A 980,000-nucleotide genomic window follows, 5' to 3' on the forward strand; every position below is an offset into this window, starting at 1 on the left:
TTGATTATTCATGTACATGCGATCTACATTTGCTATTTGAGACGAAGGTATTTATGCGCAAAATTATCTGTATTTGGTTGTTTTCTATGTGCACCGGATGCCGCGGACACCGTCAAATGTCATAGTCCTTGCCCTTTTTTGCCCAGGCAGTAAATGCAAGCCAGCTGAGTGTATTCCAACGGCTACAAGTCTACCATTGTATACACATATAGCTGGTATCATGAGTTAAATAAACATTTAGTGGCCAGCGCTTCTTAGAACTGTATCTGTCGTCATTCTTTCTTGTTTTGCACGCTGATACGTGTGTTTGTACCCGATTTGCGATTAAAATTGAAAAATAATGCACTAAAATGTCAACCAAAATGCAAAAAAATATTCTCAAAATCACACAAAATAAAATGATTCAAGATAGCCGCCACATTTACTCAATGCATGATGAAACTCTTCTATAACCGGCAGCAACCAACGCATTTTCATGCATCCACCGGCGCTCAGCTAGGGTAACTCGAGCGTCCCTAGGCGGCGAAGTTTGGAATCCTAGCCGGCGCAGGCAGCTCCGTAGACCGCCGCCAGCTGGGCAGGTCAGGAGTACAGTAGGTCATGCTCAATATGATGTAGCCTGAAAAGCCATGTGCGTATCACGCCAATTTCAAAAATGTTGAAATCCCTGTCTATGCACAATTCCATGACAATATTAGTTACTTATGCTCAATTGATCATGCAGAATTCAAATAAATCAAAGTTGTGACAGTCATGCGAACTAAGTGTAATTCATGGCAGTTCGCATTGTCACTGGTGGAACTATCTGGATGAAGACGTGAGCACAGAAACGGCTCTGCTTGTGATCTACTGACTTCATTTGATTGATTGATATGTGGGGTTCAACGTCCCAAAACCACCACATGACACTGACCTCATTTGTCGATGCGTCCACGTCAGCTATTCTGAAGTTTAAGCTTACATTATTTTAACAATATGTTGAGTGAAATTTTCCATTAATTCAAGAATGAAAGGCATTTCTGGCTTCGTGACTGGGTTTACTCTGTTTTGAAGTGGCGTCCAATTTTCAGTCTGCCGTAAAAGTACTGCGAGCACCAGCTACTACTTATTAGTAAGCTTCTAACTAATAATCCATACGCATACAAGAAAAGGGTGCCCGTATATCCTACCTCCCACCTTGAAGTTGGCGCTCACAGCGCGTGTGCGAGAAACATGACTAACTCGTGATGTTCTTTTTCCCAGCTGCTACGCTATTTTGGCCTGGAGAGACTAGAAAGGTGCAATACTTATTGAATGGGATCACATTTAGTGCTGCACCTGCTCTGTTGAAGTGATCAAAACCTATATTTATTTTTTCAGCCAAAGCACTCTGCTTTACCAAAGATTATGGACAGCACCGTCGTCTCATTGCGTTTTGGGCAATCGGTTGCATCGGGGACAACACTGACGCGATGCGTCATGATTAAATGTACGTATGCTTGGGTATGTTGGCGAATCATAGCAGCATTTTTAGTTACCTAGAAGCACACTGCGCCAAAGGCGGACTTATTTAGTAGCGATATGTCTGCCAGAGTTTACAGCTACCAGGGGCTGTTTTCAAGACGAAGTTTTCATCTGGGACTATACAATCTGAGTCTGTGGGAATGCGGAAACACTTTCTTCCGCCATCCAGTGCATCTAACTAGGTATAGTTGCATTTCATAAATGAAGGACCTATGTTTTCACTATATAGGATTTCTCATTTAGGCTGTCAGCTTTCTAAACATAAAATTGTTGTAAACTGTAGAATTTCAGAAATATGAAGCGTTGCCTTCAATCGGCAATACAAAAATAATCGTGATTTTGCATAATGCACCTAATATCACATGAAAATCAAACAATACTTTTATTTTCCGTGTTTTTCCGTGTTTGGCTCGTTTTCCCGTGTTTATCTCATTATTATTGTGTCAAAAACACGGAAAAACGAGCCCTTAGGTTTACACTTCTTTCCCTTATTCATTAACGAGGGTCTCGTACTGGCAGACTTGGTGTCATTAGGTTGTATACGAGGGACTATTGGTCAGCTGCCCGCTTGTGTTAGGTTCACGTGCTACGTGACGCCACACGTGCGCATAAAAGGGTGGTTCAGACTCGCCGCTTGGCTTACAGATGGCGCTGATTGACACTCCCACTTCTAAATTCATATATAAACCCAAAAAAGTGGATGGAGGGAAGGCCGCTGTGATAGCTCAGTGGTAAGAGCATCAAACACGTTATTCAAAAGTCGTCGCTTCGATTCCCGCTCAAGCTGGTTATTTTTTCACCCACCTTTCTTTCTTCTTATTTACATTCCATTTGTTCCAATAACTTCCCCTATACATTTCTTGGCATTATATATATATATATATATATATATATATATATATATATATATATATTTATATACGTGGACAAACTAATAAGCTAATAAGCTACATTCCATGCACCCTCGCGTCGTACATAAAAGACACCACACACTTTCTTCGAGACATTGCAGGTCTGTGTGTGCCGAAAAACTCGTACTTGGTTACTCTTGATGTCTCTTCATTGTATACAAATATTCCTCCCGATGACGGCATAGCTGCATTACAAAACATGTACACAAACTATAGACAATCTAACACCCCAGATTTCTCTGCCATCGCAACTCTGACGAGGATGGTCCTCGAATTCGAGTTTAACCAAGAGTATTTTCGACAAATCAGCGGGACCGCTATGGGCACCAAAATGGCACCTAATTATGCCAACATATTTATGGGAAAGCTAGAATCGGAATTTCTTGCACAAAGTTTCTTGGAACCAATGTTATACAGAAGATACATAGACGACATCTTTTTTTATTTGGACCCACAGCGAGGACGAACTTCTCAGCTTTATCGACACTTACAATGCTGTACATCCGAACATACGTACACTTCACACACACATACTCGCAAGTAACCGTAAATTTTCTTGATGTTACCATAACGATAGAAGAAGAGAAGCTCTCTACAACCCTATATCGCAAACCAACGGATCGACAACAATACCTCCATTACCAAAGTGATCACCCACGCCACTGTAAAAACAGTATTCCATACAGCCAGGCTAACTGGTTTAAGCGAATCTGCTCTAGAGACGCTGACTTTGACACGAGCTCACAGAGGCTAAAACTTATGCTCGAGAAACAAAAATACCCCCCACATGTAATTATTGACGCTGTTCAAAAATCGAGAAAACTAAAGCGTGAAGACTTACTTATGAAGCGACCACCGCAAGAAGACCCACAACGAACAAACCTCTGCTTGACTTACAGCACAAACTTCCCCAATGTAAACAAAATCCTTAAACGACATTAAAACATTATGGAACAAAGTGAACGTCTGAAACGCGCATTCCCATCCACTCCAGGCGTCGTTTACCGACGACCACGTAACCTCAAAGACACACTTGTCCACTCTCAAATTAACACATCACCCCCCAATAATTCATGCCGACCTTGTTTAAAGCCACGATGTCTTGTATGTAAGGCGATGCGGGAAACCCACAAAGCAACCAGCACACAATCCAATTTTTCGATTAACATACGAGGAAACCTAACATGCGATTCCACTAATGTGGTATACCTACTCGAATGCAACGTGTGTGGTATGCAGTACATCGGACAAACAGAAACACCATTTAGGATTCGTTTCAATAATCACATAGCCCATGCGAAATCAGCCCCAAGTCTACCTCTATCAAAACACCTCAATCTTCCCGACCATGCATTCGACAAACTATCAGTAACGCTCTTAGAGACGGGATTTAAATTAAATCTAGAACGTGAACAACGAGAGTCATACCTTATCCACCGATTTAACACTCTCGATAGAGAAATAAATGAGAATCCAGGTACACTTGCAGCAATAAAGCATTAGAAAACAATAAAGCAATAATGAATATAGTAACTGAGTTCACGGCACTGCAGCTGTGAAGGGCACTGGACAACTCAAAACAATTCCAATTGTAATTATACTCTTCCTAAGTACAGCTGTCGTCTGCTTTCTGTTTTATTTTACTACCCAATCAATTGTGCCATGCATGACATGCCCAACAGCAACCCTGTGCTCAGCCGGGAGGCCCCTACGGCAAGGAATTCGCATTGCGCCCGCTTACCAGCCTCTGCCGCAATACGCGGCACCCCTCTTTCTACGACGAAATGTTGACGGGGCTCCGAGTAGTTAAAGGCTTACAACTTCCTAAAAAAGCTCTTTTTTGCCCCACACCGAACCGCCAGAGCCAGGAGGCGCCGTCTGGTCGGGAAGAATGCGTTAGTGAAAGGAAGCATACACAGACCGCTGACATCAGAAAGGTGAAGGGGAGAAAGGGGAGAGAGATGAGGGGGGATGTGGAAGGAAGAGTGGAAGGGGGGCGCCCGAGGGGAGTCCACCGTATATTCTTTTTTTCCTTTTTCTTCTTTTTTCCATTTTTTTTCTCTTCTTTTTCTTTTCTTCTTCTTTTCTTTTTTTTCTGTCTTTTTCCTCTTTCCTTTCCCTCTGATTTGATATTGGATAAAGCTGAGCAAACTGTACCTTTAATCCTGATGAAGGCCAGACTCTAGGACGAAACGTCGAAATAAACCACGTTGTGACCGCTCACGGAGGATATACTGGACTATATATATATATATATATATATATATATATATATATATATATATATATATATATATATATATATATATATATATATATATATATATATATATATATATATATATATATATATATATATATATATATCGCTATGGTGCGGGAGATGTGGCCTGGCTCATACGCCATGTTTATTCCATTCGCACTTCTTCGTTTTCGGCACGGAGGAAGGAAAGGTAAGGAGAGGGCATGCCCAGCCGGCGCAGGGCGTGAAAAATGTGGCGGAAATTACGTCATGCGCGACCATATTCACTAGGCACAATGGCGGCGTTTTGTTGTTATTGATGTAGTGCGGTGCGGCACCGTTCAGGCGGTCTAGCGGCGGTGTGCGCGTTTTCATGGGCCTCGCACCTAACCGTGGCGTACTGCAGGTGTTCGACAGCATCCATTCTTTGTGCCGCATTGTTAGCTACGCGATTTTCCTCTGGTGGTGGTTGTAACCAGGTGTCTGAACTAGAAACCATGGAACGAGCGCGCATATACGTACTCTGAATTTGCAGCGTCCATCAAAATTATGCTGAAAAGCCATCATAGAAGATAACGACTGTGCTCGGGAATTCGTTCAATGAATGCCTTGCAGGTTAGTGACGGTTATGCGGTGTTGCTTCTTATGACAACGGACGATTTAATTGCAGTCCACAGGCCCTTCAAGACTGTACTCAAATCTTGCTTTTCATGTTCCTGTACAGTTACCACATGCTTCTGCGCATTAAAGTTGCGGTTATGCTTCGCTTAAGATGCTCCTTCTTCGCAATATTGTCTCGCTCTCCGCAATATTGTCTGTATTGTAGCAAAACTCGTCAAAATGTGTACACTCACCTACACAAGGTAACTAGGTGCACCTCAGTAGTTGCACGTGCTTGTGCATTCAGAAGCTGACAAAGCCGTTCAAACAATGTTGACCAAGTGATGTTGACCTTTTCTCACGCATTCCTTCGGCTAACTTTCCCGCCTTTCGACCTAACGCGATCCTGGTGTCCGTTTTCCGTAGCTACTAGTGCGCGTGAATCATGCTGGAGACGTGTTCCCGCGCACTTTCGGGTGGTCTTCGGTGCTTTCGTCCTAATGAAATCATGGCCTTTGGGATATCCGTAGGAACCAGTGCGCGTCGGACAAAATAGGGGCGAAAACATAGAGGCCGGCGCAAACTCAACGGGCTGCCACGCACAAAAGCTCCACCGTGACGTCGACTTTACTGGCATAATTACGGACCTCCGGGTTTATTGCAGGGAAGACATTTTTTTCTTTTTTTTATTGGTTGTGTCTGTCTGACCGAAACTTTTGTAAAGGCTAAAGAGAAGCGCAAAAGGGGGGAAAGTGATCTGAAAGATGCTGTACAAATTTCGGTGCCTGGTTCGTCGCTCGACAATGTCCGAAATATCATCTTTATTTTCACAAAGAACACATGAAATAAAAAAAGCTTAACGTGCAACTTGCCATGCTTATCGTAAACGCCGACAGTGCAAGAGTACAAAAGCCATACGCAGAGATTTCGTCAACCGTATCGCGGCAAGACAGCGCGTTGAAATCCGTTACATTGGTTTCGGATAGCAGCAGTGCACGCGGCGCGCAGGCCACGTGCTTTTTGAGACAAAGAGGGAGTCGCGACTTCTGCTTCGCAATTATATGTAAACAAGAGAGGAGAATTTGCCCAAGAGAGGAGAATTGGAGAATATGGCTGACTTCCGGTTTCATGGCGGCTTCACAACGAGTGACGTCAGGGCCTCTCCTTACCTTTCCTTCCTCCGTGCTTTTCGGCCTCTACCAACCATCGCTTCATATGTCACACGATTCCCCCTCCCCCCGAAGGAATGCATGAATTACGAACAAGAAAAAGTCAACAAGGAGAGGTTGAAAAGTCACAAATGGCAAAATTCACAATTGGTTCTATGCTCCAGAGGAGTTCTGTACACTTTCAAAGACTTCAGGAGACAGTGCAGCAGTCCGGTTAACACAGGAGTTCGGGTGGGCGAGGCTGACTGTGGCGTTCTGGAAAAGATAACCACGTCTTGCACAACTGCACTGACCATGACACGGCTTCAGCAGCTGCGAAGAACGAACGAGGTTGGACGTCCTTGTAGCCTTTGAAGGTCAGACGTCGTATGCGCCGAATTTTCTGTCGTGGGTGCTGTATTTTGTGTCGTGGCTGAGATAGGAGCATTTTTTCCAGCTGGCGTTTGCCATAACCGAAGTTGATGATACGATGTCTGTGTTCCTGCATTTCGCAAATGGTAGCGTTCAGTTTGTTTCGTGATTTTCTGTGGTGGTATCTCCGTCGGTAGGATTGTACATGATGCCTTGATAGCTGGTACAGAAGACTTCCTTGGCGTTTTATTCTATGGATATGGCTCAGATGTTGACTTCGTCTTTCCTTTAGTTGGTGTCGTTCCTGACGACCATCCTTAAGCCGCAAATCTGCTTGTGGTTTCCTTTTAGTTCGTCGTAGTGCTTGATGTAACTGTTGTAGTTTCCGGAGTTCTTTGAGCTCTTGATGGCACTGCTGATGTTGCGGAATCTGATGAAGTGGTACTCCTTTAGTAACACGAGCCTGTTTTTCTTTGATAGTTGGTGTGACCAATAAATAGTTGGTAGTCGTTAGGTTGTCGTGATTCTCAAAAGAAAATGAAGGTGGTGCACTAGAATCGACAGGGCGGTCTTTGGAGGCTCTTGCAACGCCGTTCTTAATAGACGCTTCTGGTACAGGGCAGTGCTTGAGAGCCCACTGTGTTCGTCGGACTCTTAGTTGGCTGGGAACTCGACGGCGACCCTGACAAACGCTTGATTTGGTCGGATTTTACTTGGGATTGTTTCTCTGTCTGCGCAACTTTGGAGGTTGACTGTTCTGATATATGATTATGGACGGTAGACCCTGGGCTTGGCTGAGTATATTCGAAGTTCCTCAGCTATATAGCAACCGTAGAAAGCGTGTGAGGCGTGAGGTGGGCGTTGTGAGTAACTGAAAAGCTGAGTGACGGAAATCCAGGTGGTGGGCCAAGTGTACGATGCGGGGAGTGCAGTGCACTGAATGGTTCGGTAGCACGGGTTCTATGGTGCAGCAATGATGTAGAGGTCAATTGTCGTGCCGTAGCAAAACAAGGTGGAAGATTAACTCTTCGTGGAAATAGATCTTGATGTCTTTCAGTCAGCGGATGTTTGAATCGGTCTTGTCGAAATGGGAATGGCCGACTCAATTTGGCTGTTTTAGAGCTTGAAGACTCCTGGTGGTTGTGACAACTGAGATCGATTGCCTTCAGATCACGGGTCGTAAGGGAATCTTCATCGTAATCATTAAATCGAATGATCATTTCTTCTTTCATTTTTTGCCATGAATAGTCGTTTTCAAACATGTGGGTGAGGTAAAATGTGAAAGCCTCACCGGAGATGTAGTCACGGTAAAGTTGATGACCATCACCTGTTCCGACCATGATGCAGCGGTGGCGTGGAGCTCGAGCAAGTTTAACCAGTCCGGTAGGGGTCCGTCGTCCGCTGATCCTGTGTACTTTGGGATGTCGAGGTCTGTCATTGATGATGCCTAGGTGCTAGCCACGACATACAGCGATGATCCGCTTCTGCAGTCCACATGCGGTCAAGGCGTCATGTTTACGGCTTCGTTGATGATGCGTGGCTGGTGAAGTGGCTTCCAGGTCTTCATCCTGTCGACTTGTGTGACGCTATGAAGAATGATGGGCTGGCTCATACGCCATGTTTATTCCATTCGCACTTTTTCCTTTCGGCCTCTACCAACCATTGCTTCATACGTCACACACACACATACACACCCATATATATATATATATATATATATATATATATATATATATATATATATATATATATAAATATATATATATATATATATATATATATATATATATATATATAAACTTCGAGAATAGTGCAGTATAGGAAACAAAACAATAAAATATTTATTTAATCCTAACAGTTTCGGCTGGTGGACCAGCCTTCTTCGGAGGATGTAAGTGAAATGATACAAGTTGTATCATTTCACTTACATCCTCCGAAGAAGGCTGGTCCACCAGCCGAAACTGTTAGGATTAAATAAATATTTTATTGTTTTGTTTCCTATACTGCACTATTCTCGAAGTTTATATCTTTTATTACGGTAGCCGGAAGAAACTCTGATCATCTATTTCATCTATATATATATATATATATATATATATATATATATATATATATATATATATATATCGGCTAAGCGTAGGTCAGCTGATTACGTTCGCGTACCCTCTCTACCCGTTTTGTCAATCACCCGTGGCAGAGAGTTTTATTTATACCAATACAACGTTCTATACTATTACAACATGCATCCTGACGGTCCTGATCTGCTGCTGGTCATACCTACACACCTGCATCAGACCAGGGTTGTAGGCAGAATTTTTTTATTTTCGGGGGATGGGGGGCGACACCATTTGATCAAAGTGGGGGCCGGGCAGCCAAATGGTCCTTTTGCGCTACGTATGCATGTTGAAACAAATATTTCGATGAAAGGGGGTTGCACGGGCCCTGAGTGTTACCTCCTGGTGCTAGACACCTGCCTCAGATTGTTATCGCGCATTTGCAAGACATTCCTACCGCTGGTCATCTGGGCATCTCAAGGACTTAAGACCGTGTTTGACGTCGCTTCGTTTGACTGCTCCGTTTGTCGTTACGAGGCTTCGTGCAAATCATGGTAACGCAGATCACCGGCAAACCTTCTATCAGGGCTCCTTCAGCCCGTAGAGACATCATCTGAGCCATTGTACATGGTTACTCTCGACTTACTCGGTTTTTTCCCTGTGTTTATCAATGTAAATGAGTGGTGTTGCCACCGACTACATGACTTGGTCATCGGCGAAGCACGGTTACTAAGGTACTCTCCATTAACTCTTATCCCTAACTGTTCCCATTCTAGGCTTCTGAAAACCTCCTGTAAGCACGCGGTAAATAGCATTGGGTAAATTGTGTCCCCCTGCCTTACACCCTTCTTGATTGGTATTCTGTTGCTTTCTTTATGAAGCACTATGATAGCAGTTTATCCCCTGCAGATTTCTTCCAGGATGTTTATATATACTTCATCGACGCCCTGATTCCGCCCTGATTGCATTGCTGGGTAACTCAGGGGACGAATTGAAACTCATGATTACGGAGTTAGACAAGGAGAACAGAAAGGTGGGTCTTAAAATGAATCTGCAGAAAACGAAAGTAATGTACAACAACCTCGGGAAAGAGCAGCGCTTCGAGATAGGTAATAGTGCACTTCAAGTTGTAAAAGACTATGTCTATTCAGGGCAGGTAATAACCGCGGAGCCGAACCACGAGATTGAAGTAACTAGAAGAATAAGAATAGGGTGGAGCACATTTGGCAAGCACTCTCAAATTATGACAGGTAGATTGCCACTATCCCTCAAGAGGAAGGTATATAACAGCTGTATCTTGCCGGTACTTAGCTACGGAGCAGAAACCTGGAGACTTACAAAGAGGGTTCAGCTTAAATTGAGGACGACGCAGCGAGCTATGGAAAAAAAATGGTAGGTGTAACCTTAAGAGACAAGAAGAGAGCAGAGTGGATTAGGGAACAAACGGGGGTTAAGGATATCATAGCTGAAATCAAGAAGAAGAAATGGACATGGTTCGGGCATGTAGCACGTAGACAAGATAACCGTTGGTCGTTAAGGGTAACTAACTGGATTCCAAGAGAAGGCAAGCGGGTTGGCGGGAGACAGAAGGTTAGGTGGGCAGATGAGATTAATACCCGTGCCACACGGGCAGAGAAAATGGCATTTACTCCCGAATGCCTTCAGATTTATTGCCATTCGCGCGGTGCCACACGGGCGAACGAAATGGCATTCGTCCGAATGCCATTCGTCACCAAATGCCTTCGCCACAACTCAGTTGACTGAGAAATGCCTACTCTCGACGACACAGCTCGCGAAGTGCGATTTACTTTAAAGTAAATAAAACAAATCATATTCCGCTAAAATTAAAATTTCCTGTCTCTTATTTGCACTAAACTCCTAAAAAGTGCTTTGAACGTTATACGAAGATCAGGTTGAAATGGTTTAAATATAATTGAAGTTCAATTTCCTGAAACTGGCGCATAATAACTTGTCTCTGCTCCAGAATTATTCGCTCTTGAGCACGATGCTTTGCACGGAAACACACAAATGCTGCCGTGAAAAAATGAACTCTGCGAACATCTTCTGAGAGATGCAACTGGTGCGATGCGACAGGCGCCATTTCTATTTTTTTATCGCTCTTCGCCGAATGCTCACTTGGAAGGTGCTGCGATCGAGATCATGAAGTCAAATGTCATTCACTTTGGACGTGTAGCAGCGCCGCCAAAAAAATGTCATTCGGGAACTGAAGGCCTTCGCCACCGATTGTCATTTTCTATGCCCATGTGGCACGGGTATAAGAAATTTGCGGGTATAAATTTGCAGCAGCAAGCACAGGACCGGGTTAACTGGCGGAACATCCGAGAGGCCTTTGTCCTGCAGTGAACGTAGTCAGGCTGATGATGATGATAATGATGATGATGATGAAGACTCATATGCGATCACACGGGCTATCCTTGCCAGTTGTGTAACCGACGTCGCTGACTTTCTCCTCGAAGAAGTCATACTTCACCAAGGCGCTCCTTGACATCTCAAAATGGGGTCGATACTTTCTATCAAAGCCTTCCAGGACATTTTGCACTCTTGTGCAACAAAACACAAGCGTATCACCCGCAGATCAACAGCCTAACAGAGCGGCTCAACCGAACGCTTACAGGCATGCTCGCCATGTTTCACCAGATAATCGTCACTGGGACGAAGCTTTGGCATTTTCAACATTTGCCTACAACACGTCTCGACATGATTCTACAGGCTTCTCTCTATTTTTGCTCTCGTACAGACGAAAAACCACGCTGCCTTTCGACACGTTCAATCCTCCCTTTCTTAATGCGACATCAGAATACGCTTGTGACACCATCGATAGAGGTGCAGAGGCACGCAAAGCTACCTGCCTTCGTCTTAACACTTCGCAATAAAAGCAACGACGCGTCTACGATGCTCGCCACCACAAATCCTGGTGACGCGGTCCTTTGTTGGACACCGTCATGGCCTTTGCGAGAAGCTTACTTCTCCGTACTCTGGTTCATACCGAGTCTTGCGCCATGTCACAGACGTCACGGTTCCAAGTCGAGCCTCTGGAGACCACCACAGCACCATCATCTGATATCGTTTGCGTCATGCGACTAAAGCGGTACCACTCGGACCACTCGAGCACCGGGCCGTTGACTCAGTCGCCAAGGGTGATGCCACGAAGCGCTGTTGGAGATAGAGAGGAAGACAGCATACTGAGAGAAAACGACGTTCCCCGCCATTTGCGTGGACTTCGCTCTGTATGCCTGGCTCCAAATGTCTGTATATACCTTGCAAATATTGTGCAATGCCTTATCTCCCCGTAATAATATATACGCGGACAACATGTATGAATACAGCTTTCTGTAGTCTAACAAGATTTTAGGTTTGAAAGCTGACAGCCTAAATGAAAACTCCTATACAGATACAACATTTCACCTTTATTCACCTTATGTGTGAAATGCAACAAACGTATGCCTGCTTAGGTACAGTGGGTGGCGAAAGTATTCCCGCATTTCCACGAATTCAGATTGGAATCCCAGAGCTAAACTAAGCTTAATTCTACTTGAAACCTGCCCCTAAGGTAAACAGAAGCACTGAGATGAAATTTCGAAGGCGATGTAATGAGTCAGATGGATTTATATGGGGACGTACACAACGTCTAGCTACTAATAATCAAGGAAAAATATAGCCTAGAACATATATAAAATCGATTTCAATGTGCATGCCACGTAATTGAGCGAGATGCGGAGAACCTCACGGCGCCCATATCAACGCAGTGTCAGCGTAAACCACTCTATGCCACGATACAGTGCTTACAAGTCTATTCTATGTGTATTGCAGTCACGAGTTCGTATGCCTGGTCAGAATGGTGGCCGCTCGCACGCAGGGTGCCAAGCATAGGTCGGCAAACTCACTCATATGAGTCGACTCACTCGGACTCACTCAGATGACCCAGATCGAGCTGTGAGTCTAGTAAGTCCGGGTGAGCAATATTTTTGGTGAGTTTCAGTCCGGCTGAAGAAAATTTCCGTGAGTGTGAGTACGAGTGAGTCCGGCTCAGTAAAATGTTGGGGAGTCTGGGAGCGAGTGAGCCATATATATTATTCATGTGTGAGCTCCACAATAGTTGCCGACCTCAATGGTGCCAAGTCACAGTTTTGTATGATCACGTGGCCAGCTGGGTTTGTTGAGCCACCGAAACTGCTCCTGCCTAGGTCGACGTTTCTTGAAACCGAAGCTGCGCCTGTGCGGTCTAAAAACGTCTCTAACTAAATAACAGTCGCGCACTCGCGCAAACGAAGTTTCCATGATAAATGAGTCATATAAGCTTCTTAATTGCGACAACAAAAAAAGCAACGTTGAAAACTTTTGTGTCAGTGCTCCTTTAACATACATAAAAATGAACCCCCTCACCTCAGCCCAACCCCCGAAAAAAAATCTGGCTACGCTTCAAGCGTCACTCATTCTCCCTTTTTAGAAAAATATTGTGTTATTTAAGCAAAGGAAGGGGGGAGGCATGTGCTCGTGCATTAGCTCTTATAATTAAATACGACTCCAGATTGCCTGACATGCGAGGACACAGATCCTTGGTTTACGTTCTTGCTGGGATGTGAAGGTAAACCCGCCATGATGGTCTAAGACATTCGGCTGCTGCATGACCCGCAGGTCACAGGATCGAGTCCTGGCCATGGCGGCCTCATTTTTGATGGAGGCGAATATGCTTGAGGCCCATGCATGTGCTGAGATTTAGATGCACGAGAAGAACCCGAGGCGGTCAAAATTTCCGACTTCTATTAGACCATTGGCAAATGTGGGTCAATGTCATAAAGATGAAGCAATGATTTTATTGTACATGCATAGAGTGAGAAATGACAGCTGACAGACTGAAATAAATCACGCATACTATAAAGACGTCATAGGGCGCGATGTCATGGCATTGCAACTATAGTTTTGTTGCCTAGTGAATTTCTGTACATTCTTCAAACACTATCTTTATTTTACATAGTATAAATGGAATTGGCCATCCCACGGTGTCCTCAACCATGTCCTTCGATCTGACCACTTTAAAAATTAAAAGACTTCAGCGGCACGAGCGCGCTTCTATATGTACACACTACTTGATGACTGGCCTTGAACCTAATTTTTGTCACGAGGGTGACAGTCCAGTTGTCTGCATCTGCAAATAAAAAAATGAAAACGTATCTCCTCACGTCTATGCATGTTGCAACAAAATTATAGCCATACCAGTTCATCTCTTCGCTTCACGAAGTCTCTTAGAGGAGAAGAGCTTAAGTTCTGAGCCCTCGGTGCGTCCTACAAAAAGGAACGATAAAATAAGACAGATGTCCATGAAGACGCGCGACAACAAAGCGCTATCCAAATCACTTGCCTTTATCCAGCAATGTGCGAGGGCCTTACTGGCGGAGAGACGTTTCTGAGGGTCCACGGCCAATAGTTTCGATATAAGATCCTGCGAGTGTTCTGAGATGGATGCTGTGGTAGGTATGGTATACGCTGCAGCTACGATGTTCGCGCAGGTTTCATTTTCAGTGGCCCCCAGGAACGGCGAGAGGCCAACCAAGAACACGTGCAGCAGAACGCCTGTGCCCCTATACAGAGGAATCAATGTTTAATGGTCACCAGAGCATTGTTTTGTCAATGTCCAGCAGAAAAAGAAAAATGTATACCCTACCTAATGGACTATATCAAATTTTCTTTGGAATTTAAGCCACATGTTTATTGGAGAGCTTTGACGTCCCCCTAAAGCGGAATGACAGGTCAGTTTTTTGCCTCCTTTTGGCGATGACGAAGCATTCGCTTTCGTTAAGCCAGGAAGTCACGCTACACACTGCAGCACTGCTTCGCGTAGAGCGCGAAAGTAAAGCAAGCCAGTAAAAATAAATAATAAACCAAGAAAGAAAGTACTCAAGAAAAGAAGTAAACGCATTGGTGATCGAAAGCACGTATAAAAAGGGAAGTGAAAAATGGGAAGTGAGTGCGACAGCTGCTCGGCGCGACTGAACAACACTTGGGAGTAGCTTCGCTTTCATGAGGCGTAACCAGGCCCCGTGCACATCGCCTTCAACCGTGGAAGGAACATTTGTGCCATTGACGGCCTACATGTGCACTTGCTCAGCGCCCACAACGTTACTATTCTACCTTTTGCAAACTGGCGAAGTACTACGCATGTACGCATTACAATGGGTGGGCAGCCTTAAACCCCTCACTCGTTGCGTAATCCACTTGCTTCGATGCCTGGAACGATTCTGGCGCGCAAAATTACATGCGTTAAGGAGTCTCCGCCCACTACACGACATCCTTAGAGCGTGCTTTACGACTCACTTTCAGGAACCGGCGTGGCTCCGTAACAGGACACCTGTTTGCAACGTTGAACGTCCGGGTTTGATTCTGACCCGTACTAAACATCCTTTCTATTTATTATAGCGATAGCAATTTTATGGACGCTCTAGGCTGAATTTTGCCGCCGGCGTCAGCAAGCGCGTCATTCACCATGTATTCATACGTATCTACATAAATGTAAACGAAAGAAAAATAATCTAGAAAAAGACTCCGGCACGGAATGGAACGTCCAACCTCTTGCTTGCGAGGGCGGGGCGTTAGTGAGCCCCAAAGGAGGACTTCCTTTAACGTTGAAACGGCAAGCTACTTATATCCACCAATTACCGCTGGGGATGACAATCTCGGGGGAACTATCGTGTTTTCAGCATTACCAGCGAAATGGCGCAATGAGCGCGGGTCTCCTGGAGTAACTGTATGAACGTCGGTACTTTGCCCCGCGGGTGGGGAGAGGGGGCGTCGTGTGCGTGGTTATGTCGCCGTATGGAGAATCGTATGCCTTGGACTTTCACCGGAACGATTCTGTTGTGCGCACAAAGGTCACTGCACTCACTGCACTGTTTCCGTTTGCGAAAAGGGCACGCTTTTCAGACACCGCGAATGAACAACTGAGGCACTTATTGACGATCATCTGTACTTGTGATTACGTTTCGTGCGTAATTTGTGCGTGAGCAACACGAGGCACGTTTCGAACTGCTTGTCATTGTTCGCAGGGCATTCCAATTTGTTGCTATCACATTCATTGGTTCACCTTTATGGCAAAGCTGTGACTATTTATTTATTTATTCATTTATTTAATTAATTTATTTATTTGCATCTACCTCGAACTTGCGCTCATAATCAACGCCAATTTTTCGCTCGCTATATCGACGACGCTGGCGAACGAGCTCTTTAACGCGCTACATCGTTTATAATTTGAGTAACTTTTTAGAACAATCATTTGCGGTCACCGTTCATGATAAAAGCTACCCAGTAATTTATCTTGAGGTAATATTAGTGGCGTAACCAAAATATGTGGGGGTGGGGGGTAAGCCTTCCGTTTCTCCAAAATTCAAAACATCATGAACCCAAAATCTTTCTAGATTTTTTTAGAAATCTTTTTCTTTGTTTCGATTTTAGAAGACACTTCGGCGCGAGCATTGTCAACTCTGGCCGCATATGGCCCCACCACACATGCAGAGCACTGAGGCTTTTTAACTTAAATGCGGCAGTTTCAACGAGCAGGAGAAAATGCGTTGAGGAGGATGAGATAAATTGACGACACTTGCACTAAGTCATGCAACGCTTGAAAGAGCGAAACCGGATGATTCCGAAAACTAATATGATCGATTCCGGGTCGTTTCTCGGCCTCATATAGGTAGGCGATGCAGGTTGCTTCGATGTTGTTGCTAGGCTATAGTTAGGCGATGCCGTTTTTACGTTGATATAGAATATAGTGAGGTTCGAGTTAAGCCGCAGACAATAACAGACGAGACACGGCTGCACGAACTCCAGAGACAGACAATCGCGCTTAGACCAAGCGTTCGCATCTCTCATAGATCTGCTGGCACGACGTCGTTTGTTAACGTAGGCCTTCCATCACTTCGGCATCTTCTGGCAACCGCCGTTGCCTCTACCCTTCTCTAGCATTATCTAGTTGCACGTACATTCGGGGTCCTCGGTTCGCCGCCGTCGCCTCACAGCGATTTTTTGGACTAAATGTTGCCTCCTCCTTTTAGAGTGCACCAGTAGTAGTGTTTACCCGATTTCTGTCTGTCGGACATACCCTTTTATGATTGCAATAGTTTCTGGATCGACTCACAAGGGACAATTTGCTCAACGGCTCCGCTGTTAAAAAAACAGCTCTTCACTGCAAGCGACCAAACCCACAGCCTTCGCATTGTGCGTGCGGTATACAACTGCACCGTATGGCGGCATCCAGCTGTTCTCCCGAAGGAACGGCCACATATATTCGCTCCCCGTTGTTGCGCATCGCTGGCGGACTTTCAGCTCGCTGTCATGTCCAATAATTTCTTCATGGTCTCAAAGCTAACCATGCTAGACACTGCACAATCAAGCACCTTAATAGATGTTACATTTTGATGGCGTAATCAGCATTAAAAAATAAAAAAAACTACAGAACACTCTAAAACTGTGGTCTATTTAAGCTAACTTTCTTCATCCAAGTGTACGCTATGCAGGCACAGTTTTCAAAGAACACGATCTGAAAGGCAAAAGAAGCCAAGAACGCTTTTCACAATTCTAACGAGAATCTCACCAGAGGTCGGCGCGGGTGCTGAGAGGATAGTTTTTGAGCACCTCGGGCGCAACGAACTCGGCCGTTCCAATTACGGACATTTTGCACTCGGTTCCGAGCACTCTGCGGGCGTTACCGAAGTCAATCAGCTTCAGCCTGTCGCTGCATTCTTCCACAAGAAGATTTTCTGGCTGTAAAACAAAAATACGAGAAAACGAAACAGTAGGCGGCACTCGCGTCAACATTCTTCCCTATATCAAGACTCAAGCTTTTCAACGAACTTGTTCCATATATATCCTGACACCCCCTCCCACAACCCTCTTAATTAAAAAACTAAAAGAAGTTCACATGTGTGTTACATGCGCACATACAAAGACATGCACGCACACAGTACGTAAAGTTTAGTACAAGCCCCCCCCCCCCCCCTGAAAGAACGAAACCTTTTCAGGATACGCCCCTGTTGGCATCAATCAAGTTAAACGAAACTTGAGCGTAGATATACAGTGTTCACTAACCTTTACATCAAGGTGCGCAATACCACAGAGGTGAATGTAGTCAAGAGCGCTGAGCAGCTGAGCCAAGTAATGCGACGCTGTGTGCTCACTGTAGAAGTTCCATTGCATGCAAACGTGATCGAAGAGCCGGAGTCCTTCAATGCTGTAGGATACAAAGCACAACGATTGTAATCCACCTTCTTCGTGTGCAGTCAGTGAAAGTACTTCTCCCTAGAACATCTTTCTGCACGTCAGAAGATTCAAAGGGCAAAGTAAACTGGCGCATGCATATACTGATGCTTAAACTCTGTAGACGCCAAGCTTGCTGGCAGGCATTTTCTGCAAGTATAGACAGTTTTCCGCAGCGGTGAACGGGCGCTGCCACGTTTGAACACGTGATCTAATAGCCTTCTCCTTTCCGTTTCTTCACCATCGCCAATGGCCGACCAATTCGCCGCCGCCTCTCCCAAGGCACTTCGCCGTGCTCCCGACCGGGCTGCAGAAATCAGGTGCCTTTCTTCTCTTCTAACCACTACCCCCCCCCCCTCTCCCGGGTCGAAGGCCAGCAAAGCGGGCGCAGCGTATAGTCCGCACCGCCCGTTTCTCTCTCTCTCTCTTTGTTTTATTTTTCTTATGACTGCGCCATGTCGCCTTATGGCCGACAGAAGTTAGGTGCCTTTCTCCTTCTTCAAGGATCACTACTACCACCGTTTCTCGCCGTAGGCTGCAGGGCAACGTCCGCCACATGCCACATCGTGGCCGCGCCACCGGGGAGAAGGCCATGGCGCTTCGGTGAGGTAGCGCCATCTAGCTTTGCATAAAGAAACTAGCTGCGGAAAACTGTCTATAACCAATAGCCTTGATAGACAAAAAAATGATTATTCCTGCAGGTTCGTGAAGCTCATGTTTATAAAGAACGATTGAATGCATTAGCTATCAGACACACGGCTTCAACGTGAAGTACTGCGCCAACAAAAGAGCACTAAGCCGCAGCTGCACACCTTAAAGGACCCCCCCCCCCAACCTCTTCCAGCGGATCTATATACTGCTCCTTAATTAGTCGTTTTCAACGTAATGTACCGATGAATACGAACAATGCTCTATTGCCTGTAAACGGTCATTACCGATAAAGTGCACAACTAACCTGCGTTCACACATCGTGATAATTTGGGCGCAAGATTACGTCAGAGATCATTTGCACGTGGGTCAACCAAATAAGAGGTCACTTTTAACAATGTGCAAGAACAAGTCATGCGATATGAAAGATTTGTAAACTTTATCCACAGTATTGACACTGTGAATAGCCTCAACTAAGTTACGTCATGGTATACCATGCCAGACAAAACTTCCGACCAAAAATAAGTCATGGCGCAAAACTTTGCGCCTGTAACGTACGTGCAATGCTGTCCTAAACTTTTTTAGTGCTGAAGTTCCAAAGATATTTTGACTAGGGTTGTGCGAGCAGTAAATTTTAGGCTCAAAGCCAGTTCGAATTCAATAGCGCTTTCTTCGAATAATTTCGAATGGAATAGTTCGAATAATGTATATCACATAACTTACACACACACTAACACACACACACACACACACTCACTCACTCACACACACACACACACACACACACACACACACATATATATATATATATATATATATATATATATATATATATATATATATATATATATATATATATATATAATGTAATCTTATTGGTCACGACCCAACTAACCTGCGCAGCTTTTTAATTGAAATAAGGCACGTGTGAATGTAATTATTTCTGGTTCAAAATGAAGTGGAAGCAGCTTTGAATAGCAGAAGATTTTGAATTCCAGTAGGAAGCAAGTCGCAAGTCACAACCGGCAAAATACGCTACGCTTCAAAATTTACTATACTTACACCTGATAATGAAATGGAACCAACTTTATTTAAAACCTTCCGATTAGTGGCCGGGCCTAAACCACCCCGGTGGTCGCTATATGGTTTAGCCTTTCCCCCGCTCATCGGGCCCGCCGGATGGCCCAAACTTCGTCTTCAAGTTCTGAGCTAGCCAGAGCGTCGAGTCAACACGTCTCAAGGAGCTCCGGGTTTTGGCGATTGAAAAGATGGTAGTGTGCGGGCATTTCCAAAGAATGTGTTCTATGTCTGCGTACTCGTGTTTACACAGAATTAAACAGTGCGGATATTCTTTGATGAGGCGTTTTCACGGCATATCATTTCTATGGTGCAGAAAAACCAGCTTTACAAGAAGGTTAATATGCGATCATATATTTCCGCTCGTTCATTTCGAATACTTCGAAATTTCTAATTTAATTTCGCGTCGAAGCGAATGCGATTGTTGTGATATTGGTTCGAATACTTAATACCAGAATATTCACACTTGCCTAATTTCTTTTTGTAAAATATAAGAATGCCGTTAGGCTCACGACGTAAATCCCACGACGCACTGACGTCATTGTACGTATCAACATCACAGCAGTCGTCAGCGATGGCTGCAAAACTGTAGTATCCCGTGAAATGTTTGAATGTTTGCGTACCAGGCTGTTGTATCCATAGCTGATGAAAACGATGCACGAGGCACTTGCACGGTTGCCTTAGTTCTTAAATTTATTTATTGGACGTAATCAAGTGTGTCAGCTTGTCCGATTCGCGATAAACTTAGCAGAGAAATAATTAACTACAAGAAATAACTCATGCCTGAAATTGAACAGTCCGGAGGTTAAAAAATTGTCTTTTATTTCGCAATTGCAGATTGAAGTGTACAATACGTTGTGAAAACGTTATCAACATTCCGTGCGCCTCCCCACGTGACTAACCGCTATAGCGACAACGCCAACCTTGCACCCTATTACACGGAAGCCAAGCGCCTTTATTAGCTATAAAGTACTCGTGCAAGAGTTCTATCTCTCTTTTGTTCTATGCACAGGCACACTTACGAATGACTGGTAATGCACGATCAAGCAGCTTCAAAGTAACTGTCTGAATTTTCATGCGCAACGTGAATATCATCAAAGCAGACAGGCCTTTGTGTTACTTGCGAGCGAAACTTGTCATGCAGTGCCAAAACATAAAACCTCACGCACAATGGAAACACTAGGATGTGGCTGCTCGGCGTGCGGTAGCATTCGAGCAGCTCAACAATGCCTTCGTGATGAAGGCTAGTCAACAGCTGCCACTCGTGCTCCACAGTGGCGCGCGACTGCTGCTGGAAGCCGATAACCTTGGCTGCTGCCTGTGGACAGAGGAAGGCAAGCCCCGTGAACAAGGCGAGGAATTAGCGCTCTTCCAGTATTTTGTGCGATGTTTTCCCTGATTGGGCGTACACAGCATACTGATAAGATTTACAGCGATGGCGCATGTCTGAAGATACGCGGGACTGGAAACTAAACATCACCCCGTGTGCCGCGCAGTGACGCAATGTTCAAGAACTTAGGCAGCGCCTAAGAGCTCCCTGACTATTCACTTCGAGAAAGCTCAATGCTGTTATTGAGAACGTGCTTGGCTAATGACTATCCAAAATCGCAGCACGAGACTAATTAACGAGACGATAGAAAAGGAAGAGTTTTGACAATGGGCGAGTTGTCAGGGGCACCGCCAGGACTCATACCGGAGGGGGGGGGGGGGGTGTACCCACGATAAGTGAGTTTCTTTAGGGAGTGGGGGCAGCAGGGAGGCGGGAAACTTGGCCATCGTGTTATGACTATGTTCCCTCTTGGGGGGCGACGGGAGAGGGAGGGCAGGTGAAGATATTGAGGGGCACCACACCACCCCTGCGAGCTTCAACTCACCCATTGTCACTTTACACACTATATGAGTAGCTTCTCTTGCTCACGAAAAAATAGAATGACGCTTAATTCTATAGCATTTGAGCCTTCTAATCAGCTTGCGATTCTCGGTGGACACCTGGACCGTGCAACGAGCAAGGGTCTGTGCGTTAGGATTTTTCTATTATTAATTCCCCGAAGGCACCAACTGAAATTATGGTTGAGAAATGCCCACTACGCCCGCCATGATTAATAATTTTTCACAAGTAGCCCTCCATATATGCTAAGGCATGCAGCACGCGCACACTCATAGTTGCACACTTTGTTGATGTTGTGGCTCATAATGATTATTACTAATTATCGCTGCGCCGTTTGTAATGACTGGCCAGCTTCAAACCACTCACTCGTTACGCAATTCGCACGTAGTGACGCCCGGTACAATTCTACTTTTCTAGCACGCAATATTAAATTTGTTAACAGGAGCCCGACACGACGACTGTGTACGTTTTTGTTTTTCGGAAGTAGTTAAAAACATTCGCGTGGCTCTGTGGGAGAACACGTGAATGAGAGCGTAAGTGCCCCGGTTGAATTTTGATTCCCATTCTTCGCATTCACCGTGATTTTTCGCTCACAAACAACGCCAGCGACACCGCACTTTCTGAGTAAAGGAATCTGCAGAATACTCTCAGGTTACTAGTATGCTAAGAGATACTTTTAGATACTTTTGAGGAGTTCAAAATAGAGGAAAGGAGCTTACCCTTTCGCCCGTTGCGTTGTGGATGCATTTTTTCACGACAGAAAACCGTCCCCTGAAACAGCAAGTATAACAAAAAAAACTTCGACCGGATCATCGAACGAACACGTTGCGTTAGCTCAAATATAAAACCATCGAATTCGCAACCAACATCGCTTGTTACATAAAAAGAAATGTTACCGGTGCTGAATAAACAACGTGTACGCACAGTGCGGCGGAATAATATAAAAGCTTGCCTTCCACACTCTCCCACTTCGACGTACTCGGAAAAGTTCTTCTTCCATTCGACCACACCAGAGTGGGATTTTGCTGTGTCCCCTGCGCCAGAAAACGAGCGCGAAGCTTTATTTGACAAGTCGTAAATGGGAAGCCCGCCGAGTGTACCATAATAGAAGCAGCTTGAATTCCACGAACAACGTTGCTTCTCATGCGTATACTTTGGTGCGAACCAGATATTTTATCATTCAACACCGCAATGACGCTTTTTCGTTAGCCCAGATTATGCATGCAAACATAGCAAAATTGGTGGCAGGAAGGTGCATAAGAATTAATTGGAAAGCGATCAAACCTGAGCCGCCTCAGCTTGGAGCAACCACGTATTCGCTCTAAACAGAAGAGCGTTTCCGTTATATATCTTCAGAGGTGCATGCCATGACGACAATGCATGGTGCATCCGTGGGTAGATACTTTAATCCGGAATCACCCAAGCACGTTTTATGCAATAGGACTGATTTGACGACTGTTTCTTCTCTATAGCTTTTTGATTTTTCTCTCGCTATCACACAGCAGGTTGTGACGTCCTCTGCCCAGACGGGCAGCTTCAATACGATGTTCTTCACACCCACCATGAATCACTTTACCTCTTCAAATAGCTTGCTATCTTTTTTTTTAATGCACTCACTGGCCGATGAAGGCAAGCCCACGCACCTGTAACCGTAATTGGGTCAGAAGATGGACCCGGATTGCTCGTTCCCAATTCCGAATAGCTGACGACGCGGAACATGTAACAGCCTGGTTCGCAGTGGATCACCTGCGTGCACAATGTCGTCGCCGGCCCGGCCGGTTCCCAAGAATGCAAACCTGGGTGAATATAAGGAGCGGCTAAAATAATTTCACAACGAGCGACGCTAAACAGAGAGTGGCCGCCGTCCTGGACACTGATAGACGTTATTTACCTTTGACACTTTTTTCGACCATATATCCAGTCATTGGACAATCGTCCATTCCTTGTGCTGGTTGCCATTTTAATTGCAACGTGGTTCCCTGGGCGTTTACCAGCTCCGGTCGCCCTGGCTCGTCCGGCTTACCTAAAAGGAGAGGTACGAATCCACTCACGAGCTCGTGAAGCCAAGACGCTTTGCCACGAAATGAAATCGGGTATATAGAAACTACTTCACAATAGATAGTAGCGTCAGTTTATTAGGAACAACATGATTCATGGTTGACGTAAATTATGGGGGAGGGGGGTACGGGGGATTTACTCAAGCTCGGACCTCATGCTCATTTTCAAAGCTTTATTTCAAAGCGTGATTAACTTCTAAAGAAAATGAAAATACGACCCAAATTAAAAAAAAGTGGTCGCCATGGTCTGATTTGTGTCCACCTTGTGATTTTTCTGGATTTACGTTCACCTAACTTGATTGCGAATTTTAACCCAGAACTCGCAGTTAGGATTTTTATACTCTACTAGTGGTATACTCCGGTGCCGTCTGGGGAGCGTTTTACGGAAAGAATTTTTAAACTCGATTGTTACACATAGTCATTGTTACGCGATTCATTGTTAACGACAAACCAACCTGTCCGTTACCACGAAAAAGGCGATATTCACTGCCACCGCCGTCACTTTGGCCCTTTGCTTCGACTACACTCAGTTAAAAATGTCCGCTAAGGCACACAAAACCGCGGCGCGCCTGCAGATGTGAATGACAGGCGTACGTGCTATCTGCTCACCACTCGAACCACAACTACTTTTTCTACCCATATTTAAAGTAAAAGGTGCGTCACTACCTGAAACATTACGGTGTTTTTAAACCCGCACTGACATCGCACACTACACGGGTCTCTACCATTTGGCATCCATCAAAATGCGACCACCGTGGCCGGACCACCATCGCGGCGGACTCTCCGAAAAGAAGGGAGTGTGACCTTTTGCTTTTAAATTTCAAACATTTTGACAACGGCGCTTCGAGACTTGGAGACACGGTTGCTACCAAGTAATCTAAGATAGCTTGTTTGTCTACAATGCACAGAATTGATGCAGGGCTCTTTAGATGAAAGGAGTCGCTATTATGCATGCTAAATCCAAGCACGCCATTAATTGCGGAGGCTCTTTTTATTATTTTTGTTTTACTATCCACGCGCCTGAATTCGTTTCGTGGCACACTCCGTCGCAAAGCTGTGAGCAGCCCAGAGATTATTATGGCCACACATGTGAAACATAACAAATTAAATCTTAAAAAAAAAAACCTCTACTGAGGCTTTATGTTAGGACGTGGCATTATCCTTTCAAGAAAAGTCTTCAAGTTGATTAGAACAATTCATACATTAATCCGCAATACCATGAGTCTGAATCGAACCCTTCCTGCCCCATTTCTTTTGTTCCTCATGTTGAACACAAAGATTAACACGACGATTACGTCAAACGAAAACACAATGTAGGTTTCACTTGTGTCCTAATCAAGTTCATTTTTCCAAGCGAGGCCAATATATTGCAAAGGTAAGTTGAATTTCACCTCAAACACTTGTATCAAACCTTGAGGCACACAAGGCATGCTTTTCATACGTCTGTAGTCATAGGCATGCGGCGGGTTCTCAATGGGGGACCGAAGTCTCATCGAAGCGTCCTCCCCACGGAGGAAGGAAAGGTAAGGAGAGGCCCTGACGTCACTCGTTGTGAAGCCGCGATGAAGCCGGAAGTCGGCTATATTGACTAGGCAAATTCTCCTCTGTTGTTTACATGTGAATGCGAAACAGAAGGCGCGACTCCCTCGCTGTCTCAAAAAGCACGTGGAGACCCGCCGCGGTGGTCTAGTGGCTAAGGTACTCGGCTGCTGACCCGCTGGGCGCGGGTTCGAATCCCGGCTGCGGCGGCTGCATTTCTGATGGAGGCGGAAATGTTGTAGGCCCGTGTGCTCAGATTTGGGTGCACGTTAAAGAACCCCAGAAGGTCTAAATTTCCGGAGCCCTCCACTACGGCGTCTCTCATAATCATATATTGGTTTTGGGACGTTAAACCCCACATATCAATCAAAAAGCACGTGGCCTGCGCGCCGCGTGCGTCGGTGCTATGCGAAACCAACGGAACGGATTTCAACACGCTGTCTTGCCGCGATACGGTTGACGAAATCTCTGCGTATAGCTGTTGTATCTCTTGCACTGCCGGCGTTAACGATAAACACGGCAAGTTGCACGTTAAGCTTTTTTTTTTATTTGATGTGTCTTTTGTGAAAATAAAGATTATATTTCGGACATTGCTGCGCGACGAACCAGGCACTGAAATTTGTACAGCTTCTTTCAGATCACTTTTTTCCCCTTTTGCGCTTCTCTTTAGGTTTTTGTGAAATTTTCGATCTCTTCCCTGCAACAAACCCGGAGGTGCGTAATTATGCCAGTAAAGTCAGCGTTGGTGGATCGTGGCAGCCCGTTGAGTTTGCGCCGGCCTCTTTGTTTTCGCCCCTATTTTGTCCGACGCACACTGGTTCCTACGGATATTCCAAAGGCCATGATTTCATTAGGACGAAAGCAGCGATGACCACCCGAAAGTGCGTGGGAACACGTCTCCAGTGTGATTCACGTGCACTAGTAGCTACGCAGAACGGAGACCAGGATCGCGTTAGGTCGAAAGGTGGGAAAGTTAGCCGAAGGAATGCGTGAGAAAAGGTCTGCGGGAAGCTTCGCGCGTCGACACAGCCGCCAAGGACGGCAGGGAAAGCCAGCCAAATGCGAGGGAAGATGTCTCCGGGATAAGTGGCTAGTCATTAAAGGAAAATAAAGAGAAGGCGCTTTTTTCTGTCTTCCTTATCTAAAAAAGAGCTCAGCGCCAACCGCCAACCGGTAACTGTACAGGAACATGAAAAGCAAGATAAGATTACAGTCCTAATAAGGACCTGTGGACCGCAAATTCATCGTCCGTTGTCGTAAGAAGCAACACCGCATAACTGTTACTAACCTGCAAGGCATTCATTGAACAAATTCTTGAGCACAGTCGTTATTTTCTATGATGGCTTTTCAGCATAAATTTGACGGACGCTGCAAATTCAGAGTACGTATACGCGCGTTCGTTCCGTGGTTTCTTGTTCAAACACCTGGTTACAACCACCACCAGAGGAAAATCGCGTAGCTAACAATGCGGCACAAAGAATGGATTTGGTCGAACAGCTGCAGTACGCCACGGTTAGGTGCGAGGCCCATGAAAACGCGCACACCGCCGCTGGACCACCTGAACGCTGCCGCACCGCACTACATCAACAATAACAAAACGCCGCCATTGTGCCAAGTGAATATGACCGCGCGTGACGTAATTTCCGCCACATTTTTTACGCCCTGCGCCGGCTGGGCATGCCCTCTCCTTACCTTTCCTTCCTCCGTGGTCCTCCCCTACCTTCTACCCATTCCCACTGAAAAGTCTCCTCCTCCCAAATTCAACCACTTGTTCGCATGCCTATGTCTGTTATTATAGGAATTTTCCAGCTCTATTTTAGTTGCGGACTGCATTATAACAACTAAAAGCTACATGAGCTATTTTGTGCGGTGCACACGCAGCAACGCACCGGTGACGAGCAGCCGTGTGGAGGCAGTCTCTCGCGTGGCGCCATCCACGAAACGATTGCAGACGTAGAGGCCGGCGTCCAGGGGTCCGCACTCAGCGACCTCTAGGCTGCTCGAGCCGTCGCTGTGCAGCCGCGCTACGCAGCGGTCCGCCAGCGACTGTTCGCGTTCCGAGGCCTCATCTATGGAAGCTCCCATGCGAAAGAGTACAGGTGCCGCGACTCCTGGGGCGCAGGACTTGATGCAGCTGCCGTCGGGCATTCGCCACGAGACAACACCAACCTCCGACGGGAGGGAGGGAAGGTCGAGTTGGCAGCGCAGAACGGCGCGGCTTCCCGGCGCCGCCGCTACCACGTTCGTCGGCTTCATCTGCAGCAAAACACAAGCAATGATTGAAAGCAGCAGCTTGCTTTGAAGCCTGCCTAGTTCGAGTCTTTGAGACTTCAAATCCTGGTTGACTGTCCGTAATCATACCCCTGCAGTACCGTACAGTGACTGTTAACTGTTCTTCCAGTTCTCCACATATTTATTATTTTCACCTTTTTTGCTGTTCACAAATTTTTGGTCGTTAACTGTCTTTAAAAGTTTATGACACTGCTGGCTTATATTTATTCAACTGGAATGAAAGAGCTGCGCCCAGTAAAGGTGCAGCTGGATGCGGAGATGTAGTATGCACACGCGAAATGCACAAAATGGAATACTCGCCTCAGTCAGACTATTTCCTTCAGTCGAGAGAGAATTATCGTCCTGCGACTTTCGTTGTTTCTTGTCAGTCTTGCTAGTCTTCCTCAGCCGCAAGGACCACGGCCTCCTGCACGAGGTACCTCATAACGATTAGAATCATGATTAGCACTCAGTGGCGTACCAACTCTTTCGTGAGTGGGTTTATTTGGACGTTTCGGCCTAGAGTCTGGCCTTCATCAGGATCCTGATGAAGGCCAGATTCTAGGCCGAAACGTCGAAATAAACCACGTTGTGACCGCTCGCGGAGGATCTACTTGACTATATGCAACGCTACGGCCACTCAACCACTATGCCTGCAATAATATATATATATATATATATATATATATATATATATATATATATATATACATATATATATATATATATATATATATATATATATATATATATATATATATATATATATATATATATATATATATATATTTATTTATATACCGCTCGCACTTAGATATGAGTTTGCCTATACAGAGGTGACACGACTCGCTATCTTAGATACCACGAAGTTCAATCAATCTTTAACAGGCTGAAGAATGGCGCCCTTAGCCATATTTCCGCGTCCAAAACGATTCGTCACACTCATCGGCTCGCAACAGTTTCGACAGAGCAGTGGTGACAATATTTCCTTTATGAAGAAAATTATTTTCAGGAAGCGGCAAATGCTTTGACCGGTCTTTAAAAAGTTTGCTCGTTCCCATCCATAACTTCATCAACAAGTCACAACAGAATAAAAGCATCAACAAGTGATGTGATATTATAGGGCCTCTGTTCAGCGGTTGCCTGCTCTGCAATACTACAGCACAAGGCGTGAAGTCGTCGCATAGGTGACCCTTACCGCAAATTTTAAGAGCCCACAAGGAAAATTATCACAGAGAAAACGTTGGAAAAATTTCACTACGTTGTTCAATGCCTCGTAACATTTTCATTCACCCATAAGAACATATTTGAATGAGTACTCTTGTTATGGGAAACTTCACCTTACTTGTTGGTTTCCCCAGCGTGCACCAAGAGTGACCCCTATAAACAGTGGAAAGGCTCAGCCCCCCCCTCCCATCTTTTCTCAGTGGGAGGGCTCGCGCCCCCCTTGCCCCACCCCTGGGCTGATACGCCTATGTTAGCACTCCACATCTGCGTATCCTTTGAGCCACACCAAAATCCCAGTAGAGACTCATTCATTAGCTAAACTGCCAACCATTATTAATAGTACGATTCATCGGGAAAGTTGGTGTCACGTAAATTTCAGAGAAAGTAAGTCAAGCTAGTCTAACGGACAGAGATCCACGATGAAGTACACACGCAAACTAGTGTCACGTCGCATATATGGCTTTTTCGCCACTGCCAGGAATACCACTTCCACGCATCCAAATGTAAGGTCATGCGGCAAAGTTATTGGCCACGCAAAAAGGTTATGAGTATAGTGTCTAACCGTTATATCTGAGGAAAAAAAGACTGATTTTGTGGGTTTTTAGAGGACTCCAAACGACCCAGAAGTATAGATTTATTTGTGTTGCTGTTTGGCATGAATATGCCACAAGAACTTTTCGAAATAGTGTCGTAACAGTGGACATGACATAACAAACAACCTTACTGTGGTCCTCAGAGGCGAGGTAGCGAGCCAATAAGGCAGGTCCCCACCCAGCCGTTGGCTATAGTCCCATGTCGGATCAGAGAGGCCATGCCTCTCCCGCACATTTACGGGCCCTCTGGACAGCCTAAAGCTGGACGTCTTGTCTGGGGTCTGCGATTGCCTTCATCTAGTCTTCTTCTCTTTTAAAGCCCTGCAATACAGTGTGCACTGACAGAGAATGTCACTCAACAATATTGACCACATTCTAGGCAAAGTGACTCAATTTTTAGATGAAGCATGCTCAGAAAGCCTCTAGAGGAGTAAGACCCAGTCTGGAGCATGCGGAGCGTGATTGTTTGTGATCTGTGGAGCGAAATTGCGAAACGCGGCCTTCGCTCGTTTCGCTCCGATCAACACCCCGAAGACCACGGCTGGCCTCTCCTGGTCGTGTGCCGAGCTACACGACGAGGAAGAGCAGTGAGTGTGCGAGCCTGCTGTCAAGCAAACAGGTCCCTGTTTTGAACTAGAGAACCAAGACGGGCTATTTAATGGTTGACATTTATCGCAGACTTTTTAACTGCGTGAACAAACACGGTTCGCTCGCTGGTTGTTAGTGCAGTTAAAAGCTTCAAAGGGATGATGTTTTAGGGGCGAAGACCCTTAAGGCGTGGGTCTGTCCACCCTCCGTCGTTTCGTACGTAGCCACCAGGATGCGAGATGGCGGTACTTGGAGTGTTCACTAGATGGATGCACGGACGGACGCACGGACGGACGAACAGACAGACTAGCAGACGGACGGATGGATGGACGGACGCGCGGAGCGGGTATGTGTCACAGGGGGTGCGTGATGCGAGATGGCGGTACTTGAGCGCTTACTAGATGGACGCATGGACGGGCGGATAGACAGGCTGGAAAACAGACGGACAAATGGACGGACGCGCAGACTTACGTACGGATAGACGCATGGACAGACGGACGGACGCATGAATGGACACACGGATGGTCACGTGGACGGACGGAAGCAAGAACGAACGGATGGACGGAAGCATGGACAAGCTGACGGATGCTTCGCCCCACTCATCATCATTCTCTCCGTGGATATGCTGTGATTTTTTTTACAACAATCAACGTTTCCGAGAAGCATTAACCAATGCCGTTTAAATGAAAGCCTGTTTTGCTTTACTGTCATTATTACCTATCATATTTATTTCGCTTTGTGTATGTATATACCCCCCTCTTTAATGTATTTGTTCGCGAGGGGTAAAATAGATTAAACAAATAAATAAATAAATAAATAAATAGCAGCTGTTTTGTCCACGGGTACAAGCGATGAGGGAAGCTCCTACCCTGTAATGCCCAGACGCCGTCTTTGGCAATTTGTGGCTGTGCTTGTTTCACCAACACCTCAGCCGAAGCAGTGCAGACCGGTAGCCATAAACATCATAGACATTTTCGCTTTTGGCTAGTACTGAAATACACCGTGAGGGGCCACACGTCCACAACAAATATGGCAGCATTCAGCTGGAGCAAACCATAAAGTTTCTCACAATACTTACTAGAGAAAACTCTGGCGCTAGTGTCTACGGGAGCTGCAACGCATGGCGCTTCAGCGAGCATGGAAATGATGGGTAGTACACACATTTGTCTAATATTAGTGCATCTGGCCTGCTTTTGGCTCCGTGTGTGTTCGTGTGGCTGGAGCTGTTTTTTACGAAACAAGTATTGGCAAATGTTCAGCGGTTGCGCTTCACCATTTCATTTTTTTAAACTTACTTTTCAGATTGGCTCACGAAGTTAAAAGGGTTCAATCTTTCTTTCAAAACAAAACCGAAACACAGCAATAAACGGAGCCGCAAGTACGATTCACCGCCCGCAAGTACGAAGACTAGGCAAATGTGTGTACTACCCATCATTCCCATGGTCGCTGAACGATCGCAGCGCCAGAGTGCCCTCTAGTTAATCTTGAGAAACTCTATGGAGCCAACGTTTCTAGAACTAGGTCTAGAAACGTTGGCTAGAGTGGCATGGCGATTTCACCAAGGACATTTTATCCCCGTTCTGCAAAAAGAAGGTAATTATTTCGATCTTTTACCTGATTTGTGTTCTAGAATTTTTGCTGGTGCGGTTAAGTTAGTTTTATTTGGTGTAGTCATGCTTAAAAGTGTTCTGACGGGAACATGTTTTCAGCGTATCATATATGACACAGTGGGCATTCATTGTAAACTTCACCGTCCATATCATATATGATACGAGTTACGATTAACTACAAATATATCTAATATAACTTCTTTTTCTTCTTCCAGGCTCGAGGATATCATAGCCTGCATCCCTTCGGGTGACGACAGCGACTGACTGACGACGATGAATACATTCCAAACAATGCACCCACGCTTGCTACAGATGATCCTTCTGACATCTCTGATCAGTCCTCAAAAGAGGATGAAGACGATGTGAGCAGCTCGCAGTGCGGCACTGGATCCGTGGACAGGGGTCACTGGAGGAAGCGCTTGATGGATTGTTACCTCCCTACTTTTACATGCACATCCACGCCGCATCCGAAGTACGTTCTCTATTGTCTTACTTCAGACAGTTTGTAACCCCATGAATGATGAGCGAAGTAGTTCTCGAGACCAACCTGTACAGTACTCCGACGACTGGAAAATCCCTGAATATCACGGAGAGCGAGCTTGACCAATTCGTAGGTCTCCAAATCCAAGGGACTCGTGCAGATGCCCAGCGTTCACAGCTATTGGGAACATGGGACGCCGTTTCCTCCCATTGTGTACATAACGCCACGAAACCGATTTGCGAAAATTATGCACCTTTTGCACTTCACAGACAACAACAAAGCCAACGACAAAGCAAAAAAGGCAGTGATGCTACTTAGGAACCATAATTTGGAGCAATTTTCGGAGCACAAAAACTTAGAATTTGGAGCATTTTGGAGCACCGAAAAGTCAATTTCGGAGCAGTTTGGAGCAACCGGTATCAGTTTTCAAGGTTGTCCAATACGGCGAGAAATGCATAGCTGCAGCAAAACAATTTTTTACAATATTCTGAGAAACCTTGTTTGGAACTCATTTTGGAATTTTCATCATGGCTTTGAAGTAAGCACGCGAGAAATTTGAGGGGTGCTTGCCTAAGGCACCCCTCAAATTTCCGTGCACCGTGCTGGCACCGTGCTGTCAACTCGTTTATTTGAACGAAGAACATACATGTACTCATGACGTCAGACATTTGTTTCACATTTTTTGAAGCTTTTCATTTATGCTTGCCAGCATTTGCATATTTTGGGTGAGGCTCGTATTTGCCTCAGCCAGGAGTACCTGGCCACTTTCAATTTCTTCCATATCATTGCCAGCGAGGCCTTTCTTGATCAGTCCTTGTGCACGCTGGAGCATTGCTTTTGACGACTCTAGACGCTTTTCTACACACTGTTTTTCTTCATCCAGCTTGGCCCTTTTCTCCTGAAGTGAACTTCTGGCCACAGGTGCCTTTCCATGTCATTGGCCTCCCGTTGAAGACGTTCTGTGTACTTCCTGTGCGAATGCTTCACAGCGTTAATGAGGTCCCTCGTAACTGGTACTTTTGAAGGGTCACTGGCAAAGCGCTTCACATAGCTCTTGACATGCCGAATGCCGTTCAGAGACACAATGCCTAAATTCCACGATGCACTGTCCACGATGCGCTTATTCTCGCTAAACCCACGTTCGCAGTCGGCGTTTCTATGTGGAAGGGAAAACATGGCTTGTACAAACACTGACACGAGAGGGTACTTTCCTGAAGCTAACACTGAAGCCCAATAGCCATCGATGCCGGGGGCGGAGAGATGAGCACCTGCACTTATAGGCTGCCTGTGAAGGCAATGCCACTGGTCAACAAGTGATGCCACATGCTCACCCTTTATCATGTGGGGCACGCTTGCAGCCACGTACTAGATAGACTGAACAGTCTCTTCTACAGGTAAATAACATCTAGGATCTAAAAAGCGCCAGTGGTAGAGCAGTTTGTTATCTAGAGGAAGCCGCTTGATTAGATGTCTCACAGTAGAAATGTAAAATGCCTGTGCACTAGTACTGAAGCTCTTATTCTCTTGGGGATCCCAATTACGCATTTCTTTTTCAGTGTCGGATCTGATTTTCAAAACTTGCTTCAGCCCTTCTGGTGACGCGACATCAAGTTGTTTCAACTCACTGCCAGACAAGTTGCAATAGGCCTCATGCCTCATAAAGCGGCTCAGCAGCTTTTTTTACTAGCCCAATGCACCCCGAGTGTACAATGTAAACAAGGGGCTCTTCTTTTTGGAAAACGGTTTGAAATTCAGAGAAGAGCTCTGCAGAGTTGCGTAAGAACAGCATCTTGGCGAGAATCGTCTTATCTGAAAGTGCAGATGCTAGTCGTTTCTGCAGTACAGCGCTTGTTGGCCTGGCGTCGGCTTGAGTTTGAAAGAACGCTTTCAACACTTCAAACTGCTGCAACACTCTTTCAAGGCTAGACTGAAATGTAAGCCACCTGTTACTGACATGCCGAAGAAAGACGTGCTCGGGGATCCCAAGGTCTTTCTGTTTCTCTGAAAGCTGTGATGAGTGAACGGCATGCTTAAAAAAGTAATAAATGTCCATCACTAGCAGCTCCGCATCATATCCAAATGAATTCAGTCCAGTGCCGAATGCATTATGTACTTTGTGAAGACTACACTCTCCGATGTCTAGAAGGTTGGGGTTGAGCATCTCCTTCAGTTTCTTCTTCACGCTTTTCATGGTGTTAGGGCCATCACTGAAGAAGCATAGCAGCTTCTCCTTTGGTAGCTCTGTCAGGCCTTTTTCAATGCAGTCCACCAAGATACTTGCTGTCGCACGACCAAGGTTAAATGACTCTAGGTGTTGAACAACAACTTTTTGTTGTGTTTTAGAGAAATATCGCACAAGGATGTCCAGTTGTTTAACATGTTGGCTTGCTTTGGGCGTTTCATCAACTTCAATCGAGCAGTACACATCTGGCCCCTATCTCTTTTTTTCTGAACAGCGGACCCAGTCCATCAGAGATGATGTAGGACGCTTTAGTCCTGCCGCAAGAGAACTTTTCAGCAAATTTGGAATCTGAAAACATCACAGGGAACATCCTAGGTGCAGTACCTGCAAATGAAAATGGCACTCCTTTCACAGTTAAGGACATAGCGAACAAAGCCTCCACCTGGGTCACACTGTCGCTTATGGTAGTGGTCGCTGCTCCTCCAGAGAAAGAAGTTGGTTTGGCCAATTTTGGCTTCACAAACTTTCCTTCTGCATCACAGAACTTCATCCTTGACTTCAGGTGCATTTTCGAAAAAGCATGTCTCCTGGCAGCTGATGTGCCAAGCTGTGCGCACGAAATTACTACGTCGCAAATGACACAGTTTGCTTCCCAACTTTGTTGACCACCTCGGCACCATGTCTTTATGCTGTCCCCATTGCTGTCAACATCTTCCAGCACCGATGCATTAAAGCTGGTAGTCCGAGCTGTGGAAAAGAGAGAACATATGGAAGATTAAAACACAAATCCGACGCCGAAACAAGAAATGCTCACTTAAAAAATTAAGGCCCTGTCATTCGCACCATGCACAAATCTAGGTCCGGCATGAGCCGATCATGTAACAACAGTACAGGCGCCCTACGTGTCAGCCAGCCAACATCTAACAGCATTTATCAAGCACAGACGGCCTGCTTGTCGGCGCATTATCACGGCGCGGAGAAGGCGAAACTATAGCGACAAATGCCACATGCGGGCGAAGTTGCCGTCACCACGAGCACAACGTCAGCGCGCGCAATCTCTGCTCTGCGCAACAATGACGCGCAACTCCATAGATAGACTTGCTACAAAATGTTTATCTTTACGCGAAGCTGCCTGCTCAAGGTCAGTCGTGCAAGCACAGAATGCAACTACGCGTGTCATCGGGCATATCGCATTGCCGCTCAGTGCTCCTGAATACAATTGGAACATAAATGCGTCATTCCCACGAAAGCAGCCTTTTCCCACGAAACCGGCCTTTTAGGGTTAACGATGGCCACAAAAATATTAGCGGCAGTCGCTAGAGCATTTATTTAGGAATATCTGCACCATACAATTGCATATTTTTCACATATAAGATCCGGATCAAGATCTGAAAGCGAAAAAAGGCTTTACCGTGTTTAGCGCGCAAATAGACGGTGCTTTTTTGCGCGCTGCGGTCCAAGCAGTACCAACTTCGCCACGCTCACACGCCACACTTGAGAGAAAATGTCAATAACAGGAACTTACTTTTCTTCATCGCATCATATCCCACCGCTGACGGCACGCGCGCGTAGTAGTAATGAAGAGTCATCCAACAGTCGTTGGTGCTGGCGAGCCGAGGCAGCAGCAATCGATTCACCAGCGCACTGCCCGCTTCACTTCAGGAGTTGCAGCAGCACTATCTCCGCTATCACTCAATCCGTACTGCGCATGTTGCCGCTAGATGTCCTCCACTGCACTTCTCATAGTTTTATCGTTGCCATGAAGGAATGGGTGCCCTCAGACCCCGTTGTAGGCTGTGCTGGCGGCGCTGGCTGACACCACCAAGGCCCGCGAGAGCCATTCAGCGCATTTTGGCGCAATTTTCGAGATATTTATCAGAATTGCGCAGGCATTGTCGTTTGGATCAGTTTGGCGCATTTGGCGCGGGAATGCAATCACCAAAAAAGAAAAAGTATGGAAAATTCGTCCGTGCTTAGATGAGCTTCAACGCAAATTTCTGACTGTAGAACCCGAACATTTAAACAGCGTTGACGAAGTGATGATCTCCTTTACGGGAAGATGCCCAATGAAGCAGTACATGGCCCCAAAACCACACCCTTGGGACATAAAACTGTGGGTGCGGGCTGGTTCATTTGGCTTCCTTTATCAGTTTGATGTCTACCAAGGACAAGCAAAGAAAAATTACGAGTGTGGTTTAGGCGGCGACGTTACGCTAAAGTGTGCCAGGTGTTGCCGGAGAAAGGGGATACAAAGTAGCAGCAGATAACTACTTCTCCTCTCTTGACCTGGCTGCTGAGCTGTCAAAGAGAAGCTTGGGATTTGTTGGGACGCTAAGAAGCAACGGACTGAAGGACTGCAAACTGAAATCGGAAAGTGACCTAAAAAAAGAAGGCCGTGGTGCCTTCGACTACGCTGTTGACTCTACGCGGAATATATCAGTAGTGAGGTGGCACAACAGAGCTGTCACCATTGTCTCAAACTACGTATCCACTGAGCCAATTGGCTCTGTAAGAAGATGGGATAGGAAGGAGGAAAAGTATATTCATGTTCCGCAGCCAGCTGCAGTAAAGATCTGCAACTCCTTCATGGGAAGTGCTGATCTATTGAATTACTTGGAGCTGTACAAGTTTAGATTGAAATCTAGAAGATGGTACATGTACATTTTTAATCATACTCTCATGATGAGTACAGTGGACGCCTGGCTTCTCTACAGGCGCCACTGCAACAGCCTCAATGAAAAGTGTGAACCTCCGACAATTCCAGGCCAGTATAGCCTGATGCCTAATTTCAGTGGGCAAAAAACCAGTTTATAAAAAATATAAAAAGTTTCATAGCGTATCACTTGACGGCACGTATGCTGAGCAGATATGCGAACTCCTTTTTTGTGAGATATCTCGATGCCTCACGGACGCATGCGTCATACATTCATTTAGCATGGAAGGCCTCTATCGCTTCCCTGGTTATCTAGGATGTATGCTTCGACAAAAATTCTGTGTCGGCAAAGATAGGTGAACAGCTACACGTGTTGCAGTGCGCTTCCAGGTGCGAAGCGTTCGGATTCTTGAGGATATTCCTGTGCTCCCTTAAACGCACAATAATGCATCGGCCATTCCGCTTAACCTATGACGTACTGCCAACATGTAAGAGCAAAGCCACAAACAAAAAAGTGACTGGAAATTAATCGAATTAATCATATTGATATTGCAAATCTTGGCAGACGTGATCGTGAGCGCCAAGTGCATGCCTTGCACTTGTCAGCTCGCAATGGTCAAACCTGGTGAGGGGCCATTTAGGGCGTTCACATACAGAGGAGAAATTGACCCTGCGTCATTAGAGACCCGGCCAATACGAGACTAAAAGACCCTCTTGGCTTTGTAGCGCTCTAGATGTTTGTTTCTATGCTGCTCCTCTGAGCCACGATTAAAAGAAAGAATCAAAGAGCGTGTTTATTCGATGGTGGATTCTTATGGTGAACTCCATTGGGAGAGCAGGAGCACTCAAGAGCACGCTTAAAGGGCTCTCTTCAGAGCCGACATGTTTCAGTGGTCAAACAGGTGCAGGAGAACTGTCATCCATTGGTAGAGCGAGAGGAGCAGTTTGCAGTGCTCGCGCCTGAAAAGCGGAGTAGGTGCAGTACGATGAGTCACGTGGTTCTTGAACGTCACAGCCTCCAAATTTTTCTTCAGCCGACGAGTGCAGTGGCAATGGTAGCAACCATGTGTAGTTTGACACCGCTGTTTTGTACGCGTGGCCACGATGAGAGCTCGACGTTTGCCGCATGAGTCATTGCTCAAGCATACTAGGTATTAGCATAATGAAGAATATGTGGCTGACCGATTTCTCGCATATTTTGCTGCTGCCCCACAAAGAATATGCTGGGCTTGGGCTGTTTCAGTCACATGGTCTCATTACTCACCTGCCCTCCGGGAGCGCGACGCATTCCAGTGGCCCTGCTCTCAGAGCTCTGCCCCCCACTCCTCAGCGCCCTGCCCCTCTACTCATGCTCTCTCAATGAAATTCGCCATTAGCTCACCATGCTGGGTAAAAAAAGGGTAGACTGTGTACCCCATTAAGGTGAAGCAAAAAAGGGCAACTTCGCATGGCTATGTTAAACCATTGGTGCCTTTGTGGCATCATAAGCTAGATCTTTTTTGAACACGACAGTCTTTCTTGGGGACTTTCGACACAAAAATTTTGGTCTGTCTGTCTGTACATTTGTCTGTTTGTGCACTCTTAACAGCATCGGGTACTTGAAATGGCCCACTCCATCCACAGCGCCCACCAATGTTGCTTAAGGTTACGCGTTCATATTTGTGCAATTTTCCATTAAACAGCGATTATTGCACATGTCTGGGGCACCACAACAACACGTATATATTCTGCATGTGCACCTTTTACTAGAAAAGGCATACATAGGTAACTACTTCATAGGAATAATGCTTCATTCCTTCCCATATTGCCTATGCTACAGACCACAAACAAGCTAAAGAGTATGTTTGAAACACCTAAAAATGATTCAGTTTGAATGTGTGAGATCAAGTACACTCACATTTTTATATACATAGTGATTATCCTGCCCCCCTCTCTCCTGATTTCCTCAAAATAAAATCTCAGCTATGTCAAAACATGAGCTTTTAAGTACTAAGCCTGACAAATCATGGGAATGGTAACTTATTGCACTGAAAGCAACCTCAAGTGGGTCATTGAGGATGGCACTGTGCACGTCATGCTGATGCTAGTCAGCATGCACGTTGTGAGATGCCTTCTTCACAACTTATTTGCCCATTCATTATTTGTAGTAATACCATATGTATACATAAATAATTCTAAGGACCATAGTGTTTATCATGTTGCACTGACCATGCAACGCTTGCACGAACACGCGAGTGTTTTCAACGCTTTGCTAAAACGAGACGGTGGTGGCACCTACCTGTCACCTTGCGTTCTACACTTTATCACCTCTGAGATGGGCACGCACACCTGTCTCAGAGCCCCGCGCTCTGTTTTCCAAGAAAACTGCCAGATGGCGCTAATGTCTCATGCGTCACGTGACTTGATGCGCACGTTCGCCTCCGCTGCACGCTTGAGCCACTCTAACGCAGCGCCTCCAGAATGCCATTCACCGATTATTTTGCCCAGAACATCAAATAAATGTTTTGTTCACTCTCTCCACACACAAGGCTATCATCTTTTGACGACATTTGCAGATTACATGCAGATACGGGGCCATTTTCTTCTGTTTTCTTTCATTGACACAGGTTGCGCAAATCAATCTTCGAACATGTTAATATTTTTGAAAATTTTTTGTGCCTATATTTATGATAAAGGGGGCCTAAAAATGTGTTTTGCTGCCTATTTTCAGCACCTAAGATGCAATTATTAGTGCCTGAAATACCGCGTCTAGTAATGACATTGGCCTTGATAATACATAAATGATCATCCCCGACATATAGAAAAGCATTTCAGTATCTGTATTGCTGTATCTGTATTTCGGAATACTTTTCTCGTTTTTTTTTTTGCAAAAGTATCTCTGAGATATTGCGTTACGTGAATTACAAATATATATCAGTATCTGTACTTTAGGCTTCCAAAACGTGTATTTCGATATCTGTATTCCCGAATACTTTTTCGGGTATCTCTGCCCAGCCCAGGCTCCAGGATTTCGCCGGCCGCTCGGGATCTACCAGTGGAATGCGCCATAAATACATTGGTCTAAACTCTCCCTACAAATTTTAACTGGTACAGTATTTCGGAACAGTACAATATCTTCGAAAGCATTGGTATCTCCGACAGACGTTAAGCAAGTAGACAGAAGGATGCAGACTGGCGGCGCATAACATTTAGACCAAACTCGAATAAGGCTTGGTTTTTTGGTGACCTGACCACAGACGTGACATAGCTATGCGAGAATCTGTTCAATAAAAGCAATAAGGTTTATATTTTATCACCATCATCAGCATTTTTGTGAACACTTCGAATGCGCATGTTTTATCGCTGCAACCTGGGACTGATTATACGGACGTTTGGAAGATTTCGAATGTGTTAGCCTGTTACACCGGAACATTTTTATCATTGCGCTGTACCGCCCACCTCAAGGTAACACAGAAGCCTTTCTTCAGTTTATTGAGACATGTTTAGAAAATGCTAATTAAAATAAATGGCGTGTTATTGCGCTTGGTGATTTCAATATTGGTGTTATGGGTAGCTCTCTGATTCAAGCGGCCTTAACTGAAATAATGCTACTGTACGGCTGTACAAATACGATTGAGTCCCCAACACGAGTAAACAAATCGACAGCAACAATAATAGATCTCTGCTACACGAACTTTTCTCGGGACGCGGTTTTTTCCGGAGTGTTTTCGTCTTGTGTGAGTGACCACTTGCCGTTCTTTGTATTTGTCCCTTTAAGTAAAAAAAAACTACCCCTATCCATTCACGTAGAACGAATGATTCCAATAATATCGCTGTTTTCTGTGAGTTACTGAAAAGAACCGATTGGACAGACGTCTACAATGCAACCGATCAAAATGAAGCGTACGAAAATTTCATTATAAAGGTTATTAACCATTACAATTTTGCTTTTCCTGTTATGGCTATTAGAAAACACAGAAAGGCCCGTAAAGATTGGAAAAACAAGGCTCTCTTTATGAGAATAGAAGAAGAAAACTTGATGTTCGCTAAATTTCTTAAAACGAGGAGTTCTGAGATATTAGCTGAATACAAAAAGTTTCGTAATGTGCTAAATGCTGATCTAAAATAAGCAAATTCGTCATTTTACAGAAAAAAAGTTTTAAAACATAGGTAACAATCCTAAGCAGATCTGGGAAGAAATTAAAACTCTCATCGGCAGCAAAGCTATCACAACACCCTTCAAAATGCTGGTTAAGGGTATTATCTATGACGGTGTTGCATTAGCCGACAAATTCAATGAACACTTCCTGGAAGCTGGTAAATATGCCGGCTCAATTCCCTTGCCTAATAATACCTCTCTTACGTCATGCATTCAGATTTCCAACTATGACTCGATATTTCTGACGCCAACAACACAAGCAGAAATCACAACCATTATTAATTCTCTAAAAAATACTTGGCTCCTGATGATGATGACATCTCACCATTGCCAATCGAGAATTCCATTAGTTGCCTTATAGAACCACTGACCTATATATTCAATCATATGTTGGCTACTGGCGTGTTCCCAGATAGATTAAAGATAGCACGTGTTACTGTTGTCTTTAAAGGTGGAAATAAAACAGAATTCGGTAATTACCGGCCAATTTCAGTACTGCCAATTTTTTCCAAGGTTGCTGAAAAAATAATTATACACGTTTCTCTGGCTTCTTTTCCGCAAATAATGTGATAAGTGATCATCAATACGTTTTTCAACCTGGGAAATCGACTGAAACCGCATTGCATTATATAAAAAATGTCTTAATTCGAAACATTGAAATGAAACACTTTACTATCGGACAATTTCTCGGCTTCAGTAAAGCGTTTGATTCGGTTCAACACTACATTTTCTTAGCAAAATTAGAAATTTATGGAATTCGTGGCATTGCAAAAAGCCTTATGAAAAGTTACCTGACTGCACGTCAACAATACACAAAGCTACATAACGCCACTCGCTCTAACTACGGAACAATAAAATATGGAGTACCTGAGGGATTAATATTAGGACCCCTTCTATTCACTGTGTACATAAATGATATTGTAAACATTCCTTCATCTTCGAACATTATCCTATATGCCGACGACACTAACATCTTCTTTTCTGGTCCCAACCTAAAAGAACTTGAGCAGAGAGCGAATAGTTGGCTTGAAGAATTAGAGGGATGGTTGAGGGTAAATCAGCTGAGATTAAACGTGAAAAAACTGATTTATTTTATTCCGTGCTAAAAATAAAGCAATACACCACAACCCAAAACTCTATTTTGGTAATTCAGAACTAACATGTAACAGTAGCTGCAAGTTTCTGGGCGTACACTTCCGCAATGACTTGAGCTGGTCTGATCCCATGAGTCATGTAAAACTGAAAATGGCTCGATTCATTGGTGTTATAAGCCGTATTAACCATCTTCCACATTCGGCGGCAAAGCAGCTATACTTTTCTCTCGTTCATTCGCACCTCACATACTGCAACATAGTTCGGGGCACATGTAATAGGACCAATGCACAAAAATTAATTACCATGCAACAAAAAGCATTGCAGCTAATAACTAAAAGGCCAGATAGACACAGACATAGCATTTCTTTTCTATTTTTCGTGTATTGTGTTTCACTGAGTGCTACAAACTCAAACTGGTGGTTCTTATTTATAATCGTATAAAACAAGATTTTGCTTCGTTCAGCAATATGTACCCCACTCGTCACATTGAATATAACTTACGAAGGACGTCACTTGTTTCAGCACGATCTAGAACAAATTATGGTAACCAATCACTTGACCATCAAATAGTAGATATAAGTAACAGTTTTCCTTCTGTAGTAGAATTATCACAGATAAGCAGATCTGTACATTATTTTAAAAAGAAAGTAAGATTACTCTTCGATCCAGGATGAAGTGCTCTTTTTTTTTTTACATGCAATGCATTTTGTCACTTGCAATGTATACTTTTGTTCACCAGGTTGTACTTCACTGCGTTTAAATTGTTAAGCTACGCACATTGTTAGCTCTACTTGAATTCTGAATTATGATAGATACTATTGCACCTCTTCATTCACTAAATCTATTCACAACTTTACTCTGATGGACATATCAACATGAACTGGTTTTTATAGGTTTCGTACTTGTATAGCGACATTGCTTGAAATTCCATGACTTCTCTACAGTGATGCTGATGAATTGTGCTGTACTGGATGTTTTTCGCTTTCCTCACCGCTGTCCTTGTTTTTGTTTTTTGTTTTGTTTTTGTTCACGAAACTGTTTACACGAGTATATGTTTCACTCCTTGTTTTTGTTTTTTTTTTGTTTTTGTTCACGTGCCGGAATGTAGGCCTAGTCAGGAAACAGTTTTGTCTGTTTCCTTTTGCCTCATCTTGGTGGCATGTAACTGTTGTGTACACATGTCAGAATAAAGTATTATTACTACTAACCCCTCCCTAACACCGGAGAACTTGCAGTCGTATAATTCTCCTGCACAAATAAGATGCTTCACACTGGTTCCAGTGGTATAGAACCCATATACTTTGTTGCATCCTCTGCACACCGTACGCAGTGATTTGATTGTCTAAATATTGTGCTTGTTAGATCAAGTAGGAATCATTCTAGTTTTCTTTTGTTTGTTGCTTGGCTTTCTACGAAACATGCATTTTCGGAATAAGCTTGACGGGTACCTGTGCAGATTTGGTTCTGAACGATTGCAAAAGAGAATTGCGTGAACATGTATTTTGTTAAACTGTATTTTTGAATGTGCTGAACATTTGTACTTACACCTTCTATATGTACTAAAACTGAAAGAGCAGTATTTATATATAAATAACATTAAGAAAGCTGCGAGCACTTCAACTGCTTCGCCCTTTTGGGGAAGAGGTGGAATAAACGTTTATTTTTCGAACCGGTGTAGTGGTGTAGGTTCCGCGTCCACATTAGGTGGGAGGTCTCCTCATTCCAGGAACCTTATTTATTTATTTATTGAAATACCTTAAGAGCCCAGAGGGCATTACATAAGGGGGGATACATACAAGAGGTTACTATAGCATCAGTAAAACAACATGTCAGGGAGTAATACTAGTAATCAAACTGACCGAGAGCCCAAGCAACATTACTAATAACACAATAAGCAAAAAACGCAGTAAGCAGCTCACCATAACAGGAAACATATTTCAAGAAATAGCAACATTCTCTAAGCATGCGTTACACATTAAATGTCAATGGTGGTTACAAATTATTGTCAACTTCTAAGTAAGTTAGTGCTGCAGACTGGAAAAGGGAGGGTTCTGTAATAGCGACGATGTTTGAGGGCAGCGCGTTCCACTCGTTAATGGATAACAGCAGAGGTGAAAATTGGTATTTCTTAGTGCGTGAATATATTGGATTGACCTTATGTGCATGACCAACGCGATCAGAAACGTAGGGAGCCGGGTGAATGAATGATCGGGAAAATGACGAGTCACTATGATATAAGCTATGGAAAAAACATAGGCGGGACAACTTTCTGCGCGTGGCAAGCAATGGAAGGTTCAGAGAACGCTTAAGACATGTTACGCTTTGGTGGCGAGAATGACAGGAGGTGATAAACCGAGCTGCTTTATTCTGTACCGATTCTAGCAGATCAGATAACATTGCCGTGTGTGGATGCCAGATGGTTAACGCATACTCTAGTGAAGGCCTGATCAGAGCTTGATATGCGTGAAGTTTAGTTTTCAAGTTTGCGCATCTGAGGCGGCGTTTCAAAAGACCGAGTTTTTTTTTATGATTTGCTGGTGATGTATTCAATGTGACTGTTCCAGGTTAGGTCGGAACTAAAGAAAATGCCGAGGTATTTTGTGGATGAAACGGTCTCAATTACGGTGCTATTGACTATGTATCTGACGGATGATGAGGGGTTGGCTACGGAAGTAAATCTAATATGTTTGGTTTTTTCCGCGTTGATGTGCATCTGCCACAAGTTGCACCACTCTGTGAGTTTTAACAAATCTGACTGTAGGATGCTACTGTCATTCGGTTCGGTAATCTCCTTATATATAACGCAATCATCTGCGAATAGGCGTAGAGAAGAAACAATATTAGATCCAATGTCATTGATGTAGACCAAAAATAATAATGGTCCGAGCAGCACAGAGCCCTGGGGGACACCGGATTTTACCATGCACTTTCTGGAAATTATGTGGTTAAGTTTGACGGATTGCGACCGGTTACAGAGGAACTCTTGAATCCATTGGATTGTTTTCTGATCAAGCTGGAGGTTACGGACTTTAGTTATTAATCGGTTATGTTGGACGCGATCAAAAGCCTTTGAAAGGTCTATAAAAATAGCATCTGTAGGAGCAGAGCTATGCACGGATTTGTGCAAGTCTGTCAACAATTCGAATAGTTGGGTGTTGCAAGAGCGTTTTTCCCGAAAGCCGTGTTGGTTTGGGATGAGGATGTTGTTTCTGTTCAAGTGAGATATAATTTTCGAGTAAATGATATGTTCTAATAGCTTGCAAGATATACAGGTTAGAGAGATTGGACGATAGTTGTTCGGACTTGACTTTTGGCCGGATTTGTATATGGGTTTAACAAAGGCATATTTCCAGTCTTCCGGTACACAGCCCGTGTCAATCGACTGCTGAAAGATCAGCGACAATAAATACGCTGATCTGTGGCAGGTTAATTTTAGAAGTTTGCCACTAATTCCGTCGGGCCCCGGGCTAGTCTTGCGAGGAAGGCGTTGTACAGCTTGTGCGACACCATTTTCAGTTATTGTAATTGAAGAAAAAGGGTCGTGAATGGTAGGTTTTAACAGTGCCAGTGAGTCTAGTGGAAGTTCTTCCGTGAACACAGGTGCAAAAAATTCGTTGAAGCATTCAGCACTTTCCTCTGGCGACAACGCTTTGCCTTGATCACTCAGTAGAGTTGGCTCAGAAGGGTAGGCTGTAGGGTTCACCACGCGCCAGAATTTCTGGGGGTCTGTTTTCAAAAGGTTAGCTAAGGTGCAGTTAAAATATTTTTCCTTGGCCTCTTTTATTGAGGCCTCAGCTTGTTTTGAAAGATTTTTATAATTAAGCCAATCTTCCGGAGTATTAGTTCGTGTAGCCCTTTTAAAAGCTCGTTTCTTCCTATTTAGGCATCTTTTTACATCACGTGTGAACCACGGGTCATTTGTTTTGGTGCTGATTGTTAGTTTCGGGACGCAGCATTCTTCTATTTTTTTTAGTGTGTCACGGAATTGAAGCCAATTTTCGTTTGCTGCGCGATGTTCAAAACTTGACTCAAATATTGGTATAAAATCATCTAACATACGGTTCATCTTATCGATGTCAGCACATGCGTAATTCAATAACTGCTTAGTTACCTTTGATTTGTCGGCGCGTGGTAGATATAATGAACAATGGACAACTCTGTGGTCGCTAATTTCTTCAAGCACGTGGGTAAGAGCTTCCTGGGAATTATTAGTAAAAAGTAAATCTAAAATGTTATCGCCACGTGTAGGTTCTGTTACTAACTGGGTCATGAGGTGGACATGTGTCAAATGTAGAAAACGCAAGCATTCGTGACGGTGGGAGCTGCTACTGCTGACAGAAGAAGATGCCCAATCTATGCCTGGGTAGTTAAAGTCGCCGCCGAGAATAAGAACAGAATTTGGATAATGGGCATGCACATACTCGAGTGAATCATTCAGCAAGTCGACGAACTCTGGACCGCTATCGGGAGGTCGGTAGCAGGCACCGATAATTACGGTGGTGTGAGCTGACTGCGCAGTAACCCAAATTGCTTCGATGGACGAGTCGTAAGCGATATCTGACGGTTGGAATTCTTGTTTAACAGCTATAATTACTCCTCCTCCTTTAGATACCGATCTGTTTTTGCGGAAAACTGTAAACTGTGCAGGAAAGTCAAGTTCAGAGTTCGAAATGTCGGCCGACAGCCACGTTTCCGTACCGATCAAAATGTCGGCGGAACATGTATACAAGAAGAAATTTAGGGTGTCTAGCTTATTTAAAATGCTCCTAAAATTTATTAGGAGCAACGTTACTTCAGATTTGTAGGTGGAGTTTCGATTAGAAGAGGTAGTTTGTCAATCAGCGAGAGGTTGGTGCGGAGAGACTTCATTAAGAGAACTGCCTTGGGGTTTCATTGCATGGGGCGTGAATTCCTGTCTGGGAGTTACTTCGACAATGCTATCAGTGACAAAGTTGTATCGAAAAACGCGGTCCCAAATGTACAAACAGTTAAAGCGAACCGAATAACGCTCGCTTCATTTGCGCTTAAGCTTTGCAAAATCCCTCAACCGTTTACGGGCCATCTGCACCTTCGGCAAGAAATCTTCGTCAATCCAAACCTTGGGAAAATCTAAGTTTTTCAGTTTCGGGGCGTTGCGCAAGACCTCGGTTTTGGACTTAAAGTTTAGAAATTTGATTATAATGGGTCGATCAAAATGCGGGCGTCGCTTACCGACGCGATGGGCGCGTTCAATGTCACCAACTTGTAACTCAAGGTGCGCGGAAAAAAATTCTTTAACCTTCTGGCCTTCGCTGCCTCCTTGGCCCTGGCGACGAGACGCCATTGTTGATGCAGGTCCTCCAAGGCGAGCTTAGCCTTCCACGTTTCGTGAAGGTGTTCGTTTTCTTGAATAGCGTCGCAGGTATTCGGCGGAGGTGATAGGTCTGTATGTGTATTGCATGGACACTCGAGGATCAGGTGGGCCAAAGTGCTTCGGCGCTTCAATATCTGGATTTTTTGGTAGACACACGAACTTTGCTGTAGTTTCTCATGGCTGCTTGAGAAACTGTAAGTACCACAGTTGCATCCAAGCACGTTGTGGTAGCTAGGGTAACTGCCGCCTCCTCTGCAGTTTCTGGGCTTCGGGTGCGTACTGTAGCAGATGCGAGCTCTACGCCCCGAGAATAAACGACGCTCAAAGCGTATAGGCGTCTCTACCAGGGAACTTGGCTGCGTCTGTATATCTGGCGTCCGGATATTGGCTGTGATTTCGTCGTAGAGCATTCACTCGTGCCTGCCTTCTTTACTTGTGATGTGTGGGGTGCATATTGCGCTGGATTCGTGCAATACAGAAAGATTCGCGGATGTTTGGCGGAATCCGTTCTTTTCGGTCCGCACCTGTGTCACCTATAAAGGTTTCGCTATAATTCAGTCATAGTAGCACGGATCTTCCAGTGGGCGAGAGCTTTAGCCGTTCTAGCTGGCTAGTCCTGTGTGGTTTGGCTAGTTCCTGTCAGCTATTGTGCACACCCATATTCAGTAGTTTTGCAGTGGAAGCCATGAATGGTAGCCCTACAGTGATTTTGGTGGCCTTACAAATTATGATGTTCAGCTTCTCCACCTCTGCGTTCTTAGGGACGAGGTAGGGAGTGCCATAGGTTATTCGACTGCTGAGGAGAGCTTGCATCACGCGAAGTGTGTCTTGCTCTTTAAGGCCGCTTCTATGGTTCGTGATTCGCCTGACAAGATGCGTGAGTTAAAATAGCGTGCACTGTAGTCGAGGGAGTGCCGCCGCACCTGACCCATGTTTTTGGATCTTGAGCACCAGTACTCGTAATGTTTCCGCTTTTTTGATGGGCTTTCCATTGAGGGTGATGCTGGGATCAGGTTTAATGTATGCGGCTGGCCGCCCTCTCGTTTTACACCTCAGGATTAGGTGTTCCGACTTTTCAGGAGCACATTCGAGACCACATTTTTTCAAGTACCCGGAGCCTCGATGATATCTTCTGCTTCTTGTAGGCGCATTTCTTGCATTCCGGTATTTGAGGCCCTTGTCCGTAACCTAATGTCGTCCACATAAAAGGCATGTCGCAGGTCTTGTATAGTGTCAAGGAGGCTGGGTAACTTGATCAATGCAACGTTGAAAAGCAACGGCGAAATGACCGAACCCTGCGGGAGTACCTCTGCTCGGTTGTCGGAGAGTGTCACTGCGAAGGTTGTAAATTCCCACTGTGGTCGTGCGGTGCATGAATAAATGAATGAATGAATAAACTTTATTTAAAGTCCGGAACTTTTCACCGGGCGAGGTGAGGGAAGAGGGGATTAGCCCCTGTCCCTTTCTACTCTCCGTCAATGATGATGGCAGTGCCTCAGGTGACCGCTCGAAGTCCTTGGACCCGGGCGGCAAATTCAGCTTGCCGGACGGCCCAAAGGAAATTTCTCACGTGGTTGTAGAACCGAGGTCCGCAGTCCAGATGTTGGAGGTTGCATAGGATAGCGTCGTGGCTGACCTGGTCGAAAGCTCTCTTTATATTGTTACAGAAAATAAGAGACGCCGTAACGACGAGGCTGGGGATTAGATGTATTCCAAACGAGCGGTAATGGCGTGCTCGGTTCACCAGCGATCGAGCGGAGACAACTCTTTGTCTTCCTCGTCCGGCACACACGCGCGTCGCCCCCTAGAATATCAATATACATACATGTAGCAATATCAATGGCTACGATTGAAGATTTCTTTTGGTGCTCTTGTAGTCGATGAGGTCTTTCTTGAGCAAAAGGAAGATGTCTTGCGTTGATAGGTGTTGCCTGAATCCAAACATTGTGTTCGGAAAATATCCCTTGTCTTTGAGGTACGAGGTTAGCCGGTTGTGTACTATGTGCTCGAATAGTTTCTCTACACACGAGGTAAGGAAAATGGGGCGGAGGTTCTCGATGCTGAAGGGCTTGTTGGGTTTCCGGATCATAGTAATCTGAATGTTTTCAGGTAGCCAGTGTTTCTCTACTCTCTCAGCAAGCATTGAGATACTGAAGTAGGGCGGCTTCGGTGGCCTGCTGCGGAAGGTTGTGGAGATGCTTGTTCATAATGTGATCATTCCCTGGGTTGGTGTTTTTAGTGAGTGTAGCTAGTGCTGCACCTAGTTCAGCCAGCATAAAGGGCTCATCAAGTTCGGGGTTTGGTTTTCCGTCGTAGGCATTGTCATGTGCCATCGTGGTTATTGGTGCGTCCGTCTCCACACAGCTTCTTCTGGAGCTCTTGAAAAAGGTCTTCCTCTGATCCAGCGTAGTTGTGTATCAGCCTGCAAAGGCTTTGTCGCTGCTCCGTCCTTGTAGGGCCGTTGTCAAGAAGAGCGTGAAGAATGTGCCACGTTTTCTTAGTGCCTAAAGTTTCCTGTAGACGTGACATAGCTATGTGAGAATCTGCTTTAAAAAAATAAGGTTTATATTTTGTCACCATCACCAGCATTTCTTGTGTACACTTCGAATGCGCAAGTTTCATCGCTGCAGCCACTTTCGAATATCGGAGCACTTGCAATCGTGTATTTCTCATGCGCAAATAAGATGGTTCACACTGGTTCCAGTACTTTAGCACCCATATACTTAGTTGCATCTTCTGCACACCGTATACGCGGTGATTTGAATATCTAAATATTGTGGCCGGTAGATAAATTGGGAATTATTCTCGTTTTCTTTTGTTTGTTGTTTGGTTTTCTGCAAAACGTTCATTTTCGAAATGAGCTTGATGAGTACCTGCGCAGACTCGGCTCTGAACAATTGCAAAAGAGAATTGCGTGAACATGTATTTGTTAAACTGTATTTTTGAATGCGCTGAACATTTGTACTTACACCTTCTATATGTCCCGAAAACTGAAAAAGCAGTATTTGTAAATAAATAACGTTAAGAAAGCTGCTATAGCACTTCAACTGTTCCGCCATTTTGGGAAACAGATTTATTTTTATTCAAAGAATAATTGATTGATATGTGGGGTTTATTGTCCCAAAACCACCATGTGATTATGAGAAATGCCATAATATAGGGCTCCGGAAATTGGGACCGCCTGGTGCTCTTTAACGCTTTTTTATTCAAAGAACAAGTTGCAATACCCACCAACAGTTAAATTGTGATCCCTGTTAAATCGGACCCATGCCGCTTGCATGTGGCAGGGGTCCTGGCAAGTGCATGCGGGTTGCTGCCTCTAAGATTACAGCAATATCTACTGCCATCTCGGAGGCAGTGTTGCCAGGTCGGAAGAGGCGGTGTAGCTAAAAGCTATAACAAATGTAGCCAAGGACAAAAAATTTGCAAAAATATTTGGAGCCAAATATAGCCATTCGCGTTTGCCGTTTCGTTTAGTAACAGTTTCACTTTTGACAATATATATTTTTACAATCCTTTGTTAGTGTATTTTCTAAAGCTACTAGAAACCACGATGTGATTATGAGAGACGCCTTAGAAGAATACTCCGATAATATTGGCCACCTGCGGTTTTGCACCTATATCTGAGTAGATGGGCCTCATCGTTAGCGTTTGAGAATGCGAAAGTATCAATATTCAGGCACTTCTTAAACAAATAAATTGACTTTGTATACCGTTGGGAAAACTTTGGACCATAAAAAGAATAATGAATAAAATTAACAGACCGCAAAATTGTTCAAGTCGCGTCGCACCAGTCAGTCACATTTGAAAAGTTACCTTCCGAGGCAAGCTATCACCAACTAAGCGCTATTTGACACGTGCAAAAGATGACCAAGAATTACTTTTCACAAATTTTATGATCATAGACGCTAGCTTTTGCCGCCGTCCTTACGAATGTTAAGTTGGTGCGTAGAATTCAGCTTAGCACCACTAAATAACAAAAGTGGTTGCTTATCAACAGAAGCGTAGGTAGAAATGTTTTTTATGGGTGGGGGGAGGAAAGGGCAGCTGTTTGGAATGGCTATTTTTTTGCTCTGCATGTGATCGTACAAAACACGGAGGAAGGAAAGATAGGAAAGGGCATGCCCAGCCGGTGTGCTACGTGAAAAGTGTGGAACAAAAGACATCATGGCGGCCATATTCACTGTGCACAATGGCGATATTGCTATGGTTTCGTGTAGCGCAGCGCAGGTGACCAGTAGTGAGCGGCCGTGGCTGGCGGCGGCATGTGTGCCTCCGCAAGTCTTCTGCTGAGCCGTGGCGGACAATATCCGTGCTCTGCACCGCGTTATTGGTTACGCAGTGTTCTCCTGGCAGTTACTGTACTCTTAGCAAGGTTTACAAAACCTTTCGGCCACCACGGGGCCCTGAACAGTGCGTAGAACGAGCGCATATCCATGTGTCGTGCGGTGGATGACGCAGATGAAGCATTTGAAGTGTTGAGCGAAATGGGGTTGGGCACCATGACGAAGCGGAACGACGGCGAACGCCTTGCAGGTCAGTGACGGTTGAGCAGTGCTCCTGCTTGTGGAAATGGACGAAACTGCTGTGCCCAGCAAGACGCCATGAGGAGAATGTCCACATATGTAGTTTCGTGTTCGGTATGTGTACAGTAACAACTTGCATGTGCGTAATCATCATCAGCATGACTACGTTTACTGCAGGACAAAGGCCTCCCCAGTTGTTCCGCCAGAGAACTCGGTCCTGTGCTTGCTGCTGCAAATTTATACCCGCAAACTTCTTAATCTCATCTGCCCACAAAGCCTTCTGTCTCCCCCTAACCCACTTGCCTTCTCTGGGAATCTAGTTAGTTACCCTTAATGACCAGCGGTTATCCTGTCTACGCGCTACATGCCCGGCCCATATCCATTTCCTCTTCTTGATTTCAACTATGATATCCTTAATCCCCGTTCGTTAACTAATCCACTCTGCTCTTTTCTTGTCTCTTAAGGTTCCACCTACCATTCTTATTTCCATCGCTTGCTGTGTCTACCTCAATTTAAGCTGAACCCTCTTTGTAAGTGTCCAGGTTTCTGCTCCTTAGCTAAGTACCCGCAAGATACAACTGTTATATACCTTCCTCTTGAGGGATAATTTGAGAGTGCTTACCAAATGTGCTCCACCCCATTCTTATTCTTCTAGTTACTTCAATCTCATGATTCGGCTCCACGGTTATTACCTGCTCTAAGTAGACATAGTCTTTTACAACTTGAAGTGAACTATTACCTATCTCGAAGCACTGCTCTCTTCTCAGGTGGTTGTACATTACTTTCGTTTTCTGCAGAATAATTTTAAGACCCACCTTTCTGCTCTTCTTGTCTTACTCTGTAACCATGAGTTGCAATTTGTCCCCTGAGTTACTCAGCAATGCAATGTCATCAGCGAAGCACAGGTTACTAAGGTACTCTCTATTAACTCTATGCCTAAATGTTCCCATTCTAGGCCTCTGAAAACCTCCTGTAAGCATGCGGTAAATGGGATTGGGGAGGTTGTGTACTCCTGCCTTACACCTTTCTTGATTGATATTCTGTTGCTTTCTTTATGAAGCACTATGATAGCAGTTGACCCCTGTAGATTTCTTCGAGGATGTTTATGTACACCATCTTCAATGGGCACGGAAACAACATGTGCTTAACCGACTCGTTTTCGCAATGCAGGTGCGTACACAATTCTTGCCATATTCTAAGAAATCTGACGAACTTTTTTTGATTATTTTCCCGTGCCCACGGGTGCTGTGTAAATCTCTATGCTAGTGCTACTCGATGGCTATGTGACTGCTTTGTGCCGGTGACGCTGAACCCAACCCTGGGCCTAACACTCGTGCTCTTGGTCTGCAAGGGCTCGAATACTTACCCAATAATCCTGCAGACAAAATGAAGGCGAATTTTACGCTTCTTAAAGATATTCAAGCCCGTTCTCTTCAATCCTCGAAATGCCAAAATGAACTTGCAACCGATGTGAAGGCCATCAAATCGGGACAAAAGAATATACAAACAGAGCTTACAAATATCCGAATGAGGCTAGATGACCTTGAGGAAGAAAACCAAAACCCTGGAGCGTTGTAAGACCAACTTGTCACGTGTACAGGACACTGTAGTCGAACTTACTGCTCACAATAACTCATTATTACCATGTCTCGATGATTTAGAAGACAGGTTCTGTCATGATAACTTGATATTTTTTTGGGTTGCCCGACTCCAAAGAAACATGGCAGCAGACCGAAACAAAGCTAATCACTGTTCTAAGCGCCGCACTTGGCTTGACTAGTATTGATGGCATTCAGCGAGCCCACCGGCTTGGCACTTACACAGCTGACAAACAATGTCCTGTAATTACCTGGTTTGCTAATTACAAAATTAAAGAAAAAATACTTGCAGCTAAAGCCCAGCAAAATCAGTGTTAGTGAGGACTTTTCTCCCGCAACCCGCTTGGCTCGTAAACAACCAACCAACGTAACAAACAACCTACGTAAAAACATTCTGGCGTACCATTATTCTTCTACCCGATAGTTCCATCAACCTTAACGATTCTTCCGGCAACCCTGTTTCAGTAAACCATTGCGAGCTCTGTTGAACGATGTTTTCGTGAAGAACTTCTCGCGAACTACCGATATTACTCTGCCGACGCGGAAAAGTTATAACTACTTACCGATGTCTCCGATAATTGTTGAGGTTGCTGGTGTACTTCTGCTAATAGATTCATTGAAAATGCACTATTCTCCTGGATGTGATAATATCTGTGCCAAATTCCTTAAAAACACCTCCTTGTATAGCTCTATCATACTGACTAAAATTTTCCAGCAATCACTCGACACATCCACTCTTCCACTTGTGTGGAAAATGGGAAAAGTTATTCTTTTACATAAATCTGAAAGCAAAACCTCACCTGCAAAATATCGTCCCATATTATTAACTAGCACCTGCTGTAAATATCCTGAACATGTTATTTTTACTTGTCTGATGCATTTTCTTGAATCTGATTGATTTATATGTGGGGTTTAACGTCCTAAAACCACCATATGATTATGAGAGACGCCGTAGCGGAGGGCTCCGGAAATTTCGACCACCTGGGGTTCTTTAACGTGCACGAAAATCTGAGCACACGGGCCTACAACATTTCCACCTCCATCGGAAATGCAGCCGCCGAAGCCGGGATTCGAACCCGCGACCTGCGGATTTTCTTGAATCTAACTCACTTCTTATGCATTCACAACACGGCTTTAAGAAAACCTGTTCATGTGAGTTTCACTTATTGTCTTTCACTCACAAATGACACCAGATACTTGACCACTCATCCCTTGCTGATTACATTTTTTAGACTTTTAAAAAGCATTTGATAAGGTAAGCCATAAACTTTTACTTCATAAACTAAGCATACTAAACCTTGATCGTAACCTTGTAAAATGGATTGAGTCGTTTCTTGTTAATCATTTCCAATTCGTAACAGCTAATGATCATGACTTGCCACGCAACATCATTCAGTCCGGAGTGCCCCAAGGTTCCGTCCTGGGGCCTCTTTTATTCCTTATCTACATTAATGACCTTACTTCAGTGGTTACCTATGTATAGACTTGTTTGCCGATGATTGCGTAATTTTTAGAGAAATAACTTCACCGCATGATATATCTACACTTCAATCAAATCTAAATAACGTTTGAAATTGGTGTCATCTGTGGCGAATGGAGTTTAACATTAACAAGAGTAAATTTATGAAAATATCTAGGTCGAACAGAAACCTGCCTGTATACTATCTGAACAACATTTCATTAGAAACTACGAGTGGATATAGATACTTGGGTGTGCATATAACATCTAACTTAACATGGGATACACATATTGAGTACTTAACTAATCAAGCCAATCGTTTGTTGGGTTATTTGCGCTGTAACTTTTCTTGCACTCCATCATCATTAAAATTACTACTTCATAAAACATTGATAAGACCAAAACTAGAGTACGCTTCATCTATATAGGACTCTTATTAACACAACCTTATTTAATTCTTTGAACTAATCCAAAATAACTCTTGTCGATTTATTCTATGCGACTACAACTGAACATTCAGCGCATCTTCAATGAAATCACATCTGCATCTCGAATCACTAGCTTCACGACGTAAGGTCTCTCACATATCATTGTTTCATAAGTTGTATCACCATCCCACATTACATTCGGAATTCATGTCACGACCATATTTCTTATCTCACCGCATTGATCATCTACACTAAGTTAGAATTTCTGCGTGTAACACCACGTGTTTTTCAAAATCATTTATACCTCGTACATCACATGACTGGAATGACTTCCCGGCTGATATTGTCAATATTATTAACAATGAGAACTTTCGGAAAGCATTACATAACATTGTACAGTAATAAGCGTTTGCGTGAACTAATGTCACCTCAACAATTTTTTATGGCATACTATTAATACTGCACTTGTCAATCTCATTATCCCTTTTCAAATAAACCTGGAGTTTTTCTTACAACACTGTATTTCACCTACCCAACTTATACTGTATAATCAACGAAATTCACGCATTTGTTAATTATGTTCTCCTTGAGTGCGATATTTGTCTTAGTCAGTTAGCAATGTACCATTAGCGAACATTGTACTAATTATTAATTGTGTTCTTTAGTTAGTACTGCTGTCTCTTTTTTCTTCCTGTAACCCACTCCCCTCTATAACTCCCCTCTGTAATGCCGAAAGGCCTTGAGGGTACAATAAATATGCTTCATCGACCCCCTGATTCCGCAGTGTCCGCATGACTGCTGATATTTCTACTGAATCAAACGCCTTCTCATAATCTATGAAGGCTATGTATAGTGGTTGACTGTATTCTCAGCATTTTTCTCTTACCTGATTGATAGTATGAATGCGGTCGATTATTGAGTAGCCTGTTTGAAATCCTGCTTGTTCCTTCAGTTAATTGAATTCTGATGTTTTCTTAACCCTGTTAGCAAATACCTTTGTAAATAGCTCGTATACTACGGAGAGCAAGCTGATCAGCCTGTAAATCTTCAAGTGCTTGTCATCTCCTTTCTTATGTATTGCGCGCGGCTCACACCTTTTCTGTTCCGCTTGTTATACTCGCCCCCAGCATTGTAATCTCAACGTTAGAATAGCCGCGTTCAAGTGTCACTTGAACCATGCTTGCTTGCACCATGCTCAAAGTCATTGTGGTCACAGAATACTGACGCCGGTGAGTTTCTCGCGGAACACGGGCACTGTGGCTGGGCAGCGTGTTTCCGTGTCGTATCCCAGGAGATGTTTAGAGGAGACCCACGCCGAGGGAGGCGCTGCGGAGCGTGGCGCTGTCAGTCAATGTGGTGAGAAAACTGGTTACTCGAGTGTTAGCCTCTCCGCTGTCCCATAGGGGAGACCCGCTCAAGTTTGCCCGGCGACTTAGAAGCTCCTTAGAAACTCGCGGCTCGCTTTGGAGTTTGCCCGGCGACGCCAGCGCTTGCCTTTCCCCTGCCAGAAAAAGCGCACAATAGAAGAGTCTTCCGACCCTTCCGCTCCCCTTGGCTTCCACGCATTTGCGAAGCGCGCGCTGCACGTGAAACGTCCCTCGTTCCGCGATGTCACCCCAACAGCGCATTTATTAGGTTGCCGCAATTGAGGATTTTTTTTTTTTCGTGGCAGCAATGTAGTAAAAGGGCAGCGAAGCAAGTTGTAGCAGACGACGCCGTCCTCGTCAGAGCGAAGTGCGTTTCGCAAGTGAAAGACGACGCTGTTTACGACGTTAGAGGTGAATAAAACTTTCTGTACGTTCATAATTATATACCTGTTTTATTTGGTTTACTCTGTGTACTATGCACAATGTTTGTTCCTGGATGCATGGGTAAGGCCGCTTCTCGTGCTTTAGGCTAAGCGGTTCTTGCGCTGTGACTGCTATTAGTTGGGATAGCTTAATTTACTAGCACCCACCCAAGTTATCGTGCGGTGTATACACAACACTTCAAAAATAAATGGTCTATTTGGGGCTTCTTTCTGACCCACGGCAATAATTGACATCTATCTCGCGTGTCTTTCCTTGCGTTATCACCATTCTCATCGCGGGTACCTTGAGTTCACGAACAGCGTGCGTACCATCATGATGAGCGCCCAGCTTTCAGAGAAACTTTTTTGTGTGTGTCTAATCTGCAGGGGAAGAGCGCATTGCTATAAAGGCATTTTATCTTGGTCACGCATCAAAAATGCACCGTGTTGTTCGGGCTACCCCTGCACACTAAGTAACAACTAGTTCACTGTATCTGCCAACGGACGTGCAACAACGGCTAATCCATTTTTTATATTTTTTTCATAGTTGTCCAAGCTTTTGGCAACCACACACTTCCGTCGGCGCTGCGTAGATTTAAAAATATATAACAACACATTACCAATACCACATGTGCACACAGCTTCAACTACTACGTCCCCAACAATATCGAATATTAGTAGCAGCATAAATTATTTCTTCGCTATTTTTTAACAGTGCTCTAAAAACGGGCGTTGAAAATTTATACTTTTAAGTTGGGGACATGCATCTCCCAGTAACTCGATAGATTAGAGGAACGGTGACGTAGGAATTAACACCCGTAATTTTGAATGCATTGTGCGCGTGCTAATTTTTATGGAAAAAAAATTGTTTACATACTATTTTCGGCGCACTGCTTAAATCCATTACTGTCGTCTGCTTGTTTCGTACCATCGGTTTGGGAATCGGTAGAATTTCACAGGTGGAGTCGACGTCTTCGTGTTTGCACGGTTATTGTGACAGTTGACGACGCAGCGATGTCACCCCCTTTTCTGTTGGGGTGACATCGCGGAACGAGGGACGTTTCACGTGCAGCGCGTGCTTCGCAAATGCGTGGAAGCCAAAGGGAGCGGAAGGGTCGGAAGACTCTACTGTTGTGCGCTTTTTCTGGCAGGGGAAAGGCAAGCGCTGGCGTCGCCGGGCAAACTTGAGCGGGTCTCCCCTATGGGGAAAATTCGGCGCCGCAATTGGCTGAAATCCGTCGGCTCGCTTGGCAAACATGGCGCTTGCTGAAGCGGGCGCAGCAGCGACATGGAAAAGACAAAGAACAGCTGACTTTATCGTTGTGACCACCGTAAGCACTGTGAGACTCCCGGGGAGATATCGGTAGTCAGCCAGTGTTCACTGCCCCGTCAGCGCGTGCGATCGACAGCGGAAACGAAGAAATGAGCGCAGTGTAGAAAGTGTGTTTGCAGATGGGAGTGTCGTCGTTTCGTGTGTTTCCTGGGTTGTACCATTTATCTTTCAAGTGCAATCGCAAGGAACTTCAAAGATTTCCATGGTGTAATCATCCACCTTTCTAAAGCAGGATGTGCGTTCTGTCCGTGCCGAAGTGAAAAATTACTAATCACCGCCACAAGTGTCCACGTCGGGTGTGTTCTGTCTGTGTGCCGTTCGTCGCAGCAAATAGTATGCATAAATTTTGAACGCTTGCAAGCGTTAACTTCTGCTACGATAAGGATGGGCAAGTTTTGTTGCCTGTCATTGTTGTCATTCGTAATGTGCAACACCGTATGAGTGCTGTTGTGTGTAGCGCTGTAATGAAGTTCTGTGGACCACGTCACATTTGAGCGCTTCTGTCCAGTGTTGTGAAGTGTGTTCGTGAAATGGAAACCGCGAAATATTTAGGAGTACACAATACAGCTCAGTTTCCGGTTAATCTAGTTGTGTGCATGTGCCCTGAAGAGGAGCTAGCATAGTACGACATTTTTGTGCATGTAGCCCCACCCCCACCCCCGGTTATTTAAGGTACGCATTATAAGATTTGAGCGCACGTTAAAGAACCCCAGGTGGTCGAAATTTCCGGAGCCCTCCACTACGGCGTCTCTCATAATCAAATAGTGGTTTTGGGACGTTAAACCCCACATATCAATCAATCAAGGTACGCATTATGATCGATTGTCTATGAATGCATGAGATAAGTTATTGTAGACCAAGTTTAAAGAGTGTGTAAGTGTTGCAATAAATTGTCAGTCGTTCAACAGTAGCTGCTAATCCAGTATCAATAATATTGTCAAGACTGCAGGCAGTCATGCTACATTACTTGCACACCATGACAACTGATGTAACATGCCATGGTTATCTGCTTTTATCAAGCATTTGAAGAATAGTTAAACAATCTTTCTTATATCCTGCCAAAATGCCCACATCTGACTTGTTGAACATGCCTCTGCCATCATCAAAAGTATTGTGTGTAACAAAATATTTTAGGCACATGTCAGATCAAGAAAACATTGGAGAACAGAAATGCCTATTATTGTTAGCTCAGTTTTTGTAGTCTGTTTATTCCCAATAGTGCACAGAAATTGAAAAAGGTACACTTTGTCTCCAAAGAAGGACGCTGTGTCTCAATCAGCTAAAATATTTTATCAAATAATTACTTGAATATGATGATAATTCATCATTCTGGTCAGCGGTAGATATTTCGCAATTGGTACAAAGTAGCCGAAGGAACTTGTGGGCAATCCTGTAGACTAATCACCTGTGGTCAGTTGTTCAGGCTTTTTGGGTAAATGAAATCAGCATAATCTTCCAAGTGGGGTATAATGATTAAATCTAGCTATATGTGCATGTTGTTGCGTGGGAGGTGTTGGAAAGAGTTCTGGAAAAAGCTGGAGCTATTCCACTCTGTGGAGGTGGGTGACCAGCCAAGCTGTGTCACACAAGGATTTTGTTTGCTTACTTTTTACATTGATATATTTATTAAGATTTTTAAAATTTTAGCATATGCTTTTTTAGAGGAGTTCCACCTCAGTTTATGTGGCCTAGAAGTGCAACATGCAAGTCATGTATTTATGTATGTATTTCTTTCTTTGCAAATTAATTTTTTAATTCACCTTTTTTCTGTCTAATTTTTTCTGTCTAATGACTTGGCTGTAACGAAATGAGCTCACACTAGGTCGACACCTGACCCAGATATAAGCCAGACCAACTGCAAGAATCCATCTTTTTTTCATTAAACATGATCTTCTGTATTCTTCACGTGTGCCTATGAACATACTTGTACAGTTGGACGAGATATGAAGGTTGTCGTGCGACCGTTGACTTGCCTAATGTACCAGGGGCCTAGTGGCATGAACTGTGCGAAGCAAGGTTGTGCATTCTTCTCTCCCTCATTGCCTGTTGGATGCTACAGCAATCACCCCTAAGGCAAAATGTACACCTTTAATTTCTCTCAGTTTCCAGTCCCTCCTTCGTCGCAATCTAAGTGTATTCTTTGTGGGCTTTTATCTGTGCAGTCGATTACAGAATTACTTGGAAAAATATGTTATAGCTGGTGCTAGGCACTGCTTTATTTAAACAGCTTCTCCAGGCGGGAGTGATCGCTGCTTAAAACAAGAAAAAAGAGTGTGTGAAGCTTGCATGATACCACCTTCTTCTCAAAAGTGTATCCTGGGACATGGTACTGTTGAAGTTCTTGGTTGTGGCTCCTGTGATAACCTTCAGATAGAAATTGACTGTACACTTTAAACATTCCTGGCTAACAGCCTTGACCGATCTGACTGCACAGCACTGTCTGTAGCTTCTTATTACACTAAGGAAGTCTGTCAGCTGGCCTGCTCATTCACGGCTACAAACGATCCTTCGTGGTGACAGCAAAGTTTCCTACACACACAGGGCAGACTTTTAGTGTGGCTGATGCATCACTGGCCTGCTTTTTAAACTCCTCACCAGATACTGCATTCCCTACCACATCAAACAAGACACGTTTCCAGTCAACTGGATATTGGAAACTGTCAGTTGACTGAAGACGTCATAAATGTGACACTGCATGCCCAAAGCCTCTAACTTCATGACAATCTAACTGTTCTCTTGTCCCCTTGCATTGTCAAAATGCATCCTCCTTCTCCAAAGGCATTTGAATTTCCATACAATTGCCTCGGCAGGGATACCCTATGGGCACATACCATCATCATTGTCTCACTGATGAAGACATGCTCACGTCAGTAAATTATGCGTCTAAACAGATGCTCACCTTTGACAGGCACATTCTAGAAATGAAAGTCAACTGAATTTCATTACAATCGTTTAAGGGATTCCCTGAGTGAAATTCTTTGGAGCGATGATTAGGAGTGTTAAAAATATTGATCACAGAATTTGATTGGAAAGCAATACAACAAAAAAGTCTATTTTATGCTGGCAACAGCAGCCTAGAAAATTTGGTTCGTGTACACCACATGTGACAAGACAACAGCATTACGTCAGTCACACTGAAATTAATAAAAAAAAAGTACAGTGCATCATCAATGCATATGCCTGTACACAACAAAATGCACACTCAGTTTGTTTCAAACAAGCAGACACTACACATCCATGATTTACTGTTCCTTGAGGGCACACCGAGTTGAAGAAGTCCTGTAAGAATATTTTACTAGCTGAGTTTCACGTTACAACATCTTTCTTGCATAAACCTGAGGTATATGCAAAATGAAGCAGCAAGGCTGGCACTAGCAAACAAGTGCTGAAAAACATGCAAATTGAAAATGAAAGTAGAATACAATTACTGGCATACCTTGAAATATTTCATTCGCATAGCATGGGGGTTTTCTCCTTCCAGTGAAAATGCAGCTGACATAATGTGGTACCAAAGCATACGTAGCCACCACAACAGTTTTTTAAAGGAATCATTATGAGTTATAGTAGCCACATTGGCCGTAACACTAGAATCTGAGCACTATAGTGACTTCAGCAGATATTATGACTAGCATGAGAGTATCTATAAGACAGTAAATAGTTTTGTCCTAATGTAAAAATGCAATGTAAGATTTCAGTTTGCATAGGATGTTGCTCAGCGCTGCTTGTATTGGTCGCACACAAAAGCAACCCGTTTCACATGAATGTGCATCTTTTTTTTTTTTTTGCTCCTCAGGAAGCATGAAACACGCTTATATTTTTATCATCATAATAATATCCACACCGCAAGCATGTACAATATATTCTTTATTGTGGGCCAATGAATACTCACAGTTGAATATGTCACATGTGTCGCCAGAAATTATTTAGGTCGAAATGCTTTGATTTTGTCACTTTTACTGAAAAACATGAAAGAAAAGCAGCATGCATCATTTAAACACATGATTGATTGATATGTGGAGTTTAACGTCCCAAAACCACCATATGATTATGAGAGATGCCGTAGTGGAGGGCTCCGGAAATTTCGACCACCTGGGGTTTTTTAGCAAGCACCCAAATCTGAGCACACGGGCCTACAACTTTCTGCCTCCAGCGGAAATGCAGCTGCCGCTCATTTGAAACACAGGCTTGCTTTAGAGGATACGGCATAATGCATAATTCAGAAAAAACACAAGCTTGTTAATGTTTGTGAAATAATAAATTGCTTTGTGCAACATGAAACAACAAACAATGCAAATAAGTTCTGTGGAAACCTGCAAGAGGGCAGAATGAGAATGGTTCAGAAAGGGAAACTAGACAACCACCCATTTATGACATTAGGCCACAAGGAAGTCTGTAGGGTTTTCTCACAAAGAAAAGCTTCTTGATTTGTTCTGGTCTGGGAATCGAACCGGAGACCAATGCCTTTCCGCCTTTACGGGGCGGTCACTCTACTAATGCGACAGCAAAGTGAGAGGTAGCAGAAAACAAAGGCATACAGGGGTGGCGCAAGGATTTCTTTACTATGGGTTTCGCCCATGACTCGCGAGTTCCTTCAGGAGGCAGCGAGGCTGAGAACTTCTGTGCTGCATTTGAATGTTTCCTTTTGTAGTGGCAAGGAAGAGGGGGCAGGTGAAAATTTTAAGGGGGCTCCAGCCCCTCACAACCTATCCCTCCCCCCCCCCCCCAATACTGGCACGGCCCCCTAGAGGTGTAGTTACTGAACAGCAGGCAACTGTTTGCAATCAGTGATACCCTCTGGAATTTTCGGAAAGCCAGTTTTCCATGCAAAATCCTCACAGCAGCAGATTTCTTAAAGTTAAACTCACCATGTAAGCGGAAACAGATGCCGTATACACTTGTATTGAACCACTTTGTTTCAAACCAATAACTGGTGTAGTGATTCACAATGTGGTTGCAGACGCACTTCCAAAAACATAATTTCGGTTATGTGTTCAGTTGTGGTACTGTTGATTCGGTATGATGTCCTACATTTGAACTTTTTGCTCTAAATAGGCAATATATATTTTTTGGCTTTGGTTCAGGTGAGTTTTGAGAAAAGTGATTTAAATTGACTCTTAATAAAAATTACTCTTTGGGTATAGTATTTTTATTTGAGTTTGATGTGACACCATGGTGCTACTACAAATAATGAATGGGCAAATAAGTTGTTATGAAGGCATCTCACAACATGCATGCTGACTAGTATCAGCATGACGTGCACAGTGCCATCCGCAATGACCCACTTAAGGTTGCTTTCAGTGCAATAAGTTACCATTCCCATGATTTGTCAAGCTTAGTACTTCAAAGCTCGTGTTTTGACATAGCTGAGATTTTATTTTGAGGAAATCAGGAGGGATGGGGGCACTATAATCACTATGTACATAAAAATGTGAGTGTACATGACCTCACACATTCAAACTGAATCATTTTTAGGTGTTTCAAACATACTCTTAAGCTTGTTTGTGGTCTGTAGCATAGGCAATATGGGAAGGAATGAAGCATTACTTGTGATGTGTGGATTTGCATTGGGTATGCAAATGCACGTTCAATTGACTTTCAGCACAATGGCTTTGCTGCTGTGGCTTTATAGCAACAGAGATTCTTAAATTGTTTTTATAGTGCTGATGGGGCTATTTCTACTATACTTGTTTATATGAATATCTTACTGTAAACCATGCTCACAGTATCCCGTTTGCATGCAACATATTCTGCACTGTTTTAAAGGGACCCCCAAGAACTGCGAGTCTCTGCTACAACCCAAGAACAACGTGACATGTTTTCCTGCATACCATATGCTATATCCTGTGCAAGCTGCTAATAATCTATTTTGTGTAATGCAACCGTTATTGTCTATCATTAGAGGATGCAAAAGTTATTCAGACAAAATAATGAATTGATTGCCCATAAGTTGCAGCAGTTTACAATTAGTACGATAGCACATGTGGCTCAACGTTCTATCCTACGTCATCTGTCGCAAGCTTTCATTTTATTGTCCATTTAAGCAGCTAGCTAGAAAGAATGCAGGTGTGGTAGAAGGTAAGCCTTTTTTTCTATGACATCCCTGAACCAATTTTGAAGTTTAATCAGTGTATTATCTTGTTTAGTTTGAAATAAAATACGGATACTGGGCAGCTTTGCATGTCACTTCATTTTATATCTTTTTTTTAGCAAGCGCTGACGTTTTTACACTTGAACACTGTGGTATGCATTTCTTAAATAAAAAGTAGTGGCAGATGGTCGGCAACCAGGACCTTGTTTTGTAGGTTTTGGTGCACCTTCTCTACTTGTAAAGCTCTATACTCAATGAATGCTATAATGAAATTTTGCATTATGCATCACCACTGTGAGAAGAAGAAATATCACAGGTGCATTTTCATCTACTGTTATTTTTCTCTCAGTGGTGACATTTAAAAGCAATACTTAAATACAATACTTAATTTGTGTGAGGATGCTGTGAAAGTCTGGTTCAAGACAAGGGAAGACCAACAGCAAGATATAAATTTACTGCAAACTAAAACAGACTTTTTTTTTCAATAATGCAGTTTTTCTGAAGCAAAACTTTATAGTGAAACAACACCTACAGATAGAGTATTTCACATATTACAAAAGTAATACCACTGCAAATATTCATCTTCTTGGGGTGTTCATGAGTATGTTGAGTCATTGCTGTTCTGCTCTATGGTAAGAGACTGTCAAAGACAGACAAAATGCCTCATCATGCCCACTCAAGAAGGGCTTGCAATTTGCTGATGATGCTTCAGTATTACAGGAGCAATATGAAAGACACTCACTTCATATTATCAGCAGAAAACAATTAGTGATCTACCAGCTACATTTACATTACTCTTAAAGGTGACGGAAAGAAATGGCTGAATGAGCTAGTATAGCATGACTTATATTTGATTTTGGGATGATACGACGAAAATATTAGCATGCCAATGCCCCATTTCAACTCCACCTGTCACATCATGTTCACTCCGTAGTCAGTGCAAAAAGGCTATGCGTACACATCTTATGCTTAGTAGGGCAAGGCTTACAACGTTCATGCAGCCCAGTGGCAAAACCAAGGGTTGGCACAAGGGGATCACCCCCCCCCCCCCCTCCTTTTTCGAATAATTTTCCACGTAGTATACAGAGTGCAAAATGACGCTCGATCCCATCCAAGCACCGGGCCCGCTCAAAATAATAGTCGTGCCCATCCACCAATTTCCTGCTCACCAAAAAAAAAAAAAAAAAACGATCTGCCTACGCCCTTGTGGCGGCAGCCCACTCCCAATCTGTAGCTCACTTCAGTGTTTTTAATCGGTGCAATCACCATGTGTATGAAGAATGTGAAGGCACACCTTGCATGCACATTAAAAATACCAGGACATGCATACATAAAAATAATATGCTCAAGTTCAAGCATTTTTACACAAGTCCGAATTCAGGATAATATGGCAGATTTTGCAAAATATTTTGTACTGGTTAACCTGGCAGCCAAAAAAAGACATCACAAATTGCGTCAGATGTTGTCCAGAAGACAGCTAGTTAAAGCCAAGGCCATCCCTTGTGCCAATAGAATGATCTTGCACAGTGTATTACGCTACAATGTGGCTATTATTGTTTATGTGGCCAGAGTTAAAGCGAACAGAAGTGTTCTCTCTGCCCACCGGGGAATGAACACATTTTGTCTCTTCTGAAGCCTTACACATTTCAGCATATTTACATTTGCAGCATGGTTTCTTTGCGAGAACTTTAGAATTCATGAATTTAGGAAGTGACAAATGATATAAATTTACTGATACAATTATCCCCCATAAAGATTGCTATCTGCAAAAATTTCTTGGAAGGAGACATTGTGCACACCTGAACTGATCACAGAGGGAAGGCCTTAAATGCAGCCCATGTTTTACTGCATTTGGCACTCCGTGCCAGCTAGCAGAATATGAAATGGTCAGAAGAATTCAGACTCCCTGAAAGAGACTTATATGTTGAGTGATGAGAAAGAAGATTTACCTTAGTGTAAGCATAAATATGTGTCAGTGAATGAGATTCATGGTTTCAATGGCGTCCAAAAAAATGCAGTTCATTCAAACATGCCTCTCACTGGACTGTTGTGATCATAGCCAAACAGAAGATTTTCTGCTAACAAAAACTCAAGCGGGGGGAAAGGGAGCTGAAGCACCAAATATTCGTCACACATCATCCATAGAACATGCAAGTGGGTGGAGGAACCTAATATGCTGACACTACCCTTCTAAATAAAACCCTGGTTTAGACATCATTGTTAGTCCATGTAGCATTGAGGCCGTGTCGGGGTATGTAATGAACCATATCGCCAACGGGAAAAGATGATGCGGTGAGCAACTGGAATGTAGAAGTGAATGGGTTGTAGCAAATAAATTGTGAAGCCTTCAGGTGAGTTAATACAACAGCGCTGTTTCTGGTGCCATTTTTTATGTACGCCAACAAAAAATATAGATGTGTTTTTGACAGCAACAAGGTGTCTTGCATGCAATGAATACAAACTTTAGGCTTCATATTTGCCACTTTTAAAAACAAACTGTAGCGTCTCTCATATAATACACGACTACTTGATATGCACATACATTTAATGCTAGCTTGAAGAATATATCACACATGCTAAACATTTTCTTCTAGGCTGAACTCCAAGTATTTCAATACTTGTGGAGCTTCTTATGACATGTTTTAGAGAAAACTCGAACTTGTTAAGAGCAAGGTAAAAAATGCGTCAGCAAGCCGCGCACAATGATATACACCAGCGGCCAAACATAAGCATTACTGACCAGTCAATTCCTTCAGGTATTTGTAGATAGCATCGCGGTATCGCAGTGTGCTGTGCCACAGCCACGTTAGGTCTTTTCTTCATTGTAATGTAAAGCGTTTGTCCGTGTTGGCGCCCGCATTTGTGCTCGCTGTAAAAGATCGCCGTCGCGCCAAATGCAACTCGAGCGATACGACTTGTGTGCGGTAACGACGACGACAACAACAACAAAAAGGGGAGCGCGTAATTATCCTCGAACACAGATGACTACGGCGACGCAACACTTGCTGCCGAAGAACGCGTTGTGAAAATGCAACAGCCTCGATTTAATGATAAACGCGGCAGCTTGAACCAACGCATTCAAAAAAAAATTGCCCGCAGCTTCCCTCAGGGGAACACTGAGGAGGATGCGGAGAATATAATTGGTTAACGGGGTGTTAAAGTGCAACTTACTTGGGTCGATGGCTAAATTGGTTAACGTGGTTGTGAAATGGGGTGTTAAATTGCGACTTACTTGGGTCGATGGCTAAATTGGTTAACGTGGTTGTAGGAGGGGGTGTTAAATGAGTGAACACGTACACACGTATGCGAAAGGGCGGCGCTGGTCGAAGGGACGTCGATCATTGTGTTTGTGGATTCGTTGGCATTCATTTCACCGCGACCTTGGGCGTCGACGCGCCGTACAAACCAACCGACGAGCGGCAACTGAGCGAGCGAGCGCCGACCTTGAGTATATATACAGCGCGACGGCGCATGCACTGTCAGCTGTTGAATGTTCTCGAAGCGCGACGGCGCATGCGCGTCCACTGGAGAATCAGGAGAATTGTAGAATGTTCTCGAAGGGGAGAAGCGCGCGCGGCACAGATGGTGGGTGACGGTGCATGCGCGCGTCAGCTGTCGAATGTTCGAGAAGGGGGAGAAGCGCAACGGCGCATGCTCGCGCGTCAGCTGCCGAAGTTCTCGAAGCGCGACGGCGCATGCGCGCGCGTCAGCTGCCGATGTTCTCGAAGCGTGACGGCGCATGCGCGCTACATTATACACCTAGCGAATGTTCGTGAAGAGGAGAAGCGCACGCGGTGTGTAGAGGAGGAAGGGTGCACAGATGGTGGAGTAGTGAAGCGCGCGCGGTGTGTAGAGGAGGAAGGGATGCACAGATGGTGGAAGGAGGAGGAGGAAGCTTGCGGACGGCGCCGCACTACAAGCCTCGAGTATTAGATGCTCCGCATCTAAAACTTGTCAGCGTCGTCTGCTGTTGGTGACGGTTGCCGACCTCGCAAACTGAAGCTCCGCCGATTGTTTGCCATCCTCAATTGTCGTCACGTCGTCCAACCAGAGTGCACATCAGAGCCGTTCATGCTGAGCTCATGCGGCTGGCGCTTCTGTTGCATTTTCGCGCCGGGCCGCCATTGTGCTCTCCGCTTGTGGGCGGCAAGGGTCCCGCTATGTGCGGATCGGGTGTGCGGAAAGCACGTGGAATGGCCCGAAGTCGTTCTGTGCTTGCGCAGCTCGAGCTATGCACGAGCGGCGTGAGAGGCGCGGCGCGGTAGGTAAGAAATTTTGATGATGAATGACGACGATGATGATGACTCTACACCGCCGACCCACTGCCACAATTTTGTTAAGAAACGCTTCTGAAAAAAAAGCGCGGTTATAAAATGCCAAGCGAACTCGTCCACATTACTTTTCTGGATTGATCGTGTCGGTTTCCAAGTTTATTTTCTCCCTAAACGACGACGAAGTTAGCACGCGCTAGCAAACATCCGCGCGCGACGTACTCGGTTTCGCTCGTTCGAAGCAAAGGCATTGTTCGAAGCAACGTCCTCCAACATCCGCTCACAGCTTCACCTGCTGAAACGCGACCGGCGTGGACGGCAAAGTTTTAAGACGACAACGCCGACTGTACATAAACAGACGACGGAATACCCTGTAAGTGACCGACTTCGAAATAGCTTAAAGCCACGTCTGTACCAAAATGTCGGCGATGAGAGGCCAGAATACGCGTGGCCGAGCCATTCCCACGGGTTTCTGCAACACTCCTAGCGTCGTGGGGCCGCAGTATTGCTATCGCGCCAGCATCACGGACGCACCACCGTTGACGATTCCGGGCCCAGGTACGTCTGGAGCAGTCACGCAGGTAGTGACCGCTGAGCGCGACCCTCCGCAGTTTCTGGATTCATCCTTCGTGAAGACGCCTGCCATGACCGAGTCATTTCCGGGCGCTGCGACGTCGCACATGAAATTGGGGCCCAAACATATGTCTCCGCCGCTGGCCTGCGTGAAGACTGAAGAAAGACTCCAGACGACCCCGAGCAAGACCACCTCTGTCCCAGGCGCCGCTGCCACCATGACCAAGTCTAAGCTCGTCAACGGCAAGCCACTACGAATCCCACCGACGTTTCCCCTGGACTCGGCGGCTTCGCAGGTTGTTGCGCAAGACGGGGACGCCAACACGGCCCCGAAGGCGCCACTGCTTTCAACTCCGCCGGGAAGGTAACCAGCCGTTTGGTAGCGTATGTTTCTCAGCTCGCGACTGCTTCTGCGCCGAGCTGATAAGACGAGCGGACGAGACGACGGTGAGTTAAACAAGGTTTATGTACAGCATATATACAGAGGCGTTACAATTTCGGCACTGGGGCCGACAGAGACTCGAAGAGCCGAGCTCTCCTCTCTAATACATAGGTCAACTTTTCGCCTAAGACCGCCGACTCACACACATGTCGGCTCTCCGACATGGGGACTCCTCTCTCCTAGGACCCCGATCGCGACGCACCGCAGGGCTTCTTTTATAGGCACCGGGTCCAACCAAAAATGTCCAATTAGAAGCGCCGCTGGTCGTCAGGGCAGATTCCTCCAATGGGGTCGCCGCGCAATGCGTCAGACCACCAGACACGAGGACGCCGGCTCGCTGTCACGTGCGCCGCTGACTCAATGCACGTGGGCCAGAGAGGCGCCGCGCGTGTTCACGCCGTCGAGTTGATCGCGCCAGGCGGACTGCGGGCTGGCCTTGACCCAGATTGCCTTTTTCAGAGGCACGGACGTTTGACGAGGACTCGCTGGCATAACAGCACCCCCGCCGCCAGACAATGCACCGGAAAGACGAGCTGCTTCCACGGGGCTCGGATGTCAGGTGCGCTCGTTCGCCAGGTCCCTCCAGGTTCGCCTCCAGGGCCATGGGGAGACTACAGCTCCAGACTGTTCCGGGAACACATCCCATTTTTGACGACGGATCCCAGCTCCACTGGCTTGTCGCCACAACTTGCTGGCCAACTTCGCTCGTCTCTTCTGACCATCTTCGGTTCCAGCACTTGTCGATGGTTCTGCAACTTGCTAAGAACGGTTCGACAACAGACAACACACGACACAAGCAAGTGCCCTCGGTCACCCGACAGAACACCAGACAAAGTATAGTACAACATATACCTATCTACGTGTTTATCGGAATTTTGTTCCCTCTACATCAAGAGGCACATGTGGGACAAAAGACCCTTAAAATGACAACTCAATTTTTTTCCCACGTACAACAACGTAACGAATTAGAATACCACAAAGTTGGCCCCTTGAGATCACTCTAAACGAGAGCGCTCAGCTAAGGTCGTGATGAGGTCAAAATTTTGCCCCGAATCGCCAGCGAGAAACCGAAAGGTCGAGAAGGTACTAGCTAGAACGCACTGCTCAATGCACCTGCATTAGCGTTTAGCTTTCCCTTTTTTTTTTTTGATAGCGAACGTCAAAGTTGCGCTGTGGAGCAACATGCTCCACCTCAGTAACCGGCCACTTTTAGGCGACGATACCTATGCGGCACCAAGAGCGGCTCACACTTGCGACGTTGCACAGGGGAACAACGATACGGCTTGCTACTGATTGACTCCTCACCGCTTAGCTCGATATCGTGTTCGATCACCGTCGTGTCTCCGGGACGGTCCGACAACACATACCCAAACTCGGAAACAATCTTTCTCAGGTCCTCTTTCTCAGGTCCTCCTTCACTTAAGCTAGGCTCTAGGTTTATCTGCTCCCGGATTACTTTCGATCCCCCTTCAATTACCTCACTAGAACTCAAAATTTCTGCTTCCTCTTCCTTTGAAGCATTCAACAACAGATTTACGACCGCTTGACGTTGAACGTATGGTTTCATCAAGTTGTAAATTTTGTCCGGCCGCCTTCCTAATTTCACTTCATAATTTGTATCGCAAGGCTTCGATAATACTTTGGCGGGCCCTTCCCAATCAACCTCAAGCTTGTTCTTTTTGAACGGCTGCAGCAGCATTACCTGACTCCCCACTTCAAAAGCACGCTTCTTCACCGATTCCTCATAGTGCTCCTTCGACAGCACTTTTGCCGCGTTTTTCTGGCTTTCCACTAGCGCTTCAATTTGGCTTTCCACTAGCGCTTCAATCGAGAGATCCTCACGCTGCTCTCGAATGAGCGTCTCTCGATCAACTCTCGGCAGCTCGCTCCAACTTTCCGCTACAGGCGAGAGCGTTGCAACCCTCTCGCTCTGACTCAATGGCGCCATGTCGTCTCCCCTTTCTACGGAAACCGCGCCGGTCGGTTCGGCGACGGGCCGCTCGCGTGACTGCTCACATGACTCATGCGGAAACTTTCCTTTCTGGGGTTCCGTCGACCCGCCGACAAGGTCACTTGAGAGTTCACCGCATTGAACCAGATCAAGCTGCCGCGATAGCTTCCGCGCTTGCGATCGCGTGAGAGCCATGCACGTTAAGTTGGGGAAGAACGATTTGCCCTGCTCTTTGAGAAGCTGCTCTGAGTTGTTGGAGAAAAGATAAGGAAAACGATCATTTAGCGCGGCAGACACAGCCGCTTCGGTGCGAAGGTCACCGAACGGGCCTTTAATGACAACCGTGGCGAATTGGTAAGCGAACACTCTGCTCCTCGGCGACCTGCCTGATCCACGCGCATTCTCCTGTGAAGTCATCCGGAGACACCAATGAAGGATGGACAACGTCCATGGTTGCCGCTGAGTCTCTAAGTGCTCGGCACGTTTTCTCATTCACCCTAATTTCTTGGAGATACGGCTCCAACAACCGAATGTTTTTTTCTGATTCTCGGATCGTTGCGAAAGCAAACTTTTCCTGACAGTTTCTCGCGATGTGCCCTTCCTTTTTGCAGTTGTAGCAGATTAGCGGCTTCCGTTTGTTTTCCGATTCAAATGCCTGTGTGGTAGAAACCTCACTCGATTTCTCCGCTTCTGTTTGCCCTTCCCCTACACTGTCCTTCGTAAGAGACGGGTCCTTTTTGAAATTACGGTGCGGAACGGGTTTCCATTGATCAGGTTTCCTTGAAAAGCCCTCTTTCCTTTCATCCTTTTCAACGCGCGCTGCCCTGCTATGCAACTTTCGGCGAGTATAATACTCCTCAGCTAACTCAGCTGCCTTGTTTAACTGTACGTCCCCAAGTCTGTCCTGCAGCCAAAGTTTGACATCCTCCTCGATGCAGCGGTAGAATTGCTCCAATGCAACGCATTCCACCACTTTATCGCGGTCGTCATAAACACCTTCGCCCTTGAGCCATTCAATCAAATCGGCTTTAAGACGAAACGCGAAGTCAACGTGTGACTCATTCCCCTTTTCAGCATACCGGAACCTTTGCCTGAAAGCCTCGGGTGACAACTTATAACGTCTCAAGAGCACTTCCTTAACCTCGTCATAGCTCTCAAACGCTTCCCTCGACAAGCAAGTTATCGCGTCGGACACTTCGCCGGGAAGAAGAGCTAGCAGGTTCCGCGCCCAAAGAGACTGCTCCAAAGCATTTCGCTCACAGACGTGTTCAAACTTGACGAGATACTTCGCCATGTCCTCGCCTACTACGAACGGTGGCAGTTGATCCCGAATTCTAATACCGCTGACCTGAATCGTCGGAGAAGCTGCGCTAGGCGCTTGCGAACACTGTAGGATTGCCAATTCTATTCGTTTCATCTCGAGGCGCTCCTGTCTCTCGGCCTCCTCGCGCTCGCGACGTTCTCGCCTTTCAGCTTCTTCACGTTCGCGAGCTTCTCGCCTTTCAGCCTCTTCACGTTCGCGAGCTTCTCGCCTTTCTTCACGTTCGCGAGCTTCTCGCCTTTCAGCTTCTTCACGTTCGCGAGCTTCTCGCTTTTCAGCCTCCTCGCGGCGTGCTTTGATATCCACCCAGGCCTCATCGACTTCCTCAGCCGACACTCCCTCATCCTTCATGATCTCAAGGATCGCTTGCTTTCGTTTCGCACGGCCCAAAGTAATGCCGAGTTCCTCACAAATTTCGATGAGTTCCTTCACTTTAAGGTTCTCCATCGTTCACACTAGCCTCTTGCTGTTTGCCCCTGTTAAGAATCTACTTGCCGTACCCACTATAAGCCTACTAGCAAGACGCGCAAGCAATTTTTCACACTCCCGTGTTTACCCCCTCCGCATTAACTTTGGTTTCAAAGCGCTTCGACTTGGCTTGAAACGATCAAAGCTCCCTTCAATGCTTCACACAGCCCTTCTCTAAACTACTACAACCTGAGCTAGAGTAGTCTGGTGAACTGAGGGGAAAACATCAGGCACTCACCGCATCGATGTCGCTGACGCCGGTCGATCCCGCAGCTGCCAACCACTGTTGCGAACAACGGACCGATCCCGCCGAAGCCACCACTGTTTCGAAAGACGGGGACGCCAACACGGCCCCGAAGGCGCCACTGCTTTCAACTCCGCCGGGAAGGTAACCAGCCGTTTGGTAGCGTATGTTTCTCAGCTCGCGACTGCTTCTGCGCCGAGCTGATAAGACGAGCGGACGAGACGACGGTGAGTTAAACAAGGTTTATGTACAGCATATATACAGAGGCGTTACAATTTCGGCACTGGGGCCGACAGAGACTCGAAGAGCCGAGCTCTCCTCTCTAATACATAGGTCAACTTTTCGCCTAAGACCGCCGACTCACACACATGTCGGCTCTCCGACATGGGGACTCCTCTCTCCTAGGACCCCGATCGCGACGCACCGCAGGGCTTCTTTTATAGGCACCGGGTCCAACCAAAAATGTCCAATTAGAAGCGCCGCTGGTCGTCAGGGCAGATTCCTCCAATGGGGTCGCCGCGCAATGCGTCAGACCACCAGACACGAGGACGCCGGCTCGCTGTCACGTGCGCCGCTGACTCAATGCACGTGGGCCAGAGAGGCGCCGCGCGTGTTCACGCCGTCGAGTTGATCGCGCCAGGCGGACTGCGGGCTGGCCTTGACCCAGATTGCCTTTTTCAGAGGCACGGACGTTTGACGAGGACTCGCTGGCATAACAAGGTGTCGCGTGCTGTGCTAACCATACCCCAGCGGCGTCAGCTGGAGCCCACGTATCCACTGCAGAATTGGGACAACTCGCCAGAAAAGTGGACGGTGGATGAGGTGGCACAGTACATTTCTGGGATCCCAGGCTGTGAGAACATGGCTGAGAAGTTCCGACACTACGAGATTGACGGCGGCGCCTTGTTTCTCATCAAGGAACACCACCTCATGAAGGCAATGGATGTCAGACTGGCACCGGCGCTGAAGGTGTGTGCAGCCATAGGTGCCCTTCACAGGGTGTGCCAAGACAATCAAACTTTCGGGGCTCGCCGGAACATAGCTGAAAATAGGTGCTCTACCTGTTTCATCTAATGTTCGATGTGACGTACATGATGGAAAGTAGCTCAAACAAAACAGGAACACGAAGTAATATAGAAGTAGTATATTTCCTTCCGCTGCTTTCCATCATGTCAACACCCAGAATTGATTTAATATCTTAACAATCTCAGCTGTTGCATCTAAAAATAAAAAATGGCCTCATATCTGCATGTTCATCTGCAAATGTCGTCGATAGACGATAGTCTTGCGTGTGGAGAGAGTGAACAAAACATTTATTTTATGTTCTGCGCACGAAAATCGGTGAATGGTATTCTGGAGGCGCTGCGTTAGAGTGCCTCGAGCGAGCAGCGGAGGTAAACGAGGGCATCAAGTCACGTCACACGTGAGACATGAGCGCTATCTAGCAGTTTTTTTTTTTTTTTTTGAAAAGGAAGCGCGTGACTCTGAGACGGGCCTGCGCGCCCGTCTCCGAGGTGATAAAGTGTAGAACGCAAGGCGATGGGTAGGTGCCACCACGGTGTCGTCTTAGCAAAGCGTTGGATTGATTGATTGATATGTGGGGTTTAACGTCCCAAAACCACTGTATGATTATGAGAGACGTCGTAGTGGAGGGCTCCGGAAATTTAGACCACCTGGGGTTCTTTAACGTGCACCCAAATCTGAGCACACGGGCCTACAACATATCCGCCTCCATCGGGAATGCAGCCACCGCAGCCGGGATTCGAACCCGCGCCCTGCGGGTCAGAAGCCGAGTACCTTAGCCACTAGACCACCGCGGCAGGGCTAGCAAACCGTTGGAAATGCTCGCCTTTTCGTGCAAGCGTTGCATGGTCAGGGCAGCGTGATAAACACTACGGTCCTCAGAATTACTTATGTATACATTTGGTGTTACTACAAATTATGAATATGCAAATAAGTTGTGAAGAAGGCATCTCACAACATGCATGCTGACTAATATCAGCATGACGTGCACAGTGCCATCCTCAATGACCCACTTAAGGTTGCTTTCAGTGCAATAAGTTACCATTCCCATGATTTGTCAGGCTTAACACTTAAAGGCTCATGTTTTGACATAGCTGAGATTTTATTTTGAAAAAATCAGGAAGGAGGGGGGCACTATAATCACTATGTACATAAAAATGTAAATGTACATGACCTCACACATTAAACTGAATCATTTTTAGGTGTTTCAAACATACTCTTTAGCTTGTTTGTGGTCTGTAGCATAGGCAATATGGGAAGGAATAACGCATTACTTGTGACGTGTGGATTTGCATTGGGTATGCAAATGCACGTTCAATTGACTTTCAGCACAATGGCTTTGCTGCAGTGGCTTTATAACAACAGAGAGACTTAAATATTTTTAATAGTGCTGATGGGGCTGTTTCCTTTATACTTGTTTATATGAATAGCTAACTGTAAACCATGGTCACAGTATCACAATTGCATACAACATATTCTGCACTGTTTTAAAGGGACCCCCAAGAACTGCGAGTCTCTACTACAACCCAAGAACAACGTGACATGTTTTCTTGCATACCATATGCTATATCCTGTGCAAGCTGCTAATAATCTATTTTGTGTAATGCAACCGTTATTGTCTATCATTAGAGGATGCAAAAGTTATTCAGACAAAATAATGAATTGATTGCCCATAAGTTGCAGCAGTTTACAATTAGTACGATAGCACATGTGGCTCAACGTTCTATCCTACGTCATCTGTCTCAAGCTTTCATTTTATTGTCCATTTAAGCAGCTAGCTAGAAAGAATGCAGGTGTGGTAGAAGGTAAGCCTTTTTTTCTATGACATCCCTGAACAAATTTTGAAGTTTTCTCAGTGTATTATCTTGTTTAGTTTGAAATAAAATACGGATACTGGGCAGCTTTGCATGTCACTTCATTTTATATCTTTTTTTTAGCAAGCGCTGACGTTTTTACACTTGAACACTGTGGTATGCATTTCTTAGATAAAAAGTAGTGGCAGATGGTCGGCAACCAGGACCTTGTTTTGTAGGTTTTGGTGCACCTTCTCTACTTGTAAAGCTCTACACTCAATGAATGCATGAATGAAATTTTGCACTATGCATCACCACTGTGAGAAGAAGAAATATCACAGGTGCATTCTCATCTACTGTTATTTTTCTCTCAGTGTTGACATTTAAAAGCAATACTTAAATACAATACTTAATTTGTGTGAGGATGCTGTGAAAGTCTGGTTCAAGACAAGGGAAGACCAACAGCAAGATATAAATTTACTGCAAACTAAAACAGACTTTTTTTTTCAATAATGCAGTTTTTCTGAAGCAAAATTTTATAGTGAAACAATACCAACCGATAGAGTATTTCACATATTACAAAAGTAATAACACTGCAAGTAATCATCTTCCTTGGGTGTGGATGAGTATGTTTTTTCTGAAGCAAAAGTTTAGAATGAAACAACACCTACATATAGAGTATTTCACATATTACAAAAGTAATAACACTGCAAATATTCATCTTCTTGGGGTGTTCATGAGTATGTTGAGCCATTGCTGTTCTGCTCTATGGTAAGAGACTGTCAAAGACAGACAAAATGCCTCATCATGCCCACTCAAGAAGGGCTTGCAATTTGCTGATGATGCTTCAGTATTACAGGAGCAATATGAAAGACACTCACTTCATATTACCAGCAGAAAACAATTAGTGATCTACCAGCTACATTTACATTACTCTTAAAGGTGACAGAAAGAAATGGCTCAATGAGCTAGTATAGCATGACTTATATTTGATTTTGGGATGATACGACGAAAATATTAGCATGCCAATGCCCCATTTCAACTCCACCTGTCACATCATGTTCACTCCGTAGTCAGTGCAAAAAGGCTATGCACACACATCTTTTGCTTAGTAGGGCAAGGCTTACAACGTTCATGCAGCCCAGTGGCAAAACCAAGGGTTGGCACAAGGAGATCACCCCCCCTCCTCCTTTTTCGAATAATTTTCCACGCAGTATACAGAGTGCAAAATGACGCTCGATCTTATCCAAGCACCGGGCCCGCTTCAAATAATAGTCGTGCCCATCCACCAATTTCCTGCTCACCAAAAAAAAAAAAAAAAAATCTGCCTACGCCCTTGTGGCGGCAGCCCACTCCCAATCTGTTGCTCACTTGAGTGTTTTTAATCGGTGCAATCACCATGTGTATGAAGAATGTGAAGGCACACGTTGCATGCACATTAAATATAGCAGAACATGCATACATAAAAATAATATGCTCAAGTTCAAGAATTTTTACACAAGTCCGAATTCAGGATAATATGGCAGATTTTGCAAAATATTTTATACTGGTTAACCTGGCAGCCAAAAAAAGACATCACAAATTGTGTCAGAAGTTGTCCAGAGGACCGCTAGTTAAAGCCAAGGCCATCCCTTGTGCCAATAGAATGGTCTTGCACAGTGTATTACGCTACAATGTGGCTATTATTGTTTATGTAGCCAGAGTTAAAGCGAACAGAAGTGTTCTCTCTGCCCACCGGGGAATGAACACATTTTGTCTCTTCTGAAGCCTTACACATTTCAGCATATTTACATTTGCAGCATGGTTTCTTTGCGAGAACTTTAGAATTCATGAATGTAGGAAGTGACAAATGATATAAATTTACTGATACAATTATCCCCCATAAAGATTGCTATCTGCAAAAATTTCTTGGAAGGAGACGTTGTGCACACCTGAACTGATCATAGAGGGAAGGCCTTAAATGCAGCTCATGTTTTACTGCATTTGGCACTCCGTGCCAGCTAGCAGAATATGAAATGGTCAGAAGAATTAAGACTCCCCAGAAGAGACATATATTGAGGGATGAGAAAGAAGATTTACCTTAGTGTAAGCATAAATATGCGTCAGTGAATGAGATTCATGGTTTCAATGGCGTCCAAAAAAATGCAGTTCATTCAAACATGCCTCTCACTGGACTGTTGTGATCATAGCCAAACAGAAGATTTCCTGCTAACAAATACTCACGCGGGGGGAAAAGGAGCTGAAGCACCAAATATTCGTCATACATCATCCATAGAGCATGCAAGTGGGTGGAGGAACCTAATATGCTGACACTACCCTTCTAAATAAATTCCTGGTTAAGACATCATTGTTAGTCCATGTAGCATTGAGGCCGTGTCGGTGTATGTAATGAACCATATCGCCAATGGGAAAAGATGATGCGGTGAGCAACTGGAATGTAGAAGTGAATGAGTTGTAGCAAATAAATTGTGAAGCCTTCAGGTGAGTTAATACAACAGCGCTGTTTCTGGTGCCATTTTTTATGTACGCCAACAAAAAATATAGACGTGTTTTTGACAGCAACAAGGTGTCTTGCATGCAATGAATACAAACTTTAGGCTTCATATTTGCCGCTTTTCAAAACAAACTGTAGCGTCTCTCATATAATACATGACTACTTGATATGCACATACATTTAATGCTAGCTTGAACAATATATCACACATGCTAAACATTTCCGTCTAGGCTGAAACTCCAAGTATTTCAATACTTGTGGAGCTTCTTATGACATGTTTTAGAGAAAACTCGAACTTGTTAAGAGCAAGGTAAAAAATGCGTCAGCAAGCCGCGCACAATGATATACACCAGCGCCCAATCATAAACATTACTGACCAGTCAATTCCTTCGGGTATTTGTAGATAGCATCGCGGTATCGCAGCGTGCAATGCCACTGCCACTTTAGGTCTTTTCTTCATTGTAATGCAAAGCATTTGTGCTCGCTGTAAAAGATCGCCGTCGCGCCAAATGCAACTCGAGCGATACGACTTGTGTGCGGTAACGACGACGACAACAACAACAAAAAGGGGAGCGCGTAATTATCCTCGAACACAGATGACTACGGCGACGCAACACTTGCTGCCGAAGAACGCGTTGTGAAAATGCAACAGCCTCGATTTAATGATAAACGCGGCAGCTTGAACCAACGCATTCAAGAACTTGTCAGCGTCGTCTGCTGTTGGTGACGGTTGCCGACTTCGAAAACTGAAGCTCCGCCGAATGTTTGCCAGCCTCAATTGTCGTCACGTCGTCCAACCAGAGTGCACATCAGAGCCGTTCATGCTGAGCTCATGCGGCTGGCGCTTCTGTTGCATTTTGGCACCGGGCCGCCATTGTGCTCTCCGCTTGTGGGCGGCAAGGGTCCCGCTATGTGCGGATCGGGTGTGCGGAAAGCACGTAGAATGGCCCGAAGTCGTTCTGTGCTCGCGCAGCTCGAGCTATGCACGAGCGGCGTGAGAGGCGCGGCGCGGTAGGTAAGAAATTTGATGATGAATGACGACGATGATGATGACGCTACACCGCCGAACCACTGCCACAATTTTGTTAAGAAACGCTTGTGAAGCGTCTCATGAAAAAAAAGTGCGGTTACAAAAAGCCAAACGAACTCGTCCACATTACTTTTCGAGATTGACCGTGTCAGTTTCGAAGTTTATCTTCTCCCTAAACGACGACGAAGTTAGCACGCGCTAGCAAACATCCGCGCGCGACGTACTCGGTTTCGCTCGTTCGAAGCAAAGGCATTGTTCGAAGCAACGTCCTCCAACACCCGCTCTCAGCATCACCTGCTGAAACGCGACCGGCGTGGACGGCAAAGTTTTAAGACGCCAAGAGCACCGACTGTACATAAACCGACGACGGAATAACCTGTAAGTCACCGACTTCGAAATAGCTTAAAGCCAGTCTGTACCAAAATGTCGGCGATGAGAGGCCAGAATACGCGTGGCCGAGCCACTCCCGCGGGTTTCTGCAACACTCCTAGAGGACCTATGCCGTACTCAAGGCGACGTGAACAGCGACCCGAGACACGACCGGAAGGTCCGTTAACCGAAGACGGCAGAACTTTAGGCATATCGGAACACTTTCGCCGCTTGCCCGCCACGATAGTGTCGAAGTCCGGCGTGACGACAAGCTTGATCAATGGTTGCGTCACCCAGGAGTCTCTGCAACCTTGCCCAAGTCCGACCGCGGCAACGATGACCAGCGTCGTGGGGCCGCAGTATTGCTATCGCGCCAGCATCACGGACGCACCACCGTTGACGATTCCGGGCCCAGGTACGTCTGGAGCAGTCACGCAGGTAGTGACCGCTGAGCGCGACCCTCCGCAGTTTCTGGATTCATCCTTCGTGAAGACGCCTGCCATGACCGAGTCATTTCCGGGCGCTGCGACGTCGCACATGAAATTGGGGCCCAAACATATGCCTCCGCCGCTGGCCTGCATGAAGACCGAAAAAAGACTCCAGACGACTCCGAGCGAGACCACCTCCTCTGTCCCAGGCGCCGCTGCCACCATGACCAAGTCTAAGCTCGTCAACGGCAAGCCACTACGAATCCCACCGACGTTTCCCCTGGACTCGGCGGCTTCGCAGGTGTCGCGTGCTGTGCTAACCATACCCCGGCGGCGTCAGCTGGAGCCCACGTATCCACTGCAGAATTGGGACAACTCGCCAGAAAAGTGGACGGTGGAAGATGTGGCACGGTACATTTCTGGGATCCGAGGCTGTGAGAACATGGCTGAGAAGTTCCGACACCACGAGATTGACGGCGACGCCTTGTTTCTCATCAAGGAACACCACCTCATGATGGCAATGGATGTCAGGCTGGGACCGGCGCTGAAGGTGTGTGCAGCCATAGGTGCCCTTCACAGGGTGTGCCAAGACAATCAAACTTTCGGGGCTCGGCGGAACATAGCTGAAAATAGGTGCTCTAGCTGTTTCATCTAATGTTCGATGTGACGTACATAATGGAAAGTAGCTCAAACAAAAAAGAAACACGAAGTAATATAGAAGTAGTATATTTCCTTCCGCTGCTTTCCATCATGTCAACACCCAGAATTGATTTAATATCTTAACAATCTCAGCTGTTGCATCTAAAAATAAAAAATGGCCTCATATCTGCATGTTAATCTGCAAATGTCGTCGATAGACGATAGTCTTGCGTGTGGAGAGAGTGAACAAAACATTTATTTTATGTTCTGCGCACGAAAATCGGTGAATGGTATTCTGGAGGCGCTGCGTTAGAGTGCCTCGAGCGAGCAGCGGAGGTAAACGAGGGCATCAAGTCACGTCACACGTTAGACATGAGCGTTATCTGGCAGTTTTTTTTTTTTTTTTGGAAAAGGAAGCGCGTGACTCTGAGACGGGCCTGCGCGCCCGTCTCCGAGGTGATAAAGTGTAGAACGCAAGGCGATGGGTAGGTGCCACCACCGTGTCGTCTTAGCAAAGCGTTGGAAACACTCGCCTTTTCGTGCAAGCGTTGCATGGTCAGGGCAGCGTGATAAACACTACGGTCCTTAGAATTACTTATGTATACATATGGTGTTACTACAAATAATGAATATGCAAATAGGTTGTGAAGAAGCCATCTCACAACATGCATGCTGACTAGTATCAGCATGACGTGCACAGTGCCATCCTCAATGACCCACTTAAGGTTGGTTTCAGTGCAATAAGTTACCATTCCCATGATTTGTCAGGCTTAGTACTTAAAAGCTCGTTTTGACATAGCTGAGATTTTATTTTGAGGAAATCAGGAGGGATGGGGGCACTATAATCACTATGTGCATATAAATGTGAGTGTACATGACCTCACACATTCAAACTGAATCATATTTAGGTGTTTCATACATACTCTTTAGCTTGTTTGTGGTCTGTAGCATAGGCAATATGGGAAGGAATAAAGCATTGCTTGTGACGTGTGCATTTGCATTGGGTATGCCAATGCACGTTCAATTGACTTTCAGCACAATGGCTTTGCTGCAGTGGCTTTATAACAACAGAGAGTCTTAAATATTTTTAATAGTGCTGATTGGGCTGTTTTCTTTATACTTGTTTATATGAATAGCTTACTGTAAACCATTCTCACAGTATCACAATTGCATGCAACATATTCTGCACTGTTTTAGAGGGACCCCCAAGAACTGCGAGTCTCTACTACAACCCAAGAACTACGTGACATGTTTTCCTGCATACCATATGCTATATCCTGTGCAAGCTGCTAATCATCTATTTTGTGTAATGCAACCGTTATTGTCTATCATTAGAGGATGCAAAAGTTATTCAGACAAAATAATGAATTGATTGCCCATAAATTGCAGCAGTTTACAATTGGTACGATAGCACATGTGGCTCAACGTTCTATCCTACGCCATCTGTTGCAAGCTTTCATTTTATTGTCCATTTAAGCAGCTAGCTAAAAAGAATGCAGGTGTGGTAGAAGGTAAGCCTTTTTTTTCTATGACTTCCCTGAACCAATTTTGAAGTTTAATCAGTGTATTATCTTGTTTAGTTTGGAATAAAATACGGATACTGGGCAGCTTTGCATGTCACTTCATTTTATATCTTTTTTTAGCAAGCGCTGACGTTTTTACATTGAACACTGTGGTATGCATTTCTTAAATAAAAAGTAGTGGCAGATGGTCGGCAACCAGGACCTTGTTTTGTAGGTTTTGGTGCACCTTCTCTACTTGTAAAGCTCTATACTCAATGAATGCTATAATGAAATTTTGCATTATGCATCACCACTGTGAGAAGAAGAAATATCACAGGTGCATTTTCATCTACTGTTATTTTTCTCTCAGTGGTGACATTTAAAAGCAATACTTAAATACAATACTTAATTTGTGTGAGGATGCTGTGAAAGTCTGGTTCAAGACAAGGGAAGCCCAAGAGCAAGATATAAATTTACTGCAAACTAAAACAGACTTTTTTTTTTCAATAATGCAGTTTTTCTGAAGCAAAATTTTATAGTGAAACAATACCAACAGATAGAGTATTTCGCATATTACAAAAGTAATAACACTGCAAATAATCATCTTCCTTGGGTGTGGATGAGTATGTTTTTTCTGAAGCAAAAGTTTAGAATGAAACAACACCTACAGATAGAATATTTCACATATTACAAAAGTTATAACACTGCAAATATTCATCTTCTTGGGGTGCTCATGAGTATGTTGAGCCATTGCTGTTCTGCTCTATGGTAAGAGACTGTCAAAGACAGACAAAATGCCTAATCATGCCCACTCAAGAAGGGCTTGCAATTTGCTGATGATGCTTCAGTATTACAGGAGCAATATGAAAGACACTCACTTCATATTATCAGCAAAAAACAATTAGTGATCAACCAGCTACATTTACATTACTCTTAAAGGTGACGGAAAGAAAAGGCTCAATGAGCTAGTATAGCATGACTTATATTTGATTTTGGGATGATACGACGAAAACATTAGCATGCCAATGCCCCAATTCAACTCCACCTGTCACATCATGTTCACTCCGTAGTCAGTGCAAAAAGGCTATACACACACATATTTTGCTTAGTAGGGCAAGGCTTCCAAGGGTTGGCACAAGGGGATCACCTCCCCCCCCCCTCCTTTTTCGAATAATTTTCCACGTAGTATACACACTGCAAAATGACGCTCGATCACATCCAAGCACCAGGCCCACTTAAAATAATAGTCGTGCCCATCCACCAATTTCCTGCTCACCAAAAAAAAAAAAATCTGCCTACGCCCTTGTGGCAGCAGCCCACTCCCAATCTGTAGCTCACTTCAGTGTTTTTAATCGGTGCAATCACCATGTGTATGAAGAATGTGAAGGCACACCTTGCATGCACATTAAAAATACCAGGACATGCATACATAAAAATAATATGCTCAAGTTCAAGCATTTTTACACAAGTCCGAATTCAGGATAATATGGCAGACTTTGCAAAATATTTTGTACTGGTTAACCTGGCAGCCAAAAAAAGACATCACAAATTGTGTCAGAAGTTGTCCAGAGGACAGTTAGTTAAAGCCAAGGCCATCCCTTGTGCCAATAGAATGGTCTTGCACAGTGTATTACGCTACATTGTGGCTATTATTGTTTATGTAGCCAGAATTAAAGCGAACAGAAGTGTTCTCTATGCCCACCGGGAAATGAACACATTTTGTCTCTTCTGAAGCCTTACACATTTCAGCACATTTACATTTTCAGCATGGTTTCTTTGCGAGAACCTTAGAATTCTTGAATTTAAGAAATTACAAATGACATAAATTTACTGATACAATTATCCCCAAAAAAATATTGCTATGTGCAAAAATTGCTTGAAAGGAGACGTTGTGCACACCTCAACTGATCATAGAGGAAAAGCCTTAAATGTAGCCCAAGTTTTACTGCATTTGGCACTCTGTGCCAGCTAGCAGAATATGAAACAGTCAGAGGAATTCAGCCTCCCCAGAAGAGACTGATATATTGAGTGATGAGAAAGAAGGTTTACCTTAGTGTAAGCACAACTATGCGTCAGTGAATGAGATTGATGGTTTCACTGGCGTCCAAAAAAAACGCATTTCATTCAAACATGCCTCTCACTGGACTGTTGTGATCATAGCCAAACAGAAGATTTCCTGCTAACAAATACTCACGCAGGGGGAAAGGGAGCTGAAGCACCGAATATTTGTCACACATCATCCATAGAACATCCAAGTGGGTGGAGAAACCTAATATGCTGACACTACCCTTCTAAATAAAACCCTGGTTAAGACATCATTGTTAGTCCATGTAGCATTGAGGCCGTGTCGGGGTATGTAATGAACCATATCGCCAACGGGAAAAGATGATGCGGTGAGCAACTGGAATGTAGAAGTGAATGGGTTGTAGCAAATAAATTGTGAAGCCTCCAGGTGAGTTAATACAACAGCGCTGTTTCTGGTGCCATTTTTTATGTACGCCAACAAAAAATGTAGACTTGTTTCTGACAGCAACAAGGTGTCTTGCATGCAATGAATACAAACTTTAGGCTTCATATTTGCAGCTTTTAAAAACAAGCTATAGTGTCTCTCATATAATACATGACTACATGATATGCACATAGATTTAATGCTAGCTGTAATTAATATATCACACATTGATTGAATGATTTGTGGGGTTTAACGTCCCAAAACCACCATTTGATTATGAGAGACGCCGTAGTGGAGGGCTCCAGAAATTTTGACCACCTGGGGTTCTTTAACGTGCACGCAAATCTGAGTACACGGGCCTACAACATTTCCGCCTCCATCGGAAATGCAGCCGCCGCCGCCGCCGGGAGTCGAACCCGCGACCTGCGGGTCAGCAGGCGAGCACCTTAGCAACTAGACCAACGCGGTGGGGGAAATATATCACACATGCTAAACATTTTCTTCAAGGCTGAAACTCCAATTATTTCAATACTTGTCGAGCTCCTTGTGACATGTTTTAGAGCAAACTCGAACTTGTTAAGAGAAAGGTGAAAAGTGCGTCAGCAAGCCGCGCACAATGATATACACCAGCGCCCAATCATAAACATTACTGACCAGTCAATTCCTTCGGGTATTTGTAGATAGCATCGCGGTATCGCAGCGTGCAATGCCACTGCCACTTTAGGTCTTTTCTTCATTGTAATGCAAAGCATTTGTGCTCGCTGTAAAAGATCGCCGTCGCGCCAAATGCAACTCGAGCGATACGACTTGTGTGTGGTAACGACGACGACAACTACAACAAAAAGGGGAGCGCGTAATTATCCTCGAACACATATGACTACGGCGACGCAACACTTGCGGCCGAAGAACGCGTTGTGAAAATGCAACAGCCTCGATTTAATGACAAACGCGGCAGCTTGAACCAACGCATTCAAGAACTTGTCAGCGTCATCTGCTGTTGGTGACGGTTGCCGACCTCGAAAACTGAAGCTCCGCCGAATGTTTGCCAGCCTCAATTGTCGTCACGTCGTCCAACCAGAGTGCACGTCAGAGCCGTTCATGCTGAGCTCATGCGGCTGGCGCTTCTGTTGCATTTTCGCGCCGGGCCGCCATTGTGCTCTCCGCTAGTGGGCGGCAAGGGTCCCGCTATGTGCGGATCGGGTGTGCGGAAAGCACGTGGAATGGCCCGAAGTCGTTCTGTGCTCGCGCAGCTCGAGCTATGCACGAGCGGCGTGAGAGGCGCGGCGCGGTAGGTAAGAAATTTTGATGATGAATGACGACGATGATGATGACTCTACACCGCCGACCCACTGCCACAATTTTGTTAAGAAACGCTTGTGAAGCGTCTCATGAAAAAAAAGTGCGGTTACAAAAAGCCAAACGAACTCGTCCACATTACTTTTCTAGATTGACCGTGTCGGTTTCGAAGTTTATCTTCTCCCTAAACGACGACGAAGTTAGCACGCGCTAGCAAACATCCGCGCGCGACGTACTCGGTTTCGCTCGTTCGAAGCAAAGGCATTGTTCGAAGCAACGTCCTCCAACATCCGCTCACAGCTTCACCTGCTGAAACGCGACCGGCGTGGACGGCAAAGTTTTAAGACGCCAAGAGCGCCGACTGTACATAAACCGACGACGGAATACCCTGTAAGTGACTGACTTCGATATCGCTTAAAGCCACGTCTGTACCAAAATGTCGGCGATGAGAGGCCAGAATACGCGTGGCCGAGCCCCTCCCATGGGCTCCTGGGACACTCCAAGAGGCACACCGCCGTACTTCGGGCAAAGTCAACAGGGACCCGAGACCCGACCGGAAGGTCCGTTAACCGAAGACGGCAGGACCTTAGGCATATCGGAACACTTTCGCCGCTTGCCCGCCACGATAGTGTCGAAGCCCGGCGTGACGACAAGCTTGATCGACGGATGCGTCACCCAAGAGTCTCTGCAACCTTGCCCAAGTACGACCGCGGCAACGACGACCAGCGTCGTGGGGCCGCAGTATTGCTATCGCGTCAGCATCACGGACGCACCACCGTTGACGATTCCGGGCCCAGGTACGTCTGGAGCAGTCACGCAGGTAGTGACCGCTGAGCGCGACCCTCCGCAGTTTCTGGATTCATCCTTCGTGAAGACGCCTGCCATGACCGAGTCATTTCCGGGCGCTGCGACGTCGCACACGAAATTGAGGCCCAAACATAAGCCTCCGCCGCTGGCCTGCATGAAGACCGAAAAAAGACTCCAGACGACTCCGAGCGAGACCACCTCCTCTGTTCCAGGAGCCGCTGCCACCATGACCAAGTCTATGCTCGTCAACGGCAAGCCACTACGAATTCCACCGACGTTTCCCCTGGACTCGGCGGCTTCGCAGGTGTCGCGTGCTGTGCTAACCATACCCCGGAGGCGTCAGCTGGAGCCCACGTATCCACTGCAGAATTGGGACAACTCGCCAGAAAAGTGGACGGTGGAAGATGTGGCACGGTACATTTCTGGGATCCGAGGCTGTGAGAACATGGCTGAGAAGTTCCGACACCACGAGATTGACGGCGGTGCCTTGTTTCTCATCAAGGAACACCACCTCATGATGGCAATGAATGTCAGACTGGGACCGGCGCTGAAGGTGTGTGCAGCCATAGGTGCCCTTCACAGGGTGTGCCAAGACAATCAAACTTTCCGGGCTCGGCGGAACATAGCTAAAAATAGGTGCTCTACCTGTTTCATCTAATGTTCGATGAGACGTACTTGATGGAAAGTAGCTTAAACAAAAAAGGAACACGAAGTGATATTGAAGTAGTATATTTCTTTCCGCTGCTTTCCATCATGTCAACACCGAGAATTGATTTAATATCTTAACAATATCAGCTGTTGTATCTAAAAATAAAAAATTGCCTCATATCTGCATGTTATTCTGCAAATGTCGTCGATAGACGATAGTCTTGCGTGTGGAGAGAGTGAACAAAACATTTATTTTATGTTCTGCGCAAGAAAATCGGTGAATGGTATTCTGGAGGCGCTGCATTAGAGTGCCTCGAGCGGGCAGCGGAGGTCCACGAGGACATCAAGTCACGTCACATGTGAGACATGAGCGTTATCTGGCCGTTTTCTTTGGAAAAGGAAGCGCGTGACTCTGAGGCGTGCGCGTCCGTCTCCTAGGTGATAAAGTGAAGAACGCAAGGCGATGGGTAGGTGCCAACACCGTGTCGTCTTAGCAAAGCGTTGGAAACACTCGCCTTTTCGTGCAAGCGTTGCATGGTCAGGGCAGCGTGATAAACACTACGGTCCTTAGAATTACTTATGTATACATATGGTGTTACTACAAATAATGAATATGCAAATAAGTTGTGAAGAAGGCATCTCACAACATGCATGCTGACTAGTATCAGCATGAAGTGCACAGTGCCATCCTCAATGACCCACTTAAGGTTGGTTTCAGTGCAATAAGTTACCATTCCCATGATTTGTCAGGCTTAGTACTTAAAAGGTCATGTTTTGACATAGCTGAGATTTTATTTTGAGGAAATCAGGAGGGACGGGGGCACTATAATCACTATGTACATATAAATGTGAGTGTACATGACCTCACACATTCAAACTGAATCATATTTAGGTGTTTCATACATACTCTTTAGCTTGTTTGTGGTCTGTAGCATAGGCAATATGAAAAGGAATAAAGCATTACTTGTGACGTGTGGATTTGCATTGGGTATGCAAATGCACGTTCAATTGATTTTCAGCACAATGGCTTTGCTGCTGTGGCTTTATAACAACAGAGAGTCTTAAATATTTTTTATAGTGCTGATGGGGCTGTTTCCTTTATACTTGTTTATATGAATAGCTTACTGTAAACCATGCTCACAGTATCACAATTGCATGCAACATATTCTGCACTGTTTTAAAGGGACCCCCAAGAACTGCGAGTCTCTACTACAACCCTAGAACAACGTGACATGTTTTCTTGCATACCGTATGCTATATCCTGTGCAAGCTGCTAATAATCTATTTTGTATAATGCAACCGTTATTGTCTTTCATTAGAGGATGCAAAAGTTATTCAGACAAAATAATGAATTGATTGCCCATAAGTAGCAGCAGTTTACAATTAGTACGATAGCACATGTGGCTACACGTTCTATCCTACGTCACCTGTTGCGAGCTTTCATTTTATTGTCCATTTAAGCAGCTTGCTAGAAAGAATGCAGGAGTGGTAGAAGGTAAGCCTTTTTTTCTATGACATCCCTGAACCAATTTTGAAGTTCAATCAGTGTATTATCTTGTTTAGTTTGGAATAAAATACGGATACTGGGCCACTTTGCATGTCACTTCATTTTATATCGTTTTTTAGCAAGCGCTGACGTTTTTACACTTGAACACTGTGCTATGGATTTCTTAAATAAAACGTAGTGGCAGATGGTCGGCAACCAGGGCCTTGGTTTGTAGGTTTTGGTGCACCTTCTCTACTTGTAAAGCTCTATACTCAATGAATGCATGAATGAAATTTTGCATTATGCATCACCACTGTGAGAAGAAGAAATATCACAGGTGGATTTTCATCTACTGTTATTTTTCTCACAGTGGTGACATTAAAAAGCAATACTTAAAAGCAATCTTGAATTTGTATAAGGATGCTGTGAAAGTCTGGTTCAAGACAAGGGAAGACCAAGAGCAAGATATAAATTTACTGCAAATTAAAATATACTTTTTTTTAATAATGCAGTTTTTCTGAAGCAAAATTTTATAGTGAAACAACACCTACAGATAGAGTATTTCGCATATTACAAAAGTAATAACACTGGAAGTAATCATCTTCCTTGGGTGTGCATGAGTGTGTTTTTTCTGAAGCAAAGCTTTAGATTGAAACAACACCTACAGATAGAGTATTTCATATATTACAAAAGTAATAACACTGCAAGTATTCATCTTCTTGGGGTGTTCATGAGTATGTTGAGCCATTGCTGTTCTGCTCTATGGTAAGAGACTGTCAAAGACAGACAAAATGCCTCATCATGCCCACTCAAGAAGGGCTTGCAATTTGCTGATGATGCTTCAGTAATACAGGAGCAATATGAAAGACACTCACTTCATATTATCAGCAGAAAACAATTAGTGATCTACCAGCTACATTTACATTACTCTTAAAGGTGACGGAAAGAAATGGCTCATTGGGCTAGTATAGCATGACTGATATTCGATTTTGGGATGATGCGACGAAAATAGTAGCATGCCAATGCCCCATTTCAACTCCACCTGTCATATCAAACTCACTCTGTAGACAGTGCAAAAAGGCTATGCACACACATCTTTTGCTTAGTAGGGCAAGGCTTACAACGTTGATGCAGCCCAGTTGCAAAACCAAGGGTTGGCACAAGGGGTTCACCCCCCCCCTCCTTTTAAGAATATTTTCCCACGTAGTATACAGAGTGCAAAATGACGCTCGATCACATCCAAGCACCGGGCCCCACTTAAAGTAATGATCGTGCCCATCCACCAATTTCCTGCTCACCAAAAAAAAAAAAATCTGCCTACGCCCTTGTGGTGGCAGCCCACTCACAATCTGTTGCTCATTTCAGTGTTTTTAATTGGTGCAATCACCATGTGTATGAAGAATGTGAAGGCACACATTGCATGCACATTAAAAATAGCAGGACATGCGTACACAAAAATAATATGCTGAAGGTCAAGCATTTTTACATCAGTTAAGATAATATGGCAGATTTTGCAAAATACTTTGTACTGGTTAACCTGGCAGCCAAAAAAGAAGACATCCCAAATTGTGTCAGAAGTTGTCCAGAAGACAGCTAGTTAAAGCCAAGGCCATCCCTTGTGCCAATAGAATGGTCTTGCACAGCGTATTACGCTACGTTGTGGCTGTTATTGTTTATGTAGCCAGAGTTAAAGCGAACAGAAGTGTTCTCTCTGCCCACCGGGGAATGAACACATTTTGTCTCTTCTGAAGCCTTACACATTTCAGCACATTTACATTTTCAGCATGGTTTCTTTGCGAGAACCTTAGAATTCATGAATTTAAGAAATGACAAATGTTATAAATTTACTGATACAATTATCCCCCAAAAAAGATTGCTATCTGCAAAAGTTCTTGGAAAAAGACGTTGTGCACACTTCAACTGATCATAGAGGGAAGGCCTTAAATGCAGCCCATGTTTTACTGCATTTGGCACTCTGTGCCAGCTAGCAGAATATGAAATGGTCAGAGGAATTCAGGCTCCCCAGAAGAGACTGATATATTGAGTGAGGAGAAGAAGGTTTACCTTAGTGTAAGCACAACTATGCGTCAGTGGATGAGATTCATGGTTTCATTGGCGTCCAAAAAAAAACGCATTTCATTCAAACATGCCTCTCACTGGACTGTTGTGATCATAGCCAAACAGAAGATTTCCTGCTAACAAATACTCACGCAGGGGGAAAGGGAGCTGAAGCACCAAAAATTTATCACACATCATCCATAGAATATCCAAGTGGTTGGAGAAACCTAATATGCTGACACTACCCTTCTAAATAAAACCCTGGTTAAGACATCATTGTTAGTCCATGTAGCATTGAGGCCGTGTCGGGGTATGTAATGAACCATTACGCCAAAGGGAAAAGATGATGCGGTGAGCAACAGGAATGTAGAAGTGAATGGGTTGTAGCAAAGAAGTTGTGAAGCCTTCAGCTAGGTGAGTTAATACAACAGCGCTGTTTCTGGTGCCATTTTTTACGTAAGCCAACAAAAATTGTAGACATGTTTTTGACAGCAACAAGGTGTCTTGCATGCAATGAATACAAACATTAGGCTTCATATTTGCAGCTTTTAAAAACAAGCTATAGTGTCTCTCATATAATACATGACTACTTGATATGCACATACATTTAATGCTAGCTGTAATGAATATATCACGCATGCTAAACATTTTCTTCTAGGCTGAAACTTCCATTATTTCAATACGTGTCGAGCTCATTGTGACATGTTAAAGAGCAAACTCGAACTTGTTAAGAGCAAGGTAAAGAGTGCGTCAGCCAGCCGCGCACAACGATATACACCAGTGCCCAATCATAAACATTACTGACCAGTGAATTCCTTCGGGTATTTGTAGATAGCATCGCGGTATCGCAGCGTGAAATGCCGCTGCCACTTTAGGCTTTTTCTTGTTTGCACCCCTAAGCGACGTCAATAACGCTAGCTGAGTTACGTCACGGAAGCGATATAAAAATCACTGGTGACTTTTTTTTTTTATGGGTGTGGTACCGAGAAGTGAAACTTTTGAATTCTGGTCAATCAAAGTGTTCATACATCTGTTGATCTGTAAATGTTTGACACTTGCTGTTTTACTAACTTACTGCAGGCGAGTTTCTTAGGCGGCGCTCAGTTTTCTGTGGATTGTCATGCACTTTCGTGGTTAACTTCGTAGCGCTTATGTATACTGACGTCAGCCACGGTATATCAGTAGTTACGGTGCTCAATTGCAGAACCAGAGGTCAAGGGTTCGATTCCTGGCAGTGGTGGTCAAATTTTGATGAAGGCGAAATGGTTGAGGCCTGTGTACTGTACAAAGTCAGTGCATGTCGAAGAACACCAGTCCTCCATTGCAACTTCTCTCGTAATCGTATAGTGGCTTTGAAACATAAAACTCTGGATGATATTGTTAACGCAGTAAGGACCACATGCCTGTAGCCAGCAATATTTGCAAGAGGAGGGATGGGGAGAGGGCACCTGTTGAAGGCCTAAAAGACCTATCTTCATCAATTATTTTCAGAAAAACATACTCGATGTGTGTGTGTGGGGGGGGGGGGGGGGTTCTTGGGCACTTTCTCAGCTCCCTGGCTACGGGACTGATCAGCCAGAATTGGTACACAATTAATGCGTGAGTTCAGTGTGCGGACGAGGACTACGAAGGTCAGAAGTTTAGCTATGAGAGCTGATAATAATATATGTGGTTACACATGCCAACACCTCAATATGATTAGGAAGCACGCTAGAGGGTTCCGAAAATTTGTGCTATCTGGTGTTCGTGCAGTACGCTGACCCCTAGCACTTTGCCTCCATTAAAAGGCAATCGCCGTGACCTTTGGGTCAGCAGCCGAGCACCGCAGCCACTGTCAGTATGCTGATGCAGGGCACTAAGTACAGTCCGGTTCGCGTGTTTGACAACCGTATGCTGGAGAACGCGCGAAAGAGAAAGGAGACGCCCAAGTCGTCTGCTATGGCGCTCATTGGCTACCACCACTGCAAACGTCATTACCACACAATGCCTGATGCCCTCCTCTGTCCTCGCTGCCGCGGCCGCGCTCGCGTGGTGAGGAGCGGGTGATCGCGTTTTTGCGGTGTGTCAATGTGCCAGTAATCCGACAGCTTTGGGGTTGTTTCCGAACTACTGATGCCGTAAGTAAACAGTGTCGAGACTGACTGCGTAGATAGGTGGCATCTGCACACTCGTGGCATAACGACGAGTAGTAGACGATCAAGATTTACGCGTTGGAGTGAGACGTACGGCTGTGGCTGCGGGGTTACATAGTGTAGGGAGAGCTCATTTTTCGCCACGCGTGTTTAGCTCACGCCTAAGTCTTAATCCCCTATATTCGTAGTTTCAATCCCAATTCTAACGGCTGCATCTAATGGCCGAACGCTGCCATTCATGTTTTGAGCAGTTTCCAGTGCTTGCTTGTACTTAATTGCGAGTGTTAAACAGATTGATACCGACTTGTCTAAATCCAACATTTTGTAATGTACATACCAACCAGCTGAGTTCAGTTTGCTAATGCAGGTGAACTTTCTTCATTCTGTTTCTGAAAACACTGTTTACACGTATGCGCAGCTTATGTGTTCAAGTCAAGTTTATTTTTGTCGAGTTTATTAAGCAGTTATGGAAGATTTATATTGCAAAAATATTGAATTAGCAGGTCCCGGAGTTCAGAAAAACAGCTGGGAGCCTGTTATGAATATGCATGTTGCTTGCCTGAAGCCTTCCAGTGAAGGAAGCAAGAGTGACTCACGGCGTAGGCTTAATGTGGAAGCTTAAAGATAATAAAGTGAGTTGGTTGCAATGAATCATTTAAAAAAAATGTGCCGAGACAGGAGGAAGCCGGACATTATTCACAGGATTTTTACTTTCTCTGTCCATCAGTACTTGCATACTTATAATAAAACACCTGATCCTCTCTGAAGCACACAATCATATATAGATAACATGTAAAATTAGAAATTACTGATGCTTATTTTATTTGTGTGCATTGAATTTTCTACTCCCTCCTGCGATGCCCTCAGGCCTTGGAAGTAATACAAATGAATCATCTGGTATAAAACATGTACTCTTGCAGAAATTTATTGAAAACTAAAGTCACCCTTCACCGTCATTCAGTTTTCTTTTGCACCATCTGCCTGTGATGTCTTTTTTTTTTCTCGTCATCATTGTAGTAAGCTGCTCAGTACCATCACAGAGATACAGTTGGGAGCCACGCACATGTTGTCAAATGTCAATGTTGTCGTTTTTGTTTTGCACTGCAATTACTTCATATCTATCTTATTTTGCTTTAAATATTACCTATGCATGGTCACCTGCAAGTTAAACATTTGGAGTATTTTGGAGAATGACTGCTGCACAAAGTCCCCAAAACGAACTGACACTGCAAGGTCAAGTAACTAGGCAGTTTATTTTATTAATGAGATCTAACAGACAATAACGCCAAGGAATGTATAGGGGAAGTTATTAAAATCAATGTAATGTAAATAAGAGAATGAAAATTGGGTGAAAAAATAACTTGGCGTGAGCAGGAAGATTCCCATGCTCAGTGATTGAACAACTGTTTCGCGTTTTTGAGCTGCTCTCGCTACAGGTAAAAAAAAATAAAACCGACCAGGGCGTAGTATGAGTACTTGATAGTTTGAACTCGCAATTACTTACGATATGCATCGATCGTGTAGGCAAGACTGTCGGTAGCCTCGAAATTGCTCAATGAACAGTGACGTATGGCCGTACCTGCAATAGCGTAATAAGCTGATCGGATTAAAACTTGACATGCATTTAACAGCCATCACGAACATGCTGAGGGATCTATACGGGAAAAGCGAGCCCTGATGCTAGCGACGCTGCTGCAAAGAAATACGTCTTGTGTGCAGGCTGTCTGCGCAATTTGCCCCAGACTGTTTACTTATAGTTTCAGTAGTTAGGAAACAACCCAAAAACATTCCGAATCACAATTAAAACACACCACACCACACATCTGCTATCAGTACACCCCCGATGCAGTTTGTTCGAAACTTTTTACTTATAGTTTCAGTAGTTTGGAAACAACCCAAAAGCAATTTGATTCACAAAACACACCGCACACACAGCCGCTCTCAGTACCGGCGTTACCGGCAAGACCGCGGCGGCCTTGGAGGCTGGCGCGGCAACTGCAAAAAAGACAGCAAAAATGTTTACTGAACGCGGAAATGACGTTCGTGGTAGCCACTGCCAATGAGCACCGTAGACGACAAGGGTGTCTCCCCTCTCTCACGCGCGTTCTCCAGCATACGGTTGTCAAACACGCGTCCGGGACAAACGTTCCCAGCCAACGCTTTCGTAGAAATACATGGGACAGTGGCCTGGGAACTTTTGACAACCCCTGTACACGAGGGTTAGGAGCGCAATCAAAACTTCATTTCTCACATTTGGGTTGGTGTAGCGTGAATTTTCATAAGGTTAGTTTACTTTGATTAGGGTCTATAACCACTTGAATATTTTCTCCTTCTAGGCGTTGCTGATAAAATCAATCAATCAATCAACGATAGCAGTGATGCAGCAAAAAAAACTGCATTATGAAAGATACATGAACACCATCGATGCTTTGTTTTTCTTATGGAGCAAAACATTATTCTGGTATAATAATTGATTGATTCGAAGGAGATTTGTTGAAGCAATACTTCTATGCAGACGAGTCGGTTCATACTTGAAAACTCGACTTGCTGCGCAAGCTGTAGAAAAAAAAACCTGTCTCCCTTCTCATTTTTCCTTCAGGTTGAGCAGTAAGGTCAGTTTTCAACGTAGGTGATCATATTCTTGAGGACTTCAGCATAAAGTCCTTGTCAGTGCCGCAAAAAAAAATGTGGCCGCGCACACTGACATTTATTTGGCGACGGAGCAATAGACGTTCCATAACATTGATGCAAGGTTCGGAACCACCTCGCTCGCGCCTTCCCATAAAAACCAACGAGAACGATTAAAGCGATCCTATGGCCGAACACATCTTCAGCGCCGGTCCCAGTTTGATGTTCAATGCCATCATAAGGTGGTGTTCTTTGATGAGGAACAACGCGCCGCTATCAATCTCGTGGTGTCGGAACTTCTCAGCCATGTTCTCACAGCCTCGGATCCCAGAAACGTATTGTACTACATCATCCACCGTCCACTTTTCGGGCGAGTTATCCCAATTCTGCAGTGAATACGTGGACTCCTGCTGATGCTGCCGGGTTGTGGTTAAAAGCGCAGGCGACGCCTGCGAAGCCACCGAGTCTAGTGAAGACGTCGGCGGGACTTGTAGTGGCTTGCCGTTGACGAGCTTAGACTTGGTGATGGTGACAGTGGCGCCTGGAACAGAGGAGGTGGTCTTGCTCGGTGTCGTCTGGAGTCTCCTCGTTCTTCATGCAGGCCAGCGACGGAGTCTTACGTTTGGGCCTCAATTTCATGGTGGACGTCGCAGCACCCGGAAATGACTCGGTCATGGCAGGCGTCTTCACGAAGGATGAATCCAGAAACTGCGGAGGGTTGCGCTTAGCGGTCACTGCCTGCGTGACTGCTCCAGACGTACTCGGGCCCGGAACCATTGGTGGTGGTGCGTCCATGATGCTGACGCGCTAGCAATACTGCGGCCCCACAACGCTGGTCGGCGTTGCCGCGGTCGTACTTGGGCAAGGTTGCAGAGACTCCTGGATGATGCATCCGTCGATCAAGCTTGTCAACACACCGGACTTGTAAGGCTTCTCTCTTGATTCTCGAACCAGGTCCGAGCAGCATCTTCTAAGGCAAAATACGCATGCCGGAGCTTGTCATCGTCTGCCAGTCATTGAAGGCGGCGACGCGGTCGAACCTTTCGATCCAGCTTTCCGGGTCTTCCAGTGGCAAACCGCGGAAAGTTGGCGGCTCTTAGGGTTGTCGGAGCCGGAGTGGTGCAGGCTGCACGGAGGCGGTCATGGTTGCAGTAAATGTTGTCGGGATCCGGGTCTGCCTGGCTGCTTCAGGAAGGGGCCCGTACTTAGGTTGTAGTCCCCTCTGCCGGCGGCTTGTTCACTGTTCAGGGTTAGCATCTGTGTCTTCTTTGCCGCTTAGGCTGGGATCGCGGCCTGAAGGGGCCGTCGGGAACATCAAAGAAGCAGCACCTCCACCAGATGTCACGGGGTCGTGACGTGGCCGAAGACAGGAGAATTCGTGTTGGAATTTAACTGTTTATTTGGGCGAACCTGTGCCCGGTAAACGGAAAGTCCGATTACAGTAGCGGTCTTGGACTGATAGCGGCGAACGGAGCGTCGGCCTTCGATCAACTACTGACAAGCGGCGAAGCGCGTCGGCATTTACACTCTTGCCGTCGAATGTTCTAGCGTTATCGCTGGCGGTGGCGTAGGTTCCAGAATAATCTGTACCGTTTGCAGAGTGGGCGTGATCTTATCGAAATGATCTACTACAGTCCGGAAGCTTCTCGAAAACTGCAGGCGCGATTTGCGCTCAGAGTTGTGTAGTGTTTTGGGACAATAACAAAAGTTGGGAAATGGAACGCGTGGCATTATCGTGGCGTGCAAGCGGCGAAAAGAGTTCCGATATGCATAACGTCCTGCCGTCTTCGGTTAACGGACCTTCCGGTTGGGTCTCGGGTCGCTGTTGACGTTGCCCAAAGTACGGCAGTGAGCCACTAGGAGCGTTGCAGGAGCCCGTGGGAGTGGCTCGGCCATGCGTTTTCTGGACTCTCATCACCGACATTTTGGTACAGACGTGGCGTTAAGCTATTTCGAAGTCGGTCACTTACAGGGATTTGCGTCGTCGGTTTATGTACAGTCGGCGCTCTTGGCGTCTTAAAACTTTCCCGTCCACGCCGGTCGCGTTTCAGCAGGTGATGCTGAGAGCGGGTGTTGGAGGACGTTTCTTCGAACAATGCCTTTGCTTCGAACGAACGAAACCGAGTGCGTCGCGCGTGGATGTTTGCTAGCACGTGCTAACTTTGTCGTCGTTTAGGGTGAAGATAAACTTCGAAACCGACACGCTCAATCTAAAAGAAAGCAATGTGGACGAGTTCGTTTGGCTTTTTGTAACCACACCTTTTAGGGGCGAAGCTCCTTATAGCGGCACCCGTTCGTCCCCCGTAGTATGTAACAAGTATAACATTTTGACCTCCAAGGTGGTGCCAGTGAGAGACTTCTTCTGTGCGTTGTTGAACAATAAAAAAATTGTGCTCAATGTACATGTCAATGGCTGCTAATGGGGAATGAGAGACAGGAGCATTCGGCTTTCAGTTAACGCGCAGGCTTCGATCACCATTAGCAGCCATTGGCATGTACATTGAGCACTATCTGACAAGAAAGGGTTGCTACGTTATACTCGCTGGGTGTAACCTCCTTAGCTTTAGAAAGGTTTAGCGAGCGTTGAGCCGCAGTGCCATGAATACAATGAACTTGTATAATACCTTGAATGAACTCGAGGTGGTTAAAAATGGGAAGTACATACGAAGCGAAAGCCGTAAGAACGTAAAAGCCGAATTCTCCGCCTCTCATTTCCCATTAGCAGCCATTGGCATGTACATTGAGCACTATCTGACTGAAAAAGTTTGCTACGTCATACTCGCTGGGCGTAACCTCCTTGGTTTTCGAAAGGTTTAGCGAGCGTTCGGCCGCAGTGCCATGAATACAGTGAACTAGTATATACCATGAACTCGAGGTGGTTAAAGGTGGGAAGTGGACCCGAAGCGCAAGCCGTAAGTGTGCGTGTGCCACCTCTCGTTTAGTCCTTGGAATGTTCGCTGGATGGCGGTGCTTCTATATGGGGAATATATGATGAAAAGATGCGAGATGGTTGTACTTGGAGTGTTGAATAGATGGACGAACGGACACATAGACAGATGCATGGATGGACGCATGAATGGACGCAGGGGCGGCTGCATGGATGAACGCAGGGACGGACGCACGAACAGACGCACGCACGGACGGGCTGATGGACGCATGGACGGTCACACTGACGGACGCATGGACGGACGGAAGCAAGAACGAATGGACGGACGAATTCTTCGCCCCACTCTCCATCATTCACTCCGTGGATATGATTGCTGCATTTTTTTTATGAGACGCTTCGCAAAGGTTTGTTAACAAAATTGTGGCAGTGGTGTCGGTGGTGTAGCGTCATGATCATTGTTGTCATTCATCATCATAATTTCTTGCCTACCACGCCGCGCCTCTCACGCCGCGAGCTGCGCCAGCACAGAACGACTTCACGCGCCTGGCGTGTCGGCCAGCGGACGCCGGCAGCTGCCGCCGCTCCGCTTCAGTACTCCGAATGAAACGGCCCCGTCAGCCACCTTCACAACGTCGTCTGGCGATTCTAGTCAACTCAACGCCCCCTCTAGAAAGATGCGTGCGACGTCGCACACTTTCCCATGGGGACGTGAGGTTCCTCGTAGTTAAGTGCTTTTTCTGCAAAGAGCGCTCACAGCCGACACTATACTTCTTCCGCTGAATTCGGAAGTGATGCCATCTCAGAGACACGACCGTATTGCCTCCGCAGTGTTGCCAAGTTTGGCTATATATAGTCAAATTGGGCTACAAAAATTTTTTTGGCGTCTTCTTGGACGAGTTGGCTATGTGGCTATATTTTGGCTAATAAAAATCGGAGACTCGTCTTTTTTTTAGCTGTATGTCACGCAGCCGTGATGAACGCTCCAGAGGTGACTTATCGAGCGGACACAAATCTTTAAAGATTTATTCACATTTGGCCTTGACGAGGCTGAAAAGGTCCAAATTCACCAAAGGTCCGCACGCTTCGCCGCCCAAGACAGCAGAAAACCGTGTGACGAGCACCGGCAGTCTATGTCGATCTTCGTCCGAGCGGGTGCGGAGCGCCTCTCCGGGAGCCGTTCTTTCGCTGTACTGGCACGTGAACCACATAAATTTAGGCCGCAGTTCTATGCTGGAAGCCAATGAGTGTGATGTGTATTTGTATATACGTACAAGTTGGCTTTTGTTTATTGGAATCTTCTACAATTTCAGTGATTGCGTAGCGGCTAAGCTGCGTTTTATTCAGATTGCAGGCGCAACACTCGTCTATTATGTTGCGTATGTATGCTGTGGAACTTGCACACAAGTTCGAGCGTATAACCTGCAAAGAATGACGAGTCGCGCACCTGGCCACGGTCACGAACAATGAGCGCACGCGTTTCGCCCAATATCAGATTTCGGTGCCTGTGTCATCGCTCGCGCTTTTTGACATCTGCGTTACTCGCAGCAACGTTAGCCAAAAGTTTTAAAACTCCAGTTTTGCCCACCGTGATGGGCTTTTTGTTACAGGGCTCGACTGCTGACTGAAGGTCGCGGGACGGAATTCCGGCCACAGCGGCCGCATTTCCGTCGAGGCGAAATGCTACAGGGCTCTGTGAAGAACCTGCAGGCGATCGTGCATCTCCGGATCCTTCCATCACGGCGTCTCTCGTAATCATGTCCTCGCACTTTGGGACGTGAAACCTCGGCTATTATGTGCGGTATCCGCTATTCCTTCAATGCCACAAGAATATTAACCCAGTCATTGAACGGAAAACTTTTTTTTTACTTTTGCTGTATAGACCACCACGGGGGGGGGGGGGGGCGTCATGGTGGTTTTAGGACGTTAAACTGCACACATCAATCAATTGAATGACGATGCACAAACTTAAGGTGACCAATGGATTTTATATTTCTTGATAAAATGAACAATACTGAGAAAATATTCAGGCTGCTTAGGCATCTTATACTGGTTTTGGGCAAAAATAAGAAATTGTATTCAATTACCACAGTTGGCGCTGCTGTTGTACTCTTGAACACGCAAATGTGAATACCAAAACAGCATGTAATATTGTCCTACATACATTAAACATGTGCTGTAAATAGATATGAATGCCTGAATTGAATAGTCAATTTCGCGCCAAAACCATGACCACACAAAGAAAACACATAAGACAGGACGGGTGTTCACTTGCAGCTGCTTGTACCATATATATATATGCAGCTGCTTGTACCATATATTCATAAGGTTGCACACAACCTTAAAAAGGTGGCGAGTCGGCATGACGTACTGCTGGATTTCACCGCCCCTAACAAACTAGCAAAGTTGTGCCGTTGCACAACTGGAAATCATGCTCAACAGCTGAAAGGCTGTAAAAAGAAGCATGCGCGGCCGTTTACGAAGTGTGCCACCGAAGCGGCTTACAAAATAACCCTGCGGAGAGAGACGCCAGATGGGGCACTGCGTCACTGATCGAGCGAGGGAACACCCCTTCACGGTGAAGAATAAGGACGGTGTCCATTCAAGCGCGCATGTCACTTCATGTGGATTCACACCACGAGAAATTTTGGAGGCCTTTCACAAAATAAACGGGGTGTCAAGTGCGTTAGCGAAACTTCACTAATCTTGTATGAGTCTGAAGCACGATATCTAGCGATCGTAAGTCCTATAGCGTGATTAGGTAAGCGACGGCCCGAGTACGTTGCACATGCGTCGACGAGAAGTGGGTTTATATCAGCCTGTTTCCTCAAGGATTAAACAGTTGCAAATGAGCGCCTGTCCCGTTTGTGTGTTTTATTCGTTTGTGTGGCCGCCATTTTGGCGCAATATTGACTAATATTTAACTCAGACATGCACCAACTATCCCAACGGCGAGTTCCACTAGATGTGAATGCCGCTGCTGCACATGTAAACAACTATAGCACGTGCAGCCGGCTTATGAACTGAACAAAAAGCAGGGTTATACAGCGCCTGAGAGGAGGCACTTTCAGTATATGTCTTGGTGATTAATAAACAGGCGACCTTCTGCTGTGTTCATGACACAAGATTAGGATCATTCAACGCCAAACGTCCCAGCCATTTTGGCGACCATCTCGAATGTATTTGAAAAAATATGCTGCTGATTAGCTGCATTGAAAACGGTGAAACGATAGAATATTTCCGAGAGAAAGTAAAATTTGGTCACGTGGTTGCCTTCGGAACTTCCCGGAATGTCATTTGGGTGATTTTTGTGGAAAAATTTATTTTAAAAGTACATTCTACACCAAACTTGGTCTATATGTTGAGTAAAGGTTCATGTGTAAAGTGTTTGAAGCTCAGTAATATTTGTGCAATTTTACTGGCACGTACACCTCTAAGAATTTAGCCAAAGTGTGTTATGTTTGCATTTTTACTATTGCAATACTGCACTTTGTATGAATATCCGAGTAGTGAATACTTACTCCACAGAAGGTATTTTTTGAGGAAAAAATTATTTTGAGACCTCTAAAGCTGTTTAATTTTACAAGAAAAAAAATCATAAATCTCGCAAAATTGTCATTTTTGTCCATAATGAGACGCGATTTGCACCATGTGGTGGTGCAATTATAAATTACTTTTATACATAAATCAGAAGCAAATAAACAGTTCTTTTCATGTGGCAAATTTTAGCATTACATTTGTTTGTTTAAAGAAAGAAAATAAAGTTTGCACTTTCCCACTGGCGCCTTTCTTCCCATTTGGTAATACGACAGTTGTCGCTTTGAAATTCTTCATTGCCATCAAAAGAAAAATTCAAAAACTATTTTCTTCCTTAAAACAAAAAAGTGTAATGATAAGATTTGGCATATGAAAATACCTGTTTATTTCTCTTCCTATTCAAGTTTGAAGGTGATTTTTAATTGGACCACTCGACAATGCAAATCGCCTCTCAATATGGGCAAAAAAGACAATTTTGCGAAACTTATTATTTTTTCTCGTGAAGTATAGTAGCTTGAGAGGTCTCAAAATATTTTTTTTCAAAAGATACCTTTTGTGGAGTAAATATTCACTACTCAGATATTCATACAAAGTGCAGTATTGCAATAGAAAAAATGCAAATATAACACGTCTTAGATTAATTCTCGAGGCATATGTGCCAGTAAAATTGCACTAATATTACTGAGCTTCAAGCACCTTACACAATAACTTTTACTTAACACGCAGAGAAAGTTTGGTATAACAACAAGTAGCAGTACTTTCAAAGTAAAATCTTCCAGAAACAAGAACGAAACGTCATTCTGGTAAGTTCGAAAGGCAACTAAGTGACCCAAAATTTTTTTCTCCCGGAAATATTCTACCATTTCACTGTTTTCAATGCGGTAAATCAGCACAATTTTTTGCAAATACATTTGAGATGATTGTTGAAAGAGCTGGCATGTTTGGCGTGGAATGACCCATTAGTGAGTCATCCTTTTAAGTTGGAGAAATCTAGGCCGTCTCCACTTTATTATACATTATGTTAACATTATGCATCTGTACACAGTTTTCATGCACTGCTGTTAATCTTATGGCAAACTGATAATGATATTGGAAAAATAAATAGGTATATAGGTCACATAGCTTGAGATGAAACATTTCACATCAGAGGAATGTTCCTAAAATGTACGAGATATTTGGTGCACCCTAGTAGCGTTCACCACTGCTGCAACACTTTGGGTGTGGTTGTGAGTCCGAAACAGCTGCTGTCAGGCAAGCTCAAACTGGCGATCATTCAAACAAATTCCTGTTATGCCTCAAGGTGCACAATGGGAAGCGAGTAGCAAAGCGACTTGCTCGGTTTCAATAAGGTAAGAGTCAGCTTCGCCCTGAATAGTAATGTGGAAATGGTTTATGCATATCTCGCCGCGAACTGTCGAGGTCACAGCAGAATGTTTTTTTTTTCATTGTAAACACGTCTTAGCTCAATTCCGAAAAAAAGAAGTAACGAGATACCGACGTGTCTTGGATAGTATCGCGATACGGGCGATACATCGTAAAAGTATTTCACTACTGAGATATAAATACATTTTTCAAAAGCATCTCGATACAGCAATAGAAATAATCAATAGTATCTCTGAAATACTATCGCGAAACGCGATACTGCCCAGTTCTGCCTGGAGCGAGCACGCAGATTGCACCAAGCCAGATGTGTGAGTGGAACACGTGAATGGCCCGGATGCTTTCTGGCGATCAGGGTCACCGTCGGGTAGACTTGAAAAGAAGCCAGAATTCAGGCTAAAAGTAGTGACGTAATTTAAGTTGGCCACATTTGTATCCAAGTAGAACAAAAGTGGTATTATGACAGGAGTTTGTTTTTTTATTGTAGAATGAATATGATTTCAAATATGCGAAAGCCTAGAATTAGTTACCCAATTTTTCGGCCTTGCTTGGTCTTCGAGCAACATGTGAGTTGCAAAAAGTAATTTATTCATTTATTTGTTTACTTATTGTCAAGGCCAATGTCATTACTAGACGACGAATTTTCAGGCACTAAAAATCGCGTCTTAGGCGCCAAAAATAGGCAGCAAAACACAGTTTTAGGCCCCCAAAATTGTAAATATACGCACAATAAACTTTCAAAAAAATTAACATTTTCGAATATTGACGTGCGCAACCTGTGTCAACGAAAGGAAAGAAAAAAAAGATCTAGTTGCCACAAAGGCGCCAATGGTTTAACATAGCCATGTGAAGTAGCCCTTTTTTGCCGCACTTTTTGGGGTACACAGTCTACCCTTTCTTTACCCAGCATGGTGATCTAATGGCGAATTCCGTTGAGAGAGCAGGAGTAGAGGGGCAGGGCGCTGAGGAGTGGGGGGCAGAGCTCTGAGAGCATGGTCACTGGAATGCGTCGCGCTCCCGGAGGGCAGGTGAGAATGTGACGAGTAAGGGAGACCATGTGACTGAAACAGCCCCGGCATATTCTTTGTGGCGCAGCAGCAAAACACGCGTGAAATTGGTCAGCCACATATTCTTCATTATCCCAATACCTAGTTTGCTTGTGCAATGACTCATTCGGCAAACGTCCAGCTCTCATCGTGGCCACGCGTACAAAACAGCGGTGTCAAACTACACATGGTTGCTACCGTTGCAGCCGCGCTCACCAGCTGAAGAAAAATTTGGAGGCTGTGACGTTCAAGAACCACGTGACTCGTCGTACTGCACCTACTCCGCTTTTCAGGCGAGAGCACTGCAAACTGCTCCTCTCGCTCTACCAATGGATGACAGTTCTCCTGCACCTGTTTGACCACTGAAACATGTCGGCTCTGAAGAGAGCCCTTTAAGCGTGCTCTTGAGTGCTCCTGCTCTCCCAATGGAGTTCGCCATAAGAGTCCACCATCGAATAAACACGCTCCTGGATCTCTTTCTTTTCGTCATGGCTCAGAGGGGCAGCACAGAAGCAAACAGCTAGAGCGCTACAAAGCCAGTAGGGTCTTTTGGCCTCGTATTGGCCGAGTCTCTAATGGCGCAGGGTCAATTTCTCCTCTGTATGTGAACGCCTTAAATGGCCCCTCACCAGGTTTGAGCATTGCGAGCTGACAAGTGTAAGGCATGCAATGGGTGCTCACGATCACGTCTGCCAGGATTTGCAATATCACCCACCCCGGAAAGAGGTGAAAATTGAGAGTGAACGCCGCTTGTCTTTCATCTCACGGGCACGAGCCCTAACAAGGAGAAGGTAACACATGCCCGTATCAAAGAAGGTGGGGTAGTGGCTTAGGCTCTTCCTGAAATTTGAATGGAGGCGTGTGTTCTACCGAGGACATTAATAAACTGGTGTGTTTCGAGGCCTTCAGCAGGTGCCCTGCCTCCCCCCCCCCCCAACATAAAGAATTCCTGGCTGCGGGCGTGAGGTATACAGCGGTGAGCACAGTTAGGTTGAGCACGCGAGCGCGTGACCAACAGCACTATCAGCGCCGCTTAACAACCATCGTTCGAAACATTGTACATGCGCAGCATGTGCTCTGCGATACAGTCTTTCCACCGTGTGCGCCACATGATGGATACGCTTGTTCGTCGTCTGCTAGCCGCATTTTTGTTGGCTAACTAGGCGCGTCCTGCATTTCAAGGTCCATCTAGATTGAAAATAGGCGCGTGGATACAAAAACTAGTATCAAATAGTTTACATTCGAAGTATATAATGAAGACAACAGCAAAGAAGAAAACAACCCAAAATGCAGCTTAGCAAACAAAAATGCAGACGACCGCGGTGGAGAGTGTCGCAATGTTTCCGACAATGGGTGTTACGCGGCGCTGCCATCGGCCTACATAAACCACGCACTCGCGGGTTGCTCACCGCTGTACAACAAAGAATGGTCCTGCGTACGTTCATGCCCTGCCGCGTCTGCTGACCCGCACGTCGCGGAATCAAATCCCGGCTGAATTTTCTATGGATGCGAAAATGCCCCGCGTGCCCAGCTTTGGTTGCACGTTGAAGAACCCCAAGTGGTCGAAGTTTCCGGAGCCCTCCACTACGGCGTCTCTCATAATCATATGTTGGTTTTGGGCAAGTTAAACCACACATATTATTATTCTATTATGCTGCATACGTCCTAGTGGTATTTGTCACCGCGAGAATTATTTGAAACGACATGTGTAATTTGTGCAATCTGTTGATTTGTTGTTTCAATAGATGAATGAAAGTTTGATTGATATGATTGATTGATATGTGGGGTTTAACGTCCCAAAACCACCATATGATTATGACAGACGCCGTAGTGGAGGGCTCCGGAAATTTCGACCACCTGGGGTTCTTTAACGTGCACTCAAATCTGAGCACACGGGCCTACAACATTTCCGCCTCCATCGGAAATGCAGCCGCCGCAGCCGGGATTCGAACCCGCGACCTTCGGGTCAGCAGTCGAGTACCTTAGCCACTAGACCACCACGGCGGGGCAAGTTTGATTGATATGTAGGGTTTAACGTCCCAAAACCACCATATGATTATGAGAGACGCCGTAGTGGAGGGCTTCGGAAATTTCGACCACCGGGGGTTCTTTAACGTACACCCAAATCTGAGCACACGCGCTGACAACATTTCCGCCTCCAACGAAAATGCAGCTGCCGCAGCTGGGATTCGGACCCGCGACCTGCGGGTCAGCAGCCGAGTACCTTAGCCACTAGAACACCGCGGCAGGGCTAGATGAAGGAAAGTTGATAGAAATATTCAAACATCCACACGGAATCTGCGCGCGTCGTCGTCGTCGTCGTCATCATCATCATCATTATTATTATTATTATTATTATTATTATTATTATTATTATTATTATTATTATTATTATTATTATTATTATTATTATTATTATTATTATTATTATTTACTTCAAATCGAGCGAGACTAGGCGGCCTTCATTTCGTATGCGTTCGTGTTCTCGCCATTCTCGCGTCGTGTCGGCGTCAGCCCTTACAACCGTTTCAGAGATGCAACGCTAGATATCGTGGTAAGGATAGGTGATTCATGCCAGCTTATCCAAACATGCGGATTCATCCCGCAGAAACAGGCAGTACACTATACAAACAACGCTGAAACAGCACAACACCGCTTGCGTGAACGACCTGGCTTGGGCATGTCATGCGCATGTACCCTTGCGTGTGCATGACGTGTTGATGCGTCGTGTGATCTTCCGGCTCCTAATCACCTGAAGAGGGCAGGGAAGAAATGTGGCTTTCGACGAAGTCTACGCAAGACGAGTGGCAAATGTTTCAAGCTCACCTTTTCGCATCATGCTTCGCAATGCTTCGCAGATCGTAATGAATTAAAGAATGATTGCGGTATACAAATCTATTCATTGGGAGAACAACAACTTGCAATGTCTAACTAAAATATCTCATGTGACCAGGTGAAGCGCCCTTGAAGAAGTAAATTACCAACAAAACAAAAGCCACGTGCACCCATAATTGAATTAATTATTTATTTTGTTCACCTACGCTCTGCTTTTCTACCTTTTTTCTGACGGCACTCGACGGTTTTGCATTTGTTCTTCATCTTACTGCGGCTGCGCGGAAACACCTTCTGTTCTCTGCCATCCACTGCAGACATATCTTCAATCAGGTTTTTGAATTCCTTGGGAACACTGGCCTGGAAATTACTTTTAAAAGCCCCCCCCCCCCCCCGCAACGTCCTCGGCAATGGACACCACTCACCTGCTCTTCCCCTCTTCGCATCTTTATTTTCCTCTCCACATTCCAGCGCGTATATATGCTGGGACGTGCTCCCATTCAGGGGAGCAGAAATGTAGCGCCTTTTCCTCTCGCTCGATCATGGATTAAAATTTAACACGGTGGCGTAAGAACCGCTAAAAAACAAAGAATGCACACCCACGCTTGTAACGCAACGCTTTATTAAACAGACATGTCATTCACTGTTTTCGTTCAACCTCGTCAGGCGAATACAAACAGTGAACGAAACAGTGAGAAATGGCGGGAGGAGAGGAAAGGGCGCATATTTGAAATCTACCGAAGAACGGAGGGACCGCTCAGTGCTCGGGATTTTACGGTATGTACGCGGGCGTTATTGCATTTCGCCCTTATCTAAATGCGGGCGGGTAGCATTTAGATGGGGGTGTCACCGACATTAGCAGCGCTACACCTCAGTCATTCGTATAGGCTGTAGCCGGCGGCGTCCGGAAGGCTTCATTTAAACCTCTCGCATATATAATTGGTGTCATTATAGCTTTTTCCCCTTTCGAAAGGTGCAAAGATGCTTCAGCGAAAACGTCTTACACGGGTAAAATTAATTTCACGCTGAGAGAAACACTCATTATTGAGCACCATGAAATTAAAACAAGATATTTACAGAGCCATAAATAGGCGAAGGACGAAGCGAGGGGACACAAACAGAAGAGCATACAACGCAATGCCAACTGCCTGTAATCAGTACTGCGTCGTATGCATAAGCGTGCGCAGGGGTGGGGGAGGGCTCAGGTTCGTCACAGCATCCCCCCCCCATATTGTACTTTGCGCCCCCCCCCCTTCATGCGCCCGCCTGTGGTCGCATGTCAATGCGCCAGCGAACAGGTAGCTACTGCTGCCTGAGCCGAACGAGCAAGTTCTGCGCAAGTTATGCAATCGGCGTTGGTCCACTCACCCGTTACGAAGACTTGTTCCGTCCTCATGTCCCGCCCTGTGACCGACTGCAGAGAAGCTGGCTACCCGCCGCCACGGGGAGGGCCGCTCTTCGCCGGGGCTGCAGCGTGGTGTGAGCTGCTGGCTGGGAGACGGTGGCGGCGACTCTTCGGCCGGCGCAGAACCGCCGGCTGAAGTCTTCTGTTTGTAACACAATGAAACGCAAGATAAGCCACAATAAACGCACGGTAGCTGACTGCTATTGCGCCCAATATAGGGGAATAGCATGCGAATGCCCAGTCCACATGCAAAAGAGGGCAGGATGCAGCACTTCTCGAATGGCATGATTACGAATCGGCGTTTGAAGTTAACGTAAGCGAATCGGTTTAACCCGCACTGCAGTGAAATGAAGCAGCTGGAAAGTTTGGTTTGCTTGTGCGCTGGATAAGTGCCTTCCGCTGGAACAATAAAATTATTCTATTCCAGTGGATCACCAGTCCAACGGGCTCGCGAACCGGCTGAAAGGCTGCCTTTCAGTCCCAACGTAGGGGCGGCCCACTTCGGGATTAAAGGGCTAGCCAACAGGCTCCGACTCCCCCCCCCCCTCTTCCACCCCCACCCCCCCAAATGAAGCTCGGAAATTTGTAGAATAAACCCCGCGGTCATTACGTTTTCTGAATATTACAGCGCTGCGTGCCACGCAGAGCCTCCATTTCAAAAAAAAACAATTGCCGCGCTCTTTTCCTACGCCTGACCAATCCTCCTTTGCCCCGCCGCGGTGGTCTAGTGGCTAAGGTACTCGGCTGCTGACCCGCAGGTCGCGGGTTCAAATCCCGGCTGCGGCGGCTGCATTTCCGATGGAGGCGGAAATGTCGAGGCCCGTGTGCTCAGATTCGGGTGCACGTTAAAGAACCCCAGGTGGTCGAAATTTCCGGAGCCCTCCACTACGGCGTCTCTCATAATCATATGGTGGTTTTGGGACGTTAAACCCCACAAATCAATCAATCAATCAATCAATCCTCCTTTCTCGCACCATGACGCTAAGTCGCTGATCGGTGATCTGACGTAGCACGCTGCTGATCGATTGACCTAAACCAGTCCGCGGCCAGTCTGGAGGCGCAGGCTCCCTTTCCTTACGGCCTGAGCAGCCACGGGGAGTACAATGGAACTTTTTCTATACAGTCACGACAACGGGCTACGCCTTACCCTCCCCGTGAAGAAGAAGGGTGGTGAGACCACGCAGAATTTCGAAACCATCTGAAAGCTATGTTCTAACCGCTGTAACTTCCTTAATATAACACGTATTTACAAAATTCTTGCGGCTGCATGTTTACAAAGCATGCAAAGCAAAAGTGGACATATTTCTCTTTGTAACAATGTTTGGACCTTGGGGTTGTTTACTGGCCCTTTAAAAGCTTTATTCGGGCTTGGACACTAGCGCGACTTCTTGGACATTAATAAAGTTCTTTCATACATCCACTAGATGAAGAAGGAATTGGAGAAAAAAATTGCAACAAAGAACACGGAAAGATATACGAGTACGTGGCACGTCGAGACAACCACGCGTTGACCCTTCAGTTGATCGGGATGTGTTCGGGAGCCTGCCCTGAGAACTGGAGCCAGCCAGAGTACCGGGGATATGTCGAGCTGAGGAGCTGCTAACAGTAACTTTCATTTACATTATTTACAGGTAGCGTGTTTCTACATTATGGGCTTAGCATCATGGAAGCTCTCGACGGAAGCATGATGGGAGCTTCTGGGAGCTTGTGAGAGCTTGTCAGGAGCGCCTCGGCGCTCTCATTTTATGTCCTGTCCTTCCCGGGATTCCCTGCAGGAAAGCAATGGAGGCCAGAACAGTCCAATTAAAATTGCCATATTCACCTTCGCCCCCGAAAGGGGAAGGTGAAACGCCGCCTCCTTCCTAACCTCCTAACCCACGAAAGGGAGAAGAGGCACGCCCAGTTCAGCCCATGGCGAGGGAGAAAACACTGCATACCACGCACGACACAACACAGCACGAAGACGTTGAGTCTTACGTGAAAGTCGATTTCGCAGTCTGTTGCAGTGATGGCTATGCGGCGCCAGACAGACCACAAATTGTGGAAAGAGCGGCATCAAGGCGCCACGGAGAACGTGGGAAATGCATCCGCAGACGGTTGTCAGATGCTGGGTCCTTTGCCCGGGGCACCTTGACGATAAAGCAAGCCGCCTCGACGGCCAACAACTCTTCCTAATCCGTCAGTCAGTCAGGCATGTCCAAAGGGTTTTACGAGGGGTGCCGACGACCAGGGATAACTAGAAAAACGATTTCTCTGTTTTCGCCACTCTTGGTGCATCTCTGGGAGCGCCGACTCAGAAGAAATCAGGGTAGGCTTAGCCACAATGTCTCATGCAACAAAGCGGCGTCAAGACCGGCAGGCCGATAATAACAATTGTCTACGCGTATATGCAATGAACCCCGCGGTGGATAGGAATTATACACGCATATTATGCTTATAGGGTAATACGAGAACTTTGCTTACCTAAAACCGCTCACTCAACATGGTCGTTTAGTGGTTATGGCGTTCTACTGCTGACCCGCAGGTTGCTGGATCAAATGCCAGCCGCGCGGCCACTCTTTCGATGGAGGTGAAAATGCTTGAGGCCCATGTACCTATAGATTTAGGTGCACGTTAAAGAGGCCCAGGAGGACGAAATTTTTCGGAGCCCTCCACCATGGCATCTTTCATATTCATATGGTGGTTTTGGGACTTCAAACGCCAGCATTTATTAATTACCTAAAACCACTCCACTTCATCTCTAAAGCAGTAAAACTTCTGAGGAGATCTTCAAGGTGTCTCTCTCCATGAACAATGACGAAGCAGCAATAATATATTTCCCATCTCCCATGCTTGCAGCCATTATACAGGGTGCCCCAGCTATCTTTAGCCAGGGCTGGAAAAATATGCCGAAGCACTCTGTAACGGCGAAACGAAATGCATGGTGCTTACTATCATCTAAAGTAAGTCCCCCCATTAGCAATTTTTCGCTAGAGCGTTATTCTGCATGATTAATTAACTAAATCCTGAAGCAACGAAGCTATAGCCAAAATTCCACGGAGAAAAAATGCGGATCACTTTGCAAAACGTTCGATTAGATATGCAGTTACTAACTTTATCGAAATAAAAAAAATACCACATGACATGATCGTTTACGCGCCTAAGCGCGCCATGATTGCAGTGCTCCCTAACGTTCCCCCACAAACGATATGCTGCACCGATGCCACTTTCGTCGATGCAGCGGAATGCATAGAACAAGACGCCTACTCGGTTGTAGTATTCAATGCGCAGTGCCACGTGGCCAACAGCGCAGCAGTGCGGATATCCAATCCCGTATAGGCTGAGCATGTCGTTATCGCGCTCGCCATGCTCAATGACCGCAGAGAGGCTGTGTATAGCGACTCAAAAGCAGCCATTAGGGACTTCCACAGGGGAGGCATCTGCCGTTTAGCCCTCCGTATACTACAAACCACCGAGCACGCTTCCTCGCACTATTTACCCTGGTTAAGTCGCAAACGAAGTCGCGCGAAGATTGACAGACTGCACCGCTTTGGATACCCTCCATTACCCCGGCCACAGGGACGCACCGCACTCGTATAACGAAGTGACTAAATTATTTTACCTTGAGGCTGCGATTTTCCAGCCGGACCTGGTCGACCAGCTCCAACTCGTCGCTCGAGCCCAGCGGGTGGTCCAGGCCAGAGGGTTCCTGTAATAAGGGACCCTCCCACCTCCACTCAGAAGCTTTACTAAATAAATGTTTCCTCTATCTCTCTTTCTTTCCGCGAAAGGTTTACCCTCCTCCGTCCGCTAAACTACACAGACCCCAAGCAGTTTTCCTTCGGGTACTCCAGACCAGATCGTACCGACGTTTCTCCGCGAGATCTACCCTGACATCTTCCCGAACGACCTGTGCTTGACATGTGGCGAGAGGGTCACATTAGACCATATTCTCAGCACGTGCCAAGTGATGAACTCAAGAGGGAGATGCTTTTACGTAGCCCCGCCCCCAGTGATCAGCTCACGGCTGTCCAGCGGGCTCGCGAGGTGGCCGGCAGGCTCGGCTTGCCGGTCCCTACCTGATATTGAGCCGGTTGCGCGACCCAGTCGCGGTCGGTCGGATAAAATAAAAGTTATTTTCCATTCTTCCTCGCTTCCCTCACGACAGTTCATGACAGCGACAATAACACGCAGCATTATCGCCAGTGTTGCCGCTAACAAAACGTGCGTCACCGCATAGCCACCACCCATGCCACCACCATCGTCACTGCCCTGCAGAGGCAGCAAAAACAGCCTGATACTGTGATCTTTTTCGCGCGGGACGTTTGAGAGCGCTGCAAATGCGGCGCGGCAGCGGACATGTCACGTGATTATCTACATTTCTTTATATATATAAAGTTAGTAACTGTGGAATCAAACTTCTTGCTAAGTGCTGTACAATTTTCTCACAGTAATTTCAGTTTTATGCGAAGCAGGGAGTCAGCAGCTGTCTATGCAGCATTTTTTTCACTTTGAAGGAAGCGCTTTCTACGAGGAGGACCGACGTGTTTTTGTAAGCGAGCACTTGTGTGCCCATCGAGGGCACCAAGCACGCCGATTACGCAGACGTTTAAAGTACAACTTGTGGCCTGGTGCAATGCGAGCATGCAAGTTAGAACGCAGGCGTCCGTTTTATTGCAACAAGAGCATGCTACGGCGCTGGTGTGAATATCATAGGTAACATTCACTCGCGTATTCTTCTAGGGTCGATCCATTTAATATAGCTTGCTTAGTCAACACAGTACACATGTATATTTAGGATACTGTTACAAAATCAAAGAGACCACACTGGAGCCACAACTGACGTTATGCCGCCGTGACGCTTGTATCACAGGAATACACACTTGGTGTTTATTACCCTGTTATAAACTTAGGTAGCCGGCACTGCAACCACAATTATCGTACCACCGGCAGTTCTCGACCTGGCGTTGCTCTGATTTGATTTATATGTAGGGTTTAACGTCCCAAAACCACCATATGATTATGAGAGACGCCGTAGTGGAGGGCTCCGGAAATTTCGACCACCTGGGGTTCTTTAACGTGCACTCAAATCTGAGCACACGGGCCTACAACATTTCCGCCTCCATCGGAAATGCAGCCGCCGCAGCCGGGATTCGAACCCGCGACCTTCGGGTCAGCAGTCGAGTACCTTAGCCACTAGAACACTGCGGCGGGGCTGGCGTTGCTCTGTGACAGAATGATTGAGCGACACGCTGAATGCGTGGGTTCGATTCCTGCTGGAATCCTGATTTTAATTATTGATGATTGACAAGTGGGGTTTAACGTGCCAAAACCACCATGTGATTATGAGAGACGCCGTAGTGGAGAACTCCGGAAATTTAGACCACCTGGTATTCTTTAACGTGCACCCAAATCTGAGCGCACGGGCCTGCAGCATTTTCGCCTCCGTCGGAAATGTAGCCGCCACAGCCGGGATTCGATCTCGCAACCTGCGATTTTAATTCTTCGAATTCATCAACTCCGACGCGGCCCATGATATACGGGTATGTGCCACCCGTGACTAGATAAAAGAGTACCATAGCGTACGCCACCCGATTTTCACGTTATGGCCAGACAAGCATGTTCGTCATATACCTTATTATGCCCTCCTATGCAAACTTTGGTCTATACAACTGAGGCGACCAAGAGAGCACCGAGACGTAGGCGGCTAGATAGATAGATAGATAGATAGATAGATAGATAGATAGATAGATAGATAGATAGATAGATAGATAGATAGACAGACAGACAGATAGATAGATAGATAGATAGATAGATAGATAGATAGATAGATAAATCGGTAGATAGATGCAGCTTGCACTAGTGTCGCAAGGTTATAACGGAGCTGATCGGCATCCAGCATGAGTTTGATGTTTTGAGGTTATGCCAAAGTTTTTAATCGTCGATCTGCATGCGACTGTTTCACGTCTCTGTAAAGCATTTAAACCTGGCCTTCCACAGCTGTTCGTCGTGGCTAACGTCCACGGCATGGCACCACACGTTGAGCCGGGTCACCTTAAACTAGTCTTGCCCGAAACGTAAGCTCGGCTAATCGTCTCGCCTAAAGTGCACTCAACGGAGTGGAGGCGAACGAGTGCATCCAGGATTCGAGGCACGCTAGTCGCGCCACGTCAGGCGGAGCTTCAGCGGTTGCGCGACAGTAGAGAGGCCAACAGTGTCGAGGAGGGACATCAGCTATGCTTTAGTGGGTGGATGCTATGAGCGTCCCCCTCATAACAGGGCGGTGCCATGTGTGCCACCAGGCTCGAAAAAAAAAAAAAGAAAGAAAACGTTCTCTTTATGTTGGCCTACTGTTTTACCGACTTCGAATAAATCGATCATATAACAAAGAAAAATATAAATTCGCGGTATATCTCTCGGCCTCTTTATGCAGAATGACCTCATTTCTCCCCATATTTCCGTCCTTTATCTCTGCTTTTCTGCCACCAATACCTTAACCGTCTCTCACTTGTTTCTATCGCCGATGTGTTAAGCTTTCCATGGTTGTCCCTGAAGGAGCCCCGAAACACTTTTTCAAGTAACCACGAAAAGAATTCACTGGAAGAGCTCATTGCCTCACGAATTCAACGCTGCCAAATTTTTAAGAATCCGCCCAGAGCGAGTGGAGTTACAAAGGTTTGTCGCATGCTGCAATTACTTCTCCCTGCTGTCGTACCGACAAAAGCGCTGGAAGCTAAACAGGGAGGCATTGCAGGAGCAAAGAAAAACGTCACGCGCGGACAAGTCGCAGCCATCTCTGTAACGACCGAGCATGCCATGTTCAAATCAGCCCATGGCTGATACAGGGGCTTTTACGAGTGGTTTTTGAGCGTCTTCCGGGATTTGTCGAGAGAAATCAATTTTTAGCTGACTTCGATAATTTATTGCGAACTTCAGGCAGCGTGCTGTGCTATATTTGGCTCGCGTGTTGTCTGGAGCCTCTACTACCTATCAGTAGCGTCTTCTGACCATGGTCAAAAAGTGTAGCAGGACCCCTTTGTCTCTAAAACCCAAGGCCTCACGTAGGCTCGTAACCACACGTATATCTGGGTGGATATTGCCATATTCAATCAGAATATACTCCATCGTTCCCTTCGCTCCCCCACAGCATGTAAACACTGTTCTTTTTAACTGAATCTCGCTTTACAACTACGCGTTCTCGGACATCCCGGCCTCACTTCGAACAGTAAAGCGCTTTCTTTTGAATGATCACAAAACCTCTCCCTCCTTATTTTGTTTTTCCCCTTTCGCTGGGTGGGCTGTTCAGACTATCCGTCTTACACTGAACCCCCTTGCACTGAGCTCGGAGAGCCCCTTACCACCAGCCACATTTGGGAAGTTCTTCAAAACCTTAATGGACGATCGGCTCCGGGACCGGATGGCATCTCGAACAAGGCCCTAAGGAACCTAGAAGGCGAATACATCAATTTCCTTACCGATGAGATCAATCGCACATGGAGAGAAGGGTCTGTCTCAGACTCTTGGAAAATGGCATCGGTTGTCTTCATTCCCAAGCAGGGGCTCTAGGTGGTGTTGGCGAAGCGCGAATGCACCACGGTGACGTCACGGCGCAGGTGACAGGAACTCGGCGGAGCCGTCAATGTCATGCTCACGAAGCAGGTGCGAAGTTATGCCACCGGTTGCTAGGCAACTCGCGGAGGCATTATCGCTGCGCAGAAGTTTTTGTTCGCGACGGACGGACCGACGATCGGCATAAACATCTTCCCTGATGAAAGTATCACGTACCAAGCGATATTTGGACCCATCACACATGCTCTCAACAAGTGATCACTGCTGCAAGTTGCCAGGTTATGAAGGTGTCGTCATTAAACAACGCAATTAAAATACAGCGGTACTGGTTTTCGCTTGACTTAACCCAAATAATTCCGATGCTGAAGCGATAGAGAAAATGGAGCTATGTGGTATAGCGATAAATGGCGTATATGGATTCCTAAAACGAGTGTATATACGAGTTCCGTGTTAGCGCGTCAACCTGATCGAGGCATTTGTACACAACTTGTGTACAAATGCCTCGAGCAGGTTGGCGCGCTAACGCGGAACTCTACTGCTTTTATACTTCTGACAGATAAAAAAAAAAAAAAAACGAAGGCTATAGGCGCGAAGGAGCCGCGAAGTTTCAGATGCGGACGTGATCAGCGCCGAGTGCGGCAGAATGTTAGCTTCCAAAAAAAAAAAAAAAAATATGTTGCAGTCAGTGGCACCTAGTTTTCAAGGGGCTCTCCCGTGTGAAAACGATTCACATCGTAAATTGAATAAAGGACCAAAGGTTATTGTAAAGGCACCAATCATTTTCCTCCATTAGCAAGTTCGTCGTCATCAATAGTCTAAGAATCTTTCCACAGAAGGTCAGCTATTTTCATGGCAATGTTGAATTTCCTTTCAAAGCTAGAAGCACAATAAGGATCCTCGGCAGTCAAGAGCTCTACAGAGCCTAATGAGGCGTAGTGGCAAAAGTCGGCGTTCGTGTCACATGCAATTTTCTAGTTTTCCATTCGGGAGCAGGGGCTAGTGGGAATGGCTACGTGGATAATATACGGTGCACTTCATTTTGCAAAGCTCTGAACGTTCCGTTTAGATGACGAAAAATGTTGGTAATTTTGAGTTCCCCTTTACAACGTCCTGCGTCGCACAAATCACGGTATTTAGTCACTTCAACCGTCCGCCTTGATCACCAGTGCCTGAAGCGAAGCGCTTAGCGCGCGTCCAAGCTATCTTCTCCGCAACGTTAGGCCCCGTGAGGAGAAGCATACCTCTGCGCATTCGTTCACTTTACGCATATGGGGGAGCATGCATCTAACGAGCTCAGATAACTTTTCCGAGAACGGCAGTCAAGAAATAGCGTATCCATATTATCGGATAGATTCACGCTGGAAAATTATCTATTGAGACCTCCCGTGAGTGCGAGTACCGCATGCTGATCGCAAAGTGCGCCCAGCACACGATACAACTCTGCCGAAGTAGCGGTATTTGAAGGGGGGGTACAAATGCAGCGAGAATAGCTATATCGGCACCGCTCAGATGCTTTTTCCCTACCCACCCGCTAATCCTGGGGCCCACGTGCACCTTGAAAGGCTAGCCGGTCTCGACGTAAAAGATTAAAATGTGGTTCACCCCCCCCCCCCCCCCTTCATAGGAATCACCATAACGCGAAGCTAAAAGGTGTTCACACAAAAGTAGTTGATTGTTTACATTGATATAAGAGAACTTGCACACTGTTTGGCAGCTACAACACTATTTAACGTGGATGTACTCACGCCGACGTTTGGTGGCCCATCTCCATACCGATGACTAACGTTGATGATCCATGATAAAACAAACCTTTGTGGTAGCGGTAGTGTTTAACGGTGGGAGCGCAATAAAAAAAAAAAAAAGAAAAGCGGAGTGACAGCCGGAAGGGCGTCGCCGATTCGACGCAGAACTTAGGCTAGGGCCGTCATCCTGCTGGTACTGATTCCCACGGCCAGTTGAGAGAGGCTCAACGGACGTGCTATCTTCCTTCTAGTCCGGCCACGATTATTTTCGGGGCGATCATAAGCGGTTACCCGCTTATTATCGCCCCGATCCCGCTTACGCGACGCTACTGCCAGACGAAGGATCCCGCTTACGGCGATGCTACTGCCAGACGAAGGAGGCGCACGTCGCAAGCATTTTTTTTATATGAATGAAAGCCACAAAGCCACCTAGCGGTGTCTTAGGCGTTGACTTGACAAATTGCACTTCTCGTATTAGAAACGAGACGAACGCATAGCAAAGACGAATTGTAGGAGTCAATCACGGAAGCCACGGTCATGATGCAGTGCTTCACCTCACCGCTCCGAGATGCAGACACCACCCCGCCGACCTAGAGTACCGAGATGAAAGTGCGAGATATAAAAGCCTTCAGAGTCTGAGACTGGCTCAATGGATAGCGTGGCTGTAATCTGTTTTCGCGGACCGAGAGGTCGCGAGTTCGACTCCCGTTGATGAAACTTTTGCCATCTGATCATTGCATTGAAGTTATCTCAGTGATGGCCTAGAACAGGGGTCTGCAACCTGCGGATCAGCATTATGCTGCTCTTGGCACGACGCCCAACCTTTGCCACTGTTGTCAAAACTAACATGGCAGTTCTGCCCTAAAATGGCATTTTCTCTTTGCAGCTACGTTTGACTGTGACATGTGCGCTAAAATAAACAGAATTTATAATCCAGTTTTAAAGTTATTGCTAATTTAATTTTTTCTCTTTCCCTGCAAGACCTTGACACGAAGCCATGGGAACTAATCCCTACTGCAAAGGTTGCATCCCAGACCTATTGTTTCCAGCCCATTGAAGTACAACAGGCCAGTGTGGCTTCAAACATGAGTCAGGCACAGACTGTCCCGTGAACGCATAAATGCACAAAGTAGGTCGGCGGTATTTCACTTGGATAATGTAGTCTTGCTACACAGGTTCCCAAGGCTGTAGTCTGGAGCGCTGACCACAACAGTGTCCCTCACAGTCGAGTGCTACAGTTATGTGCTCAGAGATAAAAAAAAATTCCTGAACACATAGTGTTGCTGCCGATGTTTCAGCACGCAGACTAGTTTCAGCACGCAGACTAATTTGCTTCAAAGCTGCAGCCATGTCTACAACTTGGAACTAGTACCTATGAGCTCAATAATTGAACCGCTGTGCAGTCTCCATACTTACACATCTAATATCAATTAGAGACGTCCACTAGCCTCTCAAAGCCAAACACATGCGAGGAGTTTCTCCCTTCACAATGCAGCTTTTAAAGCATACAACAGAAACATTGCTTATTTGGTGGATGACTCTTATTGTATCAAACCGGGTGGAGCACAAATACAGCGAGGATGTGAAAAATGTGTTCAAGCTTGGAATGCAGCTGGAGAGAGAAACGAAATGCTTGGAAATTACTCTGGAGCAAATTACAGTCACCTACACAAACACTTCTTATTCTCACCCTTAGGCAAAACTAAATATGTAACGCTGATGTTGCAACGTGTCAAAACCCTTTCACTATGCTTGAACTTGGAAGCGACAGACAATTCATTTATATGCAAATGAGCTCTATTAAAATCTACAACACAAAAAATTTCATGGAAGGGAAACTTGAACCTAAAAGTAATACGATGTCAAAATAGTGAGCTATTCCACTCTGTGAAGCTAGAAACCCCACAAAGGTGACACAGTGGAGGCGAATTTCGTATCAAAGACCAGACTGTGAATGTGTCCATTGATGTTCAAACTGCCATGCAGAGTGTACCCTGACACATCCATAATGACATGACCGAAGAGGTGCCCATTAAATGATGTTTGATTGCCACGGCCATTCACAAGACCAAATTCTTCACCTAGCGACGTGCATCGTCTTGTCTAGCTTAGAGTATGCATGTGGCACTTCGTGCATGATCTCCCATGTAGAGTGTACCCCAACAAATCCATAATGACATGACTGAAGAGGTGCCCATTAAATGACATTTGATTGCCACGGCCATCCACAAGACCGAATTCTCTAGCTAGCGATGTGCATCGTCTTGTCTAGCTTAGAGCATGCGTGTGGCGCTTTGTGCATGATCTTAATTGGTGTTTACCGCCAGCTCGCATAAACATTTTTCTGCTTTACATGTAGGCTTCGCTGCAACAGAAAATGTGGGCGAGCCAGCTTCCAAAGGCCAAGCTTACATGTATCCTTCTTAAAGTTGGCTTACTTCAAAACAAACATATACCCCTGTCACACGGCCACCACCAAACTCCGTTGAACAGAGTCAACGTAAATCTCCCCTAGGGGGTTCAACGGAGAAGGAGTTGTGGCAGTGTCACACGGCCATGACGAGGTTGTAACAGTTGCCGCGAGGGGGCTCAGCTAGCGCTGTTTCATTTTAGGAAATGTATTCCAATTTCATTATTCTAAACAAACACCCGTTGTGAATGAGTACTAAAACGAAAGAATGTTTAATATTGCCAAAATGTATTATTCTTTCACTGCGGCCACTTCGTGCTCGAAATTTTTTTCTGATCTCTAGACTGCTGGGGACGAGAGTACCTCGTTTCGCTGCGAAGGGAGATCGTTGAATATCATTTGCGAAATGCTCCATTTATCTTCGCTTGCATAAGGGTGGCTGTGTGACACGGACCGTATCTTCGTTGTCGTAAGGACGAGGGAGTTAAACGGTCTTCGCGAGTGCCCGTGTGACAGGGGTAATACACTGCTAGGAAGACATTTTCCTAAATGTAATATAAGCAGTCTAAAATATTGCAATGCAAAAGCCCTATGACCTAACTTTATTGTTTAATTGTTTGCCATTGCCCCAAAGTGCACGCATGTCCTGGCAGTGTGCGTCCAGCGTGGATAGCTACAGTCACCCTGGAGAACCAGTATCAAGAAATTTGATCAAGTTAATTTTTTCAAAAACAAAGCTTTCCATCTAAGAAATTAATCCTGCTAAAGAGCTTCCTATGAACTTGTAAGCTAGCCAATGATCTACCATGGCGGACAACCTTTTGTGCTCGAAATAAGCATGAACCATAGATATTTAAACAAAAAAGGTACAGGAATGAGCTCATCGCTATATCATTTACCACCCAATTTAAAAGAGGGTGCTCTCAATGTCTTAATGAAAAGCTAGAGGCATAGCAGCAGTAGCAGCAATGCAAACGCTGTGGCTTTACAGGAACGTATTCCACAGAGAATCATTCTCTCAAAACTTTGTGACAACAAAAGCTATTTACCAAACAATACTTAGAATAACAAATGTAACAGGCATCTTTGATGTCCTTATAGGACAGACACCTTCCTAAGTATACATGTCTACATACAAGGTCAAAAAGCCTGTCTGTTAAAATCAGCATTTGAGCTTTTACTATTTCATTGAACAACAGGAGAAGGGTGTACGTTTCGTGATTGGTTATGACAAGATAAAAGCTGCATAAAGGTAGCATGATGAGCCCCACCATACCTTCATTTGAATAAACTGCACTGAGTAAATGAGTTCAAAACACTGCAAATGATGTTTACATCAACAGTAACTTAGCCTAGCATTAAAAGCCATCCTGCAATAAGCACAATAAACCACATGAAGTATGGCTACAAAAGTAATGGAAAATGAATCTTCCATGTGCAGATGTGAAGTTTTTTGATCAAGAGCCTTTGAGAAAGTAAATTTTAGTGCTTGAAGTGTAAGTGGTTATAAGCATCAGGAAAAACCCACATACTTGCTTCGAGCTGTTGTCATTACTGGTTTCCAGCTAGACTGTAGCTGCATGCAAGGTTGACTTACCTGCTTCTGGCACATCTTACAGGAAATGATGCAGCTGCATAGTTAGTACAGGAAGGTCATGTGGTATGACACAAACGACATGCAAGTGAACAAGTTTATTATAAAATCATTTAGCCATAAATACTGACTAGTACTTTATACATCCCTTGCTTCTTCCATTCTGCACGGGTCTTTGAAGTAGACTCACATAATGTACAGCTCATATTTCACACTATACAAACAAGCCATTCTCCTGCTGGTGCAAAATATTATGCATCTCCCCCGCCCAGTCGCAGAAGTACTGCAGCCAAGCCACCTGCTCAAAACCAACTTCGAAAGACTGGAGAGGAAAGGATCACGGCTGGCCGGGAAACACTGCCCGCAGCCCTGCTTGTCAAGGTACTGTGTTTTCATGTAGTCTCATCTTCCACCATATCAATTTGGCTGAATTGCTAGTTTACAACTCATCGTTCAAGCACAGGTCCTGGAGACTTGATCAGGAGAGTGAGAGAGGAAACAACTGGTGCGACAATGCAGAGCACAACAGCCAGAACAAACAAACTCCCAACTAGCATGGAGCAGTTCAGGGAAGCTGAGCATTTTTCCTTGTTCTTGGAGGGACCTGCAGTCAGCCAACCCAGGTGAGCACACCCCGTCACAGGGCAGCACTTGTGTTGGACAATACCGATGCGAGTCAAACAACAGCTAGGCCTAGCTACAGCCTGCCGGACGTCTCGTGCCAATGATATACATTGACTGTCATTTACACCTATGTACAACATTCAGACTTGGGTTAGCAACGCTGTGAGTAGCTGCACACATGCAGAATCCTGCATGGGTGCTCCTGCACAGAGCATTTGCGGCACAAACAACCATGCATGGTAAGTTGGGCACACTTTTCACAGTTATCACCTTGCAGCTCTCTGTACATATCTACAGGCGTGGCACATCAGTCCTGAGCAGCACTAGTGGCCAATGGCGCCTCGAGGGGAGCCCTTACCGTCTCGGACCAGCGACGGCCATCGGCCGTGGGCTCGAGTGTTGCTGCTGCCCGACTGGCCGAGTCTAAGCTGTGGCTGAAGCAGAGGGCGGCCTCGGGCTTCGCAGCTGCCTTGGGCCGCAGTGTGTTGCGGAAGCCCTCGAGAAAGGTGCGTTTGCCTTTGCCGGGGCTGTGTTGCGGTGCTTTACGATCTTCTGCCTCGGCAGGCCGCACCAGCTTCTTATCACGCTGCCGCATGGACTTTGAGGTGCCACTGTCCACCACTGACACACTGCCCCGTGTACACTTGTGCGCTGCAGCTGGGTGTGACAATGTCTTGCGCAGTGATGGGTTCCACAGTGAGCTCAGTTCAGGTGCCGAGCTGCAAGAGTCGCACAAACTGTACTTCCAGTCATCTTTTAGCCAACCAATGCAATTTCTCCCACTGCTTGAATTAAAATAGAGTAGTTTCTAAGCCAAGAGCATAACTGTCAGAATAATTCAGTTCACAGACCTTGCATACACAAGTAACATTATTCAATTTGGCTTTTCACACAGCCCAGAGACTATACAGTAGACCATTGAGAGACGCAAGTCCAGTCCACCATGGAATTGATACTGACAAACAATAAATTTAAATACTACATGCATTATCTGTGATTTTCAATATGAATAGAAATTTTTATTCTACAAACTTGCCAAGTAGTGAAATGACATGCTGCAGTTGTAGTACTACTACTACCACTACTACCACTACCACTACTAATAACAATAATACTTTTTTATATTATTACAAATTGCACCCTTCAGTTGAAGCATGCATTGATTCAAAGGTGCATTGCAGAAATGCATGGCACTTATGAATAAGCAGAAAGACTATGTGGTTCAATGAGAAAAATAATAAGGCAAACAAGAAAATAAAGCTATGAAGGTAAGCTGGGCATGATTTGTAGCATCAATGAATGCAAAGAAAAAAAAACTGTTATGCGCCTCACAAGTTGGATACAAAGCATTGTGCAAGCAAAGAAAGAGCCAAGTCAAGCCTTGTTTATCAGACATACAACTACTATCCATCCATGCAGTTTTAATGGCATGCACACTGGGAATAAGCAGGAATATATGATTTTGTTTTGGTTAACTACACATGTTTTATTGAATGGTGACCTTTCACTTTCTCCCTGAAGACAATTGCTACGCACTAACACAACTATGAATAAAAATATGCCTTCTTTTCTAACAAACATCTACAAAAAACACCTGTCTGCATACGCTGAAAAAGGCAAGGTTAAAAAAAACATAAAAAACATAATACCTATTGTGTATATTAGCATGAAACTAATCTGCCTTCATTAATGCTTTGGTTTATATATGTAAAGGGAAGAATGCAAAATATAGTTACTGAGGTAAACCCTAAGGGAACGCTTCTAGTGTTTGGGTACTGAGTATTTTATAGGTAAGTGTTTGGGTACTGAGTATTTTATAGGTAAGTGTGAAGAAGATTTACTTATTTTCATCTGTTATATACAGGGAAACATACAATATTTGGAATTCAAGCTGTTTATAAAAGAACCACACCAATGTTCTGCACCTTCCCTTCCTACCGTACCAAGAGAAAAAATGTCCCAGTTGACTGACATAACATTCTTTCATAGCTTCTAAAAAAATTGATGTATAACATCATTTTCTTGGGACAGCACACAAGCATTCCTATCGGCTAATTAAACAAAGAAATTTCAATACCCAAGAGAGAACGCGAACTCTTTTCCCCCATTTTTCTCAGTGCTGTCCATATTGAGTAGATGGTGAAGGTGCCAGATGAACAAGGCTTTACTATGAAGCTCAGAGAAAGAATGTAGGGCAGAGACAACAACCTTACTTACAAAATAGAACCATGGGGTTGGCTATACAGGATTTTTGGAAGGAGATCAAGTTTTGAATGTTTTGCTTGGGGAAGGTAGCCTGGGGGAGGGGGCAAACAAAGCCAGGGTTACACATTTCCATGAGGAATGCCAGGGAAGCAAAGGAACCTTCAACAATACATATGGCATGCAAGCTCCTTATAATCTCACACAAGGCATCCTCATTTAGGATGAAAGCCAGGCATTGTGGGGGAAGCATTGCAGTGGGCCTTTGCTCTCCATGACCAAATGCCAAACAAAATGCTTACAACAGCAAAACTTAAAACCAGTTCATAGTTCAATAAAAACTATAGGTTAGCCAGCCAGTATATCTTGCTTAGGGTACGCAGCACAATGCCATTTCAATGGTACAAAAAAATTAAGTTCAGCAAATTGATGCATAAAAAATGAACACTAACTCAAGCTTGCACAGGCAATGCAATAGCACAGCACGAACCTTCAAGGATGAGTGCACAGTACATCACATATTTCTTTTTATTGACAATGACCAAACAAGTCTACAGATACAAAAGATTTACATTTAATATAAAAGTGAAGTTAATAAATATGGAGCTTGACTGGCAAAAAAAAATTAAAGTGATAAGTTACAACCCAAAAATATTTGATTTGAAACAAAGTAACTACCATAAACTTCTGTAAGCTATAGTGAAACCAATGAAATAAATGTAATAGTGATCAGTTTTTTTATTTAATAATAATAATAGTAATAATAATAATAATAATAATAATAATAATAATAATAATAATAATAATAATAATAATAATAATAATAATGCTCTGCAATATCTTGTCAAGATGCAAGCAGGTCATTGAGCTTTGATGCTGTCTCTCACCATAAAAACCCCTATCTGGCTGCTTTATAGAAATGAGCATTTATAATAATGAAGCTGATGACCTGCTTGACTTCACAAGAAAAACAGGCTAGTGTGTCCTATATACAAGGTGTGTTAAAAAAGAAACCCAACTTTTCAAGTAGCGCGCCAACTGCAGAGGGAGCGCTGGGGCTACTAAGCGCGTCTAGCAGCATGTTTACGCAAGAAAACTGTGATTTGCCACTTTTCGCTCTGTTAGTTCGAAAGCTACAGCTGCTAAAGTGAGCACATGAACAAGCCGTTTTTCAGATTCGTGCAAAGGACAATGAAGAAATAGGAAGAATAATGTGTGTGTGTGTGTATGTGTGTGTGAAGTTCTGCCACAAACTTAGGAAAACTTTCACAGAGACATTTCAGTTCACGGGGAGGACTGTGTAAGTCGAGAGATGACAACCATGTTGAGACAGTGCGAACTGCGATTCCTGGAAATTGTCGTCCGATAATTAAAGCAGTTGCTCATGAAGTGGGTATCAGCACAGAATCTTGTCATGCAATTTCGGTCGTGCAATTTCGAGTGACAAGCTCTGGATGCCTTGTGTCAGTGCGAAATTCGTGCTACATTTCTTGACTGATGAACAGAGGCTGACGCATGTTGATATCAGCCAAGAACTACTCGCCACAGTCAATGACAATGAAAACTATCTTAACATCATCACAGGCAATGAGACATGGGTTTATGGCTATGATGTTGAAACGTCCGAAAAACGCCCGCATGAGTTGGTCAAAAATGAAAGTGGTGTTTATTGCATTTTTTAACTGCTAAGGCAATGTTCATCAGGAATTCGAACCACATGGCCAGATGGTAAACAAAAAAGCTTACCAGGGAATCCTAGTTGTTTCGAGAAATTCTGTGTGCAGCAAGAAGCCTGAATGTTGGGGAAATCAGTCTTGGATGTTATGCCATAACAATGTCCGCTCATGCGTTACTCCTAGTCAGCAACTACTTTGCAGAACACAGCACTTCTGTTGTGCCCCACCCACAATATTCTGCAGACTTAGCCCCAGCTGACTTTTCTGTATTTCCCAAGCTGAAAAGCCCTCTGCCAAGGACGTTGTTTCCAAACCAAAGAGGAAATAGAGGACAGCGCAAGAAGAGAACCAGGTGTCATTCCAGAGAGAGCAGTCTAGGAGGCTTTCCAAAGATGAAAGAAACAATGGGAACAGTGCATTGCCAGTAGAGGGGACTATGAGGGAGACAGCACTTAAAATGACGTGCAATAAGTAGTGAAGGTGTTACAGCAAAGGTTTGGTTTCTTTTTGAACACACTTCATATCTCCATAGAAGACAAGCATACACGCCTATATTTCTTGAAAAAATCTTAGGCACAAAAGTACAAAGCAAAATGTTCTAAAATAAGCTCCTTAAAACTTTAAAGGGGCCATGCAGCACTGCAGCTGAAATTTGTTATATTGAATTCGTCTTGATGCGAGTCTTGATACCTCTAAAAACTTGCTGGCATAAAAATGATAAACCATGCTGCACTTTTAGTTATGTCTAAAACACTTAAATGAGATATGATAAGACACAATAACGATCTAGGTAAACACATTGAACACTATAATTACTACATAAATGTTCCCCACATTTACAACAACATTATATATAAAGTTCTGAACTACATAACAGAATATACAGGAGGAGGTCCCAGAGCTAGACATTGAATTTGGATCTATTTATTTATTACTATTTTATGAGCCACTCTGCTTGCTCTTTAATTGTTACCAATCAGTCGTGACTACTAAAAAATCTAGCATAATCAATGATGGCTTATTGTTTTGGGAAAAGCTATGCAAGAAGACCTTTAACTACAATTAGTATTATACATAAACTAGGTGGGTGGGATCAATTAACCCCTTCCAAAAGACTTGCATGGCTCCATTAAAAACTATTTAGGACAGTGTTAGTACAGACCCTAAAAAAAAGCTCCCAATAGGGCCCATGCACTCAAATCTCCGACCACAAGGGAATTGCCATCTCTGTCACTACACTGCAGTGCGAGCGTTGCCAGCCTATTATGGGCAAACTAGGCTTGTTGGTGGTATTCAGTTTTCGTCGTAATTAATGAAAGTGAGCTTATACAACGTAGAGAAAAAGGTATGTGTAAGCAAAAAGTGCAGCAACTCCTAATTCTGTCAGAAGATGTGCAATCAGCCACTATCTTGAACCCAAGTGGGTATGGTGACGCCATCTAACATTAGTGCCTGCCAATAAATCTTCCTGCGCCGCGAGTCCGGTGCACAGTAGATTGCCTAAATAGCCTTGAATCTTTCCTAAAAATTTTTTTAATGAACACTGAACACTGCCAGCACGTTTCTTATCCCTCAAAATGCTCACGCTTGATTCATATTGCCAGAAATACAAACAATAAACAGGGTTAATTTTAGCCGACCTGTAAATCATTGCAAAGGCAACAATGACAATTACAGGGTAATGGGGGTGTTTTCGTGGTAGGGGTGCTTTCAGCCCAGCTTTTCTTCTAGAGTCTGTACTAACTATATACTACTTACTACCAGTAGTGCTATCCCTACTTCTACTATAATCACATGATTAAGCAAAATTCTAATGGAAAACACGTTTCAGTTACCACCGCTTTCGATGCTAAAGCAGACCGTGTCTGCAATGTTCTAATGGCACTTGTGCTGTTGGCACGCTAACTTGCTTAGGTGCGTGCACATTTTTTTACAAAAGATGAATTGAAGACTAGTTATCCAAGAGTTCTTATAGCTATAAAACAACATTTTGTGTTTAAATGTTAACACATCCCGTCAATTCACTTTAAGGGAAATATTTGAGAGATAAGTATCAATATAAAAACACAACACAGTATTTGTCTTCCCTTGCCAAGCACACAAAGTGTCAGTCACACTGTGCACTGTTGTCACATTGTGAAATGCGTGCTCATCAAAGAGGTGGCTAACCAGACAGATGCTAATATTTAGAACACAAGCAATGCAATGCACTCTTTCATTAGAGATAATAAAACATCCCAATACTTACATATCCTTTGTAAGCTCTTTCTGATAAGCTATAGGAGACTGTATGGCTAAAGGAGAACAAAAGAAATGAAATCGAGTTAATAAATGACCACTGAGATGAGAATACTCGCTGAACAAAGTACTATCCAATTTAATTAGTTTAATATAAAGCCTACTGTACAGGTCGGTACACTGTTAGAGGGAACACTTGCACGTGCATGGCTTATGTTCTGAGCTTTGCCTTTCACAGGAAATGAGAAAATGTGAAAAAATTGGAGGACACTTGAGCTTCGCTTTCAAGGGCAGATGGCAAGAGCATAATCGAGGCTCGTGTGTATCACCTGCTGAACAGCTAGCCTGCTTTGATTTTCGATGCATGCCTCAACCATGACGTAAGAAAACAAATGGCTGTGCACGTAACATTGGCCATTTAAAAGTTTCACTGAATGCATACTGGTTGTCAAGTGCCCATAGCGCCGTAATAATTGCTTTTTTGAATCAGCAAAGGGTCTACTACGCGTCTGTAGGGCAACACGCAAACCTACATAGCTGTTCACTTAGCTGCAGGTAATGATTAAAGGAAACCTGAAAAGGTTTTTCGAAGTTTTGTCAGCATTTAGGCTAGAGCATCATCAAATCATTTGCACCACAAATTTAGTGGCACGCTGTGTATGAAGGCCACTACGAACAATTATATCTATACCCTCCTTTTCATCCCTGCCTTGTCTCCTCAACTCATGAGACACACTGGCATTACTGGAAATCGCAGCACCCTCATGAGCATGCTCGGCGGTTTGAGCATGCTCACCCCATCACAGCCTCTAAGCTGACAGGTTGCACCCTATCTCGGACACCACAGCCCAATGCGGACGGCAGCGCACATGCCATCTGGAAAAGGCACACGCATGGCCAGCGCGTACCTATAGTCCAAGCTAATGTTCCACCACAACCACTGTGAATAAAAATGAGGTCATATCGACGTGATCACGTGCAACCACTACAGTACGTGCGCATCCAACGTGCACTGATTCCAACCATTGCATCATGGTGTCAGTATCATCATCAGCTTGACTACGTCCACTGCAGGACAAAGGCCTCTCCCATGTTCCGCCAGTCAACTCAGTTCTGTGCTTGCTGCTGCCAATTTATACCCACAAACTTCTTAATCTCATCTGCCCACCTAACCTTCTGTCTCCCCCTAACCCACTTGTCTTCTCTAGAAATCCAGTTAATTACCCTTAATGACCAGTGGTTATCCCGTCTACGTGCTACATGCCCGACCCATGTCCATTTCCCACATGCATACGTCATGCCGTAATGCTGCGGACTAAAGCACATCAATGCAATCACAAATAGTAGCGATACAGTTCTGAAGGAATGCGTACGGCAAACGCGCACAGGTTGAAAACAGAACTACTGTTGGCTGCTAACACTACGCAACCGCAGTCGCTATCTGTGCGTTCATCAACAGCGAATACGCTCCGAATGTGCATTAGCAACGATATAGTTCTGAAGGAACGCGTACGGCAAATGTGCACAGATTGAAAACAGAACTACTGTTGGCTGCTAACACTACGCAACCGCAGTCGCTATCTGTGCGTTAATCAACAGCGAATACGCTCCGAATGTGCATAGCTAACATAGCCGCATGTTAGAGGCAAAGCCGTAAAACGACACGAAGCGTTAAGACTCTTTCGACGTTCGCTGATGGCTATGGTAGTGAAAAGCTTTAGCACTTAGAACTTGAACTGGTACAGCGCATTATGGTAAAGAAGGAATGACCGAGCAGATCGTCACAAAAGGGCAGATTTGCGTGGTCATTTTTTCTTTATCGTAATGCTCTATACCACTTCAAGTAGGACAAACCAACCTGCCCAAGATCGCGGAGTGGTTGATATCTGCTCCGACAGATGCCGCCACCCTACCAGCCGATCTTACTTCTATGCATTCCACAGGCAATCAGATTAGAAAGCTGGGTGACATCGTACTACTAGAGGATGTTGTACTGTGAATGGGTGGTTGAAAACGTGTTTGGCTGAGATGCAGTGATCTGCAGAAATTCGCAGCTTTAAAGTGTAATAAATTACACAGTTTAGGCACAGAACTTAAATCTTTCTGTAAATGACCCCTAGGACTTGCTCTACCAGCCCAATCTGTTTATACACAATCATTAAAACTATTTCAGTGTCCCTTTAAGTATGCCCAAGCGCTTTTGTAATGGGTGGGCCTTTAAAATACCGTGTTGCTCAATTCACATGTTTTGATGCCTGGCGTGATGATACGCTTCTGTCGTAAAATACACGATACGTTAAGGAGACTCCTTTAGCTACATGACATTCATATATCGAGCTTTCTTTCCAAATCGGTTTTAACAAGTATCGTGGCTGCGTGGTAGAACAGCTGCTTGCCACACAGACAGCCAGGGTTTACGCGTAGTGGTACCCGAAAATTTTTGTACTTATTTTATCTGCATCTTTCTCAATTTTTCGGTTTCGGATAAGATCATTTTTCACTCACAACTAATGACGCCGATACCAGAATTTCTGCGAAATGAACTCACTAATGCTATTGCGCTAAAAACAAGTGCTTGCATGAAATGACGCAGGGATGGCGCATGCAGCAAATCATCTGTCATTAAACCATCTTTCGATCAAGTTCCACGCGCCTATGCTGCTATGGCCCTTCTGTGTAAACTACAAGTTTCACAATGCAGCCCCTCACATTACAAGCAAAAAAAGACAGAATATTTCAGCTTTTCATGAGAAAAATATACAAAAACAAAAAACAAAAGACAATTGTGTCGACAGCCTGGGGTGCAAGAATTAGTGACCAGGTAGGAATGCATCCAAAATATTCGCATGGTTCTAAGCGCAGCCAAGCGCGAGAAAAGCGAACGGGTGGTTAAGAAGCAGATGACATCTGCATGTGCTGCACTGCGCTGCGTCGTTCTCGCAAATGAGCTTGGTTTTTTTTTTTTCCACTGCATGTGCGTGGCGCTGTGAGTAGCCTCTGCGCTATGCCTTTGAGCGCTCCCTATAACAGACAGAATCACACTTGTCTAGAGTGGCTGAGCAGTCTGCTGAAGGCAGCGCCTTCAAGAAGTAGACACTGGATTTGAGATAAGCTGTTGCGTTAAAAACAAGTGCCCTCACGAAATGACATAGGGATGCCATATGCTGCAAATCATCTGTCATTAAACCATCTTTCGATGCGTGAAGGAAGTGTAGCAGTGGTGCAATATGTATGTAGCTTACACATTTAGCTAATTTACACTGCTAACGGCAAGGAAAGCAGTTTTCTTTATATGCATCTCTCCTTAGGTGCAATATACATTAGTAAAACATTATCTTCCTAATTCCAAATGAGGTCTTCAAATTCACAATTTTTGTCTTGTTAATTTACCATTAATAAACATAATCAATTATATCATAGGAAAGCAAAGAACGATTTTGTTTTTATGTCTTCATAAGCGAAATCACCTGTAATAATGTCTCTTTTATTTTATACATCAGCAGTCATGTACCCAAACAATAAATAGACTTATGCTTTTGTAAACAAGCTGTTTAGCACAATAATTTATCCAAATACTACCATGCACTGCATTGAATTTAACCAAATACAGTGGCCACCTGCCAAGCTGATTTAAAACTTTCCACCCTCGTCAACTGAAAAACTGCATGCGGACTTCTGAGCAAAGGTGTTTGCTGCAAGCAGCCTTACATGCTTTTCGCAAACCGCTACAAATGAACAATTGACATGCACAGAAACTAAAACTGAAAGCACTATATACAGTCACCACTGTCTGTGATGAAAACATGGCTACAGAGCAACAATATATCGAGTGGCCATGTTGCATACGAGCTCAAGGAATCGCTGGCGTGGTCCGCGGCCAACTGTTCGACCACTCTATTGCCAGTCCTTCTGTACATCTAAAAGTGGCTCCATTAGTGCAGTAAGCAGGGCTAGGGTAGAGAAGTTCTGATCGCCTCCCCCCTCATTTACATATGCACGCACGTACGCACACAAACCCACACGCATGCACAAAAGTTGTAGAAGCTCCTGGCCGCATGCACAGCCACACTCAAGGCTAGAGTAGGAGAAATTATGCTTATTAGCTATGCATGTGTTAAAACTTGAAAGATGAAGTATATAACCAATATATAGAAATTTTATCTGGACAGCTTGAACCAATTATTTATACAGTTTCACATAACAATGGCATAATATAATTATGAGGCATGCCACAGTGGAAAACTGTGTATTTTAACACCAGTGTCTCTTAATGTGCATCCAAATCAATCTGAATACACAGTGTTTTTACAGTTGTCATAAAAAATGGTTCAAGTACAGAACAGGGAAAAATGATAAAGCCATACCTCTAAGGAAGTCTAGTTGGGTTTCCAGTATGGCCCGAATATTTGAGACCCATTTGTTACGAGCTTCCATAGAAGGTGTCTGAATAATAAAGGAAACACCTTCCTGATGTGGGTCTTTGGAACACAGCGTAAACTTGAGTGGGTCACCATCTTCCGTATGTTCAATGAGTGACATCTTGTTCACCTGATGGCCAATAAAAAGACTATGTGTTAATTTTCAGTGGAAACTACAAAAGCAGTCAACATGTTAAAGCTTAAAACAAGCAAAACAACGTCATACGAAGCAGTTTAAACTTTTTCAGTCCATTTTATGTGAGTAAGGCTTCAACTGGATCTAATATGCATGAAACCATTCCATTTTCAGCCTCATCATCAGCCTGACTACGGCCACTGCAGGGCAAAGGCCTCTCCCATGATTCGCCAATCAACCAGGTCTTGTGCTTCTTGCTGCCATGTTATACCTACGAACTTTTTAATCTCAATGGCCCACCTAACTTACTGTCTCCCCTTCATGCATTTGCCTTCTCTGAGAATCCAGTCAGTTACCCTTGATGACCAGCGATTATCCTGCCTACGTGCCATGTGCCTGGCCCATGTCGATTGATTGATTGATATTGCCGTGACATCTTGCCTGCATTCAAACCACGTGCACAGGGACACACATGCGCGCCATCTTGTGTTGCGCAGAGACGATAATAGCACGAGCACCCAGCTAGACCCGGCTGATGTGCGCCAAGTGCTTGGGACTTCTCTTGGGAAAGGAAGAAGAAGGCAGCGGAAGGACATCTTTGGTATTTGACGAACATGTTCTATGACCATAGTAACTTTCAATCAGCCTCACCAGCCACCAGTATTTCATGGCGACTTGTATGAAGATGTAGAAGATTGGCTGAACCTTTTTGAGAGAGTGGCAAGTTAGAACGGTTAGGACGAGAGAGAGAAGCTCCGCCGCGTATACTTCGCTTTGGAGGACTTTGCAAAGACATGGTATGAGAACCATGAAACCTCCTTTACTACCTGGGATGAATTTCGGCGACAAGCTCTGGCAACTTATGCCAGCACGGATCACAAAGAAAAGGCACAGGCTGTGTTTGAAACCAGAAACCAACTCACGAACGAATGTATCGCAATGTAAATCGAGGACATGATCCGCCTGTTCAAGCGCGCAGATTCTCATATGACTGAAGATAAGAAGCTGCGCCACCTCATGCCTGGGGTGAAGCAAGAGCTATTCGCTGTTCTCGTCCGCAACCAACCATGAACAGTTGTGGAGTTTCATACGTAAGCGACAGCCATCGACAAAACGCTAGAACAGCGGGCTTGACAGTACAATCAGGACATAAACTACGCACCTGCCAATGTCTTCTCTGGAGGCCAGTGAAGTGACATGGACGCCCTGCGAGAACTCATCAGGTCGATGATCAGGGAAGAGCTGAGCAAGTTGCAAGCACCTCACACTACAGCAACACTGTCTGTCATCGACGTAGTACGAGGTGAACTGAGGCAGATAATAAGCAAGCCGGAGCATAAGCCACAGCCGATCCAACACATCCCAATGTACTCTGAAATACTCAGACAACCCGTGGCGCACAGCAATGCAGCAGTTGCGATGGCCGCTCCTTACCCACAGACGGTACACAGCGCACCTCGTCCACTGGAACCGACGGCTACCTACTTGCCACGAGCCCGTAGTGTAGCTTGCTACGTGGATCAAAGGCCCCAGAAAAGTGGCAGTGGGGAAGCATGTCACCTGTATAGGTTCTTCCCATACCGACAGGCAGGATTAAGGGGCTTTCCGTTGTATGCATCATGCCCTCGAAACGGTGAACGGCCAGCGGAGATCGAAGAGTACCTGTCCACGCGCCAGAGCCCACTCACTCCCCGCCAACATCAGCCAAGATCATCGTCGTCCAGGCGTTACCGATCACCCAGCCCACGTGCTTCTTCCGCACGGCCTGGGCACTGTTCTACAAGCCCACACCCGCAAAACTGAAGCAAGCGACGACCTGTGAAGGTGAGGCCTCTGATAACTACAGTTGCGAAGATCCTCCATCATGGTTTCAAGGTGACGATGCTATGTTTACAGGGGACAAGCGCAGCAGTGTGAAGATAACTTCAGATTTGCGGTTATAAATAGACAGATACGAGCTGAATGCTTTAGTTGATGCCGGCGCTGATTATTCGGTAATGAGTCACAAATTGGCAAAGAAACCGAAAAAGGTTGCGACGAAATGGAGTGGGGCACAGATACGCACGGCAGGTGGCCACACTATAACGCCGCTTCGCAGATGCACCTCAAGGCTCGAAATATGAGGCTTCACTTACGTTGCTGACTTCATCATATTGCCGGAATGTTCAAGGGAGCTTATATTAGGAATGGATTTTCTGCAAGCCAATGGAGCCATGATTAATCTGCGCAGATCCAGTGTAACGTTTTCGACCGAACAAGCTATGTCGGTGGAGGACTCGGAAAGGCGACGTCTTACTGCTCTGCACGTTGTTGATGATGACGTCACATGTCACCACGCTGTAGTGTAATGGTGCTTGTTGAAAATAAGGCATTTTGCAAACATGAAGGAATAGCGGATGAAAATGTAGGGCTCTTTTTAAACAAAGGAATTTGCGTGGCAAATGGTCTTGTTCACTTAACAAATGGCTGCTCAGTTGTCCTTACGAATTTTGGAAATGAATGTCAGCACATCGCGCAAGATATGGCTATCGCCTATTTCTACGATTTCAGCATGGCAACCGAACTATGCAGCTTAGCGACAACACCAACCACTCCACAAGAGACCTGCAACGTCGACGCATCAGTTAACATGAACCATAGGCTCCCAGAATGTCAAAAGAAACGATTGTTTGCCCTTATAAAAGAATTTTCGGACTGCTTTTCAACATCCTCTAAGGTGCGATGCACGGCTATTGCAAAACACAGGATTATAATAGAAGAAGCCGTGAGACCGATTTGCCAGCACCCATATCGAGTATCACAAAAGGAAAGAGACATCATCAAGAAACAAGTGGAGGAGATGCTTTCAGATGACGCGATCCAGCCTTCCAGCAGTCCATGGGCATCTCCTATAGTGCTTATTAAAAAGAAAGATAACACCCTTCGATTCTGCGTAGACTATCCGAAACTGAACAGCGTAACCAAACGGGATGTATACCCTCTGCTGCGTATCGATGATACACTCGATCAACTACGGAGTGCATAATACTTCTCCTCCCTTGATCTCAGGAGCCGATATTGGAAAATCGAGGTGAATGAGCGCGACCGTGAAAAGACTGCATTCATAACCCCAGACAACCTCTGTGAATTTAAAGCGCTTCCATTCAGCCTGTGCACAGCGCCAGCGACGTTTCAGAGAACGATGGTTGCTGTCCTCGCGGGACTGAAATGGCCTTGGTGTACTTGGATGACATTGTCGTATTTCCCGCTACACTTGACCAACATCTAGAGCGACTACGCACAGTATTAGAAGCCATTCGTTCAGCAGACTTGACCATCAAGCCAGAAAAATGCCACTTCGGTTTTGAAAAGCTGCGATTCCTCAAACACGTCGTCAGCTCTGAAGGCGTTCGTCCAGATCCCGAAAAGACAGCTGCTATCACGAAGTTCTCGAGCTGCTATCGCGAAGTTCCCGACACCCAGAGAGAAGAAGTAAGTACCTCGCTTCGTGGGTTTATGCGTGTACTATCAGTGATTTGTGGAAAATTTTTGGAATATTGCTGAACTACTTACTAATCTAACAAAAGACGACGTGCCCTTTATGTGGGAAAGTGAACAACAGGAAGCATTTAATGAGTTAAGAACACGCCTGCAAGCCTCTCCAATCCTCGCCCACTTCGATGAGACTGCCAAAACTGAAGTTCACACTGATGCGAGTAACGTCGGCCTCGGAGCCATTTTAGTCCAGCGGCAAAATGGCCAAGAAAAAGTGCTAGCGTATGCCAGCCGCAAGTTTTCGAAAGCTGAGACAAACTACTTTGCAACCTAAAAAGAGTGCCTCGCGGTCATCTGGGCCATAAGTAAATTTCGACAGTACCTCTACGGTAGACCATTCCGAGCAGTCAGCGACCACCATTGCCTGTGTTGGCTGGCGAATCTCAAGGATCCCTCTGGCTGACAAGCAAGATGGAGCCTTAGGCTACAAGAGTACAATATTACTGTGGTATACGAATCTGGGAAAAACCACAGCGATGCTGACTGCCTGTCACGCGCACCAGTGGAGACAAGTGAGCCGGAGAAAGAAGACTTCCCATTTCTAGGTGTCGTCCAGGCATCAGAGATCACTCAACCACAACAAAATGACCCCGATTTACAACCGCTTATACAGCATCTCCAAGGACTCAACTTTAAAGTCTTGTGCACTTTATCCAGAGGGCCCCCTTCGTTCTGTCTTCGAGAAGGGGTCCTTTACAAGAGGAACTTCGAGCCCGATGGTGACAAGTTTTTACTCGTACCTGCACCTTTACGAAACGAGATTCTGCACGCATGTCATGATGAGTCAACATCTCGACATATGGGTGTCAGCCGTACATTTGCCAGAATTCATCTAAAATATTACTAGCCAAAGCTGTTAGCATCAGTTCAGCACTAGGTGAAAACTTGCCGTGAGTGTCAAAGACGCAAAACTCCATCCGTGAAACCAGCAGGCCTCCTCCAGCCAATAGAACTGCTCGATGCCCTATTCCAACAAGTCGGTATGGATCTCCTAGGCCCGTTTCTGACATCGACTGCACGCAAGAAGTGGATAGTCATAGCCACGGACTATCTCACTCGTTACGCTGAGACTGACTCGCTATACAGTGCAACAGCTCTTGAGGTTGCCAAGTTCTTCATCAACAACATAGTCCTCAGGCATGGTGCACCCAGCGTTGTAATTACAGATCGTGGCACAGCTTTTACTGCAGACCTATTGAAATGTCTAATGCGAATGACCCATACAGACCAGAGAAGAACTACGGCATACCATGCTCAAACAAATGGCCTAACGAAGCGCCTGAACAGAACTCTGACTGATATGCCTTCAATGTATGTCGACGTTGAATATAAACTGTGGGATGAAATATTGCCCAACATCACGTTCGCATATAATACAGCCGTTCAAGAAACAACGCGATTGACACCATTCGAACTTGTATTCGGCCAAGCAGTCGCCACTCCACTGGATGCCATGTTGCCACTGAATTATGAAAGCAGCAATCCACCTGACCTAGACAACTTCTTGCAAAGAGCCGAGGAAGCACAGCAGATGGCGAGATACAGAATACGCCACCAACAGTGTATAGACTCCTACCGGTACAATCAGCGTCGTACTGAAGCGCATTATCAGTACCGTGACAAAGTATGGATATGGACCGCAGTGCGTCGCAGTGGACTTTCTGAAAAACTTCTTAGCTGATAATTTGGGCGTTACGAAGTACTCAATTGTGTAAGCGATGTAAAGTACCAAGTCAGATTCGCTATACATGGAAGCTCAAAACGCCGCAACCCTACAGAGATTGTACATGTAGTCCGAATGAAGCCTTACAATGAAAGATCATCAGAAAACCAGTGACGCCTACCAGGAATCTATTCGCTGCCTGACGCATCGGGACGATGCGTATGAGGAGGGGGATTATGCCGGCGACATCTTGACTGCATTCAAACAACGCGCCTATCACCGCATGCCGTCTTGTGTTGCGCAGAGACGATGATGGCACGAGCACCCAGCTGGACCCGGCTGATGAGCGTCACGCGCTTGGGACTTCTCTTGGGAAAGGAAGAAGAAGGCAGTAGAAGGGCATCTTTGGTGTTCGACGGACACATTCTATGACCATAGTCACATTGAGTTGTGGGCACAGGTTCGCCCTTTTATTAATTACGTTTTATTATACCCCCCGAGTCCTTCAACATCGCTACAATATGTAGGGTTTAACGTCCAAAAACCACCATACGATTATGAGAGACACCGTAGTCGAGGGCTCCGAAAATTTCTACCACTTGGGGTTCTTTAATGTGCACCCAAATCTGAGAACACGGACCTACAGCATTTTCGCCGCCATCGAAAATGCAGCCACCACAGCCGAGATTCGATCTCGCGACCTGCTGGTCAGCAGCCGAGTACCTTAGCCACTAGACCACCGCGGCGGGGTGCCCGGCCAATGTCAATTTCTTCTTGATTTCAACTGTGATATCCTTGGCCCGGTTTGTTCCCTGACCCACTCTGCTCTGTAGTGCACAGCGTATCCCGAAGGAGTGCGGCCAATAGCGTGGGTTCAGTCTTAACGAGCCGCAGGGCCCCGATCACTGTCGCCTCGTGTGACTAACCCTGCTGCACATGCGCGTTCAGAGAGCCAAGGCGCCGAGCGCAGCGGGGAAAGTACACAGTACTGCTCTCAAAGAAGTCGCAACACTTTATTGCCTGCGGCAACACCAAACAACGCCATACAGCGCCCACTACAAAAGGCGGCGGGAAAGCAAACGAGGGTTATCCATGCCACGGGCAAAAATTACAGCACCAAGGGTGCCATGAGCACGTCTCCGTGGGCAAAAGGGATTCACAGTGACACGCCCCTGAGAGAAAATGAGCCCTCATGACTATGCTGCGTGCTCTCACGATCAGTGACCTCAGAGCTGAGCGCTCCAGCGAGGGCAAACTCCACTCCCATTGACTTCCAGGGGTACGGGTCGGCGTAGTACGATCACACGCGAGGACACCGCACCGCTCTTCGGCCTAGCGTTCGGAAGGGGCAATGAAAGGTAAGTGCTTACTGCGGGCGCAAGGCACCGTTGACGAGTCCGAGCTAGCTCAAAACAAAAGAAGCCAACGAACGAAAAAAAAAGTATGTTCACCCTTCGATGTCCAGAGAGGTCTTTCTCTGACTCCCGAAGCGCACGCTCGAAACGCCCCGAGAGACTCAAGCGCAACGCCACGGTTGACATCTGGGTGAGAGGGGTCAACGACATTCTCACTCCTCCAGTGCCGACAGACCACGAAGGAAGGGGGTGTGATGTTTGGATATGAGAAAGGCAACAAAACCCGCGCAATGACAGTGGGCTAGCCTCAACTCCCACAGCTCTCTTCTTGTCTCTTAAGGTTACATCTATCATTTGCCTTTCCATCGGTCGCTGCGTTGTCCTCAATTTAAGCTGAACCCTCTTTGTAAGCCTCCAGGTTTCTGCTCCGCAGATAAATACTTGCTGTTATATACCTTTCTCTGGAGGGTTAGTAGCAGATTGCCATTCTGATTCATAATTCAGGAATACTTGCCAAATGTGATCCACCCCACCCTTATTCTTCAAGTTACCTAACTCTCACGGTTCGGCTCCGCAGTTACTACCTGTCCTAAGTAGACAAATTCTTTTACAACTTCCAGCACTCCTTTACAACTTCCAGCATCTCTCCACCAATTGCAAAGTGCTGTTTTCTGCCAAAACTGTAGTACATTACTTTAGTTTTGTGGATATTAATTTTCAGACCTACTTTTCTGCTTTCCGTGTCCAGTTCAGTAATCATAAGCTGTAATTCGTCCCTTAAGTTACTCATCAAGGCAATGTCATCAGCGAATCACAGGTTACTAAGATACTCTCCATTAACTCTTATTCCCAACTCTTCCCAATATAGGGTCCTGAAAACCTCCTGTAAACACGCGGTGAATAGCATTAGAGAGATCTTGTCTCTCTGCCTTACACCCTTCCTTATTGAACTTCTGTCGCTTTTTATATGGAGAACTATTCTGGCTGTAGATCCACTGTAGATTGTAGATTTCTTCCAGTATGTTTATGTAGGCTTCTTCGATACCCTGATTTCCCAGTGCCTGCATTACTGCTGATGCCTTGACAGAATGCCTTCTCGTATCTATAAAGCTATGTATAGGGGTTGGTTGTATTCCATGCATTTCTGTATTACCTGATTGATAGTATGAATATGGTCTACTGTGGAGTAGCCTATACGAAATCCTGCTTAGTCCTTTGGTTGACTGAACTCTTATGTCACACTAATTCTATTAGCTATTATTTTTGTACATAGTTTGTAGAAAACGGACAGCAAGCTGATGGGCCTGTAAATTTTCAAGTACTTGACGTCTCTTTCTTATGAATTAAAATGATGTTGGCATTCTTCCAAGAATCTGGTACCCTTCCCGTCAAGAGACACTTCGTATATAAAGTGGCTAGCTCTTTTGCTAAGATACAATGACAATATTTTTACAGAGTGGAGTGTTGTAGAGTATTGCAAATCAGTGCTGTGAAATCCGACGAGGTGGTGGAAGGGTTAAAAAAGGAAAACTGACAACCACCCATTTAAAGCAGTAAGTCACAAGGAAATCCAAACAGGTTTCTCAAAAAGATAGCTTCTTAGTTGCCAAATGATTAGTCTTGTTCTGGGGTTCAAACCTAGGATACTTCTGGGGCAGTCGCTTTACCAATTGAGTTAACCAGGGCATGTTCATCACAATATTTAGAGCCCTTAGAAATATCATCTTGTTTTCACTGCCTCTTGGAATCCCCAATTCTTTCCAATATACAAGAGACAGATCACGCCTAAAAATCCATAAATAGCGGAAACAGTATGAGTTCTGCATACCTAAAGGAGCCCCGACATAAAGTTTTGCATCTAGTTTTTCTCTTGCAATAAGTAGCCAACGACGCATATATCACAGTTGAAAAGCTCATTTTCTCAGGCATGCAACAGCAAATTATTTGGAGATGATTTTATGACGACCAGGCACAGTTTTGGTTTCTAAGAATGCTAAGCGAGGCAGAACCCAGAGTGGTTTTCATGGAAACATAGCTGGCTACCTGAGCACACAAAACCTTGAGCACATAACAACCACCTTGGCAACTGTTTTCGCACAGAGGCTTCCTGGTGCTGCTATAATTCCTTCTGAGATGTTGCGAACATGAGTGAACCCCCAAACATGCACTGCCTAGGTAAGGATGTCAGCCTTTGCACTACCGTGTAGGTCTGCCCCTCATTCTGTTGAAAAGGTCTGCTAAGAGAGAGTGCTCACAAGGATTGTAGCACTCGATTGCAAGGATGATGATGATGATGATGGTAGATTTTAGAGGCGCATGGGCAACTCAGGCCAAAGAGCGCCAAACACAGGGTTTTTCGTTGGTTCAATTATAGAAAAAAGCTCAAGGTGGCAAGAATAAAAGAGTGGGGCATAGGGATTAAACATAAGTGTAATGACTATGTGTGATGAGTTTAAAACGGTCTAAACCTATGGGTTTTAAAAAGTCACGCAGTGGCGGCAGTGGTCCTTGTCAGGACAAGGAGTGCGTGCTGCATGACATTTGGTAAAGAAGTCTCAGCGGTTCTCTCAGGATAGAGAGAGGGCTGAGATTAGTGAGAATACGTAATTAAGTGCAGGAATCCAACATCAGCTAAGAACATTAAAACTACTTTTATGGGAAAGGTGGGATCGTTCCCAAGAAAAAATAAAGGGTGAGGCGGTATGTGGCATTTGTATAGCTTTGGGAAGTGATGCAGTCTTTGTGGTTCAAGGTACGGGCACATAATTAAAACGTGAACTACAGATAGCACATCACCACATTTTTCACAACACGGTGCAGGAGAGTTGCTTAAAAGATGCATGTGTATGACCGATCCCGAGTCTGCTCAGTGCAACCTCTTGATGCCTGTTACGTTTTTCAGGAGAGTATCTACCTATTCTTGGCTTTACTGTAAGCAATTTGTTTTCAATTGCTGCGTTCCATTCCTCTTGCCATTGCTTTCGCATTCGGTTTCTGGTTAGCGGCCTCAAGTCCTCATATGGGATGACGACTACGTCTACTGTTGGGCGGAGTTCAGCGGACTTCGCAAGTCGGTCCGCTGCCTCATTGCCAGCTATGTTGCAGTGTTCCGGAACCCAGCATAGCGTGATTTTAAGCTTGGATCTGTAGGCTGACATGAGGCAGTTTAGAAGGGTATTAGTCACTGGATTTTTATGTGTCTTTGCGGAAGACAACGCAGTCACTGCACTGAGGGAATCTGTGTATATAATGGAGGCTGGTTCTTTCTTCTTTAAGATGTGCCTTGTAGCTAGCAGTATGCCATAGCACTCGGCAGTAAATATGCTGGTATGTTCATTCATTGTTGCAGATTCAGAGTGCGCTGAGCCGTATGCAGCACATGCGACGGCCGAGGACTTGGAAGCATCAGTGTAGTACTCAGCACACCTGTATTTTGCCTGCAAGTACATAAAATGCTGATCGATTGCGACTGGGAGGCCATGCTTTCCTACCTCTAGGAATGACAAGTCGCAATTGATAGCTGGCATTTCCCATGGTGCCACAGTGTCCTTGTGAGAACTTAGTTGAAGATTGGAGACTGGTATATTAAGACTTTCAAAGTGTGAGGCAACTCTGATGGGATACGTTGGCGTAGCGGATGGTCGCCTCAAGAACAAGTGGGCATTTGATGTATGCTGCAATAGCTCGCGAGATGGGTGGTCGACATGAAAGAGCACCTTGGTTGCATACTTGATGCTTGTGAACTGCCGTCGTCGTTCTAATGACCACCGATCTGTCTCAACGCACAGGCTGGCTATTGGGCTGGTTCGGAAAGCGCGACTAGCCAGACGAAGCCCATGGTGATGCACTGGGTCGAGCATCTTAAGTGTGGATCTCGATGCTTTCGTACACAACCGAGCCATAATCAATCAATAATGAGAGCACTACAGTACTGAGAAGGTATAATAGACAGTCACGATCTGCACCCCATGACTGATGCGAGAGAATCTTGAGCAAGTTCAAGGCTTTCAAGCATTTCAGTCGCAGCTGCTTGATGTGTGGGACAAAGCTGAGCTTTTCATCTATCACAACACCTAGAAATTTATGATCCTTCTTAGTAGCAATGGTGTGTCCATTCATTGAAATGTTGGGGGACGGCCTTATGCCACGTAGTTTTGAAAAGAGTAGGCAGACAGCCTTGTCACAGTTAAACTTAAAACCTATTTTGTCTGCCCAGCTTGAGAGCTTATTTACTGCCAACTGAATCTGACGTTCGCAGATGGCTAGGTTGCACGATTTGAAGCCGATCTGAATGTCATCCACATGTACAGAGTAGGAAATTGTTTTAGGCAGTATAGTGTTTATGAAGTTCATTTTTACGATGAACAGTGTGCAGCTAAGTACGCCACCTTGGGGGACACCATTTTCCTGTGTAAACCGCCTTGAAAGGACATTTCCAACACGAACCACGAACGTACGTTCAGAGAGGTAGCTTTGAATTGTATTCAGCATGTTCCCTGACACTCCAAGAGATTGCAAGTCATGGAGAATGCCATAACGCCATGTCGTGTCATAAGCCTTCTCCAAGTCAAAAAATACAGAAAGGCAGTGTTGTTTGTGAATGAAGGCATCCCTGACGTAGGATTCGAATGCTACGAGTTGGTCAGCTGTCGACCGGCCTGATCTGAATCCAGCTTGACGACGGTCAAGGAGGCCATTATATTCAAGGTAATACATGAGGCGACGGTTTACCATTTTTTCAAATACCTTGCACAAGCAGCTAGTCAGGGCGATAGGCCTATAACTAGCGACAAGTGCGGCTTCTTTTCCTTGTTTGAGGATGGGTATTATAACTGCCTCTTTCCAGGCCTTGGGTAGACGCCAGGAGGACCATACGCTGTTGAACAGTAAGAGAATGACATCAAGCGTGTGTTTGTGTAAGTGTTTCAGCATGCCATATGTAATCTTGTCTTGGCCTGCAGCTGAGTTGCCACATGTTGCCAGCACTGCCTTCAATTCGTCGATGGTAAACAGAGTATTGCAGCCTCCAGCAGATGGCCTTCTATCGCGGATAGGCTTACGTTTCTCAGCAAGCTTGCGTCGTTTAAAGAAGCCTGTATAATGTGCTGAGCTGAAGACATACTCAAAGTGTTGGCCTATGGCATCTGCCTGGTGTTCCAGCGTATCACCAGCAGTACTGACGAGAGGGACCGGATGAGTGTTGTGCCCTTGAAGTGCTCTTACTCTGTTGTACACCCTATGCGTATCAGCGTAGGAGTTAACTGACGAGAGAAAGGACTGCCAGCTCTGCCACTTTGATTCTCGTCGGATACACCTGCCATTTGCTTTTGCACGCTTGAAATTCATCAGGTTGTCAGCTGTCGGGTACCTGCGAAATTTCGACCAAGCTTTGTTTTGGTTCTCGCGAGCGTTTTTTGCACTCCGCATTCCACCAGGGCCGTCGTTTGTTTCGCGTCTTGTCAGATGTCTGTGGGATCGATCGCTCTGCGGCCTGTATGATATGAAGTACGACCAATGCTTCACAGTCATCAATGCCTAGGTTTTCAATAGAAGAACGCGACAGTTCTGTAAGTTCTCGGAATTTTGTCCAGTCAGCATCCTGTTCTCTAAACCTGGATACATTTGTAGTCGTCTTACTTGTACTTCCTGTGTGTTTTAGGCATACAGGAAAATGATCACTTCCATAGAGGTTATGAATAACAGACCAGTCTGTGGTTGCCATGAGTGAAGGGGAGCCGATAGCAAGATCTATGGCTGCGTATGAGTTGCACACTGCGTTAAAGTACGTTGGTTCTTTTTTGTTAAATATACAGGAGCCGGAGTACAAGAGGAAGCTTTCGATAAGGAGCCTCGAGAATCTGTCCTTCTGCATCCCCATAGAGGGTTGTGCGCATTAAAATCTCCAACCAAGAGGAATAGATGCGGGAGCTGGTCGACTATAGTTTCAGACTCTTTAGTAGACAGGTGGTAGTCTGGAGGGATATATAATGAGCACACAGTTGTCATTTATCCAAAGATAAGGGTTCGTATTGCCACTGCCTCTAAGTCGGTAACCTGAGTGAGGTTTTGAGACGGGAGTGCTTTCTGCACCACGATAGCGACACCGCCGGATGAATGGGAAGTGCCATGCCTGTCCTTTCGGTATACCACATATCTTCTTAGAAAGTTAGTGTGTGTTGAGTTTAAGCGTGTCTCCTGCAGGCAAAGTATGTTAGGTTGGTGTTGAACAAGTATTTCATAAATGTCATCCAGGTTCTTCAGTAGACCTCGGCAGTTCCAGTAGATGATACTCTCGGCAGCCAATTTTAAGAAGGAAGAAAGTTAGGAGGGTTATTCAGACTTCGCCGCGTTTGTCAGGCGCCTGGACTGGAGGGTGTTTCTTCCCTCTGAGGCGTTCTGTTGGGCTCCGCTTCACTAGGATGGATTCCGTGAGCATCAGAGAAGCTGAGGACGCCGGTGTCACATCCATTGCCCCCTGTGAACACTCGGAGGCTGACGGAGGTTTCTTAAGAGGGACAGGTGCCCTCTCAGTTGTCTGCGTCGTCCCCGAGGTCTCACGGAGGTCGACCTGCGGGGTTTGGATTGTCTGTTTTGTCTCTGAGGTCCAATGGAGGTGGACCTGCGAGACTTCGAACGTTGGTGCAGCCTGCGGCTGCTTGGTGCGGGGCCGAGTTGTGCACGCATCAGCAAAGCTGTACTGCGTGCCCACCGTTGCTAGACGCCGCCCGGCCCCCCGCCGCGCTGTGTCAGCGTACGTTCTTCCGTAGAAAAGCGACACCTTCTTGCGGGCTTCAGAGAATGTGATGTTTTCCATTACTTTTATCTGGATGATTTCCTTTTCCTTTTTGAAAATTTCACATGTCCGCGAGTACGCTGCGTGCGGCTCGTGACAGTTAGGGCACTCTGTTTGCGTGGAAGTACAGCTCTCCGTTGGGTGCTCATGATCACCACACTTTGCACATGTTTGTTTTCCGCGACAGGTGTTCGACCCATGTCCGTATTTCTGGCATTTATAGCACCTTCTAAGGTTGGGTATGCAGGGGCGAATTTCACAGTGAAGGAACACAGCTTTCACGGATTTTGGCAGGATGGAGCGGTTAAATGTTAGTACTATATGAGGCGTCACCACTTCTTCATTGTTTCGTCTGATGGTTATCCGACGGATCGCGACTACGCCTTGCTCTCGAAAGCCTTCAAGGAGGTCAGCTTCAGTTTCTCGCATCAGATCACGTTGTAAAATGACGCCTTGAACACTGTTAAGACTGCGATGGGGGGTGATAGACACGTCCAGGTGGGCGAACTGCTTCTGTTTAAGGAGAGTGTTTGCATGCTGTTTCTGGCTTACTTCAACAAGAAGATCACCGGATGACAGTTTCTTTGCGTCGTACTTTTTGCCTATTAGGTTATCAAGGGTTTTAGCTATCAGGAAAACCGACAGTCCTGCAACAGAGACGTTATCTGCCATAGAGTCTATGACTAGAAAGTGTGGGAAGTGGTCACAATCGCTTTTGGTTCGTTTGGAGCTTTCATCGGTGCGGTTCCTTTTCAGGGACCGATCATTGAGAAGGGGGAAAGATTTTGCCATGTGGTGTATTTCATGTTCGGCGGCGATGGTGACCACCCACCACCGAGCCCAACAGGGGGACGCTACAAGGTAGAACACTTGAAGGCGCCAGTCATACATCGCCGCTATAACCAGATATAGGGTAACTACCCAAGGTTGGGTAACTACACAAGGTTAACCCTTGCCGCCAGGAAATTTGGAAGTAAACGGAAGATAGGAGATGACAGGGTAGATAAAAAACAAGAGATAAAGACGAAGATGAGAGAGGAGAGAGATAAGAAAAGGCGACTGCCGATTTCCCCTGGGTGGGTCAGCCCAGGGGAAATCTACGTGAAGCCGGGGCCAAAGGGGTGTGTTGCCTCTGCCGGGGGCCTTAAAGGTCCAATCACCCAGCATCAGCTCAACCCCCAGGATCCCCTTTTATCCGGACACAACAAAGCCACGCACGGCTAGGCGTGGGAGGGAGTCAAAACTCCCCCTCCGATCCGTCGTGTCGCTACACACCAAACGCCTACTTGCGCAGGCGCCCCTGCGGGGACGATCGCAAGGACGTAGGGGCAGTTGGCTGTTTCAATATAATAATACTTGATGAGGTTTAACGCCCCAAAACCATATGATCATGAACGTTGTAGAGGAGGGCTCCGGAAATTTCAACCACCTGGTGTTGTTTAAAGTGCACCCAAATCTAAGTACACAGGTCTCGAGCATTTCCACCTCCATCAAAAATGCGGTCGCCGTGGTCAGGATTCGATCCCGTGATATGCAGCACCATAATTATTAAACCACTGCGGCGGGTGGCTGTTTCAAACCAAAAGCACGTTTTGCGTACAGTAACGTAACATGCTCTTTAAAATTCATTTTAAAAATGGTCCAGGCTACATTACCACTGATATTTCATAGATGATGCATGTGTGCCTACACAAATGTATCCTACAAGTTATTTTACCTTCAAAATTTTGTGTTAGTACTTCTTTATTGTCCTGCACACTGGGCTATGCTATTTTTAAATAGCTCTTCGGCCCCAGAATTGGTCAACAGGATAAAAAAGAAAAATGATGGCAATAAAACTCAATACCAAAAGTGCCTTGAAATTTTATGCTTGAATGAAACTGCAATAAATTGAGCACATTTCGTTATACTTTATGTATACTGAACAAAATCTGCTATGAAACACCTGCCCTTGCCCCAATATAGAAGAATGTTTGCACGGAAGATGTTCTCCATTTATTATCATGACTGCATGCACTGCAACGTATATGCAGCAGAGCTGTCTAGTTGTCTCCTCATGTTATATCCCTGTCACACTGAACATTTAATGTCATTAGAATGGAATGACATTTGCATATAATGACATGCAACTGCTACACAGTGAAATATAATGTCATTAGAATCAAATGACTGAAGCAATCAAATGAGTTCTAGAAACACTATTGCCGTTATAGTCAAATCGAATGTATACTGTCGACCCAAGAGACTATTTAAAAGGTGGAATTTGGCATATTTAGTTTGACCTGCATTCATGTAAACATGCTTCTAACGTTACTTTTTTAAGCCGTCTCACATTTCAACAAGGACAGGTATAAAGAAGGCTCTCACAAAATGCTTTTACTTTCAACCTCAGTGGTGACAGGCTGCCGGCGCTGTCAGCCATAATGTGTGAACAAGCAGACGCTTTTGTGCATGTGTATGCAAGTGTACGCAGCGATGGCATAAGCTTCACGAGTGCAATAAACCCAGGCAGAGATGTCTGCTCTCATTAGGCTATGGCAGTTTCATTACGAGCTGTTTTCCTGCATGAACGCATGTGAAACTGTGTTTTAAAGCAAACAAACGCTGAATGCTTTGGGTTTCTGTGAGTGTGCGTTTGAACGGCAAACTATACCACGTGTGCATCTATTACTTTGCGTTCTATAAAACCTCAATAGACACGGTATGTTTCTTTTCCATTTTTTTTTTTTATTTACCTGTCACGCTGTGCATGCCTTAGAGAACGCATTTTGCCTTGTTTTACATGCACAGACTAAACAAGTTGCGTCTCGATTCTTCTTTTATCTCGTGATCAGATATCTTAGTCTGGCTTATGCACATTTTTCGGAACGCCAAGAACTAAGCTACTAAATGCATTACTTGCCGCAGCTTAGCCTTGTTGTTCAGCAGCTCTGCATGTCAGCCACGTTGCTTGTGTTCATTTCATCAATAATTCTATCGGCTGTGACTACTCTTTAACTGCGTCTTCTTTGCTTACGATGGCAATATAAAGTTTGTATGTGTGTTTGTTTAGCAAAGCAACTTCTCAGATGTCTCTTGAAATAAATATCTTCTTTTTTCTACCAATGTACCGTTACCTACCTCAACTTTTGCAGCCATTTTTTTTTTTCAATTATCGACATCAATACCATGAACGAATGACATTACTTTTTCCTGTCTAGCACCACCACGCATTGAATGGCATTCATTGCACCGATAACATTTAAATCCAGTGGCATTAACACCTCCAGCATGACAGGGGTATTAAACAGTCAGTAGAAGCCCCAGACCTTTTCTTTAGACTTGCCAAACAAGCTTGCAAAATGTGATCACCACTGCTTTTCTTACATTTGTAAAGAAGGCAGTGGTGATCATGTTTTGCAAATATCCCAGGGCTGTGTGCCACAAGGATGCTCTATTTAAAAAAAAAAAAACTATTTCTGCACCTTGGCCAGTTCCTCTGCTCTTCCTTTTCAAAGAATATAAACTAGCCATTTTAGCATCTCTTCCCTCGTGTCCTACAGAGTGCCCCATAAATATTTCAGTGACAAGGGTGCTGAGCTGATGAAGTTAACTCTGCTCTTAGAATATTAAAATGCAACAAAATTACTTATTTGTAGCGCACCTGATAAGCTGGTGCACTGTACCTTGACTTATCATGTCAGTCGCTAGCCGATACGCTAAGCAAGACAAAAATTTTTTGTCAGCGATCTTTTAATTGCAGTGTGCATTGCACCACGAATGGCACCTTTAAAGAATAACAGCAATAGCATATGACAGCACATTTGCAAAAGTACATCACTCCACTCATTCTGTTGCGAGATGACTCGATTACTTAAGAAAAACTAAACAAAGTGTGCTCAATCCTAGAAACTTCAAGCCCAGGCTTACTGAATGAGTTAAAAAAAATTGCACATGCTTTATCCTACACCTCTTGATCTCTCACAGTGTTTTTTTTAGCTGCTTTATTACTACTATTCAAATATGCATAAAGAACTACAAGGCCATAGCAGTGAATGACCAAAAGAAAGTGTCCCTTAACCTCAGATATAAAGGTAAGACCTTTTTCAACAGCTTAAAAAAAAAATCAACCACATTCTAGCTACTTGAGGCATTTAACTGCCCTACAAAATTTGTATGTCCTCAGTATGCAAAGCATGTAAAATCATATCATATCATATTTTCTTTTTAGCCCGTGTATCAGCAGATTCTGTATGCCAAATAGCAATAACCATGCATGATTTCTTTGAAAAGAGAAGTGAGTCCGATTTTTTTAAATACCCACCTGCAAATGATTTTTGTAGATGTATGCTTGATTTGAAAAGGGTGTCTTTGCACCAACTGCTTCACTTAAAATGATGATTTGCTCGAAGAGGAACACCTGACGTTCCCGAAACTTGGCACCCGTTGACGGCTCGCTCACTAAAAGAAGCCCCTGAAGGAGCAGCTTACCCTGGGCAGTAATCTTGCCCTGGAAGAAGAAGAAAAAAAAACATTGAGTTATAAGGCAGTACTAGCAAGCTTGGATAGCAAAATACAGAATGGTCATTGATAAAGGGCACCTACGTCAAAGCCTTGCAGCCTCCCCACATTCATCATGTCATTGGCTGCCTTTGGAACGACATGCATGATGTGCACGGCTTTTCGGAGATCCTCAGCCTCCTTATGTAACTGTGCCCGTTCAGTGTACTTCAGTATGTCCTGCCGAAAGAAAAACAAGACAAGTGTGTCCCACAGTGGCAACTGAGACAGATTCTGCCACAAAGTACTCAGATTTGTTTGAGCCTGTATACCTTCAAAAGGAGTTGATATTTCATGATGCGCTGAACTGGCTTAATGAGCAAATCAGGCAGTTGCAACTTGTGCCCTAACTTCTGACGGATTTCCTGAAATCAAAGCATTCATTGCAGCAATGTAAGAAAAAAGGTGATGCAGTAAAATATGACATGCATACTAGGACAACACGATGTGAACCCTCTAATATATGTCACTTGCATCACAGGCGCTCGTCGAATACCGTATAACAGACTTAAGGCAATTATTAAAAAAACAAACACTTGAAAAAACAGCAATGAGTAATTAATAAAACATTGAGCACTTGTTAACTGAAATATTTCTTTTTAATAAAAGTAACAAAAAAGTAATAAAGAGAGTATTAAATGAAATATTTTAAGCCACCTATGCCATTCATTACCACATATTACTGCACTGAACATGCGTACACCTAGGCATTTGTTTTCATTTAAATTATTATTTCAGCGATGCTTTATCACCTGCTAGTGCCTGCCTATCTTATAAAGTTGTTTTCACAGTTACTTCACCAATAAAATTTGTATGTATATATATATATATATATATATATACATATATATATATATATATATATATATATATTTTTTAAATAGTTAAAAATTAATGCTTTGTGAACATTTCTCACTTACAGCTCAGTCTTAATACAATAAAGATAAATGTACTGATTCAGAAGATATATCATGAAGCAAAGCTAGAATGTTACTTGCCAATATCAGTATGTAGTACAAAAGAATATCTGACAAAAGGTATTTTAAGCATTGGATTTCAATTAACATATATTTTTTAAGCACTGAATTTTAATGTATCAGTACTCTTCATGTCATATGCAATATACAGTAAAACCTCGGTGATACGAGGAAGGACTGAATGAAATAACAGACGTTCTTGGTGAAGCAGCTAGTTCTCACAACGGCAACATGCATGGGTGTTAGAGATGCACACATCTGCCCACCCTACGATTTGCACAGGAGAGTTACACATTTTCAGCAAGTGTCTTGATTATGCAGGCACAGCTTTATCTCCCAAAAAACAGCCCCCAACACCACCCCGGTAAGAACAGAGGAACAAAGAACAGCAGTTCTAAAATTTTCTGGCCTTGATCTATTGCACACACAGCACTTCAGTTAATTTCTTTGCAGTACTCTGTTGTCATGGGGAAAAATGTGCAAAGATTAGGAAGCAGCTACAGTTAAACCTGCTTATAACAAACCTTGATGTAATGAAGTTTCTTCTATTCCCCCCCCCCCCCGTTGCTCCATAGAAGAGCATGTATTTGCGACCGCTATGCAACAAAGTAATAGCAAGACACAACCTTGATACAATGAATTTTCCCCACAGACAGTCTAGAAATTTGGCCCCAGATTTCGGCATTTTAGTACAAACATGCATCTTCAGCAAGTGCCCCGCCCCCGATAAAGTGGGAAGCGGCAGCGGCGTGCACGGTGCACTAGGCGAGAGTAACCGCTCGTCTTTGCGTGCAGGTGACCGTGAGGCAGGCCGGCGTTGCCATTGTTCTTGGCGCTGCGGGAGCATGCGTGCATGTGCCCCCCTCAAACAACAACAACAAAAAAATACTTTTGCGTTGGCAGTGCTACGTCAAAGAATAGTTTTCCTTGGTATCCGTGTGCGTGTCCATGTCGTTTGCTGTTCGTTTTCGACGCCGTGTGGAGTGCATGGTTTCACTGCGTGCACATGATATGGCTGCGGACAACGTTGAGCATTGATCATTTTCTTGCTTTTTTTTAAATGCAGACAGCCGTGTCGTCACTACCAAGAAGATATCGGATTAGGCATTCCGAGACCACAGGGACAACGGATCTTCGAGGGTCGACTGCTCACGTGCTTCATTCTTGCGCCACGCCGCGAGTTCACAGGCTCGTAGCCTTTGCGATTAGCCAATTAGTTCTGGGAACAACACGACGGCGCGTTGAGTGCAATGCAATAAATGCAAGAGCAATAAATTGTAATGTTATATCAAGTAAGACTTGCAGCCAGCTCTTTTGAATCATATAGTGTCAAACTTCTACAAAATGGTAATGTAAGAAAATACAGCCGCTTCAGGGAAAAGTGCTCTTTTCACACAGTTACTTCGCCTTGAAAGCGCAGCTGATGCTTGCACAAATAGCATGAGCGCCAGCGATCGCGACGCAACCTTAAAATCAAAGTTCATTGTTGCTAGTCAAGCAACTTCCCCTCATTTGTAAATGTTACGATGCGCGGGGGCATATTATGAATTTAGACTTACTACGAAACATAACGGCAATGGCAAAAACCCACCTAGAGTGTCCATACAATTGCTATAGCAATAATAACACAGTTTGTTACCGCTAGATAAGTGTTTTGGGTTAAATCTGCCTTCAGTCCCTCCTTTTGTTTGATTTGTGCATTTATTTTCCGAATTTTTATACCAAACCTGCATATAAAGAAATCCCCTTTATAACAAATTTTTTCAGGAATTTATCAGTTTCGTTATATCAAGGTTTAACTGTACTGGCTGTTGCAGGTCATAACGCATCTCAGTTTATTATTTCCACACGTGCACATGCACCGCGTACTTAGAAGTATGAACACTGACGACTAAAAACTTTACTGGCCATCAATCGGAGCTGTTCATGACATCACTGCGACACTGAGCAAATATCAATGAGGACATGTGCCAGCTTTCTTTTGTTGCATACAAATTTTCCATGCTTTCTGGTAATACAAATTACAGATTATAGACATTATTTCGACGACCCCTCGACATTCGTATCACCGAGGTTTTGGTGTAACACCTTTATGCAATCTCCACTTTAAAAAGCATGACAGCAGTGGCTTAAAAAAAAAAAAACACGACACAAAAGCAAGGACAATGGCATGCAAGTGAGATGCCATGGGTCCACTTGTCCTTGCTCCGCATCATTCAGCTTTTGTTCCACAATATATCCGTGTTCGGCATGCAATATTGTACTGGACTGACACCAGAAATTTTTAAAATAAAAGGACAAAAAATGATATCACAAGAAAATAAGTTAGAAACACTTACTTCAAAATAGGTATCGATGTATTCAGAAACTATATATTCAGACTTGGGTTTGTTCTGACAGTAGACAACGTACATGTTGAGCCTCCTTTCATAGCGCCTAAACAGTAAACCCAGACGTTCTGGCTCTTCTAGGCATTTTTCTAACTCAGCTAAAAACAGGCTGAAAAGAAACAAAATGCAACAACAATGATTATTTAAATGTTACACAATGCATGACTGTTAGATGCAGCTGAACAAATACTTACTCCCTGTGCCATTCATAGATAGCTTCTATGTTTCCGAATATGATTTTGTCCTTGCCATTTTTCAAGTCCTCTGGCATGGGCACTTCCGCCGACTGCATCACAGCTATGTATCCCTGTAAGGCAAGTGAAATAATTAGTTCATTCTGGCACAACTTATACAATAGCAGCATAAAAAAGAAAGATGTCATACCTCCACAACGTAGCCAAGGTCTGTCACATACTGCTTCTCTGTGTCGACAAGCTCCTTCAACACAAAGCTGGAGATTAAGCATTAAAGCAATATTTCAGGGTCCTTCAAACAAAAATTGAACACTAATGGCACACAAGCCCAGTACACTGGTTTTGTAGCAGTTCTTAAAATAGCTAAAGCCTACAAAGCAAAATAACAATAATAATAACCATCATCATCAACCTGACTCTGCCCACCGCAGGGCAAAGGCCTCTCCCATGCTCAGCCAATCAACCTTGACTTGTCCAGCGCTTGCTGCTGCCATGCTATACCAGGGACCAAGAACTGAATTTTCTTAACCCAGTTTTTAAGCAAAATAGTATGCTTACCCTTCTTATTGGTTGTAGCTGCATCAGTTAACACAAAAGTGTGTGGCTATTTTATTATTAGTATTTTTTGACCAGAAAAAGCACCTGAGCTTTGCTTAAATGTCCTCCAACAATGCTGTAAAGTGATAGAAATGCCAATAGCCCTCCTCGCATTGTGCTCAAAGTCTTGCTTTCACAGCAATGGGTGAAACTGTGGTTAACCCCCTTGCTATTGAGATTTTCAACCGTTCTAGAATACAATAAGCAGGTAGAATAAGTTCTGAATGCTCGCTGTCACATGACATCTCTTTACCTCCTCATGAGCTAGGCACTCCTGACCCCCACGATTAGTTCTGGCAATGCGTCGCATTGATAGTTTCAGCATGGCATACGTGAGCGTGCTTTACACGCTTACAAAAGTTGCTGTGACGGTATTTTCGACGAAATGCCGCACGCATGTGACATTGCCAAATGCGCACATGGTTGTTGCAACTTGAGCTGTAGCAAAGAAACAGACGCGACTTTTCCCTGGGTGCCGCAAAACAAACCCCTACGCACAAAGTGCCTGAGTGCCGTGCCTCTGCACCATCGTTGTGAGCCAATGCCTTGCCAGGTTCGCTGAAAACATTCATTGTGGGAAGCTTCGATGGCTTTTTTTTGCTGCTATGGCTTCTGCTACTAGGTCTCTGCTGCTACTAGTGTCAGTGGCCAAGCAGTAAAGGTGGGCAACATTGGGCAAGGCAAATGCTACCTCAGACGGTGCTTTGAAAGGGTGATTCATGTTGCAGGCCAGCATAAACCTGGAAGCACAGGCAGTACCCTCGATTTTTATATACATTCTTTTTTATACACAACTAATGAAACCGACATACAATTAAGCCAAGAAAAGCACAGGGGACATTTGTGGTTTCTTAACTACTGTATTTACTTACATAATTTGCACTGTTATATAATTTGCGCACCCCTAATACTTAGGCAACTGTACTAAAAAAATATTACTTGCATATTTTGCATTCCCCGACCCAACTGAGCCAGATTGCTAGTGCACCCCTTGGCGAGCCGGCGTGTGAAGAAATACATAAAATCGGCTGCGAGTTCAAAGTCTCTTCTTCCGAGGACTTCCCCCCAACTATTGGTGCCGAGAACACTGTACCCAAAAGCCCCAACCTAAACCCCCCTCGCTCTGTGCATCCACCCGGCAACGCGTGCTTGTTTGATTTCACAAGTTCAGAAGATTAGGTTTTGCCATCCCTCCGTCGCATTTTTCCTGTTCCCTTGCAATCAGCTACAATGATTACATACACAGCGAAATTTAAGCTCACTGTTATAAAGTTTGCCAAAGAAAACAGGAACTGTGCTGCTGCCAAGCACTTCGGTGTGTTCTTCAACGTGTGACGTTACATACGAGAGAAAGCAGAAGAGTGCACACTTGATAACAAAAGTTTTCTGCCAATGAAGATAACCTTCTCAACAGACCTTTTTTAAGCACACTAGCACCGCTAATGGGCGCACAAGTGCTTATGGGAAAAGTTGGTACGCTGCAGCAGCCGCGGCGACAAGCGCGAACTTCACCCTTTGGCTTTTCGTCTGCACTGTGCCAGCGCTTGTCAGATTAAGTGAACTCAGCAAGGTGTGATGTATTACTGAGCGATTCACAAACAAACTTCAGTGTTTGGGTGCGATGGCCTGTCTACGATTTGCACTTGTCCCCCTGTTCAACCAGCTGAGCCGCTAAGAAGCGTTAGTTAATTATTACTATCTTTTAGTGTCAGTTCACCTTCGGCATAAATAAAAACAGTACAACTTGGTTGCCTAAAAGGTGCAAGCACTGTCCATAAATTCACAAATGCATTAGGAATCAATGTCCTTTGATGCTGTTTACGAGTAAATATTACGGTTCTGGTATATTTAAAGAGTGCTATGAAAATAAGCGCAATTTCGTAAAACAAGATACATTGACTGTGCGGCACTCGCAGCATATGCATCTACCAACTTCCCTTGGCAGGGGAATAAAGCCTACAGGGCAAAAAGAAAGAAGTAGGACCAGGAAAGAAATATGCACTCCGGAAATGCTCACTCACGACCGAAAGTTATCGCACATGTGAACAAACATATATAATAAAATGGGTGTGCATTGCACATGTCACAAAAGGTACAAAAAGACTAACAACCGAGGTGCATGTTTATAGCTAATTAATAGAGTTAAGTATCTTCTATTTTAACGATAGCAAAAGTTAATTCACTTAAACAAGGTGCGGTATTTTTATGATATGTCTCCGAGATTTCTCGTGTGGTCTGGCTAAGGTGACTGTGCAAAATGACTAGACCTTCAAAGATGAAATTGCATTTGCATGACTGAAAATGCAAGGTGCGATGACATGGCTTCATTCAATGAATTTTGATGCTCTCCAATGCGTGTGTTGATCCATCAACCAACTTTACCGATGTATATATGGGAACACAAAAGGAATTCGGTTAGAAATTCTTGCACAACAATTGAAAGGACAATGGCAAGCCTCTCATAGTACTTTTCTCTGCCCACTGCAGACTCCTGCGACCTTTTGCGCTCTACGGAAAAAATGTTACTATAAGCTTATGGTGTAGAAAATGCAACCCTCATCTCTTATCGCTAACGAACTTCCTTTCAGACTGTGCAGAACGGATGCATGAAGTAACTCCAATATTCCTAGTTTCTTTGGGGGGTGAAGGTCGTCCGAATTAATCGTTGTTTGCAGTGCGAATGAGCTGTTCATAAACCGATGCAATAAGATGTAGGCAGGACACCGCACCAACTTGCAGCTGTAAAATATTGCTCATGTAAAGTGCCCAAGTTTTCTTTGCTTTTTTTTTTTTCTTCACCGAGTGTAAGTACATCAATATTCCTCAAAAAATATTTGAATGCGCCGACGCAAAATTCAATAGTGGTTTCACTTAATGCGGAATATAGTGCCAGCAAACATGCCCCGAAGAGACACTTATGCATCTGATAAGAAACCACAAATTATCAGAGCAAGGTATCTCGCACATGATTCTAGTTCCATTTCTTCGTCTTCAAACATGTTTAAAATGTGTTTACTTTTCTTTTTTTCAGTGCATGACACGTCTATAAAAATTTTAATAAAAAAAAATCTACAGCGGTAACACTTCTCTGCAGTCTTTTGTTGACGGCCCAATCAAAACGCGATGGCATTAAAAACCATAGCGCTTTATGAGCAGGTCATCATTGAATCACTATGCGTATAGTGTTCCAGCTCACATTCTCACAATAGCATTTTTGACCACATGTATTGGTATGCAACAACTCACCGGCCGCTCATCTTCTACGTTTGATGTCCAGTGATAGCTAGACTGACTGCATATTCCTTTCACATTTCATGCGTACATATCACAGGTGCGAACGCAGGTGCGTTAGGACCCTATTCAACAAGCGGCGGCATGTTCTTTTCGTTTTGTGCTCTCATGGCGCCAAAGAGCAGAGGGCGGAGGAAGAGCCGGTTCTCTCGGCGTACCAACTTTTCCCATAGGGCTCCGTGTGCATGCGGGGCATTGTGGGATTGCTTGAGGAAGTCTATTGTGTGCAAAAGCTTAGAGCCTCCATATCACTGTGCTGTGGGACCTGGTTTCTCCTGGCATATCGCGAGGAGCTTCCAAGAAAATGGGGCATTCAAACACTCTCAACAGAACCAAGGATGATGCATTTTGGGAAGGCAGTGACAGCAGCTGCGACGATGATTCCCTATCGGACTCCTTGGCCAGAGATTTCAACTAGACAGGATCCGGCTGGTTAAAATATGTGCTAATTCTGTTAAATTAACCACAATTTGTTTGTGCTCACACTTATTATTATGCTCTTTATGTACATACTATGTACATTGGGACAACAGTACCCTCTCAGTAAACAGAAATCTGTTAAACAAAAAGGTGGAAGTGGACTTAAGTATTTTGGAGCAGCATTGGCACAGTAAAAGGGGAGCTTTGGAGCATGTTCGGAGGACCAAAAGGTCTGTTTTAGAGCAAAGTGAGTTAGTTTTGGAGCAACCTTCTAAAGCCAAACATCATCGTCAATCGAAATTAGTTGTGGTAAAAAATGTTTAGTAGTTTTCACTAAGCATTACCATACCCACAAATGTGTGCGGGTGTGTTAGTTTCCATCATAAAACATCACAGCTGACAGAGAAATAACACGGAGAGAACAAGGGATAACATGTGCTTATCTCTTGTTTTCATAATCACTAGATAATCACGGCGCACTTGTCTTGGTGGAAGTCTGTTATCCTCACGCTAATTAAACACACTACTCTCCTCATTTGCGTTTGGTCTAGAGAAGATTGATATGTTATCCTCATATGTGTTCGGTCTAGAGAAGATTGAGGAAGAGCAATTCATACGGCGAATCCACGCGCATGTTACAACGAGCTGCCAGGCAGCGGTTGCGCAACGGCCATTGGCGCCGCGCTGTATGCAACTAACCACAAGATGATCAAGTCCGCGCGACCGCTCCATATTTCTATCAAATGGTCAGTTGTCGCTTAGTATCAGATCGCGGTAGAGAAGCGCACACGTGTCCGTGCTGTCACTATCACAGTCGCTGCGTATCCCGGACCCTGTAATAGTTTCGAAATGCAATGCCACTGCGCGCTATGAAATGATCATTCAAGAGTGCCAGCCGAGCATATTTTTTACCCTTCGCCAAAATGGAACAATTAACTTTCTGGTGGGCACTTCGGGCAACATCTGCTGTGGTACTGTATTTGTTTATTGGTGGCGATGGTGCATGCCAAGAAAATCTAATTTGTACTTGTAAAAGCGCACTGCCCTTTTGTGCATGATCATGCCGCATTCCCAGCTGGTACAAATTATCGAGGTTCCACCGCATTATTAGACAACTGACCGCTACTCGTGTTGGTGCCAACACTTTTGCGAGGAAACCACGGTGATAACAGTGACGATACAAGCACAAGCAAGCCCCTTGAATAAACCGAAATACAACATGATGGAACCATCGAACTACACTGGATATGGATGTGGCCGAGTCCTTCGTGTAGCCAACGCTCAGTGTTGCTCGGCCGACGATAATCAGCTAGATTTGGCAATTCACACTTCCAATCGATAAGTATGGTGGAAATTGCTGTTTATGCGCAGTCTGACGCAGCGGGTCAGATTGTCTCAGAATGGTGCAATTTACGCCGCACTTCCACCCCTGTAAACGAAACTGCTGCTTTAACAAAACAAGTGCTTCTGGCAAAACTGGTTTCGTTTTTGTATTTTCCAACTCTACATCACTCAGTAAATGAAACTCCTCTTAAACAGAGCATACTTTCCTGGTCTCTTCAGGTTCTGTTTATTGAGAGTGTACTGTATATACTATTACACAATGTTCTGAATGCGTTTGCAAAATCTCCATGTAATTTGTGCACTTGTTTGTTGGAGCTCCAAAACTGCAAGAAAAAGTGTGCAAATTATGCGAATAATTACGGTTCATTGTAATGATTCTCGCTCAAATTTAAAAAAATTAAAAGTGGACAAAAATCTCCCTTTTCGACGGTGGGATCCAAACCCACAAGTTTTGTATTAAGTGTACACCATTTCATCTACAACGAAAGGCACTTTCCTTGTCCCTTTTTTTTGTATGTAAATGGTTTTCAACATAACTGAATGAAGTCTATGATGTTGCCCTGCCTGTAATGACTACACAGAATACTTCACATTCGTAAGCTGTACTTGCCTGCGCTTTTGCAAGGATTTCTCCCTTTCTCTGCCATCAGGTACTGTTGTTTCAAGGCTTCCTTCGTGTGGATCTTCTTGAGAAGTTGTGGTCTCAGAGTCATCATCCTGAGTGATCAGTGCCTGCACCAAAAGTGCACTCAAAATTCAGTGTGGCAGAAAAAAGTGATGAAACTGCGGCATGAACTTCTATGTCTGACAGGCAGTATTGGAAGGCTCCTGCTTTCACACAGCCGATGTTTCAAGCTATTTTTTCATGTTGACGGTTTCTGCGCAAGACATGTGCAATTAACAAAAAGGATCTACAGACTTTTTTTGGAACGTACATGAATCCTTCGCAATTTATTTACTCAAGTTCTATATTTACGAAACTATGTAAGCAATGCGAGCCTGACTGCGCTGGTACAAAAAATAAAGAAAGAGAGAGAGAGACAGAGAGAAAACAGCCTCTTAACAATCTTTTCAAAACTGTGCCAAATTTTGTCACATTACAGTGGATAGAGGGGGAGAGGAGAGAGAAACTCTTTTCATAACCAATTGTTTAACAGTACAGCTATCACGCACATAGGTGCAACACTTTTCATGAGGCAGTATTTACTGAACATAACACGACCCTAAGCAGTGCCTCACGATGCTTTTTCAGTTTGGTTCGGTGCAACCAACCCTCGGCCATCTGAAGTGCATCTGAAAAATTATAGCCTCATCTTCTAGGAAATTTTGCACTACATAGCATAGCAAACAGTTTGGCATCCATTTTGTGTCAAATGTGCAACAAGCTCTTGTTGCACACTTGACACCCCCTAGCCTTATTCCCCCACATTACTCCCTATGCAAATGTGACTATTTCAGTTATCCAGCTTCTAATTATCACATTGAATTTGGTGGCTGCTGCTTTCCTTGTTCTGTAACGTATATTTACACAAAAGCATCAAGTTTCAATGCCATGTAAAAACCTGACAAGTCAAAAGTTTTAACGAGTGCACCTAGATTCATCATCATCATCATCAGCCTGACTACGTCCACTGCAGGACAAAGGACTCTCCCATGTTCCGCCAGCTAACTCAGTCCTGTGCTTGCTGCCAATTTAAACCCGCAAACTTCTTAATCTCATCTGCCCACCTAACCTTCTGTCTCCCCCTAACCCGCTTGCCTTCTCTGGGAATCTAGTTAGTTACCCTTAATGACCAGCGGTTATCCTGTCTACGCGCTACATGTCCGGCCCATGTCCACTTCCTCTTCTTGATTTCAACTATGACACCCTTAACTCCGTCTGTTCCCTAATCCACTCTGCTCTCTTCTTGTCTCTTAAGGTTACACCTACATTTTTTTCCCATTGCTCGCTGCGTCGTCCTCAATTTAAGCTGAACCATCTTTGTAAGTCTCCAGGTTTCTGTTCTGTAGCTAAGTATCGGCAAGATGCAGCTGTTATATATCTTCCTCTAGAGGGATAGTGGCAATATACCTGTCATAATTTGAGAGTGCTTGCCAAATGTGCTCCACCCCATTCTTATTCTTCTAGTTACTTCAATCTCATGGTTCGGCTCTGCGGTTATTACCTACCCTAAGTAAACATGTTCTTTTACCACTTGAGCTGCACTATTACCTATCTCGAAGCACTGCTCTTTTCCGAGGTTGTTGTACATTACTTTCGTTTTCTGCAGATTAATTTTAAGACCCACCGTTCTGCTCTCCTTGTCTAACTCCATAATCATGAGTTGCAATTTGTCCCCTGAGTTACTCAGCAATGCAATCTCATCGGCGAAGCACAGGTTACTAAGGTACTCTCCATTAACTCTTATCCCTAACTGTTCCCATTCTAGGCTTCTGAAAACCTCCTGTAAGCACACGGTAAATAGCATTGGGAAGATTGTGTCCCCCTGCCTTACACCTTTCTTGATTGGTATTCTGTTGCTTTCTTTATGAAGCACTATGGTAGCAGTTGATCCCCTGTAGATTTCTTCCAGAATGTTTATATACACTTCATCGGCGCCCTCATTCCGCAGTGTCTGCATGACGGCTGATATTTCTACTGAATCAAACGCCTTCTCGTAATCTATGAAGGCTATGTATAGTGGTTGGTTATATTCTGAGCATTTCTCTATTACCTGATTGATAGTATAAATGTGGTCAATTTTTGAGTAGCCTGTTCGAAATCCTGATTGTTCATTTGGTTGATTGAATTCTAATATTTTCTTTACTCTGTTAGCAATTGCCTTTGTAAATAGCTTGTATACTACAGAGACCAAGCTGATCGGCCTGTAATTCTTCACGCCCTTGTCATTCCCTTTCTTATGTATTAAGATGATGTTAGCGTTCTTCCAAGACTCTAATACTCTTCCCGTCAGGAGACACTTCGTAAACAGGGTGGCTAGTTTTTCTAACACAATCTGTCCCCATCTTTCAGCAGATCTGATGTTACCTGATCCTCACCAGCAGCTTTGCCTCTTTGCATGCTCTCCAAAGCTTTTCTGACTTCTTCTATCATTAAAGGTGGGGTGTCATCTGGGTTACTGCTAGTTCTTATAGTATTAAGGTCGTGGTTGTCCCGGCTATTGTACAGATCTCTGTAAAACTCCTCCGCTATTTTAACTACCTTATCCATATTGGTAGTTATTTTGCCTTCTTTGTCCCTTAGTGCATACACCCGATATTTGCCTATCCCAAGTTTCCTCTTTACTGCTTTGACGCTTCCTCCGTTTTTCAGAGCGTGTTCAATTCTCTCCATGTTATACCTTCTTACATCGCATACCTTACGCCTATTAATCAACTTCGAAAGCTCTGCCAGTTCTATTTTGTCTGTTGTACTTGAGACTTTCATGATTTGGCACTTCTTAATGAGATTCTTTGTTTTCTGGGAAAGCTTGCCAGTGTCCAGTCTAACTACCCTGCCTTCAACTTCCACTGCACACTCTGTAATGATACTCGTCAGATTATCATTCATTGTATCTACGCTAAGGTTGGTTTCCTCACTAAGAGCCTAGTACCTGTTTTGAAGCGACACTCTCAATTCCTGTACTTTCCCTCTCAGTGCTAGCTCATTGTGGCTTCTTGCGTATCAGTTTCTGTCATTCCTTCTTCAAGTCTAGGCGAATTCGAGACTGTACCATTCTATGGTCACTGCATCGTACCTTGCCAACCACTTCCACATCCTGCACGATGCCTGGGTGTGCACTCATTATAAAGTCTATTTCGTTCTTATTTTCTCCATTAGGGCTCCTCCATGTCCACTTGTGGTTTCCTCGTTTTTGGTAGAAAGTATTCGAAATCCGTAAATTATTGCGTTCTGCGAATTCTACTAGTAGCTCTCCTCTGGCGTTTCTAGTACCGATGCCATAATCTCCTACTGCCTTGTCTCCAGCCTGCTTCTTCCCTACTTTTGCATTAAAGTCTCCCATCACTATAGTATACTGTGTTTTTACCTTACTCATTGCCGATTTCACGTCTTCACAGAAGCTTTCAACTGAAGCGTCATCATGGCTGGATGTAGGTGCTAGGATGTAGGATGTAGCTAGATTAAAATAGGTTAAATGAGCTTGAGGAAAAAATTGCTTCAATGCGATTTCAGCCCCCTATTAGGCTGCAGAGAAGCAACATTTTTTTTAAACATTTTGCTAGGCAACAGCAAGGAGGCAAGCAAATAACAAAGTATGAGAGATATGAGTTAACAAGCTTTCTAGTGAAGAAGTTTTACTGCACATGTGTATATGAAAAAGCAAGGCATGCAAGCTTCAAAAACTGCCATACCTGCTTCTCCTTTGATGCATCCTCAGCTTCTTCAGCTAATGCCTTTTCATCAGGTTCCTGAAAACATATACGGTTGATGTATACACATACACCAATCTATAGGATAATACTAATACTAATATAATAATAATAGTTTACAGAGCAGAAACTCCTGTATGAAGCTTGGCAGGACCCTCGCAAAAATACGCAACTATATGGTATGCGTGCACTGAAAAACACCAAGTGATACAATGGCGGCCGTGAGACCCCGAATCAAAGGAAAGAAAATAAAATGAAGCAAGGTGGTCGGATCATCAAATCTACAAGCACATAAATGATCCAGCTTATGCAGAAAAAGTGTTATATAAAATGACTGGAAGAAACCTCATCCTGTAGTGAATTAATTATGGTCACAATACCACAATATGTCTTAAAGAACACTCACTGCAGGATCAATAGTGAAGTCTGGAGTTTGCTGAGGCTTAAAAAGATGATCCTGAATTTCCATAGGAGGCGGAAGCTCGCAAACTTCTTCCTCCTCAGTTCCACCAGGGTCAGCATCCAGAGATGATGATTTCGTGTTAACAGAAACTTTTTGATGTGTTGGCTGCTGTAAAACAACATATTCGAACTAAATTACACTGGCTCTTCACTTGACCACCAAAACTACTACCGTTGTCACACAGTGTTCTGCTGATCGCGATTAAACCATAACGGGGTCAAATTTGTCAGCTGTGCCTGGCTCCTTTTGGCAGCTTGACTAAAGAAGCCAATCATGATCAAGAAACATGATCCAGATCAGGCTTGACTGCCATCAAAAGTAACTGTGTCACACAGTCATAAATCGGAAATTAAATTTTTGCTATGTCAGGTTATGCCAACATCAAGCTAAAAAAACATTTCTTAAAACTTTTAAAAAGTGGTGGTGAACATGTTAGCATAAAATGTAGTCCAAGTTGGTGGTCTCTAAATTTTTTACAGTACAGGTGTTTGTACACAAACCGGCAAGTTGTCGCAATACGGGAATGCACCAGAGGGTATTTCCCACTAACCTGTGCTTGGAGCAAGGGATTCACAATGGTTGATATCTGAGAAATTAATCGGTGGCAGTGAAGCATACTAAAGCTTCTAGTTTCATTCTTCCATTACACAATCAGCTAATGTAATAACATTTATAAACATGGTGTCTCTTGTATGCTAAAAATATAGCAAAAAACTTACTTTCATAACAGACAGCCATAGAGGGGCTCTTCACACATGCTATGCATGTCATTCTTATTCTACTTTTGCTAACTGTAAGTCTGGTAATGCCATAAGAGTGTCAACTGATAGTCTTACACAAACACTTTTCAACAGCAGGTGCAAGGCAGAAGGTAACTGACACACACGTTTACACTGTTCATTTTGATTTGTTGGGAGCTATCATCATACTGCACATATATAGCCACCACTTTGAATATTATCATTAGGTTTTGAATGCTTTAAAAAACTACTGTATACACTCAACTAAGGGCTGCTGCCCCCAAACTTTTTCTGGGAAGGATAATATATATATATATATATATATATATATATATATATATATATATATATCTTGCCGCACTTGAAATAGACAGAGAACGAAGACTATGTGCGCGCCAACAGTTTCATGAAAAGGGACAGTGAAAAAGACAATGTGCTTTTGTTTATGTCTCTTGCTCTTGGCTCCTGCATAACAACACACACGCCGTCGGTACTCGAATTCAATGTCTCGGTGATCTGCTTACGTTGAACCGCGACACTGGTGGAGGTGCTGGATTGCAAGCCTGCCCATGCTTTACACCCCATCTGGGAGCCGTTCATCAAAGTCCGACACGCAGCCACCTGTTACATCAGTGCACCGCTTCAGTCGACGCTTGCTAGGCCTCTCTCCTGAGATAACCTCTTTAGACGAACATTCTACCAGCCATTTCGTACCTCTGCCAATGGAGGCCCGCCAGCCAGCCACAGGTGGTCCAAGGCATACAAGGCAGCCCCATTTCCAATCCAGCCCAGGCAACACTTCTTCAGCCACTTGTACCTGATCGCTTCAGTGGTGCCCCACATGAAGATGTTCCAGATTGGCTTGAGCATTACGAACGCATCGCCGACATCAAACAGTGAAATGCTCAACAGAAGCTCACCCGCACGCACTTGGCTCTTGATGACAGCGGTCACACGTGGCTTGAGAATCGAGAAGGCCATGTATCGACATGGGATGAGTTTCGTCAGCAGCTGATTGACACCTTTGCTAGCGTCGACTGTCGAGAGCGGGCTCAGCAGTTGCTCGAGTTAAGACTTCAAAAACCTAACGAAACTGTGGCAATGTTTGCTGAAGACATGACGCGCCTATGTCGTCGGGCTGATCCAAATATGTCTGAGGAAAAGAAGTTGCATTACCTTATGCGCGACGTGAAGGAACAAATCTTACGCCGGACTTGTGCGCAATGCCCCAACTACCGTGGCCGATTTTATAAGAGAAGCCACTGCCATTGCGTGTGCTCTGCACCAAAGATCGAGGCAGTATGATCGCTCGTCTACTACCACCTCAATCAACGCCGCTTCAGAGACTCTGGACAATCAAAGCTCTCTACGTGACCTGATTAGAGATATTGTCCGAGAAAAAATTCAGAAGCTTTGGACTCCGCCAGTGGATACACCAGTGACCCCAGTTGCTGCAGTCGTTCGTGACGAACTTAGGCACGCTTTCTCAGCAGTTGATCTCGGTCGCGAGCAGCGCCAAATGAGTTACGCCGACACTGTCCGCCGTCCACCACCCGTCCCGCCTATCACGTCATACCACCAGCCACCTACAGCTGCATCTTCGTCGCAACCTTTGCAGGAGGCTTGCAGACGTGGGCCCATGTCTCCAATGTCTTCATGCCACCAGCCATCACTTGCCGTACCTTACCACCACAAGACGACATGGGACGTCTACAATTTCGCAGAACAGACGCTTGGCGCACTGTCGATCAGCACCCCTTCTGCTTCAACTGTGCTTGTGCCGGCCATATAGCTCGCTATTTTTGGTAACGCGACATCGCTTTGTCCATCTCGGCCAGGGTATGACGGTCGCCGTGCCAATGCTGACTACATTGTTGGCCATGACGTCTTCGTTTTCGAGGACCTCCAACGATGTGGTCTCCCTATCACGAGTCCCTTCCCAATCGCCAGCCCAACTCCGGCCGCCGGTCACGCTCTTCATCCCCTGCACAGACATCATCACCGAATCGACGTACTTTTGCTGACCTTCGGAGAACAAGTCACCCAGCCCTTACCGGGGATACTAAAGGCAGCAACTTCTCGGGGTAAGGTCGCAGCCCGACCAAAAGACGATAAAAAGTCTCCAGTACCGCCGCTACAAAATGACGCGACACCGACGAATATTAATCGCAACGAAACGATGAGCGCCGATCTCAATGTACTTATCGATAGAGAACAAGTGACAGCCTTAGACGATACAGGTGCTGATTTTTCCCTAAGTCACAAGCTGGTCGATCGTCTTAGAAAAGTAAAAACGCCGTGAACAGGACCACATATAAGAACAGCGGGTGGTCAATTGCTCCTCCCTACTGTAAGATGCACAGAAAGATTCAGCATAAGAGATTCCTCTTTCGTCGCGACTTTCATCGTTCTCCCAGAGTGATGCAAAAATTTATTTGTAGAAATGGACTTTCTCAGAGAACATGGCGCAATAATCAACATTCCAGACCGCGTGGTTTCGTTTTAGGAGAGTGCTCGTCAGACTGATTCTTCATCACCAGAGCACAAATCCTTTAGTCTCAAAGACCACAATATAGTCGTGCCGCCTCGATCATGTATCCTTGTTTCAGTAGCATGCGACGTACTGTTCGACAGTGAAGGAGTCGCCAACCAACTAACCTCGCTGCTTTTCACTCACGTGTTTTCAGTAGCACGAGGAATAGTCAATGTCACCGACGGCCGAGCGAACTTGCTTGTTGACCAATTTCACCTCCGAGCGACGGCAACTTCCAAAAGGCACAACTTTGGCATATTTTGACGAGATAGCAGATGTTTGCGACTGCTTTTCAGCACTCGAAGCAACGCCTACACAAGACCCACATGACCTAGCACCTAACCTTGACGACAGCCCTACTTCAACTCAGCAACAGCAAGAATGCCTACTTCGGCTGCTAGCCGAGTTCCACGACTGTTTTGCGTCGACCACCAATGTTGTCCGGACGTCTTTGACCAATCATCACAGAGGACACGACTAGACCAATCCATCAAAATCCGTACTGTGTGGCTTCAAAAGAACGAGAAGCGATAGAACAGCAGGTAACGAAAATACTTGAAGACGACGTGTTTCAACAGTCTAAAAGCCCTTGGGCGTCACCTGTTGTTCTAGACTAGGACGGCAGCCTGCGTTTCTGTGTGGACCATCGAAAGCTAAATCAGGTTACAAAAGAAAAAGTGTACCCGCTTCCCCACATAGAGGGTTCGATCGACAGGCTTCGAAACGCACGTTACTTCTCTTCTATGGACTTAAAGAGTGGATATTGGCAAATTGAAGTCGACCCCAGAGATCGTGAAAAAAACCGCTTTCGTGACGCCGGACGGACTGTACGAATTTAAGGTCTTACCATTTGGCTTGTGCTCCGCTCCTGCTACTTTCTAGTGTCTCATGGATACCATGCTCTCTGGGCTTAAATGGAGAACCTGCCTAGTATACCTTGACGACGTCATTGTGTTTTCTACGTTTGAGGAATGCCTTGAACTAGAAGAATTTGAATGGGGTGGAGCACATTTGGCAAGCACTCTCAAATCATGACAGGTAGATTGACGCTATACTTCAAGAGGAAGGTATATAACACCTGCAGTGTGCTGGTACTTAGCTACGGAGCAGAAACCTGGAGACTTACAAAGAGGGTTCAGCTTAAATTGAGGACGACGCAGTGAGCAATGGAAAAGAAAATGGTAGGTGTAACCTTAAGGTACAACAAGAGAGCAGAGTGAATTAGGGAACAAACCAAGGTTAAGAATATCATAGTCGAAATCAAGAAGAAGAAATGGACCTGGGCCGGGCATGTAGCACGTAGACAGGTCAACGGCTGGTCATTAAGAGTAGCTAACTAGATTCCCAGAGAAGGCAAGCGGGTTAGGGAAGACAGAAGGTTAGGTGGGCAGATGAGATTAAGAAGTTTGCGGGTAATAATTGGCAACAGCAAGCACAGGATCGAGTTGACTGGCAGAACAAGGACCGAGTTGACTGGCGGAACATGGGAGAGGCCTTTGTCCTGCAGTGGACGTAGTCAGGTTGATGATGATGCCGATTGTAAAATTAGAATATAGTGAAAATATAAATAGATCTGCGGAATCCTGGGTGACAATCTTGTAAAGTTTCATTAAAAATTGTACTGTAAAATTCATTCAAACTTCGGCACATGCATTTGATCCCAGGATGCCCAATAATTTTGCTTCATGAGGCAAAACAATCTGGTTGATTCAGTATGTGTATCGTATGTCATAAGAAACGATTTATTTGGTGTTATGATTATCGCAAGTGAACTGACAAAAATGCGGATCGAGAGCGTTATAGCCATCATCATGTAGGCAAACTTTCATGCGCCAGCCTCGACACCTCTCAACTAGCGGTGCACCGCAGTTGCTCACATTCCTTGAACGTACACGTCATGCTAGCCTTGCCTCTCTGGATGGGTTGGAACAAAACGCATGCCATTGTGCCTATTGTCCCGAAACCTGCTTGACCAGCGGCGCGCAGTAGGAAGGAGCGCGGGAAAGGAGAGTATTCGTGTCGTGTCGCACGTGTGTATGCTGAGCTGGTCTCCGAGGCTCCTTGCGGCAGAAGGCAGATTTTATTTTTTTTTTTTTTAAGTGCGCCCGTGTGGACATTAACAGCAACATGTGAAGTTACGAAGGATGACTCTTCGACAAGAAACACCGAAACGCGACACGAGGCCACCACTGTTCTCGGCTGAGATTACTACGGCAAGCAGCAGCCACCCCGCTTACTCACACGGCACAGATAAGGCCATGTGTTACATATCTGTTCTTTACATTTCATATCGGACATTTATCTGTTCTTATCATGCGTTAACTATTGCCTATCATTTGTATGTCCTGCTAATACGTAGCATGTTTTCAGTTCTTCATTTGCTCGCATATTCCTTGCTATTAGCCGACTTAGGACGAGCACATGGCCAGTGCTTCTGCACCTCTTTTAGAGGCGTGTACTACACCCATTAGTTTTTCTCCTGTGCTTGTCTGTATGTACGTATTGCAGTTACTAAAATAACATTGCCATAAACCTGCACGAGCTGGGGTTGTTGCTAATAATTTAGTAAACCTGCAAGAAGCAATTGCTGCCGCCTAAGAAGTCATCGGACTTGAAGGCAGAAGGGCAGTGAACAGTGAAATTTTGTAAGACTACGTACACACTTTCACAATCGTGGCTGCGGACTGTAATTTATGTGCTTCTTAACCTTGATATAAGTTGAAATAAAGGTTTGATTGTTCTAGAAAGCCCGCTTGGACTGCACTTTTTTTGAGAATTCATGTGCAGAAGAAAAGCTCCCGTCGGAAAAAGAAGGGCCTCCGAGGCTGCGTGGGTACGTTGTTCACATGAAAGGTTTTTATTGAATATACACTACCTATATACACATAAACATTTTATATATATATATATATATTCTAAAGGGCCTGTCAATGTCTATGTTGGCTGTCCTAGAGGGATGTTGAGTGAGCGTACGAATTTGTTACCTTTGTACATTCGATTTACGCCCATCGTACGTACAGTGTACATCTGTGGACGTCTGATGGATGTCCGGAATATCCTAACTGTACGTTCTGTCATATGCCTACCATATATCTGTGGTTACTTGGAGATGAACGAAAGGAAGCCACTATCAAAGTTCAATTGCCAGAGTGTCAAGCGCACAAGTTAAGAGGTTGTGGGTTTGGGCCCCACTGAGGGCAAAGATGTTTGTTCGTCCACTTTAATCCACTTCCATTTACGTCACAATTACTATGCTACACTTAAAAACTACAAATGATGTCCTCTATACGTTCCTTGGCTTCAGTAGGTTGTGTGAAGCAAAATATTAAGCCCCTCAAAGCATTCCCTTTCTTCTGTTCTGAATCAGTTCGGGCATCTGCTAAGTAAATGCTAAACACCTTTACGTATTGCTTTGTTGTTACAGAATAAATACCACTCCCAACACAGAGTAGGTAAGAAGACGGAACACATGGTGTAGAATGCGCCTTAGTCTTTCATCCTATCTTTATAGTCCATAGCTATCTGGATGCAACAGCATTTGTACAGGATTCTGCTGATTTTTTTTTAGAGGCAGGAGGGGGGCACATGAGCAAATTGTGGCGATTTGAATATGAAAACTTTCTAAACACTTTCATTTCTTTTTTTTTTTCAGGAAGGAATCCATGAATTATATTACAAAAAGAAACTACAAAAATTTGGATTTGCAAATTTTTAACAAATTAAGAACTATGTATTCGAGAAACTGAATTAACATTTCTTTCCATTAGCCAACACTAAGCAACAGCAAGAATATAAAAATAAAGCCTGCACAGAAAGTACACTATTCTACAAGCATAAACATTTCCACTGTATTGCTCATACTGTTTTGTCAAAGACATTAAAAAGTGGCAAAGGCTCACATCATTCAACTAATATTCTATGTCAACTCAAAAATAAAAGTAATCGATGCAGGTCATCATTTCTCTCACTGTGAATAAAATATTCATGCATTTGCTTTTATCAACATCAGGGTTGTTAACTTTATAAAGAACAACAACTTTTCACTCAGACCTTAAACTTCCCTGTGAACAGCTACACTCTCTCTAAATAAATGTGCACAGAAGTTCAGGATTTTGGGACGTTAAACCCCACATATCAATCAACAGAAGTTCAGGAAATAAAAAAAAAATGTTCATAACTACCATGATGAAGTGCCTGCTGCACTTGAGAAGCTATTTAGAGGTTGAATAATAGTCTGAAAGTTATTACAGAAATATGAAATTAGCACTAGTCATTTAAAGGAAGGAAAGATTATTTTTATAAAAATGAATGAACTAGAACTTACCCGAGATGTCAGGGCATTGAAACAATGACCAATGCAAAAAACATGTCTTTAACACAGCAAGCTTGGCACCTCAATCAGGAAGCATACTTAGATTATATAATACTTATGGTCAGACAAATTTTTTCCTATTGAAGTACCAAACATGCAACTTAAGATTGGAAACCCTTCAGAAGAATGAAGCAACTGAGAAAGAGACAACTTATGCAAATTTTATTGCCTGCAAACGACAATTTTGTTAATGCCTACTTTCAGCTGCTGATAGGATAATTGGGTAGGTATATAGCATTTCACTTCAGACTGCAACAATACAAAAGTAATCATTCGATTTTTAGTTCTTACCACAAATTGCAAAAAGATCCATCATGACAAAAGCTACATACATTGCTTAACAAAATGCATTCATAGTTTTACAACAAAAATAGGAAACTTTATTGTACATAGCAATATATGAATTGCAGTTATGGAAAAGCATTCTGAGCATTTGTCCACTCAAAAGTATGTATCCTGTATGTCCTCCTACCACTCATTTGTGGCTCTCGAGCCCTTTTGATAGACGCATAGCATGAAAAGTTGCCATAAGTGCATAGAGCAAAGACGTGGTAGCCAGGACACTAAGATCTGAGACACCCATGCAGAGAACTTACGAGATGAAGGTGAATGGAAAAAATAAACATTAAGCCCCAATGCATCCCCATTTCATTCACTTTCTTGACACCTTGATTCTCCAGTTTCAAGAAGTGTCATTCAAAGGGGTTCAGAACCACACCTCATGTTTGGTAAAAAAGCACATACAGTGGAAAACCGATACTGCTGTTAACAGCTGAGCGAAACCTTGCAGTCATGCATGGCAAAGACAGTTCCCTAGCGGAGCATGATGCGGCCATTTTCTCTTGTTGGGACAGGAGAACATGCCTAAAACATGCGATGAATCCCCATAACTTCACTTGTCTGCGTGAATCAATCATTACTTTGAAGATGATTCAGTGCCCCTTTAACAGGGACCTTGTTGAGTAACAATATTTTCTTTGATATTATTTATATTGTACTAAAGTATCACACCAGTATCATGAAGTATTACAGTATCATCTATCATGTCAATTTATGCTGGTTCAAAAGCATGTTAGAGACAATGACAGAGGATGAAAAGAACAAAGGAAATAATTATCAGAAAACATAGCCAACAGAGTTTTTAACAGCAACTATGTGGAAATATAGAGTGGAAAAACTGCTTGACTAATTTGCAGAAGCAAGGTTTTGGTAAAACACCAAATGTGCCTCATTTATTGAGAGATGCATGAGAAAGGGCAGAAAAAGCCTTCTCAGAAATGACTCGGCACAATACTATGGAATGATATGCTAATTACACAGCAAGGCTCACAGGGAACATCTGTCATCTTGAAGAGATGAGATGCAAAGCAGATAAAAACTTGACTAGTCAGCAATCAAGATGAGCAAGAACACTTGGAGTATCCGGTAAAAAATGAAAATTGATAGAACCAGTTCTTGTGTGCATAAGTAGCAGCACAATACAAAGATTAATATTTTACTGAAAAGAGAAAAAAAGGTGAGGGAGGCGTACCCACAAATAATCAGTACAGGTGCCCCAGAAGTAAAATGCAGCATGCGAGCTCTAGCCTAACTATGCGAAACTGCATGCCAGCGAGCTATATTTGAGAAGACGCTATTTATCTATAAATGGAAAAAATGGCACTATCATTTGGAAATTTTCTATTTATAAATAAAGGACCACTTCTCTGACAAAACGTGCTGGCATGCAGTTTTATGTAGTATGGCCACAGCTCGCACGCTCCATTTTACTTTTGGGGCACCTGTACATGATGCCTAATTAACGCAGCTAGGTTAGCCAATTATAAGTGATGCCACCCCATTTTAGAGGCAATGCCAAAATAAATCATCACTGCTATTGTACATATGTGCCTTTGAAATAGTTTCAGAGTTTCAGATATTGTGCGTCACGCAGTGTCAACAAAGGGTCTTTTCTTTGGGGGGGGGGGGGGGGGGGGGTCAAGCAGTTGCCTTTAGTGTGGAACAGTTTTGCTAAACAGTGCCAATTCAAGCACAACTCAATGACACACCTACCTCAGCTTTGTTAACCTCAGAACTGTCACTTGGCTTTGATGGTGGTGGTCCTGGAGAAGATGACTTGTTGCCCATCTCTTCCTTGTAACTTAGCAACTGGAATTTGATTAATGCCAAACAAAGAAATCTAAAACATTACAATCACCAAGCCAAAAAAAAAAAGAAGGAATTATGAAAAGTTCAATTTGTTGCTTCAGAGTTCTAAGAAAATACCATAAAGGTGTTTTTCAAGAACTATAAAAAAACTAGTTTTGCTGTCTTCCATTTTCATCTTGTTAACGATAGTGTGTTGTACCTACCACAAAAAAGTGGACCAGTAGGGAGCTAGCACGAATGGCGATGACGCCATGCACTAGGAAGCCATTTTTTTTGTCAGAGGCGGCCGGGCAGTGCCGCGGCGCAGTCGTGTTTGCGAGCGCGATGCAAATTTAACTCCAAGGAGTGTCGTGCAAGATGTCAACCTCACTGGAAGACTGCACCCCAATGCTGTGCCAAAAAGACCTCGAGTGGTATGAAGAAGAGATGAGATTTTGCTGACTAAACGCATTGATGCTTCGCACGGGCGACTGTGTAAGCGACGTGGACTTGTGACTGCATGTCGACAGCTCCAATATTCCCGAATGTTTCATTCCGAGGACGAGTTTGATTACCCAGGAGCAGTTGAAGTCGAGAAAGGCCCTCTAGGGCCACAACTCTTGATGAGTGGCTGGGTGGTGGAGCCGTGGGTCGCCACCGATACCGTGATCGTCGTCACTCAAACAACACGTGTTAAATTATTTGATTTTGCCGTGGATGGTAACGCTTGTTCTTGCCAAGATTAACCACTCTCAGTGAACCCCCTGCCAAAGTCTTGTTCATGGGCAAAAATAATGGCGAAGTACTTGCCCCGCACTGCACATGCATAGTCGGGAATGGCGAAGCCTGCTCGCATCTCACTGCACAGTTATTCTATGAGGAGTATGGCATACATGCACGAGAAGAGTGCTCCTTAATATAACACGTTTACTTGAGTGACAACGATCACGATGTGGGTGGCGACTTTCTTCCCCCATGGCTCTACCATCCAGCCACTTGTCCGAAAGTTGCGGCCCTCGAGGCCCTTTCTCGACTTCAACTACTCCCGGTTAATCAAACTCGCCCACAGAATGAGAATTCGGGAATATTGGAGCTGTCGACACGTGACCACAAGACCACCTCGCTTACACAGTCGCCCACACGAAGCATAAACGGCTCCAGTCAGCAAATTCTAGTCTTTTCTTCGTACCACTTGAGGACTTTCTGACACAGTCTTGCGGTGTAGTCTTCAAGTGAAGCTCACATCTTGCATGACACTCCTTGGAGTTAAACTTGCGTCGCGCTTGCACTCGATCACGCCTGCCTGAAAGCTACGCCAACGCTCCCAAATACGACTGTGATGCTGCCCTTCCCAGCCGCCTCTGAAAAAAAAAAAAAGGTTGCCTACCTAGAGTGCATAACATGCCTGCCATTTGTGAAAGCTCCCTATACCAAGCCAAGCTCTTAAATGCAAAAATAAACCACATCAAACAGAGATAATAAGGCACTATTATTAATATTTGAGACCATTTATGCCCGAGTCTTAAATTGAAGTACTTGTATAGTGCTGCCAAAGCCCTGAAAAACAACCTGTCAATGGGGCTCTTATTCGTGCGCTACTGCACTGTGCTGTAAAGAAAATGCTGCAACTTATTTTCTCTTACTATGCTGCTTCAGCCTGAACTGATTACCCTAACTATGACCTGTGCAGTGATCTACCAAAATGGAAAAAAAAAAAAAAAGGAGGAGCTTCACAAATGTTGAAATGGCAAAATTATTATATGGCAAATATAGCAAAATGATTATAACACCAGTTTAAGACATCTGCAAATCATGCCATATTTCTTTAGAGAGGGATGTACCCAGAATTTTGTTTTGCCTTTACTTTTTCATATTTAGGACATGGGAGCCCCCATATCATTTCGTGTAAGTTCACATGTATGTTTGTATGTATGCACTAATATACATACATGAAATGAAAAAATTTCAAGGAAGAGGAGGGGGTTGGACCCACCAATCCTTTTCCCTGTCTAAGCTGCTGTGAGTGTTTCATGTATGCACAGAGAGAGCCCTACTTACTCAGTGACCAATTATACTTGATTGTTTCTGAAGAAAACAAACTTTCTAGTTACTGAAAAATAAAATACATATCAAGCGACCTTTGTACAGGCTATTTGATCACAGCAAAAGAAGGTAAGGTGTGCAAACCTGGGCACAATAGAAGAAAAAAAGACAACACAGACGCTGTTCACTTCCCTTGCGCCTGCGTTTGCACACCTTACCTTTTTTTATGACAAATCCTTGCCAAACAACTCGGCTTTTCGTCATTTTGAACACAGTGTTAATATAAATAAAGATAACACTTTTTTCTGTATAATATTCCCAGATGGCAAAAAACAGAAGGTTTGAGATAAATTAACATTTGCTGATGAAGCTTTAGTTTCAGTGGCAGGGCAGGTGGCAGACTTTGCACGAGTTAATAGATTTGTATTTAAACAACTATTGTCATAAATATTGACTTAGGTGATATTTATTTGTAAAGTTAAAGCTTGCCAGTATTCCAATGACAACAGTTTACTGGAAGCATGCTTAGTGCCATATTTATGAAATCAAGATTAGGAGAATGTGCTCTAAAATAAATTACATTTTCCTATATTGTAAAAGCATACTAGCTGGTACTGGAATGCTTTTCACTACAAACTTCAAGCTTTTCCTTTCAGAAGTGGTGCTAGGACAGCCTTACCCTTCATGTACCAACTGACATCAATTCTGTCATTACATTTTCCCAACACTCTTTCACAGATAATTAGTAAAACTTTATGAACAGCCCTTTCACTACTGCCACACACATTCCAATCTCAATTACTATGCAACCTGCTCCAGTGCTGCATATAATAGTAAATGTAATTTATTTATATCTATCATTTTTAATAATCATCTAAACTCCTGCTAAACAATTCCAGCCAGACCTTTAAGCTTTGCATATCAGACTATTCATTCATTTCTCCCCTTGCACTTTTTACCTGATATGCACTGAACTTCGAAAGTGTTCATCTGTATTTTATAAGCTTCCTTAATAATTTTCCCAGACTATATTAGCTTGCTTAGTAGGTCATTTATATGGCCATTCAAAAAAATGCTTCCGATAAGCTAGTCCTGAGCCTTTTGAACAACTTAAATTTGTAACTCGTCGATTTAACAGCAGTGTCCCAGTGCTACTAGCAACCACTACACTTGAATAAACTTTTTGGCACTGCCACTGTCAAACAATTCCTCTACAAGTGCTCCTTTATTCTTGCAACCAACATATAGAGTGTTGTATTACAAAATTCTAGCCTAGAACTACTAAAGGAATTACTGAAAAAAGCAGCAGCTGCCCCTTCATTCAGCACCGTTGCTCTGCCTTTCCTGTCTAAAGCCGAATGAGGAACCTTCCAGAATATGTGGGGGATTATGAAGAGACCTTTTCTCATTATTACTGATCAGCAAAAAGAAAGTCATTCCTCAGTAACGAGATAAATGTATACTGTGTGTACGTGAGAGCAGAATAAGCTGGTAGCTAAATACTTGCCTTTGAAGACTGTACCACAGAAGCAGGAGGTGCCAGCTTTTTGGAAGGTGGTGTGGGATTGCCTTTTGCAGAAGCAGGATCTCCCTTATCCAGGCGCCCATGGCTCAGCTTCCGCACTGGATTGGTCAGCCACTTTCTGATGAGAGAAAGAAAAGAAGCACAACACTAAATGATGTGCCCAATAGCCCTGTCACACGGCAAATCTAACATCATTTACAACGAATGGCATTGCATGAACTAAATGCTATTTTACCTTCCTGCTGTCACATGACACAAATATAATTTTAAAATGATGGCCATGACCTAAAACCCTCCTTAGCCATAACTTTGCGGGAAATAAAATTTATCTAAACTAGCATTTAACATGCCTGTACCCTCAAAAAGAATTTGTTAAAAAACTGCTGCAAGAATATAAGTGTAGCCGTTTTACTTGAATTTCCACAGCTGCACTGCACAAACGAAGTCAAGCCAGACCTAATCAAACCAACATGACCAACGATATGACTAGGCAGGAGTATGATCGAGTATCCGGCAGCAGAAACAGCGTGTTGGCACCTAATTCATGAAGTCACCACTTTGATCACCAAGAAATGAGCTATCGGATTATCAAAACCCGCGATCCAGGAAAACGACAACAAAGCACAAATGAAACATGGTTGTCGTCTAGCCTGTACCACTGCTGTAGTTGAGAATAGCTTTCTATTAAAAACTTTCCTGCTTACAATAATGTCACCAAAGCAGTAATTAGTTAAACTAAAATAAAACTAAAATATTTCTAAAATTAATGTTACATATAAAAAAAGTCAATTGATATTTCCTTCGAACAAACGTCTAAAAGATAAAACCCGCAGACCTTTCTCTAGCGGCTCGTAGCCCGCATGTCACTGTCCTTGTTCCACATTTTTAAAAATCTTTTTATTAAGTTTGTAGATGAGCTACAAAGATAATTTTGGTCTCAAACTTTTTGTTTCTTTCTTTTTTCGATTTTTGGAGGATCTCCATGCAGTCCCTAGGTATTGAACCATAACCATGAAACAGAAGGTCTATATTACAGAATAGGTGTCTAGATCTGAGCCATTCTAGAGATATTGGTATGAATATGTTGTTGGAACCCTGATGTGCATTCCTTTTCCGAAATCTTCGTTATATCAAATATGGGGAATGTTGCCATTTTCAAAGGGCAATATTAGCTGACATCTTGTGCAAACTACGCCCCCCCCCCCCTACTCACACCTTTTTTACCGGCACCAGTGGGACTAAATTTCATGACTGCAGCCCGCTAGCAGATGCGAGTTTGAAATGTCTGCCTTACAAAGTCTTTGGTGTGGAGACTACACACTCGCTTCGAAATAAAATGTGAATGTGTGTAACCGAAAATGTCGCTTTTATCGACTAGGAATAGCGTTCCCATGTGACAGCAAATGAAATTACAAACAACATTTGCTGTACATGACATCAGATTTGACATGTGACAGGGGTATAGGAAGAGAATCGAAGCCATTAAATGTCACCTTTGCAGCAGCAGAAAGATTTTATGCACTGTTGAGTAAGTCAAATAGTGTTACTGGCTGGATGATCGTGCATTCGGTTGACCGTTCCGGTCCTCTGGCTGGGAGTTACCACATGCTAAGGCAGCTTGCAATCATAGCGTGAGAGACAGCATACCAACCGAATGAAGCAGCAATTTTGAACCAGCCGGAGCAGTGCGCCTGTAGCGCCAACATGCAGCCAGCAAGGGAAGCCGCCGGGTAAACACTTCTGCACTGCTCCAATTTCTAATACTAGTCATCATCATCAGCCTGGCTACGGTCACTGCAGGATAAAGGCCTCTCCCATGTTCCGCCAGTCAGCTCAGTCCTGTGCTCGCTGCTGCCAATTTATACCAGCAAACTTCTTAATCTCATCTGCCCTCCTATCCTTCTGTCTTCCCCTAACCCACTTGCCTTATCCGAGATATTAGTGGCCATCTCTAATATTGGTGGCCGTCTCCGACATGTCTGGATGCAAAGAAAGCTTTCCGAGCTCAGCACCTAAATCTGGCATCGTCGACGTTCGAGCTGCTAGCTGTAAGGCACTCGTCTGCAAGCTGCTGTAATAACAGCATCAGCGTTTCCTCCGCTTTCACTAGCTGCCTCTTTTCTGATCTCATTAATTAATAAATTCATAGATGTGAACTTGCCACACATACGCTCAAAAGTGCCACAAACAATACATGTGCACGAAGTAATACGCATCCTGCAACATCCTTTTTCGAAATGCGCGCTCATACGCTGTCACCTGCCAACAACCACATGATGCGTGATCACTTGGTTGCCGGCTTGTGTCATGAAATCCGTTGTCCCCACCAGGTCGCGCCAAGCTCTCACTACAAAGTCAGAGAGGTTGGGAGCGCTCCAAGTCTGAGCTTGACACTCTGAAAGGACCAACTGAAGGTAGTTCAACCGCTTAAATTCCATCAACCGAATAGTCCAACGGAATGTCCAATGGAATATGCCATTGGAGAATGTAAAGCACACATTCGATGAAGTTCGCTAAGTACGACGTACATGTGTTGTATTTCTCACGTATAGCCTGTAACAAAAACGCCAATATGTGCATAAAAACGGGGGTGCAGGCTACAAGCAGGGGCAGGCTATACGCAAGAAAATACGGTATGTATTTGAATGAAGCTGCTTCCTGGTTTGAGGAGCAACTGCTAAGACCATTTTGATTGATAATGAGAAGAATAAAAAAAATGTATCATTCATAATAATGACGTTCTGCTAACTCAGATTTACTTCAACCACTCTGTTAGGTTATCTTTGTCCTTGTTTTGAAATCAATGTTTTGTCAATCAATGTTTTGAAATCAATCAATGTTTTGAAATCACAGAATTAAGCCCAGTAAGCCCATCTATCAGCCAATGGCTGATTTGAACATGGCACTCTCACTTGTTACAGAGGTCACCGCGAGAGGCCGTCACTTGTTCATGCATGCGTGTGCGATCGCACTGAAAAAGCCGCGTATTCGAAGAAAAAAAATCCTCAAGGTCACAAGGCGCGAGTGGCATTTTTTGTTTGCCCCTACCGTTCCTCCCTGCTCAGCTTCCAGCACTTTCATCGGGACGAGAGAAGAGAGAATGTGATTGCAGCGTGTGACAAATCTTTGCAACTCCGCTCGTACTGGACGGATTATTAAACTTTTTCCGGCATTCAATTTGTGAGGTGATACGCTTTTCCAGTGAATTAATCCCATGGTTACTCAAAGAAGTGTTTCAGAGCCCTTTTAAAGAGTAATGAAGAGCAACGATACAACATATTAAAGCATTTCAAGTGACCGCTTCTTTGTAAACCTGCATATAAGAATGATCAAGAAGATATGAAACTATACTACAATGTTTAATAAAGAGCAGAGATACAACATATCTCAAATACTTGCAAAATATAGGAACGTGCTAGCCTCACAGAGAAAACTACTATAGCTATGCTGCTTCATCGGTGTTCGCAAAGCAGAGCTGGATGAATTTTTTTTATGAAAGGCCAACTTAAAGGACCCCCGACAGCGAAAGTTTTGTTTGCGACTTTTTTACAGTGATTTGTAGCTTTGCGTATGGCAATGCCAAAATTGAATCGATGCTCAAACGCATCGTATAAATTATGCTAGCATCATTGATTCCAAACGATCTTGCATCAGTTCGTAGCGCACGCCTAAATACCATAAGAAACTAGCGCCCCACAGCGGGGCAATGCCTGAGACTCTGTGCGCTCAAGCTTCGGTGACGCTGAACACAACGTTTTCAAATAGGGAGACCCGCAGGTGGTGGAAAATGAAATGATGTGGATGCTTTGAGCGTTTCCCCCTCAGAAAAAGAAAAGCATTCCTGGCTCAGGCAGCCAAAACCACCTTGAGACCAGCCCTAGCGAGAAGGGTAAAGAACAATAGTCCTCGTGCACCCCGCAAGTGTTCTCAGACGTTGGCAATACTTGCATGACCTTTGCAACGTCCCGAGGGGACCCCCTGTTTGCATCAGACCACAGAAAATGTCGAATGCACCTGAATAGACTAACAAGCACACGCCCTTACTTTAAAACTAAATTGAGATATCTTATAGGCAATGGTCGTCCCAAATAACCGGTCAGAAAGTGGAAATCGATCAAGGAGGAGTCTCAAGCAATGCAAGCATCTCGAGGTTCTAAATTTAGTGTTAGGAGTCCTTTAAAGAAACTAAAGGGAGAAGTTTACACTAGCCGTGCAAAGTTGGTTCACCTTAAAGACTTAACGTGGCCTTCTTGGCTAGTGCTAGGTGTTTTCTTGGTATAGACAAGGTAGAGTTGAACCACAGCCAGCCACAGATCATCATGCAAGAATCCAGTGTCAGAACTAACATGCAAAGCTGGCTGTGGCTGCTCCAGTAGAAGTGTTAGCCTTTAGTCCCTTATACTCGCTTGCGCAGTAGGCAAACTCGGCACGGTGGCTGCCTGTACTGTCTCCGTCGGTGTGCGTGACTGATAAGCAATGGCGTGGAGAATTTTCGCAGTCACCCTATGTTTTACCTCACACTTTAAGAACTTTTCTCTGAAAATATGACAACATAATAGCACTTGTAGTTTTTTCATGTATACGTTCTTTGTTCATAAATATTGTTCTGGTCTGTTCAGCCCTATAAACTTAAACTGCTGAAGGCTACGGTCATACATTAAAAATCACTGCACTCATTTGTGAGCGTTCCAACTAAGGAATAGTTGAGAAATGCTATAAGAACACATTTTTTCCTTTGCAATCTTCTACGACAAAAAAACAAACGTACCGCAAATGGCACATTCTTGAGTAAGGATTTTAAAAAATGAGAAATGTAATAATATCAAACAAAAAATAAGTTGTGTAAAAAAATTTCAGAATTTTTGAAAAGTCAATAAACTGTACGAGGTCTCAACAGAGAGTTTATGAATTTATCCTGTAGTGACATACCTCCACTTAAAGGTGTACTGACATAATCTTGAGATATCACAAAAGGAACATTTTTCGTTTCCTTGGTGTGCAGTGTTAACGCCCTCCACATACCGCCGGAGTCGGCCAACTTGTATGAAATTTTTTCTTTCATTTTAAGGTTTTCGTCCCACAGCATCAGCGCCCCCCCCCCCCCCTCCCCTAGCTCCACCACAACAGATATTATCTCGGGGAGACGACACTGTCACTGTAATACTGAGTTTGTGAACTCTGCGTCCTGCATGCCACCTACCATATTTACTCACGTAATCCTCGCACTCACATAATTCTTGCACCCCCTGCATCGGCAAAAAAAAATAATAAGATTTTTTTTCTTCCGGGAGTAATGATTCCACCCTGGAGAATTACAGCAGTATTGTCGTCTGCCCTTTCACTGACCGATTATAAATGCGCACGGCAGCCTAGTGCCATCTCCTAAATGTTATGCGTAATATCAATGCATGAAGCTTCAATCCTATCCAAGCCAAAGTGCAAGCGTGCGTTGCGACGTGTTTTGTGCGTTGTGTTTGTACTACACGGCTGCTTTCAAGTGGAAAATGATTAATCATGCACTAAACAATCGCAACAGAGCCACGAGTAGACACTTCTGAGTTGATGAGTTTTGTGTTCGCTACTGGCGACAGTAGCACGAGCAGCTTAAAGCCACCAAGACACGTTGGGCCTCCTATGTGTATAAGACAAGGATGGATGATGAACTTTATTTCATCAGACGGCAACTGTGGATGATTCCCTGCTAGATGGCCCTCAGCTCAAGGTAGACATCGTATGCTACGCCTGCGACATCCACAAGCTGTGCGTACGGTATTCTGATTCTCTACCATATCCGTGCAGGTTTTCTGTTTGAAGTAAATCTTGCCTTGTGTTGAACCTGTGGTTTTATTGCTAGGGTAAGTTTTTGTTAGTACTTCTCAAAGCTTTCAGTTAGTTGATGGCGTGAGAATCATGATTTGTGGCCACTTCATTTTCTTTTTACTCAGTGCATTATCGCAAAAAACTTTCCCCATGTAATTCTTGCACCCCACAACTTTTCATCGGTTTTCCGCGAAAACAAGTGCGAGAATCATGCGAGTAAATACGGTACAACACAGAAATCACTGTCAAGGTCACTGAAGGTATTGCATGCATTGTTGGTTACATGCACCACAAGCAGATGGTAGATATGCCGCTAGTACGTTGTGAATTACCGTCTCCCTATGACATCACACCACCATGACAAGTCACGGTGCTGGCACCACTTGATATCAAAAACGAAAGTGTCTTGATGAAGTAGCAGTATTAAAAATATATGTGATGCATTCCCAGGAACCACAATACTCACTTTAGTGTTCTCAAAACCTGTGTTTTGATTGAAAACTATCACAAAATCTTTCAAATTCGTGTCAGTACTCCTTCAAAACAACGAAATTTAATTTTTCACAGGGCTCTCTCTAGCATGTATGCACTGAAACCAGAGGTTGTATGTAATACGAAATGAACAGTTCCTAAATGTCTTCAATCTAACGGATGATTGATATGTAGGGTTTAACGTCCCAAAACCACCATATGATTATGAGAGACACCCGTGGTGGCGTACTCCGAAAATTTTGACCACCTGGGGTTCTTTAACGTGCGCCTAAATCTTAGCAAACAGCCTACAGCATTTTTGCCTTCATCGAAAATGCAGCCGCCGCAGCCGGGATTCGATCCCGCGACCTGCGGGTCAGCAGCCGAGCACCTTAGCCACTAGACCACTGCGGCAGGGTTTCAATATCACAGGCAGCCATTCACAGTTTTACGAGGAATCAATAGCTTGAAGCTAATTTATGTATTAAACCTGAATACTATATAATTTGGGCATAATAATATAGTAGTTTACATCATTGACAATGTACGTGTGAGGAGGAGGAGAAATGAATTTTAATAATAAAAACCAGCAAGTTTAGGCGGCTGGGCCTAGGCCTCCCATGAGGGGACGTCAAGGGCTGGCCTAGACGCCGTCTCACGGGCGGGACGGGTCCCCCATGTTCGTTCGTCGAGGGCGGAGCTCCGCAGAGCTCCACGCAACTTCGGAAAACTGAAACATTCATGCTTCATTCCTTTCAGAAATTCAAACTCTTGCAAATTTTTGCACAAGAATTTAAGTCTCAAGTCAAATATCTATACTTCAAATCACCAGTTTGTTCAATCTTTAAAAAGAAACTTAGACAAAATGACTTCACTATTGGCCACGGTCAAAGTAAATCAGTAGAAACTGAATTTTAGGCAAATGCTTATTTTGTTCATTGTGCTCCTATCTCCAAACTTTGATATATGAGCATGAATGAGTGGTTAAGGACTTTAATAGTGTTTTATAGTGTCTATCAATGACTAATTTTTGGTGTTTGTGCCATGATACTTAAAGTTAATGCCTATTTTCAAAGTTGGCATCTAAATTTAGCCTCGTTTCGCTTTCAGGTGCAGTTTAAGACTACTATGCATGTTACCAGGCAATATTGACTGTTCAGAGCTATACAGGGTTGAAATGAGTCGCCTAGTACAAGGAACTCCCGCAAAACAACCGCTAGCAGCAGGGAAGCAGGACAAGCCGCCCAGTATGAGCTGCCACGCTGACATTGTGCCAGTGGTTGGCAAATGCGAAACCACGGAGGGCCACCAGAGAAGAGTGACAAGTAAAAGAAGAAAAATGTGATCTGCAAGTGGCCTTTGTTTTGTTTGTAGTTTACTCGTTAAGGTGTTCAAATCCAGAGAACAAATCGGCTCTCTGCCATTCGACGTGGCCAATAGGATGAATCCCTCCTCTCTGGTCTATTGGCCATTTAGGCTATCTGCTCCAGCACACCCAGACAGTGGAAACTTTAGACACCATGCTTTAAAATAAAAAGGGAGACTGCTGCGCAAACCTTGAAGGGAAAAGGACAATTGCATATCTATGTTTAACTCTGGTGCCTTTGTGCCATCATACACAATTTTTTTCCCTGCCATTGACACAGGTTGAACAAGTCTTCTGTTCCAGCTATTTGAGATTATGTGAAAATATACTGTGCCTACATTTACAATATTGAAGGCCTAATACATTGTTTTGCCCACTTATTCCTGGTGCCTAAGGTGTGCTTTTTTTAATACTGATAACCCCAGCGTCTATAAATATGTGCATTGAAAGAGTGACAAGAGAAAAATTGCTGGGCAATGGTATTTTGAAAAAGACGAGTTCTACCTTCACTAGTCCCAAATAAATAACAGCATGAAGCTACTGGTGTCACTGCAACTATAACAATAATGCTTAAAAAAAAACAAGGCATTTTATAATTTTTAAAATTTAGCATGTATAAGACATGAGTCTTGCAGAACTTATTCCAGTTTGTGTGGAGGTAATAAGAAGCTTGTTACATGAATTTCCTGACCGAATTCCCATAGCATGAAGCTACTGGTGTCACTGCAACTATAACAATAATGCTTAAAAAAAAAAACAAGGCATTTTATAATTTTTAAAATTTAGCATGTATAAGACATGAGTCTTGCAGAACTTATTCCAGTTTGTGTGGAGGTAATAAGAAGCTTGTTACATGAATTTCCTGACCGAATTCCCATAAGTAAAGAGTGACATGAAAGTCGTTATATTGTCAAGACAGCAATAAGGGAACAAGGGACAAAGTTACCAAAGCCTAGCCTATGTAGCAGAAATCTGAAGATTAGTTCAGCTTTATTTAGAGTACAGAAAAATCTCAAAACAACGGAAAAAATGATATATATATATATATATATATATATATATATATATATATATATATATATATATATATATATATATATATATATATTCCTAGCGCACCCTAGTAATTTAATAAAAGACTTTTTCTACAACTTTAGATTTTATTTCTGAATTGAATATTGCATCAGAATGTCACGACCGAGAAGGTAGTCTTGTGGCCGCAGTATAAGGCAACACCTTGATGCTCGGCTACATCTCACTCAGCCGCGGTCATATGCAACACTGCTGTGCTTATTCTCACAGTAACAGCATACAAGGTATTTGAGCGAGGTTGTGAGCGTGCAAGAAGCCTGTAACATCCTGTTACCATATGACCATTTTCATGGTCATGACACTTTCATGAAGTTTAACCTCCAGAACAAAAGACAATGCACTCAGATACTACGAGTTTCAGATTATTAAATGATTTATTACACTGACAAAATATATATATTATCATGTTGCACAATAAAAAGCACTATTTGTGAGTGCATAATTTGCTGCTGTGCTTAGCATATCTTACATGTGCTGAGTGCCTTTGCATGTGTTTCATAATGAGACAATCCAGTAGCGAGTCAGCAACAATGTTGACCCAGCCTACTGGCTTTTTTTTAATAATTTCATGCCACTTCCCTTTCATTATGTTAACCTACCAGCTCACGCTCCCCAAACACACATACACATAACATGAAAAAAAAAATGTATTTGTGAATAACACAATAGCCTATGACAACTAATGAGACACAAGTTCAGCCCAGCTACAATCAAATTTGAATGATATATCTCATTAGAAATACATTGAATAATAACTCTTACATATCTGATGCACTGGCTTGTCCTGCACTTTGGCATTTTTCTTTAATTTCAGACCAATAATGATGTATTCAGATGCATTTGCAAGTGCGCCACTACGTACTATATTTATAGTGCTCGACACTGTGGCCATTTAATAAATGAATTCAATATATAATGGCAAAAAAAGGAAGGTAAAATGCATTCAAGTTTACCATGTGATTCGACATTTACTGATAGCACACTTGCATGTAAAATTGTGGAGAACGAAAATAGACCATTTTCAAGCACACCAGCGCCACCAACGGGCACGCAACTGCTCGCGGGAAAAGTTTGTACGCCAGAGCAGCCGCGGTGACGAGTGCGTGGACCTCACGCTTCACCTTTGCACTTGTGCTGTTCCAGGACTTCTTAGACACCGTGAATTTGGCAAAGTGCAAAATATTGTTCCGCAATTCAATCACGAACTTCAGTGTTTAGCTGTGAGGGCCTCTCGACTAGTTCTGTTGGCTGTTCCACTGTAGGATCTGTTGAGCAGCTCAGAAACGTCACCCTCTTGTTTTCATCTACACCAGTGCTCTACGGCAAAAAATGAAACAAAAATAAAAGACAAGTCGGTTGCCAATGAAGCACACCAGTGGTTTTAGATTTGCAGATGCATTCTTAACCAATGTCCATTGACATTGTTGACGAGTAGAATTTGAGGTTCCAATTTTTGAAGAGTACTGTAGAAAGTATAGTCAGCATTTAATAAAATAAGACCCATTCAAACAACAGCGTGCGCATTGCTCACACCATATATGTAATGACGATAAGTGTCTACTAACCTGTATTGGCACTAGTTTGAATAGTACTTAGGGTGAAAAAAAAAAGGAAAGCAGGACATGAAAGCTCGGGAATACACCCACCATCTAGTGCTCCCTTACAACTGAAAATTACATGCATGAAAAAAAAAAATCTACAAAACTGGGGGTGCAGCGTGCGTGTAATAAAAAGAAACAAAAAGTCAAACAACGGCCTGTTTAGAGTCGATTAATATTACAGTCGAATTACTTGTCTTGTAACAACTGCGAAGGTCAACTTTCACAAAGTGTGGCGTTATTTGCGACATGATATGCTTCCGCAATTTTTTCAATTTGACTGATTAGGTTGATGGCACAAAACTGCTGTGGTTTCGAAGACTGAATCACATTTGCATGACTGACATAGCGGGGTGAGATAAGATGACTCCATTAAATGAATCCCGATGCTCGCTGGTGTGCGTGTTAACAGATCGACCAGCGTAGCCGATGTGGACGAAAAAAAAGAGAGAGAGAAATTTGTGTTTACCTGCTACACAACAACTGACAAAACAACTAACATGACTCTGATTGAATTTTTGTTGGGTTACAGCAGAGTAGTAATACTAATCATACCTGGCATTCCAATGTCTCAAATTATAGTTCAGGGCTCCGCACCATCTGGTGTTCTTTGACGTGCACTGACATTGCACAGTACTCGAGCTTCTACCATATCGCCTCCACCGAAATGCGACTGCCATGGCAGGGATCGAACCCGCGACCTTCGGATCAGAAGCTGAGCCCCGTTGCTACTGTTGCACCGCAGTAGACCTCACTGCCGACCCTTGTGCACAAGGGAACAAATGCAACTAATCTCATTCGTGGTGGCAAACGCACCCCCCCCTCCCCCCCACTTCATTATTCACAAGTGAAGTACGTCTTTCTTTGCCATGTGAACCAATTTTCACAAACCGATGCAACAATATGCAGGATCTCGGCATCTTTGAGGCAATCGATTTGCAGTTGAAAACTACTACTCATCTCATGTGAGCAAGTTTTTTTTTTCCCTGATGCCATGTGTAGCATGACATAACAATTCCTCATTTAACAACATTTTAATAATGCACCGACGCAAGATTAAAACACCGCTTTCGGTGAACCCACAGTGAAACTTAAAAGCATGTACCAAGAAACTGCAAATTATCAGAGCAAAGAACCTCACAAATGAATTATATATAGTCCCATTCCTTTTTGTTTAAACATGTCTAGAATGTGCTCATTTCTTTGTAAAGCACGTGACTTGTGAAATAAAATAATAATCTCTGTACTTGAACACTGCAAAACCCCTCTGCAGTTTGGCTACACCCCATCACAGACAATTAATTAATTCTTCAACTTAGTAACAAGTAATGATTGAATAATTATGAATTCAATGTTCCAGCTTCCATTGCTCACGATGCCACGTTTTGACTGCATGTATCGGCACGCCATCATTTATTCGCATGCCGCTAACTGCTACATCCTGCATACGTCCGCTTGGTTATAGCGACACTGACTGCATCATTCCTTTCGTATTTCATGCGTAGATATACATGCAGGTGTGTTCAGACATGTATAGTATTTTGTTTCGAATAATAGTCAACATTTGGGGATGCCTTTTTTTTTTCCCCGTTTGGTGCTTCCACGGCGCCAACCAGCAGCGGGCGACGAAAAACAGCCAGCGCGCTTGACCGGTTTCGACGTACATAGTGCTTCGCGCGGCCGCGGAGGGCTCTGGAATTGTTAGAAAATGGTCTATTCCCAATGCTACAGGAGCCAAACAATGTGAGAAAGTACAATGGCTATATAATGAAGTTTGAAAAGTGAGGTCAAAAATAACTGCAGCAACATTCAAATAAATGAATAATGTAACTACAGTGAACCGGGCACTTACATAAATAAGTGAAACCATGTCAAAACAGTCCCTTCCTTTGCTACAAAACCTTAAAAATGCAAAAATAGCCTCAGGAGGAAGGCTAAGCAAGGTTAAACCCCTGCACCTTTCAGAAAATTATGGAAGGGTTCCACATTCTGCCTGAATAAATAACCAATCGCAAGAATACACCACAAGGACATTCCTGAGCTCTCTATCGCGCCCTTTCAAGAATATAACTGAGCGAACTGGACTGATAAACAGAAGCCTCGTGCGTACAAAAACGCCAGTCAGACAAGGGCGTCGGCAGGGGGGGGGGGGTGCAAAAGGGGCAATTCCCCCCTCAAGCCACGCCAGCACTTGTCCCATACCCAAGCTACATCAGCTCCCCTAGTCGAGATGCAAAATGGGTTTGCACCACCCAAGGAAGGACCCTGCTGACACCTATGCAGTGAGACACTTCTCCACCTAACACGCATGCACACACTTACGCACTTTGCGCAGCGCGTTTCCACCTGCTATTTCACGTCAGCGCAATAAGTTGGCAGGTGCGAGGCTGTGTGCGGCAGTTATTCCTTGGTGCGCGCGTAGCGTAGAGACGGGAAAGTCGGAATGAGAAACGCTCGCGAGAAACGTACGAATTTCAACATTTTAAAGAGCACATGAATATGAATGAGATCAATACTCGTATGAAATAGCCGTGTTTTCATCGGGAGCAACAGCCGCGCGCAGCACCGGCCACGGTGTTCAGCGGACTTGGAGCAGCATGTGGGGAGCGCAGCGAGAAGGATCGACCGAGAAGTGCCGAGCAGGCTCATCGAACGAACACGATTGTACCAAAAAAAAAAAAAAAAAGCAGCAGCGCAAGCATAAAAGCTCAGTATTAAAACTAATAAAAAAGGCGCCGGGCAATGCTCTTCGGACGCACCAGACGCCTACTAACAACGGGAAACAAGCAGTGTGGGAGCCGATCATTGTGAGGCCACTCAAACAAGCACGTGGTAGGTCGGGTGCGGAAGAAATAAACCAGTAGTACGCGCTTAGCGTGATAGGGCGGGAAACAGACGCTACATACCCACTTAGGCGCACTTAAGGGCTAAAAATAGCGACCACTCTAAAATAACCTTCCGCCCCCTCTCTACGGTGCTTCCCAAGGGGGAGGGAAAGAGGGGTGGCAACGCAACAGGGGCCGTCGGACAAAATCGGTCTTCACGGAGATGGGACCACAGACAAATTTAAGAAGCGGAGGCGGGGGAGGGCCGATCGAGCGCCAACGCCCAGCGCAGGCAGCCCCCGGCATCTCGAGGCGCACGCCGCCGGGACTTGTGCGGCCTCTCGGCGGCGGCCCCGAGAAGTGGGCTCCCCTTGCGAGCGCGGATGCAGGGCCGAAAAGCCGCCGACCCGTGCACGTGCGGCGACCAAATCGGGGCACACACACTCACCGGCGGGGCGGCGGCGGCGGCAGCGTCGCCGGCGAGCTTCGCTCAGCGCGAGCGTCGGCGGGCGTCTCCTGGCCGCTCGACCGCCATGACGCACCACGGGCGGCCGCGGGGCCGCACGAGGGCTCTGGCGGCCGCGCATGCTCCGCGCGCCGCGCCGCAGTACTCCTACGCGCGCGCGCTCAATTATTTACAGCCGGCGCGAGGGCCTGCGCGGAACGCCAGTAGCACCGTCCCCGCTGCCATGGCCGGCTCGGCCAATCAATGCCGCTGCAAACACCGGCCGCCGCGCCGCTTGAAAGCAGCGGCACACTGACTGTCCGAAAAGACCGAAGACTGTCAGATCGCACGCAGATGCATGATTACCTCATTGAGCACCAATAGGCGGCTCTCAGCGGCCCACCACCGTTCACACAAAAGGAGCCATATAAATATATATTACATGTCAGCAATCGTTGACAGCCAGTCGCCAGTTCAATGAATGTTCGTTCCATGGATGATTGATACAAGGCCGCTGTTATCTGAACTACGATTTCGAGATCAGAGTAGGTCGGCCCCAAAGTTCCGCATATCTCCGCTCACAACATTTTAGCCGAAGCTAGGAGCACTCTCCAACACGTATAGCTAAAGACAACGCACCGTGACAACGAGTACACGCATACCCTCACAAGAAGGATGACTGAGCTCTTCTGACGGAGCGCCGCGCAGATCTACGGCGATCGGTTACCTCGGAGCACACACGCATCCTACGGTCACTCGTGACAAGCGATCCGACGAGTAACACAGGGCTTCGCCAAGCACCGCTTCGTTTCCGATTAAAGCTCGTACCGTCACCAGCGTTGACCGGACGCGTTCCATTCCCGGAAGTGCTCCCGCAAAAATGCCCGGACGCCACGTTTTTTTCCGCGGAAGAACTTCGCAATAAACGGGACAGTAAGCACACAGGCCACAGCGCTGTGTCCGCTGTATTCACCACCCCTTTTCTTTGTTATTTTTATTAGTATTATTTTTTTGCGCTGTTCTGCCCCAATTTTCGTGAACCAACAAGCCCGCCGGAGAAACCACGTTTTTTTTTTTACCCGAGACTCGGACGCTAGACGACCACCAGGCGCCATAATTCGGCTAGGAACCTTTACAGCAGTAGGCCGGGTTAGCTAGGATCCATGCCGAATTTCGCCCAATGAAAATTATGTACCAGCAGGCGAAGGATGCCAGTGAGCTATCGCTTTTTGACATCGCGCGTTACTAGAAACGGCACTAAGGCCGGCCGGGCTTACGGTTACGACGGTAACACTCACACCGATTACAGTGCGTTGCACTAACATGGACCTTTATCTACGGCGGCCGCTGTTCACACCGGCAAGTGCGACGTTCCCATCGCCGAAATATCGCGCAATTGACGCCGCACACATTTCACAGCGCCATACGCGTCACGCCTCGCACTTAACGAAAATTTGATAGCCGTGACCATTCGACGAGAACATTTGAAAAGTAAAACAACCATGCCTGTGAACTGCAGTGCGAAGTGCTAAAAAACTGGGCGCACAGGTCTAAGGTGATTTTGAAAGTATTCACGCGAAAAAAGAAAAGACAAAAACGGACATTTCACATGCTCATTCGTATTCCACTTCCCCAAAGTTACGCTTTATCAATGCATGTCGTGCTCACTGCATGAAGCACAATGCAGCACTTTCTGTTGGTAGTTGAGGACTGCTAATTCCGAACACGATTCGGCGCCAACTTGAACCACCATAAAAAAAAAAAAAAATTATCAGTGCCACAACACTCGACGAATCTGTCAGCATTGTGGCGTGACGTTGTACATGCGCCATAAAAAGCAATCATTTACCTGTATCATAGGTCGGCGAACTCACTCATGATTCGACTCACTCAATCACTCGGATCGAGTCTGAGTCTGAATGAGTGTGGGTGAGTAATATTTTGGTGCGTTTGAATTCGAGTGAGTCCGGTTGAACAAATTTTGAGCGAGTGAGTCCAAGTGGGTCCGACTCAGGAGAGTTATGGTGAGTCTGAGTGAGTTTCACTATAGTAGTGTGCCGGCTTACGGTCCTATCTACTCATCTTCAGAATTACAACGAGCCTTACTTTGATTGATGTTTATACTCACATCTATTCAAAAGTATTCCAAATCAATATACTCCATACACCATTTCAATATTTCTTAATTAGAGGGTGAATTACGTAGGGCGGGTGCCTTGCATTCCCCCCCCCCATTCTTCCACGTACTTTTTGATAAATATATCTTATGTACTCATGCGATTAAATAAAAATGCCCTTGCTGGTTTGCAATCACTCATAACTCGTATTCGAGGGTACTAAATCAAAAGGCGCCAAGAAAAGCACCAATAACGTGAGGTATTGGCGTTAAAGAGCATTGACGCCATGATCTAAAAAGAAAAAGCTAATGCTAGACTTACGAACTCATGAGTCAAATCGCTCAGACTCACTTAACTCCGATCAAGCCGGAAGTCTGAGTTAACAATTTTTGGGTGAGTTTGAGTCCGAGTGAGTCCCGTAAAAGAAAAATTTTGCGAGTTCGGCACAGGAAAATTTCGGTGAGTAAAGTCAGAGTGAGTCCCAAGCGCAAAATATATTTCATGAGTGAGCTCCACAATTTTCGCCGACCTGTGGCCTGTATAGATGACCCACTCTACATGAAAGACAAATAAATCCTAATCTCGGGGAAGACTTTGGAGTTCTTGCTATGAAAGGCCAATTTTCTCGTGCGACCAAGAAACTTGATGCATATCATTACTTTTTCAAAGGTGAACAATCTTCCCCCGAAGTGACGTGAAGAAAAAAAAAAAAAGGTTCAGCATGCAAGCATGTCCCGAAATTAATTTTCTTCGACTGAGAACGTCAAAATTTAAAGATTCCAATTGAAAATTCTATTCCTAACCACGCTTGCTTTCTTAGACCTATAGTGACCTGCCTACGCAATCCCCAAAATAGGTCGGTCCAAGACGGCGGATCAAAAGAATGGGGTAGAGTCAGAGAAAAAAGAGCCGTTACATTATACTGGCCCCGACTGTTGATAGATTTCTGGGCATATGAGCTTCTTCGCGAAAGGTGGTCCCACCACCAACAGAAGGCCGGCGGGCCAACATCTTGAGCACAATTAAATTAAACGCCCAAGAAGTTCGACATCACGCACATGAATTAAGATACGCAAGATCGGCTCTACCTCTCTTTCTGGCAAACATTGCTGGAGCGACTTCATCGCAATTTTAGCTGCTTTAATCTTTTGTACACTCCCGAGAACTCAGGAGCGGAACAATTGAACAAATCCTCGCTTCACAAAGAACTAATACGCACAGCAAAAGAAGAGTACCGAGCCAATGTGTTCATCGTGCCGCGGGTCCGACCCTCCATTAAAGAGGCTGAACGACGCATCCCCGCTTTCCCGTGCGGGCGCTATTGAAGCCGCCCGAAGGTCCGTTCGCGATGTCCCGGAAGCTGGGCTCTTCAGGTAGTTTTAGACGCGTAATTCAAATATCATCTGGTGGCAGTCGTTGTGATCGTAATGTTTGCGTTTTCTCTTTATAATATAACATTCTCGCAGTCATCCAGCGCTACACAAAAAGTGACAGACGCCCTAGCGACGCCGTCCGAATACGGCGCAGTGTTGTTACGTACAACGTTTCAATTACTTATTGGTCAGGCGACAGAAAAAAAAAAAATGTCGTGGTATGTTTTTACAAAAAAAAAAAAAAGGACTGAGCGCAATGGTAGACAGGAGCGCTAAGCTTTGTATTTTGTCAGTGATGCGGAAAATAAAACAACGTTAGGGTGGCATCGTTTCGAAGATGACCTTTGGAACCGAGTGGTCAGAACATGACCCTGCCAAACGGTCACTGCAATGTCTGCCTTCTTGAGACGGCGTTCAGTTGTACCTCTTCAAGTTACTGACCCACTTCTCGTATATTTGAGCGCACGAGCGTGGGAAACTGGATATCAAAAAAACCGAACACGTTCAACACACCTTGGTAAAAAAAAAGGCGGTCAACTACCACAATTTCCTCGCAGAATGCTCAAAAGGAATATAAGTTTGAGGTAGTTATGCGTAAAATGTCTTCACGATAACCTTTATGGTCGATTCGTAAAGTTCACTGCTCTATGCAGGCCAGCATTTCCTTAAAAAGATCAGAGAAGCCCCCGCGCACGCAGCAGACGGCGGTTCATGGCGGTGGCTTCCGGTTGCTTCAACCGTACGCGCTGGATGGATGGATGGATGGATGGATGGATGGACATGGCTGTACCCTTTAGATCGGGCTGTGGCTAGCGTCACCAAGCCGTAATACTTAATGAACCCAAAACTATATTTTTTTCCTTAAAAAGTGAGTTTGAGGATTCGTACTTTGCAGTGAAGAGTTTAATTTTCACTCGTGCCTTGACTTTAGCCACCATTCAGATAACCTCCTAGTTATTAGCTGGATGGCGCTCGATGCGCCATCCAGCTCCCTCTAGCGGGCGCACGCACCGCGTAGGCACAAATGTCTCGCGTCCGACTGAAGCACACAAAGAATCACAGGCCACTTGGACTTTTTTTCCAACAATGAAGCAACGAAAAGCACCGAAATTTCAGCGGCAACCGACCCCAAACCACGCACAACGTCCAAGCCATATGCGGAAAACACACAACTCAAGGATTTGGCGTTTACGTTGTGCGCTCTAGACTGAGAATGTGCATAACGTTAACGCCTAGCACGAGCTCTTACGCACGTACGCTGTTTCTGGAATATAGCGGTCAACGCTAACGCATGCAAGAGACTCCGTACGAATACACTCTTTAAAAAAACGCAAGTAAAAAGGTAGCAACTGCAAGCAAATGGGTAGTAAATGCAGCACTCACTACCTTTCTTGAACCATTACTAACCTTTTGCTACCTGCTTACTACCTACTTACGGAGTCAGTACTGGAATGAAATAGTAACTGCAGCCTTTACTAACTTTCTTGCCCCGTCACTACGTTTTTGCTACCCGACCATCGACTATCTAATCTAAAATGGTAGATAATACCTCTTGTAATAACCTTTAAGATGGATCGCCTCGGCGTATCATCTTTAAACAGAAAATAACGCAGACGATATCCACGAATCGAGATAAAAAAAACGGTTGTTTAAATTACTCAATCGAGATACGTAGGCGTCATTATGCTATTGTCAAAACGAAGAAGCACGATTCAACAAACAATAAGCAAGTGCTACATGTGCTGAAGTAGACAACAGCAACAAACTTCGTAAATTACAACGAACCAATAAGACAGGCGGATCAACATCAACCAAATGGTGAAATTATAATCTCACTACGGCGTGTCTCCCAATAATATCGCGGCTTTGGCAAGTGAAACCCCTGAAACGGTTATTACGTACCTTTTGACCACCGATATATTAGCACTGTGAAACATTCAAATGCACTGAACTATGTTAATGAGTTTGTTTTTTTATAAATATGGCTGATTAAAATTCTTCTGCTACGTCCCCAAACAAACGTAACCAGGTAGTAAAATATAGTGTTCATGGGCTCACAGTTCTCATAATTCATCCTGAAACACAAGTTCTCACTTGTGACAGACAAGCATCTTCAAAGTAGGGACTATATATATACTCCAATAGTCTCTTACATAGTAATGTAGTGTAGTAAATTTGACAGGTATATATAATCTTCGAATTCATGACACACCACGCAAGATTACACAATGTTAATTAGTAATGAGTGATTAATTGACCAATAACAATGGAAAAATATTATGGCAAAATGAACACGGTAATATCGTTTACTACTTTTTTTAAAGCCTTTAAAGGTTACCACCTATGGCTGGTAACGACTAGGATAGTTACCGTAGCTAAATGCTGGCAGTAACGGCCGAGGTAGCAACTGTTACCGCCGTCTCCGTTACTACATGCACTTACTAGCACAGTTATAGCATATGTGACAAATAATTACTAGCTTAAAGTTAGCAAGCCCAACTACCTTTTTTTTAAGAGTGTATAGACAAAATGGCGGTGCCTGTTGAAGTGAGAGCCGTTCACTTCGAATATTCCTATAGTCGTCAGCCTGCGCTATTAAACTCATTAATTTTCAAATAATGCTTGTTCTTGTTTTAGACTTGAGTAATGATAATGGGCCTGACGTATACTGCCGATAAAATGACTCCGTATTTCGAGATACACAGCCAGTTTTCGGTGCAAGGTTCGCTATGTTTTTTGCAGTCGAGCAAAGATGACGACGCTGTATTCATTCGGCTGTTTCCAAGATCAGCCAAACACGGCCACAAGTCACGCTGAGACAGGTAAATTGCGGTCTTGAAGAATACGCGATTGCGGGAAAGAAATAGATGTATTTCGGGCCGTCATACGCAACACAGAACCGAACGCAGCACGAAAACGCAGCTGTGACTTAGGAACAGCTCAATTTAGTGGCGCACTTGTGGATGCTGCAGTGGTGTTTTTATGTCAAGATGGCGCCGTATCTGCTTGCGTTAGAATTAGCGAAAATGCTTTCCGCTGTACTAAAAGAACAGCTGTGCGCACGTTGCGCGTTCATCAACGCTGAGACGCACACTAACGTTTACCGTAAAGGTCCAACCCCACGTAGCCGTTCCAACGCGTCAGCGCGTGCCTTTTTGACACGGCACCGTGCCTTCTCCCTATGAAGATAGAGGGCGCGTGGCTACGCGAAGCTGCGTGCTCTCTCTCTCTTTCTCTCTCTCAATATGAGCGAGGGCTTGACGCCGCGTCAAAAGGACACGCGCGGACGCGCTGCAACGGCTGCATGGGGTCAGACCTGAAAGGCAAATTTCAGCGATTCTTTTTTTACTATGTCAACGTAATGTTGCTTTTATGTTCCGTAGACGCTCCTGTCATGGCCTGATAGCAAAAAAATACTCGGCAAAGTTTAGAATAATTCTATATAATCAAACCGCAGTACTATCTTCGTGTGAAGTAAGCGATGGTAAAAACTATGAAAACCGGAAACCGTGCAGGGTATGCCGGTCTCGCCAGCGCGGAGTATGAAAGCCGCCGGCGAAAGCGGAGAAAAACAGGCGCTCAGTGGAAAGGTGACTCCATCGCACAGCCGCACATGTCTGTTACTGACTGCTATGCGCACAAGCTCCTCGAAGCTGTCGAAAAATCACAGCTGAGATTCAGACCCAAATAAAATCGTCGAAAAGGAATGGCAATAACTGGTTGTGCATTCCACTGTCAGATGGCGCCACCTGTCTAGGCGTCTCAAGTTTATGGGGCTGTGACCAGTAAAATGCTGTCGCTGAAAAAAAAAAAACATTGCGGACAAATGAAGCTAATATTGCTATGGGATGAGTGCATATGTCTGGCAATAGCGGAGCTTAAAATTGCGCTAGCTGGGCCGAAGGAAATCAAGTTAGGCCAAGTAAACGCCCCCTTTTGCACGACGCGCTAGGGTTGGTCACGGTGCACTCTGTATATGTTATAAAAAGTGTTTCCATGCAGTATTGTGCTCTCTTAGTACACTACCGTAATTTTCACGCATGGACCCTCTTCTGCCGGTACGGTATTAATACAGTTTTCGGAAGTGAGCCGGCACTGCTAGCTAAAACAGTATATAATACCGAGACGAATGTTAACCGTCACCTCCGAGTGTTTCCTCAATGTTCAAGTAAATTACGCGCAGAATCGTGTGCAACCACAACGCAACACCACTTGTCATGCATCGTTAGAAAGTCAACAACGAAATGAAATCCGCGCGCCGAAGCAACAAAACGTTGGCTAAGCAACACACGCGACCATTGTTTTGTGAACAGCAGGCGATGTAGTGGCACAGTCACTTTGAAGTATGGCAAGAACCATACTTTGAAGTAAGCATTGGCAAACACACGCAATGTAGCCAATAATTGTTCGAAGCCAGTTGGGAGAGTCGGGGCAATCAAAGAAATTTTTTTGTTAAAAATCTGCGTATCTCTCCAGCCTGTAATTGGGGACGAATGATAGAAACGTGCAAATGAACACACACAGTGAAATTCATTGAAATCTAATAACCCCGAAAAATTGCCGGAGTTGGCCTTTGCAGGCCAAACGGCGATACTGAAATCCGTACCCGCAAAAATACTAGCCTATGTACATATATGACACAAGTAATCACTCAAGTCAATTATATATGTAAGCGCCATCTTGCAAGAAAGGGCATACGAACTGGTGATAACTACAAAAAAGTTGCATAATGTGCTGACTATATATAAGACATTAGCCAGAAAGACGGCAAGCAAAGGAGGAAATCAAGAAATTACGACCAAACAGATACAATAACCCTCTCTGATTTTCTATAGGAGTTTCTAGCAAGTGAAAGAGGCCACTAAATGACAAATATAAACGAACAAGCAGGTTCATTTGTGCGATAACTTGCGCCGCAGTGACGCCACGAGCGAGGTAGGCAGTATAATTTAATCTAGCAGATAACACCACGGAGTGTGGTTCGACACACCTACGAGTGAGGTCGCACACAGGGTTGCTAAGAAATAAAAGAGAGGAGGCGTTGAGGGCATGCGTCACGACTAACAGCAGCTTAGTGGAAGGCTTGAAGGGGGACTCGTTAAAATATAGCGCTGTTCTCCCACACATCTCGCGTAAGAGCGCACTAGTTACACCGATATCACAACCAACGGAGGCCGATTCTCACGCTGCGCGCTCTTTCATCTGGCAGCGAATACATTCGAGCAGCAACTTTTTATGAACGCGGCCGCATCAATCGACCGGCGCAAGCAAATCCGAATAGACATGAAATTTTAAAACGGCGCGAAGCACACGAGACGTTCGAACACATTTTCACAACACTCACGGCACCTTTCCCACATCCGATGAGAACAGCGTGCTTGGCAACCTTGAACAAGGAGATCACAATGCCGAGTCTAAGAGAATTAGAACGCGCTCAATACGAATAACACGATTGCTGCTATACATTCATTGTAAATTGCGGTTACTATCCCTTTCTCACCAGGTGCATGGACTTGCCGATTCGGAATGTTATCAGTTTTCATGTATGCGAGAGTGTGCATGAGATGAAGCCTACAGTGAACGTAGGTGAAGGAACCAGTTATGGAAACGACCATACAGAAACCTGAACTGCTCGGCAACAACGAAACTGCAGCAGCTGCAAGGGGGCATGCACTGAGGTCATCGAGCCTCGAGATTACCACACCAGCCAAGCGAGGTGAGAGGCTGCACCTTATCTCAAAGCCACTATCTCTTCAGCAGCACAGTGAAAGCCGTAAACACTGCGAGCATTGACGTCTTTGAATACATACTGTAACTGTAGGCATACAAATCTTTACACCTATTCATTTCACGTTCACACAAAATAGAGCTCCTCCTCCAAACATAAGCGAACATGTGTCTGTACTCAGCCAAATATGTGTGTGCACACATAAAGAATATTAAGCGATTGTTGTATGTGCATACCTTAGACAGGGGCGTGTCGGCGCGTTCACGTCAAATCGATCATCGATTCAGTGCTCGACGTTTTCGAGTGCATGTCAAGCCACTCACGAGCAATCAATGGGCTGCACAAACAATAAGGTCCAACCATGCATAGAAGATCCAAATCAACCAGCTAGACGGATATTCTCAGTGGGCAGCAAGTCAGGGCCTAGAAGCACCAAACATTTCGGGTACCACGTTGCCACGCGCTAATAAACTTCCATGCCTTCCGCGATAGGAATAAACAGCCAGACACACAAACACGCCTCAACGCGCAGTTTAACACACGGAACAAACACCGTACAAGGGCGCAGCGATTATGCACACCTTAGAAACACGATCACACGATTAACGCCCTTCCCTCCACATACCAGCGTGGGGAATGCCGCCGAAGGCACAAAGCTTCTCTTGCCTAAGGGAGATTTATAATGGATTACAATGAGTTAAAGCGCCCACACGCACCGAACTATAAATAGATGAGGGTGAAAAACAAAGCCGTTTGCTTAGACTACGGCCAATCATACAAGGCGCCTTCGTAGAAGTAGTCCAGTGAATATGGGTGATGAATTCATTTTCACAAAAAGCTCCCGTTGAGTAGAAAGAGCCCAGCTACGCGACTGGCCAGCATACGGTATAGTTACGTATACCAAGAAGACTTGTGAACATCAAAGCACAACACAGTAACTGTCATTAGAGTTCTATCACTGCGGCGCTATTTACTCACCACATACAGTATTGTGTCCGTCATCACGATTCATCAGCGCCTTCCATTCATTGCACACAACTTAACGTAGGAACTGAGTTACATGCCAGACACTACAATGCTGACACTGAAAAAGCCCGTAGTAAAATGCCTTGCCCATGAGCCTTATCGTCCATGGCCTTCTGGCAGCATTAACTAACTGTGCTCGTGCAAAAAGAAAAAAAAAATAATAAAACGCGGTCGTGCTATTGCGGGTAAGTTGTGTTATGACCAGCCCTAAAATGCATCATGGCAGACGCACCTAAGGGCGTTCCGGTCAGTCAAAAGCTCTTCCAGGGATCGCTACTGTTCGGGGCCGCAAACCTCCCCATTTTCCTGGTAGGTCCGCGAGCGTGCGCCGTAGTCGGTTCTCAAATAATACAGCGGGCGTGCTGCGAACAGCCCTTTCATGAGCTGCAGTGCCGCGCTGTGGGCAGTGCTTTGTGGCGGCTAGACACCGTACCGGCTGGAGTCGCTGACACCGGTTTGAGTGTCTCAGTGTTAGCCGACTCGGGGCGATAAAGACCGAAGACTTGAACAAATCGCTCTCCATTATCTCTCGAATGTAAATAAACCCCTATACTCTCTTGTACGACGCGCCTTATTGCGATTCAGCGAAAGATGGGTACCGGCCGCGGGGACCGCCGGACCCGAGTCGCAACTGTTGTCACCAACTTGCGGCGATGACAGCGAAGGAACAACGTGCAGCAGCGCACGTGTTCAGCATATGCGAAAAACATGCGGTGGCACACAGCAGAAAATTGACGTGGCGATTATCGCCACTCATGCATGTAGGTCGGCCATCTCACTCATGCATAAATCAGACTCAGAGCGAGCCGTGAGTCTGAGTGAGTCCGGGTGAGTGACATATTTTTTTTAGTCTGGTTGGAGAGACTTTCGTGAGTGAGTCCGAGTGAGTAGTCCATCCAAGGTGCAAAATATATTTATTGAGTGAGTTCCACTTTCTTTTGCCGGCTTAAGGTTCTTTCTATATAATCATCTTCAGCATTACTACCAGCCTTACCTGAATTCACGTTTATACTGACGTCAACTCACAGGCATTCCAGAGCAGTTATACAACGTTCCTATATTTATTAATTGGAGACGTGACTTACGTATAGAGGGGTGTCTTGACCTCACCGCACCAACTCTTCTAGGAAAGTTCTTGATTATTATGCTCTCATCTCTTGCAAGCAAAATGACGTTACTAGTTTGGACGCACTCGGAACTCGTTTTCCAAGATACTATGTCAAACGGCACCAAGAAGAGCACCGAGTACAAGATATATTGGTGTTCAAGAGCAATTTACACCATGGTTGAAGAAGCTAATTTTAGGTTGACAGATTCATGAGTCGACTCACTCAGATCGAGCCGCGAGTCTGCGTGAATCCGGGTGAGCAATGTTTTGGAGTGAGTTTGAGTCCGAGAGAGTCCGGTTGAAGGAAATTTTCGTGAGTCCGGCTCAGGACAATTTTCGTGAGCCTAAGTTCGAGTGAGTCCAAAGCTGAAAATACGTTTCACGAGTGAGTCTGAGTGAGCTCCACAAGTTTTGCCGACCGATGCACTCATGTACTTGTTGCGAAACGCAACTTCCTCTGCGACATAATGGTATCACAAGCTAGTTTTTCGTCACGTGCCGTGCCTGCAATGTCATTTAGGGGCCATACTGTCTACTCCATTCTTTTATTAGATCTTCTTCAGTGGCTGACACGAAGCCGTACGTAGTACCCCTTCTATCGCAGGAACCGACCATTCGGCGTGACAGATGGAATAGAACCGGAGAGCAATGTTTGAAGTAAGGGCAAGGGCCCGTAAATGATGTACTCATTAATCTGCCCAAGATTATAGTTCAGGGACTCCGAAAGAATATGTAAAAAAAACGGCGCCACACGAGCACAGAAAATGGCATCAACTTCCTAATGCTATAAAGCAGGGCCTATAACATGCGGCCAGCACATGACTCTTCACTCTAAATTCAAGTTTTTTAATTTTCTAATATTATGTTCATAAATTCATGAAACATGAAAAAAATATATATATACATATTTCAGAATTGGCGTCCGGATTTCAGTCATTATTGCAGACGGGTATCGACATTTTTTTTTAAATCTGGCACCAAAAGTCTTTCAGAAATAAACTGTATATGGGGTACGGGAAAGGTGTTCTTTCAAATAGCGAAGTTTACTACCCCCCCCCCCCCTTTTTTTACCGTCTTGATTGCCACGGCCCTTGCGGGATTAAATTGCTTGACTGGGGCCCGCTGGCTGAGGCAACGTCGGGCTCAGGTCAGTAGTAATAATATCTGGGGTTTTACGTCACATATAACCACAATATGATTATGAAAGGCGCATAGTGAAGGGCTCCGGAAACTTTGTGGTGGAAACGATTTCACCTCCACCAAAATGCGACCGGCATCGAACCCACGACCTTCGGGTCACCAGTGGAGCACCTTTACCACTGCACCACTGCGGCGGACGTCCCTTACTTCAACAGCCTCCGAAAACTATACAAGAAAGAAACCGAAGTGTTTTATTATCTCCCGCCGCATTCGCGGCACCATTCGTGACGCCAGCAGTCTGTTCACCTGACGTCAGGATCAAATCAACTCTCGATTGGTCGATACACGGGGCGTATCTGTAGTGAATCATCGCTGCACCCTGCTTCGTCATGCAGTCCGTTCTACATTTTTCTCGCATGACTACTGTATTTGCGACTGCGCAAGCGGGCATAACAGCGCAGACTCCACCGATGACGATCGAGAAGCAGAAGGGCAAGCCAACCTACATGCGATCTGGTTAGTCAAGGAGGAGGACCCGAGCAGGGCTCAAAAGAAGTGCTCGCCAGGAAAGCGGCGCACGCGAATATGTTACTCTGCGGCCTCACTTGATCTGAAAAGTTTTTTTTTTTTCATTGTTCCTCAAACGGCGCAAATGTAAGCCGCCCCGATCCTCAAATGGCGTCAGCAAATTTTGCCAGGTTGTTCTCGTCTCATGGCGTAACTGACCCCGCACGCTTGATGAAAGTGCGCGAAGAACAGCCTAGAAGCGCTGATGACCAGCAAAGGTCAGCATGACGTCAGGGCGGACGAAAATCGATTTAAGCCCCAGATGATCGAGGGAGCAGACACGCCAGTCTGCGGGTAAGCAGATTAAATAATTTTCCTCTCGTTCTTTGTTTTCTTTTTTTCCAAGCAAGAAACCAAGGATCAAGATTAGGAAAACGAAGCTGAAATGAAGAAGGAGTGCTGCAACTTTTCACAGCTTAGCGGCTTTTTTTTTTCCTTACTCCCTTTAGCTGAAGAGCTCGCGAACAAATGTCCGCGTACTGCAATGCTTTCACTTAAAGCAGACGGATAAATTGATACGTACAAACGGAAACATCCGACAGTACGTATAAAAGCTACGACATTGGAGGGCATTAAAAAACGCTCTTTTAAACGTAGCGATTAACACCTAAGCAGAGTTTGGGTCTTGCGAGTGCGAAATATCCCTCATGCTGCCCAGTATCTATACCACGGATCTCACAATCACCTCAATCACACAATTTGGTCCCGCAATGGCAGTGAAGAAAGTAATATAGGAAGGAAAGGGGGGGGGGGGGTAGTACAAATTTGGGGAAACGTTGAATTTTGAAAAACAAATCTGCCCCATGTTACATATACGGGTCATTCCTGAAGGAGATTCATAGAGCTACGATTTCTACAACATATCTCTACAATGATTAAAATATAGACGCCAATTCTAGAATATAGTTTTTATTCCACGGTTATGCTTGAAGACAAAAGTGACCCCACGGAGTGCTTCACGAAAACAATGCTTTAGACCTGTGTAGGTAAAGAGAATATCTATATTAAGAATAAAAAATTGATTGTGGGATGAAGACAGTTATGTGCAGGCCACAAGACACAGGCTCGCAGGCTGCATGTTCGAGACCCTTGGCATGTAAGCTGGGGTAATTGGTTGCACTATCCGTAAAGCTCTCCATCCAATTGCGAGTACAGCGTGCCGCAAGAAAGGTACAGGGCAGCAGTAATAATAACACTAAGTTACACATGCACGAGCGGAGGAGCGCGGTCTCAGTGATGCCACCGAAATCTTGCACAAAATTCTTCTCCACTGTTTTTCATGGAAGGGCTAAATACAAAGTCGAATCACAGGCCCCGAACGAGGCAATATCACTTCGGCCACGAAATCCTAAAACGGTATACACATGAATTTACTACAAAAGCTCTACCGTGGGAAAAAAAAAAAAACATTTTGGTGGGCAATGATCGTCTATGCAAATGGACGGTATCGCGCTGACAAAATGTACAAAAGAAGCAGAAATAAACCTATAGAACGCGAATAGATGTACGCAGTCATCACGAGTCGCTGTCAAACTTACACCGGTCGCACACTGCGTGGAAAAGGTCGGAGGTTACGCGGTTCGCTGGAAATTAAAAACAACAATAAATTAATAATCGGCTCGTCTTTGACTCGCTAAAGCACTACCGTGTTATGAGTGATGCTGTAATGTCGAGCAGCGAATTAATTATGATCGCTCACGGGTAGTTTCTTCGACGTGCGCCAAAATCCAATGCATGGGCGTTTTTCCACTATATGCCTCCATTGGCACGCGGTCGAAAATTGCTCGCCGCTCATGCGTAGGTGTACGAGTGTCCGGCTTCTGCTAACAAACGAAATCGAGCATTAGCCTTTTGTTTTTTTCTTAGCGCGCGAATATCGCACCGAGGTGCAACGAGAACAAAAGACCAGGACACCTTGAGGCAGAGGAACAACCGGCTTCCTCGTCTACAAATACATAGTTCAGCAATCGCACGCAACAGGCCGAATAAGACCGAGCATACACGAGGGAAATATAATGACACCGGTTCCAATGGATTCGAGAAACAGTTGGTAAGGTCCCATTCATCAAGAAACTCACATTATACGATGCACAACGCAGTGTTGGAGATGTTTAGCCGCAACACAAAATCCACTAACCTCAATTTTTGTCCGGCACTGTGCAGTACCATCTATTGTCCCCGCGAAGCACGCAAAAGCAAGGAAATCGGGACTTCCAAGCTCGGGTGTTTCACACAGAAGGAGAAAGGGGCAAACAGACGCAAGCGTTCTCGATAACCAGAAGGGAGACTCACCAGATAAAGTACTTCGGGTCTTGGGGCATCAACGTTCCAGTGACAAAGCTCGCACGCATCAAAGTTGTGGGTGCAAATCATTTGCCCACGCCGGTCTAGAAGGACTTTCGAGTTACCAAGTCTCCGACACAATTGCCGACCGCTGCACTCTGTCCGAATGCGCGCGGTGACCCAGTTTCTGCTCCACCCGTGCCGAGCTTCAATCTTGGCCGCACCGCCGGCGAAAACAGGGCCTCACAAGCGGACAACAAACCGGATAATCTGGCCCCAAATAACGCCGCGCTTAATCGAGTCCGGCCGCGTTAAGCCGGGCCGTATAGGGAGAAGCATAGGGAGAAGCATAGGGAGAAGCATGTCCAAGTTCAAGCACGCGGCGTGCGCACCGATTGCCCGCGGCCCCTGAGCCCTCACTGGCAGCAGGTGCTCCGCCACCAATCACGGTTCCTCGCCCCGAGGGAAATCGCGCGGCCGACGCACTTGACCCTCGCTGACAAACAAGGGGCTTTGCGAGGTCTGTTCAGCGGACGGCCCCGCGGATCTCAGGTGCAAGCATCCCCGCCGAGCACTGCCCGTTGCCATGGTCACACAGGACGCGCAAATCACTGCGAAGGGTCAGTGCCAAGGTCACACACACCTTCCAGACAGCAGGCGACAAGCAAATTACGCCCTACAGTTAACATGTCCTTCTCAAGATTGAAGGGTCACTTTTTGGACATTGCGAGGAAACGCTGCCGATTGGTAGTCGCGAGGCTCCTGTGAACATGCGAGCCGAATATTACAGCCCAACACACAGCAAGGAATTTAGCGTTTCAAACGCAGCTCCAGATCTCTCTTTTCTCTCGATCGGTGAATTCTGCGGGAAGCTGGCATGAGTACGTCATAGACGGTCAGACTCTGCCACATGCTCGGTCATTCGAGCATTCGTTTGCTGCACATAGTTACCGCGGCCGCCACGTAGCCTCTTGCCCCTTTGCCATTCCCTCAAGTGCAGCTTTCAACGCACTCGTCGGGGCGAGAGAAAGTTGCAGGGATTTGTGACAAATTCCCGCGACTGCATTCGCACTTTACAGATTCGAAACATTTTTGCGGCAATTGATTCGTGAGGCAGTGAAATCAGATGGTGGGGCCTAATGATGAAAAATGTTGCATGGCCCTTTTCATTCCCAGAGAGCAAAATTTCACATGAGAGACTGACTCTGCAAGAACTAAACCCTACCCGACATCCCACTGCAAAAAAAAAAAAGACAATGAAAGTCTATCAAGTGTTCCGACACTTCACGGATTTTCATTGTCATCCTAATGTTTTGAGTTACAACACCCTAATGTAGTTTTGAGTTACAACACTGTGTTGTAACTAAGAAACTACTATAGATAGCTCAAAACCAATTTCAGTTATGAAGTCAGCACAATGAATGACATCTTCGTGCGAAATTTTATCGCTTTGTCTCCATAAACAGCACAAGAAGTTTTTATTGCGACATCCCCCCTTTACACCAGGGCAGTATATTTTCAACTCTTAATTACATGGTGGCACATCCTATTTGCTGCAAGGGTACCCTACTACTTGAGTGTTATTCGTTCGCAACGAACAGTTACATCACTTTGCATAATCTACAGCGTGTCCAATATACTTCATCATTCAAGAATAATGATCCCAAAAAATGACTTAAAAGTTATAAGCATCACACGATAAATGTACGCCTTTCCAATACACATGTACGTATTTAAGCGAAAAAAACAAATTAGTGTCCCCAAGGTAGTTGGCTAAACATTTCATTATTCCTTCTTATCACCTCACCGGTCGGCAATTATGTTTCTCGCGGCGGTATGACTTGGGTGCATTGTTGTCCTCAGCGTTGCAGTATCATGCACCAGTAGTGTGAACTGTCCCGTAAGAAAATAAACCTCTAACCACATCGCTGCGCGCCGAATAACTAACTGCACACTCGTGATACAACGCTTTCAACACTCCACGCAAGTTAGCGTCAGTTGGTTACACAGGTACGATAAACGGCGGCAGTGTATACTGTTTATTCGGCTTTTCTCAGAGACGCAGTGGTTCGAAAACGATGCTAATTGGACAAATTAAAGAAATAAAAAGCAAATAAAAGCTTCAATCACGAATTACTTAGTTTCGTCCTGGAACAGTCATGCAACAGACGGAGGCGATGTAATATCCAAGTGAGGGCCACTTCACGAATCACCAGGCAGTGTTACGATGTATGCAAGCGTGAGACATACCACAACATCGCGTCAGTAGTCCAAACTCTGCCCCACTAAACGACACCGAGAAACTGGCCGCCTGCATATACAGCCAGAAAAGTGCGATAAGGTAACATGCCGGACATATTACAAAATGTCACGTCTTCCGTCACGTAGAACCCTTTTTTTTTTGTTAACTACCAGCTCGTTTAACCTGGTGCTGCACATATATGGAGTAACTAAGCGACATAAAAAGACATGTTAACGTTGCAACAGTGCAAAACCAGAGCTAAATTTAAACAGCGAGAACGTGTAGAGCGACGGAGCTTACCGTGCAAAGGAAGCGCAACGAATCTGCAAACGGCCCTTCCAGAAACCAACGTGTGACCAGTTTCGTCCACGGCCCTACTGACCATCGAAGGGGACGCATTAATGTAAACGCGACACATTCACTCCTCGGGACAGCACGAGACGCTCTCCCCGCCACCAGCAGAGCTCGAAAGCCGCGAGCACAAAACACTCGATACGCGCACCATTGCACGCGTGCTGCAAAGGCGCTTGGCGACACGCAAGATCGCCCCCAAACAACCTCAGACGCCCTCCATAAAGAGAGAACGCGGCCGAACGACGCGGCTATCAGCGAGCGCGTCAAAACTACACGAGCGAAAGCAACGACGAGATCGCGGCCGTCCCTCGGCGACGTCTTATCGATGCTCAATTACTTTACGAACCCGGGCTGCGCCGTTCACGACGTTGATAGGCGATTAGCGCCCGTGCGCCGAGGCGAGACAGGCCAACGGTGCGCGACGACACACTTCACCGCAAAACCCTTGGCGCGCAGCGGCGGGAGCTGCAGCATGCAAAGCGACCGTGCTTGGCAGAGATGCGCGTAACACCAACGCAAAGGCAGGCGCGCACAGTACAGACACGCAAGAACGAGAAGGATGGCACCGAGGGTCGCACGCTCAATTTGCTCAGATTTGAGATGAGCCGAAAACAATCGCTTGCTGCAAAGCACCTGACATTAGGGTTTGGCGTTGTTACGCCTGTGTGGCTCCACTACTTTTAAAGGTGTTGCGACAGTATACAAATAGTTGCGCCCAAAGCGGAACGGCACGCAGAGGTAATGGAAGCCGAAGTACTTCCTCGTCGATGAACCGCGCGCCGTTACACCGGGTAATATGTCAAGCTACATAAGTATAGTCTTGCCGCCAGAGCGAACAATTCTGCTTCCAATAGTGACAAGCTGATTGGTGTCGTGAAACGTTTCTAATTTAAAACAAACTATATAACAGACTATATATTTTCTTGTGCCAATGCATCACGATACTAGATAACATTTTCATTTTATTATTATTACTCATTACGATGATTCTATTTTTTTGATGATTCTATACTTCGGCAGGACAGAAAGAATTCCCACGATCATTTTACCAGGAGGAGAATTAGAGTGTCCCGTGTATTTCGAGCTGGCGGATGCAGATGCTACGATAAGTCGGTTCGAATGGACCCACCCTGCAGAGAGCCGGCGGCGGCATTCCCGACGGGCGCTGGCCAACCTGTGCGAGTCGAACGCTATTTGGGACAGTTCGCGCACGCTGCATGCAGACACTGACAAAGAAAGAAAAACGAACGAACAAGCCAGCAGTCAGAGCCACATGCGGCGGGGAACGGATAATCGGGATGAAGGAAGCTCGCTTTCTTCATCACCGGACAGCTATATGAGAGCTCTGTCGTGCTGTTTAGAAAATGGCATTCCGAACAGTGCAGCGACCCTCCGGAGGCTTTGATCACTCACACTCCAATAACGCGTAAACAACTTCAGTCGCATAGTCAGCACGCTCGAAACTACAGCAGAGGCCGGTGCGGTCACTTGACCGCATACTGCGGCCGTAGCAACACAGCACGCTCAGTGTCGCTTATAAACACCGAACCTCGATCACTAGCCGCCACGCGTTTTGCGTCTGCCCTCAGGCAGTGATGTTTCGTGCAGAGAATTTCCCCTTTTTCGGGGAATTTTCGTCTGTCATTTTGAATTAAAGGGAAAAGGTAATATTCGTGATATTGCAGACAATTTCAGAAATGGTTAAATTCCCCTATAACGACCTATAATTAGCGGTCACTTCATCTGAATCGGTTCTGACACATGCACCGCGCAAGCATGGCCTTTGAGATTCATTTCTGATATTTACGCTGGGCGATTTCTAGTTCACTATTGGTGTTAGACTTGAAGCCCACAATGTGCAGCGTACTAACAGTATAGAAATTAACAGTCATGCTTTTGCTATGCGGCACTGGAGGAGCTAGCCATAATTTCAAAAGTCACCAGTACACGAGACACGTGTAGTTATAGTACGCGTGTGCGTGGACGGGGGCGGAAATTAGTACTGTTGTGCAGGGAGTTTTGCAGGGAATTCCGTCAACGTTTGCAGGGGAACAAAATCCCCGAAATCAAGGAATTTTCATGTCTCTGCATGCGAATTCCTCGGCGTAGTACGGAACATCACTGCCCTCGGGGCGACGCCGTTGCTCTTTCTATGCCCAGTGCAAAAGCAATGTTGCAACGCCCCCCCCCCCCCCCACCCCACCTTTTTTTTTTCTTTTCTCTCATGGCGCTGTATAGAAGCCAGCAACGAAGAGAAGACAAACAGGACAGGGGCACGACAAACAGCCGTCTGTTCTGTAGTCTCGTTTATAATAATAATAATAATAATAATAATAGAGAGAGAGAGAGAGAGAGAGAGTTTCTAACTGGACTGATCTCGCACAGACGGTTCTCGGGCGAGATCGGGCGGATCCCATTACGTCTAAGCAAACGACCGGCGCCTTACGTAAGCTGCAGCCTCGGGAGGCAGATCGAAAGCAGGAAGGCTTGCTGCCGTCCACCACGAGCAGCCGCGGTGGCGTGCTTCTCAGGGCCACGCTTGCGCGAGAAAACAAACGCGGCGAAGAAGCAAAAATAAGGGGGGGGTGATAATCAAGCTCGAGGCTGAGCTCGTTTAAGAACCCCGCTGTCGCTTGCTCCCGCTGTTATACGCCCAGAGAAGCGCCCTGTTGGCACGATTGCTTGTTCAGAGAGGACGTCTCTCGTGCGTGGCAAAGAGTGGAACTTCCTTTCAGAAACAGAATAAAACGCCAGCACACGCATGCGTTCCAGCTTTTACACTATTTCAAGAGAACAATGTTATTTTTGCCTTACAATAAAAGCTCTGGCGGTGCGAAAATGTCATTTAATTCTTGGGAAGGACGTACCTTTAGCATCTTATTCATCGAACCAATCAGTCTGCAAGTCCTAACTGGGGCGGTCTGTATATAGTCGCTGGACCGGAAAACAATCTTCTTCACCCACTCCCTGTCAGTTTAATTGATGAATTGATCTCTACATGAACATCGTCGACAAATTAGTAACACACCAGCCAAGCTTATCTTAGCTTATGCCATTCGATCGATCCAACTTCAGAAATACTTGACCCTAATGTGACAGCATAAATCACAACAGCCATCATTATATATATATATATATATATATATATATATATATATATATATATATATATATATATATATATATATATATATATATATATATATATATATATATATGTGTGTGTGTGTGTGTGTGTGTGTGTGTGTGTGTGTGTGTGTGTGTGTGTGTGTGTGTGTGTGTGTGTGTGTGTGTGTGTGCGCGCGCATTAATTGACGAAACCGTACGGGCTACAGGTGAAAGCCAACGAACGACACCTTTTATACTAACGAACGTACTCTGGGTAGACACGACCCGCAAGGTAAGGATTCCCATCACCGACGTACAGCGACAAAGTAAACAACGTATTTAATGACACCCAAGGATGCAACCTAAACGCTGATGAGACACAGTTTCACGCACAATGCCATCGACATGTACACCACAATCACTGTTGTCATGCGGTACTCCGGTGTTCCGCTAACGGGAATGCTTTGAACTGAGAACGCATCCCCAAAACGCTCGTAACAGCATCTTTCGACAGCAAGCAAACTTTTCGCGCTCGGCCCTTGACGGCTGATAGCAAGCTCGCTAATTCTATACAGGTGTGACGTCGTTCTTATACTGCAAACAGGAAAAATTGCAGCCGTGGGAAGGTGCGTACCCACGATCAATAATTTTAGCAGCGCAACAAAATATGTCAATCGTCGCCTAAACTCGTCGCGGGTTTATTTTGAGAATGCTATGGAAACGGAGCTCGACGTACAGCAGAGAGCCAAAACAGAAGAGCTGACATTCGTCCGCGCAGCGCAGGTATAACACACAGGCTTGGACTGCTCAGAGTCAACACCAACGGATCAATACAGCGCACCCGATCTCCATGTGACGGCACACGTGCTCGATAATCTCGGCCAAATGAAAACCCAGGTACGTCGAATGTTGCGCGAGTGGCCCTTGATTGTGTTTCACCGAAGCATACTCACTGGCAGATTGTGCCAGCGGGTCAACCTTACTAACCTAATCTAGTACAACGTTGTCAGCGGCCCGATTCGCTCGCAGTTACCAGGTGCAGCGTTGCGGGGATTGACGCCTTAAATTAAAAGGGCGATGAGCATGCATTAGCTAATTGCGCTCTTGTGATAACAAATCACTCAGTCTCACAGCGAGAGACTACTTCACATTAAGAAAAATGGTGCACGCTTAAGCTTCGCATTTAAGAGTTGAACGCGATAGCGAAATCCGGCCCTATAGTGCACCCTTCAACCGCTAAGTACATACTTATTTATATGTTTTGACACACACACACACACACACACACACACACACACACACACACACACACACACACACACACACACACACACACACACACACACACACACACACACACACACACACACACACACACACACACACACACACACACACACACACACACACACACACACACACACACACACACACACACACACACACACACAGTAGATTGTACCAGCGCGCGCGCGAATGGTACATACAGATTTTTTGATCTAAAGCAAGAGTCGCCCGCCCTCCAAGATACATGCCGCGCACTTGCCATCTCGGAGGCTATAAAAAGTCTCAAATTGTCTCACAGATGGCAGCGCATTATCTAGCATTTGCTCGTTTGCTTGATCAACACCTCTGGAAAGGCACGATATGTTTTCCGCTAGATGGACGTCGTTGTCCATTTTTGGAGCTGTTTGAAAGTTCCTGTGTGTTTTTAGCGGCGAACACTGCACTATCCCGGCCTTTTTCGACGTAGTTTGATGGCTTCCCGAATGCGCCTACAAATAGCCGAATGGGCTCGTTTTCGTCATGACACCGGTCGAACAAGATGCGTTAAGGCGACTCCTTCCACTACATGGCATTTATGTAGTGGCAGCTGCAAGTAGTATTGTGGCTTTGTGGTAGAACACCTGCTTGTCACGCGAACGACCCGGGTTAGAACCTCAATTGGACCAAAATTTTTATTTATTTCATTTGCTTCTTTCTCAATTTTTCGCTCACGGGCGATTTTTCGCTCACAGCCAACGATGCCGACGGCGGAATTTCTGCGACACGGGCTCTCTAACGCTATTGCGTTAAAAAGACACACAGAGGCGACGCCGCCTGGAACTATTCGCGACGTGTGGTCCCGCGACGTCACCGATTCGAGTTGTTGTTCTGGCCTATAGTTAAAATACTCGTAACAACAATAATTGCTGCGGTACCAAAACCCCGATATGGTTATGAGGCACACCATATGAGACACTTGGGATCGATTTCGTCTACCTAGGGCTCTTTAACGTGCGAATATACGCGCACAGATGTTCCTTTTATTTCGCCCCCATCGAAACGCGGCTGGTCAGTAAACTAACCCACGCCTGCCACCAGCATAGCAGCGCGACACATTACGTGCTATGCCGGCGGGTAGCCAGTTACTCGTTAGTATATAAACACACAGCGCTGCATTGTCAACGAGGCACAATGAAGAACGTCTAAATTAAAAAAAAGCGCTTTCTAATTAGCGAAGTCCCAGAGACGCAACTGCACCCAAAACTAGAAGAAAAAAAAAAGAATCACGAGTGATTATAACTTCATTATACTTAATCACACGATCGAGGTGCGGCTAACGTTTTCATTTCACGCTCTAGTTAACCACTTCAACGCAGAAATGAATACAGCCGAGCTTAGGAAAGTATATTTCAACAGTTTAAACTGGTTTAATCGTGTTTCACCCTGGTCTCGGTTTATACCCGCATTATACGTCCGGGATGAAAAACAGTTCGCGGAAGCGGCTCCCGTTGGTGGTCAGCAAACAGCTTGACCACCGCCGCTATGTACTTTCACCACTGACGAGCCGACCCGAATGAGGGCACGCAGGGCTGAGGGGGGCCGGCAAATATAGAATGACCTGCGCTCGTTCGCAAGTCATCCGCAAAGCGCCAAACGCATACTTATAAAGAGGGACGTCATTTTTCGTTATAGCAGTTTACAACAATCGCGACTGCTACGCAAAAACTCTCTGCGTGTTTACTTATTGTACACGCTTCATAACACAAATAAATGGGAACTCTCGCAACCTTCCCCGGCTCCCTCCAGTGAAATTCAACAGGAAGCATTTAACAAAATTCCAGTCTCCCGAGAAGAACAAAATATGCGATCCTAGGAAACCTGTTCCACTTATTGTATATACGGCTGCAATAAAAAAAAATCATGGAAGCTTTGTTTTCTAGTGTTTGCTGACTTTGCCAGCTTAGCACTCTGCGCATGCTCTCTCGCGCGTGCGCAGACAGCCGCAAAAACGTAATCAACGGGGCACGCAACTCGCGCGTCCTGTAAAGATATAATAGGAGAGCGACCTCCCTCTAGTGTCTTTCCCGGCGCGCCATTCTACACCTCAAACGCGCTTCTGAGGAGAGAAAATCGTGCTTTTCAACAAACCCTCATGCACTGCTTTTTCAGCGATTCCCGGCAAACGTCCCGCCGAACGCTCTGAAGTCGGTGCATCGCGAATGCTCGCTGAACGAAAACCATGCGATGCCCACAAAAGCAGCGACAGCTACGAGCACGCACAGACAGTTGACAAACGATCTTGTACGCACTGAGTAGCTGCTGCATGAGGCTTTCGCTCGACGTACGCCACGAACGGGCGACAAGAGAAACACGAAGGTACAATATTCACAAAACGCATGCGGTTACAGTATTCATATTTATCGAGATCTACAAAGGAAACCCCATGTAACCGCTTATATACTCGACCAGGAACGCAACTATACGTGAAGCTGAGCGCTGCGAAGCTCAGTTCCTGCGCCGATACAACTGAGCCGGCGAATTAAGCCGAGAACTAACGATGCAACAGCACAGCCTCGGTTTGCCACGCTCTCGGGCGATATTGATCTGCAGTCAAAAACTGGACGTATACCAACCAAGTTGAAGACCGGAATAATGCTTAGGCCAAATAATCGTTTGCTCTAAACAGGTAAACAATAAAGCAAGCACCCAAATACACGCACGCAAGAAGGTAAAAAGCAGGTGACATAGCACTGGAGAATTTTTTTTTACCTGTACATAGCCGACTCAGTCAGCGCCAAGCTATACACGCTTTGTCTTTTTTTTTTTTACTTCTACGAGGGAAAAAAAACGCTTTATGCGAGGCGCCAGCCCGAGCTATCATGAACTTCGAACTGATACCGAGAAATGGCCGGGTAAACATTGGGAGTCTATATACGGAAAGAATGAAAAGAAATAGAAAGAAACGAGGTTCATAGAAGGTCCGCCGTCGCCAACAGAAATGTTACATTACACTCACGACAGGAAGTAGAGGCACTTAGCTCCCGCGAAGGCTTTCTTGAAAAAGCGTAGTGCTTCTTATTCCGACCGTAATGCACGCTAAAGTCACTAAGGGAACCGCTTGTAGCCATGACTCCGCTGCTCACGTGGAACGAGTCTTCTTCAAACATCGTGAACTGAGGGGACGAACAGAACCGAGCGAAACTTTCGAGTAGCATTCTAGCAAAGTGCCGGCCAAACTAAAATTGCGAGCACCATGTCGGGAGCTGCAGGTGCGAGTGCATGTCCTTCCTCTTTGTTTACTACAGAACGACGGACGCTTATAACCGCGCTGTTCAAGAATCCGTGTACACACACAGTACCACTGCCGCGATTCAATCATGGCGCCGATGAGCAGAAACATAGCGCAGTACGACCCGTTAGACGTTTGAAAACGTAGAGGCGTTCATATGACGGACTTGCCTTAGTCGGGAGCCGGCCTGCCATCTCCATTCACGGGCCGGGCGCCCAAAAGGGCCGCTTAACGACGGTAGAAACACTACGAGGCCGCCTCGGTGGCTTCCGCACGGCACTCAAGAAAAGAGGAGTCTTACGTGATTCTTAAAAGAGGGAAACGAAGATAAATGTGAGCCCCGTAACTGTCTGCATCACAGTGCGACACCTCAACAGTAGCTCACGAGGGCTGGGGGTAAGGAGGGATTAAAAGGATAGGGAGGATTAAAGGTATAGAGGCACAGGGACGGAGAGACCACATACGGAAGTAAGGAGAAGACAGAAAAGATAGACACGGTCGCAGGAGTCCGAGGACGGGGCACCACTCAGCGAGGGCTCTCGTCGGCGTCAGGAGACGGCGTATAGGGCGAGCCAGTCGGCCAGAGCCGCGCTGTCGGTGGAGATCGCGGGGGCACGACCCGTCGGCGCGAAATCCAGAGAGCGAAAAGAGAAGGAGTCGTAGCGCGACCTGTGCAGCACAGCGGGTGTTCTGCGAGGCCCGGGAAAAAAGGCGGCCCAGCAAGACTTCAGCGACCCAACCGCGCAGTTGCACGTCACGTACGACAGCAGCAGCAGCAGAGAAGCGCCGCCCAACGCACTCACAGCACCGTTCCGCTGAGCGACGACAGCTGTGCTCGGCCGATCGGCGACGCGCGAGTAACGACGTTCACCAGCGCTTGCGCGCATGACAGCAGCGAAAGCCTCAGGCGGGAGCAACAACCACGTCATCCATCAAAGAAGTCACAGTTTCGCCAAAAGGGCGAGGCAATGAATGCTATACACAACATATTCGAATGTTTTACGAAGCAAGGCTATCATTTTTAGGAGCCATATTAATTGTAGTAAACATGCGCTAGCGAAATTATATATATATATATATATATATATATATATATATATATATATATATATATATATATATATATATATATATATATATATATATATATATATATAGAAAAGTGGGTGAAAAGATAACTTGCCGTGGGCAGGATCCTGCCCACGGCAAGTTATCTTTTCACCCACTTTTCTTTCTTGACATTTACATTACGATTGGCCTACTAACTTCCCCTATACTTTCCTTGGCATTATTGTCTGTTATATCTCCTTATATTGTGTCTAAACACGAAAAAACGAGCCCTTAAGTATACACTTCTTTCCCTTATTCATTAACGAGGGTCTCGTACTGGCAGACTTGGTGTCTTTAGGTTGTATACGAGGGAATATTGGTCAGTTGCCAGTTAGTAACAAGTTCACGTGCTACGTGACGCCAAACAGGCTCATTAAGAGTGTGCCACACTCGCCGCTATGGCTACTAGTGGCGCTGACTGACACTCCCACGTTTAAATTCAAATAGATACCCAATAAAGTTGCTGGGGGGATAGCTGTCGTGGTAGAGCATCGAACGCGCGTATATATATATATATATATATATATATATATATATATATATATATATATATATATATATATATATATATATATATATATATATATATAAAAGGAAAGAAGTGTATACTTAAGGGCTCGTTTTTCCGTGCTTTGACACAATATTCCTGCACACGGCAACTGATCTTTTCACTTACTTTTCTTTCTTCAAATTTACATTACAATTCGATCTAATAACTTCCCATACACACACACACACACACACACACACACACATATATATATATATATATATATATATATATATATATTGTGGGCATTTGTCATGCGCTTCTTTTCATATATACATTACCATAATCATCATCATCCGCCTGGGTCTCTGTCCTCATCTTCACTGGGTGTCACCACAATCATCATCGTGTGTGTGCACGCTCGGTCTGATACTGCACGTTCGTTGCTGAGCCCTTGGGCTGAATAAACGCTGCCTCAACCCTGACGTCATATCATATCATATATATATATATATATATATATATATATATATATATATATATATATATATATATATATATATATATATATATATATATATATATATATACTCAGAAAACAAAAGGAGGTTGGCGGTCCTGATACGGTGTCACGCTGACGTACGTGGGTGAACGTTTTCACCAAATGTACAAAACAGACAGCATTCCGAATCTTCAAAGCAGCTCGCTAGTCAACTAATCTTCAAACTTAATACTCCTCTCAAAGAACATCGATGTGAGCACACACGTAGGCAACAGAGGAGCATCGGCGATCGCTCCACTACCACTCGCACAGCTGGCCACGTCAACTACACACGGGCCGCACTGCACAGGGACTGCGCGGGAGACGAGTGTCTGTCGCAGTGGCCGAGACGGCTTCACGGCAAGTCAAAGATGACACCGGGACCCCTTGTCCATTTAGATTGCGCAGCGCAGTTATCCCGAGCGTGGCGAGCCTGTCTCTGAGCGAGTCTCGTCGCACGTGCATCACGCAAGATGCCAGTCACCGGCGACGAGCCCAGCTGCGCGAGGCTCCTGTCAACGGGCAAGCGAAAGCGTAGTGAATGTGCCGTTGCCGCTTGACGGACAAATAAGGCGTGGATCGTGCGAGAAGCAAGACTCGGCGGGACGATGACGAGACAAGTGAAAGCCAGGCGCTTATTAGAGCCTCCCTTCTTGCGTCGTGCAGTTGCTATTTTTCGAACTAAGGCTGGCTACGTAAAGAACAAAACATATCGTTGAAATTTCTGCGTCAGCGTGAGGCCTGCTGCAACAAAACTCTTTGGACGGTCTAACACACTGTATGTACATGAGAATGCCAAGACATAGACCAAGTAATGACCGTAGGGAAGCCAACCTTCTAAAAGCGCTGAAATTCGAAGCTGATGCGAGAGTGGACAGAGCAAAACTTGCTCGATACGAATCTCGCGGGGTAACAAAAATAATTCGCATCATCGGAAATTCTTATCACCAGCAAGCACGGGAAATCAACTAGTATGAAATAAATTAAAGATGGCGTACACGTTTTCATTTACCGTTTCTCAGTTCCGTAGCAACATCATTAAGAGCTCTAAATGATGGCCAGAAAAACTTCTAGACGTCAACGATCATACCTGTAGTCGGATAGGATGTGTACCAATTTAATTTTTCCAAATTTCCCGACTATGCCGGGTCCTCTATGATGATTCTAAGCCAATTCAATGACCAGCAAGTCTGCTTGAAAAACTCTGCGCAATAGAAACAAGTGGTATAAATAACGTGAACAAGCTGGAGCCCTTGCGTGGACTGCAGACCATTACATTCCTTTGGTTGAAAGCTTCCATTACAATAAATAAAGCATTTAAGGACAATAAATGTGCATCCACAAACAGCTAGTTCATTGGCATCGGCAATGGCTTTACTGTTACGAATTATTTAATCTCTTGCCACAGCAAAAGGACATGACGCTGTCTTCCATCACTTCTTATGATTCAAGCAAACTTTATCACAAAAGCCACAGTTCTCGTTTTTTTTTTCATTATCCGATAAGTTTATCCATTCCTTCTTTTTCTTCTCTATGCCTTATTTCTATCTGATGTTGGCACTCCAAGCCATGTCTACCATTTTGCCGGTTAATTACGTGAACAAGCAACACATCGTTCATACTTTCTGCAAGACATTCCTTGCTTACTGAAAATCACCCATACAGGTACAATTCCGATGTGAAAGGCAAAGTGCCACCTTACAAACAGCATTACCTCTTTATTAGAATTTTAACCCACAGGGTCTCTAAACGCTCTCTTGTGCGATCAAACTTCCACAAAAGCGCCTGTGCATGTGCTTGTCAAGCCCACTTGCGTATATATGATCAACAGTGCTTCAGGTTAGACAACTATTTTTCGTCGACCCCTTTCAAGGCTGATATCAACAGAAATGATTACAGGATACGATAAAGACACAAGAAATGCAGTAATGATGTGGTCCGACTTTTAAGGGCTATAAAAAAATCTCCGAAGCCGTTCAGCACAAATATTCACAGCAGCGATGCACTCCAGGGCCACAAAACTTCGAACATCGTTGACAATAGCTAAAGCATTATTGTGGTATTAGCTAAAGCAGCACTAGCATGTGGAAAGTTGGCGGCTAGATCTCGAACTAAGTGCGCATGTACCTGCGGCACTGTGAACCGTACACAAGCTCATGAGTAGAAAGTACTCACGGTCTCTCATTGAATCGAAAACACAGAAGGCAGGCATGAGGGAAACATCTTTAATGAAATCCCGAATTGGACCGACTAGCACGAACCCCCTGTACTCTCCCATTAGAATTGTAAATGTATTCGCGCATCGAAACTTCGGAAAACACACACACACACACGCACGCACACACACGCACAAAGAAAAAAAAAACTAAAATACTGGTTTTGTCGGCATGAAAAATGGCATTGCGGGTTAATTCACAGGTTCACTTACCCGAACGCAACAGACAATGCACGCTATTTGAGACGGTTTTCGCATTGAATAGCCCTAATTATCGCCCTCGGTAACGCGGAGCCTGCTAAGCCCCCTCCAACACCACGCCACTGAAACGGCAGCCCCAGGGCACGTCGGCTCACTTCGATTCTGCACGGTCTACCTCAACGCCTTAGCTTCAGACATTAGGGCGAGATTGAAACGGGGCCATCAGTTGTCGCAGACTGCGTATGCATGCGTGAAGCTGAACGCGGTCATTTATTGAGCGCTAAACGCTCAACTATAGCGCGAACAGCAGGCGCCGAATGCCGGACGTTGTATATTCTACCACATGGTGAGAGTGACGCGTATCAAAAACCATGCACCCGAACGCGTACGACTATCAGCAGAGCAAGCTCCATGTGCAGAAACCGTGCCGACTGCAGCAAATGAATGCCTCCGATGCCGGCAAACACGTGTTTTCGGTTGTGTGATATAACCTGTAATGGGCCAGTGGGTTCACCAATTCGAGCGTAACGCTATCGCGGGTAAGGCGAACGGTCTCACGTGGGCCATCTCGAACACGATAGTCGGGGCGGAGGCTGAAAAAAAAAAAATCATTTTTCAACGAAACCCACCGACTAAATTCATCAATGCGTTCCCCGAGGAAGACAAACACAGAGGCTTTCCGACAGTCACTTGATACTTTTCATGTGGTCGTAGTTGATATCGCGTACCGGTTGCAGCGTAGAGGGGTTTCGCAAGTGGTAAACGCGAAGCTGCTCAATGGCAACAATACTCCAAGCATACTAATCTGCGACCGAAAAAAAAAAAAACGATATTGGTTGGGAAAAAAAAATATTCCATACGCGCAGTGATGAAAGATTTAGCAAAACGTTCTTAGCATCATTAACTTGGCACTCGACTCTTACGGAAGACATCAAGTGTGAAACCGTACGCCAGCCCCGAAGCTGACAAGCACTGAAAGCATAGCAAATAATGTGCCAGCTCTAATAATAATAATAATAATAATAATAATAATAATAATAATAATAATAATAATAATAATAATAATAATGTTATTATTATTATTATTATTATTATTATTATTATTATTATTATTATTATTATTATTATTATTATTATTATTATTATTATTATTACTTGAGAATTCGCGTGACAAAACCGTGATATTATAAAACACGCCGTAGTGGGCGACACACCCATATGTTATAAATCTAAGCATACTGGTCCCATAAGTTTCAATCATTGGTTATTAGCCAGAGCCATTCACGACCATGGAACAGATACGGAACTTCTTTTTGTCCAATGACATCACGCGGCACGTGAACTGAAGAACGGGCAGCAGTCTAAACAGCCACACAACTGTTTCTAAAAGACGGAGAGAGCAAACACGGACAAAATCAAGCCGCCACAGATGCGAACAACTGCACAACGCCGGAAATGAAAGAAGGCACGAATCTGCACACGAAATGTAATAGGCGAACCTATAGCAATCCGGCACGCATGGGGGGGGGGGGGGGGGGTCTACGTGAAAGATAACTGTTAAGGCTATTGGTATCATATTTATGCGAATTCACCGACAGCTGGCTCACGCATGCATCTATGTTGGTAGAAGATTGCACATTCATCAAATTTTGGCGTGAATTGATAAGTTCGCTAGGTAAGTTTTCGTGCCCTCTTTTCTTTCCACCCACACTTTTGAGTTGTTAGCCGGCGTCTGTGGTATCTCAACTCCTTCATTGTGTCCAGGTCTGCCTTTTTCAGAATTAATACTTATCAAGTAGCTATCTGTAATTCCAACTCTACGCTCACAGAGCTAGAAGGAGTACTTCAAGAGCAGATAGATTGATTGATATGCGAGGTTTAACGTCTCCAAACCACGATATGATAATGAGAGACGCCGTAGTGGAGGGCTCCGGATATTTAGACTTCAAGAGCAGAGGAACGGTATCACTCTGCCAAGAGTTCTCCATGATGGAGCGTATAGGGCAGAGTTTCACTTAAGGCAGAGTAAGATAGACCCCGAACGCTCTGCTACTCAGGTGGAGTTCCCAATCTATGCAACTCTCGTGCCGATGAGGCGTGAATGGGGTCTGACACTCCGTCCTTGCTGACAGAGTATACAATCTAACGCCTGCATATCACCACCGACGCCGCAAAGCGATATAACTGTCTCGTTACCATACGCATCTGGGCGTAGACGCCCCAGATGTAAGTTTGAAATGAAAGCATGTCGCATCGATGGTGATCGCTCTGGACACCGTACGCAAGAAGCGATTCACGTTAACCGATGGCAAAGCTCTACTGCACAGTCATTCTCACCCCTCGGAATCGCGTATCATTAAATCGCCGATCAGGGGCGTAGCCATGAGGGGTGGCACACCAGGATTTTTTGCGCCATTGCATAGATAGAGGAAAATGACCATTTCGAGGCGATGCTCTCCCCGAAAAAAAAAAAAAATGTCTGGCTACGCTCCTGGCGCCGATGACATACATGTACAGCAGCGGCCACGTCTGTGTAGAGCGCGCGAGGAGCCGGTTTTGGCTCCGCGGGGCGAAACCTCGAGGCAGTTTCGGGTTCTGAAGTGCCGTATCAGAAGCATGTGCGGCCTAGCTGTCAGGCTGACCACACCAGAGCCCGAAACTGCCTCGAGATTTCGCCCCGCAGAGCCAAAACCTCAAGTGCTCTACACAGACGTGGCCGCGGCTGTACTCCGCCGGTCGTGCTCTACGAATTGCGTTTTGTTGGACTGATCTCGCTGCAAGTGGCTCGCGAAGGTTAAAGTTAGAGCAATACGCAAGCCTCTCACTGATACATTAAAGTGTAGCCGAGGTAAGCAAAAGTGTAAAGACTGCGAGAGATGCGTTTGAGTTGTGGTTTTGTCAACCGGCATCGCTTTGCTGGCGTAGACGCTGCCTGATAAATGTTTTCTCGCTCATTTTCATTTTGCTCAAGCTTGTAATTCCTAAATCCAATAAGGGAAACTACGTGTAACGACCCCTGTGATAGGCTTTCCTTGTCTCTGTTTGGTTTTCTCTCTTTTTTCTCTCTCTATTTTGATGGTTGCACGGAGCTGTGACAAACAAAAATCGAGCCCGAAATCGAGTATCTGTCCCGTCCAACACGTCGCAAGGGTCTCGACTCGGGGAGCTCAATGCCTAACGAGTCTATAATTTTTAAACTTCCGTTATGCACTATGCGAATAGAATCCCCTACGCTTTGGCTTGATTTCATGTGTTCGTGGCTAGAAAAATCGAACTTTTGGATTAGAAGTGACGATTACTCGACAGGGTATACATATGACCAGTCTCATGGCATTTCTTTTTAAAAGCACGATTATGCGGACGGCTAAAAACTGAATGTTACGAAACGAACGTGTTCCTCAGCACCGAAAGCACGTAAAAAGAGGACCCAACATTCCTCTTTTTTTTATTTTTAGGACAACGTCGGTATTTACCAAGGCTCAGAAGTGCGCCAAGCTTAGCGATCGAAGTGCATGGCAATGAAAGTGTCGAAACTGCGTGTCAATACTCGTGGCCCCTCTTCATTTGCGCGGGGTGGACGAGAAATACTAAAAATGCGTAGCACGCAGTTGGGCAAGGGGACCGCATTCATACAATTACCATCAGCGGTCAACGAGAACGTTCCTAAAATGACTGATGTACCGGGAAGCTCATTGCGCGCGCTGCACGGTGGCAGCGAAACCATGCGAAGGGCCGTGCACTCTTCATCCATCATTCGCACATAAGCAAAGCTCGCGATCCCGCGATCCCTAACTAGGGAGATCTCCTCCTGTGCCATTCCATTTTACAGACTCGGTCACCGGCTTGTCTGACTGACGGCACGCACGTGGACCGAGTCGAAGGCGCATGGCGAGGAGTTCAAAAACAGCGCAGCATCCCTTCCTACCACGCGCTTTGGAGTAGAGGGCTGCCGATGATTAACGAGCGGTCGCAGTCAGCTCTCTGAAGAGCGGCACCCTCATGAATTCAGTCACTTCCAAACCGCGCCCGAGCCGCACGAATGGCAGAAGCTGGCGCACCCGCTCTGCTAACGCAGGCGTCGAAGCTTCAACAACGCTGAACGTTAAAAGCTGCTTCCGCGAACTAGCAGTTCCACGAAGCTCACTATCGGCCACCCAGAAAACGCCACCCGTAAACTATCGTGTAACAAGACGCCGCAGGGAAGGAGCCGCGCTCAAAACCAACGCACGCTGTCACGGCCAATCGCGAAAATGCGGAGCGGAACCAGTGTCGCCACCCCGTAGGCGTACGCGCGCATAGTGACGCATTTCGCTCGCAGGATTTCAAGCTGGACGGTTGTGCCCTCGCGATCTCCGACTTCAGCGTAGCTCCCGCCGACTGGTTCGCCCTCCGCGGTCTCCTGAAGCCGTGCAGCTCTCGCATTGTGGCACCCCGCCCTTGGACTGCTCTGACCAGATCCCCACTTTCTTATCTCCTTCTTTTTCCTCTGGTTGGCTGTCTTCTTCTCCTTCTATTTTCCTTCTATTCTTTTTATCCCTCCTTCCCCCCACCCCTATAAGGCACTGCGCCGTGTCGCCTGAAGGCAGAGAGAAATTAGGTGCCTTTTTCCTCTTCATTGTAACCACTACCCCATAGTGACGCGAAACGGACGCCAGGTTCGTGACAAATGCGCAATCATTCGCGTAGTGTCATCTCAACACTTCCAGTGGGGTGCAGAAAAACGTCCGTTTGGGTGCAGGTTCGGAACATGAGGAACCGTGTTTTGGAGCAGATAAAACGTAATTTACGATCACCTGGGGCCAAACATGTTTGAATTTTCGGTGAATATTCTTAGTCAGCGTATTGGACATGCTACTGCAGTGTTAACAAGGAGACAAGGTCAACATCCAGAGAGGTCTTAGCACGACAGAGTGTCACACTCTGGCTACTCTGCATTGCACATAATGTTTGTCGAACTGAAGAATTAGTGACAAGCCAAACAGGCACATACGATTTCTGCGAATAACAGGTGTCACAAGTTCATTAAAAAAGTGGTAAACTGAAAACGACCAGTCTAACAATTAAAGAAAGATAACGAAGCAGCTTCGTTGCAACTGAGAACACATTTTTTTTTTAATTGTCTGCGTACACAGCGCATTTATTAATCACCAGTAGTCACTAAGGATAACGTTTCTATCATCGTATTCAACAACTTTTAAAGGCTTGAGCCCCAAATAGAATTCTTTTTTTTTCTTTTTTTAAAGATGCAAGTTTAAGCACTTACCACCGGTCTTCCACACATTTAGAAAAATACTTGAAACAGAAATGCTACAAGCTAAACTGGTAAGAAGGGGACGAGGTCGGAGAACAAACGAAGGATGAAGGGGGCGGGGGGAAGACAAATCCTTTTTTTTTCAAACGTTGGCTTCTGCAGTGACAAGCCGGTTTCACGAACTTTTTTTTCCTTAAAGGGGCCCAAAACTGCCCAGAACATGAAATGAGATGACTGCACGGATGGAAAGACCGTCCCTCACAGTGGCTCAAACGAACCCCACTTTTCTCGAGAGAAGTGGAGTTATGTTTTTATTTCTTCATTGAAAATCACGAAAATAGCATGTGGCGCCACCTGATTACAGAAATTTATCAGAAAACTTTACCCACATGTCTATATAATTAAAAAACTTTTCACAGGAAATCACAAAGAAAGAGACAATACTTAGGAATTTAATGAGCGCTGATTCAACACATGACCATACGCGGTCAGCACTTTTCCTGTAAGTACAGAAAAATTGCTTGCTTCTTTATACTTGAAGATATCACTCCATGAAAATGTACATATAGGCCTGCGTTAGTAGTGCGCATTTAAGTGGCACTACCTCCGCATGACGTAGTGATCACGTGCTCGTCAGCGCGTCTTGAGCGACTTTTTCTACGTGCTCCTGAAACCGTGCCCGCTGTTTCCAGGTCAATATAAGGTGTTGAAGTGACGCGTTTTTTTTTTTGTTTTTTTACCTACACTTCGTCTCAGAAATGACGCCCAGTGACTGCGATTGTGTACATCTCAGCGTGTGCGCGGCGTGCAGAAAAATAAAAGTTCATGATCTCCGGGTGATATATACGACTACGCATGAGCTATATATAAGCATGTTGTAGCGTTGCCGAATCCGCATATACGCTTCATCACGGCTACAACTCGTGTTATTGAATACCTGATACGTGTTAATAGAAACAGCGGAGATTTTCGTTTCTTATCTACTTTGTACTTTTACGGCCCGATCCTTTATGAAGTGACAATGCGCATTAGAAGTGTGTATCAGGCTTCAAGGAGCAATATGTATCTACGAAAGCACGTTATAGGTGTTAAATGTAGCAAGGTAAGTGTTCCAGATGATATTATATATTATTAAGATGTCGGGCTTTACATCACATGAATTTTCACTGGGTTATTGAAAAACGGAGCGGCAGAATGTCACTTTGATTTTCACGAGGATATGTTAACCTCGGCCTAACCCAGGGCAAGAAGTGTTTTTTTTTTCTTTATTCCTCTCCAATCAGACTTGTGGGCAATGAGTGAGAATCTCATCCGTGACGTCGCGCACAGCAGCTCACAACCTTGCTGCTGCCAATGTCGTATCTCGTTTAAAACTTCATTGCACACGTCACGATGGAAATTGAATAAGTTTACATCCACGCCATGCAAATGTTTCTCAAAGTGCCAGTAACCGTGTACATTCAAAACGTTCACGTTCGAAAAATATCAGATTTTTTTTTTTTTATGGCTGCCATCTACGCGGGTGAAGCCCACTGCGTGCTAGTCGCGTCTCTCAGTACTCGAAACAAAGTTTGTCCTTCCATCCAACTACGACGAGCAAACTTTCACACTATGAGTAGTGACCGTTCGGCGGCCCCATTCTTTCAGAAGCTGTTAGAACATAGCAATGCAGAAATTTCTGTCGAAGGAATGCAGACACGCAGCTCTGCTATGCAGAAAGATGCCGCCGGAGGAACTTTCTTGCCAACCAGCAGCTGCTCCGAGAGAGGGTATGGGGGGCGGGGTGCCCGCAGTGACGTCACACTGTTTACAAACAGGGAGAGGTCTATTGAGCATGCGTATTCCTGATCGACAGCAAAAGCACACAAGTAGCTTGGCTTGCCCCTGCTGCTGAAGCCGCCGCCGTAACTCGTGCCGACAGAGTGAACTCCTGCGGACACTGAATAGAACGATTAGCCACGGACCTGGAATAATCTGAACTCCGACGACCTTTAGACACCCTGCTTAGAAAAAGGACGCTCCCTGGATTTCGTGCCGACCGGTTGTGCGCCCGCGCGCTCCGCGCGCTCGCGACCTTCGGCGTCATCGTAGCTCTGGCCGACTGGGCTGGCCCTACGTCACCTCCTGTCGCCGGCTGTCTTCGACGACAGTGTAGCTCTGACCTACTGGACCTGCTCTACGCCATCTACAGACGCCGTCAACATCTCTCGCAAGTGTACCCCGTCCTCGGACTCCAGTGACCGTTCTTCCATCTTTCCTGTCTCTCCTATCCCCTCAGTTTGTTGTTGCTTCTTCTTCCTCTTTTCTATACCTTTACCTCTACCCTTTTATCCCTCCTTACCCCCATCCCTTTGTGAGCTCTGTGGCGGTGTCGCTCACTGAAGCAGACAATAACGGGGCTCACTTTTCTCTTCCTTTCTCTTAAGAACCACTCCACTGCTTAGAAAAAGTGCTGGTAGCCTAAAAGCCGGCGCGGTGCAAAGCTGAGGTTTTGCTTCGTGTTTGGACCAGACACCTGCATTAGCCTTGAATTTCAGTCCATTGTCGCGAGAAGCGCGCTTGAGAGATGGGACGAAAAAAAGCATAAAGAAGAACAAACGAAGCAGTACAGCACCCCTCCCCCAACAAGAAACGAAATAAAAAAAGTACCCAAGCTTGTTGAAGCTCACTCAGCAAGGCGCTCACTTTGCTCAACACCCTCGAGACTAGCCTCGCTCTGCTGCGCACGAATACGGCCTTACAGCTACGAGAAGTTCATAGTAGAGGCCCCAGGTGCATCCACATCACGGCTCCTAAATTTGGCGCGAATTTTAAATCTACACTGAAAGTACACACAGCACTCTCAGAGACAGTAAAATGCAAACCAGAAGCCTGATATGCGTAACAATTACAACACAAATATACTAAAAAGGAAAGAAATGTTCCCTACGAAATTTAGACAACTACGTTCATTAGGATACAAAGAGCGACACTTTTAAAAGTACATTTTTTAGATATCTGATATCTGCCGCTAGCTTGTAAAAAAAAAAGGACTTCCCGAGTAAGGTATCTGTCCGCAATATTTCCTCCATACACTAAAGAAAAACTTTGCAGTGCTGAAAACCCCAAGTAAATCAGATCGATTTTATACACAATAGGGCTTCTCAAAGTGCGCATGTATTCTCTATTGAACCTGGAGCGCGAGTTTGTATGCTTTCAAAATAGGATGCTCATCCGGGCGTCCCCCCCCCCCCCCCCCCCGTTCAAAACGCTTGCGCAACGCAATCGCGAGCTACAAGTACAAACTTTCTATTATAAAACTAGCAGTGTTCGCGCTGGTTCTGAGAGCGCTGAGGACAAAGTCAACTACACACAACTAAATCTCTTAGTGATCTAGAAAAAAAATATTTTGCGCAACACTTCAGATTTGACGAAGTAACCGAAAGCCGCATCCACACTTCTGTAGCCTGCGCAACGAGAAGCAATTTGCGGATTCACCATGGCTGCCATGGCAACGCTTGTGGCATTCTGCAAAGCACTTGTGTCGCCGCAATAAGCCCGTATTCCATTAGCTACCAGGTTAATTAACAAAAAAAAAAGCGAAGTGTAAAACTCAGTATACGGCATGGTGTTGTACTGTACGTCGTGTCACAACTCCGCATCTTCCGCATCGCGCACACACATTTACGCACAACTTTAAGTGCGTCGGCAGACGTTCGCACGACTCTTTGAACTTTCTGCCAACCTTAAAATGATCTTATTGAACGAGCAATGTAATAACGTAACGTAACCATCACCATGTTTTAAATACACAGAGCCGCCGAAGGAGCTCAATCTACAACAACGATGGAAGCCCTCTTCCACTGAAGATTGAGCCGCGAGGGAGGCTATCTTCCCGGGATAGCCTGTCCCACGGGATACAAGGCCTGAGGACTCTGCGCGCAGCGTAAAGACATCTCATAAAGGATAAAATGTCAAGGCTACATCGTAAAACACAGCGCGGTTATACGAGGGAAGAACGACAAGAGGACAGAGCGGTTCTTCTCTCGTATAACCGCGGCGTTTTTTTTGTTTTTTTTTTCTCCCGATGAATCCATGGAAACAAGCTCGCGTTTTTACCCTTTTAACAAGGCTAATAGGTCCTGAACTATAAATAAGTAGGGCAAAGAGAAACACAGAAAGACGAATGCGAAATGAAAGATAATTGTCGGGGTTTAACGTCCCAACACCACCATACGAGGATGAGAGACGCCGTAGTGGACGACTCCAGAAATTTCGATCACCCGGGGTTCTTTAAAGGCGAAATGAAAGATAAATAAGAAATGATGGAAAAACACACTCAAGCGTTAACGTTAACGCCCGCGTATCGGGGGGCAGTTCAAAATAAGTAGTTAAAATGAAGTAGAAAAAAAAAAACTTACGGAAAGTTCATGTCCCTGGCTCCACACGGCAGTGGCACGTGCGTCGCAGCGCCGAAAAACAACGGCAATACTGCTACGAAGAGTGGATGGCGACAGGGAACGTCTTGCTACCGAGCACGCGGCGGTCGAAATGCAGGCATTGCAGAAAGAAAAACGCCTCACTACCCGTGCCCGTTCTTGGAATGCTTCGCCCAACGAAGCCAGGGACTTCCACAGCGAGGTGGAAGGAAACAAGGGAGAAAACTAGAAAATGACACATACTCGTCAGTTTGTATCTCAACAGCCGCAGACAATATCACAACAGCCGTAGCTACGCGGAAGGTGGAAGAAGCTCCATGTGAGGGTGAGCTGATCCTTCCCCGTCTTTTCTTTTCGCTCCCTCCCTACAGACGCTGGGCGCGACAAGGGCTCAAGGAATAGCGTCTCTTCCTTACTTCCTCTCTGCCCGCAACACAAACAATTCGTAGTTCCGAAGCCGCCACGCTAAATCCCTCTGAGGAGCCGCTCAACGAACGCTTCTCGCTTTGACCATCGAATGCGGTGGCAGCACGTGAAAAAGGGGGAACGCTATCTGCATATCTTTCCACAGAAACCGGTATCGCCACGTGGCTACTGCCAAGCCGCGACAGGGGCATGCTTTCGGTGACTGAGAACATACAAAATAATAATAATAATAATAATAATAATAATAATAATATTAATAATAATAATAATAATAATAATATTAATAAACGCCACAGCCGCCGACATTCCGAACTTGAGACAACAAAGCATTCTCTGAGCGACAGTAGAGGTATATATATACAGACTAAAAGAGACGTGAAAAGGTCCCCGCAGAACAAATGTAAGACCAAAGATACCGCGGGTCTCATGAGTTGTCAAAAGTTGGTACAATGCTTGCCTTCCCTTCACTAGCCCTCTCGAATTTCACCAGTCTTTGCCCAGTCACTTCGATGGCATCGCTTGGAGCGGGAAGTGTGCACTGAGAGAGTGGAAAGGGGATAAAATATATTTCTTCGGGTTTAACGGCCCAAAAGTACCATATCATTATGAGAGACGCCGTAGTAGAGGGCTCCGGAAATTTCGACCAGCTGGGGTTCTTTAAAGTGTACCTAAATTTAAGTACACGGGTCTCAAGCATTTTCGACTCCACCGAAAATGCGGCCGCCGCGGCCGGGAATCGATACCGCGAACTGCGGGTCAACACCGAAATTTCACATTGGAAATGTAGCCCGTTTGTCATATCAGGGTCTTTTAGCAAGTTATGGAAATACGGTCCACAAATACGGCACGGTATTACCATACCGCTCCTTGCTTTCCCGGTCAGTGACCTTTTACCGATGAAGGAGAGACAGTTATCGTGCACTCCACACCACAGTACCCCGCACCATCCGTTTTTTTTTAAAGAGAATTCCCCCCCCCCCCAACCGCCCTCCCAACAACACAAGTGCTTTTTAAAAAAAAGTTACTGCGGGGTTGTCAGACCTCGTTTTGCCTGTCTGCCTACACAATGTTAACGAGGAACCTGTCGTCCGGAAACGCACTGTCATTAGAAACGAGAAGGGCTACCGTACTGCTATACCGTATTTATTCCCCCCACGCCTCTCCACCTCCCCCCCCCCCCAAATTAAATAAGCAAGCAAATGTTCCAAAAGTACGCAGTAAAATCAACTCTCGGACAGTTGTAATAGGGCTAAATGTGATTGTTCTATCGGTTTATCTTTTATTGGTACTTTTATTCAACTGTATTTTGTTCTCTCAGTTCCTTACTTTACAAGTTGCAACTGCTCCGACAAGTTCACAAATAGGCCGTTTGTTTTTTATTGACATTATCAGTTCAAATTTGTTCAATGCGCTGTTGTAAGATGACTCTTTAGGATAACTTGCGCTAGCTTTTTGGCCAAAAGCTTTGTCAGTGCATGCCACCAGGGGAAAAATAAATGAAGACTGAAGCGCATGTAATGGCAGGTTATTTTATGTCGACGAAGCATCAATGCCCAGTCCTTCAACATGTCCGAAGGTAGCGTACATTAGAATCGCACGCTGGTTGCTACATCCACATAGTGGTACCTGTTGAAGAAACAAAAATTTTGAAATTTATACGACTACATTGAATTCAGGCTTGACGATCACGTGCGAAGAAAGCGTACAACGCGTCTACAAGGTAAACAGAGGCGTTTGTCAGCAGCTCCTTCCATCCAGTCACGAAAAAATAACGTATCCGTAACACTATTTTAAGGAAAACGTTGCGAAGCAATAATGCGAGTGCGTACTTCTCTGCCGAAGCAATGCCACTTGGATAATTTTAGGCCTGCTCAGTGTTTCTGCCACGGACTCAGACGTCCCTCCGTTTAGACCACCGAGTTTCGCTGCACACACGTGCCTATACGCTCTCTCTCTCTCTCTCTCTCTCTCTCTCTCTCTCTCTCTCTCTCTCTCTCTCTCTCTCTCTCTCTCTCTCTCTCTCGTGTGTGTGTGTGTGTGTGTGTGTGTGTGTGTGTGTGTGTGTGTGTGTGTGTGTGTGTGTGTGTGTGTGTGCGTGTGCGTGCGCGCGTGTGTGTGTGTGTGTGTGTGTAAATGAAGGAAAGCATGAATAAAATTTACCTTATTTATTTCGTCACTTCCTTGGGTCATCAAATTTTGCTCTTATATATCGACCACACGTTCGATAGCACACAAACTTTATAACTTTTTCATGGAATAAACGGCTCACAGACAAATCTTCAAAAGCTTTCGAACGTAATACCAGTGTCACACGGGTACATTCAATCGCGATCAGTGTCAATCCGGATTAACCACGATTCAAATTAGGTGCTGCTACACGGTCACTCTTAATCACGATCAGGCGTGATCGGGATCAAGACAATCGCGATCTGCCTGAAAGATCGCGATTTTGCTGCCGTCTGCACCCCCCCCCCCACCCCTAGCTGAGCTTGTTGAAAGCACAATAAACAAGAAAATCGAGCATAGTTCGATAAAAAACGCTTTAAAACAGCTAGATGTTTATAAAAAGCTAATTCTAAACTGTTTAAAATGAAAGAATACCTAAAGTACTGCATAATTTAGGATTCGCATCCACCGCATGTAGTTACGGGAGAAGCAGACGACAAGCAGTCGACCGTTGCCTTCAGCGCTTAGTTCAACTCTCGCTCCGTCGGAGCTGCTGGAGCCCCTATAGAAGCAAACTTATTATGAGTGTCGCAAGCCTTTCGACTTCGTCGCAACGTATGCGCACTGTGTGGTCGAATGAATACATCTTTACAGTAACTGACCGCTAGCAGGAGTGACTTGAACAGACTTGCACCAGGAGTGAAGCACTGGCGCGTACAACGAGATTGGCGCTTCACTCACGGCTACGACCGGGGGCCATCAGAAAAAAAAAAGCGAAGGTTAAGGATCTCACATAGCAATACAGGTAAGTGCTAGGAAAATATTATCGAGTGATGGATTTATGAAATTACTTTCGCAGTAGCTTGCAAAGTTTTTGACGTTCAAGCGGTTTTTGCACGAATAGCATTGCTGATAAAAAGCTCTATAGATATACCCGTACACAGCGGTGTATTATTCTGCATTTGTTGTGTGTGCGTGTTTGTATGTGAATACATGTGTCACCAATTCTGTCGTTTAATAAATTCAATCAATTCTGCTATTTAATAAATTTGTCGACTCTGGGCGAATGCACCCGTCAATTTTTATTTTCTTTTACCACCGGAAATAACTCCCAGAAATCACCTCAAAAACCTTGTGACGGCCGTAAAAATTTACTCACTCTATACTCGCTCAAAACCTCACTGGGGTAAATAATTACTACTTTCGCTACGTTCAAAAACTCAGTTAGCACGAGAGTAAATTTTTACCTCGATAGTAGGTGGTAAAAAAAAAGCCCAGGAAAGGTAGTGCGCTAGAGGACAAATGGTTTACCCAGTTTTTGAGGTTATTTCAGGTCATTTTCGTTTAGTGTGTATAAGGCACTGCGCCATGTCGCCGCTCCGGCAGACAGAAATCAGGTGCCGTTTTCCTCTTCCTTGCAACCACAACCCACCACCTTTCGGCTGCCGCGACTCCGTCAACTGCGTGCTTCTTGGAGAACCGCGGCTACCGCGCCGGCCCGTGCTCATACGAATCGCTTTCAAAGGGTTGCGAACACCATGGCCTCGTACGCAGGCGCGCGGGCAACGCGACGAACAACAAGCAGCGCGGACTTGCCGAGTTGTAGGCTCTTGCTCAACCAATCACAGCACACTTGTGACTAGCGTGGAGCCGGCGCGTCACGCAGAGACGCCCGAAAGGCCCGGAAAGGAGGAGGGACAGTTTCTTGAAATTCGTGGCGCGCCGGCGCTGCCACGTGTAGAAAATCGTTTATCGCGACGGCATTCTGTAAACGATGCGCATGTTTACTTGAATATGTGAAAAAAATGTCGGACGTGATTCACGGGCAGAGCATGCATTGTTTGCAAAGTTCCCTTTGATTTAGCTAATCTTTACAGAATTTTTCTGGCTTTTCCAAATTATGACTTCCGTTTATGTTAATCGCACGAGGCGCTCTCTATTTTTTACTCTACCTTATAGGTAATACACATTATTTTGCCCTTTCCCCAACGCAGAAAAGTGCGACCAAAATGACACAATGACAAGTAAAGTAATACACACTTGGTGTGTCAGTCACCGATCTTCTTATTAATCATGAAAGTGAATGGAACACGCAGATCGGGCAGCAGGGAGGCGAAGTGCATCTTGGTACATATACAGGCGGGTGCGAACTGCAACAGATGCCGCGCGGCACCTTTTTTTTCCACTTTTTTATATCACCAAAGAACTCATATTCACCACTCCAAGCACGAAGTTATCGAAAGGTGTTTGACACGAGACGCAAAAAGTAAAACCGAGACGTACAAAAAAAAGAAGAATGGAGCACTGCTTCCCAGCCAGGGCCGAACAACTCTTTCCCTTGGCCACAAAACTCGCTGCACTGGCCGATTAGAACGGCAGGTATATAAGAAGCGCAAAAATAAGAAACAGCCAAACTTAAATCGAATTTCCGCACGCGTCCCAATATCAAAAGAGCACCGGGATTCTAAATTGTGAAATTCGAGAGGCGCGATACCTACGCGCTCTCAAATAAGGCGCGCGCGCAAAGTCAATTCGTCGGTCGCCGTGTGCCGACGAGAAAACTGGGGAGGGAGACCGAAAATTGGGCGTCAATTGTTACTTCGCAATACCCACTGTCGAGATCCCCGGACACTAAACCGAGGCAGGACCGTACAAACAACGTTGTGCAGCAGCAAAGAGCAGAACGCCGGCGCTATAGTCCCGAGGCGCACCACACGTGCTGCCGCACTGGATTATACCGCAGCACACCTGGCGACGAAAGCCTCCGAAGTGCACAATCCGAGAGAAAGGGCAAGAAAAAGGTCAAGTTCAACACGGCCAGAGCTCAGGTTTTACGACTGAGATGCGCAACCAGAACATGTATCCGCGGGCGTTTTACGCCAAGAGCTATACGAACTCGCACGGGGAATTTCGCGTCTTTGCGAAATTCGCACCGTGCACCCAAATATTCGAGTGCACAAGCGATGCTCTTCGATACAACTTGATGTACGCTATACGACCGCCACACGGCAAGAGAACGAACTTGTGCGACCTTCTAATAAACTGCGGATGCAACGTATGCTGCAAGAGCATAGTGCTGGCCGCATAACTTTTTATCTACAAATAAGGCTGAACGTGCCAGCCAGTCCGTGCATAATTCAACTGCACAGCCCCAACCAGCCGCAGCAGCCAAACGTAAAGCAACGATTTCCACGGAGACGCTACAATCCGAAGAGGACACGACCGCGAGAGTCATTCAAACGGTCAACGCATCCGTTGCCGGAACTCTCCGCACGACAGTCCATGCCACGGTCGCCGTAACAAAAGCCTTCGCAACCGTAGACTCACGCCTAACGAACATATAGACACGATTCTCGAACATGGAAGCCACGGTAAACAACACCGCAGCCGGATTAGAAGCACTCTAAACTGCCACAGACACCAGTTTTGCAGTAATTCAACAAAGCATGGCCAGAGCACCGTCTATCATACGCGACAGAGTGTCATCTCACTCTTCCACCCAGCCCAGCGAAACCACGACGACCTCAAGTAATGCTCCAGCTGATGCATCATGGCCAGCACCCACTCGACTATATAGCAGTGGAACTGCAAGGGTTTTCGTAAAAAGAAAGCCTACCTGCAGCTATACTCGTACAAGAAACACAACTGCCGAATTGCCAAACGCCTCCATCAGACGTCATCGAACGACAAGAAACAACAGCTGCTATCTCACTCCCGGGTTACATCGCTTTCAAACGATTCACCGACCTGCACAACCAAGAAGCCCCAAGTACAGGTACGCTCGTCCACAAGAGCCTCACGGCAAAACAACACGACTTAGAATTCCCGGATATTCCACACAGTTGTGGAAATTCTTCCACGAAAACGCTCGCATCGGTCAGTCTTTATACTCAACGTGCGTATATATATATATATATATATATATATATATATATATATATATATATATATATATATATATATATATATATAGAGAGAGAGAGAGAGAGAGAGAGAGAGAGAGAGAGAAAATAGAAATTTAACGTATATGTTGAATTTCACATAAATAAGCAACGCTTCTGCAACAGCCGTATTCTTCCACTGAAGTTTGATTAGTAAAAAATAATAAAAAATAGAGAACGCAAGAATAAAGCACGCAAGGATGGCGTGACGCCGTCCTAAATTTACGCTGAACACCACAAGCAACTCGCAGATGTCTGCTTCGGCGTCGTTGATTCGCCTGCCGACCAAGGAGATACACACTCCACAGGAACCGAATACTAAACCTATAGGGCAAGTTTTGCGAACACCGCATCAAGCGCACCAGCAGAAGAAAGGCGAGAGGATTCTTTGTAAAACTCCGCGGCGTACGAGTTTTTGAGCGCGAACAGGAAACCGTGGCGTCCGTTTTCTCCACTATAGAGAACCTTTTTTATCGGGAAAATTAACAAAAGTGGGCCAGTGAAAATAATACTTTCCTAGCCCAAAATTAATTAGGCGTTCTCCTCTCTACAGTGTCCCTTTAACTTTCCTTGCGCAAGCAACAACAGGCAGAGGCGCGAAGGTCCGTAAACAGGGCGCCCTTCGTTTCATGCTGATTGCAAACAGTTGCCCCAGTGACGCCACCGCCCATCAAGAAGGGCCAAAATTAAACGGGGCTCTCATCCGAGCGAAGTGTTCTCCCATTGGCCCATGCACGCACGGCTCAAATGACACAGCGTCCGGCTTCGCGATGATACTATCGCGCTCGGCCACGACCCACAAGGGAGAGAGAGAGCAAGGTTAAAGCGCTATTAAGCACGCGCATGGAGAACGTGCAGGAGGGGCTTCGATTTCCTATTACACGGAACGGGAAAGAACAGAAAGAGGAATGCCGCTCCCAAAGTCGCGTCGACAAAATGAAGGCGCCCGGCAAACGCAAATGACGCATCCACTTGTCGGCTCCCCGTATACGGTGCCAATAAAGCACGGCGAAAGAGGGACCGGTTCGGGACACACGATTTCGCACCGCTTAGCACATAGTAGTGCGCGCGCGAGGCACAGAAAAAAAGAAGCGCGATCGCGGAAGCAAACGACGGCAGAAAGGGAGGAAGCAGTCCAAGGACGGGCGCGAGGAAGAATGTGCGACACTACAAAATTAAAGGCCGCGCCCACAGCGCAAACTAATTACGCGCCAAAATTGGCGCGGCCCGCATTCGTCGCGTTTTCACTTCCACCATTTATGTTTTCCGTAGACGTACGTTTTTTTTTTATTTTTTTTAAAGCACCGACATCGCGGCCTCTCATTATAGTTCGCATGCTTCGCGGCGACATCATTCGCTTTTCTCGTTTTTAAAAATTCGTCCCTTTCTCCTCTTCCTTCTCTGCGCTGTCGAAATCAATTCCTTCACCGAAGGCCCACCGGAGAGGACAACGACGATGCGGCACTGCCGCTTCGCGGTTCTCGGCTAAAACGTGATACAAAATCACCTCCCTCGTTGCTAATGGCAACTTGAGCCCCAAAACGTGTCCAATGCACGCGCTCTCAGTGGCAAAACTGCCGCGAAATCCGCGGAGAGACCTCCCGATGGGTAGCGAGCGATCGAATAGAAAATCCGAAGCGGAAACTCGCCGCGGTTAAAATTGAAGGAAGCTCAAAACTTCGCACTTTGCCGGCCCCTCAACGTAGAAGCATAAATTTAACGCTCAAACAAGCTGACAAGGTTGTAAAATCGATTCCTATCGCTCTTTAGCAGAACACGGAGCGGTCCTTCAACTGCATTTACGGAGGCCATACGTAACCGCAGCTAAACTAGCGCTCCGTGTTCACTATAAGAGGTGATTGCTTATGACGCGCTCAAATGCACCAAGACATGGAAGCTGGAGTAATCAATTAGCGCGGCTGGTCCAAGAGTTCTCGCGCGGTAAAAGGGAAAATAAAGTAATTATTACGCATGTATTGAGAAAAAAAACAAGCGTGCAATACTGGTCCCATAGGCGGAGAGTACATACGGCGGAGAGTACATACGGCGGTGAATTGAGGAGCGGGGGGGGGGGGGGGCTCTTTTCAAGCCGCTTCATGAGATGCAGAGCCCCCCCCCCCCCCTAATATTTAACCCGGCCAGGTATATTTTTAAGAGCTTCGTTTAGGCTCTCATACAAAGCCAACAGACAGTTGGCCATCCTATAATGCAGCTATATCACAGAAAACTGTTTACGCTCGCTCTTTTTTTCTTTCAGGCTTCTGAAATTCGGATCATGGCCCAGTGACAAGTAGGGAGCTCGGCGCCGTGGTCGCATTGAGAACGAAGTCGCGGAATGACGAACACTGCGGCGTTCGCACGCCTCTTGTGCAAAATAACAATATACACATCAAGGAAATTAAAAGTTCGTGTTTCGAGTGTAGAAGACACACACACACACACACACACACACACACACACACACACACACACACACACACACACACACACACACACACACACACACACACATATATATATATATATATATATATATATATATATATATATATATATATATATATATATATATATATTGTAGAAGCATAATTCGGTAATTCGGCCGCCTCCGCCACCTCCTGGAATATAGAAAAACTTTCCGTCTATGACTGGCCCATTATTTGCAACAAGAGAAAGGACCATTCAACATATCTTAAAACGTTCCACGAAACGTACACATATAGCAATTCTGTTCTTCCCGAGAAACCCTTCTTTGTGCATCCTAAACGCCGGAGAGCGAAAGCGCCCGCAGAAGCTCGCTCCAACCAGTTATGAAAAGGCAAAGAGATAAAGTAGCAGCTTTGCCGCAAAGGCGAAGCAATTAACGCGATAGCAACAAATTGGAAGGTCACGCACAGAATGGGAAGCAATTCGAAACACGCCCCGCGTTTCTCATGCACAAATGACGCACAAAACGTACTCACAGGTACAGATGTGCGCGAATAAGTGTCTCAGTTGTTGCTTCGCTGTATATGAAAAGCGCGCCCTTTTCGCAAACGAAGACTGCAACGATTGCAGTGACCTTTGTGCGCCCGGTAACTACAACAGAATCGTTCCAGTGAAAGCCCAACTCCAGCCAAGACGTACGATCATCCCCACTGCGAGGTAAGGGGGCGGAAGTGAGCATCCACCCACCTTTTCTCCGCGGGGTAAGGTACGCGTGGGAGATGAGAACGTGCGCAGCCGTGTCGTGACGATGTGGCGACGCGTTCATTGAGTCATCTTGCTGGTAATGCTGAAAACACGATAGTTCCCCCCGGGATGCCCGTCAACAGCGGTAAGTGGTAGATATAAATAGCTTTCCGTTTGAACGTTGAAAGAGGTGCTCCTTCACGGCTCAGTGGCTAACGTCTCGTATTCACGATTCAGAGGTACGAAGTTCGATTCCGCGCACCGGAGTCATTTCCTGGATTACTTTTCTTGCTTTTACAAACATATAGATACGTATAGATTTACGGTAAGTGACGCTGACGACAAGATCTAGACGAGAGTGTCCATATAATTGCAATAAAAGTGCCGCCCGTATCTCTCTATCCTTAAGGTGGCACGTCAACAGTTCGGCACAGGGATGGTGTAATGGGAATAAAAGGGATAGGGCGGAAAAGGTGCGTCAAAGACCTATCAGCATAAACGCACCAGCAATGAACAAAAAAAAAGTGCGACGGCAACGTCTGCAAACTACCACATTAACCGTCACAGAAGCTCAACAGCAGCCGACCACAGAAAGACTCCGTCACATAAACAACGACTCGCGATTTATTCACGGACAAAAGCAGTGTACGTCGCATCAGACAAATGGGAAAGATGAGGAAGAAGGGACTAAACGATCGTGCAGCTGTGATATCAGTTCACGTAAAACCAACTTAATCGGAGCGCTTCGCCAAGTAATTAGCAGCGTACAAAAGCGGTGAGCCTTCCTCGCTTGGGCGATTCTCGTTGCTGATCATCAGATCACGGCGAGCGCGGCTCAAAAAGAAATACGCGCGCAAACGAACCACACCGTTTCACATGGTCTCCCTGTTCTTCCGCACTTTTTGTATTGTAAACACGTTTTCTTTTTTTTTTTTTCTCGGGTGGCCGGACCAGGCACGAGCTGCGCGTATTCTTGTCAAACCACGGCCATGTTTTATTATTATCTTTTTCTTCACGTGTGAAAGATCATAGGACGGCACATACACTCGAAATTGGAGGGTGAATGAAGTGGTTCGAAGTACGAGAGATCAATGAGACCCTTTACCTAACCCCTGCTCCAGACGACGTGCTTTTGCCGTCGTGAGCTGTATTTTCTCCCTTCTTTTTATGAATTTTTATTTTCTTTTTATTGGCGCCAATAAGTTCTCGTACCCACAATTTGCACTCTCGGCTACTAGTCAAAGTCGAGAATCTCCGCAGCGCACATATTTCCCAGACCGCATTCTACTCGCGTCGTCGACCACGAGAGTTGGCGGACCACGCGAGCACGTGCCAAACTAAAGCCCCGAAGCTCAAGTTTGCGGAGCGATGACAACGCCGCGCCTGGCCCTGGCGGCGAGCTCCGGAACACTTTTGGAGAGACGCGGGAGAGCTCGCAGGCGAGGCGGTGTGCTTCGCGGAAACGGGAGCGCGTGCGACAGGCGCGCAACGCGTTCAGCTTGGCGCGCTAAAACGAGACGCTCGCTGTGCGAAGTTGCCTTTCCGCGATGGAAGAAGCGGCCCCACAGAAGCGTCGGCGAGGTCCGAAGTATTGTGTTATGGGCTGCCACAGCAATGCAGGCAACACAAACGGATGCTCTCAACGTGTAAAGCTGTATCAGTTCCCCAGCAAGTCACAGCCAGCGAACACAGCCGCGTTCGCGAAAGATAGAGCAAGCATGACACCAGAGCCAAAAAAAAACAAAAAAAAAGCGAGGCAAGTACTTCAACTTTATTTGCTGTGGTTCAAGCTCAGCTTGCTACTTCGTGGCGAAGTAAGCGGGTCATGCTCCCGCGGCACGGAGGACATTACTCGTAAAACTTCTCGGATATTTTAATGCCGTTACCATATAACTTTTAGTTTTTATTTATTTTTAGTACGCCGCAAATGTTTGCACATGACAGTACACGGCTGCTACTGCTAGATATCACAATTATACGGTTTTAGTAAAAGTCAACGGAGTACACCGACAAAGTACGCGGCTTCATGTCAGCAGAAAGAGACTCATCTCGAGACATGGTATTGTCACGGACCCGAGAAATACATTTCGCAGTGACTCGGGCGTCCTCGTATTCCATCGTGTGCTCCACATTATAACCTTGACTAACGAGATTTGGCTTCCTGTAGAGAGAGAGAGAGGGCGCGTGACTACGCGAAGCCACACGCTCTCTCTCCATATGGGAGAGGGCTTGACGCAACTTGACGCCGCGTGAAAAAGAGACGCGCCGGCGCGCTGCGACGGAAACATGTAGGGACAGGCCGTTGCGAAGCGCACGAAATAATAAAGGCCAGGTGAATCAAGTTTTTTTCCGAGAGGAGTCCCTTCTACGTCCCTCTGTTATTTTTTGTCACTGACTGGGGTAATGCTGCGATACGCAGAGCGCCTCAAAAACCACTCGAGTCACCACCACCGAAATGCACCGCCCATCTAAGCCGGAGGAAAGAACGGAGGCGGGGCTCTCGATTCGAACGACACGTGGTGCCTCGATTTCGATACAGAAAGCAGGGCGCTGGCCGAGTGAGGTCGCTCTTACACGGATGCGACCATACCACGTCGCATTCCTTAGAGCGTAACGACAACACTACGCGACACAGTTCAGACGCGGCGCGTTCCCATTCATCTGAAACAAGGTCAAACTCTTTTCTGGCGATTTCCAAGCCGCCGTTCAGTGCAGCCCACGGTAGAGGATGCGTCTCTTTCTTAATGCGATTGACCTGTCTAGCCTATTAGCACTATTTACGTTAATGCGATGCAGTAGTTAATTTTTTGTCACATTCATGTAATACATATTGTAGTGTAATCTGTATAATGGACGGTATAACGGTAAGTAGTGCCTGTTTACCATATACGTTACACAGGGCTGCGACAGCCAAAATAGAATTTGGAGCAATTTATGGAGCAGCAAAATGTTACTTTTACAGCACGATAATTCAAATCTAGAGCAGGTTACGGGGAACAAAACATTTATTTTTTTATCACGAAAGACCAAATTTGGAGCAGTATGAGAAAGGAGTCTTACGTTTAGAAAAAAAAATATGCACAAATCATGCAACATGCGCTAAACCGGGAGGTTTGAGTAAGAACACTGTTATTTCAATAAAACTAGTATTATGAACCACCTCACTGAGAAAATGATGATAACGTCCACATTAGCATTTGCTGCGTCTGACTCCGCGAATTCAAATGAGGATCTGCCAAGCTGGCGACCATGAAATTCAGGGATTCGCAGGGGTGCCGAAAAAATAAAAAACTGTCATACACTGCTCCAAATTGTTGCCAGTAACTTTTTCAGACGTAATCCATACTACTAGTACTCACAATTATGCGCCGTATAAATATGCGCCGAGACATGAGTAGTTGAACAAAAGGCCCCGTGTTTCGTAATTAATGCTAACAGCCTCTTCAAAAAATCAAAACGCGCTTTTCCGCAGGGCACCGGTGCACTGCGGCGGAAGTGGATTAAGCAGCGTTCTGCACGAGTTAGAACAAGTCATGAAACATCGCTACGCCCCCCACTCCCCTATCTTTTTTTTTCTTTCTTTCGCGATGGGATCAGGTTTATTTAGGGCACAACTTCTTGTCTCGCTTGCAGGGCGCGTTCGACCAAATAAAGCAACAACGGCACGCACTTGTTGGTCCGGCGACGGCACCGCGGATCGCCGGGACGACGCGATTTCAAGACAGAAAAAAAATGTTTAATGTATCGTTGCTACGACAACCAACGTGGTCGCCAGCAACACCAATTTTCGTAGCACGTCGAGTCAGTTCGCGCGCGGGAAACGCGGCATACACTTTAAGCTTTAGTTGCTACCATAGTCATGTTTTCTCATAGGAAGTTCATATTTCCCGCGAAGCGTTGGTGGCTACAGCAACGCTTTTTCTTTGTTTTAAGTAGCCTCGTCCCACCGATAGGTATTCGCAGCGGACCGATGGCGCACGGTTTTGTCACTTTATCTGGTCGATCGCGTGTTGCGAGTGCCCTGACCTAATTGCGTGATATATCTTACACTGTGGTTTAGGGTTAGAGTCTGCGCGCTTGGATTGATTGGTGACGTAAACTACAAGCAGATAGACAACATGGCTGTCATTTCTCACTGAAATTATTGATCGAAACGTGGGTTTTAACATCCCAAAACCACCATATGATTATGAGAGACGCTGTAGTGGAGTGCTCCGGAAATTTTGACCACCTGGGGTAACGTGCACCCAAATCTGAGCACACGGGCCTACAACATTTCCGCCTCCATCGGAAATGCAGCCGCCGCAGCCGGGATTCGATCGCGCGACCTGCGGGTCAGCAGCCGAGTACCTTAGCTACTAGACCACCGCGGCGGGGCTTCTCGCCGAAATTAAAGCAACTGTGAAAACTTCGAGGCTGGTCGGGCATTCTGGCGCAATATTTAAGCGAATGTCATGGTTTTGGCACAGCTAGGCGCGAAAATGGGGATTGTATCAAATTGGCGCAATTGACGCAGCTGTTGCACCCATGGTTAAAGGTTGCATATCTTAATTTCACAGGAATCTTTAGGCGTCCCAAAATAACGATTCAAATGCGAGACGGCGGTGAGGCAAGTGCAGTTTACGGACATGTTGACGGCGTCGACTCAGCCACGCAAATTACGCGTTACAAAAAAAAAAAAAAAAACTAGACATTAAGCAACAACGGAGGCAAAGAAGTACAAGGCGAGAAAAGAAACAAGGTCTGCACAGCCGGCAAACATCTCCATAGCTACATAAATTACTTCACTAAAAGGAGGTCAACGAAAGGAGACATCACGCGCACTAAAACGTTCTTTACATCGTGCACGCAATGAGGCACTCCCATGAATAAATTACGCGATTTGCAGAAGAAACTGCGAAACACTCGGTGCCTGTAACGACGCGACCTCTCTTGTACGTCCCTCACTGACTTTACCCGTGACACGAATTCTGTCAAGAGCTCTAGACAGGAAATCGGTGGAAGGTCTACGGTCGTAAAGAGCTTTTTGTGGAAAAGGCAAAACCAGAGAGCATCCAAGCACTGACGGAAATGAGCCGCAGCTCCCTCAAGCCCATAGCGACGGCGATAGCGATCGCAGTCAGCCGCGTTCTCGCAAGCGCCATTCGGAGAAATGAAAGACAAGGCGCACTACACTCTCAACGCCGGAATCTGGGCTGACAACGCAGGTTCGGGTGTATATTGCGGTGGAAAAAAAAAGTACGAGGGGAAGTAAAACAGCACCAAACAGACGAGTGCGGATCGGTGCGAGCCGGAAGTCTTACGCAGTTCCCATTTTCTTTTTCTGTCACAGGCAGGCAATTCTGCTCCTTTAGACAGCTTTTCCGGTCGGGATTTGGGGCGGTCATAGAGGATAAGGTATCGTGATAAGACTATACGGCCGAAAAAGAACGTATAAGGGCTCCCGCAGATGCAAAAGACGGAAGAACTTCCGCATCTGTAGAAAAGGCATCTTGAAATCAGCACAAAACGAAACTTGAAAAAAAAAAAAATGCACGCAAATATCGTGTATACACAATACTTTTTCAGTACACGTACGTGAATATCGTCACAATACTTTTCCGCACAGATGAGCCGAGTCTAAAAACGCGGTGCATGGTCTCGCCAACTCACTTGATTCTCGATGTCAACTAAATGTCAACCTGCGTGTGGTCGACGCGCTTCCAGCGACCGCCATCGACGACCTCCTGCATCATTCGTTCGCGCACGGCCTATACTACGCAGAATCGGCTTATGGCGTCGTAAGGGACGCGGTTTCAGCAGCTACTCTCAATCGAACAACTCGACAAAAAAATGAACAGGCCTGCTATCGCGTCGATTCCTTAACCTTCTCGGTCCACGCGTTTCCCCCCTTCGTCCACGATCCCTTCAGCGCTTGCCCACCCAAGTCCAGATGGTGCTGGCAACTGCTTCAACCCAGAATTTGTCAGAGCTTGCTATATTCGCCGAAAAGGTTATGCAAGTTACCAATCCACTTATAGCTGCGACTTCGGCTTCAGCACCACAGGCCGTCAGCCATTCACTGACAAAGCGGTCGCTCACGCTTGGCCTGCATACTATGTATATACACGAAAACCATTTGTTTGACTGTTAATGGTCGCCGACGTTCCTTCTGCCATTACCGGTACTGCTTTCCTCGTCGACCATAGCCTCAATGGCGACGTCAAGTGACAACGTCTCCTTAACGCGACAACTTGCTTCGCCGTGGAAGGCAGCCTCGCCGGGAATTGCAGATTTAGCTGTTTCGTGCTACGGTTTCGAATGAACACTTCGCAACTTTTCTACGAGAATTCCCTGATATAACCACACCACCTGATTAAAAAAAAGAAAACAAAAACAATAACAACAACAACAACAACAAAGTGCTACGACGTACGTCATCCCATCATTACTTCAGGGCCTCCCGCTTTCTTGCGGCCGCGTCGACTTGCTCCGGACAAGCTCGATTACACATGCAGAATTCGAACACATGCCGGAAGTGGAAATTATTCGCCCATCCGCCAATAACTGGGCAGTTGCACTCCACAATGTGACGAAGAAATCGGCTGACTGGAGGCCATGCGGTACCTCTTGCCCAACATTTAAGCCGTGAGAATTTTTCGAAACAATGCCGTAAAAGTGGGGGTATAGGCGTTTGATGATCCAAAAGAGGAAATTGCTAGCTTCGCCCTTCCATTCATAATGCTCCAGTCCGTTGGATCATCTCTCCTTTTAGCCGAGTGCTTCTCCTCACCGTGCGCAACAGATTCTCTTTGTGGATCACATGACCCGATGCGAATGTTGACGACTTTCTCTATGCGCGCGTTCACTTAGAATGGTAAAAAATACAGAAGGTGCTTCAGGGGCCCTTTCATATATCACAAAAGCTGCCGACTACCGGATACCCGGCTTACCCCAGAGTGCGGACTCCTTTTTCTCCGAGTAGCTTCTTTCCCTCCGATTTCACGCCGTTCCCTTTTTCCAGAATTGAAGCGAAGTTTCCTCGATCTCTCCCGACGCTACCAATTCGAATATCGCTGACTGTCATTATCGGTTACGAGCTACAAAAGTTCAGGGAATCGCAGGTGAATTGAGTTAGACACTGCCAAGCTTTATTGTTTCTTTATTTGAGCCTATTATTTGCGTTAGCCAACTTGTAGGCTTGGAGAGCTTTTAGCCCATACATCAATTCATTACGCCTGGTTTCCTTTTAAATGCGGAGCATTTCTTAGTCACACGATGTTGCGCTTCGGCGTCACTCCCCTACCCCCCTCTCGCCTAGAAAGGCCGACGCAAGCAACTACTATATATATATATATGTAGCGAGAGAGGAAGACGGGACGGCGGACAACGTAGCAGTGTCGTTCTCTCGCCACTTTATTCCACGCCTGAAGCGGAGCCGCGTGGCTTTCCACGTCCGACACACCAAGTCCGCTAGCTTGTTCTAATCCTCGCGCAGCTCGAGCTAACATCAGCTGCGCGAGAGGCGCGGCACGGATATTGAGAAATGATGATGGTGATGATGGCACTATATATATATATATATATATATATATATATATATATATATATATATATATATATATATATATATATATATATATATATATATATATAACACGACTGCCCGCCCTGCACAACCGTTCAGAATGGCATCTTTGCTTTTGCTTGACGTTGAAGGCAACGCTTCTCCTTCATTCAATAAATAGGAATATTAAGACCAAAGAACAATTAGCCATTCCCAAACCATACCCAATTACACAACATTCACGCAATACCACCTCCCCTTTACGACGCACTTACTCGAGTTCCCCCCGCGGGAAGATGCGTGCGGCAGTTTTTTTTTCCCTCTACACCGTAGGTCCTTTCCATTGCCACACAAAAAGTTGTCTAGGCCACAGGCAATCTCTCTTCGCATGCTTCAGACGGGAACATACCCTAGCCTCGTAACCTATATTTACTCCGATATTTCAGAACTTTGTCCGGACTGCCACAATCACAGTGATTTTAACCCCATGCTTCAGAGGTGCCCCTCTTTACAAAGAAAAAATGAAGAATCTCCCAAAAACTCCTTTCATTTAATGCTCACGAGTCCGGTTCTCATACAACAACTCAAGGCTGTCCAGAAGGCCCACGATGCGGCGGTGAGGCTGGGCCTCCCCGTCCCAACGTGGGAGCGGCCCGCGATCCTACCCCTATAAAACGGGGGTGGAATCCTTCAGGACCCCAAAAAACTCCCAAGCATTTCCCCGAGGGTGAACATGATTAAGTGCGAATACACGGGGTGATGCTATGAGGGGTATTTATTAATTCGCACTATTATATTTATTAATCACACTATGGTGCCTTTGTGGTGTAATGGTTCCTGGGAATCGCAATTTGATCACACGGGGGAGTGTTTACGTTAACTCACTGGCGAATGCCAACGGATTTAAACTTTACTCCCCCTCACGACCCGCTCTCGACGGGAGACTGAGAGAGAAGGCGGGCGCGCGAGAGAGAGGGGTGCGCGCGCAGCTGCAGCGAGCGAGGAGAGCGGAGGAGCGAGCGAAGGGGGAGGGGGTAAAGGCGCGTTACTGACACCGATATCAGCGTCGCGTCCGTGGCTTATTCGGTAGAGCGTCGCGCTGCGGCCCGCCAAGTCCTCTTTCTTTTAAAGATAGAGAGAAGACTGCGGACGCCGCCGACGGCCGTGGATGGTTTGGGGTCGCTTATAAAGTGTATTCACACTTAATAAAAGTTTTTCATCCATCCATCCATGCTCTACACCTCCTCATTCTGAGGTATAGCATATTAGCCCCGCCGCGGTGGTCTAGTGGCTAAGGTACTCGGCTGCTGACCCGCAGGTCGCGGGTTCAAATCCCGGCTGCGGCGGCTGCATTTCCGATGGAGGCGGAAATGTCGTAGGCCCGTGTGCTCATATTTGGGTGCACGTTAAAGAACCCCAGGTGGTCGAAATTTCCGGAGCCCTCCACTACGGCGTCTCTCATAATCATATGGTGGTTTTGGGACGTTAAACCCCACAAATCAATCATCAATCAGGTATAGCACATTAGTTCGCGAGTACCCTGCAGCTACGAATATAAATGTCTTAAGCAAAAGGCTGGGTATATGCAAATCTCGGACTAAACAACGTTGACGGCTCAGTTTATCTACAAACACGAAATGTCATTTGCCGTTAACGCCATTCATATAGGGTTCTAACAAAGACATAACATGACACACCAATCGACGTGTATACGGCACTAAACATGAGAGCGCACAAAAAAAACGTTAGCATGTTAAACAAAAGATGATATGAAGACCACGATGAACTTTCATGGCGAGCGGGAAATGGGCCTCAAATATACCACCAAAGCTCCTAAACGTTCCCCGGCATTATGGACAAACAAAACACTTCCTACGACACAAGAAAACAAAGAAAATAACGTAAATAATACAGGTTTTCGGTCACCGTATAGGTGCTACGGATTACAGGAAGCAAGCCAAGCTCCGTGAGAGCAGAAGCATGCTATTTTCGCATGCGCACTGCATCCCGTCACCGACAACGATCTGATATATAGCCCTATAACTCTATCGTATTCACAAGCGAACGCTGTTACGGGACAATCGATGAAGCACCGAAGAAAAAAAGTACACGAAAAACAGAGCCGCCACTTGAAGAACGTTCGGGTGCGTTGTATGCGCCGTCCACGTATCCCGCACACACCCCAAGGGACGCACGCCGCCCACGCGCACGAAAATGAGCCCAGGCCCTCGGACATCCGCGCGCCAACAAACAATACCACAAGGTAGCGAGCATCCTCCCCTCACAAGGACACCACGCTCCAGACGAGCGCCGTTTGCCAGCGAACCCAGCGGGGTATAAACGGATTATCAGCGCGATGTGCTCCCCGCCGCCGCGCATTAGGGACCGCTCAAAAATCCCGCCACCCCGCTGGAAACAGCGGTGCCCGGCGGGAGGGCTTACAGAAGCGTGGAGCACAGTCTCGCGATTTCCCACGCTCATCTCGAACGTGCACCCGGCACACAGTTGGCGCTCACCGCGAGTAGATCTATATTTAGTCACTCGACGCATAACAAATTCCATACACACTCGGCAAGAAGTAATCGATGGCGACTGCCTTGTGGTTTCTGCTTGCGCGACAACTTTTGAAGGAGCACACGAAGCGGAAACAGAATTAGTGAACTGACGGACATATTTGCGGGCAATTTTCGAAAAACCTGCTCCGATGACATTATGCGGATTAAAACTTCAGATATGGTCTCCATCTTGCTTCGCGGCACAATTTATCTTTTCCGTGCGCACTGCTCCAGGGAACTCCGCGGCGTATTCGACGCTGCTGATTGGCGTACAGGCTCTAAGCACGCGACTGGAAGCGTCATTTGTGTGGCATCATTTTCCGCGGGGCCTTCCGAGATGGGCGCGCGCACGTTATTCTTCGAATATGCGTAGCAGTTCTTCGCGGCACTCAACGGCGCCTCACCAAAACTGGCTATAGGTGCTTGCCACACTAACGTTGCAGCCAAAACGGTAGAATTCAATACATGCCCAACTACGCGCACCAAGAAGTTGCACACTCGCTACTCTTGCGAGCACGCCACGACGCCTGCTTGTCCACTGAAAATACGCAAGGGTGTAACCCCCTTGCCTTAATCGACGTTTTACGGCGTCCCTTAGCATCCGCACTAAAGTATGTCCACTTCAAAAAAAAAAAAAAAGCACGTGTGGCATATAACCCACGCACCCTATTCAAACTGCCCTGCGTGCTGATGCATAAACGCACACAGACATAAAAACAGCAGTAATTGTGTCGCTCGGCCCTACAGGTATACAGGAATGAAGATGGACTTAAGTGAGCAGTATAGTTTTATATTTAGCGTGCCATTGTAACGAACCACGCAGCGTGCACGCCCGTCTCGGAGGTGATAAGGTGTAGAACGCAAGGCGACGGGTAGGTGCCACCACCGTGTCGTCTTAGCAAAGCGTTGGAAACACTTGCCTTTTCGTGCAAACGTTGCATGGTCAGGGCAAAGTGATAAACGCTATACGGTCCTTAAATTTACTTATGTATGCCTTTTCTAGTAAAAAGACACACATACAGATTATTAGCGTGTTGTTATGGTGCCTCAGATATGCGCAATAATTGATTTTCGATTGACAATCGCACAAGTATGAACGCTGAATCTTGAGCAATATTGGTGGGCGCTGCGGATGGGGTCGGCCGTTCGGGGTATCGTTTGGTGCCGTTAAGAGCGGAGAAACAGACAAATGTGCAGACAGACAGACAAAAATTCTTACGTCGAAGGTCCCCAAGAAAGACTATCGTCTTTAATAATCGTGAAAAAGACTGCGGCGCATGGAATCGAACGTGGCACCTCTGAATCGTGAATGCGAGGCGCTAAACACTGAGCCACGGAGGAGCACCTCTTTCAGCGTTCAAACGGCAAGCTATTTATATCTACCACTTACCGCTGTTGACGGGCATCCCGGGGGGTACTAGCGTGTTTTCAGCATTACCAGCAAGATGACTCAATGAGCGCGTCGCCACATGGTCACGACACGGCTGCGCACGTTCTCATCTCCCACGCGTACCTTACCCCGCGGAGAAAAGGTGGGTGGACGCTCACTTGCGCCCCCTTACCTCGCAGTGGGGAGGATCGTACGTCTTGGCTGGCGTTGGGCTTTCACTGAAACGATTCTGTTGTAGTTACCGGGCGCACAAAGGTCACTGCGATCGTTGGATTCTTCGTTTGCGAAAAGGGCGCGCTTTTCAGACACAGCGAAGCAACAACTGAGACACTTATTCGCGTACATCTGTACCTGTGAGTACGTTTCGTGCGTCATTTGCGCGTGATAAACGCGGAAAAAATTTTCGATCTGGCTGCCATTCGGCGCGTGACCTTCTAAGTTGTTGCTATTGGATTAATTGCTTCGCCTTTGCAGCAAACCTGTGACTTTTCTTGTAAAAGTCAACCGACGTCAAGTGCACGCTGGTAACCACATTGTTATTGTGACAAGTTTCACGATGTGCATTACGATAGCACATGTCTTTTGTTCCCCTTCGCCAGCCGAAAAGGAAACCGACCACCCTTATGGCGCCTTTCACGGTGCGGTTTGAGTATGACAGCCCGCCGCACACGCGATTGCTCCTGTATTATTTACCCATTATTGAAGCTTGCTACGCTGTTGCTTTGTTTCCGGCACGCGTTTTCTGTACGTGCGCTGACTGTCAAACTAACTGGAAGTTGCCGTCGAGATCTCTGAAGCTGCGCCTATAGATCACGTTGCCCTTTCCAACAGTCTCACATGCAGTTACATTGTACTTCTAGTACACTGCAGTTCAGTCCACGAAGCCGCTGCTGTGAATGGGTATGTATGTATGTATGTATGTATGTATTAATGTATGTATGTACGTACGTACGTATGTATGCACGTATGTATGTATGTATGTATGTACGTACGTATGTATGCACGTACGTACGTACGTATGTATGCACGTACGTACGTATGTATGCACGTACGTACGTATGTATGCACGTATGTATGTATGTATGTATGTATGTATGTATGTATGTATGTATGTATGCATGTATGTATGTATGTATGTATGTATGTAGGTACAGTCAACCACAAGAGTTTGTGGACTACGCGAGCGCGTGCCAAAACTAAAGCCCCTATATAGGAAACCGAAGCTCAAGTTTGCGGAGCGATGACAACGCCGCGCCAGGCCCTGGCGGCGAGCTCCGGAACACTTGTGGAGAGACGCGGGAGGGGTCGCAGGCGAGTGGGTGTGTTTCGCCGAAACGTGAGCGCGTGCGACACGCGCGCAACGCGTTCTGCATTCGCTGCGGTTAGGCGCCGTGTGCCGCCAGCTTGGCGCGCTAAAACGGGACGCTCGCTGTGCGAAGTTGCCTATCCGCGATGGAAGAAGCGGCCCCAACATTTTTGGCGACGTTCAACTCCACATATCAACATTTTCGGAGCGGGACTATTTTTTTAGCCGCGGAGCCAATAAGCTGCCGCGCCTTGATCATCCGGGCGCGCACGAAACACACACACACACACGTACACACACACACCTCAACACAGTTGCCAGCGTTGTCGGAGTCCGCGCATAGTGAATTATATATTTCGGACCACACGCGACGGGCACCTAATGCTGCCGACTATCCACCGCCCACGCACGTTCAGGCGCCCTCGTCGAGTTTTCACTTCCACCACTAATTGACGTTGTATTGACGTTCTCTCCCTTTCTGTCAAGCAAGTTACAGAGAGCCAACGTGCTTCTTTGGGATAGTTTGCGCGACGACATGTGCACAACTCGCTGCACCCACAATAAGGCACACGATATGAGGAGTCTTTCGGCGCATTCGAGGTTGAAGCGAAACTAGATAGCCAATGACATGAACAAGAAATGTACGCGCGTCACTAATGAGCCGATGTATGCGAAAAAGAGCCGGCCCAGCACTGACTACCGTGTTTTTTTTTTTTTTCGTCAAGTGCACACAAAAGCGTAGTTTGTAGAAACCCCGCCGTGGCCCTCTCCAATAACGAAGTGCATGCGTTTTCTTCGACAAGCAGTGTACATACAATCTCCCAAATCATTAACTAGCCTGCGCAGTGGCAACTTTTCGGTGCATTAGCGGAGAAAAGTTGCAAAAATGGTTTCTGTGGGCATGCTCTTTTTGTAACATGGCTCCGCTGTATGCGATGACTCACAGGAAAAAAAAAAGCCGCTGGAGCACGCCTCACTTGACGAGACGCAAAAAGAACAAGGGGGTGTGTGTGTTTGGGGGTAGGGGGAACAGTAAGTGCTTCCACGCTCCACTTCGCTTTTATGTCTACACATTTTCCAGACGTGTCCGATCCCTTCGTTGGTTCTTAGCTCTGCCTATTTCATTTCACGTTCTCTATAACTTAGCCAGAGGAGCAGAACACACATTTTTGAGACCTGTTTAGTTCCTCACTCTTTTGATTCGCTTTGTTGAGAAGCAAAGTAGAAAGCGAAGGATAAAATTACACGTGTAAGTCCCGCGCACCGAAGGAAAAAAAAAAGTTGGCAAACACAGCGGAGCTGCGTTTCTCTCATGATGTTATGCGATTTTGTGCAGATGTCTTTGAGGTGCACAGGAAAGGACGAGTGCCCGTCCACACCCGCTTCTGCCACAGTGACCGCCACTCGAGCTGCGCTTCCCCGTTTCACTGTGCGGCTAGCACTTCGTCCAATGGCTGCCTGTGTCACCGCGTGAAGCATTGTTACAGGTTTATTTTAGTAATAACGAAAGTAAATAAATATTAAGCACGCACCAAACGCGAAAAAAATTCGTTGCCAATTTCTTTACATCGATCTTGTAGTTAGGCCTAGACACGTTCAAAATGGGAAGCTATATCAAAAACTACGCCAACTTGTCCATAATACTCGGTCGTCGAGGCTAACTTAAGGCAAGCGAAGCCACTTTCAACAGTCGTTCACTGTGAACAAAGTGAAGCTCTCAACAACTACGCCAAAATCAGTCCGAAGCTGGCGCCCGAGAACACCGCCATGTTTTACGTGCACTACGTGCACCTACGCTAACACGGTGACGGTAAATCGGCACAATAGTGCGCATACGGTAAGCGGTACGAGTAACGTACGTGTCTGCGCATGCGCCCTTCGACCCCGCCATCACGGTACTCCCGGTATGCCGGTATACTATAACTGTCCAGTTACACCATCTACGACCGTATTTGCGAACCGGAGCGTGCCATGCGACGCAGACACGCCCATCTGTCGTCAGGCGCCAAAGCCACAACAGCCTGTTGAACCCACGGAGGTCAAGGCCTTTCCGAGAGCGGGTCAGAGCTCACCGAAAGGTGCCCCGGCGCTTGTTGCTCGGCGATGGGAGCGGCGGCACGGACGATGCCCCGCCGCCGGGACTCAGGTCGGCCGGTGGCAGCAGCTCTTGGCGACGGCCGCCGCCGGGCCCGTCTCGAGACGCCAGCGGGACGTGCCACTCCGTGAAGACCGACGGCTCGCCCTGGCTGCCGCTCGGCGTCTGGTCGTCCGGGTCCGTGCCACCCTGCGCAGACAAAGGACACCACCGTTGCTGCCCAACAAGTATACCGGATGCATCCACTCGCCCACTTCTAGCACGGCACGTTTCACGGCGTAGGCAAAGGAAGCGGGCTGTTTGTGGTGGCAGAATAAATACAAGTATGGCGAGTTTCAATCGACACGTGTAACCAGCACGGCCTCTCTCCCAAGTAAAAACAAATGAATAAATAAACAAAATCAGCCGCAAGCGTGTTCAAGTGTCTCACCAAATCGCTTCGTCCGACGGCTGCTTTTTTTTGCTTGGCTTCCACGTGTAAAAACCTTTCATGCCCCAATAACTGCATTCTGACCAGCCGTGAAAACGTCTCCATTGAAGTTACGCGAAAAAGTGTACCAAATTGTGTGAAGTTAAGTGCGAAAAGGTCACCATGTAATATTTTTTTGCTATCTATTTTACCTGAATTTTCCGATCGACGGAATGCTAGCCAATGTTATATAGGGGAAAGAGCCATCAGGGTGAATTTAAAAAAAAATCCTTACGAGAAATCTTACTTCAGACGCTAAATCCCACAATAGTATTGCATTTTTACACCTCAAAATCACGATATGCGGCAAGCCGTACTGGGTGACTGTGAATCACTTTCCCAATATTGAAAGGCTACAGCGGCTGCAGGGGCCGAGTGTGTGTGTGGCGTCGCCTTCAGATGGAGGTGATGTTGTACACACGACGACAGATAAGCCCATTCAACGTAAGAGGGGGGGGGGAACTAGGGGGCTGTCACAATAAATGCTACACCAATGCAGTAATAAAATTTGTCTTCTATACGAGTAAGTTACAAATACCGTATCATGTAACAATTAATTTCGCTTTCTATCGTTACATCGTACCTGGCTTTCGACATGCTACTCGTACTATAAGAGAGCGATTGATTGATTGATATGTGGAGTTTAACGTCCCGAAACCACCATATGATTACGAGAGCCGCCGTAGTGAAGGGCTCCGGCAATTTTAACCGTGCACCCAAATCTGAGCACACGGGCCTACAGCAATTCCGCCTCCATTGGAAACGCAGCCGGGATTCGATCACGCGACCTGCGGGTCAGCAGCCGAGTACCTTAGAGTTACTGTATACGCTACCTTTAAATAGCTACCTAAAGGTAGCATATACAGTAACTCTAGTATGCCTTAGCCACTAGACCGCCGCGGCGGGGCGAGAAGAGAGCGCAAGTAATCACCGCAACAGGCCACTCAGCGAAACGGGCAATGAAGAACCAACCCCTGAGGTTTGTCGCCGATGCACGTGGCGTTATAGGGACGCCACCAGATAAATCTAGCAACCATTTTCCACGCAGCGGTCCAGACAAACACGACGGCATTTGCGCCTGTTCTTTGTCCTACATAATCAAGCACAACCAACATGACATGTTGGCGCGCTCGGATAGAACCGATTTGTCACAGTTCGGGCCCGCTCTGATGCACCACGCTGCTGCGATGCAATGTCACGGTGACGACGACGAGGTTTGACGAAGTCACGGATGTCGCTCATGACGTCAGAAATTTCATCGCACGCCGATAGCCCTCCCACGATAAATAACAAATAATAATATCTGGGGTTTTACGTCCCGAAATCACGATATGATCATCAGAGACGCCGTAGTGTAGGGCTTCGGAAATTTCGACGATCTGACATTCTTTAACGTGCCCTGACATCGAATAGTACACCGGCCATTTCGCTTCCAACGAAATGCGACCGCCGGAATCGAACCAGCGACCTTCGCATGAGCTGCCGAGCATCGTATAGCCACCGTTCCACCTAGGCGGACCACTCCTACGATAGATTTGAAGGCGTGATTTATACCACTCGTAAGCTGGGAAGGCCCTGCTCTCGTCTGAGGACACGGCAACGCAGCTTGCTGCGACGATTCGGGATGATTAACTGAAAGGAACGCGATGGCCGGACTCATATAAAAAAAAATCGTGTTTGTAAACTGAAACTACAGCAAATAGACAACCGCTGTACATTGCGCGATTGGGCTCTGGCTTTCCGAGACAACCACTGGTAGTGCGAAAGTGGTGGAGCTTGCTAGCCTAGTACACTTAAAATACCGTGAGCCGTGCAAAGTTTCTTATTCAGCTGATGGCTATAGGCTTCTCGTCGCCACTCAGTGTAAACAGATTTGTGTTGCGGGTTCGCGCTGAGCGTTTATACGTACAAATCTTGAGAGCAAAAACACCCACCGATAAGTTAGTATGATGAGGTGTTGTGGTGCTAGGATCGAAGTCATGAGGTCGATTCCCGCATACGCCAGTTGCAATTCTACGGGAGCGAAACGCAGTAACATTGCGCTCAGATTTTGGTACAAATGGGCGTGTTGGTGTTGCATATTTGAAGCGTACGGTGGCATGACGCTCAATTCAGTAGATAACGTTTCATACAGAGCAATATCAATAGATACGTATACATATACGGTGATTGACGGCGACGCCGGCGGCAAAATCCGGCCTAGAGTGTCCACATAATTGCTATCGCAAACTAAACCTGATCGGCTTCACTTCCAAAGCAGCGTATACGCTCTCGCTAACACACTTGGCGAGACGTTCGCGCTTTCACTTAAAGGAGCACTGACATCAAATTTCAAGATTGAGATGTGCCCACCATTCGATCGCTTGGTATGCACAGGGCTTCTTGGCCAAATTTGAACGGCATCCGTCGCGTGGAAGTTATTTCAATTCGATGTCTAATAGCGTAGAAAAGCTAAGAAAAAACGAAAAATATGTGTGTTATGTGCCCTGCAACATCGACACTAGTGCTACGTGTTCTGTGTGATACATTCCACAAATACCACCCTGAGTGACGATAGCGATGACGTGTACGATCAGAGTGTTCTTAACGTGGCGCCGAAGTGCAGAAACGCACTCGCTCGTCCACGGCCGGGTTAGGGCCGGGCTAGCGTGCGCAGGTGCAGTCTAGCCCGGCCGTGGCTCGTCGCGTCTGATTTTCATTGCACCGGTTCGAATGATTTCGTGAAATTATCAAAATAAAAACCACCTTTAAAAGAATGGTGAAAGAAAAGAACATGATTAAACGTGTGCTTGTCGGTCAGCGTGTCGGGGAATCGTTGTGGGTTGCAGGTGAGTCGCAGTCGTCTAGATCGAAGCACGGAAAAAAAAAACGCAATGTGGGTGTCTTTTCATATCACGTATGTGTTACACATCAACACGACCACAAGCTATCAAAAGTGGAAGAGCCGATATCGTCGCTAACAAGTAACATGCAGGTATCGTTGAATTTTAGTTCATCTGTAGATTTCGCGTCCACGTAAAAGTGGTAATACCGTGTTAACCGCGAGAGGCTGGATAGGTAGGGCCATCTGGAGGCGCCAAAAAGAACCTGACAAGCAGGAAACGTATTCTATTTCTCGGCTGATGCTCATTCGCGATAGCTATATTGCATTGACCCCTCTGCGTATAACTGAATGCTTTGCACGCCAAAACACACCAATATAGCTAACTGACACACACGAGCGAAGATGGCTGAAGCGTGCATCCTCGGGCACCTCTGCAGTGCTGCTTGGAACGGCGTCCATGTCGGAATCACTGTTCTGAAAAAGGTCGATCGAAGCAAAAATAATTCGCGACGTCGCGAATCGCGGGGATTCAAAGCTCCAGACTATCGTATTGAACCCGAGTCGACACTTTGTACGGCGACGACAGCAACGCAGGTGACAAGGCATGACTGAATGTGTCCGCCTAGCAGGCGAAATTTTTGCGGAGCAGCTGCGCATGACGTCACTCTTTTCTGTGGAGAAGTGGTCAGCTGTGGCGTGATCTGGAGGTGACCGCGAGGTAGCGCTACTGCTGGCGCTCGCAGCGCTATAATTGGCAGGATTGCCGGCCGTTTTTGAATAGTGCTAGATCACAGTAATATAAATCAATAAAAGTGATAGTTATTCATCCCTCAGTTGCGTTTTAGGTCGCGAATCGCTGCTACGGGGTCTATAGCTACTCGCTGACGCAAAAATCTTGGCATGAGTAAATTTGATGTCAGTGCTCCTTTAAGATATTTCAACGCCATTGACCAAAAATAGTGAATTACGCCACTAACTCGTGGGCATGTTCCCGACCGCGATGGATGTGGGTGTGTAAAATAGACGTTAAAAGTAAACGTGCTGTCCTAGCCAGAGCCTAGCAGACGACACAAGACGAATCCTCTATTTGTGTCACCGGAGCGCCGTTCACAGAGACGCCACCGGTGATCCACGAGGCGAATAGCTCCATTTTGGTAGCCTGGGTTGACCACACAGTGTTGCACTGAACGCCCGAGTATGATCAACTTATTTTACAGAGTATTCGTGCTTATCAGCGAAATCGTAACAGTAAGAGAGATCTGCATAAAATCTATCGCGTTTAGTAACGAATATGTGTTAGAGGGGAGAATTTCAGATGGCGTATACTATGTATGTTAGCCCACATACGCAATGATGATGATATATGGTGTTTTTGGCGCAAGGGCCATTTGATGGCCAAAGAGCGCCAGTTCATGCGACAAGGAATGTGGACAATGATTGTGATTAGCGGCTGTATAAGGGCCATAAAATTCCTCGCGGTAAGGCGGGTAAAAACATACAAGTAATAAAATCATGACCATGCCGTGAAAGGTGTGTGTGGTGTGAATAGATAACAAAAGATGGTGATAATAAAAAACGATGGTGTATATGTATGGCATTAGCACCAGTGCCTCACTGGTTGATACCCTTGCGTGCAAGGGCCGTGAGGCACCCACATACGCAAGGCACCTATGTTCGCAAGCGGTAACGTTGTCACCCGAGTAACATTTTAAGTCCGTGCATAAAGGGCAGGGAGCGTCGTCATCTTGCAGGCGCCTTCGAAATGACAAATGTCGTTCAGAAAATGACGGCCACACTCCAAAGATTCCAAACAGAAACGCGCCTGCCTCGGCCGCCAAACGCCTATCTCAATTTCGAACTTCTCGGGCGACAAGTAAACAACGCTGCAGCCGAACGCCGGACAAAAGCTCGCTTCCCCGCAGAGCAAACAGTTCCAGGGAGCATTCAAATGTTAGCTGAGAGAACAAAGACAGCCTTCGCTCGTTCTCCTAAATTCTGTGGCTTACTTCAGAACCGGTTCGCACTATTTCACACGTTGTGAACTGAAGGCGCGAAAACAAACTCCCAGTTAGAACTTCACAGAAACGAAGTGAAGTCGAGCTATGCGTAAATTAGGATGCGGAAATTACGTGTTCAATCAACACAAACAAACAAAACGAAACGGCACGTTGAGAGGAGGATGTATATGGTTGCTGCTTATGTCACACACACACACACACACACACACACACACACACACACACACACACACACACACACACACACACACACACACACACACACACATGCGCGCGCTATATCTATAGTCTACCTGTTGCAAGGCTTATGTCGCCCAGCTATAGCTCACAAAGTGATCCTTTCTATCACAAAACAAACAAACAACTTAGAATAACAACTACGAAAAGAAACCCCGGCCCAGGTGATTTTTTTTTTCGTGAGTACACAAGAGTCATCACAGAAGCGAAGAAGCGTTCCTTGTCACGCGATTATCCACTGAAAGTGGGCCGGGCAATAGAATGAGCAGAAAAAAAAAAAAACACGAACGATAGGTAAGCGCACCTAATGACTAACGCTTCGAAAATGGTTCTCTGAGTTTCAAAGAGCTCCACAAAACGCACTGCTGCTACAACAGTGTCTCGCCCGACGCTTTGGCCTCAGCCACACTTTTTTTTTAACATTTTTTTGCGCATCGCGCTATTCACCAATGCCCGCGGAGAGCACGCCGTTCATGGCGCGTCCACAAAACCGGACTGCACTTAACAAGGCCCCGTCATAAGACCGGCTCTTTAACGGTGCTCAAGAAGCCTTAAAGAATCGAACTGCGCACCATTTCTCTTCAAACACATCTATGTAAAGTGAACTCTGAAACACTGGTGCAGCAGTGAACAGCCTCACGCGTGCACAACACGTGCTGACTGCGTGGGCTCGTTTTCCCACCGTACACGTACAATCATCAATTTCAAAGCTGTGCATTGTGCCGGCGCATGTTTTTCAGCTACGAGGTACAGAAAATCATCAAGAATTCGCCAAACACGCCAGGTATAGAATGCCAGGAAAAAGAAAATAAATAAATAAAAAAGCCACCAGCAACCATGCCAAGAAAAGCTATTTGGCATGTCTGAATTCTTGAAGACTCACGACAAGGAAATGAGAGTGACATTAACGTGGTACAAGTCAGTCGAAAATGGTAGCTGTTTGGGCTGGTTGGTACTGCATCAGAAAAGAAAGCCCCCCCCCCCCTTTTTTTTTTTTTTTTGCGCGCGCAAAACATATCAGGAACGAAACTAACATAGCAGTGCGCTGTGTCCTATCTCATTTTTTTTTTTTTGCTGAAATGTTTTGCGCACACAAAGGGTTTAACTTTAAGGATACAAGACGAAGAAGGCCACGAGACAAGCCATGAATTGCCATCTTGCCGAGCATCCCATTTCTCGTCACAATACAGCAGACTCCGTAATACGCGTAATACGCAACGTAATCAGAAGACAAGACACACTGTTTCAATTGCGGTCTGACATCCAGTTAAAGCGACCGATAATTTCCTGCATTGCATCCATTTCCTTGACTCGACTGAAAACGCTACCGTGACTAACTTCCCCGGCACAGGGTTCCGCGTTTCTCGTACACGTTATGCGGTAACATCGCACATGATACTTGACACGTTAGCCCCGTGCATCGTAATTGCGTAACTACACAGCAGCGGCCGTCATAGCCCACGTTTCCATTTTGACTCGTCCTTGCTCTTTGGGGACAGCAAGAAATTATAGAAGCAGCCATCACTCAGCTCCATATCACGTTCGGGACAAATTATTTGGAATGTTTCGTTGCTATTACAGACAGCAAATGATATTGCTAAGCCTGAGGAGACGACGCCTAGGCGAACAAAAGTTGATTTTCGTCTATGTCCAAATGTGCGAGCAAACACGGCTAGAGATGATGCCCTTTCAAAGCATGTGGACAGCACTAAAAGCTTGTTCTCCACCGATCAACGATGAGCTAAAGCAGCTGAAGAAGAGATACCAAGGGCCCCGCCACGATGGTGTAGTGGCTAAGGTACTCGTCTGCTGACCCACAGGTCGCGGGATCGAATCCCGGCTGCGGGGGCTGCATTTTCGATGGAAGCAGAAATGCTGTAGGCCCATGTGCTCACACTTGGGTGCACGTTAAAGAACCCCAGGTGGTCGAAATTTCCGGAGCCCTCCACTATACAGCGTCTGTCATAATTATATGGTGGTTTTTGGGACGTTAAACCCCACATATCGATCAATCAAGAGATACTAATGCAAGCATGTTCTCCGCGGCCAGACACTATAAGGTGCACGCAAGTGGACACGGCAACACCATCATGAATATGTCACACACTGTTCCTTTGTTCTTACATGTGTTTTCCGAATCGCTCTTCTTGGGCGCTGTGAGCTATATACTGTGCGGGAAATGACGATCACTGGGACACTGAACACTTGACTGCGCAGCCTTGTGTTCGAGTGGAAGAACTTTTTGCATCATTCGACGATCCTTTAATACCACAACTTGGACACGTGAATCTCTATACACTTCAATGCATATTCACTGAGCACCTCAACGTCGGCGCCTCGCAGCGACAACGCCTGTCCTCCGGCTATAAAAAACCGAGCATCTTCTGCCGGCGACGGCAACACCGTCCCGACTATTTGTCACCACTGTTTTTTTTTTTTTCATGCAGGTTAGTGGTAAGATATGTTTTCGTAGTGATAATCGATATATTACTGTGTTGCCGTGTCCACAAGTAGTATTAGGTTTGGTTGATTGTTTCGTCGTGGCTGGCTTGTTAATGTATTTCTCGGGTTCACTGAACAGGACCAAGTACTGAACAATTGACCATTTGCGAAAATCTGCACATAGGCTTTCCTGCGAGGTTGTTTTCAAAGGAAAAACTTTCATTGTGTTTAGAAAACTAAATCAAACTGTGTTTAATAAGATTTTAAATGATAATATAACGTCTATTGAAAGAATACACAGGCTCGGTGAAAAAACACCCAGTTGAGAGCCGCTTGAGACCACCCCAGCTGTCATCCTTTAGGTAATCGATTAAATTGATAAAACTAGGCTCTATAAATGTTTCTAAATTAAATATCAGTTAAGACTTCTCAAAAGCAGTTGAAGAGACCCAGAGACATCTTTTGAACTTTTGTGCTAATGAAAGACAAAAAAAAAAGCGCGAAAGTCAAGCTACTAGTTGCTCGATAAAATAAGAGTTGACAATGAAAAAGATTGCGAGAAACGAAGTCCCAAATGAAAAATATCCCTGTTACCCCCGCACCCCCTCGGTAAATCAGAATTGTTCCGACTACTCCGTCACTCACCCTTTAAAAATCAGTAATATAAATGCTAGAAGCTAATAAAATGCTTCTACAATTAATGCGATAAAATTGAAAGCGTGATCCTTGAACATGAACCTGACATCATAGCTCAAACTTGTCTTCATGTTGACATTACGACCTACACTGACTGCATGATAGTATTTCAATGTACCTTGTACTTCTGCAATAGCCCTACAACAGGGCTGAGTTAATTAATTAATTAATGAAAAAACTGAAGTGTTGTACAGATACCCGGACCTCAGCGAAACTAATAACCGCGCGCGACCATTAAACAAGGCGTAAGACTTTTTTCTTTAAAAATATAAACGATAGCACACGGTTGATAATGGCTGGTGATTTTAACTTTTCTCATATTAACTGGGAAACCTTGACGCCTGGTATCGAAACAGCAAGCAGAGATAAGTTCTTAAAGATATTGTTTTCGCACAACCTTACGCAAATCGTGAAGGAAGCCACTAGAATAACTACTGAAACCAAGTCAATGCCCGACCTTGTGTTCTTATCAAGCCAGTTGGAAGACTACGTGGTGTCTGTGGAAGAGGGCATATCTGACCACCGGCTAGTTGTTACCAATATTACCACAGAGAAAAGTGCTCGCTAAAAGTCTGTATCCCGTGTAAAAATTGAAAATTTTGCGGAAGCGGATGACACTTCTACTTTAGATTTCTTAGAAGTTGCCTTCGACGAATTTCAGTCCACCTCAAAATATCAATCCGTTGAGACATTGTGGAATCGTTTTAAGACAATCATGGACACCTGTGTACATAGATTCATCCCGTCTCGTCTTAAAAAGGTAAAAACAACGCAGCCCATGGATAACCAGGAATATAATTCACATGAAAAGGAAAATTAAAAGACTACGGAAAAAAGGCAGGAACACTACCGAACTATCTCAAGCTCGTAAAACCCTAAAAGAAGCCTTGTCGGAATAAAAGAGTAAGCTTTTCCAACATACCCTCGCTGAATTCCTCAAGAGTGCGCCTCAAAAGTTCTGAATTTATATGAGCGGCAGAAAAAAAAAAAACTGAACAGATCACTGCCGCATCGAGAACAGTGACGCGAAAGATTGAGATACCAGACGAGTTCAACAGGTTTTTCCAGTCGGTGTTCACGATGCCGTCAGGTGTGCGCGGTGATAGCAACGTGCATTCTCATGCGCATGCCCCATGGAACCCTTGTTATTTGATCAAAAAGGTGTGCTTTCTCGGTTACTAAATCTGGACGCGAAAAAGGCTAGCGGCCCGTACAAAATACCAACTGCCTTTCCGAAAAGATACGTAGAATGGGTATCGTTCTTTCTTGTTATTACCTTCAAAAAAACTTTAGAAACTCACTCTCTTTCACAGGATTGGCTTTGCACAATTATCATACCTTTGTTTAAAGCCGGCAACCGAATGGTTATTAGCAACTATCATCCTGTGTCACTCCCGTCGGTTTGCTGCAAAGGTATAGAGCATATTACAGCAAAGCATATCATGGTTCACTTGGCGGTCAAACAATTACTTCATGACTGTCAGCATAGATTTAGAAGCGGCAAGTCCACAGTGACACAGTTGATTCAAACGATTCATGATTTCAGTTAGGCTATAGACGAACGCAAACAAATTGATGTAATTTGCATTGATTTTGCTAAAGCTTTTGATGTTGTCAACCACACTAAACTGCTTTTTAAACTGAGAAAAATGGGATTCAGTGATGAAATTATAAATTGGATTGGTGCATACTTGAGTAACCGCAAGCAAGCGGTGAGGATTGATGGTTGTCTTTCAGCTACGCTAGATGTGTTTTCAGGTGTGCCTCAAGGGTCCGTTCTTGGCCCGCTGTTGTTTTTATTGTACATCAAAGTACTATTGCAAAGCCACCTGTTAAGATGAAACTTTATGCTGATGATTGTTTGATTTACATGCCTATAAGCTGTACCGATAATCAGCTTGAGTTGAACGAGTGCCTTGAAGATTTGGAATTGTGGTGTCGCGAATGGGATATGCAAATTAACCTAGAAAAACAAAACAAATTATGGTGCACATTAGCAATAAGAAAAATGTTCTGAAATTTCAGTACATCACCAGGAGCAACACCCTCTGTGAAACAACATATTTTAAATATTTAGGGGTGACAAAAGCAACTTATCTTGGCACCGTCATACTGAATTAGTTCGTTCTGAGTCATTTAAAAAAACTTTGTTATCGTCGAGCGAAGTTGCATAAAACAGCGAAACACGTTAAGCTGCTCGCATACCAAACATATATTAGACCTAGACAGGAGTGCGCCTCCATAGTTTGGAGCCCTAACCAAAAACACTTAGTTACCAAGTTAGAACGTATTCAGAGGCGTGCAGTACGGTTTGTGTGCTCTAGATATAGAAGGCGGGATTCAGTAACTGACATGCTAAATTCATGTAATTTAGAACCACTGGAAATTCGAAGAAAAAAACAAAAACTTAATACGTTATATCGTATAATGCAAGGGACATTAAAAATACCTAAAGACGAGTACATACGCCTTCCCGGAAAAAGTGGCACCAGATTGAATCATGATGCCCCCATTAAACCTTTCAACGCTCGCACTGACCTCTTTCGGTGGTCATTTTTTTTTCCGGATGCTACAGAACAATGGAATCGTTTACCCCATCAAGTTGTTAATAGTACCGATGAGCAATCTTTTGACAGAGAAAGTGATGCTTATTTTGGTTATGGTTGAATTGAGCTAATGCCAATTTTGATTTCTTGTGTGCATTGCTATTTGAGTGCCAGTTGTTTTGGTTTTCTGTTTGTACTTACTATTGTACTTCCTCTCTGTTATGACCCTCAAGAGAGGGTTGACAGTACTAATAAATAAATAAATAAATAAATAAATAAATAAATAAATAAATAGACTGCCTAAATGTAGCGATGCCCCGCCAAGCTTATATGCATAGATGAGCAATGATATAAGTACGGAAACAAGTCTCTCCTCATCATCACAAAGACTTCCCAACTCACAACACGAAATTCCCGCGAGCAGTAAGTCACATAACAATAACAAAATATAATAATAATAATAATAATAATAATAATAATAATAATAATAATAATAATAATAATAATAATAATAATAATAATAATAATTAGAAGAAAAAGACAAAGAAAGAAAGAGACGACTTGGTAAAAAGCAGTTTACCTGTTGGTAATACTATTAGGCACTGCGCCGTGTCACCTTATGGGAGACAGAAATTAGGTGCCTTCTTCCAACTAATACTACCCGCGCGGAAAGCTTCGCGTACGTGACACTACGTCGTCGATCACACAATGAGCTGCAAAGTGGCATTTGTCAATGGGCACTGTTGCGGGAGTAAGCTGAACCGCGGGTAAGTGCTAGCGCAAGCGACCCTGCGAGAGCTTGCTTACACAACATGCCAGTGGCAAAAGATACGAGCCGTAATCGCTCGCCAAGAGAGGACGGGGAAGAGACAGGACGCGCGAGCCGCTGTCAAAATTAGACTCCCCAAAATGCTGGCAGCGCTCTTTCCGCGCAAGGGCGAACCATCGAAGTACGTCCCCGGACGATGAAGCAGCCCGTTAAAAACACGCGATTCGGACTTCTATGGCGCGTACCCATAAACGAGAGGCAGGGCAATCGACGTTGCCGCACCGGTCACAACAGCGCGGCGGGTCACGCACGTGCTTCAACAGCAAGGCCACGGCTCGACTGCGGGTCAATGAGCAAACCACACAAGGGCTGCCGGAAAGCGACGGCCACACGTGGCACGCATCGTGCAGCGATGTCGTGACTCGGTGAGACCCGTGCTCGCCGGCCGGAAGCCCAAAGCGCGCGCAAAAATAGCCGCGGCCAGGCGCCGTGTACCTTGCAGGAGGGCGCTGCAGGGGCCGGCGCGACGCCGGGGCTGTACGAGAAGCTTCGGAACCAGCCGACCCTCTTCATGGCCCGCGCCCGACGGGAGGCGGCGCGACACTAGCGACATGCCAGTCCGAGCGTGGGACGGGGCACAGAACGGGCGCTTCACCACCGCTACCTAGTGGGTACCCCGCAGCAAGAGCGGCCGCCCAGGTGTGTTGTGCGGGCAAAGCGATTGCGCAACCACCGCAGCGAAGGCGCCCCGCTGGCCCCAAAGCGCGCGACAGCTGCGGAGCTCAGACGGGAGCGCACCGCAAGGGTTCTCGCTCTGAAAAGACGGCGCCTTCATATCCACAACACGGAACCGAAAGCATAGCGAAAAGATCGGTCAGGAGGCACGACAATGATCACACATGCGCATAGTGATTCAACAACAAGCAGACCGCGCACAACGCCCCGTTTGAGAGTAGAAATTCGTGTCGGCACTGGCAGAAGCGCTGACCTAAAGACGCGCCGGGTTTGCAGAAGAGACGGCAAAATGAAAAAAAAAGGCGCGCCCACGTATGGGAGAAGTAGGAGCCACGTTACCCGTTCGGTAGCCAGCTCGGGGCGTGCAGTAAGTACCTGCCGGCGCAGTCTAGGAGGCGACGTGGTGTGCGCGCCCCGTTCGGACGGCGTTCCGGATGAACGATCGCTTCCAGCAAGGAAACGGCGAGCGGATATAAAAAGGCAGCACGAAAAAGCGCCGCACGACCTTCACGGACGCCGCCGAAACAAAAACAAGCAGCTCGGGTCCGGAAATTTGATACCATCTATAAAATGGGCCACACTAAAACAGAGACAAAAAAACGCACCAGAAAGGCGCGCGTTGATGCGGCCACGACGATATTCGATCGCGCGCGGGGTCGGCGGCAATATGAGCTCCTCGCAGGACGGAGGCCGTCATCTTCGCCAACAAGAGCGCGCGCTCGCCACCGAAAGAACGCAATAACCCTTTGCTGCCGGTACACAGTACCGGCGCGTCCAGCGGGCCCGTTTACTTCAGTGCTCGAGCTCAACTGCGGATTAATGAGCCAGGGAACGCGGCCGCCAGCCTGGCGTCAAATTGCCTCTTCCGGGCTGTCCGGTCGAGCCGGACCGGTACCTAGAAGATGAGCGATAAATCAACCCATTCGGCAGACCGGACGAACAGTGGCACAAACCTAAGTGGGCGATACATGCGCAGAGATCGTCCCACGCTTCGCTGAAGAGTCAAGGTTAACCCAAGAAGTAGGGGAAAATCATTATTGTGTACGGTTGCCGCTATAACCTATAATTAGAAGGAAAGCCACCTTACAATGCCCGTATCAGCAACTCTGCGCAGTGCGAGAAATGCTACGGGCCGCATCAGCCAACCATGTCACGTGAACCATGTCACCAAGAACCAACCATGTCAGTCAACCATCAGCCAACCATGTCACCGAGAACCTTGCTTGAACGCGGCGCAAGTTAAAGGTGGTTAGTGAAAAAAAATTAACTAGCATACACCACTATTCCCAATAGCCTATATGACCAGCATAGTGGCGCCATCTTGTGACGCGGAGACTACATACAGCGCATGCACCGCAGCTAACGCAGCTCGAGTAGTGTTGTGAAGTCGTCGGCAGAAACACACACGATTCATAGCGGCCCCTTTATTCAACGAGAATAGCGTACAAAACGAAACGTCTCTAACACTACTTGTATACGCCGTTTCAATCAGCACAACATGTAAATGTCACTGCTGCCTTCCCCTGCGTACGTTCGAAAACGTTCCCGAAAGTCTCTGGTGTTATGGCATGTTCGTAAGCTGTCAACAGAAAACGTAAGCAAAAGCTTCTCAACGGCACAAATGAGCATAGAACTTAGTACTCTTCAAGCACTGATTACGACTCGCATGGTATTTGACGGGGCTACATATGGCACTCCTCCTATAGCGTGTCACATCTGACACACCAGATACTAATGCTATACTACTAATTATACCAGCAGCATATTGAACTGCGCAAACACAAGTGCTGTCCCATCACAATTCTGCGGCCTGAATTTGCGCTGTTCAATGTTCTGTTTGACGAGATGTACAAACCAGAGCAATTAAGCATGCTACTATTTATTTATTTATTTATTTATTTATTTATTTATTTATTAATACATTGATCTGTTACCAGATATTAGCAGGGTGGTTATACACCAAAAACAACAAATAATTTAGCATATAAAATAGTAGGATTTCTTCGAACATCTGTAAGAAAGCACTGAAAGGAACAAAGAAAATAACAACAAATCCATACGTATTCAGATGTTTTTCAAACATTGCTAAAGATTTGTGAGAAACCATTTCGGCATTAAGATTGTTGCAGCGTGTTATAGTCCTGGGTGAAAATTAATATTTAAAACAGTTATTCGTAGTGGTAAAGGGAACTATAAGGGTGATTCCACGTAAGATCGAGCAAAGCATGGTTGTTCGACCTCTTAAATGTCTTTCAAAATTTTATATATTGTTTCCCGATGAGTGCAAAGAAGAGGTCCGCTATTGGTTTTGCCGGAAAAAAATTTCAGATCACAGTAAATCAATAATGACGAAGAGGTGGAGTGTCACGCTTAACTGGACTGCTGTTTTTTTTTTTCGAATTTGGCGACGAACTACACAAAATATATTAGAGCTACCTACTTCTAAATTTTCTTAACTAAATATATGCGTATTTGTGCTTAAGTGTAGCTCTCTTTCGCTTCTCTGGTTGGTACAGGTATTTTTATATAAAAACCTCAAAATTGACAAAAAAGCTTTTTTTTTTTCCTACATCGGTGATCTTTATTTCAAAAAGGGCTAACAACAGATCGGTGAAAATTCCACATTACTTCCTCAGCATGCTTACTTATAAAACTGCCAAAGACTATATTAACTTTTGAATAAAAATATACAATCGCACAAACTTCAAGCAAACAGCATGCAAGGAAAACTTCTGACGACGATTAAAAAAAAAACATGTTGCAGAATATGGTTTTACTTGCAGTCATGGCCCTTCGAATAATGCCCTTGCGCAAGGATAAGCAATTGTGGATCCGACTTCCTGCTCTCTAAGATGCAGGCTTCAGTTTTCTAAAAGGCACTGAAATAGCTGTCGGCTGCGCCGGGGACGCCAATTTCGAAATGATTCGGTCGCGGGAGCGGCCATGAGTGCAGGATTACCGAGCAAGCAAGCGCGCACCGTCCGGCGTGTTCCGGGGCAAAGAGCGCTCGTTTTCGTATCCTAAGACGGCTAGAATACATCCGGGGGGTAACTTGCACGCGTGCGTCACTATTTTATCCGCCCTTTGCTCGTATCGCTGATTGATATGCGGGGTTTAACGTCAGCAAAACCACCATATAATTATGAGAGACGACGTAGTGAAGGGCTCCGGAAATTTCGACCACCTGGGGTTCTTTAACGTGTACCCAAATCTGAGCACACAGCCCTACAACATTTCCGCCTCCATTGAAGATGCAGCCGCCGCAGCCGGAATTCGATCCTGCGACCTGCGGGTCAGCAGCCATGTACCTTAGCCACTAGACCACCGCGGCGTGGTGCATAATATGGTTTTACTTGCAGTTATGGCCCGCCCCACCGCGGTGGTCTCGTCTGCAGCGGCTGCATTTTCGATGGAGGCGGAAATGTAGGACCGTGTGTTCAGATTTGGGTGCACGTTAAAGAACCCCAGGTGGTCGAAATTTCCGGAGCCCTCCACTACGGCGTCTCTCATCATATAGTGGTTTTGGGACGTTAAACCCCGCATATCAATCAATCAGCCATATTATGCAGCATGTTTTATTGATTTTCAAAGGTGATCTGCAAGAGAAAAAGTGGAGAAAGTAAGAAATATTATAAATGTTTTTTTTAATAATCGTCAGAAATTTTTCTTGCATGCTGTTTTCTTGAAGTTAGTGCGATTGTATATCTTTATTCGAAAGTGTTATAACATAAGCTATCGCAGTTTTATAAATAAGCATGCTGAGAAAGTAATGCGGAATTTTCGTCACTCTGTCGTCAGCCCTTTCTGAAATAAACGCCGGCAAAGTAGGCAAAAAAAAAAACGTTTTCTGGGGCGATTTCGAGACTTAAAAAAAATAAAGATATCTGCACTACTCAGAGAAGTAAAAAATACTTGAACGTAAGCACGAATACGCATATATTTAGCTAAGCAAGTATGTTGTTTTAATTTATGTTGCGTAATTCATCGCCAAATTTGGAAGAGAAAAAACCCCAGAACAGCTAAGCGTGGTACTCCACCTCTTCGCCATTATTTATTTATTTATTGTGCTTCGAAAAACAATTTTTTTCCGGCAAAACCAATAGCGGATCTCGCCTTTCCACTCATCGGGAAACAATATATAAAATTTTGGAACAAATTTAACAGGTCGACCAGCCATGCTTTTTTCGATCTTACGTGGAATCACCCTATAGTTAGAGCGTGTCTTTACCTTGTTTGATTACCTGTTGACTAAGAAAAATAATTTGAAAAGTTGACGTTGTAATGACCATTTACAAGTCGAAATAAAATTTTCATTCGGCAGACACGGTTGCGCTCCGTCACCGGCGGTAGTCCACTGCACTTAATTAGCTCACTCACAGTTGTGCGGCCGTAGTAATTTAAAATAAACCGAACTATAACCATATGCTATACGCGTACGGTTTTTTTTTTACGTTCTTTAAAGTGAATGGGTCCCACATAATCACTGCGTATTCGAACAACGGTTGAATGTACGAATTGTATGTTAAGAAACGAACAGTACATGTAGATGACTTCAATGTGCGTCCCAAGAAAAACCGTTTTCGCAAAGAGCTTGAAACAACCATATATATGTGCTTATTCGAAGAAATATTATTAGTGATCCACAGGCCCAGATATTTGTACTCTGTTACTTCTATTAGCAATACACCATTCACACGATATGCGTAATTAGGAGGTCTTTTTTCGTTGGTAATTCGCATATAAACAGTTTTATCAAAATTAGTTACCATTTGCATCTTTCGCACCATGCAGTGACCTATGTCAGATAATGGTTAAGACGCACCAAATCATCATCTGAAAATAATTTAATATATGAAATATTGTCATCTGCATAAAATTTCTCATGAAAAGAACGTTCCGCCAAAATGTTAATATAAATACGAAAAATAAAAGTGGTCCTAAAACTGACCACTGGGGGACACCCGAAACAACCTCGGAATATTTAGAAGAAGCGTTGTTTAAGGTCACGAGTTGGCGTCTGTCAGACAGGTAGGCCGTAATCCAAGCAAGTATCTGGTCGTTTTCTGTGTCATAACTTAATTTATGAATTGATTTATAGTGCGACATCTTCTCAAATGTCTTGCGAAAATCAATGAATATAGCGCCTGTTTTTTTTTTTCCTTCATTACTCGACTGTGCGAAGTCGTGCACTGTTTCAACTGAGTACACGTAGAAAATCTACGCCTAAAACATTGTTGCACATCCCATCCACGAGCACCTTGTGCTCTTTTAAGAAACGTACAACATGCTTATGAATTTGGTGTTCTAAAACTTTACACGAAGTAGAAGTTAGTGATACGGGTCGGTAGTTCTCGATGTACAATTTTTAGCCTGATTTGTGAGAGGTTTGATTTCGGCTGTCCTCCAGTCATCCGGTAAGAAACCATCGCCTAATGATCTGTTGAACACAGCATACAACTATTTAGCAGGCCATTCGGCATATCGCTTCAGAAACGCGTTTGGAATGCATCGGGCCCGGTAACTTTTTCAAATCAAGGTTTCACACGTACCACTCTCGGACATAATATCACATATACAAGGAAGCAATACAGAAAAATTGGGAATGTAACCACTGTCCTTTGTGAATAACCACTGAAAAAATTGTTAAAAACAGAACAGATGACGGTCTCATTTTTTACCCACTCGCCATCTATCATGAACGCACTAGTGGCAGAAGATTTAAGCGTTATTTGGCGCCAGAATGTCTCAGGAAATGTTTGAACAAACGAAGGCAATACCGAAATATTTTTCCACGCCAAAAATTATTTCCCTCTTTAGTTGCTCGGAACTTTCTTCGACAATAAATTTTAACGGTATATTTGTCCTTGATTTTTTTAAAACCTTTTGAGCCTTCACTGGGATTGCAACGCCTCCATGGGAGTTAACGGGTTACGATGTACTGATTTTTTTCACAATATTGGGCACAAAGCTCTGTGTACACTCAGATACAATATTTGCAAAGAAAAGCCATAAGTCGATCGCAGAAAGAGTACTGTTTTTGAAATCACCGAAGTAGAAATCGAGCGTATCTATAATAGATTCATCATTAGCACGGTAAAAATTCGGAAATAAATGTATGGTGTTCTGGCGGTAAAAGCAAACATTCGACAAACACAACAGGACATTTTTATGATCAGAAAGGTTGTTAGTCACTTCACAGGTTATGCAATTTTGATTGGCACCACTTACAAAAAATAAGTCTAAAATTGACCCGGCGCTTCACTATACTCTCGTTGGTTTATCTACCATCTGCAGTAAGTCAAATGCTAACGCGACGTCCAACATTGTGGTGCCACCAGCATTCGACGAATGCGATGAGTTCTGCCAATCGACGTTAGGTAAATTGAAGTCTCCTGCCAATATTAAGAGATAGTCTGTTCTTGCATGACACTGTAAGTATTCCCTTAAAATTTCACAGACCGCTACAGAAGCGCTAGGAGGCGTATAAAAAACGCCAAGGACAAAGCTGACTTTGTTTATGTTTGCCTTATAGAAGACAGCTTCAATGCATAGTGCAACGGACATTCTAAAAGGTTATATTGACGATTTAAACGAAGTGGCCACACCTCGCACCTCTTCTGTCGCGGTCGCCACGAAAGACCTCATAGTCCTGAGGAACAAATTCGCTATCAAATACTTCGCTGCTCAGCCCGGGCTCTGTGAGCATGGACACGTCCGCGCCATGCGAAAACAGCATGTCTTCAATTTCTACAGCCTTATTAACAACGCTGCGGTTATATATGTTCAGAATCTTTAATACGTGACTGCTGTTATTCCTTTTTGGTTCTTCGTAAACTTACATCGCTGTTTTTTTTTTTTTTGCAGTATCCCACCAAAACGTATCGCCGTTAATGCTTTCTTTTACTTATCAAAAAACAGCTTAACTTCAGCACTTTTAGTCTTTTCCGGCGACGCGCTTGCCCATAATTTCTTTTTGATGTCACGCATTATTTTTGAGTAGTCCTCGCGGATTGAGAATTCAGAACTTTTATATTTCAGGCATGCTTTCGATATCACGGTCTGCTCTCGATAGTCCTGTAATTTTATAATGGCAGGACGATCCCTGTCTGACTTCCTACCTATTCGGTGGCATCTTTGAATGCCGCTTATCATAATCCCCAGCTTTTTGCTAAAAATATCCTTTTTTATTTTGTTTGTAAGCTCGGCTTCTGTTCCCTTTCCGTACACCTTTATACCGCCCATAACGAAGTTGTAAGGAGTCCTCGATAAAGGCGATGAGCACACCACAGTGGCGCTTTGAACTCATCGGCGGGCACAAAGAAATTAGAGAGGAACCGATCTTGACGATCTGTTCTTGCCTAAAGGGAGTTTCCCCACACCCCTCCTTACCCTTTTCCACTCTCTCTCTCTCTCTTTCTCGGCGACCAATTTCGACAATGATTGAGTAACGTGGTTGTAGCGGTCTCTCAAGTAACCTGACCTGCATACAGGATCAACCAGTCTATTCTCAAGCGTACTTCCTACGACCGAGAGCTATCCTTGGACAAAACCAAGACGCAACCGGAATTTCGCTAGCGCAAACATTCTTTGTTTGGTAACACAAAGAGTAACTCGACCAATGGTGAAAGTGAACGACTGGCATGAAACATACAACAGTGCTGGCCAGAAACCTGGCCATGTGGTCGCATTCATTCGCACTCGTTCGCGGGAGGCAGGGCTTTTCCTGGGCGGCTACTGCGGGTGGCTTTTATCGATTAACGACTCGCTTTGCGAACCCTCGTTTCACGTGCTGCCGCACAGAACTCACGCGTGTTTAACAATCCAGAGCAACAAATTGGGCGGCGAGCGAGGGGCTGTCTCGAATATGCACACCTAGAATTTTATTTTCCCTTTCATCCCATCCCAATCAGTCACTGCCATTTGCAGTCTTCTGAGCACTTCCAACAAGATAGGGAGCTCTCTAAGTAGTTTTGAAAGCTACTGAAAAAGAATACAGTGAAATGGGCTACTGTTCATTCTCTACCCTTCAGCAGCAGCAGAGCGAAGAAAGCGCTTTCCGGTAGCTCTCCATGGCTATGAAATTGCCCTTCTTTGTAAGCATACATATTGCTCGAATTGCGTCCGTTTGTATCATGCGTTTTCGGGTGAAATTAGGGAGTTCGTCAGTGTTTCGTAAGATGCTCACCAAAAGAAAACTATGGGTGAGTATTTCCCACGCCCGTCAAATCCTTTGACTGACCCTGAGAATTAAAGTGTGGATCTGCCAAGCTAGCAACCTTGAGATTCAGTAGATCAGTGTAACTGAGAAGTACGGCCTAAATTTTCGGTGAACATTCATATCAGTGTTCGTACAGGAAACTCTGCTGCAATAGAAACAAGCATGCAATGCCAACACGCAAAGCGCAACCAATGATCAAGTTTTGAGCGCGAAAGAGTGTCAGATTATGGCTTCACTGTAAAGCCCATGATGTGCGTTGAACTGAAACAGTTTGTGACAAAGCAAGTAGGCACATACGGTTTCTGCGAATGACAGGTGTCATAAGGTCAAAAAGAAAAAAAAATATCTAAACAGGAAACCATCAGTACGATGAAAACTCGCTGCAAATGAGAACATACTTTTCGAATTGCCTGCATCTATAGATAGTGTCTTCAATAACCGCCCCAACTCAAGGTAGCCTTGAGGAAGACAGCTCCACTTGCCGGAACATTGGCTTTAGCGACACCACGATACCTGCAAATGTGCGACTGGTGAATGCGAGTTCCCGTGCTACCTACAAGGTTACGGAATAAATATGGCGTCCCCCGAACAGCCCAGATGACAGAGGGCAGCCGACTGGTCAGGTGGAAGGAGTGCCACCATTTTTTGTAACCCCCCTCTCTTCCCACAGTTACCTCCTCTTGGATCGGAAATTGACTAATGCGACTACATCCGGTTGCTCTGTCATTAATCTAAAGCTTTGCATTGCACTTTGCACGTAAGCCACCACACGGCGCAGTTACGTAATCCGTGAACAACGCGAAATGCCCGCGGCAGCGTCGCCCAATGGTCGTCAATGTGGAATTTGCGAACAAAGGTGGTCGCATTGAGCCCAGTAGTCTAGTTGATGTTGACTGAGCACGCTCGCAGGCGTAGTTTTCAACCAGTAGGAGGAAATCAGTTGAGCATATTTGCAAGTCGGGGCGACCTCATTGACGTTCATTGTCTATTCACGGCAACACTCATTATACCAACGGCGTTTAGAACAATTGACAATGTTTTTTTTTATTATGATTTTCGGCTGACTGCGCGGCTCAGTTTCTGCGTGGGCTGGGTTTACATAGCGTTACGTCAGTTTCGCAATCAACACGCGCCACGAACGCATATATATGGTGACTATTCACAACGTTCATAGAGTGTCGCGCCACCTAGCGACATTCAGGAGCGTCCTCTCGAGGATGATCAGTAGGCAGACGCTCCCTTGATCGGCTGTGTTAGCGTCAGTGTTAACGCGTTAGCGAGAAACGAACACAAACCACTTTGTATGTTTCGTGCATCGCTGAATATACTGGACCATCCGTAACGCAATAAATGTGATTCGTTCTTGCGAGACGCAAAGTTTTCGTGTAAATACGCGGCAACTCGCGCGTTCAATTGTAGCCCGCCAAGTACTCATATCCGCTTCGCCAGATTTTCCGCAGCCACGTTGAATAGTCAAAAGTTATCGTGTGACCTTTGCAGTTGAAACTCACCTTGTTTTACGATTCGTCAGTGCCTTTGTAGTGCATGAATCTCATAACATTCATTGTACGCGGAAAGTAGTGCAAGCTCGCGATTTGCTCTTACAAACCTTGGCCAACGCTGCGCCGCTTGATTTTTACGTACGTTGATAAATGGCAGCACACTGCAAGCGATTAGCTACTTGCCGGGTGTCAGAGCGAATTGTTCTCCGCGCCCAGATAATCAAGGTGAGTGACGCCGTGTTGGTGTTGTGCGTGACGCGTTGTTCGTGTTATCGAAGTTGTTGGGCGGAGAGAATTCCTCAGATTACTTTCAGCAGTGGTGCTCGAAGAAACCGTCTTGACGTCGAGGATTTTTTCAATGGACGTACAACACACCGAGAGTGACAGCGATGATGAACGATTTGCTGCTAGCTCACGAGCAGCGAGTTGCACTTCGCGTCCCCTCGTGTGTCAATGTTTTTTTTTTTTTTTTTCACGCCCTTAAGTTACTTTGATTGATATGTCGATTGATATGTGGGGTTTAAGGTCCCAAAACCACCATATGATTACGAGAGACGCCTAAGTGGAGGGCTCCGGAAATTTCGACCACCCGGGGTTCTTTAACGTGCACCCTAATCTGAGCACACAGGCCTACAGCACTCTCGCCCCCATCAAAAATGCAGCCGCCGGAGCCGGGATTCGATCCCGGGACCTGCGGGTCAGCAGCCGAGTACCTTAGCCACCACCGCGGGGCGATATACGTTCATTCGACGATCAAGAATTCAACCAGTGAAAGCGGCACGGGGCGTACGTCCGCACATCCTATCTTTTTCTATGCGAGTTCACGGGTTGATCATCCTCCCGCAGCCATCTTGAATTGCACGGCACGCCACACTGCGAATAGCATGGACACGCGTGAGCTGCAGTGCTAAACACGTTCTACATAAAAAACTTCGGCTTAGGTTTGCGATAACCGTGCCCAAGAACGTTGCGCAGCTCGATTGAAAAGTATTTACTTATTTTGCAAAATATTAAGCAAACTTTGTCACGGCCAAATTTTTATTTGCGTGAAGACGCCATTTACCGCATACAGAGACGATAGATATTGCCGCTTCATCGCGGTAGATACGGTACGCGGAGTGACCAACGAAAAAAACAAAAACAAATATAACTTTTATACGTGTTGTCGCCACTTTAAAAATTAAGAGACTATTGACAGCACGCTAAACTTTGAACAACGAATCCACACACGGCAAAGCACAGATTTTACTTAATAATGAGAAAAAGCGAATCACTGGGATGGAGCAAGAAGAGGGCATCAGCGGCATTATGGAAAATCTCTAGCTGTGTTTGTTGCCAGACAGAGAATATTTGTGGGCCATAAATGGTCCAATGGCGTGCAACCAACAGGTGGACTAGTATACTTTGCCGCAGTTGGCGCAAGCTGTACCCAAATGTGCGCAGCAAGGCGAAAGGGCGCGACTGCACTTGGTTGAGTCGGCTTACACGAGATATCAGAATACCGAATATATCGACGGCGGCAGCAGCAGCAGCGCTGGAAGGGACGTCCCGTTGCGCTTTGCCCACCCAAATCATTACAGAAGCAGTCCCCCCCCCCCTTTTTTTTTTTCTTGCATGACTGCCCTCGTCAAAAGGAAGAACTACAAAAACTGTTTTGTACTGCTGTGGACGTCATTACTTGAAAAGGCGGAGACACCAACACCACTAGTTGCGTCTTTTGTACCATAGTATGGAGGAACCACAACCACACATCGCAAGTATAGCGTCGGAACGCGTGACGGCCGGCGTTAGCGCCCGGTGATCGCTGCAGGGGTAGAGTTACCGCGTATGCATATACAGTAACTCTAGCTCGGGACCAAGTGTAGGCGCAAACGATTTCACCGCATACCGCAATGCAATGTTCGGTTTTCCTTGTGGCACCATTTCAAGCAACAACGCGTTAGAAGAGACTTCGTTGCACGAAGGGGCGGCGCCAGAACCTTTTTTTGCAGCGGACAAGGAAGCACCCACGACACGTGAGTTGCTTCAGGGGGAGTAGGGGCGAGACTTCTGCTTACATTGCAATTCTGGCATAAAACACAAATAACGTGTCTAAGATTATATAACTGCCAACGCTTTACAACAGCAATTAAGTATTACTGGGCACCGCACGAGGGGCTCCGACTTCTGTCTGTACAAAGCTTTCACCCTGAAAAAAAAAAAAAAAACTTTCCAGCGCTATCGGCGCAATCCTAATCCTAAGTGCTCCCCGAAAGTCGCCCGATCCGAAGGCCGCAACTTGGCACGCGCGTTTACTCCAGAAGTATCGTGCACGCGCGCCCACCCGACCTCCTTTCACTTTCGCAGCGCCGAGGACTCGTTCAAAAAGCCAGGGCGCGGCCTCGGGAATGCCCCGAAACGGGCTCCCGGATTAAACCGCGGCTCCTCTGCCAACGCGCCTGTCAACGCGTCAGCCCTGTCACGCCTCTCGCAACGGAAGCCGCCCACACCAAGTGGCGTCGTGTGCGGGCGCACAGACAGACAGCGCCCGTCCCCTTTCATCCCCGCTCGTAGCGACCGCGGTGTATTTGCAACATCGATCCGTGCATTCTCACTCTATACTGGCACTCTGCTTCGTTTCTGAGCGCGCGGTACGCGCAGATAAGTACTTCGCGACAGCTTGCACCGAGTGGCAGCTGAAAACCCGGTCGCCAATAGCAAATTTGGACCGCTGGCGATCGTCCAACAACGTCACTATTGAAAATGGGTGCTTCTTCCGCATAAAAGCACGCAATTTACGAGATTCAGATAATTATCCAGGTTGATCATCAACTCAAACATGCGAAACAAAGAAAATAGATGCAGGGAAGATGCATACGTGGTTGTACGTGCAATTGTTTGCAAGACGTTTCTGAGAATGCGCAAATTCTGAATACGCCTGTTCACGTTAATGTTGGTATATGGGCCCCTCCTGTTTTGGGCCCGCAACTTCGGCCCACCGTTTGATGAAACAAATAAATAAATAAACGAATGAATTTCGCCTAAAGGTTTAGAACGGTGATTTTCTGCTCACCACAGCACACAGCTCTCGCTTTGATTACAAATAGAGGTCGCATTTTATTTACTGATTATTATTTTTTATTTTTCGTTGCCTTGAAAGCGATGGATGTAAATGTGCCACGACATATGACTTGCCTAGCTTTTAAGGCAACAAAAAATGAAAGATTGTTTTATGCATGGGCTGACGTTGATACCTAATATGGGAAACGCTGCCGAAGACGGCTGATAGTTGGCAGGGGTGAAAAGTTAAATTTTCAGGCAATGGAACCCACTCGCGCAGGAGCGAACACTCGTCCCGCAATGGGCATTAAGTAGCCTCACTGTTCGGGAAGAAGGGTCGCAGCCCGCTCGACAGGAACAACCGAACATTTCTAGGTGTGGGACTGTTCCCGAAAATATTTCCGCATTATTACGGAGAACTCACGAAGCTTCACTTATCGGGAAACACTAAGGCCTACATGCGCACAGGATCTTATCCACTAATCGGGATCAAGGCGCGGAAGTGGAGGGCATAGCAATTGATTGATATGTGGGGTTTCACGTCCCAAAACCACCATATGATTATGAGAGACGCCGTAGTGGAGGGCTCCGGAAATTTCGGCCACCTGGGGTTCTTAGATAACGTGCACCCAAATCTGAGCACACGGGCCTACAACATTTCCGCCTCCACCATCAGAGGGGGCATAGCAAGGCGGACGTATAACGTCGCTGTTGCGACAGGTCAGACGCATCGCAAAGCCACGTTTACGTCAACCACAATGCTCAGCAAGTTTTACACAGAACGACATATTCTCATCCTGACCCCGGTAACGCGAACACTAATTTGACCATCCAGTGTGGAAGAGAGTACAATTTCGAGGTATCGCAGAAGAGACATGCATTTTTTCGCCCCTTGACATGCAGTGTTAACGCTCTCCACACACGGGAGCCAGAAACACGCATAACGCATTTTAGTTCGGTTTTACAGTAGTCGTCGCCAATCATCTGCAAGACAACCTTAACCCAACAGACATCATCATGACAACTCCACACAGTTCGCTGCATCTGCCAACTCTACATACGTCCATGATGCGGTCGAAAGTGCCGTCGAAGCAACTGCATGTTAGTTCACCTTTCTTTGTTTACGTGCAACACGTACATTAAACAGCAAACTACAGTGCGGCAAGAACGCCAGGAATTGCTGTCCCCACGTGACTTAGACCTACGTCATAATGTGTTTACACGCCACTGTGATACCACCCTCTCGATATCGGAACCGAAAGCGGTCGTTTGACGAATCGGTATTGGAAACCCCGATCAAATGAGCTCCGAGCAGCTACAATAAACGTTTTTAGTGTTCTCGACACCAGTAAGTTTATTGAGAGCAACAATACGACAATTTCTAAAGTTCATGTCGGTAGTCCTTGAAAGGGGACGAAAATAATCACACAGCGCTTTACAGACGATGATTTCGCAAGACACGTGGGACCGCATATCGACGGGAAAAGGATGAAACTGAATAATGGAAAGTCTTCGCTCAGTTGGTTGGTGGTAATCGGGCATGGAGCAGTGAATTGACTCAGTTATGCCACGTGTGTCCGAATGGCTTCACGCATACAACCCTCAGAACAACAGCTGCGAACCACTATTTTAGATTTCGACACCAGTAAGTTTACTGAGAGCACCAATACGACAATTTCTAAAATTCGTGTCAGTAGTCTTTTGAAGGCGACAAAGATAAATCACACGGCGCCCTACAAAAGTTGATTTCCCAAGACACGTGGTACCACCTATCGACGCGAAAAGGATGAAACTGAATAATACGAAGTCTTTGCTCAGTTAGTTGGTGGGTATTGAGCAGTGAATTAACTCAATTATGCCACGTGTTCCGATAGTTTCACGCATACAACCCTCAGAAGAACAGCTGCGAACCACTGATCGGCTCATTCACTTGAAGCGCGGTATGATCAAAGGCGCGCGCTGCCACCAAAGCACGTTATCGACTCTGCTGTTGCGTCGTAAATGGCCGCAACCAAGAAATGTTTTGATGCTACCGCTTTCCACGAAACGAAACGCACGCTGTTGCGATGAGCTTAACTAATCGACCAAACACTCTTCGTTTCGGGCTGGCGACGAAAGCGGACCAAACTCGTACTTTCTCTCGAATAACACGTACGCCGTGCTCAGCGAGAGGCAGACTGAGTACAGCGGACTGGCCCATGGGCGTCGGCAAAGGGGGGGGGGGGGGGGGGGGGAAGGGAGGATTCACCCTGAAGCACGGTGCAAGAATACTTTAGGTGAGCGAACGCCGCGAAGGGAGCGCTTGGCGGGGAGATTGATTGATTGATTGAAAACTTTATTGGACTATTTACAATGTGCTCTAACTTGTTAGCTTCAGCACCATGAAAAAAAAATTAAAAAAACACTCGGGTGACCGCAAACTGGTCAGTCAGCTTGTTACTGCTTGGCAGGGAATCGTGATCGTGCGCAAGGCAGCACACCACAGGTTCAGCCTGGCTCTGATGAGTGGGTCTTCAGGTATCCAGTTGGCAGTCCCTTCCATGTCTTGCTGTAGCTCAGGCAGGGAACGTTGGGCTTTTTTCATAAAAGCAGCTCAGCTTGACTCGTGAACGGGGCATTCCCAGAGGATATGCTCCGTCGTTGCTGGCTCGTGGCAGTAGTCACAGTTGGGGTCGGAGTACTTTGGCGGGTGTATCTTGTGAAGGACCGAGATTGTCGTGAAACTTCGTGTTTGCAATCTTCTGAGTGTGACCTCGTAGAGGCGGGTGAATCTTGGGGGCGGGGCATCGTGTTTTGTGGCTTCTTCTAATTTGGCCCTTAATTGCTGCCGGCGTTGAACTTTCGCTCGCTCGGTAGTTGCCTTCATGGGTCTCATCTTGGGTCATCATTGCGGCCTGCTGCGAGCTCGCATCCCCGAGTCGTTTCTTGCTATGATGCTGCAAGGCTCGTTCATGAACTAGCTCGTGTCCCGGTATATTTGTGTGTCCAGGAATCCAATGAACTCGTACCCGGACTGATCGTTCTTGAAGCTGGGCGGCATAGTGCAGGATGTGCCTGGCGTACGCTGGTAACTTTCTTCTAGTTTGGAGTGTTTGAAGCACTTGCTGCGAATCCGTGAAGATGTGAATAGCTTTTGGCGATGATCCTGTTTGAATGTAATGGGCTAGAGCTTCCGAAATAGCATACCCTTCAGCTGCTTCGGGCAGTAAGCAGGATTGGGCAGTAAGCAGGATTGAGTAATAAAGAATGAGGATGCTTCCCCTGTTCTCAGGTTGAAGAATGCCCCGGTTTTGGAGCCTTCTAGAGTGCATGAGGCATCCGTGTAGATTATATCTTCTTCGTTAGATATACTTTTAAGGTGTTCACTATGGCGCAGAGCATAGTATGCCCTTCGCTGATTGTCCGAGGCTTGGCTCATATGTTTTGGAAGCGGCCGATTGTCTGGCACGGTAATATCTTCCCATGGCGTAATGGTGAATAGAATTTGAGGCAGGTCTTGGTTGCTCAGACCTAGCTCATTTGTGATGGCTCTTCTAGGGCAGGTTAGCTTGAGGCGCTCATTTTGAGCTTGTAGTGCAGGCTCTACATAGTCACGTAATGGAAGAAGACCTGTTCCATACAGGTCTTCTTCCATTCCATTTGCCTTTGGTGTATTTCGGTAGCCCTGTGGCGATGCGAATGCATGTTTTGTTGATGCATTCAAGTTTTTCAAGCTGGGTCACCGTCACTGGCAGGAAAGGTAGTCCATATAGGAGCTGTTATGACCGTCGTCAGTATAGGCGCCATGCTGTCGCTGAGAAGCGTAGCCGGGCAGCGTTCCCACGCCTGGAACCCCAGTTCTCTCGGAACTAGCGTCCGGAGCTGATGGGGGAGCGGCGCTCTTTTAATCCTCAAACAAGTAGCCGACTGGCCGGCTGCCTATGCCCGCCAGGCATTGTCCCTGCTAGCCGGAGGATGAGACATCGTGTCGCCACGACGCCGTAAGCCGTTCCAGAGAGGACAACAAAGACAGCATCTTCCTTGGAATAAACCGCGGCCGCCGCCACAAATTGCCCTGCTAATTGAGCGGACAGATCGGCGGACCGTTTGATGTATGTTGTCAGGAGCTTGGGACCCCTCGACCAGCGGCACACACACGACGAGGAAGAGCCCCTCTGGCGCCACCTTGCAGTGCAGTGATCACGACTCAATATTGGATGTTCACGTGGGCCATGCATGCTCGTACCCCTCGCCTGTTGAGTGTGTGTGATTGGTGTTCCACTCAAGAAGGAGGAGCCCGACAGGGCTTAAACGACGCCGCAGAGTGCGGGACGTCGCTCTGAACCATGTAACGGTTCAACCACCACGCTCGTGGTTTGTGAAACTCTCAACCTCTCTATGCTGTAAATAAGTGTAAATAGTGCCATAAACCTGTTTGTTTTTCGTATCCCCATTTTGTCAGCGTTCGTTTCCTCAACCCGAAGCTACACCACGCTACCACAAAAGACCGGGTAGACCCCGGTCGGCAACAACAGGTGAACAGCGCCGAGATCCGCAACAACTGGTGATCAGCGCTGGGATTCGGAGCGACTACTGGTGAACAGCGCCGAGAGCCACAACCACTGGCCCCAGCGGTGGGATCCACAACAACAGGTGGCAGCGGTGGGATACGACTCAGCACCGGGATCCACAACAGAGCCTTGAGTGGACGAGCGTTTGTGCGAGCCTTTTAATTTGACCTTCAGATAGGCCCCAGGCGCAATTTGTCAACTTTCGCAGCACTCTTGTTGTCTGTTTCGTAGTGCACAGCGCTTTTTCTACCCATTGAGCGGACTTGGCGTTTTGTTGATATATTATGCCTAGTACCTTAATGTGCTCTTTGCGCTGTATGCTTGTGTTGCGTACAGTAAGTTCGATTTTATCTCGAATAAATTCCTGCTTGCTGTGGTTTGTAGGTTTCAGAACAACTATAAATTCTGTGTTTTTCGGCGAAATCTGGAGACCTTGCCTGTCAAGGAAAGTGGTGACAACATCAATTGCCTTCTAGAGCTGCTGCTGTTGCGTAGAAATGTCTCGCGCGTTACACCAAATTGTAACGTTGTCGGCATAGATTCCAGCCGAGTTGGACTGGACTTCACTTAGAAGAAAGGCAAGTGGGCGCATTGTTATGTTAAACAGTGCTGGAGAGATAATGGCTCCCTGCGGAACTCCGATTCTGTTGGAGTATGATTGACTGGTGAAAGAGCCTGTATTCATAGAAAAGGTACTGTCCTGTAAAAAACTCCGGACATAATTATACAGCCTTCTACCAACAGGCACTTTGACCGATTATGTTCTCGTTTGCGGCATGCCTATAGATGGCTCGCCGGACTGAGGACCGTGGCGGGCTGCTGGCGAATTCCGCAAAGCATATCCGACACGTGGGCGACGGCTTCCAAACCTGAATAAACCGGGTTATCGCGCGATCTATCAACCACACGACACGCAAAGAGCGGCGGCGCGAAATAGAGGGTGATAATGGAGGAGGCTGACGGTGCGGCTAAAGGCCCTTGATCTGGCTTTACGTGCGGCGAGGGTGTTGTGGCGGCTAAAGCACCTTGATGGCGATGATAAATGAGCGCCGCTATTTTCCTGCGTCACGGGGCTTTCCTACACAGAGAGGAAGGGGGGAGGCAAAGTTTGTAGCGCCATCTCTCGGGCTCCTTGCGAAGCACAACATTATCGGGCAGGTGATAGTCCCGGAGTTCGCTCACCTAAAATATTATTGCACCATGCCCTGAATGAAGCACGGTGCCCTGAAAGCCACACCAGGTCTCCCCTCCCACGCCGCGATGTAACACGGATGTGCCCCCCTCAAGGCCAAATGCTGACACCTATGGACTGACCTGCTGCAATTTACTTTCGACATCGAGCGGTACTTCAGCGAGATGTACAGCCGCGGCCACGTTTGTGTAGAGCAGGTGAGCAGCCGGTTTTCGCCCGGCGGCGCAAAAGCTTGAGGTACTTTCGGGCTCTGAAGTGGTGTATCAGGAGCATGTGTGGTATAGTTGTCAGGCCGACAGCGTCAGAGCCCGATACTCTCTCAAGGCTTAGTGCCGCAGAGCAAAAACACGACGGTTCACGTGCTCTACACAGACGTCGCCGCGGCTGTACAGGCGTGAGCATAAGTGTGCAGACCACGGGATCCCGTGACCGAAGACATCGACGCGCTATCTAGCATGCGCGTCCTGTCGTATTAGTTAGCCTGTCGTGTCGCTCTCTCCGACGCCCTCGCTGCCAAAACGAAATCTGGGTGTCACTGTCCTTGCCCCATCTAATTTGTGCCACTTTTTTATTTATTTACATAGCAGCTGCGACGGCACCGGTTCCAGCGGCGGGCTCGCGTCGATATTTATACCACTTGATTAGCATAACTAAGCGTAGCCAGCCTCGGATGAAGCCAAGCACACAAAATTAAGTTTTTCTCAGCTCCACTTGCCTTTGTCGCGTTAGGCCAAGCTGAACTTAAACGAGCCTAGTTAAGTGAATGTAAGTGTAGCCGAATCAAATCTAGCCTAGTTGAGCGTGGTATCACGTAATAAATTCGGGTGTAAGTTTATTTAAGCCCTGTCCCCTGAGTCCTACTTGCTGTTTTTATGCTAAGCGTAGAAAAGCTTCGATGCACCCAGATGGGCCGAGAAAAGTACACGTACAGCCAAATCCAATTAAACATAGTTGATCACGCTATCATTAAATTTAGTCGAGAAAGAATTGCCCAATTGAGGCAAACCTTATCGCAGCCAATTATTCCCAGGCGCCTTCCCCATGACCCTAGAGGCGTCAAACCCTAGCACATACTAATTAACATCTGTGACTATACTAATTAAACGCATTTATATATAATTAGTGCTACCTAAGACGTGTACCAGTTATAGCGGATTAATTAAATTATCCTATCAAACACAAAATATACTGGGAGTTTAGGTGACATTAATAGGCTAACTATGCATAACTGGGCTAATGAGGCAGTGCAAAAGTGAGCATAGAAAAGTCTGACTGACCATGGTTGATCATGGCATTATAAATGTTGTCTGATTATAATTAGGTGTAATTGAGCAAGTTTTCATTAAACAAAATTAACGTAATTGAAGTTAATTTGCATGAGCTCAGAAAATCCAAGCCAAGGAATATACTAATAACTAAGCAGCGAGTCTAGTGTCATTAGGCTAAATTAAATCTAATTACCTTTAAAACTCCTACTTATTGGTGCTTGTTTCATCATAACGAGGCTCATTTAAGTTCAAGTTGGCCTAACGCGACAAAGGCAAGTTGACAAAACTTGAAGGGGCCCTGCAACACGTTTTGAGCATGGTCAGGAAACGCTGCCAATCGCTAGTAGAAGCTCCCGAGATTGATTGATTTGTGGGGTTTAACGTCCCAATACCACCATAAGATTATCAGAGACGCCGTAGCGAAGGGCTCCAGAAATTTCGACCACCTGGGGTTTTTTAACGTGCACCCAAATCTGAGCAAACGGGCCTACAACATTTCCGCCTCCATCGGAAATGCAGCCGCCCCAGCCGGGATTCGATCCCGCGACCTGCGGGTCAGCAGCCGAGTACCTTAGGCACTAGACCACCGCGGCGGAGCGGAGGCTCCCGAGAGCACGCGAGCCAAATGTTATAGCGCAGCACGCAGCCTGGAATTCACAATTAATGATCAAAGTTAACTAAAAATTGCTGTCTCTTCTTTCGACAAATCACGGACTAAGCCCAAAAACCACTCGTAGGAAGCCCATCTATCAGCCATTGGCTGACTTGAACATGGCGCGCTCGGTTGTAACAGAGATCGCCGCGAGAGGCACTTGTCCACGCGTGCGCGCGCGATCGCACTGATAACGCCACGCATTCTAAGAAAAAAAAGAAAAAAAGTGCTGAAGGTCACGAGGCGCACGTGACGTATTTTGTTTGCCCCCTCCCATCCCTGCCTGCTTAGCTTCCAGCGCTTTCGTCGGGACGAGAGAAGAGAGAATGCGATTGCAGCGTGTGACAAATCCTTGTAGCTCCGCTCGTACTGGACGGCAAGAGCACTCTGTCCTCTCAGTCTATTCCTTCCTGTGTCCGTTTTTCGCCTCGCGCTACATAAATTTCTTTCACGTACTGGACGGATTCTTACAATTTTTTCGGCGCTGAATTCATGAGGCAATAAGGTCTTTTAGTGAATCTGTTCCATGGTCACTTGAACAAAAAAAGTGTTTCAGGGTCCCTTTAATTTTTTGTGCCTGTCTTCATCAGGTTTTGCGAGGCTGGCCACACTTAGCTAAAACACGCGAGCCCGGCTCTGGAACCAGCGCCGTCGCCACCGCTACGTAAATAAAAAAAAAACGGCACAAATTTGATGGAGCAGAGAGCGACACCCAATTGTCGTTTTGGCTAGAGCGCGTCGAGAGAGCGACATGAGAGGCCAACTGATGATAAGGAACAAGCATGCACAAGTCGATGCAGGCGTCTCATCGCTTGATAGCGCGTCGATGCCTTTGGCCATGCGATCCCGTGGTCTGCACACTTACGCTCAACGCCTGCCCGTACCACGAATAATAGGCAGCAGGATTCATATAGAAATGACGAATACAGCCCGACTGAGCGCTAAATGCTCACGAAAGATGACACTGAAACCCCAATTATTCATTTTCTGCAGGCTACCGAAGTGTCTCTCACAAATGTTCCACCTATTTATACAAATAAAGATTATTATACGACACCTACCCCCCCCACCCCACACACAGCCGTGCAACAGGCCGCTCCGCGTCCTGTAACAACCGAATTCGACTATTAGCAACCAACGATGTTTATAGAGCTACCATGCACTGTGCATGCCACGTCATTCAAATTTCAACATTCCAATTTCACTGAGTGTCCTTTACATGCGAACATGTGCGTCACACAAATAATAACAAAATATTGTTCTTGCCCATCTTCGATCATGTTTTTTGCCAGAAGTTACAGAGCAGGTAGTAAACAAAACGACTTAAGGTAAAACGATAAGTGGACCGTATGAAGAGGCGTAGCCAGAATTTTTTTTTTTTTCGGGGCGGGGTGGGTGGGTGTTGAACATATTTTACGTATCCTTGTGCGCGCGCTTGTAAGTGAAAAAAAATGGGAAGGGCACGCACAATAAGCAAGAGCGGAAGCGAGAATGTAAATTATTATGTGACGAAGAAAGAGAAGCAAACTTTAAGGGAAGGGGTATAGAAGTTAAATTCAGGACTATGTTGGATGGTGCCCGAAGTCCAGGACCCCCCTGGCTTCCGCCACTCGGCTTAATTATGCGGCGGTTTGCCAACTTCATTTTAAAGGCATTTTTAGCCGAAAACTTTGTAACCAGTTTTGAGCAGTGGGAGACACAACTCGACAACTTGGAAACACAAGTGTAATTAGTGTTTCTGAAAACATGAGGGTTTCTCAATCAGGTAAGCTAGCCTTGTTACACCTCAATCGTCAGCTTTGCTGCTAGCTGAATTTCATCACACCCTTCATGGTCGCATGTTCGTTGTTGCAGTTTAGAGTATCACACCTAGGCAAGTAAGGCCCGAAACTCTTTCGAGCGCGGACATAGTAGTGGTTTGAGGATGAGAAAGACGGTATTTCTACAACCCATTAGGAAACACTGCTCAGAGCCTGTGGGGGGAGGCCAGTGAATTGAGAGAGCGGAAAGAGAGGCCGCCTTCCTAGACGCTGACAGCCCCCCTTCACTCCGCCGCAACTAGTATGTCAAGTAGGCTCTTTCCTGGCGCCCACGACATAGCGGAAATCACTTCGCCATTCGAGAGCAAGATACAGCTAGTCCAGCCCGGAACTCCACCGAGGCGATACGTGAATATCAGCATTCCGAATACACGGAAGCTCTGAACCCGTAAGTTGCATGTGCAACGCTGGCGACTGAGCGCTCACATCGAGAAGATCCCGTCTGCGGAGAGGCAGCCAACCATGCACATCAGCAAAGGCAGAAACGGACGTGCTTCCGCGTGACGCCGTCTTCTGACGCGGCCACAAGTAGTGTGAGCGCGGCGACAAAACTGCGCAACCGCTTCTTGCACCGGGATGCGCGTGCTTCCTTTCAGCCGCTCAACGGCCATGCTTGTGGAGCTCCCGTTGCAATAGAGAGCACTCAAACCTCGACAAGGGACTGCGTCTGGGGGGGGGGGGGGGGGAGTGATTTTTAAATGAGAGAAAAGAAGAGAAAAGTGAGCCCCACAACTGTGCGACAACTCAGCAGTAGCGCGCGAGGGAAGGGCATAAGGAGGGATTCAAAGAATTGATTGAGACGTAAAGATTGAGAAAGGGAAGGATTGGGACACGATAGAAGGAGTCCGAGGACAAGAGACCACTCAGCGAGAGCTTCACGGCGTCAGCAGATGGCGGAGCGCGAACCGGTAGGCCAGAACTGCGCTGGCGTCGGAGATCGCCGGGGCACAACCGTTCGACACGGAATCCAGCAAGCGAGTCCGGACTGCACCTTGCCGCGAGGAGTCCGATACCCTTCTGGTATCGCCTACCCAAGTCCGACGCCGCCCCCTTCCGCGGCGCTAAAATGTATCTCTCGTGGTGTGACTGTGACTCAAAAGAGCTTCCGGTTTCGCCCGCAGTGATCAAGCGGCAAGAGCACGCACATGCATGCATCTTTTCGCCCACTTTTCTTTCTTCACACTTACATTACAATTGGCCTAACAACTTGCCTTATACTTTCCTTGGCTTTATTGTCTGTTTGATCTCATTAATACTGTGTCTAAAGACGAAAACACGAAGAACCCTTAAGTATACACTTGTTTCTTCCCCCCCCCCCATATATATATATATATATATATATATATATATATATATATATATATATATATATATATATATATATATATATATATATATATATATATATAGGCAGGCATGGTGGTTGAGTGGCCGTAGCGTTGCATATAGTCCAGTAGATCCTCCGTGAGCAGTCACAACGTGGTTTATTTCGACGTTGCGGCCTAGAGCCTGGCCTTCATCAGACTCTAGGCCGAAACGTCGAAATAAACCACGTTGTGAACGCTCACGGAGGATCTACTGGACTATATATATATATATATATATATATATATATATATATATATATATATATATATATATATATATATATATTCCCTTAAGGGTTCCCTTCGGTGAGATGGTTTATTAGTTTTTTTTTCTTTTGTGTAAGTATTTTCTGTCTTCAACTCCTCCTCATCACTGTTCCGAGCTCAACACACACCCCAACGCGTTCGCACCGGCCACGCAACCCCAGTCCCAACAGTGGTACCAGCGGTAAAATACTGCGTCACTCGTTTCCTAACCATAATAAATATACAAGGTTCTTGTCGAGAACGCTGGTCGAAATTCATTCAGAGTCCAGGCGTGCCTAAATTATATTGTGGTTTCCGCAAGAAAGGCCCCAGCAAACACTACGAGTATAGTCTTGTTTCGCCGAAACAAACTGTCGTGCGCCATGGCATGCATGTTTCAAGAAATGGTTTCCGCATGTGTTATGAGCGGAAGAATATTATAGGCTGAAAGGTATTGAAACCAACATGCATAGTGTAAAAGCAATGGAATGTGGGAGAAAAAAAAGAACATGCAAGCTGTGTTCGTTTCCGTTCGCGCCAAGGCAGTCATGCTCTCGCCGAACGTATAACATGCGTAGCGACGTGACGGCGTCCGACGTAGACGTGCCGTTGTCGCAGGTTAAATGAAAGGACGAGACGTACAGGTGGAAGCGAGCTGCCGAAGTAGAGCAGCGACCATGACGTCCAGCCAGCTAGAAGCACACGAATATTCTAGGTGCCTCGCGCCACGAGCTACCAGCGCTCGTCATCTTTTTCTCTAGCCGGCTGGCCGCCGCTAACACTACGCTACACATGCAGGTTGGAGCGCGTTCCCCTTCCCCGCACAAACAGAAACATTGCCACTATAGCAACTGGTCTTTTATTTTTTTTTATTCGCTATTCTTTTGTGCAATTTCAGTCTACCAACAACCCGGGGAGAAATAGACGCTTGCACTGCAACATTTCAAGTCACTTTACATAAATGAGATTTTCAAGTGCCGCTTACATATTTAAGGCACTAGGCATACTCGTTTCCTAATTTTTGAGACAAATTAAGACTGACAGGAGAATGACATTTGACCCCTTACATTTCACGTACACGTGCACTCTTGCAAATTCGCTACAGGGGGTCGCTGATACGCATTTTGACATTTAGAATTCAGGGGAGATGCGAGTCGAAAAACAATTTTTTTTCTTCTAAAATTATAATTTTTTTGTTTTATTCGCTTTCACAGGTTTAGTTTCTCTACTTAAATGACAGAAAAATTGAAGATTGTACTTAACTGTAATTCGCACAAGCAGTTATGCCTTGAGAAAACTTCAGAGAAAAACGTAACCATCTTTACTCTTTTGTAGAGATCATTTTAAGAAAAAAAATGCACGAAATCTTACTTGAGGCATAGCTTGATATATTTCAATTAGAAAAAAAAAATGACCCCGTATCTGCATGTTTCACTGCAAATGTGGTCGAAAGACGATAGTCTGGCGTGTGAAGAGAGTGAACAAAACGTTTATTTGATGTTCTGCGCGATAAAATCGGTGAATTGTATTCTAGAAGCGCTGCGTTAGAGAGTCTCGATCCGTGCAACGAAGGCGAACGAGCGCATCGAGGCACGTTAGACGCGAGTGCTATCTGGCAGTTATCTTCGAAAGCGAAGGAAGGCCTGCGCGACCACGGAGAAATATGCGCGCCTGTCTCGGAGGTGATAAGGGATAGAACGCAAAGCGACGGGCAGGTGCCGCCACCGTGCCGTCTTAGCAAAGCATTGGAAACACTTGCCTTTTTGAGCATCGCATTGCACGGTCAGCGCAGCGTGATAAACGCTACGGTCCTTAGAATTACTAATATGCGCCTGCTATAGTATAAAGACACATGCAAAATATCGACGTGTTGTTACGGTGCCTCAGATATGCACAATAATTGCTTTTTAATTGACAGTCGCACAAGTATGAACGTTGAAACTTGAGCAATATTGGTGGGCGCTGCGGATGGGGTTGCCCATTTGGAATATCTTTTGGTGTCGTTGGAGGTATCGTTACCGTGGACAAACAGACAAACATACAGACCAGAACTATGGCATCGAATGTCACAAAGAAAGACTATTATCATTAATAATTATTTACATTGATTAAATGTGTAAACTAAGTAATACCCCTGTCACACGGCAAATGCAATGTCATTTATAATAAACATTAGGTAAACTTAATGTTATTTTACCTGCCTGCTGTTACACGATAAAAACAACTATCATTTTAAAATGATGACCATGACCTTAGCACTCGCAAGGCATGACCTCAGGAGAAATAGAAGTCTACTATCACTTGCATGTATGATGATGATTAGTGGAATTCTGTGGCGCAAGGGCCATGGGTGGCCAAAGAGTGCCATGTCTTTGATGCGACGTAACCAATGACCCATGATTGTGATGGCAGGGTGTAATACGGCTGTATAAAGGCCTAAAATTTCATCCTGTATAAAAGCGTAAAATATGTGTATAAAGTATGATACGTGATTTGATGCATGGGTGTGGAAATAATTGCAAGTGACCATAGTATCTACAAGTGAGCGATTGTAAGATAGCATGAATGCCTCCTCAACCCCTTTGAAACCAAGGATGAGAGGCAGGTGCTTCTAAGAGTAGCTACCGCAGCAACACACTCTGCGGAGAGGTTATGCTACGGATTTCCATTGTATATGATGCTGAAACTGTGAATTTCATCTAAAAATGCAAATAATGACTGATATTTAAAAAGTGGTTTTTTGCCAATGAACATCCCAGGATGAAGTGGAATGTGTTCATGGTAAACTAACGGAAAATGCTGTTTTCTAATAGAGTCTAATTCACTGCATTGGATGAGGATGTGGTTGACGGTGAGTGATTCACCAAATGTATCACACAAAGGTGGATCGCCACCGCACAGAAGGTATGAATGTGTGGTGTGTATATGTCCTGTGCGTAGCCTTGTAAGTGTAACTTCTGTGTGGCGTAATTTTGATACCGGCGGCCAATGACCAAGAAGTGGCTTGATGACGTGTAATTTATTTTCTGTGTGGCTATCCCATGTGCTTTGCTAATAAGCTCCGAGCTTTCGTTTAATATATGATTGTATGTCAGGGGCAGGGATAGCTACGGATGTATTAACAGCACTGTCGTGGACAGATGGAGCTAGCTGGTCTGCCGTCACGTTACCTTAGATTTCGCGGTGTCCTGGTACCCAGTACACTACAACATGATGTTTAAACTTGTAAACTGCATAGTAGTGAATAAAGCGAGACAAAGACAGTGTTTTTGTGTTTTTGAAGAGTTTTCAAAGCCTTTACGATGCTTAGGGAATCTGTGTAAATTACTTCTTATTGTAGTTTTGATTGTTTGATGTGTTTGATCGCCGCAAGTATCGCGTAGGCTTCTGCAGTGGAGATGGTCGTATTAGGATGCAGTCTGACTGCTGCGTGTGACACAGAAGTGTGAGACTTGGAGGCACCAGTGAAGAAGTCAGGACAATTGTATTTGTGTGGAAGCTCTAGGAAATAAGTACAAATATGTGCCACGGGAGCGTGTTTCCTAACTTCCTCGAAGGATGTATCACTTTCTATGAGCTGCCATTGCCCCGGTGGTAAATGAGCAGATGGAGCCACCAGACACTGATCAAGCAGTGGCACTCCCGTTTCCTCAGCGAAGCCTCTCACTCGAAGCGAGTAGGGCTGTCGAAGCGAAGGACGGATATCATACAGTGTGAAACTGGACAAGTCATTGATTATACAATGTGAGGGGTGCTTATTGTCTGCGTTTGCTTTGAGGTAATACACAAAAGACATGCAAGTCCTCTGCAGCTGCAACGACTACTCGTTCGACTCGACGTACAAGCTTTCTACGGCACTAGTGTGAAAAGCACCCGTAGATAGTCGAATGCCCAAATGATGGATAGGATCAATCATTTGCAAAGTTCATCATGTTGTAGACTGATAGATGATATAGCACCATAATCTAGATGTGTTCGTATGAGGCTTTTGTAAAGATTCATCAGACATTTTCTGTCACTTCCCCACGTTGTGCGTGATGACACTTTCAGGATGTTCATGGTTTATAACAGTTGTTTTTGAGATATTTGATGTGGGTTGTAAATATAAATTTCATATCTAAAATTATGCCTAAAAATTTTTCTTTGGATTTCACTGGTAGTCGCTGACCGTGCAAGTCAATGACCGGATCTGGATGGAGACCTCTCTTTCTTGAGAATAGAACGCATGTGCTCTTTTGTGGGTTAAGGGCGAACTCGTTCCCATCAGCCCACTTTTTTACCTTATTCAAGCCAAGTTGGACTTGCCGCTCGCATATTGCAAGGTTGCATGATTTAAAACCAATCTGCACGTCGTCGACATACGTGCAATAAAGCATATTGCGTGAAATGTAGGAATGTAGGCTATTCATTTTTATAATAAAAAGTGTGCAACTCGGTACCCCATTTTGCGGCACTCCAGTCTCTTGGACAAATGTTTTAGACCAGACATCCCCCACTCGGACACGAAAAGTGGGGTTCGACAAATACCTTTTGATTATGGTCAACATATTACCTCACGCACCTAGGTGTGAGAGGTCTCACAGTATGCCAAAACGCCATGTGGTGTCATATGCCTTTTGTATATCAAGGAATACTGAAAGGAAGAATTCTTTATGGACGAAGGCATCGCAAATTCGCGCCTCAATGCGTAATAGGTGGTAAGTGATCGATCTACCTTCACGAAATCCACACTGGTATGGGTCCAGTAGGTTGTTTCCAGAAAATATATTAGTCTATGATTAATCATCTTTTCGAAAAGCTTACAGAAACAACTTGTCAATGCGATCAACCTGTAACTCCCTACAGAGGACGGATCCTTACCATGTTTCAATATTGGAACGACAATAGCCTCTTTCCATGAAGTAGGGAACTCACCGGAGAACCAAATGGTATAGAACAGAGAAAGTAAGATTTTTAGTGTTTCGAGAGGTACGTTTTTCAATATTTCATAGACAACACGATCTAAGCATGGGGCGGAGTTACTATAGCTATTTAGCGATGTCTGTAACACAGCCAAGCTAGAAGATTAGTTGTGTGGATCATTCTTTGTACATTTGCTTTCTAGTTCCTGCTTTTCTATTATTGTTTTGTAGTGCTGGAAAGCTTGGGAGTAGTGCGATGAGCTGGAGATGTGCTCGAAGTAAGTGCCTAGAGAGTTCGCCTGGTCTTCCAAGCTGTTTCCTTGAGTGTTTACAAGAGGGAGCGAATGCACTTGTCTTCCAATCACCTTACTCACCCTGTTCCAGACTTTATCCTATTGTGTATATGAGATAATGCCTGATTGAAATTAGTGCTAGCATTCCCTTCTTGCCTGTCGGCCTGTCCTCCTCCCTTGGGACTTTATGTTTTTAAGATTTGTAAGATTCTCCGCTGTTGGGGAGTCACAGAGTAACTCCCATGCTTTATTTTGCTTCTTTCAAGCATTTCTGTACTCGTTGTTCCACCATGGGACACGTTGTTTGCTGGGCAGTCCAGATATTTGAGGGATGCATTGAATTGCAGCATCAGTCAAAAGGCTGTAAAGTACTCTACAGCTTCATTTACACTTAAACATGATAGGTCAGCCCTGCATGAACTAGTAATCTTATAAAACTGGTCCCAATCAGCTTTTTCTATGAGCCATTTGGAAACCTGTGGAGGACATTTGTTTAATACTGGTGTGCTCAATACAACAGGAAAGTGGTCACTTCCAAATAGATTTTTTGTGGTTTTCCATTGGAGTAAGGATAAAAATGACGGAGATGCAATGCTAAGGTCTATCGATGAGTAAGTATTGTTAGTGAGGTTGTAATATGTTGGTTCTTTGCTATTCAACAGACAGGCACCTGATGAAAAGAGAAACTGTTCGATGAGACGACCTCGTGCATCACAGCGATAGTCCCCCTATAAACTGCTGTGCGCATTCAGGTCTCCAAGGACAAGATAAGGTTCTGATAGCTCATCTATTAAAAACTGGAATTCATGTTTTTCAAGGCGGTGTTGTGGGGATATGTATAGAGAGCAGATGGTGACTAGTTTATTCAATAGAACTGCTCGAACAGCCACTGCCTCTATGGATGTTAGTAGCGGTACATGAGTACATGCTACTCCTCGACTAACAATTATGACTACACCACCAGATGATGCTACAGGATCATCTCTGACATTTTGGAAGATGGCATATTGACGCAAAAAATTTGTATTCTTGGATTTTAGGTGCGTTTCTTGTACACACAGTACTTTTGGAGACTGTTTGTGTAGGAGTTCTTGGACATCGTCGAGGTTTCAAAGCAGTCTTCTGACGTTCGATTGTATAATTTGTGTCTCCATATTAGAATTAAAGAAGTGCTGCGTGTACAAAATGAGTGTGGCTGCTGTCTCAAAGAGAAAAGTGACTTATTTTACAGAGCCTTTAGGAGGCCCTGTAATTACTGTTTTGTCTTTTTTAGAGCGGTCGAAGGGACCTCGCCGCTCCTTTGGCGCAGTCTGCGCCGGTGCACTAAATGTGTACATCGCCTCAGGAGTGGCGCCAGACAGTGCTGTTTTTGTTGTAGGCTTTGCCTTCGGTGGGGCAGTATTCAGGGAGGGCGGGCAGTCGAGGCTGCTCTCCCCGTGGGGGCTTGTGGCGTTTGCCTCGGCACGCTAGGCGTGGTCCAAGGCATTGCCGAAAACCGAAGTGGTGCTGACCCCCCTCGCACCACTTCGGCATACGATGTGTTCCTTGCTAAATGCGGGGAAATGCGCTGCAGCGCTTCACGGAAGCTCATGTTCAAAGTAAACTTTGTGATTATTACTTCTCTCCCTTTTTCAGGCCACACATGACCTGGAATATGAGAGATGATCAACCTCACAGTTTGCGCAGTGGACTTGGTAACTTAAAGTCATCGTCAGCGGTATGTCCTTTGGTGCCGCATTTCGCGCAGGTAAGCTGTCCTCGGCAGCTCTGGGAGCCATGCCCATACCTCTGACAGTTAAGGGGGGACGTGGCAAGTAAAACTAATTTTTTTATTAATGTACTGTTTGTGATGAAATTTGGTGTGTGTATGTGGATGATTGTGAGGATTCCAAATATGAAAACCGTTTTCAAATACCTCTTGTACTTTTTGAGTTACAAGCATAATTATACTAATTAATGCTCTTCACACTTAAAGAGATAATTATTGCTAAATGAAATTATTTTTTCATATTATTATGTTCCCAAAGCATCAACTTGTGCAAAGAAGCTATTAGTTGATTTTTCTAGTTCTTGTAACCATAAATAAAATTTCCAAAACATGGATGTTGTTTTGCGCACACATCGCAGTAATTATAAAATGTGTTCTAAAAATTTTAAATGATGAGTAAGAAGAGAGATAAAGCTTTATTGCACTGCTAAAGGCCTCCTGAGCCTAGTGCAAAAAACGGAACGACTCTATCAGTCTTTGTTAAAAAATGACAGATGTTCTAGCGAAGGCACATAGGCGAAAATCAAGAGTTGAGAAAACTGACTTTGAAAGTTCACTCTTGTTTGGAAGTTCACAACATGCCTAAAACACTCAGAATCCTCCTGGGCAGTAATCCTGAGATGCTGTGGCCTTGGCCTCTGTAGAGCGCAACCCAGTTTTGCGCTTCTTTGTCGTGGAACAATGCGCCTTTTGAGCCCTCTTCACCCTTTTGGCATCCTTTTCGGCTGCTCGCCGCAAAGAGCAGTCTCCTGGATTGAAGCCCAGTTGAGCAGTGATCTCTTGCAGCGCACTCTTGCAGCCACCATTGAAACGGCAGACTGCATCTGCAACTGCACTTTCCACACTTCGAAGGGAGGCGAACTGGCTCTTGGACTGGAGTGACCAAATGAGGCTGTTCATACTCTCCACAGCGTTCTGGGTTTTTCCCTGCGCACACCTTTCAAGGAGCTCTTTGTTCGAGAGGCGCTTGTAGATTGGCAGCAGTGCCACTCGCACGTGAGGGGGCAGTTTATGTTTGTGAGGCGGCAGCGGCTCTCCCTTGGCCAATGCCTGATTGTGCGGGCACCAGGAGTCAGTCCCACTTGGGCACAGGTCGTGGTGTGGATCCTGGTCTGTGGATGTTACATGGTAATAAGTGGCCATGATGGCCCTCTCCATGCCAGGAACATCGTTGGGGTGGCTCTTAATGGCCCAGCCATAATAATTCATCAACTTCTTTATAAGGCCCTGCGTCAGCCGGCCTTTGCCACCCATGCTCAGTCCTCGGCCTTTGGATTTGTGCTCATCAAGAAGGTTGCGCAAGGAAGTGCCCATTCTTTTTTTCACATGGTTCACACACTCCTGTTTCTTAATCAACATGTAGCCATACACCTTGTCTTGCGTGAGGGCAAGGTACGTACGGCTGTCACCGTCGCAGAGCACATTGATGTATCGAAGCTTGTACTTGGTAAACGATCTTTCAAACATGATCCTCGCTGCTTCTACTTCCATTTGGCCTGCATTAGCATAGGTGTTCTTTTGGCACTGTGGCTTGTGTTTCTCAAGCCACTCCTCATAGTTGTCGTCACCAGGCTTGGGGCCAACAGCACAGCCTTGGCAGTAGTTGGACAGGACACAGTGGTCCAAGACCAAGCCTGTGTACAGCTCGATTACACAGCCCACGCCAATATGACTTCTGTGCCCCCTCGTCATCCACGTGCCGTCGTAAATGACGTCAATGTTGCCTGGCACTCCTCCTAGGTCCTTGTAAATGTCATGCACCTTCTGTGCACTTTCTGCTTCAATGCGGGTGGCAGCTGATGTGGTGGCAGGGTGGCTGTACTTCCTTTGCAGTCTCTGGTAGGACTTGTGGTGCAGTGCTCGATGCGAAATGTCCATCGCAGAAAAAATGTCATTTATGGCAGATTGTTTTCTGCCAACTGACTGCACAGCCCTCAAAGCACGCACGTTTACCTCAAAGGGGTTCGTTTTTTGTTGCCCGGAGCACCTCGGGGACGACCACGCACTGTTCACTATGCCACAATTGTCACAAAAAAGTTCCATCCTCGCCGCGAGTCCAAGGCAGTGCGTAGTCTCGAGGCGTATCGACCCTTCGTCGCACTTGTTGCACTTTACTGACGAAAGCAGACCATTCAGCATCTTCTTATTTACAATGAAGAATGTGGAGTCCTTACCGCCGTCATTTTCGTCGCAGCCTTCGTTCAGAAGCTCGAGCTTCCGCTTTGAAGCGGACTTCGATGCTACGGCATCCAAAACATCCCGCCTTGTCTGCGCCCGCTGCGCGATTTCTTCACTGCTCGGAATCTGGGCCGAAACTCGCGATAGAATGTTCGACGCGCGCACGCCCGGAGTTGCAACGGCTGCCGACGCGGTGCCACCGCAATCGGGTTCGCGAGAGCGTCCATCACGGTCGACGGCATCCGGCGGTCTGACATACGACGATGTGGCACATTCCACACTCTCGGCCTCACAACAATCAGCGAAGGGTCTGAGTAGAGGCTCCGTGACGCTTGAATAGCATGCTCCGTTCGGAACTGCGACTGGGACGGCAGCCGCAGTCGTCTGCCCTTTGTTCCAAGCTTTCCGACGCTTGCCGTACTTGTGGACGCTCCGGAACTTTTTTTGCGACAACATAGCACCGCAGTATGAGCAAGCACTCAGAAGAGACCACTGATGTAAACAAAGCTTGGTAAAAAAAGCACGCGAACTATCACAAAAACAGCCAACTGGCAAAAAACGAAGCGCACGCCGGATGATTCTCGACTCGGCGGCCGCAGATGCGCTCGCGCTTCCAAGGTTGCCAAGGTGCGCGGCGCAGCTTTGACCAGTAAGAGGTCGCGCCTGCTACCACGTGACCCGCGCAGCCAATTGCCGTTCTTCGTTTTCGTTTTTTTTACTTGCTCCTCGCGCTTTTATTTTCACTCGGCGAAATACGAGACCGCGACCATCGGGAAGCCGGCTTTCTCCTCTTTCCAAAGCTACCAAAATGGCGGCCCACGGTCAACAACTTGGCGCGTTTGTGCGGCGTGAACAACACCGTTTCAGGGGCTTTTTTTTCGCACTTTTCGGCGACTAGCCTCGGCAAAAACACTATTTGCGGGATTTGTAGCGCACGTTTCGCTGTAATATTTTAGAACAAGGAAGTTGAAGGTCTGAAGATTACGAAAAAAAATAAATCAGAAAATCGCATATTTTGACCAAAATCGGCACTTTACTTGCCGCGCTCCCCCTTAAAGCAGCGCCGCGGGTTGGGTATGTATGGTCCGACTCGCAGCTTAAGATATCCTGTTGCTATTTCAGTGGGGAGAGTGCTAGATGCGAAAGTGAGTATCATGTGTTTCGTTGGGGGTTTCTTTCTTTTCTCTTCTTACTTTGATACGCTGCACCTGGATGACATTTTCGCCTTTCCAGCCTGTTAGAAGTTCCTCATCAGAGAGTCCCATCAGGTCTCCATCTGATACAACACCCTTCACGGTGTTCATGGTTCCATGTGGTGTGATGGTGATAGGCTGATCACCAAATGATGGAAGGTTGTGCAGTCTCTGGTACTGTGTGTGGTCTCTCAATTCTAGTAGCAGGTCACCACTAGAGGTCTTTGTGGCTTTGTAGCCCGCGCCTAACGTTTATATAAGGCATTTGGGCACAAGGAAAGATGAAATGCTTCTAGCTTTCTTTTCTGCACTTTCACAGTGAATGATGTGGTATTTCAGGAAGTTATCTTTCTTGTTTGGGAAAAATTCAAAAATCGGATCGGTGCACTACTTCTTGGAAGGGCGATCGGTTGTGAGGGGGCTAGGAGTTCCCATAAATTAGGTAGCTTATTCAACGGCCATGCCAGCCACCCACCTCCGAGCCCAACAAGGGGACGCTGCGAGACGCGAAGGAGACGCAAGCGCCAGCCGTACATGGCCGCTATAACCTAATATATCTACCCAAGGTTGGATATCTACACCAGATTAACCCTCGCCCCCAAGAATTGTGGAAGTAAAAAGAAGTGAGGAGAGTACAGGAAAGAGCAAAAGTAGTAGAAAAGATGAAGATGGAGAGAGAGAGAAGGAGACAGAAAGAGGCGACTGCCGATTTCCCCTGGGTGGGTCAGCCCAGGGGTGCCGTCTACGTGAAGCCGGGGCCAAAGGGGTGTGTTGCCTCTGCAAGTGGTCTTAAAGGTCCAATCACCCAGCGTCGCCTCAACCCCCAGGATCCCCTTTTCCCCGAACACGGCTCAGCTACGCACGACTAGGCGTGGGATGGGTCGAAACCCCCCGTTACCTCGGGTCCGTGGTGTCACTACACACCAAATGCCTGCTTGCACAGATGCCCCTGCGGGGTAAAACTTGCATGTAACGAGTTTATCCTCGAAAATAAATTTGTATCACTAAAATGGTGTTCCTACAACGCAGCCATTTTACAAAACTTGCCACAGCTGCACAACACAAACGATTTCAAGCCAAGAGCAATTGAAAGCCAACATGGCTAATGATTTGACCGATCGCGAGTACAGTAAACCGAAGCATGTAGTATTAACTGACCCCCCTGCTGCACAAATGAGACGGGGGCAGATCATTCGTGCAGTCACCAAACACATGCACCAATCTTGGTCATGAAAATACGTGCCATCACACGAACAGCCGCGATACAGGCAACAACAACAAAGCACAAATAAAAAATTGCTGGCATTCAGCCTTTGCAGTTGAGAGTATCTTTTTTTTTTTTTTAAACTTCCATAGATGCTATTATATAGTTGAACTAGTTATAGTTTCATCTAGTAGAGAATGAGACATCTAAGAATGACAAAAATTACCTATACATAAATTAACAGCCCTTTCCCTAAAAGATCCCTGGCACTGAGACTATACTTTGGTCTGAATTCTAATGCAAATGTGTTTTGAGAAGTCATTCAATGAGAAATGTTTTTATCAAATGGCACTAGTTCCTCCATGTGATAGCAAATAAATGACATTACTAACAAATTACATTCGCTGCATATTACATTAAATTTACCATGTGACAGGGGTATAACTTCACTATCACATGTTAAATATGCAGTGACTGCCATTCGATGAAGTTCTGAGAAGTTTATTACCTTTATTTGAGACATTAAATTCAATGTATCAAATATGAACAGAGGATACTACACGGTAAAACTATAAGTATGTTACAATGCTTTTAAAGAGAACAAGATGGCTATTAAAAACTATAAAGAGCTCACAGTCTAGAGTCCACTGGAAATTGTCACCTGGCTGCTTGCCACTGCATTTTGCATGAGGAGTTCACCATAGCCACATGCTCAAAATAACCATGATTCCCAAGCTCTCATGATAGAAGAAATCATTACAAAATGCATATTTCCCGCATAGGTGAGCTTTCCACTTAAACCTTTAAAATGCGTTTTTTTTTTTTTTTTCAAGATACAATTTTGGGCAACTTCTTGAGCTTCGACATCATGTTTTTGGTACTTCTGATCGCCCAATCAGGTTAAAATTTTGCTCACATATTCCTCAAACATGTGGAAAGTTCAAATATCTCCTTCAAAACTTGACACCACCTATATAATTATTACGAACCTAAAGTGAGCAATTAGATTGGTCTGAACATTATACACCTTTTCACAGGAAGGAAAAAAACACCGCCATGATAGACTGTGCGCAGGAGTACAAAGGCTAAGGGCGCAGCGTTGTCAGTGCATTTTCGAGGGGACGCGCCAATTTGCACAGCCCAAGCCCAGGGAGGTGTTTATGAAAAGGTGTCTAAGATTTCTCACATCAAAATTTTTTTTGTCCATTACGATGTATTATACGCACTTTCTTGTTGGTTATTTGCATTCTACAGTTAATGTGGAGCAATAAGAGCCATTAATGGCTCCAAACCATAAAAACTTAGTGGCAAAAAAATGTTTCCAAAAAGAACTACGTACTTTATCTTACACAATGTCATTGTACAAAATGAAAACTGTGCAACTTACTATAAAACTGATTAGATATTTGAACTGAGCATAAATGCCTATGTATACAGCAAAAATTTCATTTACCTCGATTAAAAATTGATGAAACTTTTTTTTTTGTTTTTGAGTAGCATTTTCCTTTAAAGGCTTTTCAAACACTGTCTGTTTCAATAGAACTCAGAGACATGCCGTTATTCACATTTTGTAAAAAGCAAAATGCCAACTTTAAAACACAAGTGAAATCAAATGGTTTGCACATTTTAGCATTATACAACTTGTGAATGCGCAGTTACATCGAGCACAAATGAAATGAACTATCGTACATGCAGCTGCAAGCTTCTTCAGCAACGGTTGCTATGCTGGCAAGTCCCCTCGTGGCTTCCAGCGTCAGTATTTATTTGTTAAGCCATTGTTAAATGCTTTAAAATTCCCATGAACTTTTCGTTTTGTTAGATACTGTTCCATATTCAGTTGTGCTACAAACTGTAATTGTATCCCCAAAAATTACTACCCAGCTGATACTACAAACACCCTTACATCTATTAAAGCTAGTAAATTATTCCCATTATGCGGCAGCGAGTTAGTTATGAGCAATGCTGGCAGCAAATATTGAATTTACGGTCGCAAAATGCTACATTCATGGCTACTTGACTACAAGTTCACTATGCACATGTTCACCATCCAACATAACGGGAGTCAGAATGCCGTTCCAGTAGTCCGTGAAAACATCAGAAAATAAAAGTTATTGAAGCTATGTATCCAACATCATTTATGACTCCACTATTTTTTTATCCATAACAAATACTACCACACTTGATTTCTTATAATTCTGAAACTGAAAGTTTTACAGCACAAGAACATTAAAATTGAATAAAGAGAAGCATAGAATCATCCAGGATGATTCTATGCTTCTCTTTATTCAGGACAGAAGGATGATCCTTCTGTCCTGTTTATATACCACCATTATCTTAGATCTTCATATTATACACATTATTTATCAGAATTGTTTCAGATGTAAAGAGGCATCATAGAAGAGCACTTAGCCTTCAATCAGCTATATTTTTATTCTTCCAAGAGAGTCAGAACCCACTTAATTGGTAAAAAAGGATGACTACTATAGCCAAAAATTAAATACCGAAAACACAAAACTGGTACATCAGTTCCAGACCACTGTCTTGAGATTTGTTGCTGAGAACTGTTTCAAAAAGAATCTATATTTATCTACCATCTGCTGAATAACTCGACTCGGTTGGTCCTGGTTGCCTTAGAAAATAAATGCCTCCTCAGTGAGATAAAAAAAAAACAAGAAAAAAAATATTCCTGTTTAAGTAAAAACCCTGCACCTCAGGAAGAGAAGCCACCACCTGGTGGTGTAGTTCAGAGCATTCATAAAGTGATGAAGCACAGTTTTCCTACTACGCCTACATTATGGCAAAAAATAGCACACAAACGAACGGGATGAAGGTAGGTATAAGACAACACAAGCTCTGACTTTCAACCAGTGATTTACAGACAAAAACACACATATTCTAATAAATCACCAGTTGCGAGTCAGCACTTGTGTTGTCTTGTACCTACCTTTGTTCCATCTGTTGGGGCACTTTTTTTCGTCGTAATGTATCACCAAATGGCCCAACTTTAAGTCTCATACCTACAGATGATGTTTCTCTCTCTGCATAACTAATCACCAGATAAAGAAGTCTCCTGATTTCCTGATAACTCTTATACATCATGGTCAGCAGCACAAATGGTTCTAAAGAAATGTTGGCAAAATTCACCCTGCACTGATATTTCACATTCCCGTCCGCACTCCCTATGCGCATTGCCTGAGGACTACGATGACCAAAGCAAACCTTGTGTGCGAGGGGCTCAATAACCAGCAATGAATCCTCACCGCCACAGAAAAACTATGGGCACAAGAGCTTCCCACGTTTTCTTCGACGGTGACTACCATGCTGCATCCTCTGTGTTATTGTTTACCCTAAAAACTAGGCTTGTGCGAATATTCAAATTCTTTGAATATTCGAACAAATAGTTGAGTTTTCGCATTCACTTTGATTTGAATTTAAATTATAGAATATTTTCGAAGTATTCACAATGAACGAATGGATGTATAATAGTCTGCACGTTACCACCTGTAAAGGGGGTTTCACTGCAATGTAGTGGTGCTAAGCTGTAAAAGCATTTAAGAAACATTCGCTTTGCCACGAAGCCCTCCTTCAATTTTAAAGGGGCCTTGCAACACTTACTGAACATGGTCAAAAAACACTGTCGATCGGTAGTCAAGGCTACTGAGAACACGCGAGGCAAATATTGTAGCGCAGCATGCAGCCTGTAATTCACAATAAATTTTCAAAGCTAAACAATGCTTTCTTCCGTCGGCAAATGACACTACAAGCTCAAAAATCACTTGCCACAGCCAAGAAAGAATATACGGCTCTGGTCAGAACCATTGGCTGATTTGAGCATGGTGCACTCGTTACTGGGACCGCCACTTGTCCACAAGTATGTGCACAACCACACTGAAAAGCCGCGTATTCGAAGAAAAAAAAAAGAAGAGGTGCTCAAGGTAACGAGGTGTGTGTGACGTATTTTCTTTCGACATGCCATTCCTCCCTGCTTAACTTACAGCTATTTCGTCGAGACGAGAAGAGAGAATGCAAGCGTGCAACAAATATTTGGAACTCCGCTCGTACTGAACTGATTCTAGAAACTTTGCGGCGGTAAATTTGCGAGGCAACAAGCATGTTTACTGACTCCACGGCTACTTAAAAAAGTGTTGCAGGGCCCTTTCAAAGGAACATGTTATCCACAAATCAATTTTTGATTTTATTAAGCTTGTTATGACAGCTTATATGATCCAAGTATAATAAATTTTCAAATGTTAAGTATCCTACAGGTTATCACTCGCACCCCACTGAAACTACTACTCAAGGTTGTTTCAACTTCCTTTAAACGAAAAAAAAGAAGCATTTGCATAGAGCCCCTATTTAAATTCAAAAGAAGTATTGTGCAGGTTAGTTAAGTCATGATATATATTACCTTTATTTTTTATATGTCATACATACCATTCGAATTAGATTCGAAATTATTTAATCAAAATTAGTATTCGCTTCAAATTTGCTTCGAACTTAAAATTCACCATTCGCACAAGCCTACTAAATACAGCATTTTTGGGGCTGTTCCAAAATGCTTTCATCCACCAACTCTAATGCGTTTCTCGTAAAGGCATGTAAATTGTCTTGAAGATCACCCCTATGTATAACTTACCTTTCGTCTTCGTATAGTGCCATATCTCTGCCAACCAAGGATGGATTAAGGGACACATTCATCACTGCAACGTACAGCCATGGCCACGTGGGTAGAGCACGCGAACAGCCGGTTTTTGCTCTGTTGGGTAAAACCTTGGGGCAGTATCAGGCTCTGACATGGTCAGCCTGACAACTAGGCCGTGCATGCTCCTGATACACCACTTCAGAGCCCGAAACTGCCTCAAAGTTTCGGCTCGCAGAGCAAAAACTGGCTGATCGAGGGCTCTACACAGACGTGGCCTCGGCTGTACTACATCCTTCTTACAATTTGTCATTTTGCTTTGTAGTACATCAAATGTTTACATAGAGTTATGTAAACTCTATGTAACAGAGGGTTAGATTTGCCACAGAGGGTTAGATTTGCCACTCATTTTTATGCAATTGAGCGTCCTCAAAGCTCCCTATGATAAGTCTCCGTTTTCTCTAGAACACAGGTTGGCAACCTATCTAGGTGGAGGGCCAAGTTTCGTGAAGCTCACACAGCGGGGGGAGAGCACAGCAAATAATGACAACGGGGGGGCTTGCAGACAAAGAAAAAGATTCGACGAATTGAAAATACTGCCCAAACCTGATTGGAATTGATCTTTAGTTTCAGTGCACATGTCACAAAGTTCTAATTAAACATTAGTTACAAGCGAAAATCCTGTTTAAAGTATATACTGGCCTTTAGCTATTAAGTGATTCAAGTAGGAGAAGGGGCTTTGATGTTATGTCAGGAACCGCAGAATACTGCTCGGCAGGCTGCATGCAGCCAGCAAGTTGCCAACGCATGCTCTAAAATACAATATACAGGGGTGGAAGCGGGCCTCAGTCTTTTGAAGCAGCTTTGGGAGCAAGAATAATGCAGTTTTGGAGCATCAAAATTTAGTCTTGGAGCAGATGTCTCGAGTCACACATCACTGTTAATTAGAATTTTTTATTTATGATAAGCACAAAAAATTTCAGTGGTTTTTACTAAGCATGCAATGCTGATCAAGCGAACAGACTTACCCGTACGTTCTAACCGCACGTAAAATTTCGCAAGCTGGGGGGACGAGCGCTGCTCAAGCAGAGATTAAACGAGGCGGCCGATGTCTATCGCTCAGAGGGTGCACGCGATAGCATCCCACCACGTGTTATACCTGCCGTCAGATGCTCAAGCAGAGAGGAAACACACTGCCCATCTATAACAAGCATGAAAATACACGGGAGGGGTCACTCGAGCAGCAGTGGCGAACTTTGATTCTAAGGATGTGGTTGGGATAGATGGCGCGCGCGCTATCAGCAAGCATCAGCGCACGGCTCGTAAACCGTTTTACGTAGTGCGCTCTCAAAGGGAAGAGATTGTGCAATAAGGGCATTTCTCCCTGGAGCAGCTGTGCTTATTCTCTTACACCTGCGTTTTGTAGAGTGTTGGGATGTCGAATCCAAAAGAGTTAGCTGTCAGTCTTTGTATTGTCATGGGGACGTGATGTTGACGAAGGCAGCAGACAATGTTTTCATGAGCTGGGCGGACCTGTGCCCAGAAAACAAAACGTCAGTCTACAAGCAATACACGCTGTAGACATGTAGCAGGGAACATGAAGCGTCGACCCTCGATGATCTGCCAAGCAGCGAAGTGCGTCGGAATTTATACGTGTACCATCGAAGATTCCAGCGTTATCGCTATAGTGACCACGTAAGTTCCAGAACAAACTCTAATGTATGCGTTGTGCACGTAATCTCATCAGAGGGTTCCGAGATTATCTAAATGGTTCTTAATTTCATTCGGGCGTGGTTTACGCAAGACAGCTTTACGCATATAATGGGGCGGTAACAAAAGGTAACGCCACCTTGACAAGATTCATGCATTCTGTTCACGTGGTGCAAGATTCTTGCATGAACCAAACTACGACGTGACCAAACTAATTTGATATGGACGTGGTTGTGTCCTTTGTGTGGCACACGCGTGTTACTCGGTTGATGATAAAATTCGACGAAATTTGGCATTGCACACGCAAATTGCCGTTTAGGCACAGCTTGGCGCAGCAGGTCAGATTGGCACAGAATGGCGCAATCGGCAGAGCACTTCCACCCCTTGCTTGTCAATAAATTGCTATATAGTGCTGTGCTAACATGGCAAACATCCACGATGTCCTGGAATACTAGTGCAAGAGCTTCAAGATGGTATAACCTCTGAACTTTCATCCTTTTTCACTGTTTGCTTACACATAATATGTTGACAGTTTCATTTTCCTGGACAAAGACTTTACTAGTCTAACTTAAAATTTTCTTTATATGGATGCACTTCTCTCTTCTCATCTGTGCTCACGCAGGAAAGAATGAGCAATAGCATGCCACCATAAGCCAGATACGACAGGTTAATTAACTGATTTAAATGCACTGAAAATCGAGGATCATGCATCACTAACCTTTTCACTGTCAGTAGTGTTACTGGACCCAAAAGAAGCTACTGACACACGCTCCTGCATGTCAGTGAGGCCTTCATCCTGGGAGGAGTCCTCAAAGTCTCTAAAAAGGCAAAACATAACACTGCAAGTTAACGGGAAGATCATATCGTTTCAGTATAAAAAAAAAGTTTACTGGTTTCTGCACACACTTTATTCCAGAGAACCTTTTCTACGTGAGCACCAAAATCTAGTTTTTGTCCACAGCTCTGTTTCAGGTATACAGCTGTTTCAATACAGTGGAAGTCTTTAAAGAGTTACTGACATTTATTTTTGAAACCAGGAATACTATGCCATAAAAATCTGTATAAAAAAAAACTCTGATGAGGTCTAAAGCTAAGAAAATGCTGATGTTTTATTTTAACATTGAAGTCAAATTTCACATGGCCCAACTATCGAAAAATACGCTACTGTGACATTAAGATACAGTACAATTGTGGTGACTTCACACAGCCCTATGGGTAGTTGTGTTGCAGGAATGCACACATACTGTGGGTGTACGCCATTTGGTGATTCATGACTAGCAAAGGTAACCGCAACACAACACAGGACACATTAAAATAAAACACAAAGAGAATGAAGAGGCACGCCGTAGCGAGGAACTCTGGGTTTATTTTGACCACCTGGGATTCCTTATCATGCACCTCTATCTAAGCAGACAGGCGTTCTCCCATTTCTTTCACAGTGACCAGGAATTGAATCCACACCCTCAAGCTCAGCAACGGGGCATGTCACATGCTGAGCTATGACAGCAGGTGAAGAATAAATCCAAGTGATCATGGGAAATAAAGTCCCAATTCTAGAAGCAAACTAAACATAATTTCTTTCTGTTACTCTATAATATCATGAGCTTACTACACCTGCAATTTCATGTCTACCCCTCAAGGGTCCTGGTAAGTTGAAGAGCTGCAAAACATTTAAAAATATATTTTTTATTTATCAATACAAAGCTTGAGAACCTGCAGGAACATGATATATTTGGCATGTGTGAAGGGCACCTCTAATGTTCTGTAAAGAATTAAATCTCAATAAATCGAAATCTTTCAAAGGAAACTGCTTAATAAATGCCAACCTCATGTTTGGTTGGTCTTGCATTCATGTAGTTTTAAAAACAAACTTTGAACAGAACCATCTATTTTTGTTACTCCAGACAAAAATACTTGTAAGCAACACCATAAGGAAATATAAATGGGCTCTTTCAGCTACATCGCTAAATGCATCAGTGACAATGTTGTATGCAGTATTCCTCTGTTTTTTTTTTTCTTTTTCCAGTCTCTTCTTTGTGCTGAGTCATGCTCATTCATGGTTGGTGAACTAACCAAGTGTTTCCAATGGCAAGACCAAAATGCCAGTGCAACTTACTCATGGTAGAAATAAAGCTGAAAGTCATAAATAATTTGAGAATGACAGCTAACGACAAAACCTCAAACAGGGTTTGGTGATGTGGCTCAAGAAGGCAGATACATAAGTCAATAGCTAATGGACCTCCAATTTCTTTTTTTGTAAATTGTTGTTCTATGAAATGTCTTCATGGTGTCCAATTTATTCCTCCTATGCCAGGTGTCCACAACCTGTGGTCTGCAGAAACATTTACAGAACTTGCTCAGTTTGAAAACTCTGTGGTGTTGTGTGGCGCCATCACAAGCTGTAGCTGGAAGTGGCACTGTTGTCACAACAGGCAGTCCAGCAACGTGTGCCGGATCGAGTGTGAGTTGAGAACTGCTCCACTGCTTGACTGAAAATGATGCTGCGGTTCTCAAAAATCGCGGCAGGTTGCGGCTGATATGCAGCAACTTGCTCTGCCTAGAGACAGCGCTCCCATTCCCTTCTCAAGCCAAGGTAAAGTGAAGAGTGATTGAGACGTTCTAGAATGCTGGGGTATGTCCTGTGACAGCGACCTTGTCAGAATTTTGATATACCTCACCACTTATCACCACTGCATTATGATAGAGCTGACTTATGCTTCCCCTTAACCATATGTTTCCCCTTCCTACCCCATGAGAGTACAAGCATGCTTTTTCCAGGCTTGTATATTTGAACAGCGAGCATAACTAGGAAGATATTCTATGTGGCTGCAGATTGCACGACATGTTGACAAGCTGCTGAGATCGAATTAGTGTGGCCCTCAGCAACACAATACTTTGTCAGGAAGAAACAAAAGGCCCCTATTTCATGCTGCATGTTGCATTATTTACGATCACCCCTCCTTCTCTATCACTGCAAGAGGTTCCTGCTTATTTCCAGCAGTCCACAAGGGATCCCACTGTTCTACAGCTTCTCTCAGCAAGTGGATCTCCTGATAAATGTAAACCATTTCACACCTCACTTCAGGTTTTGCAAAGGTCCATTGTAAATATCAATAGACCCTTTTCATAATTGTAAAGCTAGCTTTTTGGCTATGCAGTGTGCCCAACTAATGTCAGCTATTCACTTACTGCAAGTGTTCAAATGCAGTTTGCTTGTGCTATGACGTAGAAAATGTAGACTCTGCCCTCTTGACATAAACAAACATAATAGACAAGCCCCTGCAAGCGCCACTAGTGCCTCGTCTCCACTTGAAACAGGCCACGTGCCACCATTAGCTAGGAGAATACGCAGTGCTGGGAAGTGCACTTGTAAATTATGATTAAGGGCCCCGCTGCGATGGCATAGTGGTTAAGGCACTGGGCTGCTGACCCGCAGGTCGCGGGATCGAATCCCGTCTGCGGCGGATGCATTCTCGATGGAAGTTAAAATGCTGAAGGCCCGTATGCTCAGATTTGGGTGCATGTTAAAGAACCACAGGTGGTCGAAATTTCTGGAGCTCTCCACTACGGCGTCTTTAATAATCATATGATGATTTTGGGGCGCTAAACACCGGAAATTATTATTATTAAATTTTAATAAGGAGCTAAGCACAAGATAAATAAAGCCGTCTTTCTGAGTACCATTATTTATATGTATTCCCTCTATAGAGCACTGCACAAGCCTGGCTTGCATGCTGGATTAATTTTCATAAGCGAAGCTTGTTATGACTCACAGATTTTGGTGGAAACATACACGAAAAACTCGGTACCAGCGAACATACAAAAATACGTATTTGTATGTGCCTTCTTCCAATTAGTTGTGTGTGCCTAACGCAAATCTATTAAACAAGTTGTCTCTCCATCAAAGTTTTGTGTCAGTACTCCTTTGAGAATATCAAGAACATTTTAAATTAAATCAAAATCGGCAAGCACATCATTAGTATGAAGCTTTCACACAAACACTGAAACAAAGGTATGTTACCTGCTCGATCGGTTGCTGAAAAGCTTGGAAGTAAGCTTGGTGCTCTTGTTCAGGTTCAGTGTTGATAGGGTAGAATTAAAGCAGGTTTCCTGAATCACCTGTCGCAGTTTTTTCACCCATGTCTGCTTTACTTCAAGTGAGGAAGCCTGTGTCGACAAAAAATAAAATGCATAAATAGATAAATAAATAAATACACTGTGCTAAAATATGTTTAAAACACACATTTATAGGTAATGGCAAAAAAAATACTGAAGTAAGTATGTGGAATGAAAGTTCATTATGCATAGTATCACTAGTATCACAAAAGTACGTCCAAGTTTAACAACATCCACTAGTAATGAATTGATACTTTTAAGCTTTTAAAAAGTGCCAACCAGAACAAGCCACGCTTATCCAATAGTTTCTTGGCCGGGTAGTTATCTAGTTAGTATGATATGATGAAACTGTGCGGTGTAAGACTTCCGACATGCATGCACAGAACTTATGTTAAACAGACACCAAGCTTCATGTATGTCCAATGTATTAATCCTTCATGCTCGTGTGAACATTATTGTTTCTGGCACACTGACTCATCCTGTCACAGAACTGAGTAGCCCACTAGAACACATTATCACAGACTGCATTTCAGTCACAAGGCATCACAGTCTGAACAGAATGCTATAGATGCCACAATGTTTACAGAATGCATTGAATTAACACACTCTAAGGTCAACAAATTCTTGTTTTCTTTTTTTTTCCCCTTTCTGTAACTGTGGCCCTGCCACAATTAAGAAGCACCAAAATAAGATGTTACAAGAAAAAAAAAGTTTCTAAACATTTTAGTTTACAGTATCACAGAAATGTCCCCAAATTTACAGTTCTGCTATTCGCCCAATCCCAAGCAACTTTCTCTACCTTCAGTATTATCTTGTTCTCGGATGTGGGCCCATGCTCAGTCCACACTGCTGTCCAAACAGCAAATTTGCACTCATCTCCTTCTACGTGCTCTGTTATGCCGACTTCAGATGTCTGTAAATAAACATGCAGGCCAGAGTTTAAGCTCTTCAATAACGCATTTTGGGCACAAGCACAAAGTCAAAAGATAGCAAGAATTAGGAGAATACACTCACCATAAGTTTTTGCTTGTAGACGTATTTTACTTTGCCATTGGAATCTTTCATCTCTTTGCTGAAGAGCAAATATAATTCGAAAAGGAAGATGTGCCGCTCCCGGCCCTTGCGGATAATTGCTCTGGAGTCAAAAACTTGGAAGGAATCTTGCAACACAACTTCACCTAACTGGTCAAGAGAAACCTATAAAAAAGAAACAAAGAAAACAACGCCATACAATGATAACCTAAATGCTACAGACGTTTGGTGGAACTTAGAAGTGTACTGCACAGCATTTGGTTTTGTGCACTATTTGAACACACAAGCTTCTTTGAAAGGCTGATAAATATTTTTATAGAGGTTTCAATTGCATGGCCTGCCTAGCTATCGCTTGCAGCAAATCTGCAGCTGAGCTAACCAACCTCACTAGTTAGCCTACACTTTCGCTACTACCAATACCTACTGCCCACTGAAGACACCACAATATGGTACACGTGGAAGTACACACCATGTATCCCACATAACGCATTGCCTCGTTTGATTAAGACTGCGAGTAATAGTTGCTTGTCCTTGCCAATAAAAGGGATGCAAATAGATGGATGATAAAGATTCCAAGCAGGCGCTGCTATTCACTCAAGGCTGGCTAATATTGCTTCCTCTTGTTTCAACTGTTTGCTACAAGCCTATCAAACAGTCGTTCAAAAGTCAGATATGCAGAACAATTTTTCCTTTCTTCTTTTCACGTGCAGGATCTTGTTTTTTGTTTTTTTTTATACAGGGCTAACTTGAGCCTCAACAACTAACCTTTCAACTGTTGTTTAGCTTGCATACATATTTTGCTGGCTTTCAGACATTTTGCATAGCAAAGAACTAATTTACAAGTGCACAAGACCACTCTGTCTCGCTTGAAAGATGGTCCTTACATGTAAGAACGTGACCTTTTGTACCTTCACAATTTCAGTGCAAGAGTAATGACACATCACATGGCTATCTTGACGCAAGTGCATGCACACACACATGCATGCATGTGCACGCACACACATAAACAAAATGTTCAGCTTGGTAGTTTTAGATACAGTGAATCATTTTTTTTAAAAGCTGGACCATAAGCACACTCATTTACTTGAAGGGACACTTAAGTCAAGTAACAATTTACGTCAGAGTGAAACCGCAATGTATGACAACTTCTAAAACGACAATATTATCAACAGCAGTGTCCTACTTACGGAGAAATTAAGGCAAATGCACGAGAAGAAATGCGCCACACTAGGACGTTCGCAAAATGATCCCGATGACGTCACACTTACCGCCTACAATTAATCACTAGTATTCGATCTAGCTGACCTAAATAAAAAACCTTCTGTGCATCAAGAGGCGCATAAAGTGCTGCTTGTTCGTTTCTGTTTGATTCATGAAAAAAAGAACTGCCGGACGTTACAACAGAGAATGGTGCGAGTGGTTCAAAAATTCAATTTTTGGCTGGTTAAACTGAACAGGGCGTGCCATCTAGTGAGGCCCAGTTGAACCAAGCACGCCTGCCATCTCGGAGGACATAGCAAGAAATCGTCCCATGGCCGTTGTTGCTGCTGTAGGGCTCCCACTACTTTCCCTCTGCTGCTACTAGTGTCAGCGGCCACGCAATAAATCCAGGCAACATTGTGCACGGCAACAATGACGTCAGACGTTTCGTTCAGGCGGGTAATTTGAAGTGCACTAACCCAATGCGGGCCACTAAAATGTGAATTCATTTCAAAATAAGCACTTCCTTAGCACAAAAGTAACACTACGAGGTTTCTGGACCACTATTTCAACAATCGATGTCGACTTAATAGTTGCCTTTAGTGTCCCTTTAGCAACTTCTCTAGTGGCCCATTATTCTCGTACTGTGTGTCACTAAAACTAAATCATGCATCACCTTGCAGAGTGAATAAATATTCCCGTGTAGTAGATTTATGACAACTTCATGTATACATGAAGCTAATTAATACTGCAGTCAACGTAAAAGTTAAAACTGAGTTCTCAAGCTTCATGATAATAATTTTAAATAAAGTTTCACTGAAATACAAGTGAGAAGTAGAAGCTTACATCACAGCCATCCAAAAGGCTCAAATGCATAGCATCATTTGCCTTTTTCGGTACATTCAACATCACTTCCAGGCCATCCTGAAAAAAAGAGAGAGGGGGCAGTTGAAGAAAACAAAAGCTACATATAGTACATGAACATTCAGGTATCACATGTATATTAAAGGAGGGCTGACAGATGCACACTAACCCGTATTTCACCCTGTACACCATCTTCACAGCATGCTAACAGATCCTTTAATAACAGCTGGTACTTTGTTATCCGCTGAACTGGTTTAATCAGATATGCCGGGATGGGATGAGGAACACCATGCCTGTGTTGCACTTCCTGAAATTGTTTAAAAAAGATTTGATTGAAAAATACAAACTGAAACTAAGAACCAAAACAGATAAGGAAAGTCTACATAAACAACTCTGCATCATCACTATGTAACATTAACTATAAAAATTAATAAAAATAAAATAAAAAAGACAAATCTCATACAATAAATAATTCATATAGCACTATCAGTCAGTTTTCAAATGAGGTAATAAAAAAATTCCATTTCAACAACAGAGAACAAGGCCACTGTTTAACCAAAAAAATAACATGTGCTTAACCAAAAAAATATTTTTTTAGCAAAACAATGAAATTTTATTTTCTTCAAGGATTCAATGGTGGGTGAGATCTTTGTTAAAAAAAACCCAAATATATACAGTTAAACCTGCTTATAACAAACCTCCACTTAACAAATTCCTTGATCTAACGAAGTTTTTCTATTCCCCCCATTACCGCAGATAACCACATGTATTTGCGACCTCTTTGCAACAAATTAACAGCAGGAGACAACCTTGATATAACGAATTTTCACCACAGACAATGAGAAATTTTGCCCCGATTTTGTCATTTTGGCACGAGCATGCATCTTTCGCGGTTTCCCCACCGCCGGCAAAGCGGGACGCATCGGCAGCAACTTCCATGCAAAAGTGAGTGCTCATTATTGCATGGCGGTGTGTGCGAGGCAGGTCTGTGCCCCATGAGCCAGCGTTGCCACCACTCTTGCTGCCGCAGACACATGTGTGGATGTGCCCTCCCTCCCCCTGCCTCCAAATCAAAAACAAGAAAGAAAACTACCTTCGCATTGGTAATGCCACTCTTCTGGTTAGCATCACATGTGGGGCCACGCTGCATAAAAAGGGTGCTTTACCGAATAGTTTTCCACGGCATCCGTATCGTTCGCTCTTCATTTTCACGCCATGCGCGCGTGCATGGTTTCATCACAAGCGCACGGTGTGGCCCCCGACAATGATCAGCTTTGCTTTTTTGCTTTTTTATGTGGAGAACCGGGTCGTCACTACCGACAAAATGTCTGATTAGGTGCTAATGGAGACTCTCAGAGACCGTAGTGACAACAGATCTTTGGAGGTTGACTCTTTATGCGCTTCCGTCTTGCGCTGCGCCGCAAGTTCATGTGTCCGTAGCCTTCGCGATTAGCGATTAACTCGGGCAACAACATGAGGGCGAGTTGAATGCTATGCATGGCGATAGTAACAAATTGTAATGTTATATAAAGTAAGGCAGGCAGCCAACTTTTGGATTTGATATTGCGACCCTCTTGCAAAACGCCACAGTCGCTCCAGAGAGAGGCGCTCTTTTCAGAGTCACTGCGCATTGAAAGCACACCGATGCTTGCCGAGATAGTGCGCGCGCCAGCAATCGCAACCACGCCCTTGAAATCAAAGTTCACTGTTGCTAATCGAGCGACACCTCCCTCCCCCCCTCCAGACCAAGTTTTTTCATGCTCGTTGAAGATGGGTTGTTTCCTTTGTTTGAGCATTTGACGGCACTTCTAACACGCAGGGGGATGTTATTGTATAAGCCCTCCAGGCGATAGAGATGGGCCGGCTCATTTGGTCTCTGCTTCAGCAGCGCTGCTCACGTGCTTTTACCCCTTCAAGAAGTTACGGTGCACGGGGGCATGTTATCTATTTGGACTGGTTACGAAACAAGGTGCCGACAACAAAACCCGCCAAGTGTCCATATAATTGCTATCGTAATAATAACAGAGTTTTTTAGCGCTAAATAAGTATTTGGGGTTAGCTCTTTCTTCAGTACCCATTTTGTTTAATTTGTGCACTTGTTTTTCAAATTTTTGTACTGAACCTGAACATAACGAAATCCTCTTTATAACGAATTTTCCTGAGAATTTCTTGATTTCATTATATCCAGGTTTAACTTAGTAAGTTGAGAGTGAATATATAACATATGAGCAGCTTATTCTTCATGCATATGATATTATTATTATAGCTTGACTAAAACTGAAAATATTGCTACGTAGCTGACATATCAGGGGTCAGAAGACGACGAGGAAGTGGTCTGTTGGTTGTGCGTGCTGTCTTCCATCTTAGTCGATGCTATACGCATCAGTTTCAATATAGATTCTAAATAGACAGGCCTCATGCCATTTTTATGTAACATCTTTGTGGTGGACAAGCTGGGTACTTCCCTGTCTTCATCACAAAGCTCCGCAACGGCCGCATCATCACAGGTCCAACCATGTCACAGGTTGAACAACCATCGTCTTCACCACCTGCCCCTTCCGTGACTTATACGTACGTCGTTCTACCTCCTGCTCGTGATACCGGTGTATTTTCCGGTCAGGATGGCATTGACGTCGACAAATGGATCAACCGGTACGAACGGGTCAGCGCAAGCTATAGGTGGGACCCGACTCTTATGCTTGCCAATGTGCTTTTTTACCTCGATGGCCCACCGCGGGTGTGGTTCGAGACGCACGAAGTGGAGATTACAAGATGGGACTCCTTTAAAGAGAAGATTTGTGACCTTTTTGGCGACACCGTTGGGCGGCGGATAGCAGTGCGGAATCAACTGGTGGCTCGTGCACAGACGTCGACGGAGTCGTACGTCGCATACATTCACGACGTCATCGCCCTATGCCGCCAGATTGACGAGCACATGAGTGAGTCTGAGAAAGTGGCCCATGTGCTGAAAGGCATAGCAGACGACGCCTTTAATCTTCTAGTATACAACATTGCCACCGTCAACGCCATCATTAAAGAGTGCCGGCAGTTCGAAGAAGCCAAGAGCCGCCGTATTACTCAGCGATTCACCCGGCTGCCCAACACGGCCGCAACCACATCGTCACGCGCATTGTTCGTCAGGAAATCGAAGCCGCCTGTCCGGCTCCTCTTTAGCAACCGTTTTTGCAACGCTCGCTTTTGACCAACAACAGCCGTCAGTGGCATTAATACAAGCTGTGATAAGGCAGAAGTTTGCGAACCTCGGCCTTCCATCAGCATGTCCCTTGACTCGCCCTGAAGTCCCATCTTACTCCTCAGGACATGCTTGCCATTCACCTCCAACAATGCCCTTCCCTAACCCTTCAGAATGGTGAGCACCCGACGACCGGCCTGTTTGTTTTTTCTGCCACCAGCCTGGGCACGTTTCTCGCTATTGCCGCCGTGGTTGGTCAAACCAACCATGTTAGACCTTCTCTACCTCGGCGCACATGCACCCGACGACCCCTCGACGTTCAGTCGCCGCACCCTTCAATTTCTATTCGTCGTCATCTTACGAGCCCGCTCCCCGTCGCTGCTACGTCGCCAATCCCACTCTCCGCCACCTCGGCGCTTTTCCTCACCGAGCTTCTTTGGACGACCACAGCAGGAAAACTAGATATTGCGGCTTATAGAGGTGAAGCTGCAATACCAATGACGGCCGAAAATCCTCTACCGACACTTCCCACGCACAACCGACAGACCACTTCCTCGTTGTCATCTTCTGACCCCTGATATGTCAGCTACGTAGCAATATAGTGTGCAGAACAAGGTTTTGTGACAGCTGAAGCTGAACAGACGATGACTGACACTGTGTCAACAGTAAGCAGCGATAAGGCTAATGATTAATGTATAATAAAGCAAAATGAGAGCACGAGTGGATAGCTAACCTTTAAGCTTTCTTGAGTGTTCTAATAATAAGAAGGAAGCTTTTTTCTTAGTATGTGAATTGGGTTTAGCAATGAGGTGAAGCTCTGGAATAACTTCAAAGTTTTTCATGTGCATACAATGCTTTACACACAATAAACTCTCGTTAACTGGAACCGGAAGAGACCAGGAAAATGTGTTCCATTCCACTGAAGTTCTGTTTATTGAGAGATGAATGAAAGTGGAAAATCCAAGTATGAAACCAATCCTGCCGGAGGTAGTTGTTCCACTTAGGCAGCAGTTCAGTTTAACAGATTTTCGTTTACTGAGAGTCTACTATATACATCTTTTACACATTCCACCTCGACCCCAAGGTCCCTTCAGCCATCAAAAATAAAGTTAACGACCTGATGCTTGACAGGTGAGAGCACGAGTGGATAGCCCAGTGAGCCAAATCTACAATAGCTTTCTTGGCATCCAGAGAGATAGGTACGAATGTTAAGAAGCAGTAAACATGTGAAAAAAAAAAAAAAAAGTAGTACTCACCTCAAAAAATGTGCCAGCATGTTGAATAAGCAAAGCATTTGACTCTGGTTTGTTTTTACAATATTTCACATAAATTTCGAACTTTTGTGCCTGTAAAAGGAGAAACATGAAATTTTAAAGTCAAAGCATAAGAAATAAGCATTAAACATGCAGTGATAAAACTTACCCATGTCACAAAGCAGTGACCAACATCTTCCGGCATTGTTTCATACTTTTCAAGCTCCTTCAAGAATATACTGAAAATGTGCAAATAATGTCTGTGAGAAAAAGCATTATGACTACAATGCAGCTGCCAAGTCCAAAAAGTACAACATAATATTAATCAGCATTGAAAAAGGTATCGATAAAAAAAAAATCTGGTTCCTAATGGTAAATATACACCACAAAAGGAGTTCAGGGTCTAAATTCGATCCCGACTCTTTCTTCCTAAATTTTCTACTTTTTTATAGTGCCTGGCAAGCTAGAGGGATCGATGCCTTCACATAATTGATGATAACAGAGTCCAATAAAATAGAAAAAGAAGGATCCTAACAAAATATGTCTTTGAACACACACAAAGAAATGGGCTGAGCAAAGTAATGTCGGAAATACACCACTCACCTATTGTGAAACTCAAATATCTCCTCCATGTTGCCAAATAATACATGCTCTTTGCCTATAATGCCCAAAGGTCTGTTCACCTCTGGGTTCCTCAATTCTGCCATGTAGGTATGAATGCATGTCTCTAGGTCCTTCACATAGGTCCTTTCTGTTTGCAACAGCTCGGCCATTATAAACCTTTGAAAAAAATAAGCAAACACAAGGCCAGAAGAAAAGCTTGAATTAATGCAATGTATACTACATTATTTCACTGATGTTACTTGAAAAATGACAGGGGTCAAATCTTAAGTTAATTTGCAAGTATCATAACACTTCACATGCTAATTCAAAAATATGAATATTTGAATGTAAACTCAAATCACTTGCTCTCCAGCAAATCCAATGAATGCGCTACATCAAGAACCGTCGCACACTACAAAAACAAAATAGTTGTGGTGTAAAATTCTATTAAAACAAGGCAATAACCTGAATTATGACTGTACCATTTATGGCAGCCACATTTTGTTTTGTGTCACTATGCACCAGATTAAATATTGAGGAAGACTTGTGACAGGTGCCACCATTATCATAGCATATCCAGATAATTTTACAGAACTAATAGCAATGCAGCTGATAACTGCCAGCAGCTTACAACTTGGTGCAGATATGCCCTTACCAAAATGTACTTTCATCTATTTGAAATGCACCATTTATTTCCAACAAATTTTGTTGAATTTGCTCTATCCTTCACAAAATCGAGAGTAACTTCTTTCCAGCTCAGTGTCATTGAGGGTGGACTTAGCAAACGCATGGGTTCGAGCTTGTTGGTAAGGCTTCATCGATGCGAAACAGCGCAAAAAACAAGGAGACATCATCTTAGTAGTTCAGCACTATTTCCTGCAGGTTTCTTGGTCTTCTTGTTTTTCACGCTGTTTTGCATCGATTGAGAGAGGGCTCTGCACCATCCCCAAAGCAGCAGTGACAAACTTTTTTTCATTTTTTTTCCTTTCTTCCCCGATCAATATTGCTTGCAAAATACCAGCCATATAGGCAACATCTGTTTCCTGAACGTTCGCAACTGCTAGCATGATAACTGTGCGCTCATTGTGTTTATTACTACGGCATCTATGCCCATTTATCCTTGCTACTTAACAGAGAGCAATAGCAAAAACAGATGCTATGACACAGCATATGTGGCACAAAATGCAGGATTACGTTGGACTGTACAACAGAGAGCTAGTAGAGCACTGGGCGATACGATACACAAGGGTTATTGAATGTTGCACCACTCCGAAAGCAATGAGAGCAAGGAGGTGCGCACTTTCTTTGCAGCCACTTCCAGATTCCTAATCATATTCTTATGAAATAGAAACATCAAAATGTTTATTTTAGCTAGGTTGGCAAGGTGGTGTTTTATAACTGTCTTACAAAAAATGAGGCAGTGCAGAGGCCGAATTGCATTCATGTATGTGATTCGGCTCAGCCGAAGTGTTGTCGACAACACTTTACAAGTGAAAGGCAAATATGCTATTTTCTCAGCCTCTCCTCCTTTTTCAACTCCTGTGGAAGCACAAGTGATGTGGCGAACAAAGGCATGCTCGTTTAGAGTCCAAAGTTCCAAATCTGCCTTGTAACGTTAACATACGAGAACATTTAAATTTTGATGCTAAAAATCTTCAACGTACAATTTTTTAGACTTCTTGCCCAAATTTCAGGTCCAAAACATTATTAAGTGAGCCCCTACATCTGCCACATCTATCCACTCCATGTTAAAACCCGTGTTTTCTTGAGCCAATACAATCGTGGAAATAGCAGAGCCTGAGATGTGATGGAGTGAAGCATACCAAAAATCTGAAGGGGCCACTGCTAATCAGACGTTGAATGTATTTGTCTTCAGAAAGTTTTAATAGTTTCAGTAGTGAAGTTCAAAGAAAATTGAATCAAACAACAAACACCATTCGAAAAATATTTATTCGCACACTCCTATTAAATATCAAAATTTGAAAATATTTGAATGATTTGATAATTAGCAGCACTGGTGGCAAATACACAATAGCTTCCCTGCAGTGTTATTTTTCTGTACAGTTTACCTAAAAAAAGGTGAGCACAGGAACATATGAGGCGTGTAGCCAGACTTTTATACTGCCTGTCTCTGGTTATGCATATGCATGCGTGAGTGGTTGATTGATACGAGGGGTCCAACATTCCAAAACCACCATTGGAGTATGAGAGACGCCGTAGTGATGGGTTCCGGAAATTTTGACCACCTGTGGTTCTTTAACATCACCCAAATCTGAAGACGCAAGCCAACCGCATTTTCACTTCCATTAAAATGCACCCACCGCAGCCGGGATTCCATCCCGCGACTTGCGGGTCAGCAGCCGAGTACCTTAGCCACTAAACCATTGCGGCGGGGCTATACGCATGCAAGCGGATATATGTAATATACATTGTGTTTCAAGAAATAAGCAAAAATTCTTAAAAACTCAGTAAAGCACGATATTTACCCACAGTATTCCTAATTAAGTTTTACGTGGTGGCCGACATCTTAACATGAGTAACTACATCAATTACTATGTTAAATGACTGAATTAACTTTTTTAATTAGTAGAAACAGGAAGTCAGGTCCAATTAGAGGATCAGAACACTTTTGTGAAGAGCCCATTGCCACTAAAAAGATTTCTAAAAAGCAGCCGCTGATAATTTTACCCGAGTGATTAAATCTAATCAATTTTGCCAGCAAAACTGGAACGCAGAGGGGCACCCCTGCCATACTCTTCAGCCACATCCTTAATGAGTGTACATTGTTATATCAATCTACTTCGCTTCACTAGTGCGAGTGCTGTGTATTGCAATCATAGTACCCATGGCGATGTAAGTTAGCAAATGTAGAACAACTAGCACCACTGCAATAATTGTAGTGAACAGTGAAATCATTCTGGTCATCCGCTAGTTACACTCATCTGCACTTCAGTTATAGTTTTGCCAGTCAACTAAAGTTGACTTCCATAACTCCACAAAAAATGACATGAGGCGCCTTCTAGAAATCTCAAACTGGCAATGGGCTCTTTTCTTTGCTGGACGGCCCTCAATTTTCCACTCTCCCCAGACTGCCTGTCTTTATTAATTCAAAAGATAATTAATTTGATTTCTCAAATGACATTTGCATTAATTCCTTAGTCATTTTGAGATGCCAGTGCTACAGCAAAATTGATTTTGAAAGCAGAGAGCAAATATGCCATTCCTCTCATTCTAAGAACTTCTGATCACATTGTTTTTTTTTTCTTTTTACACCCTGTATAGTACTGTTTGTGATAAAATGGATGTAAAATGTTTACTGTGACGTAATGTCCTTTAACTTACTTTTCGAAAAGTAATGAGTATGGATACTTTCACAGGTTACTGCTATGAAAACAATTCTATTAAGTAAGCATGAGCAAATTAAATCACTTGAAACTGTAGAGTTTTCAAAATTAACATATATGCATATACTAATTGACTGCATGTAACCTCCCCCAAACGATGGTTTCACTCCAGCAAGGGCTGCTATGCCATGAAACCACCTAGAAACCACCTACCCAGGAGAAATCCACACTACTGCGAAGCCACACTTGAAATAAAATGTTCGTAGTATTACTTGCCCTTCAATGAAGTAGTTTTTAAGATTAAAAGCATGTTATATGGGATTACATGTGCAAAGGATAGTGAATTTTAAAACTTGGCATATTTTACCACTTACAACTCGCACCCTAATCCTATTCAAATTTTTTCACTATTCAAGCTTCTACTACTTCACTTAAATCCACAAAAATGACAATCTCAAATACGTAGTTCCAATTCTTAGAAATATTGTGCAAGTTAGCTCAGTAACGACCAAAATGCTCGTTTTTCTTTATAATATGTGATACATCATATTTAAACTATTCAATTCAAAATTATTCGACCAAGTTACCATTTACCCCAGACACCAAACTCACTATTCCGCCATCCGTACTATAATAAAGCAAAAACATGCAGGGCCAAAATATGAGGCAATATAACCATGCAATCACTTACTCTTTTCTTCGTGCACTCTTGCGTTTTTCTTCATTGAGTTCCTTCACTGCTGACTCTTTCACTTTGCTTTCTAAATTCGGATCACTGTTGCGGTCTAGAGAAAGCTCTTTGGTTTCCTGAAAAAAAAATAATAAGCAGAAGAATACTTGTTAGCTTTTATAAGGCCCTTAATTCGACTTTTTTTTTATATAGCAAAAGGCTGACATCCTTTTGCTACAATAGCATAAACAAAAAGCTTAATGTTCCTCGGAATAGACAGCTGCTTTCAGCTCTTATGATAAAGCCAATTATACTGGAAAGAATGCCTTCTGCTCGATACTTCGGAGGTCTTGCTGCCGACTGCTCATGGCAAACTCATCCCGTTGACTTTGGCAGACCATCGCACTGGGCATTGATGAAGTGTGAGAAAAGCATGACAGGAAATAGGCAATGGAAGAAGCGCTGGAGCGAGATAACAGCCAAGGCATACATTTTTAGCTCTCTCCATTTGCACACAAATGCCAGAATTCCTTCAATTTGTCATTAAATTCCATTTTTATGCCAGAAGGCATTGAATTGATACTATTTAGTTTCTTCCTTAAAGAAAATTGCCTATGTCTCGCTGGTGGGATTTCTTTGAGTCTAGAGGCAAAAAATCTCTAAAATAAATGAATAAAACAAAGATTGTTCTGGCATGGCTGTATTTGATCCCTTGCTTCCACGCTCCAAAAGAGTATCTTGACCAATGGGCTACCGAGTACTTTTTTGCTTGCAGAAAGTGAATGTATATGAGCCACATGAACAAAAACTCCCAGGAGTAAATTAATAAACCAAAATAAATTTTTTAGCACCACTGGATTTCAACCGGGCCTCCAAGCTCAAGACGAAAAGACATGGGCTACGCAACCAAGTCTGCCAAAAGTAAACACAGTCGAACCCACTTATAATGATCCCAGATATAGGTAACAATTTATCAGCTAAAATGAGCATAATTCAGTGCATTTACGATTTTCCTATGCAGCCCATTGAAACTGTGTCCAAATATCATGAGCATTATTCAAAGCCTCTTACATTTATAAGGGACACTTCCAACGTGGTCGCAGTAAAAACACGGCACATATGATGCAAAAAAAAAGATAAAACAGGTATTCTAAAGCATGTGAGAGGCGTGCACTCACACTTGCCCCAGTGTAGCTTATTCGCGAAGAAAATATTGTAAAACGCGGTGAGCGCTGCACGCAGGTTTCAGATGCTGTGAGCGAGGTCGCTCACCTTCTGAGTGTTTCTTCACTGATAGAACAGCAGTGAGGAAAGAAACAAAAATAAATAGAAGGCAGCATGAAGACTTGCGGTCAGTTTTTGCTTTGGCAAGCGTTTATGACACCATTCTCTGCATCTACCACCACTAACGATCAACCAAACAATGCCTTCGAAGGTAAGAAGACATAAATGCTAGTAGCAAAAACTTCTTGTCGCATAACAGTTCACCGCCACGTTCAACTTACCAACCCCACAGTGTGCCGCAAAAAATTTTCTGCCTTATAATAATGTTAAATACTGGTCGAGGATCAATGATAACGACTTTCACACGGTTGCGGTGGTGCCTTTAATGAATAAGCATCATAAAAAAGTGGAGGAAAGGTGGCCAGTGGCAATGAACGTGCCATTTTGACTCATTGCCGACAACCTTATCATAGTCATCTGTAGATATCAGCCTGGGTGCGCATTTAGACTGTGCAGAAGTACAAGCACGTTGCTTGTAAAATGCGCGTCTTCATCATGTTGAACAAAAAGCTACTCGCCACACACTAACATGATCCAGAGTGAAGCATGCACGAAGACCGTACAAATACACCCATACATTAGACTGCAAAGTGACCCGGCATATGACAGCAAGATCCGAGTAAGCGGCACCCTGTAAGCGATGAGCCAGCGATGTTTGGTTCCACATGCCCTTGTCACAAGAGCGGTTAGCACTTTTTGATAAAAATACACAGAAAGAAACTCCGATTATTACAAACACGAAGGAACCTCTGAATTTCGTTTGAATTATCAAGAAGTTTGAATTATCAGAAGTTCTCAGACAGATGACTCTGGGTGAGGTGACAACACACATTATGACTACACTCGGCGACAACTTTCTGTATCAGCACAGCCAAGGCTATAGAGCCCAAGCACGCCCTTTTTTGCTACGCTTCTGCATGTAGTCCACGAAGACTAACTTTTGTACACTGCGTAGCTTAAGAGAAAATATAAAAATAAAATATGTATATAATACGGCCAAAATTCTTCGCATAATTATAAAAAACCTTGGCCCATGCAGGTTTTTCGTTCTTTGCTGTTTCTAGTTTTCTGGTTTTCTGATGTCATTTCACCTTTTTCCTGCCCCGGTAAACAACAATAGCATCGCTCATTTGCAGCAAGTTCACATCGAAGCTTGTGAGCGAGCATGAGTGTGTATTCATTAGGTGATCTGCATTCATCGGAGGAAGAAACGAAGACAGTGCTGCGTCGCGAAATGTTTTGTTTTCCTGCATGTGCAATCACCGAGAAAGAAGACATGTAGGAGTAGTATCATAAGCTATAGTGGGACTTTAATCTATGTAACCACCTTGAAAGTCGCACCGGCGACCTCCCAGTCTTCAGCAACACCAGCTGCTTGGAAGGAAAAATGCAATTGGAAACTGTACCTAAAAGCAATGACCATTTTCCTAAACTGCGTTGCATACCTGGTCGGTATTTTGGCTACCTACTATTGTTGATACGATAATGCTGAAGATTGAAAACTGTAACACCGTTTCCGCCAGAGTCTACAAAGGGAGTGTTTTTTGCACTTTGCAAAGACAACGATTTACGAGGACAAAATTACCAGCGCAAAGCTTCGCTGGGGAAACATGCGCGTTCATGTATATTACCCTCTTGACTGCAAAAACAGCGTTCTTGGCCGATTAGAGATTGAATTTCGCCCACTTAAATTTACGAGCGTCAGACGCCCACCCATGACCGAGCGGTACCAAGATTTCTGCTTCCCGTCGTCGCCTTTGCGTCCACTAAAAATAACGGGAGCGTCTCCAAGAAGTCCTGGCGTCTCTTAAAAAAGGAAAACAGTGATGCCGCCCAAGTGTGCACTGAAATTTAGGATATGATTTTTGGCCTTTGCTTCGTTTTTTTGTTTTTTCAATCGTCCAGTTTTTGATTGGCCATGCCTTTTTTTTTTCTGAAAAAAAAATCTGAACGTTTCAATAGAGCGCCGGTGTTTTTTTCCTTAAATATGATCATTTTATGATTTCATCCCAAATAGATGTAACATTTATTGTATGGTCTAGTGCGCAATCGCACATGTTGAATGCGTTTCCGAAACCGAAATTGCACGAGAACAGACTACTTGGTGTAGTAACACATGTGCAGAAGCTCCGCCCATGTAGTTTCGGCTGTGCTGCCACAGGAAAGTTGTCACCAAGTATAGGCATTGATTTTATCACATTTAAAATTTTTAAGAGTGTTTTAAGCCCTAACTGCACACAGTGAACCAAAAGCAAAGGTGTAAAGCCCACACGTGAATTGGCCATTTACTGCTGATCAGACCTTTTAAAGAAATCGTGAATTGCAAACTGCTTCATTGCTACAGGTACGTGCCTTCAGCACAAAGCTCTCTATACCAGTTTAGAAACATTTGTTTACTTGCAAAGCATTTTTCCTTGAAGGCCTCAAGTGCTTATTTTTATTTTTATGCTGTTAGAATTATATAAGCACACAATTTCTTTTATAGTAATGGAAAATCAGCTGATATTTTCTGGTATGTACCTGAAAAAAGTATGAATTAAGCAAATGATGGAGTTTGAATTAGGAGGCTTTTAAATACATTGAAACAATAGATCACCAACCAAACAATTGAATTTTGTTTGAATTAATCGAAAGTATGAATTATTAGAGTTTGAATTATCATGAGTTTACTGTACTGATATATCCACCTATCGCAGCACTTTCAAGTTTGTTATGAACAAGTTGGATTGTATATCTGAATCGTATAAATGCTTTGTCTAGACAGTGCAAAGCAAATGCAGCAAGAACACTTTCTATGAAAGCTTTGCCGACGTTCGTGGTAATGGTCTAAAGGTTCTTTGCAGGGCAAGATACAAGGCCAACAAGGAGATTCATATAGGTCAGGAAAATTTCAGCTTTGCGAAAATTTGGTGTTAAACGTATTTTTTGATTCTCACACAGTGTAATTAACTTCAATTGTGGCATTAACGCGAAAGCATAGAGCCTTCTGGTGAATCAAAGTGCTACAAGGATCACAGTGTGTGGCCGTAAAACAAGTAGAGTCATGTAACCAGCGTTTTGTAACTTTTGACGAAGGCTATCTGCATGTACGCATCAACTACCACTCACTTCTTCGGACGCAGGCAGTGCCACAAAACTCTAAAAGGCATCAGATTTAATGGAGTACTAAATGCCAATGATTTTGACAGGAATGTACGAGTAATGCACAAGCGAGATATTCACATTACAGCAAATATGTTCATAAAATTAGCTACACAAACGAAGCAGGGACATACCTCCACTTGAATGCCCAGCTTCTGTTCTAGCTGACTACGATACTGGTCCATGCGAAGGCTAAAGTCTTTGTAGCCCTTGTCCACAGCAGCCACCCAGCACTTGATGGCACTGGCATGAGCATGGCCTCGCTCAACAAGACTGTCAGCCAGCTGAAGCAGCAATCGCACCTTCTCTCTTGTTTCCTGCATGGTAGCAAACTAACTTATTTTGCATAAGAGCAGCATAAAAGCAGCAATTTTTGTTATTCTGAGACATCTTCTACAATGTGATAGGGGCACAGTATCCCCATGTATTAATCCGCCTGAAACATGCTTTGTACCCCTGTCTTATCACTATCACCCCCACATGCACAACTCGCATCAGATTACACTTTTTTTTTTTTTTCATTGGTCCATGAAAGGAATTTGCAGCAGCCACTAAAGCCTAAGTTGACAGCAACATGACTGTGGATGGCGACCACAGCTTTTCAAACATCCAACACCTTTTCGCCCAACCAAGTGTCACACGCAATGACAAATGCAAATAGGCATGAAGCATTCTGGCTTTCTAGGAGTTACCATGCAGTTCGAAATGATGTTCATGGCGGTACAGACTGCACTGCATCATTTCAGTTGTCTACAAACATTGTTATTACTCTTTTGCACCCACATTTGCGGCACTTTGCACTTGGTGTGCCCCTAGAATCATCCTAATTAAACGGATTACTGTCAACTATGAATAAATTCACAAGTTTCATTCCATTGAAAAATGTGAATGCTGGCTGGGACCAGAGAACACATCTCAGTTATACTGTTTTCTAAATTACATAGGGTTGAACTAATGAGCTTTTGCTACATTTGCACACCCTTATAAAATTTTACCACGAAAACCTCAAACTTTAACACAAAAAGAAGGAACATGCACAACATTAATTTGAGTGTACTGGATAGTAAGAGCACTTGCCTTTGCATTTCCCTTGAATTCGTTGTGTTCCTTGAGTAACCTCTCCGTTTCTTCCCGACTTTCACCTACACTGCTGTGACTGGTTAGGTAATGTTCTCCTGTTTCTTTTATCCACCCTAGAGCCTGCAAGACATTTATGTTACATTTGACAAGTTTATGCATGAGCTTAAAAAGGTGAATCGAACTTCAAGCTCACAGAAGTACACCATGACCTTAATTTCGTATACCCATCTGCCACAAAAATAACTTCGTTATATATGAAAATTCATTATAAACATTTATTTGTAGCATTGTATGATGACAAAGATATTGTTAATTTGCTTTATATAACCGATAATGAGTTATATCCAAGTTTGTTATATTGAGGTTTCAATATATACCCGAAAAAACTTAACACTTTTGTTTTCTCCCTTTCAGTTTGTATGCATTCATAGAAATCAGAGCATTATTTTTCCTGATAAGGTGAAGCAGTGTATTAATGCTGAAAGGGACCCTGAAACAGTTCTGCGGATTTTGTAGAAACACATTGGGCAAACTAGGTCCTAAGAGACATTTACAGACTGATTTCAGCTCTCTGCATAATTTATTACGTTTGAAAACTGCAAATCGCTGCAGATAGCTGCGACTCGGCCAAATGCGTTTTTAACCGCCCATTCACAAAACAAAACGCTTTGGTAAAACAATGTCACCCCAGCTGCTGATCTCATTGGCTGTGGAATGCGTGGAAGTAAGGTGGTCTGGTAGGATGGCGGCACCTGTCGGAGCAGGTATCAACCACTTGCCAGACGGTGTGTGAGCTGCCGGGCGCACTGTGTGCTGACCTCCGAGATTGCACGCAATCTGTCGGCGTACATCCTCTGAGGTCTAGACTGGACGAAGCTGAAATCGTCGAGTGCGCTCATACATACAGTTTCATACAATAATTCCTAGAGGGGAATGTGGCGCTAGTGTCTATGCGGGCTCCTTCAGCGGCGCTTGTACCCCCATCGGAATTATGGGAAGCACAGGCTTCAGAACTGCTTCGAATAGATTACGTTCTGAGATTTGCTACGCTTGTTCGCCGAATGTAAAACAAACTGATGTGAAGTTATATTTAATTGAAAATTGCTTTATTCTTTTGTACATAAATCTTATTGCAAAAAGCTTTCATGACCGTGAGGCAGAAGTGAAACCTGGACAAATTTAACCACCAAGGTATGCATTGCTCTGCCATTGTATTCCAGATTTAGCCTCAAGATATCATGAATTATTTTTTACAACACTTGCTTGTTTTGCTCTCGTAAGTATGCATTATCTATTTATGCAAATAACAGTACAGTATTAAGGGGGCAGACTGGTTTTAGACATTTTTTGTTTATTTCTTCAGTGATCTTGATAAAACTGCACATGGTTATGCAGTTTTTCCTGCTGATTTCAAATATTTAATTAGTTTTCCTGTAATTCACTTTGTTCCTGAGATAACTTAAGTTCGCCCCCTATTGTTTAAGGCCACCATAGAAGAAAAAGTGCCTAATTAAAAGTGATATTTAGGATATGCCAACATAGACTAATGACTATAGAGTGAAAGTATGGAAGAGGTTTTTGTTTTTAGGCCTTTATTGGTTATTTTGCAACAAAATGAAATATACATTTTCAAAAGCAGTTGGAATTGTGTTACAATACTGATTAGTAGTTAATTAAAAAGGCATGTGCTCTAAATTCTGCTCCCATACTTGCATTCTACACACATACAGCTTTCCACTGCAAAGAGAATTATTGTTATACCTGCCCAAGCTGCAGAGATATTGAGGCCTCAAAATTGAATAGTCACAAATTTACTTTTTTGAGAAAAATGGAAAAAACTGAAAACACACAGTTTCTTTAAAAAGCAACAATCATGGTGTGCATGTTTTGCAATCCTCATGAAGGCGCTCATAAATTAGTAGGAGAGCTCTAGACAAAGGTGCTGGCAAATTATAAAGAAGCCTCAAAGTCGGTTCCCTATTTTTTTTGCAGGTTCTGCATGTTAACAGCACCAAGAATCTGGACAGTTAAAATCACATTACAAAAAAATTACTACTTCCTGGTGCGTGAAAATTTGCAGAGAGATAGAAAAATACTTGCAGAAACCAAATATTTCAATTTTTAAAAATGAATTTTTTTGTCACTTTTTGGTCCCAAAGAGCAGTCTGCCCCCTTAAGTGAGAAACACAATGTTTCATCAGCTGTGATGCCAGGTGCGTCTTCCAAGTGGTCTGCCTCTAACGCACCTCTCGTTTTGTTGTGAAGTTGAGTCAGAAGAGCGTGACGGTGCACCTCATTTGTTTCACCATTGTTTTTCAGTCAATTTGAACGACTTTTGGCAAAGTGCGCTTATGAAAAAACGTGAACTCGATGTAATATTCTGCACTGGCATGAGATGCTACATCTACGCACAGTGGTGAGTAGACGACGCTTCGCTTAATCGGTCAAATACGACTTGCAAAGCTCCAAAGATGCAGCAAATTTTAGACCTAGTGGTCTTCAGCCTCTTTGAACAACAAAGAAGCTGCTTCAGTGCTTTTCACCGCACCCCACTAACCGTGCTGCACGAAGAACGAAACTGAAACTGTAGAAAAAGATTCGCAGACAGTTCACTAGTTAATGCGATCCAATCCTAAGCCTGTACTTTCCATAATTTCCATGGGGGTACATGATCGCAGCGCCAGATTCCTCTCTAGGTATTATCGTATGAAACTCTATGGTGCTCATAAGAACTCTGCCATCGCCAGCAATGCCAGTGTGTCTCAGGAGGTGAGAAGGCAAAGCAGAGATGAGGAGGAAGGTGTGATATAATTGTCTGTAGTGGCCTTATTATACGGTATTTCACTAAACTTGTGATGCAAATTGTTTAATGATGCTCTAGCCTAAATGCTAAAAAAACTTTGAAAAACCAAACGTTTTTCTTTAAATCTTAAACGGTCTCTTTAAATCTGTATTTGCAGCCTCTGGAAAAATCCTTGTAGTAATGGGCTAAGTGCCATGATGTGACATTTGCAAAAATGAGAGATTTTGTCACCACAGCATCTTTTCAATGTTTAAATTAAAAAATCATCTACTCCAATAAATATTATTATACTAAACCTCAGACAGGTTTAGTTCAGATGAACTAAACATACAATGTCAACGGGCCATCTTGGCAGTTCAATGGTTATGGTGCTCAGCTGCTGGTACAAAGACACGGGTTTGACCCCAGCCATGGCTTCACCGGAGGCAAAATGCTGAAAACCAGTGTAATGTGCTATTCCAGTGCACGTTTAAGAATGCCGTTTGGTTGATATTATTTGAAGCCTCCACTACGGCATGTTTCAAGCTGTTTAGTAAGCTCTTCCAACAAAAAAGAAAGAAACTTCTTTGAATGACCGAAAAGAATCATTGGCCTCTAAAGCAGGAAATCAAACCAGTTCACCAAACACTGATCAAACAACAAATCTTGGGCTGGAGAAGCATGTTTTTCTCACAGTTGATTGATTGATATGTGGGGTTTTAAGTCCCAAAACCAACATATGATTATGAGAGACGCCATAGTGGAGGGATCCGAAAATTTCGACCACCTGGGGTTCTTTAACGTGCACCCAAATCTGAGCACACGGGCCTCAGCATTTTCGCCTCCATCGAAAACGCAGCCGCCGCAGCCGGGGTTCGATCCCACAACCTGTGGGTGAGCAGCCGAGTACCTTAGTCACTAGACCACTGCGGCGAGGCTTCCCACAGTTAATTAGTTACCTAAAAGCAGAAGACGAGCTCTTTAATGAAATATAAAATGTTACCACCCCAATTGTCAAATGACAAATTTGTTCTTAGTAATTATATTGGAAAACTAAGTATCACAGACAGTAGATATAAATTATTGCCACTGATTGTTTTCTCATGTTGTCAAATGTTTTAAGCTCACATGCATTTTAAAACTGGAATCACAAAGAAAAAACGCAAAAAAACATGAGCATTTATTAGGCAGTTTTACCTTGTACGTATACTTCTTTACAGTAATGTGTTACCGGATACCAATTTGCGTTTACGGTCTTACCAGAATGCATATTTTTCAACGTTTCAGCTCCTCATATGTAAATGTTTATGTATGTACTTAAACGCATATACCTTTACGTTCTTGCAAACCATAAATTGTGATGCTAAATGCATATAAACTGCATTTAACTTGCATAAGATTAAATCATCGCTGTGGCAAAATCACGAGACGTTTTCTTATCGTGTACAGTATCCTCGTATGCGCAAGAAAGTGAAATATACAAGGTTATTGCAACGATTGTGTCGACATCTTGTGACACTCCGTGCAACCACAGTCATGAATACGTTGGCTTACGCGTAATGTTTATGAAGTGAAAATGATTAAAAAGGTAACTGCGCAGATTCGCAGATTCTATCTGGTATCCAGTAACAGGGTAGCGTAAAGAAGTATACGTAAAAGCTAAAAGCCCCTATTTAGGAGCAATGCATTGCAGTATTATTTTTTTTTGCAGCCAATAAAAAAGAGTAATGTTCTTTTTGCCTGATGTTTGCACATTTTAAATAATGGGACACAGGTTTGTTGGCAATAAAACGACATAGATGTGCATATCATATGAGAGCGTTCCCAATTTGGTCCACAGTTTAGTTACAGTAGTTTTGTCCAAACAACTTACCTGCCTTGCACTTCTTTCAAAGAGCACATACTGCTGGCACTGATCCAGCCTTTTTTTACGTACAGTCCAATACTCTAGGACTTTGTTCTCTTGCTTCAGCAGCTGCTCCATGAGAGCTGTGGAGGAGGCAAAGATAATAGGTGCTTGTAAGCTCACAAATCCAAACAATATAAAAGTTGAAATTAAAGAAGAAAAAAATAAACAACCCAAAAATATGTCACACAACTTCTTCAAAGCTGCATGTGCTCTCCCACTCATCCAGACATTGAGCCCCTGCAATAATACCATAGAGTACTGTACTGGTCAGCCCCAGGGCAACCCATCCTGTTAGGTGCATGGGGGGGATCGCTTTTCCCACATACTTGTGTGTGAGTGTGGTCGTTATTATTGTACACCTCCTATGCTCCAAAGAAAGTTGGTCCAAGGCCATAGAGGAAACTCAACCAACATTCTGTCATCACCTATTCTCTCCCATCCTCTACATCTACGAGACTACGCCACACTTCATATCCCCCTCAGCATACTAAGCATAGAGACAAAAAAATGTTTTCTCATTTATCAGTATGCTGTCTAATTGCAAATAATCACTGTATCTCTGAACATCTCCATGCCAACATGCTCTGCTCAATAAAACTGCCTTTGAAGGCAGAGACACAGTGTGACGTAACAAAATAAGTGATCTGGCATTTTCAATCTATGATTCAATGGTTACAAGTAGTACAAAACTAACAAACAACAAACTCAAAGAGACAGCAACATGAGTGATTAAATACGATATTGAAGCAACAACTGCTTGTGTGTCTGTGTGTGTATATATATATATATATATATATATATATATAGAGAGAGAGAGAGAGAGAGAGAGAGGGGGGGAGAGGGAGAGAGAGAGGCACCATGAAAAGCAGTTAAAAAAAAATAACACAAATTGAGGAAGCTTAAAGCCACCTGTTAATCCTTTGAGTGTCAAATATTTGTGAGAAAATTTATCAGAGACGGTCAAATTACTTTATTTGGGTTTTTGAATGTAAGAAATATGTAAAGCTAGGAAAATATTGTGAAAAAAAATAAGGACCAGTTTTAAGTTTTATTATGTCAGCGCTGAACTGCCAAATATTAAATACAGTCGAACACGATTATAATGAACCAACTTATACAGAATTTTCAGGTATATCGAACTTGCAAGTTATCCCCTTGAAATTCCTTTTAAAAGTATAGAAATTTGCACGTTTATATGAAACGGTATTTTTACCCGCCTTCGGATATATCGAACGCCGCGCGAGCTTGAAAGTGCGCTTCGACACTTCTCCCCCTTCCCCGCAATCCCTGCGGCGGCACGGCTCCATGCGCGAGTTGGAAGGCGCGCTTTGGCACTCGCAGCGCCCTGCAACCTCCGCGCGGCACCACGCCTCCGCCAAAACCCGAAACGCTTGAAAAAGGTAAGGGCAAGAGGGCTCGGTCTGCACAATTCACGACACAATCTCTAATTTGTGGAACGGCTTTTTCTTTTTTGTTTCTATTTCTCTCCTCATGCTTTCTGCGCGTACCCGTTAGCTCGGAGAGCAGGAACGAAGAAGCCGACGTCCTCCTCCTTTCACCGTTTCTTTTATTTTTTGTTGCTGTTTTGCGAGTTTTGATCAGCCAACCACAGCTCACGCCTTTTGCTATTGCCCTGGCAAGTGGCTATCGCCTCGCAAACGCTTTTTTGCTTCCACCATCGCGTCGCCTACCTACCATCGCATGTGCAGCATTTTTCTTTTGCGTGCGTGGTGTGCAAAGCTGCTGCGAACTCCTTGACTTCTTGTGTATCTATGGTCAGCACCAACAAGCACAAGACCCTTGACTTTGCGACGAAGTTGAAGGCTATTCAGCGTGTTGAGGCGGGTGAGAAATGCTGGACCGTCGTGGACGACTTCAGGATACCACGGAGCACTCCGAGTACCTTGTTGAATAACAAGGCAGATATCAAGGCAAATGCGGTGGAGCAGCGAACGTCGGAGGCTTGGCAAGTGCACGCTTTTGCCCACAGGAATGTAGAAAAGAGACTCTATGCCTAGTTTTTAGAAGTGCGCACGAAGAACATTCCGGTGGATGGCCTGATGCTGATCGCGAAGGCCAAATGGTTTGCCACTGCACTCGATGAAACAGCTTTGCTGAAAACAGCGGGTGGCTTCACCTATCTAAGCAGTGCTACAACATCATTGGCAAAACCAATTCTGGTGAAAGCAAAGCTGTCAGCAGCCAGGACATCCAGCAGTGAATGGCGAAGGAGTGGCCGGAAATCTCCGCGAAGTTTTCTCCCGTGGAGATCTTCAATGCCTGGCGAGACGTGAAGAAGGGCACAGTGGTCAACTGATTCTGCAAGGCAGGCTTCGAGACGGCGGAACTTGCAGAAATCGGTGAAGACGACGACGAGCGCATAGACGACGCGTTTCGCGAGTTTTCGTCCCACTTCCCGGCAGCAGTTCCACACAAAGTGTCTGCAGACAACGTCGTTGAAGTGGACTACAATGTCCAGGCCAACAGCTCATATGATGAGGAGAATCGTCCGGACGAGGCGCTGGCTACACGCATGTACTCCGCCGCTGAAAGTGGCAGCATCGTTCGGCATCGTTTGCCGTTGTATCGGCCACATGGAGGGAACCAGGCTGTCACCCCTAGACAGCCTTGATAAGATCAAGGCTAGCGTCTTCAACATTTCAAAAAACGAAGAAGCAGGCTGAGATTAGCGATTTTTTTTTTTCATGCAAATAAATCATTCTGTTGCGGCGTGTGTGCAAAATTATTTGTCATTCTTGAATGCGCCTATTATAGATGACGATCCGCTACAGGTAAGCTCTCGGGGCCTCCATTTTTTTATATCGAATTTTCCATATATCAAACTAATTCGCGATCCCCTTCGAGTTCGATATATATCCTTGTTCGACTGTAGTGGAATAAGCAGAATGAACAAAGGAAGTGGCTCGCAGCTAGTCTGCGGCACTTCCTTTGTTCATTCTGCTTACCCCATTACGTGTTTCATCAGTCGGCTCTCATCTTGATTTTAAATGTTCAATTGTATTTCAGCACTTGGTATTCCTTGAAACACAGACTACACGCAGTGCCTTATCACCGTATGCACACATACACGCATAGTATCTCCATGCTCTAGCAGACAAGAGTTTTACTGGTAAACCAGCATCTTCTCTGAGTGTGGATGCCATGGGCAGAGTAAACTTGGTACTATTGTAGTGGAGCATACGCACAAACGCGTATGCGCCTTCGGAAGATAACGAAAAGCCCCGTGCTCTGCTTGCGCGAGAGTTTGTGCCGCCTTTGCCAGACTTGCCGTACGCCCATTTTCCGTCGCTTCGTGCGCAACTTCGCGTCTATCATCGCACCTCTGACTAGTCTGCTTTCCAACAGCAAAGGTATATCTGCATGGTCACCTACAAGTGACGACGCATTTCGCCAACTGCGCCGCCTGCTGACCTCACCACCTATTCTTCGCCACTACGACCCCACTGCTGCCACAGAAATTCACACTGATGCAAGTGGCGTTGGTCTGGGCGCAGTTTTGGCACAACGGAAAGGCACCCAAACCGAATACGTAGTCGCTTATGCAAGTCGCGCTCTCAAGAAGGCTGAATTGAATTACTCCGTGACAGAGTGTTTGGCCATAATCTGGGCACTTACGAAGTTTCGGCCGTACCTTTACGGCCGTCCTTTCGACGTGGTCACAGACCACCACGCTCTATGTTGGCTGTCCACCTTGAAAGACCCGTCCGGACGTCTGGGGCGTTGGGCACTTCGATTGCAAGAATACGACATCCCTGTTGTATATCGTTCCGGTCGCAAGCATGCGGACGCCGATGCACTTTCCCGATCGCCATTAACACCAGATGTGGCTTCTCTGTCACCCCCTTTTACCACCTTGTCACCACTCGACACCAATGACATGCTTTCGGAGCAGCATAAAGACCCATACCTTGCCTTGTTAGTCGACTACCTTACCGATCCGTCTGCTGTCCCTTCCACGAGAGCGCTACGCCGGCAAGCAGCCCACTTTTCCTTACGAGACAACATTCTGTACTGCCGCAACTACATGCCTGGTGGTCGGAAGTGGCTCCTTGCTGTCCCAACTCATATGCGCTCTGACATCTGCATGAATTTCCATGCAGATCCCCAAAGTGCTCACGCAGGTGTCCTGAAAACCTACGAAAGGCTGCGCCAACGATATTACTGGCGAGGAATGTATCGCTTTGTGCAGAAATACGTTCAGTCTTGCACCACTTGCCAACAGAACAAGACACCTCCGCGGCACCTTACTGGCATGTTACAGCCGCTCCCGTGTCCGGCTCGCCCATTCGACCGCGTGGGTATTGACCTCTATGGCCCCCTCCCATATAGTAGCTCTGGAAACCGGTGGATTATTGTCGGAGTCGATCATCTGACACGCTACGTTGAGACTGCAGCTCTACCGGTAGCGACCGCCCACGAAGTTGCACTCTTCATTTTCCGCAGCTTCACTCTACGCCATGGTGCTCCGCGGGAATTACCTAGTGATACCGGGTCGAGTGTTCCTGTCGGAGGTCATCCAAGCTATCCTCGCTGAATGCAACATCATCCACCGGAAATCTACCGCATACCATCCACAGACAAATGGTCTCACTGAGCGGTTCAACCACACACTTGGCGACATGCTGAGAATGTACACCTCCTCCGACCACACTAACTGGGACGCTGTATTGCCTTTTGTTACCTTCGCTTATAACACCGCGACGCAAGCGACACCGGTTTTTCCCCGTTCTTTCTATTGTACGGCCGCGAACCTTCCCACCCACTCGACACTATACTCCCGTACCGCCCTGATGGATCTGAGTGCTCCCCGCTTTCGGAAGTTGCCAGATACGCTGAAGACTGCCGTCAGTTGGCTCGGTCTCTGACAACTGAGGCTCAAGGTCTACAAAAGGCTCGACACGACGACGCTCACCACATAGCTCCTACGTTTCGTGCTGGCTCCCTTGTGTGGCTTTGGGTGCCCCCGCACGTTCCTGGCCTGTCTTCTAAACTTCTGGCCCGGTACCATGGTCCGTACCGTGTTATTGACGCGACCTCCCCGGTGAATTACATCATCGAGCCATTAACACAATCACCAGATTTGCGCCGTCGAGGATGCGAGACCGTACACGTCGACCGTCTCAAGCCCTACTACGACCCCCTCATTGTGCTTACTCCCTGAAGCGCCAGGATGGCTACCCTTCACCCCGGGGGTATTGTAGTGGAGCATACGCACCATCGCGTATGTGCCTTCGGAAGACAACAAAAAGCCCGGTGCTCTGCTTGCGCGAGAGTTTGTGCTGCCTTTGCCAGACTTGCCGTACGCCCATTTTCCGTCACGACCTCGTTGCGACTTCTCTGCTCGAATAAATGTCATCACACTATCAAGAACAAGAGTACCTTGCAAGTGTCAATGATAAACAAGCTAAAAGCAGCGCTAGTACAGATGAAAATCAGCTTCCAGTGCCTTTCCAAGGAAGTGCCGATAAAGATAAAAATAACGTTTCACAATCCTCTGTTACAATCACGCGGCAAAACTGAAACCACGCAAACATGTTGCTCATTGGCATTGCAGCAGAATGCTCAATGCACTGACACTAGAAATGAGTTCTCTTTATTACCATAAGATGGTAGCACCATCATCTACGACACTTATTTAACTCCTAAAAGGTGGCAGCAACTCCCAGTAAGCATGCGTTGCCATTATAGCAGTGGGTCAAATACATACCCATACGACAAAGATACTGTGGGACAGCAAACTACTGCCGTACATGTATGACAAAAACACTCAAAGGGTTAAAGGGACACTAAATGCAACTGTAAAGTCGATGCTGATTGTTATATATGCGGTCCAGAAACCTTGTAGTCCTACTTTCGTGCCAAGGAAATGCTTATTTTGAAAATAAATCACGTTTTAGAGGTGCACACGGCATCATATCACCTGCCTGAATGTAGCAGTTCTGATGTAGCAATTGCCTTGCCCAACACAGCTCGCCTTTACTCCACAGCCAGCGACACTAGTAACAGCAGAGGAAAAGTAGCGGAAGCCATAGCAGCAACAAAAGCCGCCAAAGCTTGCTACGATAAATGTAATCAGCGAACCTGAAAACGAGACACTGGCCCGCGATGCCGGCGCAGGGGCATAGAGCTGAGCCACCTTGAGCATAAAGGTTTTTTTTGTGGCACCCAGTGAAAGGTCCCATCGGTTTATTCGCCACAGCTCAAGTGGCATACACCATTCGGGCATACAGTAACATCCCATGCATAAAGAATTTTGTCGAACTTTCCGTCACAGCGACTTTCATGAGTGTGCACACATAGCAGTACACGATACCATTACCACTGAGATACGACCGCTTGAGCGAAGCGCAGTTTCAAGTAGATGGAACTTTTCAACCACTTGCTGCCTTCCTCATAATGACACTAAGCACTTTTCTTTTTCATAAATCAAGCAGAAACAGACAAGCATTTTATAACTTCTTGTAATGCATAGAAGGTTCTTTTTTTACTACAACTGGTTTGATTACTAATGGTTAATCGTACTCAGAACTTTATGTCATCGGGATCATTCCAAAATATCTCACTCATAGCCTTTGGTGTTATACATTTACCTTAATTTTTCCTCTAGTAGAGCACTACTGTCAATAATATTCAAGTTTCAGACATTCTCAAACATTGATCTTCAACTGAGATGCAAATTGCTGTCTGCCTTTAGTGTCCCTTTGAACCTTAAGAATGCACAACGTCACACATTATAAACACTACGATAATAGTTGTGCATGCCAGTTACATGCTAAAGGTGATGTGCATTCTCTGGGTCTATGGGCTTTAATATTTCTTTAATGGAGTGCTTTTAGGGTTATTACATGCATTTTAAAACGATTTGTTTACACAATTTTAATGCTTTTTAACGATTTGTTTAAAAAATGCTACCAATTTTAAAAACTGTCCAATAGGTCTACTTATGAAATAAAATTAAACATCAATTAAAAATTACATTCAGCAAAATATTTAACACAACATTTGTGAACACAGAATGCCTATTTCCCACGCATGTTCAATTTGCTTTGTCCATAACCTAGGCAGGTCTACAACCAGGCAGAAGGAAGGAGCCACCCACCTTTCACCTTGGCCTCAGGACCTCTGCAGCTTGCATCGCCATGCCCTGCACAGTGCTGGCCGCACCGGGCAGTGTACTTGAGGAAGGTCTCGGCATTGCGACGAGCCATGGTACACGCTTTGAGAAAGGCCTCCTTTTTCTCTTGATGCTTGGTGAGAAGCTGGGCCAGCTGAGCACCTCTATCCGTGCCTTCCATCTCATCCCCAGCAGCACACCAATCTTCATCACGTCGGTACTCCCGCTCAAGGCTATCCAAGACAGAGTAGACCTGACAGCAGAAAAACACACCAGCCTTGGAAGTGCTGCCACTGCTTAGCAAAAAGCATTGCATCAAAGAAAAGTGAAATAAAGTTAAAAAAAAAGCTGAATTTGTTTCAATTGCCCACACCATCAAAAAGTCAACATTACAGCTTTTCGAATTGAGGCACTAATTAATAACATCACAGCAAAGAGCCCCAAAGCGGAATATGAATGCCAAGAAAACTAAGCAGCATACAGAGTTTGTAACACCAGCAAAAAACACCCGAAAAAGGTTCCACCGTAGTAGATGGCACTGCTGGCCTAAAGCTGTAGTCGCGTAATGTGTGATCACCTGCTCCGCTGTCTTGTAGAAGCGCAAAGCAGCCGTGACCATGCGATGTCGATCCTCAGCATGCGTCATCATACGATGCCACCATGTGTCAACAGCCTCCGCGACAGCCCGCACAGCTGCTGGATCATAATGGTTTGCTTGTACAAGAGACTCTGCCCTCTGTTGAATCTGAATGGCACTCGCATGCGTTTTCTGAAAAAGACAGAAAAAGAGATAAGATTTATATTTTCACATTCCATACACACTGTACACATGTAACAGTGCTCTCGATTCTAAAGGCTGTGTCTAGAATTACATCCAGACATATTGGTAAACAGCTGTTACATCCAATGTGCTGTTCGTGGTTCACGTTTCAGTCTCACTACTTTTCCAGTGCCAGTGGTTGGGTGTCACTGAAGGGGCAGCAACGTGCATTACCACTTTGCTGTCTCACTATATTGCATATTTAATTGCTGCCATAGCTTGCAGCATCAGCGATGTAGTGCGACAACCGCTCACACCATTGAAATTCACTTTTAAGAGAAGATTACTGCTCTTAATATCAACATTAAAACAATACTTCAAAACAAATTTTAAATATTGGGGGACCCTTAAGCTTCATCTCTAAGAGTTGCATGCAATAGCGAAATCTGGCGCACCCTTCAAACACTAAGTGCATACTTATTAATATGTTTTTTTACACACACATACACACACACACAAGCACACACACAGTAGATTGTACCAGTGCGCGCACGTGCGAATGGTACATACAGGTTTTCGATCTAAAGTAAGAGTTGCATGGCCTCCAAGACACCCACCGTGCGCTCGCCATTTCGGAGGCCATAAAGAGTCTCACAATGCCTCACAGATGGAAGCACATTATCTAGCGTTTGCTGTTTGCTTTGGAAAGACATGATATGTTTTCCGCTACATGTACATAGTTGTGCATTTTTGCAGATGTTTGAAAGTTCCTGTGTGTTTTTAGTGGCGATGGCTACAGTACCCTGGCCTTTTTCGACATAGTTTGATGGCCTCCCAAATGTGCCTAAAAATCACCGAATGGGCTCGTTTTCGTCATGACACCTGTCGAACAAAATGCATTAAGGAGACTCCTTCCACTACATGGCAGTGTTTTTTCCCGAAGCAGCTGCAAGTAACATCGCGGCTTTGTGGCAGGTCACCTGGTCGCCACGTGAACGGCCCGGGTTCGATTCTCAATGGGACCGGAATTTTATTGTGCTTTTTTCTCAATTTTTCGCTCACAGCCAACGATGCTGACACCAATGGCGGAATTTCAGCGACACGAGCTCTCTAATGCTATCGCGTTAATACACAATTGTGGCATTCAAACTAATGCTATTGCAGCCCCATGCAGTTCACTGTGCATTAGCCCACTGTTTCGCCAAACCTGAATGGTAGGAGACAGGATGCACTCATTTTTCGACGCACCGGACGTGACTTCAATGGTTGTATGCCTTTCTTTGATAAGGTGACAATTTTAGCTAAAATTGTCACCTTATCAAAGAAGGGCATACAACCACACAACTTGCAGTGCAACGGCAAGTTACCACCAGTGCCCGAGCGTAGATTTTCATGTTCCCTGAGCAACCACTACAAATCGCATGCGTTGTACGGACTGGGAGAAAAGTTTTTTCTGAAATAAATGTCAGTTGTTAGTGCCACGTCTCTACTCACCGTCAATGTTTCTACTGTTTCTGCTTCTCTACTTTTTCCGATTTTGACGTTTTGTGGCTTTGTAGTTTACTTCTACATACGTTGTGCTTGGAAAACTAGCTAGCAGCAGCCGGACTTTGCAACAGTAGTTGACAGACTATTTTCTTAGAAAATTGTCACGTTGGAAGCAATAAATGTGCAAGTTTTGAGCGTTTTGCTTATTCAGAAGTGTGTTTAATTCAAAGCTTTTTGTAGTTCTCGTGAACTTCGTATTAATGGGAGTCGACTGTGTAATATCTATCCAAGACATTGGTCTTTCCAAGTCTCTTAAAGAGACACAAAAAAGAGACAATGAATCGGTTTAGATTGATAAATCGTACTCTGACAACTCTAATGCCCTTATAACAAAGGAGAAAACCAAGTTCCAAGTTTTATTTTTAAATTTCATGCTGAAATATCCATTTGCGACTTCATGGATTACAAAGTGTATAGTATATCGTAATTTGGCCTCTTCTGCTCCGCAGAATTCAACCTTTATATGTAAAGCCTTTAGCGCTTTCATCATTATCATTATCATCATTTTCTTAGCCTTTCGTGCAGCGCATGCCTAGCTGGAGCTGCGCTAGGACAGAATGGGTTCACGCACCAGGCTTGTCGGATGCAGGCAGCTGCCGCTGCTGAGCTTTGACTTGAGGGGAATAAAGTGGTGAGACTGGCATGGCCCCGCCGACCGCCTTCGACATCGTCTCACGTCTCCCTCTCTCGCTACACTGGTGACCCGGACGCGACTGAAGCTCATGGCTGCGTAGCCACCCTGCTACGCAGCCACAAGTTGCAGTCAAGCGCATTAACTTCGTCGACGCAGTGTCACAGGTGGTAGACATAGAGGAGGAATGGGCTTCGTCGCTGTTGTGACCAACAAGCTTGCATTGTGCACACACATCTGGCGGTTGCTGGCCGGCGTAAAAGGCTCCGGGGAATGGTGGTTGTGGAACCCAGTCAGCGTGGAACGACTTTCCGTTGTCCGTGCACAAGGGTTGGCGGGCAGGTTTGCATAATCGCTGGCCGCATTCATGGCAGGCATGGCATGTGTGGTGTGCCCTGTCGTAAGCGGACCATGCATGTCGTTTTCAAGCCAGTCATAGTCGCCGCATAGCTGAGTTCGGTTATAGTTCAATGGGAACTTGAACTTCCTCTGCAGAAGACAGAGAGGGTGAGGCTGGTCAGTGCTTACAAATCGCATTGAGGGTCGAGTTTGATAAAAGGTCAGAACGGTCCAAGGCAAGTCAGGTGATGACCGTGTCTTAGGCAGACTCTCGGGCATGCGATAAGGTTGACGTCATGGAGCCTGACGTGTGAGAGGTGTCGTGAGCCGTAGAGGTCAGACAGGACGTGCCTGTGACGAGCATGCCTAAAGTATCATCGGCAGAGGATGTCGTAGAAACGCACCTCATGGCTGACTGGTCGCATTCAACACGAATTGCCTGAACCTCATCAGATCGGCAGAACGGGTTTGGGAGGCACTTCTCAAGTGGCAAGACGAGAAGTGGAAAGAGACGTAGCCTTTGGAGAACGAAGTCTTCGTCAAGGCAGAGATGAAGGCCAGTTGGTACCGCTCGCTGTGACTAAGGGGAAACCTGGAAGTTGCGGGTCCCCGGAAGCGGGCAGTAGGTGAGGCCATAGCAGGCCAGCACCGTAGAGCAGAGGTCATCATAGGGCTGCGGGCTGGAGCTTGATGTGGCAGTGAGATGACGCAGCTCTACCAGAAGGGCGTCGAAAAAAATGGTGTATATTGTCGGCTGTGCCCTGACGCCATTCAGACAAGAGTTGCATCGAGCTGCAGAAACCATCCGCAGGTAGGCCAGGTGTAAGGGCTTCATTTGAAGGCACAACCGTGTAAGCATGGCGGCGGCCGCTTGTCGAAGGGCGCGTTCTCCAGGTCACCAGTGTAGTGCCCGACGCGCCAGGTGCATGAACCCATTCTGTCCTCACGCAGCTCCGGCTAGGCATGCGCTGTGCGAGAGGTGCAGTGCGGTGGCTAAGAAAATGATTATGATGATGAAGGGGCTACAACGCTATGGCCCCTTCAGAAGACACTTCACTTTGTTTTTACCGATTAGGAACTATGTAGACCTTAGTAGGCGTCATCATCAAAATATGCAACATCATGGCGAATGGTGCGGAAACTTCAAGCTGGTGTCGCCACCTGCATTTTCCTTTTGCACATTTCCTCACTTACCAAGCGTTTTCTTGCCACAAGCGTGGTGTTTTTGATACTGTGAAAGAGCAATTTACTAATACGAGAAAAATCGTTTTACTCTTCAGTGTCCTTTAAAGGAGCTAAGATCAGTGAATTAAGATCAGTGTTCAGCGTCTTCCACAGCAACACGCTGCTACCAATGTAGTACTGGCAAATATAAAAATAAGTCAGCAATAGCACATTAGTGCACCCAAAACTTACAAATAGTTTTCACATGATCTTTTTTTCTTACTCACAAAATAACAATATTTGGTCAATATGAACACAGTAAATATGAGTGGTGGCTTACCCACCAGATGGTTCTAGACTGAAGATGCTTAAAAGGGGCACACTAATTAAATAATTAGTTTAAATGACTAATTTATTCCTTGAAAACACTACAGTAGTTAATTTCACCATCATAGGTTTATTGAAAGAAGAGAAAATGAAGGACAAAGTTTCATTTTTAGGTCTCATGTCAAGATCTCCACACATCAATGCTAACATGTCAGAGATTTGAAACTGTTGGCCACATTGCCTTAATGAATTTCCTACCACTTGATACATCAATCCATTAATGCCCATGCAAGAAGAACTATTGTTTGAATTTCATTGAAAGTTTGCATATTTATCAAACTACGCAGACAACAACAGCTGCATATTTTCATAGAATAAATTTATTTCTTCAGAAGTTATGATAGTGTACTTTAGAAAGTACACTGGGCTCTTGCCAAGGCAATTGGCAAGCTGGCTCGGGACAGAAATAGCAAGCATGCTAGGTCCTTACCAAACAAATTCAAAAGTTATTTTGGCATATAAGGCTTGTCAAAACACCGATGGTTCATGTTTGTATTGCTGACATTGCGACACGGACATCAATGCACAATGTTGAGCAGGAAAAAGATGTGTTCTACCAAGCATACAGCCGTTTTTACTGAGTATGCATCAAGAGTTGTTTACCTCATTTCTTTGAGTTGCATGAATGAATATATAGGCCAAACAGGGCAGTGTTTCAACAACAGGGTCAGGCAACACCATCTCAATGTAAAATGGCTTTAATGGTTTCAGCAGCTTGATGGTAACACATTGTAAGGAGTGTGGATGCTACTGAAAGTTCACTGAAGCAATGTTTTACAGCCAGGGCAAAAGAAAAGACAGAGAGAGACGTAATAGAAGTGTATTACATAAGGAAAATGGGCTACGCCTGCATTAGAACGACTTCACTATCTCTTAAATATAAAGAAATTTGTTTTCTTGGCAGCAAATTGCGGTTCTTTAGTTGCTAAAAAAAGTGTGATGTGTGCACACATCGTCATATGGTTTGCACGAGTTCTAAAATTTTCTTTCTACTATGGAATAAAATTTGTTGGAAGCTCGGCGCCCGTCCTGTTTCTTGTGTTGTGTCCTCGTTCAATTTCAGCCAAAGTATAATTCGTATTTAAGTTCCGCAAGTTTTCAAATACAAACTGTCCCTGCAGTCGAGAAACTTGAATGCTGGCAGCCCATGCTTTGCTGAAAGATTCCACAGGCCGCTGCAGCTGGTGGTATTGTTGAGAAAGTTCGGTGATTGTGAGGTTAGATCATAGAGTTTCATACAATAATACCTAGAGAGGAATTTGGTACAGCGATTGTGTACCTCCATGAGAATTATGGGAAGTACAGGCTTCGAATTGGATAGGGTTAACTAGCCAACCCTCTACAGAATTTTTTCTAGAGTTCCAGTTTCGTTCTTCACTCAGTGCGGGTAGTGGGGTGGGGTAAAAAGCACTGAAGCAGCCCCTTTGTTGTTCAATGAGGCTGAAGACCACTAGGTCTGAAGTTTGCTACGACGTTGAAGCTTTACGAGTCGTATTTGACAGTTTAAATGAAGCATCATTCACTCACCGCTGCGCATAGATGTAGCGCCCCATGCCAGTGCAGGATATTGCATCGAGTTAATGTTTTTTCAAAAGCCCGCTTTGCTTAAACTCGTTTTAAATACACTTCAAAACGATGACGAAGCTAAGTGACGCACCGTCACATTCCGCTGACTCGACTTCACAACAGAATCAGAGGAGCATTGGGGTAGACCACTTGGGCAAACGCACCTAGCATTGCACAAGACGATATGTTAAGTGTTTCTTATTTAATACTGTACTGTTATTTCCATAAAAAGATCATTCGTACTTTAGAGGAAAAAACAAGCGTGTTTATTTTTAAGCGTTGTAAAAAATACTAATTCAGTAAATTTTGATGCCAAATCTGGAACGCAATGGCAGAGCAATGCATACCCTGATGGTTACCATATTTACTCGTGTAAAACGCACTTTTTTTTCTCGAAAAATTGGAGCAAAGTAGGGAGGTGCGTTTATTATGCGGGGTATATTTTATGAAAACTTTTTAGGGAGAAGAAAGAAATGCAGTAGTGCAAGAAAAAGTTAGGTCGCTTAACCTTTCGCGATTTACATACTCTTACACTGTTTGCAAACAGCTTCTTTGTTGCACTTTACTCATCTTCGGTGGTTGATGGCGCTATCTTCTGCAAGATGTCCCTGGGGCCCCACATGCACACCATAAAAACTATCTTTTCTCCCAATCCTTTGACTGCAACAGTGATATATGCTTGTGATATGGAGGGGCGCCGAAAATCGAGCACTCAGGGGGGGGGGGGGGGAACTCCGGGAATGAAGGGACAGTTAGAGTGAAGAAAAAAGAAAGTAGGCTAAAAACGAAGTGGGGGGGGGGGGGGGGGGTCCCAGGAAGCGACCATGGTGGGGCAGTTTGGTGACTTTCGCTCTGACTTCCTCGCTGGCTGTGTGCTATCAGCTGCGATGTCTCTACACTCACACCGCTTGCTCTAAATCCCGCTGTGGCACACATAGAAAGAAAAGCAATAGGCACGTGGCAACGGGCGAAGGCTGGGGGGGGGAGGGGGGGAGCGAGCCGAGGTGGTTGAGGGGGGTCAGCAAAGTAACAAAAAAACGGGAGAGAGCCAACCGGTGAGGAGGCGCCCGGTGTCGGTTAGCGGGACTGCAGCGAATGAATGTAGAGGATGCGTTTAATACAGTTAGAAAGAAAAGAAATACAGCGCACGCAGCAACCCGCAAAGGGGGGGGGGGGGGGGGGAACGAGCCGATGTGGTTGAGGGGGGCCGGCATAATAATAAACAACGAAAGAGATCCAATGAGTGAAGAGGCGCCAGGTGTTGGTTAGCTTGGCTGCAGTGGATGAATGTAGGGGGTGCGTTTATTATGCAGGGGGGAAAAAATCCAAATTTAGATGACTGAAGTTGGGGGTGCGTTTATTATGCGAGTGCGTTCATTACGTGAGGAAATACGGTAATTGCCCAGGTTTCACTTTTGCCCCCTCGCCACAAAAACATTTTCCAATAAAGTTTGCATACAAACCAATAAAGCAAATTTCAATTATATACAAGTTCATATCACTTTGTTTTATACTCAGAAAAGAAGTGTCGCGAATCTCAAGAACGTAATCCATCCGAAGCGGATTCGAAGCCTGTACTTCCCATAATTCCCATGGAGGTACAAGCGCCGCTGAAGGAGCCTGTGTAGACACTAGCGCCAGAATGGCCTCTAGGTATAATTGTATGTAACTGTATGGGACAGATATAACTTATGAATTAGCACCCTGTACAAACTTTTATGGAAGTACATCACAATAATTAGTATAATTTTTTCTTAAACAACTCAACAAATAAATATATGGTCTACTCAAGCACATAAACATACTTACTCACTGTAGTTTAGTTCATCACAGTTGGGAGTTAGAACTATTTTACTGAGCTTAGTAATGTAATCCAGTATGGTCTAGTACTAGTAGTAGAAAATTTTATGCACGCTGCATGGATCAGTATGAATTGTTTGACCTCGTGGCACTTAGCGACTTCAACCACATAGATCCCATCAGTATGCTCCAATGGCCAATCAAAATTACAGAGGTTGCTTAAATATGGTTTGCAGGCACATTCAGTTCTCTCTCTGAAAGACTGATCAATGACATTTTAATGCATGATCAGCGCAAATTAAAGAGATTTTTGTGAAAATGTAGCAGGCTGTAGAAGGTTTCACCTCCTGGAATAGTTTTGTACAATTGGTGCAGCTATCACATCACTGCAAGCATCCTCTTATGGCACGAGCGGTGCTTCTGGTTTAGTGAAAAGATAATTTTGTATATGTAAAAAAAAAAGCTTTCTTTACCGCCATTTTAAGCTTACTTGGGGGCTTTTCAAAAGGTTCTGGCCATCGAGCAGGCACTAATTCACTCACCTCTATTGCCAGCTGAAACTGTTCATGTTGGGAGCGTGACTGCTCAGCTTCAGTGAGGCAAGTTGGAATCGCAAACGTGGCAGAGAGCATTGCCTCTCCATTTCTGATCCATGTGTTCACCTAAAAATTGGAATGCACACAGTGCCATATGATGTCACAGTACTTGACAACAGCATCAGCAACAAAGCATATTTTTACAAAAAAAAAGGGGGGGGGGGGCTTAATAGCTTTACACAATTCCTTTAAGTACAAACAGTATGTAACATGCACAGTTAGTGCACTGACACAAACCCAACATGGGAGAAAATTATGACATACATTTTTTTTTAACTAAGAACATCATGAAAACTGATGTGTCTAATGCCCCCATAGCTACAGAGATAAAATAGAATGTTTTAGCATAAAATTATAAGCAATAGACTAGTATTACATTGTATGCATGCATAAAAATGGAGATCCATGTAAGACACATTGTAATGAATCACATTGTCACAATAAAATTTTATGAAAGAAAACCAACACATCCAATTATGGGCCACATGCAGCCATGTATAAGTATGTTCAAGCAGATGCTGAGGATTTCGCAGACATCCACAATGGTAGCTTTTTCAATGATGTCACTCCTTTGCAGTCTCATAGCTTTTGATATTTATGTGCATTAGTTTACCACAAAACTTCACACCCCCACCAGTATAAGCACCTGTTTTTCCTTAGTGAAGCATGAAGTTGCAAAGAGCTATATGTTCTATTTGAACGAGTCAATCCAGCTGCTGCCGTAGAAGATTCTAAAAGCTGACTTGAGGAATCTGCTACAGCCACAAACAGACATATGAAAGCGATGGTTCAAGCATGCGAGATATTAATGGCAGCAGCAATGGTGTCTTCAATTAACGGCATTTTTTAACAGCAATTTGAGCACAAAGTTAGAAAAATTCAACATTCGAAATTTCAAACATTATTTTCCGCCGAATTTAAGGTGCTTGTGGCATGTCCCAAAAATCGGCAGTTGCTTGTAAATAAAGTCAAACTTAATTATATAACACAGTTCCATCTTACACGAAAATAAGTTTGTTATAACCAAAAATTTGTTTTAAAGGTACATTTCAAACACTGTATCGGTTGCAAGACTATTCTTCATTTCCTTCGTTATAACCGGCCTTTCGTTATATCCCAGTTCATTATATCGAGGTTTGAATGTAGTGACAAAGACTTATCCTGCTTAAATATGTGTTATTGAACTCCTGATTGATGCAATTAGACTTTTTTTTTTACGTGTGAGTGGTACTTCCTTGAAGCTCGCAAGACTTGGTTCATCCAATTGCTGCCAAATGGGTCTCATACCACAGGGTAAACTAACCAACAGATTCACTCTTTTATGATAAAAAAAAGGTCGGAGGAAAAAAAATTTTTCTGACTAGAGTTCTTTCCTGACATAGTTAACAGGAGTGCAAAAGCCGAAATAGAATGTGGAGAAATTTTTTGAGCAGCCAAACGTTACTTTTGGAGCACTAAAATTAATCCAAAAATTAATTTTTTTTATCACGACAGACCAAATTTGGAGCAATGAAAAAAAAGAAGGCTTGCATTTTGAAAAAATAATATGTACAAACCATTCCGTGTCTCCTAAATCGAGTAAATATGAGTACTGCCATTTTAATAAAAAGTAGTATTTTGAACCACCCCACTCAGAAAATAGTGATAAAGTCTACATTAGCATTTGCCATGTCACTCAAATCCTTTGACAGACTCTGAGGATTCAAATTTGGATGAGCCAAGCTGGTGACGTTAGGGGTGGCGAAAATAAAAACAAAAAAACCTGGCAAACAGTTTTAATTTTTTTAGGGCTGCACAAATGTTATGATATGCTCCAAATGATTGCCAGTAACTTTTTTAGACATCAGCAATCATACTCGTACAATTATGCAGCGTATACGCGCAGAGTAACTGAACAAACTGTGCTGTGTCCCGGGACAAATCCACGAATGCAGAGATGTTCCCTGACTCGTACTTGACTCGTTCTTGATTCAAAACAGTCTTGCCGCTCGCCATAAATCGTTCTTGAACTTGTGGACGACTTGAAGAGAACTTGGCTCGGTCGAAGTCAGGACATGTTTCAAGTCAGATGCGTGTCTAGCTTGAAAGCGACTTGATGTGTTATTCCAACATGGCCACCTCTCGAATGGACGTCGCACAGAGGTTGGCCGCTTTTGAGTTTGCTTGCCTCGCCATGACTGAGCGATTTCTGAGATGCACTGCCTGCGATTACTCACTTTATGTAATCGAGGAAATCCGATGGAGTTGTACGATGAGCAACAATTCCACCCTCGACACAGATATACGAGAACGCTGTGCGACAGCTGCTGGCTATGTTGCCGCTCTGTGCAAGTGGGGACAACCGAAGACAGCCTGTGCCTCCAGTGTTACAGCTACTGGTGGCACTCAGGTTTTACGGCGCTGGCACATTCCAAGCAGTCACCAAGAATCTCATCTGCATTTTGTAGTTGACAGTGTTCCGTGCAGTCGGAAAAGTTACGCTACTCATCGCAAAGCATCTGTACGCGATGCTGGTGCGCTTTCTGCAGTCACCGACACTTTCGATAGTTATGCGGGGCTTTTATGAAGTGGCTGAGTTCCTTGGTGTCACAGAATGGGTCGACTACACACGTGCATATTATTAGCCCCGGTAGTGACGACGCCGAAGTATTTCATAACCGCAAAGGCTATTTCTGTTTTTCTAAAACACAACGACATTTTTCATCGTTTCTGTCTCTTTCGGTACAAAATTAACTCAGCACTGAGTCTGTGTGCCTCGTCTATCTTTTCGTCTCGTCTAGGACGCTGTTTCTCGCTCAGACAGGCATCGTTTGCTGCACAATGCTACGAAAAATTCCACAAAAATGAAAAGCGATACCCCTATCACGGATTTCTTGACCATGTGCCTCCGCCTTCACCATCAAGCAGCGAGACATTGCTGCACCCCGTGAGACGAAATTCCACTGAGGGCAATGCCCTGACCCCCGTCTTTTCTTATTGTTTACCAAGCTCAACAGAAGGATACAAATCACTTTTGTTTCCAGAACTTGTTTCTTTAATTATTTTTTTTTCATATGTAACTGCGATCTAGCCAGCTACAAGCATGTCCACAGGCGAATAAAAAGGCAAATACCTTGAAAATTGCATTACCTCGCGAGCCAGGTCAGCACAAATACTTCCTGCGAAGTTCGATTGGAAAAAAAAAAAGATGAAAGAACATGCCATAACAGCGTTTGCTGACTAGGATATTTATATTTGCTACGAAGCGTTGCTGGCTACAGCAATGTCTTTGTCCTGAAGTTGTGTCACGTATCGCTGCGATCAGCGGACCGATGGAGCGCGGCATTCTTACTTTAACTGGCGCATTGCGTTTCCCGAGTGTCCTGCCGTGGTTTAAGATAAGGGTCGGCGCGCGTAGATCCCTGGACTGATTGAGGACGCAAACTACAGGTGCCCAACATGGCCTTCATTGTTCAATGAAATTGGTGCAACTAAGAAAATTTTGGGGCTGGTCGGGCATCTTGGTGCAATTTCGGCCAATTTCGTGATCTGGGCACAGCTCGGCGCAAAAATGGGGAATAGTATCAAATTGGCACAATTGGCGCAGCTGTTGCACCCTTGTAGACACCACAGCTTACATTTTCCCCTTGTTAAGCAGATCCACTCGGCAACACTATCCTCATTCATGCCAATCATCCCAAGATTGACACTTTTCGCTACTCCTTTGGATTAAACATAAATTAAACTTAAGCTGATTAAATTAAACTTCAGAAGCATTCCCCCAATACGCATGGCCATTTTTGCAAATACTGTTGTTCTTTTATGAATTCCTTAAAATTTTATTATGGCCAAGTTGTTCTATCGCATATTTTTTAACCCTATATCTTACAACCAAAAACATACAGCATGCGCGCCAGCGATCACGACCACGCCCTTAAAAACCAAAGTCCACAGTTGCTAGTCAAGCGACTCTTTCCCCTCCTCATCCCATGTTTTTTTCATGCTTATTCAAGACGGGTGGTTTCCTTTCTATTCGAGCATTCAACAGCAGTTCTAAAACATGGGGGATGTATCGTATGCGCCTTTCAGATGACAGAGATGGGCCGGCTCATGTGATCTCTGCTTCAGCAGCACTCACACGCTTTTACCCGCTCGTAAAAGTTAAGATGCGCGGGGCATGCTCTCAAGTTGTACTTGTTACGGAATATGGCGGCGACGAGCAAAACCCGCTGAGAGTGTCCACGCATTTGCTATCGCAATCATAAGCAGTTTTTACCACTAAAGAAGTGTTTTGGGTTAGCTATGCCTTTAGTTCCTCTTTTGTTTAATTTGTGTGCTAATTTTTTTCGAATTTCCGTATCGAAGCTTCATATAAGAAAATCCTCTTTATAACGAACTTTTCTGGGAATTTCTCCATTTCGTTATATCCAGGGTTAACTGTATCACATTTAGAAGCATGCAATGACCAGGAAATAAAGATTTTCCTACCTTTGAAATACAATTGAATTAATAGAAGGAAGCAATGTTGACTCAAGTTGACTGCTAAGCTAAATAATTTCTGCATGCCGCCTTTTTACAGACCCCGAATAGCTTCCCAGAAAATTTTATGCTCATACATACTCAGACGCCTTAGCAACTCGTGGTACTGCACCATAAAGAGCATTTTCAGGCAGAACAGACAGAAAATGAAGCCAAACCACAGTAAACAGTTTCATCTTAAAAACCATCAGAATCATAACAACGGAAATGGCTTTTAAGGTAGGTCACAATAAGTGGGCATTGAAAATGTGAACTGAAACACAAGCGATTATGGAGTGTTGCAAAGTTGTCAAAGGTGTTATCCGAGAACTGTCAGTTCAAACACGTGTGACAACCATAGCTGGGCAAGGGAGCAACTTACCCACATGCTACATTTTTGCTTTGGGATCATTAAGACTCACACTCATCAAAAAGCTCATCCACTAGACTCATTTGAACTTAGACACACCACGGTTTTATTCCGCTGATCTCACTTGAACTTGAACTAAAAAATCAGGAGACATCTGAGCAAACAAGTAGACTTCTGAATTTGCTGACCTATACTGACAACGTAAAATGAGAGGCTTTTACCTGATTGGCATCTTTCTCCAACTGACACAGCTGAATGCACTGCTCCAATCGAACTCGTTTCACCTCCGCCAAGTCTTCTATATCCATTTCACGCTCATGCAGGAATTCAAGCAAGGTCTGGATCCTGTTCTGGGCGTCATACTGGCTGTCTGCCATGAGCTGAACGCCTGAAGACTCAAAAACCTGTAGTACAAAAGGGGCCGCCAAGTTTAATTAGTCAACAAGAATCAACATGACAATACTTGACCATTCCACACAACATTCTCCAAATATAAAATTTTTCAGTGTACCTCGTAGGAAAATAAAACTTTAATTCAGTGGGGAAGCTGTAATACTCGTTACATTGAGACTTCTACATGCAGCCGAAAGGCAGCACCCTAATTTCTCTTAATCCAAGAAGTGCCTTTCACTACCATGTGCCCATCATAATAACTTCCTCACGATCAAGCTGGCTGGCAACAGAGACTGTCCATCATAATGTAGGTGGCAAGTTTGATGCCAGCATGCATGTGGCCTGCAGAGAAATAATTCTTCAAACTTAGCAGCTTCTGCCAAGTTTGTGACTCTGCGTGCGCGTTTCACTGGGTCAAAACAAAACTACAGTACGCCACAACCACTGCAGACAAAACCATGACCACAATTAATATTGTCATAGATGGTGTCACCACCGTTACAAAAGCATGCACACAGCAGACGTGTACCAGGTTAAAGTAAAAACACTGTTAGCCACAACTACTGTAACCAACACCTTAGTTGCGAATAACATGATCATGGATCGCAGCCATGTACAGAGTGAAAACCAAACTACTGCGTGTTGCAGCTGCTGTGGATGAAATAATGATCCTTGTCCGTGCAATCACGCTGTGCTTGCATACAGCCAACATATACGGCCAGTTAAAACAAAACTACTGTTTACCAGAGTGCCGCCAACAAAATCAAGGTCGTTAAAATCATGGATGACTGCCACTCTGTTCTGAAGGCATGAAAGCAAAGTAGTGTCATCCGTGGCAGTAAACACAAAAAACCCTAAACCTGCACGGAACATGCAGTACAGTCAAAGCAAAAGCTAGACAGCAGCCTTTCTAAAGCCTTTTATAAACTCTCCTGGGGTAACTACAACAAGTACAGTTGCAAAGTACCCACTACCCAATAAATCAGCATAATATTTTTAAAAGGGTCCAGCAACACTTTTTGGGCATGGTCATAAAACGCTGCCGATCGGTAGTAGAGACTCCCAACAACACGCGAGCCAAATATTATAGCACAGCTCGCGGCCTGGACTTCACAATAAATTATCAAAGTCAGCTGAAAATTGCTTTCTCTTCTCTCGACAAATGGCAGAATATGCCCAAAAATCACATGTGAATTACCCATCTATCAGCCATTGGCTGATTTGAACAGGGCGCGCTCGCTCGTTACAGAGATCACCGCGGGAGGGCGCGACTTGTCTACGCGTGTGTGCACGATCACACCGAAAAAGCGGCGCATTCAAAGAAAAAAAAGAGAGAAAAAAGTGCTCAAGGCCACGAGGCACGTGTGACGTTCTTCTGTGGCCCTGCCATCCCTCCCTGCTTATCTTGCAGCGCTTTCGTCGGGATGTGAGAAGAGAGAATGCAATTGCAGCATGCGACAAACTTTTGTAGCTCCACTCGCACTGGACGGATTCTTGAATATTTCGCGGCATTGAATTCGTGAGGCAATAAGCTCTTCCAGTGAATTCATTCTGTGGTTACTTGAAAAAGCGTTTCAGGACCCTTTTAATTAGGCAAGCACCCACTATGTCATTCTTCATCATTCTGCAGAGAAGCAAGGTATTCACATCTATAAGGCATTATGTGCCTTTTATTGTTGCTGTGGCTAAAGATGATGAAGAATTATGGCTATGTCCTCTGTAACTCTGTAATGCCATTCTCGTTGTGTGATGCACAGCTGTTCTTTTACTATTCTACTATGCTATATTACATGTGTTAACGTTATTCCTTGCCTAAATGAAACATGAATGAGGCCTTCTTGCAAGAAATTTTGAAGCGCTAGCGTGACACTGCAATAGAAAGATCATTTGCCAAGCAGAAGGCCTGGGCCAAGGAGGTCCAGGGCCAAGGAGGCAGCGAAGGCCAGAAGGTTCCTGGAATGAGGAGACCTCCCACCTAAGGTGGACGCGGAACCTACACCGCTACACCGTTTAGAAAAAAAAAAAACATTTATTCCTCCTCCTCCTTACTGTGCGTGATAGCCCTTATGGACACCAGCCGAAGAGGCAGCAGACAACGACACCACCAAAATTTGTTGCTGTTGTGATCTCGTAACAGCTTTCGCTGTAAAAGGCACGAAGCCTCCTGATATACCCATCATTCCCGTACAGTTCGCACTGACGACTATGGAAATGTAAACTGCACTGCTTCGTTTTGGTCAGATCCTAGTGAAGTTCTTGCTTTTTTTTTTTCCACATGTTTGCAGTGCCTCACATTTTTCAAAGATCGTTCAAATAAGCTGTAGTGCAAAGATATTAAAGTTAGCGAGTTCAGTGCCATTAAATATAATGCATACACTTGCTGGGACCGCAGGATGAGTTTAAGGCATCAGACTTTTTAAATTATCACGAATTCAATTCAAAAGATTAAACTGTGCCTTAGTTGGCAAAGTAGTACTTCAATGCTTTTCAGGTCACGAAACTCCAGCCTCAATTTTGTATGGAGCCTACGCCTGCCACTCGAGGCACAACCGTGCATAAGAGGGAAACCAAGTGCTGCTGCCTCTGCAGTTCTGCGAGGGGCAGCCTCAACAGTCTAGCTTTCTAAAGTCCGAGAGAGCCACTTCACTTGCACATGAAGACTTTTAACACTCAACATACTAAATGAGTGCCAGAGTGTGCCACAAGTCTTGAAATGAGCCCCGGAGCAAAGAGAATGGCCACTCGAAACATGCGGCTCTTGGCAATTTCACAGAAAGAAAAGTGCAGGGTTTGACACCCCATAACTATCAAGACTAGGGAGGACAGCGAAAAAGAAGACTTTGGATTCATCTTTGATAACCTAAGGCGTTTGAACCAAAAGAAAGTGCACTTTTTTTTTGTTTCCCCCCCCCCCCCCCCCCTTCTTTTTCCAACCAGAGCAAAATGCGACCGCCATGGCCTGGCTAGCGTCATTCGCCTCAACGTTTTAACAAGTTTATCTATTTAACAATTGCCTGAAATCAAACGATGCGCACTTACAACAATGCCCTAGTGGTGCCACTAGTAAGAAGAGAGAAACATCGCGGCTGTTGCAAAGACATTCATGCGTAAGAAAGTGCCAATTTTAGGATGCGCAAAGCGCCAGATTGTTCTTGCCAAGCATTGCTGTTCAATGTTCTGCTAAACTATGAGAAGTTTTTCAACAGAAGGCCAAAAAAATTTAGTCAATACTGCAATGACTGCTTCCATAGAATGACTTCATCTAATGACCAAGAAAATAAAACTGGGGTGCTGTGCGAGCTATAAATTTTCAGTACAGCGATGACACTTCTGCACAAGATTTAGGTGAAGTAAATGTGAGACAAAACTCATAATAAAATGTCTTCATTGTGGTCATTATCGTAGAATTAGGGTGACTGAAGGTAACTGAAAATATATTGAGAATAAGCAACTACCTGAGCAAGCGGTTTTGTTGCCGTGCGGCGCCTACACTGCTTGGCTGCGGACCCGTAAAATGAAGAGCCAGCAATCGCATTTTGACGAAGATGAAATGCTAGAGGCCCATGTACTACACATATCTATGCACACTACAGAACTCCAGGTGTCCAAACGATCTCCAATGCCTGTACTATGGCATGCATCTTGATCCTTTCATAGTTGTGGCCGTAAAACCCTAGACATACAGCAAGCGGCATTTTCTACAAGTGTCAATAATCCCAGCACCTGATCACGCACCTCGTGGTTTTGCATAGAAAAGACGAATCGGATATTTTAGTTTTTATTGCCCATTGGCTACATTTTTAATCTGTTAGAAGGGGTTCAAATGTTACATTCTTATATTATCATTTGTAAAATAAAAATAAAAACACAATAAAAGTTTAATTTTATCAAAAAAAAAAGCGTAACGTGATGGAGCAACAGCAACCAGCAACCTGCAATTAGCGCATTTTGTTTATGCTGTAAAACATGTGGCAGAAAGACCACAGAAGGTCTCAGGTAATGATGCTGTTGAAATTGCCATAGCAGGCAGTGGCAATGACTGATTCATTAGTTTTGTGCACGGATGCATGCACTTCCACTTCAAGTTAAAATCATTAGCAGTGGTAGGGCCCACTTCCATTTCTCAAGCTGCTCCTTGTATCTCAGTGAGCAAAACAGCCCCTTTTGGCTGTTCTCTCGTGAACAGAACCGCCTACCAGCATGATTGACACGTTCAGCATTGTCATCCCACACCAACATTTCAGCTCAGCTGTCTCAAAAAATAGTGCAACAAATGCACAAAAACCAACACAACTATCAGCTTATGTCGCACTGCACAAGTGAGTTGTGGCAGCTTTCAGCTGTGTATGAAGCTACCCATAGCATGATGACAGAGTTTTGTCACAAGAAAAGTAAATATTAAAGAACCCCTGACACCAAATTTTGAAACTTGAGGTGCTTGTGTTGTTTGATAGTCTTGCACGTGGGGACACTTCACTGATTATTAGAGACAAGCGTTGCCTATAGGACTATTTATTTTGGTTTTAAGGTATAGGTGTGACCTCATCAGAGTAGTCAGATCCAATGAACAATGCCTGTTGTTTGACATAGCAGGGCCCCCTTGTGACATTGCAGAGGTCAAGCAAGTACGCTCCAACTTCTATATAACGAACCTAGATGTAACAAAATATTGGTTATAATGACGTAAATGTAAAATAGTCTTGCAATAAACATAGTGACAGGACTAAATATTTATAACAAAATTCCAGATATAACAAACTTAATTTCGTTAAGATGCAACTTTGTTACAATGAGGCTTGAGTGTATTGTCTGCGTCAGAGACACGCACAATAGCCAAACTGGTACTCCGCGAGGACCACTGTTCGCCACCCCTCTTGCTCTGTTGTTAGCTGCTTTGAAAGTGGTTTTGGCTGCTCACGCCGGGAATGCTTTTCTTTTTTCTGACGAGGTCACGCTCAAAGCACCCATATCGTTTTGTTCTTATACGCCCACAAGTCCTCTTATTTTAAAATGGCACGTTCAGCATCACTGAAGCTCGAGTGCACGTAGTCTCAAGCGCTGCCCAGCTGTGGGAACCTAGTTTTTCATGTTATTTAGGCAGGTGTTTCATACTGATGCAAAATCATTCAGAATTAGCGATGCTAGCATTAATCATACGATGTGTTAAAGCATTTAGGATTCAGTTTCAGGACTACCAGATGCAAAGCTACAAGCTACTGTAAAAAAATCGCAAACAAAACTTTCAATATCAGGGGTCCTTTAAAGGACTCTGGTTGGGCCCAGCAAGCTAGCATCTCATCACAATGAAGCAAACTTTGCATTCAGGAGCATATATCACCGTAGCAGCAAGACAGCCTTGCGAGCTACATTCAACAAACGCTGCAGTTTCACCACTTCAAGCCTAGTAAACTGTGCCACTGACTAGAGCTGACATCTCCATTGGCATTCCCACATAATGCAATAAACAACGCGCTGAGCACACGTTTTCGGGCTCCGCAATGTCTTTGGACACATTTACAGAACCATGGGTTCATCAACATGGCCTTGTAAGTCACACAGAGTAAATTTTGATATTCTGTTGCCTAGTGCTGTTAAACAGCTGCTTTTATTTCTGTTATCATAGCTGTACAACTTTCTTTAATTTTTGTAGCATCAAATTTTCTGCAGTTCTGCCCAACTGGTGTGAAATCGCTGGCTACAACATATGGGTAGATTTCACCCTGAAAACAAGCTGCCCCTATGTCGCTGCGAATTCTTGTTATATAAAGCTTGTATCCTGACATCCAAGAAGCCACTTTGGAAGCTGACTGCACAAGCAAATGGCAAATAGGAGTGTCATTCTGTTGATGTTTTCAGGAGTCAGCAGCTTATATTGCTTTCAGAGCACATCTTTGAGCAGAAAAACTGTTTTGGAGCAGCTACTACAAAAAAGCACAGGAACTGTCTTGTGGTAGTTATGGAACAGTACATGAACAAAGTGCTGTTACTTGTTTTAAGACAGCTATGACAAATAATGTTCTTTGCCAGAGTCATTCAGATGATAAAGGTGCAAGCTGAAAAAATTGAATGTCGAGAGAAATCGAGAGGTTAAAAATTTTAGTATAGATTTTGATGTCACAAAGAACACAAACACTGTACGAACATTATATTTTGACAAACACTTTTGCTTTATTTGCGCACTATCAAACTGTGGACACAAAAAAAATAAGGGGGGGGGGGGGGGGCGGACAGGAAGGAATATCCCCAGATTAACAGCACCTTTTAATGTTCTAAATATGTGACTAGGAAAGAAAGACAGGAGCGAGTATTCTACGTAGCCTGCAAACATTTTACCTGCCTTCCACGAACTAATGGGTATGATTCCTTCAAGACAATGAATTATCAACACGTGCTCCTTCGGGAGCTTTTCCATGCATTCAGGGGACTTATTTTTTTTTTGCATATGAATCAGCACCTAGGGTTCTTTTTGCGACTATCACCCCCATAACACGGCAAATCTTATGTCATTGACAGCGAATGTCATTCGTTTCTAATGTCACTTGTTTGCTGTCACACTGGGAAAGAATGCCCCCCCCCCTCCCCCATTAGATGAAAATCACATTTTCGGTCAAATGATTTCCCGAAACACATTCGCATTCGATCTCAGACAGAATCTGTAGTCTCGATGCCAGGGTCTTATAGGGAGATGGCTGTTAACTTACGTAGTGTAACTTTTGTAATTTGTAAATACCTTATTCTTTACTAGATTACCTTATTACTGGTTTGATTATTTATTTATTTTATTTGACAATACTGCTAACTCCTGGTGGAGTCGCCGCAGAGTGGGGTTACAATAAAAAATGAAGACAATACAAAGCAAAGAACCAACACAATTAGTTAAACAAAACAGGCGCACAATGTGTAATGTACAGGCGCACAATGTAAACAGGCGCACAATGTATAAAGAGAAAACCAGAAACAAAAACGGACACCCATTCAGGCCGAAATATAAGGCGAAAGGCAAGCAATGCATAAGAAAGGAACTCCACACAATCAACCGGCAAGCAATGAATCGAACAATTCCACACTGTTGGCCTCAACGGTGGGTGCATCCAGGGCGTTCCACTCATCGATCGTTCGCGGAAAAAAAGAATACTTAAAAACATTATTAGCCGATTGATATGGAGTGATTGAAAAACAATGTCGCATTCTGGTATCATAACCTGTTGAAAAATGCACATAATTGGATATACTGCCGTTGAGATGACCTTTAACTATTTTAAACATAAAACGTAATCGTGCGATTTTATTCCTCGCCGAAGTGTGCTTCAGATTAGCCTTAGCCACTAAGCCTGAGACCGAGACCCTATCGTAGCGATTGAAAATAAATCTTACGGCTTTGTTTTGGACTCTTTCTAGCTTATTAATATTAGATTGTGTAAAGGGGTCCCAAACAATATTAGCGTATTCTAGAATAGGTAAGACAAGTGTTTTAAATGCTATAAGCTTAGTATCACAAGAAGAATGACGAAGGGAGCGTTTTAAGTAATGCAGTTTCGACATTCCTTTGTTAGTGATCTCTGTTATATGATCATTCCAGCGCAGGTCGCTACGAATGTGAAGACCAAGGTACTTGTAGTGCTCGACGCGAGATAGGATGGTACCGTCAATTGTGTAGTCAAATGAGTGTATATGTGTTTTATTTGCGATAGACATGACAACACTTTTCTTAAGATTTACTGACATTTGCCATGTATTGCACCATTGAAAAAGCTGATGAAGTTCCCTGTTCAGTTGCAGTTGATCATTAATAGAGTTAATAACGGAGTAAATTACACAGTCGTCCGCGTACAACCTAATTTTTACATTACAATTGTCAGCAATATCATTGATGTAGAGTAAGAATAATAATGGTCCTAACACCGATCCTTGGGGTACTCCCGAAGAAACCGGAAGCATGGTTGAAGTAGCTTGATTAAACGAGACACACTGTTTTCTAGAAGTTAAGTAAGACTCTATCCAGTTACAAATTGTACTATTCTTTAAGATGTGCGAAACTTTAAGTAGTAGTTTTGGGTGCGACAGTTTATCGAACGCCTTGGTGAAATCCAGAAAAATAGCGTCAATTTGAGTATGATTGTTGATCGCCGAAGCAAAGTCATGAATTACCTCAACTAGTTGCGTGACGGTGGAGAACCCATGCCTGAAACCATGCTGTGCAGGTGATAAAACTGAGTTGGCTTCCAAGAATTTCATAACATGCTTGTAAATTACGTGCTCCAATAGTTTACAGCATGTACAGGTGAGGGCTATTGGTCTGTAATTGGCTATCAGGTGTTTATCGCCTTGCTTATGTAGGGGTTTAACTATCGACGTCTTCCAGTCATCAGGTAAAAGACCAGTGGACAGAGATAAGTTATAAATTAATGTAAGATACTTGGCGCACCATAACGCGTACCGCTTTAAAAACGCATTGGGTATTTCATCTGGACCCGGACTTTTTTTTATATTCAGGTCTAACAATAAATTAAGTACCCCAGATTCTGATACATCTAAATTTTCTATAGGGGGCAGATCACTAAATTTTTTATAAAAAGGGGAGCTTCCATCATCTGTGACAAATACAGATTTGAAGTAATCATTAAATTCACTGGCAATTACAGTAGCATCAGAGGTAGAAGCATTATTTACAATGAAGGTATCACAGTTTGAGATCACCGGTTTTATGAACCTCCAAAAAGAGGCAGGGGACTCTTTTATCATTTTACTCAGCCTAACATTGTAAAAATTATGTTTCTCTTCTCGCATCTTAATTTTAAGTTCTTTAGATACACTTAAGATTTGATTATGAATATTTGTGTTATGGTGGAGCTTTTTTTTAGCTTTCTTCAAACGCTTAACCTTCCTTTTTAAATGAATAATGTCCCGTGTAATCCAAGGATTGGATACGTTAGTTTTTTTAGTTCTAAGGGGTACAAAAAGTTGTATGCAAGCATGGACCATGTTTCTGAATTTTACCCATAAAGCGTTAACATCACATGTGTGAACACTGCGAAAGAAATCGTCGTAAGATGATTCCAACATTTCCAAAATAGATACATCATCAGCTCTTGCAAAGTCATGAAAACTTATAACCTTAACATGTTTCGTCGCCTTTAAAGAAGGAAACTGTACAAGCACCGCATGATGGTCGGAGATGCCATCAACTATATCACACTCAATAGTTCCCGGAATGTTGCTTCGAACAAAAACGAGATCCAGAATGGATTTAGACTCACCGTGAACACGTGTACAATCCTTAACTATTTGTCTTAGATCAAAGCGAAACGCAATGTCGATAAGTTCTTCACCACACACTATATCATTATTAGTAGCTGAAAATGTATTCCAGTCGATTCCCGGCAAATTAAAATCACCGCAAAGAATAAGCTTTGTGTTTTGCGATATAAGGGAAGCTATAAATGCTTTCAGCTCTTCCAGGACTTTTACATCTTCGCCGGGTGGTCTGTAAACTACTCCAATTACTAGGCATTCGTTTTCAAAAAACAATTTGCAGAACATAGCTTCAGCTCCAGGTGGCTCGGACAAGCGTACTACTTTTAAGCCTTTTCGAAACAGAAGTGCCACTCCCCCACCCCTGAAATTCCTATCTCTCCTATGAGCGCAAAACTGAGGGGGCGTGAATTCGCTATCGAAGACACCGTTGTGAAGCCATGTTTCGGTTAAGGCGATTACGTCAGGATCGTGAATTGAAGTTAAGTGCTCTAAATCGAGGCCCTTGCGCACAATACTTCGACAGTTTGCGTTGAGCAGTTTCAACGAAAAGGGAAGGTGCTGGGGTCATTGTTTTGCGTTTCTAGAAACTGCAACCTTATCGTTAGATGCTTCATCCCAGGTATACAGAGTTCCATTGACAGACACCTTGTCGTAGGAAAGTTTAACCCGATCCCCGCGTTCTCTGTGTACACTGGTACAATCCCACAACCTTTTTCTTATGTTCCGTACTTTTTCTGAGTAATCTTCGGTCACATACATACCAGAATTTTTTAGTTTGCCACAGTTCTTTAGAATTGATTGTTTTTCTCTATAATCAAGTAATTTAATAACGATTGGTCTCGTTTTGTTTGGACGTTTTGATCCAATCCGGTGACATCTTTCCATACCATTTATAGAAAGCTGAAGCTTTTCTTGAAAAAAATCCCTAGAAACACATTCACACAGAGATGACAATGTTTCATCTGCGGGTTCACGAAAACCGTGAATAATAATGTTATTGCGCCTGCTGCGATTTTCGAGATCGTCAACTTTATCAGCAATAGAGGCAATGCTTTTATCTATGCTCTGCATGTGGGATTTCATAGAAGCAAATTGCTCCTGAGCATTGGCAATCGGTATGACCGATGCCTCCAAGGAATCTAGCCTGTCTTTGAGCTGAACTAAGGTGTCCTGTAAAGAAGTCTGCGCCGTGCTATAATCGTTCATACGGCGAATTATTTCCTTTTGGCCTTCAAGAACGTGAAGTAGTAATTCATGATCACTTTCAGAGTCTACTTTTGAGCTGCGCAGTTGGCGTGATACCTTATCATCATTAGGCCCTGGGTTTTGCTCAACGTCACCGCACAGTAATAGCACATCAAAAAAGAAAGAACTTAACGAACATAGTAGACTACAAAATGCACATTTTCGCTTCTGTGGGCAAGGCAGCAGGACAAGAAAAGGGTCATTGCTTCGAAAACATTTAGCACCGCTAAGGTAACTGACCTGCACAAGGAAAAAGACGTGCTTGTTCAGCATAGTTGCAGGCACGCTGCCGCCTCGCCCACTGAAGATGCGCAGGGGTGGCGGCGAGTATATAAGTCCTGGGCCGGATGACGTCACGTGAAAGGAGGTGAAGGCATGGCTCGCAAGTGCACACGAGGCGCCTGGTTGTTCGATGAAACTGCAGTAGTTCATGAATGTTGAATTTCCGTGTACTTCGCCAGATAGGGCACGAGAAACGTCGGCTGGGCAGAAATCCTGATCGGATGCCGGCATAGGGCTGGACGAAATGGCGACCAGCATCTGCACAAGGAAAAAGACGTGCTTGTTCAGCATAGTTGCAGGCACGCTGCCGCCTCGCCCACTGAAGATGCGCAGGGGTGGCGGCGAGTATATAAGTCCTGGGCCGGATGACGTCACGTGAAAGGAGGTGAAGGCATGGCTCGCAAGTGCACACGAGGCGCCTGGTTGTTCGATGAAACTGCAGTAGTTCATGAATGTTGAATTTCCGTGTACTTCGCCAGATAGGGCACGAGAAACGTCGGCTGGGCAGAAATCCTGATCGGATGCCGGCATAGGGCTGGACGAAATGGCGACCAGCATCTGCACAAGGAAAAAGACGTGCTTGTTCAGCATAGTTGCAGGCACGCTGCCGCCTCGCCCACTGAAGATGCGCAGGGGTGGCGGCGAGTATATAAGTCCTGGGCCGGATGACGTCACGTGAAAGGAGGTGAAGGCATGGCTCGCAAGTGCACACGAGGCGCCTGGTTGTTCGATGAAACTGCAGTAGTTCATGAATGTTGAATTTCCGTGTACTTCGCCAGATAGGGCACGAGAAACGTCGGCTGGGCAGAAATCCTGATCGGATGCCGGCATAGGGCTGGACGAAATGGCGACCAGCATCTGCACAAGGAAAAAGACGTGCTTGTTCAGCATAGTTGCAGGCACGCTGCCGCCTCGCCCACTGACCAACAACGCACGCGATGTAACAACGCACGCGATAAGGCGAAAATTTCTAAAAGAAAGCCGCCCTCAACTACAGCGTCTGGATGCTGGCCACGTTTCATTCGTGCTCTGTTGTCATTGTTGCCTGTATCGCGGGTTTTGATCGTCCGATTGCACGTATTGTGATCAAGGTGGTGAATACATGAAATTGTTGCCACCATCTCATTTCTGTGGCTGGGGAGTCAGTTGTGCGCCCATGCTTTAGTTCACTATATACTCACGCTTCCCCGTCATATCGTCCGCCATGCTTATTCTCGTATGGGTCTTGGCTTGACTTCATTTGTGACAAGTTGCGCAGAACAACCACACTTACACTAGGAGCGCGCCTTCTTAGTGATAAAAATTTATTTTCAAGGATACGTACAGGTTACATGGAAGTTTTAATACATTGTTACTTCTCCCAAGGCCACGCTCAGGAGGGCTAAGGTGATGGTCATCATTTTAAAATGACATTGGCTTTCTTCGTGTAACAGCACGCAGGTACATTGACATTTGCTTCACTTGATGTCATTCGTTGCAAATTACATTAAATTTACCCTGTGACAGGAATATATGTTCAGTATCTTCAGTGCAATGTATATTTGAGACAGTTGCATGTTGTTGCTGCACACGTTCTTTCAGAAGACAGTACACTGAGCATGGCTCATGAATAAAGTCTAGAAGTTGTCCACGCAAAGTACATTATGAGATTTCAGGTTTGATATGCTGTATGACTACAACCGTATTTACATACTCGCGTAATGAACGCACTTTTTTTTTAAACAGATTGGGGCAAAATTGGAGGCACATTTATTATGTGGGGGAAATTTTATGAAAACTTTTCGGTATGAGCGAAAAAATGCAGCAATGCAAAAAAAAGTTAGGTCACTCAGTTTTTTTGTTGCACTTCACTCATCTTCAAGTGTTTAAGGCACTATTTTCTGCAAGCTGTTCCCGCGCCACCCATGCACACCATAAAAGCGTTTCGCGACCATTTTTTCTCGCAACCGTTTAACCCCAACAGTGGTATCTGCTATGAACTCGTGGGGCACCCAGAAGCGTGCGCTATGACCCCACTACGCACTTTGCCAACTTCATGGCAATCTCGCACGACGACCGCGCCACCGCCGTTGACATTGTAGCAAGTAACCAACATTGCAGCAAGCTAGCACTGAAGCATCAAAACAAACCGTTGGTAACAAGATTAACGATAAAACACAATGGCCGCCTCAATTTTAACCAAAGTGAGAATTGGGGACGATGTTGCAGAAATAGCCACGGTCTTTTCTGGGCGACTATCGATTTCTTTCTGGTTTTCCAGAAACCTGTGACGCGATGGCGACGAATAATCCTTTGTGACAGCCATAGCGACAGCAAATCCTGTCGTTATCACTCGAAAATTGCGTGCATGTAGTTGGGCCTTAAAGTTTTGTATTTGCAGGAAGCTACCGTCGATTAGCGCGGGAAGTTTCGTGTCCTTCACTCACTGTGTACTTGTCCGCTGCAATGTCTCCACCCTCGCACTGTTCGTGAACCCTGCTGTGGCGCTTAGATATTTAAATAAACAATGGGTACGTGCCGCACACAAAAAGAAAAAAAAAAACCTATACGGCGCACAGCAGCGGGCAAAGGGGGGGGGGGGGAAGAAGCGAGACGAGGTGTCCGAGGGGGGTCAGCATAATCATAAAAAAAAGAAGAGATCCAATGGGCAAGGAAGCGCCAGGTGTTGGTTAGCGGGACTGCAGCGGACGAATGTAGGGGGTGCATTTATACGTGGGGAAAAGAAATATTAAAATTTTGACAACTGAAGTTGGGGGTGTGCTTATTACGCGAGTGCGTCCATTACACAAGTAAATACAGTATACGAACCAATAGCCCCACCCCACATACCTAATCTGATACCCGTACGGCCGAGTTGCTGGACGTTGCCGCATAACTGCCATGTCGGCATTAAGGCCGCAGCAATTGGCAGAGCCCAAAGCCCCCACCCCAGAAGGCTAATTCATTTCTTCCTCTCTTGACAGCAGCACGAAAATCGCCTATGATTTGTTCCAGGCATAGAATAGCTAGTAAACAATGGAATGAAGTAAAATTGAAAATAGGCCTGCTTTGAAACATATCGAACACTGGCTTTTTTTTTTTTCTCCTCTTTCATTTTAACTGCAGCACTGTCACAACAAAAAATGTTTACTGAACTGCTGACCAAATTAGAAGACGTCAAGCAAAGAAAGGCAGCTTCACTACACTGCACTTTGTGTTCTGCTCAATTGACAAAAAAAAAAAAAGAATGAATGCAGAAAGAAGAGTCGAGTCGTCAGAATTCAAACTGAGAGAAAGAGAATACAGGACAGAGTGACAGGGATAGAAGTGAAATAAACAACAGGATGAGGCATAAAAAAGGTGACATAAACTTGGTGGGAGAGACAGTAGCAAAAGCCAGTTAAATTGTTTCTAACGTAGCAGTTTCCAGTTCTGCAAAAGCTCTATCAAGCAGAACGTATATATTCTTGCGTCAGCATATTGTTTCTAAAACATTGTTGATACTGCTGGATTAATGTTTATGAACAACAAAAAGCGGGCTACATAGTCACACAGTCCGGTTTAGACAGCATTGCTTCAGAAAGTAAAGGGTTTCCAAGGAAAGATGACTATCCCAACTTCCAAGGATTTTGAAAACATACTTTTCTACTTACAAGGGTTTTTAACGGTTTAAAGAACCTGTTTGTGCCTTGCAAAACTGTTGCTAGCCTTGCAAAACTGTTGCTAGCCAGCTCACAGGTGAAAATAAAAGTTATTGCAATGAGTTCATGGTAGAGGCAACACTAGTAGTACTAGTAATAGGGATAGAAAGAGAAAGCTGAAAAGCATGTTTCAGATGAAGACATGGGTCTTGTGTCATGGCCAGATTGTGCAGAATGATTGTGCACACTGCTTCAATATAAGTACTAGATTCGCATACAAAAGTGTTCATAGGGACCTGTTTCCCTTTTAATATTACATCACCGGTCAATTAGGTCATTTTTCTTTTCATAGCGTGAAATCTAAATTAGCTGCATTTTACTGTACCAAACAGTACTTACCATACTTACTAGCGTAATTCTTGCACTCGCATAATGCTCACACCTCCCACATTGCCCAATAAAAATATTGTAGTGGGGAATTCCCAAGGCACTGCCTAATGGGACCATCTCTCTCTGAGTGCTAAGTGCGAGTGGGTGCACGAGCTGTAGACGCTGAACTGCTTGAGCATTTCTGTCCGTACCGGCTGCCTGCCTACTACCTGGCGTCGCTATTAAACTCCCTTGCAAAGTGGTGGAAGTGTGCTGGGCACGCAAACCTGGAACTTCGAAGCCGGAAGCTGCCCACTGCATCAGCAATGCCTGATCAGACGACCGAGCAAGGTACCACCCTGCAAAGCACGGCCCAATCTCAACTGGTCATCGTACCTACCACCCTGCGCCAACAGGATCCCCCCTTCTTCAGCGGCACTGAGGACCAAGATGTGGAAGAGTGGTTGCAGCTGTTTGAAAAGGTGAGCGGTGCCAACAAGTGGCACGACCCCTCAAAATTGGAGTGCGTCCCATTTTATCTCAAAGACGTCGCCAGCCTGTGGTTCACAAACCACCGTACTGAATTTGCCACTTGGGCCGCTTTCAAGACCATCCTTGCAGCTGTGTTTGATCGCACCGCAGTGCTTAAGCTGCGTGCTGAACAGCGCCTATGCGAACGAGCACAAAGGCAGGGCGGAAACTTCACTAGCTACATTGAAGATGTCATCGATTTATGCCGGCGCTTTAACCCTGAGATGACTGAACAAGACAAGATCCGGCATATCTTGAAAGGAATAGACGATGATGCCTTTCAAATGTTGCTGGCAAAGGGCCCAAGTACCGTATCTGAACTTGTTATCTTGTGCCAGAGCTTGGAAGAGATTCGCAAGCAACGTGCATCAGTTCGGAGGTCGACGACAGCAGACGACTCTCTCGCTGCCCTGGCCGTCGGTGGTGACAGCACCCTGCTAGAGCAGATAAAAGAATATGTACGCGAAGAGGTTGCACGACAGCTTTCGTGTCTCTCGTATCTGCCGACTAACGAACCGCCTAACGCCGACAATCAGACAGGCTATTCAGGAGCAGGTCTCCGAGGCGTTGCCATTATCTACGCCTGCCTCTCCGCCAACACCTGTTGCCGCGCCACTGACTTATGCGGCCGTCGCTGCAATGCCTCCGCCTCGTCTGCCATTGTATACGCCACAACCTGTGCGACCTTCTACCGCGCCGTTTCCAGCTACACAGCAGCACACCGGAAATCCTTGGCGCACTGCTGACAACCGGCCGATATGTTACTTTTGTGGGGTTCCAGGTCACGTTGCACGTCTATGTCGTCGGCGATTCGCAGTTAATGCACCAAGATACTCTGACTACTCGTTTCGGCCTCCATACCACGCACCTCACGTGCCACCTGAAGTTCACGAACGCGATGCGCAAGCTGCTTCCGGTACCCGAACCTACGCTTCTTGATGTTCTACTCCCCGCTCGCCTTCCCCTTCAACAAGTCGTCGTTCTGTGTCGCCTATGCGTCGACGACCCACTTCCATTGAGACGGAAAACTAACTGCCGCAGCTCCGTCATCGCCTAATCGTTTAAGTCCTCGCTTGTCTCCTGCCAATCTTATCGATGTAATCGTCGAAGGTGTACGAACACTTGCACTCATCGATACCGGTGCCGCGATACCCGTGACTGGTCAGAGACTCTGCTGCTCTCTTCGTAAAGTGACGATGCTTTCTCCCGTAGTTTCTCTTAGCACTGCGAGCGCCCAACAAATTGAGCCCATAGCGGCATGTACGGCAAAAGTGGTTATTCGAGACGTGTTGTACATCATTGAATTTCACGTGTTGGCTTCATGTTTCCACGATGTCATCCTAGGATGGGATTTCTTATCACGTCATCACGCCGTCGTGAACTGCGCTCGGGCCGAAGTGGAGCTGTTACCGTTTCGTGACGCGCCTTCTGTTGATGCGGCCGTATCTAGTGTGGCTAACCTTGTCGTCGCGACGGACATAGACATTCCTCCTTTCAGCGCCCCGTTTGTCCCTGCCTGCTGCACTTCACTTTCTGACGCTACCGTCCTATTCGCGCCATCTGACATCTTCGGTAGCCGCCACCACACATCGCTGCCATTCGCCGTTCTTGCGCTTTGTCAAGACACTACCGGAATATTTATTTCCAATCCGAACTCGTGCCCCCTCAGTTTGCGCCGCAACGAGACGCTCGGCCACATTCAGCTTATCGATGAAGGTACTATCGTGTCTGCCGATTTCTTCGGCACCAAGCCGAATATGGAGCTGAAAGCGTTGGTTCCTCACTTTGCCTCTAACAGCGTGTCGTCCGATGCATTTCACAGTTCTATTGACAGCCATCTCGCCCCGGCTCAACGAGAGCAGCTTGTCACCCTGTTGCACGAATTCAGGCGTTTGTTTGACTTTCCCCAAGCGGTGCTAGGAAGAACGAACACCGTTGTGCACACGATTGACACAGGGAAGAGTACTCCTTTGCGCCAGCGCTCCTATTGTGTGTCCCCGGCGGAGTGTCGCGTTATCGCAGAACAAGTAGACGACATGCTACAGCGTGGAGTCATCAAGCCTTGTTGTAGTCCTTGGTCTTCACCAGTTGTACTCGTCAAAAAAAAAAAAAGGATGGTTCGATCCGGTTCTGCGTAGACTACAGGCACCTAAACAACATTACGAGGAAAGATGTTTACCCTCTTCCCCGCATAGACGACGCTCTCGATTGTCTCCAAGGTGCAGCATTCTGTTCCTCGCTTGACCTTCGCTCAGGTTATTGGCAAGTCCCAATTGCTGAGTCTGATCGTCTGAAAACGGCGTTCGTCACACCGGATGGTCTCTATGAATTTACCGTGATGCCATTCGGACTCTGCAATGTGCCTGCCACATTCGAGCGAATGATGGACAGCATTTTACGTGGCCTCAAATGGAACATTTGCTTGTGCTATCTTGATGACATTGTGGTCTTTTCACCCGATTTCACTTCGCATCTCACTCGTCTGCGTAAAATTCTACAGTGCCTTACAAACGCCAGGCTTCAGCTTAACCTGAAGAAATGTCACTTCGGAGCTAAACAACTCACCATACTTGGTCATGTCGTCTCAAAGCCGGCATCCTTCCCGACCCTGACAAGCTTCGTGCTGTTGCCGAATTTCCTAAGCCGACTACAGTTAAAGAATTACCGAGCTTTGTGGGCCTGTGCTCCTATTTTCGTCGGTTTGTCCGGAACTTTGCTTCCACCATCGCTCCGCTCACCAAACTCCTTCCTGGCCCTGCAGATCTTTCGAATTGGACTGCAGCCTGTGACGAATCCTTCGCAACACTGCGCCAACTCCTTACCTCACCACCCGTACTGCGTCATTACGACCCTACTGCGCCGACCGAAGTACACACGGATGCAAGTGGCGTCGGCCTTGGTGCAGTGCTCGCGCAACGCAAACCAGGTTTTACGAAGTATGTGGTCGCCTGTGCCAGCCACGCCCTCACTAAGGCAGAAGCCAACTATTCTGTTACAGAAAGAGTGCCTCGCGATTGTGTGGGCGTTAAACAAGTTTCGCCCCTATTTGTACGGCCAAACGTTTGATGTGGTAACTGACCATCACGCACTCTGTTGGTTGGCTTCACTGAAAGATCCTTCTGGTCGCCTCGGACGTTGGGCACTATGCCTCCAGGAATTCGACATACGCGTCGTCTACCGATCGGGGCGAAAGCACTCTGACACAGATGCGCTTTCACGATTACCCGTGAAATCTGATAATACGGAAATATCAGCCCTTGACCTTCTCCTCTCTGGCATCAGCGTCACAGACATGTCATCCGAACAGCGGAAAGACCCTTGGATTGTCTCGCTCTTGAATATGCTTTCTGACACATTAACTTCCGGTTACCCGCGTGCTCTTCGCCGCCAAGCAACGCATTTCACCATACGGGATGGCCTGTTATACCGTCGCAACTACCATGTGGTGGGTCGTAAATAGCTGCTAGTCATACCCAGCCATATGCGGTCTGATATCTGCGAATATTTTCATGCTGAGCCGCAACACGCACACGCCGGTGCGCTAAAGACGTATGAGCGGATCCGCCAACATTACTACTGGCGGGGTATGTACACGTTTGTACGCAAACACATGCGCTCATGTCCCCTGTGTCAGCAGCGCAAGACATTTCCTCATTCACCCGGTCAACTGCAGCCTTTACCATGTCCTGCACGCCCATTTGACCGTGTTGGGATTGACCTATACGGCCCGCTACCATGCTCTGTTGGTGGTAATCGATGGGTGATTGTGGCTGTCGACCATCTGACAAGGTACGCCGAAACGGCAGCACTACCTTCGGCTGGTGCTCGTGACGTTCCAACCTTCATCTTGCATCGGTTTGTTCTTCGTCATGGTGTACCACGGGAGCTCCTGAGTGACAGGGGCCGCGTATTTTTGTCCGAAGTTCTGCAGCAGCTCTTACATTCATGCCGTACGGTACACTGCACATCAACAGCCTACCACCCTCAGACGAACGGCCTAACGGAACGTTTCAATAGAACCCTCGGAGACATGCTCGCTATGTATATTGATTCCGACCACTTCAATTGGGACGTCGTCCTTCCTTTCGTGACGTATGCCTACAATACGGCGATTCAATCAACAACAGGCTTTTCTCCATTTTTTTTCTTTTATATGGTCGTGACCCATGCAGCACACTCGACACAATTCTGTCATACAATTCTGATGCCTCCGAGTTCAGCCCAGTTTCTGAAATGGCCGAACATGCCGAAGAGTTTTTTCAGCTTGCACGGTCATTCACAGCCGATAATGAAACCCTCCAAAAAGATCACCACGACCGTGATCTTGTTCAGGACACTTTCCCCCATTGGTTCTCTCATGCGGCTCCGACTGCCTTTCCACTCTCCTGAACTGACTCCCAGGTTTGCACTGAAGTATACTGGCCCTTACCGCGTCATACAGCACCCTTCTTCTGACACCTATGTGATTGAACCGCTCAAGCCGTCCACGGACAAGCACCGCCTTGGTCTTGAGACGGTTCACGTCAGTCGCCTCAAGCCCTGCTACGACTCTCCTGTTCTCTCGTCACCTTGAGTCGCCAGGATGGCTCGTCTTCGTCGCCGGGCTATTGTAGTGGGGAATTCACAAGGCACTGCCTAGTGGGACCATCTCTCTCTGAGTGCGAAGCGCGAATGGGTGCACGAGCTGTAGACGCTGAACTGCTCGAGCATTTCTGTCCGTACCGGCTGCCTGCCTACTACCTGGCGTCACTATTAAACTCCCTTGCAATATGTTTTTTTTCTTCCCACGGGTAATTATCACACCCCCAAAAATTGTTGCAGTAATGCCGTCTGATCGTTCCAGGCACTGATGATAATAGAGCACGCCATCTGTTAAGCATCAAGTGTACTATCATTGCATGGAGCCTCAATCCAATCCAAGCCAAGCAAAAGTGGCAAGTGTGCGTTGCGGCATGTTTTGTAGATTGTGTCCAATGTGTTCTTATGCTATGGGGTAATACAGAAGCTACACAGCTGCTTTCAAGTTGAAAGTGATTGACGATGGCATCAGTACACCTGGTCAGCCCTTTGGAGCAGACGAGTTTTGTGTTTGCCACTGGTCTACTGGCGACGGCCGCTGAAAGCCACCAAGACGCGGTGGGCCTTCCATATGCTTAAGACTGGGATGGATGGTAATCAAAAGGCAACAGCGGACAATTTCATATCAAATGGCGATTAGCGCAAGGTTGACATTGTACGCTAACCTTCTGCGGGCTCCTGTTAAGTGACAAACACTAACACTACGCCCACAATGCCCACAAGCTTTGCGTATGGTATTCCCATTCTCCAGTATTTGCCTCCGGCTTTGTGTCTCAAATAAATCTTGCCTTGTGTTGAACCTGTGGTTTTATTGTTGAGGCAAGTCTCAGTTAGTACTTCTCAAAGCTTGCAGTTAGTTGCTAACGTGAGAATCCCAATTTGCGGCGACTTCGTTTTCTTTTTCCCTCTGTACATTCTCGCAAAACATTTTCCCTGCGTAATACTCACACCCTTGAACTTTTCATCAGTTTTCAAAGTGCGAGGATTATGCGAGTAAATATGATATTGTGAATCTTTTCGAGTTCTATACACTACCATAGCTTGACTTCCCCAATAGAAGGTTTTTGCTTGGGCCCCGCCACGGTGGTCTAGTGGCTAAGGTACTCGGCTGCTGACCCGCAGGTCGTGGGATCAAACCCCGGCTGTGGCGGCTGCATTTCCGATGGAGGCGGAAATGTTGTAGGCCCGTGTACTCAGATTTGGGTGCACGTTAAAGAACCCCAGGTGGTCAAAATTTCCGGAGCCCTCCACTACGGCGTCTCTCATAATCATATGGTGGTTTTGGGACGTTAAACCCCACAAATCAAAGGTTTTTGCTTGAACTGTACATCGTGATTTAAGCTCCTACTAAATGGTGTGAACTCTGTGCAGCTACTTGAAAGAGAACTCACAGATCTGTGCTCATGCATGCACAAGAGGCATCTGTGCTTATACATGCATTCATGCACTGCTGTTCGTGCATTGTTGTATAAGCTCTCAATACAAGGCATGTGCGAATAGTGAATTTTAGATTCGAAGCAAATTCGAAGCGAATAGTGATTTTGTCCGAATAATTTCGAATCGAATTCGAATAAAAATGGGCACATTTATTATGACTTAACTACCCTGTGCAATATTTTTTTTTAATTGAAATAGGACCTTTATGCAAATGTCATTTTTTTTGTCCAAAATAAGTTGAAAGAACTTTGAGTAGTAGCAGGATTTGACTTTCAGCGGGATGGGAGTCATAACCCTTAAAATACATAAGATTTTAAAATTTATTATACTCTGAGCATATAAGCCCTCATAACTAGCTCTTATGCTTGTAAAAATGAATTGATTTGAGAATAATGTTTCATTTAAAGGCACCGTGTGACACTCTTTCAAGTAGCCATGGAATGGATTCACTGAAGAAGCTTATATATTGCCTCATGAATTCACCGTCACACATAATTTTAGAATCCGTCCAGTACGCGCGGAGTTGCAAATATGTCTCACATGCTGCTAGTGCAGTCTCTCTTCTCATCCTGACGAAGACACTGGAAGCTAAGCAGGGAGGGATGGCCCGGGGAAATAAAATATGTTACTTGTGCTTGGAGTCATTTGCCGAGACAGAAGAGAGCAATTTTTAGTTGACTTTGAGAATTTATTGTTAATCGCACGCAGCGTGCTGCGCTATAATATTTGGTTTGCGTGTCCTCGATACCCTAGACTACCCATCGGCAGCGTTTTCTGACAATTCTCAAAAAGTGTGGCAAGGCCCACCCTTTTTGTTTTGAAGGGGGCGAGCTTCGCGGCAGAGCAGATTTTTTTTGGATGAGTGCTTTCACGGTTCAGCCCCCCTACACTGCAGTGAAGCAACCACCTTTACAGGCAGAACATTCGTATTAATATGCGTTTATTCGTTTTTTGCGAATACTTCAAAATTTTCAATAATTTAAATTCAAATCAAAGTGAATGCGAATACCCTACTATTCGTTCGAATATTTGAATCATTCGAATATACGCACAAGCCTACCAATACCCTTTCCTAACACTCGGCCAAAGACCGTGCACTCTTCCCACAGAATTAAAGCAAGATCTCAATAGCAGAACTCCATGCAAGACAAACAAGCAATCACAGTGCACAAAGATAGAATAACTCATGCGACATAAGAGATGAGAGAGAAGAAAGGAGGTTACCAAAATAAGCAAGGGTGGTCGCAGTCAGCCACAGGCATGCAGAAGGATTTTGATGAAAGCATTGGTAGTTGCCTAAACTATAAAAAAATTGTAAGAATGTCACAAAATGTGCAATGCATGTCAGAAAATGTCAAAAGTGGACAAAAACATAAAAGCCACATAGAATAACATCAAAAGCAGCACAGCGCTAAAAGACTACAAGGTAAGCAAGAGGCACGAAACAAGAAAGAAAACATTTTTCAAGTCGGGGGCACACACTAGGGCCGTCCAAAATTTACAATGTTTATCTTCCATTGAGTCATAGAAAATCACTTGACACCAACTGCCTTGCACGTATTGGAAAGTCTATTTTAACCCGAATGCACATTGTGCCTCTTTGTACTTCTGCTGCAACAAAGCAAAAGAAAGGGTGCACACATTGGCCTGCATGCAACAAAGTCAGCGTGTTGTCATGCCAATGTAGTAGGTTCGAGCAACAAATAAAGGAGCCTTGCCTGTGACAGCTCCTGGCCGCGCTGCAACAGCTGGAAAACCGCCTGCTGCATGTGGGCCACACTGTCTACATGTAACTGCAGATGCCGTTCTGCTTGGCTCAGCTCCCGGCTAAGCTCCATTTGGTTCAGCTCCTTCATCCACAGCTCAAACTGAGAGCTCAGCTGCACTCAATATAAATGAAAAAAGACTTGTGGGATAGACACTATGCAAGCATGCCAGAAAACCAATAGCACCTGGTGGGGGTACACGGTGCACAAGACACTCGCTTCTTAATGTATCCCACATAGGAAGCCTACGTGAAGTTTTCAGACTTTACGGGATTTTAAAGAAGGGCCTGATAACATGTTGCTAAGCTAGTTCATTCATAATTGCACAGCTAAGATGTGCACAACTTGGGACAGGACAGTGCAGACAATGACACACAAAAGCTTGTCTTGTGTCTTCACAGTCCTGTCGTAAGCGACGTACATTTTCACTCTGCAAGTCTGTTTGTCACCCGGGTACAGAGTAACATGATAATAAACACTGTAGGTATGGCATGCAGTGAATAAAAATCACTGGATCCATAATATGTGACTTATTGAACACACTAACATTTCCATAAAGAAATGCACAAGTGTCAGGCCCCAGTGCAGATCCATAGATTTCAAACTGTACATATGCATCATGCACACTAAGCTCACTCATGTGAAGTCCAGACATATTTGGCTTTCCCTTGATCAGTGCCCAAATTTTCTTGAATGACCGCCATCTAAGATACTACTAGAATCTCACAACAAAATACTAACAATACAGTCTATCTCGGATATATCAAACTCTGATATATTGAATTATTGGTTATATCGAACAGTTGAGAAATCCCCTTAAATTTCCCATGCAAAAGTATGGGACATGTGCATGCATATATCGGACTTCCGCACAGTGGGACATCCTCTATATTGAACACTGTGCCGCACCGAAGCTCAGCAAAAGCATATTCCTAGCAAATATTAATCAATTTTTGGCTGTGTTCCAACAAGTTCCAATCCCTTTTTGCACGCAGGTGACAAAAAGGGGGTGTTATTCCATCATACTGATCTGGCTTGTTGTGCGGCGCTTGCGAGTGCACCGGTATGTTCGATGTGCGATCTGCAGGTTTTAATGCGCGGGCGTAGTGTTTTTCAAAAAGACCGATTGCCGAGGACACCAAAGTGAGAATTCTAAGTGACTCAGCAATGTCGTTGCAATGTCCGCATTCCTTTCTTTGTTTGCTAGCACACACTGGCATGAGAGCCTGAAAAGCATGGCCTTCTGCAACCTCGTGACATGGTGTTTTCGGCTTTAAAACGCATGCCTCAGAGGCTACGCTTTTTGTAGATTTTCGCATCAAAGCAGCTGGAAGCAGCGGCTGCCAGCTAGAAAGCCACAAGTGACATCAATATCGCCAACATGTCGACGGTAGAAACTCGGTGTTGTCTTTTGCACCTCGTGCCTGAGAAATAAATTCTCATTTGGGAGTTGAACAGAACGTTGACCTGCACGTAGCAATAAAAATCATGACTCGTGCTTGGAGCGACCTCAAGCAAAGCACTGCCGTAAACTTTCCTTGTGGGCCAAGTGACGATTTCGGGGGCGTCACGACGGCTGACAACCACATGCGGTGCCTCAGCCTCAGTAAATTCTGCGATGTCGGGCACCATCTTGGACAGTGAGCGACATTATCGGTGCAGATGACGACAAAGGTGTTTGCGGCTGCATCGATGATGCCGTTGCCACGGAAGTGTATCTGTATGGTTATGAACGTGCCACCGCCTTCGCTGCTGCCATTAACCAACTTTTTGTCGAGCTAAAAAGCTTGCATTAGTGTTCTGCATCAATTAACGCTGTTGTATTGAGGATGACTGGAACTTGACGGTGCACATGAAGCAAGACAAGTTGGGGACTATTTTCATGTGAAATAAAGTGCCGTAACTTGCAGTTCACAACTTGTTCTTTATTATACTGTGAGCTAATCGTTATGTTCATGCTTGTAGCAATTCCCAAGCCTGAAATGCTTTATTTAAGCCTTAAATGCGCATATTCTGTGTTTTGCATTATTGATATATCGACTTATTTCACTATCCCCTTCAAGTTCGATATATCCAAGATCGGCTGTAATGAACCTGATCAATAACGACACTTGTTCAGAGAGAGAGAGAAACAACAAACCTTGCAATAAATGCTCTGCTATTTATATAATATAGCACTGATTTTGAAAACTCTAATATGGCTGCACTGCGTAGGAGCCACAGAAATTCAATTTCATGAGAAATATTTCCGACCCATTCGATGTTTGCTACACACACACAGTAGAATCTCATTTATATGTTTTTTCACAGGAACAGGAAAGTAAAATGTATTATGCAAAAACCATATTAACCAAAGAGGTAGGCCAGAAGTAAGGCTGGCCAAATGCAAAAAAAAATACAAACGATGTTACAGAATGTATTACGCAGAATCAAATGAACAAGATTCCACTATAGTTAATTTTAAGTGTAGTGAAAGCTGTACCTCAATTGAATCTCGTTCAAAAAGGCGCAGTTGAAGGCACAGGTCTAACTGAAGTTTTCGGTTGCTCCATAGTGCCTCCAACTCATGCCGAGTTCGTGTGAGCGCTTCCAGGGTTCCTTCAACTGCCACATATGACCCAGTGGAGTCAGTTTCAGCATTCATACCAAGGCTCCTGCAGAGATATTCAAGAGACACAACTCAATCTGATGTAGCTAGCCATAGGCTACTACAATAAAAGAAGTGTTTACATTTGATGACTAGCTGAGTAAATTTTGATGACAAGGGGAGAGAAGTGCACATTCTCCAGTTTGTTCTTTATGCCAATGGTCTAATGCACAGTGTTTGGCAACAAAAACAACTGCTTTTCTAATCATATCCCCTAGCATCTATTGCAGCAATATTATGCCATCTGCGTGCCTGTAAAAATGTGCCAATGGGCCATACATGTGGCCAGCAGGCCATATTTTGCACAGTGCTTAACTACAAGATAGTCATGTTTCACATGAAATAAAAAGGCTGCCCCCAATTCGGCAAGGCAATTAATTGAACTGAATTGAGTTTCTTTCGCAATAAGGTTGCAAGGATGACCAGACAAAAAAGCTGTATTGAGCAACTTGAGGGAAACCTGGCTACCTCATACAATGAGCAGCTTAACAGCATTCAAACAAAAGCACGCGGTACACATAATTATGGCTCAGTGTTTTCGGAGCTTACCTTTTTTTTTAATTCGGAGGGTGTTTTTTGAAGTTTTTTCTTTTTTTTTTTTGCTGAAATCCAGCACTTATCAAAGTTTATTTGTTGTATATCTCCAATTCTCCAAAACTCGGTGTTTAATCTTGCATTATAAGTTGTTGCAATGGGTTCGATACCTTTTATTTCCAATGAATATGCTTGGCGTAATTGCTGGTAATCTTATTCTTATTCTTATCAGTTCCCGTTCATTTTTCGGTTAATAAAGCCAGAGTCCTTCAATGCTTTCCTGGTCACGACACACCACCGTAAACGGTATGGGGAGAGCTTTCTATATCGCCACAGCTGCCGCATGGCAGCACTAGGGGCGCAATGGAGTCACTGAAGACAGCTTTACTGCGTAAGAAAAGCTGGGAGCCCGAGAAATCCAGTGGATTCAGTTTTCTTCATTTTTCTGAATTTATGTGACTGCCAGTTATGAGAATTGTATGCAAGGCCATGGTTTCAACGTGTACGTGAAGTACAATGCCCAAGACATGCTGTGTACCGGGTAGTCGGTCTGACTGCACATGTTCAACCACAGGTGTCGTTTAATTTGCCTAGGGACGGCGATGAGATGGATGAATGAGAACATGCAATACCACAACAGAAAGCTGTTGGGTTAATCTTTAATTTTATAATTATGTTGGTTTTCATGGCACAAGGGCCATGCTTGCACACTCTAAAGTGTTTAAAATCATCAATTTTGAACACCTTAGAGTTTGCAAGAAAGATTTTAACACCACCAATGTCATTCGCACTGACGACTTGATAGTGAATAGAGGAACATGTGTCTGCTGTTTCTTTCGCAGCTTGCTAGTTTTTTCAAGTCTTTGCCAGTTTATTAGGTGTATTGAATTCTCTTTTTGTTTTATTATTCACAATACCCTACAGGCTCCATATCGGAGCATTGTGTAAGGGGGGCGATACATGGTGAAACATGGATTGTGATACATATAGAAAAAGATGAAATCAAATTGGTACAATCTGGAAAGTGCACTGTGATATAAACGACTGCCAGAAATCCAAGAGTAACACCCCAGTAGAAAAACTAAACAAAGGAATAGCGTGCACGAAACACGAACTTAATTAACATGAATAGTCAGTTATTGTAAAATAAAGAAAATTTTAGCAGCGTTTACAATACTACAATGCGACATAATACAACATTAAACAATTCGAAACATAAGATAACACATCTTGAGAGAATGAACGAGAAATAACTACGTAAGCATGAAATGTTCGAGTAGGTGGTGCTGAAAGGCTTTGCGATTTGTGATCGAAGTGATATCACCAGGGAGATCATTTCAAAGCTGGATGGCGTGTGGCAGCGCAGAACAATTAAACGCCTTTGTGTTGCCAAAGATGCGCTCGAAACTGCCACGATTATGGAGCCACCTAGACATGCGCAGTGGGGCTGATTGATTTGATTTTATTTGTGGGGTTTAACATGCCAAAACCACCATATGATTATGAGAGACGCCGCAGTGGAGGGCTCCGGAAATTCAGACCACCTGGGATTCTTAACGTGCACCAAAGTCTGAGCACACGGGCCTACAACATTTCTGCCTCCATCGGAAATGCAGCCCCTGCAGCCAGGATTCGAACCCGCGACCTGCGGGGCAGCAGCCGAGTACCTTAGCCACTAGACCACCGTGGCGGGGCTTCTCTTCTTGTTTGTAGTACATAGTAAAAAAAAAAAAACTACTTTTTTTCTATCTGCATCGACTATATATATATATATATATATATATATATATATATATATATATATATATATATATATATTTTTTTTTTTTTTCAAAGCTATATGCCTTCATTTACTGGTCTTGCACAGAGTTTTTCTACACTATATAAGCATTTGCTGTCGCCATGGCTGTCGCAAAGGGCCATTCGTCACCATCGCGTCACAGGTTTCTGGAAAACCAGATGACTATTTTTGCAAAATGGTAGCACCCCGAATTCGCGCTTCGGTCGCAATATGCTGTTTGTGCTTGTTATTCATGCGTACTTCCAAGAAACGCAAGATATAGGCTACCTTTTCTGCAGTAACTTCTTATGTGGACAGCGAGGCGGCAGCCGTATTTTGTCATTAATCTTGTTATCAACGGTTTGTTTTGGAGGTTCGGTGGTAGCTTGCTGCAATGTTAGTTACTTGCTACAATGTAAACGGGTCATCGTGGTCGTGATGCGAGCTTGCCGCGAAGTTGGCACAGTGCGTCGTAGCGCACGCTTCTGGGCACCTCTTGAGATCACAGCGGATACCACTGTTGCGGTTTAAACAATTGCAAGAAAAGATAGCCATGAAGCACTTTGATGGCATGTGCGGGCAGTGCGGGGTCAGCTTCCAGAAGATAGTGCCGTCAGCCACTGAAGATGAGTGAAGTGCAACAAATAGGCTGTGTCCAAACAGTGTACGCATAAGTGACCTAACTTTTTAACATGAAAGTGTTTTATGCCGGGGTGCACCACGGCTCCGCTGACGTATTTCCGTCACGAATATGACGTAAAGTATAGACTAACAAATTGCTAAGAAAAAAAAAAACGAGAAGTTCTTATGTGGGGCATCGAACCAGCGACCTCACGCACCACGGTGCAAGGCACTAACCACTAGACCACAGAGCGTACGTTGTCAAACTCGCTGACGGCACGCCATTTATATACACCATGAAGCATTTGACAGTTTTCAGAGCTCTATAACTTTAGCATGTTTTCGTCGTCAGTAGCAAGACGGCGCGGCATGTTCGCGTCGGCATGCTGTCAAGGCTTTCGCCTCTCGTGTTTAGTTGAGAAGCTGCTTCAATGGAGTGTGGTCTCTCCTGCGCGTGTGCTTATCCGACTCGTGATTCAAGAGAGAGAGCACAAAAGTCACTTCTGCTTGCTGCTGCGACTGCGTTTACGAGAGGAGCAGCTGCTCACACACGAAGAAGTAAGAATTGTGGCAGTTGTTCGCGCTTGTCCTGTGTATACTTGTGCGGTCGTTTCCTGTGTCTTCCATGCTGTTTGAACAGAGCGCTCCAAGTGTCAAGCTGCTACAGTTGTTAGTCTACACTCGTCCTGTGTATGCTCCTTTCATACGTGCTTTTTGCTTGAGGAACGTGCTGCAAGTTTCAAGCTGCTTGCCGTTCTTCGCATGACTTCACAATCCTTTGCTGTAGCATTCATACCTGAGGTGAGACATTGCACAATAAATGCTCAACTACGTCCGTGAGGACAGTTTTCCCTATCGTGGCATACCCATTCCTAAAAGGAGAAATCAGCCACACTTCTTTCTTTTTTTTTTTGCATCACTGCATTTTTCGTTTATCCTGAAAAAAATTCTCATAAACTTTGCCCCGCATAATAAACGCACCTCCAACTTTGTTCCAATTTTTCGAGACAAAAAGTATTTTCATTACACGAGTAAATACGGTATGGTCCATGAAACATGCAGTTGTCAAAGTTACACAACAGAAGTGAATAGAACGTTGTTGCAGGTGCACACTTAAGACTAGTCTATAAACTTGTATATATGCATGTATTGGTGCTACACATGAACGTTACCTCGCGAAAGCTTTGTCATCATATTTTAAAGTGTTGCCAAATCTATGTACGTTAGGCGGCAGCGGAGTGAATTTAGCTTTTATGATCCGTAAGCACATGAATGTGAGGCTTTTCTTTTTTGTAATGCAGCCATGTACAGCGGTGTAGGTGGTCTGATTGTAAACAGCACAATCAGCACTGGCTCAGCTCTTGCTGTGACACTTCATTTTGAGGGCTGATTGATTGATTTGTGGGGTTTAACGTCCCAAAACCACCATATGATTATGAGAGACGCCGTAGTGGAGGGCTCCGGAAATTTTGACCACCTCATTTTGAGGGTTGGTAGATTTATAAGGCTTGAGCAGTCTCAGAAGTTTGAGTAAATATCAGGTGCCTGAATAAATACTCTCATGCTCCACTGCCTGAGGTAAGGAACCGCACTGGTACAACATATGCAGCAAATATTGCTGCACCCAACACAAGTTGATTCATCGCAGCCTCGATATCTTTCAAAGAAAATACGCGAAAGTAAGTTTTTCACACACGTATGGGACAGCCCCATGTATGCCAGGTGAAGTATGAGTGATAGTTGAATTATTGCGGTTTTGTGCTAGACACACCACTGCCTCGAACCAGCACAGCAGTCAGCTGTATGAAGCACGCGCGACGGATGCCTCCTCGTTGACCCCGGCTACCGTAGCGGCAGCTTTTGTCTCTGTATTAAACTACGGGCAGAGTTTCGTGACCAGAAAAGCATTGAAGGACTGAGATAAAGCTACTAATTTGCACTGCTGTAAACTCTCCCGAGTTGTACGTTCCAAGGGGAAGACAAGATGTGGGGAGGGGGGGGGGGGGCTAGTCAAGCTGTGCAATTATGATGATGATGTTTGAAGTTTTGTGGCGCAAGGGCCGTTTCACGGCCAAAGAGCGCCAGTTCATGTTACTAAGAATATGGACAATGATTGTGATAAGCGGCTGTATAAAGGCCATAAAATTCCTCGCGGTAAGGCGGGTAAAAACATACAAGTAATAAAATCATGACCATGCCGTGAAAGGTGTGTGTGGTGAGGATAGATGACAAGAGTTGGTGATTATAAAAAACGATGGTGGATATGAATGGCATTAGCACAAGTGCCTCACTCGTTCATACCCTTGCATCCAAGGGTCGTGAGGCAAGTGCTTTCTTGTGTAACCGCCACAGCAAAAACCTCTCTAGAGAGGTCGTGCTACGGAATGCCCGGGTGTATGATATGAAAATTATTAATTTCTTTTAAAAACGCTAACAATGATTTATGACTAAAAAGCGGTTCCCTACCGACGAACATTGCAGGGTGTAAAGGTATATGCTGTCGGTAGGGTAATGGAAAATGTCGTTTTCTTAGAGTTTCTAAGTGTTTGCACTGGATTAATATGTGAAGGACTGTCAATGCCTCTCCACATCTGTCACACAATGGTGGATCACCACCGGACAAAAGATGCGTGTGTGTCGTGTATATGTGTCCTATCCTGAGTCTTGTTAGTGTTACCTCTGTTAGACGTGATTTTGATACTGGTGGCCAATGGCCAAGGTGTGGCTTGATAACGTGTAGTTTGTTTTGTGTGTGTGTATCCCACTTGCTCTGCCAGTAGTCCCTGAGTTTTCGTTTGAGAGACGGCTTAAGATCAAGGGCCGGGATTGATGTCGGTGTAATGGCGGTGCTTTCGTGGGCGGATGCAGCAAGCTGATCCGCCATCACGTTGCCTTGAATCTCACGGTGCCCTGGCACCCAGCACACAACAACATGTCTGTTGAGTGTGTGGAGGGTGCATAAAATGGAGTAAAGTGAAACTAGGACAGGGTTTTTTTGTTTTTTAAGACTGTGCAGAGCCGTTACCACACTGAGGGAGTCTGTATAAATTACTGCTTTTTGTATTTGTGATTGTTTGATGTGTTTAGCTGCCACAAGTATCGCGTAAGCTTCCGCTGTGAAGATACTTGTGCCTGGATGTAGAGGGCCAGCATCCGAAAAGGAAGGGCCAACAGCAGCGTACGACACAGAGGAGTTAGACTTAGAGGCATCTGTAAAAAACTCAGGACGTGTGTATTTGTGTTGAAGTTCCAAGAAGTATGTTCGAATATGGGCAATAGGCGCATGTTTAGTAACTTCTAAAAAAGACACATCGCAATCTATAGTCTGCCACTGCCACGGTGGCGGGTATGCTACAGGAGCCATTAAACTGTGTTCGAGTGACACTCCAGTGTCCTCAGCTAGACCCTTCAGGCAAACTGAGAAGGGCTGCCTCATTGAAGGCCTGTTTTGAAAAAGAATGGAGCTCGACAAGTCATTAATAGTAGAGTATGAGGGGTGCCTCTTGTCTGCTTTCACCTTAAGGAAATATACAAAGGACATGTAGGTTCTTTGCAGATGAAGCGACCACTCATTTGACTCAACGTAAAGGCTTTCTACGGGGCTGGTGCGAAAAGCACCGGTAGAAAGGCGGATGCCCGAATGGTGCACGGGATCCAGCATCTTCAAAGCACTTTGAGTCGCTGACTGATAAATAATGGCCCCATAATCTAAGCGGGTGCGAATAAGGCTTCTATACAGGTTCATGAGGCATTTCCTGTCACTACCCCACGTAGTACGTGACAACACTTTTATAACATTCATGGCTTTTAAACATTTTGTTTTTAAATACTTTATGTGGGGTACGAAAGTCAACTTGTTGTCCAAGATTAAGCCTAAGAATTTATGCTCAGCTTTGACGGACAGTTGTTGCCCGTTCAGTTGAATGTCGGGCTCCGAGTGCATGCCTCTCTTTCGAGAGAACAAGACACACGTGCTTTTTTGTGGGTTAAGTCGAAATCCGTTTTCATCTGCCCATTTGGAGACCTTATTTAAACCCAGCTGCACCTGCCGCTCACACATGGCCAAGTTGCATGACTTGAAGCCAAGCTGGACGTCGTCGACATATATACAATAGAACATATTGCAGGGAATGGACAAGTGCAAAGAATTCATTTTAATAATAAAAAGTGTGCAACTAAGCACACCACCTTGTGGCACGCCTGTTTCCTGGACAAATGTTTGGGAGAGCACACTGCCCAGACGGACACGGAATGTCCGGTTTGACAGGTAACTTTCGATTATATGAAACATTCTTCCGCGCACACCAAGGTGGGACAGGTCTCTTAGAATTCCGAAACGCCATGTTGTATCATAAGCCTTTTCGATATCGAGGAACACAGAGAGAAAATATTGTTTATGAACGAAGGCGTCTCTGATCTGTGCCTCGATACGAACAAGGTGGTCTGTGGTGGATCTACTTTCTCGAAAGCCGCACTGAAATGGGTCGAGCAAATTATTTGTTTCAAGAAAATGTACAAGTCGGCAGTTTATCATTTTTTCGAAGACTTTGCACAAGCAGCTTGTAAGTGCAATAGGTCTAAAGCTTGAAGCTAAAGAAGGGTCCTTGCCCTCTTTCAAAATGGGAATAATAATAGCCTCTTTCCAGGAGGTAGGGATAGTGCCAGAAGACCAAATAGCATTGTACAAACAAAGTAAGGTTTTTCGGGTTACGTTTGGTAGGTTTTTTAACATTTCATACATCACACGGTCAGAACCTGGGGCAGAAGTACTGCAGGAGTTTAGAGATGTTCGGAGCTCAGCTAGACTGAAAGCTTGGTTATATGCCTCGTATCTGGTGGATTTGTGTTCGAGTTTCTGCTTTTCAATTCTTGTTCTGTATTTTTGGAAGGTGTCAGTATAGTGGGATGAGCTGGATACCTGTTCGAAGTGTGCACCTAGGAAGTTTGCCTGATCTTCCAAGGTATCACCCTGAGTGTTTACGAGTGGAAGTGTGTGTACTTGTTTCCCTGCTATTCTACCGACCATGCTCCAGACTTTAGCCTCCTGTGTGTATGAATTAACCCCTGATAAAAACTTCTGCCAGCTTTCTCTTCTGGCTTGCCGACGCGTTCTCCTGCCTTGAGACTTTATTTTCTTGAAGGTTTCAAGATTTTCGGCTGTCGGTGAGTTCCGAAGCAGCCTCCAAGCTCTGTTTTGCTGTTTGCGCGCGTTTCGGCATTCAGAGTTCCACCATGGCACACTTCGTTTTCCAGGGTGTCCATTTGTTTGTGGGATGCATTTTGTTGCAGCATCAATCAAAAACGCTGTGAAGTAGTTCACAGCGCCATCAATGTTCAGAGTACAGATGTCATTCCAACCTAGACAAGCGATAGTATGAAACTGTTCCCAGTCGGCTCTGTTTATGAGCCACTTGGGAACACGTGGTGGACACTCAGTTACTGTCGTTGTGCTCAAAACTACGGGGAAGTGGTCACTTCCGTACAGATTACTGACGACTTTCCACTGGAGTAGAGGCACAAGAGATGGAGATACTATGCTCAGGTCTATGGAGGAGTAGGTGTTATTAGCGAGGTTATAATAGGTTGGTTCTTTTCGATTTAGGAGACACGCGCTCGACGAGATAAGGAACTGTTCGATCAGTCGACCTCGCGCGTCATACCGAGAGTCACCCCATAGCCTGCTATGCGCATTAAAGTCTCCAAGGAGAACATAAGGCTCCGGAAGTTCATCAATTAGAGAGTGTAAATCGCGTTTTTGCAGCTGATAGCTAGGAGGAATGTAAATAGTGCAGATTGTGATTAGTTTATCAAAAAGAACCGCTCGAACAGCCACTGCCTCAAGGGATGTTTGGAGTTGTAAGTGTGTGCATGCAATTCCTTGATTCACTATGATGGCAACACCTCCGGATGATGTCATGGCATCATCACGGTCCTTTCGAAAAATAACGTATTTGCGAAGAAAATTTGTGTGTTTTGAATTAAGGTGTGTTTCTTGTACACACAGCACTTTTGGTGAGTGTTCGTGTAGGAGTTCTTGGATGTCGTCAAGGTTTCTGAGAAGGCCCCTGACGTTCCATTGTATAATTTGAGTGTTCATGGTGAATGTAAAATAATGCTGTGTGTACGAAAAGCGAGTGGCTGTTTAGACGGGGAGTTTGAGTTCACTTAACAGGGCCGTCACCAGGCCCTGTTATTTGCTTTTTTGTTTTCTTGGCGCGCTCCAAGGAGCCACGCCGCTCTTTCGGCACCACGGGTGCCGACGTATCCATTGCCTCCTCGGAGGCACTGGATGCCCGCACGTGCGGGCTGTTAGTTTGGATTTTGGGCCTCGCCTGGTGAGGGGAGGCCTTGAGACCCGAAGACTCTGGAGTCTCCGGTCTCTGTTTGGGAGTAGGCGGTGTAGCCTGGGCTACAGCCGCCTTGGGGGCAGGTGCCACAGCCGACGGCTCGCTCTGCGCAGGCCGAAGGGGTGGCGAGGGCTGGTGCGGCGTTGCCCCCTGACGCGCCGCATCAGCATATGTTGCGCCGTAAAATGGCGACACTCTTCGTCTTGCTTCTTTGAATGTGATGTTTTCTTTGACTTTAAGAGTGATGATTTCTTTTTCTTTCTTCCAGTTAGGACACGCACGCGAATACGCGGCGTGTTCCCCGTCACAATTCACGCAGTGAGGCGTGGTAACACAGTTATCAGATGGGTGGCCGCGGCCACCACATCTTGCACAAGTTTCCTGACCCCGGCAGTTCTGCGAACCATGACCAAATCGTTGACATTTGAAACACCGTCTTGGATTGGGAATGTAGGGACGGACAGATAGTTTGATGTAGCCTGTATCTGCAGATGAAGGCAGTGTGCTAGATGCGAAGGTGAGTATTAAATGTTTGGTAGGTATTTCTTTGTTTTCTCGTCTGATGACGATTCGTTTCACATCTGTGACATTTTGCTCTTTCCACCCTTCAAGCAGTTCCTGTTCAGACATTTCAAGAAGGTCTGCTTCTGAAACAACTCCGCGTGAGGTGTTCATTGATCTATGAGGTGAAACAGATACTGGGATGTTACCAAATGCTACGAGACTGCCAATTTTTTCATAGTGGTGTTTTTCCGGCAGCTCAAGGAGAAGGTCTCCGCTAGCCATTTTTGTAACCTTGTATCCTGGGCCAAAGACCTCAGTGAGAGATTTAGCAACAAGAAATGGAGATATGACTCTGGCTTGTTTTGTTGGGTTTTCGCTGTGCACAACATGGAATTTGGGGAAACATTGTCTGGGTTGGCTGAAAATTGAGATGTCATCGGTGCGTCCCCTCTTAGGTGGAGGACGATCTAGTAGATGGGGAAATGCAGGTGTTCCCATAGTAATGTAGTTTTTTTTCGGCAGCAATGGCGACCACCCACCATGGAGTCCAACCAGGGGACGCTGAAGCACTTAATAGCATAAGGCTGCAGACGCCAGCCGTACATTGCCACTATAACCAAATATAACTACTCAAGGTTGAGTAATTACACAAGGTTAACCCTTGCCGCCAGGAAAAATCGGAAGTAAATGGAAGAGAGAAGAAGACAGGATAGATAGCTGTGCAATTATGCTTTTCTGCCAGCTTCCCTTATTTCCTTGTTTTGTTGACAAAAACATAAAGGATTTATTATTATTATTAATATTTCCAATATACCAAAATCTTAGAGAGAATCATAGTTGAACATGCAGATATATAAACACAAATACTTGAATACAAAAGACACCTACCTTTGTTCATATTACGTTAAAGCTTGTTGCAATAGACGTAAGCATACATTACGAGACTGCTGCCACTGATGGAGGTGCGCTAGTTTCAATTGATTCTTGAAAATGACCTTTCAAGGTTAAAATGCCCTTTTAACATGGGAGTCTATCGGATAAATCCAAATGGTCAAAAATTTCACTGACGAGTGTATAGGGATTTTTTTTATTTAACAAAAAACACGAAGCCACATACGTACATAATGTATAAACTAACTAAACCAGTGAACAACCATGGTTAGAATTAATAAACAAAGTTATCCTGGAAACATTTCACATAGTTGAAGTATAAAAAAAAGAAAAACGGGCAGAGTGGTGAAGACGGAGGAAAAGAAAAACCGATAAACGACAGATGAACAACTGATGCGCAAGCAATCACATAAATATGTTGCATAGCCTTTTAACAAAAAAACAAAGTAAGACCAGTTTCTTTGTGTCATTATTTCAGAATATTCGACAAACCAAACTGTAGAATTTGGCTACCGTATTGGGCTTTGTTCTTGCTTATAATCCAAGGTTCTAATAGTAAAATTTATAAAAGGAATTAAGTTTCTGTAAGGGTGCCAGTTTTGTTAAAGCGTCATCATTCTTATTTTTTTTTTTAATATCTATACATCAAGTTTAGAGTTTGACGGAAGCCCGTCCGGTCGAGATAATACATGGTTGAAGGTAAAAAACCTGGAGGCACTGCACTGACCTAAGTAAAAGTTCAAAAAGAAAAACACAGAAAAAAGACATTTCGGCTCCCACACGGAAGCCTTGTTCACAGTGAAATGAAAACATGTGTAAAGCAGTTCGCCTTATGTATGCTTAATATATCACGCAGGCGACGCGCATATACCGACGGCAGATTACCATCGCTCCTGTTTAAAGTGCGCAGAGTGGTTTGTATCACGAGTGACTCAAGATAAAGACACCGTGACAGTCCTTTTTCTCTAGCGAGAACACGTGCCTTCCCCCAATCGATTGTGTGACCACCTGACGCATGCTCAGCCAAGGCACTGAAGTTAACATTTCCTTTCTAAACGTCGCAAGTGTGCTGTTTGAGGCGCCGTTCAAAGTCACCATTTTCAAGGATATACACATCGTCACAATTCGCGCACAGGACAGCGTACACCCCACCAAGGAACTTCACTTTGGCTAACCTGTCTTTCACATTCACAAGCGATTGTCGTAGCTTTTGGTCCGAGACATGTGCCACATGGACGTTGTAGGAACGCAGAATACGGCCAAGGGCTTCGCTTATGGATGCTTCACTTATACATGCAACACAGCCTATATATGTACAAAGATTCAGTTCTTATACATAGTTCTAAGCTTTGTAAGAAGGAGCAGTATGGCAAAGGTATGACACCCAGAGACAAGGCATATCGTTCTTTTTGCAATCGTGCAAGTTTGTGAATGTTTTTACCTGAAGTCATCCCCCAGACTAGAATTACGAACTGAACAAGAGAAAGAAACATTGAATTATATAAAACCACATTAATGGATGTAATAAGATATTTACAATGGCGATGCACATACCTATCACTCTAGATAATTTACTTACTGATTTACTTGGCAATCCTATGACATAGTTTTAGAGAAATACTGTATTTACTCGCATAATGAACGCATTCGCACAATAAACGCACCTCTAACTTCAGTCATCAAAGTTTGGATTTTTCTTTTCCCCGCGTAATAAATGTACCCCCTACATGCGTCTGCTGCAGTCCCGCTAACCGACACCTGGCGCCTCCTTGCCCGTTGGATCTCTTCCGTTTTTTGTTATTATGCCGACCCCCTTTGGCCACCTCGGCTCACTCCCTCCCCTCTTTGCCGGCTGCCGCGCGCCGTATAGTTTTTATATCTGTGCACGGCACGTACACAGTATTTTTAAATATCTATGTGCCACAGCGGGGTTCACGAATGATGCGAGTGTAGAGACCTCACAGTCGACAAGCACACAGCGAGCGAAGGTCACGAAACTTCCTGCGCCAACCGACGGTCGCTTCCTACAAATACGAAACTTTAGGCCCAACCACATGAACGCAATTTTCAAGCGATAACAAGAGAATTTGCTGTCGCTATGGCTGTCACGAAGGGTCATTCGTCACCATTGCGTCGCAGGTTTCTGGAAAACCAGAAGGAAACTGCTTGTCACTCAGAAAAAATCGTCAATATTTGCGCAACATGGTCCCCGATTCTCGCTTCGGTTGCAAGCTAGGTGGCCACTGTATTTTGTCATTAATCTTGTTATCGGCGGTTTGTTTTGATGCTTCGGTGGTAACTTGCTGCAATGTTGGTTGCTTGCTACAATGTCAACAGCGGCGGCGCTGTCATCGTGTGAGGCTGGCACGAAGTTGGCAAAGTGTGTCGTGGGGTCGTAGTGCACGCTTCTGGGCGCCCCTTGAGATCACAGCAGATACCACAGTTGCGGTTAAATGATTGTGAGAATAAATAGCCGCGAAACGCTTTTATGACATGCACGAGCGGCGCGGGAACAGCCTGCAGAAGATAGCATCTTCAGCAACCGAATATGAGTGAAGTGCAAAGAAGCTGAGCAACCAAACTTTTTCTTTGCATTACTGCATTTTTCTGCTCACACCGAAAAAATTTTCATAAAATTTGCCCCCCATATTAAACGCACAGCCAACTTTGCTCTGATTTTTCAAGAAAAAAAGTATGTTCGTTACGCTAGTAAATACGGTATATGCCAAGCGATTTGAATAATGATATTATTTCTATTCCAGTATTTTTTAATTTATTGGGGGGTAGTTGAAATCGTTTCTTACATGGATGAATTACTTGTTGCCAACTTGTGTAAACAGTAGAATTTCGATGATACGATTACGGTTGATGCGAATTTCGCAACGATACAAATTTGAAAGTTGTTTTGGATGGACTACATTATTAAAATACGCTGCGATTCTGTGTTATACGAACGGCTTCCCGAGCCCATGAAATCTGCGGATGATACGAATGTGCGGTCGACCGCTGCACGCCAGTGGCGCAACGCGGCTTTGTCTGTGGGAGGAAGGCTCGTTCACTCTTGGTCTCGAAGGGAGTGAACGCGGCAAAACTCACCGGAATTTCTTTCGCTTTGGTGGCCGGGAAAACACGCCACGAGGCTGACGAGAAAAAAAAATGGTCAGAGACCAATTTTCTCATCACGTGATAGCAGATCGCCGTTTTGCTTCACGGCTTTGGCTACATTGGCTGCTCTAGCTCTCGAACCACGTGATGTAAACTACCAGCTGCTAATTCAACATGACAGCAAAGGCGTCGGCAGTATTGCGAACTACCCATGCAGCACGTCAAAACTCTCGTTTCATTGAGAGCCTGGTTTGGATTACAATCACTGAGAACCCTGGAAGCAGAAGAAAGTGCAGCAGCAGCGTGACGGCATGCCCTAACATGTCTTGCTTTTGCACTGCCGGCTGAATCCGTCACCACCGCTGCATCCTCTCATGTCGTCTCTGCTAGCATATCTTCCGAAACAATATTTCTAAAGATGTAAACTGTCTTTTCAGTGCTTTGCATGTATAACTAGAACTCGGCATGAACTTAAAAGCTAAGAAAACAAGCAAAATGAAATGAATGCTCAAACGGCGATGGCGGCGGTGGCGTATATGAGGGGCAGAACGAATTGACCATTTTCGATGGGCACAGACGTGCACATAGTTTTCCTTCCCCTTTGGCCTTTTCCCTTTAATTCTCCAGTGTGAATTATTCAGGACAGCCTTTTTTCATATAGACTTCGTGGCACAATTTGCCGACCGCTTAAGCGGCGAAGCGAGTGAATTTCCAATGAGTTTGGCCGCTTTCGGCCCCTTTGATGTCAAGTGTGAACCGGCCATGCCAGCAGCATGAGTATGGAAACCGCGGCACTTTATTGAGACGGTGAAGGCAGGAAAGCTCAAAACATCATGGACTTTTTTCAGCAAGAAGTAGTCGCAAATAAAGTTCTTGTAATATCAGCTTTAAATTGTTTTTATTACGATAGCAATTATATGGACACTCTCGGCTGGATTTTGCCACCGGCGTCGATGTCATGCACCATATATCTATACGTATCTATATACTATATAAAAATGCAAGAAAGAAAATAAAATCTAGAAAAAAGACCTCGGCGCGCTGAATCGAACGTGGGACCTCCGCTTCATGAATGCGAGGCGTTAACCACTAAGCCACCGAGAGGTACGTCTTCAACGTTCAAGCAGGAAGCTACGTATTTATATCTTCCATTTACCACTATTGGCCGGCATCTCGGGGGGGGGGGGGGGGGGGGACTATTGTGTTTTCAGCATTATCAGCAAGATGACGCAGTGAGCGCACGGTGGCTCTCATCTCTCGAACGTACTTTAGCTTGCGGAGAGAAGTGGACAATCTCTCGAGCGCTCTTATCTCCCAGCGGAGAACATCATAGGTCTCGGCTGGCATTGGGCTTGACTGGAACGATTCTGTTGTAGTTACGGGGTGCACAAAGGTCACTGCAATCGTTGCACAGCCTCCGTTTGCGAAACGGGCGCGCTTTTCAGACACAGCTATGTAACAACTGAGACGCTTATTTGCGTTCACCTGTGTACCTAGAGTACGTTTTGTGCGTCATTTGTGCGTGAAAAATGCGGGGCAGGTTTCGATCTTCTCGCCATTCTGCACATGCATGATCTTCCAATTTGTGGCTATCGCGTTCATTGTTCCGCCTTTGCGGCAAAACTGTGACTTTTTAGTTCATACGAATTTGGGATGATACGAACATTTTGCATGCTCCCTTTGAATTCATATCATTGAGATTCTACTGTACTTGCAAGCATCTGATTGGCTTGATTTGACATTTCGAAGCCCGAGTCACCATTAAAAAAAAATGACTGACCTTAACTCTTCAAGCAGTGTCTCTCCTTCACTGATGGTACTGACAGCAGCATCAATGGTGGAATCACGTTGCTGAGTAAACTGTTCCAGCAGCTGCTCTGCAGCTTCCACAGAGTCAGCCACCTTGTTGCTATGAAGTTCCGCCCTCAGCTCTTCAAACCAACTGCTGAGCTGCATTTGAGACAAAATAACACAGTTAGTCAACAGTATGTCTTCAGGTGTTAACAAGTATATAATCTCCCTTAGAACAATGACATGAATATGTGCGTGCTCACACAGAGGATCACAGTGATGTACACGTACAGGCACGAGCAAAAGTGTGCTGACCACGGGAACTTGTGGAAGAAGGCATCGATGTGCCATCGAGCGACGACACGCCTGCTGCGGTGAGCATGCGCGTCCTGTTATATCAGCTGACTTATCATATCACTCTGTCCGACGTGGTTATAGAACTTGTAGTGAAAATAACTACTGGACGACGCTTTCTTCGCTCCATCGAATTTGTACTGTTTTTTTACATAGTGGCTGCGACGAGACGGGTTCAAGCGTTGGACTCACTTCGTTATTTACACCGGCTGATTAGCATAACTAAGCATAGCTAGAGCATTGCACAACCTGATGAAGCCAAGACAATGAAATTAAGTTTTCTCAGCCGAGCTTGCCTTGTTGGGTTAAGCCAAGGTAAACTTTAACGAGCCTAGTTCAATCAGTATAAGTGTAGCCGAAACTAATCAAACCTAGTTGAACACAATATCACCTAATAAAATCAGGTGTAAGTAGGTTTAATTAAGCCCAGTCTAGCTTCTCCATGTTATACTTCGTTATGCCCATATGGCTCGAGATAAGTACAGCCAAATCTAGTTAAGCATAGTTGATTATGTTATCCCTCAATTTAGCCGAGCAAAATTAGCCTAAAAAGGCAAACCTTAGCCCAGCACTTGAACCGGCCCTGTCACAGCTGCCACGTAAAATAACGGCACAAATCTGATGGAGCGAAGAAAGGGGCAACCAGTTGTCATTTCGGCTCTGAGCGGTATGACAGGCCAACTGATAAGAGTGGACGCGCTTGTGCGCTGCAGCAGGTGTCCCGTCACTATATAGCACGTCGATGCCTTCTGCCACGCGATCCTGTGATCTGCACACTTTTGCTCACGCCTGTACTTCATGGAAATAACACTGAGCAGGGACTTCCTAGAAATCTGAAAACTCAAAACTCTGCCAATTCGGGTAAAGAATGATATTCTTCAGTAATTAATAGTAACAGTTAAGAATTTACCATTCACTGAAAGATGCATTATGTACCACCATAAGCAATTATGAGTTGACATCCATGAATGCAACTTTCAGCTTACATTCACATCTACCTTTATGGCTTGTATGTAAGGTAAGCTCTTTGCACTATTACAACAACCTATAATTGTTTTCAAGGATTCATGAGACAGCTTACCTCTTTGTCGTGAGTAAAAAATATAACAGCCAGCTGCAGAAGCTGCCGCCGCTGCTCAACACGGGTTGCAAAGCTGGTGATTTGGTCTTCCAAATCTTGGGCCACACCGCATATTTCATCTGCATTGCATTCTCCTGTCTGTGCCAACTCCTCCGCAGCTGCCAGCAGCTTCTCCGCATTTGTGTATGTATTCTGGGTAAATGTGTATCCATCAGCACAGCTATCATTTCATTCAATCCCTAGCTTCCCCATAAAAAGGGCCCTGAAGGCCCTTCCTCAAATCCCAAGACCTACTTCTGAGGCTTTCACACTACTCTTATTCAACTGCACCAAGCTATAGAGGGGAGGGGCAGGCCAATTTGGGTCAAGAGTGGAATGAGAACTAATACCACTAATGCTCAACCCATAATATACAACAACCTCATGCCTTTTTAGTTGCCGTCAATGTAAGTGCATAGAATAAATCTTGCTATAACTACAAAGAATTTTGGTGCAGTGACTGTTCAGTTGGCATGAATATGACGGTTAGTAGTTGATGAAATTGTCTTATGTTTGTGTTTGTGAATTCATTCACTGCACTTCATCAACATTTATGGGCCTAAATTTGGAGAAGTCCTGTATTTATGAACTCAAGGCAATATGAATATGCACAACATACTGGATTTCTGTGAAATGTCACTTATCAAACAATATTTAGTCGGAGGTGAACAATTTACAAAGTCACAAAAAGCTTGAAGCTGGAAGGACAAAGATTATGCAGATCTATGCCCTAGCCAACATTCCCCCACTAGCTCATCCTTGCAGCTTCCGTTGACCACAAAGCTGTCAACTTCCCCAGCAAGAGTCGTAGCTTCTTGTTCCCTTTAGAGAGAACAAAGTTTGTTCAGAATAAATATTTTGCTCCATATTCAAGGCAACATTGACATCACAAGACATGCAGGACACAGGCCCTCTGCAAGTAATGCACAGATATATATCTCCCTGCACTTGCACAAAAATCACAATACCACAAAAATCACCTGCAATAAAACACTGCTGCACAGGTGTAGAGTGCACATTTTACAGGCGAAAACTGACTATTCATGAACTCTCTCAATGCCTGCATTGCGGGTAAGAATGGTGTCAAACTTTGACCACCCCAAGTTATTGACAAAAAAAAATCAAAATAAAGATTCAAATGGACATTTCTGCACCCATATGAAAACCTTTTTCACGAAAAACTTAGGGAACAAGGCCATTGCTGAAACAATTTATGTACTATCGAATACGTGACAAGACGATTGCATAGATGAGAAGAAGGTTGCCACCTATTCCATCAGGTGTGTTGTCACTACTGACATGAGTTAAAAAAAGTACATAAAAAAACAGCCAGGCCTGCACGGAACGCACAGCACAGTCACAGAAAAGCTAGAAGAGCGGCGTTTCTATAGCCTTTTTTTTTTAAACATTCTTAGGGCAACTACCACAAGAACATTTGCACAGTACCGACTACGCTATAAATCATCATATGATATGGGGAAACATCTACTATGCCATTATTCATCATTCTTCCGAAAAGTGTGGTACCCACTACACACTTGTAGGACGTTATGTACACTTAGTTGATGCTGTGGATGATGACAATGAAGAATTATGCCTGAGGCTTTAATAATGACTTGGAGATTCAACGACCCACTCCTTACACAATTCGCATTGTGTGACGCCTGATTGTTACTTTAGTCTTCTAACCCTCTTTATTACACATGTTAGTGCAATTTCTTGCCACATAAGAAGCATGCATAGGCTCAGTTTTGCAATACAGTTTCAAGCACCGGTGTAACTCAGACAGCTCGACCAAGTCCCACTCTATGAAGAAAAAAAAAGAAGCGTAGCTCAGTGGTAGAGTACTGGGCTGTCAAGCAGAGGGCCCAGTTTTGATTACCATTTTGTTCTAGGTATTTTTTATTTATTTAGTATTTACTCATTTCGTGCAATACCGAGTTACAGACACCAGTGGCAGCAGCGAACAACTATAGCGCTAGGGTCGCCCCTTGTTGTAATCTCATAACAGCTTTTGCTGTAAAAGATAAAGTTTCAATGATGGCCTATTACTTTCACCATTTGTCAATGTGGTTTTCGTATCGGCTCCAAAATATCAATTTTGCCGTTTCTCAGTCAAAGACAGCATTCGTGATTGCTATGAAATAAATCACATAAAAAAAGAGTGCTATGACAATGTCAAAAGTAACTATGAATTAACTAAGCACAAAGGGCGATCATGCCAGCACTTTCAAAATTAAGTTATGAAAGTACTGTGGCATAGCCTATTTCAGACAAATGCAGGCATCAAAGATTTTTTCTTTCATTACAGTGTATGCACTCACAAAAACAGTGGTCTAGGCTTACCAGTAAAGCAAAAAACTGACTCAGCCTTCACATAAACAGTGATGTGAATGACCAAATTTATTTTAGCGCAGCTTCTGGAGCAACTAAAATCTCACTTTAGAGCAGCATAACAACTTGTTTCGAGCAGTTACTTTCCACACATTTTCGGACGTAAATATCTGTGTCTAAACCGGAGCTGTTGCACCACATTTCAAACGAAGCCCATTTATACACACATCCATGTACTGTTTATTTGGAGTACTCCTAGACATGAAATTGAGTAACCGCTCGGCACTTTTCTGTAGACCCCCCCCCATCATCAAGTTTATCAAGTCCAATCAGCTAAAGGCACCTCATGTTTCCCAGGAATTAACTTGGTATTTGTAAATGACTAGCTTTCTCTGGTGCTTTATAGTAACAATACTGGAAGCACACACCCTCTAAACTTTCCATACATCCCTTTTACTTTCCATAAGAAAAATCTGATGATGTTTGTACTTTCGGTACATCTTAGGCCTTCACTTTATGGAGAAATGTTTGCTGTGGTGCTTTATGAGCAGAATTGTTAGGGTCCTGATTCACGGGCATTTAATAATGAACAGTGTTTAGTAACTGGTCCCTTATTCCCGTTATTTATTGTGCACTCAAAAAGCTTACGGTGATGGGGAGGGAGAGTACGTATTTACGTATGACAAGCTGTTTGACAAGTCGAGAAGCCCAGCCGAGGTATACTGAAATACTGGAACACCATGTTCTCGCAGCAAGGTAACAGTATAGCACGTGGCATTGTAGATAAGATCTGTCTACTGTACAGCGGTGAAATATAGGCACCCTGCATGAAATACTTTAGAAGTAAGCTATTACAAATACCACTCAAATTTTTTTTTAAATTAGAGGCAGTTCTACATAGCGGTTCTGAATTAGTAATTAATAGTCAGTAAGGCTGTCCTACTAAAACAACTAAGTCATTATTACTTTTCTCTAACTGTATCGGCAATAGCTATAAACTATTTTATTGAGCTCAATGCAATCTCACATTATCATCTAGTGATGGGAACAGACAGTTCTCATGAATATTGTGTCTAACAATGATAAATCAGCCCATAAATTTGCCCTTCTTTGCATCAATACGGTCTAGTAGTAATAGAAAACTAACACAGTAAGTTTTGCAGTATGTGTGAGTTGAAGTTGTTTGGAAGGCTTTCACCTAGCAACTACTAGAACTCTAAAAGGCACTTTCCAGTCTATCGCAATGACCACTTGAAATTACAGTGGCGACCTATGAATTTTGAGCGCCTGCTGTCTTGTTTCTCAATGAGACTGCAAAAATGTCGCCTAGGCACACACTTGGCACAAGTAATAAAATTTTTGCCAAGCTATAGCAGGTTGTAGCAAGTTTCACCTCTCGGCACAGTTTGATGCAGCTATCACTTCACTGCATACAGTAAACTCCTTCTAAACAGAACTTGAAGGGAACAAGAAAATATGTTCCGTTTAACAGGAGTTTCTCTACTTAGAGACAAACAGGGTTGCATTATTAAGGTATGAAACCAATCACAGTAGGAGCAGCTGTTCCATTTAAGAGGGCTCACCAGAGCCAGCATCCATAGAGAATTACATGTGTACTTTTTGAAGTTCTAGCTCGTCAAAATTTGGTCAGATTTACACGGGGTTTTCGGCACTGTATTTCTTTTTAGTGCATGGAGGAAATGTTGCAGACAGATTTCCTCCACAGGCTTTAATTTTATTCTAAACCAGAGGCAAATATCCAGAAAAATTGTACTTATGTAGTCTTGCTCTTTTTTGTTGTCTTCTAAAGACGATAACTCAATTATTGAAATTACTTCTGCAACATTTCTTTCCTTTTTCTTTCCTAATTGCTATGGTATATTTTTATGCAGATCAGTCAAGTGTTTTGCATTCTACAGGCTCAAAAAGTGCTGTGTGCGCTTTTTGTGTGTATTTGAAAATCGCACTAAATTCAACACGCACGACGTAGCTCCACCTGGTGCCACCTATGCTCAGCAATACTATACACTCTACCGCCAACCACTCATGCGGATGTATTCATGCGCCGCAGAGAAAAGAAATGGACGCGCTGACTGCGCCTGAAAGAGCTTTTTTTTGTGTGTGTGTGTGGGACGGGAGAGGTGGGGGAGGGTTGTAATGGTTTATTTCTTCTCGTTTTCGTACTTTCATGCCATCTGTCAAGCGTGCACCACGCGACAATGAAGGGGAATGCTGTGTGTGCACCCCAAACACAAAAAAACGGTGTTTGAATGAACACTTTCTCAAAGCAGGGTCACCCTAGCTAGTTGTCCAGAGATGCTTGGTGTTCAGAGATGATTGTTATAGAAGTAGTTATTCCCCGACTTTGCCTAATCATTGTCTTCAGCGGTGCAGAGGGTTGCTGTTGTGGCAAAAATAACAGCCATGGCTTCTGCAGCAGAGAGACTTGTCTGCGTTTGATCCCTTCGGACGATCGGGACGACGCAGATTCAATGACAAGCGCAACATCATGACTGTTTAGAAACTTCATAAGGAAAGACAAATTAGATTTCCAGATGTAATAGCACAATATATATATATATATATATATATATATATATATATATATATATATATATGGGATATGGCACAACGGGAGCGTTGTCAACAAGGATAAATATATTTATTTCCCAACAGTTTCGGGAGGGGACCTCCCTTCATCAGGGGATGAGTTATACTGACATGAACTTCCTTGCTGCCGCGTCCCTCTCGCCTTGAAAGACGTTTGCGAGAGTGAGAGGGAACTGGAAGAAGGAAAAAAAAGAAAAAAGAAAAAAAAAGAGAGAAAAAAGACGAAAAAAGAAAGAAAAGAAAGAAAGTAAAAAACAGGAAGAACCACTGTCAACGCTGAGAGAAGCCAACTGTCCGTCTACATCCACCTACGGTTCATATCACGTGCTGTTCAGTTCTTGGCGTGTGTCGGGCCACCCAAGATTGTCGCCGCGGTGCCGGGAGGGTCCGGGACGGCGTGCCTAAAGAAAGGGGTTTCCCCGTAATTGGTCGTTTGGTCGTTCGGCGGGCGGTGTGTGTAAAGGAAAGGTTTCTCGTTAATGGGTCGGTCGGCTATTTACCTTTAATCTTCGTCCGTTTCCCTTCAACGGTCATGAAGTGGTAGGCGAACGTAAACACTTTGTATGTGCATGTGAAAAAAAAAAAAAAAAAAAAAAAGAGGACAGTGTACACGTACGAGTCAGTCAGAAAAAAGCATGGTCTCCAGCTATCAATCTTTGTCACCAATTTTCTCCTGGCTTACTTCTCGGAGGCAGTTGAGTTTTCGGGGTCCTCATTGATACCGGCTACTAATGTACGAAATTTGAAAATAAAATATGCCTCACGCTGTTCGCGCTCGCGTCTGTTTGAAAAACCGGACTGCAAAAGAGTTACGCTAATATTTTTAAAACTGTGGTTTGGCAGGCGCAGATGTCTAGATAAAGGTAGCTTCGGCAGTGAAGTGGCGTGGTACCGGTGATTATTGAACCGCAGCCGAAATGGCGTGTCTGTTTGGCCGATATATTCTTGTCCGCAGATGTTGCAATGTAGCATGTATATTACGTTACTGGAGTCACAATTAAGGCTTTCAGTTATGCAGAATTTGAAATCCGAGAAGTTCGCTTTGGATTCACGTGTTGTGAGCATCTGTGGGCATACCTTGCATCGAGATTTTCCGCAGGGATGGCACCCTGATTGAATTTTGGGGGTGTTTGTTTTTGCCCTGACAAGAATGTCCTTCAGATTTTTATCCCCGCGGTACACCACGTGAGGTGGCTTCGCGAAAATAGAAGTTAGTCGTTCGCTTTGCCTGATTATGTTGAAATGGCGGGAAAGTATGTTGTTGATTCGTGGCGCTGATGAGGAGTAAGTTAGTACAAGGTTCGTTTGGGAAGTCGTTTTAGGTACTTTGTTTGGTCCCTTAATTATATCATTCCTGTTCACGTTGCGAGCACGTAGTATGGCATCGTCAATAATGTCTTCCGGATAATTTTGTTTCAATAAGGAATGCTTTAGGTGTTCCGCGTGTCTGTCAAATTCCCGCATATCGGTGCATATTCTTCGGTACCGGTAGGCCTGAGAATATGGAATACCCGTTTTGCAATGCTTTGGGTGGCTGCGGTTGAAATGTAGGTACATTTGACGGTCTGTAGGCTTTTTGTAAAGGTTTGTTGACAAGCGGTCATTTTCGACCGTGACAGTAACGTCCAAAAAGTTAATGCTAGTTTTGGAAATTTTGTGCGTGAATTTTATTGACGGGTGGCATTTGTTAAAATCCTCTATGAAGCGGAAAAGACTTCCCTCATCATGGTTCCATATCATAAAAATATCGTCTAAGTATCTTCTGTAGTAGAAAGGTTTCAAGGTGCGTCCCTCAATGAATGGGATTTCAAGTGAAGCCATAAAGGTGCTCGCGAAGTTTGGGGCCATTTTCGTGCCCATTGCAGTGCCACTGACCTGAAGGAAATGCTTGCCGTTGAACTCAAAATGGTTATAATTTAGTACAAGTTCAAGAAGTGTAAACAGTACCTCGCCACTTACACTAGTTGATGAGTCAGATTTTACATATTCAGAAACCATAGCCGCTATTCCGTCATGGTGGGGTATGTTGGTGTACAGTGAGCAGACGTCCATGGTCACCAGAAAACTGCCGCCTGGGATGTCGAGACTTGAAGTTTCGCAGATGAAGTGGTTTGTGTCCTTTAGGTAATAGGGAAAATTTGGGGGGATGTTTTTTATTAAGGAATTGATGAATTCTGATATATTTTCTGTTGATGTGCTGTTACTGGATACTATCGGACGTCCCGGATTACCTGCCTTGTGTATTTTGGGGAGTAAATAGAATCGACCGGGAACAGAGTGGGCCGGTAACATTGCTTTTAACATTTTGCCGGTAATTTTCTCGTCCCGGCGGAGATTGTTTAGGGTTACTTTTATCTCCCTTTCAAATTCGGGAGTCGGGTCCGTTGGAAGTTCTTTGTAGAATTTTGTGTCTGATAGCTGTCGTTCCCCTTCCTTTAAGTAGTCCGACGTATTTAGAATTACTATGCAGCCTCCTTTATCAGCCGGTTTGATAGTAATTCCAGTGTTTTTTCGTAGTTCATCGAGTGCCCTTCGTTCTGACTTTGATATGTTGTTTCGAAATGGCCGATTTTTTTCCATACGCATGAAGATATTGAAAATTGGCTTGAACATTACGAACACGTTGCCGACATCGACCAGTAGAATGCTCAACAGTAGCTTGCCCGCATGTACTTCACCCTGGATGACAGTTGTGCCATATCCCATACCTTCACGAAGACTAACTGGCCCATTGAATTATTACTCCCACTATATATATATATATATATATATATATATATATATATATATATATATATATATATATATATATATATATATATTAGCATTATTTATGCACCTCATCTTTTCATCTGTACATACTCATCATCACCACTCAAGTTTAGGTTGTGGGGCACACACTCGAGAGAATAAAAAAAAAGTCTTGAGGGTACTGGAAGCCATCTTACAATATCTATATATATATATATATATACACAGTCTCGTGAAAAGGGACACTGACCAAAGAAAACGTGTTTTTATTTATGTCTTTGCTCTTGGCTGCTGCATAAAAACACGCCGGTTCTCGAACTCAACGTCTCGTGGTCTGCTTACGTTGAACCGCGACACTGGTGGAGGTGCTGGACTGTAAGCCTGCCGATGCTCTACACTCCTTCTGGGAGCCATTCATCAAGTCCCGACATGCAATAACCAGTTACGACACCAGTGCACTGCTTCAGTCGGCAGTTGCTAGGCCTCTCTCCTAAGCTGACCTCCTTGAACGAACATTCTACCAGGCATTTTGTACCTCTGCCAATGGCCTCCGCCAGCCAGCCACAGGTGGTCCAAGGGATACAAGGCAGCCCCGTTTCCAATCCACCCCAGGTAACGCTTCTTCAGCCACTGGTACCTGATCGCTTCAGTTGTGCCCCACATGAAGATATTGAAAATTGGCTTGAACATTACGAACACGTTGCCGACATCGACCAGTAGAATGCTCAACAGAAGCTTGCCCGCATGTACTTCACCCTGGATGACAGCGCTCACACGTGGCTTGAGAATCAAGAAGGCCGTATATCGACATGGGATAAGTTTCGTCAACAGATGATTGACCCCTTGGCTAGCGTCGACCATCTAAGCGGGCTCAGCAGTTGCTCGAGTTAAGACTTCAGAAACCTAACGAAACTGTGCCAATGTTTGCTGAAGACGTGACGCACCTGTGTCATCTGGCTGATCCCAATATGTCCGAGGAAAAGAAGTTGCGCTACCTTATGCGCGGCGTGAAGGAACAACTTGCGTGCAATGCCCCAACTACCGTAGCCGATTTTATAAGAGAAGCTACTGCCATTGAGCGTGCTCTACACCAAACATCGAGGCAGTATGATCGCTTGTCCACTACCACCCCAATCAACGCTGCTTCAGTGACTCTGGACAATCAGGGCTCCCTACGTGACCTGATCAGAGATATTGTTTGAGAAGAACTTCAGAAGCTTTGGACTCCGCCAGTGGATACACCAGTGACCGCAGATACACCAGTCGTTCGTGACGAACTTAGGCACGCTTTTTCAGCAGCTGATCTCGGTCGAGAGCAGCGTCAAATGAGTTACGCCGACGCTGTCCGCCGTCCACTACCCGTCCCGCCTATCACGTCATACCACCAGCCACCTACAGCCGCATCTTCGTCGCAACCTTTGCAGGACGCTTTCAGACGTCGGCCCATGTCTCCAATGTTTTCATGCCACCAGCCATCACTTGCCGTGCCTTACTCACCACCACAAGAGGACATAAAACGCCCATAATTTTGCAGAATGGACGCTTGGTGCACTGTGGATCAGCGCCCCCTCAGCTTCAACTGTGCTTGTGCCGGCCATTTAGCTCGCTATTGTTGGTAACGCGACACATCGCTTTGCCCATCTCGGCCAGGGTATGACGGTCGCCGTGCCAATGCCGACTACATTGTTGGCCAAGGCGTCTTCGTTTTCGAGGACCTCCAACGATGTGGTCTCCCTATCACGAGTCCCTTCCCAATCGCCAGCCCAACTCCGGCCGCCGGTCACGCTCTCCATTTCCTGTACAGACATCACCACCGAATCGACGTACTTTTGCTGACCTTCGGGGAACAAGGTCGCCCAGCCCTTACCGGGGATACTAAAGGCGGCAACTTTTCAAGGTAAGGTCGCAGCCCGACCACAAGACGATAAGAAGTCCCCACTACCGCCGCTACAGAACGACGCGACACCGACAAATATTAACATTAACGAAACGATGAGCGCCGACCTCAATGTACTTATCGATGGAGAGAAAGTGACGGCCTTAGGCGATACAGGTGCTGATTTTTCCCTAAGTCACAAGCTGGTCGATCGTCTTAGAAAAGTAAAAACGCCGTGGACAGGACAACATATAAGAACAGCGGGTGGTCAATTGCTGCTGCCTACTGAAAGATGCACAGAAAGAATCAGCATAGGAGATTCCTCTTTCGTCGCGACTATCATCGTTCTCTCAGAGTGCTGCAAAGATTTAATTATAAGAGTGGACTTTTGTAGGGAGCATGGTGCAGTAATCAACATCCCGGACCGCGTGGTTTCGTTTTACGACAGTGCTCGTCTGACTGGTTCTTCATCACCAGAGCACAAATCCTTTTGTCTCAAAGACCACGATATAGTTGAGCCGCCTCGATCATGTAGCCTCGTTTCAGTAGCATGCGGCGTACCATTCGACTGTGAAGGAGTCGCCGACCAACTAACTTCACTGCTTTTCACTCACAGGATTTCAGTAGCACAAGGAATAGTCAATGTCACCGACGACCAAACGAACTTGATGTTGATCAATTTTACCTCCAAGCGACAGCACCTTCCAAAAAGCACAACTTTGGCATATTTTGACGAGACAGCAGGTGTTTGTGACTGCTTTTCAGCACACGAGTCAACGGCTACACAAGACCCACATGACCTAGCACTCAACCTTGACGTCAACGCTAATTTAACTAAGCAACAGCGGGAACGCCTCCTTGAACTGCTAGCCGAGTTCCACGACTGTTTTGCGTCGACCACGAAAGTTGTCCGGACGTCTTTGACCAATCATCACAGAGGACACGGCTAGACCAATCCATCAAAATCCATACTGTGTGGCTTCAAAAGAATGAGAAGCGATAGAAATGCAGGTAACGAAAATGCTTGAAGAAGACGTGTTTCAACCGTCTAAAAGCCATTGGGCGTCACCTGTTGTTCTAGTCAAGAAGGACGGCAGCCTGCGTTTCTGTGTGGACTATCAAAAGCTAAATTGGGTGACAAAAAAAGACATGTACCCACTTCCTCGCATAGATGATTCCATCGACAGGCTTCGAAACGCACGTTACTTCTCTTCCATGGACTTAAAAAGTGGATATTGGCAAATTTAAGTTGACCCCAAGGGTTGTGAAAAAACCGCTTTCGTGACGCCAGACGGACTGTACGAATGTAAGGTCTTACCATTTGGCTTGTGCTCCGCGCCTGCTACTTTCCAGCGTCTCATGAATACCGTGCTCTCTGGGCTTAAATAAAGAACTTGCCTAGTATACCTTGACGACGTCATTGTGTTTTCTGCAACGTTTGACAAACACCTTGAACGATTGCAGGTAATCTTACAGGCCATACGGGCCGCAGGCCTGATGCTCAAGCTGGAAAAATGTCACTTCTGCTTTAAGGAACTACAGTTTTTTGGCGATGTCGTCATATACGCAGGAGTTCATCAAGATCCCGAGAAAGTTGCCGCCGCCGCACAGTTTCCAACACCATCACATAAAAAGGCAGTCGGGTGTTTTCTGTGTCTCTGCGCATATTATCGGCGGTTTATTCCAGATTTTGCGCACATTGCATCACCTTTAACTCGTTTCACGAGGGATGACGTTGCCTTTGTTTGGGGCGAGACCCCTGTGCTTGCCCATTTTGATGAGACAGCCCCTACAGTGCTCCATACTGACGCCAGCAATGTTGGCCTCAGAGCTATGCTTGCGCAGCGCCAGGACGTGGAGGAAAAAGTGATCGCTTACGCAAGTAGAACTTTGTCACGCACAGAAGCAAATTACTCGACAACTGAAAAAGAATGCCTCGCCGTGGTGTGGGCTGTTATGAAATTTCGCCCATACTTGTACGGCCGCCCATTCAAGGTTATCAGTGACCACCATTCGCTGTGTTGGTTAACAAGTCTGAAAGATCCTTCCGGGCAATCGGCACGCTGGAGCCTTAGACTACAGAAATTTTATATAACGATGGTGCACAAGCCGGGAAAACGACACACGGACGCAGACTGCCTGTCTCGATCACCGATAGAGTCAGCTGCTTCCCTTGATGAAGAGATAGAATTCCTCCGAATCCTCGACACATCAACCATCGCAGATCACCAGCATGATGATCCTGAGCTACTTGGCTAAATCAATTATTTAGAAAGACGAAGCCAAAATGCGCCCAAAGCCTTTGCAAGAGGACTATCACCGTTCTGTCTACGAAACGATGTCCTTTACAAAATGAACTTCTCCTCAGACGGGTCCACCTACCTGCTTGTCGTCCATACGGCTCTTCGTTCTGAGGTATTGCAAGCGTGCCACAACAAGGTCACATCTGGACATTTAGGCTAAATGCCCACACTAGGCAGAGTTCGAGAGAGGCATTACTGGCCTAGACTCATCGTTGCCGTGAAGCATCATGTTCGAACCTGCCTCGATTGCCAGCGGCGCAAGTCACCTCCGACGAAACCAGCTGGTTTGTTACACCCCGTCCAGATCCCGCCAACGCCATTTGACCAGATCGGAATGGTCCTTTTAGGCCCACTTCCCACCTTTAGTGCTGGTAACCGCTAGGTTATAGTGGCGATCAACTACCTCACTCGCTACGCCGAGACAAAAGCCATCCAGAGAGGCAAAGCAGAGGAGGTGGCCCGATTCTTCATAGAGAGCATTGTCCAGAGACACGGCGCGCCGTCGATAGTTATAACAGATCGTGGCACCGCATTCACGGCCGCGCTTTTAGATCACGTGTTGTTGCTTAGCGGTACTATTCATCGTAAGTCGACAACCTACCATCCACAAACCAGCGGGTTGACCGAGCGGCTCAACAAAACTCTGGAATACATGGTGTCAATGTATGTGGACATCGAACACAAAAATTGAGACGAGACTCTCCCTTACATAACATTTGCATACAATACTGCTAAACAAGGAACCCCACGGATGACCCCATTCAGCCTTGTTCACGGACGAGAAGCAAGGACGACGTTGAATGTGATGCTGCCACACGAATACGATGACAACGAAACGAGTGCCGACGCATTCACTCAACGCGCAGAGAAAGCCAGGCAGCTCGCACGTCTGCGAATACACCAACAGCAACAGTACGACGCAGGTCGCTATAGCCTACGTCATACATCTGCAACATACGAAGCCAGGGACAGGGCATGGGTGTGGATGCCTGTACGAAGACGGGGACAATCCAAAAAGTTGCTCAGAAGATACTTCAGACCTTATCGAGTGCTGCGACGACTAAGTGACGTTGCCTACGAGGTCGTCCCGGATAGCCCAAATTGTACAAGGTGTCGCCAGCACTAACCTGAACTTCTGCACGTAGTGCACATCAAACCATACGTCAGCGAGTGACTAAGCGAAGCACCGTGCTTGTACAAAGTGACTTTATATGCGAATGACTGGCTGAGCTACAGCATCGAGCAATGCTCTTTTAAGGGGAGGCAAATGCCGCGCTCGAAATAGACAGAGATCGAAGACGATGTGCGCGCCAACAGTCTCGTGAAAAGGAACACTGACCAAAGAAGACGACGTGCTTTTATTTATGTCATTGCTCTTGGCTGCTGCATAAAAACACGCCGTCGGTTCTCAGACTGAACGTCTCGGTGGTCTGCTTACACTGAACTGCGACAATATATAGAACCACCTGCACTTGGCTCAACTAGATTGGCGCCAAAGAGGAAGAGCAGCGTCGAGGTCGGTCGAAATGCTCGGCCTATTAATTGTGGCTGAATAAAACTCCATGACTACAATATGTGTGTGTATATATATATATATATATATATACCTAATTGCACTATTGCATCTGAAAATCTAATTTACCTGCTTCCTTATGAAGTTTGTGAACAGTTACGCTTGTCATTGAATCTTCGTCTTCCCGACCACCCGATATATATATATGTATATATTGTGGGCATTTAAAGCACGCTTCTTCATCCCCCATACAAAACCATCATCACCTAGTGTTCTTCATCTTCATCGTTAGCGGATAAGGCTCTTCAGTCAGTTCTGTGCCTCGGAGGTCTGTTTTTGGCCACGCTTTCCAGGCATAATAAAGGTATGTAAAGGACTTCGTCGCAAGTGGTGGAGGTGCGGCGTAGCACCGGAGTAGCACCTCGTCACCGGGGTGAAAGGTCACAGTGGTGTGGGATGCGTCATGCAGATTTTTACGGGCTTGTTGTCTCTCCTCAGTGTTGAGTCTGGCGAGCTGGCGAGAGTGATGGAGGCGGGACACATATTGTTCACAGGATGATGCAGATGGTGTAACCGGGGCTGTCAAGAACGAGACGTCCAGCAAGGAAGATGGCGATCGGCCGTAGACAAGGTAGAATGGCAAGTAGCCAGTTGTGCGTTGTACAGCGGTATTATAAGCGAACGTTGCGAATGGCAAAATCGCATCTCGGTTGGTATGGTATGGCTCAATGTACATGGCTATCATGTCGGACAAAGTGCGATAAAAGTGCACAGTGAGCACGTTGGCTTGGGGGTGATAGCTGGAGGTTGTCTTGTGGCTGGTGCTGGAGGCTTCTAGCAATGCTTCCACAATTTGCGAAAGGAAAGCTTTTCCACGGTCACTCAGGATGACACGAGGAGCACCGTGACGCAAGATCAAGGCTTCAAGCATAAATGTAGCCACGTCAGAAGCGGAGGCCGAATTCACGAAGGAGATTTCAGTTTAACGTGTCAAGTGGTCGACAGCTGTCACTATCCGTTGATGGCCGCTCGGAGTCGTGGGAAGGGGACCATATAGATCGATGCCAACGACTTCTATATATATATATATATATATATATATATATATATATATATATATATATATATATATATATATATATATATATATATATATATATATATACACACACATACAGGGAGTCGCAGATAACCTGAGCCAGGATTTTGATATTGAAAGGCACTTCAGAGGCGAATAGAACTAAATGTATACTATTCTCGTGAGCCTGTAGATATTCAGATAATTTTTGTTTCCCCCCTAAGCTAATTACTTAATTACACTTAATTACCCATTCTTTAAATTATTGACTGAAAACCCAAAATATGCCCACAATATACGTGTCACGCTGTTATTATTTTTCTTTTTCGCATTGTAAAGAAGGCTTGAGAACGCTGAAAAGCCACGCGACAGACCACGAGCGTGCTTTTGTCGGCTTTTTCACAACACGGAAAAAATAACAGCGTAACACGTGTCGTGCAAGAAACAATTGAGTCGGTAATTTTTTGAAAGGGCTCTACAGCTCAGAGATGATGTTTTGGAGTTTCAGCAAATAATTAAACTTTTTGGTAATCAATTATTCAGCTTAGGGGGAAATAAAAAATAGTCCAAGTATCTACAGGCTAGTGCGAATAGTATACGATTGGTTCAATTCGCCTCTGAAGGGCCTTTCATTCTCAAAATCTTGGCTCAAGTTGCAGGACAGCCTAATTATATGAAGTGTTAATATGAATTCGTTTTTGGTGCCATCGAATAACATTAGGTTTTTCTTGCACAAAGAGCAACGCACGTATGCTGGGTATTTCCTTTGATGGGTATTTTCCCAAAGTAGCCATTCCATCTATGCGACTAATTTGTCTATATGGCGACGAAGCAGATCAGAGGGTTTCAGAGATAAAACAATGGAAGCCGTGCCCAAAATGCACATTATCTTTTTTGGAAAAGCTGCTTTTTACGGCATATTCATTTGTTAATCATTTGGGTCATCGTGGTGAGATGACTCCGTCAACAAATAATAAATCTAGCAAGTTGTAAATACGATTGTGGAATGCCGTGTCCGTGGAAGGACACACTCCAACATAAAACATAACTGTTTATTATCGTAGTAGCAGTGGTGTGGCTAGCATGCCGACGCTGTGCTCGAACGGTTAGAGTAACAATGACAACTTCCGAGCTTAGCAGCTTGGGTTTATAGCCACCAGTGGTGACGTAAGCCTCCGGTGTCAAATATATTCTCTTGTTCATTCAATTTCATACAGATAAATGGAGTGCAATGCCTTGAAGGAAACTTAGAACGTCCACAATGTCACGATTGGGCAGCGCAGCTGCCAAACAATCTTGGACAATTGATGTTTCGTCACTTCTGCGAAAATTAATTTCCAAGAAAATATGGTTATTGGAAAAGAGGGTGACGGAACCTTTATGTTGCCACTATACTTTATCTTCCACCACAGCTAGGTGTTGGAGTCTTCATTTTTCGGCATTTTAATGTTTCGGTGTTTTTATTTTTCAATATTTTAAATTTTCGGCATCTTGAGTTCTCGGCCTTTCAATTTTTCGTCGTTCTGAAGTTCAGCCTTCTAATAATTCAGTGTGTTAATTTTCGGCGTTTTGATAGGGACGCTAGCAGATGATATCCTCCTGTTCTTAGCAAAGTACTTTTGCATAACGAAATTTTTGTAGTGGAACTGAGAACGAGGAATAAAAACGAAAAAAAAAAACAGGACAGGGAATTAGACTGGCTGCGTTTATCCTAATAGCCAGGATTGAGCTGTCTCCCATAAAATATATTTGCTATAAATCCTTGTCGCCTCTGCCGTGAATTTCCATTTTGCCACTGCCCAAATAGACAAAATATATCACCGTACAACACAAACTCGACATCTGTGTACACGCCTTTCTATAGTGCATCCTCTATGATACAGAATAACGGCAGCAGCCTAAATACGGGATGGTACGTACATAGTCAACTAACACATATTAGATTTCTTTCGTTTGTACAACATTAATGAAAACCAACGAATAATAAGCTACTGAAGATATAGAGGACGTCAATCGTACTGTTTTGACTACATTGTAGTAATTGTGATATATACGTGAAAAAAGTATAATGTACGAAAACATCATTAAAAAGTTTTCCTTTCCTATAAAAGAGCCAGACGTGTTTTAAAATAAGTTTATTCATTTATTCTATCATTCAGTTTACTGTTTTCACATTTGGATCGCGATGACTACAATACAAGGAAAGCTGCAAAATTCAAGCCCATTCTACATTCCTCGGCTTCACCTGTTCGTTTTGATTGAAGTAACATTTTAAGTAGGCATATATTATATATGGAAGCAGGGAAAACTTTGGTGTCTATTAATATGACCAATTGTGTCATTTACCATCGCCATTAGTGATTCTATCGATAATTTGAAATGTTTAAGTTGGCTCTGTGCCACACTGTATATAGCTTACTTTTAGTGAAAAAAAAAAAAAAAAAACTGAAATCGAATACACTGCAGTAGTTTCTCGGACACGCACTACCCAGTAACTCGATTGATCAGCACAGTTGTAAACAAGAATGAACTCTGCTTATGTTCAGTGCCTTGTACAGAACAGATACTCATTTTCGCTGCACAGTGAACTCTGACCACGCACTGCTAGCTCAACGTACTTCAGAAAGCCGCGCCAGTCATCTGCCATCTATTCGAGTGTAAACAAAATTTTACTGGTGGAATCAATCACTTCGTGTTTGCAATACTGCTCTGGCAGTTGAACAACAAGTACGAGTACCCCATTGGGGTGAATTCGCAGAATGAAGGGTGTTCCGAGCAGTGACCTCGTCCACCATGCGTTCTGCATACCACAATTGAAGGCGCTGATCCTTCCTTGTCCCCATAGCCCGAGAAAGCAAATAGCACCTTCTTGCATCTTGTTTAAAGGGCTGCTGAAAATGTGCGACAGCCTCTCACAATAAGCAGAAGACAGCTGTCAAGGCACATAATTAGCATTGTTGAAGCTACAGGTGTGGCGTGACAAAAGCGAGAAGTTGGAGGATCATCATCATCATCATCATCATCATCAGCCTGTCTACGTCCACTGCAGGACAAAGGCCTCTCCCATGTTCCGCCAGTTAACCCGGTCCTGTGCTTGCTGCTGCCAATTTATACCCGCAAACTTCTTAATCTCATCTGCCCACCTAACCTTCTGTCTCCCCCTAACCCGCTTTCCTTCTCTGGGAATCCAGTTAGTTACCCTAAACGACCAGCGGTTATCCTGTCTACGCGCTACATGCCCGGCCCATGTCCATTTCTTCTTGATTTCAGCTATGGTATCCTTAACCCCCGTTTGTTCCCTAATCCACTCTGCTCTCTTCATGTCTCTTAAGGTTACACCTACCATTTTTCTTTCCATTGCTCGCTGCGTCGTCCTCGATTTAAGCTGAACCCTCGTTGCAAGTCTCCAGGTTTCTGCTCCGTAGCTAAGTACCGGCAAGATACAGCTGTTATATACCTTTCTCTTGAGGGATAGTGGCAATCTACCTGTCATAATTTGAGAGTGCTTGCCAAATGTGCTCCACCCCATGCTTATTCTTCTAGTTACTTCAATCTCGTGGTTCGGCTCCGGGGTTATTACCTGCCGTAAGTAGACATAGTCTTTTACAACTTGAAGTGCACTATTACCTATCTCAAAGCGCTGCTCTTTTCCTAGGTTGTTGTACATTACTTTCGTTTTCTGCAGATTCATTTTAAGACCTACGTTTCTGCTCTCCTTGTCTAACTCCGTAATCATGAGTTGCAATTAGTCCCCTGAGTTACTCAGCAATGCAATGTCATCGGCGAAGCGCAGAATACTAAGGTACTCTCCATTAACTCTTATCCCTAACTGTTCCCATTCTAGGCTTCTGAAAACCTCCTGTAAGCACGCGGTAAATAGCATTGGGGAGATTGTGTCCCCCTGCCTTACACCCTTCATGATTGGTATTCTGTTGCTTTCTTTATGAAGCACTATAGTAGCAGTTGATCCCCTGTAGATTTCTTCCAGAATGTTTATATATACTTCATCTATGCCCTGATTCCGCAGGGTCCGCACGGTGGCTGATATTTCTACTGAATCAAACCCCTTCTCGTAATCTATGAAGGCTATGTATAGTGGTTGGTTATATTCTGAGCATTTCTCTATTACCTGATTGATAGTATGAATGTGGTCGATTGTTGAGTAGCCTGTTCGAAATCCTGCTTGTTCCTTTGGTTGATTGAATTCTAATGTTTTCTTTACTCTGTTAGCAATTACTTTTGTAAATAGCCTGCATACTACAGAGAGCAAGCTAATAGGCCTGTAATTCTTCAAGTCCTTGTCATCTCCTTTCTTATGTATTAAGATGATGTTAGCGTTCTTCCAAGACTCTGGTACTCTTCCCGTCAGGAGACACCTCGTAAACAGGGTGGCTAGTTTTTCAAACACAATCTGTCCTCCATCTTTCAGCAGATCTGATGTTACCATCTTTCAGCAGATCTGATGTTACCTGATCCTCACCAGCAGCTTTGCCTCTTTGCATGCTCTCCAAAGCTTTTCCGACTTCTTCTATCATTACTGGTGGGGTGTCATCTGGGTTACTGCTAGTTCTTATAGTATTAAAGTCGTGGTTGTCCCGGCTACTGTACAGATCTCTGTAAAACTCCTCCGCTATTTTAACTATCCTATCCATATTGGTAGCTATTTTGCCTTCTTTGTCCCTTAGTGCATACATCCGATTTTTGCCTATCCCAAGTTTCCTCTTCACTGCTTTGACGCTTCCTCCGTTTTTCAGAGCATGTTCAATTCTCTCCATGTTATACCTTCTTACGTCGGATACCTTACGCCTATTAATCAACTTTGAAAGCTCTGCCAGTTATATTTTGTCTGTTGTTGGAGGAACACGAGGCCATAAATAGTTTTGACCCCGCAGTATCATTCGCTATGGTTCAGGCAGAAAAACTTGGAATGTTTTCAGACAAAGTGGTCACTGCTTTATCAAGTAGTCCCGAGCAAATCTTCAACAGCGCTACTTTCACACACGGAGTGAAATTTCAGTGTCCTGGTGAGATTTAGACACCTAGAGCGTCCTCGAACTTCCCACCTTTTTATGGTGTGTAAGTGCTGCCATCTATGACCACAAAAAGTTCAATTCTGAGTTGCTTTGAAGCTGGTGAGCCCTTTTAAGCAGCAATTCCATTTAGATTTCCGTTTTATGAGAGTCTATTGTACATAGCCAGTGAACAGCTGCATATCAGTTCAGGCAATATTGGTTAAAAGTATTGTTATGAGCGTGCTAGCGCTCCTCGTACAGACATCGAGTGCGTTCGTCGCGGACACTGGGTGTGTCCTTCACAGACTCCGGAGGCGTCCGTTAGAGACGCTGCACGCGTCCAACGGCAGGGCTGCCTCTTCCTTCATCAGCGTCTCGGCGCCTATAAAAGGCCGGCACACCTAGCGTCGGCGGCTTCCTCGTCCACGTTCTGTACATACCTTGTAAATATAAACAATCTGCTTCCTTCTGGCTGCCTGTTGCCTTGCCACTGCCTGGATGCTCCCTGCCCAGCGTTGGCCCTCGCAACACACTACCCGAGAGACCATTAGGGTCTCTTCGTAACAGTAAGTAATAATCACACCAAACTTTTATTAGTTAACTTGAGCACATAGTTTCTATTTTTATTAAGAACTAAAACTGCAGTTGCATTCTTAAGTGAAGACAGAAGTGAAGATACAAAGCAAGACCATTAAGAAATAAAAATAACAGATTACTATATATTCGTAAGAGGTCGTGAGAAAACCATCAAACAAGTTAAATATTTTCTTTCTCACCTCCTTCATCATGCTTTATCTGGTGAAAAATAAATTTACCTTTAATTGATTATTACAAGAATCCCTGCTCTTATTAAGTTCAAACGACTACAAATTTTATACATTCAGGCTGCAGTGATAGTAAAGTAGCCATCGTGATGTATATCTGAATTTAAACCAAGAATTTGCAACATACACCAGAACTTTATGAAATAAGCACAATTCCCCCCCTCCTCCACCAATGGAAACAAAGCAGCCAAAGATGCTGAAAAGTAAATCCATGACCACAGGCTCAGCACTGCCGCACTGACAGTGGTGATTTCATAAAATAAATGTAAAAACCTCTGCAAGAAACTATGAGCACTAAAACAACGGCAACAATACTTTCATTCATAATTGAGTTCCAACTTAGAGATTGCAATGTACCGGCATTAAGAGCAGTACCATTTGCATCCAAGCAGCACTCACAATGTCATCCCCTTAGACAAACCTGACAAAGTAGTTTATAACAAACAATGAACACACCATGCAATGCATTACCACGTAACAACTTGAAAAAATGGGCTCCCACACATGAAAACTAAATGGATCTTTTTCCATACCACCACCAGAACCACCACCATCACACTGCGGACACCATATCCATTTCCACACATTAAGCAGTAAGAGTTAACATATACATACATTATCCTGTTAACGAAAAAAAAGGACAGTAAATGTAGTACCTCATCAAATTTCAATGTACCAAATTGCCATGGCAGCAGAAGTTACAAACTATCCTACCTGAGCAACATTCTCGAAGTGTTCATGACTCTTCTGCAGAACTCTGGCACGAGCCAAATTCCGCCCTATTCCTGGATTTTTCCGCAGAAAGACCTCTCCGTGCTTTTCCAACCAATCCAAAACCTAAGACCAAACAGCATTTGTTATTGGCATGCACACTTACAGAGTACCTCTTACATGCTGTCCCCTACACACTTATAGGCACAGTAAGGATGTGCACATTTTATTGAGCCACTGCTGGGTAAGTTGCCTGGCTTCCTATATGCACCAAAAGAGAACAGCCAACACCATGTAAATAACACTGCCACCACCATTTTAACTCCCAGAATTCAATCCTTCACAGAATTGCTAAATTAGAATCCAATTAAAGCAAAGAATCTAAGCAACAGTTTGCGCTCAGCAAAAAATGCTATAGCTACTGAACCGCTGCAGCAGGCAAAAAAATACTGTTATATGTGCTCCTATACATGCATGTGCAATACCGTCCGCTGTTAAAGGGAACATTCGAATGCATTACATCATTATTGCTGGCCCTCAAACAGCAAGTGGTTATGAAAACACTCCACATACACATTACTGGTTTATCAGGAGGAGTCCGAACTTTCAACCACCAGTAGTCTTATGCAAGTCTAAGCTATTATGCTTCCGTAAGATAGAGAAACCTGAGCATACTGTGTGCTCGGGTGTTTCCTTTAACAGTGGACACATCTGTACGTTTGCACTCCTCTGCACTATCAAACAGAACAAGCTTGCACAAGATTTTGACCTCTGGTGCTCTTCATAATAAGCTTCTATGAACTACCATATGGCAAACTGTGAGTCGCCAAATATGTGTCATATAAATGCAATGAGTAAACACAGCATCATATCGACAACAAGGTTATCAGGTGGCTAACACATTATTTAGAATTTCCTTTGGCTCGTGAATAGCCTCTTACAATTCCAGACACACATAAAATGGTCTCATTAAGTAAATATGGTACTAATTTAAAATATTTTATTCCAAAAGAAAAATGTGCATGTTCAGGGCACATTATCATTTTTTATTAGGTTTTTTTGTGTACACTGAGAAATATTGTGAAAGTTAGAAAAAAAAAACCTAAACATTTATGTGTGGGAGGTGGGTGGGGGGGAGGTGTGACATAAGAAGGTAGCGATGGTTGGTAGAAGTCGAGAAAAAAGAAGTCAGATTGGAATGAACTGGGCTTTGGCGAAATACTGAACTTTAGGTTCCAAGCAAATTCCAAGTGAATAGTGATTTTGGCCGAATAATTTTGAATCGTATTCGAATGGTATCACTTAAAAAACAAAGGAATACTTATCATGATCTAGCTAACCTGCACATTATATTGTTCAATTGAAATAGGAGCTCTATGCAATTTTTTTTCTTCGTTCAAAAGGAAGTCGGGACAACCTTGAGTAGTAGCGGGATTTGAGTTTCGGTAGGACTTTGGTGGTAACCAGTAAAATATGTAACATATTAAAATTTATTATACTTACAGCATGTCATAACAAGCTTTCATAACAAGCTTTAAAGCATAATAAAATCATGAATTGATTTGAGGGTAACATGTTCGTTTAAAGGGGCCCTGCAACACTTTTTTCAAGTAACCATGGAGCCACTAAACAAGCTTATTGCCTCACGAATGAACCGCCGCAAAATTTTTCGAATCAGTGCAGTATAAGTGGAGTTCCAAATATTTGATGCACACTGCAGCTGCATTCTCTTTTATCGTCCCAACGAAAGTGCTGGAAGCTAAGCAGGAAGGGGTGGCACAGGGAAAAAAAATATGTCATGCGTTCCTCGTGACATTGAGCACTTTTTTTCTCTCTTATTTTTTTCGTCGAATACGCGGCCTTTCAGTGCGATCGCGCACGTATGCATGGACAAGCCGTAGCCCCAGTAACGATCGAGCACGCCATGCTCAAGTCAGCCAATGGCTTTGACCAGTGATTTTTGAAATTGTAGTGTTATTTGCCGAGGGAAGAGAACAATATTTAGCTGACTTTGAGAATATATTGTGAATTGCAGGCTGCGTGCTGCGCTATATTATTTGCCTCGCGTGTTCTCGGTAGCCTCTACTACCGATCGGCAGCGTTTTATAACCATGCTCAATAAGTGTTGCAGAACCCCCTTTAAATTTAAAAGGGGGCTTCGCAGCAAAATGAATTTCCCCTGGATAACTGCTTTCACGGCTTATCACTACAAAACTGCGCGAAAAATCGACAAGAAACAGAGAAGGCACACACACTGCGCTTGTGTGTGTGCCTTCTCTGTTTCTTGTCGATTTTTCGCGCAGTTTTGTAGTGATGATTTACCAACTCGCCCAGCGTTCAGTACTTTCACGGCTTAGCACCCCTAAACTGCTGTGAAACCACCTTTACAGGCAATTACATAAGGATTAATATACATTTATTCGTTCACTACGAATAACACTTCAAAATTTTCAATAATTTAAATTCAAATTGAAGTGAATTTGAATACTTTGCTATTCGTTCAAATATTCGAAGCCTTTGAATATTCGCACAAGCCTAGAATAAACTCATGGTGTATGAGCCAGGCCCCGCCTCCCACATCTAAAGCCACACACACATAATATATCATGAAATGCATTAAACCAGCCTGCTTCATCTGAATGCAGTATTCCATCAAAAAAAATATCCGAGGACATGCCAAAGATCTGTCAAGAATTCGTAAAAGGTAATCGGAAAGCACTAGGAGTAACACTGTGGTAGCCAGGTACGAAAGTGTTCACGGCCCATAATCCACTATAAACAGTTCAGTAGAAACTTTGTGAGGGTCAGGATTATTGAAATGAAGTTATCTTTATTTACTGCAGCAGTTGAAGCATTTTCATTTCTACTCCAGCACATGAGAAAGTTATGTGTCAACTGTGCAAATAAAGTGCAGAATGGACACCACCATTTACAGTATCTGTGTCTACTCTCAATGTGCCCATCAACTTTGTGTGCATGATATATTTTACAATACAATTACAGAGTTTAAGAGCATTACATTTACAAATATAATCCAAAGAGAAACAGTACTATACACAACATTCATCATAAGCAATCTCATTCGGCTGCAAAGTACATAATACAGCAAAACTTTTTTGAGAGACATGAATCTAGGAGCCATTCTTGTTTCTTATATCAGATGCCCCTCATAAGCAGGGTACTGCATTTTAATTTCTCATGGACCTCTATTTAGATGTAGGCACACTAGGGTCTTTTATTGGCGTTGAGCAAATAGCATGGTGCCCACAAGCCTGCATAGGGTTTCCCCATGTGGAAGGGGGGGGGGGCAAAGGTTCCTTATAGCAACCTTCCCCCCTCCATATTATGTCAATGCATGGGCAGACTACGCCCCCCCCCCCCGATTTACACCCCCCTTTTTATTATGTCCATGTATGGGGCTGACTTTTCATCAGCCAAGTGTTGCACATTTCTTTACATTTTAGATAATGGTGAAAACTTACAGACGGATCTGTTGGCATTTGTGTGGTACTGGGGCATCAAATAGTGCACCCACAAGCTAAAGCTGCTTGCATGCAGCCTAGGACTGCTTATATGGTGATAACATCTCCAGCTGGCTAAATTAAGCTTCACACATTGAGAATTGAACATCCCGCACCGCTATTCCACCTGGACGTCACGATCCACAACTACGCAGGAAGGCAAGCAAGGGTATCCTATCTGTGACGTAAAAACAATCACAGCGTTGGTCTCTCTAGTGAAGGCCCTCACGGACAAAGCCCAACTGTTTATTAAATCAATGACCCTACCAAAGTGTTCTGCTACAAGGCCAACGTAACAGAATTTGACTGCGCCAATTTCTAAAAGTATGTACACTGGCAGAAAAAAAAAAAAAACACCTAGTAAGAGGAACTTGAAATGGCCTATTGTCAAGGATGTGTACACACCTTTTGGCTAAGCAGCCAAGCCAAGTGAGAGCAAGTATGCTTTAGCATCCGTAACTTAATATTCACATGTCGTATGCAAGCACAGCAATTTGCTGAGAGAAGATACAAATTAACAAAAGGTGTTTACTGACACAGTAGAATCACGATGATACGATTACAATTGATGTGAATTTCACGATGATACGAATTTTACACTGGCAGAAAAAAAAAAAGAACACCTAGTAAGAGGAACTTGAAATGGCCTATTGTCAAGGATGTGTACACACCTTTTGGCTAAGCAGCCAAGCCAAGTGAGAGCAAGTATGCTTTAGCATCCGTAACTTAATATTCACATGTCGTATGCAAGCACAGCAATTTGCTGATAGAAGATACAAATTAACAAAAGGTGTTTACTGACACAGTAGAATCACGATGATACGATTACAATTGATGTGAATTTCACGATGATACGAATTTTAAGGTTGTTTTAGATGGACTACATTATATAAAATACACCGTGATTCAGTGTTATACAAACGGTTTCCTTAGCCACTGCAGGTGATACGAATGTACGATCGACAGCTGTACGCCAGCGGCATAATGCGGTTTGTGTGCGAAAGGAAGGCGCGATCACTCTTGGCCTCAAAGGGAGCGAATGCAGCAAAACTCGCCGAAATTTCCCTCGCTTCAGTGGCCAAAAGAACACACCGCAAAGCTGACACGAAAAAATCCATCCAACCATTTTCCCGCCACGCAATAGCATATCGGCTTTTTACTTCATGACTTTGGTTACACCAGCTGCTCTAGCTCTGAAACCACGTGATGTAAACAACCAGCTGCTAAACATGGCGTCAAAGGCATCAGCGGTGAATTGCATGGGCGCTATCGCGAACTGCCCATGCAGCTCGTCAAAGCTCACGGCCTTGACAAGGACATGTTCTTCAAGAGCTTGGTTTGGATTACAATCGCTAAGAACACCGGAAGTAGAAGAAGGCGCAGCAGCAGCAAGTCGGCATGCCATATCGTGTATCACTTTTGCACTGCTGGCTTAATCCGTCGCCGTCGCTGTGTCCGCTGGTGTCAATACTGCTGGCGTATCTTTCGAAACAACATTTGTAAAGTGCAAACTGTTTTTTTTCCAGTGCTTTGCATGCATAATCAGAACTCAGTACGAACTTCAATGCTCAGGAAATGGGAAAAACGGAATGAATTCTCAAATGGTGATGGCAGTGGTGGCATGTACGAAGGGCAGAACGAGCGTGAATGTTTTCGACGGGCATGGGCATGGTTTTGCGGTCGTTCTGGCGTTTTCGCTTGAATTCTCCAGGACTGATTGTTTTTATGTCAACTTTGTGACGCGGTTTTTCGGCCGCTTATGCGGCAAAGCAAGTGGATTTCCAATGAGTTTGGCCGCTTTCGCTCCCTTTGATGTCAAGTGGCAATGTGCCGTGCCAGCAGTATGACTGAGAAAACCGCGGCACGTTATTGAGAGACGGGGAAGGCAGGAAAGTTCAACATCATGAACTTTTTTCAGCAAGAAGTAGTTGTCAATAAACTTCTTGTTCATCTTTAATACGAGCATGTACTTGCTTTTGGTTCATACGAATTCGGGATGATACAAAGATTTTGTGTGCTCCCTTCAAATTCGTATCATCAAGATTCTACTGTATTTTGAAGGAATCAAGTTTATGTTTAATTTCAACTCAGTTGTGATTACTTTCTTTCTCGCTGAGCCGAATGTGTGTTCTTGTAACTAGTAGTAACAGATCAAATGAAGATACACAGTATATATGTTCTGGATAAACCTTCATTTGACCATACTAAATTGCAAGTTCTGCTCATGGAGCAACTCACCTGACGAACATCCTCTTGGAAAAGGCGCAGTGCAAGCCTTTGGTGCAACTTGAGTTTCTTGGTGTGCCACTTGGACTCAAGCGCCCGGTGCTGGCCCAGAATTTCGTGAATCACTGACAAGACATGCTTGGCCCCTTCCGAGTAGTCGCCAGCCTGGCAGCCCAATAGTAGTCCTTTGCCTTCTGCTGCTCCCTGGAGGAAAGTTCAATATGAAGCATGTGTCCTACACTCACATCTAACAGCTAAGAGCATTATTATGAGCATATGCCTCTGCCACCAGTACACACCCTCCAAGGCTACAACACCAATGCCAGAAAGAAAAAGACATCTTTAATCACACTGATGTGTAGGCGAAAATCGCAATACAATCTACAAAACAGTACACAATATATTAAGGCCATTCAAAACAGTGCAGCCTTATTCATCAATCCCTCATTAATACGGTAATCGGTACGAGCACCGTATCATCCCTTGCTTCCCCCACAATGTCATTCTCGCATGAGAATACTAGGCAATGTTAGTGTCACATGCAGTGTCTTAACATCTTCAAATATTGCAACACATTGATGCTTCCTCCTAGGCTTGTGCGAATAGTGAATTTTAGACTTAAAGTGAATAGTAATTTGATTTGAATACCGTAATTACTCAAATCTAACGCACGCCTTTTTTCCGGTTAAGCGAGTTCATAAATCGCATGCGCGTTAAAATCGAGTACGAAAAAAAAATGAATACGGTCATTCTATTGCCATCGGCATTTCCAAAATGGCCGCCCCCTACGTGCGTCGGCATGGCGCGTCGGCCATTTCTGCCTATGTGTTTCCCATGTGCGGAATTTCGTACATGTGCTGAAGAGTTCGTCATCTTGTAGTGCATTAGCATCGACGGCATGGAAGGGCCGACTCCAAAAACACGAGTGCACCACAATGCCGCTTTTAAAAGAAAAGTCATCGCGTGTGCAGAAACGGACAGAAATCGGGCCGCATCGCGGTCGTTCTGAGTTCCCAAAACATGCCTGCGGGACTGGCAGACAAAAATAGAAGATTGTCGACAGCAAAGCTTCACGCAAAGGCTTCAGTGGACCACAGCAGGGTCGGTTTCCGCAAATTGAAGAGCTGCTCGGCGAGTATGTCCTTGAGCAGCAGGCGGCACAGTGGCCCCTGACGACAGAACTTCTCCAAGTGCAGGCTATGCAGTTAGCCTCAGAAAAAGGGCTAATGCGGAGCTAGTTTAAATCGAGCAGGTGCTGGCTAACTAACTTTATGAAGAGGAAAGGCTTTTTTCTCCAAAGGCGAACAGGCATATGCGAAAAGTTTCCGGAGGAGTACGATGAAAAGCTTCACAGTTTTCAGAAGTTTGTTCTAAAGTTGCGGCACAACAACGGCTACCTGCTTGGGCAAATCGGGAATGCCAATCAGACGCCTCTTTACTTCGACATGCCTGGCACCACAACCGTCGGAAAGAAGAGGGCGAAGCAAGTTCGCGTGCTGACATTGGTCCACGGTAAAACTACAGTGACGGCACTGTTACTTGTCAGATGCTCTGACGTGTAACAATGTAATGCTCTGTTACACGTCAGATGGGCACAAGCTTCCCCCTACCTCATATTTAAATGGAAGACGCTCCCGAAAGGAGTCGTTTTTTCGAGCGATGTGATCGTGTGGGCCAACGAGAAAAACGGGTGCGCGTTGCTATCGATGTGTTACTTTTTTTTTTTTCGTCGTGGAAACTGGGTGCGCGTTACAATCGAGGGCGCGGTAGAATCGAGTAAATACGGTAGTTTTAAAATAGAATTCAAATGCTATGTATCACATATTGTAAAAAAAAAGTGATTATATTAGTCATAACTCAACTAACCTACACAATATCTTTTTTATTGAAATAAGGTGTATCCAAATGTCTTTTTTTTTGGTTCAAAGGAAGTGGAAGCAACTTTGAATAGCAGCAGGATTTGACTTTCAGAAGAATGCAAGTGATAACCTGTAAAATATGTTAAATTTCAAAATTTACACTACTTTGAGCATATAGGCCAGTACAGCAAAAATATAAGCTAAACTTAAAAAATTATGAATCGATATAAGGGTAATATGTTTGTATAACCTTGAATTAAAACTTCACAGTGGTACAAATTTCTCCTGAAAATACGTTTTGACGGTACAGCACTCCTCCACTGCAATGAAATCACCTTACAAGTAGATCACATGCAGATTAATATACAAGTATTCGTTCATTTTGAATACTTCAGAATTTCCAATTATCTAAATTCAAATTGATGCTAATTTGAATGAATTATTATTCATACAAATATTCATAGGTCTGGAATATTTGCACGAGCCTTTTTTCCACTATATCACACTTCAACTAGTAGACAAATATTATAGGGATCCTACAGCACTTTTTGAACATGGTAAGAAAATACTGCCCGATGGTAGTCCAGGCTCCTGCAAGCGTGTGAGCCGAACATTATAATAACACAGCATGCAGCATGGAATGTACAAATAAGTTTCAAAGTGAGCTTGAAATCCCTAGTTCTTCTGTTGACAATTGATACCATAAACTCAATTTGGCTTATAGCCATTGGCTGATTTGAGCATCGCGAGTTGTGTAGTCCCCACGGCCAGCACAACGTGGCATGCTGCACCCACACTGTGCCCACACATGGCATGGCACAGCATGGCATGGCACCGCGTCATGTGCCATTTGGTAGAATTATGCACAATATAGAGTCACACCTGTGTACTCACAATTAAAGTGAATGGGAGCCACACGTTCAAAGAAAAAAAAAGTGCTCAAAGTTATGACACACACAAACATAAAGACACCAACATAAAGACCCAGCTTCTTTCTCCCTTATGATCCCTCAACTAGCTTCCAGCAAACTCACTGGGACAAAGGAGGAGAGAAAGTACTTAAAGCATGCGACTAACTGCTGTAACTTCACGCATACCTGATGAATTCTAAAAATTTTTGTGGCAGTCAATTCATTAGGGAATAAACTTGGATAGTGAGGTCATTTTAAGTAGGTGACCATTATGGCAAGGTATAAAAACATGGCGACCATTGTAGCATTTCACATTTCCCTCATGTAGTACTAAGAAAAAATAAATGATGACGAATTGTCAGGCAGCTTACATGCTTGTGTGCCTCTGTCTTGGATGGATGACAGACTTGAACAAGATGGTCAAGCTGATAGAGCAACTTTTTGCTGGCGCTGTGAACCTGCAAGGAATGGTCCAACACATTTCATGCAGTTGTTCAGTTCAAGCAGTAGCAGTAAAAGATACTTGTAGAAAGCCCCTGCAGAAAAACTCATGGTGTTAACCAAAATGTAAGCTCTTCACTCAAATTGTACCCATGCAGTTACCAATTATATGCAGGACCAGAAAAAAATCTTGCCAAAACCAGAAAATATCTTTGAATCCTTTTGGTGATGAGTTTTTGAATGGACCAATAAAATTTCCATATTTGTCTTTACATTTTTGCCAAAATAAGCACAGAAACTGTGGTTGGCACTATTTAACACGATTCATGAGCATTTACAGCTGTAAGAGCCTCATGATTCCTTTCACAGAGCAGCAGTGGCAGCAAACTGGACACACGCATCTTCATTATAGATGCTCTGCTTCACGACCACAGCAGAATATATAACCACAGCAACAGGCTCCATGGTGCTCCATAGGCACATCGCAAACATGAAATCATTCCCAGCACAAAATTAGAAGAGTAGAAACATGCAAACTAGTTTGCCCTAGCTCTTTCCTATGGTTCCTAAGGTTCCTATCGTAAATTTCTACTTTTACGAGGAATGGTAGTGTAAATGCACACTCTGTCACCTAATTTTTATAAAATTTTCAGCTCATGATGATCTGTGCTCATGCAAAACAAATGTTCCACATCACTCAGTCACCCCCCTTTTCCGTAGCTAGAGGGGAAGTCTCAATTACGTTATTTTGTACCTTAATAAGGGTCAAATCAACAGCATTTTACTGTATTTAAATGGCAGGCCAACTAACTCCCACACAACTAAAGGTTGCAGGCATGATAGTTAAAACAAACGTGCTTTCTTTATTGCATATGACCTTCTAGAGCCTACAAACAGGAATAAGGAAGGGACAACACAATGAATACAAATGACTCGCACAGCCCTCACCTTCAGTACATAATACATGCTATACAACAAAAAAATCTGATTCTAATACCCAATGTTAATTTTGAAACAAAACTTTCTTTTACATGCTTGTACATAAACCTGCAGACCGACCAAAAGTAAGGCATACACAGTAATGAAAGTTGCCGTGGAAATTGCTCAGCATTTTCATGGCAAGACCTATCTTTTTGAGCAGCAAAAAGGCCTTCTGCAGCACAAAGTTATCATTAGTTGCAAGAATATCCAGGCATTTCTGGCTGAATCCACTTAAATTGATGAACAACGTTCACTGAAGGACAAAGGAGGTGGCAATCTTTAGCACGCATGAGTCCAGCCTAATGGTGTATTCGATTGGCCACCCCGGTCCCTTGGCTCGGAGTTACCAGATGCCAAGGCAGCTTCCAAATAAAGCACGGAAGGCAGCATACCAACCGAATACATCAGCAATCTCGGCGTAGCCCACCTGAAGAGTCCCAGTGCACCCAGTGTGAGAAGCAATCAGGTAAATATCACTGCACTGCATCGACAAATGGTGACTTTTTCCACCTTTACTAGCTGCCTCCTTTTTGACACGGTGCATTTATGGCTTCATAGATGTGAACTTGCCATACAAATGCTCAAACATGCCATGAACAACACATGTGCATAAAATATTACACGTCCGACAATGTCCCCATCCGGAACTCACACTCACGCTGTCAGCTGTCAGCAACATGATCCGTGATCATGTGGTTGCTGGCTTGTGTCACGCAATCCACCCTTCCAGACAGATCGCGCCACCCTCTCACTTTTCAGTCAGAGCAGTTGGGAGTGCTCCAAGTTGGAGTTTGACACTCCAAAAGAACCAACTGAAGGCAGTTCGAGCATTCGAACTGTAGCAAACGAACGCGTCACTGCTTTTCAGTGCGCACCATAGCATTCGTAAAGACCTGCTGAATATGCCATAAGGGTGTTTGAACTATGACATTATTTAATCAAATAGGACTGAATTGTTCAAAACAAAGAAAATCCAAGCTTTTCATTTCAAATAAGATATTGAATATTGTCACATTCCTAAAGAAAAGAACACCGCACTTTGGCGATGTCAACATATAATATGGCCTCCTACGAAAATGAGGCAATGAAATAATGAACCAGTAGGTAGCTTATAGAAATAAAAAATTTCAGTAGGTAGCTTATAGAAATAAAAAATTTAAGAAATAAGAAAAGAAGGCCTGCTTTATCCATTTCCTCCGAAACCAGCACAACCTCTTACAGCAATAGTGCCCGTGTAAAGAGAAGTAAATTATACCATAAATTATGGTTTTCAATCACATTATGCATTTTCTTAAACTACAGTATTCAAACTACAGTGACCATCACATTTGATGAAGGACAAATTCAAATATTTTTTTAAAGGGTAGGTTTCTAAGGTTATGCCCTAATGCTGCATCTTGCACTTTCAAGTACCCTATGAAAAGCAATGGCAGTGCAGTTGCTGTGACAATAAGATATTGCTAAGCTAAGGAACAGGCATCTAGCATCCTAGTAGGCCAAAGTAGTTCTGTCAACTGTGTTGTGCTTCTGCACAATTGCCGTATTTACTCGCGTAATAAACCCACTTTTTTTCTCCAAAAATCGCAGCTAAGTTGGGGGTGCGTTTATTATGCGGGTTAAATTTCAAGAAAACTTTTTCGGGATAAGCGAAAAATGTGGTACTAATGCAAAAAAAAAGTTAGGGCACTTAGCCTTTCGCAATCGACATACACCTATACTATTTGAAAACAACTTCTTTGTTGCACTTTACTAAACTTCGGTGGTTAACGGCGCTATCGTCTGCAAGCTGTCCCCGCGTCGCCCGCGCACGCCATAAGAGCGTTTTGCGACTATCTTTTCTCGCAATCGTTTGAGTGCAACAGTGGTATCTCCTGTGATCTCGAGGAGCGCTCAGAAGCATGCGCTACGACGCACTTTGCCAACTTAGCGGCAACCTCGCACGACCACCGTGACGACGCCGTTGACATTGTAGAAGGTAATCAACATTGCAGCAAGCTACCCCGAAGCATAAAAACAAATTGTCGATAATTAAGATCAACAATAAATACGGCCGACACCTCGCTTTCACATGAGAAGCTTCTGTACGCGTAGAGAACAAGCGAAGCGAGAATTGGTGATGTTACCATGTTGTGGAAATTATCTCAATCTTTTCTGGTTTTCCAGAAGCCTGCGACGCGATAGAGACAAATGACTCTTCGCGACAGCAAATGCTGCCGTCGCTCGAAAATCGCGTGCACGTCATTAGGCATTTAAAGTTTCGTATTTGCAGGAAGCGACTCAGTTGGCGCAGGCAGTTTCGTGACCTTCGCTTGCTGTGTGCTTATCAGCTACACGTCTCTGCACTCGCACCGTTCATGAAGCTTGCTGTGGCGCACAGATAAAAAAGACGGGGGATGTGCCACACACAAACAGAAAGAAAAACAACACGGCACGCGGCAATGGGCAAAGGGGGGAGAGAGGAACATGCCGAGGTGGACGATGGGGGTTGGAATAATAATAAACAACGAAACAGGTCCAACAGGTAAGGATGCGCCAGGTGTCGGTTAGCGGGACTGCAGCAGATGAATGTAGGGGGTGCGTTTATTATGCAGGGGAAAAAAAATCCAAATTTTGGCAACTGAAGTTGGGGGTGCATTTATTATGTGAGTGCATTCATTATGCAAGTAAATACGGTAATACAGTTAAACCTGGATATAACAAAATTAATAAATTTACAGAAAAATTTGTTATAAAGGGGTTTTTATTATATGCAGGTTCGGTACGAAAATTCAGAAAATAAACGTGCAAATTAAACAAAAGGGGGACTGAATGCAGAGCTAACCCCACTCATTTTACAGTAAAAAAAAAAAACTGCGTTATTATATCGATAGCGAATATATGGACATTCTCGGCGGGTTTTTGCCATTGCTGCCATGTTCCGCAACAAGTCTAAATTGACAACATACCCCAGCGCATTGTAACTTTCACAAGCGGGTAAAAGCGTGCAAGCGCTGCTGAAGCAGAAATCAAATGAGTCGATTCATCCCTATCGCCTGGAAAGTGTATAACATCTCCCGCATGTTAGAACTGCCATCGAATGCTCAAACAGAAAGTAAAGCACCTGTCTTAAATGAGCATGAAACAACGCGGAGAAGGGGGAGGGGGGATCGCTCAAGTAGCAATAATGAACTTGGATTTTAAGGCTGGTCACGATCGCTGGCGCACTTGCTATCTCGGCGAGTATCAGTGCGGTTTCAACGTGAAGGGACTGTGAAAAATGAGCATGTCCCCCTGGAGCGACCGGTATCTGGAGCGACGCAAAGGGACTGTGTGGAAAGAGCAAACGCAATCGTTCCGGCTAAAGTCGAAGGTGCGATTCTTCCCACCGAAGGATAAGCGCACGTGCACAAGCATCTAACCCCCTCTCACCCCTCTGCATTCACGGGGCAAAGTACGCGTGGGAAATAAGTGCCCCTCGGCACATCGTGACGAGCTGAGCGCCGAGCACGGGCGGCTTCTTTTTTTTTTTTTTTTTTCTTCTTGAGTTTCCATATATATAGGTACGTATACATATACTATACATATACGGTGAATGTAGGCGGCGGCAAAAACCCAGCCGAAACTGCCCATATACATATTCGCAATAAAAAAAAGCAAAGCTGAACGTCGTCAAGGAGCACACCATGCGGGCGCAGAGAAACTATGCACACGCGCACGGTGTCGAAAATGAAAAGTGAACGGCATGGACACAGACACGGTTACCGCGCAAACTATTCGGTAAAGCCCCCTCCATATGCAGAGCGGCCCCATATATGTGATGCTAACTAAAAGCATGGCACTGCCAACGCGCAAAAGTAGTTTTTTTGTTGTTTGTTTGTTTGGAGGCGGGGGCAGACCCACGCATGTGACCGCGGCGGCGAGAAAGGGGGCACCACCGGCTCGTAAGGTGCAGGCCTGCCTGCCCGCCTTACACAAACACGGCCACTGCTTCGCGCTTCGGCGGTGGTGGCGGAAGATGGATGCTCGTACCAAAATGCCGAAATGCGGAGCAAAATTCCAAGATGGTCCGTGGGAAAAATTCATTATATTGAAAAAGGGTTTATTGGCGACTGTTGCGACGGTGGTCCTACGAAGAAACACGATCGTGCAAGAGCAACGGTCAAGCAGATGCCGGCGATGATCAGCACGAGCCGAGCGAGCGAAGCCCCGCACCCAGTACCCAGGCGGTGGCGATGTTACTTGCCAACGATGCTCTTTTTTCTTCACAATTTGCCCCCGCCGAAAAAGAGCCATCCTGGTGACCTAAGAGTCTGGAGGTAGAGGGCTATGATATGGCTTAAGGCGGGCGACGTGGACGATGTCACGTCCACGCCGGCGCATGTCGTCAGATGGGGAAAGTGGCTCGATGAGAAAATTCACTGGCGAGGTTTGCTCCAAAACGCGGTATGGGCCCTCGTACTTTGGAACGAGTTTTGAGGAAATGCCGGGGGTTTGGTAAGGAACAGCCAGCCATACAAGTGATCCCGGGGAATAGCTGGGGCTTTGTGAAGAGTCGGCGTTGTTTTCTTTCTGGCGCTGTTGTTCTTGTGACGTAAAGGTGCGTGCGAGTTCACGGCACTCTTCCGCATTTCGGGCAGCTTCGGACACAGATGGGCATTCGGATGCGTCAGGACGGTATGGAAGGAGAGTATCGATGGTGTGGGATGGTTCGCGTCCATAAAGAAGAAAGAAAGGTGAAATTCCAGTGGTAGACTGTGCCACGACATTGTATGCGAACGTGATGAATGGAAGAATGCGATCATAGTTAGTATGATCAGATGTCACATACATCGCGAGCATATCGCCGAGGGTGCGGTTAAATCTCTCCGTGAGCCCGTTAGTCTGCAGGTGGTATGCTGTGGTCTTGCGATAAACAACATGGCATTCAGAAAACAGAGCCGTGACGACTTCTGATAGGAAGGCTCGACCTCGGTCACTTAGTAGTTCTTGAGGTGCACCATGTCGTACTATGAAGCGATGGAGGACGAAGGACGCTATGTCCTGCGCAGTGGCACTTGGAAGGGCGGCGGTCTCAGCGTAGCATGTTAAATGGTCCACAGCGACTATGATCCACCGATTTTCATCTGATGTTGTCGGTAGAGGGCCATAGAGATCAATTCCGATCCGATCGAAAGGTTTGGCAGGGCACGGAAGCGGTTGAAGCGCACCGGACGAGTGGAAAGGCGGTGATTTGCGGCGTTGACAGTCAGGACAGCCCATAACGAATTTTCGAACGAAATTATACATTCCGTGCCAGTAGAAGCGATGGCGAATGCGTTCGTAAGTTTTGAAAACTCCAGCATGATCACATTGGGGATCGTCGTGAAAGGAGGCGCAGATTTGTGATCGCAAGCTGCACGGGACAACCAAGAGCCACTTACGACCTTCGGGGGCGTAGTTGCGTCGGTGTAGCAGCCGATCACGAATGGCGAAATGAGCAGCTTGACGTCGGAGAGATCGTGGTACCGCAGTGGTTGACGATCCAGAAAGACAGTTAAAAAGGAAAGCGATCCACGGGTCCTTGTGTTGTTCACTGGTAAAGGAGTCGAGGTCGAGAGATGCGATGGAGTTGGTACCAGTGGTTCCGCAGGCCGAGTCGGGAGGTAAAGGCGAACGCGACAGGGCGTCAGCGTCAGAATGCTTGCGTCCGCTGCGATAGATGACACGAATGTCGTACTCCTGGATTTGCAGTGCCCACCGAGCTAGGCGGCCAGAAGGGTCTTTCAATGTGGCGAGCCAACAAAGTGCATGGTGGTCCGTTACCAGGTCGAATGGGCGACCGTACAAATAAGGGCGGAACTTGCGAAGCGCCCACACTAGCGCCAAGCACTCTTTTTCAGTGACGCTGTAATTGGCCTCAGCTTTAGTAAGTGTGCGACTCGCATAAGCGACGACGTATTCGGAGTAGCCCGGCTTGCGTTGGGCGAGGACGGCGCCTAGACCAACACCACTAGCGTCTGTGTGAACTTCCGTTGCAGCTGTTGGGTCGAAATGCCGAAGAATTGGAGGAGATGTTAGCAGACTACGGAGCGTGGCAAACGCGACGTCGCAGTCAGAAGACCAGGATGAAAGGTCTGCATCACCGCATAGGAGGTTGGTCAGTGGTGACATGATCGATGCAAAATTTCGCACGAAGCGCCGGAAGTACGAGCATAGTCCGACAAAACTGCGTAATTTTTTCAGTGTAGTAGGTTTCGGGAACTCAGCGACTGCTCGCAGTTTTGCAGGGTCGGGTCGAACACCATGCTTGGAGACGATGTGCCCTAAGATGGACAGCTCTCGCGCGGCGAAGCGGCACTTTTTAAGGTTCAGTTGGAGCCCAGCGTTGGTTAAACACGTCAAAACCAGTTGGAGCCAAAGCAGATGCGTAGAAAAATCGAGAGAGAAAACGACAATGTCGTCGAGGTAGCATAGACACACAGACCACTTCAGTCCACGCAGTGTGTTGATATGTGGGGTTTAACGTCCCATCCACGCAGTGTGTTGTCCATGAGTCGTTCAAACGTGGCAGGAGCATTACAAAGACCAAATGGCATTACATTAAATTCGTACAGGCCATCTGGTGTAATGAACGCAGTTTTCTGGCGATCAGCTTCTGCCATAAGAACCTGCCAGTATCCAGATCGTAAGTCTAAGGAGGAGAAGAATTCGGCTCCTTGGAGGCTGTCAAGGGCGTCGTCTATGCGCGGTAATGGATAGACGTCTTTCCGCGTCACCTTGTTTAATCGCCGGTAGTCGACGCAAAATCGAATCGATCCATCTTTCTTTCGAACTAGAACGACAGGAGATGCCCAAGGACTGTGCGATGGTTGAATAACCCGACGGCGTAGCATCTCTTCGACCTGGTCGTTGATGACGTTGATGTTCTGCAGCAGAGACACAGTACGGTCTTTGACGCAATGGCTGGTGCGAACCGGTGTCAATGTAGTGGTGCACTGCGGAAGTCCGACCCAATTGCGGCTGAGAAACGTCGAATGAATTCGCGAAGTGCTGGAGGAGATTAAGAAGCTCGGAGCGTTCATGGGCACTTAAGGTGTCGGCGATGGAACTCGAGAAGGTGTCACTTGATGAGCATTCCAGTGGGGAAAGGGCATGAAGTTCGGTCGAGGCGCTACTGCACGATTCGTCTGGCATGTTAAGGAATAAAGAGGAATCGAGGTACTCCACTCGACCGAGACATTCGCCGGCAAGTAGCGTAAGCGGTGCAGAAACGGGGTTGTGGACGAAAATATTGCTTCGGCCCGCAGTGACGTCGAGTGTAGCGAAAGGCAAGGAAACGGCTCTGCGGCTCATGAAAATGTCGGAAGGTGTAAATATTACTGTAGCATCATTATAGTCATCGCAGCAAACCGGGACAACGGCAAGAGAGGCTGGCGGAATTTCAGTGTCCTCACGCACGACAAGTTTTGGCGACCGCTCAAGGGTTTCGTGCAAAGATTCGTCACACAGGTGCGAAAATTGAACTTCAGCGCGTGCGCAGTCGATGATGGCATGATGATTTGACAGAAAGTCCCACCCGAGGATAACGTCATGCGAGCACACCGAAAGGACGATGAACTCGACAACGTACATAGAGCCTTGGATGAATATGCGGGCCGTACAGGTGCCGAGAGGTCGTACTTGTTGTGCGCTAGCTGTACGAAGCGATAGTCCAGAGAGCAGCGTGGTCACTTTGCATAGGGAGCGGCAGAGCTGGGCGGCTATAACAGAAACGGCAGCACCTGTGTCGACAAGGGCAAAGGTAGAAACACCATCGACAGATATAGCGATGACGTTAGCTGGTGAAGTACGAGGACTTGAGCATTTCGACGACGGCGCAGTTCTTGCCTCTGGAACTGCGGCGTTCAGTTTTCCCGGTTGGAGGAAGCGGGTCTAGGACGCATTGGGGACAGTGATCGCCTGCGAGGAGATGGAGAGAGGGGAGAGTGAGTTTGAGGCTGGGGTGACCGAGACTCAGGAAGGTTAGTGTATCCATACTGCGGTGAGGGATAGGGAGCAGGTATGTGTATGGGCTGTGGGTCATACGGTAACGGCCGAGTAGCGTCGTGGAGTGGTTGGAAGCGACGGCGCCAATATCGTGCCACGTGTCCTGGAGTACCGCAGGCGTAGCAGATCGGTCGATTGTCAGGAGTGCGCCACAAATTGCTGACTCGTGGTGCGGCCCAAGGTGTCGAAAAAGGGGCGGAGTGGGGAGCGACTGAAGACATGGGTGGCAAATGCTGCTGGCGGGGTCTGCTACGTACCACCTGGGCATACGTAAGAGGCGCAACCACGGGCTGCATAGCCGACGCATGGGCAACAGGCATGGCCACAGGCTGCTGGTGGGCAGCGACGGGAACAGCCTGAGCTACCTCTTCGGCAATAACGTCGCGGAGTGGTGAGGGCAGACGGGAGGACGGCGGCTGCTGCGTGAAGGGAATCAACGACAGTTGCCGAGCTACTTCTTCACGCACGAAGTCTTTAATCTCTTGCAGGGTTGGTGAGTGGTCGGGAACAGAAGTGAGACTGGAGAGCGAGTCGGCGTGTGAGGAAAATGGCCAAGTCAGGGCGCGCTGCTTGCTCAACTCGTCGAAACTTTGACACAAAGTGACAAGTTCCGCAACGGTGGCAGGATTACGGGCCAGGAGCAGCTGATATGCACCGTCATTTATCCCTTTGAGGATGTGTTGAATCTTCTCCGACTCGGGCATGGTGGTGTTCACACGGTTGCAAAGACCAATAATGTCTTCGATGTAGCTGGTGAAAGATTCCGTTGGCTTTTGTGCGCGAGTCCGCAAGCGTTGTTCGGCTCTGGACTTGCGGACTGCGGGTCGGCCAAAAACGTCAGCAAACAAGGTTTTAAAGATGGACCACGTCGTAATGTCGTTTTTGTGGTTGTTATACCACATTTCGGCCACGTCAGTGAGATAAAAGATGACGTTAGTCAATTTGTCCGCGTCATCCCACTTGTTGTTTGCGCTCACCAGTTCGTAGTTAGCGAACCAGTCTTCCACGTCGGTCTCATCAGCTCCGCTAAAGACCTTGGGCTCTCGCAAACGAAGAACGCCGGGGTTGCTGGGGGATGGAGTGGAAGAGCCAGGTTGCGCGTTGTTGGTAGCCATGATGGGAGGTAGCGTTCGGTTGCACAGCTTTAGGTTCAGGCGACGGCGAATGGCAGCACCCAGGTTCAGGCGACGGGGAATGTCAGCACCCTCCACCAATTGAAAAAGGCTTTATTGGCGACTGTTGCGACGGTGGTCCTACGAAGAAACACGATCGTGCAAGAGCAACGGTCAAGCAGATGCCGGCGATGATCAGCACGAGCCGAGCGAGCGAAGCCCCGCACCCAGTACCCAAGCGGTGGCGATGTTGCTTGCCAACGATGCTCTTTCTTCTTCACAATATCAAGGATTTCTATCGCAGTTACTTTGTTACATAGAGGTCACAAATACATGTGTTTCTATAGAGCGATGGTGGAGAATACAAAAACTTTGCTATATCCAGGAATTCGTTATATGGAGGTTCGTTATAAGCAGGTTTATGTAGACTACCATTTTTATTTTCACAACCTTTTAACATGACAAAATTATGAGGCTCTTCAGCTTTCCTGAAAAAGCGGGCTATATTAATATCACCACTGCATGTAAACATGCAGTTGACTGCAGTGCAACAAACAATGGTAACAAAGAAAATAACAAATGGATACACTAGATAACTTACCTCGGTATACGCTTGGCACATGGCTTCATAGAGGGACTGGTGTTTATGAATAAGCTCCTCCAAGTCGGCGACTTCACGTGGAATACTGGATATTTCACTAGACTTGCTCCAAGATGGCACATTTGCCAAATACTAGAAGAAACAACAAGAAGCACAACAGAAGTTACAACTGCCTTAGATGGCATTCAATACATACGAAGTTCTTAAATATGAGAATAATAGATATTCTTTTAAGAAAAATAAAAAATTGTGCACTATTTTACAATGTACCTACATTGATATTCAAAAATAAAAGACATTAATAGAAAACTGGGGTTTAACCATTGTGGCACATAAGTATGAATTAGACATTCCTAATTTATTCCTGTAGCACATCAAGCAAATTTATGTCTGTGCAAAAGTTTTCTGTAGAGGCTTACACACAACAATTAGCCGTGCTTTTGAATGAATGGATGGATGGATGAATGAATGTATCCGGCTTTTCCCTTTAGATAGGGCGGTATCTCACGCCACTTAGCCATAAAGTTAAGTAATATCACTATGTGTTTAAGGATTGAATTTCACTTGCGCCTTGATTGTAGCCACCAATCAGCTAGCTTCCTCCTGGTTATTTCTACCCGTATAAAGTCTATTTTGCCTTCACTGTTTCTAAACCCCAATGCTTTGAAAAATTCAGTGCCATTATCTTCGACTATAGGGTGGAGCCCTTTACAGAAAATTATCAAATGTTCAGCCGTTTCCTCCTCCTCTCCATACGCACTAACTATCGTGTCTGTGCCTTCGTATTTGGCTTGGTATGTCTAGGTCTGCAATACTCCCGTTCTGGCCTCGAACAGCAGAGAACTACCCCGATAATTATTGTAGATATTTTTTTTCAATTTTCTGCTAGAAAGCTCGGTAGGTCTCCAGTTATGATTTCGTAAGCATTCTAATCATACTCCCTCTCTGTTTACTTCGCCTCCTTCTTAACCAATGTTTCCTTTGGCTTGGTATTCTGCTGTTGTCTAAATACTTGCTTGACAATTTTCGAGTTCGCTTCCTCGATTTAGTATCAACATTTTTCATGTACAAGTAGCTGAAAACTTTCTTAGCCCAATGCTCCTCTTCCATTTTTCTCAATCGCTTCTCAAATTCTATCTTGCTGCTAGCTTCCCTGTACTCAAACGATGCCCATCTTATGTCACATTGTACCCCCTGATTTGGGGTATTCCCATGTGATCTCAAAGCAAATGTACCTATGCCACGTTACTTAATTTCCAATCTTGCTTGAACCTTTGATTTCATGCACAAGTGCATGTGCAGTGCCACCTGAAGGTAGCCACCAACATCCAAGCAGCAAGAAAGCATTCCACAGTTTCTTGATACTTTCTACATTCCCATTCATAAGTATAAATAAGAATGACATAACACAGATTCAGCTCACAAAGGCACCATCTCAATAAAAGAACATCTGCACCGACTCTATGAATAGCCGCAAAAATAAAACAGAAGAGAAAAGGGGAATAAGGAACTTGTTCACACGTTTCAAAGCAAAGGGAGTCCCAATGAAAGGCAAATTTGCCTCACCATAGTGTTTATTACACTCACACCTCAATATAACAAACATGAATATAACGAAATATCAGTTATAATGAAGTAAATAATAGTCTTGCAACAGATACAATGTTAATATTAACTTTTAAAGAAATTTTCGGATACATATAACAAACTTATTTTCTTGTAAGATGCAACTTTGTTATAATGAGGTTTCAGTGTATCATCATCATTCTGGTGTCAAATGAAAGGTATTAGCAACTTCTGCACACAATGGTTGACAGCCAATATTAATCAACTTGACAAATTATTGATTTATTCTAATAAAGGCAGGTGAAGGCAGAGTTTTCCAATCTCTTACTAACCTGTTGTGCTTTTTGGTGGAAAAGTACAGAGAGGGACAATACTGTGGTTCTTTCATCAAGGCCTGCTGCAAATTCTTTCCAAGCATGGTCGAGCGCAGCCACAATCTGCTGTACAGATCCAGCAGCATAGTGGCCACCATCAATAAGCCTTGATCCTGTTACCAAGATCCTGTTAATGTTCACATAGACATTCTGCAAATAACAAATACAAATCAGTATTCAACAAAGAATGGAAACAAAAGCATGTATTAGACTGTCTGTAATGTGCTCACCATTGAAGCCATTGTGAAATGATCATGTTCTTCTTGCAGAACTTTTGCATCTTGAATGGAATGTCCAATTTCCACATAATTCATTAAAAAACGCTCCTTATTATGATAAATCCATTCTAGCATCTGTAAAGAGTCCACAATTAATGATAGCACTTTGGCAACTTTTTTCACAAAGTTGTTGCACGAAGGCACTACTAAAGACACAAATGAACCAATAAAACATATCCGCCTCAACATAGCCCAAACGTACTAGAAAGTTAAAAAAAAAATAATGCTGGCTGATTCAACAGAATAATGTTTACAAGCCGATACTTTACTGTATCTGTTCAGCCCTAAGGTTGTGCGGCCCAAACAAATGCTACATGACATTTTAACATTGCCAATCAAGAGCGCCTGGAGTGAACATTCAATAAAGCCAGAAAGCTGCTGAACGCATTGTGCATATTCCTGCCTGTTTTCATGCACACTATTACTTAGAAATGCCATTTCCTTTCTTTAGGTATGGATGACTAAATAGCAGAAACATAGTTAGAATTTGCAGAACTTTCTACTGTCAACAGGATGACTACCAATGCTTGAAATCAGCTAACCAAAGATGACTCGCATTTAAGCAGTGGGGAAAAAAAAGCCAGAACTAACGCTTATAGAGTAAAATTCTGTTCTTACAATAACCCTAGGTTAAAACAACAGCAAAACTGCATCACTTCAAGTAATGAAGTTGCCTTATGTTGATGAAAAATAAACATTATTATTATTATTATTATTATTATTATTATTATTATTATTATTCGAATTATCATTATGCTCAAAGTTTCTTACAGTATGTGTGATCCTTTTCCTTTTTTTAAAGGAGAAGCACTGTCACAAAATTTCTAAGGCGAGATAATGAGCTAGATAGATTTATGTAGAGACATATGACATCTACAAGATATTAAAAGCAAATATGGCCTAGAACATATTTAAAGGGAAACTGAACAAAAATGAGAGGTACTGACGAGACTTCAAAATTCTACTCGGGAGATGCTACTGTTTCTATAAAGAGAGTCAATCTCCCATATTTTTGAAAAGTTGGCTGTATTTTGGATGGATTGTCAGCACCCAGCGGCATGTGAGCGCAGACCGAGACGTCACAATCTCCGAGAAAAATCATGTCCCCATCCCCCCTCCCTTTCTTCAACTCCCCTTTCATCCCATTCTCCCCCTTCCACAAAAGCACTGATGCATTACCCCCAGCCGAGAGTATTGTTTGCTACCAGAACTGATGGGGGAGCTGAGCGGGTCGAGAGACGCGGGCGATGGCTACTTTTGTAGGCTTGCCAGGTTTTGGGCGCTCGTGACGTTGCCCCCTCTGGTTCAAGGAGCGGCCGCTAGACGCGGCAGTTTATGAAAAACCCATTAAATTCATTATTTCTTTTGTAGTTTCTGCCTGGTATGATGGTTGTCTCTAATGATTTCATGGCCCAATTTTTCAAATTGGATGAAAACCTTGGCGGCAAAACTTTTTTCAGTATCCCTTTAAACTCAAATTTGAAGTGCACGCCGCACGACTGAACGACATACGGAGCCCCTCGGGACGCTGACATCAACGCAGAGGCAATGTAAAGAAACCTATGTCACGAGTTTTGCGTTGGCTGGTTGCTGGCACACGCCTTGCAGTTGCACCACCTGTGATTTCCGCCTCCATGCCAACAGATTCGAGTGTGGTGTCACTGCAGCAACCTCATGCGCGCGGCGCCCACGTCACAGTTTTGCATGGTGACGTGGCCAGTTGCGCCCTCGGAACTGCTCCTGCCTAACTCGGTGCTCTTTGAAATGGAAACTGAGACTGGGCACTCTGAAAACATCTCTAAATAAATAACCATTGCACACTCGTGCAAACGAGGTTTCCAGCTATGTTAAGTGGGTCATAAGCTATTTATTGCAATAACAACAACAAAACAAGCTGCATATTTTTTGTGCGGTAGCACAAGATAAGGCAAAATTTGGAAATTAAAAAATAATAATTTTTTTCTTTGTAGTTCAGGACCGGTGGCTCTTTGTGCATATTTTTCACATTCGTGCTTTTCTTAAAAAGTATTTTTGTGGCTCCAAACCAGTTTTTCCCAAAGCAAGTAACGAGTGAACACACACCCTAGGACAAGCCCTTCATATGCACTGAGTGCTTATGATTCATTTTTCATTTTTCATTTAAAAAAAGAAACGTGCACAAAAGCCAAAATGGTTGTTCAGAGTCGGCTGTGTATAGGAAATGCTCGGGTAACCTTAAAGTAGCTCGAAGATGCTGTGCACCTTTTTATTCACACTTGTTCTTCAAAACGCGTCTGTTCGAACACTTTCAGCTCCTAGATTTATTACACCTTGTGTCTGTCATGCCTGTTGATAAGTTGAGACACTGAGGGTAAAGGTCTTCAGCAAGTGTAAAAAGCAAATACAGTTTTCTTGTAAATGAGAAAAAATATGACGGAAACCTACTGACACGCTGAATGCTTAACCAGCAAGCTCTTCATCATTGAACCTCCCAGCCTTTCTGGCATCCATCGAGGTGAATCCCGTGTAGGGTGAAAACGGGTATGCTCTAATAAACATGACTAATATGAGCGATGCAATTAGACCAAATTGTACATGCAAACTTTACAGTGCAAGTGTTGAACTAATTGGAATCATGTCACAGAATCTTTGCTGTCCTTGTTTAGGCTTCAGTCTCAATAATCGTGGCATTGGACGCAGTTCTGTCATTTAGTGATAGCAGCATCATACGAGCCGAAATTCTGAAAAAATTAGGATTGAAACCTGGCCAAAATTCAGACAATTTGCTAGAAAATTTATATCACAATTAAAATTGCCAATAGGGGTGCACGACAGCTCACAAAAGAAGCAAGGCAAGCAGGACAAGGGGCTCCAAGGTGAAAAATTGACCTTGACACTGATTACCAAGCTTGTAGCTACTAAATAAAATAGTTGAACAGTGTTTACGGCAAAGTACATTTGCTTTTCAACTGTTTTCCATTTTTAAGCTGGATTATTTCAAAACCATGTCTTTTATTATCTAAGTACTACTAATTCCTATGTATTCCAAGATAACCAGCTGATTCTTTTTTTTTTTGTATTCTGCATAAATGCACATAACTACTGCCCCCTCATTGAAACAACCCACTTTACAGTTTTTGTGTCACTAATTTTCAAAGATGCAAAGTAACTCATAATTTAGGTACTAGTGATAAAAAAATTACCAAGATTCTAATATTTATCAGATTTAGATAAATCTGTTTCAGCTATAGGAGCACAAAATTTGAAAGAAAATAAAATATGCATCATGTGGATATTCCTTTTAGTCGCTTAGAAAACGGTACCTCAAAATGGTCAAAATTGAAATGAACTTATAGGACTTACCCTGTGCCCATTAGTCACAAAAGCGAAAAAATTCGCATTTTTATTAAAAGGGCACCACTGACCAACCTAAGATCATCAAACTTTCCTTTTTTTGCAATAAGGAACAGCAGCAGTTCCTCCTGCTATCATGTTATATCACAGTGCAATTCAGTCATGAATGTCTTCACAATGTAGATTAGGAAAGACAAGCATAAAAAATAAGAGTTAACAGAATGAGAAGTTTGAGATGAATAGAGATAGATATACCACAAGAACATACGGAACAGAAGAACAAAGGCAGGAACAAGGTGGCTGTGCTACTTGAGGGAGGCAACACAGTAATCGCCTGTATGTATATACACAAGAAAAAACCTGTGCCTGTGTTATCTATGCAACAAAATGGCAAAAAAACAAAGAATTATGCAGTGCATCGGAACACCTAGCAGAAACAGCACAGGTGCCAGGCTGTCACACTTATCTTCTTGTTGTTACTAAAGTCTTTTGACATGTCACCCAAAAAACAATACTCAGAACACCTTCATTATTTATCAACAACAATCACAACATAAAGGCAGTGCAATGTTAATTTTGTATGAGCTATTGCTTGGTGTTTCATACTTGGCTACAAACGAGATCTCTACGAAGTTTCTGAATTTCACTATGTAATGTTACATACTTCATTATGTACACTTTTTGGCTCAAAATTTCTGCTTATTTGCAACATACAGGTGCAACAGCACATAACAAGCACACAGGCTTAGTTCAAACTACTGTCTCAACAAGACTTGCAAGGGTCATGTCCTTCCAATTAGAAATCATCATATTCATTTACTCAAGCTTTGACTTAGTGGAGGTCAGCTCACCAAAGTCAAAGCATGAGTTAAGCAAGAATGCAACAGACATGTAACTAATGAAGTGATACCGAAACAAAGCGCTCTGGGCGTACAGGAAATGTGCCATCTGAGTTACGTCAGAACGGAAAGCTCAGGTGACAAACTTTCAAAAAAAGGTGCATCGCAGGAGAATCTGGTCAGAAAAAACACAAGTTGTCCTAATACCCCACTAGACAGCTTTTGCATTTAGTGTGCAACACTTATACATTTTTTGTTTTTATTATTATTAAACTGTAATGAAATGAAAAAAACTCTTTTGCTTATCTGCGAGTAGCAGTGGCTGCTGCATAGTTTTATGCTGTAAGTGAAATAAAATATGAGAATCGCCTGGAAATTTGCTTGGGTGCAGTGAAAAAAAAACACAAAAAAGAACAGACATGCATTAGACATTAAAAGAAGAGAATGAGAAACACCTGTAGGGTATTTGAAATGACTTGCAGCTTTTCCTGAGCAAATTCTGCTGTGACGAGCCTTTTTTTCGAAGGTTGTCATGTGAGCTTTTCGGTCTGACATAACCCGTGTAAAGCATTTTGCTGTGCACTCGGAGCACTCAGTTTCCATATCAAATACACTGGGGTCCTCAGTTTCGTTTATTGATATCTCAAAACTGCATGTGTTTTTTTAGTTTTTTTTTAATGAGTATTAAAAATGCATATGCCATAATTTGTCCCGTCCTAACACTTTTCTATATATACAACAACCCTCAAGTTAATGATTAAGAAGTTAATGAACTTTTGTTACATGTTCCTTTCAGAGAAACTTAACGTGTGCCAAACTTTTTACATTTTGGCACAGTGTTTATTTGCATACACAACAGAGGTGTGACAGTCATGGCATTTTTATAAAAAATTTGTATGGTCTACAAAAGCAGCCCATACAGGCATTTCTTCACAATATGCAAGCTCATGTACTGAGTTTGTACCACACTATATAGCAGAAGCAGTCATCATAATGCACGAAGCTTTGCGTAACGTACTAACACATAATCGGAAAGTTGTGGATTAGAATCCCAACAATGCAAAGGTGATTTTCCTTCCACTTCAATTTTTTTCAATTTAGGTCAAAACCATTATATTAGAGTTGGAATAAATAAAAAACAAATAATGTCCCTGATGATTTCCTTAGCTAATTAAATCAGCAAACAATCTGTTGATCTCATTAGTTGTGCCTAACAAAGAAACAAGCCCTTAAAACAATTCCCTTCTTTCAAGGCACAGAGATATGCACATACAAATCAAGTAGCACTGTCAATCACAGTCACATGCAGAGCCTAAGTGCTAATGTCCCTCTAGAACGCCAGCAGTGGCACTTGCCTTGTGGGCATCTTGCTGGTATAAGCTCAGCTGCAGGGCTTGGTCTAGTTGTACCTTACGCACATGCCAAAGCTGGAGAACATGCTGCCGCGCTAGCCGCAGGCTCTCCAGAAGCCGGCCAACTTGAGGTCCAGCTGGGTCACCTCCACTTGAGTAGCCAGAATCACTGCTCCCACTGCCCCCACTGCTTACACCCAACCTGTCGACCACAAATCACACGCCTGTTTTAAAGCAGCCCCAAGTTTTTATGGACAGCACAACCAAAGCAAAATGCGCATAGAAGAGGACAGATAATTGAACTCCCAACAACTTCTTTTCCTGTTAGCAAATACATGCCACACAGAAGCACAAAACAGATGAGTGGCAAACAATTGAATAAAATCATAACACTTCAATTATTCAATGTGAGCTGCTTTGATGGTGTAACGAGTTAATGACAAAGTTGAAGGTATAATGAGTTACTGACGGAGTTCAAGGTATACACTCCGTGCACAGCAACTGGTGTGCCATGCCTGTCAGAGCAGACAGCCACTGAGAGCCCGAGCAGAACCAAATGCTTTCCCAGTGCTCGCTAGCATGTAGTTTATCGGAATCATGAACTGTTGCGTAGTCGATTGCACCAAAAGGTACACGTTGTGTCCTGCAGGAACTACATTTTACAGTTTTTCGACTCGTCCCTGCTTTATTGGGCAGCAAAATTAGTTAAAAACAGTTGTGAGACATAAAAAGTGTTTGGTTCCCGCACCCTCTGTCGTCTCTCGTTCTGCTGCTGCATGCTTGAATTGGTCTCAGACACCACCTCTGCAGGTGCAATACCTCTGTCGTCTCTCGTTCTGCTGCTGCATGCTTGAATTGGTCTCAGACCCCACCTCTGCAGGTGCAATAATATTTCGTGACGTTCCTGCTGCCATAATGCTAGTGAGAAAAGAAAGTTATGCAAGATATTTTAATTCAGCTTATGGCTGGTGGAATGCTTCAAAGAACCTTGATAATTATTAACTCGCCGTCAACCCTTACAGCTTTGGGGATTGCAATGAGAGGTCAATTAGTGCTTTGCTGGGTTGATAGAACCATCAGTTAAGGGGCGAACTGAGTTACGTAGCATATTACCGTAAACACAACTAGCTTCCCCGAAGTACTATGTGAATGCGGAAGCATCAGGCTAGGCCTTTGACGGGTTGGTTGACCTTTATTAAACTGGTGCAACCCACCACGGGGATTCGTCATGAAATTAGCGGTGCCTTGTTATATAAAAAAATTTTTTTGATAATATAGAAATGCTTAACAGTAGGTTGCTTTCAAAACAAGCAATTAGTTTAATGAATAAAAAAGATAGTATTGAAGAATAAGCCTGATTAGATAACCTTAGCATTCATTCCATTTCGTCTTGCGTAGTAAATAGCATTCGTCATCGCAAACGCTCCATTGGCTAAAACATTGCGCTATAGCCTCAAAAGAACAAAAACCCGAAGTCTTTTTCTTTGATTGATAAACAATCTGCATGTTAGGAAGAAATGATGCAGGGCACAGAGCAGCAGAACTACAGAGTCAAAAACGAAGCTTCACCAGTTCTGCAGTGACAGATGCATGTTTTGGAAACTAACATAAACAATGCAAGATCTTGTAGTGTATGAGAGAGACATCACCGTGGCCGAAGTGATCGCCATTTTACAAGATGAAGTGAAAGACAAAACAGGGCTACGGCGACCTCTCTGGCTGAAATCGTAGCGTCTTCTCTTTCTCGCCCACACCTCAAGCTCTTAGCATAGCTGCACGAGCAGTGAGGTACAACCACGATCATGATGAGCGAGGATGATGCCGCGACAATTTCAAGCAAAACAATTGGTGAGACTTAGTGGTTGAAAATCACCATGGTACGAAGCCACAACAAATGAGCACACCACTGGCCACTCACCTTGATTCATTCCACGGGGAATGGCCGTGGAGCCATCAGTATTTCTAAATTCTCCGAGTATTCTGCAAGAGCGCTAGTAGTGCGCACACACTAGTAATATTGCCCCGGTGCGGTAGTCTTGTGGCAAAGGTACTACTAAGCTGCTGACCCACAGGTCGTCGAATCGAATTTGGGTTGCGCTGGCTGCATTTTCAATGGAAGCGAAAATGCTGTAGGTTCGTGTGCTTAGATTTGGGTGCACGCTAAAGAACCCCAGGAGGTCGAAATTTCCAGAGCCCTCCCCTACGGCGTCTCATAATCATATGGTGGTTTGGGGACGTTAAACCCCACATGTCAATCAATCAATCACGAATATTATTGTAAGTGTGAAAAAATGACAGCTTACAGCAACAGTTACGAAGCAAGCCTCTTGCATTGCACACACCTGACGCACGCATTTGCCATCAGTACTGATGACGGGCAGCAAGGCGCTCACTAACGTTGAAAACGTTGCCACTTTCGTGCAGGCTTTCTTATTCACAGTGATATTGCAGAAGAATGTCTCCCTACAATATCTTAAAATCCTGCTCAAAGAACCAACGCACCGGCCACGGGCACTTTTGCCACCATAGATGTCAAAGCAATGAGGAGCTGCTGTCGGCTATACGATTCTCAACGTTGCACACCCGTCCCACCACAAGTGGTCCGCGCTGCGCCCGGCTTTCTATGTGCCCCCTATAGTTCCCAATAGGAGTGGATAAGCTCCTTCCCTCTGAGAGCAATAGATGGTGTACTAATGCGAGTCTCGTTTAAGGGGAGATGCAGGTCGAAGAAAAGTTTTTCCCTAAATTACAAGTTTTTCATTTTAATTTGCATGTTTGGTTTCTATAATTTCACAACAAAAAAAACTGAAGATTTTAATTAAGCTCGAAGTAGGTCAAAATTGCTTTTAAAGAGTACAAGTTGGCTACCAAAAAAAATTGAAAAGAGCTCATTGTCTAAAGTATCCTGGAAATTGTCACCAGGCTGCTTGCTATTGCATTTCGCATGAAAAGTTCACTAAAGCAACATGCTCAAGATTGCAATAATTACCAAGCTCTCATAATAAAAAAAAATCATTTAAAAACATATTTGTGCTGTATAGATAAGCCTTGACTTATACCTTTGAAATGTGTTTTTCTCGAGATCCATTTTTGGGCATTTTTGGGCAACTTCTTGATATTATAAATCTTGTTTTTGTTGCTTCTGATAGCCAAATCAGGATAAAATTTTGCCCAGATATTCCTTAATATGTGAAGGGTGGAAGTACTTTTTTTAAAATTTGATATTGTCTGTATAATTATTGCGAAGCTAAAGCAAGCAATTAGTATGAACTGAGACTTCCAAGACTTTCTCACATTACAATCTTTCGTGTCCACTAAAATGTCTTATATGCGCTTTTTTGATAGTTATTTGCATTCTACAGTTAATGAGAAGCAACACGAGTCATTGATGAATCGGAAACATAAAAGTTCAAAGACATAAAAAGTTTATCCAAAACAAACTATATATTATACATCGTCATGGCACAAAACTAACACTGTGCAACTTACTACAAAACTAATTACATATCTTAAATCAGCATAAAAGCCTATCTATACAGTAAAAAAATTTCATTGTCCTAACAATTGACGAAACTTCTTTTTCGAATTGCATCTCCTCTTAAAGGGGCCCTGAAACACTTTTTCAAGCAACCATGGAATGAATTCAATGGAAAAGCTTATTGCCTCAGGAATTCAACGCCGCAAAAAAGCTTAAGAAATTCGTCCAGTGCGAGTGAAGTTACAAAGGTTTGTCGCATGCTACCATTGCATTCTCTGTTCTCTCGTCCTGATGGAAGCACTGGAAGCTAAGCAGGGAGGAATGGGAGGGGCAAACGAAAAACATCCCGCGCGTCTCGTGACCTTGAGCACTTTTCTTTCTTTCAAAGACGGTAGTCTTTCTTGGGGACCTTCGACGCAATAACTTTGATCTGTCTGTCTGTCTGTCTATCTGTCTGTATATTTGTCTGTTTGTCCACTGTTACCGCGAACCGGGTATTTTAAACAGCACCAGCCGATACCCCGAACGGCCTACCCCATCCGCAGCGCCCCCCAATGTTGCTCAAGGATCAGCGTTCATATGTGTGCGATTGTCTATTAAAAAAGCAATTATTGCACATATCTGAGGCACCATAACAACACTTATATATTCTGCATGTTCGTCTTTTACTAGAAAAGGCATACATAAGTAATTCTAAGGACCTTAGCGCTTATCACCCTGCCCTGACCATGCAACGCTTGCACGGAAAGGCGTGTGTTTCCAACGCTTTGCTAAGAAGACACGGTGGTGGCCCCTACCCGTCACCTTGCGTTCTACACCTTATCACCTCTGAGACGGGCGCGCACGCCCGTCTCAGGGCCAACGCTTTGTTTTCCAAAAAAAACTGCCAGATGGCGCTCATGTCTCACGTGTGACGTGACTTGATGCACTCGTTTGCCTCCGCTGCATGCTCGAGGCACGCTAACGCAGCTCCTCCGGAATACCATTCGCCGATTTTTTTTGCGCAGAACATCAAATAAATGTTTTATTCACTATCTCCACATGCAAGACTATCGTCTCTCGACGACATTTGCAGATTACATGCAGATACGAGGCCAATTTTTTTTTATTATTTCTTCGAATGCGTGGCTTTTTCAGTGTGATCGCGCGCGCACGCGTGGACAAGTAGCGACCTCTCACGGAGATCTCTGTAACGAGCGAGCGCGCCATGTTAAAATCAGTCAATGGCTGATAGATGGGCTTGCTACGTGTGATTTTTGGGCATATTCCGTGATTTGTCGTGAGAAGAGAAAGCAATTTTCAGCTGACTTCGATAATTTATTTTAAATTGCAGGCCGTGGGCTGCGCTATAATATTTGGCTTGCATGTTGTCGGGAGCCTCTACTACCGATCGGCAGCGTTTTTTGACCACACTCAAGAAGTGTTGCAGGGCCCTTCTAAAGAAAAAATCTTTTCCACTCTAATTACCTCACATGTGATGTAATCTGTATACTATGAGCTTCAGAGTACAACCACATGAGCTACACTTAGCAGAAAGCCCCAATCATTTCAAGTAAATCCCATTTTACTTAGGTATTTTTCATCCTTTCACTTTCCACCAGTCCTATGTAGCGTTCTTTACAGGAAAAGAACATTTTATAGATTATATTATTTGCATACACTTTAAAATTATTCTGGTATTTGATATAACTATTGCTGAGGATAAATCATTGGCAAAGTCACTCATACAAACTGCCATGTTTACATGGGGCTTAAAACAACCTTGATGTTGACAAAGCATCAAATAACTGTACAGGAATGATATGGCTATAGTTCTTGTGGTTCATTCAAACTTACATTCATAACAGGCAAAAAAATTTGCAGTAGATCTGAGTGAGAGAAACCACTACAAGTACTGGGTAGCCTGCAGTAGTAAACACTGCTTTTGTAAGTAGAGTAATGTTGCGCTTGGACAATTCACTCAGGCCATGAGCAAAAAAAAAGTGATGTTTTAAGAATTTAGGGTGCACAGAGTTAAATGTAAGAAGCGTCTTCTTGCCACATAAGCGACACAACAGTCTACACATCTTCGCATTTGACATGCCTTCAGGCTCCGACTCTAACACAGTGCACAGTGTCTCAGCCTTGTTTTAAATACATAATACAATACACATACCATACCCATTCCTACTAAACTTGTTGGAGAGAATCTATTGATTGATTGATATGTGGGATTTAATGTCCCGAAACCACCATATGATTATGAGAGACGCCGTAGTGGAGGGCTCCGGAAATTTCAACCACCTAGGGTTCTTTAACGTGCACCCAAATCTGAGCACACGGGCCTACAGCATTTTTGAGAGAACCTAGGTGCTGCAATCGTGTAGCTACTACGGGAATTAAATTAGTATTACATACATATATTAAATTCACACATTCTTGTGGTTTTATTGACAACACATCACCTGCCTTCTTTGGCCTAAACATTGAACTAATCTTTCATTCTAAGTGAAAAAGACAGTAAGACTTAGCGCACATGCCCAATTATTGTGAACTGTTGAATTTGAACAGCACCTTGCATTTAAAATGATCAATTCTCCCAGTCACAAAGCCATCTGAAACTATAAGTACAAAATTTTGGCAAGTCCACGTGCTAGCCATTGTTCCAGTGCATATTGAACCACCATGCTTGCAGCTCTCTGAACATTAACAACACAAGTTCACTCAGTAGTATTCTTTGCATGAAACTATAGTGGTATCACAAGATACAATCATTACTGCACAAATGACTGCACCTTCACAAATATCGACAAGTACCATAGATACATGTGCAACCAACGAAGCCACTGCAACACCAACTGGAACTAGAACCCACCTGTGCAGCACCTGCTGGCCTTCCAGGTCCACCTCATCCACAGGAATCTGTAGCACGCGCTTCTTGGCATTAAGGTGATCTTCAATCATGCGTTTAGCTCCTGCCACATCTTCAGCAAACTTTGTGCTCACCAGGTCTTCTTTCATCATCTCTAGTCGCTCCAGCAGCTCACTAGTTTTCCAAAGAAATTTCTCCAAGGCCTATCGTTAAAGCATAGTTCAGTTTGAGTGTTAGGGTTAATCTTAGAACATGAAATATTACATACATAGAACCTTCTTACAACTAGCGTCCTCTATAACTTGTGAAAATGAGTTTCCTCAAGCAACATATTCAATTTTTTCACCAACAAAATAATGAATTACAATTATGGTTAAATGAAAGCACACAAAGTGTTTCAGATAACTAGTAACAAATATTAAAATGACAAACATGGGCCCTATGTGTCTACAGCAGCAGACTCCTTTTGTAATTGTAAGACTGGCTTTACCGCTATGCTGCTTGCCTAGCTAAAGGCGGCCAGCCACTTACTGAAAACAGCGTGTTTAACCACAGTTTGTTTGCGCTATCATGCGAAAAATGTAGACTCAGCTCTGTTGATACAAATGTGCATAATAGACAACCTCTACCATTTGTAACTAGGACCTGGTCTCAACTAGAAGCACGATAGATGCTGTCAATAGTTAAACGAATATGCAGTGCAAGAAAGCACTTGCAGATTATGAAAAAGGTTTGTCAAAGCAGCATGCTAGGATATTTTTTACAGTCCAACAAGCTCGATGATTAACATAGATTGCTTAATCAACATTAAAAATAGTCATTCTAGCAAAAAAAAATTTCGTTACAAAGGTTGCAATGCTTGCTCAGAAACGTTAGTTTTTAAATTTATGCTAAGTCTCCTAATTTCTTGTTCTGCCTTTCTTTAAAGCAAGTGAATTCCAAAAAATAGATGTGACTGCCACGTAAGACGTAATACTTTTAGCATAGAATTTCCTAAAATTAACTAGAGGAGACTCTGGCGCTGCGATTGTTCAGCGACCATGGGAATGATGTGTAGTATATGGGTTTGTATAGTCTTCGTACTTACAGGCGGCGAATCGCACTTGTGGCTTCGTTTATTGCTGGTTTCGGTTTTCTTTTGAAGAAAAGAACAAATCATTTTGAACTTCGTGACCCGATTTGAAATGGCAAGCCTATGAAGTTAAGCTGGTGAAGCATAACTGCCGAACATTTGCAGATTGTTGTTTTGTGAGAAAACAGATTCAGGCCACACGAACACACATGGAGCCATAAGTACGAAGATAAGACAAATTCGTGTACTACGCATCATTCTCATGGTCGATGAAGTGCCATGCATTGCAGCTCCCATAGACACTAGTGCCAGAGTTCCCTCTAGTGTATTTTAAGGAAACTATGGCTTTTAGTGCTTTCTGATTAGGGTTGTATGCGGAAATGTTTACTGGGGGGGGGGGGGGGGCACCTTGTTAATTTAAAGTGGGGGCCGGACAGGCGAATGTTCACTTTACACACACACATGCATACACACTTTACAATGTGTATGCATGGCAAAAAAAAATCTGAATGAGGGGGGGGGGGGGGGGGTTGAGTGCCACTCTGGCTACGGCTCTGCTTCAAATGTAAGTTGGATGAATTATCAAAGGCTGCACTGCACACAGAAGTCGACTAAACAGGCTATCGATGACTGCGACGAATGTTCAGAAATGGTAGGGACGAAACGTCTAAAAATAAAACAACGAAAAAGTGGCCACAACGTTCGAGTGAACCTTTTTGTTTCCGTACTTCATCACACTGTCAACCTCGCCCCCTCCATCGTGCTTATTCACTGGTGAGAAAAGAAAAATAAATTGCTTACGTGCATCAAATCCTGCTAGGAGTTTCGTACAATAGTATGCCCCTTTTATCACCTACTATTCATGCAACAGTCATCCATAGCCTGTTCAATCGACCTCTCTCTGTGAAGCAGCCTTTCACAATTTTTTCAACTTACATTTGAAGACACTAAAATCGCTGTGTGCTAAACAGCTCATATGATATATTTAAACTCCATGTGCTTCAAAGAAAGGCTGACAAAAAAACTTATGGAAACTATCTTTGCAAGCATAGATTGAATATTCACATGTTTCTGAATGAGCACTACAATTCTGTATTGAAGACTTTTCTCTTCAGTTACAATGCCAAAAATTCATTAACCGATCTTTGTCAAGTGCCGCGCTTGGCAGATAGAAAAAAAATATCCTGACGAGCTCTGTATGCCCCAGAATAATACTATGCCAGTTCGAAACATTTAGCGGGATTTTAATTTCTTTAAATTTTAATACTTGGTCCTAGTTCACTGTGTCATGACGAGGACGAAAAGAGCAGACCGCAGGTCGAATAATAAACTGTTTACTTGAGCCGAACTTGTGGCCACGTAAAAGGAAGATCAGATTATAGCAAGACACTGGCACTAATAGCGGCGAGCAGAGCTTCGGCCGTCATTCAACTGAGAAGTGGCGAAGAGTGTTGGCATTTATACCCTTGCGATCGAATATTCTAGCGTTATCGCTAGCGGCGACGTAGGTTCTCGAATAATCTGCGACGTTCTTGAAGTGGGCGTAATCGTAATGAAACGATCTACTAAAGCCTCGCAGCTTATCGAACATCGTAGGTGCGGTTCGCGCTGAACGTAGTGTAACAGGGTGATAACAATACTTGAGCAAAGGAACGTGGCAACTGAAACACCCTCTATACGTAGCAAGTCAGATCAAAGAAATGACTTATGCATGGTAGGTACTATCGGTGTCAAATGAAATGCAAACAGTGGAGTGCCTGGATTAAGCATTAGCAGAGGTACATTGAGTGCAGTCCAGTCATCACCAGTGATAGGCATGCGCATCCAGTTTGGCACCACAGCCCGATCCCTCCTACAGGCCGATATTGCCCCCTCTGTTTTTGTTATGATATTCGAAACGAAGTAAAAGAGAATTGAACTAAACAAAAATAATAAAATTGAATTGACCAAATGGGCTCGGCATGCCCATGGTAGCAACCATTATCACCATATCAGGATATCAGAACAAGAATACAATAAAACAAATTGCACTGCAATGGTATCACGGAGTGCTGCCAAATCGTATAATGTGCCCATCAGTGGTGATGACTGCACATACAAGACCACTGCAATTGTTTCGTCCACACGCTCCAGTGTTCGTGTTTCATTTGACGCCGATAGTACAAATACTGCAGCGAAAAAACTGCTTGATGGATATACCATACCCATGTTATACACGAGGTTGGAAAGACTACATATTTACATAGATATAATTGACTCTATCCAAGTACATTAGCATAAGCTCAACTAATCATCAAAGTGACTAAAAAAGGGCCACTTTCTTATACTGTATTTTATTGATGCTTCACACTTTAAAAATTAAGCATGCTGGGTTTGAGGCAGGAAAATTTTTTATCTTTAACTGTCAATCACTTGTATCTCTTTTGTTTAGTGTTTGTAATATGTACTAATGAATCATTAAAAAGCAAACCAATATCACAAGACAACATACAATCGACTCTCATTAATTCAAACTTGAAGGGGCCTTTGAATTTTGTTTGAATTATGAGAAGCTTTCAGGTAGATGACACTGGGTGAGGAGATACTATACATTATGATTAAGCACTGATTTTATCACATTTAAAAATAACAAACTTTCAAGTGCTTTTAAACCCTTACTGCATGCAATAAAAGGAAAGCAGAGGTGTAAGGTGCACAAGTTTATAGGCCATTTACTACTGATTAGACCTTCTAAAGAAATCGTGAATTGCCAAATGCATCTTTCCTATAGGTATGTGCCTTCAGCACAAAGCTCTCTATACCAGTTGAGAAGCATCATGGTTTACCATGTGTGTGCTTTGTTTCAAACATTTGTTCACTAGCAAAGCCTTTTTCTTTGAAGGCCTGAGGTGCTTAATTTTCATTTTTTTTTTACTGTTAGAATTATATAAGTCACAAATTTTTAAACAGTAGTGAGAAAGCAGGAACTGCAAAAAGTATGAATTAACCGAATGATGCAGTTTGAATTAGGAGGCTTTTAAATACATTGAAAGAAAGGAGGGCCAACCGAAAAATTAAATTTTGTTTGAATTAACCAAGAGTATGAATTATAAGAGCTTGAATTATCGCAAGTCTACTGTAATTAAGGACAGGAAGACTTCAAAAGGCAAAAAAAAAAAAAAAAAACTCCTGCCATTGCCAATCTTTCTCTATTCAATGTGAACACTCGTACTATCAACGTAAAATGAAACCCAAAAAGCAGGAAGCACTTGCACTTGTGTAGTGTGCACTTTCCAGTTGTCACCATGGAAAGATGTACATATTCACAGTGTTGCCGAACCGGACATTCACCTGTCAATGGTGATGACTGAAGAGCGCACACCAAACCAATGCGAATGCTTGCCACTGTTCGGGTTTCATTTGGTGCTGGTAGTACTTCACAGGCAATACAGTGACTGCCACGCTCAACAGGGAGTGCAGCAAAACAATGTTGTTTATCTACAAGTGTAAAAAAGTATTATGGTACTGCTGTTTGTAAAACAACTGATTTTACTAATTCTACATTTGGGGCAAGGTGTAAGGCAAACTGATTCACAGTGTAGACAGCACATAAACACTAATATGTATATTTTCCTCTATGGTGCACCCCGTCTTACTGGTATCACCGAGCAAGATTTCACTTATAGGTCAATGAATAGTTGATGCATATCGTCAAATAACAGCTGAATCAGAACTCTCTTCTCACATTACACAAGGATAGAACATGCTGGATTGATAAATTGATGTCACGTAACAATGCACACCAACAGACGTGCCTGAAGAGACAAAGGGTAAATAAAGCACCAGAGTGATTTCAATCACTTGAGGTTCTCAAACGCGCATCGCGAGTTTGGCATAACAGGTTTCTTAGAAGTTATTCTTGTGCCCGTGGCATAAGAACAACAGCTAAGAAATTTCTTATGAGGTTGACTACTGATGTGTTCCCACAGAATGAATGTGACCACAATTGCTCAAGCACATAATTTACAATGGTCACATCGCCTAATTAAATAAATATGCTTTTAATATGCAATGTACTAATGCAGTAAAATCTATTAAGTTCCCAAAAACTCAAAAACATTCCAAAAGACTAGAGTGACCATTAACAGACCGAGAAGACAACATAGAACTTAGATTGCACTTCTCACCATTCGCAGTTCAAGCCACTGGCCATGGTCGTAAGGTAATGTCCCATCCAAGTCGGTTGTCAACTGTGATGGATCTATAGATTTTGAGAGTGCTTCTAAAGATATCATATTAGTCTGTAAATAAAAGATATAGTAGAAAGTTAAAAGTTAGCCCATTTCCACTAATAGAGGTTAAATTCCAGATAATACAGCAAATGAAAGCAACACCTGAAATTTGTACTAAAAGAAGCACTGATCAAAACAAGATCCCATGAGTTCCTCCGGATTGGAAGATAAATATTAAACACACACAGACCACAGACAAATTTTCTACCACCAACAAAGACGCAATACATACCTCAAATTTATATTTTGAACTACCCATACTTGTCCTCTGCTTTTGCCAGAAGTTTTCAGGTTTGACTATATACACAGCATGAATCTTTGCAGGAAAGTATTCCTGAAATACAAGAGAACAAGGAAATGTATTACACCTCAGCTATCTATGTGCAGAAAAAAAAAACAAGCAACAGAACTTCGAAATCTGATCCACAAGCATGCAGCTGAAACATGTTTACATACAGAGCAGTCACAATCAATCATACCACACAAGCAAGAAAATCTACCGCTCATGTTCCTAGTTAATAGGCACGAAGTCCTAAAGAGAAGATTTTCTCTGCAGGTCAATGCAGCTTCATAATTTAAGCAACCACCTGAAGCTCCCAGTAATTTCTATGTTGTAATGAATTGACTAGTTGGTGTAATCATTTACTAAAATAACAACTATAAAATTTATGGATATGTCAATAGAGGTGGATTTTAGAGATCACTCAAAAACATGATTTAGTTTGTGGTGCACCATCTATAGCATAGCTCTTTAGCCTGGTTTCGAAATACTGCCTGCAAAACTTGAAAAAAATTTACACTGCGGCCCACTTGCACATTGCTGCAGTGCCACGTCAAAACAGTAAACACAAAAAGGACTAAGTGTGTTTAATAACAAAATAAATGCTAAATCGATTTGACATGACATTAGTATAAACATAACCAATATATTCCTCTTGCCTGAAAGCTTTGCATTTATCCTGAAAGCCCAGTTTGTGAGAGCAATAAACTATTCATTAAAACCAAGTCTAAAGAAGTACGTAGCAGAGGCCATTATCTTAAGTTAAACTAATCCTGACAGTGACATGAATGCAGAGGCCACCTCAAAAAGAGGAGATGTTTCATATTCATAAACAGTCAATGGTGACAAGCTAAATTCATTCTCAGTGCATCTGAGAAAATCCCTGCTGTGACATGTATCCGAGTATTAGGCTACATCAGCTCTCCTTGTAATTGACAACTTAAATAGAATTTTTTTTTTCTTTTTTGCCAAGCTTAAAGGAACGGCTATGGTAAAGACAGGGTACTACAACAAGCCAAGAGGAAAGTTACAATTGTTCTAAACACCATGTATTGTCATACTGACTGTAAATTTCTCTCTTAATCATTATTGGTGCTAAACGTCTTAAACGTACATTTTTTATTGAAGAATCAATTAATCATCATCCTACCACGAGTGTTAGGGAGAACGCAAAATAATATAGGTTTGGTGGCTGCTAATAACATGAAAGGTGTTTTGTTTTTGCAACTACATAGAAATTAGGTAAAACAGTGCACATGTAATGCTGCTACATGCCTGGAGAACTTTAAGGATTGGTTTCACCGTAGCCCAGGTGGCTCCTCGCATGTCAATCACTACAGAGAAGCCAAGTTCTCTAGCTTCCTCACTGAAAAAGCATAGATGTGATGTTAGAAAGAAGCAATCCCTTTACAAGTAGATATTTATGGTAAGCAATTCATCATCTCAGCCTTACCAAGGAATGCTAGACAGGTAGGTTAAAACCTTGCGCATTTCTTCCGGTTTTAGCCGATCCGGTCTAGACCTAGCTGGGAAGGTGAGGACTGGGCCACCTCGAAGGTCACGGCCACCTAAGAAACGCGAAGGCAAAAAAAAGAGCAATTCAACATGGCACTTATTGGTCTTATGTTATTCACCCCACACACAGCACAAGTTCATCAGTGAGTGTCACAAACGACTGTAATTTTCGATCGCCCGTGCACCCCATTGTTCAAAGAAGGGCGCTTTTGTGTTGGGAAGACGACACCCGGCGACTAACGACGCAGCAGCGGTGCCGCCGCGCCTTTCCTACACCTGTACCGAAAGGACGGACATGTGTTCGAGCAAAAATAAACAACTTCGAGAGGGGACGTCTCGAAAGAGTTCTGACTGCTTTGAAATAGGATTCGGCAGTTGACGCGCAGCCAGCAAGAAGTGAGGTCGTCGGTGTCGCGAGTCACGCGTAGGCGGCGAGCATGGAGTGATCCGCGCAACGTATTGAGACGGCTGCAATACCGGGCACCCTCGTCATTTACTAAGTGGCAAGATCTTCAGCGACACCCCGTCAACTCCCCTACGTGTACCAAGAGCTGCCCTGGTCTGTACGGAACTTTTTATTGTGACTTTTTTAAACTGTTATTTTATTATAACCAGCTTTTAATTAATTGTAGTTGTGTGCACTGTCTCGCACGTGGAAGCTCAGAAGCACGAGCCAGAGCTTTTTCTCGTAAATTTTTTTTGTCTCTCCTGTAGTTTCAGCATGTTGTTATTTTATTAACATTCGGCATATTTGTCTTTTGTCTGTACCTGTTGTAGTGTTCTTTCAGAACATAGTATGTTATATAGCTGTTCTTTTCATCGTGTGTTAGTGTTTTTCCTGTGTTATTTTTGTAATCTCCTGCCTATTGCCCTTGTTTTAATTAAATGCTTGTTCATTTTGTATGAAATCTCTGTGTCTGGTCTACGAGTGCATCGGTCAGGCTCATACATCATCACACGTGCCACCCTGCACGGGTCGACCGACCTGCTAATTAATAAATTCGAGATGTGCCACTTCGAGGCCTTTCAGGCGCCGCAGGCCGGAGCGTAAAGTGGAAGCCTGCGAGTCTGCCGCACGACGATGTTAGATCAGCGGGGCCTCACCCGAAGTGTGTGACAGTGAGATACAACTTCTTAACAAGAAAATATAACAAACAAGAAAAAAAAACAAGAAGTAGCAGAAACAATACGCAAGCGAAATCACAAGTTCATAATTTTATGAGCTGGACACACAAAATGAGCACAGGATGTAAACCAACCTGCCACCATATGGCAAATATAATGCATGCAACATACGTTGTGTTCTTTTGTAGGCATGAACACAAAGGCATAAGGAAAAAAACAGCACTGTGTACTCGTCAGTGATAGAGCAAATATTTAAATGTTATTATAATATGTTCCTACCAGTCACAATGGGAGTATTTAGAGAAGTGCTATTTCATAAAGATACTCAAAATAGGACTCTAACCTTTACTCTTTCAGATGACACATAAGGATACTGAAAATAGGATTCGCACCTTTACTCTTTCAGGACTCTAACCATTACTATTTCAGTCTGATATACAAGTCATGGCTAAATTTACTGGATCACAATGGTTTTTGTTTTAAAAGGGCCCTGCAACACTTTCGGAGTATGGTCAAAAAACGCTGCTGATCGGCAGTCGAGGCTCCCGAAAACACACGAGCCAAATATTATAGCGCAGCGCATGGCCTAGGATTCACAATAGATTTTAAAAGCTAGCTGAAAATTGCTTTTGCTTTTCTTGGCAAATGACAGAACAAGCTCCAAAATCACCAGTCACAGCCATTGTATCAGTCACTGGCTGATTTGAGCATGGCACACTCGGCCGTTACTCAGGCCACACCAGAAGGACGGGAATTGTCTACACGAATGCATGCAATCACACTGAAAAGCCACGTACTTAAAGAAAAAAAAAAGAGAAAAAGTGTTCAAGGTCACGAGGCGCACGTGACACATTTTTTTCCCCTATGCCATCTCTTCCTAGTTAGCTTCCAGTGCTTTCGTCGCGACGAGAGAAGAGAGTGCAATCGCAGCGTGTGACATATCTTTTGGCGACATTGACGTTACGTGTTGCACCCGCAGAGGACAATGAACTTCATTTTTATAGATTAAAAACTAGGAAGGACCTAACAATGTTTGGTGCGGAAATTCCAAGGTGCTGTGGCCATCTGCATTTCTTTTTTGCATATTTTCTTGCTTTTCAAGAGTTTTGTTATGGCAAACACAGTGAGTTTCAAATTGTGAAAGAGTAACTTACTCATAGAAGAAAAACTGTTTTGCTCTTCAGCATCCCTTTAAAATATGCACTACAACTCTCCTGCAATAGCATCCTTTATAACAGTACTCATTTGCACCAATCTTGGCTCCTTAAGGGAAAGACACATGTGGAGTTGAGGGTCTGGAGGTATAGTGGACACTAAGAAATACAGAGGACCAGGCAGAAAGTGAAAACAAGACTCTGGACGAAGACACGCAGGATTGAAAAAAAAATCCGTTTTTTTTTTTCTTTTTGCACAATTTGAAATCTGCAGCTTTTTTTGAACCAGAATCAGTCATTTGTTTGTTCTAGCGTGACATACATCTCACATAATTTGTGACCCATGAGGTGGCCTGCTTTATCCCCTTCACCTGAGTGCACACCTGGGCAGCTAAAAATGCACCAAAATGAAGAGCACTAATTTTTTGACATGTTTAGTGGGAATGACATTTGGTCTGGCAACAAGTGCTTCATCTGCCGAGTCAATGTGCCAATGTTTAGCCGCAGGTAGAAGTACTTTGCAGGTTTTTTTTTTTTTTTTGCACGTGTTGTTTGCATGCGTTGTTTGCAGAGTTCCAAAAGTATTATGGTTTCACCATTAGAAGAAATATAGGCTGCTCAGAGGACATGCTAAAGGGTGTCTGGGCCACATATTTCCACATGGGATCAACAGATACCAATCCATCCTACAGCCTTTGCCTAAAGGACGGTGATACCTGGTGCAAATTCAACAAAGCCCAGTTGAGTGGTGAACCATTCGTTCACAAAGAACACTTTCCGACATCTGTTCTTGAGGCTGTTAAGTCATTTTATGAGCAACTTGCTAATTCTGAATGACTACAGAAATGCCTCCATGGGAAAACTCAAAACCCCAACGAGTCGTTCAACAATATCGTGTGGGAGCGCACTCTAAAAAACGTGTTTTTCGGACACCTAACGCTAAACATATGCAGTCTTGACGCTGTAATCACCTTTAATAATGGCAATAAAGCTTGTATGAATGTGCTGAACTCGTTTTGAATTTGCACTTGCACTTGACCTGCGTCAACAGTACTTCTATGACAGGGCTGCGAAGCAGGCGACAAAGGAGGCCCGCCAGGCCAGATGCCTCAACTCAAAAAGAAAAAGTTACATTCGTGAAAAGTATATGGCTGATGCTTATTAAAAAGGTCTTTCAGTTGGCACTTATTTAGTGTTATTTTTGAAATAAAGCATATTTTCCATGCGATTATCTCATAACATGCTTTTTTTATACTTTTGTACCTTTTTTTTCAGCAGCCACTGTATCTAGAAACATAGATTTTAGGCAGTATTTAGAAAACGTGCTATAGAATATACTGAAGCAGAATTATTCCTGTGTGAGAAAGTAATTTTTTTTCAGCACGACATCTAATACCAATGAACGGGTGATAATTAAGTATCTCAAGTAAAACAATTACAAAAAGATTAGCATCACAAGTTTCAGGAATAATTCTGCTTCAGTATGAAGAGGAATGGCTTATGATCACAATGATAGTAAAATAATTACTTTAACTTTTATGGTTATGGAGAAAAGGTACATAAAGTTGGCCTAAAATACATGGCCGATATAGGGCTTACCCTGTTCTCTTAAAGGTAACCTAATTTCCTCCAAGTTAAAAAAAAATGAGAAAGAAGTTTCTCATTTTCACAGCCCTTCCTACAGGCTTTATCTCTTCTTGCCGCTCATTTTTTTCAAGAGATGTGGGCAATGTAAGTACCAAGTATTCAGTCCATCAGTATTTCCCACTTTTTGATTATGCCCTGTTCTCTATTTTTGTGCAGTGTAAAGCACACTGAACAAAGTGAAATCACTTTATTGCCCAAAATAGTCAAGTGCAAGTAAGGCAAAATGGGCATGTGACTGCATGGCAAAGCATGGCAAAATACAATTCCCAATTGATATCCCTCATGTACGAGTCAATCAAGAGCTTGTACCCTAATGACGTCCAGTGAGTCAACCTGCTGGCATCACAAAGCGTGCAAAAAAAAGGGGGAAATGCCAGGAGATAACAATGTGCTCATTATTTGTATTTTTAGAGGTTGTTTATGGGCAATTTAGGACTTGTAGAAGTGTTAACCTTTTCTATAAGTCTAAGAAAAATGTCGATGTACAGTGATGAATAATTTACGTAACAAACTCTCAAACTAAATATGATAGGAACAGTGGAGATTATCTGATGAGTATTTGAAATTCCCAACACTTGTAGATGTAGCATTCTCTAGGAATGCTACATGTAGATGTAGCATTCCTAGAGAGTATTTTATCCGTTGCCACTTCTCCATGTGTTGCATAGATCTTCAGAAAATGAGGTTTCTCAAAGCAAATTTTAGTTTTCCATGTTATGCTGTATGCAAGTTAGTGAACAACCATGTTTTTCATCAGAAATGCCTCCAATAATACATGAAACACACTATATTCAAAGCAACTTATTCCACAGGAATCAGTGCAGAAAACTTCAAGCCAATAGATTTAATACAACTGTATAAAAACCAAGTATGTAAAAACACAGTATGAAGGGTAGAAGTGCAAAAAACTAATTACATCGAAGAGAAAAATACAAATATAATATCATATATGTATTGCAAGGCTTGAAAGTCAAATATTTAAAATTTTCTTACCATGCTCAAGCTTATGATATGCTAGGCACTAGCAATGGTGCTTGAGCACAATACAATAGCAGCATATAAATTATTCAGTGCCAAACATTTAGTATGCTGAGCCTGCCATCCTTCTGCTATCAATCTGGAGACAAATATATGTCAGGAAATTAAGATTCGTTCAATGTGCTCCTGAAGAGTACACTGAAGTCACCTTAATTTTCAAAACGATAAATATTTGTCGTGAATTGAGGTAGACTTTGAATGCACATTACGAAAAATGCCTTCTTGAATAATAAAAAACTGATCAACTTCCCTCATACTCAATGACTTTTTCATAAAATAGACATCCACTACTTAATATTTTCCCAGCTTCATACTAGCTTTTCAATCAGCCATTTTATACAACAGTACTAAGCATCAAAATGCAAATTCTGTCTGTAAGTTTTGATCAAGCCATCCTTCAAGAGCTTGTTGCCAACACAAGCAATTGCAAAGCATGCACAGCTGCATACAGGAGTTAAGTACAAGTCAAAGCCATATCACACAAGCCATATAAATGACAGTGGCAAGAAATTCTTGATGACACATCATTACACATGCACATCTTTCAATGATGCTACAAGTGCAAGATTGATGTTTCACTCCTCTGCTTCATTATCGAAGCATAGCATATTCAGCATGCGATCTGTGCAGTGTCCAATGAAAACACAAAATGACCAAAAATAAAGTGCCCCAAGTGTGCACTTCCCTGTGCATGTCCTGTGTACTTATTTTGCCCTTTTCATGTTTTCTGAGCTCTGCACAAATCCCAAGATAAAGCAATCATGATATTACTATGCACAGCTGACAAAGGCTGTTACGTGACATTGGGAATACAACCGCCATCCTTGCAAAGGTAATTTTTTATGACTACAAACCCAACCTGTAAAGATCAAATGACTTCACAGGGGCAATTGCCATCTGCCCATAACAAAAGAAGTCAGATTCAAGCATAGCACCATATCATATACAACACATTAAGCAATGTAAACTGGCATCAGAGTTTGTGTTTTTTTCTTTAGTCAGGAAACAGACAATAAAAACCAACCAGATAATATGATGTGCCGCTCCTGCAAGAGGGGTAGTAGTTCATGTGCTCCCTCCATCATCCTTGAGGGTCCTGAGAAAAGCACAAACCAGTATGTCTTCTCTTCAGCATTATCACCTACAGGTTTTAAGCTTTTACAATAATATCGGCTTGTGAGTCAGTAGGTATTGTTCAGTCAGTTATCAAGAAAGGGAAGGAAGTTTCACGAAATGCCCATAATTCCTATGACACTGCCATTCCCAGTTGATGCCAAACGTCTGACAGACAACACTGCATCTCAATTTGATATTATCGAAACCGTTAACTGCAGACTGTCATGCAATTAATGTCCGAGACCTAGTCGCTTCGCGAACAGAAAAACACCGAGGTTGTTGGCTTTATTACAGTTAATCGAGCTGCGCGTTCCGATCTTCAATGGCGCGCAACAACTAATTGATAGCTAGTAAAGTCGAATACGGCACAAAGTTGCATGCACAGTTTGAGAGACACGGTGAATTACAGAGCGACAATATAATACAAGTTGTGCGTCCAGAGCAGGCGCAACACATCAGAGCGATGTATGGGCTAGCACAAGCCACAGAACAGCTGAACTAAATTAGATACAGCAGCAGCAGCGAACGCGCATAACGGTGCTCTAACGCACAAAAAAAAAACCACTTAACTACAGCACGTCCATAATTAATTACTTGGTCTTAATAATACCGCAGTTTACGCGTCAGTCTTTACGCCAAACACCAAACCGTGTAAAACTGACAGGTTCATCCCCCCCCCCCCCCCCCCCCCTTTTTTTTCTTCTCTCTAGCTCACTCTAGTCCTGTGCAACTTCACCAAGTATTTACTGCTGTCAGCACCGATAATTCGTGATGCGATTATAATAATGGCAACAAATGCACGAATAAAAAGAACGCCCAAAACTGATCGCACAATCCCTTCCTACAAGCCTGTTAAGAAGGCAGGCCACCTCTCTGCATTCGAAGGCAAATCAGACTAGGAAGGATCGATCTGACATGTAGTACCGTTAGGCTAGAGCAGAACTCTGCGCTTACTCTTCGCTGTGAAAAAGATCCTTACCAGGGTTGTAGCGAAAAGCTCCGTCGCTGTCGACTGGACCATCAGTAGATGACTTGGTCGCACACATCACCTGTCTATGTTAACCAAAACATCATGATGACGCGTGAAAATAGGGAGAGCTCCAATATTGCACTTCAAAATACAGCATCACTAATCGGCCATGTTTACATCCATCGCCGCTCCTGTCACCATTGGTCGATAAATCAAAGGCTCATTTTATATATCAAAAATATTTAAAAAAATAAACGTTGGTAAATGCAACTGTTAAATAATTGAACACTAAAAACACTTTGTTATGTCCCTAAGCTTTGCATTCTAGAAAACGCTGTTAATATTAGGTGCGGGACTGCTCGCAGCAAGCACATAGAGACATTTTATATTACTCTATGGCAAGCATCAGAAACCGAAAAGATTGCGGAGAAACATTCGTCGCTTTCGTTATGATGGGTGTGACTGTCGTTGATTGTGCTTTGTCGGCATACCACCCTTTCTAGCCGTTTCATAGTTGCCTCTATTTTGCAATTAGAGGGTTTCGTATGATCGCTATTAATACTCAGAGTGTCAGCTAAGTGCTTTGAATGAGAAGCGTTATGAACTGGCGCCTGTGTGAATTAGGTGCGTTTCCACTGACTTTTTGTCGTTATTAATATCGCTAGGAATGTCTGTTCGATGAAGCCTGCTTGAAAATTTCAACGGCCTGGGCAGCGCAAAATGTATGCTCTCTGACTGCGTTCGTGCACGTTGCGGGTTATCTGTAATTAACTGCTAATTTTTATGGAAATGGAAGTTCAGTGTGCAAGCCCGGAAGATGTTTCTATTCTATTCAAAAACAGACATGGCTGCTCATTTTCCCCGCTGCAACATTTAAATCGCTTCTTATGCATGCAGACAGAACGAAAGCAATCGAATTTATAAAAAAAAAAATTGAAGTACGTCACCCGAGCTTTTTGGGATGAGTGCGTACGTTTCATGCCGCAAAAACAAAACACCTGCTTGAAATTTTAATACGAGTACTGTGCGAATAAATGGCAGTTCGTTGTGTTTAAAACACGCGTCATGATCGCAATATTTTAATGTCCGACTTACACTTTCGTCGGGCTGCCGGCGCGCAAATACTGATTAAACGCAGTGTACATACGCTAGCACATACGAAAAAAATATCAGAAACACTATTTCCCCAGCTTTCCGTTTGCTTACAACACATTTCGGCATGGTGATTTGCTGCTGATTTGCTCGAAAATTGTGGACGTGTAGACGAACTCTTGGCCAGAGCATAGTTAAGCTTCTCTGCACAGCTAATGTGCACGTGCGTCGCACTTCTTCAGTTCATGAAAAGTACGTGCTTATTAAAGCTAATGTTTATGCTGTTAGAGTGGTTCTAACGACATATCTGTTATTTAAACACTCTACGACGATTTAACGTTACAAGAATGAAGCTACATGCAGAAAAACTAAGATTCGTATTTATGCATTGCGGAGAAGCTAGCCTGCGGAAGTGCAATGATTTTTGTTGTTGTTATTGTTGAGTTGTTTGTGTCTCTGCTCTTTGTTTTGTTTTAGTTTGTTACACCGTGAAAAGTTCCCTGCACGTTGTGTGCAAGCGTGCTTCATTCTAACCTAAAAAAAGTCGGTGTTTCATCGCACCTATTGCTTGAACCCGAGTTGAAATATTCTAGAACGCGTAGCGCGTCTTTTCAAGGTTGCCTAACAGTGCGAGGCAGAATCCTGTCTTCTTGCAACCTTAAATTGCACTCGTGGGTTAGAAATGAAATTATCTCTTTTTTTATAAATACAAGCTCACAGTTCTTGGTGTGCCCCGTTAATTAACTGAAATAATTCAGTATTCTCATTGAGCACTGAACAACTATTTTAGAATTATTTATTTGCGCACCTCAAAATTGTGTTGCTCTTCCCGTTTAAAAATTGTCTTTTCTTGACCTTCGTAATTGCAATGTTTTAACATTTCTCTGTTCTATGTTATAGCTGTCTTCATGTGGAGAGGTTGAGGTTATAAAACCTCGCCTACTCCGTTTCTGTAAGTTCTGCAGCCAAAAAAGAAAAAAAAAGGTTACTTAAGATGAACAATTGGCAGCTGAAAACACATATAGCACAGAACTATGATAATGTCTGTTACAATTTGCTCGCAGAATTAGTCCACGCTGCAATAAAGCATCCACATGCACAAATTTATATTTCTGCCCACAATGTATGAAGATTTGTCTTACCATCATTTACAGCATTCACTGCATGCAGGTGTACTGCAGGACAAGCCTCTTCCATTTGTTTTAAGTTTAACTTATCTTGTATTGCTTCCATTTTACTCGTACTGTGTACTTTAATAATAAAGACAATAATATCTGTGGTTTTAGGTGGTAATACTACTAGTTCAATCAATGTAATGAGGTGGTATACAGTGTAGACCACTTATAACGTAACCGCTTATTGTGCAGAAGCGCTTACAATGCGGTCTTTTTCTACTCCCGTTTACTCTCCCATAGAACCCCAAGTATACGCATACCGCTTATTATGCAGTCCCCCAAGATGGAAGACTGGTTATAACGGTTATAATGCGGTTGCCGGAAATTGTAACAAACGCGGTAGCGAGTGCGCTTCCATAAGGAGGCGCGCTGAATGCGCCGCTGGGGAGCGAACGAGGATGTTATGGAGGAGGAGAGGACACGGAGTGAACGAACAAAGGGCGGAGGGAAGAAATAGAAAATTAAAAAATTGCCCCCGTATCTGCATGTAATCTGCAAATGTCGTCGAAAGACGATAGTCTTGCGGGCGGAGAGAGTGAACAATAGATTTATTTGATGTTCTGCGCAAGAAAATCGGTGAATGTTATTCTGGAGGGGCTGTGGAGTGCCTCGAGCGTGCAGCGGAGGCGAACGAGCGCATAAAGTCACGTCACACGTGAGACATAAGCGCCATCTGGCAGTGTTTTTAGAAAACAAAGCACGTGGCTCTGACACGGGTGTGCGCGCCCATCTCAGAGGTGATAAGGTGTAGAACGCAAGGCGACGGGTAGGTGCCACCACCGTCTCGTTTTAGTAAAGCGTCGGAAACGCTAGTCTTTCCGTGCAAGCGTTGCATGGTCAGCACACCGTAATAATCGCTATGGTCCTTAAAGTTACTTATGTATGCCTTTTCTAGTAAACGGCTCACATACTAGAATATATACGTGTTGCTATGGTGCCCCAGCCATGCGCAATAATTGCTTTTTAATTGACAATCTCACAAGCATGAACGCTCAACCTTGAGCAACATATAGGTGGGCGCTGCGGATGGGGTCGGCCGTTTCAAGTACCCGATGCCGTTAAGAGTGGACAGACAGACAGATCAAAATTTCTGCGTCGAAGGTCCTCAAGAAAGACTATCGTCTTTCAAAAAGACAGGGTGACATTGCGCGGGCTCGCCGAGTAAGAGAGGAGGACGGTTTCCTCGGTGACCGATAAGCCTTTGCCCCATTGCCGACGCGGCTACAGTGTTAGTTATAGCGCCAGAACAGAACGACGACCAAGAGACAAGAAGGACACGAGCGCTACTCTATTTGTCGCCGTTCTGTTTCTCGCGCTATAACTATTGTCATGTTATACCAACTAGCCCAAACTTCCACACTTCTAGGCTAGAGCGTATACTACGTCGCTATAGCGTGGCTTCGGCCGCCGCCGCTCAACGTGGCACGTGTGATCCCGTCCTTATCAACTGCATGCGCTTAACAGTTTCCTGTCGGGAAAGACGTCGTCGTTATCGAGCTTGCAACAAATATCGTGTTTGCTTCCTCGTCCGTAAATTGAAAACATTTTACGGTTTTATGACGCGAGCTTTCACTTTTGCTACCAGGGCGCTGTCGTACGTAAGCTAGCTTGGCGACTTGTCGTCGTTGCCGATCTCCCGGCCGTGAACGCGAACTTCGTATCACGCACGCTGTTCTTCGTTCAGTGCTAGCGCGATCTTTTTAATGCCGAATATTCCTGTTTTGGACAAACTTTCCGCGACAACATAACAAACGGCAAGCTAGGCCTAATCGGCATTGGTTACGCTTCGATCGGTAGCGGATGCGTAAATCTATGTTGCGCTTTGGTACCGAATCAACGAAACTTTTTACGGTGGCCGCACTTGACGGCAAGGGACACATATCGTTAATGAAAAAGAGGGTGGCACGTGTATAGTGCTCAAACAGTGGTTCTTGATTCGATTGCAATGTTTTAAATCGGGTGCACGTTTCAACGCGTCAAATTTGGGACGGGATTCGACATAGTTTCTGTGTAATGCGCATAATCGAGGCTGTCTGGTAGTCGGCGAATTTCCGCGATGGCACTTTCATTTGTTAGACGCCCCCCCCCCCTCTCCCTCTCCCCATTCGCGTTAATTTCATTGGCAACGCGTGTATTTGGACGTTGCATTATTTTAACATTCAGAAATTTAAATGTTAGCAAGCACGCATCGCATGTTCCGATTCTCGGAAACGCGAAGCTGCATGCTCAACACGTTTTGCGCAAGTGCGGCCCTTGAAAAAGGTTGGTTTGGTTATAACGCGGTACCGCTTATAGTGCGCATATTTGCGACTCCCGCGACTTAATTATAAGCGGTCTCTACTGTAATTGGTTCAACGATAGTGCACGATCGAGTGGGCAGGCACAATTCCCTCTGTCTATTTCTGTATCTCCAGTTTATAAGGATATAATGAGCCGGGCTCAGTGCTCTATAGTTCGGACTCCTCTTTCATATATCCAGCAGGTGGCTTGGTTCGCTGGCGTTGTGCGCTCACTTCCTAATCGTCAGGGGCGCATTTTAATGGGGAAACTGGAACAGTGGCCGGCATTTACACGACCGTCCACCGTGGGGAGTCTCGACACGCACGTATGCATGTGTGTAAAACTTTTGAAGGAACCTTTGAGTTCACACACTCGCCACCGCCAACTTATCGGCCCATCGCTGCAATAGAGCCAGTGAGTCGTGGCTGCAGCCGATACGTTCTCTCGAGCCATGGTTGAGAGCAGCAAGTTTTTTGTTTTTAATTTTGCAGGTTTTCTTTGAAGCTTGGGAAAAAAATGGTACACATGACTTTCTTCATCCCAAAATATGTAACAAGAGTTTCCGAAGACGCTCTCGAACTTTGCAAATCCCATATTTCTTTGCCAAAGTCGATATTTAGAAATTTAGCTAAATAATACTAATTAAAAATAAACAAAAAATGTCTATAACGCACACTTTTTTCATAATAATAATAATAGTAATTGGCAATTTTCAGATAGATGACTTCAGATATACAGCATATATGGCTGAATTATTTTTCTTGGTATCTTTACAAATATATATTTATGTAAAATGCCACACTGAAAAAAAAAATGGAAGAGAAATAACAGCTAGGGTGACATTGAAGACGATGCAAAACTTTTGCATGTGTGTAAAGATGTTATGACATCATAGGCACCTGTCGTCATCGTAACTCTACGTCAACGAGAAAATACTTTGCCGCTGTGCTGTTAAAGTAATATTTAAAAGGAAAATGAACGAAAACTAGTAATTACCTTTTATTGTTAGCACGAGTGCAGTTGTTTATGTCAAAAAGGTTTTGGACGTCACATTATATATGAAATACGCAGATTTTTAATCGGAAGATATCACTCTTAATTTGAGATAATAATCGACTCAAGGGCAGGTGGTTGTACTCAAGAACCAATATCGAAACTGGGCGCGCCAGGTGCGCAGGAGAGGTTGCCGCAGTGTTGCACCAGACCGAAAAGTTCCCGTGATAAAGAAATGACGAACTTTAAGGTGCATCGTGACAAGTCATCGTCCTTGCACCAATGAATATCGCCTTGCCTTTGAGCACAATACGTTCGGTGTTCATTGCATGGTTGCTTTCACACTGTCCGCAAGAAAACCTAAATTACCGCATTTTCTACGAGAGTAGCCACTGCAGCGCTGCTTCTTGTAGGAGCAGAGTATGTCCTTGCACCTACTTTATATAATTTGAGAAAGGACCAGATAACCATCATACAAAACGAATAAGTGGTCCCCGTGTGTGTTTCAGACCTGTTTTTCCCCCTACTATAATTTGCTGCGACATGCTTGTATTCAGATTTCGTCACAGGCAGTTCTGGTCCAACGTAACAAGTATATCGGCTGCATATCCCGTGCGCCTGCAGGGGCTTACATCTGGGCCTTAAATCGACAATTTCAATACACAATAAACTTGGCTTTGCCAGGGTTTCTAAAAAGTGGGTATGCCACTAATTTTGACACCCTTCAATTTTTCTGCATAAACAACTGCAAGTTGGCAATTAAAAGTTGAGCTTTTGGCGACTTGAAGATTTAAGCGTTACCTCTGCTGCAGCAGGTATCTCCGCATCTACGGAGAAAACGTGCACGAATATAGCTTCCTCCCTGTCAAAGCATCTTTACGGAAAAAAAAAAATTTGCATTATGTAAATGAATGAATAAAAATAAAAACCTGTACATAATAATACAGGACTTTCTTTGAAGTGGGATAGTGGAAAAAGAAGTGAATGTGTTCTGTGCCAGGCCTGACTTATGCAACCATCCATCATTCCGCCTGTACAATAAACATCTCTCACCCGTAAGGATATGTTGTGTCTTGGGAAACTTTAGAAAAGCTAGTTCAAAAATAAGAGCGACGCGGTGCGTAGGCAAGACCAACGGCCATAGGCGACTCACGAGTCGACTCACTCAGACTTAGATCGAGCCGCGAGTTTGAGTCTGAGTGAGTAATATTTTTTAAAGCCCGAGTACGAGTGAGTCCGGTTTAAGAAAATTTTCGTGAGAGTGAGTCCAAGTTAGTTCGGCTCAGGAAAACTTTGGCGAGTCTGAGTCAGAGGGAGTCCAAAATGCTAAATTTTTTGAGTGAGTCTGACGAGTTTCAGTTTTTTGTTGCTGACCTAAGGCCCAATCATCTTCAGCATTACTATCAGCCTTACCTGGATTCTCGTTTATACTCACTCCTGCTCACGGGTATTCCAAACAGTATCGTTTATACACCGTTTAAATATTATTGATTGATTGATACGAGGGGTTTAACATCCCAAAAACACCATATGATTATGACAGATGCCGTAGTGGAGGGCTCTGGAAATTTCAACCAGCTGCGGTTTTTTAACGTGCACCTAAATCCAAGCACACGGGCCTCAAGCATTTTTGCCTTCATTGAAAATGCAGCCGCCACAGCCGGGATTCGGCAGGGCCAATATTTATTATTTGAGGGGTTAATAATGTAGAGGGGGCAGGGTGGCCTACCCCCACCAACTCTTCCAATGCATCTCTTTATTATTATATCTTATGCTGTCATCTCTTTTAAAAAAAATTGCCTTACCAGTTTGAAAGCACTCAGAACTCGTTTTCGAAAATACTATGTCAAGCGGCACCAAGAAAAGCACCGTTTACATGAGATATAGGTGTTAAACAGTATTGACACCAAGGTCGAAGAAGCTAATTCTAGGTTGACAGACTCATGAGTCAACTCACACGGACCCATTTAGACTTGGAACAAGCCGAGAGTCTGAGTGAGTTCGTATGAGTTATGTTTTGGCGAGTTTGAGTCCGGCTGAAGAAAACTTTCGTGAGTGTGAGTCCGAGTGAGGCCAGCTCAAAAAAAATTTTGTGAGCCAGAGTCTAAGTTAGCTCCACAAGTTTTGCCGACCTATGCCAATGGCACATGTAAGTGGTTGCTATGTGCAACTTTTTGGCTGTGAGCCCTTAGCTTATTAGTGAAAACTGCTTACATAATTACTTGCCATATTGTACAAATTTTAGTGTAAGTTTCTGCATTGTATTAAAAAACATCAGACTAAAATGTTTCAGGCTGAATACACCATTCCCAATTAATTTTCCATTGCTTCAAACTTATGACACAAAAAAAAGGGCAGTGAGCATGACAGCAGCACTCTAGGAAAGGTCTTCAAAGTAGTGAGCACATTAAACGTGGGTGAAAACTGGTACTTTTGAGCATGCGTGTACCTACGTACTGAAGTGCCCCTATGTTCACACACATTTAATGCGCTTATAAATCATCAATTGTACTAAATCAATGCTAGTTTTTAAACCATCAATTGTACTAAATAAATGCTAGTATCTCCCAACCTGATTTTCAATTAATTGATTGATATGTGGGGTTTAACGTCCCAAAACCACCATATGATTATGAGAGACGTCGTAGTGGAGGGCTCCGGAAATTTCGACCACCTGGGGTTCTTTAACGTGCACCACAAATATTAGCACACGGGTCTACAACATTTCTGCCTTCATCGGAAATGCAGCCGCCGCAGCCGGGATTCGATCCCGCGACCTGCGGGTCAGCAGCCATCGGAAATGCAGCTGCCGCACCGGAAATGCACCCTAGCCACTAGACCACCACGGCAGGGCTGATTTTGCATTAGTGGTTTATCAAATACTAATGCTACATCTCATAGGAACTAAAATTTAAAAATGTTTATTGGGCGAGCTCCTTAGTCCAGGGCTGCACTGGCCTTGGCAGGCTAAGTTCTCTTCAATACAAAACATCATTGCAGCTGCATTTCACTGTCTCCTCTCACTTGGGCACATCTTTTAGATTTCTGGCAGCTTGTTGAGGCTGCTACAATACATAAAACTGATGAAAGAAAATGTTGTATCTCCTTGCATACATGTTGCCTAACTTGTTAAAACGAGCAGTAAAGGAAAGTTGTCCCCATCAACAACTCCCCTTACTGTAGTGGAAAAAGACTGCCAATTCACACTTGGTGAACCCAGCTTTTGAAAATGGCTGTTTGTTCTTTATATTTCTGTCTCGTATACATTCTCCACACTAATCTTCTCACACCTTTTAGGACCTGTCGATACCATACACTATCGAGAAATAAAATGGGCCGATCAACTCATGAACTGTGCCAGCTTTCCTGGGACAAGCTCACACGATCTCAACAGCTTCCCTTCAGCCTTGTCAGCTGGTCCACAACGAAAGTAGTTACCAGTCAAATCATCAGTGATTATTTTTCAATCATGCAGGTGTTCTCAAAAGTAGAACACTGCTGTTGAACAATGGCATGCATACAAATGTGCTGAAGCAATGATGCCTTTACCAAACAGGTCCTCTGTATAACAAGCATAATTTATTTCACATGACTTGGAAATCCTAGGCACACTACATACTCTTCACTCTTTTCCAACACACACTGCAGTTGTGATGAAACACTCATGTGAAACAATACAAAACAATGGTCTCAAAAATGTGATGAACACGAGTTGTGCGACTTAGCGAAAATTCATTGTACAACAAGAGCACAACGCCCTTTCTGCACAGAGCTGTCACAGGAACTCTTCACCTGGCATCACAAGGAGTTCCAGCTGCTGTATTTCTGTTGCAAATGGCACAAAAACATGCCATGAATGACGCGATAAATACCCTAAATTGCATAAAACTTTGCCAGAAAAAAAGTAAAAAATATGGAAGAGGGGCAATAAATCTTCCTATTCAACATATCTCTCGTATAAATACAACCAGTTGACACTGAGAGATTAAATCATGCATGGGCCTGACAAAGGAAAATCCAAGCAAATAACTTAAAATGACTGACTCAGCTTACACAATTCTAATGACACTACCTCGTATCAGAATGCCAAAAGTACTGTTCACCCGTGTATTTTTTTTTTGTAATGTTCAGGGTTAGAAACTTACATCAGCTTGAGTATGCAAAAGAGAACAGCACTGACTTGGCAGGAATTTTAACTGGCAGGTCAAAGGTTTGCTTTTATTTATTTTAACTCTCCCCTCTAGATGCAAACACTCAAACCATAAAAAAGAAAAATGCTCACATACAAATAATGTGGCCAAAGTTTCAAACAGTCTATACACTTGCACACTGCATGTTAAAACCATGCTTGGCTTGCCACCACTTAGTTCCCTCCACAGAAGGGATAAAAATGGGTGTGAAAAAAAAAAAAAGTCTGTACAACTATAGCAGTCTGCTGGCACACACTAGTATCCCCGCAGTCCATTATAAATTTTTGTCTTGCTTTCCTCTTTAAGTATTTTCCTGATGGCTGAAAAGAAAGCAAAAGAAAAAAATATTAGGACAGACAATGTAATCATGTAAAATATGAGACAGCACCAGTCGCATGTTCAGAGGCTATACAAAATTTACACTGATGAAAATGAGTGGACAGTATCTGCAGTTTATATTGATTTATATGATTGATTAATATGAGGGGTTTAACGTCCCAAAACCACCATATAATTATGAGAGACGCCGTAGTGGAGGGCTCCGGAAATTTCGACCACCTGAGGTTTTTCAACGTGCACCCAAATCTGACTACATGGGCCTACAGCATTTGTCTCCATCAAAAATGCAGCCACCACAGCCGGGATTCTATCCCGCGAACTACGGGTCAGCAGCTGAGTACCTTAGCGAAGTAGACCTTATGACTGCTTATAAAATTAGGATTTAAGACGTTAGAATGCAACTACAAAATGTAGTTAATAAATAATAGAGCATTATAACGAAAATCTCAAATTACATCTAGTTATATCATCTAGCATGAACCGGTGTTTCTTCAGACCCAATGCCCAATTAGGCTTGAACACATGAAAATTCGCAGTAATGTTTTGTGTGCTTGCTTCCAAAGGCACTATTTTCACTTGCTCTGCTATAAACAATAAAAAATCAATCTAACAAACCAGCTTATTATAAGTAACAACTACTGTGTCTTGGCTTCTTTAACCCTTTCCCTATCGTGACAAAAAATATTGTTCTAAATTTGCCAGAAATTTCTTGAGCTTTATTTGTTTCTGAAAAAAATGGCACCATTATTTCAAATCCATTGAGTTCGTTTATATTTATTTAATTACACAAAACAGATAGCTTGAACATTGCTTCACCACATAGCAATAAAAAAAAAAAGATGACAGTACAATGAAAGCTGAGACACACATGGCACAACACAAACAAGTCTGGACATCTAGCACCAAGAAACACAACTATGATAAGTATAGTCGTCATTGGTTCCACGTAGGACCAGTTTTATTGATGAATAGTTGGCATCAATCATTTTGTTATAAAATCTCATGACTATACGCATCTACAGGAGGGAAAAGGTTAAGTGCACTGATGTCACATATCATCTGTAGTCACATGGGCTATCTCATATATTTAGATCAAGGCTGAATTGGGCGAACACACAATTTGAAATTAGTACAGGATACCCACGAACCAGTCTACATTCAAGTTCAGTTTCTCTTTTGAAATAAAGATTGTATTTGCAAATTTCAACAATGTTCATGCAACAACATGTTCTCAAGTTCATGAGACGGACTCGATCGCCAATGTGAGTTCCTTCTCTGGTAATGTATCACACTTTTCAAAAAATGGATGCATGTATAAGTTCACAAAAGATATTACGGGCTGAAAATGTTTTCAAACTAAGCATGAATTCAGCTAAAGAATTTGCTAAAAAGCAAGTCCTGTGTCCCGCACACTTTTATTGCAAGATGAACAAGATGCCATGTGTACAGGCCCGTTTGTGAAACAACGATATTTCAACCATGCCTGAACAAGTCCTCTTCTCCATGCTTTGCATCATGGCATGGAGTACACCATTAAACAAGCCCATTTTAGAATAAAAAGGTAACAACTGGAAAACATACCTTCCTTGTCTTCCGTGCTAAGATCACCCTTAGGGAAATCCACATCAAAAGTCACATACAATGTTCCTTTCTGGTTGTTGTTTTCATAATTCGGCATGCCTTCATTTTTCTTGCGTAGCCTTGCACCAGGCCAAGTAATTTTCTCACGTGTAATGGGTACCTGTGAAGAAAAAATACTCATTATAGACAGCAATAAATATCCCAAGAGAACGGCTTCAAAAAAATATAAATCAGACTTTTGGCACAATCTTATACCTATGCAGAAAAAATGTATATAGTCAAGTTTATCTATAACCATAAGCTAGCCAAGTTGAAACCAATTACAGCCTACTTCTCCGACCTTACAGTAACACTGTTGTTCTTTATGAAAAGGAACCCGCGACTGTGTGACCTGCTCTCTACAACGGCTGCCTACAGTATCTTGCAGCGCTTTTCCAGTGGCCATAACTCATTGTTTTGTTTGCCAATAGATACCAAAAGCCGAGGTCTTTTCTATTGCTGTCAGTTGATGCAGTCCTGCAGGCAGCCGCCAAAAAAGCACAGGCCATGCACTCACGTGTTCGCTTTCATAAAGGACAACAGTGTACATGCGCATGTGGAAACCTGAGCAACATGGTTTATGTAGTCAAACTACATGCTCAGACTGAGCTGTTGGTTCAGATGCCTCAAACTGGAGCCACAAAGACAGGTACACATTTTATTAGAATAAGATACTACAACATGCAACAAGTGAGTTCCAAGAATGGCTGTAGTGTCACTCTAATATAGCGATACGTACTATGATACTACACCTGCCCATAATGGTGTCTAGGTATGCATGAATATACGTGCAGATGAAATGCAGACTTATTGTGCCATATGTGACAAAGCAGAAAAAAGCAAATGTGCCCATTCATACTTTAGCATTAGCAGAATCTTGAGATAGTGACAAATTATTTACAGAGACGGGTAAGAGCCTTACTGATGCTTTAGAGAATAACAATAGCTTAAAGGGCCCTATCAACCACCTCCAATAATTTTTCATCATTCCAAGTAATTGTGTGCATCCTGTTGAGAATGCCATCACGATCATTGATTCCGAACAAGGCAGCGCTACAAGCTGTTGATGCCCCACAAATTCGAAAGAACAATACCTTCTCCCTTCCGGTCTTTTCAGCAGTGTTCATCCCTACACGTGTTGGCCGTGATGTTAACACATCATCGACTGGTCCTCTACAAACCTGTTTGCCCATTCACAGTTACGTGCGCTTACCACCCTTGAGTGAGGGCCGTTTTTGAATCACCAAAGGCATGTAACTCCACTATTATGGCACTGTTTCAAAAAATTCTCATGGCTGCATGTTTGTTGTAGACTCACGCAAAACTGCAACACCCCTACTAGATTTCGACCTTTGGGTGGTTTAGGGGCCCTTTAAGTGGACAGGGTAAATAAAAATATTGAAAAAAAAAACTTTTTTCTTTTTGCATTATTTGAAATCTGCAGACTTTTCTGCACCAGAATCAGACGTTTGTTTGTCTTCGTACGTTCTTTTTTTTTTCTCTAAAAAAAGACATTTTAAAACTTGTAGGGCGGCCTGCCATGCCCCCATTCTTACGTAGCACGAAATTCCTTGCAGCTCAAGCATCATAGCCATATGAAAAAGTTACAGTTTGCAAGCTGGAGTGTACCGTATTTACTAGCGCAATGAATGCACCCCCAACTTCAGTCATGAAAATTAGAATTTTTGTTTTCCCCCCGCGTAATAAACGCATTCCCTACATTCATCCACTGCAGTCCCGCAAACCAACACCTGGCGCTTTCACACCTGTTGGATCTCTTCCGTTTTTGATTACTTTTCCAACCCCCCTAAACCCGAAGGACACGAGCGCTAAGAGAAACACGAAATAGAGCCTGAATAACTAGAAATGTAACTTAGAAGTGTGGCAGCTTGGGCTAGTTGTCTCTGTGTCGTTCTGTTCTCGCGCTATAACTATCGTCATGTCATACCAACTAGCCCAAGCTGCCACAGCCCCCTCAACCACCTCGGCTCGCTCGCCCCCCCCCCCCCCCTTTCACCCGTTGCCGCGTACCCTATTGCTTTTCTTTCTATCTGTGCGCGACACGTCCCCCCGTCTTGTGCACCACAGCACCACAGTGGGGTTCACGAGCAGTGCGAGTGGAGTGTAGAGACATCGCAGCTGATAAGCACACAGCGAGCGAAGGTCGCACCAATCAACGTTGGTCGCCTCCTGCGAACCCCCCTCCCGCATTCTTTTAAAGACGATAGTCTTTCTTGGTCTGTCTGTACATTTGTCTGTTTGTCCACTCTTAACAGCATCGGGTACAACGGCCGACCCCATCCGCAGCGCCCATCAATGTTGCTCAAGATTCAGCGTTCATATTTGTGCATTCGTCGATTAAAAGCAATTATTGCGCATGTCTGGGGCATCATGACAACACGTATATATTCTGCATGTGCATCTTTTACTAGAAAAGGCATACATAAGTAATTTTAAGGATCATAGCGCTTATCACGCTGTGCTGACCATGCAACGCTTGCACGAACAGGAGAGTGTTTCCAACGCTTTGCTAAAACTAGACGGTGGTGGCACCTACCCGTCGCCTTGCGTTCTACACCTCTGAGACGGGCAGGCACACTCGTCTCAGAGCCACGCACTTTGTTTTTGAAGAAAACTGCCAGATGGCACTCACGTCTCACGTGTAATGTGATTTGGTGCGCTCATTCGCCTCCGCTGCATGCTTGAGGCACTCAAGTGCAGCGTCTCCAGAGTACTATTCACTGATTTTTTTTGCGCAGAACATCAAATAAATGTTTTGTTCCCTCTCTCCACACGCAAGACGACATTTACAGATTACCGCGCAGATACGGGGCCAATTTTTTTAGCCTAGTTTCTTTCTTTTTTTTCACTCTAACTGTCCTTTCATTCCTGTGAGTGCACACTTTTGGGCGCCCCTCGAGATCACAAGAAGATACCACTGTTGTGGTTAAACAATGGCGAGAAAAGGTAGTGGCAAAACGTTTTTATGGCGTGCGCGGGCGGCCCAGAAACAGCTTGCAGAAGATAGCCCCATCGACCACTGAAGATGGGTAAAGTGTAACAAAGAAGCTGTTTCCAAACTCTACGCGTATGTAAATTGCAAAAGGCTAAGCGACCTAACTTTTTTTTTTGCATTACCACGTTTTTCCTTCTCTTAAGAATTTTCATGTAATTTACCCCGTGTAATAAATGTACCCCCCCCCCCCCCCACTTTGCTGAGACTTTTCGAGAAAAAAAGTGCGCTCATTACGTGAGTAAATACGGTATTTGGTGCATTCAGGGAAGAATGGGCTCAGAACTGTGAAAACTAAAGAAAGCAGAGGCATCAAGCTTTCTGGCTTGTAATCTATATCTGGTCGGAGACGTCTTAGTGTTGTCATCATTGGCAAGCACCAAAGCTATTAGCGTTGGGTCATTAAAAGAAGTAGAGCCAGCTTAGAGGACATGCAAAAAGCTGTCTGATTCCATGTGAAAATATGTGGACCAAAGGACACCAATCAATCCCACGGGCGCCTAAGAAGGACGCCGAAACTTGGTGTAAATTCAACAAAACCTATTTTAATGGTGAACCACTCATTCATAAAGCCTACATTCTAGCATCTGTTATTGAGGCTGTTGGCCAAAATATCTCGACCTAGCTCATCCAGAATTATATGCTAAATGCCTTCATGGGAAAACTCTAAACCATAACGAGTTGTTGGATTGTCGTGTGGGAGCACGCTCCAAAAAAACGTTTTCTTTGGGCACCAAACAGTGTGAACATGCACTCTTGATGCTCTTTTCACTTTTCATGATAGCCTGTGTGAATATGCTGAGCTATTTTTGAATTTTGCCAGGGCACTGCACAATGCAGGACCTACGCACACTTACTGGGTCAACAGTACTGTGCTAACACGGCTGCATAGCAGGCGACAAATGAGGCTCGCCAGGCAATGCGTTTAAACACAAAAAGAAAAAAAAATTATATTGGTGATAAGCAAATGGTTGGTGCCTATTGAACGAGCCCGTCAATTTGCTGTTATCTTGTTGTACTTCTGAAATAATGCAGATTTCAACTCTAAATGCGATTATCTCACAACATGATTTTTTTATCCTTATGTTCCTTTTTCTCAGCAACCACAGTATCTAGAATCATAGACTTTACCCAATATTTAGATAACGTATTAGGGAATATGCTGAAGCAGAATCATTGTGTGAGAAAAAGCTATTCTGCAATACGACATCTAATAGCTATTATTGAGTGGTAATTAGGTACCTGAAGTAAAACATTTACGTAAAATGAGCATCAAAATTTTCAACGTTAAGTTTGCTTCAATAAAAAGAGGAAAAGCTCACGATCACAATGATAGTAAAATATTTACGGTAGCTCTTATGGTTATAGAGAAAAAGATACATGGACTTCGCCTAAAATACATGACTATAGGAGCTTACCCTGTTCCCTTAAAGTTGACTGAGACTTTCTTTGACCAAAGAATTCAATTTCGGGATTTTACAATCACCAGATAGGGAATTTCTTTATTTTTCAGAACATATATCAAACTTGGGCCCTCATGGTTTCAAAAATACCTTTTGGTCCTTTTTTTTTTTTTTTAACACATTAACATGAAACGCACATGTAACCTACGTAGTTTCTGCATTTCTCTAAAGAAAAAAAAAAACTATCGACATTTTTGGAGTTGGTGTACCTTTGATTCGGAAGCTATTGGGCATAAACAAAGAATTCTAGGGTGTGTTAATTAGTGGCATCTACACCACTGGCACTAGAATCAAGAAAAGATGTGCAAATTTGTGAGCTCGTTTTTCCTTTGACACGAAAGTGTTTTATGCCGGAGTTCACCACAGCTCCGCTGACGTACTTCCGTCATGGATGTGACGTAAAATATATACCGTAATTACTCGAATCTAACGCGCACCTTTTTTCCGGTTAAGCGAGTTCATAAATCGCATGCGCGTTAAATTTGAGTGCGAAAAAAAAAAAGAATACAATCATTCTATTGCCATCGGCATTTCCAAAATGGCCGCCCCCTATGTGCTTCGGCATGGCGCGTCGGCCATTTCTGCCTATGTGTTTCCCATGTGCGGCACTTCGTACGTGTGCTGAGGAGTTCGTCATCTTGTTGTTCATTAGCATCGACGGCATGGAAGGGCCGACTCCAGAAACTGTTGGTATTGGAGTGGACAATGCAAACGTCATGACGGGTGTAAACAGTGGCGTCTACACTCGACTAAGGAAAGAAATTCCTCATCTTGTTATGGTGCGATGCGTCTGCCATTCTCTTCAGCTTGCAGTTTCGCATGCGTCGGTTACCTTGCCGCGAAACATAGAATTTCTAGTGCGAGAGACATATCGATGGTTTGCTCACTTCTCGACAAGGAAACTGGAATACCAAAGCTTATACCGCGAAATGAACGACGGAGAGACACCACTTACTATACCACAAGCCTGTGACACAAGCTGATTGTCAATACACACGGCAGTAAATAGGATACTTGCCCAATGGGCTGAACTGAAGGAAGTTTTTGAGAAAGCACAGAGGGAAAAAAATTGCTACACGGCAATGATGCTGTTTGAAATGTACAGTGACCCCAAAAACAAATGCTACCTACTGTTGCTGGACTGGGTTTTAGCAGAAGTTCAGCGTGTGAACAAGTGCTATAAAGCGGAAAAACAAGATCCGATGAAATTGTTTGAGGATCTCATGCTCCTTGTCAAATCTAGCGCCGCGAAAGTATCTCTGCCAACTTCCCGATACGACGTGTTAACTGTCAATATCAACGAGTATCTCGACCCGAATCCGTACTTCGGTCACCGGTTCGAAACAGCACTCCGAGACGCATGCTTGCCACGTGATGATGAAAATGAGCTGCGTCTTTGCGCCCGACGTTTCATTGTGGAACTTTTCAACCAGCTGCGTCAGCGGCTTTCAAAGAACATTCAGTGCTTGCAAAAAGCTTCTCTGCTCTCTGCAGAGCACGCACTGAAAGCAACACAGGAGCCAATTATGGAATTGGCGGCACAGTTTCTCTCCGTGGAAGCCGTGTCCGCTTGCGAAACGCAGTGGAGGAATTTGCGGCACGTGAAATGGTGCTGTACGGATACAACCGATGGTTTCTGGGCCGAAGTTGGTTCCTACAGGGACGCGCATGGTGACAACCCCTTTGCCGAGCTGGATACACTCGCCATGACAGTGCTTTCGTTGCCTTTCTCAAACGCTGGAGTAGAAAGATGCTTCAGCGATATGAGCATCGTGAAGAGCAAGCGTCGTAATAGGTTGGACATTTACACACTGAATGCGCTGCTAACTGTAAGGAACGGGCTTCGGAGGCATAAAAATATGCCATGAATATAGCTTGCCAAGTGATGCGGTGGCCAAAATCGGTACGATGGCATCGTACTCAACGGCAGAGGACGATACTCTGCAAGCTGCAGACATTATCGAAGAACTGTGTGTACAGCAGGACTGATTGTTTGTGTGCACTATCATTGATTATAATTGTTTTGCCCTACGCCTTCTGCTGGAATTGCTAAAAGATGGTTCTGTTTTCATTCGCCAATGTGGATTGTTCTTTTAGAAGTGCGCTGAAATCTCTTTTGTACATTATGTGCATAAAATGCTATTTTGGATTGTTTCGTTCGTTTTGTGCTCATTTGCGTTCATAATTTTGTGTTCATCTGTCTGTCCGTGCACGTGCTACTACATATGGCAACAACAACAAAAAAAAAACAATATAGAAATGCTTCGTGTAAGGCTATAACACAGGCACTGAAAATTCTATACTTGATTAAAGAAGTTCTTTGTAACGAAGCAATTTTTGTTTCTTTTATTTTTTACAGTTGTATATCGAACAGAATTTCAGTTTCGATTAGGCCTTTGGTTACGCCCATTAATTTCATTTTTAACAGGTTTACAGAGCATTGATGCATTCGGAGCTCGTCGTTTCTGAGCAGGCAAGCCTTTACGCATTGCGAAAACTACGCCAGCCATAAATTATTGCAGTTTAACTATAGGAGCACATTTATTATTCGTACATACATGTTCTGCGTAGTTGCCTCCAAGACAACATAACTTTAGAGCTGCGTTTCATCTTTTCAGATAAAACAGCTGTCAATGAATGCTTTGTACACTCAGAATGTGTTAAAGAAGCGCTTTAAAAAATATTTAGCTACTTTAAGCTCCTTATTGGATTTTTTGGCTACTTCTAGCTACTTTCACGTTGCCATCTAGCTATTTTTGCTGGCCGACATTCGGCAACACTGATTGCCATCGGCAAATCCAAAATGGCCGCCCCCTACGTGCGTCGGCATGGCGCACGGAGGAAGGAAAAAGGAAATCCTTCCTCCGTGGCATGGCGCGTCGGTCATTACTGCCTATGTGTTTCCCATGTGCGGTACTTCGTACGTGTGCTGAGGAGTTCGTCATCTAGTAGTGCATTAGCATCGACAGCGTGGAAGGGCCGACTCCAAAAACTTGAGTGCACCACGATGCCGCTTTTAAAAGAAAAGTCATCGCGTGTGCAGAAACGGACGGAAATCGGGCCGCATCGCGGTCGTTTGGAGTTCCCGAAACGTGCGTGCGGGACCAGCGGAAACAAAAGCAGAAGATTGTCGACAGCAAAGCTTCACGCAAAGGCTTCAGTGGACCACAGCAGGGTCGGTTTCCGCAAATTAAAGAGCTGCTCGGCGAGTATGTGCTTGAGCAGCGAGCGGCACAGCGGCCCTTGACGACAGAACTGCTCGAAGTGCGGGCTATGCAATTAGTCTTAGAAAAAGGTCTAATGCGGAGCCAGTTTAAAGCGAGCAGGTGCTGGCTAACTAACTTTATGAAGAGGAAAGGCTTTTCCCCCCGAAGGGGAACATGCATATGCGAAAAGTTTTGCGGAGGAGTACGATGAAAAGCTTCACAGCTTTCAGAGGTTCGTCCTAAACTTGCGGCGCAACAACGGCTACCTGCTTGGGCAAATCGGGAATGCCGATCAGACGCCTCTTTACTTCGACATGCCTGGCACCACAACCGTCGAGAAGGGGGCGAAGCAAGTTCGCGTGCTGACATCGGTCCACGGTAAAACTACAGTGACGGCAATGCTCTGTTACACGTCAGATGGGCAGAAGCTTCGCCCGTACCTCATATTTAAATGGAAGACGCTCCTGAAAGGAGTCGTTTTTTCGAGTGGTGTGATCGTGCGGGCGAGCGAGAAAAATGGGTGCGCGTTGCAATCGAAGTCTTACACGTTTTTTTTTCGCGGTGGAAATTGGGTGCGCGTTACAATCGAGGGCGCGATAGAATCGAGTAAATACGGTATTCAATTTTGCGGACTTCTTTTCGGTCCCCGCCAGGTCCGAAAAATTAGTCTGCGACTGTATATATTATATGCATTTTTGAATGCGGCGAAGAACGTGAACACCGCAAAGAAACATACACTGACACGTAACGCTATGTGTCGCTGTATGTCGTCGTACGTTTTTTCCCGATGTCCATGCCCTTTGCTATGCTACAACGAAGCTTAAGAAATGGTCCTCTTAACATCGCACGACTGCTATTTCTGCTATAGCAATAAAGAAAACCAGGCAAGGCTCACATGTGAATCAAGGAAAATAAAAGAATGAAAAAAAAAAATGTATTCAGTTCAATTTGTACAAGAGACTTGGCATTACAAAAAAAATTACACTATCTCCCGCTAAAGAAAACCCTATGTAAACGCGAAGCAGCGGGCGCTAACGCTTACACTGGCAGCGGAGTTGCACACGAGAGATACGTGGGGGAACATGCAGCACGCAGTGATGGACCCGTGTTTCCTACTGGAACATGCCAATCGCTGCTGTGGCGATGAGAGAGCAAATACTCCAATTGTACACAGAGATCTGCAGTCCCCTTTTAGTTAAGCGCATGCTGCGAATTTCAATTGCTCAACAACGCATGAAAGAAACCTCCCACTGGTACTACCTGTCAAGATCCAGTGCCTCCTAATACTATGCGGGGTGGACAGTGAACACTTGTGCAGCAAGAGCAGTCGGCTTTTTCAATCAAGAAACTCAGTAGCAGAAGCTGGTGGGTCAGCGTTGCAAGGCAAGAGAGGGGAGGAGAGAGGAAGGGGAAGTGCATGTTTAATGGGGGTGTAAACACCACAGGAAGGGGCGCCTAGAGGAAAGAGAGGGGCAGCGAGAGTAGGCTAGCAGGTGCTTCTTCCATCGACGTTGCGAGGCGACAGAGGAGGGAGCGTAGGAGAGGAGAGCCGGAGAAGTGGTAGGCGTATGTGCAGGCACCACCGGCAAGCTCGCTCATAAGATGATTCGCATCTAACACTTTTCTTTACCTTGTGACCATCCAGGTGGGTTATTTCAGTTTCAAATCCCACAAGAGCATCTGTCAGTGAAATAGTTATGTTTGTGTACAGGTCATCACCTCTCCTCTCAAAAACATGGTGCCTGAAACAGAGCAATGAAAGAAATATAAAAGCAGGAACTTCAAGCTGCTAGCTAATATCAAAATGTATAGCAGTATGCAGAGCAGTCAGCGGTGCTTTATGCCTCCATTGTTCTGAGAAAAGTTGCCCACAATCATACAGACAAACTAACATAAGTGAGGCAGACAGATCTTCAAATTTGAAGCAAAAATGTATAAACTTTACAACTTTATGACCACCGCAAACTGCCTCCCCACCAACCAACATATATTTTTCTCATTATTATGCATACATTACAAAGTAATCCTCATATGTTTATTGTTATGTATTCAGATGCTACGAAAAAGCCACGAACATAGCAGTACGAATACACTACGACCAATTAATAATAAGTGTGAGAAATAACGCTTTCTCAAGAGTCATTTCTCAATATTAATTCTTTTTCTTTTTTTAAACCTTTAAACTTCATTTGCATCAATTCTTGAATTAGAACCATACAGATTTTAACAATGAAAAAGTTAAGCATTTGAATTTCTAAATGTTATCTACAACAACAAAAACTTTTGAATTAGGAAAGAAACAAATTGGTGCCTAAAAGAAAAGAAACTGATGCCGCTGTGCATTTGTGAGAAATAGATAACATTTTTCGGACATTGGATAAACCGTACGTGAACTGAAGAAGGGTTTAGCTTGGGAATGTGGCAATATCTTTTAATATTATGACTCATGTTAAATGAAATTCGATCTGGTTTTGTGCCAACTATATACACTCAAACCTCAATATAACGAAATACCGGTTAATAACCAAACAAATGAAAAATAGTCTTGCAATAGTTATAGTGTTAGTAATAATCCTTTATAACAAATTTTTGGACATAATCAACTTATTTTTTAACTATGATTCAACTTTGTTATAATGAGGTTTTAGTGTATGTGGCATTTTTTTTAGGAGCCGATTTTAGAAACTGATACTAGGCTCAATTTCATGGGAGCATAAAGTGCACCTAAGTACCTTTCACTTTTAATACACTTGCAATTCAAACGGGAGAATTTCTGTTCGCAACATGAACTCAAAAAGACATTTTTGAATAAAAAATTTCCCAAATCCAGCACCGGTTTGAATCAAACTGAACTAGATCTATTAAACCAATGCCATGTCAACAATAATGACCAAAACAACCAGCATGGCCATGCCTAATGTTTCATTTGTGTCCTAGTTGCTTTCCTATCATGCTTCATTCGACGTTTAGTTTTTTAGGTGATTAAATACCTACTGAAAGGCATGATGCTGTTTGTAGGGCAGAAGTCAAATATAAAGAGCAAGAGACAAACTTTCCTACTTCTTCCTGGCTCTTATATTATAAAGCCAGGAAGCATTTTATAAAGACCTTTACACAAGAAAATGCTGCTGACAGTCCAAAATGGTGCGTTTTTAGATGCGGAAGCATCTTATACTCGCGCCTTGTAGTGCGCCGTCCGCACCGCTTCTCAAACATTCGACAGCTGACGCGCGCGCATGCGCCGTCGCGCCGTCGCCCACTCTTCCACCATCTGTGCATCCCTTCCTCCTCTACACACCGCGCGCGCTTCACTCCTCCACAATCTGTGCACCCTTCCTCCTCTACACACCGCGTTCGACATCTACAATTCTCCTGATTCTCCAGTGGACGCGCATGTGGCGTCGCGCTTCGAGAACATTCAACAGCTGACAGTGCATGCGCCGTCGCGCTGTATATATACTCAAGGTCGGCGCTCGCTCGCTCAGTTGCCGCTCGTCGGTTGGTTTGTACGGCGCGTCGACGTCCAAGGTCGCGGTGAAATGAATTCCAACGAATCCACAAACACAATGATCGACGTCCCTTCGACCAGCGCCGCCCTTTCGCATACGTGTGTACGTGTTCACTCATTTAACACCCCCTCCTACAACCACGTTAACCAATTTAGCCATCGACCCAAGTAAGTAGCAATTTAACACCCCATTTCACAACCACGTTAACCAATTTAGCCATCGACCCAAGTAAGTCGCACTTTAACACCCCGTTAACCAATTATATGGTCCGCATCCTCCTCAGTGTTCCCCCGAGGGAAGCTGCGGGCAATTTTTTTTTTTTTTTGCTGGCAGGGCCAATTGTTTTACAACACTAGTCACTGCCACTAGGCCCACGCAAAGAAGGACGGCATTGACAGGAGCAGAAGCATGGTGTTACTTTTATCGCAAAATGTAGCTACATAAATAATTTGCTGCAATTCAGACTTCTTTTATGACTTCAGTCAAGCGCATATGAAAGGAGCCGAATTTGAGCTTTTGAGCACATACACTCGTGTAAGGACTTCGCTTCTTTCCGTGATTTCGATGGGGTGCAGCCCTTCTATGGAGCTTTGAAATTTTTGTTCAATTTTCTATCCACATATAGAAAAACCTATTTAATTATGCCATGTATATACCCAACAATGGGATATCTGGTGTCTAGTTGCAGGCATTCTTGCTAGATGTCTTCATTGGTATCACTGTTTCAGCATGGTTCATCACCGCTGCTCGGTTAAGCTATCCAATTGTCCTTTGTGCCATCCATGGCACCGGAAATCCAAGTGACCTTTAAATTCTCTGAAATAATGTTTGTGGACACTGCATGCCATGCCTTTTTCGCCATATGCAAAATGCAATGACGCTCCCGTTTGCTGAAGAGATATTTTTCTCTCAAAATTTTGGACTGCCAAGTTGGAGAGGAGCGGCCCTTACACGTGCACGGCCCTTAGTCGAGTGTATATAGTATTTCTAAAGACAAACGGCAGTGGGCTATATAAATTTTAGCTGCAATGCAGACTTAAGCTATTTCGGTGACATTAGCACGCTAATAAAGAATTGTTGGAGCAGGCCAGACCATATTGTCAGAGGCAAAAAAACTGTGCTTTCGTTAGTTTCAGTTCAAATGAACTTCTCTCTCTTAGACTCCCCCCCACACACACATTTTCTGTCTCAAGAGAAAAATTATAAACAATATATAAGCCAAAAGGTCAGACGTCTTACGGCATAGTTCGAATCTTCAACTTAAGGTCCCCAGGCTCGCCATCTATATGAGGTTCACCTGCATATAAACAAAGGGAAAGATACGTTAGGATACAACTACTGACCTCAATGACACTGTTGTTCTCAAAGAGCACAATATGAGCCAGCAAGTGGAAATCTAAACACACTGTAGCGACACTTGAATAAAACAGCAAATCGGTTACAGATGGATAAATTATTCTATGAGAGCTCTATTATTATTAACATTGCCATCATAGATTCAATAGTAAAAGAGGAGAAAGAAGGCAAAAACCTCATTCCATTTCACAACCAACTATCAGAGTACCCTCTCTCTTCTCCCTTAAAATTTGGGTGGAGGGGGGGGAGTGTTTTATCGAAAATTACTAATGAAAATACAGGTTCCTGGCTTCGGGCATCGCCTACAGGCTAATGAATTGTGGCGGCACATGCTAAATAAATAATGGAAAATAAGTCCCTCGTCCTCACACACCCTCTCCTTTTATTCTCACACACATCCTCGCTTGAAGTGAAACACACTCGATTTATATTGGACCCACTGGAATGTGGTAGGTATGTGCAAATAGTAAATTGACATTCATAGTGAATAGTGATTTGGTCAAATAATTTGAAAGTGAATAGTTCGAATATGATATATATCGCATATTAGTATTAAGCAAAATTTACATTTTTCCCATGACCCAATTAACTTGCACAATATTTTTTTTAGAATTGAAGCTAGGCAGTTGTGAATGTTATGTTTTTTGGTTTGAAGTAAAGTGAAAGAAACCCATACGCTACTATAAAATCACCTTTACATGAAGTTATGAGGTCAAATACATATATTTTTTCATTTCAAATTATTCTAAACTTCGGATAAATCATGTCTAAGCGAATTTGAATACTGTAATAGTATTCGTTCAAATATTTGAAGCGCCTGAATAATCGCTCATTCCTAGAATGTGGCCACTGTGACTGGGAACTGAATCAGCGATACTGTGCATAAGGTGCAACATCACAGCTATTAAGCTAACACAGCAGGTACACATACAGACATTGAAACAGTTTTATAAAAAACAATAAGTCACTTACCCTGATGAGAGGCTTATTTCTTGTTTTTATACGAAAGGCATACTTCGAATAGCAAATCAATCTGTTGAAATTCACGCTGATACTGGCATAGAAATGGTGGGAAACGTTTTCCCTAGTTTGAGCATAGTAAAAGTAAGACACAGACTATTTTTAGCTATGGCAGTAGCTGTACATCTTTAAATGGCTTCTCATTTGTCGAATGAGCACTCTCGTGTCTGAGACTCACTAGCCATGATCATCTACATTCACATCAGCCTGTCACTTTCTTTCTTTCACCATGTGCTGTGTTCAATTATATTACTTCTGAAATGCGCCAGTTTTTATGAGACACAAGCTGTGTTGAAAACTTCCAAGTTTCATCGCATTCATGCGGTGAGACTCAACATGGACAATGACGATTGCAGTCGCCTTGATTTCATATCACATATTATGATCGCCTATAAACGCAGGCTAACCTTCAGGTGACACTACCAGAAATTGTGCTGAGGGACACCAAAGAGACTAGTAACCATTCCGCTTCTGACGTCTTGACTATGTCATTACATCTATCCTCACTACATCAAGGTTCTGTATAACTACAGTACTACAAGTATGAACTGCGTAAGTAAATGGTGTCATTCACCTACAATGCCCATTCCGATCACGTATGTCAAAATTACAGCGTTGGAAAGTGAGGAAGACAAAGACGCTTACAGCAGGAGATAATTTCACCTATGCCTTGCTTAAGCATTTTCATTCCTTACTGACCTTCTGCCACAAAGACTTGTTCTTGGCCATCCTTCATGCCAGCCTCAATTTCCACCTCCAAAAGTTTCTCTTCATTCACCAACCTAAAAGGAATGGCAAACATCACAGCATATAGAGACATAGTGACCTCTACTTCTGGTGCTTCATAGACCACCATATCATTGACCATAAGCACCTATTATGGCAGCAAGAGAGAAGCTTTTTATACACAGAGTAGCACGCGAACGACATACTTAAACTATAACAGCTAGAGCAAATAATGTTCCACATCCAAGTTATTGACATGGCAAAGTTGCAAGTTGAAAGAAGTATAGCACTTTCGTCACGCAACATTAAAATTTGATATCGTACAGAAGAGAACAAATATAGCATGAATATTTAACTTTGAGATGCTTTCACTTATTTTGCACTTTCACAAACTGTGGGTGCAGAAAGATAAGGGTGGAACTGTTGCCCAAGAAATGACACTTTGTATAGTCTAAACATGAGACTTCTGTCTTCAGCACAATCATAGTGCGCCACATGGAAAATGAAAATCAACATGAAAAAGAGTTGTTGCATAATTGTGACATAAAAACTACACCCTTTAAACTATCACTATTCAATTGATGGGCAAGTTTGAGACTTACAAATAGTAAGAAGCCACAAGTACTTGAAAAGTACTATCACTTTGGACTTAATGTGGGAAGAGCATGTGTCATATATAGCTTGGTCCTTTTAAGCATTGTCTAAAATATTAGATCCATGAGATAAAGCTGCAAGCTTTCGACTGCCCAATTCTTGAGTATGTGTTCGTTGTATGAGATCCACATACTGATGTTACCATAAAGACAGATATAAAAAAAGAATTCAGCGTAAGGCCATAACATTTGTATTCAATTCATTTAGCTGGCACACATCACTAAGTGTGATGCTCAAAAAAGGCTGAAATACTGTAAACACCCGTGCATAGCTCGGACCCGCAGATAGCTCAAGGTCTATTTTGGGAATAGCAAATGCGGGAAAAGGTTTCTGCTCGATTATAGCGCAATGCTAAAACCAAAACTGAATTCGGGCTGACAATCCTTGGGATCCACATAAAGTACGGGGCAGAAATTTAACATAAAATTAAAAAAAAACTCAACGTGGGTTTTACAGTAATTATCCTTCAACAATCGTGATATATACAATAATAATACTTCATACAGGTCCTTTTAGAAAACTAGGCATGGACAAGAAGATGCACACTGAACCTCTTTTTCATTAGTCAACTCAGTCAAGCTATACAAAGTAGCTTAAACATGACCATTGTTTTACAATGGAAACTAAAATTTTAGCTTCCCCAATTTATCTTGGAATTGAACGTGCTTCCAGCCAAAGCGCTTGCCTGCAACACTATAGCATCATTTATCAATGTGATAAGTGACACTGTGTTAATGCAAGATGGGGGTGAGAGGGAGGGGGGTACACTGACTGCCTTTATATTATTATAGCCTACCTTCTTATGCGAATACATGCATGTCTTTTTTGAGTCACTAAGTGTTGATTGATTGATATGAGAGGTTTAACGTCCCAAAACCACCATATGATTATAAGAGACGCCGTAGTGGAGGGCTCCAGAAATTTTGACCACTTGGAGTTCTTTAACATAAGCCCAAATCTGAGCACATGGGCCTACAGCATTTTCACCTCTATCAAAAAGACAGCCACCGCAGCCAGAATTCAATCCCGCGACCGTCGAGTCAGGAGCCGAGTACCTTAGCCATTAGACCACCGCAGGCTATCACTAAGTGTTTTCTCTAGGCTTGAGCGAATAGCGATTTTGGTTGAATAATTTTGAATCGAATTCATATAGTATATATCACATGTTATAAAAAAAAATGGGCATATTTTTAATGACCTATTGAACCTGCACAACCTATATATATTTTTTAAATTGAGAAAGCCAGTGCAAATGCCATTTTTTTTTGTTCAAAAGAAGTGAAAACAATTCTTTGCAAGATTTGACATTTGGTAGAATGCAAATGACAACCTGTAAAATACGTTATGTTTAAGTATTTCCTATATTTGGAGCATATAAGCTGCTACAACAAGCTTTTAGGCGTCAAAAATGACGAATTCATGTGGGGGTGATATGTTCACTTAACCTTGAAGTGGGGCTTTGCACCAGTGCAAATTTGCAATAAAGAAATGTTTTCCAGGCCTAGCACCATTTCAATGCAGTAAAACCACCTTTACAGGAAGTTACATGCAAACTAATAAACACTTGAGAAAGCGCTTTCACGGCTTAGCACTTCTCCACAGCAGTGAAACCACCTTTACAGATATTACATGCTGACTAATATACATTTAGTCGTTCATTTCGAATACTCCAAAAGTTTCAATAATTCAAATTTGGACCGAAGCAAGTTCGAATATTCGCACAAGCCTAGTTTTCTTACAACTAATAAAACCTCATTATGTATGTGTTATAGAATGTATGCCTCGAAACAGTTTGTAATGAGACATTTACTATGGAATGATTTCGCATTGATAGTGCTACATGCTATGTTTCTTTTTTAATGAACAGCTGTTTATATTTTCTTCAATTATGAGCTTTTTTCATTTTACTTATACTTCCATTTTGTACTAGAGGTACCGTTCCCCTTGTTTGTAACCATTTTTGCAAAGTGACACGCTATGCTATTTTTTTTTTCATTGTATGTGCTTTCATTTTGTTAACGTTCAACATTCTACAGTGACCACTCTTCTAAAGGTCTCTTACCGACAATGAAGGAAACTGTGATCATGTCACACAGCTGGCAACACATGACCCGCACTTGGCACATTGACACGCATGGTTCCCTCAGAACACTGAATCGCCTACATACACTTGCTTGGAGGCATTTTGGACTTTTAAATGGACCTTTTTTTTGTACGTGATTCCACAAATGTTACAATGTATGTCAGAGGTGGAGTGAGATGTTTTCACAAGGGATCCGACCATCATTTAGTATGTATGTTCATGTATGTGTTTGCACAAGTAGGCACATACGAAATGTAAAAATCACAGTGAAGAAATTAAACTACATGAACCAGCCATCTAACTGTGTAACTGCTTATTGTCTCCAGCATAACATGCAAGTGTGGCAGACTCATGTTCCTGTCCCCCGTTGTGGTAGTCTAGTGGCTAAGGTACTCTGCTGCTGAGCCCCGCAGCAGTAGTCTAGTGGCTAAGGTACTCGGCTGCTAACCCGCAGGTCGCGGGATCGAATCCCGGCTGCGGTGGCTGCATTTCCTATAAAGGCGAAAATGCTGTGGGCCCCTGTGCTCAGATTTGGGCGCACAATAAAGAGCCCCAGGTGGTTAAAATTTCCAGACTTCTCCTCTACGGTGTCTCCTATAATCATATGGTGGTTTTGGGACGTTAAACCCCACATATCAATATCAATCATGTTCCTGCTACATATGTTCTTCCGTTCAGAATAGTGTGCACTGGGCATGGCTAGTGACCTTGGCCTGGGAGTAGTCCACCAAAAGAGGGTGCAAATTCAATCTACACAGCCAGTTTTGCTGGTGTGACAATCATGTTACACGATCTGGCCTTGCACACTTGCTGGTGCATGAGTGTGAAAGAGCAAGATAAAGAAGCAGACAATGTCATCTTGTAGAGGCAGCGTGCCATGTACAGCCATGAAAATGCAATCCTAGCAAATATTCAATGCTCCTGGCTTCGCTGATGCATGGAATCTGCAGCTGCCTGGCAAAGCGGGAACACGAGACTATTTATGATCGTAACTGAGCATTTATCACCTAGCAGGTATGCCTGGAAGCAGCAAATTCAGAGCCAACCTCGAAAAAAACAAAAACTGTATTAGTTAAATAGTCGGCATGCCATGCCATACGAACACGAAAAAGAAAAAAAAAAAAAAAACATGTCCAAGGACTTTTCTTGAGTGCAAAACATGTGTCATCGCAGTGGAAAGGCACCAACTCAACATCCATTGCCTTTCTTCTCGTTCAAAGTATAACATAAACATAGAAACTCACTTGACATTGGGGCACTCATCGCAGACCGTCTGTTGCATCATTTGGAAGCGCCCGGGGCCCAGCTGTCGGGTAACCATCTCCTGGCGACAGTTGCAACGACGGGTGCCTTTGGCTGGTTTCGCTACTGGCTTGTTGCGAACAACTTCCACAAAGTTGCCCTGATACAGCTCTTCCAAAGTGACCCAAAGGTCCATGACCACATCAGCACCACGTGGGATCTCGCGCTGCTCATTCCTATGTCCATCACCAAAGAAGCCAAAATCTCCAAAGAAACTGCCAAATGAGAAAGAGACCATGATAAAGCAGAGAGCAAAGCCCAAAAATTGGCAGCCGAAACTACAGTTTCGAAAAAGCCACAATGGTGCACTCGGACAAATTATACACCGCCAAAACACTTGTGTACAGTCTGTTTATCGCATCTGATGAAAGCACAAGTATTATATTTAGAACCAATATTGGGTGCATTAATGGTCAGGAAGACTGCAATATCGAAATGAAATAAAATTACAAATACAAAATACACCATAGCTGCATATACTATTGGCAACACACACTAATAGCATAATAGTAACAGGCAAGGTCAAGCATACAAGCCAAATTTTTACTTCTTCAGAAGGCTTGTTATGATCACACTACTAAAACACAGAAAGTAAATAGGGATTCAAAGTTATGCTTGCACACTACTACTCAAAATTTGAAGTATAGGAAATAATTTCAACTATTGAAGAGATGTAGAGTGCAAAGAAATTACAGTTGCAAGTAAACCAATTACTTTGGAGTTGGGAGAAACAAGATGCATGGATGCCAAGGAACTCAACGGAATTTCTCATCTTATTACGTTCACTAAAAAGTGTGTGCAGTACCACTCCTAACATAACATTGAAGAAATTTACACCCACAGCACTTTCCAAAGGCCAATTTATTTCTGTATTAAAGCAAATTAAACTATATTGAGCAATGAAATCCCGTTGGCTAATATTTTTATTGCCTATATATCTTCTACATTCGTATGGCGTCAAAATTGTGCATGTGCCAACAAGTGAACAATGAAATGTAGCCAATGTAAAACATGAGCTACCACGTGAAAATTCCACTGGTATAATCTACCTCATAACTAGTAACGAGTGTGATTACAAGTATATTGGTATAACATGTGAAGCAGCATGAGCGTGACAAGTAGAAATGGCACGTCACCTTGAGTGCCCTTGCTGGACATGCAGAATCTACAAGCCAAAACCTTGATGTGTAAAGTGCACAATAAAAAAAAAAAAAAGCTAACATCACACATTTATCTGGGGACACTTCTGACAGTGTACACGTGCTGCTTAATCCACGTAATGAAATATAATTTTATATGCTACGCCACTTTTATGGGTTTTTAGTGTAAGCAAGACTCCTGTATGGGGAGTCGAAAGATCATGACATTTTCAGTTATTTTTTGATCAGTGAACCTCCTCGCGATTGTAAAATACTGTGATGTGTAATTTGTGTGCGTAACCATAGGAAGCCCTAATCAAACACCCTAAGCCTGTTTTGTAACCAGCAGAAAATTACATATATATTTTTTGCTGGCACAATCTTAAAAGTGCATTTACAAAAAGATAAAGAAAATGACTGAGAGCTGTCACCTTGCAAATGGGTCACTTCCACCAAATGCATCGTGCTTCAATCCTTCTTCGCCATGCCGGTCGTACGTTTTCCGCTTTTCTTCGTCTGAGAGAACTTCGTACGCTGCTCCTAGGTCTTGGAACTTCTCTTGTGCATGGGGATCTTCCTTGTTCTTGTCAGGGTGCAACTCTTTGGCAAGCTTTCTGTAGGCTTTTTTAATCTGGTTTAAATTAGCGCTACGTGGCACACCCAAAATACTGTAAAAGTCCCTCCTGAAAGGCAAGATAGATGTGTTTACGTCTATCTGAGCTCTCCAAATCAAGATACAAAAGTTCATAGAACGGCGCATATGTGTGTCGCTTTGTTTTGCACGTGTTTTCTTGGCAAACCTACAACTGGACTAATATACGCAGACTGTGCCAACACAAGTTTCCAAGCAAACAACACCAGCCTTTGCGCATAACTAACTGCCGTATAAGTCACGCGAAACGAGGCTGCTGCGATGAATTCCACACTAACCAGAGCACGACTTATGAGAAAAATACAGCCTTATCGTCTACGCTAACCAAATAACCAAAAACAACAACATCAGAGCCGGGAACTGATAAAAGCCGTCGAGTTGGCTGCAATAACGTTGACGTGGTGCAAGGCAAGCAGCGAACTGTACTGTGAAATTTGCGAGATCGCAATGCAACGCGTCGTCGCAAAGAAATTATTACGTAACCAAAAGGCACACAAGTATTACTAGAGTAGACGCAGTTGTTTTAGTGCACGCACTAATTGTTCAGAGCAAGGTATCATCTGACAGCGAATGGTCGCTGGGGGCGAGAACAAGCCGACGGTCTCATTCATTCCAAGAAATCACTGTACGAACTCACAGAGCCCAAGTCGCACACATAGTGAGTGCACTATCATATATTACGCTAAATACACGTTGAAAACTTGGTATAGAACGCTTACCCTGCTAAACCTTGAGCAATCAGAAGCAAGAGAACACAAGAACATAGCAGCCACAGCACCGGTGACGCCATTGTTGTGATATACACGTGTATCAAAGTGAATGCTGGGTAAGGAATAAATGTGACGTCACTTGGAAAAACGTTCTGCTGGTAGCATCTGATTGGCTGCGGCAAAAACGAAACCGAAAATCAAAAGACGGCGCTTTCGCTTTGGAATTTTGTGGTGAAAGGTGGTGAGGATGCAGTGACGACGACGAAAATTGATTGTATCTATAGTGTCCTAGAACGCAATTTAGTAAAGTCAGTCGGCTTTCTTGATGTAGATCACTTATTTGCAAAATGCAACAAAGAACTGATTAAATACATTGGCGGAAAGACGGCGGGGAGTTCTCGCTCTCTCTGGGTTGCTTCATGGGGGCAGTGCCTCTGCTGGTCTCAGCCCGGAATATTCTTTCTTGGCTTGGCTCCGCGTCGATTGACAATGGACTGTAGGTTGTACGTCCTGTCTGGCAGCTATTTCACACAGATTTGTTTGTTGGTAGCTTAGAATCCATGGCTCATACCCACTCTGGGTGATTGGGCAAGAGAACATATATCTACTTAAACCTGCTTCTTCTTACGTTTCAGTCTTTTAGTAAACTGCGGACCTTGGGCTAACAACAAATAAAAGTGTTAGTGGAAAATTCTCCTCATATGGACTTGTATGTGGAGAACATATGTCGATGAAAAAGTGAAGTGGCCACTTGAAGCTGTGACAAGTCTTCAACCACGCATATCGACTGGTTTTCAGAACACAAAAATGCTGCTGAGAACACATAGCAGTCCAGGCCCGTGTGCTCAGATTTGGGTGCACGTTAAAGAACCCCAGGTGGTCAAAATTTCCGGAGCCCTCCACTACGGCGTCTCCCATAATCATATCGTGGTTTTGGGACGTTAAACCCCACAAATCAACACATAGCAGTCCCGGCGCAGTCATGATCAGTCAGTGATTGCTTTCGCACAGACTTTCTCCCCTTAAAAAAGGGGGGAGGGGATTTCTTGGTTGTCTACAGATGGGTACCGTTTGAGATGAATTCTCCAAAAGTGCCGAGAAAAGACGGCATGAATTTTTTATATATCAGCAAACGCTTTTACTACTAGTTCAGTTATTGGAAAGTATCTAAAACGCGTCCAAAAAACACGCACCTTAATTTGGGGGGAAAATTTGTAACCATAGCTTCTCGCAAGGTGCAGTGCTAGCAAATGGTATTTGTTACTGTATGTCATTTATTTTGGCCCATAATAAATAAAATTCACTGGCATAAATAAAGCTTCTAGTGCCAGCATTAGCCTACGCATTCCTGTCTGGTGCGTATTTAAACAAGGTATAAACATGTCAAGAATTTGGCAGATCCCACGCATGGTGAGAATCGATTTTATATGCTATGCAGCCAGCCAGTAGCTGCCTGCGCGGCCTTTGCCGCATTGAACCAAGCGCGTTACGAGGCGGATCAATGTTTTTGTGTAAATTGAGAAATACCACTCCATAATAATATTGCTTTGTCGGCGCCTAAGATACTTGAGTTATATGATAGAGCTTAATTTGGAAGTCAGACTCTCCCTCTCTCTCAATGTATGGTCGTACACACACACATATAGTAATGAGATCTAACAGACAGTAATGCCAAGGAATGTACTGTCTGTTAGATCATTACTGTCTGTTACATCTCATTAATATTGTGTTAAAACACGGAAAAACGAGCCCTTAGGTATACACTTCTTTCCCTTATTTCATTAAACGAGGGTCTCGTACTGGCAGACTTGGTGTCATTAGGTTGTATACGAGGGACTATTAATCAGCTGCCCGCTCATAATAAGTTCACGTGCTACGTGACGCCAAACATGCGCATAAAAGAGTGTTTCCACACTCGTCGCTTGGCTTATAGATGGCGCTGACTGTCACTCCTACTTCTAAATTCAACTATAAACCCAAAAAAGTGGGTGAAGGGAAGGCCGTTGTGGTAGCTCAGTGGTTAGAGCATCGAACGCGTTATTCGAAGGTCGTAGGTTCGATTCCTGCTCACGGTTGGTTATTTTTTCATCCACTTTTCTTATTTACGTTCCATTGGTTCTAATAACTTCCCCTGTACATTCCTTGGCATTACTGTCTGTTAGATCTCATTATTATTGTGTTAAAACAGGAAAAAACAAGCCCTTAGGTATACACTTCTTTCCCTTAATTTATATATATATATATATATATATATATATATATATATATATATATATATGTATATAAATTATATATATATATATATATATATATATATTATATTATATATATTATATATTATATATATATATATATAATATTTTATATTCTATTATTTTATATTTATATAAAAGAACTTTCCGTGGACAGGAATTGAACCTGCGACGTTCGAATTATGTGCTCGATGGCTCTACCAACTGAAGCTACCACGGTGGATGAGGAGATAGCAACCGTTGTTGTGACTCATATAGCGGCTTAATTTTCGCAATGTAGTGGTCTAAGTAAAAATTGTTGCATAGTATATGTTGTTGCATAGTATGGTTTGTGAGTAAAACATGCGGAAATTTTCAGAAGAGCAAGTTTTGTTTTAAGGGATAAAAACATTTTCCACCTGAACAACCAGAAGGCAGTATGAAGCTTGCCATTGCCTCACCTTCAATGTAGAAACAGTCAGCGCCAGGTTCCAGCAAAGGCTTTTTGGGAGTGAGTAATTTATGTCATACGACTAATTGTCACTTGTTTGAGTAATACTGCTACATGGAGCGTCAAAAAATGGCAGTAGTGCTAGTTTTATCGAACGGCATCTTCCTTCTCATGCAGTATTTAAGGGCAGAATTATGTCGACAGACTGCAGGACGGTATTGGGGTGGTGTCTTTGGCTTCTGACAATTATTTCACATCGTCATAACAATAATTAGCAACATAAATAAAGTATAGTTTACATAAGCTGCTTTTATGGTGTTTCAGATATGTGCGTGACCACTCACTACTGCTGTACACGACACAAATATTATGCCATGTAATATTTTTAAAGTTAAAATAACTTAATTGATATGCACACTGATACACTGATAATTTACCTGAACACCGAGATTCTCGAGCCGCCTTGAAGCTCCTGATTGGGTGTCGCGGTTAGTGTAAAGTTGCTGCGCAGCTGCACGAATATAGCGATTCAAACATCTCACAAGGCAAAAAGAGGAGTATGGCAATTCAGGGCAGCGTGTTAACGGCGTCGGGACCGATTCCGGGCCGTGGCGCCGCTTTTTGCTACGAAGGCGAATGCTAGAGGCTCCTGTACTTAACATTGAGGTGCACATGTAAGAACCACAGGTGGTCAAAAATTTCGGAGCCCTCTGCTACGGCGTCAATCATATCACGAGTTTCGGAAGTTAAACCCCAGCAATGATTAGTGGAGTGGCGTTTCCGTGCCACGCACAGTATAGTTTCGTTAGCCCGGCTACGCGACTGAGCTGATCGACTCGGTTTCTATGACTATCATGACTTCTTTCGGCTATACCTCGCGCACATCGCACTTAGAAGGTTCATTGAAAGAAAAACGAAAAAAAAAATCTAAGTGTTTCCTTAACATACTATGTTAATATGGCGCTTACAAAGCTCTTTATTAAGAACAACGAAAAATATTTATGCATTAAGATCATTAAACATAATAAATTAATAACAAGGTAGCGTCCCCGGTTAACGGAACACCAGCGAGTGGACTTGCGAGGCCCCTCGGTGGAATGCTGGGTGCCCTGCCTGAAACTCGAATCCAACTTTGAGACCCTGTCGGCGAAGGAGGTGAATCGAGAGTTCTTCCGTCGGTCTTCTTCCTCCGAATCTTCATCTTCTGCCTCACGGCTACTGTGGATGCCGTACGCTCATTCCGAATGCAACATTATGTTCGGCAAGGGACAGCCACAAGGACGTCGAACTTCCACGAGTTCCTGCATATGAAGGGTCGCGATCTATATTTAATAATCACTAATCATACGATTACAAGTAAATCGATGAAAATGAACACTTCATGAGCAAAAGAAAACGCGCGTAAAAGTGCTGCGGCCTGTGGGACAAGGCAGAAGTGTGAAGAAAACTTGAATATTATCTGCTCCTCAAACATTGCAGCGGACGAATGCATCCTCCAGACTCAGTGCTTTGATGAATTGACAGTCTTGTGTCATTTGTGAGTGACTAAAGTTAATGTAAATAATAATGTGCGCTGTTTATCTGCAAAAACTACGATATGGTTATGAAGAAGGCCATTCTCAAAAGCTCTCGAAATACACCATCTGCCGCTCTGACATCTCAGAGTACTTACTTTTCTATTATTCCGCCATAATCGAAATGAGACCACCAGTGCCGAAACCGTGACCTTCGAGTCGGAAATCGAGCGCTGTCAACACTGCACCACCACGGCGGGCGTAACTCACGTTAATTAAAAGGGACAACGAGGCTCACCTGCCGCGCAAGGGCTTCTTGCGTCTCCCACGTTGCCCTGGATGCTGTTCGCAGTGTGGAGAACTCCACGCAGCAAATCGCGTTGCGTCGTTTGCCCACGCCTTTCTCGGCCAGTGGACGTCTCGCTGAGCCATCGGTCGGATGCGCCTTCCTGTTTCCCATGCTGCACGCCACCTTGTCTGGATGCGTTCCCGTTACGAAAAAACGAGAGGCTTCAGTTGCAGTCTCCTGTTGCAGGCTGGCTTCGTCATGGCAGGCTGCGCTGATGACGCGCTTCCTGATTGGCTGTGCAGACGTTTGTTTTGTTTTGTTTCCCTGGGAGGTTGGCTCATACCCACTCAGGGGGATTGGCCAAGAAAGTGTAGTGCAGTTTTTCTGTGATCATTTTAACTATGTGCAATGAATTGGTATTATAATAAGACTAATGTAAAAATAAAAACAACATAAAAAGAGCAAACGAAAAAAAAAATCAAGTTGAGCAATTTTGAGATTTGAGGTGTTATGTTTACCACTCAGCTGCGTTTACTTCACTCTGCCCTTGAGAGTAATAAATATTTTTTTTTGATTGAAGATCACAAAGGTATACGCTTGGTTGCCTGAATATAATCGCAAACGGCATTGAAAGCATCCCTGTGGCAATGTCCCAAAGCTGAGGCGCCAAAGCTTAGCGCCGTTTCCGCCGTCAATCTAAGGCCTATTTTCCGAAATGGCATAACTAGTAACCTTTTTCTAAGTATCTCGTAGCGGCGACAATACAAAAAATAATGATCTAGTGATTCCATTTCTCCGCAGAATGCGCAGAGAGGTGATGTTGTCTGACCAGCTCTGTGTAGATACAGGTTTAGGGGGGGGGGACACGACATCGAAATTTAGTAATTAAGACTTCGAGCTTTCTGGACTGACTCCAGTGGGGTTGCCATGGAAACATGAGGTGGGTATAGTCTGTCCATGTAATTACTTTTTCTATCGTATCAGTGGAGATTGCTGATTTTCGATATCTTATAGCCGTGATATATTCTACATCTGGCAGTATGGACAAAACTGGCCCATAAAGTGCGGCTCGTGCTAAGGAATCGGCCAATTCATTTAATCTTAATCCACAGTGACCCGGAACCCATAGTAATCTCAGGAGTCTCAACTGCGGCGGTACTAATGTTTTGAATGTGCTTAGAATTCGAGAGTTCTCTGAAGCTGTCAGAGCTTCACAAACTGAAAGAGAATCCGTCATTATTATTGCATTGTTTTGATTTGATGGAAGTTTTCGAAGAGCTAAAATAATCGCCAAGAGCTCCGCTTCAAAAACTGGAGTAAAATCAGGCAGTCTCACTGAAAAGAACCAGTCAAGCAAATCAGAGGCAATGCCTACACCTACCTTTTGATTATTTACGGAAGCATCTGTGGCTATTATATTTTTAGTTTTTGCATGCTCCAAGTAATCTAATAATATGTTATTTAAAAATTTGAGGGATTGTGATTTGGCGTTTTGGGGGAATATATCGTCATACTCAATAAGAACATGACAATGCGAGTCATTAGTCTCAATTACAATTCTAATGTTCACATTTATACTTTGTAGATTTTTTTGTACAAACATTATCTGAGGTGTGTGAAACCGTGGCCAATGAGCAAGAAAGAAGGCGTCTGGGTTTGCGATAAAAGCATATTGAGATCTTCTTGCCGGTAAGCCATAAAATTTTAAAAATGCTTGTACGGTCAAAATTCGAAATCGACAAAGTAGTGTAGGCAGGCGCGCTTCCTGGTACAGTACGTTGATAGCCACAAATCTAGGGAGTCCCAGACACATTCGAAGTGCTTCTCGCTCCAAGAGAACTAGAGGTTTCGTTTTATAAGCAGGGCCACCCGAGAATAATATGCAGCCGAATTCCATGATGGGGCGCATGTACATCTTGTACAACGTTATCAAGGTGTGCCTCCGTAACCCATATTTCCGGTTACTTAGCTTGTGTAGTAAGCCTGAAGCCCGCTGTGCTTTGGTAGTTATATACTCTATGTGTGGACTCCAGTTAAGTTTGTCATTATAAATGATTCCCAAATATTTTATAGAGTCTACTTGCTGGATGGGTTCCTGTTTATATAGAATTGAAATTGAAATTGGTTCTGCAAGTGGAAACGCCATGAGCGCGCTTTTGTTGACATTTAACGATAACGAAATCGACTGCAACCAAATTTCTAACATGTTAATATATCTTTGTAATTTAAGTTGTAATGAGTAAATACCACAGTCAGCAGCAAAGAGTGCGATGTCATCAGCATAAATGTAGACAGTAACTTCTTGATCTGTTGGAATTGTGCTCATTAAAGCATTAAATAATATTGGAGATAAGACTGCTCCTTGGGGAACTCCGCGCGTTTGTTTAAATCTAGATGAGGAACATCCATCCTTGACGCATTAGAATTCTCTTGATTTTAAGAATTCTGCCACCCACTCAATAAAATATTGTGGGAAGTTCAATCTCTCTAGCGTATTTAACAATATGAAGTGCTCCAAACTGTCATACGCCTTGGCTATGTCAAGCGTTACTAAAGCAGCGTATTGCCTTCTTTTACGCGCGAGCTGTATTCGGCTCTCTAAATCAGCATGGGCACACCAAATTGAGAAATCACTACGAAAGCCGATTTGGTTCGGTTTTATTACTAAATTGTTTGCCATCCAGATACTTACTCGGCTATGTAGGACCCTCTCTACTAGTTTGACCATGTTAGATGTTAAAGAGATTGGTCTGATATTATCGACTGTTAATCCTCCACCCGGATTTTTTAGTATAGGAATCACCTTTGCTATCCTCCAATCCTGCGGCACCCATGAGTTTTTTAAGGAGTAGTTAATAACATTGGCGACGTCTCGAGGCGATAAATTGAACAGAATTTTAATCATGGGTACTGTGATTCCATCTGGGCCAGGAGATGCACAGGGTAAATGTTTAATCACGTTGGATACTTCAGTCTGTGTCACTTCTTCAAAGTCAGACTTTGTCGTAGACTTGTGCCAGTTGTTTGGCACTACTGAAGTGAATCTGCTTTCCAGACCTTTACCGATTGCTTCTAAGGTAGTGGTCATTTCTTGTGCCGACAGATTATCACAAGCTACATTAACTGGTGATGGCAAGATTTTCCGAGCTCTCATATATCGGAACAGTGCTTTCATATGTTTAGGCTTCGACAGGTATTCATAATGTCTTCTGTCATAATCTTGTTTAGCCTGAGTTACCGTTCTTTTAAAGCCCGCAGCAATGAATTTATAATCGGCCCAGTTTTGTGGGGATTGATTATGTAAGAGCTGTTCGGATGCACGCAGAGCGGTCTCGCGCTTCAGATGAGCCGTCGTTTTCGTCGTCTTCGCCTCTCGCAGACCTGATCGTCACCGAGACAAATTCATTATGCTTGTTCTAACTTTATAAATCTTTATTATACTCTGTTTCAAAAGTTCTCTTCAGCACTGCGTAGGCTACAGGCCCCTCAGCCGACAGGAAGGGTCCTTAGCCCCTCCACATGTATTCATACTTCTCTACCTGCTGTCAGTTATTCTTTCGCCAGATGACTCGTTGTATCCGCTTCCTCTGGCACAGTTGTTTCCATTAGCTACCTAGATTTTTAGAGAAATTTTGGAATGAGTGTGTGTATCGTGAACTTGGCACTCAATTAGTTTGTTTCTCATACAGCTGGGTGCGCGCAGTGACAATATATTTATTGAAGTTATATTAGTCAAAGGTAAACATGCCCGCAGTACTAGGTCATCAGGTGAAGTGTTATGCTTCTGAGCTCGAAGACACGGCTTCGATTCTCGACCATGAACGCCGCGATTCGGCAGGCGCAAAATGCGACTAATTACACACGTCATGTCATCGCAATTAAAATCGAGTTTCCCCCTAAACTCCGAATACGAATCAGATAACAAATAATCTCCAAATGTGTGCCCCTAGAATACATCATTTCATCATGCACACCAGTCGAAAGCGATCACGCATCGGACTATACCTGAAACATCATAAAAACAGCTAACGTAAGGTATACTAAGCTTATGTCATATATTATTAAGAGCATGTGTATTAATTATCAGAAGCGAAACACAACGCCCCAATACTGTCTTGAAGTCCGTCGGCTGCATTATAATTCTGCTTTTAGAGACTGAAAAGAGGTTAAATAACCTGCCTTTTAATGGTCCATGGAGGAAGATACCATTCCAAAAAACTAGCACTATAGCCCCATTTTGACGTTCTATACAGTAGTATTACTACATCGAGCCACAAGGAGCTGCGTGACATCGAAAAGTTCCCCGCTGCAACCCCCCGCTGACGTGCTGTGCAGTGAAAATGAGGCAATGGCAAGCTTCGTACTACCTTGTGGTTGTTCAAATGGAAAACTTTTTTCTCCCGTAAAACAAAATCTGCTCTCTTGAAACTTTCTGTATGTTTTACTCACAAACTATACTGTGCAACAATATATGTATGAGCCGCATTTTTCACTTAAAACGCTACATCGCGAAAATTAAGCCACTATATGAGTCAAAATGCTATTTCTCCCAACTTTGTCCCAATGTTCTGGCAATGCTACTGCTTCATTCCCTCCCGAAGTAGTTTAATCATTTAATATAGGAACATATACAATAGACATGTAAGTACATTACTCACAAAAATTTGTGCTTTTTATAAAAAAAGCGATAAACATGCGGCATTTTTCAAATTTTCGCCAAGGTGAAAATAAAGTTAAAAGAAGAATGAACGAAATATTATAGTCTTAAAAGTGAGAAAAACTCACTCTTTCCATTGAAAACGCGCTAGCTTTGACACGGACCACTAGGTGCGCTGGCTGTTATGTGTCCAGAAAAGCTGGATATGATGCTGAATACCTTTGTTAGGAACAAGAAGAAAGTTTGTTCGTTTAACATTTTTATACAAAATTACTACAGGAAAGTTGCCTTAAATGTACCTTGTTGGGTTCAGCCAGCCACTACTAGGAATACCCGCCGAAAACATGATCGATCCTCTGCACCCATATTTGCACGAAATAATGCTTACAAATACGGTTATTTTCCCAGAACAGTTGATGACTGGAATTCAATGCCTCATGAGATTCTTTCGGCTGACCATTTTGCTATATCGCTGGAAAGTTATTTACTTGGCGATTAGAGCGTTCAAATGTGTTGTAAATTCTGTTGCTGTTTCACAGACATGTGACCTCTGTTAGCGTAGAGATATATGTTTATTTTTTTTTGCTGGTACGAGTCACTTGATGTTTCTTATGCCCCTCCTGCCAGGCCCAAAATGCTGGTCTGCGGTATGTTTAAATAAATATTTGAAAGATATGTGGGGTTGACTAAATAAATAAATAAGTAAATATATATATATATATATATATATATATATATATATATATATATATATATATATATATATATATATATATATATATATATATATATATATATATATATATATATATATATATATATATATATATATATATATATATATATATAATTATTCAGCTCATCCTTCACCTCGCTCGCACCTCGGCAATCGTCAAAAATGCACAACTGTAGTCTGCTTTCGCTGCAAACAATCACGCGGAATGACACAGCTTCTCTATCACGCTTTGTGTGACTGTTAGGATTTGTTTACGAGAACCTTTGTTGAAGAGAACAAATGAATGGATGAATATAGATGACCCTAATTAGCGCTCCTTTTCATAAAAGCATTTTTTTGGGGGGAGGGGGAATTAACAAACAAAATCACGAAACAGATGCGGTCCACAAAAAAAAAAGCAGTAGCACAGTGATATCGAAAGTGAGCCATTTTCTAGGAGACCGTGGCCGCAATCGCTTTGGTCACACCTGCATTAGCATGTCTTTCATTTGCCAAAAAGAAACTATACTATCTTTTATACCAGTGTCGCATGGGTACTTCTGACCGGGATAAGTTAGTCCGGATAGGATTGTTTGGTCGCTATCGACGCGCAGATTATGATGAACTTTATCACAATCTGGTGTGAGCGCGATTATAAGCGACCGCGTAGCAGCACCTCATCCGAATCGAGCCTGATCCTAAACGGGTTTTATCGCGATGAAAATGTGATGCCGATATTATTTACAGCCTTGTCTGCTACATGACGACTTACCTTAGTGATTACTTTTTTCCGCGCCAGTGCTTTGTTTGTGTTTTCCTATTTGGCTTGCATAGATGCACGTTTGTGACACTACATACAGGCGTAGTTATGCAAATAAACCTAATGAGAAATTCAGTGCTTAAATGGCGTGTCGTACACGCCACAAGCGGACATGCCACAAGCGGAACTACATCAGATGCAAACGTACAGCATGTTATCATGTGGCAGAAAAACATCCGCATCGTAGAACTCCCCATAAAAGCTTCTATTTAATTAGCATGCCCCACTTATACGACCTTTGGAAGAAGCTAATCCTTCAATAAACGGTTGATTCAGTGTTCTGAATCTTATTTTCACCATTAAAAAAAAATTCAGCACTACTGTGGCGCGGAAGCTGCCGGAAATAACCTGATTCCATTGCATTCTTCAGCGCGCTCACGGGAGCATCGGCGAAAAATGACGCCGCGTGCCGCGCCTACGGCAAGCGGGCGAGGAGAATCGAAGAGGAAATGCTCGCGCGGAGGAGAGTGCTGTTACTTTCCTAGGATCAAGGGGTTTTAGGTGGGTGTAGGGTTCCTCGATGAGTGCATCCCCATCCGCCACTTACAGAGTTTGTAGCGTCAAATTGTGTGGATACTTAAACAACATGAGAGAAATACAGTTTTTTTTTTTTCATCGGGAGTGTGAAGGTCTTACGTTTTAGTATCTATAGCCTTCAGTTTTAAAGTGACATTAGCAGCTGGAGTTGTCCCCAGCAGAAAAATACCGTCGACGCAAGCCGCGTTAACACCTTCAATTAGCGCCTTTTTGGACTAGTCGCTAACTATTTATATAGGGTAAAGATGTGAAACACCCGCACCTAAGTCACATGATCTTACAATGTGTCTGTGTGATCTGTGCATTCCACAAAAGTGTAAAAACAACTTGCCGTTTGCCAGCTGGCTCCGTGCGTCCGTACGTCCATTCATACGTCCGTCCGTCCAGCATATCCACGGAGCACAGCATAGCACGGACGGAAGAACGCTTCGTTCCACTCGTAATCATTCATGATGAAGGGGGCAAAGCGTACATCCATCCATCCCTTCTTGCTTACGTCCGTCCGTGCATCTGTCTGCCTGTCCGTCCGTCCGTCTGTCACTCACACTAGCGCCACATGCTGAGTGAGTCATACAACTAGGTGGTTACAAACCGGTCACAGACATGCTACACGAATCCACGGCTTTAGAAGCTTCGCATCTAAAAATGTGATTGCTACCATACTTCAATATATTGTTTTTGAATTATTCAGTGGCTAATTTGGGTGCACGTTAAAGAACCCCAGGTGGCCGAAATTTCCGGAGCCCTCCACTACAGCGTCTCTCATAATCATATGGTGGTTTTAATTGGGACGTTAAACACCACATATCAGATATCATATAATTATTCAGTGGCTACTTCATTTACAGACCACGCCCTGCAACACACAGAGTATTGTACATTGTTTTCATCTGTTATACCTTACTGCAAATAGCAGATTGGCAAAAATTTGTTGAAAGCATATCATGCTATTCGGTAATCTACATGTGGCTATGACATTAAATCATAACTCGCACGCAGATACTGACTGTCAAATCAAGTTTAGCGTGTTTTCTATAGGAATATATTGTAAATAAGAAATTTTAGAGCGTTCATTGATTTCAATAAAATCAAGCAATCACATGGTTTTACAACAATGAGCAAGCAAATTGCATTTATTATACAGCAATTTCGGATGCTACAGCTTTATTTTGGCGATAACTTTATTATACTTCATAAACAAGCGTTATAACTCACTGCAAGTTAACCGCAGCGCATGTCTTGCTTCCACTTCCACTGGTTCTCGTTATTCCGAGCTGGAGCAGGTGAATGTGCAGCTTTACTCGCGCATAACTTGATATCAACATTTTTTCCAGAGAACCCTTCTATTGCTGGCATGCCTGGACGCTGCACTTCACCCTTTTGATTGAATATTCAGTTACAGCTTTGAGAGGGGGCATCAGGGTGAACAGGTTGTCTGCTCAGGATGTGATTCTTTTCAAGTCCTCTTCACAAGATATGAGAGAGCTCATAACCTCACTGCTGGGATAACACAAGTTCACTGCTGGGATAACACACTGAACACACTTGTTCAGTGCAGTTAAATATGCGTGTTCACGACTCGCCGAGCCCTTCACTGTAGTCATGCACTGCCCACAATCCGTTTTCTTCAACATTCCTTACACAAGAAATCTACCTATATGGTGCGAAATGCGGCATTCTATTGAAGTCAACGCTTCAATGAAAAGATTTTCCCCATTATCAATTTCCTCTTCAGCATCTCTACGACACTTTATTTTCCCTTGGGAAATCATGTCAACCAGGTACTGTGAGTCATCATTTTAATAACTAAAGTTCACAGGCATGTGCAAAAACTGGCTGACGCATACAAGCTTGAGAGCGCAAGTCATGTCGTACTCGTTAGGAACGGGTGCACGGACGGACGCACAGACGGACCGACGCGCGGACGAACGCAGGGACGGACGGAAGGACGGACGCACGTTAGCACGGACGGACTGATGGACACTTCGCCCCACTCACAATGATTTACTCCGTGGATATGCTGTAACACCGTTTTAAGTGACATACAATGCAATACAGCTCGCTATTACGACTCCGACGACTAGGACGACACGCGACATACGACCCACGGCCTGAAGTGCTTTGCCCCTAAAAGAAATAGTTGAAAGCGCCGGCAGCAACAAGCGCACAACGTAGGCGCACATCTTCGCGCAATTGCAGCTTGTGTACAAGAAGCGATTGAGAACAACACATTTTGTGCGATCCAAAATGAACGTATTGAATACGCATGTACCCAGCATGCAAATGAACGTGTATTGCACCCGGTGCACCGGTGATCGCAATCAAGCCCGATCGAAATCAAATTTCTCAACAGTGATTGACGCCGTTCTGCAGCTGGCGTAAGAGAGTCAATCACATCAAGCAATCCCGGCTGCGGCGGCTGCATTTCCGATGGAGGCGGAAATGTCGTAGGCCCGTGTGCTCAGATTTGGGTACACGTTAAAGAACCCCAGGTGGTCGAAATTTCCGGAGCCCTCCACTACGGCGTCTCTCATAATCGTATGGTGGTTTTGGGACGTTAAACCCTACAAATCAATCAATCACATCAAGCTTTATCGTGATTGAAAGTGCCCGTGTGATAGCGCTTTAAGTTACAAGTATAACTCTCGATATGCTGAAATGACATTAATTACGCAGCACAAACACGAACGGTACGCGGGTTGCCACTTCTCACGCTTGATCTTTACAAGCCACAAGAGTCGCCTTTTAGGATCTTTCGGGAATCTGAACATTCTGTAGCAATTTTGTTAGTGGTTTGTGCACTGTGGCACGCAACACCCAGGCATTTTGCCCGAGCAAACGCCGCGCACGTGTCTCACTCAACCAGCCGTGATGACACGGGGGGAGCCGAATGGCGGCCGCCGATCGGAAGGCGGCACTCGCCCCTTCAAAGAGTGTCTCCACCCTCCAAGTGGGCGCGCGCATCGAGGAACCCTAGGTGGGTGTAGAGCGCGCATTGAGGCACCCTAGGTGGGTGGCAGAAACATGCAGAGGGGCAGAAAAAAAGGCAAAATGGTTAAAGATTGAGGAGCAGTTAAACAATGAACAGATATGTGTTTGTGTTTACAGAAACACACCTTAGAGACTTGGAAGAGCCACCACAGATTCTGAATTATATTTAGGAAGACTGCAACAGGAAAGGAAAGATGGGAATGTTGGAATGATATTTCGTAGCAAAGCCAAATGGAACAGAGTGAAGCAAACGTTTTCAGAGCACCTGTGGGTTTCGGACACAGTAGGGGGAAAGAAAACATGGCTGTTTGTAGCTCAGTTGTGGATGGAGAATAACTGCAAGGAAAAGAATTTGAAGATAGTGAATTGCAGACGCACCGATATCAGAGAATTTTGGCAGGGAGCCGAATTAATCCTTCTAGGGGACATGAATGCTCACATAGAGGACCTTGACAGACATTCAGACATCAATGACAGGTTATTGCTAGAACTCTGCGAGCAACATAATCTTGGATAGTCAACGCGGGGTCCAAGTGTGAAAATCAGATTACGTGGGAAGTCGGGCACAGGTAATCGAACATTGATTATTGTCTTAAGACAGAGAGAATCTATAAACTTAGAGAAATGAGAATAGACGAGGGAGGTAATAACAGCTTGGGTAGTCAGCATACACGCATAACACTAGAAATATAGAGTATAAAATGAAAATAAGAACATAGAGTCAAAGTTTGGAAGCTCGTATTTAAATGACACACAAATAACAAATATAGCTGCAAGAGTGTGGGACGAAGTAGACAAACTACCAGGCAAACACTGCGAGTGTAGTGAGCTGTTGAATGTAGTAACAAGGAAGATGGAAAGACAGAAGAAAACGATTTGCTGGAAAGGAAAGAGAAAGCCTAAAAGTTGGTGGAACAGAGATATCCGGGAAGCGATCGAGAAGAGATGTGAGGCATCACGGGAGCACAGACAGGCAAAAGGGAGAAGCGGCCACAGGATGAAGTCAACCAAACATTGAATATATATATATATATATATATATATATATATATATATATATATATATATATATATATATATATATATATATATATATATATATATATTATGAGACGACGTCCGGTACGGCAGTAAACAGGTTATATTTTCAATCCAGACTCACGAACCAAAAGCGGCCCAGCCCGCGTGACAGACGATGATGATCACCACCATGGTTTTGTCATACAGATGAAAATGAAGTATTTAGTCAGCACTCACACTATTCCCCCCCTCTTCGCGAAAGAGGGCAGCAAGTTAGAAAGGGTTGGAATGCCGAATATAATATGGTTTTAGTCGAGAGACGTGGGCGGTCTCAGTGTTGCGGTGACGACGATCAGGAGCCGTGTTGACAGGAGTGACGCGATAGTCGACGTCGGATGTTCGTTTCAAGATAGTGTATGAACCGATATGAGTGAAGGAATTTTGAGCAGAGCCCAGGTGCACGAACAGGTGTCCATAGAAGGACTTCGTCGCCTGGGCGGAACAGAACAACTCGACGCTTTACACAAATGACGATTTTTCTCTTGTTCTGAATGGTAGCAGTGTTGGCGCGGGCAAGTTAACGGCAGCGGGCGATGCGAGCGGTGAACTTTTCCGGGAGAGATGAAGATGCAACAGAAGGTGTGGACAAAAAGGTGGTGTCCAGAACAGAAGTCGGTGCACGGCCATACACGAGGCAAAATGAGCTGTAATTTGTCGTTCGTTGTATGGTGGTATTTTATGCGAACGTGACGAAAGGTATTATAGTGTCCCAGTTTTTGTGATCTGGTTGAACGTACATGGAGATCATGTCGGACAAAGTTCTGTGAAAACGCTCGCTCAGACCATTGGTTTCTGGATGATACGCTGACGTGGTCTTGTGGATGGTGTTAAAGGCTTGGAGGACTTCAGCAAGGACATGCGAAAGAAATGTCTTGCCACGGTCACTAAGAAACATACGCGGGGCGCAATGTTGTAAAATAATGGTGCGAAGGACAAAATCGGCGACTTCCGAAGTAGCATCAGACGGAACAGCTGCCGTCTCCGCGTAGCGAGTAAGGTGGTCCACGGCAGTAACAATCCAACGGTGACCAGTGGGCGTGAGTGAAAGAGGTCCGTATAAGTCTATGCCCATGAATTCAAAGAGAGTGGACAGGCATGATAGTGGCTGCAATGGCTCCGCGGGAAGAGACGTGGTAAGTTTTTGGTGCTGGCATGTCGCGCAGGCAGCGACGTACTTAGCTACAGAAGTGGAGAGGCCAGGCTAAAAGCAGCGAGTCTTGAGGTGGTCGCAAGTCTTGTGGAACCTTAAGTGGCCAACTTCCAGACGAAGTTAGCGAGGAATGACGGGAACCCATTGCTTACAGAGAGGATGGTAAATTTGCCGACATAATGTTCCATCTTGAAGCTTGAGACAGGCAAGTTGTCGTCTTAGGCGGCTGTTTCGAAAGGGTGGTGTCACTAAAGAAGGAAAGCACCGATGCCAAGTCCACTTGCGTCAGTGTGTAGCACAGTAGGTGCTGCAGGCTCGAAATGGCGAAGCCCTGGCCATGATGTGAGGCATCGCTTGAGACTGTGAAAAGCGGCTTCGCAGTCATCCGACCAGACAAAGGGTGCACTCGTCGTCAGTAGTTTGTGCAGAGGAGCCACAATAGTAGCGAAATTACGTACAAAGCGGCGGAAGTACGACGCCAAGCCAAGGAAGCTGTGGAGGTCTTTTGGGTGTGGTTGGTGTAGGAAAGTTCAGTACCACGGAAACCTTGTCGGGATCGGGCTCAACACCATGTTTACTGACGACGTGACCTAATACCTTGATGCTATGACTGGCAAACCAACACTTCTTAGCGTTGAGCTGGAGACCAGCTTTAGCTAAACGCGTGATGACTTCGTCTAGCCGTTCCAAGTGCTGTGAGAAGCTGGACGAAAAGATGACAATGTCGTCCAGGTAGCAAAGGCAGGTCTTTCATTTTAATAAACGCAGTATCGTGTTTGTCATTCATTTCAATGTGGCTGGGGTGTTGCATAGGCCAAAAGGCATCACATTAAATTCAAAGAGCTCATCTGGCGTAGCAAACGCAGTCGTCTCTTTATCGGACTTGTGCATCGAAATCTGCCTATAACCAGAACGCAAGAAGAGACTTGAAAAGTACTTGGCACTTTGTAAAGTATCAAGAGCGTCGTCAATGGGAGGCATTGGGTAGACGTCCTTACGAGTAATTTTGTTGAGTGTTCTGTAATCAATGCAAAACCATAACGAGCCATCCTTTTTTTTACAAACAGAACAGGAGAAGACCATGGGCTGGTCAAAGGCCTGATGACGTTGCGCGCGAGCATGTCGTTGACTTGTTCTTCTATGAGCTTGCGTTCAGAAGCTGACACACGGTACGGGCGGCGCCGAATGACACAAAATACGAGAATGTCGATACGATGAGCAGCCACTGTTGTTTGACCCAGACCTTCGAAAAAAAAACGTCAAATCAAGTTTTGTACTTCATTAATAAAGCTAGCAAGGCATCAGTTTGTGTTAGGTTGAGAAGTTTACACCAAGTGGCGTTGAGAGCAGAAGATGAATCTTCCGCTGGCATACATTTTGAGAATGACCAAACAGATGAACCAGTGACGACACAAACAGGTGTTTCGATAATGTTGGCAACAGTGGTCCTCTCTGGCAGCAGTAGTGGTTTTGGCGTCGTGTTACAGGCGGTGATACCTGCATAACCACGTGAGAACCGCAGTAAACAAGATGCGATAGCGATCCCCCGAAAAATGCAGTGCTGGCAATGAACAACCCCTGCGTCATCATCTAGAATGTCTCGTGACTTGATCATAAGAACACGTTCTTGTCCGGGGGACAGGAGAAAATCCGCAGCTGTGACAAGGTTGGGCGACGAAATGCCGGCAGTAGAAGAAAGCTCAGTGTCTGTAATACGAATGAGGGGCTGACCACACGAAATTACAGCAAACGCAGCTGACAAGAAGTCCCAGCCGGAGATTGTCTGATGAACGCACGAAGGCAGCACAGCCAACTGTATGTGATAGCGGATTCCATCGATGAGAACGCGAGCAGTACACTGTACGGTCGGGCAAATCAGACTGCCATGAGCGCCGCATAACATGGGACCAACATAAGGAGTTTGCACTTTACGCAGGCGAAAAAAACAAAAACAATTCACGATCGATAACCGAAATAGTGGCTCTAGTGTCTCAAAAATGCCTTCCTCACAAACAGGCACTAAATTAGTTGGACGAGATGGAGGAGTTGTAATGTTTCGACAATAAGCAGTTTACACTCCAAAAACTGCACGCTCTAGTTTTGAGAGTGGCTGTCCAAAGAGATCGGCGTGAGACACAGGGTTGATGACGTATGCCAAAACACTGACGGGGAACGGCGGCGAGATGAACGAGAAGGACGAGGCCCGGCTTGAGACCGTGGAGGGGAGGGCGACTGACGGGAGGTGGACGGATACGGTGTGGGATCGTACGCATTAGGTCTCGGGGCAAAGTCTCTTTTGTAAGCTGAATAACCCCGTCATTCATCCTGCTGGCGGTGGAGGCAAAAACGGGATAAAGTGTCCTCGTTTTTTAATGGCTGGGGATTTCAACTTGCCCTCCATTAAGTGGTCGAAAAAGCTGACTGCCAATGTAATTGATAGCCCTCTGTATGACATTATGCTTTCTTGCGACTTGCAACAAGTGGTACTTGAAAACACGCGCGTAATTGGTAATCATGGTTCGATATTAGATCTTGTATTTCTTAACAGAGATATTCCGTCGTACGACGTAGCCATTGAAGAGGGTATATCAGACCACAAGCTAGTACTGGTGACTTGTAAACTTGCTGATAGTGCGCAACACCCCAAAACAGTTACAAAAACCGTAAAAGATACGGCGAAGGCTGATGATCAGTCTATTCTTGATGTATTATGGCAGCTTGTAGACCAGGAACCCCGCAGTGATGTCATTTCTTTGTGGCTATCCTTTAAGCATGCTGTACTGCACTGTTTAGAATCTTTTGTTCCTGACCGCCACGTTAAAACAAGGAGGGCTAATCCCTGGGTAACCCACGACATTGTACACATTAAGCGAAAACTAAAGCGCGCCAAAAAGAAATCAAACAGAAATCCCGATGGTACTCAACAAATTCAAGCTGAACTTTCTTGCGCACTAACAGCATCCCGAGATAAATATTTTTCATCGACCTTACCGAGTTTCTTAAAGAATAATCCGGAAAAATTTTGGCAATACTTGGGAAATAAGGCTCCAACTTTAGAAAAATTAAGGGAGAATGACTTAGTAGTTACTGACTTAACAGAAATTTCCAACATTATGAATGATTATCTTCATTCCGTGTTTTCTTCAAAAGATACTACAACTCTCGAACTTGTTCCATCCTTGCCTGATTCGGATTTTATCAGCTTTGAGGGTGTGTTGTCACTGTTACTTGGCGTAAAAGAAAAATCCTCTGGTGGCCCTGACGGCATACCGAATTCTTTCTTGCGTCGATACGCTGAACCAATATCGCATATTTTAACCACTGTTTTCTCTGAATCACTCAAAACGGCAACGTTACCAGATGACTGGCGTCTCGCCAGGGTTGTAGCTGTGCATAAGAAAGGTGATCGCCTGCTGAAGGAAAACTACCGCCCAATTTCCCTAACGTCTACATGCTGCAAGGTACTTGAACACATTATTGCTCACTTTATTACCGATTTTCTTGAAAATAATAACCTGTTGTCTCCAGCCCAGCATGGCTTTCGGAAAAAAATTATCAACGTGCACGCAGCTAGTTGCAACAGTTCATGATATCGCACAAATACTTGATTTTTCAGGCCAGGTTGATTTAATTTTTTTAGACTTTAGCAAGGCATTTGACCGCGTTCCCCATGGCAAACTTCTCATAAAGCTCCGGAACCTGAATGTTCCATCTTTCATCATAAGTTGGATAGAGGCTTATCTTTCAAACCGCGCTCAGTACGTTGACGTGGGGGGACATATTTCTAACACGTTACCGGTATTATCAGGTGTCCCACAGGGAAGTGTTTTAGGGCCGATTCTTTTTCTTATATACATAAATGATATAGCTGACATGGTTGAGTCTAACATTAGTATCCGATTGTTCGCTGACGACTGCGTAGTATATAAAAAAGTGACATGCCAACAAGATCAGGTTGATCTAAGTCTTGCATTAACACAAGTTAGTGAGTGGTGTACTCGGTCGTCAATGACATTATACTCTGACAAAACGGTACTCCTACGTGTGACAAGAAAAAAACAGCCATTCACGTTTACCTACAACGTCCAAGGAACACCAGTACGTGAAGTAAATGAATATAAATACCTAGGAGTAACCATTACAAACACACTTTCTTGGTCCGCACATATAACAAATGTCTCCGCATCAGCTTCTCGTAAGCTTGGTTTTCTGAGGCACAAACTGAAAAAAGCCCCTCTGAAATTAAAAATGCTCGCGTACAAAGCGTATATTTTGCCTAAACTTGAATATGCATCAGTGGTTTGGGACCCTTTCTACAAAAAAGACATTCAAAAACTTGAAATGGTTCAAAGACGCGCTGTACGTTTTATTTTTTCTAAGTTTAAATCATCTGATTCTCCGACAAAACTAATGAAAGACAACGATATTCCTGTGCTTGAAGATCGCCGCAGAATCGCACGCCTGAAATTCTTGCATTCCATTTATAATGGTAAGCTGAATATTCCTGCCCATAAATACATACAACCATTCTCTCCTCGCGCATCTAGGCATCGTCATATGCATAACCTGCTCCCATACACCACGCGGACTAACACCTTTAAAAATTCTTTCTTTCCCCGAACAATTATTCAGTGGAATAGCCTACCACCTGATGTCATTTCATCTGATGACTTCGAGAAAGCGTTGCTCGGAGCATCTCAACCGTGACATAAGCACACCTTCTCTGTACTGCTAGTGCTTAATATAATGTTTATACTTGTATTCATGCAATATCACTTTTTCGGATTGTTGGCGCTCAGTACTTGTAATAGTTGACACGTTTCCATGTGTATAAATTTGTCTGTACGTATGTGTATATTCTTTTTTTGTGTGCTTTAAGACATCACTCTATTTTCGCCATTTTTATTATTTATTTTTATATGGTCTGTTATATTTTTTCTTAAATTCATTGTATCATCCATTTTGTATTCTTGCAAATTTGATTATTCCTTTAATTTTTTTTCTCGATGTTTGCATATTTGTTTATTGTAATGTTCCCCACCTGCTTGGTCTTCAGTGACCGCAGTATTTTCTAAATAAATAAATAAAATAAATAAATAAAAATATATGAACCCTAATGCCACAGTAGAAGCAGACGGGGCGCGGAGGACGCCATGTACAATAGTGGGGTGGCCTTGGCGCCTGCGTTGCCATCGCAGCCGAATGGTCGCATCCAACGTCCACAGGTATGATTAGAACTGGTGCAGGGGCCTGTGATGCAACTTCTGCGTACGAAGGCGCACAAAAGGGCACAGCAGACGGGGCATGTGCAGTGCTTGTCATCGATGCCAGCTCGTCCTTAATTATCTCACGCAGGTTGGCAGGAGGAGTGCGGACAGACGCAATGGTTGGGTTGCCCGGAACAATGCTATGGAGTTTCTCTCTCACAATTTTGCGAATAAGGGCTCGCAATTCAAGCTCTCCAGTAAAGTAAGCATCGCAGGAGGCGTGTGGAAGGTGCATAGAATGAAGCGTGCCCAGGCGTTGGCATGAGGTGACGACATCCGGGACTGTAGTTGAATTTTGGATAACGAGCGCATTAGAGGCCACAGAGTTGATGCCTTTCAGTAGGTGTCGGATGCGATCGGCCTCCGTCATGTCATTTTGGGCTCGGCGACAGAGAGCCAGAACATCTGCAATGTAGGACGTATATGATTCGTCGTCCCCCTGGATGCGGGGGGCGAGCTTCTGTTTCGCTACCGCACAGCAGCCTGCAGACGTGCCAAATATCTGACGGAGATGTCCCGTGAAGGCCGGCCAATTGGAGAAGTCGCTTTTGTGGTAGTAGTACAAGGTTTCAGCTACCTAATTGAGGCAAAAAGGGACGTAGTGTAGTTTGTGCGTCTCGTGCCAATAATTACAAACGCTGGTTCGGTCATAACTGTCCAGCCATTCTCCGAAGTCTTCGCCACGAAGGCCGGAAAATACCGGAGGGTCTCGGTGAGAGGTACTCGTGGTGTAGTGAAGCCTAAGTGGCTGAGAAAAAGTGGTTGCAGCAGCCGACGTGTTGGGTTCTGCCATCGCTGTTTTTTTGAGGGCGCAGGCGTCGACGAGACCGGAGCTTCAGGGGTGACCGGCAGAGCAGAAGGACATGGGAACGAAAGCACGCTTCACCACTTATGAGACAACGTCCGGTACGGTAGTAAAACTTCATAGTTTACAGGAGATGATTGTCGCACCACACGGTAGGAGCTCTGGTATTTCGACTAAAGCTTTGGGGAAAGACTGGTAGGGGTAGACGGCAGCCAGAGCCAAACCAACATTCCTGGGTTATAGTGGACACTAGACGCACAGGCATCATGGTCAGTTTTCCGGCGCCATTGGTCTCACGCAGTAAACGAGCGAGCGAGTTGACGACACTCTTCGGCATAAGCAGCTGCTTCGGAAACAGGCGTCGCTTCGGAAACATTAGGTATGTAAGGAAGAATGGTGTCCATGGAGCATGATGGTTTGCGTCCGTACAAGAGGGAGAAAGGAGAGAAGCCGTTGGTTGTTTGTGGCGCAGAGTTGTACGCGTACGTGACAAAAGGGAGCACTTGGTCCCAATTAGTGTGGTCGTCAGACGCGTACATGGCAAGCATATCTCCAAGTGTACGATTAAAATGTTTTGTCATGCCATTGGTTTGAGGAGGGTATGCCGAGGTTTTCCGATGAACAATGTGACATTCCTTGAGCAGCTCGTCAACGGCGTTCGAGAGAAACACGCATCCATGGTCACTCAGTAATTCACGAGGTGTACCATATGTCGCAATATGAGATGGTGAAGAAGAAAGGAAGCAACGTCTTTTGCAGTGGTAGCAGGAAGCGCAGATATTTCAGCGTAGCGTGTCAAATGTTCGACAGCGACAATAATCCACCGGTTGCCTCGAAAAGTGTTTGGTAGAGGACCATAAATATCAATTCCGACGCGGTCGAATGGTCTCGCTGGGCAGGTTAAGAGTTGCAAAGGGCCAGCAGTGTTGTGAAAAGGCGTCTTGCGGCGTTGACACATGGTGCATCACCGAACGTACTGGCGAACGTGCCGATACATGCCGCGCCATTAGTATCTTAGACGAAAGCGAGAGTCACCCCCATATTCACAAACGCTCCTCGACTCGACTTTCACCCTTCACTTGACAGAGTTGAGCACTGCACTGCCGCTCGGCTGAAAATGGCCCTGCACTACTCAAGAATCGCAGCATATTATCGCTGATGAGCAGTGACTTGTCGTGACTAGAGACGGCGCTCCCATCGGCTTTCTCAAGTGAAGGTGGAGCGTTGAGCGAAGGGACGTTATAGAATACGGGGGTAAGTCTTGAATACTCCAGCGTGGCCACACTGGGGGTCATCGTGAAAGGCAACGCAGATGTCCGAGCGCAAATGACGAGGGATGACAAGAAGCCACCTACGGCTATCCGTCACGTAATTGCGGCGATACAACAAGCCTTCACGGACTGCAAAGTGCCTTTGCTTGACGAGAGAGGGAGCGTGAAGCCGATTCTGACGAACTGTTAGAGAGGACGTCGAGCAGAGAATTGATCCAGGGATCCTTGCGCTGCTCGGATGGCATGTCGGTGATGCTCAACGATGACGAATCGCAGATGGAAGTTGGTAAGCAGGCAAGGTCATGAGGCAGCGGAGAACGAGATAGGGCATCGGCGTCTGAATGTCTGCGTCATGAGCGAGAAATAACACGGATGTCGTATTCCTGAAGGCGTAAAGCCCGACGAGCGAGGCGGCTCGTAGGGTATTTCATGCACGCTAGCCAGCATAAGGCATAGTGATCTGTGACAACATCAAACTGGCGTCCGTAAAGGTAAGTGCAAAGTTTTCTTATAGCCCAAATGATAGCCAAGCGCTCCTTTTCAATGACGGAATAGTTGGACTCTGCCTTCGTTAGGGTACGGCTGGCATAGGCGACAATGTACTTGTCGCAGACATCCTTGCGTTGAGCGAGAATGGCACCGACGCCGACACCCCTAGCATCCGTGTGAATTTCAGTAGGTGCATTGGGATGGAAGTGGCGGAGAACTGGCGGAGACGTGAGTAGCCGGCGCAGCACCGTGAATGCGTCATCGCAGTGGGAATTCCAGCCGGAGAGGTCCGCGCTTCCGGAAAGAAGCTGAGTCAGGGGGCAATTATAGAGGCGAAATTGCGAATGAAACGCCGAAAATACGAGCACAAGCCTATGAAACTACGGAGCTCCTTTAGGGTAGTAGGCTTGGGGTACTCGGCAACGGCACGCAGTTTGGCAGGTTCTGGCGATATTCCTTCTTTCGAGATGACGTGGCCAAGAATTTCGTGTTTGTGGGCGCCAAAATCACATTTCCTGAAGTTCAGTTGCAGCCCGGCTGCCGTAAGGCACTGGAGAACTTGTTCCAGACGAGAAAGATGAGTTTCGAAATTTGCAGAGAATACAACTACCGTATGTCGTCTAAATAGCAAAGACAGCTGTGCCATTTAAGTCCCCTGAGGACACTGTCCATCATTCTTTCAAAAGTCGCAGGCGCACTGCAACGACCGAAGGGCATTACATTAAATTAATATAAGCCATCAGGGGTCACAAACGCCGTTTTTGGACGGTCTGGTTCGGCCCTTGGCACTTGCCCATATCCAGAGCACAGATCCAGTGAAGAGAAAAACTCCGCACCTTGAAGCCAATACAAGGCGTCATCAATGCGTGGCAGGGGGTAAACATCCTTGCGTGTGATCTTGTTTAGTCGACGATAATCCACGCAAAACCTAATGGAGCCATCTTTTTTTCGCACTAGGACCACTTGCGAAGCCCAAGGACTCTGTGAGTGTTGAATAACACCACGTTGCAGCATCTAGTCGATGTGTTGAGTGATGACGTCTGCAAGTCGCGGTAGGGGTGCTGACGAAGCGGAATATGATGACCAGTGTCGATATGGTGAGCGACAACTGACGTGCGTCCCAAGGGAGGTTGTCCGTGGTGTAAGCAGGCGCGGAAACGGTCATGTAGTTGAACGAGCTGATTGCGCTGGTCTTGCGTAAGCCCGGTGTCCACGCTGCGCCACAGAACGTCTTCGTCAGGTAGCGAGGGCGCGGTGGCAGCTGTGACAGCATCCACGGACATCGGCGTCGTATCAAAAGGGGCATCAAAAGGAAAGATGTCATCATAATTGTCAAGACTCCCAATACATTCACGGTGCAATAAGGTAGCGGGACAAGCAAATGGATTGCACACGTACATGGCACTGGAACCATCGGCAAGCGTTATGACGGCAAATGGGAAGACAGGGTTCCGGCGACGAGTGCATTCTTGCAACGGCATAAAGAGGGCAATTGAATCAGGGACGGAGTAGCACAAAATAGACCACGGCGACCGAAAAAGCAGAAATGACGACGTCAGTAGCGACGATCACCTTTTTGGGTGAACAAGGGCGATCTATGAATGTCATTCTGAATGGAAACAAAATGAGTTGAGCATGAGCGCCGCCGACAACCGCATAATTAGCGGAAAGAAACTTCCATCCCAGGATGATTTCATGAGACGTATGCGGAAGGACGACAAATTCAACGATGTAAAGCACTCTTTGAATCACAACACGAGCAGTGCATGTGGCAGAAGGGTGGACGTGCTGCGAACTCGCTGTGCGTAAACAAATGCCAACCAGTGGAGTCGTCACTTTGTTCAGTTGGCGGCATAGCACGTCACTGATTACACAAATATATGGGCACCTGTGTCAACAAGAGCCGTTGTGGCGAAACCGTCCACAAACACAGCAATATCGTTCGGGGGCGGAAGATGAGGCCCTAGAAATTTCGTCAGTGGCGCAGCTCTTGCCTCAGGAACTGCAACTGTGCGTGGTTGGAACGGCAAAGCATGGAGGAAGGAGACCGAAGACGGGATGAAGGAGATCGACGTGGGCTGAAGTCTGGTCGGTGTGAGTGGGGGTCAGGTGCATCAGGTGTCACATGCGATTCTTATTGCTGAAGGATGTTGCCGGAATGCTGAGCATCATTAAAATAGAATACACGGCGACGACAGTAGCGCACGACATGTCCTACAATACCGCAGTTCTATAGCAGACGGGCCGGTTATCCGGAGTACGCCAAGAGTTTACAGGTGCTCGAGGTGGTGGGAAGGGCCGATTTACTGGATAAACCGAAACTGGTGACCTGTAGTAGTTGGTGGCTAGACTGTATGAATGGAGTAACGGTTTGGCAGAGGTCGGCGGACGGCTTCTGCCTAGTTCAGCGGTGCAGTAACTGATATTGGGGACGCGGTTGAAAGGAGAGCCTCGGCAACTTGCGTCTGAATAGCACGGCGAAGTGAGTGGTCCAGTGTTGTGAGGGTCTCGTTGATGGTGGCCACAAGAGAGAGCTGTCGAGCAACTTCCTCCCGGATGTAATGTTGAATTTGAGTTATCAGCACGCTGTAGTCGAAGCCACTGCTTTTGCACTCCAAAGCCGAAATATCCGCTGTTTGCGTACTAGCGTGACGTGTAGAAATTCGCTACTTGCGCAGCTCATCAAAACTTTGACCTAGCTGAATCACGGCCGTGATGGTCTGTGGGTATTTGGCCACAAGCATATGAAAAGCGTCGTCATCAATGCATTTCAATATATGCTTTATTCTGTCAGCCTCCGTCATCTTCGCATCAACTCACCTACAGAGGCTGATCACATCCTCAATGTAGCTCGTGAAGCTCTTACCATTTCGCTCAAATCGTCCCCGCAGGCCAAGTTCAGCGCGAAGCTTGCGCATGGCTGGACGACCGAAAAACGAGGTCACGGTCTCTTTGAAAACCGACCAGGTGGGGTGTCGGCTTGGTGGTTGGTGAACCATAAGTTGGCCAAATATGTCTGGTGGAAGATGACGTGAGTACAGCTTCGCAGGGTGATGCCACTTCTTAATTGTGCTGGCACGCTCGTACTCTGCCAGCCAGTCCTCGCTTCATGATCTTCAGTGCCGTTGTAGACTGGTGGGTCACGTAGATGAAGTACACCAGGGCACATGACTGGCGGCGGCATGGAAGAGGCTTGTAGGGGATCGGCGTGCTCGGTCATCGCGGAATCAGATGATGGCTTAGGGCTGCGGAGCTCCAGGACGTTACCCAGCACGTTTCCACCAAATTCAACGAGCGAGTTCACATAAAAACACTTGGTATTATTCAAGAAGCGTTAGCCACAACAAGCTGGTATATAGGCAGGAACAAGCACGGCCCTCAAAGTCTTCTTTCACGCTGGCACAAAGCTGGCGCCACTATGCTCCGGTACAGTATATATATATATATATATATATATATATATATATATATATATATATATATATATATATAAATATAAAGAGAGAGAGAAAGAGAGAGGAGAGAGTATTATGTCATCATTATATATATATATATATATATATATATATATATATATAGAGAGAGAGAGAGAGAGAGAGAAAATACACTGTGCCGAAATTGGTCGAGACAAAAATTAAAGGCGAAAGTGAATGCTGGATGACAGAGATTCGCGAAAAGAAGAGGGTCACGCCTAGGATATTTTGGAGCCATTTAAAAGCACTTGGTAGGAAGTCTGTCAAAATGCGACAACATATGGTAGATAAAAGAGAAAATAAATTGGAAGCCTATGATGCGCTAGGTTCTATCCGAAAGATAATAGCACATTCGTTTAAAAAGGTCACTCAGGGGACTTACTTGGTGAGTAAAAGTATGAAAAAGAGTGCAATCGAGGAAGAGGTAGTACTTGATAATTTCAATTTGAAGAAGGCCGAGGGAACAATTCTTAAGCGCACTACTCCGGGGATAGATAGGGTTCCCATCCGCCTTATTAACAAACTAGGAAACAGCCCCAAAGAAGGACTGCTGAAATCCGTAGAAAAGTGCTTACAGGAGAAGTAAATACCACAGACTTGGCGGAAAAGTAGAATCAACCTAATGTATAAAGGCAAGAGAGAAAATGATAACAATCGCTCGTATAGACAACTATTACATCTCTGCTATACAGGTTGGCGATGCAGGCAGTAAAATTAGAAATAGAAACGTGGGTAGGGCAAAATGATATTTTGGGAGAACTTCAGAATGAATTCCGAATCGACAGGCGGTTAGACGATAAGCTATTTGTTCTTACTCGGTGCATCTAAATATCTAATATAGAAAACAGGCCTATAGCTTACATCACTTGGGCGTATCACAACGTTAATCAGAAACTTTTGTGGGACATATTGAAAAAAGTGGGCATAGGTGACGACTGCATACGGCTTTTGAGAGAAATATATCGAGAAAACACAATTTTTATGGCATGGGAAGGAATAAGTAGTAATGACAGCATTAAAACTAACCAGGGATTGAAACAGGGATGTCCTTTTCCCCCACTGTCCTAGATGCTGTACATCGTGAGGATGGGAAAAGTGCTAGAAGGTAGCAACATTAAATTTAATCTGTCACGCAAACAGGCTGGCGTGATGGTTGAGCAGAAGCATCCAGGTCTATTTTATGCAAACGATATTGTCTTATTTGCGGACAGTCAAGACGATATACAGCGGCTGGCCTGGCAGATATATGCGGAAGGGAAGGCGGGCCTCTAGGATTAGAATTTAGTGCAACGAAATGTGTATTGATGGTATTCAATGACTACGAAGATCAGGTGGCCTCAATACAGGGCCAAAAATTACCGAGGGTAAGCGAATACAAGTACCACGCGGTATGGATAAATGAGGGAGGAAAAAAAACATCGGCAGCAAAGGGAAAAAAACGAATGCTGTAATAATGCAGCACAGAACGTTATGGGGATACAATTGGTACGAAGTTCTTCGAGGTCTGAGGAAGGGTGTAATGGTTCCAGGGTTTACATTTGAGAACTCAGTGGTGTCAGAGTTGCAATCAGGAATAGGTGTAAATCAAAGGACTGTGGGATGCCTCGCGTTGGGTGCTCACGGGAAGACGACGAATGAGGCTGTAAAGGGGGATATTGGATGGACAGGATTTGAAGTAAGGGAAGCTCGGAGTAAAATTATATTTGAAAAGAGGCTTAGGAAAATGAAGGAGAGTAGATGGACTGAGAAAGAGTTCAGGTATTTGTGTAGAAAAAGCGTGGACACAAAGTGTAGGAAAAATATATGGCTGGCAGTGTGGAAAATATGGTAACAAAGAGCATTAAGCGAATAGTCACAGATGCGCAGAAGATGCTTGAAATGAAAAGACTAGTGTCATCCGCATACATGAATATGTTTTCTGTAGGTAAAATGCTTTGGAGGTCATTGATCTATATGTTAAATAATACCGGGCCAACTACAGACAACTGCAGTACACCAGCTTGTATTATAAGATGTAAAGAGGTCACCTGATTGAAAGAAACATACTGAAAACTACCCGTTAACATACTGAAACTATGCTCTTTGGACATTCCGTTGCGATGGATTTCCGCCTCGGTTTGACACTCAGGCTTGTTGGACATTCAGTCTAGTTCGACATTAAGTCTCGCCCGTCAAGTGACCCATTCGACATTCCGTCTCATTGGTGCGTCATGGTTGGACATTCAGGCTCTATGGAAATTCCTTATTGATTTGACATTCAGGCTCGTTGGTAATTCACTCTCGGTTGGATATTCAGATTCCTGGGACATTCCGTCTCGATGGACATTCCATCTCGATTGGACATTCAGTCTCGGTTCGACATTCAGTCTCGCCCATCATGTGACCCATTGGACATTCCGTCTCATTAGTCCGTCACGGTTGGATAATCAGGCTCCTTGGAAACTCCGTCTCAGTTGGATATTCAGTCTCGATGGACGCTCCGTCTTGGTTTGACACTTAGGCTCGTTAAACATTCAGTCTCGCCCGTCAAGTGGCTCATTGGACATTCCATCTTGTTGGTCCGTCTCGGTTGAACATTCAGGCTCGTTGGACATTCCGTCTCGGTTGGATGTACAGGCTTGTTGGACATTTCGTCACGGTAGACATTCCATCTTGGTCGGGCCCACATGGTCGTTGCACATTCAGTCTCGGTCCGATATTCCCTCTCACCCATCAAGCGACCCATTGGACATTCAGTCTCATTGGTCCATCTCGGTTAGACATTCAGGCTGGTTGGACATCTCGTATCTGTTGGAGCTTCAGGCTCGTTGGACACTCCATCTCGGTTGGGCATTCAGGCTCGTTGGACATTCCACTCGATGGACATTCCGCCTCGGTTGGACATTCAGCCTCGTTGGACAATCCGTATCAGTTGGAGATTCAGGCTCATTGGACATTTCATCTCAGTTGGGCTTTCAGGCTCATTGGGCATTCCGTCTTGATAGAGATTCCATCTAGGTCGGAAATTCAGGCTTGGACATTCAGTCTCGCCCGTCAAGCGATTCATTAGACCATCTGTCTCATTGGTCCATCTCGGTTAGGCATTCAGGCTCGTTGGGCATTCCGTCTCTGTTCTACATTCAGGCTCGTTGGACAATCAGTCTCAGTTTGATGTTCAGTCCCGCCCATCAAGTCACCCTTTGGACATTCCGTCTCGTTAAAGTGTCTCAGTTGGACATTCAGGCTCGTTGGACGTTGCTTCTTCATTGAATATTCAGGCTCGTTGTATATTTCGCCTCGACGGACATTCCGGATTGGTTGGACGTTCCGTCTTGATGAACATTCTGTGCCGGTTGGTTATTAAGGCTCGTTGGACATTCAGCCTCAGTTTGACATTAAGTCTCACCCATCAAGTTACCCAAAAGACATTTTGTCTCATTAGACCGTCTGGGTTAGACATTTAGGCTCGTAGAACGTTCCGTATTACTTGGACATTGTGGTTCGTTGGACATTCAGTCTTGGTTAGATACTCAGGCTTGTTGGGCATTCCGTCTTGATTGACATTCAGCTTCTGTTTGATATTCAGGCTCGTTAGGCATTCAGTTTCGGTTAGATATTCTGCCTTGTTGGACTTTCTGGCTTGGTTGGATATTCTGGTTTGTTGGAAATTCTGTCGCGGTTGGACATTCAGGCTCGTTGAACATTCAGTCTTGGTTCGACATTCAGTCTCGCCTGTCAAGGAACCCGTTGGACATTCCGTCTCGGTCCATCTCGGTTGGACATTCAGGCTTCATTCCGTCTCGCCCATCAAGTGACCCATTGTCATTCCTTCTCGTCGGACTGTCTCCCTTAGACATTCAGGCTCACTTGGACACTTAGGCTCGTTGGACATTTCTTCTCTATGGACATTACGCCCTGGTTTGACATTCAGGATCGTTGGACATTCAGCCTCGGTTGGATATTCAGGCTCGATGGGCATTCCGTCTTGATGGACATTCCGCCTTGGTTGGACTTTCAGGCTCGAGGGACATTCAGTCCCGCCCATCAGGTGACCCATTGGACATTCCGCCTCGCTGGTCCATCTCGGTTACACATTCAGGCTGGTTGGACACTCCGTCTAGGTTGGGCATTCAGGTTCGTTAGACATTCTGTCTGGATAGATATTCCACCTCGGTTGGACATGCAGCCTCGTTGGACAATCCATCTCGGTTGGACATTCAGCATCGTTGGACATTTCGTCTCGGTTGGGCATTCAGGCTAGTTGGGCATTCCGTCTAGAAAGACATTTCTTTGGGTTGGAAATTCAGACTCGTTCGACATTCAGTCTCGGCCTTCATGTGACCCATTGGACAATCTGTCTCGTTTCTCTATCTCTGTTAGACATTCAGGCTTGTTGGACATTCAGTTCCGCCCGTCAAGTGACCGTTCGGGCATTCCGTATCGTTGGTCCGTCTCGGTTGGACATTAAGGCTGGTTGGACATTCCGTATTGAGTGGGAATTCAGGCTCGTTGGGAATTTAGTCTCGGTCAGATTTTCAGCCTCGTGGGTAATTCCGTCTCAATTAGACTTTCAGTCTCGGTTTGACATTCAGTCTCGCCCATCAAGTGGCTCATTAGACATTCCGTCACATCGATCCGTCAAGGTTGGACATCCAGGCTACTTAGAAATTCCGCCTCGGTTGGACATTCAGCCTCGTTGGACAATCAGTCGTGGTTGGAAATTTAGGCTCGTTGGACGTTTCGTCTCGGTTGGGCACTCAAGCTCGTTGGGTATTCCGCCTTGATAGACATTCCGTCTAGGTTGTAAATTCAGGATGGTTGGACATTCAGTCTCACCCGTCAAGTGGCCTGTTGGAAAATCTGTGTCGTTGGTCCGTCTCGGCTGGGAATTCCGGCTCGTTGGACATTGCGTCTTGGTTGGACATTCAGGCTCGTTGGACATTCAGCCTCGGTTGGATAATCAGGCTCGTTGGACAAGCAGCCTCAGTCGGATATTCAAGCCCGTTAGACAATCCATCTCGGTTGGACGTTCATGCTGGTTAGACATTCAGTCTCAGTTCAACATTCAGAATCACCCGTCAAGTGAACTTTTAGACACTCCGTCTCGTTCGCCCGTCTCGGTTGGACATTGAGGCTCCTTAGACATTCCTTATTGATTGGACATGTAGGCCTGTTTGAAAATCAGTCTCCGTTGGATAGTCAGGCTCAAAGGACATTCCATCTCGATGGACAATCCGTCTCGATCGAACATTCAGTCTTATTTATTTATTTATTTTATACTGTTAGCATATATGCCAAAACAGGAGTTGCTCATCTGGGCACACAAATTTCAAAAGTCAATGCAAAAGTGGAACATCTCACAATTTGACACAAAGAAAGCAAAATCAATGCAAAAATACAAATAAAAAATCCAACATTCAATGCGCACCCTGCAGCATAACACAGCAGAACACAGGTGAGCAAGTGAGCGCCTTATCACAGCTCAGTTCAACATTTGAAACGCACATTCGAAATCTTTAACATTGTTACACAGTACAACGCCATTCCGTAACTTATTCCATGTGTCAATAGCGGATACAATAAAATAATTCTTGAACGATTTTGTGTTATGCTTCAGAGGTTTAATGTGTTTGGTGTGCTTTGTCCGCGAATGCGACGTGTCTAGAGTGAAAATTTTTGTTATCTCTATTTTGTAGATACCGTGAAATATCTGAAAAAAGAACTTCATGCTGTTGATATTCATTCTTTCGTGCAATGTAAGAATATGAGCCCTAGTTCTTAAACTTGTTACGGACTGCGTCCTACGGTAGGAATTAAAAATACATCTCAAGGCTCTATTTTGAACCTGTTCACATTTAGCGATATTATTTTGCGTATATGGCTTCCATATCGGGCATGCATATTCCAGCAACGGAAGTACTGTGGTTTTATATGCTATAAGTTTTACTTCAGGTGTCGCGTCACCAAGCCTCCGACGAAGCATCCAAAGCTTTTTTTGCGATTTATCACAGATATAATCTATATGGCGGTTCCAGTTGAAGCTATCTGTGACGTAAACACCCAGGTATTTATATTCTGACACACGGCAGAGTGGTTCGTCATTTATGACGTAACGAAATAAGAGAGGCTTGGTTGTTCTTGTTATCGGCAGAAAAACTGTTTTGCTTGGGTTCAACACCATTTGCCATTTTTTGCACCAAGAGCCTATCATGCCCAGATGTTCATTAAGCTTTTCCTGGTCGTAGTTCGATTCTGCCTTTGAATAGATGACTGTGTCATCAGCATAGTGCTTAATAAAAACATCGGGCGAGAAGCCGCTGTGCATATCATTATTATATGGTAAGAACAGCAGTGGCCCTATGACAGAGCCCTGCGGAACTCCTGAACCTACCGACTGGCTCGTGCTGTTTGTGCCCCTAATGCAAACCACTTGCTCTCTGTTTATCAAATAAGTCGCTATCCAATTTATGAGCTCATCATTCTGCAGGATCGTGCTAAGTTTATGCAGCAATTTTGGATGTGGTATTTTGTCAAATGCTTTTCTGAAATCAAGAAAAATAATGTCAACTTGCCCCCTGTCATCTAAGATTTGACTAATGAAATGTGAAACCTCGGTGGGAATTGTCACTGTCGAGAAACCTCGCCTGAAACCATGTTGTTGTTCTGCCATTAGTTTGTGCTCTTCGAGAAATTCTGTTAAGTGCTTAGTAAGTACATGCTTCAGTGTTTTACAGCACGTGCTTGTCAAAAACACAGGCCTGTAGTTGTTTACACAGTCTTTAGCACCTCCTTTATGAATCGGTATGACCTTAGCACATTTCCAGTCATTAGGAACCTGTCCGTCTCGCAAAGATTTATTAAATATATCAGTGAGATAATAAGAGCACCCTTCAGCATACCTTTTCAAAAAGACATTCAGGATGCCATCTAAGCCAGTTGATTTCTTTTCATCAAGGTTCAGAAGAAGGTTACAAATGCCCTCCTGTGTAACGACAATATCAGGGATTGGCGAGGCAGGGCAACCTAGGCTGAATTCCGGCAGTATACCGTCATCGTCCGTGAAAACCAATTTGAAATAATCACTAAAAGTACAGGCTAACTGAAAACTATCAGTAACAGTGCCGGTTTTTTTATTTAAATACACAGTATTCGATTTTTCTTTCGATAAATATCGCCAAAATTTCTGCGGTGCTGTTTTAATAAACTGCGTTAAAGATTTATTCATGTATCGCTTCTTTGCGTCAGCCAGCTCAGCTCTGAACGACAAAGAGAGCGTCGTTACGTCAGCCGATCTGAGACTTTGTTTACTACTTTTTCGTTTTGCCCGCATGCGCCTTAGTTGTCGTTTCATGTGAATAATTTTTCGCGAAACCCATGGATTCATTCTTTGAACCTTTTTTTCGGTCAGGTATGTAACGTTTTATTGGTGTGTGTACAGTTTCTTTAAACCTTTTCCACGTATCATCAACCGTTGAACTATCACATACAGCAATGCGCCTAAAATCTTCATAATCAATGTAAAAAAAGTCTAAAATTGAAACATCATCAGCTCTAGAGTAATTGGGCACCAGTACAGACTTTGTGGCTTGCGCTTCATGACGCATGCCCAATAGCTGAAGAATCACCATAATGTGATCTGAAATACCGTCCATCACTTCACAAGTGTACTTTTGTTCAGCCAGTGATGGACTCAAAAATACAAGATCAAGTAAAGAGGCACCCTTTTCGTGTACTCGTGTGCACTCCTGTGCAACTTGAACCATATTGAGCGAGAACACCCCATCCAGGAGAGCTCAGGATGGTAATACATCAACATGACCCGCTTTATACTCCACCCAGTTAATATGCGGAAGAATAAAATCACCGGCCATTACAATTTTTCTTTTTAAATTCTGAAATTCGCTATGTAAGAAGTCATTGAAAGCTAACATGTAGTCTTCCAAAGAATCGGGAGGACGATACACTGCAATGAATGTGAACGATCTGCCGTATAAAGTCATGTCACATGCAATACATTCAATTTCAGGTGGCGAAGAACGTTCTGTGCACTCAGTTGATCTTTTATAGATAATCGCAACACCACCACCCCTAGATCCGCAATCTCTACGATAAGCTATATAGTTTGGAGGAAGAAACTCGCAGTTTTCAATGCATTCATTGAACCAAGTCTCAGTAACAATGAGTACATCTGGTTCATACTCGAGCAAAACACTTTCAATGGCTGAAATTTTATTCAAGACGCTGCGCGCGTTCAGATTAATGACCGTCACTGCATCAGGAGTATTGCCATTGTTTCTTGATTTTCATGTGGTTTGAAGATTATTAGCAACTAAGCATGGCTTCTGTGAAACGGTGTTTTCGTCCCAGAAATATGCATCCCTGTTCACGTAAAGTTTGTCATGAACAAGGCGCACGCGCGCACCGCTTCGTTTTTCTTCTTTTGCACTCTCCCAAAGGCGCTTGCGTCAATAAAGTACGCGCTTTGAAAAGTCTTCACGCACCGAAACACCTGTTCCTTTCAATTTTGAACACTTCATCAAGATATCGCTCTTTTCTTTGGAGTTGTATAAGCGAAATATTACAGGCCTGGAATGGTCTCGCCTTTTTTCAAGTCGATGTATGCGTTCTACACTACACGGACTTACACCTATTACAGAAAAAAGCTTTTGGTTTACAGTTTCAAACAGTTCATCGGCTGATTCATTTGGTCTCTCAGGAAGACCATAGACGATCAAATTATTTCTTGGTTGCCGATTTTCCAGATCGTCGACCCTCCGGGAAAGCACAGCCACTTGCTCAGTTAAAGCAGAAACCGATTCTTTAGTTTCGGTTAATTTTGGAAGGGATGACTCAATCATAGACAGTCGTTATTCAATGTTTTTTATGACGCTGCCATTATCTTTTACTTCCTTCTGAAGCGCACGTTGATCAGGTTTTATATCAGCAAGTGTCATTGTCTGTTCTTTCAATGTTTGCAAAATTTGTTAAATTTTTTCTTCAAGTACAGCGGGACCGGAGTTTATCTCAATATCACCGCTCCTAGCCAACTTCAGCAACACAGACCAGCAATCACAAGATAGAGACAACAGTGTGTTGAGGCACGCCACGACTATAAGAAATAGTTCATCGCTTCGAAAACATGAAAAGCACCGCCTAACCTGTAAACAAGCAAAGACGAGCATATTTGAGGTCATGCTTTGGTGAGCGCCGTGCCCGCAACTGAGTCCGTGTGGATCCGAGGTGTTCCTTATGTAGGGTTGAGGGGCGTGCACACCCATCTTTGATTGGGCCACGTAGTCACAGCATGGCTCGTCGATGACGTAGGCTGCTGGCTCCAGGGTAACCGCATGAATGCGTCCGCTTGTTTAAAGATGTTCGACGGATTAAAACACACTTGGCAAAGTCGTGCTGCTTGCAGAAGTGATAATCAGAATCTGTAAACAAGCAAAGACGAGCATATTTGAGGTCATGCTTTGGTGAGTGCCGTGCCCGCAACTTTTACATTCAGGCTCGCCCGTCAGGCGACCCATTGGACATTCCGTCTCGTTGGTCCTTCTCGGTTCGACATTAGGCTCATTGGACATTCAGCCTCAGTTAGATGTACAGGCTCGTGGGACATATCGTCGTGGTTGGACATTCAGGCTTGTTGAACATTCAGTCTCGGTTGGATATTCAGGCTCGTTGCTCATTCCGTCTCGATGGACATTCAGTCTCGGCTGAACATGTAGGCCCGTAGAAAATTCAGTCTCGATTGGATATTCAGGCTCGTTGGACAAGCAGCCTCGGTCGGATATTCAAGCCAGTTGGACAATCCGTCTCGGTTGGACGTTCATGCTGGTTAGACATTCAGTCTCAGTTCAACAGTCAGAATCACCCGTCAAGTGAACTTTTAGACATTCCGTCTCATTCGTCCGTCTCGGTTGGACATTAAGGCTCCTTGGACATTCCTTATTGATTGGACATGTAGGCCTGTTTGAAATTCAGTCTACCTTGGATATTCAGGCTCAAAGGACATTCCATCTCTATGGACAATCCGTCTCGATTGGACATTCAGTTTCATTTCAACATGCAGGCTCGCCAGTCAGGTAACCCATTGGACATTCTGTCTCGTTGGTCCTTCTCGGTTCGACATTCAGGCTCATTGGACATTCAGTCTCGGTTAGATGTACAGGCTCGTGGGACATATCGTCTCGATAGACATTCCGTCTCAGTGGGACATACAAGGTCAGTAGACATTCCATCTTAGCTAGACATGCAGGTCCGTTAGACATTCAGTTTCGGTTGGATATTTAGGCTCATTGGACAATCAGGCTTGGTTGGATATTCAAGCTCGTTGGACATTCCGTCTCAGTTGGAAATTCAGGCTCGTTGGACATTCATTCTCGGATGGACGTTCAGTCCCGCCCGTCAAGTGACCCTTTGGACATACCGTCTCGTTGGTCTGTCTTGGTTGGACATTCAGGCTCGTTGGGCATTGCTTCTCTGTTGGATATCCAGGCTCGTTGTATATTTCACCACGATGGACATTCCGGATTGGTTGGACATTCTGTCTCATTGGACCATCTAGGTTGGATTCTGCCTTGTTGGACATTCTGGCTCACTTGAATATTCAGGTTCGTTGGAAATTCTTTTGTGGTTGTACATTCAGGCTCGTTGAACATTCAGTCTTGGTTTGACATTCAGTCTCGCCTGTCAAGTGACTCATTTTACATTGAGTCTTGGTCCATCTCGGTTGGACATTGAGGCTTGTTCGACACTCTGTCTCAGGTAGACATTCAAGGCGTTGGATTGTAAATCTCGGTCTCGATATTCAGCCTCGTTGGAGATGCCATCTCTGTTGGACATTCAGGCTTGTTGGATATTCAGTCTAGGTTCGTCCTTCTGTCTCGCCCGTCAAGTGACCCGTTCTCATTCCTTGTCGTTGGTACGTTTCCGTTAGACATTCAGGCTCGCTTGGATATTTAGGCTCATTGGATATTCTGTCGATAGACATTCCATCTAGGTTGGACATTCAGGTTCGCTTGACATTCAGTCTCGGTTCGACATTCAGTCTCGCCCTTCAAATGACCCATTCGACATTCCGTCTCATTGGTCCGTCACTATTGGACATTCAGGCTCCTTGGACATTCCTTATTGATTGATTATGTAGGCTCGTTGGTAATTCAGTCTCGGTTGAATACTGAGGCTCCTGAGACATTACCATTCCATATCGATTGGACATTCAGTCTCGGTTCGACATTCAGTCTCGCCCATCAGGTGACCCATTGAACATTCTGCCTCACTGGTCTGCCACGGTTGGGTATTTAGGCTCCTTGGATATTCCGTCTCCGTTGGACGATCCGTCTTGGTTTGACACTTATGCTCGTTGGACTTTCAGTCTCGCCTGTCAAGTGGCCCATTGGACATTCCGTCTTATTGGTCCGTCTCGGTTCAACATTCAGGCACGTTGAACGTTCCGTCTTGGTTGGATGTAAAGGCTCGTTGGACATTTCGTCTCGATAGATATTCTGTCTCGGTTGGACATACAATCTCGTTGGACATTCAGCCTCGGTTCGGTATTCCTTCTCACCCGTCAAGCCACCCACTGGACATTCCGTCTCGTTGGACCATCTCCGTTGACTTTCAGGCTGGTTTGACATCTCGCGTCAGCTGGACATTCAGGCTCGTGGAACATTCAGTCTTAGGTATTCAGGCTCGTTGGACAGTCTGTCTTGATGGACATTTCATCTCGGCTGGACATGCAGGCCCGTTGGACATTCCGTCTCGGTTCGACATTCAGGCTCGTTGGACATTCAGTCTCGGTTCGACATTCAGTCCCGCCCGCAAAGGAACCCTTCGGACATTACGTCTCGTTGGTCCGTCTCGGTCGGACATTCAGGCTTGTTAGACATTCCATCCATGTTGGATATTCCGCCTCAATGGACATTCCGCATCGGTTGGACATTCCGTCTCGATGGGCATTTCGTGTCTGTTGGACGTTGAGGCTAGTTGGACATTCCGCCTCGATTAACATTCCGTCCCGGTTGGGAATTGAGGCTCGTTAGACAATCAGCCTCAGTTCGACATTCAGTCTTGCCCATAAAATTACCCAAAAGACATTTTGTCTCATTGGGCCATCTGGGTTAGACATTCAGGCTTGTCGAACGTTCCGTATTACTTGGACATTCTGGTTCGTTGGACATTCAGTCTTGGTTAGATACTCAGGCTTTTTGGGCATTCCGTTTCTGCTGGATATTCAGGCTCGTTAGGCATTCAGTTTTGGTTAGATATTCTGCCTTGTTGGACATTCTTGCTTGGTTGGATATTCAGGTTCGTTGGAAATTCTGTCGGTTTGACATTCCATATTGATGGACATTCTGTCCTGATTGGACATTCAGTCTCGGTTCGATATTCAGTCCCGCCCGTCAGGTGACCCGTTGTACATTCCGCCTCGTTGGTCCATCTCGGTTCGACATTCAGGCTCGTTGGACATTTCATCTCGGCTGAATGTACAGGCTCATCGGACATTTCGTCTCGAGCAGACATTCCATCTTATTCGGACATACAAGCTCGTTAGACGTTCCATCTTGGCTGGACATGTAGGCCCGGTTGACATTCAAGTTCGGATGGATATTTAGGCTTGTTAGAATATCAGGCTCGGTTGGATATTCAAGCTCGTTGGACATCATGTCTCGGTTCGACATTCAGGCTCGTTGGATACTCAGTCTTGGTTCGACATTCAGTCCCGCCCGTCCAGTGACCCTTAGGACATTCCACTTCATTGGTCCGTCTCGGTTGGACATTCAGGCTCGTTAGACACTGCATATCTGTTGGATATTCAGGCTAGTTGGACATTCTGCCTCGATAGACATTCTGCATTGGTTGGACATTCCGTCGCTATGGTCGACGTGGTCGCAGACTCCAATGCGGCATTGACGGGAAAAAAGCACCGGACCACTCAGGATAAGAAACTCTCCTACCTGTTGGACCGGAGTTTCACCCAAAGCATCCAAAGTTCCAGGTTTGTCACCAATCTTTCATATTGTCCCTCACTGATCAGGAAACTGCTGTCCTGGCACAGGGACATGGCTATAGTATGTCAACGACGCCCTGTCTAGCGAAACTTGTCGCGGCTGTCGACGTAGCCGTCTAAAGCGTGAGGCCGGACACCAGAGAAAAAATTACGCTGAAATCAATTGAGATCCTTTCGAAATTACCGTTACAAAGAAAAAAGAACTTGACCACGGAGGAGAACCAGGCACTTCGGGAACTCCGACGGGATCGAAGCATTGTCATCTTTCACGCCGACAAGTGCAATTCAACGGTAGTGTTAGACAGCGGGGACTACGATCGGAAGGTTTGGCTCTTTTAGAAGGTGACGCATTCACGCAGCAAGTAAAGAACCCAACGAAGCAAACACAGGCACAGCTATACAAACTACTCGCGGAAATTTTCAAGCATTACCCGGATCTCAGAACCCTTTACCTGCGACTAATCTGCCATAACGGATCCGCACCGAGTTTCTATGGACTGCCGAAAATTCACAAGCCTGACGTCCCCCTCCGACCGATTGTACATTTCACTTCCTACCCACGCCGAGCCCTTTCAAATTTTCTACACCAAATCTTTGCCCCAGCAACCCGGAAGACACCGACTCATGTCCATGACTCCAGCCACTTCGTACAGCTAGCGTCATATGTGAGCATCGGTGATGACGAGAGCATGGTCTCATTTGACGTCGTTTCATTGTTCATTAGCGTACCAGTTCACTTAGCTGTCTCCGCTGCCCGTTCTGCGCTCGAGGAGGACGCAAGCCTGAGTGAAAGGACTCCTCTGCTGAAAGCTCTGCCGTCTGCTGGAGTTCTGCCAAGCTCTGCCGCCTGTCAAAAACTTACTTCTCCTACAAAGGAACTATTTTCAGGCAGAAAAGTCGAACCGCGATGGGAGCTTCCCTCTCCGTCACGATGGCAAAGCTGATGATGGAGTACATTGAAGAGAAAGCACTGAGCTCCTTCTCGCCCCGACCTAAGCTTTTTCTTCGTTATATGAACGATTTATTTTGCATAATTAAGACGCCTGAAGTTGAAAACCTCATAAAACACCTAAATTTCGTGCACGCAGCCATACAATTGACGACCGAGTGTGAAATCGACCACTGCCTGCCCTTTCGCGACGTCCAGGTGGCAAGAAAGCGCAACGGCTTGCAGTTCTCGGTTCATGGGAAGCCAACGCACACTGGATGCTACCTTCGATACGATTCTTCCCACACCGCCTGCCACAAGACCTCAGTTCTGACCATGCTACTCGAGAGTGCTAGAAACTTATGGTCTAATGACAAAGAGCGAAAGAAAGAAGAGGCTCGCGCAATTGCGAACCTAAAAAAATGGATACCCAAAAGACTTCATTCGAGCCGCCACCCGCCGCGCAGGGCAACAGAGGATACGAAAACCCCAATCAACTTTAATTGGCTGCCCCCAGAAAAGCCTACCGGTTTCTTACGTTCAGGAAACCAGCAAGATGTTGGCGCGGATCTTCAAGAAGGGGTTCGCATCGCGCACGTGCCTTCGTGTACGCTGGGCCGCCTCCTCCCCCGCCCGAAAGACCGGCCGGCAATGGACAGGGCTTCCGGTGTAGTTTACGAAATTCCTTGCGCCGAGTGCCCCTTGTCGTATATTGGCGAGACGAAAAACCTACAGGAACGACTGAAGCAACACACCAACGATGTGCGGAAGTTCTACAAAGAGTGCAGCGCAGTCGCTGTACATGCTGAGACGTTAGATCACCAGATAAATTTCGAAGCGAGGGCCATCATTGAAAGCAAGCCGAACTGGAGTAAAAGGCTGTCACTCGAGTCGTGGCACATAGAGAGGATAGCCCATAACATCAACCGCTCCCTCGGAACCCTTCCCCCAGTGTATACAGACGTACTGCGCTTCATGGCAAAATGAGAGAGAGAGAGAAAGAGGTCATTATCCACCCCGCGAGTGCTTTGAAGGCGCCGCTGCTACGTAGCCTCCGCAGTCACCCCTGAGGAAGGAACCAAGTCGGTTTCGAAATGTCGGGTTTCTTCAAAAGTGTCGTTTAGGGTCTAAGTCATCTCCCAGTTTAATGCCCTAACCAGACAGACTTCTGTCGAATGTTTACATTCACCTTCCATGTCGGTTCGACATTGTGGCTCGTTGGACATTCAGCCTCGGTTCAACATTCAGTCTCGCCCAACAAGTGACCCATTAGACATTTCGTCTCATCGCACCGTCTGGACTGGACATTCAGGCTCATCGAACATTCCGTACCGACTGAACATTCTGGCTCTGACGTTCAGTCTTGGTTAGAGACTAAGACTTCTTGGGCATTCCGTCTTGGTTTACATCCTGTTTCTGTTGGACATCCAGGCTCGTTAGACATTCAGCTTCGATAAGATATTCAGCCTTGTTGGACATTTTGGCTCAGTTGGATATTCAAGTTCGTTGGCCATTTTGTCGTGGTTGTACATTCAGGCTCATTGAACATTTAGTCTTGGTTCGACATTCAGTCCAGCTTGTCAAGTGACCCATTTTACATTTCATCTCGGTCCATCTCGTTTGGACATTAAGGCTTGTTCGACATTCTGTCTCATTCGAATATTCAGGCTCATTGGACTGTCAGTCTTGGTCAGGATATTACACCTCGTTGGACATGCAGTCTCTGTTGGACATTCAGGCTCGTGGGACATTCAGTCTAGGTTCGTCATTCTGTCTCGCCCGCCAAGTGGCCCATTGCCATTCTTTCTCGTTGATCCGTCTCCGTTAGACATTCAGGCTCTCTTGGATATTTAGGCTCCTTGGACATTTTGTCTCAATGGACGTTCCGTCTCGGTTGGATATTCAGTCTTCATTCGGCACTCAGTCTCACCCGTCAAGTGACCCATTGGACATATCATCTCGTTGGTCCGTCACGATTGAAAAGTGATGCACCTTAGGCATTCCTGATGAATTTTACATTCAGGCTTGTTGGTAATTCAGTCTCGGTTGGATATTCAGGCTCGTGGGACATTCCGTCTCGATGGACATTCCGTCTCAATTGAACATTCAGTCTCGGTTCGACATTCAGTCTCGCCAATCATGTGACCCATTGGATATTCCGCCTCATCGGTCCGTAGCGTTGGACATTGAGACTTCTTGGAAATTCCGTCTCGGTTGGACATTTAATCTCGACAGACATTCCGTGTCGGTTTGAGACTTAGCCTCGTTGGACATTCAGTCTCGCCGGTCAAGTGGCCCATTGGACATTCCATGTCGTTGGTCCGTCACGGTTGAACATTCAGGTTCGTTGGACATTCCGCCTCGGTTGGATGTACAGGCTCTTTGGACACTTCGTCTCGATAGACATTCTGTCTTGGTCGGACATACAAGCTCGTTGGACATTCAACCTCGGTTCGATATTCCGTCTCGCCCGTCAAACAACCCATTAGACATTCCGTCTCGTCGGTCCAACTCCGTTGTACCTTCCGGCTGGTTGGACATTCCATACCAGTTAAACATTTAGGCTCGTTGGAGATCCTGTCTCGATGGGCATTTATATTTAGTTGGATATTCAGGCTCTTCGGACATTCAAGCTGGATAGACATTCAGGCTCGGTGGACATTCAGTCTCGGTTCTAAATTCAAAATCCCCCGTCAAGTTACCCATTGGACATTCCGTCTGTTTGGCCTGTGAAGGTTGGACATTCAGGCTACTTGGGAAGTCCGTTTGGCTGGACATTCAGCCTCGTTTGATAACCTGTCTCGTTTGGACATTCATGCTTGTTGGACATTTCGTCGCGGTTGGGCATTCAGGCTCGTTGGGTGTTCCGTCTCGATAGACATTCCGTCTAGGTTGTAATTGAGGCTCGTCGAACATCCTGTCTCGATGGACATTTATTTTGGTTGTATATTCAGGCTGATTGTACATTCAGTCTGGATGGACATTCCGTCTCGGTTGCACATTCAGGCTCGTTGGACATTCAGTCTTAGTTCTAAATTCAGTCTCGCCCGTCAAGTGACCAGTTGGGTATTCTGTCTCATTGGTCCATCAAGAATGGACATTTAGGCAAGTTGGAAATATGCTCGGTTGGACATTCAGCCTCATTGGACAATCTGTTGTGGTTGTACATTCAGGCTCGTTATACATTTCGTCTCGGTTGGGCATTCAGGCTCGTTGGGCATCGCGTGTCGATAAATATTCCGTCTAGCTGGGACATTCAGGCTCATTGGACATTCCTTATTGGTTGGAAATTCAGGCCCATGTGACATTCAGTCTCGCCATCAAGTGACCCTATGGTAAATCTGTCTTGTTGGTCTGTCTCAGTTAGGCACTCTGGCTCCTTGGACGTTCTGCCTTTGTCGGACATTAAGGTGCACTGGACAGTTCATTTTGGTTGGACATTCTGCCTCAATGGACATTCTGTCTTTGTTGGACATTCAGGACGTTGGTCATTCAGTCTCCGTTTGATATTTAGTCTCGCCCGTCAAGTGACCCATTGGACATTCCGTCTCATGTGTCCGTCTGAGTTAGACATTCAGGCTGGTTGGACATTCAGTCTGCATTGGATATTCAGGCTCGTTGGACATTCCGTTTCAGTGGACATTCCGTATCGATGACCATTCCATCTCGATTGGACATTGAATCTCGGTTGAACATTTAAACTCTCCCGTCAAATGACCCACTGGACATTCCGCTCGTTGGTCCGTCTCAGTTGTACATTCAGGCTTGTCGGACATTCTGTTTCTGTTGGATATTGAGGCTAGTAGGATGTACGGTATCGATGGACATTCCGTCTGGGTTGGACATTCAGGCTCGTTGGGCATTCAGTCTTGATGGACATTACGCCTCGGTTGGACATTTAGACTCGTTGAACATTCCGTCTCGCTTCGACCTTGAGTCTCGCCCGTCAAGTGGCCCATTAAACATTCTGTCTCATTGGCTCGTCTTCGTTGGACATTCAGGCTCGTTGGACCTTCCGTCTCGATTGGATGTACAGGCTCGTTGGCCAATTCGCCTCGATACACATTCCGTCTCTGTTGGACATTCAGTCTTGTTGGGCATTCAGTCTCGATGAATATTCTCTCTCCATTGGACATTTGCGCTCGTTGGACATTCAGTATTTGTTCAAAATTCAGTCTCGCCCATCAAGTGACCAATTAGGCATTCCGTCTCGTTGTTCCGTCTCGGTTGAACCTTCAGGCTCGTTGAACAGTCTTGGTTGAATATTTAAGCTCATTAGACATTCCGTCTCGTAAAATTTTCATCTTGTTGGACATTCAGTCTCGGTTGGACTTTCACACTCGTTCGACATTCAGTCTCAGTTCAACCTTCAGAATCACCCAACAAATGACCCATTGAACATCCCGTCTCGTTGGTCCGTCTCGGTTGGACATAAAGGCTCATTGGACATTCCGTATTGAATTGACATTCAGGCTCGTTAAAAATTCAGTTTCGGTCGGATATTGAGGGTCGTGGGAACGTTCCGTCTCGATTGGACGTTCAGTTTCGGCACGACAATCTGTCTCGCCCGTCAAGTGACCCATTGGACATTCCATCTCTTTGGTCCGCCCCGCTTGGACATTCAGGTTTGTTGGACATTTCGTCTCGGTTTGATATTGAAGCTCGTTGGATATTCCGTTTCGTAGACATTCTGTGTTGGTTTAACATTCACGCTCATTTGAAATTTATCTCGATTGGATATTTAGGCTCGTTGGAAATTGCGTCAAGGTTGGACATTCAGGCTTGTTGGGTATTCTGTCTCAACGAATATTTAGTCTTCGTTGGACATTCAGGCTTGTTGGACATTCAGGCTCGTTGGACATTCAGTCTCGGTTCGAAATTTGGTCTCGCCTGTCAAGTGACCCATTGGACATTACGTCTTGTTGGGACATCTTGGTTGGACATGTACGCTCGTTGGAAATAAGTATCGGTTGGATATTCAGGCTCGTCGGACATTCCGTCTCGATGGACATTCCAACTCGGTTGACATTCAGGCTCGTTAGAATATCCCCCTCTGTTGGACACTCAGGCTAGTTGGATATTTTGTCTCGGTTGGGAATTCAGGCTCGTTGGGCATTTTGTCTCGATAGACATTCTGTCTATGTTGGAAATTAAGGCTCTTTGGTCATTGAGTCTCGCCATGATGTGAACCATTGGACACTATGTCTCGGTGGTGCGTCTCGGTTGGAAACTCAGGCTCGTTGGACAGTCCGTCTCGGTCGGACATTCAGACTCCAGGGCCATTCAGTCTTGCTTGGATATATTTAGCCTCATTGGATATTCTGTTTCGGTTAGATATTCAAGCTTGTTGAACGTTCAGTCTCGGTTAGACATTCAGTGTCGCCCGCCAAGTGACCCTTTCGAAAAGCCCTCTTGTGTGTTCATCTCATTTGGGCCCTGAGGCTCGTTGGACACTTCGTCTCGGTTGGGAATTCAGGCTTGTTGGGCATTCTGTATCGATAGACATTCCGTCTAGGTTGGAGATTCAGGCTCGTTGGACATTTAGTCTCGCCATCAAATGACCCATTGGACAGTCTGTCTACTTGTTCCGTCTCGGTTGGGCACTCAGGCTCATTGGGCATTTAGTATCGGTCGGACATTTTGGCTCATAGCAAATTCAGTCTTGGTTGGATATTTAGCCTCGTTGGACATTCAGTCTCGAATGGACATTCAGGCTGCCTGGCCATTCTTAACAATTGGACATTCAAGCTCGTGGAGCATTCAGTCTCGGTCGATATTCAGGCTCGTTGGACATTTCGTGTCAATGGACAATTCGTCTCGGTTGGACATTCAGGTTCATTGGACATTCAGTCTCAGTTGGATATTTACGATCGTTAGACAATGGGGCTTGGTTGGATAAGCATTGATTGATTGATTGATATGTGGGGTTTAACGTCCCAAAACCACTATATGATTATGAGAGACGCCGTAGTGGAGGGCTCCGGAAATTTAGACCACCTGGGGTTCTTTAACGTGCACCCAAATGTGAGCACACGGGCCTACAACATTTCCGCCTCCATCGGAAATGCAGCCGCCGCAGCCGGGATTCGAACCCGCGCCCTGCGGGTCAGCAGCCGAGTGCCTTAGCCACTAGACCACGGTTGGATAAGCATGCTATACATTCCGCCTTGGTTGGATATTCAGGCTCATTGAACATCCAGTCTCACTTGGATATTTATCCTTGTCGGACATTCTGTTTCGGTTGGACATTCCATCTTGTTGGTCTATCTCGCTTGGACATTCAGGCTCATTTGACATTCCGCCTCGAAGCACATTTAGTTTTGGTTGTACATTCAGTCTGGATTGACATTCTGTCTTGGTTGGATATTCAGGCTCGTTGGACATTCAGTCTCGGTTCGACATTCAGACTCGCCCGTCAAGTGACCCTTTTGGACATTCTGTCTCGTTCCCATCTCGGCTAGACATTCAGGCTTGGTGGACATTCCATCTCTGTTGGACGTTCAGCCTGGGTGTGACATTCAGACTCGCCCGACAAGGGACCCATTGGACATTCTGTCTCGTTGGCCCATCTCAGTTAGTCATTCAGGCTCGTTGGATATTCAGTCACGGTTGGATATTCAGTATCAATAGACATTCAGGCTCGGGTGTTTATTAAGGCTCGTTGGACATTGCGTATCGGCTGACCATTCAGCCCCGTTGAACATTCCAGTCCGGTTGGGCAGTTAGGCTGTTTGGACACTCCGTCTGGGTTGGGCATTCAGGCTTGTTTGACATTCTGTCTCGATGAAGATTCCGTGTCGGTTGGACATTCAGCCTTTTTGATAACCTGCCTCAGTTGGACACTCAGGATCGTTGGATATTTCGTCTCGGTTGGGCATTCAGGCTCGTTGGGCATTTTGTCTCGATAGACATTCCGTCTAGGTTGGAAATTCAGGCTCTTTGGACATTCAGTCTCGCCATGATGTGACCCATTAGACAATCTGTCTCGTTAGTCCGTCTCGGTTGGGAACTCAGGCTCGTTGGACATTTGTGACGCAGGTTAATGTTGCTGATTTGTTTCTCCTGTGCTTAGCCTTGGAGATTTCTACTAATAAGGACAAAGCCGTTCGTTCCACAAACAACAGCTAAACATTTACTGCAGAACTAAAGCAAAAACTCAATACAAACTACAAGAATGAGTATCTGGCTAAAAGCTGGCTTTAGACGAAAAAGAAACGTCTAAAGTCCCGAAAATGTCGGCTGAAAGTCACAGCTACATGATACAGTTATGACGCGGTGATTTGGCGGAGCAGGGAAGACAGCAAGTTTGATCTCACCAAAACGTTGCTGCTGGAATGGCGGCGACGGCGTGTACCGATGCTCGCTGGCGGCGACGATGGAACGGGGCTCGCTCGGTGATGCCTATGGTGGCCCAGATTCGTCCGATGAGGCGGCTGGTTGCAAGGCTCAGGCCCGTGACCCAACTGCCGTTGCTGCACCCGCACCGGAATCTGCGGGCCTTGGTCTCGAACGTTGTGGCAGCTCGCAATCCCTGGAAGGCGCTGTCCGGAGGCCCAGACCGGGTGAAGTCCAGAAGGCTCAGGTCCACCGCCCGACTGCTTGTCTTCAGCTCCCAGCTGCGGCCTTCCTCTTGCCTCGTTTGCCTCGAACTGCTAGCTTTCTTGCCCTTAGAGATTGGCTTGCTCTGGGGCACAATTGTCTCGTCCCGATTGGCCGTTTAAAACTTCATGGTGACCAGCCATTGGCCCTTGTTTGTTTTATGACTTATATTCTTGCGCTCCACGCTCTCACGCGGACCGGTTCTCGACGTCGTCGTTGTTGTTCAGGTGACCCGGCAGGGGCACTTGGTCATCTTTTGATTGCGCGCACTCTTCAAGCATTCACAATAATGCCCACCAGTCGCATCACCATCGCATCACAACATTCCGTCTCGGTTAGACATTCAGGCTCGTGTAAGATTCAGTCTTGCTTGGATATTTAGCCTCGTTGGACATTCCGTCTTGGTTGGACATTCAGGCCGTCTGGCCATTCTTATCGGTTGAACATTCAGGCTCGTGGAACATTTAGTCTCGGTTGGATATTCAGGCTCATTGGTCATTTCGTATCAATGGACAATCTGTCTCGGTTGAAGATTGAGGTTCGTTGGGCATTCAGTCTCGGTTGGATATTCAGGCTCGTTAGACAATGAGGCTCGGTTGGATATTGAAGATCATTAGACATTCCGTCTTGGTTGGACATTCAGGCTCATTGGACCTTCAGTCTCGGTTGGACATTTAGCCTTGTTGGACATTCTGTTTCGGTTGGTCCGTCGCGCTTGGACATTCAGGCTCATTTGACATTCCGTCACGATGCACATTTAGTTTTGGGTGGACATTCAGTCTGGATGGACATTCCGTTTTAGTTGGATAATCAGGTTCGTTGGACATTCAGTCTCGGTTCGAAATTTAGTCTCGCCCTTCAAGTGACCCATTGCAGATTCCGTCTTGTTACGTTCCAGTCGGGCTTTTACGCTCGTTGGACATTACGTCTCGGTTGGATATTCAATCTCGTTGGACATTCCGTCTCGATGAACATTCCATCTCTGTTCGACGTTCAGTCTCGGTTCGACATTCAGACTCGCGCATCAAGTGACCCATTGGACGTTCGGTCTGGTCGGCCTATCTCGGTTGGACATCCAGGCTCGTTGGACATTCCATATCTGTTGGAGATTTAGTCTCGGTCTGACATTCAGACTCGCTCGACAAGGGATCCATTGCACATTATGTCTCGTTAGCCCGTCTCGGTTTGACATTCAGGCTCGTTGGATATTCAGTCGCGGTTGGATATTCACGCTCATTAGACATTCAGGCTCGGTGGTTATTAAGGCTCGTTGGACTCTCCGTATTGGTTGAATATGCAGTCCCATTGGACATTCCAGCTCGGTCGCGCATTCAGTCTGGTTGGACACTCCGTCTCGGTTGCGCATTCAGGCTCGTTAGAAATTCGATCTCGATGAACATTCTGTGTCGGCCGGACATTCAGCCTCGTTGGACGATCCGTCTTGCTTTGACATTCAGGCTCGTTGACATTCCGTCTCGGTTGGTTATTCAGGCTCGTCGGGCATTTAGTTTCGATGGACATTCCGTCTAGGTTGGAAACTCAGGCTCGTCGGACATTGAGTATCACCCTGAATGGCCCATTGGAGAATCTGTCTCGTGGGTTCTTCTCAGTTGGACATTCAAGCTCGCTGGACATTCCATTTTGGTTGGACAGTCAGGCTCGTTGGACATTCAGTGTCGGTTGGACATCGAGTCTCGCCCACCGAGTGACCCATTGAACATACTGTCTCGTTGTCTATGTGGGTTGGACATTCAGGCTCATTGGACATTCTGCCTTTGTTGGACATTCAGGCGCGTTGGAGGTCAAGTCTCGGTTCGACATTTACTCTCGCCCGTCAAGTAACCCACTGGACATTCCGCCTCGTGTGTCCGTCTGGGTTTGACATACAGACTGGTTAGACATTCCGTATCGGTTGGACATTCAAGCTCGTGGAACATTCATTCTCGGTTGGATATTCAGGCTCGTTGGACATTTAGTCTCGGTTGGACATACAGGCTCGTTGGATATTCAGTCTGTTTGATAGTTAGGCTCGTTGGACAATCAGGCTCGATCGGAAATTCAAGCTCGTTGGGTCTTCCGTCTTGGTTAGACATTGAGACTTGTTGAACACTCACTCTTGGTTTGACATTGTCTTGCCCGTCAAGTGACTTTTCGGAGATTCCGTCTCGTTGGTCCGTCTCGGTTGGACATTAAGGCTCGTTGGACATTCAGTCTCGGTTGGACATTCAGGCTCATTGGAGATTCAGTCTAGGTTCAACATTCAGGCTCGCCCGTCAAGTGACCCATTGGCCGATCCGTTTATATGTCCATCTCTGTTTGACATTCAGGCTGGTTGGACATTCCGGCTCGTTGAACATTCCATCAGAATAGACATTCCGTCTTGGGTGGACATTCATTCTCGGTTCGACAGTCAGTGTCGCCCGTCAAGTGACCCATTGGACAGTCTGTCTTATTGGCCCGTTTCGGTTGGACTTTCAGGCTCGTTGGATATTCAGTCTCAGTTTGATCTTCCCGCTCATTGGGCACTCTGTTTCGATGGACTTTTGCGATGTTGATCATTCAGGCTCATTGAAATTTCAATCTTGGTTGGATATTCAGGCTCGTTAAGCATTCAGGCTTGATTGGATATTCATACTCGTGACATTCCGTCTCTGTTGACTATTCGGCCTCGTCAGACATTCCAGCTCATGAACATTCAGGCTCGTTGAACAGTCCATCTCAGTTGGACACTCAGGCTCGTTGGACATTCCGTCTTGATGGACATTCCACCTCGGTTGGACATTCAGCCTCATTGACCAATTCGTCTCGGTTGGACATTAAAGCTTGTTGGACATATTTTCTCGATGAACATTCCGTGTCGGTTGGACATTCATCGTCGTTGGACAATCCGTCTTGGTTGGACATTCAGTCTTGTTGAACATTCCATCTTGGTTGGTCGTTCAGGCTATTCGGGCATTCAGTCTCGATGGACATTCCTTCTGGGTTTGAAATTCATTGAGTGTTACCCTCGAATGATCCATTGGAGAATCTGTCTCGTGGGGCTTTCTCGCTTGGATATTCAGGCTCGTTGGACATCCTGTCTTGGTTGGACATTCAGGATAGTTGGATATTCAGCCTTGTTGGACATCCCCTTCCGGTTGGACATTTAGTCTCATTGGACATTCAGTCTCGTTGGACATTCAGTCTCCCCCGCCTAGTTACGCATTGGACATTTCATAAGGCAGGGGGACACAATCTCCCCAACGCTATTTATCGCGTGCTTACAGGAGGTTTTCAGAAGCCTAGAATGGGAACAGTTAGGAATAAGAGTTAATGGAGAGTGCCTTAGTAACCTGCACTTCGCCAATGACGTTGCATTGCTGAGTAACTCAGGGGACGAATTCCAACTCATGATTACGGAGTTGGACAAAAAAGCAGAAAGGTGGGTCTCAAAATTAATCTGCAGAAAACGAAAGTAATGTACAACAACCTCGGAAAAGAGCAGCGCTTCGATAGGTAATATTTCGCTTCAAGTTGTAAAAGACTATATCTACTTAGGGCAGGTAATAACCGCGGAGCCGAACCACGAGATTGAAGTAACCAGAAGAATAAGAATGGGGTGGAGCACATTTGGCAAGCACTCTCAAATTATGACAGGTCGATTGCCCCTATCCCTCAAGAGGAAGGTATATAACAGCTGTATGTTGCCGGTACTTAGTTACGAAGCAGAAGCCTTGAGACTTACAAAGAGAATTCAGCTTAAATTGAGGACGACGCAGCGAGCAGTGGAAAGAAAAATGGTAGGTGTAACCTTAAGAGACAAGAAGAGAGCAGAGTGAATTAAGGAACAAACGGGGGTTAAGGATATGATAGTTGAAATCAAGAAGAGAAAATGGACATGGGCCGGGGATGTAGCGCGTAGACAGAATAACCGCTGGTCATTAAGGGTAACTAATTGGATTCCAAGAGAAGGCAAACGAGTTAGGGGGTGATAGAAGGTTAGGTGGGCCAATGAGATTAAGAAGTTTGCAAGTATAAATTGGCAGCAGCAAGCACAGGACCGGGTTAACTGGCGGAACATGGGAGAGACCTTTGTCCTGCAGTGGACGTAGTAAGGTATGATGATGATACCGTTTAGTTGGTCCATCTGGGTTGAACTTTCAGGCTCATTGGACATTCTACCTCTGTTGGACATTCAGGTGCGTTGGGGATTCTATCTCTGCTGGACATTCAGCCTCGTTCGATATTCAGTCCAGGTTCATCATTCTGTCTTTCCCGTCGAGTGACCCATTGTCATTTCTTGTCATTGGTCCGTCTCCGTTAGACATTCAGGCTCGCTTGGATAATTAAGCACGTTGGATATTCTGTCGATGAACATTCCGTCTCGGTGGGACATTGAGGCTCACTGGACATTCAGTCTCGGTTCGACATTCGGTCTCACCCACCAAGTGACCCACTCGACATTCCGTCTCATTGGTCTGTCACGGTTGGACTTTCAGGCTCCTTGAACATTCCTTTTTGATTTGACATTCAGGTTCGTTAGTAATTCAGTCTAGGTCGGATATTCAGGCTCCTTGGACATTCCGTCTCGATGAACATTTCATCTCCATTAGACATTCATTGGCGTTTCATTACGCATTGAACATTGCGTTTCAATAGTCCGCCATTGTTCGATATTCAGGCTCCTTGGAAATTCCGTCTCAGTTGGACATTCCATCGTTGTTTCACACTTAGGCTCGTTGGACTTTCAGTCTCGTCCGTCAAGGGTCCCATTGGACATTCCGTCTCATTGGTCTGTCTTGGTTGAACATCCAGGCTCATTGGACATTCCGTCTCGGTTGGATGTACAGGCTCGTTGGACATTTCGTCTCAATAGACACTCTGTCTCGGTCGAATATACAAGCTCGTTGGACATTCAGCTTCAGTTCGATATTCCGGCTCGCCCGTAAAGCGACCAATTGGACATTCCGTCTCGTTGGTTTATCTCCATTCGAACTCAGGCTGGTTGGAAATTCCGTATCAGTTGTACATTCTGGCTCGTGGGACATTCAGTCTCAGTTAGATATTCAGGCCCATTGGTCATTCCATCTCGATAGACATTACATCTCAGCTGGACATGCAGGCTCGTTGGACATTTAGTCTCACTTAGATATTTAGGCTCGTTGAACAATCAGGCTTGGTTGGATATTTAAGTTCGTTAGACATTCTGTCTCGGTTGGACATTTAGGCTCGTTGGGCATTCAGCCTCGGTTCGACATTCAGTCCCGCCCGTCAAGTGACCCATCGGACATTCCATCTCGTTGGTCCGTCTCGGTTGGACATTAAGGCTCGTTGGACATTGCATCTGTGTTGGATATTAAGGCTCGTTGGATATTCCGCCTCGATAGACATTCCTCATCGGTTGGACATTCCGTCTCGATGGACATTTCGTGTTGGTTAGACATTGAGGCTAGTTGGACAATCCGTCTCGATGAACATTTTGTCCCGCTTCGAAATGGAGGCTCATTGAACAATCAGCCTCTGTTGACATTCAGACTCGCCCATCAAGTGACGCATTAGAGATTTCGTCTCGTTGGACCGTCTGGGTTAGATATTCGGGCTCGTCGAACATTCCGTATCGATTGGACATTCTGCCTCGTTGGACATTCAGTTTTCGTTGGATATTCAGGCTTGTTGGGCATTCCGTCTTGATTGACAATCCGTTTTTTTGGACATTCAGGCTCTTTAGACACTACGTTTTGGTTATATATTCTGCTTTGATGGACATTCTTGTTTGGTTGGTTATTCAGGTTTGTTTTACTCTGTCACGGTTTGACAGTCAGGCTTGACAGGCATTCCGTCTCAGCTGAACCTTCAGCCTTGATTCGACATTCAGTTTCACCCGTGAAGTGACCCTTTGGACATTCCGTCTCGTTGCTCCATTTCGGTTGGACATTCAGGCTCGTTGGACATTAAGTTTCACTTAGATATTCTGCCTTGTTGGACATTCTTGCTCGGTTGGATTTTGAGGTTTGTTGGAAGTTCTGTCGTGGTCTGACATTCCATTTTGATGGACATTCAGTCTCGACCATTAGGTGACCCATTGGACATTCCGTCTTGTTGGTCCATCTCGCTTCGACATTCAGGCTCGTTGGGCATTCCGTCTCGATTGGATGTACAAGCTCATTGGACATTTTGTCTCGATAGACATTCCGTCTCATTCGGACCTACAAGCTCGTTAGATTTTTCATCTCGGCTGGACATGCAGGCCCGTTAGACATTCAGTCTCCGTTGGATATTTACACTCATTGCATAATCAGGCTCGGTTGGATATTCAAGCTCGTTGGACATTACGTCTCGGTTGGACATTCAAGCTCGTTGGACATTCAGTTTTGTTTCGACATTCAGGGCCACCCGTCAAGTGACCCTTCGGAAATTCCGCCTCGTTGGTCCGTCTCAGTTGGACATTCAGGCTCGTTGGACATTGCATCTCCGTTGGATATTCAAGCTCATTGGAAATTCCGCATCGGTTGGATATTTCGTATCGATGGTCGACGTGGTTGCGCACTTCGTTGCAGCATCGACAGCAAAAAAGCAATGGACCAGTCAGGATAAAAAACTCTCCTACCTGTTTGGCCGGAGTTTCACCCAAAGCCACCAAAGTTCCTGGTTTGTCACGAATCTTTTCTCTCGTCCACTTACTGATCGGGAAACTTCTGTTCTGGCAAAAGGACATGTCTATAAAATGTCAATGACGCTCCGTCTAGCGAACCTTGTCGCGGCTGTAGAGGAAGCCGTCCAAAGCGCGATGCTGGACGCCAGAGAAGGAATTAGGCTGAATTCAATTAGGATCCTTTCAAAATTACCATTACAAAGAAACAACAACTTGACCACGAAAGAGAACCAGGCACTTCAGAAACTCTGACTGGATAGAAGAATTGTCCTCTTGCCCGCTGACAAGGCCAATTCGCCGGAAGTGTTGGAGAGCGGCAACTATAATCAGGTTTCAGCTCTTTTAGAAGGGGACGCATACACGCAGCTAGTAAATGACCCAACGAAGCAAACACAGACACAGCTAAACAAGCTACTCGCGGAAATTTTCAAGCATTACCCGGATCTCGAAACGTTTTACCTGCGACTAACTTACCGTAACGGATCAGCACCGAGATTTTCTGAACTACCAAAAATGCAGAAGCTTGACGTCTCCTCTGACTTATTGTAGACTTCACTTCCTCCCCATGCCGAGCCCTTTGAATTTTTCTTCACCGAATTTCCGCTTCACTAACCCGAAAGACACCAACTCACTGTGACTCCATCGGTGATGACGATGGAGTCATCAATGGCGATAAGCATCTGTGCTGACGAGAGCAAGGTCTCATTTGACGGCGTTTCATTGTTCACCAACGTCCCAGTTACCTTAGCTGTCTCTGCTGCCCGTTCTGCGCTTGAGGAGGAGGCAACCTTGAGTGAAAGGACTCCTTTGGCGGTTGACGAGCTCTGCCGTCTACTGGAGTTCTGCGTGTACAGTACGTACTTCTCCTACAAAGGAACTATTTGCAAGCAGAACAGTCGAACTGCAATGGAAGCTTCTATCTTCGTCACCAGGGCAAACCTGACCACTGAGTTCATAGAAGAGAAAGAACTCAGGTCCTTCTCGCCAAGACCCCAGCTTTTTGTGCGTTGTATGGACAATTTCTTTTGCGTCATAAAGATGTCTGAAGTTGAAAACTTCCTACAACACCTAAATTCCGTGCACCCAGCCACACAATTCAAGACCGAGTGTGAAAGCGACCGCGGCCTGCCTTTTCCCGACGTCCAGGAAGCAAGAAAGCGCAACGGCTTGCAGTTCTCCGTTCATTGGAAGCCAACGCACACTGGACGCTATCTTCAATTCGATGCTTCCAACATTCCAACACCACCTGCCACAAGGCCTTGGTTGTGACCACGCTACTCGAGAGCGCTAGAAACCTATGGTCTAATGACACAGAGAGAAAGAAAGAAGCCCGCGTAATATGCGGACTTCAAAAAAGAACGGATATCCAAAAAACTTCATTCGAGCCACCACCCGCCACGCAGAGAAACAGAAGATACGAAAACTCCAATCAACCTTAATTGGCAGCCCCCCCCCCCCCCGAAAGGCATACCGGTTCTATACGTTCAGGAAACCAGCGAAATGTTGGCGCGGATCTTCAAGAAGAAAGGGTTCGCATCGCGCACATGCCTTCGTGTACGCGGGGCCACCTCCTCCCCCGCCCGAAAGACCGGTCGGCAATGGACAGCGCCTCCAGTGTCGTTTACAAAAATCCTTCCGCCGAGTGCGTCTTGTCGTATATCGGCGAGACGAAAAACCGGCCGGAACGAATGAAGAAACACACCAACGATGTGCGGAAGTTCTACAAAGAGCGCAGCACAGTCGCCGAACATGCTGAGACGTTGGATCACCAAATAAATTTCAAAGCGAGGGCAATCCCTGAAAGAAAGCCGAACTGGAGGAAAATGTTGTTACTCGATTCTCGGCACATAGAAAGGACAGCCCATAACATCAACCACTTTCCCGGAACTCTTCCCCCAGTGTATACATACGTACTGCGCTTCACGGCAAAACGAGAGAGAGAGAGAAAGAGGGGTCATTATCCACCCCACGAGTGCTTTTAAGACGCCGCTGCTACATAGCCTCTGCCATCACCTCTGACGAAGGAATTAAGTCGGTTTCGGAACTTCGGGTTTCTTCAAAACTTTGTTGGAGTCTAAATCATCTCCCAGTTTTATACCCAACTGGACAGACTTCTGTCGAATGTTTACATTCACATTTCATGTCGGTTCGACATTGAGGCTCGTTGGACATTCAGCCTCGGTTTGACCAGATCATCAGGCTGGTAGGACATTGCTTATCACTGGGATATTCAGGCTCGTGAGACACGCACTCTAAGTTAGGTATTGAGGCTCGCTGGGCATTCCGTCTCAATGGACATTCCATCTCGGCTGGACATGCATGCCCGTTGGACATTCAGTCTCGGTTGGACATTCATGCTCGTTAGACAACCAGTTTCCATTCGACATTCAGTCGCGCCCGTTAAGTGACCCTTCGAACATTCCGTCTCGTTGGTCCGTCTCAGTTGAACATACAGGCTCGTTGGACATTGCATCTGTGTGGGATATTCAGGCTAGTGGACATTCCTTCTCGATGATCATTCCGTAACAGTTGAAAATTGAGGCTCGTTGGACAATCAGCCTCGGTTTGAGATTTACGGCCGTATTCACAAACGCTCCTCGACTCGACTTTCACCCTTCACTTGACAGAGTTGAGCACTGCGCCACAGCTCGGCTCAAAACGACGCTGCGCTACTCGAGAATCGCAGCACATTATCGCTGATTGCAGTGTCTTGCTGTGCCTAGAGACGGCGCTCCGATCGGCTTTCTCAAGTGAAGGTGAAGTGTTGAGTGAAGGGACATTCTAGAATACGATTGTCAGTCTCGCCCATCAAGTGACGCATTAAACACTTCATCTCCTTGGACCAGCTGGGTTGGACATTCAGGCTCATTGAACATTGTGTAGCGATTGGACATTCTGGCTTGTTGGACATTCAGTCTGTGTTGGATATTCAGGCTTGTTGGGCATTCCGTATTGATTGACATTCCGTTTTATTTGGACATTCAAGATCGTTAGACATTCAGTTTCGGTTATGAATTCTGCCTTGTTTATATTCTTGCTCGGTTGGACATTCAGGTTCGTTAAAAACTCTTTCACGGTTTGACAGTCTTGCTCGACGGGCATTACGTCTCGGCTGATTCTCCAGCCTTGGTTCGACATTCAGTTTCGACCGTGAAGTGACCCACTGAACGTTCCGTCTCAATACTCTATCTCGGTTGGACATTCAGGCTCTTTGCACATATAGGCTCGTTGGATATTTAGGCTCGTTGGATATTTAGGCTCGTTGGATATTTCGTCTCGATGAACTTCCGCCTCGGTTTGACATTCAAGCTCGTTGGACGTTCAGTCTCGGTTCGATATTCAGAATCACCCGTCAAGTGACCTATTAGACATTCTGTTTCGTTCGTCCGTCTCGGTTGGACATTAAGGCTTCTTGGACATTTCTTATGGATTGGATATTGAGGCTCGTTGGAAATTCAGTCCCGGTTGAACATTCAGGCTTGTGAGACATTCCATCTCGATGGAGATTTCGTCTCGATTGGACATTCAGTCTCGGTTAAACATTCAGTCTCGCCTGTCAAGTGACCTATTGGATAATCCGTCTGATACATCCGTCTCACTTGGACTTCCCGGCTCGTCGGAAATTCCGTCTGAGTTGGGCATTCAGGCTTGTTGGGCATTCAGCCTTGGTTGGATATTCAGGCTCGACAGATATTACGTCTCAGCTGGACATTCAGTCTTGCTTTGACATTCAGTTTCGCCCGTCAAGTGACTCACTCGACATTCTGTCTCGTTACTCTATCTCGGCTGGACATTCAGGCTCGTTGGACATTCAGTCTCGTTGGATATTTAGGCTCTTTGGATATTCCATCTGGATGGACTTCCACCTCGGTTTGACATTCTGGCTTGTTGAACGTTCAGTCTCAGTTCGATATTCAGAATGACCCGTCAAGTGACCTATTAGACATTCCGTTTCATTCGTCGTCTCGGTTGGACATTAAGGCTTCTTGGATATTCCTTATTGATTAGATATTGAGGTTCGTTGGAAATTCCGTCTCGATTGGACGTTGAGTCTCGATTCAACATTCAGTCTCGCCCGCCTGGTGACCCATTGGACATTCCATGTTGTTGGTCTGTCTCGCTGCGACATTCAGCCTCATTGGACATTCCGTGTCGGTTCGATGTAGAGGCTCGTTGGACATTTCGTCTCCATAGACACTCCGTATTGTACGGACCTACAAGCTCGTTAGATTTTCCCTCTCGGCTGGACATGCAGGCCCGTTGGACATTGAGTCTTTGTTGGTTATTTAGGTTCATTGGACAATCAGGCTCGGTTGAATATTCAAGCTCGTTGGACATTACGTCGCACTTGGACATTCAGGATCGTTGGGCATTCAGTCTTGTTTCGAAATTCAGTCCCACCTGTCCAGTGACCCTTCAGGCATTTAGGCACGTTGGTCCATCTCGGTTGGACATTCAAGCTCGCTGGACATTGCATCTCCGTTGGATATTCAGGCTCGTTGGACATTCCTCCTCGATAGACATTCCGCATCGGGTGGGCATTATGTCTCGATGGTCGACGCAGTCATGGACTCTGTTGCGGCATCGACGGCAAAAAAGCACCGGAAAAGTCTGGATAAGAAACTCCCCTACCTGTTGGACCGGAGTTCCACCCAAAGCCACCAAAGATCCAGGTTTGTCACGAATCTTCTATCTCGTCCGCTCACTGATCGGAATTTTCTGTCCTGACAAAGGTACATGGCTATAACATGTCAATGACGCCCCGCCTAGCGAAACTTGTCGCAGTTTTAGAGGAAGCAGTTCAAAGCGGGAGGCCGAACGCCAGAGAAGAAATTAGGCTGAATTCAATTGGGATCCTTACGAAGTTACCGTTACAAAGAAAAGAAAACATGACTACGGAGGAGAACCAGGCACTTCGGAAACTGCGACGGGATCAAAGCATTGTCATCTTGCCCACCGACAAGGGCAATTCGACGGTGGCGTTGGACAGCGGGGACTACGACCGGAAGTTTTCAGCTCTTTTAGAAGGAGACGCATACACGCAGCTATTAAACGACCCAACGAAGCAAACACAGGCACAGCTAAACAAGCTATTCGCGGAAATTTTCAATCATTATCCGGTTCTCAGGACACTTTACCTGCGACTAATCTGCCTTGACGGATCCGTACCGAGATACTATGGACTACCGGAAATTCACAAGCCTGACGTCCCTCTCCGACCAACTGTAGACTTCACTTCCTCCCCATGGCGATCCATTTCAAATTTTCTACACGAAATCTTCGCCCCACGAACCCGAAAGACACCAACTCATCTGTGACTCCAACCACTTCGTGCATCTAGCGTCAGATGTGAGCATAGGTGATAACGAGAGCATGGTCTCGTTTGACGACGTTTAACTGTTTCACCAACCTGCCAGTTCCCTCAGCTGTCTCTGCTGCCCGTTCTGCACTTGAGGAGGACGCAAGCTTGAGTGAAAGGACTCCTTTACTGGTTGACAAGCTCTGCCGTCTACTGGAGTTTTGCCTGTACAGTACGTACTTCTTCTACAAAGGAACTATTTGCAGGCAGAACAGTCGAACCGCGATGGGAGCTTCTATCTCCGTCACGATGGCAAACCTGACCACTGAGTTCATTGAAGAGAAAGCATTCAGCTCCTTCTCACCGAGACCCCAGCTTTTTCTGCGTTATATGGACAATTTCTTTTGCTTCATTAAGATGTCTGAAGTTGACAACTTCCGACAACACCTAAATTCCGTGCACCTAGCCACACAATTCACGACCGAGTGTGAAAGCGATCACTGCCTGCCCTTTCCCGACGTCCAGGTGGCAAGAAAGCGCAACGGCCTGGAGGTCTCCGTTCATAGGAAGCCAACGCACACTGTCTGCTACCTTCAATTCGATTCCCCCCCCCCCCGCCTGCCACAAGAACTCCGTGTTGACGACGCTACACAAAAGCGCTGGGAACTTATGCTCCAATGACACAGAGCGAAAGAAAGAAGAAGCCCGCGTAATATGCAGACCTCACAAAAACGGATGTCCAAAAAACTTTATTCAAGCCGCCACCCGCCACGCAGAGCAACAGAGGATACTAAAACCCCAATCAACCTTAACTGGCAGCCCCCCGAAAGGCGTACTGGTTCCATACGTTCAGGAAACCAGCGAGATGTTGGCGCGGATCTTCAAGAAGAAGGGGTTCGCATCGCGCACATGCCTTGGTGTACGCTAGGCCGCCTCCTCTCCTGCCCGAAAGAGCGGCCGGCAATGAACAGGGCCTCCGGTGTCTTTTAGAAAATTCCTTTCGCCGAGTGCCCCTTGTCGTATATCGGCGAGACGAAAAACCAACAGGAACGACTGAAGCAACACACAAACGATGTGCGGAAGTTCTACAAAGAGCGCAGCACAGTCGCCGAACATGCTGAGACGTTGGATCACCAAATAAATTTCAAAGCGAGGGCAATCCCTGAAAGCAAGCCGAACTGGAGGAAAATGTTGTTACTCGAGTTTTGGCACATAGAAAGGACAGCCCATAACATAAACCGCTCTCTCGGAACTCTTCCCCCAGTGTATACACACGTACTGCGCTTCATGGCGAAACGAGAGAGAGAGAGAGGGTCATTATCCACCCGACGAGTGCTTTGAAGGCGCCGCTCCTACGTAGGCTCCACAGTCATCCCTGAGGAAGGAACCCAGTTGGTTTCAAAACGTCGGGTTTCTTCAATACTATTAGTTGGAGTCTAAATTATCTCCCAGTTTTATATCCAACCAGACAGACTTCTGTCGAATGTACACATTCACAGTACGTGTCGGTTCGACATTGAGGCTCGTTGGACATTCAGCCTCGGTTCGACATTCAGTCTCACCCAACAAATGACCCATTAGACATTTCGTCTCGTTGCATCGTCTGGGTTGGACATTCAGGCTCATTGAACATTTGTATCGATTGGACGTTTTGACTCTTTGGACATTTAGTCTTGGTTGGAGACTCAGGCTTGTTAGGCATTTTAGCTTGATTGACATTCTGTTTCTCTTAGACATTCAGGCTCGTTAGACATTCAGATTCGGTAAGATATTCTGCCTTGTTTAACATTCCGGCTTGGTTGGATATTCAAGTTCGTTGGCCATTCTGTCGTGGTTGTACATTCAGGCTCGTTGAACATGTAGTCTTGGTTCGACATTTAGTCCCGCCTGTCAGCGACCCATTTTACATTCCGTCTCGGTCCATTTCGGTCAGACATTCGGGCTTGTTCGACACTCTGTCACATTTGTATATTCAGGCTTTTGGACTGTCAGTCTCGGTCTGGGTATTCAACCTCGTTGGACATGTAGTCTCTGTTGGACATTCAGGCCCATTGGACATTCAGTCTAGGTTCGTCATTCTGTGTCGCCCGCCAAGTGACCCTATGGTAAATCTGTCTCGTTGGTCTGTCTCGGTTGGGCCCTCCGGCTCGTTAGACATTCCGCCTCTGTCGGACATTCAGGCGCACTGGACAGTCCAACTCGGTTGGACATTCAGGCTTGTTGGACATTTTCCTTCAATGAACGTTGCGTCTTTGTTGGACATTCAGGCCATTGGACATTCAGTCTCGGTTTGATATTTGGTCTCGCCAGTCAAGTGACCCATTGGACATTCCGTCTCGTGTGTCCGTCTGAGTTGGACATTCAGGCTGGGTGGACATTAAGTCTTTGTTGAATATTTCGGCTCGTTAGACAATCAGGCTTGGTTTATATTGAAGCTCGTGAGAGATTCCATCTCTGTTGAACATTAGGCTCGTTGGACTTTCCATCTCCGTTGGATATTCAGGCTCGTTGCACATTCCGTCTCGGTGGACATTTCACCTGGGTGCGACATTTCGTCTTGGTTGGACATTCAGGCTCGTTGGACATTCCTTCTCGATGGCCATTCCATCTTGATTGGACATTCAGTCTCGTTTCAACATTTAGTCTCGCCCGTCAAATGACCCAATGGGCATTTTGCTCGTTGGTCCGTCCCAGTTGTACATTCGGGCTTGTCGGACATTCAGTCTTCGTTTCGATATTGAGGCTCGTTAGATTTTTCATATCGGTAGACATTCCGCCTCGGTTAGACATTCAGGCTCGTTGGGCATTCCGTCTCCGTTGGACGTACAGGATCGTTGGACAATTCGCCTCGATGGACATTCTGTCTCGGTTGGGCATTCAGTCTTGTTGAAAATTCAGTCTCGATGGATATTCCCCCTCTGTTGGACATTTGGGCTCGTTGGACATTCAGTATGTGTTCAACATTCAGTATCACCCGTCAAGTGACCCATGGGGCATTCTGTCTCGTTGGTCCAACTCGGTTGAACCTTCAGGCTCGTTGAACATTGAGTCTCGGTTGACCATTTAGGCTCATTAGACATTCCGTCTCGTAGACATTTCATCTTGTTGGACATTCAGTGTCTGTTGGACGTTCACGCTCGTTGGACATTCACTCTCAGTTCGACCTTCAGAATCGCCTGTAAAATGACCCATTGGACATCCCGTTTTGTGGGTCCATTTGGGTTGGACATTAAGGCTCATTAGACATTCTGTATTGAATTAACATTCAGGCTCGTTAAAAATTGAGTCTCTGTTGGATATTCAGGCTCGTGAGACATTCCGTCTCGATGAACATTCCGTCTCGATTTGACGTTCAGTTTCGGCTCGACAATAAGTCTTGCCCTTCAAGTGACCTATTGGAAATTTCGTCTTGTTGGTCTGCCTCGCTTGGACATTCAGGTTTGTTGGACATTCCGTCTCGAATGGATATTCAAGCTTGTTGGATATTCCGTATTGTAGACATTCTGTATCGGTAGAATATTCATGCAAGTTGGACATTAAATCTCGGTTGGATATTCAGGCTCGTTGGACCATCAGTTTCGGTTGGATATTCAGGCTCGTTGGAAATCGCGTCTGGGTTCGACTTTCAGGCTCGTTGGACATTCATTCTCGGTTTGATGTTCAGTCTCACCCATTAAGGGACCCATTAGAGATTTCGTCTCGTTGGCCTATGTCAGTTGGGCATTCAGGCTTGTTGGACATTCTGTCTCAATGGACATTTAGGCTTCGTTGGACATTCAGGATTGTTGGACATTCAGTCTCGCCTTTCAAGTGACCCATTGGACATTACGTCTTGTTGGGACACTTCGGTTTGACATGTACGCTCGTTGCAAATAAGTGTAGGTGTGATATTCAGGCATGTTGGGGATTCCGTCTCGATGGACATTCCATTTCGGTTGGACACTCAGGCTCATTAGATATTTTGTCTCGAATGGGCATTCAGGTTTGTTGGGCATTTCGCCTCGATAGACATTCCGTCTAGGTTTGAAATTCAGGCTTTTTGAACAATCAATGTCGCCATGATGTGACCCATTGGACAATATGTCTCGTTGGTCCATCTCGGTTGGGACCTCATGCTTGTTGGACATTTCATCTCTGTCTGACATTCAGACTCGTTGAACATTCAGTATTGGTTGGATATTTAGCCTCGTTGGACATTATGTTTCAGTTAGACATTCAGGCTTGTTGAACATTCAGTCTCATTTAGACATTCAGTGTCGCCCGTCAAGTGACCCATTGGACATTCCCTCTTGTGAGTCCATCATGGTTGGGCATTCAGGCTCGTTAGACATTCCGTCTCGGTTGGGCATTCAGGCGCGTTGGACACTTCGTCTCGATGGACATTGTGTTTCGGTTGGACATTCGGGGTCGTTGGACATTTAGTCTCGCCATCAAGTGACCTTTTGGACAATCTGCCTCGTTGGTCCGTCTCGGTTGGGCACTCAGGCTCATTGGACATTTTGTCTCAGTCGGACATTAGGGCTCGCTGCACATTCAGTATTGGTTGGATATTTAGCCTCCTTGGCCATTCCGTCTCGGTTGGACATTCAGGCTGCCTGACCATTCTTATCGGTTGGACATACAGGCTCGCGGAACATTCAGTTTCGGTTGGATATACAGGCTCGTTGGACATTTCGTCTCTATGGACTATTCGTCTCGGTTGAACATTGAGGTTGGTTGGATATTCAGTCTCGATTGGATATTTAGGCTCGTTAGACATATTGGCTGGGTTGGATATTGAAGCTCGCTAGACATTCCGTCTTGGTTGGGCATTCAGTCTCAGCGGACATTCAATCTCGGTTGGATATTTAGCCTTGTTGGACATTCCGTATCGGTTAGACATTCCATCTTGTTGATCCGTCTTGCTTGGACATTCAGGCTCATTTGACATTCCGTCTCGATGAACATTTAGTTTTCGTTGGACTTTCAGTTTGGATGGACATTACGTTTTAATTTGATAGTGAGGCTCGTTGGACATTCAGTCTCGGTTCAAAATTGAGTCTCGCCTTTCAAGTGGCCCATTGCACATTCCGTCTCGTTGGTTCATCTCTGTCGGACTTTTACTCTCGTGGGACATTGCGTCCCGGTTGGATATTCAATCTCATTGGACGTTCCGTCTCGATGAACATTCCATCTCTGTTGGACATTGAGTCTCGGTTCGACATTGAGACTCGCCCGTCAAGAGACCCATTGGACATTCTGTCTCGTTGGTCCGTCTCTTTTGTCTATTCAGGCTCGTTGGACATTCCATCTCTGTTGGGAATGCAGTCTCAGTTTGACATTCAGACTTGCCCGACAAGGGACCCATTGGAGTTTCTGTTTTGTTGGCCCGTCTCGGTTAGACATTCAGGCTCGTTGGATATTCAGTCGCGGTTGGATATTCAGGCTCATTAGACATTCAGACTCAGTGCTTATTAGCACTCGCTGGACATTGCGTATCGGTTGAATATTCAGCCCCGTTGGACATTCCAGCTTGGTTGGGCTTTCAGGCTGGTTGGACACTTCGTCTCGGTTGGGGATTTAGGCTCGTTAGAAATTCCGTCTCGATGAACATTCCGTGTCAGTTGCACATTCAGCCTTGTTGGACAATCCATCTTAGTTGGACATTCCGTCTCGGTTGGTCATTCAGGCTCGTCGGGCATTTCTTCTCAATGAAAATTCCGTCTAGGTTGGAAATTCAGGCTCGTGGGACATTGAGTCTTGCCCTCAAGTCACCCATTGGGGGATATGTCTCCTGGGTCCATCTTGGTTGGACATTGAAGCTTGCTGGACATTCCGTCTGTGTTAGACATTCAGGCTCGTTGGACATTAGGTGTCGGTTGGACATTGAGTCTCGCCCACCGAGTTACCCATTGGATATACTGTCTCGTTGTCTATCTGGGTTGGACATTCAGGCTCATTGGAAATTCCGCCTCAATGAACATTCCGTCTTGGTTGGACATTTAGTCTGGCCTGTAAAGTGACTGATTGGACATTCCGCTTCGTGTGTCCGTCTGGCCTGGACATTCAGTCTGGTTAGACATTCCGTATTGGTTAGACATTCAGGCTCGTGTACATTCAGTCTCGGTTGGATATTCACCCCGTTGGACATTTCATCTCGATGAACATTTCGTCTTGGTTGGACATACAGGCTCGTTGGACATTCCGTCTGTTGGATATTGAGGCTCGTTGGACAATTAGGCTTGGTCAGATATCCAAGCTCGTTGGATCTTCCGTCTCGATTACACATTCAGACTCGTTGTACATTCAGTCTTGCTTTGACATTCAGTTTTGCCCGTCAAGTGACTCTTCGGACATTCCGTCTCGTTGGTCCGTCTCGGTCGGACATTAAGGCTCGTTGGACATTCAGTCTTGTTTGGATATTCAGACACGTTCGACATTCTGTCTCGATGAACATTCTATCTCGATTGGACATTCAGACTTGTTGGACATTCAGTCTCGGTTCAACATGCAGTCTCGCCCGTCTAGTGACCCATTGGACGATCCGTCTCATCTGTCCGTCTCGGTTGGACATTAAGGCTGATTGGACATTCCGTCTTGGTGGGACATTCCGGCTCGTTTGACATTCCATCTCCATGGACATTCCGTCTTGGTTGGACAGTCAATCTCGGTTCGACAGTCAGTGTCGCCGATCAAGTGACCCATTGGACAGTATGTCTCATTGGCCCGTCTAGTAGGACTTTCAGGCTCGTTGGATATTCAGTCTCAGTTCATATCCACGCTCATTGGGGATTTTTCCGCCACGTTCCATTTAGGTTGGACATTCAACCTGGGATTGACATTCAGTCCCACCCGTCAAGTGACCTTTCGGGCATACCGTCTCGTTGGTCCATCTCGGTTGGACATATAGGCTTGTTAGACATTGCATCTCCGTTGAATATTCAGGCTTCTTGGATATTTCGCCTTGATAGACATTCCACATTGGTTGGACATTCCTTCTCGATGGACATTCCGTGCCAGTCGGACATTGAGGCTCGTTGGACATTCAGCCTCGCTTCGACATTCAATCTCGCCCATCAAGTGACCCATTGACAATTTGTCTCGTTCGACCGTCTGGGTTTGGCGTTCCGGCTCGTTGAACATTCCGTATTGATTGGACATTCTGGCTTGTTAGGCATTCAGTCTTGGTCAGATACTCAGGCTTGTTGGGCGTTTCATCTTGATTGACATTCCGTTTCTGTGGGACATTCAGGCTCATTAGACTTTCAGTTTAGGTTAGATATTTTGCCTTTTTGGACATTCTGACTTGGTTGAATATTCAGGTTGGTTGGAAATTCTGTCGTGGTTGTACATTCATGCCTATAGAACATTCAGTCTTGATTTGACATTAAGTCTCACCTGTCAAGTGACACATTTTACATTCCGTCTCGGTCCCTCTCGTTTGGACATTCAGGCATGTACAACACTCCGTCGATGTTGGACATTCAGGCTTGTTGGACTGTCAGTCTCGGTCTGGATATTCAGCTTCGTTGGGTATGCAGTCTCTCTTGGACATTTGGGCTCGTTGAACATTCTCTCTTAGTTCATCATTCTGTCTCACCCTTATTTTAACACATTCGACAGTCCGTTTCCTTGGTACGTCACGCTTGGACATTCAAGCTTCGAGGACATTCCTTATTTATTAGACATTCGGGCTCGTTGGTAATTCAGTCTCGGTTGGATATTCCCGCTCTTGGAACATTCCTACTCGATGAACATTCAATCTCGATTGGACATTCAGTCTCAGTTCGACACTCGGTCTCTCCCATCAGGTGACCCATTGGATATTGCGCCTCATATGTCCGTCACAGTTAGTTATTCAGGCTCCTTGGAAAATCCGTCTTGGTTGGACATTCCATCTTGGTTTGACATTGAGGCTCATTAGACATTCAGTCTCGCCATCAAGTGGCCCATTGGAAATTCCGCCTGTTGGTCCGTCTCGGTCGAACATTCAGGCTCGTTTGACATTCCGTCTGTATTGAATGTAAAGGCTCATTGAACATTTCGTCTCGATAGACATTCTGTCTTGGTCGGACATACAAGTTCGTTGGACATTCAACCTCGGTTCAACATTCTGTCTCGCCCGTCAAGCGACCCATTGGGCATTCCGTCTTGTTGGTGTATCTCCGTTAGATCTTCAGGCTGGTAGGACATCGCATATCACTTGGACATTCAGGCTCGTGAGACATTCACTCTAAGTTAGGTATTGAGGCTCGCTAGACATTCCGTCTCAATGGACATTCCATCTCGGCTGGAATAGCAGGCCCGTTGGACATTCAGTCTCGGTTGGATATTTAGGCTCGGTGGACCGTCAGGCTCAGTTGGATATTCAAGCTCGTTGGACATTCCATCTCGGTTGGACATTCATGCTCGTTGGACATTCAGTCTTGTTAGATTTTTAGGCTCGTTGGAAATTTCGTCTCGATGAACTTCCACCTCGGTTTTACAATCAGGCTCGTTGGACCTTCAGTCTCAGTTCGATATTCAGAATCACCCGTCAAGTGACCTATTAGACATTCCGTTTCGTTCGTCCATCTGGGTTGGACATTAAGGCTTCTTGGACATTCCTTATTGATTGGATATTGAGGCTCGTCGGAAATTCAGTCTCGGTTGGATATTCAGGCTTGTGCGACATTCCATCTCGATGGAGATTCCGTCTCGATTGAACATTCAGTCTCGGTTCAACATTCAGTCTCGCCTGTCAAGTGACCCATTGGACGATCCGTCTCATATGCCTGTCTCGGTTGGACTTCCAGGCTCGTCAGACATTCCGTCGCAGTTGGCATTCAGGCTTGTTGGGCATTCAGCCTCGGTGGGATATTCAGGCTCGACGGATATTACGCCTCAGCTGGACACTCAGTCTTGGTTCGACATTCAGTTTCACCCGTTAAGTGACCCACCGGACATTCTCTCTCGTTACTTCTTCTCGGTTGGACATTCAGGCTCGTTGGACATTCAGTCTCGTTGGATATTTAGGCTCTTTCGATATTCTGTCTGGATGGACTTCCGCCTTCGGTTTGATATTCAGGCTCGTTGGACGTTCAGTCTGAGTTCGATATTCAGAATCACCCGTCAAGTGATCTATTAGACATTCCGTTTCGTTCGTGCGTCTCGGCTGGACATTAAGGCTTCTTGGACATTCCTCATTGATTGGATATTCAGGCTCGTTGGAAATTCAGTCTCGGTTGGATATTCAGGCTTGTGGGACATTCCACCTCGATGGAGATTCCGTCTAGATCGGACATTCAGTCTCGGTTCAACATTCAGTCTCGCCCGTCAGGTGACCCATGGGACATTCAGTCTTGTTGGTCCGTCTCGCTTCGACATTCAGGCTTGTTGGACATTCCGTCTCGATTGGATGTACAGGCTCATTGGACATTTTGTGTCGATAGATCTTCCTTCTCGTTCGGACATACAAGCTCGTTATATTTTCCATCTCGGCTGGACATGCAGGCCCGTTGGACATTCAGGTTTATTTGGGTATTTAGGCTCATTTGACAATCAGGCTCGGATTGATATTCAAGCTCGTTGGACATTACGTCTCTGTTTGACATTCAGGCTCGTTGGGCATTCAGTCTTGTTTCTACATTCAACTCCCACCTGTCCAGTGACACTTCAGGCATTCCGGCATGTTGGTCCATCTCAGTTGGACATTCAGGCTCGCTGGACATTGCATCTCCGTTGGATATTCAGGCTCGTTGGACATTCCGCCTCGATATACATTCCGCATCGGGTGGGCATTGTGTCTCGATGGTCGACGCGGTTGTGGACTCTGTTGCGGCATCGACGGCAAAAAAGCACCGGACAGCTCAGGATAAGAAACTCCCTTACCTGTTAGACCGGAGTTCCACCCAAAGCTACCAAAGATCCAGGTTTGCCACGAATCTTTTATCTCGTCTACTCACTGATCGGAATTTTCTGTCCTGACATAGGGACATGGCTATAACATGTCAATGACGCCCCGTCTAGCGAAACTTGTGCGGCTGTAGAGGAAGCCGTCATAGCGTGAGGCTGGACGCCAGAGAAGAAACTAGGCGGAATTCAATTGTGATTCTTTCAAAATTACCGTTGCAAACGAAAGAGAACGTGACTACGGAGGAGAACCAGGATCTACAGGAACTCCGACGGAATCGAAGCATTGTCATCTTGCCCGCCAACAAGGGCAATTCGACGGTACGGTGGTATTGGACAGTGGTGACTACAATCAGAAGGTTTCAGCTCTTTTAGAAGGGGGCGCATACACGCAGCTACTAAAGGACCCAACATAGCAAAGTCAGACACAGCTAAAAAAGCTACTGGCGGAAATTGTTGGGTGTCCGAGTGTTTAGCGGAGCGGAACTGATGCTTCCTTTTGTTTTTAAGACGTTTTAGTGAGGCGTTGAACCGTGGGAATGTTGACCTTATAGTTAAGGTGCAAGTGGGAACGTAAACTTTTATAAAGTGCTGTAGTTTGGTTTTAAATAGGTGCCAGTTTCTAGTGACAGTGCGCATAAAAATCTGATAGAAAGGATTCAGAGAAAGCTTCTAGTTCATCATTTATAGCTGCGTAGTTGCCTTTATTGTTCTCTTAATAATAAAGTTATTGTTCTCTTCAGTTTCTTGGGATTCGGTAAGTAGCACTGAAAGGTTGTGTGAAGAACAGAGTTATCGCTAATGGCAGATAAATGTGACACGGTACTAAAATTATGAAGATGAGACGTAAGCAATGGGTCTAGAATGGTGATTGAGTGTTCTGTTTGACGAGTACTTTTAGAGATAAGTTGCGATGGGCCGAATAATAAACAAGCGATTGGAAATTCACTTTCAGCGTTGTGCTTTGATGCAGTTAGTGCTACATTTGACCATGTTATTCGGAAGAAATTGAAATCACTAAATAAAATAAGTGGGGTGTTTAGAAAAGCAGTTGTTGACAGAATAGAAGGCATCATGGAAATGATTTGTGAAAGATGCATCTGCGTCAGGTGGGCGGTAACACACTCAGATTACAACAAGTGGATTAGATGCTTGACAATGCACAAAAAGATTTCTAATGAACAGGGTACATCAACTATGGTGCACTGCACGCTGTTATGGGCAGCTATCATGACACCACCACCACGTTTGTTTTCTCGGTCGCGCCGAAAAATGACAAAATCAGGGAAAGAGCGCTGTAGTTCGATGTTTGAAACGAATGAATTTAGCCAAGTTTCAGTTAGAACTATGAAACTGCAGTCAGTGGTATCTGCTATGTGTGAAAGTAATTCGCGTTTGGGCATGACACTTATGTTCGTGCATACGAAAGACAGAGCTGTTCGTGAAGATTATCGCTGAGAAAAGTCATGTGATTTCTACCGTGGCTGTCAAATGACCTTCTGATCAGTAGAATTATAAAGGTAAGTAGTGTTAATAAGTTTATCATAGCGGAGCTTGAAAGGTTTTCGTTGATTTCTACCGAATTCCGCCAGCGTTTTACGAGCAAGGCGAGTAGCTGGCAAGAAGTCAGCTGTAATCCTGAATTTGGTGCCCTTGAGTCGCGCGCTCCTTGATAATACACCCTCCTTTAACTTTGAAATGGGAAAACCGGACTATAATGGGTCGATTGTTATTTGGTCGAAAGCGGCCCAACCTGTGAGCGCGCTCTATGTCTCTTGGTTGCAGAGATGTTTCAAGGCTCGTGCTGCAGAAATCGATGATTAACTTAAGTGATTGCTCCCACGTTTCATTTTTATTGTCTTTCAGTTCAAAAAGCACTATATTTGAGCATCTAGCTCGATCTTCGGAGTCGTCCAGTCTGGTAGCCATGTTTGTAAACAACTTGGTGCTATGCTCTGTCATGCCTCGAACTTCAATAATTTGTTCTTTGAATAAGGCGACTGAAGAACAAACGCCCTCTATTTCCCCTAGTCTTTTTTAAGTCATCAAGAGCTTTGTCATTTTCTGATAATTTTAAGTGGATTGATTTCATTTCATAAGAGTGTTGCTTGTCCGGCCTGAATTTCACTCAGCACTGACATTATGTCATCAGATGGGTGTGATGAAGTGGATGGAGTGTTAGGACTGGGGTTTTCCTTAATGTCGCCTGCTAGAAGCAAGAGGTTAAGAATAACAAGAGTTCACTCACAAATCATGGCAATGCAACACAGGAGGTTTGGCAGCACGACTAATGCCATCTTCACCCGCCGTATCGGATACGGCGGGTGAAGAGAGAATATAAAACATTACCTGCACGAAAGGCAAGCAGATCGCGTGAGCGTGAGGCGTTGCTGACATGCTGCCAAGCCCACTGGAAGCAGGTGACGTTTTTTCAGGCCTTATATAGTGCTGCTGTGATGTCAGAGTGGTCGACGTAGCGGCGAAGCATCCACAGAAAGAAAGCGAACAAGGCAGCTGAGCGACGATGTAGGCAGAGGCGTGTCTGCGAAGATATTCATGTGCACGCCACTCACTTTCAGAGCCAGGATCAGGTTGAATGAAGACTGCTGTAGTCGAACGATGCAGCGGCTGGTGGCCCGCGAACATCGGGTCTCCATCAGCTACGCAAGGTGGCCCATTGAAGAATGTCAGCAGGCACGTCAGGGTGAGTGATGGCACAAAAGGCAAGCGGATCGTGTGAGCGTGAGGCGTTGCTGACATGCTGCCAAGCCCACTGCCCATATTGTGGTGTGTCCTGGCACGATAGTGATTTGTCTCTCTTCACCACGCAGGATATGTTGAAGAGCTGTGGAACATGTTATGGACCTTCGCGAACTCTCATCATATAAGGAAAGCTTTACAAGCAACGAGGCAGCAAAGCTGTGACATATGTCCCTCACCTATGAGCGGCCATCTAAGGAGGAGCTCATTGCTCAGAGAAGCGCACAGTTTCCAACACCATCGACCTCGAATCAGGAACTTCCATTTGTTCTGATGATGTTGGTTTGGGTTCAATGTCCCAAAACCGTGATGCAATAGTGAGGTAAGCTAAAGTGTGGGGTGCGAAGAATTTTGGTCACAAGGTGTTCTTCAACATGCACCTAAATCGAAGTACAGGGCCTCAACCATTTTTGCCTCCACTGAAAATGCAGCCGCCATGGCCGGGATTTCACCATGAACGGTAACCCCCGTGGCGGGTAGTCACTACTACTTAGCACAGCATCAAAAGCTTACCGTCAAACTGGCATCAAATCTCTTCACGTGTGTGTGTGCTCTGGCTGGAAGCGCACAGACTGCCACTGTGTGAATCGAGCAAGAGCTACACTGGATTGAAGGAACGTCGAAAGCTCAGTGAAAAAGACAGAATGCAACCATAGAGACGACGCAGCTGAAGTCCTGTGACACTTGTGAATGGGGTAACGTCAAAATCTCAGTGAAGCAGAGAAAATGCAACCATAGCGACGACGCAGCTGAAGTTTCTGACACAAGTGCAATGCAACGAACCTTCTTGGCAGTCAGGCAACCATGCAACCATGACTGATTTGTGGAAAGTACCATCAAATGTCATTTTCACGTGTGTGCTATACAGCTGGCAGCACACAGAGAGCCACTGGGTGAATCGAGCGAGAGAGCCACATTTGACTGAAGATAATGCCTTCCTGGCAGTCGGGCAACGATGCAGCCATGATTGCTTTTTGTGAAGTGCCGTGAAATGTTATTTTTCATGTATGCTACGGCTAGCACACAAAGAGCCACTGTTGAATCGAGCGAGAGAGCTACATCTTATTTTCGCGTCTGTGTGCTACGGGAGGCAGCCCAAACAGAGCTAAATCTACTTGAGATAGCATCACAAGTTTGTCAGAATGACTAAATGGGAGTATTTGTGAAATGCCCCTCATTTCTTGTTTGGGTGAGTCTTGCGTTTGGCAGTTGCCTCTGTTTGGGAATTGTGCACCTACTTTTTAACTGTTGACTAATGAAAGTGTCTGCAATTATCATCATAAGTAATGCGATAAGCCCTACATATTATTCTCTTCAAAAATTATGCACGAAGCACAACTATTTTGGAGCGAAAGATTGCATAACAAGTCCATTAGGAAAAACAAACCTGTGCAAAATAGGTCAACCTAAAAGGACATGAATGTGGAAATCATTTATGCGCGGATATCATTGATAATATCCTTGAAAGCACGGGAAGCTTGCAGATTAGATTTAAGCTAAGATAAAAAAGCTTTCACGTGCCCACAGTAGTATACCAGAAGCCCACGTAGTCGGCTGACGGGAACTGCTTACGCATGGCGGTGACTACGCAAGCAGGTAATACAACTGTGTTGCGTCGCCTAAGCCTCTGCCAAATACATCGCGTGAAGAAGCGGTTCGCGAGAAAGCGATATTTCCTGGAAGAAGGCATAAGATGACGTTGCTTGAACTGCAACTTCAAAATGTTTTTTTCTTTTATACACTATTACCTGTGCACTTCTCCTTCAACCGCGACGCCGCACGCAGCACCACGGAGTTCAGCACGCAGCACCACGGAGTTCAGGCACACGCTTCGGAACTCTTCGTGCCGAGTTATGTAGCAGTCCGGACTTTCCAGAAAAAACTTGCGGTATGTCGCGACAGCAGACTTGTTCAAGGTCCGTTGGCATTGCTCCACAAATCCCGCAGTCGCACCTGCATTCGCGAAAATCAGCCGAAGTTATCGTTATCGTGGGACACCACACAAACACCGTGAAATGAAAGACAATGACGAAATTGTTTCTACGCTTGTAATTATGCAGCACAACGTACAAGTGACACGTGTGACACAGCAAATGCGGACGCGAGCACGAACATGTATCGAACAAAAAGGACTACCTAAATCATTTACACTTACCCATGATCGTGGATATCGTCATGGAAGTCCAGTGAGTCAGGTGGCGGCGGATCACTACTGTCATCCTCCGCACGAAGCGCAGAATCGCGAAACGGTGTGTCCCTGTATGGTTCGAAAGCCATTTCATCGCTCATTCGGCGCGAACGCTCTGCAAGTCCGGGGTCCACGGTGAGCAATGGTCCAAAGCGCCGTGAAACAAAACACAGGCTGCTGGTGTTGAGCACACAAACCACGGAGGAAGGAAAGGTAAGAGAGGGCGTTCCCAGCCGGCACAATACGTGAAAAGTGTGGAGGAAATGACATCATAGCGACCATATTCACTGGGCACAATGGCGGCGTTCCTATGGTTACGTTTTGCTCAGTGGAGCTGGTTTAGCAGTGAGTAGTCGTGGCTGGCGGCGGCATGTGTGCCTCTGCAGGTCTCGTTCTGAACCGTGGCGGACAATATCCGTGCTCTGCGCCACGTTATTGGTTACGCAATGTTCTCCTGGCAGTTACTGTACTTTTAGCAAGGTTTACAAATCCTTTTGTCCATCATGGGGTTTCAAGAGTGCGTGGAACGAGTGCCTATCCATGTGTCGTGCGGCGGATTACGTGGATGAAGCAATTAGTCTTCAGCGAAATTGCGTTGGGCCACATGACGAAGCAGAACGACGACGAACGCCTTGCTGGCAAGTGGTGGTTGGGCAGTGCTCCTGCTTGTGACAACGGACGACACTGTTGAGCCCAGCAAGACGCAATGAGGACCATGTACACATACGTAGTTTCGTGTTGTGTGCGTGTGTACAGTAAGAACTTGCATGTGCGTGTTAAAACACCTTTGCTGTTCCACTTCGTATACTCTCCCCCAGTATTGCATGTAATCTCAACGTAACAGCAACCGCGTTTAAGTGTCCCTTGCACCGTGCTCGAAGTCACCACGGTCACAGAATGCTGACGCCGGTGAGTTTCACGCGGAACATGGACACAGTGGCCGGACGCGGCGTCGGCCGCGTTGCGGAATGCAACCATAGAAGGCACACAGCCGATCGTGTTGTCTGTACAGTTGCTGAATTAATGACGTGAAAACACTCGCTGTTGTCAGTGAGCTGTTACTCGCTGTTAATACTCGGACGAAATGATTTCGCCGATGGTGTCGCGCTGGCCCCGAGTGTTAACCCCCGTTTCATTAGTTTCGAATCGTCACGACACGCGCGCTGCAGCGCACGTGCTTTCTGAGCCGGAGAGAGAATAGTGCCTTCTGCTTTACATTAGGATGTAAACAAGAAAGGAGAAATTACCCAGTCAATATGGCCGACTTCCGGCTTCATCGTGGCTTCACAACGAGTGACGTCAGGGCCTCTCCTACCTTTCCTTCCTCCGTGGCACAAACAGACTATCACCTCAGCTGGCCCCGCCGCGGTCAAGCGCCTGACTGCCGGTGGCTCTGCTCTGGCTTTGACTTACCGGAAGTAGACGACACAACGCCACGCATGCGTTCTCTCACGTGACGTCATGACGCAGCCCCGTGAAGGCAGAGCTTAGCCCCGAGCACTCGAAGGAAAAGTTGAGGGTGAAAGGCAGAGCAGAGGAGGAGAGTACCTTTTCAGCACTCGTAGCTACGTTAATAATGGGTGTTTCGATTGAATTATGGTGGCAATGATTTGCTCCAGTAGTGGTCTAATAAAAAACGCAATGTGAAAAAACCGTTTCAGGGACCCTTTAATAAAATGCTGTGGACATGATCATTCCATTGCAAATGCTGTGTGAAATAAACTTCTAGTGATATTATTGACCTGACAATTTCAACTGGCTGGGATTTATACCACAAATACACTAAAGTATCAGACTTTTCCTTAAGGAAAAAAATTACAGATTTAGTTTTATTTACAATAATTGACAGTGCATTTTCCCTTGTTCAAAGTTCTAGCTTACCTAAGACATTAATACCACGGGAAGATAGCTCAGTGTGTGTATCACCTGACAGAATTATTGTAGTGTCATACACATGAATAATAAATCGGGATTGATCATCAATATTCACATTATCAATAATATAAATGTTAAAGAGAACAGCCCCAAGTATACTGCCCTGTGGCACACCGGCTGTATTATCTTGCATTTTGCAATGAAAATTGCTGATTTGAACGTACTTCTTCCGATGAGATAAACAGAATTTAAATCTAAAGGATGCCCTCTAATACCACATAAATCCAATTTTCTAAATAGTATACTCTGTACTATGCAATCAAATGGTTTGGTAAAATCTACAAAAAGCCCAACACAAACTCATATTTTACCAATTTATCGCGAATATATTCTTTTTGATGAATGAAAGAAATTTCTCTAGAATGGTTTTTCTAAATGCACACTGAGAATCAGTGATGAGATTGTTAGATTGCAAAAAACTTGTCCATGTGTTTCAGTATAATGTTTTCTAAAAATAAAACACGTTCACATATGTTGCACTGTGAACCTGGTTTAACAGCACGAGACGTGGCTATTCAAGTGGAAAGTTCAGCTGTACATCGTTGTGAATCTAAGTGGCATTCCGTAGAAAGCGACGCGATCACGTAAGTAAACGCGTCAAACTTGGACATAACTAGAAATTACCCCTACCTGCAATAAAGTGATAACAGCAGTCACGGATTGTGGTTTAACGTCCCAAAACCACTATATGATTATGATGACGCCGTATGGGAGGGCTCCGGAAATTTCGACAATCTGGGCTCCTTTAACGTGAACCTAAACCTAAGCACAAGGGCCTCAAGCAGTTTTGCCTCCACCAAAAATGCGGTATTTGATTCTGCGGGTCAGCAGTTGCGAGTGCCTTAGCCACTAGATAACCGTGGCGAGTATTATTCTGCATCCAAACATGGCACAATTAGTCATGGTGTAGCCGGTAGCGTGACGGAAGACAAGATTTCGCCGCTGCAAAGCTCCCGACTATGCTTCCAGGCGACTGCTGCTTATGTTGAGAAACATGGCGGTTGTCGGTCTTCTCGTTCACGGATGAAATGTTTACGTGTGACATTCTGGAATGACCTCTTTATTTCATAACTAGAAAAATCCCCTATCATTTTGTTGACTTTATAATATAATCCTTCTCTCTCTCTCTCCCCCCCTCTCTCTCTCTCTCTCTCTCTCTCTCTCTCTCTCTATATATATATATATATATATATATATATATATATATATATATATATATATATATATATATATATATATATATATATATATATATATATATATATACGCCAAGTAGTAGGCAGAAAGCCGGTATGGACACAGTTACTCGAGCAGTCCAGCGTCTACAGCTCGTGCACACGCTCGTGCTTCCCACTCAGAGATAGTCCCACTGGTCATTGCCTTTTGCCTTGCGAATTCCCCCCTACAATACCCCGGCGATGAAGACGAGTTATCCTGGCGACTCAAGGTGACAAAAAAACAGGAGTGTCGTAGCAGGGCTTGAGGCAACTGACATGGACCGTCTCAGGACCAAGGCGGCGCTTGTACGTGGACGGCTTGAGCGGTTCGATCACATAGGTGACAGAATAAGGGCGCTGTATGACGCTGTAAGGGCCAGTATACTTCGGTGCAATCTTGGGAGTCAGTTCAGGCGAGTGGAAAGGCAGTCGGAGCCACATGAGAGAACCAATGGGGAAAGTGTCCTGAACAAGATCACGGTCGTGGTGATCTTTTTGGAGGGTTTCATTATCGGCTGTGAAGGACCGTGCAAGCTGAAAACACTCTTCAGCATGTTCGGCCATTTCAGAAATTGGGCTGAACTTTGAGGCATCAGAATTGTATGGCAGAATTGTGTCGAGTATGCTGCATGGGTCACGACCATATAGAAGAAAAAAAATGAAGAAAAGCCTGTTGTTGATTGAATCGCCGTATTGTAAGCGTACGTCAAGAAAGGAAGATTGACATCCCAATTGGAGTGGTCGGAATCAATATACATAGCGAGTATGTCTCCCAGGATTCAATTGAAACATTCTGTTAGGCCGTTCGTCTGAGGGTGGTAGGCTGTTGATGTGCGGTGTACTGTACTACATGAATGTAGGAGCTGCTGCAGAACTTCGGACAAAAATACGCGACCTCTGTCTTTCAGGAGCTCTCGTGGTGCTCCATGACGAAGAACAAACCGATGCAAGATGAAGGTTGCAACGTCATGAGTACAAGCCGAAGGTAGCGCTGCCGTTTCGGCGTACCTTGTCAGATGGTCGGCAGCCACAATCATCGATTACCACCAACAGAGCACGGTAGCGGGCCGTATAGGTAAATACCAACACAGTCAAATAGGCGTGCAGGACCTGGTAGTTGCTGCAGTTGACCGAGTGAATGAGGAAATGTCTTGCGCTGCTGACACAAGGAACATGAGCGAATGTGTTTGCGTACAAACCTGTACATACCCCGCCAGTAGTAACATTGGCGGATCCGCTCATACGTCTTTAGCGCACCGGCGTGTGCGTGTTGCGGTTCAGCATGAAAATATTCGCAGATATCAGACCGCATATGGCTGGGTATGACTAGCAGTCATTTACGACCCGCCACTTGATAGTTGCGACGGTATAGCATGCCATCCCGTATAGCGAAATGCGTTGCTTGGCGGCGAAGAGCACGCGGGTAACCAGAAGTTGATGTATTAGAGAGCATATTCAAGAGCGAGACAATCCAAGGGTCCTTTCGCTGTTCAGATGGCATGTCTGTGACGCTGACGGCAGAGAGGGGAACGTCAAGGGCTGATATTTCTGTATCATCAGATTTCACGGGTGATCGTGCAAGCGCATCTGCGTCAGAATGTTTTCGCCCCGATCGGTAGACGACGCGTATGTCGAATTCCTGGTGGCGTAGTGCCTAACGTCCGAGGCGACCAGAAAGATCTTTCACTGAAGCCAACCAACAGAGTGCGTAATGGTCAGTTACCACATCAAAAGTCTGGCCGTACAAATAGGGGCGAAACTTGTTTAACGCCCACACAATCGCGAGGCACTCTTTCCGATGCTCTAACCACTGAGCTACCACAGCGGCGGCACTCTTTCCGTAACAGAATAGTTGGCTTCTGCCTTAGTGAGGGCGCGGCTGGCACAGGCGACCACATACTTCGTAAAACCTGGTTTGCGTTGCGCGAGTACTGCACCAAGGCCAATGCCGCTTGCATCCGTGTGTACCACGGTCGGCGCTGTAGGGTCGTAATGGCGCAGCACGGGTGGTGAGGTAAGGAGTTGGCACAGTGTTGCGAAATATTCGTCACAGGCTGCTGTCCAATTGGAAAGATCTCCAGGGCCAGCAAGGAGTTTGGTGAGCGGAGCGATGATGGAAGCAAAGTTCCGGACAAACAAACGAAAGTAGGAGCACAGGCCCACAAAGCTCCGTAGTTCCTTAACTGTAGTCGGCTTAGGAAATTTGGCAACAGCACGAAGCTTGTCAGGGTCGGGAAGGATGCCGGCTTGTGAGACGACATGACGAAGTACGGTGAGTTGTTTAGCCCCGAAGTGACATTTCTTCAGGTTAAGCTGAAGCCTGGCGTTTTTAAGGCCTTGTAGAATCTTACGCAGACGAGTGAGATGCGAAGTGAAATCGGGTGAAAAGACCACAACGTTGTCAAGATAGCACAAGCCTATGTTCCATTTGAGACCGCGTAAAATGCCGTTCATCATTCGCTCGAATGTGGCAGGCGCATTGCACAGTCCGAATGGCATTGCGGTAAATTCATAGAGACCATCCGGTGTGACGAACGCCGTTTTTGGACCATCAGACTCAGCCATTGGGACCTGCCAATAACCTGAGCGAAGGTCAAGCGAGGAAAAGAATTCTGCACCTTGGAGACAATCGAGAGCGTCGTTTATGCGGGGAAGAGGGTAAACATATTTCCTCGTAATGTTGTTTAGGCGCCTGGAGTCTACGCAGAACCGGATCGAACCATCCTTTTTTTGACGAGTACAACTGGTAAAGACCAAGGGCTACCAGAAGACTTGATGACTCCACGCTGTAGCATGTCGTCTACTTGTTCTGCGATTACGCGACGCTCCGCCGGGGACACACAATAGGAGCGCTGGCGCAAAGGAGTACTCTTCCCTGTGTCAATCGTGTGCACAACGGTGTTCGTTCTTCCTAGCACCGCTTGGGGAAAGTCAAACGAACGCCTGAATTCGTGCAACAGGGTAACAAGCTGCTCTCGTTGAGCTGGGGCGAGATGGCTGTCAATAGAACTGTGAAATGCATCGGACGACACGCTGTTCGAGGCAAGGTGAGGAACCAACGCGTTCAGCTTCATATTCGCCTTGGTGTCGAATAAATTGGCAGGCACGATAGTACCTTCATCGATAGGCTGAATGTGGCCGAGCGTCTCGTTGCGGCGCAAACTGAGGGGGCACGAGTGGGGATTGGAAATAAATATTCCGGTCGTGCTTTGACAAAGCGCAAGAACGGCGAATGGCAGCGATGTGTGGTGGCGGCTACCGAAGATGTCAGATGGCGTAAATAGAACGGTAGCGTCAGAAAGCGAAGAACAGTAGGCAGGTACAAACTGAGTGCTAAAAGGAGGAAGGCCAATGTCCGTCGCGACGACAATGTTAGCCACACTACATACGGCCGCATCAACAGAAGGCGTATCACGAAACGGTAGCAGCTCCACTTCGGCCCGTGCGCAGTCCACGATGGCGTGATGACGTGATAAGAAACCCCATCCTATAGGATGACATCGTGGGAACATAAAGCTAACACGTGAAATTCAAGGGTGTACAACACGTCTCGAATTACCACTTTTGCTGTACATGCCGCGACGAGCTCAATTTGTTGGGTGCTCGCAGTGCTACGAGAAACCACGGGAGAAAGCATCGTCACTTTACGAAGAGAGCAGCAGAGTCTTTGACTTATCACAAATATTGCGTCACTGGTATCGATGAGTGCAAGTGTTCGTGCACCTTCGACAATTATATCGATAAGATTGGCGGGAGACCGGCGAGTACTTAAATGAATAGACGATGACGCAGCTCGTGCCTCCGGAGCTGCGGCAGTTAGTTTTCCGTCTCAATTGAGGTAGGTCGTCGACACATAGGCGATACAGAACCACGACTTGTTGAAGGGGAAGGCGAGCGGGAAGTAGGACGTCGAGAAGTGGAGGTTCGGGTGCCGGAAGCAGCTTGCACGTGATGTTCGTGAACTTCAGGTGGCATGTGAGGTACGTGGTATGGAGGCCGAAACGAGTAGTCAGGGTATCTTGGTGCGTTAACTGCGAAACGCCGACGACATAGACGTGCAACGTGGACTGTAATTCCGCAAAAGTAACATATGGGCCGGTTGTCAGCAGTGCGCCAAGGATTTCCAGCGTGCTGCTGTGTAGCTGGAAACGGCGCGGTGGATGGTCGAACAGGTCATGGCGTATACAATGACAGACGAGGCGGAGGCATTGCCGCGACGGCCACATAAGCCAGTGGCGTGTCAACAGGTGTTGGTGGAGAGGCAGACGTAGGTATTGGCAACGCCTCGGAGACCTGCTCCTGAATAGCCTGTCTAATGGTCGGCGTTAGGCGGTTCGTTGGTGCTTCGGTGATCGGCAGATACGAGAGACACGAAGGCTGTCGTGCGACCTCTTTGCGTACATATTCTTTTAAAGACGATAGTCTTTCTTGGAGACCTTCGACGCAAAAACTTTGGTCTGTCTGTCTGTCTGTCTGTCTGTACATTTGTCTGTTTGTCCACCGTTACCGCGAACCGGGTACTCTAAACAGCACCAGCCGATACCCTGAACGGCCGACCCCATGCGCCGCGCCCACCAATGTTGCTCAAGAATCAGCGTTCATACGTGTGCGATTATCAATTAAAAAGCAATAATTGCGCATATCTGAGGCACCATAACAATATCTGCTCCAGCAGGGTGCTGTCACCACCGACGGCCAGGGCAGTGAGAGAGTCGTCTGCTGTCGTCGACCTCCGAACTGAGGTACGTTGTTTTCGAATCTCTTGCAAGCTCTGGCACAAGGTCACAAGTTCGGATACGGTACTTGGGCCCTTCGCCAGCAACATTTGAAAGGCATCATCGTCTATGCCTTTTAAGATATGCCGGATCTTGTCTTGTTCGGTCATCTCAGGGATAAAGCGCCGGCATAAATCGATAACATCTTCAATATAGCTTGTGAAGCTTTCGCCCTACCTTTGTGCACGTCCGCGTAGGCGCTGTTAAGCACGCAGCTTGCGCACTGCGGGGAGATCAAACACAGCTGCAAGGATGTTCTTGAAAGCGGCCCAAGTGGTAAATTCAGCACGGTGGTTTGTGAACCGCAGGCTGGCGACGAGATAAAATGGGACATACTCAAATTTCAAGGGGTCGTCCCACTTGTTGGCAGTGCTCACCTTTTCAGACAGATGCAACCAGTCTTCCACATCTTGGTCCTCGGTGTCGCTGAAGAAGGGGGGATCCCGTTGGCGCAGAGTGGTAGGCCCGATGACCAATTGAGATTGAGCCGTGCTTTGCTGGGTGGCACCTTGCTAGATCGTCTGATCACGCATTGCTGATGCAGTGGGCAGCTTCCGGCTTCGAATTTCCAGATTTGCGTACCCAGCAAACTTCCACCACTTTGGAAGAGAGTTTAATAGCGACGCCAAGTAGTAGGGGCAGACAGCCGGTACGGACAAAAATACTAAAAATACTAGAGTAGTCCAGGGCCTACAGCTCGTGCACACGCTCGCGCTTTGCACTCAGAGATGGTCCCATATATATGTGTGTATATATATATATATATATATATATATATATATATATATATATATATATATATATATATATATATATATATATATATATATATATATATATATATATATATATCTATATATATATATATATATATATATATTACATCGAAGCAAAATTTTCTTAGAAACGACAATCTTTTCGACATTTCATTAATTCAGTCATAGGGCGAGGTTAATAGGTTACGAGTGGCAAACTCCACACTTCGAACGTCTCTACTTTCGTAGGTTACAAGGAAGAGAGTAGGAAAGGTTAGAGTGGCCAATCGTATGCCCAATCAAAAGGTAGCTAATTAAAGAATATATAATTCACGGAGAAAAAAATCTAAATATGCATTAGAAACCACTCGGCACCAAAAAAAGGAAAAAAACAACAAAACTAAACAAACGAAGACACTATCGGAGCAATTAATCAGCAATATACACAGGTTTCTCAAATAATAACCAATTTTATTAATAAAAATGGCAAAACTGGTCACGAAAATGCAACGTTCACATAGAAATCGTGTTGAATATTCCAAAGTTGCCTATGACGAACAATTCGAGCCTGCCCGCAATTCCTAAATCTAAAAGTGTCTTTGGAGCGAACAAAATAATGTACACGATTGGCCGAGGCGCAACAGAGGCAATAAATATAACTAACCTCGAATATTGCTCAAATTAACGACTTCCATCTCTCAACTACAACCCAATAAAGCTTCACATTGCCGGCACTATATTGTGTGTCACTTGCGAAGGCGAGCAACGGCTGCACGTACAAACACATATCAATCGCGAAACACATGAAACGGAAGACACATTACTAATATACGTTCTAGGCGCAGAATTGATAGGACGGGGACAGACTATGAAGAAACCACATACGACGTTTATGGGGCTCAGAAACACCTTGTGCTGTCGTATATACCAAATATTCATTTTAAATTGTGTAGTATACTGCTATATATTGAATTTTCCGTAAATAAAATGCGGATCTCGATTACGATAGTTATTTATCTTGATTGCCTCCTTCAGCACACAGCTACTTCGGCCTATACACCAACGCCCCCTCACCTGACGTCTAATCGGAGGAATGGATCCAGATGGCGAAAAGAGATATGCCGAAAACATGACGTGTTCCAGAAGGGTAATGTATTGCTACGCGCGAGCGTGCGTATTTTTGTCGGTGAATCTCGTCTTGACAGTGGTATGGGCTGCTGAACGCCATCGTCAGGAACACTTTCAGCTGAATTATCGGCATGTTCGGTGCTCAGGACTCTTCTGTTTGCTGAAAGCCACTAAAATGCAATGCCGTGTTCGTTTCAGGTCCTTTGAGTGTATGATTGTTTTATTTTCAGCACAAGGGCTGATCTTTCGGCCCTCGAATCACAGCAAATTGACAACAGATGTTTCAGGGGCAGGTCGGCAGGTATTTGTTGAATTTTACTTAATGCTCTCGAGGAGTCATCCCAAGTTCACTGCAAAATCTAGCATGCTTCGCGGCTATGTATACGTTTTCTGGCGAGAAGCTTTAAACTGAACAGTAACGGATTTCGAGAGGAAGCTCATCGCTCCCCCAGAGGTGCCAAAAGCTGTTGATCGTTCAGCGTAAACCTAAAAAGTTGGTCCTTGTTTCTTTTTGTAAAGCATGACTAGGAATACCTACTTTATTGCTGTATGCAAGCATCCCGCTTTCATCCCCTGTATTTTCGGCCGATGTTGGCTGGGCCAAACAGCAAAGAGGCATCAGGAGGCTCTTAGAAGGCTGTGGATTCAGTTGCGATCATATTGCATGGACAGGGTTGCAACAGCTGTGCCGATTGCACCAATTTCATACAATTCCTCTGTGTTGCATCGAGCTGCGTCAAAAGCATGAAAATTGCTGAAATCGCGCCACGTTGCACAAAAAAGCCCGACCAGCCTCGAAATTTTCTCAGTTGCGCTAATTTGAGCGAGAAATAGAGGCCACGTTGGCCACTTGCAGTTTACGCCATTAATTAATACAAGCGCACAGACCCTAGCCCGAAATCAATGTGATAAGATATATTCTAATTAGGTCAGGACACTCGCGAGATGCAATCAACCAGATAAAGTCACAACGCCGCGCGCCCATCGCTCCGCTGACCACAGCGGATATCTATCAGCGGGAGGACGCAACAAATATGCGTTGCCGTAGCCGCCAACGCTTCGCGGAAACTATAAGCTTCCTAGTCAGCAAACACAGCTATGGCATGTTAGCGACCAAAGCTGGAAGCGAATGCCACGTTTTTTGCATGCTGACAAAGTCTACGTACTGCAAACACCAGCGTTGTCGGCGCCCACATTGGTCGCCATAGCAACGGCACGTAAAACAGTTTTCTGCCGAAGTTGTGTTAGCTGCGTCGCCCTGGTGATAGATATCCGACTATAAAACGCGCCTTGCAAGCGAGCTGAGAAGTTGTGCCCTGAGCATAACCCTATCGCTAAAAAAAAGAGGAGTGGAGTGGTGGGGTGCATAGCGGTGTTCAAAACTTTCTTGTCCTTGGTTCTTACCCGTGCAGAACGCTCCATAGCCACTTTCGCCCCAGTGCACTATTCCTTTGCGGAAAAGTGTAGCATGATTTGAAAGGGGCTGTTAGCATGACAATAGTTATAGCGCGAGAACAAAACGACGACACAGACAAGAAGGACCCGAAGGACACGAGCGCTAACTTCCAACTTGTGTCCTTCGTGTCCTTCTTGTCTCTTTGTCGTTGTTTTGTTCTCGAGCTATAACTATCGCCATGCCCTACCAACTAGGCCAGACTGCCACACTTCTAACGCTGTTAGCACGAGTCACGGGACACTGCATGTATTCAAGTAGGCATGCGTACATACACCGCATAATTATTTGTGAGTACTGGTATGATTGCTGACCACCCAAAAGTATTGATAACTATATGGAGCAATTTAGGACATTTCTGTTGCCCTTTTGCGCTAGTTCTTTTTTCGCTACTCCTACCCCTCAGTTTCATGAATCCCCGGAATCGCAACGTCGCCAGTTTGGCAGATACACAATAGAATTTGCAGAGTCTGTCAAAGGATTTGACAGATGCGGCAAATTGTATTGTTGACTCTGTCATTGTTTGGTCAGTGGGGTGACTCATAATACTAGTTTTGTTTAAATAACAGTGTCCATGTTTATTCTGCAGGATTTAGGTGATGTTGAATGGTTTCTACACATTTTTTCTAAATGTAAGCCTTCATATACTTCTCCGAATTTGGTCTTTTGTGATAAAAAACTGATACTCTTATTAAAACTCGCCGAAGACAAAGGGAAAAAGAAGAAAAAGAGCTCGAGCGCATGCATAAAAAAAGCTAAATAAAAAAGGAGATTCTTATTGTTCGTTCTCATCAAACGCAGTTCACGCTTGTCTCGTCTAGTTTCTGAGACATGGTGCCGTGACCAGGATAGTGGCTTCTCCTCTTCCCACTGGCCACGGAATACCAGGACGAAGGACAGGCCACAGAAGATGGACGAAGAGAAGGCCTAGTGCGAACCAACGGCAGCGAGACGGGACATCGCCATCTGAGAGAGCGGCACAGACACGGAGGACAACACAGCCACAGATGAAGATTCATCGCTGAAATCTGTAAGCGACCAGCCATTTCCTCAATTATTCAAAATGAGCAGGGAAATAATTTCGAAGAAAAGAAAAACGCTGAGGACGCAAATAACCAACCTAGTGAGCGGAGCAGGAAATAAGCTTCATGAGAATGAAGACCCTACGGCAATATCGCTGATAGACAGTCAGACTAGGGGCATCGTCGACATGTCAAAGAAAGTTGAACAGATGGAACAGTTCATAACGCCGGAAACAGCCAAAGCCGAGTTTCCAAGGACCAGTGAGTACGAGCTAAAGAGGATTAGCATTCTGCATAAAATCAATGCCTACCTTTGCCGACAAGAACGGCGTGAGTCAGTAAGGGAACAGGTCACTTCAAATGACAATGCCAGGCAAGTGCCGCAAGCAAATGCAGTAAAGCTGACAAAGGTAGAATTATTGAAGTTTGATGGTGACAGGAGAAAGTGCCAGAGATTCTGGCATGTTTGAATCGGCTGTTCACGTGAGAACAGAATTAAACGAGAATCAAAAGTTCACGTACCTTCTGTCCTCACTAACTAGAAGAGCGGCAGCCGCCGTGGAGGGACTTTAATATACCGACAGCAAATATGTGAAAGTGTTCGACATGCTCAAGCAGCGATACGGGAAAGACGAAGCGCTTATAGAAATGCAGATGAAAAAGCTAACTAACTTGAGTACAGTAGCAAGATGCAGTGACTATGAAGGATTGAGAAGACTGTCAGACAAGGTACAAGTGCATACACGTGGGCTGAAATTTTTAGTCGTGAAAATTGGGTCCCATGCATCGACGCTACTACCAGTATTGAAAAGATCTTTACCTGCAGAGATGCACTTGCGGTTCCAACTGAAACAAAGAGAATCGGCCGGTAGGTCTTCAGATCAAGATGAGAATTCAACTAAACATCATGAAGAAACTCTGAAGCGCTTGATGAGGTATATAGAAGACCAAGTTGAGTGCAGAGAAGAATTGGTATAGCGCAAGGAAAGCCACGGCAACAAACCTGACAGTAGGCAACAGAAAAGAACGGTTAATTTTCAAACCACCGCGGCAAAGTTTTGCATATTCTGTGAGACCAATACCCACTATTATGATGACGGCAGAAAGAATATGCCATATGAAGAGAAGAAAATGAAGCTAGAAGCGTCTCATAGATGCTTCCTTTGCATGAGGCCTTGACATACCGCCGAAATATGCAAGGTAAGCATAAGATGCAAGATATGCGGGAAAAGGCACGCAACGTCTATGTGCCGGAGAAAAGAACTCACAGCGCAGGGTACAGCAGCCATTCAAGGTAAAAATGGCCCCGCCGCGGTGGTCTAGTGGCTAAGGTACTACTCGGCTACTGACCCGCAGGTCGCGGGATCGAATCCCGGCTGCGGCGGCTGGATTTCCGATGGAGGCAGAAATGTTGTAGGCCCGTATGCTCAGATTGGGTGCACGTTAAAGAACCCCAGGTGGTCAAAATTTCTGGAGCCCTCCACTATGGTGTCTCTCATAATCATATGGTGGTTTTGAGACGTTAAACCTCACATATCAATCAATCAATCAAGGTAAAAATGAAAATCAGGAAGAGCAAGGATCAACCTGCCAATATACGAATATATCGTCAAGCATTTTTCTTCAGACTGCAATGGCAATAGCAGACGGTAGAAACAATTCGTGCTATTGTCGGGTTCTGTTGAACACTGGAAGCCAAAGAACATTCATCCTTAAGAGCTTGTCAAAAGAGCTTGGTTGCACGATCAAAGGAAAAGAAAGACTTATCATAGGCTCTTTCGAAAGAGGACAAGAGGAAAAGAGTGTCCATTCAGTAAAGTCAGACTTAGAAGCTCATATAGTGGCGAAGAGGTTTTGTTAGGAACACTCGAGATTGACGTTATATCAAAATAAAGAATTCCGCTCCTGCCAGTTTCACTGAAGAAGAGGTATGAAGACGATGGATTAAAATTGGCTAACAGTTTATGTACGAGCACAGACTGCGGAGAAATCAGAATCCTTGTTGGATCAGACCAGTACTGGCAAATAATGACCGAAGGCATCCAAAAACTGGAAGAGAAGCTGACAGCAACAGAGACCATATTCAGTTGGACGGTGCAGGGCAATACTAAGTTAGCCGCAACATTAATGAAACGGTCAACCGTTATGGTACTTCTGTTAAAGTGGACAAGTCCAACATAGAGACAGAGCTAAGAGCACATAGAAACCATCAGCATAAAGGGCACCGAGCAAGACGCAAAGAAAGAAGAGAGTGTGATGAAGCATTTTAGCAAGAACCTAAAGTGTGAAGAGAAAAGATACTTAGTACGACTTCCATGGAAAGATACCGTGGAGCTTGCTGAAAACAAGAGTGTCGTGAAGACCAGATTGAAGCAACTCACTCGAAGGTTACAGAAAGACGAAAGTGCATTGCGACGTTACGACAATGTCATCAGAGAGTACTTGATTAGTGGAGTGGGGGAAGTGGCCGAGGAACAAAGGGCACCAATGACACACTGCTACTACATGCTGCATCAAGCCGTCAACAAGGAAGATCGTCAAACAACAAAGATAAAAATAGTATTTGATGCATCATCATCGTCCATAAAAGGGTCATGTCTAAATGACAACCTCGAAACTGGACCAAATCTCAATTGTGATCTCATGCACATGCTGATGAAATTCCGACACCATCACATCGTAATGACGGCTGATATTAAGAAGGCATTCTTACAGATTTCAATACATGAGGAAGACAGAGACGCGCTGCGTTTCCTTTGATGGGATAGAATTCCGAGTGGAAGCGATGCAAAGATCGTAACATGGAGAATGTCAAGAGTGACGTTAGGCACTGCCCCCAGTTTTTTTTTGCTCGCAGCAACAGTACAGCACCACCTCAACAAGTTGGCGGAGAAATTTGCGGAGACGGTTAAACAGCCAAGGAGAAACATCTACGTCGACGACATAATAATGGGAGATGAATCTTCCAAGGAAGCCGAAAAACTTTACTGGGAATCAAAGGAAATTTTTCAAGAGGCGTCAATCACTCTCAGAAAGTTCAACACAAATGAGCCTGGATTAAAACAAAACATGAAGAAAGAGGAAAATGCAAGCTTCGAAACTTCCATCAAAATAAAGGTTCTTGGCATCAGATGGAACTTCAAGGAAGACAGGCTGTACCTACCATCATTTGACATAAAAGACATCAATACTAGTGGTGCACTAACGAAGCACCAAATGTTACAGCTCACTGCAGGAGTATACAATCCTCTGGGACTCTTCACTCCATTGACGGTAACAGCCAAGCGAAAAATACAGAATATGTGAAGGAAAGGGATGTCATGGGATGACTCACTGCAAGATGATGAAACGGAGACTTGGAGGAGATGGATTAAAGAAGTGGTATCAATTCAAGAGTTCAGTGTACCACAATGGTTTGATGTAAGACAAAGGAGAAAGCCTATTCACACGGAACTTCACTTGTTTTCAGATGCAAGTTCATAAGCCTACGGAACAGAGACTTATTTGATAAATCACTACAAGAAGGAAAATGGGGCTAAAATATTAATTGCAAAAGGAAGAATAGCACCAATGAAGCAAATCTCGTTACCACGACTTGAGTTCATGGCTGCGTTGCTGTCTGCACGCATTTATGAATACATCAGAAGCGAATTTGTAAGGAATATAAATGCTACAAGATACTGGACAGTCTCGACCATTGTTCTTAGTTGGCTACATGGAAAGAAAAAACGAGACATCTTTGTAGAGAATCGGGTGAAGGAGATAAAAGAGAAAACGAAGCTATCAGAGTGGAAATATATTGCAAGTGAAGAGAACCCAGCTGACCTCATGACCAGAAAGGTAAGCGCCAAGGCTTTGATACTGTCCAACCTATGGTGGCACGGTCCAAAGTGGCTTGTTACGGAAAACAAGACCACAAGGCTGACGGAAACGGAAGAAGAAACTGAGAGTAGTGAATGTTATGCAACTAACACATACACGTCAATTCCGGTCGTGATCGACGCAGAGAAGTATGAAACCTACATAGGATTGCTCAGAGTAACAGCTTGGGCCCTGAGATACATACAGATTATAAGAAAGAAGCAGATAATCGGCGATCTGAGTTTTGAGGAACTTAAGAATGCAGATACGGCAATAATAAAATTGGAGCAACGAAAGATACGGGAACATGTTATACTCAACAAGAGCAATACGACTAAGACAACAAGGATGTTTCTTTGTGGTAGCGAAGTTCTTGAAGATGAACAAGGACTAATAAGGCACAAGGGTCGTCTGCCTCAAAGTGGACAGACATACAGCGAAAAACATCCAATTGTGCTACCAAAGTGGACGCCCGCTACAAAGCTGCTAGTACAACATGTGCATCAACTTGCATTACAGAGAGGAGTCAGGGCAACACTGTTGCAGCTTAGAACAAAGTATTGGATAATCCAAGGAAGGCAGCTGGTGAAGAAGGTTATTCATGGATGTTTAATGTGTCAACGATTTGACGCTAAACCAATTAAGCAAGACACAGCACCCCTGCCTGCTGACAGAGCAAACCACCGACAACCATTTGATGTGACTGGTGTGGATTTTACAAACCCGATGCTTATAAAAGACACCGTGAAAGGCATGACAAAACTGTACATCGCAGTATTCGTGTGTGCAACAACAAGAGCTGTACATCTCGAAGTTGTCGACAACTGTCAAACAGAAGCCTTCTAGCATGCATTCAGAAGATTTACAGTGAGAAGGGGCTTATGTCGTGCAATATATAGTGACAACGCAAGGACATTCAAGAAATCCAACAGAGAAATCAGTCGTATGCTGAAGGAATTAAAAGAAGTAGTCTCTGAAAGAGCTAACCAAGGAGATAAAATAAAGTGGATGTTTTTCGCTGAACAAGCACCGTGGTGGGGAGGCTTCTATGAAAGGATAATACGAAGCATCAATCAGGAAAGTCATCGGAAAGAGACTGCTAACCAGGGAAGAGATGGAGACAATAACCACTGAAGTTGAAGTGGTGCTTAACAACAGGCTGTTAACTTATGTATACAGCGAACCGGATGAGCCGCTATCTATTGTGCCGGCTGGCATAATAGGTGGAAAACACAGACTTCGAAGCAATGACAAAAATCAACACGAAGTCAACATCAAAGAAATCTGGAGAAAGCGGCAAAACGTCATGAAAGATTGGTGGAAAAGATGGAACAAGGTATATCTCAAGGAATTGAGAAAGCAAGCTTACGCAAGTAAACAAGAAACGAGAGTCTGCCAAGGAGTCATCGTATTGCTTGGTTCACGCACTCTTAGACCACTTTGGAACCTGGTGAAAGTCATGGAAATTAATTCAGGTATCGACGGGAAGGTATGCTCCTGCCTTTTGAAAATCAATGGAAAATTCATTAAGAGATCTGTACAACATATCTACCAACTTGAATGTTGTGTCCGATGAGGACAACAAAACTTCATGCGGGCCGGAAGTTAATAAAACTCACCGAAGACAAGGAGAAGAAGAAGACACGGAGCACGAAAGAGCGTGTGCGTAAAAAAAGCTAAATAAAAAAAGGAGATTCTTGCTGTTCGTGCTCATTGAACGGAGTCCACGCTTGTCTTGTCTCGTTTCTGCGACAGTTATTTTTTTCTGTAACCTGCTCCAACTTCACAATTTAGTGCTCCATTTTGCTGCTCCATAAATTGCTCCAACTTCTGTTTTGGCTATTGCACCCTTGCTTAGAGTTCCAAAACAAGCTATGGCATCTGAAGTTTCATGACAGAAACAATATTAGGTGACAGAAACAATATTATCTCTGAAGAACTGCACATTGCGTTGCAACTTGGTGATGCCGCAGCTGAACCGACGTGAGGAGTCACCATGCCACGCTGGGTCTCGGAAGAGGCCTATTGATACGCCAGCTGAAAGTGCCGTGAGGCAGTTAGCAGGTCGTCACATTGACATTTCTAATTCCATTGCTTTTGTTGCCCACGTGGGGGAAGATTTATTTTTCCTGAGTTAACAGAAACTCGAAACGCTCGGCCGTCTCTGGCGCTGCCGAACTACGCGGGGTACAATGCTGGCGCCGGACTGTCTGTGCGGTCACGGCAAATCTGGTCGGACACGCTTCGACTGAGTATCATTCAAACAATGCTGCCTGCCAACGGCTGACATGCCTGTCCGAGATTACGACGGAAAGTAAATGAAAGTAAACTAACTGCCATGTAACCAATTCTAACCGCGGCCCTACAGTGTGGAAGCTTAACAATAAAAATATATGGGGTTTGGCATCTCAAAACCACGATATGATTAAGAGGGACGCCGCAGAGGAGGGATCCGGGAATTTCGACCATCTGATGTTCCTTAACGTGCACGTATATCGCACAGTGTATGAACCTCTGCCATTTCACCTCCACTGAAATGCGACTACTGCAACCGGGTTTGAACCCATGACCTTCGGGTCAGCAGCCGAGCACCCTTGTCCCTGATCCATTGTGCTGGACGAGCACGGAACCCTGATTGGGAGAGTTTGAGTATGCAAGGCACGACAACATATGACTGTAGTTTGTCAACGAGTGTCTTGGAGCACGTTTCGAAAATTCATTTGCAAAAGTTCTTTTTTTGGTTTAGCGCATCAGGCAGGGACTAATAGCTATCACTGAAATACCTAATGGCCAGTATTACCTGTCAGTACCGCCATTCTGGTGGTTAGCATTGACTTTGAGTGTAACCAAATATGAGAAATAAAGTGCTATAAAATAAGAAAAAACGTCTTGAACACCAAGACATCAAAACCGTGCATGTTTATTTGTCCAGTCTCGGTAAGGCTTGTAAATGAGCCTCAAGAGTTGGGCACATTGCACGCGAGAAAAAAAAAGGCATGTGACTGTCGCAACGAGTGTAAACTGAGTATAAAACAGGTTTAGTTGAGAAGAATGTACAAAAAAAGAAAAAGTAAAAGACTTAAGGAACTATCAATCGTAGCTTGTATCACTTTCCAACGGTCGTGAAGACCTCGTAGTCCAGCACGGTAAAGTTGTAGTCACCCATCAGCAGGGTGCACGACGCGCCTTCACCATCATAAGAGTGCGGTAAATTTGAGTAACTCTCCATATTGGCGTTGCAGTGATTGGAGATGCTCAGGTCCGCACCGGCACCGAAAATTGGCCCGTACCTGCAAAAAAGATATGGAAGAATGAACGACAGCTGTGCAAGCTTGCACAAGTATTCGTGGTAAGCAAATTCATTGTGTACAATGCTGAAGCGATAACAATGGGAAGGACAACAAGACTGCCGGCACTTGTTTTTCAAGCCCATTACAGACGCTAGAATGAGATTTAAAAATAACTGCGAGCCCTACTATTGTCCTTCGCATGCGCCTTGTCACATAACAGTGAGACAGCCCAACTTTTGCACAGGTAGCGCCTTAATGGGGCCTTGCAACACTTTTTCAGCATAGTCAGAAAGCGCTGCCGATCAGTTGGAGGTGCTCCCAAGAACATGTGACCTGTAATTAAAAATTGATTATCAAAGTCGTCAACAAATTGCTTTCTCTTCCCTTGACGAATAACAGAGGAAGCTCAAAAATCACTTATAGAAGGCCATCTATCAGACATTCGCTTTTTTTGACATGACACTCTCGGTCATTAAACGAATCGCCGTGAGAAGCCGCGACTCGTCCTCGCACGCGCGCTATCACAATGAAAAAGTTGCGCATCGAAAGAAAAAAAAGGAAAAAATGCTCAAGGTCACGAGACGCACGTGACGTATTCTCTTTGTCCTTGCCATTCCCCCTGCTGAGCTTTCAGCGCTTTATTTGGGACGAGAGAAGAGATAATGAGAGCGCACCGTGCGGCAAATCATAGTAACTCTACTTGTACTAGATCGATTTTTAAAATTTTTGCGGCGTTGAAGTCGTGAAGCAATAAACAATTTTACTGAATCTATTCCGTGGTTACTTGAAAAAGTGTTTCAGGGCCCCTTCAAGGAACGGCCAAAGTCGTAATGTAACAGGTCATACTGTGTCCTATTTTAAGGATTACCTGCCTTACAGGTGATATATTGCCCCGCCGCAGTGGTCTAGTGGCTAAGGTACTTGGCTGCTGACCCCCAGGTCACGGGATTAAATCCCGGCTGCGGCGGCTGCATTTCTGATGAAGGCCGAAATGTTGTAGCCTCGTGTGCTCAGATTTGGGCGCACGTTAAAGAACCCCAGGTGGTCGAAATTTCCGGAACCCTCCACTACGGCGTCTCTCATAATCCTATGGTGGTTTTGGGACGTTAAACTCCACATATCAATCATTACAGGTGATGTATTCTACTTCTGCTGCCGTATACTCATTCAGAGTGGATAAATCAGTGATGATAATGTCATCATCAATAATCTCTTGCCATCGCGGTACACATACGCTCGTGTCAAACACCCAGTAGATCCCTTTACACTAACAGACTAGTCTGGCGACGCTTAGTAGAACAACAAGCAACGATGGCTAGATAACCACTTGTTTCGTATAATGTCGCTTCGCAAGGCGCGTGGGTTCTGCCCAAAGACATCTTTGTCTTTTGCTGTGATAACAATTATATGGACACTCTCGGCTGGATTTTGCTGCCGGCGTCGGTGTCACCATCATTCACCGTATATGTATACGTATCTATATATATGAAAATGCAAACAAAAATAATCCAGAAATAGACTCCAGCGCGTGGAATCGAACGCCGGACCTTTGCATTGTGAGTGCAAGACGTTCGCCACTGAGCCACAATGGAGCACCTCCTTTAACTACTAAGTGGTTCTTAAGAGAGAAAGGAAGAGAAAAGTGAGCCTAGTAACTGTCTGCTTCAGCAAGCGACACCTCAACACTAGCTCGCAAGGGATGGGGGTGAGAAGAGATTAAAAGGGTAGGAGTAAAGGTGTAGAAAAGAGGAAGAGGCGTGAGGTGGTAAGCCAAAGAGAGCGACGACAAATCGAGGAGATAGGAGAGCTAGGAAAGATGGAAACACGGTCACAGGAGTCCGAGGACGGGGCACCACTTTCGAGAGCTCTTGTCGGCGTCAGTATATGGCGTAGAGCAAGTCCAGTCGGTCACAGCTACACTGTCGTCGAAGGTCGTCGGGGTCAGGAGATGACGTAGGGCGAGCTCAGTCGGCCAGAGCTACGCTGACGCCGGAGATCGCGAGGGCACCTGCTGCTGGCGATGCGCTCCACAGGAGTGGGGGGGGGGGGGGGGGGGAGAACTATCGTGTTTTCAGCATTACCAGCGAGATGGCACAATGAGTGCGTGCGTCGTTAAGTCCCTGGATATTAAGCACGTCGCCTAAACTCTTTGCTCTTGAGAAAGTACTGCCATCCACTGTATTCGCCACCGCGTGCACGCAACCTCCTTTCTCTCTCTTTGCCCCTTCCGAGTTCCTCCTGTTCTCCACCGCTGTTTCTGTGCGATGATTAGTCTCCTTCGATGTTGCCTGTGTAGACGCCTAACTCATGCGCTGTGCTGATGTTTTTTTTTGTTTCGCTCACGCCATTTTTCGCCGGGGCTGTGCGTAGCTCGCATAGCGAAAATTGCATGTGCTTTGTTTTCTGCATTATTTGATGGCACTATTTCTTGTGGCTGCGCCTACACTTGTCAAAACCAAAATCCAAATGGCTATGTTTTTTTTTTCACAATATCTAGGTAAACGCGATAGCTTTTGTTACAGCAGTCGCTGCACTGCATGAGCTGAAAGAACTAAATCTCGTCAAAGAACTTGTTCCATGCTAGTCACGGCACTTTTTTTATTGCTCGTACGAAAGCATCACCAAATGGTGTATGTATTTGAGTATTCTTCCAGCTTGATAAACATGTTTTTTTTCGCTAACTGTGCATTGCACGAAAATAGAAATCTCCTGAATGTGCTGAATATTCTGCCGAGACTCCATCAAATCGCATGTCGGTCATGTGAACTACAGAAACTAACTTACGCAGCGAACAGTTACCTGCCGTGATACAGCTTCTCGATTGCACCTATCGTGATCGCTAGGATCAATTGATTGATTGACAGTGTTTCTTGTTTAACCGTGTTCAATACGTTACTGCTAACAATCACAGTTTGTCATCTGCTGCGGTCAACTCAGGTGTACCGCAAGGGTCAGTTCTTGGTCCACTTTTGTTTTTAATTTATATTAATTACCTCACGTCTTCACTTTCTTCTAACATTCATTGATTGATTTGTGGGGTTTAACGTCCCAAAACCACGATATGATTATGAGAGACGCCGTAGTGGAGGGCTCCGGAAATTTTGACCACCTGGGGTTCTTTAACGTGCACCCAAATCTGAACACACGGGCCTACAACATTCTTCTAACATTCATCTTTTTGCAGATGACTGCGTCATTTTTCATGAAATAACCAGTAATAATGACAGTTTAAGCCTCCACTGACCTTAACACAGTAACGGCTTGGTGCAGCACATGGCGAATGGACTTAAACATCGCTAAATGTAAGGTAATGCGCGCAACTAGATCTGCTAACACCCCACCAAAATACTACTTAAGCAACGTCTCGCTTGATCCAGTCTCCTCGTATAAATACCTGGGCATTTTTATCACATCCAACTTATCTTGGGCACCCCACATCGCATACTTTACTAATAATGCTAATCGCATGTTAGGCTACATACATCGTAACTTTTCAAAAGCACCTTCTGCACTAAAACTTCTGTTGTACAAAACATGAATACGTTCCAAACTTGAATATGCATCATCAGTGTGGGATCCTTACCACGATAACCTGGTTACTTCACTTGAGCGTGTACAGAATAACTCTGCCCGTTTCATACTTTCTAACTACAATCGCATCGCCAGTATCAGTTCAATGAAATCCAGCCTAGGCCCTCCTTCCCTTGCATCCCGTCGGAAAATATCTCGTTTGAGTACATTTCACAAATTATTCCATCATCCCACCCTACATAGCCAATTAATCTTCAATCCTCAGTACATATCCCATGGCATCAACCATCCTCATCAGGTTGGAACCGCATCCTGCAACTCCCAGTGTTTTTATCGATCATTTATACCTCGTACATCAGTAGATTGGAACCACCTTCTCGAAGACATCGTCACTATTACTAATAACAATATTTTCCATCAAACATTACTCAGTATTGTATGAGCTAACGTTACTCAAAATTGTATTATGTTCACCGTTGTTGCACAGCTAGTATTGTATAATCAGAAGTTTTTCTTTTCTTTTTCTTTACTTTTTTTATTCATTTGTTTGTTGCATTGTTTATTCTCATGCTGTATTTTCTCTGCTGTACATTCTGCTGTATAATATGTATTTTCTATGCTGTATATTCTCATGCTGTATTTTTCTTTTCCTTGTAAACTTTATTTCCACTCCCCTCCATAATGCCATATGGCCCTGAGGGTAAATAAAATGAATGACTGAATGAATGAATGAATGAATGAATGAATGAATGATATGTGGGGTTTAACATCCCAAAACCACCATCTGATTATGAGAGACGGCGTAGTGGAGGGCTCCGGAAATTTCGACCACCTGGGGTTCTTTAATGTGCACCCAAATCTGAGCACACGGACCTGCAACATTTCCGCCTCCATCGGAAATGCAGCCGCTGCAGCCAGAATTCGATCCCACGACCTGCCTGTCAGCAGCCGAGCACCTTAGCCACTAGACCACCGCGGCGGGGCCCTTTAAAATCAATTCAGAAAAGTTCTGTACCGGTAATGTTTAGCAGTGCAGCGTGTTAGTCTCTTGTCATTTTGTTAACAACATTACATAGTGTCTGAGTGATCAGCTGCTTTCTATACGTTGTTGCTATATTACATTGAAAACCAAATTGAGCCACCTATTTTGCAACGATTTGGAGAAAAAAACTCGAAACCCGACGCAGTTGAAATATTAATTTTCCACCACCCTGCCGTGAAGCACGAGAAGCCCCCTCGACAGAGACATAAATTTCGAGCTTATAGCAATGAGTGGTTGCTGCTACCTGCTCCTTTTTACATCTGTAGCAGTTGCCACAAGCAAAAATATATATATGAAGCGAACGTAAAGCATGTTACCATCTAAAAAAACAACCGCATCATAGAACTCTCCATGGAGCTGCTTGCCCCGCCGCGGTGGTCTAGTGGCTAAGGTACTCTGCTGCTGACCCGCAGGTCGCGGGTTCTAATCTCGGCTGCGGCGGCTGCATTTCCGATGGAGGCGGAAATGTCGTAGGCCCGTGTGCTCAGATTTGGGTGCACGTTAAAGAACCCCAGGTGGTCAAAATTTCCGGAGTCCTCCACTACGGCGTCTCTCATAATCATATGGTGGTTTTGGGACGTTAAACCCCACAAATCAATCAAATCAATCCATGGAGCTGCTTTTAAAGTAGCACACCGCGTTTTCATGGCTTTCGGAGTTAACTAATCTTCTGAGTAATGTTCATAGCAGTGTTTTCTATCTTATGATCAGGATTTCTCCGAATTCGCTACACTACCGGGGTGCGCAAGTGGCACGAAATTACGTGCCTCCATTAAATTTCGTTGCGTGTACGTGGAAGCCCCGGTGAAAAATGGCGCCGGGTGCAGCTCGCGCCAAAGGCGGGAGAGGAGAATCCAGGAGGAAAAGCGCACGCAAAGAAGTGTGTCAATGCCGGCGGCTCTTTTCAGAAATCCCAAACCCTGGCACTCGCGGCGGCACTTGCTGGGCGTTCCGGTGTCGTGGCGGTGCGCGCGAACCACTGTTGCAACATCGTGGCTACTGACGCGGCGTTGCCCGAGTGCTTGCGCGAACTCCTTACCATCGCGGAGCTCAATGGGATTCCCATAACCGCCAGAGAGCTTGTGGACCGTCGCGTCAGCACCGGCTTCGTGTGCGGCGTGGACGACGACCTTACCAACACAGAGCTGCTCTAGAGCACCATCTCAGCCGCTGTTGTGACTGCACCGACCAGAAAGGTAGGCACTGTGAAGCTACACTTCGCAATTAGCCCCTTTCCACGCGACCACATCACCATCTTCGCGCAGCAGCTACGTGTGCGACCCGTGAGACCACGTCCACGACCGTGCTGGCAGTGCGGTCACTTCAGCTACGTTACCGAGGCATGCCAGCGCGCCGGTGACTGCGTTCGCTGCGGCTGCCGACACCTGGAGGCTGACCTCTGCAAACTCAACTGTGTGAACTGCGGTGGGGCTCACTTCGCAACCAATCCCACCTGCCCAAGGTGGCAGGAGGAATGAAGGGTGGCGACGCTCATGGCTACAACACCGACGCTGCTTTTGAGGCGTGCAGTCAGGGCGGCGGTCCGCGAGGAACGCCGCAAGGTGCAATCGTACACTGCTACCCTGAAGGCAAGCCCGCCTCCCAACAGCAAAGCACCTGGCCAGCCGCAAACTCCACCAGCGCTGCACCAGCTAAACCAGCCAGTATCCCCTTCCTCCGAAGCGTAGTTGCCCGCTGCTCACACTGTCACGCCTGCAGAGGACGAAAGAGAAGCGCACATCCGCATCCTTGTGACCGCCCTGCAGTACGTGCTGGACTACCTGCCCCAAGACCACATTGTGCGGGAACTCTGCACAATTGTAGCCAACCCTCCACCCGGTATACTTTGGCACGAGCAAGCGCACGACAGCAAGAGCACATCTGCCCTCATACACCAAGAAGACCTTCACAGGCCTCTCATCACAAGTTTCAGATGCTGTAGGCAACTTCCTACCCTTTTTGCTGCGATGGACTCGCGGCTGCTTTCTTCTGCTCCTTCCATTCCCCACACCTGTTCCTCATCTATACTGTTCATCCCCTTCCCCCATCCCCTACAAGGCACTGCGCCGTGCTTCCTTAAGGGCTGCAGAAATTAGGCGCCTTCTTCCTTTTCTCAAAGAACCTCTACTACCACTACTTTCCTAGATCAAGGGGCTTTAGCGTCACCAGATCATCACGACGTGGTGCAAGTGCTCTCATCTCCCACGCGTACTTTGCATTGCGGAGAGGATGGGAGGGTAGACGAATACACATGCTCTCACTTATCTCGCGGTGGGGACAATCGTACGACTTGGGCTTCAAGGAACGATTCTGTTGTAGTTACTGTGTGCACAAAGGTCTCTGCACTTGACGCACAATCTGCGTTTGCGAAAAGAGTGCCCTTTTCAGACACAGCGAAGTAACAACTGAGACGATTATTCGCGTTTATCTGTACCTGTGAGTACATTTCGTGCGTCATTTGTGCGTGAGAAACGTGGGGTACGTTTCGATGTCATTCTCGCGTAGTCTTGTAATCATTGTTTCGCCGTTGCGGCAAAGCTGTCACTTTTTAATTACCAATGCCGTTTGCTCATGCCCAGTTCTTATAGCATTTTCCCCCAGTGTTTCAATTATGAAATTTTTCAACCCTTTATTTAAAATGATCCCTCACCCCCTTTCTCTGTCTCTTTTTCTCCATAAAAGGCGTGCGTGGATACTTACTCGGGATGGTGGGAGATGGCGAACATCTTTTTGACGATGTCGAACTTGGTGGGTGGTAGGTCCGCGTTGTTGATGAGCGTGAAGAGGAATGCTTTCTCCGAGGGAATGTAGCGACCACGGCCTCCCGTCTTGCCCCAAGGCACGTCGCTGAAGCCACCACACAGCTGTCCCTGAGAACCCTGTTTGACACCATTGCCTGCTCAAGCATTGCTTTGTGTAATTTGAAGGCTATTATATTCTCTTGTGCTGACTAGCATGGCAAAGTAAAAGCAGGCTGGTGTATTAAACGAATGGCTTGGCCGAATTTACGCAAATGCTATATCATTTAACAACACAATGCCGTGTAGTATAAACTACACCACGTGTCTGTACATGGCGACAAAAAATAGGCTTGCGTAAGTTCACACACATATGAGTTATGTGAATACTACTACGATAAGGCAGTATTCACATAACTTGTATACGCAAAACAGTGTTAGTCACTCAGATGCAGAGGTTTGTCTCTTAAACGACAAATTTGCAAAGAAAACTTCAAAATGTAAGGTAAAAATACAAAAATGTCAGCTCTTCGCTCTTACAATAATAAGAAGCACAACTGGGAAACAGATAGATCAGCCCAAAAGAAAAAAAGAAAAAGAGAAAGAAAGAAAGCCTCACATATCTCAGACTTTGAACAAGAATATGAGGCTACAGCGTTATCGACTGAGATTAGCGGAAAATTATGGAGTGCTTTGCGAGCATCACACTGTTGAAGACTGCTTTTTATCTATTCTCAGTGACAAGAAAGGCAAAAAAAGCTTGCTGATCAAGATATATTGGAAAGAAATGGAGCTCACTCCAACTCACTCAAGAAATATATTTTGCTCTTAGGGCCCACTCGGACTCACACTCAGACTTACTAAACCTTTTCCTTCACAGGATTCACTCGGATTCAAGCTCAGCAGCACAGTACTAAGTCGAACTCACTTGGACAGACTCACAGCTTGATAGAAACTTCAAAGAGTTTGAATGAGTCGGCTTATGAATCCCTCAGCGTAAAATTAGCAGTTTAAAACTTGGTATCAATGCTGTTCAACGCCAATATGACACATAATCGGTGCTTTAAAATAATCTTTTTGATCTTGTACTTTCCAATACAAGTTAGTAGCGGTTTCAACGTAGTCAGGGCGCTTTCATCAAATACGTGACTCGCACGCAATGTTTTTATTAAGAACTTTCTGTGAAAAAGATTTCGGAAGGAAGTTAAAGCACTCTTTCTCCCCCCAACTCATGTCTGTTATCTATGAATATTAAGGTGATGCATGAAAATGTCCAATGGAAATATGCGAAGGCTAATAGTAATACTGAAGATGAGTAGACCGGAGTCATCGATGATCTTGGTGCAGAAGAGTGAAAAGTGAGCTATATGTTGTTGATAGAGTGGTCAATGTAACGCAATCAGTGTTCCCCTACAATTCTAAAGACTCTAAAACAGAAAGGATGCTCACCAGGGCGATGACAAAGGTAGGGCTGTGTCCATCGCACAGATGGTGAAATGACTCGGCTGAGTAACCATGGTTGGAGGCTCGGTAGAGGAGCCGCCAGAGCTGCTTTGGTACACCATACCAGGCGTTCAGCACTTGTTGTAGCCGCAGCTTGGGTCCTGTAAGCAGCTGCGAACCCTGGAAGAGCCGCAGCGAGGTGCGCGGCTGAAGGTGCCGCTCCTCCAAGTGCGTGAACTTGCTCGGCAGTGCCGCGTAGCGGTACCTGCACCAGCAGTTGACTTATTAACACTATAGTGTCAAAGAGTTTGTTTTGCGGAATTCCGGTGTTAGCGTCATCGGTTGTGAGCAAAAAATCATCATCTCGTGCGTGACCAAAATATTAAGAAATATACAAATAAAATAAAAAAAATTGTAAATAAAACTAAAATGCCAATAAAGTTTATAAAAATTGTGGGTCCGAGTAGGGATTGAACCGAGGCCACTTCAGTGGCAAGCAGGCGTTCTACCACACAGCCAAACGTCTGCTTGCGCATACAATGAAAATGAGTTCCTGTGTTTTGAAATGCAGTGAAAGTAACTGATGTTTTCCAAACACACGTGTTATGTATACATGCTTCACAATCCAACATGCAATATTGCAGTAAGAACGTATGTTACAACCGTAAATTACCATCGGATGTCAGACCTTGCGATTATCATAATGGCTTCATGATTTAAAGCTAATCACCCACTACAAAAGGGCACGCGTTACACTGCGCCTATACCCTTAAGGTCTTGTAGTGAGTGCATAGCAAGTTAAAAAAGACTTCATCCACTAAGTGTTTGAAGTATGCACTAGGGACAGAATATCGCTGTCGCATTCAACTCATAAAAGGAAAGCCTAAGGATCCCACAATTCTCATTGATTTATTTAAAAATACCTCACAGGGCCCAGTTGAGGTGTAGAATGAAGTGGCAAACATTAAAATTCAATACCTTATATGCATGTATTGAAGATTTCCAAAGAGTAAATAAAAAGTACACATTACACATTAATGTAGCTAGTACCAGAAAATAACAGTAAAAAAGAAATTATCATTCAACTAAACATAAACAGGAAAAGTTGCACTACTTAATAGTAAATAATACATTAGAGTAATATTTACTAAGAATACAAATTACCTTCACAATACATACTATACTATAGCAACAATTGCATCATTACACATTATGCAATCAAAACAAAGGCGTGTGACAGTGCTATCAGATGACAAATGTAATCAGATCGGAAATCACCCTTGCAAACCTTACACACACACACACACACACACACACACACACACACACACACACACACACACACACACACACACACACACACACACACACACACACACACACACACACACACACACACACACACACACACACACACACACACACACACACACACACACACACACACACACACACACACACACACACACACACACACACACACACACACACACACACACACACACACACACACACACACACACACACACACACACACACACACACACACACACACACACACACACACACACACACACACACACACACACACACACACACACACACACACACACACACACACACACACACACACACACACACATTCACTAAAGGAAACTAAGTGCGGTGTGTGGGAAAATGTTAAACTGAATGCAAAAAGTGCCTTAGAGCACTATAGCCCGGTAGGCTGTTTCAGAGATGGATAGTGCAAGGTAATAGAGAAAAGGTAAATGATTGAGTCGCTCCATAGAGGCAGGCATAGCTGGGAGTGTTGTGAAATCTTTGGTATCTGTGGAATCAATGATTCAACCATGAATGATATTGTCAAAGTGAATAATCTTATGTAACAATGACAGGTATGCCATATAATGGCGAGTACTTAACGACTATGATGATAGCGAGGTTTTGATCTTCGTGATACCAGACAAGGCACTGCAGTTGTGAGCAATGAAACGACTTGAGGAGAAAGCCACGTGGCGCAGTAGACTGAGAGGCAAAGCAAAGTTTTCAATATCATCTAACAGTGGATTTCTTTTATTTACAACATGTTTGAACAAATACTGCAGGCACTTCTCTGACCCATAAAATACCAACGATCAGTCAAATGCATTCAAATATATGCAATAGTTTGAAAAGGAATTGTATGTGTGTGTGTATATATATATATATATATATAATTGCAGGGAATAAATATATATACACACACACATACAATTCCTTTTCAAACTATTGCATATATTTGAATTCCTTCCCACCATGCCTGCCTATATATATATATATATATATATATATAGGCAGGCATGGTGGTCGAGTGGCCGTAGCGTTGCAAGTAGTCAAGTAGATCCTCCTTGAGCGGTCACAACCTGGTTTATATCGACGTTTTGGCCTAGAGTATGGCCTTCAACAGGATTCAAAACAAAGGTGTGCGACAGTGCTATCAGATGATAAATGTAATCAGATTGAAAATTACTCTTGCAAAGCTGTATATATATATATATATATATATTGTACAAAACAGTGCATCGTGCATAAGTTATTACTAATACAAGAGAATATATCTTTGAAATCAAAGTTTATTTCAATATTAGACTTGAACTTCAAGGAAAACTTATATTACAGTGCCTACCTTTCCAGCGTCAATTCCATTGGAACAGCACCGGTTGGCTCAACTTCTTCTGCGAACACTTGACTGTCAATAAGCAGCAGCCGCACATGGTTGATGACTCCCAGAAGTTGCTGGAAGCGAGCATACCAGTAGTTTGAAATGTCTGTTATAATTAGCGCTCGCCCGATAAGATCAGAAAGAGGAAAAAAATACATGGTAGATCAATTGTGTGTACTTATCTAATTAAATGTCTGATCCCTTGCAGCTTCGAAATGAAGGAACTTTCATACTTCTGTAATGACTGAAGCTCGCTTTATAGTGCATGACATATCAGCTAGTGTTGCACCGGTCTTATACAAGTCTTCGAATGTGACTGTGAAACTATGAATTATCTAAATCTTTTTTTATAATGCTTTGTGATAGTTTGTGAACAACACGGTGAAAACATGCGCAGTTTCACCTCTTTATATATGTATATTGTGCGAGAAGATTGATACATTAAAGCGAACAGCTACTTTAATCATCCTGTGACAGCCACTTTATTTGTCATAGGACTTGCCACTATCCTTCTTCGTAATGACATCAGTCATATGCTACGTGTTTTCGACCACCTTCGGCATACGCTTTAATTTTGTAATTCTCGGCGCATCAGCGACTGGCTGGTGAATGAAAACTACGCCATGACAAAAACAGCGTTTCAAGACAAGGTACTCAGCCAGTCCTAAGCAATCATCGCTGCTAAGCGTCCCTTATGCAACTGAGCAAGTGTCTGTAGAGCTTGCTTCTTTTTATAGTAATGGTGTCTGTGAGAAAAATCGCACTTATTTTGTTTCACATTAATTTTTAACTCACACGCACACGCGCACCTGTGTGTGCGTGCATGTGAATCTAAAATTCATGCGAAACAAAACAGGTGCGGGAAGTGGCCTTTCCTTACAGATACCATTACTACAAAGAAGCCAGCTCTACAGGGACTTGCCCAGTTGCATAACGGACGCTTAGCAGTGACGATCACTTAGGGCTGGCTGAGTACTTTGTCTTGAAACGCTGTTTTCATGGTGTTGTAGTTTTCATATATCCGTGAACAGTTGATAATAATGAAAACGAAGGCCGACAATCACTATTCCTGTCTCTATTTTTTAAAATTTTTTTTCCTCAGCTTAGTGCCGCTGCTGTCGTACGGCTGCGAATATTTTCAAGTATTCTCTCGTATATTAAGCATTTTGCAGAAAAAGATGCTTATGGGGCTTGTCCTGTAGAGCGTTTGACACCTTTAGAATGCGGTTCTTTTTTACCGACCTTTTATTATGCAGTAATATCACCTCTCATTATCTGCTGTGACATCACTACAAACTAGCAAGAGAACCTCAGTATGAGGTCGCGAATGGTTTTCTTTTTTTCCTTGCCTTTTTACTATGTTTTTATATTACCACGGTAGCAGCGCTAGTCATACATGTGCATATAGAAGGTGTATCCAGATGTGTACGCATGTAAAATCTCTTTCAAAACACTGTCAGCGTCCACATAATCGCTGCCACCGTTTCTTATGTCCTAGAAGGGATTCGCTCAATATCTTATGAAGAAGTGTCAATTACTGCGCCACTGATTGGCGTAGAGAAAGCAACCAGCAAATGCAGCAATATTTTGCCTTAGTTTTTGCTTCCAGGGACGGGAGTTCTAACCTTTCACGCTAGCGAGAAGTAGTAAGCTTTTCTGCTTAGAAGGTTTTGTCTATGGTGGCAAACCCAATGGCATGCCTCTGCTGAACAGGTGGTTTCTATAGTACAAAGTGGCGTATAAAGTAAACTGTTATATTATTTGGTGTACGCTTAACATCAGAAACCACTCCGTATGATTATCGTATACTGTCATTTATTGCTTTATTTTCCTGCGTTCCTTCCCAAACCGCCACGCTGGATATTCACAGTAAAGCTTGCCTGAATCTAGTGATCGTAATACTTGTATAAACTTAAACATGCTAGAAATGGGAAGATGGAAGCTTGCGATGAAAAATTTGTAAACAGGCGTTATGTCAAGCCGACCCTTCAACACAACCCCAGTTTAATCATGTTTATTGTATAATAATAGTAACACGAATGTACTTTCGTAATCTGCAATCTTTCCTCTTCCATCTTCACGATGTTCTGACCATGGACCATGTTGATGCAAAACCACTGCCAAGTGTGCCTCTTATTCACTCTTAGAGATAGTGTTGAAACTTTTTTACGTTGCTGTTGGTTCATGACAGGAGCAGCGTGAAAAGACAGTAAGAGAAGACGAAAGATAGCACTGTCCTTCCACGTTATTCCGAGAGTGAGTCTGGCTACATTGTTACAATGCCATGCATAAAACTTTCCCTTTTCTTGAGAACATTTTTCAAGCTACGCGTTTACAAGAGTCATATATTGACTATGGACAACACATAGCTGGCACGCAGTTTCACTTAAGCAACTGAGCGGCAACATCTCATTAAAAACACTAGTCAGCACTGGTGCTAGCGTATCCATCCTTCACTTTCTTATATGTCTATTCCGCACTTCAGTTAAAACATCGCACGAGGCCGTGGCGAGAATGATATCGTCGACAAAGCGTATCAAGTTTTGAAATTCACGCGGTAAAAAGAAATGTAATATAGCTTGGATAACTGCCTATGGAAAGAGCCGGAACTACGATACCTGGCAAATTCTAGCCCTCTCCTCTTCAGTCCAGTGCGCAGTGGGCTGAGTGACTCCGGCATGGTGCTTCGCCCATGACAACACTGCTCGCCAGACGTCCTCTTCTTCCATTGCCAGCTTGTTTCACGAAAATAAACGAGAAAAAAGCCGCATCACCAAAGCGCTCTACAGGCAAGTATTTGTTAAAGAAATACTTGCGCGAAGGAAACACTTCCCATTTAACATGATCCCCAAGCTTCAGCGTGCCTTCAAAGTCCAGTTCAGCCGATTAACGCCACATCTTGAAATGATTCGCAGCACGTGGCAGTTGTCGGCTATTTCATAAAAGTTTTTTAGTTATGATCAGCTATTTTGGGACGCCACCTTGACGTGACACAGTAGCACAGGTTTCACATCAAAAATGCAAGACAGATACATGTCACAGTGTTATCGCAATGGCTATAATTTTTCCCCATTTTAGTGACTAGCCTCCCGACCTCAAAGGTGAGAAAAATGCTTAGCTTACTTGGACGACAAAGGATCAAATCCTTTTTGTGGCAGGTTTCAGGCACGCATTTTGTAATTCAAATTTTTCGCAGTGCCGGCATCATAAACAAGACAATCTTTTCCCACGTAAACCTGGCCACTGATTGCTCATGCGGGAATTAGGTGATTACACATTGGTATCGTTGGTTAATAACTCCAGGTGGTCCAAATCAACATGGAGTCCTTCATTCAGGCATGCATCATATTCATACGACTTTGGCACGTAAAACCCCAGAAAGTAATATCTAAACATTAAGATCTGCGGTACAGCAACCTCCAATGCATGAGCTTGAATTTAAGTGCGCGTTGAGTGACCGACTACAAAGTAGAGTTCATATTCCTTTCAGACCAAAATTATTTTTGTTGAAATGACTTTTACAAATTCAGATGCGTATGAAAATGGCAGCAAAAAAATTAAAATAAATGTATGCTCAAGCTTCCAAGTTACAATTGTTTATTAATTGAATTATTCATTTATTAATAAAGACCACAATTGCAGATATATTACTTTTAATGATTTTGATATTACTGAATACTGGCCAATGGCTACAATTAAAATTTTCTTTACCAAACTAAAATGATTGCCCTACCTATGCAGGGTGAAAGAAGCTGCCTTGGTGGAATGCGGCAACAATACGAGTGCTTACGTAATTTTTATGTCACACGTGACCTCCATTTCTTGAGTCAATCATAATGACAGCATATCTAGAGCAAATAAATGCCAAATATAGTTGCAGTGGAAGAGCAGCTTTTTTTTCGGCCAGATGGTTACTGACTGACCCCCGAAGCAGATTATTGCATTTGTAATTACAAGGTCTGAAAGGAATATCTCACTCTTTGGGGATGACGTAAGGAAGGTGCCCGGAGTTTGTCTGCGCCGCAACACAGGTGGCCAATTATATGTGGTATCTGATTGAAGGCACGTCAGGAAATCACGCGTTATAGCCAGCGGAAGGATACTCACGTAGTCAGATGACACGAGGTGGATAAGAGCATCCTTGGGGAGGTTAAAAAACGCACTCGTCTTGACGCATTCCATGGCGTTTTCACCCACAAACGCCGTACACCTGTCCACGAACGACTTGCCCCCTTTTGTACCTGAAGGGCGAGATAACATTTGCCGATACGTAAACGATTCGGAGCTCATGCAACTTTCACAAGTACTAATGAAAAACCTGACCCCCCCCCCCCTCACAATAGCGAAGTGTTGACCAACCATGCGCTGTTTAAGATTAACCATATAGAAACACAAAGTGCTAAAAGTGTCATTAAAGGATTGTGTCACTTCCAGTGTTGCTGTTCAATATTACACTGACCTAAATGAAGACAAAATAAAAAAAAATGTGTCAAAGAAAAGTTGAAACATGAAATCCCAGGGAAATAAATAGGTTAAGTTTGTTATATTTATTTTGCTTTATACCTACCCCCCCCTGCCCCCCCCCCCCCGCTTAATGTAACTCATGAAATGCTGCGTAGACACTACTAAAGAGAGCTGACGCTCTGTTGGTTTGTTGACGCTCTGTTGCGTAAACACTACTAAAAAGAGTTGACGCTCATTTTTCAGTGATTCTTAGACCTCGCATGCGATTGCGCCAGTGGATGAAGGCCAGAAAGAACGAACTTTCATAAGTGACTGAACGTGTCTTGCCTGAGCTTGAAACCCTGTCTTCCATAGCCAAAGCTGAAGCCAAGAAAGTGCACGCATTGTGGATGGACATGGTACTGGTCACGTGGTCCTCACAACTTTGCCGCAATTCTTCAATGCCAAGTTCATGCGCGAGCGCCAGAGCTTCGAAAACTGTACTGTCCTGTAGGTGGATCTGTAAAAGCACAAAAAACAAACAAAAAACAAAGTAAACGAAAAGAATATTTTTACGACGTATATCGGAAACCACACCCAAACAAAGCAACGAGAGCAGCAAATGCAGAAAAGCAATACATAATTCAGACATAATCACAACGTGAGAATTGCGGAGTTAGAAAAACAAAGTAGTACACTGTACCGTACAGATCTTGCATGTGTACATGAATGTAATCACAGATGAAAGTCTGAAACTTTTTAGTCTGAACTGAACGAGACGATAAAGTAACATGCAAGACACAGAACTAGTGGTATTTAAACTCAACTTTTACAAGACAGTTTTTACCGCGAATTTGTACAAAACAGTACACAACTATAAATGGATGAACATCTACTAACTTGATCCCAGCACTACAATATAACTGTCCACACAACCGGAAAGTTCACAGATCGAAAATGTCTCCACACACGAAACATGCACACGTTACAGAGGAGGTTATCAAGATGCTCGCAATAAAGTCACTGTGCGCTCGCCCACACTTCAAAAACAACTTTAATTATGGCAGTTGATTTTCGCCCTTAGATTCGCTTACGCACACGCAACTGCATTTGCGCATTTTGTCTTGATCAGAATTCTGCGTGTATGTAAGGGCTCCGGAATCGAAGCCGCGACCTTGTGGTCGTAACAAAGATGGCGTATATAATGCGTCTCCGCAGCCGCTAATTGTAAAACAGTAAGAGCAATTCGTAACAAAATTATGCCTAAATAAAAAAAACGTACTATGAAAGTAACAAAAAAGAATGAAAAAAAACGAACACCCGAAAAAGAACGATTATCCTAAAAGGGGCCCTGCACCACATTTTGAGCATGCTCAGAAAACGCTGACTATCTGTGGTTGAGGCTGTTGAGAACACGAGAGCCAAATGTTATAGCGAAGCAGGTGGCCCGGAATTTTCAAAGAATTCTCAAAGTCAGCTGAAAACCGTTCTCTCTTCTTTCTGCAAATGATATCATACATCCAAATGACCATGCCACATACCAAAGATTTCGTACACTGACTGATTTGAACATCATGTGTTGCATGGAGCATGGTTACCAAGACCGCCACAGGGGGCCGCCACTTGCGCGATTACACTGCAAGAAAATAGCGAATTTGAAGGAAAGAAAAAGTGCTGAAGGTTATGACACGCACGTGACGTAACTTTTTTCTCCCAAGCCATCTCTCGGTGCTTCCAATACACTCGTTGGGACAAGCGAAAGTGATCACAGCATGCGACAAATCTCTGCCACTTCGGTCTTACGCGGCAAATTCTGAAAAAAAAAATACGGGGCGATTCGCGGGACTATTTGCAAGGCAATAAACTACTTTATTGCAGCATTTTGATGGTTACTTGAAAAAAAATAATGACGAGGAAGACGGAAATAGAAGTGGGTAAGAAGACAGCTTGCTGCAATAGGTAGCCGTACTCACAGCACCCACTAAACCTGTACTATTTCTTGCCGCAGCGACAATCCATACCTTGATTTTTTTAATATGTAACAAATTGTGTGAAAACCCATAAAGAAACCTGTGTTTTCATCTTTTTTAAGACGTAAGACGAACCTCCTCATAAAACAAAATTATTTAGAAGATCAATGCTTGCTAAAGGCGCATATCTGAACCACGTGGAAATATCATATTGGCAGAATCACATCGAATGATGCTGACAAAATAAATAAATGAATAAAGAGGCTGACGCTATGCTAATCGACCATGATATTCCATAGGAGACCGCTACACACACCAAGCGCGTGACACCGAACGACATCAAGAACCACTGGCGCAGCAGAGAAGGGGCCGGGGATTAGGCCTCCTCTTTCCTGAAAATTTTCAGTTTTGCACATGTACATATACAGGCTCAAATGCAAGAGACACGTATGAACACACATAAACTATGGCTGAACCTACCCTGTAAAAAAAAATCTGGCTACGCTACTGTCAAGAACAGAGTGCACTGTACTCGCCTAAACACAGCCGCATACGATGATGAAATAGCAAGTGGTTAAGCAGCTCAAACGCTTATTAGGCACCACTCAGACAACTACTGTGGAAGATCATGTATGGCATTTTTTGACTACTTCTTGGTTTAACTTATGTATAACAATTAGGTTTTTTATACGATGCCTGCGGCTTCACAGTACGTTTTCTCCATATGCCTGTAGATTAAAAGACACTTTAGGCGAACCAAATGTTAAACATAAGTGTCTTTAACGGCACTAGCCCCTAGCATTTGGTAAGCTAGTCGTTCACTTAGGTAGACATTCAGTTAAATTGTGGTTGTGGACTTTCATAACTTCATCGGCTATGAATCTAAATGGCCGAGCACGACAAGAAACTCACAGAATGAAGAAACATGGGTTGGCGTGTTATGACGCAAAATTATGAGCAATATACGTTGTAACCATCATTTTTTACCAGAAATAAAAGAAACTTTGTGCAAGCAGTGTCTCACGCCGCAAACAGATACATTACATAGCGGAATACTCTTATATTTTTCAATTGACACAAAGTTTATTTTCCGATGGAGGGGGAAACGTTGTAGGCCCGTGTGCTCAGATTTGGGTGCACGTTAAAGAACCCCAGGTGGTCGAAATTTCCGGAGCCCTCCACTATGGCGTCTTTCATAATCATATGGTGGTTTTGGGACGTTAAACTCCCCATATCATCATCATAATAATCATCATCATCGTCAGCCTGACTACGTTCACTGCAGGACAAAGGCCTCTCTCATGTTCCGCCAGTCAACTCGGTCCTGTGCTTGCTGCTGCCAAGTTATACCTGCAAACTTCTTAATCTCATCTGCCCACCTAACCTTCTGTTTCCCCCTATCACGCTTGCCTTCTCTAGGAATCCACTTAGTTACCCTCAATGACCAGCAGTTATCCTGTCAAGTTGCCACATGCCCGGCCTATCTCCATTTCCTCTTCTTGATTTCAACTCTGATATTCTTAACCCCGCTTTGTTCCCTAATCCCATCTGCTCTCTTCTTGTCTCTTAAGGTTACACCTACCATTTTCCTTTCCATTGCTCGCTGCGTCGTCCCCAATTTAAGCTGAACCGTCTTTGTAAGTCCCCAAGTTTCTGCTCCGTAGCTAAGTACCGGCAAGATGCAGCTGTTATATACCTTCCTCTTGAGGGATAGTGGCGATATACTTGTCATGATTTGAGAGTGCTTACCAAATGTGCTCCACCCCACTCTTATTATTCTAGTTACTTCCGTCTCGTGGTTCGGCTCCGCAGTTATTACCTGTCCTAAGTAGACATAGTCTTTTACAACTTCAAGTGCAGTATTACCTATCTCAAAGAGCAGTTCCCTTCCGAGGTTGTACATTATTTTAGTTTTCTGCAGATTATTTTAAGGCCTACTTTTTTGCTCTCCTTGTTTAACTCCGTAATCATGAGTTGCAATCCATCCCCTCAGTTACTCAGCAATGCAATGTCATCGGCAAAGCGCAGGTTATTAAGGTACTCTCCATTAACTCTTATGCAAAGCTGTTCCCATTCAAGGCCTCTGAAAACCACCTGTAGGCACGCGGTAAATAGCATTGGGGAGATTGTATCCCCCTTGTTCACACCCTTCTTGATTGGTATTCTGTTGCTTTTTTATGAAGCACTATGGTAGCAGTTGATCCTTTGTAGATTTTTTCCAGGATGTTTACATATGCTTCGTCGACGCCCTGATTCCACAGTGTATGCATGACTGCTGATATTTCTACTGAATCATACGCCTTCTCATAATCTATGAAGGCTATGTATAGTGGTTGGCTATATTGTTAGCATTTCTCTTTTACCTGATTGATAGTATGAATGTGGTCGATTGTTGAGTAGCCTGTTCGAAATCCTGCTTGTTCCTTTGGTTGATTTAATTCTAATGTTGTCCTAATTTTGTTAGCAATTACCCTTGTAAATAGCTTGTATACTACGGAAAGCAAGCTGATCGTCCTGTATTTATCCAAGTCCTTGTCATCTCCTTTCTTATGTATTAAGAAGGCGTTAGTATTCTTCCAAAGTTCTGGTACTCTTCCCGTCAGGAGACAACTCGTAAACAAGGTCGCTAGTTTTTCTAACACAATCTGTCCTCCATCTTTTAGCAAATCTGATGCTATCTGATCCTCACCAGCAGCTTAGCCATTTTGCATTCCTACCCAAGACTTTTCTGACTTCTATCGTTACTGCTAGGATGCCATCTGGGTTACTGCTAGTTCCTATAGCATTAAGGTCGTGGTTGTCCCGGCTGCTGTACAGATCTCTGAAACTCCTATGCCAATTTAACTATCCCATCAATATTGGTAGTTATATTGTCTTACTTGTCCCTTCGTGCATACATCTGGGTTTTGCCTATGCCAAGTTTCCTTTTCACTACTTTGAGGCTTCGTCCGTTCTTCAGAGCCTGTTCAATTTTCTCCATGTTAAAGCTTCTTACGTCGGATACCTAACGCTTAATAATCACCTTGGAAAATTCTGCCAATTCTATTTTGTCTACTGTATTTGAGGCTTTCAAGCTTTGACGCTTTTTAATGAGCTTCTTTGTCTCCTGGGACATTTTTGCCTGTGTCCTATCTAAGTACCGCACCCCCAACTTTCATTGCACACTCCGTAATGATACTCGTCAGAGTATCATTCATTGCGTCAACGCCAAGGCTGGTTTCTTAGATAAGAGCCGAGTACCTGTTCTGAAGCAAGACTCTGAATTCCTGTACTTTCCCTCTCAGTGCTATCTGATTTATTGGTTTCTTGCGTATCATTTTCTGTCGTTCCTTCTTGAAGTCTAGCCGAATTCGAGACCACACCATTCTATGATTACATCATACTATCTCGCCAAGCACATCTACATCCTGCACGATGCCTGGGTGTGCAGCCCATATAAAGTCTATTTCGTTCTTACTTACGCCATTAGGGGTTCTCCATATCTACTTACAGTTCCCTCGTTTTCGGTAGGATGTATTCAAGATTCATAAAATATGGCGTTCTGCGAATTCCACTAACAGCTCCGCTCTGGCATTTCTAGCACCAATACCATATTATCCTACTGATTGGTCTCTAGCCTGCTTCTTCTCTGTCTTGGTATTAAAGTCGCCCATCAGATGTTAAACCCCATCAATTTATCATTAACGACTATGTTTCTACTGTTGTTCAGAACATCTCAATCCAAGAATAACGTACTTCAGTTAAATTTCATGCTTGACTGGCTGGCGCCTAAGGTTGATATTACACACACATTCAGCTGAAGCCAGCTACGTTCCCGGTAAAGAACAGGGAGAATGTCTTTCGGACTGACTTGTATTTCACGGTGGATGTTCAGAGAGCGATCTAAACAATCTTTAATGTGTTGTAGCTCTCAGGTACAACTTTAGGCGCCTCAGCGATAAAAAAGTGTTCTGCTTCAGCTGTGCTCACCGGCAGAGTAGCCTGAATCTTCAGAAGATGGTGCACGTTTGGGAAGAATATTTCTGGGCAACTGGCAAACGCTTGCATCACAGACATGCTCAGCGTTTCTCGCTTCTCTTTCTTTTATTTCACATCCCATACTGCTAACTCTCTTTTCGAAGCCGAAGTTGAGATATTATTCAAGTACACGTCAGCAAACTTCTAGGCAGTGGGAAGAGTGGCGGATTAGGGAATATTCTGAGGCAGAAGGGAAGGAAGGATCTTCAAGGTGTGCCGATGCCTTTTAAAGCACTCATTGAACTGGTCTACTAAGTAGTCCAGAAAAAGCCAGCAATACTGAAAGCCTAAAATACTCTTTCACCCCAGCCATTACTTCAACGAAGCTGCCTACCTGTGACGAGCGGCATCAGTTGCTCCGTGTGCACTAAGAGCAGCGTCGCATTTCGGGAAATAATCATCAAGCGTAATACTGTACGGCGTTTCGGCATGACCATCGCCTACCACAAAAGGGCGCTGATTGACGCAGAACACGAACTGCCTAGCAATACGTGTAGGCAGCGTAATTATAGGGGGTTACTTCTCGTTGTAGGAAGCAACGCGCTCAGCAAAGCTCGGGCAGTGACACTGACTACGATAAATGCAAATTTCAGCGACGATACATGTAGGCTGGTGATCTTCCGCCTTAAACACTAGCGCTCGTTTCTCGCCTAGAGGAAAGTATACATTTCCTCCGCTTCCCATCAGATGCCGGTAAGATCGCGCTCGCCCAGTATCTTACTCTGCTCGCGAGACGTCTCACGTTTGTGATTGCGCCCGTATAAGGAAGGCTGGTAGTTTTTGTCGCGTTGTGATGAAATGCCACAAACGTGAGTGAACGCGAAGGAGGTGATGGCAGTAGTGAAATTCCAGCGACTTGCATCAGAATGCCCGAAACAGACAATCAACAGGTATGGACGGTGCACAGTAGAGCGTAAGTAAACTCGTGTTGCATGCTCTGGCAGTTCCCGTCGAAGTTCACGCGTTCTGAAAAACGTATTATGATGCACTGTGCTCTGAGCAAATCCGGAGTTCCTTCCTTCATCATTGGTGAACCGATCACTGAAGATTTGGTGTGGTTCCAGGCTGCCCATGTTCACGCTGGTAGAAGTGCTGAAAACATGAATGCACGTATGCTGCGCATGGTTAAATATTTTGTACAGTTCTAAATCTGTTCCGGTAAAGAGAAAAGTCGGCTGCAAGCTTGCACACACCGAAAGACACATAGCCGCAAAGTTATCGTTTCAGGGAGCCGAGTGAAGAGAGCTACAAAAAAAAAAAACGAGAACATATACCACGTTTTTGCGCGTATTTAAGTGTTTTAGTGCATATGCACAGCGATGGAGTTTTATGTGAGTATAGTCCGATCGCACGTGCACTTTCGATTGAGACCAAGTCAACGTTTTTCATCAATGATTATCTTGCCCTCGCAGATTGCACGATAAAACCTCTACGATTGGAGTACTTCGTGAAGTCACAGACATCGACGGTGAGAAATTCGCTCACCAAAGTAAGCAAAACGAAAATGTAATTATGAATGTACAAAAACATGTTGCGTATACCTCTCATTTCTCGTTGTAAGCGGAACCCTCCTTGACCTGTCAAACGCACTTTACGCTTAACAAAGATTAACGATTAACGATGTCTTCTTCAATCAGGTGCGTAATCGCAGTATTGCATTTTCTAAGACTAGTCCATTCAGTGGTGCCGCGAGAGTCCATTGTTGTAAACGGTCACTGTACCTGTCGTTTACTGCATTTAGAGTACTTCTTACAGTGTTGCCCCGCCACCGTGGTCTAATGGCTAATGTACTCGGCTGCTAACCCGCAGGTCTCGGCATGAAATCCCGGCTGCAGCGACTGCATTTTCGATAGAGGAGAAAAATGTGTAGGCCCGTGTGCTCAGATTTTGGTGCACGTTAAAGAACCCCAGGTGGTCTAAATTTCCCGAGCTTCCCACTACGGCGTCTCTCATAATCATATGGTAGTTTTGGAACATTAAACCTTAGATATCAATCAATCATTCTTACAGTACTTTCACTTACTCTCGTCACAACCATACGAATGGGAAGAGGGGAATGTTGTGACTTGATATACATGTGAACCATCTGTTTAAACTACCGCCGATAGAGACGTTACAGAAAAAAGCTGATGCCTGCGCCTCTGTTCCCGTCGGGTCTGTGTGAACCCCCCCTCCCCCCTGAAAAAAATTTCTAGCTACGCCCCTGCAAGTAGCGGTGCTGTCCACGTTGCAATTCGCAAGGACGAAATTAGCGCCAAAAAAGCAGTTCCCGCTATTTCTCGACTGCCTTCGTAGATGGCGCACTATGTGGCACTTTCCATGGGAGAGTCTGACGAGTGCTTCAGTTATTAGAAAAATGCTTGCAGGAGAGGCAAATACCGGATAGTTGGTGAAAAAGTACGATGAACTCAATCTATAGAAGGCAAGAGAAAAAAAGGATAACGTTCACTCGTATAACCTTACGCTAACCATTACATCGATGTTTGGCTATGCAGGCAGTAAAACTAAAAATAGAAACATTGACACAGCAACACGATAATTTGGGACAACTTAAGCATGAATTTCGACTGTACAGGTGGTTAGAAGATAACCTGTTTCTTCTTACTCAGTGTATACAAATAACTGAAATAAAAAATAGGCCCTTGTTCGTCGTTTCTCTAGACACCAATGAGGTGTGTGACAACGCTAACCAGAAAATATTGTGGGATATATTGAAGAGAACGGGCATAGGCGAGAATGATATACAGAGTTTAAGCGAGATATACCGAGAAAATACAGCTTGCACGAAATGGAAAGGAATTAGTAGCAAAGAGAATGCTGACATTAGCAAGAAGCTCATACAGGGATGTCCTTTGTTCCTGCTGTGATTCATGCTGCACATAGTGAGGATGGCAAAAGTGCTTTAAGGTAGCAAAACTGCTTTTGATCTATCATACAAAAAGGGCGGTGTGATGATTGCACAGAAGCTTCACGGTTTAATTTATGCGGACGATATTGCCTTATTTGCAGACAGTCGAGAGGATATATAGCGGCTGGCAGATATGTGCAGAAAGGAAAATAAAGTGCTAGAACTAAGATTTGGTTCAACAAAATGTCGATTTATAGTATTCGTTGATCCCAGCAGTCAAGCAGTGTCAATATACGCCCAAAAAAATACCGAGGATAAGCGAATACAAGCACTTTGGTGTATAAGTAGATGGGGGTTATAGGTAAATGATGGCACAGGAAAAAGCCTCAGCAGCAAAGGGAAACACGAATGCTGCAATAATGAAGCACAGAGCGTTATGGGGATACAATAGGTACGAGATGCTTCGAGGTTCGAGGTCAGTGAAAGGGTGTAATGGTTCCGGGCTCACATTTGAGAACTCAGTGGTGTGCATCAGGCCAGAGGAGCAATTAGGAATGAATGGGAATGAAAGAACTGTGGTATGCCTCACGTTGGGCGCTCACGGGAAGATGACGATTGAGGCTGTAAAGGGGGATATGAGATAGACAAATTTTGTGGCGAGGGAAGCTCAGAGCTAAATAAGGTTCGACGAGAGGCCAAGGAATATGAAAGATGGTAGATAGGCAGAGAAAGTGTTCCGTTATTTGTATAAGAATAGCATTGCCACACAGTGGAGAAAAATAACTAGGAGGTTCACAGGATAAATGTACGGCTGTGAGCGATTTGACGACAAAGAGCGTTAAGCGAGAAGTCGGAGAGGTGGAGTGGATTTACTCGATGGCAGCGATGGAGAGAAAGAAAAAAAAACGGCTCTGAGTAACTACCGAAAGGGCAGAAACAAAATAACAAGAAATTAATTTCATGATAACTCAAGGTCTTACTGTTTGAAGAAAGATCTGGTTGCTTTAGGATGCGCTGTTATAAAGCGACACTCAGTAAAGAAGACGAATACTGTACATGCTGTAAAATAATGAGATGATGGAGCAGGCTCTGACTGAATTTGGAGATATCCATCCTGGTGTTGGTGTGGGCACGAGCCTACATGAAGCCTTGAGTTTTAGGGACAACAATGAAAAGCTGAACACGCTAATAATATATATGAGTAAGAGACGGTTAGAGTATTGGTGGCAGAAAGCTAGAGAGAAAGGACAAAAATAAATAGTGGGAAAAATAAGGACATTCTGCGTAAGGGGCATAGAGGAGGTCAGAGAATTTACGCCTTTCGTTCTATAGTTCAATAAATTTAATCGAAGTAGATAAGGAATCCGGCCAATTTAAGGTATGATGCCAAGTAAAAAAATTAAATAGTAAGCCCTAAGAATTATTGGTGTACATTATATAGCACCATTACTTAAAAGACGTGTTGCGTATGGTTAAAACGAGAAGAACGAAGCTGATACACCAACTGGCCCAACATAGCGTACTGTTAATATAATGCACGCCTTTTTAGGCATATGTGATCCTTAAGTTATAAATCAAATCAAACATTTCTTCGCGCGCGCACACACACACACACACACACACACACACACACACACACACACACACACACACACACACACACACACACACACACACACACACACACATGCTACAGCCGTCAAACAGACAGGACACTGTTCAAGGCATACATGGCTGATCCATCCGAAGTAAAGCACATCACTGCTTCTTCACTGCACACCACAACCAGACAGGTTAGCCTACCAATGCAGAGATCAGCAATCGACTCCCAAGACGAGGTATTTCGTGCAATGCGTCACCACGAGGAACGACGACACAGAAGAACGAAGTCGCCTTCAGCCCTTTCCGCCTGTCGTCGAGCTCAACGACATGTTCTTTGGCATTCTGACAAGATTGACAGGCAGCGTTGAAAAAAAAAATGAGAATTTTGGACTCTACACAACCTCTAAGATCTGGCGGGTGGTACAATGTCTGCAGACAACTTCCCAACAATGTCAACCAATTTGGGATGAGGCTCTACATCAAGGTCGGCGAGACGTTGAAGTAGCCAGCGACTACTGTAGCCTCATCGTGGCCACTGTAGCGATCAAGCTATGCCTTGACCCAGCGGGTCATTCGCCACGCCGGATTAGTGCCAAAAGGATAGTCTCGCCATGGCTGAACGGAGGAAGGAACAGGGGCCGACTACACGAGACAGCGCCCACTGATTGACAGCGGCGCCAACTGTGTGGAATATTGCCAAAGAGGGTTATGGAGCCGCCGCTCTATCTCTCGCCTGGGCCACGCATCGTTAGCGCGTTAACCAGCAGACGACGACAGCGCTGCTCAAAGGGCTCTCCCCAGAGAATTCCACGAACCTGGCACCTCTCGAAAGGGCGCGCTAAGATCTTCCCGTGGGAACACAGCGTGAGGCCGGCACCAAAGGGGTCGAGGCGCCCGTGCGTCTTCCACTCTCCCCCTCCCTGTTCTACGGCAGCGCTGCGACTAGTGGCAAGGGTGTGTGTGTATGTGAAAACCAGTGTTGTGCCTCTATGAACATACATGACGGGCGGTACTTCACTGAGAGGAACTTCCACATCACCATTGGTCCGCATTGTTTTGTGTAGTGATCCCCAACCAAGGGACCTAGGGAACGGGGGTCAACAAAAAGGGCGTGCAGCGCCTCGCCCAACTCTCTTCTTTTCTGTCTTCATCTCGACAACTCACTGTAAAGATGTAAATAAATCCGGCAAGTTTGCTCATAGCTCTCCCCTAGTCCTTGGCTCGACGGAGCGACGGCGACCGGCCCCGCTACCCGCAGACTGCGGCCGTCACGACGCGCAACAACTGGATGGCAAGCGGTTGGATGTGAGCCTGGAGGACGGAGAATGAACAACACGCCGAGATCATGGAGACTGGCAGCTGTGGACTGGTGAGTGCTGGCTTTGGTTTTTTTGGTTGCCAGGCTGATAAAAGCTGATAGAAGTGCAATCTTTTCGCTGGTAGAGGCTACCACAGAAGCAGTTATTTACGGAACTTCTGGGTAGAGAGTGAGCTACACCACACTAGTTCTCTGTCAAGGATTGGAGGCGTTTGTTGAAGAATCAGCTCCTGATTCTGGGGGAGGAGCTGGGAGCAGAAGTAGATGCGGGGATGAAGAAAGACGCAATTGTTAGCGCTATTGATGGCTTGAATCTGAGCAGTGAAGATATTGTGACGACGCGAGATTGACGAGCACACAAAGCGCCTCAAACAAATACGATTTATCGATCGCAGGAAACAGACTGCAACGACTTCTTCGTCTTTTGCCCTCGGCCAAAGACACTCGCGCTCCTTCGTTATCCTCACTACTGGCACATACGCGCGTCATTATTCCCCCTTAAAAAAAACATCGTCCCGATGTTAAACGTTTGAGAAGCAAGGCGAAACCAAAACTGCACAGTTAGTCACTGAAAGTAAGGCTTCATCCGAAGCACGTGGACAATTTCTGGTGAATGTCTGCGCCGCTTTGAACACTGCACGCCGTCCGGAACAACCTCGTAGTTGACGTCACTAATGCGTCGCAGAACCTTGTAGGGTCCGAAGTATCTTCGCAACAGCTTTTCGGAAAGCCCACGCTGACGAACAGGTGTCCAGACCCATGCTTTGTCGTCCACGTTGTACATGACGGGTCTGTGCCGGAGGTTGTAATACTTGGCATCGTCGTCTTGCTGTTTGGTGATTCGCAACCTGGCAAGTTGTCTGGCTTCTTCTGCTAGCTGGGTAAACTCTTCGGCGTCTGTCTCATTGCCATCATTTTCATGAGGGAGCATTGCGTCTAACGTTGTAACCTCGCGTCCGTAAAGGAGACTAAAGGGTGTCTTCCGAGTGGTCTCTTGACGAGCCGTGTTGTACGCGAACGTGACGTAGGGCAAAATGATGTCCCAGTTCTTGTGTTCTACATCTACGTACATGCTTATCATGTCAGCCAGGGTCTTGTTGAGGCGTTCGGTGAGCCCGTTGGTCTGGGGATGATACGCCGTTGTCTTCCTGTGAGCTGTACCACTTAGTCGGAAAATGGTGTCCAAAAGCTCGGCCATGAACGCAGTACCTCTGTCGGTGATGACTATTGCGGGGGCACCATGTCTTAAGACGATGGCTTCGATGAAAAATTGCGCCGCTTCAGCTGCCGTTGACCGTGGCAGAGCGCCTGTCTCCGCGTATCGGGTCAGGTAATCCGTGGCGACGATTATCCACCTGTTTCCAGTGGCAGACTTTGGGAAGGGGCCCAGAAAATCCATGCCAATTTGTGCAAACGGTGCCGCCGGCACTCGAACAGGCTGCAGCAGGCCAGCTGGTTTGATGGATGGTGGCTTGCGGCACTGGCAATCTAGACATGCCTACACGTAAGTTTTGACAACTTCGGCAAGTCTTGGCCAGTAATAGTTCTGCCTTATCCTCGCCAATGTTTTTGCGTAACCCAAGTGACCAGTGGTAGGTTCGTCGTGACAGGCTTGCAGTACCTCACGGCGAAGCGAAGAAGGAACGACGAGCAAGTAGCTGCTGCCGGTGGGTGAAAAGTTCCTCTTATAAAGAACGTCATTTCGCAAGCAGTACGAAGGCAGCCCTCTCGCAAATAACTTCGGAACGCTAGTCGCTCGCCCTTGAAGGTAATCTATAAGTGGTAGCAGCTCAGCATCGCCACGCTGCTGTTGAGAAAAGATGGCAGTGTCCACAATTCCGAGAAAGGCCGTGTCGTCATCGTCGTTGTCCGGGGATGCCGTTTCAACAGGAGACCGAGAAAGACAGTCGGCATCGGTGTGTCGTTTTCCCGACTTGTAGGCAACAGTGAAGTCAAATTCTTGGAGCCGAAGACTCCATCGTGCAAGGCGGCCAGACGGATCTTTCAAGTTGACTAACCAACAGAGAGAGTGGTGATCGCTGATAACGGTGAATGGGCGGCCGTACAAATAAGGACGAAACTTCAGGCCTGCCCATACCATTGCAAGACATTCTTTTTCCGTCGTAGTGTAATTAGCTTCAGCTCGGGACAGCGTCCTGCTGGCATAGGCGATCACGTTTTCATTGTTGTCCTTCGACTGTACGAGCACTGCTCCAAGACCCACATTACTAGCGTCTGTATGAAGTATTGTCAGCGCGTCTTCATCGAAGTGGGCCAGCACGGGGGGTGTTTGCATTCGCTGACGAAGCTCGTGAAATGCCTGCTGTTGGTCTTCGCCCCATTTGAAGGGGGTATCTAAAGAAACGTGGAACGAGATTCAAAAGCAACAGGAACAGAAGCGCGAGAAAAAGCGTGAGGAACAGGAGCGTCAGGATAAGCGACAAGAACAGGAACGCCAAGAAAGGCGTGAGGAACAGGAGCGTCAGCTAAGGCAAAAAGAACTGGAGATAGAACAGTTGCGACTCGAAGTGGAAATGAGGAAGATTGTAGGGGTCCAAGGAATGGAGGTAGAAGGCAGACAAAATCTTTGTGATTTATCTAAACTAATGCAACCCTTCAAAGTAGGGCAAGATGTGGGCCTCTTTCTTGTGAACTTTGAGAGAACCTGTGAAAAATCGAAGCTTGGTCGTAGCACATGGGCTCGAAATTTGTTAAGTTTGCTGCCATGTGAAGCAGCGGATGTAATCGCGCGGCTTCCGGTGGAGGATGCGGACAACTAAGACAAAGTGAAGGATAGCCTTCTAAAGAGGTTCCGACTTTCGCCAGACGCGTTCCGCCAGCGGTTTCGCAATCTGACAAAGAAGCAGGGCAGCACGTATTCTGAGTTTGCCTACGAGTTTAAGGTCAACTTAGTAGAATGGATGAAAGGAGCCAACGCTTTTGGGAACTTCGAAATGGCTCTTGAAGTAGTGGCTCTCGAACAGTTTTTTTGAAAACTTTCCGGGCCAATGAAGCTCTGGATCCAAGATAGAGCCGGCGTAAAAACAATACAGGCAGCGGCCGACTTGGCTGACGAGTACGCGTCACGCCGGAGAGAAAGAGATGAGGTTCCTCCAACAAAAGCGGGAGATAAAGGGAAACCTTGGACGGCGAAGCAGGGAGCTGGCGCAGGTACGACTGCACAGAAAAAGACGGACTTCGCTGCAAGTGGTCAAGGATCACAAAACAAACAGGAGGGAAAGGTTTCGGGGGATTCTTCCAAAAAGAGTCCTTTTGAGGCTCGGAAACCACCTCCTTGCTACAAATGCATGGATGAAGGGCATATTGCTGTAGGCTGTCGTAGGCCCAGGCCAGCCCTTTCGTACACTTCTGACTCAGCCACTAGCGAGGAGCTTCTTAGTCCGTACCTTTTTAACCTAACAGTGAACGGAAAGCCGTGCTGCGTCTTACGAGACAGTGGGGCAACCATGGATCTGGTGCACCCGGACTATGTGGCACAAGCAGACTACAACGGCAAGTGCGCATGGATTAAACCAGTTTTGGACAATGGAAGCATTTGTCTTCCGGTAGCTCGAGTAATCCTCACAGGGCCGTTCGGAGAAGTGGAGACGGAAGCGGCGGTGTCAGACAAGCTGTCCCCGCAGTACCCCTATTTGTTCTCAAATCGGACCGACCGTCTGCTGAGAGAACAAGGGAAAAGTTTTCACGAGGGAACAGTACAAGCCTTGACACGAGCTAAAGCACGAGCGTTAGCAGCCGAACTAGAGCGGCAAGAACCGAGTTTCACCGGAGGTCCAGCAACACCAGCTGGAGTCAGCGCAGCGGAGCCTGCTATCCCGTCGCCTACTGAAAAAGAAAGAGAGGGGTCAGAGAAGCAGACTAGCGCTGATACAGCGTAAAGGGAATCGGAGGAGGGGCTGCTCGTGTTGCCGGTATCAAAAGCACTAAGCAATGTACTGGGGAAAGTGACAAGAGACGAGCTCATCGAGCAGCAAAAAAAAAGCGATCCCAGCCTTAAGGAGATTTGGAACATCGTCAGGGAAGGGGTGGCGAGGAAGAATGTCAGTTTTCCTGTCAAAAATGGCATCTTGTACCGCCACTACCGGACTGCAAAAGGTCGCACGTTCCACCAGATTGTAGTGCCAGCTAAGTATCGGCCGGACATTGTGGATCTCTGTCACGTAGTTGATTGGTCGGGGCATTGAGGAGCTCGGAAGACCAAAGATAGGCTCCTAACGGAGTTTTATTGGCCGGGATGCTTCAAAGAAGTTGAGAAGCACGTAAGAGCGTGTGACACCTGTCAGAGAGTGGGAAAACCGCACGAGAAGGGAAAGGCATCTCTTAAGCTTGTTCCGCTCATTTCGGAGCCATTTCGCTGGCTGATAATAGACGTTGTGGGACCACTCCCAGTGACAAAGTCAGGCTACCGGTATTTGCTTACCGCCGTTTGTCCAGCAACCAAATTTCCTGAGGCGATCCCAATGAAGGAGCAAAGCTCCGTAAAGGTAGTCAACGCACTACTGTCTATTTTTTCGAGAGTGGGCTTTCCTCAGGAGATACAGTGCGACCAGGGCTCAGTATTCACCAGCGTTCTCACTACGGGATTCCTGGAAAAGTGTGGAATGAAAATAATCCACAGTTCCGTGTACCACCCGCAGTCCAATAGTGTAGAGCGGTGTCATTCCGTGATGAAACGAGTTCTGCGAGCCCTTATCTTTGAAAGGAAGTGTCAGTGGGATGCTTGTCTTCCGGCAATGCTGTTTGCGCTGAGATCGGTCACTCATGAAGCGACGGGTTTCAGCCCCGCGGAGCTGGTTTACGGACGGACGCTCAGGTCTCCACTGCGACTTTTGCGCGAAACCTGGGAGTCGAAGAGTACCGACCCTACGAAGGTCGAGTACATTCTGGAATTACTGGAAAGGCTGTGGTGTGCTCGCGACATTGCTGAGGCGAACATGAGAGAGGCGCAAAGTAGAGCCAAGAGCTACTACGATCGAAACGCGAAACTGAGAGCTTATCAGGAAGGCGATCAGGTAATGGTCTTGCGTCCCTCGCGAGCCAATAAGCTGGAGATTCAATGGGAGGGGCCCTTTCGGGTTGTGAAGAAGCTCTCGGACACAAATTACGCACTGGAACGTAAAGGAAGACGCCGAGAGGTTGTCATTTACCACCACAATTTAATGAAGAGTTATGTGGGAGAAGTGCAGAAAGTGAACTTGGCTCTTAACAGCACGGAGGAGCTAACACCTGAAATTCCAGGCTTGGTGGGGGTTGGAAGATCAATGGAGGTTACCGATGTCATGAAAGCCGTAGCACCGGCCGAGGGCTTGACTGAGATGCAGAAAGTCGACTTACGCAACTTGTTGTCAGAACACATCACTGTTTTCTCGGAAAGGCCAGGGCGAACTGAGGTTATCACTCATGACATTGAGCTAACTTCTGACACCACTGTGAAGTCGAGGCCGTATAGGCTAGCCCCGCGACAGCAGGAGATCTTGAAAAAAGAAGTAGATTGAATGCTCGAGCTTAAGCTTATCGAACCTTGCGAAAGCACCTGCACGTCCCCTATGATTCTCGTTGAGGTTCCGGGGAAGGATCCACAGCCTTGCGTGGATTACCTCACACTTAACGCGATCACGAAGAACCAAACCTATCCTATACCCAATGTAGAGGAGCTGGTGGAAAAAGTGAGCGCCGCTAAATTTGTCTCGACTTTGGACTTGGTAAGAGGCTATTGGCAAGTTTCAATGACTAAACGAGCTAGTGAGTATGCGGCCTTTGTGGCGCCGACGGGCACATTTAGGCCCCTAGTTCTGAGCTTTGGCCTTAAGAACGCCCCCTTTTGCTTTTCAAGGCTAATGAACCGAGTTTTGTAGGGGGCTGAAGGCTACGCTGTTCCCTACTTAGACGACATTGCTATTTATCCCAATACATGGGAAGATCACTTGTACCATCTTAGCGATGTCCTTAGACGTTTGACGCACGCTGGACTGACAGTGAAGCCGGCTAAGTGCCAGCTAGCTCGCGCCAGAGTCCTTCAATGCTTTCTGGTCACGAAACTCTGCCAAAAGGTTGATATAGGGAGAAAATCTCCCGCTAGCGGCGCCACCAGTCGTAAGGGGGCCACAAGCCGCCGCCAGTGCTGGGATTAAATGCGCACTATTGCCGACGTTTCCACGTTATTATGTGCGTGCTGTTCTTCCTGTTACCTTTTATTAAACGTCACTGAACGCAGCAATGCCACTAGATCAGTATAAACGTGATTCAGTGTCGACGACGAATGAAAGCTGTTTACTTCAGAACGCACGCGTAGTTTGCCTGAGAGCGGTGGACCAACCTTATAAATAGCAGCGCGTTTAAAGTGTTTTAACATCACGCAATAACGCATTGTGTCAAGAATTAACTAATAGCCCAATTATATGCGCACTTACGATGCCTCGAAGCAGTACGTCGTTGCTTGCCAGTGTTTAAAGACGATGCTCATTGCTCCCGATGCGAGCAGCTACTGCTGGATCTGCTCGACAACGTGCTCGCGCCTGGCCAAAGGGCGATTCTGTTTATGCGGTAGTAAAGCTTTCTATTCTGGCAGTGCCGAAAATACGGGGAGGAAGGTGAACGGAATAAAACACGACTAGGTAAGACAGGGGCAATCGTATTGATTTATATACGGCTCGTCTCTCGCGCGCTGCTATCCAAGTAATCGAATGAAAGGAATGGTCGAGCTAGATGTTACATTCTAGACCTTTCAATTGAGTCTGCACCCAAATGCGCAGTTGTTCTGGGCACACGTTTGTGAGCGCCGATCACTTTCTTGACGCGGGTACTTTCGATGTTTTGGTTATAGCAGCTCAGCGCTTTTGCGACCGCTCGCTTCGGTATTAAGGGTGCCTCTTGAAATAGCACGAGTTTCACGTGCTTAACATCTGAGTGATCCCTTTTTTACACGCAATTTAGGCGAGACACCCGTCTCTTGACGTTTCCTTATGTTTACTGCTTAGAGCAGCATTAATTACCGGCCGACAACCCACGATTTCTTCGGGAAGGGAAGTACAGCAGCCTAATCTGGAAGTTCCTTTCGATGCCAGTGCTAGCTGCTCGGCGACCTTTGCCACACTACCTAGGTACCATACCATACTTTTTTATGCTTGGGGGAGGGGGGAGGGTTACGATTTAAAGCAAGCCATAAATCGGAAATTTGGTACTAATGATACGCTGCTTAGTATTTACGTGTGTACCTATGAATGGAAGCTTCCAATCAGGTGCATTTAATGAGGAGCAAGTTTGAAAGCATGTTTTGTTTACACAAAATGCACAGAGAACAACACCTTGGAGAAGAGAAGCACTAGAAACCATTATGACTGTATTCACTAATGTTACACTCTCAGTGCCTTGTAAGGGGAGGGGGGTGTAAGTTTTCTTTTTTCTGTCCTACGTCCCCTGGATCCTGGGGCATCAAGGGATGGCGGGAAACGAAGCAACGCACGCTGCAGCCCGAGAACATACACAACCATTATGCTTAACACTACGGCTTCCACCCCCCACTTGCTTGGCATGAACCATGCACGGTTGCCCGCGAGGCTTTGTTTTTTTTTTTCGCGCGTGAGGAATTGTAATCTACATTTCTCCCGAGGTTCGGTGCTACTGGGGAAACAGAAGAGCAGCGCCTTTTCCTTGTTCCTTCTGTATACGGTGCTGCAGCCCATCACACAGCACGTCTTAGGCATTGCTCCTTCGGATTTTCATGCCGTCGACCTTGAACGCGAAGAACTGGCCCTTGAAGTTCTCGTGACGCTGATGCAGAAACTTTGTTCGAAGGAATACCGCGAGCTGCCTTTACACAACGCCTTCGAGCTGCCGCCGCTGCCAATGCGTTCCACCGGGCAATGGCCGGGCGAAACGGAGCGGTGGCCCCCCTATCCCAGCTTGCGCCGCGTAGCGGTCGCTCTTGGCAGCATATCAAGCTCTCCCATAGAGTGACGGAGAAGTTTCGTGACCAGAACGGTATTAAAGGACTCTGCTCGCGCCGAAGTACGGTACCTAGGGTACGTGGTAGGGCAGAGCAGGAGGCGACCTGACGAGTTGAAAGTAGAGGCGGTTAGCGAGTTCCCGCAACCAGAAAGCAAGACGGCTATCCGCTCCTTTCTAGGGCTGACAGGGTATTATCAGCGCTACATCCCTCAGTACTCGGAGGTAGCCGCTTCGTTAACGGATGCACTGCGCAAGAAGGCTCCAGAAAAGGTAGTTTGGAGTGCGGAAATAGAGGGCGCCTTCCAGGGGCTCAAAGCGGCTCTTGTTAGCTCACCCGTACTGCATGCACCGAACTATGATCGTCCCTTTATTGTGCAATGCGATGCCAGCAACAGAGGCTTAGGAGTAATACTGTGCCAGGAGGATGAGAACAAGAACGAGCACCCTGTGTTGTACGCCAGCAGGAAACTCTCTGTTCGTGAGGAGGCCTACAGTGCTTCGGAAAAAGAATGTGCCTGCATTGTGTGGGCTACCCAAAAATTAGCCTGCTACCTCTACGGAACTTCTTTTGTCTTCGTCACTGACCACTGCCCACTGACATGGCTATCGCAAATGTCGGGAAAGAATCCACGACTACTATGTTGGAGCCTTGCGCTTCAGGAGCTTAACTTCACTGTGAAGTTGTTGTGCCTCGCCCAAGTTCCACGTGGTCTTCGCGGCCTGCTGGCACCTGGCAGCTGTTGATGAGTCAACCCTGCACCGGGACGGCGACGGACGCGGACAATCGGGAAAAACCACGTCGCCGGCTCCTCTTGACACAAAAGTCGTTGGCCAAGCTTTTGTCAGCCGCCGAGAGCAACACTCCGAAGCAGCGTCGACCCAGCAGCTGTACGGGGTATTCTGCCTTGCTTGAGTCAACCTGGCTGCATCAGGGAGCGACTTTGCACATGGGATTCCACGTCATCTCACTGTGGTGCCACGCTGGCGCGTGGGGTCTCCCTCACCAAACAGCGAACTGGGCATGCCTTGCCCCTTTCCTAGGTTCAGAGGGAGGCGGTGTTTGGCTTTCCCTCTTCGGGGCCGGAGAGGAAGACGACGATCTCATTGGAGTATCCTGCGCATAAATTATCTTTGCAAGGGATCTTGGGAAGGCGGACGATGTATAAAAAACGCTAGCGCAGAGGCGCTCGTGGGTGATTCTCTTTTCATGTTGTACCACGCTACCATGTAAATACTGTATATAAACATTTTTTTCTCCTTCTCCGGCTTCTCTACTCGTCCTCTCCGGGGACTCGGATGGCCCGAGTCCGCACCACGCTACACAAAGGCGCAACAGTGGCTGGCAGCTTATGGGATTCGCCTGCGTCGGCTGCATCGAAGTGGTGAGTGCCGCGTGTTTGCTCTTCTTTTCGCCAGACTCGTTAGCGCAGATGGTCGGTAACGTGGTAGGGTGATTGTGGTAAATTTTGATTCGCAGACCAAGAATTGGGTGGCTCGTGGGCAAAATTACCCTAGAAGAGAAACGGTGTGCATATCTAAGATGGAGAAGTTTAAGGTCCAAGAACTCCTCGAAATTTGTCAGGAGCTGAATATTTCGGTCGGCTCAGTTAAAAGAAAACAACAAATTTTGGAGCACTTGGGAAAAGAGGAAGTGAGTTTAGAAGAGGCCATTGAGGCCAGAGAAACCATTTTGGCAAAGAAAGAGGAGCGTGAGCGCTTAGCCCGTGAACAGAGAGAGGAGGAAATAAGGAGGGATCGCGAGGATAAAGAACATGAAATCCGTCTGAAAGAACTGGAGCTTCGTATGTCCGTGGGAAATCGAAATTCAGGGGGTGGAGAATCAAAGATAAAGGATCTAATCCACACCTTCAAGGCGGGTGACGACATTGCATTATACCTCGTGCATTTTGAGCGAGCATGCGAAAATGCAGGGTTTAGTAGGGAGACTTGGCCACAAAAACTGATATGCGTACTACCAGGCGAAGTGTCCGATGTTATCGCAAGAATGAATAAAGAGGACTCCGAGGTGTATGACAGGGTAAAGGCTGCATTGCTACGAAAATGTCGCCTATCGACAGAGGCTTTCCGCCTGCGGTTCAGGCACTCTAAGAGGGGCAACGAATCTCATTCAGACTATGCCTACCAAATTAGAGCCAACTTTGAAGAATGGCTCAAAAGCGCGCAAGTCTATGGCAACCATGACAAGGTCATTGAGTTGATGGTACTTGAGCAGTTTTACCGGGGAATTCCCGAGGAGGTAAGGCTGTGGGTGCAGGATAGGATGAAAGACGTAGACATGAACAGGGCAGCAGAACTCGCCGAAGATTACTGCTCACGCCGTAGTCTCCGCAGTACACCACGAACTTCGGAAAAAAATGAAAAGGTAGAAAGCTGGTCGGGAAACCAGGGACGCAAGAGGTTGGCAAGAAATAACTGGAAACCCGAGAATTCCAAGTTATTAGACAGTCAGCAGGGAAAGGACAGTGAGGGGACTAAGGCGGCACCTTCATCAGGTTCAAAGGCGCCGGGTGACATAGCGCATGCGTTAGAAGCGCGGAAGCCAGTTGTTTGCTACAGCTGCGGAGAAAAGGGCCACATGGCCAGGAGCTGTAAGAGGCACATGGCATTTGCCACAATTCAGGAGTCAGAGGATAGCTTAAAGCTGTTGAAGCCTTACATGAGGACACTCTCAGTGAACGGCCGAATGTGTAGGGTATTGAGGGACTCGGCGGCCACAATGGATGTAGCGCATCCAAGTTGCGTATCTTCCGAAGACTATATAGGAGAGTGTGCCTGGATTCGGCAAGTGGCAGAAAAGCAAAGCGTCTGCCTACCGATAGCGAGGGTTGTAATCGAGGGCCCTTTCGGCCAATTGTGTACGGAAGCAGCAATTTCAGCCAACCTTCCGGAGCACTTCCCTTACCTATTTTCAAATAAGTCTGAGGAAATGTTAAAAACACGTGGAGAATCATTTGCCACCGAAATAGCTTGCATGGCCCTTACCCGTTCGAAGGCGCGCGAGCTGACGCAACAGCTGAGCAGCTCACCCTCTGGGGAACAGACGTCCGAGGGCAGTGTAGGAAAACCTGAGGTAGTTGCGACGGAAAATGAGTCTGCCATGCGAGTTGTCGAGACGGAAACTGGGGCTATGGTCGGCAACAGCGAGGAAATATCTCTAACGCCCGAAAACGAGGACTTGGTGACAGGCTCGGTGTTAACACCCGCGTCCACCAGTTGGTGTCAGCTAGCCAGAACCGACCGTGCAACGCTAGTGGTCGATCAAAAGGCGGATCTCGCACTCTCTATGCTGCTAGATGCCATACATAAGGAAGGTAACTCTAGAAAGAACGTTTCGTTCTACACCCAAAACGAGGTGTTGCATCGCAGGTATGAGAACGCTAAAGGGCGGGTCTACAACCAAGTGGTAGTTCCACTAAAATACCGGCGGAACATTCTCGACCTGGCCCACAGCAACGCCTGGGCGGGCCACTTAGGTATAAAGAAAACGAAAGCTAAGCTGGCTCAGGAGTTCTACTGGCCCGGGTGCTGGAAGGATGTAGAGATGTTTGTCCGTGAATACGACACTTGTCAGCGGATAGGAAAATCAACAGACAAATGGAAGGCACCAATGAAACTAGTGCCAATAATCACAGAACCCTTCCGTCGGCTCGTGATTGACATCGTGGGGCCTCTGCCTCCATCTAAATCAGGATATCGGTACGTCCTGACCGCGCTGTGCGTTGCCACCAAGTTCCCGGAGGCAATCGCACTGAAAGAGTTGAGTTCAGTATGCGTGGTGGACGCATTGTTGTCTATTTTTTCTCGGGTGGGTTTTCCCTCGGAGATACAGTGTGACAACGGAAGTGTGTTCACAAGCTGCCTTACGACTACATTCCTAGAACGCTGCGGGATAAAAATCGCGCATAGCTCTATTCACCATCCACAGTCGAACCCTGTGGAACGCATGCACTCGGTCATGAAACGCGTTTTGCGAGCTTTGTGCTTTGAGCATAAGAGTGACTGGGAGGGGTGTATACCAGCTGCGATGTTTTCTCTGAGGTCGGCCCCACACGAGAGTACGGGTTTTAGTCCGGCTGAACTTGTCTACGGCAGGAACTTGAGAGGTCCGCTGCACTTGATACGAGAGTCATGGACTGGATATGGGGAGGACCCTAATGTGGTTTCCTATGTACTGGATTTATTGGGGCGACTGGGGACTACACGCGAAGTGGTGGAGAGCAACATGCGCGCAGCACAGGCGCTTTCCAAGGCCCGTTACGATAAGTCAGCTCGAAAGCGAGTCTTTAGAGTGGGCGATGAGGTGATGCTGTTGTGCCCTTCAAGAAAAAACAAGCTGGACGTACAATGGGAGGGACCAGCGACAGTGATGTCAGTGCTTTCAGACACCAACTACGAGGTAAAGTGGGGCCGGAAATGCCCCAAAGTGTATCACAGTAACCTAATGAAACCCTACATGCGACGAAAAGCAGTAGTAAACCTTGCACTCAATGTTCCTGAGGACGAGGGCGCGGAAATCCTTTGTCTTTCCGATGGCACGGTCAGCAGCACATTGTCAGATAGGGTAGACACAGGGAACACCCTAAGTAAGGCTCAAGAGGAAGATTCAGAGCTTTTAGTACAGGAATTCGCTACCGTTTTCTCCGAGAAGCCAGGCAAAACGGATGTGATTAAGCACGACATTGAGCTGACGGTTAACAAGCCGATCAGCTGTAAGCCGTATCGGGTGTCACCTAGACAGAGAGAGATACTAGAGGCCGAAATTCGCCGCATGATCGACTTAGGTGTTATCATCGAAGCAGACAGTGATTTCACCTCGCCTTTGATTTTGGTTGAGATTCCGGGCCGTGATCCAAGGCCATGCGTGGACTATCGCCGCCTGAACTCTGTAACAATCGACCAGACTTACCCTATTCCTAACATTGAAGAGAGGGTAGAGACAGTGTCTAAGGCGAAATACATTTCTACGCTAGACCTTGTTAGGGGGTATTGGCAGGTCCCTTTGACAGAGCGCGCGAGTCGATACGCTGCTTTTATCTCACCCCTGGGCACTTTTCGTCCTTTGATGATGAGCTTTGGGCTCAAGAACGCGCCGTATTGTTTCAGCCGCCTGATGGATAAGGTTCTCCACGGGCTCGAGAAATTTGCGCTGCCTTACCTAGACGATGTGGCGATATTTTCGGACAAATGGGAAGACCATGTTGAACACCTTCGGATGGTTTTGGAACGGATCAAAAATGCAGGTCTTACGGTAAAGAGAGAGAAATGTCATTTGGGCTGTGCTGAAGTAAGCTATTTAGGGCACATTGTAGGAAATGGGCGTCGTCGTCCGTCCGAACTCAAGGTAGCCGCGGTGGTCGGTTATCGTCGTCCCAGCACTAAGACCGAGATGAGAGCATTCCTCGGCCTCACAGGTTACTATCAGCATTACGTCCCGAATTACTCCGAGATTGCCAGCCCTTTGACAGATAGTTTACGCAAGACCGAACCTGTGAACATTCAATGGGACTCTAAAAAGGAAGACGCTTTTCAGAAGCTGAAGCACGCATTGAGTGAGAAACCCGTCTTGAGGGCACCGGATTTTGCAAAACCTTTCACTATTCAGTGTGATGCAAGCGAACGCGGTTTAGGAGCAGTGCTATGTCAGACGGACCAGAGTGGAGAGGAGCGGCCGGTTTTGTATTTGAGTCGCAAATTGAGCAGCAGGGAAGAGGCTTATAGCACTTCGGAAAAAGAATGTGCTTGCATTGTTTGGGCCGTACAAAAACTAGGCTGCTATGTTGCTGGCTCTAAGTTTATTATAGAAACTGATCACTCTCCACTAACCTGGTTACACCAAATGTCACCTAAGAATGGTCGTTTGCTCAGATGGAGCATAGCACTGCAGCAGCACAATTTCGAGGTGCGCTACAAGAGAGGTGGCCTTCATACAAATGCAGACGCCCTAAGTCGAGCGTTTTGACTCGTCAAAAGACGCGGAAGGTTTGTTTGATTTTTTTGTTTACCTTTACCTAGTTAATGTGTACTTTTTTTTTCAATGTGTTACAGTGAGGGCATAGAGAAATTTTTTACTGACTCCCTCGTTGTCCCGAGCTCTACAGTTTGCTTGTTTAGCTTGATTATAATGTTATCTCGATTCCAAATGAAATTACGTATGAAAGAGTTACTGGACACTTGTCCCGATTGGTATGCACATTGTTTCCTTGAGCTTAAGTTATTAAGATAAGATGTTTGCTTTGTAAAATCTGAGGCCTGGCGATGAGAGTGGCGTGCACGCGGTGCTTGTCGCATTGTGTGTGGCTGACAAAGGTCGTTTCTTGGAGCTTGTCACCCACTTTTCACCGAAGCGGGGCGCAGAGGCCAGCTCTTGGAGCATTCCAGTTTGACCAGGCCCTTCGAGAAAGCAAGAGCCTTGCCGGAACGTCGCCGACATCGACCCGGCCGAGCTGCATGGAACAACTCGACCTCCCGATGTATCATCTGGCGGCGGGGGTGCTGTTGTGCCTCGCCCAAGTTCCACGTGGTCTTCGCGGCCTGCTGGCACCTGGCAGCTGTTGATGAGTCAACCCTGCACCGGGACGGCGACGGACGCGGACAATCGGGAAAAACCACGTCGCCGGCTCCTCTTGACACAAAAGTCGTTGGCCAAGCTTTTGTCAGCCGCCGAGAGCAACACTCCGAAGCAGCGTCGACCCAGCAGCTGTACGGGGTATTCTGCCTTGCTTGAGTCAACCTGGCTGCATCAGGGAGCGACTTTGCACATGGGATTCCACGTCATCTCACTGTGGTGCCACGCTGGCGCGTGGGGTCTCCCTCACCAAACAGCGAACTGGGCATGCCTTGCCCCTTTCCTAGGTTCAGAGGGAGGCGGTGTTTGGCTTTCCCTCTTCGGGGCCGGAGAGGAAGACGACGATCTCATTGGAGTATCCTGCGCATAAATTATCTTTGCAAGGGATCTTGGGAAGGCGGACGATGTATAAAAAACGCTAGCGCAGAGGCGCTCGTGGGTGATTCTCTTTTCATGTTGTACCACGCTACCATGTAAATACTGTATATAAACATTTTTTTCTCCTTCTCCGGCTTCTCTACTCGTCCTCTCCGGGGACTCGGATGGCCCGAGTCCGCACCACGCTACACAAAGGCGCAACAGAAGTATAAGAAGGGTTCCGCGAACGCCAATGTTGACACTATAAGCAGAGCTTTTTAGCTTTTCTTTTGCTTTTGCTTTCTTTTGTGTTCAGTTGAGGGGCGTTTTTCCGTAATGGTTTTAAGTGGTCTTTTGAGTAATCGAAGTTTTTGCCTATGAGCAAGAGTATTAGTGTGGTTGCCATTTAAGAAAAAAAAAGGCGTAGGTGCATTGTGGCACATTTGAAAGACCAGCCTGGTTGCCGAAAACTCATTACCGGCGCTTGCTGGTTCTAGCGGTTGGTCTTTGTGGTTTCAATGGTGTTGGAAGACTTCGGTTACTGTGATCTCTCCCGTCGAGCAGCTGATACTACCCGACGTCCGAGATCTTCCCGTCGGCGGAGGAGCTGTAGCGATCAAGCTATGCCTTGACCCAGCGGGTCATTCGCCACGCCGGATTAGTGCCAAAAGAATAGTCTCGCCAGGGCTGGACGGAGGAAGCAACAGGGGCCGACTACACGAGACGGCGCCCACTGATTGACAGCGGCGCCAACTGTGTGGAATGTTGCCAAAGAGGGTTATGGAGCCGCCGCTCTATCTCCTGCCTGGGCCACGCATCGTTAGCGCGTTAACCAGCAGACGACGACGGCGCTGGTCAAAGGGCTCTCCCCAGAGGATTCCACGAACCTGGCACCTCTCGAAAGGGCGCGCTAAGATCTTCCCGTGGGAACACAGCGCGAGGCCGGCACCAACGAGGTCGAGGCGCCCGTGCGTCTTCCGCTCTCCCCCTCCCTGTTCTACGGCAGCGCTGCGACTAGTGGCAAGGGTGTGTGTGTATATGCAAGCCAGTGCTGTGCCTCTATGAACATACATGACGGGCGGTACTTCACTGAGAGGAACTTCCACATCACCATTGGTCCGCATTGTTTTGTGTAGTGATCCCCAACCTAGGGACCTAGGGAACGGGGGTCAACAAAAAGGGCGTGCAGCGCCTCGCTCAACTCTCTTCTCTTCTGTCTTCATCTCGACAACTCACTGTAAAGATGTAAATAAATCCGTTAAGTTTGCTCAAAGCTCTCCCCTAGTCCTTGGCTCGACGGAGCGACGGCGACCGGCCCCGCTACCTGCAGACTGCGGCCACCACGACGCGCAACACCACCACTGATGATCTTACCACCAATGAGCCTCTTACTACCATTGTGCCCCTATCGTCTGATGAGCGTCTTGATGTGTGTTTCACAATGCATGACTTTGATGCTGAAATTTCTACCTCCCGACACTCATTGACGCTAGGACCTGGCAAAATGACATATGCTGCATTCCACCATCTTGGTACAGAAGCACGACATATCCTGTTTTCTCACTATACCACCTCAGGAAAAGTCCCAGATAATTGGGGATGCAGTCGAATTATTGCGTTGCTTAAACCATGGAAATGTCCTCATGCACTTTTCTCCTTCAGACCAATCAACTTAGCTATTTGTGTCGGGAAAGTAAAGCAAAGATAGGTACTGTCAAGATTATAGTGGGTACTAGAGAGCAATAACTGCTTTATTGCATTTATGAACGGCTTCAGAAGTGGCCGATCTGCCATTGACGGCGTGGTCGACTTGATCATGAGCGTTTAAGAGGAAAGAAGCCGATGCAGACTAATGGCGGCCATCTTCCTATACATTAAGGGGGTGCGGTAAAGTAACCCCCCCAAAGAAATTCAATTTAGAATTTTGACACCAAAAATTCACTGTTCTCCGAGGAACAAACCTCTGGATGCCCGCCGTCGAGCGGCCAATACAAGCGGTTCAAATGCCGCGACGGACGGACGGACGGACGGACGGACAGACGGATGTATGGATGGATGGGTGGATGGATGAGTGGATGGATGGATGGATGGATGGATGGATATGGCTGTACCCTTTAGATCGGGCGGTGGCTAGCGCCACCAAGTCGTAATACTAGTACTAGTATGCACATGTAAATTTTCGTTTTTCTCAAATTATTTCTTCACAATTTTTTCAAATTCAATGCACCTTTTCCCAAAAAGCATTGAATCAATTGCGATGAAATTTTGTTTGCGTGGGCAACAAGTTAGAAACAATCTGAACCAGAAAAATGGTTCATTTCATAAGTGACGTCGTAAAAAATTACACAACAATACGCACACTCTGCGGCTTTGTGCATGTGATAACTTTATCTTTTTCACAAAAATTTCAAAAATGTAATATTTTTTAATTTAAGACGTAACCTGTGAGTCCTTACAAAAACACGACTGAATATCATTACATTCTTTTAGGTGGTTGCAAAGAAAAGGTACATTGAATGAGTAAACCCACTTCAAACTTTGGAAGTGGACCATATATAGGATAGGCAACGTAGGCATAAAAAAGGGTGTCACTTGATAGCCAGTGGCATTTTTTGTGAGCACGTAAAGTTTTATGGGAGAACTTGCAGCCATTGCTAACATATTACGCTAAAACTGGCATATACCATTTACACTATACATAAATGTTCTGCATTATTCAATCCTTGACGCACTTGAAGATTTATACATCGGTGGACGACTGTATGCATGAATCATTAGTTACCTTAGTGACTGCACCATTTATATGACGACAAGCGAAGGAGACATGATCGATATATAGTTCACCGCGCTGTGCCCCAAGGGAGAGCTCTCAGCTCGATTCTATTAGTGTTACTGTATACGCTACCCTTAGGTAGCATATACAGTAACTCTAGATTATATTCAACGTTACAATGATCGGCCTAGCGGCAGAACTTTACAGCACGGTGAAGATCAGTGCATACGCTCATGACATATGCATATGGGCATCCTCAAACACTCGTCCGCAATTAATAATAATATCTGTAGTTTAACGTCCCAAAATCACCGCATGATTACGAGAGACGCCGTAGCGGAGGGCTGCGGAAATTCGAACCACTTGGAGTTCTTTAACGTGCACCCAAATCTGAGCACACGGGCCTACAGCATTTTCGCCTACATCGAAAATGCAGCCGCCACAGCCGGAATTCGATCCCGCGACGTGCGGGTCAGCAGCCGAGTGCCTTAGCCACAAGGCCACCCTGGCGGGGCTTCGTCTGCAGTTGCGTGCTTGACTACAGCGTGCAGTGACGATCACAGCCAAATATCGACGATTCCAGAGGCTCACTCTTCCAATCGACAAACGCGCAGTGCTTGTGTACTCGCGCAAAAATATGTCACAATACCCATGGAATTCATGGAAGAACGATACCTGCTGTAACGCGCCACAAGTTTCTCGGGGGTTATCATAGACTGGGATCTATTGTGGTCGAGACACGTCGCAGGATCTAAATCAGACTTGAAGAGCTTTGTTGTCGTTCTTCGCAATTTAACAGAAGCAAGATGGGACGCATTAGAATCATCGCTACTTCAATTATACAATACTCTATAAGTGGGATGCATACGATACATCATGCCGGTGCTCTCCAATATGAAACCTAGCTGTGGGAAGACGTTAGAGGGTGTTCAAGCGCAAGGATTGCGAAAATTATTGAGTCTACCGTGCTGCACATCAACAAATGGAACCATCGCGGAGGCTCGCGCTTGTCCCATCGGTGTGTACATGTTCTGCGAGCCACTTAGGGTACATCTTCGATTATTGATCCGACACAGGAGCACCCACTATCGGCACTTCCCGCCACCCAACTAAACTGCAGTTTTTTTTTCAAGAGCGGTATCACAGCATGAGAATATTCTACCATCAAGGTTTTCTCTCCCGAGTGTTCCTGGAATGCCTCCATGGGTACTGCCTAAACCACCTGTGTCTTTCGATTCCTGGAATTACGAAGAAATCTCTCTATTCTTCTATTCGGCAAAGACACCTGACACTACATCACATTTATACAACGTACGGCGATTCGCTGCACGGGTACACTGATGGGTCTACTACACACTTTTGCCGCAGCCTCTGTCATCCCTGAAATGAATATCACTGGACAATTGAAGGTAAACCAAAAAAACCACACCAACAGCATGCTGCAGAGCTTGTTGCGATCCGGAAGGCAATAAAATTTATTTCTGAAAAGCAATCTCGAGCCTGGCCGATTTTTCGCGATGCCAAACCAGCTTTGCAAACCATTATTTGCATCATGAGGCAAGGTCCGTATTACATCTTTGCTATAGAAATTGCAAAGCTTCTTCACATTGCTTCAACAAATGGCCGTCTTATCACCTTCCAGTGGATACTAGCGCACTACGGTGTGATGGAAAACGAAGAGGCAGACGCTGAAGCTAAAATTGCCATAAACAGTGCCCCTGAAGTATGCATTGCATTTTCACGAGCCGACACGATCGTCCTGCTTCACGTGCTTGAGCAATGGACCAAACGGCGACACCAGCGATTATGCAAATGGGACATGGGAATGAGCTTCTCCATGTCCCCTAAACTGAAGTGACAGACCGCAAGTAAGATCGACCGATTCCACTTAGTGTGGCGTACATATTACGTCACGCACATATCATCAGCCGCAGTGACACCGGCCCCATTGTGAACGCTGTGATGTGCCAGAAACACTTGAGCACATTTTCCTGATTGGCTAGCATATGCACGTGAACGACTAACTCTGATTTATTCTCCTGAATGATTTCGTAGAAGGTCATTACCTGATGAGACGGTGTTGGACCTTTTGCCAGACACCAATAGTGCAACTGTGGTCAAAAGAGCGGCTATAGCCTTCCTAAAAACAACTGGATTATATGAGCAGCGATAACACTTTCTCAACTGGAAAGGAATTTATATACTCACCTCTCTATCTCACCATCGTGATTCATTACTCTTTTTCCTCCCCTTTCCCTCCCGCAGAGTAGAGTAGCAGGCTAGAGCATGCTATCGCTCAGGCCGACCTTCCTGCATTTTTGTAAATAAACCTCTTCATCTCTATTTTTTGTTGAATTTTAAATTAAAATTTTATTGAAATTATGCTTTACGCGAACATACCAAATCCAAATTTTTCTCTATAATAACAAATAAACTAATTTTGTTGTGATATAAAATAAGCTTTGGCATGTGCAAGGAACCAAAATAACTGAGATCAGATTCATAATAAACATAATTAATAAATATCGAAACAATTATGTACTAATACTGCGGGCACCTTCGCATAACCGGTAGCCATATTAATTCTTGCGGTACGATATTTTTTTCATTGCACACCCGCTAATGTGGTGAAGAAGTCTGACGAGTTTCAAAGAAAGCTCTTTATTCGCAAGAAAAAATCATAAGCTATGATTGTTCGCGTACGGAAAATACGAAAAACTTAGGTTCTGAGAAAATCAACAAATAAGACTTGAAACAGGTGCAGCGCTTACACAAGATGATGGGAGCGCTGAAATTCACGATGTTGATTCAAGACATTATCGTACATTACAGTGCTCCTCGTCAACTTGACCGTAGTCGCTACTTTTTATCTAAGGTAATCCACAACCTATATTTCGATCTTGTGCAACCAAGCACAAGCTTACGACGGCCTATCATTATAGCCGGCCCAAACGAACGGCCTCACAGAACGTTTGCCTCACAGAACGTTTGAATCGTACTATCACGAACATGCTCGCCATGTACGTACGTCTTGAGTGATCATTATAGCCAGTACCATTGCGGATCCTACACTTGTGTGCCCTTGCTTGACTGAGAGCCTTTGATTTTTTTTCTAGCTTGCTTGGCAGCATGAGTGCCGTGACGGGATGCTTTCACCATGTGGTGTCGATCACTTGTCAGGTAAGCTCTTCTTGCAGTGTAGAGGCCAGGCTCGATGCCAACTTGCTTCAAAATAACAAATGTACTTTTGTTGTCATTATTACGCTGGCACATAGCGTCATACAAAGCAAATTTGATTATTGACAGACCCAGATACTTATCATTGAGTGTACACCACACACGTACGACGTTGGGCGAAGAACACACGGTGCAAAGTTTATCACTTTTACGATTAAAAACGATGTGTTTGGTAAAGCTATCTAAGCACTATCATACCTTCGCACTAGATGATCGTTAAATAATAAAAAATACTACATTCTAAGTTATTCTTATAATGTAGACAAAAATGGCACTTTCAGCTTCGGTTTCACAGATGATCGAAAGCATAACGTTTCTGCTTGTCTCACTTGAACGAAACTCTGTAGACTGAAACTTTATGCAGCAGAATGAGGGCCGGTAAATAGTACATTAAACATGACCCGAAATAACAACAAGTCATTCTGAAAAAAAAAAAAGACTCATGTTTTCTCGCTCTAAGAGGGCGAGAATCGCCAGCGCAGCCAACCCCTGCGAAGAAGCTTGCCCTTGATAACCCGACGTCCACGGAGGATAAGTGAGACTGCTCAAAAGTAGTCTTGGTAAACATTCCGGGCGGGTGAGCCTTCGTGCTGTTCTGCGGCCTGCATGATCACTGGCTTGTCTAAAATAGCCGCTTTGCGAAAACCTACGAGCACTTGAGTATTTTTTGTAGTCGACGTACTTAGGAGACTGTCCGACGGAGACGTGTGTTCGGAGTGCTGTAAGAAAGACAGCATATATACTCGAAAAAAAAATGACCCGAGCAATCATACCCGAGAGAAAACTTTTTATCAAGCGAAAGAGCGAGCACCACATGACTGCGCACTGTATTGAAGCAGACGTATATAGTGGGAAGCAGATGAGCGAAAGGAATATGACCCGACATATTCTTCGATGCAGAGGCATATAAGCGAAACGTTACGTTTCACGCTATCAACTCAGAAAAGAACTCGTGACTGGAGGTGTACTGCAGGTTTCTTTGGCGGTCCTACGTTTGACTGAATGAACCGTGTACTACTTCGAACGGCCCGTACTAACGGATTGATCTACGACTCTTTGATTTGTCGCGTGTTTGTACAGTGCTACCGCCAATGGCAGGAAATGTTTTAAGAAACGTACAATGGAAGGCTTTCCATTTGGCCCCTCTAACATTGTTCCCAGCCACCAACCAGCACGGTCGTTTATATTGAAAATGGGGGAGGGGAGAGGGGGTAAATAGTGCATCATTGTAAATGAGCCGTAGCCCTCGACTAGACATAATCAGATATCGAATACCAGTTTGCAGGTGGAGTTTGCTGATCATAGACCACCTCAGTGGCTTCGCGGCTATGACGCTGAAAGCTAAGCGAAAGTGCACAGGTTTTATTACTAGGCGCTGCGGCTGATGGGCGAAATGCAGAAAGCACTGGTTTATACATATATTGACACGCGCAATATATAAACACAGGTGTCTGTGACAACGGCGAACCTTAATTCGTACTGCACTCTTGGCATGCAAAACCTTGTGATTCTTGTTCCCCCTACTCCCACATTATGGCTTGATCCCTCACATTCTCTACTTTCCTGTTATCAAAAATGTCGCTCCCCCCCCCCCCCCCAGAGGAGCTTGAGCAGTCACCACGATACAAAACAAAGGCTAGACGCGTTACTTGTAGAAAGCGCATGAAAATTGTCTTCACAGCATATCGTTTCCTGCAATATATACTAGGGGAAATCGTGGCACTTCGATCGCTAAACCACCACAAAAATTGTAGTGCACGGGTCTGCCTTTTGTTCTCGCGACTTCGAACGCACTCGTTGCGTTGTTTATTTTAAATTCGAAGCATTTCTTAGCGAACTTCGGCGAGTTTACCGTATATATATATATATATATATCTTATATTTTGTGTGTGTGTGTGTATGTGTCCGCTTATGACTTTTACCTATCCTGGCCGTTTTGAGAATGGCATCTATACCAAATTGGTATCCTGTGACATGACTGTATGACGAGCATAACTTAGTCATAACATGAAAATGATCACATATATGTCATGAATGTCATGATTTACATTTCACGGTCTTGCTGCTTTTGCGGTGGTTTCATTCACATGACATATTGCAAAACTGGTATGGTACGACAGGACTGCATGGCGATCAGAAGTGACAGGCCCTGAGGTGGAAATCATGACATGCATGTCATGTAAGTCATTACTGCACGCCACGCTCATGATGCATTGCGCTCATGATGCATTTTCGCTAGCTTCACATATACCAAATTTAGTACAACGTGACAAGAACGGACGACGAAGGTAAATGACCCATCCACACATGATAATCATAATATGCATGTCATGTAACAACATGTCGACATGCCACACTCATGATGCACTCACGGCTGTTTTGCTAACTTCAAATATACCGAAATTGGTGATACATGACGTGAATGGATGACGAAGGTATGTGACTGGTGCGAACTTCATAATAATGACATCCGTGTCATGAAAGAACATGACTATACATGCCATGCTCATGATGCGCTCGCGGCCGTGTCGCTAGCTTCACATATACCAAATTTGGCGTTACGTGACGCGAACAGACGACGAAATATATGAAAAATCCAAACACAATCATTACATGCGTGTCATGTACATCACTACATGCTACGCTCATAGTACGCTCGTGGTCATTTCGCTAGCTTCACATATACCAAATCTGGCGTTACTTGAGTGAATAGATGACAAAGGTATATGACTGGTGAGCGCATGATAATCATGATATGCGTGTCACGTAAGAACATACCTACATAGCACGCTCATAGCATGCTCGAGGCTGTTTCACTAGCTTCACATACACCAAACTTAGTATTACGTGACGTGAATGGACGACTGAGCACAAATACCAAGCGCAAACATGGTAATCATGACATGCAAGTCATGTACGGCATAATATACGTCGGCCTCGTAATCTTGTACTGGTTTTAATGTGGTATTTGAACATTCCTCATTCGTGCTTCGCATATCATCAATTCCCTACGTAACTGGGATCTAGCAATTTTTGTATAGAATAAAAGAACGATTCGTTGTGAACCTCTTGAACTGATTTAAACCAGTCCGCTTAAAAAGTACGAGGTGGTTAAGTGAGACAGCGCAACTTCTACCACCATGTCTTGCGACAAAATGGCTGCAGGCCACAAGGAGCTACACGAATCCGAGAAGACGAAGCTTACACGAATGCATCAATTACATCATGCAAGTTGAAGTGCCATGTGTTGCTGCTCCCATAGACACTGCATTCGAAGACCACCCAACTTGACTGTGAAGCGAGGCCTATAGAGGTGAGGCTTCCGCACATACAGCCGTATAGCTCCGCAAGCTGTACGGCAGCTTGGGGCTGATTTAGGCTTTGCTCGCTCGCACCGTAAAGGAAATTGAACACACACACACACACACACACACACACACACACACACACACACACACACACACACACACACACACACAAACACACACACACACACACACACACACACACACACACACACACACACACACACACACACACACACACGGCTCCGCCGCGGTGGTCTAGTGACTAAGCTACTCGGCTGCTCACCCGCAGGTCGCGGGTTCGAATCCCGGCTGCGGCGGCTGCATTTCCGATGGAGGCGGAAATGTTGTAGGCCCGTGTGCTCAGATTTGGGTGCACGTTAAAGAACCCCAGGTGGTCGAAATTTCCGGAGCCCTCCACTACGGCGTCTCTCATAATTATATGGTGGTTTTGGGACGTTAAACCCCACATATCAATCAAATCACACACACGCACACACACGCACGCACGCACAACACAGATACACACACACGAACACACAAAAACTGTCAATGGGAGGAACATTGTTCAGTGGACACTTTAGTGTCATATTGCGAGTATATTTTTTTGGAGAACTAAACAACGCGTTTACTGGCGCACACTGACCCGTAAGGTCAGGCACACCATGTTTTTTTCCCTTAAAAACAGGCATGATGAAAGTAATCCTGCCTGGGAAATTAAAATAAAGGGAAGGCATTAATTTAATCAGCACATTAAATATTTCGCCTGAGATTTTCACCGAATGTTTCAGTCTTTTAATAAATAAAGCAGTATTTATTTCGGCAAGGCAAATGAGAAAAAAAAATATCAGCCAATTTAAGTGCTATTTTTTCGGCACGGTAGCAGGAATTAGTTTCGGTACTGTAGCTTCCACAGCACTGTAAAGGTGTCGCCGAGTGTAGTGCCAGAGTTTCCTGCAGTGTACTACTATGAAGCTCTGTGCTTCATTAGTCACAAACAACTAGATAAACGATGGAATTCCAATAAAGCTGACTTTAACAAGAAGGAAATCGCCTCGCCTCAGGGCAACTTCCACTAGACGATGCAAACAAATTTCGCCACATACCGTTCCCGCACGATTCCTTCATGGGCGCGCAAGGGGAGGGGGGAAGGGAGGAGGCTGTGAGAGTGGCACAAAAACAAAAGATACAGTGACGCGATACAACTGCGCTTACGGGCAACGCTCCGAAAAGCTCAACACACGATGCCCGGCTTTAGAATTGAGGCCAATGATTTCATTAGATTTCAAATGTCATTATTGGTCCGAACAGCAACTCCGCTCGGACCAGTAAGAAGCAATGGATTGATTTGATATGTGGGGTTTAACGTCCCAAAACCAAAGAAGCAATGGATGATAAGAAGCAATGAAATAGGTAGCACAATAAAATGAACTGTAACTGTAAATTAAAATATTAATGAATTAGCTACTTAATTACTCTAGTGATAATAATTCAAGGAAACTTATTTTTATATTATGCTGATCCCAGTTTTGTGTCCCAATACAAGCGAAAAAAAGAAGCGCCATGGCCTTGCACTTATTTTGGAGCTTGCGTTATCATTACGAGGATAAGCGATTAAACCAATGAGTAACAATGATTTACGGCAAAGTTGAGGCATTCGATGTACAATGGTGATGTCTACTGAAAGCATTTGTAACACATTCATTAGAACATGCTTATTTAAACATTATTGTCTCTTTTACTGACTGGGAACAAACAGGTGTCATGACCAAGAAAGACGCTGGGGCTCGGGCGCATGGGCAGCTAAGAGAAGGTAGAGGAAGACAAGGTAGAGAATAGAAACAAGGTAGAGAATAGAACAGCTGGCCCAGGATCGGGTGCTGTCTCTGTCGTTTATTTCTTACAATGGCGCAGTCCGACAAGTGAACCCTCTGCAGGAAGCCACCAGTACGTGTCTTCGTGGTTCGTCGGCAGCGTGGGCTTCTCCATCGAGGAACACCGTTCATGCTTCCTTGGCGATGGGGTCCCACCCGCCACTGCAGCCACCCTTCAGACGGCCAGTGGACGGCATCCAGGCCTCCCCTGTGGTTCTAGGGCATGACCTGATGTAAACCCTGCCACCGTTTCACGGCAGGGATCCGTACCGGCTCCTGTCCTTTGGGAATGCCGCTCACGCTTCCCATTGCCTATATTCCCGCTGCAGTACTCTTCCAACATACGAGACTCCACGGAACACCATCCAGGCTTCTCTGCTCGTCAATCTCGCCACCCTGAGTGCTGCAACCGCTACTTACTCGAAGACCACGATCATCCACTCTTCGGGCTACACACCTGACAGCGCCACAGACCTGCGGCGTACCATTGCGCTACTACGCGTCGAGACTAACGATCTGACAGCGTTGATCTCCGAGCGAGCTCCTACAATCTTGCCAGCATTGCGTGCCAATAACGCAGTGTTGGATGTAGCTGCCTCGCACGACCTTGAGGCAAACCCACCGAAGCAACGCAGGGAGCTTCGGTCTTGTCTCATCAAGCTCCCACACCAGCTCGGCTGCTTCGCGTCGGTGATCTCTGGGCCGCCACCTGCCGCCCCACCATCACCGGCCGTCTATACATACATACGTATGTACATACATACATACATACATACATACATACATACATACATACATACATACATACATACATACATACATACATACATACATACATACATACATATGAGTCGTCTTCTAGGCCACCCTAAATAATATGAACCATAGAATTGAATATAAAATTGAGGTGAGAACAGGCCTACAATAACTGTCCGTGCGCTCTTAAGGAATTTCTTCTCGCTTACACGGGAATCAAGACATCATGAGGCTAAGTTCTACGCAAAAGTAGTTTTCCTGCGTTGGTACGAAAGTCCACGTCTCGCATTAGCCACAGTTGCTAGAATACATAAAGTGCATAATTCCCCTGCAAAAGCAATTTTTCACCAATGCCTCTTTCATTCGGCTCTGGTGCCCAAAAATTACCGCTATAGTGTTAGGTAAGCCGAGATAAGAATGATCTCACCTTGCCCATATAGACGTAGAGAAGCACATTTTGGAAGACGTCAGGCTTGGCATGCGGCAGCCGAATGGGCGTAGGGCTGCCCGGAGGAGCTGGCGTAACTGTGGAGCCTGGTACTTTGCAGACCTCGCCTCTTTTCACATTCTGGAAGTTGCTGCACCTGCAACGGGACAGGTCACAGAGAGTCAAGGAACAGGAAGCCAAGTGGCTGCAATATGGCGGTTGACAAATGGCGTCACCTCAGCTAGATTTTTTGCCAAGGTGACGCCCGGCTAAAGTTGATTCCAGGAGATGTCGCACAAGCAACAATGCTCGTGCATCGAGTTCATGAGTGGGGAATACCTTGAATGCTTTGTAAATGCACACGTGCACGGGATTTTGTGCGTGCTTCCAGAAAACTATATGAAAACGAATTGACCACCACGTTTAAATTTATATTTTAGCGATTGCTGTTCACTCTTAGGTTAGCGCTGCATGTTTAAGTGAGTCGTTTAGATTCAAGAGTAAGATCGAATAGCTGACTGTGTGCACCAGGGAAAGAGAAAATCATTTGTGTAGCCGGAAAAAAGGGGGAAGGGAGTATATAATGTTTAATTACCTTCTCACCTTGAAATTTTTCAGTTTCGCATGCATGTAATGCCTTCCCCCTCTTCCCTTCAGAGCGAGAAAGAAATGAAATAATAATCAAAGAAAACTTATTTATTAGCAAATTTTGCCTACTTAACGATAAAGTAATCACGGCACAACAATTTGTTTCTTGGATAAGAGTGCCTGGACGTTAAGCTCATTTCTACACGTGCCGCAATTACTTCATCGTTAAGTGTGCGAAATTTGCTAATAGATAAGTATTCATTGACTGTTATTTCATTTCTGTGTTACTAGCTGGGGCGAGGTGGCGTGGGTGCATATATATATGAAGTGTGTTTTTCCGAAACAAATTTAGTTGCGAGTACAGCGAGTGTCGTCTGCTTATTGTTTCCTTTGTCCTTGTAAAAAGAGTCTCAGCTTTGCCGCAAAGGCGAAACAATGAACGCGATAGCATCAGATTGAAAGGTCACGCACAGAATGACAAGCAGATCAAAACGTGCGCCGCGTTTCTCACGCACAAATGGCACACGAAACGTACTCACAGGTACAAAAGAACGTGAATAAGCGTCTCAGTTGTTAGTTTGCTGTGTCTGAAAAGTGCGCCCTTTTCGCAAACGGAGACCACGCAATGATTGCAGTGACCATTGTGTACCCGGTAACTACAACAGACTCGTTCCGGTGAAAGCCAAAGGCCAGCCAAGACGTACGATTGTCCCTACCGCGAGATAAGCGCACGCGTGAGCATTTGCCCTGCCCCCTCTCCACGGCGCAAAGTACGCGTGGGAGATGGGAGCGCGCACCGCCACGTCATGACGATGTGGAAACGGGCTTATTGCGCTATCTGGCTAATAATGCTGAAAATACGATAGTTTTCCCCGAGATGCCCGTCACCAGTGGTAAGTGGTAGATATATATAGCTTGTCGTTTGAACGTTCCAGGTGGTGCTCCTTCGTAGCTGAGTGGCTAACGCCTCACACTCACATTTCAGAGGTCCCACGTACGCTTCCGCGCGCCAGAGTCTTTTTCTGGATTATTGTTTCCTTCTTGCATTTTCATATATATAGATATATATACATATACGGCGAGTGACGGCAACCCTACGATGACGACAGCACAGCTCTGGCCGACTTGATTAGCCCTACGCCATCTCCTGTTGCCGACAAGAACTCTTGCAAGTGGTGCCCCGTCCTCGGACTCCTGTGACCGTGTTTCAGCTTTCCCATCTCATGTCGTCGCTCACTGTCCTTGCGCATCTCTCTCTCTCTCTCTTTCTCTCTCCCTATCTCTACCTTTCATCCTATCCTTTTAATCCCTCCTTACCCCCATCTCTCGTGAGCTACTGTTGAGGTGTCGCACTTTGATGCAGACGGTTACGGGGCTCACTTTACTCTTCTCTTTTTCAGAATCACATAAAATGCCGAAGCCGACGGCAAAATCCAGCCGAGAGTGTTCATATAATTGCTATCACAATAAACGTGCGCTACTTTACACAAGCTCTTCGTTTCTCGGGGCAGTGCCGCTGCCTAAGATTGAGAAACACTGCACTGTGGCACTAAGGGCGCGTTCACACTTGACTTCGAAGAGAGGGAAAGTGGCGAAAGTATCCGGAAACTGGTTCGTTTCGCCACCCAAGCGGTCGTTATACCACGCCGCAGTGCCGGCGCGCAAAAATCGGTCCGAGACTGATTTTTTCGCCACGCGAAGCCGGATCCGCTTTCCGCTTCAGGACCTTGGCTGCGCTGGATTAAACAACGTGACCTAACCTTACCAACCGGCCGCAGATTCAACATGGTGGCAAAGGCGTCGGTGGTGGCTAGTTTTGGCTCAGATCTCAGACTAACCGCGCAGCACGACGAAGCTTGACGGTCTCAACGAAAACGCGTTCATCGAGAGCCTGGTTTGGATTACGATCGCCGAGAACTCTGCAATTAGACAGTGTAGCAGAAGCGAGTCGGCATGCCCCAACGTGTCTCGCGTTTGTGCACAGCCAGCTCAATACGCCACCGCCGCCACTGCCAGTGCGTTCACTCTTGTCGTTTCTGCTGGCTTATCTCCTAAAACAACGTTTATAAGAGTGCGAGCTGTTTATTTTCTTTGCGTAAATAACTAGAATTCAGTACGAACTTCAGTTCTCAGAAAGCAGGCAAAATCGAATTAATTGTCAAGGTATTGACCGCAGCGGCAGTGAGATGGGGCACAATGAATGTAAACGTCTTCGACGCGCGCGGTCGTGGTTTTCTGGCCGCTCTGCCGTTTTCGTTTTCTCGTCTATTCTCATGTGTGTACGCGCCCTAACCCCGATAGAACGCTGCTGTAGTCTCAGCCATACGATGCCTCGATTCCAGCATTCGAACGCTGTCATCAGAGTTGCTTACCAATGCCGCCTGGGCGGCGCTGGTCCAACTTGAAACAAAGCGTAGCGATGCTTACGCAATCAGCTCCGACAAGCTTCCTGTATTTATGGTTAAAAACCAGCGCAAGAATACGAGACACAAACAAAAATACACGAGGACGGGCGCCGGTGTATTTATCGTTTGTGTCTCGTGTTCTTGCACTGTTTTCAACCATCAACCCACACCAGCTTGCTTAATTCTCAGTGTTACTGAAACTTCCTGGAGCTAATTTCCCAGGCCACAAACGTAGTCTGTAATTGCGACGCGCTCTACGCATCCATTTGACTCGGTGACGATGCAGTTACGTGGTTCTTCTTTCCCGTTGTATAGGTGTGTGTTGTGTGCTTTGTTTTTCGCGTTGCCCCGGGCCAGTGGTGTAGTGTCTAAGGAACTCGGCTGCTGACCCGCAGGTCGCGGGATCAAATCCTGGCTGCGGCGGCTGCATTTCCGATGGAGGTGGAAATGTTGTAGGCCCGTGTGCTCAGATCTGGGTGCACGTTAAAGAACCCCAGGTGGTCGAAATTTCCGGAGCCCTCCACTACGGCATCTCTCGTTGTCATATGGTAGTTTTGGGACGTTAAACCCCACATATCAATCAATCATGTTCTTTCGCAGTGTGGTGCAGCTTCCAGATGCAACAAGGGTGTATCTCCGCCATCTACCGATACGAGTGCGATGGTACCGACTACGAGAACTGCTGCATTAGGGCTGGTTCACGCTAGCGGCAAGCATGCCTCACCATTTGAGGTTTGGCGCTCTCAGGCAGTCATGTGCGGTTGTTTGCTTCGCGCACATCTGCCGTTCTTTGCCATTCGAAAAAATGGGTCCGAGACTCATTTTTGTCCCGTTTGCCTGACAGTGGTTCAGCCAATCAGCGACGGAGGAGCGACGTGAATGAGCCGTGTCGTCTGCTTTCGCCTCTCCACATTGTCTGCATCTGCCGCGGTACACTTCGAGCTGCTTGCTTCTTGCTCCGCGCTTTTCACGATATTTCGTACGTGTTATTCCCAGACTACGTTCCAGCAGTAAATAGAGCATTTTCGCCTGTCCATTGTTTAAAAAAGCCCACAGCGATTCAAATGACGTCCCCAAAGCCGGCGTTTGGACAAGTGACGCCAGCTATCCAGCGTTACCAACAACAAACAAACGTGTTATGTATGCCCTTCGAGATTTGGGAAGGCTTTTTTAGGCCTAGAACCTCAATTATTTGAGTATGGTTATCAAAAACAGCGCCGAATAAATTCGAATACTGTGTTGTCGAAATTAAAGGACATGAGTCTAAAGCAAATAGAAGCATCAGTTCGGAGCTTACGAGCTATAGAGCGCACGGCGGCCGCTTGATAGATTCCAGGCGGGCGACAACTGCGTTCGGAAGGGCAGCCATGTTTGTCGGACGAGCTTTCCGTGCAATTCGAACAGCTCTCCTGCGGGCGGCACCGGCCGCCGGTCTATGGCACTGTGCCGTCAGGCCATGGTTGCCGCTAGCGTGAACCGGCCCTTAGGCACGACTGAAAGACAACGACGTCGACGGGTGAATGCCACGAAACTGAGTTCGGTGCTGCGATGAACACACCAGAGGGGAGCGGGAGACCTTCACGCATTCACCCTCAAGCTGATAACTCTGTATATCGCGTTCGAGAAGTGATCGCATCGCGACCGTACTGGCTGCCGTACAAACACCGATGCCGAACCAAAATGATCGTATCTTCACCCTAGCAACCAATTAGCAGGGCTCTTCTCGCCAGCACGACACCGCACGCCAAGTACATCTACAGGACGGTCACCGACCCGCAAATCACGCTCCTTCGCTGCAGCGGAGCGTGAGTGGAAAAACTATTGAATGAAAACTCGTTCAGTTTCGCTTGCACGGTTCGCGAACGCCTGCGATTCAAGTGTGATTTGCGCGATGCTCTGATGTGTGCAATGCCGAGTCTCCGGAAAATCAAGCCAGGTCTCGAGTCGCTGGTTGTCATAGCGGAGATTATATGCCACCAGGTAGGAACATGGCAGCATCAACATCTAAAGGTGCTGTAGCCACTAAACACCAATACACATTCTATATATCAATGTGTAATAAACAGTGCACTACCTCTGTGAAAACACGTTTAGCTTCCGTGTGTTATGCAGATTCCTATATAAGAGGGATCAAGCACATCTTTTTTGTATTTCGCGGGCATCTCTAGAAAGAAAAGAGAACACTAATAACAAAAGCTGGAAGCTGTCTAATGACGCCTTGCAAACAGATCTACAACTTTCCTTCATAGAACTTTCGGTTAGCTTCATTGCTTCAAAGGGTAGTTAATCAATAATGTCTAAGTTGACAATCAAGCGGAAAGCAAAAAATATTGAGACCCACTCCTGACGGCTGCAAGTAACATGAATTTGGTCGCATTTTGATAGAGCACATAGGCATATTTTTTAACCTTGGATAAACATAGATGGGGCACTTTGTATATAGCAGAAGCATTTGCATCCCACAGTAGGGCATGAATATCATTCTTATTCTTTATTTATTCAACTGTTCGCTTGTACGCAACGATTCCAATGTTAAAACTGACAGTCAAACGTGTCTCCTCCGATTCAAGAGTCACTGCGCGGCTTGAAACTTCACATAGCTTGGAAGTAAACCATGCCTTCTTTAGGCTCAAAAAAAGGCCAAAAAACGGAGCCAAGTCAGGCCAGATATCTTAGGCTGGGTACGGGCAAGTTTTCAAATCACCGGGCCGTGGTGGCGCACATCATCGCACGTCAACCCGGGCTAAGGCCGAAATTTTCGAAGCCAGTGCCTTCGACAACAATTATTTGATATATTATTGGTGCTGCATAATATTTATTTTTCTTTCTGCAAGCAATAACTCATTTCTAATGTATAGTTAAACCTTTTCATTTTTTTAGTATAGCTTATACGACAGAGATACGACAACGAACAAGCCGTAGGTCAACGTTCTTGTCCAAACTCTGAGTAAACTAGAAAAAGCCACCAGCGCATAATGAAGCAGGGACAGGGGAATAGCGTGGAAGAGGGGAGAAGTGGTTGGTGGGGTCGAAGACGGCAACTAGAGCTCGCAGGAGACCATTGCGTCTGAGGCGAGCCGAAACGAGCGGTAGCCACGCAGAGCACTCGTCTAAATCAATGCTCAAGTGCGTTTCCGCGTCTGCGCCTACAGGCTCGTTGATTATTAAAGGCTTTCCGGCGGGTCATTAGCCCTGTTCACCACCCCCCAATAAGCCGCCCTGATCGATCCCCAGGAGCTCGCTCGGTAGCCCACCCAAGCGGGCCAAGAATAAAAGACCGAAAGCGAAGGCACACGCGAGCGCCAGGCGACAAATTCGAGCCTTGCTAGAGGGAACCTCACGGGCCCTGGGCGTTAATGGCCTGCAGCCTGCAATTTAGAGCAGCCTGTTCTTGGGACCTTGTTTCCACCGCATCACTGTGGCGGTTCCGGGACACCCGGAATATCCGAACGACATTGCGTTGAACCATGCCGCCGACGTGTGCGACACGAACGGCACGATTGCTTCGGCCGTGCGCGACGCAACGGCAATGAACGCGAAACCGGTGCGCACAAACACTGCGGATTTCAACGACGTGTCCTCACCGCATGACATGTGTTGTCATTCCGAGAACCCCATTAGTGAAGAGCGGGCGCGTTCTTTTCTCGCTCTTTTTTTTTGTCTGTGCGCTCCGAAACAGAACAATGGCGCTGTTGAACGACTCTGAGGGACGGAGAAAGAAATTACTGAAAGGAATAATTGCCAAGTATCTCCACACGCACTCTCTCTCACTTCCGCCTTTCGCCCCATATCTTAACGTACTTCACGTTCTCTGCCAAAGCTCTTTCACACTGTCATCTTGGTATCCCATCACACGAGAAGAACATGGCTGAGGAAGGAACGGATTTGGTGGAGAAAAGTTGTCGGCAGATAAGAAATCAAGAGAAGCAACCACATTCAAAACAGTGAAAAGAAGCGAAAGGATGATGAAACAGAGTTTCCTACGTTTGTTAAACCTGCTTCGCCACATAGTAACCCAATATGTGGAACAAAACAGCTTTACGAAGATAGAAGGATATATAACTTGCAAGAACGTGCGCACGAGTAAAATAGATGGACGCATAATGCGTAACTTCTCCTCAAAGTACAAGCAGGGCCTTACTTATGAATTCTTTTTTTTTTTGGGGGGGGGGGGGGTGGGAGGTGGAGGTGGAGTGTGGGTGTAGAACAGCAAACTTTCGCGACTGGTTGTTGCTGTGAATGCGTACAAATAAATATTTTGGTATCACTCGAAAATTAAAGCACGAAAAAAAATTTGAGTGAAGGGTCACAACCCCCTCAACACACCCCCCTCCCAAGCTATGGCCCTGGTCGCGCGGCTACAGATTGTGACATCGAGTTTCGCATTATTGCATAAGGCGTGCAATAGTTCGTGCTTGCATCTGGTACACATGCGTATTCAGAAGCATATGAATGTCATGTCAATTGCCCAGATAACTCAGGTACCTACGGTGCAAGTTACTTTAGAGTTTCACTCAGAATTCTAGTTTATTCAGTCAAAATTTCATACACGTTTTGTAATTATTGGGGAAAAGGCAGCAAGCAACAAATTTGTAAGTCAGCAGCTCCGTATCACCATCCTCATCGTCATCATAATCATGTCTAGCAACAATGACAGGTTATCTTTGATTTTTCTGAAGTGCATACCGAGTTTAACACAGCAACATCAACGAATCGCATGCAAGTATTTACGCGATAGCGTTAAAGAGCTCGTGTCGCAGAAAACCCGCCGCCGGCGTCGGCCCCGTTGGTTGTGAGCGAAAAATCTTCTGTGCGTCTGTGACAGAAAAATCAAGTTACCGAGATAGCCACGGGAGGCCGCTACCTGTGCACGCGTGCGCACGCGATCACACTGAGAAAGCCACGCATTCGAAGAAAAAAAAAAAGGGTTCAAGGTCACGAGGCGCAGTAGTTTGTTTGTCTCCCACCCTTCCCTGCTTAGCTCTTAGAGCTTTCGTCGGGAAGAGAAAAGAGAAGATGCAATTGCAGCAAGTGGCAAACCTTTGTAACTCCAGTCGCACTGGACGGATTCTCAAAATTTTGCGGCGTTGAATTCGTGAGGCAATAAGCTCTTCTAGTGAATTCATTCCATGGTTACTTGAAAAAGTGTTTCAGGGCCCCTTTACGCACTTTGTCCGACAGGTGTCACGACGAAAACGAGCCCATTCGGCGATAATAGCGCACGCTGGTCCATTTTACTGTGTGCGTGTTTGTGTGCGTGCGTGTGTATGTAACAAAACATATCAATAAGTATGCACTTGGTGGTTGAAGGGTGCACTAGGGGCTGGATTTCGCTATCGCGTTCGACTCTGAAAGGCGAAGCTTAAGGGTCCCCCAATATTTTGTTACCCTGGTTGCATTTCTTGAAGTTATTGTATAGTAGATATGTACTATCAGCGTCAAATGAAACCTGAACAGCGTCAAGCCTTCACAATGGCATATATTCCGCGCCGTCCAATTATCTCGATTGACTGGCATGCGCATCCTGTCCGGCCCCTGTGCGCATATATGCGTGCCTGCCCACGGCGACAAGTGGATGGCGCGCACTACACCATCACAAAGGCTTGCCACTGTTCGGGTTTCATTTGACGCAGACAGTACACGTACTCATGATTCTAGACACAACCCACCGTTTACAATGAATGTTGAATGTATATGTCAGGTTCCCTTCTGTGCGACCTGTATGTGGCCTTCGCTCGGTGAAAACAAGCTTGGGAGCCAGAAACCCCACCCTTTTTCTCTCTCTTTCCCTTGTGCTTTCCCTTTTCTCAACCAAGCCAGCAAATATCTGCTGTGGGCGAGCCTATTCAATGCTGAATGTCGCTTCCAGTCACAGCTTGCCGGCTTCGTTCGACGTCGGCTCTTTCTGTCTTAACAAACGCCACGTGTAACCAAAGTACGTTAAAATCTTAGCAATGAGCCATGCGAAAAAGGAAGTTTAGTTTATGTCATGCGACTTTAAAGGTAAACTGCTGCAGTTTTTGTCACTACTGAAGGGTTGTGTTCGCACGCTTGATGCGTTCTTCTTTACCACAGACGACCTGCAGAGACGACGGTTGTAGCTCAGAGCCGCGCACCTGACGGCTTTCTAGACCTACGTCCGCACTTTGGTTACCTTAGGGGAAACGTTATAAAGCGTAAAATAATAAACGGCAACATAGCATGCAAACTGGATTGAATGATCAGCTGCGGCCTAATAACGACGTTGCTTAGATGCCAGCGCAAACGTAGGCAGGACCAGCGTATGTATGTCTGGATGGAAAACGGGCGTTCGCTACTGTGGGCGTCCTCGCCGCTATAACGTGTCTGTTTCATTCTGCCTTGTGTCTTTTTATGTTGCAGCCACAAGAGCGCTCAACACGCGGAATCCACGGGCTTCCTTGGCGCCTTGACTCTCAGACTCGAGAAAAGCAAATATTCTCCTGGCCAAGATTCTGTTTTGGACAATGCGCGTCGCAAGTGGAGACAAGACAAAGTAAACACACGGCTCTCTGCAAACTTGCACCTCTTTTTTTTCCCCTGAACGTGTACCCTGCGCACGCAGTATTGGAAACAAACAGGCAAACAAGAAAAGGAGAGCGAGAAGGAGAGCTCAGCCGGTAGAAAACGGTGGTGGCTGCCAAGAACGTGGACGAAGGCGGGGTGGAAGCCGCGAGCGAGACAACAGCGCCGCAGGAGACCGGCAGCCGGGAAACGCCGAGGAGGGATTCCCGAGGGACGCCGGGCCTGCGAGGTTTTTCCCCGGGTTTTCCTAATGTGTGTTTCGGCATGATAATGACCGCTCCCCGATAGCCCCGCAAGACCAACCGGCCGAGAAATCGCGCATCAAATAGTAATAAGAAAGAACCCTGGCCCGAGCACGCGCCTGCACCGAAGTGGTGGTCGTGGGAGGGCGCGCCAGGCCAGGTGCACGCACGCCGGCAGATTCAAAGGCGCGCGCGAGCAGTCAGGCGGCATGCAGGGCGCCGAGATTGCCCGCCAGAGCGAGAGCAGCGCAGGAGGCGCACGTTCGCCGTCCCCGACTCGCTTAATTTTTCAGGCGACAAAGCGCGCTCCAGGAGACGCGACAGAGTCGTCGCGACCACCGCCGTCCTCAGAAATGTTCCCTGCATGCGAGAGAGGATTTTCTTTGGGTAGAGCACGGCAAACTTTTCTAGCTCGAGCTACAGACTACAGAAACGGGGATTCGGGCTTGAGGAGATTTGAAAGATACTCAGCACGGCTTGCGTTTTAGTGCAAGGTGCGGCGATTACTGTGTTAAGACTGCAGAGTCATTGCGAAGTGCTAGCTTCTTTCCTAATTCCAAGCCGCATCTAAAAGAAAGAACAAATTGTTTTCCAGAGGGCGGAATATCCCATTCACAGCGTGCCAGAGGCGACTTGTCAGAAGAAAAAAAATTGGCCCCGTATCTGCGTGTAACCTGCAAATGTCGTCGAAAGACGATAGTCTTGCGTGTGGAGAGAGTGAACAAAACATTTATTGGATGTTCTGCGCTAGAAAATCGGTGAATGGTATTCCAGAGGCGCTGCGTTAGTGCCTCGAGCGTGCAGCGGAGGCGAACGAGCGCATCAAGTCACGTCACACGTGAGACATGAGCACCATCTGGCAGTTTTTTTTAAACAAAGATCATGGCCCTGAGACGGGCGTGCGCGCCCGTCTCAAAGGTGATAAGGTGTAGAACGCAAGGCGACGGGTAGGTGCCACCACCGTGTCGTCTTGGCAAAGCGTTGAAAACACTCGCTTCTTCGTGCAAGCGTTGCATGGTCAGCGCAGCGTGATAAGCGCTACGGTCCTTAGCATTACTTACGTATGCCTTTTCAAGTAAAATACAAACATGCAGAATTTATACGTGTTGTTATGGTACCTCAGATATGCGCAATTATTGATTTTTAATTGAGAATCGCACAAGTATGACTGCTGATTCTTGAGCAACATTGGTGGGCGCTGCGGATGGGGTCAGCCATTCGGGGTATCGGCTGGTGCTGTTTAGAGTACCCGGTTCGCTGTAACGGTGGACAAACAGACAAATGTACAGACAGACAGACAGACAGACAGACAGACAGACAGACAGACAGACAGACAGACAGACCAAAGTTTTTGCGTCGAAGGTTCCCAAGAAAGACTATCGTCTTTAAAAAAGACAGACGCTTGAGCTTCGCCTTCAAGAGGGGATCGCGATAGCGTAATTGGACCTCCTGAACTGTCAGCCTGCTTCGGTTTTCGGCGCATGCCTCAACCGTACTGTGAGAAAACGAACTACTATACGGGTAACAATGGCCGTTTCAAAATATCCTTCAGTGCCTATTGCAAGCAAAGCGGTCAAGTGCCCACTACGGCATAATTATTGCTTTTGCGAATTACCGAAGGACCCACTTCTCGTACGTAGGGCAACACGCGCCCCTACGCAGCTGTTCACTTTGTTGATGCTTCTGCTGCTAATGATAATTAAATGTATCTGAGAGCTTCGTAATGGGAAGGCCTTTGAAACACCCACTCGTTGCTCAATTGACATCTTTTCAATTGATTGACAGATATGTGGGGTTTAACGTGCCAAAACCACCATAGGATTACAAGAGAGACGCCGTAGCGGAGGGCTCCGGAAATTTCGACCACCTGGGGTTGTTTAACATGCACCCAAATCTGAACACACGACACTACAGCATTTCCGCTTCCATCGAAAATGCAGCCGCCGGAGCCGGGATTTGATCCCGCGACCTGCGAGTCAGCAGCCGAGCACATTTAGCCTCTAGACCACTGTGGCGGGGCAACATCTTTTCAAGCCTGGCGCAATTCTGTGCTTCTGTCACGCAATATATATATATATATATATATATATATATATATATATCTATAAGGGAAAGAGGTGTATACCTAAGGGCTCGTTTTTCCGTGTTTTAACACAATATTAATGAGATCTAACAGACAGTAATGCCAAGGAATGTACAGGGGAAGTTATTAGAACCAATGGAATGTAAATAAGAAGAAAGAAAAGTGGATAAAAAAAATAACCAGCCGTGGGCAGGAATCGAACCTACGACCTTCGAATAACGCGTTCGATGCTCTAACCACTGAGCTACCACAGCGGCCTTCCCTCCATCCACTTTTTTGGGTTTATATGTGAATTTAGAAGTAGGAGTGACAGTCAGCGCCATCTATAAGCCAAGCGACGAGTGTGAAAACACCCGTTTATGCGCATGTTTGGCGTCACGTAGCACGTGAACTTATTATGAGCGGGCAGCTGATCAATAGTCCCTCGTATACAACCTAATGACACCAAGTCTGCCAGTACGAGACCCTCGTTTAATGAAATAAGGGAAAGAAGTGTATGCCTAAGGGCTCGTTATATATATATATATATATATATATATATATATATATATATATATATATATATATATATATAGCGTTGACTCCTTCCAGTGCCTGGTATTGGTATAATGTTTTTTTTTTTCAAAGCGGTTTCAACAAATATTGAGGCCACCCACGCAAAATAAAACATTGTGGCTATGTGGTGGAACACCTGCGTGCCATACAGATGGCCTAGGTTCGATCCTCACTACGACCCGGAAATTTTTATTTATTTTATTTACATCTTGATATTTCGATCACAGAGAGGATGATTTTTCGCGCACAACCTATGACGACGACGACGGCAGTGACGCCGACGCCAGAATTTCTGCGAAACGAGCTCTTTCACATTGTCGCGTTAAAATAGCGAAAGGCACAGTCCTGCTTCTATCACGTCCTAATGCGACCCACACCATGAGTATTGCGACACTAACGGTATACGCCAATGTCAAAATGAAAACACCAAAAGTAAATTCTAATTAGCCGATATATCTTTGCGTCAGGAGTCGTATATATCAGCTATTTCTTTCCATTCAGTGGCAAAACGTTTATTTGTACTGGTTATTATAGTAGAACCTAGGAGTGGTCAGCCTTGCACCGTGCATGTGTGTTATATTTGTTTCAACGCAGTCGCGTAGTTACGCTCCGAAAGATTACAATTCGTATAGCTCGCGTTATACAGTGGCATCTCGTATTTGAGACGCCATAATCGGATGACACGAGTCTGTCCATCGCAATGCTTCAAGCAGCATCCTGACAACGACTTCGAAATGAAGTGCGACTGCATATTAACTTCAGTGAGAAGTGGGGCGATCATTGTAGTGAACTACAGCACTGAAACTTGCAGGAAAACAGAAAATCGTGACAAGGAAGACAATGACCAGTGAGTGAACGACGGATCGGTATATAATCGAGAAAACATTGAGAGGTGTAAATAATAACTGAACTGCACTCAAAAGACGGTGAATGAACGATGACATTTAATGCAGGGGAGTTTATTGGGTAGTGCTGCTGTTGAGAAGGCCATGGAATATGTGCAAGACAAACGAAGGTCAGCTAGTATAACAGTTTCGACGAGGGGTCGGCAACCTCCTGCCCGCGTGGCAGTACTATGCGGCCACCGCTCCCCCCCCCCCCCCCTTGTGACTAACCGACAAACACCCCCAGGGCTCGGTGAGCAACCTTGAGGTAGACATTTGCAAGTTGTCCAAGAATGCTGAGCACAGCGAAAGTCCCATTGAAAGGGGTTGTTTTTTTTTCTTGCAACCTATGTGTGTAAATTGCAGCCTCGTGACACGCACGATGATAACGCACATGATTTCTATTTGAGCGCTGCTGATCAATAATATATACTCGCCGATATTGTTTCTCTTAGCCTACAACCCCCCGCACCGCCCCCCTTTTCTATTTGCCGTACGGCATTTGTCACGTCGGCTTCGTGCAACTCGACCTTCCGCCTAAAAAGGTTGTCGGCCCATGGTGTATACAGAGTATGCCAAAGTTAAACGCTAGATGGCCTCGTTAGACAATTAAATTTAAAGTATGGAATGAGCTCGACTGACGCTGAAAGTTTCCCGGTCAGCACTCTTCTTTAAACAATACCACGTGAAGTGTAAGTATAGACGCGATTCATCCAATGCTGGAGTAGGGTTCTGGAGCAAGTGCATGCACCGCTGAGCACTCTCCTCAGCTCCACTGTCGTTTTCGCCGCACTGCACGTGTTTTAGGCGTCAACCGCAGATCTGCGAAGGAAATGCGATAAAAGTGGAAGAAGCAAGAGGTTGTATGAATACTATGCACGTCCCTTTAGAATGGGGGAGTGAAATGTTTCCCAGCAAGCCCCCCCCCCTCCCCCTTCAAAAAAAAAACTTATTTATTAGTACCATCTTTTGGTACAACCTAATGTATTTTCTTTTTCAATTAATTTTTTCGTTCCTAAGGAAAGAAAGTTCGTGAATTCACAGCTCAACTTCCTGAGCCTTACGGCAGAGTAGCTCAATAGTTCTTGCTTTACTTATATTTGTTCTTTTTTTCCCATATTCAGCCTCCATTCTTCCAACCGTCGTCTGCTTATTTCCATCGCGGACCTATTCATCTTTCAATGGATGTTCCTAAATCCCAACCCTTCATATAAGCTAGTGCACAAACATACACCCGCACGCTACACGCAACAGAGAGACAGTCTCTGAAGGTGGCCTGAAATCTCCAACAGGACTCGAAATTGAAGTTGAGCCATATATTGGGCCTATGACAAAGCAGCTCCAGCCATGAAGTTACGCACCACGAAAGCGCCGCTGACATTCTTGCAGGCCACAAACCTGAAATAAACTTTGTAAATAGAGTAGTCTACGCGTGTGTGGCTGTATGTGCTGTGTGTTTATCAGTGTATATATCATAATCATCCTCTAGCACCTGGAGGAACACGTCAGGCGAAAAGCCAGGAAAACATCTGCAGCTCTTTATAAAAATATTTTTCTCCCTCACATTCAACTAAAACATTATCTGACTTGGAAAGACGCCTCCGAAAACGCTACCTAGCGGACGGCACCAGAAAATGAGCTTGTCTTGTATACGTCGCTCTTCGGTAACTCTTCAATCAGCCAATAAACGCCGCTGAGCAAACAGCACGCATCTGTTGTTGAATACAAGTTAAATGCTTCTTTAGAGCACGTCAAGCCACTGCCACTGGAACAGGGCCGTGCTGGTATGAGTTGGTTGGTCAGTAATACAAAGAGAAGGTCGGTTCGCGTTCGAGCTTGAAGTGTGTTTCTGTATTTTGTGCCTTGGGTTTCCGGGGCTGGACAATCGATGGAATGTTGTGGAAACACCGTTGATTAAACATGTTCGAGAGAAGTTGGTAGGAAGACGAACGCAGATGCTGAGACAGATAATCTTTTTTGAAAATCAATCAACGAACGTCACAATTCCACTTCCCCCTCGCCTGTAGCCGTCGTCCGCAGTACTTTGAGACACGGCAGCAGCAAGAGCTTCACCGATGATGAGCGATACCAAAGAAAAGAAAACAAACGCAGATAGAAAGCACACTCACATTAAAGTTGTAGCAAAGCATTTTTACGCTATTAGCTGTTGTTTCTTGTTGAGGAAGTTCACTCGTTCGCTGGATTCCGTGCCGACCGGCTGTGCCCTCACGATCTCCGACGACAGTGCAGCTCTGGCCGACTGGATTAGCCCTACGCCATTTTCTGTTGCCGACAAGAGCTCTTGCCAGTGGTGCGCCGTCCTCGGACTCCTACGACCGTGTTCATCTTTCCTATCTTCTCTTTACTTCCGTCGCTCCCTGTCCCTGCGCCTCTCTCTATATATCCGTGTGCTCAGATTTGGGTGCACGTTAAAGAACCCCAGGTGGTCGAAATTTCCGGAGCCCTCCACTACGGCATCTCTCATAATCATACGGTGGTTTTGGGACGTTAAACCTCACATATCAATCAAATCAATCAATCTCTTAGAATTACACACACACACACACACACACATGTATATATATATATATATATATATATATATATATATATATATATATATATATATATATATATTTATATAATGCTGCTCACGGCTGGTTATTTTTTCATCCACTTTTCTTTCTTCTTATTTACATTCCATTAGTTCTAATAACTTCCCCTGTACATTACTTGGCATTACTGCCCGTCAGATCTCATTATTATTGTGTTAAAACACGGAAAAACGAGCCCTTAGGCCCTTAGGTATACACTTCTTTCCCTTATTTTATATATATATATATATCTTTTATTCCCTCTTTATTCCCATCCCTTGTGAGCTACTGTTGAGGTGTCGCACCAGATGCAGACAGTTACGGGGCTCACTTTCTCTTCTTTTCCCTTTTCTAACCACATAAGAAAAAAAAGAGGACGTTCTGCGTTGGAATACAGCTTATCAACGCTCAGACGCAGTGAAAGCTTATGAGGTTACTTAAGCTTCAAGAACACATGTTGCAAGTGAGTGTTCTTCTTGTCTACGTCTGTTTTATTTTTCTCAGCATCAGCGAGAGAACGTTCCACATTTAAAACTTAAAATCGCTCCTTCTCAATTAAACTATCGGAACACCAATACTTGACAAAACTTTCGCACGTTGGCAGCCCCACGTGCCTTCTTTAACTTCAGGAACAACAGCAAGCTATCTCCGCTGAGACAGCGCTTCCGTCAGGGTACTTTCTTCCGAAAGAGGTTTAAGAGGGCGGCGGATGCTCGCCAGAGTGAGCATGCTCGACTCGAAGGCCGCGGCGCCACAGTCATTGAGTCGCGCCGATACAGCTGACGGGATCGGCAGCATAGTGAAATCAATCTTCACAGCATTCGCGAACAAAATAAAACGCAAAGTCAGAACGCTAGCTGGACAGATAACAAGGAAAACATGCCAGAGTGGCCCGTTTCCCGTCACCATCGGCCACGATCGTCACGTGGTCGCAGATGCCGGCGGTCTCGCGGCGGCCTTCGACGGGACCTCACTTAGATCAACACAGCGTCGGCTTGCATCAACACTCGCCCAGTGTTGACACAGTGCGCCATCATTGACGCCTCATCAGCAGAACTCCATTGAAAAAAAAAAAAGAATGCGCCAATAGAGGTCCGTCCGGGCGACTGTAAATCAAGCCGTGTTTATGCTAGCCCGCCGTGAGGTTCGATCTCTTCCGTCAATGGATGCAGCGGGGTACAGCGGCAACGCTAGCGAGGGAGCAGTGAGCGTGTGGGTGGGTGGGTTAGCCACGAGAGGACGAAGATGGCAGCGGGCTTGTCAGCCGAAGCGCGACGACGTCGTGCTCGATGACGCGCGCACCGCGACCAAGTTCGCTGTCTTTGAGGGGGGCGGCACCACGACTTTTGACAGCACGGATCCTCCGGGCACGCACGTTGCCGCGACGCGGCTAGCCGTCAGTCAGCGTGCCGGCGGCGGCTGTTGACACAACGCGGGCGACTTGCTCGAGTGTCTGCGGCGTCCAATACATCACCCACTGCAGCCATCGGGCACCCGCGCGGCACAAAACAAAAGAACGCGAAAAGGAAGCGTCCCTTATCGTGGGCATTCAGCCGGCTGCAGCGGCGCGCCTCGCCCGTCGACCGCCTTCCGTGGGCTCAAATCTCGTCGACTTTTATTTTTTTTTGTACCAGGAAAGAAAACTCCAGGGCGCAGAGTAAAGAAAGAAAGTAGCACGGCAGTAATCCATCCTGCCTGTGACAGCGCTCTCCCTCCTCCGCCCGCCAGAAGAATCTCTAACGAACCGAGAGGCGCGCACAAGACAAAGGAAAGAAGAACGCCCTCCCACGCGCATCGCGGTAGAAGCCTTCTTCCGCCTCCGGTTGAATAATTGAGAGGGCAGTTTCGAGAGCCGATTCTGGAGCGCGGTGAGGAAGCGATACACCCTGGCGCAAGCACATCATGGCGGCAACGTCAAGGAGAGTGATTGCAATTGTGTCTATCTCGCGCCCTGTCTCATGAACCCCGAATCTTTCTGGGACAAAGCGGTCCTTCATAGCGTGATGAGAAGAGAATCGGTGCACCAAAGCGTTCGCACGCACAGCATTTCAAGCCACACTTAGAGAACTGACGTGGTCATGATGTGGTCATGACTCGCGGTCAATTGCGCCAACATCCCTTTGCACGAGAGCAAAGGAAGGCAGGCGCACTTTTCCTTCTCGAGTCATTTCTAGCCTTCGATTTTTGCATCCGCAATCTCAGAGCGCGTGTGAGAATCCCGAGAGAAGCAGCAAGAAACACAGGCGCACGTCGACTGCTGGGTGGGAGACGCAAAAAGAAACTCGTCGTATATGTTTAACACAGAGCGAAGCCGTGCGAACACGTATCCGGCGTGCAGTTTTCGCCTTAATTCATCATCCATTCAGCGCCTCAGCAAAATCTCTGCACCCGCAGTGGTATGAGCAGCAGCAGCACCGTTAGGCACCGGACAAAAAAAAAAAAAAAAGCAGAAGGTGAGGGGGGAACGATTACTAAAAGAACGCTACTAGGTGCCAGGCCGTGCTGCTGAGATTCCTCGACTACAGCGCTTTTTTGTTTTTTTTTGCGACGTGTGCAAAGACGAGCTTGAAGCGCTGCTATAGAATCCCGGTTGAACGCAGAAAAATCGCAGCTTTGTACTTTACGTTCGCCATTACTGTACTGAAGGAGGTGAGGAGATTCTTTTATGTTGTTTTCATCCCACTCGCTGTACGCTGCAATGCCACGATGTATGGAAATTAAAGCGCGCATTTTGTAAGCGTCGTTTCGGTTAACTTTGGCTATATGCCCGTCCGCGGCAGTCCCCGTCTAGGCTGGCGCGTCCTCCAACTCGGGAGACAGCGGTGCGAGAGGAGCAGCGAAGACAAACGAGCGCGCGGATCCCGCTGCACACTTCGTCAAATACAAATAAGAGAGACAGGGAAAAAGAGGTAAAAAAAGGAGACGAAGACAGCAGAATCGCTTCGAAGAGGCAGAAACGCTGCTTGGCAGAGAGGCGGAATTTACATTTCAGAGTCGTAAATCCTCCTCGAACCGAAACATCAACGTCCGTGCCACCGCGAAAATTGATTCACGCTCGAAACCCTTCATTTCAATTTCAAACGTGCTGCCAACGTGCTTATTCAAAACAAATTGGTAAACAGAGGCCTACAAAAGAATAAAAAAGGGAAAGATGTTCGCATTGCTCTGAAGACATGGCAGGGCCGACGCATACAAAAAAAAAAATAGGGAGGAAAACTGGAAAACGAGCAAGAGGTTCGACTATGTCTGAGTACACTATGCTGCTACAATGGCGCACACTTTTAGGCCACGCATGCTCGCGCTCTATAGGGGGCATGCGAGCTGGCTGGCCCATTCCATTCACGGTGTTATAAGCTATGTAGAGGCCTGCAAATAACATCATGCAAGTTGGTAGCACTACACAGACCCAGCCAGTGAAACGAATCTGAAACCACGAGTGTGGCCTTTTACATTACACTTGGGCTAGTTGGCAAGACAGCATGCTTGGGCATACAGCGCGAGAATGACGAAGACCGAACAGTACACAGACGGCCGGGACACAGACGAGCACTGACTCGCATTGGAAAACTGTTCAGTCGCGAATCAGCACTCGTCTGCGTCCCTCCTGCTTTCCTCCGTCTTTGTCTTTCTCGCGATGCACCCAAACATGTCGTCCTTGAACAACGAAGCTGTTCTAACACGGCGCAAAATGTCTGTCATGACCCAGACCTGCAATCATCATGAAACCACACGCGCTCTCTCCTTTCTCTTCTGCTTCGCTCCCAGAACGCGTGCACCGATTTAATCCGGCATATGATAAGGGGGTGAGAGTAAAAGAAAGCTAGAAAATCTCGGGAAAAAGAAATTCCTCATCAGGGTGGCGGTATTCGAACCAGCGTCCCGCAACCCGAAGGTGAGCGCATTCACCATTCGGCTATCCAGGCACGCTGACGGAACATAGCACCGCCTTGTATATTATTATCCTATAACAATGGGGTGGAAATGTGAAGCGAGAACGAAGGGAGAAAGTGAAGCAAATAACATAAATAACAGAAATGGAAGGAAAGCAATGAACAAAAAGAGGAAAAGATAATCAAAGAAGTACAGAAAGAACGAACAAGAAAAACAAGCTAGAAAGAGAAATATTGAGAGAAAGAAAGGAAATAAATAGAAAGAAATGAAAAAAGAGAAAGAGAGAAAAAATATAAATAAACTAAGACAAACGGCAGAAAGAAAGGAGGAAAAGAAAGCGAGAAAGAAAGAGTAAACGTAAGAGAAAAAAAAGAAAGAAAGAAAAGCCGCTCACCTTCAAACGCCCATGATGCTTGGCAACATTAGTGCGAAGTTGCCCATCGCGCTACCGTCTCTTCAGAATAGAGGCTCAAGTGCAAGCTACGCAAAATTATTTTTTTTCTATTGGTGCGACAGCTACCTTCTAAAAGAGCCCCAATAAGCGAAGACGTCTTGAAGGATCTATAAAACACTTACAACAGAGACGCATATCAACAAGGCGCAACAGAACAGGATCATATAGGACGCGAAAGTTAGTCCACACCGTCTGAAAAATAAAAAAAATAAAAAATAAGCAAAGTGCATTGATAATAATCACAGAAAGACACACAAAACTACCTTAACCGATACGCATTATCCAGTGGCTGGCCAAGTGAAGAAAGTACGAAACAAATCAGCTCTGACATTTTTTCCCCCTTAAAAGTTCTCGTCATACACAGAAAAAAGATAATTGAGAAATCACAGATTACTGGGGTTTGATGACTAACAAAAAATAAGTACCAGCCATGACGCCGGACATAAATTTTCTTGCTAGCTTTATTTCGAGAAGTGATTCGAATTTTTTTTCATTCCCTGTCTGTACAGACCACGGCGAGCAGTGTTCAGGACTTCCGGACTTCTCTGTTTGAGCTCGAGAAGGCCATAACAGCGGCCCAGAGACCTTGAGAGTAAATTGCTCGAACCACGACTGCAAAAAGTTTTCAGTGAATCTTGACGGTGGAGTCTTCAGTAAACGCTACCTGGAAGTGCACCTCTCGCTACACCATTTCACTTACGGCGAAAATACGAAGATTTCTGAGAAATAGCCGCAACCCTTTGCCCAGGGGTCGTGAAGATGTATACACATTGCAGGGGCAAATGAAGCAATAAAGAAAAAAAAAAGGACAAGCAAATTGATGGAAGCGTTAGTTAAGCGGTGTAAGCTGCGGGCTGGCCGTTCAGCACAGTCGAGTAATTATCGAACCTAACGTCCTCGCACGTCGCCGTTCGAACGCTGGTGGGAAGAGAATGCGCGATGTATACACAGCGGCTCCCGGCGGTGTCTCTCAATATGACGCCTCCGGCGTTAGCTGTTCCTCGTGGCGGCGTGGTTCAGCGAGTGGCGTTCACCGTAATTAAACGCGCCCGCGAAGAGCCGTGCCACGAGCGGGGCCTTCTTTGTGCAACGCGCGTCATCAGAAAAAAGGCGAGCCTTCGGCGGGTGGCGCACGTGACGCTAGCTTGGCGCCGTAATTAACGGCCTTCCTCGATCGGCACTCGATGCAACGACGTGGTGACAACGTCGGCTCCCAAGTTGGCCGCGCCTGTCGTCGTCGACTGTCTACCGGCGACAGACGGCGCGCTTCAAGTGCCACTTTTGGAGAAAATGCATGCACGCACGAAAAAGAGCGCGCAAACATTAGTCGCTTATTTATATAGTGTAAATGCTTCACTTTTCTACCAACGTTCATATCTGTGACGACGTGTATATGGCAAATGACACCTGCGGGCCTCTTGCGGGTTATACGCTGAAAGCATGCTTTCCTCTCGGTAGACATGGCACTATACGTTACTTTAAAGCGAGGCCATCACAAAGCAGCTAAGCTGGCAATCTTGAAATCCCGCAGCTGGAAATGAAAAGAAGAAAATGCAAACGAGCGACAGCGCAGGAACCTGAAGAAGATCTTCGCGTTTATGCGATGGTGCAGCAGCTGCAAGTGCGCGCCGTCATTCTGGCCAGCCTCTTTTGACAGCCTTCTTTGAAACGCGGTGCCACCTGTGGAGCTGGTCCCCGACGAGTAGGTGGAGTATCAACGAGCCCTCTCTGTAGGTGCGCTCCGGCGCTTTCAGAAAAACGAGAGGGACGGGTGTATAGTGGCGGTGCGCCAGGAACTTTAATTGCGTCCGCATTAAAATGAGCCGCGCTGTGGAGGAGCGTCGAGCGCATCTGCCGCCGGCCCCGAAAGTCTCGTCGGCCAAGTGGAAGACTCGCGGCCATTCTTCCCCGCAGTGCGCGCCACTGATTCAAGACGCCCTCGCGTGCGGAGGGCTTTGTGGAAACTTCGGGCGCCGCCGACTTTTGCTCGCACCGTGGGCGGCCTTCGTTATACGGGCCGACGTCGTCGGCAATTCATCCACCGGCGGAAGGGCGCCGAAATCGACTAACGATCTCTCGCGTGCTTTACCGCTGCACTGCCTGCGCGCACATCTATATAGTTCGGCAGGGTACGGCTTACGCCAGCGCTCGATCGCGGCCGCCTTTGTTGGCGCCCCGTGTGTGTCCGCATGGAGGGGCCCATTGTGCGCTCCACTGCGGCGCGGCGCCCGATTCGGTGGCGACATCTGGAGCGAAGCCCAACGACCCGCGCCAAAGAGGAAGAGTCTTCCCCAAGAAACTGTTCTCTATAGGCCTTCCTCGCCTCGCGCTATCAGGATACACTTTGCTCTTTTGCTGCGCCAGCACTTCCTTTAGGCACTGCGCCGTGCTCCCGACCGGGCTGCAGAAATTAGGTGCCTTTTCTCATCTTCCAACCAATACCACCACCACTTCCTTATGCGCAAGTGTGCCTTCGCGAGATCATAAGTTTCGCTTTGATCTAAATAATGAGGTATGATTAGATTGCAAAATGTAAAAATATATATATATCTTTATCGCCGCGATATACGCTCTACACTTCTCGTGGAATAAGCGACGTAAGAAAACAAGAAAAACCACCTTGTCGTGTGTAGCTTACGTTGATCGAAATGGCATACTTTTGATGGTTAGGACACCACATCGACTGGGTGGCCATCGCAGTGACACTTGTGCTTGAGGTCTCGACAGGTCTTGATGGTTCAATTAAGGGGCCAAACTCGGGCTGCTCACCACGTAGTCGGCGACTCGTGCGTTGGTGCACAGCTGTTAATTCTGCTGGCTGCAATCTTCTGGGATCTGGGCTTCGCTCCCTTGCCTGTGGTGGACTTGGAATCACATCCAGCACATCCACCAGAATGTTACCAATAAATATAGCACCTTGTACTATACAAACTATTTATTTAGGGCGAACCTGTGCCCGTAAACTCAAAACTAAAATGGTCAGCCAAAATGTCCCTTGCTCGCTGTCTTCAACTTCGTCGGTCGCTTCCTCTTCACTTCGAGTCTCGTGCCGGTCCCGTGGCGTAGCATCGTGGCGCGTGCAGGACGGCGTTCCATGGCGCGGCTGTCTTGCTACTTGTGTGGCGGCTTTTACGAACGCAAATTGTTGCACGCGCCTTCTGAGAATGTCGAACTGTGGCAATATAAGCTCAACTTATCGCTACCTAAGATGCAATATGCTAAAGAAAACATCGCTGAGCAGTCTTCAGAACTCGGGGCTCTTGGGGCGTGTAGCCAAATGTACATCACTCGGTGGATGGACACCATTATTGCCTCGACTCTGTTTTTTTTGTGTTCAGGTACCACGTTTGAAAAAAGTTGATTACACAGAGCTCCAGGAACATCAATATCGTATTCATTATACGCACAACCTCTTCCTTTTGTGTAATTTGTATCATATTGTTATTTGTATGTGTGGAAAGAGGTACGATCACCTACATCCGGCAAGTAGGGGTTATTAGTCAACACTGTGATAAAATTAGGTGCCAAAAACTCATGCATTGTCAATCCACAGTGCACAGAGGCATAATCGTGGTACTGAGTACAGCACCCTACTGTCGACAACTTTGTCCACACGTTCCTCACACGATATTTCCTACGTTTAGTGACCTGAATACGAAAAGCTGCGTTGACCGTTTGATCTTCTGCTACATATCGACATATTAGTGGTACGCAATTTCAGGAGCGCCATTAACATGGCTGATTTTTTTTTCTTTTGATGTTGTTGATGTTCCGGAAATTTTTGTTTGGCTGGGTACATTTTTTTCTTTTAGAACCTTATTTCTTTGCTTTGTGACTTCAACTTGGCGTCATATTCGTAAGTCCTGGTTTATTTCCGGTTATACATATTTGCGAAGTTTATAGCTGTTGCCCGAAGTATTCCAGTCAACGCCACATTCTTCCAGTTAGCAACTTTTGCTTAGTAGTCACCATTTCTGCTCCCACCTTGCTGCAAAACTGAAACTATTTTAAGGATTTCGTTTACGATTCGGTGAACTGACAACTTTGTCAAACCAAATGCTTATCATATGGCTGTATCAGTCATCAAACAGTTACCGTCTACCATAGAGCTCAACACCCACGCGGTCTATGTTCTCATCTTCGCAAGAGGTGCAGGGACGCTTTGCGCCATCCTCGGTGTCGTCGCAGAATCAGTGGTCCAACTTGAGCACAGTTATTTCCTTCAGAAAATTTTTTCTCCGCGTTTTTTTAATAATTCCCGAACCTATGGGTGATAACAGAGCCCAATTTTTTAACTTATTTGCTGCTGGTAGTTTATCTCTCTGTTGAGAGATTACCATTTCGACAAAAACTGCAAATGGGTAACAGAAGAAGCGCACGCATAAAATCTGCTTTGTAATAGAGCAGTCCGACTCGTACTGGAGGTGAGGTGAAATTTTTTTCAGCACAGACAGCGAAAGTATTGTGCCACTGCTTTAAACTGACCTGTTTTAATGCATAAATTTAGAAACTCGTAACAAGGGCACTACGCATTGTACAAATATATGTTACGTTAATTGTACAGACTTTGTGTAGCTTTGAAGTTGGGGTAGAACACAAAGGAGCCTTGCAACACTTTTTCCGAGTTAAAATGAAATAGCCTCATTATAAAGCATGACCAGTCACGAATCACATGCCACAAATATGCTTAGAGTCTATCGAGCACGTACGGAGTCATATTTTATTTACCGTTGTAATTGACATGCATGTGTGTATAGCTTTTATTTTTCACCTTCGCAACTCAATCTCAAGTGGAATTGTTCGTGTAGTCTGCGCGGAAAATAATTCAAGCCAACTTCAAGCTTCAACTTCAAACAATATTGTCCATTAGTTCTCATTATTAATTTTTGAAACAAAACAACAACAAAAACAACAACACGCCATATCTACAAAGTGAATGATGATGAGTGGGCGAAGCAGTGGGATCGTTCGGTGTTGCCATGTATCACCCGTGATGTCCAACACTCGCGCATGTAAATGAGTGACGAAGTGGTGTACAGTTATATGCAATGTGTATTGGTCTTAAATGGTATGCTGTGTTGAGTTGTGAATTTCGTTTTGCCTTCATTATTACCACTTTGTGGTATCAAATCTAGCCTAAAGTTGGCAAAGACGAGGTCTGTGCACGTTCCCCTGGTGGTTGTTTCCAGTCATACGAAATGCACTGTAGAGCATATCGAGACGTCATATACTGTAAAAGCCAGTCGTCCGCGATCAACGTCGTCATCCTCTTCACCGTCAACAGCGTCATCATCACCACGTCTACGGCGCAGGCCAACGCCACCAACAAACAAGTCTCGACCTTAAGGAACTTCGCCCCAAAAACAAGCCCTTAAAATTTCCACTTTTGTCCGCCATGTTGTCGCACGCTTCGAGCGTTTTCTCTCTGATTTCGTGAAGGAACGCGCTGAAATCGACTGGAAAGGGGGAAGGCAAGGGGAAAACAAGAAGCGTCTCTTCGTCAGTGCGCCTCATTACCTCTATTTTTTTCTCGCAGCTCACGCACCCCATCAAGAGGATCGCAAACCAACGCAATGGGCTTAAAGAACACGACACCCTAAGAATAATGCAAGCTCTGCTCACTAGCCACATCACGTATGGCACGCCATACCTCAGTATAAAAACTGCGGAAATAGAAAAACTTAATATTATGACAAGACAAGAAAGGCAACCAAAGCCGCCTTGGAACTACCATCCATGGCTTCCACTTCACAACTTCTTAATATGGGTGTCCACAACACGTGGAAAGAGCTCGCGGAGGCTCACAAGAACAGCCAGCTGGAACGGCTCAAGCTCACGCCCACTGGGAGGTCGGTACTCCGGTATGTCAACTACAGCGAATCATAAATTGTGAATGCAGACCGGAAAAAGCGCATCCTGGTGGACGTTCGAGAGTCCTTGTCCATCGCGCCTATTCCACGCAACATGCAACCGCATTCCAAAAAGGCAGACGAAAGGCTAGAGCAGAAGCTTTTCAACGAAAGTTCAGGCAAAACCCAAACGCCCGCTTTACCGACACGGCCAAGTACCCCCGTAGAAACGCCTATGCCATCAGCGTCGTAGACTCTCAAGACCGAGAGTTAGCGTCGGCCACAATCAAGGCACGCAACTCAGACGCAGCGGAAGAAGCGGCAATCGCTCTCGCCACCACCACATGTAAAGACGCCGCGGTGATCTTCACTGACTCGCAAGCCCCTTGCCGGAATTATGCGAAGGGCCGCGTCTCAGCCAATGCAATTAACATCCTGCAACGGCGAAGCTCTCCACTTCCATATACCTGCTTAATCTGGGTTCCTGGACACGAGGGTCTACAGGGAAACAAAGCGGCCCACGCCGCTGCCCGCGAGCACGTCAGCCCGGCTGCCCTGAGACCAAAGGATACCCGATCCGTGACTACAGAGATGGAGGTAGTAGAAAACACCTACTCGTCGCTACTTCAACACTACAAACTAGAGCGACGGGTGTACCCTCCACCCCATCCAAGACTAACCTTAGAAGGGAGCGTGATTTTCAAACGCCTGCATAGTAACACTTACATACATAGCATATTAATGCACCACCTCTACCCAACGACATATGGCTACATGTGCCCGTTCTGCAGCGTACCGGACACCCTGGCACACTCGCTCCTGGAATGCCAGTGCCATGTAAACAACGACGTGCAACTAGAGCGGAACCAAGCCCCAAGAAAAAACGACGACCACCTAATCGAAACGTGGGAGGCCAAGCTCGTCTTCGAGGACCTGGAATACCAGCGACAACTAGTCGCCAGGGCCAAGAGGACAGTCGAAGCCAGAGAGTTCCTAGACTAGCGCACCCTCCCACGGTTCCCTAGTCTAGGAACTCGTGCCTCGCTCAGAACACTGTTTCTAAATAAACGTTTATTTTTTTCTCTCTCTCTCTTCGATCGAACATGCAGCTTACTTTCAGTGTGATCGCGAGCGCGCGGATACATGGTGGCATTTCACGGCGATCACAGTAAATAGGTAGCGATCAGGGCAATCTCCGTGGACATGAGCGTATGGCATCATCTGTAGAAAGATGGGGCATGCATTGGAGGCTCTATAGGTGGCGTGCCATGCTGTTTGACTCACGTGTTCTTGGGAGCCCTGACTACCGATCAGCTGCGTTTTCTGACTATGCTTAAAAAGTGTTGCAGCTAGGCCTACTTTTATGGGAGGGGGCAAGGGAGTAGGAGATATCCGTATTAAATTTGGTCGCCTAGAGGTCGATGGGAAAATGTAACCACGCGAGCACTTTCAATTTTGCATGCACACGAATGCGGACGCACCGGCAAGAACGCACCTATAGACGCGTCCACAGAGAGAGGGAGAAAAAAGAAAGAGATGTGGTTGTAACACAAAATTTCTCTAATAATACGCACTATCCAGCATGGCATACTACTACCGACCATTACTGCCTTACTACTGTCATTCATGAATATACAAGACATCACTAAACTATAAAGGGATCGCGAACGCGCTTGAGAAAGTGCTTGTGAGGACAGGAAGGAGTTGAGTGGTCAGACTGGTAACTTTGCCGTGCGGCTCTAAATTTGACCTTTTCTCTTCTTCGGAAGGCATCCAGAACACTCGGATACCTTCCACTTAGTCAGCCTTGCTTAGAAATTGGCAGTTTAAACCTCAGGAAACCAAACTACCTGAAACAAATGTGAGAAGTGACTTGCCAGCGATATCATCTTCTCATTCCTTGCAAATTTGACGAGGTCGTCCGACACGCAGTGAATACACGCTACGCGACTCATTTTCTTCAGTTTCCTATGGACCTGTACAGAGAAAGGTAGCCGGCGAATGCACGGCCAACCAGAAGCTACCACTATATGGGCGCGTGCCGTGGGGGAGATCACAAGAGCCACTGTGGCGATCTTCTGAGCGAAGCCACAACCGCAGAAAAGAAAAGAGACAAAAGTGAATCGATGAGAGCGCACGCGTTTCATATTTCAATGCGCGGCCCGGAATTGCCCCCATGAATCAGGCGGGGTGTATCACCTGAGCCGCGGCGCCTCGGGCGGCACGTAAAGACACAAGGTGGCCGCCGCACATTGTCTGCCGATCCATTCGGGCGCAAGGCGCATTAACCGGGCTGCCATCGTCATCAATTTCGGATCCTGTTCATTACAGGCGCGAAGGGACCGCCTGTATTATTGATCGGATGGACCGCGCCAGGCAGTGGGGATCAGATCATGCTGCAGCGCCTTCTTCCCGTGGCCACCGCTTCCTCGTGCGGGTTCGCGTGCTTATACTCTCGCAATAGCTACAGGTGCCTCACGGCAGCCGATCGTACTAAATAACAGCGCAGCCTATACCACACGCGGATGATAACGATACCCACATTCTCTGCGGCTCTTCCTACCACTGCGTCATCTCAACTCACTTCTTTGCAAGCAGGTACATTGGCCCGAGGAAAGCGGACGTTGCTAGATTCTCTTTTGTAGCACCACGAGTGCGTGATATTGAGTGGTGCCTTTTCATGTGGCGACAGGAACTGGATGCGCACATACATACATTCATTTCTTTTCATTCATTTTATTTATTTCACCTTAAAGACTCCGCAGGGGTGTTACATAAGGGGTGGGGTATACAATATAAACAGTAAAAAAATTACAGAGACAGTTCACAATCGAAAAAATCTTGTTAATGCGTCCATGAAGGCAGTTGAGCCGGCGATGGAAGCGATGTGGTGATGAAGGCCGTTCCAGTATTTGGGTGCGATGAAAAAGTGATGACGAGCAAGCGACAGCGCGCGCACATGGGCGGGCAACGTTATCAGAATGGCCTATGCGCTGTGAAATGCGTGAAGGAGGGGCAATGTAAGGTGCGTGGCGAAGTGAACTGTAGTAGAACTTGTGATATAATGGTAAGCTCGCGATACGACGACGATGAGCCATTGATTCCAACCCAGAATCTGCTTTTAAAGATGAAACACTGATGTCGTATGGGAATGATGAATGAATATACCTTACTTCGCGACTCTGCATGGACTCTATGGCGTCGTTGAGGTAGTTCTGATGAGGATTCCGTATGGGTGATGCATATTCGAGCTTAGCCCTGATGAATGTTTTATATGCGAGTAGTTTTAAGGTTTGAGGAGCAATGCTGAGGTTATGTTTGAGAAATCCTAAAGTTTTGTTTACAGATGAAGTGATGTTATTGTGACGTGCAAGCACCAGTTGAGATCATGCGTAATTGTAATGCCTAGGTACTTGTATGAGTTGACATGGTCAATAGAGGTGTCGTCAATTGTGAAAGCAATGTGATTACGATTATGTCTGCGAGAAATCGACATGAATTTACATTTATTTGTATTCAAAACCATCATCCACTGATCAGACGAGTTTTTAATGTTATTTATGTCTTTCTACAATGAGATGTGGCCATTGTTGTTAATAATAGATCGATAAAAGACACAATTGTCTGCAAACAATCGGATGTTAGATAATACATGAGATATTAAATCGTTTATGTATATTAAGAATAAGAGGAGACCTAAAACGGAACCCTGGGGGACGCCTCACGTGAGTGGTAGAAATTCAGAAGCAGTATTTTTAATAATGACAGATTGTGATCAGTTACAAAGAAATTCTTTTGTTCAATTTAGGACGTTATGAAGCAAGTTTAAGTCAGAAAGTTTTAATATTAATCTTTGGTGACGTACTTTATCAAATGCTTTCGAAAAGTCAAGGAAAATAAGATCTGTGACAATGTTGTGATCAAGGTTAGAATAAAGGCAGTGCAGAAATGAGGCAAGTTGGGTTTCAAATGATAAATTCTTACAGAAGCCATGCTGTAACAGATGAAAAAGTCATTACTGTTAAAAAAATTTATAACCTGTGAAAATGTGACGTGTTTCATGATTTGCAAGGTATAATAGTGATCGATATGGGGCGATAGCTCAATGGTGATTCATGGTTACCTGATTTGTAGACTGGAACGACCTTGCTCTTTTTCCACTCATCTGGAAGGACGCTTGATGATAATGATTGCTAGAGCAGCAGGGTTAGGTGCATGGAAGATATGCGCTTATTGTTTTTCAATAACTACAAATTGACTTCATCAACACCGGCTGATGAAGATAATTTGTGTTTGTCAATCGATGCAGATATACCGACTGGTGAAAAAATTACATCAGGCATTGAAATCAATACAGGAACAGAATTTGCAGGGAGAGGCATGGGCGGTTCGATTGTGAAAACAGACGCAAAACCGGAGTTAAACGGCACAATACATGTCGGATAAAACATCACAGTCTCAAGAGATTGCTATACCAGAGGATGAATCGGAGTTGATGACCTGCCAGAATTTTCGGGGGTTGTTATTAAGCATGCGAGGTAGATGTGAATGCAAAAATGAATATTTGTGTTGTTAAATAGCGACCATGTAGTAATGCTTATCCCAGGAGTTGGAGTTTGGTTGAAGTTTAGCTGAGCGAAACAACCGTTTCTTTTTGTTTTCAAGTTTTCTTACCGTGTGAGTGAACCATGGTTGGTTGCGATTTGGCTGAAGTACGGCTGTTGGTATATATTGCGTAGCAAGATTAGACAGCTTGTTCTGGAAGAGTGACAAGTTTTCTTTCATCAAGAGATTTTCAAATCCCGATACAAATGATTGGTAGAATGCTTGTAATTCGCTATTTATTGCAACATAGTCTCCTTTATCATATAAGCGGATTGTTTTGCGGTCGCTATAATGTTTGACAGCGGAAAAAGAAAAAAAAACTGCATGAATTATTTTATGATCGCTTATTTCGCGTAGGTAGCTAATGGAGGACATGCTGTCTGAATGCGTGGTTAGTATCAAGTCAAGGATATTTGCAGTATCCTGAGTCACACGTGTGGGCTACCTTATGATCTGTGAAGGTTAAAATCTAGGCAAACTACAAGGAAATCTTCAACTCCTGTATTACTGCTACCCGAGGTAGAATATTTAACTCAGTCGACTTGAGGGTAGTTGAAGTCTCCAAAAAGCAGGATGCATGCGTTTGGGAATTTTTCTGTTAGAAAGATCAGGATATTACGATAGTTATAGCGCGAGAACAAAACGACGACACAGAGACAAGAAGGACACGAAAGACGCTCGTGTCTTTCGTGGATCGCGCTATAACTATCGTCATGCCATACCAACTAGCCCAAGCTGCCACACATCAGGATATTGTTAAGCTTTTCTGAGAAATCAACATTACTGTCGGGGGGACGGTAGCAAACATTGATTAGTACATACGTACATACATACATACATACATACATACATACATACATACATACATACATACATACATACATACATACATACATACAATACCAGTTAGCATTGTTTCAGGGAATTCTGAACTGATGTTTAAGCTGCGATTTCTGACGAAATTAAAACAGGCATGAGTTCGAAGTAGCAGTCCCTTCGTATATTCTATGAGGGGCAGGTTTGTTGAGCCATACGGCCTCTTAAAGGCTGATCCGGTGTCAGGCAAAATTATAACCAGGCCGACAGATAATTAAAGAACGATATAACGAGGCGGGATAGTAGAACTTGCGAGAGACTTGCTAACATTGAATATAAGGGTGCAAAGGAACACGGTGAAGAACTGCGGAGGCGGCGTGCCCTTGGTATTTTTCCTTCCTCCATGGCACGCCCTTGACGCGGCGGATGAGGCGTGCGAGCCGAGGGCCCGCCAGCTCTCAGATGCAGGCGCTCCCGTGGGCAACTGCGCGCACGGCGTGCACCACAAGGACGTGATTCGGGCGCGAGCGGCGACCACCGCCAGGATTTACGTGTCCCCGGAACGCCTAATCCACAAACTAGCGCAAAACCTCGGAACTTCGAAGGCGGCGAGGCGAGAGAACGCGGTGCATACACGAGAGAGCGAGGACGGGTGATTCACTGATCAAACACAGCGAACGAGCGGCGGCTCCTGGAGAAAGGCGGGAGCGAGGCGTTGGCAGCAGCCAGATCCAATTCTGACGGGGTCCATCTTGTTAGGGCACCATCTGTCAGGAGCAGGCGCTTCGCTCCCGGGTTGGGCCGCGTGGCGCGCTGCCGCATAATGAGCTCGACCATCCCATTGTTCTCCCGTGCGTCAGCCGAAGGTGACGACGCGAGTGAGCCCCCGTTCGCGCAGACAGACCACAACGTAAGAGATAAGCTTGCTGACAATGAGCGTGAAGTGAATCGACCGGAGTATAGGCTCACGATTGCGCACGTCGAATGCTCGGTCGGGATATTATGGCGATTCTAGTTCGTTTCCGTTCTGTCTCGCTTTTCGTCACCAGAACTGGCGGCATTCTGCTGATCCAATGAGCAAGGATCGACTTGTTTTGAAGGGTACATAATAAAATAAAAAGAAAAACGACAAAAATAGAATTATGTGATTCGTACAACATATCACTGAATATTCACAGCAGGTTAGGAGTAAAGATGCGTTGTTAGGAGAAGAAATTTTCATTGGATGAGCGCGAACATTAGCCAGATTTCCTAAATTTAAACCGAATCATTGTAGTTTCAAAATGTTACGGTAAGAAAACCGCGTCGCACCCGTTCGACGGCTTGAAGAGTTCTACTTTGAAACCTACTTGGTGATATGGCCCCTTCTAAGACGTCACCTTTGGCTCATATTTACCCATCAGCTTAGCCTGTCGCCTCAAAAGTCTTCAACTTGAACCATTCTCAGTGGACGGCTAGGCACAAAGCGATTTAAACATACGTATCTTGTAAGTATAATCGAATGGCGGAATATACCTGAACTATAAAAAAATACTAGCATGTCGATAAACAAGCGAAGCAATCAGCCATATTCAAGTCTGCATTGATTGTAACTGAGTACGTTGCCTGACAAGCCACTCAAGGAAAATCCCAGGAAAGAAAAAAATATGGGAAAGTTTTTAAATCATAACGTTCAGTACCGTTAGTATATAATGAAACGATGACAATGAAGTACTCATAGACAAAGCAGCGTAGAGCCAGCGGGATCAAGTACAACGATGGCCGTTATTCGAGCCCACATATGATAGATTCGAATGTTCGCAGAACTGCGCAGAAATGCTTCCCCCTTTACCGTGTATACACTGGATGATTTCATGGGGGCCCCCTTCAGTCGCTGTGAACTCTCAAACTGGCAGGCACGCAGGCCTTCATCTCGACTGAGCCTGTCAAACTTCCTAAGCCGGCGAGTGTAGAGGGAGAGCGACAAACTGGGAGCGTCTACAGGTGTCAGCCTAAAGAACTCGATCTCCCCCAGAGCGTAAAGACGAGGCCCTAAGGAGAACTGCACTGGGGGCTCGCCAATTCAAGCGGAGTAGGAAGCGGATCAGAGAGAAATTTCTCCCCGGCGACGAGAAAACCTCCGATCGTCGTGGCGGAACACGCCGAGTTGGAGATATTCAGGGCCGAACAGACCGGAGCTGTCAGGGCAGATCGAGTTCATCTCGGCGTCACAGGCCAGCCGAGTCGAGCCTTAATCCAATCAGGCCCCGCGCGACGTGACAGGCAACGGTCAAGGGGAGGGACGTCAGGACAGCAGCGGTGGACCGGACTGCCGTCGTGCCCCGAGTGCGTGATGGTTTGTGCAACGTGCCAATGGACGCTGCAGTCGGCCGTGGGCGACAAACGAGAGGCATTCTCCAGTATGCGCTTGCTGCGGCCGAGCTGAAGAAGATGGCCACCGATAGCACGACTGCGCACCCGTTTCCGGGTCGGTGCGAAAAAAAAAAAAAAAAAAACTCACTCGCGAAACGCAAACAAGGAGAATACATAGTAGAGGCGGCGAACGAACAGATCTAGCTTGTTAGCAGACGTGTTCAATACAGTGGATCTATTAGTAGATTGATTGATTCATCGATTAATTGACTCAGCGTCAATAACATAAGTGCTCGATATCAAGCGCGAAGCCAGACATTTTTTTTTTCGGTAGACGAGAGTTCAACTACCCTTTATTGACGTTCGTGCCGGCTTTAGTAGTTAGTTAGTATATAGCATATGCTCATACAAATTAAAAAAAAAAGAACGGAGAAAAGGCTTGCTACGCTAACGTTCACTGTACAATCAGACGGTGTAAGCTGAGTGTGTCTTCAATGAATTGGAATTTATCGAGCCGGGCCTAAGCACGTTCGTCTTTCTTTTTCCGTGCCGAGAAAGAACAGCTTGATGCTCTTCATCGTCGAGTAAATATTATTTTCTCTTTGCAGGAATTTCTCGTTTCAATCAATTTCCGTACAATTGACAAAAAGTTCTTGAAGGGAGCTGCATTAATTAAATGGATCCTTATTAGTGGCACGAGCAACCAGTGACACTCTTGTTTCTCTTTCAAGCACTTCCTGCAAAGCACATGCTTCCGGTTTCTCGAATATTCATAAATGTGTGTGTTAAAAAAAACACGGCTACGAAACTTATAGTTATGATTTATTGATGGATTTATATGTAGGGTTGAATATCCCAAAACTGCAATATGATTATGAAAGACACCGTAGTGGAGGGCACCACTTGGTGTTCTTTAACGTGCGCCCAAATCTGAGCACATGGTTATTGTTCAAATTAATAGTTATATTAAATACATCTGATATCAGAGCACAAGTTTTCTTCAGGTAGGGGGCAATTATCTGTCCTAATAATTGATAAGTTTAATTGCATTAGTTCATTGAAAAAGCAAACGCTTTTCTCGTGGACAGCTGAAAGTTTCTGTGTAGCATGCTTCTCGCACTATACCTAACGGTAACATAGGGACTGATTCCACGTTTTGAAATAGAAGTGAGCGTCATCGACATACCGAGGCGCTTGTAGCTACGTCACGGCATGTAGGCTGCGTTCTGCCTAAAGCTCGCTACCGTCTTCTGTGACCACGTGACAATTGGCAGAGCAGCTGCAAACCTGCCTCCGAGCACAGCGTGTCGGAGAGCCTTCCTCGACGCGCTTTGCTTGGAGGCAGGTTTGCAGCTGCTCTGCCAGTTCACGGCCGGTCTGGAGGTGCGTGCTCAGACGATCCGTGGTTACCTTAGTAAATTACTCCAGAGCAGCTGAAATTGTTGCGGCGCCAAGCGGAGCAGGGCTCAACCACGCGCTTCCTTCTTCGTGACCTTTGAGATACGCTTCGGCAGTGTGACAAAACATTAAGAACCGACGAAAACCAAGGAGTACTACGAAGACCACGAACGCCGTGTTGCGAGTACCATTACCAGGCACCTAGAATTAGGCTCGCTTCAAAAATTTATTTCAAAGTTTCCTTCTTTTTAATGTTAAACACACATATTTTGCATACAGCTTTAAGCCGATTGAACGACGGGAAGAATACTAAGGAAAAAAAAAAAAGACTGACACCATGGAATGTACTGTGGTATGCACTGAAAGCCGCGAGAACCCTGCTGTGCATTTGAAAAATCACTCGCCTTTTTGACTGTCCTTGAATGTTCAGGGAACGAATTCAAAGGCTGTGCGCACACGCAAGATGTTATACATTGCTATGCACTTTCGCTCTGATTGATTGATTGATTTGTGGGGTTTCACGTCCCAAAACCACTATTTGATTATGAGAGACGCCGTAGTGGAGGACTCCGGAAATTTTGACCACCTGGGGTTCTTTAACGTGCACCCAAATCTGAGTACACGGGCCTACAACATTTCCGCCTCCATCGGAAATGCAGCCGCCGCAGCCGGGAATCGAACCCGCGACCTGCGGGTCAGCAGCCGAGTACCTTAGCCACTAGACCACCGCGGCGGGGCCACTTTCGCTCTTCATCCCGCCTTTTACCTCCCAAGTGTAGAATAACAATTGCGATGACTTTTGATCAACTTCCCCGTTATTGCCTCTCTCTTTCTTCCGACTGCACCTGAAGATTCTATGCTTCACTATACGCGGATAAGAACAATACCCCTCATCCTCTGCGGCTGTTCCCACCACTGCGTCATCTCAGCTCACTTCTTTGCAAGCAGGTACACTTTACCACTGTACGCTGCGCCGGATAGCGTAGCCCGGCGGAGGGGGGGGGGGGGGGGGAGGTCCATTGCTGGTCGGCGAGAAGTGAGCTCCTGAAGGACCTCTCCCACTTGTTTGAGGTAGAGTCGGGAGGAGTGTTTCTACTCTCCCAGAGCATGTGTGCGAGCATTTGTGCGAGTGAATGTGTGGACGTGCGTGGGTTTCTTCCTCAATTTCAAAGAATGTGCGCGTGCCGCTCGTCTATGGTCCGGCCGTGGAGGTGGCTACCTACTATTACTACTATAACTACTACTACTACTACTACTACATACATACATACATACATACATACATACATACATACATACATACATACATACATGCATGCATGCATACATACATACATACATACATACATACATCGTGGACGCACGACCCATGGCATCAGGAGCTTCGCATCTAAAAAATTTGTGGCAACGTCTCAGCCGCGCTGTCTTCCATAGTAGTCTTGCGACCATGCTTCATAAACGTATTTGACGTTTCTTGAACAGAACATGGGTACTGCCGCACGATGGAAGAAAATATAGTGCACGTGCACTCTTGTGGTTGCCGGCTTCGAGATCATGCCATCATAAAAGGTGCGCTAACGTTTTCTCGTTCTCCTTCACGCGCCGTGCTACCCATTCCATTCAGATTGATGGGATTCAAGTCTCGAGTGCAGCCAATCGACAAAATCGAAGACGACCAGGAAATACGGCGCCCACTCGCCACCGATCAAAGGGCTCGCGAACCGCTCAAGTTTATATATTTCACATTGTTGCTCAGCCCGTTCGAGTGAAAGCGAGTCTTATACGTGAGGTCGGTAGGTGGACGAGACGAATAAACGAAGGGACTCGTTGTCATTCTCTCTTATCCACGACGCTTTCATATCAACAGCAGGCGTATGGGTTGTCTGCCTAAGTTCGCTGTCAATAATCACGGTGGAAAAAAGCAGGAGCACTTGCTCAACGGTTGTAATGCATTTTGCGAGCCCGAATCTTAGAGTGCTTCCTTCCACTATAACCCGCTCATGTTTTTAGCGCCCTCGTACCCTAGTATCCCTGCATTGGTTCGCTGCTAGCTGTTAGCGCTGAATGAGCCCACCATCACGAAGAAGTGTGAGTTCATGCCAAAATTTATAAATAAAGAAAAAGACAAAGCACAGGGTCGTTTGACCGGTCGTGGGGGTGCGTGGAGTCCTTAGTCCAAGACCCCATGAACCACGTGCGCCCTCGCGACCAGATCGAGCCTGTCCTGGTGTGGAGTTCAGGCTGACACTCATGAGCTGACATGTACACGTAGCGTGGTAAAGCGTAAAAGACCGAGAAGAACTCTTCGAACGCTCAATGTCCTCCCACTATGTCCGTGTGACACAGTGCAAGTGAGATGCGAGACGAAGAAAAAATCAACTTTCAGAGCTTCTAGTGCCCTGATGGCATATAACTTTATTGTTAACTCTCGCGCATGCTCTGGCAACGTCTCGCGTGACTTCAGGGACCTCTCACCAGTGTCCGACTGGGAAAAGGCCCACCGCAGTTCCAAGTTCCACCACCAATTCAAAGAGGGCCCAAGAACTGCCGGAACACCTCCACGTTCCCGCCTCGACTCGGGCGTCGCCTACGGCACTGGCTGTTAGGGTGTCCCTCTTCGATATCCTGGCGGTTTAAAATTCCGAGGATCTATCAATAAAGTTTTTTTACCCACCAACCGACTGACTAAAAGTATCCGAAAGGAAGCCTGTCGTCAGCGCAGAATGCCGCAAAGGCGCACAATATTCAAGAGCAAAATGATCTTTATGACTCTCAGGCAAATGGAATATAACGGGGGCTTCATCTGATAGAAAAGAGTCAAGCCATTCTGGTATATGTGGCAGAGCCCATGTGAGAGAAAAAAAGATACACATGATGATTTTTCTTCCTATTCATTAGCTACACAACACATTCCTACACAACGCATTACGTTGCTTGCTTCAATTTCGGACGCCGCTAGTTAAAACGTGCATGAGTAAAACTTGGGGCTGCCATGATTATTAAATGAAGTGTTACATTACGGTGTGGCGTATGCGGGTCACCGCCCATCTGTCCCTCTCCATATCTCACCGGAAAATTTTGAAAATAACGTTCCGGATTATCCCTTTTTTAGTAATGATATATAAACGATATGATGGTGTAGGAAAGAAAGAGAGAAAGAAAGAAAATAAACTTTTAGCCTCGGAAGATTTCCCTGGGCGTGGGTGATAAGAAGGTCCAATGCAGACACACAAACGAACGGGGGCAGCTCCCTGGACGCGGCGCGGGCCGACAAAAGTCGGATACGCGGGAAGAAACTCGCCGTGGTGGCCAAACGGGAATCGACGTTCCACTCTGAAAAACATTCCCCCGAGAGGCAATAAGTTGGACGCTCGATTGAAGTTCTCGCAGAAAAAAAGAAGGAAAAAACGAAGACGTACTCGAAAAGTCGGCGGCCGAAGACGAAACAGACGTTCAGCGCCGCGCCGACACGCAGCAGAGCCGGCGAAATAAGCTGCGAGCGCGGCTGAGACATATCGTCGCTTTGACAAACAGTGAAAAACGCGCGCGCCACTTTACGGGCGGCCGTATATATTCGGTCGGGAGGGAACGAGGCATCGAGATAGCGCGGAGGCTCTTCTTCCACCGCGTCACCTATTTATCTGGCACGGAGAGCATTGAGACGGCATGTGCCTGTCTAGTGACATTTGTATCTTTTTAAGTGCTTGGAATTGTTTAATTTTTTTCTCTCTTGCCACTTTTTTGCCGCATTTTGAAGTGGTTTTACGCGTAATTAACGCGACAGAGAAGAAGCGTCTGTCTCAGCGCCATACTCACGTGCGCGAACATATTAAATGAGAGAGAGAAAAAAATTAACACGTATAACAAAATAGAGAATGGACGACCGTGTTGATACTATTGAAATCATTTGAAATAAACGTCGTGAGGCATGTTGCACATAGTCGTCCACGGAAACATCATATCGGGGAAAAAATTGTTATATTATCATTGGCAATGCACGGAAGTTTTTAACATGACCGCCTTATCCAGATAATTCCTGAAAAAGTTGGTTAAGCGTCGTATCAGCCCTTGTTTATTATAATGCACACAAAAAATTGTGAATCTATGCACTTTCTCTATTACATCTTCTGTCAGAAAATCAATGATCCTACACAGAGGCCACTTCCTTCCGTGTGAACTATAAGCAACGTAAGCGAATATCCTTCCTTACAATAACAAAATACAGACAGGAAAAAATTAAGTAAACAGTATAATGATTCTTGGGGGTTTAACGTCTCAAAACCGCCCTACGATTATGACAGACGCCGTAGTGGAGGGCTCCGAAAACTTCGACCACCTGGGGTTCTTTAATGTGCACCCAAATCTAAAGAAAGAAAAAAAAGATATGAAGAAAGAAAAGAAGAAGGAAAAAAAGAAAGAGAGAAAGGAAGAAAAAAGAAAAAAGAAAGAAAGGAAGGAAGGAAGAAACAAACAAAGAAAGAAATTATATAGAGAGTTTGCATTTGCGTGTTGCAACTATAACCACGCAGATTTTCAGGCATGTAATACCGAAGGGTTTCAGAGGGATGTTTTTGACTTCATAACGCCCTCGTATAAATCGATCTACACCAATACATCAAAGGCGCCCATGTGAGTGCTGTCGCACCGGACAGGTATTGAACCCATACGCTCGCGACCAGCACCAGAAAACGTTATCATCTGGCATGGCACCGCAGGTCATGAACTTTCCCTGTGACAGCTAGAGATCGAGTTGTTCCGAGAACAAACTGTGTATGTAGAACATGCATCGCCACTTTCGCTGCATCAAATACTGAAACACAAAAAAGAAAGGAAAAGAAGTAAATAAAGCCATAGCTATCTGTTAACACCATACCCAGTATTTTTTCAGCGATGCGTATGACCACGGGCGAGGCTTATTATCTCTAACATTCATTAAGTGGTTGTCGATTTCTCTCTTCCTGCCAGTATACTCGTAGAGACTCTGAATTCCTCGGCAACTTCATTTGCATATGTTACTCAGTGAGGAATAAACCACAATACCGAAATAAATCAATGAATGTAAAAACCGACAAAACACAAACACACACACGCACGCACACGCACACGCGCGTGCACACCCACACACAAAATAGATAACGCCGTCACATCGGAAGGTTCACTTGTCCCCTACCACGACCTCGCACTCACAAAAAATTAGTGCGTACTTCTTATACTTTTTTCCCTCTGATTCGAGTACACTGATATAGGCAGACGTAATTTTCTAATGTGCTCCGGTATGTGTACACTGCGTAGTCTGTCCCGACGGCCTGTCCACTTCACCGCGATGTTCCACAGCTCTGAGCGGATTTGGTGCCATAAAGAAATTCGTTTTCCTCGTGCGCTGAGACCTCGTGGCGAGCTTTTGCATACGCAAATTCTCTTTTCAGGCTGGCTGCGCACGCCGTTCCGGCGTCCTTGGCGAACATCGAAAACGAAAGAATTCCGGGGCAGCCACCGGAGGGAGTTCCTTTTTCGGGCCGCCGAGAGACAAACGCGCCGACGGGCGAGAATATGGTGATTGCCCCAAAGTGAAGTTCAAAGAAACTGGCCACCAATGAGCGGCGCTAAGGAAATTTCTGGACAAAGCCTTGATTTCCATACCTTAATTGAGCAGAAGCGCCCGACAAAGGCGCACTTTCTTATTGTTTCTTCGGCCAGGCCGATATTTCAGAACCCACTGCCGGTACCGGCCAGCGAGCGCTTCCTAACGAAGCAAATACTACGCGACGGAGGAAGCTCGGCAGCACAGGCGGAAACAAGGTCGCTTGCAAAAAGCGCCGACGTTATTATGCGAATGAGATTTCGCAGCTAATGACCGAATAAACTCGAACACGTGGGCAGCAAGCCCCAGAGACATGAAGCGAGAAAACCAGCATACCTACCAACGTTTTCACGGAGAACGGAACATAGAAAAAGCAAGATTGGAGAGACCACGATGTCATAATCGCCAATCGTTGTTATTAGTTCAAAGCTTACTTGCAACGAAAAATCGCAAGCGTTTATAACGACGGGTTTAATGGTGAAATCTGCCAACAACCGGCATTAACCCTTAAATAAATTTGAAAACTGCGATCAAACTCTTTTTCATCTATAGTACAGTAGCACGGTTTTCTCGCTAGCTTACGGTAGCATTCGGCGAGAAATAAACACGAGACACAGACAAGCGCTTGTCCGTCTTTCGTGTTTATTTCGCGCCTACCGTAAAAATAAACCAACTAACTCAACAAGTCACTCTACTGTTTATTTAGCGCAGTATTTAACGTAGGAAACAAAAATGGAAGATGAGGCGCGTAGGAGAGGAGATAGAGACAAAAAACAAAAAAAAAATATGTTCGAATATAAGCACCTTAACAACCTGAAAAATTAATGAAAGGTTCGGCAGAATGTGCATGTAAAGCTACATGGAGTTAATTTACACTCTACCCATTTTAAGACACACACACACGCATACTATATATATATATATATATATATATATATATATATATATATATATATATATATATATATATATATATATATATAAGGGAAAGAAGTGTATACCCAAGGGCTCGTTTTCCGTGTTTTTAACACAATAATAATGAGATATAACAGACAGTAATGCCAAGGAATGTACAGGGGAAGTTATTAACATTAATGGAATGTAAATAAGAAGAAAGAAAAGTGGATGAAAAAATTACCAACTGTAAGCAGGAATCGAACCTACGACCTTCGAATTACGCGTTCGATGCTCTAACCACTGAGCTATTACAGCGGCACTCCCTCCATCCACTTTTTTTTGGGTTTATCTGTGAATTTTAGAAGTAGGAGCGACAGTCAGCGCCATCTATAAGCCAAACAACGAGTGTGAAAACACTCTTATGCGCATGTTTGGCGTCACGTAGCACGTGAGCTTATTATGAGTGGGCAGCTGATTAATTGTCCCTCTTATACAACCTAAACACACCAAGTCTGCCAGTACGAGACCCTCGTTCAATGAAATAAGGGAAAGAAGTGTATACCCAAGGGCTCGTTTTCCGTGTTTTTAACACAATAATAATGAGATATAACAGACAGTAATGCCAAGGAATGTACAGGGGAAGTTATTAACATTAATGGAATGTAAATAAGAAGAAAGAAAAGTGGATGAAAAAATTACCAACTGTAAGCAGGAATCGAACCTACGACCTTCGAATTACGCGTTCGATGCTCTAACCACTGAGCTATTACAGCGGCACTCCCTCCATCCACTTTTTTTTTGGGTTTATCTGTGAATTTTAGAAGTAGGAGCGACAGTCAGCGCCATCTATAAGCCAAACAACGAGTGTGAAAACACTCTTATGCGCATGTTTGGCGTCACGTAGCACGTGAGCTTATTATGAGTGGGCAGCTGATTAATTGTCCCTCTTATACAACCTAAACACACCAAGTCTGCCAGTACGAGACCCTCGTTCAATGAAATAAGGGAAAGAAGTGTATACCCAAGGGCTCGTTTTCCGTGTTTTTAACACAATAATAATGAGATATAACAGACAGTAATGCCAAGGAATGTACAGGGGAAGTTATTAACATTAATGGAATGTAAATAAGAAGAAAGAAAAGTGGATGAAAAAATTACCAACTGTAAGCAGGAATCGAACCTACGACCTTCGAATTACGCGTTCGATGCTCTAACCACTGAGCTATTACAGCGGCACTCCCTCCATCCACTTTTTTTTGGGTTTATCTGTGAATTTTAGAAGTAGGAGCGACAGTCAGCGCCATCTATAAGCCAAACAACGAGTGTGAAAACACTCTTATGCGCATGTTTGGCGTCACGTAGCACGTGAGCTTATTATGAGTGGGCAGCTGATTAATTGTCCCTCTTATACAACCTAAACACACCAAGTCTGCCAGTACGAGACCCTCGTTCAATGAAATAAGGGAAAGAAGTGTATACCCAAGGGCTCGTTTTCCGTGTTTTTAACACAATAATAATGAGATATAACAGACAGTAATGCCAAGGAATGTACAGGGGAAGTTATTAACATTAATGGAATGTAAATAAGAAGAAAGAAAAGTGGATGAAAAAATTACCAACTGTAAGCAGGAATCGAACCTACGACCTTCGAATTACGCGTTCGATGCTCTAACCACTGAGCTATTACAGCGGCACTCCCTCCATCCACTTTTTTTTGGGTTTATCTGTGAATTTTAGAAGTAGGAGCGACAGTCAGCGCCATCTATAAGCCAAACAACGAGTGTGAAAACACTCTTATGCGCATGTTTGGCGTCACGTAGCACGTGAGCTTATTATGAGTGGGCAGCTGATTAATTGTCCCTCTTATACAACCTAAACACACCAAGTCTGCCAGTACGAGACCCTCGTTCAATGAAATAAGGGAAAGAAGTGTATACCCAAGGGCTCGTTTTCCGTGTTTTTAACACAATAATAATGAGATATAACAGACAGTAATGCCAAGGAATGTACAGGGGAAGTTATTAACATTAATGGAATGTAAATAAGAAGAAAGAAAAGTGGATGAAAAAATTACCAACTGTAAGCAGGAATCGAACCTACGACCTTCGAATTACGCATTCGATGCTCTAACCACTGAGCTATTACAGCGGCACTCCCTCCATCCACTTTTTTTTGGGTTTATCTGTGAATTTTAGAAGTAGGAGCGACAGTCAGCGCCATCTATAAGCCAAACAACGAGTGTGAAAACACTCTTATGCGCATGTTTGGCGTCACGTAGCACGTGAGCTTATTATGAGTGGGCAGCTGATTAATTGTCCCTCTTATACAACCTAAACACACCAAGTCTGCCAGTACGAGACCCTCGTTCAATGAAATAAGGGAAAGAAGTGTATACCCAAGGGCTCGTTTTCCGTGTTTTTAACACAATAATAATGAGATATAACAGACAGTAATGCCAAGGAATGTACAGGGGAAGTTATTAACATTAATGGAATGTAAATAAGAAGAAAGAAAAGTGGATGAAAAAATTACCAACTGTAAGCAGGAATCGAACCTACGACCTTCGAATTACGCGTTCGATGCTCTAACCACTGAGCTATTACAGCGGCACTCCCTCCATCCACTTTTTTTTGGGTTTATCTGTGAATTTTAGAAGTAGGAGCGACAGTCAGCGCCATCTATAAGCCAAACAACGAGTGTGAAAACACTCTTATGCGCATGTTTGGCGTCACGTAGCACGTGAGCTTATTATGAGTGGGCAGCTGATTAATTGTCCCTCTTATACAACCTAAACACACCAAGTCTGCCAGTACGAGACCCTCGTTCAATGAAATAAGGGAAAGAAGTGTATACCCAAGGGCTCGTTTTCCGTGTTTTTAACACAATAATAATGAGATATAACAGACAGTAATGCCAAGGAATGTACAGGGGAAGTTATTAACATTAATGGAATGTAAATAAGAAGAAAGAAAAGTGGATGAAAAAATTACCAACTGTAAGCAGGAATCGAACCTACGACCTTCGAATTACGCGTTCGATGCTCTAACCACTGAGCTATTACAGCGGCACTCCCTCCATCCACTTTTTTTTGGGTTTATCTGTGAATTTTAGAAGTAGGAGCGACAGTCAGCGCCATCTATAAGCCAAACAACGAGTGTGAAAACACTCTTATGCGCATGTTTGGCGTCACGTAGCACGTGAGCTTATTATGAGTGGGCAGCTGATTAATTGTCCCTCTTATACAACCTAAACACACCAAGTCTGCCAGTACGAGACCCTCGTTCAATGAAATAAGGGAAAGAAGTGTATACCCAAGGGCTCGTTTTCCGTGTTTTTAACACAATAATAATGAGATATAACAGACAGTAATGCCAAGGAATGTACAGGGGAAGTTATTAACATTAATGGAATGTAAATAAGAAGAAAGAAAAGTGGATGAAAAAATTACCAACTGTAAGCAGGAATCGAACCTACGACCTTCGAATTACGCGTTCGATGCTCTAACCACTGAGCTATTACAGCGGCACTCCCTCCATCCACTTTTTTTTGGGTTTATCTGTGAATTTTAGAAGTAGGAGCGACAGTCAGCGCCATCTATAAGCCAAACAACGAGTGTGAAAACACTCTTATGCGCATGTTTGGCGTCACGTAGCACGTGAGCTTATTATGAGTGGGCAGCTGATTAATTGTCCCTCTTATACAACCTAAACACACCAAGTCTGCCAGTACGAGACCCTCGTTCAATGAAATAAGGGAAAGAAGTGTATACCCAAGGGCTCGTTTTCCGTGTTTTTAACACAATAATAATGAGATATAACAGACAGTAATGCCAAGGAATGTACAGGGGAAGTTATTAACTATAATGGAATGTAAATAAGAAGAAAGAAAAGTGGATGAAAAAATTACCAACTGTAAGCAGGAATCGAACCTACGACCTTCGAATTACGCGTTCGATGCTCTAACCACTGAGCTATTACAGCGGCACTCCCTCCATCCACTTTTTTTTGGGTTTATCTGTGAATTTTAGAAGTAGGAGCGACAGTCAGCGCCATCTATAAGCCAAACAACGAGTGTGAAAACACTCTTATGCGCATGTTTGGCGTCACGTAGCACGTGAGCTTATTATGAGTGGGCAGCTGATTAATTGTCCCTCTTATACAACCTAAACACACCAAGTCTGCCAGTACGAGACCCTCGTTCAATGAAATAAGGGAAAGAAGTGTATACCCAAGGGCTCGTTTTCCGTGTTTTTAACACAATAATAATGAGATATAACAGACAGTAATGCCAAGGAATGTACAGGGGAAGTTATTAACATTAATGGAATGTAAATAAGAAGAAAGAAAAGTGGATGAAAAAATTACCAACTGTAAGCAGGAATCGAACCTACGACCTTCGAATTACGCGTTCGATGCTCTAACCACTGAGCTATTACAGCGGCACTCCCTCCATCCACTTTTTTTTGGGTTTATCTGTGAATTTTAGAAGTAGGAGCGACAGTCAGCGCCATCTATAAGCCAAACAACGAGTGTGAAAACACTCTTATGCGCATGTTTGGCGTCACGTAGCACGTGAGCTTATTATGAGTGGGCAGCTGATTAATTGTCCCTCTTATACAACCTAAACACACCAAGTCTGCCAGTACGAGACCCTCGTTCAATGAAATAAGGGAAAGAAGTGTATACCCAAGGGCTCGTTTTCCGTGTTTTTAACACAATAATAATGAGATATAACAGACAGTAATGCCAAGGAATGTACAGGGGAAGTTATTAACATTAATGGAATGTAAATAAGAAGAAAGAAAAGTGGATGAAAAAATTACCAACTGTAAGCAGGAATCGAACCTACGACCTTCGAATTACGCGTTCGATGCTCTAACCACTGAGCTATTACAGCGGCACTCCCTCCATCCACTTTTTTTTGGGTTTATCTGTGAATTTTAGAAGTAGGAGCGACAGTCAGCGCCATCTATAAGCCAAACAACGAGTGTGAAAACACTCTTATGCGCATGTTTGGCGTCACGTAGCACGTGAGCTTATTATGAGTGGGCAGCTGATTAATTGTCCCTCTTATACAACCTAAACACACCAAGTCTGCCAGTACGAGACCCTCGTTCAATGAAATAAGGGAAAGAAGTGTATACCCAAGGGCTCGTTTTCCGTGTTTTTAACACAATAATAATGAGATATAACAGACAGTAATGCCAAGGAATGTACAGGGGAAGTTATTAACATTAATGGAATGTAAATAAGAAGAAAGAAAAGTGGATGAAAAAATTACCAACTGTAAGCAGGAATCGAACCTACGACCTTCGAATTACGCGTTCGATGCTCTAACCACTGAGCTATTACAGCGGCACTCCCTCCATCCACTTTTTTTTGGGTTTATCTGTGAATTTTAGAAGTAGGAGCGACAGTCAGCGCCATCTATAAGCCAAACAACGAGTGTGAAAACACTCTTATGCGCATGTTTGGCGTCACGTAGCACGTGAGCTTATTATGAGTGGGCAGCTGATTAATTGTCCCTCTTATACAACCTAAACACACCAAGTCTGCCAGTACGAGACCCTCGTTCAATGAAATAAGGGAAAGAAGTGTATACCCAAGGGCTCGTTTTCCGTGTTTTTAACACAATAATAATGAGATATAACAGACAGTAATGCCAAGGAATGTACAGGGGAAGTTATTAACATTAATGGAATGTAAATAAGAAGAAAGAAAAGTGGATGAAAAAATTACCAACTGTAAGCAGGAATCGAACCTACGACCTTCGAATTACGCGTTCGATGCTCTAACCACTGAGCTATTACAGCGGCACTCCCTCCATCCACTTTTTTTTGGGTTTATCTGTGAATTTTAGAAGTAGGAGCGACAGTCAGCGCCATCTATAAGCCAAACAACGAGTGTGAAAACACTCTTATGCGCATGTTTGGCGTCACGTAGCACGTGAGCTTATTATGAGTGGGCAGCTGATTAATTGTCCCTCTTATACAACCTAAACACACCAAGTCTGCCAGTACGAGACCCTCGTTCAATGAAATAAGGGAAAGAAGTGTATACCCAAGGGCTCGTTTTCCGTGTTTTTAACACAATAATAATGAGATATAACAGACAGTAATGCCAAGGAATGTACAGGGGAAGTTATTAACATTAATGGAATGTAAATAAGAAGAAAGAAAAGTGGATGAAAAAATTACCAACTGTAAGCAGGAATCGAACCTACGACCTTCGAATTACGCGTTCGATGCTCTAACCACTGAGCTATTACAGCGGCACTCCCTCCATCCACTTTTTTTTGGGTTTATCTGTGAATTTTAGAAGTAGGAGCGACAGTCAGCGCCATCTATAAGCCAAACAACGAGTGTGAAAACACTCTTATGCGCATGTTTGGCGTCACGTAGCACGTGAGCTTATTATGAGTGGGCAGCTGATTAATTGTCCCTCTTATACAACCTAAACACACCAAGTCTGCCAGTACGAGACCCTCGTTCAATGAAATAAGGGAAAGAAGTGTATACCCAAGGGCTCGTTTTCCGTGTTTTTAACACAATAATAACGAGATATAACAGACAGTAATGCCAAGGAATGTACAGGGGAAGTTATTAACATTAATGGAATGTAAATAAGAAGAAAGAAAAGTGGATGAAAAAATTACCAACTGTAAGCAGGAATCGAACCTACGACCTTCGAATTACGCGTTCGATGCTCTAACCACTGAGCTATTACAGCGGCACTCCCTCCATCCACTTTTTTTTGGGTTTATCTGTGAATTTTAGAAGTAGGAGCGACAGTCAGCGCCATCTATAAGCCAAACAACGAGTGTGAAAACACTCTTATGCGCATGTTTGGCGTCACGTAGCACGTGAGCTTATTATGAGTGGGCAGCTGATTAATTGTCCCTCTTATACAACCTAAACACACCAAGTCTGCCAGTACGAGACCCTCGTTCAATGAAATAAGGGAAAGAAGTGTATACCCAAGGGCTCGTTTTCCGTGTTTTTAACACAATAATAATGAGATATAACAGACAGTAATGCCAAGGAATGTACAGGGGAAGTTATTAACATTAATGGAATGTAAATAAGAAGAAAGAAAAGTGGATGAAAAAATTACCAACTGTAAGCAGGAATCGAACCTACGACCTTCGAATTACGCGTTCGATGCTCTAACCACTGAGCTATTACAGCGGCACTCCCTCCATCCACTTTTTTTTGGGTTTATCTGTGAATTTTAGAAGTAGGAGCGACAGTCAGCGCCATCTATAAGCCAAACAACGAGTGTGAAAACACTCTTATGCGCATGTTTGGCGTCACGTAGCACGTGAGCTTATTATGAGTGGGCAGCTGATTAATTGTCCCTCTTATACAACCTAAACACACCAAGTCTGCCAGTACGAGACCCTCGTTCAATGAAATAAGGGAAAGAAGTGTATACCCAAGGGCTCGTTTTCCGTGTTTTTAACACAATAATAATGAGATATAACAGACAGTAATGCCAAGGAATGTACAGGGGAAGTTATTAACATTAATGGAATGTAAATAAGAAGAAAGAAAAGTGGATGAAAAAATTACCAACTGTAAGCAGGAATCGAACCTACGACCTTCGAATTACGCGTTCGATGCTCTAACCACTGAGCTATTACAGCGGCACTCCCTCCATCCACTTTTTTTTGGGTTTATCTGTGAATTTTAGAAGTAGGAGCGACAGTCAGCGCCATCTATAAGCCAAACAACGAGTGTGAAAACACTCTTATGCGCATGTTTGGCGTCACGTAGCACGTGAGCTTATTATGAGTGGGCAGCTGATTAATTGTCCCTCTTATACATAGCTGATTAATTGTCCCTCTTATCGTAGGTTCGATTCCTGCTTACAGTTGGTAATTTTTTCATCCACTTTTCTTTCTTCTTATTTACATTCCATTAATGTTAATAACTTCCCCTGTACATTCCTTGGCATTACTGTCTGTTATATCTCATTATTATTGTGTTAAAAACACGGAAAACGAGCCCTTGGGTATACACTTCTTTCCCTTATTTCATTGAACGAGGGTCTCGTACTGGCAGACTTGGTGTGTTTAGGTTGTATAAGAGGGACAATTAATCAGCTGCCCACTCATAATAAGCTCACGTGCTACGTGACGCCAAACATGCGCATAAGAGTGTTTTCACACTCGTTGTTTGGCTTATAGATGGCGCTGACTGTCGCTCCTACTTCTAAAATTCACAGATAAACCCAAAAAAAAGTGGATGGAGGGAGTGCCGCTGTAATAGCTCAGTGGTTAGAGCATCGAACGCGTAATTCGAAGGTCGTAGGTTCGATTCCTGCTTACAGTTGGTAATTTTTTCATCCACTTTTCTTTCTTCTTATTTACATTCCATTAATGTTAATAACTTCCCCTGTACATTCCTTGGCATTACTGTCTGTTATATCTCATTATTATTGTGTTAAAAACACGGAAAACGAGCCCTTGGGTATACACTTCTTTCCCTTATTTCATTGAACGAGGGTCTCGTACTGGCAGACTTGGTGTGTTTAGGTTGTATAAGAGGGACAATTAATCAGCTGCCCACTCATAATAAGCTCACGTGCTACGTGACGCCAAACATGCGCATAAGAGTGTTTTCACACTCGTTGTTTGGCTTATAGATGGCGCTGACTGTCGCTCCTACTTCTAAAATTCACAGATAAACCCAAAAAAAAGTGGATGGAGGGAGTGCCGCTGTAATAGCTCAGTGGTTAGAGCATCGAACGCGTAATTCGAAGGTCGTAGGTTCGATTCCTGCTTACAGTTGGTAATTTTTTCATCCACTTTTCTTTCTTCTTATTTACATTCCATTAATGTTAATAACTTCCCCTGTACATTCCTTGGCATTACTGTCTGTTATATCTCATTATTATTGTGTTAAAAACACGGAAAACGAGCCCTTGGGTATACACTTCTTTCCCTTATTTCATTGAACGAGGGTCTCGTACTGGCAGACTTGGTGTGTTTAGGTTGTATAAGAGGGACAATTAATCAGCTGCCCACTCATAATAAGCTCACGTGCTACGTGACGCCAAACATGCGCATAAGAGTGTTTTCACACTCGTTGTTTGGCTTATAGATGGCGCTGACTGTCGCTCCTACTTCTAAAATTCACAGATAAACCCAAAAAAAAGTGGATGGAGGGAGTGCCGCTGTAATAGCTCAGTGGTTAGAGCATCGAACGCGTAATTCGAAGGTCGTAGGTTCGATTCCTGCTTACAGTTGGTAATTTTTTCATCCACTTTTCTTTCTTCTTATTTACATTCCATTAATGTTAATAACTTCCCCTGTACATTCCTTGGCATTACTGTCTGTTATATCTCATTATTATTGTGTTAAAAACACGGAAAACGAGCCCTTGGGTATACACTTCTTTCCCTTATTTCATTGAACGAGGGTCTCGTACTGGCAGACTTGGTGTGTTTAGGTTGTATAAGAGGGACAATTAATCAGCTGCCCACTCATAATAAGCTCACGTGCTACGTGACGCCAAACATGCGCATAAGAGTGTTTTCACACTCGTTGTTTGGCTTATAGATGGCGCTGACTGTCGCTCCTACTTCTAAAATTCACAGATAAACCCAAAAAAAAGTGGATGGAGGGAGTGCCGCTGTAATAGCTCAGTGGTTAGAGCATCGAACGCGTAATTCGAAGGTCGTAGGTTCGATTCCTGCTTACAGTTGGTAATTTTTTCATCCACTTTTCTTTCTTCTTATTTACATTCCATTAATGTTAATAACTTCCCCTGTACATTCCTTGGCATTACTGTCTGTTATATCTCATTATTATTGTGTTAAAAACACGGAAAACGAGCCCTTGGGTATACACTTCTTTCCCTTATTTCATTGAACGAGGGTCTCGTACTGGCAGACTTGGTGTGTTTAGGTTGTATAAGAGGGACAATTAATCAGCTGCCCACTCATAATAAGCTCACGTGCTACGTGACGCCAAACATGCGCATAAGAGTGTTTTCACACTCGTTGTTTGGCTTATAGATGGCGCTGACTGTCGCTCCTACTTCTAAAATTCACAGATAAACCCAAAAAAAAGTGGATGGAGGGAGTGCCGCTGTAATAGCTCAGTGGTTAGAGCATCGAACGCGTAATTCGAAGGTCGTAGGTTCGATTCCTGCTTACAGTTGGTAATTTTTTCATCCACTTTTCTTTCTTCTTATTTACATTCCATTAATGTTAATAACTTCCCCTGTACATTCCTTGGCATTACTGTCTGTTATATCTCATATATATATATATATATATATATATATATATATATATATATATATATATTGTGGGAAACAAGTGTATATTTAAGGGCTCGTTTTTCGTGTTGACACGATATTAATGCGCTCGAACAGACAATAATGCCGAGGAAAGTATATAGGGGAAGTTATTAGGCCAATTGTAATGTAAATGAGAAGAAACAAAAGTGGCTTAAAAGATAGCTTGCTGTGGGCAGGAAACGAACCTGCGACATTCGAATAACGCGTTCGATGCTCTACCACCGAGCTACCACGACAGCTATCCCCCCAGCCACTTTATTGGGTATCCATGTCAATTTAAACGTGGGAGTGACAGTCAGAGCCAATAGTAGCCTTGGCAGCGAGTGTGGCACACTCTTTATGAGCCTGTTTGGCGTCACGTGAACTTATTACTAACTGGCAGCTGACCAATAGTCCCTCGTACACAACTTAAAGGCACCAAGTCTGCCAGTAGGAGACCCTCGTTAATGAATAAAGGAAACAAGTGTATACTTAAGGGCTCGTTGTTCGTGTTTACACAATATTAATTATTACACCCCCCCCCCGCACACACGCACGCACGCACGCACGCACACAGTATAAACGCTGCAGGGCGTAATAATGTAACCATTTTATTACAATGCTATTCGTTCTCGTACTTCGTCGGTACCCCGACTGGCACTGCACTCATGTAATCGCGAAAACTGACTAGCATGAGCGGTGGGTGATAAGAAAGGAGTAGAATTTGGCGAAAGCAATCAGGGGCGTATGCATAAACTTTTTCGGCTGGGAGGGTGGATGTTCAAGCATACTTTATGTATGTTCGTGCGTGCGTTAGTAAGTGTGCGTGTATATATACGCAAGCAATAGTGAAAATTTTTGAGGGAGTCAGCTACACCACTGAAAGGTTGGATGATATCGGGCCTTGAGGCTTTCTTTTCTGTCATTTTCTCAGAAGTACTGTTTTTTTTTGACGATGAGTGAAGCGCACAAGCGCAACAGTACAACACCTTAACATATATGCAATGTGCCCTCGCACATGGTGCTTGCATTCACGAAAAGACAACAAACTATGTTGTGTGCGAGAGCTTTTGTTCTCGAATATTCACTAGTAAAGTGCCTTTACTGTACAAAAATGCTGCTTGTACAGTTGAACCGAGAAAAGCTGAGCAGTTAAGATGACGGAAAATATGTAAATTGTTAGAAATAATACAGTTAAAAAAACGAAAATGGAAAGGCATAGAATAGAAAATGGTTTCGTTTATACATTATAGCATTGGGAAAACATTACCAGTTCACGTACGCGATTGGAAGAATGCAACCACTCAGGCTCCCATCGCGCAGAGCTCATTGGGAGCCTGCTTTCGATCGTAGCCAAGACGAACGTGGGAACAAACACGTTTCTTCGCAGGCGCCGCGCGCTCGGACAGCGCTTGGCGAGCACAAAGGGCCCGCCAACAGCGATCAGCGGGATCTGCGCAGTCTCAGTTGGGCGTGTTTATGGGGGAGCAATTCTACGCGCCATTATGGTCTGAGCGTCCGAGTGCGAAGGTCCTCGATCGATGCACTTACAAGACACGAAAAAACAACAGTGAAGATATAAAACAAGTACCTCGTATGGTAGGCGCATGAAAGGAAAACCCGTGCCCAGGATTGGGGCTCGGATGGCAAAGCTTTTGAGTGATGGCAATTTGTCTGCGCACGCAGTTCACAATTAATCTTACGAAGAGTTTCCTTTTCTGCGAATGCTCGCGAAAATATTGGCCAGAATAACGAATTTTTTTTTGTTCATATAGTTGCTTTCAACACATGTTAGTCACAGGCCGTCGTTAACAGCCATTATCGCGGGCTCCGTTCACTAACCTTTCCGTTCGTATGAACTGCTCGTAGATGGTCTGTGTCCTCTGCTGTTATTATGTTTGCTTTCACAAATGACTGACGCCCGTTCATCCGCATCGGTTCTGTCAAATACGGGGTCATGTATATGCGGACGCATTCAGCCCATGTTTAATAATCTCCCAAAGCCCTCCATGCACTTGAACACAGCCATCGAAGTGCGTAGAACTCTGTCTTAGGACTTTTAACGTCACGGCGCATGACGACGGACTTTGACGTTTCAGAAACGTTTCTCAAGTCATTTTTAATTTCCATCGATCATTCACTACATACAGTGGAACAAGATTAAAGTTTTATTTTCTGTTAAATTTTCGTAATAACAAAGCAGCCAACTAGAGATCTTCAAAAGCGCAGCCAGTATTGGCTTCGCTCTTGATCTCGTGTCACTCCCTTTTACAGTTCGGCGCCTCCACTTCACGTCGAAAAAACTTAATCATGTTTCAGCATTCAACTGCAGCACAGTATAAACTCGTACAACTGCACCATCGGCAGCCATGAGGCCCTCACTCCTCGCCCACTCACTATCCGGGTTAAAAGCTGGTGCACACCGGCGACGAGCAGCGGTCGCGCGACCATTTGCGACTGGCGACCAAAAAAAGCGACTGATGTTCACACCAGCAAAGGCTGCATGTGAGCTACCGGAAGTCGAAAAACCGGAGAGTCGCGTCCGGATCTCGTTATCAGCGAGAACTATGGAGACAGGCGCCGATCAGCTGATCGCCGCCAGCTCAGTGAGCGGAGCGAACCGAGCGCGCCGCATTTATTGTTTTCGTCCGTTCTCGGACAGCGTTCCAAACTGCGTCAAGTTCGATTCAAGCGCAGAACAAGACATTGTCATGGTGCTGGTGCGCTGTGCCATGGTGTTAGCGCTGGTATCACAGATGCCTCCAAAGAAAAAAAAAGCCGGTGGTGGGTGTGAATGTCCTGTCGTTCGCGGGAGTTGGCCGGCCATGCAAGCCACCTGCCTCCCGAGCTGTGCTGAGACGAAGATGAATATTTCTGAGATTCGTACGTATTCAGAAACGGTCTTTTAATTAAAATTGACTTGCCACAGCCTACAATGCAGCACAAACGCGTCTCGAACGCGGTGTCTTAAGTCGTTGCCAAGGCATGAAGCACAAACGCGTTCCAAACGCGCTGCATTGAAGGCGGTGACAAGTCAAAATCAAGACAAAAAACGATTCTGAATACGGGGGAAACATAGTGGACAATCCGTTTTCTCTTTATTTCGACAGTGTTTAGGTTCTTGCGAATGCCGCCGCGTAAATTCGACACCTTGCTCAAGCTGCTGCGCACCACCATCTACAAGCCAAGTATTCTGCGGTGGCCATGGTGCCACAGACCCAGAGGAACGCACTCGTTTGTATCTGGCGGCAGGAGGCCAGCGCAATGAAATAAAAACAAAAACAAAAACAAAAATTGAGCATCGCTGATAGGTTTGAGCAGCCTTGCGACTGCAGTCGCGCGACTGAAAAATCGATCAGGAAGCGAGTATAGCCAAAGCAGTCCCTTTGCGACCATTCGCGACTGTTTGCGACCAGTCGCAAATGGTCGCGCGACCGCCGCTAGTCGCCGGCGTGCACCAGCCCTAAAGCCACAACAAGCTCGCGCAGTTGGTCGCCTGCGCGCATCCTGCGCCCGATGCTCATGCAAACTTAAAGCGTGCGCCACTGAAGAGTGAGAAAGAGAACCTGCGCATCCGGGCCGCAAACAAATGGGAAAGAGCCAGCGTTTTGGGGGCCCGCATTCGTTATCCATTCCGCCGCTGCGCACGGCGTTGCCCTGACAACGCTCTTCTTTGCCGCCGAGGTTTCTAATTGGGAACGGCGCGAACGAAGACGGTGCCGTGCTTCCCCCAAAGTGCTTCGGCCGTCGGCGGGCGTCGATGAGACCCAAGGCGTATAGTATGAGCGCATGGATAATCCATTTATGCAAGTGGCGCGCACCCAGAGTGGGCCTCTGATCAGGCGCGGTGCCCAACGGAGTGCTCATATCGCTGCAATCTGCTTGCGGGAGCTCTGTTAACCAGAACGTGCCATGTTGCTCGGAGCTGTCGTCGAACTGCGCTAACGCTAAGCCTCAACACGCGACAAATGATCAGCACCCCTGCGTTCACATCGTGAACAATGTTTGAAAGTTTCTGGGTTTGTATTGATGAATTAAAGAAAAAAATTGATTTAGTTAAGCGATGGTTCAGAGTTGGTGGAAGGTTATTTAGCGGTGTCAGTGTTAGACTGTAAGAAGTATAGACACACAAGTGACCAGACCAATGCCTGTTTTCTAAATAAAGTATTATTTGCTACGAAACTATGTTCACGTTACAAAGAGCTGCACCTTTTCTTGCGAGAGAAATTTATGAACGCTCAAGGCGCATTTTTTGCCATTGCCATGATCTTCTGTTATAATGTGCAAATCTATAACACCGGCCCATGCATCGTATATTCGCACAAGAGAGCCCGGGAGGGGGGGGGGGGGCTGCGCATCTTCGGCATGAGCTTTGAATTTTGACCGGCCGGGTGCCGAGGTCATGCGTGCCGTATCTTTACAGGGATCAGCAGACGACTCATACCTTTGTACGTGGTATGCTCTTATGACAAAGTTTGCGTTGAACCCATAGACAATGTGAAGGTCTCTTCGCTCGCCGTCGAAGAAGCCCCACAAATATACGCGCAGAACAATACATTCTGTCTCTCTCTTTTTGAGTACGCTTCTTATATCATATTGTGAAATCTTATTGCGATGTGTCGGAGAACGCGATTCTATCTTTCCGGACATTTTTCACGTGCCTACGTTTGTATACACTTTACATTTGCTTCGCATTGCTACTTAGGACGCAGAAACAAGCTTGCGCTCATCCCGAAAGGCTTGAGAATCTCGAGGAAGCTTTAGTGCAGAGCCAACTAACCTAAGAAAGACGTACAAAGCGCAGAAATGTGTTTGTAGGATGACAGTTGGGCAAACGTTAATGAAATTTATTGAAATATTTTAATTCAGTAACATTTTAAAGTTAGCTGATTGCTGAATTTCAAAGATATTTCAAAAGTTAGTTGAATGACTGCATTTTAGAGACAAACTTAAATCACAGCGTCGGCGAAGGGCAAAAATTTATTCACCACCAGAACTTTTTTCACGATACACCGATGAAAATCAAGATAAGTGAAATGAAATAAAATAGCAGGAAATTTACAAATACGACACTACACTACATTCAGAAAATTTATTACCGTACATTTGCAATAATACCAAATTGCTTATAGCGCTTGTGTTGTGTTTCTTTTCTTGCGAGATAATTTAACAAGCACATATCACATCCTTGCGCACTTCAACAATCTTGCATTTCAGTCGTCCAGAATCACTGCGACAGCCAAGTGCACACCCGATGGCGAGTGTACCGGTTAAGTGTGTAGTTATGAAGCACCGTGGACCAACAATAAAAACAAAATAGACATTAAGCTGTGGCAAGGGTGCTGGAACAAACAATGCATATCGAAACTGATAGCATCAATTGCTTAGAAGAACGATCACTGCGTGAATTTACTAAAACGAGCAGTAAAGATTGCAAACGATCTTGCGGTTGTAACTTGTGCAAGTCCATGTTCACCCCCCAGGCAAAGCGGGCGTGCTCACCAACACGGAAACACGCCAGTCTTTTGACCACTGCAGGCGCTGGTGGTCATCTTCGCCGACCCAGCAGAAGTTCGCCTAAGCGACGGACCCTTTAGAAGTGGACATCGCGACGCTCGGGAGCCTAAATTGCGTGCTGTATGGTGATCTATTCCGATGAATAGAAAGCAGAGCGGCGCTAGTGCGATACGTGGGATTGCGCTCCCGTGTAGCCGCCGATGAGCGTGTATAGTAACGCAATCAGAAGCCCAATGGAAGGGCAAACAATCTGGCCCGGAGTAGCAGAGAGCGGGGGAAGGGAGCCCGAGCCTTCTCCGAGGCGCACAGAGTACGACGCTGCAGTAACGACACGCGGGAGCCCAGCATTTCACTACTCTGCATAGCATCAATTATTCATTAATCTCGCGCCTTCTGAGAGCAGAACAAAGGCGGGCCGCTGCGATTTGGCCCTCGCGGAACGGCCACCTACAGCCAGCGCTACACGGGGGTCGATTGGAGGGCCCGCATCAGCGGCTGCCGGATCAGCGTTTCGCCGGATCGGAAGGAAAAGCATAATGCGCGCTGCCGGCTATCGCATACACTTAGGCGGACCTCGAGAAAGGGACGTGCTGGAACAGAATGCAGATATCCGCTAGACAAAGAAAAGAATGCCACAGTGCCGGCTGAGCTCGAAAAAAAAAAACAACGCACTGTCTTTGGCAATGTCATTACTCAAACAAAAAATGTTTGGCACATTACCGTTACTTGCAACTAAGGCACTTATAATAGGTCATGCTACGTTCATCCACACTTACGAAATTAAAAGGAAGGCGAAAGCGCAATCACAAGGCGGCTGACGTGAGGCTCACGCCTGTGTTCCATGAACGGCCTAGACCACTTTCTCGGCTTTCCTTTATTCGAGTGGTGAGTTATATTTATAATGGTTAAACGCACTCACTCACTCACACACACACACAGAAACACACACGCACGCACACAAGCACGCACGCACGCACGCACGCGAAGAAACCGTTCCGTCTTTATTCGCAACCATCACGGCGACTTCTCCTTTTCTTTTTCTCTCGCGATTTTGCTTACACGGGTGCCGTGCGACAGGCAACGCTCCCTTGTTTCTTGCGCGATGACGGCCACCCTCTCTCTATATGGGGGGTACAAGACACGCGCGCATGCCGCCGCTGCATACAACTGCTCGTGGGACATTTACTTCATTGCACACCGAACCTCACCCCCGAGCTCGTTGCGAGTGCGTCGGCTCAGTAGCTGCCGTCTCGTATTCACCCCCCCCCCCCCGCCCCGTCGTCGTCGTCTCACAGCGTATGCGCAGTGAGACGTCCTACATGGTACTGCTGGCTGAGCCGTAGCGTCCTCCGACCGGCCGCCGTCGACGACAGATGCGGTCTCTTGTCGAGAGGGACTTCGGTTCCATCTCGGCGGCCCGCGGCGCGTAGACAGACGCACTTTCGCAAATTGACTGCATCGGCTTCTCTGCTGTTATTCTCCCGCTTCGTCTATACATTCGCTTATCTGCGCAAAAAGTGCTGCATTCATATGACTAGTTTGCGTTTCATTTTGTTTTTATTTTCATTTCAGGAACACGGAAGCATTATCCGAGGCAATACACGCCCGATTTAGCGCGCCAAGTAGCAACTCCTCCGGTAGATGACTGCTAGGTTCTGGAATGCCTTTGCCATTGAGTAACACCCAGCAACTGCAGTTGACTCCACGGGGCTTCTATGTGCAAAGTGTTATACGTTAGCGACAAAAAAGAAAAGGCTGGACAGAAGTGAGAGAAGATCGATACGAGAGTCTACATTCTCGCATCGCAACGGCTCTGGCATGTCGTCTCTGTGGAAGCCCTCAAAACCTGACGTAAAAGTACTAATGTACAGCGAGTGAACCCCCCTTAACCACTGTATTCATCTTGGCAAGTGATTTCCGCAGAAACTGGCAAATTTAAAGCAGGCAAATGACAGAAGAAAAAATAATTAAGACGACTGCGCATTGTACACGCAGCTGTAAAAGAATTCCACATGGATTTCTTTTTCTTTTAATAGAGACTTTGGAGTTTATAATTTCTTTCGCTTTACGGAAACAGGATTAAGAGCTAAAGCCTATGTGACCTGACAGGCGCTCTTACTCCTTTGCGCATTCGTCATGCGTACACATTGTTTTGATGCATCTACAACAATAAAGCATCTGCTTTACATAACTTTAAATGCAACAAAGCAATATAGTTTGACATCATACAAATAGATCTTGAGAACAAAACATGAACAAACACTCCATGAAAGAAATCTTATCGTAAAAAACATTTGATTAAAATTGCCATGTCATTCAAACACTTCAAGATTCTGTACTTAATGCATCATGAAGTTGGAAACCATAGCATAAGTCTCTCAAAAAACATGTATAAACAGTGCATAAAAAGTTATTGATAAGTTATTCTAGAATATAACAGAAAAATTTTTGCGTATTGTTTGAAATTATGTGCGTAAAAGTCGATGTCACTCCTCACAACGTTTAATAGGCGGGGTATTTGATATTATAGGTCCTGGCATGCGCAGTTTGGCCGCATTCTTGTTTGGTTGCCTAACTGATATTGAGATGAAATCGGTAGGCCACTACCATGGAGTCCGCTTTTTTTCTGCGCTATAGTAATCACAAATAGTAAATTTTATTTGCTTTCATCCATCAATGTGCCCGCTGCGGTGGTCTAGTGGCTAAGGTACTCGGCTGCTGACCCGCACGTCGCGGGATCGAATTCCGGCTGCGGCGGCTGCATTTCCGATGGAGGCGGAAATGTTGTAGGCCCATGTGCTCAGATTTGGGTGCACGTTAAAGAACCCCAGGTGGTCGAAATTTCCGGAGCCCTCCACTACGGCACCTCTCATAATCATATGGTGGTTTCGGAACGTTAAAACCAACATATAAATCAATCATCCATGAATGTTTATCGAAAAGATTGTGTGTGGGTAAGTCTCGCGGCCTACCATGATATTTTTCGAAACTTCTTATTACCTTTTTTGTATTTTTTGTAGTCTCAAAAATTGGTACCAAAAAACGACTACAAGATGACAAAAAAAGTCTTCCTTGTTCGGAATTAAAACTCCAAACCTATCTCATCTCTTCGTAGCCTCTTGCTACAATGATGTAGATGATACTTAAACTATTTCATTAACATTAATTCAACTAGTGTTTTTCTGCAGAATTTGCCACATTCAATGGCCTTGTGGTTCTAATTGTCGGTACCTTCGAACTCACACTGCTGTCTGATAGCCTCCTTGTTGGCTCGTATGGCAGTGTGACGTTCCCAGAAAAGCACTGAGCCCGGGTTCTAATTCCAAACAAAGACCAAGTGAAAACGGGTCGACCTTGCCAAGGTATGGTGACAATTACTTTTTAATTTTTATTTAAAAATTGGCCCCGCATCTGCATGCTACACTGCAAATGTTGTCGAAAGACTGTGGTCTTGCGTCTGGAGAGAGTGAACAAAACGTTTATTTGATGTTCTGCGCAAGAAAATCGGTGAATGGTATTCTGGAGGCACTGCGTTAGAGTGCCTCGAGCACGCTGCGAAGGCGAATGAGTGCATCAAGTCACGTCACACGTGAGACATGAGCGCTATCTGGCAGTTATCTTCGAAAACGAAGAGCACGCGCCCTGCGCGCCAGTCCCGGAGGTGATAAGGTGTAGTACGCAAGGCGACGGGTAGGTGCCACCACCATGTCGTCTTAGCAAAGCGTTGGAAACACTTCCCTTTTCGTGCAAGCGTTGCATGGTCAGCGCAACGTGATGAACGCTACGGTCCTTAGAATTACTTATATGCATTTTCTAGTAAGAGACAAACACACAGAATATTGACGCGTTGTTATGGGGCCTCTGATATACGCAATAATTGCTTTTTAATTGACAATGACACAAGAATGAACGCTGAATCTTGAGCAATATTGGTGGGCGCTGCGGGTGGGGTCGGCAGTTTGGAGTATCGTTTGGTAACTCTGGAGCCACTTAAGGTACCGTTAAGGGCAGACAAGCAGACAAATGGACATACATACATACATTACATACATACATACATACATACATACATACATACATACATACATACATACATACATACATACATACATACATACATACAGACAGACAGACCAAAATTTTTGCGTCGAAGGTCCCCAAGACAAGCACTTTGGGACGTTAAACCCCACATATCAATCAATCAATCAATTTAAACAAGCACTGGCATCAAATTTCAAGATCGAGATTTGCTCTTCATTCTATAGCTTGGTATACATAGGTCTTCTTGGCCAAATTTGAACGCCATCCGTTGCGTAGAAGTTATTTTATTCGATGTCAAACAGCGTAGAAAAGCTAAGGAGAAAAAACCGGAAAATAGGCTGCCCTGCGACATCGATACTAGTGCTACGTGTTCGGTGTGATACGTTCCACAAATATCATCCCGAGTGACGATGCCCTAGCAGCGATGACGTGTACGATCAGAGTGTTCTTAACGTGGCGCCGAAGTGCAGAAACGCACTCGCTCGTCCACGGCCGGGTTAGGGCCGGGCTAGCGTGCGCAGGTGCAGTCTAGGCCGGCCGTGGCTCGTCGCGTCTGATCTTCATCGCACCTGTTTGAATGATTACGTGATATTATCAAAATAAAAGCCACCTTTAAAAGAATATTGAAAGAACACGAATAAACGCGTGTTTATCGGTCAGCGTGTCGAAGAATCGTGAGTTACAGGTGAGTTGCAGTCGGGAGGGCATTGTCGGTGCAGAAAGTTGTTTGAAGCACAGAAAAAAGCGCAATCGAGGTGTCTTTTCATGTCACGTATGTCTTACACATCAACACGACCGCAACCCATCAAACTTGGAAGAGCGTGTAGTCAGATATCATCGCTAACAACCAACACGCAGGTATCGTTGAAGTTTAGGTCATCTGTAGACTTGGCGTCCACGTAAAAGTGGTATAATATCGTAGAAGTGTGGCAGCTTGGGCTAGTTGGTATGGCATGACGATAGTTATAGCGCGAGAACAAAACGACGACACAGAGACTTTCGTGTCTTTCATGTCCTTGTTGTCTCTGTGTCGTCGTTTTGTTCTCGCGCTATAACTATCGTCAGGTAATATCGTGTTAACCGCGAGAACCTGGATAGGTGGGGCCATCTGGAAGCGCGAAAAAGAACCTAACAAGCAGGAAACGTATTCTATTTTTCCGCTGATGCTCATTCGCGATAGCTATATTGCATTGACCCCTCTGCGTATAACTGAATGCTTTGCACGCCAAAACACACCAATATAGCTAACTGAGACACACAAGCGAACATGGCTGAAGCGTGCATCCTCGGGCACCTCTGCAGTGCTGCTTGGAACAACGTCCATTTCAGAATCATTGTTCTGCAAAAACTTGATCGAAGCAAAAATAATTCGCGACGTCGCGAATCGCGGGGATTCCAAGCTCCAGACTATCGTATTGAACCCCAGTGGACACTTTGTACGGCGACGACAGCAATGCAGGTGACAAGGCATGACTGACTGTGTCCGCCTAGCAAACGAAATGTTTGCGGAGCAGCTGAGCCTGACATTACTCTTTTCTGTAAAGAAGTGGTCAGCTGTGGCGTGATCTGGAGGTGACCGCGAGGTAGCGCCACTGCTGGTGCTGCCAGCGCTAAAAATGGCAGGATTGCCGGCCATTTTTGAGTAGTGCTAGATCTCAGTGATGTAAATCAATTAAAGTGATAGTTATTCATCCCTCAGTTGCGTTTTAGGTTGTGAATCGCTGCTACGGGGTCTATAGCTACTCGCTGACGCGAAAACCTTGGTATGAGTAAATTTGATGTCAGTGCTCCTTAAAAAAAAAAAAAAAAAAACCGTGTTTTCTACAACGGAGAGGTTCTCTACCGTTAGAAGTATGTGCGTACTTTCTTCGCTGCTGCGGAGCTATTACACTCGAAAGGACATTTGTTTCGCTGTTTAGTGCTATAAACCACAAATATGCAGCCTATTTCACAAGTATCACAAAACTCATCTCCAAGGTTCATAGCCATAGCTTCGTTCCGGTGGCTGCATCAAAAAAAAAATAATAAACCAAGTCTCCCGTGTTTTATTTCTTAGCCCAGAAACACTTGCTAAAACAGTCAGGAAATATTGATAGCTAAGGAAACACGCTGCTAAGGGGAAAAAAAGGGACAAGAAATCAATCCTAATTTTTCTGAAATCGGCCAGCCGTCTAATTTCATGTGTCAGGAAACGCGGAAGGTGCGTGGTGCCCACTTTTAAATTCCGTCATCAAATCAGACCTCCTCTGCCACCTCATCAGGCCATACCACCGAGTGGATCGTCTATTTATGAGCGGCACATTTGAGTGATAACAATCGTTTGGGTTTAACGTCTGAAAACCACCATATTATTATGAGACACGCTGTAGAGGGGAGGGGGGCCTCTGGAAGTTTAGACCATCTGGGGTTTTATAACGTGCACCCAAATTTAAGTACAACGACTTCAGGAATTTCCGCCTCTATCTAAAGTGCGGCCGCCACGGCGTGTATTCGATCACGTGACCTGCGGGTCAGCAGCCTAGTATACCTATAGCCACTAGGCCACAGCGGTGGGTCGGTGTATTGGAGTGATCTTCCTGCAAATGCGGCAACACTGAGGTATGCCTTGAGCTTCACAACGGGGGCGTTTTTCCTCGACATATGCGAAATCAGCGCACAAACTCTTCGGAACAAACCAGCAGGCGAGGTTCTTCACTTTTTTGCGTAAGCCGGATCGAACGATGAATTGCGCCTCATCTACTCGCAATATGACAAAAAAAAAAAACACCCATGGAAGTTCACCGAAATTCTACAGGAACGCTTGTTTTTGTTGCGCGACTTCAACCAGTGTTGCAACACTTTCTTTTCACAGGCGCTTCTTATTTTAGCGCCTGTCGAGGGAACGAAACTATTCGAAACAGTCTACACGGGCCACCTCACTTTCAACTGAGGTTTACTGCATATGACTGAAGCGCAAAGGGAAAGCGTTTCATCTTGTATTCTGCGCAGTGGAATTTCATGCGTTGTGAGCGCGACCGACAGGCACTCTAAGTGGCCGGCACCGCCCGTCCAATTCAGTGTAGTACCGAGAAGGACGACAGGAGAATAGATACGCACGTGGGATTCTGACGTGCTAATACTTGTTAACTATTGTGTTTTGGGGACACTTAGTTGTTTTGACATATTTTCAAGTCTTTTGTGAGTACATGTTTATTGTAACCGTGTGTATGCAATGAAGCATTAGTTGTTGTACCACACACCATGTCTCATTCATGTGTCGATCCCGCCGACTCAAACCGAGCTGGGCGACTTCGTGACACAAGGCATGGGCAAATATTAGAATACTTCGAATATAAGAACGAATAATGCGGTATTCAAATTCACTTGGAGCCGAATTCAAATTACTGAAAAATTGAAATTACACGCGACGAACGAATAGGTGCGCATTAATCCGCATGTAACGTCTTGTGAAGGTGGTTTCACTGCAGTGAAGGATCGCTAAACAGTGAAACACTTAGTCAAGTGTATTTTATTTCACATGTAACATTTTGTAAAAGTGGCTTTACTGCTGGGAAGTAGTGCTGAACCATGAAAACACATAATCAAGAACTTTTCGAACTGCAGCAAAGCCCTACTTTAAAGTTATATAATTCTTTTTAGAAGATATAATTCTTTTTATTTTTTCAGTTCAAAAGCTCGTTATACCAACTTATATGCTTTAAGTTTAGCAATTTTTAAAACTTAACATAATTTTCAGGCTATCACTCGCATTCTACGGAAAGTCAAATTCTGCTACTATTCAAGGTTGTTTCCACTTCGTTTGATTTAAAAAAAAAAGGGCCTTTCTTCGCACAGGTCTTGTGTGAATTAAAAAAATGTGCAGGTTAGTATGGTCATAACAAATATGCCCTTCTTCTTTAAAATATGTAATATATACACTTATAGCATTCGAAATTATTCGACCAAATCACAGTTCGCTTCGAATTCGCTTTGAACCTGAAATTCACTATTCGCCCAATGCCTAATATCTACATTACAATTACTTCGAAAAACCTCCCCTAATTTTTTTTGGCCTCATCGTCTGTAAGTTCACATTAATCTTGTGTCTAACAAAGAAAACGAGCCCTTAGCTCGTCTTTCGTTCACCCAATCGAATGAATGCGCAGCAACGACTTATTGCAGAAGCTAATCGCAGAGGTCACGGTCGTCATGCATTGCTTCAATTTACCGCTCCCAGAGGGTGACACCACCTTGACGACCAAGAACATTGCGAGAGAAAAGTGTGTGATATAAAAGGCGCGTTTGTATAGCCTCCAGAGTGTGTGACCATGGCGCAGTGGATGACGCGCCCGACGAATGCTGTCACGGAACGAGAAATCATGGGTTCAACAGCTGGTGACGGAAACTTAAAAACGATCGTCTTTCTTAGGGACCTTCGTCGCAAAAAAAAAAAAAAGGTCTGTCTGTAAACTTGTCTGCTTGTTCGCCCTTGACGGTACGCTAAACGGCACCAAAGTGGCCAAACGATACTCCAAACGGACGACCCTACCCACAGCACCCACCAATATTGCTCAAGGTTCAGCGTTCATACTTTTGGGATTTTCAATTGAAAAACAATTATTGCACATATCTGAGGTACCAAAACAACGCGTCAATATTCTGCATGTGCGCTTCTTACTAGAAAAGGCATACATAAGTAATTTTAAGCACCGTAGCGTTTATCAATTTGCACTGACCGTGCAACGTTTGCACGAAAAGGCAAGTGTTTCCAACGCTTTGCTAAGACGACACGGGGGTAGCACCTACCCGCCGTCTTGCGTTCTACACCTTATCACCTCCGAGACGGCGCGCAGGACGCGCGCGCTTCGTTTTCCGAGATAACTGCCAGATAGCGCTCACGTCTCACGTGTGACATGAATTGATGCGCTCATTCGCCTCCGCTGCACGCTTGAGGCACTCTAACGCGGCGCCTCCAGAATACCGTACACCAATTTTCTTGCACAGAACTTCAAATAAACGTTTTGTTCATTCTTTCTAGACGCAAGAGTATTGTCTTTCGACGACATTTGCAGTGTAACATGCAGATACGGGGCCATTTTTTTTTGCGATCTCATCGCGTGCATTTTTTTCAGCGTCATTTCCATGATAGGATTACGCCAATGATGTCTTGGTGGGCTCCACGAAAAAACACTTTCCTGTTTAAAAAATGTTGAAATAGATGCTCGCAACTAATTCGCAAAATCAAGCATTATACGTTCCGTTAATCAATAGTAACCATGAACATAGCAATGTAATATGATCAATTTTATGTTTATTTATTTTTCCCTTTATCTCCCGTGGTCTTCCAAATTGATTCAGTTTTTTTCGCCTTAGACCTTAAAAGCACTTACTGCAATTGGAAAGTGTTCAGAAAACCTTGCTTCCCAATAAATTCATTTCAGACGAACAATTATAAAAATTGAAGAAAAATGTGATCGTAAGAACAACATTCATAATAAAACGACGCTTCCATTTTCGTAAGAGGATACTAGTCAACCGTTCAACAACATTTTTCATAATAGTATCGTTCACAATAGGAAGAACCATCAACATTGCCCAAAATACCCTTCGAGAACGGGACCCGCTCTAACCTCTCCCGCGCTCTCCTCTTCAGCCTTGCTTTTTTTTTTTATTATGCCACGAAGCACATGCTGAGCCCATTTAAGAAAAACCAAGTTTTGTCTTTCGTAACAATGCGTACAATTTATCTTCTCGACGACGTGAAATTCACCGTCAGAAAATTTAGAGAGAAATTTGATAAAGTGAAGTCTTCGTTCCCAAGTACGTGCGGAAAACAACCACAGGAACAAAAAAAAAAACATATATAGGCCCCTTACTTTCAAAACAAAAGGCGCATTCGTTCTTTCTGACATGACAAGACAGAAATTAGACACGCTTTTATCGCCCGCAGAACGTAATAAGATGGCAAAAAAAAAGGAGAGGAGAAAAGGTTATCTAGTTTAATGCGCTTTTTTTCTTTTCCGGTAACTCGATCTTGTTACGCGCGAAAACACAAAAAATAAAAATAAAAACAAAAAATACTGTAAGACAATAATACAATAAAAGGTGGCGAAAGAGGCACTAGACTGTACGCTAGTCGAAGCCCGCAGCGTCAGAAGAGGCAGGGCTGTGCCAAGATTGATCGGAGCTCGTTAAAATGCAGATGTTGAATGCAAAGTCCCTAAAGGCACCTGCGCACACCTCTCGGGTGCGTGCTGCTATCTCGCTCCCTGCGCGAGAGAAGCAGCGTTCTTCCGGAGAGGAGGACTCATTACAGAGCTCGCTTTTAGTTCGATAAGCAAAATAGCTCGGTTTACATGCAATGAGTTATGTCAGCAATGATTTGAATCCACTTTGCTTTCACGTTCGATAACATGTTCAAAAGCACACCCCGAGCGATGCGGCCTGCTTCGATTGCTTTTTTTCCCTCTCTGTTTTTTCTAAAGAATATTTCTGCTGAGTATCAAGTCACCTATTCATTTTTCGCTGGCATATTTGTGACGAGTATGTGCTCGCAGGTAGCAACACTAGCAAAAGATATATATATATATATATATATATATATATATATATATATATATATATATATATATATATATATATATATATATATATATATATATATATATATCATGGGAGTGTCACAATGAAGTGACGCAAAAGCCTACGTGAGCTACGTGATTCATGATGTCATGCTGTGAAGCAGCAATATGACATCACAAAGACGGCATCATAAAGCGTGTTGGCTCGGTGAATGATAGGCTGATCCCGCGGTCATCAGAACACCACGTCAGGTGCCGAATGCGTTGGAAGGAAGGGGAGAAGGCGGAACTTGAAAACTTGCAATCTATTGAGAACTTCCCACTACGGCTCGTCAGGAGATGGGAAGAAGACTACAGACAGGACGGAGAGATTTGTGCATCTATAGATGTGTTCATATATATATATATATATATATATATATATATATATATATATATATATATATATATATATATATATATATATATATATATATATATATATATATATATATATATATATATATATATATATATATATATATATATATATATATATATATATATATATATATATATATATCGTTAAGATAGATAGACAAGGGGCTTGGTGTAAAGGGCTGAGTAGGCGTTTACACCTGCCACCTGCTCACAAAATACAAGAAGAGTGCGTGTTGCACCATAGACCGCGGTTTAGGTCTTTCAAGATGTGCAATGAATACACACAAAGATCACGGAAAGGGCGCCACGTTCCACGTGGCAAGGTTGACTTCGTATTAATTAACTAAAAAATAAATGAACCAATAAAAAAAGCGGCGCAGGAAAGGAGAGTGGTCGATCGATTTATATGTGGGGTTTAATGTTCCAAAACTACCGTATGATTATGAGAGACGCCGTGGTGGTGGGCTCAGGAAATTTTGACCACCTGGAGTCCTTTAGCGTGACGCCGAATCTGAGCACACGGGCCTACAGCAGTTTCGCCTCCATCGGAAATGCAGCCGCCGCCGGGAATAAATCCCGCGACCTGCAGGTCATCAGCCGAGTACCTCAGCCACCAGACCACCGCTGCGGGCAAAGGGGAGTGATCGCAGTTTCAAACAACGCAGATGACAAGCATGGCATACATAGCCGTCGAGTGCTTAGAGCGCGTCGCACTAATCGGCAGTTTGCACTAGTATACGACGCTAACTGGTAACAACCAGCTGAAGGCAGCAGTATAGTTTCAAAAGATGAAGCAATCCGCGGCGGAGCTAATCTTCAGCGACCCCCTTTCGAGCACGGGCAACACGAGGAAAGAGGGGCAGCGTTTATACGCTCGCGCTCCAGCCGGCCGGTTCGTTGCGGAAGCTTCTTTCGAAAAGCGGCAGCTTCGCCCGGCCATAAAACGATGACGAGCTCTCGGCGCAGTGTAGTACAATCCGCGAGCAACAAAGTGTGGACACGCAGGGCAGTTAGGCGTAAACGTAAGTGGTCTCGGCGCTCTCCGCAGAAATGGCGCTACGTGCCGCGGCTGCGCCACATAACGCGCGAGGCCTCTCGGGCCCGGCCAGACGCGTGGCACAGTGCATCGCGCGGCGATAAAATTATAAATTCCATTAAGAATTCCAGCTCGGACAGCGAACGTACTAGCAAGTGCGGCACGCGCACGCAGCCGCCAGTAAAACTGGGCCTTCGGCACGCCGCTTGCTCGATGGTAACGAGCTGTCTTCGCACTGCTCAAGCACCGAGATATTTCACCGCCAACTGCTCCCGCTTCACGGAGAAAGAGCGGTGTCCCTTGCTGCTACCTCTTTGAAACATGGGGTCTGCTGGTACTTTACCTTTAATCTCTATCTACGTATTCCCTACACGCCATCTCCTTTAACACGCGTTTAATATACACACTGTGTTTCCTCTTTTTCGTGGCGGAAGTGAACAAATCTTTATCAAGGAATTTATCAAGGAATATATATATATATATATATATATATATATATATATATATATATATATATATATATATATATATATATATATATATATATATATATATATATATAACTTTCGTGCGGCCCTTAGGTTGAGTTGGGAATAGCACGATTGACTACGAAAACATAAGTAACAGATACAAAGAGGAAAAATAATTTAGTGTGAATTGGACGTTGTCAGAACTTCGAGCGGAAGTACACGGCCGTAAATACGGAAAAACACAGTCACACAAATAAACGTCGACGACGGGGCTTCCAATACCACGCGTATCCGAAGTGTGATATGCTCGGGAGAAACGAAGTGCTCCGTACGGACGGCCCATCGCGTCGCCGACGTCTAGCGCTAAACGTGCCCCGCTCCGTCAACAACGCCGTCGCTTTCGCCAACGACGCTGGAGCGAAGCGACTCCCACTGAGCAACGCCGCTCAGCTATAGAACAGCGGGCTCGCGACGAGACAGACGCCACACTAGACGACGCCCTCCTCCACTAGGGTCTCTTCGTCGCTCGTCTCAGGCTGCGCTCCGCGATGAATCAGCGCTGCTCCGACCCGGGGTCCGCCTCTGATGGATGACGAAGCAATCGCAACAGGGAAGCCGCCCGGGCCGGGAAATTTCCCGGCGCTTCCTTATTACGGCGCCCCAAAGGAGAGGCCCGCCACGCCCCCGCCACCGGCGTCGTGCAAAGCAGCGCTCATTCACTGCACACACAGATGCGACTAGCAAGAAGAGAGCGCGACGCGTTGCCTCGCTGCCGCGTCCTTACAACCGCGCGACCTGGACGCCGCTCCTCAAGGAATGGATGATTTTCGAACGTGGCATTTAACTAGCAAGCTGTCCTGTCGAAGGGCTTCTTTGGTGATAAAAGCCAACAAGAGATAAATCTGTCAGAAACCGGAAAGGAAATGCATGTTTGCAGAAATATTCATGTGATTACGAATGAAACATTGTATTTCCAAGCAAAACAAAAGAACACATAAAGACGCTTTGACCATCGTCTTCAGCAATACCTAAGGTGCACGAAGCACTGAAGTACGTGCAGCTCCATGAGATATGACGTTACCAGTGTTACAAAGAAAGAAAAATGAGTATTTGTGTGTCTAGCCTGAAGGATCGCAAAAATTTAGATTCCTTATATTAAAGAGAAAAAAAAAAAACGCCAGGCCTGCGCGGAAAGCGCAGCACTTCAATATCGACATAGAATGTTTATTCATTCCAAGTACTCATATGACGTCAGCATATCGGCAATGAAAACAGAATACAGTTTATCATTACTCGTATCTCATCGCCGCACTACTAGCATTTGTATTTTTCACAAGTTTTTTTCACAAATATCTCGGTGATCCACCATGCATTCTCCCTCCGACACGCATCTCCAGTCGCACCAGTCACCCGCAACAAGTTGCTCGCCCATGTGCCCACACCGTCACTTTTTCGTCTTCATTCTTTTATTGTACAGCAACAGACTGGAACGGCCTTTCCAATGACATCCCACCCATAACCTCTCCTTCCAAATTTTTGAACACTTTAACAGATTACTTTACAATGTACTAAAACATGGCTTTTATTTTTCGTGTATGTACCCACCCCTTTTCAGTGGGGTCTAAAAATTAATTTTGTTTAGTACGGAGTACGCATGAGCTGGGAAATGCAGAAAAGCTATGTCGCGCTTTCTAATTTCCGTTGAAAAGTGAAGATATTGTCAGAGTTTCGTACTACAATACTTTTACACATGTTAACGCGGTTCCTTCCCGACAGAACACCTGTATATTAGGATCTTTTCGCAACGAATTTTCGAGCACTGACCTGGCTTTCTGGTAGTATACTGGGCTGCCACGGAGAGGGCCCAATTTCAAATCACTATTCATTCTGAGTATTTTTCCCTTAATTCGTTTTATTTACTTACTTCGAACGATAACGGTCACGGACACTGGCGGCGGCAGACAAATGCGGTTTCGAACTCTTGTGATCTCACAGCAGCTTTCGATGTAAAACTAACCAAATGCGGTAAATGTGACCTCGTTCCCAGCACGCGGTGACATTTTAGCACAGCGATGTCCACGCCAACCGCGTTTGACATCTCGCTTTAACAATATACAAACTTCCTTTCGAAGAATTTTCGCTAGCGTGCTCATTGCCGGTAACTTATACCATTTAAATCGGTATGTACACCGCCAAGTACAAACGTACATGCAATACGCGATTCTAAGTTCGTCTTTATGACCGTTTTAACGGAAAGGAGGATAACCTCCATTCCGGGCTGTTACACGGGAGCACAAAAGCCAATGTCATAGCCTCGACTGTGTATTTTAGGGAGGTCACCCATGTTAAAGAGAGCCCAGAGAGGACTCTGGCGACGCCCAGGAAGCTTTCAATGTAGCCTTCAGTGAAAAGGTTTATATTGGCAGACCATTTCAGAGTTGCAAAATCCTCACCTGTGATTAATTTAGGTTGGCTTCCCCGCAATAATACACTATGCGTGGTAAAGCTCGCTTCTCCAAACTCGTTTGCATTCAAGGCGACAATGCGATGCCGTATTTTCAGAACGCTTCTTTTTGGTACCATTCCGTTACCTTTCGTGTCTGGCTCATGTGACACCCATCAGGGGCAAGTGCTGCTATGGGCCTAGGAATGGTAATAAATAAATACCGAAACTCCATACAAAGTGGGGCTCCTGTATACTAACTAACTAACTAACTAACTAACTAACTAACTAACTAACTAACTAACTAACTAACTAACTAACTAACTAACTAACTAACTAACTAAATAATTTGAGACTATGACGTTTACGACACAATACTCCGCTGAAAATAAGCAGTTTACAAAAGGCACAAGACTGCTCTAGAGAAAAAATGTTCAAAGTTTAGGCCAATTCATGTACGACCACCGGCAATAATTGACACGCTACGTGAAACACCCTGCTTTGCAGCAGCTGTAAATGCTACGGCAGTATTTCACTCAAAGTAATTGCTTTATCGAGAAGTGCATAACCGAATACAAGGTCAGGTAGGCTTCGGTAGTTCAATGCGATGAATGAAAAAAATTACTTTCTCACAGAGCCTTCGTCGTCAGCGCATGTCTGGAAGCACGATGTCGTCGTAACGCCAAAGCGGTGGCAAAGTACTCGCATGATATTCAACGCACTACGCGAAAACACAACAACAATAAAGAAACGCCTCGTCGACACATTATCTAAACTCGTTACACAGCGTATGCACTATACAGAGGCTAGACAAGCCCATCAAACAGAAAAAAAAAATGTTTAGTGGCAGACACCCTGGCATGTACTCCAACGGTCGACAGAACAAGGCGTTCTTGCAAAAGGGCAGGCACCCGACAGTATAGCGCTGAGACGTGAAGCTGTCACGCTGACGTGCTATAGTCCCGTCAACATCGCCCGTGCACCAGGCCTGTGAGGCGTGAATGAGGCTCGCACAAGGCGCCCCGTCGCAACGGGCCTAGCTTTTGTATTCAGCCGGGGAACATCTGTCACGGCTCATGCAGAATACCACGCGCATGCCGAGTCGTCGTCGAAACAGTCGACCCTCGCGTCTTGTATAATTGGAGGTTGTTGACACCGAGTGAGGATTGTTGTTCTTGTTTCGGATGAAGATCGTCGAAATTCTAAGGCCGCCGTTTGTCCTGCTGAAGGGTGCTCATATAGTAAAAAAGTTATCAGTAAACACCAAGCGCTTATTACAGTGCCCATGGAATAGCCATAAACGGTAGGACGGCAGAACATTGGAAGTCGTGTAACGGTTAGGCGTGCAGACGCAGACACTAGGAATGAAGCCTCCACAGGAGTCGTGACATTAAATTTTTGATGATAATTTGTGTTACGGGTTTCAAATCACTGTGCGTTTGCATACAAACTGGCAAAATTTTAGCTCAATATATCGGACACTTAATCTATAATTGAATATTTGTATGTGCGCGTGAGCGGCGTAATAGCTGATCAAAACTGGCGCATTCGCAAGTCGTGGCATAAAAAGCTGCATGTTGTGCGATCATCTGAATTACGTCGAACGATTTGATTCCGTGGTCCGCTAGTTGCGTGTGAAATTGAACCATTTCTGCTTTCTTAAGCGTAACACTGGAACTGAACGATTTGAAGTGGCTCAAACTTTGGCAGAACGCAACGGCTTTGTTCTATGCAGAGCATGACGTCACACACTTCATGGTAAAATTGAGGTCGCCGGCGGCGGTGGGGTTTGTAGCTGGCGAGTTATAGGGTGTATTTAGCACAAAAAGTTACTTTTACAGTTCATTTTTCAGACATGTACAAGCACAATACACTCTCTCTTCTATTTCATGCTGAATACAAGAAGTTCCTGTTTTTTTGGTTTTAGCTAGGTGCACCAAATCACCAGCTAATTGAAGTTTATTTTACTATACAGCGAAGTTTAGCATTGTTCTCTGTTCACGTTAAATACAATGAACTAAAGCGCTCAATTTTTTTCTCATGGACTATATAGCTTTTGCTTCCTCATTCGATTTTCATCGGGGCAAGGCGCCATTTATATCGATTCCGGTGAAATATACCCGTAGACGGAATGGCAGTTTAGCCGGCAAAGAACGCAAAGAAATGCTTGCAGTGGTGAATTCTCGCTGTTTTGTTCGGACTGTAAGAGTTCCAAAACACAGAACTTCCCGCATAACCTCAGTTAAAAAGCACTTTATGGCCACGGAAAATCGCATACATAATACAGCATCTGAGCTCCACTTTAGGCTATTTTATTCACAAAATTTTATCATTATAAAACAGAACGAGTTAAGAAAGGAAAGACAAAAACGTAGAATACACCATTCAAATACTAAATAAGGGGCGAGGAGCGAGGGCTCAAATTGAGAGTGAAAGGTCAAACAACGAACTGAATGGGACACGTCAGGCATGGCTTCGATATTCGTTTTATTCGTACGTATTTTTAATGATAGGCTAGTAAACAGAGTGACGCATACTGTGGAACAATATTGGTCACTCTCAAATCGCATAAACGTCGCTCAGGCGCCGTCATGTCTGATGCTGTGCTGGAGGGGCCGCTTCTTTTTAGCGGCGCCCCTCAAATTCGCCCTCAAACAAACGCTCAGCTTTTCGTCAGAAACAGCGTGCCCTCGGCGGAGAGGCCCACGCAGAGACGGGCTGCAAATTCGAAGTGAATGAGGGGCTGGTACTTCTAATGGCTCGCCCGAGAAAGATGGCCCGCAAAATTGGAATTGCAAACAACCGCGTGAAGAGAGGCCCGCTGTGCGCGCCATCACGGACCACGCCACAAGGTGGCGGGCGCGCGCGACCGCAAGCTTGCAGCAAGGGGGCCAGTGGGGCGCCTTCGAGCCATGAATCATGCTGCCTCAAGCCGAGAATCTTGTTTGCGCCTGCTTACTCATTCCGGGCTTAGGTCCCCTATCTGCCTGGTGGTCGAGAAAGCCGGACCACCGCTACTCCACACGTGGTTCTCTGACGCGGCGACGCGGCCCCCAATTTACTGCCGCTCGCGTGGCTCTCCGCATAAACGCGCCCTGACAAATCATGACGCCATTGAGACAATGACGGCAGACTCATACTACGCCCGCAACGATCTTAGGAGAACCAGCGTCTTCATGCACGAAAAGTACCGATGATATCGACAAGACATGCAGTCAGATTGTTCAATAAACACTATAAAAGAGGAACAGATGACGAAATATATTATGTTCCAGACCATTATCGCACCTATATTGAAAGAAACAAAAGATGAGAGAGGGAGGGCTTTCAGAAAGGCACGCACACACATTGCGCTCGGGTCGCGCTTTGAAGTGCGACCCCGTCCACATTTGTTCACAAGCGACGTGTGCTGCCGCCAACATTCACCTACACAAATAAGAAAGCATCAGCGTGACATTCACGTATCAGAGGACCCTCCAGGCAGCAACATATCACAGGGTGGTACTCTCTTATATAACCCGAAATGTGCGCGACTGTGTTGGTGCTTGGTGTTATTCGAACACATTTTTGGTGATAGAATGCAGTTGTGGGTTTCGCGCTGCGGAGCACGTATGAGTTGGGAATACAGATAAGCGATGCGCTTTGCGCTTTCTAATTTACATCGGAAAGTACAGGTACCGTTATAAAGTTTTGTACTATAATACCTAATGCCTATATGGACTCCTTCAACAGCGTTTGTAAAACCTTGGGAATTATGGGAAATGCAGGCTTCGGGTCTACTATACGGGTGAATTGCGTTCTGAGAATGAGGACGCTTGTTTGCCGAGTGTATACAGCAAAGCTGTATGAAGTTATTTTCAAATAAAACTTGTGCAGTTTTAGTATGTAAAACGTAAAACGTATTTCAAAATGTTTCTGTGACCATGAAATGGAAGTGAATTCTAGACAAGTTCAACCACCAGGGTACGCCTTGCTCTGCAGTTGCGTTCAAGATTTGGCGTCGCAATGTAATGAATTATATTTACAACGGCTGAAAACAAGCACGCTTGTTTTTCTCTAGAAAATACGCGTTATCTATTCATGAAAGTAACAATGTTGTATTGTGCGATAAACATTTACCGCATGATCTGCTGCCATGCAAGGTGCATCTGTTTAGGTGGCTTGCCCCCAACACATCTCTTGTTTTGTTGTGAATACAAGTTAGAAGAGCGTGACAGAGCGTCCACTTAGCTTCACCATCGTTTTGCAGTCGATTTGAGCAAGTTTTTGAGAGATGTGTTTTTAAAAAAGTGATCCCCATGCGTTAACTTGCCTTCGCACGGGGTATTACACCTATACGCAGCGGTTAGTTCACGACGTTTCACTAACCGCTCCGTATAGATGTAAGGTCACGGCAAACTAAAAGTGACCTAGTGGACTTCAGTCTATGAACAACAAAGGCACAACTTAAGTGCTTTGCCCCACACCCTACTACCTACGCTGTGCGGAGAACGAAAGTGAAACTTCAAAAAAAGAGAGAGAGAGGGATCCAGAGACAGTTCGTTCGCTAACGCTAACCACTCCGAAGTTTGTACTTGGACTATGGATTATTATGAATGGGTGGATGGATGGATGAACTTTATTTGGTCATTCGGAACGTGCTTTAGCACGTTCATTGATTGATTGATTGATTGATTGATTGAGTGATTGATTGAGTGATATGCGGGGTTTAACGTACCAAAACCGATATATGATTATGAGAGTCACCGTAGTGAAGGGCTCCGGAAATTTCGACCTCCTGGGGTTCTTTAACGTGCACCCAAATCTGAGCACACGGGCCTACAGCAATTTCGCCTCCATCGAAAATGCAGCCGCCGCAGATGAGATTCAATCCCGCGACCTGAGGATCAGCAGCCGAGTACCTTAGCCATGAGAACACCACGGGGGGGGGGGGGGGGGGCACTTTAGCACGTTGCGGGCCGTTGCCAGAACTGAATGACAATTACAAATAGGGGACGCCCCATGAAAAAGGCAAAGTAGAAAAAAGAAACAAAGAAAAAAACAGGAAGCGTTTCAGCGGCCAGACCCCGAGCTCGCAGGTATACTTTTAAATATCCCGTAGGCATGCCTGTAACGTACACGCAATCGTCCAGCCTCTGCCAGCAACGTTGAGCTGCTGCATACTGGCGACAAACAGAGCGCTCGCAGAAGCAAAGCCCCGCGTGGAGATGGAAGCCCCGGCGAAAGCCGGGCGGGCAAATGCTGGGGCTTCGCATTCACGCTCACAGAGCTCATAGCGAAGCCGCACGTGCCGGCGAGTAAGTAGGCGGCACCGATCGGCCCCGGTGCCATCTCTGGCAGTGAGCGGCAGGATCACGGGTTCCATTACGCGCGTATTATCTTCGGCGAGCCGGATCCCATTGAAACGTGGCGAGCGATATGCCGCGCGTACGAAACGCGTTCTGCCGCGAAGCGCGCCATAAATATGGGCCAGGTGGAACTCTCGGCGTCCGACGTGCGCGGGGCGCCAGTGCGTGACTGAACGGGAGTGCCACGAGAGCAAGGCTGCGCTTGAGAAAGCGACTCATTCGCCAGACGTTGATTCATCGCTAGAACGAATGAGCGAGAGACGCCGATTATGCGGCCGGTCGGCAGTTGGGATTAAGAAGGCAACGCGGAGCTCACACGCTCACTGGCGTCGCTCTATCATAGAGGTATATAGACTCTCAGGTGGACCCATAACTCGGAGAAAGTTGTTTGAGAAGTAGCGCTCCACCCCGCATTATGTGATGATATAAACCCGCAATTATGCCTCGCTCATTTTCAGTCTAATAATGAGTTCGCCCACTAAACTATAGCAATGATGCTGTCTTTTTTACTCAATCCGTGCGTTCTTGGGCGTTCTCACGTGTAATCACTCGTACCGAAACGGAGGCCCAGTTCACCGAACTTGCCCTTTGTTGACAAATCGCTTGCACGAACCAAGTGCAGTGCGGATGAGAGAAAGAAAAACAAAAGAATCAATAGAAAAGTGAGCATGGAAGCGTGCGACATAGAGAGTGCCACCATTACGCCTCGCGGGACACGCTTTTTTCCAAACGAGAGCGCGGCAGAAACTCGGCTGGATTCGGCCTCTCTTCCGCGCGCGTGAGCGCCGGTCGATGCGCTATCGTTTATCGGAGAAAGCCGAGCAGCGCACAAGAAGCCCAAGGGGGCATCGCGCGGCCCCAGATATTCTGCGCATGCCAGCGCGGAAGCTGTTAGCGGGCCGACCTGGCGGCCGCCACCGTACACAGTCGCGCGGAGAACCGCTAATTCGCGCTCCGCCGAACAAAAAGCAAAAAGGTTCCCGGGAGCGCGCACTTGTGATAAAACATTCAGGCGCGCAATTACGGGGCCGGTCTCCCGCAAACAGAGGCGCCGACGATTTCCCAAAGAGCCCGCCATTACTCGAGTCGACGTGCGCGCTCCTTCCCGGCGTCTTGGGAGACGGCGACGCTGCCGAGGCGCGCAAACTCGGTGCGTCAAGAAAGAAGAACCGTGCGGCTCATTAGGGCGCGCACGGCATTCGCGCCCGTTATACGACGACACAAACAGCGCGCGCTGGGGCAAACAGCGCGAGGACCATCGCAAACGAGCCAGAATGCGCATACGGAGCAGCGACGGACGCGTCCTCAGTGAGAGCCGCCGCCAGAGAATCACAGCACCGGAAAAAGTTGGCCCACCAGTCGAAGGATCGACACAGTAGGCTCGGTGAAGCAAAAGAAAGACCCCCCTCCCCGCCTATAAGAGGAACCACCGATAACAAAAAAATAAAAAAGCTGGAGGGCGCGGATAAAGAAAGAAAGAAAAGAAAAAAATAGAGACGAGGACCGTTATTAAAACGACATTCATTTGACGTCTTTCGCGAGACGAGCTTCGCGGAAGCTGGCGCCCTTTCCTGACGCTTCACAAGAAACATTTCGATATTTTGCTCTGAAATCACTTCCTCCTTCCCCCTCTCCTTCTCTTCCAACTTCCCAGCTGAAGAACTTTTTTTCCCCGGCGTTGGATATAACAAGCGCTCGGCGCCTTGTCGAGCGGAGCGAAGGCCCTTTCTTTGCTGGGGCTCGCGACGTCGCCTCGGCTGAAGACCATCGCAGCAACAGCAGCAGCGCCTTCGTTCCCTCTCGTTCGTCGACGAGGTCTTTGTTTCTTTCTTTTCGGGGCATGGCATTCGCTGTCATTTTTCTATCCGACTCCGAGTATTAGTCTGAAATTGCAGCTTCGCCGAACAAATCCGCAGATGTAGTGGCGGCGAGGCAACAAATCAGAAAACCGACTGGCGCTTTGGCGCGTGGCGGCGACAGGCGGCCAGCGCACAGGCCACAGCGCCGCATGCCTCGTCGATCAGGAACACGGTTCACGTCGCCATGCAGGGACGTGATTTCAATTTTGCCGGGGCGCCCTGCTCACGCCGATATTGTTTCAGCACGACGAACGCAAAGAGTTGCCGGGGGAAGAAGGCACGCTCGACTGGGCGAAAAGTCGTCGCCTTCTTTACATTTTGCACGCCCGTCCAAGGCGCCAAGCGACAACGGTTGCCGCTTATCGCAATCAGCAATACAAAGCTACAGCAGCGCACGGTTACGCCATTGTTGCATGTCGGCCTCCCGAATAAGCAAGTCAACAGAGTTGAACGTTTGTTTTTTGTCGGTATGGGTGGGCTGTACGAATAAGAAAGAAGCAGTCGCTATCGTTATGCAGGAAGGGGCAAAAGAAAGAACACGACAGCGCTCGAAACTTTGTTTTGCTCCTCTACGAAATACGATCGATGCGCGCTTTCACTGGGTGCCTTCAGGTGCCGTGTACGCGGGAATGGAGCAAATAACGTCAAATTTCACACAACTGAAAACAGGCAGATACAATGCTGCGTAGCCAATGCAACATTCGGTGGTGGTATACGTTCAGTCACTGTCACCTGCTTGATATTACCACATGACGAAAAGAGAAAAGGCTGTTCTTGTTGGTGAAAGACGGTAAGTTTCTGTAAGAAGCTAGAAAAACCACTGCGGAAAAAGGTTTTTCCCAGTCAACCACGGGAACACGCACTCTGTTTACAGCTTCAAAACGCGAACGCGTTCCTGTGACTTGCATGGTTCCCGCAGCCAGCGCTTTCTGCCCGTCCAACGGTACACCAAAGAACCGCGACGCACAAAAATTTTCAACCCGATCGGGCGAACGTTCAGCTTCCGCTCCAGAAAACCGTAGCTGACAGTGAATCTGCAAGACCGCGCTACACCGGGGAAAGGGGAACCCAGCGAGATGCGTCCGTGACAGCTAATTTTCTGATAACCCGGGCCTATAGCTGCCTACTATTTACACCTACCTCCGCGCTCGCCAACTCTTGTCCACAGAGAGCGGCCGTGAGGCACTCTAAGCATATCCCTTTCCTCTTCGCCAGCCGCGACGTCGAAACAGGACGTTAAATTGGAAAAGACTGCAGCGGCCATTCCCCTTCCCCGCAAACTCCGGGTTTCCTGTATTTCTCAACCAGGAGCGACAAAAAGGCTCCGTAGAGAAGGAAGCCTGACAGTGGCTGGGAAGAAGAGAGTGGTCGGGGCGAAAATGGGAAAGAATTGCTTTCTCGTCGGCGTGCTCGAGATGGGGAAGGCTGGCGTGAGGTGAGGAGCACGCTAAAAGATGGATAAGGGGACTCGGCTAAAGGGCAAGACGTACGCCGGCGCTTCTCTCCCCCCAGCCCCGATGAGAAGTTAGGAGTAAACAGAGGCCAAGGATCGAGACCAGGTGCCGACACGGGCATCCACGGCGGCCGCTCTCTTTCGCTGCATCGCACAGGCTTTTCATGTAAACTGACGCTATTTCTACACGCCCACTTCAGAGGCTTTCCTGCATGCCTTTCTGCGAAAATCAAATTCGAACATTTTCATGCGTGTTCGTTTTGAGCAGCGGAGCTATTCTTAGTCTAGCTTTTCGTATCCGGGGGTTGCGGTAGATCGTAATCGGGTATGTGCCACAGAAAGTGGGCAAACCCCACTGCGGATATGTGCCACCTACCACTCTATCTACTACAACTGCCACCAGTCCCGACAATGCAGCCGCCGTAGCTTGGATTCAGCATACGCAGGACGAACGTGGACTAACAACTGTCATAGATCGACACGTAAAGCGCGCTGTTCGAACAAAACAAAGACGCACGAAACGAACGCGCAAGTATACACAGGACAAGCGCGTACAACTGTCACGATTCTTTCTTGTTCGGGTGTGAGCAGCGTGCTACTTTCGCAAACGAGGCCGCGGCATCGAGCGAAGTGACCTTCGTCTTCTCCAGAGTCACGAGAGTCTGAAAGCGCACGCGCAAGAGAGACCAGGCTCCGCGGACGCGGTGATATCCGAAACGCGAGGCGACGACCTTTTTAGAACGGGTCCAACGCGCGCCCTTGGAGCCATCTTGATACCGATGACGAAAACGCACTGAAGCTACGGCCCTCTGAGGACCGCCAAATGGTATATGGCGTATATAAATGGTTTGTCGCTAGCCTACTTGACAACGTGCATTTCATGACCTAGCAGTTAGCACCACGCGCTGTGAATTGTGAGGTCACTGGTTCGACGCCCCGCGACAGATCTTTTCCTTGTCAATTGTTTATTTGAATTCTCTTAGTATATATTTCACAGCGTCATATCCATGACGGAAATACGTCAGCGGAGCCATGGTGGACCCCGGCATAAAACACTCGTGTTAAAAATTGCACAGTCTCATAAGGCTGAGTCACAGAGTTGGTGCGTACCTAACTGGCCCTGGGTTGGCTGGGCTTTTACTCTTGAGCTTGTCTCTTCCAACTCCACCCCCCACCCCCACCCCTTGCTATGCTATACTATATATCGTGATGTTTGCTCACATTTTAAAAATATTTGTTAGTCTGTGTCTTCATGCATACCTCTCTCTACGGCTATCTGATTTTCTGTTTTTCCTTTCCATCTTTCTTTTTTTGTTGTACTTCTCTTCGCTTCTGTTTCACCGCTTCTTTCTACCTACTTCTCTCTTTCTCTTTCCACTCTCCTCCCCCAGACCTCCTCATCTTTCTTCCTCACCTTCATTTAACTTCCGCACCTAATTGCTATACTATACTATACTATACTATACTATACTATACTATACTATACTATACTATACTATACTATACTATACTATACAAGGCTACGTTATGGTCTAATAGCGTGCATGGATAGGCGAGTGATTAAGAAGCTCGGCTGTGGGTCGTGTGGACGCGGGTTCGGCTTCCACCTCGTCAAGAAATACTCTCGCTAATAAGTTGTTTTTTTTTTCTCTCTGTGATCGTTCTACATTCATCACAGTTATTGCATTCCACGCTGAAGCACAAAAGAAAGCGCATGTGTTTTTTGCAACGAAGAGGAAGACGATCACGAAGAGAAGGGAGTGCTTGCCGGTTTATGATGGTAACAATTTTCTATTTACGAACACGGCAAACCTCGACCATAAATGCTCGACTGTAAAATGTGTCCACAAGAAAGTACGCCGGCGAGTTGGAGTCATACAGTATGTAGTCACGGTTACTCGGCTTTCGGAACCATGCCGTCCGACACACGCTTCCTTCAATGCATGCATATACATTCGTGAAGCCACCTGACAAAGGGCTGCCTTGATATCAGTAAGCAGCAAACAAAACTCCCGTCGCCATATAAGACAGGAAAGCAGGGAGAGAGAGAATGAGCGCAGCTCGAGCGGTGGGGTTGCGAATGTCGCTGGTGCGTCGCAACCTCGGTTACGACACCGGAAAACAGAGCAGGCTCCCCTTTCCTATAATGGCGCAACAATACCGGCAATTGCAGGAAGGTGGGCTCAACACGGCAAGCGTTCTGTTGTGCTCTTGCCTCTCACGTCGAAAATTGCACGTTATACTAACAGCACGCTACAGCGAGCGGGTATATGCGAGCTTTTTTCTTACACCCATCCAAAGGACGAAGTGCGCTTATATATTTCGTGATGCGCAAAGCGCATGCACACATCTCACCACATAGCACGCAGATATATGCTTACAGTCAAACAGGTATACGCTTTGAAATCTTGCAAGTTTTCTGTGGTGCTGTATAAGTGTTAGGAACCTTTGATGCCCCCCCCCCCCCCTCCCCCGAGTGCGTAAGCCAAATGCACCCCAAATGTGAAGGTACTAAATGAGAGCATAAAAACTACTGGAATACCGATATCATCCCTTATACTGACTTCTAAGCAAAGTTTATTTCCGTGAAGAAGTGCATGTATGCAAGACAAGGGAAAAGAAGCAAAACAATAATTGGTAAGTACATGGCTGGCGCATCATCGGACACTCATTAAGATACGCTCCCACACAATTACAGAGCTACCACTGTAACCGCCCAACGTCGCGAAGTCCGTTAACAGAAAATACTGGCTTTCATTAACTTTTATAACAAAGCAATATTCATCAATTATTGTAATTTGGGTGTTTAGAAGCTCCATGAGTTTATTTCTTAAAACATATTTAGCATGACTTATTAATTTGTACGTTTAACGCAGATCATTGAAAGATAGTTGTCTCAAAACATGTCATTGCGCAAAACTTAATACTCCTGTCACACGGCAACTCTATACCCGCCACGGTGATCTAGTGGCTAGGGTACTGGGCTGCTTAATCGCAGGTAGAATGACAGCTGCGGCGAGATTCAATGCCGCGACTTACTTCCCCCGTCCAAACGCAAACAAATTACATTACAAAGTAATGATATTCGCAGTAAATTGACATTGGAATTGCCGTGGACAGTCCGATAATACCTGAACGTATATAGAGATATATCTACTATCGGTAATAGGCAGGGCTACGTCGTTTTGGATAAATCCGAAAACAATTCGATCAACACTCGCCGGTAAAATTTTTGACAATTCAGATTTATCCCTGAAATACACTTGGTGTGTTCACATGTTTTCGTGTGGAGATATGATTCGTTCAAGATTTTGGAGTATTGAGAAAAATAGTAATAATAACGAGTCCTTTATTATTCATCAAGAAGATGAGACAGGCTGAGAGAAAAAGCTGAGACCAGTTTGACTAGATCCTGCTTCCCACATTTGTACACTTTGGCGACTGCCAAATCAAGAGCCATGCCCATAAACAGCCTTATTGACACAGTAAATGCAAGGGACAAAAACTATTGAAATGATGAAAAAAAAAACTAGTTGGTCAGGAACAATGAAACCCATTTTAATTGGAAATAAAATCAATAATATCAGATTGAAACAGCTTACAAACCAAATTAGAGACCAAATTTCGAATAATCGGAGATTTACGAGAAATACACTTCAATAAACGCTGAATTACCTTAAAAAAATAATAAACTTGGGACAGCACCTTTCGAATTTCAAGAAAAAAAAAAACTCCGAAAACATTGAGCCGCAATATTAGTTCACTTCGAGAACATAAAAAAGATGGCACTACGGCAAAAAACGAGAGACGCAAACAGAGAACACTTCAGTGTGTTCTAGGACATTTCTTTCCTTATTATTTCTTCGTATTCACTACACCACACACTATTTTATTCTTATAAACTTGGTTGGTTTTCTTTCCCTTGAAAAGAAGGAGCTCATAAATAACAATGATTGTCGTTCATTGAGTGGTAAATTTTTAAAAAATGCGAATGTTTGCTGCAGAAAGCACATATGTGTTTAAAACGGAAAGAAAGAAAAAAAAAAGAAAGAAAGAAAGAAGGAAAGAAAGAAAGAAAGAAGAAAAGAGAAATGAAAGAAAGAAAGAAAGAAGGAAAGAAAGATAAAATGAAAAAAGAAAGAAAGAAAAAATAAAGGAAGAAAAAGAAAAGAAACAAGGGGAAAAGGAAAGAAATATAAAACGAAGGAAAGAAAGATAAAATGAAATAAATAAATAAATAAAGAAAGAAATATAGAAAGAAAGAAAGAAAGACAGACAGACAGACAGACAGAAAGAAAGATAGAAAGAAAGATCCTATGCGGCTACTAACCGCGAAAAGAAGTGGGGTTTTGCGCAAGCGGCCGGAAAATACTTGGTGTGTAATTGCATCACTTTTGGGGGATTTTTTTTTCCTTAAGCGCACTATTTTTTACGAATAGCTGTAATCAGGGAGTTGGGCTGTGCAGTATTAATGACGCCGCTCAGGTTCTTAAGTTCATCAATCTTGTCTATTTGCGTGTGCTAAGTATGTGAATTCGCGGCATAATCTTAGAAGCACAAGTGTTTGTCATCCTTTTAGCTTAATCACGCACATCACGTGAAAATGAAAAATAAAAATAAATTGCAATTAACAATTTTTATCGGTGAAGTGAGCGAGCCTCTAAATCTGTAAGGCGTTTTTGCCAAACTCAACCCCGGCTCTCGTAATAATGATAATTTTATTAATCTTCAGTTTTGCGCCACAAAACCACGATGTTGTGAGCCACGCCGTGGAGGCGCACTCTAATATTATTATTGTGATAGCAATTATATCAGCACTTCCGGTGCACTTTCGCCCTCGACACCACCGTCAGCGCTAGCGTGATGGTGTCGGTGTGAGATTCCATATAAAGTTCGAATCGGTAACATATGTATACTGCACGGTAGAGAACACGTACGGCAAGCAGACAGGGACAAGCGCAGTCCTTGTCTGCTTGTCGTCCCGTGTTCTCGACCGCACAGTATACATTGATGAAAAATCACCAGCTGGCCCGATCGTCCACTTTGATACGGCAACATCACCTCGCGCGTCAGAAGTGTGAATGCGCGAGTGTGGTGGCTGGCGACGATCGTGGCTCCAGCGGAGAGGAAACGAGCCGGCCGTCTTCGTAGCACGAAACGCGTATGCCAGGGTCCCAAAGAGGTCGGCTGCATGACTCCGGCAACGAGTGCATGTTTTGGCCGAAGTCGTGCGAGCTGTGTTTTTACAGGGATAAACAAACGGCTCGTGTTTTTTTATACGTGTTGCGTTCTCATCGGAAAGTTTGCGTTGAATCCAGCACGAAGGTCAATTCACTGGCAGCAGCGGCTGCGTTTTCTCACGCCCGAGCTTTGAGCTGTGCCAGGTGTTCATGCTGAATTAGTGAAATACTAACCTTACTGCGTAAAACATTATAGTCTGTTGCTATCGCATTCATAGCTTCGGCCTTGCGGCAAAACAGAATTTTTGACACTTGAGGTTCCGAAAATGTTTCAAGTCATCATGGAAAGCGAAGCGAAGGCAGGGAGGTTAACCAGTCACATGCCCGGTTGGTTACCCTAAAATGGAGAAATCGGAAAGTGGAGTATAAAGCAAGGCCTTGGAGTGGGCTTCTTCGTACTCTGCGCAAAATGGTTTCCCAGGGATAAAATGGGGGCGCCCATTTGCCATAAATAAATAAATGAATATATAAGTAAAATAACGCGCATTCACAATAAAAATAAACAAAATGAAAACTGAAAATTATATCACCGAGTGGTGCACAGCTGACAATTAAAGAACGACGAAGACAAGCACTGACTTGAAACCAAGCACTGACTTAAAACCATGCTTTTATAAAAGGAACAAAAATATATACCTGCCACACGTTACCATCTGTCTGTCTAAGCGCGAGACCAGTATAACAAACTAAACTAAATAAACAACGAATTACTCATGAACACCACATGCAAGTTAACTTTAATAACAAGAAAATTAGGCGACGCAAACCACCGGGGCAAAATAGCGAAAGGAAAGAGCATCATGGTGGCCGCGATAGAAGAAATATATTTTAGTAAAGAGAGAGAGAGAGAATAATAGGAGAGAAAGGCAGAGAGGCCAAGCAGAAATTGGGGCATCTGATTTGCTACCCAGCATATTAAGGGCAGGGATGACCTACCTACCTACCTACCTACCTACCTACCTACCTACCTACCTACCTACCTACCTACCTACCTACCTACCTACCTACCTACCTACCTACGTACGTACGTACTTACTTACCTACCTACCTACCTACCTACCTACCTACCTACCTACCTACCTACCTACCTACCTACCTACCTACCTACCTACCTACCTACCTACCTACCTACCTACCTACCTACCTACCTACCTACCTTCCTACCAACCTACTTATCTATCTATCTATCTATCTATCTATCTATCTATCTATCTATCTATCTATCTATCTATCTATCTATCTATCTATCTATCTATCTATCTATCTATCTATCTCTAGCCACCCACTTGTGTCATCATCATCATCATCATCAGCCTGACTACATCCACTGCAGGACGAAGGCCTCTCCCATGTTCCGCCAGTTAACCCGGTCCTGCGCTTGCTGCTGCCAATTTATACCCGCGAATTTCTTAATCTCATCTGCCCACCCAACCTTCTGTCTCCCCCTAACCCACTTTCTTTCTCTGGGAATCCAGTTAGTTACCCTTAACGACCAGCGGTTATCCTGTCTACGCACTACATGCCCGGCCCATGTCCATTCCTTCTTCTTGATTTCAGTTATGATATCCTTAACTCCCGTTTGTTCCCTAATCCACTCTGCTCTCTTCTTGTCTCTTAAGGTTACACCTACCAATTTTCTTTCCATTGCTCGTTGCGTCGTCCTCAATTTAAGCTGAACCCTCTTTGTAAGTCTCCAGGTTTCTGCTCCGTAGCTAAGTACCGGCAAGATACAGCTGTTATATACCTTTCTCTTGAGGGATAGTGGCAATCTACCTGTCATAATTTGAGAAAGCTTGCCAAATGTGCGCCACCCCATTCTTATTCTTCTAGTTACTTCAATCTCATGGTTTGGCTCTGCGGTTATTACCTGCCCTAAGTAGACATAGTCCTTTACAACTTCAAGTGCACTATTACCTATCTCGAAGCGCTGCTCCTTTCCGAGGTTGTTGTACATTATACTTTCGTTTTCTGCAGATTAATTTTAAGACCCACCTTTCTGCTCTCCTTGTCTAACTCCGTAATCATGAGTTGCAATTCGTCCCCTGAGGTACTCAGCAATGCAATGTCATCGGCGAAGCGCAGGTTACTAAGGTACTCTCCATTAACTCTTATCCCTAACTGTTCCCATTCTAGGCTTCTGAAAACCTCCTGTAAGCACGCGGTAAATAGCATTGGGGAAATTGTGTCCCCCTGCCTTACACCCTTCTTGATTGGTATTCTGTTGCTTTCTTTATGAAGCACTATGGTAGCAGTTGATCCCCTGTAGATTTCTTCCAGGATGTTTATATATACTTCATCGACGCCCTGATTCCGCAGTGTCCGCATGACGGCTGATATTTATACTGAATCAAACGCCTTCTCGTAATCTATGAAGGCTATGTATAGTGGTTGGTTATATTCTGAGCATTTCTCTATTACCTGATTGATAGCATGAATGTGGTCAATTGTTGAGTAGCCTGTTCGAAATACTGCTTGTTCCTTTGGTTGATTGAATTCTAATGTATTCTTTACTCTGTTAGCAATTACTTTTGTAAATAGCTTGTATACTACAGAGAGCAAGCTAATCGACCTGTAATTCTTCAAGTCCTTGTCATTTCCTTTTTTATGTATTAAGATGATGTTAGCGTTCTTCCAAGACTTTGGTACTCTTCCCGTTAGGAGACACCTCGTAAACAGGGTGGCTAGTTTTTCTAACCCAATCTATCCTCCATCTTTCAGCAGATCTGATGTCACCTGATCCTCACCAGCAGCTTTGCCTCTTTGCATGCTCTCCAAAGCTTTTCTGACTTCTATCATTACTGGTGGGGTGTCATCTGGGTTACTGCTAGTTCTGATACAAGTTGATATACAAGTTTGATCAAGCGGGAAAAGCAAATTTGCCTGTACCAAAGGGCTGATGGTTTGAATTCCCATTGCTCAAGTGTCTTTCGCGAGCCTAGGAGTGGGTGAACCTATGATATGTGAACGAGTCTCAAATAACTTATCGAATGGCGGAAGGTGCGGTAAGCAAAGCGCAAGGATGGAAGAAGAAGTGAGTAAGTTTTGTGCGACTCGCACATTTTCCCAGTTGGTAGTTAGAGTTAACTGCGAAGGCTCCTTCCTTCGTATAGCCAAGCCTAAGCTTATTTGTTCAGTACTCTTCGACCTGAGTAATCCATAAGAAGGATGGAGTTTCGGCTCTCTTTCGCTCGGGCTAAAAGAGCAGCCCAGATTGTTTAAATGGTGGATATGCAAATGACGTCTCCGCTGCCGCCTTTCTTTCGAAGCACGTGATATTTTTAACGAAGAGCACTTGCTTCTCGCAATCTCCTGCTTTCCGGCGCAAAATTCTGAAATTTAAATTCGCAGTTATTTTATTTGCACCTAGTGTGTATTTCTGTCGCGTATATATTTTTTTTCAAGCATAGTTCATTCAACACCGTTTCAACGGCACCTCTTGCCTTAAGCGATGTTTGAACAGAGCTCACGAAAAGAGAAAGACGACAAAAATATGCACGCTTAGGTATTCCAGGTGAAGCAGAGAGAACCTACCTCGCTCCTATACCATGGCCTCTACTGCGTGTCCCTCAATCTAGTGACGTTTTTTTTTAGTTCTTTCTCGTTACTTCTTATTTAAACATTGTCTGTTGTGTTTTTTATGCGTCTGAATTTCGCATAGGCTTCTGGTGCCTCGAATAAATCCAGAAAGCGCTTCTCTCAATCTGTGGCACTTTCGATATTGATTTGCGATTAAATGTTTAATAACAGCTCTGGGGGATGGCGGCGAGGCACCTCTCAATTTCGATAGCCCCGACGAGAAAAAAAATTAATTAAAAAAGCAAGGCTACTCAACAAACACCGGGTTTCAGAATAGAAACCTTTCGAACGTCGCCAGCGCCATGTTTTTGTAACGTGCCTCCAGCACACTTGGTATAAAATACGTCAATTCCATTGGTGAGTTCATAAAGCTCGAGTATTCGAACAGGCGTTTACGTGTTATATCAAAGTCTCTCTCTCTCACACACACACACACACACACACACACACACACACACACACACACACACACACACACACACACACACACACACACACACACACACACACACACTGTGTGTGCGCGTGCGTGTGTGTAAGGTTGTACGCACCAGTATTTCGATCATTCACTTCCCTTCCGTGTTACCACTCAATGCTGCTCATCAACGGCCCTTCTCCTCCTCTGATGGCTCATACCCAATGAAGAGTATTTGCTGAGTAGTAGGTGAATCATCAAAACAACTCATGGTCCTAAGGTGGCACATTTACGCACGAGCAGGGAGGATGCAGCAAAAATGCATTATATTGATGAGTGCGTACATTCGTAAACGTTATATTTATGCTCATAAAATTGATCTTTAGTTCAAACTAACTCAAAGTCAGCGGTTGTACCTTTTCCCGGCCTTTTAAAATATGGATTGCTTCTTTTCTGTCGAACAAATTCCTTCATCAGTACAGTGCTAAAAGAAGAACAACTAACTCACTTCGAATCATGACCAGGCTGCGCACTACATGCACATGCATCATGGTGCGTTGTACATCGACGGTTAGCAGTTCCTACATCGACGGTTAGCAGTTACTCTCGTGCGTGTATTAGGCGTAATTGCGAGTGCTTGGGGATCACGCTTATTGTCGCCGTACAGCGAGGACGAAAGCTCCGTCCTTCCGTGCCGCGCGACCGGGAATAACCCGAGCGGCACGAAATAACTGCGCAATCCATGCCTCTCACTCCAAAGGACGTCGCCAACTCGTCTCCGCATCGAGCAGATCAGCGCCGCAAACGCGCTGGCAGGCCGGCACGGTTTGGTGCGCACGCACAGCCTTGCGCGGATCTATCGCCACCGACGGCCGGCGACCGCACCGCCGAGCCCGGAGCTCCATCTTCCGCGGCAAGAAGTGCAAGGCAAATACCAGCGCCAATCCCAGTGCACTCCCTTGGGCCGAAGAGGCGCCGTTTGAAAACGTATGACGGCGCCAAGTGGAGCTGGCAGCCGGGCCCGTTCCCAGAGGCCGCCCACGTGCTCGGATGTTCTCGTCCGAGCATTCGCCTCGCGGGAGCGCACGTGCTCGCTGGCGCGGTGCAGCATCCCGAAACGGGAGCCATGATTAATGAGCTTCGCCGTCCACCGGCGCAAAGTTTTCGAGCGCGGCCTGGACGCACGCATCTCGTCCAGTTACACGCACGCACAAGTGTCGTCCCGAGAGCGGCGGCACCAATTTGCCGCGCAGGCATCGGCGCGCAAGTCCACCGGGACTGCAGTGTAGAATACGCCGATGCCACCGGTGTATGCTGCACGCCTTGATGAGATTGCGAGGACCAAAGCCGTGCTGATCCTAACATTGGAAGAACGAACCGACCAAGAGAAGCCCAAGGTTAGAATCGACGATGCCGAGTTATTGCAATACGGGGCACCGGATTAACTTGAGAACAAACAGATACCGAGAGTGCCGACCAAACTTTTAAGAACGAAAGTTTTCTCGCTCTCACGAAATTGGATTCTTGCTGACGACGCTCTTGAAGAAAACGTCTTCCGTGGAACGAAGTATTTCAAGGCACAAAAATCAATTACAGTTCCAGCAATATCGGAGACGGTATAGGATTTTTTGTATGAGAAGCAGCTGCATGTTAAAACAGAACGCAGAATTAACGTTGTGTTCTCATACGAAGCAACTAACATTTTGGACACGGTATGCGTGATACAAAGAAACATCTCTACTTCACTTTCTTTTCCGCAGAATGGTTTCTAGACAAATTATTCAACATATAATTATGCGAAAAAGTGTCGCTCTTTGGTTTTGGTTCCTGATTTATATATAATACATTATATATATATATATATATATATATATATATATATATATATATATAGATCTACTGTTACCACTAACAACGAGAGTTACGGGTCTACCACCGCTTAGTCGAAGGTTTCGCAACTAATAACAATAATAATTGATGGGGTTTAACGCCCTAAAACCAAGACACGATTGTCAGCCGCCGTATAGTGGAGGGCTGCGGAAATTTCGACCCCCTTAAGGTGCACCTAATTCCAAGTACACGGGCCTTAATCATTTTCATCATAAACGCGGCCGCCACGGCCGAGATTCGATTCCGCGACCTGGGGTGCCGCAATTGAGCACCATGACGACCAGAACACCATTGTCGCTGTCATGTCGATTTTTAATATGTATGTATGTATGTATGTATGTATGTATGTATGTATGTATGTATGTATGTATGTATGTATGTATGTATGTATGTATGTATGTATGTACGTATGTACGTATGTACGTATGTACGTATGTATGTATGTATGTATGTATGTATGTATGTATGTATGTATGTATGTATGTATGTATGTATGTATGTATGTATTGTGTGGCAATATTGTTGTATTGATTTTCTAGAAGTCATTCGTCTCGACATTTCTCCAGATCCTCCCGTTTTACATCGTACTCTTAAACCTAACACGCCAGTAAATAAGGGTAGTGGTCTGCAAGGGGTGTCAGCTTATTGGCGGAGTCTTTCAGGCCGCCACACGACCTTCGCAAAAGCGTTGCCCACATCGAAGTTGACAGAGCCGTCGTGCAAGCAAGAAGCGTGCGATGAGAGTGAGCAAAGGGTCATTTTTCAGCGTTCAACAACCAGCAGCGTTGTTTTTTTATCTCTTCTCTGGAGTAACTCTAAGCTTATTGAGTCAGCGAAACGCCTGGAGCGTGTTGACCAAATTTGCTGCTCGCGAGCGCGCAGATCGGTGCGGGAAGCCCCTGCACCTGGCGGCGCCCACGATGCGAGTCGGCAGAAGCCTCGTCTAATCCCGTCTGCTGCTGCAACGAAGACAGAGCGACGCGCCTGTCGCGCCGATGCCATGCGGGACGGGGGATTAGGGGCGACGACCAGCACAGCGGCCATGCATCTCCAGCCTCCGCCATTCATCGTCGCCGGCAATCGGTCCCCAAGCGAACGGCCGCTGTTTCCGCGAGTCCGGTAAATTTTTTGCTCGCTGGCCCACGGCCATTTATCGACGTCACCCTGCCCAGCGCACACCAGGGGGCATTCGCAACGCGGATGCCCGGCCCACGCAAATAAGGCGCGCGTCCTGCTTCGGCGCTGCGCAGGCTTTCTAAATGCAAAGTAGAAATGTGATCGGCAGAACGAGGTTTATTCCAACTTGTGAACGGCACCAGCCACGGACGTCCAAACATTCTGGGAAACCCGGTCGCACCATAGGCATCTTCGATTTTCTTCTACCACCGACCCATGCATACCATATTGGCTAGCCAGCAATATTTCTGAATGGCGTTATTGAAATGACGATGCCTCCGACAGAACAAGCGGCCTGCCGAAGTGAAGGCCAAATGAAGGTCTCGATCATCACTGCTGTAAGCGGATTCATGGTGACTGCACACTGGCAGTATACCACTAGCAGGTATAGCAACAACACTTAATTGCCAAATACTTCACATGCTCACATGATATGTGGGGTTTAACGTCCCAAAACCACTATGTGATTATGAGAGACGCCGTAATGGAGGGCTCCGGAAATTTCGACCACCTGGGGTTCTTTAACGTGCGCCCAAATCTGAGCACACGGGGGGCCTACAGCATTTTCACCTGCATCGAAAATGTAGCCACTGCAGCCGGGATTCGATCCCGCGTCCTGCGGGTCAGTAGCCAAGTAGCTTAGCCACTAGACCACCACGGCGGGGCCACGTGCACACATGATTGTTGTCAAAGTATCCAACTTACGGAGAGGTTAGGAATCATAATTTCTTTATTGTGTCATCCACACTCATCGCGATCATTTTAACCTGCTGTTTCATTTGGCGTTGCAGGCCCTTTGTGCATCATCAGAGCACCTACACACGTACGCACTGACGGGCAGCGAAAAGGTTTTTGAGTTTGGGAATAAGGACGGGGTAAAGTGAGCGAAAGGTTGTTTAGCCATTATAAATGTTGGCCAACTGACCTGAGCTCGCAAAGATCTAAAAGGAATGAAATGTTAAACTCGCACTGTTGTCACAATAAATGAGTTTGGAAACGTAAGAATCACCTGAAGCCTGTACATTTCTCGATTTCGTTCCATTAAAGCCCCATATCATTCAACAATATGGGTATAATCATTCCATTCGATGTACTCAGAACATTATTGTATATACAGCCATTTTCTTATATACAGCACACCTTTTTTCTTCGGTATGTGAAAGAATGAGTCCCTTACGTATCCGTGAAATAGGCGTGATCAGTTTCCGAAGAAAAATAATTGCTGGGGTCTTACACACCCAACCAGCCACATGATTATGAGGCATGTATAGTGGGAAACTCCGGATTAATTTTGAAGATTCCAGGTTCTTCACCTAATTCTAACTACACGTGTAGTAGCATTCCGTCCCCGTCGAAATGCGGCTATCGTGACCGGAAATTGAATCCACAACCTCGAGATAAGCAGCGCGGCACCTCATCCTGCTGTGCTACTACGATAGACAAGGTTGTAAAACCTTTAGGATTGAATAAAAGAGAGATGAGGTCGAGGTGCCTTTTTATCACCTCAACCCCACCTATCTCTAGCTTGTAAATGTTCACGTAATAGAGCAACCAGAACAGATATATGACACGATTACAAATAGCGGGCTCACCCACATAGATTCCGAAGAAAAGGAAGAGTGCTTCCAAATAGGGCACCGTTGGTGCTTGAACCCGTCGACACACATTCTTTTGATCCCTGCACCTGGGTTGCATGCGCTCCATCCCACCAAAAACTTGGCCACTCCGAGAGCCAACTCAACCTAATAGATCCAGTATACCACGCGATCCCGCAGCGGACCCAAGAGCCGCGGCTCCCATGTCTCGGAGGCGTGCATAGGGCACCCTGTATTGAGCGCGATGCCCGACCAGAACGTCACCTCACGTGCGAGGGGGCTCCTCTCGGCCAGGCAGTCGTCATCCGAAAGCGTGTATTGGCGGGAGCTAATCATAAAAAAAGCACTTTATCGCTGGTAAACCAGGCCCGTATAGGAAAGCGTCGTAAACAAGCACTTAGCCGGGCCGCCGAAGTTACGGCCACCGCCTGCCTTCGTTTTGCGCGCATTTCTTTAACAGGCCGCTGCAACGGCCGTGCCCTCTTTTGTTTCCTCCGGCGGCCACTGTACCCTTCCGCTTCCGAATGATCCCCAGCCCGGGGCAGGCGTTCGATGCCCGTATATAGATACGCATATACGCGGCCTGTGAACTGCACGTGATCATATATCTCGGGATGAGCTTTCCGCGATTGCGAGACTAGCGGAGTGTGCGATTGTATATATATATATATATATATATATATATATATATATATATATATATATATATATATATATATATATATATATATATATATATATATATATTGTCACGAGCGGTTGCAATGCACGGCGCATACAGCGCGAATGAACATGCAGACAAAAGGTGAAGAAGGAAGACGACGTTGGGTGTGCTGTCTCGAGACCCCTTGTGGAAGTAAACGCGAACCATCCAGGCTCGCCTGTTTTTCAACCTTTTCGTGTACTTCTTGCGTGTAACATTTGGTGGAGCTGTGCTGGGTACCTCCCACGACCTACGACGGAGCCGTCAGCACCAGAACTTCGTAGAAGCCGTCGCCTTGCCGGACTTTCGCCATCGCGCCCCGACATGTCTCTGGAGCAAAATGACCCCCTCAGCAATGCCTCGGCAAGACCACCGCTGTATCAGCATTACCGAGAGCCACGGCCGTTCTCAGCAAAGCCAGGGGAAGACTTCGATGAATGGCTGACCCATTACGAAAGGGTAAGCCAATGCAACAACTGGAACCCGGCCAGCCAGCTCAGGCATGTCGTTTTTTATTTGACGGACACGGCCCTGGTTTGGTATGAAAACCACGCCGACACGCTTACTACATGGAGCAGTCTTATTGAAGAAATGAAGAAGTGCTTTAGCGACTCGGACACTAAGAAGAAACGAGCGGAAACAGCTTTAGCTCAGAGAGCTCAGGTGATCGGCGAGACTTGCACGACATATATTGAAGAAGTTCTCAAGCTGTGTAAGACCATCGACTCTCGAATGCCCGAGGAAGATAAAGTGGGACACCTTTTAAAAGGTATTGCGGAAGACGTCTATAACTTCCTCATTGGAAAAGACAACCTGAACACCGTATCAGACGTGATTCGGCACTGCCGCACATTCGAGGCGCTGAAAACTCGCCGAATCACGCCGAAGTTTGGACGGCTAGCCAATGTCACGACTGTGGCCAGCGTTGACGCGAGTCCGCAGACAGACCTCTCAGCTACCATTCGGCAGATTGTCCGTGAGGAGCTCCTGCGGCACGAAGAACAAACGCGTTATGCGGTGCCGCGTTGCGCCTCCGTCGCTTTCCGAGACGCCGTCTGCGCATCTCCTCCGGCTACTTGGCAGCATTCGGTGAATGCTGCGGATTGTAACAGCTACCGACACGACCCGCATTATGGCCAGACCGAACAACGCCATTACGACTCGATTGATCGGCGTTTTGATCAGCATCCACGCGACGTTCGCCCACGAAGACCCAGCACTGCCTACGACATCCAAGGGGAGGGGATGAGTTACTCTCAGCCTGTGGCCGCTGTGGAATATTCCAATCAGCGTCCGGAAGTTCGCCCTCTGCCCGTGTGTTACAACTGTGGCACGCCTGGCCACATAGCTAGGTATTGTAACCGACGTCGGGCATTCAGCAATGGACAGTCGGGATCGTTTATGCAACACGGTGGTCGTGCAATGGACACTAATAGGCCAGGAAACACCACTTTTGAAGGCTACTTCCGAGAAGAAAGAAGCCGTCACTTCCCTCTGGACAGCTATTCTGGAGAACAAGAAAGGTATCGAAACCGTTACCGCTCTCCTGCCTCCGAACGTACTCTGACACCACCACCAGCTTTCCGAGCGTCTCGATCTCCATCTCCCAGACGGCGTGTGACGTCATCATCTCCTCGACGCCGCTTCGCGTCACCACCGCCGGGAAACTAGCCAGCGCGGCCGATGGAGGTGAGGTCGCTGGAAAATCTTTGCTGCCGACTCGGATACCTCCACCTATCTTCATGCTGAAGAATAAGGTTAATGTACTTATTGATGGCGTTTCTACCATGGCTTTAGTCGACACGGGAGCAACTGTTTCTGTCATGAGTGTGGTGTTCAAAAATCTGCTGGGACGCAAGGTTATGTTTCATTGGGACCACAGCACAAGCTTTCGTGGAGTGAGTGGGGACTCATTATACCCGGTTGGTGTGTGTAACGTGGATGTCTCCTTGGGTGGTCAAACCTTTAACACTGAGTTTACCGTGCTTCCGCGTTCCACACACGATGTAATTCTCGGCATTGACTTTTTGAAATTGTGTGGCGCCAATGTTGACTGCCGAACAGGAGAACTCAGTATTTGCGGAAGTGTGTCCTCTGCGCTCTTAGAAGAATCATCCCAGCAAGAGAGTGTGTTTTGTGTTTCTGAAGACACTGTTGTGCCCGCTTTATCCGCGATGCGCGTTCCTGTTGTTTGTTCGTCTTCTGTTAGTACTTCGTTCGATGTTGCGGTGGAACCGGTCCATAGAAACTGTCTTAAGAAAAATGTGTTGGTTCCGTATTGTATGGTTTCAGTTACCGATGGATGCGCAGGGCTATGGACGCTAAATTGCTCCACTGAAGCCGTAGTGCTGTCTCAAGGCCTAAAACTTGCTACGTTTCAGGGAGAGTCATTTATACCTATGGCAGTGCTTACAGAACTACCGGATACAGCACAAACCAGTGTCTCGCACACCGCAAACGAACACATGCTCGGAATGGTAGCTACATCGCTCAGTGACCATGAACGTCGTGTTTTGATGGCCCTGCTCTCGAAACACTCTTCAATATTCGACTTTGCACAGCACGACGGCCCCACATCGATTCCTGCATCCCGTACTCGCCATCGCATCAACACAGGATCCGCTGAACCGATTCGTCAAAAACCATATCGTGTGTCCTCTGCGGAGCGAAAGATCATCAGCGCTCAAGTCGAAGAAATGATGGGTAAAGGAGTAATTCGGGAATCGTCTAGCCCTTGGGCAGCTCCAGTAATACTGGTGAAGAAGAAAGACGGCACGTGGCGATTCTGTGTCGATTACCGTCGCCTAAATGCCGTTACTAGGAAAGACGTATACCCACTCCCACGAATTGACGACGCCATCGATTGCCTCTTTGCGGCTTCTTACTTCTCTTCTGTGGATTTACGATCAGGTTACTGGCAAATCCCTATGCACCCGGATGACAGAGAGAAGACCGCTTTTGTAACGCCCGATGGACTATTTGAATTCAACGTGATGCCTTTCGGGCTTTGTAACGCCCCCGCAACGTTTGAAAGGTTCATGGACACTATACTTCGCGGTTTGAAGTGGGAAGTTTGTATGTGCTACCTAGACGACGTTGTGATCTTCGGCCGAACATTTCGTGAGCATAACGAGCGCCTGGACTTGGTACTGAACTGCTTGAGGAAGGCCGGCCTTGTGCTTAATTCTAAAAAGTGCCATTTTGGTGAACGACAGACACTTGTGCTGGGACACCTGATCGACAAAGAAGGTATACGACCAGATCCACAAAAGACAACAGCTGTGGAGGCATTCGAGGCACCTCGCTCTGTGAAGCAGCTACGAAGTTTTTTAGGGTTATGCTCCTACTTTCGCCGTTTCATTCCCAAATTTGCTGACATAGCTCATCCGCTCACATGCCTTCTCCAAAAAGGTGTTCCTTTCGAGTGGAGCTCGGAATGCGACTCATCGTTTCGGCAGCTAAAGCTACTGTTGACGTCCCAGCCTATTCTTCGCCACTTCAATCCGTCATCACCGACAGAAGTTCATACCGATGCTAGTGGTGTTGGCATTGGCGCCGTACTAGTTCAGCGTGTCGGCGACAGCGAGCATGTGATATCGTACGCTAGCCGCTCATTGAGTCGCCCCGAGCGCAACAACACTGTCACCGAACAAGAGTGTCTGGCGGTCGTCTTCGCTGTGCAACGGTTTCGATCGTATCTCTACGGGCGCCCCTTTACTGTCGTCACGGATCATCACTCTCTATGCTGGCTTGTGAATCTTCGGGATCCCTCTGGTCGACTAGCACGCTGGGCGCTCCGTCTGCAGGAATATGATTTCGTTGTTTCCTACAAGAGCGGCCGGCGACACGCTGATGCTGATTGTCTCTCTCGCCTGCCACTCCCAACGACTGAATGTGACGCGGACAACTTTGATGAATACATCGCTTTTGTGTCCACGGGATTTCCGGATATGGATACCTTCATATCAGAGCAGAGGAAAGACGACAGCTTACAGCCGCTATTCGCGGCCGCGCGGGAGTCCGCTGCAGACAATCGTTTTCGCTTACGTGACGGCGCCCTATATAAGACGAACTTCTCGGCTACCGGTGCGCGCTACCTTTTGGTTGTCCCCAAGAGCCTTCGCAGTCACGTATTATCTGCCATGCACGACGAACCAACTTCCGGACATCTTGGATGCACAAGAACACTCTACCGTGCTCAGGAACGCTTTTATTGGCCCCGGATGCGCAATGATACCGAACGGTACGTCGCCAGCTGCACACAATGTCAGCGTTACAAGCGACCAACTGACGCGCCGTCTGGTCGCCTTCAGCCTGTTTCGCCTCCTAGCACCCCCTTTGAGCAAGTTGGTATAGATCTTCTGGGCGCTTTTCCGCGATCCACAGACGGCAATCGTTGGGTCATCGTTTGCGTAGACCACTTAACCCGTTATTGTGAGACGGCAGCACTGCCGTCGGCCACAGCAAAAGACGTTTCCATCTTCTTGCTGTTTCAAGTTATCCTCAGACACGGACCTCCTCGCATCGTAATCAGCGACCGTGGGCGGCAATTTACCGCGGATGTTGTCGAAGAGACCCTTCGTCTGTGCTCATCAAGCTTCCGCCATTCCACCCCATACCATCCACAGACTAATGGTCTAGTGGAACGCACGAACCGAACGCTTGCCAACATGCTGTCCATGTACATCGACTCCGCGCACAAAAACTGGGACACAATTTTGCCTTTCATCACCTATGCTTTCAACACCGCAAGACATGAGACCACTGGTTACTCACCTTTCTTTCTCCTTTATGCTCGTCCACCACGCTATAATCTTGACACTATGCTTCCCTACTCTGCTCATCACAGTGAGCCGATCAACGAGATTCTCTGTAGAGCAGAAGAAGCGCGACGCCTCGCTCGGCTACGCACCGTCACCTCGCAAGACCGGTCAAAGATCCGCTATGACGACCGTCACCGACATGTTCACTTCAATCCTGGAGATAAGGTGTGGCTCTGGACGCCTTTACGGAAACGTGGCCTGTACCAGAAATTTCTCGCTCACTATGTCGGGCCCTACGTTATCCTCGAACGCCTCAGTGAGGTCAACTACCGCATAGCACGGCTCACAAGCACTGGACGGCGCTCGGCTAAAACAGAAGTGGCGCACGTCGCTCGCATGAAGCTATGCAATGCACGAACCACTGAGTGACTCGCCCGGCGGGCTTCGTCTGCCAACGGGGAAATGTCACGAGCGGTTGCAATGCACGGCGCATACAGCGCGAATGAACATGCAGACAAAAGGTGAAGAAGGAAGACGACGTTGGGTGTGCTGTCTCGAGACCCCTTGTGGAAGTAAACGCGAACCATCCAGGCTCGCCTGTTTTTCAACCTTTTCGTGTACTTCTTGCGTGTAACAATATATATATATATATATATATATATATATATATATATATATATATATATATATATATATATATATATATATATGTGTGTGTGTGTGTGTGTGTGTGTGTGTGTGTGTGTAAAAGAAAAAGAGAGAGAGAGAGCTAGGGCATCTTCTCCACGCCATCGCACCAGCGCTAGGCAAAGACGGGAAGGGAACAGACGCCGGCGCGGTCGCAAATAAGCAAGAAGAAAAATCGCGCCGCGGTCGACTTGCGTTCGCTGCTGCCGCCTATCCCACAGCTGCGGTAGCTCCCAGCGCGCATGCAGTCAAGATGGAGGCTGGTCGAGCGCGTGTTTACCAGCGGCGGTGCTTCCGGCATCGCTGATGAGGCCGCGTAATGAAGCGCTGGCATAATGGAGACGAATGTTGGCTATTAAAGAGGACGCACTGTACCTTACACGTTGCGGCCACGCAAATTTAAACGCCAAAACCGCGCAAAAGCGTCTCGAATGATAGTGGGTAGAGTAAGAGGGGCCTCTTCAAATGCCGCATCGTATTTCGCGCTCTGGCACCGGCACACTTGAGACCGTTGCGTTGGTGCATCATTTCTGTGTGCTCTACTTTTGCGGTAGAACCTAGTCCAAAAGAATGGAATTAATAATCGTGCCAGCAGTTTGATGTAGATCATAAATTAATGCGTAAGATCTTACACAACAGGAACGCATCGGTGCGTTACGAAAATAAATTATTTACAGAAGAATCTTTATGGAAATATCTTCACAGAAATATGCATCCTATTTTAATACACTTTGACGACCTAGCCTCAGCTCAGGGGGGTCAGTTAGTCCGAAATTCGCAGTGCACGAGCCAGCAACGCAGGGAACGAGAACCGTCTTTAATGCACGACTCAAAACAATCACCAACAGCCTTCCGAACCGGATCAACACGACACTGATGCACACAGGAATACCGAAAACCCGGAACAAATAATCCCGGCAGACTGGCAGTCGATGGGACATACGCCGCGAAACAACAACAGGAAAACCAGCTCGAAACATACCAGCAAAAAATAACACTCAGACAAAAATCACCGTAGAATACGGGCCACCGGCTCGCCTTATAGCCGACGCCCCAGAAACCAGCGAGGCCTCGCCTGTGTAGCACGCGCGGAGGAATCACCCTTCGCGCTTATGCCCCGTTCACACTGAAACATCCGTTTTCTACAGCGACCGAAATTCCCCTGCCGCTGAAACACAGCGTCGTTCGCACTGGACGCGCCCCGCGCCGCCGAATATGCCATCTACTACGGGGCGAACGCGGGATGGATGCGCTGTCACCCGGGTGTTGTCGCAGCTCGCAAACGCTACTACACTCTAAGCCGAAATTCGGCAAAGTTGGACTAACTGCAGTCGTTAAACCAATGGACGAACGGTTCGTCCAACAGGGACTAAATGTGTGACAATGCGTGTCTTGCGCAAACGCCCGGCGATGAAGGGACCAACGGGGAGGGCAACTGCGCCGCGATCGCCTTTTGTCGATGCTGCACTGCAATGCTCGGCGTGGTCGGCGATCATGAAAACAAGTTAAATAGGCTATACGCCTCTGTGAAAGTGAAGCACTATGAAACGAATAGAAGATGTTATGAGAGGAAAGTAGTACAACACGCTGTCAGTGCACACAGCAAGTGCCCTCGCGTTTCCACCATGCCGGCACGGGCGAGCCAAAGCCAAGTGAAAGTCTCCGCAAACACGGGCGATGCCGAGAGCTCGCTTTAATTTGCTGAATAAGTTCGAACTACGGTGAACACTGACAATGCTAATAAAGGTAAGCTGTTCAACAGCGGTCGTCTACCCACACAGTGACCACAAGTTCAAAGCGATATATAGGAAAAGTAGGCTTCGTACGCCATCGGTATCAAGCGGGCTGCCGGTGTGAGTGCATTGCCGGCACAAGCGAAAGAAACGTCGCGTACAAGCTCACAGAAATAGTAGCTGAGGCAAACTCATGTCTTTTTATCCATGCGACAATCGTTATCAAAAATCTAACGTGTAGGCGATCGCGGATACGACTAATCGTGCGGCCAGCGGTACACAGGTTGTGCCTTACCAGCACGATGAAAGAACCGTGCCTGCGAACGGTCTCGTCGCTGTAAGTATACAGATATCTACATCACTTTGTAAGACACAGCGAACATGGGGCACTGACCTATTGTTCATTTGTGACTATAAAATAACGACGGCGAAAATTTCACGCGAGCCGCATGTTGCGATCGCCGGCGGTCGTTGAGCCGTACTCGTCGTAAGCCTAGCGACGCCGTCGGCAAGCCGACACGGTATGGCATCGGCAGGGCACCTGCGGCTGCTTCGCCGGCTTTCCCGCACAAGCGCCGCTGCTATGTTTGTGTTTGCGGACTCGTGCGCCCGCACTGCGAACGCTGGTTCGGCCGACATGATCAAATACCAGCTGATAATTCGTATTCTCGGGCTGGAGGCATGTTGAAGATTAGACGGATCCATATTAAAAGATCGATGCGCATCGGTGCTACGAATAAGCCCATGTAAATTTTCGCGTTACGGTGTCAATATTTATTGTTTATTTAAGCCAAGTAAAAGTCGCCCACTGGCACTAGATGGGAGGTCAAAATACTGTGCTATATATACCCGAGAGTCTGTTCTCTGTAGTACAGCGCGGGCCGTCAGTGTTTGCGGTGTTTTACTTTGAAATAATAGTGCGTATGTATGTGTGTGTGTGTTGCATGAATAACATACTATGATCTTCAGTGCTGATTAAATTGGAATAAACATAAAATATACTGCACAAACGCAGTGTCGCCATTTTTTTTTTCCATTGGTCCAGACGGTTCAACTGTTAGTCCCACTGGAGCATTCTACTGAGCCAACATTTAAACCAAGTGGAGTAAGTGCTTGGGGTAACAGTTGAGCCCTTGCAGTTACTCCCGCAGTTAGTCCAAAATTGGTTCAAAATCTGTGGCAGCGCATTTAGACCCCTAAAGGACCAATAACATACCCCACTTTAGTCTTTTTCGGCTTAGAGTGTACACTATCCAGTGGTGTATACTTCGAAGATTCTCGTACGCAAGAAGCAAGAAAGGACAGTACTGCTTACTTTGCTGGCAAATTACTGTCTTGTAATGCACGAGGAGCAGAAAAACTACTGACGCCAGCGGCGTTGGTGAGTTCGTTTTGCTTTGCAAGACCGCAACAAGCTCGGTCACGCCAACAGCAAGCTCGGTCACCTCTTTCACGAAATACGGAGGCGAAGTAGGCACAGAGTAGGTGAAACTCCCGTTGGTTTCAAGATTCAGTTACGTGCACTGCAGCATAACAAATGAGTAGTGCTTGGCCGCCATTTTTCAAAATTTCTTGACTAGCGCTCCTATTGGTCCGCGGTGACCGTTTCGGCGGCAGACGCCACAAAAATCGGTCCGAGAGCGATCGGCGCGGAGAGGGCCCTTTCGGCGGATCTCGCCGCCGCCGAACCGGATTCGGAGCACTTTCGGCGGCCGGAATGCTCAGTGTGAACGCGGCTTTTGCGCGACCGACGCCACATCCCATCGCCCGCCAGCCACCGAAAAGCCCATGGGCTCGTCGCGCACCCCTTCTTATCTACCCCTTCTTTTTCCGCACCCTGTGCCCCTTTTTTTTTTGGATGCTGACGCTCGTCCCGCGCATGTGCAATGCGCATGTGCTCTCCTCGCCCTGTTTCCACCATGCGGGCTACAGATAAGGGCCCATCGGCCCGACAACTTCAAGTAGGCTAGGGAGTGAACATGCATGAATCATGGTGTGACTGCCGTTTACAGAACGATTTAGACCCGCTCGCCGGATTCCACGCCGACCGGTTGTGCCCTCGCGATCTCCGCCGACAGCGCAGCTCTGGCCGACTGGGTTGATCCTAAGCCACCTCCTGCCGCCGGTCCCCTACGACGACGTCTGCGCAGCTCTGGCCGACTGGATTAGCCCTACGCCATCTCCTGTCATCGACAAGAGCTTCGCAAGTGGTGCCCTGTCCTCGGACTCCTGTGACCGTATTTCCATCTTTCCTATCTCTCCTATCTCTCATATGTCGTCGTTCGCTGTTTTAGCGCATCTCTCTTTATATATATATACCTTTAATACTATCCTTTTAATCCCTCTTCACCCCCATCCCTTGTGAGCTACTGTTGAGGTGTCACACGCTGATGCAGATGGTTACGGGGCTCACTTTTTTCTTCTTTTCCCTCTTACATAACCACAATCTACAGAATGGTTTAGAAGAAGCAGGTGGAAACTCCCTATACGTCCTATTTACGCGCTCTCGCATGCTGATACCCTGTGGCAGAGCCATTTTTACCACTGGCGGCTGCCGGGCATCCAACCGAAAATAAATACCAATTTCATTTATGACGTCATTGGAGCGGTTACCCAATAAAGGTAAAGGACGAAAAACCGAGAGGAGGAGAGTTGCCGCGGACCCCCTCCTTTCTTACCTCGCATGCCGGCGGAATGAGTTCGTGCCTTTTTTCTGGTCCACTGGCCCCTTGGGCGATGCGGCGATTCATAAAAATTTTGTTAACATCTTTTTAGGGGCGAAGCTCCTTAAGGTGTAGGCTAGTCCCTCGTCATCCATCGTAGCCACCACTAGTACTCGGAGTGCTCACTAGATGGCGCAGCAGCACTCACTCCACTCCGATGCGTAGAAGACGCGTGCGTTAATCACGGACGGACAGAAGGATGTACAGACAGACAGACAGATAGACAGACAGACAGACAGACAGACAGACAGACAGACAGACAGACAGACAGACAGACAGACAGACAGACAGACAGACAGACAGACAGAGAAAGCTCCTTCATCACAATTCACTTCGTAGATATGGCGTAATTTTATACAGTGTTTGTCACGTCTTTGATCATCGATTGGGCGAAATTCACGGAGGATTCACGGTTTACCGATGTACCTTCGTAGTTTCGCCCACTCATCATCATTCACCCCGTAGACATGCTGTGATTTTTTTTGTTCGTGTGTTCTGAAGTGGCGAAAGTTTACCTAAACGATTTCTCAGTACGATGAAACTCGATGGACAAAATAATATGAACGTTTTAATACACGTTTTGTATTAAAAACAGTTTGTTTACAGAACTTGAGTATCAAACGAGGCTGATGTTCAGAGGCACGGAGAGGCTTGAAGCAATCGGAAATTTGTTCAAGAAAAAACTTCACTGGAAACAATCTCTCGGCAAGTTGACTTGTCCGCGTCAGGGCAACAGCGTTGCCTGGACGAAGAAAAGTTCACTTGCGAAAACATTCACTCCAGCGACTTTCCCTGTAATGATTTCTAGAAGCATTCAGTCCATCACATGTATTTTAGTGACAGTGTTAGAAGTAAATACTCAGAAATATTCAAACAATGGCTACATGAATTTCATGAACAGGAAGGAGCCTATAGTTACTTGACATCATTTGAAGTACTTACCAAAAGTAAAAGAAGGAAAAAATGTAGCCGAGCCAACACGAATTCCAACCTTTTATTAGACGCATTTTGCAGACAGCAGCCTGGCTGCCGTCTTGACCAATTAGCCTAGCGACACGGCACATTTGTTCGTTCAGTGAGGCTTCCAGATAGCTGGGTTCACTCATGTACAAATGCAAAGTCAATGCCTGCTCAAATAATGGGTTCAAATACTTGTGCTCACCCAACGCCACTAGAAAATGTGAAAAAACTTCGCAGAACTGGAAATGCTCGGGTTTACAGACCACACAGCCGCGAAAAGCAGGCGTTGCCTGATTTAACCATCTTCGTCGAATGCATGGTTGACTTGCTTGGCGTAGCTCACTGCGGCTTCCGTTCTCTGCTTGCCACAACTTGCTGTCTTTATCTTTCCCCTAGGGGGCACGCTAACCGAGCGAGATAACTGAGCACGATCTAAGTTCTAATATCGATGAGCGAGTGGCAAGAAGGACCTGAGGCAAACGTTACGAACTCAAGTCAACCACTTCCCACGCTTCGCCTGATTTAAAGTTCACAAAATACGAAACGGAAGAAGACATATAACCAAAACAAAAATTACTCACAGTAGTATCGTACTTATTTGTGAAACCTTGTGAAACCCAACTAATGCGAATATCCACATCAACCTCACTCCGTTGAACCAGATCTTAGGATGCCCGGCAACCGCTACGAGCGTGCATGTTCCTTGAACCCGAAACTAGCGCTGACTTTCCGGAGCCTGGTCGAAGCGCTATCAGCAAGGTTAGCAAGGGGTGTCTGCTCTGCATGCTACAACGACGTTCGTGACGTGAAGATGCCATCTACACCAGAGTTTCAATATGGTACCCGCAACAGATATATCGAAAATCGACTTACGACTTACTTCAATCACCAAGGGAGTTCTTCAGTTCTGCGTGCGTTCAGCTGCAGAAATACACTAGCAATCAGGTCTGATGTCAGAAAGCAAGAGAGAAAGAAAATTGATTGATTGATATGTGGGGTTTAACGTCCCAAAACCACCATATGATTATGAGAGACGCCGTAGTGGAGGGCTCCGGAAATTTTGACCACCTGTGGTTCTTTAACGTGCACCCAAATCTGAGCACACGGGCCTACAACATTTCCGCCACCATCGGAAATGAGAAAGAAAATTGGCAGATGAGATCCCACATACAGTGAGAATCGATGATATCTGAAGCACGACTGCGGAAGGTTGATATGTCACCTTAATATAAGCACAACGTTACGAGTCGGACGTAAATTATGCCATACATGACTTTCATGTCATGATTATCATAAGTCATTTACCTTCGTCGTCTCTTCACGTCACGTGACACCAAATTTGGTAAATGTGGAGCTAGCGAAACGGCTGCGAGCACGCTATGAGGATAGCACATAGTCGTGTTTTACATGACACGAATGTCATAATTATCATATTTGGACGTGTCATTTACCTTCATCGTCTATTCACGTCACGTGATACCAAATTTGGTATACGTGGAGCTAGCGAAACGGCCACAAGCACGCTATGAGCGTAGAATATAGTCCTGCTTTACATGACGAGCATGTCATAATTGTCATGTTTGGACATGTCATTTATCTTCATCGTGTATTCACGTTACGTGTTACCGAACTTGGTATATGTGGAGCTAGCGGAAAGGCCACGAGTGCGCATTGAACGTAGCATGTATAGTCATGTTTTACATGACATGTACATTATAGTTATCATTTTTATACGTGTCATTTACCTTCGTCGTCCGTTCGCGTCATGTAATACCAAATTTGGTATGCGTGAAGCTAGCGAAACAGCCGCAAGTGCCTCATGAGCGTGGCATGTAGTCATGTTACATGACATGTACATTATGATTGTCATGTTTTCACCAGTCACATACCTTCGTAATCCATTCACGTCCCATATTACCAAATTTGGTGTACGTGGTGATAGCGAAACGGCCGCGTGCGCATCATGAGTGTAGCGTGTCATCCTGTTTAACATGACAGGCATGGCATGATTATAATGTTTGGACACGTAATATACCTTCGCCGTCCATTAACGTTAAGTAATATCAAATTTGGTATATGTGAAACTAGAGAAACAAACACGAGCACACTATGAGCGTGGCGTGTAGTCATGACTTACATGTCATGATTTACACGTTAGGGCCAGTCACTTACGTTCGCCCTAGAGTCACGTCATACCATACCAGTTTTGCAATATGTCATGTGAACGAAACCACCGCAAAAGCAGCAAGACCATGAAATGTAAATCATGACATTCATGACATGGATGTCATGATCTTCATGTTATGGCTAGTCACTTATGCTCTTCATACTGTTATGTGATGCGATACCAATTTTGGTATCAATACCATAATCGAAACAGCCAGGAGAGCTAAAAGTCGTAGGCAGATAGATAGATAGATAGATAGATAGATAGATAGATAGATAGATAGATAGATAGATAGATAGCCCCGCCGCGGTGGCCTAGTCGCTAAGGTACTCTGCTGCTGACCCGCAGGTCGCGGGATCGAATCCCGGCTGCGGCGGCTGCATTTCTGATGGAGGCGGACATGTTGTAGGCCCGTGTGCGAAGATTTGGGTGCACGTTAAAGAACCCCAGATGGTCAAAATATCCGGAGCCCTCCACTACGGCGTTTCTCATAATCATATGGTGGTTCTGGGACGTTAACCCCAAATATCATCATCATAAATAGATAGATAGATAGATGGATAGTAAGCTAGATAGATAGATAGATAGATAGATAGATAGATAGATAGATAGATAGATAGATAGATAGATAGATAGATAGATAGATACGCTCAAAGTCACCGTATCTCGCTAAGAAATGATTCGCATTTAGCTAAGGGAGACATAGAACGCTTGCCATATCAGTGCCTGGTTGAGTACACGCTGCGTTAGGGTGATATAGAGAGTTAAAACAAGGGTTTAAAGGCAGAGTGTTTAAGCTCGTTAACTGACCGCTTCGCTACGGAGTAGATGATGGGAAAACTAAACAGAGCAAACCGCTATTGCAAATCTCATAGATGTGAATAATCCTTAATGCCACTAGGCTCATCACGAAGTCATTAGTGGAAACAAAGTGAGGCAAAGAACCGAGACACAAGCGTGGAAATCCGCGACAAGTTATTTCAGAATGAACGCATGCTGCTTGAGAGAAAAAAAGGCAAGCCCGAAGCCGCATATAAAAACCTGAACTACATGGGCACGGTGAGCATAGATTCACCTTCTAAGCTAAATCTTCTTATTAGTAAAGACAGGATTAAGGGATTATAAAAACGAGGCTGTCGCATAGTTTTTCTCCCTATTTCTAAAACTGTCGTTCGTATTTGTGCAGATTTTTACCTTCTGTACCCTTGCTTTATTTGACTTCCTCGGTGACATATCGAATATTAGCGCAGGCTTTTCTTGCAGGCTAATATATTTAAGTGATTATCGCGATGTAGTGCAGTTTACTCCTAAATTAGAGTAGAACAACATTAAGTAGCTAATTAGCTGTGGCTTCACGGAACTCGTTTTACTGAATGCTTGTACGCGCATTTCTGACCCCCCCCCTCCCATGGCGTAATTGATTATTACACGTAAATATTTCACATGCATTGCATAGAAAACTTGATCATTTGCCTTTTATATAGTTCTTTTATCAGAGTATGTGAATTTTTATTACGCAAGAGAGTTCCTTCAAATCAGCAAGTAGGTTAGTCAGCGGACTGCAGTCCGCTGACTTGAAGGTCAAGGGTTCGATTCCTGCCGTGGTGGTCACATATCTAGGGAGGCGAAATGGTAGAGGCCCAAGTACTGTGCATGCACGTTAAAAAACGCCAGATGGTCAGAATATCCGCAGCCCTCTATTACGGCGTCTCACATATTGATATAGTAGTTGTGGATTACAAAACCCCTGATACTATTATTAGTGCTCACTGTTCAAGCGAGAAGAAACTAAAACCGGCCTTCAATATAGCGTGTGACGTACCTATACCAGTAGGATCATCTTTTGCAGTGACACAACGTTTAGGTAAACTGGATCTTATCTCAGCTCAGCTTTCTTTTTTCCATACATTGGACAGACGTAGAGGTGTTGCACCTGTGCTCCATGACATAAGGTTCAAGAAGGACGAAACATCCCAGGATTAAGGACTTCTTGAGACTGCGTCGCAATATTTTCCCGCCGACCGTATTTTGGGGCGAAGCTCCTTATGGGCCAGATTCTGAAACGGCGCACTGCGCATCGCTGGCCGCCAAGACTTCCCATGTCTTTTGCTTTCTTCCCAGTGACACTGCGTACGATTTCTGATTTTCTATCGATGACCTGTATTTCTGCACGAGCTCGGTAACCACGTCCTTTTCGTCGTCAGTGAAATATTGCTTCCCAGGCATGTTTTCCCAAGTGAGATCGGACGGCTGTCCAAATTCGTTCAGTTACACAGAGACGACGAAGACGGAATGATCCGTGTAACCTCAAGCATTTTTTTTTGCAAAAACAGAGAACAGGCGAGAGGTTCGGCGTAGCGTCTTGCTGGAATGACAGCTTTCGTTCGCGTAAAGCTAATGATGGCTTCTTATATGTATGAGGATTCTTTACTTGCTATTCGAGCTTTTCCCACAACGATGTAGGTGCCGCTGAGTAGGAGAAGGTCGCCGAAACCCTTTTTCTCTAACATAGCTGGCATATTCTCACGATATATTGTTGTAAGCGTGACAAGTCATGACCGGTCTTAAAGTGCGCGCTTGCTCTTTCCTAGCGAGCGCCTCTAGGCCGGCCGTGGACAAGCAAAACAGCTTGTACACGACGCCCATCGTACATACCACATCTATACGTGCCATCCATGCATTGTCAGTTTTCTGCGGATTTTCATGGTGAGGCTGTCAGGCGAGTGACCTCGCTGGCGCGTAGTCTGACGCACCGGAACTTGTTTGATGCGTTCATAAAGCAAGTCCTAATAATAGTTTGCTGTGTGCAGGAAGAAGTGGTTTATTCACGCGTGGTTCAGAAGTTCGTCAAACAAACTGGCCGGCTAAAGCGAGCTTCCATGTGTCATGGCAAGGTGGATAGACAACCTTCATATGTTCCGACTGTTTGTGACAACTCAGAATGCAAGCCCGAGACAAACAGCGCGAAAAAAATAAAAAAAAACGTAACGCAGGAACGCGCGTCGTCCTGTGTTCGCGCGAAGAATTCTCCATGCGCCACACTCTTTTCTGCTTGTCCCAGCAGCTGGAGAAAGTTCATTCGTCGGAGAAGACGACATATTTCTAGTCCTCCACCGTCCATCTCCGGTGATCGACCGCGAACTTAAGGCGAGCCGTTTTGTTGGCACATGTGAGAAGGGGCTTTTGAGCGGCGACGCGACTTCGGAGTGCAGCTTCCCCTATAGCCTCCGTCGTATTGTTCTATCACTTACATTCACGAGGTCTGGAGTACGGCGCACATATTTCGCACTTAAAAGTGCTTTCTCGCTGACTACAGCAACAACTCGCAGATCTTGGTCCCATGACGCGGCACGGGGTCGCCTTTTGTGCGGCGCATCCTTAATTCGTCCTTCATCTGGATACGCTTGAACTATCCTGTTGACCGTGCTGAGATTACAGCCTGTAAAGGTAGCAATGTTCCGCGGTGAGTAACCTTCCAGTGATAATTAAACGACTTCTTCCACTTATGCAAATAGGCACTCGCGACATGTTTAGTCACTGGAGCCCAGAACAATACTAGGCAAAAACACCCGTGGTCTGCGACATCGCTATTTAGGAAAAAGATAATAAAAAGACTGTAACAAAATGATCAGCCAACACCACCTAGACTTGATAAAAGCATGGCCTGTGCATCACGGCAGACTACGTCACAGCTGATATCGCAGCAGCTACATAACTTGATATGACACTGGATGTAGCTGTGCGCGATGATGCGAATCAATATCACCGCTAGCGGCTTCGGACACAGTACAAGCTGCCGTTTTGCTCCTAAGATAGTGAGACGGGAGTGTCAGCAGCTATCGGAAGCGCGGCGCCCTTTCCACTTTGTTTCCGACAGCGGCCGCTGCGAATCGACCAATGTAGGGTTCGAGGCTGTTTTCCACGCGCTCGCGTGTTCGAACTCATATTGTTCACGATAGTACGTAACGAGAAGCGGATGTTAATACGGTGCGCGTGAAGGAAGCCGCTGCGAAGCGAGAAACGGACCGCGGTATGCGAGAGCAGAAAGCGGTGGCGAAGCGCGCGTGGTGCCGGGCGGAGCTGCAGATGCTGCTCCTCAGAGGATTCACAGTATCGCCGAAAAACCTCCGGAGCTTCACCCACCTCACCATAATCCACTCCGTGGCGATGCTGAATTTTTTGTTCTTTTTTTTTGCAGACCTGCTTCTATTTTAGATTGCAGTTGACTACCGTGTCTACGCATTAAAATGCTTGAGCTGGCACGTATACATTGCGAAGAAAGTCAGTCCTAATTAGCAACTATTAGCGTTTTACGTCCCGAAACCACATGATTGATATGTTGGGTTTAACGTCCCAAAACCGCCATATGATTATGAGAGACGCCGTAGTTGAGGGCTCCGGAAATTTTGACCGCCTGGGGTTCTTTAACGTGCACCCAAATCTGAGCACACTGGCCTACAACATTTCCGCCTCCATAGGAAATGCCGCCGCCGCAGCCGGGATGTCCCAAAACCACAATCATACTAAGGTACGCCGTTTGACAATATCATCTTCTTTACAGTGCTGCTAAATAAGGTCAGACAAAATTATGCATATAAAATAAAGAAAAAAAAACCAGCAGCCGAACTCACAATGGCTTGCGCTTGACAGAACGACAGAAAAAAAAAAGACTGTCTGACTTTACTCCCTCGCCTTCGCTAATGACACGTACAATTCAAGAATTGGCTGAAACTTGCTTCATGAACAACTTTATAGCCCAAGACGTTTTCGACAGTGTAGGGAACCATACTAAGAACTTTAATTTACATCGCAGTTGTCTTTTCAACAGACAGACGTGTGTGGCACGCTTCGTTCGGAAGGCAAAGACAGCGCCTTTTCCAGAGGAAAATATTCCATCGCACTCCATTTGACGGCCCAATTTACTTCGGGAGGCGAGTAGAAATTAGTGGGTCGAAGCGACTACGGATAAAACGTAGTCTAACACGTAGCCACAAAATGCATGTTGTAACGTGAATTAAAAAAAAAAGTCGGCTGAACGCCGTTTCGTCAGATACAATAAGTCGCAGAACAGGTGAACCGTAATTTTTTTTCTTTTGCCATATTCCGTTCCTCTACTTTTTCTCACGATATGCGTCAAGAGAACCCGCACCGTACGCGATCGCACCGGACGAATGCACTCTAAAAAGGCAGGGCATGCTAACGCGGACACAAAAGGGAAGTCAGGAGACCACAAGAAATGACAAATACACCTATTATACAAATAATAATAATAATAAGAATAATAATAATAATAAATATAGTGTCTGGGAATGCAAGGACACTTTAGTTCGAAGCACGCCCTCGCGAAGGTTCTTTTACTTTCAAACAGATGATGAGGGCAAAATTTAAGATTAGAATCACTGTAAAAAAGAGACAGAAATTGACGTAGCATTCATAAGCTGTTTTGGAAAATAAACAAGTAAATATTAGGCTAGCACAAAATGGGTAATGACCTACCCGAGGTACAAAATATAATCCTCCTCTATGAATCAGTGATTAGGGTACTTGGCAGCTGACCCGAAGGTCACGGGTTCGATTCCCGGTTGCGGTGGTCGCATTTCAGTGGAGGTGAGATGGTGGAGACCCGTGTACTGTGCATGCGATGTCAGAGCACGTAAAATAACACCAAAAGGTCAAAGCTCTCCACCCCAACGTCGCTTATAAATCATACTATTGTCTTGGAAAGGAAAACACCCATATGATTGTTTAAGGCACAAAATATCAATCTGTTAGATTTTGAAATGTAAGGCACCGCATGACAAGAGATCAGTGTATAAATCATAGACAACTAGAGAAAGACAGGCAAATGAGGCGAAGGCAGGGAGGTTAACAGGATAAGTACACTCTTGTGAATTATACTATAACAATTACCAGGCTAATACAAACGGTAACGAGCGGTTTATCGCATTTCCTGTCCCTCATGGGATACTGGCCATTGTCAAACTAGTGAGCCGAAGCCAACATAGTATAACTTTCTATTCTTCACTCTCCAATATTCATCTCATACTCCAAAGACCTAGGCCTTTTTGCTAATATGGGCATTTTGTCTAAATCGCAGTCGACGAATGTACCACAACTTCCCCTGTTCAGTTGGGAAACATGTGTACACTACCACACGTTTGAACAGAGTTGCCACGCCAAGTGCGGTTCACAGTTAAAAGGAACACTCTAATGAACACCATCATTATTGCTGACCCTCTAACAGCCAGTAGATAAGGAAACAATCTTCGTGCACGTCACCAATCTGTCAAGAGGAGTGGGAACTCTCAACCACCAGCAGTCTTACGCAAATCAAAACCACAATGCTTTTGTGAGATATAAATATAAACACGCTGTGCTCGCAAGTGTTTCCTTTAACAGTGGATGCATGAGTACATACAGGTCAGAAGTCGTTTGGCACGAGAACGAAACTGTTTCAATTTAGAAACAACACGGCGCCCCAACACAACAAACAACACGACACCAAGTAAGCACTTGGTGTCGGTTAGCGCAACCAACATTAAGAAAACCAGTTCTGCATGCTCGGCCCTTTAGTTTTTGTTGTTGTTGTTGTTACAGGGTCACATTGGGAAAGTCAGCGGCATTGCGCAAGCAGCCTGCGTTGGGGGGGGGGGGGGGTTCCTTCCTAAATGCAAAGAAGAGAAGAGTGAGCCCCGTAACTGTCTCTCAGAGGAGGACACATCAACAGTAGCTCACGATGGATGGCGGTAAGGAGGGATTAAAAGGATGGAATTAAAGAGTATAGAGATAGAGAGAGCGGAAGGAGATAGCGAGGCGGAGGGACAACGACATACGGAAGTAAAGAGAAGATCGGAAAAATGGACACGGTCACAGGAGTCCGAGGACGGGCCACCACTCGGCGAGAGCTCTTGTCGGCGTTGTTGCGCCTTTGGGTAGCGTGGTGCGGACTCGGGCCATCCGAGTCCCCGGAGAGGACGAGTAGAGAAGCCGGAGAAGGAGAAAAAAAATGTTTATATACAGTATTTACATGGTAGCGTGGTACAACATGAAAAGAGAATCACACCCGAGCGCCTCTGCGCTAGCGTTTTTATACATCGTCCGCCTTCCCAAGATCCCTTGCAAAGAAAATTTATGCGCAGGATACTCCAATGAGATCGTCGTCTTCCTCTCCGTCCCCGAAGAGGGAAAGCCAAACACCGCCTCCCTCTGAACCTAGGAAAGGGGCAAAACATGCCCAGTTCGCTGTTTGGTGAGGGAGACCCCACGCGCCAGCGTGGCACCACAGTGAGATGACGTGGAATCCCATGCGCAAAGTCGCTCCCTGATGCAGCCAGGTTGACTCAAGCAAGGCAGAATACCCCGTACAGCTGCTGGGTCGACGCTGCTTCGGAGTGTTGCTCTCGGCGGCTGACAAAAGCTTGGCCAACGACTTTTGTGTCAAGAGGAGCCGGCGACGTGGTTTTTCCAGATTGTCCGCGTCCGTCGCCGTCCCGGTGCAGGGTTGACTCATCAACAGCTGCCAGGTGCCAGCAGGCCGCGAAGACCACGTGGAACTTGGGCGAGGCACAACAGCGTCCGGAGACGGCGTATAGGGCGAGCCAGTCGGCCAGAGCTGCGTTGTTGTCGGAGACCGTTAAGGCACAACCGGTCGGCACGAAATTCAGCGAGCGAGTCAGCCTGCGGTGGCCCACGTGCCTCAACTCAAAATATACAGGCTGCACTGGTGGCAAAGAGGAATCCCACTTCAATACGTATTACTACGGCAGTGCCAAATGATACAAGTCGCAACATTCGTTGGCCCGTTCGAATCCTCCGTTTTTGTGAAGGTAAAAGAAGCAGGCACAGAAAAAGAGCGCCAGTCATATTTATTATCTGACACAGTAATGTGCTGCTAAGCCATTTTGAGGTCGGAAACGCAGAAAGCCCAACATCCGTAATCAGCTGAAAAAAAAAAACAGCAGTGCTTCTAGTCGCTATTGATTCGGCATGTGAATGAGGAAAATTATTTTGCAGTCGAAAATGAGCAAGGAAAAAAATAATAACGAACGGACTCTGCTTAGACAAGCCACGGTACCGATCCATATCCTTCGCGCTCAAACGTTGCCAAGGGTATCCGAAAGCCAGCAATTAGCCGGGCCAACGCCTTAAGCGCACGGTTAAAAACGATCAGCGAAAGCGCTCGCAAATCGAACGGGGATTTGCCAGGCGCGCTTCTTAGGCCGACCGAAAACCTTTGCCTATTTCTGCGGGTGTTTCTTTTTCTTCTTTCCAAGACAAAGCCACCCCATCAGAAAGAGTCAGGAGAGTAGCAGAGAGCGGTGGACCGGAGATGTATTACCGAAGGGCAAGCACGAAGCACAGACGCCGAAGACATTTCAATTTCCGCTTCGTCCACTTCTTAATCCGCCGAGGAAGCTCGCCTTTGCACCAAGCCCTTTATGACGTCAGAGCTGCACCAATTTGAAGAACGGGCGAAGTTAAAGGACCCCTAAACCGCCTCTTAAAATAGGAAGAACGAGCGCATCATTCTCCCCCAGTGTTTCTCGTCTTTGCGTCACACTTCGTGACGCCAGCTGTTCGTTCACGTGTGACATCGGGATGAAATAAGCTCTCGATTGGTTCATATACGAGGGATACCTGCTGTGAATTGTCACCTACCCTGTTTTTCCATGCATTCGCATAACCGATATGACTTGTCTCGCATGACTGTCGAGTGCGCGATAAACTGATTTCACTTCGTTTTCTGCGTTTGCGACTGCGCTAGCGGAGATAGCAGCGTGCAGTAAAAAAAAAAAAAGCGCGAAGTGCTGACGGGCGCTTACATTAGACACTTTTAGTTTGGCGTACGTAACGAGCCTATGTACGCAGCGTGGCTAAGGGAGAGGAGTGCGCATGTTCAGTACGTAACGTATCTATTCCATGAATGCGTGCGTACGCCGAAAAAAAAAAAAACGCGGCATGCATAAACGTGACGAGGTGGAGCGTACGGGCCGTGATGCTAGGAACCCGATATCAAAATGGCAGCGATGGCGTCGAATGCAGAGAGCAACAAAGCCGGCCCAAATCGAGTATATTTTACTTTGAGGGACGATGTTGCGCTGCTATCGGAAGTACAAACCAGGCCTCCGGAACAAACCGACGTAAACCATGGATGCAAAATGATTCGCTTTTCGCTTGGATGCTATAGTGGCATGATGGCCGCTTCCGCACAAGTGCGCTAAAAAGCACCCAAAAGCCGTTTTATTTCTAATAACATGCATCTAGTTGAACCAAACGTATCTCGGTACGGTCAATAAGTGCCGTTGAGCGCTTCGCATGCAGCATACGCAACGTATCGTGCCGCGTACGTAGGCTCGTTATGTACATACGTCCAACTAAAAGTGTCTATTGCACGTGTTTTCTGAAAAAAAAAAAGTGGTGAGGACAACATATATGGCTTGTAGGAAGGGAAGTGAAAGCGATGAAGATACTATAGTCGGTGACAACCTAAGAATAAATATAGACTTCACCCAAGAGGCCGCATTGTTCTTAGTTTTTGTGCTTTCGCCGCGTTGCTATATACTTCAGGCTGCGGAAACGACGAACGCGATAAAGCGCTGCAAAACAACCCGAGCTGCTTCGGAGCACGTTAAACGCGGCACAATCGCAAACTTCAACTGCATCGAACGACGACCAGCGAGGATGATGTAGTGTACGTGTAGATAAGAGTCGATTTATTTTTTTTACCGGCTCGTGCCAATCATTATGCCATAGCAAAGGGCAGCTCTAGTTTGAAGCGAATAACATAAATGTTAGATAGTGGTAAACATACATAAAAAGAACTTTATTTGAACAACAGAGGAACTAGCTGACTTTACTTTTTAATCTTAGCTTGCCACCGTCTACAGGGCCTCGACTCTGAACTCGGTATGGTTTAGGGACTCTTTAAGCGAACGGAGCAAGGCGGCTTGCAGCCTTCACGCATGAAATGAAAGCATAAAAGTGACAGAAAAAAAAAAGACATTTCAGAAAACCTTAACCTCGGGAAGATCCCTCGAGGACCTATAGAAAGTTGATAAATATAACTTCCAAAGTAAACAGCTAGTGCATTGACTCTCAAGCTCATGTAAGTTAGCAGTTCGCTAGCAGGAACACTCAGTCAATCGCAGGAAGAAATAACAAAGAAAAAGTGATTGCCGGTGCAAATTGGTCTTCTCCAGCCTTCCGACGCCGCGGACGTTCAACCCGTCGAGGTGAGCCAGAAGACCTCTGCAGGTCCTTACTCATTCACAATTGGGCAAGTTCTTTCTGCTCCCTCCCCCCCCCCCCCCCCCACACACACACAAACGCACGACCGTTTGGAGATGTCTAAACTGTCAAGCGACAATTGACGATTCCCATAGCCACAGCCGGAGGCTATAGCTGAGAGTTCAGCCCGTTCGACGTAAGCGCGAGCAGCGAACCAGAACTCGCTGGCCGCGGCCGATGACAAGTGCAGAGCTTCCATTCCCAATTTCAAGCTCGCGAAGCTTGCGAAACATTTGCGCCGCAAAAACAAACATGAGAGCCAGGAACGAGGCGGCCGGCGCGCTCGCAGCCGAGGCAGCAGTCGCGCGAGGTGCCGATGCGTGGAACGTTTCGTTAATTAACGAAATCGAATTCCGAGTTTAAACCGTGAGTAAGCGCACTGATGGCCGCCTGGGTCAGACGCGAACACTGAGAAGTCGACTTGCGCCAGCAGCTTACTGCTTTTTTTTTTCTGCGCCTCTTTTTATGCCTCGGGCCCACGCCGAGCCGTAATTAAAAGTGTTTGTTTTCAACACCGCAAGCATCGCCCCGAGGTTGATTTCACGAAGTGATTATCGAATTATGGACGGCCTGGATAACGGTAGGTATATTTTTTTCTCATTCTAAGTTAAATTTAGCTGCTTTTGTTTAGAAATGGGGTAACCACATTTTCGAACGAGCACCCACGTATATAAGCAGTGGGCGCGAACCTAATTCTTATGATCAATATAGCGTCACGTACCAATTTTCAGTTTGTAATTGGTTTCAGGATTGGAGTCATCAAACTGAGAGATTGTTGCAGGAAAAAGACTTTTGAGATGTTCAGGAAATATACAGGGCACCACGTTAAAGGATTGATTGATTTGTGGCGTTTAACGTCCCAAAACCACCGTATGATTATGAAAGACGCCGTAGTGGAAGGCTCCGGAAATTTCGACCACCTGGGGTTCTTTAACGTGCACACAAATCTGAGTGCACACGTTAAAGGAAGCAGCCGAATTATATACTCGCGGACAACTTTCTTGGCAGTAAAGGGAAGGCTATGGAGTCAAAGTAGGCATGTGCCTACGCTGAAGAACGTGGTCCCACACTTGCGTCCGTATTTTTCGCGTGAAAATCATTGCAAACAACATCACTATATTTTCAACGGCATGCTGTTTATAAGGAGACGCAGCACACATCGATAACATATGACATGATATAATTATTTTACTTCACGCAGTGTAATTTCATGTATTTTTTTTTTCACTTGTGAAAACGTCGTTCGTTTTACGTACAAGTGCACCTAATGGCGTCTTCGCCTTCGGCTGATCGCTCGTCGCTATCCAGCTATTTTGACGACTCGCCAGAGAAACTTGTGACAAATTTCACTCACAAATGGCTGCCTAAGCCGACGTAGTAAATGGAATGCAGAGTTAGTATTCAAACACAGCCGTCATTTGAAGCACGAGACGAACGGGACTATATACTTGGCGGAGGAGTACATGTGCAGTAGCTCCACCCCTCGTAGCTTTCCCATCATTGCCAAGAAAAAGTGTCCGCGAGTATAGCTACGTAATAAATACCGTAATATAGGTAAGAAGTATGAGAGCACAAATGCACTTTACGGATTTTAAACCACCCAACCAGAGAATACACTCCCGTGACGCTTCCAGATGACGCATGAAACGCTTCCATAAAAAACGAAAACTGGCTTCTGTATTCAGCAACTGTTTTCTTCGCGATACTTGATGCGATCCCCTTCTGTCATTAGCGAATGCGCAGAATAAAATTACATTGCCTATTTAGGCATGCGTCTGACATGATTTCATAGGCTATGATTCACAAGCATGCATATTTATAGGTTAGACGACTCTTCTCAATTTCATTGTATCTTCGCATTTCGAGATTACTTTCTTGCGATAACATTGTTTTTTTAAACAACCGTGCACACCAAGAAAAATACCAAATGACAAAAGCGATGAATGCGTGGGTTAAAATGCTCAATACAAGTCCAAACGCTTGCGTTATAACTTCTTTCTTTTCGTCAAATTCATATAGTCGCGTCTTCTTTTCATAGGACAAACGCAACACCAAAGTTGGAGGGACAATTATACGGCTGCATGGTAAAGTGGCATTTACTGGTGTGACAAATGAAAGGTATGCACTGCTCCCAAAAGAGAAAGTGCACGACCAGACTCTCAGTCGAGTCTTGAGCGAACAAAGCTGCGCGAACACGGTATACTATCTTGATTAAAGAAAATTAAGGCAGCTTGCAAAGCCTAAAAGAACTGTGGAGCTTGGCAGCCTTTGTATCTCTTCGGTTTTTTCTTCTTTTCATCTTCTTTCTTTCTTTTCGCCTTCTACCTTTTTTTTGTCGTTTTCCCTCTCTCCATTTGTCCCTTCCGCTCTCTATTTCTTTGTCTTTCTCGTGGTTTATGTTTCCCCCTTCTCTTTCAATTTCGCGCTTGCTTGCTCTTTCTTTTTTCTATTTCTCCACGTGGTTTTGCCTGCATTACGCCAAACGTACTAGTTGTTTGTTTGCTTTTTGCTGCTGATGATAATAGATTATCATCAAGGTGCTCGAAGAAGAAGAGAAAGCAGACTTCTACTTGGCGCGAGTGCGCACTCGATATGCTACACATTGGGTGCTACGGCAAGCGACGACGACAGCATAATACAGCACACGACAGCCATGGCCTCCGAAATGACGCACTGGCGGGTTACCCAATCTCGGAGGCCACGCTACAGCATACGACAGCCCGGCCCTCTTAAATGTACCGCACCTAAAAAGTTGGTGTTTTTGGGGACAGGAACGGGACTTGAGGCGCCTAAGATTGAGGCTTCACTTACTGTCTGTATCGTGACATTTTTTTTGCGTGGGCTTTTCGAACAGCTCTGCGACTGAAGTATATGCGAACGTCATAATCTTCTTCGCGTCTCTGCTGAGTGGGTTATGAGAGTCTTAATCCGTCGTAACGCTCTCCACAAATTCCGCGACGCTCTAGGGCGAAGACAAAACTTCATTTATAGTTGCTTCTTGCAGGCACACGCCCGCAACTAAACTGAAATGGAAGGACCACTAGCGCGTTTTAAAGTTTCAAGGCAAGCGGACAATCCCGGCTCGTGGGAGCAGCTGGCTGCGCTCATTCGCTCCGGTTGCGCTTCGGAGCCGACAAGAAGAAATCCCAGATGCTGGGACGCAATTACAGCTGCCGCGTTGTGGTCCAGGGCCTGCTCAATATCCACCCTCGACGCCCTGTGGCACCGGGCTTTCCAGGCAACCGCGCGCACACTAGGAATTCAATATCGCGCGGTGGATCTGCGCGCCGGAGTTTCCCCTGGTGACAGTTTCGGCGACCAACCATTATGAATCCCAACTGTCAATCACCGCAGCATGACGTCACGGCGCGCCCCACCTCGGTGAGAGCACGGTGGTCTGGGGTTCCTGAAAGGCCGGCGGGGCGAGCGTCAACAAACACCCCAGCGCGACGGTGTCCTCAAAGCGGTGCGCATGGCGAAGCAGCCGGGCGTGTGTGACTCACGCCGACCTCGCAGACCTGGGGACGCAATTCTGAGGGTGCGAGGCGCTAAACACCCGCTGCAGACGACGCCGCGGGCGCCCCCGAATGTGGACAAGAGCACGCGGTGGAGGGTGGGCGACGAGGCAACCACTAGTCGCCACTAATCTAGACATCACAGCGGCCATCAGTGGCAGCAGAAGAAAGGCAAACAAATCGACATAGCAGAAACCTATCTTATTTAGTTGCAACACTGTTTCGGGCGCTATGTAGCTTTTGACAGCAAACATGAAGGCGAACAATCTCTGCCTGACAGTGGTGATGACGTCTATACATTACACGCAGTTTCCTAGACGTGACTCATACATATATGTCGGAATCAAAGTTACGGAATAATTACAGCTACATTTTAAGGTATATATACTATCCTACGGCCTATCTTCCTATTTCATAGATCGTGGTTAAAGTCAAACTTGGATCCACGTCACAAAAAATACATGCCACCACCATACGGACAGAGGCTCACATATTTGTAAGTATGATAATTGGTTGCTCATACACAGAATAACATTCAATACTTCGATACAGAGATGCTCTCTTGCTCACTACAAGTCGGCGGTACAGTGTTTGGAGAAGCATACAGGAAGAATGGGTGAACTATACACGGCCTGCAATGTGACCGAAAGGCAATGCTAGCAGATCAGCAGCGAAGTTCAACAACCAGCTAATCTGGTGGAAGAGCGGTCGCGCAACCATGTTATTCGAAGAATCTCTTAAGTATATCGTCAATTATTCCTCGCTTTTATGCTCAATATGAAAAATAACTAATTGAAGCTGGCGCAAGCAAGGAATTTTGCAAGCTGGGCTGCGCAGAAGCGTCATTTGATCGGTTAACGCAAAAGACATCCAACTTATTCAGAGTAACCTCCAGCCATTTATTAAAATTAGGTCATTCTAAGACTGCCTATGTTCCCATCAGTTTAGAAAATAGAACCCACCATTTATCGAGCATCGTACTGTTTTTTTAAGTACATAGCTTGCTTGGTTTCTCCAGCGAAGGCTTTGAATGCTGCCACGTCTTCTTTTCGTTGATTGTTATCGTTGCCATGAAAATTAGATAACTAAAATACTTTCATCGTTTGCAAGGGACTCAGTTGAACACTGTTCTGCAACTGTGAAGGGCATCACATACATGTATAAACTACATTACATCAGCTCATTTACTTATATGAAAAGCAAATGATTCCTTTTTGTTCTCAAAAGATTGATTGATAAGTGGGTTGACACTCACGACGCGCAAGAATTGAACACTAAAAGACACACTGAAGCACAAGTAGGACGTACAAGAGCGCGAACTAACAACTGTTTATTCGATGGAAGTGTGACAAACATATATATATATATATATATATATATATATATATATATATATATATATATATATATATATATATATATATATGTGTGTGTGTGTGTGTGTGTGTGTGTGTGTGTGTGTGTGTGTGTGTGTGTGTGAAAAAGAAAAGAAAAGGAAGTGCGTAAACCTGCACACTGACCACCACAAGGTAGAAACCATATGCCCGACATCCAATCTGGCCATGTCACTACGTTAAATATCCACGTAAAAAAGCATAATCATCGTTGGACAAATGAATAAGTGGGGTTTAACGTCCCAAAACCACCATATGATTATGAGAGATACCGTTTTGGAGGGCTCCGAAAATTTAGACCACTTGGGGTTCTTTAACGTGCACCCAAAGCTGAGCACACGGGCCTACAGCATTTCCGCCTCTATCGGAAACGCAGCCGAGTAACTTAGCCACAAGACCACCGCGGCGGGGCTTTTGTTCTCAAAAGAGAAAATTCTAATAATTGATACGTTGTTCGAAAGTAAAGGTCTTCTGATGGTGGAGTTAGATTCCATTTGGAATTTCATTATTCGACTATACTTGAAGAGAAGCCAAACCAGAGGTGCAGTACAGCTACGACTTATAACAGCTTACTTCTGGCATGCCACCCCTTCACTGGGTGAAAAAAAAAAAAAATCTCTTAGCGCAATTTTATGAGGCGTGTACAGGGCAGCTCCCTCAAAAGTTTTCCTCTGGAACCTCAAGTATTGAATTCAGCCCCAGGAAGTGTTACCTTACCGATTTTAACCAAATGACCCGTTACAACAATTAAGTGAGGAACACATTAAGGGGCCGCGCTGTCGTGTGCTTGATCGTATGCTGTAGTCGTCACGTGGCGTCTAATATATCATAGCCACTTGTAGCGCTTGCTCGCGCCAAAGATGTTTTTTTTTTCTCTTGTTCTGAGAGCGCCTTAATGACAATATTAGGTGCAGAGCACTTGAGGGGCCCGCGCTCTCGTATTCTGTGGCCGCGTGACGTAACGCAGGCAAAACCACGTATAGAAGTATTGAAAAAAAAAAGGGAAGTGACCTGGGTAACAAAATAGAAAGAAAGAGTATGAAGTGAAATAGAAATAAATAGACATAAAAATTAAAGGGCATGAAAAAACGTGGAACAGTTAAAAAAACAAAAGCGCAGCGAATTACAAAGAAAAACAAAAACGGAAAAAAGAACAGCTACGCACTTCCTTCGGGATAAGCACGAGAAACTGCAATCATTTCTTCCTTTTTCGTTTCTCTGTGATAACTCTTAACTAACGTGCACTGATCAATAACTATTTCGTGATTAACTACGGGAGCACGCCTTTCGCATGGCAAGCACTACTAACTGAACTTGGAATTGCGTTATATTATTTAAAACTCTTCGCTTTTTACAAGCATAGGCCCTGAACTGCTTCCTGTTTTGTCCACTGAAATAGCCCGCTAACGTTGTCGGGAAAGGAAACCTCATTGAGCAGCCTACAGATTTTCAGCACTTTTTCGCATTGTTTTGCCAAATAATTCAATTATTCTTTTTACAGTACACATGATTATGCGAGTTACTCTTGAACTTACGCGTTTACCTTTTAACAGACAACGTGTAACACTTCGCGCTCTGAGACAACCTAAGAACACGCCGTGCGTTTTTGGTGCCATTGACTGATAAAAGAAGCGACAGAAAATTTCTTACGGTTGAACGCTTTCTGCTACTATGGCACCAGCGAAACCGTCTTTAATTGCAAGATTCCGTCACTACATCGCAACGGTCATCATCTGCATCATCTGCCTGTGTACAGAGTGTCTAGCTGTTCTACGAAAGGCTCTCGTTTTTTTTTGTTTTTTTTATTCTTTATTCTTCCAATAAACTCATTTATTGATTATTGCGTTTACGACGCCCACTAGCTCCCGTCGCTCGAACACCACTATGCTGCAAAAACACTGCGCGCTCAGTTCGTCATCCCGAGCTACTAGCGCATGCGTAAAACGGCTGGGACCACCTCGTGCAGGCACTGCGGCCGAAAGAAGATCCTCGATCCGGCAAAACAGCGTGGACATACAAATGACCACATTTGCGAGAGGTGCTCCAACCACACCTAGGCAGCGAAGCAAAACGGTATACAAGGAAAAAAAAAAGACTACACCAGCGGGCCCAGCAGCTTCAACCGTGTTCCGCGAAGAGCTTGTCCAAACAGGGGCGAGTGTTTGCGCACGGCACAGGCGTACAAATGGGCAGCGCGCACCTGAGCGCTCTGCCATCAGCGTGAAGCAGCGAAAGGGGCGGGGGGGGACGGGGACGGTAAAGCAACCAAACAAAACACACGAGGCCCCAACGACCTGATGCTGCGCCCGGTGCTGCAGGCACAGGACATCGGACGAGCCCTCCCGTTGTCCGAGCTTCTTTCTTCCCATCCTGCAGCCAGGAGGAACGACGTCGTGCGGGGACGCGCGCTGGCAGGGCCCGCTGATTACTGCTGCCGGACTCCGAGACGGCCGCCCGAAGAGGAAATACGACGCAGCCCTTTACGAGGGCATTGCGGAGCCCGAGCACCGATGCGAGAGACGTTTACGACGCCACCTACCAAACACTAACCCCCTTCTCCCATCCCTTCCAGGCACCGTTCTCTCGGAGCAAGCGGGGCTCGAGAGAATGCTGGCTTGCCGTACCGCTAACAGGGTTATAGAGCCGTGCCGAGCCCAGACGGACAGGTGCGCGTCGGCCAGCGACCATGGAAACAACACCACCGGCTGAGTGTGTCGTTTGTGTTGCTTTCTCTCTCAACTTTCTGATGTCTGTCGCCCCGAATGGGGCAAAGACGGTGCGAATGTGAGGCTGTGACATCGGCCTGGAAATCGGGTTGTGCCCTCATGCGGGAATCTTTTGAGATATTAGAGAAGCTGCGATGCTGCAAATCATACTACACGTCCCTTGAACGGCGTGCGCGTTGTTTAAGAAGATTCAGACGCACCCAAGGCCCCCACACACATAGGTGCACACGACAAAACTATGATATATCCTCTTAATGAAGAATAAAATATTAAGTCAGAAAGTAAATGTAGGTGCAAACACAATATTATTACTTGAGAGAGTAAATCTAGGTGTGACCATAACTAGTCGAAGAACAGACGGCTGAGAAACGACACACGATAGCGTTGAACGTCTGCACATGGAGGCCTGGAAGTGGTTGGAGCCGTGTATTTGTCTCGGGAAGCATCGAATTTCACTTCCGACAGCAGTTAATTCGAGCGTCGGTGCTCCTTTCACCCGAAACCAGGTACATTAGAAAGTTTTCAATGAGCGCTTGATTTTGTAAACGCTGTACAGTCAACAAAACGAAACACAAGGTGGGATAAATAACCTAGAGGCATCTAAATCCACGTTTAGTTTTTTCAACAGACTGAGAAGAGCCTCCTTCGCTGCAGGTGCGTGGGAGGGCTCTCATCGAATAGCCGGAGGAAGGCGCGGAGCATCAATTAACGGCGCCAGGTACAGCCCGGAGGCGCCCTGATGGAGCGACCCGCCTAGGCACAGTCGCGGAATCAATGGAGGCCCGCGAGCGATTGGGCCACATTCTATTGCGTGCGCGGCCCGTCTCCCAAATCTGCGCCAGCGTTCCGAACCAACAGACGCCGAGCTCGCCGCTTCAACGTCCCGCCGGGTGCGGGCTTTGCCAGAACCCGGGGTGCCGACAGTGACGCATGGCTTTCGGCGCAATTAATCAGGAGCCTTCGTTCCCTGCGCACGCCTTTGCCAAAGCCTCTCTCTTTTCCTTTTAAGGTTTGTACTTGTTTTCTCCGCTTTTGTCTCAGCACCACTACCGACGCGCGGCGGCGCTACTAGGCAGCGATTTTTCACCGCCACTAGAGCCGGCACAATGGCGCTGTCTGGAGGGCGACCAGAGCGGGGCCGCCTTTCCAGTGAGCCCAACACCGCGGAGACTGCGCATGCAAAAAAGCCACGGCCTGGCTGCGAGAGCGCGGTCTCGACGCAAGGAGGTACCTATTCCATTGGCTGCTCTCCTTTGGACCACTACGCCAGCACTGATCCCCGGACGGCATACTCGATTTCTTCCGTTTATTCCATCTTTGCGCCGGGTCACGGGCTCGTCTATAAGCTCCCTATTCATTCAATTCGACAGGGTGAATCTTTACAAGTGGAAGACGATACGAACGCGACACGTAACGCACATACGTTGTTTATGCGACATTCACCCCTGTAGTCTGAGTTCCAGCTGAGGAGACGAGAAAAGACCTTCAGGGGGGGGGGGGGGGGGTACAGAGAATGTGCGGGAGCTTCCACACGCAATGCTATGAGAGAACTCACTCACTCACTCACATAAATGTTTGCTGAGCAACAAAATGCAATCTCGAGGAATGTACGATAGGTCTCTTCTTCCTTCTATTACCTCTTGTGTTCTAGCGCTGCAGCTATATATATTGAAGGGGCACAAAGAGAAACATTAACTTAATTTAGATTGATAAACTGCACTCAGAAAACTCTCATACCAAATGTTTCATTATCATAAGTTCATTATTAGCGGAAAAAATTAAGGTTCAAGTTTCATTTTTAAATTTCGCGTAGAAATTTTCGAGCGTGACGTCAAAGATTTTAAAATGTTTGTTCCATGCTTTTGCTACAATGGCTCAATGAAATTTTTCGAACCTTCGTATAATAGGTCTGTGGCGCTCACATATGAGAATGTACTTCATTTTTATCGATTAGAGGCTTCGTAGCACCCAGTCGACGCCTTCGAAATCTATGCCACCACGGTGTTCGGTTCGAGAATCTCAAGATGGCTTCTCCACCCGCATTTTTTTTTTTTCGAGCGTTTTGTCGCTTATCAAGCGTCGTGTCACAGTAAGAGTGGTGTGTCGCGACTGTGAAGTTGTACCTCACTGATGCACGAAAAATCGTCTTGCTCTTTAGAGTCGCTTTAAACGAAACGCTTTTCAGCTTCACCACATTGCAACACAGTGCTGTAAAAGAGCATCAATGAGAAGCTTACTTTACAGAATCTAGGAGCAGATACATACTACGTACATCAATTTCGCACGATTGCCCAGCAGTAGTGGTCTGGTGACTAAGGTACACTCAGCTGCTTACCTGCAATTCGCGGGACAGAATCCCAAATGCAGCGGCTGCATTTTCGATGGAGGCGAAAGTGCTGTAGGCCCATGCGCTCAGATTTAGGTGCAGGTTAAAGAACCCCGGTGGTCGAAATTTCTGGAGCCCTCGGCATCTCCCATAATCATATGGTTGTTTTGGGACATTCAAACCACACATATCAATCAACCAATTTTGCACGACCTAAATTCCTGCTACTTGAACAAGTATTTCATTGGGTTTCACAGTTCAACTAATCATACGTCAGGGCATCGTGTATCTGCCAGTTTTCTTCGTATATCGACCCTTCAGTGAATGTTTTCTCAGACGCTGCACGACAGGCGCGGTAGGTCTGCTCTAAAGCGGCTATTTCCAAGAAAATACACGTGAGGAATGGCGAAGCTCTGCGAGGCTACCAAAAGACAGAGAGACGGCTGAGATGAAAATCTGACGGTGAGTAGGGGCACTTGCCATTAAAAACACTTTACAGCCACTTCCCCTACGCTTACAACAGCTTTTCTCAGCCTGCCGTTCTTCCACTGTGCGCTTTCCAGCGTGGCTTCCACGTGACAAAAGTGGAGAGGTGATGAAGGCGGTGGCAGACACGGCCAATGATTGGCCCGAGGCACTCAAGAGAGGTTGACGCAGCTAGAAGAGCGCGGAACGCCCGCGAGAGACATCGCACTCCTGAACGTCAAGGGCTTCGCCTTACAAGAGGGGCCGCCCTCAGCGCTGTACCCGCAACTCTTCAAAAAGAAGGCATTTTCTGTTCCTTTCACTTTTTTTGCGAAAAAAAAACGTCACCACTGTTTTCGACTCTCTGCGCTACTTCCTTTGTACAAAAGACTCTTCGCCCTCGAGACCTCTGAAAGAATATTGGGAACGAACTAAAAAAAAAAAAAACGGGCCAAAATGTACACGTGTACAATTTTATCCCTCTCTGTCCACGAGTGATAAACACGCTGTGGAGCACAAACTTACAGCGTTACAGAATAAACTTTTGTTTTCATTGCCTCGCATCGTGGAAAGAAAGGTGCATCCGTACGCCTTTGGTTTCTGGAAATAACAAGTGTGTTGAAGAAAGTTGTTTTCCTGTCTTGGAGAGACACAGACGCTTGTCGCCTCAGATTCTATGTTAGCTGGGAGCACGGTACACCGTGGCTGGGAGGAACGGTTCTGAAGAGTAGGAGGGGTACAACTGATAGAACTGATAGGCTGATAACGAAATCGTAGCAGGGTTGACCAGGTTAAGCGTGGTTAGACACTCAATGCTAAAGAAAAACAAATTGGTGAGTGGAAGGAGAGAGGAAAGCCTTTCCCTATACGTACGCACGATGGAAAGTTTTTCATCAAAGGAGAAATCGCATGATTGATCGTACATGAAATATAGGAGTGATGGGTCTATTTTTGTTGTATATGCGTAAAAAAATGTACCGAAAAAGAATATTCAATTGAAAAATGAGATAGTCGACTGTAAATACCACCCACCGCCAGCGACCACCCTTTTTCAATCGCGTGTATGACGTCATGTGCTTCATGGAGTTAAGCCGTCATCTTCTACCTACGTTTCAGCCACCGCAAACCTTTCAGTTTTCAATGCCGAACCAAATAAAGCTCCAACAGCTCCATTGCGGAAGAAGCTGACCATGAAATAATATCGTCGGTGGGAATACAGACGCTTGCAAAACAAACGGCTTCTTACTTCACAGATCGTGAGTGCGCCAGTGTTATCAGACTCTCGGGCAGCTCGCGTGTATATCAAAATTCTCGTCATGAATCAAGTTCTCAACAAAATGCGCTGAAATTCCACCAGCTTGTTTATTAACCACCCAACGATTACCCCACATATCGTAGATTACGAGTGAAAATTGGGTGTATTGACCCCTTCGAGTACATCTGACAGCCATCAAATTTACAGGTGAACTTACAGAAAACCTTGTAGCGCGTTTTTCGATATCATCCTTTTTGCTAAATATAGATATATAGGTCGTAAGATGTCGAACAACGCAGACTATTTTCCATCGTGCAATGTCAGAGGAATAAACTTCGTTGGCATCGTCATACCTTACGCAGCCACTGGAGCAGCGGAACCACTTGTGGGTAGCACTCCAGTAAGTGGCGCACCACCTTATTGCGGTCATTTACGAGCAGTGGCCGAGAATACGTGCGAAAACATTCGCATGTGGGGAATAGAGAGGGGAAAACGTGCGAAAATGCTGAATGTGGGTGAAGGACATTCAGTGGTGTTCACGCACAGCGATAGTAACCTTTTGGTCAACGCCCTGAAAAGCGCAGTCCTAATATTCAATGTTAAAACATCAGGCGCTAAGCTTCCACGATGACGAACAGCGTTATAACATTACCTTAATTCAGTAACCCTCAAACACTCAACCAGTCATGTGGACTTGATTAGTTTATTTCTGTCATTTAAGATCAATTGAACCATCTGCTCCGTTTGCCTAGCCGCGCACGCATTCGCCGAGGAGCAGCCGCCGCCAAGCCACAACCACCGACGGAGGCGGCCCATGCAGCTGCCGCACCGAGTTCACCCAGCGGCACGAGCCGAGTACCAGCGGCGAAAGGCCCGCGCGTTCACCTGGGTGCCACAGCGACATTTGCGCGTGAGTTTCTGGCACTGAGGGAATAGTTTTCCCCAACGGATTGCGGTGTAAGCGTGTGCTTTGGCGCAGACGCGCGCCAGCCGCACAGTGTGTGCAGACTCGGGCCCAGCCGTCCACACTAGCTGTATATGTAATGTGGGAAAGGGACACGTTTCAAACAGAACACGACCTGCGGGTTTCCAAACGCCGCCGCTCGCATAATTACTATGAGTAACATATGCATCCATCAAGTTGATGCCGAATTCTCAGTCGGCAAGACGTGCACGTTTGCAGATACCACCGTCCTGTTAGAAGGACGAAGGTCTCGCCTACAGATGCGTAAGAGCCCGCAATAGTTCTCGGGAAAGCGTGTCCTCACCTCGCGCGCAGGATGAGGCAGTGCGCGTAGACGGGCGCCTCCTCTCGGCCGACGAGGAAGACGACATCGGCCGAGTCCCGGTCCTCCATCAGCCGGTGCAGGTCGTCCAGCAGCCGGGCCACGCCGGCCAAGGACTTGTCTGGGAAGTGCAGCGGCGTCGCCTGCGTCACGCGGCTCCCCATGGCCTCCGCTGCACACAGACACGGGTCACATGTTTCTGTCACCTCTACATTCTTTTTGGTGATGGTATCCCCCATCTTTCCTATCTCTTGTTTCTGTCGCTTCTGTCCGGCGAGCGCTCCCTCTTCTGTCTCTCTCTACTATTCTTTTTTATCACCTTCCCTCGTCCCCTACAAGGACCTTAGCCGTGTCGCCAGATTATGCAGACGGAGAATAGCTCCTTTTTTACTTTCTCGAAGAACCACGCATTGATTCCAAACCCACCGCCGCGTTGTGGAGACTGTAACTGACGTTGTATTCACTTGTATCTCATGATGCCGTCTAAGCATTCAATGGCAACACATTGTTTAACTTATCTCGTCGAGGGCTGAATGTAGGCTTTACTTGTGCAAACTGTATGCTCGGAAAATAACGCCGGAGCAAGTAGCATACCTTTCTACCAGTTCAATGTCGGATGCGAACCTATATAGCACCATTCTGCGGTCTTTATGTAAGAATTTACAAAAGAAAGAAAAAAACAGGGCAAGCTAAGGAGAGTCAAGTCTAAACGTGGCATTCTCACGTGACGGAGGCCTGCCCCCTCCCAAAGCCATCAAAAACGACAGACGTTGGCGCTTTAGAAATAAACCACAACAACAGTATAAGGGTAAGATTGCAAACTGAACAAATTAGAGTATATATATATATATATATATATATATATATATATATATATATATATATATATATATATATATATATATATATATATATATATATATATATATATATATATATATATATATAGTGGGAGTAATAATTCAATGGGCCAGGATATGGCACAACGGGAGCGTTGTCAACAAGGATCATCATCATCATCAGCCTGACTACGTCCACTGCAGGACAAAGGCCTCTCCCATGTTCCGCCAGTTAACCCGGTCCTGTGCTTGCTGCTTCCAATTCATACCCGCAAACTTCTTAATCTCGTCTGCACACCTAACCTTCTGTCTACCCCTAACCCGCTTCCCTTCTCTGTGAATCCAGTCAGTTACCCTTAATGACCAGTGGTTATCCTGTCTACGCGCTACATGCCCTGCCCATGTCCATTTCTTCTTCTTGATTTCAGCTATGATATCCTTAACCCCCGTTTGTTCCCTAATCCACTCTGCTCTCTTCTTGTCTCTTAAGGTTACACCTACCATTTTTCTTTCCATTGCTCGCTGCGTCGTCCTCAATTTAAGCTGAACCCTCTTTGTAAGTCTCCATGTTTCTGCTCCGTAGCTAAGTACCGGCAAGATACAGCTGTTAAATACCTTCCTCTTGAGGGTCAACAAGGATAAATATATTTATTTCCCAACAGTTTCGGGAGGGGTCCTCCCTTCATCAGGGGATGAGTTATATATATATATATATATATATATATATATATATATATATATATATATATATATATATATATATATATATATATATATATATATATATATATAGTATGACGACTCGGTTGCAACCATGCAAGCCCCTCTGCGGTGGTCTAGTGGCTAAGGTACTCGTTGCTAACCCGCAGGTCGCGGGTTCAAATCCCGGCTGCGGCGGCTGCATTTCCGATGGAGGCGGAAATGTTGTAGGCCCGTGTGCTCAGATTTGGGTGCCCGTTAAAGAACCCCAGGTGGTCGAAATCTCCGGAGCCCTCCACTACGGCGTCTCTCATAATCATATGGTGATTTTGGGACGTTAAACCCTACATATCTATCAAATCACTTGCAACCACACAACTCTGTTTATTCTAGGGAGCGAACGAGCGCCACGGATGTGAAGCAGCACACACCTGAAAAACGATAATGATATGAGTGAGCCCAAAAGCAGACGATGATGACTGACTGCTCCTCAAATGAGGATGAAGTGCGTGATGTATATGCCTACAATATTGGCGCAGCCTGCGCTTGGTCACGCAAGGCTGGGTCACAGGAGAACTTGTGGGTGCCTAGCTCGTCCTGGCTTAGCTAAATTTATTCCCTCTCACCTTTCTCTTTCCCACCCCGTGCTATAACACGCATGACTATGCTTGCTCACTTTTTTTCTTTATGTGCCTGTTTATTTATATTTATTTCTTTTCTCACTCTATTCATTTCTTTCGTTCTGGCTTTCTCTTTTTTTACCTCCTTATCTCTCTTTCTATTTATTTCTCTCTCCCCTTTCTCGATATTTATATCTTTCTTTTCATTTCTATGCTATCTTTTATTCTCTCTCTTACGCTTCCTCCTCAACTTCAATTTCATTTGCTACCCCATTGCTATACTGGACTATATAGGTCTATTTCATGCTCTTATAGGGTGCCTGAATTGCTCATTGACTACGGCGCAAGCTCGCCTTTGATCGTGAGTATGCGGGTTCGAACCTCACTTCGCCAAGAAATTCCTCGTTCGCAAAGAATTTCTCTCTTTTTTCTTTCTTCCCCTCTCTCTGCAGTTGTTCGCTCACTCTGCAGGGTTACTGTATTCCACGACGGCAAAATCGACGCACGTGTCTCGGCACGAATCAGCAGATGACTAATGTGAGGAAGAGAATCGAGAGAGCGCGAGCTGTCAGTGACAATAATAAATTTCCACACGGGGCACACAACAAATCACGAGCATAACAGCTCTGCTGTAAAAGAAAAATAGAGAATAATAGGAAAAAACGGAAGTTATCAAACCAATGCAACAATTAATAAAAAATTTCGATAAATCACACGCATTGCGGAAATTGATATATAGCGAGGCATTGAGCTTGCGAGTAGCTAATTGTGCCGAACTTTTTCGGTCTTGAGCCACGACTTGCAAGACAGATGGACATGTTCGGGTAACTCGAGTAGTGCGCGTATTGTGAACTTTTCGGGCACGTCGACTACACAGGCGTATTCCTCACGAAAAGAGAAACGCTGTTCTATAAACTTGCGTAGAAAAACGTGTTGCTCGGCGAGTTAAACCTTGCTAACAGATATATTGTATTTTCTGCACCCAGCAAGCTCGGACAACTGCGCCCGTCATCATGGGCACCTCCAAGAGTGCCTGCCAGCGCGCCAACAGTTGCACTCGGTGTCCGACTAGTGCGGTGTATGAACTACCCCTAGCCTGTGGCAAGTCGTACGTAGGACAAACGGGCTGATGTGTAAGTGAACTCATGCTGGATCATTCTAATAATTTAAAGAAGGATGTCCCTGCGCACCTTTTGCGCGTTGCAGAAGCTACTCTTGCTTGTGACCCGAGATTCTATCATTGTTGGTAGAGGTAAAGATAAAAAGGCACGTGAACTTCTGGAGGCATTCCACATAAAAGAGAAAAATTCTGATCGTGTCAGCCAAACGTCCGTGTCACTGTATGGCGCGGAACACAGCTTGTTTAATTATCTGCTTTAATACTTATTCATAAAACAGAGCGCACAAAACACGGGACAGAAAGAGTCACTGTCGCACTCGAATATTTCATGTTTTGTGGTGATACGAATATTTTTGGTGACCACTCGACATTCGTATCACCACGATTTTACTGTATATGTGCCGCGATTTCCAAGTCCTTCTTAAAGTTGTGAGTTAGCAGCTGTGCCGTAGTCATGTGTTGCTCTTGTATTTGTGCTTTAGCGCTACAAAAATGTGTGTTACAAGTTGCGTGGGGCCAGGGATACGTAAGTAATGTTTGTTACATTTTTTAAAGGTGCATTTCCAGCACTGCAACTACAAGTGACGTTATCATAAGGTATCACGAGCAAAACACAAGCTTGATTCTTCAGTACACCTCGCTCGACCGATTGGGCCTGGCGGCCGGACGAACCTAGCGAAAGAGCCACAGCGAAAGAAAGCAGAGGATCTCCTCCCAAGAAGGGTCCCCCGTAGCGAGGAACGCGGGCCCAACACGCGGGACACATCCCGGGGACATTGGGCCGGCCACGGCTCCTTAATAAAAGCCAGCGTCAGGAACAAACAGCGCCCGCCCTGTTCATTTCCTGAAGCACCCCATCGGCACGCCGCATGTCCTCCCACGAGCGCGTTGCTGCTTGCGTGCCTCGCGGCTTCAGTCAATATTGCCGCCCGCTCAAACACCGACGTGGACACAGGCGCGCCCTTTATTGCCGGCTACTGCTCTACATGCGAAGGGAAGTCCCGTCGAGAGCGGCATGCTCGCTGCGCGATTTTCGCGGGTGCCGGCGGTGCTTCTCGCTGTCGCCGTATGTGCCTGCCATGGCGAATATTTGAGCAGCAGGTGAAACGAGCGCGGGTGAGAAGCACCCCTCCAGGAGCCATCTCTGTGTTCGCTTAACGAGAAGCGCCGAGTCTCTGTCACCGCCTGCCTTTTCTTCCGATGTGCCGAGCACGATCGTAATGACCGCGGAGCCATTCTGCCCCCGAATGCCCGACACACGGGCCGCAAAAGTTGAAAGTCACGATCGCCTTTTCCGGTGCGTGCTCAGCGCGGACAGGCAGGCGTGCGCAGCCCAATGACATCGCTCCCAGCGAGACCGGTATAAGCACTTGCAAATGTCTTGCAACAGGGCCGCCATCTAGGTTCAAGGGGCAGTGATGAGGGTGTGAGGCCATGTAGACCTCTCCGGACCAGTGGCATACATCAGAGATAACACCAGACACGAAAAGAAGAAGAAAAAAAGCTAAATGTTGAAACTGCTATAAGGCTTATCAGCCCTTCAGCAAATGGTGCAAATAAACTACAACGCTATTTTTAGAAATAGAGAATATCGCTAAAGAAACAGGACTACTAATAAAAAAGTTGTAACTGGAAAGAGAGACGCAAACGCTAAAGAGGGGTGCGGAAGGGCTATGAATGAAAGTGAAACCACAGAGAACATTCGGTGTCGAATATCTAGCGCACGCCTGTTCTGTGAAAGCTTAGCATGAGGCCCGCTTGATAACGATTCGTTTAATCTTCCTATCCTTTTGCCCCTTATCATCAGCTCGAGCAGAATGGGGATTGCATTCACGAAAGCATAGTCATTTAGAAGAAAAGGAGTTTATTCACTTACATGCAGAAGACTCCTGAGGGACCGAAAACGCCATTGCACAGTCTCTACCTTCCTTATGACGTTACTCCCTGGACATCAATAAATAGGCTACTGAGGACACCGTTTTCGTAAGCCAGAATTCTTGGACCATATGAAATGAAGTGTAATCGGGTTCGACAGGTCTGTGCTGCTGCTTGTATAGGCTTCATGCGCCCTTTCAAGAATGCGAGCGCCCATTGCCCTCTTTTTCTCCCCTTTTCACTCGTTTATTCCTTCCCCTTAGTAGCGTAGCAAACAGACGCGCTTGCGGTCAACCAACTTGTTTTAAAGACGATAGTCTTTCTTGGGGACCTTCGACGCAAAAATTTTGATCTATCTGTCTGTCTGTACATTTGTTCGTTTGTCCACTCTGAACGGCCCCGGGTACTTGAAACGGCCGACCCCATCCGCAGCGCCTACCAATGTTGCTCAAGATTTAGCGTTCATACTTTCATGCAATTGTCAATTAATAAGCAATTCTTGTGCAAGTCTGGGGCACCATAACAACACGTATATATTCTGCATGTGCATCTTTTGATAGAAAATGCATACATAAGTAATTTTAAAGACGATAGCGCTTATAACGCTGCGTTGACCATCCAACGCTTGCACGAAAAGGTGAGTGCTTCCAGCGCTTTGCTAAGAGGCGATGGTGGTGGCACCTACTCGTCACCTTGCGTTCCTCACCTTATCACCTCTGAGACTGGCGCGCACACCCGTCTCAGAGCCCCGCACTTCGTTTTGCAAGAAGACTGCCAGGTGGCGCTCATGTCTCACGTGTGACGTGACTTGATGCGCTCGTTCGCCTCCACTGCACGCTTGAGGCACTCTAACGCAGTGCCTCCGAAATACCATTCACCGATTTTCTTAATCAAATTAATTGTTCACTCTCTCCACATGCAAGACTATCGTAATTCGATGACATTTGCAGATTATTTCCTTGCCAATCTCTCTCTTCTATCTCCCTGAAGCGAAGCTGCCACACCGCTGTCGCCCGGATCAGTTAGTCAGCAGAACATACCAAATGACAAGAGCCTAAAAAAGGGACTGTGCGAAAATCCGGCAGATACCCCGCATTGTGGAAATCGATTTCATACAAAGCAGTGAGCGATTTTTCGTTTCGAGCCGAGCGCGACGAGTTGGATCAACGTCTTTAAGTAAATTACGTAGTTGTCCGTCACGTTAGAGCAAAGATGCGATCATGTGCATGTGATAAGCAGTGCTCGTCGGCGTAACCGAGCAGTGTTTGGCTACAGTCGTCGTAGTCAATATTTATTACATCGTTATCAAAGCGGATAGCCAACACTGCAGCCACAATTGCCGTTTTTTCCAAAATGACACCTGCGTAGCGTCTTTGCCCTCAGAAGCTTGAACAGCTGACGTGGCTCTGAGGTAGAATACTTGAATGTCATATATATAGCCTGGATTCGGTTCTAGCAAGAGAGTTAATTTAACAGCAGAGCTGGGTAAGCCTGCCGTAATCTGTGTGTCGCGAGCAGAAAGCTGTCATCTTCATGAACCGGCACGTGCTCTTTTCGCCTTCTTCATCGTCTTCTGCTTCGCTCCCAGAACACGTGTGCCGATTTCTCCGGAGCGGTATGTGGTAACAAATGCGTGAAGCGCAATCCTAAACACCCATGGTATAACCGAAAAATATTACAGTTTATTCGCCGCACAAAGCGTCGCCGATGCCGCTCCAATCCAAACCACCAATTCACTTTGTGTACGTTAAAGGCAACACTCAAAAATAAAATGCATGAAGCTAGAGATTTCTATTACAATAACACGCTGTCAACGTTCATTAGGGAAAATATGACCAAATTTCGGGAGACAATTAATCCACCCTCCAAGAGAACTTGCTCATTCATTATTGAAAACGAAATATGTTCAGATATCAGACGATCTCAGAGGCCTTAAATAGTTATTTTAAGTCTGTTTTTAACGCTGATAACGGCAATGTTCCTTCTTTTGTCACACCCTCTCTGTATCGGTAGCTATTTCGGATATTGAGTTAAGTTGCTCTGGAGTTCGTAATCTCTCACTCAACATAGATATTACTAAAAGTGCCGGTCCGGACGGTATCCCTAACGCTTTTCTCAAAAGGTATTCTAAATGGTGTGCACGATACCTCATAATTATATTCCAGAAATCGCTTGACTCTGGACAGGTCCCGCGAATTCGGAAGATCGCTAATGTTGTTCCTATTTTCAAATCGGGTAAGAAGGAAATCATTTCTAACTACAGACTAATTTCAATATTACCCACGTGCTGCAAGCTACTCGAGCACATCATTCACAAGCACATTATTCAATACCTGACAACAATATCCTCTCACAGCATCAGCATGGCTTCCGCAGCGGTTTTTCCACTGTCACACAATTGATGGAATTTACATATGACATCGCCTCATCACTTATAACCACGAACAAGTCGATGCCATTTTTATTGATTACTGCAAAGCTTTTCACAAGGTATGTCATAAAAAACTTCTGCTCAAACTTCGTAACCTTTTTACAGGCCCATATGCCGACAAGTTACTTGATTGGATTACGGATTATTTGCACCTGAGGAGTCAGCTTGTTCGCTACAACCACGAACAGTCGTCACAAGCTCATATTTCCTCAGGTGTTCCAAAGGGCTCTGTCTTGGGACCCCTTTTATTGATAATTTACATTAACGATGTCACTCAGGTTGTCATTCACACTCCAGTTAAGCTTCGCCTATACGCCGATGACTGTGTATTGTATACCAATGTACGTAGCGTCACTGACCAAGTTTTGTTGAATGATGTGTTTTCTTCCTTTTGCGAATGAAGCAGAACTTGGCAAATGGAGCTTAATTTTAGAAAACCGTGACAATAACTTTACAATTAAAAAAGAGCCATTGCAATTTAGATATGGCGACTCCAATCACACACTAGAAAAGGTTCCGAAATTTAAGTATCTTGGTGTTGTATTCTTTACAAACTTGAAGTGGCACAAACACATCGACCTTACTTCTGCAAAATCGCTTAAGAAATTAGGTTACTTAAGAATAACGCTAAAGGGCGCCACAAAAGAATGCAAGCTTGTAGCCTTCAAATCACTGGTCAGGCCTCTTCTTGAATATGTGTCTGTTGTGTGGTCACCACATCTTGCAATTGACATAAATAAACTTGAGGCCATCCAGCGAAAAGCGATTAGATTCATTTTTTAACCGTTATGACCATGACTTCTCCCCTTCAGAGCACTAACATGCTTTATCGCTAAACCGTTTAGAACACAGACGTATGTGTGATCGGCTTACCACGCTAGATAACATCGTGCACAATTCCGTCCGCATGGCCACACCCATTTCGTTCACCAATCATCCTACCCACGTGAATCGCCGTTACAATCCGTTGAACATTGTGCCATTCAGATGTTTTATTGATTGTTATAAATACTTTTTTTTTCGTACACAGTTGACGCTTGAATAATCTGGACACTACCTTGAAACGACTACCACATGTGCTGTTTGTTAAACAATTGTCCAATTATGTAATTTGATGTTTTAAATTTTGCTGTTGTTCCTTTTGTTTGATCATTTATTGTTTGTTCAACAGGTGTCTAATTACGTAATCTTATGTTTTTTTTATTTCTGCTGTTTTTGTTCGTTTATTGTAACCACTCCTGCAATGTCTCAAACATGCGACAGCAGTATATGCAAATAAATAAATAAACTCTGATGGGCAAGACAATGACTACAGAGATAGAGAAAGGAAATATAGAAAAATAGAGAAATTATATTCGGAACAATTTCTTCATCAAACGAGATTCGAGCAAGGCTATACCCGTCATTCGAAGGCGAGGGTCTTAACCACTGGGCTTTCCAGGCACGCTAGCAGAGTCTTGCATAGTATAGTATAGTATAGTATAGTATAGTATAGTATAGTATAGTATAGTATAGAGCATGGAGGTGGGAAAAGAAAAAGGCAGGAGGAAAAATAGGAGGAGAGGAGAGAGTAAAACATAGCATGGAAAGAGAAACAGAAATAGAGGAAACGAAAGGTACAAAGACAACAGAGAGAGTGAATCAAGAAAAAGAAGAGGAATAAATCGAAAGCGAGCAAGAAATACAGAGAGAAAGAGAGAAAAAAAACAAGGAAAAAGCGCTCAATAAATGAAGCGAAATAGAGAGAAATATAAATAAACAGGGACAGCAAAGATATACACGGAAAACAAAGGAAATACGGGAAAAGAAATAAAGAAAGAGAAATTTACCAAAACTTAGCAAAACAGCTACAGCCAGGACTACCTCCAGGTGCCCATGATCACTGCTGTCTCTTTAGCACTGTTCCTTCATTGCAAGTTACGCTAATTATTTTATTTATTAATTGCCATCTGTCAGTCTTTTCCCTCATCGACAACTCCGTCAACGCTGGCACCGAATTTTCTGCGACATGAGTTGTTTAACGCGTTCGCGTTGAGATTTCTAAAGCCTACTCTCGCTGTTCCTGGGTTCATATATACTGCGTATCATCTGCGGTTCATGTACCCTACGGTTTCATGCAGAATTACTTCATGCTATACATGAGTGAAAGCAACAAGATGCAACGGGCGGAGGCCTTAATGCAGTGGCCTTGCCTTCTACTTTCGCACTTAGCCAAGCTCCAAGTGAATCATATAGTATATACTCTAAGTAAATGAATCATACATTATGTGCGAAAGGCAGCGCACGAGAATTTTTCAGTGACTGCCAATGTTTTTGCGGTTAACGGAGAACGTAAACAATAATTAACTTCCCACGGCGGGTGGTGACGTGTCAGAGACGACGCATGGGTCACCGTCTAATATTTTTGGTTGTCGGTTTTAAGGTCATTGCTCCGTGAACCATCGATAGGTCGTTAGCAGCATGTTTGAGGCACTGCGCACAGGTGCCAAATCACTAGGCAGTCTGTAAAATTCTCGCACTTTCCTTGTAGCCCATAGTGACCGCATAAGTCACCACGAAGTGAAATCATTTGAATATTCGTAAATGTTCTCCACTCAACTTTCCTAGTAAGGCAGCCAGAATTTCTTTTCTGGGGAAGGGAAGTTTCCACCATGCTTTATGCATGTTCGTGCATGCGTTCGTATGTGTACCTGCATAGTATATACGTAAACTTAAGCAGAAGGGGTGTTCAAAGTGACCCACATCCCTTGGCTACGTCCCTGAACTTTCCTGTTGATTTCGCAGTCATAGTTTAAAGATTGGTTAATTATTGACTGGCAAGTAATCACTAAATGAATGGATGAAGTATCTTACGAGCATAATTATTTAACAGCCACCTGACCCTCTGGGATGCACTACCTTTAAAATGAAAATTTTTGCTGAAAGTTTGCAGAACATTTGCGATCATTTAGAAAACGTTTGACACTATTTTTTAGAAAGTCGCCAAAATAGGTTCCTAAAAAATTGTGGTACATATACGTACGACTGTCGTTATAACGTAGCAAAAAAAAGTGTTACTAACGTGTAACGGGCGGTATTACACGAAAAGAAAGAAATTTCAACAGGAACGTTATTTATATACTTAATGCGGTTGTTTAAGTTCCGAATGTTTTCAAGCATTCTATGCACCACGGAAAGCGGCATTTGCTACAAAGATAGCTACTGTGCATTTATACCAAGCCTACGCGAAGGCGACCTGCTACAGGTACTCATCAGCCAACGTGATTTGGCGACTACAGCAATTTAGCTGCTCCTAAAGGGGACTGCGATTGACGCGACTTCTTCAAATAAACCTTCCACTACAATAAACATAAAAATGCAGTCTATTCGCCCCTTAGTAGCTGCCCTGTAGCGCTAACAGCAGCAGTCAAAATCAAGCCCACAAATGTTTCGTTGAAGAAAGCTGTATAAGAGTGGCAACAAACATCTCTATTTGTGATGCAAGTGATTCGCTGATTCTGCTTAGCAAACAGATAAAAGGGGCACTGTTTTCCAGGAGTTCCTTTGGGCGACGGCAGTGCGCAGTCAGAAGTAATCAAGACACGCGCAAAATCCAATTTGCTGTCCTCGCCACATGTCGCAGAAAACTAGGAACTTGACGTAGCCTTCTCAACACCTCGATCGATTACGCGATCATCCCCGCCGCGGTGGTCTAGTGGCTAAGGTACTCGGCTGCTGACCCGCAGGTCACGGGATCGAATCCCGGCTGTGGCGGCTGCATTTTCGATGGAGGCGGAAATGTTGTAGGCCCGTATGCTCAAATTTCGGTGCACGTTAAACAACCCCAGGTGGTCGAAATTTCCGGAGCCCTCCACTACGGTGTCTCTGAATCATATGGTGGTTTTGGGACGTTCAACCCCACATATCAATCAATCAATCAATCAATCAATCAATCAATGGCGGCCTTCTTTCGTCTTCTCTTCTTCTTTGAGCCATCCCAGCATTTTGAGTTCAAGATGTTACTGCAGCACTCCCCAAAAAAGGGCGCAGAGAGCCTTGCTTGACCAACGCTCTTCATTTGCCGCATGCGTCGCCTTTCCATTCTGTACCCCATGTGGCGGTACAGCCCGACAGCATTGGCCCGTCTCTATAATGCTGTCCCTCGAAGGTCATGCAAAACAGCATCGCGCTTCGTCGGGGGACGCCAAGGCACAGCGAGTTTCATGATGAGTTGTTTGCCCGTCGCAGCAGCCTGCGCCCAGAAAGCACGACACCGGAGAAGGCTGGTGGGCCCGCTCCCAACGACTACGAGATTCGCCGGGCCATCATTGTGGCGGCGACGTCCACGGCGCCAGTGCGAGCACACTAGCTGCTGCTGCTGCAAATTGTCTCATCTCTAGCGTTAGGGCGCAACGCGAGAGGCCGGAAGGAGGGAGACTTCGAAGCAGCACGAAAAAAGAAGAGGGAGTGGATGAGGATGGCTCTGCGACGCGGGCGATTCCTCGCGGAAACTCGATATTCTTCGCCGGGCAAGAGCCCAATCCGAGTTCGCGCGGGAGCCCGGGTTGCTTCTGCGGGCCCGAAATGAAAGCTTCTGTGGAAGCAGAAAGAGAAGGACCGACATAACAGGGAGGAGGGTTACGGCCTGGGCACTGCCGCCGTCTAAGGAGAGAGAGAGAGGAAACTGCGAGGAGGCGAGAGAAGAACGGTAACTTGCCAAAGAAGAAAGCTGCCCATATGAGCTCGGAAAAGAAATCGATCATCTCCGACCGGCGGCCATGAAGCACGACTGCGTCTAGCCAACTCCGCGCGAAAGGAGTTGGAGCCCGCTTCTGTAAATGCGCGCGGAGGGGGGAAGGCAGCTTCGTCGCCCGACCGACTCCTCCGCGAGTGATGTATTGGGCTGCCGACAAAGCGGCGCTGCTCGGATTTGTCCGCAGCCTTCTTTATTTGCTCTAAATAGGGGGCCCCGAGCTGGTCTCCCGGCGCCAGTTGCAGTGCTTGGGCGACGAACAGAAATTCCCCCGTCGCGAGGATGTCAGAGTGCGCAGCTCGCGTCACCGCCGTTCGCTGGCGCGTTGTTCGCGCAGACGCAAGCCAGAGATAAAGACGAGATGGTGCTTACAAAAGTTCACCGAAAAGCAGATCGAGTCGCACACTCGGAAATCGATCGTTGCTGTTAGTAGTACTTGGCTGCAAATCGCGCCCAGCATTCGGCAAAGACGAGCCAGCGTAAAAAGGCGCCGAGTTTTCCAACCGTTTCGTTGCCAGCCCTTCTTTCCTCCCACCTCTTCACCGTGCCGCCTGAGAGAAAGAGAACCGAGCAGCGAATTTCTTTTTCGCCATTCGCACTTGGAACCAAAATGAAAGATTCCTGGCGATTCAGGGACGACTTTTTTTATTTTGCCCCGCCTCTGCTGTACCGCCCCGAGGATATTGCTGTTGTACGAGGGAAGTAGTACTGGCTTTACTTCACGCTCTTGACTCTGGAATGCGACGAGTGAAGCTGTTCTGCAGTTGTAGGAAGTTGTACTTTAGAGTATATATAGAGCAGCAATGTCACTCATCCTCCGGTGAAATGATAAATTGGGAGGTGAAGAAAAAGCCTAGCAAGGTTCAAAGATTCAGTACGGCGCAAACTCGAAACGAATACTTCTGGGGAGAACTGTAATTTTGTCATAATAAACACCGGTGCCAAACGTCCGCGGCGCGAAGCCGTCACACAGAGAAAACAAACCCGACGAACTGCCTCTTGTGTTTGTTTGGCCCCTGCAGCATTGAGTGTTGTACCATTTCTTCCTCTTTTTTTTTTACTTTTTTCTGTTGCGTTTACACTTCCTGCTTGTGCCATTAGCAGTAAAGTTTCCGTAAACGAAAACAAAGAATTGCCATACCTGTACTACAGCTTTAAGCTGTAAGTGTACAATATGAGTGTTCCCGCAACCCTTCTGCTGATTTAAATTTAATTCCGCACATAATAACGGAAACTCAAAGAAACATCTTCCAAGTCATACCGCAATGAGCGCAAATATTGCAACGGGGTGGTACTGAAACTCGTGCAAAGTGATTAATCATCATTCATAGTTAGTTATGATTATTCAGTGGGTTGAACAGACTTGCTAACATCCGTTCTTGAAGTATTCATCGACTGACCAATGTTCTTACATCAACGGATCGGCCATTCGTTCGATGTGAGAATGCAGTGACCATTCCAGCTAAAATTACCGACACTAACACTCATTATCCAATTTTACATCGATAATGGTTGTTGAGCTTGTACCACGGCGCGTGGCACTTCGCCAGTTACACAACTCGTCACCAAGTGTTAGTCTTACGCCTCTACATGCAGGGCGGCCCTACCGTGCACTATATAGGCTGTGGATAGCATCCACATTTTGGTGTGTATGTAAGAGAAACTAAATATTGAGCATTTCACTTCCAAGTTATTGCAGTATTACTCGAAATGACAAAGCAGGTATCTCCGCTTAAACTGCCCACGAAAGTGCTAACCACACTGTTATCCCGCAATGACAACGAGATGCACAGTGCAGGAAAGCACTGAACACTTGAGTGATCGTATATTTGCAGTGGAGTTCGGCAGGATCAGCCAAGCAATCGCGTTTTTTTTTTCTTCTATCCACATCTATGCGTGACGAAGCTTTTTTTAGGCTGTCTATCGCTTCACGTCACATTCGCAAGTGTCTATATATAGACACTTGCGAATTATTACGTTGAGCAAGGTTATAACCTTTCTAAACGTAATAGTTAATTGGCTCTCTTGCGGATTTTAAAGATGCCCATGCACGAAGTTTTACTCTTCGTGTTCTTCACTACATGAGCCAGAGAACGTGCTTCCAGAGTTCCAAACTGCCGGCTTCATTCTTGACGCAGTAAACCAACGCTCTCTCACGAAAATTATCATTCGCTGACCAACTTTGGACCTAACCAGGCTGCGTTAAAAGCACTGCAGTGTTTAGAAAGCCTATTCTGTTAATGACGTCATGTGCCACACTGCATGTACCTACGAATAAAGATGTGAAGTGTGGGAAAAAATGGGAGTTCCGTAAGAAACCTGTTTCTTTTTCTTTTTTTTTTCGGGGCAGTTGGAAACATTGGCCAACATTTTCGTGGGATATAGCTCAGGCAATACCGAACGTAATAAATGTGCAAGCAGATTCTTCAATGGTTGGGCCAATTTACGACGTGTGCATGCACTTCATGTCGGGGAGACCATTGGCGGGAAACGGGACTCGCTGTTAGCGCTGCAACAGCAGCTACGCTTTTCCCAAGGGGACATCTCAACATGATGAAGAAAGCTACAGATGAAGCCAGTGATACTGACTCTGAATAAGAATTTGAACATCATATCTTACTATTTAGATCAATGTTTCCATAGTCGAAGCCACGAAGAAATGGACATTTCTACGTTCTTTATTCTAACTGCCACAACAATTCTAGGAAGCCACAACCATTCACACAGAGCTAATTGAGTTCGCGGTGACGCTATTGGCCTGCCTTCGAATTGTTAAATGCCGTATTCATTTGTGAATAGAGAGAGCGCATTTCATTTCTGGTATTCACATAATGAAAGTTATTGCTTTTGACACTTGGCAATAAACTATAACTATATATGGAAATAAACTACTGCCACATGCTAAAAAAATTTTGTTCCTTTCCATTTTTCCCGAAATTTGGGGGGAAAAGCGTGAAAAAACGTGTTTTTTCCGATTGTTCAAATTTCCTTAAAATTTGAATCTCTACACGTGAAGAGTTCTGTTTCATCTCCTTTCTTCTCTATCAACTTTCCATCCACCCGGACAGTGATAGCCAACTGGACATTAATTCTTGTTAACCTCCCGTTCTTTTCTTTCCGGTTTCTCCATCCCGTGTATTCTCTCGTGACAGCTTGTCGCACTTGCTTTCAATTTATCACTTTATATCGAAGCAACCCCCGTATTATCCAAGAAACAAACACGCTAAGGCGAAAAATGAAACCTTCTCAAGGACGCACATAACACGTGTAGAGAACGCGACGGGCCCGACGAGAAGCAGAACACCGAATACACATACATCAGTCTGGGTGGAATCGAGCGATGGCTTGCACTTTTCGTTTCTTTCTTTCGGCGTGTCACGCGGTGCACAGAAGCGCGCCACTGCCAAATGGTCGTCGAGTGAGGTCGTCCAGGCGGGAGTGCGGATTGATTCGTCGGACAGCCCCACGAACGAGAGCACTCAATTAGCCTACACAGCGGGAGGGGCCTAAAAAACAACGTGTTTCCTCCGGAGCTTGCTCGCACATGGAAGCGAAAGCGCGCAGTTTCGGCCGCGGCCATCGTCGGGCGGCGGGGATCGTCGACCCGTCAGCGGCCGATCTGTCATCGGGACCGCGGCGCGACCGGAGCTGCCTCGGCGGCCATCCATTATTCGGTGCGGCGCTAGGGGCGCCTGCTTCCGCCGTAAATGAGCCGACCCAAAGGGGCTAAATCAGGCCGACGCAGCGAAGCCCCGTCCGGCGTGCAAGCGCCGCCCGCTTCGGCCTTGGGGCAGGCAGCGTCATTCGACAGAGCGGCCGGCGGCGCCGGTGTCCATTAGCTGCTTCCACAGGGCGCCGGAAAACGCCGCGCACGACGACATATGCAACTCGCCCGTCTCCCTCGAAGTTCCCGTGCGCGAGTCTCCTAAAAACAGCCTGGCGCATTACTTGACAAGCGCGTGCGCTCTCTTAGAAATCCAACACCCGGCGGGCCGTCGTCGTGAAGCGCTGCGGGGTTCAGAACACCGCAACTCGTCTCTCCACTTGAGATGAACGATTCCGGAAACGTAAAATGACATCGAGCTTCGTGCGCGTTAAATATTTGCAACTTCGCAGCAGGCGTCAGCTAAACACACACAAAAAAAAAGTCTTGCGTCGAAACAATTTCGGCAACTGTTCACGCTTCATAGTGAGCGTACCTGCGTTGCATAGGCACCGCGTACCCCCAGACCTACAGACGCTTAAGCTTGTGTTTAAAGAACAAAGTAGGTATTCTCGGCGTTTTCCGTGCGAAATAATCGCGAAGCTAAACAGGGTTGGCAGCGTAGCGCTTCCCCCGCGATGCGCTGTGCTTACAACGCCAAGTTTCGGTTTTATAGCGAGTATTTCGGCAAATACGCGGTCCTAGGTGGTAGTTCTAGCGCTGACGTTCACCAGAACGAGCAAACTTTCTAGGCCCCGCGGGGCTCAGAACTGTGGCGAAAGAAAAAGCGCGACATGGCTCGTAAACACAGCGGGGTAAACCGCGAGGCTTGCTGCATCCCGTGTATCCCCGTTACGATAAGCGACGCGAGGCGATGTTCCCTGCGTCTCACGATTGGCCGAAGAACGTGCGGAGCTTCCTGAAGCCCGAGGTGCAGCCAGGTCATTGCGCGCTCGCCGGTTTGTGTGGCCTCTCTCCTTCGCGCCGGTGGAAACAAAATAAGCGAGCGCGCGTCGCATTCCAGCTCGGCAGGCGCTAAAACAAACTACAGCGGGACGAAAGACGCGGCCGGCAGAGATAAAATGGCCCAGTGGCGTCGAAACGACGACGTTGAGCCGGCCGAGCAACACGCGGAGAATGCACGTCAGGGCGGTGCGCGCGCGCCAAGAGCAAAACAGCGGCCCTCGTAACAGGTGCCACTCGCGCGGCCGCCCGCCACGGGCCGCTTCAAACGGCGCGCAAAACAGCATCGCGCGCACTCGGCCGCGTCCATCGCGGGCGAGAGGGCAGCGCGGATCTCGGCCGCAATAAACCGCGACAGCAGGGGACAATGAAAGATAAGAAAATGTCGAGAATTACCCTGGCTATCTTGGCCGCCGCTGCCGCCGGTAACTCACAACACGGGGGACGCCATGACACTCACCGGGCGGGTTGCCCCAGAAAAGGTGAGACGGAAGGGAAAGCAACCAAACCACTTTGCCTTAGGGTGCCTGCTTCTGGCCACATGGCTCAGCGCAGTGAAGCGCACTTGAAGGAAGCACGAAGATGCACAGCCTACGGAGGCGCCGTCCTCGCTCCTTTGCCGAGATGAGCGCAAGCAGCCAAACGGCTCACGCGGACTCACTCTCTAGTTACACGAAGTCCGGTAGGCGGCAATCGAATGCGATGAACAGTGGGGCACTGACGAAACGGGACAAAAAAGTTTTATTATTATGTATGACACATGTCTTCTTCGTATTAACTTTCGGTAGTTTGTATTTCAATTGAATCCCATGGATAGTGCCCATAAGTTTGCCCTGCACCTGCTAGCAATCCCGACTAGTCAGCGGTTATAGAGGTCAAGTCATCTAGCAAATGTTTTCGACAGCCAACGGCTTCATTCCATCTTGTAGACAAAAGACGGACATGGATATTCTGTTGAACGAAAGGCTGTGAGGTCTTTAATGTCTGAACAATTTCGCATAATATCTGCTAAAGTTGGAAAAGTAGTTTCACCACTCTGAATAAAAAGAACAAAGAAACAAAAAAAAACTAGGTGCTTTTTTTCTGATTTTCCTTCCACCAAGAACGCTTTACGTTTGCACAAGTAATGCGATACGTCTGTTGTTTCACGTCGTATAGCTTGATGAGTGGCCCGTCCTGTCTAAATGTTAGACCATATCATCGTCACCACTCATTCCATGCATTTATTTGATATCGTTGAACTGACCAACTGGCGAAACTGGGCTTCGTTTGTATGTTCCTGGGACTGACTTCATAATTTACCCTTTCACCATTAGATATGAAGTATAGCGCAGATTTGAATTTAAAAAGTAAGCTGGAATTTGGAGCCGCTTCTCCAATGCCATATTTTGCACACTGATTATCAAATGCTTCTTTAATTAACTGTTTCTTTTCTTGCTTACCATCAAACGTGACTGATAACTGCATTGTGCAGCGTTGTTCTGCTGCGAATCCACTCACAATCATGACGACAAGGTCCCAGCGAGCACATTTGACATTTGTGTATCGGTTAACTGCGAGAATGGTCATTTAGCATGCGTGAGCGACGAGTGAAACACTCACATCGCCAAGATTATTCTGAAACACTCTACTACTGCTCTCTCATTATCTATGCTGCGCACTTAGACATCATAGTGAATGAATGAATGAATGAATGAATGAATGAATGAATCCTGGTTCACTCATGCTGTACAGTTCGATGGCTGACACCCCTGATTTTCACATTTTTTTGTCTCGTATGCTTTCTGTGCGAGAGCTACTTTTTTTTCTTCTGTTTTACCTTCATATATATGTCTGCACAGCTATACTCTGCGACAACATTTTTGACAGGGCTGAGGAAGTTGCAGAAACAAAGTGCATGCCTGCAGGAAATAGTACATAAGTTTGCCGAAGAAGCCTTGATGAGATTTATTTATTCATTTATTTGGTAATACTGTCAACCCTCATGGAGGGTCATAACAAAGACGGCATGCATAAAGAATGTACAATGTTCATAAAGTTTGTTAATACCTTGACAACTCACAATAAAAATTGGTATTTTCCTAAATAACAAATCAACGTTCAAATAACAATTCAAGAACAATTCGAAATTCACAGTCATTTTTCAAAATATTTGCTTTGTACATGAAGTCGCTTACATCACTTGGCACTGAAAAAAAAATAATTTAGCAATCACGCAAATGCGTTTCTGCAGCATTTTACAAATCAGTATCATTTTTTAAAACAACAATTTTGTTCGGCAACTTGTTCCACATTTCTATGACGCCTCGAAAAAAAAGAATATCGAAATATGTCAGTATTTGTACGGTATGGTTTTAAGACGCAATCGTGGTTAGTACGCGGATTTCTTTTGCCTGGAGAATGTAAATATTTGAGCTTATCTATCTTCAGTTGATCGTGCATTATTTGAAACAATACTTTCAGCTTATATTTATTTCTGCATAGTTCAAGAGGATCTAAGTTGCATTTCCGTAACATCAGTGTGACTGATTCCTTCCTTCGGTACGTTGAACAAATAAAGCGCGCCGCTAGTGTCTGTATTCTTTTTAGCTTCTTCTTAAGAGTAACTTGGTGGGGACTTCAAACAACGGATGAATATTCCAGTACTGTCCTAATGAAGGTGAGGTATATGCAATATGTTTTACGTCGCGATGCATCTTGCACTCCTTCCTGCTAATAACTGCTACATTATTTATTTATAGAATCAGACAGTTGCACAAAGTAGTAGGCAAAATACAGTTACTGTTCACTTTGCAAGAATGCCTTCCCTTCCCATTTCTTAGAGAGCGCCACCTTTATAGCATGCCCGTTTTCCAAAGTAAGTAGAGAACTAGTGCCGGGTACTCCAAGCTGTCTGCGTACGCACGCTCTTGCGTTCTTTTGTATTATCCGTGGGTGCCGCAAGGAGTACAATTCTCTTAGATGATATTACTCTATGGGTAACCAGGGGTAGTGACGCGCATCTGGAAGAAACACTGCAACAGGCAGTTAATATTGTCGAAGAGTTGGCAGGGGAGGCGGGACTTTCATGCTCTCAGCCAAAGTCCAAGCTCTTTGTGGTTCGGGACAAACGCAGAGGGCTACATGCAAGACACTATATTCCGCCACCGCTGTTAGAGGTAAAGGTAGGGGGTAGGCCGGTAGCTGAAGCTCAAACGATTAGAATTCTTGGCCTATATCTGCAAACTAACAAGAAGAATAGGGTGACCCTTGAAAAACTTAAGACCACGGTCAATGCTACTGTCAGGCTAATCAGAATAATCGCTAACCGTAAGAGCGGGGTTAAAGAAAAAGAACTCTGTAAGCTGGTACAGGCGTTTGTGCTCAGCAGGATTACTTACGCGACACCTTATATGAAGTTGGATGCCGCAGAAAAAGGTAAGGTCGAGGCTATGATCCGGCAAGCTTACAAGGCAGCGCTTGGGTTGCCTAACAACGCGCCTACAGAAAGGCTATTAAAACTAGGGGTACACAACACCCTGGATAAATTATGGGAGGCGCATCTGGTGATGCAGCACGCCAGGCTTTCGACAACCAAAGCGGGCAGGATTATATTGGAAAGGATTGGCATTGGAGCAGAGGCTCCCACTGGGGACACTAAAATTTAGGTGCGGCGAGAGTTACATAAGGCCCTGTACATAAAACCTTTGCCCAAAAATATGCATCCGATTCACCATACGCAGCGCAGGCAGGCAAGAGCCAGAGCTTTACACGTTGAGTACGGCGAGTACAAAGCGGCAGTCTATACAGATGTTGCCGAATATAAGGACAAAGACGCTTTTATGATTGTGGTGGTGGACAGGCGGGGGCGCTTGATCGCTTCTGGATCGGTCAAAACCCGCTCCTCGGAAACTGCAGAGGAAGCGGCAATAGCGCTAGCTATAACTAATTCGCAGTTAGATTTGATTTTCAGTGATTCAAAGACAGCCATCCGAAATCTGGCGAGGGGCAGAATATCGGCGACCGCTGCACGATTTCTGCATAGGGCCACGGGACGAGAAATGAGAGAAATAGAAATTGTCTGGGTACCAGCACACTCTGGGAACCCTGGGAACGAGGCGGCTCACCTGAATGCTCGAGGTTTCGTCAGCCGGGTAGGTGAGCCGCCAGTTCCGGGGAGGTCCGCGAGAGATGGGCTGGTATCCTTTCATGACATAACGAATCATTATAAACTACAGCGGAGGTTTTATCCGCCCCCGCACAAGCGGTTGACTAAGGCGCAGGAATGTGTCTGGAGAAAACTGCAGACGCGATCTTTTCCCAACCCTTACGTGTTGAACAAAATGTACCCGGAGGAGATTAAGCCGCAATGCAAATGGTGTCAGGCTGTGGCAACATATGATCACATACTTTGGGAATGTAGCATAGTGCCGCCGCCGGTGGATATTATGCGTGATCCCTCTCTTGAGCACTGGGAGGCCGTGTTGACCAGCTCAGACCCAGTCGTCCAGTTAAGGGTCGTGGAGTGGGCCACACAGGTCGCCGCCAACCTTGGGTTGATGGCCATCTAACACGGATTCATCCTCAGTTGCTTTTTGACGAAATAAAGTTTTTCCATCCATCCATCCACAATTCTCTTAGAAAAATATGCTCGCAGTGTGGCCCTAAAATGTACACTGAGTCATCGAAATGGTACTCCCATTCACATTTTTGCGCATATGATTTTCTAGACGCGTTAACAGTGCGAACGAGCAAACCAGAAATCAGCTGCAGCACTCTACTTGCGGAGCAACCCGCATGTGCTTGCAGAAGACCCGCATTTGTAGCCTTCACTTCAATGTCAAAATAGGTTGTCACCGAGTGTAGCGCATTGTGATGTTCTCGGTCATTCAAAGTAAATTGGTTAACACAACAATGCGTCCCGTGTGACGCCCATGCAACTATTTAGGCTGATATGATGACAGTTCACTGCAGTGACGACGGTTGGAGCAGAAATCAACGACTCAAACAGGCGTTTACATTTGCAGAGGAGGATCTCCGTATTTATTTTTTCAGCTAAAGCTGTATATACGAGAAACGGAAGATTGTCCGGCAGTGGGGTCATGAGCGGTCTCCATTGACTGCGTTATGAGTTACGTCATTCGCAGCGTCGTATACCCAAGCACGCGCGCCATCGGCTGCATTGTGAAGTTAGCTCGCGATGTGAAACGCATGCAACAACGCGGCGCTACAGCGTCAATGTGATGATTGCGGGAGCGCGTTCGCCAGGGCGAACGCCCGCTTTCGGAGAGAGTCTGTCGAGTGGCACATTGGCTTCAGCTGGGACGTCTGTGACCCCCTGTGGTTCGAGAACAGCCACCCTGATTAACACATTGCAAAGCGCATTTAACCGCTCATACACTGTCCCATGACCATGAGCATTTGAGACACAATGTGTGGCATGTGAAAAAAAAACGTGGTAAATTCGAGCCAAAGATGTATCTAACCTCATTAGGAACAACGAACATGTAACCAATAATTGGGAAAAGATTCACTGCAGCATCGGGTTGAACATACTGCTAAACACAGAGGCCGAACGCTGGAACTTTCGCTGGTTAATCATATGTACGGAGTGATTGGGCGGTGATTATATTTATTTATTTGTTAAGTACTGCTAGCTAAGAAGGCTCTAAGCAGGAGTGGGGTTCCCATACGGAGGGAGCTACACAATGGGTACACAATGAGTACGGCATGCTACACAATGGGTACTTTTCAACAAAAATAATATCAACAACCACAAAGATATTCAAGGTAGTACATAACTACATTGTAACTGTTATATTCTAAATACAACTACTGCATACTCCACGTGGCATATTCCTAAAGCGTATAGTTCACTCTTCAAGAGTGCATCCAGATTTGAGAATAAAGCCGGGATGTAAAAAAAAGAAGATAGGGACAACGCATTCAAAGCTTTTCACTTATGCATGCTCTCATCATCCACATTGCAAGAACATGCATGTTACTGCGATAGCAATTAAATGGGCATATATATATATATATATATATATATATATATATATATATATATATATATATATATATATATATATATATATATATATATATATATATATATATATATATATATATTCATACATACATGCATACATACATACATACATACATACATACATACATACATACATACATACATACATACATACATACATACATACATACATACATACTACATACATACATAGTCAAGTAGATCCTCAGTGAGCGGTCACAACGTGGTTTATTTCGACGTTTCGGCCCTAGAGTCTGGCCTTAGAGCCCTAGAGACAAGGCCAGACTCTAGGGCCGAAACGTCTAAATAAACCACGTAGTGACCGCTCACGGAGGATCTACTTGACTACTTGCATCTCTACGGCTACTCAACACCACCATGCCTGCATATATATATATGTGTGTGCGGATGGCCCTCTGCTAGAGGAACTTGTATCATGTCGCTTAGATCCTCCGAAGAAGGCTGGTCCACCAGCCGATACTGTTAGGAATAAATAAATATTTTATTGTTTTGTTTCCTAAACTGCACTATTCTCGCAGTTTATAATTTTTATTACGGTAGCCGGAAGAAACTCTGGCCGTCTATTACATATATATATGAGATCTAACAGACAGTAATGCCAAGGAATGTACAGGGGAAGTTATTAGAACCAATGGAATGTAAATAACAAGAAAGAAAAGTGGATGAAAAAATAACCAGCCGTGGGCAGGAATCGAACTTGGAGGGAAGGCCGCTGTGGTAGCTCAGTGGTTAGAGCATCGAAAGCGTTATTCGAAGGTCGTAGGTTCGATTCCTGCTCATGGCTGGTTATTTTTTCATCCACTTTTCTTTCTTCTTATTTACATTCCATTGGTTCTAATAACTTCCCCTGTACATTCCTTGGCATTACTGTCTGTTAGATCTCATTAATATTGTGTTAAAACACGGTTAGACGAGCCCTTAGGTATACACTTCTTTCCCTAATATATATATATATATATATATATTGTGAGCGCTGATTGTGTTGCTCATCATTTTCACTTTCACCTGCGCATACAAAGCACCGTGATCATCATCATCGTAGCGGCTCGCTGCTTGTTCGGTTGCTGGCTCGCGCGTCTGGGTTGACAATAAAACGGTCGCTCCTTCGTACCTGACGTCGTCTCACAAGTGGTGGAGCGTGCTGTGATTCCCAAGTCCTCGTGCACTACCGGTCACCCCTGGAGCTCCGATCAGGTCGACGGCTGTGCTTGCCAACAGTGATGGCGCAAAACGACCCACCCCCTACCGCCTTCTTCGCACCACCCGCTCAGCCTGCTGGGCCTCACCACACCGTGAGTACCTCGCAACGAGACCCTCCAGTGTTTTCTGGCCTTCGCGGTGAGGACGTAGAAGAATGGCTGGACAGTTACGACCGTACCAGTGCTTGCAATTACTGGGATGAGGCACATAAGCTGCGCTATGTACCCTTTTATTTGAAGGAGGTTGCTAAGACGTGGTATCACAACCACGAACGCGACTTTCCTGATTGGTCAGCATTCACGGTGCAGCTGCGTCAAATATTCGGCACTTCTACAGGACGCTCTGAGGTAGCTAAACAGAAGCTCGCTACCCGCATCCAGGGGCCTGACGAATCGTACACATCGTACATTGAAGACGTTCTGGCCCTCTGCCGCCGCGCCCAAAAGGACATGCCGGAGGCCGATCGTATTCGGCAAGTAATGAAAGGCATCGACTCCGTCGCCTTTAATGCTCTTGTCATGCAGAGCCCGACAACAGTTCAGGACATTATTACCACCTGCCAGCGCCTGGACGCACTTTACTCAATGCGCCTTCCACACGCCTCCTATGACACTCGTCTTACTGGCGAGCATGAGCTGCGAGCTCTAATTCGCACCATAGTGAGAGAGGAACTTCACAGCCTTGTTCCTGCCAGCGCACCGACTTCACCTGCCCGCTCACCCCCTCCTAACCTGCGGGAAATTATAAAGGACGAATTGGCGTCGATGACGAGCGTCGCACGTGCCCCGCCTCCTGTGCCCTTACATGTGCCTACGTATGCCGAAGTCGTGTCACGGCCTCCTCCACCTACTCCACCTGTAACTACGGACGTCGTATACGACCATTTGGCCGCGATGGCAGCCAAGGCACCACCACAACCACACTTCCCTGCCTGGCGCCCTACGCGCCCCGTCTGTTACTACTGTGGCATAAGAGGACATATCTCCCGCTTTTGCCGTCGGCGCCAGCAAGATGAACGACGAGGTTATTCTTCGTACGAGAGTGACCGGGCTGCGAGGTCTGACCCCTACGTTCCAGGAACCTACATTCCCTCGTCACGACGTTCGCCTTCGCCTCCTTTGTCCCACGGTGAACCTCGTTCTTCCCGCTCACCCCGCCGTCGTTCACCATCGCCCTTCCGCCGTACTACTTCGCCTTTACGTTCTGCCCTGATGCCCCTCGACAGCCACTCGGAAAACTAGCAGCTGCAGTTTTTGGAGGAGAAACTGCCTGTCGTCGAAGTGTCCCAATTCCTCCTGCGCGCCCTGCAAATTTACTAACTGTTTGTGTAGAAGGCATTTCGGTTGACGCACTCGTGGACACTGGAGCAGCCATTTCGGTCATTGATCGCGAACTATGTCATCGTCTACGAAAAGTGCAAACTCCATATGTTGGTCCGGTGTTATGTGGTGCTAATGAAAATAGAATTTACCCTATTGGACAATGCACTGTTCGTGTTCTGATCGACGGAATTCGTCACCATATACAATTGGCTGTGCTTTCTTCATGTGCTCATCCGATTATATTGGGCTGGGACTTCCTGTCAGCCGCTTCCGCTGTCATTTCGTGTGGTCCGCCCGTTATTCGCATTACGGACACTGAAAATTCTAGTGCTTACGATTTTTCGTCGCCTCACCTTGTTGCAGCTGCAGACTTTGTACTGCCCCCGGCCCAAGAACGTATCCTCACCATTAGATCCAGCGATACCATTGACGGTGACGCAGTGGTTGTCCCCGATCAGCGCTGCATTTTCCGAGGAATCGCCATCGCATGTTGTCTAGTGCGGTTTTCGCGTGGTCATGCCAGTCTCACCGCCTACAACACGACAACAGAGCCACAACTACTGCCAGAGGGGTCCACTGTTGCCAGCCTTATCGACATAGCACCGGTATGTGTCGTCACTGTATCGTCTCCGCCGTCAGTCGCTAAGTGTACGCCACCAGGAGGCTCATCTAATGCGCTTAAAGCCACTTTGAGTCCATATCTCACTCCAACGCAAACTAATGACTTAATGGCCCTTTTAACAAAACACAAGACTTGTTTTGACGTTTGTTCGGATGGCTTAGGTCAAACTACGGTGACCTCTCATCACATCGCCACAGACGGTTCTCGTATTATCCGCCGTCGCCCTTACCGCGTGTCGTCTTCAGAACGCAAGGTCATCGAGGAACAAGTCAATGACATGCTCGCACGCAACGTTATCAGACCTTCCACAAGCCCTTGGTCTTCTCCTGTTGTCCTAGTTAAGAAAAGGGACGGATCAGTGCGATTTTGCGTTGATTACAGGGCACTAAACAAAATTACGCGCAAGGATGTATATCCTATGCCTCGAATTGACGATGCACTTGACACCTTACAGGGTGCAGAATATTTCTCAAGTCTCGACCTACGATCTGGGTATTGGCAGATCCCGATGCATGAGTCTGATAAAGAGAAGACAGCGTTTGCTACTCCTGATGGTCTCTTCGAATTCAATGTGATGCCTTTTGGGCTCTGCAATGCCCCAGCCACATTTGAGCGGATGATCGATACGGTGCTGCGTGGCCTAAAATGGAAGACCTGTCTTTGTTACCTGGATGACATCGTCATCTTTTCATCCAGCTTCTCGCAACACCTAGAACGTCTAGACGAGGTGCTCACATGTCTAGCCAAAGCCGGTCTCCAGCTAAATACCAAGAAGTGTCGGTTTGCGAGCCGCAGCATCAAAGTGTTAGGCCACGTTGTCAGCAAGCTTGGCATCGAACCTGATCCCGACAAAGTGGCCGCTGTGCTGCACTTTCCTAAGCCCACCACGCTCAAAGACCTTCGCAGCTTCCTCGGCTTAGCCTCTTACTTCCGCCGTTTTGTCCGTGATTTTGCCACTATCGCGGCTCCTCTTCACAAACTCCTGACCACAAGTGCATCATTTCTTTGGACAGATGACTGTGAAGCTGCTTTCCAGACCCTGAAGCGATGCCTCACGTCAGGGCCAGTTCTTCGCCATTTTGATCCCACAGCCCCTACTATATTACACACTGACGCAAGTGGGCACGGAATCGGCGCTGTTCTGCTGCAGCGTGACCAGGCTTCACAAGAGCAAGTCGTGGCTTACGCGAGCCGTACTCTCTCCCCAGCGGAACGCAATTACAGCATCACTGAACAGGAATGTCTCGCTATCGTATGGTCCGTGCAAAAATTTCGCCCCTATTTGTATGGCCGCCGCTTCACGATCGTCACGGATCATCATGCGCTCTGTTGGTTGTCATCATTAAAAAACTTGTCAGGACGCCTCGGTCGTTGGGTGCTCCGACTGCAGGAGTATGACTACAGTGTCACATACCGGTCGGGCCGCAAACACCAAGATGCCGACGCTTTGTCACGCTGTCCGCTGTTGCAAAATCATGACGCATCTACCTGCTGCGCAGCACCTCCCAGCCAAGAGACCACGCAGATGACCAGTCTTAGTCCCATCGAGCCCACTGCACCGGATGACTTCCTTCAATCCGCAGACCTCACCTCGCTCCAACGTGCAGACACATACTGCCGTACAATCATCGATCGGCTCACCGGCTCATCTCGTGCTCCCAACAGCCGCTTGCGACGACAACTCACGCGTTTCAAACTTCATGACGGAACGCTACTTCGACAAACTTACCATCCTCTCGGTAGCCGATGGGTCCCGGTCATACCTCGCTCACTTCGACTCCAAGTCTTAGAAGCCTTTCATGACGACCCGACGGCTGGCCACTTGGGTTTTCATAAAACCTACGATCGCATTAAGACTCGCTGCTTCTGGCCTGGCCTCTCCACTAGTGTTTCCAGGTACGTCACTTCCTGTTCATCATGTCAACACCGAAAACGTTCGACATCTCTTCCCGCCGGCCCTCTACAGCCTCTCCCGTGCCCATCCGCTCCCTTCGAGTTCGTCGGCATAGACTTATACGGACCCCTTCCGCTTACCGCCGCCGGTCACCGCTGGATTGTTACTGCCGTAGACCATCTTACTCGCTACGCTGAGACGGCAGCTCTTCCTACTGGAGCTGCCAGCGAAGTAGCCGACTTTGTTCTGCGTGCCATTATCCTGCGCCACGGCGCCCCTCGTGTTCTCCTGAGTGACCGTGGCAAGACATTTCTTTCTCGTGTGCTCGCTGAAGTTTTACAGGCCTCTGACACAATCCATAAGACCACCTCGGCATATCATCCGCAAACCAATGGTCTTACTGAGCGTTTTCATAGAACTTTGTCAGACATGATCTCTATGTATGTCCAACCCGATCACAAGAACTGGGACACAATACTACCTTTCGTCACGTTTGCCTATAACACTGCCATACAACGCACTACACGTTACAGCCCGTTTTTTCTTGTGTATGGCCGTGCACCATCTTTTGTTCTAGACACCAGCTTTTTGTCCACGCCTTCTGTCCCATCTGCGTCCCTTCCGGAAGAATTCGCTGCCCGTGTCAACCACTGCCGCACAATCGCCCGCGCCAACACCTCTACCATTCAGGCCCAGCGAAAAGTTCGTTGTGATGCGACACGTCGAGTTGTGTCATTCTACCCAGGCGACGAAGTGCTCCTCTGGACACCTGTTCGCACACCCGGCCTCTGTGAAAAATTCATTCACAGATACCTGGGTCCTTACACCGTGCTTGAACGAACATCGGCCGTAAATTATCGCGTCGCGCCGGTTACTTCGGCTTCTGATCGCCGTCGTCGCGGGACCGAGATCGTCCATGTGTCTCGCCTGAAACCTTATATCCAGCGCTCATACACTTACTAAATGAACGTCTTGCAGACCGCTTTCGTGTAGGGGGGAAATAGTGTGAGCGCTGATTGTGTTGCTCATCATTTTCACTTTCACCTGCGCATACAAAGCACCGTGATCATCATCATCGTAGCGGCTCGCTGCTTGTTCGGTTGCTGGCTCGCGCGTCTGGGTTGACAATAAAACGGTCGCTCCTTCGTACCTGACGTCGTCTCACAATATATATATATATATATATATATATATATATATATATATATATATATATATATATATATATATATAGAGGCAAATGACCCGTTTCTACATGTGGACAAAAACGATGATGGGGAGATTTAGCGGACACCAGGTAGTGGGCCTCTGGCTTGACGCGAGAACGAAGATCTTGCGGATCAGCTGTTGAGAACACGCTGCTTTCGCTGCCTCAAGGCGTACTTGTGCTTTGTTCGCGTTGTACTGCGACAATATATATATATATATATATATATATATATGTGTGTGTGTGTGTATGTGTGTGTGTGTGTGTGTGTGTGTGTGAACGCAAGGAAGAAAACTAATCCAGGAAAAAACTCCAGCACGCGTAATCGAACGTCCGACCTCTTGCTTATGAGCGCGACGTGATACCTATTGAGCCACGAAGGAACACCGCATTGTACGCCGAAACGGCAAGCTATTTATATCTACCACTTACCGCTGGCAATGGCTATCTCGGGGAATTATCGTATTTTCAGCATTACAGCGAGATGGCGCAATGAGGAAGCGTCGCCAGATCATAACACGGTGGCGCGCACCGTCATCTACTACGCGTGCACGCGGTTATCTCGCGGTGGGGAGAATAGTACGCCTTAGGCTTTCACCAGAACGATTCTATTCTAGTTACCGGGCGCACAAAGGTCCCTGCACTCGCTTCGCAGTCTCCGTTTGCGAAACCATGGGGATATGGCCATGGGGAGGAAACTATGGGGAGTTGCCATGGGGATATGGGGCTTTGTCAAGCTGTTTTATACAGCATTTTTCCTCTGTCCTAGCCACTTACTGTACAACTGTACGTGGTAAATAAACTAAACTCAAACTCAAACTCAAACTCAAAAGGGTGCGCTTTTCAGACGCAGCGAAGTGACACCTAAGACACTTATTCGCGTTCATGCGTACCTGAGATTACGTTTCGTGCGTCATTTGTGCGTGATAAACGTGAGGCACGTTTCCATCTGCTTGCCATTCTTCTCGTGACCATCCAATCGGTTGCCATCACGTTCATTGCTCATTCGCCTTTGCAGCAAAGCTGCGACTTTTTTTTTCGACTGATGACATTGCGCAACATTTGACTCACTGTAATCACAAGTCTTACGGTCACAAACCATTTTTCACATATCCTCCGTTATTTCTGAAATTGATTGACAAACTGACCTTACATATTGCTTATGTATGCCACTAGTCCATACAGTTATAGGTTCATTCGGAGTCGTCGCACACGCCTCATTGGTATAGTGCTTATGGTTCTGGACTGTTGACCCGCAAGTCGCGGGATCGAATCTCAGCCGCGTCGGCCCCATTTTCAATGCAGCCAAATGATTGAGGAGATGGGCATAGATTTATGTGCACGTTAAGAAACTCCAGCTGGTCGAAATTTCTGGAGCGCTCTGTTACGGTGTATCTTATAATCATATGGTAGTTTTGAGACGTTAAACCATATCGCTTATTATTACTCGGACTCGTGTGGAATAATCCTCAAACTTAGTAGCATTCATTCAGTTACGTAGGGAATGGCACATGCACTTGATGCTTTCTGGAATCACAAAGGTGTCGTTCACAGGTACTCACCCCTATCCATATTTGATTTGGCTCACCTCTATTCATTCATACACTGAGACTTATACAGCCTGGAGTGGACTCAATTTTACTGCTCTATGGCTGAAAAAAAAAAAAAACAAGCTCACTAGCAAACGTTACACTGTTGAGCATTTAGTAAAACTTCTTGTTGGGCTATAGTGAGCATGTTACAATAAACTCAGAAAACGCAAACCAATGGGGAAGAATAGGCGAAAGGAAAGTTGCGAGTTTGCGCTCTTTCCTTTCGCCAATGCTTGCCTGGTGTTTTGCGTCGTATAATTTACTTGTAACTGTTGAGCATGTTGGGCTGAGTTCGTAAATTCAATAGTGAGTTCACCTACCTAGTCAAAAAACATGAATGCTTCAAGAAGAGAAAGTTAAACATGCTAACACCGAGAATCTCAAGACCAGCCTCCATAGCATGCTGGTGTTCACTGTATTTCTGCCGTACACCAGCGACATTGTCCTCCACATTACGATGACGAAACCGACGTCTTTGCGCTAATTGGAAAGGAATGACGAAGCTTGTAACACGTATGGCTTCCGTTGCTCATGGCGGATCACGGGTAAAAAAAGAAATGAAGAAGAAGAAGAACGCGAAGCACGGCAGAAACGAAAGAGAGAAGTTCGCGGAAAGTTTAATGCCGTTGTCAGGTGCAGACATGTTGCGAAGGAGCCGGTTGGAAAGCGAAGTCAAACAAAATTCACCCAGCGGAGGGCAGGGTCGCGGGCCAGCCAAAAAGAGCAGGAGCAGCAGCAACAACGAGAGCGAGCGTGCGACGACTCGTGGAGGAGCGCACGCACAGCCGCCGAAGCTCTTGCAAAGCCCGGCTGACGCGCTGCCTGCTCGGGCCAAATGAGCAGAAAATTCTCCGTCGCTGGGCCGATGGCTCGTAAACAAAAACAAGCAGCGCACTTTGCTCGTTTCCTTGCTCTTCTGCTGGGGCACTTTGTTCTTTCGCGCGGAAGGAGTGCACGCTCGGCTCGTGGCCCCTTCTTTTCTTCTTCAGTGTCAGTCGCGTTTTTACCTGATGGGCGAGTCATTAGACGCCAGCGCAGAGCGGCACGTTAAGACACAACGCTCGCGTTTTTTTTTTCTTTTTGTTCTCTTCTGGCCGCTCTGCGCGGGCACCCTGAGAGGCTCCGTTTATTTACGCTTCAATTTCGCCAAGCCTTGTAAGAGGTCTTTATTAAATAGCTGCGAGCACATATTCTTAATCAACATAGGATCCGGTCCGTGAATAAGGGTGCACAAGTGCAAGAATAGCGCTTACGTCTTGACTAAAGAGGGAGAGAGAGGACAGTTTCCTGCTGCGAGACTGCGCCTCTTGCGAAGCTTCCATAGTACGTGCTGAGGCAAACGCGGAGCACGGTGGGGAATGGAAGAATCTCAGGCTATGCACAGCAGCAACACCGCCGCCGCCACCACCAGAGGGAAGGCGTGCGTGCTCCGTCCATGAGCTAAGTCCTGCTTCTATGCTTAAGCACGAGGCCTTCTCGGGACAGTTGCTTCGAAACACGACAGCGTAAGCGGACGAAGCGAGCCGATAACAAATGAAATGCTCCATAGTTCACATATAGAATCGCCGAAGAGGAGTTAAGAAAGATGGCATCTGGGAGCAATACCTTCAGTGTCTTGTCGTGTGTCCCAATATTGATTCAGGCGAGCCTTAAAATTGCTTTTCTCTTGATCCTGAGCGATCCCATCATGGCTGCATAAAGGGAAGCTCTGTAGCCATTTCGACCATACTGAGATAATGCTGTTTTCAAATAGTATTGACAGTCCTGCAACATCTAGGGTGGTTGATTCAGGCATTCGTCAAAAGTTTAATTAGACAATAAACGGCAAGTCAAAACAAAAACCGAAACCGGAAGCTGCTCTGTCGTCCTTGGTGGGTATCCGATGACACCACGAGAGTCTGTCGCCAATGACGTCACGTAATCCCCTGCACCCCGCCATGATAGCTCGTCTGAACTTAGCAGTGACAAGTTCAACGATAATTGAAACTACTACTTGAGCACGGAAGCATCGCTTTTTGCTTTAGACCAACCGGCTCGTGAAACATCTGACATGCCCCGAATCGATTTCCGCGTTGTTTAATATTGTAAGACCCGACGTCAACGACGACTAGCACGCTGCATGCAGCTGACAAAACTGAACCGTTCTCGTGTTGTCGTCGCCTCGTAGAAGAAAGCGCGCTACATCCGTATGCTTATAAAAGCAGGGTTTTTGAAAAACAGTAGTCCCTTACGTCACATACAAAGGGTGGCCCGCGTTTACAAGTGTGATTCGCAAATCAGCTACCAATTTTAAAGATTGTTTTCTAAAAAAACTAAATTACTTACAGTTGTATACTTTGGCACATATCACCAAGGTACCGACGAGAACACATGTTCAAAGTCTTATTGAAATCGGTGAATTAAAAAAAAATGCCGGAGTTTACCTTTAACGTGTGTAGGTACAATATGTTCTCAAAATAACTCATTATTTGGCACTTCGAATACGTTGGTGTAAACCCTACGAAGACTTTGCTACAAACAGATACTGAGCATCAAGTCTCATTTCATCAATTCGTTTATAAAATCGAGAGGGCGCCATTTTATCAAGCCATTTGCTGTGGCAGTCAACCGCTTTCAGAAGCCATATGAACCTGCACCATGTTCGCAACTGGTCCTGGCCGCAATGGAACAAGACGGAACGTTTCTTCAGTGGGAGTGTGATAAATTCGTTGTAGTGATTTTGCAGCTTCTACGCTGTCATCACAAACTCTCCTTGGGAACACGTAAATTCTCGCCACACACTATAGGACGTTAATGAACATACCAACCGGAATTAATGGTATACGAGACATTTAGCAGGTAATTTACTATACACAAAGTGCTACCAGATGAACTTCCAAATGTGCTACCAAAGTGTTCCACAAAGTGCTACCACGTGGCACAACGCTTAGGACAGTGCTTGTGATCACTCATTGTAAAGGGGCTGGACAAAAGCACATGATCATCATCAGGAGTAGATTTCTTGTACATAGTCCATCTCTGCCCCCCATATGCAAGTAATTCTACCCTGCAAACAGATGTGTTGTTCCACCTGCAGGTGACCGTTTTTAGACAACCAAGCAATATTAGCAAACTTCTGTTAAAAAATTGCATCGCTTTCATGCTCCTAAACAGGCATTGTGTTCATGTGAGATTTTTTTTCCTCGTGAGAATAGTACTGACAATGATCAATTCATGTGCTTGTAAGATATTGGCAATAGCGTTTTAAAGAGAACATCTGCAACTCGCTAATCAGCAAGCTCGCTGCACGACATTCCCAGGAAATTTACTTTTTGGTTTGCCTCAAGAACATGTAAAACGCCAAAACCATCATGGGAACATTCGTTACGTTAACTATATTCAAGTAAACACATATAACTCATTTTTAACATCACGTGCTACTTTATGTACTCAAGTACAAAGGAGCAGTTTGAACAATGTTTCTCAAATCACGCTCACCGCGCCTATATGCTTAAAGGTAGCCCTGCAAGCCTTTTTCAGCATGGTCAGAAAACGCTGGGGATTGGCAGTCGAGGCTCCTGAGAACACACGTGCCACTATAGGGCAGCACACTGCCAGGAATATTCAATCAATACCGAAAGTCAGCCAGAAATCGTTATACAGACAACAGCGCAACAAGGGGCAAATGATAGGAAGAACACCGACGAGCGCTGAACTTACAACTGAAGTTTATTTCCGAAACAGAGCAAATTAAAAAAAAAGACAACACATGAACAAAAGATTGAAAACCAATATTTTTAAAAACCAAAATGAGGAACCACCTCACCTCACTTACGGTGGCCATGCGCGAGGGAAATATAATGCAATTCTTTTTCCGTATAAGCGATGGATGGGATGCTCACGGAGGTATTACCAAGTCTACCAATTTCTTCTGCCTCAATTATCTCGCGCGTTAGCTGGGAACCACATCGCCCCACCACTCGGCACCTTTCGAATAGGGGTTTGCATCCAGGAGTGCCCCAAATGCTGCAATGAAGGGCTAAGTGTCCACTGTTTATTTGGTGAACCAGCGCCTCCTCTATTCTGTCAATGCCAGCCAGATGCGCCCAATTACTGTTCACCACCCTCTCTTTTAGCCCTTTCCTGCTTTTGCCCATCACCTAGCATTCGCCTGTGCTTTGCGGTGATGGGGAACAGAGCCCTTCTTGCAGTGCCTCACGACGAGAACAATATAATTTTTTGTTCAGTTGTGTACAGATTCGTGGGGTGGCGTCTTGCATTCCTCGTTATCACAACATTGGTGGTCATGCTGGCTCTGTAAGTGATACGGTGTTCTTAAATAGTGTGTGCCGTTCGTAGAACTATGCGGGCAACTAATGAGAACGCGTCACGGTGACGCCGCTGCACAAGTAGCGCTGTGAGGTGGCTGCGGCATTGCTTTTAGCCGCAAAGAAGGAGCGCGAAGCAACATACCTGACAGACCTATGCTATTGGAGAGGGACACACGTCTACCACGTTTTCGTGGGAAAGCGCTCGGACGCAAGTGTGAAGCGAGCAGCGCGACCCCTCACATAGCACCACATCACGACCAGTTCCTCAATTAAGGTGGACCGACGGCTCCCATTGAGAAGCGCGCGTTTGTACTGGCATTGAAAGAAACAAAGGAGGCGTTGGGCGAACATTGTTACATGTGTTCGCACAACGTTCGTTCACGCATCGGCCGGTGTGACAGAGACACTATTCACCGCATGTTAGCGGGATGCTGTATACCGCACCCTCTACAGATTTTGTGTAGCGGTTTCAATGATTCACCTGCCCCGCCGTGGTGGTCTAGTGGCTAAGGTACTCGACTGCTGACCCGCAGGTCGTGGGTTCGAATCTCGGCTGCGGCGGCTGTATTTCCGACGGAGGCGGAAATTTTGTAGGCCCGTGTGCTCAGATTTGGGTGCACATTAAAGAACCGCAGGTGGTCGAAATTTCTGGAGCCCTCCACTACGGCGTCTCTCATAATCATATGGTGGTTTTGGGACGTTAAACCCTACATATCAATACATCAATCAATGATTCACCTGGCAACTCGGCTTCTTCTGCTCTAGCGATGGGGTTTTCACGGCAAGCTCGGACAACTTCCGAGGTGCAGAGAATTCCACGCGAACCTGGTCGTGTTTTCCCACCTTTTTCGGTTTGTGGAAAACACCGTAGATATAAGGTTGCCATGGATATAAGGTTGCATTAAGGTTATGGGGAAGGCAAGAACTAGGGTAATGGGAAACATAAAGGTAAGAATGTCATAGATGTTTGAACACACACTTACGCACATCAGGCACGAACACTCACGTACATTACACGCACGCGCACACACACACACACACACACACACACACACACACACACACACACACACAAACACACAAAGAGAATGAACTTACAGCAAGGGAGTGTCATAGTCGTTCAGCGAAACCAGATAATCCTAGAAACTTCAGCAGCGCTTTCATCACTTCTGATCTGAAGCGCGAACGTCCCCACATTCCAATATTGATTTCTAGGAAAGCGGGCTGATCCTAGAGCAAGGGTGCTGTGATGGACTGTTTTTGGGAGCTATAGTGAGGGCAATGACACAGCATGTGTACAACGGTTCCATCGCTGCCACCATGATCACAGAAGCACTGTCTACTATTCGGATTCGATAAACAGAGATGTTGGTCAATGACACTCCAAGCCACAGAAGCACCCGTGCGCTTGGATTTAAGAACACTTTAAAGAACCCAGACGTTCAAAATTAATTGAGATGACGTGCCATACAGTATACTGTTGTATGATTTCACTGAAAATCTGTTTCACTAAATGTTTTCGGATGCAACTTTCTGGTCTTCGAGGCTGCGCTTCAAATCCTTCGACGCAGTTTGCGCTGCCGATCACACCGATACTGAACTTTTCTCGGTGGGTGATCCTACTGCAGAATTTCCGGATTTTTTCTGCCAGGCTGCGTCGAACGCCTTCCGCGCCTCTCCTACCGCGCCTTGCGTGGCCTCTCGCGTGGCCGTGCTTTAGCGAAAAAAAAAAAAAACAACATGTCTATGCAAGTTGAAGTAGAAGAGGTGGACATTACCCCTGAAGAGTGCCTTGAATCGGGCTGGACAACGGCGATTTCGAAGCGCAAGCAGCACGGTGCGTTCGAGCAAGACGCGCATGCAAGTTTGGTACAACATCGTGGCGTCTCCGGCGGAGGTTGCGCAATCACCGTCGTAAAGAAGCGTCTCATCGCTGCATCGAGACTACTTCGTCTACCAAGGGAGCACTATAGAGTCATCGTCAGACCCTGAGGAGGCATGAACGTCAAGTATGTTAGTCAAATCAAAGTGGCCCACGCTTTGACGTTGGCATCGCAACTAAGCCCGGCAGAGATAGCCGATGACATTGTGTGCCCCAAACCTACGCAGAACATTTCCGTCGTGAGTACACCGGCTGAAAAGAACACCCTAGCATATTCAAGAGTCGAAGCAATCACAGTCGTGAAGGCCAGCTATGAGGTCAGCTCGTACTTGGCCGCACCAGACAACACGTGTAAGGGGGTCGTCAGAGGCGTCGACTTAGACTTCAATCACGAGCAGCTGAACAGCATGATTGTTCAACCGAGAATTCTGAGAGAACTAGAGGTGAAGCGCATGAAGAACTCTGCAATGGTCATCGTTCTCTTCGACGGCTTAAAAGTGCCTAACTACGTGATGCATGGGCAAATTATGTTACGTTGCACGCTTTACCGTAGACAAACCTATGTGTGCTATGCATGCGGAAGGCTAGGCTACCACGCCAACGTGAGAAGATGCACGTGAGATGAGACCACCGTGGTGGTCTAGTGGCTAAGGTACTCGGTTGCTGACCCGCAGGTTGCGGAATCGAATCCCGGCTGCGGCGGCTGCCTTTCCGATGGAGGCGGAAATGTTGTAGGCCCGTGTACTCAGATTTGGGTGCACGTTAAAGAACCCCATGTGGTCGAAATTTCCGGAGCCCTACAACACGGCATCTTTCATAATCATAAGGTGGTTTTGGGACGTTAAACCCCACAAATCAATCAATCAATCAATGAATCAATCAATCAATCAATCATTCATTCATTCAATCAATCAATCAATCAATCAATCAATCAATCAAACCCCTTTCAAGAGTCCGCACGTGGAGCCCTTGACGAACGTTCCAGCACGGCTCACGTGAGGGAGGTCCTCATGAAACTGAATAGTCGATCAGCCCCAGGCCCAGGCGGTATCTCCAATCAAATTCGGCGTAATCTGGATGATACTTCTACACAATTACTCACGGACAAGATTAAGAAGGTATGAGAAAAGGGCACTGTCCCGGAATTGTGGAAGCTGGCGTCAGTCATCTTTATCCCGAAACCGGGGCGTCTACTGAACTTTTATACTCTAAGACCCATATCGCTTACATCCTGCATAGGAAAGGTGCACAAACACGTCATTAATAGCCGTATTACTTAATATATTGAAGACCATATTTTATTTCCGTACAACATGATTGGCTTCCGGATTATCGACCCAGGATGCCATGAAGTTGATAAAACACCAGATTATCGACGTTTAAACGCGATATGTCAGGGCAATCTTGGAACTAGATCTGGAGAAAGCTTTTTACAATCTCTTCCATACTCATATTCTCAACCGTATCTCTAGTTTTGGCTTGGGGCATAGGATTCCACGCAATCATCAACTCTTTCGTAAAAAGCAGAAAGGTCATGATTAAGATAGTAGATATGTCTTGGCTTCAAAGGTACGCCACAGGGTTCGGTGGTCTCACCACTTCTGTTCAATATTGCTCTCTGTGAGCTTTCCAAGAGGCTCTCGCAAATACAAGGCATATGTCATACCCTTTACGCCGATGGCATCACTGTTTCGTGCACGGGTGGCAGTGAGGGCAGAGTAGAAGAGGCACGCCAACAGGCTGTAGAATACACCGAAGCTTTTTTTAGTGGCACCGGACTCCGACTTTTTCCAATCAAATCAGAACGTTTGCTTTACAGACCTCATAGAAGGGGTGTAAAGCCTCAAGGCTGAGTCCCCCTTTCAGATATCAATATAATTCTTCGGAGCAGCTCTGGTCATATCATCCATAGAGTAAAGGTAATGAGTTGGAATGCTTATAGAGGCGAATGGCACAAATGGAGAGAGAATAAACAAGCTCACTGATAAAACGGCAAGCATGATTCGGCTTATCCTTAAGGTCTCCAACTCTAGAGGTGGCTTGAGAGAGGACAATTTACTAAGGCTATTCCACGCTTTCTTAATAAGCTACATTACTTACGTTGCTGTCATGCACTGCTGGCAAAGTAATAAAAAGGTTAAGATTAGTCTTCTAATCCACGGGAGCATCAAAAGAGTGCTAGGGGTGCCTTCGGGTACTAGCCCCGAACGCCTCATGTTGTTGGGTATACACAACACGTTGGAAGAAATTATCGAGGCACAACATACGGCTCAGATGGCCAGGCTCTCCTCCTCGGCCGCAGGCAGGAGCACTCTGATAATCCTGAGGTATAGTGTGGTAGAAGAGCAACGTAGTTAGTCTCTCGCTAAGAATCAAAGAGCCAACATTATGGTAACTCCGTTACACCGCAACGTACACCCGCAGCACAACGCGAACAGGCGGAAGGCCAGGGGTGAAGCAGTGCCCAAGAGTGTTTGTGCAAACCCGGAGTCTGCATGGTTCGTTGACGCGATGCCATACAGTCGAACAGCCAACTTCTCGGTCTTTGCAGATGACCACGCAGGTTGTGTTGTTCACTCCACGTCTATCAGCAACACCACTCTCGCTAAAGCTGAACAGGTAACCGTAGCTCTCTCTCTCTCTCATTGAAGACTCCCGGCAACACATCTTTACAGACTCACGAGCGGTGGTGCGAGCCTTTGCATCTGGATCGGTGTCGGCTCAAGTAGTTCGAATCTTAGATCATAGAGATATTTCTGAACACGCCATAATTTGGTTTCCGGATCACCTGGGATAAGAACTGGCCTCCATGACAAACCTAAACAAGATCGCCCACGCCCAGCATGCGAACTTACCATGCTGGGCAGCCTGCAGGACCTTCAGACTTCAACCTAATGGTATTTAGGGATCTTCTCCTAACTTTCAACGATGTGACCAAACATTATCAACTGGAAAAAAGGGTCTTCGCCCTTCCTCATATGAAAGTTTGTAGGGCCCAGGCATCTACCCTCCACATGCTTCAAACCAGGTCATACCCCAGTCTTCGTTCCCACAGCCAGTTTATTGAAGGCATTGATACAACATGCTCAGATTGTGGCGCCGTATCTACGTTCGTGCTCTGACCACATGTTCCCCTCATCACGCAATTCTCAGCACATGACCGAAGGGGAATGGATCTCTGCGCTCAAGAGCTCAGAACTTCCACATCAACTCTGGACTGTCCAGAGGGCCCACGACGCGGCGGTGAGGCTCGGCCTACCCGTTCTGACGTGGGAGCGACCCGCTGCTCTACCTTCTTGAGGTATAGTGTTCCTCAGGACCTCAATAAAGTTCTGTGTCTGTATGTATGTCGTCCTATAATATAACTAGACATTTGTTGTATCAGTGTATACCCTGCACCACGCACGTAATGAATAAACGCTTTCTGCTGAACTCTTACACGCCTTTTATAGTTTTAGTGGTGCAAAAACATGTGCGTACGTGGTAAACGTCGATGTGTGCCACAAGGCACTGTCAGACACTGAGCTTTCCTGTCTAGACTTATCGACAGTCCCATTTACATGGTGAACACAATGAGGAAAACAAAAGCATATTCATGCGAACAGTGGTACTGAAGTCTTCGCACCAATAAGGGAGCTTTCTGCGATCTTTCTTAATCTTTTTTTTATTCATATGAGCAAGAAGTCAAGAAGCGGTTCATTCGCACTACAGCAGCGCGTAATTGGCGGAACCCAAGCTAAGCGCGTACAAACAGCACAGCAAAAGCGTAATTTAGTGCGAAAGCGCGCAGAGAGTCACCCAGGGCGAGCAAGGCAGAATGCGCTTGAAACGCGAGTGATAGGAATGTTGCATGGCCTTGGTGCATTGATCAATTCGGCAGAGAGGACCGTAGATATTACCAGTAAACTGCAGTCAACGCATTTTATTTTCCGTCAGTCGACTCAAACCGCACACAGTGAAGTGCCACTGCATGAATTTGTTTACGCGCCACCGACCACCTATCCACATTACCGCTGGGACAGTGCTGCCTATTATAGCGCGATCTGGCCGCGAATAGTTCATATAATGGAAATAAACAGGTTCAGGCGCTGAAGGCGGGTACGGAGAAAACACGGCGCATTTCATCCAGATCGAGTGTGTGACATCGTGCGAGCGAAGGAATCTTTGCAGCTGTGCTGGTTGTTGATAGAGAAATGGCTTCGTGCACGCCATTATTAGCAGCATTATCGGCATGTATACACTATTACCCGTGCATTATGAGCAATATGAGCAAAATTATAGACGGTTAAAAAATCGGCAGATCCGACGTGCCTTGGTAACCGATGTTATGCGAAGCATGTGGATGAAAGGTGAATGTGTTTTATTAGTTTTTTTTTATTCAGCAAGACGTTATCAAGTGGTGCTAAATATATGTGGTATAAATCCACGCGCACACATACGTTAAACAGGCGCGTGTGTTTTAATTAGCAGTTATTTACAATTGCGTAACGATGCCAACAGAAACACGGATTTTAGCAACACTAGAAGCGGTAAGCTGATATGAAGCGCTGGTGTTTGCACTGGTGTGCTCGATGATGGTAGCCCTCAACATTGCTACACAAATCAACTTCAGCGGATGGCGCCTAACTACAATTAACGTTAACCCAAAATGACCGCTGTATCATAGGGGTACATAAGTAATGTTTATAAAATCCCGTAGCCGGTATTGCAACCACAATTGGCGTTTCACGAACATTAGGGTCTATTTGAAAAGTATATCCAAGGCCTGGAGTTGCTCCGTAGTAGAATACTTCAATGCCACGCAGAATGCTAGGGTTCGATTCCTGCCGGGGCACTGACATTTGTTGTTTGCCTTCGTCCGGTCAACGCTGCCTGTGGTAGCTTTTTCTTAACGCTCAAGCGTTAAAGTTACTCATGTGTGTTCTCGACATTCCTGGGTAGACATAAAATGTCAATCACCTGTGGCACATACCGCCCCCGTGTATGTACCACTGCTTTTTGGAAAGTGTTCGACGGCGTACGCCACAAGGTTGTGACACTATTCCTGTCATGACCTGCGAATCATATTCGTCAAGGAATCTTACCCTTCCGCACTGATTTTGGTGTACCCCAAGTTAAGGGGTAATCATGGGAGCACCCAGACCTATATAATTGATTGATATGTGGGGTTTAACGTCCCAAAACCACTATATGATTATGAGAGACGCCGTAGTGGAGGGCTCCGGAAATTTAGACCACCTGGGGTTCTTTAACGTGCACCCAAATCTGAGCACACGGGCCTACAACATTTCCGCCTCCATCGGAAATGCAGCCACCGCAGCCGGGATTCAAACCCGCGCCCTGCGGGTCAGCAGCCGAGTACCTTAGCCACTAGACCACCGCGGCGGGGCACCCAGACCTATATAGGCGGATAGATAGATACGCAGATGGTTAGACGCTAAAAGGGCTTGTAGTTAACGCTTCGCATTTAAAACAAGATTCGCGCTGTACTTAAACGTCAGCTTGAGCCATAAAACAAGAAACAGAAAACTTGATTTCTTATTCAGTCACACCAGAAATATTTCTGCAACTTTTTTTCTCCTATTTTTTCACTTTATCTGTCTCTCAGGTAACTCATGAGATTTCTCCACCTCCACCGATGATCTTTCTTCTGGCCCCACATTGGAATGTTCCAACAAAACGGGATCAACGTTGACCACTGAGTACACCTTACAGTATAGGTATAATAGTGAATCTGGTGTACCGAGAAAATTAGATAGCCAGAGGTGTGGGAATGAAGCGAGCAGGAAAAAAGTGCTGGCTAGCGTCAGAAAACCTTTGTGCTAACTAAACCCGCATGTACGTGTCTGCGTGACTGGAGTCCTGGTTTACTAAAACCTCTCTATTTGCATCGACTGTGGCCTAAGCAATAACGTGAGCTCTTTCACAAGTATTGACGGCAAAGTGGCAAGAGAGATGTACGACAAATACTTCCGTGTTAAAAAAGAACGTGTAAATACAGAACGAACGAGAAGCGGAGGCGCGCGTGCCTGTTTGGTGACAAAGTCAATTTTCTCGACGCGCCGAGCGCATGCACGTTCCTCTAAACGTCAAATCGCAAAGCTAATGATGCCCGACAGCAGACGGATCGTTCCGCAAACTGGGTAAAGCTGGAACCAACTACACACGAACGTTTCGAATGTGTACAACCGTAGCGGCAAGCGCTGTCGTGTCGGGCTTTCGCGCAAAACGGAAAGTACAGAAGCGTGAGCCGTTACTGGCGAAGGAGAGCAGCTAGGCCATAGCGTTCGGCACTTTGGTGGGCGGCGGAGAAAGAAATTGGCGTCCGAGTTCACGGTTCTATATATTACAGCCGGAGATAACGCATCGAGGTGCGGCGGTGAGCTCCGCGTTTCTGCAATATCGATATCGTCGCCGCGCCGCGCTCCTCCAGCGTGCTCGCGGGAAAGCTCCCTGAAAACCTTTCGTTTTTCTTGTTCCTCGCTTCTTGCTCTCCTCCCGCCTTTCCATCTTCAAGCTTTCTTGCTTTTCTGCGGCTGCTTCCAGAAATGCGGTAAGCCTTGAAAATCGGAGCCAGCAGACGTTCTATTTCTTTCCCACAGCATCTCCCTCGCGCATCCCGGAGCCCGTTTTAGGTGCAGTGCGCTTTCGTGCAACCACGCGTCCGTCCCTCCCACCGCCTCCTCTTAGAGATGTGTGTGCGTGTGTGCACGCGGGTGCGCGCGCGGCGACGTTCAATTTGTTCCACTTTCAGTCACGCCTCCCGGCGGCATCGCGCTCTACACCACCGCCGAAATGCTCTTTTTCAGGTTGGGTGACGCTTCTCCCATCCGCGTTCGTCCCATCTTTCTCAACGCAGCAGCGATCGCTGACGCCGAAACACTGTATACAGAGCATAAAAAACGACGACCGAGTGCACGATGTGGGGAAATGCGCGGAGATGGACAGAATGAACGAGAAAATAAGCGAAACCCGGAGGGTGCAGTAAATACTCCGCATTCGACGCCGACACGGAGTGTTGCACTTCCCGCTACCACAGTGAACACTCAAATACCTTAAAGATTGTAACAAAAGCTGGTGTTGAATTATAAATTCTTAATTACATTCACCCAGCACCGACTTCACAAACAACTCTTTATGGGAGTATATGCAGCAATAACATCAACGCTCGCGCATCAACCACTGACGCGTTCAATGGGAATGCTGCGAGTTAGGTGTCTGGAGATTTTCATAAAAAATTGCTGCCTGGGGTGATTCTCTTTGTTGAAAACACTTAAGCACCAACATCAAACTTATGTAACTTCTCAGTACGTACTGCGAACGTACATATAAAGATGTCTCCGTCCAACCCGGGGTGGCCTTCGTGTCCGCAATAATATTCAGCGAAATTCATGACCCGGAGTTGTTCGAGAAACATCCCTCCCATTCGGAATTGATGAGTACGCGACTAAAGGCGTTTCGTGGAAAAATTATAGCCCAAGAGCCAGGTGAAACCCACCTGAAGTGCAGCAACCCTTGTTTTGCTCTGACGTCAATTCTTCATTCTACACGTGTACGCGAGGTTGGACATCAAGTGAAACACCATTTCAGAATAGAGATGCACCAGACGTCATTCTTTGTCTTCATCTCTCATATACAAACTGGTCTAGTTGAAAGGTTCTTTGCTCGTTCCCGAGAGCAGCACCGAATATTGAAGAAGTGCGCAGTAAGCATAAATGAATACGTAGATAAATGAGGCTCTAGAGAAACAAATAAATGCAGTTTTCTGGCGAGTGGCATCAGTCACTTACGTTGACGCTCATGCGCTTAGTTTTTCTTGTTCGCATCATAGACATCCCACAATTCAACATGCCATGATACACTAAAGATTGTGCCAGGCAACGCTTTCCGGAAGCTGCGGAGCAATGTGAAAACGGCAATCGTTGCAGTTGTCCGAAACCTTTCACAGATCAAGTACTGCATCCGTGGTGGAACTACAGGATCAGATGTGCATTTAGTTTAGGAGGAAAAAGGAGTTCCCCCCAATCAGAGGGAGAGCGAGAGGAAGAGAATTTGAAAGAGCAGTTAATTAAAGACGTCGTGTATGCAGGACTCTCGACATGGGTAGCCACTCTAACACGGGTGCAATGACAACTGTCATCTGCAATCTACGTTCGTTTTTTCCTGCACTTGAATTATTTTTTATCATTATTTTAGTATATGAAAGTCAAAGTTACGAAGGTTCACTGAGAGCACATTGTTTTCTAAAGCATCTCTCTGCAAATGTTGCGCTGCAGGCACATTATCGTTCTGCGCGTGTGGAAGCTTTTTGTGTCCAGCATAGTTTTTTGTGAGAATACTAAACAGATGGTTTTGTTGGGATCGAAATAGCTGGCTATGCGCAAAGCATAGGCCCACAAAAAAGTGTAACTCACACAGACTAAATCAAGAAATATTTCTTGTGCTTTGGTCTCAATCAGACAAAGACTCGTTCCTGAGCCAGACTCGCTCGGACTCACACTCACGAAAATGTTCTTCAACTGAACTCATTCGGACTCAAACTCAGCAAAATAATATTCATCCGAACCCACTCATACCTGACTCACGGCCCTACCTGAGTCTGAGTGAGTCCGATTGAGTTTGCTCACCTACGGCGCAAAGTAATGGGTTCGAATCCTCACCATGGTTCCTCGCCGTGAATCCTCTGTGGTTAAATGGTTAGCGTCGTGCGCTGGAGAGCGCGAGGTCGCTGGTTCAGCACTCCACTGAGGAACTTTTCCGTTTTTTTTGCAATCTATTAGTAAATATTTCAATACTTCATATTCATGACGGAAACACGTCACAGACATGGCGGACCTCGGCAGAAAACACCTTCGTGGTCACTTGATAGATAACGGAGCCGAGGCGAAGCAGGCAAACAACTATTCACCTGTGGTTCGTGCCACTGTCTAAAAAAGAAATATCCATGTGTGTTGCTGCATGAAGTATTTAAACACTCTAAATTGCATATTAGGATTGCGTAGCAAGTCATTTAAAACGCTCACTACTACAGAAAAAAGTCTGTGAAGCTATAGGCTTCAGTTAAGAAAAATAATTTTTTGTTCTTTTTTTTCTTTTTGCGCTCAAGTGTATTTTATATAGGGCAATTCTTCTAGCATATAAATAATTGAACTGAATATACTTTTTGTGTTTGTAGCACTTAAATCGGAGATAATTTTTTCAAGAATACAAAGTTATGGAAAGTATTCACTACGCTTGGTTATATATTTCGCAAACACTAGCACAATAGTTGTTACTTTGTGCCTGTTGCAGTGCTACAAATTTATTACCACTTTCGTTTACTGCGATTTAGCGACGGCTTTTACTATGATCGTTGCCGTGATTGTTGCTGAAGTTGTTAAGTGTTGCAATCTATAAAGCTTCTAGTGCTACAATTTTAACACCACGTAGCATGACAGTGTTCATATTCCCCAGCCTATTTATTTTGCGAACACAAAACTGAAAGAAACACCACTAACTTTGATTAGTGTGGCCGACCAGGGGCAGGAGAGGCGCAGTTCGAGGTTTTAAGAGAGAGTGATCTATCTTTCAAAATATTGATTCCGGTGGTAAATTTAGCATCTCCGTCTAACCTGCACTGCATAGAATTTATTTCCTGATGCTCCTGGTCAGAATAGCGTTCCTGTTTCGACTAGGGGTCATCAATTTTTGCAGATATGCGTGTCGTGGCAACCATATTCTTCATTCTCTGCTGTACCGGGCTAAAAAGAAGAGTGACTGAGACAAGAGATACATAAATCTTATCATGGTAGAAAGCGCTAATAGAAAGTAACATCACCAATCTTTTATGTAGTACATCAATGTATATTGGCATATGCGTACCCTGCATGCACAGAAACAAAAAGTTTATACAAACAAGACATTACAAATATCATTTCAATTAGTCATGACGTTGAAATTTTACATATAGCTGAATACCTATAAAGTAAGCCTCAACATGCTAAGTTATCCGGTAATTTTATTCATTGACTGCTCTTGATTTGTTTCCAAAATTTAAAGTGATGCGTTAGCTCTGAAGTCATACACTGCATGACAAAACCAATTTCATAGAACTGCGAAGAAAGTACTAAAAAGCAAACACCGTTCAAGCACTCCCTACAGATAGTTAACCAGCGAAGCAGAAACGTGTGGCCATGGGTGGTTTTAGACGTCGCAGCCGATCCCAAAGCGTCACTCGAGGAACTCCCGCCGAAAGCAGACGTTGGACCCGACGAACGCATTGACGCTGCTTTGCCTGTAATGCCGCTGCTTCGGCTCGCCATTGTCGCTTGTATTCGTTTAGGAAGGCTGCCGGATCCTCGGTGCGGAGTTTGTGCTTGTGCTTCACCACCTGGACATGTTCTTGTACCCGGAATGCTACATGTAGCCCCGATGAACATGAAGTCTTTCACGGAATAACTGTCGGTGCTCTTCTTGGTACGTTGTTTGCTGTTCTGGCGTTCGTGTAATCCGTACCCTCCCCATGTGGAAGTTGTAAGTTGAAACTACTCCACGTGCTCTCGGCAGCACGGCTGCACGGCTGCAGGAAAAACGAACGACGGTGACGTACAGAATGACGAAACTGACGGCGCAGCCAATGTAAATCTAGTTAGTTTCACGTGGCGAATAGATTTTTGTTTCGCCGTACAATATACAGCTTTTGATTTAAAAGCCGTGATAGTTATCAGAGTAGTGTGCTATTTAATCAATATCTTGATCCAGAGATTGCATATCAGTTGCTTGAATATTCGTTTTACGTAACTTGTAGTGACTTGTAGTGATTTGTAGTGCATGCTGTGGCTTCTATTGACTGCCTTCAGAGATGATAAGGCCAACGTCAACTTTGCAACTGCTGATTCTGAAGAAGATGTCTAGAATATGAAATAGAGCCTAGTAAATGAGAGTAGACACAACAACTTTATAAATCACGGTTTGGGCTCGTAAATTACTCTTTCAATAAACTGCCAACGTTCGATCGTTTGTCTGCAGTAGGCTGATTGCTAGGAAAATAGGTGACCAAATTAAAATTTTATGCACTACTTTCTACTGCTGATATTTTAGTGGGAAGCCAAAGACACTGATACACTTTGTTATATTTGTGCCATTTGGGGCCGAAAAATTACCGAAACTTGCAAGAGTTTGATAAGGAGAAGATTTTCTGTTAAGGTTTACTAATTTCTGCATGTATATATGAAGGTTTTCATTGATAAGAGAAAGAACAAACATTTCAACACGTGTAGGACATTAATGTTTTCAGGATTGTAACATAATTAGGGTTCACTTTTGTCAAACATTTTAATGCATGGCGGTAACTTGGTATTCTGGTAAAAGGTGCCGAAAGACAAAACTCACAGAATCCCCTGTGCACTCCACTAAGACGGCAGGAAGGCCAAAGCCATTTCTCTTTTATTCTCACTCTATGTATTTATTATTCCAGCCACGCCGCCCTCCGAAAGCTTTCTGCGCCTAACATAGTTTTGCATTGCCTCCGCGATCGCCTCACCGTTGAGCAAGTTATATAGTCATTTAATAACGTCAGAGTTACGTCATACTAACGTCACAAGTATTGGCAATGTGTGACGTCACGATGAAGCCAGGTGGCAGCGTCATCTCGTGATGATGAATGCTGGTCAATTTTCGCGTTCGATCAGTAACGCATGCAGTCAAACAACGCCAGACCACCTCAGTCGATTCGGCCCCTTCAATTACCGAGCTTCGTGAAAATGAGCCACTTCTATTCCGCGTGAATTTCATTTAAGGCTGGTCATGTGCCTCAAGTGCATTGACATGGGCGCAGGAGTTTTATCCTTCAGCAAGGGCTTCTTTTCGAGTGCTCCTGATCAGCTTCGTTTTTCGGCATGCGCCCGTGCACACGCTTCCCGCAGATCTCTGCTGTTAACACAAGAAGCACGCTTGCAGTGTCTCGGGGCGAAAAACGATGTCTGCCAGCGGTATTTCTAGTCGACGCGCGCTTTAAAGAATGTAACACTGATTTACGTCATCCGAAGCTATTTCTACATCACTTTTAGACTTTTGAAATAAATGCTTGGGGGTCAATCTGAGCCTTGAACTTCTCATCAACAAATCATAGAGACAGTTTCAATGGTCACACCGTCTTATTTAGTTTTTCGTTATTCAGCTCACCCAATAAACGCAGGCTATCAAATCAAACCATCTGTGTTATTGATGAATTCAAGTTTGGTTGCATTTTTGGTTCGATTGCGGGCCGTCTATGAAGTTGCTTGTGTTTCAAGCAACTTCTACCAGCAGTCTCCTTCATCGTTGATGGAAATAAAGAAGTTATTATTATTATTATTATTATTATTATTATTATTATTATATTATACAATGGCAAGCACTAATAAGGCAATTGTTTATAGGTAAAGTCAAAATCAAACGGAGGAAAGATTGTTCTCTTTCTTGTAAAAATCGTGTGTGCGTTCATTAGCAACACGCTGGCACACTTTCAGCGCTCTTATCGCTACGTGGTCACTCGCACACAAGTGTAAAAAAACCAGTTTGGAAGAAGTTCGTAAGATGGAGAATATATTTTTCCCGATCTTTCATCTCTAAATAAACTACAAGTTCCCTATTAGCTCTTCGCACAGCAGAGATGGAACGGTGGCAGCTGGTGTAGTGCGTGAGAACACAATAAATCAGTCAGCGCTGCCAGTATACCGGCCGCCTAGAAGGAATAGGTTCACCCAGAATCAAATACAACAAAAAAGTGTTGGGCGCAGCGGGTTGAGCACTGCTCGCGTAGAAATTCCGTCCTTCCGGCTGCACCAAAGCGCCCGCCACCGTCTTCTACCAAAGGCTTGGCGTGCGAACTGGAAGCACGTCTTTCATCGCGGCGACTTCATAAATCACGGCTTGTCCCGAGTCGCGCTCGAGAAAATTTTCTACCAACGCGGTGAAAGCAAACTGCGCGGTAAAGCTGGGCAGAATAGCGGGACCGCAAAAGCCTTCACGCAGGTGATTTTTCTCTGAAGGTGAGTGGTGGAAGGAAGGTGAGGGGTGTCTACACGGCAGAGGGGTGCAGTTTCGCCGAGTGCTTCGCAAACAGAAAAATAAAAGAGGCGGAAAAGCGGTGGAAGAGAAACGAGGCACATTAGGCAACCTTTTTCTTTCCCTCACTCGGTTCCGATGCCCAACCGAATATATATACAGTATACACGTGGGATTGGGCTGTACGCTACCAAGTCTTGATAATGTCCTCTTGGCACGGTTCTCCTCGAAGGTGCCGGGGCGAAGGAAAAAAATACAGTGAATTCGCGAATTCACTTTAGAGCGCGTGCACGCTTTTTCGACATGTATTCCACCTTCCTATTTGAGTGTCGAGAGAAGACTAACAAAGGGAACGGTAAGAAAGGAAAGAAACAAAGAAATGAAGAACGAATCCGCAGCTGACTCTTAATGGCTGAAGGGGCAGAAGCGGTAGGGAAGAGGCGCAGGGTCCGCGGGTGTTAAGGCCGTGCTGCTTCGTTGCGAAGGCGCCGGAATGAAGAGACGTGGCATAATACGAAGAGACCGGAGGCGAAGGAAAAGCAAACGACACACGGAGCGAGGCAACAAAGCTGAGAAGAATGAACGTGCAGTACCATAACGAATCTGCACCGAAAAAAAGAAAGCACTTTTTGAAAAAAAGACGAATAAAAAAACACCTAAGTCGAGAAAAAAAGAATGTAGCCCCTAAAAATAAATGTGCCACCCGGAACAGCCCACTTTCCTCCCTCACAAGGCGCAATGAAGGAAGACGAGAAGTAAGAAAAAGCGCTATCTCAGAACGGCGGCACGAGCGCCTGTAATTGCGTTTCCGCACAAATTGAGTTACTATTCATCTTTGAATTTCGCAAGGAGACAGGACTCACTCGCAAACACAAGACTGGGAGCCCAGTCAAGCATTGAGATTCAGCGGCGCTTCAAAACCGTGTCTTCAAACCTCGTTCCTTGGTGCCCCGGCACAGTGCGATTTGAGCGCGAAACTTGGCAACGAAAGGGTGAATAAAAAAATAGAGGGTGGGGGGGGGGGGAGTACAAGTGTGAGAGAAAGTTAAAGTACGAATACGAATACAAAAAATAATGGTAAAATATAGAGGCAGTGGGGGGGGGGGGGGGAGGCACTGCATAGGAGTCAGCACAAAATAGCGAGACTCACAGGCCCAAGCGGCTGCTGCATCTTTTTAGGAACGCTGGTACACGTAGCGAGTAAACAAGACTGGAAAGTGCGTAAACACATTAGCAGAAGTCGAACAAGGCTGAGGCAGGATAAGCGACTCCTTCGAGTAACTCGCATCGCGCGAGCGAGCGTGGCGGACGCACAGACCTAGTCGAAATAAATTTGCCCGACGCGTTTTAACGAGCCAGGACGTTTGACTCTTCCCATCTTCCGGCAAACCTGGAAGCTGCCGCAATTTACCTGTTTTTTATTTTCTCAGCTAAGAAGCCTCGGCGCCACTGTTCGTTACGCTGCGGCTTTCTCGCGGAAAGCGAAAACAGGAAACAAAGAAGAATAAACTCGAGCTGGGTGGTGCGTTGTCGGGAATTATATTACGTCCAGCTGAGATTGCGGCGAAAATTGTGTTATAAGGAGTTCTAGCGTAGAGCTTCCTCTTAGATCTCGTTTCGTTTATTTTTGTTATCTCCCTCTCTTTCAGCGATATCTGCGGCTTCAGAATGCCGAGTGATTGAAAAATGGGGCAGACGAAGAAAAGAAATATGCCAACATTCCTCGTAGTGAGAAGAGTCTGAAAAACGCTGCGTAATCTTCACGTCAGCTTCATCGTTTCAATTTTTTTAGACACTGTGAATGATGCAGCGAAGAACGAGTCCAGATAAAAGCATGCAAACTTCTGAAATAAACGCAGCAAGCGGATGATGAGAATAAAACATGACGCAGAAACTAGGAATGACGTGGGTGAACAATGTGCTGCATACCGGCAGCCGGCGTATAAAATGCTTGGGATGTTACATTTTCTCAATATGCATGACGTTTGAGCATAAATGTATGGTAAGGTAAGTGCACAACCTAAGAGACGAGCTACACTGAACGTGGACAACTAGAGCGAAACGAACACAACTCGTTGCAGCACTTATTGATCTTCACCAAACAGCAACAGCAGTTGCCAATCAATTGCTTTTCGGTATATGACGATCAAGCTGTGATTCGTTACAGGCAAAAACATTTTCTTTTTGAGGCAGAAGGACTTGGTTCCGAAAATGAATGTGACGCTGGGCTGGCGCGCTATAATGAGGACGCTCATGCGCTCTTCGCAGCATCTCGGCCCGATCTAGTTTTGCTGGACCAGACTTGTACGTAATTAATTACTCGTAATATATTAACTGAACGACATTTTTAGTATTTATGGGGTGTCATGAGAGGGCTCTCTTTGGCGCTGCCTATACGGGAGTGTCACTTTTTGAGTACCGTTCAGACCGGTTGCGGCTGTTACACTGTGAAACTGTCGCAAAATAGTCTGAAGTCTCAAATACCAAATACGAGGACCATGGTGCGATACTCGTAATTGCTCGATTGGCGGACTTTTTTTATGTGAGAGCCATTCCAGGCAAGATAAATGTTGTAAACGCTCCAGAAGGCAAAATAAGCATAATGCTCGATGCAATAAACTTGAAGGAGTTTAGTGATCGACTACTTGAGGGGTTGATCAGTTAGTTTCATTTGGCTGTAATTTATATGTTACCATGCTCTATCGCATCCACGACTGAAGTGATTTATTGTAATGGATTACTTCTTTTTCTGTAACATCTAGAAATATGAACTGAAGGTACTTAGCTAATGTGTCTGTTGTTGATCAATATTTCGCCATCGTCTTTGAATTCCCACCAAATGAAATCAGCGCTATTTGGCAGAGAAACACCGGTCCGTGTGCACAGGTGGTCAGGTCGGCGTATCCCGTCCCTGAACTGCCACGATGCGTGGAGGCTTCGTGGTGGTCGTGAACACAATGTCTAGTAAATGATGGTAATAGTAATAGCCCATGTTTATTGGGAAGTTCTGAAGATTGCGGATAGCGATAAGATTTTTTTGCTCCGTTTCACGCTGGGAATAAGTTATATGTTTGGGCATCACAACAATCATTATCAAACTATCAGTGTTTTTTTTTTGTGAGCCTGTGGTACTGAATTAAAGTAGCTCGCCAGGCCAAATGGATCAACGAGCATAGATGATCTGTCTTCTTTGTTACCCCCCCCCCCTTTTTTTTTTAAAGTTTAGGCCCTTCAAGTGCAATTTATGATGCACTGTTTACTAATGTGTTGAATTCACATATCATAATTCCAAGACACTCGACATTTAATTTTAAGAAAGAAAATGAAGCATTGTGCTATTTTATGTGAGTTTCTGTATTTAATTGTTTTAGCATAAATTCAAGCATTTCATAATTCTGCTGTCAGTCATGCTGTATCTTGACTTTCAAAAAGTGAAATACTAGACCCCAGAAGTGTGTGCAGTTAGTTTCTTGTTGCACTCACACGAAGAAAAGGAAAGTCGTACTTTTCAGTTCGCTAGTGGAACACGGCACGTTGAACGGCCCGTCGAACCAAAGTAATCGGCTTCGGCCTCACGCGACACACATGAGGTTAAGTCAAGTCATATTGACCATGCAGAGTGTTCAATACATCTGATGAGCAATATATCTTGCTCTTATTCAACCACAGGTTTACACAAATCATAGAGGATAAACAGTCTGCGTACACAAACACAGCAACCACCGCTGAAGGGGCTATATGATTCCACTCTACAGCTTCTCGGGTCGCCTATAGAAGTATTGCACTCGCACAGCGTTTAGTATGACCTAAGTTTTGCAAGCCGGTTTTAATGAAGCCGTTCCTATAATTCAATATGACTTCTTGAAGGCGCGTTTTCTCCATACGGAAACTTCCCATGGGGCCTAATTTACTGGCTCCATGGTAAGCGAGCAAATTTCTTCGATCGGCCCTCTGTTCCGTTCCTAATAATACGACCGCCGGCAGAGCTGAAAGATGTGACTATGGCTACCAGCGATATGCCTTACAAAATGCACAGAAACGGGTACCAGAAAGGCACCAGTCACTTTTAGGATGACTGCCAGTTGGGCGTGTTGGTAAAGGTTCATGATGAGACAAGCGCAAAAATACACTCACTCAGAGAGGACACAGACAAGCGATTACTAGCAACTGAAAATTTCATTTCGAAGCGAACACTAATAAATACATCACACGCATGTACGTCATTCCCGACTTCCCCTGTCATCATCAACAACGTGATATAACAAAATATGCACGCACCCACAACCGGAAACAAACACGTGCTTAGAACCAAGAAAAAAATGTAAAACAAAAAAACAACAAAAAACTAAAGAAACAAAAACAAAAAACGTAACACAGAGAAAAACCCTGGGTTATGTGAGTTTTTAGTACGTCGGATGACCCCAAAAGCGTATCAGAGTGCGACATTTTATTACTCTTTCTGATCACGCTAATAGAAACGAACAGCCTGCACACTCAAGGCTGTCCAAAGTTTTTCTCATCAATCCCACCCCTATACATACCAACTAGCCAACAACGCACATAACTATAGTGTCTAAATTCGCCGTTCAACTAAAGCACGAATCGCGTGCAACGCGTCCGTAGTTGTTGCACTGTTGTACCCGCTTGCACCTCTAAAACCAAGCACGGCACCCGTTGTTGGAGTTCGGTCTTCGATCGCCCGCCTGTTCACCTTTCGTCCGATAAGCTTCCGTGCGTTGATCGGGAACAATGATTGGACCCCAGCTCTCCGCCCGCACGATGAACAGGCTCGGTCGATGCTACCTACAACTCACTCGAGAGCACGATTCCTGCACTCAGCCACCACAAAGTCGTTCCGCTGTAACAAGGACCGCCGTTTTGCGACGGTGGTCCTTTTACAGCGTCCCTCCATTTCCGAAGGCCCGGAAATGGAGGACCGTTTTTAAGTGCAGTGTTAAGTTAAACTTACCTAAACGAAGATTTACGGCTACTGGAAAGGAACATGCGAACACGTAATAATTGGCCATCTACAGGTACTTTTTTGAGCAAAGTTCCGTTGAACAGAGCGTTATTATTATAATTCTTTTTGGAGCTCCCGTTAAACGGAACTAGAAACGAAAATTGTCGCCCGCTATATCGTGCATAAAATCAACCACAGTCCTACAACTACGTCGATCAGGGACGACAGACAGTAAAAACTAATAATAATAATAATAATAATAATAATAATAATAATAATAATAATAATAATAATAATAATAATAATAATAATAATAATAATAATAATAATAATAATAATAATAATAATAATAATTTTTTGATGTGCAGACAAAACTGCAAACCCATTGTGCTGGCGCGCGAGAGACAATTATGGATAATAAACGATTCAACGAAGAAAGTCCCCAGGATAAAATACGAACAAAGAAGAACTAAAATGGAAAACGGAAAACCAGGACTATAGGGCCAAAATACAATATCAGAACATGACTCAAGCTTGACTGAAAAACGAACAAAGGGACTACGACTTCTCGCTCAAATGTGTGACTGCAGTGTGTGAGCACAGCGTAAAGCTCGGAAGAAGAACTGGAAGTTATGAAAAACACACATAAAAGAAATTAAGCAACATAAGGACTATGTACCTTGTCGATGGCAGAGTCAGGCATGTATATAAGAAATCTGCGGCCTGTCGCCAACTCACGAGGAATGCTGAAATTAATGTGATTTAGCAGTCCGGGACAGGTGATGATACCGTGAACAACCCTGAAAAGAAATATCAAATGCGCGTGATTTTCTTTCAACGGCAGTTCAAGTCACCACTACTTCTTATCGGCAATTACGTGATGAAAGGGATACAACATAGCAACATAAGCGGCCTTACGATCAATTCGCGCCATACTCAAAAAGAAGAAAAAAACTTTCAATGACTATAGTTAACGCACTTGCACGCGGTGTATAAATTTCCCGTCTCGTTCGTATAGAGAATTGCCTCCCCCCGCCGTCCATAAAGAAGGTGTCTTCTTGAGTCTTAAATAGCGAACCTATAATACGCGCAGACTCTCAAGGCAGGTGTGCGGCAACGTTTCAGCTCAACTTTTTCAACGTTCGCCAGCGGGGGATTCTTCGCCAGCTCGCGAGGGTCCCCGGAAGAGGAAGTGTAAGAAATGGCGATGTGAGTGGTAGCCATTTATTCGCCGGGGCCTCTTGGGCACGTACGAGGCTGTTTCAGGTTCCGGTGGCGGTGGTTTAAGCCGCCCGAGGCAGATTTCTGCGGCTTGATGGCGCACCGGTGGGGAAGCCCGTCACCCCTCCTGGCGGGGAATCACCTTTGCGCTTCTTCCTCGCGCTGTCGAGGAAACCGGCGAGCGCGCGCTCCCTGCCAAGACACCGCTTTCGAAATCGATTCGCCAATATCGCCGCTTCCAGCTGATAAGGGCAGACGTCCTCGCCGAGCAGTCCCCCCTTCTATCGTTTTTCTCAAAACTCGAGGTTGTTTCGGCCACGCACGCATTTTCACGGCCACCGCGGGATGAGCTGTGCCTCGCCCGGCTTGCGTCGCCTCTCTTCGGTGATTCCCTCGGTTCTTCCACACGTAAAGTCTTCGTTGTGGGGACCACAGGGAGAGAGACCTATCTGGTCCGCTGTAACGGCCGCGGCGCCAATTTTGAAGCGGATGTGGCCCTATATACCGGGCCACGGACGGCCGTTCTGCCGATGGCTACTGCACGCGAAAAAAAAAGAGTGGCTGCGCCAGACGAGCGAGAATCCAAACGTTCCGAATTGAGCCACCTAACGCTCTGTTACCGGTGGGAGCACGGAGTTTCGTCAGATGGCCCCTTTAGAGCCCGAGTATACAGACAATGTTTATATATATATATATATATATATATATATATATATATATATATATATATATATATATATATATATATATATATATATATATATATATATATATATATATATATATATATATATATATATATATATATATATATATATATATATATATATATATATATATATATATATATATATATATTATGAAGTCTTGGTTTGGAAGACCTTTATTAGGCCCGAAGAACCGGAAGCCGACAGCTGAGATGGACGGACCAAGATGATGATGATACGTGACAACGATGAGGATGCATGAGCAACACATGATAATGATGATAATGTACAGATGAAGAGAATTGGTATACTAAATGCTCACACTAATTCCCCCCACGTGAAAGCGGCCAGCCTGGCCGCGGCAAGTCAAGGGGACAAAGAACGTCGCATGAAGGGCTCCATACGAGAGACATGGACGACCTCAGTAGTTCAATAACGGCGATCAGCTGGGGCTACAAGTGGCGTCACGCGATAATTCACTGGTGAAGTTTCTTCGAGAACTGTGTACGGCCCGATAAACCGTGGCTGGAATTTGTCGCACAAACGAGGTGTGCGAATAGGCGTCAAAAGAAGCACTTCGTCTCCAGGTTGAAAGAATACAGCACGATGGGATTCATCATAAACCAGCTTTCTGTCTTGCTGTCGGGCTTCAGTGTTTATACGAGCACGTTGGCGGCTCTCAGCGAGCCGTAAAACGTATTCCTCTGAAGAGGATGGAGATGAATCCACACGGCAGGTAAAGAAAGAGACGTCCAGGAGAGAAGTAGGGGAGCGTCCATAAACTAGGTAAAATGGTGAGTAGCCGCTTGTCCGCTGAATAGCCGTATTGTAGGCGAAAGTGACGAATGGTAGGACTACATCCCAGTTCTTGTGGTCTGGTTGAATGTAGGCGGCGATCATGTCAGAAAGAGTGCGGTGGAATCGCTCAGTGAGGCCGTTAGTTTGGGGATGATAACTAGAGGCAGTCTTGTGAGTTGTGCCAGAAGCGCGAAGAAGTTCGTTCACTAGTTGTGAAAGGAAGGCCCTTCCACGGTCACTGAGCAATACACGTGGAGCACCATGACGCAGTATAATGGCTCGGAGGATGAAATCGGCAATTTCAGAAGCTGAACCGGTAGTGACGGATGCCGTCTCGGCGTAGCGCGTCAAATGGTCAACGGCTGTTACTATCCATCGGTTTCCAGCAGCACTGACTGGAAGGGGGCCATAAAGATCGATGCCTACAACTTCGAATGGTGTGGCTGGGCACGGAAGAGGCTGTAGTGTACCGGCTGGAGCAGATGTGGGTAGTTTTCTAGATTGACAGGTAGTGCAGGACCCAACGTACCGAGCTACACTAGTGGTAATACCTGGCCAATAAAACCGACTTCGAAGGCGATCGTACGTTTTGTGGTAACCAAGGTGACCTGCCGTCGGATGGTCATGAAGTGCTCTGAGGACTTCGGACCGAAGCGATCGGGGTAGAACGGGAACCCAGCGCTGACCGTCAGGATGATAAATTTTGCGGTACAGCACCGAGTTGTCCAGCTTAAACTGCGAGAGTTGGCGACGGAGCCTCGCATTAGGCGGACGGGAACTGCCAGTGAGGTAGCCTATAATACGTCGACAGTATGGGTCAGCCAGCTGTCGAGAAGAAAAATCGTGCGGGTCGTCCGAAGGCAGCTGGTCCATAGAGGCGAGAGAGGAAACCGCCGTAGACGTGGTCTCCGAGGGCGTGTTGTGCAAAGTGATTGCGGAAACGCTGAGGGGAGCCGCTGGTAGTGGGCAGCGAGAGAGAGCATCGGCGTCGCTATGCTTTCTGCCACACTTGTATACGATGTCAAAATCGTACTCTTGTAGGCGTAGAATCCAGCGGCCGAGGCGTCCCGACAAGTTCTTGAGTGTCGAAAGCCAACATAAAGCATGGTGGTCGGTCACGATGGTGAAATGGCGGCCATGAAGATAGGGACGAAATTTCTGCACTGACCAAACGATGGCGAGGCACTCCTTCTCGGTGATCGTGTAGTTCCTCTCGGCTGCGGAGAGGACGCGGCTGGCGTACGCAACGACTCGCTCTCGCGAAGAGTTGTCGCGTTGGAGGAGCACGGCTCCTAAACCGTGGCCGCCAGCGTCTGTATGGAGGAAGGTCGGTGCACCATCGTGAAAGTGAGAAAGTACAGGATCGGTCGTGAGGGCACTCTTCAATTTGTCGAAAGCCGATTCACATTCCTGAGACCACTGAAAGGGCGTACCAGAAGCAAGTAGCTTATGTAGTGGTGTGGCTATGGAGGCAAAGTTTTGTATGAATCGCCGAAAGTAAGAGGCGAGACAAAGGAAACTTCGCAAATCTTTCGGCTTGTCAGGGCGAGGGAAGCGAAGCACCGCAGCAGTTTTCTCAGGGTCTGGACGAATTCCGTCCTTGCTCACAACATGACCGAGGACCTTGATAGATCTGCTGGCGAAATGGCACTTCATGGTGTTAATTTGAAGACCAGCGCCCGCAAGGCAAGTCAGGACCTCGTCCAAGCGTTGCAGATGTTGAGGAAACGTCGATGAAAATACAACAATGTCATCGAGGTAACATAGGCAAGTCTTCCATTTCAGGCCACGCAGTACGCTGTCAATCAAGCGCTCAAAAGTTGCGGGCGCATTGCATAAACCAAACGGCATAACATTGAATTTGTATAGGCCGTCCGGGGTTGCAAACGCAGTTTTTTCTTTGTCCTCTTCGTGCATGGGGATTTGCCAATAGCCGGAACGCAAGTCGAGGCTTGAAAAGAATTCAGCACCTTGTAAAGAATCGAGGGCGTCGTCGATACGTGGCATGGGGTATACGTCCTTCCTAGTGATCTTATTGAGTGCTCGGTAATCGACGCAAAATCGTACGGAACCGTCTTTTTTACGCACCAGAACCACTGGAGACGACCAAGGACTGGTTGAGGGTCGGATTATCTCCCGTTGCAGCATATCGTCTACGTTTTCCTCAATGATTTTTCGTTCGGCTAGGGAGACGCGGTACGGACGACGATGCACAATGGATGTTCCGTCGGTCTGAATACGATGTGCTGTAGCAGTTGTCTGACCCAGGCTGGATGAATGAACGTCAAAAGATTTTGCATGCTTTTGCAACAAATCAAGCAGCTGCTGCTTCTGCGAGTCTGTCAAGTCCTTGTTTATGGCTGCTGTAAAGGCCGAGGAAGCAGCATGATCTCCAGGATGGCCTTTAGAGGAGGCAGGGGTAAGAGGCACGACGCACACAGGCTCCAGATCGGCAACGCAGGCGACAGTAGTGCCCCGCGGCAGTAAAATTTTATCTGGTGTGGTGTTCGTAGCAGTGAGGACAGCTGATCCATCGTTGAAGCGAGCCACACCTGATGCGAGAGCTATGCCTTTATTAAGGCAACGGGGCGATGGAGTGACCAAAATGTCACCAGAGTCGACGTCGTTGGACAACACTGTGACTAATTGATGTTCGTTCGGGGGTAACTCGATGTCTGCAGCAGTGATGAGTCGAAGTGGCCTGTAGGTTTCGTCACTAAGCAAGTGGTCTGTGTCAGTAAGATGGACGACACGTTGTGCACAACAAATAGCCGCGGAAGCAGACGAAAGAAAGTCCCAGCCTAAAATGAGTTGGTGGGAGCACGGGGATAGTACAGCGAATTGTATGTGATGAAGAATGTCGTCGATTAGCACACGGGCAGTACAGAGAGCGGAAGGGCGAATCATCGTTCCCTGGGCTGTAACCAGTGTTGGTCCATCATAAGGCGTCGTGACTTTTCGAAGACGGGTACACAAATCAGCACGAATAATAGAAAACCTAGCCCCAGTGTCCACCAAAGCATCAACGTCCACTCCCTCAACTATGACCACAATCATATTGTAAGGGCGCGCTGGAGGAATTGGAGTACTGTGTAGGAATGCAGTTTGTCCTCCAAAAACTGCATTGCTTAGTTTTCCGGACGCCGATCAGAAGCGAGGGAAGCAGGCTGAAGAGGAGAAGAGGAGCGACGGTAGGGCGATGGTGAACGGCGTCTGGTTGATCGAAGACTACTGCGCAGTTCACCGGATGCTGGCGGAGATGGAGACCGACGCGGCGGTGACGAATAACGACGGCCCTGGTACAAGGCTCCTGCGATATAGTCTCGTTTGCGTATGTCGTACCCTCGGCGCTCATCTTGCTGGCGCTTGCGGCAAAAGCGTGAAATGTGACCACGATAGCCGCAATAATAGCACGTAGGGCGAGTCGATCGATAAGGAGGGTGGTAGCTTGTGTTAGATGCACCGGGAGAGAGAGCAGTGAGAGGGACAGATGATGGCTCAGGCGGTGGTGATGCAAAGCTCGTGGGAAAGCTTCTGGGAGGTGCGGCAGCAACCGACGCGTACGTTCGTGGTGGCGAAGTCGAGCTGACGGTGCCTGATGGTGCGGCGACGGCATGCGAGAACGATGGGAGAGTACGATCGACAGTGGGCTGCAGATGGGTCATATGGGTCATGGACGTAAGCTCCTCCCTGATGACATCCCGCAATGACGTTGATGAAGGCTGAATGGTACATACTGAAGGTAGTGTGAATCCCATTGATTCTAATTCTTCGCGTATTATCACCCTTATCGTTTCTCGTAGGTTTGGATCAGTCGTAATACGGGCCACGTCACTGTCCGGTTGTAGGCGCATCGACTCAAGTTCTTCGAGGCGCTGACAGGTTGTCGCAACGTCAGCAACGGTAGCCGGATTCTGGATTGCAAGGGCATTGAATGAGATGGGTCCAATCCCCTTAAGAAGCTGGCGTACCTTGTCTGACTCTGTCATTGGTGTGTCAACCCGGCGGCAAAGTGAAAGGACATCCTCGATGTAGGATGTATACGACTCCCCGATGTGCTGTTTCCGAGTCGCAAGAGCTTTCTTTGCGAGAGCTGAACGAACAGCCGGTGTGCCAAAGACATGGCGAAGCTGATCTTTGAAGGCTGACCAGTCGGGGATGTCGATGAAGTGGTTGAGGAACCACGTCTTCGCGACACCCGTGAGGTAGAATGACACGTAAGCGAGTTTGTAGGTGTTATCCCACCGGTTAGCAGCGCCGACACGTTCGAAATCGTCCAGCCATTCCTCCACATCTTCCCCGCGCATACCAGCGAAGGGATGGGGCTCACGCTGGGGGCTGTTAATGACGTGAAAAGGCGCGGCACGCGGTGGCGGAGTGGGAACGGCTGCAGCACCGACCTCTTCTTGGTGCGACATATTTCCGGACACCTGGCCCAAGCGGCGACCTGAACGTAGCTTCAGAGGGTAGAGTGGTCGAGAGGATGACGGGGGATCCAACAGCACGCTCCACCACGTATGAAGTCTTGGTTTGGAAGACCTTTATTAGGCCCGAAGAACCGGCAGCCGACAGCTGAGATGGACGGACCAAGATGATGATGATACGTGACAACGATGAGGATGCATGAGCAACACATGATAATGATGATAATGTACAGATGAAGAGGATTGGTATACTAAATGCCCGCAATATATATATATATATATATATATATATATATATATATATATATATATATATATATATATATATATATATATATATATATATATATATATATATATATATATATATATATATATATATATATATATATATATATATATATATATATATATATATATATATATATAAATGTGTGTGTGTGGGTGTGTATTGTTAGCCTATTAAAAGTGTTCAATGAACACTTTTAATAGGCTGACGTAGGCAGAGCGAACTTGTGCCCGAGAATGACAACACAGCTGGAACGAAATCTCATAGTTGTCTCGAGGATTCACTTCTGCCTCTTCCTCCACGTTTTTCTTTTTTCCAACACGGGTCGCGCTCAGCTGGGTCCCGCAGGCTCGTGCGTCGCAAACCATCTGAAGGGCACACGTATCGGCTAGCGCGCGTAATTTGAAGTCACATTGTGTCATTGCCCCCTTTTCCAGAGTGCATCGTCCCGATACTTGTGTCGAACTAGTCGCATGGCGTTCATTCACAACACCTCATCGTGGATGCAATTAACGTCAAACAACGTTATGTACTCGGCGTTTCATTGCCTGTCGTGATACGGTTTCACCCTGACGACATGCACAGTTTCCGTGTGATGCCGCTGTCGTGATGAAATATCCTGTCCCTCTCGCATAACTTCGTAGTTGAGCGAGCCGACGCGGCAGAGCACTCTGTAGGGACCAAAATAGCGGCGAAGCAGTTTTTCTGACAGGCCACGTACTCGTACAAGAATCCGCACCCATACTTTCTCTCCCAGTGCGTACTGGACGTCCCTTCTTCGCACATTGTATCGGTGCGTGTCGGTTTTCTGCTGTTGGAGGATGCGATATCGTGCCAGCTGTCTGGCTTCTTCTGCTCTTTGTATGTAGTCGTAACCGTCATAGTCGTTCTCGGACGTCTCGTCAATAGGTAACATTGCATCTAAAGGTGTCGTTACCGTCCGGCCAAAAACAAGTTGAAATGGCGTCATCCGTGTTGTCTCTTGCATCGCAGTGTTATAGGCGAATGTTGTATAGGGTAATATTTTATCTCAAGTACGGTGTTCTATATCAACGTACATTGACAACATATCAGCCAGCGTTCTGTTCAGTCATTCGGTAAGACCATTCGCTTGAGGGTGATATGCCGTCGTTTTCCTATGACTGGTGTGCCTCAATTTCATAATACATTTCATAAGGTTGGCCGTAAATACAGTTCCTCGATCCGTGATCAATGCTCTAGAAGCTCTGTGCCGCAGTACGTTGTTGGAGACGAGAAATTTGGCTACTTCAACGGCTGATCCTTTAATAAGAGTCGCTGTCTCGGTATATCGGTTAAATAGTTGGTCGCAACTATTATCCACCGTTTTCCCGATGACGACGTAGGAAATGGGTCCAGTAAGTCCATTCCCACTGTGTGAATGAGGCCTCTGGTAGTTGAATGGGTTGAAGGAGACCTGCTGGTTTTAGTGGTGGCGTTTTAAGTCTTTGGCAGTCCCGGCAGGTGCTGACATAATGTCGTACAGAGCTAAGCAACTTCGGCCAGTAGTGTTTAGTGCGGATGCGTGCTAACGTTCTGGTTACTCCTAAGTGTCCAGCTGATAGATCGTTGTGGCAAGCCTCCAAAATCTCTGATCGCAGAAGTGAAAGGACGACAAGCCGGAATGTCGCTGTATTGTTGTAAAAGTTACTTTTATGCAGGATGTTGTTTCGTAGGACGAACGCTGACAAGCCGCGGACAAAAGGTCGGGGAACATCATCAGACCTTCCTTGTAGGTACTTGATCAAAAGGAGTAGCTCATGGTCGGATTGCTGATGATGTACCATCTCTGACGGTGTCACAACTCCCAAGAAAACAAAATCTTCACCGTCCTCGGTGGAAGCAAAAGCAGCAGGTTGAATCAGAGCACGTGACAACCAGTCCGAATCACTGTGCTTGCGACCTGACTTATACACAAGCGGGATATCATATACTCATGTAATCACAGGCTTCATTGTGCAAGCCAGCCACATAGGTCCTTGAGATTAGCCAGCCAGCATAGCTAATGATAAAGCGATACTTTTTTGCAGACTAGTTGGTTCATACTTGAAAAATTTAATTTGCGCTCTTTCCTGTCTCCCTTGTTTTCCTTCAAGTTTGTGCAGCGATTCAAATTTTATAGCTAATGATGGTCGCTTATAGCTCGAAAAGGCCTATCATTTAAATATGGTCGAAACTTGCTGATAGCCCATACCACGGCAAGGCATTATTTCTCGGTCACTGAGTGGTTAACATCAGCTTTCGAAAAAGTGCGACTGGCATACGCAATGACTCGTTCTTTTCCGTTTTGCCATTGGATGAGCCCGACCCCAAGACCTAAACTGCTTGCTTCCGTGTGGATATCAGTTTCCGCTCCCTCGTCAAAATGCGCCAGAACAGGATGGCTTTGAAGACACTTTCGTAGTTCATTGAAGACATCCTCTTGTTCGGCAAGTCATACGAAACGCATTTACTTCTTTGTTAGCCGTGTCAGTGGTTCAGCGATTTGTGAAAAAAATTTTAACAAACCGTCGATAATAGGCGCAGAGACCTAAAAATCGCCTAACAGCCTTTTTCTCTGTTGGCTTCGGAAATTTCGCTATGGCCTCAGTATTTGCAGGGTCTGGGCGGACGCCTTCTGCACTGATGACATGGCCGAGAAAAGGAAGCTCATGGAAGCCGAAATGACATTTCTGCGGTTTTATGGTCAAGTGTGCTGACTTGATCACAATGAGCACGGCCCGGAGCCTTTCCAAATGTTGCTCGAAGGTAGCAGAGAAGATTACAACATCGTAGAGATAAGCCAGGCACGACTGCCATTTCAGACCACAAAGCACTGTGTCCACCATCCGTTGGAATGTGGTGGGTGCTGAACAAAGGCCAAAAGGGAATACACTGAACTCGTATAAACCGTCCGGTGTTACAAACGCTGTCTTTTCGCGATCTCTTTCGTCAACTTCCATGTGCCAATGTCCACTTTTAAGATTGTGTGAGGAAAAATACCCGGCATTTCGCAGCCTATCCAGAGTGTAATCAATTCTTGGAAGAGGATAAACATCCCGTTCGGTGACGGCATTGAGCTTCCGGTAATCAATGCAGAAACGTAAGGTTTGGTCTTTTTTCTTCACAGGAACAACAGATGACGCCCATGGACTTGATGAAGGCTGGATTACGTCGTCTCAGAGCATTTCTTTAACCTGACAACCAATAGCTTCTCTTTCTCTTGGTGACACTCGGTAGGGATGCTGGTATATTGGCCTCTGTGACTTGTCGACAATGATGCGATGTTTGGCGATAGGAGTGCGTCGAACTTTAGATGACAACGAGAAACTTTCTGCGAATTCCCTTACAAGACCCTCTATTTGCTCTTTTTAGCTTGTTAGTAGCCCTGGCTCGATGTCGATGGCTGCAAGGACAGACTCTTGGAAATCAGACTCATTTGTTTCGAAAGTGCGCAGCTCCATAACCTGGACAAAATTATTCAGACTGGCGATGACGGTTCCCTTTGCAACGTGCTGCATCTCAATTCCAAAGTTTGTAAGTAGAACATTTGTACATCCGTCACGTAACTTTACGAGGCCTCGTGCTATGCAGATTCTTTTTTGGAGTAATAAGGCAGTGATATTGTCAGCAAATCCTTCGAATTCACTGAATGCTTTGTTGGTTACCGCGACAGATATGCTCAATCTTGGCGGCACCATGACGCTATCATCTGCATACAAAGGTCATATACGTTTCCTTCCGTTTCAAAAGTAGCATTCGCGTGTCCAGTCGAGAATGAGACGGAAGATTCTCGCAAGTTAATTACAGCGCCAATAGCTCGTAAGAAATCCATGCCGAAAATCAAGTCTCTTGAGCATTCCGGCAGCACAATAAAACTGGCGACGTACGTGAAATCCCGTATTCCAATTCTTGCTGGGCATATTCCAGTAGGGTCAATGAGGTGCCCTCCTGCTGTGCGAACTTGTGGTCCCTTCCAAGGAGTCAGCACTTTCTTCAGTATTTTAGAAAGTCCGCTACTTATCACTGAATAACCTGCGCCTGTATCTACCAGTCCGATGACTTCGCAGCCTTCAACGAACACACTTAAATCGGAAGCAACGTCACTATCGAAGCACCGGTTTCTGAATCGGTCGTCGTTCAGAGTCAGCAATGGAGGTTTTTCTGCATTAGCGTCGACAGCAACCTTGCCTCCACACGTCGCTGACTCCAGTTTTCCCGACGTGGGCTTGGGGAGCGAGACCTTGAGGACCTTGCTGAAGGTCGGGGGCTAGGCAGCCTATACCTCACCGTTGTAGTTGTACGAGGTTGGTGTCGTTGGAAGCCACTTGAGCTCTGACGACTTGACAGGTATTCTTCAATTTCGAAGGAACGTTCATCATTTCGTAGTCGAGGTTTATTGACAGGAAAACCACGTAGTCCTGCCTGGCGGTAGTGGCACGTTCGGTAGAGATGACCAGCCTCCCCACAGTGGTAACAAAGCGGTATCCTGTCGGGAGTGCGCCAGACATCGCTCTTCCTAAGTCTCCTCTATGGCGTTGGCTGCAGGGTGCTCGGTGGCATCGCGTACTGAATAGGTGTAGCCGCCGCGACGTCCGCACGTCCTGGAGGTCCTCGTAGTAGCACATCGGCATACGTCATTCTCGTCTTCTGTTGTAGTGGCGTCTCTGGCTCTGCGTTGCTCGAAGGTTTGCGTGCCAGCTGCCTGACCTCCTCACGGACCACATCAGGCAGAGACGAAAGCATAGGAGCGTTCTGGTCAAGACGCTGCTTCTGGAGCTCTTCTCGCACAACAGACCGCACCAGCTCACGTAGTGCTTCCATGCCATTACCGAAGACTGGTGGCAACATGTCCAAGGAGGTGATGATCGCATCCCGGTTGTATAACCTTGCTCGCTGTTGTAGTGTCGTTTCCATGGTAGTCGCCTCGGAACGAAACTCAGTGATGGTGCGTGGTGGGCTTCGAATTAGTCCGGCAAAGAGTTCTTGCTGCCCGCCTTGCATCAGATGACGCAGCTTTCTGTCTTCGCTCATATTTGGAGCCGCTCGGCGGAATGGGCGAGACATGTCTTCCACATACATGGTGACACTTTCGTTCAGCTCTCTCTTTGCGGTCTGTGTTCGGGAAAGCAGCGGGCAGCTCCCGTCGAAAGTCATCCCACGACCGGAAGGTAGCTTCGTGGTTTTCATACCACGTTCGTGCGCTATCTTCCAGTGCGAAGTAAACACTTCCAAATTTGCACTATTTTCCCATATCCGTTAGTCTTTGCGACGCGTTCAAAGTGTTCAAGCCAGTCCTCTGCGTCCTCGTAGCTTTCGCCGTGGAAAGGCTTTGGTATCATTGGCTGGTTCACTACAATGTTGGCTGGAGTGACCTGAGCTGTCATGTCGGTTGAGTACCCGGTCACAGCTATAGATGTTCTAAGGGAAGTTGATAAAGTTGAAAATTCAGGACGCTCACCCCGTAGGCGTCGACTGCAGCGCTTATGAACAGGCGTCAGCTCATTGGGTCCAAATCGCTGTGTTTCTGCACTGTGCTCCGTCACTCGAGAGGGGCTGAGCATCGTACGCCGCACCTCCGCCAGATTTGTAACGCACGGTTCAATGAACACTTTTAATAGGCTAACATAGGCAGGGTGAACTTGTGCCCGAGAGTTACAACACAGCTAGAACGAAACCTCCTAGTTGTCGTGAGAATTCACTTCTGCCTCTTCCTCCACGTTCTTCTTTTTTCCAACACGGGTAGCGCGCAGCTGGGCCCCGCAGGCTCGTGCGTCGCAAACCATCTGAAGGGCACACTTATCGGCTAGCGCGGGTAGCTTGAAGTCACTTTGTGTCAATATATATATTCGAAGGTTGCAGGTTCGGTTCCTGTCCATGGCAAGTTATCTATACATCCACTTTTCTTTCTTCACATTTACAATACAATTTGGTGTGATACCTTCTCCTATACTGTCCTTGGCATTATTTTCAGTTAGATCTCATGAATATTGTGCCAAAACATGGAAAAACGAGCCCTTAAGTATTCATTTCTTTCCCTTACACACACACACACACACACACACACACACACATATATATATATATATATATATATATATATATTTGTGTGTGTGTGTGTGTGGGTGTGTGTGCTCGCAACAAAATTACTGCATGGCGTTATTTACTCATTTCCTATGCATTAGTGGATCTACCACCAGTATTTGCTTTCTTTTTTTTTAAATTGGAACAATTAGGTTAATTACATAAGCCATGGAGCACGCGAAATTTATTATAAACTCAGGTAGGCAAGATTTGAACAAAAAAAATTTTAAATGTATAGTTGGTCGACGAAACAATTTATGATACAAGAATTATTTAGTTATGGATTTTATTCCCGTGCCGAACCCACAACACAATTCTGAGGCACGCCGTCATGGAGGATTTCAGAAGAATTTCGACCACCTCGGTTTTTTCATGTGCATCTAAAATGAGAGCTTACACGATCGGATATTTTTAACGCGATGGTGTTAAGAAACTCGTTTCGTAAAAATTCCACCATTAGTGTCGGCATTGGTGTCGTTGGTACTGAGCGAAAAATCATCTTCTTTGTGACTGAAAAACCAAGAACGAGGCAAATAAAAGGCAGAATAATCAAATTTTTTGGTTTAAGTGAGGGTCCAGATCGTGTTCGTGGCAAGCAGGTGTTCTAACACACAGTCACAATATTTGTTGAAACCATTTGAAAAAAGAGTACTATTTGAATGTCGCTAAGTGGAATGAGTCAACTGAATAAATCATTTATAGTGCGTGTCAGAAGCTAAATTGGGGCCAGGTGTCAAAGCATGTGCACTGAGCAATGAGTTGGTGTTTTAGAGGCCAGACCATTACAAAGTGCCGGGTGATATTTACTTACCATCATCAGCAGAACCATCACCTAAGCGAACTACCACGTAGGTTTCATGTGTTGGTCTTCGGATGCGTAGTGGACCCTTCGCTGAATCGTAAGAGAAATAGTTATGACGCAGTGGGGCGCCCCTTACCACCCCGAGTTCAAAGGCAAGACGATAGTTTCCTTCTCATCTTCACTACTTTTCGCCGTTTCTTCACAAAACTCATGGAATGTCCGCACTAAGTGTTCAGCCCGCTAGCACTTCGCGCTTTTTAACTACGCGCTGATATCTCTGCTTGCGCCGTCGCAAACGCAGAAAACGAAGTAAAATCAGTTTACCGCGCGCGGTAGTCATGCAGCACATGGCAGAACGTGCATGCGACGGCATGGTAAAGCAGAGTACGAAACATATAAAAACATCTCTCTCTCTCTCTCTCTCTCTCTCTCTCTCTCTCTCTCTCTGTGTATTGGCCATTAAAGAGCCCAGTTATTCTTGACGTCACGTGAAAAATTAGTTGACATCACCAATTGTGCCGCGAGAACTGCAAACGCTGGAAGTCAATAGGCATTCAAGCAATTATGATTGAATGCATTTTCTAATTATCGTTAAATGCCTATTGCAAGCCGCGCTTGCAATGGGCATTTAATGATAATTTGAAACGGAAAATGTTACGCGCACAGTCATTTGTATGCCCCGCCGCGGTGGTCTAGTGGCTAAGGTACTCCGCTGCTGACCTGCAGGTCGCGGGATCAAATCCCGGCTGCGGTGGCTGCATTTTAGGTGGAGACTAAAATGCTGTAGGCCCATGTGCTCAGATTTGGGTGCACGCGAAAGAAACCCAGGTGGTCGAAATTTCCGGAGCTCTCCACTACGGCGTCTCTCATAATCATGTGGTGGTTTCGGGACATTAAACCCTACATAACTATCAAATGAACAGTCGTTCGTTTCCTCCCGTACGGCATGGTTGAGGCATGTGCCGAGAAGTCTATGCACTTTTTTTCTGTGAACTACGGCTGGCCCCTGCGGCAGTGCACTGAGCCTGCACCTTCCCTCTCCTTAGCAGCGCAATGCTGCCTATGAGCAGCCACTGTGTGATAAGCACTGTGTAAAATAAGTGATGAACTTTTTCATGTTTTTCCTTTTCAGGCGTGTTATTATTGCGCTATGTAATGCAAGTGGAGTGGTGCACACCGATAACGGAGCTGGAATTCAGAAACTATCACCGCTTTTGATATTAACGAACCACAACCTTTCTACGCTGCCCCGACTGATGATAAAAAAAAGTTTATGCCAAATAATGCGCTAGAGTTTCGTTACGATAATCATAAATTGCTTGATTCCCAATTTAAGTGGGACACTCGCAGCGAATCCATGGATTATCCTCGACAGCAGCAATAGTATGACTAATTCTGCTTGCAATTGCCGTGCGCACCTTCTTTTTCACGTATCTCGCGCTGCTTTTCGCAATCAACCAATTGGTTACAGCCACTCCGTTCCTCAGACTATTCTAACGCACTCGGCTGGAACAAATGCCAGCAATTCCTGCGTAAATTTTTATTATCCTAAGCATTCATTACTTCACTATTTATATAACTAAATTGCACAATAGCAACTTTTGCCCGGCATAGATACTTGAAAGTATTGCTATTGAACCTTGTTTAGTCTAATGAGGCATAAAACGTTTCTTGCGCCCCTGTATCAGAACGCATGTGAACCGGAAGAACAGAAATAACTTTTGCAAGGAAAAAATTGCAGTCAAGTTGAACGAGGTAAGAAACATGCTGGTAGAGACCGATTTTATAAAGTAACAGCGAATACATGGCAGAAATACCCAAGTACATAACAATGTCCACGAAGGAAGGCGATTAAACAGGGTGTGCAGTTGAAATTGTTCTCGCGAAATTTATGCGTCACTTGGTCAGTCGAAGCTCCATAGCGTCAGAAGTCGAAGTGAAGGCCCGTTTATTCTTGCTTTCAATGCGTTCAATTCTTTTTTTTTTCACCAACACCAAGAAACATGCCGGACTCTTGAGAATCACCATATATAGAGAGGAGATGTTTGTCTAGCCTTTCACCTGACATGCTACTCCACGCACTGGGTGGGGACCATTATATATGCAGTTATTAACACATAACATATACATCACAAAAACGTAGACTAAACTATATACAAAGTTTCAATCAGACTTGTTGCCCGGAAGAAAGGGGGGACTTTTGTGGCATGTAACGCACTGGAGCTGCTGTGCCATGGGCCTAGAGTATCTGTCAACTCCAAGTTTGAGTCCCATTGTAGTTTTAAGGCCATCTTATAAGACTGTCTCTCTGGTGCGTACATCGTGCACTCACAAAGGAGGTGATTGATATCTTCTGGGGCGTCATATTGGACACACAATGGTGAGTCAGACAGTCCTATTTTGTTTTTGCAGTATATGATATATGCAACGTTTTATGAAATTCCAGTTACAAGACCCTATACCACTAATGGGCAATGTACGCACTGGTAAAATGAGTGTGTGTTAGTCAAGAGCAATGCAGTCTCGAACTCGCGTCTCGTATTAGGTCGTGCTCATGACACTGATTAGAAGGAGCATCATCTTCGATACGGTGTGTTCGCACAGGCCCCATTCAAGATCGTTCGGTGTACCTTTCTCATGAATATTCATGTTTTATACTGCACTTTTTTACACTCCATGGTATCATTTAAAAAGAGAAAATTTTCTCCCTACATGTTTTTGTGCCATCAATCGTCGAGTTATCTAAACCGCAAAATCACTTGTTTCGTCTTGTACAGCCCTTCCCACCAAGGTTCTCGGGAAGGTCAACCATGTTCCCGTTTATCGTTTGATGTGCACTTCCATTCTGAAAGAACATTTTCAAACGCTTCGAACGGCTGTACTTCGTTTATGAAGGCTATGCATTAATGGTCATCATCATATATCTCGGAAAAGTGGTACAATTAGCACCATGTTGGATAAAACTTCACCATAAATTGCATTGTTTTTTTTTCAAAAGGGCATGATTCACGAGGCCTGCTGGACCCGTATTTGATCGTATAGCTCTGTGTTTCATTACCAACGCAACTTCAGGAAACATGACCTCGTGTGCAAGCGTAGATCGTGACGCAAGCGTGCTGAACCTTGACAACGACGGACTCCGCTCTCTATCGAACCAAATAATTCAAGCATTAGGATGGCAGGAACCGCCGGCGCAAAAAACGCCTTACACATTGATACAAGTAGACATCACGTTGCACTTGGCGATTTCCTTTCGCTGTTCTGGCCACTGCGCTCTTTCTCCTCGCCCCAGTGATGCAAGCAAACGCCGAGTGTGTAAAAGATAGCAGTCGCCGAGTCGTAGCGTCTCGTGGCGCGTATACGCGTAAGGGCCAGGAAGACGTCCAGTGGTTTGGGGCGATGCATCCGTGCTACATCTATAATCCAGAGCAAACGGGCCATAAAGCCCCCCATAATGCCTCGCCCAGGGCACGAACGCTGGTGCCTTATGGCGCGTGCCATCTCGCGACCACGGTCACCCATCGCCCCGAGGCCAGGCTAAGGGTCCACCACTGGTCATCTGCGCGTATACGCTTGCGGTAGAAATTCCGGGGCCAAGCACGGGAGAAGAAAAACGGTCTCCTACAAGAATGACACCGTGACACAAAGTGGTTTCAGCTTCGGGTCGTAACGGGGGCCATGATAGCGCAGTGCATGATAAGGGAGGTTGCAGTGCAAGGAAAACAAAATACATCTCGCACCCTTGGTCGAGTGACCAGGCAGGCAGATGAGGATTAGGTAGAGGAGGAAGTACCCAGACGCATGCGCGAATAAACTTCATCGGGTCCGAGGGATAGAGCTGCTGCTAAAGAACAGAGGGAAAAGATGCAATAATGTATTACGACAATGCATAAAGTAAAACATATACCCTGCGTATACCCTACATAGAGTGCATCTATAAAGCAACAACGGAAAATGCAAACATTCACATTGATGGCATTGCCTTCATTTAAGGTGCTAAGCGCATGCAGCTATAAAAAAGTTACAGTGGCTTTTACGCCTCCTGTACAGCTATAGAAAGAAGCACGAAATACTAGAAGTATTAACTGGATGGGTGGTGGCCACAGATCCAGCGTCTGATGGCTAGACGACATGGCGTGTACCAGCTTTGAGTATACCGTCGCGACTAGCACCTTTTACGTGACCAAAAAAGCGACTCAAGGTGACCTATGTTCGCACTTGCGTGCCACACACATTTGCTCGTCGCCACGCATGTTTGCTGGCATACGACTATACCATTGCCCGTAAAATAAGCCGACGCCTTGCTACTGTGCATGTGGCTGGTTGAAAGCGTTGCGACTGCATTCGTGCATCGGAAAAATCCAGCAACGAACGTATGAACCAAAGCAGTCGCTGTGCAACCAAAGCTGCCATTAGCGACTAACTTGTTCGCGCGACGTCTGCTATAATGTCGCAGGTGTGAACAAGCCTTTGTAGAAGTCTCATGTATTCACAGTGCAAAATCACTAAAGGAGAGCCCCTATGCCAGGATTCTCTGCTTCACGTTATTTCTGTTCGTTATTTCTGACAAACAAGAAATTTTGTCGGACTGCCAGCAGTGCTTTCATTCTGCGTTTTGCGTACGGTGCCGTATAAAATAAGCAGCGCAGGAGTGGAGGAAGAGTCGTTTTCGTGTGATGACAGTATATCCGTGACGAGGAAGCCGTCACGGATATACACCGGGGGTCTGACGTACACTCGTGAGCAAAAGTATACGGACCATTATTGTCCGGACACTTTGGCCATCTGCACCGTCTAGTAGTGAGCCGTCTGCCAGCGAGAGCATTTGTCTGACGAACTCTTACAAAGCTCTCGGCAGCTGTTCTCCCAAATAAAGATACTCGACAGCAGACGGATCGCGACCGTGGTACGCATACGTTTGCTCACATGTGTACAGTACAGCCGCGGCCACGTAGCGCACGAGCGCCTAACCTTGCTAGGGCGTGACACCATCGCGGCCGTTGCCGGTTGTGACGTCACGTGCACAAGAGCATGCGCAGCCTTACAGACATGCAGGCTTACTCTGCACAGGTGGCAACGGTGGAAGGTGTGTTTGTTTAGCCGAAGATCCGTGCTCCCTTAAGGCGCTTTCATCACATCTGTTTCAAAAGACGTAGTTCGTTTCGACTGATAAAACAAGCCTTCATCAAATATGCGCGCTTTGTGGCTGTTATGAAGCGTGCGATTATATGAAGACATGATGATAACAACAGCTGCCTAAAACAAAATTCTAGACGGCCACAAAATTCAAACGCCCACAAAGAGTGCGTCGTTTATGCAGGCATGTGTTATCGGTTGAAACGCGCTTCGTCTCATGAATTAGATACGACGAAAACGCCTTGAGGGAGCACGGATCTTCGGTTAAACAAGCACACCCGATCTTCGGTTAAACAAGCAAGACTTTATTCAATCATATACTGTTAGTACACTTCTTATTGTGGGCTTCAAGTCTAACACCACTAATGAACTAGAAATGGCTTCGCGTAAATATCTGAAACCAATCTCAAAGGTCATGCTCAGAACCGATTACAGCGGATGAAGGCGCACTGTGACCGCTCATTATCGGTCGTCATAGGAGAATTTATTCATATCTGAAATGCCGTGCAGTATCACGAATGTTTTCTTTTTCCCCTCGGTTCAAGTTTACAGGCGAAAATTCCCCAAAAAGGAGGAAATTTGCTGCAAGAAACGTTACTGTGCAAAAATAGACGCGAGCACGCGTGTTTCGTGTATCCCGGCCACAATAAACGAAGGCAGGGCGCGAGACGCGCGAACTGCGTTCCTTCTTGAGCGACAGCGTCTCAATGCTGATTTTTTCATCCGCTAGGGTATGTCGACTGACGCTGCAGTCAGATTGGAAAACTCGACTGCATGGTGCCTATATACACAGACGTGGCGGTGACTGTACGTAAGAGACCGGTTGCGTTTGCTGAGCACGGGGCATGGTCGGTTTCAATATTATCATTAAAAGTTTCATCACGTATATCTCAAACTATGGTACAGCTTTCGTAATTTCTGAGAAAGAATGCCTATACCACTAATTATGACGACCTAAAGCTTTTCCCTGCAAATAACTGCTCTGAAGTCAATAAGTATTCATCTGTGGTTTCAACAATATTTTTTACGCGATAAAAAATATATTTGCGGAACAACTGAATAAACGCTTAGAAATAGTACGAAGCAATTTTCCATTTATGATACACCACAGACAAAACCATAACGCTGATGGCGACGCGCAGCGATGGATGAAGCGTGTACTGCACGAGGAAAAAAAAAGTGGCACAAATTTTTTTTTTCCATTATCCCTCAGATCCTTGAGGAGATTTTGTTAAGTAATCTGTTCAAGGCCACTTTGTCAGTGGCAAAGTATTTCCGCCACCACATTGCGTTCGTGCGTGAAGGCTACAGGAGCCTGACTATCAATTAATTTTGAATTTTTAAAACCCGTGTTACAGAAAAAAACAGAAGCTGCGTTCACTGGGTATCATATAACACCAATATCGTAGAAGCGCAAAGCTCAGGTAGTCTTTTCTGCCTTTTGTATATTGTTCAAACTGTGCATAAGGACAAATAAAGAGCTACGGTCATTTTGCATTACGAGACATGAAACCCACTGCACAGGACGTACTTCAAATGTTTTTTACAAAATTCCCGTCAGCTGGGGCCATTACGGGTATAGGCTGCAGGGTGCTTTAAGGAAAAATTAAAGGAACATAAAGTGAGTATGTTCAACAAAACAGAAATGCTTTCTATACAGAACCAAACCGATGAGGATGTGCGCCTGCCACTCGGCGCTATTGTTCTGTGTTTTTCACAGATAACAAAAGACAAGACTGCGTAATAAAGCGCACCTATTTATTTTTGTTTAAATCAAATAAAGGTGGAGACAGTTGCATAAGAGGAAAATCTGTTCTAGTAACTGACACCTAGATAAAGTATCTAAAAGTGTTGATATAGGGCATTTCTTTCTCCCATTTGTTTTTGCCGGTAGTGCCATAGTTTTATAATTACATGCAGGAAACAGTGCTATAAGATGAGACGAAGACACAGACCACTGCGCTGACTATATAACAACCAGGTCTTTATTTTTTCAGACAGAGCATATATGATCAACCTCTTTTGCAACACAGCAAAAACAATGAAACAGGCATGCGCAAAACTTGTATACTATAGGAGTACAGGGGAGATTGGAAGGAGTGAAATTAGTGGGAGGATTATACGTGCCTCACCACTAATGTGAGTGGGGAGGGCTTTTGATATGAGACGTTCACGCTCATTATATATATGGTTCCGAGATGGGAATGGAATCTCTTAAATTTACTGCAATGCAACGACAAATAGCTGTCCCTCGCTTCTTTCTTAACATCATAGAAATGGTCGTGATGGTCAGAGATACAGTTTCCCGTTTGACCCATATAGAAACATCTGCAAGAAAGAGAAATATTGCAAGCGACGTTAGAACGCCTTGTAAACTGATTGATATGCGGGGCTTAACGTCCCGAAACCACCATATGATTATGAGAGACGCCTTAGTGGAGGGCTCTGGAAATTTCGACCACCTGGGGTTCTTTAACGTGCACCCAACGCACCTATTTATCTTTGTTTAAATCAAATAAAGATGGAGACAGTTGCATAAGAGGAAAATCTGTTCTAGTAACTGACGCCTTGATAAAGTATCTGAAAGTGTTGATATAGGTCATTTCTTTCTCCCATTTTTTTGCCGGTAGTGCCATAGTTTTATACTTACATGCAGGAAACAGTGCTATGAGACGAAGACACAGACCACTGCGCTGACTAACAACCAGGTCTTTATTTTTTAAGACAGAGCATATATGATCAACCTCTTTTGCAACACAGCAAAAACAATGAAACAGGCATGCGCAAAACTTGTATACTATAGGAGTACAGGGGAGATTGGAAGGAGTAAAATTAGTGGGAGGATTATACGCGCCTCACCACTAATGTGAGTGGGGAGGGCTTTTGATATGAGACGTTCACGCTCATTATATATAGGGTTCCGAGATGGGAATGGAATCTCTTAAATTCACTGCAATGCAACGACAAATAGCTGTCCCTCGCTTCTTTCTTAACATCATAGAAATGGTCGTGATGGTCAGAGATACACTGTCCCGTTTGACCCATATAGAAACATCTGCAAGAAAGAGAAATATTGCAAGCGACGTTAGAAGGCCTTGTAAACTGATTGATATGCGGGGTTTAACGTCCTGAAACCACCATATGATTATGAGAGACGCCATAGTGGAGGGCTTTGGAAATTTCGACCACCTGGGGTTTTTTAACGTGCACCCAACGCCTTGTAAACTGCGTCCTGTATATGCTCCTTATCAGCCTTTCTTGTTCTTGGTCTCGCGATTAACTGTATGGCGCATGCTAAATATTGGTATTAAGCAACAGCCTTACGCCCTTCTTGCTAACAATTTCTTTTAATGATGCGAGACCTTATGTATGCATGCATGAAATTGCCACAACTTTTTTTTTTCAGTTGAAGTTCCTGGTAACCGCTTCCTTTCGAAGCCTGATGTAAGCTTTTCTGCTACGCTTGTCAAAAGCATTAAGGAATATCCCGCACGCTACTTGGAATTTAAAACTCGTTTGAGCTTCGAGATCACAAGGTCTGACGAGAGCAGCCTTCAAGCATGCTCTTGCCGTGCCATGCTTGACAATCATACAGATGTGTCAATAAAAATGAACAAAAAATGTTGCTGTCATACTGGCGTGAACAATGCCAACATACATGGCTTGCGGAAACACACAGTTTCATATCGAAAAAGCGCAGTTTCAGCAATTTACGCTAATCAGTCTTATTGTGCATCGCTATTTGAGTTGTTTGGCATTTCCAATGATCAATCGAAAACGTGGCTGACTTCACCGCTTCGGTCCAATGAATGAATTGACTGAATTACCTAATGTGTGAGTAAAAAGCCCATGAACAGACCATAATACGTTCAAATCAGTATTTCTTAACAAAAAAAGTTCCTTCGACACCTTTTCACAGATCTTGAAACATATAAGCACCTCCACAAACGCAAAAGTTTATGTTCTCTCCACTTAGCTATACAGGCTTTATCACTCTCCGCGGAAGTTGCACAAATTTCCGCGTGGACTGGTCAGCCTCGGCAAGTATTGAACCTGTGGACTCTAGCCTGCGCGCGTGCAGCGTGGTAAGCCCGCAGCATCCCTTGTTCCCCAACAGGGGCGCGGCCAAATCGAAATTAATCGGTCGCAGCCGGCTGAGCCGTAAAGCCGAGACAAGGCTCTTCTTCGCGAGTCTACGTGTGACAGCTCGGTGTCCGGCGGAATCCATAATAATTACATGGACAAGCGAACCGGCCTGGTCGGACATTCGTTCAACGAGCCAAAGGGTGACACGTGGGAAGGGGGCGCAGCGCGGGGACCGGCTCGGATTACTACGGCTCTCCTTCTCTACGCCCCAGAAGGCTGCGCGACTGCCCGGTCCAGTCTCGGGGTTCGGACACTAGCGACCAAGTTCTCGGAGGAGTTGGAAATTGATTCGAAAGAAGCCCGACAAACACGCGAAAACCTAGGAACAAGACGAGGAGCGCGCATCTGCTCGAAACAGAAGGCAAGGGAGACTTACTTCGACGGGAAAAAAAGAAGAATGAACGGCCGTGGAGGTGTGACGGCCACGCCGGATTCGGGGCGAAACGGGGAGGGGACAGTTCGAAAGTAAACGCTCTTGGAGCCTCAGAAAATGGCGGAAAGAGGGGAGAAATGTCGCTGGGTAGAGGAATGGTACATTGTGAATAAAGGATAGGGGAAAGCAACTGCGGGGCTGCATGAAAAATGCAGAGCTTAGACTCGAGCATGGGGGCCTACTGGACCCTAACGTATTATTTATGTTACATCATAAATGTTCTATGAATAGTTGCGCCTACTTCATATCGTACTGCACCCGGTCTTCTCTGTTGCAACCAACCCAATCCTTTACTCCGGGTGGTCCGTTTATTTCCGTGACATGCAGCCGTGCAAGTGCCCGTGGAGACGACGTGCCATCTATCGCCTTTAAAAATCCTCTGTATCGTGAAGGAATAGCAGGTAGACCAGCGACAGGTGGAGGAGCTACCGTTTGAAAGCACCGGCTGCCTTCGCAGGCACGCGGATATATATATATATATATATATATATATATATATATATATATATATATATATATATATATATATATATATATATATATATATATATATATATATATATATATATATATATATATATATTTATTTATTATTTATTTATTTATTTATTTATTTACAGGTACCTCAAAGACCCCAATGAGTGGGGTTTTACATGAGGGGTGTTGAAGCACGAAAATTACACAACTGATCAACAAACATAGAAAAAAGAAAACAAAAACTGCACGAGCGTATCACGAAAGGGTATCAAGCACGCTCTGTTAATAAAAAGCATACAATGCCAACCAACGAAGCATACAACCGAAGCATAAAAAGCATACAATGCCAACCAGCGAAGTAGATAAAACCACTAAGGATAATCGCATACATGACACAAAAATAATCAGTACATAAATTTTTCAACGGCAGCTTTGAACTGAGTCGGGTTTGTTTTGGTGACGACACTTTCAGGAAATCTGTTCCATTCGATGGCTGTCAGAACAGGAAATGAATTTAGATAGGCGGTCGTGCGTGCACGAGGTGGGTATACTGCTTTTGGGTGGTTGAGGCGGTTCGATTGGTGGTGAGCAGTTTTTATGTGGAGGCTTTCGCATGATAACGAGTTGTAGAATTTGTGGAAGAGGCAAAATCGTGCTACTGTACGTCGTGTTTTGAGACTTGGCAATTTAGCTTTACGTTTAAGAAGTGTTACGCTTGTGTGGTATGAATAATCGGAGAAGATGAATCTGGCCGCACGGTTCTGAACGGATTCAAGGATGGTACTTGAGTTAGCTTGTGGTAAGTCCCAGACTGCACATGCGAATTCCAGCTTTGGGCGAACAAGCGTTTCGTAGGCCAATAATTTAACTGTGGTCGGAGCCAGGTTAATGTTACGTCGGAGGAAGCCCAGCGCGCGATTCGCGTCACTGGTAATGCGATTTATGTGGGATGACCATGTAAGGTCATGAGAAATAAGAAGACCTAGATATTTAGTGGACAAGACAGGAAATATAGCGGAGCCACTTAAGAAATATTTGTACGTGGAATAGGAGTGACGCCTGTGGAATGACATGATGGATGTTTTGTGAACGTTTAGCACCATGAGCCATTTGTTGCACCATTCGTCTATCTTCCTTAGGTCTTGCTGGAGTGCTGCGTTATCACTGGGATCGATAATGGGGCGATAAATGACGCAGTCGTCCGCGAACAACCGAATGCTTGAAGAAATATTGTCTGGTAGGTCGTATATATATATATATATATATATATATATATATATATATATATATATATATATATATATATATATATATATATATATATAGATATATATAGATATATATAGATATATATATATATATATATATATATATATATATATAGATATATATATATATATATATATATATATATATATATATATATATATATATATATATATATATATATATATATATATATATATATATATATATTTCAAATCGCCACATCCAAGGCTTTCCACTGCGTATAGAAGCCAGCGTATGCTCAAAAACACTACACTCGGGTCGCTGTGCAATCGTACAATACGCTCACACCTGTGTTGTCCGTCATTCGCTCACCAGTGGTGAGTGCTACGGTAGCATTGCACTGGTTGGTTATTGAACACACCATATTTTCTGTCAAAGGCGATATGGTTGCCTTTAGCGATCGTTTCAGATGATGGACCTTGGAATCTGCGATAGCTTATGTATAAAACTCGACGACGCTTTAGCACTTGTCACTTTTTCGGTGGCCGACGCTCTGTTCGCCGCTATAGCGCAAATTGAGTAAGGCTTTGTTAGACACAAAATAATAGACAAGTCAGAGAAAATGATGCGAAATAAATTATACTGGAAGTAATTGGAAGTAATTATTGGAAGTAATTGCAAGGCAAATGTGAAGAAAGAAAAGTGGACTCAAAGATAACTTGCCGCCGGCAGGGACCAATCCGGCGACCATAGAGCAACGCGTCCGATGCTCCACCAAGGGTCTATGGCGACAGTCATCCTTCCGTCCTCTTTATAGGGTACATATGTGCATTTAAACCAGGGAGCGTTAGTTAGTGCCTCTAGTAGCCACGATGGCGAGTGTGAAACAGTCTTTTTCTGCCTGTTGACATCATGGAGCGCTTGATCCTAATTCGAGCTGGCAGCTGACCAGTAATCCTTCGTATACTGCCTGAAAGCAGCAAGTCCACCAGATAAAAAACCTCAAGTTTAATTGATTGATTGATGTGTAGGCTTTAACGTCCCAAAACCAATCTATGATTATTAGAGACGCCGTAGTGGAGGGCTCCGAAAATTTAGACTAGCTGGGTTTCTTTAACGCGCACCCAAATTTCAGCACACGGGCCTACAGCATTTTTGTCTCCATGCATCGAAAATGTAGCCGCGGTTGCCGGCATTCAATGCCGCGACCTGCGGGTCAGCAGCCCAGTACCTTAGCCACTACACCACCACGGCGGGTCTGACCCTTCAATATGTACTTCTCTTTTTCATTGTGTAATGCTGCAGTTTTCCCGGCAGAAATGAACAAAATTGCTAACAACACACGCTCATGAAATGCAATACAGTACCTCAACTATGTGAAGATGCCTTTGTCACGCTGGTAACCAAGAATGTTGGGTGTCCATTTGTCTTGTGTACTAGTTTCTGTATGACGTTGATTTCCATTTTCTAACATGTCCTACTTATGATAGTACTAAATCTGGGATGTAAAATGTTATATAATGCCCGAATTGCATTTTCTTGCTACTGCTCTTGGGCCGTGAGTGAAAAGAGGGCAATAGATGCTTTTAAAACAAGGAGAGAAAGGCCCAATGGACCCCATTCAAGAACCCAACTTGAGATGAATAAAAACATCAGAAATAGCCAAAGTAGGCAAAATGGCACAAGGATACGAAGATACTGATTTTTTTATATCACTTGTTACCCTTAAAGTCAATGCAGAAACTTTGCTATGGGTACAAGGTATGGGCTACATAAATGGGATTACGTTGCCACAGCTCAATAGTTTATTTTAATAAGAAATAAAAAAATGTGCCAGATGTCTCATTTGAGGTTTGACGTCTGACGTTTATTTATTTTTGTGTACATAGAAAAAAAACGAAGCAAAGGCAAAAGACTATAAAGCCTGACGGAGGCTCTTGTACCTCAACATGCAGGGCAAAACGACAGACTGCAAAAGTATTTTATTGTCGTCAGCTGTTGCTCTACAAGCGTTTGAAATTCACCGTGTTGGACCTCAAGCAGTCTTCATAAGCCCAGTCATTGCAATCCATGCACTGAATCTAAGACAACCCTGCACTGTGTTGCTCTGAAACTCCGTGCAGTTCAAACACCACCTGTCTTTGTGCTAATGTCTTTGTCTGACCGCTTGCTAATAATTTCATTTCATTTCATTTACCGTACTCTCAGGGCCGGGGCACTACAGAGTGGAGTAGTTAAAACAGCTTTATACAAAAAAAAGAATATTGATGGAAAAGAACAAAAAAATAATCGTCAAATAAATATTCAATACATTAGTAGCGATTGTAGTCTAGCGATTCCAGTCTAGATATGTTCTGACGGATCTTCTTTGCTTCTTTTTGCCGTTTTGATGCAGAACTGCACAGGGGTTTAGTGGCTTTCAACTTCATTAGCCATGCTTTGTGAGGTAATTAATTTGAAACCGCTAGATTGGGACTTTCTAGCGCTTTTTTTTCAGTATTGAAAAAACGCCAGTAAAACGGGATCCCAAGATGTGTTAGTGCAGGGCTTGACTCTTGCAATTTTTTACGCGCGTCTTGAGGGCATCCTTGCGAATACGGAAAGACCTCGATGCAGCGTGATTGGATTGAGTCTTGTCCTCAACAGCAATCAGTGCTTTTTCATGTGGTTTTTCTCCCACAAATTTCTACATGATAATCTGTTGCACCTCTGAACCATCCTAAACAAATAAATATATTATATAATGAATATAAGTAATGAGTTCACTTAATACGACACTCTCTAAGGCGATTCCACGGCAACCAAGTGAAATAATCGTTTAGTGCTAGGTAGCCAATAGTGCAAATTAAAAAAAAATCAATAGTTGTGTTTTTGGACTGACGTGAGAAAAGCTTCATGCACGGATCCAAAAACTTTGCCGAGCAGACTTTCGTTGCTTTCTGACGGGTAACGAACACAGTGACGCCTGTCACGTAATTTTTTGCGCATGGACGCTGTGAGCAATCATCAACTTTTACACACAAAAAGGTGGACAAACTTTCCGCACTATTCGTTGAAATAGAGAAACAAAGACAACTTTTGTATAAGCTATAGAGGTTGGCAACGTAAAAGAAAAATCGCGTTTTGCACCACGTTTCATTTTGCCCCTCCTTATATAGAATTACTTCATAATGACTCCTTTAGTTCCACCTTTAACTTCGTTAAAAATTATGTCAATAATAAAACCTCCTTTTAATGGAACTTTTGCGTAGTACATTTAGGATGCACTCTGCGCAACGATTTCAATGGTCTCTAAAAGGCTGAAAGACGTTTGCATGCGCAGAGTTGGTGTGGTTGAGGTTTGCCGAGCGGCATAAAAGAAAGAGACAGGAGGACATAGACATAAAAAAAGTATAAAAAAGAGAATAAGCATATTGGTATGCATAGAAATATTTCTGGCTAATTTCGGAAAGGGAATATGTGAGAGCGTAAAAGCCTTACCAAATCAGGACGAGATATAAGCCCTCCAGATCTGTAAGCACCCAGCTTTATGTCACTTACCACAAGCTGTGCCATATAGGTTATGATACTACATCAAAATTAAACGTATCTTTCACCCTATTTCTACCTTTTAATTTTTATTGCAATTGTGCCGTGGTATTGTAAACATCACAAACTCCGTAGAAGCAATTACAAAATTGCTTGATTTTTCCACAGTCTCTTCTGTTGCGGGGATGAGCCATTGATGAAAGAGGAGACCAAAAGGGGCAGCTGAAAGAATAAAAAAAAACGCTTCTGGTGATTTAAGCCTTGCTTCGAGCCTACTTGATAATCACGATGCTGATGAACGAAATCGACGAGTGATTTGAGAGCCACATAGTCGGCGTGAACGCGTATGTGTCTGTCTGACGTCGGAGCCTTAAATTCATTGATATGATACACTTTTCAGAACCCTTTTCCCTTTACCCACCTCGCATATTTGAGATATCTGGGACAGCTACAGCAATATTTTCCTCCATTTGTCCACAGTGGGCTAAGAATGGCTTAGTAACAATGTTAGCCCGAGAGTCTTTGTCAGGGCCCCTTGCCGGACCCGCTTCAAGCTGGTCTCATTACTAAAAGCTAGATTATAGGGCATTAAAATTGCGTTTTAGGTGCCAGAAATAGGCAGGTAAAACATACTTTATGCCCCACAAATCGTGTGAACACCTCGTGCGAAAATTCACATTTTTGAAGAGAAGCGCACATGACCTGTGTCTACGACAGTAAAGCAAAAAAAAAAAAAGATCGCGTATGATAGCACAAAGGCACCACTGATTTAACTTAGTCATGCGAAATTGTCTATTTTGCCGAGTGGTTTGCAGAACACGGTCTTTCCTTTTATTGGCAAGCTTGGTGAGCTTAAGTACTCACCGTCGAATAAACATGCTCCTGCGTCTCTTTCTCTTCGGCATGGCTGATAATGGCCGCACAGGAGCAAACAGCCAGACGGCTAGAAAGCCATTGATGATTAAGAAAAGGGGTTTGACGTCCGAAAACCGCCACATGAATATGAGAGACGCCGTAGTGGAGGACTCCGGAAATTTCGACCACCTGGAATTCTTTAACGTGCACTCAAATCCGGGCACATGGCCTACAGAATTTTCGCCTCCATCGAAAATGCAGCCGCCGCAGCCGTGATTTCATCTCGTGACCTGCAGGTCAGCAGCTGAGTACATTATCACTAGACCACTGCGGCGGGGTGGCTAGAAAGCCAAAAGGGTCTTTTACCTCGTATTGATGTGGTCTAATAACGCACGGTCAATTTTTACTTTGTCTGTGAACACCTTAAAGCTTGAAGGGCCCCTCACAAAATTTGAGCGTTGCGAGCTGGCAATAAGGCATGCACAGGGCGCTCAATATCATGTCTACCAAGATGTATAAATATTGTAAGCACGAAAGCACGCTCGCAAGACGAGTAAAGGACACAAGACATGCACCAAATGAGGCTGGTCCCGTGTACTTCCCTCGTCTTACGTACGCGCCTTTCGCGCTTACAGAAGTTATGGATCAGTACCAACTATAGCCCGAACCCAGTGCCTGGCCCGTAGCGATGCGGTGAGGGGGATGGGGGGCTAGGAGCGTGCCACCCCGAAATTTAGATGGAGGCGTGTGTTTTACCGAGTACGTTATCTAAAATTCGTGTTCTTCAAGGCGTTCATGAGGCATCCCCCCAAATAAATAATGGATACTGGCTACGGGCCTGAGATAACGTACAAAGAATGGTTCTGCGTACGTCCCGGTACTCTGTAGCACCGCAAAAATTATTCGAGACATGTGTAATTAGTGCAGTCTGTTGCTCGAGTATTTGAATGAAAGTACATCGAAATATTCGAACACACAAACGGGATCTGCACGCATTATTATTATTATTATTATTATTATTATTATTATTATTATTATTATTATTATTATTATTATTATTATTATTATTATTATTATTATTATTATTTTCTTTAAATTGACCTAGATGTGAGACTAAGCGGTTTGTACTTCGTTTGCGGTCGTATTCTCCCCAATCTTGCGTCGTGGTGGCGCCAGCTTAGAAGTTCGTACCAGCCGCTCCAAACGTGCACATTCATCCCGCAGAAACAGGCAATAGACTACAAACAACACCGAAACGACGTAATAAACACCGCTTGCTATGGATGTCCTCGGCTTTCCTTCTCCTGTTCTTCCCCTCCCCTCTTCGCACCTTTATTTTCCTCTCCCCGTTCCATTATATAGACGCGCTCCCATGAGGGCAGCCGAAATATAGCGTCTTGTCCTCTCCTCCTCCTCCCACTCCTGCAACCGCGCTCACGCCATGCGATGGCGAAAGTGGCTGGCATAGAAACACTATGAAAGCTATCCTTACTCTCTGATTGTATATATATATATATATATATATATATATATATATATATATATATATATATATATATATATATATATATATATATATATACGCTTTTGTTTAATAGATGATGTGAGATGGTAGTGCATTTCATTTCTTTTCACACAGCAGTACACGCCAAGAAAGACACAGGAGCGGCAACATCAGATAGTGCATACTGTAACTTAAACATAACTCAAGTATTGAAGTGAAGCGCCATCGCTTGTTTAAAGCTCGTGAACCATGACGACATTCTGCTGCTCTGGCGTACCGTTGTATGTTATGGGAAGCGAGTCGACTTTGGAACAATATAACAGCTAGTGAATGCAATTAAGCACTGCAGTCACAACACAGGCCGTGTCGAAGTATCGTTTGAGGTAAGTTAGCCGCGGAACTGTGGCGCGTCGTTGCACCTAAAGTGGATGCCGAGCGCGTCAGGCACGACGCACAGTCGCACGCGCGAAGGCGGCCGCGTCAGCAGCCGTGCCACGAGGTGTCACACGAGGCTGCGTGGGCCCCCAATTAGAAGAAGGCGCGCGGGGCTCACCGACCCAGCGCGCTCTCCGCATTCCGCGCCGGCTACGTTCGGGCCGGCTACGCGTGTGCACCACTCTGTTGGGTGAGTGATTGACACTAAGTGAATTCGAGGCCTCCCAGTGCCCGAACACATACGATGGTCCTCGCCTAAACACGTGCGCGCGCCTTGCACACAGGGAAAAGGCTCGGGGGACCGAGAGGCCAACGGCTTTCTGGGTGAGAGAGTGGAAAGAAAAGAATGAGATGCGCTGTGAATACCAGAAAAAAAAAGAAGGAAAAAAAAAGTGGGAGAAGGCTCCGCGCGGAGTCACTGTTTTTTTGTGCCGTTGCCCCTTCGTTCAGGAGTGCCACTGCGAAGCCATCCCGACGGCTCTCGAAGCCGGAAGTGGAAAAACAAACAGGAGGCAACGCGGAGGAAGCAACAAGAGCCCACATGCGCCGTGTCAGAGGGAGACGCGGCGAGCTCCCCGCCACCGCTCCATGGCTGCGGTGAAGCCGACCGGCAGCAGTCCGGGTGGGCCCAAGTGCGGCCGGCAAAAGGCCTCCACTTGGACCCCCGCGTAGCGCGCGCACACATCGACGGCGCGACCTGCGCACCCGTCAACATAGAACCGCTCGAGTGGAGCACGCGTTCGAGTGTGCCGCGGACGGTCGCCCAACGGGCCGAGACCTCCACAACAGCTGTTCATCTCAAATGCGGAATAGGTACACTTTCCGCAACAGTTACACGCCAAGCGACGCAGAAAAAACACAGCTCGGCCCCGTGCTTCTTGTGAACCCCATATGACTTCTCTTTTCCATTTCCAATGACAAGGCAGCATGGAGTCGTTTCCTTTCGTAGGGTCACTTGCAAAAAAAAAAAAAAAAAAAACTAGCACAACTGGGTTGGGTAACAGAATAGCTGGTGGTCGCCTATATCTGATCACCTTTACCCTTTCACTTGTTTATTTACCAATCCTTGTTATAAAATACTATACCATACGTATACATGGCTACACGTTTTGTCGTTTTTTATCTTTTATTTTTCAGTGTGCATCTTTCTGTCTCTTTTTCTCGATCTTTTTCACCAACTACAACGCTCCTCACTTGATGTCATGGACAATGTGTACTACTGTAATATATATAATGTTTCTGTGGCAATTTCTTCAGTTAGTGTTATATTATTTGTGTGTATGCAGCCAAATGCAAGACGAACGAGCCCAGAATTCCGTGCTACAGCTGTAGTTGCGACTTGCGCGAACTATTGAGTACAATTTCTAAGCGCTTCTGTTGGCGGTGCCCGATAACTGTTGTGGTTTTCCGAGCTCGTCGGGTGGCAGATGGTTGCCGTATCTTCGTGGCAGGAAGCGGCATATGCTACGGGGGCCACCGCAACGGGAAGCTGCTTTCAAACGCCGCTTCGTGCGCTCGCCGCAGACACCGCGTTTGCGCCCTGCCAATGACCACGCGCCAGGAGGTGGGGGAGCCCTGGTCCCTCGGGGAAGAACGGGCGGAGACGACGAGCGGACATGGCCTCCGGGAATCCCCTTCTCCCATTGACACGCAGCGCAGCTCCCGGGACGTAATCTCCCGAATGGAGGAGCATCTTGCGGGATCCGTCTTGACCACGCATCGGTCGCGTCGGCCAGGCGGCGAATACCAACGAGGCCCGCGCATTCCGCGCACCATTTGGATATTGGATGTGTGGCCTCTGTCCGGCGCGATACGGCGTTCGCCCCGGGCTGCTGGACAAGTGTTGCCTGAGCCACTTGTGTGCTTGCGCGTGGGGCGGCCGGGATCTTTCTCAGACGCCGTGCTTTTACGGACAGAACGAAGATGATGCCTTCGGTCGCTTTGCATCGAGTGTCCAGTCCTTTCGCCAAGCCAGCAACGAAAGAAACGCATTTGTTAGACACGAATGATGTTCTTGCCAAGGAGGCCTTTGCAAGTGCTCTTTTTTTTCGGTTTTAAACCTAAACCACAAACAAGTAAACGGTGACTTCAAGTTATAAATGGACATTTGGTCAAGAAAAAAATTTCTTATCAGTGAAACTCTTCGCAAATAAGTGGTGCAAAGAGGGTACGTCGAAATGTTATCACTCAGAACACTATCACGGCAGTGACAAATTGAGTGAAAAACAACTCACTTATTTTACCTTGCTTCCCTGCCATACATATGGGTAAAGGTGAGACCTAAAGATAAGCAGTGCCAAGGTAATTACCATAGCTTAGTTGTAAAGCCAGGCTAAAATCGCAATCAGTTATAATTATTCCGCAAAAGTTACACTACCTCGTTCTCTAGCACGAATGTATTCATCTTATACTTGCTTTGTCGGAAATTGAAGTACGTTCCTCCCATGCCAACACCCCTCGATGTCTGTACTATTTTTAAGGCGTGATTTTGCCCACTTCTAATGCATTATAACATAAACATTTAGTGGAAAGTGGCAAACTTGCGACTGAACTTCCTAGACCAGTCGAATATATATATATATATATATATATATATATATATATATATATATATATATATATATATATATATATATATATATATATATATATATATATATATATATATATATATATATATATATATATATATATATGCAACTCCAAATGCAACTCCTCCTTTACGCAGGCGTTCCGTCTCCTTCTCTCCTCCAGCCACGCTGCAACCTGTAAACATTCTTACACAGTGCTGCAAACCCACGCCCTTCTCCCTCCTCCATTTCCTGTAAGCGCGTGCGCTCGGTCGGATTCCGTCATTCTCGCTTCGCTGCCGTTCAGATGAGTTGGAACGCCAACGTCGGCGCCAGTTTCAGCAGCACTCCAACCTCCGCCGAGACCGAGATCGTCGCGGAGCAGCAGCAACATAGGGCTTTGATTGATTTATATGTAGGGTTGAACGTCCTAAAACCACCATATGATTATGAGAGACGACCTAGTGGCGGGCTGTGAAAATTTTGACCACCTGGGGTTCATTAGCAGCGTAGGGCTCGGGATGCCGAACGCAAACGACTGCGAAGGCAAGGTGATCCAGAACTCCAGGCCAGGGAAGCGCAAGCCAAACCCCTAGGTCAGGAACGCCGACGTCGAATCCAAGCATCGGCGTCGAGCTACCGCTTCCGCTACAGAGAGACAATGCGAGTCTACGGCGAGGGCAGTGAGGCTTTCGAGACAACTGCAGCCCCCGGCAACCGATGAAGCGACCACGCGATTCAAGCGAGACTTCCTCGACAACGCACAAACACATCGTAACGTTAAAACAAGCACTAAATACAAACCGCGCACACTAACGGAAATGCCGAGTGAACGTAAACAAAAACTTGGTGTGCACCCATAATGCTGCTTCGCATACCCTCATGGTTCCCTCTAGGGGGAGCTGATGTTTTTTTATGAGCACCTAGTGTTTTAGCATCGGAATGATTGACATTATGCGGCTTGTTCAACTTAAAATGATAAGTCTCTAAAGCACATCATCTTTCGCTTGCCTTTATTTTGATATGATCGAATATTTGCACAGAATTTACGCTTAATCTAGCAGCTTCTAAGCGCGCTGTGCGTCTTTCAAGGTGCAGTAGGCACCCGTTTTCCGCGAGAAGCGGCGTCGCTGTTTTCGGCGACGGCTAAAAGAGTGAACGAGGACTAAACAGAGCGCACTATATATAGGTGGCGGCTTGGGCTTGTTGCAAATTTATGACAGTATACTGCCAGCGCGAGGGCACATGGTCAAGAAAAAGGGCGACACACAGCGCTGTCTTGCAACATTGTTTTATTGCTGCAGTCGTTTCATGTGCCTATATATACGAGATGCAACGCAGAAGAAAGCGAAAAAAAAAACGAAGGCGTTGACTTTGCGTGTATGTCAAAGAGGGGAGCTATCACTCGGAAAATTGCCAAAACATTTTTTAATTGTTATCATTATCTGTACAAAAATTGATTTCACAAGAAGTGAGTGCCACGGAGGGAGGAGTGCTAACGCAATATGTCCAGTTTTTTTATGCCATTAGCTTCAATAATGCCACGCGTGAGCTGCAGAGAATGGTTCCTCCAGATTATATGTGCACTCATGAAACTGGGCATGCAGCCGCAATCCCTGCAATGAACTCCTAAATGATTATGTTAATTGTGAAACTCGTTATGGTACTCATTAAGCCACTTATATAGGCTCCTTCCAGTCTGTCCAACATGTGAATCGCCGCATGAAAGGGAGATCTGATGGACCACGTAGTGGTTTATCACACCGCATCATCTATCTTCTCACACGTGTCATTTCAGGAACCCTAGCACTTGATAACAGTCTGTTGTTGGTCGTCATGACGGGAGATTACAGAGATTGCGTTTCAAAGATGTGCGTTCTAAAAAAAAATATTTCAGTTGTTAGTAGAGGGTCGTCCTGTATTGTCCGCTTCTCTTTCATGGGCATTTTTCTGCGCATTTTAAAGCAATGAATCCTAACTCACCGAACTTTCAATCGTGTTATGCACTGTTACTTTGTTTAGCAACATGTACCAGGCAGCCCGATTTAGTTGGTACTCTTTTTTTCGGGGGTCTCATTTACCTTGCCACGTACATCCACGTTCATTTATGATCACGCATGCGCAGAAAACTACCGAACACTAAGTTTCCAGAAAGCTTGTTTTAGTACGGGTACTCAGGTTGCAGAAGTACGTGCTACAGCAAGATCAGTATATATATGCATGCACAGCAAGCTGTATAGCAGCTGTCTTGAAGCAAACGAGTTTCCACGCCGACGGGCGCAAACACTCGTCACTTGGCTCTTCATGTAGCTGCGGTGTTTGACGCCGTGCTAGAAAGACCTTACAAGTGTGGGCCTGCTGCGGCCCAAGGCCGCGGGTAGTGCAAATATTTGGTCAAGAACCATTCATCTTTTTATAAGTAAAACATCCCCTGAGGTTACTACAACAACAACAACAACTACTACTACTACTACTACTACTACTACTACTACTACTACTACTAATAATAATAATAATAAAATTAATAATAATACAAGATGCTTATAAAAGCCAAACAAAAAAAAATACCTCACTTGGAAGGCGACGCTCCGAAAGTGCATTCGGGGACTCCATGTTACCACTGGTCTCGACGCAGTGACAGCCGTCTAGTCGGAAAAAAATAACAAATAAATACGCGTCAGCTTAACGGCTCCGAATGAAGGCCTTATAAATATTCCCATGGATACCTGTTTTCAAATTCTCGGGTCCATCATAGGGTCCCGTTGTTCTAGATTACAATCTAGAGATTGAGGCAACATTGGTATTTTAGGGGTCAATCAATACCATTCCCGTTGCGATTTCAACACCTTAGAAGGAAGATTTTGGAAAAACCATTGCATTGTGACTTTCACCGGCACTTTAAGAGAGGTCGGGCTGTTTGTGAGCATGTACAGTTGTGCATAAGGTCCTATCAATGCGAAAAACTAGCAGTTCGGTCAGGCAACTAGTGGACTCAAATCAATAGCATTTTCACCAACTTAGAAGATCTACAATCTTGCCCACAAACCTTGCAGAAATTGTGAACTCACGTAAGGTAGATTATACAAATCCGTTAGTGAACGGTTCGCAACTGCAAATATTTCCACTTTCCCGATTGAAAGGTGGCGTCAAAGTTGAGTCTAATCAAAATGTTTTTTTTTCTATGCTGACCACATTCAGAATTTGCAGCATCATGATGCCTTTTGGAAAGATATATCTGGAGCACATGACGAAGAGAATATTTGAGATGGCTAAGAGGGCTTTTCTACGTAGTAAAGTCATCCGGGGATGACAAAAAAACATTGTCATGACCTAGCAGTTTTTCGGAGATACTTAACGTGATATGCCTCAAATGAACTGTGCCTCTCAGCTTCACGGAATTGAGCGTAAAGTAATTACGACGCGTGAGTTCATAAAATAATAAAATAAAGAATCTATATATCGAGAAACAGCACGTAACAGAGCGTTTCACGCTTTGCCATCTTCGTTTTCTGGCTCGTGGTATTGCCACGCGCTCGTATTTCGTTACTTTCATGCATGTGATTGGGTTTCACCTACAAAATCTATCACAGCCTTAATGTTAGGCGAACCTTCCCTATAGTTTGCGACTGTCACTGCGTGCGCCGCGCGAGTACTGAAGTTTATTAAATAGAGCTCTCGCGACAACAACCGACAATGCTGGAATTTTTCATCACTCGTATAAAAGATGGCGTGTATTAATGTCACCCAGATCATTTCAGGCCGGCTCACTGTATCTGCCGCGGGTTCTGACGTCACTCCATTTAGACCAGTGTGTTTCGCTACACAGAAGTGCCTGCGCTTGCTCTCGTCGCTCGAAAGACATGGGTTGCCAAGCCTGAAGGATGTCAAGTTTCGTGGCGTGCTTGCTGGCGACTCGAAAAGACCATCTTTTTCTGTGTCCGTGAACTGCAGCGTGGATATGTAATGCGCTTTGTGCACTGGCTATTCGCAATCTGTGCTGCTGCAAATCGGAATGGTTGAGCGATGCTGCGTGGCGAATTGTTACGGCAAAGGGAACGAAGTTGCGAGTGTTCTCGTTTCCTAAGGGCAACCGAACAACGATGTGGCCCCGCCGTGGTGGTCTATTAGCTAAGGTACTCGGCTGCTGACCTGCAGGTCGCGGTACCAAATCCCAGAAGTGTGGCAGCTTGGGCTAGTTGGTAAGGCATGACGATAGTTATAGCGCGAGAACAAAACGACGACAAAGAGACAAGAAGTCCTTCGTGTCCTTTTTTGTCTCTGTGCCGTCGTTTTGTTCTCGCGCTATAACTGTCGTTATCAAATCCCAGCTGCGGCGGCTGCATTTCCAATGGAGGCGGAAATGTTGTAGGCCCGGCCGTGTGCTCAGATTTGAGAGCACGTTAAAGAACCTATAGGTGGTCGAAATTTGCGGAGTCCTCCACTACGGTTTCTCTCGTAATCATATGTTTGTTTTGGAACGTTAAACCCCACATATCAATCAATCAATTGAACAACGAAATGGGAGCGTGTCGTTCGTCAAGCTGACGTTGACATCCGATTTCTTCGTCACGCGAAGGTACAGGCGTGAGCATCAGTGTGCAGACCATGGGATCGCGTGGCTGAAGACATCGACGCACTATCTGGTGACGAGACGCCTGCTAGCGTGCGCGTGCGCGTCCCATGGTATCATTTGCCCTCTCAAGTCGCTCTAACCGACGCGCTTGTAGCCAAAACGACAACTGGGTGGCTCTGTCTTTGCTCCATCAAATTTGGGCTTTCTTCTTCCTTTTTTTTACGTAGCCACTGCGACGTAGCTTGTATCAGGGCCGGGCTCACGCCATTCTTTATACTGATTATTTATAACAACTAAGCGTAGCCAACCTCTCAAAACCAGACGAAGCCAAGCACACAAAATTAAGTTTTCTCAGCTTAGCTTGCTTTTGTCGCGTTAGGCCAAGTTGAACTTAACTGAGCCAAGTTATGATGAAACAAGCGCCAATAAGTATGAAGACATAATAAAATTAGTTTTATTGCCAATTAAATTGGCAATAAAACTACATAATTGATGACTACCCTCTGTCGTACGCATCATCCTACAAGTACCTTGGTATTCATTTCACACCAACCATTTGTGCGAAAGCTTCAAAATCATTGGGTTACTTACGCCGCAACTTGCATAGCTGTCCATGCCATGTTCGGCAGCTAGCTTATCAGACCTTCGTTCGCCCACAACTTGAATTCGCCGCATCGATCTGGTCCCCATACCAAAATTACTTAATCAACATGCTTGAAGCTATTCAAAATAGGGCAGCCCGATTTACCTCACTAAATTACGACAACCATAGCAGCATAACGGAAATTAAACTTTGCCTTTTTCTTCAACTGTTGAGTACTCGGTGGGATATTTCTCTCCTATGCCTCTTCCATAAGTATGTTTACAGTAATAAACCATTCCCATTTCAACTCGATAAACCTTGCGTTATATCTCGTAGGCTGCATAATAACTTAAGTTTCACGCGATTATATGGGTCAACGGACGCCTTTAACTTATCGGCTCTTCCTCGCGTCATCCGCTTGTGGAATGATCTCTCGAATGACATTGCATATCAATCGGACCACGAAAAATTCAGACAACTTCTTCACTCTTTCTTTCAGTCATAGACACTTCGATTGGTTCCTTTTTACAAGTATTTATTGCACTTCCTGTATCGTTCCAGTGTAATTATATTCTTTCGTTTTTATTCCATTTCCTCCCGCTTACAGCTTAGGGCCTTGTGTTCGTTCAGTAAAGAGCACGCGTTTTTTTTTTCGCTTCACACTTTGTGACCGCCTGCATTTTCCTACTTTATAATGTTCTTATACACACGAGGAAAACTCTCTTATCGCCCTTTATTATCCTGTATTTCTTAAACAAGAACAAATTGCTTTCTGCGCGCTGCTCTAAAATATTTTTGGCTATGTGTGTGCTAGGTGTTTTTTTAGTTAGTGTATTGCGGATATTTGTTCTCCTCCCACCAGCAATGTTCCGATGTGTAACTTCAAATGACTTTTTGTACATTCTCTCTTTAGTGACCTATAACGCGTTATTTTTTGTTGTGTTCTTTCAAAGTTTGATGTTTCTTTACGGTTTTGTCGCGACACTCACCCTTTGTAACCCCCCTTACACAATGCCCTGCAACAAGGGCCTGTAAGGTATTTTTAAATAAATAAATAAATAAATTTACTTTAACCTAGACTAGATTTGGTGATTAGTATTTAGTATCTTTCTTAGCTTCAATTCTCAGAGCATATAGAAATTCAACTTCAATCACTTTATTTGTGTTTTATGAGAAATTCCCTAAGTACACCAAATTATAATCAGACTAGTTTGAAAACGCCTTGACCAATCATGCTTAGTTCGATTTTTGGATGCTTACCTTGGCGCTGCCTCAATCATTAGCTTAGTTATGCATAATTAGCACAATTAGGTCACGTGAAACACGATTATATATTGTGTGTGATTAGATATTAGAATAATTATATCATATTATTCAGGACCTGTCTTGAATAACACTAATTAGACATAAATGAACCTAATTGTTCTAGTGTCAGTAAGGGGTAATTAGTATCTTTCATGGTTTGGTGCCTCTAGACTCATGGGGATGTCAACTTCGATTAATTGGCCGCGAGAAGGTTTGCGTTAGTTCGACTAACCTTCTAAATTAAATGGCAGCTTCCGTTCTTGCTCTGATCAGCTGTGCTTGAATTTGGCTGTACGTGTACTTTTATCGGCCCATTTGCGCACATAGAAGCTTTACTACGCTTAAAATAAGAACAGCAACCTGGACTGCGCTTTAGTAGTTTACTTACACCCGAATTTATTAGGGGACACAGTGCTCAACTAGGCTAGATTGTTGTCACAGAACAAGCGCTAAAAAAGAGCGCGCCGCCAAATCCTTGCGACAACGGGCGGAAGAAACGCCGCGAGGTAAAAAAGAAAAAGAAAACATCCAAGGCTCCCGGGCGCGCGCTCTCCCCGCAGAAGCACGGCTTCTCAGACGAACCTCCTCACCCCACATCGGCGGCCCAGCAAGGCCGCGATTTTTCTAGAACGAAGGAGGCGTGGTCAGACCGAGTGAATCATCCTCCGGGGAGAGCAGTCGAACCGTCTCGTGCCTCTCCCCAGCCTTCGCTGCGCATCGCGCCGACGAAATGAGGAGAACGTTCTGGAAGGTGGCGCGGAAAGTATTTAATCGAGCGGCCGAGACGAGAAATCAGGAGGAGACGGAAGTTAACGCCAGAGCGCGTAGGGATTCCGCCGTGTAGTCGGCGAAGGTTCTGCCCGTAGTGACAGAACAGGAGGAGACGGAAGTGAGCGCCAGAGTGCGTAGAGATTCCGCCGTGTAGTCGGCGAAGTTTTTTTGGTCCGTAGGGACGGCTCGAGCTACAGGCAAGAGCGTGGGTTTACCGCTATCGAGCGAAGACGCGGGCAACAGCTGCGTGTGTGAAGCCGACGGATTTCCGGCGAAGAAGTCGTTGAAGTTTGAAGAGTGGCCAATTGAAGACGGGAGGTTTCCTGGAAGAGAAACTTCGAGGGCGCGGAACGACAACAACGCTGGACTTTGAGTGAGTGATTCTCGGAAGAGTATCATTCAGACTTTTGTTCCAAGGACTTTGGACTGAATAGGTTTTATATCTCTTTAGTCTTTAAGTGTCTTGGTTGTTCAATGCATGCGACTGCATTGTAGTGCGTATTGTTGTCTGAGTCCGTTGTTTTGAGTGTGGCTGATTGTACTGTGTAGTACGTTGTCTGATTGGTGACGTATTGTATGTAACTATTGTGGAGTGTGCATTCTTGTGTATTGTTTTCGATCTGCCATTTTTGAGAATATAATATTTGTTTTGTTTATCAACTCTCGACTCTGTCTTGTTCTTTGGGCCACAGCCGGCGTCCGCTGGCGCGCCAAAAAGGACCACTTCTAAATTGTCCACGCTTTCGTGGTGCGGTTCGGGGAGCCGATACTTCGGCTCTTGGAATTAGCCCGGCGATCGCCTCCCTAATTAACGGGACAGGTGTGACAATTGTATTCGGCTACACTTACATTCACTTAACTAGGCTCATATCAGTTCAACTTGGCCCACTGCGACAAAGGCAAGCTGAGCTTGGAAAATTTAGTTGTGTGCTTGGCTTCATCAGGTTTTGTGAGGTTAGCTACGCTCACTTGTGCTAATCAAACGTTATAAATAACGATGCGAGCCCGGCGCTGAAACCGGTGCCCTCACAGCCACTACGGGAAAGAAAAAAAGGAAAAAAAAGCACGGTACGAATTTGACGTAGAAAAGGCAGCGACCCCCACGTGTCGTTTTGGCTACGAGCCTGTCAGAGAGAGCGAGTCTAAGCGGGATGAGAGGCCAACTGATACGATGGGACGCGCATGCGCACCACAGCAGACGTCTCGTCACTAGAGAACGCGTCGATGCCTTCGGCCACGTGATCTCGTGGTCTGCATACTTATGCTCACGCCTGTACGTATCTCCGTACTACATATATTTCTAAGTCGTTTCAATGGCCCTATCTCCACCATGTTCCCTTCTTGCTTTAAAAGAAAGGTATCATGTGTGCTTATGAATTGTTGGCGTGGGCCCTGGCATTAAAATAATAAACGCGTGGGGTTATGTTTTCAGAACGGGCGTTTTTCTTGAAAGGTCAGTAAACCTTTTGCGATTAGCGATTATTTGATTGATATGGGGTTTAACGTCCCAAAACCACTATTTGATTATGAGAGACGCCGTAGTGGAGGGCTCCGGAAATTTAGACCACCTGGGGTTCTTTAACGTGCACCCAAATCTGAGCACACGGGCCTACAACATTTCCGCCTCCATCGGAAATGCAGCCGCCGCAGCCGGGATTCGAACCCGCGCCCTGCGGGTCAGCAGCCGAGTACCTTAGCCACTAGACCACCGCGGCGGGGCGATTAGCGATTATCGCCCCGGACTTGTTGTAGTACACCTTTGTTTAGTTGCTTGAGAATAGTGGAAGGAATTCTGTTGTGTTCATTAGTGCATCGGTTTTGTGCATTGTATTTTTTTTCCGGTGTTGCTACCACTTCATTGCGACATTTTAATTTTGCGCCAGTCTCCTCAGCACCTTAGCCTAATATGTTTACTTGAAACTTATATGCATGTTGACACTTACGGTAAAGCGCTTTCTTAATTGGTTCTCAGGTGTTTGAGCTCCATGATAGACGATTTAAGCACCACTACCAAAGATATACCGATTTAAGAACCGGAACTGTGCAGTAGAAGCGCCCATGGGGGCTACGGCTTAGCATAGACAGAGTACTAACTTTTTTCCCAGGCCTCAAGTTACATGACCGACGACGCACCACTGCTAGAGGGGCCAGAGCAAAAGAGAAAACACCACTTCTTGTGTCTGTCACAAGAGATCTTTGTGAAACGAAAGGCTTTGTTTTCTCTGTGAATGCATGGTCATCAGCGTGATATTGTGCTCAATATCAACGTGTTTATGAAGACACATGTTCGAAAGAGCACAAATAAAACAGCAGAAACTTTTCTAATTAGAACAGTTTCTCTGCATGCTCCAGATAGTGTGTGTGCACGTGAGTTTGCGTGTAAATAGATAAAAAAATTTACCTTATTTATTTCGTCCCTTTGTGTGTTCATCACATTTTGCTCCTACAGATCGACCACACGTTCCATAGGCCCCATCGCGGTGGTCTAGTGGCTAAAGTACTCGGCTGCTGACCCGCAGGTCGCGGCATTGCATCCCGGCTGCATTTTCGATGGAGGCGGAAATGCTGCAGGACCGTGTGCGCAGATTTGGGTGCGCGTTAAAGAACCCCAGATGGTCGAAATTTCCGGATCCCTCTATTACGGCGTCTCTCATAATTATATGGTGGTTTTCGGACGTTAAAACCTACATATCAATCAATGAACACGTTCCATAGAGCAGAATCATTGACCTTTTTGTGGAAGAAATGGCTCACAGGTGAATATCTAAACACCTTAAAGCGCAACACACTACTTAAATCAGCGCCTTTTTTTAACCTAGAAAGGCAAAATAAATCTGTTAAGCATGTAAAACTCGCCGCGAACGCTTTATCTTTAAACGGGAGAAGATGGTGGCAATAGATTCACAGCCTTTCATACGCGCGCTCGCTCGGACACAATGAGTGACGTCACGGTGGCAGTGAGCAGGCCTGACAATACTCTTGTAGGTGGCATTGCGTTTACAGACGACCATCAGATTATTGACGTTAGACGACTGCCTGTAGTCGCCGCAATCAGTGCACTGAGTGACAGTTTTCTGTGCACAGGTTTACAGAATAGGAAGTTTCTTCTCTACCATAGTGAGTGACGTCTCCTTTACCGTCATTAAAAATACATTTACCCTACGGTTACCGCAGACAGTCAAGCGATAATCTATACCGTGATGAACAACCCTGTTGTACTGATAAATTTCTTGCGACTGACGGGTCGGCGAGAGTATCTGCCAGGCATAGCAATATACTGATATATGCTTTTTTACGTGCCAAAACCATGGTGTGATTATGAGGCACGTCGAATCGAAGGGATAGCGCACTGACATAACACACTGCAGGGCCTTCTATAGCATTTCGCCTTAATCGAAATGCGACCATCGCGGCCTGGATTGAATTCGTGACCTTCGAGTCAGCAGCAGAACTCCGTAACTGCTACACCGCGTGACGTCATCATGGCGTCGCAAAGTTTTATTATCTCTAAACCCATGCGATTGCGTTATTGAGTGGTGTTTTTTTTTTGTATCCCTAATGTTCATACCGCAATGACCGATTTTGGCGTTTGATGAGACATCTAAGGCTTTAGTTCGAACTGTCGTACGAGTGCACAGTAGTCACGCTTGAAAGAATCAGCTCCCCGTAAAGAAGTGTTTTCAACATAGTTGACATACTGTTTGTTTCGTTTACGTATGTGGCGTGCCATGTCGCGTATGCATAGCAAATCCCCACCAGACGTTTCTGGGAGTATAGGGACAGTTGCCGCCCCATAGTCGCTATATAATACGCGTTTGCGACAACGGTTACTGCCTCGAGGATTCCTTCCAGACTCTCAACGCTCGCAGGCATGCTTCTTCCCGAAAAGGCCGTTACGAGAAGAGGGAGCAACACTATAGAAAAAAAGAAAAAAAAGTTTCCGTTTTTTTTTCTCTACTTGCGACACGATATACCAATCCCACGGCAAAGAGCCAACACAATTATTTTGTTTCCGTTTACATTATCTTATTTATTAGCTATTTTTATTTGATGGTGATGCTTCTTACCCCCGCTTTCTCAGTTTCGTCCATTTTTTTTCTCTTCTTTCCTATCGTTAGCCAGTTTCTCGATCACCTTTTAGCGCTCGAATTCTGGGAGATGGAAGCAGACGCAAATAGATGGCACTCGACGAGATCTGTTCGCCTCCCCAGCAGCTACGGTGTACGTGTGTGTGCTGAGATGGTGGGGGGCCCACACCCGAAGGTGTGCGAGCGACCCTGTTCTCCAGCTTCAGGCAAGCGTTGAAAAAGGCGAGCATCAGTTCCATCACTGCTTGGGAAAGAAGCTTTAAGTTTAAAAAGAGTACCTGGGAAAGAAAGAAAGAAAGAAAGAAAGAAAGAAAGGAGGAAGGAAAGAAAAAAAGAGAAACAAATAGACGAGAATAGAGTTGGCGGTGATGGAACAGCATCCCTCGATTGAATTGAGTACTGTTGCTTTTCGTTTTGGGGTCTTGGAGCAGCCCAGTGGCGTCGCCAGGAGAACTGGATGCGCGCTGCTACCGCCTTCGCTTTCTCCCGACCACGCAGAGTGACCATTAGGTTTTCTTCTGTGTTTTGGGTTTGTCCTGTGTGCCCGCTTGCACTGCACCCTAACGTTGGGCTAAGGTATACAGCGCTATGGCTTTGTCAAAATTGGATTGAAACATGGCCACGTCTGGCGATCGGTGAGGTGGCACGAAGTCGAAGCGCGACCGACGCGGCGATTGTTCGGCCGTCCACCTCAAGTGTGGTTCGTTTGTACACGTTCGAAAACAGCGTCGTGAATGCGTCCGTGTTTACCGTACACTCTACTGTCATTGACGATTGTGTATTTGACTTGTCTGCTACGATGCGTGAAGATGCAAACAAAGGAAGTTGTTGCTTAAGGATGGTGAAGGGGGGAAGGAGCTGATGGATATGGGGGGTTTAACGTCCCAAAACCACCATATGATTATGAGAGACGCCGTAGTGGAGGGCTCCGGAAATTTCGACCACCTGGGGTTCTTTAACGTGCACCCAAATCTGAGCACACGAGCCTACAACATTTCCGCCTCCATCGGAAATGCAGCCGCCACAGCCGGGATTTGATCCCGCGACCTGCGGGTCAGCAGCCGAGTACCTTAGCCACTAGACCACCGTGGCGGGGCGGGGGGAAGGAGCTAGAAGTGCCCTAAAGTATATGATGTTATGCCCAGAAATAACACTCGGATAGAACTGCGCCAAATAAATAAAGGCGCAGAAAAAGAGTTTGAGGCCAGGTCTAACACTAATCGAAGTGCTAGCAAAAACTTCTGAGAGGTCGCAGTCGGCTCTCCCGTGACTGCCCTTTCAAACGACGCAGACACTACGCCAACATGCATTTGTGGTTTACCCTACGCTCTGCTGATGGCTCTCTGTAAATGCTACGTTCGGTCCCGATCTAGTTCTGTTCAAGGTAAAGGCGATACTGAAAATGTTTAAAAGGCCCCAAGACCATTTCCATTTCAAAGACAAGACACTGAATTCGTACTGACCTTCACTTTCTCTTTCCACTACCTTTTTCTCGCTACTTACATTCCCTTCATAACACACATGCACGGACAATGGCGCCACTAAGCGTGGAATCTCTTAGGACTAGCCCCGCCACTGCGGTCTGGTGGCTAAGGTACTCGGCTGCTGACCCGCAGGTCGCGGGATCGAATCCCGGCTGCGGTATGGCTGCATTTCCGATGGAGGTGAAAATGTTGTAGGCCCGTGTGCTCAGATTTGGGTGCACGTTAAAGAACCCCAGGTGGTCCAAATTTTCGGAGCCCTCCACTACGGTGTCTCTCATATTCATATGGTGGTTTTGGGACATTAAACCCCACATATATATCAATCAATCTCTTAGGATCACGTGCTCTTGGCTTCAAGTTGTTATCTGATGCTTGCGCAGTCGAAAACGAACAAATCGAAGGGAAATCAGCTGATTGCGCAGGATAGCCTTCCGGGACAAGGCATAATGTGCGTGCGACCGCATGGCTACGCATGTTAGGAGACTATTCACCTCTGATATCCCATCGTATATGGTCCAATCAAGAGATGATAGCCTGATGACGTCACGTCGTGACCCGACTGCTGGCGTCAGCAATAGGGCCAAATAGATAAAGGCGGGGGAATGAAGCTCTCGTCGTCATCATTGTTGTTGCTCTTGTTGAAGCTGTTCTTTTTGCAGGCGTTGTATAACTGTACTTTATACTTGCACGTATCAACAGAAGGAGGTAGGCTTTGGTAAGACGTGCGTAAGCGGGGACCCTTTTCTTCATGTGCTTGACGTATCGGCACAATTGAAGCCTTGGGTTCAGCGAAACAATAAAATGATTTGTTTTGTAAGCAAAGCTATAGGTTACCATCGACGCTGCGGCTGCCGAAAGTGAGAGTATATTATTCAGAACGGCGGATACTTAGGCTTGTTAATGTATGATCCAGAGTGTTGAATTGAGGAAACAAGACAGGGACTAAAAGAAGACACGATCACACAAAGCGCAGACCGCACACATAGCACTGTCACAACCGTCACCGAAGCACATGAAATGATATTTAGTCGTGAGAATCTCAGTGATGTAGAAAATGTTATCATCATCATCATCATCATCATCATCATCATCATCATCATGAGCCTGACTTCCCCCACTGCAGGACAAAGGCCTCTCCCATGTTCCGCCAGTCAACTGAGTCCTGTGCTTGCTGCTGCCAATTTACCAGCAAACTTCCTAATCTTATCTGCCCACCTAACTTTCTGTCTTCCCTTCACCCGCTTTCCCTCTCTTGAAATCTAGTCTGTGATACTTAATGACCAGTGGTTATCTTGCCTGCGTGCTACGTGCCCGGTCCCTGTCAACTTATTCTTTTTTATTTCGATCATGATGTCCTTAAGACGCGTTTGTTCCCTGACACACTCTACTCGTCTTGTCCCTTAGGGTTACACCGATGATCTTTTCTATCGCGTGCTGCGTCGTCCTCAATCGAAGTTGAACTCTCTTTGAAATCCTCCAGGTGTCTGCTCCGTAGGGAAGTACTGGTAAGATGCAACTGTTATATGTACATTCCCCTTCAGGGAGTGTGGCAATCTACTATTCATGATTTGAGAATGCTTGCCGAATGGGCTTCACCCCATTCTTCTTCTTTTATATAAAGTCACTAAATCTCGTGGTTCGTCTCCGCGGTTACTACCTGTCTTAAGTAGACGTACTCTTTTACAACTTCAAGTACAGTGCTACCTATCTCGAAGCGTTGTTTTCTCCCGAGGCCCGGTGTTCTGCATTGCTTTCGTTTTCTGCAGATTAATTTTAAGACCTACCTTTTTGCTCTCCTTGTATAAATCAGAAATCATCAACTGCACTTTGTCCCCTGAGTTGCTCCGCAATGCAACAGACAGACAGACAAAGAACTTTATTCAGGTCCTGAGGAACTGCGTAGTAACGGCCCCGTTTAGGGGGAATCCGTAGCAGTCGCGGGCCGCTCCCACGTAGGGACCAGAAGACCGTGGCCCTCCGCCCTCTCGCAGGCCCTCTGGACAGCCCGAAGTTGAACCAGGAGGTCGCCGCTGTGAAGGGCTTCCTCCCAGTCCTCTTCTTTGTTGAACTCTGCGTCACGTAACGCAGGACATTGCCAAAGCATATGAGGTAATGAGCAATACGCCTCACCGCAGTCTGGACAATGCGGCTCGATGTTGGGCGAAAAATGGCTGAACCTGCCACGCGAAGGGAAAGACCCCGTTTGGAGCATCCTGTAGGCCGATGATTGCGGTCGCGTAAGTTTAGGATGAGGAAGTGGAAAAGTCCTCCGAGATAGATGATAATGAGTCATGATCTCGTGGAAAGTGAGTAGCGAGTCCCTGTATCTTCCGGCGTCCCCGCCTGCGAATCCGCCGGGACCGCCGCGGTGAGCGATACCTCGCGCACGGTCATGGGCAAACTCATTGGCGTTGGGGACATCAGGATGTACGTTGGCCCCCATGTGGGCCGGGAACCATGTTATGGTGTGAAACCCGGCAGCCCCCTCACAGCCGAGGATGGCCGCTGCCTCACGCGAGATCGAGCCCGAGGCGAAAGCCCTAGCTGCGGAACGCGAATCTGTAAAGACATTAGGACGCGATGGGTCCTTCATTGCTATGGCGATGGCGATTTGCTCAGCCACCATTGCCGAAACCTTTCTAACCGAGGCAGAGCATAGGAGTGTGCCACTATGATCGACCGAGACCACTGCGAAGCGATCCGAACGCCCGTACTGGGCTGCATCGACAAAGGTCGCGAGATGCGGTCTGTTTGCAACTGATTTTAATAAGGAACGGGCCCGAGCTATGCGGCGCCCTACATTGTATTGTGGGTGGACATTTCTTGGAAGTGGAGCTACCGAAAACGTGCCTCTGATCGAGGGTGGTAGTGTTAAATTACGCTGGTTAGTCGCCGTAGGACCGCAGCCTATGGATTCCAGGATGCGCCTACCAGCCCTCGAGGACGATAGTCGCACGACCTGAGCCATCTGCTGGGCCTCTATCACCTCCGAGAGGGAGTTATGCATGCCCAATTGTAGGAGCTTCTCGGTGCTAGTGTGGATAGGCAAGCCTAGAACTCGCTTTATGCTTTTGCGCAGTAGTGTATCAATTCTTGCCTCTTCTCTTTTGGACCAGCGCAATGCCGAAGCGACATGATTAATGTGGCTCATGAGAAATGCATGATAGAGCCGAAGGAGATTGCTCTCGCTCAGCCCATCCCTGCGGTTCGAGACCCTGAGTATGAGCCTAAGCATGTTCTCCGTCTTGGAGGTGATGCGGGCTATAGTTAGTGAGTTGCCCCCCTTGGACTCTAGCAGGAGTCCGAGGACCCTGATGGAGTCCACCCTGGGTATTCTCTGCCCATCCCGTGTGTATAAAGCTATGGGAATCTGTTCTAAAGGAGTGAGGTTCCTCAGTCCTTGTCGGGTGGGTCTGTATAGTAGTAACTCAGACTTTGCCGATGACAGGCTCAGGCCCGAACCGACTAGAAAGTTCTCCGTGATGTCTAATGCCTCTTGGAGCGCCTGCTCTACCCCGGCGTCGGACCCTCCCATGCACCACACGGTGATATCGTCCGCGTAGAGAGCATGGTTAACCCCGCGCACCGTAGCGAGTCGCTCCGAGAGGCCCTTCATGGCAATATTGAAGAGTAGAGGAGAGATAACTGCCCCCTGTGGGGTGCCTCTCGCTCCCAAGGTAAATTCCGTGGATTGGATTTGACCGATCCTAATAGTAGCCCTGCGATCCCTGAGAAAAGACCTAACGTATGCGTAGAACCGTTGCCCTAGACCCATAACCGAAATTGCCTCAAGCACAAACTTGTGCGAGATATTATCAAAAGCTTTAGCTAGGTCTAGAGCTAGTATGCCTCTAGTATCCCTGGTGTTGTTGTCAATGATTTGTCTTTTGATAAGGAGCATCACGTCCTGTGTGGATAGTGCAGATCTGAATCCTACCATATTGTGTGGAAATAGCTCTCTGCTTTCTATGTACTCGGATACCCGATGGTGAATCGCATGTTCGGCCACCTTGCCTACGCAGGACGTAAGCGAGATGGCTCCGCAATGCAATGTCATCAACAAATTGCAGGTATACTTAGGTACTCTCCATTAACTAATAACCCTTACTCTTTACATTCTAGAACTCTGAAAAGCTCCTGTAAGCACGTGGTCAATAGCATTAGGGAGATCGTATCTCTTTGTCTTGCACCCTACATTATTGATATTCGGTCACTTTTTTAATAAAGACTGTGGTGGCAAATTACCCGCTGTATATTTCTTCCAGAATAATTTATATGCTTCGTTGACGCCCTGATTCCACAGTATCTGCATGACTGCTGATACTCTACTGAAACAAGTACATTCTCGTAATCTATGCGGCTATATGGTTGGGTTCGTTTTGAGCATTTCTATATCACCTCATTGATAGTATGAATACGGTGGTCAATTCTTAAGTAACCTGTACAGAATCATGCTTGCTTGGTTTGGTTGGTTTAACTCTAATGTTGTCTCAATCCAGTTAGCAATTATCTTTTGTAAATAGCTTGTGTATGGGGAGCAAGCTGAGCAGCTTGTAATTATTCACGTCCTTACCTTCCCATTGCTTAAGGAGTAGGATGATGTTAGCATTCTTCCAAGATTCTGGTACCCTCCATATCAGGAGACATTTCGTAAACAGCATGGCTAGTTTTTTTTAACACAATGTGTCCTGCGTATTTCAGCCGATATGATGTTACCTGATCCTCACTAGCAGCTTTGCCTCGTTGCGTTCCCTCCAAGGCTTTTTTTTTTACTTCCATCATTACTAGTAGGATGTCATCTGCGGTACTGCTAATTCTTGCATTATAGTCATAATTGTCCTGGCTATCATACAGCTCTCTGTAAAACTCATCCGCTACTTTGATTTGTGCGGTTTAACGTCCTAAAACCACGGTATGATCCGGAAATTTCGACCACCTGGGGTTCTTTAACGTGCACCCAAATCTGAGCACACGGGCCTACAACATTTCTGCCTCCAGTCTCCATTGGAAATGTAGCCGCCAAAGCCGGGATTTGATCCCGGGAACTACGGGTCAGCAGTCAAGTACCATAGCCACTATACCGCCACGGCGGGGCGTCATCCGCTACTTTGACTATTCTACGCGACCGCTTATAAGCGTGCAATGGACAAGGTCACACCTACATACACGTTGCCCTTCACTTTTCTCTCTCTTCTCTTTTAATCCCCTCACCCCTTCCCCCAGTGCAGGGTAGCAAACCGGACGTGCGTCTGGTTGACCTCCCTGCCTTTCATTTCTTCCCTTCCTCCTCCTCCTCCTCCTCCTCCTCCTCCTATTCATTTGAATTTCTTGTACTTTAGTGCATACACCTGGATTTTGCTTATCTCTAGTTTCCTCTTCACCGTTTTGACGCTTCCTCTAAAGTGTTAAGAAGTCATCATTAAGTAATAATGAAAACAATTTTTCAAGATGCAATGTCGATGTATAAGCAAGGGCGCACGTTAAAGAACCAGAGGTGGTCGAAATTCCCGGAGCCCTCCACTACGGCATCTCTCATAATCAGATCGTGGTTTTGGGACGTTAAACTCCACAAATCAATCAATAAATAGGCAAGGGTGGAATATGTTGGCGTATCTGGTTGAAAGAAATATCATTCCACGGCAAGCCAATAGGTGACCGGTATTATGGGCAATCGCAGGTAAGGGTGGGATGCTGTGGCTTCCGGTTCGACGCACCCCGCGGGTTAGCAATGGCACGCGCGCATTTTTGTACCACTCCGTTCAAAAAAAGCCCCTCTCCGTGCAATGTCAGTTCTTTAGAAGTATGTTTTTTTTTTGCTAACCGTGACTGCGACGATGATAATCCATGAAAGCCATGAACAGCAAGGAAACTTCTTTATCGCACTCAAATGATCTGCAATGCTTCCATGCTGCTCGGGGGTACTGTCAGTCTGGCTAGCAGATCAGTCGACAGAGAAGACAGTTTTCATTGCATAATACGTTACTGCAAATAAAAAAAATCACCATTTTAAACTTCTCAGGCGATGAGGATGACTGTAGCAGTGTGCTAAAAGTTCATTTCGGTATCGCTGCTTCGGCCGACATCGTCGGTCGATCGGCATGAAGCACAGCACTTATTGAGCGCGTTGAAATATCTTTTTTTATAACCTTAATTGCGCTACAAGATGTATTTCTTAAGGTTGGTGCACACCGGCAACTAGCGACGTTCACGCGACCATTTCCGACTGGTCGCGAACAGTCGCGAACGGTCGCATAGTGACTGCTTTGACTAGTTGCTTCTTGCTCGATTTTCAGTCGCGCGACTGCAGTCGCACACCTGCTGGAACCAATCAACGATGCCCAGAAGTGACACCAGCATTTCTTCATATAAGCAGGCTAACTTTTTTTTTTATTGCGCTGGTCTACTGTTGCCAGATACGAATGAGTGCGTTCCACTGGGTCTGTGGCACCATGGCCACCACGGAATACTTGGCTTGGAGATGGCGGGGCGCAGCAGCTCGAGCATAGTGTCGAATGTACGTGGCGACATTTGCAAGAAGCTAACCACCGTCAAAATAAAGAGAAAATAGATTGTGCACTATCTTTCCCCCGTATTAAGAATCGTTTTTGTCTTGAACTTGACTTGCCACCACCTTCAATGCAGCGCGTTTGGAACGCGTTTGTGCTTCATGCGTTGGCACTGACTAGAGACACCGCATTCGAGACGCGTTTGTGCTGCATTGGAGGCTGTGGCGAGTCAAGTTAAATTCGAGGAGCGTTCCTGAATACGTACCACTCTCGGAAATACTCCTCGTAATCTCAGCGCAGCTCGAGAGGTAGGCGGCTTGTATGGCCGGCCAACTCTCGCGAGTGATGGGACGGTCCCACCCACCACCAGCTTTTTTTTTTCATTAGAGGCATATGTGATGCCAGCGCTAACACCATGGAACAGCGCACCAGCCCCATGACAATTTCTTGTTCTTCCTTGAATCGAACTCCTTGACGCTGCAGGGAACGCTGTGCGAGAACGGACGAAAACAATAATAAGTGTGGCACGCTTGGTTTCCTCCGCTCACTCAGCTCGCGGCGATCATCTGATCGGCGCCGGTCTCCTGAGCTCTCGCTGATAACGAGATTCGGACGTAACTCTCTGGTTTTGCGACTTCCGGTCGCTCGCATGCAGCCTCTGCCGGTGTGAACATCAGTCGCTTTTTGGTCGCCAGTCGCAAATGGTCACGCGACCGCTGCTAGTCGCCGGTGTGCAACAACCTTTACTCGAAAGCCAGATGTATATTTGAACGCTGATCTTGGTCAAGCTGAGCGGCGCGGCGCCACATAAACAATACAGTCAGACACAGACAGCACCGAATAATCGAAAGTGCGCGCTTGTTTAACGCACTTCTTTCTTTGTGTGCCGTCCTGGCACACAGTTTGACCAAGATAAACGCAAATGGACTCATCCAGCGCTTCGTGTAAACTTACTCTTGAGTGAAGCTTTCGCGTTTTTTTTTTTGTCATATATATTGGTGCAATGGCCGGCACTTATCTCGTATGGCAGGTAGATTTCGCCCGCGCGCTCCCTAATATCTTTGCTAGGCGCGCCTGTGCGACAATTTATTTCTCCATCTAATAGTCGCAGAAAATTTATGCGTAAGCTTTTTATTAGTGGGAAATACGCACGTACCTGTGATAAAATGGTCTTCACACACTCTTACTTCAACGTTCAGTACCCAAAGACTACCTTTCGCGGTGGCTCTCTTCACAGTCGAGGGACACCTCATTTTTATTTCTTCATTCCATAGAAATCGACACCTGCGTTTGCCTTTACGCTACACTTGGAGCAGCCAACGGCTGAACAACCGACCATGGCTCATCAGGACGAAGATAAACGGTTGACCGCGCGTGCGAATCCCAACAATCAAGAGCTTGCGGCGGAGCGGTTCGCCATCGTCCACTCTTCTCGAACCGGAAGCCGGCAGCAGATGGTGTATCCCACAATCTTTCGCTCTTGACTTGGTCACCTATTGATAGACGCATGTCACACGTTCGTGCATTTCATAACGAGTGTTTCCTGTGAAGACGCGAGCAACCTCGATAAAAGTAGATTGTTCATGCTTTCACCAATTCCACTTTCAAGCGCTTTGCGTCAGTCGGTGAACAGCTCTCGTTCTTTCGCTTCTGTCAAGCGATTTGCGTCTGTAAATATATAAGGAGCTCTCTTTTTTCTTTTTTCAACATTTTGTCCCAGGTGCCTGTATTAATCTGCAACATAGTACATGTTGAAATGTGACACTTTGGTGCGTTCATATGCTCATGTACATCAGTGTATTGACTTAAACGCGTGTGTGTGTCTGCATGTTACCTGAGACCACGGCAATCCAAAGATATGGCAATGAATGAAAGCACAAATGAGCTGTTGCCTATCAAGCCAGATGCACACACCAAGTTTACCCGTTCCTGAAGGTTGTAATTAAAATGAAAAACGGCAAGAATACTGCAAGTAGTGCTTCATTTTTATTTCAATGGTATTCATAATAATGACAAATCGTTTATATATTTCTCTATACGAAAGAACACATTGCACTATGAAGAAATTCATAACCCAGAGTTTGCAAGTTTTTTATGTTGGCTGTAAAGCTTTGAAACATAGAATAAATATGCCACAAGAATCTGTCGAACTTCAGGCTTGGAAGCATTTTGGCTGCATTTAATTTCACCTGGGATGTGGAATTCGGTAGCCTTTTACTCTAACACACTCCCCTTCCCACTCAGGACTTTCCTGTGATGTACTGACTTATTGTATATATGTTGCAATCTTTTAAAAACTACATTCATGCCTCTTCAAGTGAAACACAAGCTATGTCATGTGAATACACAATGCACTCATGCCGCTCACTCCCACCCTCGTCAGTTGCGTGTACAAACGATGATATGCTTTTTTGAGGCATTGCTTTTACAATCAATCAATCAATCAATCAATCAATCAATCAATCAATCAATCAATCAATCAATCAATCAATCAATCAATCAATCAATCAATCAACAATTAATAAATCAATCAGTTAATCAATCAAACGTTTATTTAACGTGCCTTGGAACAACAACGAACTCTTAGTGCAGGCGCATTCAAAAATAACGCAATATATAGATAAGCAACAAAAATAATTAATAACAATACAATACAGGCCCTATTCAGAAAAAAAAAACAAATCAACAGGGAAAATACACAGAAAAAAGAAGTCAGCGGAAATTGGGAAGAGTAAAAAAGACAGGACGAGAATCATAAAAAAAAGTGAAAAGCAAAGGGGAATACACAAATCTATGCAGAAACCTTTCTGAAAGACGCAAAGGAAAGAATCTGATTAATATGTGGGGTTTAACATCCCTAAACCACCGTACGATTGAAAGAAGCCGTAGTGGAGGGCTCCGAAATATCGACCACCTGGGGTTCTTTAACGTGCACCCAAATCAGACCACACGAGCCTATAGCACTTCCGCCTCCATCAAAAATGCAGCCGCCGCAGCCAGGATTCGATCCCGCGAACGGTGGTTCCACAGCCGGGTACCTTAGCCACTAGACTACCGAGGTAGGGCGGAAAGGGAAGAATCTGTACATTGTGAAGAACGGTGCTAGAACAATGCAGAGCTGAGATAAAAATAATTACAGTTGACTGTAAAAAATATCAAAATCTGGAAATTCGACATTATATAGACTTTGTGTTCTGTGAACAGTCGAGTGTTGAAAGAAATTAGTAGGTACATAAAATGACCGATTCTCTCTGGTTAACATTAATAATAATAATAATAATAATAATAATAATAATAATAATAATAATAATAATAATAATAATAATAATAATAATAATAATAATAATAATAATAATAATAATAATAATAATAATAATACGATGTATATTATTATTATTATTATTATTATTATTATTATTATTATTATTATTATTATTATTATTATTATTATTATTATTATTATTATTATTATTATTATTATTATTATTATTATTATTGTGGATGTTGTTGTCGTTGTTGTTGTTGTTGTTGTTGTTGTTGTCGTTGTTGTCGTCGTCATCGTTTTTAAGAGCCGTAACTCCTCTATGTGTGAACCACCGCACAAGCTCAAGCAGTTCTCGCACTGCGCAAGCGAACTGTTTCAAAGTGAAGCGCTTCCGCCAGCTTGCGTCGTCAGCTCAAACGCCACGGGGGTCGCACCAGGCAGCAACGAGACAACATGCCGCGCGAAGAAACTGGCGACGCTGCCCCAAGATCGCACGCGAGCGGTCTTGGGAGAAGCGGGGAGGGTCGCTATCGGGCCCGAAGCCATTATTCTCGAGGCTCCCCGTCACCTGCCAGCGTTCCCAGGCGTCCTGTCGTCTTTCCCCAAGCAACAATGGCTCCTTCTCGGGCGCTTTTTCTTCGTCTCCCTTGACACTGGCTCCTCCCTCGCTGCTGCTTTTTATTCAATCATTACCTTCCGCAGGGGCGCAGCAGTGCTCTTCGTGGCGTCCTCACCCCGCCAAGCTTTGTTTTACCGACCGCCGCCGCATCCGCGGTGGCTGAGCTGGCGCACGCTACCTGGCCTGTGCACGACAAAGTCCCCCCCCGCCCCTCTTTTCGCCCTCGCTCTCTCGGGGGAACGTCTCAATGCCCCGGCAAATGAGTCCGAACACCGCGGCTCGTAAATCACGGGTCGCCAGGAACGTAGCCTGCCGCTTTTCGGCGCTCGCCCACGAGATGCGCACCGCCGACTCAGTGAGGCTGGTCAGTGAGCGAACGGACCGGGGCTGTCATCGCGCCGCCACCGGTCATCGCGAGCGCCAAGTTCCACTCGAGCGTGCACGCGGTCGAGCAGTTGAACCTGCCGTTCGCACTTTGAGAGGTTGCACGATTTGTGTTTGTCCTCGTGATGGCACTGACATCGCGATGCGTTGGCCGCTGTTGATATTCCGAGCAAAATATTTTCTTTTGGCACGAATTCATGGGTTTCGTGCATGTCACAAAACTGCATCAACAGAAAGCTCGCAGGGTTTTTTGTGCACTCCCTTACGATGACTGGAAGCTATCTTTCTTTTCTTTCTTTTCTCCTGCCCCGCCGCCCTCCTAAAGCTTTCTGCACCAAACGTAGTTTCCCACTGCCTCCAGGATCAGAGGCACCTCACCTGGTTGGCCTCTGTGATCAGCCCACCGTTGACCAAGTTATAATTTCATGGGATGACGTGAGTAAATTTTGCCAACGTCATGATGGGTCATATAGCGTGAATCACACAATGATGATTTCAGCGTCACTCGTGTTGAAGCCGGTCGATTTCCGCATTCGACTGGGCATCTAGTGCTTTCGCTTTAAGAACTGAGCATTTACAGAAGTATTGGAGTGTAGCTCGCGCGTAAAGCACACATCTCTGCAGATTTTCCTTTGGGAAAAATTATTCACCACTGATGGCTCCAAGGTTGCACATCAATACAAGAACTCAAGTTTCACGCCAACTAAGAAATATTGATAAATTTGTATCGTGTATGAAGGCCCGAAATTGGGCATTTGACTGGGTGAAATGAACTGCACCCAACAGAGTAATGATCCACCCCCCCCCCCCACCCCGTTTTTTTAGCATTCGGAATAGAACATGAACTAACGAAGAGGTGGCGTCTGCAGCCCTGTGTAATTTTATTTCGCTCGTTCACTTTCGAAGGTACAGTCCTACTCCAAGTACGCTATCATGACACAGTGCCAAGGATGCTGCTACTCGAATACGATGGCGCATCTATTCATATAGTCACGTGAATCACGAAACAGTCATCATGTTTCCTAAAGGAAACAACTTGAAATGACACCCCATAGCCCGTGCCCGATATTTTCCTTCCGTGACACTGCATCCAGTAATTAATTTCGAAATTCTGATGTACAACGCCGACACCATAAGACACAATATTCACTAACTAAATAGGACAGTCAGATCAGCCAGACAATTTCCTGTGGCCTGCCGAATCCCGTCCAACCATTTCATGTTCTGGAGAGATTGGTTCTCTTTTACTTTCGCCCACTTTCATTAACATTAATTTACTCTTCATTGCACCAGCAGCCCAGATGACATGACCAAAAGAAAGAAGCTTTAGTTTCAGTAAATTTGCTTGGAACAACAATTCCGGTTTAGTTTATAGAGGTTGAAAGAATGGTCTATTCGACCAGTAATTGCGGAATGGCCAAGACTTATACGCCAGCAAGAAAGCTCGAAGGAATGAGACATTTTTTGTAATATTTCTAGAAATTCTATAATAGTCTACTCTACATCACCTCTGGAAACAATACCAGCGTTAAGCATATTTATTCTGGGTTTAAGACAAGTCTTTCTGGATTTCTCAATCTTTCATTGTCTACCCATTCCCATCTCATCGCACATTACCATCGCGGAATTTCTTGACTGCAGCGGCCATGTTTGTTCATTATAGATACTAAAAAAAAAGAAGGAAAACATGGTGCGAAAAAAGACACATATATTTATTTACTTAAGGCGCCGAAGAGGAAAGCGCAAAAGAAAAATAAAACAATGAACTCTAACAAGAGCATTTAAAATACAAAAATTACAAAACGAAAACTGATGGCATACCCAAAAATACTGAGAGCCCCGCTGCGGTGGTGTAGTGACTAAGGTACTCGGCTGCTGACCCGCAGGTCGCGCGATCAAATCCCGGCTTCGGCGGCTGCATTTCCGATGGAGGCAAAAGTGTTGTAGGCCCGTGTGCTCAGATTCGGGTGCACGTTAAAGAACCCCAGGTGGTCGAAATTTCTGGAGCCCTCCCCTACGGTGTCTCTCATCACCATATGGTGGTTTTGAAACGTTAAATCTCACATATCATGTCATCAGGCTTTTTCGATGCCCTGATACCATAGTGTCTGCATCACTGCTGGTGTCTCGACGGAGTCGAACGGCTTCTCGTAATTTATGAAGGCTATGTATAGGGATCGGTTGTATTCCGCGCAATTCTCTATCACCATATTGATAGCATGAATATGGTCTATTGTGGATTATCATGTACAAAATTCTGTTTGGTCCTTTGGTTGATTCAACTCTAACGTCACCCTAACTCTATTAGCTATTATTTTTGTAATAGTTTGTAGAGAACGGACAGTAAGCTGATTGGCCTGTCATTCTTGAAGGCCTTGATGTCTCATTTTTATGGAATAATGGTATGTTCTTCCAAGATTTTAGAACCCTTCACGTCAAGGAACACTTTGTATATAGGGTGACCAATTTTTCCAACACGATTTCTCCACCATATTTCAGCTGGCCCATTGTTACCTTATACTCAGCAGCGACTTTCTCTCTTTGCATTCCTGCAAGGATTTCATTACTTCCCCTGTTGTTACTGCTAGGACGTCGAATTTGTCCGGGATATTATAACACCCAAAACTTAAGCACGCAAAAGCAGGCTTTCTTTCACAACACTGGCGAGTTCAAGGCAGCGAGCACACCAGGCGAGTGCAGAAAGTGAGTGTACGCAGGCTAGCGCACGCATACGCAAGCGCACACGCGCATAAGAAACGCAGAGGTTTCACTGAGGTGAAAATCTTTCAATTTGCCTTATGCGAACAGGAACTTGAGCGAGAAGCCTGCGTCGACGCGAAATCGTTACATTAATCATATGACCACCCACGCGACTAAGTGGCCGTTCGAGCGAGTAAAACAAAAAATATAATATATAAAAATATTAGCCACCATTCCGCCCTGCAAACATGTATTTTCATAGAAAATGCATCGAAGACCACACATGCTGATCGGGGGTACGTTTTACAGCGAAAGCTGTTAGGAGATCACAAATAGGGTCACGCGTGGTGCCGTAGTTGTCCGCCACCGCCACAGGTGTCCGTAACCACTTCGCACGAAATAAGAAAACAAAAACTAGTGCCAAAGACACAGCTTGAACTCGGATTCACTGCGTGTCATCTCTGTATTATACCACTGAGTCACTTTGGTGCTGGGGACTTGTTCGCAAACTTGCCTTACGCAGGCTTTATGTCGGGAAAGGAATCGTGTTAATATGAGTAATAAAGTGTTTTAGAACAGCAAAACAACAATACAGGCGTATTTATCTATCACCAAGCCCTGAATTCGACAGATCTGAAGCGCTAGGTAGGAGACAATTGTAAACCCAGGCCTTCCCGAACGTCATTCATTTGCAGAGGATATACCCAGATGTCTATTCAGACGATAGTTGCAAATTGTGTGGCTGTACTCGCGCGTCACTTAGGCACATTCTCTGGGATTGTGCAGTTTTAGCAAAAGAAAATTCAGTCTCCCCAGATGAGGCTGCGGCGCGGTGGACGGCGGCGTTGGGCAGCTTCAAGTTCCCGGATCAAGTGTGGGCCATCCTGCAAGCCCGTGATGCGGCGAGAAGACAGGATCTCCAGTCTTCCTCGGGGGAGGCATATAGGCCCAGGCCTCGAATTTGCGGGAGTTAATAATAATAAACTTGCTACCACCACGCATCGCACAACGCTGACAGCGTAACAAGGGGGTCATCGAATGCTCCAATTCATTATAAAAGCTTGTTCTTGATCATCAATTAACTGTGGCGCATACCCACTTCAGGCATAACTCCTCATCGTCGTCAGCCACTGCATGAACAATTGACACGAATTTCCTGTTTAGTGAAAACCACACTTCTCAAAAGAATGACGATGAATTGCATAGTGAATGCCGGCTGACTACTCAGAAATCAACATATTAATTCCGTAGTGGGTACCAAGCAAGTGTGTTTGGAGCAGTTACCCAGTGAGTGTTTATAAAAGGCTCTGAAAGGCCACTCTTATATCTTTCGCTGTGACTGTGCTGTGCCTTCCGCACAAGCCGGGCATTTTTTAAAAAGATATGGAAGTGATAACCTTTATGCAGTTGCTGTAGTAGACTGTGATTGGTTCCGCGACCATTTTAAGCGAGAAGAGTTTCTTTCATTGAGCATTATATTCACACTGCTTTCCATGGCGTCTTCACTTTCCGTGTTCTAGCCATGACAGTCTTGGAACGAACTGAAACAGTGGCTAGGCGGTCCTATTTTTTATATATGAAAGCGGAAAAAATACTCCGAAAGGCCATTTGACGTCATTCGAAGCCATCGTGTGAAGTGCACAGCAGCTGCATCCTAACGTACCGGTGACGCGTGGGAAGGTTTTCCATTGTTCATGATCCAGGATGTGGTCTCAATGCTTGTTTGGTGTTTATTCTTGAACCAAATACTGAGCTCTACGCCGTACACGGGCTCTGCCGTGGTGGTCTTGTGGCTAAGGTACTCAGCTGCGGACCTGCAGATCACGGGATGGAATCCCGGCTGCGGCGGCTGCGTTTTCGATAGAGATGATAATGCTGTCGGCCCGTGTGCTCAGATTTAGGTGGACGTTAAAGAACCCCAGGCAGTCAAAATTTCTGAAGCTCTTCACTACGGCGTCTCTCATAATCATATGGTGAATTTGGGACATTAACCTCCCCCCCCCCCTATATCAATCAATATGCTTGATTGATTGATATGTGGGGTTTAACGTCCCCAAACCACCATTTGAATATGAGAGACGCCGTAGTGGAGGGCTCCGGAAATTTCGACTGCCTGGGGTTCTTTAACGTGCACCCAAATCTGAGCACACGGGCCTACAACATTTCCGCCTCCATCGGAAATGCAGCCGCCGCAGCAGGGATTCGAACTCGCGACCTGCGGGTCAGCAGCCGAGTACCTTAGCCACTAGACCACCGCGGCGGGGCAATAAATCAACATGCTGTATGTGTGATTGCAAAGAAAGATGTGCCATGTTTCTTCAATTGTCAAAAGGACCCTAAACCACCAAGGGGTCGACATTTGCTTGTGGCGTTGCAGCTGTGTGCTATAGTATAGAGTGAACGCATTCGTAGGCTCGTACATCCAGCTCTCCAAATGTCCTTCCTCGGCGTCTGCGGGGACAACACAAAGATCCCGCGCATCATTTAACAGAGGAGCCCACGCGGGCATCTGTTGGTGGTTTGTGGTCTCAGCGTTTTGTTTTTTTATTTTTGTTCGCGGAGACGAAACTGTTCCGGGTAGGAAAATAGCTCTGCTCTAAAAGGGGTGTTTGCACGATGTAGAGTGCGTGGTAGTATAGCCACATCGAACGGCTTTCACCATACAGTCGTCTTAGGCGAAATATAATGATTCCCCGCAGGATTGCGAACGGGATTTTTCTTTTCCTTCTTCTTTCTAACCTGTCCCCCAATTTCACTCTTAACAAGAATGACCTTTGGTTCACCTCGCTTTTTTTTCGCCCATGCTCTCTTTTTAACATGCACGCGGGATAATGTGCCCTGTAAAGTTGATTTGGCCAATCTTAAATAACCTGCGGAGCTTAAAAATATGCTGTCTACAGGTAATTTTAGGCTATATAGAAAATATTGGATATTTTGACCAAATGAAGGCATGCGTCGCAAACGAGAGCACTTTTGTACCAACTTCAATGGGATTCCGGATAGCACAGTGACTGACGGATTGATGGAGATCATTTCAGCCTTGAGACACCGTATAGGAATTCAGGCGATGCAATACCTAGATTCAAGAGAACCTATTGATGATTACAGCTTCGCGTTCTGAACACATTCGATGGCCACAAAGCAAGAAAAAGGCTTACGTTCGGCACCACAAGCAAGTCACGACGGTAACGCGTGAGACCGCGGTGACTCCAGCTATTTTCGGTGCTTCCGCGAGAGGCCTGTTCTGTGTAGCGAGGCGAAGAAGCATCGCCTGTGGGGGCACAGGAGTGGCTTTGGGACCAAAGCGCGCGGTCCAAGACGTAAACCAAAACATGCTCGCCGCTCGCTGCATGTGACAGCTTCTTGTGGCTCGCATTTTCGTGATAGCACATTGCCGAGTCACACTCGCCGAACGGCCTTATCTGCGTCTCGAGACCTGTGCCATCGGGACGAGTGTGCCACCACTCCGGAAATGCCTCTTGATGCGGCTTTTCGCAAGCGCCTTCTTCACGCTGCCGTATTGATAAAGTCTGGCGGCATCACTGTCACGCTCGGGAATACAAAGACATCAAAGCGCTCCGTTGCCGCCAACAATCTGGCCGCGACTCCGAAGAGACGGATTCGAAGGGCCGCGACTCCGAAGAGACTGATTCGAAGGAGTCGTGCAACTCAAGTAGACGCTGACAGGGTGGGGCGTTCTTGTCGGTGGACAGTTTTCTTCTACAATACGCGCCATGCTTATGCCGAAGTGATCAGTGCAGTGTGTGGTGGAAAAAATGTCCCTTACGAAGCCAGCATACTGATTGCGAAAAATTTGTTTTCAGGTCAGAGTTCCTTCGGGACAATTAGAGTAGACGTAGCAATGATTTTTGCACAGGATATTTCTGCAAACATGTTATGCATACATGGAATACCTCGTACATTGGTTTCTTCGGCGTGGCTGCCAAACAAGGCGCGTGGACCGCTGCCTAATGCATAGATATGACGGAGGCGCTGAACTGAGGAGTACGCCGCTTTATACTTGCACAGCACAACTGCGTTATGCATGCCGTAGAACAAATTACGGACTATAACAAGTCAACACTTCTGTACTACTATCTAGCCATATATAATGTGCGAATAGTGCATTTTAGGATCCGAAACGACGTGAAAAGTTCTTGAGTAGTAAGGCGACCATTTTCGAGGACGCGCTCGAGTGTTCAAGAAACAATTTTCGAAATTGTTTAAGGATTCCACGATACTTTACTTCAAACAAATATTCACAAGTGTTCAGAAAGGAACATTACGAGTACATTTAACCTACACGAAATAATGCAACATTTATGTAAACTGAAGCAAGCTTGTACCGAGTATCAATGAGAGTCTTCTCAATATTTTCTAAGCTGCAGGTATAAATACTGAAGTGAACACAGTAGAACGGAAAGTCGGGCTAGTTAGAATGCTTGCCTGATTGACATCTTCGTCTCTATAGCGCTGCGTCAGTCATGCAAGTGAACACTCTGTTCAAAGTGGTACATTCACCAACAGCTTTTACGTAGAACTAATGTCTAAATATAAACATATATTTATTGGTCAACCACCAATCTGAATGTCATAATGAAGATAGTGGATCGATGACTGTCACTTCGATGACGCTGAAGTTTTAAGTAAAGACGTTGTCATCCTGTGTTGAATATATGCGCGTTTATTGTTGTTTTACTTTTTATGTATTCGGGTTTCACCCATGTGCACACACACAAAAAAGTGCTGGCAACGCTCGCCGCAGGCTGCGCCACGGTATTTGGGAAGCTTCTCGGTTCTTTGAGATTATTTTGTTGATTTGATTGATTTGTAGGGTTTAACGTCCCAAAACCACCATATGATTATAGGACGCCGTAGTGGAGGGCTCCAGAAATTTCGACCACCTGGGGTTCTTTAAGAGATTATTTTGTTAAGAATAAGTGCAGAACGCGAAAAGTGAAGTTTATTCCACAGCTCGCGCGAGCCCGGCACTGATAACGCTGGAAAGATTGATGTGTGGCGTAACGAAAGTTTTATCGACGACCGACGCCCTGTTCGCAGATGTCAGTGTACAGCGTGCATTGCTTGCTGCAGTTTGACTTTTGGTTTCACAGCCACATGTTCGACCAAGTAAAGAGTTTCACCTTCAAGAAGCCGGCTGCCGCCCTCGTCCACCCAGTTGGTACACCTCATGAACCTGTGACAACATAGCATCGATAGCCCCTTAAATATAATATACCTTGGGCTGAATGCATCTGGTACTTCACTTATAAAAACCACAAATGTTACCCATCTCTCTTTAGAGGTTTCGTTCCTTATTTTTTCTTCATCGGCGCTTATTATTTGGAGAATATTCTGTATTGTCAATGTGCGCAATTTGATTCGAGTACCAAATCGAATAGGACGCTATTTGATTTGACACTCGAGATATGGAAGGAGGGCACCGTCACGGGCAACTTGTAACCATGGCCCCGCCGCGGTGGTCTAGTGGCTAAGGTACTCGGCTGCTGACCCGCAGGGCGCGGGTTCGAATCCCGGCTGCGGCGGCTGCATTTCCGATGGAGGCGGAAATGTTGTAGGCCCGTGTGCTCAGATTTGGGTGCACGTTAAAGAACCCCAGGTGGTCTAAATTTCCGGAGCCCTCCACTACGGCGTCTCTCATAATCATATAGTGGTTTTGGGACGTTAAACCCCACATATCAATCAATCAATCAACTTGTAACCATGCATATTCACACGGACGACGGCCGGTTCACCGGCTGCACTGTCAATAAACTATCCGATGTTTTTGTTCAGCCTTGTTTGGCAGAACAGCGTTACTTTTTATCTAGACAGTTCGATCCTACTTATTCACGCCCTGCATGTGTTAACCAGTTTCGTATAAGCACGCGTGTGTGAAGAGGTGAATGCGATGCTGAGTGCTACTTTGGTGTATTCGGCGCGCGGACGTGTGCAGCTATAAGCGTCGCGGCCGCCATCTATTCCCGCTGCTGCTGCTTCCTCTCAGCCAGCCCGGCCCTGTTGACGGCTCGTCGCGCGATATACCGTTGCCGTCTCTCAACATCTTCGCCGTGACACGAGAGTGCGTAATTAAAGCTTGACGCGGGAAGAATTTCCTCATTTTAAACTTGCCACTCGGGCCCGACGCGGGGCCCGGGGCGAGTCAATAAGAAAATCATTCGCCGCGTCGCGGGTGCTGCGCACATATTATGGCGGCATTCCAAGACAAAAGCCTGGCCTTCTCGTGTGCGCGTACGCGGTGCGGCCCGATCGAAGGAACATTGATGGTCGTTAAATTACTGTCGATCGAAGATCGATCACACCTCTCGGCTGGTCGCCTACCGGCAGCATACCGCACGCGGCGCCCTCTTTGGTGCTGCAACACGGCGCGGCCCCCGCCGCCTGCGGCAGTGGCACGCGGGAGGATAGAAGAGGGCGACATTACTCTTCGCTGCCGCTGCAACATCTGGTGTTCCGGCGCCCTTACTTTCACACTGTTCTCCTTGTACCGCATACATCCCTGTACTCGATGAAGAAGGCAAAGCAAGGGTGGTCGGAGCAAGTAAAATAAAACCAGGCCCGTTCACTTGTATTAAGCGGCATAGATTCGCCTTTTAGTGTAGTGATTTTATACGGAGGCCACCGTGGCGAGAAACTGTGTAAAAGGCCATGTTTCACCAAAGCGCCTGTGGCAAGGAGGCTTTAGGTACCGGAATGAAGCGTGCTCGACAAATGCTATCACTGCCTAATGTATTCAAAGCAGGTTCGCAATCTCACACCACGCTTAAATTAAAAGTACGTTATAGCTGGCGAATCAATAAATGGTTGATTCACCTCACCAGCTATGCACGCAGGCTCTGAGTCACATACCTTTTCGCAGTGCCCCCTTGACTTCAAGGCGTATGCACGTAGGTCAAGTGAATTGCAAGGTGTTTCAGGCTCAAAGTTATCCTTCTGGTGTGAGTGGCAACACATACACTTGAGACACATACTTGAAATAGTACACACACTTCAGAGTACGTATTCATAAATTCATAAAGACGGGACGCTGCATTGACCAGATATTATTGGAACATAAGAGATCGTTAACCGAAGGCTCACGTTCTAATCTTTCTTAGGTTGTCTATAGTGTAAGTGCACGACAAAGTTCGATGAACGTGCAGTTTTGCACCAGCATAAGAATGAATAAATGCTTCTGATTATTCAGGCATGGCATATTGATAATAGTGGTACCGCATGCGTGAGCCAACCGTCGATTAACTTGCATGAAGATGAATTGCACAAAGATGCTTCAACTTGCATAAAGAATAAGTGCTTGAGACTCGTGTACTTAGATTTTACAGGTACACCTTAAAGAACCCCAGGTGGTCTATATAGGCATTCATCTATGGTCGCGCACATAATTACAATTAGTCTACATTCCTTAAAATTAGAATTGGTCGCACCGAACGAACGGAACACGCTCTTAAAATAAGATGACCAGATATCTCTCATGAGCTTACTAGACGTATGTAGAAGACCGCATAAACATTCGCGCCTCAACACAGAGCCAACCCTTAGCTACATAAAAGTACTGTGGCACGACGAGGAAGACCACGACTACGAGCACAGGGAGGGAACGAGCTCATTGAGATCCGCTCGTGTTGTTGCTGCTTTATTATATAGTTGTCGACAGATCAACGAACCGAGCATTGCCAAACATGCACGAACTTTCTTGAAAGTTCCTGCATGTTCGTGCCACGGTGGTCTAGTGGCTAAGGTACTCGACGGCGGACCCACAGATCGCGGGATCAAATCCCGGCTGCGGCGGCTCCATTTTCGATGGAGGCGAGAATGCTGTAGGCCCGTGCGCTCAGACTTGCCTGTACGTTAAAAAATCCCAGGAGGATGAAATTTCCGGAGCCCTCCACTACGGCATCTCTCATAATCATATGGTGGTTTTAGGGCGTTAAACTCCTCTTATCACTCAATATCTTGAAAGTCACAGTCACTGCGGTCAGAAATTGAAGCGAGTCGACCAGCCTGTATATTTATAATATCAACGTGTGAAGTAAACCACTGGCTAATGAGAGACCCCCCCCCCCCCCCCCCAGAATAAGTAAGCATGGGTACCTTTTCTCACTGATCTGCTCAGGGCAGCTCGGTAGGTGGTCAGAATGACAACCTTCAGTGACCTTGAGTCTTATTGCATCGCTTCAGAGCAACATCACTCGCGGCTAGTTTCGTTTTTGTTGATGATAGTTGAAAACTATTCGAAACACCCGTTTGATGTGAGTCAAACGCCGACTGAAAGAATTATAAGCTCTTTGGCCGTCGCTGCGCACAGATGTGTCTATAAGTACTTTAGGATTATCCTGAATTTTTTTCGAATAAGTGCGACTGAGCCAGCTGGAACAGTGCCGAAACCGGCCAGCCAGATTTTTAGGGGCGAAGCTCCTTAAGGCGTGGGTCGTGCGTCCCCAATATATCGCACATATTATGTGCGATATATGTAGTAGTATATATGTAGTAGTATTAGCTAGCACCGGTGGCATATACCCACTCTTGAAGGACAACAGCCATCTCGCATCCCCTGTGGCACATACCCACTCTAGAGCGGGTATGTGCCACAGGGAATGCGAGATGGCTGTACTTGGAGTGTTCACTAGATGGACGCACGGACAGATGGGCGGACGAATGAACGTATGGACGGATGGACGGACTCATGGACGGGCAGACAGAAGCACGAATGAATGGACGCACGGACGGAAACAAGAACGAACGGATGGACGGAAGCACGGACGGGCTGATGGACGTTTCGCCCTACTAATAATGGTTCACTTCGTGGATATGCTGTGATTTTTTTGCTTTTTTAGGAAATGAAAATAATAATGCGTAACACGCATGTCCAATCTTTTAGAGCTGTAAAAAAGTGGTATTTTCTAAATTGCTACGAATGACAACATATAATGCCGCCATTTTCCCCTCCCACGTGTATACAATTACGTATGTGCACATGGAGCAAATTAATGCACAGACACCACTTCACCAGAACAGACTGTTGGGCTAGTTGGCTAACCATGAGCATTTACATAATGAGCCCTAAATCTCAACAGGCCAGCGCGCGTACACACACACACACACACACACACACGCGCGCGCGCGCGCACACACACGCACGCACAAGTAGAGCAGACTGGACTGGTGCTCAACAATTATTTATTGAATTTGAGACAACGCCTGTCATATAACGAGGTGTGAGTAACCACTGGGCATGCGCCGAAAGGAGCCTTGCAGAAACTGAAATTCAGTGGCAGGAGGGGATATCGAAGCCTCGCTTAAACCAGCAGGAATATATTTTTTTTCATGAAATAATCCTTCTAACGAAAGCCGACATTAAAAGTCCTTGCTTTTGCTTGTGCCTTTGTGTAAAAAAAATTATCGGTTCACACCCAAATGCAGAAGTGTGCGTGACTCTGCTGGTGCATATTTTATCCTCTTTTTTTTGCACTTGATTGATTGATATGTGGGGTTTAACGTCCCAAAACCACCATATGAATATGAGAGACGCCATAATGTAGGGCTCCAGAAATTTCGACCACCTGGGGTTCTTTAACGTGCACCCAAATCTGAGCACACGGGCCCACAGCATTTCCGCTTGCATCGGAAATGCAGCCGCCGCATCCGGGATTCGATCCCGCGACCTGCGGGTCAGCAGCCGTATACATCAGCCACTAGACCACCACGGCGGGGCTTTTTGCACTTAGTGCGTGAGTGATGTAGGTCGGTCACTGACGCATCTTGCGGACTTGCTGATGTACATGTTACCACAATACATGGGAATAGAGTAAAGAACACTAGCAGAGTGATTCCAAAACCACTACATAAAACGCTCCCTGTGCTGGCAACGCTGGTCGTAAAAACAAAGATGGCTACGCTTAACAGGGTCAACGCGGCACTTTCTCTTGATGCTGTGCTGAAGTTTCTTGAATGGGGCGTCGGATCGAGTTGCTTCGTCGAAGGTGAAAACTTGCTGGCCACCGACCACGGCATAAAGAATTTCACTGGCGAAACAGCGGAAATACTTGCGCTGTGCGTGTAAACATCGGGCCTCTTTGGCGATCCGTATCATATTTACTTCAAGTTGAAGAGCCTGTTTGGAACCCGAGGTTTAAGCGAGCCTCTCCGTAAGGTGCAGGCACTTACACTGCGTCGCTGCAATACTATCGGCAGGGCCTTTACTGTTTTTCAGGTAACAATGCGCTGCGACTCGTGTTGCTGATTTCATGTATCCCATTGAGTTCTTTTGTCCTGTCAAAAGCTGAATGCGCATGCCGTTCACTTGATTACAGAACGCACGTATGCCTGGGTCAGTGTATCTTGACGTAAGGCAAATCTTAGTTTTGGTTCTAGTAAGAGTGCTCCTTTCTTTTCGTTTGCTGATACATGTTATTAAGTTTCTAATAATTAAATTCGTGCTTCCTAAAACTCGCTTGTTCATGTTGGCAGTATTTGTTCATGTTGGCAGTACGCACGCAATACCTTAAGTATATGGTGGTTGATGCCCACCTCTCGCTCAAAAATGTCAGCCATATGGCCCTGGTGAAAATATTGTTACACAACATCGGCAACGAGAGAGCATCAGGTAGACGACGAAGACGATGAATGCGATCGCGCTCGTGTTGTTGTTGCTGTTGTTCCTCCATCTTGGCTGCAGCTGCCTGTGACTTTCTCTGTAAATTTTGTAAATATAGTTATTTCATTCATTCTATCACCCCCGTGACACTTAGAGGTGTTTCGGGGTACAACACGATATAACGGAGCTCCGCAGTGGCCGACGTTTGGATTTTTTCACCATGGCAAATCAGGGACCCGCTCTCGCCGACGCGACTACAACAACAACTGTTGTCCTTCCACAGCTAAAACATCCTGGCACGTTCTGTGGTACTGATGATGCCGACATTGAAGAATGGTTGCCGTTGTACGAACGTACAAGTAAGAATTACGGCTGGGATCAAACTTCTATGTTGGCCAACTTTCTCTTCTACTTAAAAAGAACAGCAAAAGTGTGGTTCTATAACCACGAAGAAGAAACTGAAAGCTGGGATGCGTGCAAGGAAAAGATGCGCACCCTTCTCGGCAAGTCTGTGAGTAGAAGGCAAAGGACAAGAAGGAGTTGGCATCTCGTGCGCAAACGTCAGCAGAGTCCTACGTGACTTACATACAGGACGTGCTTGCCCTTTGCCGAAAAGGAGACAATGGCACAGAAGAAACCGAGAAAGTAGCACACATATTAAAAGGCAATGCAGATAATGCTTTCAACCTTCTCATATGGAAGGACTGCGACATGGTCCATGCCATCATCGAGGAGCACCAGCGTTTTGAGGCCACAAAAAGTCGACGTATCACCCACCATTTCACTCGACTACCAAACACCGCAGCAAGCTGGTCGTGCGAAGGTGGACCTGCACTACAGACGCCGTTAACTGCAGAACACGTGACCAAGATCATCAGACGTGAACTTGAACCTCTGTCTCCTGCGTCTACAAGCTCCCATGCATGTGTCTCTAGCCCTCAGATAATGCCACTGGTACATGCCATTGTGCGACAAAACCTTTTCCATGCTGGACTAGCCTCCGAGTGCACTACAGCTCCATCTCAGCCGATCGACCATCGTCGACCCCCTGTTTCGCATGCCCTAAACCAAAGCCTTCCGGTGCGCCCTAGCAATCCAGCCGAGTGGAGGACTGCTGACGATCGGCCAATTTGTTTCAACTGCCGCCGTATCGGACACGTGGCCCGCCATTGTAACACTCGGTAGTATTGGCATGAGGCATCATATGGGTACACCCATTGCCCAGAGAGGGATCATGGACGCTTTCAACCTTACCGGTAATCAACGTAGGCCACCAGTGAAGACGTTCTTTCTGTGCGCCATATCGTCGTCGTTCTCCATCTCCGCCTGCTCACCAGTCCCGTTCGCCACTCTCCCGTCCCCCGTCCTCTCGCTCACCCCCCTTTCAACGACCAACGTCGCCGACTGACCCCCTGCCGCGTGAAAACTAGATGCTGCTGCTCCCGTAGGTGATGCTGCATCGACTAATTGCCTGCCAAATCCTTTGACCATGCTGCCGACTCGACGCAACCTTATTGACGTTGAAGTAGACGACGCACCCGTTGTTGCACTTGTGGACACAGGGGCTCACATATCAGTGATGAATTCAGAACTTTGTTGCCGCCTTAAGAAAACTTCAATTCCACCCACAGTAACATCCAGGTCGCCGACGGTGGCACGTTTACCGTGCTTGGAACGTGCGCCGCGTGTGTAAGTGTTGCTGATCGTTCCACGACAGTGCTATTTGCTGTGCTCGAGAAATGTTCCCATGAGCTTATCCTCGGCATGGACTTTATTTTCGCCTACTCTGCCCTTATAGATTGTGGAACCGGCATGCTTCAACATGATTTACCGTGTTACCATGACGACCCAACACCAGCTCAACCACGTCGGTGTTCTGTGGATCCCGTTCGTCTAGCACTTCAAGCCGTTATTTACGTGAACCTGAGGTCTGTCCCTTCTGTTCTCGACGGTGACTACATGTTGACACCTACTGCTGACGTTCTGCTGGCCAAAGTGCTGCCGTGCCTCACACACTTTTGACAGCCAAGGGAAATATCGCATTTCTTCCGATCCTAAACTTCAGCTGATGTGCTCAAGTTATCCCAGATAGTGTGACTTTGGCAAAAGTTTCTTCTAACGTTCGCTGCCAAATCTTCTTTGTCCTCTGTTCAACTATCTTCCTTGCAGAGTGCAACAGATGCCACCATCGACAATATGATCGTCCCTGACCTTCTTCTAGCACAGACAGCTGATATTCAGCAGGTGCTAAAATACTACCGTGATATCTTTGATTTTCATGACCGCCCTTTGGGTCAGACATCCTGCGTAACTCATAGGATCAATACTGGAGACGCCAGCCCCTTCCGAAAACGTCCTTATCGCGTGCCAAATGCTGGGCGACAAGTTATTCAGCACGAAGTTGAAAAAGTGCTCACAAAAGACGTCATTGAACCTTCCTGCAGTCCATGGGCATCGCCATGCTAGTCAAGAAGAAGGATGGCAGCTGGCGCTTCTGCGTAGACTACCGTCACTTAAACAAAGTAACACGTAAGGACGTGTATCTACTGCCGTGGATCGACGATGCTCTCGACTGCCTACATGGGTCTGCCTACGTTTCATCTATTGACTTACGATGAGGATACTGGCAGATTTCTGTCGATCATCGAGACCGTGAGAAAACCACATTCATTACACTGGATGGACTTTTCTAGTTCAAGGTTATGCTATTCGGATTGTGTAATGCCCCAGCTACGTTTGAAAGGATGATGGACTCTCTCCTGCGCGGATACAACTGGTCCACGTGCCTGTGCTATCTCGATGGTGTCATCATATTTTCCCCTACATTTGAAGGCCACCTTTGCTGCCTATCGGCTGTTCTTGAGGTTTTCCAGGCAGCAGAGCTTCAGCTCAGTTCTTCCAAATGTCGCTTTAGCCTTCGGGAAATGACTGTGCTGGGCCACCTTGTCAGTGCTCGAGGCGTGCAACCTGATCCTGACAAGATTCGAGTTATCAAAAATTTTCCCGTACCATATTCTGCAAAAGGGGTATGGGGTTTTATCGGCTTGTGTTCTTCCTTTCGACGTTTTGGGAAGAGTTTCGCTGAAATTGCCCGACCACCTACGGAACTACTCAAGAAGAACATGCCTTTTTATTGGCGTACTGACCAAGCAATTGCCCTCAGCACCCATACAACGATACTTACTTCTCCACTCATCTTGGAAAGTTTTGACGCGGAAAGTTTTGACGCGCACCGCTGACAGCAGACATGGAATCGGTGCTGTTCTCACCCAGCGGCAACGAGGACAGGATCGCGTCATCGCTTACGCCAATCGCCTCCTTTCTTTTTCGCAGAGCAAGTTTTCCACCACAGAGCGTGAGTGCCTCGCACTCGTCTCGGCAGTCGGAAAATTTCGACCACACTTGTTTGGCACCACATTTCTAGTAATTATGGATCATCATGCCCTGTGCTGGCTGTCGTCCCTTAAAGATCCAACAGGGCGACTTGGTCGTTGGGCCTTGAAATTCCAAGAATACAACTTTCACGTGGCATTCAAAGTTGGCCTAGTACGCCAGGATGCCGACTGTCTATCCCGTCACCCCGTGGACCCATCTGTCCTTTCAGCGCATGATTCTGACCCTTGTGTCTTCGCCATGACTCGTTTCACTGCCATACGCAAAGAACAGCTCAGCGATGTCCACTTGCTGTCTATCATGCACAGTCTACGTTTGCCCCACGTAGACCCGTCGCTACACTTGTTCGTTATACGTGATGGCATTCTTTACCGACACAACACCATCGCCGACGAACCAGAGCTACTACTCGTAGCTCCTGCGACAATCCGTTCCGATGTTCTTGAACAACTTCACGACGCCCCAACCGCTGGACATCTCGGGGTCACGCGCACGTATACGATTGCTTGCGGCGTAGATTCTTCTGGCCAGGCATTTACCGTTCTGTGCGCCGATACGTTGCTGCTTGTGAGTCCTGCCAGCGCTCCAAACATTCCAACTGTTGCCACCAGCTAGTCTGCTCCAACCAGTAGACATACCCATCGTCCCCTTCTTCAGCGTTGGTCTCGATCTTGTTAGACCATTTCCTACTTCTCTCACTGGAAACAAGTGGATAGCCGTAGTCACTGACTACACCACAAGGTACGCTATCGCACGAGTGCTACCGACAAGCTGTGGCACTGACGTCGCGGACTTCTTGCTTCTTGACGTTATTCTTCCCCACGGCGCTCCTCGACAGCTGCTGACCGATCATGGTCGCTCATTTCTTTCAAAAGTCGTAAACGGCACCCTTGGCTCCTTTTCGACGCGTGACAAGCTCTCTACGGCCTACCACCCGCAAACAAATGGTTTTACCGAGCGCCTAAATCAAACCTTGATAACAATGATCTCCATGTACGTTTCCAAAGATCACCTTGATCGGTTTAGTACTTTGCCTTATGTGACATTTGAATACAATTCGTCACGCCGTGACACCGCTGGCTTCTCCCCCTCCTATTTATTGATCAGCCGCCGTCCAGCGTTACCCTTCGAGACTCTTCTCCCATCAACTACGCAAACGGTTACAGGGTACGCCCGGAATGCCACTGCTCGGGCTCAAGTGGCCGGCCAAATCACACGGGAACGTCTTCTTGGCTCGCAGCTCTCTTAGAAGGCCCGCTACGATAGCCATCACAGCGTAGTTTCCTACTCTCCAGGTACATTGGTCCTCCTCTAGACCTCATGCCGCCACGTTGGCCCCACTTCGAAGCTCCTATATCGCTGCTCGGGGCCTTACAAGGTTGTACGCCGGCTTACTGAGGTCACATATGAGATTTCTCCGTTGAACAGTCAGTTGTCGTCGTCCGTAACCGCCACTGACGTCGTCCACGTGTCCCGTATAGAACCATATTCCTCCGCATATGATCATGCTCTCCTTTAGGCGCCGAGATGGTGCTACCTATGGCGGAGGGTTATATGTTACACGACATCGGTAACGAGAGAGCATCAGGTAGACGACGAAGAAGATGAAGGCGATCGCGCTCGTGTTGTTTTTGTTGTTGCTCCTCCATCTTGGCTGCTGCTGCCTCTGACTTCCTCTGTATATTTTGTAAATACATTTATTTCATTTGCTCTCCCACCTCCGTGACAATAATATTGAATTTAAGAAATAATAACTAATCAAAGTAAAATATTTTCAATTGACCATGTAGCATTTACAGAATTTAGCGATCGTTAATTCAGTGGAATGGTGATAAATGCATCCCAAGTCAACAAGCCTGTCCCAAAATAAGTTGTGTTGCACTGTGTCCGACTGAAATCATGCGATGCGCCCAAAAGTTGGAGCAATCCCTTTTTGCAGTTTCTCTTAAACTTCTTACGAGCTAGCGAACCTAAAATGTCCGCGCTCCGCGTGTATTGAAAACGCCACACCATCTGTAGACACCGCATAGCAAACGCGGGCATAAACAACGTACGTTTGTTCATAATAAATATATTTGAGGTTGCACTACTACATGCGGACGAAACGTACGTCAGTGTCAGGGGCTCAGCGAGCAATTACTTCGGTGATGCCCACCCATGTTTTCTGTATGTTCGCACATGCGTTTGTGCATGTTTTATACATACAGGCATACCTGCAAAGTTCAAGAATTCTGAATCCGGGAGATTTTCGCAACCAGAGGGGGGACACTGATTTATTCGCCCCTTTTTCTTGCACCATAAGAAAAAAAAAAAACATCCCGAAATAAACGGATTGGGGGCGGGAGGTCCGTAAACATTGGCGTCGTTTCGGTCTTATCGAACACAAGACGGTAGGGTTTCCCAACTACAGTTGAAGGTGCGAGTCTCAAAGAAAGTGCGCAAATATTTGTATCTCCAGAACTTTCGCATCATAAAAACAACTATTAAAATCTGCTTCTGTCGAAAGAACTCGCGCAGGTCTTCCTGGGACACGCGTGAACGGACGGGACGGCGCAGCCGGCTGCCGGGAAAGCGCGGGCCGAGGCTTCGCTTGAGGATTCTTTGGACAGGAACACCAAAACGCTTCCAGCCTTTTTTACGTCTTCAGTGACTTTAATCTACCGGTGTGCTAGCCGCGTTTCCTTGGAAAGTAGTCGCTATTGATGATCGCATCGCCTCGCATCGCGGTGACCACAGTTTCGCGTGCAGCGGTTGGGATAGTGCACATGCGAAATGAAAAAAAAAAGAAATTTCAGTGAGGGGGAGAGAGGATTACAGCAGCTGAATTTTAAAATGGGTAGCACTAAGACTAGCGCAGAAAACATGCATACGTGTAAAATGCACTCATACACATAACGCAACAAATTTCCTAAAGCAACTGCTGAAACAAAACAATACTGACAAGCCCGAATATTGACAAGAATGCAGACACGCTAAATAATGATGTACTCAAAGAGCAGAATGAAGTCATCACAAGCGAAGCGATTAAAACAAACGAACATAGTGGGCGTCACCTTCTTTCAGTGCAAAAGTTTTTGATCTACGCCGTTCTCTGCCGCGTATTGTCTGCATTTACAGGAAGTGATAAAACAATACGTTGCCACCTATCCACCGTGATGTCATGCATTGCGGCCCGCAGCAATGGTCATTGGACACCTCTTCTTCTTTTTCGCCATCCCGTACGCTCACGCGTACGGGATGGCGAACATAAGCGAACTATGTGGCTGCTTTTCAACACGCACAACGTGATAACATATCTCCTGTTAAGGTTGAGCCCGTTCTCGACCGGGCTAGACTGCACCTGCGTGCTCCCTTCTTACGGTCTTCGCAACGGGTGTAGTACATGCCTCTCGCCACTCCTTTGAGGGAGGCGCTGTGACCCTGCCCTTTTTAAAGCCCCTATACTATATAGGGGCTTTAGCCATATTTCGCCCCTGCGTACAGCGCGCGAACACATGAGTTCGGGCGCGCTTATCCACTCACCGTGTGTTGAAAAACAACTTGTTTAGTCATTGCAGACGCGCAAATGGTTTATGGCATTCCTAATACCTGATGATATTGGGCTTTAACATATACACCTCTGAAGTGTGCGCTTTGCTGGCAGTGTGACAAGCCCCGAAGTGCGCGCATGGTCGTATACCCTCCTTGTGACAAAAAGTGGTGTATGAAACACCCCTTACAAGATCGTCTGGGTGCGCTGAATGCTTTCTTTTGTCGCATTCTATTTGATGCAAAAGAAACACGGCCTTTTTCTCTCCTTTCTGTGCATCTTATGCAATTTTCTTAACGCATACATGGTACTTGCTGTCGCAATAATATTGGGACGCCCTTTTCTTTCCCTTCAGCAATTGCTGCACTTTCTCACATTTTGAACAATGGCGCGACACTTGGGAGCGCAATCGTCCTATCATAGTCTGGTATTGACCCGCTCGATGAGTGTCGCTGTTTATTGTTTGCGTGCAAGCACTTGCTGCTTCTTGTTCAGCGAAAGCGTCTTGCGAAGTTGCAACATCCAGATCTGTTTCGTTGGTCTCCGCTTTTCGCTTCCTTGATGTTTGACGTAGTGACAAAACTCGTGAAGCAGGATCTTTGTGAGGCTTCTATGCACTTGAAATCATGTAGGAAAGATAGTTCTCGAAAAGAGTAGGCGCGCGCGCAGTCAGGAATAAGTTTTCTGATGTGGAACGGTGGCACATATATAGTCTTCATCGCGCAAGTGTCTGCTGCATACGACTGTCGATGCAGACTTGCCGTTGGTGATAAGGTTGTCTCTCGCAATATACTTTTGTCACTTGGCGTACCGCTCAGCATTGTTTGGGAATTAGTGAGAAGGAACACCGGGTGTTTTCCCCGAACGGGGCTTGCAATACGAAACCACGGTGATCGAGCAGCCGTGACGAAACAAAGCAATACACCTTCACGCAGCTAATAAATATCCATGTGCGTAATGGGCGAACTTAAGGTTGGGTGACTGCCTTATCGACTCAAAAAATTACTGTAGACTGAACGCTGACAAAGCACCGAATGAAATGCAGCCGTGGTGGGTACATACCAGAATAAAGCAAGCCACCCTAGAGATAAAAGGCAATTCACAACAACCTGCTTGTAGCAAGAAGGCACAAGAGAATTTGTACGGATTTTTCAGAAAAACAGCTGCTTACTTGCCGAAAAGTTGTAACGTTGTCAATTTGTATTTGTAAACATGTTGTTCTACTAACTATAAAGATAGCGCAGAACTCATATACACTACAGTTGTAGTTCTGGGGCAAACGGCTTGCGAGCGTAAGCAGCTGCGTACTATTTTTCGCATTCTTCATGGACGTGGCTTGCAGTACAAAGGAATTCAAAAGGTCTTCGAGTCTCCGCAATCAATATTTCGAGAAGATGTTAACACCTTGACAATGCACACCACCACTCTTTGTGCTTGTCGTCCGAAGACGTTATTCAGCAGCAAGGGCCCTCTCTTTTTTTGCTTTCTTTCTCCGTATACACAGTTTTTAGCCATGAGATATACAACACACGTACGTGTTTGAAAGAGTTGTCAGGCTGAAGACAGCAGGTATTAGCCCTGAAAACACTCCAAATGTATTTGAAAAAATAAAAAAAAATAGAAAATAGGTAGAAAAAGGAATGCGCGTTCGTCATTCTATGATCAACCTCTCTTAATTGCGACGTCGTTGTCCGATGACACCAAGGGCCAAAGGTGTTTAGTGCTCTCTGATTGCAGAACCGTTGCACCATTGTTCTTCCATCTCTCTGATCGCTGCCAGTGCTTTCTGCCTTCTGAATTATGCCTCTCATTAGCCGATTTTTTCGCATATTCAGTGAGTTTCAGCTTGTATTATCCACGAGCACATACATACCTACATTAAGTGGCAAGCCGTCTGGTAAATTAGTTTTTTTTTAGTAGACGATCCTCCCTCTATCCTCGATTTTTTTAATAATCCCCTCCCCCTCTACGCCAAGAACCTTTATTCAACGGTTTCACATTGACAAACTTCCTTGTTCTGTGTGCGTGGCGCACAAGATGCAATGTCAGGGTCCCTGCGCTCCTACCGCCGACGGGTGACGAAACATACTCAGAAACTCTCCCATTGTATTCGCGACGGGTGAGAAGGCCGTAAGGAAAAAAGCACGCGCAGGTGCAGTCTAACACGGCCGTGCCGCGTTAGTGCTGTTGTTTGTTGTGGCCGCTAGGTGGCGAGTGCCCCATTGGAAGTGCAAATAGCATCTGCGGCCCGCAAATTGGGCACTTCAGCATTGATAACATACATCTGTGCTATTAACAGCTGTTAAGCATTTTGCGCTACGCTACCTTGGGAGATCAACATAATTCTCAAGGGTATAGAAAGCAACAGATGCGTTACTGAAGTGTTCAAGTCTACCGGCTTTTGTGATGGTTAACCTCCTGTTGAAAATGCACGTGACCTGAGAAAGATAGTGAAGGAAGACGACGACGAGGACGGAGTGACGCTCGTGCCATTTCGCCTGTGTGGCGTTTGTATCCGGTGTGGCTTGTGTTTACATGAGAGTTAAGTAAATATTCCCCTTTTTGAACGTGTCGGGTGCTTCAAAGACGCCGCAAGCTAACATTTCAGAAGTGGGATTTTCCATCCAGTTGCCAAAGGAAGAGTAAACGTGAGTTTAATCAGTGCACGGCACTGGTTTCCCTAAGCCTAAGATGAAAAGCACCGACGAAAGAGACACGGCATCTGGCAATGGCGACACTATCTCGACTCGGGACATGTTTCAAGCTCTTCAACAAAACGATCCCTTACTAGCAACCCTGCTGTAACGACTGTCTGTGGCCGGTACGGTGAAACCTCTACCAGCGCCAGCGTTCCAGGCTATTCCCGACTTAAGCCACAGCATCAGTGCCTTCGACGGCTCCGAGGACGCTCCATCGGCGCGAGTGGATCGAGGATATTCGTCGCACGTCTAACATTCACGGGTGGCCAGCTGCGTACACCCTAGAAACTACCAAAGCCCGACTGGTAGGAGCTGCCAAGGACTGGTGTACCATTCGAGGAGCTCACAGATAACGTCGTGGGAGGAGTTGGAGACACGCTTCCGTCGGACCTTCGTCAGCCAGACTCACGTTGCGGAAATATGGCGCAAGATACAAGAGCGTGTGCAGCAGTGCAACGAGAGTACAACGGCCTATTTCCATGCCAAGGTGCGTCTGTGCCATGACGTTGACCTCGACTTTACCGATACGCGAGAAAAAGTGCTCACGGGATTGAGGTCCCGCGAACTCTTCACCATGCTTTTGGGAAGGGTGCATGATGATGACGACGACCTTCTTCACGGCATCGGGGAGTTCGAGCGTATCGAACGTGAATGTCGGGAGATTTTCGGATCTCGCAACCGAAGCTTTGCATCATCATCGGATTCGAAGCAAAGCCTGCCCATGCCAAGTAAAGGGACCATCGACTCGATCCAGAGAGCAGATCGATGCCCGGGATCACCGTCCTTCAACCATCACGGTGAGCGAAAATGCTATAACTGTAATGTCTACAGCCACATCACAGGCGATTGCCCTGAGCCTAAGCGCCCGCTCAAGTGTCAGCGTTGGCAAGCAACTGATCACGCTCAATGCAACTACCAGGCTTCGCTGCATAAGAGGACGAATGCTGTCAGAGAACTTCCTTGCACAGGGGTCAGTCATGTGTTGCTCAAGGAAGTGACGTTGAACGACGACTTCACTCTAATATGACTCAATGACACAGGGAGTTCCGGTTACTTGTTGCGTGCGTCAGCGACGGCTCGAAGCGGCATCGAGCTGGTTCAGCAACCGACTGAATTATGTAGGTTTGACAGCCAGCACGTTCCCGTGACTAAAAGCATCGGTCATTGTAAAGGCTGGTGCACACCGGGGACTAGCAGTGGTCGCTCTACCATTTGCGACTGGTCGCAAACAGTCGCGAACGGTTGCAAAGCGACTGCTTTGGCTAGTCGCTTCCTGACCGATTTTTCAGTCGCGTGACTGCAGTCGCAAAGCTGCTGGAACCAATGATCGATGTTCAATTTTTGTTTTTTTTTGTTTTTTCATTGCTCTGGTCTTTTGTCGCCAGATACAAATGAGTGCCTTCCTCTGGGTCTGTGGCACCATGGCCACCACGGAATACTTGGCTTGGAGATAGCGGGGCGCAGCAGCTCAAGCAAAGTGTCGAATTTACGTGGCGGCATTCCCAAGAAGCTAAACACCGTGGTAGTAAAGAAAAAATAAATTGTGCACAATTTTCCCCCGTATTCAAAATCGTTTTTTGTCTTGAACTTCACTTGTCACCGCCTTCAATGCAGCGCGTTTGGAACGCTTTTGAGCTTCATGCCTTGGCAACGAATTAAGACACCGCGTTCGTAACGCGTTTGTGCTACATTGGAGGCTGTGGCAAGTAAATATAAATTCAGGAGCGTTTCTGAATTCTTACGACTTTCGAAAATATTCCTCGTCGTCTCAGCGCAGCTCGGGATGTAGGCGGCTTGCATGGCCGGCCAATTCTCGCGATCAAAGGGACGGTCACGCCCACTAACGGCTTTTTTTTTCTTTGGAAGCATCTGTGCTGCCAGCGCTGACACCTTGGCACAGCACACCAGCACCTTGACAATCTCTTGTTTTTCGCTTGAATTGAACTACTTGACGCTGTTGGGAACGCTGTGCCAGAACGGACGAAAACAATAAATGTGGTGCACTCGGTTTGCTCAGCTCACTCAGCTGGCGGCGTTCAGGTGATCGGCGCTGGTCTCCAGAGTTCTCGCTGATAACGAGATCCGGACGTGACTCTCCGGTTTTGCGACTTCCGGTCACTCACATGCAGCCTCTGCTGGTGTGAACATCAGTCGCTTTTTGGTCGCCAGACGCGAACGGTCGCGCGACCGCTGCTAGTCGCCGGTGTGCACCAGCCTTAAGGCTAAGTTTAGCATAGACGGCGTTACCGCAGAAAATGTGCCTGTTCCGATAGTCCCCGACGATGCACAAAGAATTGACATTTTGGTGAGCCGAACGTTCACCGAACTGCCCAAAGTCACGTATGCCAAGGGTGGGAGCACGTTCCGCTTCTACCACCTAAACGATTGTCATTTTGCTCATCTGGTGTTTTCGGAGCAGCAGCTTCAACTACACGTGACAGCGAGGGAACGTGAGCGTCAAAAGGATTCTGTGAATGACATCACTACATCCATCGATCCCTCTGGGACGAATTTTCGAGCACTGTGGACTTGGTGTGCTTCCTGAGAGGAAATAAGAAAAATCAGCAACTGTTGATGGTCATGAGCAACTTGGATGAGGTATCAGATTGAAAGCAAATGAGTGTAATACGAACAACGCCTCAAGCAAGAGTACCGGCAAGATTTCATTCAACATGGTTCATGGCTACAAGTCCACTTTTTGTGAATTGCAACTTCAGCAGCTTATGGTGCATTCAGACGACGGACGGAATCCGGATGTGGCGGGACGGACGGCGCGTCACGTGACCTCACATCAGCGATTCCCCTCGTCCGCGACTCTTCCGCGCGGCTCGCGGACGGATGACTCCAACCTGTTTCTCACATCGGGATTCTGGCGGCAAAAAGCCGACACTTTAGCGGATTAGCTTGGGGTTTCTGGCAACCAGTACACTTTTCGTCTGCTCGCGGCATGTCTCCTATGGCTCGCGGACAGCTGCATGACTGGTCGGAATCATCTCCGCTTGAGCATGGTTTACTTAGTTTCCGGGGGCTTTGTACTCCGGAGATTCAATACGCAGAAATAACATTTGGTGGTTCGGGAAATGTCACCGCCGTCGTTTGACACGCGAGATTCTTAGCTATCATAGTGGTGAAATATTCTAACTTCTACAACCGGCGACGTGCCGCTTATAAAAAAGAATGGGAGACGCGTTAAGAAGTTCTACAAGTGGGGAACAATGTAGTTGAAAGAACATTCTGCCAGCTACTCTCTTTTCTCCTGAAAGAATAACACTCCTCGTTCATTTGTCACAACACGACAGACATCGCAGCCTAGCGTCGCTGCTTGCGGGCATCCATGTTGAATACTCTCAAACCGGTCCGCTGCCAGCGGGCGCAGGTGAGCGCCGAATCTGCTGTCGAGGGTAAAAAGCCAACCCCTGGCACGCGTATGCACGCGCCTTCGCGTCAAAAGCGTCTAGTCGCGCCTGTGGAGGAAAAGGGTGCGCAACTACTGGCACGCGTCGACCGCGTTGACGCCCACGCGTCCAAGGCCGATGCACAATGTTGCTTGATCTTTTGGCTTAGAACTGTCCAAGTTCAGCACAGAACGGCACGTTCTCAACTGGAGCGGGAATGTATGTTTTAGAGGATATGAGAACACGTTAACAAGTTGATAGTGCTTCAACCACCACAGTTTAGACTATTTTAGAAGTAATTGACATTTCAGTGCCCAAAGTAACTACAGCGGTATGCACCAGAAATCAACATCGGTGCGTGCGCCGCTCCCGCGATTGAACATTCGCGTCTAGCATACTGTATGTCTATCATAGGCGTGTGCAGGGTTCTCCTTAAGGGGGGGGGGGGTGCAAAAGTTTGTCCCAGTGCCCCTCCCCAGGGCTGACTTAGCACCCCCTCCCTATTATGTTAATATATGGAGTTGACATTGAGCTCTCCCCCCACCCCCTCTCTGTGGTGACTGAGGCGTGGCTGCCCTCCTGATCAGGTTTACAAACCACCGGGTTTCTATACCTGCACTACCAAAGTTACTAACAATATCTTGCATATGCTGGTACCTTCAGTATATTTACCAACATATTTTATATCAGTCAACTTAATAATCACGCCTGCAACTTCATGATCTGACAGATTTAAGTCAGTCATAAGACTACAATTGAGGCCAGAGTAGCAGGCTTTCAGCTGATGTGCGTGTTCGAAATATCCTCTAATGCAACAAAGCACACCTGGTTCTTATTGATACAACTGATATTGGCCATAAGATAGAAACCAAATACTGCGTAGAATGCCTTCGGGCATTTTCCAAATGTGCTCTAATGCAACTAACTGTGCCTGACACTTCATGATGTGATAGATATCGGTCATAATATTGCAACTGACCCCTGTATGAAAGACTTCTGGGCGTTGTCTTTAGTCAAAGTATTCTCTAACACGACAAACGACACCCAACTATTCATGAAGTCACAGATATCGTCATAATATTGGAACTGAACTCTGTATGGAAGACTGCTGGACGTTGTCTTTAGTCAAAGTATTCTCTAAAACAACAAACGACCCCCAACTGTTCATGAAGTCGCAGATAGCGGTCATAATATTGGAACTGAACCCTGTATTGAAGCCTTCTGGACGTTGTCTTTAGTCAAAGTATTCTCTAAAACGACAGACGACACCCAACTGTTCATGAAGTCGCAGATATCGGCCATAATATTAGTACTGAAACCTTAATGCAAGATTTCTGGACGTTTTCTTTAGTCAAAAGATTCTCTAAAATGACAGACGACCCCAGCTGTTCATGAAGTCACAGATAGCGGTCATAATATTGGAACTAAACCCTGTATGGAAGACTTCTGGACGTTGTCATTAGTCAAAGTATTCTCTAAAACGACACCCAACTGTTCATGAAGTCACATATATCGGTCATAATATTAGAACTGAAACCTTAATGCAAGACTTCTGGACGTTGTCTTTAGTCAAAGTGTTCTCTAAAACGACAGACGACACCCAACTGTTCATGAAGTCACAGATATCGGTCATAATATTAGAACTGAAACCTTAATGCAAGACTTCTGGACGTTGTCTTTAGTCAAAGTATTCTCTAAAACGACAAATGATGTTGAACTCTTCATGAAGTCACAGATATCGGTCATAATACTGGAACTGAACCCTTCATGGAAGGCAGCCAAAATGTTCTCCAATGCAATAAAACACACCCGACACATCATGATGCAACAGATATTAGTGACCAGATTGGAACCGAGCACAGCGTGGAATACTTTCGGATGGTATATTTATTTATTTTCAAATACGGCTGCTCACTGTGAGGCTACTGCAAAAGTGGCGTACATATATACAAAATGAAAGGATATAAACAGTAATATCACATTAAGTGTGCCAAGCTAAACAAACATCAGTACCCTTGAGTGCACCCCTGTAATAAATGAAAGAAATAGGACATTATTATAATACAAGTGCCTCCGAAAAGCCAGAGAGACTGGTATGAGGAATCAAACCAAGTAGATCAATCCAGTGTTTGATAACTTTATTTAAACGTGTTAGAGAGCCCTACAAATGACTTCTAAGCTGGGTGGTGATTGCGGATCAGTGCTGTGTTGAGAAGACTTCAGCACATTGCTGGTAGTTTAAATATCCTTTAACATCTACAAAATGCATTTGGCACTTCTTGATGAGACAGACATTGGTTTTGAGATTACAGTAAAGCACTGTGGCTTTCACATGTAATCAATTGTCAAAATACCCTATAATGCAATAAAGCATGCCAAAAATTTTTGATGGGACAGATACCGATCAAAGGATTGCACCAGCAGAGCACCGTACAGAAGTTTTGGCAAGTTTTCCAACAGAACTAAACTGAATATGCTTAAGTGCATGCGTATATATAATCCAAGTTAATGCATATACTAAAAAACTGAACAGAAATGAAGGACTCCTTGGAAACACATACAAATATTCAATGTTCGGTGCCATCGAATATTTTCAGCTCATTACAGTCTGGAGGAACAGATAAATACATGCACAGCTCTGAAAGGTCTCATAAGTCACATGAGGTACTTTTGCATTTCTTCTATACAAAGTGCAGTACCGTACTAGTGCACCTTCATTCATTCTGTGCATACATGGGGTGATCTTCTCTTCCAACAATCGTGTCATCGTGCAGCCGATTTCAAATCAAGTGCTTCTCACAAGGTTTTCAGTTATCTGTCCAGCTGCAAACAGAACACGCGTTATGTTATAGTAAACTGTAGAACGACGGAGAAGCGCCATTGTATGCCTATAGCTATGAGTATCAGAATGAAAATTAAGAATGTGTGTGTTAGAATGCCTCCAAACAACGTATGTGCTACTGAGCGTGGCAGAGAAGCAGAAGAAGCAAGAAGTGAAATAGCAGGCAATACCAGCAGCACTTAACCATGCAACTTTCTTTTTCGATCACCACAGCAAGGCACGCTCGAGTTTCTGTCTTGTACGTGAATGGAAATGAGACCACTGACAGCTCAATGTGTCAGCGTCGCTAGTACCCGACACGAAGTCACATCTCACTGCTACCAACCAGCGCAGGCTTGTTATTAGCTTGGCAACACACGAAAACGATTAGCACCGAAGCCAACGAATGTTTCCGCGTCATACAATTCGCGAATACACTTATATAAGTACGTACGTTTTCACATCACGGAAATGTGTTGACTAGTGCGAGGTTCGCTTTCAGCGATGATGAATACCGATGTTGAAAACAAACACAGTGCAGATAAAAACTCCTCCGTATGAACTACGCGATATTTTGGGCGTCGTATATGGTGTCTATGTTGCGACGGAAATTACCATAGAGTTTTTTCAGCCGATGTGCCTCGCATGTGCTGGTTCATACGAACTAGATGGTAGAGGCCTGCGCTGGATGCAGATGACACCGATCTGAATTGCCTCCGCGGTAGGCGAGGGCTCACGCTCAAACCTTCGAACCTCCGAAGTCTGTTTACTCTCGTTTTTAGCACAGAAAGTCACAGATCAAAGCACAAGAACACCGACATGCTCCTTTCGCTCGGCCGACGATCACACTCGGGACCGGCGCTAGCATGGCGGCCGGCATTCGCTGGATTTGTCGGCGTCGCTCGAACTCGGCACGAAACCGCGTCACTGGTAGCACTTACGGTCGTTCGTCGTGTCGTTGTCGTTCTAGATTACGAATCGGTCATTCAGGAACGTTTGGAGTAGTTTTCATGCTTGCTTTCAGCACTCGGCTGTGCCTTCGAAGCGGCGGCCATTAGGCACAGCATTCGGAGTCATCGCGGCCTCTGGTTGGTTGGCGCCGCTGTACGCGTGGTGACGTAGCGTACGCGAAGCGAAATATCAAGCCCGGCTTGATCCCTCGCGCCTGCTCGCGTATGCCCCTCCGACGTCGACGCCGAGAGGCGCATTTGACGCTTTTGACGCGTAGACGCGAGCGTACGCGTGCCAGTGGTTGGCACTTAATCCGGCTGTTTTTTCCTAGGACACCGTCCGTCGTGTGGATGCGCCTGTCGGTGGATCATGTGCGAATCAGCCCTCCGCGTCCACGAGAAATCCGGATTCGGTCCGTCGTCTGAATGCACGATTAGCGATACAGAAATACCTTCACAACCAACTCAGGAATTAAGGCCACATGTGCGTCAACGTTTACTAGAGGATACCAAGTGCTCGAAAGGTGCCTGCAATCACCAGTGCTACCCCCTAAAGCCCTCCGAAGTTGGTGAAATGGTATCTTTGAGCAAGAGTCCTGTAAACGCTAGTTTTACGACTACAACTCAGCTGAAACGTGATGGAGCACCCGTCGACACACACCATTTGCCTGCGGACACTCACCGTGTCACTGACTTACGTCCTGAAGGGAAAGGCCGATATTGAGGAGCTGCCTACGCCTCCCTACTAAAGAAGTGTCCTTCGTATAAAGCATCACACTATGGCAATAACGCATCCGGAGAATCAACAAGATCCATACTGTCCAGTGCAACATTTTCAGTGCAAACGCGTTGAACCTGCCAGGCTTCGAGACTCCATGTCGTGTTTTTATTTTTCTGCCCGTGTGTTTAAAGAACTCCATTGTGCTAAGTTGTTATAATGACCGAAGCTTTTGTGTTCTTATTCTTTCATTACTTTGTGGCTTTACGCATCCTGAAGGCAGTCAAAATGGCCGGGATATGTGACTTGTATTCAATGTTTGACGTTACTAACTGGTCACCTTTTCAGTGTTGCGATGTATTGAGGACGTCAGTGTAGCTTTGTGTTATTTTGTGTTCGTTCCTTTATCTTCTTTCTATAATGTGTCATATAAGTAGTTGAATAGGATGGCCGACCATTCTTATGTAAAATCAGTGAAGAAAGTTTTCGGGACAGCCTTAACGACGACGTTAAGTTGCTTCAGGATGGCCGAATGTTGAAAATGCACTTGCCCTGAAGAAGATAGTGAAGGACAGAGTGACGCTCGTGCCGTTTCGCCTGTGTGGCTGTTTTTCATGAGAGTTAAGTAAATGTTTCCGTTTTTCAACGTCTCGGGTGCTTCAAAGATGCCGCAAGCTAACACTCCCGGTCTTTCTTTGATCCTTCATGCATGTCACTGCCAGCCCATAATTACAATGTTCCTTTTTCTGTTCCCGACTAAGACCCTTTGTCTCTAACCACTTGAGTAGGGAACGGCTATATTTCGAGAACACATCTGGTTACGGCTTTTACGATTATCAACGCGCTAAAAATTGCGGAGGAGTAACACCGAACAACACAAGGGCATAGAGGTGTCCGACTCGAACTGCATTTCGAAGAGGCCAGACGTCAATGATCTCGGAAAGCAAGCAAGTCACCGCGGAGGTAGAAATGCGATCAGGCTGCGTGGGTGGAGTATCAAGCCTGCCCGCAATTTCCGGCCGCAACTGAACGACGTGCAAGGTGCAGGCGTAAAGGATCAACTGAAGATTAATGCTCAGTGCACGGCGTTACACGGGCCAGCTGCGAGATCTAATTATTTTGCCGCGAACTGCGTAAGTCATGCGTTATCGTGGCTTGGAAATCCCCCATTCCCGCGGCAGAAATAATTATTGCCGTAAGGCCACATCAGCTCTCGGCCACGTTTTCTTTTTCTTGCGAACACATATCGGCCGCTCCTCTCGAACAGCTGCTTGTAATACTACTGCCGAGTTGTAATTTGCCCACCATTGTGCACCTTTATTTTTTTCATTTTCGTAATTCAGCATGACATAGAAACTAAAACATCGTAAATATAAATTAAGAATAATCGATTTTCCTTTGAAAGGATACGCCATGCAAATGCTCCTTCTTTCTTTCTTTCTTTCCTTCTTTTTTCATTAGTTTCTTTCTTGCTTTCTTTCTTTCTTTCTTTTTTCCTTTCTTTCTTTCTTTCTTTCTTTCTCGCAACACTCGGCTCAAGGCTAGTGTTGTGTCGCTCGTTTTAAACTACTTCTTTGAAAATTGTGTTCCATTAGTTGATTCATTAGTATACTTAATTCCCCTTTTTCTAAAAGCAAGGGCTTTTCAGAAAACATTGAGGTAGTGCGTAAAAACACCAGGCCATCGAGAAACTGTTTTGTAAGGGTTCACGCGTCCGCACAAATCATTAAGCTCCTATTCAGTGAGTCCTGCCAAGTACGTTCCGTTTTTATTAGAAGGAGAAAAGAAAGAGAAAGGTCCAGAACGGTGGATTTGGAAAGGAGCTGGGTGGCGGCAGTCGTAGCAGTAGCTCGCGCTGAGTACCTAGAAGCTTGCTACACCTATACACAGGCCGAGAGGATGTTGCCAAAGGGGAGCTACTTTGGCTGCACTCATCGATCTCGGTCGCTTAAGCGTTGCCCGCTGAGCCGAGCCCTCTTTGCCGGCACAACGACGACGCTTCGATCAGCGCCAATGGAGCTCCAGGCGTGGCACTCGGCTGTTCTTATTCTCCCGTGTTTCGCTCGCCAACCGAAGAAACAGCGATTGCCGGCTCTCGCACTTCACGCCGCCGCTGCCGCTGGGTGTTGCGCGCCGGCTAATCGCTGGCTATGCGCGCGCGCTTCCGCTTAACTTTGCGCCCCATTTGTGTGCTTTACCGTGACGCCGGGCCGAAAATAGAAGCGTCCTTCTCTTTTAATGAACAGCGTCATCATTAAGCTCCAATAATTAATTATTTTGGAGCGCTCGTAATTAGGATTAGATAAATTAGCCGGAGCAGGACACACGCAGCACTCTTTTTCTGGACCCGCGCAAGAGATCCCCCCCCCCCCTTCTGCTCTCGGCATTTCCTTTCGCTCTTCCTTTCTCACCTCCGGATGAGGTTGGAAAATGAATATTGACCGTGGCTCGAAGCAGGCGGCGCTGCGCTCTCTCGTCCACGAGTAGGTTTCCCACTAATCGCACTCGGAGAGTGGGCACCCGCGCATCCTGCAAGGAGAAAGGCGCTGGGCTTTTATTATGTTTCTTGCATTTAATGGGCTCATTTAGAATGCCAATACAGTTGATACAGTGTCGATTTCTTCAAAGTGCTCCTGTATTCACAAACAATAATCGAGTGAACCGAGTTTTGACAGAGCTTCTGCCAGCTGGTACATGTGCTTGCTGCGACGTTCTTTACGTGTTATTATGATTAATGCGTCTTCAGCTATGCGTCTTCGTTATCTCTAGATGACGCAATGACACAGCTGTACTAAAATCCAAACAGGTATTCATGACGTCAATTGAAAATCTTGCTGGCACACGTATCTATACTGCTCCCTCTCGGATTCATCTGCTGTTTAAGTTTCTTTGTTGTTACTGTTAAACTATTATTGGTACAGTGTTGATTGTGTCAAGACAACATTGCCCTGGTTTGGTAATTTATGCTTCCTTTTTATTCATTGAATAAACAAGAGTCAAATCACGCAGCGGCCGATGTTACGGCTCCTCCCAATCAGTAGTGCATTAAAAAATTTGCCCTAAACTTTTGACATGGTGGCACATAGCATTATTCTGAATCAGATCAACACCCTAAACTTGAGTCTCCGTACGTACAACTATACAAGAGCATCTCTTACGGGCACGACGGCCACGATGACTTTGGGAGCACTTGGATTATCCGAAATAACCATGTGAAGCGCGGGCACCCCGCAGGGTTCCGTGATATCTTCCTTGTTGTTTAACCTCTTAACATAGCTTTTGGCGCGAAATACAGGATGAACCTACTCCCCCAACAAATCACTCTGCCGTTGTTTAACCTCACCCTCATACAAGCCCAAGTGCACAAACACACCGATATAACACTCACTATAAGCGATGTTCACGCCATATCAACGGTGGATAAAATCCGAGTGCTAGGTCTGATCACCGAAAGTAAGGGTACCAACGGAGAGACAGTTCACAACATGGACGCCAAAGTGTCGTACACGATGCGCCTAATTAGGTGCATCACCAATAAACACAAAGGCATGAAAGAGGCTTGCATCATCCACCTGATCCAATCATTCGTACTCAGTCACATCACCTATACGGCAGCGTACCACCAATGATGGTCCACTGCAGCAAAGTAAAAACTCAACAGCCTAATTAGGAGAATGTACAAACAAGCGCTAGGTTTGCCTCAAGACACCCGCACCGAAATGCTCCTTCAACTGGGTTTACACAATACTCTTGAGGAGCTTATCGAGGCCCAACAAATCTCCCATACGAGCGATTAGCCAACACTAAGCTAGGGCCCCTCTACACAATCTCGGATTTTCTTACCGCATTCAACAGACGACGCACTATCCGTGATAAGCTCACAGTACCAACCAAACCAAGAAACACGCACCCTGAACACAAGGGCAAACGTGTCAGTAGAGCCAGAGCCATATCCGAGATTTTTGGAAGCAACCATGAGACAGTCTTTGTCGACGCAGCACGCTACCAGGAACGTCACTGCTTCGTGGCTGATGTAATAGACCACACACAACAACGTAAAAACAGCGCATCAGCATCCCACGAAACGTACAAACGGTGGAAGAAGTGGCTATTGCGACGGTCATAGCCCCCACGAACGCCTCATATATCATCAGCTACTCGCAGACGGCCGTTCGGAACTACGCCAGCTGCCGAATCTCCCCCGAGGCATTGCGGATTCTTAATGCAGGCAAAATGCTCGAGGTGGAGAAATGCGTGCATATCGTTTGATTCCCTGCCCACATGCCCCTAGGTAACCCGGAGGTCAGTCCGAATGAAGTGGCGCATAACGTGGCTCGAGGTCTCACATACCAAGCCGGGTTAGACGAAGCGGCACCCAAACAGATTTTTCTGCGCTGGTGTGGGAATGGAATGATCGGTTCACAAAATTTTGTTACATAAGTCAACATTATCGACTGCAAAGGCGGGAGTACCTTCCGCAGCACCCCAAGCTAAATAAATCGGGCCTTGTCCGTTAGGTGGCGGCAGCTACAAACACGCACATACACGAACCCCGTCATCATGCACCACATATATCCCGAAGTCTATAGTACTAATCTATGCCAGTTCTGTACCACCAGAGCCACTCTTGACCACATCCTATGGACATGTCCAACATCAATCTGCATTACTGGGGTCGTGGTCTCCAATGAAGACCTTCGGGCGCGTTGGCGGACTGCGCTGCTCAGTTAGGGCCTGAACAATCAACTCTGGGTGATCCAGCAGGCCCGGGAAGCTACCGGGCAACACGGTCTCTCCGTTAGCTCCGAGGTGACAGCCCAGCCCAGCAATCAGCTGGAAATGAATAAAGTTTATCTCTATCTCTCTCTAAACTTTAGATAGTTTTTGAAATAAAAAAATTGCAGATCTCACGTGCATTGGGAATCAATGACATGCGAAGCCCGAATAAGGAAGGTGGATATGTCACTTTAAAATCAGCACAACGTTACAGAGTGGACGTAAATTATGCCGTAGATGACTTCCATGTCATAATTATGCCATTTACTTTCGTCATCTTTTGCCGTCACGTTATACCAAATTTGGTATATGTGGAGCTGGTGAAACCGCCGCGAGCACGCTATGAGCGTAGCATGTAGTCATGTTTTACATGACACGCATGTCGTGATTATCATGTTTGGACGTGTCATTTACCTTCGTCGTCTATTCGCGTCACGTGACACCAAATTTTGCATGTGTAGCTAGCGAAACGGTCGAGTGCGCTATGAGCGTAGCATGTAGTCATGTTCTTACATGACACGCATGTGACGATTATCGTGTTCGCGCCAATCATATGCTTTCCCCGTCCATTCATGCCACGTAATACCAAATTCGGTAATTGTGAAGCTAACGAAATGAGCGTGAGCACGTTATGAGCGTATGGCCTGTAATCGTGACTTACATAATATGCATGTCATGATTTTCTTGTTAGGGTGTTCCAGTTATGTTCACCATGCAGTCATTTCATACCAAACCAGGTTTGAAATATATCACGTGAACGAAACCACCGCAAGACCAGCAAGACCAAGAAATGGAAATTATGACATTATTGACGTACGTGGTATGATTTTAATGTTATGACTAGCCACTGAGGCTCTTAATAGTTATGTTATGCCACACCAATTTTGGTATCTATACTATTATCAAAACGACCAGGAGAGCTGAATTTCGTAGGCGGCTAGATAGATAGATAGATAGATAGATAGATAGATAGATAGATAGATAGATAGATAGATAGATAGATAGATAGATAGATAGATAGATAGATACCAAAAGTTAAGTGCGACATATCGGCAAAAGCGGGACCTGGGTTGATGATAAGTGGGGTTTAATGTCCCAAAACCACCATATGATTATGAGAGGCACCGTAGTATATAGGCTCCGGAAATTTCAACCAGCTGAGGTTCTTTGGTGCCCCGAAATCTGAGCACAGAGGCCTACAGCATTTTCACCTCCATCAAAAATGCAGCCGCCGCTGCCGGGATTTGATCCCGCGACCTTCCGGTTAGCAGTCAAGCGTCATAACCAACAGACCAAAGCGGCGGGAGTTCTTGAATTTAAGAATGTGCGTTCAATGAGCGCAACATCTTAGCGGCCGCATTACCATTGGAAGTCAATTTGCTTCTAATAGCAGGATGTGACATATAGAGCATGCATACAGAACAAAATGATGTTTGAGCTTGTTTTACACATGCAGAAATACACACCTTTGAAGTGCACTGAATCCGGCTACGAGATTTCGATCGATTCGACCTTTCTGTATAAATTAGGGATGCCAAATACAAAGTCTTGCTCTATTCTTTGGCGTATGCTTGCGCAATGTCGCAAAACCGACGACTCCACTACCATAAACGGAGGGGGCGCAATTAAGGTTGTCGCCTTGCTTTTATGCTTTTTACACTGCAGCTCTTCTTATGTGGCGTGCGATGGCTTTCGGTGTTGTGCGTTCATCAAAGCAAGTGTAAAAAAAGTGGTTGGGCTCGGTAAACATGATAGCATTATAGCGTCTCATAATTCCGGGAAACACTCACGTTTTGATGTCCTGCCGCAGCGGCATAACACACGTGATAGCTTCGCTGATGCTGTAATAAACTAGTGCGTCAGATCTGCATTTCTTTTGAATCCACGCGTGACATTCAGTCGTTGTGAAGAGGAATTCTCGTGCGCCGTATCAAGTCATAGTCGCCGAATTTGAGGATCCAGAAAATTATTTTTATGCTCTGTTAAAGTTAGTGTTGTTTTTTGTACCACCGCACTTTTGAAACATAGTAGAGCCATCTTCTATAAAAAAGAAGAAAAGAAAATAAGATAAAAACAGAAGTATTTGGCAAGGCTACATGGCTCGAAAATTCTAATTTTAGTTTAACGAAGTATATTGCCAATATTACCAACTTCCTGAAATTGGCGTTTCATTTTTCGACGGCGACGTGTGAACCTATACGACTGGAAAGCAGTGGCCACTGTTTGCTGATGTTCCCGGCATCTTCACCGCGTGACGCAAGCACTCCTACATTTCTCATTACTTGAATCCTTCTCGAAACACTCCCCATTTATATTATCGTAGTCGCCCCGATTGTACTGCGTCATTATCACGATAAGTTCACTTGTGCAACACGGTGGCAAGACACAACTCGAGCAGGGACTGGTTGCGGTCCCTCACTAACTGGGCGTAGTTCTGCTGCAGAGGACGCTGTCATGGATTCTAATCGAGGTTGCAGCAATCCCATCAATACATAGCTAGAATAGAAAAATAAAGAAACGCGCCGGTTCTTAAAGTGATATGGCCCCTTAAATATGAACGCAAGAGGATCAACTCAAATATGAACTCCTCCACTTTATACAGAGCTTCTCTTACAGCCCCTTGGGGCGTTCATCCCGTAGCTTCAATTCATTAGCCTTACGTGCAGGGCCAATCATGGCGTCACGGAGGAGGATGGATGCAGGTTACACGGGAAGTCGTAAACACAAGTAAAATCTGACATGCATATTTTACATGCACAAATATCAAAGAATCTATTGCAAGGTGTTTCATAAATATATTACACGATAAATACAAAATATACGAAAACGCAAGAAAACAATTATTATTATTATTATTATTTTGCACCAAGCCGCGCAGAGCTTGACACAGCGAAGCACAGGCCGGTCGCCGCTTGTTCTCACTCCGCTTCGACCGACACGCCTAGCCTGGAGGGGGCGTGACTTCCTCCTCGGTCTCTAATACTTACCTTTCTCTTAATGTGCAACACCTTACTTTTTCCTCTCCTCCTTTCTGTTCTCCTCACACTCACGAATTCCCTTTTCCCACCATTTTGCTACAGTATATGCTATCCTATACGCTATAGCGTGCCTAGATGCAGAGTATTTCGGACACTCGCCGTAAGGTCGATGGTACGCGGGTTCAAATCCCACCACGGGAAGATTTCTTTGCATCTTTCTTTCCGTCTCTCTGTTTCTCTCTCTGTGTGTACTTGATCTCTCACACATGAGTGTTATAAAAGGCCATGAGGGCGAGTAGTGGGATTGGCCCAATTTCTGTGCTCCATACCCGTTCATGGGGATGATACTGGCAGCTATATAGGGTCGACACTTATGCGGCCGCCTCAAGCAGCCTAGCTGTTAAAGGGACCGAAATGAGATAACTGCTCGGATGAAAAGATTGTCTCTTATATTGACTTAAACCAACCCTGTTTTTCTAATGAGAAGTGGATTTGTGCATTTTTTTATTCCTTGTAAATCACAGGAAAATGGCCTGTGGTGCCTCTGGTGGCAAAAACTTATAAATTATTCGATGTACCTTGTCACGTGACTGTACATTAGTGTATACTGTGAACAATTTTCTTGTTAGTATCGAAATATTGTGGGCTTCTTTATAGTAAATATATTACTCTATAAAATGTACGTATAGGCCTGCGCTAGTATATAACGCTATAAAGTGCCGCTGCTTCGCGTGACATAATGATTCCATGCTCATCAGCACGTCTTGAGCAACTTTTATGCGTGCTCATGAAACCTTGCACGCAGTTTTTAGGTCATAAAGATTTTGAAGTGACGTGTTTTTTTTTACCTACACTTTGTCTGAGAAATGACGTGCACAGCTACTGCGCTGCGCTTCGGTGGTTTGGCACGTGTGGCTTGGCACGTGTGTCGCGAGAGTAACAATTTTGCGGGACAAGCCCTCCACGACACAGGCGCAAGAACCCTGGGCACAGGCACACGTGACACGGTACAAATTCGGGAAGCTTTATAAAGTCTCATTGTCTCAATGTAATGGTCTGCTATTTAAAAAAAATAGTTGTAAAGCTCAGAACAAATGTGGGTAAGCATATATAGGCAAAGGAACTACTGTGAAAACAGAACAATAGCGAAAACATACAAAAGTCACTTTAGAAAGGCTACCTGCATCGCTATCAATTCTCAGCGTTACTGTACTAAAAGGGCCATCCGTGTTCAGAGCCTTTGATATCGAAAAATACTGCTTACCAAATAACTATGTTTCTTTAGGATTACCTGCTGAAGCTACGAACAGTACGAAGGGTGAGCTCTCTGCCGCGTCGGAATAAGAAACTGGGTAGAAAAGAATCAGTTGTCTGTCTCTTTAATGAGAAGTCATACTGTATAAACAAGTCAGTAAAGTCACAAACTAGTTAGTGGTGTTGATTAAGGCATAACTAAACAAGAAATGATCACTGATAGATACAGTGTTTTCACGAAGATGGTTACGCTTTGTAGTAACGTCTGGGGAGTGAACGTGTATTTGCGGTGCTATACGTGAATGCTGTGAGAATGATGGATGCAACAGGAAACATTGTGTGTAATCTGAATAATTATGTCTTGTTGTGTTGTCAGCTTTACGCCGAGCTGCAAGAGATAGAAGAGAAAGGTTGGCTTTCATGGCTGTTACGCTTCAAGTTTTGTTACAATAGTAAGCATAAAGCGAGCTGCGTTGGTCTAACAATTATCCTTTAGTTAATAAACAAGTCAACACAATGACCTGCTGCGTCCTCTCGGCGCTCTGCGACACTATACGTAAACTGACGTTGCAAGCTTTCTCGCATCTTTAGTAATAATCGAAGATCCACGCGAGGCTATCAAAACCATTCCATTTGACCCTCTTCACGTGCTGCAGGGTTGGTATAATACCATGCCTTCTGGCTTGTTTCGTAACTCTGGCCTGCGGTGTACTGCATGACCTGATTTTATTTAGCCGCCCTTGCGTGCTGCGACGTCATCGGGCATTACACAATTGCGCGACCCGAAGATGAGTTCAGTATTGCGCGCGTGCATTGTTGCCTCCTTGCATTCCATAATTCCCGCCTCTCGTCGTTTCCCTAACAGCTCTTAGGTTCTCTTCGCATTATGAACCTCTCGAATAATGAACAGGACGCCCGGCGAATCTATATTACGGCACAGCCGATCACTCCCAACTAGACGTTTATCATGTTATACCAAAATGCCCAATCCTACCGCCTCTTGAGGATTGTCGTAGAATGGATTTCGTGCACTTAGGGGCGAAACACTTCCATAGCGTCTAGGCTTGTCTGTTGTTCATTGTACCCACTATACACCAGGACGATGGTGGGGATGACGATGACGATGAAAAAGAAGCGCGTTAGCACATTCACAGAACATGCAAAGTAACCACCCATGGCTTTGACGATGACGCTGATGGATGGTGGAACTTTATTTACAATCCTGAAAGACGCACCTACCGTGCAGTGGGCCTCTCCCACGTTGATGACGATGAAAAATAAGCACGTTAGCGCATGCAAGGTACCCGATGACGACCATAGAACATTCGCTTTCAGCCGTAGATTAAAACGAACGTAAGGCGCGGCAAGCGGCGGTTCAACGGCAACGCCCAGTGGCTTGTGCAGTATATGTCGTCTCGATATGCTCTACGATGCATTTCGTATAACTGGAAACAACTACCAGGGGAACATGCATGACAACTTCAGGCTAGATGCGATAGAACATCCTTTGGCTCTGCTTTTCACGAACCACAGACCAGCAATAATGAAGGCTAAACGGAATGCAGAACTCAACACGACATTCCATTTATGACCAATAAACATTGCATACAACACCGCTCGACTTCCATGCGTGAATGGTTAATGTAATGGGGGATTCACGTTTACACCGAACGATCGCACTGCTTCGCCCACTTATCAGGATCCGCTTCGTGGACATGCAGTGTTTTTCGTGTGTGCGTGAAAAGTGAGTGAAAAAAAATAAGGAAGGAGTGAAGAATTGAACATATTTCGCAAGCATTCTCTAGAGTTGTAGCTTCGAGAAAACTCAACAGAACTCTTGAATAACGTAGTAAAGCCTTGATATTACACAGAGACGCTCAGACGTCACCATAGTACGTAATTTGGACGTTTCGCAACTACCACTGAGACCAATTTAGTGATCACACGCTCAGAATTAGTGCCCACTGCTAAAACTACACCGGATGCCAGCACCGCATGCCTATTTACACTATCAGTTCAGCAGCAACTTTCGCAGGTCTAGCGAGCAAAATCCGTTTACGTCGCATATGACGACGCACATGGCAGCATCACTTACAGATCTCCGTGTCGCTTTGAAGTGCATCATCGATTAACCATCACAGAAAGAAGTGACGCATTGTGGCTTTCTGAAACAGCTCCTCCTTGCTTCAAGGCTCTTTTAAGTGACGGAACGTCCGAGCTAATAGTATCTGAAGCTTATGTTTGCGCCATATTACGCCATACATATATACTAGCGAAGACATCTATCTATTTGGGTTCCAAGATGAAACTGTTTGGCACCCGTTCTGCCATATAGCCTTACTTCAAGTATGTTTTTTCGCGCCTAGCAATCTTTACTAAGATGCCATGATGGTATCTGATATTAGAAGAAAACACATTGTCATGAATCAGTAAACAAAAACACAAAAATTGATAGATCCAACGTACAGTGGAAATTTAGGATATACGAAGCACGAATGAGCACAACATAACATAACATAACACAACATAACATAGCATAACATAACATAACATAACATAACATAACTTTATTTTCCTTCAAGACCCCTCCAGAAAGAAGTGGGTTAACATGTAACATATTAAGTGTGTTAACATAATGGGTTAACATGTAAGAAAATTTATTGCCACAAGTTTTTATCTTGAAAAATATACGAGCAAGGTTGAATTGTCACATGAAAATCAGCACAACCCTCCGCGCGTGTTCCGTGGTATGTTTCGGTGTCGTTGAGTATAAAACGCTTGATTAGACGGCACGGAGAGATGCTGCCCTAACAGATACCGAGCATACGTAATTTTTGCGGTGCACGTACGTATCGCAGCAATTATAATGCACCTTTTTCGCATATGTCCCCGCGTATACCGGCCATAATCGCATCATCCGTGTATTGCAGTAACGATTCCAAGTTGCAGTGTTTCTAAGCCTGGAGCTGCCCGCCACTCCTACCAGAAACAGGAAATTGTTTTTGCCGCAAAGTTGACGAAACGTAAAAGAGCTCTCTCGATCGCATCGCAAGATTTCCCAGCGAAGGTGAAAAAAAAAAAGCTGTCGTTCGATTCCGCCACACCGCATAAATGTGTGTCTAGCCATGCTTATCCTTCTACTTACTTCAGGCAAGAGTTAGAAATGTTCCGAAGCTTAAATGCAGAATCTTCAACCATCCCAACTCACCGCGACGAGAGCGGTATACCCAGTGCCCGGCCCAGCAAGCATTAAACCTGTCGTGCTGGCCGCGTTGGTATATATGTTACCGGTGCTTCTTGCTTCGTGTACACACAATTTTAAAGTGTAACTGTAAAGCATAGTTTAGACGTCTATGAACGTAAATAATCTATTTTGTTTTGTGTCAATGTTTGCACAAGGAGTGCTGACAATCGAACTTCGCGCTTTCAGCTACGCAGGCTGTCACCGAAAGCTGCCGGCTGCACTTAGCTGGTACTTCTCTGACTGATATGTAACAACACGCAATTTCCAGTTGATAATTTGGTACGCCTTCGAGGAACTGACTTCCTGGCATACGTTTTCAGTGGATTGCATTAGTATTTCCATTGGTGTTTTTTTTCATTGTTGGTATTGATATAACTGCATATATCTGTACACGGGCACGCCCGCTGTGTACTGCCAGCGGAGGCCAGAAAAATGGCTGTCACTCGACATCGCCACTCCGTAAAAGCATTTCTGGCATTGATTGACCTTCCACTTACTTCAGGCATAGTTTCCGTAACAGTTAGAAATGTTGCAAAGCTCAAATGCAGAAACTTCAAGCGTCGCAACTCAACTGCTTCGAGATCATGCCTTACCAGTGCCCCGTCCCAGCAAGGACCGTGCCAGCCGCGTCGGTCTACATGCTGCCGGCGCGTTTTACTTTAATTAGGCACAATTATAAAGTGTAGGAATGACTGTAAAGTATAGTTTAGACATCCCTGAGCCTAAATCGACCATATATCCGCGCGTGCGGTGCCCGCACAAGGAGCGGCAACGATCGATGTGTCGTGCTTTCAGCAACGTAGGCTGTCACTGAAAGCTTCCTTCTGAGTGCAGGAGCAGGTACTTCTCTGACTCGTATGTTAGAACAGGCAATTTTGAGTGGGTAATTTGGTACGCGTTAGTGAAGTAACATACTGGCATACTTTTTCAGCGGATTGCATTAGTCATTTCTTCGGCTGTTTCTTAGTTGCAGGTATCGATATAACTGCAAATATGTAATCTGGCATGCCGGATGTGTACTGCACATCGTCCCTTGCACGAAACAAATAGTCAATATTCACTCATGTGCGCCTATATCTGCTGAATAAGACATTAAATCATCTGTACATGTTCACCAGTAGCAAGTGCGAGAACCGACTATTAAAGGAAAAAACTATCGGCAGCAACAGCTGACATTCTGTGTCAGCTGTTGCTGCCACAGAATGTCAGCAACATTCTGTGGCAGTGAATATGTGCTCTGTGAATATGTGCTCGTTCTTCGCGAGAAGAACATGAAGAATGTGCACATATTTAGCCGAAAGGTCGGATGCGATAATTTTTGTCAAACTTCTTTTGGTCAAACTGCTTTCGAAAGCAGTTTGACCTAAATTAGGACTCGTGGGTGATGGGTTATCCACTGTTAAGGCGGAAATGTTGTAGTCGCAGGCCGGGGCAAGGTACGCAAGGAAGATACACTGGGGCAGAACTTGTGAGCATAGTTCAAAATTGACGAGAGCGAGACATGCGGCATTGTCCTTTATACTGATGACCGGGTGCTGGAACGTGACGTTTTGCGAGCAGAGGATGGCAGGGTTGGGTGACACGACGTAATCACCATCAGGCACGGGTGGATCAGGAGAGACCACAATATACATAACGGATACAGAGGGGACGCGAACGTAACCGGCGCACCATAGCGTGCTCGGTTCAGTATCACTAGGCTCAACGCCATATGGTCGGGCAAGTTGGACGACACCCGTTGCACAGTCAATGAGAGCTGAATGGGAGGATAGAAAATCAAATCCTAAAATCAGTTCATGTGGGCATTGCTCCAATACAGAAAACAAAACAGAGGTATGGCGTCAACAGTGACCCGAGCAGTACACATCCCACTGACAACTGGAGTCGTGCCATCGGCTACGCGGAGTAGAGTGATCGGAACTGAAGTGAGATCCTTCCGTAGTCTTGCACGGAGGTTCGAATTCATTACTGACACATGAGCGCCGGTGTCGACTAGTGCTATGACAGGTGCGCCATCGACATCTACTTCGAATAGGTTGTTGTGTCCACGTAGTGTAAGCAGGGAAATTGCGGGTCGGGTCGTCACGGCAAGCTCACTTCAATAGGAGCTGTGCCTGTTGGTTTTCCGAGGAGCGGTGGGAGGAGGAGGGGGAAGGAGAATGAAGACGCTGAGAGCGATACAGGTGACTTGACGGTGAAGGAGAGCAGTGCATTCGTGGAGGCCTTGATGGTGTAGCAGCATCGTCTTCGTGGGTGGGAAGTCGAGAACTAACAAGAAAACACCGATTGTTGGAATAGTTGGACCAGGTCTGTGAGGTCCAGGGACTACGACAGTGGTGGGAAATATGGCCGACGCGTCCACAACATAAGCAAATGGGCTTGTCGTGAGGAGCTCGCCATTCCGCCGGGTTCCGGTACCGAGGACGGGCGTACGAGTTTCGGGGCAGACCAGGAGGACAGGGTGGACCGTAGCCTGCTTTGTTCACGGGGCAGAGCATCTGGAGTCCGACGTTAGCGTGATCCTGGCGTACGACGGTCTGTATTGAAGAAATCGTGTGGGAATCGTCTTGGCCACGACTTTGCATGGGGACTGGAGCTGCAGCTTTGATTTCGTAGTGGACGAGGCGTACAATGTTCTCGCCTGCAGCAGGAGCAGGTGGCGCATGGATATCCTCGCAAGTAGACGTCGCCGCTGTGTTGGAAAGAAGTGAACAATTAGGAGCAATGCGATTACTTTTCGCTTCTTCATAGCACCGACACTCGCTAATAACGTCGTCGACTGTCGACGAGTTGCGGAACACGAGGAGGGTGAAGGAATCATCTGCGATTCCCTTAAGGATCTGCGCAGCCTTTTCGGATTCCGGCATCTTTTCGTCAACCGTGCAGCAGAGGGCGAGCACATCCTGAATGTAAGTCACGTATGACTGCGTGCAGGTTTCAGTCGGCACGCGAGTTCTTCCTGCGCCGAATGACGACACCCAATGGTCTTGCTGAAAAGGTCGATGAGTTTGCGTTTGCATATGTCCCAACTGGTGATCTCTTCCTTGTGGTTGGAAAACCAAACTTTGGCCGTGCCCTCAATGTAAAATATAACATTGGCCAACATGAGCGTCGGCTCTAAGTTGTGTAGTGTGCTCCCCCGTTCATAGAGCTGAAGCCAATCTTTGACATCTTTGTTGTCAGTGCCGGAAAAGGTGCCCGGGTTGCGTGGTTGGGTCAGGATGACGGTGCGGTTAGCAGTGGTTTGTTGCGGCGTGGCAAGCCCGGCGAGCCAAAGCACGGTTGGAGACGTTTCCGATGCATCCTCGTATTCCTCTTGAGCAGACATAGCAGAGGCAGCCAAGGAGCGTCCGCTACGGAGAATCGTCGTGATGGTGAAAGAAAGGACCCGCACTCTCCACAAAAATGTTACAGGGATAAAAGGCATCCTAGAGTATATTTGCAAGGTGTGTCTAAGCACGTAACGCGAGACATACATGGAAGGAAGGAAGGAAGGGCCTAGAAACTGTGGCGCACAACTACGCAGGGGGATTGGCCAAGAACCGGGTATTTCTGACGAAATACTGTTAATTTGTTTGCTCACGGTTTCTAAACTATTGAAAAAGGGCAAAAATTGAATGAGAAATGGACAATTAGAAATAACGGATATAGAAAATGAATCAGATGGTTTGACCAACAACAATACGTAAATGAACGAATAAAGCAATTAGAAAAAAAAGTTAATTTCGTAGTAATATTAGGTTCAACAGTCTGAATCTTTTTGAAGCTTTAATAAACTCCTGCAAGGCATTGGCAACTTTCCCGTCAGTGAACCCTAGCGACAAAGCCCCCAAAGAAAGTACATGTGGAGTGGTTACTCCAATCCTACGAGACGGAAGACGGCATCTAATGTGATTTTGCGCAATGCAGCGTATTTTTTACAATATATCAGGTAATGTTCCGATGTCTCAGGGACTCCACAAAACCAACAATTAGGCGAAGCAGCCACACCAGCTCTGTGTGAATGAAAATTGAGATATGGAGTCTGACACCTCAGTGTTGTGATTGCGACTTCAACTGCACGCGTGTCACATATTTTACTGTTTGAACGATGATTTAGGTGTTGAAACTTTAATGTGGTTATTATGAATGACAAAGAAAATTCTTCTAACAACTTTTTCATCCTAAATCTAACCCCTATAACTAATTTAGCTGCTGGAGCCCCGCCACGGTGGTCTAGTGGCTAGGGTACTCAGCTGCTGACTCGCAAGTCGCGGGATCGAATCCCGGCTGAGGCGGCTGCATTTTCGATGAAGGCGAAAATGCTGAGGCCCATGTGCTCAGATTTGGGTGCACGTTAAAGAACCCCAGGTGGTCGAAATTTCCGAAGCCCTCCACTACGGCGTCTCTAATAATATGGTCGTTTTGGGACGTTACACCCCACATATGAATCACTCAATTTATTTAGCTGCTGGAAGTATGTGAATAATTGGGACATTTATTGATGACACATCTAATGCATCCGTCATTTTATTGAGGAAAATTTCCTTATGCCCTGGTACCCAAACTAATTTAACCAACAGTATATACGATTGAACTAATGATTTGAAAGCACTCAGCACATCGGAATTGTCATTTTTACAGTGAGATAAGAGCACACCGACAGCGAATCAGTTAACATTAATGTCGAACTAGTTGGTGCAGTTAATTTACGGAGAGCCAAATTATCGCAGAAACCTCTGCTGCAAAATTGGGTACAAAATCTAAAATGAGTAGAGAAAATGACCAATCTTAAATAAGGGCGAATATTCCAATTCCACAATTTTCTTCATTTTGCGAAGCATCTGTCGCAATGACTGTCCTTATTGATGAATGAACCAGATAATCACTCAGAATAGAATTTAAAACGCGGTCTGACATTAGTTTTGCTTGTTTCAGAAAAATTTCGTTCAACTGTATTTCGATGGAACTGTTGCTATCACTAATTGGAGATACGGCACTTATTTGGACCTTTAAGTTGTCAAGGAAGCTCTGTATATGGAGTACTTGAGGCGTGTGAAATCTTGGCCAATATGTTCCAAAGAACAACTCAGGCTGGGAGATAAAAACTGTTTCAGAACGCCTTGCTGAGGATACATAGAGCTTTAAAAATGATTGTACCGCCAATAAATTGAAACGTGAATCAAATGATGGGAGTCTGGCTTCCATATACAAGACTTGAACAGTTACAAATTTAGGAAGACTTAAACACAGACGCAAGGCTTGCCTCTCAAGCATTACAAGCGGGTGAAGCTTATAACCAGGAGCGCCAGCGTAAATATGCATCCAAATTTCAGGACCGGCCGAACCTACATGCAGTATATTGATAAAAGTGTTTTCCTTAGCATGCCAAATCGACTATGACTAATCTTGCGTAACAAAGCGACCGCCCGAACACCCTTTACTGATATGTATTCGATGTGTCCCTTCCAAGACATGGAGCGATCGTATAGCACACGAAGGCATTTTATTTGTTCAGCTTGCGGAATACACTCTAGATCATAACTCAGTGAAATATGAATGGGGTCCTTCAAGGAAAATGGCAGAACGAAGCATTTTCGCACATTCAGATGCAGGTGTATTTCATCAAGCCACCCTTCTAGAGCTGACAAGTATGACTGCAGCACCCAATAGATTGTGAATATTGTCGGCCGCATCAAAAATGCGATGTCATCCGCATAAACATATGTGTGTACGTCCTGATGTCGTGGTATCGATCTCATTAGTATATTAAATAAAACAGTAGAAAGAACTGCCCCTTGCAGAACGCCTCGTGTTTGCGCGTACGTAGACGAAGAAATGCCACTTTGGGAACAAAAGAATGTCTGATTACGCAAAAACTCTTCAATCCATGCTGTATTGTGTAATTTGGGAGCTTCATGTTGTGCAACTGCTTAACTTAAGCTGCATGCTCAACGCTGTCATACGCTTTCGCGATGTCCAACTTTACTAATGCGGCATACTTTCTTTCACGCAGAGCTAACTGAATCCGACTCTCAATATCTATATGTGTATGCCGTATAGAGCACTCTAATCTGAAGCCAATTTGATACAGATTTAGAATATTTTTCTCGTTAATGAACTTTACTATACAGATGTTTAACGCTCATTCAATCAATTTCACAAAATTAGAGGTTAGCGCAATGGGCCTAATGTTGTAAAGTTCATACTCCTTGTCTGGATTTTCAAGCGGTGATATCACCTTAGCTATTTTCCAAGCAGGAGGGAGCCATACCATTCTTATTGAGTAGTTGATAACCTCCAATAAAATCCCTCGAGATTCTTTATTTGGCAGTTTTAACATAACCTACGTGACTCCGACAGGGCTCGGCGCCACTGATGGAATGCTATCTACTACCTCTGTTAATTCAGAACTGAAAATTTCAATGAAGTCGTTGTCACTTGGGGCATGCTTTGGAAGTGAGGATAACTGGGAAGAAAAGCGCTGCTCTAGCCCCCTACCAATGATATCTAACTAATATTTGATTTCCTAGGGAGAGAAATTATTAGACTGTGTGTTCATAGCCCACGGTATCATTTTATTTTTACAGAGAAATCTATAGAATGCACGCTTGTTGTTTGATTTAGATAGGTACTCGAACGTCCGAACGTCGTAACTTTGTTTCTCTTGCGAAACTGTTCTTTTAAAAGTTCCAGCATAAAACTCGTAATTCTTTAATTTGGAGGGCATTGATTGAATATAACAGTTTTTCCAGGGTGCCTTTCTACGCCTGTAGTCCCTGGAACAATCATCATTCCATTACGGTGAATTACCGTTCTGCTTCACAGATGTGACCGTAAACTCAGATTTTTCGCGGAAGTTCTGTAGAACTGTACAAATGTTCTTAACTTTTGTCTGCGTGCTTCTATATGATAGAGAAGTTAGTGAAGAAAGCAAACAAACACTCTTTAAATTTAGTGTAATTTATAAACGTACGTACATTGGAAGCTACGGATACTACCGGACTTCTTATTTCATAAGTAATCGGTATATGATCGCTGTTCGTTGACAACCCCGAAACATTGAGGCAGACGCTTGCAAAGATAAGATCCAATGAATAAAATGTGTTACCTCTCAAGTACATTGGGCTTCCTGAATTTAGGCAGGTGAGGTTGTTATCTTGGGACCAGTCCCACAAACGGTTACCGCACGCATCAGTTTTTACACCCTATGTCACATGATGGACGTTAAAATCGCCTGCCAATAAAATATTTCTTTCACACGTGCCAATTAGGGTGTCCAATGGTCTGGTATCATGTATACGCCTGACGAAAAAAAAGCATTGGCTATTCTAAATGTCTGACGAGAAGGCAGAGTTGTCTTTACAGCTGAAATTTCAAATTCCCGGGACAGCAGCTTTAACGTTACCTTAGCTTTATGGCAAAGGCTGCTTGATAACAATGTCATTATTCCACCACGTCTTGAAGGGCGGTCTAGCCTAAACGAACGGTAATTCTTGACATAAAAGCTGCTGTCTGGATTAAGTCAAGTTTCTTGTAACAAAATTAAATCAGAATTTAGCCGAGAAATGAGACAGTGTAAATCAGTAATTGCAGCAAATATCGAACGACGATTCCACAGTAAAACATTTAGATATGCTATTTTGTTGAAATAATCATTGCGGAGACAACTTTCTCCAAAATACTCTCCTTCAAAAATTTACTGGCCTGATTCTTTTTTTTTTTATTTCGCCTGTGGAAACGTAGGGTTTTCATGGTTCAGCGGGGATTGGCTAAGTTTCTGAGCATGGACATCAGTTTCTACATCAGTAGATACGTTCAAGTCTAGCACGGGTTTCTGACCATTAGCCGATGAGCATGCATCGGAGTCATTGCAGCTATCGGAGGCATGCACCTTATCACTTTTCGGATTTACCTCATTGGTGGTAGGGTGTATATATGACTCGAGAGGACCGCTTGGTTGCGGGGTTATAATCTTAGCAATTTGATTACTTACGACTTGAGCAATACATTCGGAGATGCTCAAAACTAGTTATTCCATCACCCTGGCCATAGCTTTTCCAACAGCTACCTCGACTACTTGTGCAATGCTCGTCTCCGTGGACGTGCAGTAACGCCAGCATACCCACACTGTCTTCTCTTAATAATTGCCATTGCCTCCCTTCTAGAGCATCTCCTTTTATCAATGACCTCAAGAACTTGCATTCTTGTTGTCTAATTGGACAATCTGAGTGTTCAGCAGTTAGTTGTCCACCACACAAGCAACACATATCCTCTTGTGCTATACATTCTCCATTTTTTGTGGACTACACCACATTTGCTGCATCACCCCTGTGATTTACAGCCACCGGCACTATGACCGAACCCCCAGCAGTTCCAGCATTGTAACGGACGAGATACCAATTGATCTACTCAAAACACCGGGGGCCATGCTTTAATCTCTGGACATGAGGTGCCAGCAAAAGTCGCAATCACGGACTTTGTTGCGACGCGCTTGTTGTACACAACTCGATTGCATCAATAAACTGCCACTACACCTGCCACAGAGAGATTTTTTAGAGTTTCAGCAGAGCTCAGCTACGCGTCTACACTTCGTACTATTCCTTTTGTGCAAGCCAGATGAGATGGAACAAACGCACTCACCGGAACTGATGCGAAGGACGAACATTTGAGAAGGTCTCTTACACATTCCTGGTCTGGCGATCTGCATACTATCCCACAGCGACCAAACTGCCACACGTCAGTTATGGTCTGGTAGTTAGGGGACACTGCGTGAAAGTGTTCTTGAATGACCTTGGGGTTTTTCAACTTAATGAAGTGACCGCCAAAAGGTACCAGCGCGACGGGAATGCTGCTCACACCACTGCGGAGAAACATGTCAAGAAGAAGGTCATCATGCCGCAGAGAGGCCGTCCATGGGGAACGGTTCTGACCAGGAGAATTCCTAGACATCTGTATGCCTTCAAATAAGCCAAAAAAGAAGAAGAAGCTGATTCAGCTTTAAATGACAGATAAGGCACTAAAGATCCTCTAACACAAGAAGACTACTCGGTACTTATCCCCGTATTCACAAACACTCTTTCACTCAAGGGCTGTCCTCGACTTGAAAAAGACGATGGGAGCGCTGTCTCTTGACAGACCAAATCACTGCATATCGGCAAAATTCTGCAGCAATTCTTGAGAAGCGCAGCGTCTATTTCAGTCGAGGAGTGGCGAAGTGCTCAACTCAGTCAAGTGAAGGATGGAATTCGAGTCGAGGAGCGTTTCTGAATACGGGGGTTAGCCAATCAAATGAGCAAGGACGCTCGCCGAGCAATGGGACGTGGACTCAAGCAGAACACGATGACTCCCAAGATATCCACGCCGATATCAGCGAGCGTTGTCTTTTTCTTTGCTGCCTTCCTCTTCATCTCCGACAGCGCTCCGTAGCAATATTGTACTAGTAGCAGCGCTTGGTTTCTAAATCATGTCAGCGCCAAACGACAAAAAAAAAATTGTGTAAGTGGCAGGGGGAGGGTGAAGGACGCTTGACGCGAGTTTTTTACCTCTATACTAGCATGTTTCTCTATTCAATATTTACATTCACTCGATGAGCATTATCTTTATTGGCATCCCCTGTAAAACGAGGCGGTGCCTACTACAGTCTCATTATCATCATTCCATTCTAAGTCAGCACTCTAAGCAGAACGATTCTCTCGGTGAACTCTAAGTTATTCTAGCTTGTACGAGCTTGTTCTATTTTATCTATGCCTTGGCAACTTTATATGCAATTTTCAAAATTTATGTTGGTTTTGCACATTGATTACATATTGTGTTATTTATTTATTTATTTATTTATTTTTAAACCTATTGTTTGAAGGCTGTGCTTCTATAATGTACTGTCAGATACGTCTGAATGGCACCGGATTGATAAATGTTAACAGTAGCACTGTGCCTCGTCAGGGCTACAGCAGAATAATTGAGGCCAAAAGGCAAAAAAAGACTGTTCAGGCAGGTGATCGATGCGTGAGTATGGCTTCCACATTATTATCACCAAAAGAACGGCTTCTTAGAAATGCGACTACGCACCGATGAAATGCGACAGCACAGTCTGAATAAATAAATAGCACCCATGTTTTCCTCGGAGTAAACAGCTCGGGAGTGGCACCTTGTGTGTGTGTCTTTCTTTATTATCCGTTGTCGACTACTTCGCACCTTTTATCTTGGACTATGCAGCCATGTTGCGCATGTTCTGGTCAGTGTTAAGGATACAGCGAAGGGTGTACTCAGTCCAGTGCACTCTGGTAACGACATGCATGCAAGGTGTGATGAAGCTGATTCATACAGTATCTTGTCCTGTGCAATAGACAGTGTAAGGGGATATGGTAGAGCTTTCTTTATGGTATGGGGACACAGTGATGTCATCTAGACGATGACCGCAACACGTTCCCCAACATATGGCTTTCCGGAAGTAACTAGAGCAAGTAAAAAGCTCCAGGAAAACACCCGGGGTCTTTGCTGCTATTATCGCCAAAAACCTACGTAGCAATTACCCTGCTCTTTAAACAATGATGGACAGGTAGACTAAGTGGGTGAAAATTTGCGCCCGCCCTTTAGGAGATAAAGGGGGGTGGCCTCCCCCACTGCCCTTTTCGTACTCACGCTCACCCTGTTTTCCGAGATCAGCTGGTTAGTCAATTCATCTTAGAGCAACGATTCCTCTAGAAAGATGCCTGAAGAATGGCTCACGCTCCCAGCGGAGTTGGCCTGCCTTCTGTTTTGAGCAAGCGCTGCGTGGTGGCGCTCGCAACCGACACTATCATCACGGTGGCGGGCGGTACCAGCTAAGCGTTTTTCACCTGCGGCCCATAGGGGCGTGTCAGTCGAGAGATGTTCGAGACCTGCAATCGTACACCACTGTTTCGGAGGCTATGCGAAGCGTTGCGTGTTTGCACCGTCCGCCACAAGTGACGCTAGCGACCAACAACATTCTAAAATGAAGGAGGGAAAGGGTGCGGCAGCTGTTTTTCTTCTCATGCGGCAAGCATCTAAATAGAGGAGGCGTTGCTCAGAGGAACGATCACATACAATATAGGGAAAACATCAAGGTTTCAAATACTGGCGATATTTCAGGCCTTCCATAAAGAAAGCCGCGACGTTAGACATCTCTTTTTTGTAGGTGGCGGTTAGAAGCCACCTTTACGAAAGCTTGTTGTGCACTTGTTTCAATGGCGGACAATCTTGCCGATGACGTCCGCGGCTGCGAGAAGAACACCGACCATTTTGTTGGGCCACTGTCCAGTAAAGCGCTCCTTTGGTCTAGGTATTACATGTTGTCCACAGGTAAACTGAAAAATTTTGCTCTGTACAGGTGACACCAAAAACTTATTGAAAGCAAGATGACGCTACATGTAATAGCTAGATGCCTATCCAGCAGAAAGTCTCCCAACATCTCGTCAACATGTAACAAGTACCCCAAAAGAGGGCCTTACTGGACAGTGGCATAACAAGGTGGTTGGATTGGCGGACAATCCTACACGTCATGTCCACGCCTGCTAGAACATATACCACTTGCATGTATACCACATGCTTGAAGCACTCGTTCGGGCTAGTTATCACATGTTGACCACAGGTTTGGGAACTCTGTGCTGTATAGGTGGCACCAAACACTTACGGAAGGTAAGAAGACACAGATGATCGTGTAGGTGCCGATGCATCGCAATATTTTCCTACTGTGGACCACTACCCTAGATTTTCTATACAATGACAATCAACATGCAGGTGATTCATGTCACTAGTGGATCGTACACTCAGCACAGGGACACTACTGAACGAAAGTACTCCATCATTATCAATGAAGGAAGTGGAAGCCTCTGCGCAGCCAATAATTAGTTTTTTTTTGATAGCACATCTGCATCCTTTATTATCTCCCAATTTTCGTCAGCGTCTATTCGTCGCATGTCGATTCAGTGACTCTATTAAACTGCTGTTTCTGCAATTTCAGATTATGTAACATTGATTAGCGAGCCACCACATTACGACATTTCCATCATATTAAAGAGATTACGAGTTTGACAAACTTAAGCGCTTATAAATGACTCAGTGCGAACCATGGTTGACTAATTAACATGACCTGTCTAGCTAGTTTGTCATTATTAATATAATGATAACCTTTTTCGAGGCCCATAATTGCCTTGGAATGCAAGATTGTTATTGAGAACTCGGAGTTCTCGTTTAAAGTGCATGGCCAACAATCTATATAATTTCGGTATTAGATAGGTTAAAAAAGCCAATGAAGCATATACAGTACTAACTAACAGTCACATACTCTGCTATATATAGGACTATTTGATGATAAAGATTGTGGCGTGTGACTTCTAATTCACAAGGACCTTGCAGGCAACATTGACTGAGAATTCTCTCGTATCAATGACAGAGTAGTAAGCCTCGTGACAAAACTAAAAAAGAGTTACAAAGCCGATTTACTACATCTTTACGTTTCAACACGCAGTCAATTCGACAGATAAGTAAAACAATTATACGAGTATATGTAATAAGCAATGAAAATGGGTCCTGGTAACTACGCCATAATTATGGGAGCCTTCAATGAAAAAGTAAGAAAAAATAAAATGGAGAAGAACCAATTGGTAACTAAGGTACTCACTCCAGAATTAACAGATGAGAAATGTGAGTAGAATTCACAGAGCGGAATAGACTCCACGTAATGAACACCTTTTCCCGAAGTAAAAAACTAAGAAGTTGACGTTGAAACACCTTAAAGGACCAAATAAACAACGAAATATTTTAAGATCTCTACTGCTACCCCGGCATAGTAAAGGACGAGGACTCTAGTCCTCGTCCTTTACTATGCTCTAGTCTACTAGACTCAAGTCCTCGTCCAAGGCAAGAGTAAGTGCAGAGACTGTATACGTTAGTGATAGCGAAGATAGCACAGAACCTGAGGGTAGCTCGAGTGCAATTGAACAAACTCCACGTAGACGTAGTAAGACTAAAATCACAAGATCATACCATTACGTTTGGCAGAACAGGATAACACTGACATCGATGGATGGACCAAAACAGTAACCAGACTGATATCTGAAGGATCAAATCAAGTTGTATAGGTATAGTGCCAACACACGGAGTAGGACGCCCTCATAAACAACGAAAGATAAAATTAAATAGAGATACGGCAACAAAAGAGGGTAACTCAAGATCTAAGATAAGAGTTTGCAGAGCCAACAAAGCTGATCAGCAAGAAAAATACCATCATCGTAAGTAACTAAAACTTTGAAGTGATCGAGGCAACAATAAAAAACGGAAGCCGCATCAGAGCAGTGAAAAGGACACTCTACTTAAAAAAGAATTAAACGCACGCTCCAAAGGACAAGCACGGTGATATTATCAACAATTTAAAAGGCATAGTTTGGGTGTAGAAGAATTCTACGCTGAACTATATGGTTTGAAAATCATTCATTCCTCCTCGAGCATATGTAACGACAAGCAAGATATGGAAGTTCCGCATGTAACTACTGACAAAGTTAGAAAGGCCGTATGTTATATTCACAATGAAAAGCTGGAAATGTTGATGGAATAAGAGCTGATCTGATTAAAAATAGATGAGAACTTATTTCAAAGAAAATTACTTCACATTACGCTCAGTGCCTCAAAATAACAACAGTTTTGAGAACTAAAAGAAATACCAAGATTGTGCTAATACTCAGATAGATATGTGGGGTTTAACGTCCCGAAAATCACCATGTTATTATGAGAGACGCCGTAGTGGAGGGCTCCGGAAATTTCGACCACCTGTGGTTCTTTAACGTGCCCCAAAATATGAGCACATGGGCCTACAGCATTTTCGCCTTTCCCGCCGGCATTTGATCCTGCGACCTGCTGGTCAGCAGCCGAGTACCTAAGCTACTAGAACGCCGCGGCAGGGCTTGTACTAACAATAAAGAAAAGATATATAAAAGGCAAAGAATTATAAGCCTATAAGCCTATTTTTGGTGATGCACAAGATATTCATCAAGGTAATGTCAAACAGGACAAAAGAAACACGTGACTTCAATTACCTTGGAGAACAAGCTGGTCTAGAAAAGGCTAATTTACGATTGATCAGATGTATGTTATCAATAAGCTAATGAAGAAAGCTGCTGAATACAACAAACCCCTTTATTTTGCTTTCATAGACTAGGAAATGCATTTCAGTATATACCACCAGTCGTAAAAGACCTAAGTCGACAAGAAGCACTTATAACTTATGTCAATGTCTCAGCCATCCTCTCGAAAAACACGCCCTTCTCCACAAAAAACGAAAAAAAAACGACGAAAAGTAAATTATAATGAATAAGTCAGAGTATTAGATACACTATTCCCAATGCTGTTAACTGGATGTTCAGAGGAAGTGTTTAAGCAGGTAGACAAAGAAACAGCCGGAATTGCAGTGAACATACAATGTATCGGCAACGTACGGCATGCAGATGTTCTTCTTCAATAACAATAGAAACGAAAAAATTAAGAACTTAAACTAGCAAAGCATTAAAACAGACTTAAAGAATATGATAAAAACAAAGAGAGTGAGGAATATTCGGGCGAAATAGAGAGTTCATTTGGGAAGCATATAGAATATGTATGTCTGAGCAACCACTTTACAGGAGAGACTAATAACAAAATATAATTCAGCGAAGAATAAGATATGGATTATACGCATTCTTCAGGCACTCCTATATAGTGTCAGTAAATCTGACACTGTCATTAGAGAAAGAAGTGTACAATTACTGCATACTGCCAATTAGAACACACAAGTGAAACAAGAAGGATAACAAATCAGCTGGTGAAAAAAAAACTTGAGGTCCATGCAGCGTGCAATAGAACGAAATATGATCGTAGCAAGAATGAAAGATCAGAGGACGGCAGAATGAGTCAGGGAACCAACAGCTGTAACAGCATGTCAGAGAGTTCGATAAAGTGATCGGAATGAAGAAGCCCGCGGGGATAGAATGGAATCGGCTCACTCAAGACAAGGTAAACTGGAGATCATTGGGAGTGGCCTTCGTCCTGCGGGTGACTAAAACAGGATGTGTATAACGAATGATCGCATATCCACAGCATACGTGCAGGACGTGGTCAGAGATGCAGGGCCATCGGTAATGACGACAAGCAAGAAAATGAGTTTTTGAAGGGTATTGTGCTGTAGCTTATCGCCTCTCCTGTGAAGGGTCCAACTTTTATTTCTTTAGTTAAGTGTTGACAGGCAGACACGGCGCCCTAAACTGAAATTATACCGTAGCTCACGCGTACTGTACGCAGGACACGCTATAGTAACTCGAGGAAAGCGAAAGGGCCAACATTCGGCGTGAAGAAAAAAAACAACCTCGTTACGCATTACCGGGGAGATTACTTGACCCGTAACACCGCATGGGTGCACAGAAAGACCAAAGGCTCGCCTGCGAAAGCGGCCAACCTCGTTTCCTCCGAATGTGCTCCTCATCACGAGCACGGCTGGACAGTGAAGCACCTGCGTCTGCGCGTGGCGCTGCAGCTGCGCGCCTGCAGCCAAACTGTGTCCCCTCCACCGACTCGAGCGGCGCGGAGGGGGACTCGCACGACTGGCCAGCTGCGTCCTTGGACGCTCAGCCACCTTGACGACCCCTGGTTCGAGCGCTTCGGACAGCCCCGCGTCCGTAAACTGGCGAGAGAGATAAGACCGCGACCCTCGTAAACGCTCGTCAGTTGGGCGGCTGTCGACGGCCGCAAGTTACGGCTTCCGTGTGGTCGAGAGCACCGTCTTCCCGCTGCCTGGAGGGCAACCGCAGAGGCACATGCGTGCACACGAAAACGCTACCTTCGTGGGATGAAGACGTTCCGGCCATTCCCTCTTCGTTCCCCTTTACGAAATGGTCTGTCGCACCCACGCATTCCAGAAACGAGAGAGCGTTTTGATTCACTATTGCGGAATCAACCTGTCTCAGGTATAGCTGCTTTTTTTAAAGACGATAGTCTTTCTTGGGGAACTTCAACGCAAAAACTTTGGTCTGTCAGTCAGTCTGTCTGTATATTTCTCTGTCCACCAAAACGTTACCCTAAACGGCCAAAATTCAACCCCGTCTGCAGCACCCACCAATATTGCTCAAGTTTCAGCGTTCATAATTCTGCGATTGTCAATTAGAAAGCAGTTAGTGCTCATATCTGAGGCGCAATAACAATACGTCAATATTTTGTATGTGTGTCTTTAACTAGAGAAGGCATACATAAGTAATTCTAGGGACCGTAGTATTTATCACGCTGCGCTGACAATGCAATGAACGAAAAGGCAAGTGTTTCCAACGCTTTGCTAAGACGACGCGGTGGTGGGACCTTCCCGTCACTTTGCGTTCTACACCTTATCGCCTCCGAGACAGGCGCGCACGCCTTCCTTCGTTTTCGAACTGCCAGATAGCGCTCGTGTCTCACGCGCGTCGACGCGCTCGTTGGCCTTCGCTGCACTGATCGAGTCACTCTAACGCAGTGCCCCCAGAATACAATTCACCAATTTTCTCGCACAGAACATCAAACATACATTTTGTTCAGTCTCTCCGGGCGCAAGACCATCGTCTTTCGATTACATTTGCCGTGAAACATGCAGATACGGGGCCAATTTTTTTCCGCAAGGTGTCCGTTCACACGCAGCTAGCCACGCCGTGGCAACACCAATGATGTGCCTACTATATAGGTGCGATGCACGCGGTCATGGGGAACTGCACGCGCTTACGACTGGTCACACTGGAATAAGGGACCCTACACGAAACTCATGGAGATCCAGAGGAAAGTGGGCGCGCGTTATTCACCACGTGAACCCCGGAGTAACATTTTTTAATGGTTCTTGTGCTTAAAATATCACAAACGGGGACAGTGAGTCATATATAGCCATCTGGCACTAACAGAAATTTCGTATATATTAAAAGAAGTTCTTATAGCCTTGTCATCATCGCACAAGCAGCCATATTTTATGTTCGCATAATGAACGGTATCAATGAAAGGGGGCCTTCCTCTGAGGCCCGATCGGTGTTTTGCCTATGATGCCGAAACTGTCAACCGCTTCCCGATATCGCAAAAAAAAAAAACACGCAAAGAACGCTGCAAACTTATTCGTCATACCAAGCTCTATTACATTCCATCACTACTTGCCTATATGTATACGCCCGCAAGTGCAGAGAGTAATTTCAACTTTTGCCATTTTTATTCACTGCTTGTACCGCACCACTTCCATGGTATATCATAGAAGCGGCGTGATAGTTAACCTAATTTTGCCAGCTGGCGTTCTTTATTCTCTCCGTAATGGTTATATCTATACATATATACAAAAACGTAACAACAACAACAACAACAACAACAACAACAACAACAACAACAACAACAACAACAACAACAACAACAACAACAACAACAACAACAACAACAACAACAACAACAACAACAACAACAACAACCACAACAACAACAATAACAACAACAACAACAACAACAAGAACAAGAACAACAACAACAACAACAACAACAACAACGCTAATAATAATAATATTAATAATAATAATAATAATAATAATAATAATAATAATAATAAATTAGTGGACTCTAAAGCTTCGTCTTTAAGTGTTGAACGCGATAGAGACATCCTCTTCCTAGTGCGTATTTCAAACACTTAGTGCATGAAAGCTTTTCGAACTTGCTATACTGCATTTCCAAGCAGAGGAAGTTCTTTTGACTATTTTTACAAGCAGAGGCGTGGTTGTGTAATAGAGGGAAAAAAAGAGGCTTGGCCGTGTGGTAGGACATCCGCTTGACACGCAAACGACGTGGGTTCGATCCCCACGCAGACCCAAACAACCCTGGTTCAGTCCCTATGCTGCACGCTTTCTTATATTCCTTTTCATTTGCATTGTTCTCAATTTTTCGGTCATTCATAAGATCATTTTTCGCTCACAACCAACGGCGCCACCACCGCTGCCGACACAAAAATTTCTTCGAAACAAGCTCTTTAACGCTATCGCGTTAATGATAACGTGGTATGCAGCCGTGTAGTAATCAGAATTCGACTTTAGAGCACCCGCCAAATTTATTTAACACTAGCACAAAGAATATTAAAGGATTTTTTTTTTTGCATTCAGTCTCGTAAGAATATAGCTGCTACTATCACCACAGCCGATAAAAAAATGCCTAATGACATAGGGCTTGTCGGGTTTCTGTGACGCACGGCAGCTTGCAACGTAAACGTTCTCATCCTCGCTGCGGTAAGTAGAATTTTACGCAGGTTATATTCGCTCAATATGTCTGACAGCTTGCTGCTGAACGGTCTCCAATGAAGTTGTAATATATTTTATGCATACTCTGGGTTCTACGTTGCACTTAACAGCTGCCTCAATTGATTAGGTAAATTTTTAAATAATAAGATTATTGGTAAAAGTAACTCAATTTTGCCAGTTTTGTTTTCATGGTTCATGCAAGATATTTTTTTTTCGTTTCTTTATACGCTCAAGAGCAAAATACGGAGGTTTGAAATAAATTGACCTTTCTTGCGTCTGAGGAGGTTGTAGCAGCACTTTTTTCTTTCTTACATTTAACCATATCATCGATAATCCCGGCGTAGTGGCCCTCATGTTACCAGTAGATCTACTTACGCACGAAACAAAGGCCGCCGGGTGGGTCGGCGGTGATGTGTCGTCGGCATGATGCGACCATCGCGACAAGGGCGTCCACTCGGAGGCTCGCGTAACGGTACGCTGCCAGTGAAGGCGAAAACAAGCCGCGGATCTTGGTGGAATGTGTGAGGTGTTAGGCGAAAAAAAGAAGAGGAATAATAAAATAAATTCTCCGAGGTGCTCTCCCTTCATCCAGGGTGCATCCTGTGCCGGCCGCGATGCAGGTTGCTCCGGCGTGCCGCTGCCTAGGCGACGGAGCCGCCGTCCGGTCGCCGTGGCAACCGCCTCGGCCGCCTGACACTAGGGGCGACAGCGGCGGGAGAGAGAGACGCCGGCGCTCGGAGCGATTGGGAGAAGAGTCGGCCGGTGTATTGAGCAGCCAGAGTGGCCGCTGCGCCTGGGAGTGGCTGCCGCAACGAGCTTGCGAGGGAACACTTTTGGCTCCAGTGTTCCACCGTCCGTGCGTGCCGGCAACCGCGAAAACCCACGGGTCCAGGCTGTCCTATTCCGCAACACGCGGCCCAGCACGCCGGCACCCATCGATCTCCGCAGCAGCCCAAGCTGTAGCATGCCGGTGAGTCGCCCACGCTGCGCGCGCTTCCCTGCCGCGCGTCCACAACCCGGGCTTCACTCGCCGGGTTCGCTGCCCCGTGTGCGCGACCCCGCTAGGCAATGGATCCGTTCGGCGGCTCCTCGTGTCCGCAGATCCGAGAAGCGGCGTCGGTGTTGCCAAAGGGTGGTTGCCCGCTAACTCCGTTGGAAGCTTCAATTGGGCGCCCGATTTGAAAGCCCTGCATTGCCGCTGCGACATCGCCACGAGCGCGCGTTGGGGACATCGTGCATGTGCGTTGACAACCGTGTGAGATGTGCTTCGTGACGTCTGGCTCGCGAGAGCATTCCCGGTAAAGCCCGTAGTTGTCCGGCGAGTTCGCCTAGCGGGAAGAATAGTGTCCCGCGCTTGTTTTCCCGAAACCGGTTGTTGTCTGTGCTTCCCTTATATGTGTGACTCCACCCACGTACCGCACTTCTCCCCACTTTACCTCCCTTTTGTGCATGACAATGGCTGTAGCTGCAGTGTGTTCGGTTGTGCCTGTAACCCCACCTGTCCCTCTTTGAAAGCACCGTGTTGTGGACGTTCCAGAGTAACTGCAGAAGGGTTTGCTTCGTCGGAAGTACCTGCATGGTAGCCAACCCTCTCAAGATGAAATACTCGGCTCTGACAGTCAAGCACTTCATCTCGAGAAAAGCATTTTGGTTACTGATATACATAGCGCATAGGCGGCAGACTTGACACATTCGATAACTGCAATTACTTAGCGGAATGCCTGAAAACTGGCTCATCTTTTGAGCACCCGGCGTGGATCATTGTACGAGCTGGATTGATACACTCGAAAAGTAGTCAAGACCGCAAGAGATATAATCTGTATAGTTGATGTCGCGCGCCGCGGCATCTTTGAAATTTGAGAGTTATTTCGCTAACGTTGGTTGCCTCTAGCGTACTACTAGAAAATTTAAAGTTCGCATTATGCTCGCAAGGTGGCTCTAAAATCACTCCCTAAATTCCGCGTTGTTGTACGACGGGCAAAAAAGAGACAAACCAACTTTGTATGAAGCACGTCGCAATCTTTTTTCCCGATGCTTCGCGTTGTTCGGTACCGAAAATCCGTGATACGTTTCTGCCGCCATTATTTTTGTCTCTAGCTAGTCTAAGTTTCTCCACATGCAGTGGTTGAAAAATATTTTCTTTATCATCGAACGATATTTGGCGTGCAGCGGTCGAGTTGTGCGCAGGTGCTAAATTCGTTTCTGCAGAAATATTTGTCCGTTTCGGTCAGTGGCGAGAGTTCGAACAAGAAGTGTATGTCCTTGCACTCTCATCGTTATCGCTGTCGTGCACACACGTGTGTGGTTGCGCAATGCTAAATAATAAGCTAGTACTTGGTACATTCAGCAGTTCTAACAAAGTAAAACGGGCTCTTTAACGCCATGCGGCGAAAAACTTGTTGGGTTAACTGGCGCGTTTAGTCCTCGTCATTTATCGGTTCTCTCACAATCATGTCGCCATTTATTACCAATGTAAACAGTGATGTTGAAGACGCGAAAACATGATAGCAATGACATCGACGATAAATCCTGAGCAGACTAATTTTCAGATAGCTTAAATTCACGCACCTTCTCGTAAACTGCGTCCTTTGCGGCGTTGTGTTGCAGGACCAAGGAGCTCCGGCGAATTTTTTTCGGCGTCATGTTTGATGTTCCTCTCATATAAAAATGAAACGAATTACCCTGGTTTTGCCGCGACGACGGCAGCCTAGTTTGTATTCGTTGTTACGCCGTAAAATGTCATGTTTGACGCGGGCAGGCGGGAATTCGCGTAGCAGTCGAAAGTAATTCCTGCTTTCGAATGGTGCTTTCGTACTGCTAACTTTAGTGTTTTTGGTAGCTTTTTTAGCTTGTTAATCTATTTTCGTGGGCAAAAGATTTTAATGTCACGAGAGCATAGCATAAGGAGCAGAACCGGCATCGGCATATCTAGGGGGATCGCTCTTATTAACGCCAGTTTGAATGACAAAGAAATCAAGAGGAAGTGCGCTTCCTTGCATCTCAAGCCTTGCTTTGCACTACGGAACATTTAATGAATTATTACTAATTAATCAGATCGATAATATTTTAATGATTAATAACGCCACAGTGAACGTTTGTGTAGGCGGTGAACCCCCTCAGCGCGACATCATAATGGCGATGTTTTTGGAGATGTTATGTTCGTTAACCTTCCTCAATGCCTGCGCAGGCGTTGCAGGTAAGCTGCATTGCAGTTCGAGTTAATCAATATTCTCTCCAGCGTTAACGCAAACCCGAATCCCGAGTTTAAGTACTATGTAAAACATTGCTCTGGCAAACGAGGCAATGTCAGAGAACGTCTCGTGGAGTGCAAAATCGGCATGAAAGGGGCGATATGCTTTCTACGTGTAGGGCAACACTAACCGAAGGGCGGGTGGCTGTGTAATCGACCGTTTTTACTTGGTTCGACCGAAACTAAGATTGTGGTTGAAGGTTTAAGAAAGTGGGTAAGAAATATTATGTTGGCCACCATCTGTAACAAGCTGTAAACAGCTTTGTGGAGGATGCGAGAAGTGCTATTTATGAGTAAACCGCACAAGTGTGTACGACAAAAAAAAAAAAAAATGCTTCTTCACACAGAGGCTCTGTCTGAGTGACGCGCGATTCGCCAGTTTTACTAGACTCCTTGCTGTTACTAAGTTATAACGTTCTTTCAGTTAAACGATATAGCTAACCTGTCGCATTACTGCAGTGGGAAGCTTGTTTAATGTTCCTCTATGTCGCAGTGAGGAATGGCACTCAATTCTGTCGCACCCGAATGGTGTAGCGAGAACATCCGTGCTAACGCGTGCTACCCGGTGTATTGACGTGGGTGGCACCGGCGTTGCATGCCCGTTGCACATTTCGCGCCACGTTACCGCGGTCGCATAAATTTCTGAAAGAAACGGATTCGAAGCTGCGTCGAGTGCCCGTCTGCCCGATTCCCCCTCGACATATGTCAGAGGGCATTTACACACCCGTTTGTTGTCGCCGCAGGCGCGGACGGGTTGTTGGTTGTTCTTTCTTCCTCAACGAGTATGATCATAGTCGTCACGCTGTCGGATGGCCCGATGTTTCCGTATACGTTCGCGTGCTCGTCCACACTCCAGAACCGTGCGTCGCATTCTCGACACGCGAGATGGCTATAAAAAAAAGAAATGGGTTTCATTATTTCGAGCCTTAGCTGCGGCGTGCGCCTGGAGAAGCGAGGGAATGCATCGGGACTTGGAAAGTAAGCGAAAGTCTTTTGTTTTCTTTCATCCCGCCAAAGGGCCATCACCGCAGCGACGCTTTTAGTAGCAACTGGGCGACTATTGAGCGGGCCATATAGACAGGGCGACGCACATTACGAGCTGCCTTCGAAACGGGAGCGGTCCGGCGGAGAAGCCCCGCAGTTAGATCGAAAGCAAAACAACTTGCGCTCCCCGGAAAAGATGAATCAACCCAGACAGAGACAGGAGCAATTGCCTTTTCCCGTACTTTTTTTTTTCTTTTGTTCTCAGCTTTCGTGTAATACTCGCCGTTGATGGGGAAGCCGCGGGTGGAGAAAATGTGTTGGCTTCGGACGCCTCTCAGCCGACGTGCGGTGTCATCTGTGATCGTTACTGCGTCTGTTTGACAACTCGCTACATTGTGCCGACGCGTGACCGGAGTGCGCATTCAGGGGCCATCAAATTGTTGCGTTAACGAAGAATATCGCGCTGCGTGCATACGAGAGTCGCCTCAATACCAAGTCGTAGTGCAGCAGACAAGTTTGGGCCAATGTGCTGGGACTAGGCAACTCGCTTTGACAATTTTTTTTCTATTTATAGGATAATATGTGTGAAACAGCGTGTTCCAGCCATTCGAGGTGACGCACACATCATATTAGCCGATACGGCCAGCCAACGAAAAACTTTGTAAATTGCGTTCATGGCTCTCATATTCGCAAAACACGGTTTTGCGTTACAGTTGTTAGTTCCAGTCGAACGCGATGTTGTAAGAGTAATAGCGAATGCGATCATGCATGCAACTAACGGTGAATAACAATCATGAACTAAAATATATTTGAGGGCTGTTAAATTCAAACGCTACACACACGTGTTGTTTTTCGGTAAAGGGTCGAATGTTTCTCACAAATTACCAACTGTAGGTTTGCGCGCCAAGCCTAAGGTTAAGACCCGGTGCTCCAGCTTCTATTCAAATGACTATCTCGCTATCTCTCTCAAGATCTTATAGATCGTGTTTATGCCAATCACGAAGGCACATACGAAGTTAAGATCGTAACTGTTTTCAAAGATCACAGCTTTTAAACGCAGATAGAAGAACGTTGCTGCAGCTGGGCCGCCTACACGTTTTGAGCACTGCAAACAAACAATTATAGTTCATATAGTTAGTTGAAGCTTGGTTGCGATCGGGCCTTACAAAATATGAAAATCGTACGAAATTTTACCGCGCGCCTCCCTTTCTAGAGAGCGGCGATTCGGGAGAGATGTTATGTGGAAACTCACCCATGAATGGCCTGCGCAATACATCCTGCTTTTAACGTCACCGGTCATGGCACGTGACTTCGGTTAATCATCCAGTGCGCTGTGGCGCGACCGGAAACATGGTGCTAAACAAAAAAAAATACTAAGAAAATAAAGAAAAAGGGGCGAGGCTCCTTGCGCTAGTATAGTAGTAGCCGAGGCTCGGCGTACGGGAAAAGGCAGCACGAGAACTTCGGCGGCGGCCGTGACAGTGAAGCTGTCGTCTGACGGTATGCTGGAAGTACAGTAACTCATCTTGTAGCGCCTAGAATTGCGCAATAATTTGAAATTTTCCTTCGGTAAAACGTTCCATTGCGCCCGAACAATTTCAAGCGTATAACTAAAATTTTTAGAGGGGGCTGGTTAAGAGCCCTTTCGTGTGAGCGATTACAGGGCGTGATTATTTGGGAGGAATCTGTATGGAAGAAGAACAAAACTTTATTTGTGCAAAAGACTGGGTTGCCGCTAAAACAGGGCAACGCCGCGTGGTCAGACGCCTATTCCAAGGCACCGCTGGTTCCGGCCATCCTTTCAGCCCTTCTGAATGGAACTTGTCTGTATTTGCACGGGCTTCATGAAGGGCAGTGAGAGAAGAGATGGTATGCGCCCGACCAATCCACTTGTCACTTTCCTGCACAGAGTGGAATGGCTGCAATTTCACTTTTTGTGTTATCTGTGCGAGCATTATAGGTTCCTACCAGCTCTTCCACTATGCTGTTTGTCTTGTCGTTGGCACGAGATTTCATGACGTCTGACATAAACTTGAAAGTTCATTACAATTTTTATGCCCCTCATTTGGTGTTTTGCCGTTTCTTCGAGTATAGCGATAAAAGTGAAGAACTTAGATTCTAAGTTCTCCTCATTTGGCCATACATCTACTGTAATGCTTCAGTGAACTGGGAATAGACGCCTATACTCATACGGCATAATGAACATTATGGGGACATGCGGTATATGTTCGTAAGTACCCCCCCCCCCCTTCCGAAACTCAGTCTATTTGTCCTATCTTCTTCTTCTTTGTGGAAATTCGTTATGACCAGTGTCATTTGAAGTTACAATTCTTTCCCTGCACTTAAGGTTTCTCTTCTGTGATACTTTCGTAGTGTTTTCAGTTACCATACCCCTCCCTGACTGCTTCGAATTTCCACCCCCCACTCTTGTTTGTTTTTCGTTTACCAGATCCTGTTCGAGTACCAAGGAGTTATAGTTGCTATAAATAGTCAATGGTGCTTGCTTGCTACTTGCTACTATGGACCCACCTTTTCTCCCGAGCAGGGGCCACCGGGCCCGAACTACTACTTCCGTCGCATGTGATTACGGGCGGACTCAAAATCGGTGCCGCCTTTTACAAGCGGCTCCTATCGCAGTTTCGTTTGGGGCTGTCATACGGGAGACCGCGCAGGGTCTTGTTTTCTTCAGTCAGACCCACTCTTCTCGGGGTTTCCGTGAGCGCTAAGACGCGTGGCGTCTCGTATGATGAGCCGCTTGGGGGTGGTTGGCCGCGGCTTGTGTGCAAACAGCCGAGGGCCGGGCCCGTGGCTGGCTGTCCGCTAACGACCATCGATCGCGTGCGAAGCGCGCAACCCGTCCGGACTAAGACGGCCATCCATATCTCGGACGACAGCGGGGGCCAATTTCCATCTCGCGTTTTCCCCGCACTGCCGGGAAAGCACCCCTCCGCATTGCCGTGGATCGGTGGTACCTTTCCACCCAAAGGAACAACGCTTTCTCTGCCCCTTCATCTAATGCTTCTTTTTTTTTCGCTGGTAAACTACTGCCACATAGCCCATAAATCATGCGAACACTACGAAAGTATTACGGAAGAGAAAAAATTCAGTACAGAGGAAGAAGTGCGGACGTAATAAATATATACAGAAGAAAGGAAATAATCGAACTCGAGGTCGGTCGACGAGGAAATAAGTTTTGTACAGAGCAGGAGGTCAGATGTGGTTCACGGGTGACCGAGAACACGTGTCTCACGGTATAGGTAGGCAACGAATGATAGGTTGTCGCAGGGCTACCGATACGTGCTCACTCAGGTGTAGCACGAGCACCTATGACCTTTCTTTCTCTTCCGCGCTTGTTCTTTCGATGTTTTGTGGATATTGATTGCTTTTTCTTATACGAGGCGCGTACAAAGAGGGGCTTCAGTTGGTAAGACATGGAAAACATAAAAATACGCCTAGATACAAGACAGAAGAAGTAAAGAAGTGGATGGTCCCGTCCACTTCTTTTTGTATCCTGTATCTATGTGTATATGTATAGTGCTACGTTTTCCGTACGAGACGCTATAGACTCGTGTGATGCGTCGCCCCGGGCACTACTTGGTAATGTACATCTACAGGCACCATCTCCCAACTTTATCATATTTAAACCACGTGCAAAAATTAAATGCACCTTGCTTTCACAGAGAAACTATAATGGCTAGAGGTATCATACAGTGAGATGTGCGCAGCATTGTCACGATCCATTGTACTTTCCAACACCCTAAAAGGTAGTAACATGGCTTCACTTTCGGTGCGTGCCCTTCACGAATAATTTCAGCAACTCGGCTCTGTACTGCGTCAGTTACCGGTGTAATTTGGCATGTCGGCCGCAGAAGCGACTAGTAATAAGACTGATGTGCTCCCAAAGACCACGGGTGACTGTACTGCTTGACGAGAAACACACTTTAAACAAGTATTGAGTTCCAAAGCGCCAAGGCTTTGGAACGTCCATCCTAAGAAGTGCCATTGGGATTCTAATTTCAGCTTGGTGGCAGAACCACGTAAATACTCTCCACTGTGGCTGAAAAGGAGAGAACATATTTACGGTAATTTTATGGTCACTCATAAGAAGCATGAAAACACGCAAGTAGTCAGCCTGTCCTTAAATTTAAAGAAGGACCAAGCACGTGTTAAACATAACACGGAACAACGACAAAGTTTCTGCGACGTAGTACACTTAATGAACTGTTGTACCGTGGAGACCATGCAGGGCCCCATCTTTTGAAAAAAAAAATCTTGTTCTAAAATAGTAGATAAAATTTTGCTGAACCTCGCTGCTGAAAATTCATTAGCGGAGGAAACCGCACAATAGCGAAGAGCACTTACCGAGGGCTTGTCGAATAATTGCCAGCAGGACTAACAGTAACCGCATGCATATTAATCGAAGGCTGCTGAGTTCGCCTCGCACGCCCCCACCCGTCTTTGTCGCTGAGCGTGGCTCTTGCTTCCAACGAAGCGTTGAGGCGGCGAGAAAGGTGATGCGAGCCACTGGCGCATACTCGCAAAAAATTTGAGACGCACTCCGGGAAGAGGCCCTACCTATACTTTCCACGCGAGTTGTGTGCGGGGGCAGTCGGGCGGCCTGCATTATAGGTTAATGGAAGCTAGGCCCGCGCCACGAGCACGACCCCAAATGCAGCGCCGTTGTCTGCACCATGGAAAGTGCGTCGCAAATGGGGAACGGACACCGGAAGTCTGCGGCGGAGCGCCCAATGGACTGGCGCATTAATCTTGCTTCAGTGACGCTCCATTAATACGTGGACGTCGTGCAGTTCATTAGTCATTAGGGCGTATTTTCTAAACATGCCAGCCGAGAATGCCACCTGCACAAAAAGAAAACGCCGGACCTCTGTATGGCTTTGCGTGTGTATGCGTATTCTTTTTTGCACGAGTGCATCGGGGCGAGAAAGGGAGCTCTCGGGAAAGGCTTGCATGCATTGAAACATGCAACAACCTCTCGGTGTAACGCAAGGAGCTGGGAGTTGTTTTTTTACACTAATGCTGCTACATCGGTGCGATGGCTCCGCGAGCGGTGGCTGCGGACGAACAGCGTTTTATCATTCCGCGTTGCTCTCCCGTTATTCGTGTTTCTCGATTTTTATATGTGCCGTTTCGCCTCAACGCCAACGCATGCAAGCTCAAGATCATATTACGCACTGTCTGCGGGTGCGTAAAGACAGACGTGCACTATAGGTTGTTGACGCTTGAATACGTGGTCTTGTTAACGGGTCGTTTTCCATTGCAACATTAAGCTTACACATCATCATTAATCTCTACATCATATAAATTAGGTTGTTTTTCAACTTGAACGCATATTTTCTTATTGGTTGATATGCGTATTTCCGAAATATTAAAAATTTCAGCAACTCACTCATGAGTACAAGTAAGAGTATACAGTGCGCCAAATCACATGATGTGATAACAAGATACGACAAGGAAATTTATTAGATGAAGGTACACGATAACGAACCCCAGATGGCTCAAATTTCTGTGGCCCTCCACTACGGCGTCTCATTAAATATTATCTTGGTTTTGCAACGTAAAACCAGAGATGTTATTGTTATTAATATTATTAGTAATAGTAGCAGTAGTAGTAGAAGTAACAGCAGTAGTAGTAGAAAATGAATAATTTCAAAGTTAGTGTGACACACATACACACGTTTGGCCGAAGTTCGTCGGCACGAGGTATACAAGAGCGGAACTAGCAGGGCCAGTTGGGCCAGTTGATGCAAATTCATGTCTGAGAAAAAAACCGCAGAAAAATCACAACAGACAGGCATGAAAGAGGCGGGATGACGTTCTACTTCGCGCTTCTTACAGCAAAAGCTCTATATGGCTAGGCGAATTTAAAAACCGTTCGCAACGAGAAACGATGACGGCCTCCATTGGCGGCGCCGTTAGTTACGTCTTTCTGTATACCTCGCACCCAATTGCGCGCTATTGGTGGGCAGCGTCAGTGGCACCAATCTATGCGTTGTGCCCGGGAGTGGGGGAGGGGTGGGCGAAGTGCAAGCAGCAACTGTGCACCGAGGACGTGGTAGCCTCCCGAGCCGATTGCAAGCGAACGGCGGCGAGCCAGCGGCATTGCAGGCAGGGCAGTGCTAACGTGGCAATGGCGGGAACGCGTGGCCGACGCCTGCTTTCGACGCGATTTTCTCGAGCGGCACTTTGACATCGGCTGCGCAGTCTGCAATTGCCCGTGGCCGCACATTTCAGCCTCGCTGGTTAACCATCTGTGTGGAGTGCTTGGGCGGCGACTTATTTTTCAAATATGTAGATGAGGGCTGGTAAGTATGTTATAGTGGAAGTCGCATATATAGCAGAACGTGTGCGAAGCGCAGTGTTATAGCAACATACAATGCAACCACCTGGTGAAGCCATAATGACATTTTGGCGCCTAAATGGCTGGCACGTGCGCTGATGAAGGGGCACGTGTACTTTTCAGAAATGTCTTCCTGTGGTTCATCACTGTTGAAAGATGGTCAGGAGCATGAGCATCGGCAGGATATTGTCTTGCGGGCTGCAAGCCCGCTTTTCATCGCGTCTGTGGGAGAAAGAGTGGAGCGTGGTGTAGCTGGGGGGGGGGGGGGGGGGGGGGCAAGCGCTGATGTGGCTCCATCGATGGGGGTGTGGGCTCTTGGGCTTGCCGGCGCCTATGGTGAGGAGAGACTATAGTGTATTTAATGCAAAGAAGTCGTTTCTGACGGCCTACGTTTAGTTACTCGCGTGCTAATAAATAAGCATGCGTTATAAAGACGATCGAGAGATGAGAAAGGTGAAATAAAAAAAAAAGATAGGTTGAGTAATAATTTACCCATTTATCTAAGCTTTGTGCATTACGTGTAAATTGTATGCGGTGCAAAGAATGGAAGTGGGGTCGTTCAAATACCAGTCATTTTTTTCTAAAGCCTGCAGCCAATGATGATAGCGTAGGATGGTGTTGTCGGTTTATTTAAGCGTCGCCTGCGGTGAAAGGGAAACGCCACTATTACGAGGAGAAAAATCGGAGAAAATTGGTGTTTTTTTTATCAAACGTTGCCACAAACTGCGCGAACCACGAGGGCGGGTCTTCTTAACGCTAGCGTCACGTAATGAGCAAAAAGTAGGGCTTTCTGGAAAAATGGGTATGGTTTTGAACGCCAAGCTCCATAAATGGGCTTACTGTCTGTTGGGAAGAAATTACTAAATGTGAGGAGCCGCTTTTGAAGTCGCTCGCCTTGACATTGCGAAATTACTCCGAAACACCCGTGCATTTCGTGTGCGCTGCGCGCGAATGTCTTGAATAAGTGATGCGAGAGGTTTCAAACGATACAATGTAACCTTCCGATAAACTTTATTCAGCAGCAGGTGAATGAGGTGGTTTCTAATTCATAACATCAAGTTGCCGTGGCTTTATACTTTGTCTTCCTGTCTATTCTCAAAATGGCGGAAACATTGTTCTCAAATAAGGCCCGCTTTTAACTGTGCACGGTTCTTATTTTTCACGCATTTTGATCTTCCCTAACCGTCATGCTTTCTCAACACCTCTTGCCGGATAAATGGAACACATTCTGTACCTTCGACAAACGGCGTTTGAGGTTCAAATAAGGGCTTCGTTTAATACGTATACAGTGTGGGTTCACTGGAAATAATTCTGAGGAAAGCATTCGCGAGACGCGAATTGCATTCACTAATTGTCCAAGTTTGCAATTATGTCCCGCGTAGAAGGGTCTACTGAATTTCCTCTACATAGCTAATGTTGCATGTTCGGTGCGGCCATGATGAGAAAATCTTATAACTCCGAAGGGAGAAATAGTCCTGAAACTAGTATCTGTGAGTTCTTGGGCGAAGGTGGTACGAAGGTGGTAGGATTGCTAAACACCGGTGTTCAGTGGACCATATACTTCGAGGACAAATGCTCCGGTGGACTACGCCTTAATTCTTACTACGTATGGCTCTATAAACAGCATTGAAGCCGTATAGTACATGGACATCTGTCCATATTATAACCTTTCACGTGTGATTGACGTGTCCTGATTTTGCGCCGCTTTGACGCGCTCAGCCCGTTGCAAACGGCGTAGCCACTGTGCCACCCACAGCGAGAAAGGAACACTGCAGCGCTGATTTGGGCTTCGATTGATTGATTTGATTTGATTGATATGTGGGGTTTAACGTCCCAAAACCACTATATGATTATGAGAGACGCCGTAGTGGAGGGCTCCGCAAATTTCGATCACCTGGGGTTCTTTAACGTGCACCTAAATCTGAGCACACGGGCCTAGAACATTTCCGCCTCCATCGGAAATGCAGCCGCCGCAGCTGGGATTCGAACCCGTGCCCTGCGGGTCAGCAGCCGAGTACCTTAGCCACTAGACCACCGCGGCGGGGTGCTGATTTGGGCTTCGCGCGTACGTTCGGAATTAAGAGCTTTCAAAATACTAAAATGCTTGCTGCGCGCCGTTTTGCTCTCTGACGCACGGAGCATTTTTACTACGTGTTTTGTTTGATGCATTGATAACCTATAGTATTCAAGATGGTAACAATGTAAATGGCTTAGATTGAGTTAATAAGAATTAAAGATATTCAGGTACATGCTGCTAATGTTTTACGAAAGCCATCGTCGTTCAAAGGACCATTCTTAGGCATGTACTCACAAGAGTGCTGCAAAAAAGTCACACTATTCAATGAAAATTGCGTCTTGTGTGTCTAACGGCGTCTTTTGCCTTACTACTACTACTACTACTACTACTACTACTACTACTACTACTACTACTACTACTACTACTACTACTACTAATAATAATAATAATAATAGTTTGATGTTTAACGCCCCCAAACCTTTATATGATTAATGGAGACGCTGTAGTCGAGGGTTCCGGAAATTTCGATCAGCTTTAGCGTGCACCCAAATCTGAGCACAGGGGCCTCCAGCATTTCCGCCTCTATCGAAATGAGGCCGCCGCAAGCGGGATTCGATCCCGCAATCTGCGGATAAGCAGCCGAGTGCCGTAGCCACTAGACCACAGTGGCGGGTCTTCTTAATTTTCAGGAGTTTGAAAATTCATGGAAGCTTTCATTCAGTGTCAAAGAGGAGTAGTATACATCATGAGGTGCTTCAATCGGGACGCGATGGCGATGGTCCTCGCCGTAGCTGATTGAAAAAAAGCTCTATAACGTCACCACTCGAAGATGGCTCCCGAAGTTAGAGTTTAATTTTATTTTCGATGATTTATTATTTTATTTATCTAGTGATTGCAGAGTTTACGGACAAACAGAGACACCGCGAACGTACTTGAGACTGGAAAATCTTCGAAAACCATTTGTTCTGTAACGCGGGGAAAAAGAAGACGAGAAATGGCGGGGCTGACCTTTAGTAGTTCCTTCGTGCTTCTGTAATCTTCTCCTGTTGCACACTGCAGGCGGCGGCGTAGAGTGCGTAAGTCATTGGCACTCATTGGCGGTATACTCTGGGAGATGAGCCGCGCTGTTCGGGCAGGCAGTGCGCGTTGGGCCCTGCGCCTGTTGTCTGCCCTGACGGGAGCGCATGCAAAGCAGGAGGGGCTACACGCCGTCCTATACGACTCGCGGTCGTTGGCACGGCGCGGCGCCGACGAGAGCCAAGCAGCCCCGTCCACGCTTATATCGATAAATCGATTGAAGCACCCCCAAGACCCGAACAGCTCGGCCTTTCTATCGGAATAAACGTCCTTCTTCTTGTTGTCAATACCGCCCGCTACGTGCTTCGTCTTCTTCCAGCGCGCCGCTTCAATTTGAAACACGCTGGGCGGGCCTCCCTTCAGTGAGCGGGAAAAGCTCGAGCGAAGAAAACGAACTCACGGTGGCCTGAAAAGGAAAATGAAGAAGAAGAAAAAAATTCAATGCCGATCCTCTTCATCGCCCCATCCTCGCTTTCTTCAAATGAATGTGTCGTCCCGGGTTTTCCCGTTTGCCCAAGTTTCCATCGTCCACGCAGTCGCCTTCTTCGCTTGCTCGAAGCGGAACCCCTCGGGCGACCTTCTCAGATATTGGACGTAAAAAGCGTTTCACACGGATGACGAGATGATCGATTGCGCCCGCGAACGCCGAGAAGAGTCCGCGACGCCGGATGCTGCGAGCGCATTGGCTAAGGCGTCGCGACTCTTAAGCAGGCATCCACGGGTGTGCCTGGCGCGCGCGCAGCGCACTCCCCAGTGCTCACCCACCAAAACATCGTATTAAGACAGGAAGGAGAACCGCAATACATTTGCAATGCCTGTGCATCCAGAACAGGCTAGGAGGCAGAGTGGCCCTGCAGGAAGGCTCGCCCGCATACCGAATACGTGGGCTTCTCAGTGAAACGGATGTCCGATGTTCGGCTCGTTAAAGTTATTGATGTTTTATGCCTATTTTGCATAAATGTCAGCGCATAAGACAGGCTGACGGGAGAGCATAAGTACGTCCGCAAAATGGAAATCGCAACTCGGATACAAATCGATGTAGTTTACCTGCAGCGTTTAAACAAACCACTGAGCGCTCATCTTAACGGTGATGTAAGTGCGCAACGAAAAAACCAGCAACTTTCCTGTAGGAGCGACACACGTGGTCCTTTTTTAAACGCGTCCTCGAATAAGTACACCCTGAATGGCAGGAATGCTTTCTCCTATATAATAAACACAACACGATCGTTGTTCGATCACTATAGTCTTTAGTGAACGTGTAATTTGACCTAATGTTGCATTCCTTGCAGGGACTGATATTTGTGGAGCTTCGGGATTTTACCAGTTTAATCCTTCCTCCATGCACCAGTCGTAATCGCGCCTACCCATGAGGGTTAGTATATACAAGGTTGTTGTCACGATCTGTACTCAGGGTTACCACATCTTTGCGAACGACAGTCTGTTGCATTTATGCCAGCAGTCTGTACATGGAATAAAAAGCCCCTGGTTTTAAATGTATATGGTTTATTCCACGAGGAGATCAGACCCTATATAGACACTGTTGTCTTATAAGCGTCATCGGTGACATCTATATAAAATGAAATTTAGGGTGCCTTGTGGATTGTCAGAGACGAATCAGGTTCCACATTGCATAATGCGGGTGAAATTCCAGCTGAACTAACGAAAAGCCACTTGGTGTCAACATTTGAAGCTTAGTCATGTTACCGTATACGTACATCTACATCGGAGACCGAAACTGTCCTTGTCAAAGCGGCCGCATCAGATATAGTTAAAGCTTGCTCACGTTCGCCAGAAGTGCGGTACCAATAAATTCAGTAGGTTTCAACAACTTGATTATTTCGTCTCCTTTCTTTCTCGCAGGATTCTGCCGTGAGCTTTTGCCGCTATATAGAAAATATAGTTGTTGAATGTGCCAAAAATCAAGTCGGGAAAAACTTCCACCTTAATCGCAAAATCTTCTTGATCAAGGGATTCTGTTTTTGGCGGGAGGTACTCTGCGATGCCAAGAGCTATCTGCGGTGTTGCTCGGGGTGTATACAAAGCGACGTGCTGCGAACAGGTGCATCGTGCAGCTGAGCACCCCTTGTGTGATTGTCGGACAGACTGTTTGTTGGCGAACACCGATCAATCAGGTGTGGCCATTCAGGTGCCGCGCGATCAAAGCCGTTTTGCGGAATAGGTTCCGCGGTGCATTCGATGGAGCATCGTCCGTGCACAGTTTTTTTTTTGTTTCTTTCGCGTGTAGCTCGTTGGTGGCCCGGAACGATGCAGCTAAAAGCAATGTTGGCACACGCCTAGCATCTACCGCGTCGTGTATGGAGTGCGCGCGTTGGTCCACGTACTACGTACCGTACAACGCTGTACGGTAGATCGCCGGTTGTTCTCGCACATGTTGTGTTGTTGTGTGCGACGCTGTGCAGCACGGAAATCGCTCTATCAGCCCTGACAAGCATGTTTCTTTTACACGCTCCACAACGTGTTGCAACTCCCCGGAGGGTCGTATTCGGTGCTGGGCTTTGATGCGCGTTTATGGTGCGCCGCGGTATATTTCCTTGCACTGTATCCCCCATACATGTACCCTAGCCTTGATTGGCTCATCGCCCCATGTTGGTATCAAGTGCCAGCGCATTGCCATACATAAAAGGCCCTTGTGTGGTTCTCTTCTTGGCATTCAACAATTACGAACTGTTGCTATTGAAACATATATGTGTAGTGGTTTGGGATGGTTGGTTTTCCCCATTGTTTAAAGCCAAGGCAATCAGGAAAGCGCTAAGCTGCTTCGCGTTTTACATCTTTAACAAGGTTAAAATTGCAGGCCTATATAGCTATCATTTGTGGTGCAGCCTAGTACCAGGAAATCAAAACCTAGTTTCTTGAGGTCGGCAGCTAATTGAGTAAATCACCTCTACCACACCAAAGTGCATGGGCGGTTTTTCTCTCGCTTATTTCGGTTATTAATCGCACAACTGCAGCAAGAGCGCGCTTTCGTTCTCCCCATTGAAACTATGGTGTGGGACTGTTGTCTTTAGGCGCTTCATAATTAGCGTAATACAGTGCTCAAGCAGACAGAACATCAGTGCGCACCAGTATATACCGTGCTGTTTCCAAGCTACTAGAGCGAATCGAATCACGCGTGGGAAGAGTGGTTCTTTAGCGAATTCCGCAAACAATAGTGTAAGCCAACGTGACCGACGTCTTGAAACAACGAGCCTTCTCTGCATTCACGCAGGCGTGATATATTTGTCACGGCCCAGCGTATCTCTTTGTTTCATCGCTTTGCAAAGGGAGGCATGGCAGAGATACGCGAGTTCGTAGTGAGAGCCGGCTGAGAGGGGGGAACCGCGGGCAACCGGCCGCGCCTGCGGGAGGCGCCCGCAGTATGCGCGTCCTGATCCATATAAATGGCCCGGGGTCCAGGCACACGCGCGCCTTGCGGCCGAAGCGTAAACCCGGAGAGGCGAGGGCAGTCTCTGTCCCGTGATGGAGCACGCTGCGGGCCCCTTTTGTGCGACACTTGCGGCGGCTGGCGCGACGCGCGCTTCCCCTCCTCTGCGGACCCCATCCATCGCTCGACGTGGCCGCCACCCGGGCAGCTGCCCGCGTCACCTGGGATTGAGAGGCGAAACGGTCGGGAGCCGCCTCGAAACACGCTTTTCAACTCGATTCGCCCTGTAAGGTCGCAACTGTCGCGACTTCGCCCACACGTGTGTCATCAACGAGTGCACTGACCGATATAAACCGCGTAAATTGACGAATCGCCGCTGGTTTGCAACACTTCGCGTGTGATGCGCGCTGGCAACATATAGACTGCGCTCTGAACCGAGCTCTCTTGGCTGACGTCCAGCGAAACACCCGACTCTGCACGTTCGCTATGCTAACGGGGGTGGACGTGCAACGATGCTCGATGAAAGCGTTACCAAGAATGCTGGCTCGCGCTTTAAGTATATCTCCGTTTGTAACGAACTGGAAGATGGTAAAGTGTGTGTGTGTGTGTGTGTGTGTGAAAGAGAGAAAGAATTATGAACTTCTTATCTATTGGTAAACGATGGTGCTCAGGCTATTAGGCTACTCAGTTTCTCTGTTTTTACTTCATGACTTGGCTCTATATTTCTCAACTGGCAAGGGTGATTTAGAAACGGAGATGAAGTGGTCATCAGCATCACATATTTGCGGCTAAGAAAAGATCTGGATAGCAAAACGAACAAAAAAAACGACAGTGGTGGACTCAGACCTCTCTCCCAATCATAATATGGTCACCTTCAGCCGTGTCTGCTCCTTTCACGAAGTTTCCAGGGACAGTTGCAGGAAAAAGCGATTTTTCTTTTTCTTTTTGTTTTTTTCTTTGGCATGCTCAGTTTCTCATTTAGGCTAAAAACGCGAGTCACTATTGACAAGGCCGCTCTCTTTCCTGTAATCCTGTGGCACATTCTTTGACGCGCAAAGTAACGCAAGGCGTTGCAACACAGTAATGTGTAGATGAAGAAAAGCAAACTTTAGACGCCGCAGCGTAACCGCAGATGCTTAGCGGCATGCCACTTGATCAGGTAGGCCTGATTTCACGTTGCTATTTTTGGTGCACGGCATTTTCTGCTCCGCGCTATCGATTACCGTCAGCTTCATGGGTATAAGAACGCAGTCGACAGTGTCGTGTAACTTATTGTTTAATGTATCTCGCGCACAGGCATCTTCTCGTTTTCTTTATCTCTTTCTTCAGCTCTGCATCAACGTATGAAAAAATTAAGCAGTTAATATTCAATGATTATACCCGCTTCACTAAATACCTTGAAATGTTACATTCGCATAAACGGCTGACAAACCAAATGTTCAGCAAAAAATTGACAAGGCGGCTCTAAATTACCTTGCCTTCAGATAACTCTTAGCAAGATGGGCAAGTTCAAGTACGCATATATTGTCCAATCGTGTTGGTATTCTATCAAATGGGGCCACTTGTGCTCAGAAATAAACCTTTTTTATAGTGTATAGTTACGCCAGAAATTCATCTCTTCTCCGTGACAGAAACCGATGGGCGTATTGGTTAGCCACGGTATTGGTGAATTAGCTCATTGAAGCAGAAGGTATACGCGCTGAAGCTCTCTTGAAGAATTACACGCACGGGCACTTAGTTATTTTCGACTCACCCTAGCTCCTGTGTGTTTTTCCCCACGTGTGCGTAAATGTCGCTCTTGTTTATGAGCA

At 45.4% G+C, this 980,000-nt stretch overlaps 5 protein-coding genes and 16 non-coding genes across 23 annotated transcripts in view; 2 read left to right on the plus strand and 19 right to left on the minus strand.

The window, feature by feature from the left end:
- Positions 1-13,645: 13,645 nt before the first annotated feature.
- On the minus strand, positions 13,646-471,778 carry trio (trio Rho guanine nucleotide exchange factor). Of its 3 annotated transcripts, none has more exons than XM_075876473.1 (63): positions 471,600-471,778; positions 470,529-470,600; positions 464,479-464,593; positions 464,301-464,391; positions 462,978-463,079; positions 462,641-462,754; positions 457,406-457,605; positions 451,077-451,275; positions 445,502-445,624; positions 445,230-445,421; positions 443,332-443,463; positions 432,564-432,650; positions 429,435-429,626; positions 423,679-423,801; positions 402,625-402,816; positions 401,179-401,348; positions 385,452-385,623; positions 382,922-383,083; positions 359,715-359,897; positions 354,573-354,692; positions 346,413-346,604; positions 345,821-346,088; positions 338,665-338,780; positions 334,007-334,129; positions 333,064-333,246; positions 328,526-328,641; positions 324,491-324,667; positions 324,057-324,126; positions 323,891-323,980; positions 319,611-319,748; positions 319,424-319,501; positions 317,360-317,542; positions 317,145-317,258; positions 316,251-316,396; positions 312,948-313,047; positions 257,731-257,942; positions 179,696-179,831; positions 176,071-176,166; positions 166,317-166,478; positions 165,893-165,949; positions 162,150-162,271; positions 156,078-156,144; positions 155,888-156,000; positions 155,643-155,802; positions 152,599-152,691; positions 152,372-152,506; positions 152,091-152,276; positions 134,253-134,436; positions 129,899-129,944; positions 124,131-124,491; positions 109,818-109,996; positions 27,899-28,004; positions 27,196-27,562; positions 23,602-23,733; positions 23,354-23,506; positions 22,663-22,744; positions 22,430-22,481; positions 20,992-21,140; positions 17,930-18,071; positions 17,436-17,605; positions 14,211-14,430; positions 14,066-14,134; positions 13,646-13,997 (listed from the first exon to the last, which is right to left on the minus strand). In XM_075876473.1, the coding sequence occupies exons 1-63, from the start codon at positions 471,664-471,666 to the stop codon at positions 13,968-13,970; spliced, it is 8,883 nt and encodes a 2,960-aa protein (XP_075732588.1). In that variant the 5' UTR covers positions 471,667-471,778; the 3' UTR covers positions 13,646-13,967. The 3 variants fall into 3 exon arrangements, with proteins under 3 accessions (XP_075732588.1, XP_075732587.1, XP_037283012.2); XM_075876472.1 differs by having other exon boundaries at positions 166,317-166,481; XM_037427115.2 differs by lacking the exons at positions 13,646-13,997; positions 14,066-14,134; positions 14,211-14,430; positions 17,436-17,605; positions 20,992-21,140 and having other exon boundaries at positions 17,992-18,071; positions 166,317-166,481.
- LOC142775125 (uncharacterized) lies at positions 68,791-75,105 on the plus strand. The gene is made up of 2 exons (XM_075876474.1): positions 68,791-69,858; positions 74,709-75,105. The coding sequence occupies exons 1-2, from the start codon at positions 69,409-69,411 to the stop codon at positions 75,060-75,062; spliced, it is 804 nt and encodes a 267-aa protein (XP_075732589.1). The 5' UTR covers positions 68,791-69,408; the 3' UTR covers positions 75,063-75,105.
- Positions 471,779-481,334: 9,556 nt separating the features above from the next.
- On the minus strand, positions 481,335-504,236 carry shv (DnaJ heat shock protein family member shriveled). Its single transcript, XM_037427118.2, has 8 exons — positions 504,122-504,236; positions 503,182-503,433; positions 501,554-501,826; positions 497,546-497,628; positions 495,710-495,767; positions 492,592-492,703; positions 483,241-483,400; positions 481,335-481,640 (listed from the first exon to the last, which is right to left on the minus strand). Exons 1-8 carry the CDS (start codon positions 504,190-504,192, stop codon positions 481,576-481,578), a joined length of 1,074 nt encoding a protein of 357 aa, XP_037283015.1. The 5' UTR covers positions 504,193-504,236; the 3' UTR covers positions 481,335-481,575.
- Positions 504,237-599,165: 94,929 nt separating this feature from the next.
- LOC119176016 (kelch-like protein 20) lies at positions 599,166-804,023 on the minus strand. The gene is made up of 10 exons (XM_037427119.2): positions 803,920-804,023; positions 786,524-786,713; positions 654,491-654,647; positions 615,801-615,972; positions 615,117-615,250; positions 613,628-613,744; positions 610,974-611,083; positions 608,315-608,573; positions 606,828-607,006; positions 599,166-599,554 (listed from the first exon to the last, which is right to left on the minus strand). Exons 2-10 carry the CDS (start codon positions 786,703-786,705, stop codon positions 599,371-599,373), a joined length of 1,494 nt encoding a protein of 497 aa, XP_037283016.1. The 5' UTR covers positions 786,706-786,713; positions 803,920-804,023; the 3' UTR covers positions 599,166-599,370.
- TRNAT-CGU (transfer RNA threonine (anticodon CGU)) lies at positions 696,470-696,542 on the minus strand. The gene has a single exon. It is a non-coding gene; the product is annotated as a tRNA-Thr (tRNA).
- TRNAT-CGU (transfer RNA threonine (anticodon CGU)) lies at positions 696,928-697,000 on the minus strand. The gene has a single exon. It is a non-coding gene; the product is annotated as a tRNA-Thr (tRNA).
- TRNAT-CGU (transfer RNA threonine (anticodon CGU)) lies at positions 697,387-697,459 on the minus strand. Its single transcript has one exon. It is a non-coding gene; the product is annotated as a tRNA-Thr (tRNA).
- Positions 697,845-697,917, minus strand: TRNAT-CGU (transfer RNA threonine (anticodon CGU)). Its single transcript has one exon. It is a non-coding gene; the product is annotated as a tRNA-Thr (tRNA).
- TRNAT-CGU (transfer RNA threonine (anticodon CGU)) lies at positions 698,761-698,833 on the minus strand. The gene has a single exon. It is a non-coding gene; the product is annotated as a tRNA-Thr (tRNA).
- TRNAT-CGU (transfer RNA threonine (anticodon CGU)) lies at positions 699,219-699,291 on the minus strand. The gene has a single exon. It is a non-coding gene; the product is annotated as a tRNA-Thr (tRNA).
- On the minus strand, positions 699,677-699,749 carry TRNAT-CGU (transfer RNA threonine (anticodon CGU)). The gene has a single exon. It is a non-coding gene; the product is annotated as a tRNA-Thr (tRNA).
- Positions 700,135-700,207, minus strand: TRNAT-CGU (transfer RNA threonine (anticodon CGU)). The gene has a single exon. It is a non-coding gene; the product is annotated as a tRNA-Thr (tRNA).
- TRNAT-CGU (transfer RNA threonine (anticodon CGU)) lies at positions 700,593-700,665 on the minus strand. The gene has a single exon. It is a non-coding gene; the product is annotated as a tRNA-Thr (tRNA).
- On the minus strand, positions 701,051-701,123 carry TRNAT-CGU (transfer RNA threonine (anticodon CGU)). The gene has a single exon. It is a non-coding gene; the product is annotated as a tRNA-Thr (tRNA).
- TRNAT-CGU (transfer RNA threonine (anticodon CGU)) lies at positions 701,509-701,581 on the minus strand. The gene has a single exon. It is a non-coding gene; the product is annotated as a tRNA-Thr (tRNA).
- TRNAT-CGU (transfer RNA threonine (anticodon CGU)) lies at positions 701,967-702,039 on the minus strand. Its single transcript has one exon. It is a non-coding gene; the product is annotated as a tRNA-Thr (tRNA).
- TRNAT-CGU (transfer RNA threonine (anticodon CGU)) lies at positions 702,425-702,497 on the minus strand. Its single transcript has one exon. It is a non-coding gene; the product is annotated as a tRNA-Thr (tRNA).
- On the minus strand, positions 702,883-702,955 carry TRNAT-CGU (transfer RNA threonine (anticodon CGU)). The gene has a single exon. It is a non-coding gene; the product is annotated as a tRNA-Thr (tRNA).
- On the minus strand, positions 703,341-703,413 carry TRNAT-CGU (transfer RNA threonine (anticodon CGU)). The gene has a single exon. It is a non-coding gene; the product is annotated as a tRNA-Thr (tRNA).
- TRNAT-CGU (transfer RNA threonine (anticodon CGU)) lies at positions 703,799-703,871 on the minus strand. Its single transcript has one exon. It is a non-coding gene; the product is annotated as a tRNA-Thr (tRNA).
- A 157,837-nt stretch (positions 804,024-961,860) lies between the features above and the next one.
- Positions 961,861-980,000, plus strand: part of fz2 (frizzled 2) — a 69,548-nt gene continuing 51,408 nt past the window's right edge. The window contains exon 1 of the mRNA XM_037427120.2: positions 961,861-962,088. The gene's annotated coding sequence lies outside the window, so the exon portion shown is untranslated. The remainder of the gene's footprint in view (positions 962,089-980,000) is intronic.

The sequence above is a fragment of the Rhipicephalus microplus genome, chromosome X, assembly GCF_043290135.1.
Source record: "Rhipicephalus microplus isolate Deutch F79 chromosome X, USDA_Rmic, whole genome shotgun sequence".
In the NCBI taxonomy this organism is placed as follows: Eukaryota; Metazoa; Arthropoda; class Arachnida; order Ixodida; family Ixodidae; genus Rhipicephalus; species Rhipicephalus microplus.

Excerpts from the sequence above, each read along its gene's own strand:
- LOC142775125 (XM_075876474.1), top strand. The coding sequence starts at position 69,409 with ATGTCGGCGATGAGAGGCCAGAATACGCGTGGCCGAGCCATTCCCACG. Across the intron at positions 69,859-74,708 it reads TGGACTCGGCGGCTTCGCAG|GTGTCGCGTGCTGTGCTAAC; the intron begins GTTGTTGCGCAA and ends TGGCATAACAAG.
- LOC119176016 (XM_037427119.2), bottom strand. The coding sequence starts at position 786,705 with ATGGGGAGCCGCGTGACGCAGGCGACGCCGCTGCACTTCCCAGACAAG. Across the intron at positions 654,648-786,523 it reads TGCCTCATCCTGCGCGCGAG|GTGCAGCAACTTCCAGAATG; the intron begins GTGAGGACACGC and ends GTCCCGTTGCAG. Across the intron at positions 607,007-608,314 it reads CTACCTTTGTCATCGCCCTG|GGTTCTCAGGGACAGCTGTG; the intron begins GTGAGCATCCTT and ends GGTGTCAAACAG.
- shv (XM_037427118.2), bottom strand. The coding sequence starts at position 504,192 with ATGGCGTCACCGGTGCTGTGGCTGCTATGTTCTTGTGTTCTCTTGCTT. Across the intron at positions 495,768-497,545 it reads ACAAGTCTTTGTGGCAGAAG|GTGAACCTCATATAGATGGC; the intron begins GTCAGTAAGGAA and ends GTTTATATGCAG. Across the intron at positions 483,401-492,591 it reads CCCACCTGGATGGTCACAAG|GTACCCATTACACGTGAGAA; the intron begins GTAAAGAAAAGT and ends TTTTCTTCACAG.
- trio (XM_075876472.1), bottom strand. The coding sequence starts at position 471,666 with ATGTGTGCGACCAAGTCATCTACTGATGGTCCAGTCGACAGCGACGGA. Across the intron at positions 257,943-312,947 it reads ACACTACTGACAGTGAAAAG|GGTGGCACGGACCCGGACGA; the intron begins GTTAGTGATGCA and ends TTGTCTGCGCAG. Across the intron at positions 23,734-27,195 it reads CACACGGCTGCTCGTCACCG|GTAAGCCGGACGAGCCAGGG; the intron begins GTGCGTTGCTGC and ends CTCTCCTTTTAG.